Source organism: Bipolaris maydis (assembly GCF_028858645.1).
Source record: "Bipolaris maydis strain C4 unplaced genomic scaffold PSV08scaffold_2, whole genome shotgun sequence".
Taxonomy (NCBI): Eukaryota; Fungi; Ascomycota; class Dothideomycetes; order Pleosporales; family Pleosporaceae; genus Bipolaris; species Bipolaris maydis.
The window spans coordinates 777,647-1,798,485 of record NW_027093858.1 but is presented as its reverse complement, the minus strand read 5'-3'; the positions used below and the strand labels follow the sequence as shown (position 1 = coordinate 1,798,485).

At 51.1% G+C, this 1,020,839-nt stretch overlaps 349 protein-coding genes and 2 non-coding genes across 351 annotated transcripts; 165 read left to right on the top strand and 186 right to left on the bottom strand.

The window, feature by feature from the left end:
• The first annotated feature begins 4,437 nt into the window (after positions 1-4,437).
• PSV08DRAFT_266916 (inhibitor of apoptosis-promoting Bax1-domain-containing protein) lies at positions 4,438-5,728 on the top strand. The gene is made up of 2 exons (XM_014228979.2): positions 4,438-5,013; positions 5,073-5,728. The coding sequence occupies exons 1-2, from the start codon at positions 4,475-4,477 to the stop codon at positions 5,554-5,556; spliced, it is 1,023 nt and encodes a 340-aa protein (XP_014084454.1). The 5' UTR covers positions 4,438-4,474; the 3' UTR covers positions 5,557-5,728.
• Positions 5,729-5,801: 73 nt separating this feature from the next.
• On the bottom strand, positions 5,802-7,078 carry PSV08DRAFT_359058 (uncharacterized protein; the record flags this gene model as incomplete). Its single annotated transcript, XM_066092977.1, has 1 exon — positions 5,802-7,078. The coding sequence occupies one exon, from the start codon at positions 7,076-7,078 to the stop codon at positions 5,918-5,920; it is 1,161 nt and encodes a 386-aa protein (XP_065949802.1). The 3' UTR covers positions 5,802-5,917.
• Positions 7,079-9,940: 2,862 nt separating this feature from the next.
• Positions 9,941-11,099, top strand: PSV08DRAFT_243796 (Intradiol ring-cleavage dioxygenase; the record flags this gene model as incomplete). Its single annotated transcript, XM_014228981.1, has 3 exons — positions 9,941-10,271; positions 10,324-10,626; positions 10,675-11,099. 3 exons carry the CDS (start codon positions 9,941-9,943, stop codon positions 11,097-11,099), a joined length of 1,059 nt encoding a protein of 352 aa, XP_014084456.1.
• A 1,120-nt stretch (positions 11,100-12,219) lies between these two features.
• Positions 12,220-13,938, top strand: PSV08DRAFT_243795 (uncharacterized protein; the record flags this gene model as incomplete). Its single annotated transcript, XM_014228982.1, has 1 exon — positions 12,220-13,938. The coding sequence occupies one exon, from the start codon at positions 12,220-12,222 to the stop codon at positions 13,936-13,938; it is 1,719 nt and encodes a 572-aa protein (XP_014084457.1).
• A 665-nt stretch (positions 13,939-14,603) lies between these two features.
• Positions 14,604-18,093, bottom strand: PSV08DRAFT_384317 (uncharacterized protein; the record flags this gene model as incomplete). The annotated part of the gene is made up of 5 exons (XM_014228983.2): positions 17,990-18,093; positions 17,312-17,931; positions 16,322-16,566; positions 15,813-16,211; positions 14,604-15,762 (listed from the first exon to the last, which is right to left on the bottom strand). The coding sequence occupies exons 1-5, from the start codon at positions 18,036-18,038 to the stop codon at positions 14,604-14,606; spliced, it is 2,472 nt and encodes an 823-aa protein (XP_014084458.2). The 5' UTR covers positions 18,039-18,093.
• A 1,451-nt stretch (positions 18,094-19,544) lies between these two features.
• PSV08DRAFT_266903 (uncharacterized protein) lies at positions 19,545-20,853 on the top strand. The gene has a single exon (XM_014228985.2). The coding sequence runs from the start codon at positions 19,787-19,789 to the stop codon at positions 20,729-20,731; it is 945 nt and encodes a 314-aa protein (XP_014084460.1). The 5' UTR covers positions 19,545-19,786; the 3' UTR covers positions 20,732-20,853.
• A 63-nt stretch (positions 20,854-20,916) lies between these two features.
• Positions 20,917-22,347, bottom strand: PSV08DRAFT_215899 (acyl-CoA dehydrogenase/oxidase; the record flags this gene model as incomplete). The annotated part of the gene is made up of 2 exons (XM_014228986.1): positions 20,917-21,942; positions 22,012-22,347. The coding sequence occupies 2 exons, from the start codon at positions 22,345-22,347 to the stop codon at positions 20,917-20,919; spliced, it is 1,362 nt and encodes a 453-aa protein (XP_014084461.1).
• Positions 22,348-22,912: 565 nt separating this feature from the next.
• PSV08DRAFT_368221 (Alpha/Beta hydrolase protein) lies at positions 22,913-24,028 on the top strand (the record flags this gene model as incomplete). The annotated part of the gene is made up of 4 exons (XM_014228987.1): positions 22,913-22,948; positions 23,001-23,646; positions 23,697-23,847; positions 23,896-24,028. The coding sequence occupies 4 exons, from the start codon at positions 22,913-22,915 to the stop codon at positions 24,026-24,028; spliced, it is 966 nt and encodes a 321-aa protein (XP_014084462.1).
• Positions 24,029-24,594: 566 nt separating this feature from the next.
• Positions 24,595-25,756, top strand: PSV08DRAFT_347484 (uncharacterized protein; the record flags this gene model as incomplete). Its single annotated transcript, XM_014228988.1, has 3 exons — positions 24,595-24,617; positions 24,669-25,197; positions 25,292-25,756. 3 exons carry the CDS (start codon positions 24,595-24,597, stop codon positions 25,754-25,756), a joined length of 1,017 nt encoding a protein of 338 aa, XP_014084463.1.
• A 61-nt stretch (positions 25,757-25,817) lies between these two features.
• On the bottom strand, positions 25,818-27,683 carry PSV08DRAFT_215896 (uncharacterized protein; the record flags this gene model as incomplete). Its single annotated transcript, XM_014228989.2, has 4 exons — positions 25,818-26,215; positions 26,275-26,512; positions 26,559-27,318; positions 27,368-27,683. 4 exons carry the CDS (start codon positions 27,681-27,683, stop codon positions 25,874-25,876), a joined length of 1,656 nt encoding a protein of 551 aa, XP_014084464.1. The 3' UTR covers positions 25,818-25,873.
• Positions 27,684-27,985: 302 nt separating this feature from the next.
• Positions 27,986-29,042, top strand: PSV08DRAFT_215892 (uncharacterized protein). The gene is made up of 3 exons (XM_014228990.1): positions 27,986-28,123; positions 28,173-28,521; positions 28,571-29,042. The coding sequence occupies exons 1-3, from the start codon at positions 28,057-28,059 to the stop codon at positions 28,995-28,997; spliced, it is 843 nt and encodes a 280-aa protein (XP_014084465.1). The 5' UTR covers positions 27,986-28,056; the 3' UTR covers positions 28,998-29,042.
• On the bottom strand, positions 29,043-29,930 carry PSV08DRAFT_384311 (uncharacterized protein; the record flags this gene model as incomplete). The annotated part of the gene is made up of 1 exon (XM_014228991.1): positions 29,043-29,930. One exon carries the CDS (start codon positions 29,928-29,930, stop codon positions 29,043-29,045), a length of 888 nt encoding a protein of 295 aa, XP_014084466.1.
• Positions 29,931-30,741: 811 nt separating this feature from the next.
• Positions 30,742-32,320, top strand: PSV08DRAFT_384309 (aldehyde dehydrogenase domain-containing protein; the record flags this gene model as incomplete). The annotated part of the gene is made up of 3 exons (XM_014228992.1): positions 30,742-31,089; positions 31,152-31,234; positions 31,285-32,320. The coding sequence occupies 3 exons, from the start codon at positions 30,742-30,744 to the stop codon at positions 32,318-32,320; spliced, it is 1,467 nt and encodes a 488-aa protein (XP_014084467.1).
• Positions 32,321-32,429: 109 nt separating this feature from the next.
• On the bottom strand, positions 32,430-33,828 carry PSV08DRAFT_384307 (uncharacterized protein; the record flags this gene model as incomplete). Its single annotated transcript, XM_014228993.2, has 3 exons — positions 32,430-33,309; positions 33,362-33,727; positions 33,786-33,828. The coding sequence occupies 3 exons, from the start codon at positions 33,826-33,828 to the stop codon at positions 32,528-32,530; spliced, it is 1,191 nt and encodes a 396-aa protein (XP_014084468.1). The 3' UTR covers positions 32,430-32,527.
• A 1,882-nt stretch (positions 33,829-35,710) lies between these two features.
• Positions 35,711-37,708, top strand: PSV08DRAFT_368214 (uncharacterized protein; the record flags this gene model as incomplete). The annotated part of the gene is made up of 4 exons (XM_014228995.1): positions 35,711-36,254; positions 36,301-36,479; positions 36,543-37,418; positions 37,529-37,708. 4 exons carry the CDS (start codon positions 35,711-35,713, stop codon positions 37,706-37,708), a joined length of 1,779 nt encoding a protein of 592 aa, XP_014084470.1.
• A 1,210-nt stretch (positions 37,709-38,918) lies between these two features.
• PSV08DRAFT_384305 (fungal-specific transcription factor domain-containing protein) lies at positions 38,919-41,847 on the top strand (the record flags this gene model as incomplete). The annotated part of the gene is made up of 5 exons (XM_014228996.2): positions 38,919-39,113; positions 39,159-39,247; positions 39,296-40,204; positions 40,259-40,928; positions 40,987-41,847. The coding sequence occupies 5 exons, from the start codon at positions 38,919-38,921 to the stop codon at positions 41,845-41,847; spliced, it is 2,724 nt and encodes a 907-aa protein (XP_014084471.2).
• Positions 41,848-41,894: 47 nt separating this feature from the next.
• On the bottom strand, positions 41,895-45,122 carry PSV08DRAFT_347476 (uncharacterized protein; the record flags this gene model as incomplete). The annotated part of the gene is made up of 5 exons (XM_066092793.1): positions 41,895-43,264; positions 43,461-44,030; positions 44,089-44,488; positions 44,537-44,875; positions 44,982-45,122. 5 exons carry the CDS (start codon positions 45,120-45,122, stop codon positions 41,895-41,897), a joined length of 2,820 nt encoding a protein of 939 aa, XP_065949801.1.
• A 769-nt stretch (positions 45,123-45,891) lies between these two features.
• PSV08DRAFT_384303 (uncharacterized protein) lies at positions 45,892-49,287 on the bottom strand (the record flags this gene model as incomplete). Its single annotated transcript, XM_014228998.2, has 2 exons — positions 45,892-49,053; positions 49,108-49,287. 2 exons carry the CDS (start codon positions 49,285-49,287, stop codon positions 46,078-46,080), a joined length of 3,156 nt encoding a protein of 1,051 aa, XP_014084473.2. The 3' UTR covers positions 45,892-46,077.
• A 106-nt stretch (positions 49,288-49,393) lies between these two features.
• On the top strand, positions 49,394-50,027 carry PSV08DRAFT_359050 (uncharacterized protein). The gene is made up of 2 exons (XM_066092976.1): positions 49,394-49,433; positions 49,618-50,027. Exon 2 carries the CDS (start codon positions 49,623-49,625, stop codon positions 49,902-49,904), a length of 282 nt encoding a protein of 93 aa, XP_065949800.1. The 5' UTR covers positions 49,394-49,433; positions 49,618-49,622; the 3' UTR covers positions 49,905-50,027.
• A 232-nt stretch (positions 50,028-50,259) lies between these two features.
• PSV08DRAFT_215883 (uncharacterized protein) lies at positions 50,260-53,289 on the top strand (the record flags this gene model as incomplete). Its single annotated transcript, XM_014228999.2, has 5 exons — positions 50,260-50,537; positions 50,778-51,246; positions 51,291-52,203; positions 52,251-52,514; positions 52,561-53,289. The coding sequence occupies 5 exons, from the start codon at positions 50,260-50,262 to the stop codon at positions 53,244-53,246; spliced, it is 2,610 nt and encodes an 869-aa protein (XP_014084474.2). The 3' UTR covers positions 53,247-53,289.
• Positions 53,290-54,328: 1,039 nt separating this feature from the next.
• Positions 54,329-55,331, bottom strand: PSV08DRAFT_266849 (uncharacterized protein). The gene has a single exon (XM_066092507.1). The coding sequence runs from the start codon at positions 55,219-55,221 to the stop codon at positions 54,649-54,651; it is 573 nt and encodes a 190-aa protein (XP_065949799.1). The 5' UTR covers positions 55,222-55,331; the 3' UTR covers positions 54,329-54,648.
• A 148-nt stretch (positions 55,332-55,479) lies between these two features.
• PSV08DRAFT_25027 (uncharacterized protein) lies at positions 55,480-56,621 on the top strand. Its single transcript, XM_014229001.2, has one exon. It carries the CDS (start codon positions 55,720-55,722, stop codon positions 56,437-56,439), a length of 720 nt encoding a protein of 239 aa, XP_014084476.1. The 5' UTR covers positions 55,480-55,719; the 3' UTR covers positions 56,440-56,621.
• PSV08DRAFT_398943 (tRNA synthetases class II core domain (F)-domain-containing protein) lies at positions 56,337-58,746 on the bottom strand. The gene is made up of 4 exons (XM_014229002.1): positions 58,276-58,746; positions 57,764-58,221; positions 57,424-57,707; positions 56,337-57,367 (listed from the first exon to the last, which is right to left on the bottom strand). The coding sequence occupies exons 1-4, from the start codon at positions 58,588-58,590 to the stop codon at positions 56,805-56,807; spliced, it is 1,620 nt and encodes a 539-aa protein (XP_014084477.1). The 5' UTR covers positions 58,591-58,746; the 3' UTR covers positions 56,337-56,804.
• Positions 58,747-61,296: 2,550 nt separating this feature from the next.
• Positions 61,297-63,487, top strand: PSV08DRAFT_170485 (uncharacterized protein; the record flags this gene model as incomplete). The annotated part of the gene is made up of 2 exons (XM_014229003.1): positions 61,297-61,616; positions 61,666-63,487. The coding sequence occupies 2 exons, from the start codon at positions 61,297-61,299 to the stop codon at positions 63,485-63,487; spliced, it is 2,142 nt and encodes a 713-aa protein (XP_014084478.1).
• On the top strand, positions 63,428-64,104 carry PSV08DRAFT_266826 (uncharacterized protein). The gene has a single exon (XM_066092506.1). The coding sequence runs from the start codon at positions 63,673-63,675 to the stop codon at positions 63,982-63,984; it is 312 nt and encodes a 103-aa protein (XP_065949798.1). The 5' UTR covers positions 63,428-63,672; the 3' UTR covers positions 63,985-64,104.
• A 1,245-nt stretch (positions 64,105-65,349) lies between these two features.
• On the top strand, positions 65,350-66,472 carry PSV08DRAFT_266809 (LicD family-domain-containing protein). The gene has a single exon (XM_014229004.2). The coding sequence runs from the start codon at positions 65,377-65,379 to the stop codon at positions 66,199-66,201; it is 825 nt and encodes a 274-aa protein (XP_014084479.2). The 5' UTR covers positions 65,350-65,376; the 3' UTR covers positions 66,202-66,472.
• Positions 66,473-66,705: 233 nt separating this feature from the next.
• On the bottom strand, positions 66,706-68,712 carry PSV08DRAFT_384297 (major facilitator superfamily domain-containing protein; the record flags this gene model as incomplete). The annotated part of the gene is made up of 3 exons (XM_014229005.1): positions 66,706-67,054; positions 67,264-68,470; positions 68,538-68,712. 3 exons carry the CDS (start codon positions 68,710-68,712, stop codon positions 66,706-66,708), a joined length of 1,731 nt encoding a protein of 576 aa, XP_014084480.1.
• A 1,564-nt stretch (positions 68,713-70,276) lies between these two features.
• Positions 70,277-75,819, bottom strand: PSV08DRAFT_384295 (uncharacterized protein; the record flags this gene model as incomplete). Its single annotated transcript, XM_066093432.1, has 3 exons — positions 70,277-71,447; positions 71,494-72,915; positions 72,966-75,819. 3 exons carry the CDS (start codon positions 75,817-75,819, stop codon positions 70,489-70,491), a joined length of 5,235 nt encoding a protein of 1,744 aa, XP_065949797.1. The 3' UTR covers positions 70,277-70,488.
• An 895-nt stretch (positions 75,820-76,714) lies between these two features.
• On the top strand, positions 76,715-78,950 carry PSV08DRAFT_266775 (IMP dehydrogenase/GMP reductase). The gene is made up of 3 exons (XM_014229007.2): positions 76,715-77,025; positions 77,130-77,438; positions 77,621-78,950. The coding sequence occupies exons 1-3, from the start codon at positions 76,839-76,841 to the stop codon at positions 78,760-78,762; spliced, it is 1,638 nt and encodes a 545-aa protein (XP_014084482.1). The 5' UTR covers positions 76,715-76,838; the 3' UTR covers positions 78,763-78,950.
• A 347-nt stretch (positions 78,951-79,297) lies between these two features.
• Positions 79,298-82,977, top strand: PSV08DRAFT_368205 (glycoside hydrolase family 78 protein; the record flags this gene model as incomplete). The annotated part of the gene is made up of 3 exons (XM_014229008.2): positions 79,298-79,371; positions 79,446-80,491; positions 81,056-82,977. The coding sequence occupies 3 exons, from the start codon at positions 79,298-79,300 to the stop codon at positions 82,975-82,977; spliced, it is 3,042 nt and encodes a 1,013-aa protein (XP_014084483.2).
• Positions 82,978-83,013: 36 nt separating this feature from the next.
• Positions 83,014-84,566, bottom strand: PSV08DRAFT_195131 (chaperonin 10-like protein). The gene is made up of 2 exons (XM_014229010.2): positions 84,298-84,566; positions 83,014-84,199 (listed from the first exon to the last, which is right to left on the bottom strand). Exons 1-2 carry the CDS (start codon positions 84,417-84,419, stop codon positions 83,314-83,316), a joined length of 1,008 nt encoding a protein of 335 aa, XP_014084485.1. The 5' UTR covers positions 84,420-84,566; the 3' UTR covers positions 83,014-83,313.
• Positions 84,567-85,558: 992 nt separating this feature from the next.
• PSV08DRAFT_384290 (kinesin motor domain-containing protein) lies at positions 85,559-90,052 on the bottom strand (the record flags this gene model as incomplete). Its single annotated transcript, XM_066093431.1, has 6 exons — positions 85,559-87,937; positions 87,990-88,224; positions 88,282-88,521; positions 89,348-89,553; positions 89,608-89,907; positions 89,963-90,052. 6 exons carry the CDS (start codon positions 90,050-90,052, stop codon positions 85,622-85,624), a joined length of 3,387 nt encoding a protein of 1,128 aa, XP_065949796.1. The 3' UTR covers positions 85,559-85,621.
• A 2,341-nt stretch (positions 90,053-92,393) lies between these two features.
• Positions 92,394-93,156, top strand: PSV08DRAFT_266749 (peptide methionine sulfoxide reductase MsrA). Its single transcript, XM_014229013.2, has 2 exons — positions 92,394-92,643; positions 92,765-93,156. Exons 1-2 carry the CDS (start codon positions 92,442-92,444, stop codon positions 93,115-93,117), a joined length of 555 nt encoding a protein of 184 aa, XP_014084488.1. The 5' UTR covers positions 92,394-92,441; the 3' UTR covers positions 93,118-93,156.
• A 147-nt stretch (positions 93,157-93,303) lies between these two features.
• Positions 93,304-93,842, bottom strand: PSV08DRAFT_243765 (Mss4-like protein; the record flags this gene model as incomplete). The annotated part of the gene is made up of 3 exons (XM_014229014.1): positions 93,304-93,498; positions 93,560-93,701; positions 93,757-93,842. 3 exons carry the CDS (start codon positions 93,840-93,842, stop codon positions 93,304-93,306), a joined length of 423 nt encoding a protein of 140 aa, XP_014084489.1.
• A 1,237-nt stretch (positions 93,843-95,079) lies between these two features.
• Positions 95,080-97,144, bottom strand: PSV08DRAFT_215853 (amidase signature domain-containing protein). The gene is made up of 3 exons (XM_014229015.2): positions 97,000-97,144; positions 95,530-96,919; positions 95,080-95,457 (listed from the first exon to the last, which is right to left on the bottom strand). The coding sequence occupies exons 1-3, from the start codon at positions 97,035-97,037 to the stop codon at positions 95,191-95,193; spliced, it is 1,695 nt and encodes a 564-aa protein (XP_014084490.1). The 5' UTR covers positions 97,038-97,144; the 3' UTR covers positions 95,080-95,190.
• Positions 97,145-98,093: 949 nt separating this feature from the next.
• PSV08DRAFT_266705 (uncharacterized protein) lies at positions 98,094-99,264 on the top strand. The gene is made up of 3 exons (XM_014229016.2): positions 98,094-98,474; positions 98,522-98,853; positions 98,905-99,264. Exons 1-3 carry the CDS (start codon positions 98,304-98,306, stop codon positions 98,993-98,995), a joined length of 594 nt encoding a protein of 197 aa, XP_014084491.1. The 5' UTR covers positions 98,094-98,303; the 3' UTR covers positions 98,996-99,264.
• A 486-nt stretch (positions 99,265-99,750) lies between these two features.
• On the top strand, positions 99,751-100,095 carry PSV08DRAFT_243762 (uncharacterized protein; the record flags this gene model as incomplete). The annotated part of the gene is made up of 1 exon (XM_014229017.1): positions 99,751-100,095. One exon carries the CDS (start codon positions 99,751-99,753, stop codon positions 100,093-100,095), a length of 345 nt encoding a protein of 114 aa, XP_014084492.1.
• Positions 100,096-100,652: 557 nt separating this feature from the next.
• On the bottom strand, positions 100,653-101,060 carry PSV08DRAFT_347454 (uncharacterized protein; the record flags this gene model as incomplete). Its single annotated transcript, XM_066092792.1, has 1 exon — positions 100,653-101,060. One exon carries the CDS (start codon positions 101,058-101,060, stop codon positions 100,653-100,655), a length of 408 nt encoding a protein of 135 aa, XP_065949795.1.
• A 606-nt stretch (positions 101,061-101,666) lies between these two features.
• On the top strand, positions 101,667-102,942 carry PSV08DRAFT_266698 (uncharacterized protein). The gene is made up of 4 exons (XM_014229018.2): positions 101,667-101,771; positions 101,868-102,139; positions 102,188-102,337; positions 102,459-102,942. The coding sequence occupies exons 1-4, from the start codon at positions 101,699-101,701 to the stop codon at positions 102,603-102,605; spliced, it is 642 nt and encodes a 213-aa protein (XP_014084493.1). The 5' UTR covers positions 101,667-101,698; the 3' UTR covers positions 102,606-102,942.
• PSV08DRAFT_266692 (uncharacterized protein) lies at positions 102,706-103,172 on the bottom strand. The gene has a single exon (XM_066092505.1). The coding sequence runs from the start codon at positions 103,158-103,160 to the stop codon at positions 102,810-102,812; it is 351 nt and encodes a 116-aa protein (XP_065949794.1). The 5' UTR covers positions 103,161-103,172; the 3' UTR covers positions 102,706-102,809.
• A 121-nt stretch (positions 103,173-103,293) lies between these two features.
• PSV08DRAFT_359030 (uncharacterized protein) lies at positions 103,294-106,172 on the top strand. Its single transcript, XM_014229020.1, has 5 exons — positions 103,294-103,669; positions 103,723-103,842; positions 103,896-104,809; positions 104,858-104,936; positions 105,020-106,172. The coding sequence occupies exons 1-5, from the start codon at positions 103,523-103,525 to the stop codon at positions 105,821-105,823; spliced, it is 2,064 nt and encodes a 687-aa protein (XP_014084495.1). The 5' UTR covers positions 103,294-103,522; the 3' UTR covers positions 105,824-106,172.
• On the bottom strand, positions 106,171-108,382 carry PSV08DRAFT_407285 (glycoside hydrolase). Its single transcript, XM_014229021.2, has one exon. The coding sequence runs from the start codon at positions 108,342-108,344 to the stop codon at positions 106,257-106,259; it is 2,088 nt and encodes a 695-aa protein (XP_014084496.1). The 5' UTR covers positions 108,345-108,382; the 3' UTR covers positions 106,171-106,256.
• A 320-nt stretch (positions 108,383-108,702) lies between these two features.
• PSV08DRAFT_215843 (uncharacterized protein) lies at positions 108,703-110,758 on the bottom strand. The gene is made up of 3 exons (XM_014229022.1): positions 109,703-110,758; positions 109,152-109,625; positions 108,703-109,070 (listed from the first exon to the last, which is right to left on the bottom strand). Exons 1-3 carry the CDS (start codon positions 110,565-110,567, stop codon positions 108,901-108,903), a joined length of 1,509 nt encoding a protein of 502 aa, XP_014084497.1. The 5' UTR covers positions 110,568-110,758; the 3' UTR covers positions 108,703-108,900.
• A 251-nt stretch (positions 110,759-111,009) lies between these two features.
• PSV08DRAFT_359028 (uncharacterized protein) lies at positions 111,010-112,952 on the bottom strand. Its single transcript, XM_014229023.1, has 2 exons — positions 112,028-112,952; positions 111,010-111,975 (listed from the first exon to the last, which is right to left on the bottom strand). Exons 1-2 carry the CDS (start codon positions 112,668-112,670, stop codon positions 111,407-111,409), a joined length of 1,212 nt encoding a protein of 403 aa, XP_014084498.1. The 5' UTR covers positions 112,671-112,952; the 3' UTR covers positions 111,010-111,406.
• Positions 112,953-113,128: 176 nt separating this feature from the next.
• On the top strand, positions 113,129-114,420 carry PSV08DRAFT_215840 (armadillo-type protein). The gene is made up of 2 exons (XM_014229024.2): positions 113,129-113,664; positions 113,717-114,420. The coding sequence occupies exons 1-2, from the start codon at positions 113,192-113,194 to the stop codon at positions 114,225-114,227; spliced, it is 984 nt and encodes a 327-aa protein (XP_014084499.1). The 5' UTR covers positions 113,129-113,191; the 3' UTR covers positions 114,228-114,420.
• Positions 114,015-114,818, bottom strand: PSV08DRAFT_266630 (transcription factor S-II-domain-containing protein). The gene is made up of 3 exons (XM_066092504.1): positions 114,771-114,818; positions 114,374-114,713; positions 114,015-114,318 (listed from the first exon to the last, which is right to left on the bottom strand). Exons 1-3 carry the CDS (start codon positions 114,781-114,783, stop codon positions 114,300-114,302), a joined length of 372 nt encoding a protein of 123 aa, XP_065949793.1. The 5' UTR covers positions 114,784-114,818; the 3' UTR covers positions 114,015-114,299.
• Positions 114,819-115,143: 325 nt separating this feature from the next.
• On the top strand, positions 115,144-121,278 carry PSV08DRAFT_215838 (sister chromatid cohesion C-terminus-domain-containing protein; the record flags this gene model as incomplete). Its single annotated transcript, XM_066092126.1, has 5 exons — positions 115,144-115,261; positions 115,344-115,533; positions 115,583-115,725; positions 115,771-117,850; positions 117,901-121,278. 5 exons carry the CDS (start codon positions 115,144-115,146, stop codon positions 120,899-120,901), a joined length of 5,532 nt encoding a protein of 1,843 aa, XP_065949792.1. The 3' UTR covers positions 120,902-121,278.
• Positions 121,279-121,312: 34 nt separating this feature from the next.
• Positions 121,313-122,699, top strand: PSV08DRAFT_266611 (uncharacterized protein). Its single transcript, XM_066092503.1, has 2 exons — positions 121,313-121,875; positions 122,404-122,699. Exons 1-2 carry the CDS (start codon positions 121,570-121,572, stop codon positions 122,485-122,487), a joined length of 390 nt encoding a protein of 129 aa, XP_065949791.1. The 5' UTR covers positions 121,313-121,569; the 3' UTR covers positions 122,488-122,699.
• A 7,442-nt stretch (positions 122,700-130,141) lies between these two features.
• Positions 130,142-133,589, bottom strand: PSV08DRAFT_215836 (fungal-specific transcription factor domain-containing protein; the record flags this gene model as incomplete). The annotated part of the gene is made up of 5 exons (XM_066092125.1): positions 130,142-130,288; positions 130,419-131,244; positions 131,367-131,679; positions 131,740-132,994; positions 133,206-133,589. The coding sequence occupies 5 exons, from the start codon at positions 133,587-133,589 to the stop codon at positions 130,142-130,144; spliced, it is 2,925 nt and encodes a 974-aa protein (XP_065949790.1).
• Positions 133,590-134,373: 784 nt separating this feature from the next.
• Positions 134,374-134,601, top strand: PSV08DRAFT_266589 (uncharacterized protein). Its single transcript, XM_066092502.1, has one exon. It carries the CDS (start codon positions 134,422-134,424, stop codon positions 134,590-134,592), a length of 171 nt encoding a protein of 56 aa, XP_065949789.1. The 5' UTR covers positions 134,374-134,421; the 3' UTR covers positions 134,593-134,601.
• A 5,292-nt stretch (positions 134,602-139,893) lies between these two features.
• Positions 139,894-141,651, top strand: PSV08DRAFT_359023 (Aldehyde/histidinol dehydrogenase). Its single transcript, XM_014229032.2, has 3 exons — positions 139,894-140,414; positions 140,470-141,357; positions 141,408-141,651. The coding sequence occupies exons 1-3, from the start codon at positions 140,010-140,012 to the stop codon at positions 141,519-141,521; spliced, it is 1,407 nt and encodes a 468-aa protein (XP_014084507.1). The 5' UTR covers positions 139,894-140,009; the 3' UTR covers positions 141,522-141,651.
• Positions 141,652-142,389: 738 nt separating this feature from the next.
• Positions 142,390-142,940, top strand: PSV08DRAFT_384249 (uncharacterized protein; the record flags this gene model as incomplete). The annotated part of the gene is made up of 2 exons (XM_014229033.1): positions 142,390-142,470; positions 142,557-142,940. 2 exons carry the CDS (start codon positions 142,390-142,392, stop codon positions 142,938-142,940), a joined length of 465 nt encoding a protein of 154 aa, XP_014084508.1.
• A 192-nt stretch (positions 142,941-143,132) lies between these two features.
• PSV08DRAFT_359022 (uncharacterized protein) lies at positions 143,133-144,430 on the bottom strand (the record flags this gene model as incomplete). The annotated part of the gene is made up of 2 exons (XM_014229034.1): positions 143,133-144,353; positions 144,406-144,430. The coding sequence occupies 2 exons, from the start codon at positions 144,428-144,430 to the stop codon at positions 143,212-143,214; spliced, it is 1,167 nt and encodes a 388-aa protein (XP_014084509.1). The 3' UTR covers positions 143,133-143,211.
• Positions 144,431-144,719: 289 nt separating this feature from the next.
• PSV08DRAFT_359021 (P-loop containing nucleoside triphosphate hydrolase protein) lies at positions 144,720-147,322 on the top strand. Its single transcript, XM_014229035.2, has one exon. It carries the CDS (start codon positions 144,763-144,765, stop codon positions 147,262-147,264), a length of 2,502 nt encoding a protein of 833 aa, XP_014084510.1. The 5' UTR covers positions 144,720-144,762; the 3' UTR covers positions 147,265-147,322.
• A 108-nt stretch (positions 147,323-147,430) lies between these two features.
• On the bottom strand, positions 147,431-148,789 carry PSV08DRAFT_347441 (uncharacterized protein; the record flags this gene model as incomplete). The annotated part of the gene is made up of 2 exons (XM_014229036.1): positions 147,431-148,065; positions 148,126-148,789. 2 exons carry the CDS (start codon positions 148,787-148,789, stop codon positions 147,431-147,433), a joined length of 1,299 nt encoding a protein of 432 aa, XP_014084511.1.
• A 188-nt stretch (positions 148,790-148,977) lies between these two features.
• PSV08DRAFT_384238 (uncharacterized protein) lies at positions 148,978-150,438 on the bottom strand (the record flags this gene model as incomplete). The annotated part of the gene is made up of 3 exons (XM_014229037.2): positions 148,978-149,790; positions 149,818-150,100; positions 150,140-150,438. 3 exons carry the CDS (start codon positions 150,436-150,438, stop codon positions 148,987-148,989), a joined length of 1,386 nt encoding a protein of 461 aa, XP_014084512.1. The 3' UTR covers positions 148,978-148,986.
• A 387-nt stretch (positions 150,439-150,825) lies between these two features.
• Positions 150,826-153,173, bottom strand: PSV08DRAFT_215822 (uncharacterized protein). Its single transcript, XM_014229039.2, has 5 exons — positions 153,056-153,173; positions 152,712-153,003; positions 151,737-152,661; positions 151,424-151,688; positions 150,826-151,327 (listed from the first exon to the last, which is right to left on the bottom strand). Exons 1-5 carry the CDS (start codon positions 153,103-153,105, stop codon positions 151,168-151,170), a joined length of 1,692 nt encoding a protein of 563 aa, XP_014084514.1. The 5' UTR covers positions 153,106-153,173; the 3' UTR covers positions 150,826-151,167.
• A 213-nt stretch (positions 153,174-153,386) lies between these two features.
• PSV08DRAFT_266539 (uncharacterized protein) lies at positions 153,387-154,614 on the top strand. Its single transcript, XM_014229040.2, has one exon. The coding sequence runs from the start codon at positions 153,427-153,429 to the stop codon at positions 154,513-154,515; it is 1,089 nt and encodes a 362-aa protein (XP_014084515.1). The 5' UTR covers positions 153,387-153,426; the 3' UTR covers positions 154,516-154,614.
• Positions 154,615-154,720: 106 nt separating this feature from the next.
• Positions 154,721-156,790, bottom strand: PSV08DRAFT_215817 (glycoside hydrolase; the record flags this gene model as incomplete). The annotated part of the gene is made up of 3 exons (XM_014229041.1): positions 154,721-156,499; positions 156,555-156,642; positions 156,692-156,790. 3 exons carry the CDS (start codon positions 156,788-156,790, stop codon positions 155,100-155,102), a joined length of 1,587 nt encoding a protein of 528 aa, XP_014084516.1. The 3' UTR covers positions 154,721-155,099.
• Positions 156,791-158,328: 1,538 nt separating this feature from the next.
• PSV08DRAFT_359016 (uncharacterized protein) lies at positions 158,329-160,906 on the bottom strand (the record flags this gene model as incomplete). Its single annotated transcript, XM_014229042.1, has 2 exons — positions 158,329-160,785; positions 160,837-160,906. 2 exons carry the CDS (start codon positions 160,904-160,906, stop codon positions 158,402-158,404), a joined length of 2,454 nt encoding a protein of 817 aa, XP_014084517.1. The 3' UTR covers positions 158,329-158,401.
• Positions 160,907-161,632: 726 nt separating this feature from the next.
• On the bottom strand, positions 161,633-169,370 carry PSV08DRAFT_215808 (dna repair protein rad5; the record flags this gene model as incomplete). The annotated part of the gene is made up of 13 exons (XM_014229044.2): positions 161,633-162,405; positions 162,493-163,075; positions 163,124-164,523; positions 164,663-164,890; positions 165,029-165,116; positions 165,459-165,536; positions 165,583-165,814; positions 165,874-165,976; positions 166,088-166,139; positions 166,185-166,991; positions 167,044-167,830; positions 167,882-168,950; positions 169,092-169,370. 13 exons carry the CDS (start codon positions 169,368-169,370, stop codon positions 161,908-161,910), a joined length of 6,204 nt encoding a protein of 2,067 aa, XP_014084519.2. The 3' UTR covers positions 161,633-161,907.
• An 862-nt stretch (positions 169,371-170,232) lies between these two features.
• Positions 170,233-172,490, bottom strand: PSV08DRAFT_398913 (Sodium/calcium exchanger protein-domain-containing protein). Its single transcript, XM_066093570.1, has 3 exons — positions 172,384-172,490; positions 170,590-172,302; positions 170,233-170,536 (listed from the first exon to the last, which is right to left on the bottom strand). Exons 1-3 carry the CDS (start codon positions 172,385-172,387, stop codon positions 170,445-170,447), a joined length of 1,809 nt encoding a protein of 602 aa, XP_065949788.1. The 5' UTR covers positions 172,388-172,490; the 3' UTR covers positions 170,233-170,444.
• Positions 172,491-173,860: 1,370 nt separating this feature from the next.
• PSV08DRAFT_266462 (uncharacterized protein) lies at positions 173,861-174,930 on the bottom strand. Its single transcript, XM_014229046.1, has 2 exons — positions 174,808-174,930; positions 173,861-174,722 (listed from the first exon to the last, which is right to left on the bottom strand). Exons 1-2 carry the CDS (start codon positions 174,847-174,849, stop codon positions 174,252-174,254), a joined length of 513 nt encoding a protein of 170 aa, XP_014084521.1. The 5' UTR covers positions 174,850-174,930; the 3' UTR covers positions 173,861-174,251.
• A 1,398-nt stretch (positions 174,931-176,328) lies between these two features.
• PSV08DRAFT_384233 (uncharacterized protein) lies at positions 176,329-178,479 on the bottom strand (the record flags this gene model as incomplete). The annotated part of the gene is made up of 3 exons (XM_014229047.2): positions 176,329-176,344; positions 176,412-178,190; positions 178,286-178,479. 3 exons carry the CDS (start codon positions 178,477-178,479, stop codon positions 176,335-176,337), a joined length of 1,983 nt encoding a protein of 660 aa, XP_014084522.1. The 3' UTR covers positions 176,329-176,334.
• Positions 178,480-179,097: 618 nt separating this feature from the next.
• PSV08DRAFT_24799 (Metallo-dependent phosphatase-like protein) lies at positions 179,098-180,439 on the top strand. Its single transcript, XM_014229048.2, has 3 exons — positions 179,098-179,281; positions 179,341-179,574; positions 179,642-180,439. The coding sequence occupies exons 1-3, from the start codon at positions 179,266-179,268 to the stop codon at positions 180,343-180,345; spliced, it is 954 nt and encodes a 317-aa protein (XP_014084523.1). The 5' UTR covers positions 179,098-179,265; the 3' UTR covers positions 180,346-180,439.
• Positions 180,285-182,040, bottom strand: PSV08DRAFT_266432 (uridine kinase family-domain-containing protein). The gene is made up of 2 exons (XM_014229049.1): positions 181,784-182,040; positions 180,285-181,721 (listed from the first exon to the last, which is right to left on the bottom strand). The coding sequence occupies exons 1-2, from the start codon at positions 181,934-181,936 to the stop codon at positions 180,534-180,536; spliced, it is 1,341 nt and encodes a 446-aa protein (XP_014084524.1). The 5' UTR covers positions 181,937-182,040; the 3' UTR covers positions 180,285-180,533.
• A 148-nt stretch (positions 182,041-182,188) lies between these two features.
• Positions 182,189-183,671, top strand: PSV08DRAFT_24792 (CTLH/CRA C-terminal to lish motif domain-containing protein). Its single transcript, XM_014229050.2, has 4 exons — positions 182,189-182,299; positions 182,362-182,450; positions 182,643-182,838; positions 183,014-183,671. Exons 1-4 carry the CDS (start codon positions 182,297-182,299, stop codon positions 183,491-183,493), a joined length of 768 nt encoding a protein of 255 aa, XP_014084525.1. The 5' UTR covers positions 182,189-182,296; the 3' UTR covers positions 183,494-183,671.
• Positions 183,672-185,173: 1,502 nt separating this feature from the next.
• Positions 185,174-186,489, top strand: PSV08DRAFT_398908 (chaperonin 10-like protein). Its single transcript, XM_014229051.2, has 3 exons — positions 185,174-185,405; positions 185,455-185,551; positions 185,607-186,489. The coding sequence occupies exons 1-3, from the start codon at positions 185,232-185,234 to the stop codon at positions 186,392-186,394; spliced, it is 1,059 nt and encodes a 352-aa protein (XP_014084526.1). The 5' UTR covers positions 185,174-185,231; the 3' UTR covers positions 186,395-186,489.
• A 768-nt stretch (positions 186,490-187,257) lies between these two features.
• Positions 187,258-189,873, bottom strand: PSV08DRAFT_195056 (uncharacterized protein; the record flags this gene model as incomplete). The annotated part of the gene is made up of 2 exons (XM_014229052.1): positions 187,258-189,290; positions 189,345-189,873. The coding sequence occupies 2 exons, from the start codon at positions 189,871-189,873 to the stop codon at positions 187,732-187,734; spliced, it is 2,088 nt and encodes a 695-aa protein (XP_014084527.1). The 3' UTR covers positions 187,258-187,731.
• Positions 189,874-190,918: 1,045 nt separating this feature from the next.
• Positions 190,919-193,584, bottom strand: PSV08DRAFT_398906 (heterokaryon incompatibility protein-domain-containing protein). Its single transcript, XM_014229055.2, has one exon. It carries the CDS (start codon positions 193,409-193,411, stop codon positions 191,267-191,269), a length of 2,145 nt encoding a protein of 714 aa, XP_014084530.2. The 5' UTR covers positions 193,412-193,584; the 3' UTR covers positions 190,919-191,266.
• An 832-nt stretch (positions 193,585-194,416) lies between these two features.
• On the top strand, positions 194,417-196,014 carry PSV08DRAFT_384226 (WD40-repeat-containing domain protein; the record flags this gene model as incomplete). The annotated part of the gene is made up of 3 exons (XM_014229056.1): positions 194,417-194,658; positions 194,782-195,098; positions 195,152-196,014. 3 exons carry the CDS (start codon positions 194,417-194,419, stop codon positions 196,012-196,014), a joined length of 1,422 nt encoding a protein of 473 aa, XP_014084531.1.
• Positions 196,015-196,302: 288 nt separating this feature from the next.
• On the top strand, positions 196,303-199,118 carry PSV08DRAFT_24732 (acyltransferase-domain-containing protein). The gene is made up of 2 exons (XM_014229057.2): positions 196,303-197,511; positions 197,563-199,118. The coding sequence occupies exons 1-2, from the start codon at positions 196,496-196,498 to the stop codon at positions 199,046-199,048; spliced, it is 2,502 nt and encodes an 833-aa protein (XP_014084532.1). The 5' UTR covers positions 196,303-196,495; the 3' UTR covers positions 199,049-199,118.
• On the bottom strand, positions 198,995-201,961 carry PSV08DRAFT_407265 (adaptin N terminal region-domain-containing protein; the record flags this gene model as incomplete). Its single annotated transcript, XM_014229058.2, has 3 exons — positions 198,995-201,539; positions 201,627-201,772; positions 201,922-201,961. The coding sequence occupies 3 exons, from the start codon at positions 201,959-201,961 to the stop codon at positions 199,188-199,190; spliced, it is 2,538 nt and encodes an 845-aa protein (XP_014084533.1). The 3' UTR covers positions 198,995-199,187.
• A 397-nt stretch (positions 201,962-202,358) lies between these two features.
• On the top strand, positions 202,359-203,434 carry PSV08DRAFT_359003 (uncharacterized protein; the record flags this gene model as incomplete). The annotated part of the gene is made up of 1 exon (XM_014229059.2): positions 202,359-203,434. One exon carries the CDS (start codon positions 202,359-202,361, stop codon positions 203,097-203,099), a length of 741 nt encoding a protein of 246 aa, XP_014084534.2. The 3' UTR covers positions 203,100-203,434.
• On the bottom strand, positions 202,987-204,164 carry PSV08DRAFT_215779 (immunoglobulin E-set). The gene is made up of 4 exons (XM_014229060.1): positions 204,003-204,164; positions 203,607-203,926; positions 203,504-203,552; positions 202,987-203,447 (listed from the first exon to the last, which is right to left on the bottom strand). The coding sequence occupies exons 1-4, from the start codon at positions 204,091-204,093 to the stop codon at positions 203,317-203,319; spliced, it is 591 nt and encodes a 196-aa protein (XP_014084535.1). The 5' UTR covers positions 204,094-204,164; the 3' UTR covers positions 202,987-203,316.
• A 1,223-nt stretch (positions 204,165-205,387) lies between these two features.
• PSV08DRAFT_24715 (uncharacterized protein) lies at positions 205,388-207,247 on the top strand. The gene is made up of 5 exons (XM_014229061.2): positions 205,388-205,613; positions 205,685-205,893; positions 205,962-206,124; positions 206,198-207,047; positions 207,110-207,247. Exons 1-5 carry the CDS (start codon positions 205,547-205,549, stop codon positions 207,132-207,134), a joined length of 1,314 nt encoding a protein of 437 aa, XP_014084536.1. The 5' UTR covers positions 205,388-205,546; the 3' UTR covers positions 207,135-207,247.
• A 364-nt stretch (positions 207,248-207,611) lies between these two features.
• PSV08DRAFT_171165 (succinyl-CoA synthetase-like protein) lies at positions 207,612-209,828 on the bottom strand (the record flags this gene model as incomplete). Its single annotated transcript, XM_014229062.1, has 2 exons — positions 207,612-209,327; positions 209,409-209,828. The coding sequence occupies 2 exons, from the start codon at positions 209,826-209,828 to the stop codon at positions 207,612-207,614; spliced, it is 2,136 nt and encodes a 711-aa protein (XP_014084537.1).
• Positions 209,829-210,974: 1,146 nt separating this feature from the next.
• Positions 210,975-212,610, top strand: PSV08DRAFT_215772 (glycoside hydrolase; the record flags this gene model as incomplete). Its single annotated transcript, XM_014229063.1, has 2 exons — positions 210,975-211,260; positions 211,315-212,610. The coding sequence occupies 2 exons, from the start codon at positions 210,975-210,977 to the stop codon at positions 212,604-212,606; spliced, it is 1,578 nt and encodes a 525-aa protein (XP_014084538.1). The 3' UTR covers positions 212,607-212,610.
• Positions 212,611-215,728: 3,118 nt separating this feature from the next.
• Positions 215,729-216,448, top strand: PSV08DRAFT_384213 (glycoside hydrolase; the record flags this gene model as incomplete). Its single annotated transcript, XM_014229065.1, has 2 exons — positions 215,729-215,988; positions 216,043-216,448. 2 exons carry the CDS (start codon positions 215,729-215,731, stop codon positions 216,446-216,448), a joined length of 666 nt encoding a protein of 221 aa, XP_014084540.1.
• Positions 216,449-216,780: 332 nt separating this feature from the next.
• On the bottom strand, positions 216,781-218,263 carry PSV08DRAFT_384211 (pyridoxal phosphate-dependent transferase; the record flags this gene model as incomplete). Its single annotated transcript, XM_014229066.2, has 2 exons — positions 218,090-218,263; positions 216,781-218,025 (listed from the first exon to the last, which is right to left on the bottom strand). Exons 1-2 carry the CDS (start codon positions 218,240-218,242, stop codon positions 216,781-216,783), a joined length of 1,398 nt encoding a protein of 465 aa, XP_014084541.1. The 5' UTR covers positions 218,243-218,263.
• A 1,312-nt stretch (positions 218,264-219,575) lies between these two features.
• On the bottom strand, positions 219,576-221,171 carry PSV08DRAFT_398897 (uncharacterized protein). Its single transcript, XM_014229067.1, has 4 exons — positions 220,992-221,171; positions 220,802-220,943; positions 220,606-220,739; positions 219,576-220,548 (listed from the first exon to the last, which is right to left on the bottom strand). The coding sequence occupies exons 1-4, from the start codon at positions 221,158-221,160 to the stop codon at positions 219,851-219,853; spliced, it is 1,143 nt and encodes a 380-aa protein (XP_014084542.1). The 5' UTR covers positions 221,161-221,171; the 3' UTR covers positions 219,576-219,850.
• Positions 221,172-221,893: 722 nt separating this feature from the next.
• PSV08DRAFT_195031 (chaperonin Cpn60/TCP-1 family) lies at positions 221,894-223,836 on the bottom strand. The gene is made up of 3 exons (XM_014229068.2): positions 223,766-223,836; positions 222,434-223,707; positions 221,894-222,378 (listed from the first exon to the last, which is right to left on the bottom strand). Exons 1-3 carry the CDS (start codon positions 223,806-223,808, stop codon positions 221,983-221,985), a joined length of 1,713 nt encoding a protein of 570 aa, XP_014084543.1. The 5' UTR covers positions 223,809-223,836; the 3' UTR covers positions 221,894-221,982.
• A 245-nt stretch (positions 223,837-224,081) lies between these two features.
• PSV08DRAFT_358995 (uncharacterized protein) lies at positions 224,082-226,159 on the top strand (the record flags this gene model as incomplete). The annotated part of the gene is made up of 5 exons (XM_014229069.2): positions 224,082-224,109; positions 224,308-224,437; positions 224,496-224,943; positions 224,993-225,476; positions 225,526-226,159. The coding sequence occupies exons 2-5, from the start codon at positions 224,315-224,317 to the stop codon at positions 226,157-226,159; spliced, it is 1,689 nt and encodes a 562-aa protein (XP_014084544.1). The 5' UTR covers positions 224,082-224,109; positions 224,308-224,314.
• Positions 226,160-226,788: 629 nt separating this feature from the next.
• Positions 226,789-228,597, bottom strand: PSV08DRAFT_398894 (proteasome complex subunit Rpn13 ubiquitin receptor-domain-containing protein). The gene is made up of 4 exons (XM_014229070.2): positions 228,511-228,597; positions 228,381-228,456; positions 227,832-228,333; positions 226,789-227,512 (listed from the first exon to the last, which is right to left on the bottom strand). The coding sequence occupies exons 1-4, from the start codon at positions 228,559-228,561 to the stop codon at positions 226,951-226,953; spliced, it is 1,191 nt and encodes a 396-aa protein (XP_014084545.1). The 5' UTR covers positions 228,562-228,597; the 3' UTR covers positions 226,789-226,950.
• A 177-nt stretch (positions 228,598-228,774) lies between these two features.
• PSV08DRAFT_266164 (60S ribosomal protein eL6) lies at positions 228,775-229,728 on the top strand. Its single transcript, XM_014229071.2, has 3 exons — positions 228,775-228,913; positions 229,066-229,401; positions 229,454-229,728. The coding sequence occupies exons 1-3, from the start codon at positions 228,785-228,787 to the stop codon at positions 229,604-229,606; spliced, it is 618 nt and encodes a 205-aa protein (XP_014084546.1). The 5' UTR covers positions 228,775-228,784; the 3' UTR covers positions 229,607-229,728.
• On the bottom strand, positions 229,462-231,274 carry PSV08DRAFT_398892 (uncharacterized protein). The gene is made up of 3 exons (XM_014229072.2): positions 230,660-231,274; positions 230,089-230,605; positions 229,462-229,875 (listed from the first exon to the last, which is right to left on the bottom strand). Exons 1-3 carry the CDS (start codon positions 231,170-231,172, stop codon positions 229,748-229,750), a joined length of 1,158 nt encoding a protein of 385 aa, XP_014084547.1. The 5' UTR covers positions 231,173-231,274; the 3' UTR covers positions 229,462-229,747.
• Positions 231,275-233,642: 2,368 nt separating this feature from the next.
• PSV08DRAFT_368168 (uncharacterized protein) lies at positions 233,643-234,873 on the top strand (the record flags this gene model as incomplete). Its single annotated transcript, XM_066093137.1, has 3 exons — positions 233,643-233,914; positions 233,972-234,595; positions 234,651-234,873. 3 exons carry the CDS (start codon positions 233,643-233,645, stop codon positions 234,871-234,873), a joined length of 1,119 nt encoding a protein of 372 aa, XP_065949787.1.
• Positions 234,874-235,094: 221 nt separating this feature from the next.
• On the bottom strand, positions 235,095-238,976 carry PSV08DRAFT_215753 (exocyst complex component exo84; the record flags this gene model as incomplete). Its single annotated transcript, XM_066092124.1, has 5 exons — positions 235,095-235,544; positions 235,616-235,814; positions 236,830-237,177; positions 237,245-238,463; positions 238,517-238,976. 5 exons carry the CDS (start codon positions 238,974-238,976, stop codon positions 235,095-235,097), a joined length of 2,676 nt encoding a protein of 891 aa, XP_065949786.1.
• A 190-nt stretch (positions 238,977-239,166) lies between these two features.
• On the top strand, positions 239,167-239,966 carry PSV08DRAFT_266131 (mitochondrial outer membrane translocase complex, subunit Tom20 domain-containing protein). The gene is made up of 3 exons (XM_014229077.2): positions 239,167-239,591; positions 239,655-239,755; positions 239,809-239,966. The coding sequence occupies exons 1-3, from the start codon at positions 239,273-239,275 to the stop codon at positions 239,911-239,913; spliced, it is 525 nt and encodes a 174-aa protein (XP_014084552.1). The 5' UTR covers positions 239,167-239,272; the 3' UTR covers positions 239,914-239,966.
• Positions 239,967-240,251: 285 nt separating this feature from the next.
• Positions 240,252-241,272, bottom strand: PSV08DRAFT_266115 (ras family-domain-containing protein). Its single transcript, XM_014229078.2, has 5 exons — positions 241,147-241,272; positions 241,070-241,095; positions 240,923-241,011; positions 240,457-240,859; positions 240,252-240,404 (listed from the first exon to the last, which is right to left on the bottom strand). Exons 1-5 carry the CDS (start codon positions 241,185-241,187, stop codon positions 240,346-240,348), a joined length of 618 nt encoding a protein of 205 aa, XP_014084553.1. The 5' UTR covers positions 241,188-241,272; the 3' UTR covers positions 240,252-240,345.
• A 181-nt stretch (positions 241,273-241,453) lies between these two features.
• On the top strand, positions 241,454-243,024 carry PSV08DRAFT_266095 (ribosome biogenesis protein Nop53/GLTSCR2). The gene is made up of 3 exons (XM_014229079.2): positions 241,454-241,620; positions 241,670-242,599; positions 242,651-243,024. The coding sequence occupies exons 1-3, from the start codon at positions 241,487-241,489 to the stop codon at positions 242,862-242,864; spliced, it is 1,278 nt and encodes a 425-aa protein (XP_014084554.1). The 5' UTR covers positions 241,454-241,486; the 3' UTR covers positions 242,865-243,024.
• A 572-nt stretch (positions 243,025-243,596) lies between these two features.
• On the top strand, positions 243,597-249,331 carry PSV08DRAFT_195008 (SacI homology domain-containing protein). The gene is made up of 4 exons (XM_014229080.2): positions 243,597-243,956; positions 244,061-244,181; positions 244,229-245,422; positions 245,845-249,331. Exons 1-4 carry the CDS (start codon positions 243,707-243,709, stop codon positions 249,182-249,184), a joined length of 4,905 nt encoding a protein of 1,634 aa, XP_014084555.1. The 5' UTR covers positions 243,597-243,706; the 3' UTR covers positions 249,185-249,331.
• Positions 249,303-251,438, bottom strand: PSV08DRAFT_195007 (uncharacterized protein). The gene is made up of 2 exons (XM_014229081.1): positions 250,636-251,438; positions 249,303-250,582 (listed from the first exon to the last, which is right to left on the bottom strand). The coding sequence occupies exons 1-2, from the start codon at positions 251,145-251,147 to the stop codon at positions 249,514-249,516; spliced, it is 1,581 nt and encodes a 526-aa protein (XP_014084556.1). The 5' UTR covers positions 251,148-251,438; the 3' UTR covers positions 249,303-249,513.
• Positions 251,439-252,065: 627 nt separating this feature from the next.
• Positions 252,066-252,867, top strand: PSV08DRAFT_170645 (uncharacterized protein; the record flags this gene model as incomplete). The annotated part of the gene is made up of 2 exons (XM_014229082.1): positions 252,066-252,325; positions 252,423-252,867. 2 exons carry the CDS (start codon positions 252,066-252,068, stop codon positions 252,865-252,867), a joined length of 705 nt encoding a protein of 234 aa, XP_014084557.1.
• A 158-nt stretch (positions 252,868-253,025) lies between these two features.
• Positions 253,026-254,106, bottom strand: PSV08DRAFT_195000 (uncharacterized protein). Its single transcript, XM_014229083.2, has one exon. The coding sequence runs from the start codon at positions 254,065-254,067 to the stop codon at positions 253,198-253,200; it is 870 nt and encodes a 289-aa protein (XP_014084558.1). The 5' UTR covers positions 254,068-254,106; the 3' UTR covers positions 253,026-253,197.
• Positions 254,107-255,146: 1,040 nt separating this feature from the next.
• Positions 255,147-256,789, bottom strand: PSV08DRAFT_24629 (uncharacterized protein). Its single transcript, XM_014229084.2, has 3 exons — positions 256,354-256,789; positions 255,543-256,306; positions 255,147-255,489 (listed from the first exon to the last, which is right to left on the bottom strand). The coding sequence occupies exons 1-3, from the start codon at positions 256,605-256,607 to the stop codon at positions 255,251-255,253; spliced, it is 1,257 nt and encodes a 418-aa protein (XP_014084559.1). The 5' UTR covers positions 256,608-256,789; the 3' UTR covers positions 255,147-255,250.
• A 2,107-nt stretch (positions 256,790-258,896) lies between these two features.
• PSV08DRAFT_407247 (uncharacterized protein) lies at positions 258,897-260,495 on the top strand (the record flags this gene model as incomplete). The annotated part of the gene is made up of 6 exons (XM_014229085.1): positions 258,897-259,092; positions 259,150-259,172; positions 259,247-259,475; positions 259,538-259,637; positions 259,694-259,966; positions 260,035-260,495. 6 exons carry the CDS (start codon positions 258,897-258,899, stop codon positions 260,471-260,473), a joined length of 1,260 nt encoding a protein of 419 aa, XP_014084560.1. The 3' UTR covers positions 260,474-260,495.
• Positions 260,496-260,592: 97 nt separating this feature from the next.
• PSV08DRAFT_358979 (HAD-like domain-containing protein) lies at positions 260,593-261,872 on the bottom strand. The gene is made up of 2 exons (XM_014229086.2): positions 261,767-261,872; positions 260,593-261,700 (listed from the first exon to the last, which is right to left on the bottom strand). The coding sequence occupies exons 1-2, from the start codon at positions 261,815-261,817 to the stop codon at positions 260,942-260,944; spliced, it is 810 nt and encodes a 269-aa protein (XP_014084561.1). The 5' UTR covers positions 261,818-261,872; the 3' UTR covers positions 260,593-260,941.
• Positions 261,873-261,882: 10 nt separating this feature from the next.
• On the top strand, positions 261,883-263,960 carry PSV08DRAFT_384193 (Mdm33 family-domain-containing protein; the record flags this gene model as incomplete). The annotated part of the gene is made up of 2 exons (XM_014229087.2): positions 261,883-262,846; positions 262,899-263,960. The coding sequence occupies 2 exons, from the start codon at positions 261,883-261,885 to the stop codon at positions 263,861-263,863; spliced, it is 1,929 nt and encodes a 642-aa protein (XP_014084562.2). The 3' UTR covers positions 263,864-263,960.
• A 252-nt stretch (positions 263,961-264,212) lies between these two features.
• On the bottom strand, positions 264,213-264,991 carry PSV08DRAFT_266011 (Rpp14/Pop5 family-domain-containing protein). Its single transcript, XM_014229088.2, has 2 exons — positions 264,712-264,991; positions 264,213-264,613 (listed from the first exon to the last, which is right to left on the bottom strand). Exons 1-2 carry the CDS (start codon positions 264,920-264,922, stop codon positions 264,270-264,272), a joined length of 555 nt encoding a protein of 184 aa, XP_014084563.1. The 5' UTR covers positions 264,923-264,991; the 3' UTR covers positions 264,213-264,269.
• A 335-nt stretch (positions 264,992-265,326) lies between these two features.
• PSV08DRAFT_24599 (synaptobrevin-domain-containing protein) lies at positions 265,327-266,726 on the top strand. Its single transcript, XM_014229089.2, has 3 exons — positions 265,327-265,561; positions 265,627-266,303; positions 266,368-266,726. Exons 1-3 carry the CDS (start codon positions 265,527-265,529, stop codon positions 266,391-266,393), a joined length of 738 nt encoding a protein of 245 aa, XP_014084564.1. The 5' UTR covers positions 265,327-265,526; the 3' UTR covers positions 266,394-266,726.
• A 396-nt stretch (positions 266,727-267,122) lies between these two features.
• On the bottom strand, positions 267,123-272,710 carry PSV08DRAFT_384190 (uncharacterized protein; the record flags this gene model as incomplete). Its single annotated transcript, XM_014229090.2, has 3 exons — positions 267,123-267,179; positions 267,230-272,091; positions 272,140-272,710. The coding sequence occupies 3 exons, from the start codon at positions 272,708-272,710 to the stop codon at positions 267,123-267,125; spliced, it is 5,490 nt and encodes a 1,829-aa protein (XP_014084565.1).
• A 1,829-nt stretch (positions 272,711-274,539) lies between these two features.
• PSV08DRAFT_407243 (uncharacterized protein) lies at positions 274,540-277,967 on the top strand (the record flags this gene model as incomplete). The annotated part of the gene is made up of 2 exons (XM_014229092.1): positions 274,540-274,789; positions 274,846-277,967. 2 exons carry the CDS (start codon positions 274,540-274,542, stop codon positions 277,965-277,967), a joined length of 3,372 nt encoding a protein of 1,123 aa, XP_014084567.1.
• A 1,684-nt stretch (positions 277,968-279,651) lies between these two features.
• PSV08DRAFT_398874 (uncharacterized protein) lies at positions 279,652-280,798 on the top strand. Its single transcript, XM_014229093.2, has 2 exons — positions 279,652-280,011; positions 280,095-280,798. Exons 1-2 carry the CDS (start codon positions 279,978-279,980, stop codon positions 280,679-280,681), a joined length of 621 nt encoding a protein of 206 aa, XP_014084568.1. The 5' UTR covers positions 279,652-279,977; the 3' UTR covers positions 280,682-280,798.
• Positions 280,799-281,026: 228 nt separating this feature from the next.
• On the bottom strand, positions 281,027-282,071 carry PSV08DRAFT_265961 (ubiquitin-related domain-containing protein). The gene is made up of 3 exons (XM_014229094.2): positions 281,954-282,071; positions 281,528-281,835; positions 281,027-281,357 (listed from the first exon to the last, which is right to left on the bottom strand). The coding sequence occupies exons 2-3, from the start codon at positions 281,762-281,764 to the stop codon at positions 281,298-281,300; spliced, it is 297 nt and encodes a 98-aa protein (XP_014084569.1). The 5' UTR covers positions 281,765-281,835; positions 281,954-282,071; the 3' UTR covers positions 281,027-281,297.
• A 1,113-nt stretch (positions 282,072-283,184) lies between these two features.
• On the top strand, positions 283,185-286,679 carry PSV08DRAFT_215722 (107-domain-containing protein). Its single transcript, XM_014229096.1, has 4 exons — positions 283,185-283,325; positions 283,405-285,631; positions 285,685-286,024; positions 286,079-286,679. The coding sequence occupies exons 1-4, from the start codon at positions 283,278-283,280 to the stop codon at positions 286,551-286,553; spliced, it is 3,090 nt and encodes a 1,029-aa protein (XP_014084571.1). The 5' UTR covers positions 283,185-283,277; the 3' UTR covers positions 286,554-286,679.
• A 72-nt stretch (positions 286,680-286,751) lies between these two features.
• Positions 286,752-288,107, bottom strand: PSV08DRAFT_215717 (uncharacterized protein; the record flags this gene model as incomplete). Its single annotated transcript, XM_014229097.1, has 2 exons — positions 286,752-287,234; positions 287,290-288,107. The coding sequence occupies 2 exons, from the start codon at positions 288,105-288,107 to the stop codon at positions 286,910-286,912; spliced, it is 1,143 nt and encodes a 380-aa protein (XP_014084572.1). The 3' UTR covers positions 286,752-286,909.
• A 398-nt stretch (positions 288,108-288,505) lies between these two features.
• On the top strand, positions 288,506-289,719 carry PSV08DRAFT_358969 (Endonuclease/exonuclease/phosphatase; the record flags this gene model as incomplete). Its single annotated transcript, XM_014229098.2, has 2 exons — positions 288,506-288,649; positions 288,862-289,719. Exons 1-2 carry the CDS (start codon positions 288,542-288,544, stop codon positions 289,717-289,719), a joined length of 966 nt encoding a protein of 321 aa, XP_014084573.2. The 5' UTR covers positions 288,506-288,541.
• A 337-nt stretch (positions 289,720-290,056) lies between these two features.
• PSV08DRAFT_358968 (Endoribonuclease L-PSP/chorismate mutase-like protein) lies at positions 290,057-290,761 on the top strand. Its single transcript, XM_014229099.2, has 2 exons — positions 290,057-290,341; positions 290,437-290,761. The coding sequence occupies exons 1-2, from the start codon at positions 290,105-290,107 to the stop codon at positions 290,647-290,649; spliced, it is 450 nt and encodes a 149-aa protein (XP_014084574.1). The 5' UTR covers positions 290,057-290,104; the 3' UTR covers positions 290,650-290,761.
• Positions 290,762-291,001: 240 nt separating this feature from the next.
• PSV08DRAFT_384182 (arginase family-domain-containing protein) lies at positions 291,002-292,940 on the top strand (the record flags this gene model as incomplete). The annotated part of the gene is made up of 9 exons (XM_014229100.2): positions 291,002-291,284; positions 291,362-291,452; positions 291,721-291,881; positions 291,937-292,090; positions 292,139-292,162; positions 292,210-292,231; positions 292,289-292,557; positions 292,670-292,765; positions 292,837-292,940. The coding sequence occupies exons 1-9, from the start codon at positions 291,030-291,032 to the stop codon at positions 292,938-292,940; spliced, it is 1,176 nt and encodes a 391-aa protein (XP_014084575.1). The 5' UTR covers positions 291,002-291,029.
• PSV08DRAFT_398869 (cytochrome b5) lies at positions 292,668-293,792 on the bottom strand. The gene is made up of 5 exons (XM_014229101.2): positions 293,644-293,792; positions 293,530-293,567; positions 293,404-293,461; positions 292,837-293,346; positions 292,668-292,765 (listed from the first exon to the last, which is right to left on the bottom strand). The coding sequence occupies exons 1-4, from the start codon at positions 293,753-293,755 to the stop codon at positions 293,165-293,167; spliced, it is 390 nt and encodes a 129-aa protein (XP_014084576.1). The 5' UTR covers positions 293,756-293,792; the 3' UTR covers positions 292,668-292,765; positions 292,837-293,164.
• Positions 293,793-297,997: 4,205 nt separating this feature from the next.
• On the bottom strand, positions 297,998-300,493 carry PSV08DRAFT_407239 (uncharacterized protein; the record flags this gene model as incomplete). The annotated part of the gene is made up of 2 exons (XM_014229103.2): positions 297,998-300,373; positions 300,477-300,493. 2 exons carry the CDS (start codon positions 300,491-300,493, stop codon positions 298,120-298,122), a joined length of 2,271 nt encoding a protein of 756 aa, XP_014084578.1. The 3' UTR covers positions 297,998-298,119.
• A 967-nt stretch (positions 300,494-301,460) lies between these two features.
• Positions 301,461-303,327, top strand: PSV08DRAFT_215710 (major facilitator superfamily domain-containing protein; the record flags this gene model as incomplete). The annotated part of the gene is made up of 2 exons (XM_014229104.2): positions 301,461-302,721; positions 302,780-303,327. The coding sequence occupies 2 exons, from the start codon at positions 301,461-301,463 to the stop codon at positions 303,304-303,306; spliced, it is 1,788 nt and encodes a 595-aa protein (XP_014084579.1). The 3' UTR covers positions 303,307-303,327.
• PSV08DRAFT_358963 (uncharacterized protein) lies at positions 303,300-304,095 on the bottom strand. Its single transcript, XM_014229105.2, has 2 exons — positions 304,014-304,095; positions 303,300-303,951 (listed from the first exon to the last, which is right to left on the bottom strand). Exons 1-2 carry the CDS (start codon positions 304,044-304,046, stop codon positions 303,613-303,615), a joined length of 372 nt encoding a protein of 123 aa, XP_014084580.2. The 5' UTR covers positions 304,047-304,095; the 3' UTR covers positions 303,300-303,612.
• A 128-nt stretch (positions 304,096-304,223) lies between these two features.
• PSV08DRAFT_398866 (uncharacterized protein) lies at positions 304,224-306,363 on the top strand. Its single transcript, XM_066093569.1, has 2 exons — positions 304,224-304,984; positions 305,095-306,363. Exons 1-2 carry the CDS (start codon positions 304,282-304,284, stop codon positions 306,324-306,326), a joined length of 1,935 nt encoding a protein of 644 aa, XP_065949785.1. The 5' UTR covers positions 304,224-304,281; the 3' UTR covers positions 306,327-306,363.
• Positions 306,315-310,076, bottom strand: PSV08DRAFT_407236 (uncharacterized protein; the record flags this gene model as incomplete). The annotated part of the gene is made up of 5 exons (XM_066093773.1): positions 306,315-308,871; positions 308,999-309,363; positions 309,422-309,539; positions 309,726-309,979; positions 310,027-310,076. 5 exons carry the CDS (start codon positions 310,074-310,076, stop codon positions 306,371-306,373), a joined length of 3,288 nt encoding a protein of 1,095 aa, XP_065949784.1. The 3' UTR covers positions 306,315-306,370.
• On the top strand, positions 310,075-311,980 carry PSV08DRAFT_194965 (WD40-repeat-containing domain protein). Its single transcript, XM_014229108.1, has 5 exons — positions 310,075-310,334; positions 310,389-310,543; positions 310,596-310,755; positions 310,801-311,671; positions 311,722-311,980. The coding sequence occupies exons 1-5, from the start codon at positions 310,289-310,291 to the stop codon at positions 311,774-311,776; spliced, it is 1,287 nt and encodes a 428-aa protein (XP_014084583.1). The 5' UTR covers positions 310,075-310,288; the 3' UTR covers positions 311,777-311,980.
• A 308-nt stretch (positions 311,981-312,288) lies between these two features.
• Positions 312,289-313,804, top strand: PSV08DRAFT_265897 (PI31 proteasome regulator N-terminal-domain-containing protein). The gene is made up of 2 exons (XM_014229109.2): positions 312,289-312,534; positions 312,592-313,804. Exons 1-2 carry the CDS (start codon positions 312,345-312,347, stop codon positions 313,557-313,559), a joined length of 1,158 nt encoding a protein of 385 aa, XP_014084584.1. The 5' UTR covers positions 312,289-312,344; the 3' UTR covers positions 313,560-313,804.
• A 7,148-nt stretch (positions 313,805-320,952) lies between these two features.
• On the bottom strand, positions 320,953-322,259 carry PSV08DRAFT_24509 (uncharacterized protein). Its single transcript, XM_014229110.2, has 2 exons — positions 321,242-322,259; positions 320,953-321,189 (listed from the first exon to the last, which is right to left on the bottom strand). The coding sequence occupies exons 1-2, from the start codon at positions 322,222-322,224 to the stop codon at positions 321,120-321,122; spliced, it is 1,053 nt and encodes a 350-aa protein (XP_014084585.1). The 5' UTR covers positions 322,225-322,259; the 3' UTR covers positions 320,953-321,119.
• A 470-nt stretch (positions 322,260-322,729) lies between these two features.
• Positions 322,730-326,377, bottom strand: PSV08DRAFT_194959 (uncharacterized protein). Its single transcript, XM_014229111.2, has 16 exons — positions 326,233-326,377; positions 326,044-326,178; positions 325,604-325,968; positions 325,187-325,544; positions 325,084-325,136; positions 324,888-325,034; positions 324,781-324,834; positions 324,671-324,729; positions 324,585-324,613; positions 324,514-324,533; positions 324,411-324,426; positions 324,334-324,361; positions 324,210-324,284; positions 323,861-323,895; positions 323,741-323,804; positions 322,730-323,436 (listed from the first exon to the last, which is right to left on the bottom strand). Exons 1-16 carry the CDS (start codon positions 326,355-326,357, stop codon positions 323,008-323,010), a joined length of 1,992 nt encoding a protein of 663 aa, XP_014084586.1. The 5' UTR covers positions 326,358-326,377; the 3' UTR covers positions 322,730-323,007.
• Positions 326,378-328,543: 2,166 nt separating this feature from the next.
• On the bottom strand, positions 328,544-330,681 carry PSV08DRAFT_194957 (asparagine synthase-domain-containing protein). The gene is made up of 3 exons (XM_014229112.2): positions 329,959-330,681; positions 328,880-329,915; positions 328,544-328,655 (listed from the first exon to the last, which is right to left on the bottom strand). The coding sequence occupies exons 1-2, from the start codon at positions 330,640-330,642 to the stop codon at positions 328,881-328,883; spliced, it is 1,719 nt and encodes a 572-aa protein (XP_014084587.2). The 5' UTR covers positions 330,643-330,681; the 3' UTR covers positions 328,544-328,655; position 328,880.
• A 411-nt stretch (positions 330,682-331,092) lies between these two features.
• Positions 331,093-333,542, top strand: PSV08DRAFT_215689 (uncharacterized protein; the record flags this gene model as incomplete). The annotated part of the gene is made up of 3 exons (XM_014229113.1): positions 331,093-331,150; positions 331,213-333,361; positions 333,429-333,542. 3 exons carry the CDS (start codon positions 331,093-331,095, stop codon positions 333,472-333,474), a joined length of 2,253 nt encoding a protein of 750 aa, XP_014084588.1. The 3' UTR covers positions 333,475-333,542.
• Positions 333,543-333,682: 140 nt separating this feature from the next.
• On the bottom strand, positions 333,683-335,401 carry PSV08DRAFT_347365 (uncharacterized protein; the record flags this gene model as incomplete). The annotated part of the gene is made up of 3 exons (XM_014229114.2): positions 333,683-334,108; positions 334,183-334,466; positions 334,534-335,401. 3 exons carry the CDS (start codon positions 335,399-335,401, stop codon positions 333,683-333,685), a joined length of 1,578 nt encoding a protein of 525 aa, XP_014084589.2.
• A 1,766-nt stretch (positions 335,402-337,167) lies between these two features.
• PSV08DRAFT_358953 (uncharacterized protein) lies at positions 337,168-339,061 on the top strand (the record flags this gene model as incomplete). Its single annotated transcript, XM_066092975.1, has 2 exons — positions 337,168-337,248; positions 337,397-339,061. 2 exons carry the CDS (start codon positions 337,168-337,170, stop codon positions 339,059-339,061), a joined length of 1,746 nt encoding a protein of 581 aa, XP_065949783.1.
• A 371-nt stretch (positions 339,062-339,432) lies between these two features.
• On the bottom strand, positions 339,433-347,018 carry PSV08DRAFT_407230 (putative alpha-glucuronidase A; the record flags this gene model as incomplete). The annotated part of the gene is made up of 12 exons (XM_014229118.2): positions 339,433-341,026; positions 341,986-342,025; positions 342,104-342,125; positions 342,168-342,183; positions 342,289-342,430; positions 342,473-342,538; positions 342,620-342,671; positions 342,723-342,897; positions 342,931-343,000; positions 343,064-343,295; positions 343,356-343,705; positions 344,520-347,018. 12 exons carry the CDS (start codon positions 347,016-347,018, stop codon positions 339,552-339,554), a joined length of 5,139 nt encoding a protein of 1,712 aa, XP_014084593.2. The 3' UTR covers positions 339,433-339,551.
• Positions 347,019-350,134: 3,116 nt separating this feature from the next.
• PSV08DRAFT_215679 (Alpha/Beta hydrolase protein) lies at positions 350,135-352,501 on the top strand. Its single transcript, XM_014229119.1, has 2 exons — positions 350,135-350,244; positions 350,306-352,501. Exons 1-2 carry the CDS (start codon positions 350,180-350,182, stop codon positions 352,404-352,406), a joined length of 2,166 nt encoding a protein of 721 aa, XP_014084594.1. The 5' UTR covers positions 350,135-350,179; the 3' UTR covers positions 352,407-352,501.
• Positions 352,502-354,853: 2,352 nt separating this feature from the next.
• PSV08DRAFT_215674 (POT family-domain-containing protein) lies at positions 354,854-357,057 on the top strand (the record flags this gene model as incomplete). The annotated part of the gene is made up of 4 exons (XM_014229120.2): positions 354,854-355,151; positions 355,203-355,690; positions 355,745-356,138; positions 356,199-357,057. 4 exons carry the CDS (start codon positions 354,854-354,856, stop codon positions 356,906-356,908), a joined length of 1,890 nt encoding a protein of 629 aa, XP_014084595.1. The 3' UTR covers positions 356,909-357,057.
• A 1,448-nt stretch (positions 357,058-358,505) lies between these two features.
• On the bottom strand, positions 358,506-359,941 carry PSV08DRAFT_194935 (uncharacterized protein; the record flags this gene model as incomplete). Its single annotated transcript, XM_014229122.2, has 1 exon — positions 358,506-359,941. The coding sequence occupies one exon, from the start codon at positions 359,939-359,941 to the stop codon at positions 358,772-358,774; it is 1,170 nt and encodes a 389-aa protein (XP_014084597.1). The 3' UTR covers positions 358,506-358,771.
• Positions 359,942-360,827: 886 nt separating this feature from the next.
• On the bottom strand, positions 360,828-361,043 carry PSV08DRAFT_347357 (uncharacterized protein; the record flags this gene model as incomplete). Its single annotated transcript, XM_014229123.1, has 1 exon — positions 360,828-361,043. The coding sequence occupies one exon, from the start codon at positions 361,041-361,043 to the stop codon at positions 360,828-360,830; it is 216 nt and encodes a 71-aa protein (XP_014084598.1).
• Positions 361,044-362,707: 1,664 nt separating this feature from the next.
• PSV08DRAFT_24452 (uncharacterized protein) lies at positions 362,708-364,860 on the top strand. The gene is made up of 3 exons (XM_014229124.2): positions 362,708-362,968; positions 363,031-364,286; positions 364,337-364,860. The coding sequence occupies exons 1-3, from the start codon at positions 362,914-362,916 to the stop codon at positions 364,697-364,699; spliced, it is 1,674 nt and encodes a 557-aa protein (XP_014084599.1). The 5' UTR covers positions 362,708-362,913; the 3' UTR covers positions 364,700-364,860.
• PSV08DRAFT_265792 (uncharacterized protein) lies at positions 364,521-365,471 on the top strand. The gene has a single exon (XM_066092501.1). It carries the CDS (start codon positions 365,021-365,023, stop codon positions 365,273-365,275), a length of 255 nt encoding a protein of 84 aa, XP_065949782.1. The 5' UTR covers positions 364,521-365,020; the 3' UTR covers positions 365,276-365,471.
• Positions 365,472-365,513: 42 nt separating this feature from the next.
• PSV08DRAFT_265788 (uncharacterized protein) lies at positions 365,514-365,897 on the top strand (the record flags this gene model as incomplete). The annotated part of the gene is made up of 1 exon (XM_014229125.2): positions 365,514-365,897. A coding segment is annotated over one exon (249 nt), but the record flags the coding sequence as incomplete, so codon positions are not given.
• Positions 365,898-366,513: 616 nt separating this feature from the next.
• PSV08DRAFT_194930 (uncharacterized protein) lies at positions 366,514-368,962 on the top strand (the record flags this gene model as incomplete). Its single annotated transcript, XM_014229126.2, has 1 exon — positions 366,514-368,962. One exon carries the CDS (start codon positions 366,514-366,516, stop codon positions 368,620-368,622), a length of 2,109 nt encoding a protein of 702 aa, XP_014084601.1. The 3' UTR covers positions 368,623-368,962.
• Positions 368,963-370,467: 1,505 nt separating this feature from the next.
• PSV08DRAFT_194928 (uncharacterized protein) lies at positions 370,468-371,869 on the top strand (the record flags this gene model as incomplete). The annotated part of the gene is made up of 4 exons (XM_014229127.1): positions 370,468-370,620; positions 370,683-370,756; positions 370,805-371,219; positions 371,268-371,869. 4 exons carry the CDS (start codon positions 370,468-370,470, stop codon positions 371,787-371,789), a joined length of 1,164 nt encoding a protein of 387 aa, XP_014084602.1. The 3' UTR covers positions 371,790-371,869.
• A 96-nt stretch (positions 371,870-371,965) lies between these two features.
• PSV08DRAFT_170467 (Spherulation-specific family 4) lies at positions 371,966-372,952 on the bottom strand (the record flags this gene model as incomplete). Its single annotated transcript, XM_014229128.1, has 3 exons — positions 371,966-372,277; positions 372,413-372,767; positions 372,882-372,952. 3 exons carry the CDS (start codon positions 372,950-372,952, stop codon positions 371,966-371,968), a joined length of 738 nt encoding a protein of 245 aa, XP_014084603.1.
• A 471-nt stretch (positions 372,953-373,423) lies between these two features.
• On the bottom strand, positions 373,424-374,748 carry PSV08DRAFT_265764 (inositol polyphosphate kinase-domain-containing protein). Its single transcript, XM_014229129.2, has 2 exons — positions 374,634-374,748; positions 373,424-374,560 (listed from the first exon to the last, which is right to left on the bottom strand). Exons 1-2 carry the CDS (start codon positions 374,693-374,695, stop codon positions 373,624-373,626), a joined length of 999 nt encoding a protein of 332 aa, XP_014084604.1. The 5' UTR covers positions 374,696-374,748; the 3' UTR covers positions 373,424-373,623.
• A 512-nt stretch (positions 374,749-375,260) lies between these two features.
• Positions 375,261-377,175, top strand: PSV08DRAFT_171379 (Argonaute siRNA chaperone complex subunit Arb1-domain-containing protein; the record flags this gene model as incomplete). The annotated part of the gene is made up of 3 exons (XM_014229130.1): positions 375,261-375,392; positions 375,450-376,174; positions 376,224-377,175. The coding sequence occupies 3 exons, from the start codon at positions 375,261-375,263 to the stop codon at positions 377,173-377,175; spliced, it is 1,809 nt and encodes a 602-aa protein (XP_014084605.1).
• A 1,774-nt stretch (positions 377,176-378,949) lies between these two features.
• On the top strand, positions 378,950-385,070 carry PSV08DRAFT_407220 (aldo-keto reductase; the record flags this gene model as incomplete). The annotated part of the gene is made up of 12 exons (XM_066093772.1): positions 378,950-379,004; positions 379,204-380,165; positions 380,676-380,766; positions 381,961-382,037; positions 382,162-382,209; positions 382,264-382,347; positions 382,413-382,474; positions 382,670-382,835; positions 382,885-382,973; positions 383,915-384,006; positions 384,060-384,580; positions 384,636-385,070. The coding sequence occupies 12 exons, from the start codon at positions 378,950-378,952 to the stop codon at positions 384,978-384,980; spliced, it is 2,592 nt and encodes an 863-aa protein (XP_065949781.1). The 3' UTR covers positions 384,981-385,070.
• A 547-nt stretch (positions 385,071-385,617) lies between these two features.
• Positions 385,618-386,720, top strand: PSV08DRAFT_265712 (uncharacterized protein). The gene is made up of 4 exons (XM_014229135.2): positions 385,618-385,864; positions 385,939-385,990; positions 386,117-386,300; positions 386,414-386,720. Exons 1-4 carry the CDS (start codon positions 385,732-385,734, stop codon positions 386,582-386,584), a joined length of 540 nt encoding a protein of 179 aa, XP_014084610.1. The 5' UTR covers positions 385,618-385,731; the 3' UTR covers positions 386,585-386,720.
• A 797-nt stretch (positions 386,721-387,517) lies between these two features.
• Positions 387,518-389,535, top strand: PSV08DRAFT_194905 (uncharacterized protein; the record flags this gene model as incomplete). The annotated part of the gene is made up of 1 exon (XM_014229136.2): positions 387,518-389,535. One exon carries the CDS (start codon positions 387,518-387,520, stop codon positions 389,333-389,335), a length of 1,818 nt encoding a protein of 605 aa, XP_014084611.1. The 3' UTR covers positions 389,336-389,535.
• Positions 389,536-389,898: 363 nt separating this feature from the next.
• On the bottom strand, positions 389,899-391,921 carry PSV08DRAFT_358934 (Pre-mRNA cleavage complex II protein Clp1-domain-containing protein). Its single transcript, XM_014229138.2, has 2 exons — positions 390,881-391,921; positions 389,899-390,656 (listed from the first exon to the last, which is right to left on the bottom strand). The coding sequence occupies exons 1-2, from the start codon at positions 391,710-391,712 to the stop codon at positions 390,052-390,054; spliced, it is 1,437 nt and encodes a 478-aa protein (XP_014084613.1). The 5' UTR covers positions 391,713-391,921; the 3' UTR covers positions 389,899-390,051.
• A 347-nt stretch (positions 391,922-392,268) lies between these two features.
• PSV08DRAFT_407216 (glycoside hydrolase) lies at positions 392,269-394,153 on the top strand (the record flags this gene model as incomplete). The annotated part of the gene is made up of 2 exons (XM_014229139.1): positions 392,269-392,435; positions 392,485-394,153. The coding sequence occupies 2 exons, from the start codon at positions 392,269-392,271 to the stop codon at positions 393,959-393,961; spliced, it is 1,644 nt and encodes a 547-aa protein (XP_014084614.1). The 3' UTR covers positions 393,962-394,153.
• A 522-nt stretch (positions 394,154-394,675) lies between these two features.
• Positions 394,676-398,167, bottom strand: PSV08DRAFT_194896 (uncharacterized protein). Its single transcript, XM_066091998.1, has 2 exons — positions 395,722-398,167; positions 394,676-395,666 (listed from the first exon to the last, which is right to left on the bottom strand). The coding sequence occupies exons 1-2, from the start codon at positions 398,072-398,074 to the stop codon at positions 394,723-394,725; spliced, it is 3,297 nt and encodes a 1,098-aa protein (XP_065949780.1). The 5' UTR covers positions 398,075-398,167; the 3' UTR covers positions 394,676-394,722.
• Positions 398,168-398,223: 56 nt separating this feature from the next.
• PSV08DRAFT_384093 (uncharacterized protein) lies at positions 398,224-398,646 on the top strand (the record flags this gene model as incomplete). The annotated part of the gene is made up of 1 exon (XM_014229141.2): positions 398,224-398,646. One exon carries the CDS (start codon positions 398,224-398,226, stop codon positions 398,644-398,646), a length of 423 nt encoding a protein of 140 aa, XP_014084616.2.
• Positions 398,647-401,930: 3,284 nt separating this feature from the next.
• On the bottom strand, positions 401,931-403,440 carry PSV08DRAFT_384091 (uncharacterized protein; the record flags this gene model as incomplete). Its single annotated transcript, XM_014229143.2, has 1 exon — positions 401,931-403,440. One exon carries the CDS (start codon positions 403,438-403,440, stop codon positions 402,007-402,009), a length of 1,434 nt encoding a protein of 477 aa, XP_014084618.1. The 3' UTR covers positions 401,931-402,006.
• Positions 403,441-404,420: 980 nt separating this feature from the next.
• PSV08DRAFT_407213 (uncharacterized protein) lies at positions 404,421-409,473 on the bottom strand (the record flags this gene model as incomplete). Its single annotated transcript, XM_066093771.1, has 11 exons — positions 404,421-407,889; positions 407,926-407,958; positions 407,989-407,996; positions 408,027-408,132; positions 408,166-408,283; positions 408,317-408,369; positions 408,403-408,688; positions 408,725-408,943; positions 408,980-409,206; positions 409,243-409,341; positions 409,381-409,473. 11 exons carry the CDS (start codon positions 409,471-409,473, stop codon positions 404,851-404,853), a joined length of 4,281 nt encoding a protein of 1,426 aa, XP_065949779.1. The 3' UTR covers positions 404,421-404,850.
• Positions 409,474-409,975: 502 nt separating this feature from the next.
• Positions 409,976-411,367, top strand: PSV08DRAFT_265641 (sister chromatid cohesion protein Dcc1). Its single transcript, XM_014229145.2, has 2 exons — positions 409,976-410,253; positions 410,313-411,367. Exons 1-2 carry the CDS (start codon positions 410,135-410,137, stop codon positions 411,223-411,225), a joined length of 1,032 nt encoding a protein of 343 aa, XP_014084620.1. The 5' UTR covers positions 409,976-410,134; the 3' UTR covers positions 411,226-411,367.
• A 146-nt stretch (positions 411,368-411,513) lies between these two features.
• Positions 411,514-412,406, top strand: PSV08DRAFT_265635 (uncharacterized protein). Its single transcript, XM_014229146.2, has 2 exons — positions 411,514-411,863; positions 412,029-412,406. Exons 1-2 carry the CDS (start codon positions 411,590-411,592, stop codon positions 412,343-412,345), a joined length of 591 nt encoding a protein of 196 aa, XP_014084621.1. The 5' UTR covers positions 411,514-411,589; the 3' UTR covers positions 412,346-412,406.
• A 642-nt stretch (positions 412,407-413,048) lies between these two features.
• On the bottom strand, positions 413,049-414,934 carry PSV08DRAFT_194883 (uncharacterized protein; the record flags this gene model as incomplete). The annotated part of the gene is made up of 3 exons (XM_014229147.2): positions 413,049-414,592; positions 414,647-414,829; positions 414,898-414,934. The coding sequence occupies 3 exons, from the start codon at positions 414,932-414,934 to the stop codon at positions 413,217-413,219; spliced, it is 1,596 nt and encodes a 531-aa protein (XP_014084622.1). The 3' UTR covers positions 413,049-413,216.
• Positions 414,935-416,053: 1,119 nt separating this feature from the next.
• PSV08DRAFT_171959 (uncharacterized protein) lies at positions 416,054-417,016 on the bottom strand (the record flags this gene model as incomplete). Its single annotated transcript, XM_014229148.1, has 3 exons — positions 416,054-416,563; positions 416,614-416,709; positions 416,765-417,016. The coding sequence occupies 3 exons, from the start codon at positions 417,014-417,016 to the stop codon at positions 416,054-416,056; spliced, it is 858 nt and encodes a 285-aa protein (XP_014084623.1).
• Positions 417,017-417,350: 334 nt separating this feature from the next.
• PSV08DRAFT_368121 (uncharacterized protein) lies at positions 417,351-418,710 on the bottom strand (the record flags this gene model as incomplete). Its single annotated transcript, XM_014229149.1, has 4 exons — positions 417,351-417,882; positions 417,935-418,116; positions 418,179-418,409; positions 418,444-418,710. 4 exons carry the CDS (start codon positions 418,708-418,710, stop codon positions 417,351-417,353), a joined length of 1,212 nt encoding a protein of 403 aa, XP_014084624.1.
• Positions 418,711-419,732: 1,022 nt separating this feature from the next.
• PSV08DRAFT_347335 (uncharacterized protein) lies at positions 419,733-419,930 on the top strand (the record flags this gene model as incomplete). The annotated part of the gene is made up of 1 exon (XM_066092791.1): positions 419,733-419,930. The coding sequence occupies one exon, from the start codon at positions 419,733-419,735 to the stop codon at positions 419,928-419,930; it is 198 nt and encodes a 65-aa protein (XP_065949778.1).
• A 161-nt stretch (positions 419,931-420,091) lies between these two features.
• PSV08DRAFT_194880 (uncharacterized protein) lies at positions 420,092-420,700 on the bottom strand (the record flags this gene model as incomplete). The annotated part of the gene is made up of 1 exon (XM_014229150.2): positions 420,092-420,700. Exon 1 carries the CDS (start codon positions 420,671-420,673, stop codon positions 420,092-420,094), a length of 582 nt encoding a protein of 193 aa, XP_014084625.1. The 5' UTR covers positions 420,674-420,700.
• Positions 420,701-421,610: 910 nt separating this feature from the next.
• Positions 421,611-424,156, bottom strand: PSV08DRAFT_384082 (fungal-specific transcription factor domain-containing protein; the record flags this gene model as incomplete). Its single annotated transcript, XM_014229151.2, has 3 exons — positions 421,611-423,039; positions 423,092-423,694; positions 423,750-424,156. The coding sequence occupies 3 exons, from the start codon at positions 424,154-424,156 to the stop codon at positions 421,695-421,697; spliced, it is 2,355 nt and encodes a 784-aa protein (XP_014084626.1). The 3' UTR covers positions 421,611-421,694.
• An 876-nt stretch (positions 424,157-425,032) lies between these two features.
• On the top strand, positions 425,033-427,648 carry PSV08DRAFT_171300 (fungal-specific transcription factor domain-containing protein; the record flags this gene model as incomplete). The annotated part of the gene is made up of 4 exons (XM_014229152.1): positions 425,033-425,176; positions 425,233-425,728; positions 425,779-426,541; positions 426,595-427,648. The coding sequence occupies 4 exons, from the start codon at positions 425,033-425,035 to the stop codon at positions 427,646-427,648; spliced, it is 2,457 nt and encodes an 818-aa protein (XP_014084627.1).
• A 1,079-nt stretch (positions 427,649-428,727) lies between these two features.
• Positions 428,728-431,470, bottom strand: PSV08DRAFT_347331 (uncharacterized protein; the record flags this gene model as incomplete). Its single annotated transcript, XM_014229154.2, has 2 exons — positions 428,728-430,791; positions 430,850-431,470. 2 exons carry the CDS (start codon positions 431,468-431,470, stop codon positions 428,728-428,730), a joined length of 2,685 nt encoding a protein of 894 aa, XP_014084629.2.
• Positions 431,471-432,330: 860 nt separating this feature from the next.
• PSV08DRAFT_215605 (sulfate transporter family-domain-containing protein) lies at positions 432,331-434,973 on the bottom strand (the record flags this gene model as incomplete). The annotated part of the gene is made up of 3 exons (XM_014229155.1): positions 432,331-433,304; positions 433,350-434,540; positions 434,590-434,973. 3 exons carry the CDS (start codon positions 434,971-434,973, stop codon positions 432,492-432,494), a joined length of 2,388 nt encoding a protein of 795 aa, XP_014084630.1. The 3' UTR covers positions 432,331-432,491.
• An 878-nt stretch (positions 434,974-435,851) lies between these two features.
• Positions 435,852-436,902, bottom strand: PSV08DRAFT_265594 (uncharacterized protein). Its single transcript, XM_014229157.2, has one exon. It carries the CDS (start codon positions 436,840-436,842, stop codon positions 435,988-435,990), a length of 855 nt encoding a protein of 284 aa, XP_014084632.1. The 5' UTR covers positions 436,843-436,902; the 3' UTR covers positions 435,852-435,987.
• Positions 436,903-445,979: 9,077 nt separating this feature from the next.
• PSV08DRAFT_194867 (major facilitator superfamily domain-containing protein) lies at positions 445,980-448,242 on the top strand (the record flags this gene model as incomplete). The annotated part of the gene is made up of 5 exons (XM_014229159.2): positions 445,980-446,174; positions 446,229-446,523; positions 446,573-446,952; positions 447,004-447,229; positions 447,286-448,242. The coding sequence occupies 5 exons, from the start codon at positions 445,983-445,985 to the stop codon at positions 447,996-447,998; spliced, it is 1,806 nt and encodes a 601-aa protein (XP_014084634.2). The 3' UTR covers positions 447,999-448,242.
• Positions 448,243-448,762: 520 nt separating this feature from the next.
• Positions 448,763-450,451, bottom strand: PSV08DRAFT_398825 (uncharacterized protein; the record flags this gene model as incomplete). Its single annotated transcript, XM_014229160.1, has 1 exon — positions 448,763-450,451. One exon carries the CDS (start codon positions 450,449-450,451, stop codon positions 448,763-448,765), a length of 1,689 nt encoding a protein of 562 aa, XP_014084635.1.
• Positions 450,452-451,813: 1,362 nt separating this feature from the next.
• PSV08DRAFT_215598 (uncharacterized protein) lies at positions 451,814-453,101 on the bottom strand. The gene is made up of 3 exons (XM_014229161.2): positions 452,625-453,101; positions 452,100-452,571; positions 451,814-452,044 (listed from the first exon to the last, which is right to left on the bottom strand). Exons 1-3 carry the CDS (start codon positions 453,053-453,055, stop codon positions 452,003-452,005), a joined length of 945 nt encoding a protein of 314 aa, XP_014084636.2. The 5' UTR covers positions 453,056-453,101; the 3' UTR covers positions 451,814-452,002.
• A 202-nt stretch (positions 453,102-453,303) lies between these two features.
• Positions 453,304-454,014, bottom strand: PSV08DRAFT_265548 (uncharacterized protein). The gene is made up of 2 exons (XM_014229162.2): positions 453,785-454,014; positions 453,304-453,666 (listed from the first exon to the last, which is right to left on the bottom strand). The coding sequence occupies exons 1-2, from the start codon at positions 453,927-453,929 to the stop codon at positions 453,458-453,460; spliced, it is 354 nt and encodes a 117-aa protein (XP_014084637.1). The 5' UTR covers positions 453,930-454,014; the 3' UTR covers positions 453,304-453,457.
• A 451-nt stretch (positions 454,015-454,465) lies between these two features.
• PSV08DRAFT_172196 (Alpha/Beta hydrolase protein) lies at positions 454,466-455,979 on the bottom strand (the record flags this gene model as incomplete). The annotated part of the gene is made up of 2 exons (XM_014229163.1): positions 454,466-455,350; positions 455,398-455,979. 2 exons carry the CDS (start codon positions 455,977-455,979, stop codon positions 454,466-454,468), a joined length of 1,467 nt encoding a protein of 488 aa, XP_014084638.1.
• Positions 455,980-456,363: 384 nt separating this feature from the next.
• PSV08DRAFT_265532 (uncharacterized protein) lies at positions 456,364-457,438 on the top strand. The gene is made up of 2 exons (XM_014229164.2): positions 456,364-456,474; positions 456,532-457,438. The coding sequence occupies exons 1-2, from the start codon at positions 456,411-456,413 to the stop codon at positions 457,176-457,178; spliced, it is 711 nt and encodes a 236-aa protein (XP_014084639.1). The 5' UTR covers positions 456,364-456,410; the 3' UTR covers positions 457,179-457,438.
• Positions 457,439-457,533: 95 nt separating this feature from the next.
• PSV08DRAFT_384071 (uncharacterized protein) lies at positions 457,534-458,330 on the bottom strand (the record flags this gene model as incomplete). The annotated part of the gene is made up of 1 exon (XM_014229165.2): positions 457,534-458,330. A coding segment is annotated over one exon (797 nt), but the record flags the coding sequence as incomplete, so codon positions are not given.
• Positions 458,331-458,909: 579 nt separating this feature from the next.
• Positions 458,910-460,071, top strand: PSV08DRAFT_407200 (Rieske [2Fe-2S] iron-sulfur domain-containing protein). The gene is made up of 4 exons (XM_014229166.2): positions 458,910-459,242; positions 459,404-459,492; positions 459,548-459,698; positions 459,750-460,071. The coding sequence occupies exons 1-4, from the start codon at positions 458,963-458,965 to the stop codon at positions 459,929-459,931; spliced, it is 702 nt and encodes a 233-aa protein (XP_014084641.1). The 5' UTR covers positions 458,910-458,962; the 3' UTR covers positions 459,932-460,071.
• On the bottom strand, positions 460,038-461,255 carry PSV08DRAFT_215585 (p21-C-terminal region-binding protein-domain-containing protein). The gene is made up of 3 exons (XM_014229167.2): positions 461,089-461,255; positions 460,793-461,029; positions 460,038-460,736 (listed from the first exon to the last, which is right to left on the bottom strand). The coding sequence occupies exons 1-3, from the start codon at positions 461,182-461,184 to the stop codon at positions 460,191-460,193; spliced, it is 879 nt and encodes a 292-aa protein (XP_014084642.1). The 5' UTR covers positions 461,185-461,255; the 3' UTR covers positions 460,038-460,190.
• A 109-nt stretch (positions 461,256-461,364) lies between these two features.
• On the top strand, positions 461,365-480,443 carry PSV08DRAFT_407198 (dynein heavy chain). Its single transcript, XM_066093770.1, has 6 exons — positions 461,365-463,048; positions 463,813-464,906; positions 464,971-466,556; positions 467,227-467,438; positions 467,520-479,785; positions 479,836-480,443. Exons 1-6 carry the CDS (start codon positions 461,461-461,463, stop codon positions 480,286-480,288), a joined length of 17,199 nt encoding a protein of 5,732 aa, XP_065949777.1. The 5' UTR covers positions 461,365-461,460; the 3' UTR covers positions 480,289-480,443.
• A 67-nt stretch (positions 480,444-480,510) lies between these two features.
• On the bottom strand, positions 480,511-482,657 carry PSV08DRAFT_215572 (uncharacterized protein; the record flags this gene model as incomplete). Its single annotated transcript, XM_014229171.2, has 1 exon — positions 480,511-482,657. One exon carries the CDS (start codon positions 482,655-482,657, stop codon positions 480,879-480,881), a length of 1,779 nt encoding a protein of 592 aa, XP_014084646.1. The 3' UTR covers positions 480,511-480,878.
• A 589-nt stretch (positions 482,658-483,246) lies between these two features.
• On the bottom strand, positions 483,247-484,695 carry PSV08DRAFT_358907 (glycosyltransferase; the record flags this gene model as incomplete). The annotated part of the gene is made up of 1 exon (XM_014229172.2): positions 483,247-484,695. The coding sequence occupies one exon, from the start codon at positions 484,693-484,695 to the stop codon at positions 483,277-483,279; it is 1,419 nt and encodes a 472-aa protein (XP_014084647.1). The 3' UTR covers positions 483,247-483,276.
• Positions 484,696-485,508: 813 nt separating this feature from the next.
• PSV08DRAFT_398813 (uncharacterized protein) lies at positions 485,509-486,634 on the top strand (the record flags this gene model as incomplete). The annotated part of the gene is made up of 3 exons (XM_066093568.1): positions 485,509-485,650; positions 485,716-485,924; positions 485,979-486,634. 3 exons carry the CDS (start codon positions 485,509-485,511, stop codon positions 486,222-486,224), a joined length of 597 nt encoding a protein of 198 aa, XP_065949776.1. The 3' UTR covers positions 486,225-486,634.
• Positions 486,635-486,734: 100 nt separating this feature from the next.
• PSV08DRAFT_384050 (uncharacterized protein) lies at positions 486,735-487,467 on the top strand. Its single transcript, XM_014229174.2, has one exon. The coding sequence runs from the start codon at positions 486,803-486,805 to the stop codon at positions 487,448-487,450; it is 648 nt and encodes a 215-aa protein (XP_014084649.1). The 5' UTR covers positions 486,735-486,802; the 3' UTR covers positions 487,451-487,467.
• Positions 487,468-491,393: 3,926 nt separating this feature from the next.
• Positions 491,394-493,529, bottom strand: PSV08DRAFT_358905 (uncharacterized protein; the record flags this gene model as incomplete). The annotated part of the gene is made up of 4 exons (XM_014229176.1): positions 491,394-492,087; positions 492,150-492,681; positions 492,743-493,060; positions 493,105-493,529. 4 exons carry the CDS (start codon positions 493,527-493,529, stop codon positions 491,458-491,460), a joined length of 1,905 nt encoding a protein of 634 aa, XP_014084651.1. The 3' UTR covers positions 491,394-491,457.
• Positions 493,530-500,741: 7,212 nt separating this feature from the next.
• Positions 500,742-500,972, top strand: PSV08DRAFT_171191 (uncharacterized protein; the record flags this gene model as incomplete). The annotated part of the gene is made up of 1 exon (XM_014229177.2): positions 500,742-500,972. A coding segment is annotated over one exon (231 nt), but the record flags the coding sequence as incomplete, so codon positions are not given.
• Positions 500,973-502,533: 1,561 nt separating this feature from the next.
• PSV08DRAFT_194829 (uncharacterized protein) lies at positions 502,534-504,333 on the bottom strand (the record flags this gene model as incomplete). The annotated part of the gene is made up of 6 exons (XM_014229178.1): positions 502,534-503,033; positions 503,098-503,326; positions 503,378-503,740; positions 503,804-504,035; positions 504,100-504,176; positions 504,238-504,333. 6 exons carry the CDS (start codon positions 504,331-504,333, stop codon positions 502,756-502,758), a joined length of 1,275 nt encoding a protein of 424 aa, XP_014084653.1. The 3' UTR covers positions 502,534-502,755.
• Positions 504,334-505,099: 766 nt separating this feature from the next.
• PSV08DRAFT_398810 (uncharacterized protein) lies at positions 505,100-506,478 on the bottom strand. The gene is made up of 2 exons (XM_014229179.1): positions 505,618-506,478; positions 505,100-505,545 (listed from the first exon to the last, which is right to left on the bottom strand). The coding sequence occupies exons 1-2, from the start codon at positions 506,091-506,093 to the stop codon at positions 505,137-505,139; spliced, it is 885 nt and encodes a 294-aa protein (XP_014084654.1). The 5' UTR covers positions 506,094-506,478; the 3' UTR covers positions 505,100-505,136.
• A 583-nt stretch (positions 506,479-507,061) lies between these two features.
• On the bottom strand, positions 507,062-507,933 carry PSV08DRAFT_358902 (uncharacterized protein; the record flags this gene model as incomplete). Its single annotated transcript, XM_014229180.1, has 2 exons — positions 507,062-507,823; positions 507,875-507,933. The coding sequence occupies 2 exons, from the start codon at positions 507,931-507,933 to the stop codon at positions 507,163-507,165; spliced, it is 720 nt and encodes a 239-aa protein (XP_014084655.1). The 3' UTR covers positions 507,062-507,162.
• A 334-nt stretch (positions 507,934-508,267) lies between these two features.
• Positions 508,268-509,212, bottom strand: PSV08DRAFT_358901 (uncharacterized protein; the record flags this gene model as incomplete). The annotated part of the gene is made up of 1 exon (XM_014229181.1): positions 508,268-509,212. One exon carries the CDS (start codon positions 509,210-509,212, stop codon positions 508,268-508,270), a length of 945 nt encoding a protein of 314 aa, XP_014084656.1.
• Positions 509,213-509,821: 609 nt separating this feature from the next.
• PSV08DRAFT_384041 (uncharacterized protein) lies at positions 509,822-511,234 on the bottom strand (the record flags this gene model as incomplete). The annotated part of the gene is made up of 1 exon (XM_014229182.1): positions 509,822-511,234. One exon carries the CDS (start codon positions 511,232-511,234, stop codon positions 509,822-509,824), a length of 1,413 nt encoding a protein of 470 aa, XP_014084657.1.
• A 421-nt stretch (positions 511,235-511,655) lies between these two features.
• PSV08DRAFT_24252 (general substrate transporter) lies at positions 511,656-513,745 on the bottom strand. Its single transcript, XM_014229183.2, has 5 exons — positions 513,501-513,745; positions 513,239-513,448; positions 512,926-513,187; positions 512,056-512,879; positions 511,656-511,999 (listed from the first exon to the last, which is right to left on the bottom strand). Exons 1-5 carry the CDS (start codon positions 513,709-513,711, stop codon positions 511,875-511,877), a joined length of 1,632 nt encoding a protein of 543 aa, XP_014084658.1. The 5' UTR covers positions 513,712-513,745; the 3' UTR covers positions 511,656-511,874.
• A 1,299-nt stretch (positions 513,746-515,044) lies between these two features.
• On the bottom strand, positions 515,045-515,959 carry PSV08DRAFT_265441 (marvel domain-containing protein). Its single transcript, XM_014229184.1, has 3 exons — positions 515,756-515,959; positions 515,416-515,695; positions 515,045-515,359 (listed from the first exon to the last, which is right to left on the bottom strand). Exons 1-3 carry the CDS (start codon positions 515,835-515,837, stop codon positions 515,269-515,271), a joined length of 453 nt encoding a protein of 150 aa, XP_014084659.1. The 5' UTR covers positions 515,838-515,959; the 3' UTR covers positions 515,045-515,268.
• A 13,557-nt stretch (positions 515,960-529,516) lies between these two features.
• Positions 529,517-531,982, top strand: PSV08DRAFT_194819 (dipeptidyl peptidase IV N-terminal region-domain-containing protein; the record flags this gene model as incomplete). Its single annotated transcript, XM_014229185.1, has 1 exon — positions 529,517-531,982. One exon carries the CDS (start codon positions 529,517-529,519, stop codon positions 531,863-531,865), a length of 2,349 nt encoding a protein of 782 aa, XP_014084660.1. The 3' UTR covers positions 531,866-531,982.
• Positions 531,983-533,387: 1,405 nt separating this feature from the next.
• On the top strand, positions 533,388-534,863 carry PSV08DRAFT_172479 (fungal-specific transcription factor domain-containing protein; the record flags this gene model as incomplete). The annotated part of the gene is made up of 2 exons (XM_014229187.1): positions 533,388-534,487; positions 534,521-534,863. The coding sequence occupies 2 exons, from the start codon at positions 533,388-533,390 to the stop codon at positions 534,861-534,863; spliced, it is 1,443 nt and encodes a 480-aa protein (XP_014084662.1).
• A 551-nt stretch (positions 534,864-535,414) lies between these two features.
• PSV08DRAFT_347298 (uncharacterized protein) lies at positions 535,415-536,139 on the top strand (the record flags this gene model as incomplete). The annotated part of the gene is made up of 4 exons (XM_014229188.1): positions 535,415-535,533; positions 535,590-535,735; positions 535,802-535,829; positions 535,911-536,139. The coding sequence occupies 4 exons, from the start codon at positions 535,415-535,417 to the stop codon at positions 536,137-536,139; spliced, it is 522 nt and encodes a 173-aa protein (XP_014084663.1).
• A 657-nt stretch (positions 536,140-536,796) lies between these two features.
• PSV08DRAFT_347297 (uncharacterized protein) lies at positions 536,797-537,317 on the bottom strand (the record flags this gene model as incomplete). Its single annotated transcript, XM_014229189.1, has 4 exons — positions 536,797-536,892; positions 536,942-536,994; positions 537,048-537,214; positions 537,268-537,317. The coding sequence occupies 4 exons, from the start codon at positions 537,315-537,317 to the stop codon at positions 536,797-536,799; spliced, it is 366 nt and encodes a 121-aa protein (XP_014084664.1).
• A 967-nt stretch (positions 537,318-538,284) lies between these two features.
• On the top strand, positions 538,285-539,188 carry PSV08DRAFT_407188 (uncharacterized protein; the record flags this gene model as incomplete). Its single annotated transcript, XM_014229190.1, has 2 exons — positions 538,285-538,969; positions 539,019-539,188. The coding sequence occupies 2 exons, from the start codon at positions 538,285-538,287 to the stop codon at positions 539,096-539,098; spliced, it is 765 nt and encodes a 254-aa protein (XP_014084665.1). The 3' UTR covers positions 539,099-539,188.
• Positions 539,189-546,187: 6,999 nt separating this feature from the next.
• PSV08DRAFT_347294 (uncharacterized protein) lies at positions 546,188-546,775 on the bottom strand (the record flags this gene model as incomplete). Its single annotated transcript, XM_014229191.1, has 1 exon — positions 546,188-546,775. One exon carries the CDS (start codon positions 546,773-546,775, stop codon positions 546,188-546,190), a length of 588 nt encoding a protein of 195 aa, XP_014084666.1.
• Positions 546,776-547,039: 264 nt separating this feature from the next.
• PSV08DRAFT_398805 (uncharacterized protein) lies at positions 547,040-548,067 on the bottom strand (the record flags this gene model as incomplete). Its single annotated transcript, XM_066093567.1, has 2 exons — positions 547,960-548,067; positions 547,040-547,807 (listed from the first exon to the last, which is right to left on the bottom strand). The coding sequence occupies exon 2, from the start codon at positions 547,775-547,777 to the stop codon at positions 547,040-547,042; it is 738 nt and encodes a 245-aa protein (XP_065949775.1). The 5' UTR covers positions 547,778-547,807; positions 547,960-548,067.
• A 170-nt stretch (positions 548,068-548,237) lies between these two features.
• On the top strand, positions 548,238-550,374 carry PSV08DRAFT_215546 (Alpha/Beta hydrolase protein; the record flags this gene model as incomplete). The annotated part of the gene is made up of 3 exons (XM_014229193.1): positions 548,238-548,303; positions 548,484-548,551; positions 548,899-550,374. 3 exons carry the CDS (start codon positions 548,238-548,240, stop codon positions 550,175-550,177), a joined length of 1,413 nt encoding a protein of 470 aa, XP_014084668.1. The 3' UTR covers positions 550,178-550,374.
• Positions 550,375-550,419: 45 nt separating this feature from the next.
• Positions 550,420-550,834, bottom strand: PSV08DRAFT_384032 (uncharacterized protein; the record flags this gene model as incomplete). The annotated part of the gene is made up of 2 exons (XM_014229194.1): positions 550,420-550,675; positions 550,731-550,834. 2 exons carry the CDS (start codon positions 550,832-550,834, stop codon positions 550,420-550,422), a joined length of 360 nt encoding a protein of 119 aa, XP_014084669.1.
• Positions 550,835-551,765: 931 nt separating this feature from the next.
• Positions 551,766-554,395, bottom strand: PSV08DRAFT_194811 (exocyst complex component Sec6-domain-containing protein). Its single transcript, XM_014229195.2, has one exon. It carries the CDS (start codon positions 554,242-554,244, stop codon positions 551,950-551,952), a length of 2,295 nt encoding a protein of 764 aa, XP_014084670.1. The 5' UTR covers positions 554,245-554,395; the 3' UTR covers positions 551,766-551,949.
• Positions 554,396-554,498: 103 nt separating this feature from the next.
• On the top strand, positions 554,499-554,948 carry PSV08DRAFT_265356 (uncharacterized protein). Its single transcript, XM_014229196.2, has 2 exons — positions 554,499-554,735; positions 554,788-554,948. Exons 1-2 carry the CDS (start codon positions 554,541-554,543, stop codon positions 554,842-554,844), a joined length of 252 nt encoding a protein of 83 aa, XP_014084671.1. The 5' UTR covers positions 554,499-554,540; the 3' UTR covers positions 554,845-554,948.
• A 9-nt stretch (positions 554,949-554,957) lies between these two features.
• On the bottom strand, positions 554,958-555,787 carry PSV08DRAFT_265346 (uncharacterized protein). The gene is made up of 2 exons (XM_014229197.2): positions 555,392-555,787; positions 554,958-555,324 (listed from the first exon to the last, which is right to left on the bottom strand). Exons 1-2 carry the CDS (start codon positions 555,734-555,736, stop codon positions 555,067-555,069), a joined length of 603 nt encoding a protein of 200 aa, XP_014084672.1. The 5' UTR covers positions 555,737-555,787; the 3' UTR covers positions 554,958-555,066.
• Positions 555,788-556,008: 221 nt separating this feature from the next.
• On the top strand, positions 556,009-556,743 carry PSV08DRAFT_171499 (clathrin adaptor complex small chain-domain-containing protein; the record flags this gene model as incomplete). Its single annotated transcript, XM_014229198.1, has 3 exons — positions 556,009-556,077; positions 556,156-556,238; positions 556,299-556,743. The coding sequence occupies 3 exons, from the start codon at positions 556,009-556,011 to the stop codon at positions 556,741-556,743; spliced, it is 597 nt and encodes a 198-aa protein (XP_014084673.1).
• A 674-nt stretch (positions 556,744-557,417) lies between these two features.
• Positions 557,418-558,409, top strand: PSV08DRAFT_407184 (carbohydrate esterase; the record flags this gene model as incomplete). Its single annotated transcript, XM_014229199.1, has 2 exons — positions 557,418-557,897; positions 557,957-558,409. Exons 1-2 carry the CDS (start codon positions 557,454-557,456, stop codon positions 558,407-558,409), a joined length of 897 nt encoding a protein of 298 aa, XP_014084674.1. The 5' UTR covers positions 557,418-557,453.
• A 342-nt stretch (positions 558,410-558,751) lies between these two features.
• PSV08DRAFT_243610 (uncharacterized protein) lies at positions 558,752-559,414 on the bottom strand (the record flags this gene model as incomplete). The annotated part of the gene is made up of 1 exon (XM_014229200.1): positions 558,752-559,414. The coding sequence occupies one exon, from the start codon at positions 559,412-559,414 to the stop codon at positions 558,752-558,754; it is 663 nt and encodes a 220-aa protein (XP_014084675.1).
• Positions 559,415-561,735: 2,321 nt separating this feature from the next.
• Positions 561,736-563,310, bottom strand: PSV08DRAFT_358891 (Dip2/Utp12 family-domain-containing protein; the record flags this gene model as incomplete). Its single annotated transcript, XM_014229202.1, has 2 exons — positions 561,736-562,519; positions 562,577-563,310. 2 exons carry the CDS (start codon positions 563,308-563,310, stop codon positions 561,976-561,978), a joined length of 1,278 nt encoding a protein of 425 aa, XP_014084677.1. The 3' UTR covers positions 561,736-561,975.
• A 1,274-nt stretch (positions 563,311-564,584) lies between these two features.
• On the top strand, positions 564,585-567,780 carry PSV08DRAFT_384025 (uncharacterized protein; the record flags this gene model as incomplete). Its single annotated transcript, XM_014229203.2, has 3 exons — positions 564,585-564,784; positions 564,875-567,354; positions 567,403-567,780. The coding sequence occupies 3 exons, from the start codon at positions 564,585-564,587 to the stop codon at positions 567,459-567,461; spliced, it is 2,739 nt and encodes a 912-aa protein (XP_014084678.1). The 3' UTR covers positions 567,462-567,780.
• Positions 567,781-568,800: 1,020 nt separating this feature from the next.
• Positions 568,801-570,644, top strand: PSV08DRAFT_194802 (TIP49 C-terminus-domain-containing protein). Its single transcript, XM_014229204.2, has 3 exons — positions 568,801-569,091; positions 569,140-569,359; positions 569,410-570,644. The coding sequence occupies exons 1-3, from the start codon at positions 568,939-568,941 to the stop codon at positions 570,423-570,425; spliced, it is 1,389 nt and encodes a 462-aa protein (XP_014084679.1). The 5' UTR covers positions 568,801-568,938; the 3' UTR covers positions 570,426-570,644.
• A 177-nt stretch (positions 570,645-570,821) lies between these two features.
• On the top strand, positions 570,822-571,650 carry PSV08DRAFT_358888 (uncharacterized protein). Its single transcript, XM_014229205.1, has one exon. The coding sequence runs from the start codon at positions 571,060-571,062 to the stop codon at positions 571,525-571,527; it is 468 nt and encodes a 155-aa protein (XP_014084680.1). The 5' UTR covers positions 570,822-571,059; the 3' UTR covers positions 571,528-571,650.
• Positions 571,651-573,637: 1,987 nt separating this feature from the next.
• On the top strand, positions 573,638-575,518 carry PSV08DRAFT_170802 (Alpha/Beta hydrolase protein; the record flags this gene model as incomplete). Its single annotated transcript, XM_014229206.1, has 3 exons — positions 573,638-573,862; positions 573,918-575,260; positions 575,317-575,518. The coding sequence occupies 3 exons, from the start codon at positions 573,638-573,640 to the stop codon at positions 575,516-575,518; spliced, it is 1,770 nt and encodes a 589-aa protein (XP_014084681.1).
• A 1,027-nt stretch (positions 575,519-576,545) lies between these two features.
• Positions 576,546-577,391, top strand: PSV08DRAFT_347280 (uncharacterized protein; the record flags this gene model as incomplete). Its single annotated transcript, XM_014229207.1, has 1 exon — positions 576,546-577,391. One exon carries the CDS (start codon positions 576,546-576,548, stop codon positions 577,389-577,391), a length of 846 nt encoding a protein of 281 aa, XP_014084682.1.
• A 1,602-nt stretch (positions 577,392-578,993) lies between these two features.
• On the bottom strand, positions 578,994-585,802 carry PSV08DRAFT_407180 (uncharacterized protein). The gene is made up of 15 exons (XM_066093769.1): positions 585,672-585,802; positions 584,021-585,621; positions 583,894-583,990; positions 583,771-583,860; positions 583,598-583,731; positions 583,415-583,567; positions 583,201-583,384; positions 583,033-583,141; positions 582,546-582,979; positions 582,147-582,283; positions 581,403-581,680; positions 581,275-581,371; positions 580,491-581,241; positions 579,904-580,460; positions 578,994-579,873 (listed from the first exon to the last, which is right to left on the bottom strand). Exons 1-15 carry the CDS (start codon positions 585,751-585,753, stop codon positions 579,073-579,075), a joined length of 5,505 nt encoding a protein of 1,834 aa, XP_065949774.1. The 5' UTR covers positions 585,754-585,802; the 3' UTR covers positions 578,994-579,072.
• Positions 585,803-586,175: 373 nt separating this feature from the next.
• PSV08DRAFT_265255 (uncharacterized protein) lies at positions 586,176-586,856 on the top strand. The gene is made up of 2 exons (XM_066092500.1): positions 586,176-586,459; positions 586,492-586,856. Exons 1-2 carry the CDS (start codon positions 586,289-586,291, stop codon positions 586,792-586,794), a joined length of 474 nt encoding a protein of 157 aa, XP_065949773.1. The 5' UTR covers positions 586,176-586,288; the 3' UTR covers positions 586,795-586,856.
• A 572-nt stretch (positions 586,857-587,428) lies between these two features.
• Positions 587,429-590,608, bottom strand: PSV08DRAFT_172558 (uncharacterized protein; the record flags this gene model as incomplete). The annotated part of the gene is made up of 3 exons (XM_014229213.1): positions 587,429-589,753; positions 590,084-590,147; positions 590,466-590,608. 3 exons carry the CDS (start codon positions 590,606-590,608, stop codon positions 587,429-587,431), a joined length of 2,532 nt encoding a protein of 843 aa, XP_014084688.1.
• Positions 590,609-592,485: 1,877 nt separating this feature from the next.
• Positions 592,486-593,613, top strand: PSV08DRAFT_347275 (uncharacterized protein; the record flags this gene model as incomplete). Its single annotated transcript, XM_066092790.1, has 1 exon — positions 592,486-593,613. The coding sequence occupies one exon, from the start codon at positions 592,486-592,488 to the stop codon at positions 593,611-593,613; it is 1,128 nt and encodes a 375-aa protein (XP_065949772.1).
• Positions 593,614-595,794: 2,181 nt separating this feature from the next.
• PSV08DRAFT_384010 (acyl-CoA N-acyltransferase) lies at positions 595,795-596,635 on the bottom strand (the record flags this gene model as incomplete). Its single annotated transcript, XM_014229215.1, has 2 exons — positions 595,795-596,224; positions 596,430-596,635. The coding sequence occupies 2 exons, from the start codon at positions 596,633-596,635 to the stop codon at positions 595,795-595,797; spliced, it is 636 nt and encodes a 211-aa protein (XP_014084690.1).
• A 2,392-nt stretch (positions 596,636-599,027) lies between these two features.
• Positions 599,028-599,831, top strand: PSV08DRAFT_358882 (carbohydrate esterase; the record flags this gene model as incomplete). The annotated part of the gene is made up of 2 exons (XM_014229216.1): positions 599,028-599,201; positions 599,250-599,831. The coding sequence occupies 2 exons, from the start codon at positions 599,028-599,030 to the stop codon at positions 599,829-599,831; spliced, it is 756 nt and encodes a 251-aa protein (XP_014084691.1).
• Positions 599,832-600,375: 544 nt separating this feature from the next.
• On the top strand, positions 600,376-601,257 carry PSV08DRAFT_358881 (uncharacterized protein). Its single transcript, XM_014229217.2, has one exon. It carries the CDS (start codon positions 600,505-600,507, stop codon positions 600,940-600,942), a length of 438 nt encoding a protein of 145 aa, XP_014084692.2. The 5' UTR covers positions 600,376-600,504; the 3' UTR covers positions 600,943-601,257.
• A 650-nt stretch (positions 601,258-601,907) lies between these two features.
• PSV08DRAFT_215518 (uncharacterized protein) lies at positions 601,908-614,340 on the top strand. Its single transcript, XM_014229218.1, has 7 exons — positions 601,908-604,666; positions 604,730-606,613; positions 606,674-609,067; positions 609,125-609,452; positions 609,504-610,651; positions 610,775-613,790; positions 613,841-614,340. The coding sequence occupies exons 1-7, from the start codon at positions 601,970-601,972 to the stop codon at positions 613,933-613,935; spliced, it is 11,562 nt and encodes a 3,853-aa protein (XP_014084693.1). The 5' UTR covers positions 601,908-601,969; the 3' UTR covers positions 613,936-614,340.
• A 108-nt stretch (positions 614,341-614,448) lies between these two features.
• PSV08DRAFT_368078 (uncharacterized protein) lies at positions 614,449-615,746 on the bottom strand (the record flags this gene model as incomplete). Its single annotated transcript, XM_066093135.1, has 3 exons — positions 614,449-614,849; positions 614,947-615,509; positions 615,562-615,746. The coding sequence occupies 3 exons, from the start codon at positions 615,744-615,746 to the stop codon at positions 614,449-614,451; spliced, it is 1,149 nt and encodes a 382-aa protein (XP_065949771.1).
• Positions 615,747-616,667: 921 nt separating this feature from the next.
• On the top strand, positions 616,668-618,364 carry PSV08DRAFT_368077 (major facilitator superfamily domain-containing protein; the record flags this gene model as incomplete). Its single annotated transcript, XM_066093134.1, has 6 exons — positions 616,668-616,783; positions 616,820-616,916; positions 617,102-617,259; positions 617,298-617,844; positions 617,897-618,112; positions 618,182-618,364. The coding sequence occupies 6 exons, from the start codon at positions 616,668-616,670 to the stop codon at positions 618,362-618,364; spliced, it is 1,317 nt and encodes a 438-aa protein (XP_065949770.1).
• Positions 618,365-618,555: 191 nt separating this feature from the next.
• PSV08DRAFT_347268 (uncharacterized protein) lies at positions 618,556-619,938 on the bottom strand (the record flags this gene model as incomplete). Its single annotated transcript, XM_066092789.1, has 3 exons — positions 618,556-618,998; positions 619,092-619,740; positions 619,795-619,938. 3 exons carry the CDS (start codon positions 619,936-619,938, stop codon positions 618,556-618,558), a joined length of 1,236 nt encoding a protein of 411 aa, XP_065949769.1.
• Positions 619,939-620,570: 632 nt separating this feature from the next.
• On the top strand, positions 620,571-621,953 carry PSV08DRAFT_265193 (histidine phosphatase superfamily). The gene is made up of 3 exons (XM_014229222.2): positions 620,571-620,689; positions 620,744-621,699; positions 621,886-621,953. Exons 1-2 carry the CDS (start codon positions 620,610-620,612, stop codon positions 621,693-621,695), a joined length of 1,032 nt encoding a protein of 343 aa, XP_014084697.2. The 5' UTR covers positions 620,571-620,609; the 3' UTR covers positions 621,696-621,699; positions 621,886-621,953.
• Positions 621,954-622,528: 575 nt separating this feature from the next.
• On the top strand, positions 622,529-624,052 carry PSV08DRAFT_265166 (uncharacterized protein). Its single transcript, XM_014229223.2, has 2 exons — positions 622,529-622,754; positions 622,812-624,052. Exons 1-2 carry the CDS (start codon positions 622,667-622,669, stop codon positions 623,753-623,755), a joined length of 1,032 nt encoding a protein of 343 aa, XP_014084698.1. The 5' UTR covers positions 622,529-622,666; the 3' UTR covers positions 623,756-624,052.
• Positions 624,053-624,777: 725 nt separating this feature from the next.
• On the top strand, positions 624,778-627,144 carry PSV08DRAFT_368074 (glycoside hydrolase; the record flags this gene model as incomplete). The annotated part of the gene is made up of 1 exon (XM_014229224.1): positions 624,778-627,144. The coding sequence occupies one exon, from the start codon at positions 624,778-624,780 to the stop codon at positions 627,142-627,144; it is 2,367 nt and encodes a 788-aa protein (XP_014084699.1).
• A 1,727-nt stretch (positions 627,145-628,871) lies between these two features.
• Positions 628,872-630,458, top strand: PSV08DRAFT_215513 (FAD dependent oxidoreductase). The gene is made up of 2 exons (XM_014229225.2): positions 628,872-629,942; positions 630,016-630,458. Exons 1-2 carry the CDS (start codon positions 628,894-628,896, stop codon positions 630,284-630,286), a joined length of 1,320 nt encoding a protein of 439 aa, XP_014084700.1. The 5' UTR covers positions 628,872-628,893; the 3' UTR covers positions 630,287-630,458.
• Positions 630,459-630,805: 347 nt separating this feature from the next.
• PSV08DRAFT_398788 (carbohydrate esterase) lies at positions 630,806-631,600 on the bottom strand (the record flags this gene model as incomplete). The annotated part of the gene is made up of 3 exons (XM_014229226.1): positions 630,806-630,985; positions 631,039-631,191; positions 631,247-631,600. 3 exons carry the CDS (start codon positions 631,598-631,600, stop codon positions 630,806-630,808), a joined length of 687 nt encoding a protein of 228 aa, XP_014084701.1.
• Positions 631,601-633,749: 2,149 nt separating this feature from the next.
• Positions 633,750-634,900, top strand: PSV08DRAFT_358875 (uncharacterized protein; the record flags this gene model as incomplete). Its single annotated transcript, XM_014229228.1, has 2 exons — positions 633,750-633,893; positions 634,121-634,900. 2 exons carry the CDS (start codon positions 633,750-633,752, stop codon positions 634,898-634,900), a joined length of 924 nt encoding a protein of 307 aa, XP_014084703.1.
• A 180-nt stretch (positions 634,901-635,080) lies between these two features.
• PSV08DRAFT_347261 (AKAP7 2'5' RNA ligase-like domain-containing protein) lies at positions 635,081-636,196 on the bottom strand (the record flags this gene model as incomplete). Its single annotated transcript, XM_014229229.1, has 1 exon — positions 635,081-636,196. The coding sequence occupies one exon, from the start codon at positions 636,194-636,196 to the stop codon at positions 635,081-635,083; it is 1,116 nt and encodes a 371-aa protein (XP_014084704.1).
• Positions 636,197-636,805: 609 nt separating this feature from the next.
• On the bottom strand, positions 636,806-638,194 carry PSV08DRAFT_265107 (signal transduction histidine kinase). The gene is made up of 3 exons (XM_014229230.2): positions 637,879-638,194; positions 637,514-637,683; positions 636,806-637,395 (listed from the first exon to the last, which is right to left on the bottom strand). The coding sequence occupies exons 1-3, from the start codon at positions 637,897-637,899 to the stop codon at positions 637,125-637,127; spliced, it is 462 nt and encodes a 153-aa protein (XP_014084705.2). The 5' UTR covers positions 637,900-638,194; the 3' UTR covers positions 636,806-637,124.
• A 1,837-nt stretch (positions 638,195-640,031) lies between these two features.
• Positions 640,032-641,777, bottom strand: PSV08DRAFT_194778 (pyridoxal phosphate-dependent transferase). The gene is made up of 4 exons (XM_014229231.2): positions 641,557-641,777; positions 641,372-641,432; positions 640,312-641,315; positions 640,032-640,260 (listed from the first exon to the last, which is right to left on the bottom strand). Exons 1-4 carry the CDS (start codon positions 641,665-641,667, stop codon positions 640,159-640,161), a joined length of 1,278 nt encoding a protein of 425 aa, XP_014084706.1. The 5' UTR covers positions 641,668-641,777; the 3' UTR covers positions 640,032-640,158.
• Positions 641,778-642,078: 301 nt separating this feature from the next.
• On the top strand, positions 642,079-644,334 carry PSV08DRAFT_383983 (uncharacterized protein; the record flags this gene model as incomplete). The annotated part of the gene is made up of 1 exon (XM_014229232.2): positions 642,079-644,334. The coding sequence occupies one exon, from the start codon at positions 642,079-642,081 to the stop codon at positions 644,332-644,334; it is 2,256 nt and encodes a 751-aa protein (XP_014084707.1).
• A 440-nt stretch (positions 644,335-644,774) lies between these two features.
• On the bottom strand, positions 644,775-645,878 carry PSV08DRAFT_347257 (glycosyltransferase; the record flags this gene model as incomplete). Its single annotated transcript, XM_014229233.1, has 3 exons — positions 644,775-644,976; positions 645,035-645,476; positions 645,539-645,878. The coding sequence occupies 3 exons, from the start codon at positions 645,876-645,878 to the stop codon at positions 644,775-644,777; spliced, it is 984 nt and encodes a 327-aa protein (XP_014084708.1).
• Positions 645,879-646,838: 960 nt separating this feature from the next.
• PSV08DRAFT_215503 (RmlC-like cupin domain-containing protein) lies at positions 646,839-648,198 on the top strand (the record flags this gene model as incomplete). The annotated part of the gene is made up of 3 exons (XM_014229234.1): positions 646,839-646,984; positions 647,033-647,222; positions 647,273-648,198. The coding sequence occupies 3 exons, from the start codon at positions 646,839-646,841 to the stop codon at positions 648,158-648,160; spliced, it is 1,224 nt and encodes a 407-aa protein (XP_014084709.1). The 3' UTR covers positions 648,161-648,198.
• Positions 648,199-648,819: 621 nt separating this feature from the next.
• On the top strand, positions 648,820-650,352 carry PSV08DRAFT_407170 (uncharacterized protein; the record flags this gene model as incomplete). The annotated part of the gene is made up of 1 exon (XM_014229235.1): positions 648,820-650,352. One exon carries the CDS (start codon positions 648,820-648,822, stop codon positions 650,305-650,307), a length of 1,488 nt encoding a protein of 495 aa, XP_014084710.1. The 3' UTR covers positions 650,308-650,352.
• A 216-nt stretch (positions 650,353-650,568) lies between these two features.
• Positions 650,569-652,053, bottom strand: PSV08DRAFT_170376 (mitochondrial 54S ribosomal bL28m domain-containing protein; the record flags this gene model as incomplete). Its single annotated transcript, XM_014229236.1, has 1 exon — positions 650,569-652,053. The coding sequence occupies one exon, from the start codon at positions 652,051-652,053 to the stop codon at positions 650,569-650,571; it is 1,485 nt and encodes a 494-aa protein (XP_014084711.1).
• A 145-nt stretch (positions 652,054-652,198) lies between these two features.
• On the top strand, positions 652,199-653,102 carry PSV08DRAFT_24053 (peptidyl-tRNA hydrolase PTH2-domain-containing protein). Its single transcript, XM_014229237.2, has 2 exons — positions 652,199-652,560; positions 652,613-653,102. Exons 1-2 carry the CDS (start codon positions 652,278-652,280, stop codon positions 652,918-652,920), a joined length of 591 nt encoding a protein of 196 aa, XP_014084712.1. The 5' UTR covers positions 652,199-652,277; the 3' UTR covers positions 652,921-653,102.
• A 629-nt stretch (positions 653,103-653,731) lies between these two features.
• Positions 653,732-654,940, bottom strand: PSV08DRAFT_265014 (uncharacterized protein). The gene is made up of 2 exons (XM_014229238.1): positions 654,666-654,940; positions 653,732-654,597 (listed from the first exon to the last, which is right to left on the bottom strand). Exons 1-2 carry the CDS (start codon positions 654,844-654,846, stop codon positions 653,834-653,836), a joined length of 945 nt encoding a protein of 314 aa, XP_014084713.1. The 5' UTR covers positions 654,847-654,940; the 3' UTR covers positions 653,732-653,833.
• Positions 654,941-656,092: 1,152 nt separating this feature from the next.
• Positions 656,093-657,886, top strand: PSV08DRAFT_383977 (uncharacterized protein; the record flags this gene model as incomplete). Its single annotated transcript, XM_014229239.1, has 4 exons — positions 656,093-656,272; positions 656,351-656,482; positions 656,544-657,124; positions 657,190-657,886. The coding sequence occupies 4 exons, from the start codon at positions 656,093-656,095 to the stop codon at positions 657,884-657,886; spliced, it is 1,590 nt and encodes a 529-aa protein (XP_014084714.1).
• Positions 657,887-658,442: 556 nt separating this feature from the next.
• PSV08DRAFT_264997 (uncharacterized protein) lies at positions 658,443-659,398 on the bottom strand. Its single transcript, XM_066092499.1, has one exon. The coding sequence runs from the start codon at positions 659,118-659,120 to the stop codon at positions 658,824-658,826; it is 297 nt and encodes a 98-aa protein (XP_065949768.1). The 5' UTR covers positions 659,121-659,398; the 3' UTR covers positions 658,443-658,823.
• PSV08DRAFT_347250 (LIM-domain binding protein-domain-containing protein) lies at positions 659,220-661,834 on the bottom strand (the record flags this gene model as incomplete). The annotated part of the gene is made up of 3 exons (XM_014229241.2): positions 659,220-659,726; positions 659,779-661,484; positions 661,543-661,834. The coding sequence occupies 3 exons, from the start codon at positions 661,832-661,834 to the stop codon at positions 659,220-659,222; spliced, it is 2,505 nt and encodes an 834-aa protein (XP_014084716.2).
• A 2,361-nt stretch (positions 661,835-664,195) lies between these two features.
• PSV08DRAFT_358863 (P-loop containing nucleoside triphosphate hydrolase protein) lies at positions 664,196-666,342 on the top strand. The gene is made up of 8 exons (XM_014229242.2): positions 664,196-664,404; positions 664,463-664,547; positions 664,601-664,620; positions 664,674-664,709; positions 664,756-664,917; positions 664,968-665,284; positions 665,335-665,609; positions 665,657-666,342. The coding sequence occupies exons 1-8, from the start codon at positions 664,306-664,308 to the stop codon at positions 666,193-666,195; spliced, it is 1,533 nt and encodes a 510-aa protein (XP_014084717.1). The 5' UTR covers positions 664,196-664,305; the 3' UTR covers positions 666,196-666,342.
• Positions 666,343-667,352: 1,010 nt separating this feature from the next.
• Positions 667,353-673,037, top strand: PSV08DRAFT_215493 (uncharacterized protein; the record flags this gene model as incomplete). The annotated part of the gene is made up of 8 exons (XM_014229243.1): positions 667,353-667,387; positions 667,736-667,978; positions 668,050-668,127; positions 668,178-668,236; positions 668,458-668,591; positions 668,618-668,848; positions 668,971-669,583; positions 669,635-673,037. 8 exons carry the CDS (start codon positions 667,353-667,355, stop codon positions 672,772-672,774), a joined length of 4,533 nt encoding a protein of 1,510 aa, XP_014084718.1. The 3' UTR covers positions 672,775-673,037.
• A 198-nt stretch (positions 673,038-673,235) lies between these two features.
• PSV08DRAFT_368063 (uncharacterized protein) lies at positions 673,236-674,216 on the bottom strand (the record flags this gene model as incomplete). Its single annotated transcript, XM_014229244.1, has 1 exon — positions 673,236-674,216. The coding sequence occupies one exon, from the start codon at positions 674,214-674,216 to the stop codon at positions 673,236-673,238; it is 981 nt and encodes a 326-aa protein (XP_014084719.1).
• A 1,017-nt stretch (positions 674,217-675,233) lies between these two features.
• On the top strand, positions 675,234-676,562 carry PSV08DRAFT_264941 (NADP-dependent oxidoreductase domain-containing protein). The gene is made up of 3 exons (XM_014229245.2): positions 675,234-675,717; positions 675,766-676,152; positions 676,204-676,562. Exons 1-3 carry the CDS (start codon positions 675,297-675,299, stop codon positions 676,410-676,412), a joined length of 1,017 nt encoding a protein of 338 aa, XP_014084720.1. The 5' UTR covers positions 675,234-675,296; the 3' UTR covers positions 676,413-676,562.
• PSV08DRAFT_264933 (uncharacterized protein) lies at positions 676,542-677,495 on the bottom strand. The gene is made up of 2 exons (XM_014229246.2): positions 677,346-677,495; positions 676,542-677,286 (listed from the first exon to the last, which is right to left on the bottom strand). Exons 1-2 carry the CDS (start codon positions 677,472-677,474, stop codon positions 676,627-676,629), a joined length of 789 nt encoding a protein of 262 aa, XP_014084721.1. The 5' UTR covers positions 677,475-677,495; the 3' UTR covers positions 676,542-676,626.
• Positions 677,496-677,888: 393 nt separating this feature from the next.
• On the top strand, positions 677,889-679,345 carry PSV08DRAFT_24009 (chaperonin 10-like protein). The gene is made up of 4 exons (XM_014229247.2): positions 677,889-678,045; positions 678,097-678,467; positions 678,517-678,928; positions 678,980-679,345. Exons 1-4 carry the CDS (start codon positions 677,959-677,961, stop codon positions 679,286-679,288), a joined length of 1,179 nt encoding a protein of 392 aa, XP_014084722.1. The 5' UTR covers positions 677,889-677,958; the 3' UTR covers positions 679,289-679,345.
• Positions 679,346-680,155: 810 nt separating this feature from the next.
• PSV08DRAFT_407163 (uncharacterized protein) lies at positions 680,156-681,416 on the top strand (the record flags this gene model as incomplete). Its single annotated transcript, XM_014229248.1, has 3 exons — positions 680,156-680,539; positions 680,597-680,754; positions 680,810-681,416. The coding sequence occupies exons 1-3, from the start codon at positions 680,207-680,209 to the stop codon at positions 681,414-681,416; spliced, it is 1,098 nt and encodes a 365-aa protein (XP_014084723.1). The 5' UTR covers positions 680,156-680,206.
• A 1,310-nt stretch (positions 681,417-682,726) lies between these two features.
• PSV08DRAFT_398769 (anthranilate synthase-like protein component i) lies at positions 682,727-687,233 on the bottom strand (the record flags this gene model as incomplete). Its single annotated transcript, XM_066093566.1, has 14 exons — positions 682,727-683,309; positions 683,362-683,849; positions 683,909-684,060; positions 684,394-684,576; positions 684,863-684,937; positions 685,164-685,224; positions 685,285-685,344; positions 685,394-685,539; positions 685,588-685,681; positions 685,786-685,875; positions 685,936-686,729; positions 686,785-686,864; positions 687,016-687,164; positions 687,222-687,233. The coding sequence occupies 14 exons, from the start codon at positions 687,231-687,233 to the stop codon at positions 683,129-683,131; spliced, it is 2,565 nt and encodes an 854-aa protein (XP_065949767.1). The 3' UTR covers positions 682,727-683,128.
• A 418-nt stretch (positions 687,234-687,651) lies between these two features.
• PSV08DRAFT_383968 (uncharacterized protein) lies at positions 687,652-689,111 on the top strand (the record flags this gene model as incomplete). The annotated part of the gene is made up of 1 exon (XM_066093430.1): positions 687,652-689,111. One exon carries the CDS (start codon positions 687,652-687,654, stop codon positions 689,029-689,031), a length of 1,380 nt encoding a protein of 459 aa, XP_065949766.1. The 3' UTR covers positions 689,032-689,111.
• A 532-nt stretch (positions 689,112-689,643) lies between these two features.
• PSV08DRAFT_194743 (uncharacterized protein) lies at positions 689,644-690,763 on the bottom strand. Its single transcript, XM_014229252.2, has 2 exons — positions 690,520-690,763; positions 689,644-690,467 (listed from the first exon to the last, which is right to left on the bottom strand). Exons 1-2 carry the CDS (start codon positions 690,757-690,759, stop codon positions 689,772-689,774), a joined length of 936 nt encoding a protein of 311 aa, XP_014084727.2. The 5' UTR covers positions 690,760-690,763; the 3' UTR covers positions 689,644-689,771.
• Positions 690,764-691,155: 392 nt separating this feature from the next.
• On the bottom strand, positions 691,156-692,424 carry PSV08DRAFT_264879 (uncharacterized protein). The gene is made up of 2 exons (XM_014229253.2): positions 692,079-692,424; positions 691,156-692,027 (listed from the first exon to the last, which is right to left on the bottom strand). Exons 1-2 carry the CDS (start codon positions 692,301-692,303, stop codon positions 691,386-691,388), a joined length of 867 nt encoding a protein of 288 aa, XP_014084728.1. The 5' UTR covers positions 692,304-692,424; the 3' UTR covers positions 691,156-691,385.
• Positions 692,425-692,612: 188 nt separating this feature from the next.
• PSV08DRAFT_347235 (uncharacterized protein) lies at positions 692,613-692,825 on the top strand (the record flags this gene model as incomplete). The annotated part of the gene is made up of 1 exon (XM_066092788.1): positions 692,613-692,825. One exon carries the CDS (start codon positions 692,613-692,615, stop codon positions 692,823-692,825), a length of 213 nt encoding a protein of 70 aa, XP_065949765.1.
• Positions 692,826-695,607: 2,782 nt separating this feature from the next.
• On the top strand, positions 695,608-696,964 carry PSV08DRAFT_264861 (uncharacterized protein). Its single transcript, XM_014229254.2, has 2 exons — positions 695,608-695,681; positions 695,736-696,964. Exons 1-2 carry the CDS (start codon positions 695,617-695,619, stop codon positions 696,769-696,771), a joined length of 1,101 nt encoding a protein of 366 aa, XP_014084729.1. The 5' UTR covers positions 695,608-695,616; the 3' UTR covers positions 696,772-696,964.
• A 149-nt stretch (positions 696,965-697,113) lies between these two features.
• Positions 697,114-698,534, bottom strand: PSV08DRAFT_264847 (uncharacterized protein). Its single transcript, XM_014229255.2, has 2 exons — positions 698,196-698,534; positions 697,114-698,142 (listed from the first exon to the last, which is right to left on the bottom strand). The coding sequence occupies exons 1-2, from the start codon at positions 698,451-698,453 to the stop codon at positions 697,258-697,260; spliced, it is 1,143 nt and encodes a 380-aa protein (XP_014084730.1). The 5' UTR covers positions 698,454-698,534; the 3' UTR covers positions 697,114-697,257.
• Positions 698,535-702,102: 3,568 nt separating this feature from the next.
• PSV08DRAFT_23976 (fungal-specific transcription factor domain-containing protein) lies at positions 702,103-705,232 on the top strand. The gene has a single exon (XM_066092280.1). It carries the CDS (start codon positions 702,283-702,285, stop codon positions 704,914-704,916), a length of 2,634 nt encoding a protein of 877 aa, XP_065949764.1. The 5' UTR covers positions 702,103-702,282; the 3' UTR covers positions 704,917-705,232.
• Positions 705,233-708,490: 3,258 nt separating this feature from the next.
• On the top strand, positions 708,491-708,742 carry PSV08DRAFT_264823 (uncharacterized protein; the record flags this gene model as incomplete). Its single annotated transcript, XM_066092498.1, has 1 exon — positions 708,491-708,742. A coding segment is annotated over exon 1 (244 nt), but the record flags the coding sequence as incomplete, so codon positions are not given.
• Positions 708,743-711,469: 2,727 nt separating this feature from the next.
• On the bottom strand, positions 711,470-718,635 carry PSV08DRAFT_407156 (aldehyde oxidase/xanthine dehydrogenase a/b hammerhead; the record flags this gene model as incomplete). Its single annotated transcript, XM_014229258.2, has 5 exons — positions 711,470-713,214; positions 713,266-713,955; positions 714,417-714,583; positions 714,657-718,299; positions 718,405-718,635. The coding sequence occupies 5 exons, from the start codon at positions 718,633-718,635 to the stop codon at positions 711,550-711,552; spliced, it is 6,396 nt and encodes a 2,131-aa protein (XP_014084733.2). The 3' UTR covers positions 711,470-711,549.
• Positions 718,636-720,080: 1,445 nt separating this feature from the next.
• Positions 720,081-722,072, bottom strand: PSV08DRAFT_194727 (uncharacterized protein; the record flags this gene model as incomplete). Its single annotated transcript, XM_066091997.1, has 5 exons — positions 721,925-722,072; positions 721,580-721,864; positions 720,596-721,522; positions 720,387-720,544; positions 720,081-720,335 (listed from the first exon to the last, which is right to left on the bottom strand). Exons 1-5 carry the CDS (start codon positions 721,965-721,967, stop codon positions 720,081-720,083), a joined length of 1,668 nt encoding a protein of 555 aa, XP_065949762.1. The 5' UTR covers positions 721,968-722,072.
• A 216-nt stretch (positions 722,073-722,288) lies between these two features.
• PSV08DRAFT_264770 (uncharacterized protein) lies at positions 722,289-723,034 on the top strand. The gene is made up of 2 exons (XM_066092497.1): positions 722,289-722,806; positions 722,860-723,034. Exon 1 carries the CDS (start codon positions 722,413-722,415, stop codon positions 722,641-722,643), a length of 231 nt encoding a protein of 76 aa, XP_065949761.1. The 5' UTR covers positions 722,289-722,412; the 3' UTR covers positions 722,644-722,806; positions 722,860-723,034.
• Positions 722,289-725,948, bottom strand: PSV08DRAFT_407154 (rab-GTPase-TBC domain-containing protein). Its single transcript, XM_014229260.2, has 5 exons — positions 725,746-725,948; positions 725,278-725,656; positions 723,849-725,113; positions 722,860-723,801; positions 722,289-722,806 (listed from the first exon to the last, which is right to left on the bottom strand). The coding sequence occupies exons 1-5, from the start codon at positions 725,791-725,793 to the stop codon at positions 722,741-722,743; spliced, it is 2,700 nt and encodes an 899-aa protein (XP_014084735.1). The 5' UTR covers positions 725,794-725,948; the 3' UTR covers positions 722,289-722,740.
• Positions 725,949-726,739: 791 nt separating this feature from the next.
• Positions 726,740-728,111, bottom strand: PSV08DRAFT_264751 (carbohydrate-binding module family 1 protein). Its single transcript, XM_014229261.1, has 2 exons — positions 727,448-728,111; positions 726,740-727,398 (listed from the first exon to the last, which is right to left on the bottom strand). The coding sequence occupies exons 1-2, from the start codon at positions 727,951-727,953 to the stop codon at positions 726,873-726,875; spliced, it is 1,032 nt and encodes a 343-aa protein (XP_014084736.1). The 5' UTR covers positions 727,954-728,111; the 3' UTR covers positions 726,740-726,872.
• Positions 728,112-729,994: 1,883 nt separating this feature from the next.
• On the bottom strand, positions 729,995-733,688 carry PSV08DRAFT_358843 (uncharacterized protein). The gene is made up of 3 exons (XM_066092974.1): positions 732,995-733,688; positions 732,617-732,767; positions 729,995-732,562 (listed from the first exon to the last, which is right to left on the bottom strand). Exons 1-3 carry the CDS (start codon positions 733,608-733,610, stop codon positions 730,051-730,053), a joined length of 3,279 nt encoding a protein of 1,092 aa, XP_065949760.1. The 5' UTR covers positions 733,611-733,688; the 3' UTR covers positions 729,995-730,050.
• A 1,301-nt stretch (positions 733,689-734,989) lies between these two features.
• On the bottom strand, positions 734,990-735,633 carry PSV08DRAFT_264728 (kinetochore component CENP-S-domain-containing protein). Its single transcript, XM_014229264.1, has 3 exons — positions 735,554-735,633; positions 735,376-735,499; positions 734,990-735,314 (listed from the first exon to the last, which is right to left on the bottom strand). The coding sequence occupies exons 1-3, from the start codon at positions 735,587-735,589 to the stop codon at positions 735,064-735,066; spliced, it is 411 nt and encodes a 136-aa protein (XP_014084739.1). The 5' UTR covers positions 735,590-735,633; the 3' UTR covers positions 734,990-735,063.
• A 121-nt stretch (positions 735,634-735,754) lies between these two features.
• Positions 735,755-736,437, top strand: PSV08DRAFT_264723 (trafficking PGA2-domain-containing protein). Its single transcript, XM_014229265.2, has one exon. The coding sequence runs from the start codon at positions 735,931-735,933 to the stop codon at positions 736,219-736,221; it is 291 nt and encodes a 96-aa protein (XP_014084740.2). The 5' UTR covers positions 735,755-735,930; the 3' UTR covers positions 736,222-736,437.
• Positions 736,438-737,116: 679 nt separating this feature from the next.
• On the top strand, positions 737,117-738,619 carry PSV08DRAFT_170883 (uncharacterized protein; the record flags this gene model as incomplete). The annotated part of the gene is made up of 1 exon (XM_014229266.1): positions 737,117-738,619. The coding sequence occupies one exon, from the start codon at positions 737,117-737,119 to the stop codon at positions 738,617-738,619; it is 1,503 nt and encodes a 500-aa protein (XP_014084741.1).
• A 510-nt stretch (positions 738,620-739,129) lies between these two features.
• Positions 739,130-740,548, top strand: PSV08DRAFT_264701 (uncharacterized protein). Its single transcript, XM_014229267.1, has 3 exons — positions 739,130-739,710; positions 739,767-740,164; positions 740,218-740,548. The coding sequence occupies exons 1-3, from the start codon at positions 739,360-739,362 to the stop codon at positions 740,267-740,269; spliced, it is 801 nt and encodes a 266-aa protein (XP_014084742.1). The 5' UTR covers positions 739,130-739,359; the 3' UTR covers positions 740,270-740,548.
• A 142-nt stretch (positions 740,549-740,690) lies between these two features.
• On the bottom strand, positions 740,691-743,036 carry PSV08DRAFT_194716 (DNA photolyase, FAD-binding/Cryptochrome). The gene is made up of 2 exons (XM_014229268.1): positions 742,398-743,036; positions 740,691-742,332 (listed from the first exon to the last, which is right to left on the bottom strand). The coding sequence occupies exons 1-2, from the start codon at positions 742,997-742,999 to the stop codon at positions 740,886-740,888; spliced, it is 2,049 nt and encodes a 682-aa protein (XP_014084743.1). The 5' UTR covers positions 743,000-743,036; the 3' UTR covers positions 740,691-740,885.
• A 1,583-nt stretch (positions 743,037-744,619) lies between these two features.
• Positions 744,620-746,647, bottom strand: PSV08DRAFT_194713 (pyridoxal phosphate-dependent transferase). Its single transcript, XM_014229269.1, has 3 exons — positions 745,441-746,647; positions 745,165-745,384; positions 744,620-745,094 (listed from the first exon to the last, which is right to left on the bottom strand). Exons 1-3 carry the CDS (start codon positions 746,596-746,598, stop codon positions 744,823-744,825), a joined length of 1,650 nt encoding a protein of 549 aa, XP_014084744.1. The 5' UTR covers positions 746,599-746,647; the 3' UTR covers positions 744,620-744,822.
• A 1,034-nt stretch (positions 746,648-747,681) lies between these two features.
• PSV08DRAFT_264667 (FAS1 domain-containing protein) lies at positions 747,682-749,539 on the top strand. The gene has a single exon (XM_014229270.2). The coding sequence runs from the start codon at positions 747,964-747,966 to the stop codon at positions 749,326-749,328; it is 1,365 nt and encodes a 454-aa protein (XP_014084745.1). The 5' UTR covers positions 747,682-747,963; the 3' UTR covers positions 749,329-749,539.
• A 552-nt stretch (positions 749,540-750,091) lies between these two features.
• PSV08DRAFT_264659 (soluble NSF attachment protein) lies at positions 750,092-751,727 on the bottom strand. Its single transcript, XM_014229271.2, has 8 exons — positions 751,623-751,727; positions 751,494-751,557; positions 751,382-751,441; positions 751,204-751,302; positions 750,960-751,153; positions 750,873-750,884; positions 750,498-750,815; positions 750,092-750,438 (listed from the first exon to the last, which is right to left on the bottom strand). The coding sequence occupies exons 1-8, from the start codon at positions 751,653-751,655 to the stop codon at positions 750,337-750,339; spliced, it is 882 nt and encodes a 293-aa protein (XP_014084746.1). The 5' UTR covers positions 751,656-751,727; the 3' UTR covers positions 750,092-750,336.
• A 294-nt stretch (positions 751,728-752,021) lies between these two features.
• PSV08DRAFT_358835 (uncharacterized protein) lies at positions 752,022-752,825 on the top strand (the record flags this gene model as incomplete). Its single annotated transcript, XM_014229272.2, has 1 exon — positions 752,022-752,825. The coding sequence occupies one exon, from the start codon at positions 752,022-752,024 to the stop codon at positions 752,640-752,642; it is 621 nt and encodes a 206-aa protein (XP_014084747.1). The 3' UTR covers positions 752,643-752,825.
• Positions 752,826-752,991: 166 nt separating this feature from the next.
• PSV08DRAFT_358834 (uncharacterized protein) lies at positions 752,992-753,599 on the bottom strand (the record flags this gene model as incomplete). Its single annotated transcript, XM_014229273.2, has 1 exon — positions 752,992-753,599. Exon 1 carries the CDS (start codon positions 753,562-753,564, stop codon positions 752,992-752,994), a length of 573 nt encoding a protein of 190 aa, XP_014084748.2. The 5' UTR covers positions 753,565-753,599.
• A 1,408-nt stretch (positions 753,600-755,007) lies between these two features.
• PSV08DRAFT_407147 (bifunctional acetylglutamate kinase n-acetyl-gamma-glutamyl-phosphate reductase) lies at positions 755,008-759,489 on the bottom strand (the record flags this gene model as incomplete). Its single annotated transcript, XM_066093768.1, has 7 exons — positions 755,008-755,525; positions 755,593-756,361; positions 756,437-757,417; positions 757,448-758,023; positions 758,838-758,856; positions 758,917-759,148; positions 759,382-759,489. 7 exons carry the CDS (start codon positions 759,487-759,489, stop codon positions 755,232-755,234), a joined length of 2,979 nt encoding a protein of 992 aa, XP_065949759.1. The 3' UTR covers positions 755,008-755,231.
• A 786-nt stretch (positions 759,490-760,275) lies between these two features.
• PSV08DRAFT_383944 (uncharacterized protein) lies at positions 760,276-761,068 on the bottom strand (the record flags this gene model as incomplete). The annotated part of the gene is made up of 1 exon (XM_014229276.2): positions 760,276-761,068. Exon 1 carries the CDS (start codon positions 760,879-760,881, stop codon positions 760,276-760,278), a length of 606 nt encoding a protein of 201 aa, XP_014084751.1. The 5' UTR covers positions 760,882-761,068.
• PSV08DRAFT_407145 (glycoside hydrolase family 76 protein) lies at positions 760,973-764,278 on the top strand (the record flags this gene model as incomplete). The annotated part of the gene is made up of 6 exons (XM_014229278.2): positions 760,973-761,063; positions 761,114-761,817; positions 761,871-762,386; positions 762,751-763,470; positions 763,531-763,884; positions 763,951-764,278. The coding sequence occupies 6 exons, from the start codon at positions 760,973-760,975 to the stop codon at positions 764,107-764,109; spliced, it is 2,544 nt and encodes an 847-aa protein (XP_014084753.2). The 3' UTR covers positions 764,110-764,278.
• On the bottom strand, positions 764,256-765,601 carry PSV08DRAFT_347211 (uncharacterized protein; the record flags this gene model as incomplete). Its single annotated transcript, XM_014229279.2, has 3 exons — positions 764,256-764,712; positions 764,837-765,124; positions 765,186-765,601. 3 exons carry the CDS (start codon positions 765,599-765,601, stop codon positions 764,256-764,258), a joined length of 1,161 nt encoding a protein of 386 aa, XP_014084754.2.
• A 792-nt stretch (positions 765,602-766,393) lies between these two features.
• Positions 766,394-768,457, bottom strand: PSV08DRAFT_398744 (uncharacterized protein; the record flags this gene model as incomplete). Its single annotated transcript, XM_014229280.1, has 1 exon — positions 766,394-768,457. One exon carries the CDS (start codon positions 768,455-768,457, stop codon positions 766,526-766,528), a length of 1,932 nt encoding a protein of 643 aa, XP_014084755.1. The 3' UTR covers positions 766,394-766,525.
• A 592-nt stretch (positions 768,458-769,049) lies between these two features.
• Positions 769,050-773,858, top strand: PSV08DRAFT_407143 (uncharacterized protein; the record flags this gene model as incomplete). The annotated part of the gene is made up of 5 exons (XM_014229281.1): positions 769,050-769,348; positions 769,408-769,451; positions 769,501-770,667; positions 770,718-772,610; positions 773,737-773,858. 5 exons carry the CDS (start codon positions 769,050-769,052, stop codon positions 773,856-773,858), a joined length of 3,525 nt encoding a protein of 1,174 aa, XP_014084756.1.
• Positions 773,859-774,168: 310 nt separating this feature from the next.
• Positions 774,169-775,352, top strand: PSV08DRAFT_358827 (uncharacterized protein). The gene is made up of 2 exons (XM_014229282.1): positions 774,169-774,820; positions 774,888-775,352. Exons 1-2 carry the CDS (start codon positions 774,284-774,286, stop codon positions 775,308-775,310), a joined length of 960 nt encoding a protein of 319 aa, XP_014084757.1. The 5' UTR covers positions 774,169-774,283; the 3' UTR covers positions 775,311-775,352.
• A 3,257-nt stretch (positions 775,353-778,609) lies between these two features.
• PSV08DRAFT_23883 (uncharacterized protein) lies at positions 778,610-779,968 on the bottom strand. The gene is made up of 2 exons (XM_014229285.2): positions 779,482-779,968; positions 778,610-779,433 (listed from the first exon to the last, which is right to left on the bottom strand). Exons 1-2 carry the CDS (start codon positions 779,744-779,746, stop codon positions 778,700-778,702), a joined length of 999 nt encoding a protein of 332 aa, XP_014084760.1. The 5' UTR covers positions 779,747-779,968; the 3' UTR covers positions 778,610-778,699.
• Positions 779,969-780,741: 773 nt separating this feature from the next.
• On the top strand, positions 780,742-781,876 carry PSV08DRAFT_194691 (CobW/HypB/UreG, nucleotide-binding domain-containing protein). Its single transcript, XM_014229286.2, has 3 exons — positions 780,742-780,975; positions 781,067-781,207; positions 781,262-781,876. Exons 1-3 carry the CDS (start codon positions 780,809-780,811, stop codon positions 781,770-781,772), a joined length of 819 nt encoding a protein of 272 aa, XP_014084761.2. The 5' UTR covers positions 780,742-780,808; the 3' UTR covers positions 781,773-781,876.
• Positions 781,877-781,937: 61 nt separating this feature from the next.
• On the bottom strand, positions 781,938-784,411 carry PSV08DRAFT_383940 (P-loop containing nucleoside triphosphate hydrolase protein). Its single transcript, XM_066093429.1, has 4 exons — positions 784,044-784,411; positions 783,747-783,994; positions 782,864-783,696; positions 781,938-782,770 (listed from the first exon to the last, which is right to left on the bottom strand). The coding sequence occupies exons 1-4, from the start codon at positions 784,332-784,334 to the stop codon at positions 781,980-781,982; spliced, it is 2,163 nt and encodes a 720-aa protein (XP_065949758.1). The 5' UTR covers positions 784,335-784,411; the 3' UTR covers positions 781,938-781,979.
• Positions 784,412-784,680: 269 nt separating this feature from the next.
• On the bottom strand, positions 784,681-786,918 carry PSV08DRAFT_358823 (uncharacterized protein; the record flags this gene model as incomplete). The annotated part of the gene is made up of 4 exons (XM_014229288.2): positions 784,681-786,071; positions 786,124-786,643; positions 786,697-786,828; positions 786,900-786,918. The coding sequence occupies 4 exons, from the start codon at positions 786,916-786,918 to the stop codon at positions 784,766-784,768; spliced, it is 1,977 nt and encodes a 658-aa protein (XP_014084763.1). The 3' UTR covers positions 784,681-784,765.
• A 680-nt stretch (positions 786,919-787,598) lies between these two features.
• On the top strand, positions 787,599-787,684 carry PSV08DRAFT_t6. The gene has a single exon. It is a non-coding gene; the product is annotated as a tRNA-Val (tRNA).
• A 211-nt stretch (positions 787,685-787,895) lies between these two features.
• Positions 787,896-790,006, bottom strand: PSV08DRAFT_358822 (uncharacterized protein). Its single transcript, XM_066092973.1, has 2 exons — positions 788,961-790,006; positions 787,896-788,909 (listed from the first exon to the last, which is right to left on the bottom strand). Exons 1-2 carry the CDS (start codon positions 789,759-789,761, stop codon positions 788,124-788,126), a joined length of 1,587 nt encoding a protein of 528 aa, XP_065949757.1. The 5' UTR covers positions 789,762-790,006; the 3' UTR covers positions 787,896-788,123.
• Positions 790,007-791,484: 1,478 nt separating this feature from the next.
• Positions 791,485-792,948, bottom strand: PSV08DRAFT_383932 (ribosomal protein S5 domain 2-type protein). The gene has a single exon (XM_014229290.2). The coding sequence runs from the start codon at positions 792,898-792,900 to the stop codon at positions 791,860-791,862; it is 1,041 nt and encodes a 346-aa protein (XP_014084765.1). The 5' UTR covers positions 792,901-792,948; the 3' UTR covers positions 791,485-791,859.
• A 182-nt stretch (positions 792,949-793,130) lies between these two features.
• Positions 793,131-794,663, bottom strand: PSV08DRAFT_215406 (uncharacterized protein). The gene has a single exon (XM_014229291.2). It carries the CDS (start codon positions 794,610-794,612, stop codon positions 793,332-793,334), a length of 1,281 nt encoding a protein of 426 aa, XP_014084766.1. The 5' UTR covers positions 794,613-794,663; the 3' UTR covers positions 793,131-793,331.
• A 647-nt stretch (positions 794,664-795,310) lies between these two features.
• On the bottom strand, positions 795,311-796,441 carry PSV08DRAFT_264478 (NAC domain-containing protein). The gene is made up of 3 exons (XM_066092496.1): positions 796,353-796,441; positions 795,939-796,112; positions 795,311-795,790 (listed from the first exon to the last, which is right to left on the bottom strand). Exons 1-3 carry the CDS (start codon positions 796,396-796,398, stop codon positions 795,528-795,530), a joined length of 483 nt encoding a protein of 160 aa, XP_065949756.1. The 5' UTR covers positions 796,399-796,441; the 3' UTR covers positions 795,311-795,527.
• A 544-nt stretch (positions 796,442-796,985) lies between these two features.
• Positions 796,986-797,929, bottom strand: PSV08DRAFT_398734 (uncharacterized protein). The gene is made up of 2 exons (XM_014229293.2): positions 797,393-797,929; positions 796,986-797,338 (listed from the first exon to the last, which is right to left on the bottom strand). The coding sequence occupies exons 1-2, from the start codon at positions 797,804-797,806 to the stop codon at positions 797,042-797,044; spliced, it is 711 nt and encodes a 236-aa protein (XP_014084768.1). The 5' UTR covers positions 797,807-797,929; the 3' UTR covers positions 796,986-797,041.
• Positions 797,930-798,493: 564 nt separating this feature from the next.
• Positions 798,494-799,641, bottom strand: PSV08DRAFT_264459 (Ctr copper transporter). The gene is made up of 2 exons (XM_014229294.2): positions 798,789-799,641; positions 798,494-798,737 (listed from the first exon to the last, which is right to left on the bottom strand). The coding sequence occupies exons 1-2, from the start codon at positions 799,253-799,255 to the stop codon at positions 798,629-798,631; spliced, it is 576 nt and encodes a 191-aa protein (XP_014084769.1). The 5' UTR covers positions 799,256-799,641; the 3' UTR covers positions 798,494-798,628.
• A 609-nt stretch (positions 799,642-800,250) lies between these two features.
• On the top strand, positions 800,251-802,532 carry PSV08DRAFT_407136 (FAD-binding domain-containing protein). The gene has a single exon (XM_014229295.2). The coding sequence runs from the start codon at positions 800,255-800,257 to the stop codon at positions 802,367-802,369; it is 2,115 nt and encodes a 704-aa protein (XP_014084770.2). The 5' UTR covers positions 800,251-800,254; the 3' UTR covers positions 802,370-802,532.
• A 524-nt stretch (positions 802,533-803,056) lies between these two features.
• Positions 803,057-805,694, bottom strand: PSV08DRAFT_23833 (kinase-like domain-containing protein). The gene is made up of 4 exons (XM_066092279.1): positions 805,557-805,694; positions 805,447-805,499; positions 804,990-805,395; positions 803,057-804,938 (listed from the first exon to the last, which is right to left on the bottom strand). The coding sequence occupies exons 1-4, from the start codon at positions 805,594-805,596 to the stop codon at positions 803,200-803,202; spliced, it is 2,238 nt and encodes a 745-aa protein (XP_065949755.1). The 5' UTR covers positions 805,597-805,694; the 3' UTR covers positions 803,057-803,199.
• Positions 805,695-805,956: 262 nt separating this feature from the next.
• PSV08DRAFT_368028 (ankyrin repeat and btb poz domain-protein 1) lies at positions 805,957-809,201 on the top strand (the record flags this gene model as incomplete). The annotated part of the gene is made up of 6 exons (XM_014229298.2): positions 805,957-806,181; positions 806,243-807,865; positions 808,031-808,035; positions 808,205-808,461; positions 808,510-808,844; positions 808,893-809,201. The coding sequence occupies 6 exons, from the start codon at positions 805,957-805,959 to the stop codon at positions 809,199-809,201; spliced, it is 2,754 nt and encodes a 917-aa protein (XP_014084773.2).
• Positions 809,202-809,677: 476 nt separating this feature from the next.
• Positions 809,678-813,415, top strand: PSV08DRAFT_194664 (uncharacterized protein; the record flags this gene model as incomplete). Its single annotated transcript, XM_014229299.2, has 2 exons — positions 809,678-811,939; positions 812,000-813,415. The coding sequence occupies 2 exons, from the start codon at positions 809,678-809,680 to the stop codon at positions 813,263-813,265; spliced, it is 3,528 nt and encodes a 1,175-aa protein (XP_014084774.2). The 3' UTR covers positions 813,266-813,415.
• A 1,035-nt stretch (positions 813,416-814,450) lies between these two features.
• PSV08DRAFT_368026 (uncharacterized protein) lies at positions 814,451-816,642 on the bottom strand (the record flags this gene model as incomplete). The annotated part of the gene is made up of 5 exons (XM_014229300.1): positions 814,451-814,847; positions 815,061-815,314; positions 815,345-815,731; positions 815,800-816,414; positions 816,511-816,642. The coding sequence occupies 5 exons, from the start codon at positions 816,640-816,642 to the stop codon at positions 814,451-814,453; spliced, it is 1,785 nt and encodes a 594-aa protein (XP_014084775.1).
• Positions 816,643-818,536: 1,894 nt separating this feature from the next.
• Positions 818,537-819,610, bottom strand: PSV08DRAFT_383919 (uncharacterized protein; the record flags this gene model as incomplete). The annotated part of the gene is made up of 2 exons (XM_014229301.2): positions 819,497-819,610; positions 818,537-819,379 (listed from the first exon to the last, which is right to left on the bottom strand). Exons 1-2 carry the CDS (start codon positions 819,593-819,595, stop codon positions 818,540-818,542), a joined length of 939 nt encoding a protein of 312 aa, XP_014084776.1. The 5' UTR covers positions 819,596-819,610.
• Positions 819,611-819,893: 283 nt separating this feature from the next.
• Positions 819,894-826,379, bottom strand: PSV08DRAFT_407131 (ADAM 8 precursor). The gene is made up of 7 exons (XM_066093767.1): positions 825,989-826,379; positions 824,584-825,778; positions 824,270-824,530; positions 824,086-824,215; positions 823,756-824,030; positions 820,728-822,737; positions 819,894-820,679 (listed from the first exon to the last, which is right to left on the bottom strand). The coding sequence occupies exons 1-7, from the start codon at positions 826,075-826,077 to the stop codon at positions 820,281-820,283; spliced, it is 4,359 nt and encodes a 1,452-aa protein (XP_065949754.1). The 5' UTR covers positions 826,078-826,379; the 3' UTR covers positions 819,894-820,280.
• A 1,490-nt stretch (positions 826,380-827,869) lies between these two features.
• On the bottom strand, positions 827,870-829,466 carry PSV08DRAFT_264363 (uncharacterized protein). The gene is made up of 2 exons (XM_014229304.1): positions 828,379-829,466; positions 827,870-828,323 (listed from the first exon to the last, which is right to left on the bottom strand). The coding sequence occupies exons 1-2, from the start codon at positions 829,397-829,399 to the stop codon at positions 827,935-827,937; spliced, it is 1,410 nt and encodes a 469-aa protein (XP_014084779.1). The 5' UTR covers positions 829,400-829,466; the 3' UTR covers positions 827,870-827,934.
• Positions 829,467-831,584: 2,118 nt separating this feature from the next.
• On the bottom strand, positions 831,585-839,121 carry PSV08DRAFT_407130 (DUF726-domain-containing protein). The gene is made up of 16 exons (XM_066093766.1): positions 838,694-839,121; positions 838,344-838,632; positions 837,201-838,291; positions 836,547-837,037; positions 835,771-836,491; positions 833,640-833,887; positions 833,487-833,609; positions 833,390-833,456; positions 833,063-833,359; positions 833,006-833,032; positions 832,967-832,975; positions 832,743-832,930; positions 831,966-832,709; positions 831,920-831,929; positions 831,809-831,889; positions 831,585-831,775 (listed from the first exon to the last, which is right to left on the bottom strand). The coding sequence occupies exons 1-16, from the start codon at positions 839,106-839,108 to the stop codon at positions 831,720-831,722; spliced, it is 4,857 nt and encodes a 1,618-aa protein (XP_065949753.1). The 5' UTR covers positions 839,109-839,121; the 3' UTR covers positions 831,585-831,719.
• A 511-nt stretch (positions 839,122-839,632) lies between these two features.
• On the top strand, positions 839,633-844,792 carry PSV08DRAFT_368021 (glycoside hydrolase; the record flags this gene model as incomplete). The annotated part of the gene is made up of 6 exons (XM_066093133.1): positions 839,633-839,694; positions 839,836-839,979; positions 840,026-841,004; positions 841,053-841,253; positions 841,838-842,389; positions 842,441-844,792. The coding sequence occupies 6 exons, from the start codon at positions 839,633-839,635 to the stop codon at positions 844,790-844,792; spliced, it is 4,290 nt and encodes a 1,429-aa protein (XP_065949752.1).
• Positions 844,793-845,090: 298 nt separating this feature from the next.
• PSV08DRAFT_358803 (S-adenosyl-L-methionine-dependent methyltransferase) lies at positions 845,091-846,430 on the bottom strand (the record flags this gene model as incomplete). The annotated part of the gene is made up of 3 exons (XM_014229309.1): positions 846,283-846,430; positions 845,970-846,162; positions 845,091-845,783 (listed from the first exon to the last, which is right to left on the bottom strand). The coding sequence occupies exons 1-3, from the start codon at positions 846,315-846,317 to the stop codon at positions 845,091-845,093; spliced, it is 921 nt and encodes a 306-aa protein (XP_014084784.1). The 5' UTR covers positions 846,318-846,430.
• Positions 846,431-846,923: 493 nt separating this feature from the next.
• On the bottom strand, positions 846,924-847,888 carry PSV08DRAFT_383909 (methyltransferase TYW3-domain-containing protein; the record flags this gene model as incomplete). The annotated part of the gene is made up of 2 exons (XM_014229310.2): positions 847,450-847,888; positions 846,924-847,403 (listed from the first exon to the last, which is right to left on the bottom strand). The coding sequence occupies exons 1-2, from the start codon at positions 847,873-847,875 to the stop codon at positions 846,924-846,926; spliced, it is 906 nt and encodes a 301-aa protein (XP_014084785.1). The 5' UTR covers positions 847,876-847,888.
• A 167-nt stretch (positions 847,889-848,055) lies between these two features.
• On the top strand, positions 848,056-851,043 carry PSV08DRAFT_358801 (uncharacterized protein; the record flags this gene model as incomplete). Its single annotated transcript, XM_066092972.1, has 8 exons — positions 848,056-848,587; positions 848,662-848,777; positions 848,826-848,844; positions 848,893-848,927; positions 849,107-849,200; positions 849,845-850,053; positions 850,455-850,595; positions 850,786-851,043. The coding sequence occupies 8 exons, from the start codon at positions 848,056-848,058 to the stop codon at positions 850,918-850,920; spliced, it is 1,281 nt and encodes a 426-aa protein (XP_065949751.1). The 3' UTR covers positions 850,921-851,043.
• Positions 851,044-856,787: 5,744 nt separating this feature from the next.
• On the top strand, positions 856,788-858,164 carry PSV08DRAFT_243513 (uncharacterized protein; the record flags this gene model as incomplete). Its single annotated transcript, XM_014229314.1, has 3 exons — positions 856,788-856,886; positions 857,013-857,264; positions 857,322-858,164. The coding sequence occupies 3 exons, from the start codon at positions 856,788-856,790 to the stop codon at positions 858,162-858,164; spliced, it is 1,194 nt and encodes a 397-aa protein (XP_014084789.1).
• A 5,705-nt stretch (positions 858,165-863,869) lies between these two features.
• PSV08DRAFT_358798 (uncharacterized protein) lies at positions 863,870-865,957 on the bottom strand. Its single transcript, XM_014229319.2, has 2 exons — positions 865,238-865,957; positions 863,870-865,125 (listed from the first exon to the last, which is right to left on the bottom strand). The coding sequence occupies exons 1-2, from the start codon at positions 865,881-865,883 to the stop codon at positions 864,278-864,280; spliced, it is 1,494 nt and encodes a 497-aa protein (XP_014084794.2). The 5' UTR covers positions 865,884-865,957; the 3' UTR covers positions 863,870-864,277.
• Positions 865,958-866,911: 954 nt separating this feature from the next.
• Positions 866,912-867,927, bottom strand: PSV08DRAFT_264228 (uncharacterized protein). The gene is made up of 2 exons (XM_014229320.2): positions 867,703-867,927; positions 866,912-867,648 (listed from the first exon to the last, which is right to left on the bottom strand). The coding sequence occupies exons 1-2, from the start codon at positions 867,893-867,895 to the stop codon at positions 867,044-867,046; spliced, it is 798 nt and encodes a 265-aa protein (XP_014084795.1). The 5' UTR covers positions 867,896-867,927; the 3' UTR covers positions 866,912-867,043.
• Positions 867,928-868,334: 407 nt separating this feature from the next.
• PSV08DRAFT_358796 (isoprenoid synthase domain-containing protein) lies at positions 868,335-870,772 on the bottom strand (the record flags this gene model as incomplete). Its single annotated transcript, XM_066092971.1, has 4 exons — positions 870,453-870,772; positions 870,324-870,370; positions 870,013-870,257; positions 868,335-869,964 (listed from the first exon to the last, which is right to left on the bottom strand). Exons 1-4 carry the CDS (start codon positions 870,736-870,738, stop codon positions 868,335-868,337), a joined length of 2,208 nt encoding a protein of 735 aa, XP_065949750.1. The 5' UTR covers positions 870,739-870,772.
• Positions 870,773-873,032: 2,260 nt separating this feature from the next.
• Positions 873,033-873,443, top strand: PSV08DRAFT_243509 (uncharacterized protein; the record flags this gene model as incomplete). Its single annotated transcript, XM_014229322.2, has 2 exons — positions 873,033-873,258; positions 873,334-873,443. 2 exons carry the CDS (start codon positions 873,033-873,035, stop codon positions 873,441-873,443), a joined length of 336 nt encoding a protein of 111 aa, XP_014084797.1.
• Positions 873,444-873,583: 140 nt separating this feature from the next.
• Positions 873,584-874,632, bottom strand: PSV08DRAFT_264210 (carbohydrate-binding module family 1 protein). The gene is made up of 3 exons (XM_014229323.2): positions 874,488-874,632; positions 874,377-874,440; positions 873,584-874,323 (listed from the first exon to the last, which is right to left on the bottom strand). The coding sequence occupies exons 1-3, from the start codon at positions 874,561-874,563 to the stop codon at positions 873,717-873,719; spliced, it is 747 nt and encodes a 248-aa protein (XP_014084798.1). The 5' UTR covers positions 874,564-874,632; the 3' UTR covers positions 873,584-873,716.
• A 624-nt stretch (positions 874,633-875,256) lies between these two features.
• Positions 875,257-875,924, bottom strand: PSV08DRAFT_383895 (Ctf8-domain-containing protein; the record flags this gene model as incomplete). The annotated part of the gene is made up of 2 exons (XM_014229324.2): positions 875,257-875,740; positions 875,890-875,924. The coding sequence occupies 2 exons, from the start codon at positions 875,922-875,924 to the stop codon at positions 875,257-875,259; spliced, it is 519 nt and encodes a 172-aa protein (XP_014084799.2).
• A 466-nt stretch (positions 875,925-876,390) lies between these two features.
• PSV08DRAFT_264207 (uncharacterized protein) lies at positions 876,391-877,058 on the bottom strand. The gene is made up of 3 exons (XM_014229325.2): positions 876,901-877,058; positions 876,660-876,794; positions 876,391-876,562 (listed from the first exon to the last, which is right to left on the bottom strand). Exons 1-3 carry the CDS (start codon positions 876,983-876,985, stop codon positions 876,447-876,449), a joined length of 336 nt encoding a protein of 111 aa, XP_014084800.1. The 5' UTR covers positions 876,986-877,058; the 3' UTR covers positions 876,391-876,446.
• A 987-nt stretch (positions 877,059-878,045) lies between these two features.
• Positions 878,046-880,432, bottom strand: PSV08DRAFT_23730 (phosphoribosyltransferase-like protein). The gene is made up of 4 exons (XM_014229326.2): positions 880,383-880,432; positions 879,609-880,203; positions 878,517-879,556; positions 878,046-878,458 (listed from the first exon to the last, which is right to left on the bottom strand). The coding sequence occupies exons 2-4, from the start codon at positions 880,147-880,149 to the stop codon at positions 878,279-878,281; spliced, it is 1,761 nt and encodes a 586-aa protein (XP_014084801.1). The 5' UTR covers positions 880,150-880,203; positions 880,383-880,432; the 3' UTR covers positions 878,046-878,278.
• A 717-nt stretch (positions 880,433-881,149) lies between these two features.
• PSV08DRAFT_398712 (eukaryotic integral membrane protein-domain-containing protein) lies at positions 881,150-882,440 on the bottom strand (the record flags this gene model as incomplete). The annotated part of the gene is made up of 2 exons (XM_014229327.1): positions 881,150-881,989; positions 882,040-882,440. The coding sequence occupies 2 exons, from the start codon at positions 882,438-882,440 to the stop codon at positions 881,278-881,280; spliced, it is 1,113 nt and encodes a 370-aa protein (XP_014084802.1). The 3' UTR covers positions 881,150-881,277.
• A 361-nt stretch (positions 882,441-882,801) lies between these two features.
• PSV08DRAFT_368015 (uncharacterized protein) lies at positions 882,802-887,441 on the top strand (the record flags this gene model as incomplete). The annotated part of the gene is made up of 9 exons (XM_014229329.2): positions 882,802-882,841; positions 882,900-883,072; positions 883,130-884,659; positions 884,841-884,935; positions 885,138-885,250; positions 885,402-885,633; positions 885,749-885,777; positions 885,836-886,172; positions 886,229-887,441. The coding sequence occupies 9 exons, from the start codon at positions 882,802-882,804 to the stop codon at positions 887,439-887,441; spliced, it is 3,762 nt and encodes a 1,253-aa protein (XP_014084804.2).
• Positions 887,442-887,641: 200 nt separating this feature from the next.
• Positions 887,642-890,361, top strand: PSV08DRAFT_358788 (ABC transporter transmembrane region 2-domain-containing protein). Its single transcript, XM_014229330.1, has 4 exons — positions 887,642-888,396; positions 888,467-889,103; positions 889,177-890,074; positions 890,152-890,361. The coding sequence occupies exons 1-4, from the start codon at positions 887,881-887,883 to the stop codon at positions 890,228-890,230; spliced, it is 2,130 nt and encodes a 709-aa protein (XP_014084805.1). The 5' UTR covers positions 887,642-887,880; the 3' UTR covers positions 890,231-890,361.
• A 522-nt stretch (positions 890,362-890,883) lies between these two features.
• PSV08DRAFT_383893 (uncharacterized protein) lies at positions 890,884-892,023 on the bottom strand (the record flags this gene model as incomplete). Its single annotated transcript, XM_014229331.2, has 3 exons — positions 891,862-892,023; positions 891,484-891,802; positions 890,884-891,410 (listed from the first exon to the last, which is right to left on the bottom strand). Exons 1-3 carry the CDS (start codon positions 891,901-891,903, stop codon positions 890,884-890,886), a joined length of 888 nt encoding a protein of 295 aa, XP_014084806.1. The 5' UTR covers positions 891,904-892,023.
• A 283-nt stretch (positions 892,024-892,306) lies between these two features.
• On the bottom strand, positions 892,307-893,023 carry PSV08DRAFT_243500 (uncharacterized protein; the record flags this gene model as incomplete). The annotated part of the gene is made up of 3 exons (XM_066092305.1): positions 892,307-892,437; positions 892,548-892,757; positions 892,867-893,023. The coding sequence occupies 3 exons, from the start codon at positions 893,021-893,023 to the stop codon at positions 892,307-892,309; spliced, it is 498 nt and encodes a 165-aa protein (XP_065949749.1).
• Positions 893,024-893,412: 389 nt separating this feature from the next.
• PSV08DRAFT_383885 (P-loop containing nucleoside triphosphate hydrolase protein) lies at positions 893,413-897,372 on the bottom strand (the record flags this gene model as incomplete). The annotated part of the gene is made up of 3 exons (XM_014229333.2): positions 893,413-895,479; positions 895,530-897,191; positions 897,267-897,372. 3 exons carry the CDS (start codon positions 897,370-897,372, stop codon positions 893,459-893,461), a joined length of 3,789 nt encoding a protein of 1,262 aa, XP_014084808.1. The 3' UTR covers positions 893,413-893,458.
• A 139-nt stretch (positions 897,373-897,511) lies between these two features.
• PSV08DRAFT_215351 (pyridoxal phosphate-dependent transferase) lies at positions 897,512-899,315 on the bottom strand. The gene is made up of 3 exons (XM_014229334.2): positions 899,097-899,315; positions 898,803-899,042; positions 897,512-898,751 (listed from the first exon to the last, which is right to left on the bottom strand). Exons 1-3 carry the CDS (start codon positions 899,235-899,237, stop codon positions 897,678-897,680), a joined length of 1,455 nt encoding a protein of 484 aa, XP_014084809.1. The 5' UTR covers positions 899,238-899,315; the 3' UTR covers positions 897,512-897,677.
• A 169-nt stretch (positions 899,316-899,484) lies between these two features.
• Positions 899,485-899,590, top strand: PSV08DRAFT_t7. The gene has a single exon. It is a non-coding gene; the product is annotated as a tRNA-Met (tRNA).
• Positions 899,591-900,000: 410 nt separating this feature from the next.
• PSV08DRAFT_383879 (uncharacterized protein) lies at positions 900,001-901,445 on the top strand (the record flags this gene model as incomplete). Its single annotated transcript, XM_014229335.2, has 2 exons — positions 900,001-900,516; positions 900,571-901,445. 2 exons carry the CDS (start codon positions 900,001-900,003, stop codon positions 901,366-901,368), a joined length of 1,314 nt encoding a protein of 437 aa, XP_014084810.1. The 3' UTR covers positions 901,369-901,445.
• Positions 901,446-901,470: 25 nt separating this feature from the next.
• PSV08DRAFT_23689 (uncharacterized protein) lies at positions 901,471-902,845 on the bottom strand. The gene has a single exon (XM_014229336.2). It carries the CDS (start codon positions 902,629-902,631, stop codon positions 901,516-901,518), a length of 1,116 nt encoding a protein of 371 aa, XP_014084811.1. The 5' UTR covers positions 902,632-902,845; the 3' UTR covers positions 901,471-901,515.
• Positions 902,846-903,397: 552 nt separating this feature from the next.
• Positions 903,398-904,747, bottom strand: PSV08DRAFT_171604 (glycoside hydrolase; the record flags this gene model as incomplete). Its single annotated transcript, XM_014229337.1, has 3 exons — positions 903,398-903,790; positions 903,846-904,386; positions 904,440-904,747. The coding sequence occupies 3 exons, from the start codon at positions 904,745-904,747 to the stop codon at positions 903,398-903,400; spliced, it is 1,242 nt and encodes a 413-aa protein (XP_014084812.1).
• A 654-nt stretch (positions 904,748-905,401) lies between these two features.
• PSV08DRAFT_23688 (uncharacterized protein) lies at positions 905,402-906,337 on the bottom strand. Its single transcript, XM_014229338.2, has 2 exons — positions 906,063-906,337; positions 905,402-906,005 (listed from the first exon to the last, which is right to left on the bottom strand). Exons 1-2 carry the CDS (start codon positions 906,150-906,152, stop codon positions 905,514-905,516), a joined length of 582 nt encoding a protein of 193 aa, XP_014084813.1. The 5' UTR covers positions 906,153-906,337; the 3' UTR covers positions 905,402-905,513.
• Positions 906,338-907,164: 827 nt separating this feature from the next.
• Positions 907,165-908,284, bottom strand: PSV08DRAFT_358782 (Rix1 complex component; the record flags this gene model as incomplete). The annotated part of the gene is made up of 3 exons (XM_066092970.1): positions 907,165-908,060; positions 908,109-908,181; positions 908,234-908,284. 3 exons carry the CDS (start codon positions 908,282-908,284, stop codon positions 907,165-907,167), a joined length of 1,020 nt encoding a protein of 339 aa, XP_065949748.1.
• A 261-nt stretch (positions 908,285-908,545) lies between these two features.
• PSV08DRAFT_264109 (uncharacterized protein) lies at positions 908,546-909,391 on the top strand. Its single transcript, XM_014229340.2, has 3 exons — positions 908,546-908,606; positions 908,660-909,005; positions 909,056-909,391. The coding sequence occupies exons 1-3, from the start codon at positions 908,592-908,594 to the stop codon at positions 909,100-909,102; spliced, it is 408 nt and encodes a 135-aa protein (XP_014084815.1). The 5' UTR covers positions 908,546-908,591; the 3' UTR covers positions 909,103-909,391.
• PSV08DRAFT_264100 (uncharacterized protein) lies at positions 909,133-909,882 on the bottom strand. The gene has a single exon (XM_066092495.1). It carries the CDS (start codon positions 909,708-909,710, stop codon positions 909,228-909,230), a length of 483 nt encoding a protein of 160 aa, XP_065949747.1. The 5' UTR covers positions 909,711-909,882; the 3' UTR covers positions 909,133-909,227.
• A 936-nt stretch (positions 909,883-910,818) lies between these two features.
• PSV08DRAFT_264094 (Redoxin) lies at positions 910,819-911,644 on the top strand. Its single transcript, XM_014229342.2, has 3 exons — positions 910,819-910,954; positions 911,047-911,464; positions 911,519-911,644. Exons 1-3 carry the CDS (start codon positions 910,905-910,907, stop codon positions 911,552-911,554), a joined length of 504 nt encoding a protein of 167 aa, XP_014084817.1. The 5' UTR covers positions 910,819-910,904; the 3' UTR covers positions 911,555-911,644.
• PSV08DRAFT_264084 (uncharacterized protein) lies at positions 911,642-912,689 on the bottom strand. The gene is made up of 4 exons (XM_014229343.2): positions 912,616-912,689; positions 912,104-912,556; positions 912,010-912,054; positions 911,642-911,956 (listed from the first exon to the last, which is right to left on the bottom strand). Exons 1-4 carry the CDS (start codon positions 912,616-912,618, stop codon positions 911,948-911,950), a joined length of 510 nt encoding a protein of 169 aa, XP_014084818.1. The 5' UTR covers positions 912,619-912,689; the 3' UTR covers positions 911,642-911,947.
• Positions 912,690-912,858: 169 nt separating this feature from the next.
• Positions 912,859-915,012, top strand: PSV08DRAFT_264065 (uncharacterized protein). Its single transcript, XM_014229344.2, has 4 exons — positions 912,859-912,915; positions 912,975-913,386; positions 913,434-914,668; positions 914,718-915,012. Exons 1-4 carry the CDS (start codon positions 912,900-912,902, stop codon positions 914,801-914,803), a joined length of 1,749 nt encoding a protein of 582 aa, XP_014084819.1. The 5' UTR covers positions 912,859-912,899; the 3' UTR covers positions 914,804-915,012.
• Positions 915,013-915,077: 65 nt separating this feature from the next.
• On the top strand, positions 915,078-917,954 carry PSV08DRAFT_243487 (Rec8 like protein-domain-containing protein; the record flags this gene model as incomplete). The annotated part of the gene is made up of 6 exons (XM_066092304.1): positions 915,078-915,252; positions 915,303-915,339; positions 915,393-915,533; positions 915,586-915,720; positions 915,778-916,258; positions 916,530-917,954. The coding sequence occupies 6 exons, from the start codon at positions 915,078-915,080 to the stop codon at positions 917,952-917,954; spliced, it is 2,394 nt and encodes a 797-aa protein (XP_065949746.1).
• A 766-nt stretch (positions 917,955-918,720) lies between these two features.
• Positions 918,721-921,190, bottom strand: PSV08DRAFT_407115 (uncharacterized protein). Its single transcript, XM_014229347.2, has 2 exons — positions 919,538-921,190; positions 918,721-919,043 (listed from the first exon to the last, which is right to left on the bottom strand). Exons 1-2 carry the CDS (start codon positions 921,092-921,094, stop codon positions 918,849-918,851), a joined length of 1,752 nt encoding a protein of 583 aa, XP_014084822.1. The 5' UTR covers positions 921,095-921,190; the 3' UTR covers positions 918,721-918,848.
• A 614-nt stretch (positions 921,191-921,804) lies between these two features.
• Positions 921,805-922,987, bottom strand: PSV08DRAFT_407114 (uncharacterized protein; the record flags this gene model as incomplete). The annotated part of the gene is made up of 4 exons (XM_014229348.1): positions 922,729-922,987; positions 922,580-922,673; positions 922,260-922,525; positions 921,805-922,202 (listed from the first exon to the last, which is right to left on the bottom strand). The coding sequence occupies exons 1-4, from the start codon at positions 922,907-922,909 to the stop codon at positions 921,805-921,807; spliced, it is 939 nt and encodes a 312-aa protein (XP_014084823.1). The 5' UTR covers positions 922,910-922,987.
• A 1,311-nt stretch (positions 922,988-924,298) lies between these two features.
• Positions 924,299-926,261, top strand: PSV08DRAFT_383872 (uncharacterized protein; the record flags this gene model as incomplete). The annotated part of the gene is made up of 5 exons (XM_014229349.1): positions 924,299-924,491; positions 924,542-924,604; positions 924,656-924,691; positions 924,744-924,845; positions 925,015-926,261. 5 exons carry the CDS (start codon positions 924,299-924,301, stop codon positions 926,259-926,261), a joined length of 1,641 nt encoding a protein of 546 aa, XP_014084824.1.
• Positions 926,262-926,666: 405 nt separating this feature from the next.
• PSV08DRAFT_194599 (uncharacterized protein) lies at positions 926,667-928,127 on the top strand. The gene is made up of 2 exons (XM_014229350.1): positions 926,667-927,068; positions 927,157-928,127. The coding sequence occupies exons 1-2, from the start codon at positions 927,005-927,007 to the stop codon at positions 928,020-928,022; spliced, it is 930 nt and encodes a 309-aa protein (XP_014084825.1). The 5' UTR covers positions 926,667-927,004; the 3' UTR covers positions 928,023-928,127.
• Positions 928,128-928,183: 56 nt separating this feature from the next.
• PSV08DRAFT_23649 (mitochondrial carrier domain-containing protein) lies at positions 928,184-929,554 on the bottom strand. Its single transcript, XM_014229351.2, has 4 exons — positions 929,287-929,554; positions 929,221-929,225; positions 929,068-929,169; positions 928,184-929,020 (listed from the first exon to the last, which is right to left on the bottom strand). Exons 1-4 carry the CDS (start codon positions 929,435-929,437, stop codon positions 928,346-928,348), a joined length of 933 nt encoding a protein of 310 aa, XP_014084826.1. The 5' UTR covers positions 929,438-929,554; the 3' UTR covers positions 928,184-928,345.
• A 132-nt stretch (positions 929,555-929,686) lies between these two features.
• On the top strand, positions 929,687-931,502 carry PSV08DRAFT_23647 (uncharacterized protein). The gene is made up of 2 exons (XM_014229353.2): positions 929,687-929,815; positions 929,924-931,502. The coding sequence occupies exons 1-2, from the start codon at positions 929,692-929,694 to the stop codon at positions 931,348-931,350; spliced, it is 1,551 nt and encodes a 516-aa protein (XP_014084828.1). The 5' UTR covers positions 929,687-929,691; the 3' UTR covers positions 931,351-931,502.
• Positions 931,503-936,192: 4,690 nt separating this feature from the next.
• On the bottom strand, positions 936,193-936,787 carry PSV08DRAFT_243480 (uncharacterized protein; the record flags this gene model as incomplete). The annotated part of the gene is made up of 2 exons (XM_066092303.1): positions 936,193-936,625; positions 936,666-936,787. 2 exons carry the CDS (start codon positions 936,785-936,787, stop codon positions 936,193-936,195), a joined length of 555 nt encoding a protein of 184 aa, XP_065949745.1.
• Positions 936,788-938,982: 2,195 nt separating this feature from the next.
• On the top strand, positions 938,983-941,085 carry PSV08DRAFT_383870 (Up-regulated during septation-domain-containing protein; the record flags this gene model as incomplete). The annotated part of the gene is made up of 4 exons (XM_014229355.2): positions 938,983-939,066; positions 939,159-939,498; positions 939,557-940,407; positions 940,461-941,085. The coding sequence occupies 4 exons, from the start codon at positions 938,983-938,985 to the stop codon at positions 940,920-940,922; spliced, it is 1,737 nt and encodes a 578-aa protein (XP_014084830.1). The 3' UTR covers positions 940,923-941,085.
• A 1,373-nt stretch (positions 941,086-942,458) lies between these two features.
• Positions 942,459-944,405, top strand: PSV08DRAFT_407108 (phosphoribosyltransferase-like protein). Its single transcript, XM_014229356.2, has 5 exons — positions 942,459-942,567; positions 942,794-942,885; positions 942,951-943,323; positions 943,511-943,865; positions 943,923-944,405. Exons 1-5 carry the CDS (start codon positions 942,497-942,499, stop codon positions 943,995-943,997), a joined length of 966 nt encoding a protein of 321 aa, XP_014084831.1. The 5' UTR covers positions 942,459-942,496; the 3' UTR covers positions 943,998-944,405.
• Positions 944,406-949,387: 4,982 nt separating this feature from the next.
• On the bottom strand, positions 949,388-951,484 carry PSV08DRAFT_215315 (PrpF protein-domain-containing protein). The gene has a single exon (XM_066092123.1). It carries the CDS (start codon positions 951,439-951,441, stop codon positions 949,441-949,443), a length of 2,001 nt encoding a protein of 666 aa, XP_065949744.1. The 5' UTR covers positions 951,442-951,484; the 3' UTR covers positions 949,388-949,440.
• Positions 951,485-951,620: 136 nt separating this feature from the next.
• On the top strand, positions 951,621-952,835 carry PSV08DRAFT_23613 (GrpE-domain-containing protein). The gene is made up of 2 exons (XM_014229358.2): positions 951,621-951,963; positions 952,023-952,835. Exons 1-2 carry the CDS (start codon positions 951,709-951,711, stop codon positions 952,455-952,457), a joined length of 690 nt encoding a protein of 229 aa, XP_014084833.1. The 5' UTR covers positions 951,621-951,708; the 3' UTR covers positions 952,458-952,835.
• A 181-nt stretch (positions 952,836-953,016) lies between these two features.
• PSV08DRAFT_243475 (DNA-directed RNA polymerase) lies at positions 953,017-954,135 on the bottom strand (the record flags this gene model as incomplete). The annotated part of the gene is made up of 3 exons (XM_014229359.1): positions 953,017-953,401; positions 953,463-954,028; positions 954,088-954,135. 3 exons carry the CDS (start codon positions 954,133-954,135, stop codon positions 953,017-953,019), a joined length of 999 nt encoding a protein of 332 aa, XP_014084834.1.
• A 1,283-nt stretch (positions 954,136-955,418) lies between these two features.
• Positions 955,419-956,639, top strand: PSV08DRAFT_263912 (Calcipressin-domain-containing protein). Its single transcript, XM_014229360.1, has 2 exons — positions 955,419-955,622; positions 955,672-956,639. Exons 1-2 carry the CDS (start codon positions 955,479-955,481, stop codon positions 956,320-956,322), a joined length of 795 nt encoding a protein of 264 aa, XP_014084835.2. The 5' UTR covers positions 955,419-955,478; the 3' UTR covers positions 956,323-956,639.
• A 383-nt stretch (positions 956,640-957,022) lies between these two features.
• Positions 957,023-958,181, top strand: PSV08DRAFT_215305 (40S ribosomal protein eS6). The gene is made up of 3 exons (XM_014229362.2): positions 957,023-957,536; positions 957,684-957,851; positions 957,903-958,181. Exons 1-3 carry the CDS (start codon positions 957,081-957,083, stop codon positions 957,996-957,998), a joined length of 720 nt encoding a protein of 239 aa, XP_014084837.1. The 5' UTR covers positions 957,023-957,080; the 3' UTR covers positions 957,999-958,181.
• Positions 958,182-958,377: 196 nt separating this feature from the next.
• PSV08DRAFT_407102 (WD40-repeat-containing domain protein) lies at positions 958,378-961,259 on the bottom strand (the record flags this gene model as incomplete). Its single annotated transcript, XM_014229363.1, has 2 exons — positions 958,378-959,735; positions 959,897-961,259. The coding sequence occupies 2 exons, from the start codon at positions 961,257-961,259 to the stop codon at positions 958,378-958,380; spliced, it is 2,721 nt and encodes a 906-aa protein (XP_014084838.1).
• A 299-nt stretch (positions 961,260-961,558) lies between these two features.
• PSV08DRAFT_358763 (uncharacterized protein) lies at positions 961,559-962,795 on the top strand. The gene is made up of 3 exons (XM_014229364.2): positions 961,559-961,579; positions 961,631-961,741; positions 961,796-962,795. The coding sequence occupies exons 1-3, from the start codon at positions 961,571-961,573 to the stop codon at positions 962,753-962,755; spliced, it is 1,080 nt and encodes a 359-aa protein (XP_014084839.1). The 5' UTR covers positions 961,559-961,570; the 3' UTR covers positions 962,756-962,795.
• PSV08DRAFT_358762 (uncharacterized protein) lies at positions 962,784-963,207 on the bottom strand (the record flags this gene model as incomplete). Its single annotated transcript, XM_014229365.1, has 2 exons — positions 963,041-963,207; positions 962,784-962,988 (listed from the first exon to the last, which is right to left on the bottom strand). Exons 1-2 carry the CDS (start codon positions 963,160-963,162, stop codon positions 962,784-962,786), a joined length of 327 nt encoding a protein of 108 aa, XP_014084840.1. The 5' UTR covers positions 963,163-963,207.
• Positions 963,208-963,301: 94 nt separating this feature from the next.
• Positions 963,302-970,153, top strand: PSV08DRAFT_407101 (Mus7/MMS22 family-domain-containing protein; the record flags this gene model as incomplete). The annotated part of the gene is made up of 13 exons (XM_066093765.1): positions 963,302-963,826; positions 963,860-964,075; positions 964,106-964,184; positions 964,218-964,595; positions 964,626-964,719; positions 964,753-964,891; positions 964,928-965,011; positions 965,042-966,107; positions 966,147-966,280; positions 966,314-966,690; positions 966,724-967,888; positions 967,922-968,083; positions 968,117-970,153. 13 exons carry the CDS (start codon positions 963,302-963,304, stop codon positions 970,151-970,153), a joined length of 6,456 nt encoding a protein of 2,151 aa, XP_065949743.1.
• Positions 970,154-970,442: 289 nt separating this feature from the next.
• On the bottom strand, positions 970,443-975,028 carry PSV08DRAFT_367991 (uncharacterized protein; the record flags this gene model as incomplete). The annotated part of the gene is made up of 8 exons (XM_066093132.1): positions 970,443-970,617; positions 970,699-971,170; positions 971,225-972,304; positions 972,338-972,572; positions 972,606-972,764; positions 972,795-972,933; positions 973,235-974,249; positions 974,308-975,028. The coding sequence occupies 8 exons, from the start codon at positions 975,026-975,028 to the stop codon at positions 970,443-970,445; spliced, it is 3,996 nt and encodes a 1,331-aa protein (XP_065949742.1).
• Positions 975,029-975,428: 400 nt separating this feature from the next.
• Positions 975,429-976,468, bottom strand: PSV08DRAFT_358760 (thioredoxin-like protein). The gene is made up of 3 exons (XM_014229368.2): positions 976,400-976,468; positions 975,991-976,348; positions 975,429-975,926 (listed from the first exon to the last, which is right to left on the bottom strand). The coding sequence occupies exons 1-3, from the start codon at positions 976,421-976,423 to the stop codon at positions 975,856-975,858; spliced, it is 453 nt and encodes a 150-aa protein (XP_014084843.1). The 5' UTR covers positions 976,424-976,468; the 3' UTR covers positions 975,429-975,855.
• A 375-nt stretch (positions 976,469-976,843) lies between these two features.
• Positions 976,844-977,536, bottom strand: PSV08DRAFT_263865 (40S ribosomal protein eS30). The gene is made up of 4 exons (XM_014229369.2): positions 977,456-977,536; positions 977,395-977,402; positions 977,166-977,270; positions 976,844-977,114 (listed from the first exon to the last, which is right to left on the bottom strand). Exons 1-4 carry the CDS (start codon positions 977,505-977,507, stop codon positions 977,091-977,093), a joined length of 189 nt encoding a protein of 62 aa, XP_014084844.1. The 5' UTR covers positions 977,508-977,536; the 3' UTR covers positions 976,844-977,090.
• A 706-nt stretch (positions 977,537-978,242) lies between these two features.
• On the top strand, positions 978,243-979,446 carry PSV08DRAFT_263858 (pyridoxamine 5'-phosphate oxidase-domain-containing protein). The gene has a single exon (XM_014229370.2). The coding sequence runs from the start codon at positions 978,313-978,315 to the stop codon at positions 979,075-979,077; it is 765 nt and encodes a 254-aa protein (XP_014084845.1). The 5' UTR covers positions 978,243-978,312; the 3' UTR covers positions 979,078-979,446.
• Positions 979,447-987,797: 8,351 nt separating this feature from the next.
• PSV08DRAFT_383858 (uncharacterized protein) lies at positions 987,798-988,994 on the bottom strand (the record flags this gene model as incomplete). The annotated part of the gene is made up of 2 exons (XM_066093428.1): positions 988,634-988,994; positions 987,798-988,573 (listed from the first exon to the last, which is right to left on the bottom strand). The coding sequence occupies exons 1-2, from the start codon at positions 988,980-988,982 to the stop codon at positions 987,798-987,800; spliced, it is 1,125 nt and encodes a 374-aa protein (XP_065949741.1). The 5' UTR covers positions 988,983-988,994.
• Positions 988,995-992,177: 3,183 nt separating this feature from the next.
• PSV08DRAFT_347128 (uncharacterized protein) lies at positions 992,178-992,426 on the bottom strand (the record flags this gene model as incomplete). The annotated part of the gene is made up of 1 exon (XM_066092787.1): positions 992,178-992,426. One exon carries the CDS (start codon positions 992,424-992,426, stop codon positions 992,178-992,180), a length of 249 nt encoding a protein of 82 aa, XP_065949740.1.
• A 9,829-nt stretch (positions 992,427-1,002,255) lies between these two features.
• Positions 1,002,256-1,005,943, top strand: PSV08DRAFT_215286 (P-loop containing nucleoside triphosphate hydrolase protein; the record flags this gene model as incomplete). The annotated part of the gene is made up of 4 exons (XM_014229376.2): positions 1,002,256-1,002,924; positions 1,002,977-1,005,164; positions 1,005,217-1,005,659; positions 1,005,715-1,005,943. The coding sequence occupies 4 exons, from the start codon at positions 1,002,256-1,002,258 to the stop codon at positions 1,005,754-1,005,756; spliced, it is 3,342 nt and encodes a 1,113-aa protein (XP_014084851.1). The 3' UTR covers positions 1,005,757-1,005,943.
• Positions 1,005,944-1,006,424: 481 nt separating this feature from the next.
• Positions 1,006,425-1,006,909, top strand: PSV08DRAFT_243464 (uncharacterized protein; the record flags this gene model as incomplete). Its single annotated transcript, XM_014229377.2, has 2 exons — positions 1,006,425-1,006,576; positions 1,006,645-1,006,909. 2 exons carry the CDS (start codon positions 1,006,425-1,006,427, stop codon positions 1,006,907-1,006,909), a joined length of 417 nt encoding a protein of 138 aa, XP_014084852.2.
• A 212-nt stretch (positions 1,006,910-1,007,121) lies between these two features.
• On the bottom strand, positions 1,007,122-1,008,720 carry PSV08DRAFT_407097 (Bestrophin, RFP-TM, chloride channel-domain-containing protein). The gene is made up of 3 exons (XM_014229378.2): positions 1,008,601-1,008,720; positions 1,008,394-1,008,541; positions 1,007,122-1,008,335 (listed from the first exon to the last, which is right to left on the bottom strand). The coding sequence occupies exons 1-3, from the start codon at positions 1,008,712-1,008,714 to the stop codon at positions 1,007,167-1,007,169; spliced, it is 1,431 nt and encodes a 476-aa protein (XP_014084853.1). The 5' UTR covers positions 1,008,715-1,008,720; the 3' UTR covers positions 1,007,122-1,007,166.
• A 1,703-nt stretch (positions 1,008,721-1,010,423) lies between these two features.
• On the top strand, positions 1,010,424-1,012,169 carry PSV08DRAFT_194551 (general substrate transporter; the record flags this gene model as incomplete). Its single annotated transcript, XM_014229379.1, has 2 exons — positions 1,010,424-1,011,317; positions 1,011,382-1,012,169. The coding sequence occupies 2 exons, from the start codon at positions 1,010,424-1,010,426 to the stop codon at positions 1,012,075-1,012,077; spliced, it is 1,590 nt and encodes a 529-aa protein (XP_014084854.1). The 3' UTR covers positions 1,012,078-1,012,169.
• Between the last annotated feature and the right edge of the window lie 8,670 nt (positions 1,012,170-1,020,839).

Genomic DNA, 1,020,839 nt, shown 5'->3' with positions numbered 1-1,020,839 from the left:
CTGTTGCCATCTCTCTTCTCGCAAAGAAGCTTCAGGCCGGTGAAGCAGCCACAAAACTTGGCGAGCAAACCCCGCAGTCAAGCCGTGCCGCTGCCAGCGCCGAAGCTTTCACCACCTCGTTGAGGCCAAGATGGAGAGCGGCGTATGCGACAGCCAAGATGCTTCGCCGTCAGCCCAGCCTTCTTGAGTGGGCTTCTTTCGACGCCCATCGTTCGTTGGGCGGCCTGTCCGACCACGTCCTAGCAACCAACGTCTAGCCATTCTCCCCTTCTCTTCTAGAGCACGCCTAACGCTGGCGGTGTGTGGACAGGCAGCCCCGTCGCATCCTGGGAGCCGGGTCTTCTGGACGTCACATGGGCCCTCGAGCGCTGCTCCAACGCCCAGTCGAGTGGGTTGCGGGTCTTGCACTGTCGAAGTTTTTGCGCACCCCAGGTGGGGAGGCAAAGAGCCTTGGCCGTGTAGGTGTGCGGGATATCGTCTGATCGGGTTTCTTGCTGCGCGCACAAACGCCGAGAATGAATCGTGCATGCTGGGGAACGGGATTAGGCATCGCGTACGTGATACATGACGGCAGCGGCGAAAACGTTTGGATGAGGCAAGGCGCCCACCTCTCTCGTGCACAATCCTTTGCACCATCACACCAACATCACATGCCGATCCCAGTCTTCCTGCTCAGTATTATCCGTCTTGCTCGCATCCGTCTACTGGACGCCGATGAAGGACCCCCACAACCGCCATCCGATCCCGGAGCCCTGTGGCTTACTTGGCCATGCAAACGGCTAGAGGCAGACCCCCATTGCACGTGCCGAGCTGGCCCCTGATCCTTCATCCACGTTTTTCTTGGGACACAAAACATGGCACACAAACAGCTTTACCTGGTCGGTAGAAACACTGCAAGCCAGATAGACGACCGACTCCACCCAAAAGGTTTCACCGGACGCCGTATCAACGCCTGTTTGCCCAAAACAGAAGGACCTAATACCACAAATCCCATAGTCAAACCCTAATCCCAGCGTTAGCCGTTAACACACACCAGCCTATAGTTCCAAGATTCTAGGCAGAGTGGGTACTTGGGGGCGGCAAACATGCCGACCATGGATCCTGAAACGGAAACCAATCACATGGCCCGCGAATGTACCCGATGGTTCTTCACCCTGCATATGTATGAATGCAGCTGTTTTGTGTTTTTGTCAAGCACGCCGATCCTTTCTGACCGCGGCCGCAATTCTGTGCGGCTGTACGGCTACATCCGACAGGCATTGTCTGTACACGTTCCGATATCTCTTCTTCTGGGCGATATCTGTCCAGCCCATGACCGGCGTTGCGCCACAGAATGAGGCCATTATCACGTATTCGAGAAGCTTGAGGCTCCAACGATTGGATCGAAGCCATTGGACTACTTCCAAGAATGCGGCCCACTGACCGGCGTATAGTAGCGTGTTGTAGTGATTTGATATTCTTGGAGACACGTTCGACTTCATCCGATTCCGACCACCTTGGCATACATTCACCAAGGAGCAATTCGGAGACCACGGTCCAAAAGGACCGAAAACAATGCTGACGAAACCCACTTCATTGAATCCACCCTATGGAATCATTGTGACGAGGTCGTCACTCCACATTGATATACGCCTCGACTCTTGGCTGAGTATTATTGACTATCTGTCATCTGCTTACTAGCATTACGAGGACAGCAATCATTCGTCACACTCACGCCCTGGGCTTACCCTTCTTCTTTTACCTCCCCTTTCCCCTACCTCCTTCGAAACGCGTCTTTCTCTTCTCATTCTGTCTCGCATCCCATACTGTCGCGTACAACTCTGGCTCGGGTTTACTACCACGAAGTGTCAACTGCGACTTCTAGGTAATGCATTACAGTTGATCTTGGAGATTGCCAGCGGCTCAGCACTCCCCTCTATTCACTCTACAAAACTACCATGACGCTTCCGCTTTATAGTGCTCTGGGACTTGGGTTCAAAAGAGATGAAGATATCTCTAGGACCATGAGTAAGCTCTAGGCGTTATGAAGAACGAGCCAGCATAATGCTTGCTTTCCAAAGGGAGTATAGCAATTTGAGCGTCCTACATTGGGATCAAATCAACGCCCTTTGAAGAAGAGGCTATAAGGACCGATGGTATCTCTGGCATTGTCAACTGCAGTAAGAATTTGGCGGATGTAACGTCGGCGGTTGACGTCTGTTTTTGGATAGGTGGGGTTGTCAGCAAGGCACCGCCAGTCTTTCCGTGGTATGACTTCCCTGTCTTCTTTGAAAGATTCGCACATGGGTATGCCGGCTTTCGGTGCACTCGATTCTACAAGTTACCAGTTCAGGACCTCTTGCAACGTCTCAGGATAAAATTTATAGCTGGACTATTACTACTGCATGAAAACCGTTGCTGACACTTGCATGTCATCTTGGAGCCGCAATTGTGACGCTTCGTATGTACGATCAGTCAACTGCTACACAACAGTATAGCTTGTTACAGGAGCTTATTGTTCAACAATCCCATACAAGGTCACCTCTTCGACGTTCAAATAGTCTCGCTGATCTGCAGGCAACACCGCATTGACCCGTGCATCAACCCACACTACCTGCATACGATCAACAGGATCGACCCAAACATACTTCGACTCGAACGTCTGCCGCTAGGAAAGGTATGGGTATCCATGCGCGCCTTTCTTGGATGACCGACTGTGGCTACATAGTGCAGATATCACCTCGCATTCTCATGCCTTTGTCTCCACGGATTCTGGCGGTGAAGGCCCAAACCGGAGCGACAAGTCAATATAGCAGCTAGACCTTTGTGCTTCTTATCTTTTCGCGAGCCAAACATTTCATGTGTACTTCTTGAAATTCTCAGTGAACTATTGCAGGGCAAATCTCAGGTATTGAATCGTAAGTGCAATGGATCAAGCGATCGATCTTATGATCCGTCAAAGAGCTGTTGAGAAGGAAATACATTATGCCAATATGATAAAGCACAAGTTTAATCGATTTTTGTATGTTTCGATAGGGATTCGCAATACTTGTGCCGGCACATGGTCTCATGCTGGTGTGGATATTCGTTAGGAGTTTCGCGAAGCCTGAAGAAACCAAGAAAAGTAAAGCCCGAAAAACAACTGTGCACTATTACCATCTTGAATTGGACAAGAAACAATAAGATAAGATAACATGGTAACTAATCACTGCCCGATACAAGAGTGGAGAAGGCGTCAGCATCCGTCACGTAGATTAACTACCCAACCTCAGCTGTCCTTCCCATGTCAATTTAATTAATCAAGACAATCCTAAAACAAAACTACGCTTTCCTACCAGAATTACGACCAAATATCCACTCCTATTCCCACTAATTCCAAACTCCAAGCCCGTTTCCCCAATACCAGCGCAATCCCAATAACACCTCCCATCTAAATACACGCCAGCACCCAACGCTTTGCCTTACTTTGCCTAACCAACTGACTTAAGCCGCCCTTACTCTACGAAAAATTGACATTGCAGTACTGATATATTTTCTTAAGTTCCCTAGCGCCGAAGAGCAAAAGACTCCCTGGACCGCGGGTGCGCGGGGCCAGTGGGATGAGTATTTGGTATGATTGTCCATCCTTACCCTCGAACTCTGCTGTGTTCGGGGATGCACACATCCAAAGGCTGAAGCTTTACGAGAGAAGCCATACAAAATATAGAAAATGTTGTGGATTGTTTCTGTTATCTTTGCCGAACGAAGAAAATGAATCTAAGCAAAACTCGAAAATCTTAGCAATTGTGAGCTTTACAATGTATTGATATTGATTGGAAGATGTGGTTGCAAAGATTCAAGATGGTGAATGGGTCGTCACAGATGCAACAGGAACTTATCAGAGTGGCAGAATACCATCCCGAATATTATCAATAGTCTCAGCATGTGTATTAGGACAAGAGAGGGTGTTCAATCCCCATAGAGTTGGTATAACCCATGTGCTTTTGTAAAATAAGTATGCCCCTTTGAAATTCGTGATGTTCGTTGTTGTTAGAGTATTGCAAAAGTGAATGGTCGCTGTGATCAGCCAGACCATATACTCATATAATCATGGTGTTCCATAAGCATGCTCTGACGCATTGCGATGACCGCGAGAATAATGACGGTATTGTTGCTAAGCAGTGCTGCTGAGAGCGAACAAAGGAGATGTACTTGAGAACATTCAGGATTTTATGGCTCGAGGCAAGATCTAGGCCAACTATACGTCTTGATCGCAAAAGGAGATTTCCCTAGAAAATTGAAGATCAAGTTGTGTCTACTTGTATGACTGATGTTGTTCGATGTCTCACCAATGTGGCGGGGGAGGGGCTTGAAGATTCCCTCGGAGTTAAGGCGGGCTTGGCATTTCTCGCGCTTTCCACCAGCAAAACGTCATCCACTCGTCTGCCTATATCACCATATCCGCCGCTTGCCATTGCACCACCACCACCAACATTGCTGAAGGCACACCACAACAATGGCATCGCTCCTACGGAGACCGTTCGCCATTACGGCGACATTGCGACAAGCAACCCACAGTTCACCGCAAACCCTCTCCATCCGCGCCTTCCACGGCACGCCACTGAAGCAACATCCGCATTTCTTCCGCCCAGCAAAGCCCACGGTATCAACTTCGCAAAATGTATCAAGGTTCCAACAAGCTTTCCGAAGGGGTTACCAGCAAGCTGCATACAATCCGGTTGCTCAGGGTGATTTGCGACAGCGTCTGCTCTATGGCGCTGGCATCTTCGGCGCCACACTGCTAGGCATCAATCTTATCTTCAACCGCGAAACCCGGGAAGATGGCGGCATGCCGCCATTTGAGCGCGAGTATCTCAACGACACGTTTTTGCATACTGGCCTTGGTGTTGGAATCATCGGTATTGCCGCGCGCGCCCTGCATATGAACGGCTGGAGTTTCAGGCTCATGAGCGCGAACCCATGGCTGGTGCTGGGTGTCGGACTCGTTGGTAGCATCGGAACTATGTATGGCACTATGGCAACACACCCTAGCAAGTAAGTATCCCTCGATTTCAGCATAGACTTTGATTAGCAAAAATACTGACCAATCTTAGCTACGTGCAAAAGTATGCCCTCTGGACCGCTTTCAATGGCACCCAGGCCCTCCTCTTGTCGCCGCTCTTCTTCATGCACCCCGCAATCCTCGCTCGCGCTGGACTCTACACTGCTGGAATGATGGGATCCCTTGCGTTTGTCGGTGCTACTGCAAAGACTGATAAGTACATGTACCTCGGTGGTCCTCTTCTCGCTGGTGTCGCCATCGTCGCGCTTTCTGGTCTCGCTCCTATGGTTGTCCCTGCTACTGCTGCCCGCACTTTGATGTTCACTGAGAACATTTGGTTGTACGGTGGTCTCGCTGTCTTTGGTGGATTTACCCTGTACGATGTACAGAAAGTGCTCAACCATGCCCGTATGGCCGAGCGTGGTCTGATTCCCAAGGACCCTGTAAACGAGGCCATCTCACTGGAGTTGGACTTTATCAACATCTTCATTCGTATGGTGCAGATTCTGGGAATGCAGCAAAACAGGAGGAAGTAAAGGCACGAATTGCAGTATTTGTATATAACTGGCTGCGCCTTGATGGTGGAAGTTTTATTTAGTCTCGATGTAGTTGTGTCATGCGCCTTGCGATAGGGCTGTATAGTACTCCTCTCATTCAGTTGGATATGATATAATACAAACAAAATAAACAATTGAAACATACTCTAGGAAAAAAACAAACTGTGTAGTCGTAGCACGCCGCATTCACGCTTACCTGAGCGATATCGTCTCGTAAAAATACAAAAAAACAAAGGAAAATAGTAGAGTACAAGAATGCGGAAGTCTCTAGGACCTCAATACGCATATTTCCCAAAAAAAAGCAAATAAACCCCTCTCTGATTAATTTTTTTTCCCTGGATCAAAGCACCTTAAAATGGCTTGCGCGCCTCCCAATCCCATTCGCGCAATCCATCCTAAGACTCTTCGAAAGAGACCGACTAATGCGCATATTCTTTATCCCCTTCCTGCCCACCTTCGCCACCACATGCTCCTGCACCGCAGGTACCGGAGGATGGGGCATCTGCGGCAACGCCGTCAAGTCGTCGTCTCTGCTCTGCACGGTTGACGCCAGTTTACTGCGTGCGGTCTTGGGCGGCGAATGGAGGAGCGGTGGAAAGGGGATTTTGACGTGTTCGTACTCGACTATGTGTTCTTTTATGTCGCTTGCTGTGTCGGTGTAGTGGGAGAGGTTTGGGCGGGGGAGTAGTAGTAGTGCTGCTTGTGAAGATTTTTTGGTCAGAGGGCGGTGGTTGTTATGCGGGGCTTGGCGGGTGGTAGTAGTAGTGGTATTACGAGGGGACTTGGAGGGGGGTGCTGGGGGTCGGGAGGGTTTGTAGACTTCTGGGGCGTCGGAGGGGGGTTTCGGTTGGTGTTTTCGTCGTTGTTTCTGCGATTGCGAGGACTGGGATTGTTTGGAGCTCCTTGGGACGGTTTCGAGGAGGTCGAAGTTGAAGTTGAAGCCGGAGAAGCGACTGGGTGATTTCCAGAATTCGGGCTTGTTGGTGGGGGTGACGGAGAGGCCGGATGTTTGTTGTTGGGCTGCTGGGTTGACGAGAATCTTTTCTTCTACTGGTTTGGGTTGGGAAGTTGTTCGTTGCGTGGTAGCAGTGGTAATAGTGGTGGTGCTTGCGCACGATCCTGGGGCACTGCTGTTGGTCTTGTACAAGACTTGTTCGAGCTGGAGGATCCGCGACTGCATGTCGAGCATCGTTTGTCTTTGCGTTGCGAGCTCCAGTTGGGCGTTCTGGACTATTTCCACCAGCATCCGATTTGTTTGTCGCAATTCATTCTTGCCCGAGGAGACATCTGAAGGCCACTTTGGTCTCGACGGCTGAGGCTTCGAATGCGAAGTTTGATACGCGGCAGCGATGGAACCTTCAGTGCCACTAAGCAAGTCAAGCATTGTTGCGCCCGATAGATTTGCCTTGTGGCTGGAGGAGTGCTTTGAGGATTTGGAGTCATTGAGAAATTTGGCATAGTCGAGGTTTGAAGTATTCAGAGAATCGATGCGAGTGTCCATTGCCTGAGGCGACTTTAGAGACAAAAGGAGACAGAAGAGAAACAGTGACAAGCGAGAGAATTGGCGTCCGCCGCCTTCAATAGCTATTTCGAGGTTTCAGGAAAGAAGCAATGTTTCCTCGGTTATTTGCAATCATCACACATTGGCTCTTCACACTGCTGCCATCCTATTCGTAAGCATGCAAGATGTTAAGATTACCCATGGCTGCCAAAGCATACTGGGCGCTGCTACTGGCATGGCTATTGGCCAGATGATGGTTTTCAGGCTTTATTCCACCTGCATAGCGCCATCTCCAGAGCGCGACACGGTAGATAAAACAATATAAGACAATGGTGTCGGGATTGTGCTTGCGTTGCGTGTTTCAGTGGTTGGGTGTTGCTGTTTCAGTCAGCGACGAAGGAATGGCTAGCCGCGAGTAAGTGACGAATCAGAAACAGCGCTATTGCTGCCTGGGTAAGGAGCGCACCTCTCGTTGCTCTTTGGTTCAACAATGCTTTTGTACACCATGTCTTGTTTTGCCAGAGCTGCATGGAAATATTTCTTTTTGCTCATTTACACAGGATGCCATGGCGTCATAAGCGACAATCGTTCAGGAGCAGGAACCGAACATGGCCCAAGGACGCCAGGGCTAGACCAAGTAGGCTATAGCACTGTACAAAATAAATTCTCGCTTAACCAAGATCTAAAGCCTGACCCTTTTACGAGTCCATCTGTCCCTAGTGGTACGTGCGATAAGGTTCGGCGCGTTCCCCAAGCTTGTTCCTTGGTAGTTTTGTCCCTTGATCCACGATTCTCTCTTGATCATCCAACTTTCATCCAACCGGAATGTCGCGTGAGTTCTGGGCGAAGCTTTTCCATCATACGTTCAGCGGAATATTGCCTACGTATGCGATTCTGCTGGTCGACTCGAAAGGCCACCTTTTGGCGGGTGGAATTTCCAGTTCCATCAGCGGGTGAGACGGCAAAGCTAGCAGCCTAACGAGCGCTGGTAAAACAAAAGATCTACCTAGAAGCATATTCAACGCTGAGCGAAAGTAACACCCAGTACTTAGATTTCAAGATGAAACTACCAGGAGCAGATCCTGTAAGGGCCCTTCTGGTGATTGGCGCTGAAAAGCTATGCCTCATTTTTTCATTTGCCTTGAATATCCCCCGCCACTAGCTTCCGGGTGTCTCTGAGTAATTCAGTATCGTCTCCAAGAAAATTGGCGTCCAAAGCTTACTGAAATCTGCTTCCGGTACCTTGAGCCCTGATTCTGAGCGGCGATCATTTGTAGTGGGGTTCTAAATGCATCAAATTGAATCACTAAACCAGACACTCGATGTCAACAAAAGCGATATGCGTTTAAGTGAACCCCAAGATAGTATTTGTGGAACTGTGGTTACCAAGCATTAACATCATGTGACAAGTAACTTTCCTGTGTCTGTCCCCAGCCTAGCAACTTGCTCTACAGCCATCTTAAACTCGGGACCAATTCATCAGCACGTATCATTGTGCTTTTTTCCCGTTTCAAAAAGAACGAAGGTCATCTCGAAAATACGTGGAAATTAGTCAGATCTGATTGCAACCTGGTTTCTGGTTGATGTTTCTAGGGAAACATTCGTCATCTCATTATAGTCCCGATTCAACGGCATATCAGAGATTCACAATTGATGTGACAAAGATGGCAGTATTTCTCCATTGCAAGTTTCGATTAGAATTTTAGATTTTCAACAGATGAAAGAACATCTGTATGAAAACAAAAAGAACGGCAAGCAGGTTCTCCCCTCTAGAAAAGTCCCAACTCAGCTTCCGCATACTCATTGATCACGATAGCCTGGAAACATGCGTGCTCTTGGAGACCTGGTAACAAGTGAAGTATGAGTCGGTAACTCACAGTTTACTTTCGGTGCCGATGCACGTGAATCTTACATGTCCTCATATACGCCATGAGTTTCGTGATTGGGCGGTTACCCCACTAATGCACATGCAATTGGTAAACTCCATGGCTTGATTATATTTTGTATCCAATGACAAATGCTCAAAATTCAGTTTCCACGGAGTATCCAGTACATTGCGCATCTATCCCAGCGATCGCGAGAGTTACCAGCATTACGAGCCCGGTCCATATGCTGACACCAGCCGTGCCGAGTGAGCCGCCACGAACAACCCTGATGCTTATATAATGTGTACTTTCTCAGTCCCCCTTTTCCATTAGCATTCCGAAACAAATCACTATGACCATTCGACTGTAAGATTACCTGGTTGCATGCCGGCAATATGCCCCCGATGGCCAGCTCGATCCGGCTTGGCTGGAAAGGGCTACTTGGGTAAAATCTATAATTTTGCATCGGGTCTTTCTGATGCAGCGTCCACATGTCGGACAACAACAAAGCAGAATACGTCTTCACAGCTTCACGCATTCGTCTTCGCGTTCAGTTTACACTGTGAGTGCCTGATCCATGGACGGAGTTATGCAACCGCGTCCAAACACGAGTACTAAGCGGATGCCTCCTGTTCATGCCCAACAGTCAGCAGTTTTCACAGAGCATTCTATTTACCACGACTACGGCTCGCCGTACTCTCAACTGCCGAGGTGAGATGATAAATGGACGACAGTATATTCGCTGGACGTGCATGGGAGCTGGGAATTGCCACTGCCAATCACGGCGAGGCTGATTACGGGATTAGATTTCAACGATGATTCAAGAGTAAGCACTACACGGAGTAAGGATCGAATGCTGGGTAGTGGTGTTACCGATCTGCACCTCCATAAACTCAATGAAAAGAATGCACAGAGGGCCAAACATATAAATAACCGAACTACGCCGTGATATGATAGAAGGAAGATTGTTCTCGTTTACAGATCCTGCACTACCATCATGGTTCATCTGATATCAGCTCTCACTGCTGCCTTTCTGGCTTCCACTGCGTTTGCACACGGCGATATCAAGAAGGATATCTTGAGAAGACAAGCCCATCTCAATCACCCGGAGCGTCGAAGCATCCTAGACTGCAAGCGTAGTCTTGTAGATTCCGGGTGGGTCAGGGAGCAGCACCAAAGGCGCGAGGATAGGCTCCATGAACTGCGTGTCGAAGCCGGCTTTGCACAAGCACACGAGTTGGTTCGTCGCGACCCTGTAGAAGTCGAATTGAGCTATGGGAAAAAGGCGGCATGCACACTCGATATCGAGCAAACTGATGGCCCTTTCTGTGAGTTCTTAAATCCAGGAGCCGAAAAGTATCTTTGCTAATGCATCTTGAGATGTTTCTGGTGAACTCATTCGGCAGAATATCTTGTCTGGCCAGATAGGCCCGAAAGCACATGTCGACATCAATTTGATTGACGTACGGAATTGCATGCCCATTGAAGGTGCTTATATCGAGGTGTGGGGAACTAACGTGACTGGAATCTACTCTGGCGTGCAATCCACTGCCAACGGCGATGGTTCTGCAGACTTTGCTTCAAATGCCCTGCGTGGCATACAACCGACGAATCATCATGGCACCGCTTCCTTCATTACGCTCATTCCAGGACACTATGCCAGCCGTACAAATCATCTGCACAGTAAGACTCCCCATTTGCACCTCCATGCTTCAAAACTAATGATCTTAGCTATTGTTCACCATGACGCCAAACTCCTTCCTAACAACACCATCACAGGTGGTACCATCTCGCACGTTGGCCAATTTTACTTCCAGCAGGACTTCCTCGACGACCTCGAATCAACCTATCCCTACAACCTGAACAAACAATTCCGTCTTTTGAATGACAAGGATCCGCTCTTTGTCTACGCTAATACAAGCAATGACGACCCCTTCATGAAGGTATCGAAGATTGGCAAAACTTATGCGGACGGATTGTATGCAACAATTGACGTGGGCGTCAACCCTGAGGCAATTCAGAACTGGACGTCCCCTGTCGGGAGGTGGACTGCCGAAGGTACGGTGCCTGATCCAGATAGTAGATACGCAGGATGGCCAGGCCCACGACCTAATGCCTCGCCTTCACCATCGCCTTCACCCTCCTCATCTGCATAGAAGGATAGCTATTAGGTTTAGAGTTTGAAATAAGACAAAACGCTCACATACAACATGACGCAAGTAATAGTTCACTTCTTCTATTTAATTCTCTTCGAGAGACTGAACTTCAGATATCGTATGTAGCTAGCTAAAAGAACAAAATTACTCCCGGCTTATACGGATGATCCGCATTACCGTGTTCAAGATTCCTAGCTTGTATCCCTGTGCCTTGAAAGTACGTGAGATGACAACACGACGTGGCTGGGGATGCAGGGACACAGTGAGCGAAGTGCCGAACTCAGGGGCGACTTGCACCTGTATGCCAAGACCTCCCCACACTTACCCTCTGTTTGCATTAGGTCCCGCTCCGATCCGTGCGGTGGGGACTGTTCCCCTTCGCCAAACCATGTTAAATTCATCACATCCGTCGAGTAACGGTTGAGCCGGGTCTGTGCTCTTGCCATACGCGATAAGTGAGATGCGTGTCAAAGCCCATCGACACGTATTTGCTGTTCCTGATACTACTGATTTCGTGGCACAAGTCTCTCTTCGTTGCTCCTACAGTATGGCATGAGTTTACTGGGTGGTGGTGTAGCTGCAGGATAGGAGTGCGGTGATAGAATTGCGGTAGATTTGTTACGCTGCTTTTGATCAACGAGCCCCTGGTATCCTCCCTTCCTTTCATGATGTCTCCACATATGACCCTCTTTGCTCAACACGGGTCTATGCCAACAGAATTGCCACCCTGAACCACCTAGCTAACTGGTAATTACAATTTGAACGTTGTTGTATGCAAAGATTGTATACGCATTTTCTTGGTAAAACATCTCAATAGGAGCGGTCAATGCGAGTCTATTCAAGCCACTCTCATGACAGAGACCCTCGGTCCCAGGTAAGGTCCGTTGAGTCTGTCCTAAACTAGGGATACGTTTGACATAATTACGCTCACAGGCCTAAAACGTCCATGCCCTGCGTCACAGTCCTTTCTAGCGACAATTGATCCAACTTGGTACCGATTGTGTATATATTAAAGTCTGTAATTATATCTTATCAAAGTTATTAGTATACAAGGTTCCGCTCTGAATTTCCGCCGTGTTCATGCACTTATTCGACTTCTAAATCACACCTCGTATCTGGCATGACGAAAATAATACGCTTCGCCTGCAATGTCCTTCCATTCCTCGCCTTCACGGGCAAAGTCAGTGCAGAGAATAACGATCCAGGTCTATTCGACCCGTTTCCCGACTGGCGCATCGAGTATCAATCATTGATGCACCCCCCTCTTGGAGAAACCCCTGTTATCTGGCTGGCAGCACAAAGTGTCTTGGTCGAGTTGTTGGGTGCATTCGAACCCTTAGACTATGGACTTTGGCCCGATATAAACCCCATCGGCAAGTTACCAGGAGAAAAAGCAGGCGAGTACCTGGCTGCCCTTTTGGTTCCTGAAGATGAAGTCAAATCTTTCATCCGCCATCCAAAGAACAGCAGCTTAGTCTCCCCAGCTCTTGTCTGTACAGAGATTATTGAGTCATCGATAACGAAGATGGAGAAGGTTCCTCAGACGAGTGATGTGCTCGAGTTCGGCGCAAGCTACATCTTCGGAAATGGTTTCGTTGTCGGATTCTCAAAATCGGTCTGCAAAGCCCTGAACCCTGAGATGGTTAAGAAGATGAAGAAGAAGATGAAAAAGAAGAAGAAGAAGAAGAAGGCTAGGATCGATGAAAAAAAACTCAATACAGCACTCAATGCTGGATTCAATAAACTTACTAACGCGCTTTTGACCGGCTTGGGTACTGATGCAGTGGACACAGTTCAGTTCGTATCTCAATTGGAAGCACGCCTCCGATACGTCGACCACTCTCAAAATCTGGAAAGAACTTTTGGACGTCTATTGAGCGACTTGACGTCTCAAACAACGCAATTTGCCTCAATTGCAGCTCACCAGCCTAACGCGACGAAATCACTGAGGGAATTCAATAAGCTGAGCTGCAACGCTTTGTCGCGACTGCCGCACAGAGACGCGAGGATCAATCTCGCACAATGGCACGAGACCGAGAATGCGACCGCTATGGTGGGAATGTTTGCCGAGATTTCTATTAAATCCCTGGAGTTTGCAACGCCCATCGGTGGTAAAATTAAAGAGGCTGCACAAAGCGCGATAATATCAATGTCAAAGGTACTTAGAGAGTTTGGAACAGTACCATACAGTTACTTGAATGGGAGATCCCTGAAGGACTCAGAGCCAAGGGTTCAGTTGAGGAAGAGAAAGCACAATGTAGCTGTGACCATGCACGAGTCGTCAAGTTCACTACCTCCTGTATCGTCTACTAGCTCTTATTTTGGGGCTCAGATGGCATCACATCCAAGTACCAGCATGGAAAGTGCCACATTCAAAACCACCATTGCGAATTCTAGGAATTCCCAGCCATCTTTCACAGCCACCATGAGCCCTCAAGACAAAGAGGCACAACCCACACGCAGCCTCGACACTCAAGAGGTAGCACCCACACCCACTGTCCCCACCACCTTTGCGAAGCGACCACCCTTCCTCCTCAACTTCTGGCACCCCCACCCCTTCCTCGACAAACACCCCACCCGCACCGTCATCGCCACGCAGTCCCCACTCGGCGAAGTCATGCCCACACCCCTCAATCCCGCACAGCTCGCCCCAGGCATCCGGCGTCCTGGCCTTAGCATCGCTAGAAGCATATCAACCGTAACCGCACTGCCTACCATTGCGAGAACCATTCCGAGGTTGGAATTGGTGATGACAAGGGTGACGACGACGGTAAAGAAGATTGAGTGGCAGACCAAGACGGAAACGGAGTATCACTATGTTTCACGGCGCGATCAGTAAGTGCCATCCGGATCTTCCGGACACGTGTTGGTATGACATGGTGATACAGTAGGTTGGTGGGATGTGGGTGGAGGCGTTTACGCTTTGGGGGGTAATGGAGGAAAGACTGGGTTTGGATGTGTGAGAATGGACTTGTTATGGCTTTCTTTGTTTGAGAGATTTATTCATTTTTCCTGTCTGGAGATAGAAGGCACAAGTGTCTCCTTCTAGACTGATAGAATGTATGTGATGGCACTGCTCGTTTGTTCATGCGCTCTTGCTGTGCTTGAAGTACATTCCACTTGGGGCTGCACGCATGTGGAAGATCCGGCAGCTAGTCTACTATAGCCAGGAGCCTCGATTCAGGGTAAACCATGAAGTATCAGATATGCCACCCACATTATCTATCCCTATACATTGAAGTAATGCCAGATCGTACAGCTGCTACCCAGCGCTGCCCTTTCCACAAAACCACTATACACGCTCATTGACACTGTACAACATCAAATGCTTAGCCATTTGTACAGTGAACTAAAATAAACTGTTGCCAAGAGCCTGTTATCATATCAAAACCATTTTTTGAACAATAAGAATGACTACTCGACACAGAATCCCATGAAATTCTTCTTAAACCACCACTTATAAATCATACAAACATAAAACCCCAGCATTCTAGCCCCCACCCCTCACAACTTCGCCTCCCCTGCCACCGCACTCTGCTTATTACTTGCCCCCGTAAAATCAAACCCATCTGACGGCACCACCGTCCCACTCTTATTCAGAATCCTCAGCTTCCTCAGCCGCGAAATCGGCTCATCGTCATCCTGCTCACGGATATAAAACGCCCAATCAGCCGTCGGATCAATCTCCGTCTGTGAATACCCATTGCCCAGCCAGCTAAACCTATTACCCGTATACTTGACGTCCCAATCGTCCATGCGGAGCTCCATCAGCGCCTCGATATAGTGCAGCGTTGAACCGGGCCAGAGCGCGGTAATGGGGCCGTCGGGGCCGAGGGATTTGTACCACGAGCGGCAGGGATCGTTCCATACTGTTTTCTTCATGAACTCGTCTTTGAAGGCGATGAAATCATCGACGGCGTCTGCTTTTGGTGCGAATGACGATATGTTGTGGGTTTGGAAGCGGTCGATGAGCTTGCACATGTAGTCGGCCTGGGCTTCGATGGCGCTGAGGACTGGTCCGTTGCCAATGGGGCAGTTGGGTCCGAGGAAGATTAGGTAGTTGGGGAAGTCGGCGGCGGCGAGGCCGAAGTAGGAGCGTGGCTCTTTGGCCCAGGCGTCTTGGAGGTTGGTTCCGGAGGGGTTTATGATGGGGAAGCGTGGCTTGAAGGATGTGTTGAAGCCGGTGGCGCAGATGAGGACGTCGACGGGGTACTCGTTTCCGTCGTCGCAGAGACAGCCGCGCTCAGTTATTTCGTTGATCTCACCGTATACTGTTTGAACATTTGGTTTGCCGAGGGCCTCGAGGTAGCCCACACCGGGTGTTAGTCGTCTGCAGCCGACTTGCCAATTTGGAATTAGGCGCTCCCTGAGGTATTCGTCTTGTAGCTTTTCCGACATTTGCTCGCGGATGTAGGCTTCAGTTTCATTATGTATGTTTGTATTTTTGAGGAAGAGGCCGAATTGGCCACTGAGGCCTCGCTCGATATTCTTGCGGTAATCGTGCAGTACCCCGGGTTGTGTAGCAAATGCTAGTTTTTCACTGTCAGAGAAGATGTGTTGCTCAAGACCCTGGACAGGAGAGACCCAAGCTGGCTCTCTGATGAATGTTGTCACTTTCTTTACATATGGTTGGATTGTTGGAAGAACTTGGATGCCGGAAGAGCTTTGGTGTGGTTAACGTATGCTAGGTATTAGAAAGCAAAGAAGACTTACCCATTTCCAATAAGACCGACGTTCTTGCCTCTCAAATCAATACTCTCATCCCAGTTCGCAGTGTGCAGTAGTGTGCCTTTGTATTTTTCCAGACCTGGTATTGCAGGCCATTGCCAGTTGTTCAGAATACCTCCAGCATTCACTAAAATATCACAATGGTCATTCACAACCCGGCCAGTCTCGAGTTCTTTGACTCGCACATTGTAGCCTCCTTTTTGCTGGTTCCATTGTGCACCGATGACCTGGTGTTGGGTCTTGACATATTTGTGGAGTCCGAATTTTAATGCAAAGTCGTTGAAGTATGTGTAGATCTCTTTGGAACTGGCGTAGACTGCCGACCAGTCCAGCTTCGGAAAGAAAGACCACGTATAATTGTGAGAAGGCACATCACATGCGCATCTGCAAGTGCAAATCAGCAATCGTTTTGCTTCCATAGATAGGCTGGTAAGGGCTAGTTGTGGGGCTAGAGTAGCATCGTCCCCGCACTCAAGATCTTAGCCGGTACTTACCCCGGATATCGGTTTTCATACCAAGTTCCGGACACTTCCGGATTCTTCTCGTAGACTTGGAGACTGTAGTTGGAAAAATGTCTTTGCAGCTTGTATGCCATCAGGAGGCCTGAAGCGCCGGCACCGATACATATAACGCGGACATGACGCTGCGCGTGAATTGGTCCTTGTAATCGATATCGAGCATCCGATTCCGGACTGGCTGATGATGGGATGATAAATCCGTCTGCCATTTCGTGAAGGGGCTATATGACTTGACAAAGAAACTTTGAAGAAAAACAAGATGATCAATGGCTTTGACTGGAGATATGCAGGTTTTTAAGCTCTAGTATTGTTGCGACAGGACTACAATGTCCTGCGCTCAAAGAGTCAGGCATGCGATCGCCCCACAATTCGAGTCGGGCGAGTCATGCGTCGAAATCTGGGGTTCGGCTAAGTGGATGTGAATTCATACCGGGTCATTATGATGATTCAGTGTGGATGACTCGTAATAAGGAGGAAAGACGCAAGTAACGCCGTGAAGCATGACGTGGCAAACGATTTCCGTGGTCAGGTTATGGTTGCATGACACGGCAACTCGAAAACTGACCCTTGAAAGCTGGACCGAAAAAACTTTTGGCGATTCATGCAAGCCCTGAAAAGTCAGCAGGATAGATTTGTCGGGGTATTTTGTCAAATATAAATCTCCAAGTGGAGTGGAGCTAGCAGTTACGTACTCCAGTTGGGGCGGAGAAAACAAGTCTGCCAAGATGACCCCGACTTTGGCGAACGTTATTGGCAAAGAATTTTCGTATATATACAGAAGATATGGTATTGCATGATTCAATGGTCGGCCAAGGACTGGATGAATGCACTTCCGCCACTCTATAGGACTGTGTATCCTCCATCTGCAACTAAGTTGGCCCCAATCATGTAACTAGCCGCATCGGAATGCAGAAATGCGATGCAATCGCCAATCTCTTCCATTTCTGAGTAGCGATGAATTGGAACCTTCAACCTCTCTTGCTCCATCATGTCGCCTTTACTCATGGTTTCCTGGACCAGCGGCGTCAGCACATATCCAGGGGATATGGCGTTGATCCTGATGCCTTTGTGGGCGAATGTGAGTGCATCAGATTTGGTCAGACCGACAACTGCATGTTTGCTTGTAGCGTATGCTGTAGCCGGGATATTAAGCGGTGGTGCTGCTACACCGTACATGGATGCTACGTTGACAATGGACCCCCGATAAGAGCGATAAGAGTCTGACAATTTGTCTTGCTTCAGCATCTGTCGGATCTGCGCGCGCTGACATTGCCAGACAGCAATCGTATTCACAGACATGACCTTCTCGAAGTGGTCTCTTGGTATTTGATCCGACGTCTTGATCATGCCGCCGATTCCCGCATTGTTGACCGCGTAATCCAATCTACCGAATTCTTTGACAGTCTTTTCTATGCTATCATCAACAGCTTTTTCGTCGGTAACATCTAACTCGAACTCCTTGACCAAGACGTTAGGCGATATTTTGTTTAGTTCGCCGACTGTCTTTGATACGGGGTTGCGATCGACGAGGGCGAATGAGCGTACTCCCTGCTTTGCAAGAGCATACGCAGTGTGCTGTCCGATGCCTTGATCGTGTTAGCCACGGGAATCACGAGGTCTGACGCATTAGTCTGCTGGGCATACCAGAGCCAGCACCAGTAATATATGCAACTCCCTTCAAGATGAATGACATGGTAACAAGATTAGTGTAAAGTTGCAAATTACGCGCTTTTGTAAAAGTATTGAATTCCAGCATGTGTACAAGCCATCGTTTCCCCGTCTGTCTTCACTACATCCCCGCTACTGGTTTAGGACTAGCATCTTATAAGCTGCAGCTCGGGCGGCTCGCGCGCGGGGTAGGTGTGTTTTGGGGAAGGTCGGATGTTCATTTCCCGCTGATTGTGAGCCTGAATGAGCCTGAATGAGCCTGGCCTGATGCATGTCAGTTGTTTATTTCATTGCACATGGAGTAGGTGTAAGATGATTATCAAAGCTACGTAGGTCTGAAAGAGGCGGTCTATCAGGATGAATTGAAGTTGGCCGTGTGGTGTGACAGCAGCTTCGCGTACATAGCGGTTCCAGTACTATGCAAGATGTTTGGTTAACACTGATTTCAAAGTTCCTGTAAAATTTCCATCTGAAACTGCCTTGGAAGATCACGAAAAGGGGTTGTTGGTTGCAAGTATGGCCACCGCCAATGCACGTGACTTCGTGTCGCTAGCGCGGCCATGCAAAACATCCACCGCCACACTCCCATGCCCTTGCCCACATTTCCCTCATCAGCGCGATGCGCACCCCACAATGACACCAACCCCGCACAGAATCGCGCAAACTTCGACCGAAGTCAAGCGGCAGCATCGAAAAAATGGCCCAGTTCTCAGTGAGCGGCAAAGGAAGCAGCTGGAGCGCGAATTGGAGTTGAACAAGCGGGCCACCTATGCGCGAGAGGCCGAAGAGCGCCGTAAAGCCGCGAAAAAGAAACGCACAGAAAAAGAAGCAAAGGAAGCTGCAGCCAGAAAACAACTCGGGGTTGGATTGGCAACACAGTTGATTGGGTACAGCCACACTCAGGCGCAGCTGAAAAATGGGATGGAAGCTTTTCTTGGGTTGAACAAAAAGGGAAATGATAACGAAAAACGCAAAAAGGAGTTAGAAATTACAAGGAAGTTAGAGGAAGCGGTTTCCAATCTGGAAAAGGAGCCATGGGATGACGACGAGGAAGACGAGAATAAGGACCTTGACCTGCCACAGTCGAATGCTTCATTGGGCGAACAATGGGCGGATGACGACTTGGACGATGACTCTCTTTTGGAAGCACACAACCTAGTCATGTCAGATTCAGCTGAGGAAATTCCTGCGAATGTACCGCCACCACAGCCTATCGCTCAAGTCACACCAGGCCCGCCACCCGCCTCGATTCCGCCAAAGCCTGGTCCCGTCAAAGAGGACCCCGATTTTACCCGCACCCATGGGCCCATAAATAAAACATTAGAGGCTACCTTGGATAAAATTGCTGGGCCTCTGATAGAATTCCTCTCCCAAGACGTCTCGTTGAAGACGCTCGAATGGGACCCGGCTCTAGGGCTATTGCATAAACTAAATCCTGTTGGACTACCGCCGCATCGCCTACGTCTCAAAGTTGGATGTGTTGTTACTCTGCTTAGAGACTTGCATACAAGCAGTCAGCTATCGAAGAGTCAACATCTTCGTATTCTGCGATCTGAGAATGACCGGCTGGAATGCTTGGTTTTGGATGGACGACTAAAAGGCACCAAAACATTCCTTACTCGAGTTCCCTTCCGCGCAAAATACAGGAACTTGGACCAATACCCATTTCAACGGACACAGTTTCCCATTTGCGTCACCATTAATTATACGTCATCTCAACCGCCACGGGAAACACCGCAAGCTGGGTTCAAGTTACCTTCTATTCCGGGTCGAATGCCGCCTCCTAGTTTATCCCGAAAGACAACACCACCAGGGCCACGGTCAAAGTCTCAAGTGAATTTGAATCCAGACTTCAAGCTTCCCGGTCTTCCAGCGTCAAAATCAACCTTGTCGAACATTTTGAACACAACAACTGCTGTAGATACATCCTCAAAGACACGTGCATCACCAGCACCAACCGATTGCTGGGACGACTTCTTTGAAAGCAGTACGCAAATTTCGCGTGAAATCGCCTCTGAAGCAAAACCCAAGGTCATCGAAACCAACACGACGTCTATTGCCACTTCACCTTCTATCGTTGACGATCTTCCCCCAATGTCCACCCAAGACCTAAACTTCTCCCTCGACGATCTGGATGACGAGCCTGTTCATAGTGTCTCTAATCAATCAAAACTCCAAACCATTCCTGTAACGTCGAAAATGATACCAATAGCACTTCCAGAGAGAGCACCTTTTCCACAAACCCACAAGAAGACTCAAGTTGCACCTGCACCACCGCAGGTGGAGCCATTAGCTGTGCCATTGAAGTGTAACCCTATCATAACGTCTACACATACGCCAGCACGCTCATCTGTAGCCACGAACATCAGCAGACCTCCGATGTCTAATAAAAAAATAGCTGGAAAATGTTGGAATCCAGGGCCTTTTGCAACAGGTCTTGATGCTGAGCTTGCAAAGCTCAGAGCTTCACAGTTACCAAAGTCAATGTCTCTGCCTAATGCAAAGCGGAGAGCCACTACAGCGCCATCCAAAACGCATGCACCGCCGGCAAAAAAGCAATGCGCGGTCGAATCGCACCCCGCCTTGATCCCGAAGCCGGCTGCCACGACAGCGACAAAAACCTCATTTGACAACTTTATCCTGTCGACTCAAGAAGCGGCATCTTTTTTTGACGATGACGATAATTTAAGCTTTGGGTCGCCGCCCATCGCAGTATGAATAACGAAACCGGGGCACGTGTGGATGATGCCAATGTGAACTACTGTTTTGGGCTTTGGATATGATACCCTTTTCTTATCTTTCAACGACTAGAAGAAACAATACTCTTACATTATTCTTATGCAACTTACTCTCTTCTTATTACTTACACAAGATATGAGTGATGTAAAGGGAAGAAACGTCGTCTACAATATCCCCTCAAACTCCTCCGGCTCCAATTCCCACTTCTTACACAACTCCCTATACCTCTCCGTATACCCCTTCGCCTTATCCCTAAACTCCTGCGCCGTTTTCATCTGATCCCTTCCAACCTGATGTCTATGCGCCGAATCCGGCCCATCAGCAACCCTCACAAACCGCGCATACGTCCAAATCTCAGGCAAAGGCGTATGCTGCGTGAGCCCCTGCCCACCATACATCTGCATCGCCTCGTCGATAACCTTCAGTAGCGCATTCGGCACCATAATTTTGCTCTGCGCAATCGCATACTTGCCCGCCTTATTGCCCTGTAGATCCATGGTATCCGCTGCGTTGAGAACGACCAGCCGCATCGCGTCGATCGTCATGCGCATATCCGCTATCCGCTCAATATTGCTGTCAAACTCGCCGATGAACTTGCCCCGCGGCTTCTTGCGTGGCTCCATGCATCGCACGAGCGCGAGTTCGAAGGCGCGTTCGGCTTGGCCGATGAGCCGCATGCAGTGGTGTATACGACCGGGACCTAGTCGCCCTTGAGCGATTTCGAAGGCGCGGCCGGGACCTAAAATGATGTTTTCGAGGGGCACCCGCACATTGTCGTATACGTATTCGCCGTGGCCCTCGGGCGCCCAGTCGTAGCCCATTATGCTGAGATTTCTGATCTGCCGGAGCCCCGGGGAATTGGCGGGCACAACGAGCGTTGTGTGTCTGTTCCAGGGATTAGGGTTGGATGGGTCGGAGCATCCCATCAGAATGAAAAGTTGCATTTCCGGGTTGTATTGGCAGTTGCCGTAGAGCTTGCGGCCGTTGATGATGACTTCTTTGTCTGTGATTTCCATTTTTATGCCAACTTGCGTGGCGTCTGAGGAGGCAACGTTGGGTTCTGTCATGCTGTAGGCCGAGGACATGTCACCGTTCATGAGGGGATGGAGCCATTTTTCTTTTTGAGATGGGGTGCAGTATTTTGCGAGGAGTTCGATGTTGCCGGTTTCCGGGGCATGGCAGTTCATGGTCTGTTAAAAAAAAGCTCAGAAATGTGCTTTGTTACCAAGTATGTGGGAGTTCGGGAAGCTTGAGTTTACCTGCGCTGCCCAATACACTCTTCCCATTATCTCTGCGCAGCATGAATACTCCAAATTCGTTAACCCAGGACTCTCAACGAAGTGGTTTGGTAGGAATAGATTCCATAGTCCTTGCGCCTTTGCCTTTTTTCGCAGCTCGTGGATGATGGCCGGAGTCTCCCATCTCGTCTTGCTTGCGCTGAGTTGGGCTTTGTATATGCGCTCTGCTGGTATACACTCCGTCTCGACCCATTCGTATACTTGGTGTATCTTTGAGATTGCGATGGGACGCAGCTTTGCTTTGACCCATGGTGGTATGTGCGAGAAGGCTGGATGACTGTTGATGTCTATGTTCATGGTTGAGGATGCTGAGGGTGACATGTGTGCAATCTACGATACAAGCATGCGTCACGGGAAGAGTGAAAAGACGCGACTTGAACGTGTAAATCGAAAGTCATGACTCGCTGTTGCATGTTGCATGCATACCAAAAGACGCGTTAGCGGCGTGCTCGGTCGAAGCCGAGGCTACTTTGAAGTTTTGGAGTCTGGCAGGATTCTTCGGAATTGTTTAGGCGTGAAGGTGGAGAACGGAGGTGGAGTCCCGCCCCCGCACAGAGACTGCGCTACCTGTGCTACGCTTCCTTACTCATGACATGAGCAACATCCTTGATGCTGAACTTGCCCATTACGCTATGAATAGAGAACGGACTCTACAGATACGGCACTTGGCAGTCTAGTTCCATCACTGTGAAAATGCCATTTCTCCATAGACGGAAAAGTCACCGCTGATGTAGTGGTGCCTCCTGGATATGGATTAGCGTGGATATACATACTTACTTTCAAAGAGGTCCGTTTTCTGCGGATTCAAACAATCAATCTTACATCTCAACGATAACGACAGATCAATCTCAATTCAAGAGTAATGACTAACGAGGGTTTTGCAAAGCCATGGTTAGAGGTTTGTACGGACCTAGTAATGGATCATATAATTCATAGTGACCGATATTCAGTTCGAAGAGGAATTCGGAGAGCGCATAAATCTGGAGCCGCCTCTCTCGAATATTTTCCAACAATATACACGTATAGGAGGATTGATGGTAGACAAATACGCATTCCCTGCGCCAGATCCTTCTGTTCAGACAGAGGATACTGCGACGGAAAAAGGGCTCAAGCTACGCATATACACACCTGAATCGTACAAAGGTGACAGGCCGGTTTGTATGTACTATCATGCCGGAGGCTGGGCCATGGGAGATATAAACGGCGATGATCTTCTTAGCAGAGCTGTTTCAAAAGCAGGAGACGTAGTGGTTATTTCCGTTGAATATGGACTTGCGCCCCAGAATGCGCACCCGGGATTAATGAACGAGTGTTATGAGGCTCTGAAATGGGCATTGCGGAATTCACAGCGGCTGAATACGGCTGAGGGCAAGTTCTTTACGGCGGGTTGTTCAGCTGGTGGACAGCTCGCATTGGGAACCGCATTGAGGGCTATAGATGACGGACTAGCAGAGCAGCTCGTGGGTGTTATTGCTCTTATGCCGGCAACGGTCCATCCAGATGGGGTGCCGGAGGAGTTCAAAGCTAAGTATACAGCTATGGAGGAACATGACCTGCACACTATCAACACCGCAGGAGCAATGCGGGCTTTCTGGGGTAACATGAAGAACTCAATTCCAGCAACTTGAAGTACTAATATCAGGCAGACGCTTTTGGTCCGCCGCCAACCGATCCTTATGGTTCTCCCCTCTTGCATTCTAGGATCAAAGATTTGAAGAAGGTATACCTTGCCGTTTCAGGACACGATACGCTGAGAGATGATGGCTTGCTTATGAAAGAAAAGCTTGATAAAGCAGAGTACGTACAGCATGTGCTTCTTTGACTAGTGTGCTAATGATTCTCCAGTGTACCCAATCGACTCGACATGTATGAAGGCTACCCGCACTTCTTTATGGCTTGGCCATCTTCGAAGCTTGATGAGCCGAGGAAGAAATTCTTTGATCAAATGGTGGAAGGAGTGACGTTTGTTCTAGCATAGGTAGCTGTTTTCATGTTTCATATGTAAAAATAGTCGCATACTACAGCGTTCTTCAAGCGAAACACGGGGGACTCACAAGCTGTACCAAGCAAATCGGTCGTCAAGCAAATTCACACTACTGGCCAAACAATAGGCTTTTTACTTGATGTTGGTGCAAGGAACGCTCTTCTACTGGGACGAAAAACACTATTTCCGGAACGAGCATGCTGTAGTCCGATCGGAAAACCTCCAAGCAGTGATACTATCCGCAACTCTCAACCCCGCTTCCTACTCCCGTCAAGCAGACACTACCCAATGCACCCAACCAATGGCCGCTAGTTTATGATATCGGACCTAATTTTCCGCTGATTGTACTCAATGATTGAAAGTCAGCAAGTAGCGTTCCGAAATACCATGATGACTCGTCATATCACTTGCAGGCTTCCCATGACAGACTAGTCAGTCGTGCGGAATTACGGCAACAAATGGAACTTGTCTAGCTACAAATATAGCTGGAAGAACAACCAACATAGCACCCAAAAGAATATTGTCTTGACGACCAAAACGTCAAGGAACAGACTGCAATCATGAAAGCCGGCCAATGGGACCCGTAAGTCCTTCTATTTCCCCCCTTCTCCACAAATTCTCAGATCCATATAAGTAAACAACAAAAAGTCGTCGTCAACGACATACCCAAGCCCACACCAGAATCATACCAATTCCTTGTCAAAATCCACTCAGCATCACTATGCCATTCCGACCTTGGAATGAGCCTTCGCCCAGACTACCCCGTGACCCTGGGCCACGAAGGCGTCGGACACATTGAATATCTCGGCTCCGAAGCCTCAGGCCACGGTTTCTCCGTTGGCGATGCCATCGGCTTCAATTACTTTACCGGCTGCTGCTTCACGTGCGATGGCTGCCAAGTGCACAATCTGCGGTGCGAGACGGGGAAACAGAAGCTGCAAGGGTTTGTGGCGGATGGGTTCTTCGCAGAGTACGCGGTTGTGGATTGGATGAATGCGGTTAAATTGCCTGAGAACCTTGAGATGAAGAGGGCGGCGCCGCTGTTTTGCGCGGGAATTACAGCGTTTCATAGTGTGGATTCGTGTGAGTTGGAGAAGGGTATGTGGCTGGCGGTTGTAGGGTGTGGGGGGTTGGGGCAGTATGCTGTGCAGTATGCTAAAGCGGTATGTTGTTTTCATTACTTCTTGTGTTGTATTATGATTTTTTTTTCGAGAAAGAGAGAGAGAGCTGAATAGAAGACTGATTGAATTCGTATAGATGGGTATCAAAACTATCGCCCTCGACATAAACGACTCTCAACTTGCCATGGCAAAGAAACTCGGCGCTGACGCGGCTTTCAACTCTAAAACAAATCCAAACTATGTGGATGAGATCAAGAAACTTACAGGTGGAAAGGGGTGCCATGCAGCGGCTGTCTACTCCGGTTCAAATGTGGCGTATGCCGGCGCACCAGATCTCTTACGCACAGGAGGTTTGCTCATGATCGTCGGAATTCCACAGAAAGGCTTTGATTTCATCACTGCGTTTGATCTGACAACAGGCCGGTATAGGATCAAGGCTGAGAGTACGAGTATTCCGCAAAGGATGAAGAAGGCGGTGGATTTTACCGGGGAGCATGTTATACAGCCTGAAGTCGAGTATCGTAAATTGGAGGACTTGCCAAAGATGGTGGAGGATATGCAAAATGGTTTGGCGGAGAAAAGGCAGGTTGTTGTGTTTTGAGTGCTAGGTGGAGGGGAAAGTCATGTTACCAATCATGTATAGTGCAGACTTATCGGCAAGATTGGAGATACTGAGCTGTCTTTTCGAAGTATCTTTCCAGAATCGACAATGCCTTCTTCACAACTTGGCCTTGTTCATCTTTTCCGCATCCTTTCTAGCCCACTCCTTGACAAGCTTCCTGACAATTTTGCCCGATGGTAATTTCGGCACTTCATCTACGAATACAATACCGCCCACAAGCTGTTTATGCTTTGCCACCTTTTCCTTCATGTGCTTATGAATATCCTCCACAGTCGTCTTGCCCTTGTACTCCTCTTTCAGCACAACATAAGCGCGGGGCCACTCTTGATCATCAATTGTGATTCCCACAGCAGCTGCATCGGCAACGGGATCAAACTGGAGTAGCACTGCCTCGAGTTCTGCAGGCGCAACTTGTAAAGCATTCACTTTGATTAGTTCCTGCAGTCATCTTAGTACCTAACTGAGACGTAGTTTATTCTTGCTCGGTATTTAGTTACCTTCTTGCGATCTACAATCCAAAACCACCCCTTCTTCGCGACAGCAACGTCGCCAGTTTTCAACCAGCCATCTGGGGACAATGCTTCTCTCGTAGCTTCAGGGTTGCGCCAGTATCTCAGAAAGACCTGTGGCCCACGGATGTAGAGATCACCGGGCTGGCCTTCGGGCACCTCATTGCCGTCATCGTCGAGAAGCTTGGCCTCGCAGTTTGGATCCAAGTTGCCCACACTTCCGGAACTATTGAATGTTAGCAGTATTCGGGTTGATTATATATTTGCCTTACTCATCTATCGTGCCACCAGTTACTTGCGTTCCTGCACAAGTAAGTTCAGTCATACCCCAGCCCTGTATGATCTCACAACCTAGCATCTTAGTTATCTCATTCTGGAGCTCCTTTGACAACGGTGCTCCACCGGACAAGATATCCGTCACACTACTCAGATCATAATTCTTAGTTTCCGGTCTCTTACTCAGCATGATCAAGATGGGAGGAGCGAGGTGGAGGTGCGTTATCTTGTGGTCTTGGATGATTCTTAGAAACTCGGTAAATTCAAATTTCTGCATGATGTAACACGGGACCTGAAGTTTCTGTGCCATCATCATAGTATACAGCTGACCATAGGCGTGATATAATGGTAAGAAGGAGACCCATCTCTCAGCGGGTCGTTTGTCAGCGGTCCAGGGTTTGTTGGCAGATCGCATGAAGATGGTTTGTTCAGTATTGGCAACCAAATTGAAATGGCTCACTTCGACACCTTTGGACAGCCCGGTAGTGCCAGATGAGAAGTTTACTGTTGCCGTGGTAGTATTTGCTTCATGTTCTGACAAAGTGGGAAACTCGTAGCCTTTCACTTCGGCCTGTGATGGAAGGAATTCTCTCCAATCTCTACACCCTTCGATTGGTGCACAAGGCTCGTCGGAAAACAGAAAGACACGGCCTTCTGGCAAACCAGCCCTCTTGGCGGCTGTCACTGCCACTTTTATCAAACTGGGATGTGCGAGAAGAATTTGGGCCTGGGTGTTGGTGACCTGGTGTACCATCTCTAAGATCTGTTAGCCCATCACGGTAAACACGTGATGCAAAAGCCTTACCCGAGAGGGTATAGGCTGGGTTGCCACCGCTGAATATACGCTTTGATCCAACTATTCCAAGATATGCAACTGGGACAAAGATGTGATTTGGCGTGAAGATCATGACAACTTCTCCTGGTTTGCTACCAATTCGATCTAAGCCGACCGCCAATCTTTTGGTCCATTGTAGCATGGACCGTGGTGTAAGGTAGCGCTCTGTGTTTTTTGAATCGATCCAGAGCGGTGTATCAGAGGGAGTCTGTTCTTGAGGAAACAGATAGTGCAGTACATTGCATTTCGGGATGGTCAATGCGGGGAAAGGTGACGAATAAGGCATCTTGGCGGATGACAACGGGATGCGCGCTCAGTCGGTTCAATGTAGTCTATGAAATTTATGTAGAAATGAGGGATCAAAGAGATTGGTAGGAGAAAATAGGCTTACATTACTAGGTCAATACTCCAGTCCCAGAACTACTTGGTTTGTTGGCTGCAGCCGCCACCTCACTAGAGCATCTGCGGGATCCCCGGACCGCACAGACCGCACACCTTGTTACCGAGGGTAAGTAAGTACCTGGTTATCGGACTCCACTGACCGAGCTCTTCAGGGTCTGTCTATCTTGGTCTAGTACTCACCTTATCAAGTATGACATGTTGAAAATCTATTTCTCCGTCGCTTTTCTGTAGTTTGCTTCTACTTGGGGAAATTCACCATGTCTGATATCAAGGACTTCAACCGCATGTTCCGTCTTGACGGCAAGGTCGCTTTAGTCACAGGAGGTAAAGTCCAACAAGATTTCTTGGCTTGCAATCTTACTCAGATTACCAGGTTCTAGGGGATTGGGTCTGCACACGGCGACTGCATTTCTTCTCGCTGGAGCAAAAAAGGTTTTCATCTCAGCACGTAAGAATGAAGGAGAACAGGGTATTGACCAAGCCGTCGATAAACTCAACAAATTGCCTGTTGCTGGAATTGCAGTCGGCACCGCCGCTAATGTCGCGGATACTGAGGACATAGAGAGATTGGTAAGAAAGGTGCAGGAGACCGATGACAAGTTGGATATTCTCGTGTGCAATGCGGGAGCCACTTGGGGTGGCCCTTTCGATCCCACGCCAGACTGGGCGAGTCAGAAGGTTTTGGATTTGAACGTCCGTGGCGTTTTCAATCTTTGCAGACTGTGCGTGAGAAATGAGAACAGCCAGATGCACATGTACTAAAACCATCAGGTTCGCGCCTCTATTGGAGCGCGCTGGCACTCACGTCTCCCCTTCTCGCATAATTATCGTATCCTCAACGGCCGGAACGACTGTGCCTCATGTGGGAGAGCATGGGACTATCATGTATAGTATTTCCAAAGCAGCTGCACATCATTTGTCGCGACAGCTAGCAGTCGAGCTTGGGCCGAGGAACATCACGACAAATACTGTTGCGCCTGGCTTCTTTCCTTCAAAACTCGCTAATGGCTTGATTGGCATACTGGGTGGACAGAAAGAGCTAGAAGAAAGCAATCCCAGGAAACGATTAGGAGAACCATCAGACATTGCTGGAGTGATGGTATTCCTATGTAGTCCTGCGGCAGCGTACATCAATGGAGAAGATATAGCTGTGGACGGTGGAGTGAGACTGGCAAGTGGACGGTATTCAAAGATTTAAAAAGAATTAATCACTCTCTAACCGCACAAATGTGTTGTCCAATACCTATTTGCTTTTGCCCTCAATCCTCGCCAGCTGTTTTGTCATACTAGTGTTCGTCATCATCTCCTTCATATTGTCATCGCAGTATTCAGGACCATCCCTAAAGTAAGAATTCCTTCCATTAATCTCCACCGTCAGCCCCCAGATTTCATTCTTGCTCTTTTTTACCCCCTTCGCGTCTTTCATTTCTGCGCCTTCAACAAGCTTCATGACAGTATCCGAGACCGTCTCAACTGGTGTAAAATACTCGACCGGGAAGTACTTCCACTCTTCCTCCGACATCAACGCCGTTTTAATGGTTCCAGGACAGATGGTAGATGTGCGTATGCTTTCATTGTGATACGCCACTGCGATCGCGCGGTTGAAAAGTATCAATCCAGCCTTGCTTCCACTGTAAATGGGACAGAACTCGCTCGGATACAGACCTCCACAAGAAGCTGTCATGATCAGAACAGGATCAAATCCATCGCCTCCATTCTTGGCCTTGGTCTTGCGGAAATAGTGCAAAGCGAGATACGACGTATCAACCACAGCTTTGTAGTTTATGTCGGCGCTAAACTTATTTGGTGGTGGAGGAGGTGGACCATTGAGATCATGCTTTGCGTAGAAGTTGTCTCTTTCCACGATGCCGGCATTTGCAAATACGAAGTCGAGGCGTTCGGCGTTGCTCCAGGTTACCTCAAAGGCAGAAGTGAGAGATTGATAGCTTGTAACGTCGGCTTGATGGAAGAAAGCATTCTTTAGCTCAGATGCTGCTTTTTTGCCTGCTGCAGCGTTTTGGTCGACTATGTGAATGGCCCAGGTTTCGCTTGGGTGGTCTGAGAGGGCCTTTGCAGTAGCGAAACCTATCCCTGACGCCCCGCCAGTAATTAGAGCAACTTTTGTATGCATTTCAGCAAGCGTTCTATTGATGAATCCGTTTTGTGAATGTAAAGAAAGTTCGAACAATCATCAACGCATTTTGCAACACCAATGTTTTTCACAAGGTAAGAGACATCCGGTGTCGTACCATATTCCTAGTCCGCATCAAGGAGCGGAAGGGATGTTCCGGGAATAAGCAAATCCTTTTATCAACAACCAGGTGTCCTCCATTCTTTAAGCTTGCAATACCACATAATTTTCTGTTCTCCCCAAGCCATCATTGCTAACCCTTGTAATGTTTTCGCTGCAACATGTTTGTGTTTTTTTCAACAACGAACGTCTCCAGTTCAATCCCTTACATGACTCAAATGTGTACGAGTAATCATCTAACGACTCAAAAACAGGTACGTGGCCGTCCAGTGCGGGATGTCCCGCGGCATGACGGGGTGGTGTGCGGGGAAAGTGGAGTAGATGACTCGCTACTGTGTGCCATGACCGCAGCGGAAAACAATGCGCGAGCAAGTTCAATATCAGCCGGAGCCTTGACTCTCCACCCACCAAGTCGTTGCCAAGCCATTCTCTCCACTTGTAGTGCTACCCACAGCTGCGCATGAATGTGTTCGGATCGACCGGACTGGCCATCATCAGGCCTAGTGCCACTTGAGTCAAGTTGTGCTACGCTCGCTTGGAACTGCATGTTCTCATCAAGTGGCACCATTCAAAACGAGAAGATCTAATCACAGGTTTAACAGCCCCTCTTGAATTCTTTTGCATTGAACTTCTCTGCTTACCCCTTCGTCGCTTGCTTTTGCTGTGATACTCCAACAGCACCTTGCCCACCATGGCATTCCAGTACTCACCAAAGAACCTTCCCAAACAGATCTTCATTAACAATGAATATGTAAACTCCAAGTCTGATAAGAAGCTCACACTACACAACCCCAAGAATGGCGAGCTCATCGCCGACGATGTACCTCTAGCGGGTGAAGAAGACGTTGACGCCGCTGTCGATGCCGCCGAGAAGGCATTTCCTGCATGGAAGAAAATGAGCGCCGCTCAGCGGAGAGGCATATTGAACAAATTCGCCGACCTGATCGAGAAAAATGCCAATGAAATCGCACAACTAACGAGAATATCGCTGGGTTCGCCAGCGGCGTTTGGAGCCTTTGAAATTGGGCTTTGTGCCGAGGTAGGTCACTTTGCAGTAACAACTTGCAGCTATTCAAAATAAGAAATCTGACTCTTTGATAGACCTTCAGATATAACGCTGGATTCATTGATAAGTTTGGTGGAGAGTCGTGGCCTCAAGAAGATGGTTTCCTCAAGATAGTCCGGTATGGTCATTTCCACTTCCCATGTTGCTCGGAAACTGACACGACTCCAGCAATGAACCATTAGGCGTCGTAGCAGGAATAGTACCTTGGAACGGTCCCATTGGCACGATAGGCCTGAAAGCCGCACCGGCCCTCGCAACAGGAAACTGCTTCATTCTCAAGCCCTCTGAGAAAACGCCATTCTCCTCTCTTGCTCTCGGCACACTCATAAAAGAAGCCGGTTTCCCGCCTGGCGTCTTTCAAATTTTATCTGGAGATGGCAGTACTGGCGCGCTCATTGCCAGCCACATGCGCATCCGCAAAGTAAGTTTCACAGGATCCATCGCCACGGGCAAGAAGATCCAAGAAATGGCCGCGAAATCCAATCTCAAGCGCGTCACCCTAGAACTAGGCGGCAAGTCTCCAGCTGTAGTTTTTGACGACTGCAATCTGGAAAACGCGGTGAAATGGACAGCCGATGCCATCACAGTGAATACAGGCCAGGTGTGCTTCGCTGCTAGCCGCGTGTACGTGCAAGAGGGCATTTACGATGCGTTTATCGAAAAGTACAAGGCCGCTATGAAAGACAAGGTCAAGGATATTGGAGATCCAGATGAGACGTCCACGAATATTGGGCCTCTTGTCGACGAAGCTCAATTCAAGCGTGTACAAGGCTTCATCGAGCGCGGCCAGGAAAAGGGCTACGGTACGCTTGCTGTTGGCGGCAAACGCGTCGGTAAATCGGGATACTACATCGAGCCTACGGTCTTCACAGATGTGGACGCAAATTCTGAGTTACACTGCGAGGAGATCTTTGGGCCAGTTTCAGTGGTCAAATCGTTCAAGACAGAAGAGGAGGTTATGGCGTTGTCGAATAACACCAATTTCGGACTCATGGCTGGCGTCTTCACGACGGATATCAATAGGGCGCTGCGTGTAGCGAGTGAGTTTGACAGTGGCATGGTGGGTATCAACTGTGTCAGCTTGATGTTTATGAATACGCCGTTTGGAGGAAGCAAGGAGAGCGGGCTGGGTAGGGAGTGTGGCATCCATGCGCTCAGGGCGTTTACGGAGCCGAAGACCATCATGATCAACATGAATTTTTAAATTGTTCAGAGTGGGCTCAACAGATGTTGAGTCTCTTGTGGCACAGGTTGCGCTCTATATCAATACGCTTGAGCCATTAAATATCATTGAATTTTGTATGTTCTAAAACCTTTGATCTGTCCAGTTATTCAGTATTGGCTATGCTACGCGGTACAGTGTAACTGAAATATTCGATTTAGCTACACTGGTACCTCCGATAACAAGTTCCTACGGAATCAACTTTGCCTTGCGCATCCTGTCAAATACCGTCCACCACGTTTCTTTCAGGGTCCTCTCCTCCGTAAAACCCGTACTATAGATCTTTGTCAAATCTAATTGCCTATCGTAATCGAACTTGTTCATGATGTAATACTCGGCGATCCGCATTCCGCGGCCACTATCAATGTGTCCGCTTTGCAGCCCGTGTTTCTTTTCCGTCGCCAGCCAGGTATCCATGTTGTCGTTGATAAACTTGCGCAGGTCAATGGGTTCTGGAAGAGGCTCCGTACCCTTGAGACCGAAGTAGGAGCAGAGAATTGGCCACTTGACTTCCCAGTTGGATGGCGTCCTGGAGTCTGCGACGTTATAAGCAGCACCCTTCGGGGTAAAAGGAGAGAGCGTAAGATGAATTGTTTGACGTGCAATCATATCACTGCTCGAGTCATTACTCAGGGCCTTCCAGGTGCCTCTTGAGCCAGGGAACGAGCACTCCGCTCCCTCGCCATGAACTTCCTTCCATAAGCTGAGAAAAAATCCTACCGAAGTAGCAATAGAGTAGTAATTCTCGTTTGGCACAAATCCGATGATAAAATCTGGTCTGGTTTCAATGAAGCTCCATTTTTTATCTTTTGCATATTCAGTGATAAAATCGATCTGCGCGTGGTAGAACAAATCATCGGCATACGGACGGGGTATACGTGGGGCTGATTCGGAGAAGGGAGGTGAGAGAAGAGCAGGAGCCGCATCCGTGGGCCCGTACCAAGAGAGACTAGAGCGGAGATGGACGCCATCTGTCAAGTTAGTAGTCTGTTTTATACATTACATTCGGAAAGGCAAACTTACAGATCTTTGTTCCAACCTGCAACACAACAAATTCAAGAGCTGGACATAGCTTGTCAACGGCTCTGACTGCTTTCGAGAACATTTCCACTGCCTCATCCATTTCTTTCTTAAAATCCAACCCCGCTTTATACGCGACATAGTATACGTGGGTTACTTCTGCAACATCGGGGATTTTCTCTACCAATCCTTTCTCAAGACTCTCTTGGCTATGGGCGAGCAGGTCGATACCAGTGACAATGTTGAGGCGAGGATCTTCTGGCCATTGTGCTTGTGAGAGGGTAATTGGACGGTTCGAGAGAGCGTGAGCGCGCTTCCAGGCGCCCTTTATGGGATAGTCGGATAGGATCTCGTTAATGAAAGACCAACCTGTTTGGTCGCATGTGCATCAGTGTACCGAACCAGCACATCCATAGTCTTTACTGACCGGTTATGCCTGTGGCGCCAAATACGAGCGCAGATTTCGACATTGTCCAATGGAAATACGTAATTGGCTCGCGGAAAGCAAATCGGCAGGGAGATGAGAACTTAATTGCGAGTTTAGCTCTATGTTACGATGCTTCCAATGAGTTTAGCTCGCTTTATGATGTATGCTCGGATGCTTAGGTGCTACGGGTGTATTTTTCGAGTAGGTACTGCCAGGTCACCCGTTAGGCGGCAGAGCTTGGTTAGAGCAGCTAAATTGGCTAGGGCATCAAGCAGTTAGCCCGATCAGCTACGCGAGTCAAGCAATCAGCATTAACTGTAACAAGTTGTGAAGGGAACATGTAGCTCAAGCTGCAAGCTTTAACGCTCCTTACGGGCTGTCAGTGTGATAAAACGGGAAGCTTCGTTTCCGGTATGTCCTTCATTGGTATCCTAGGGTAATGCTATTCTCATCAAAGGACGATAGATGGTGGGGTTAACCACGATACTAGCGCAGCATCAAGCCCGGAAGAGTTTCCAGCAGTCGTCCGCCTGAGTTGCCCGAGTGAACGAGCCAAACTGAGACCGGTTTAGACGACTTATAATGTTTGCTTTTAAATCTCTCTAGCTACGAAGACGTTCCATGCTATGTGTGAACCTGCGATAACATTGTAAGACCAACCGTTCAGTATGTTGGATCCTTATGCCCGTGGCTACCAGAAGTATATTTATCAATCATTGAGGAAATCATTTCGTGTACTACAAGTAATTATGATTTGCTATATTAAATAGGGACCGCAACGTTACGAAGCCCTACCGCGCAACTTTCGAATGCCTCCAAAGCCACGAGAATATCAACCTGTTTTTTTCTAAGAAAAAGAAGGTCAGAAATACAGTTTCGAATAATCTTACTGTAATTGGTGCATGATGAAAAAACGTAGGGCTTCACGCTCCCAGACTCCGTACACACCTTGTTTTTCTCCAGCAAACATCCATCTTGTCCATCATTTTGAACATGAAATACTTTTTACTAAGAAGAACAATTAAGCAGTCAGTAATACTACACCGCAGTGTACCGAAAACCAGGATCTCAGATGGATGCGCTTAGGTTTGTTGATAAGCCAATGGTCCAACACCATGTGCTCTGTAGTCTACCTTGCTCACTATCTATTGGCTGCTATGCCAAATCAAACGACCGACAGGGGCCCCTATTCATTTTTGCAATCCTACACGGTTACCTTGGCCGCAAGAGCAATGATCACACCAGTAACTGCTGTGTCAGGGTTGGTTAAGGTCGTGGTGTTGTTGGCTCGTACCCACGTGGTAGGCGAAACCATTACTACCCGAAAGACACCATGTTCTCTCGCAACTGCAAGGCACATGTACCTAATGGACAAAGCTCGAGCCTCGCGTTCAAGGAAATCTTCCAGATACCGAACTCCCCGATGTTACCGATCCAGCAATCAAAAACGCGTGGTTGCTACTATCGGAACCACCCCGCATAACGTCTTCCGTAACCCCTCAGCAGGCGCACATTGAATTGTTATGCAGCAGCCACAAGCCTCCAGATAAGCGACAAATATGGAGGGGAACTGGATTAGCCAAAGATCTCGCTCCCAGATACACCTTCATTTCCGAAAGCAGAAGCAACGAAGTTGGGCCTAAACTGATCCGTGTTTCGTGCAACGTCTGAAGTCACCCGAGACGCGGCTAAACACTCCACAATAATTAATCGTTATATCGGAATACTTTGATGCTTTTTCTATCACTGCTTGTTGATTTTCTATTGTCTTTAAGACGCAGTGTTTCACCTGTAAGGTTGCAGCCGCATCTGTCTTTGCTGCTTACTATTTTCTCCGCCGGTTACACCAAAACATCGAGATAAGCCACACCCTCTAATTCTATGCCAACATTAGATCATTGAGCCCGCGTTTGACAATCACCACGATGGGTGATGCAAGGATGCCAAATGGGGTCCACGTCAATGGCCATAGCCATGACTATAATTACCCGCCCTCACATGCTGACGGCCCTTACAAAATTCTGAACCAATACCATTCCAAACCTGCCAAGTTACGGGTAGCATGCATCGGTGCCGGTGCATCAGGTCTTTGCTTAGCATACAAGATGGAGAAGATGCTAGAGCCGGGGTCTTGGGAACTGACACTTTTTGACAAGAACCCGCATTTTGGCGGAACCTGGTATGAGAACACTTATCCAGGTGTTGCTTGCGACATACCTTCGCATGACTATAACTTCACATTCGACCCGAAACCCGATTGGTCAACGTTTTTCGCATCAGGAAAAGAAATTCAAGGTTACTTCGAAGACTTTGCAGAAAGGCACGGAAGCAAAAAGTACATGCAGCTCAACAGCAAGGTCGAGGAAGCAGCTTGGAATGATGGAGATGGATGCTACAATCTAACAATCAGAAACCCAGCAACTGGCTCAATGAGGAAAGACTGGGCACATGTTTTGGTCAATGGATCAGGTAAGTCGGTACTGGATTAGCATTTGAGCAGAGCCAACAAGGATAGGTATTCTAAACAACTGGAAATGGCCGGAAATTCAAGGACTTCATGACTTCAAAGGTCCCCTGCTTCATTCGGCGTGTTGGGATCACAGCGTCGACTTCAACAACATCACCGCGGGTGTCATTGGTATTGGCTCGACCAGCGTGCAAATTGTGCCTTCATTACAGAAGATTGTAAAACAGGTTAGTCATGAATATGACCAGTATGAATGCAACAAACAAAAGTCTGATATCTTACCTCTACAGCTCGAAGTATACATGCGAAGTCCAACATGGATATCACCGCCCTTTGGCGCGGGTGCACTCACCGACAACCTTCAAAAAGGTCAAGATATCGACCCAGGCCAGCGGCAGTACACCTTCACCGAAACAGACATCAAGAAGTTCAAAGAAGACCCAGAATATCACCTGGAATTCAGAAAGAAGATAGAAGCAGAAATCAACAGCTTGTTTGGCATGTACCAGCAAAACTCCGAACTACAGAACCAGTTCAAGGACGTCATCACCAAGGAGATGCACCGAAGAATGGGTCCCGGCCACGACAAATTGAAAGAATTCATCATTCCCAAATGGTCTGTAGGCTGCAGGCGGATTTCGCCCGGAGACGGGTTCTTGGAAGCGCTTACACAAGACAATGTTAGACCAGTTTTTGATGGGATCGAGCGCGTAGTTCCAGAGGGAATAAAGACGGTCGATGGCAAAATCCACAAACTAGATGCAATCGTATGCGCTACAGGGTTTCAGGTCGCTTTCCAACCAGCCTTCACCGTGCGCAATGGTTCAGGAGTTTCAATCAAGGAAGACTGGACGAACGGGCCTAACCTTTACATGGGTGTTTCAGCACCGCGATTTCCCAACTACTACACGATAGTGGGCCCCGGGGCAACATGGAGTAATGGGACACTACTACCAAGCATTGAGACGACGATCGAGTACAGCGTTAAGTGCATGAAGAAGATGCAGTGCGAGGGCATCAAAGCAATGAGCGTGAAGCAAGAAGCGCTAGATGAGATTTATGCGCACTTTGACGAGTTCCACAAGACTACAGTGTGGCAAGAAGAGTGTCGGAGCTGGTTCAAGAATGGGTCGACAAAAGGCAGAATCTACCTGTGGCCAGGTGCGGTAAGTTACTCCTGTTTGGCCCATGACCATCCGTCCCATCGCCTTGCTAGCGTTATCCTCTCCCGTATTACCCCGCATTATTCCCTCAGCCACTAACGCACAGGACGCAGACAATTCATTTTCTCAAAACGATCAAGAATCCGCGCTGGGAGGACTACGACTACGTATACAGATACAAGAATCGATTTGCGTTTTTGGGGAACGGAGATGTCAAGGCAACAGCAACACGAGACTTGCATGGGCTCAGCCCATACATCAGGAACTGGGACCATGAATGGGACGTGGACTGAGGGGACATTTGGTTGTAGTCTTTGATGGAACGGCATAAGGTTGAATGGGCGCAGCGTTCTTTTTCATCTACTTGTACTGAGCGGGATGTTTCACTAAGATGTTTGGCAAGATCGTCTCAGTAGCTGTTTGCTTTCTTCTGTTTCATTTTCTGGTCCGATCGACGAGGCACTGTGTAGCCCTTCCATCGAACCTCATCGACCTGTGTAACACAGAATTACCAATACGGGCTTTCATCCGGCGTTGTCTGGCTCGAGGGATAGTGCGCATGACAGCATGTGCTGAGAAGCCGAATGCACGTCCACCCATGGCGATGACCGATTGCTTGTAGGTGCGGATGCTGACATCCTAGCCTCCACATTGAAATCGCAATGATTATTTGCCAGTTCCAAGATTCCGCCACACTCCCTTACCAATCCAACCCCTCATTCCGATACATCTCGAGTCAGACTGAACCCTCAGCTCCATCCAACACGACTCGCAGATTCTGGGGTACCATGAGAAATGCACCGCGATACGAGTGTAGTGAGCTGTCATTGGAAGCGTTGTCGAGACAGGACCGCATCAAGCATTTACGCACGTAGCTGAATGCGCGTCACACTCAAAAGTCCCTGTGACTCCTGCTTCGGAATGACTGCACCGCATCTCCACGGCAGATCTCTGGGATTGGCTACGGCGATTGCATGCATGTTCGGCTCATCACCGGTCAACGAGCATGTTGAGAAATAACATCCAACTAAGTAACCTTCTCCTCACAGGCAGATCCTCCGCGCCCGGAAAGCTCAGAGCCATCATGTTTTTCGTTCGTTGCACCAGGCGTTCGGATCGATACGGGGCATACTAAGCCAGGACCAAACTTTGGCTAGTAGAATATCACTTCAGGGCAAGCATGGCACTCCTTATCGCGGACGCCGCCTGGAGCGAGTAGAGGAGAGCTGCCCGGTAGAATGGAATTGCGGGGCCCCACCTCCAAGACGCGGACGCATGCTGCTCCCCCAGCATTTGGCGGGAAAGGTTTCGGTTTAGTCTTAGCCCAGTCGCTCAACACAGGCCGAAGTTTGGATTTAGTGTGGAGTGTTGCCATCGTGGTGGGTCTAACAGTCTCTCCCCCATGACATCCGTCGCACCGTACGTGGCATTCCTTCTTCCTCTTTTCACACTGATCTGCAGTGTCCAACGCGCCAGAGACCAAAAGTGGCCTTGAAGAAAGTGATGGCTGGCGAGAACAAGACATCGAGTACTCCCAAAGTGACTAAGCAACAATCTGAATCACAAGAACCCAAGTCGAGGAAAGACAGCAAGGTTGATCAGAACGTACCTGAGAAGGCATCTTCGAAAGAGAAGTCTTCAAAACCCCGTCACAGAGCATCCATCGCCTGTGCTTCGTGCCGAGACCGCAGGATTCGTGTATGGTCACTGCCTTTTTATACAAACCTTTCTGACAAGTTATAGTGTGTGGTACCTCCGGGAGAGAAAGAGTGCACCCAGTGTAAACGATCAGGTGTAGAGTGCGTTATCAAAAATGACGATGAGCGAAGAAGGTGTGTCGGGAGTATAAAATGTTTGCGAAGCAGCTAACAAACATGTAGGCCCATCTCGAGAGCATACATGTGCTCTCTTACGGACCGTGTCGCTCTTCTTGAAGCCATGCTGAAGGAGCGAGGCGAGGAAATACCTCCTGCGAACCATCCACCCAAAACACGACATAGTGCTCCTAATATCGAGGAAGAGCCCACCTCGCCAAGTCGAAAGGTCACTGAGCACACGACTGCACACATCGATAACTCTAGTCCTGCTAGCCAGGAAAGCCCTCAGGAAGACTACCCAGAGTTTGAGCAACAAGACTTCGGTCTCAGCCCCTACATCTCAAATGGAGATGCAGACAGCGTGGGTTCTCCGCCTATGCTACCTCCGCCAAAAAAGGACGGCATGGTTAACCGACTTTTGTCTACACGCGGCCATCTCTCCTTTGACCAGCTCAACGGGCGCCTTCGGTACTTTGGCCCGACAACAAACTGTCACGTGCACTCCGAGTCCGTAAACCCTTTGAACATCACCCAAGAATTCAATGAGCAGGCCCGACGAGCCGATAGAATCATACGCTCCCTCCCACTTGAAACATACGACTACCTCATGAATCTGTTTTGGCAGTTCTACAACCCCGTCCTTCATGTACTTCACCAAGATGCCTTCAATGAGGACCGCGAGACGGGTCGCACGCAGTTCTATTCTGGATTCTTGCACGTCTGTGTTTTGGCTATGGGATTTCGCTTTGCTAACAAAGAGAGACCGGATATCAAGAGGATTAGTATGCCTGGCATGGAGAGTACTTTGCATCGTGAGGCCAAGTACATGCTCGACCAGGAGCTCGAAAGGCCAGGCGGAATACCCAGTGTGATTGCACTGCTACTGCTGGGAGACTTGGAGTGCGGTGTTGGCAGGGACAACAGTGGGTGGATGTATGCCGGGATGGCTGTGAGACTTGCATTTGACATTGGGTTTGTCTTCTGAATGTTGTGAGGGACCTAGACATATTGCTGACTGCGATTTAGTCTCCACCTCGACACACGTTCTCTCGGCCTCCCCCCTCGCGAGATAGAGATTCGACAGATGACTCTCTGGGCATGCGTGATCTACGACAAGTACTGGGCACTCTTCCTCGGTCGTCCGACATCCATGAAATCTGCGGATCTAGAAATCTATAATCTCACCAACAAATTCGAGCGCCTTGGTACTTGTCGCCCCGCCGGTCCTGAGAAGAGTATGGAAACCATGATCTACGAAGCCCTTCTTGACCTCATGGAGCTCGCTGGTAAAATAACGGAAAACATGGATCCCCATCGTTCTCAAACCGCCATCTCGGACTCGCACACGGCTATAGACCGAAACCAGTACATCCGTATGGCAGCACTAGATCGTGAGTTTAGCAGCTGGTATGCTAGGTTACCCGAACAGCTTCTATGGACACCAAACAATATTGCAACAGCACCCTTTAGTTTCTTTCTGCTCCACCAGCAATATCACTCCAGTCTGATCTTATTGCATCGCCCTTTCGCGCTCTACGATGACCAAGCAAGCAATGAAAACGAACCCGACGACCATTTCTCAACGTTGAGTAGGACGGTGTGTACTAAACATGCAATCAGAGTAGCAAGGATATATTGGCAGCATCGACAACGATTCGACACGAAGCAAATCTTCATCACTGGAATGCAACATGCCGTACGTATTCGTACAACCCGACTCTGTAAAAGGACAAATATTAACCAAAAACTTCTAGGGCACGGCAGCAACCGCTCTCGTCGCCGCCCTAGCCTTCATCAAAGACCCCGTCTCGCGCGCAAACAACATGCAATACCTCGAATGCCTCGCCGCCGCCCTCTCCGACATGGCCTACACCTACCAACCCGCGGAGCGCATGTCCACCGTCCTCCGCGCCGTAATGGTCGAACTGCGCGGCGGCCCGGACCCGCTCTCCGCGACATCCTTCTCCATCTACAAACCGCCGTCGAGCCTCGTGCCCGCGCGCAGAAGCAGCACCATCGACACGGACGCCGACATACCCCCAGCCGCTCAGCCCTGGCACAAAAAACGTCAAATGAGCTCAAGCAGCACTTCGCGTCCCCGCGCAAACACTTCCGGAACCAGGCATAAACGCACAATGAGTTCCAGCACAGCAGCAACTACTCCGCCCCTCCACCCCTCCTTGTCTCTTCAAGCCGCCCAACAACCACCACCCCCTCCTCCTCCTCCTCCCCGCTTTGACGACCACCGTTCAGACTCTTACATGCTTATCCCGCCATCATCCTCAGACCCCTCGCCCTGGTGCCCCGATCTCAGCCATACCCTGTCCACACCCTCCACCACCACCGCATCTTCCTCATCCCTACCGCAACCCAGACACACCGGATGGATGCGTTCAGAGTACGAAGCGCAAGATACCATTTCAGCGCTCGCTAGTGCGCATTTTCCCGAGCTGAGCGCGTTTGAGGAGCTGGCTGGCGGTGGCGGTAGCGGTGGTGCTGGCGGTGAAGGAAGGATGAATTTGGATTTTATGCCATTGGGGGAGGAGTGGGAAGGGGGGATGGGAGTAGGAGGGAGCGATTTGGATGGGTTTCCCATTCAGGGGAAGGCGTTTTGAAGGGGAGTTTTTTTTTGCTAGATGGAAACACGGTGCAAAGGTGGATATCAATGAAAAGTATTGCGGTTAGGTAGATAAAGAGAGGTATTGGTGTTGTGTGTGTGATATTTCTCCCATACAACTTCGCTCGTGTCAACGTCCATTGCGGCATCTAGAAACTCTGGGTTCGGTGTGTTTGCCATGTGGAAATTTTGCATCGAGTGTGCGTGGCTGGCTTCTCCTTGCTTTCCGTAATTCATATGTCTGATATCCCCGAGAGTGCTAGGTCGCGGTACATTGTACTGACTAGTCGAAGCCGTAGCATCAGACCGGTAGCTTGTACGAGGGGGGTTCTTATTTGCACGGTATAGGGACGTAGATGGGATGGTCGGTGGGGTGATCGTAGTGAAATTTTTGTGTTTAGAGTACGTAGGCTTTTCATTGGTCCAACTTTTGTGAAAAAAGGGGGCTGAGAAGGGTGTTGCGTCGGGTGCTTGAGGAGGCAATGGACGAATCGGGTTGCAATGATGAGTGTGATGTGTTGCAATTATCTTCGGCGGCTGTGGGGGTAGCTGGGTGGGATCTGCATGTGAGGCTGGAGCTGTGTAATATTTTTGCAGGGTGTGATCGTTGGGGGATGGTGTGACGCATCGTATATGTGATATGCTGGTATTCTTCCTGTCGTCCTGGTTTCGTGGTCTTGATTTTGACATGTCATTCTGCTCCCATTGCTGAGTTACATGCTGGTTTGAGTGGTCCTTGAACGAACCAGGTGTATCCCAGCTTATGAGATTAAAAGTCTCCTGGTACGGTGTTCGTAGATCATAGGTCTCTAGCAGCTGCATGCCAGTGTTACCCATGACGTTTTCGATCCCAACCCAGTCTTGTGATACCCCGTTCTTCCCAGCTCCGTACCCAAAAGTATGGTTCCGTTGCCAACCGTAGCTTTCAGAATTACCTTGTGACGATTGTGCAACGAGGTCGTGCAGCGTCTGGAGGGCTCGACTAATCTTTTCAACTGCGATCCGCGCGAGCTTGTGCACGCTATTTTCCTCGAGTTCTTTGAATATCGACAAGGTTTGTTCGGCCTTCAAGACTCCATCGGTGATTCGCTGGTATTCTATCGCATCAAACAAGAGGAGCATGCAGCTATTGAAAGCCTGTTGTCCAATAGACCAATCGATCAATACCGATGGGTTTTTCTGATGGAGAAACTGGAATGCAGAAAGAATATCTTTTGATGAGGCTACCACAATAGTTCTGCCTCTAATACAACCTCTCGGCGACAGCGCGGGTGACGGACTGTTTGAACAAGAATGGTTCATGGTTTGTTGATGCGGTGTAGCATCTCTGCTGATCTGCTGATCGTCAAATGTCTCTCGATGCGTTCTCTGACGGTTGAGAAGAATGAGATAGGTATGAGCTTTGCAATGGAAAACTGCTTCTTGTGAGTAAGCTGATTGAGAATGTAACATTTTTTGCTTGGACAACAATGGCAGGAAAAGCTATTAATATGAAAAGGCTTTGTCGAATGACATCGGTTTTATTCCAAAACGAGTACAGGAGAATTCATCTGCAGATAAGCATCCAATAGATGAGATAAGATCAACGAAAAAAAAAATTGGTCGACGTACCGGTTGCTATAGTCCTGAGTGACCAGAGGTCTTGTGACGGCGGGCTTTCCGTATCAGTCCAGGCGGGATCGAATTGGAGTGTTTCAGGCATTGTATCCAACAATCTGCAGAGCGCTTTTGTGAACTCATCAATCTGAGGATCAGTCAGTCGATCGCTGCGCAAAATCTGCCTAGCAAGTACGGTAAATTGTATTATGAAATCTCCAAGTCGTAGCACATTGGGGTCTGTTGTGAGCACCTGTGGCCAGCAACAAGTGCCAATGCTGCTAATTCCAAGTGGCCGTCCAAATGTCATAGAATACTCCTCGTCGATTCGGAGCATGTACCACCAGATCTTTTGGCGCGTTGCGACCTCCGCTTCAGTTGGAGAGCAGGATGTGAGATGTTTCGGGTTACAATGCAGACCGATAGAATGAGCCGATCTGATAGTGGTGCCGAAGAGTATAAATGCGTCCAAGAATTTCCCGCTATTAGCCAAGTACTTTCCGATCAATATAAGTGTTTGAACAGCTACAAGAGACGGCTTATGCATGAACGAAGCTAGTCGTAAAGCCTGCATTGATGCGGCAACTGCACTCAATGTGAGCTTAGCAGATATGTGTTGCGGTATACTTACTATAGACGTTACCTTTCTGGGCCTCTGCTTCCATTTTGGCGACATCGCAACTACCATTCCTTCCCCATATTGAGTGCTGCGCGCCAAGAGCAATGACTGCAAGAATCAATGCCAGCATGCTCGGACAAGAGTGAGAATTACTCTCAGCATCTAATAAAAAGCGCTCTGTCTCAAATGTCGATACTTCTACAGGGATATGTATGCTCACACTATGTTCAAATACGTTCATGTACTCTGTTAGCTCATGTTTTGCAGGCAGACAACTAAGCAATTGCGGAATGCATTCATCAGAAGAAGCGCTGAAGAGCGTGGCAAAGGCATATGCGGGAGTGTCTTCTGAGGTGAATATGTCTTTAGGACGGGGTATTATGTGCGCCAATGTTGTCCGGTTGTCAAAGTGGTCCGAACTAAACTCAAAAAAATGTTAACCAAGTTCTCGTGGGTTACGACATCTACCCACATCACTGATGACAGTGGCTAGTCCAGGAGCGCCAAAGTAAATGCTGTTTTGCCACCCAGAGTCTTGATAGAGGGTCTGCTTCGTAGAGGGCCGTTTCCCCGCTGGGCTAAACACATTATCGGTGTGTGAACCTAGAGGTGAGGTGTGATCAAATTCTTCATCGTAAATTGGTATACCGAGTGCGCGAAATCGCTCTTTTAGTTGGACATTCTCGGCCCGAAGTTTACGGAGTTCGTAACTTTGCTGGATTGGGGTGTAATTGCCGTCTTCAGTTATGAAGTGGCAGTCACGGGGAAGACCCCGAACACAACATGCCGAACATGGTTTCGTGCGGTCACACTATCATCTGTCAGCTAGTGAAAGAAAAGGGCCATTTGAGCCGAATACGCTACAAATATCCAACCTATTGTGGAGGGATTTGTCAGCGGGTTTAGTATGAACCGACCTTCACCTTCCGCTCCCGACACTTTGTACAAGAAAGAGACTGACGTTGCAACCGTGACGGTTGCTTTTTCCGCGTGACAACGGTCTCGCCTAGAGTTTGGTGTTGGAGGGCATGGTCTTGCTCGAATGATACTTCGCCCATGACGAAAGAGATAAGCTCGGGTTTGGTTTTGTGGGAATTTTCAAGGACGAGGAAAGAGAGACAATTCCAATGCAGTCGAAAACTGGTTCACATCGGGTATGCGGATAAGTGTAGGAGAGAGAAGAGTATAAGATGAATTCGTACAGGCTAATTGCGGCCCCTCAGCAAGTCACTGTTATCGAATATCTACCGTCCAGATATGCCTCCAGAAATGTGGTTCAGGCTCTATGCTGTAATCAGTGAACGAAAACCATTAGCCTCACTTATTTATTGGCAGGTAGAAACAGTTGCAGTGTAGAGGTACTACCAATGGAGAGAGTAACCTTCAACCAACACCTCAATGTCTAAATCAATTTTATTGCATTGTGCATACGCCACTGCTGTATGGCGTCGTGGCGGCGTCGTACAATGATATCGCCAAGCCGATGAAAGTACCATCGGAGCACGGATGGCGGTGAAAACCGCTCACAACGACCCAAGCCTTTGGGTCTCGCATTCAAACTTGTCCACGCACATGTACGTGACCCGCCAACTGGGTTTTTCTGTACGGGGGCCACCACAGCGCCACGATCTTGACACGAGCGCATCACCTCCCGCACTGCGTCGATCTCCGGCATTGCATATGTGGCTTGCATGAAAGTGTGCGAATGGTTGCTAGAACCTGGGTGTGGAAGACTTTTGACCTCTTCTCGTGGCTTTGCAAATTTTCGCTGCAGGTCATCGTGACATGGTCCGCTCATGTGATTACCAAAATACGTGATGCTGATCCATTTGACATTCAGCAGAATGTTGAGGGTGCACGCTCCGAAGCGTCGCACTAAAGCGCCTCCTTTGCAATGTGAGACCAAAAATCATTGGCAACTCAAATCGCCGGAAAACACATTTCAGAAGCTAGCCAAGGGGGCGTGCGTCATTCTTCTTTGCATTTACCTCCTTCGAGCCGTAGTGCCTGTGTTCAAGCAACAGCGCTCTCGTTGCGGTATACGAGACGAACTGGCTTCACGAAGACGACTCTAGCAAAGACATCCACCATCTCTAACCTCACCTCCCACTCGTCGCCCACCTCAACATCTTCATACTGTAACATGGTAGCCACAAATCCATATTCGGGCAATTGGCCAACCGAATCTCTGCCTTCTCGAACTTGTCGAACCTGGAATTTGAATATCTCGGGAAGAGGCGCTTCCTTGTACTTGAAAGCGCGGAGGAATGCCTGAGAAGCCCAGTAGAGTGTTGCGTCTCGCTTGGCTATTGAGATGATGCGCTCTCGAGGCGTCAGTGTAACAATCGATTCCTGTATCTGCCTGAGAGAGAAGGGCAGTATGTTTCGTGATGAAGCAGCACTGTCAAGCGCGTTGAACTTTTTGCCGGTCCGCGCTTCATAGCGCACAGCAGCTTCTATTTGCCAATGCGCAATCATGTCACTGAAACGACGAAGGGGGCTGGTGACCTTGACATAGCCGGGCACTCCGATGATCTTGTGTGGCAATGAAGAAGAATGTGTGATGGCCCTACCCAAAGCGCGAACCAACTGTATACCAAGAAGTTCAGGTATATCTCCATGCTTTTTGTGGTGCTCATTTATGACGCTTCGAAGTTCTTCTGCAGACAGGTTTTCGTGAGATGGGGGTTCGACGGTGCCTCTGTACATGACAGGTATTTCCCGCTCTGCGCACCATTTTGCTGCTGACTGGCCAGCCAGCATCATCACCTCCTCGACTATGTTCTTGGGCCCAATATCGAAGGGCAAAAATTCTTTGGGCGTAGTGTTCTTGTAGTCAATAATAGGGTCTCCTTGAATATGACGTACTCGATTGATTGAAGGCGAATACCAGGTTAAACCAGGCTTAGTGGCGCTTTCATAGACCTGGACGCTCACGTTGTTCGAATTGAATCGGATGCCACCAGCAGCTCTACGACTCTCCCATAGCGCCTTTGCAGCAGTGTATAGATTATGGAGCTCCTGGAGTTGACTGGGTGATACGCTTGGAAGCGGCCGTTCTTCACTCTGGGGTACTTCCCCGCCAACAGTGAATTGTCGACTGCTCAGAGTATTCTCATCGCCCAAAAGCTTGGCAACCTCAGAAGGAGTGAGGCTGATGATATTTCGAATAATGCCGTGCTGAATCTTTGTCTCGAGCACAGTGCCGAACTTGTTTATACGAGAGCTGAACGTAATGACAGGGCGATCGCGGTCAAGACTGAAATGTTCTTGGGAAGCCCAAGTCGGAAGCATGGGATAAGATCGCTCTGGCGTGTATACTGTTTCTGTAATATGAGCAGCGAGACCGGAAAGTGTGTGGGTTTTGTCAAAAAATGCTGTTGGATTGGCAACATGGACATGAACCCAGAATTCATTGTCTTCCTTATCGGATCCCTTGACTCGCTCAATAGAAATGCCATCATCGATTTCCTTGGCACCAACATCATCGACGCAGTAGACGGTCGTTGTGCCCCAGTCGCGACGTAAGTCCGCCATTGAATCACGGAAGTCAGGATTCCTTCGCGTAAGCTCCGCCTTGTCGTTGAGCACTTCAATGTTTCGTGACAAGCGAACGGTGGGGAGCATCAGTTGCTCGTCATAGAGTGCGCGGTTTTCGTGGGGCGAGATTACACCGATCTCTTGTAAGAACAGCAATCCAGTGGCACGTCTAATGTTGCTAAGGCTTTCGTCGGCAGTTCCCTCATCCCGGACCACCCCTGGTTCGTAGCAATTCGTGGCAGAAATCAGGCCAATGCAAGCAGCATGGAGGCCTGCCATGCCTGCAAATTGATCGCTAAGTGCCCATGATTGCAAAAAATTGATGATTTGCTGGTCAGCACTCGTGAAAGATTCACCCCATGTGACCTTCATGGTGGACTTGAGTTCTTTGGGTGCAGTACTCGGCCCTACACCACCGTGTTCCGGTTTACGGTATTTCCTGCTAGTTGTGATGATCCTGCGTGCTTTGTCGAGGAATTCCTTGACATAAGTCGCGCCCTTGGTAGGCGGTTGCTTGCTATCATGTGACGTGCTTACATTCGAAGCCAGATGCTCTCGGTATTCTCGAATCCATTCATGCACAGTTTCAACTGTTTGGACGTCTACTTTTGGTCGAATAGCAAAAACATTGGTCAGTCTGTGGCTGCGAGAGTCGGATCGAAAACGGAACTCGTTGTGATTGAGTGCTTTGCGTACAGCTAGCAGCGCAGCCGGTGACGGTGTCCAATTTGCATCGTTGGGTGAGAGTAGCTTCCTAGCAATTTGTGTCAATGTCATCATGCGGGTCCTTTTTTCGTCGGCCAGGACTGTGTAGGCTGTGTCAAGTGTTGGTGCATTTTTGCGGTAGATGTGCTCTGCTTGTTGGGTCATATGTTCCAGAGCGGCTATGACGGGAGAGGCAAGGTCTCTAGGAACATGGACTTCGCCTTTGGGATTGGCTTTTGTCGGATCTGTGGGTAGGAACGGTACGAGCGGCTGAACGAGCGAAGGGTCGATGCAGCCCTGTATAGCGAAAGTGACTTTTTTGAGAGTTGAATGTGTCCATCTGCCGTTGATTGAGAAGAGCTGGCTACTAGTGTCCAATTGCTGGACAAAGACAGCAAGGACTGGCTCACGGCCAGCCTGAGAAAGTTCAACCACATCACCGGGTTTCAAGAACAGGCCAATGGTTATGAGATCGTCCTCTTCGTCTTCCTCTACACCGTCCAATTCGCTTTTCTTTGCATCCTCGTCAGCTTTTGAATAAGGAGCTAGCTTAGCAAGGCCATTCAGGACTTCATCGCGCATAGGGTAGTTTCGAAATGCGGAAAGTGTTTCTGGTGTCGGTCCTCCGTAGACGTCTTGCCACTTTGTAAGATGGTCTCGAATGGCAGTATTTTTGGGACGAGGTAGAAGGGAGGGGTCAAAATTTTGCGGAGAGGTGTCGGATGTGGAAGATAGTTGTGAGGGCTGTTTCTGGTCAGAAAGTGATTCTTCATGGAAGTGGAGGCATGGGCTACATACGGTTGCAGTGGCATGCAACGCCCGCCGAGGCGTTTGCGCAACTTTTATAGTAGAGATTCCACGACGGTTTGGTTGAGCAAAGCGGCGGGATTTGTTGATGAGACGCCATTGGCAGCGTAAGCAAACGCTGCCAACCGTCGACTGCATTCGAGGATACATGGCGAGTCGAGTGTGAATCATGTCGTCAGTCGCCGCAACCAAAAAATGCGGCGGAGGCGCGCTCTCCATTGAAGGCCAGTGCGCCGACGCTAGTAAATCGGTGCGCGAACTCACATGTTTGTCCCGCACTCGCCGTCTTCTCTTCTTCATCACCCAGCACACAATAGGTATGTGTCCTCTCGCTCTCTTTTTCAACACACCCTTTATATGATGTATCAAAAAAGTATAGCATGTATTATCCGACTGTTGCTTCGGCGGCAGACTGCGGAACACTTTTATTCCTGATGGAAGCTCTCGTCTTTGATGCGTGTTTGATAAGCTATTGCACCCAGGTCCTAACACATTGCGTAGGCATCATGGCACCTGGCAAAGCGCCTGCGGGCCACTTCTCGATCCTCTACTTTGCCGCCGCTTCAACGTTTACGGGCAAGACGAGCGAAGACCTGCCTGCGCCGGTCAAGGCGGGCGGCCTGTTTGCTCTGCTCGAGAATAAGTATCCGGGCATCAAGGACAAGGTGCTGAGCAGCTGTGCGTTGACAGTCAACCTGGAGTATGTAGACGTCAACGAGGAGGATGCAGAGCAGCAGATTGACGAGGGCGATGAAGTGGCCATCATCCCGCCAGTCAGCTCAGGATGAAGGAGCGCAAGAAGGAAGCCTTTGACGTGTACATGTGATGAGAGCACGAAGTGTTACGTGTTTGCAGCCGAGTGGCTAGTAGCTAGTAGCTGAATGATGACGGCTGCCATGTTTCTGTTGCATGTTTCTTCTTCGTGTTGCTCGTCGCCACGCGCGCATTCTGTCCTGTGTGGCATTACGTACCGTCTCTGACTGGAATTTGGCTCGCCTGCTGGACTAGCCTGTTGCGGCCTAGCGTGGCGGGCGTGGCACTCCAACTCCAGCCTTTTCGGCGGCGCAGTCGACCGCGGAAGTTCGGGTACTATACGGCCACCGACGCCGACCTTCATCCACACGTCGACGGCACTGCAGTCTCATGGCAGACCAGAGCCAGATAGATCCCAGGCTCTTTGCCAGCGCCTCATCGGTGCCCCCGCGCGCCCAGCAGCTCTATTCGTCTGCACCCCAGCAGAACTCCGGACATCCGTATTACCTGCCCTCGCCCACCGCTCAACACCATTCCCAGTCCCAGCAGCTGTCGCAGTCCGCCCCACTCGGCAGCATACTTGATCCCGCCCTCGAGCAGACGTCACCAACTGCACCAGACGCAGACCACCATGATGACGGCCACGAAGATGAAGACGACCACGACGGGTACGTTGCCGGAGCCATTTCCCACCTGCCGCGACGATGCAGCGCAGCGCCACTTCAGCGCCATCACCACTTTCTCACGCACCGCTCTCTGTACATCCAACGACGCGATCTAAGCTGTCCGCAGACGGTCAGAGTCCGCTTTGCGCTTGCCATGAAGACGCGCACGTCATCGGGCGCTGTAGAGCGACAAATACCAGCACAACACCTCACGCATTGACCCCACGCTGACCTCTCCAACAGTATCAATGATACCCCGGGGTCTGCAAAATCCCCCGCCGACTTGAAGCGTCCCAGAGCTTGCGATTCGTGTCGGGGACTCAAAGTGCGGTGCGACCAAGAACGACCAGACCTACCATGCAGACGATGCGCCAAAGCAGGCCGGCCATGCATTACTACGCCGCCAACACGCAAGCGCCAGAAAAAGGCAGACAGTCGCGTCGCCGAACTCGAACGCAAAATTGACGCGTTGACAGCCACTCTGCACGCGCAAAAGGCTGGAGCGCCTGACGTTAGGCATCAGGGAGGCTTCCCGCAGCACGGCATAGCACCTATGCCCGCCGAGGGTTCCTATCGCATGGGAAATCTCGAGCAAGATTGGTCCAATCCACCAGCGGGTAGATATCCAGATATTCCTCCTGGTTACAGTCCAGCCCAGAGCATACAGCGAGGCCCTGATCGAAAGCGCAGGAGAGTGGACGGCCAACATCCTGTGAGTACACCGGCACGTCTTGCCAGTGCGAGCTAACATGGTAGTCAATTCCGGAGGACATGGATGCTATCCATCGTGACCTTACAGAACACCCTGATATCAAGCGCCCGGTCAAGGGCAAGATCCATGCCGACCATGGCCACATCAACCCTCTGATTGACAATCTTATGGCTCCTGAAATTGCAGAGCGCGTCTTTCTTCGCTACGTCAACGAGATCTGCCCCCATTTTCCAGCAGTGCCCTTTCCTCCAGGTACTACAGCCCGCGAGGTCCGCGAGAAGAAGCCGCTTCTGTTTCTTTCCATCTTGGCCGGCTCTTCGCATGGAAGTGTAGAGCAACTTGTCTCGCAAGACACCCAACGCGAGTTGACCAAGCTCCTCAAGGACCAACTTGCCGACATCATCTGGCGCAACGGAGAAAAGTCACTTGAGATTGTTCAGGCATTGCACGCAGCAGTGCTTTGGTACCGTCCACCCCTCCACTTTGAACAGCACAATTTTTACATGATGGTAAACTGCGCAGCTGTCATGGCTCTCGATCTGGGCCTAGGAAGAAGGGCGACGCCCAATGTTATGAAACTTTCGGTTGGTCCGTTCCAGAGGTATCATCCTGACTCTGGGAGTATTGAAGCCAGAAGAACATTTCTCGTGTGCTATTATCTCTGCATGAGCATCACAATGATTTTGCGACGACCGATCCTTCTCCGTTGGACCAATTACATGGCCGAGAGCGTCCGCATCCTCGAAACTTCTCCTGAAGCTCTTCCGTCAGACAAGCTGCTCTGTCAACAAGTTAAGCTGGCCCACATTGGAGAAAAGATTTCGGTCGAGTTCTGCATGGACGACGCTTCAGTTGAAGTGGCCATTTCGGATCCCAAAGTTATCTACGCCTTGAAGATATTCGAAAACGAGCTTCAAGGGCTGAGGGAGGAGAATGAAAATCTCGGAGACGTTGATCGTAAGTTGCAGGTAATTCACCGCTACACTGTTGCTAATTGTTTTTAGCCACTCTACGACTGGGGGAGCATGTCACAGATCTCTATCTACACGAAATTGCTCTTCATCAGAATCAAGGCTCTACGGACCTGCACCCCCCGTACACCTCGGATGCCATTTCTTCGCCGCCGGCTTCTGGAGCTAAGAAGGATGCACCGGTTGGTCCAGCCCATATCGGCGCTCTCGGAGACTGCCTTAAAGCCACGCATGGTATCCTTGACACGATACTGGGCATCGAGCTTGACACTCTTCTGACTTTGCCTGTCATCTTTTGTAAGTCGCCATGGCTTTTCCGGGGGCACATTACTAATGACAGCAGGTGTGCGCGCCATATACGCAATCGTCTGTTTAATGAAGATGTGGGTGTCAGTCACAAGTTGCGGTGAAGTGGGAAGCATCATCAAGAAAGAGGATCTGCAAATTGAAGCCTACACTGAACAGTTGGTTTCCATGTTCAACGCCATCGTCTCCCGCGATAGCCAGTCTCCGCATGGCAAATTCTACTTTGTTGCCAAACGCCTTCAGGAACGATTTGCACATATCAAAGCAGGGGCCGATAATGAACAACTACCAGATGCCGAGTACGAATCTAGGCAAAACTCGAGCCATGCGCCTAAGCCGTCTACGCGCCAGTCGCCTGCGAAACAGACGCCGCTTCACCTCCTGTCCGAAGTTGCAATGGGCAGCAACAATGTTACCCAGCAGCAACAACAGACACAAGCGCAATCTCGGTCTCAGCAACAGGCTCAAGCAGCTTTGCAAGCACATGCGCAGCACTCGCAACAAGCCATGCAGTCAAACTGGTATCCTAACATGGCTGCACAGCCTACAGCAGACATGATAGGTCTTGGCGGACAGCCTCCTTTCGACATGAACTTTGACTTTACGCAATTCGACTTGGGTACTGGTTCAGACGCGGACTTATCTGCCTTGTTCATTCCAGATTCAATGGCAATGTGGAGTTATCCGATCGATCCAAATATGCATGGATATACTGGATTCTAGGTAGGTGGACGAAAGGTGGTGACTGATGGTTGCGTATGTTTATGTATTATGTGAGTGTACAAACGATATGGGGGTAATAACTGGAGTTTTGGCGCTCGGGAACAAAGCTTGACGTGTATGATAGATGAAAATGGGGGGGGGGGGGGGGGGGGGGGGGGGATAGTATGTGCAGACACCGACGGCTTTTCAGAGCAAACCTCGAACCAAGGGAGAAACAAAAACTGGCATTATTAAGAATTTGACAATTATTTCATACACACTGACACCATCCCCCCCCCCCCCCCCCCCCCCCCCCTTTACGCCTCCACCACCTCTTACTCAACCTTATACTCTATCCTCCAACCCCGTCACCTGGCCCTTGACCTGCTCCCTCACCTCGTCCTCCTCTACCCCCGCCAAAATACCCATCCTCCCTAAACAACACATCCATCTCATACAACTGCTCCCTGAACCCCCTCGGCAAACCACCCCTTTTGCCACATCATCCCCAACCTGCACATGCCTCACCTCCCTCGCCGTCTCACTCGCCACAAACCGGGCCAAGGCGCGGATGGTGTATTTGCTGGAGAGCATGTGTGTGTGGCTAGGGAGAGAGAGAGAGAGAGAGGCCTTGGGTGCTTGTTACAGGGAGGATGGCGAGGATGTCTTTTAGACATTTTCGATTTGTTGTTTTCTTGTATTGGTAGATGGTTAGGATTGAAGGGTGGAGAAAAGGGTAAAGATGGTGCGGTGCTTGTTGGGGATATATGGAGGGGGGTTTTTTTTCTTACTCTGTCTTTGTGTATATTTTATGTCAATGTGAAGAATGCGGTGCACAGGGAGTTTTTTTTGTGGTAAATGCGCACGGGAATATAGAAAGGTGCTACGTCCATTTTAGCACTGAGTAATCTGTCTACATGTAAATTAACACAGTTATGTCATGTGCTTTGTGTGGTAAATATACTACCTCGGACATGTTTATCTTCTCTGGCCTGTATGCTTGGCTCCGAGCTTAGGCGTCCTGTCTGGCGTTGAATGCATCTCCGTTTAGTAGGCTGGTTTCGTCTTGTTTTGTTTTTGGGCTCGAAGCAGTTGAACAGGTTGAGGTGTGTATGAATTTCATGTCTAGAAAATCAGTGGTTGAAACACAGTTAGGTGTTTCCCCATCCATTTCTGGTATCGTACAAGCGACGGCTGAGCAAGCTTCTCCCATGTCGTCTGTACCATCGACTTGGGTACTTCCTCTACCCCAAATGAAGCAAGACGATACTTCTTTGAGTCAGTATTTTGGTTTTACTGCTCCCCAGACGAGCCTTGGTGGCGCACTTGGCCATCTTCTCAAGCGCCTTTTCCTAGCCAACCTCGGACGAATCCAAGACAACTCAATCTCATATTATCCATGCAAACCAACTGCTCACAAAACTCACCCCTCAAACTCCCTCCCACCCCCAACATCCCCCTCATTCTCCACCCCATACGCATCCTCAAAGCTCGCAAGCTTAACCCCCCACATATCCCCCTCCCTCCCCCTCCCCGCACCCTCGTCCTCCTCATCCTCATCCTCCCCTTCCCAATTCCCATCCCCCACCCACCGAAACGCCAGCACAGCCCCATCCTTCAACCCCGCCCCTTTCGGACACTGTTTCGCACTCGCCGCCCCTTTCCCGCCAGTTGGCGCCGCAGCTTTCGCTTTACCCTTCCCTTTCCCCTCTACCTCCTCTCCATTGTCAAGAGCACTGTATTCCCACTCCCCAAGCTTGAAGCCCTCGTGTGCGTCGTTGATGTTGACCGGGCGGCCGAGCTGGATGTCCGAGGGCGAGGCGGGCAGAGGGATTGCGGCGCCCGTGTCTGGGTGGCGGAGTTCGGTTTGCTGGAGCGCGTCGTATAAGGCGGCTTTTATGGTATCGAAGGTGTGTAGAGGGTCGATGTGGAGGAGGACGGTTGTTTTGTGGGATTTAAGGCGGAGGGTCCAGGTTTGGGGGGTGGGCGTGGTCATGTTTTGTGTAGGTGGTGGGCCAATTGGATGCAACAAAGAATGGGGAGGTGAGACGTTGGATGTATGTGTGTGGAAGATTGGGATGTTCTGGTTTATGGTGGGGGTAGGTCAAGGTGGTTTGCTATGGAGGGGTTACTACGCGGGGGGAACAAAGGGGAGACGCGTAACACGATGTCATGCGGCGACTGCCTTGGCACTTTTTCGAATTCGCGGACTTTGCGCGGAGCTGATTTGACCTTTTTACTTACCTCTTCGCATTGAGCGGCCAAATTCTCGATTCAATCAATTGACGCTTCATTCTACCGGGTCGCAAAGAAAATCACAGACGTACTCCTGAAAAAAAAATCTCAATCTCGCAAACCCGCACACAATCGCACCCGCCCATCACCTCCGCACCCACCTCCGCATCTCCACCGCAAACCTAACCCACCACTAGGAGTCGCAAATCCAACAACCACCCACGCCCACGCAAGGCACCACAAGATTACACAGCACACAATGGCTTCTTCAGCCCCAGAAACCGACTCAACCCCACCACCACCACCTCCTCCTCACAAACCCCCCTACCCCACCTCCCCCCGCCTCGACATGCCCTTCGACCGCCGCCTCCTCCTAACCACGACGCTCTCCTTCCTCTCCGGCTTCACGCTGGGCTCCCTATCCGCAGGCCACATGGCCTCGCTGCGTTTCCGGGCGGAAAACGCGCACCGGCTGCCGACATCCAACCCGGGCTGGTATCTCTACCACAAGTCGAAAAACTACTACAAGTGGCGGTACGGCATCGTCGAGGGGCTCCGCAAGGGCACGTACATTGCAGCGTGGAGTATGGTGTTTTTCGTCGTCGAGGAGAGCCTGGATGTTTTCCGCGGTACATGGAGGGCGGGCCGCACGATGCAGGAGATGGAGGGCGTGGATGAGCTGGATTTGAAGAAGATCGAGAGGGGCGTTAGTGGGAGTAGGGATTTTGTTAGTAGTGCGCTCGCGGGCATGGTGACGGGCGGCGTGTGGAGTGCGTGGCATCAGTTTCCGGTTTCGACGGCTGCGCGGACGATTCGCTTGGGGTTGTTGGTTGGGTTGGGGTTTGGCTTGGGGCAGGATGGCTTGGTTTGGGCAAAGGCGAGGTGGGGCGGGGGAAAGGAGAGTGAGAGTTGGATTTATAGGGGGGCGAGAAATAGGAGGATTGACGAGGACGTTAGGGTGAGCTTGGAGAAGGATTGAGAGATTTTGGACGACCGAATGACGCATATATATCGGGGTTGACGCCGCGCGGGAAGAGCTCACGACGTACACAAAAGCAACAAAAAGCAGCGGACACGGCCGCAGGGCAAATCGAGGACAAATGCAGGGCCACAAGTCTGAAATGACTACCACCTAACCAAGAAAAACTATCCCCAGTATCAAGACGCTACTGATTTTACGGAACAACGAAACAGTAGAGAGAATAGTCTAGTTTTCATTTTAGAGCGCTCGGCGCCTCTTTTGGATATCATTTCCAGGGTAGACTGAAATCACAGCTCCGTAGCGTAGGCCATGTCCGTGTCCTATCGTAACAAATCAAACAAAGGGTCCATCTTGTCCACGCCCTAATCCTTGTCAAAGCGCACAGCTGGCTGTTCCCGAATCCAGCTCAAATCAACCTTGTGACCCAACAGCTCTCTGATATTACTGACACCATACTTCATCATGGTCGGCCTCTCAAGCGAAAGTCCGAATCCGTACACGCGCATATCCTTGGGCAGGCCCATAGGTTCCAACATCTCGGGCCTGAACATGCCCGAGTTTCCAATCTCGAGCCACTTCTTCAGACCAGCGTGGTAGCCGAAGACCTCCATAGAAGGCTCAGTGTAGGGGTTGTAGGCGGGCTTGAAGCGCAGATTGGTGATGCCCATGTTGCCAAAAAAGTCCTCGAGGAAACGTTGGAGGCCACCAAGAGTGAGACCAAAGTCGGCAATGACACCTTCAATCTGGTGGAACTCGGCCAAGTGGGTAGCATCGACGGTTTCGTTACGGAAGACACGATCAATGGAGAAGTAGCGCGCAGGACGGGGGTCTTCTGCAAGGCGGTGGAGGGCCCAAGTCGAGACTGCAGTGGTATGTGTGCGGAGGACAAGGCGGAGGGATTCATCTTCTTCCCATGGGTATCGGTCTACAGTCATCAGTATGCAGATTCCGGGGTCATGACTTCAGAAACATCCGACTTACATCCTATTGAGCCAAAAGCACCTTCTTGATGCACCTTCTTGACATCTTGCCAGTACTGCTCAAAGTCTCGTGCCTTCTTTTCTCGCTTCTCGCTCTCTGGTGTGGAAAAGAGACGTTTCGATCCGGCCTCCATGCGTTCCATGGTTGCTTCGTTTGCAGGGTCTAACCGCGGCTTGTCGGCTTTTGGTGGATATGAGACGAAGAAGGTGTCTTGCATGTCACGCGCAGGATGTTGCTGTGGTACGAAAAGGGCGTCAAAGTTCCAGAAGCCTGTATCGACGAAGCTAATAATGTCAGTCGGTCTTGGGCTTTGTTCAGAACCAAAGAAAAAAAAACTTACTGTCCTGTTGGCATCTCGACGAAACCTTGTGAGAAGAAAATATTGCGGAACTCCTGTCTGACCTTGTTCAAAGGATGCAATGCGCCCGCATCTTGGTTTGCTCCGAGTGCAGCAAAGTTGTATGGTTTGAAGTTTGCAGTCTTCCACGCGTCGTTTGTAAGCAGCTCGGCCGTCAGGTCGGTGTGCTCTACGGGAATCTCCTTTGCATACTTGGGACCCTTTGTGATGGTGTATGTAATGACCTTGGTAACAGTCACGAGCTTCTTCTTCTTCAGCTGGGCAAGGAGCTTCGCGTCATCGAGTGACTGTGTGTCTTTGATGGCCTGCAGTAATTGGCGGGTGGTGTCTGCGGGCTCGTCGGTCTGGATGAGGACTAGGTTGTCTCCGTCTTTCTTGATCCACTTGTTCTTGAAGCCATTGCCCTGTCCAACGCTAGCGACTTCTTTGCCAAAGATGGTCTGTGTCTTCTTGTCAATCGCATGTGGCTAGCTCATAGTGCATGCTGCACGTACCGGTAGTTCAGCAATTGGGACGCTGCCCCTCTCTTTGACCAACTTCCAAACCTTGAACTCGTGGCTTCCCTCTGCGACTATGCCCTCGGATTCGGGAGTGAGGACGACCTTTTCCGAGTCTAGTGATTTGTATTCGACCATGGATCTGCTGGCTAGCCTGTCGAGTGCGGCCTTGATTTCGGCCTGGGAGATTGCGGGGAAGTCTTCATCGGTGCGGAGGGGCTCTTTTGTGTCGAGAAGGTCGAGGATGTCCTGGGTGAGGTTTTGGCCTTTTGTTTCGAGCGGCACTGGGACTGGGCCCCGTGTTCCTGGCATATTTGCGAATGTGCAGCGGTCTGGTATTGGGAGTTGAGTCGAGTCGTATAACGTGGGGTTGCTTGCGATGAGTCGAAAGTGGAAACAAGTCGGAGATTTGAAGGCCCGTTCGGAGGTGGGGCGAATCTGATTGGCTCACTGGCGGCGCGCAGTCGTGTACTCTGACTTGACATGGAGAGAATCACTCGTGTAAGCATTAAACATGGACTATGCAGCACGTGATTCATAGTGGCCATCTGGTCACGTTTTTAGACCGATGTTGTTGGCAACTAGCTCCCCAAGGACCGCCAAGCTGAGCTGCGTGATGTTCCCGAATCTGCAGTGCTAGACAGAAAGCTCCGCCATGTGGCTGGTGGAGAGCAGACTAGAGGACTGGCTGCAGGCACGAAACTTGACCATGGGGGAAAAGGTGCAAAGACACTAGATTGTACCTTTGTTTTTCAATGACAACATGGAAGTGCGGTAGTAATAAGTCTACCCCGCCCTGCGTGAGGATGGTATAGTATGGTTGTCAATAGCGTTGCAGTAGACGGACTGCAGGAGGTGGTGGTGGTGGTACCATGCAGCCGGCTAGCTGTGACGCCTCGCGTGTTTGAGGTTTTGAGTGTAGAGCAACAAGGCCAATTGGGCTTCAGATCCCCACCAGTTCCTATGGAAACTGGGTCCCAGTCGAACATGCACGGGCAAGAGGCCGCGCAACTCTGCAGCGCATGGGCATGCATATCAAACAGCTGGGCATACTCATGGTAAGTGCATGTTATTGTTGTTGTTGTTGTTGTTGTTGTTGTCGTTGCAAGCATCTGAGGGAGCTGTCATCTGGCGTTGCGCAACAAATGTTTCTGGAGTGAGAGCATGTGTATGTACCCAGTACAGATGGAGTCTATGACTAGTGTTTTATTTATTGGCTGCGAGGGTACCATGGACGGCCAAGGATCGGGGGGGCATGGAGGGCGCAAAGTAAGTAGAATTATTGACATGGGCTGCGGCTCAGCTCAAAACAGCAGGCGGACGCAGGCTTATTGCGAAACGAGGTATAGTGTATTGAGGCCAGGGTGACACTGTAGGCAAATGTGATTGCGACGGCGTCGGCGCTTTGAAAAAAGGTAAATGGCCGTGGGCTGCTGGCTTGGCTTCAGGCGGCCGGCTCATGCGGTGTTTTGCTAGCACTACACAGCAAGGAGAGACCGGGGCGTGGGTGGGGATGGTAAGCTTGGTGGGAAACAAGGCTGGATGGCGCGCCTTCGTTGTTGGAAACGGCGGGCAAAGGCTTGAGCAAGCATGGGCAATTCTCAGACAGGGCCCCACCGCCAGCCATGCCTAACGTCATGTCACGTTGTGTGGACAGCACCAGACAGTCATGCAGCAGGCACCGAAGTATTGGAAGGGCGGGGGCATGTCGGAAGGGGGCCGACGCTGGGCCAAGGTGAAGGTAGGCATGCCTGAGGTGGGCAGAGAGCAGCTTGACCAGACTGCACGCCAGAGGGACAGGTTGCTTGCAGTCGGCTTGGCTGCCTCTTGGCCGTATCGTGTTCCAGCAGCGTGCAAGTACGTTGTAGTACTATGTAAGTGCGTGCTATGCGAGCCAGCTAACGGGCGCTGCAGCGAGGCATTATTTTTAGGCCGTGCTGTGCTGAGCGGAGCGGCGGTGCGGAAAGGCGAGGTGGCGGCAGTGAACGCGCGGCCCAGGGGGCGACGCCAAGGGCCAGGCCAGCATCGAGACGGACGCCCTGCCTGTCTTGCACCCGCCCACCACGCCTCTCTCGCCCACGATGCACAGCGCCCTCGTCGATAAAGCGCCGATCCTGCACGCGTGGGCGGCACGACGTCACCCTGCGAGCGAAAAAACTGCTTCCCCATGCCCTTGCTGGCCTGGGTCGGGGCGACGTTGTTGAGCCGGGAACAGCTCTGGCGGTTGCGCAGCCAGCTGAGCCCATGCCGCTTCGAGATTTATGCAGCGCCCGCTACAGTGCTCTGATAGCTGGGCGCTGTGTGATTTGGCGGCCTGCATCCTGCCAATGGCCCAACACCACCACCACCAGGTGGCCAGGGGGGTGGGCAGGTTGTCATGGGAATCAGCAGTAGCAGCAACAGCCATGGCAGCAAGACGAGCCGCTGCTGCTTGGTGTATATACCATACTACACGTGTGATGCAACATGAGCAATCATTCGTGTCATCCGCACCCACACGGCGGCGGCGGGCTTTGCACCTGGGCGGCCTCGCGTTCCGCCGGCGCACTAGCCGATCTTTTCGCCGCTCCAGAATTCGGTGCAAGGCAGGTGCAGTGCAGGTGCTTGCCCCTTGCGAACTAGCGTGCTAGCCTCCGCAAGCAACAAGGGAAAGGGAAAAGGGTCGCTCCTGCTCGACTCTCCCCAGCCCGCTGTCTCTCCTCCAACGCCTCCAGAGCGCTGCCACTCGTCCAGTCTCTGCCTCCCAGCACCAGCCAGGACAGTCACTCGTTTCACTCTCCGCTGCCGTCTCAGCTGCATCCCATCCCATCTCCTCTCCCATTCCCTCTGCCTGCTGCTCGCCCGGCCGAGTATCTGGCCGACTCGTAGTTGCAGCATCAGGAGCAACAAGACACCCGCTACCACCACCACTGCAAACTGCCACAGCCCACCTCCTCCTTCCGGACTGCATCGCCTCGCCTCAGATGCGATAGGCACCTTCACGCGCTCCACAGCACATCCACACATCGATCCTTCGCAATGGCGTCGCGATTCAACCCAGGCAAGCTCTTCATCCGGACGCGCTTCAACTACGAAAAGCTCCCCGGCCAGGACAGCCAGGGCTCGTCGCCACTGCCCCTCTTCAGCACAAAGTCATGGGGCAAGAAGTATAGCCAGCCCGCCTGGGCCAGCCGCATTCAGCGGCCCCGTCTGTCTTTTGCGCGTCTCATTACCCTCGCCGTTACTGTGATGCTCGTCTTTTCCATGATTGGCACCGGCGTCTACAGGAGACACCGCTGGCACGCTCAACCTCACAAGGGCGATGAGCGCAAGCAATATCACTGGGAACACTATCCTCGGTAAGCATCGCCGTCTTCTTAATCCTCCAGCTGCCTGCTGACCTCTCAGCCTTAATGGCTTCTTCAACGGCGTTCGCACTCTCGTCCCCTTTGGCGACTGGGTGTCCGAGCAGGACTATGTCAAGTACTCGCAAAGCCCAAATCCCGAGGACAATGTCAAGCCAAAGTGGCCGCACATGTCCAAGGAAAACAAGGAGCCACCAATGGACCCTGTGCCCTTTGACCCCTACAAGTTCGACTCGCCCCAGTACCTCAAGGACCACGACGAGGTCAAGACTTGCTACCTCGACGAGGAGGAAAAGGTCGACCTGCCCGACATCTACGCCTACCCCGGTATTCCCCAGAACATGACTGCTCCTTTCTTCGGCTCCTACGAGGAAATCGGTTTCGACGACAAGAAGTGCTTTGATCGCTTCGGCCGCTTCGGTCCCTACGGCTACTCCTACTCTCGTGACGAGGGCGGTCTTGAAATGGACGACAAGTCTGAGAAGGCTGGCGCCGACAAGATCTGGAGCTGGGAGAAGAAGGTTGACTACCGCAAGGTCAACTGGGCCTCTGCCATGAAGCGCTGCCGCGAAAAGAACGCCCACCGCTTCAAGAACAACAAGACGGACGAGTCTGCCCCCGCGAAGAAGAAGGTGCCTCGCCACGCCTATGTTCTCCGCACCTGGACCGGCTACAAGTACAGCGACTACCAGATCCTCACCCTGCGAGCCATGATCAACGAACTTGCCCTCAAGTCTGGAGGCGAGTACGATGTTCACTTCCTGCTCCACGTCAAAGACGACAGCCTGCCAATTTGGTCGTCTGAGGAGATTTACCAAAAGGTCATCGAGGACAACCTGCCCAAGGAATTCTGGGGTATGGCAACCCTGTGGTCCGAGCAGCAAATGCGCATGTACTACCCTGAGCCTTTTCCAAACAACGTCTACAACCACGCCAAGGCTCCTGTTCACTCTGTCTACCGAAGTGCCCACTTTGCCATGCAGTGGTTCGCTCAAGCCCGCCCAGAATACGACTTTTACTGGAACTGGGAAATGGATCTCCGCCTGAGTGGCCACTACTACGAATTCCACAACAAGATTGGCGAGTGGGCCAAGAAGCAGCCTCGCAAGGGTCTCTGGGAGCGCTCGTCTCGCTACTACATTCCCGAGCTTCACGGATCGTGGAAGAACTTCACCGAGATGGTCGAAGAGGAGCTCTACAACAGCGACGAGAAGCCAGTTTGGGGTCCTCCCAAGTTCCCCAACACTGGTATGCTCCCCAGCCCTCCAGAGGTCGAGCCACCCCACTCCTATCTCCAGGACAACTACGAATGGGGTGTTGGTGAGGAGGCCGACATCATTACCTTCAACCCCATCTTCGACCCGGCAAAGACCAACTGGGTGTTCCGCGACGACGTTACCGGCTACGATCTCGAGCTTCCAGAACCCCCGCGACGCTGCGCCATCATCACCGTCTCGCGTCTGTCGAAGCGCCTCTTGGACCTCATGCACCGCGAAACATACCTGATGAAGCACCACATGTTCCCCGAAATGTGGCCACCGACCGTTGCCTTCCACCACGGACTCAAGGCCGTCTATGCCGCACACCCCGTCTACTTTGACCACAACTGGCCTCTTGAGATTCTCGAGGGAACCTTCAACCGACCCCCGAAGCCCACTGACAGCGTCTTTGGCTGGGGTGAGCACAACCAACTGGGCAACAGCTTCTACTACAACGCTGCCTTCTCGTCCGAGTGGTGGCGAAGGTGGCTTGGCTCGCGCGAAAACGACAAGGGCGGTGCGGCCGAGGAAGAGGCTGGCACAGGTCGGTTGTGCATGCGCAACACACTCTTCCACCCCGTCAAATACGAAAAGGGGTCTGAGTGACTTCGCTTGCTTCGCAAATATACCCCTTTAATCGCTGGCTGTTGCGGACTCGCTATTTGTCGACTGGTTGTTCGGCTCCGCAAACGCGCCTGTTTATAGATTCTTGTTTACCTTTGGGTTCTGCAGCGTCTAACGTTCACCATTGTGGCGTCTTACCATCGGGCGGCGTAATCAGGCGTTTTTCCATGTTCTTCTTTTTTTCTCTCTTCATTTTCTTTGTCCTCTCTTTTTTTTTCCAGGAACATTTGATTGTGCGCACAGTTTCCTTGGTCTCTCCGGCACCGCACACGAGCTCCGGAGTGTATTATCTTCTCAGCGTATACCTTTTATTTGACACGAAAAGTCGCGGGAAGTGTAATCAGCCGACGAACCCGGCGTCCGCTCATTTGGCCAGCGTTTCGGGTTGGGCTACAAAAGAAGCCTGTTTTGGATTGTGGAACGGGGGAGGGCAGTATGGGGATTGGGAAGTTTTATTTGTCCGACGTTCAGTATGTTGAAATGTGTAGATGATGGGAAACTTGTACCCGGGCTCTTTTATTTCTACGGCGAACCCCACCCGAGGCTGGTCTCTGAACTGTGGTTGTACATTTATGAAAATGCAATACAAATAATCACATAATGTCCCAAATCAACCACTTGTTTGGTTCCTAATTATTTTGTATGTGCTTTGTTGTATGCATAGGTCTGTGTGTTTATGGGTAACAAGTGGTACATATTGCGGCATTACATATACAAGTAAGCTTGATTGTGCCACACGGCAAGCTCGGGGGTTTAGATGCAAGTCATCCGATGGTCCGAAGCGGATATGCTTGTCTAATTGGCGCCGTCAGGTTCATGAAGTGCTTGTTTGCATCGCTTCATGCCAGATGCCGGATGCGCCCCCCCCCCCCCCCCCCCAACTTCATTGTGAGACCCTTACGCCTCCTCGGGTCCTTGAGGTTTCCTTCCATGTCATAAGTACATGTACATTCTCGGTTAGACGTCCACTTACGTCTCTGCAAGGTGCTTTGCTTGTCGTCAGGGGTGAGGGCTAGCACGTGCTCGTCCTACGCAAAAGCCTCCAACACTCGGGGTTGCAAGGTGGATCACGCATTAAGTACGCGCCCACATCTTGATTACCCTCAACTGACACGCGGCTATCCCCGCACATTGCTACCAACGCTATTCTTTCTTGTACTAAATAAGCATTGACGGGTTCTCCGACGGCACCGGCTTCCAAAGGCTTGACCACCGCTTGACCATGAAGAGTAAAGGTGGGCCGGGAATAGACGGGTGGGTGACGACGCCTAGGCGCGCCGTGTGTACATGAGGAGACATGCACGCGATAGCCTTCCCTCGACCCTCCCTTTGTCCCTGTTTCTTTTTATCGGGCAGATACCCTTGCCGCAAGCCACAGGCTTAGTCGTCCATGGTGCTTTCTGCTCTCTTGCTCGCACCGTAGTCGCATCTGGCATTCCCAACATTCTTATCCAGCCATCCACCCATAGGACAATGCGCCTCATACAAACAAGTCCGCAGTCACTATGAGACTCCCGCTCGAGACTCTTCTCCTAATTGTGCATCTCGTCTATGTCACAACCGCCGTACCCGTACCCGTGCCCGTTGCCCGCCGCAGCACATCGTTTCGCGCCCTCCGTGGCTTGACGCCACTGGTCAACTCCTTCTCCAATGACCAGATGTACAAACACGCACCTACAAAGTACTTTTACGAATCCGAGTTTAATTCACACTATGATGGGCGCTTTGCCTCCGCTGAGATTCCTTCCCGGGAACGGGTATGGAATCTACGGCTGATGCTCAAAGCATATACAGAAACAATGGACCAGATTGGAATCCAGACATGGATCATGCACGGATGTCTGCTCGGGTGGTGGTGGAACGGCGGACTCATGCCGTGGGACAAGGACCTCGACTTTCTCGTCGAAGAAGAAGGCATGCAAGAGCTAGGTGAATGGTGGAACATGACAGTCCATCACTTTCCCGCTGCCTCACTCGGTCTCGACGACGCCCGCTCCGCCGAAAGCGACCACTGGGCCAGCGAGCGCAATGCCGCACATGACGACGAATCCGATCCCGAAGAAGACGACGACGACGACGACGCCCGCTCCAAGCGCCTGGCTTGGGAACAAGAAGTCCGTGAAAACGGCAAGAAATACCTACTAGAAGTCAACCCAAACTACACCAACAAATCCACCTCAGACAAGTACAACCTCATCGACGCCCGCTGGATCGACACCTCAAACGGTCTCTACATCGACATCACAACCTTACACGTCGCCCCGCTTTCCCCGGCTGAAGAAGACGACCCCTTCTCCGTCCCCCCCTCCTTCACCATCCACCCCTCCGCCCACGAACCCGACCCTTCCGCCGAAGAAATCCAACTCTACGTCAAAGACACACACGCCTACCTCTCCTCGCAAATCTATCCCTTGCGCACTTCGCTCTTGGAAAAAGTTCCCGTCAAAGTACCCTATGCGTACGAAGAACTGCTGCTAGAGGAATACGGGCCCAACGCCCTGACGGAGAATTGGTATAATGGATATGCGTTTGAGAAGGACAAGGGCGTCTGGGTTGAGAGGAATCCGACCGTCGAAGAGGCGAGGTATTTTAGGGCCAAGTCGGGGTGGAATACGGGGAGGAGCGCAGGGACCGGCCGAATTACACATGGCTGGAAGGGCGAGGGCAGATTGGAGAGTGTCGAGGGGGGTTGGTAAAGGATGATTTGGGGGGAAGTTGAGTTGTGGGGGTTTTTTTTTCTTCTTCTTGCATACATGAGGTGAAAGAAAGGTTGGGATATGTGGGGATTTTGTACATGGGATTTTGGGAATAGATGGTTATGACACGGAAAGCAAGCGGCGTTTACCTTTTTTTTTCTTTTAAAAAAATATTTCTCTTCTTTACTCACTGCGTTCAATACAAGGGGATATTGGTTTTTTTTTCAAAAAAAAAACACACAAAACTTTTTTAGAATTGACATCTTGGGGCATATCCATCCACAGTTGCATCCGCTATACACAAACATGGTAAAGGAAATAACATAAATCAGGTCCCGGGGGGAATATTTTTGGGTTTAAGAAGGAAAAAAAAAAAAAAGACGCCATCGCCATGCTACATATGCCAAGTGATATATATATATCAAACTTTTCGACCTAAAAAGACGGCGACAAAATTTTTGTTAAAATTAGGGACGAGAAACCAAGAACCCCCCACCTTCGTTCTTACATCCTCCTCCCCCTATCCTCGTCTTCCTCCGCCCACCCATTCACACCCCCATACCCAGCCGGCGCACGGGGAATAAGACTCTCACTCGCCTCACCGGCGTCCTGGTCGAGACTCAGGCTCTTGATGGCGCGACTCTTGGTAGCGACATAGGCGACGAGGGCCATTCCGACGAGCAGGGCAAGACTAAGCAGGATAACGTTAACGGGGACGGGATTATTGTGGAAGACCTTGTGGGTAGCAGCGTCGAGGGCGGACTGGGAAAAGTTGAGGAGGCCAGCAAGACAAATGATGAGGCCGTAGACTTTGCCAAAGGTAGCGAAGCCAAAGACTTTTGCCGAGTAATCACTGTGTTGTTTTTGCGTTAGCCAAATAATAACTAATAATAATAAAAAAAAAAAAAAATTGGCGCCTCTCTTGTCACTTTTTTTTTTGCCCCGAACATGTGGCATTGCGAGGGTGTTTGTGGGTTTTTTTTTTTACATGTATATACATACATGTGTGGAAGAATTGAAGGGGGGGGGGAAGAAAGGGAAAAAGAGAAAAAAAAAACTTACGAAACAGCCGTGTAGTACAACGGACGATACAAGACAAAAAGCACGACATTAGCATAGGCAGCCCATGTCTGCGCGATAACGCCCAGGACGCCAATGGTCGTGGCAATGGTGACGAGCAAGGCGAGGGTGAAGACGGTGCTCGTGTTATCCAGCAGCAGCCCGATAAACGGGACGGACAGGACGCCGCCGACGGGCAGGGCGACGTCGAAGAAGTTGTTGATGGCGACGGCTTTGGGGTACGAGTGGAAGAGGTACGTGTACTGGGAGCGGATGGTGGCGACAAAGTAGTTTATGCGCGTCATTTGGAGGACGGTGAAGAGGGTGATGAGGATGAACCAGGGCGTTCGGATCTGCTGGGTAGCCGTCAAGCCATGCAGGGCGCCCCATACGCCCGAGATGTTCTTCTTCTTTTCTTCGGCTTTGGCCTGGTCGAGCCCGTTCTTGGTGCCGAGCAGCGACGTGATTTCGCTGACGATGCTGTCGCGGTGGGCGCGGCGGGCGGCGCGGAGCGACTGGACCGTGGCGGCGTCTTCGATTTCGTCGTCCGAGTCGTGGATGACGCTTGTTTCGTCGGCCGTGGTGACAAGCTCGCCGACCGTCTTGTACGAGACCGAGGGCATGAAGAGGAGCTGGACGAGGAAGATGAAGGCGGGCACGATGAGGTAGATGAGGAAGAAGGATTTTATCGAGAAGGAGCCGTGCGTGCCTTGGTAGATGAGGCGGTAGACAAGGAAGACGGCGCTCGAGGTGTCGAAGGCGCCGGTTAGCAGCGCGAGAATGAGGCCCGAGTACTGGGGAAAGGTGTTGCTGAGCTGGAAGGACGAGATAAAGGTGAAGGGTCCGCCCAGGGCTAAGAACAGGTATCCGGGAATGTATGCGTCAAAGGGAAGCTCTGCGGCAAAGGCAAAGAGCAAGGCGCCAATGCTGATGGATATCGCACCCGTTATACCGCAAACTCGTGGTCCATAGCGATCCAGAATCGTGCCAACAGGCAGCGCAACAACATTCGTCGACACAGCCGCGATGGTGAACATGAGATTAAGCCTAAGCTCCTGCTCATAGCACACACGAACATCGTTATCCACCTCTTCCTTGCTGCAGTAATCTCTGTAGACTCCTTCTTCGAGCAACACGGGCTTGATGGCTGCATACCCGAACACGACGCCTGCAGCGAAGAGACAGTACACGACGGCGAAAAACACTTGTACTACACGGGGGCGTTAGCTTTGAGCATGTCGCATGGCGCGCGCGCGCGTTCCTGCATGTTAACGTACATATTCTTTTCCATTGCGGCACTTCGAACGCGCCGATGGTGGGCTCTTCGCCTGCCTGCTCTGTCCATGTGCCAACGGGGTTGAAGCTCATTTTGCGGTGCCGTGAGTCGGGGCTGGCTTCTCGACTCCATGGCTCATGCTCCTCTATCGAGGTTACGCGTTGGGAGAGCGACATGGTGGTAGTGGTGCGATTTTATTTCTCTTTCTCTTGATAAATAGAAAAACTGCGTGTAGCTTCTCTTCTCTGTCTCTCCCCAGTGTCTTCCCACCTACGCGTTCGCCAAATCGCCAGTTTTAGTGTTTTTTTTTTGCGTAGCTGGCACGGAATAAGATCCCGAGAGTTTTGTGAACTACTGTAGGAATGACGTTTGCGGCACCACCCAGTTCCCCCCTTTGAGCCCTGAAACTTTAACTGCGGAAAGCAAAAAAAAGTAAAAAATAGATCGGGCCAACTGCAGCGGGTTTCGAGATTAAAGACCCCTTCAATTGGATCAGGTAAGGATGGGAGGAGGAAAAAAAAAGAAAATCTCCTATAGCACGCAGAGTGCCCCCCAAAAGGCGAGACGGAAAATCAGGGTTCTATATATGCAGGCAACACAGACCGAGTGTAGAAAGCGGGGGATGCGGAACGACATGCAGCCGGCAGTACGCGCGCTATGATTGTCCTGGGCGTTGTGTTGCGCGTGACCATGTTTCGCGGTGCTTTCACACAGATCGGCCGTTGTGCAGTATAGCCACGTGCTACTAAGCCCGTCTTGTACGTAAAGTGATGCGTTCATCATACATTTGATCGGTGTCCATTCTTCAGCTCGAGGGTTCGTACTATGTGCCTTGAATGATACGTATTGACTATGGTAATGATAGAGGTTCCACAGAGGATGGAGAGCTCCATCACGACCCTTGTTGCTCGAGCTGCGAACAGCCAATGGCGGCGCGATTCTGCCGCGGACAAGGGGAGCTTTGGTAACCGTGCAGGACGGAATGGCGTCAAATTTTGCACTTCCTCACCATCGCTGGACGCCGATGCGCGATGGACTTGGCCATCGGATAACTGCCGAGATAACATTGGTTGGATTTTCGTGACGACGAGTGTGCAGAGATTTTTTTCATTGAGTTGTAAAGGAACGGTCTGGATGCTTTTGATGTCTTGTTTGGGAGACCCTGCCTGCCAAGATTTCAAGGTTCACTCCAGATCTTGCTTGTGTGTGAGCATTTAGCCGTCCTGGACTCAGCATGCCAATCAAGTAGAACAAGTCGAGAGAATGCTGTGAGGATGAAGCTGGTTGATAATCTGTCTAGAAGAATTAACATGTTGATCGACCTTGTTTGCATGTGTACGATCATCATTATTTACAAGACATCGTGTGCTAAGAATTAATAAGATCAAGAAAGAATAAATGTAAACAAACACCACACAGATGGCTAAAGATCGAGGCATATCTTCATTTCTTTCATTCTCTTCGTATCTAATATCATTTCGGCTATTGGATACACAATACCAAGCGCATGCCAAAGCATCATTCAACATTCAAGTCAGCAAAGCCCGTGTTTCGAAAAAGAAAGAGAAAGAATACACCCTCATCTCTTCGTTCTCTAATCCATGCGCACTCATCAGGGATATATATGCAGGTATCAACTTGTAAAAGTAAAGAGAAAAAAGGAGAGTGACCTCTGAAAAGAGGCCTCTCAGAAAAAGAAGATTGAAAAAAAGTAGAAGAAAAAAAAACCAGAAAGAGGTATACCCATATTCCTAAGAGTCCCGGTCAGCACTTCCTCGCCCAAAACACCAGGTCATGTGCATTCCGTGCATGCTCCTTATCCAGTCATCTCTTTCCCTAGCAGCAACCCGAATAAGACGAAAAAAAACGCCTACAAAAACAGCAACGCTAGCGTACGCGACCAAAGATATACATGATTACCCTTCCTTCCTCCTATGCCATGCCAAATCCACCTACTCATCGCGGTAAAACTTCTTAAAAATCAAATGCAGGAACAAGTTGACATTGACCCGTGCAATGCCCTCACCGCCACCCTTGCCAGCCTCGCCACCAAAGAGATTCATAAACTGGTGATTGTCGAATTGAGCTTGTAGCAGGCCATCAAGCGGCACTTCTGCAAACGCACCAGGGATCATCATCGACCCTTGCGAACCCTGAATCTCAAAGATACCCGTTTGGTTGCTGGAAATGGTAATGTCGAGACGGTCCCATTGGCGCTCATGGTAGCCTGACCAGGAAATGAGAATACCCTTTTCGGCAAGGTTGCGCGCAGAATACTTGAATGACCCAAAGCGGTACTCGCGACCGCTGTTCTTGAGTTCACGCTGGTGGTTGTATTGGCGGGTGAAAGGCAACAAGAACTTCTTCTTGCCCTTCTTGGATTGCAGCGTAATCATAGCTTGTTCAATGTAGTCGTTGTAGGATTTTAATTGAGATTCCAGGAAGTGTGCCTTCTCGTCGAGCGCGGCCAGCGTGGTGCGTACACCTTCCAGTTCCTTGGCGCGTTGAATACGTCTTCGGTGTTTGGTGCGAATGTCGACTGCAATGGCGTTGAGGAGATCCTGGTAGTTGTTTGTGTGGGAGATGCGGCCTGCGCGTTGAAGTTGCACCATGTTCTCCAGACAGTATTGTTTGAGTGTGGTGTAGTCGAGATCCAGCACAGAGTTTGCGCTCATATCCGTCGTGTAAGTAGAAGCAGCCGAAGAGCGTACCACATTGTTTTGTCGTCGCGAGCGGTCTTTCCGCTGAGCAATAATCTCTTCACTAACAAGAGCGTCCCATCGGTCCTCGTCCTCAGGCGTGACAGGCTTGCACATGATCTCTGTGAGGTTGGCGCCAGTCTGAACGCGAATGATGTAGAGGACATATCGCTTCGTTTCCATGAAGAGAGATTTGATTGCAGAGTCGGGATCTAGGTTGATTAGCAAGCATTTTCGCATCACGTCTGGAGTTCTTACCTTCTTGTTCATGATATTTGGGGTTAAGAGTGAGAGTGATTTCACTAGCGCTGACATGCAACAATTCATTCTCGTTGTTCTTCGCGCTACCGAGCTCACGGACAACCTCGCGAAGCGGGTCGTCTTGCGTAGGGCAGAGATTTGGAAGGTCGTCAATGACGAGATTGTGAATGGCAAACACATCGGCAAGCTTGATGTAGAGCGTAGGTTTGGTTCTTGCGAAGAGATCGTTGAACTCGTCAATCTCGAACTGGGCTTCGGCAGGGCGGACATTGATCATGTTCGACCAAATGTCCTGCAGGCGGTCAATAGCTTCGGTAATGTAGCTGTTGAGTGGTTGGAGATAGAGATCATCACCGCCAAATAGCTTGCCAACTGCAATCTGACCAAGCACTTTATTAACTGCACCAAGGTTTCGGTTCATCAGAGGCGACAGACCACGATCAACCACACCCCAGTGCTGAGGTTGCAGCAAAGCAGGTTGAATATAGCCTTTCCAGACCCAGTGTCCAATGATCTGGAGGAGCTGCTCTTGTGGTTCGTAGGGGAACTTGAGGCGAAGTTCTTCAAACATTTGTTGCGCAATGTATCGTACACCATAAGGCATGCGATGGAGGACTTCCTCGAACATTGTGAAGTACTGGTCGGCAACATCTCGGAGATCTTGGAGGTTGTGAATGAAGGTTCCACGGGTCTCAGGGTCCTTCAAAGCTACATCTCGCGACACGTTCGGGTCACGGTGACTTCGCTGGCCGGTACGGAGCTCTTCGTTGTTGATCGCTGAGCGGTAGATTTGCATGGGGTCGCTCTCCAAGTCCAGATGCTCATTCTCGATGATGTTCTCGCGAATGACTGAGCCCAAAACCTCCTTCAGGAATTTACGGTCACGAGGCGATCGGACATAGTTGGCGAAGAGTTTGGTCCAGAAAAAGTTGCCACGAACAAAATCGTGTAATGTACCGCAGCTCTCAATCTCCTCTTTCAGCGATCGGGTCAAGAGCTTCAGTAGCCAGTATTCTTCCCTACGCTTCTGGGCGAGTCCAAAGAGACTCATGGTAAGCTGTTCGATGCGCTTAGTATCACCCTCGGGAAGGTTCTGTTCACGCAAGCGCCTGAAAAGCCTGGCCATGTACTGGGGTTGGGTCTGCAAAATGAAGAACAACTCTTGGTACTGCTCAAGCTTCCGGCGGGAGTTTTTGTTCAGGGCCTTGAGATCGAAGGGGTCTTTGGACGAGATGTCTTTGCTGCTGAGAAGGGTTCCGACATTGCCTCCATAATGTTTCTGATGCTTGACAACCTCATCCAGAGTGATCTTGTTCTTTACAAGCAGAGCAATCTTGATGTCGAGCTGATCAACATACTGCTCGGCGAGCTCGTTTTGTCGCACATGCTGGACAACCGTCTTTCGCAGACGCTCGAATTCTGGTAAATTGTTAGCATTTCTTCATCAGGACGTATGGACGATGGCTTACCAATTTCTTCGTCAAAGTCAATGTCGTTGTCGTTGAGGAGATGCACAAAGTTTTTGACAGTCGACACTGGTGGGTTGGCTCCGCTAGTCAAGCTCTTGTACGCCTCACCCTGCTGACGACCACGGATAAAGCTCTGTACTTTGATGACCTTTTCCATGTTCTCCCTGTAGAATTGCTGCTTCTCTTGGAATCTTCGTCGGATCAACATGCCACGAGCTATATTCTGAAGATCAATGATGGCTTCTTCGTGCTCTTCCGCCTGGCCAAGCTGCAGACCAATTTGCATGCGCTGCAGCATGCCACGGGCTACAGCCTGAAGGTCAACAATCTCGGGTTCTTGAGCGTTGAGCTCACAAAGCGTTTCATATGTTCTTTGACGCTGCATGAAGCCACGGCAGGCGGATTGCAGATCGAGAATAGCGGGTTCCTGTGCCTGGAGTTCTCCAAGGTCAGAAAAGTATCTTTGCCGCGCAAGGAAACCACGAATGTGAGACTGAAAAGACAGAACATTGCTTTCTTGATCCTGAAATTGGGCAAGCATGTTGGCAATTTCGGAACGCATCTTTCCTGCTCGCGCCATCGATTGCAGATCGGTGATTTGAGGCTCCTCTGCATGAAGAGCTTCTTGGATCTGCTTGACAGAGTTTCTCGCAACATTGGCACGAACGCGAGACTGAAGACCAGACCACTCAACTTTGGTGCTTACCAGGTTCTCCTGTACTGCAGCATTCTTGTTTCTGGCGAGGAGACCTCGCATGGCAGACTGTAAGAGGGTAATTGTAGATTCCTGCTGGCGAAGGCCTTCCTGATCGGTGCGCATTGATTGGCGGAGAAGCATGGCTCGAGCAGCAGCTTGCAGCTGAGCAACTTGAGGTTCACTCTGCTGCAAGTCTGCCCACTGTTGGTCGACCTTTGCTCGGACAAGGGCACCGCGGATCATAGCTTGCACGTCGATAACAATCGGCTCAGTGTTTCGGGTTCGTTCGTATCGTTCAGCGACACGCTTACGTTCCAATGCTCCACGTATCGCTGCTTGGAACTCGCGTATGCCATGCTCATGACGTTCGATTTTTGACTTTGTGTATTGAACTTGAGCCCTGGCCTTACGTCCACGGAACAGGTTCTGTATTTTGAGCACCTCTGGAGCCTTGTCCTGCCAGTACTGCTCCTCGCCCTGTAATCTCGATCGGACTAGGAACCCTCTTGCGGCACTTTGTAAGGTCATGGCGAAACGGCGCATATCTAACCGGTAGTTTGCGATTTGGCGGGCCCAATCAGCTCGGACACGGGCTTGGAGATCGACAATGAGGTGTTCCTGATCCCAGAGTTCTTGCATCAGCATGCCCAAACGTATCCGGACTAGGGCACCCCGGATCTGCGCCTGCAGATCTAGGATGATGTCTTCGTTCTCGGCCAGCTCGCGATCGATGCGTTCATCTTCTGACTCGACTGGTTCCGGTTCCGGTTCTGGCTCGACCTGGAAGTTTGCTTGCATGCCTGAGAAGTTGGGCATGCTAACACCAGACTTGTCTAGACCTTTTTGCGTTGCCTCGAGTTCGTGATCTTCGAACTGCAGTTTTCCGACCAGGTTGCCAATGCGGAAATCGACTATGCCTTTGCGGAACAGCAACCAGGAAAGGGCGTGTATGCAGTAGATGACTTTTGGGACATTCTTCTTTTCGTAGAGGTCGATTAGTTCAAAGCGAAAGAGATCCGGTAGTTCAATCTCGGACAAGAACTTGAAGAAATGCGCGTAGTTGTTGGAGTGCCGGTATTGGAGTTTGGGGTCCCGAAAAATGCGCAACGGTTGTCCCTTGACAGCCTGAACAATCTCTGCCAGCGTAACACCATCTCGAAGCGCTTCTTCCAGCTCTACTACTGGGGGTAGGTCAGTCTCGATAATGTCTTCCATCCACTCTTTGGCTTCTCCTATATGACAAAGATACTCGTATGCCTGCAAGAATTGGCGCTGCTGATCCATCCAGTTGCGGCTCGACCAGGTAGATGCCGACTTTTGTCGTGCCGAGTCTGTCCGCTGAAGCCTTCTCCGCCCATTGAGACCCACGACCTGTTGCTCGGGCGACTTGATGGCAAAGTCGTCATCCGTGGCGGTTTCTGCGAATTTAGACAGGGTACGGAGATGGCCAGTTGATGACTTTTGGAAGGTCTTGAGCTCTGGTCGTTCCAGGTGAAGTGACAGCGGTCGGGAAGAATGGTCACGAGTGGGTGCGCGGACAGAGTCATTTCGTGATACGGCTAGCGAAAGCGGACGAGCCTTCTCGGTCGGGGAGACGGAGCTGTCAAACGGGGCGTATATGTTCTCGACACTTTGGGAACGCATGTGGCTGTTACTCCGTGTAGGGCTGGCTGTCGCAGGCCGCAGAAGCTTCTCGGGCGATGGTGGGTTTGAGTAAATTGGCGGCCGTAGGATCTTCTCGGCAGACGATGGACTTATGGGCGTCGAGGGTCGTAATGGCTTCTCCGGGGATGGCGGATTGGCAAAGGTTGCATGTCTTGTCAATTTCTCGGGCGAGGGCGGATTTGCGGGGGGCTGCTGTAGCGGGCGCAGTGCCTTGCGCATACTCGAATACGTATCGCTGGGCTCGGCCTCTGGAGGCGTATAGTAGTCGTCTGTCCGCCGTGTCAAGAGTCCGGCGGCCTCGCTCATTCCGCGGCGGTGGCCAAAGGACGAATAGCCGGCCGAGGCATTGCTGGACTGTGTACTTGAGCGGCTTGGGGGATGTTGATCTGAGCGGCTTGACGAGGCAGTCGAGGCGGTTGATGTCTGGCGGAGTGGGGAAGGTGCTGTGGACGGATGGCCCAGTCTGGTGCGTGGGGTCGTCAGGTAACTCATGGCGAGGGCGGAGGGCGAGGGTGCGACGGGGTGCGGGACAGCATATGTTGCACAGGATCCGAGGCAGGCGGGTCAGTGAATGGTGTTTGCAGGTGAGGCTCACGAGGCCGTCATGGAGGCCCGGAGAGTAGAAGAGATTGATGGTGGTGGAGGCGACTGCCGGGCAAACGAAAAGAGCGCACACAGCCCAAAGGAAGCGGATTCAGCCCTGCGACCAGGCGCGCAAGTCGAGTCTGCACGGGCAACGAGGGTAAAGAAGGGCGGGCAACGGGGTATCGCAGGATGAAGACTCCGGCGTTGAGACTGCAAATGGACGTGTGGTTGAGTCCAAGCTTTCGGGCCCATGTTTACTCGGGCTGCGAGTGTGTGTTGTCGAGCCAACCGCGGCCAGCCGACCAGAACGCTTCTCGACCCGCCCGTCACGTCACCCCCATTCTCGTCCGATCCCAACGGGGGGTTCTGGCAAAGCAACGTGTTAGCGCTCGCCAGCCCTCGGCGCCCTGGTGGCCTTGTCGTGTCTCGATGCCTCCTCATTGCGCGCAACAAGCCAGCGGCTGTCTCGTCTGCGCCGTCTCTGCACAGAGGGCCGACACCGCTCTTTGCACAGCGCCTCTTGCACGGGGAGCCAATGCGTCCCAGCGCACGTCGTCTAGCGTCGCTTGAGACGGCCTGAGATAAATTCGCCCACGTCGCCATCTTCTCGCCCTTGTGGCCCAACTCGCTCCATCCTGGTCGCAGCCCGTCGCGCTGCTCTCGACGCCAAAGATGCCCTTCTCCTGCGACGCGCCCGCCGACACGCTAAAAGGCGGGGTCACCTGAACCGGACTCGGCCTTGGCATTCGCGCCCACTGAAATTCTTTCTCCGCCGTCATTCTCACACTTTTTTTTTCTCTTGGGAAAGCTTGCAACTTTCCCCGGCCGCTGTCTTTGCTCAAAGAACCACGGTCTGTTTTCTTTCAGTGATACCCCCAACTGCCCTTGTCTGTTCCTCGACAAGCGTTTTCTTTTATTTTCACGTCATGCCCATCTCAAACGGCGACGCCATGACCAACACCACCGTCGACGCCCTGGACCACACCAAGGCGCTTGAGATCCTCAAGAACGAGTACCCTGAGCATGATGGCATTGATGTCAAGACCCTCATCGACTCCAAGAAGAACGGTGGTCTGACCTACAATGACTTTCTCATGCTTCCCGGTTACATTGGTGCGTTTGCCTCGCAATTTTGCTATCCCAGGCCTACCCTGCCTACCACAAACTTTTTTTTGGCACTCTGGCCATGTCATCGCAGCATCCTAACAGGGCCACAGGCTTCGCCGCGGCCGAAGTTGCCCTTGATACCCCAATCACGAAGCGCATCTCCCTGAAGACTCCTTTTGTCTCTTCCCCCATGGACACGGTCACCGAGCACAACATGGCGATCCACATTGCCCTCCTCGGAGGTCTCGGTGTCATCCACCACAACTGCTCCCAGGAGGACCAGGCTGAGATGGTGCGCAAGGTCAAGCGCTTCGAGAACGGCTTCATCTTGGACCCTGTCGTCATTTCGCCCACCACTACCGTCGGACAGGCAAAGGCTCTCAAGGAGAAGTGGGGATTCGGTGGCTTCCCAGTTACTGGTAAGTCAGACACACACTCCTTCTACACCCCCCTGCATCGTGATGATTACCTTTTCAATTTTTAACTTTCGTTCATCCGCAACGATTCCGTCGTGCTGTGGAGAAAATGTCCCTGAAATGCTTCAAATCTGCCATTTTTCCCCCCAAATCTCGCAATGCGCAATTGCTAACAATGGCTGTAGAGAATGGCACCCTACGCTCCAAGCTTGTTGGTATCATCACACCCCGCGACATTCAGTTCCATGACAAGCTCGACGACCCCGTCACTGCGGTCATGTCGACCGACCTCGTTACCGCCCGCCACGGCGTCGAGCTCAAGGAGGCCAACGACATCCTTAACAAGTCCAAGAAGGGCAAGCTTCCCATTGTCGATGAGAACTTCAACCTCATCGCGCTGTTGTCGCGCTCCGATTTGATGAAGAACCTCAACTTCCCCCTCGCTTCCAAGCTCCCCCACTCCAAGCAGTTGATCGCTGCCGCTGCCATTGGTACCCGACCAGAGGACAAGATCCGTCTGCAAAAGCTTGTAGATGCCGGTCTCGATATTGTCATCCTTGACAGCAGCCAGGGTAACAGCATGTACCAGATCGAGATGATCAAGTACGTCAAGGAGAAGTACCCCCAGCTTGACGTCATTGGAGGCAATGTTGTCACCCGCGAACAAGCCGCTGCGCTTATCGCTGCCGGCGCTGACGGTCTGCGCATCGGTATGGGCAGTGGAAGCGCCTGTATTACCCAAGAAGTCATGGCTGTTGGAAGACCGCAAGCCACTTCCGTCTACAACGTCACATCTTTCGCTCGACGATTCGGCGTACCCTGCATTGCCGATGGTGGTATTCAGAACGTTGGACACATCGTCAAAGGTCTTGCCATGGGCGCATCCACTGTCATGATGGGCGGTCTTCTCGCCGGTACCACCGAATCTCCCGGAGAGTACTTTGTCAGCCGCGACGGCCAGCTCGTCAAGGCCTACCGTGGCATGGGTAGTATCGCTGCTATGGAGGACAAGAAGGCCGGAGGCGGCGCTCAAGACTCCAAGGCCAGCAACGCCGGTACTGCGCGCTACTTCTCCGAGGGCGACCGTGTCTTGGTCGCTCAGGGTGTCTCTGGATCTGTCCAGGACCGTGGCTCCATCACCAAGTTCGTTCCCTACCTCATGGCTGGTGTTCAGCATTCTCTGCAGGACATTGGTGTCAAGAGCCTTACGGAGCTCCACGAAGGTGTCTCAAACGGAACTGTCAGGTTCGAATTGCGAACTGCCAGCGCGCAGGCTGAAGGTAACGTCCACGGATTGCACAGCTTCGACAAGAAGCTTTACTCTTAGGCGGTTGAGGGACAAAAGTGATTCAATGCATTGGGAGGGCGTTTAGTGGGTTGCTGTTGGGCTATAGGAAGGATTCTCTCATTGTTAGACACGCGACATGCAAAGATGACTGATGATTATATGGTATTGGAGCAATGGATAGGCCAAAAAGCAATGATACCACGAACTCTGTTCATTTTCAACGTATGAATTGGATCTTCAGCTGGCAGAGGGTGATGCTGCCGCAAATTTCCCCACAACGTCTTGACCCGCGTCCCTCACCGCGCTAGGTTTAACCTCGGCATCTTCCCGTGTCATACCAGACGACACCTCACGTATTGGCTACGCCCTCTCTTTGCTAGATATGCTCAAGACAAATTCAATCTCACTCAAGAGCAAAGCTCAATTCTCACTTTCGCGTTTTCAGAATTCGACACGCTCAGCTGTTCGCTCATCCTCAACTCTTCGACTGCAGCACCGCGTACGACCCTTGCTTGCGTTGCCAACGAGCTTATCCCTTCACCAGCAAGGGATACTTGGACTCCAGAAGTGCAACATGTCTATAAAACCAGACCATCAGTCGCCTAAGAAGCCGGCCAAGACGCCTGTTGTTCCCAGGCCAAGCGCAAGGTATGTCGTACTCCAAATTAGACTGATCTTAAACCAGCAGAACTTGTTACACGACACATGCTAACAATATCCAGCGTACTCTTAATATCACCAACAAATCAAATCTTGCTGCTTCATCGCGTGTCCAAGGCTTCTACATTTGCCTCTGCACATGTCTTCCCTGGTGGCGCAGTCTCAAAGACCCACGATGGTGAGATGCCTGGTCCAGACCATCCCGACAGGCATCGAGATGGACCCGCATATCGCATGGCAGCCATCCGTGAGACATTTGAAGAATGCGGTATCATCCTAGCCAAGAGCAAGAAAACTGGTAAATTATTCACCGAAATCAGCGACGAGGAAAGAGAGCAAGGAAGAAAAGCCGTTCATAACGGAGAAATCAAGTTTGGAGACTTGTTGGAAAAATGGGGAGCCGTACCCGACACTGAATCGCTAATTCCCTTTACCCGCTGGGTTACGCCAGCAGTAACACCAGAGAGCCTGCCCAAGCGCTTTACTACACAAATGTACATTTACCTACTCCCTCTTGGCTCCGCATCACCAACCAAGCACGCTGCTCCCGGGGGCACGCCACCTTCTTCGGGCCTGGAGGAAGAGGCCGAAGTCATCATCCCAAAACCCAGGCACGACGGCGGCATCGAACACACGGCCGCACGCTTCTTGCCGCCAAACAAATGGATAGATCTCGCGCGACAAAACAGAATCATCCTGTTTCCCCCACAATTCTTCCTCACATTCATCCTGTCCCCGTACCTAGCTGCAACCGTAACTTCGTCATCTTCACCCACCCCTTCTGTATCCGAACTCCAGGCCGAGCGCGACAGGCTCCTTGATTTCCTGCAGAAGCCGCGCTTCTACAATGGCCAGCCTGAGGTTCCGTTCGCGGAAGCTTGCATCTCGCCTATTGTCTTGGGCAAGGGCGAGTATGGTGAGAGCGAGCAGGATGGTATTGGTGGCGTGGATAAGAGCACGGCTGTGCTTGTTTTGGATCGGCCGGGCAAAGAAGTGGAAGAGCAAGGCCAGGGGAGGAGGGGGATTGGCGAGTGGGTTATCACTGCGAAGTTCAAGAAGGAGGGGCCGAGGGATGTGGATGTTAGGAGGAGGCAGGAGATTCTTGCGGGTGAGATCAAGTGGAAGTTGTAGGCGTGAGATGATGGTGTTGGAATGATAGTCGGGTTTCTCTGGCGTGAGTCTATCAAGGCAAAAACTACAGCTTTGTTGATACGAAAGAATGCAATACGTTTAGTCATTCAGATGCAAGGCACGATCCTTTGTCTTACTGTGGCGTCTCTGTACCTCGTTCCCCCGCATTGCTGATCTTCTTACATGCATATCACTTGTTCCCGGCCCGGTGTGCCCGCTCGGCATATTGCATGCCGAGTGATATATAGTGTCCTGGGACGTATGTACAATTGGAGTCGCGAACTATGCGATTGAATCGCCAATAGCCCACAGGTCCATCTCGAGCACCATGGATATGTCAAAGTTAGTGTGGTCAATCATTGCACTCTTACTATTCCCATTGGACATTCTAGCAGCAGGATGTTGGCGAGATACCATCTGCACAGGACCAACTGAAGCCGCATTCTCCGGTCCGTAAAACCTTTTCTTCTCTGTCTTGACCCCAAGAATTCCCATTTTCGCTTCAAGCTTGGTCTTTTTTCCTAACATTGCCACTCAAAAGGCCCCTGGGACCAACTCATCTATGCACCTCGCAACCGCACTGTGCGCCCTCGCTCCGTCTTCACACTTCGCGACCGGCGTCCAGCAAGCTACCCGCGTACCGCCACTCTCCGCGGCAACGGCACGACTGTCGTGTTCGACTTTGGCCTCGAAGTCGGCGGTATTGCAACGCTTACCTATACCAGCAACGGAACAGGCACCATTGGCATCGCATTCTCCGAGGCACTGAACTGGGTCGGCTATACGTCTGATTCATCCAACGGGAAATTCTCAGGAGGAGATGGAGCGCTGTTTTTCAACATTTCCGGTGCGGGACCCGGGGCGTATACGATGCCGGATGAGGTGCTGAGAGGCGGGTTCAAATACATGACCGTGTATCTGCTTACAGATGCGGGGACGCATGTTGTGTTGACAGATGCGCAGCTGGAACTGAGTTTCCAACCTACGTGGTCAAACTTACGGGCGTACCAGGGGTACTTTTACTGCGATGACTCGTGGCTTAATGCTATTTGGTATGGCGGTGCGTATACGCTGCAGACGAATGCTGTACCCCCAAATACCGGGCGATGGGTTCCCATGCTGGCGAAGGGGTGGGCAAATAACGGGACGCTGGGACCTGGGTCGAGTATCTTGGTTGATGGGGCCAAGAGAGATCGCGCGGTTTGGCCGGGGGATATGGGGATTGCGGTGCCGTCTGCGTTTGTGAGCACGGGGGATATGGAGAGTGTGAGGAATGCGTTGCAGGTTATGTTTGATTATCAGAATGCTGATGGATCGTTGCCGGAATCTGGGCCTCCGCTCTTGCAGCAGAAGAGCGATACCTACCACATGTGGACGCTGATCGGGACGTACAACTACATGCTGTACACGGGCGACGCAGACTTTGTTCTGAAGAACTGGCCCAAGTACCTCAAAGCTGTCGACTACATCTACGCCAAAGTAGACTCGTCGGGCCTCCTCAATCAAACCGGCACCCGCGACTGGGGCCGCTGGAATACCGGCTCCAACAACACAGCCGCAAACGTCCTCCTCTTCCACACCCTCCAAACCAGTGCCCTCCTCGCAACCTGGCTCAACGACACCACCTCTCTAGCCTCCACATGGCGCATCCGCGCCACCTCCCTCCAAACCGCCCTCCTGACCCACTCCTTCGACCCCTCCCACGGCGCCTTCCGCGACAATGCAACACTCACCTCTCTCTACTCCCAAGACGCCAACAGCCTCGCCCTCCTCTTCTCCCTCATCCCCTCAAACTCCTCAACCGCCCTCTCCCTCTCCACCGCCTTGACCCAAAACTGGACCCCGCTCGGCGCCCAACCCCCCGAACTGCCCGGCAACATCTCCCCCTTCATCTCCGGCTTCGAAATCCAAGCCCACTTCAAAGCCCGCCGCGCAGACCGCGCCTTCGACCTCATACGTCGAAGTTGGGGCTGGTACGCTAAGAATCTGAACGGCACGTATGGTAGCACCGTCATCGAGGGGTATAGAGTCGATGGCACGTTTGGGTATCGTGCTGAGAGAGGGTATGGAAATGATGCGAGTTACGTGAGTCACAGTCATGGGTGGAGTTCTGGGCCGACGAGCGCCATGACGGAGTGGGTGGCGGGGATTAGGGTTACGGAGCCTGCGGGCAGGAGGTGGGAGGTTCAGCCGGGGTTTGGGGATTTGAAGAGGGCCGAGGCGGGGTTTACGACCGGGTTGGGCGGGTTTAGAGTAAAGTGGGAGAGGGGAGAGGGGGGATATAGTTTAGTGGTTGAGACGCCGGGGGGAACGAGGGGGGTGGTGAGGTTGCCGGTTGAGGGGGAGGGCGGGGAGGTTGTGGTTAATGAGGTTGTTTTGAGGAGGGAAGAGTATGTGGTTGAGGATGGGCAGGCGGTGTTTGAGTTGGCGGGTGGGAAGTATAGTATTCGTGTTACGAACTAGGAATCGGTGTAATAAAAGTGTAGTGAAATGTTAGCGTAAATTGATCGTCTTCAGCGTTGAGTATAGTAGACTTACATACTTTAGGGGCTGAAACCAAGATGCCAACTGCACATTGCTGTATCCAAAGGCTATCAAGTCTCTTTTTTTATCAAAGAAAACGTGTAGAAATTGAAAGTTGCAATGGTAACGTATAGACACTTCCACGTCACCATTTTGAATCAATCAAATCCTATCGCTGTAACCAAAAAAAATAAAAGAATGATAATCGTCTCTCCATGGATTTTCACGCAAGAAATGTACCATACTCAAAAGTTCTTTCTCACCATCACTTAAACCTCACTCCTCCCCAATCTTATAAACATACTTAACCGCACTCGCCTTCCCCTCTTTCAAATTCTTCAACCCCGTCTGTACACCCTGCAGACCCCCCGGGACAACCTCAAACGGGTGTCCACTAAACCACCCTTCCTGCAACCCCCTCGCCATCCACCTAAACATGACATGCGCGAAATCCGCATCCTCGCCATGCGCCGACCCCACATTCGTCATCGCCGGCGTCACAGTGTCCGGTACACTCTTCTGCTCATGAATAGGCAGGACGACCCCAATTGTGCCATGAGCGTCAATTATCTTTGTAATGTTATCATACGAGCTGCCTTCGCTTATGGCATCGAAAGCGTGGCTTAATTTTTCTCCTTGGAGCGCATCTCGGATCTTCTTTATGACGGCTTCGTCGCCGTCGCGGTAATCGATGACTATGTCGCCCTTGGACCGGTCTAGTAGCGTTTCCACATAAGATGTACCGCGGCCTGCGACGGTGATGATGGGGTGGATATTCGCTTTGCGGGCGATTTTAATGGCGAAGGCGCCGACGGCGCTGGCACCGCCATATACGACGAGGGGCAGTTTTTTGCCGTCTGGCACGGGAGTCCATGGGTTGGAGAGGCCGAGTCGCAACTGTAGGCCGATTGCTGATGTCATAGCGGCCAGGGGGATTGTGGCTGCTTCTTCGAAAGAGACGGATGTGGGAATGTGGAAGGTCGTGTGTTGCCAGCCCACGGCGTACTCTGCGAAGCTGCCGCCAGGAGTCATCATTTCGTGGAAGGAAGCGACGCGGTCTCCTGGCTTAAACTCGTAAACTTCGGAGCCGACGCTATGCACATAGCCGGCGATGTCGTCGCCTGTGTTGGGATCACATTTCATGCCATATTCAACGAGTTTCCTGTTTGTTGGTCCCTGTGTTAGATTGAGCAATATCTTGGAGACCAGAGAGGTTCGTAGGGATGGCATAAACGATGAAGAGAGAGAGAGAGAGCTTACCAGTCCTTGGGATTAGTTCCACTCACTACGACCTTGATAACGACTTGCTTGGGACCCGGCTTTGGAATCTCAACATCCTTGATCACAACCACCACGCCTTTAGAAACCTGAGCTTCCTTCATTCTTGTCCGACCTAGGTTGATATCTCTTCCTTCCTCTAACGATACAATGGATTCTAGGTCCGAAAAGATGTGATTTCTTAGCTGGTTCAAGAAATGTGTATTTGAATCTTGTGTCACTGATACTGGAACGATGCGGTTGGTAAAAGTGGTAAGACAATGAGGCAAATGTTATTTCATATTAGTATGTTGAAGTGCAAGAACATATAGTATTAATAAGCATCTTGTGCTTTCCCAGGTCTTTCGTCCGTTTCTCGCCCGTTGCCACGTCAGTTAGCGCGCGTCCAATAGGCCCAAAAGTTCGACAATCATGTGTGCGGGGTCATTGAGAGAAAGTGGAATTGCACTAGGACGATTCCGAGGTCATGATGTTAGAGCAGCTACTAACCGACTGCGCCGAAATTGGCCGAAGAGTACCTCTACATAGAGCAAGCTTTCGGTTGATCGGGTGATATCGGAAACCTTAAAGCTACCTTTACTACGAAAAATTAGCACCACTATAGTATTCTTTTAAAGAACAATACCATAAGATAAATAAACTATAAGTCTGTACTTACTTTGACAAAGTACATTTTGAGTAAAATGTGACTATTAGCAGCAATTAAGGCTTCACGCGGGCTTTAGACCTTCAGTGCTGGGCGATCTTATTTCCGACTTCATTGGTCGACCGAGAGGCAGGTTCGTTTTTATTGCCATTCATAATGAGACATGATGTCATGTGGAAACACGGTCGATACAACTCTACTTTCATCACAGCGTTACAGAAACAGTTATGGAAAACAGAATGGCATAGACATTAAAAGAAAAATGCTGCTGACGGGACTGATGCAAGAACAGCCTATGATTTGACCAAGACAGAGACACCGAAGAAAACCCAAAAACGAGTAAGATATGCCCAGTGCATTGCCATTCAGCCCAAAATGCAGTTTAACAAAACAGCCAACGAATCCGCATCGCTGCCATGGGCAGGAAGATGGTATACAAACGCCAACCCAGCCGGCTAACCGTGTCGTTGATACTTCTAAATGTGAATTTTCATGCTTGAGACGTGAGAGTTTGACAGGGAAAAGGGTAACGTAAAGTTGAGAGATATGCAATTGAAAAGAAACAAATATGAGACTTTACAGTCTCATAGAAGAAGCATCAACCCCCTAATAATGCATTCTCTGAATACTTGGGTGATTTTCTCTCCAGGAAGAAAGCAATCAACGCCAAACGCCCTTAGAGTTAGGCATTAGGCTGGTACCTCTCGCAGAAGAGCCACTGGTAATGCGAACAGGTGCTCGCGAACTCAGGCTTGCCGGCGCCTCCCGTGGTCGGTCGTCACCATTAGCCACGGTAGTACGTCTCGCGGCACCTTTCATGATGGGTGTGACTCGTGGACTGAGTACGCTGTGTTTCCAGTCAGCGTCGTGGTTGGATTTGACCATTCGGCGTGCTGCACCCGCAGATAAAAGTGAGTTCTCGCCAGGCGGACTTCCAATGGTCGCTGCCGTTGGGCTGCGGCGCCGATGAGCGCGGCTGATTGGTACGGAGCCGGCATTGGTAGAAGAGCGCCGCCTAATTGCGTGGCTAATCTTGCGTGCATCTGATGCTGTCCATTTTTCTCCTTCAGAGCTGGAGTTACCACTATCTGCCTCGGCCGCAGCATGGGAAGATGCACTCTGTACGTGGCTCAGCCCAGAACCACGCGGATTGCTGGCAATCTCGCGTAGAGGAGACGCGCTATCAGAATCCGAGGTGTATAGGGCGGGGATGCGGGAGGTAGGCGAACCATCGGGCCGTTTCGAAAGGGCGCCAACCGCGAATCGCGATGCGCCTTTGAGATCCACAGATGCCCTTGGCGGCGTGGGTATGGGCGAAGAGCCGCTTCCATCTAGTCTTGGTGCGGGGGCGGGAGCGGGAGCGGTGAAGTTTGGCTGCGGCACGTCGATTGAGGTGGTAGTTGGGGTACCTTCAACATGCTCAGGTGTCTTTTGGAACTCCGCAAGCGTGCCGTTCTCAGTATCGTCTCTCCACCGCACTCCTCGCTTAATCTTCGAGGGTGACTTCTTCTTCATGGGAGAAAACTGGATGCCCTTCTTCACCCCACTCATGAGCTTCTTTCGGCGTGGCGACGCTTTTGCGGGCGATGCAGTGAGATGGGATGCATCAGCCAGTGTGGGTAAGGCCAATGGACGCATTGGAGAGGGTTCTATGATGTTGATAGGCTTCTTTCGCTTCGGCGTGCCCTTGTAGTTTGATTCAGAGAATCCAGCGACTGACAAGCCGCCATCTGGACGAATAGCTTGTGAAGTGGCGGTTGTACACGCGTTCATGATCTTGGTTAGTAACTTGCGTGCGGCGGCGACTGCGTCGGCTTCGTCCATTTGAGTGATCTGGTTCAGAATTGCAACAGTTTCAATGTGCGCTTGGACAAGCACTTGGACAATGGCAGCATCACCGCCTCGTTCTTGGTCAAGCAGAGCATTGAAAAGTTCGCGGTCTGCATTCGACTTGAGGAGTTCGTATTCTCGTGTCAGATTGGCAGCGTCACGGCCATCGGCGTTGTTGTCCACCTCTGCTAGACCTCTCAGTCCTACTTGGAGGGCAGTGTCCATCTTACTTATCCAACTGGTGCGCTCCAAACGGCGGTGGCAATGTTGTCTCGTTTGCTCAAGCTCGGCTGAAATCCCGACCGCAGTGTCCCTCATCGCAGTGATTTGCGATGGCATCTCTTCGTTTTCCCTAATATCTCTGACGTTGTCGAATGCTGCAATCCACGAAGAGATGAGCGAGATGCGTTTTTCAGCTTGCTTCAGTGTTTTGTACATATTGAATCGTTCTCGACGGTCGGGCTCCGAATCCGCATATGCTTGACGTAGACGTATGATAGCATCTCGTAGAATACCGTCCTTCTTCTCACTGTGCTTTTGGTATTTGATGAATGCACTACCCTCAAAATCCTTTTGCTTCTTCATCAATTCTTCAATCAAATGTCTTTGCTCATCAATCTTGACTAGGTAGTCTTTGACGTGGCGATTGACGTTGTATACGTTCTTGGTGACCTTGGTCTGGATGTTCTTCGCGCGGTTGGCATAGCGCAATGTGTTTTGTGTCTCATCGTAATGGGCGCTTGACGGGCTGACACAAACAATCATAACAGTGCGGCAGTTGCCTCCGAGTGAGAACTTGAGCAATCGGGTGAGCTTTGAATTACGATACGGAATGTGGTTGCGTTTTCGCGGGTCGCACAGGGCGTTGATACAGCTTCCCAATGCGAGAAGAGACTTGTTGATGTTGGCACCCTCAGTCAGTCGCTCTCCACGGTTCTTGGTAGCGCTAGCTCGCTCACTTCCGGCCAAATCGATGATACTGAGCGTAGCCATTGTGTGGGGCTCGTTGACGGAGGCGTTCCGGTCTTTAGACGAGACGTTGATTTGGAGAACAGCGTGAGATCGGGACGAGGTAGCATTGGCTTCGGTAGGAGACATGGTTCGGTATTCGTTGCCGCGAACAATCATATCCATGACTTCTTGAACCTACATCTTGTCAGCAATTGGGGGCGATTCACAAAAATTCAACTTCACCAACATTTTGCGGCCTGTGGCTTGACAAGCCAGCTACAGAAACTGCTTGGTTCGCATCTTCCCGCAGCATCAGGGCATGCTTGCTGCCACCTTCCACCAGTAAGTCACGTATCGTCTCGTTGTAGATCTCTAGGTACGAAAGTGTAATCTCGGTGGCCTTTTCATCCTGCACTTCTTGAATCTTTTCAAAGAGTTCTTGCATAGTGAGGAAGATTATCCCGGGCTGCTGTGATGTTCCACTGGTCACGGGTCAGTTCTGCCCCTCCTATGTTAAACAGCGGTGGGCATAGACATACGTGATGGTATGCGTTTTTCCACATCCTGTAGCACCATATGCAAAGACGGTTGCATTGTATCCCTCAAGAACACTATCCAACAAAGGCTTGGTTGTGGCTTCGTATACATCGCTCTGGGAAGTTGTGTCGTCGAATACTCGGTCGAATGCAAACGTTTGATCCTTTGCTCGCTTGCCTTGAGGCCCGGTTGTTGAACGGCCGAATCTATGTATAGCGCTGTCTTCTGGGGGGTCGAATATTCTGAAACCATGTTAGCCAAATACTGGCGTGGTACTCCTGAGTTGCCATACAAGCACTTTTCATCCATGACCTTGATCACAGGCCGGATGCCTTTATGGATTTTTGGTGCAGGCACGCCAGCCAGCGAGCCATCGCCAAGGAACAGAGTTTGGTCGTCATTGCGCGTCACCTGGGCTGCCTCTCGAATGGTAAAAGGGCGGACTCGTACAGTGACGGAAATGGAGGACGCGCCCGCAGCGGCCATGGTTGCGCCGTGGGGATGTGAAATGGAACGACAGTTGTGTTATACAGCGTCTGATATCGGGCAGCACGCTGTATGTAAAGAGTGGTGGTGTGGCTGACTGGTGGGCTCAATGACGGTGTTGGACTGCTCCCCAACTTCTGTTGTCCGACGCACGGCCACAGTAAACAGACAGGGGTCTCGGAAAGGGCAACCACGACCCTGAATGCCAAGACCGGCCTCCCATCTCCACTTTCTCCGACGTAGTAAGTATGGCAAAGGCTAGTTTCGTCTCATGACCCTACTACGCTGGCATATTGATACCACCTTCTACTTCATGTCTAGCACACATAATCAGATAATTGGTCATATAGCAGTACAGAAAAGTAGTGAGAGATGCGCATCTCATTCAAGTAACTACAGACATCAAAATATAAACAAGCAAGCTATCAAATCATCCAATCATCGCCTTGACACCTCCTCCACTCAAGATCTTCAACGCTCAGCTCCCATGGCCCATTCACGCTTATCCAGCTTGTTAGGTTCTTGGGCCTGCATCAACCGCAATCAGCCATCTACGCAGTGCACTTCTGCCACTGCACGTACACAACTTGGGTGAACTTGAGATCAGTAGAGTCGGTGGTGAGCAGACCAGTGGCGCTGGAGTTGGTGCTAGTCAGGCGGACTTGCGAGTTGATGTTAAGCATACCAGTAGTGCCGCAAGGCGACCACACAACCGACGTGCTATCGGCCGTGTCATGCTTGAGGTAGTCGCCGTTGGCGGGTCCCTCAAATGTGTATTGGGTGCTGGTCTGAGACGGCGTTAGAGCTAGTTCTTAGTACCTCACATCATGTTGTAGACTTACCTGAGCAGTCTGGCCAGAGAAATAGTAAGTTGACTTGAGTGTGCCGGTGACACCCTTCTGGATGGCAGAGTAACCGCGGTAGTCGGCAGACAGGATGGAGTACTGGAAGCCTCCGGGGTACTGGATGTCCACGTTCAGCTGGCAGTTCTTGCGCTGCTCAGTGACGGGGATGCCGGGACCAATTGAAGCAATGTAGGAGTCGAAGATGAGCGTAACGACAGTCCTGTCACTGCTGATCTGGGAGCTCATGGTTCCCTGTGGGCAACCAGTTCCTCCATAGCTGACACCGCGGATCGTGACCTGTCCTGTGTAAGCTATGTACCCTCTGATCTCTTGTGTATAGCAGGGAGCCTACCGAACCCGCTGGGGGAGCATCACCAAGCTCGATGGTCGGCATGGCAGGCGCTGCTGCCGCGAGAGGAAGGAGAGCCAAGAACCACTTCATGTTGGGTGATTTGATTGATAATCTTTCTGTGTCACAAAAGGTGGAGGTATTGATATGGGAGAATGTGCTCGGAGTGGAAGCTGAGTGACGATCATACGGGCAAATGGGCCAGATTATATACCTTTCAGCCGGCATCCTTTCATTTCCCGTGAGTGCGGCAGTCAGCACCGTAGCAACAATCTCGTGAGATTCAGCAGCAACCTACAGAGCACGATAACCGCTGCCAAGTGCCGCCTGCAATATCGAAAAACGGCTGAACAAAACGCCCACTTGCTCTCATAGGACTAGGACTCGATATTCTGCTCAGCTGAGGAGGTATTGTATCCATTGCCAAGCTGTAAGTTGTTTCCGCTGTAGTAACTGTAACTCATCTGTATGGCTGAAACTAATATCTGAGGTACGTGATAGCGTCGTCCCATCGGACACCTTCTCCAAAGCACCATACTTGTCCAGGCCAATATGGCACGATAGCGTCTTTTCACCATATACCCTGCTTCAGGGCATTATTCCTGTTTGGATGGCAATCACATGCCAAGATTCCAACCTTACGGATGTCAGAGCACTTGAACCTTGCTCAAATTGCTTCTTTTGCAGTGACGAGTAGTACAGAATCTGACTGCCGACAGTACCGAACTCTTGTGCCTGTACGACACTTTCGCGTGGATAGATGGGACCGTTAAATGATGGATACGAGCAACGGGGGTAAAGTGGCCATGGAACCCATAGCTTTCACACATCAGGTGATAGTTAGTGTACCAAACTTTTGCTCGAATGGTGGGTCACATGCTCGCTTCTATTTCATTCCCGCAGCGAGTACAGTGGGGATAGATTGAGATGGAATTGAACTGAGTATATTTTCCCGGGGTATCAGGCCTAGAATAGAAACACGGGCCTGGAAGCTGGGTAAGAGTCTTGGGAGTACAGCAGGGGGTTACATATGCACACGGGTGGCGGCTTTGATCAGTCCGTCCCGTCGGCAATACGCTGGCGGTAAAATGTACGGAACTTGCGGGTCCATCGTGTCCGTCTGGTGGAGCCGTTCGGTGGTTTTCATGTACAGAGGATGACAGCATGTTGATATCGTGAATGAAACGATAGGACTTGCCTCTTGGCGACTAGATTAACTTTAGATTAAAGCTTGTCGCTCCATCGCTGCTCAAGACCCTGCCTTTAATCAATTTTAGCGAACACGATATCCTGCAGGGGCAGATTCTGGAGTCTGGAAACAGGTCCAAAAATACTTGGGGAATGGCTGATCACGATGCATGCAGGACGCTGCTGCGGAATGCATGCGGCAACTTGGTGATACGCCACGACAGCTGGGTCATCGTACGAGCTGAGGAACGACTACTGCCGGTTCAAGAGCTGGATATGCAGCCAACGAGAAGGTCCTGACCAAATAAATTGGGCGTTGATTACACAAGGCCTGTCGGGATGTCATGACCAGGATGATAGGTCGAGCCAGACGTATAAAGAAAGTTTATCATTGGGTTATCAAAAATGAGAGGGTTACAGGTCGGGGGGCTCCGCTCCATGTATTTGATGTGGTCAGTAGTCGATTGCTCAGTGCACATATAACAATGGCTGAGAGAAAGCGCTGAAAGGACGAAAGACGTCTGGGGGAGGCTGATGCTCGCCCAGCACTCGTTTGTCGCAAACAATTCCTATTGGCCACCCCCAGATGAGCGGGAAGCCCGCAGGGTATTGTGGCTTGAAGAATGAGCGTCCAGATCTTCCAGCAAGCCGAGGTTTTTTCTTTCAGCAGCACCACCAGCGGCAGGGAACGCAAAGACAAATCCTGACTGCTCGACTGCAGGTTCGGTCAGCGATACGCGATGAGGGCCCGATAAAGACTGGCCAGGGGCGACAAGCAGGTGTTCTGTGTTTTGCCAGTCGGCATAGGACGATTTCCACCGACTAAGGTCCGGATAAAGGTACAACCTGGCAAAGCGGAGAACTGCATCCAATGTGCGCAGGAGCCACAATATATAGCGACGTGTCAAGACGTACAGGGCGAAAGCGATAAAAAGCGGAGGATGTGATGGTCAAAGCAATCCCCATTGAGCAGAAGACAAGGTACAAGCCAAAGCTGGCCAAGCGGGAGTAACTGACAACTCCGATACTCGACCCCGCCACGCCACCGTGCACCGCCACACGTGTGGCTGAAGCAACCCCTCCCTCGATTTGTCCATTCTAATCATGGCATCATCGCCGCCGCCTCTGTCCGTTTTGTAAGCGGCGGGCATATCGCAATCCGTTCGTTTGCTTTTCTTCATATTCTCCCACAACAAGCCCCGTCATCCTGAAGTTCTTTACTATCTTCCTTGTAACCCTCCCCGTCCTCTTTTCCATGTCCTTTCTGACCAAGCTACTGCGGCCCTTCAGCACAATGTCCAACGCACCCGCGCAGCCCATGACCGTGCCCTCGGGCGCACACACCGCCACCCTTGCAGCGGGTTGTTTCTGGGGTGTCGAGCACATGTACCGCAAAGAGTACAAGGACAAGGGCCTATACGATGCGCGCGTTGGTTACATTGGCGGCGACACCGAGAACCCGGGATACAGAGCTGTGTGCAGTGGAAGGACCGGCCGTATGTATATTCACTTCGTGCGTGGGTCGACATGCCATAGTTTTTGCTATGACTGTGCGATCGAGACTGGGGTAGGAAATAAGTCAGAATATAGTTTATACTAACAGATACGCAAACGCAGACGCCGAAGCACTACAAGTAGTATACGACCCGACCAAAGTAACCTATCGCTCGTTGCTAGAGTTCTTCTACAAAATGCACGATCCCACAACGCCAAACCGTCAGGGCCCAGACGTTGGCACCCAGTACCGCTCAGCTATCTTTTACCACGATGCCGAGCAAGAGAAGATTGCACGCGATGTCACAGACAAAGTAAACAAGCAATGGTGGAAGGGCGCTGTAGCAACAGAGATTCTGCCTGCAGGCAAGTGGTGGGACGCCGAGGAGTATCACCAACTATACTTGGACCACAACCCAGGTGGTTATGAATGCCCAAGTCACTTTTTGAGGAAATTCCCACCGCTTGAGGATTAAAAGGTGGGTCAAGTGGAAAATAGATACTAAAACGGAAGAGGAGACTGCAGCATCATGATACCTATCTCAATATTCAACATAACGTCCTAGAAAATTCATCATTTCTCGCGAAAGAAATACATTTTTTTTCTTTTGTTGTTAGAATGCTGTTCAACAGATTATTCATCAGACGAGTAGCTCAACCGTCTATGAGGGTGGCAGAACATCGAAAGTGGTCGCAACCTCCTTCTCCCACGGCAGACGGTCCTTGCCAAAGATCTCCGCACCGGGCTTGAAGTTCTTGACTCCCTGCTCCAACAGTCCAGTCCTCAGGACAATGTTGTCTGGGCCCAAGACTTCTTGCTGGTGGTATACGTGCGCGGTGCAGTTCTTGCAGTAAAACTATTCCAAAAATGACTATCAGCATGCACATCCGCTAATATGGGGACCGAGAGCAACGTACGCAGTGAACACTCTTGCCAGAGTCACCCTTGTATGTATACTTGCCCAAATCATCACCCTTTGTAATCTTAAGCGCCTTGGCGGGAATGATCTGGTTGAGCGTGTATGTCGCGCCGGAAAGCTCCTTGCACGTGTTGCAGTGGCTATATCTCCTCATCAGCATCTCTATTCCCCTAATTGTTCCAGGTAAAAGCTCACCAAAGGATGTGCGCCTGTTGGTCCGGCTGCAGCGTCGCCGTCCACTCCGTCTGCTTGCAGTGGCACGATCCCTTAAAGTCCGTCATCTTCTCTAATCAGTTCCCCGAATCAGGTGTGAGATAGGTAAGTAGTATAAAAATAGGTAGATGTAGAATGGCCAACAAGGTCCTCTCAAGAGAAAGGGGAAGGCAAATACCTTATTTATACGTAGCTTTCCCCCTTCTACATAGCTCAAGCTTCCCCTCTTTCCTCACTCTACATCCACCCCTCCTTAGCCCCCAACCAATGCACACCGGAACTGCACTATCCCCTCTATTACCTGCACGTCGGAAGCTCTTAGCCCTCTGGTGTATCAGCAGCAATGCGGCATAGAGGCCGATCCAGACATATTCATCCAATACCCATATTCAGTTTATCCGCATCCACAATGAGCTATTGACCCTGCAGGGCTACACGCATCATGTCGCCGCATTGCAAGTGGTTCGGATCCATTGAAAGAATAGCACTACGTCCAATGGATGCACGACATGTTGTTGTTTTTATTGTTTAATCCACTTCGTTGCTGATCAGCCTCTGGAGCGCGTTGTCCATGATTAAGGACCTGGCTGATCATTGCTTGTCTGTACCAGATTCATGGGCCATGATCAGGAAGAGACACAATAGGAAGAGAGTGGATACACTGGCCGCAATAAGCGAACAAAGGCGTGTTTGCACTCGGAAGTGATTGTCGCTTTGAGACGGGATTCGAGAGACGTGAGTGGAATGCAAGCGCGCCCAATGACGGAAGCGGGGCACGACGAAGCGGGAAGACGCGGCGCGCAGTGCGGACCCGGCTCTTGTGGTGTGCGTGGAATTGTGGGATGGATGCTTGTGTTGGTGCTAGGCGCGTGGTATTCCAAATCATTCGCGAATCATGCACCAAGATCCGGTGGGTGTGTGCGTCGTGTCGTGCATGGCTTTTGGTGGGGGTCGCTCTGGCAGCGGAGGCGGTACGTATACTATTGGCGTGGGATCAACAGAGCAGCTTGAGGCTTTTGAGCCATGAGCTCTGGAATAGGTAGTAAGAGATATGGATTCACATCATATTAGAAATTCAATGGCTGTGGCTGATCTTGACTGCAACAAGAAAGAGCAACGTGGTGTAAGATGCCACGCTGTTGCATACTGCCTTTTATAACACTCTTCTCGAATACTAATCATCTTGGACATTGCTAACCAAGGAACAGGTTCTATAAGCATGCACTATTTGCAATGCTTGCTCTCAACGCGTGATTTAGTTGTTTAAAATCATGTCACCCTTGAAAAAATAAAGAGGAGTGAAGTGTCATCCGTATTTACATGTTTAAATTCGGGTGTGTTTTGAAAATGGCAAATTACCACGCTTAATGCAAATCTTTTTTCTTCTCCAACATATACACCCATGGGACGACCAGTTTAATCTATCTCCAAGAGTTCATAACGTCCACCATGCTTATCCAGTGCATCCTCCACCCTCTCCATAATTGCAAGTACCTTCTCCTCTTCCAGTCTCCGTCCCACAACCTGCACAGCCACAGGTAGACCCTCCATCTTCTCAGCATCATAGTGCTTGTACGCACCCTGTGCAACACCATTCAGCTTCTTCAGCTGAAAGTTGGGAGGAAGAGCATCCTCCTTAGCATCAACATGGGTTACAGGGATGACTCCCACGGAATAGTCGAGCTTTGATTAAATTGTCAGCATGTAAAACAAAAAAAAAGGGGGGGGGGGCGGCTGAGGTAGCACAAAACTTACCAGGTTGAACAAGAACGTGTAACCGCAACTGCTGACTGCATCGTGCATGCCGCCATGAGGCACAGCAGGCGTAGCGTTTGGCGGCGTGAGCATGACATCCATTTTCGCCTTTTCCTCCCACCACTGGAAAAAGTTTTGCTTGAAAGCTTCGCGTCTGCCTACAAGCTGCCAGTGCTCGTGTGCAGTCTTTGGGTGCCAGTCTCGGAGCAGGCCAGCCCAGATGGAGTCGCCCTTGATGTATTTGAGGTATAGGTAGTGGATGTACTTGATGAAACGGGGGAGGCGCATGTACTTGACCATTTGTGCGGCACCAGGGTCGTTCCACTCGCCGGTTCGGAAGTGGCTGAGGAAGACGCCGCCGCCGTCGCTGAGGAGCAGTTGGGATGCGATTTGTAGGGCTTCGTAGGGGGATGGCGGCTCAACGTCAAAGACTTCGTGGCCTTCGGCTGCAAGGGCTTTTGCAGTCTCATCTAGAGCGCGTGCACATGCGGGTGATGGGTCTACAACGTGGTCTGTTCGCATAACACCGATGCGTAGCTTCTTCTTTTCCTTGTATTCCTCCTCGATCTCGTCCCTCCATTCTATCGGGTGGACTGTGTAATCGTATTTCCAGGGTTTCATTTGGATAAAGCTGCGTGTGAAGTATGTCAAGTCATTCAGCGTCCTCGCCATGGGGCTGAAGACACTGGGAATTCCTTCTTGTCCGGCCATGCTGGTGTTCATGCCTACTTTTGGCCATCGTCCGGTAGAGCATCGTATCGAGTAGCATCCGGAGAAATGAGCGGGTGCACGAACAGAGCCAGCAACGTCGGATCCGATACCAATGCGACTACCACCGAATGCCAGCAGCGCTGACTCACCACCTGTTGAGCCACCTGGTGAGTACTTGTCATTGTGAGGGTTCTTGGTTCGTCCCCAGACGTCATTGGTAGATTCAAACGAGAGGAGGGTAGTGGGCAGATTGGTCTTTACAAATGGCACTGCACCGGCATCCTTCAGCAGCTTGACCATGACTCCATCTTCAGTAGCTGGCTTCCCAGTATTTCTCGAATAGCCAACTGAGATGTCAAAGCCCTTGACTTGTATCGAGTCCTTTAATGAAACAGGAATACCGGCCAGCGGACCTTTAAGATTGACCTCCTTCTCCGCCCATTCCTCAGCCTCTGGAAACAAGATCTCAGTTACGCAGTTGGTCTTTTCCTGTGCCTTGACGGCGACCTTGCCGTATGCTCTTAGGATATCAACAGGGCTGGTGATTTGCTTTTGTACATCTTGGACAAGCTCCTGGATAGGCTTGCCGAGGATAGTACGGTCCTGAGAAGACAAAGGAGATAGATATGGCGCCGGAAGAGACGCAATCTTTGCAGCGCGTTCCGCCTGCTTACGATTGCTGATGGAGACTTAGTTGACAACACTCTCTTGCAGTATGTGGGGTAGTGGAGTGGCTTTGTGAAGCTCGGAGCAACTCACCAGTCGGCTTTATGTTGCCAGTACTCTGAAAGACCCATGATTGTTGCTAACTCGGAGAGTGGAAGATCACACGATCAAAGGCCACATGTGAGGTTTTAAAGCCCGTGGATTCTTCTTATCGGCTTTAGATATCACGGGAAGCCGCGTGTATGCGACCAACCAGTATCTAAGAGCTGGGTCGCATGGACCTGCCGCATCTAGCTCACCCGAGGTCGGAAGCGGGGAGCATGCCATCGTAAGGCGTACTTGTCATGCCACCACCATTGATACCATCTCCCTCATTGCAAAACTCCAACACAATCTCTCTTGTCTCTGATGTCTTGCAAGATTTCCATCTTGAACACCTTTTTCAAGAAAGGCCCCACTTCTCTGTCTGACGCGTACAGGCGCGTACTGTGAAAGCATCCTGTGCACAATTATGCAAACACGCCTCATTCTATCGTTTCGACATGGAGATTGTCTAGACTCCTATGTCCATCAATGACTGACCAATGTATACGCGCGCATGCTGGTTCCATAGGCAAGCACTGACCTGGCAAGTTCCGACCTCCTCTCATCAGCGCAGGCGTCTCTTGGACAACGCCCTCACCAAGGGCGTGAACGATCCTTTTGGAACAATGTTTCAACCTTCCGCGACTCTGATTGAGCCTCAACACTTTCCGAGGATAGCTCCCGCGCGCGAGGTTGGGCGGGAGCTTGGTGTGGGACCGCGGAAGTACAACGAGAGCCGCAACAACATCTCTCGTCCAACCGATCCCGATATCAAACCATGGCTCCACATGCCTCAGGTACCGCTCTTAATCTGCGGACGTGTATGGCTTCCCCAGATTTGGCGTGTTCACTTGTTATGCTGTAGCCGCCGACGTGCATCAGTGCGGCAGCTAGGACATTTTCCCAAGCATCGCGGTTCTGGCCTCTCATTGGTCCGCCCAGCGACTACTCGCGATACCATGAAACCATGGCGGTCCAGATTCGCAGTGAGCAAGAATAGCAGCAAATTCAGCTATTCCGTTTTCAATCACTTGTTGAGGCAGCAGAAAACATCTGAATATATAATATGTACTTGAAGTAGCACCATATCAGTCATCAAACACAACAACCAGCTCACAAACACTCACTTCCTTTTCCTCTTTTTTTCCTCTATTTCCTTATTTCCTATCTGGGTCTTATTCTTGCTCCATTTCCTATCGCGACACTCTCTCCTGCTGTGCAGATCACTATTACGTCCTCGCTACTCAAATCACTTCGTTCGTTCACTTCGACATTCAACTCTCTTTCGAAAACTACATCTTCAATCCGCCAATATGCCTGTTCCTACCTACAACGCTAAGCCTTTGAGCCTTATGCTCCTGGGCACTCGCGTCCTCCAGTCTATCTGTATGATCCTCGTCATCGGCATCTGCTCCAATTTTGTCCAGATGATTGTTACCACTGGTGTTGAGCCGCCGAAGGAGTTTGTTGGCACCCTCAGTGTGGTATGTACCAAAACATTATGTTTCCAGCATTGTACTAACACAAGTAGGCCTGCATCGCTACCCTATACATCATGGTCAGCATTGGCTACTACTGGTCCCAAGCCAACCTCGGCCTTCTCGTCATGGCTGGTGTCGACTCTCTTCTTCTCATCGCCTTCATCGTCTGCGCAGTCACTCTTGGAAAGCCCATGTCTTTCCTTAACTGCTATGTCATTGGAAAGACTTCCGCTGAGATCGATGCTATGTACGCCAATGCTTTCGTCACTGCAGCAGTGGAGAACCTTAACAAGTCTGCCTCAAGCCTGGGCCATTGGGCTGGTGTCACTCGCAGCAACTGCTTCCAGGCCAAGACTGTCTGGGGCATGACGATCGCGCTTTGGTAAGTCTATCGACTCTAATACTGTTTCTGGGCATTACTGACTTGGCTTAGCATTCTATTCACTGTCTCCAGCGCTCTTCTGCCTACCCTCTGGTACAAGAACAACATGAAGAAGCCGGCCAAGACTGTCGAGGATGCCTAAACGAGATAATGATTGATGTCGCCATGTTGAGTCAACGCAACGATCAATAGGAGGAACTGTCTAAAACAAGTGACTGCAGCCAGTCTCACATCCTCTGCCCCTTTTCTTATCTGTCAAAATCACAAAAACAGTATGCATCGCGATGGAGTTTGGAGTTATCTTTCGTCGTCAAATTCTTTTCTGTCCGGACATTGAATGTCCCTAATCCCTAATGGATATTTTTGGGCCTCGCTGCTCACATAAAACAAATTACATCATTTTTGTCTTTAACATGCGTTTTTTTATGTGACTCATTTCTGCGGTGCGCTGTTCTGCCTCTGCCTTGCCCTTTACCAGTCTGAGGACTGTGTTCCTGTTTCATCATCCTCATTCACTTCGATCTTTCACACACACTCCGACTGACTTCTTCACAGTCATAGAATACTCATGTGGTACTGCCATATGTAGAAATAGGTTGAGACACGACTTTCACTCACGAAACAAAGCTTGGAAGCGTTTGCAGTACAGCTAGTGCCAACTATGATCATTCAATTACGCTTTCACGTCTAAAATTCTATTCATGTGAACAAGCAACAGTATGAATCGATTGTAAGAACAGCAGATACACTTCTCTGGCGTTCTACCCTCTCCGCTCTCCATATAAGAAACACCAATACCACGTCGATCTTATTTTCTCCACCAAGGGACACTACTCAGATAACACTACATATATAGCCCCACAAAATCTCACGCCACACCTGATAAACATCTACAGAATGTGCAAACGCTACCCTCTCGAATGCGCGATGCCCAACTGCCTCAACACCATCCCCCCACACTACATCTGGGGCGAGAGCTGCTATCAAGCCACAACCCATGACAGAGGAGTAAAGCGGCACTACATTCCAGGTGTCAAGCCCTCGGGATACTGTGGTTTCACACAGGTGATGGAGCCGTACAAGCATCCGTATATGTTGTGTGAGTTTCATTACAAGCAGCGGAACAGGGAGGAAGAGGAGAGGAAGAAAAAGAAAGAGGAAGAGGAGGAATCAAAGAAGAAGGAGTTGAAAGACAGGGAGAGGGAGGGGATACCGAGGGGCATGGGTCACTTGATTGACTGAGTATTGGGGATCTGCAGAGAAAGAAGGCGATCTGGGAGAGATGTGTTTCATTTTGATATTCTAACAGAGGCCTATTTGTGTATTTCATGTATTGGAACCAAAACAACTGAGTTTTCATGCGAGATACATGAGTCTAGGGAAGCTGAGATAAGCAGCCAGGCATAATTGTAGGAATAGAATGGCCTATTTGAGATATTGTTGATATAAACGTCCTCGCTTGATATAAGCCACGGCAGAAGGCAAACTGAACCTCATTTTACAGCAGCCTTTCGGCAAAACCTGCCTAACTGCGGTCAATATATCTATCTCAGTTCTTTCAGTCTAGGTGGAGCGTACTTCTCGCCTGCAAGGTTAATCTAGCGGGCTCAACTTACCCCGCACCTCAGGAGAGGTCGATAAATCTCGTCTGATATGTTGTGTAACCTGAGATGCATCATCATTCGCCATGTGGCCCTACACCATTGGACTGGAGGAAAATCCTTCGGCTGCACAAAATAGAGGTACTATTATGCTACCTGTTATTAATAGACTGTACTCAGCGCTTTCAATATCCACGTTCACTGTGGTGAATCATTGTCCATACTTCCGTAGAATGAATAGAAGATTGTAATCATCCATACCGTAACATGTTGTGCGATCTCTGCGAGTGCGGATTTACCAGCAAGAAAGCATACGCACAGCACTGCGGACGCTCGCCAGTACACAAGAACAGGCCCGAGTGTGAGATTTGCGATTAAGACTTTGAGATTTGTCGTCGTCGCTTTGATGGCCTCGAAGCAGAGAAGTAACATCAACGAGGCTTTCATATGATTAAAGAGACGTTTCATTGTAATTTTTGCAAGATCGGTTACATCAGCAAAGGTGCGCTTAAGCAACACGAGCAAAAATCTTTCAAGCATGAGTACAAGTTCCCATGCTACACTTGCCGTCGCTTTTTCGTCAGCGTGGAAAAGCGCGAACAGCATGAAAGAGAGTCGCCTGTGCATAGGAACTCCCAATATCGGTTCCCGCAATAAGGACACATTTTTAAAATCTGAGGAAGAGTTACTCGTGAATAACAAGAGCTTCAAATGCGATATTTGAAATCGTAGTTCTAGAAGCAAGGTGACATGCAAGCAGCATTGAGACTCTCCCCATCCCCATCTCTCACGAACCACTCAACCCCCTTGACAAAGTTCCTTCTCAACCAACGCCCAACTCCTTTAAAACCTCAAAGCGCCTTCCACACCCTATCATGTCAGCAGCTTGAAATACGGTACTGGCGACCGTGACGCACAGTATGCACCTGGCAAGGAAAAAGTGAGCGAAAAAGTGCTGCTGGATAAGTGCGGTGCGAAGTAAGCTACGATATCACGTTGGCTTCATTGTAGTCATGATTTGATAGAACCAAGAGATTTCCATGTCTATGTTCTGGAATACTTACCCGTTGCGATAGTTGAAAGTGCTGGTTGCCACAAGTGTCAGGACCCTGAGCTGAATGGCTTCGATACCCCGCTAGACCCCACACGTGCTTTGCCAAATTCACCACTAAGCCCAACGCTCTGACCTGCAGCTTGATCTCGGATTGCAAAGTCACAACCAAACAACCAGACAACCTGTCAATATGGTGTACTACTTCTCGTCGAATACCGTGTCTCCGTCGGCCTTTATTTACGTCGGCAAAGACAAAGTCGAAAGTAAGAAGCTAGACTACCTCAGTTTTTGACATGGCCACACTACCTTGCTTGTCACCTGGCCGTTGGACTAGGAATTGCATGCTAATCCTGCAATAGATGAAGAGCTGATCAAGTACGGCTGGGACGAGGATGTGTGGTTCCACGTTGACAATCTTTCCTCGGCTCACATCTACGTCCGGCTACCAGAGGGCGAGGACTGGGAAAAGATGAACAAGGAATTATTAATCGACTGTGCGCAGTTGACAAAGGCGAACAGTATCGAAGGCAACAAGAAAGACAATATCACTATTGTGTACACGCCGTGGAGTAACTTGAAGAAGGATGGCAGCATGGCTGTGGGACAGGTCGGGTTCAAGGATCAGCGCAAGGTGAGTATTCTGTGCTTGTGTAGTTAACATGCTAATTTGCCGGGCTAGGTCAAGCGCATACATGTTGAGCAGAGAGAGAACGCCATTGTCAACCGCCTGAACAAGACCAAGGTTGAAAAGTTCCCTGATTTGCGCGAAGAGCGAGAAGCGAGGCGTGCCGAGTTGAGGAAGCGGGAGCAGGGTGCAATGCAGGCAAAGGTACTTGAATTTCTTTTTTTGGGGGGATTGCCTCGGTTCATGTTCTCACTATCTTTACTTTGGCTTGGCCTCGCTTTCATAACGCCATCATCTCTTTTACAACAAAACTAATCTTATGCAGAGGAAAGAGGAAGCGCGCGTTGCTAAAGAGCGCAAGGAGCTCGCTTGGCGGAGAGACCACGCCTATGACGATGTCATGACTGAGGAGCATCTCGAGGAAAGTAGCAATCAGAACCGCGACGAGAACTTCCTTGACGACTTCATGTGAGGCTCCCTTAATGCTCACGCGATCATGGTCTAGTGCAGGTGCGCGGCAGAAGGACGCTTTCCGAGGGCTTCGAGGCAGCGGTACCATTTGTTGCCTCATCTAGGATCGCGAAGGGTCATTGCTGGCAGGCAAAGCCCCATGCTTTCGTTCAACATACAGATGTTGTGATTGAAGACATCGTATGCAGTCGTCTTGATCTCGAGTTCATCGCGGGTTCTGGCATGTCAGCCTCACTGTGTTGGGCACTGAGCGAGGCACGGGTACATACAGAGTCTTTGCTTTGTGCTTCCCGTGGCCTCCATGGCTCTGCAACCACCATACAAACAACAAGTTCTTCACTATCTTGTGCTCCAGGCCGTTTTCTCTCGTGGCATACTGAAGAAATTCCAGCGTGTTGTGCACTTTCTGGGGCTCAAAGTCAGAGGCACTGCCGCGACGGAACGCCAGACGGAGGCGGTCACGCAGCGTGTATCGGGCTGGCTTGGAGAACTGAATAGCCCGCAGACTATGCCGATACAGGTGCCTATACGCGTGTATGACTTGCTGTTGTGACATGGTGGCCGGGGCACTAACGACGTCACGCCTCACTTCTGCAAAGCGCCATGGTTGGGCGTCGGAGAAAGGTGGCACCGGCGCCCCGTAGCCGCCTGCGTGGCACAAACCTGGTTCGATCCTCTCTTCCTTCTTCACACCACACCACTCAACGCCCCGCCTGTGCCTTTGCATCCACTGGGCTTGTAGATACAAATCCCGCGTCTTGGACCTTTGCGCGCCGTTGTGACTGCCTCGTTTTTCGTATTCATCGCTAATCCCGCAGCATCAGGCTCCGTAGCTGGAAACAAAAAGCCTAGCCACAGGAGCACTTTACTCTTCCACGGACCGCTGCGTCTCTATGATTTGCCTTGCACACCAGCGTCATGACCAGAGTATATCATCCGCGGCCGCAATATGCGCCACAGCGCAGCGGCACCCTTGAGCAGCCGCGAGCCGTCGCCAAAAAGAAGAAGCCTTACAAGATTGTGCTCGAAGCGGTAACGCAGGAAAAGAAGAAACTGCACTCGATCGTCCGTCTGCGATGCGCCATCGATGCACCGACAGTTTACTAACGCGAGTGTAGTTGACGTATGCATCCAACGCGCCCACTGGCTTCGGCTTCATACCCGCTGGACATCCAGAGTTCACGGAATGGTGCAAGGAGCAGTGTCGCCAGCGCAACCTCGACGTACACATTGTTTCGGTAGGCGTTGCAACAAACTCCAGCCGGCCGGGAGTAGCTGACAACCCCCCAAGGCCAAACCCAAGAACAAGATGCATTCCGATCCCGAGAAATTATCTCATCATGTCCACCGAGTCGGACACCATTTTCCTTTGCAGATCATCGACCTTGCCTGTAGCAAGTTCGGCTATACGTATGATGAAAGCCAGGGCCTTCAGAAAGCCAAGGATGGTGACAGGACCAACTGGATTGCCCGGCGCTTCGAGGACTACTCTTCACGCCAAGTTAAACAAGGACGTCCCACGACGGAAAAGGAGACCAAAGGCTACATCCATGGTGCCGTTCGCGAAATGTTTCCCAAAATCCCTGACGATGATTTGCAAGCCATTGTTACCCATGCCTTTGAGGAGGGGACAAACCGGGTAGGTAATGCCAAGGAACTTTCCTTGGCTCGTAGAGTGCAGCTTGCTGTTGTCGCCCATATTCGCCATACGTATACAGATTACGACAAGCTGCTCAAAAGCGGCGGTTGGATGGAGGCTCGGTCCAAGGTTGAGAGTGTCTCCCTTGCCAAACTCAAAGAGTGGCGCGACGAAGCCGATGAGCAAAGCAATGAGCTCGAAGAAACCTTCCGTGAGGTCATTGTTCTTGATGATGACGATGAACCAAGCAGCGAACGCCATTCCACGTCTACGCCTGATGAACGTGAGCAGAGCATGGAAATTGTTTCTAGTCGTGCTACTGCGCACGATTTGCAACCCGAACTTCATGCTAACTACCCTCGTAATGATATGAGAGGTGGAGCAAGAAGAACAATTGTTCTTCCGCGATACCTTCCACCGCGATCAGGTCCATTGCCTGGCTCTTCACACCCCCAGCCATTCCCTCAGCTGCCACCTCCACCTATGCACGCAACACTAAACTCTGAATCACGCCTAGGACACCATGGCGAAGCATATCGCTATGGCACACACAATCTGAATGACAAGTAAGGAGTGGTGACATGTTGACTTCCCAGCACCACTAACCACCACAGACGAGCAAGGCCAGCTGAGTCTGGCTCAAGCCAAAGGGCCGAGCCCATTTTGCACGAAATCGACGGCCAATTGTACAAAGTGAGTCTTGAATAGGTCACGTCTCGTGAACACAACACGATCGTATTCGTTCTTCATTTTTGAAATTGAGCTAACACCCGTAGCTTCAACCCATTAAGGAGCCACAAGATGATTCAATGATGCGGTATGATCTCCCTCCATCGCGACGCATACAAGGCATGTATTCGCGTCCTGCATCCCCTCGATTTAGTGTGCAGGAAAGACCGCCCACGAGCACAAGACGCATGCCAGATCACGATCTTGTACTCCCTTCTGTTGAGCGTGAAACAGTTGATCTGACATCACCACCACGCCGTAATACAAACGCACATCATCCAGTACAGGATCACAACATGCTAGACATGCACTACACCCAGGTACAGTCACCGAAGCGTAAGGCGCCGAATACTTTCGCGGACGAAAGAGACACCCAAGCAGACCAACAGTCGAAACGTTCAAGGCCTATGTATCGTGAAGAACTCCACCCCAGAGCCTACCAAGGTGGGCCACTTGAGTTTCATTCAAGTCAGCCAATGGGTCCTCTTCACAGTGCTCCACGACCACCGCCTCCAGAGCATGTCGTTGATTTAATAAACAGCCCATATGGTCCGCCTACCAATAATGTCAGAGGTCACTATGAACCTCCACGACCCACTGCAGATGTTGATCCTCGTGGATACGTATACGCTCCTCCAGTGACGCATCGACAGCCTGCGCGCGATGTGAGAGAACCTCATTATCAGGTACCGGCTGGCGCACCTTGTCGTACTTACGTGCCCAATGCCAGGGCGTATGACAGCCGCGATCCAGCCCGTGACTATATCTCGTTGCGAGATGGGCGTCAGATACCTCGATTCGAGGAAGAGAGCCTGCGATACATGAGAACCGGAGTTCGATATGGTGCTTAGGATGCTTTGATTTGCAATCAGCATAGTGGGCGGAGTTTTTGGTTTTTCCTACGGACGATACCCCCTGGCGTCTTTTTTCTTTGTTATGCATCTCAGAGAGCATTTGTTTCTCGTATTTCGCTTGTCGCATGCTAGTCTGCATCTTTGGCGTCTTGTTATCAGTGCATAGCATGGTGAGGATCTGTTTCATCGAACATCATCATCAAAGGATGTGTTTGTGGCGATGCCGCTGGACAAAGAGGAGGCATCTAGCACAGATCTTGGTCGACAAGGCCGAGGTTCTTCTGGACGGAGGAATATGGCTAGATAGGTAGAGATGAAAAGTACCAAAAGGCACCTTGAACACGATAACTGTACATGTCACATTGATGATCTATTTGCTATGTCTAGTGCCTATTCCCGTATGAAGCTCGCACTTCGATCCGTCTTAGGCCTACTTGTGCATCTGTGCATACTTTTCTACAACGTTGTCGACCACCTTCTTGACCTCGGCCGCATCCAGCTTTTCCTTCCTGTCTGGTGTGTACACACCATTGACCTCTTGCTCGATATCTGTAAGCTGCGTATATACGAACCCACAGCAATGACCTCCATTCACTATTCCCACCATCATCTTCTCAATGCGCTTAAGCAAATCCTTGGGATCCGACGCAGTCGTGTAACCCCAATCCCTCTTCCTATCCTCTTCCCCATCTCCACCGCCAGCAGCAGCAGCCTCGCGCGCAATATTCACTCCCCCAAACTCCGTACAGATCACAGGCGCACCAGGCGTGTGCTTCGACCCCGGATCCCCCAGCCCTTCAATCGGCGCCAGGAACGTCGGCCGGTTTGATTTTTTCTTCATAATAGCATCGAGCGATGCACACGTGGCCGTCAGCTCCTCGGCATCAGCATAGTCATGGAACGTAGTCAGATCGGTAACCACGTGTTCCCAGCCGCAGTTATCATTGATGGGTCTTGTTGGATCGAGCACTTTGGTCGCATAGTACAAGCTTCTGATGTGGTCTCTCTGCTTCTTACTCGTGTGCAAATCCGTGTATGCCCACGACTCGTTGACAGGCGTCCAGGCCACGACGCAGGGGTGGTTGCGATCGCGGAGTACGGCTTCGCGCCACTCTTGATCCATGCGCTCGACATAGGCCTCGGAGAAGGCGTATGCGTTTGCCATTTCGCCCCACACGAGGAAGCCGAGGCGGTCGGCATAGTAGTGAAAGAGGGGGTCTTCGACTTTTTGGTGCTTGCGGCAGCCGTTGAAGCCCATTTTCTTGCTGAGCTCGATGTCGTGTTTGAGGGCGGAGGGTGTGGGGGGTGTCATGAAGGTTTCCGGCCAGTAGCCTTGGTCGAGGAAGAGGGCTTGGAAGTAAGGACGGTTGTTCAGGCGGAAGGTCGAGTTGTCCCAGTGGAGGGAGCGCATGCCGGTCGTTGTGTGGATCGTGTCGATGGGGGTGTTGTTTGAAGAATTGTAGAGACGGATGGTTAAGTCGTAAAGGGTTGGGTAGTCGGGAGACCACAAGGCTAGGTTGTTGAGCCAGGCTTTGGGGTCGGAGAGTGGAGTAGTAGATTTGAGGTTTTGTGGTAGCTGTGATACCTGGGCGTCGGTCAAACGCATACTCGTCTTCAGAGCGACTGTGTCTGAGTCGTGGGGCAAGACAGTCTTTTCAGTCTTGCTGATTAGAACACCGCATAGGCTGGCTTCGAGTTCCACGCTATAGTCGTGGCCCGCTAGTCTTCCAAGAACCTTGATGTTGGCTTCCAAATTTCCGCCTTCGATATCGTTGCTTTTAAGCAGTGTGCCTGCACTCGCATCTCCCAATCTTACAGCGGGAACCGATTCCAGCCACACGTTTTGCCAGATGCCTCCGCTGGGCGTGTAGAAGATACTTTCGGGCTGTGCCTTCCAGTACTGCTTTCCACGGGGCTGTGTCAAATCGTGAGCGGAATCGAAAACTCGCACCGTCAGCCTCTGCGTCTTCCCATGTGCAAAAGCATCCGTAATGTCAATATCGAACGGTACGTGTCCACCACGATGACCACCGAAAAAGCTACCATTAACCCAAATTTTGGCTTCATAATCGACAGCCCCAAATCTGATGATAACACGGTCTCCAGCAATCTTGCCCTGTTCAGATCTTGGGTCCTCGATCATCCTTTCATACCACAGCACCTCGTGCACGCCCTTCTCGTTGATACCCGAAGCCGGACATTGGAATACAAATGGGACTTGGATGTCTCTTTTCTCATGCACAGTGTGTTCGTTTTGGAACTTGTTACCTTGAAGGAGCTCCTGAGTACCAGCAGCAATCTTGGCCGTGATACTGTGCGCCTCGGCGTTCTCGGCATTATTGGTGTTGGTGGGGTTCACGGTGATCTTGTCTGGTAGTTGGGTCAAGTGCCATCCCTGGCTGAGACCAACGTCATTGTCATCGAAAAGGAATGACCATGCACCGTTTAGGGATTCCCATGATAGATCCTCGCGGAGGAAGTCTGGACGAGGGTACGCAGGCGGGGGTGTGGGAGGCATACTGATGTCGTGAATTTGAGTCTTGATGAAATTAGGATGAAGTGTTATCTCCGATTGAGGGAGCTGTATATGTAAAAGTTAGCATGCACGTGAGATTCGACGCAGTAAGGTGGAGGTGTGGGGAGGATACACTGGGCCCAACACGTACCACGCTCGTTTAGGACTAGGGTGGGTTGGATTACATCTTCCCCGCCCGCAATCTTCTACACGCCTAAGCTTCTCTTAGGCTCAGAAGAACACAGTAATGCATATTACCGAATTCATTATACTGAATTGCTTAAAGTCAACTAGGTATAGCATCATGACAAGCAACCGAGAGTACTGGGAATGTTAGTCTAGAAGCCCCCACTCTAAGAGTATTCATGGTGGCTGTTCAAGAGATATTAGAGTCGTCGAGATCTTCCAATTACTAGAAAATTCGTGATGGTCATAATTGCGCTAATCATGGAACCTGGACGATACAAAAATGTGCATGGTATTACATAAAAATGAAGAGCTGTTATTTCATAGTCCAGCAAGCAATTGCTCAAGATCGCTGGGCTTTCTCAACCCATTTTTAGTCCAAAGGCCAGTACTCATGTATTCCCTTCTGATTTTTCCATCGCATGAAATAACAGCAGAAAGGAAAAAACAATGTATTCACTGCTCCCCATGCGATTAGAATGCCAAAGTCCAGACCAAGACGCGAGTGTAGGTCGAACAGAATCGAGCGACTTCCTTCGACAACTGTCGCACATGTTAGCTTCGACGAATCGCCATCTAGACAGGAAAAAAGCAGGAGAATAAACGAGAACAATGGAAACTTACTTGAATGCAGCGGCCACACATATCCCCACCTATAAAATGCCGGCGCAATCTCAATGTCGTAGAACGAAGTAGAAACATTCGTGATAACCCAGAAGATCAGGAATAGGCCCATCCACGGCATACCCACAACCATAGCAACATTCTCACACGCCAGACCCAGCGCAATCATACCGAGAAAGTTCAGCATCCAGTACACAACGAACGTTGCGTGTCCAAAAGCAACTGGGTTGCCTTCGCTCTCGACGGTAGCCTGTGTATGACTAGTTATCGAGTTGGTGTGGAAAAAATTGATTTGAAAAGCCATGCTGACGAACGAATAAGCGAGGGAGAGCATGAAGTACGCCGAGATAGTAGCACACCAGCGCCAGATAATTAGCTGGAAGAATTTCAGCGGCGGGTGGTTAGTAGGCGTGACGTATTGCATGTGGATGGGCATGTAGAAGGAAAAGCTGAAGAAGGATATGATGATGAGGTCTATCATTTTCTGATCAGCATTCCACTGTTTTTTTTTCTTAAAAAAAGAAGGATGTATTGGGGCGTAAAATACTTACAAATGAGTCCTATAGAAACAGCAGGGATGCTAGTATAAGGGAAAAAGGGCCTAAGATTGAATTCAGAAAATCCGATTGCAGGGTTGATTGCTTGCGGCACGCTTTGCATGTTCGATAGGATAGATGAGTCGCTGGCGTTTTGAAGTACCATCTGCGCCCACTGTCTGCCGACCATGCTCTGCGCTTCCGTCATGAAGGCACTGATGAGTGGCAGCATGAAATCGTACCAGTTCGTGTCGTCTCTCGAATCCTGGTAGATCAATTGGCAAGCTCCAAGGGGTTCGTAAGATGAGTTTCCGTTCGCAATGGCAGAGTACAGCAGAGCGCTAGCATTCGGATTGATGATAATGGCGGCCCAGGCATCCCACTCGTACACTGCCTCCCGAACACGCATTGGATCATTGTTGAAGTCTGAGGCTGGACGGATCCCCCATCCTAGTGTTGGCTGGCCACTACTTAACTGTTGTTGAACAAGTTGTGTGATGGTCGGTCCGACAAATGGCGCATTCCCAGTATTATCGTAGGGTGCAGCGCCATCCATGTCTACAACATAGACCAGCAAGTGATCGAGTCTTTGCTCCACTTGGAAGAAGACGCCCCAGTATATCGATAGAACAGCGAGAATGAATGCCATGAGAAACGCAGTTGTAATGATCCATTTCGCAAATGCGCGATTGCGGACTTGTCGAAGATCTGGGTGCCAGAAGCCTACCGGCTCCTTGTTAGGCTCTTGGGATTTCTTTTCATTTTCCACTTCAGTTGGCGCGGTTTTTCCGCGCCCGGTTTCTGGGTGACCGTTTGTGCCCTCTTCCGCGTTGATCTGCGCTGGGGGGCGAAACGCGCGTGGTAATCGCATCGATGGCATGGTAAAGAGGTGACAACAAAGGCAACTAGCCAACAACCGATATTAGACTTTTTTGCGCAAGAGAAGATTGCGGGCTGCCAAGAAACGAAGAAGCTTGTTGTCACTTGGAAAATGCATGGCGATGGGCTATTGCTTTTATTATGGGTGCTCGTCAGACGAGTCGATTCTGAACGATATGAAATCTATGACGTACGTAGAAGCAGAATTCGTATCAATGTTTCGATGACGTTCTGAATCTGCCAGATCCTAGCTCATTGCTTAGCTCCGCACATAAGGAAATCGAGGTCTAGCTCTGCGCCACTAGTGCTCTCGAACGAACGGACTAAGATGATTACCAACCGTGTCTGCCATGTGTACATAGTGGCAGTGATTTCTAGTACTAATTGTCCAGCTATCACTGCATTCGGTGATACGTTCCGTACCATCTGATTTTCTTTTCTGTTTCGTGACTGAAAGATTGATTGGTATATTCTAACTAGGGTTTGCTCACTCTTGAGAGTGTATACGTAGGGATTCTCTCTTCCATCGTACAATTTCTGCATCATTCGTTCATCATTCATCAAGCCGCTCAAAACATGCCTGTCGAGCCGGACATCGTCAATTTGGTGGTCTTGGATATCTCCCCCCACAATTTCGCATGACAAAGGAAAAACAAAAGGGTATTGTGCTCATTAAAGGGGTATAGGGTATATCGCGAAGCAAAACGCCACGCCTTTCAGTTTGTCGTCCATCGTCCATGGTTACTTCCTCGTTCTCTTCAATCTAGTCGTAGTAATCTTCGTTGTGTTTGTGCTCATGTCGTGTCTGTCTCGTGTGTACGCTCGTATCATATTTGTCATTCAAAGATCGGGGTCTTCCTCTGTTAAAGTCTCTGGTCCTGAGAGGCACTCACTCAACTGCATCATCCTGTTCCTGCAGTGAATGAGGAAGATGGCGATGGCAAGTGAGTTCCAGACATCGTATCCTTCTTTGCTGAAGTCAAACATAGCGATCAGTCGAAGTTGGGGCTGATCCCTATCGTTGTTGCCGGGAGCATAGCTGACGAATGCCATGACGGAATGCGATGCTGTGATTCCGTAGAGTGTGGGCACTTCCGGTACAACAGAGTCTCCACGTTGCTCAGCCTCGCCGATTTTCAAAGCATCGTACCATAGATCGTGCAGGCGGCCAAGCTTCTCAAGCATTTTCTCCTCACCTACACTCGGGTGTACATGTCGAGAGAAAGTGACAGTCTGAAACAGTGGGAGTTGAGACCAAAGATGATCAACTTTACCGTCTTTCATTGCCCACTTGGTGAACGCTTTCACTGCCTTACCGATCTGGAATGCCGGGGTCCGCTTCGCTCGCGTGTGCCAGGCATCTCGCACGAAACCTCCAAGATCGAAGAGCTTGTTGAGAGCATGTTGTGCTTTATGGTGTTAGTAGAGGCAATCGCGACTATCGGAAATTCGAGTACGTACCACCGTATTCTGTGCCGAAGGCGGGTTTTATGAAGGCCTTGTCAAGATTTTCGGTAAAAAGGTCTTCGGGAAGAGTTTCGAAATCGTTGATCCACCCAATGGGGAGGAGAGGCTCGAAGCCGCGCATCCCTAGCTTCTGAAAAAGAAATACCGCGTCCTCGGACCAGCCAGAATCGCGTAGTTCCTGGCCCTGCTGATCTCTTCTCCTTCGCTCTTCTTGAGCGTTGATGTTCTTTTGCTGATCCATGTATGTTCCGTCGTCCACTACCATGGTCTCCTCGTTGGCGTCCCACTCGTCCAGAGAGGAGCCCTCTGCTCTCTTACCGGGCGTAATGGGCGACAAAGGCAACAGCGTATCACCCTCTAGGTCATCGGAGAGCATGGCCGAAGCGGGCGGAGAGGGAGGCAAAAGTGTCGCATCGATGTCGCATTGAGGACTTGGTGAGCGTGAGTCTCGAATCTTGACTGGCGCATCCGAGCTTTTCTCCGTTATCACGGGTTGGGGAGCCTTTTGATGAGCATCTGTGGTTCGAGTAGGTACCGCAGGCTTCTTGAAGGCGTAGGGCTTGTCTCGCCGTTGCTGAGTCTTACGCGGGTTCATATAACTCCAGATGCGGTCAGACACCCCGCGAAGGAAGGCCATGACGAAAGACGGAGACTATTTTCGACGCGCACGAGCGTGTTTTCGCAAAAAGGTGCTCGGACTAGAACGAAAATCTGGGTTGAGCGGGGATCGAGGTGTTCAATTGTCGTCGTGAGGGCGTGTTGCGGTGAAGGCGATGGTGATGGTGAAGTGGACAGGTGCACCTTTGAGGCAAGACACAAACGATGTCTTTGTTTCCTTTTTTTCTTGTAGGTGACCTTTCACCACGACTTGTCAAAGACACCGCGAGCGAGGACGAAGAGTCATTGTGAAAAGAGGGCTGGGGGCTTATGTCCTGCATAATGCAGGAACAAGGACTCGCTGCCACGCTGTCACATGCGGGCTAAGCTATAAGAGGCTAGAATTTATTTTGGCCTGCAGGGTGCGGTGAGGATCTTATCAGATGAACTTTTAACCCCACCAAATCTTTAAACCCCACCAAAAAAGAGTTGAGCCGCGTCTGGAGGCGATCCTCTGTTCCTGTCTTCTGTCACTCAACACCCTATTATCTAATCAACAACATGGCTGTCACAGAACAAGACACACAGGTCGTAACCCTGCGCAAGATCCTCACATCGGAATCGGAGCCACTCGCCCGACGATTCCGTGCTCTCTTTTCTTTGAAGTACCTAGCAGGACTGAACCCGCCCACCGAACAAACAGTCCCCGCAATCGAAGCCATTGGCGCCGCTTTCTCTTCGCCGTCTGCTCTTCTGAAGCATGAACTTGCCTACTGCCTGGGTCAATCTGGCCATGATGCTGCTATTGCGCCGCTGAGGGCTGTGTTGCAAGACAAGAAGGAAGACTCCATGTGCAGGCACGAGGCTGCGGAGGCACTCGGTGCATTGAGCGACAAGGGCAGTTTGGATCTACTGAAGCAGTTGAGAGATGATGCCCAAGAGGTCGACGTTGTGCGGGAAACTTGTGATATTGCCGTCGATCGCATCGAATGGGATCATGGGCTACAGAAGGGGCAAGAGAAACTGAAGAAGAGGTATGTGTGGAAAGAGTTTCAGGCTATGTTGTATATGCTAAGCACTGTACAGTGATTTCACGTCAATCGACCCTGCGCCGCCGCTACCACAGGGCACCGAAAAGCCATCGATATCAGAACTTGAAAAGACACTACTCGACACATCCTTGCCTTTGTTCCAGCGGTACCGGGCCATGTTCGCGCTACGCGATCTTTCCTCGCCACCCGATCTCCCAACTGCTATCCCTGCTGTACAAGCGCTCGCCCGCGGTTTCAGCGATCCGTCTGCTCTCTTCCGCCATGAAATCGCATTCGTTTTCGGACAGCTGTCACATCCCGCGTCGATTCCTAGCCTGACAGAGGCACTGAGTAACACAAACGAGGCTAGTATGGTCCGCCATGAAGCTGCAGAGGCACTGGGCAGTTTGGGTGACGAGGAAGGCGTCGAGGAAACTTTGCGCAAATTCTTGAATGACCCAGAACAGGTTGTACGAGACAGTGTAATTGTTGCGCTGGATATGGCAGAGTTCGAGAAGAATGGGGAGATGGAGTACGCAATTGTGCCACAGGTTGCTGCGGCTTAGAAGCATGTTGCATGAGCATGGCGTTTGGGTTAAATAAAGTTCAACGAGGCCATTGTACTTGTACAGCCCAATTCAGTTGTTCGTGTTCCACCTGTAAGATAACTATCAGTACGAGTTTGAGTTTGAGGGCGATCGCGCAAACATACTTGTGACCGCAATCACACTCATAGAAGACAGTGGTTCCCTCGTCTGCACTTCGCAGTTGTTGAGTGTAGTATCGCACTTGCTCTCTTCCACATTTTTCGCATGGGTGGTTGATTATACTGGTGGTTTGTACGTCTTCCTCCGAAATGGTCTGCACCTCGGATCTCTTCGCACGCAGAGAAGAAGGAAAAGCAGTAGGCTTGGAAACAGTAACGACAGTCTTTGAGGACGTATCTTTATTTTGCGCACCACAGACACCGCATGTCAGGACTATGTTCTGTTGTTGCTTCCCAACAGAACCGTCCAGCAAGTTACCGCAATCTGTGCAAAAGACAAGAGATCCTATATAATTTATCAGCAAATGTCCCAAATTTTGTCTACAAGTGGAGCATTACTAACCAATAGCTGACATGGTGGGCAGTGTATTGTCGTGAAGATGATGAGCGTGGAGATGGAAAAAAGTTACGGGAATCGCGACTCCCGCGGCTGCGCCAAGCTAGTCCGAAAATGGTAGGCGGTCAGAACGCGTCCGACTGTCAGGACGATTCGATCATAGGTACTTTCACCCCGAAGCCGCCACAACGTAGCAGACAACAGAGCGCATCGCTCGCGTGAAGGATCAGAGGAGGGCAAAAGGATCGCATCATCAGACGATGCACGCTGAGACGTTGAAATAGCGATTGTTCGACTCCGCCCCCAGAACATACACTGTCGGCGCCTACTCTACGGTTGTTTGCTCCTCCGACTCCTCAGCCCATCAAGCGCGACCGCAATGAATGGAGATTGGCACAACGTCAACGGTGGGGGGCTCCCATTCCGGAGACCTCCTCCCACTGTTGACGATGCTCTCCCATATTCGCCTTTTACCTCGATTATCCCATTCTCACCGGGTCAGTCGCTCTCCCTCACCTGCCCATCTTGGATGCGCCAGACTCTCTCACTCATCATGGCAGAAGACTGATGAATAGATAGATATAATACCTTTCCCTACGGCCGAGCCTCCAACTCCGCCGACAACCTTGACTCCAGATCAACAAAAGGCCGCGAAGAAAGCCGTGGGCATCTTGAACGACGAAATCGAGGGCCAGTCTACTGCGCAACACCTACACGATACCTTGAAGCAGCTCCGCAATCTTCTCCATCGGGACAAACTACCAGAGTAGTGAGTGTTCTCTGGGTTTTGACTGAGAAGCATTCACTAACGGTCATAGCCATTTCAAACCCATGCCGCAGTTAGCGACGCCTCCTCCAGACAGTCCTGGCAAAGGCACAAATGGAGAATCTTCAGGGTATACGCCCGCGCTTAGCCCATTTGCGCGCATGTTGCTGAAACAAACGGATGTTACGTTTACTAGTAGGCCTCCTTGTCACTTGATCATACTCCCACTGACATGGCTAGCACCGAGCGTCACGGCATCCGAACGACCTCGCAAAGAGCGCTCACCTCCCAGACAGCCAGCTGCTCCGCAACCAATCCGTGTGGCACCTCAAATTTCTTCCACTCCAAATGGCAGTGCCCATGCTCGAAAGGCAGATGTCCCGTACCCGTCCAGCACTCTTTCATCCGCTCCGAGTAGCACGGCTGTTCGTCCTCCAGGACCGGCTGTGATTATAAAGCCAAAAGCTGTTTCGCGAGAAGAGTTCAGGTACATTGATAGCATCAATACATCGGAAATTTCTTCGCAAAAGCAGGAAGACAAAAGAGTACAGAGTGGAGCTGCTGTTTTAAGACCTCATGAACGAGAGATCGCGGACAGGAAGATTGACCTGCTGGACACACTCGTTACAAATCTAACAGAGGACAAGGACGACCTCGATGGGTCGCAGCATTTCAGCAAGATCATAACGCCTGATGGCGAATTCAACGTACTCAAACCGCGGGCGATGGATAACCTCTCAGAAAAGATGTCCGGTGTAGTCAGTCTAGGACGCTTTGATGCACTTCCTGTAGAACTGGTTATGCAGATACAATCGCTCCTTCATCCTACTGTTCTGTCAACAACCAAGAACGGGCTTTTTTCACGAGACGAGGCTACTCTGGAGCTTACTGAGAGCATCACAACTGCCAAGTTTGCACTGAAATCTTCGAAGCTCCTACTTGAGACTATGATTGAAGGCCGCGACGACTATCGTATGCGACGAGAAGAAATCGTCGATACCATCATCGATCTTATCAAGCTAGTCAAAGACGCATGTATCATTCCCATTGTCCAATCGCGGCGATCGGGCGAGTCCCAAGATCTTTTCAACACCGCCTCAGCTTATAGACAAGACCTGCAAGCAGTATTGCGCCTATCTGGAGCTGTGCTTACTCGATTTGCAACAGTCATAGGCAAATACAATTTGTCTGACCGAGCTCTCAACACCCTGGAGTACCTGACCCTTGAACTTCTAGTGGAGCAAAATAGCGAAAATGAAAAAGACTCTGTTTTTACCATTAGGAAGTTTGAACACTTTCGCCAGAAGGCGATGGATGTTTTGGCTCAGATTTTTGCGAGATATCCAGATCAACGGACGTCAATCCTCAGCGGAATTTTCAGCAATCTGGAAAAGCTTCCTGATAAGAAGGCAAGCGCTAGGCAATTTGTATCTGCTCGAGAAGTGCCTATCATGACAATTTCCGCGCTATTCATGCGTTTCGTTCAGGTTGTTGCGACAAACCCTGGTCCTCGTACTACGTCATCGGCCGACAGCGAGATCAAAGATGTAATAGTTGAAGATGATGTTAGCGACTACGAGCCCGGCACTTCTACAAAGATAGTGAAGAAGGTGAACAAGGGCAGGGGTACCCCCACGTTTATTGCGCAGAATCTGACTACAACGGCTACCAACACCGCCTCCTTCATTGTAACTCAACTCTGCGAGCGTGCGTCAAACACTTCAAAGTCGGGTGACAAGCCATTCCGCAATCTTCTGGATCTCTTCATCGACGATTTTTGCAACGTTCTCGGGTCTCCTCAATGGCCGGCTGCTGTGATGCTTCTACAAGTTCTTTTGGTACGAATGAGGACGATACTTCAGGACGACCAAGCAAACAAGCACTCTGTAGTCGACAAAGATATGGCTCTTACGACAATGGCGAGGATAGGCTGTGGTGTGATTGACTTCAAAGACCAGCTGAAGAAGCTGAAACAAAGGCTAGACGTTTCGCAGTCGGACTTGTCATCGAAACTAGATCGACTCGTGAATGAAGCCATGAGTGAGGATCAAAAGGAACGCGTTAATGACGTGGATCTACTTGCCTTCGAAGGTCCTTACCGCATGGTCATTGAGTCTTTGGTTGAATATCTCGACCTTCGACCATCCCAGGAAGACCCCCACCTTCAAGCAACAACTGGCTGTTATGTCAGTTCCTGGCTCACAGCTGTTACAAAGGCATTCCCTGAACCGAATCAAGATAGCCGGCCAGAACCCATCCAAACAGTTCAGCAATGCCTCGAGAGTATGATCGTCGACCCTAAATGGCTAGCTCGGAAATAGTAAGTGCCACGATTGATGAAATCACTTTGCAACTAACCTTGAACAATAGTAAGTTTCAACCAGTCTCGGACGATCAAAGCAAGCTGGCCGCTGGTGTAATCACGCTCCAAAGCCAAGTGTGCAGATACCTCTCGCAGATTGTCAACTTCATGCAACTCTACGCTCAGGACAAAATTTCACCTAAGCTTCGATCACGAGGAACTACGGCATTGCAGCAACTGCTAGACAAAGATCCCAAGGTTATCTCCGAAGGCCATGTCATCAATATGATCTCCTCGCTCAGAGATAGCTCACCCATGGTTCGCGAAGCAACGTTGTCCTTACTGTCCAATTGCTTAGCCAAGGAGCCCTCTCTGGAGAGACATGTCCTGCCACAGATATTGGATATGACGACCGATCCTTCGAATGGACCGAAGAAGAAGGCAATCAAGCTTCTCAAAGAGATATACCTCCGTTCCAACTCAAAGCAGGTTCGACTCAAGATTGCTGCTCCACTGCTCCTCCCCTCGCAAGATGATGAGAGCACAATTGCGGAACTGGGTCGGAACGTCCTCGAAGAGATATGGTTGACGACTGCTAGCTCGGGCACGAAAACCGATGACAGTCAGCATCGTCTGAACCGTGAGCAGAGAGCAGCATTCATGGTGGACCTCCTGGAATCTGTAGGCCAAAGCACAGTGCACTTGGAGGCTTTCGAAAAGTTCTTCATTCATTGTGTATCGCCTGAATCCAAAGCACCTGCTGCAAATCTGCGCATTTGTGGAGAACTTGTCGCAGATTTGGTCGACGAAGTCATTGATCCAGGGAATGGAACAGACAACAAGTCCCAGACACGTGTCATGAATACCCTGAGTGTCTTCGCGAGGATCAAACCTACTCTCTTCTCGGTGGATTACCTCAGGCATCTCAAGCTCTACATCAAGACAATTGTTAACACGGATGACGTAGCCCTTGTACGGCCAACAGTTGTAGTATTCCGCCATGTGTTGCCAACGCTCCCTTCACTTCAACATGCTTTCGCGGAAGAGATTCGGGGAAGTCTGATGCGTAACGTTCCAAAGCTGGCTAAATTCGCATCCTTGGGTTGGCCTACAAGTCGCGAGACTCTCCTCGATGTTGTCCATTGTTTGTGGGCAATCAGTGGGATATCGAGCATAGGTGCCGAAAAGATCTTCGTTACCACCTGCTCTGTGATCAGCCAACTTCGCCCGTTATTGTCATCGGCCCATATATTGGCGTCAGCCAAGGAGTCTGAAGTGGAAAAAGAGAAAGAGGATGCGACCAAGTTGAAAGAGAAGATACTTTCGTATCTAATCCTACTAGGTGCTTTTGGTCAAGTTTGCAGTCTCGATCAACATGCCGAGCCTTTCGTGGCTAAACTCCGCACTACTATCAGCAAGAACGAGGCTCTCAAGAAGCAGATGGAGCCATCCCTAAATCAAAAGTCACCACCTCCGCCGTCGCTTCTCCTGTTGGATACTGTTCGGCCCTTCACTATGCAGGCTTGGGAGCTAGACATTCGCGAGCAAGCATTACAAAGTATGGGTGGCATCTGTCAGCAGTCACCGGAGCATTTTATGCGCTCCGAAGTGGAAAAGGTCGTGAAGCTCGTCTTCATCAACGAGGACAATCACTCCTTGAGGCATGTCGCGCTCTCTTTCTTCAGGCAGTTTTTTACTGTTGCTGAACGGCGTTCCGAAACAGGCGCACAAATCGCCATTGGTAAAGGAGCTGTGAATGGCTCAGCTCGATTGGAAACCTCATTCGCGGCCACTGGAAATGACCAAGCAACTTTACATCTAGCCCAGAGATTTCTGGAGGACTTTGTGAAGGCTGCTTTGCAGAACAAGAACGAGCTCGCTGTCATTGCCACTGACATCATCGCCAGTATCAGTCGCCAAGGACTTGTTCATCCGAAGGAGTGTGGTGCCGCACTCGTGGCCCTGGCTACTTCACCAAATAAAAGCTTGGCTCAGGTGGCGGGCGACGAACACAGGCGCATCCATGAGAAGCAAGAATCATATCTGGAGAAAGAATACATGCAAGCCATACATATGGCTTTCAGATATCAGCTGGATTTGTTTAACGATCCACGAGGAATGGTTGAAGCTACCCATACTCCGAAGCTTGCAAAACTTTTCGAGGCGCTGAAGACTGGAAAAAAAGCAAGCCTGAAGAAGTTCATTGCCAACTTCTGCAAGCAAATTGACTTTGATCTCTCGAAATTGGATGCCAGTGGACCGGTGCCAGAGGCTGTGTTATACGCCCGTTTCTGTCTAGAGAACCTGGCCTTGCTCGACTTTCCGCATCAAGAAGAATTAGCAGTGTTTCTCAACGCAGTCGAAGCGATGGTACTGAACACAACCGGACCTGCAGTGGGAGTTGTCATCGCAGAAGAGCTTCCAAAACAATACATTCAGGTGGAGCAGCCACAGCCAATGGACCCGTTTCAGCAACATATGATGGCTGCTGGACCTATGAACGGAATGCTACCGTCGCAACCGCTACCACCAATGATTCAAACTGTGCCTCAGCTCGCACCACCAAACATCGACGACGGTCGTCTTCGTCAAATCGCGACAGCCTGTACGATTCTCCAGATGGTATGGGAGACTCGTAGTTTTATTCGGCGATGGTATGGCATCAAACACAACGGACCTATTCCTCAAAAGGAATATGCCAAACCTGCGACTCGCAATCACTTGGCTACCACGAGCAAAGATTTGTGGGAACGCCTATCTGGTGTCATGAGCGCCCTGGATACCCGCGAAAGCATGGTGAAGCAATGTTACGACTTTGCAGATTTGTTAGACATTGATCGGGAAACTTTTATCGACGCAGACGGTGACGATACTCTGGATGCAGGATATGAGACACCCAATGATGACGGCGAGGACAGCATACCATTCCCAACTAGTGGCCGTGGTAGGAAGCGGAAGAGCAACGTTACCTTGGGTGGTAGTACGCCTAAAAAATTCAAGGTCAGGCCGGCGGGATCGAAGAAGAAGAGAACCTCGCGTACGCCAGATGGCGACGGTGATTCAGACTAGGTGCCTTGATCAGTTCAGCCATAGTTGAAGGGGGAAGCAAGAAAATCTGATATGGCCGGTCGTATCATGAATGATCATTCACATGCGCGATACGTTATCATCAAGCTTGGCTGGATTGATGGAGCGAGTATTTACTTTTGCATCTCTTAAACAGCATTTCATCGGCGTTAAAAAAAAAAGGCACGTATAGCATCGATACCCTTAGCAAGCGGATTTATGTACATGGCGCGCCAGCGTTCTCATCATGGCTAAAACCTGGGTTTTCATGAGAACGGTGGTTTCGGACCTCAGCAGCTACAGACATGCGAAAGTTGGTTTCGCCATGTCGAGATTTAGTAATTGAAATCCAGCATATCCAGCATAATCTAAGATATTTCACAAGATAGCACATGGGTGAATGAGCTAGCGACAGAGCCAAACTTAAACAACTAATATTACTAGCTACAGACCCCAAACCCAGCGACATAGGCACTTTACCTTTCTTCAACTCTTCCTTCCTGAAAAGCAAAAAAAATATCACTAAACGTCTAAACAAGCTTCTGCCTCCAACACACCCACAGTCAGCCAAACCGCCCCCTTTAGCGAAAGAAAGAAAAAAACAATCCTCAAACGCACAAGACTCCCAAGAAGTGATCCATCTCCGTGCTTGCAGTACCCTCGTGTCTGCAATGCACATCTCCCTTTTTTTTCGCCTCTACCCGCTTTTCTCTTTTCTCCGGTCTTATCTATGTGTGTATGTGTATGTGTGTGCCACCAACACCGTATCCCTTCTACATACGTACGTATGGGGTATCTCGATACGGCCAGGGGTTGGGTGGCCTGAGGAACAGCCCCCACGCCATGTGCAGCCCACCCACGATCACCGTTGGATCAATTTCGGAGGGCCTGGTGGGACTTGTGGAAAATTAGGGGGGGGGCGCTTGCTGATTGTCGTATTGGGGGCTGTATGGAGGTTCTGTTTGGGAGTTTTTTTTCTGGTAGGTTAATTAGGTGGGTGGTGGTGTGGCTGGTGCGGTTGCGATTGGTGGATTAAAAGGGGGGGAGGTAATGTGGCGTTGAGGGAGGTGATATTGTTTGTGCAGGTGTAGGTATGAGTGAAGAGATTGTGGGAGGGTATATGTTTGATAGGAAGACGTTTAGGATGTGAAATGGGGTGATGGAGGATGGTGGATTGAGGACGAAAAATCTCAAAGGGAGAAAGAGTGATGGGTGTGCGTATGTGTGTGTGTGTGTGTGTGTGTGTGTGTGTGTGTGTGTGTGTGTGTGTGTGTGTGTGCTTGGTCGGATGTATGAATGGGTGGGTAGGCGGTATTTGGAGAAGAGATGGAAATTGAAAGAGCAGTGACTGACAGAGAATAGTATGGTTATGCATCAAGATCGGTGTGTAAAGAGAAGATGTCAAAGAGATGCACGAGAGAATATGGGACTTGAAAGAAACGTTAGAACGGATCACAACACCTGACCTCTGTCTCGATGCTTTACGGGTTACTTACGACACTTGCCAAAAAACCAAGATAACCGGTAAAACACAAAATGTACAAGAAGAAACCGATTCGAGTATCCTCTCTACAGACAAATGCAAATAGCCTGGACCAGCGTCTCCAATTCGGCACAATGTTTGCTGCAAGACTCTATCCACATCGCACACCGACTTCACGATGGCATTTCGAGATTGAGCTTCGCTCCGGAACGAAAGGCCGTCGAATATCTGCTACTGCTAGCAGAGTAACGAGGAAAGAAAGAGGAAAGGTTGGTGGGTCAAAGGACAATATGACAGAGAAAAAAGGTGTGCGAGTTTCCTGGTACAGGCAACGTCATCGGCAGTTGTAAAGAGCTCAACAACTTTTTTTGGCGCCTCAGCTGCTGTTCATCTTTTGGGCTGTCTGAGGTGACCCCCTTCTCTGGAGCCCAACGTTCTTTCAGCCAGCGCGAGGATCAATATGCCATGGAGCTGAAAGACTCAACGGCCATAGGGAGTGCCCCCATGCCGCACTTTGACGTTACACAGATGTCATGAGGCCTCTCACATGCGACAAAGAAACTGGACAAGCAGGTAGAAGACGATGAGGATTCAGTACTAGTACCAGCATTGTCCAATATACCCCGTAGTAATCGCCCAGTTTAGTCATTCCCATCCACTCTCAGACACCAAATTTCGCATGATCATCATCCTTCCCCCCATCCTGCCATATTAGAAAAGTCCACTCCTCGGACCAAAAGCGACAAGGTCACCAGGGCTGCCCATAACCCCCCCTCTCACCACCACCACAACCTCTTTTCGCCAACGATGATCCTCCGCGAAAAGCATGCCAGATGGGAAAAAGATCTCTTCCAGCCCTTTGTCTGTCTCCCCTGCCACGGCGCCGCTCTCCGCAGTCCCATATCCGTTCAGGCACACCGAGCCAATATCCCAATGCATTTGGCGATCAGCGCTCGTGGCCTGGAATGCCATTGTAATTACCCATTTCGGAATCAACCATGTCGCTGTATATCGGGGCTAACTGGGTGTTGCGCCTAAATTGGGAGGGGGTTGGAGGGGCAAGGTAAAAAGGTTCTAGCCAAACGCAGAGGGCTCGTTGGTCGTTAACTGATGGTGCTATGGTCTGCACGAATTCAGCTATAGCTATATCACTTTGTCTTAAGAGCTCGTTCGACACTTTCTTTTGGGGGAGGGGTGGAAAAGTCAGGTGGTCGCTGCCGGTTTCGATTGCCGATGTGGCGTGTTTGGTTTTATTTGTTAAGTGGGTTTCCTGTAATGGAACGAGACGTGCAGGTGATGTGCTGAAGGATACAGTGCAAGATGCAACGCACCTTTGGAACAGCACGGCTGCTTTTGCCCATTGCGATAGATTGTCTTTTACTTGTTTCGGGAAACTTTCCAGGCGTGAGAGGGTTGTTGAGGTTGTTGCTGTTTACATGTTCTCAATAGGATTGAGAAAGCGGCCATTTGCCACAAGTTGGAGTCAACCCTCTTGGGGGCGGCATCGCGCGTCTCTGGAACTTTTGCTTCAGTTGATCGCTGCAGCTAGTAGCATCTCTTACTGGGGAATACTGGTAAGGTTGTTGCTGATTGCCGCGCCGCTTTCAAGATGCTGGCCAGAGTCACGCCATGCTGCCAGGCACGAAGCATCCAGGATTCATGTTCTTTAGGAACAGGATGGAGACGAGCAATACGAGGTAATTTCACCTCATCTCAAATCGAATGTCTAGTCATGGTAATTGTCATTGCAAAAGGTACACTTCTGTCAAGAATAGTGCCGGGTATATACTATGGTAATTGAGTGTCTTGGCGAAGCTGGGAAATATTTGCCGGAAACCCTGCAGCTGGTGTCTACCCCACATCCCAAAGACGGCATCAAGACCCCATGGTTTTTGCTTGACTGCTGTACTGTACGAGAGTAGCCAGAGTCGAAGAAAAAGCCTAGCTTCGGAAGTCTTCTCGAAGACCCTGATTACGCATGGACGTCAGGGCCGATGTTCCACGAACCTGTTCTTTTATTGCAGATTTCCAAGGATGTTATTTCAGGGGAGGGGTTGTCTCAGAGCAGCAGCTTGTATCCCCAAGTTGCAGTCGGTATGTGGAGATCCGCCTTAGCTGTGGAGGATGCATGTATCCACGCTTGCAGCTCACGCGCCCCTTACTCTCCACAATTCGAGCATCTTTGGCGTATAACAGCGCCCTTATTGTCGAGTATAGTTTGGCAATGCTTGATATGCACCCCTCCGAAGAATTTTGCCAAGTGCGAGATGCCGTTTGTCATGCCCGATGGAGTTGCATCGGCACGATCTTCGTACCAACTCATCTGATGCATGTCGGCCAGACGGGCCCCTGATATTGCTAGGTAACAGTGGCTTGAAGCCGAGGAGTCGGTCCAACGGCTCATCTGATGTCGGCATGAGATCATTCACAACATGGCAGCGCTGCGCCACATCTAGGTCTTATGACGCCGCAAAAAGCAAAAGAAAGGATATCAACGCCCAGGAAAGAAAAAAAAGGGAGAAACCGAGAACGAGAGCGAAGATGGTAGCGACGGGAATTTGCATCGGAGAGAGACAAGGTTCGTTAAATCGCCTAGCTGCATGGGAAATTTGCAAGCCCCCTCGACAAAGGTAGAGATCCAGCATGTCTGATCTAGTGCTTCATATGTTGTGGTGAATACGAGCGGTCGGAAGCCTAGATGTGGGTTGACAGACCGAGAGATCCGGGTCTAAATCACGCAATTATGATGAAGACAAAAAAATTACTGACAGGTGGGGAAGCATGATTGGTCGAAAAAGAGGGTTTGTTCGATAAAGAAAAAAAACCAGAAAGCTAGGTAGAGGTGATTGACGAGCGTGCTGCATTAGCGACGGATGTGTGGCATCCAGAAATTCGGAAAGAGGAGCAAGCGTCCTGCAGGTGCTAGGGTCGTGCCGCTATATTTCCTTGGTACTTGGGTGTACCTTGTCTGAGTGGTAGTGTTTAGTTGCATGCTGCGCTGGCCTTTTCCCAAACTAGTCGTTGGTGCCCTTGCAGCGCAGATGTCGTGGTGGTGGCTTGGAGATGACAAAGCCGCCAGGCGACATGGCTACGCAGAGTCGCTGCTTGTCACGATATCCTGATTGCTTCAGGCCAGGATGTCTCGGAGACATGTCCCACAAGGACATGGCGCAGCGGCTGGGGGATGGTCTGAGTTTAGTAGATCCAACGTGGTGTTGTTAGTTACGTATTCGGTGATGCCGAAAGGAGCAGCGTGCGCGTTGCAAGTATGTAGTAGTAATGTAGTCGGGCACTTGGCAGGGTTGAGCAGAGCTGCGTTGCTCAATCTGCTCCGGGGATAGATGGATGGGTGTCGCAGTAAGTACGAGGCTGAGATATGATAGCCATCCAACGAGTAATGACGGACCGTCTTATGGTGTGCCAAGGCGAGTCCATACTGTTGTGCCACTGTTCGCTTTGTGCGGCTTGCAGCGTAAGCAGCCCTCGCTCGGGACGACCCTCCACAAAACGAAGGGCGGTGCACTGCAGCAATCTCCACTTGGCCGTCGCCTACTCGAGCGCCACGCGGGAGGCTGGGTGGTGATTGGCTGCGCTCGAGTATCCCCATTGCACGTCTGGAGTTGCTGGACGTGGGCGTTCGACTGTGCAGCGCGCAGACATTCACTCGACCGGCTAAAAGGAAGAATGCTCGACGCGGGCCAAAACGGTCATTCCACCCACCCACCTTTTGCAACCCCTGCCCTTACCTGCTCTACTGCAACCACCCTCGCAGCAATATCGAGTACCGAGATCTGGCAAATGACCGACCAACGCGCACTATACCTCGAGCTACAACCGAGCGGCGGCTCGACACCACCAAACCCCTACCTACCACGTTCCCCACATCCTGCGTGTCGATCGTCCCAGTCGCTTCCGCTAGCTGTATACCAAGAGAGGCCCTCTACGTTGGCGCCGCATGCATCTGCTTGTATCCATCGACTAGTCCGCTGCACCCTGCCATCATACTAATAAGTATGTAGTCACCATTGCAACATGTCTCTTTCTGGCCCTAGTCGGCGGAGCCTAGTAATCTCCCTGGCGCCGTGTTCAAACAAGATCCTGCACATGGCAAGCCAGCCTCACGCCAGCCGCACGCCATGCCCGACATCTAGAGCGCCCATGCCCACAACCCTCTGCCATCCACTTCTGCCTGTGCTGTCCGACGTCGCCTCCCCCGTCGCATGGGCAAGACAAGGGGGAGAAAAGGTAATCGACCCTTTTCTGACTGCCATCTTGCCAAGACCACAGGGGAAAGTATAGCCTAGTCTTGTCCCTCACCCAAAAACCGGTTCTGGACGACCGCTTGCTGCGACGGGACGTGACGATCTGTAAGGACTCCACCCGCGCTGCTGCTCAAAGCCAGGCCGCCATTCCGAAGCGTAGCTTACTTGGTCGAATCCCGAACGACCAGTCAACGCGCTTGCATGCTCACCGTATCCCGAACCTTTGGCACCCACGTTGGCTGTCTAACGTCACCACACGGCAGACACAGCCCACCCCCCCCCCCCCCTAATACTATGCGGTCCACAGATTATACTCTTCTCGCAGTGTGTTCCTCTTCTCCGCGCAAAGGACGCGATTTTGTCACGGCACCCACAACCCAAACTTTCCCCCTTTTTTCACTTTTCATCTAACGAGATGAAAAAAAGGCCCCCCATCAAACAAGCCGAGACCTAAAAAATCAACCCTAAAATGTGGAGAAGTAGTATGTTGGGATGCGGCTTCTTGAATGAGCAAGACGCGGCTACGATGCATGTGCAAAATGTATTGGCGAGATTGATTCGGCATTGCACGTACATGGCACTACCGTAAGGCACTGCAGTGGCACCATGTTCGGACCTGGATCTTCCTGGGCCTTTGCACTGGATCTGGGGCAGTTGTTGCGGAGAGTAGGGAGCACACTCCGGTTCTGAGGTGTGCCAGTGATGAGTGAGGCTTGCAGCTTGCGTGTACATGTCTGTATGCATGACGGGTCTCGTTTCGGGGCGACCATGTGAGTACTTGCCTTAGAGTTGAGCACGCTGAATGCTTCTTAACACCCCGTGTTAAGGCGACATATGGTTCACGCCATGTGTCTGCATAAGATTTGGCAGCCTCGTATGAACAAGCACAAAGAGCGTGTCCCGTCTTTCCCCGTTGCTTTGCAAACACTGAAAACAAGAAGCTCCGTCATTACTTGGCTGCAATTGGCAATTCTTTGCGGAGGCCACGACCACACTACTGTTTGTGATACACAAAAGGCCCGTCCCCCGTCAGCCGTGATTCATTGCTGCATGGCCTTTATAGCAGATATGCTGTTCGAACACAAGGGTTCTACGCAAGCAACAAGGGTGGGGGGAGACATTGGTCCTTTGGCCCATGTGGGCGATATTGCGGTAGCCGACCTGCATGCTTTCCGGATTCCAACGGCAACGCAGTGTTGTCGGCCATTACAAGTTCCCATCAGCAAGTCTCAACAAATCTGGGGTGCATGACAGAACCAAATAGTGTATGCCCTTGTATATTACCTCTGAGAGAGAGCACGCGGTAGACGACGACGAGGGGCTTCTACGAGCCGGTGTATGGTCCACCGTTTTGCTTTCTTCTTCTCTTCTATTTTCGGTTCATGTCCTTAATAGGATGCAAAAGTCCCCCTCGGTCCCCCTTCGCGGATATAGGTTCGGTTTTCCATTGCAATCGCTAGGGCTGGCGTACATTTGATATCGCTCAAACGGTTCCATATGAAAGATGTTCCTTGCAGCCAAGATATGCAGTATCCCAAAAAGAGAAACGCCCACAAGAAAGCTATCCTGCAGGCTTGGTCGAAAATGGAGAAGAAAAAGCTTGGTTTCGGCACAGTTCGTCTGCCCTCTCGAGGGTCGGGTAGTTTGGGGGCTTTTGCGATCGGGAAGCCGATTATGGGCCGGTAAGACGGTAGCGCGCGAGGGAAAGGCGTGACTCAGGGGTTCAAGTGGATTAGGTCGAACCGATGCTAGTAGGAAAGGACCAAATTCTGAAGTGTCATATGCCCCCCCCCCCCCCCCTTCCCCCAAAGTGCCGGCGTGTTCCGGTATGTGTGGGCTAACCTGCTGCAAGCAAGCGATACCTTGTTTTGCCAGCTCTCGGAAAGCTCTTCGTGCTTTTTTTTTTTTGGCTTTTTGCGGCTACTACTCCATGGTGTTTTGCACGGGTTAGTGTGACAAAAAGATCACCAAGGCCGGGGTTCTTTTTTAGTATACCGTCCAAGAAGACCAAAAAATCCCCGAGTATGGAAGATGATTGTTAAGTCATGTGTTGGTTGTTCCGAAAGCTCCCCCCCAACCCACCCACCCAATGGCGTAGGTTCAGTAGATTGTTAAAGTGCTCACATATTTGATTGGCTCAATCGCATTGATACCACGCAAGTCGTCAGCACCACGCGCAGCCTTTAGGTCCGCGGCGCATTAGGGCGACAAAAAAACGGCCTTACTGGTTCCTTCTCAGGAAAGTATCATGCATTTTAGATTATGGGGAAAAAAGGGGGGATGTTTCTTTCCAGTGTCTGGTGGTCATGTTTGTGTTAGATAGATACACCGGACGACGTGGACTGTGTATGTAGATACGGTGGGATGCAGGGGTCACGCATCTGAAACCATGATCCTAGGTATAACAGCGCGTGAGCGAGACATATGGACAGACTTGCTCAGGAACACGGTGCGACTACACCGAGTAATCATAACAGCTATGCTATTGTTAATCCTCTTGCCCAGCACAGCACCTTACTGCAACTGTCAACCAAGTCTTTCTCTCACCACGGCTCCGTGTATCAGAAGCACGTAGACACACACACATACACGCAGACACGGTAACAAAGCTGTATTTTGAGTTTATTATGGATTGTTCTGCTCAAGATTGCCTGATCACTAAGAGCGTTATGAAACTCAGTTCCATCATATAGTAGTACTATCGACCAAACTTCTCCAAATGTGTTCTAGAAGCGAAAGCAGCAACGTAATGTGCCGAAGAGGGTGGGGGTATAATGAACAAACCAATATAGCGGAATGGAGGAGTGAAAAGGTATTTCTCCAACCGGCGAGAATACGGGAAATCTGCAACCAATATTGACCTTTTTTGACAAGGAACCATGGGTATGTGAAGTGAAAAGAGAAAAAAAAAGATGTTGAACAACATGGTATGTGTGTGTGTATGGCAGGGGAAAAAAGGAAGTTTGGAATCGGGAAACGCCTTTTCCGTTCCCTTTCTGCCACCCCCCACCCTAACCCCATTTTCCATCGCACCGAGAGCGCAAACAATAAACGTGTCGAAATGCAGAGAAGACAATATTTTCAAAACGCCCAAAAATCATAATACATCAACTCATAGTACACCACCGCGCTAGATGTGTGTATGTGTGTGCCCGATCCGTCAAACGCCAAGCAAGCCTTTGTGCGAAATGTCTGTGCACCCGGGAGAAAGGAAGGATAAAGAGAGCACAGTTTGTGTGGTGGGGGGGGGGGGGGGGGGGAAGCAAAGTGCATTAGAGCATATCGTAATGCTACCGAGGCAAAACCACTGATCGAGATTGCGCCTCGGTCAAGAAGATGGCAAAAATAAAGGTAATTGAAATGGAGGGGAGGGAGGGAAAAAAAAGATGCCATCACTGCTACGTGTATGGTTGTGGAGCGGAGTACGGCAACATGATCGCGAGATGATGCCGAGATGACAAGGGTCGAGGATGGCGCGAAGCGAGCGTCGAATGCACCTCAGAGTGCGAGCCCGGTGCCGTCGCCGCTCCAACGGTAGAGACTCAACATTTCCCTTCTCCGTTGTTGCGCCAGTTCGGCATGTTCGTCTATGCCGCGGCCACGCACTTGCTGCAAGGCAGAGCGCATGACTTTTCGGAAATTTCGCTGTTGCGATAAACCGTTAGCATAACTGGCCCGGGTTGAGAAAATTCCGCTTGGCTGAAACAGAAAGGAAGGTTGATTGCGTAACGAAAAAAAGGGCGACAAACTATCCGGGGGAGGGGAGGACGCTTACCTGGTACTCGGTATTGAGGGTGACAATGCATGCCTCGTGTGCACGTACTATGACTTCGCACGCACGAACTATCTTGGGGTTGGCGTCTCCTTGGAGCTTGTCGGCGATGAGAAGTAGCAAAAAGCTTCCCTGCAAAAGGTAGATCCCGAAGAAGAACGGCATGAAGCTCAAATCAGGATCTAGCTCAAGGACCTCATTCAATGCCTCAGCTGCATGGACAGCATGGCCGGTAGCATCCACAAAACTTTGTGAAGAGATCCAGAGGTCGTTGTCATCCAGAAGCGAAATGGGGTCCCACTTGCCGTTCAGTAAGATATGCAGGGTGTGCATGAGGTGCGTGCCATACGCCTCCACAATCTTGGCGTGCAATAAGTTCTCCTGCGCTCTGGATATGGACGAGTTGACAGATCGTACCGAGGGCGTGCCAGGATGCACTGATTCCTGCTGAGCCTCCACGTTCGCTTCATGGACAGCACGGTTCCGAAGCTCTTGCAAAGAATGGCCATAGGCTACAAGCTGCTGACTGATCTCTACCACATGATGTTCCCAATCCGTCTTTGCTCCAAAACGCGGATGATTGCGGGCATGGTATAGATCGGTAATCTCTCCAAGGATGGTCATCAGAGGAAGGAAAAATCCGAAAATGGAGTGCCCGGTGCACTCGAATGCAGGCCCTCTTCGGCGAAATGTGTGATCTGAAAACGATTGAGCGGAGTCCTCGAAGAATTCCCCAGATTGCCATACGTTATCGTCAAGCGGCTGCAGAAGCCCGGAGCATTCCACGTCCAATAAAGAAAGCGGCCGGTTGTAGCATAGGGCTAGGTGGCTACAGATGGATCAGCACTTGTCGGTTTGGGGGAACTTGGCTGATTTGCCAGAATGTCGACAACATGGTTCCAGCAATGTTTCTTTGTTGGTGCCACGGGTGACAAAGATCAGAAGGCTTACCGATCAACGGTGAACAAAAGCCACCATATACGTCTACGCTCTTCTCTTTGCTCCTCAGTGCATTCTACGGAAGAGTGCTGGCCGTTAGGGTATGCTCCGCGCCCATGTTCGGCACGGATATCTGCCGAAGTGTTTTCGTCGTTGGGCTCGGGTGGGGGCGTCACGGGCACTTCTTTGCCCAGCTTGAGCTCTCTGGCCAGTGACCATGCTGCGTTCCACCAGCGTAGTGATGCAGCCTTGTACTCGCTTGCTGAGATGACAACGGCTAAATGCATGTAGGTCACCACCTCATCAAGGCCGCCGCATGCTCCCGCTATAAGACTTTGCGTCAACTCTGGGGAATCCGAGGCTTTTAGGGTGAAGATTGACTTACGTAGACCGATATCAGATTCTTGAGTTGGCATCCCGAAACCATCCATTGTCACACTGTCGACCATGTTTCCAGTGGCAAAATTTGTAGGGCCACTATCTGGACTACCTGGTGTCTGATGTACCAAGGGCTTCAACAGACTGATTGTCAGATTGATCAGCTTCTCGGAAAGCTGACTCCGCGCAGACGGTGAGGAGGATAGATAGGGTGACTCGCTCGTCAAGCAACCGATCCATAACATGCTAGCCAGTAGTGCTGGGCTGCACACCCTTGGGTTGTTCGTCCTCAGAAACGACCGTTTTCGGAATACGTAACCAAGTACATAAGGAGATACGGGTTGCATGAACGCGGATGAGGAACTTTGGAAGTAAAGCTCGAGCAAGTCGCAAGCCAATGACACCGGCATAATGTTTGCGAGGTGTGGAATCAACGGCTGCAAGACTGGGTACCTCAACTGTTGAGAGTGACTCTGGTGTGGTGCGCCCGAGTACATGGTAGTAGAGGGAGAGGGCAAAATCCAGCCTGGTGAGCCATTGGCTGGTGACTGGGGCATGTATCCCATGTTTGGGGGTTCTTCTGGCATTCCAAATGCGCCTGGCTGCGGTTGTGTTTGCGCATGCGCACTCTGCGGACTCATCATACTATAAGGGCTTCCGGAGTACTCCATAGCATGCCCGTGGGAAGAAACGGCAGGATGCATTCCTGGCTGCATGACCTGGAGTGGTGGTTGTTGGTAGGCGAGGTTTCGATGGTACTCCATGGATGCGTACTCGGGAATAGAGTGCTGCATGGGCAGTCCTTGGGTCTGGATGCGAGGTGGCTGCATAGGCTGCATGGCTTGCATGTCGTCAGCCATTTGGTGGTGCATGTCGCCTTCCGGGATTGTGTCAATGGCGTTCAGGCTCATGGTCCTGTTGGGGTACATGGATGCAGTGTCCATGTCAGAACTTGTAGTTGCAATGCTGGCGGACCGTGCCGGTAGCTCGGAACGAGGTCTCTGGCCTTCTGTGAGTTTAGGGCTGCTACTTGGAATAGATTCGGCCGTCTTGTCTGAGGGCTGTGGAGTGCTGGACTCTTCAGACTTGACCGTGCTGCTTCCTGCGGCAGCGGCAGCGGCAGCTTGTTGCTGGGCGATGTCTTTTCGCGATGCCTTGCCGCGCTTCTTGCGCTCACGGATGTATTCGCACGTCAGACCAAACTCTGGTGTTTTGTCAGTGAAACTGTCAGACGTGGTAGTGGCAGGACATGGCCGGCTGTGCTAGGTTCCGACTAAGACGCCTAGCAGACGCCACAGCAGAAAAGGCCGATCACGGTGTCAGAATATCCCCAGACAACTGCGGGGTTTACGCTCACGCCCCGGTCCACGATTCGTTGCAACGTACCTATACAATGCGCGCACTAACCCATGGATTAGTCGGCTTAGCTCTAGTAGTACATGTGGGACGCTGGTAGTAGTAGCAGGAACTTACAGACTGTCTCCCATCACACTTTGTTCGCAGTTGATTACACTGGTCGCATGCCCGACTGATCCTACGTCGCACCGGCCCCGACGCAGAGTTGCTGCGGCCTGATCTTTCGTGGAGCATCTCTCGCTGGTGTCGTGGCGCCAGAGGTCCGCTGGCGTATGGTAGTCGATGATGGGGCTTGATGACGGCTTTGCCGTTGGGCAAGACATGGCGGTTGTGGTGGAACTGCAATGCAGCGTACTGCGACGGGTGGGCCATGGACTCGAGTGAGGAATGTCCCATGTGGTCCACGGCAAGATGGTGATGGTGATGTGGATGGTCGACTGCGTTGGGCGAAGGGACATGGCTGAATGCCGGGGGGTACTGATGGAGATTCGTGGAAAGCATAACTGCGTTCTAGCGTCCGTCTCCACCAAACTTCCACCACTCGAGAGAAGAGGCTGCGGAGTCAGTAGTGGCAGGAAGGGATTGAATATGTCCGTAGGGGAAGATGTGATGAGAGGGGCGGTGGAGAGAGGTGGAGAGGTATTTGGCAGGGCTAGACGGTTGCAGCGCTGGGGGGGCGGTTGTGCTGTGAAGGACGTCCAAAAGATATGCAGGTCACTTGTCCAACCGTCTTCTTTTGACTACAGCAGCGGGCCAGGGTTACGATATTGCAGCCGGATACCACAGTGGCCGCTTAACGCTGAGTCTTAGTGGAGGCAGTGGGGTATAATAGGTTCTGTCCACTGCGTGGCAGCGCAGGAGGGCCATGATGCCGAATCGACATGGGCAAACCCGTCGCTCCTTGGGGCCCAGCTGCGTCGTGCGTCAGAGATGTCTCTGGCCACATGCTGCAAACGAGATGGGCAGCAGGGCGGGTTCGTGCGTAGGTGCGTCTGGAGGGCGAATCTGGTCAAGCTGGCTTCGGTTCCCCCATCCCCAGTGAGCAATTCATCCCTGCCAGAGCTGCCAGGCCCTGGCCTTGCAGCACACCAACACGTCGAGGGCGAGCACAGTCCACCAAAGCCGCTGGATCGCCGGTGCTGCGGACGTGAACACGGACACATGCCAGAAGGCTCGCCGCGGGTTAGACTGGCAATCAAAAAACCATATTGGCTGATCGGTGCCACCCCGACCCTATATGCGGCCGCCTTAAGAAGGGTGGTGTACCGATGCCGGCTCAACAAGTACCTCCAAGTACCTGCCCGTACCAAGACCCACCACCCTCCACCATAGCATGGCCCGTTTCCCGTTACTGAGCGATCAAGGATACCCCGGGATGGTGATTGGCGAACCCAGCCCGCTCAAACTGCGTCCGTTGGCACACGAGCCGCTCGCAACACGGGACCTGGCAGTCTCCGCCACCGCCCAGCTTGCCTGCCTGGGGACGCGGCCACCTCTTCCTTAGTCGCAGCCCCCAATGGGCCCTCCCTGGTTCGACATGCACCCTCAAGCCCAGCGCTACCCGCCTCGATGCCGGTCATACTGCACCCTGGTGACGAACCCGCCGCCCATCCCAACCTGCGCTGATCGTCTCCATCCGTCCATCCCTCTCCCGCCGACCGCCCCGGAGATGGGCCATGGCCTGTCAGCTGGAAATGCTCAAGACACCCGTCTCAGACGCGTACTTACTTGCAAGCCTCTGCTACCAGAGTTTTCACAGCACCCTGCAAGCGCCGTCGACCAGGGCCATTCCCATAGCAATCCGCCTATACCTCCCAGGAACCAAACACGCAGCCGGTGTCCCTTCATAACACTAATGCATCTTATGAATCCCGTACACCAGCCTGGACAAATCCGCCCCACCGCTAGAGCCAGACGCAAGCTTGCCAAGCCTAAACGTGGAAACCTCCCATGTGCATGTGTCGAACATCATTACATCTGGATATAGCACATGGTGGTATGGCACCAGCTCAAAGAAAAACCGGGCAACCACAGCTGCTGCACGTGTGCCACGTCTGATCCAGCCTGCTGAAAGATGCTCCAAAGCGGGCCGTGTCAGCAGCGTTGCAGGAACAGCCCATCGACTTCACGGTGCAGGATGCTCCGCGCTACTCAGCAGGGCGAGTATGTATCCGTTGTTCGGTAACGAGGGGGCCCCACCCCCAAAGAGGCCTTGTCGAGTTTGGCTGCAGTTCCAGACCATGAGACCGTTGGCTGACAGGTTCCAACTGTCGACGTTAGGCGACAACGCTGTAGTATCTGTGGATCGCCTCGCATCCTGCTTGCTGGCCTAGTGTCTTCAGTGTTTACCAAGCACCACAAATTTAAATTGACCTGCATCGGTCGCCACAATGGCCCGGATTCGCATTACAATGTCGGTCCGTTGTTCAAGCGGCTAGAGGTATTCGCAGCAATGTCACGTTGAAGCCTTCTGTGTTTTTTTTGGTTTTCAACGACAGGAATATCGTCTCGAGATTCTGCACGAAGGATTTTCGTCTAGTCTGATCCAAGTGATTTCCATCATGAGTCATTGTAACGTGATGGCATCGTTTTAACCGCCGAAACAACAAGGCACGAAAATCACGAGCAACGCGTCTACTATCCCCTTTCGCCACTTGTGTCGGAAGAATGCAAGCTAACAGTGAGGCCTCCAAGAGTCGTCTTATCAGGCCATGGTCCGTTTTTTACACCAGTCTGGTAATCAGATTCGACGACCGACATTTGAACTTGCGGGAATATGCTCAAGCATGGGACAAATGCGAGCCTGCTCGGCGTTCCCGATTGCACAGGGTGAAAGCAACGCGTCCCAGGATTTCACACTTCCATCTTTACCGTAATGGGTATGTGTAGCTGCAGCGATGTGCAGACATTCAATACATTCGGTACTACGATAAGCTATGCAATCAGCTCATGCCCCTGATCTCATCATGACTGTGATGACTGTTGATCCGGTCTTCATTGACAGAATGCAGGTCATCCAGCTGCAGATGAGTACAGTTTACTTGTGCTCGACAGTTTACTGCTTAGCTACCATACACTTGATGGAGTTCGACAAAAGGAAATATGAAACACCTCATGTCATGGTTTCTATGTTCTCTTAATACTTTGCGGCTCTGTTATACCTATATCCCAAGTGTTTCACGCATCGTTCAATAACAACCTGTCTTTACAATTCATGCCAACACAAGATTCAGATGATCTGACAGATTATTCACTACAAGCAACACTGGAAAACTACCGCAAACATCCTATTGGGTCTGATTTTCCGTCGGCTGCCCACTTTCCATATTCACAGATTTCGTGCAAGGCAAACGAGAGTTTCTCCCAAAGACCTATACTTAGTCTGTTACCACGTCAGCAACAACGTGAGAGGGATAGAAAATAGCATTCACGAAAATGGCATCATGTGCGGTGTAACACAAAATGCAACACGTCTCTATCAAGGTCTGACCGTAGCTAATTTCGTCTGTATGGAGGGTGTGATTTGTGGAAAGGAACCTTCAACAACGATGCATTTGCACTTGAGACGATAGAGTTAAGAAAAATGGCAAAAAGAAAAGTAAGGCAGTGGTACAACAGACGCCCTTATTGGTGATACTGCCTCTTCCAGTTGCAAAAAGCAACCATAATATCTTCAAAAACGTTGGTGACAACAAACAACAAACAACAAAGCCCTCAAACTGTTACCCTGCTATGGGGTTACTGACAACATAGCTCACTTGCGTTGCTTTATTCTCCTATACAAATACAATTTGTAGATACTTAGAGGTCGCAGTTGTCCTGTCTAACCACAACAGGCGCCACTGGTTTCAACAACTAGGACATTATGCGCTTAGTTGAACCAGTGTTACTTTTGCACTGATTTATAAATTAAACACATTCATTAATCATGCTTACGATTACTAGTTCGATGTATAAGACCTAGGCACAACCCTTGCTGAGTTGGCATAGTTACGCCTCGTTCTTTTAGCGTGACCTTCAACCTACTTTCATCTGGTATCATCCAAACTCGACAGCTTAATGTTACTATCGAATGTATACTGAACACATGCTACAGAATCACATCCACATGCTCTAAGAGGACGGTGTTGTAGTTAGAATTGATTTCCAAAAGACATCAAAAGGTATTCACATATCTTGGATGCACAACTCAGCTGGGATCGAGTGCGGCGACCTCCCAATAGATAGAGTATTGTTATAAGTTAACTTGGCGCATGTGTTAGAACACATTTACTGTTCTATAACAACCGGAAAAAATAGCTAACGCATCGCACATTACTGTCCCAGTTTTGTCGCTCGACATGTTTACTTTTTTCAAAGTATCGTTGTAATAACGATTGCAGTATTCATTTAGAATCGCAATTATTTGTAAAAAAAAAGTACACCTCTTCACTAAAAGATCATTACTAACAAACATAGTCAAGGGTTTTGAGATAGTCTATTTGATGTATGTACATACTTTGCAGTGACTGACTCGAGGTGCTCCTACCACAATGGCGCAGCTACTCAACATCAGGCCTGCTGGTTTCCAAAGTTCTAGATCTATACGACCGTATAGAAACAGGTTATCTGGATCCTTCATAACGTCTAATACTATTGGCAATAGTTTTGAGTATCATTTGGGTTAGCATTTCGATCCAGCCACTTTAGCGCACCGACGGGCCGCAAAAGACCACCACAGTTCGTATTGCTTATTGCTGTGCTTTGGCCAAACGAACTATGTATACCGTGTTTTAATATTACAGTCTTCACTTTTATCCATGCTTTTGCTTGAACGCCGGGGGAGAATTTACTCCAAGTTCTCCTATTCTGACCTTGAACGGCTTCAACATATCCCGTGCCGAATTTGTTGTGATTCCTAACTACAGAACAACATAAGAGGCATTCACCATCCGTTTTTTTGTTCAAAATTTACAAAAACAGCATTCATGTAATCAGCCCACTCGAAGACGGTGTGGGAATATAACCGAAAAGCTCTTTCTAACTACTTTGACGTCCTAAGAGCATGTCATTCAACTATAACATGGTGGTGCGCAATGATGAGAGACTCGCAACCACCTGTTTATCTAATTCGATAACATTCTGAGACTTTTGTTTGCTTGTTGCGGTTAGAATCAAAAGGCATACAGCATCAACATATACATATTGCCCTGACCGGACGATTGCGCCACAGTTCAAATTTGCAAGAACCGGGTGGCTTGAGTGGCGACGAGGCAGGCGGAATTCGAACACAACAAGCATGAAATGAGTCCTCATCTTGCGTTTGTGCTGATCATCATTCCATTCAGGAATAATTCTCAAAGCAACGCACACAGTAAGCAGTTGCTTACACTGAGGCCGAGAGTGTGATCTTCATGGGCGGAGTAAGTCCCTTGATACGAGGACAACTCAAAGGTCTGTCGTACCGAGCCGTTCCCCACAGCTATCCCGCCCCACGGGGATGGGTAAAGGCCCAAACAATCTGCACCCAAGTTTTTTGCAAATTTATATAAGGCGGCGCATGGCGCAAGCGAATACATCTGCACCCTCGAGCAGGGAAGACGACAGGACAAGGCACTGCGGCTTCTCAAGCCGACTCCAGCTCAGCTTGTTGGTCTTCATATATTGCTCGTACAGCCCTTGATGTCGCTGCATAAATCCCGTGGCTGCCCTGTTGATGGACACGTGTGGGACCTGGTTATAACAGGTAGAAATATGGCTATTGACGGGAATATAGGCTGCCCAAGATATAACCACTCTATGGACGCTGGATTTCGGCTTCTAGCGCCAGTCTATCCGCCCTTGAGGGTCACATGGCTCACAAAGGCTTGACAAGTTCACACTTCCACGTGGACATGAGCACCCTGTCACTTGTGAAACTTTGCACGCCGAGTAAGCCTCGGTCTTAGGCTTCCCAATAGACAGTAGATATTGTGTGATAAAAGGATCCGCCCCATCTGAAGGGGTCGATCCAAGGATAGCGGGAATGAGTGGGTGTTCTAGAGGTTCTATGCAGAATGCAGGGTGGTGTAGAAACCAGTGGATACTTGGTACTCCCCTGCAACCTGCTCAACAGGCACAGTTAAAAGTATCTGCCGAGCGTGTGCAGAAAATTGCCATGGAAAATTACCCATAAAGAGAAAGATGGTGTCGGTATACCTGCCACTCTTCTACGGTTTAAGATTCTGTATTCCGTTGCGCAAAGTGGGTCATTGAGGCTGCTCAAGAGGGGGTGCAAATGCATTAACGATACCATGCCTTCGCCATACGTCGATGAAGATGGTACTTTGTTGCTAATCAGATATGTGATTGACCCGATACTGTCTACTACTCACTGAGATGCATTGGCGGCATCTCAATGAGATGACAGGAAATAGGCCCGAACCCATGCCGACGGCAATCTTGCGTCTCAACATGAACTACGGTGGCACATTACTCAAAGGTCATAACCAAGCCAATTCTCCGGTAGATGACCAGGTCGGTGGAGACGGTCCGGGGTATTGAGCTACTGCTGCGGCCCTACTGTGCAGGTTGTTACGGCCATGTGGTAGAAGGCTTGAGTAATGCGATGAGATGGCCGAGCAAATGCCCGGGGATATTTTCCCCATCATGGTCACGATAGCGCAGGTGAGTATGTAATCGCGCCGTCGATAACCGTGATAAGAGAGATTATATCGAGTCCGTTTTTCGGCGTGGAGGGGTGAATGTCCTCCACTGGCATGGAACGTGCACGAGCTAGTCCTAGCGTGTCATACGTCATTTCCGGTTTGGCGGCGGGCAACGCTTCAACTCAAAATTAACTGCTCCCAAAGCGCCGCTGGATTAACATTGCCGTGTCTGCTTATTGTGCATTGCCACTTGAATTTATCCATAGAGGCCTCGTACCAAATAAGCACCGCCACCATGTCGCTCGAGAAGATCACGACCATCTCTCCCATCACCAACAAGCCAATCGTCACACGCAATGGCCTCTCAGATGCTGATTTGCAGTCTCTCCCTGAGACGGCTGCAACGGCATTTGAGTCCTATCGACGCACGCCACTCTCTGAGAGGCAGGCGATTGTCAAGAAGGCCTTGAAGCTGCTAAATGAGCGCCAAGATGTTTTGGGTAAAGAGATCACAGAACAGATGGGTCGCCCCATTGCCTATACTGCCAAGGAGGTCAGCACGGCGGTTATGCGCGGCGAGTACCTGCTCAAGATTAGCGATGAGACGCTCAAGGACACGGACGGCGAACCAGAAAAGGGCTTCAAGCGCTACATTAAGAAAGTCCCGCTTGGTCCCGTGTTGATTCTATTTCCGTGGAATGTGAGTTGTGGCCAAGGGTTACATTCAGTCTTGCACTTGCTAACCATACCTGTAGTACCCATATCTGACCCTCATCAACTCGCTAGTGCCTGCTCTGCTTGCAGGAAATTCCGTCATTTTGAAGCCATCGCCACAGACGCCAACGAGTGCCGAGCAGATTCAGCAAATCTTCAAGGAAGCTGGCCTTCCTGATGGTGTGCTTCAAATCTTTCACTGTGGATCCGTCACCCAGATTGAGTCGATTGCACGGTCGCCAAAGATTCAGCTTGTTTGCTTCACCGGATCAGTAGCCAATGGTCTCGCTATTCAGCAAGCTGCAAATGACAGGATTCCACTCCGAATAGGCCTTGAGCTAGGAGGCAAGGATCCTGCTTACGTTCGTTCTGACGTTGACGTCAAATGGGCTGCTGAAGAGCTCGTAGATGGTGCAGTCTTCAACTCAGGTCAGAGTTGCTGCAGTGTTGAGAGGATCTACGTGGACGAGAAAATCCACGATGAGTTTGTATCAGCACTCCAAGAGGTTCTCAAGGGATACAGGCTCGGCGATCCATTCGACAAGAACACGCATGTTGGCCCCGTGGTCTCCAAGAGATCTGCAGAGACTATCCGTGAGCACGTCAAAGACGCTCTGGAAAAGGGAGCCAAGGATGCTACCCCGGAAAATACAACATTCCAGAATCCGCCCGCAGACGGCAACTATGTCGCTCCGACCCTGCTGACAAATGTCAACCACGAGATGGTAGTGATGACCGAGGAAACATTTGGTCCTGTTATTCCGGTCATGAAGGTCAAGAATGACGCAGAAGCAATCAAGCTTATGAATGACAGCCAATTTGGACTTACAGCTAGCATTTGGACTAAGGATGTCAACAAAGGCCATGAACTCGCCGATGATGTTGAGGCTGGTACCGTCTTTGTCAATCGATGCGATTACCCCGCACCAGTAAGTCGCTTTATCGCCACAGTCATAGGAATGCATGCTGACAATTTTAGGACCTGGCATGGATTGGTTGGAAAGACTCTGGCCGAGGTCAGACTCTCAGCAGGTTCGGCTTCGACCAGTTCGTTAAGCTCAAGAGCTACCATGTCAAAGATTACCCAAAATAGATGCAGCATCCGAGGCACGTTGCAGGCCTGTTGTCTGTCAAGAGTGCTCGCCGCTGAGATGACATGTAGTGCTGCCATAGCTATGCTTCAATGCAATCAATCTCGCAAGGAAATCACTAAACACCACTCACGACTTTGGACCAGCGTGACGATGATTTCAAGTGAATTGACGGACACCAGATTGTCAACGTTATCGTTGCAAGAGCACAGATATAAATGCTCGCAATGTGTTCTTGCGTGTAATCACGTGAATACGCATCTTGAAACAACAATACTTTGTTGAAAATCTTATGTGCCCTACTAGCGCCTTAACAGGTGCTCTCTCATCTCCACATTCTGCTGGCACCAGCTGATAATCTTAGATCGGTACGGGAAGAATAAATCAAAGAAATCAATCTCAAACAAGACTAAAGTTTGTGATCCACAAGGGTCGTGACTCGGGCAGCCAAGATTAGAGAAAAGCTTGTCACACCATGATAACTTCCACGCGAACCCTGGTTTCCGTATCCATTTTCTGCACTTTTTTTAGTTGTTTAGTTTTACTTTGCAGATCAATTTTTTCCGGTGCCTGTGAATACAAGCACATCACCGATCGAACTCAAGCCATTTTTTCCGCTCTTTCTTCCAGGTCTTTGTCGCGCCTAGCTTCCCGGCACAGCGCAATTCCCTTTGTACCGAGGCCTATGTTTCAGCGTCTGTGCCCCCCATACCTGGCTCCGGCTTTGGAAATCCCAACCTGGCGTTAATTGGCAGATACCGACCATCTATCTATCCATTATTACTGATCCAGATCTGTAATTTGTTGCTTCTTCTCCAGTAACTAAGCACATACGCTGCAACCTGTTTTCAACCCCACACTTCTACAGCAATGACATCCATGTCTATGGCTACTGTGATGCAACATGTGTTTCCCTGTTTTGCTCCACGGACTAAGAGGGCTATGGTCATTGTATGTTCACCATTTCTATTTTGCTAACTTTTGTCCTACCAGTTATATGCGTGGAGTATCATCACATTTTCTAATGTAATGTATAGGGCGCACCGACAGATGTACGACATTTAGACATCTCAGAATGCATCCCCGGTCTTACAGAGGCGCAATGTGAACAAATTCGGAGCAAGGCCAGAGGCAATAGCATAAGTTTACTCGACTTCGGACTTGATGTGCTACCGTATCCACCCAGTCTTGCTACTCGGGATATATCGACGCGTGGGTCTGGATCTGAAGATGAAGGTTGCTGGGGGAAATCAAAGTCTTGTCTGTCTTTGAACGACTCGTTGGTGAATGATGCAACGAGGAAGTCGCCCGGTGATGTTACGATACCGCCGCGGGCGGCACGTAAGAGGAGTAGCATGATGGAATTAAAGATGGAAGATATGGTGGAGAACGAGAAGCAGTCTCGTGGTGTCAGTGACTAGGATGTGATCAGGTACGAGACACTACCTGGCGAAAAAAAAAAAGAATCAGAGATGAGAAGTGTAAGGGGTTTGGAAGACCAGATCCATTCTTCACAGGAGAGGAGGGCAATAAGTTGCAAAGACACAGTAATCGCAGAGCGAGATCAAAAAGTGAAAAAGCAAGGGTTTGCACAGGTTGCAAAAGCGTTTCATCGACAGGTCTATTCAGGAAATAAAGCACCTAATGTATTTTTTTATCAAGTTCAAAAATCTACATCTTCAATCAAGATGATCATCTCATAGGCTCCAGAATGATGTTATCGAGTAACCGGACAGGAACTTGATGACCCTCAGCGTCCAGCCGGCCCAAATCTTCTTTGTCTGGCTGTGGTTCTTCAACCGGCAGCATCTTCACCACACCACTCAGAATGGCACCCTTGCTGTCGTCAATCTGCTCGATTTCTTCCATGGTATCTGGGTCTGCAAGGCTAATGTAGTCGACTTCAAACTTCGCGCGCTGGCTCGGCTCTAGCTGCTCTTGGTCAAGGAGAGTCATGTTTGTGTGATCAAACGCAGGCCACAGGACATCATTTCGCAGGCGCATCCCGTTCTTGTACTTGAGCTCTGCCTTGCGAAGTGCTTGGTTGAGAACAATAGCCACATTGCGACGACGGGTACCCAGGTAGACGTTGCGGGACGAAAGAGCAAGACCGTCGGACTCCCTCGACGTAGGTACTATACGCAGATCCATGTCGAGGTGGAAGTCTGTGATCATCCGTTTGATGACGCGAGTCTGCTGGACGTCTTTTTGGCCAAAGTAAACGCGATCTGGGGCGCAAATGTTGAAGAGCTTCATGCATACGGTTGCTACGCCGCGAAAGAAGACGGGCCTTGATGCACCCTCGAGAATTTGACCGAGCGGGCGCATCTCGACAAACGTTCCTACGCCAGGGATGCTGCTATCGGGCGGCAGGGTGGGATACATAGTTTTAGTTTCTGGTGCGAAGACGGCCGTGACTCGTCCTTGGCCTGAGCTCGCCAGCTCTTGGTTCAGCTGTTCTACTATGCGCAGGTCTGACTCCCATGTCTTTGGGTACGAGTCCAGATCCTCATTCAGGCCGAATTGGGTGGGGTTCACGTAGATTGTAACAAAAACGTCGGTGTTTTCAGCTGCGGCATGGCGCATGAGCGAGATATGGCCCTCGTGCAAAGCGCCCATCGTGGGTACTAGCCCGACAGTACGCTGATTGAGGCGCAACTCCCGCCGGAAGTCGCGTAAGGGAGCGACATGGCGAAAGACATGGGGTTGAGGATTCGAGGACGAGGTGTTGCATAGACTCGGGGATCCGGAGAAGAAGCGGATACCGTTACTTGTCCTCAAAGCTTGCAATGGGCGCGAAAACTTGGCCAGGAGATACGAGCGTGCTGTCGGTACTGATCTTGGTCAGCTCAATGGCTCAGTACCGTAGTGCAAGGTTGTATTCACCAGATGCTAACCGGAGTGGTGACATTGCGGGGAGTTGCGGAGGTGTCGCTCGGAGCAAGACTGGACTTAGCTATCGAGTCGCGCGACGAACCAAGCGGACGATGCAACTTCTCGCGCGTAACGTTGAGATGGATGAATCATGGAGAAACGGTGAAAAGGCTGCCATGACTTGCAAGATTTGAGAATGGACAAGACGTCTGGTTTCTGCGCTGAAGGTAGCATCATGGGTGCACACGTACGGCCGCATCAGGTTTAGTGCCCCACTAAAAAGATGGAAGTCGAGATTTCGCATTCTGTTGCAATCGACGACCGACGCCCCGCTACTTTCACGACCGGCGACGGCGATACAGCGCAGACATGGGCGACGATGGCATGCTCCTCAACTTTTCTATTCCGGAAAGCGGGATTATTGCAAAGCCAACTTTCAAGGGCGGCAACTGGAAGAGCAGGCTTACAGCAAAGAAGGCGGCGCAGAACTGGCACACCAAGGCGACAGCACGATTGAACGGCGAAACAGTACCCAAGAAGAAGGTTGAACATGCCACAAATGTGAACCGCACAGAGCTGGGCCCGCGCACACCAAAGCCCGTCGACGATTCCGACCTGCTCGACCATGGCGACAGACATCCAAAGCGAGCGCGCGTGAGCGGAGAATTTAAACCGAAGGCGGCTGAAAAGACTGCAGACCCCAACTTCAGGCCGCAGTCGAATGCGAATGCGACAAAACGTCCTGGCGAGCAGCAGAGTGCACCAAAAGGAGGCAAGCAGGTCATATCTTCGTTGTTTACCTACAATCCCACTTCCACCACCAAGCCGGAAGCAACCCAACCACGCGAAGACGATGCACCCGTCGAACCCTCGAATGCGCCCCTCAGCAGTGAACTCCACACATTCACTTCACTTGGCATGTCCACAACGCTTGCTAGCCATTTGCTCAACAAGATGGACCTGAAAGCGCCGACAGCCATTCAGAAAGCCGCGATAACACAATTGGTCAAGGACGACTCGGATGCTTTTATACAAGCCGAAACTGGTTCCGGAAAGACGCTGGCTTATCTTTTGCCCATTGTGCAGAGATTAATGGACTTGTCGGCGAACATGAAGAAACGGAAAGTCGATGAAAACGTGCAGAGAAATTCAGGCCTGTTTGCTATCATCCTAGCGCCAACGCGAGAACTGAGCAAGCAGATTGCCATGGTACTGGAAAAGATACTTGGGTGTGCGCATTGGCTGGTAGCCACGACGGTCATTGGTGGTGAGAAAAAGAAGTCGGAGAAGGCTCGTTTGCGAAAAGGTATCAACATCTTGGTTGCAACACCGGGTCGACTGGTGGATCACTTGGAGCACACAGAAGCGCTGGACGTGAGCAATGTCAGGTGGCTGGTTCTGGACGAAGGAGATCGTCTGATGGAACTTGGTTTCGAGCAAGAGATTCAGAAGATTGTCGGTGCTTTGAACCTACGAATGCGCGCGAGGAAAGACGAAAAATCGCGGATACCAGGGCTTCCAGAGAAGCGAACCACAGTACTCTGTTCCGCAACCATGAAGATGGATGTTGAGAGACTGGGTCAGATAAGTTTGAAAGACGCTGTGCATCTTCGAGCCGATCCGTCAGAGAAGGGACCAGAAACAAGCGAGACAAGCAGGGATACCACTTTCTCCGCACCCGCACAGTTGAAGCAATCATATGCTGTCGTAGCGCCTAAGCTGCGACTGGTATCGCTGATTGCCTATCTGAAGCGCGCTTTTGCACGAAAAGGCTCCGTGATGAAGGCAATCGTCTTCATATCGTGTGCCGACTCTGTCGACTTCCACTTTGACATGCTCACTAGCGATCTTGAAGGAAAAGAAGAACAAAAGGAGGAGGATAAAGAAGACTCGAACGACGATGAGGTAACAAAAGACGATAAGAAATCCAGCAAAAATACCAAAGCGATACAGTCAGATCCTACAAAACTCGAAGTAACTAGTGCAGTAGCGCCGATATTATCAGCAAAGACACATTCAGTAACAGCATACCGTCTCCACGGTTCCCTCCAACAATCCCTCCGAACATCGACACTCGCACAGTTTGCAAAGAACAAGGAACCCTCTGTCCTCATCGCTACCGACGTCGCCTCTCGTGGTCTCGATTTGCCAAACGTAGATTTAGTCATCGAGTTCGACCCTGCTTTTGCACGGGAAGACCATTTGCACAGAATCGGCCGTACGGCTCGTGCGGGTCGTGATGGACGCGCATGTATTTTCCTCATGCCCGGCTCCGAAGAAGGCTATGTCGATATCCTCAAATCCGACCGCAAGGACACCGAGGCGGGCATTCATATTGCACGTCAAGACGCAGACGATATTCTCAACCGTGGTCTTGTCACCAGCGGTGTCATGGAAAAGAATGCTTATATGGACAAAGCAACAGATCTTCAGCTCGCCATTGAACGCTGGGCTCTGGCTTCTCCTGCCCGCCTCGAATCTGCCCGTCGCGCGTTCCAGAGTCACATCCGTGCCTACGCTACGCACGTTGCTGATGAACGCAAGTATTTCGATATCAAAGCTCTTCACCTGGGCCATTTGGCTAAGGCTTTTGCTCTGCGTGAACGACCTAGCGGCATGAAGGTTCCGGGTCAACGAACTGGTGCTGGTCGTAACGACAAGACGCCTGCCAAGGTCCGTGGCGGAGCAAGGGTAGATGGCGCAAGTCGTAAGGCTGCTACTGAGTCGGGTGTCTCGACGAGGAAGAAGGTCGATCTGGATCTACCAGAGGGTCAGGATACGGATGAGGCGGCGAAGATGAGGAAGGCAGTTAGGGCAAGGGAAAAGTTTATGCGTCATGCTGGTTTAGCAAGCGAGTTCAACTTGGGTTAACGAGGATTCAAAAAACTCAGGCCTAATAGATTTAGAAAGAAAGTTATGTTATTTTGAATAATTACTCAACATTTGAGTAACATGTCCCATTGTGTGTCGTTACCTAGAATTTCCACCCCTAAAGAATAATCTTCATCCGCAACGACAAACACACGACTACACATTGTTATCCCAACGTCATCCGCTCAGTACCCCCCTCCTTCCTACGAAACAACACCCGAACCCTATCCCACGCCTTCCTCACCCTCGCCCCAAACTTTGTCTTCCCTACAGGCCCCACAGCCTCCCTCCTTAACTCCTCATACTGCTCCTCACTATTCAGAGTCGGCACACCGCAGCACCGTCGATTCGTGGTGCTAATATGTCCACACGTTATATCGGCACGCTCAATACGCTGTACAGGCAGTAAGTGTGCAGTCTGCAGTCCGAGCGTCTCAGTCGTGGTGAAAGGGTAGGGATCCGTTTCCCTGGTGCGCTGAGTGTAAAGGCTTCCACTACTGTTTTGGTTGCGCGGGTCATCGAGGCAGGAATGCTCTGGACTACAATTGTTTCTACGGCTTACTTGGTAGCATCGGGGGAAGGGTGAGAGTTGCGAGCGGGACTTGGAGAGCTCGGGGCGCTCGTCACTTTCGGGTAAGGGTCTTAGCTGGTGGGGTTGAGGATGCAGATTTGCGTCCAGTACGCGTAGAAGAGCGGGGATATGTGGTGTGAGTGGGGGAGATGGTTGTTGCTGGGGAGAAGGGGTTTTTTGTCGCTCGACAGTGTAGATTTGGAGGGATGATGGGGTTGGAGGCAGTGTGCCTGGAGAATTTGTCAGTAAATGCCTAGATCCCTCTTGCGGGTAGAGATGGTAAGGCTTACTTTTTGCTTTGCGGTGCTGTGCATTGTCCTTCGCTAGGGTGGACGTAGGAACCGGTGTGCTTGCTCTTTCTACCTTCCTAGCACTACGTCGCTCTGCCTCTGTCTCTTCGTTCTCATCAGCTTCTTCCTCACCATCTAGGGTGCTCCGACTTGGCATCCCAAAAAGCGGCTTGGTAAGGTCCCATTGCAGCTTCGGAGCATTCATTAGCACTGGTGTCTTTCTTCCTTTCTGTGGTCCCAACACCTCTGGTGTACCCCTGGTATGGGAAGTCTCATTAGCTTCTGCTTTACGCTGGTATGGGTATGGGGTCTGAGGCCTCGGAGGTATTTGCGAGTTCCTCGCTCTGATTGATCGGCCATCGCCTTTGGAAGAAGTTGTGCTTGCAGGCCGTGAGGAAGGTAGAGCGGTCTGATTGGGGAAGCCCACATTGTTGTGTGGTGAGTATTTGTTAGAATACTCTACTGGCCCGGGCGTGGCGTCTTCAAAATCCCAAAGTTTACTATGAAGGGCTTCGTAACTGCTCTGTGGTTGGCGGTAATATGAGGGTTGACGTGCAAGCTGCGATGCATCTGGTGGGGTATGGGCTAGGCTAGGCGGAAGAACTATTCCTGAATCCATGGATGGTCCCTCCTCGAAAGCGTGTGTCGATTCAGGTGGAGACATGACGTGTAAAGGCTGTTTAATTGTGCTGCAGGTTGAAGTCTTCTTTGTGCAAACGGAAAGTGTGAAGCTAACTCTGTCCTGAAAATGTGGTGAAGGGAATGTGGACTGAAATACAGCACGTTGGATATTGGAAAACATGTGAATAAAGCAGTCCTTGAAGTGAACCAAGGTTCTATTCCAACTGCATACTCTGGTTACTATTGCACGGCCGCATTACCCTCCATGTCCCTGACTGGTTCTTCAGGAACCGCATAAATGGGCACCTGACGGCTGGGACTTCCCAAGGGAATCTCTTTTCCTTGCATCGAATTGTCGGATTTCAGAGCATGTATTGTCGACATGCTATTCGCTGCTTCACCTTTTGCTGGCATAGTGGCAGGCGCTGATTGGCCACCTTCGGATGGATTGTGGGGATCGTAACCTGGCAGATGTGTACCTGGGGAAGCATGATTCGATATGGGTTCCCGAGAGGGACCATCGCTACCATTCGCCGTAGTCTCATCTCGCGGTTCTGTGCGTTGTCCGTCTGCAGGCGTGTTTTGCCCAGAACGCTCCTCATCATCTGTTTTGGGCGTGGCACGTTTTTGCCGCGCTCGTGCAATCAAGTCCTCGAATTCTGTTCTATGCGATTTCGCATACCCTTCGCCGTCAAAGTCCTTCCTCATGATCGCACTCTCCTTGTTGTTCGATTTACCACCCTGAGTCTGTTCCCACTCGTCTAATTCTTTCAGTAACTGTCTGTGACTCTTCCTCAGGCTATCATGGGCGTCGCAATTCGAATTGAAGATGTTGATCCACTCTATATGTCGCCTCTTCATTAGGTCTTTGGTACCCCAATTGGGGATGCCAATTTCCTGTAGCTTTTTCCGTAGTGCGGTCTCTTTCATCATAGCATAATTGAGTTGCGATAATCTTATTGGCGGAGGCGAAGGGTCTTTTTTTCGTGCCTGTAACGCGGGGAAGGCTGGTTTTATTCTGATAGCAACAAAGTCAGTCTCTTGCTATGCAAGGCTATATCTGTGCTAAACGTACCTTGACCTGGTATTACGCCCCGGCGACACATTTGGTCCAGTGCATGTATCCAGGTGGTTATAGACTAGCTCTTCCTTCATGGCGCGATTGCAGACTGGGCACTTGACCATACCATCGGGGACAAAATCTTCGTCACCGTCATCTTCGCTATCAGCGATTACAGCAGGCGATGCTGCTCTGCCTCCGTTGCGCTGGCTTTTGCTCCGGGTTTGTCGAGACCGAGTATGCCTGACATTCTCATCTTCCTCTATATCTGTGTCTTCTATTTTTCTCTTCTTTCTGCGACCGCCCTTAGCCTCCTCTTCTTTGTCGGCACACGCTAACTCCAGCGCTTTCGGTCTCGCCTCTTGAAACCGCATCACTACTTCTCTGACAGCAATATTTGGTGCTAATTTGTCGCTGGAGCATCCTGTCTTGCAGCTCGGACATTTCCCATCCGACGCAATGCATCTTCGTATACATATCGAGCAGAATGTGTGGGAGCAGGACGTGATGACGGGGTTGTGGTAGAACTCCTTGCAGACCTCACAGCGCAAGGCGGCTTCGAGCGGTTCGAAGGCGGGTAAGGACGTTTTGATCCAGTCGGTGGAGTCCGGAAGATCAAAGGAAGAGTCCATGGGTCTATTTCAGACAGGAAGCGCCTGGTTTGAGCGAATGTTGATAGGCAGACAAGTTTGGCCGGGGTCAGACGCGACTCCAGTCGCGTATGCGTCATCACGTGATGACGCTTGGAAATTAGCTGCCTCTCCCTTGCCACCTGTCGGCCGGGGTCCAGCAGTCAACGGTAAAGTAGGTTGCTTTGTAGTGATGTTGCGCCTTTCCACCATGCTAGTGGATTTAGTATGTCAAACAAGAGCCCGTATTACCTGTGAACGCCCGGGTTGAACATTCGAGTGAGAGAGGGCGGAAGTGTTACTAATACTAGCACAAGCACATCACTTCAGAACAAAGGCAAGCGCTGATTGTGTCTCTTTCACTCCTTCAATCACTGAACAATTAAGAGATTCATGGTTTGATAGTAATACCGATTTGATCTTCGTGGCTATTCGGTCTGTTCTTCGAATTGAATTGTCGACTATCAATCTACCCAACACCAGGCAATCACGTTGTTTCAGTGTTGGCTGCAGGCAAATTCGACTCTTCTTCTGCCAATCCCCTGTGCCATACTCATATCCAATGTCGACTGCATTCGTTGCAACTGTAAGTAAGGATGTAGCCTTATCTCCATAAAATCCAATGCGAAGTCGCCAATCTCTGAAACGACAACTTTGCCATAGCTCATTGTTTGTTGATTGCAAACCCGAGAACCTTTATGGAGCCATATACGGAAACAATTGGCTACTTTCTTAGACCCTGAACACGGTGCTCTTGCTCTTGATACCATCGAAAACACAAGTGTTGTCGACAGGAACATACTGCTCAGTGATCACCTTGATGATCTCCTGTGAGACCATACCGCCCGCTAAAGCGCCGATATTGTGCAACTCAGCACCACCAGCTCGCGCACTGCCGAATAGTCAGTTTGATATCTTCTATAGCTGTCCAGATGGCTTCGCATAGAGACTATCTGATAGTGAGTTTGGTGTTGCTATGTGTACTTACAGCTCACGTGCATAATCCCCAATCTGTGATCGGATGGTTGCATACTCGTCCTCCTCAATTGAAGCATTAGCTTCCTTGATCAGATCATCAGCGATCTTGAGAGCGATTCCAGTCAGCTTTTCTGAGTCAGCGTCCGGGTTGATTTCTCCGGCAACTTGAGGCGCCCCTCCTAGGCCGTCTTTATTATGCGTTGCAGCAAACTCATCCCAGGCTAGGAAGGCAATGTAAAGAGGGATCTGTGAGTCGGGGAAAGTGAGCGTCTGAGCTGTGGGTTGTTAGCTCACTCGGCAGTCTCTCAAATCTGCACACTTACCAATTGACTTGGCGCGATCGCCCCATTTGATCTTTTCGTTCGCTTGCACTATATGAAACGGTCGACCGCGCACTAGTTTGATGTGTGCTGCGTTCTTGCAGAAAGTCTCAATGTCCTTCTCGTCGATGGGTACGCTGCGATTAGCATTGCGCTCCAAAAACCGTACGCTCTCCACTACTTCCGCTAGGTCGCGGCGCGCTTTGGACTTGTACACATTCTGCAACTGGATGTAGTCTGCTGAACGAGCCTTCATGTCCGGCACAGAGCCAGGGACTGGTAGGACATTGTATTTTGTATAAAACAAGCCAATGGCGTTTGCGATAACCCAGAAGCTTGGTGAGTCTTGGCGAACCAGAAGGCACTCTGGCGCTGTAAAAACCTCCTTGACGGCGCTGCTTGCCTGTGGTGGATTGAGAGACTTCAGGACAGCTGCCACTGCCTCATCAAAATTCTCTTCTCCGCCTTCTGGGTTGTCTGTGCGTGCAGCTTGCGATACGGAAGCCCTGAACTCTGTCTTTTCTTTGTAAGTTTGTGGCACCGCTCCCCCATGTTCCTTCTTCCACTTTTCTAGGTAATGCAACAGCAGCGCTATCCATGGCACATGGCCATGGTCTTCAGCCTTCATGTTCTCTAGATCGGCCGTTTTTTCTTCTGCATATTGTACTAGCTCTGGCCACGGCCGCAGTAGTCGCAGGTCTGATGTGGTTTCGGGACTAGGGTGTGTGTCCACGATGGGAAACGCTGGAGGCAGATGGACGGAGAAGTGAGCGTAAAAGCCAACCGAGTGTAGGTAGAAGAGCGGGACGAGCGCAGCGCTTGCATGGCTAGACAGCTTTGTGAGTACATCGGGGCGGATAGGCGCGGTCGCAATGATCAAGGAGTACGGTTGCAGGACGTTGGGCTGTGATAGCCACGACTCGATAGGCTGGGTCCATTAGCGGAAGATCAGAGACGAACTGTAAAGCGTGGTTGTACCTCTGTGATGAAGTGACCCTGTACATCTGGATTCAGCTCCTTGAGCAGATTGCACGTGTGTTCTGCACGGAAGCCTCCCAAGTGTTGGTCTTCCAGGAAGAAGTTCACGCCTAGATCTGCTTCATTGACGACGGCCGAGTCTTGAATCGTGAAGTCGCCAATGCATGGCAGGACAAGGTTCTTGAGTGTTTCTATGCCAACAACGCCCGGCCCTGAGTTTATGAGGAGAATATGGGAGCTCTCGAGTGCAGCTTGGCCTGTAGCTCCCCAGAGGCGTAGCTGACGATCGTACCTATTGCGGTCAGTACGTGGTAATGCCGTCTAGGAGCAATAAGGTGACATACTTCTTCTCCTTGGCAGTTGGGCCTTGCACGGGCGGAGGGAGATCTGCCATTCTCGCGGATTTTCTTTTATTTTCTTTTTCTGGCAGCGGCCGAGAGAAATGACAGAGGGATGTTTGTTACCGCTGTTAGAGCTGCCAGGCACCGGACGCGCTTGAGCTGTCGGCTCGCGCTAGGCGTGACCCCTGCCGCGGGGTATTCCAATGGCGGGGCACAACAGCGTCATCTTTCGCCGCGCGCCCCATCGCCTTGTCACGAGCAAATCATTCACTTGCATCCTCCGGCATCGTCTAGATTCGTTGCTGAACATCTCAGGCTCTCAGCTACATTGTACGTCAGAGCCCAGAGGAAGGCTAGCGAACGTATGCCGGCCCATGCCCTGGAGACCTCTACCCGTCTGCACTGCCAGTATAAATCAGCAAGCGCGCAGCATCAGTCATCTCAAGCCTCCACTACCCCTCCAAAATTTATCGCTCCCTAGATTGGCTGTACATCCATCCCGTGCCTACACCACCGGCAAGTCTCTTCTACAAAAATCGCTCCGTCAACCCTGTCTGCCATCTTCAAGGCATTTTCATAACACTACATCACTCGAAACAGCAAAAACCATGACCGACACAAACGTCGAGGCTGCCAAACGCGCGGCTGCACAGCAGGCCGTAGCGGACCACTTTGATCCGGCGGCAACCCATGTTGGAATTGGATCCGGCACCACCATTGTCTACGTCGTCGAGGCTATCAAGCAACGGTCGACCAACCCCAACATTCTCTTCGTCCCTACCGGCTTCCAATCGCGCCAACTGGTCGTCAATGCCGGACTCACTGCCATCTCCTTTGACAGCCTCCCCGACCACGTCATGCTCGACGTAGCATTTGACGGCGCCGATGAAGTCGACGCAGAGCTCAACTGCATAAAGGGAGGAGGCGCGTGTCTGTTCCAGGAGAAGCTAGTCGCTGAGCGCGCCAGAAAATTTGTTTGTGTCGCAGACTACAGAAAAAGACAGGACCGCCTCTTGACAAACTGGCCCACCATCCCTATCGAGGTCGCCCCCCTGTCTCAGCTCAAGGTCGCCGGCGCGCTGAGGATGCTGGGATCAACAGGCCCCAAACTAAGGACGACGCTACTGGAGAAGTCAGGGCCCCTGAAGACGGACCAGGATTTTTACATTATTGATGCGCCTTTTCCCCCATTGCTTACATCCGCGGATGTAGCAGCGGGTAAAGGAAAGGGTGACGGTACGGACGGTACGTGGGAGGTCAACACCCTGAGCAGGGCTATCAAGGGTCTTACTGGTGTCCTCGAGGTTGGCATTTTCTCGGGCCTAAATGGCATCGATGCACAGGCGCTACGTGAGCAGGACCAAAGCACAAAGACTGTCCGCGGCGGCCAGAAGCCCGTCGCCGTCTACTTTGGCATGCAAGACGGAAGCATCAAGGTGCGCACTATCGAGGGCGAGACATAAAAAACAGAGCTGAGCGCGGAGAATTCTGGCCAAACACTAAGCCAGGTGGTAAAACAACGGCCGAAATCTACACAGCAAATACATTTCTGTTCTTCCTTGACCAACTATCTGCAATGACGCACACTCTCTCCCGTAGCATTTCCACACATACAACATTGTTGCATCATCACAGCAGTCCTTCAAAAGGCAACATAAGCTTTATGTCATGGTCATATCAAGCATGATTCATTCATATCTCTGTCAAAAAATGGTTGAAGAAGAAGAAGAAGAAGAGAAAAAAAGAATATAAGACATAAGTCTGCTCCCTATTCTACATTGCTTTCCTTCCCAAAGAACAGAGCCAATCACAAGGCTCGCGAACAAACAAAAGTTGTCGCAGAAACGTAAGAAGAATTTTGTTTTTTTTTTCCTCCAGAGAAAAAAAAAGCCCCCAACCTCAAGTTCCAAAGAATTGACCAATGATAAATGGCGTTGGCGTAAAACGTAACCCGTTTATTTCCTCTGATTGAACGCTTGCAAGTTCATAGCCGTAGTTATACACATCCTCCAGTCACGAGCTTAAATTTTGAAAAGGAAAAAAAAACTTAAGCCTGGTGCAGACGCCTCCTTGGGTGAAGATGAGCACGCTTCATGTAGCCCCCCGAGCTAGGGGTAGGTGTAGGAGTGGGCTCAGCTCCCTCAGTCACGTAGACGGTGGTAGTGACGATGACGAGGTCAGTCACGTAGACGCACCTGTATCCCTCGGGGCAAGGGGGCTGGGTAGGCTTGGGGCCACCAGCCGATGAAGGAGCAACGGTGATGGTGGAGATGGGGGCTTTGCTGAGGGTAGTGGGCTGCTTGGAGGGGGCTGGGGGAGGAGCAGCAGGGTAGTTGGTGGGCTCCATGAAAGGAGGGCTGTCATACTCGTCGTTGGCTGGGGCTGCAGGCGCGTCAGGGGTGGGAGTGGGCTTTGGTGCTTCGGCGACGGGCTTAGCAGGTGCAGGCACAGGCTTGTACTCGGAATCTTCAGGCTTGGTCTCAGGCTTGGGCTCAGGTGTGGACTCTGGCTCCTCCTGCTCCTTTTCGGATGAAGGCGCTGGCGTCTCCTTGGATGGCTCGGCAGGCTGGACCTGGTTGGGCATGATGAGGCCTACATCAATGGACTTCTTGGCAGGTGTAAGGTCCTTGCCCTTGTTGGGAGGGCCGACCCAGTTGCCAGCCTTGCACTGCGCACCAATATCGGTACACTTGTCCTGCCAGAGCTTGCAGTTCTTGCCACCAGTTGGGGGTGCGGAATCGTAGCATACATCGCTCTGAGCCCAGCAGTCCTCAGCGGCAGCCCAGCATCCCTTCTCATCCGTGTAGGATTGGACTTCCTTGGCACACCAGTTTGCGTTCTCCATGACGCAGCCCTGGGGCTTGAGGCCCTTTGTTTGGGCAGTGACGGAAGACTTACTCGCGCCAGCAACGAGCTTTGCGACCTTGGGGCCGGGCACAACGTACTTGGTGGCAGGAGTGTTGTAAATGTCAAAGTCGGTCGAGGGCTCGTTGTACTTGACGTATCCGGGGATAGACACAGTGGACTCGGGAACGAGGTTGCCGGTGCTCTTGAGGAAAATTTGGGCACAGCCAGTGTAGAACTGTGGGTCGCCGTCTTTGGCAGCATGGAGAGCAAGAATCTCAGGACGAGCGAGGTAGTCGCCCTGCACAAGGTTCTCGGGGAGTCTCACAGAAAGAAGGCCGTTGTTCGCAATGATCTTGTCAGTGCACCATTGCTTGGAATCAGCGTCATAACCGTGGTCAAAGATCTTGAACCAGCCATCACCAGCAGCAGTGTCAGTGGTGGCATCCTCGACCTTCTTCAGGTAGACAGCACAAGGACCCTTGTGGCCGGGATCAAGGCGCTCCTTTGATGGGTCATCGGGCCACTCGCGAATCTCAAAGGTAAGAACGGAACCGTCCTGGACGGGCTGGGTACGCGACACTCCTTTGGTACCCTGGACATCTAGCAAGTTTGGTCAGACATGATACACTGAAGTACCAAGATCAAGGGGACATACTGCAAGCCATGTCAGTGCTATCAAGACTGCCAATGGGGGAGCTAGTGTGCTCTCCTGACGGGTTCATGCGAATAGCAACACCATCACCCTGACAATTGTTAGTACAAGTCGCATTCAAGACAAGCGACACTGTATACCTGAGGCACGCCGTCAACGTAGAAGTCAGTAAAGACAGTGTGGGCAAGGGCAGCAGGGGCCGAGGCCAGGGCCGCGAGAAGGATAGATTGGGTCTTCATGGTATTCGATGCTCAACAGTTGACTTGAAGGACAGAAAACAACGTGTTTTTGGTAAGTTAGACTCGAACCGGAGGTTGCAAGGGCTGGTCACTAGGACTCAAGGTAATGAATGAATGTGCCGAGCTAGCGACAGTGAAGGAATGAAACAGGCCACAAAGAGCCTTTGAAAGAGAGACAGACAACAAGTTGGATTTTTCGAGTCCTTGTGGGGTGAGGAAAGGAAGAGTAGGGGATGACGGGGCCTTTTTACTGCTCCATCACACCCGCCGCTGAGCCTAGGCCGGGTGATGGGCATGGGCGGATGAGTGATTTCCACCCGGTTGCTACCTGCGGGCGGCGCATGGCTTGGCGCCCTTGGAGGCCCTGCGACACGTCTGGCGGGCGTGTGCAGCGGAGGGTGATTATTTTCCTTTAGGAGGGAGGCTTGGTTGCGCAGGATGCAGTCAGTCTCGAACCTTGTCGGCCACTAAGCTGAGAGATGAGGTTGTGCCTCTGAAACATGAAACACAAACGAAGACTATTAGCGAGCGGCCTAGGCCACATTCCGCAATGGTTTGCCCGCTAGGTGGCGTCCTTGCAGACGGCGCCAAGTCAGGTACCAGGCCTCTCATTTCAACTCTCTCGCCCCATCGCCCCTCGTACACGGTCATCGGCAGCCCCAAGGCGTGTTGAGGCGCCGCTTGTATAACGTCAGGAGCGGGGGGGCGGTTATCGATATGGAGCGGCTGTCTTCTCGAGCCGCGCAGATCCAGCCCCCGGGCGCGCGCTAGGAACTTCAGGTTGCTGTCGACTTTTTTTTTGGTTCAGGAGGTCTCGTTATATTAACTTGGCGCTTGCAGAAGGCGAGCCCACATCATCGCTGCTAAGGCCGACTCTCATTTCGCCAGTCCTCCTCCCATCGCAAAGATCCGTCTGTGACGCTAACAGAGAGGCCCGTCCTCAAATTGATTACTACCCCCGCTTCCGACGGCCGTGTTGGAGGCCAAATTTGCGCCATCTCCTTTGCTGCATCCAAAAGTAATGACATCGCCAATCCCCTCCTGAGTCCTTGGGCGCAAACGACGATAATCGCTGTTTCATCCCCTTCTACAACATGCGCCCCCAACTCCGGGTAACCGCTTGCTTTCGTTTTTTTCTTTCCCTTAGGCATACAGGGGTCGGCGCTCGTACTGCCCTTCACCCTGAGCCATGGCGCCGTACTGAATAAGGAAATGCTCGACAACGCGGACCGTTGGGGATGGGAACGACGGATGCAAACGTTGATTCTTCTAGCAGCCCCTTCAATATCCCATCTTCATATGCACGTGGAACCTGACATAATGTCAACTGCTCGTAACACCCCACCGCACCACTTATTCCGAACACCAAAATAACTCCATCTTCCGGTCTCCCGAGCCGCCGAGCATTCGGGTAATCGCCCAAACGTGGTTACGCTCGAAAACGAGTCTTGCCACTGCAAAATCTCCAGATGTTAGCTACGCAAATGAACCCGAACCTGTGCCACTACTAAAACAGCAAAATTCGGCCATATAACACAGGGTTCCCTACTGCGCCTCTACGGTGCACAGAAAAAGATTACATTGACTCGGAAGAGTAGATGGCTTGACTACTCAGCCATACATGGGTGGTTTGTACAGCGATGTGTGGGGCGCCTGCTGGTATTCATTGGAGACGCCGAGAGGTATGCTGGGAACAGGCTTTGGCAGACTTTTCTCTTCTTCCTCTGCTCTGTCTAGCACACCTTTGACAATTTCCCTAAAGTCCGCTGCGCTGCGGAACTTCGGCGGTATCTCACCGTACACGCCAGGCTTCACAACCCTTCGAGTGGCCCACTTCACATCCGTTACCTTGACCCCATATACGTCTCGAAATGACAATTTGCAAAAGCGTATCTCCACGCCCTCCGAGAAGGCCACGCCTTCGCGTTGTTGGTTCAGACAACACACTATCGCTGGTTCATAGCAATGGTGTGCATACGTAATTCCCATCTCGTTGAGTCCTCGTTCAACAGCACTAATCAGCCACCGACTGCCTCTTTTGGTAAGAAAGTGCAGCTTTTTGGAGTCGCCAAGTGAGTTGGTAGGTAATTGGCGATCGTAGAGAGATCTAGACTGACGACCTGCAACCCGCACAGTATTCATGTAGCGGTCTAGCTGCACAGCGTCTGTAGGATGGAAAAGTGGATCCCATGGAAGCGGCCAGGTGCTGAGGGATATCAGGGGTCCCACGAGAAATCCTTCGGACAATCTTAGTTCGTATCTCGGTCGAGGCTCGAGATTATATGCTGGCCGCCCCAAGGTAGTCGCTGGGATTGGCGTGGTGCTGGTAGATCTGACCAATTCGTACACACTCTTCTTGACATTCATCATCAACTTGTTCTTCTCCACAACATTTGCCAATGGAAAGATACTTGTTGGGTCAAGGTTAAGATTCAGAGTGGCCTCGATGCGCCTGAACCCGAACAGCCAGTGATCGATAAGAATTATCTCAGTTGCCACTCGTCGGGTACGTTCGCTGGTCGCTCCATAGCGGCCCACGGATCCTTCGTAAGCAACACTGTAGGCAAGCATGGCGTTTGTGTGTTCTTGAGTGTGTAAACAAAGGTCTCCTAGCCATCGCGCAGCAGCAATGTCGCCATCATCCAGATTCTGGTGATCGAGAAAGGTCCCATTAAAGACGCTTTCGAAGAGCTCCTTTGCCTTTGAAAACTTTCCTGTGAACGATGCGCATACTCCAAGCAAATGCTTGAGAATGCGGCGATCAGGTTGGGTACCAGATACACACCTCTGTCCGCGGTCGACAGCTGCTAACTGGTCCTCAAGGTGCTTTTCTGCACTGGCAAAGTCGTGGCGAGCCCATGCAGCCACCGTCTGATGCGCCGTCCAGTTGAGATCTATCGTAATAGATGTGCCTTTCTCGAAATATGACGGGGGCACGTCGCTGTCCAATGGAGGAGCAGTAATAGAGGGCGTTTGTGTTCGAGAAACAGGCGATGATGTAGATAGCGTTATATCAGGACTTTCTGTATTCGTCGCCCGGAGCAACCCGCTTGCACGAGGGACTGGCACGCGTGGAATTGTAATGGTATTAGGTCGAACAGAGGGGGTGGTAACCGCTGAGCGATGTGGCTCTGCATATAGCGAAGAGTGGTCTGAATCAGTATCCCGTGCCATGATTGGTAACGATGTAACAGAGTGCGCTTGTGAAGCTACTGAAGGAGTTGGGCTCATATGGACCCGTGGTATCGGTGGGCGGGGTACGGGAGGAGGCGTTCGTGATGGTGGCGACCAACTGCTCTCCAAAGGCGTGACGCTTGTGGGCATTTCCAGGCCGCTCGATGATTCTCCAACATTAATTTCGGGAAGCACCGGTCTAAGATCTTGCGACATTGAGGAGTATGGCTCATGCTCCGGTCGATCCTCAAGAAGTCTGCCTTCATTCACCGCAGCGACGAGCCAGTCTACAATGACATCGCGATAGCCCAAAGCTTGCTGCTGAGAAATGCCGACATCTTCCAAATCGCGGACGATTTGGCGCCATGCCTCGTCGTCATCCTCATTGTTGTCTTCCAGGGCGCCAGAAGTGAGTCGCTCAATCGAGGCAATGCTTTCTTCGCGATGTCCGCCTCTATAATCCTTTTCCAGTCTCTCCAAGGCCTCTAGTATCAGGACCTGGACATCGTGTATCAGGGAGGTATAGAAGGTGTTGAGCATTGCTACGCTCGCAATAAGTCGCTCGCGCAAGTTTCGCAAAGTGCTTGGGTCGAATTTAAGACGGTCCCACGCGCGCTTGCTCTTTGTATCGAGCCCATTGTAGTGCAACAGAACCTTGTCGAGCTCTTCCAAGACCTCGATGCATGGTGTGTAAGCCTCGATAAGCTGCTGCTGCTTACTTTCCGGTATCTTGTCGAACTTATCTTGTATGTCGTCGAGGAGATTGGTGAGACTGCGTGTTTCAGTTGTCAAGGTCTTGTACTCTCCAGGACAGTCGCGGCCTGCGTTTCGATCAGCATACTAGAAGTTTGCGGAGCTAGCAAATAACTGACAGTTTTTGTATACCCTCCCCGCTAGTTCACACACCTTGAGTATGTCTCCGAGACCGACGCCAAAGCTCATCGTGCTAGCTGATGGAATGCGTCCACACCGTGCCTAGGAAACAAATGAAGCGCCGCATCACTGGACGCATCGCGAGGTATGGCTGGATAGTTAAATTATGGACGGGGCTGGAAGGCTGGTCTATGTGGCTTGAAACGGAGGATTTGATTGGAATTGGGGGCGGAGAGCTCATGTCGCCCCATATTGTGAGGTCATGCGCATGCATGTGACCAAGCTGTAATGAGAAAACATCTTGTAGCCACATCATGACGTTGGATTCGCACCATCTTAGTCTTGTAAATGTTGTGGATATTCAATGCCAGAGTGTCTATGTAGATCATAGCGGAGCGGAGTACAGCACGACCCACAGCTGCCTGGGTTGTCACACATTCACAACAAGAGCAGCTTATCTAAGCAAAGCTGTGCCTCGGAGCACAACCATTTACTAGGCGATATCCTAGTAGCGCTACTTCAGACTAACTGAAGGTTGCATACCAAAGCGGCATTGCTGACATTGGGGGCGATAACGACGTTGCACCACTGGTGCAGCGCGGTAAGCCACCAGATACAACTCAGCCTTAGTACGTCCATAAATCTTTGAAGGGATCCTCGACACGTGCCCGTCTTGTCTACAGTAGAGCACAGATAGATTGTGCTACGTAAGTATTTGGCAGAACACGCATCTGACCACTCACATTCCTTTCACGTACACATCTAACCGACCCAACCAGCAGCGTATACAAGAAGACAAAGCAACGTATAATTTATTCATTTGTGTACACATTCCTCCCTACATTCCTGTCCCTGGTCTTTTTCCCCAAAACAAATCGCTTAAATGAAAGAAAAATAACTTGCCATATACCAGAACCAAGAAAAAACAAACGGGGTGTATCCTCGCTAGATATACGAACAATCGAAACAATCAACACAGGAAATTCCAACAGCTCCTCCAGTAAGCCTAAGCCCAAGAAGCGCAATGGCTAAAGAAGTATACATGTGATACCATCCTTGATGAAACCACATCATTGGTACCAACTCTGTTCATCGTAGGTGAATCCTTGCAAGCCTGCGCCATTGAGCGCCATGGCCCCAAACCCATTGACATTGGAATTGTTGGCATTGTCATTGAACCTCCCGTTGGGATATCCATTAGTAGCGGCTATGATGCCATCATCACCACCGCCACCCACCGGACCACCGTTAATCTCATTGCTGGTAATAGGAGCAACATTGGTCGTAGGCTGGAAGACCCCTGTGGAATTAGCTGTGCTGGCAAACCAACTTGCTATATCATCTACTCCTTGGGGGTTCCAATTTTCGAAATCAGTTGCAAGTTGTGTTTGATCGCGGTAGATCCAATCCTGCCCTTCGCGTAGAAGTTGATCAACACCACCAAAGAGCTGGCTTGGCGAGTTCCCAGCCGTGGTGTGGCCACCATCGACGGATCGGCGTCCTTGTGTCGAGGCTGGAGTAGGAGCGTTCAGGGTAGCCGAGTAACTCTGGGGCGTAGTAGGAGGTTGCTGAGTACGCATGTAAGCCAGAGCGTTTGGGTCCGAGGGAGGTAGAGAGTGGGTGCTAGAAGGACGGGCAGAAGGGTTAGAGCTTACGGAGCTATTGTTTGTTATGGCTGTTCGGTTATACAGTTGTGGTGCTGTCATGTTGGCCACGTTCATGCTGTATGGTTGTAGACTCGGTGAAGCCTGGTCCGCCGGTGAGGGATGCTGGTTGGTCTGTACAGACGCACGGCGCTGTGCTTTTGGAGTGCTGACCTCACTCCAGGGACCAAACTTGGCATCAGTACGGGAAAGCACCGTGGCAGCTTCTTCTGGTAGCTCGACGTTCCAGCGCTTTGCCAGTACGCTGAGGATTCCAAGTGTTCGTCGGGCGCACAGCCATCCTTCTGCTATCTCCTCCAGATGCTTGACACCGTGGATGATGTCGCGCTTTGCGTTCTTCTCGGGTAGGTTGAGAAGATGTATTGTGCACGCAGAGTGCGCGATATATACGCAGATATTGCATATCTGCCGCAGGCCATGTGATCGCTTGTATAACCGTAGTAGTTTGGAAATCATGGCAGCAGCCTGGGTACAGAGCTTTCGGGGAGAGACATGGGCAGGAAGTGGTGAATTGTTTGGGTTATATTTTAGGAATGGACGAAAGAGATGGATGTAGAGCAACTGAAAGAACATGCTACACGGTCGTTAGTACAAGTTGATAGCGACGGTGGATAAGGCTTACTGCATGACAAGCATATGGGGCAAGCCACCCTCTTTCGGCTCTAGCTCTTTCGGGAGCTCCCGTCTCCACGTCTCCAACCTCATGTGTATCTCACTGAGCTTCTTTAGCTCTGCTTGCCTTCCCTTGGCCTTATCCATGTCAATGGGGTTGTAGAAAGCATTCATCAGATCGCTAGAAATCTCACAGAGCTTTGAAATTTGGAGAGCAACTGCCCGCGTCCTACTAGGCTGCGAATGTGCTTGACTTAGACCAGAGTCTGTGACTGCGCTCCATGTCTCTGCATCCTCAACAGGGAAGACGTCGAACTTGGGTACTGTAAGAATCGTGTTGGGCAATTGAGGTAATCTCCCGAGGTAGTTGCTCCAGCACTTGTCGAACAAGAAGCAGCCCCAGAATGTGATCCTTCGTGCATCCTCCTCATTCTCATCGATGACATCCTTGCTATGCATGCCCAGATTGAGGCCGAGATCGCATGCCATCCGGAAGGACATGCCGCTGTACACCCAGCCCTTTGCTTCCCGCCCACAACCGGCTTCGCGTACGGACATCAAGGCCAAAGCCTGGACTGTGGTTAATGCAGGGACTTCGTGCAAATCATCCTCCATAATCAGTCGCTTGGCCTCCCTGAAGAAATGGTCTCCAGCCGTTGCTGAATCGTCGCGTATGGCTCTGGCACCAGGCCATGATGTGAAGTGACATCCGAGTGCCAGCATGGCATTGACCAGCAAGGGCGAGCAGTACTGATTCTTCCTTCCAGATCCCGGCAGCGGTTTGCCAAGCCTAAACTCCTGCAGAAACAAATTCTTCGATAGGGTTGTGAAGAAGCTATAGTGCCAGCAAAAGTACATGCTGATCAGATGCTGCACCAGCTCCGGGTCCGAGGTCACGGTAGTCCATGAGCAAAATGGGTCCTGCGTCTCTTGGAACTGGTCGTCCGAATACGTGTCGGGCGAGTCAACGGTGTCGTTGCCCTTGCCCAGGTAGATGAGATGCGACGTTCCGCCAATGTATCTTGTAGAACCATCCTCGAGCCGCAGCTCGCCCATCTTGCCACTCAGTTGGCTCTCAAAGCTTCCCTCTGGAGGCGCCGCTGCGGGCGGTGCGATTGGACTGAAGGGCTCATCGTCATCCTCTTCTCCATTTTCCTTGGCGATGATGGCCTCAGCGACCGAGTCGAGGCTCTCACATGTGCGGATTTGCTGGACTAGGTCTGCAACTGCTTCCTCGGGATAGTTGAGAATGGCTTGGATAAGGGTCTGGAGGGTTGAGTTGCGCGTTTTGAGGTTGTCAATGTCCTTTTTGTAGACGCCCTTGCGGCGGTGGTCCGAGTTCGGATCGTAGATGCATGGCGTGTTGTAAACGGCGGCACAGGCCGAGCAAGCTGGTGTAGTGCCGTCACACTGTTCCTCGGATTAGCGCACGGCTGGCGACAGGAGGCGTGAGAGCGACAAGGTTGGTGGGCATGCGGAGAAGGGGCATAGAGGCCGGAGAAAGGCAGTCGAGCAGAGCAGTTCCCGTTACCTAAGATGGCCTACATACCTTGGACTTGCGCTTCCTGCAAGGCACACAGGCGGAAGAAATGCACCTCCTCTTCTTCGAGTCGTCGTTCCCAGCGTCCCGTTTCCCTCGTCGTCCCTTCTTGGCGGGCGTATCCGTGGTCGGTGGTTGCGCTTCCGCTGTGCTGGTGTTCTCCATTACAGCTCTTGGGAGGTTTCCCGGAGATGCAAGATGCGGGGGGGAATGGTGGGGCGCGCGCTCCGACGGGCCCTTCAGTCAGCGCGCGACATTAATCAGCGGCCCGCGAAAAGCTGTGGGCTTGCCGTCCTCCACGCCTCTGGAAGTATTGCGCCCTCACCATGGCCGGCCAAGCAGGGGCGAGTAGTATGCGCGTGCAATCGATAGCACAGGTATCGCATGGGGGCGGGGAAGACGCGACGCCTGCCTTTGCCAAGCGCCATCGCTATCATCCCGCCTCTGATTGGCCGCCCCTCGCCTCTTATCTACACTCTCTCTCTCTCTGCACCCGCGCCCATCGGACAAACACGTCCATGCCTGCAGGAGGCGTCTGAGAAAAGAACAATGACGTGCCATGGCACGGCTACTGAGAAGGCATTTGGCTCGAATGAAACTTTTGTTGGCACCTGTCCGCCAGAGAAAGCCCAACTGCTGATAGGACAGCCTGAAGGTTGTAGGCAAAAAAGCAAGTCCATTCCGTCAATTAGGCTCCCGCACCACCCATGAAACTCAAGATCCATTTACGATCCAGACCCCTACGCCATCCTCCAAAATCAATTCTTCGCCCTCCAAGACTTGTCCTCATGGCCGCCAAGCCTACTCTTCCGGCAGCTCAATCTCTTCCTCCGCTCCATCCCTATGGTCCGCGAATAGGTTCATCAACTTTTCTAAATCCATGCTGCACACTTGTTAGTCTGAGAATATCCACAGTAGAAAAAACATACCCTCGGACCGGCTTGCCCCCTTCCTCCATCACGCATTCAATCTCTTCTTCTTTGCGTTTTTGAATGTTTATGATCTTACTGTCGATCGTCTGCTTAACACAAAAACGGGTCATGAACGTCTCTGTTTGTTGGCCAATGCGGAATACGCGACAGAAAGCCTGCTGCTCTCTAGCAGAATTCCACCAAGGATCAATAAAGATAACCTTCGAAGCCATAGTTAAGTTAAGACCCACTGCAACATCATTAATACATAGTTATGGCAAAGAGGCTGCCGTAGTCATGAGTACTTACAGCCACCACAGTGCATACTTGCCAGCATGATCTGAATATCACCTTGTTCGGAAAACGATCGAATGGCATTATCGCGAGCAGTAAAGCTCATCTTACCGTGGTACTGTATTGGTGGTCAGCAATTTGAATTTCCAGAGCACTTGACAACGGCTTCATCGGCATTCCTAGACTATCACGGATGGCTCAGTTGTATGTGTAACATGTTTCCACTCACCTGGACGCTGTTCCAACCTTCTTTCTGGCAAATGTGCCTTAAAATTTGAACCCTATAGCTTGTTAGCGCGGGTCCAGAGAATGTGCATCTGACCTACATAGCAAGAAACTGTGTATAAACAATGATCTTGACATTCGGGTTCTCCTTGATCCAGTTCAGAATCTGCGACTTGACTGCAATGGTCTTTGCAGAAGGTAGGATGTGGTCGTCTAGCGCGGCAAGCCAGTCGTCTGGAATAACCTCATTATAGGGACGTTTGTGCCCTTTGCCTTTCTTCTTGTTTTTCGATCCCGTGCCAGATGTAGGTACATCTTCCAGATCAGTTTCCACTTCGCATGCATGGACATAAGTGGGTATTACACCACAGCTGTTGCAAACTACATTCTCTTCCCCCTGCTCAGCCCTCTCAATGAGGGCTTCTGAGTAGCAGGGTTCGGCGCAAATAAAATGCCCACATGATATCATCATAGGATGTCGTGGTTTTTTTCCGCAGGTGCTACACTTGGCTGTTTTCTTAGCTCTTTCCCCGCTGTCGCCTTTTTGGAGACTGCTAAGAAAGTGTCCGAAGTTGTAATCTTTGCCAAACTCTCCACCGGCCCCGAGACGATGAGTTGACTGTGGTCCTTCTTCTTCTCGTTCATCAGTGATGCTATCCTGGTCTTGACCTCCGGCGTCTTTGTTGGCTTCCGGATGGGTGCACTTCTTTTTCTTCTTGTGATCTGCTATCATTTGAAGCTGCTTTCGAACTGCGATTATTGTGCCGCTATATTGAGCGTTACTATCAGCTGTATGCTGCTGAAGTACCTGTTCGATGCTTTCAAAATCTTCCTGCTCAAGGAGATCTTGCATGACAAATTGAAGCATAAGAATGTGGGCCGTTAGTTGGCGAAGTCTGAGATACAGCCTATATCTGTTAGTGATCCTAGCGACCAAATACGAAAAGTTTTGTTACGCACACCAGAATATTGTTGTAGGACTTTTCTGAGGTGCCACCCTTCATCGCCTCCATCCGCTCAGTGAAGCGTTTCTGAACAATGTCGTATATGCGGCGCTCAACTGGATTGAACTTGCACCAGTACGTGGCTTGATGAGCCTGAGGCAGCTTGAGAATCGGAGCTCCCATCATTTTATCTGAATGAGTACGGCGGAGCATAAACTGTGAGAGCCTCACCAAAAGCTTTTCTGGATTTTCGGGGTTGCAATAGTCCTCCTCGAAGTTGTCGAAGTTGTCGATAAGTGGAACACCAAGGAATTTGAAGTAAGGATACGTCTCAGTCAAGCTATTGAGTATCGGAGTTCCACTTAAAGCCCACTTGTGATCAGCCTGTAGTGCACGACAGGCGATTGATGTGAGCGACTGGTGGTTCTTGATGGCCTGGGCCTCGTCGAGAACTATGCGTAAGAAATGTACTCGGTGCAGGGGACCTCTTTTCTTTTCCCAGGTTTCCATCCACCAGGCCTCCTCCTCTTCTTTGTTTTTACAATCGCTCGGCGGCTTGTACTTGGGATGTGATCTCATCACCTCGGTGTATGTGGTGAGAACTATGTCATGGCCTCTCAGTATATCCAAGCATGCACTAGATTCCACACGTGTTCCAGTGCCGTAACGCATGATTCTCAACTCATTTGAGCTATGTTTTTCGATTTCGCTCTTCCATTGAGTGAGAAGTGCGGGACTGGCGACAATGAGGGTGGACTTGGGGCCTGGGCTATTCTTTGGTGGGCGACCATCATGGATGTTCGCTGTGAACAGTCAGCGCATTTATCCTGACTTTGTTGTATGCGATTACTCACCTAACGTCATGAGCGTTTTACCAAGTCCCATTTGGTCTGCCAGTATGCCCCCTCTTGGCTCTTCAGCGGCATTCTCTCGATCGCGCATCCACCCACTGCCTACGAGCTGATACGCCTTCAACGATGTCCTCATGCCCTTGACTGACCATAGATTTCCTCGGTCGGCGTCAGGTCTGACTGCGTTCCTGCTAAATTTCCTCACCGCTTTCGTCAAGCTTGCTATGTCATCTTTTGCCTGCTTCTCATCCTCAAGTGGTACACTAGCCAAAAGCTCTTTCATTGCCTCTTTCTGTTTTCTCGAGCTGAAGAACGGCTGCTCGGGTGCATCTAGCCGAGCTTGTTGGTCAAACACGTCTGAAATGAGTAGCGAGGAGGCTTGTTTGGCTCCATCGTTAACCATTTTCTGCTTCTTGTTCAAGCGCTTACCACTTTGAACAGCCTTAGAAATGGCCTTTGCTTCGTCCCATTTGTTCTTCTTCTTCTTCTTCTTCTTCTTATTGTTTAGGCCATCCCTACGAGCCTCGACTGCGACCATCATACTCTGGAGTTCTGCATCTTGCATACAAACTCTCTTGCGAGTGTGAGGTTGGACAAAGTCGGTATCAAAAGGCTCCTCTTCCTCAGCATCTTGCCCAAGATCAAGCGTAGGGTGTACAGCTAGATCCGCAGAATCGCCTTCTTGAGCCTTGGAAATATCATGCTCTCGTCTTTTCTTTCTGGATATTTCGTCGCGTTGTACCTTTGCCTTTTCGATTTCGAATTTGTCAGGAAGGACTCCATTTTTGGCCTTCTTTATGTCATCGTAGTACCGCATTTTCTCCTCGAATATTTCTGTTGTTCTCCTGTCTGTTTCATCATAGTAATCATCAAGATGACATGATTTAGCGGATGCCAAGGTGTGTGATAAGTTTGGCCCCTTTTGGATAGCCGTTGGTCTCTTCTCGTCTCTGAGTTTTTGCTGTCTTCTGCGCATCCTATCACGAAGTTGGGCAGTAGATATAGTCAGAACTGGCTTTTGGGGCGCTGGAGATGGTAAATCCGGAGGTGCAATCGCAGTGTCTAGGGAAAGCTGTCTATAGGAGTTACCTAGTGGAGTGGTATCGCTTTTTGGGGTGGAAAATGGGTCTGAGTTTTTTGATAAAGCAGAGTCAACCTCTGATATTGACAATGACTCGGAGGTGCTTGGTGCAGTCGGATCATTCTCTGAGACAGCCAATGGTCCAGAGTTGCTCAGTGGAGTGGGTTTAATTTCTGGGACGAATAATGAGTCGGGATCTTCAGGTGGGATAGGATCGCATTCTGAACCAAACAACGAGTCAGAATCTTGCTGTAGATGTTCTTCTGCATGAAAGGGTGGTGTATTGATCTCGTGCTGAACTTGTTCATCAAGATCGATCATGGCCTCGTCGCCAACCTGCGCGGTTTCCGGAACTGGGGCTTGCATTCCAGTCATTTCGCTGTCGTCATTGGCCTTTTTGGGTTCACTCATAATGACTTAAGCAGTCAGTTTTGGTGAAGCGATAATGTACGAGCGTGAGATGGGTGTTTCAATAATACATACCGCTGTGTGGATGAGACGTGAACACGAGGGGTGATGGAGCTGCTCTCGCAGATTGGAGTACGCACAATGACGGCTGTTAAGTAGGCTGAGATACCTTGTAGTGGTAAACTGAGAAGGATGGGTATGGGTGTGGGAATTGATAGAAGTAGTCCTGGTAATCAACCAGGCAAGGAAGAAGAGGCGTGGTATGATAAGAAAGAGGTATAGTATGAGAAAGAAGTTCAGTATGAGAAAGAAGTTCTAGAAGTGTTGTGATAAAGTAGAATAGATGGTGTGAGAAAGAAGAAGTGTGTGTGGTCAAATAGAAAAGGTGGTGTAAGAAAGAAGATGACTTATGGTGAGGTAGCAAAGATAGTTTAAGAGAGTAGAAGATAGACCCAAGCATACTGTGGAGCAATTGATATAGGGTGCAGCAGCTGCGGAGGTGAGAGTCTACAAGCGTCTATGCTAGTGGGTTCATAAGAGGAGGTGAGAGTTGAGGTGAGAAACTTGGGATGGAAACCATAGTTTGCAAAGGTGCAGTGTAGTACACTGAGCGGCTCTGGCACCTGACGTCTACGGGCAAAAATTGATGCATGTAAGTGAGAGACAATGTATATGCTGGTGTGAGAGAATTGGAGTGATAGATAGTATACCAAAGTTAATGATGATACATATATGATCCTTGATGTTGTGCTGTCCCCAGACCAGTGAGGCAGGTGCCGTTGAATTCATAATGGCAGGCGCTCCCCTCTCCTCCAAACATCACGATGACCATTACAAAGCTGCAAAAGCATTGGGCCACGACGGTAGAAATTATACGTTATATTCATCTCAACTAAGTGCTTGCCTGTTGAGGATATCAGGGTATCGAGAGTACTATTGACGTGACAACTACAATTCCCGCACATACTGCAAGTAGAAAAACAAAACTCCTTAATCGCCAACTTTAATCGAACTCCCACCCAGTATGCATGTGATGAAGAAACAAAAAAAAGGTCAAAAGTATTAAACAGAAAGTATCTAGCACTGCTCCTCATCAAGGTTGGGGTAGAACCAGGCTGCAAGAGCAATGATGACATAACTCGCCATGAGTAGAACGCCTTCAAGCCAATCTGCATCTTGTTAGCAAAGTGTCCAAGTTGCATGTTGGATAAAGCGAACTTACGTGACTTTCCGTCTTGAATCAGGTAGTTTACAAGCAACACCGAGACGAACAATGTAGCAATTTGGAAAGTGTCAAAGTAAAGGGTCATGCAGTCCTTGCCCAAGATCCACCCGAGAATGACGATCAGAGGGAAAACAAGAAGCGCGATCTGCATACTGGAACCGACAGCAACACCAATGGATAGATCCATCTTATCCTTGATGGCGACAGTGACAGCAGTGGCGTGCTCGGCGGCGTTACCCACAATGGGAAGCAGGATAAGACCAACGAAGGTGGTGGAGATATGACCAGTAGCAGTAAGACCATCGATACTGGAGACCATGAATTCAGAACAGAAAGCAACGAGGGTAGTAGAGATGGCGAGAGTAATGAGAGCGCCAATGATAGAGAGCGATGGCTCTTCGAATTCATCTTCGTCTTCCTCCTCATCCGAGTTTGGGTTCTTGAAAAGTGTGGTCATGTTGACGCCGCCTCCAGATGCTGCGGCAGTACCAGCGCCAATGGCTGCAATGCCGCGCGATGCATCGCCTTCTTCCTTTTTCCCGGACTTGCGCTTGGGCACCTTTTGACTGGGCTCGTTGTACATGGTGGAGTGTGTCTTCAACTGGAAAGCGAGGTAGCAAGCGTAGACGAGGAGAAGAATGACGGCAGTTCCGTGAGATAGCTCCTGGTTCCTGACGGCATCTTCGCGACCGTTGTGTGCGACTGCGTCATCTTCGGCAATTGTGTTGTGAAACACGGTCGGAATGATGAGGGATGCGATACAGAGAGCAAGTAGCGATGCTGCTGTCTGAGCCACAGTCACGTTGAAGAACTGTTCCAGGCGGTTGATACCTCCGAGAAAGAAGGACATGCCCAAGACAAGCAGCAGGTTGGACAACATACTGCCGATGAGCGAGGTCTTGACAATGGTGATTTCGTTCTTGAGCAAGGCTTGGACCGATACGATGAGTTCGACAGCATTTCCAAAAGTAGCGTTGAGGAGACCTCCAAGAGTTTCTCCAACCCGAATGGCCAGTTCCTCGGTGGCATTGCTCAGCATGGCGGCGAGTGGGATGATGGCAATGAAGTTGATGATGAAAACAGGCACAGGTTTGAGCTTCGCGTAGTAGACAGCAAAACCGACGGGTACCATGATGAGAAGGACGTTGATCCAGGCACCAAACAAGACAAAGCGGATTTGGGCGCCGATGGGAATCTTCCTCTTGAAGGCCTTCTTCTTGCGCTCTTCCAAGGATAGTTCATCTCCTTCAGGGGCGCCCAAGTCGGTGTGGTCTTGGTCTTCGTGCTCTTTCCTAAAGATGCCTTTGAACTTTGCTCTGCGGGTAGGGCCAACGTTCTGCTCCTGGCTGGAGGGTGCAAGAGTGCTATCGACTGAAGCCTTGTGCGCGGTGTCTGGTTCAGTTGCGCCATCCTTGTCAAGCGAAGGATTTGGAGCAGCGGTTGAAGCAGTCGCATGTGTTGGCGATGAAGGGGCAGGCTCGGTGTTGTGGTGGTCTGGCATTCCAAACTCTTTCTCTGATTGCATGGTCTCGAGGCGCCTTTGCTCTTCAAATCCCGATGTTGCATTCGCCTCGGATCGTGATCTATGCATTACGTTTTCCACATCATAATGAGAATCTCGAGAGCGCTGTCGAGCGAATGGGTTATAATTATTAGTTCCATTGCTGCCATGTTGCGAGGCAACGCGATGGGCCTGCCTCCGTACGCTGTCTGCATTGGGTATGAGTTAGTGTGGAGATTCGAGTGGTGCTGGGGTTTGTGCTGATGATTCGGGCACGGGGCTTCACCTACGCATGAATGCAGATGTACTGTCTCTGTGTGGGTCGGGGTCAGAGAAGGCGTTGAAAAGCAAGTGTCGATGTGGTGTTTGGGTTTGCGAAACCAAGAGGCGGGTGGAGGGAAACGAGAAAGGGAGAAAGGGACCAAGGAGAGATAATAAGTGGCCTGCCCTGCTTTGACGCGAAAGACAGCGCACGCCCGCTCGCGTCAGTGTTGTGGCTGGAGTACAAAGTTGGCGAATAAAGAGCGTGGAATGAATGCTCTAGCCACAGGTCAATTTGGCCACACTGCCATTTTGTGGGAGGTCGCTGAGGCTGAGTCGAATAGCGCGGGCGAAGTTGCACTGCGCCAGTCGAGCTGGCGCGAGAACCGACTACCATCATTTGCTACCATGTGCATGTCGCATGCAATGCGCGAAGCTCAGCGTCATCATGTTCAAGCCTTCCAAGGACTGTCCCAAGCTGCCCTTGGCTACGCCTCAAGCCTTGCAGAGTGTCTGGGCGATGACGCAGGGGCGTGGCGCTTATGCACGATCCAGATGCCTAATTGGCTCTTCGGCGATAGGGTGCGCGCTGCCATCATTGTCCCAAGTCCTTATGTTTGTAGTGTACACGCCGACGCTGCAATAATAAGCCTGGAGAAAGCTTGCTTTTCCTCACCGCACTGCAACACGGCTTCCAGAACATCATCCGTACCCATCTTGATCCTCAGCAAAGTAGAGGCGCGGGATATGCACCTCCCTGCACTAACAGCGTTCCACCAATAGGCGAGCGAACATCCTGTGCGATTAATATGCACTGTTTCCATCCAATCTTATGTCTATGACTCTTTATGTATTCTCTGAAACCCTGGACTGGTGCCCATAGGATGTTCACTGCAAACATCAAACTGCAGCATGTTTGTTTCCCGAACCTATTCTTACACTGCCAAACTAGTATGTCTGGGCCATTGGTTTGAAACGCACATCTACCGGTGTACGGTTGGAACTAACATCTTCTGTTGAACACCGAGGTGGGGCCCATGGCATCGTGTCCTTGATGTGGGCTTCAAAAGATTGGGCTCTAACCTCTCCATCCAACCCCTCTGTGCCACTTGACCGCCTCTAGTCCCATACACGTTATTCCAAAATCCACGCAACGTACCCTGCGTAAGTACAGAACTGCGCCCCCCGCCCCGCCCCAGGCCCGCCCCGCCCCAGAATCATCACTACCTTTATCCTTCGAAACCTTAATTCCAAAACCATTCCATCGCCAAACTTCCTCAACCTCCCCGATACACATTCTTTGTTTTTGAACGCACCTACCCAAACAGGCAATTTCAATCAAAAGCCGTAGATTGCGGCGGGCTCAGAGCACAAAATATGCCGGCCCGGCCTCGTGGTATTGGCTGCCTGTAGTCGCCGAAAGGATGCCGCGCCTACGTACGTGGCTGGACTACGGCAAGGTGACGTTTGATTCGCCGTCCCTTTGACTACTTTCGCCTACCATGGAGCCTATCAGCCTACACCCATACGTCTATCCATATGCATCCATGTATCCATCTACAAAAATGTTTGTGTTTCCCTTGGTGCGACTGAACGTACATAAATGGGTAGCTCGTGCGGGCATATGCGCTATGACGTACAAGCCAAATCCGGAAGCAAAGTATCGGTTGCAAGGGTCCTAGGCTAAACTGTCAACACACTTGGTGCAAACAATGAACATCTTCGCCTTATTCGATCAATGCAATGGCTATTTCCGTTCATGCACGTCTCAGCTAGCAATACTCTAGGTGTACAATACTATCCGTTCCCTCTCAGCGCCTTGTTCACATGCCGTGTTTCTCTACGCGCTAGCACGCTTCATGTCTCTTGAAACACAATGCTGCAACACCTGTTCGCCCTACTGGTCCTGTATCTTGTGGTCGCCCTTAATGACATCTGCATATGTCGGAGGTGGACCTTCGGGTTGACTTGAGCTTCCCTCGCCACCTCCATTTGCCGGCGCAGGCGCAGCAGGTCCGCTGCCATTTGCGCTCTTGTGTCCCTGTGGCGGTGCAAAACTGTTTGTCACGCCGCTCTGCTGTCCAGGGAACTGTCCACTGCTCGGCTGAGATGCCACAGTGCCATAGTTCGCAGGTCTGCCACCCGCTTGTTCGTGCGAAATCACATAGTATGTCACCCTTCCGTCGGAGCTCCTTCCATGTTCGCGATCGGGCACCGTCTGGTATGCGTCGTATGGGTCTGGATTCTGCAGAATCACGTACCAGGCGTGGAGGAGACCAGGGAGGAAACCGAAGCACGAGAGGCCAAGGTTTATGAGCGAATCAGCGCTACAAATGCCCTTCTTCACCCAAACACCTATCGGTGGGAACTGTGGGACATGTTAGCTATCGGGAGCCATGAGCTGCAGAGAGACTGTCGGTGCCTGCCTCCGCCATACGGAACTGCAAACGTACCAGGACGCTGAGGAGCATCAGGAAACAATCGGAGCCACACATGATGTCAGTTTTGGCTATCGAGTAATTGTAGTATGAGTATAGGCAGCGGTTTTCGGCGTGATGAGGTAGATGTTAAGGTGCAAGAGTGTCGCCTGAGCGGGCGATGCGAACCAGTGGATCAGATGACGCACCCGGTGGCTTAGATGTGGCTTAGTTTCACACATGCACGGGCCTCACCATCGCCTCCAAAGCTGCGCATTGTACCGTTTGTCAGATTGTATTACTCTACTTGCTTTTTCATACACCTAAGTCATGTCGGAAAATATGTTTCCGTGAACTTACCTTTTTTGGTTCCGCCTGCTTTAAACATGTCACTTTAGCATCTCCGTAACTGTATGATTGAGAGCCGTGTGACGGCAACAGAGAATAGCTTGCAGAATGATCATGATCATGTCGTCATCCTGCTCACTATACTATTGAATGCGCTTAAAGGGCAATCGTACCAACGATTTCGCCACAACCTAGGAGGAGCACAGCCCTTAGATTCGACACGTATAGCAACAGCAGCCATGTATAGCTAAATCGTCAATGCCTAAAGCTGCCTGCAAGCACTTAGTCGCTAATTTAAGCGCTGCTTGCAGTAGAGGCTGAAAAGCAATCGTTCTTGCCAAAGTATTAGGCTTTCATTTGGCGCATTGTGTCTTTGCGCGAACAGGCAGTGCTTCAACAACCTATCACGTATCGAATGAGGAATCGCTGACGCTGGTATACTCCAGATACGTTACTCTGACGTACCGAATACCTGGTCATTGTGCTTGCAAGTGACCACTGCAGTAGAAGCAGATGTCTCAATCATGATATCAAGATATCCGTGCTTGGAAGTGACCTGAGAAGAAGAAATAAACAAAAGAACTGAAACCTTCAAGAAACCAAAAGTTGGGGGATTCGTAAAAAGGTTCGTAAGAAGATAAACTGAACAATCAGTAAACTGGGCAAGAATTCTGTAAAATAGAACAAGTGAGCTGAGAGACTGAACACTTGAAGTCCAGACCACCAGATCGAATGAAATCAGAAGTGGATTCTTGTGGAAGACAATCGTGAAATGAGTTACCCTGAAAAAAGAAACGACAGTGATAATCGTGGTAATAGTAATAATAATGATAATGGTAAGAACAGAAAGTTAATGGACAAGTTCAAGACAACAAATAAAGCGCGAAGAACGCCGGTACCCGTGAATGACCCATTCTGGCGTACACTGTTGATCGACATTTGGAAACAAAATTGCAGTATGAAGCCATGAATCGGATTGATAGAGAATTGAAAGCAAGCTTGCAGAAGAATAAACAATAATTGGTGAATGGTCCTGACGTATGAGACAAGGGAAGATGAAAAGCTCTCGTGGATCATGAACAAGGCCGTGGTTGCAGAAACGAAAATAAAGAAGAGGGTCCATGGATGTCAGAAATGGCGTAGAAGGTAAATCAAGGTGTGACGAAGAATAATTATGGGGGATGAGGCCCAGGCTCTGGATTCGTGAATGCGTGCTCACCGACGACTACAAGATTAGTAAGGATTTGCCATAAACAAACGAGATGAACGTCATTGATGTCAAGAAGCCTTACCTGTAAGCGGCATCAACCTGGGAGCGCCTCTTCCGCTTGCTATGGTCGTCTTGCTGGCGCAATTTCTCATGTTCTTGATCAGTATCTTCGTAGCTTCTCTTCCTAGAGAATGAGCTGTCGCTTCGATCTAGGGATGGTACAACAGGCGCATCTTGTTGTGACTCATTACCCCGGCTTTCTGGCTCAAAATCAGAACCAGCCATGGTCCGATTGCTCCCCTCAGAGCGCGCAGGACTCTCTCTGGGGTTGTCATAACTGTGGCCATTACTTTGAGGCGCATTCCAGGATTCATGTCGCTGCTCTGCCGGAGCGGGTGGAGGGGGCGGTGGCCTGGAGCCAGCGCCTGCTGACATAGATCCATACGGACGGGGAGGAGCAGACCTAGGCCCACTGTTGCGATGACCACCATACGACTGTGCCCGTTGGATTGGTTGAGCAGAGTCTCGGAGCGGAGCAGGTGAAGGAGCAGCCGAGGGCTTCTCGACAGGTAGCACTGGTTGCCGTACTTCAGATGGAGAGTACGGTACAAGTATTGGTTCATTCGACGGCGGCTTCGGGGCTCCAGTCACGCCCAACTTCGCAAGAATATCCTCTTGACTTCCTTGTAGAGGAGACACCGCCTCCGTTTTCGATGCGCTCGACGTTGAACCTCCGTGATTCGTACTAAGTGCTTGCTCAAGGTTATCCATAATGTCCCAAGTGGCGTCGCGCATCTCCATATCTCCATCATGCGTTGTCATGTCCTCAGGTTCGTCAGGACGATCCCGCTGCGCGATGCAGTCTTCTAGTGTGACTAGATTGTTCTGCATGTCTTCATCCGTGAAAACAACAAAAACAGGGTCATCCTGGATAGCTTCCCAATCGTCAGTCTGCCTTACGTTAAGGAAGGCTTCGTGCGAATTATCGGCAGTGAAGTACATGGACACCGAATCCCCATTGTCGAGCTTCTCAGGCGTAGGCTTCAGTGCGTCTTCCTCAGCCTCAGCAAAAGTAGAGGGTAGTGCACGAGTAACCTGTTTAGCAGGGTGCCAGATGATGACTCCAAGGCTGAGAGCAGGATCGACGGGTTCATTGCTCTTGGGCCAGATCGCGCCATCAAAGTCAAAATCCCAGTCGTCCCATGCCAAGAACAACTGTGGCCTGTCGCTCATACTTCCATCGCTTACAACACTGCTGGGCTGAACGGGTTGCTGCGGGGGCTGTGAAGTGGTGAGGTGGGCAGTTGCTGGGGTGGGTGTGGCCTCCGGATCCAAAACAGGCTGGCCGTGGGTTTGCCCACTGAAGGAACTGTGTTGGTTTGACTGGTAAGGTGCTTGCGCATACTGTTGTGACCATGCTCCAGTTTTGCCATACGACGGATGACCAGAATCAACTGTAGCAGGCTGCGATGGGTAACCCTGGTAGCTGCTATGAGAATAAGCATAAGGTTGAGCAGTTGGGTGAATTGAATTTTGCGAATAGCCTGAATTTGGAGGATAACTTGATTTTGACCATTGATAGCCGTTCTCTGTTTGAGGATACGGCGGTGCAAATCCTGGTGCTTGGTGCGCTTGCTGACCGTAGCTTTGGTTAGAATAACTTTGGTTTGCAGGAGGTGCTGCATAACTTTGTTGCGGGTAGTTTGAAGGCGCCGACGATGGCGGAAACCCTGTATGCGACGGCTTGTATGAGTTAGGGAATTTGCTAGTACCGAACGGACCCTGAGGTTGCGCTGGTCCGCGGTAGCCCGGTGGAGGGGGATAACGGGTGATTATTGGGTTACCCTTTTTCTTTGGTGGCCTGAAAGGGAGTCAGAACAAATGACGCACACCATAAAAAGACAGATTCAACGAGCACGTGATGAACAGCTTGCTAAGATCAGGAGTGAGACCTACTGCACATGCGGAGCACGATTAGGGGGGCCATTTGGTGGATAGGAAGCCCCCGATTGATATTGGCCGTATCTCGGTTGTTGTCCTGGTTGTTGTCCATACTGATAGGGCGGTTGTTGACCATACGGGGGTGGGCCATTTGTATATGGTTGCTGCTGGAAAGGCGCCGCACCCCCTACGGGCCCGTTCCAAGACATACCACGCTACGCAATCAACTTATGAAAATCCACGATGGAAATGGAGGGTTTTCGGTGGAGTAAAAGACTAATGGGAACCGATGAGCCCGTTGGTGGCGGCGTAGGTGGTGATATTAGGGAGAGTTTTTAAAGTATGAGGCGCGCGTCCAAATTTTGGACAGGTTGAGCGCACGAGCCAGGACGAAAGAGACGCCCAAGCTTACGGAAGGGTAATCAATTTAGTATCTCCTGGTATGCAATGTTGAGATTTGTAGGAAGAACGACGGCAATGTGACGCTGAGGAGGAGCAAGTGAGTGGGCACGGAGAGCGAGACAGGGCCAGTTGCTGGTGCGAGGGAAACCCTTGGAGTAGGTATTGAGAGCACGATAGCAGGTAAGTGGCGAATTGAGAGTGCCGCAGAGGAGTATCCTCTCAGATCTATAAGGCATAACAAGGAAAGAGAGGTCCGGGCACCAGAGAGCCAAATGCCCCGTAGGTTCTGAAAAAAACACGCACAGCAGATGTTGCGGAAGAGGGAAGTTTGCAGCGTAGTCACGTTTTTATGCGCTCGGGCCACGAAGCGGGATGCCGCCGCACCTTGGACAGGGAACACGGCGAGTTGGCCACCCCCCCCCCCCCCCAATATCAAGTTGCTCGCTTTTGCGCCATTACCTGTATCGCGCCTCCAGATGGACCTCTGAGGATGATTGTGCGCTACAGACATTTGCTAGCGACCAGTATAGACTCCATACCCTGAACTGAGCCGCGGATGCTGCCACCCTTGTATCCACGCCATCAACACCACCATGCCCGGTCTACCATGTACGTCAGTCACCAGCGATGCTTGCCGTGCTCGCCACACTCAGACTAACGCTGCGCAGCTAGCGTAGACCTCGATGAATGCATATCTCGGCTTTCCAAGAAGGAACTGCTGGCCGAGCCGGTCATCGAGGCAATATGCGCAAAGACCAAGGAGTTGCTCATGAAGGAGAGCAACGTGGTGCACATTAGAGCGCCTGTCACTGTCGTTGGTGATATCCATGGCCAGTTTTTCGATATGATGGAGATATTCAAGATTGGTGGGCCATGTCCGGACACAAACTACCTCTTCTTGGGTAAGTCCTGGTCTGCCCCTCATAGGGGGGGCACGCGGTCTCTAGAGACAGAACTGACGCTGAACAGGCGATTACGTCGATCGCGGACTCTTTTCCGTCGAAACCATATCACTCCTCGTCTGTCTGAAACTCCGCTATCCGCACCGTGTCCACCTTATCCGTGGCAACCACGAGTCTCGAGGCGTCACCCAGTCTTACGGCTTCTACACCGAATGCTCACGCAAATATGGCAATGCAAACGTCTGGCACTATTTTACCGACATGTTCGACTTTCTCACTCTCTCCGTGGTCATCAATGACCAAATCTTCTGCGTACACGGTGGCCTATCGCCTTCCATACACTCCATCGACCAGATCAAAATCATCGACCGTTTCCGGGAAATCCCTCATGAAGGGCCCATGGCAGATCTTGTATGGAGCGATCCAGATCCCGAAAGAGATGAGTTCTCCCTCAGCCCCAGAGGAGCAGGCTATACATTCGGCGCTCAGGTGGTCAAAAAGTTCTTGGAAGTCAACTCCATGTCGCACATTCTGCGCGCGCATCAGTTGTGCCAAGAAGGCTACCAGATTCTTTACGACGACAGACTAAGCACTGTTTGGAGTGCACCAAACTACTGCTACCGGTGCGGTAACATGGCTAGTGTGCTCGAAGTTAGCGACACGGGCGAACGCTTTTTCAACGTGTTTGATGCCAGTCCGGATAACGATGTCCACCGGGCTGAGCAGCAGCAGCAGCAAGGAAAAGAAGTCACGACGGAGTACTTTCTATGATACCCATTGTACATAGCGGTGCGTTGTTGCTTCAACGCTAACCTTGCATTTATCGGCGTTGGCGATAGACACGGCGTTCGGACAAAGACATGTTGGCTATGTACGTTCTAGCACAGCATGAAATCATTTACAAGCAAAGAAAATGCGTAATCTCAAACACCTCGTTATTGTAGTCTGGTGCTCTCGCTTCAACAGCCCAAATATTTTGTCTCAACCCATCGCGCCTCCTCGTCGCTACCCAGTCTTGCAACCACAATTCTGATATCTGGAAAGACACTTAAGACCCTGTTCAGCCCAACCTTCCCCGCAGTATAGGTTACGAAGACTATTCTGGCTTCTGGTACGCCGTGGTCGACAAGCACTCTGACCGCCATCAGTGCGGCTGCGCCTGTGGAGAATTGAGGGTCGAGGATTAAGACCAGTCCATGCTCAGCAATGTTGGTGGGTAACGCCCGGTAATGGAGCTCTGGCTCTCCAGTTCTGTAGTTTGTCTGGATTAGTACTCGTCCGGTCCTGCAATCAGGAATGGTCCGCCGCAAACCCGTCTCGAAAGCACTGCCGCCGCGTAGCACCACCACGGCACTGACTTCTGCATTCTTCTTCAATCCCTGATAAGTGGTGTTCTGGGGTGTTGTAACCTCATAGGATACAAATGGTAAAAAGTCCACTGCTGTCTCGACAAGCAGTGCAACCATGCGATCGAAGTAAAATACAAAGTCCTCTCTCGACGTTTCAGGGTTCAGCAGCAATGTATGCATTCCTCTGACCTGATTCGTCTGCTTGAGTACGATAGCATTCTCACTCAGCGGACTGTCTTCTGCAATCTTGCCCAGTCGTCTGAGCTCTGACTGATGCTGAACACTCTTACTATGCAGCGTCTGACGAACTTGATTGCTCACCATAGTAATGGCAACCCGATTCTCAATACCTCTTGGAATAATGAGGTCTGCAATTTCTCGCTGGGGAGCAACATATTTGTAATAGTTGGGCTTGACAAAGGAGAACCACTGCTTGATACAGCCTTCAATATCGCGGCCTCGTTCTTTCACATCTCGCACAAGGCGGCGTGAGAGACACAGATCAGCGTCGGCTTCCGCAAAGATTTTGAGGTCCAAGAGATCGACTATCCGTGGGTCATGTAAGGCGAATATGCCTTCCAGAATTATGACGTGCGGGGAGTAGATGGTTGTAGTCTTGGGGAGGCGAGCGTGCTTCTGGAAAGAGTAGATTGGTACCTCGGCAACCTTGCCATTCTTGATGTCTTTTAGGCGGTCAACGAGAATGTCGAAGTCTATAGCGTCGGGAGAATCAAAATCGAACTCGTTGCGAAATGCTGCTGCAGATTGCTCTGGCGTAAGAGGTTTGTAGAACGAGTCCTACATGGAGTGTTCCTTAGCTGGGCGGGGCACGTGACCCAATTTACAAGGCTGGAACGAACCATAGATAAGATAACTACCCAAGGCAAGTTCAAGGAGGAGACAATGGCCATTGCCAAAGATGTTTTGCCCGAGCCAGAACTACCAGCTACTCCAATGATACTCGCGTTACCCCATGGCGGTTCGTAGTGCGTTCTTCGGCCTGCTGAAGCCATATCTGAGAATCTTTTAGCGTGCTGAACGCTTAGTAGCACCCCGTATCCTTTTTCTACAAAAATCCCTCCTCTTGCGGCGAATGCTGGAGATATCAAAAGGGTATGCAGGGTTCTTGAGACGAATGGGTTTCTGCAGTGGGTGGCTCTGACCTTAGTGTCAAGCTTACATAAGGACCCCACCGGCACTAGTCTCGCCAAGCGCGCAAGCTCAGTCTTCTTCTTTCACCAAGCTGTGCTCTCAAACTTCCTCTCCACACGCAAAACTTTGCGTGGCCGCCAGCACACTCGACCAACGGTCGGGCAGCTCGTATCATTTACTGATGGACGTCGGCTGAGGCTTGCTGGGCGTCTCGCTTCACCATGGTAAGCTACACTCAAACTGCGCCCGTTGTTGCGACCTGTCCCACCATCTAACCGCCCTGCAGAGCTCATCCACAGTTTCCGTGTCGGCGGCAACGCCAACCCAACATCATCCTTTCCAGAGGAAGGTCGACGATGTCAAACCGTCCAAGACGTAAGTCATCCACCGTCCGCGTCGCTTCCGCTACCTCCTTCGAATGATGATTTCAAAATAAGTTGGGAATCTCTCCGAACCAACGTGTGGAGAACATGTTAACTTGTATCTCTGATCTTGTGGTAGCGCTTGCATCGCGCGCTGCTGTACTTGCATGTAAATGGCGCATCAATGCTAACGCTGCTTCTGCAGGGACATCAACTTTGTCATTATGGACTACCTCGTTAGTGAAGGCTATCCTAGAGCTGCAGAAAAGTTTGCAAAAGAAGCGAACATCCAGCTTCCTCTTGAAGAGGAGTCCATCCAATCCCGCGTAGAAATACGTCGGGCTATTCATGCTGGTGATATCGATACCGCTATCACCAAGATTAATGATTTGAATCCTCAGGTATGCAACACTTCCACTTATATTTCCCACCACCTTGCAGGATTAGATACAGTTTCATGCACCACGCAGAATCTCTTTGATGATAATCAAACCTTCAGTCCTCAGTATGATTGCAAGCAACTACATTTACTCGTCTGGCGTATTTGTCACTGAACCTTGCTAATGCACCAGCCAGATCTTAGACACAGACCCAGCCTTGCACTTCGACCTACTTAGGTTACAGCTGATTGAGCTCATCCGGGTGTGCACATCGTCTGCTGCTTCTGATATCACGCCTGCGCTTAGCTTTGCTTCGTCCCAGCTTGCTCCCCGTGCAGCTACAAACCCTGATTTTCTGAGGGATCTTGAGCTTACAATGTCGTTGCTTATATTTCTTCCTGCGGCTCCTGGTACTCTTCAGAGGGAGCTTAGTGAGTTGCTGGAACCGTCTCTCCGTAGGAATGTTGCGAGTAAGGTCAATGAAGCGATACTTACTAGTATGGGAGCTCGCGGAGAATCTCGCATGAGGAGCCTAGTGCGCTTACGGCAATGGGCCGAGACAAAGGCACGGGCAGCCGGAAAGGATCTTCCCCCCTCCCTTCCTCTTGGGTTGCAAGACGCCGACGAGAGGCCGGCCAACGGGCACAATGAGGCTGCTGATGTGATGGTGCAGTAGAAGTATTGGCGCTGAGCGTCTCTTCACTTGTGGACTATAATGTCTGGATCGGGTCATGCATTGCAATAAACGATATGGTTTGGGAGGAGCGACAAGGAGTATAGAGACCTGGACTCGGCTATGATGCCACGGTAAAGTTCCGGTAACACGGAGCTTTGTATCTGTAATACAAGCCTTGATTCTTGATTGTCATTGTGCTTTCCCCAACCTGCTGTAGTATGTCGTCATGCGTGATGGCAGTTAGAGTTGTTTGGCTGTCTAGCGCCCGTAAGGTGGGAGTTGGGAGTTGTACGTATGATGCTCTTCGCCAAGAATAGCCCATGTTTAACACATGCCAGTGCGTAGCATACAGTGGCCCTATCACGTCGCAGAGGTTCTCAAGTATACATCAGGGTTCTCACGCAGACAGGAAGATAAAGAGGGGCCTTGTATGCCCCGTCTGCAGAGGACAAAATGACCGTAACCTCTCCATCTGACGACAGTGTTGTGCTCGCAGGCAAGATCGAAGACTGGCCTCGGAGATCTTTTGGAATCAGGCCGTCTCCCGTCGACAGCGATGTTCGGTTCCTTGTCAATTGCTTGACGTCCATTTCTCCGCAGCCTTGAACGGTCGTTGGCAAAGGCCGGTGGGCAGTGTTCCGCGCACTACCCCGCGATTGCGGCCGCACTACGACCATGGTAGTCGGACCTCAACACCCCCGCATCGTAGACCAGGAGCCGCATGCGGTGGAACTGTCCGAAGGTAGTATTGGATGATCTCATTGGACGGCTGCGCCGTGGTACTTCCTGGAGTGGAACATACGTATGCAAGGCTACGTGTGGCTGAAGAGCTTGCGCACATTGTGAATAGCGTTGAACTTTGCGCTCGACCGACCCAGTTGGAATGCTTGATTATCCCTTCGATTCATGTCGATTTTCTTCTCACATGGGCTCCCGCGGAACTGGTAGTGTAGCTGTCAGGCGAAGATAGCCACAGAGGGACCGGATTGCGGCCGTCCATGGGAGCATACGATCGAAAGGCCATTGTGAGCTCAGCGAATTACTGAGCACTGGTACGGAGCCTGAAAGAGACCGCAGGACAGGACAATTTGCGCTCGAGTTTTTTTGTATGGCGCGGCCGTGGACGGAGGGTAGCAAGTATCAGGAGATATTCTGCCCAAAGAAGCTAGCTGCTTGGTGTTGGAGCGCCCCTCCATCTCGAGACCTCGCCCTTCGCAGTCCCCCTCACACCATAACAGACGCGGGCTTGCATCTGCCCTGGCCCCTGGGCTGATTTACACGCGCTAAAGTCTGCTCATGCTGACTTTGCTCTGACCTCGGAACCTCGCACCTCACGCTACTGCTACTGCCACTCAACCGATGCATCATGATCCGCATGTCCATCCAATCTTGATCTTTTGACCCCTCCAAGAGGTCCACTGTCCACTTGTACCTCGCGAGACTGGGCCAATGGACATGGCTAGTCTTCAGTTGCCCGCCTCCGGCGCGCCGAGCAAGACGCTCGCCTTTGCCGTGGGTGAACGGACGCAATCCTTCACACAGCCCCTTCCGACAGGGCGCGTTTGTATCCGGACCCTGGCGTCATCCGTTTGCTGCCCGGTGGGGTTGACCTCTTGAGCCCTCGCTGTCTTACCACTGAGTATATAAAGCTTGCACCCTCCGTGATACTGTAGTCATCCAACACAATCACATCACCACCAGCTACTCTATTTCACAACAATCCGCCGCCTCCATCACCATGAGCAGCATTCCACAAGAGCAGTGGGCGCAGGTCATTGAAAAGACCGGCGGTCCTGTCGAGTACAAGAAGATTCCAGTGCAGAAGCCCGGCCCAGATGAGGTTCTTGTCAACATCAAATACTCTGGTGTCTGCCACACTGATCTACACGCTGTCAATGGTGACTGGCCATTGGTAAGTACGACCCGTTTTTCTTCCCGTTGAAGATGCTAACGTCCACTAGCCAACCAAACTTCCTCTTGTCGGTGGCCACGAAGGTGCCGGTGTCGTAGTTGCACGAGGAGAGCTTGTCAACGACGTTGAGCTTGGCGATCATGTCGGTATGGTTAATTCCTCTCACTTTAGTCCCAATTCACACTTGCTAACACTACCCAGGCGTCAAATGGCTGAACGGTTCTTGCCTGTCATGCGACTTTTGCCAACAAGCAGACGAGCCCCTCTGCCCGAAACCACTTCTCTCTGGATACACTGTCGACGGCACCTTCCAGCAATACTGCATCGCCAAAGCTGCCCACGTTGCCCGCATTCCCAAGGAATGTGATCTTGCTGCAATTGCTCCTGTTCTCTGCGCCGGAATTACTGTTTACAAGGGTCTGAAAGAGTCTGGTGTCAAGCCTGGCCAATTCGCTGCCATTGTCGGTGCCGGAGGTGGTCTTGGTTCGCTCGCCTGTCAATACGCAAAGGCCATGGGTGTACGAACAATTGCCATTGACTCTGGCGAGGAGAAGAAGAAGATGTGCACTGAAGACCTTGGCGCCGAAGCATTCGTCGACTTTGCTACATCAAAGAACCTTGTCGCCGACGTACAAAAGGCAACGCCCGATGGTCTCGGTCCTCATGTTGTCATTCTTGTCGCTGTCAACGAGAAGCCATTCCAACAGGCTGCTGAATACGTCCGACCACGCGGTACTGTCATCTGCATTGGTCTTCCTGCCGGCGCTTACCTCAAGGCACCCGTCTTCGAGACTGTTATCAAGATGATCAGGATCCAGGGATCGTATGTTGGCAACCGCAAGGACAGCTCAGAGGCGATTGAATTCTTCCGTCGTGGCTTGATCAAGGCTCCGTACAAGATTGTTGGACTATCTGACCTGCAAATGGTCTATGACAAGATGCACCAGGGTGCCGTAGTCGGACGTTATGTTCTCGACACATCCAAGTAAGCGTTCCAAGGGTGACGGGGGTTTGGCGATTGTTGAGCAAGCGTACTGTATATATTGGTTTGATGACAAGAATGAGAAATGTTCCTATATCTGAGTAGCTTCAGGCACTGTATAACAGTGCAGTACTTGATCATTGTGATGGTAACAACAAAGGATTGTGATTCTCACGTTGTGATTTGCGCATTGCTCGCAGTAATTTCGGCCCAGTCGTTCGCTGGTGACGTACTACTATTGTCCCATGCAGCCGTAAGCACAATCTCGGTGTTCCAATGACGATGCAACACAAGCAAGACTACCTACAACCAATGAAGACAAGATATGCATGTGCATGCTCTTTTCTTCTTCTTCTTCTTCTTCTTCTTCTTCTTCTTCTTCTTCTTCTTCTTCTTCTTCTTCTTCTTCTTCTTAATACCACGGTCTGTTTCCCCCCCCCCAAAAATTCGGCGCGAAGACGATTGGATGGATAAGATGTGTAAATGGAAGAGAGAGATGGGCGAGTGGGATAGTGTGGAAGTGAGTGTGGTATTCGTGCGGAAACAAACGAGGAAGCAATGGGGTGTGTGTGTGTGACTGTCCTTGTATTAGAGGGCCAGAATGCTCTCCGATATGACTCTAAAGCAGCTGCATTGTTGTGGCAATGTTGGATAAACCAAGTCAGCCGTACGAGAGGGGTTCAATGGGAGAAACATGCCGCGCGAGTACTTCCATGGCAGGTATTCGGTCATGCTTGATGATCTCTTCATGTTGCAGCCATCATTGAGGTGCTGGTGCTCGCATGGCACTGAACTATACGTGCTGTCAAGACAATCAAGCAAGACGAGTCTGGACGGAGAAGAAGGACAAAGATGGGGAAAAGAAGCGGGGGACAAGCGAGTCAAGAACAAGACTTGCTAATAGGATGCGTGTTTGTATCTACGGAGCATCTCTCCTTTTAAACTTGGACACCATAACGGGTGTAAAGCAAGGTAAATGTGTATATTTACAAGAATCGAAATCTCGCCAGGCTACATTTCTGACCCAACCCAATGCCAAATAGCAAAAAAAAAACGACAATAGTCTCAAGATCGGCTCTACGAGCAATCGAATCAATCCCATACAAATCTGCTCATTATGTCGTTACAACGGAAACAAGTAAACAACCGTCCTCGGACAGAGGCCGCAAAGTAGACGTGTAGAACCCAGAAGATAGCGCAAACAATGCCGCCTTTGTACGTTTTTAGTCGCTTTTTTGTACATGCAAGAAACTTTCATCAAGTAAATAGAGTGACAGTAATACACTGGTATACGAAGAGAGATGACGAGGCGCAGTCGCAGCGTCTGGGGACGGCAAGAACGTATTAGAAGAAATGAGCGCCGTAGCCGTTGACTCCGTTGAGTGGCGGCTGGAGAAGTGTTGGGGGCTGCTGCTGTTGGACGATATTGGCTGGAACATAATGTGCCTGGTAAGGATGTTGGGGCATACTAAAATCTGCGACAAGAAGAGGATTCCCAAAGCCTGTTGGTGGCCTTCGAGGTGCTGGGGCGGGAGCCGGGGCTGGCACAGGCGCTAGAGAGACCTGGGACATTTGCTGAACTACCATTTGCGGTTGCTGCTGATACATGACGTTGCCGTCTTGTATCTGGCCGTTGAGTTGCTGCTGCTGCTGAGGAGGAGGCGGCGGCGGCAGCGGCTGTTGTTGCGATTGATCTTGGTTCTGTGGTGTGTCCCAACCCCATTTTTGTTTCAACTCTGTATTGACAAAGCCCACCCGCCACCCAGTCTCCTGTCTGATCTTATCAAAGATTTGGAGAACCTCTTCTTGCTCGCGGCGGTCGGTCAGAGGCTCGGCAGCGATGGCAAGTGATCTTAGCGCCACGCTAGCGACGCCACGATCTTTGACATGCGCGCTAATACCGCAGATGAACTTTGAGTTCTGCTCGAGCATGGCCCACATTTCCGGTTCGCTGGCTGCTTGTACGGGGTTGATTTGGGCTAACAAAACCAAGGATGTATGGTAGAATAAGCGCGCGATGATGGATGCTCGTTTAATCAACCAAACTTCTGGAAATGCGGAACCGGAAATGGTTTGTCCAGGGTACAGGTAGGCCATTGGGTGCATAGTCCGAGGGATGTTTTCATTCCATCTGTCGGTCATTTCCTTGAGCCGCAGCCATTCGTTGTGACGGTCATGCAATGTCTGCCTGGCGATATCTTGGTTGCGTGGTATTGAGGCGCGGAAGTTGCATATCCTAGCGACAATGTACAAAATCCGGTGTGTCCAAACTTCTTCTCTTCCCGATTCAGTCTCTGGGGTAAAATCCATTTCGATGCCCCAGTCGTCTGGGTCCCACGCAACCTGCCAGTTGAAATGCAAACAGCTCAGAATCTCCATGCCTACGTTGAGCCAGAAACACGCTGCACCAATGCCTGTAGACCTTGCATTCCAGCGGCACTCCTTGATCAGGGCGCGGGCGCCGGCAATGTGGTTCATGCGTTGTAGTGCGCGCTCGGCCATGATTTCGTATACGTTCAGGATGACAGCAGTGGTCGCACATAGAACGGTGTCACGATCGGGGTTCTGCAGGGAATGCAGCAGATCGCGCGTGGCTACATCATAGTAATGCAGGGCCTTTTCCTCGCTGTACTTTGGGTTGACAAGGGCAAGATGTCGTGCACCACATGCAAGGAAAGCGTGCAGCAACATGGGTTCGTTGAGGGCGTGGAAGGGCAGTAGACGTGAAAAGTGCTTGTGTGCATCCATGCTATCCATCCAGATACCAATCTCTTCAACAAAGACTTGCATGTACAGCACCTCCTCTTGGCTTTTGAGATAGTCGCGTGTGGGAAGGGGACCCGGGCTAGCCGAGTGTTCCATGGAGTATGAGGAGGGAGTTGGGCCGTTTGAGTAACTGGATACTATGCAAGTTAACAAATGGCTTGTTTCTGTTCAGAAACTGTGGATGAGCTCACTTGTGCGTCCGTGTTGATGCTGTGTGCGGTGCTGCTCCAGGTTGTAGTTGAGTTGGGCTTGTTGGTACGAGTCATGGGCGATGCCTTGCATTGGTGGGAGGTGTTGACGCGAGGCAGGGGGTGGGGCCATGCCAAAGGCATTGTCGGCCATGGGCATGTGAGACTCCATTTCCTCAACGGGATACATTTCTCGGCCGCCGACGTATTCGGAGGCGATTGTGCGAGACTCGTCCATGAAGGCGACTTGGTAGTCGATGCCCTGGGGGATCAGATATGCATTTCGCTCGCAGGTGGTGTCGAGGAAGTTGAGCTTCTTGCCCCAATTGCATTCTCGCTGGGATTTGAGGCAGTTGTTGCAGGTGGGCTTGGTCTCGTCGCACTTGAGATGGCGCTCTCTGCACGTCAAGCAGCCGGTGCGCGTGCGCTTTGGCCGGTCGTCGACAGTCGTGTCGCTCGCTCGTTTCCTGGTGGGCAGCGTCTTGTTGGTGGGAGAGTCGTTGTTGGAAGGGGGCGTAGCCGTGTCTGCCATGGTGCCGCTGCTGTTGCGCACCGAGCCGGTTCGAGGATGGTCGCTGTACAGGGGGGCTGCTGGGCGTGAGGCCACCACGACCCTGGCGTAGGGCGTGCAGCGAAGCGACTACTTGAACCCCTCCACGTTTGTGCTTGTGGATGTGGTTGTTGTGCCTGTGGGGTTGGAGGGGGGGTTTTGGGAGTCGGGGTGGACTGGCAAGATGTCGAGCCAAGGGCGCACGGTTGGAGGGCGCAGACGGAGGGCAATGGTCTGGAATGGGAGCGGAGGGGGGGAGAGGTGTGTGTCGGGCGCGAGTCTGGAACACGGAGCCGGGGGAGAGCAGAGCAGAAGCAAAACGGAGGCGGCGTCCAGGAAGGAAGAAGGAAAGAAACGAATATGAATGTCGACTAGGGCCAAGGCGTCAGACGGCTCGAATATTGGATGGGCGCTGGGCGGGCGGGCGAGCGACGACGGGGAATAGGGAGGGCGGGCGATGGCATGGGGGCGCCGTGGCTGCCGGGGCCTGCGAGGGGCAGGTTGAGGCGAGGCGAGGGCCCATGAAGCGAGGGGCAGGGCGGGCAACGCAGACTGCGTGTGATGTGCGTGGGCGCAGCTGTTCAGCGAGAGCATTGGCGCCGGCCGCGCTGGCTGGACGGGCGGCGTGCGAGGTGCGCGGTGCGAGTGCGAGTGCGAGGGCGTCGTGTGCGTGCCGTCCCGCCTGAGGAGCGAACAAAGGGCAACACAACAACAACAAGCATGTGTCGGACCCGCGGAGACCTGGCCATGATCACGCCCCTCGGCGGCTCCGTGGCGGTGCAGGGAGCAGGCCTCGTCTAATCTTGCAGACAGCTGCAAATAAGCTCGTCGCAATACGAGATCCCGGCATCCATCCATCGGCAACCCGTGGCCACTACTTGTATCCATCTGCGCATGTATCTACTTGGGTACATGCCCAGCACCCACTAAGCTCCTCTCGCTCGCCATCGCAACAGCGTGACCGCCTGGCAAAACGCGTCAATACGCTTGCAAACCTCTCTTCCTGCTTCAGCCTTGGTAGTCGCTTCTCGGCTCTGTACCAAAATGCCGACAAGAGCCTAGTGGTATTCTAGCAATGCTGACATCATGGCTCAACGTAACTTACGTCCAAGCCACACCTTGGCGCTGAGCCACTCACCCATATGCAAGCCTCCCAGCCGCAATGCCCAAAGCCCCCCAACTTGCTCGACATGCTGAGGGACATGCAATGCTTTCCAAGACTAACGCCCCAAGTAGGATGAGCGGGTTGCCTGCTTGTCTCGTCAATTGGAGACTATTATCTTTTTATGTGACAACATTTCCTACTCTTCTCGGTAGACTGTGGATTCCAGTACAAGCCTTTCTGATGACAGATGGCTCTTCTGGCAGTGTCAAGCTAAAGCGCTGCCTCCTCGTGTTCTACCAACTTGTGTATCCCAGACAACCATTTATCACGGAGCATATCAAACGGCGACCAAGACATGTCTTCCACCGGAACAAGCTGCGTCGATGGCCCATTCCAAATATATGCCAAAGCCTCATGGAACTCCTTGGTCCCATCCTCGACTTCAATCTCCACCGTCACCCGGCTCAAATCGTACATGCCCCCCTGGAAAGCGTCCATTGCCTTCCGATCCGCACCGTTCAGCCCAAATATCATCATTCCTGTCGTCTCAACATGCGGATCGCGACTCGGGATAAGCGCTGGATACACCGCGCCCTTGACTGCACGCCGTTGATATCCACGGAGCACCGCTGGCGTCATATTCTGCACAATGTCGCCGAGTGACATGCGCTGGGTGACGGCGCGGATTGTCCCCGGGAAGAGAAAGGCCCCGATGAAAAGCAACGGCGCGGATTTCTTGAACGGCACTGTCTCTGTTCGCAGTTGGACGAATTGCTCTCTTGAAATCCGGTTATTGACTGCAAGGAGGAAGCTTTTGGGAAGGCTGGAATATTGCCCTCTAAAGCCCATTTTTTGAAGACTCTCCAACGCGCCTGTGTGGGCCTGATTGCTCAAAGGGGGCAAGGGAAGTTGGGCTTGACAAGGCTGGGGGGTAACCAGATCGTTTGGCCGTGCATCCCCATCACATTTGGACAAGTCGTCGTTGCTGATATTGTCCCAGTCGGCGTCAATTTCGTCATTGAGTGTTTCGGTGTACGAGGTCAGGCTTTCCAGATATCTGTCTAGTACAATTCCGCGCTCATCTCTAGGTTGCGCCAGATCTCGAGGTAGTTGCTCCTGTAGCCTGGCTATTTCTTCCAGGATTCGCACCGTATCTTGCCTGATGTGAGAAGTATCATCTCGGATGACAGTTGTGTCCTTAGCTTCTCTTGTCATTGTCCAGGAAAGCAGGTCAACCGCAATATCCAATGCACGTCTGTTGGACTCGAGCACGGACTGATGTCTTTGGATGTCTAGTTTTCCGTTGTTGGCCCATCTGACTTGGCCAGCGACCGACTTGGCCAGAAGGATGCGAGACTTTTCAAGGGATTCTGGAATCTGCTTGATTGTGGTAGCACAACAGTCTATAATTCCCAAGATTTGTTTCTTAAACGAGATGGGAAGTGATGGTGACGCTTCGCTACCGGATTCCGTGTCGAGATCTTCGCGAAGCAGCTCAAGCGTCCTCTTGATAGACTGGAGTTCATTTTCGACAATGTTGAGATCCGGCCGAGATTCGCGGACAGATCGTACAAAGGAGGATATCGATGTCGATGCGGCATTGATGAGTTGGATGGTGGTGGTGGATGCGTCTACAATACAAGGCGAATCCTTTTTCCGTTGCAGGCCGTTTAAAGGCTTGTTGATCTCTTCCTGGAGCCGTCTGAATGCGTGATCTTCGCCTTCACCATAGATGAGCGGCATATAGATCCCAAATATACCCAGTAGCGAGTACGCCTTATCCTCTTTGCGCGTGGTCCGACGGCTTTTTGCCCACGATAATCGCTCCTCAATACTGAAATCCTCTAACGGGGCTCCTCTAAGGGCCAGGGTAGCAATTCCCGTTATCTCGTGAATTTGCCGCTCTAGCGATCTCTTATCACCTAGACGTGTACCTTCTTGGGAGAAGAATTCGACTGAAGGCGGGGCAAGAAGCTCTTGAAGGGTCCAACCCCGGGTAAACCATCTGCTTTCCGGGAAAGACGACTCCCAGGTAAACTCGGAGAATTCATAGCTTGCGTTCGGCCTTGCTGTCGAAACATCAGGTAGATAGACGTAGCATTTCACCGCGTTCTGGTACCAGCGAAACATGGAATTGATAGCCTCCTGGAGCTCAACATGGTTTGACTTGTCAATACAACAGGTGTCAATCCAAAAGTATTGCAAGTCGTCTTGTTTGGCTTGTTCTCCACAGAATTGGATCTTCCTATAGCCAAACTTACTCTTGCCAGCCCCACCTGTCATGTCTGCAAAGGTGACCTCGGTGTCTGCTTCCCATGTGTGCGAAAGTATCGCATACGGAGGAATGGTCTCATCGCCAACCAGATCCTTGGTGAGGCAGAAGTCGCCAGTGCTGCTGCGTCGCAAAAGACGCATTGTTTGGCGCGGAGTTGGACGGGGGCCAGATGGGTTATGGCCTATTTCAAACGCTGCAGGCTGGATGGAGAGATGAGAGCACGGCAACTCACTCGTCGGTCGAGAATACCATGCCTAATCATCAAGATTAACGGGTATGGCAGCAAAGCAAAACATCAACTGTACCTAAGATTGGGTTCTAAACATGGGACAGTTCAAGCGGAGATTTGAAGGGACAGCTTCGCTCAGGACAGGTGGGGCTGGACGCTCAGCCCCAATGTGTGGCGTGGTAGACGTGCAGCATGCAGAGTCAGATTCCAGCGAAGGGCGAGTTTGCATGCGACCAAATTTGATATATCTATGCCCTGAGGAATGGAGGAATGCCTTGATCACGCCAACAGAGAGGACGGCTGAGCCGCTCTGGCCATGGCCTTGTCGAGATGTACTGAATTCAATGAGAGTGTGGGACGAAAACGGTTGACTGGAAAGACTGAGCCACAGGTGGCGAAAACCGCCATGATTAGTGCGGCAGGGGACATGCGGGGGCATTGCTAAAATACAGCTATCCCGCTTCTGGATTTACCGTACAGTTGGTTTCGTTATTCTTAGCTTATCTGCGCCTCTGAATGATAGTGGTCTTTGTTGTGAGAAGCAGTGGTGGGCTTTGGGCAGGCAGGGAGGGATGGTAGCCAAGTATTCCACCCACAGATACGTAGATACGCATTGCACTTGGCTGCATCTATACAAGCACGCACATGAGTATGTACGTACAGAAGGATTGCAGATGGCAGCCCCCAGCCTCATGACGTCGCTCTCGTGACACCGGCATCGGCCGCCGTCAGCTCGCGGTATGCAGTCAATACTACCTGGCCTGTCTCGGGCTCGACATGGTCTCCTTCTCCTCGACCGTCCAGCCGAAATGGGCCCGCCCGTCGTTGGCTGTGTCTGCCCCACTCGTCCTGCCTCGCCGATCCCATCTCGCGCCGTCTTGCCCAAGACCACCACTTCAGCTTACCCTTACCACTCATGGCTGTCGCCCGACACTCGTCCACCCTGCCACCCGCCCTGCCCACCTGCATTCTCCGCGGCCACGCTTCCCAGATCCATTGCGTGCACTTTGTCCGCTGCAACGCCTATCTGCTCACTGGCGATGCCAATGGCTGCGTCGTCTACTGGAGTCTCGCTACCAAGAGGGCCGTCTACGTATGGAAGGCCCATGCGGGCCCCATTCTCGCCCTCGCCCAATGGGATCACGACCGCATCCTCACGTACGCTGCTCTCGTTATCCACCCTCACATGCACCACGCATACGCCCCTTGCTCGTCCCTTATTCGTCCCTGCCAAATACGCTCATTTAACAAAAAGTCACCCCATTGACGTGTGCCTCACAGTCATGGTCGAGACCACACCCTCCGAGTATGGCAGCTGAGGCCACAAGGTCGTCTGCCAGACAAGATTGCTCTTCCTGCCGATTCCGACCACCACACGCAGCCGCTGCCATGGCTGCTCCACTCGCTTCCTGTCAACACCCTCAATTTCTGCGCTTTTTCCATGTGCTGCCAGTACACGCGGCCCCGCACAGACCAGACACGCCCTAATCCCATCCTCGTAGCTGTTCCGGGAAGAGACGACAAGCAGATTGAAGTATGGCTCCTTCCGGATGAGACCCTGCAAATCATAGTTCCGCGCGTGCAAACAGCTGACACAGGTATATGTGATTGTGGTAGTCCTACTACAAGAAGAGTTGCTAACAACTCCTAGGAATGGTCATGGCTGTCAAGTTGCTTCGCCATCAACGCTCGCAAAACATCTTGCTCCTTGCTGGGTACGAGGGTGGCGTCGCTGCAGCCTTCAAGCTCCCGGGCGACCGCACCCGCCCTTCCGTCGGCTCTGCTGAGCTTATCTACTTCAGCCAGCCCCATTCTCAGCCTGTACTGTCACTCGATGCTTCGCCGGATGGCGACTTCTTCTTCACTTCGTCTGCTGACGCCAAGTTGGTCAAGCATCGTGTGCCCGAGCTGACTCTCGGTGCCAATGAGGTAGGTGAAGATGAAACTATCATGACGCCATCAGCGTCTGCGAGTCGATTATCAGAGACAATAGAAGACGTGTCTCAGCCTGTCGACTCCTCCGAGTCGCCACCTTTGTTTGCCAAGTTGCCTGCCAAGGGAAAGACACCAGAAGCCCCCAAACCAGGCGGTTTATCATCTCTACTATCGTCGTCCTCTGGGCCTCTTCCCCGCATCAAGCCTACACCGCCGGTCCAGTCGGCAGTGACATTAGAGCCTGCATACAAAATCATAGACACCAAACATGCTGGCCAACAATCACTCCAAGTCCGCTCTGACGGTCGGCTCATTGTCACTGGAGGCTGGGATGCTCGCGTCCGCATATATAGTAGCAAAACTCTCAAGGAAGTCGCAGTGCTCAAATGGCACAAGGAAGGTGTCTATGCAGTAGCATTTGCTGAAATATTGGCACCAGAAGACCTAGCAATAGAGGATTCAGAGCCAGAAACACGTGTCGAGAGACGTGGGCAGGAGCGCGAGAACGAAACAAAGATGAAGCATTGGGTTGCTGCGGGGGCCAAGGATGGCAAAGTCAGTCTTTGGGAGGTGTTTTGATGCACCTTGACTTGGCCATAGGTTCTTCGACACATTGTCTCCAGTCATGAAATATCCATCAATAATTAAGAGCGGTGCTTGTAATTCGCTGAAAATGCGAATCAGTGACATTTTGCACCAATGTTCGAATGCTTTTACCAGTATCCGTAGTAGTCCGATGGCTGGCGAATCGGAGGCGATGTAGGCCCGCTACTATGCCTTCCCCACAAGCCGAGGCCCAAGGGGTGGGCTGGGGAAGTGGGTCCACCTCAAGTTCAACAGTCGCGCCGTCATTCTTGCCAGGCAACGCATCTCGCGCCTTATTTGACAATGCCATAACACTACACCTCTCACAGCTCACGGACCCACGGATCAAGTAGACCAAATACGACCCCAACCGCAAACGCGTCTGCCCATGTCATCAGCGCAGTCGGTCCCAAACTCCCCCTGACGAGACGCATCTCCGCTCGGCGCATCAGCAACATCTCGCCCTCTGGACACCATGGCCCGCTCAGACGAGACGCAGAGCCCGCCAGCTTCACCCTCTTCTACCTCGGAACAAGCTCCCGACCTCAGCATAACTGCAGACGACAATGTGCATCTCCACGCAGCCGGCTACAATGAGTCGCCGGATCGCGGCCTCATACATAGCTTTGCGCGCTTCCGCTCCTCGCCTCTGGACTTTTTGCGCGAAGTATCGCTCCATTTCTCTGGAACAGGATGGCGGTCTTTTGACCACCATATCGGCCAGCCGGAGTTTTACTCGGGCTTCAGTGAAGATATGAAGGGTAGGGTGCTGAGCAGCCCAATGCTTATCGCCAAAATACGTGAACTCGCGGACAAGAGAATTGAGGTTGAAGTCAAGCAAGGATTGCTAAATGATGAAGACAGAAAGTCCAAGAGGAGGGCCGAGATTGAAGAGTCACTCATGCAGGTCAGCGAGGGCTGGACAGACTCAATGATCTGCAAAATGGAAAGCAAGCCTTTTATAAGAGGTGCATACTACTTTGCAACTCAGCTCCTCACCAGGGCATACCACCAGGGTGTTCATGTTTCGAGCGAGGAAGTCCTGCGGTTACGCGCGGTAGCTGAAAAAGCAGCCAAGGACAAGCACTCGATCATATTCCTGCCTTGCCATCGCTCCCATGTCGACTATGTTTCCCTCCAGATTATTTGCTACAGGCTTGGTCTTGCCTTGCCCACCGTTGTAGCTGGCGACAACTTAAACTTTCCAGTTGTGGGTTCATTTCTTCAACACGCGGGCGCCATGTGGATACGACGGAGCTTCGGAGACGACCAACTGTACATCACGCTGGTTCAGGCATACATAGATACTTTGTTGCGATGTGGTTATAACCTCGAGTGCTTCGTCGAAGGAGGCCGCAGTCGTACAGGCAAGCTTCTGCCACCAAAGTTTGGCATCTTGAGTTACATGCTGGATAGTGTTGCTAGTGGTCGGGTAGATGATGCCATCATTTGTCCAGTTTCAACCCAATATGACAAGGTGATTGAGGTTGAGTACGTCTGCGAATTCTCTCAAAGATGAATATGGATGCTAACAGTGAACAGCTCATATATTAGCGAGCTCCTCGGCCAGCCAAAGCCGAAAGAAAACCTTATGGATTTCTTGTCTGCTTCTTCCGTCCTCTCTCTCAAGCTTGGTCGTGTAGACGTCCGTTTCCATGAGCCCTGGTCTCTCAAGTCGTTCATTACCCAGCAACGCGATCGTTTCTCCAAGTTACCCCAACAAATTGACACCAAAGAAGATCGACTCCGTATCCTCCGCACGCTGGGGTACAAGGTGCTGTCGGAAATCAACGACGTCTCAGTAGTCATGCCCACGGCGTTGGTTGGTACTGTCCTACTCACACTTCGCGGCCGTGGTGTCGGCAAAACCGAACTCATCCGACGCGTAGAATGGCTCAGCGACCGTGTGCGAGCCCAAGGCGGCCGCGTAGCACACTTTGGCAATCTCCCCACCAGTGTCGTTGTCGACCGCGCGCTCGAAGTGCTCGGCCCAGGGCTCGTCGGTCTTGTACCCGATCTCCCAGAAGACACATTTTACGCCGTCGATCGATTCCAGCTCTCTTTCTACCGCAACATGACCATCCACTTGTTCATCTTGCAAAGTCTCGTCAGCGCAGCACTATACACACACGTTAAGCAAGGCGGCGGGCCCGAGTACCAACGCATGTCATACACCGACCTACGCGCCCAAGTCCATTTCCTCTCCCAGCTCTTCCGCGGCGAATTCATCTTCCCAACCGAAGGTCTCGACACCAACCTCTCCAAAACCCTCCTCGGCCTCGAAAAAGACGATGTCATAACCCTAACCCGCTCATCCCCAGAAACCCCCTCCTCATCTACCGAATCGAAAATCGAATGGATCGAGCTCTCCCCCACCGAACGCGCCCAAGGCCGCGAAAACTACGACTTCTACTGTTTCCTCATCTGGCCCTTTATCGAAGCCGCCTGGCTCGGCGCAATAAGCCTAATGATGCTTACACCCCCTTTGTCCATGTCATCATCATCATCATCGACACCTCAGTCCCCAAAATGGCTCGACCAAAAGAAAACACAAGACCACGCCCAACTCCTTGGTAAAACCCTCTACCACCAAGGCGACCTCTCCTACTTCGAAGCTGTAAACAAGGAAACGCTGAAGAACGCTTACACGAGGTTTCAGGAGGAAGGCATGATTATTGTTGCTCGCCCGCGTAATGGCGAGGGGTCAGCCAAGAAGAACAAGAATGCCCTGGGTATCCGGCTGGCGGAGGAGTGGGTGCCGCAGCGGAAAACAGATGGCAGCGCGAGTATAGTGGCGGATGGCCCGTTGTGGCGGTTTGCAGAAAGGATTAGTGCGAGTAGGCGCGAGGGCAAGAATCGGCGCGATGGGGCAACGGTGCAGAATAGAGTTTTGGGGCTTGTGGATCTTGTGGCAAAGAGACTGTGGGAGGATGCTAGTGCGGTTGTTTCCGACGGTGAAGGGAAGGGGCAGGGGGCAGAGGCCAAGACGAAGAGTATGCGGAAGAGGGGGAACATGGCGAAGCTTTGAGTTGGCTTATTATCAGTCAATCATCTTCCCTTTTTTGGTTCTTCTCTTCGGGTTTTAATTGCTACGCAAAGAGAGTACTTCATGACCAGGACCATGAAAAAGCGTTTGCCACGTCTGAATCACTCTCTTTTCAAATGGACTACTGCTTGATGAGATTACCTCGCTCATCATCGGTCTCCTCGTCCTCGCTGTCCGTCTCGTATTCGCTCTCCTCCTCGCTCTCTTCTTCCTCTTCCGTCTCTTCTTCACTCTCCGTCTCGGTTTCCTCCTCGCCGTCATCTCCTTCTTCTTCTGCCAACCAGTCGTCGAGTGTCTTCTCCTTGAGCGGTGCTTTGGGCACCCCACCGAAACCTCCATCTCCACCAATCCCATTCAAACCTCTTGGACTAATCGTGTTGTCTGCAGTCATTCTACCGCTACTTCCCGTCGCTGCGTCCAGCCTCTCAGCTGCCGACATGTTCTTTGCAGTTTCATACGCCGATACGTAATTTGAAGAAGATGAAGTCGCGATTTCGTCGCGAAGTGCGGGGTCTGGCTCATTTCCTTCCTTGACCCACCGCGGTAGGTCTTCGTATCCTTTGAGTCCTCCAACACCGCCTTCATCACCAACTACTAGACTGGCGCTTCCCAACACATAGCCTTTTCGCGTTTCACTTGGGCTTGGAATGTGCGGCACTGGCTTGGGTGCCAAAAGCAGGAGTGAAGCCAACTGTGTCGAGGTAGGTGTCGCCAGTAGTGCTTTGTAAACGCGAGCACGGTCGCGAAGGTCATACGAAGTATCGTATCTTACTAACAAGAGAACGTAGTTGTACAGTGCCTCAATGATATGTGGCTTCTCCTCCTCTTGAGGCTCGTTGTTCTGGGCGAGTGCATCGAGATGCTCGTCTCTGAACCCGCCTTGTTCTTCTTGGAATTCGTCGATTAGGGACGAGCTCGGTTTGGGCTCCTCCACTTTAGGCTCCGGAGGCGGATTGGCTGTCAAATGATGCACATAGACCTTGGCTGCCAGCAGCACAATCTGAAGTTTGGCTGGCTCGGCCTCATCTGCAAAGCCTTTGACAAGAATACGGAGGACATCCGCAGCAATATTGTTCTCCGGATCCAGGCCGGCGAATTCGCCGACTAGCCAAATGATGCTGGCGCGAGCTTGAGGACTGGTGGCTGCATCCAAATGCTTTGCTAACCGAATAACAGTAGTGCGATGGGCATTTGGGTCTCGTTGAATCAAGTGCCGGATGACTTCCAGCGACTCCGCTACCAAATGGGCATCGGCAGATCCAATGTGTTTTAGCAGTAGTTTAAGACACCTGGCCGAGGTTTGGGGGCTGGTTGCAGGACTTTGCGAGCAGCGTCCAATTGCGCGTACAGACTCTTTGACTAGTGCTGGGTCCAAACTGCCAGAATGTGAAAAGTGGCTGAGCTCAGCAAGTATTAAGCTTTGCAATCTCATGTGGGCGTGAGGGAATATCAAGGTAAGCAGCTCGAGCTTCAGCTGCCATATGTGCGGCGCATCTGTTGATCGCACCAAGAAGTGTGTGTAGTATTTCACAAATGGCTCAGGATGTGCCAAGCAGACCTGTACAATGTTATACAACGCTATGTGCTGGATGTCCGCAGCAGATCGCAGCAGGGAGATCAACGGCCCAATGGCTTGGGTTACGTACTCGGGTGTACCGAGATACAGGTAAGTTCGGGCTACCGCTATCACCACGGCAGCGTTTCGGGATTGGAGCAACGACTGGCAGCCTTTTAGCAACAATTCAAGATCAGGATCCAGCACAGCAATTTCCTCCATGTCCTGCTCTCGCTCATCTTGTTCAGATTCGCTCTCAGAATCATCATAAAATCCTTTTGTGGCCTGAGAAGGTTTGCTGTTTGTGTTTGCGCCAGTCGCCTTCTTGACTTTTTTCGTCCTTCTGGGAAAGCATTTCCGTGCATAAACCATCATCAATCGCAGTGTAGCCAACTGACCCCATTCGTCCATGTCGACTAGCTTCCGTACCAAGGCGCGGTAATGTGGGTGTATGAGGTCTAAGCGATCGGGACATAGCTCTAGGAACGATGCTACAGCGGCTCCAGTCACAAAGTACTGTTTGTCTCCCAGTAATGTCGACAGGTGCTCCAGCAGCTGGGGCTCGGTGTTGGGGTCCAGTCTGTAACATTTCGGTATCGCCAAAGCCGCTGCCCTTCTTACGTACGGCGACATATCTCCAGTACCGCGCTTGATTCCCAGACTCACAATCTGGCTAATTACAGGGACCCGTATGCTCGACATGACTCGTAACGCCAATGCGCGTAATTGAGGATTCGTATCCGTAAGCGACTTTTGAATGGTATTGATTGAAAGGAGAGCGGTATCTGGCTCGTGCTCGGCATGCTGGAGGAGGTATATGTAAACGAGCTTCTTGACCTGAAGCGAGGGCGAGGCGACGTTCTTGATTACGTGGGAGAAGAAAGGCAGTGTTTGCGCAGGAGGTTGCCGATAGGACATCTAGAGGGACTGTAGTCAGTTACTACACGTCCCAACGCGTGCCATGTCTGCTGAGATGGCCCCGAATTCATGGTGGGGTTGGCATACAGTGATTACTCTCCGGAGCCCCTCCAAGACATCACGCTCGGATCGGCTGTCGAGAAGCTTCTTGAGCTGGCTCGAGGGTAGCTCTCTTGTGGGCGCTCGGCGGACATTGCTGGCATCGCGGGCGGCTTCGAGGGTAAGGTCGCGGGCTGTAGAAAGAGACCAGTGAGCAAAGCTGGATGGATGCATAGTGGACGAGCGAGGCGATTACATGTTCAAGACTCGCCGAGTACAAATCGCAAAGGCACAAGAGATGTGATGGATGAGTAAGAGAAGAAAATTGAGAAAGGCGCCATACCTGTCTCCAACAAGCTCGATATGCGACTGATGGACTCCATGACAGCGACTTAGGCCCGGGGAGAAATGCGTTGCTTCCGGGAGCCCACGACTCGATTCGTCTTCGCCGACAGACGGGAGGTCGGCTATGCAGAGTCAGGTAAGGTATGGGCAGCAAAGGCTCTGGGCGTCGAGGTTGTGATGATCCGTGGCAGCGTGCATGCGCTGCGGCAGTTAGAGCCATGGACAACAACGGTGGTGGGGGTGTGAATCGGGGAGCGGGTACAGCCGCCGATTGGCACTTGCAGCCCGTGCTGACCGTCCATGGCTTTTGGTGACCTACCTGGTAATACGTACACCTAGAGCACTCGGCGCCACACAACAGCAGCAGCAGCAGACATCGACATCGCGCTTCAATGGGCACATGGCAGCCGTGACTTATTCGACACTCCATCTGCCATGTCGCCGACGCCGACGGTGCTCCACCCACTAACACTGCTTGGGTTCCTCCGCTATGTCCTGACTACCCAGTCCAGCACGAGCCCAACCCTGTTGATCATCTGCTCCAGTCAGGAATCTTTCTTGGAGTACCTTGCTGCTTCATTGCAGCAGAGTCGCGGCGAGCCAGCCACAGACGAGCTAGAGCGACTGCTTGCGCCTTCGCTCCACAACTTATTCACGAGCCGACAGGTCAGAATTGCTTTCTGCCCATCTGTACAGGCATTGCTCGCCTACTTGACTGCATATGGTCACACTGCGGCTGAATCCATAGCTGAGACTAGATCAAAGGAAAGGGTGGTATTGGTAAATCCACTCGCTCTGCACGCATCAACGCCTTCTTTCTCCGCCCAGGGATTGTCACGATGCTTTGCTACAGCGGCTGACGCTGCACTGAACACTGGCGTCCAACTCCATATAGTCGAGTGTGAAGGAAACTATGGGACCTCTGCAGTTCCTGATGAAGAGGATGTTGAAATGGATGCTGAGCACGAGACCCGGTGCGAAACTATCATGGGAGATCCGTGGGAGCAAGAAGTATCCATTCTCAATGTTTCAGCACGGAGATTTGGTTCTGGAAGCAGTGGGCAGGCATGGGCGGGTCGGACCGTCAAGGCGAAGAGGATTGCAGGGAGATGGTTTCACTTCGATCAGCTCGAGAAACATCAAGCACATTCGACCCAAGAACGGAACGAGACGTAAAAGGTCCTGAAAATTTTGATTCTTTCAAAGCTATAGGATCGATATCTGGTCGGATTGGTGCATCCGTCCAAACGGTCGACCGTCAGCCGTCGCTTCGTTACTTCGTGGGAGCTCAAGCACTCTGGATATCCACCGCTTCCAACTAAAAGAGACTGCCGTGTTGCGCCGTGCGACAACACAACCCTTTTCCCAACATGCGGACTTGGCCGATTGCCTATCACCAGTCCTTCTTGATGTCGAAAGACCACTTGAACTGCAGGTGGACCTGGTCGTCGTCGTCGACAAACTTGGAGAGGGCTGTGTAGTGGCCGCGACCAAGCATGCCAGAGGGAGCGGTTTCGGGCTCGACTGAAGGAAGAGTTAGCAGAGTGACGTGAGGGTGTTTGTTGAAATGGGACATGTACACTTCTTTTCGTAAAACGGCTTCTCCTCAGTGTTGGGGCCGTATGAACCCTATTATGACGGTCAGCGTATGTGTAGATGCACGAGTCTGGTGAGGATAGATACCATCATCTCCTGCAGCTTGACGCTAACACCCATGCGGGTTACCTTCTGGAGGTACTTGAGGCCTGCCAGAATCTCGTGTTGGACCTTGAACTGTGCCTTCATGCGGAAACTTGCACCCTCCTTGATGGTGAAGGGCTTCTTCTCGAGCTCCTCGAGCGCACCAGGAGCACGCAGGTCGATGATGATGTCGTCGCGGCCCTCTACCTCGAGACCAAGGGAGAGAATGATGCACTTGCGGGGGTCGTTGGGGTCGGAGATGTCCTTGCCCTGGCCAAGGCCAAGGGACGCCTTCCACTTTTGCAGAGACTCATCATTCTGGTCTGTGACGGTCGAAGGTCAGCAAGTGTTGTCAAGCTGTTTGTATGGGCTGGCCGCGCGATGGGGGTTGCCACGTACCCAGCTTCTGGTACTCGTCAATTGTCTTCTTCTCTCCGACCTTGAAGCCCTCGGTCTGCTCGGCGTGGAGGTCGTCTGCGTGGTCGGCCATGGCGGGTGTGGTTGGATAGAGAGGGATGGGTGGTTGTGTGTGGCTGGCAACAGGCGGCGAGAGAATGTTGTGGAGAAGATCAGGGTCAATTGGAGGAATGAGGGGCCCAAGTAGGCGCGGCCTCATGTTGAGCCTCGAAGTTAGCGGGGCACTTTCACCGCTCCAGCAGCTCAAAGCGGCTAAGGCGCCTGGTTCCTGGCGGGGCCTGCCGCGTCGCTGGGTGGGCGGTGGATCCCTTTGATACGTCGCATGTCATCCAGACTCGTGCTGCGACACGAGTGCATCATGCACAGTCCTCTAGGGGGCCAGCGAGAGAAGAGGCGACAAGTGTATTGAGGACGAAGACGTCTCACAGCGGTGCAGGGACACAGCCCCGCGCGTTCACACAGACGAGAAAAAGCAACAACAGGCCTTCAGGCCGCCGCTGCTGCTGCTGCTGCTGCTGCTGTCGAGACGCTCCCCATTGTCTCTGGCCCGTCGACGCCAGGGCACCAGGGTGACGTGTTTAGCGCAGTTGGTCGCAGACAGTCTCTGGCTACCAATCCGGAGATATTATCTGGATGCGATGGGGATTATGCCCTGCAGGTCCTGGGGATCGCTCGCTCCAGATGGCTGCTTATGTTCATGGCTGCTTCGCATTGTTGCTCTTTGCTTCAGCTTTGCCGAGCGATACCGGGCTGATGCTGGGACAGAGCAGTGCCCTGTTGAATGCTGACATTGCCAGGCCCATGGATGACTGCCCAGGTGCATGGATAAGTATGTATAAGTACACACCTACTTAGATGCTGTCATGTATCTGGAGAGCGAGGGAGGCCGATGTAATAGCGTGCGAGGCACCACCGTAATGCTTGAGTGTGCATGTCGTCGGGCTACTGTTGGGTGGCGCAGTGTTGGCGGCCTGGGGCAGACAAAGGGAGCTTGCCAGTGTGCGGTCATTGTACGTAGACATGTTTGTGTGTTTGTGTACTGATGGATATGTACATAGCGCGTCACGACAGGGCGAACGCGTGATCTAGTGGCCCTCTTCTTAAAGCAGCGCCTGCAATCTGCACGACGCTTCATCGGGCCTGCAATGGGCAGAAGAAATAGCATCAGGGCCAATCGGCAGTAGCACTAATATAGTAATGCTCTAGAATGGACACTCCACAAGGACGTGATAATAAGGCCGCTGCCAAAGTCTGATGCGCGCGACGACATTGCCCGGGGGTGGCTGGACTGGGCGTGGGCGTGGGCAGCGCTAGTGCACAGGGATAGCATCCCCATCGCTCCTGCCTGTCTGTCTGTTCGCCTCTGTCGCAACCACGCACTCTTTCATCATCACGTCGATCGCACGCGCAACACGCACTCTTATTCCCTCGCAATCTTTTCGCGATACCCCACGCGCTGCGCGCCGCACCTCCCATACATCCATTGTAATATCCTCTTCCACGACAACCCCCCAGACGTCGCCAAAATGGTTGTTGATCGCGTCCTCCCCGAAAGGAAGAACCCGCTCCTTGAGCCCACCGACTCGACGGCCAGTACGTACACGTCGCGCATCGCGTCGCTTCTCATCTCCTCCATCTAGCAACGCGACTGACAAGATCGCCAGTCGAGATTCTCATTGAAAGACGTCGCCTCGGACAAACAAACTTGGGTGTCAAGGCTGGCGTCTCGGGTATTACCAACGCGACAAAGCTCGAAAACATGGGCACTTTCGACTACGCGCACCTCCGGGTTCCGCTGCCAAAGGACCTGACGGGATCCGGCATCTTTTCGCGAAACCGCATGTCCGCTTTCCCAGAGTCATATTTCTTGATGGTACGCCATGCAAAACAATCACCAAGCGCATTGCCCTGAGCGCAGTCGACGACTAACGCGACAAATAGCGACGCAGCAGCGACGGTTACATCAGTGCGACGGGAATGTTCAAGGCTGCGTTCCCCTGGGCTTCGCTCCAGGAAGAGGATCTCGAACGCAAGTACCAGAAGACATTCCCTTCAGCCGGTGACGAGGAGGTAGCCGGAAGCGTTTGGATTTCGCCAGAGGAGGGTAAGTTTCTTCCTTGAATATAAAAAAAATCCCTCAATTCGCAAATGATGGACATCTGACACGATTCGCTTAGCTCTGGCCTTGTCCGAGGAGTACTCGATGCGCCACTGGATAGAGGCGCTCCTCGACCCCGCGCCCATCGAAAAGGGCGGCAAGGATAAATCAAACACCCCCATCCAAATGCCTCCCAGATTCGATGTTGCAAACGCCCAGCCCGCCACTCTTCCTACATTTGGCTTTCGCCAAACTCGCGCGCGCTCGGCCCGATCAGTCTCACCCAGCAAGGCCATGACCCCAGGCCGCAAGTACGCGACCCCGCGAAAGGGCCGGTCGACAAGAAGCGCTATGAAGCCAGAGGCTACCCATGCAGATGACATGTTCAGGCCTATTGAGGCCGTCACCCCGTCAACTGCGCTCCAAAACAGCATCGCCAGGCGCGTAGCACCTGCTGAGTCGATTGCGTCATCGGTCGAGGGTGAGGTGAAGGAGGTGGAGCAAGAAGTCGAGGCGGTGCTGGATGCTGAGAAGAAGCCAGAGCCAGAGCTCGAGGTCCAGGAGGGCACAGTTCACATTGAAGTGAAGCAAACTGTTGAGACAAATGGCGACACAGAAAAGACCAGCACCAGCGTCACGGTCGATGTGCCACACGACCACGCCGCGCTCCCCGAGCCCGAAGACCCAACGGCCATGATTGAGGAGGCCAAGCGCATGGTTGCTGAAGCACAGAAACTCGAGGGCGGCTCGCCATCGGCTGCGGCGCGGTCATCGAAGCGCGGAATCGAAGAAGTGCTAGACCAGGAAGATTTGGCTGATGAGCGCCTCAACAAGCTCGCCAAAAAGGCGTACACGACCGAGCAAAAGATGACAAAGGAAAAGGTGACAAGGAGGGCACTTGTTGGCCTGGGAGTCATGGCAGCGATTGGGTAAGTTTCTTGTCCATCTTTAGAACCAACCATTCGAGCGCACATAACTAACTTTTTGGCAGAACCGCATTCCAATACTTTGTATAGTGTCATTGCTACATTCCCTCCGGCCATCTTCTTTTTTTTAAAACTTACTGTCAAACGAATTCCTGCGATATGTTTTGGGTTACTTTGGTTTTTTCGATCCATCGTTTGGAATGTCCTCTCCCCCCTCCCCCTCCTTCTTTCCCACTTTCTTCCGGCCTTGGAGATACCTCTTATTTTTCTTATTATACTCCGATGTACTACACCTTTTTCTGAGCTTCCATGGCGTATGCGAGAGGATTTTTGTGAATTTGGCTTTGTTTTTGTTACGTATGTCGTTCCCCCTTCCTGCTTCTGTGTAGAACAAGGGGGGCATGGTGGTGGGATGTGGAAAGGAAGGGGAAATTTCCGGACGCAGCGGCACAATGTTTATTCGCAATGGGACTGGACCGGGAAAAGGGACGTGAGAGAGAGTGTGTGTGAGTGAGTGAGTGACTGCGACGAATCTAATCATTTTAATCTCATCTTTCCTCTCTCTCTTTACGCATTCACAGCCTTAGCAACCAACTCACCCACCTTGCCCACCGCCTGCTCAAAATCATCAAAAGCAAAGATGGGCAATTTGGCCTCCTCCAGCACCTTTTGCCCTTTCTCCTCATTCGTGCCCCTCAACCGCACCACAACCGGCTTCTCCACGCCCACATCCCGAAACGCCATGATGATACCCTCAGCAATCATATCGCAGAGCGTCAGTCCGCCAAAGATATTGACGAAAATGACGCTGACGCGCGGATCGGCGAGGAGAAGCTTGAAACTCGTCTTGATAGTCGCAGACGTGGCTTTGCCGCCCGTATCGAGGAAATTGGCAGCGGACGTCATGGGTGCGAGGCGCAAGGCAAGAGTATCGAGTGTGTTGAGTGCGAGGCCTGCGCCGTTGACTAGGGTGCCGACGAGGTTTTTGGGACTTGGGTCGGAACTACCACTACTGCTAGGTGATTCAAGGGGAATGTAGACGATTCCTGCTTCTTCTGCTTCGCGGTCTGTAGTGCTTATTGCCGTCTGGTCGCGTAGGGCGTGGAGGTCAGACTGGCGGTTGCCGGATTTGAAGGCTGCGTCGTCGAAGAAGAGGTAGGGGTCGTAGAAGAGGAGGTCGTCGGATTCGACGGATAGGGCGAGTTTGACGTGGGCGTCTATGGCTTCCTTGGAGGTGTAGAGGTTCCATAGGTTGTGGATGGCTTGGACGAGTTGCGATTTGGATTTTGGTGGTAGGGCTGAGAGTTGCATGTGGGCTGTTGCGGCGGCAATGGCAGATGGACTGGGTCCTGTGCGGTAGTCGAAAGGGAAACGGCGAATGCGGTGGCTGAGTTTGGAGGGGTTGGCTGTCGGAGCAGCAATGATAGAGGGAGAGCGGCTGGAACGGTCGGGAGAAATGCCTAGGTAGTGGGTTGATGGTGAGCCTTCTGGAGGTATAGTGAGGTTGATTTTGAAGGCTTCAAGGAGGGCCGTGGACTGCTCTTTGGAAAGGTGAAGGGAGCGCTTTTGTGTGGACAAGGAACCCGTTTTAGAGGAGCTTATGGCTGGCCTTCGGTTTAGAGATGTGTGATATGAACGGCGTTGCTGAGCTACTGATTGTTCCTGTAACAAGTCAGAACATAATAGAGGGTACCTTGACAAGTGTGAGCCTACAATCTTCCCAGCATTACCATCAGAATTTGCAAGAATGCTCTTCATCACCCCGCCAAATTTGGCAGGATGATCAACCATAGTCACCCCAGCACTCTCAAGTGCCTTGTATTTTGCCTCTGCGGTGCCTTCTCCAAGACCAACCCAGGCCCCAGCATGGCCCATGACTTTGCCATATGGTGCCTGAAAACCTCCAATGACAGCAGCAATGGGTTTGGGATTTTTCACGCGTTTTCTGTAATCTCTGATCCAATCCGCCGCCTCTTCTTCGGTTGTACCACCAAGTTCGCCTACGATAATGATAGCCTCGGTATCCTGATCATGCTCAAAGACTTTGAGAGCATCTACAAAGTTTGTTCCTGCAATCACATCTCCACCGACTGCAATGCATAGACTCTGTCCGAGCCCGGCTCTTGTCAAGGATGCTACCGTCTCATAGGAGAGGGTGCCAGATTTTGCCACGACACCAATGTGACCAGGTGAAAATGTTGGTAGTGGCTGGAAGCCAATCCTACATTTCCCAACAGCCGAGATGATTCCTGGGGCATTGGCACCTACAAGGCGTGATTTTGACTGGGATTGCAGCATGGAATGGATCTTACAGCCGCGTCAGCTCTGTGTCTCTGACATGTTGTTCGGAGCCTGTTGACTCACTCTCATAACATCATGCAATGGTATGTGCTCAGCCACTGCGACGATAAGCGGTACCTCTGCTTCGATTGCTTCTTCAATCGCAGCAGTAGCCTGGTGGGCTGCAACGTAGATGCCCGTTGCATCAGGCTTCAGCTGCTCCATTGCTGCTCTCACAGAGGGCAGAACAGGCAGCCCCAGATGCTCGCCAGAGCCATTGGGCTTGACGCCGCCGACTACGTTTGTCCCCCATTCTATCGACTCTTTTGCATTGGCAGTAGCCTGTTTCCCGGTGAATCCCTGGAAGATGACGCGGGTGTGAGAGCCAATCTTGAGGTTCTGGATTGTAGCATCGTAGTTGGTGCGTCTAGCTGTCGTGGAAAGGGAGGCTTGGCATATCCGGTACCCGGGGCTGCGCAGGGCGTGTGTTTTGTGCAAGAGCATGTTGAATGGGGGTGAATATGATGAACGTGCGTCTTCAAGTACGCGGCATGGGATGATTGGCTGGCTGATCAGACAAGGTGAGATGTGGAAACTCACCGGATCAAACAGTCATAGCACACAGGGCCAATGCCCAAAGGACAGTTTCAGAGTCGATTGTTCTGATGCCTCTCAGCCAGTCTGAGATCAATGTACATGTGTATATACGTCCATGGTGATGACTTGACGGCATGTATTGGGAATAGCCGATGCTCATTGGGCGGCGGTTACATGCAAGTAGCCGACACCGTGTACCCCTCACGCCTTGCAGTCCTCACCCACCCGGACCTCGGAGCATGCCGGGAAGGTTCTAGCCTTCGGTACATATGCCATGTTGCATATTATCACATGTATGTATGTATGATGTATCAGGTACATGTACATAGTCGTGGGATTTGTCTGCTGCTAGTACTTTTGGCCAAAACGCCCTGCATCTTGATTCCCGAGAGCCGCTCGGGGGGCCAGACATGGGGTGAGCCATCTCGGCGTATGCATCCCGGGGGTCGAGCCAAGTGCTTTTTGTAGCAGCCAGGCCATCTGCTATGCACATTGCTTCTTTCAGGTGCAAAAAGAAAGCGTCATTTGTCGATGCCTCGGCCCATGGGCATGCTTCTTTGTGGTGCGCTGTCATGACCCTGGCGTGTCGTACGCCGAGCCTCTGAGTGCCTTGCATTGCCTACCGCCTACCCCGGATCCACGAGGGCGGGTCGCGTGACGTTGCTGGCCGTGACTCGCGTGGTCCTTTCACCATCATCCGCCAGCTGGATCGGGACGAGCAACTGTCCGCGCGACCTCCTCCACCGCCTCCTACTCGTCCACGCCGCCCGCTAACACTGGCACGAGGGCCCACTGTCATCATCCACACGGTCATAGTCGCCGGTCCGGGGCATGGCGCGCGCACGGAAGGCGTTGATGGCCTACGGGCTTCGATGGCTCTTTATGCCCAGCTTCGCGTGCTACCGTCTAGTCTTTATGACATCGCGCTTCTCTTCCTCGTCATAGTCGACTCTGAAGGCTCCCATATGAGCTGCCAGCAGACCTAAGCTTCTTTTTTGTCTCACGCCAGCCATCCATCCATCCACACCCTGGTAGGCACTCTCGGCGCTCATCATGCTCCCTCGCGTGTTCCTCCTCACAGGCTTCGTCCACCATGCCTACACATTATCAATACCTCGTCTTCCCTCCCTCGCCACTTTTGCTGCTTCCAGCCGTGTGCAGCAACAGCAACCGCTTCAAGACACACTTGATGCCTGGATAAAGCATGAAGAGCGTATTGCACTCGATAAACTGCTCGCCAACATCGCGCCTGGAGGTAGCAATGTCCAAGGAAAAGGTGTGGCTGAGGGCACCGTCATCGCCAGCCCTAGTCAAGACGGTCCGGACTACTGGTTCCAATGTGAGTATCTCTAAGACGTCATACCGCAATCGTTTGGTACTAAACTCGTCACAGGGGTCCGTGACGCTGCTATCACCATGGATACCCTCGTCAACATCTATGCCGATGACCCCTCGTCCTCGCGTGCGTCTTCTCTATCCACCATCCTAGACGCATACACCTCCCTCCAAGGTGACATTCAGCGCACTTCAAACCCGTCTGGCACATTTGACGACCTTTCCGGACTAGGTGAGCCCAAGTTCCAAGTCGATGGCAAGCCATTTACCGGCTCGTGGGGACGACCTCAGCGCGATGGGCCGGCCCTTCGCGCACTGACGCTTATGCATTATCTCCGCGAGTACAATGCATCCCATCCCTCACTATGGAGCTCTCCCAACTCGGAAGACTTTTTTGGCTCGTTCTACACCGCTGAAATGCCCCCTCGTAGCATCATCAAAGCAGATCTCGAGTATGTCAGCCATTTCTGGAACCAGTCAGGGTTCGATCTCTGGGAAGAGGTCGAGGGCCTGCACTTCTTCACCCTCATGGTCAGCGCGAGGAGTCTGAGGGAAGGCAGTCACCTGGCAAGAGTCTTTGGAGACGTCGGTGCGGCGGATTGGTACCAAAAGCAAGCTGGCTACATTGAGAACCTGTTGGGCAAATTCTGGAATGCGCAAAAAGGACATCTTGTTGAGACGCTTTGGAGCAAGAGGAGTGGCCTCGACTGCGGACTGCTTCTCGGCTCTTTGCACGCCCTTCCTAAGAGCGGATCTGAAGATGATGATGTTGTGTACCCTCCGTGGTCTGACGAGATTCTTGTTTCTCTGCTTGCTTTGACTCGAGACCAGCGCGACCGTTTCCCCATCAACAGCAATCCTTCTGGCCAGGATGACGACGATGACGACGTAGACGAGTCCACATTCCAGGGAACAGGCCTTGGTCGTTATCCCGAGGATGTATACGACGGCTATGGAAACTCGAACCGTGGTGGAAACCCATGGTTCCTTTGCACCTCTTCTGCCGCCGAGATTCTTTACCGCACCGCCTCGCACATCTCTGCAACTGGCAACTTGACTCTTACCGATGTTGGCCTTCCCTTTTACGAGTCTCTCCTCGGTAGCTCCTCCCTAGATGTCGACGTTGGCACGTTTGGCCCCACAGACGCCCTTTTCCACTCCGTCATCGAGCGCCTTCAGAGCACCGGCGACGAGTTTCTGCAAGTCGTCAAGACGCATGTGGATGCCGAGGGCAGCATGAGTGAGCAGTTTGACCGTGTAACTGGGTACATGCGTGGTGCCCAGCATTTGACTTGGAGTTATGGTGCCTTTTTGCAGGCTGCTAGAGCAAGAAAGATTTCTGTGCATTAGTCATGCGCGTTGCAAGGTTTTTAGAACGGGACCGTATCCTTTGTTTTCCATTTTCTTTTTTCTTTTCTTTTGGCAAGGTGAAAGAGAAACATGGAATCACGATGTTTATGACTGGAATCATGACCTATTACTAGCGTGGAGTTGGATACTACATTTTTCTTTTTTTTTTCTGTTTCTTTTGGAAAGCATCACAGCATGCAATGCTATATACCCTCGCTTTGTACATATCAATGTCTCTATTACTCTTTCTTCACCTTGATTATTGGTCTATGCCTATCAGTGCATATGCTACATGTGTGAATCAATAAAGCAGTATAGAATTCCTGATCTTGTTGTCCTGATGATATCCTATCCATGTCTAATATGACAAACCTAAAACAGTCTCTGTACCTTTAACTCCGTGCCCATGCCCTCCATCCATCAGTCTTACCTCTTCTTCCCTACTCAAGCTCGCCGCATCCAGCGTAGCCTGCCCTCAACTAACCTTACAACTTCTTCCTCGCCTTCTCCTCTGCACGCAACTCCTTATCCTGAAGCTTTTTGAGCTTCATCAACTTCCCCTCCAGCTTGTCCTCACACTCCTTGCACAGCCCGTTCTGCGAAATGACTACCGTCTCCGACTGGTCACACGCCTTCTGCCACAGTGTGCGTGTCTTCGACTTGCAGCGCTCAAGGGGGACATCCTTGTCCTGGACTGTGTGATTGCAGGCTGTGAAACGGACGAAGTTGTATTGGCACATATTGACTTGTTGGTGTGTTATATCTAGTGATTAGGCGTTTAATGTGTGTGTGTTTGTGTGTTGGGCTGTTGGTTGTGTAGTAATTGATCTCTTTTGGTGGATTCTAGGATCGTGGTTGGAGATAATCGTATATATATATATGGTCGTGAGGATAGCATTGTGTAAGTTTTCTTTGTGTATATGTTCTGTCTGTGTATACGTATAATCTCTTTGTGTTGTGAAGTTTTCTTACAATGTATCTCAGGAGTGTAGTTATATATCGTGAGGTTGTAGTGAGACAGTGTTTAAACACTGTCGATGGTGAACAACATGTCTTGGTTTGAAAGACACCATCTTGTCCTCTCGTTACGAAGGTTCCTCTCTCGCTGTTACTGCTGTGTTTAGCCTCTCCGTAAATGTCTTGATAGGCATTTGGTTCTGCTGGAAATTCTATGGTAAGAGTAGAGTTGATATCAAGCTACTTTGTAGACAGACAGAACCGGCGCCTGTCAAGTTTTCAAATCTCTACAATAACCGCACAAGATCGATCAGATAGATACAGCACTTGGTGAAATTTTCGCAAAACTAAACTCGTCATCGATGCTTCCAAAGCACACTGTGCAGAGCTGCACGGCTTCTTGCTGACCCCAACCCAGCCGGCTGATTACAACAGCGACCTGCTAAAACCTTGATATTGCATGCTGCGTGGTAAAGGGGCCTCTAGGCGTATGGCGCAACCTCGATACTACGCAATATCAGCTCTGCGTACATTCTGAGCCTATTCTGAGAGCTTTCAAGTTGATGTTTCATTCTCTGCACAGTCCTTCGTACACGGCCTTCCCCTTCATAAAACAACGGTTGAATCAAGCTCCACACAACACCACTTCTTCCACCGGGACAAGCCTGGACAAGACGTCTTGTGCAGTACCAAGACACTCGGCACCCAAGGACGTAATTCCATGCATATGTACCCCTCAAATCCGGGGTGCAGGCGCCTATTTTGCTAGTAAAAGGCTAGGAAAGGCGATTTGTAAAGTTGGTTTGCATAATAACTGTGGTTAAATAGTGATTCGTTGGGCTAAACTTCCCCAGATCACTAGCACGATGGAGACGCATATAATTCTCCGTACTATGTCGGCAAACGGCAAGCTTATAGGGCTAGGGTAGCTTGCCAAAGCCGGCAGAAGCAAATGTAGGTGCCGAGTGCATGACCTGATATGCGTATGTTTGTCATGGCTTCATGCGCCAGCGCACAACAACAAAGAAAATCATTTACACACACATACGCTGGCTATATTGCCTATGGGCCTGGTTAAGGCTGCAGGCATTTCTCGGATGTGCGGCTGCTGCGTGACGATTGCCTGGTTCTGGCGGCAATGTTGATGAAACCCGGGCCCCCGCCTGGCTCGGCGCGGCGTGGAGACTTCCATCGTCAACGGTGGAGCAGCCCGTCACCCGGAATGTTTTTTTCGAAGGATGGACGTTTCCTTTGCTGGCCTTCTCGTCTTGGTCTAGAACAGATGCGTTTGCACGAGGAGAAGCCAGAGCGCATGGCACGTGGGCCCGGCAAATTTGCGCATTTCATCGGAGAGTTGGACGCCTTCGCCGCAGATCTTGGCCCTTTCTCGTCACCATCTACGCTTTCCACCGTCTGGGCACCAAGGCACAACCGTTACACAGCGCCCTTTCGACCTGTATATCGCATTCAATAATAGACCCGGGCTCAGGAGCGACTGGCCAGCTCTACGCACCACCTTGGCCACACGTGTTTCACGGCTTCAGTTTGATTAAACAAGCTCACGGCTGTTGGATTCGCGACTCCTGCCAAGCGATTGTTTAGCCGTGGGCAAAGATTAAAAGTGGAAAGCTTGGCACATGCATGCGGAACAGTGGGAGGCTTGAGTGGAGAGGGTCGTCTCCGCCACTGCTGTTGCGCGATTCCTTTTGGGAGCCACAGGTCCGGACGTAGCAGATTGCAGCCTCTAAGTAAATGACTCCACAGCCTTGCCCCACCCATACCGTTTCATCTCTGGAGCCAACCATCGTTGCCCGTTTTTCTCCAAATACGAAACTTTTGGTCACTTCTCTTCTTCCATTGGCTCAAGCCAGCTCCTCTTGAGCTCTTTCTTTACGAAAAAGCCAAGTCAAACAAATTACTGTCTACTTTCCGCCTTGCCTGCTGCTCGATCTACATCCTAGCTGATATTACTCTAGCAGATGGAACACCGCTATCATGACGAGGGTGTTTGTCTTGGCTGTGCACAACATCCGGTCTTGTTTCCACTCACATGCCATGGGAGGGAGAGTATAAAGCCATCCTGAGTCGGCTCCAAGGCAGACTATCATCCCCACAACCACCACTTCCTTTCGCTTCATTCACTCAACAACAACAACACCATCAAAATGGTTTCTTTCACCTCCATCATCACCGCTGCTGTTGCGGCTACCGGTGCTCTTGCCGCCCCCGCCACTGATGTGTCTCTCGTTGCCCGTCAGAACACCCCCAACGGCGAGGGTACCCACAACGGCTGCTTCTGGTCTTGGTGGTCCGATGGCGGTGCCCGCGCTACCTACACCAACGGTGCTGGTGGTAGCTACAGCGTAAGCTGGGGAAGCGGCGGCAACCTCGTCGGTGGAAAGGGATGGAACCCAGGAACTGCCCGGTATGGACTGCCCTACTCAACTCTGATATACTACAGACACTAACATCGATACAGTACCATCACCTACTCTGGTACTTACAACTACAATGGCAACTCCTACCTTGCCGTCTACGGCTGGACCCGCAACCCCCTTGTCGAGTACTACGTCGTTGAGAACTTCGGCACCTACGACCCATCTTCCCAGTCCCAGAACAAGGGTACTGTCACCTCTGACGGCTCTTCCTACAAGATCGCTCAGTCGACCCGCACCAACCAGCCCTCCATTGATGGCACCAGGACCTTTCAGCAGTATTGGTCTGTTCGTCAGAACAAGCGATCTTCCGGATCCGTCAACATGAAGACTCACTTTGACGCCTGGGCCAGCAAGGGCATGAACCTTGGTCAGCACTACTACCAGATTGTTGCCACTGAGGGTTACTTCTCCACTGGTAACGCCCAGATCACCGTCAACTGCCCATAAATTCTTCTCTCAGAAGATTAAACGAATGGCCCCGATGGCTCTCTGAACGACTGGAAGATGACAGGCGTGGTTTTCGGTTTACGTGCTGTGCTAGCTGAGCTGGTGGATTCTTTTCTGTATATACTATCTTTATCAACCCGATTTGTCTATAGCTCAACAATGTCAAAATCTTGTCATTGCTCACAATTGTCTCTTTCCTGTTCTTGCTTGCAAGTGAACTTTGATTTGTTTGACAGATGATGACGTTTTCTACGAGCCATCTCTCCAGAATCCTTGCATGGATAAAAATAAGCAAAGTTCAATACTCGCAGCATGAAACTGTGGTGCCAAGTTTAAATATTTGACTTTACAACAGGCTGGCCATCTACCACTGCCCCTTCTGTCGCATACAACGGCATAGTGCCAGGGGTCGTCCTCAACGCCTCCTCAATGACCCCCAATGCAACATCCAGCTGCTCTTCTGTAACAGTGATCGGGGGTGCAATCCTAAAAACACCACCAAACGACGCCATTGTAGCCAACTGCGCCCACAACCCCATCTTCTCCATTTTTTGTGACACCGCAGCTCCGACATCAGGAGCCCCAGCCTTCGTCTTCCTGTCACTGACAATCTCCACACCAGCCATGAGACCGCGACCACGCACATCGCCAATACATCCATAGCGAGACTGGAGCCGTTTGAGCCCGGCTTGAAGCTTCACACCGAGCCGTTTGGACCGAGCACAAAGGTCGTCTCTAATTACTATCTCGAGCACTTTATCTCCAACCGCTGCAGGAAGCGGATCATTAATATGCGTAGTGTAGAACAGAAACCCATTCTCTTTCGCATGACTGGCGATCTTGTTCGACGTCAGGACCGCACTGAGCGGCATACCGTTGCCCAGCGTCTTGCTTAGAGTCAGAACATCAGGCACCACGCCCTCATCCTCTGGATGATGGGTGAAAGCGAACATATCGCCCGCCCTCCCAAGCGCAGTCTGCGCCTCATCGACAATCAGTAACATGCGCCTCTTCTCACAGTGCTGCTTCAAAGCTCTGAGATAGCCCGGCGGAAGTTCCAACATCCCCCCACTGGATAAAATCGGCTCGACGATAACAGCAGCAAGCGAACCACAAGACTGTTTGTCTAGCAAATCGAACCCGTAATTCAGCTCCGTCTCCCAATCATACGTCCCATCTGCCTTCCGGAAAATGGAGCGATAAGAATTCGGCGTCGGCAGCGCTAAATTCCCAATCATATTGGGTCCGTAGCCAGATCGTCCAGCGTGATACTGCGCCCCGAGCGATGCACCCGTCATCCCATGCCAGGACGCTGCGAGGCCGACGATTTCGAATTTGCCAGTGAAGAACTTGGCGAGGCGGATGGCGGCTTCGTTGCTTTCGCCGCCGGTGCTGAGGAAGAAGGCTTTGTCGAGGCCAGTGGGAGCGACGCTGGTGAGGCGTTTGGCGAGGCTGATGACGGGAGGGCTGATCATGCCGCTGAAGAGGTGGTCGAGGTGCTGGGCGTGGGTTTGGATTACGTTGACGACTTCCGGGTGGCCGTGGCCGATTAGGGTGCTCATTTGGCCGGAAGTGAACTGTGGTGGAGAATTCAGTGGAGTGCTCTTTTTTTTTGAGATGGCTGGGCTGAGAGTAACGTACATCCATCATGCGATGGCCCGATGCGGTTTCGACATAGACGCCGTCTGTAGATGTGATAATTTCGGAGTGGAAGGCTGTTCCATACGTAAGTAGACAGTCGTCAGCATCGCGTTGGAGTTGGTCAATGTTTGCGTTGTCGTATGGTCGAGACATTGTGTGCTTTAGTTGCTGCACTACAAATACAGGGTATTGTCTAGAACCAGGGCGTATGCATGCTCAATAAGACTTGTTTAACCAAACATGTTGTTGAGCGGTGTGGTGTACACATAGGACCCGTCTTATCTTTTCCGACGGAGAAGGTGAGGTGAGGAAGAGACGGGCTGATTCCGGGGACTGAAAACTACCCAGTTCCGTATTGTTTATGGGAAACGGTTCAACTGCAATAATCAGACCTCCAGTAAATACAGTTGTCGTTATCGGCGCAGCTGTATGGAGCCCGAATGCCAATTGGTCACGATAAGATTGCTGCATGGTGAAGTCACGGGCAATGACGCCTACTACTCTATTATGCCGAGCACGAATTGTATTTCCCCTCAATCCAACCACTATCAACATACATACTAAGAAACTTTGGCAATATGTAATGTCTCTTCGTTAAGCAAAATCGCAATCGATGCAGCAAATGTTCTAATATTACTAAGAGTTAATGGTTTAGTACACACAAAATGTTATCCTTGTCGATATAAAACTCGTCAGCAGGAGAGTTTAGTGGTCCGGCCATCATTCGAGTTTTGAAACAACCCAATGTTTTCTATTAGTCCCCAGGAATCTACAATTGAAAAGGTTCAATTACAAGCCTGTTGCACTGACTGAACCGCATTCTGATCTTTCCTCAAATGCAGTAATCTTATTTAATACGACAAAGAGGATGCTGATACGAGTTTCCAGTACATCCTAGGAGTATCTAGTAGACTTGGAAAGGATGTAAATTAGTGGCGTCTTACGCTGAGATCGCATAGGTCCAATACCGTTCTGCAATATCTTCCTACCTTGACAATCGAAACCACCGTCGCGTCTCGCCTCCATTTCTTTTTTTCAGACAGTGGAAAATCTAAAACCCTTTGACATCGAATAGTTCCATAAAATTCCTCGGAGTTGCACCGAATACTTAGTCAAAAGAAGAGTCTTAATAAAGGGGACTTAGGGTGTCCGGATTAGAAACTACAGGGTCCTCCCTAGAGAGGACCCAACGATAAGGGGTGTTACAAGTTAAGCTCTGGCGTAGTATCCTTGTACTAATACGACACGTGTGGAAATGAAGTCGCGCTTGGCGTCGCTCATTACTGTCCAATAACCGCTTCCTTACTGGCATTCATGAAATTTACACAAGTACCGATGTGGCGCAGTTATGCATCACTGATATGTACAGTGTGCTGCGCCGCAGACCCCTGATCACTAGGGACGAGGTCGCCTACAGATACCTTTTTTTGCGGAAATTGAGATGGTAATTGCACCTAGGGTACGTGGTAGAAGACTTTCTGAATATCGCGCGTGCTATGTACTAGAGCAAAATGATAAAAGTATGTGTGTACATACAAAGTCGCTAGACATTGTAAACAGTCCCATCAAAGCATGAATCCATGCATACTTGCTCATACGCTTGTCTAGTTCATTAAAGGGTATCATTAATTCAGAATCATTGCTATCAGCATCCATGCTCACAGACTGCCTTCACATCCACCCACGCTAAACAAGACTCGATACATATAACCATTACACAAACTCATTTTTATTTACCCCATCTCATATTCATCAATACATTCACATCCTTCCGCTCGACAACTCACTCACGTTGGCTGGGATCGCAGGTGATGGGCTAGGCGAATACTGCGGCACAGGACTAACCGGCGCGTTATCTGCGTAATATGAATGAGTCTGCTGGCCGGTAGCCAAGGGTGCCGGGGTCTTGTCGGGGGAAGGTGCGCCGTATCCGGCTTGCGACTGCTGCGCGTATGCCGGTTGAGCATTTGGGTCGTAGAAGGGCTGTGCAGGGGCAGGTTGGGCATTGGGGTCGTAGTGACCGTATGGCTGGGGAGGAGGTACTTGCTGCACCTGTGGTTGGGGAACGGGCTTTTGTTCGTGGTAGTATTGGACGCCTGCGGGTGGCTGCTGGGGGTTTTGTTGCATTGCAGGAGGAGGAGCTGGAGGGCCTTGTGCGGCTTGAGGGATGTTGTTGTCGGTCTTGTTCTTCTTCTTGCGCTTGAGGACAATCCAGACGGCGATGATTATGGCGACTAGAACTGCGACACCGCCGACGACACCACCAACTATGGGTCCTATTGGTGTTGAGCCTTTCTTTTTGCTCTTAGTCAAGCTACCACCATCGTTGGTTTCGCCCAAGCCTGGCCCTGAGGTGGAAATGGATGTCACATCGTCAGTTGCGATATTAGTAGCTGATGTGAAGGTTACCGAGGCTGCCTTGGTGGTGGTAGATTTGACCCCTGCGCTTGTTGTTGCTCCTGTAGAATGTCATGTCAGCAGTGTTATTTGGCGACATTGCAGAGAAATTGGCTCACCAGCTTCTGGCGTTGTCATGTAGATGATGCCTCCAACACTTGTCTTGGCATCACACCAGTAGTTAGTCAGTGGATTTTGGTCGTTGATATTCGTGGCCAATTCCCAGTAACTGCATGTGCTAGATGGTCCTCCACTGCGCGACATGGGTTAGCAACTGTAGGTAAAGACAAACCATAGTCCATGGAGTCGACATACCAAAAGATTGAGGAAGAAGGCATGATAACATAGTCACCTGAGCAGGAAAAGAACGTGCATGGCTTTGCTGGGTCACAGATCTGGAACAGGTTGCTGGATGTCGCGATTGCATTGCCCTGTTCATTGGCTGTGATTGTATCCCCTTTGACAGGTCAGTAACAACCAGAGTAGATTGAGTATATCGACTCACAGTACGTGGTGCCATCATATTCTCGTGTAGAGATGTATCCAATGGTAGTGACGTCCCTCTTCAGCACTGGTGCAGGGGTAATTGCAGCCCGCGGTGCGGCCATGATAGCAGCAGCACCATCTTGAAGTAGAAGGGCGAGCAGCAAAGGTCCGAGCATAACGGATGCCATTGGTATGGATTGGAAGAATTGTAACAGAAAGGGGGGAAACCATGGGCTAAATGTAGATTTCACTGAGCTAGGTACCTACATATGGTTTGGGCTACAAGCGATGCTAATTCCAGCGCCGTCAGGCGGGCAGCGACGCAGAGACCCGCTGGGGCTTGCAGGTCAGTACACATCTGGGACGAGCACAATGAAGGCTGTTCAGCTGGGGTAGCGTGCCAAGGAACTTGACCTGTAGAGGGAGATGAGTCTTGCAGAAGCAGTGCTGGCCTGCATTTCGCAACTTTTTCACAGCACTCCCGCTGTTGCACGCCTTCAATTTTCAATCTTGATGTTTCCGTCTGTGGTTCCCTCCATGTTGATGTTTCTCTCTTGCTCCCCAACAGGCCAGCGATTGTACAGCGAACATGGTGCAGTGACGTTCAAGGGTAAGCGAGCTGAGCCAGCACAGCCAGGCGGTACCCGCCCGTGTCGTGTAGCCAGCATTCTGATAGGCCTCGGCACCAGCCGCTAGCCCCAATACTTCCCTTTGAAGTGACCGCCAGGCAACCCTCGGTCGCTACTCGGAGTGTACATGCCTCACCGGTACGCCAACGGCTCGTTTGGGACGACACGGGTTGACCAACCCCTCATCATGGTATCATGTCCCGCCCCAAAGAGCCTTGCGCCTAAGCCGCAGCTGTCAGATATTTCAAGTTAGTCAGGGTTGATTTTGCATGCACAGCGCAGCGAGCATCGTGGTTGTGCACGTGGGCATGTCGAAGCCTTTCATTACGCTGTCGTGATCTTTTCTGGACTATCTCTTTTCCGCAAAAACTTTACGCGATTTTAATGTCCATGCCCATCGTCACCGCCACCTTGCTCTTCCGGATCCAGCTTGATCAGGGTATCGATTCGCATAATAGCAACACACGCCTCCACTGCCGACTTCAACTGCTTGACTTTGCTCATGCTGGGTTCCAGCACACCAGCCTTGAGCGTGTCGTGTACCTTGCCATTGGTAAGATCCAAACCGTAGTTCTTGTAGCTCTTGGACTTTGCAAGCTGCTTGGCATCTTGCGATGAGGGGTCGGCTGGATTCACTGTACGTTGTGAAAGAGCATGTCGCGACCGTAGGTTAGCAACTAGCTCAGTGGCATCCTTGGCTGCATTGATTGCCAGAGTCTTTGGGATGGCGAGTAGAGACTGTGCAAAAGCGGCTATCGCAAGCTGCTCACGAGAACCCTGCATATATAGGTTAGCGACCGAATACTGGAAAGGAAAGTCAGAATCAACATACCACTGACGTTGCCCATTCTTCCAGGTAGATGTGCAGTGCAGTCTCAACGGCGCCACCACCTGGGACAATACGTCCACTCTCCAGCGTGCGCTTGACGGCAGATAATGAGTCGTGCACCGAACGCTCCATTTCATCGAGGGCATAGTCGTTTGCTCCTCGCAGGATGATGGATGCAGAAGAGAAAGCCTTGGTGCCCTTGACAAGGATGCACTCGTCGTCTGAGATGCGCTCTTGTGATACCTCCTCTGCGTAACCCAAGTTGGCTGCCTCAAACTTCTCGTCGCCGTTCAAGTCAGAGAGAGTGCTGACCAAGGTAGCTCCGGTGGCCTTTGCTATCCTTCGTAGATCTTCCTTCTTACACCTTCGCACCGCCATGGCGCCCTTCTCAACAAAGTGCTTTAGGCAGAGGTCATCAATTCCCTTCGTGGTGAAGATGACGTTGGCACCGGCCTTCAGGATCATTTCAATACGCTCAGTAACAATGCCAGCCTCACGCTCGCGGATCTTCTCCAGCTGTTCCGGATCGTCAATGGTGATATGTACACCAAGCTTCATTCGCTCCTTCTGCAGGTTAATGTCGAGACAGGCAATCTTAGCATCGGTGATGCGTGTCTTCATAGCTTGCGAGGCGACTGTGCAGTTGAGGGCATAGCCCTTGACGAGTATCGACTGGGTGGCGCTTTGACCGTGTGCCTTGAGGATGTTGACAGCCTTTACCGGGTATTTGACCTCGTTTTTATTGTTTGTCATCTTGACAGCGGTCATGGCGTCTACGACCATGTTGGCGAAGAAGTCAGAGTCGGAGCCGATGATCTTGCTGGACATGGATGTCTTTGCAATGTTGATTAGCGAGTCCCGGCCTAGAGCATCGACCTTTGTGCTAATGTTCTCGTTCATGTACTTGACAGCCTCCCTCAGAGCCAGCCGGTAGCCTGTAATGATTGTGGTGGGGTGAATCTTGTTCTTCATAAGCTCGTTGGCTCTCCGTAGCAGCTCAGCTGCTATTATGACGACCGAAGTTGTACCATCTCCAACCTCCTTGTCCTGCTGCTGTGCGAGGTCGACGAGGATTTTGCCTGCGGGGTGCTCGATGTCGAGCAGACTGAGAATGGTGGCGCCGTCGTTGGTGACTGTGACATCGCCAATGTCGTCGACCATCATCTTGTCGAGACCTGAAGGCCCAAAGGACGACTTGACGACATTGGCAATGGCTGTTGTTGCAAGTACGTTCTGGTCGCGAATGTCCTGGCCGCTGATTTTCTGGCCTCCAAGGACTGTTTTGCCAGTTAGTCCATATTCCTGTTCTCCACGACCAGAGCTGGCCAAGCTTACACAGAGTGCCCCCGCTGCGTGACTGCTCGAAGATTCCTGCCATGTCGTCGTATTCCAAGCTGTGTCGCTGTGTTGTTTGCTGCCTCTACGCGGTCCAGAAAATCTCCAGCACGCCCGCCGCCCGCGTCGGCGAATTGTAGCTCCGCTGCTGTGCCAGTCGCGCTAAAGTGGACCCTTGCGCCGATGACTCGGCCCCTCCACACATTAGACGCTGCCCTCACACGAGCCTGCGCCCAAGACCGCCCTTTTCACCTGCTCAAGCTCCTTGACTGTAGCTGTGACGCATCTCTCTTCTGACACGTCTAATCCGCTTACAAAACATCCTCTTCGTCCCTCAATTGCATGTAAGCATTCTCAAGTCGCGTCAGATACCCCGCCCTGCCCCGCCAACACCCCCTATAACACATCCTACACTTGCCAAATACGGGCTACCTGAGCAACCACTACTCTACAATCCTTTCCTAGAAGCTTAAACCTATCATAGAGACTGCTACCTCGTTGTTTGTGCCTTGAATTGCGCTAACACTCGCCGCCTACAACAGACCCAATATGGCTGAAGCTACGGCAGCCGACGGTCAGATGAAGGATCTTTCCATTTCTGAGACCAAGAAGAGCAAGAAGGACGGCAACCCCCAAAAGGCTGCTAAGAAGCCTCAGCAACAAAAGAAGAAGGTCCGCTCCCCCGATTGGAGCTGTGCTTGGGGTTTTCGCCATGTTGACACTACAACAGATTGAGGGATCAGCGCTCATTGGTATCGATGTCGCAAAAGAGGTTGATCTTGGAGAATGGTACCAGCAGGTCATTACTAAGGGCCAGATGATCTCATACTACGATGTTGCCGGATGCTACATTCTCGAACCATCCTCGTATGCCATCTGGGAGAACATCAAGTCCTGGTTCGACGCACAGATTAAGACACTCAAAGTCAGGAACGCCTACTTCCCAATCTTCATCAGCGCAGACAACTTGGAGAGGGAGAAGGAACACGTTGAGGGCTTTGCTGCCGAAGTCGCCTGGGTGACAAAAGGTGGCAAGTCTGACCTCGAGAAGCCTGTCGCTGTGCGCCCTACCTCCGAGACCGCCATGTACCCTTACTTCGCTCGCAAGATCCAGTCCCATCGTGATCTGCCCCTAAAGCTTAACCAATGGAACAACGTTGTTCGGTGGGAGTTCAAGCGTATGTCCCTGGAGATACTACCATTGATTTCTGTCTAATCTGCCTCCAGACCCTATGCCATTCATCCGATCGCGCGAGTTCCTCTGGCAAGAGGGTCACACTGCGCATCTTACAAAAGAAGAGGCTAGCGCAGAGGTTCTGCAAATTTTGGACTGGTACTCTGACGTCTACCAAAACTTGCTCGCCGTTCCCGTCGTCAAGGGAACCAAGACCGTCAACGAGAAGTTCCCTGGAGCCGACTACACCACAACTATCGAGGGTTTCATTCCTGCAACAGGCCGTGGTATTCAGGCTGCAACTTCCCATTGCCTAGGACAGCATTTCTCAAAGATGTTCAACATCACAGTCGAGGATCCTCACGCGAAGGAGTCTGGCAAGTCAGAGCATGTCCACGTCTGGCAAAACTCATGGGGTCTGACTACCCGCTCAATTGGTGTCATGATTCTGACTCACGGTGATAACCGGGGTTTGGTCATCCCTCCTCGTGTGGCTGAAATTCAGGTTGTCGTCATTCCTGTCGGTGTTACAGCCAAGTAAGTTTTATCTGCGCGTCCTTGAGGAACATGTAACTAATCTTAGCAGGATGTCCGCCGAAGACAAGGAAAGCCTTTACAGCAAGGTCAAGAAGATTTCAGACGACTTGAAGGAAGCAGGCGTTCGCGTTGAGACCGACTACCGTGAAGGCTACTCCCCTGGCTGGAAGTTCAACGACTGGGAGCTCAAGGGTATCCCTCTGCGAATCGAGTTCGGCCCTAAGGATGCTGAGAAGGGCGTTGTCACCACCTCGCGCCGCGACATTGACGACAAGGATGCTGCACGTGGTACTATCAACGTTGATGACCTTACAAAAGAAGTTCCCAAGCTTCTCGAGCAGATTCAAAACGATATGTTCGAAAAGGCTGACAAGACTTTCCGCAGCCATCGCGTGCAGCTCACCAACTGGGACGACTTCGTTCCCACTCTTAATGCCAAGAACGTTGTTCTTGTTCCTCACTGCGAGGGCGATAAGTGCGAGGACGAGGTCAAGGCCAAGAGCGCCAGAACAGCGTTGGGTGATGGTGTCGCTGAGGACAAGCAAGCCCCTGCCATGGGCGCAAAGAGTTTGTGTATTCCTTTCGACCAGCCTGAGGGTATTGAGCCTGGCAAGACCAAGTGCATCAACCCCACCTGCACGACTCCAGCCAAGCAGTGGATCTTGTTCGGACGAAGCTACTAATGGAGCGATGTTAGTCCGAGTGTTTGTGGCGTCCTTTTCTGTTTGTTTGAGCATTTGGTGGCATGGAGTTTGATGGCACGGTGTTTACGTCATGGTGAAGGGGGTTGTCGTTACACTAGCCATTTTCGCTTGACTTTTTTTTCCCTCTGTACGCTATATAGTTAGCAAACAGAGGGAAAAAAAGTCAAGCGAAAATGGCTAATGTAACGACAAACCCCCTTCAAGTTTACAATGTTCGATATGATCCTAGGCATAATGGTCAAATGTCAATGTCTTGGTCCAAACCATCTCCTTGCGTATGTTTGTTTTCTAGACTTTGGTGAATGAGTGCTTGACAGCCTGTCATGAATGTCTGGTGTCACTGTCACCACATCTTTCGCATTTTCCTAGTTCGTCTTTTGTGTTGATGACTCCTAAGCGCCTTTCGTATTTCCCACGCGATCGAGTCATCCATCATGTGTCATGAATCATTCCATGTTTTCCTCTGCCCTCTTCACAAAAAAATCCGTTACCCTTTTGTTGCAATTGAAGGGTGTCCATTTTTTTCTTTTGTACTGATCTGCGACTTTGTCAGAGTATCATAAATTAGGCCAGTAGTGTAAACCAGCTATCCTGACAAGACCAGACATTAAAAAGAAGCAAGATACTTGTGTATTTTACCTAAGCACTGACTGGCATGCCGACCTCATTCGTCTTCCTCTAATATCTACCATAAGTCATATGCAGTCATCGTACAGCGTGACGTCGTATCGGGCACTCTCTACCACCACCACATCTATACGGGGTGACATCTAGCTCGTATCCATCTCATCACCCCCCTTCTTCTCCTTCTCCACCGTCTTCTTCACACCATCTAAAAATGCCTTGACCGCATCTCCACCACCAAGCGGCATAGCACCACCCCTCATGTAACCCCCATTCTCAACATCGACTTTCAGGGCCTGACTGACCGTCGGCAACGCACCCGTCTTGAGTGCCTCAGTCAGACTACCTAGCGCAGCCCTTAATTGCGGTGCACGCAGAATCCTGGTGAGGACGTCAATTTTCTCCTCGCGGCTCAACGTCTGAATGGCCATTTGGGCGGTCTCGGAGTTTGGGTCGATTTGGTCGACGTCTTCGACCTCGGCTTCGAGGAGGAATGGCGTGGTGGGGAGTTGGGCGCAAAGAGCGTCGATGATGTCATCGGATGCGTTGGCGACGGTAGGGACGGTGTGCGAGGGCCAGAGGAGGTCGAGGAGCGTGGTGAAGGGCGCGCCGGAACCTTGCTGGCGCGAACTGCTGGTGCCCATATTGCTACCCTTAAGCGAGTCCATAAAGTTGGAGACAATTGCTGAGACATCGCCTGACGCGGCTCTGTCGAAATATTAGCTCGGAGTGTCAGGATGCTGAAGCTCAAGAGAGAGAAATAGAACGGGCGCCGTGGCGTGGCCGGTGGAAGACGTAGCATGATGCTTATTTTTCTATTGTTGTACATGAGCAGCCAGTGCCAATATCCCATGTTCTTGGTTGGGCTTATGCTTCTTCCCAAACGCCGTATCGTGAAAGAATGTCCCTGTGAGTTTTTCTTTTCTACATTGGGACTCTGGTATGGTCTTCCACAGTAGTTTCGGTTGCTTTCAGTGATTCCACTACGCCACGACGCCGCATATAATTACAAGTAGACGGAACCTACGCTCTGCCACCGTCAGCACCTCCTTCACGGGACTCTTCGCCCTCCTCTCGGATATCTCCACCTGTAGCATCCGCTCCAGCACCTCCGGTGCTACCGTGGCGGTTTCGGCTAGATGAATGGTCTACGTCTTCCATCGTCTCGTCTTCGTCGTTACCGCCGTGTGCGTCAGAGAGACCGGCGAGCTCAGCCTGTACATCAATTTCCTCGCCAGTCAGCAGCAGATCAACGATCTGACCAATCTTTTGATCACGCTCGCTGAACCATGCGGCTCCACGTGGGTGTTCCGACTTGGATTGTAACCAGAAGAGGTAGCGCTGTGAACTCGACGAGAACTTGAGGACATAGATGCGGCCATCGGTAGGTGATCGGAGATTGTCCGAGTCCTCTGCTGACTCTTTGCCGGTGTATGGGAGGAAGGAGCCGTCGCCGGGAATCATGATGAGGTCAAGCTCGGACTGGTCGAGGGGCCTGTCGCGGGGTCGCCAGCAAAAGTGCACGAATTCTGGCACTGTCAGTTTGATGCACAGGGCTATGTCGCAGCACACAAACCATCTTCTCCCTGGTAAAGGTAGACGTAACCAGGTGTCGGGATTGGCTTGACCGTCTGCTGGTTGCCATCTCGGCGCTGAATGTGCGATTAGTACAGGTAATGTGATTGACAAAATTCCATCCAGCTTACCGTGAGCTCGCACTGGCCGGCCTTGAAGGTGATCAGTGGCTGAATGGACATGTTTGGGGTGGTGTTTGTGATGCTAGGGACAATGATGTTCGAGCTTCCTAGGCGTCTTCGGTGGAGCTGGCGGCGACGCGGCGGGAAGCTCCGAGCGCCCCGGAACAATGCTCGGCCCGGTCACGCGTATCGATTGGACAGCTTGGCACACACTGGAGGATTTCACGAAATTCCGACCATCGCCATCACCACCGACCAGCACTAACGACCACAGCGAAACGAAATGGCGGCCACACAAGAGGACACGAAGCCCACCACCAAGAAGTTCTCCAAGGGGGAGAGGTCGATACCGCACCACAGCCAGAAGGCCAGCAAGTACTACCCTGCTGAGGACGTTGCCGTCCCCAAGAAGGTACGTTCGCGATAGAACCGGGAGCGTCAAGGCAAAGCGGAGAATTGCAAAGAGACGGGAAGCAAATCAATGTGCCTGCGTGCAGTGGGTGCGCCATTGTGGAACTTGGGAGAATAGAGCATATTCTGGAGCTCCGCTAACTGCGACCAAAGGCCCGCAAGACTGTCCGCCCTGCAAAGGTTCGCCAGTCTCTCCAGCCCGGTACCGTCGTCATCCTCCTTGCTGGTCGCTTCCGCGGCAAGCGCGTCGTTGTCCTCAAGCACCTTGCCCAGGGTGTTCTCCTTGTTACCGGTCCCTTCAAAGTTAACGGTGTTCCCCTCCGCCGAGTAAACGCCCGCTATGTCATCGCCACCTCCACCAAGGTCGACCTTGCAGGCGTAGACGAGAAGGTCATCGAGAAGGCCAGCCAAGACGGCTACTTCACCAAGGACAAGGCCCCCCACAAGCCTGGCGAGGACGCTTTCTTCAAGCAGGGCGAGAAGCCCGAGGTGTGTAACTACGACGAGCGCTCTAATGCGGCGATACTAACAATCGCAACAGAAGAAGGAGACCTCCAAGGACCGTGTCGAGGACCAGAAGGCCATCGACAAGGCCCTCCTGGCCACCATCAAGAAGGAAGCCCACCTCGCGGACTACCTCGGTGCCAGCTTCAGCCTCCGCAGCTCAGACAGGCCTCACGCGATGGTCTTCTAAGCGACGGATAACGATCGGGCATTCGGCGTTCAGTGCATGGGATGAAAGATGACTTCGGCATACTGCAGCCGTACTAGCGAGGATCAAGAACCGCAGCGGCAGGGCAGCCAATTTTTTTCATGGAGGATACCGCCAAGGCATTTACCATAAGACTTTATAACGAGCAAGCGAATCTGAGACGGTCCAGAAGTGAACATTTGGTCTCCGCTTGCGTGATGTCATAGTTGGGCGTTCAATGGGCGCGGTACATACAGGGCGGTAATCGAGTACTGATGCATGAAATAGAGTTACAGACACATTGACATTGTTCGACCGATGACTGCGCCGACTGCTACCAGAGCTCCCATCCGATTATGACGTAAAGGTATCAGAAGCGACCACAACCGACCTGAACCCATGCCCCAAGGACCGATTGCACCAATTGTACTGCCCCTTTCCGTGTCCCACCTTGTGTTAATGTGCAATTCACTTTCTTCCTTTACCTTTTTTGGATCTTCCAAATCTACTGGCAAGCCCGTTTGCTGCATTCCCTGCTTCGTCCACAGCCTTTCCTGCCTTGGCTTCTACGTTGTGCTTTTCCATTTCTGCTTTGAGGTCTTCCACTACATCCTTGCCCAACGTTGTTCCATGACACCAGTCTAACACACCTAAGCATCCGTAATTTCCTTCCCCCTCACTCATCATGTGCGCATCGGCACGGCGTGCCATTCCCCTTAACATGATGGTTGATGGTAAGACATTATAGCCAGAGTACACAAATGTCTCTTCAAGACTGAAGAGTCCAATCATGATGAGATAAGTCAATATGTGCATCCGCAATGCGATTGCAGGGAGATACAAAGGAAGAAAACGGTGCAAGAGATGGCAGATGGGATGGTCGTAGTTTGCCACGAAAGAGTAAGGAATCCGGATACTGTGGTGCCAGTTTTGGTGGAGTGTTGACAGGGCTCCACCAGTGGGTGAGTGTAGGAGGTGAGTGTGGGTGTAGTATTGGAGGATCTAATTTGACTGTTAGTATAGGGTGACTTGCAGAACACGGAAAAGCCAACTTACATTTCGCGACACAAAAGCAATGCTGCCGTGCTTTACCATTGTCCAAGGATTCGGCAAATGATTCAGTCCCCATCTACTGCCCTTGATGCGTAGTAGACTCCTCATTTGCAACACGTCTGTCACAATAAACTCAACACCCGCTTGTAGCGCAACCGTAAGCAGTACATTGGCACAACTCCACGCTACTACCCTTCTCACAGCCCTTGCACCACCCCTTTGGTTACTCGGAATGCCCCATTTCCCTTGGCTCTTGAACTCAACTGCAAGACTAGGTACACCAATGTCAAAGATAAGAAAGATAAGGCTGGGTATGATGTACAGTGATAGTCGCAGGACGAAGGGAGCAACGAGTTCCAGCTGCAGAGGCGAGTAAGATGCGGCGATTGTTGTCCATGCGACGGAGAGAAATATGAGGTTTAGACCCGTAGACCACGAGCTGAACATGGGTATGGCGAGGAAGGAGCCCAGTGGAAGGGCGATGGGCGCTAGGATAGAAGATAGGAATGCGCCCATCTCGAAAGGTGGAGTGCAAGCAATGTTTTTGGTGACAGCAGATTTTTTAAAGAATACGGTTGCAAGAATGTACTTGTGTGTTTAATGTGGAGAGTGGAGAATGTGCAATTAGGATATGTTGTTTTGCCCAATTTGCATGTGTGAGGCGATGACGTAGTGGGGGCTGGTAAGCCTTGGTTCTTGACACGCGGGTTGATGGGTTGGTGACACAAGCGAGCACGTATCTACGTAAGAATTTTGTGATGTCTCGGCGTACCCTACTCTATTCTTTATCTAGGAATTGGCTATGGGATTCCACAGTTCACTTGCTGTCGTAGTGATAACAATTCAAATATGCGTTCTCCATAGCCTTGTTCTTCTTCTCGTACATTGCCTTCCATTTGGCAGCCTCGTTCCTAGCCTCTCTTAGCTCCATCTGGCGATCTTCTATTCCTGTCTGGAGCTCTTTGATCTCTGTTTGGAGCTGTCCTATCTTTCTATGGAGTGCAGCAACAAGCACTTCCCATTCAGCTGTTGTCTTGTGTCTCCAGACTCTTATTCCCATATTCCTGATTTCTTCTGACTGGAAATTGCGTGCATCGTAACGGTCAACTATACGCCGGACGCAAACTGGAGGCTACGATTTTGTGTTAGTAATGCCATTTGAGCCGTCAAATAGATCGGAATGCAAGTATACCATAGCTGTATTATGGCTTGCTATTACATGTCAGTCTGAACGAATTGTAAGCAGCATAAGCCTCACCTGTGCTAAAAGCTTTTTATCTTGTCTGTAAACTTCGATGAATTTGGATAGAAATCTCCTTGTAACCTCTTTGCGCGAGCACTTCGAGTTGGTTATGAATATTGCAGGAACCAAGTATGGTAAGAATCAATAGATGTCGACTCTCCGTATTACTTGATTGTTAAAAGGAGCACAGTGTTTGAATTCTGAGTTAAGTGAAACGACCAGCCTTTTGATTATAAGTATTGCAAAGCAGCATTGTAGACAATGTTATGATCCAATGTAAGTTTGCTACTTGCAATGTCTCTCCGTATTTAGAAACTGTACCGAACGTAAGAAGTGTAGACAAGCTTTGGTTACAAGTATGTTCTAGTAGATTTACTCTCATCGTGCGCCTCACCTATGTAAAACTCTTGGCAATATAAAATAAAACTATACATATTTGAAACTAGAAAGATCTCTTGTGAAGCTAAGTTCGTCACAAGGACAGAGCGCAACGCGGAAACCATAGTTGAGGTGAAGACAGAAGCATATACAGACATGGGAGGGAAATGTCGCAACCTGAAGCTCACCTGAGTTTACGGATTGTTTCCCAGAAAACACAATCCGTCAATGACACCGTACGGTATTCTGGTTGAGACCACTGAACTTGGAGGTACTTCGGTCAAAGTGCTTTTTTTTCAGAAACAAAAAAGCTTAACCTCCAAAAGGTAGCCTAGGAAAGCTCATGTATGTATGTCTCAGATACGATTCATGCTAACACTTCGGCTACCTCGCGCATGTCTGTGTGGATGTAGAGGCTTTTTGCACGAGTTTCTTGGTCAACACCGCTATGACAACTCGGGAGCATGGTCAACACTTGGCTCTATGTTCATTCAAAAACATTGATTCCATAAACATCAATCTTACCCAAATCGCTAAAAAAGAAATCACAGTATCGCAGTGAAAACCCCGAAAATTGTGCGAGCGCAACGTAAGGCGATGAGACAAAAAACAACAACAAGCACCATCTTCAACCAGGATAACCCAGTTCAGGTGATGTCTCTGGTACACGGGAACGTTGTTTCTTTTGCGAACCGAGCTTAAAGACAGTCTGTGACGTTGTTTGCTTACACGACGCACTTGTACTCCACGAGCGAAATCGGCGTGGGTCCCCCCTCTCATGCTTATATCTGATAGAACCAGGAAGCCAAAACAACCGGGCATCTCCCACCAAAACTAGCCATTATGAAGAGCGTGAAAGATTGCTATCACATCGTGCTTGTTTCTTAATTAAATCCATGCTATCCAATGTGCATTTCTTCCTTTCATAGATGTTAGATTTTTGAAATACTAACTCACATTTATAAGATCTGCAGCAGGCGGAGAAGTGAGCGAGTACTGAATTGGCCATGCTCTTACTTAGTGGTTTTGCACTGCTTAGGATGGGCCGCCATTTTCCGCTTCGACCGAGGCAACTCCATACGCCCTTCAAGCGACATGCACCACTGACAAGGACTACACGTCAATTGATAATTCACCATACTAGACCCCATTCGTATACCAGTCATATCGATTCCCTAATCCAACAAATTTTGCTGAATAAGATAGTCGTATTGTGACATGACGTGATAGTTGCAGGGAGCGGGGAGAGTGTGGGGGGCGGGGCAAGCAGCACAGCCGCCGTGTATGTATTTATCCCCCAACGTTTATCCTCCCAAGACAAAAACAAGCATTCCGGGAACTTCGTCAATTCTACAGTTCCGATTTATGATCTTCGCGCTACAAGCTGTACGCCCTGCCCAATTGCTTTTCAGACAGACATCTCCAGCGACGAGACTCGCAGCTATCAGTGCGCACGTAAGCCCAGGAGTGATCGGTTTCAGAACCATGGCGTCCATACCTAAGACGATGAAGGCGGTGTATATCGAGAAGGTAGGCGGAACAGATGTGTTGCAGTATAACGATGTGCCGGTCCCTGAGCCCAAGGAGGGAGAGGTACTGGTTAAGAACGAGTTCATTGGCATTAACTACATCGATACGTGAGTTTATCATTGTATCTTCTACATCCGCAACAGTGCCGCTCATATCGTGTCTAGATACTTCCGCTCAGGTGTCTACAAACCGCCCCACTTCCCCTACATTCTTGGGCGCGAAGGCGCTGGCACCGTCGCTGCAACCGGCCCCAATGCACCCGCCGACCTCAAAGTGGGTGCGCGAGTAGCCTATATGGGCCAATCAGCCTATGCAGAATACGTTGCCGCACCAGCGAAAACCACGGTTCCTTTGCCAGACTCTATTCCCACCAAGACGGCTGCTGCTTCCTTGCTCCAGGCGCTAACTGCTATAACTCTTATCCGCGACGCGTACGCTGTGCAAAAGGGCGACTGGATCCTTGTTACGGCTGCGGCCGGTGGTGTCGGATTATGGTTGTGTCAGTTGCTCAAGGCGATTGGCGCAAGGGTTATTGCGACAGCCAGCACGGAGGAGAAGAGGAATCTGGCCAAGGAGAACGGTGCTGAGGTGTTGCTTGAGTACTATGAAGACGACAGAGATATTTTCGTAAAGAAGGTCCTGGAGATCACGGGAGGTGAGGGTGTACATGCTGTCTTCGACTCAGTCGGCAAGGCTACTTTTGACAGCTCGCTTGCTGTGGTGAGAAGAAAGGGTACTATGTGTTCATTTGGTAACGCATCTGGGCCTGTGGAGGGTTTTTCTCTTGGGCAAGTTTGCCCTTGTCACCCTTTTCGTGGAAACAGTGACTAATGCAAATTTTAGTCGTCTTGCAGCAAAGAACATCAAGCTCGTCCGACCTACACTCTTCAACTACCTCGCTACGCGCGAGGAAGTTCTAGAAGCATCGAATGAGCTGTGGAAGTTTATTGAGAAGGACGGGTTGAAGGTCAAGATTCACGATGTTTATCCTTTGAAGGATATCGTAAGGGCAACTCAAGATATTGAGGGCCGTAAGACTACTGGAAAGTTGGTTCTGACACCATAGATTCATGGACAGTGAAAATGCGAAATCATGAATTTATTTTGGGGGGGAAGACCGAGATAGTTACGTACTCAGAGTACTTTGAATACCAATCTCCCATACAAAGTCAAGCCTTCATTTGACTACAAGAAACCTTGATGCCATTCATCATACCCTAGAAACCTCTTACTCTTCCCAGATTTCATTCATGTTACCCAAGTCTCTTTCCCTACAGTCAGCCTTATTCAAGCGCACAAGTCATCCACAGGAAGCAAGTCATGATCTTCCGACTTGACATCCGCTGCTTCAGTGATTGCTCCGGTGGCTTCGTGAGCATCGAAGAACACATCACTTTCCTCTTCCTCTTCCTTGACGGCCGCTTTCTTAGTCACGTTGCGCTTGACACGCTTTGGTTTGACATCTGACTCTTCATCTTCGTTCTCAAGAACATCGGTGGTCTTGAGGGCTGAACGCTTGCGCTTTGCGTTGGGCGATGTATTGAAGCTCTCGGAAACCTCAGATTCGTCCTTGATAACGGGCTTGCGAGCAGCCTTGGCCTTAGCAGGAGTAGTCTTAGCGGGAGAACTCGGTGCAGTGTCGCCCTTCTCAAACGCCAGCTTCATACGAGAATAGCGCTTGGATGCTGCGCCAGTTGTAGTGTTGCAGGCTCTAGCGATGGCATCCCAGTTGATAGGCTATATTGTTGTGAGTGATTTTCTTTTTCTTGTGGTGCTGACGAGATGTGTAGGGAAGATACATAACATACATTCGTGCGGGTGCTGTGCTTAACGCAGAGCCAGAGGAAGGGATATGAAGAGCTGCTAGGCGTTTGCTGTTTCTCTATAGCTGACTTGAGGCGGGACCAGCGCTTTGTCACTGCGCCCTTGTTGAGATCGAGGGCAGCGCTGACAGCATCCCAGTCGATCTGTTGCAAGTCAGCGACATTCTTTGTGCCTGAGGTACAACTGGTGATAGATGTTTTCTTACTCCTGCAGGGAAGAAGTTAAAACTTACATTCGGAGAGCCATTCTGAGTTAAGATCAGATACAGATAGGTGATGTTTTCGCTATCGGAAGGCATTTCGGGCCTTGTTGACCTGTTGTGCTGGTATTTGCCTTGAGGTGTGTAGCTCGCTATATAAAAGTTGAGGGTAGAGTCTTCGAGCAAGTGAGGTGAGCGGCAAGGGAAGTCTCACATCCGTCCTTACATCCCTAGTGAAGGCAGACTCTCACAACTTAGTAACTACACGTGACATGCAGTTACGATTAGCGCAGTATTTTGCAGGCTTTTAAGAATTTTCCTCAAGGTGACGTCGAACAACATTGAAGTGAAAGTGAAGGTTAGCGAAGATAGAGGCGTTTGTGACTAGCGGCAGACTATCAGTAGGCTGCCATTGTGACATGGCTAGACTGGAACTCAAAGACTACGTCTTGGGTGATTTATAGATCAAACTGTATTGGAGGGTTAGTGATATAGGAAAACAAACTACATTGTTCGACTATATGTTCATTTCAGCTAACGTAACAACGGCGTTCTTTCTATTACATGTAGTGTAGAATCATCACACAAGCACGACTTGATATCCTGGCTTTCCAAATGATTGGAGTGACATATCCTGGTCCCTCTTCGCCCAATTCATAGACTTCACGCTTGAGCCTGAACCTCGATACTTACAGAAACGTTTATCAGTGACCTGAGCCTTACTATAGTGTAGCAATTCGTTCATGTGTGTATGTGCGTTGAACTATGAGAAAGTTCGGTTCAGACATTCCTACTACCTCCAATTCAGCAATTATCGCTGACAACAGATGACATGATACATGTAGCTATCCACTGTTCGTGTTCAAGTTCAAACGGTCCCTCTATTGTCACATCTTACCTCGGAAGTGATTACAACCATATCAAGGCCGAGTTCACAAGATGCGATACATCTCATATGTCACATTACGCTATTTACACGATTCCCGATACATCTACGACACACCCAACCCCACCGGTGTCTTGGCATCCTCCCCCTCCTCTTCCCCGACACCCCTCCCGACTAACTCCGTAAAATCCAACCCAACATCCCTCAGCATTTCCGCATGTTCATGCGCCAACCTCAGACACTCGTTCCACACGTTTCCTCCCTCCTCCACACTGCTCAGCTGCCGTTTGAGTAGCACGTTGAACTGGTCAATATGTTCTTTGGCCCATTTCACACAGGCAGACATGAGTTGCTGGGGGAAACAGCGCTGGAACATGTCGACTGTGTTTTTAATGATGGTGAAGTAGATGTATGAAATTTGGAAAATGTAGTCTGGTAGATTGCCTTCGAAAACGCATTGACTGTGAACAAGTATTAGCCGTCAGATTACGAAAGGAAAGGAAAGGAAAAAAGACGGAGTGAACGAACCGTGAGCGAGTTTTGATGAGGTTACCACGAGCCTCGAGATAATCTTCGCGCGCTCTGTCTTCGAAACCTAGTTGGACGACCCAGCTGACGTGCTGCCGGACAGAGGAGAACCAGTTGTTGTGTTCTACCATGTGTTTGACCAGTACGTTTGCTAATTTAGCGGCGCGCTCGTTGACCTTGTATGTTACAATAGCTTTTGCCATTTCGTTGCCACGGATGTTCCTCGCAAGTGACTTGAGTCGATCAACTTTTACCACTGCTTCCTCGAAATGCTGCAGCGCAATCTCAATGTCCAAGTCGTCCAATTGGCTTTCCACCCAACGGACATTTCGCTTCTGGCCATCTACGTCCATGAATGTGTTAGCTTGCTCGTTGTTGATACCATCGGAAAGATTGTCGAGAAGCTCTGTCCTGTTCATGAGCGCAGGGTCACGAGAAAGCAAGTGGCTGTACGAGTCCTGAGTCCGGTCCTTTTCTTGTACATCAGCTTCTTGACTCTTGCGCAAGTCATCTTTAGTTTTGCGGAAGGTTGCAACGAAAGCAGACTTGTCACCGCTATCTTCTTTCTTGGTGTCATAGGTAAATGTTTCCGCGCCCGCACGGATAATGATGCGCTCTTCTGGCGTCCTTGTGACGTGAGTGTCTAGTAACGGAAAACATCGCTGCGCGGTAAATTCCATGTTCGTTCGGTTGCCCTCACGCTGCCCGGGAATATCGTTGCGGGCCTTCTTTTCTGTCGCAATCAGAAGGTGATCGTTCAGGAGGAGTAACCTGACTCGTCTTCTTGCTTTCAAAGTTGCAGAGTCTAGTTCGAACCATTTCCCTGACTTCCACACTATGTATCGTCCAGGAATGGGAGGTAGGTACTTCTGCGAGCCCTCGACATCCCTGTACAACTGTTGTAGTTGACCTGCTCGCAGCTGATTGAGGTCGCCAATCGAGCTTCTATTGGCTCTCCTGTTGCTTGCAGCATCGTTGTTTGCGCCAGTGGCCGATGCTGTCTGCTCAAGTGTGGTGGTCAAGTCGGACATTAACTGGCGCAAAGTTCGCATTTCACCCTTGAGCTTCTCCGCTTCTTTACTGATCTTGATAAATTGTGTGCGGTTTTGGTATACGTTGTGCTGAAGATCGAGGGAAGTGCGGTGCTTGGTCTTGCGCAGTTCGTCTTGGTAGCGGTTTATGTCGGCTTCGGAGGCATCTGCGAGGATGGTGGATACATCTGAATGCGGTCAGCACTTTATTGTATGCATTCCCTCAACATGTGCGTCTCACATTGTTCTACTTTCAAGTTGGGGTCTCTGAGTGCGCGGGGGTCGACCTGCAACGCCCGCCCATTGGACCCATTGGGCGCATTCGACATGCCTTGCTGCCTGGGCTCTCTCGTCTGGCTCGGCTCCCTGTCCTGCCGGTACTGTACAGGCATCTGCGGCATAGGCGCTCTGTCCCTGAAGTCAGGAGGGTTCGTCGTGACCTTTTGCGAGTACCTCCTCTTGACCAAAGCGGCCGTCTTATCTGGCCGCTGAGGGTTTGCTTGCGGAGGCGGAGCATCTTGTCTCGTCCTAGATCTGCTGGATTCGTTTGAAGGGCGTCCGGAGCCTGGCAGTGAAGATGGAGCGACGGCCACGGGCATAGGCGCGCTAATCTGACGCGGCGCGCTGATAACGGGCGGGGCCTTTTTGCTCTTGTCCCCCCGCTTCTTGCGGAGGGAGATGCCCTTTTGCTTTTCCGACATGCTGCCTTGGGGGGATGATAGCAGTGGTAGCAGCAGAAGTAGTAGTAGTAGAGGGATTGGTCGAGGTGGTCGTGACAGGTAAGCGCAAGTGCATCATGCATGCCGTGCATGGGGCCGCGGCGAGCGTGTGAGCTCGGACCCTCCACCATGTCGGATCGTGCCTTCCCTGAACTTGGAGAAAAAGTTGAACACCACACACTCACGCACCACCGTCATCCCTCCTCCATTTCCAAGGTGTACCGCCGAGCCTTCTCCGCCACCAAGCGCTCTTCAATCCCACGCATTCGGCCCCCATCATGTCCAACTCGTCATTAAAACCTTCCACCATTGCGGCTATTAGCGCCGGCACCATCATCACAGGCCTCCTCGCATATGCCGCCTACTTCGACTACAAGCGACGAAACGACCCCAATTTCCGCAAGCAGCTCAAGAAGGAGTCGAAGCGGACAGAGCGCCAGGCCAAGGAGGAGGCCGAAGCACAAGGTGCCGAGCAGAAGAAGGCCATCCGGGAGGCGGTCGAGCGCGCAAACGATGAGGGCTTCCCCAAGGACCCCGAGGAGGTCGAGGCATACTTTATGCAAGAGGTTGCCCAGGGAGAGGGAATGGTGCAAAAGGGTATGCAATCATTGGTGGTCACGGTCGTGGTCTTGGCGGGGTGTGGTGCTAATTGTATGGCAGGTGCGGATAACGTGGAGGCTGCGCTGTGCTTCTATCGCGCATTGAAGGTCTACCCCAACCCCAGGGAACTGATCAACATTTACGACAAGACTGTCCCCAAGGTAGATTCCTTTTTGCCACCTTGTGCACTCCGATTTTTGCTAACACTACACAGCCCGTTCTAGACATCCTAGCCGAGATGATCGCCGTGGACACTTCAATCCCGGTCGGCGGCAGCAAGACACCGTCTGAGGCGGGCTCAGCAGGCGATCTCGAGTAAAACGTCGCTTTCGACAATAGTACTTTGATCAAAATTCAGCAAGCTTTCACGGAACCCCTCTCCATCTGATCACGACCCCATGTAATATTCTTGTATATGTAATGGCGCCATGTGGTCCATCTCACGGTTGGCGTTCCGGTTCAGCACGATGCACCTGGATGGCACAATTGGTTGGCATGGGCGGGCTTCGAGTGCTTATACATAATCCCACAGCGCCGGGCGTCGCTCCATTGACGTCATGCCATGGCACGCACGGATACGCCCTGGTATATTACAGAATACACGTTTCCGACGTTAAAGATGCATGCAGCCCATGTCCAAACGCCTTGCTGATAATGACTTGCGCAGACTCGCAAGAGACCCCCAGATAATGAGAACAAGACAAAAAAAGCGAATGAACCAAGGTCGATTGGTGAATGAGTCGTGACATTTCTAACATGAGCATGAGTTTTCCTGTGCGGGCTGGCTGGGGTTGATGTTCACATCGATCACTGCCAAGCGGATTAGCATGGCACTTGTTCACGTGCCGACTTTGCAACATACTCTGACTCTGCCCTTGTTGGCCCTCGCCCTCCATGCCCGGTAACGCCTGCGCGATTCTCTTGAACAATGCCTTGACATTGTGCCCGACCTTTGCGCTAGTCTCGATAAACATCAGGTTGTTCTTTTTGGCCTCCTCCTCGCCCTGGGCTGTGGTGACCTCGCGCTTGTCGTTCAAATCCGTCTTGTTTCCTACAAGCACAATAATGACATCGTTGCCTCGCTCACCTCGTACGTCGTCTACCCACTTCCTTGTGTTTTCAAACGTCTTCTTGTTTGTGATGTCGTACACAACTACGGCTACGCTAGAGTCGCGGATGTACGAGGGAATCAGCGAGCGGAATCGTTCTTGGCCAGCAGTGTCCCACAGCTGTAGGCGGACTGTTCGATCTTCAAGGTACATGGTCTGGGGCTCCAGTCAGGAATTTTCTAGAGAGCACGCCTTGCTGCCGTGGGGTGGGAAGCGCACCTTGCTTAGAAAGTCGATGCCAATGGTCGCTTGGTAGGTATTGTCGAATGAGTCGTACATGAACCGGGTAATCAAAGATGTCTTGCCGACTAGACATGTGGTCAGCATACATGGATGTTTCTTTGTATGAGTATGAAGCATGCATACCGCTCTGTTCACCCAAGAACACAAGCCTACAGGCAATCAGTATACGAGGTACATGTGCGTTGCGGAGGACACCTCACTTGAACTTCTTCAGCGGATTCGAATACCCCGCTTGCGCCATGACGAAGGATATGGGAGAGAGACCAGAGAAGAAGACAAAAGCGAAGGACTAGGCGTGTACACAGCAATCAGGGCTCCGAGTTGTGTATCTTGGCGAAGTGCGGTGTCCGGAAAGGAGTGCTGGTCCAACTGGAGGCCTTGCACCCTGTACTCTGGCCAACACCGACTACCGAGAGGTGCAGGGGGGCCGGGTGGGTCTTGCCAGAATGTCCGTGCGTGCGTTGGTCGGAATTTTGGCTCGAACTTTTTGCGACAACTAACAACCCCACGACTTGCCCGCAAAACTACGCGAAAGACACAATGGCAGACTCAGGAGCCGCACCAGCGCAGCACAAGCAGCCTAGTCGCAAGGGTAAGAAGGCTTGGCGCAAAAATGTCGATGTCACGCAAATCCAGTCTGGCCTTGAAGAAGTACGAGAGCAGATAATCCAAGGGTATGTCTCGCGCTGGCCACAGCTGTTGCATTGTGCTGACAGATAGCAGTGGTGTTATTGCGGAAAAGCCTGCCGACGAACTCTTCGCAGTCGATACCCTTGGATCTGCTGAGATCAAGAAGTCTATCGCAAAGCGCCACAAGCCCCTCAAGGTCGACGAGATCCTCGCCCAACGCTCTGCAGTTCCCGCTGTCTCGACCAGGAAGCGTCTCTCGGACATTGCCGATGATGGCAAGAGAAAGAAGACCAAGGTCTCAAGCAAGGAATACGACAGATTAAGAGCAATTGCCTATGGCGGCGAACAGGTCAAGAAGGATGTAGTGCAAACCAGTGACGCTGTATATGACCCATGGGCGGTACAGGAAGTTAAGGAAGATCCTAGATTTGAATACCTGGAAAAGAAGAAGCCAAAAGTGGAGCCAAAGACTCTCAAGCACGCACCTGTCTCCCAAGCAAGGACCGGCAAGCCCATCCCAGCAGTCCGTAAGCCGACTGGCGGAAAGTCATATAACCCTCTACTCGAAGACTGGCAGAATGAGCTTATGCGCGAGTCTGACAAGGTTGTTGAGGCCGAGAAGAAGCGTTTAGAAGAGGCCCGCGAAGAAGCTGAGCGTATGGAACGGGCGGCTGCTGAGACGGAATCAGACTCTGGCGAAGAGAGCGTTTGGGAAAGTGAGTGGGAAGGCTTCAGTGACAATGAGAACAAGGAGGTAAAGAAGAAGAGGCCAGAGAGGAAAACTATATCCCAGAGGAACAAGATCAAGAAGAGGAAAGAAGCTGAAAGGAAGGCCAAGCACGAGGCCAAAATGAAGGCAAAAGAACAGCAACTTCAAGAAGTCAAGAGGCTAGCGAAGAGTGTTGAAGAAAAGGAGAAGGCAAGAGCTGCTGTACGCCAGGCTCTTGAGAAGCAGAATGCCGAAGCAGTAGAAGATGATGGTGAGGAGATCGAGCTCAGGAAAAAGCAGTTTGGCAAGGCTCCGTAAGATCCCCTCCTCGCTTCTGAACCGTGCTATTTGCTAACTTTATCTAGATTGCCAGAAGCTCCACTCGAAGTTGTGCTTCCAGACGAGTTGAGAGATTCGCTACGTCTTCTCAAGCCAGAGGGAAATCTTCTCAAGGACCGTTTCAGGACAATGCTGCTGCAGGGCAAAGTCGAAGCCAGAAGACAAATTCCGTACGCAAAGCAGAAGAAGTATACGGTATCCGAGAAGTGGAGCTACAAGGACTGGCAACTGCCAAAATAGACGTACTTACGCAGACCAAAAGGGACCGGCGTTACTCCAGACTTTTGAATATGATTATCTCCTTCTTTCTCGCCATACCTGATTTGCATTATACTAGCTGGATAATTGTTTCTTTGTCGTTTGAACGACGATTGTGCACAGTGGCAATCTAAAAACATTCGTAGAAGCTTGAAAGTTTCGATGCCTATTGGTACTTTCAAGTCTTGATAGAATCGCGCGTGCTTATTAGAGCTCATCTCTGATTCTAGGGGGCGAAGGAAGTGTTATGCTGTTGATACATGCTCAAATGTACACAGTATTCTCCTCGGTAACGATAACTAGGCAATTCAGGCAAGAGATAATGGAGAGGCATCAAGTATTTCCTGAAACGCAACCTTGGAAGCGATAATTGGAGTGTCTGGCATTAAATCTATAAACGAAGCATGAGAAGACGATGCTGAATGGAATTTCATAACTTTACGCGTATTGAAGAAATGCGCGACGCGAATGTCGATCAGGGAAAGTGACCCTGCACGGTGGGGTAACCGCACAGGCCCCGCAGCGTCATCACTAGAACACAAGGACAAGGGTTGCGGTCATTTCGATGACACTTTTGGCATCTACAAAATCCGTGCGATAATAAGATTTCGGAACTGTCGGCTTATGCAAGCCGCAAGCCACGTTCCCTATTCAATGTGATCCTTTCTTTGGCCTCTACACCCCTCTTACTACCACAAACAAAGCCAAGAATGTCCTCCTCTTCGTCCCGTCAGCGACCTAAACAACCATCTCCAACCACTAGTGACAGTTCGCCCCACGATACACCTTCGTCTCGGTCCTCTAAATCCTCCGATGGCCCATCTATGATGCATGAGCCAAACTCATTCGAGTTACAAACAGTCTCCCCACACCAGGAGCCAGTTTCGAAAGAAGACCTGGAAGGTGAAGAAGACGAGGGCCTGCTACCTAGTGAGCGTCGCCCTTCGCTCGATTCAGTTCAAAGTTATGAACTCTATACCCCGGATGAGGACCGTACAGTCCTGAAGAAGCTGGATCGGGGGCTAGTTGTGTTCATGGCCTTCCTCTACATGTTGGCCTTCTTAGATCGGTCGAGTGAGTAGATCCTAGACCCAGAAAGATTCGGCGGCTATCTCTATAGCAGGTGCGCGTATGATGGGAATTGATTAAAGCACATCCGTGCTGACGGAAATTGCCAGACATCGGTAATGCACGCATAGCTGGCCTCACAGAAGACTTAAAGCTTAGCCCTGCTCAGTATGAGTGGCTTCTGTGGGCCTTTTATATCACCTACATTGCCTTCGAATGGATGATATTAATGTTCGTACAATTCGTCCTAAAACTGGCGTATTGCTAAACGTGGACAGGTATCGCGTTGTACCGCCACACATCTACATCTCCTCGTGTGTCCTGTCCTGGGGCATCATAGCATCGCTCCAAGCGGTTACGAATTCGTTCGGTTTCCTCTTTATACTGCGGGGTCTTCTTGGTCTGAGTGAAGCAGCCTTTGCGCCAGGCATACCGTTCTACCTGTCTTTCTTTTATCGCAGACGTGAGCTCGCCTTTCGGACCGGGCTCGTCGTCAGTGCGAGCCCCCTTTCGGCATCATTTGCCGGGGCTTTGGCCTATGGCATCACCAAGATCGGAGAGCATACTTGGCTAAATCCATGGCGATTATTATTCTTGGTGGAGGGATTTCCGTCTGTCCTGGTTGCTGTCTGGGCCTGGGATGTCATCCCAGACGGGCCCGGTTTTGTAAAGTGGCTGAGTCCAAGACAGCGCGAGGTTGCAGTCATGAGACTGAGATCAGAAAAGGAGAAGGAAGACCAAGACAGGGACAATGAGAAGCACCAAGGTCAAGGAAGAAGAGGAGGTCTGGATTTCCGCGAAGTGCTCCAGACTCTGAAAGATCCAAAGGCCTATTTGACAGCGTTTATGTTCTTCTCTTGCAATGTTGCATTTGCTTCAATGCCGGTTTTCTTGCCCACAGTCATAAAAGACATGGGTTGGGAGTCGATTACTGCGCAAGGGTTGACAGCACCCCCGTATCTGTTCGCCTTTGTGACTGTGCTCACCACCGCACACTACTCGGATCGTCTGCAGTCACGCTCAGCCTTTATCATGCTGCACTCCTTGCTCGCCACAGTCGGATACGCCACTATTGCGATTTCTGGTTATCTCGAATCTGACAACACCACCGTTCGCTATATCGCCCTATTTCCTGCCGCAGCAGGCTTCTTCAGTGCGATCACATGTATCGTAACGTGGACAGTCAACAACCAGGAAAGCGACAGCAAAAAGGGTGCTGGAATGATCCTTTTGAATCTCGTTGGACAAATCGGGCCGTTGGTTGGTACAAGTATTTTCCCTGACCAAGATGGCCCGTACTATGTTAAAGGCATGAGTATATGTGCTGCATTCATGCTGCTAGTTGGAATTCTTGCTGCGGTGCTAAGATGGGTCTTAATCAAAGAGAATAGAAAGTTAAAGCACAGCGGTCATGCAGGATACGCGGGTGTGCCATTGGAGGAGGGTGGAAGTATGGCGGGAAAGGGGAAAAAGTTCAGTTTCATGTTGTAGGTAGGTATATATAATAGAGTTTAATTTATTCCAAACATATCTACTAGCTCTGCTGTGACAAAATCCAGATAAGGCATGAGGTACCTTGTTGGCGTGCTGATAGGTGCATTGACGTGCGCCAAGCCTCTATGAGCTGGGACCTAGTGGGGAACACAACACGTCGGAACCCTTTCGGTCTACAAATGGACGCTGCACCTGGAAAAGGGTTTCGTTTTAGCTTTCCTCGCATGATGGTTGGTTTGTGAAAGAAGCCTTCGTGTCTGGGTTGTGACTACCATGCATCATGCGCACACGCCGCTAGTACTTTGAGTCTCTTACAAGCACCCCGTGACCACATGACAGCATTTCCTTTCGCTATACCGCCCCGAACTTTCTTCACCAACTGATTGCTGATCATGGAAAGATCCAAGTCAAGGCTAGACTCCCCAGAACGGGCAAGTTCAATAACCTCCAGAGCAACCACATCACACGAAAGCATCAGTCAGGACAAGCTTGATGACATCGAGAAAGCTCCAACCGCAGTCGGAAGCCCGCAGACCTTGCCCCTTGAACATGACCATAATTTCAAACCAGAAGCTGACCTGGAAAAGCTACCCGGTCATGGCAAGCCCCGAAGAGAGTCTGCATCTACAAAGTTTGGCGGTGAAGAGGAGAACCCGAACGTGAACGTTGCATTCCAAGGACCAGCGACACCATCCACAGTACACAAGGCCAAGGGCGCGACCTACCAAAACGTGGGAGAAAGCGGCATCAAGAGGATGCACAAGTTTTCTCTCTACGAAACCAGTACTCGTTTCTATCTCATCGGTGCCGATATCACAGACAGGCAATTTCGTGTCTTGAAAATCGATCGAACAGCTGCGCCGGGACACTTGAATATCTTCGAAGATGATATAGTGTATAGTCGGCGAGAGATGCACCAGCTCCTGGACACAATAGCAGACGGCAACAAAGCCACAGGAGGCATGAAGCTGAAATGCAGCACGTGGGGGTTGCTGGGATTCATCCGCTTTACCGAGGCCTACTACATGCTCTTGATATCTAAGAGATCTCAAGTAGCCATGCTAGGTGGCCACTACATCTATCAGATCGACGGTACAGAGATGATACCTTTGACGACGGGGTCAACGTCGAAATACCAAAAGGACAGGAATCCGGAAGAGGCGAGGTTTTTGTCGATTCTTAACAACATGGACCTTACGCGATCGTTTTATTTTTCATATTCCTACAACGTGACAAGGAGCTTGCAGCAGAACATCATCAAACAACGCACTGCGTTGAGTCAAGGAATCTCAAATCCGGATCGTGACTATCAGGACATGTTCGTCTGGAACCACCATCTCCTTAACCCTGCACGCGATGCCCTGAAGAACATGTACGATTGGTGTCATCCAATCATACACGGTTACGTCGACCAGTCTTCTCTCGATGTGTTTGGACGACGGGTATATCTTACTATCATTGCGAGAAGATCGAGGTTCTTTGCCGGTGCTCGATTTCTGAAGCGCGGAACGAATGATTTAGGTTACGTCGCAAACGATGTCGAGACTGAGCAGATTGTTTCCGAACAAACAACAACGTCCTTCCATGCACCCGGGCCAAGGCTGTATGCCAATCCTAGCTACACATCCTATGTTCAACATCGAGGTAGCATACCACTATATTGGACCCAAGACAATACTGGTGTCACGCCCAAGCCTGACATTGATCTAAATCTTGTGGATCCCTTCTATAGCGCTGCAGCATTGCATTTCGACAACCTTTTCGAACGATATGGAGCTCCTATCTATGTTCTCAATCTGATCAAGGCTCGAGAACGAACGCCGAGAGAGTCCAAGTTGCTTCATGAATACAAGCACGCTGTTGACTATCTGAACCAGTCTCTACCCAAGGATAAGAAGATTTTGTATGAGGCATTCGACATGTCCAGAGCAGCGAAAACGAGAGGACAGGATGTCATAGGCACCCTAGAGAACCTTGCTGAGAAGGTGATGCGGAAAACAGGATTCTTCCGGAATGGAGACAATGAGTTTGATGAACCACAGGTGCAGAATGGTGTCGCTCGAACTAACTGTATTGACTGTTTGGATCGAACAAATGCAGCACAGTTCGTCATTGGAAAGCGAGCCCTGGGCCGTCAGCTACAGGCGCTGGGCGTTATTTCCGGAAACACTGTAGAGTATGATTCCGATTGCGTCGAGCTATTTACGCAAATGTTCCATGGCCACGGAGATACTATTGCTATTCAATACGGCGGATCACATCTCGTTAATACCATGGCTACGTACCGAAAGATCAACCAGTGGCAAAGCAGCTCGCGCGACATGGTGGAAAGCTTTAAGCGGTACTATCATAACTCGTTTCTAGACTCGCAGCGACAAGAAGCTTACAACTTGTTCCTCGGATACTACACGTATTCGCATGGTCAGCCAATGCTTTGGGATCTTTCGACTGATTACTACCTTCATCACCAAAGCCCGCAAACTGTGCTAGACCGAAGCCGGCGAGATTACATCAATTGGTATACTCTTTCTCATCTTCAACAGCGTGCACTGCCGCCCTCAATCATGCCAGCACGGCCGATGGAAGAGACTGCTTTTGACTTTATCAGCTTCCGCGACGACTATTGGCTCGAATACTACCGGCCATTAGCCATATCTTCTTACCTCAAGATATTTGCTTTTCGACTAGCTAAGCCACGGCCCGGACGCGATGGGACGTATCCGTCTCGAAAGGAAAATATGTCTCCATTTGTTCCTCGAAAGAAGCAGCAAGAGCTTGATGCAGGAGGAAGAGACGAAAAGAAGATGCCCCGGAAGGGGGTCACTATCATTGACCCGTCAAGCGAGACTGAATCCAGACCCGATCGCTTCCCTGCGCCCCGTGGGAGGAACTTACATCATAATGTACCCCATTCAGATCAACGAGCACGACAATCTATTCTTCGAGACCCTCACTTTGAGACACACATGTCTGGTTCGACATCGTCAGCCTACCAATCCATGAACAACTCAACTTCCACATCCACAGGCCTGTCGTCGACTCTCAAGCCCGGCTTCAAGCCAGCCGATAAAGCCCTAGTCCACCAATGGACCCTGCGCCAATTCTACGAAAACAGCATGAACCCATCGGTCGCACCAAGTGAAGAAGATGAATACTCGCGCTACATTGAACACCCACTCAACCTCCCACTAGTTGTCAGCAGCGAGATCCCCACCGCGGACGACCCCATCGCAATGGAATACTACGATTACCTCTCCGTCACCGAATCCAGCGCCACGCCGCCCAAGGACTTTGACGAAGACGGCATCCAGATCACACTGTCAGAGCAAGCCCGCCTGGACACCGATGCCGCATCGGTCCGCTCCTTCACTTCGCACCATGCCCGGCCTATGACGTCTCAATCCGTCAGTACCCCCTTTTCCCACGCTCCTTCGTATTCCTACCCCCAATCGTATAATCACCATCCCCATGTCTACAACGATGTTCCACCCACACCTTTGCATAACCAGCACCACCATCATCATTATCCACTGGTGTCCGGAAGCAAGTTTCAGACTCCTGAAGAAGATATAGAAGAGTTTGAGGAGTTTTTGCGGGTTAGGGAGAATCCGCTGGATGTCGAGGATGAGGATACGGGCAAGAAGCGGTATAAGGCGTATCGACAGTGGTTGAGGGGTAAGAGCTTTTTCAAGCAGAGTAAGGTGGATCCTGAGTGGCAGAATCAGTTGCCTGTTAGGTGAAAGGGGGTGTGGGAGGTTTGTCTGATGAATAGTGTGTTTGCTTCTGGAAAAATTTCTTTTCGCACGTGGAGATGATAGAGATATATAGGGTAGTTTGTAATCTTCATTTAATTCTTTATGCACCAAAATATTCCATTGTCTATTTTTCAATAATTTGTTCCACACTCCCATGTTCAGTACATTTGATCCTCGCATCTCCGCCATGGAAGTTGAAAAAAAAAGATCAAAATACGAGTGAATGAATAGATAAATGATAATACTATTATTGTTAAAATGCATACACATCTCTATGTCAGCTCAAGACAACAACAACAAAAAAAACCCATGTTTCACGCCATATCGTCCGTCATAGCAGCCAACACGCCGGCCCCAATAATTCCCCCATCTTTCGCTTCTTTGAGCGTGACCTGCTTGCTCGAATTCGCGGCTGAGCCCTCTTCAACGAGAATATCGATCCACTGCTGACACGTCTGCAGCCACTTTGGATACTGTGAGATGGTACCACCGGCATAGGCAATGACCAACTCTTCAATGTCGCGTTTTCCCCTGTTACGATTGTGGGTGCCGTTGCTGGGTGCTCTTGCGCCGTCGAGAGATACTTCGCCGACGCAATTCAGGAGACCGACGCATGCGGCGGCGACGAGAGCGGAGGAGCGTTGTTGGACTGCTTCGGCGATGTCGCGGATCATTTCTACCCTGTCAACGGTCCAGAAGGGGTCGTCGGATGGATTTGCGTCTGGGTATCTGCTTTCTAGTTCTTGCTGTACGATGCGGCCGCCTTTTCGCGCAATGACTTCCGAGAGGAATCTGGTGGGGAGGGTGTTTTTGGTTTGGAGGGATGGTGGGGTTTGCACGCTTGTGTCTTTGGAGACTACGTCGATGAATATCAGGCGTACAATTTCGCCGAGGTAGCGCCCTGATGTCATGTACTCGAATGGCTGGAAACCTGGTGCGTCGCTGTTTGCGTCAAGTGTCATGTCCCAGGGAGTTTTGATGTTGAGATCGATCAGGGGTTTGTCAGTGCCGCGGATTGTCCATTCAGTGTTGATGACTACAGTCTCAACAGCATCAGGGTTGGCCAAGGCACTCTTCTTTGCAGGGTGTAGACGATCCAGCTTCATTGGTACTGTTGCGTTAGTTCCGGTGCCGACAATCAGACCCATTGCTACGCGACTGTTTGGTGAAGCCTTGACTGCGTAGGCGAGTGACGCAAACGTGGCTACTGTGTCGTTGGTGATAGCTGCAACACGTATCCTTGGTAATGGTGGCTTGTTTTGCAGGGAGCCGTCGCAGTGTCGGGCGTATCCCGCAAGAAGCATCTTGCCCAAGTTCAAGTCGGATGTAATAGCGAAGCCCTTGCCCATTGGCAGCAGAGTTGCCTCTGATAGACGAGTCTGGCTAACAAGGATGTTAGCACAGCACCGCGATAGTATACGGTCGACTCGACTTACGCCATCGGAAAGCTAAAGGTGATACCAAGCAGAATCTCATCGCCTAGGGGCGAGCTGACTTGACTGCCACTGCTCTGCTGTTCGTCAAGAGCGCCCTTTACTACCTCGGCGATACAGTCACCTATCCAGGCAAAGAGGTCTTCGGCTTGGTCCATTTTCAGGTGATCTCCAATTGGCCAGTTTTTATCATGACTTCGGTTGATTTGAGCAAATACATTGTCCCCGATGGTACTACTCCGGCTGCGCTCGCTCCCCGTAGAGGCATCTGGCTCTCCAATCAGCTCGACGAATCCAACTCTTAGATTAGTGCCGCCAACATCAATGCTCAGGAATTTTCCCTTTTCCTTTCCAGTAGGCAGAGCAGTGACGGGAGTAGCAAGGAAATGCTCTGTTGAGGTCCTGGCAAGGTGGCTGTAGGTTGCCGAGAAGCGACGAGCCAAGTCGAGTAAAGTGGTAGTATTGATGAGGGAAGTAAAAGCATCAATGGGAGCGGCGGCATCAGTTGACGCCATTCTGGCTCAATGCTAATAGGCGCAGGGAACAGGAGGTTGGCAGTACAAGGCTGTGCGCATGGACCAAGCAGATAGCAGAGTGACTGGGGGGCCTTGGCCTTTTGGGGGTTTTTTGCGGGTGAAGCAGACGGGTATGTATGCAAGTCTAAATGTGGGGTATCAGAAGGGAAACCAGATACGAGAGTCGTTCATTGTGAGAGAGCGCAAGAAGCAAAAAAGAGCGGCGGCCAGGCGGGATTGATTGCGTGCCCAGGAATAGGCGCGGTGGGTGATGTTTGCGATGCAGGATGCGTGTAGCCCCTCCGGCCGTCGGGGCCATCCAGTCCAGTCATGCCAGGCCTCACAGAAACAAACAACGCCACACACACATGCTTGCGGGTAATTGTTGTACCGTCGTGCCTCCCGCACAGTGGCATGTGACAATGGCATCCCATCTGCATGCACCCAGTCCAAGGCCTGTTTGGACAATCCACGGTGGGAAGTACATACCATTGACCCATTTGCATGAACCGCCGATTGTCTGTCGTATCAATCCGTCCATATGTGACTTTGCTCTACGCAGCCAATGTGCTTGACTTGACGTTGCCAGGACACACGCCGGCTAGTTGACCACGCTATGGGAGGCTCCGAGCGCCAATCACTCCATGATTCCTCATTCGGCTGCATCCATCCATCCATCCATCCATACATCCGTGTACATGTGGATATACATGTATGTGCCTGTCAATCACGCTCATCACATAAGCTGCGCCCTCGCCCTCCCTGCCCTTGGCCCCGCTAGTCCGGTTCAGCACGCCATCTAGATTGTCTGGACCCCATCTCCAAATACTCTCTACCCAACATCGACGCCTGCGCCCTGTATATACAATGGAAGAGAAAACGCCCCTCGTCCCCAACGCCCCAGAGGCTGGCGAGCCCATGACTCCGCGTAGCTCCAGCAGCAAGAGCCGCCTGCACATGGCCGTCACCATGCTCGTCCTCAGCTTGTTCTGGCTTGCATCAACATGGTCCTGCGGCAATGACCACCACCACGGCCTGGACGCCGATTCAAAAGTGCCCCTGGACGTGCACATCATGTCCAAGTGCCCCGACGCGCGCGACTGCTTAAACAAACTGGTGCTGCCTGCCATGGCAAACGTATCTGACAAAGTCGACTTCCGTCTCAGCATGATTGGCACGTAAGTTTGCCCGCCACCGCAATGCACCAACAAACACACACACACACACACACACACACACACACATACACGACAGTTGCTAACAAAGCCCAAACAGCCTGACCGAAGACGACGGTGTGTTATGCATGCACGGCCAAACCGAGTGCCTGGGCGACATCGTGATGCTCTGTGCCGCATCCGAGTACCCCGACCCCAAGCTCTACCTAGGCTTCACAAACTGCCTCATCACCGACTACCCCGAGATACCCGCCCGCTCGCTCATTGAAGACTGTGCCTTGGAACACGGTCTCGACTTTGAAGTGCTGAACGAGTGCATGAGCAGGGAAAACGGCGCGTATGGCATGGGCTTGCTGAGGGACAGCGCACAGCATAGCCGTGATGTGGGCGTGACGACGAGCTGCACCGTCAGGCTAGACGACAAGGTGAGGTGCGTGGCTGACGGGGGTAGGTTTAAAGACTGCCCCGATGGTGATAAGCCTGAGGATTTGATTCGGGATATCGAGAAGCTTTATAAAGAGGCGCAGGGCTGGACCGAGTCTTGAGAGTTGAGAGGGGAATCTCGTCACTCTAGCCTTCTTTCTTGATTGTGTCTTTCTTTCGAGGCGTTTATTTGGAGCCGGAAACTTACCTGATACCCCTCCCTCCCCTATCACGTACTCTCACGTACACACATCCAACCACATGGACACATACACATGCAGCAACCATTCTTGACTCTTGATGTTTGAATTCCCTCAACGCGCCTGCCATGCGAGGGTACACGTGAGACAGATGCAACAATATAAGAAGAAAAAAACGCCTTGCTAAATGTACAAATAAAAAAGGAAAAAGGTCATACCTCCATTGATACTTCCACATACACATGCTTTCTTTCATTGAAACTCTCCAAACTCGCCATCATCAAACCCCAAATCCTCCGCCGTCTGTTTCGGCGGCAAACTCGCCGCATCAAACGTCTGTCTACTCCTCCTCCTCTCCTCCTTGACACTCTTCGCGCTCGGCGGCGGCGGCAAAAACGCGCCTCCAGGCCCGCTCCCAGGAGGCGGTTTTATACTAAACAGGGCATCCTGATCGCTCTTCTTGCCCTCGTCGCTCTTATCGCTCTCATGGCTCCTCGACCGCCGGCCCTTGAGTCCGCCCAGGTTAATCGATATTGTCTCGCCCGCCTTGAGGCTGAAATCGCGCTTTGCCTCTTCCGCCACGGGAGCGCTGGTTTTGGACGACGACCGCGAGGAGAGTGCGGAGGCGGATTTGGATTCGAAGCCCAGCACGCGCCGGGCGTCTTGCAGGGCGATTGAGAAGTCAAAGGCTTCGCTGCGCTCCTCGAAGCCCATGCCCAGCACGGCTTTGCGGCCCTCGCCGACGACGGTGATGGCGAAGAAACGACTGCTGTCCAGTGCTTGCTCGACGGTGCGCTCGCTCGTGTACGGGGCTGCGGCAAAAAGATCCCCGTTCTTGGGGTCTTCGAGCAGGATTGTCGTCGTTACTTTTTCGTTGTCGTCGCCGCCATCGGTCCCGCTTGCGTCGTCCGACGATGCGCTGGGTATCGACGTCTCGACGATGCGTAATCGCGCCGTGAAGATTTGTAGCTGGTTGTTGTTGGCCGTCCACGTAGAGGCTTGGTACCCCTTTGTCGACGTCGCCGGTGGGATCTGGTATATGTGCACTTTGGGCGCGAGGTAGAGGATGCGCTGGATTGCGGTGGAGGGCAGCGGTGCGCCCGTCAGAGGGTCGACATTCATGGCTGCGAGAAGGGGGGGGAGAGGGGAGTGATATGCGGGGGAGGGGGAGGGGGAGGGGGGTAATGGTCTGTCTCTTTTCTTTGGAGACTTTTGCTTTCTTATTAAGTTGAACGCTCTTGTCTCTCTTTTGTCTCTCTCTCTTGTGTGTGTGTGTGTGTGTGTGTGTGTGTGTCTTTCTTATGAGGTCTTTTGTGATGGGTAGAAAACAAAATGGTTGTGCCGACTATGTCGATGATGCCCAACTCGCCTTGTAGTTCTTTCTTTCCCAGCGCGAAACCAAACCCCCTGGTCTAAAAAAAGGGACCCTGGAAACCCGATTGTCGCGCGCGGCGGCGGCGGCGGGGACAAATGTAGGATGTTAGTGGGGTAAAATTAACCAGGTAAGTAAGCTTTTTTTTTGCTCGGAATCGCCAGTCCAACTAATAATAACCCGCAAACAGCAACAGAGCACGATCGCAGGCTGTCCAATGAATCTGGGTAGTTCGGGCGCCGGCGTTGTAGAGGGGGTTGGCTGCAATCTCACAGATGCTTCTTGGGAACGGGCGTGATCAGAGAAGGATTGGTGCACATGATTGCTCTTTGGGGGGTCCCTTTTCTTCAGCGGTGATGCGTTGGCAATGCAGGGTCTCCGCGCCCTTTGGATGGGGGAAACCCCCGCCCATTCATTCTTCGTCAAGAGCCGAATGCTACACAGGTATAGTGACTGCTTAGCGCTGCGTGCCATTGTCGAATCGTTGATTGCTCTGCTCCAGGTACCTTTGTCCGAGCTTCATCTTTTGGGATACTCTGATACATGTGTATACTGTACTAGTAGAGCAGGTGGAGTCCAGTGTCAACGCCTCCGCAATAAAGCCAAGACGTGCCAGTCCACTGTACTGGTACATCATCTCAAGCATCTGCAGATGCCCCACTACCAGGACTAATGTTAGCCTCGATGTATAATTGTCGCTCTTCTCCTTTTCTGTGGGCATGGTGGTGAAGCAAATTTACCGTGGTTGTGCTGTCAAGAGCCGCTTCGTATAAAACTACTGGGTATATGCCTGTTCAGACCCGGCGTCACCAGTCACACCGTGTAGGTTACAAATGCCATAGTTTATTTTGTTTCCTCTAGCGCTCCAATTGAAATGCACTATGTACTAGAAATTATTCACACGAATAGCAAAGATGCCTCTAACACGCACGTCTAGATATACGTGTAGCAGAAAGGTCCTCCCATCGTACTCATCGCATCGGCAATTGTAATATCCCCGGAATAGGCATAGCCCAGCGTCATTTTGTCGGTGAGCTTAGTTGCAGGCGCAGTGGGGTCAGAAATAACGGTAGTTCCATAGATGGCGTTGGTACGCTCGGCCGGGTTAATGTTTTGCCACGTCCACCACACACGATCAATCTGTCCGTGGTGGAAGAAGAACCATGGGTCGCCTTTTTCTACGTTAGCAGGTGGAAACACCAAGATATGCAATATAAAGACGTACCGGGAGAAGTAAAGAAGTCAGATCCAGGATCACCACCCAAGTGGAAGTGCCCCGCAGTGTGAACGCCCATGAAGTTATTATCAAAAGCGGGATCACCGCCTTGCATGTCAAACCAGAAAGTCTTCATGTCTGGGCTATTGAGAAGCTTCACTACCATCTCGTCATTGGTCCACTGCCTGGACGTCCACGATGAAATGTCTCGCTTGAGACAACGGGGGTTATATCCAAGCCCCATGTTGGGATCCGTGAAGTTGGAGATCGGATTGGGAGGTACACAGAGCGAGTCCGTGAAGACGGGCCCAAGGTTGACGGTCCAGTCTTTGAAAGGACCAGAGGCTACGCAGCCTCCACCACTGCCTTTAGGTATCTTAATCTTCGGCTCTTCATTCGTCGGAATCCCATAAAAGGTTTGATTGGTGCATCCGAGCACACCATTGCCGCTCAGGGACGTGGCAGATCCGTCGAAAGCAGGGCTTTTGATGGGGTCGTCAGCCCATCGTGGCCAGTTGTAGTACGGTTGGTAGCCTTTGTAGCCACATTCCTTTCGCAGTGTCTGCTCATATGCCCACGTGAAGTAGCGGTGCCACGGAAGAAAGTTTCCAGTATTGTGGATTGAGAATGTCTGCTTAATATGCGCAGCTACGAAGTCGTCGTATCGGTTCCGGCAGCCCGGACATTCGGCCTTGGGCGTCTTCGGGGGTAGCTTGGACATGCATTGGACTGCCTGAATGTAATTGGTCTTCTCCGGCTTGGTAAAGGTAGCCCTATTTGTGTCAGTACATGTATTCTATCACTTTGCTAGGATAAATACCATTCCTTGCGAACAACAATGTTCAGGGGGTTGCATTTCTTGAATTGATCGTTTTGCTGTGTGGCTTGGAAGATCTGTTGGTTGATGGCAGCAATTCCAGCGTACACATCTGCCTGAAGGACCTTTCCTCCCAAAATGTTCGGAGAAACATTCTGCCTTTTGTCGAATGATGCAGCTGGAGAAGTTTCCTCGAGCGCAGGAATGGCGCTAACTAACGCTGCGGGTGCAAGCCAAAGGAATGCGGTCGTACGCATGATCGTGTTTTGAACCGGGTAAAGCTGGGTATTGAAGTAATCAGGAGGCCTTGGAGGATCAAGACGAGTGAACGACTGAAACCGCCGACTGCTCTGAATATGACTTTGGGCACGATGCTAGTCCGAGCTGGCTATTACTGAATTATATTAAGATGCGAGAGAGGCGAAAGCGACTGACGACAAAAGCACTGCCTAGAGATGCAAGGCTGCACGAGCCTTCAAATACTTTCAGCGTGCATACCAACATCTTTCTTCATCTAGTCCAATCAAGCAATCTGACTACAAACAGCACTAATACTCAGTTGTTCTCGGACCCCAAATCTCGGTTCATTAATTCCGAGCAGGCTTCGAGTCAGTGAGAACACATCGTAAACCGAAGTTTTATTCGCCCGTAATCCTCAAATGGTCCAAATGGGATGGAAAACTTTTTGGTGCTCCTTCTACCTTGTGACTATCACCAAAATGGATTCTACGTTCCGAGCTCGCCTCGCAGGATCCAAAGGGGCGTCTCTAAACTCCACAACACGTGGGTTTGCATAAGTCTCGGCCCCGTTTGAAGGATAGAAAAAAAGGCATTGGGGCTGTGAATGCAGGTGAGATGTGTTAACGAATTCTGGAAGCCTCGGTTACGGGTCTATCGAACGACAAGGTAGTGGATAGGTCAGAAAAACATGGGATGTCTACGCCGCTGCACTGAACAAGCCCCGAGCCGTGTGGCGACCGTGGTTCCACAACGCTCATGCAAGAATGTATTTTCTCTTCATCTCTTTAACCGGTGTCATCCTGCGGAGCTTAGGGGCGGGTCCAACGGGAAGAAATTGAGATATGGTACCTGAGGATTGTGCCTAGGTACTGCAATTCGTAGTATATAGTCCGATCGGCGCGGATCTCATACACTAATACCTATCGGGGAGTTTGGCACGTCAGTCACCTCTGATCATATGCATACTTGGCTACAATACTTACATACGATCAGAGATACTTGGCAAAGGCCCCGTCAGCAGCAAGGAGCTGGAACGATGAACGGGAGGGGGGAATAGGGTGTGGCGGCCTGCATAAGCATGCTACTTTCCTATGACCAATTGCCACTTCGCGGATAATTTCAAGCGCCGTTGTTGTCCGCGGAACCGGCCCCCGCTCGCCTGGGTAGTTAGCGTCCTATCGTTCCACGACCACATCCCATCCGTTCATCTCACAACCGACAGCCTGCATCGCCCGGAGATTGCTCAGCCCACTAGTCTGCGTGTAGACTTGCTCAGACACGTGTTGCAGCCGTGTCCACGCCACTACCCACCATGTTAGCAAAATCCAAGTCGTACGAGGTGGGTATGACGAGGTCCGGTCCGCCGACAATGCGTACCTTATAGCCATCTGCTACAGGATTGGTAGTTGATATATGGAGACACTTTCCTCACTAACATACTAGTATCGAGACTTGCCCTCGACTGGGCAGTTCCCCCGGGACCGTTCGCAGAATCTACCACATTCTTATGATGAATCCTGCAGTCCCAACATCCAACTTCCGAGGCAGCGCAGCAATATCCGGTGGAATGGGAAACAGCTGTGAAATCCCATGGTTTTCTCAATATGGGCATTACCATTTTCCTGTCAGAAAGTGTTCAGGTACAGAGTGATAGATCCTGTGTCGCTTCTTCCTCCGGATGAAGACATGTTCTTCCACTTCTGGCCGTCAATATTGGTCCTGATTATCCAAAAGCAACACGTGCCAAGTTCGCAACGATGACAATATCCGTGAGACACTTAATGAGTGTCTAGAATACATTGTAATGTACACTCGAGTTCTGACAGTGTTTCAGCCAGCAGTCTGTACACATACTCGCACCACCGCGTCTTTGCGTGCTTCCAAAGCATAAAGACAAGAAATAAATGGAGCACATCTTGATCCTCAGATTGTAGCAACATAGCGGCAGGCCAGTGGATTCGGGATCAAGCTTTGCAATCCTGTTGGCATCACCAACATGATTGGGCAGACAGCCCGCCACTCCGATCGTTCCCCTGTTATGCAACACAGCCGAGCCGTAGCTTCGACATTAAAACAATGTAGCGTGCATATGCGGAAAAGCATGTTTTGTCCCGGACCAATGCTGATCCAGATGTGGCCCTTTACTGTAGTGCACAGTCTTTACACTCAGCGCGTGTCTGCGTGCCACTTTCTGACACACGGTCATGGGGCATCTTTGATCAGAGCCATGAAAACCTACATTTTTGTCTTCTGCTAGATCTGGTCTTTTCTTTCCTTTTGTTTCCTTTTGAGGCGACATGTTCAACATGGCCTACCATCATCTCATTTCGAGACAGGGATGGGAACCTCCCCCAACGCCAGCGCGATCACCAGAGTACATGGCAGAGAATCAAGCTGCCCATTTGATGGCCGTAGAAGGCCCGCTATTCGCATTGTCAACCACTGCGGTGCTTCTAAGGTTCTATGTGCGAATCTTCATGTTGAAAACATTTGGCTGGGATGGTATGTAACACCACTGACGTATAAGAATCGCCGAACGTCACTGACCGTCCAAACCAGATATTATGATGTTGGTTGCAGCAGTATGTCTACCACTTTCGGAAAGACAGACAATGTCTTTGTTCGCTGAACACATAGCTGACACCTATGTCTCCAGTGCATAAGCACAACGACACTGGGTCTATTCTTGACAGTCATCAACCTTGGACTGGGGAAACACGCTGAAGCATTCCCAGTGGAGAATATCTTCCCTTTTTTCAAGTACATGTACTTCTACTCGATTCTTATCATTGCCGGATACAGCATCATCAAGCTATCGATCGGTCTCTTCCTGCTCCGGCTGGCAGACCGGACAAGATGGCGACCATTCCTGATCGGCATGTTGAGTAAGTAACACTTGGCTAGAAAATTCTACTTTTTTTGCAATCGTGACTGATGACGGGCTTAGTTTTTATTGTTGTATTTACCATTGGTTCGACCTTCGCAATCATATTCCAGTGTATCCCCGTACGAGCAGGGTGGGACTACACTATGCGTCCGCCAATGGGGTTGGTACCAATACAGGCCTTGACAAAGCCCAACACGATGGCTAACAGAAACACAGCAAAGCAAAATGCTATGATGCAACAATCTTCAAAAATGTCGGTGTCTTCAACTCTTGCATCAACATCGCCACAGATCTGATATTCGCTCTGATTCCCATACCCATGGTCTGGAAGCTACAAGTTACTATCCAGACGCGCATCGGTCTCGCAACAATTTTGGGTCTCGGTCTCTTTGCCTCCGCTATAGCAATCTACAAGACACCAATGCAAGCCAATTTCTTCAAAGTAAAGGATTGGTCTGGCGATGGATCTTGGTATTATATCTGGCAACAGTACGTCCTTGCACAACGTACTAGAACTCCTTAATAACTTGAAGCTAACTTTCATCGCAACCAAAAAGGGTAGAAATGCATGTCGGTATCATCGCCGCCTGCCTCCCAACTATGAAACCCCTCTTCGCAAGCTTCTTCGGACAAGTCCGGTCCATAGCTACAAGAGGCCGAACAACCGGCTCGAATGGCCTCAATAGCACACCGTTTCGCTCGAGGGGGTATATGAAACAGAGTGAGCAGCAAAATGGCGATAGCTTCGTCATGAAGAACATGAGTGAGGGCAGTCAATCGATAGGACGTGACCCTTATGGCGAAGACACAATACTTGCCAAGGATACGTACACCGTCGTAGCTGCACGAGGTAAAAGCGGTCTTGAGAGAATGGGAAGTCCGACTGGGGAGAGTGATGATAGCGTTGAGAGTCATGAGGCACGATGCGGTCCGCGGAGGTCTGTTCAGAGGGGTTTGACGATTGTAAAGACTACTGAGGTAGCTATAAGTCGATGAAACGGAGAAGAAGGATTTCCTATGTATTGCTCTGATTTTTGTTTTTGTTTTTCCTATGCAGTGAGATATACCCACTTATGGAAGTTAAGTTTTGTTACGCCAATCTGCAGAACGATCTTGTAGAAAAACCGGTGTATTCTAGTTTCAAAAACTAGACATTGATTTGTAAACCGAAACTGCAGGTTTCTATAGTCTATCGTATAAATCATGTCTATCGTCTTGTTTAATTGTGTAAAGACCTTTGCGTTGCCCGCAGTCATCTGCGGGATGGCAGCACCTCCTCCCCCACACACGCGGGCCGCTCACAACTATGCCGCAGTCACTACTGCAGGTACCACATCCAGAGTGATCCACCTGGAAAAAGGGAAGCATGAGACTGTCTGGGAGTCAGCTGCTCCGCAGCATGGAAACCGGATAATGAGAGCTTTTCTGTCTCTCCGGTTAAATCCTTGCCCACAAGTCCGCCATCTACTTCTTGAGGCCAGCCTCGCCCTTCTTGTACGCTTCGTAGCCTTCCTTGGCCGCGGCCTGGACCGTCGTCTTGCCCTCGACAATGCTCTTGCACTTGGCCAAGATATCAGACCAATCCTCGAAGACCGTAAAGGGGACATCTTCGCGAGCACAGTAGCTGATCAGATCATGTCCCTTCTTCGCAAACAGAAGATCTGTCTCACGCGCCGCCGACAAATCTGACACACCGTCGCCAGCGTAGAACATAGTCGGGCGTACGTTCTCGGGGAGCGACGAGTACTTGCGCAGTTCAATCGACTTGTCGTGACCGAAACCAGAGTCTGGGTGCTTGAATAGGATTTGCCATCCACCCTCTTCATTGATGCTCTTGCCCTCACGGGGACCGACGTAGTTACCCAAAACCTGCATCTTGCTTGCGCTGGGCCCGACGAGCTTCTCAAGCAGCGCGCGAATAATAGGTTCCATGCCTGAACTCAGGACTACAACGGGAATGTTGTTTTCGAGAGACCACTCGAAGAAGGCCTTGAAGCCTGGGTCTAGCTTGATATTGTCGACGAGATACTGGATGCATTGGTCGTAGGGCCGTGTGACGCTGTCCATCATGTCGCGGAAGGAGTCGCGGAAGGAGATTTCGTTGTTCAGGCAGGCAATGTTGCCTGCGCGCCTCTTTTCCTGGCCATAGCCGATGTTGTCGGTCATGAAGTCATTGGAGTCTTGGAGTGTGATTGTGCCGTCAAAGTCGGTGAAGAAAATGAACTGGCTCGGAATGTCAGTATGTACTGTTTCAGTTGAAGATGTTGAGCGGGGTGTCGTATGACGTACCTTGGGGTCGCTCTTCATAGCGGGCAACTCGGCCAAATCGATAGATCCCATCTTGAACGTGTGAAGCGGGCGAATGTCGTGGGAAAAAGTCGAGAGGTTACAAAGTACAGAAAATCATGTACTTCAAGTCACTTGGCCAATACCTGAAATGCTCGACGGGCACTAGGTACAGCCTGAATGGGCAAGCCGGGTCTCAACACGTCAAGGGCAACCCCACGCCGCTTGGCACGTCAGAGCGCTTCGGAGGTCCGCATGGCTGGTGCTTTTTCGTCATTCGTCGTCCCCGTCACTGCGCTCTTGATGTAAGGCAAGAGACAGCAATGAGGCCATTGCTTCAGCATGCTTCACGCGAGCTCGTCACTAACAAGGTAGCCTCTTCACTCCGTCTTTTCAGTCGCCGTGCGGGCACCGCGCCGCCACCATGTCTGCCATCCCACCATCGCCTGTCGTTGTCTGGCGGTGCACCAAGATGGGATCCGAGGCTGCAACTAACCATCAATTCAGCTGAGACATGGCAGCGACGTGCCCTCTCAAGCTCGAACCGATGGAGAGAAGAAGGAGGAAAGCCGCCAAAGCCGTCAGATGCCATCGCAATGCCACCGCCCGCAGCACCACCACAACCACCGGCTCCACCACAACCGCAAGCTCCATCAAAACCGCAGGCCCCAGCACAACCACGGCCCAATGTTTCCGTACCCCCGCCATCGCCAGAAGATCAGGAAAGATTACAGAGGAGACTCAATGCATTACTGGAGGATCAGATAGCCATTCAGAGAGCAGCTGAGAGCTCGGTAGCAGCACTTAAGGAATCACCGGCTACCGAAGTACCCAAACCTCCCCCACCAGAGCCCGAACCGGAACCAGCCAAGAAAGCCGAGTCCCAAGATAACATTGCACGCGTACCCGATGAGTACTTGCCTTCGCATCGTGAAAGGCAGAGATGGAGCCTCTTGAAGCGCTTCTCTGATGCCATGGACGAATTGCTACCCAAGCTTGCCGTAGTAACACAAAAGGTCAACACATATACAGGCACCGACTACTCAGGAGTAGAAGCTCTGCGAAGGGAAATCAAAGAACAAGGTACGCGATTTCCTCATTCCTTTTGAGGGTACTAGTTCTAATCTCAGGACAGAAAAGCTCGTAAAGGCCCGCCGCTCAGCCATTGACGCTGCCAAACAAGCCCTCGATACTGCCCTCGCACACCAGGCCACCTCGCAGAAAGAAGTCGTTGCTCTCCTCGAACGGAAACACTCATGGTCGAATGGCGATCTCGAACGCTACATGGCTCTGATCCGATCCGAGCACCTCAACGACCAAGCCGTCCGAGAAGCAAAGGATGCCGTTGCAAACGCTGAGAATGCCTTGGAGGATGCACGGGCGCAGCTGGAAAAGAGAGAGCGCGCACAGTACCATGAGGAACAAATCTGGAGTGATACTATCCGCAGGAACAGCACCTGGGTTACTTTTGGACTGATGGGCGTCAATATCTTCTTGCTACTGCTCAGTCTAGCAATCTTGGAACCTTGGAGGAGAAAGAGGATGGTCAAGGAGATCAAGAACGCGTTGGAGGCGCAACAGAAGATTGCTTCTGAAGCTGCATCCGCGGCGGCTGCGGCGGCTGCGGCACCTGCTCTTAGCAGTCAGGGACTTGCTGCTATGGAAAGGGAGGCTGAAAAAGTTGTTGAGCACGCCTATACGCCTACGACAGCTGCTGCACCTGTTGCACCTGTTGTAGTGGAAGATGCTGTTGAAGAGGTTGTTGAAGAGCCGACAGCGGCTGCAGAGCCAGAAGTTGTCCCCGATGTTGTTGCAGAAACCCTTGTTGAGCCGGTACCGGGGGTCACTGAATTCAGCCCAGAAGAAGAGACTTTGACGCCCGACGAGAAAGTCACCGTGGCCAGGGAAGCTGCTCCGTCCTATCATCCCTACAGTAGACTGGAGACTTGGCAGGAAAAGGCACACTACATTGCCAATGACTTGCTCAGCGAGCGCGTCATTTCCATGCGGAGAATCGACTACACGACTGCTGTTTTACAAGGCGCTGCGGCAGGAGCCGTCATTACTGCTACTCTGATTGCTATGCTTAGACCTAACTAAGATGTTGATCTTGTCCCATGCTTTTTTATGTAGAAGAGCGCAAGTTTTTTTCCCGCCACATGTATCATAGAGGTTGTGTATAATAGATTTGCTGTCACGAATACTCGCCGACTGTTTTGCATCGACGGAACGGTCTGTGATGATTTGGTATATTGCCGATTGCATACCGCGGTTGACAGGGAAGACTCCAGCGTATGTTAGCCGAACGAGCGCGCGGGTATCGACCTGAGAGAAATGCCACAGCTTTCCACTGTGAGGGCGTGACTTATTCTCGTTCAGGAGAACACAGGCTTATACATATACCCAACATGCAGCAACCCGTCTTGGAGAATCGAGACGCCTTTGCATATCGCACACCAAGCGAGTTTGCCAAAGATGTGCTTTCCAGAAAAGTCGGAGCCCGCACCTACTCACTCATGTCATCGCTGTCACTCTCATCATCAACTTTGGTGAGCACCTGCACTTCTCCTCTCCGCTCTTTCTCCACTGCCTTCTCTACACTCTGTAGCATAGGCAACTGTCCCTCGCCCTCCCACTCCCTCGCTCTCTTAATAATCAGTTGCGACTGCCGTATAACCTCTTCCTCTGCTTTTTTAATAGTCCCGCTAACTCGTACCACTTGTATCACAACGGGTATATCGAGCGGTCGCGGGAGGCGCGTAGTGTATGTGAGGGCGGCCCAGACCATTTCGTAGTGGTCACGGGGACAGCGGATTATGGCTGTGCTGGTTGAGGGCGAGTAGTAGTTCACTGTGTAGGCGAGGTTGTTAGCATTGTACTCTCTACGACAGCGCATGTATATATGTGCATGTATATAACGCAGACATGGAAGAAAAAGGTAAAGGTACCTTTTAGCCCAGAAGATACCATGCCAGACCCATAATCGCCAAATAGCTCTTCAACTCCATCTCGTATCATGCGTATAATGAAGCCTGGCTTGAGCGCGTCGGGCGTAGGCGAGTGGATTTGAATTACGTCGGGGAGTTTGGATTTGGTCTTTGTGGGGGGCTCTGGGTATAGGAAGTTGACTACTAGATAGCGATTCTTGACGCGCACCATTGTGGCTTCAATGCGCTGGGGTGTGTGCGTATATGGAGGTTGAAGTAAAGTTGTGCGTAGAGGGATGTTGGAATAAGAAAAGTAATCAGAAACTATGTAGTAAGTAGTACGATAAGGTTGCGCACCAACGACACCGAGCAGCAAGCGGTCGTGATGTCTGTGCCCCCCTCCGCAATCGAAGCGCACGCGCAAGACACGCGAAGTCACGTTGTGTCTTCTTTTTTTAATTTTTCAAACAAAGCAAGAAAGCGAAATACAAGATCACGGTCCTCAATCTTTTGGGCCATGCATTAGCGCGCAAGGCAGGTTGATTGGGGGGGCTTGCTTGGCTTATGACGCACATGGTTAGCCATATCCCCAGCTTTTAGCGCCTTGTCGTTGCGTCTTGCGCAGCAATCCGACATGCTGTGCCTGCGACACACTCCCAGCTTTCCCCAGTTAGACCCACACAGCCACCAGTAGCAGGTACAGACTCTATTGAGCATCCAGATCGCATACGAGACCCACAACATAGCATCGGAATAGACGCTGAAAGATATACAAACTACACCCATCTATCAAGCACTAGTCTCGTTCACGCTCAAACGAGTAACCTCTCCCAAATATGGCGTCTTCATCCTCATCCTCGCCGCTGCTATAGTACGACTCTGCCCCCATATCTCCCTCATTTCACATCAAATGTCTTACTAACACCTCCCCACCAGCGCCTGCATCGCCCACAACACCACCGTCCTCGCCGAACACACAGCCTCCGCCTCCTCCAATGCCTCCTCGCTCGTCTCCCTCGTCCTCCCACGCATCGCGCACGACAAATCCGCCCACAAGACAATCGACCAGTCCAAATTCTTCATCCACTGCCTCGTCAAGTCGCCCTCTGATTTCCCCGCCTCCCACGCCACCGCTGGCGGCCTCACCTTCCTCGTCATCGCCGAGCGCGAGCTGGGCCAGCGCATCCCCTTTGGCTTTCTCGCCACGCTCGAGAAGCGTTTCTTTGCAGAGTTCGAGCCCGAGAACACGAATTTCCACGACTTGCCGCCGTATGGCTGTGCGAGCTTTAATGGCGCGCTCAAGAGGTTGATGCTCGAGCAGGGGAGTACGCAGGCGGGGCAGCAGGATGCGCTTAGGACGGCGCAGCGCGAGATTGAAGGTGTGAGGGAGATTATGACGGAGAATATTGAGCGGGTGCTTGAAAGGGGCGAGCATATGAGTGTGCTTGTGGATAAGACGGGGAGACTGGGTGAGAATGCGAGAGACTTTAGGGTTAGGAGTCGGACATTGAAGAGAAGGATGTGGTGGAAGAATGTCAAGCTTATGGTGCTTTTGGTCCTCGTCGTCATCTTCTTGCTCTACTTGTTTGTGGGCTTTGGATGCGGGCTGCCTGGTATGTTTCTCCCTCTTTGGAAACCGAGTGATTTGGGAAACCATGATTCACTAACATTCAACAGGATGGAGCCGATGCCTCGGTCACTAAGTCCCCTCCTTGCCACATCCTCTACCATCATTTCACTCCTCGAAACGAACAACTTGAATCATGTTTTGGACCCATAAACAAAGTAATGTGGCTGGCAATGAAGCAGGCCTTTGTGCCTACGTCAATACACGCTTCAAGGCGTGCGTGTAGTATTCTTCATTATAGTCCTTACCAAGTGGCAAGGCGTCTGGCGTCTATTTTCTTCCCTTTCCAATTGCGCCATCAGTAGTCTTGAAATTGACTACTTTCTTCTTTCCAACAACAAAAAACAAAGAACTCCGTCCAATGCAGATCCCTTCCCTGGGATAACCTGTTCATGTCCCAAGATGCACCAAGCCGTTGCCCAACCGAGGGCGAGCTAATCCGAACCTGCCCCACCCAAACCTTATGATGACCCAAACCTAACCCTAAATCCAAACGCCGGGGGAAAAAAGCAAAAATAGACTGAAATAAAACTGAAATAGCTTCCCCCTACCCTGAAAACAATAAAAATACATCATACACATACCCTTATGTGCTGTTATCACTCAGCTCCGTAGAAATGCTTTTGACTATCTATCTACAGTCTGTATGTCTACCCCGAAACCACGGAATAGACCCTAAAGGAAAAAAAAAGAAAATGTATCAGTGGAAATGGCAAACAAAGAAAGAAAACTTTTTGCTGTTTTGTTCGTAATCGTTAAAAACCGTCAAACGCCTGCCATGAAACTCATACACATTACTGTGCATCTACGGTGCCATGACCATAGCGAGCAGTGCCATGCGGGTATACAGTCCGTATCTCATCTGTACATATGTCAGCGATTGCATCTCCTCTTTGAAAATTTGAAACCTACCTGTCTGAAGTATGCCGCCCTAGGATCAAAGTCGACCTCCTCATTGATCTCGTTGTTCCTGGGCAGTGGGTGCATGACAATCATATTCTCCTTGGCTCCCTTCAACAACTTATTGTCAATGACAAACGCATCCTTCACAGCCTCGTAGCTGGCCACGTCGGGGAAGCGCTCCTTCTGCACACGAGTGCAGTAGATGACATCCGAAGAAGCGACAATCTCGTCCGTGAGCTGATTGGAAACCTTGTTCAGCTGACCCCGTGACTTGAGAGCGTTAGTTACACCCGAAGGCATAACAAGGGACTCTGGAGAGACGAGGTTGATGGTAACGTCGTAGTGAGAAAGAAGCTCGCACAGAGAGTGTACAGTGCGGCCGTACTTGAGGTCACCAACGAAGGTGATGTTGAGGCCGTTGACGGTTCCAAGCTCCTCACGGATGGTGAAAATGTCGAGAAGGGCCTGAGTTGGGTGCTCTCGGCTTCCGTTGCCAGCGTTGATGATTGGAACATCCGAAAACTTGGTAGCAATATCGATGGATTCCTCAGATGGGTGGCGGAGGACAATGGCATCACCATAGCAGCCCAAAGTACGGATGGTATCAGCGATAGACTCGCCCTTCTGGGTAGAAGAGACGGACTCGTTAATGACAACAACCTCACCACCCAGACGCTTCATGGCAGCATCGAAAGAAGCCGATGTTCTGGTAGATGGCTCACAGAACATGGTGCAAAGCACACGACCCTTGAGAACATCGAGACAGCCCTGTCGCTGGGTACCCAGACGCATCTCCTGGGCGATAGTGAACAGAAGGTGGAGGTCTGCTCGGGAGAACTGCTTGACAGAGGTGATGCTCTGGCGCTTGAATGGAGACTTCGCGAGGAGCTGCGATAGAGACAATGAACTGCTGAGGCTAGAACTGGTTCCAGAAGATTGATCGTGGGATCCGGTAGCGATAGTGAAGTCTTGGAAATCAACCTTGCTGACCTCCATGTCATAGTGACGGGCAATAGCCTCGATCAGCAACTTGGCGTTCTTGACATTGGTGACCAATGGAGTCTGATAGTCAACGGCCATACGACGTGTTTGGTAACCCCTACTCATGTAGTTGGCAGGTCGGCGGAAGCGGTTGCTTGATGGCAGGTTGATGTAAAGATCAATAAGGTTGTTGGACAAGTGCTGCGTGAGCGAGTACTCTTGCTTCTGCTCGTCGTGTTCGCCACTAGAGAGGACTTCCAGGAACTTGACCGGAATGCCGTGCTCTTGAATGTAATCGGCAGTTCCAGCAGTTGCGAAGAGGTTGTAGCCCATCTTGTGCAAGCGCTCAATTGATGGAAGCATCTCCAACTTGTCCTTGAACGAACCAATCGACAAGAGAATGTTCTTCTTTGGCAGCCTAAAGCCAGTGGCGATGAGGCCCTTGATATAGGCTTCGTACTTGGTACGTCCGAAGCAAGCAACTTCACCGGTGGAAGCCATCTCTACACCAAGAACAGGATCGGCACCAGAGAGACGAGAGAATGAGAACTGGGGAACCTTGACACCGACGTATTCTGCAGGAATATTGACCGGTGGGTACTCCTGGACAGGCAGACCAGCCATGGCCTTGGTAGCCATCTCAATCAGGTCGACGCCCATGACCTTGGAGACGAAGGGGAAAGATCGAGAGGCACGAACGTTGCACTCAATGACCTTGATCTCGTTGTCCTTGGCAATGAACTGAATGTTGTACGGTCCTGTAATGTTGAGAGCTGCTCCAATCTTGCGAGTGGCATCTTCGATCTGTCTCACGGTCTCGGGATCGAGATCCTGGGGAGGCAGGATCAAAGTGGCATCACCGGAGTGAACACCAGCATTCTCTACGTGTTCAGAGATGAAGTGTCCGATCATCGTACCCTTGTTGGCAACAGCGTCCATCTCGATTTCCTTGGCATTCTCGATGTACTTTGTAATAACGACAGGATGTTCCTTAGACACATCTGCCGCTTGGTTCAAGTAATTGGCCAGATCGTGCTTCGAGTAGACAGTGTTCATGGCGGCTCCAGACAAGACGTAGGAAGGACGAACCAAGACGGGGTAAGATACCCGCTCGCAGAACTCAGTCGCCTCCTCAATGCTTGTGAGCTCTTTCCAGGCAGGCTGGTCTACAGAGATACGGTCAAGCATACGTGAGAACTTGTATCTGTTCTCTGCGGTGTCGATCATCTCTGGGGAAGTACCAAGGATCTTGACGTTCATGCGGTGCAGCGGTAGGGCAATGTTGTTAGAAGTCTGACCACCCATGCTTACGACTACGCCGCTCGAGTTCTCTATGGCGTAGATGTCCAGCACGGTTTCCAAAGAGATACACTCAAAGTAGAGACGATCGGCCTCGTCGTAATCAGTGGATACGGTCTCGGGGTTGTAATTCAACATGACGGTCTTGAAGCCCTGCTGTCTGAGTGTGCGGATAGCACGGACAGAGCACCAATCGAACTCGACAGAAGATCCGATACGGTACACACCGGAACCGAGCACCATGATACCCTTGTCATTGAAGCTGATGTCATGCTCAGTGCCGTTGTATGTGAGGTAAAGGTAGTTGGTTACGGCAGGGAACTCAGCAGCGACAGTATCAATCTGCTTCACAACAGGGAAGATGCCAGCATCGACACGTACACGGCGTACAGCAAGCTCATTGGATGCCCAGAATTTGGCAAGTTGGCGGTCAGAGAATCCGAGCTGCTTGGCTTTCTTGATCAAGGGCTTGGTGATGCTGACAGTGTCGTAGTCCGCCATTAATTTCTCGAAGTCACTTAGAGACTTGAGACGGCTGAGGAACCACTTGTCGATCTTGGTCATCTCCCAGATCTTGTCGACGCTGTATCCAGCTTTCATAGCATTGGCAATAGCAAAGAGGCGCTGATCGGAAGGTGTTTGCAGTTCCTGATCGATTTCCATCAAGGCAGGGGTCTCGTTGAAACCAAGATTGCTAGGGTCAATCTCACGAATAGCCTTTTGTAAGGCCTCCTCGAACGTCCGGCCAATGCTCATGACCTCTCCGACACTCTTCATAGATGAGCCGAGAAGAGTCGATACACGGGTGAACTTCTTCAAATCCCAGCGAGGAATCTTGACCACGACATAATCGAGGGATGGCTCGAAACAAGCGCAAGTCGAGCGTGTGACTGAGTTAGAGATCTCGTTGAGAGGGATGTTCAGACCAAGCTTGGCAGCGACGAATGCAAGAGGATATCCAGTGGCCTTGGAAGCAAGAGCGGAAGAACGCGAAAGACGAGCGTTGACCTCAATAATGCAGTACTCTTTGGAGAATGGGTTGAGTGCGTACTGAATGTTGCACTCACCAACAACACCAAGATGGCGGATAACGTTGACAGCAGTCGTTCGGAGCATGTTGTAGTCAGCATCCGAAAGGGTCTGCGAGGGTGCAACGACAATAGAGTCTCCAGTGTGAATACCGAGCGGGTCGAAGTTCTCCATGTTACAAACGGTAATGCAGTTATCCCGGCAATCACGGACGACTTCGTACTCGATCTCCTTCCATCCCTTCATACTGCGCTCAATGAGCACCTGAGGACTGGCTGCAAAAGCCTTGTTGCACAGGTCAAGTAGTTGTTGCTCGTTGTCGGCGAAGCCACTACCGAGTCCACCAAGAGCATATGCTGCTCGGACAATGACAGGGAAGCCAATGTCTTTGACCGCATTCATGGCTTCTTCAACGTTGTTGGCAGATGCAGACTTGGCGCACTTCTCTCCGATAGACTCCATACTACGGGCAAAGAGCTCGCGGTCCTCGGTGGTAATGATGGTGTCAATTGGGGTACCAAGAACCTTGACACCAAGACCTTCGAATTCATCCTTGAGCTGAATACCGACCTGGAGTGCAGTCTGACCACCAAAGGTTACGTAGATACCATCGGGTCGCTCTTTCTGAATGACCTTGCGAACGAAGTCTGCGTTGACAGGCAAGAAATAGACCTTGTCGGCGAGACCCTTTGAGGTTTGGATGGTGGCGATGTTGGGGTTGATCAAGATAGTGTAGATACCCTCTTCCTTCAAAGCCTTAATAGCCTGGCTACCAGAGTAGTCAAACTCTCCAGCTTGTCCAATGCTCAAGCCTCCACTTCCAAGAACAAGGACCTTCTTGACGTCGACCCTAGGGGTGAGCTTCCTGTTCTCTTCGAAAGTACCACCAGGGAATTCTACTGGTTTTGACATGACCTCTGGTGATGTCATGGCCTTTTGGATGGTACTAATGAAGACATCGAAGAGGTACTCTGTGTCACGGGGACCAGGTGTATGTTCAGGGTGGAATTGCACACTGAAGTATGGCTTTTGCTGGTGTCGGATACCCTCGTTACTGCCGTCATTGGCGTTAACGAAGAGCTCCTCCCAGCCGCTGGGCAGAGTTTTGGAGTCGACAGCATATCCGTGGTTCTGCGAGGTGATGTGGCACTTTCCAGTGAGCAAGCTTGTGCAGGGAATGTTGGCACCACGGTTACCAAACTTCATCTTGATTGTGCTGGCGCCGGCCGCTCGAGCGAGCAGTTGGTGGCCAAGACAGATACCAAAGATGGGTGTTCGGGCCTCATTCATGGCGGTCTTGATGTGCTGTACTGTAGACTCCATCATGGCTGGGTCACCGGGACCGTTGGAGATGAAGAGACCATCGTAATCCTTGCCGGCAAGCTTGGGGAAGTCGTAGTCCCAAGGCACTTGTAGAACCTCGACTCCCCTTCGCACCAAGCATCTCAATTGGTTGTATTTGAGACCCACGTCAACGGTTACTACACGAACAGGACGACCAGAGGGGTGCTTGAGCGCAGTGGCGGGATCGGGAGAGTAAAGCTTTGGCTCCTTGATGGAGACTGGAAAGTGTCAGGAATGGCATGACTTTGGAAGTGGGGCGAACGTACCTTCGGCAACAAGGTTCTTCTTGTTGGGGTCTACCCATTCAATCTGCTCGAAGCTGCTCCTCCAGTCGGCCTCGCCCTCGGTGAGAGCAGCAGAGGGTGTTGGTGCGGTCCTCTGGAGAAGACGTCCAAGCATGCTTCCCTCTTCTCTGATACGCTTGGTCAGCGCTCGCGTGTCGACGCCTGTGATGGCGGGCACGCCCTGTTCCTTGAGCCATGCACCCAGCGAAGAGGTGGCCAAGTGGTGAGAGTATTCCTCGCCGGCATATGTAGCCACGACAAGTCCAGCAATGTGAATCTCTTTGGACTCAAAATGTGCTGGGACTTCTTTGAGCAGACTGTCCATGTCCTCTCGAGACGGAACGCCATAGTTGCCCACAAGAGGAAATGTGATGACAAGAATTTGGCCTCTGTACGAAGGGTCTGTTACAGACTCGGGGTAGCCGACCATACCAGTCTGGAAGACAAGCTCTCCAGAGATGCTCTTGTCGGCACCGAAGCTTTGTCCAAAACAGACGTAGCCATCTTGAAGCTCGAGTGCCAGATTCTGGCTTTGTTCGGGCAGGGATGCCATAATTGAGGATACAAGAGACAGCTCTAGGGCTATGGAACCCTGGGGATGCGAGACTGCCGGGCAATTTGAGGGGAGAGGAGAGTTCTTGAAGGCTCAACGGAAAAGAAAAAAAAGTTTCGGAGCCTCACTGCAGTTGAAAAAAACGAAAACGGCCTAGCTGCAGGTGTATGGCGGGGTTGATTGGTCTGCCCCACCTGGGCGAATGACGAGGCTTGTTGCGGCGCCGAAGCTGCGAATCGAGGTATCCGGGCCACTGCATATGTACGTAGACATTTTTTTCCTCTACCCAAACGGAATGTCATGATTTGATGCCGAGCCAGCCTTGACATACGCAAACGTCCTAGCTCCATGTCTCTGGGCTAGGGGGATACACGTTGAGAAGTCAAAGGTCAACAAAGAGTGCACGTGACACAGGCTTATCGATAAGTAGCAGAGAGGGCAGAGCGCCGACTGCCCCTCATGGCCGATGTATGTTCGGATGATGGATTTTCATCTACGGTGTGCCTCGGCGCGAAGTACTGAGGGCGAGATAAATATGTACGTACGTATGTGGTCATGCAGCAGGCTGGCAAACAAGCATATCCTGCTGTATTCAAGCAGGATCTGCGCCTACTCGGACACGGACAGAGACGCTATACGCATCGTGCTGGATGCAAGGGATCGCAGGGGTGTGGCAGGGCGGTGTGCACCCCAAGTCGCCAGTCTCGCCAGCACTGCCAATGACGAAGATCGGGGGGTGCAGTGGAGTCGATGATGCGCGCAGGATCCAACGGTTCAGCTGCAGCACGACATCACCGTCGTCGGTTCTTTTTTTCACGCGCAGCGGCATTTTTTTGTCAGCGTGGGTGGGTGAGGGAGCAGGCATGGGCATTGGAAGTAGTAAGTAGACCGTCGATGGCCGCGCGCAAAGCCCGATAGCGGGAGGGTGACAAATGGGATATCGTACATGGGCAATCGCTATTGCTAGGAATAGACAGATCTAGTTGTCGTCCTTGTCGAGGGAACATGCAGGGCTCTCGCGTCGGCGTGGTAGTGGGCAGTGAGCCCCGTCGCAGCATCTTGGAAGCCGTCGTCTAGATGCCCGCAGACCGCGCGGGGCATATGACGGCACCCCCATGGCCATCTGTCCAATTTGGCAGGACAGAAGCATTTGCATTCCGTGGCTTGCGGCTGAGCCCAGCGGGAGCGAGGCATCGGGGTCCTATTGCGTGTTTGCGCCTAGTGGTTGGCATTGGCACAGCGCAAAGCAAGAATCCCAGCATGTGAAGATCTGAGGTGTTTTAACGTCCAAGTAGAGTAGGCCGTGGAGGGCGCGCGCATGCTGCACCCCAGATGTACGCGCCACTTGAGCGATAAGCCATCCCCCATGCAGGCATCCGGTGTCGATGACGAGGGGCGAAAAGGAAAAGAGGTGTAGTGGAGCAGGCCGTGGTCGCATTTGCGCCTGTCTGTGTATGCCCTCGGCGCCGCCCACGCTCGCAGGCCCTGGCTGCATGTGGTGCGCGCCGCCGGCGATTGGCTGGATAGCCGTGTGTGGACATGGACGAGGCAACATGGCGGTCGCGTCTCACCCTTCCTCATGATGCCTCGACGGCACGATGCCGCATGACGGCCTTAATCTGGGCAGTGGACCATGTGCGGCACGAAAATGGGCAAGAGCGCTTTTATCGCCCTCTTCTGTGCTTCATTTCCCACCCCGTGGTGAAACCTGGCCTAGCATCTCCACCCACCGAGCCCCGGCATCTCTCCCGCCCTCCCTCCTATCTCCCCTCAGTCTGCTCCGACTTTGACGACAGACGCCGCTGCCCTGGAGACAAGAGGCCCTCTCCATGTTCTCCTCATTCTTCGCCTCAAAGTCACGCCGGCCCTCAGAGACGACACCACTGCTCGCCGCAATCGACAGGTACCGCCGCCGCCACAATGGCGACGAGTCGGACCAGGCCGACCACGACCCGGGCGCGGTAGCCCATTTCGACGCCGACGACGACGAGTATGAGGACGAGGACGAGCATCAGCATCGGCCTCAGCGCCGCCAGCGCGATGGGCCTTTGCTCCCAGTCTTCTCCCCCGAAATCTTGGGTAGGCGCACCGTCTAGATGCCGCTCATGTTCTCATCTCCTGACACCCCCATACAGATCGCATACCCATTTACAACACCACGCACGCCATCCGCATCATCCTCGTCCAGCGATGTGAAACGACGCTCTCCTGGGACCAACTGCGCTCGCCCCAAGTCTCACAATTCCTCGTCAAGCCCATCCAACAGCAACTTCGTTCCGACCAGTTCTCGCGCGGACTGCTCTACTGCCTCCTCGCAAATTGTCTGCAGTTCAAGAAGGAGGGCGAGGAGAACCCTGGTAACGTGGGCGTTAGCAAGACCCGTGCCCTGATATGCGAGCTGCTGGCCGTGAGGCTGCTCAAGGAGTTTTCAACCCGCGAGCTGATTGATGCGCTCTCCTATGATTTCGATCCCTTGCAGGGCTTGGCCATGCCAGCACGCGGCAACATGACCCCAGGCAGCCGAAATTGGTCGAGACAGGCGCATCGTTCTGCGCGCATCTCGACCCTCGAAATTGCCATTCGCGCTCAGGCAAAGAAGTTTCTCGCTCATCCGCTTGTTGTGCGCCAGCTCGAGGCTATTTGGGCAGGCACCATCGTCTTCCACTCTACTGCCGATAGCCTGCACCGGAAGCCCGACTCCCCCCAGGCGCGCAGCTCCAATGCCTCTGGCGCCGCCTCGCCAAGAACAGGTCCCTCTCGCCGTGCGCCACCCACCAAGCCCTCCCCTCCTCTGACCCAGCCCGCTACAATTCTTCGACGAACCGTGACGCTATACGATCCCCACGATGCATCACTCTTCAAACTCTCCCGCTTGCGAGTTCCTCGCTACCGCAATCTGTTTTCGACTCTCTCCTTTGCTATTATGCTGGGCCTGTTTCTCGCCGTACTCTCGCAAAAGTCCGACGACATCACTGGACTCGAGGTACTCTTTTGGTTTTGGAGCGCCGGTTACATGCTCGATGAGGTGGTGGGCTTTTCAGAACAGGGTTTTGGTCTGTACATTATGAGTGTGTGGAATGCCTTTGATCTAGGCATTCTGCTCATGTTCATGGCATACTATATTCTGCGTCTATATGGTATCCTCATGCCAGACGTCAGCAGCACCAGAGTTGCAGCCATGGCATATGACGTACTGGGGTCTACGGCAGTCTTGCTATTTCCCCGACTCTTCTCCGCCCTGGACCACTACCGCTACTTTTCTCAGCTACTAATTGCCTTCAAGATGATGGCTGTTGACTTGGTTGCGCTGCTTGTACTGATCATCATCAGCTGCAGTGGTTTCTTTGTTGCCTTTAGCTTGGCTTTCAAGCGAGATCTGGGCCCCTCAAATGCTGCATATGCAATCTTCCAGCTCGTCATGGGATTCAGCCCTGCCGCCTGGGACCTCTGGGGAGATATGAACTTTCTTGGCAAGACCCTGCTTGCCTTGTTCCTCTTCATCTGTCATTTCCTTGTTGTGACCATCCTCATCACAGTCTTGACAAACTCGTTCATGGCCGTCGTCAAGAATGCTGATGAGGAGCATCAATTCCTGTTCGCCGTAAACACGATTTCCATGGTCAAGTCGGATGCACTGTTTTCCTACATTCCACCCACTAACATCATCGGATGGCTATTGATTCCACTCAAGTACACGATGCCGTTCAAAAAATTTCTACGCATGAACCGGTTCATCATCAAGGTGACGCATCTTCCCATTCTTTTCGTCATCTTCGTCTACGAGCGCCTTATTCTGTCGCATCTTGCATATGGCCCGACTGATCTTGTCGAGAGGCGAGGACGGGCAGATTCAAAAGCCCCCGTGCCAGCGTTTAGCATTCGTGGCCCTGTAGATTTGTTCAGCCCCCGCTTGCGTGAGCCTTCTGTTACCACGTTCCAGAAGGACCAGGCGTTGGAAGAAGTGTTTCGTAGGCCCTATCTCGACCCTAGCTTCCAGCCCACTCCTAGGTACCCAACCCCGAGAAGGAATTCTGGTAACGTCGTGTCGGACTGGATGAGAAAGATGGGTAACGACGATGAAAACACGCCACCTCAGGATGATTCACGATCAGTGCTGGATCGGCTTGAGGGTCGTCAGCGACCCTATTTGCGAAGGAGCAGAACTTCCGGTCAGCAAAGGCGAAAGCATCCACTTGCTGCCGCAAGGGCTGTTGTGTCAGACCCAGATGAGCTTGTGACACCTCTCACTGGTCCCATCGCCGAAGAGTCGGAACCCGAAGTTGACAAGGCAGCCATGGAGGAAGCGCCACAGCAAACCGATGCCGATGGAGATGATGAAGATGATCAAGCCAGCACCGACCAAAACGTTACTCCTCGACATGAGCCTAGTCCAAAAGAGAGTAAGAGGCCTCAGACTGGATACGAGTCTTCCGAGGATGAATTTTTCCGTACGCCCATGACTGGCGTTCAGCGGACGCAGACGCGCTCTTCAGGGATTGCAATTGAGCCATCAGAGTCTAGTTTCAGGGAGAGCAAGCCAATGTCGCCTGGCAAGAAGCGGTTGAAACCAACGCACAATCGAAATACATCTACGAGCACGATCCTGTTCAGTCCCATCAAAGACACGATGAGCACATCTCGTGCAGTATCACCCGAAAAACGGCCCAAGACCGGCAATCGCAGTGGAACTGCCACCGGAACAGCCACCCCAGGTCGTTTGGAGGGTTCAAGCGGGACGGGTGCACGTACACCTAAGCGGGTACTGCCTACTCCCGCTCCCGGCACTCGACCTCGTGCGATCATGCCACCACGGAGGAATTCGGCTAATTTGCTCTTAAACGACAACTTGACGCGTGAGCCGTCTTTCAGCGCAATTGCCTTGGACCTAGCGTCGGACATTGGAGACAATGCGCTAAATCCTAATTTTGGCAACCTCAGCGGACTGCCTGCATCTTTTACAACGCAATTCGAAATGGCTGCTAGGATGAAGGCGCGCGAGAAGCAAAAGGGTAGCGACAATGACTCGGACTCGAACCGTATGAGCAGAATTATGCTCGCACGAATGACGACACTGGAGGAAGGCTTCCGTGACATGCTCCAGGAGGTCAAGGGCTTGAAGCAAGGGGAGAGCCAAGGGGGCAGTCGGGGAACGCATTCCCCACCCAGTGAACCTATGAGTAAGAAGAAGGGAAAAGCGAAGAAGAAACTCAGTAAGCGTGGCGAGGGGTCTGGAGATAGAGTTGATTCCAGTACGTGAGCCAGTATGGAGAGGCATGACACGACATGATGCAGTCGCTTGCATTTGCATATCCGGTGTTATCTGCGCATTTACAAGGCCCATGGCCTTTTTTTCGGGGTGGTTTGGTATTCTGCTTCTGGGAAACATGCCCAATGGATGTTTATGTCTAATCAGAGGCGTTTCTTTATCAGATTTGGACATCGTAGTCCTCTGGGTTCTGGTCTGCTTTTCTTGTATCGTCATAGCGTATTTTGCATTGGCCTCACGATTTGTAATTGCTTAGTCTAATATACTTGCTGCCTATGCATTCATATGCGCGGCTTGCACAAAATTTTGGTCCTTGATAAGAGAGATATTGAGAGTAGCCAGTAGAAATCATGGTGGTCATCTGTAGTGCGTGCAGCTATCCTGCTAACACTACTTTTCTTTGACATTGTTAGTACTGTCGTGACTGTTTTTGTTCGAAGACTGCGATGTACGCATTTCTTCGCTCATTACCATGCCCATTCCCCTAAGGACTTCTCGGTCCGTCTCGCATGTATCCATTTATACCATACAACCAGTGAAATGAACAATCTAGAAGCACCTTAAAATAGAGTTATCTGTCCTCCATGGATCACCTGACACAAACTAGGGATCAGCTAGAACACACGACCCAGACCTGCGCATGTCCATATCCGCCGATCTACCGCTCCACAAGTCCCTGAAGATCTTTTCAGACCTAAGATCTCACCATGACGAATCACACATTGCGAAAGCGGTAACGATCAGTTTCCACGGGTCTGGCTCGATGGAATACAAGTGTCTAGAACTATTGCTAAAAGGAAACACGCAACACATTTGGTCGTGCGCGCCCACAATTTTTCTATTGGGATTTTGCAGGTGTGGCTGAACAGGCAATACTTGGGGCATATCGCCACACGTATATGCATAAGAAATGTAAGAAACGATTGTAGCTAAAAATTGCGCATGTATTGACAGCTTCACAAAAGTTGCATGATCATGCTATCGCATCGCGGCGAGATTGCCTATAGCGGATAAAAGAAGAGATATAGATATATGTGTAGCTATGTATAGAACATTTCCACCATCTTCCTAGCATTTTCTATACAATGCAACACCGAGTTTCAGTCAATTGGACAGCAAGTGTGAAGAGTACAATACTTCCCATCTTCGATCATCCTCTAGCCGAAAAAAATCCTGGAAACTCTTTCTGAGAAGTGAAACCAAAAAGTTTCCCCCGAACATGTTGTGAAAAGGCAAAGAACGATTGATTCTAGAACTCTGGGTAGCAACAAGAAAAGAATAAAAAGGTGGGTCCGCTACTATGCATGGAAACGATGGCATTGATCGGAAAGGTACGGGGAGATGAGGCGCAGACGTAATGAACAACGTTTGTGTATGTGCTCATGGGGTGACGCGCGCCCTTTCCCCACAGTCCAAGCCAAAAGGTGGGGGGAATTTGTTTCTCGACCGGAACCTCAAAGCAGGGAAAACCAAGGTTCGAGGTTGCGTGCGTCTCCCTCCGCCCGCCCCGCCCAGCCTCTCCCCGCGCCCTTGCTAGGTGGGAAGCTTGTGTATTGCGAGTTTCTTGAGTGGTACTTATTTCGCGTGTTTCTCTCTTTCTCTTTGACTTTTTGACTTTACTTTACCTTTGCAGACAAACTTAAACAAACCCTTGGTGCATCAATTCTCCGAACACCAACTCTCACATCCCCGACTCAGTGCGATTTGAGTGATTTTCTTTTATCCCTATCACTCTAATAGAGTCGACTGAATCGTCGTTCTCAAACTACCTGAATTAAAGTTTCCATCTCCAGCCGCTAGGAAAGCCACCAAACGAAACCTTCTCCCCGCAGCTTTCCAAGCAATTTGGAATAGAGTACCAGACAAAGGACTGGTGTGGTTGCTTTGACTCTACGAAACCCTTGAAAAAAAGGGAGCCTCAGACGATCGAAACACCCTTACAAATACTTGTGTGGACACCAGCAACGGGGGCAATTGACAACGGAATATCCAAAAACGAACATGGCGCCCATCCACAAAACACCCAGCGAAGAAGGTATGCATCCGTCACCGCCCCCCTCCCTAAATCCCCTCTCCACAAAAACGACCACAAAACTAACCCTTCCTTCTCCCCCACAGAAATCGCAAAAACCCTTGGCAACCTCAAGCTCTCGCCCTCACACCCCGAGAAACCGCTCAAGAAACCCAAATCCAAGCCCGTAGCCGACAGCTGGGACGACGACGACGCCCTCAGTTCCTCAGACACCGAAACAGAAACCAGCAGTTCCATACAAAAAAGGGGCAAAGTATCGCAAGACGGCGGTAGTAGCAAATCCTCACCCCAAGACGCCCTAAAACCCCTCTCAACAACAACGTCCCACGACACCGACGTGCCGCCCAACCCCCCACCCCCGACTCCGGCCTCGCCCACGCAATTCGAGTACCCACACGGCGACAGCATGGGGTATAGCATTGGGGTCGAGGGACCGCGGAGTAGGAATAGTCCTGCGAGCCTGGATAAGCGGCCGGAGAAGACGACGGCGGTGGCGGGGAGGATGATTGCGGGGGCGTTGGGGGTACGGGCGCCGAGGAGGACGGAGGAGGAGAGGGAGTATGATCGGGTTATGAGGGAGAAGGAGAGGAAGAGACGGGCGGAGGAGAAGGAGAGGGAGAAGAGGGAGGCCGAAGCGAGAGAGGCGAGGAAGAAGGCTGTTTGGGATGATTAAGAGGAGAAATGGAGTGGTCGTATCATCTAGACGTTTGAAGGACAAGTATGAAGCCTCGTCGTTTTGTATATAAATATAATATTTACAGGCATGTACAATTGACCTTTTGCTTTTTTTTTCTTTGTAGGCAGACTTGCGTCATCAGGTCACGATATTCGATTGTATGATTGCACAGCAAGTGAAGGGTTTCCCAATGCATACAAGGGCCTGATGGAAGAACAGTAAATGTAGTGAATTTCAAATCATCTCCCGCGTTAAAGTGCATCTACACACACGCACCCCTACCCGCTGCCGCTACTACCTGAATGAAGAACATCAAGAGGGGACCGCCCAAAGACGGAGCTTGGTAGTACCATGACGCCAGAAAATCCGTGATATCCATATCTGACAGCAAAATAAAAAGGAAAAAGTGCGAAAAAGGAAGAAAAGGACAAGGTCAACTGTTTCCGCCACGCTTTCGCGCAAATCAATCATGTCTTTGTACGGCTCGGGCAAGTCGCAAGGTCGGCTAGTGGGGTTGGGCTGATGTGGGAGGTATAGACAGTCAGTCATGTGGCCGCCGGTTATTCAGGGCAGATCAAAGCTCCAGACAAAGCCATGTTGTTAATGGTGCTGGTCAGCATCCGCCAATCTGCTCCTGGTGGACCTCGAGGGTGTCGCCATCCTGCATGTCAAGCTATGCCGTGTTAGTCCATCTGTGTGCGTGCGTGCGTGTATATGTGTGTGTGTGTTGTTAGGCTAACGGCCAATGTACCCCGCGAAAAAAAGAAGAAGGGAGTAAAACAAAAAAGGATTGGCGGCGGTGGAAGGGCGGAGGGCGGCGAAAAAAAGAAGTTGGCTACGTACCGTATCTGGGTTGTCCTGGGCAGTGACACGCTGGCCGTCGAAGAGAAATCGGACGCTGGAAATGTTCTTGCCCTGGCGGTCGCAGAAGGCGTTCATGAGCTTGCCGAGGGCCGTGGTGCGCTTGATCTTGAAAAAGACCTCGTTGTTGTTGTCCGTGACCTTGATGTTCAGGTGTTCGCTCTGGCCGCCGTCCTCGGGCTTCTGCTGCACGTTGTTGGGGGAACCGTTCTCCGACATGTTGGTAGTGGTGGTGGTGGCTGTTAGTTGTGCGACTGTGATGCTGTGTTGCAGGAGGAGCAGACTGGAGGCTTTTAAGTGGGAAGGTCAGCCGTGGGTTGAGTGGGAGGTGGAGCGGGAGGTGAAGGAGGAGGGCACGATTTGCCGCGCGGGACGAGGCTGCCATGTGTGGTGCGGAGATAGTCGTACCTTAATACCGGCGGGCGGTGTTGCAAATCACGGCGGGTGATGGAAGCGTCTAGTGAGGGCGAGCAAACGCGTCGGATAGGACTACAGCAGCGGTGGCAACGCGTGAAAAGACGATTGTGAAGGATCCAGGCGCAAGACTGAGGTGTGAGCACCTCGGAAATAGTGGGGGTCTCGCTCACCAAGCTTTGGCCGTTTCTAGCCTCCGGCCTCACCTTGCCCATCTACCTTATCCGCAAAACTAGGGTCGCCTGACTTTGTCCTTTACATAATCGCCTCCTGCCTCGTAATTGCCGTCTCCCAGTACATCAGGCTTGACAGTTTGGTGGTCCTTTGGGGCAGATTCACCATGGTATGGTTATGATGTCACGATGAAAGCACTGGGTTGGAAGAGTCGCACTGACAAAACCACAGGGAGAAATGGAAAGGGATTTGCAGACAGACCCTCCTTGTCATCCACGGGCATGTGCAATTCAAAGTATGTCATGCAGCAAATGTGGTGCGTTTGTGAAGCTAAGTGGTAGATTGCATACAAAAGAACAACTACAACGAAGAAAAGTGCAGAAAAGAGGTTGGTTCGCCTTAGCCGAAGCAACAACAGTACAGTAACCTGCAGAACAAGGGTTGACAAGCCTCAGGTGGACGCATTGTATGAATGCTGCAATGCCTTTTACGAAAGACAGGGCGAGAATGCAAGCACCGTGAGCTGTCCGAAATACTCGCTTTTGAAGTATGGCTTAAGTTTGACGGCATGTCGCTGCTAGGCTAACAGAATGAATGCAGGCTCAAGATGCAACAACGCGCCAAAGGCATCTCATAGCATGCAGTCTTAATCGCCGCCGGATATGGCTTTGTATGATTAGTTCCCTCAATAAGAACCACAGCCAGTCGTCCCTGGGAAAAGGGCATGTAACACTTTCTTTCTTGTCCGCACCATCAAACTTCCGAAAAAGTCCAGGCGGTTTTACCAGGAAGTGTGTTTCTCTAACATGGCATGAGCGCGTCGTAGAACACTGACAAATTTCCGACGAGACTCTATAGTAGCACATGTATAGGTTATAAACATTGTAAAGAAAAGAAGAGCAGCGGAGCGCATCGCCGACGAGGTTTTTGTACTTTTGCATTAGCGCGCGCCGTCCTTGGCAACACGCTAACCCGCCAGGCACGTCCGGGCGCGACTTCTGTTTTGTGACGGGCTTAGGACGCTCAACCACGGCCATCCCAGGCCCTCAGCAACCCATTGACAAGTCTCTGACTACCCCGGCCTAGAGTCGCCCCATCTCCTTGTCGTCTGCCGTCTCCTACACTCCCTTCCTCTACCCCCAACATGGCGTTACGACCCTTCTCGCGCCAGTCGCAGTCGACTGCAGCACAGGTAAGTCATCAAAGAGCTTCCAGCCTCGCCCGCGACGACACACATGGATATATCCGATGGTGGCTGACACTGCATTCAGTCACCGAATAGTAATGCGCTTTTGTTTGGCGCTTCCCGACCAACAAATGGCACCACCTCAAACGACCCGCTCCAACCACTGCGCGCAATGGCCGACCGCGTGGGCAAGGAGGTCGAGAAGTTTGCAGAGCGAGTCGACCACTGGCACACGCACGGAAACGACTCCAAGAGGGCCAAATATCACACCACGGTCAAGTTGGTGGGCAAATTCCAGGATGTCGCAGAATCTCATGTCAAGGAGCTGAAGCGAACAACCGAAGCAGAGAACAAGGGCAGTCTAAGCAAAACTATCCGGCGGCAGATACAGAGCATGGCAGATGCGTCGGAGAATGCGCCTCAGAGTCTCTTCGCTCAGTCATCCCAATCCATCAATTCGTCGATTGAGAACAACACCGCCCCTGTTTCCGCGAACGTCCAGGAGCTTCGAGAATGGCAGGCCGAGCTTGCGACATGGAAACTACTCAAGCTTGTCATTGAACACTACCACCCTGATCCCGATACCGATGTAGCTGCAGAAAAGAAGGCGCGTTTGGAGACTGCTGGAGGCACTGCACGGTACTGCAAGAATAGCGAGATTTGGGACCGGTTCATACTGGAGGATGACCAGGCGAAAGAGAAGGCTCTTGTCCTTCGTTGGTTAGAGCAGACTGCACGAGACAGCGAAAGCGACGTCAAGGCCATCACCGCAGCACTCGAGGAGCATTCGGGCAAGGGCGCGCATACATGGACAAGTGGCTGGCTTGACACCAAGGCGAAGATTAAGCAGGCGAAGCGTATGGAGGGTGCCGAACAGCCATTAAAGCCCGGCAGCACAAACATCCAGACCTCGGACAAGACCGCGAACCTTGTAACACAGCTCGACCCAGATGCTCCCTCCAGGCAGAAACGTGCGCTTGAAAAGAACGACGAGTACTACGAGCGTTCCCTTTGGATGGTTGCATACGAGATGATGCGCCGTGGACTGCCGTGGACAACCATTGTTGACTGGTGCTACGAACGAAACGAATCCTGGCGCGGAGTCAGCATTGGAGCAGCATATGAGAGTCATCCTGAAGGTGGTCCTAATGTTGCCGGGCCAACTGTTGGCTATCTGTTCCGCCGCATGTGTTTCTATGCTGCGAGGGGGGCACGGATACCTTACGAGGGCGCAGTATACGGCCTGTTGAGTGGAGACTTGAAGCAAGTGCAAGCAGTCTGTCGATCTTGGGACGACCATCTTTATGCCCATTACAACGCCCTCCTTCTTTCCCGGTTCGATATGTACCTCCAAAAGAACTATCCTACCAAGGTGACTGAGAGCCTAACCCAGAAGTTCCTGTTCCAGGATGCTGTAGCCAACATTGGAGATTGGGAGGCTTCGCCTGAGAAGGTCATTGGCATATTAAAGCAACAGAGGAGTACTGCTAGCCAAGCTATATCACCGATTAAGCTCATTCAAGGCGCGCTTATCGGCAGAGATGCTGACGACCTGATGCTGAAAGTTGGCATGGCCTTAGCGGATATGTTTGCTCAAGACAAACGACCTCACAGCCTTATCATACACCCAGATTCGCCAGAGGAAGACCGATCGCCTATACCAGCAGGAGAGTACCGGACCTTTGAAGCAGAGCGATACTACCAGAACCTTGTCAAAGATCCCCACGCTTTTCGAATCTTGGTGCACATCTTCATTGTCCTCCGTAATGGACTTCATACGCTCTTTGACGATACACAACAAGACAAACAGTTCCTAACCATGGACAATGTCATCGCTGCCTACATTGAGTTCCTGCGCCTTACTCACCGTTTTGATGCCATCCCGCTTTACGCGGCGCAGCTGATCGAAGAGCGTGCGGCATATACCCTAGCACGCGTCCTTCCCGACATCAAGAACAGCACTGAGCAACGGCACTGCGTTGCGCTGATGGAATCATATCGACTCGATGTTATCCAGGTCGTGTCTCAGAGCTTTACGTTTGCTGCACGGGATAGTGGATTCACCCACTTCAACAGTGCGGGCATTACTGTCATCACAAACCCCATCAAGCGTTTCAAAATCTTGGAGCAGGTCAGCGTACCTCATGAGCAAGTCCTGTGGCCTGGTGTACGTATAAAGCGGTCATTCGATGGCGAGCAAATCAGCGAGCAAGATGAGATTATTGTTGATGCCTTGCAATGGTACAACTATATTGGCAGAGATTACGAACACACATTTGAGCACCTCAACAATGCGCTGACCATCTTCCTTCGTAAGTACTGTCTACAAGCTTTGATGTCGCTCGTTAGCTAACATCTACTCTAGTCAACGGTCGCTTAGCTGCTGCCGAGAAGGTCATTAATGATCTCAGCGTCGAGTCTCTCTCGCTGTCACGTACAGAAGCCCTTACTGGCTATCCTTTCGATTTGATGACTCCTGGAGCAGAAGAACAAGATGAGCGTCAACTCCATGAGCATCGGGACAGTCTCTCAGCCGCCGCACGAGCTTCTGCGATTCCTATTTCACAACTGCCTGATGCCAACCAGCACAGGGAATTGGTGATGCAATTGCGCCAAGCCAGCTTGCCATACTACAACCTCCAGCAAATCGTTCGCCTACTCATCCTTTTCCGCGAATGGCGCGAGGAGGAGCAAGCACTCATACAGTCAGTCTCCGCTCTTTATGTACCTGATTTTATACCAGCTAACAAACAATTCAGGATCCGTGCCGACCGTCAGAAAGAGACCACCGGTGCGAAGGCAAAACCAGACACTCAACATACGAAGGCTCTTCTGGACTCCATTTCCACCATCTTTGACACACTCCTACCCTCGATCTCTCTCTATTCCACCGCCGACTCTCACTACTTGACAGAGCAAACGTGGGATCTCCTCAAAGCCTACATTCCCGACATCATTCTTGCCTATCTCTCCGTTCTCCAGTCTGCATCGTGGTTCTTGAACAAGGACCCCGCTATCAAGGCCATGGAGGTTGCTGTTGTCATAGCTGATAAGAGTAACGAGTGGCTGCAACGCTGTCTACTAGAGACTGGCAGGATGAGTGAGGTATTGGAGTGTTTGGCTGGCGTATCCAAGTGCATGTTGAAGCTCACCGAGGGTGGCAAGGAGAAGGGCAACAAGAAGCGAGGAGGCAAGGGAGAGACGCTGAGAATATGGGATTTGGGTGCTAGATAGCGCGCGTGCAGAGAAATGGAGAGAAAATGACTACTGCATGTGTAATATACTTTTTTTTCTTCTGGTTTTGCGCTAGCTATAGTCTGCATGAAGAGCACATCTATAGAAGCACTAACTATATGATATCGTAACGCGGCTAATTGTATTCAAACGTTACATAACGTAAATGTTCAGGTATGAAAAATACTCACTAGGGAGATTCCTGCCAAATTGTATTATTGAATCGTAAACAAATGAAAGAGATTGTTGCAAATCCTACAGGAGTAAGAAATGTTTATGAAAGAATAGAAAGAGAGCGATATGTACCTTGTACACCCCATACATTCCCTTGTCGTATTTATGACGACTATTGACACCTAGTGGAATGCTCTCAGTAACTGTTCAGTAGCAATGCCCAAACCACCGAATCCCAGCACAGTCCACAGCCACTTATTCTTCAGCTCATCGACACTAGGCCAAAACGCGTTCTTCTCCGCGCGGAACTTTTCCAATTCACGAAGTTTTTCCGGAGACGAAGCAGAGTATCTGCGTTGTTGGTGCTGCTCCTTTTGCGCATCGCCGCCGAAGAAGCGGAGGAAGGCGTAGTTTGCTGCGGGGCCTAGGAGTTCGATGGGTGCGAGCATATCGGAGCCGTATAGCATAACGATGAAGGAGATGTGGACTAGTGCGTCACCGAGGTAACTGGAATAAGATTAGAAAGGGTTAAAACGTACATGGGGGATCAGAAATAACATACTTGGGGTTACGGACAATGCTCCAGACACCTTCACGCAGAATTCCCTTGTTGCCCTCGGCCTTGTACTGGTCAAGCTGGTAGTCTGCAATGCTTTCAAGTGCCAACCCAGACGAAAACAAGCCAACAGCCAGCATCTGAACAAGCGGATGATAACCCGTCATGACCGCGCCTTCATGACGAAAAGGGGCAGTAAACGGCAAACTGATGAGCATCTGAAAGAACGCCTCGGGAATAAACACCTTGAAAAGCGCAGCATTCCAGAACCCGTCCTCCTGTTTCACCTCAACATACCGCGGATCGTCTTCGCCCCGCTGGATAGACCGCCTCGCAATACGGTAAAAGAGGCGTCCACCCCATAGCGTGACTCCAGTGAGCATAACCCGCTCATGCCATGACAACCGACTAAAAGCCTGCGAGACAGTGTACCCAGCAGCTATACGCCGGCCGACAGCCGACCACCATGCATTGACAACCTGTCCACTAGGCCACAGCCAATCCTTTGCCTCAACCCGATCCGTATACCGCGCAGCTCCATACGCCAGCACCGCCAAACCCGCATGCAGCGAGAAAGAAGGAACAAGCGTATCTTTCAGGATCCCGACATCGAAGAGCGACGCACTATACACGTGTGTCTTGGAGTGCGTTCTATCGATCGCAATCTTGGGTAGATTGGAAGAATTCGTCGCGGGACTCAGTCCGGAGCTGGGCTGCAGGTAGAAATCGTGGGGGCGTTGGTCGGCGACTTGGATGCGGACGTCGGGCGGGTCTGAAAGTGCCTCTTTTGAGGAGGCGCTGCTACTGAACCAGCTGGACGCCATTGTTTGGGGGAGGGGGGAATGAGACTTGGAGCAAGTTTCAGTGTGCTACCATGCAGATTTGTCGCGGGCGAGCATGCGGTTATATCATCGCTTTTCTGGATGAAGCGTTTCCCCGCATTTGCGATGGAGGCGGGTGCGCGGCATGATGCTTCTTATTCGTCCGGGTGCTGATGGAATGGCTTTGGTTGCATCCATTGCGTAGGTGCTATGATCCAATCATGCAGTGGCTTGTGTATGGACAAGTTCTGGTATTCATTGGGTCTGTGGATCGGTTTGCGTTGAGGTGATGTCGCGTGAAGGTTGGTGGTGATGTCACTATTGGTCCAAGCTGAAAGGCGGGGCGGTGATGTATCCATGTACCATATATAGCCTATGTGCTTGGGTACTGTATAGGTGGTGTGTACAGTTTCACCACTGGCTTGTGATAGGCAACAATGGTACTGTATAATGGCTTCATTACGATTGGCGAAAATGTATCCAAGGCCGCTATTGCTTTCACGACTGCCACGACAGATTTGGCTTTACCTCACTTTGCCAGTATGGTAACAACGAAATAACCACCCTTTTATGTTCTAAAACCTTTGGCAACCACCACAAATTCAATTTCGCCATGTTATCACAAATACGCACCAACGTCATGTCATGGTGGCAATAGACACCTTTACCAACAACTACTGCAGCGCCTAGCTTCCAAAAGTGGCACATCTTTGATCAAGACCGATGGATGCCATTTTTTACTGAGATAACTTGTCAGCCTGGTATCCGACACCAATGGAAGGGTTCATTCCGCCTCGTGAGTTGGAACGTAAATGCGGATGCGCCATTACCAAGATCTCGCATGTCCGCACTGCTGGAAGTTATCAAAACTACCGGAGCAGCAAAGGTTATTTTCCTACAAGAAGTATCAAAGAAAGCGCTTACAGAACTACTCGAAGATCCCTGGATCCAGCGAAATTGGTACACAAGCAATGTCGATCACTCCGCTTTTAGGATTCAAAAGTTCATCAGTGTCACCCTAGTTTCCAGGGGCTGGGTAGCCACACATGGTATTCTGCTAGGCGCCCTCTGGAGGATTTCACTACCAAGTCGTTTCATACGAGACGCTCTGTGCTGCGACATGATCTTTAACTCTTCAACCAACAACACCTCTGGTAGAGGTTCCACCCGTATCCGACTTATCAACGTCCACTTGGATTCCTTGCCAATTAATCCGTCACTCAGGCCATATCAACTTTCCATTTGCTCATCGTACCTGAGTACAGCTGGCCGCGGCATCGTCGCCGGCGACTTCAGTCCTGTTCTCCCAGAAGATGATGACCTTGTGCGTACCTACGATCTTACCGATGCATGGACATGCCTTCATCCAAACGACGCAGGTCACACTTGGGGTGTATACGGTGAACATGTCTTCCCACCAAACCGGTTCGACAAGGTTGCTCTTTTCAATCTTACCCCTTCAGCCATGCACATCCTGCAAACAAGTGAAGTGGAAATTTATGGCGAGAAAATGTCAGTTGGTGGAATAGAACTGATTGAAAAGGTGCATTTTAGCGACCGTTTTGGTGTTTCGTGCGAGGTTAGATGGGATGAAGATCGAGCACAGTCAGAATGATGTGTGCTTGAAGATTGAGTAAGTAAAAGGACATAGTATGCGGCTTGTATCGAGGCGGGCAGAGGATGTGAAATTTCCTTGAGACATTTGGTAAAGGTTGCGATACCTGAAGTCAATGGCAACTGTCTCATAGAGATAGTTAGGTTGTTAATGTCCAATACTCATAAGTTAAAGCATAGTCTGCGTTACCTTTTCAAAGAACAATCAGACGATACGCTGGACGCGGAACAGGTAGATATCAACCTATCAAGTAAGTATTGATTGATGACGTCAGGTGGAAGCGAACGTACCCCTCATGCCGAGGCATGGCTTCATAGCAAGACTCGCAGTAGGGAGTAACTACCAGTCCACGCATTCATGCCATCACATAAATGACAATCTCATCATGGCGTCCAACAAGCCCAATGCATTCAATCCACCTTCTGTGGTAGAGCCACCACCTACCTACTCTCAAGTTTGCGTCACTCCCATAGTAGCTTCATCTGCTTTGGTCACGCTCGCCGGCCAAACAGGCCTACAAAAAGATGGCACAGTGCCTTCTGGTATCAAGGCACAAGCAAAAGCTGCCTATGAAAGCATTCACAAGTGCTTAGAAGCTGCTGGTGCAACACCACGAGACATTGTACGCCCTCCGAGACCTTGACGCAACTTGGGGAGCATGAAGTTACTGTACAGGGGAATTCATGGGCACATTGCTGACCATATTTTCAATTCTAGGTTTTCGTCCGGCACTATATTGTTAAAGAAACGGGCGACAAAGAGCAAGATGCAAAGGACGTTGTGGAGCGAGGCTGGGGCGAGGAATGGATGGAATTCATGGATAAAAATGCAGATGGACATCGGCCCCCGGATACAGTTGTTGGTGTTGCGAGTCTGGCGTTGGGGAAATTGTTGTATGAGTGTGAAGTCACGGCGATGACTAGCCGTTGAAACACTTCGATTCAAACCCCAATATCACGTAGTAGTATAACCGTTTTCTTGGCTATGACCAAGCGAGTAGTTAATCACACTTGCTAATGAAATCTGGGGGTATTTTGTGACAGATAAGAGACAGAAGACGTGGCATGCAATCGAGGATATCGTGGAGTATCTACAAGGATGATGATCCGTCCCTTGAACGCAAGACGCGGCTAGCAGTCGGTTGCCGTGAGGGGAAACTCGGGTCGGCAGTACCTTCCCGTTCGAGAATGGAATGCTCCTTATCGCTATTGGCTACAAGCAGCATAGAGGCACAGTACATAGATACACCACAGCTCTACATGACGTTCTTTGCTTCGCACCAATTCCCCTAACAGCATCTTGTTTCCACCATGGCGCTTGTATCATTGCTATCCATCGCGCCGTTTCTCACCGTAGCGTACACCCGGGAAATCACTTTTCCCCCCGTCTCAGGATATGCATCTCAGCAGGTTATTCCTCAGGAACTATTCGAATCTGATGTCACTCAAGCAAAGTTTGCAGGGCTAACGACATATGCTCACCTGCCATATGTGCATTGTCTCGCGCCTGAAGGAGACGATGTTGAGCCGTTTGACATTGCTATCCTTGGTGCGCCATTCGACACTGTAAGTCGCGTATTGTCAAGAGTGCAAATATTATATACGAAAAAGGTGTGAATGAGGTGGATGCTGATGGCTGGTAGGCTGTAACCGCTCGTCCGGGAGCGCGCTTTGGCCCGAGTGGCATTCGAGCTGGATCACGTCGGATAGGTCCCTTGTGGAGCGTTTATACTGGTAAGTGGAGATGCCGTGAAAGCTTTTTGGTGAAACAGTTGTTTCCTAGAGCGTGGGATTCGGACGTAAGAGCTATTATCTGTGAAAGTGGCGCACGTAACAAGGCCACCGCGAGTAACAGTCGCAATGGATCGTGCTCGAATCAGCAGCACTCGTGTAACATTTGGCTGTTGAAAACCGCCATCTCAGCGTCGCCTTGTTTTCCCTTCTTAATTTTTTTTTGAACCCATTTACATTCTGGAAATGGATTGAGATTAACTCCAAACAGGAGAAAACGTCTTCTTCGACTGGGCCAAAATAGTCGACTGCGGTGACGCTCCATTGACTTTCTTGGTAATGCTACCCGTGTACAACACCAAACACAAGATTGACTCAGAAATAAAACAGGACAACACAGTAGCTCTGAAGCAGCTTGATAAATCCCACGAGGTTCGTAGCCTAACTCTAATTCTAGTCGAGACTTTGACTAACTGTTGGCTTCAAGATCGTCTCTTCCAGAAAGACCAACTCAAGCGAGCATGGGCGTACACCGAAGATTATTACCCTAGGAGGCGATCATACTACCACACTGCCTGCGCTACGATCAGCCCATCACCACTGGGGTCAAGTCAGTGTGATACATTTCGACAGCCATTTAGGTACGTCAGACCAGTCTTTGTAGCTGGTTTCCGCTGACCGTTTGACAGACACTTGGGATCCAAAGGTGTTGGGTAAGCTTGATATTCTTTGTGTGCAATGACTTGCTAATGTATGATAGGCGGAGGCATATCCCACTACGCGTAAGTCTAGCTCCAACCCTGTTTCCGTGCACGACTCACTAAAGACGAACATCACAGTGGCGTCAACCACGGAACGTTTCTGCACATCGCACACGAGGAAGGCTTAATCCGGAATACATCGATCCACGCTGGCATCCGAGGAGCAATTTTACGACCAAAAGGTGATGTGCGGAATGACATTCGCTGTGGGTTTGAGATGATCAAGGCCCGGGATATTGATCGCATTGGTGTATTGGGAATTATTGACAAGTTGAAGGCACGAGTGGGGGGTAGCAAGGTGTACATCAGTGTTGATATAGATGTGCTGGACCCGGCCTTTGCTCCTGGTGAGTTCTGACCTGATATCACTGCGCGGTACGACACTTGCATTGTTACAATGTCAGAATAGGTCGTGGCCAGCAACTGAACGTTGAACAGTGTGACTGACGTACACTACAGCCACGGGAACTGCCGAGGTTGGTGGCTGGAGCACACGCGAGTTACTCTCTATCTTGGATGGTCTTGAAGGACTGGATGTAATCGGCGCTGATGTTGGTATGTACCCTGTTGTATTCATGATCCCCGCTGTTCAAAACGACTAAATTCTAACCACCTTGGTCTTTTAGTTGAAGTTGCTCCTGTATACGACAATGCCGGCGAGACAACAATATTGGCAGCTGCAGAGGTTGTACAATCCCTTATTGGGCTGATGGTGAAAGCGCCAGCTTGAAAGATAGGAGCATGATAGTTTGTGTGGGAGCTGTGTAAAATTTTGTGTGATGTGATATCAAATTATGATGTAATCAAGTACAAACATGGATGTTGAGAGACCAAGCTTTGAAGCCAGAGATACTTTGAACAAGTATGTATAATTCTGAGATATCCAAAGTGTAGATAGAAGACCTTCTCTGCTGCATAACATGTGTGAATCGATATTGAGAAAACGAACCTTTTCTACAGATTCGCGTTTTCCGCCTGTAGTCGTCCCACAATATTGTACCGCTTGCTGAAAAACGTGTGCCAGTCATTCAAAACTCCCAGCTCTTTCTCAGACAACCCGGAGTAGTCGGATATACAATCCTCTGGCTTGAGAGAAGACAGGCCAAGAGCACGGTTGGGCTCCTTGCCCGCAAAGACTGGGATCAGTTGTCAGCTATACAAGGTAATGAAAGATGATTTCTGGGTTAACAGACCATGGTAGCCCTTTCCAGGCGCATATGTCTCCTTGCCGCTCACATCGAAGACATCGCCCTAGATCACTGTTAGCTTGGCTGCACGTGCTTCGGGATAACATCTCGATGATGGGTTCAATAATTTACCTTGATAGCAACCAATGTCGGGTATCCTTCGTTTGTACCTAGACTTATTGTTAGTTATCCCGATATTCCTTTAAAAAAAGAAGCCAGACGGAAGTCATTTGGAGAGCAGCCTACCATCGCACTTTGCCAGATAATCCCGCTCGATGATGTCATCTTTGGGAGGGTTCAGCGTAACAGGCTCCTTTGGAGCAAACTTCTCCTTCTTAGGTTCAGCGGTGTCGGACATGATGGGGCGATTCAAAGGTCAGTGCAGGTGTGGGAATAGCGAGGAAGTGACCCAGGGACCTTCAAGTCGCGATGCTGGCCGAGGCGTGTGAAGTGGGGTGGCACGCCAAACCGTTCTAGGTTAGTGTTGTTGCGACTTCATTGCACCACTTTTTGCTCGGCTTCCTATTTGTCGTTGCAGTTGTGAGGCTGGTTTCCAGACTGATTCTCGGGCATTCGCCATCTGTTTTTCTGCTAGTGAAGCGGGCTGTGTTGTTCATTATTCGATCTACTACAATGATCGTACCTTTACCTAATATCGAGCCGTATGTACATGCAAAATAAATCCTATACAATGAATCCCAGCCTCCAAAGTCGTAACCCAGTCATTCGCCGAAAGCCATGGCTATGCGCCCATGTTATATCGCTAGGACAGAATACTAACATCATCCAATCGGACGAAGAAACATTAAAGTCTGTTACAGAATCCCCATAAAACCTCCCAGAAAATACACGACTGTGTTAAAACAGGGCCTCACTTTCTGCTGCTAACGCCATACGTCGACTGAGCGTCACATGTCATCTGGAGATATATTTGCTGCCTTACGCAGTCTTTGCAAAGTTCTTGAGGCTCATCCCATTCACGTTTGACGCTCCATGCGCCAAAGCATTGGTGGCCGGGGTCATTTCGTGCAAAATGGCAATGCTTCGCAACTCGGTACTCAAAGTGTTTGCAGAAGAAGGTGATTTTGTTGTAAGAGCACATTTTTTTATGTTGATTGACAATCGGAGCTTGGAAAGGGGAACGAGAGCTATACCTCTGATTAGCTGCTATGTGGTGATGAGCTGAAGCTACTTACGTGCGAGATGCTTCTGCGGTACAGTAAGTACAAAGACGATAGAGACACGTGGTCTTGCTGTATTCGTGACAGGTAGCTAGGGTACCGAGTCTGAGCAAGATGCGGATAATGCGGGGAAATGTGAGCATCGTACTTCTGGCGCCATTTGCAACTCTTTATATGCACTGGTCTGCATCAATGCACTCGCCTGGTACATTTGGCTGTGTGAACCAAGAAATGGAGTCGAAATTGAGCAGCAGGGAACTGCAGCAGTGGGGCCAGGTTGTAAGCCCCCCTAGCCCAATCGCCGATAGACATCATGAAGGTAGTAGATTGCTTGTCTGATGTCTTTCTGATCCCGTTAGATCCTTGGAGTTCACAACGCTGACATACTGGCTCACTGTTGAATATCTTCAATTCCTGCACTTCTTAAGCCCTTCCAAGATACCTTTAACTTTTAGCTTGAGATAGTGACGAAAATTCCTGAAGCTGTAGTTGTGGGCCGCTGTGTTCTCTCACTTTACAACATTTGAGGAGCACGGTCCTTCTAGATGCATGATTGCACAAAGATAGCTCGTGGCCTATGACGAACGAAAACGGCAACCAGGCGACAAGAAATCGTTCCACAACCAAGGAACTTGGCATATTCTGCCGACAGCTGCGTATTAGATATGGAGGTAGATTCTTCTTGGCAGTACAGCAACTACTGTATTACTCACCTTGTGGCGTATCTAAGGGGCAAATCTTGGCCGCTTCACCACGAACCTTCATATTTTGATTCAGACCAAGTAATACTTCTAAGCTCTTCTGGAAGTTTCTCAAAAACAATCACTTAGTTCTTCTATATCGCAGATGACACAAGTCTCTAGACTACATCCACGCCCTTGTCCCTCTACCTAATAGTGTTACATACATTCGAGATCAAAACGAAATTTGTTACAAACTTTGTCTACTAGGCGGCTTACTGTTCCTTTGATGGAGCTATACTAAACATGTCCTGAGGGTGTGCAGTGACAGGCTAAGAGTGCTCAGTGCGTTGGTCCTACGCAACACGCTGTGGGGATCCCTGATGCATCACAGCTCTTTACGTACACCACAAACACTCAATAGATATTTCTGCATTAGTGCCTACCAGGTTGTAGTGAAAAGTCAACTCAAAAGGCTATTGAATGCATATCGCAATATTCCATCAGTTTAAGTAGATACACCAAGTACCTGGAAGTATACGTTTGCGCTGAGTATCACATGTTTACGGGGTACTTATAAGCTAACTGGAAGTGCAATGTCCAAAATCTGGTCATTAGCACTAACGGAAGATAAATAAAGCGTTCTAATGCCTCTTCACACGCAAAATTCCAACAATCCATCTGCATCCCCTTGGACGTAACTATGTTCCAAGTTGTTAACCCCGCTCTATCCTATACAGCACGCTCCAGATCCTCGAGGACCTAGCATTCGGCCATGTAATCGTCACACGAACTCGCACTCGACATCTTCAGAGCACCATCCACGCCCAAGTATGAATGCTTGATCTATCGACTCCCACTTGGGTACACTTGATCAGTCCCAAGCTCGTGCGCTAAGCCCACCCCACATCTGCATCCTGCACATAACGTGGAAATGCAAACTACACACATGCCAATGCGTACGTCAATATGATCCTCGAGGAATCTCAGCAAACAAGCCTCCATTTCCATAGAACTCTGTCGCGGCACACGGTACCTCACACTATCCTAAACTCCCTTCGTCAATATTGAGAAAGCTCCTCCCATCACACCCATTATCTCCCCTCAGACCCCCAAGCTCCCCACGATATCATTGGGGAATCGGTTAACCCTCCGCCTCCCACACTGTTTCACTTGCCATAAAAATCCCGTTTGGACAGTCACACACTCCATTCCCCATTCAACAGCGGCATCGTCGTGCCGCCCAAGCATCTTTACTTACACAGCAGAACGGTGGCGGGTACTGTAGCCCGCATGCGCCTGTGTGACGCGTATGCAGTGGAACAAGAACAGTTTTGGGTGAAAGCTTGCCGATTTCGGGAATAGAGAGGATAGAAGGCTAGGTTGGGAGGAGTGGCTTTATGGCATGTTGGGGTTGGGGGTAGGGGACTTGGATCTGGTAGGGCAGAGGTGGTCGAGGGAGATGATGGGGGATAAGTGTGGTACACATGTTGCATGTCTACATAGCAAAGTACTTACAACGAAAATCAAGGGCTCGGACTGAATTGCCTGCTGTGTGAGTTATGCTTACAGCCTCTAGTTTGCTTTTGAATGTTGATTTGTATCCCTGTTGTAGAGCTATCTTAACAGAACAATACTCCTTCAGAGAAGAAGTAGTCGATCATTTACATCTTGGTGATGTTTCCCGTGAGCAAGTCCACAAACAATCATACTCTGAGCTATCCAACACATCACTCCCTTTCATCAAGCCCGGTACTAGCAATATCAACTCCCACAGCCCGCACCAATCGATTCTAAACTCACCCCTAAGTCCCTGGATTAACATTGTATTCGAATCTTCTATTCTCACCAGTCCATGTGCCTCATAGCGTACATACAGATTCAAGCACGTTACACCGGTTCAGCCGTTATCAAGCTTTCCCTTCCTCTTCTTCTGCACATGTATGACAAAAGCCCGGGAGGATCCGCCTGAAAGCGTGCGACCAGCATGCGTGGCGTTTGCTTCGGGGAGGCGCTTGCGACCCGGGGAATACGGGAGCGTGTGCAGCGTTCGGGTGGGTGCTGCGGGTAGGGGAAGGAATGCTGAATCATTTTTTCAGCACTGGAAACGTGGGGAGAGGTGGGTGGAACATGGCTATGCGGTAGAGAGCTGGAGTTTTCTTTCTCAATTGATCAGTGATTTAGAATGTGAAAGAATTAAAAAAAAGAATGAACATGAATACGTAGATAATTCGGCATTTCTAAATATTGAAACCAGCGTAAAGAATAAACTTAGTAGGTGAATCAAGGCAAACAACCCTCCCCCTCCCCTCCCCCAACTTTCATTCCTGCCCCAACTACCATTCAGCAGCTGCGAGGCTCACGTACCCCCTCACCGAAATACCTTCTCCAACTCCACACGACCATCTCCAGAGACATGACGTTCCCATGCCCTCTTCCCCCCCTTCACGCAGATGTAGGTATACGGATGCGGACTGAGCACTTCACCGGCAAAACATGGGAGAATTTCGATATTGGGGAACTGGTACCGAAGCCCAGCAGATGGAAAGCATGGGATGAGATGCCGCGAGGCGCGGCGGCTAGGATCATGCATTACATACATGTGCATATGTACACCATATAGGGGGGGCCTGGACCGTGGGGGGATCATGGCGTGGGTAGTTCAAAGTGGGGATGCATATGTTGGAACCAATACCTAATTAGCATGTTTGTTTCATCACTTTACCATGGCCGCGGAAGCAGAACAGCGTTGTAATGTGTACAACGGATACCGGAGTTCTAGATAGCTATGACTTTTTCTCTATTCAACGTAAACGCCGCCGCTAATGCAATTGCAATCATGCTTTTATTTCTGGTTACAATTACGCCTTTCCTGACCTCTTGGCCTTGCGGGCTTGCCTCTTCTTTGCAATGATCCTGGTTCTCAGCGCGAGTTTCTCGTCACTGCCCTTGTTCTTAGCGGAAGCAGGACCCGCTTCCGCATCCGAACCCTGTTTCGATTTGTCGGTGGTCTTGCCCTTGCTCTTTTTGTCTCCGGCACTCGAGTCTCGCTTTCGCTTCTTGCCCTTTGTTCTGTCTGGCTGGGCTTCGTCCTCGTCAGCCTCACCACCTGTCTTCGGCTTGCGGGGCTCCCGGGACTTTTCCTCGCGGTCTGTACGTCTGTTGACGACATTCGCGTTCTCGATAGCGAACTCTACGATGAGACGCTTACGCTTGTCTTCCAGTGCTTCTTGTGCCTGCTTTTTGCTTTTTGGTGTAGGGTCCGCCTTGATCTTGTAATCCACGGCATGTCCATTCAGCCATCGTAATCCCATCAAAGCATTACGGTGAGTGTAGTACTCGATGAAACCATATCCTCTACTTCTTCCAGCCCCAGTTTCCTCCGGAACTTTGCTACCTGCAGGTGTCTCAAAGACGACCTTGGCTTGCTTGACGATACCTTTGCCCTTCTTCTTCCGCATCTTCTCCGCTACCAACATCTCCTGACCGCCACGAATGACTTCCTCCTTGCTAAGTTTTTGTCGCTTACCCGCCTTGACATCAGCAGCGAAGCCGACGACAGCACTACGGGCGAGCTGCTTAAGATCCTTTGAAGTGATGCTACGGGGGATATTGCGAACCGAGAGACGGGTGAGGGAGAGATGGAGCGAGGGATTTTCTTGAATTTGCTTACGGCGCATCGTCGCACTCTCCTCGCGCATCTTGATCTCAGAGGGCGAGAGTTTTTGATAAAGCGGCGAGTTGGAGCTGATGGTTCCTTCCGAGAGGAGGTAGAGACGGCGCTTGTCCTTGTCACGATTAAAGCGCGAAGCTGCACCCTCGGCTGTAAGACGACTAGCTTCGTTCTTGTCGACTGCGCGGGAGATTTGTAGAATGCGACCGTCTATGGTGTATCTTCCAGTGGGATCGGCATCCTCGTCTTCGAGCACTGAATGTGTAACGGTGATGGTGGAGCCGTCCGACTTGTTCAGATCCTTCTTTTGCAACTTAACACGTGGGACACCCTTCAAACAGTTGACCATGTCTTCCTCGGTGAAGAATGCAACGAATGCAGTGCCCTTTGGCCGTTCAGTGTCGCGGTCTACAACAACACGTGCATACCGTATGCCTCCAAATTGTTGAAAGTGTTCCTTCAAACGCTCATCATCTACAGTGAATGGTACATTGCGTACAAACACTGTGTAGTCCTCGCGCTTTGGTCGATTGTCTTGTTGATCTAGCTCAACACCACCTTCCTCGTCGTCCTCGGACATGTCTTCGTCGTCGATATCGCTGTTATCCGACTCGTCTTCGTCTTCCTCATCTTCGCTGTCCATCTCCGAGCCGTCCTCTTCGTCGTCCTCATCAGAACTGACTACGGAGCTTTCGGCATCTTCCATGTCTTCGTCTCCATCTGCTTTGGCGTCGCCTTCTTGTTCGGTTTTTTGCAGATTCAGCCAAGTGTCACGATCGACAGCCCAATCAACAGCGATAGGCCTGCCGCTGATTTCTTTGCCATTGAGCTCCTGCATTGCCTTCTCCGCATTCTTCTTTCCTCGTAGAGACACGAAGCCAAATCCTCTCAATTCACCATTAGGCTTCTTTGGTAGATTTGCAAAGTTGACCTTGCCGTAGCTTCTGAAGAGCTTCTCCAAATCCTCTGGTGTCTTGATGGTCCAAGGGAGGTTTCGTACGATGATTTTAGGTACTTGCGCTTCCTTGACCTGTTGCTCACGCTCTGCCTTGATCCTGTCGGCGGCCCTGGGTCGCTTCTCCTCGCCCTCACGCTGTCTAGCCTCGGCGAAATCGACCTTAATCTTCTTGCCTTTGATCTGTGTGTTGTTCAATTCCTCCTTTGCTCTTTGCGCGTCCTCAACATCGGCGAATGTGACGAAGCCATAGCCCTTGGACTCGCGCGTCTCTTTGTCCAACACAACAAGCGCATTCTTGATCGGGTAGGACTCGGAAAAGTACTCGGTCAGGTCTTCGCTGGTGACGTCGGGTGCGAGGCTGCGAACGAAGAGTTGTCTGCGCGCGACTTCCTTTGCCGCCGCTGCGGCATTGGTGGAGGGTTGGTCTGCGTCAGCGGTGGCGGTGACGGCCTCTGCGCCATCGAGCGAGAGGCGCTGGCGTTTTCTACGGGGAGCCATTGTAAAAGAGTGTGAGTTCAAAGTCTTCTTTGTTTGTACTTTTCATTCGCATTTTCCCAAGAAAAAAAAGTTCCAGTATCGCGACGCACAGACCTCGATCTACCATCTTGGCGAACGTAAAGTGGGGCTAGACCTTTTGTGCTGGAGACCGACTACATCTTCACGTGCCATCCACAGGACACCCATTTCTTCCAATTCTCGTTCGCCCCGTCTGACTTTGCTATCCTTCACCGATCAGATTTCAGATTTCCATCATGATCACGATGTGTCCTCGGACTGCGCCTCCTTGGCGGAATTCTGCATGCCCCCCACTCAATTTGCAAAACCTGTAGTGTTGTGTATTACCGTGTGCGTCCTAAAACGACATAGCCGCCTAAACCATCGCGATCTTGTAGTGTCATGCGCTTTCTCAAACGCCCATACTGGTTCTTGGCCACGGCAATTGACTACTCGAGACGCACAATGACGTATTGCGTCTTTGACTACAATCGGACACAGCGGGAGACGAAGATAGAGAAATAACGGCGCAACGTCTTGTAGCACCGAGATGATTGCGCAATCTGTTGCTTTGCCTTTTCAGCTGAAATCATCAGCGATGTTCCTGGCGATCTACCGCGATCGTGCCCTGAAACCCTCTCCAACAACCTACATTTTGACCATCTTTCGTAAGGCGCTCCATCGATATTGCACATCTCCGATCCGATCTCTTGTCAGCCTCCTCGGAATGAAGCCCACCATGTCTCACGTCTATTGGCAGCAGGCAGAACCGTTGGGCCCTTTGATCTACCGAATGTGCACCGGTACCCGTTAGCGTCTCGTACCCAACGTCTGCACAAACGCCATGGGTGTAACTCCTTTGACAATTAGACACTCAAACTATGTTGCTCGCGCAATCAGTCCTGCTTATCTGCATCGCTTAGCTATTACCACCCTCACCCTAGTCCTCTGGCGGCACAGCGGAGCCTGGTACCGTCCTTTGTAAGCCCACAATACACATACAAGAGGACAGCCGCCAAAAATAATGAGAGTCCTCCAGACTGCCATCTTTGAAGTGCCTGAATTGATACCAGACCATGTCGCAAAGAAGCCATGAAGCCAGTGAAAGCGAGGCGCTTTTGAATCCTCGTATTGCCATTGCTTCCTCTTCCTCCTTCTCCTCCTACTCCACGCTCGATAGCACAGATTCTCCTAGAACGCCACAAACAGAAAGAGGGCTTTCAGACGCAGACAAAGAAAAACTAGATGTTCTCAGTCGACTCAACGATCTGGAAAGATCGAATTCTTCGGCTGAAGAGCTGGGAGACACTGGCATCTCACTCTATGAGAAGAAGTGTGAATTGGTCAATAATGAGATTGATCTCATGGGTATGGGGCGTTACCAGTGGTCAATATGGGCCTTGTGTGGCTTCGGGTACATGATTGATCTCATGTGGGCACAAGCCTTTGGTCTAGTTTTGTCTCCAATACAGCAGGAGTTTGGGTTTGGAGCTGACGAGACTGGCAAACTCTCCACCGCCTTCTCGGTTGGGCTTACATCCGGTGCCTTCGTCTGGGGTGTTCTAGTAGATGTGATTGGGCGGAAGTCTTCTTTCAACCTGACCGTCTTCGTTGCTTGTATTTTTGGTACTTGCATCGGCGCCCCTAGCACCTACAATGCCATATTGGTCCTGACGGCTCTTACTGGGTTCGGCATCGGAGGCAACATTCCTATCGACACGACCATTACACTGGAAGCCACTCCACAGAACAAGCGTTACCTTCTTCCTCTTCTCTCCATGTTCCAGCCGATTGGCGTCGTTATATGTTCAGTCTTGGCCTATGGGTACATTCCAAACTGGTCCTGCAGTCCAAACTTCTCAGAAGGAGACTGTGCACTCCCTGCTTGTACGGCTGTTGAGCTGGGCGAAGCGTGTTGCTTGAAAAAGGATAACATGGGATGGCGATATCTTCTATTCACACTAGGCGGAGTTACGATCTTAGTGTTCGTTCTACGGTCAGTCCTCTTCGACTTCCAAGAGTCGCCCAAGTTCCTCATCTACCGCGGCAAAGACGCCGAGGCCGTCAGTGTGCTACACAAGATAGCTGAGTACAACCACACTAAATGCACTCTAACCCTGGGAGACCTTGAGGTCCTGGAGCATGCGTTTGAATCCAACCGAGGCACTGCACCTATACTTGGAGGTGGCGTTAAGCAACTCAAATCTACGTGGACTGAGAAGCTTAAGTTGGAAGGCGATCGCTTCAAGATCCTCTTCTCAAGCTTCCAGATGACAAGGTTGACCTTGCTCGTTTGGCTGACATATATCTGTGATTACTGGGGGTTTACTGTTGCCGGTATGTAACTGCAACGCAGCCATCTGTACTCAGACATACGTCGCTAACTTCGCCTCAGGAACCTACCTCCCGCAAATTCTGGCCGTGAAGAATGGCGCTCTGGACTTGTCCCTTCGCTATACGTACCGATCGTACATATTCATCTACCTTCCTGGAGTATTCGGAGTAGTACTGGGGACGCTGTCTTACCGTGCATCGCGAGTAGGCCGCAAGTGGACAATGGTAGTCTCCTCAGCCCTCATGGGCATCTCCATCTTTCTCTTCAGTAGCGTCAACTCGGCGGCGTCCAACATAGGCTTCAACATCATGGAATACTTCTTCCAGTCCATGTTCAACTCTGTGCTGTACGGATGGACACCGGAAGCTTTCCCAGCGCCCATCCGGGGCACTGCATGTGGAATTGCAAGCTTCTGGGGCAGGCTTTTCGGTATCGTTAGTCCGCTGATTGCACAGCACTTGTATGCTGGTGGAGGAGCAGGGAGGGATATTAACAGTGTACTGTATCTGGCTGGGGGTGTGACATTGGGCTGTGTCATTACCACCGCATTGCTGCCCAGTAATCTTGTAGGGAGGCAAAGCTTGTAGGGACAAAGTATGGAATTGGGATGAGAAGCTTACAAGGGCAACGTAGCAACCTTTTATGAATGCTGTGGCCGAGTCAGATTGTTAGAGATACTCACTACGCCATAGAGCAAATGTTCTTACTCGAGCACAAACACGGAGCCTACATAGTGCCATAGAAAGTTTACAGGCCAATAATAATATCGTCGAGTCGGGTTTAACCAGCTTGTTGCATGTGTGAAGCATTGCTCTTCTTCAGAAAGAACCCTAATCAGTCGCTCAATACACCACAACGCCGTCCAAATGCATTCAGTTTGGTCGTATCTACCATTACAACTTTGTCCTTCCCGGTGCCTCTGCTCTTCCCTGCTCCATGATGTACCCGCTTGCCACCGGATTACAACCTTGACTCGCAACTTGTGGTAGAGGAAATGGGGGCTTCTTCAGATTCTGAGTGAAGAAGACTGGGTGCCGTACGGCGCTGTCGTACACGGGCGTGAAGAAAGATGCGGGTGTTTGCGGAGGGCCAAAAGGCGGCATGGCTTCGACTTGGGAACGCGGTTTTGGAGGGTTCAGAGGGAGGCTGGGGGGCTGCGATATAATTTGCTGCAAGGAGTGGGTAGCACGCCGTTGTTGCGCGTACGCTGGCTGTGAGGACTGCTGTGGAGGCTATGTCGTGTGAGTTGATAGAAGGAAGAATAACTTGTCCTGACTTGGACAGGGCAACTCACCTTTGGTCTAGACGGCTGCAAGCTAGGAAGCATCGTTGCAGGCTCGTAGACACACAACACCCAATAAGGCGACGGCGATGAATGGCTTCTGCAGCGAAACGTGACCGCAACTTACTTACTGCGTACCTCGGCATAAGATTGTCGCGAACGTCATCCCAACCTCAGTCGCGGAATCGGACGCTTCTCCGCTACCACCGCACGCCGAACATCACTCCACGCCAAAGCATCAAAACATGACGAGTCCACCACCACCAACACTGATTTCGACATGCAAAGGACGCCAGCACTATTTCTGGCGGCAACAAAATGTGCGAGATTCCAAGCTTCACGGAAATTGTACTCAGACCCGCCCATTGTGAAGATTAACAACGGCACCTTTTACCGTCACCACCCTTCTTCGAAATTCAATCATGGAAACGCAAATGCGAATCCGGCTCTATTTCCCAGTCTAAAAATCTCCCTGCCTTCCTCTTCAACACCAAACCAGCATTGGGCCATCCTAAGCCCATCATCAGATATCCGAACAGCATTCTTGCAAATCCTTCGCGGCCAATTCCTCTGTTTCCCACCTACAGCACGCTCATTCCCTTACCTTCTCAGCCCAGCTATCACAGAAGGTAAACCACATCTCCGCTTCCCCGAGCGCGCAATCGAATATGTCGGCTTCGACGTTGAGCGCAAAGCTTTCGGCGGCGCGTACCTATCCGCGCGATACGAGTCGCTAAAGGAAGAAACGGATTTCACTGTCCAGCGCTATCTAACGGGAATCGTGACGATGAATCCAGGTGAAGAAGAACTCAAGGCTAAGAGTATCCGAGCTGAGGATATGGAGAGAGTGATGCGGGATTTGGAGCTGGAAAGGTTCATTGAGAAGCCTGTCAGTATGCTGAGTAATGGGCAGTCAAGGAGAGCGAGGATTGCAAAGGCGTTGCTGAGTGGGCCTGAAATGCTATGTTTGGATGCGCCGTTTAGTAAGTTTAGCTGCTTAGTAGAGTTTGTAAGAGAATCAGCTAATGAGAGGATGAAGTTGGTTTGGATCCAATTGTCACGAAGCATATTTCTGAGGTTTTACATCGCTTAGCTGAAGCAAATGCTCCTCGCATTGTGCTCAGTCTGAGGCCTCAGGATGAGATTCCAGAGTGGGTTACGCATCTTGTGTATGCGGGGGAGGATGGAGTAGTAGGACAGTTGGGGCCTAAAGAAGAAGTCCTGAGATTTTTGAAAGAGGAGTATCAATTTGTTCAAGAGACCGGGACTACCAAGACAAAAGGCTCGAATGCAAAGGAAGTCCACGAAGTGGGCCGCCTTCTATCTGAAAGAGACCCGAAGATCCCAGCAGATACGCTACCAGTCCTAAGTCGCGACGGCTATGAAAAAACCGACAAATCCACCCCATCTTCCGGCGAACCCCTTGTCGAAATGAACGGCGTCCGCATCTCCTATGGTGCAAACTCCGTTCTGGGAGACTGGCATCAACCCACCTCCTCCAGCACCCCTGGCCTCCACTGGACCGTCAACCGCGGATCCCGCTGGGGCATCTTCGGCGCCAACGGCTCCGGCAAAACCACCTTGCTCAGCCTCGTAACATCTGATCACCCACAAACCTACTCCGCCCCGATCAAACTCTTCCAGCGCTCGCGCCTCCCCTCACCAGGCACCCCAGGCATCTCGATCTTCGAGATACAAGCGCGGATGGGACATGCGAGTCCAGAAGTTCATGCGCTGTTTCCCAAGCGCCTGAGTGTGAGGGAAGCACTCGAGAGTGCGTGGAGTGAGACACCGATTTCGCGGCCAAAGTTCGACGAAGGGGCGGAGAGCAAAGTAGAGGCGGCTTTGAAGTGGTTTGAGCGGGAGATACGACCGAGTTTCCAGAAGCAGGAGAGTGATGATGAGGGGCCTGAATGGGCGAAGCAGACGTTGTTTGGTGAGATTTCATTTTCCGCCCAACGCGTCATTTTGTTTCTACGGGCTACGATTCGGAATCCTGATATTGTGATTTTGGATGAGGCGTTTAGTGGCATGGATGATGCGGTGAGGGATAAGTGTTTGCTTTTTCTCAGTTGGGGGGAGGGCAGAGAGGTGGATGAGAGAGGCAGAGTTGTGGGGATGGGGAGAGGAGGTGGTGTGGTAAAGGGGTTGCAGGAGCATCAGGCGTTGCTTTGTGTTAGTCATAGTAAGATGGAGGTGCCCGGGTGTGTCAGGGAGTGGGTATGTCTTCCTGAGCCTGGGACAGGACCGCCGAGGTTTGGGAAGTTTGATGGGCCGATTGAGTTGGATGAGAGACGTTGGAAGGAGGTATGGGGGGAAGTTTAGATACATTTTTTCCAATCAACATGTCGTAACTTTTATCAATTGCCCTACGCCTTTTCTTCATGAAGCTTCGCGTCCTTCTCCCCACCGATTTTCTGCGCCTTCTCCAAAATCTCCCCTGCCAACCTCTCAAGATAAAACCTCGACACATCCCCTGGTATATCCTTGAATGCCCTTACAATCTTCTCCACATCTCTTCTCCCATTCTCGTACGCCTGCAAGTCCCTGTTCCCGTAAACATCCTTGCCCGCCGCATACCCCTTATTCAGGCCCTTCCAAAACACGTTTACCGCGACACTAACACAGTCCTCTGGCGTCGCCGTGTGACTCCACATGGGAGGGATGAAAAGGACGTCTCCGGGTGCGAGAGATGCTACGTGCGGGTGTGTACGACGTAGCTTGTTGTTTTTGGACGTCAGGACATCGGTGTTTGACGAGGAGCCTCCTGGTGGGAAGTCTAAGAGGGAAACATCAGAGGGTGGGTAGAGAAACAGTGTCTTTTTGCCGTGAACTTGGCATAAAATATTGGATAGGACATCGTAGTGCAGCCATAGAGACACTGGGCCTGAGATGCGGAGCGGAGAGCTGTGGTAGTTTTCCTTGACTATTTCACATACATCTGGGATTCTAAAGTCATTAGCGATGCTGGGGAAGTCTTCTTCGAGTTTTGTAGGCAGTTTGTTTGGCTGGCTCGATGATACAGCACGCAAGTATTCATGGGAGCCTTTTGCGATGCCGTCAAGGAAGTCGGTGGTGGATTTCTTCACGTAGGAGAAGTTCTTGTCCTTGAACGTCATCCGATCGGATGAGCACTCATGCACTACGATTTCCCTTTCTGGGCCAATGTTCTCTTTCAGGTAGTCCAGAGTCCAAAGATCTGTGCACGGGCCAATGTCAAGGCCGGTCATGATGGCGGGTTTCGAGGAGGCAACGAGCCTCGCAAAGTCATCTGACGAACTGACCTGGGTCCTTTGAACTTCGGCCGTACGTGCCGCAACCACAGGCTTCTCTTTCCCACTTGCCTTCTCTCGAGGACCATCACGTCTTGTTTCAGCTGCATTCGCTTGTCTTGTGCCTTTTGTGCCTGCTGTGCCGCTGCCAACCTGACTCGGCCCAATACGACGCCACGACTTGGCCCCTTGGGTAGCGCCAGGGAGGATGGAAATCGGATCTTGGTTCCAGTAGCTGCCCATCGAGAAGCATACCGCTCCTCCTCCTGCAAGCACAATCTCGCCTCGAGAGGATGAAACGGCTCCTACGCCCACTAGCAAAGGCCACGACGTGTGGGGCGAGACGTGCATGCTGGGACGCTCCACTTGAATGATCGCGCCCTTGCATGTCAAGAGCAGAAAGTCGTCTGATAGACTGTGGATATGCTTCTTCGAAACACCTCCAATCATCAACAGTGCATCGTTCCAGGGGACTAGGACAGAGCCTATACGCGCGTGTGCAGAATTTGTCAGGCTACTGCGCATGTCATTGGTGCGGTCCCTAAAGCTCACTCGTGGTGTTGGTGTGGCGGAAATGGACCACTCCCATAAGGCATCGTCGACAACTACGCCGCTCTCGTTGCCGCCTCCTGTGAGTAGCCCGCAGTTTCTGGCTGAATTGATCGTACACGTTGCGGCACCAAAACGTGGAGACGGGTGCGGTCCGTCGACGGAAATGCTGTGCCAGCCGGTGTTGGCAGTCCACAGAGCACAGTAATTGTTGGCGTCAAGTACTGTGCCGTCGCTGGCTTTGCCACCAAGTACTAAGACTCCATGCGTCTGTGCCTCCCCAGACCCTAGTTGAACGGCGACTGCTGAGTGACGATAACGAGCTGGCATGAGATCATCTACTTTGGTCCAAGTTCCATGCTTGAAGAGCCAGCAATCTGCGCATGCTTGGGTGGGTGACCCACGTCCTCCGACCAACAACGCCTCACCATCTTGCATCGATGTGATTGTATGGCACATACGTGCAGCAGGTAGCAGATTAACAGGTTGAATAACATGATCCTGGTCAGAGTCCTCCTGTCTCAGCATGTCCATATCGGCGAGACGGGTCTGCGTTCCTTGTCCACCGTAAAGAGCCACCGTATCCTTGTCCAATGTGAAAGCCGCCGGGAAACGGCGTAGCGTCAAGGTAGCATCATTGTGCTGCTTCCAACAATGCAGGGTAATACTCCCCGCGTCGGTGCCATTTACGCACTCCTTAGTGGCTGTCTCCTCGTGGATCGGTTCATTTGACCCCTGTGTCTCTACGTTGGAGGCGACAAGCAGGAAATAATGGCCGCCGAATAGCGCAAATTCCTCCCACTCGTCAAAGGGCTCAGTGGCATTGATCGTGCGTCTGAGGCTAGGAGGGGTAAACGAATCATCGGACCAGAGGTCCCACAGATTACGAGCCATGACAAGCGTTGGCCAGCCGGCGTTGCGGAACCGAGCTGCTTGTTGATCCAGTGATGAATGTAGCTTAACCGCTTTGATTGACGCCTGCAATTTGTCAAAGTGAGAGAGCATAGTTTTAGCGAAGGGGTGTTCTGGGCCTTGAGGAAGATATTGTTCTGGACGGCATCGAGTCAGTGTGGGACGGGGAGTATACAGATATGCAGGATCTTTTTTTACCTAGTATACAGAAGCGGGCTATGATGGTCAGTAATTTCCTTCAATTGGATCTTCGAGCCGACTTACCGTCTCCGATGGTGCTGGCCCACTGTATCAGTGCATCAGAGTCCTTGAGCGGCATGTAAGTCACAGACACTTCGGCAACGAATAAAATCGAGGTTGCCGAAATATCAAACTCGGCTCGAAGGACTCTTTCAAGTGTTGCAAGATCTTTGAGGTCGCAGCCTAGTGCCATATAGCCGTCACTGCGGAGAAGTATAGGCTGCTCGGTCTGACGGAGCTTGGTCTTCAACAAGGCGTTTCGAAGGAGGTCATTGCTTAGCATACGATCCCGCTTCTTCCCCATCAATTGCGGATAGTCAACATCCACAAAGGTAGCTGATTGTGCGAGAGAAGGATACCTGTACCAGAACTGGAAGGGCAAGGGATCACTCCTAGGAGTCAGTGCCATCTGGCATAAAACGAGCTGATGCCGAATATCTTACTCACTATCCACACCCAAGATTCACAACGACTTTTGACTTTCCATTCTCTTCTTCCAAGAACCTATGAACTGCCTGCTCGATGGCATGCATTCGCAGCCAGTAGCCGCGGTTGATGAGCGGGTCTTTTTTTTGGACATGGTCAGCCTGCTAGACTAGTACCCCAAGTGGGTGAGCCACATACTGCGACGAACAAATTTTGGCACAAATGGCTCATAGAAGTCTGGTTCATGGTTGAGATACAGTTTGGAAACGCTTCTCTTGGATACAATGCTACTGTCATTTGTCTGGTGCTACGTCAGTCCCGTGACTGTGGAAAAAGGTGGCGGTCGTGAGGGTGGTGGACGGCCTCACGTTCATAATGTCAATATCTCTTCTCTCGCGCAGGGATTTCTGGTTACCCTTGCGTTTAGCAGAGCCCTTCTTGGGCCGCGCACCAGCATCTGTCACCATGCCTGGGGTTGGGGTTGCTCGTAATGTGGAGGGATAGTTACTGAGAAGAGTAATGTTTTTGCTGGGCTGGTGCCTCAGCCACAACGTGGGGCTGAGGCTGACGTCGGGATCCCTGCATGCGCGTGAACCATGGCCGGCAGGTGGGAAGCAGCTACATACAAGTTGTAAATAGTCTCTAGACATCTCCTGCTGCGCGTTCCAACCTCCATACCGACATATCAGCTACTTCATCGCCATCGCTTCGGTACAAGAGGATACTTTACACGTCGCCCACAGGGCTGACCGCTCACAAACGGCTGCCCCAAGCTCCACTACTAGGCTGTCACTTGGGTAGCTCACAGCTATTACAGCTACAGCGACAACTACTCTCACACAGCGTCGACAACACCGAGAGCGGCACATCCGGAATCTCTCTAAAGCCATGAACTTTGTTACATTCAACCAGGATCACAGCCACCTGGGCGTTGGTATGTCGTGTGCACACCTGTGGCGGCATCGAAACTGACGTAGTTACTCACCAGGCACCACAAATGGGTACCGCATATACACAACCGACCCGTTTAACAAGCAGTCCGAGTCGCGCGAAGGAGATGTTTCCAGCCTTGAGATGCTTTTCTCGACGTCGCTGGTTGCGCTAACATTGTCGCCCCGAGTGCTTCGGATACAAAACACAAAGGTTTGTGGCATGGGAACATGCGCTGTCTTGGCTAGGCACTGACAAGGCCAAGAGACACTCCACGATATGCGAAATGACCTTTAGGACGGCTATCCTCGCTATGCGCATGAACAGGAAGCGCCTGGTTGTCGTCCTGGAATCAGAGCTTTACATCTACGACATAAGCAACATGCAGATGCTCAAGACCGAGAAGACGTCACCAAATCCCAACGGTAAGACGGCCCCGCCAAATGATTCACAGTCGCTAACATGTGTAGCTATATGCGCCCTCTCTGCGTCGTCAGAAAACAACTATCTCGTGTTCCCACTGCCCACCAAAGCCGCACCTGCAACCTTCCAACCACCCTCGCATGCGCCGCCAAAGACTGATCACATCGCGCCAACAAGTGGAGAGGTATTGATATATGATGCGACCAAGATGGAAGCAGTCAACGTCATAGAAGCGCACAACTCTCCGCTGTCGTGCATTGCCCTCAACAGCGATGGTACCCTGCTTGCGACAGCATCGGAAAAGGGCACTATTGTTCGCGTGTTCTCGATTCCAGATGCGCAGAAACTATACCAGTTCAGGAGAGGCTCTATACCAGCGAGGATATACAGCATGTCGTTCAACTCGGCCTCAACACTACTGAGCGTCTCCTCGGCAACGGAGACGGTGCACATCTTCCGTCTGGGTGCGCCCAATAGCAGGAGTAATAGCGTGTCTTCGGGACCTACGCGGCCGGGGGGTTCTGCCCATCAGCGAAATAGTAGTCTAGCAAGCGAAGAGGCATCTGACGAATTCGGTGCTAGTACAGCAGACATGGCGCCTCCAGAACGGAAAGCAATCAACCCCACTTTGGGAAGCTTGATACGCCGCACATCCCAAACGGTCGGAAAGTCATTCGCTGCTACCGTGGGAGGGTACCTGCCCAACGCAGTAGCGGAGATTTGGGAACCGTCGCGCGACTTTGCTTGGGTCAAGATACCACGCTCACCCAACAGCTCGTCGTCGGGCCCAGTAAGGAATGTGGTTGCGCTTAACAACAATGGGCCTCAGATCATGGTTGTCACTAGCGAGGGCAACTACTACGTCTTTAATGTCGACCTCGAAAAGGGAGGCGAGGGCACCCTGTATAAGCAATACTCGTAAGATACATGTTTGCTCGTTCTTGATCAACTTTTGCTAACGTCGACAGTCTTCTCGAACCGAACGAACTTGCCGCAAGCAACTCCCACGACCTACCGGAATAGGCTTCCCGCTTTATGGATTTTCTGATCTGATTTGTGAATGTGCTTGTGGCGTCTTGGTGCATTGCCTCTGGCGTTTGGTGGTCTCGTATTATTCCCCGTGGACTGGCGTATCCTTGTGTTTGGTAGTGCCATAGCCCACACTGACGTACTGGCGAATACCTTACAGCTTTGTTGTACAGCAATACATGTGTTCCTGTTTGTGCGCAGCACTTTGTACCTTTGGTGATGTCATTGAATATTCTATCTGGACGCTGATTGAGCTATACTGCAGCATCATGCATGAACAGATATCGTGAGTGTGAGGTGCGGCGATCCAGCTGCAGCAGGCCCGCAGCGGGCGTGTTTAGCGCAGCCCCAGACCCCGCCCCTGCGTCATTGGCTCTCTTTTGACAGCTCCAGCTCCCAACTCCGCTGCCTGATCGGGAACCATACTTGAACCTTGACAACCACCATTTCTTTTATCACCCCACACATCCCCTCTCTCTGTCTCTCGCCTGTTACGACATAAATCCTACACAACTGCACCAACTGCACCAAAGATTAACCCCCCCCCCCCCCCCCCCCAGACATGGTCCAAACAAATACAACGGGCAACCCGCTCAGCGCGGGTTCGCTCGCCTTGTTCATGGCCACTTCGCTACCTAAGGGAGAGGCATCACAGCTCAAGAACGGAACAGAGGCTGTTGCACTGGCAGTCCACGCTGGCATGCTTGCTGTCGGTTTTCGTCTCATCGGACTGGGCGAAGACGAGCGCATAGGTAGGCATTCATGTCCTCTACTTGTCTGATTACCCATCATAACTTAGATACTCACAGAAGCGCACGCAGACGCCGAAGACCCAAAGGAACTACCTGCACAATGGAATGCCTCCTCCTCTTACGCATTTCGATATGCACACGCACAGTCAGCTATGGAGTTTCTTGTCAAGGTTAATAGATTGGGAGGCAAGGCTGTTGTCTTCGCTCTGGCTGTAGGCGACGACAAGACGACACATTTCGAACTCACCACAAAAGACTACCTCTCCGAATCACAATTACCCTTTAGCGTTCCCGAAGGAACTTCAACAGAGGATGCATCACAAAAGTTGCAAGATCTCTTCATCTCACCCGGCCGGCTGAACGATCTTGGCTCGCTGCTCAAAATCTCTGTGATCCAGAAGCTGGCGCCACGTTTGAACAAGCCCGGCTATGAGGAAAGCACAACAGATCAGGAGCGCACACCCACAGCAGATCGACAGGATCCCTCACGAAGTGATCCTCCCAATCCACAGCAGCCATCGGCTGATCCTGACCCCGCGCGACCCCACCCATTCAATGATCCTCTTGCTGCTCCACCACGGTCCGGCCGACATCTGCCTGAACCCATACCCGGCTTTGACGATGAATTGGACTTGGACCGTCGGCCAGGTCGTTTCCAAGATAATCGAAATCCCATCAACATTGGTCATGACGACTTGTATCCACAGGGACTCGGGCCCAACGATCCTCTACGACCACATCTAGCAGGTGGCCTACCAAGACCAGGTGGTTTCGGTGGCGGCGGTATGCACCCTACGTTTGACGATCCGCTATTTCGTGGTCAAGGCGGACAAGGCGGCTACGATCCAATGGCTCCTCCGGGCGCGCGATACGATACGTTTGGACCCGGCGATCCGAGAGCAGAGGATAGAGGACGAGTCCCCCGCTTTCCCGGTGGAGGAGGAGGTGGTTTCGGCGGACCTGGAGGTTTCGGCGGCCGGCCACCAAATCCGTTTGGAGGCTTTGGGGACGGCGATTTCATCTAAACAGGCAAATGTGAGCAGATTCTCAAAGAAATGGATGAGATGATGGGTGTTGATAACGCGAGGAAAAGTCTGCGAGTAATGAATTTTATGACGACATTTGATCAGTATTGCCGATGACGCGCGTGCGGCACAGTTGGAGCTACAGTGCCCTTGACATGACAATCTGCATCGGCCGAGGCACCACGTTTGCAGATTGACTCAGGCTATGTAGTGATATTGTACAATAAATCCCATCTCTTGATTGCATGTAGGCTGTGCCGTTTGCTTTTCCTTTCTCTGTTCCTGCAAGTCCCGCCTTGTTTTTTTTTTTTGCTTACCCAGGATGTTCTGCCCAGTTGCGTTGCTTGTATTCAAAAAAAAAACCCCCCAAAGTCCCTTCTTCAATTACAGAAAAGCAAAAAAAGCGCGGCAAACTATCAGAACCCCACTGTTCTCCCTAATCTTACCCATGGCCCTTCACCAGTGTATATGTGTGTGTGTATGTTTCAAATCAAATGTTCACAAACTACCTATCATAAGAGCGAAATAATGGCATGGCCTACGAACACCATCGATCTTTCCCCCCCATCTTTTTTCTCTGTTTCCTATGTCTAGCACAGCACGGCAGAAAAGACAATCCATAAGACTGGTGTTGTGTTTCAGCATCTCCAAAGAGTTGCTTGCAAGTAGACTGTGTACGACACGTGTAGCGCTTGGCTTGGCCCTTTTTTCTCTTGCACACATGTCTCTTCGAAGCTAGTTGGAAGTGGGGGAAGGAATGAGGCTTAGACTTCAAGGCAGAATCGTCTTGAATTAGTTACTGTGCTACAGAGTGTGTATGCGGGGTTATCTTTAGTACGATTTCTATTTTGCATCTTGCAGTAGAAACAGATGGTTTATTTTCTCTTTTAGCATGGTAAAGTAGGTGGGTTGGAGACTGTGAAGAGTGGGTGCCTAGAGTACACACACGCCTGGGCCGATCTCATGTATTGTGCATATTGGCTGAGGATCGAATGACGCGTTTTCTTTTTTGGTAGGATCACTGGGAACAGGTACATATGGATAAGGAACCTCGGGATTGGCTTCCGTGTACTGATCTTGGAAGGTCGAGTGGTGCACTGGTGCATTGTGTGGGGAAGGGGGGTTGCGATTGAAATCTGCGACGAACGTGCTTCTTTGAGGGGAGACGGATTTGGGAATATTGGGGACAATTCACGCACATTGGTAGCGCAAGTGCAAACGCTCGCGGTAAGAGGTAGGTGACAGGCTCCGTCTAGTCACAAGGGGGACCGGGGTGATGAACAATGGGCTGGACGTGTGTGGGTAGTAAGGGCAAGTATCAACATCCCACACATGCACCTGGCTGACCACTCTTCCCACTTGTTGCCTTAGTCTCCTCCACTCCGCTATACTCCTGCTGAGAAATTTACCAGTAGAATCACGCGGTGTGGCGCGCTGCTAGGCAGTCCTTTCGCCAAGTAGCCGCCTACGAGCCTGTTGCTCTTGTCCGAGTCATCCTGGTTTTTTTTTCGTGGTGCTCGTCTCAGCTCAGGTTGCGGCGCCTTGACAGGAGATGTGGGAGGATGGTGAATTTACCAGGCAGTTGGGTCGAACACGGCTCGCATATTCTTCGGTTCCAAAGGGTTGCCCTTTGACAGTTGTGGCGAGACGAACCCGAGGAGCATTCATCAAATACTGCCGGTGGCTCAAGACACCGGGCGAGAAAAGAAAACAAGCGACTTGGTCCATGGCATTGACTACTGTTTTTTTTGCTGGGACCTCTAGTATCGGCGTCCTTGGTGGGTGCGTGTGAAAGTCTTGTGTTACATCAGACCGTGCTGTTGGCAAGGGGGGACATGTGGGGGGAGGAGCGAGAGCAAAAAACCGCGCGTGCACGGCGCTTCTACCTAGGCGCGGAAGGGCGGGATGCAAGGCGACCGAATGACAATCCTTATCGTATCGGATTTGTGCCTTCCTGAAGGATCGGTGCAAAAATTCGTCCACCACTCCCACGCAAGACTTTTGTTGCCTCACTTTTCTGCCGTGTAACGGTCGCATCCATAGAGTAAGCACTGTAGTCTTCCTTTCCGTAGTATCTCCACCATATGCTCACTCTTTTTTCTTTACCTGGCTGACAAACTTGTGGCATTGTACATGTCCCATCCTAGTTGACTAATCCGTCAATAGGCTGGATGACGCTATCGGTACACGAAGTCCAAGGAACATGCCCCCACCGGACATCAATTAATCCGGTCAACCGCAAGTAGTATATGTCGACAATGGTGTGTTTACCGGAAGCATACAGCCTTGTGTGCCTTGGGGCGCTTGAAGAGTACGAAAATCCCGGGTGCCGGCATACCCTTCGCATGGCCTTGCCTTCCGCAAGCCGTTGTCTTGCACACAAGGAGACTCTCGTAAGCACAAACGCTTAGGAGAGGGATTTTGCCGCCATTTGCACCAACAGTAACGGCGCAATGGGCCTGCCGATTGCCTAAAAGAGCGAATATCCCTCTTTTCATACCCCTTGCAAGTGATTTTAGGGGCCGAACACAGAGCCATCGTTCATTCCGTTGGTTGCAGTGCCGATCGACAGGCGCCGGGCGCTTAATCAATGGCCACAAAGAGACAAATTACTCCACTCTTAGTGACGATGTCGATATGCAAGGTGAAGTGTTAAGAGTTTCTGGGTCCAGGCTGTTGATATGCGCCGTGCATGAAGTTTTTTTTGTCGCAAATTTGCTGATGCTTCTGTTTGGCCATGTTTCTGAATTCAGTGTACTGGGCTTATTACCGCAGCTTTGTTGTCAGCGGCCATTGCCTAGGGAGCTGATCAACATTTTGTGCAAACGCATTCTTACCGAACTTATGAATGTACGCCCGTCGGCACACTACTGGACCCAAGGGCTTACATGTGATAGCCATGGACTTGCTAGACATACATGTGGTTGCATGCCACGCAGTCGCTACCAGTACAGTGGACAACGTGTCATTGTATGTAGTTGCAGTACGCGATGTGGACAGACATTGCAGGCTGGGCCTTGATGTCTTGCTTGTTGTTTGTGTTTCGGGAGCTCGTACGATGGACGGGTCAGGGAATCAGGGGTGGTGATTCCCCGCAAGCGAGATGAAGAGGATCTAGTTCTCTCCCCGCGGAGCGCAAAGCCCATCCTACATCTACGCTCTGTCCGCGTTCATCCCAGAGTCGCTTGACACGATCGTGCGTTTTCGCCGCGTAATGAGACCAAGCTGAAGATCTCGGAGGAAACAGCCGATTGTAGCAAGCAAGATGGTTGCGGGATATGCCAATTACCGGCCCGATCTGGCCGTGCCACAACGTTGCGATCTCAGCAGGAGAAAGGGGGCCGGGGAGGGCCGGGGGGCGGGGGGGGGGGGGGGGGGGGGGGGGGGGGCATTCATGGCGCAACGCCATCAGCTTGACTTTCTTTTTTTGTCCATGTGATGGCCGACCTGAGTGGCTTGAATGCCGACGCGATTACGTGTATTTGACGGGTTAACCGCAAAAGTGCCGAAGCTTTGTTGAAGAGGTATCAAGCGCCAAGAGTTTTGTCTGTTTAAAGGCAGGCTCCGGGTAGCGAACATGCCGAGGCCGGTTATGACAGGCGATTGAGGATGCTGTCAACATAGTTCCTGTTCAAAATCAAACTTGGTCGTTCGGCATTAGCAATAAAACATCCGTTTGCCGATAGGCTGGGGAATAGGACCGACTGCGCTTGAAACCAGTCTTTGTCGCGCCAGACTAGGCCATGCAAACACAACAGGTACATACGCACTATGTACGTACTACACATAGGGACGTATTTCTGGTCGGAGGAATGCAGAGTGAGGTTGCGCAACAGCCTCGCCTGACAAATGTGTGCAGGTCAGCTTGGGGGCAGAGGCTAACTGTGTAGAGGATGCAGTTCGCCGCCTTCCTGTTCCATCGTGGGTGGTATTTTGCCAAGGCGCTGCACTGGGTTAGTGCGGTAAGCGTTCCCAGCTCCCGGATTTTTGGGTGGGTTTCCTGCATATTCTCAAAGTCTGTGATTCCACATGGACGCTGCTCGGCCCACGTCTGCTTCTGGAGACTGGTCCATACACGCGCTCAATCATATCATTGGTCGGGGAAGCCGACAGCCGTGTCCGCAAATAGTGGGCCAGCCCTAGGGCATTCGAACGATTGGCTCGGCCGGGCTGATGTGATGGGCGTTACCCTGATAATCATCAAGCGAAACCGGGAATATACTCCATTATTCTCCGTTCTGATGCCTGGGGGACTAGCCACGCTCGACATCATTATCGTCATTGTCATTGTTATTAGAGAACACAAAATCCGCGTCTTCGGGCGCTCTTTTTTGAAGTGCGTCGAACGGACGTATTTAGATATGTCCAACCGCAAAGTCACCGACTTTTGGTAGCGAAGACCGTAATTAGTGGCCTACCCCCGTCAGTCAAAGGATCGCGCATCGCAAGGGAGGAAACCCAGGTGGCTGCTTGGCTGGCTTCGCAAGGCTCTGTTGTGGATTCCCCCACTATACGTATCGTCTCGGCACTAACAACCCCAAGCCGAAAAGTGGGTGGAACTCTACGCAGCTTCAACCCTGTTGCCTGCGCCGGTCAACCTAATGTGAATGTATGCCGTGGTACTATAATCCCTCTCTGCTGTGCGTTTATCTGTGCTCAAACAAAAACTCATGATATCGCCCATGGCGCAAGTGCGCGGTAGCAGAGCAGTTGCCATGCGACGTTGGTTTTAGCAGTGTTGTACGTGGCTCTAGCGAGGCGGCGTCTATCGCGGAGGCACACGCGCGGCGATGCGCTTCGCTAGTAAGGATTCAGCGGCTCGCGCGGGTGGCGGAAGCATCGCGGCTACTGCAGCCTGCTTAAACGCCGTAGCGCCGCGTACCTGGTGATTTGCGCAACACGGCGGCAGAAAAGACAACATGATGCGCAATGGCGTGCTGTTGCGTCAGATGCGTTACCAGCACCGTGTTTGCGGTGTCCCAGCAACCTGTCCGTCAATTTGTGCCAGCACGATGGTGTGCGGGTACCTACCTCCTGTCCTTTTGAGACATTGAAAGACGCGAAGCCACAACAACCCCGAATGTTGAAATCGAGCTGACAACTCCTCTTTTTGGGCCATGCATGTCGGAAATCTACGACGCCCCGTTTGCTGCCTTTTCAATAACGCAAATCGTTTACCAGGATACCGCGACTGTGCATTTGGGGGCCTAACGCCTCTATTCCTTCCCTTCCGCAGATGTCCGCTGTGGGGGAGGGCTTGCAGCGAACGAGAAGCAGGGCGTTTTGGCTGTTTCATTCCATGACGCGAATGCAGGTACCTGGTTACCACGTTTGTCTGCCCTTTGAGAGACGACTCTAGGTGAAACCGTGCGAGATTCCATGTCTTGAGAATAGAGACACCTAGTCAGGCCACAACCAGCACAGGTCCATGCATCTTGACGCTAGAAACATGATAGAGGGGGGGCGAAGGGGGGGCGGTACAGTTGGTTCCAGTGTCATTCTTGTCCACACAGTGACTCAACAGCCGCACCTTTCATTGCAGAGACATGGGATGGTTGGTCGCTTCGCGAATTACTGGCTCCTTTAATTGCACATGAATGCCCTTAGCAGCTGACCGCAGGCTCGAGATCAACGGATGACGCTGTTGGTTGTATATTGCAGGAGCTGAATGGCTACGTCAACGGCCATGCACCGAGTGAACGTGATACCGTGTGGTGTTGCCATGGGCGGCGCCCATCGGCCCTGGGGGAAGCCGATAGCCGGCAACGACGGCTGATGTCAGGCATAGGCAGAATCAGGCTTGTGTACTCACGGCTGCCTTTTGGCCTGATGTATCGCTGTCCAATGAGGTTGTGGAACCCACAACTCGTATTGATACGCGGGGAGTGCTGCACATCAATACTCGTGGACTCTAGAGTCAATCTGGACTCCATTGCGAACATGTGCCGATGTTACAGTGGCCCATCCAGCGACCCGACTGCGACGCAATGCAGTAAAATGTCTCAGTCGAGATGGGCTTGGCTCGCAGCAGAGGAGCCAGTCCAGGTACAATCCTCCGCGGCAGGGCAGCTGGCTTCAATACTTGGGGGGTGGAGGGGACAATAGCTAGCCTGGATTGGGAGGCGTCTCCATCCAGCCGAAGAATGTGTGCCGTCACTCGCATTCGAAGCACGTCACATGAGTGGCGCCGGGTATTGTTCGGGAAGCGTCATGTCGACGCCAGAAGCCGCTTCTTTTGCAGGACGGTCATTCGGAATGCGAATGCAAATGCAAATGCGTGTACTATACTATACGGCGAGGCGGCTGTTGATCGTCTCACGCACCCATTACCCAGCGGCAGAAGAAAGAGAGGGACTGCTGGGGCCAGAGAGCGCACGCAGCTGCGTGTGTGTGTGTGACTCGGCCCAGAGTGGCGGGTCGGGCAGCAGGCGGCCGTTGTTGCGATGACGGGTTCGTGCAAAGCGGAGGAGGAGTTAGACGCAGAGACGCGATGAAACAAGGAAGACGAAACGGGGAGGTCGCTGGGGAGGGTGTGCGGGTGTGGGAGCGTGGGAGAGTGCAAAGGGCTGTGGTGCCGTGACGCAAGCGGGCTAGCGCACTCAGGCCCTGCACCCTTCCAACCTTCCAACCAGCCGACGTGGCTCGAGCCAGATAAGACAAGCCCAGACGACCATACATTAAGCGCCCGCCGCGACGCTATCCCGCTAGTCTTGGGGCAGACGGCTAAGTTGCAGCCAGCTCTTCCAGGGATTGATATGCCATGTGGGTCGTGAGCGATGTGAGACATGGTAAAGCGCTGCAGCACTGTGCGAGCCACGGTCGCCCGCTGTCACTGCTGTCAAGGCCGCCCCAGACCACACCGGCAACAGGCGGCCAGCCAGGCAATATCCCTCTCTCTCTCCCTCGCAGCCGAAGCACCCTGCGTCTAGTTCTGTACGCCCGTGAGCCTCGCCGCTGTGCCACAGGCCGCAGCGTATCGTGGGCCAGTCAGATGCGGCCCGCCTGCGTCTGGCTCACAGAGGGCGCTTATTATGCACCATGCCTGCACCATTTCACAAACAGACGCATCCATGTCGTCTTGGGCTGCTGGCCATGGGCCGCGGCTCGTGGCTTGCGGTAATGGTCCCCGTGTCATCCCCGCCTCAGGTGGGTTGTACAGAAAGACGTTGTGGGCAGCCCGTGCCGGCGTGTGTGGTTGCCAGGGACTGCCCTTGGTGGCGTTTCCACACCTACCCTGAACCCAGACAGATGATGCCACACTCAGCACATCTCTTCTATGGCCAATTGCAAATGCACATGCTTAGTCGAGCTCAATGTGATCATATTGGCACTACGTGCGAGAGGGCCCCATGCGCATTGAAGCCAGGCACCCTCACTATGTCACAGCAATTTGTCTACCACTCTCACCTCCTTTCGAGCGTCTCAAAAACTCCAAAAATGCAAATGTCCACCCACGCCAAAAACAAAAAAAAAACAGCAATGTCATCCAAACCCGAAACATTAAAAAAACACTTGCTGCCATCTGCCATGCGAACCTCAAGACGGATAAATGATTGTGTTTCACAAATGTGAATTGACAACTCCGGAACTTATGACCTCCATACGACGAGAACATCCATCAATCCTATGCCTAGAGAATTGTCAGTGACATGGTCAAGTAGACCTGCTCGACTGTTCCTTACCTTGTCAACGTATCCTTGCGGCCAAACACAGCAGAGCACTTCTCACACTGCCATGGCCTCCTCTTCTTGTGCACACACTCATCATGACGTACCAAGTCCGCCCTGCGTACAAATTCCTTTCCACACGCTTCGTAAGGGCACACATGATCTTTCCTGCGCACTGGCTCGTGTATGAGCAAATGCTGCGTCAGGTTGTGTTTCCGGGCAAAGCCCTTGTCAGGACAAAGTTTGCACAAGTATGCAGCATGAGCTGGATCGGTATGTCTGCGGTTACGAGTTTGTCTGCGTTGTACGGCTGTGACGGCGAGGCTGGGGCAAGCTTTTCGAGACTGTGGGCTGTGCAGGCTTCCCTCTGACGGCGCTCTCTCGTATACCACGTCGTTGTAGTTGTACATGGGATTCGCTTCGCTTCGGAGCAGGGCTGGTGATGGGTATGCATTCTCGCATGGATACATGCTTGTACTGAGCCGTTCTGGTGCTACTGTGAGGGAATCTTGCCTCGAGTTTGGAAGTCCATGCATATGTCCTGGTCCGTCTGTACTGTACTGAATTTGTGGGCTCCAACTCGGAGTTTCGACCTTCACTACGCTAGGGTACGCGTGCTCTGAGCCATCGTGGGAAAATGCCGACATTTCGCGTGTATATGACAGAGACGAACGTGGGGATACTTGTGCAGATGACCAGGGCAAGGGTGAGCGGGATACTGGATAGTCGAAAGCCCCCGAGAGATATGGGTTGGCAAAATCTCCTGGCGAAGAAACGTTTGCAAATTGGCCATTCCAATTCGGTGAGGGCTGGGGTGATGGAGGCAGACGATTTGGGAAGACAGGCTGAACTTCGTATAGACCGAGGCCTTGCGGGTACTTGGACCGCGACTCTCCTCGCCCTGGCGAAGGATAGGGCGATTCCATTAGGGCGCCAGTCTCTGGAGCACGGAGTTGGTAGGGCGATTTGAAGGGCGGCGTAGGCTGGTCCGGGTACATCGTGATGAAAGAACAGAGAAGGAACAAAGGGAAACAATGTACAAAGTCCTTGAGGTTGGCCAAGGTGGTGAGGAGTGAAGGTGGATAGAGGAGATAGTGGAGTGCAGGAAGCTGAATGAAGAAGGTGAATGAAGGCTGAACCGAGATAAGTTATATTTGTAAGAAGCAGCAGCTGAGCAGCCTTGCCAAACACAAGATCAGACTTCGGTCTGTATGCTCCACCAGTGTATTCTCGAAGCATGCGTTCAAACAGTGGGCTTTTGAGTGTTAGGCAGACTCCCAAATTATGCTAGGCAAGACCAGCATGAACAAAGCTCGAGCCGCCTACGCGGCAGCGCCTGTTAGTTCATGGGGCTATGAAGGAGTGTGCGTGTGCAGGGGCATGCAGTCGACAGTGGCTTGACCGGGGTAGCCAAGTGAACCACACTGTCGGGTACCTAGACCTTAGCGGGCCGAACACAAAATCCTTGCGCCGACCGGGCTTTGAGGCGCAAGAGGAGAGGGCGGTTGTACCCATGCCCGTGTGCGTCTCCCATGAAACTGTCCATCCTGGCCAGCCTGCCCTGCGCCCATCCGCCGTTGATCGTTCGTTCGTTCATACATTCATTCACGGCCCCAGTCTCGTGTGACTGCGAGACCCCAACACCCCCCATTCTCATGCGCAATTGCTCGACGACACTTCTCGACATGAAAACATGCAATGCTATTTGATTTTTTGCCCACTACTCTGCTGCCCTTCCTGAACATGCCTACCTCTACTCCCGCGGCTGCAAGCGCCGGCCCTCACGCGGCCGATGTGCTCGCTTCGCGGTCCTCCCGGAGCTGCGACACCATCGCAGTAAGTTGTTCTACCTGGGTGGATAACTTGGCAACTAGTGTTCTCAACTGAGCATCTGATTCCGGCAACCCCGTTCGAGTCTGAGGCCGAATCGCCTGTTGAGCCCTTCCCATTGAATTGGGGAAGCTCGCCATGAGCAAGCGCGGCGAATTCACAGCCAATCGAGGGGCTCTTTTGGACGGCGCAGGCGACTGGGGACCGCTAAACGTCGTCATCTTGGCCTTGCCGCTGTGATGATTGCTCAGCTTCTCAAAGGCCCAGATTACAAATACGTGGGGCAGATGTGTTGCCTTGAGCATGACGATCCGGACACTCCTCAGCCGTTCAGAGGGCAAAATGAGCCGCAACGGGCGGATGACTAGCGGAATGAGATTCTGGAAGCCGGTCAGCCTTGCGACGGGGAAGCCGAGTGTGCGAGTAGCTTCGTCAAGGGCCCACATGGGTTTGCAGTGCAGTTGTGTCGAGAAAGCCTGAGCGGCAGAACAAGGCTCGCAGGCAGGGTAACAACGGCATAGCGCCCACAAAATGACACTCCTCGAGCAATTCGAGCAAAAAATTGGTTGGACATGAGTGTGACTTCCACTCTTGTCATAGTGGCTGTGCCAATTGGCCGCTCAACAGCCCGGCGCTTAATGCCCGCTTTTACCTCCCCATAATAGCATTACAAAATGTACGTACCAGTGGAGGCAGAAAGTATGTCAGCCTATTTGAGCTTGATGCTTCAAGCACATAGACTGAGTAACTGCATCCATGCCCAAATCAGTAATTTTTAAAGGTAAATGGTTGGGGTGGACGAACACAAACGAGTACTCATCTCTGGCGTGGTCCAAGACCTAGCATTGGTCAGTTCTCTGTATGCATTTCATCACACAGTACATGGATCAGTACTATAGCCATGCTCCTCATAGCCTAGGGGAAGGACATGGTTGTCGTGGAACTGGGGTAGAACGTCAAGTGTGGCTGTATCATACCCCCCCAAAAAACAATGGTTGGAAAAAATCAAGGAACTTCTCCATGTCATACATCCTAGTGGAGTAGCTCGAAATGAAGGGGGCGCAGTTGAATGTGGACCGTGGCTTGGCGTGCATAAAACATGTACGCCGACTTTAGGAATGGGGAATCGACGACCAACGAAAATAATAAGTACCTTGCTCAATGAGTTACTCAAAAGCGAAATCAAGCTTGTAATGAGGAGAATATTTGTCAAAGTGACAAAAATTAGCTAATACACGAGTCAGAGGACGGCAAGACAATGTTATAAATAATCCTACCATGACCGGAGGCCCAAATAATGGAGAACTGTGGATCGTTAATAGACAGTTGACATTTATTTTTGGAGACTGCATACATCTCTTCAGCAACATCTGCCCAGGATTATGTTAGTTATTATAGAATCGGTGGTGGTGGCAGTGTATCAGTTGCGCAGGTTCTGCATGGAAGCATTAACTCACCAAATCCTAGATAGCTCGATCTAACAAAGAGTCAGCGGATACAATGACAGTATCAACATGGCTTCGCTCACCCAAAGAAGACTTTTACCAAGATCCAACACTGAGGGGGGGCAAGTAAGTATATTGTGGTTCAGGTGGCAGAATTTGCAAGACTGACCATCTGTTTCGCGTTAAACCGGCTATCGCGAGCTAGCAACACAAAGGTAGTCAAGAAACCTAGAAATAACAATAAGTTAACATTCACTGTAATCCAGTACGCCTCCTTACCTAGGTACAAGATCACTACGAGTGATAGAAACTTGACAAAGTCCTTCGTCATCTCTGTATCTGATTTAGCCGAAAAAAGCGAACATTGCACAGCAAGGTGCGCCAACCTTTTAGACAGGGGATTAGAGTTCCAAAATAACGATTGAGACTCAGCAGGGAGAATATGCGTGGTATCAGGAAGAGCGCCTCCAGCCCAAGTACATCATACGCCTGATCAATTGTTGCAGCATGGCCTGTCGCCAAACCGACAACTCCTGTAGGGATTTTAGATCCTGTCTCAATCACATAGTCTGGATGTCTCACTCATCACGCAGAATACAAAGCCAACAACCACTATGCTTATATCCCACGTCCACCTGTTGAGGTTAGAGAGTACCATATCGACTCAAACGGATAGGGGTGTTACCAAAAGTCCGAAGCATAAAATGACGTTTGTCCGGCATCGATCCAATCTGCAAACTCATCATAAGCAAAGCTGGCAATCCACACATAGAGAAGTAGCTCAGGAACAGTGATGCGAGTATTGTCGCGCCTCACCAGTACCGCATAGTAGAGTGCCAAGAAGGCGGCGAAGAACAATGTCTCAAAGACTTTGAGATACATGGGTACACGTAAACGGGAGAACGGATCGGCTTGTTTCCGGTTGTATCTCCTGGGCTTTTTCTCTGAGTGTAAGCTAAGGGTTTCCCAGAAGACGATATCGCCCTTCCATAAGCCGTTGATGATCTTCTGGACCGGTTTCTGTGAAAGGAACTTTTTGGCACCTATACTAGTTCAGTCTCTAGGCCACATAGGAGCCAACACAAGGCTATCATTAACGTACCGGATACGGCGGCAAGTTCTAGAGCACTGAGGTTTTCACATTGTGACATCATTGACCCAAATCGGGTCAGTGCGGAGCCATTGTGGTTAAAGTAATCACCATTCGAAGTCGGCAGAAGAGGCGTGCGCTCAGTTGGGCCTGCGCTGCCAGCTCCGTTCTGGCGATCTTGCTGAACATCTGCTGTATCCGGGCTGTTCGAGGCTGACGCAGGAGGTAGTTCAACAAGCAGGTACTCTATGATTTCTGCTTCCTTCAGATTTGTCAAAAACTGCCATGCAACAAATTCGCATGCGTACCCGCGGGCTTCGTTGACCCCCGGTTCATCGCTGGTTTCTTCTAGGGCTGAAAAGTGTCCTTTCAAAGCCCTGATTTGGGTCAGCCTTCTTGCTAGTATTGTTTTCTACGTCTCTCTCAGGTAGTATAAAGTTGCTTCGACGTACATCAGGGCCGAAATTAGGGCTGGATGATCGACTCGGTCGGAAAGGTATTGGACGAGAACCTTGACGGCGTGACCTTCCTGAGATCGACGCAGGTCTTCGAAAGCATGCGGTAACTTAATGTTGTGCTCAAAGAATCTATGGCTCCATTAGAGAACCGCGTCGTTGGCACATTGCACCTCACAAACTGACTGGCATAACTCGTCTACCAAGCTCCCAAAATCTTCATGGCCGTTTATCTGGGGCATGCTTATATCGCTGACTGGCCATGTCGGCGTAGGAGGTACCGAGACGTCTGTTTCTCGATGCATCGTCATAATTGGTTGGTGTTGAGTTATTGCAGAGATTCGCGACGCGTGGGGTGCAGCATGCATCGCGCCGCTGTGGAGCGGGCACGGTAAGTCCCGCGTCATATTTTTCTTGGCAGCCCACCTTTCTCTTCCTTGCATGTTTCTTGGTCTTAAAACACATGTGATAGTTGTATAATTTCTTGAATACATAATTTATTCTACTTACAATCTCGGAATTTTATTCAGCAGGATAAAAGGTTCAAAATTATTTATTTTAATCACATTATATAATAGTACGCGCGAAAAACACGCGACATTCACTTCATGCCCATGCATGTTCAGACTGCCAGTATACAATGTGAAACACAGCACCTCATCACCAAATAATTTATCATCAAGTAGTTTTCATTCTCCGAACAACAGTAACATCAGAGACGTAAATATCGCAAACACCACACGCCTAAAAAGCAGACGTTGCCGGAAGTATGCGAGATACGATAATACCACTCCCTGCCTCAGAAGCCAACAATCCATCATAAAACCTTGATGAGACTGCCGAAGCCGGTGCCAATGCAGGAGTGACAGACTTTGCAATCGTATTAACTACAGTCCCACTACTACTCCTTTCAGCACTTCCATTAGACGAAAAAGGCCACTGTAGATTCAAGTACATTTCATAACCATAAGTTCCAAGACCAAAAGCCCCCATGATATGTCCAAACACACCAACTGCGCTCAGATAACAAATCCGCCAACTAAAAACTATACTGTGCAATGCAAAATTCATACATGCCAAAACCACCTCTTCCTGCTGTACACCCGCGACCTCCCAGTTCCGTAGATATCGCCTTCCATACAATCAACGCTCCTACTATCTAAACCTAGTAGCACCGCTGCCCCCTGTTGCATATCGCAAGCGCAAACCTTCTCAAGTACCCAAGTGGTCCTCGTAAGGAGGCAAGAATGACAAAAAGGAAGAACAGTTAGAGGTAAGAACACCAATGGATAGAAGGAGGCATTCATGACAGTTCCCTGGTATATAATACTTATTTTCGTCTCATGCACTCCGTCTCTCCAACCATCAGCCTTTTTTCTTTTCTTTGCCTTCCAATGCACGATCAACACCTTATCAGGCCCATGGCCTTTGCCTCTCGCATGATTCACCTCCATTTCCACGCTCGATACCTGCTTCCCACAGCTACCTACCTCCGAACTAACATGTCCAAGCTTCGCTTGTGCCAGTATGGTGCAGGATCCAAATTACATTCAAAGGCAGGTAGGAAGAGGAGGAAATTGAGTACGATCTGAGGCCACGGCCGGTGAAGAGGATACAATCCCCGACTGCAAAAGACGCCCTGCTTAGCTCTTGCTTACATGCGCAACCTCTACAGGCTTCCTTCCTCTATTCTGACAGGCTATCTATCATTATTGCAGACCTCAGCTTAACTTGTCAGCTTGATGTTCATCAGCGACAGGCTCTCATCATCGGTCGGGTCCCAACTACATTCAAAGGCAGGTAGGAAGAGGAGGAAATTGAGTACGATCTGAGGCCACGGCCGGTGAAGAGGATACAACCCCCAACTATAAAAGACGCCCTGCTTAGCTCTAGCTAACATGCGCGTTCTCTATAGGCTCCCCTCTTTTATCCTTAACAGGCTATCTCTCATCATCGCAGACCTCAGCTTAACTTGTCAGCTTGACGTTCATCAGCGACAGGCTCTCATCATCGGTCGATCCCTTGTTACGAGCGAAGGTGCCCTAAGGAATGCTGCATGGGCAGGAGGGACAGCCGGTTTTATACTTGCATTGGGAGCTGGGAAACTTGGTCTGATGATGATGAGTGGACCGCCTGGACCCTTGGTAAAAGGAATGGGTTGCTGTTCATGATTTGGTTGCCGAATAACAATGTTCTTGCACTTCGAACTTCTTGTATCAGTGACGTACTTTGCTTCCGCGTTGGCTCTTGGTGCTCTCTCTCTGTGATGCATCTTTGGTAATGACAATGCGCTGATAGGTGGGTTGTATTTATTACGACAATAGGACTACACTTACCCGCTGGTGACCGCTGATGCTGAGAGACGCTGTGGATGTTCAAACAATATGCGATTAGTCCTATTGGTAGAAGCCACTGGATACCAAACAATATAACCGGCAATTCTCATGTGCAAACCCCTACATTATGAATCACACCGGGCATTAGAGAATATGTTATTAAGCAAGAACCAAGCTTTGATTGATGGCAACACTGTGATGTTCGGTTGCAAACAGTGTTGCCTCGAAGGTAACAGAATCTGGGCGACATCGTCGTAATCTACAGGCCATCACCTACGACTTGTCAGTACGAGGGTAAACAAGTATGAACTGTGAAATGATAATATGCATATGGCTCAGACTTGCCTTTTAAAACTAGACATCAGTGACTCCAAAGCGCGCATAGGCTGGCACCATAGAGTGGGTAGCACCAGCCCGAGGAAACACGCTGGTGTCTCGCCGTTTGTTCGTTTTGGAATCATTGCGAGGGAAAGGGACGAAGAAGACAAGTGACTGACCTCATTTGCTGAGCACATATGTGCCTTTTGTTTTGCCCGTCTCCATCTTAGCGGTGCGGGCACCGAACTGAATCGCACGCTTCTTTTCGGAGGCAACTTTCTTCATACCTAATTGCCATGCTAGCAGTCGAAGTGCTCGCTTTGCGGGTTCAAGGGCCAGTATTGGATCCTTGCTATCAGCTTCTTGGGCTAGGCCAAAATCGCACTTGGCAGTCACTGGAAGACGGAGCGCTAATGCGATGAAATCTTCATCTAGATACGGGAATCGAACTTCTTTGCTGCTGTCACTGATGACACGATCATCTCGGCCCAGATTTCGTTTTCCCAATCGACTAAAGTCAAGTTCTAGCTCCTCAATAAGGCCAGAATAACCACGCCGGGCAAAGGCTAAATCGTGTCGCTGATAGCCTCCGAAGAGCTCATCGGCACCCAAGCCTGAAAGAAGAACATGCGCAGTGGTTGTGTACGGCTCAGTTTTGCCATTATTTGAGGCACCGACTAGTCCACTGCCACGTGAAGCGAAATAGAGGGCGAATGATATAGAAAGATCCATCTCGGTGTTATGAGGATACATCAGTGTCATGACATTGAGACGATGTGCCTGCGTTTCAGAGTAGGGTACGTTGATTGCGACGAACCGCCACGTGCGACCTGGACAGACGTCAACAAGCTCGGCATGCGATGATCTTCCAGTAATGCGATCGGGACAAAGCTCATATGGGCTGGTGCCGGGTTCAAGCTGAGAGTGAATGCGGGGGTTCTCGAAAGCAACATTGAGAAGATCAATAGGTGCGCTTGGTGGCAAGAGATTGTGGCACAAGCGTGCAAGAATCGTGCAGTCAAGGCCGCCCGAGAATAAGACTGCCACTCTGGCGTGATTTGGCACATCCATGTCCATGCTGGCTACTGCCTCGCGGACATGTTCTGTGCGAACTTGCAGAGACTCGAGCAAAGACGTCCTCAGTTGGTCTACCACACTGAAATCTAGGGTGGCTTTGTCCGAGATGGAGCAATTCATTAGAGGAAAGGGCAGAGTCTACGGGTGTTAGCAGAACCCACGGACAGGGCCACTTACCTACGAAAGAGACTTCAGAGTCTTGATCTTGGTCGAAACGACGGTGGGGTATCCGCTTATCAGAAAATAATGGATATGCAGTATGTACATCCAACAAGTCGACGACGTGTATGCCGTCAGCATCGACTTCAGCCCAAGCCTCACCAGATACATTGTCGCAAACACTGGACAAAACAATAGTGCCGTCGGCAGCGTCTTTGCGAAGTAGCGATCGCCGTCCGAGGCAGTCGCGACCGTAGTAGACGCGTTTGTTTGGCGCATCATAGAAGACGAATGCATAAGGGCCACGCACGGCTGAAACCAGCTCAACGACGTTACACGTAGAGGCTGTACTTTGGCCGGCGCATGCCTCTAGAAGTCTAGCAAAGACGAGCTGGGAGTCGTTGCCATTGATAGCTTGGCCAGAGATGCTCCAGGCCTCGCCGTTCCAGCAGAGCACTGAATCCGTAGTTGCGTCTTTGAGAGGTTGCTGAACAATTTCCTTGCCGCGCAAAGCAAGTACTGTCGACAGAAAAGTGGCGTGCACCCGCGTTGGGCTTGCTTCTTGTACAGCGCATGCAGAGTCTAACTCGATAGCGACGCGATGCTGTCCAGTGGCATCTGGCCCTCTGTGCCGAAGAAGCAGCTCGGTACTGGCAGTGGGCGTCACATGGCTGGCCCTGCTGAGGGAGAAGAAGATGCCGCACATGGCAGGGCGCCGAGACAGGAGGGATGATGAGGTTGCGATAGAGTTTGGGGATGCGACGCATCTGAAGGCGTTGATAGCAGACGGAGGTAGTTCGGCGATTCGGCTTCTAGATGCCGGGAGACCATCCATGCGGGCAGCTCGCAGTCTTGGGCGAAGCACGTCTCGACCGCAAAGGGAGCCGACCGACTTTGACGCTGTTCGAGCTGTGTGAAGCGCTGCTGACTGTCCATGGAAGTTTGACCGGCCATTCTGCACCTTTCTTTTCTTTCACGTTCCTTATCCGCAGTCGGTCTATGTCTCTCCCGAACCCAACTCCGCAACTCGATGCAACCCACGACATCATCAACACCAACGACCAGCTAGACAAGGTCGCGGATCCGCACCATGTAGCCGCTGAAGCACAACAGGAGCCCATCCCCCAAGGCCACGTCTCTCTGCCCAAGCACGACCATGACAGCGCAACCACGACGAGCGAGGTGGGGCAGCCTGCCGGTGCTCTGGACGAGGGGTCAGTGGCCAACAACGAGGACACGGTAGATGCGCAGGATAAGAAACACGCTGTATCCACAGAGACTGAGCCGGAGCCAATAGCGGAAGGCTCGCACCAAGCACAGGAAAAGGCGCTCGAAGCCGCACAGCCATCCTCTGCCCACCACGTCGACGAGCCTGCGACCACCTCACACGACTTGCCCACCGCTGGCCGCTCAACACCTCCACCCAGCGAACTGTCCGAGAAAGCTGCAGGAAAGGCCCCCATACGCTCGCCCTCGCCCCCGCCCCCGCCCCCCAAAGACGACAGGTATCTTTCGACGAGTAACGTGCCCAGCCGGGCTGCATCCCCCATGTCGCAAGCACGCTCGAGTGGGGGCAACTCGGAAGATGCTGCCGCTGACGAATATGGTACAGCAAACGACGGTACTGGGGACGCCGCCGATAACTCTCAGCCAGAGATCCAGAGCATCATGGACCAGTTCCAGGGCAATGCAGCGCCGGGGGAGGACGAGATCATGTCACCACGCCTTGAGATTGCCAATCCCCTTCTCGAATCGCCATCTTCAGCCTTCCCTCCACGCCGCTCGAGCCTCGTTCCTCCCGACAAGCCCCTTCCCATACCCATGACGGAAGATGCCGCTTCCGGAGCGCCTATACAGTCTCCACCCCCGCGAACCTCATCCTTATACCGCGTTGGCACCAACACATCTTTTCAAGAACCATCATCTCCTAGCGTACACGCTTCCAAGTACAAGCCCGTGAAACCAGCCCCGGAGCCAGAGCCCGATCTCCCATTTGACTTCCACCGCTTCCTTGAGCAACTGCGTCACCGAACAGCAGACCCAGTGGCCAAATTCCTGCGGTCTTTCCTTCTTGAATTTGGCAAGAAGCAATGGATGGTGCACGAGCAGGTCAAGATCATTGGCGACTTTCTTGAGTTTATAGCAAAGAAGATGGCTCAGTGCGAAGTATGGCGAACCGTATCAGACGCCGAGTTTGATAATGCAAGAGAAGGCATGGAGAAGCTAGTCATGAACAGGCTATATACCCAGACCTTTTCGCCCGCCATCCCACCAGCAGAGCCAATATCGCCGCGTAAAGGCGGAAGAAGACATGACCCGACAAGGCCCGGCAGGAGAGGTCAGCACCAAGAAGACGTGGAACGCGATGAGATCCTTGCACAGAAAGTTCGCATCTACAAGTGGGTCAAAGAAGAACATTTAGACATCAAGCCGATTGGCGAAAAAGGGAAGAAATTCCTTCACCTGGCCCAACAAGAGCTACTCAAGATTAAAAGCTACCGAGCACCAAGAGACAAAATCATCTGCATTCTGAACTGCTGCAAAGTCATCTTTGGCTTTCTACGGACATCAAATTCAGACCAGTCTGCCGATGCATTTATACCGCTGCTCATCTACACTGTGCTGCAGGCCAACCCAGAGCATCTTGTCTCAAACGTACAATACATCCTCCGGTTCCGCAACCAGGAGAAGCTCGGTGGCGAAGCAGGCTACTACATTTCGTCGTTAATGGGCGCCGTACAGTTTATCGAAGGTTTAGACAAAACTTCACTAACAGTCAGCAACGAAGAGTTTGAGAAGAATGTCGAAGCAGCAGTGTCGGCCATCGCTGAGCGCCACGCTGCTGAAGAAGCCGAGCCATCATCTGCTTCTACCCAGTTACACCCCAATGCCCCTACTCACAAGCGCATGCCTTCGCCACACTACCATCACATACAAGAAAAGACGACACCCTTGCGGCCCGAACTCACTCAGAGGAATTCGATGGAGGCTGAAACTGCAGGACCACGCCGCTCGACGAGCGTCAAAAACAATCAGTCTGAAGCTGAACAGCCCGAGGAAGAGAATGCAGCCGTAGCAGGCTTGCTGCGCACTATACAGCGCCCACTCAGCACAATCGGGCGCATCTTCTCCGACAGCGATACCCACCAGTCGTCTGGGCAAACCACACCGTCGAAGCAGCAGCAGCCATTGCCCACGCGTTCAAGGGCAGAGGCTCCTGAACACGAACAAAATCACGACGAGAGTCGGCACAGGGAGAAGGCCTCGGCCGAAGAGGCAGCGGCGAAACGCGCGTCTGCAGAGGCAGAAGAGATACGTCGGATTCAGCGAAGGGAGCACCAAGTAGTTGTTGAGACGTTGACAAATATGTTTCCGCAACTGGACAAGGATGTTATTGATGATGTTGTGCGACAGAAGGAAGGACGGTAAGTTCAAAAGTTCATAATGCGAATTTTTGAAACAATGAGATGCACTCTTACTGACTATGACCAGGGTTGGTCTTGCAGTTGATGCATGTTTAGCGCTGGCGAATCCTTGATATAGTCACAATCCGTGGTTGAACTTTAATAGATTACTCGACCTCTAATGGAAGCATTTCTCGATGAGACGAATAACGCAGACGAGCTCTGACCCGAATGTCATCTCACAAGTACATCTTCCTTGTGGGCTAACAGGACAGATGCACGCCTCATACCATGATTCCCTTAGATGAAGCACCAAACACCGGTAGGCTGCAAGACCCACAGCTAGCAAGCGCCACTATCTCTCCTCAAACACCATTGTCTGAATTCCTTCTCGAGTCCAGGCATGTTCAGCCGATCAACGTCCCACCCACAAGCCGTACTCTCACAATGCAACAGCAGTGAACTGAGCTGACTAAATGTCTTGCCGCACTCTTTGTCGCGGCAAAGAAAAGGGTGTAATGCACCCTCGCTCATCCACTCACACACTTTGTGAATGTCCACCCGACCAGTCCGAATATGCGCGTGCAAATCGAGATCCATGTAGAGCGGCGAGTACCACCACATGCCCAGACAGCGCATCAGAGGTGTGGCTTCACCTAGCTTGGGGCAATTGCCGGACTCGAGGTGGTTGATTAGGCTCGAGTATTTTCGCATGGGGACGTCGCAGCCCCAGCATACCAGGTTGGCGGAGCTATGCTTCGTCATGTGCTGTGATGGTGTTAGTCCTAGATTTTCCACCCATCCAATCGATGCAAGTGTTTTCTTTTTCTTTTTTTGCTTACAATGTCAAAGTTGCCCTTGTGAGACGTGTAAAAGTTACACTCTTCACATCGAAAACAGTGCGTCATGTGAAGTTCCAACTGGGCTTTTCCTGCACACTTTTCACCGCATTGCGGGCAGGGTAATGCGAAGAGGCAGGTCTCGTAGTGCTGGTTGAGTTTGGTCAGGCTCGGCAGGATGTGTTTGCATCCTTGGCACTGGAAGTGGTCGCGTCTCAGATGCTCGGTGAGGGAGGCTTGATCTGGACCGTCAAAGGCACAGCCGGGTTGCAGACAATGCTTGTGTCCTGTCAGATATGTCAGTAGGATATTCCCAGAAGGCCCGTGCACTGTGTGAAACATTCAGTCACTTACTGAGAGTCTTCACCCAGTGCTCATCACGCTCATCCTGGTTACGGAAGCGGCGCTGGCACGTCTGGCACCACGTGTGCGTCTCGGCCGTCTGCAGATGGCGGTCTAGCTCTGCACTCGTATTGAATCCTGTGAGGCAAGTCAGACAGACGAACTCATGTCCGACGCTATAGTTGTTCTCGAAATGGTTCTTGAGGCCCCACTGGTCCTTGAACGCCGAGAGACACAGGTTGCAGTACGTGTCGTGACCGAGCGAGTTGTCGACATGGTTTTTGAGGCCGTTTCTGTCCTTGAACACGCGCTTGCATAGGTTGCAGTAATTCTGGTGGTTCGGCGACTGTTTGATGTGATTCTGTAAGGCTGTTTTGTTTGGGAGTTTGAGAGAGCAGACGCCACACCAGTTTTCGTGGGGATCATGTGGCTTTTCCTCAGTGGCACATACAGGGGCAGTGCTTTTCTGTCTATTGTTGAGAAGTTGCTGTATAGATGCGGCTTTGGCCCGGTGTTTGGTGTCAGTCAAGGGCTGGCTGACTGACGCCATCACTGGAGCACCACGCTTCTTTACCTTCTCCCAAGGTATCGAGTCATCCGCGACCTGATTCAAGAAGGGATTCTTGCTTGGGTCTGGTGGTGTAACTCGCGTAGCAGTTGCGTTATCGTCCGCACTGGCGAACAGCGCATACCTGTTATATCCCGGTGTCGCCATGTCTGGATTCGCCGCAATCTGGATAACGGTTTGATGGGAGCGTAATGACTTCCCGTCAAGTTGGGTCATAAATTGTTGTTGTGAGCGATTGTCTCGACCAAGTATCCATGCAGCAAGCGCGTTGTCAGGTGACACCAAATGGGCGACTGGAGCATGGACCGACATGGCACTCGATAGAAGAGCGGAGTAGTGAAAAGAGTGCAGACTGCTGATACGCCATGCAAACACGTGCGTGGGGGTGCGGCCCCATGAGAGACGTCGTGGGAGAGTCGGTGGAACGATGATGACGTAAGTGAACAGACAGTGTGAAGGTGAAGGAAGGTGCGACGCATGGAGAGCCTGTGATGCATGAGGCTGCATCAACACCACCATGACCGTGTGACGTGAGCCATCAACACTGCTGCCACGAAGAAAATGATTGTGCTGCCAGACCAAGTGCGAGCTTCGATTCAACTCAGTGTCCAGGAGCAGATGTGGCTCTAATTGCACATCCTTCCCCCTTGGACAAAAACTCAACATCTACTCCTCATCCACTACAGATACATCTACTTCTGACATCAGATACTCATGGCCAACCAAACTGTACACAGAGAATTGGTAACCATGAGTTCATCATCTCATCAGCGCTCCCGAGCTTTATCAACAAACAGGGACCAACACCACACACATAAATTTCTCGCTCTTCCCGCGAAAGCTGGTACTTGTTAATCCCAGCTCCCCACAAACCATCTCTGCATTACGAACCATACCCTCTCGGCCATCTCAAGGCCTTAATTCCACATCATTCATTACCTTCAATCATGAAGACCTTCATCGCCCTTTTCGCACTTGCGTGCTTGTGTCTCGGCTGTGCAGCCGGGGATCTTAACGCAATCTGCATAGCGTCAGACTATCGTGTTTGTCACCTTCAGCAGAGGAGGTCCTTTAAAAGATACGCGCATAGTGTGTCCGGGATTTCGTCCGAGGCTCCAGATACAGCAGGGGCTATAGAACCTTCAGTTGCGGGCGGGAACAGCTCGTTTATCGAGTAGATCTGGTAAATAGTAGGTATCTGAAAAGATGACTGCTTTCGGCTTATGCTGATACATGGTTTTCAGAAGAAGAGTTGGTGGGCTGCGAAATTCCTTCTTTATGGGTCTATGGCTGTGAGCATGACTACACGAAAGAAAACAAGTCAAGGTTATTCTTCTATCACACAGGGATACAGACATTGGGGTACCATATTCACTCGGACTTGTTCTGGTAACACATGCATGGAAATATGAAGGAGAGTGCAACTTGGATATTCGTTGAGTTTCGTGATCATGGGGGGATAGTTAACGTTTATGGTATTAAGAAAACGGCTATACAGTCCTCCCCAAGGTTTGGAGAGGTCAGGATATACAGTTTACGATTGAAATACTGCTTGTAATGGTATATCTTTATCCATTTTCAATCCAGATATCTGCTTTCCTTTTCATCAATCTTGCAATACAGTCAGCCAATGCATGCTTGTAGTACGCAAACCACCACAAAGAATCATACTTAAGGCTAAGCTTGGCTAGAATTTGTCCTGTGTTTTAGTCTAATAACACGAGACTAGAGTCTTATTGTGCTATCTGAATGTCTTAATCATCTTCTCAAATATATACATAGGTATGTGACCGCCTTTCTCACGCAATTTCAGACGTATGTACTTTAACTTTTCCCTGAATCCCTTTGAGACTATCTCTTTTCTCTTTTACTTAATTAGTAAAATGATTACTTCTTCAAGCCCTTATCGCGAAAGAACACTTATTCATGCAGTAACCATCACATATCTACTAACATGATATACAACCCTGCTATGCATAGACAATGTAGCATCAAACGGAAGACATATCCCTAGAAATAGATTTGTGCTCCCAATCATCACTTTAGTTTCGACATTGCACATGGTTTCGAATCTCAAAATGGCGCTTTCACTCCGTAGCATCAATGCCACGCGACTGGAATCCTACATTCACTATGAGTTGGAAGATACAAACAACCATGTAACCAGTTGATCAACACAGCAATTGTTTACAAAACATCTGTCTCGCCCTTTCTAGAAAACTCTCACACACGGAAATATGGTAACAATCTAAAAAGGCCAAGAAGAAGAGCAAGATAAAGCACATCAGCAAGCCTGACATATCTTAGGATAACTCAACTCAAGAAGACATGAGCTTTAACATGTCTCAAAGCAGCATGCTTGCGACTATGCTTCCGTCGCGCAAGATACTCCCACTACCAAAAAGACGAACAAGAGGCGGAAATGAAGAACGATACAGAACACCCAAATCAAAGGGGGTAGCGAGTGCTTCTTCGACGACAATACAAACATCAACATCTCGCTCTTCTCTCAGCCTGGCAGAGATGAACCGCGCCCTGGCCCTAGCAAATATTACCACCAACTACCAGCGGCCAGACAAAGCCCTGATAGTAGCCATGAGAAATAAACAACAAGGTATAAACGCTGAAGCCACCAACAGTATTTTATCCCCAAATGCTACGCAGTCACTTACGCCGACTGAAGAAAACATCACACCAGCCAGTAATTCTTCCACACTCACGCCTCTCACATCCCACCAGACTGGCGCCCTTTCCGAGCAACTAAACAAACCATCAGATTGGGAGGCGCAAGCCAAAAAGATAATCGAGCGAGAAGGTCACAGCCTAGACCGAGATTGGTCACGCATCAGCTGGAAGCAAAAAGCCAGCAACATTGTGCGGCTCAAGCTGCTGAAAGATGATGGCTACGACATTACTCCGCTGACGAAGAAAGGTGTCACCGCAGATAAAATCATCGATGCACTACTGGCACATATCCAGACCAGAAAGGGGAGCCAGTCGGACATGTACGTGTCTACCTGCGCCAGAACAGTCACCCAGCCAGAAATCAATGATAATGCAGTGATACACGAAAGCAGCACATGTCGACCAGACACAAATGCCTTTCTCCCTCAAATCTCAAACACAATATACTGTCCAAACAACAAGACCCCAACTCCCCATTTCACCCAGCAGCAAACCCACCCAAACACACCTCACACCCTCCTCCCTCAAAAGCGAAAGCACACACCCTCCCACCCCTCCCACCCTCGCAACACCAAAAAACGCCGCCTCCACTCCCCCCACCACACCACCCGCACCATCCAGACGTCCGCCCTGCACGCCCTCAAACGGCAGCTCTGCCGCACCCTCTTCGCCTCCTCACGCAAATCGCGCTCACGTTTCCACGCCTCAACATCGCCAGCAACAGGAGGACCGCAAGTCCCGATTCTCCGCTTGACGCCGCGGGCTGCTCCCTCTGCGTCCCGTGTCGTCTTTACGCCGCAGGCGCCCGGGCGACGGCCGAGTGGAGCGGATGCGTATATCACGTCTGCGGCGTTTGAGCTGCTGGGACGGGAGATGGCGTGGTTGGCGGCGAGTGCGGATGAGGAGCCGTGTTTGGTTTGTGATTCGGATGCACAAGGTGAGGAGCAGGTCGAATATGGGTTTAGGTTGTTAGTTCAGAGTTGGGGAGGCGAGGCGGTGCTGGAGGGGGAGCCGCGGGTGCTGGTTTCTTTGCTGAGGTATCTGCGGGATGGCGAGTTGATGCATTTGGGGCGGTGGGCGGTGGGTGATGTAGGGGAGGATGGGGAAGGGGTGAGGGATGTGGAGATGAAGGTTGTGTGGAATGAGCGGTTTCCTTTTCATCTTAGTCCTGCTACGAGTGAGGTATTGGGGAGGGTTGCTGCGGTGCTAGAGGAAGGGGTGGATGAAGGGGGCGGGGAGGTGCGTGTGGGGGTTGTACGGCAGATGGCGAGATTTAGTGTTGGTTGAGAGTTGAGAGAGAGAGAGAGAGAAAGAAGATATAAGGAGTATGGTCCGGCAAGGTTCGGGATGGAAAGGGTTGTCGTTATACTAGCAATACACAAGTTCAAATTTGGAAGTGGAATATCACTACAAATATTCTACAATTTGCGAGGCTGTCAATCCTACTACTGGACGATACATACATAAGTATCTTCGATTACTATCAGCGTCATTATTACCAGTCGCCCTATTATATCCGAAGGTTATTAATTTGAGAATGCAACTCTCATGTCAGCTAACTTAAAAATGAACATGTACATGAATGTTGATACCTAGACTGGCAGTCCGTAATGGGGGTTTTAAGTCAGCACGCAAGGTTCCGTATGATTCACAAATTTGCGAGTGGAAAGATAGAATAGTATATGCAAGCCGCTTTTTGCGTACTATATCTAACCGTGCTATACCGTAACAACATAGAGGTACCAATACCGCCTCAAAGGCAATCCTTCCCTCCAAACTATCCATACCTCACCTCACCCGTACCCTCCCTGAACCAATCATCGCTCGCCAGGCCCTCCTCCTCCGTCGCATAATTGATAATCGTGCTCTTAGACGTAGTATACGCATTATACGCATCAACGCCATTCTCGCTTCCCACACCGGAACTCTTGATGCCGCCCCAGGGCGAACTCGGGTCGTTGCGATGATGTGTATTGACCCAGCATATGCCGCTCTCGATACTTTCCGAGACACGGAACGCCTGCGATAAATCCTGTGTCCAGATGGCAGCGCCGAGCCCAAATTCACTGTCGTTTGCGAGCTCGATAGCCTCGTCTTCGGTGTCGAAGCCGACGACCACGATCACGGGACCGAAAGCTTCTTCTCTCCATATACGCGTGTCGACGATTTTTGTGGATTTGCCATTGGTTAGGATGGTAGGGGGATAGAAGTAGCCGGTGGAAAAGTCAATGCCGTCGAGCGATGACTCGCCCTTCATGCGCTCTCCGCCAGATACGGCCGTAGTCCCGGCTTGCTTCGCGTCGTTGACCAGCGCCTCCACGTTAGCGAGTTGTTTTCGGGAGATGAGTGGGCCCATCATCGACTCAACGTTTTTCGGTGACCCCATTCTTTTCTCAATACTTTGGGCCTTAGTCTTGAGCTTTGCTACAGCATCATCGAGAATGCTGTTTTGCACAATGATTCGAGTTGCTGCCACACATGTTTGGCCGCTGGCGATGAAGCTAGCAAACGCTACGCCGTTGACTGCCAAATCTAAATTTGCCTTCTCAAAGATGATTAGAGGTGCTTTGCCGCCGAGTTCGGCAGTATAGTGTGCAAGGTTTCCTCCTGCAATAGCCCCAATGGCGCGTCCTGCGGGCGTGCCTCCTGTCACATCAACCTTCTTGATCAATGGGTGCTGGACTAGAGCTTTGCCTGTTGTGATACCATCTCCAGGCAGCACGTTGAATACACCGTCTGGCAAACCAGCCTCCTTCATAAGCTTTCCTAACTCAATGCTTGTGAGCGGAGTCAGCTCGCTTGGTTTCAAGACAATACAGTTTCCAGCCGCCAGCGCAGGCGCTATCTTTTTGACAGCAATTAGCATTGGATGATTAAATGGCGTAATTTGCGCAACCACCCCGAGAGGCTTTCTGTCAATCCAATTGTGAAGTTTACCAACGGTGGGTAACACAGAGCGCTCCTCGGTCCGTATGAGGGCAGCATAGTATTTGAACCACTTGGTAAGGGTCGGAACTTGAGCGTTCATTTCACGGATAGCGCGCCCGGTTTGCCGGACTTCCAGTTGAATCAATCGCGGGAGGTTCTCCGTCAGCAGTGCGGCGATACGGTCTAGAATGTCTGCGCGGACATGACGTGGGGCTTTCGACCACACTCCAGATTTGAAGACTCGATGAGCAGTCTTGACAACATCGTCAACATTGGCTGCAGACGCCGCATGGCAGTGTGCAAAGATCTCGCCAGTGGCTGGATCTTCAATTGGCAGCCTGTGGTGTTGTTAGCGATTATGATCAGTCTTCACTCTGTGCCTCGTTAACTGACTGCTCTGCTCCACCTTCTACCTCTTTGCCCTCCACCCACATCATGTACGTATCGATTCCCTTGCCGGCCATGTTGCTGAAACGTTGAGTTGAGACTATTGAAAAAAAAGCAACGAACATCAGCGACGAAATATCTGTCACAATGATAACGGAGTTGCCCGATGGCAAGTGGAGCGTGATTAGTTAGTAGCGGGGTCAGCGATTAGCTCCTTCCCGCCTTCAGGATCGTGAACATTACTCATACCCCACAGTATCGTCAACATAAGTTAAATCCAAGGCGAATTTAATCAACGTTATTCCCAACACAGTAATTTTCCCCATGCATCATGATACGCCATCGGGTTGCATCACTTTACATGATTCAACCTCATACCAACAGCTGACTCCGCCACACATCCATCGCGCATGCTCACTAGGAATGCTCTGGCACTGCTAATTTACACTGTCTTTTCTTTTTTGTAGGACCCATTGCGGAAACGACTCATTAATTGCTGAGCCTTGTTTAAATTTCTATACAGTCTAAAGAGAAAATAAGATTAAAATCAGAGTTCCAAGCCAATTTTATTGCCGCCAGCATAACCATAGCGGCTTCTGAAATACAGACGAGGCTTGGTCCAGGTATCGCTCCTGAGTTCCGTTAATATACCAACAGCGATATTGCAATAAAGGGTATTGGGTATCTGTCCATGTTTGCCCCTCGCTAGCCTAAAACCAATATACAATAAAAAAAATGCGAAGCCCATCCAAGAAAGATGCGACTAGGATGCTATTTAGTTTGGGCGACACAGTCGCATGACGCACATTACACAAGAAAAAATTATGTGAGGCCCAATCATGGACCACCTGTTCAATGTCAAGTTAGTCCGAGGACGCTTTTTCCCTTCTCGTTACCCCTCCTGCATTCCATTACTCTCTTAACCTCTGCCTCACCCTCGGCTCCATGTGCAATGAGAAGCGAAATCAACACGCTTCGGTCTCGAGGTTCCAGTCCAGCTGATTTGAGAGCTACTTGTAGCGGCGTTTGTCCAGCTCTTGATTCCGAGTTGACATCCACACCGGCTTCTATCAAGTACCTTGCTATTGCCGACGCTCCAGGCGTCCGGAGGGCGAGGTGAAGGGGAGTTTCGCCATGAAAGTCGGGTGTGTCGAGTGAATGGCCCTGAGAAGCGAGGTAACGTACTGTGTCGAGTTGACATCCCAATGTGGCGGCATGCACAGCGGTGTAGTATGACGTTGGTGCGACGTTTTTCCGAGTGATATCTGCTCCAAACTCCGTTAAAAGAGGCAATATATCCGTGGACATTTCGTAGGCTGCTCTCATGAAGAAGAATCCAAACTCGGTATGCGGTGCCATTGGGGTCGCGCCTTCCCAAATGACTCTTTCGACTTCAGCAGCCGTCGCTTCTGCAGGTATGTTTGCCAGGATGCGGTCAACGGCCTCCCTCTGGCGAGGCTCCAGCTCTTTTCTTTTGCCTTTTGTAACGGCTATCCGGTCCGAGGTGATCTTCTTGTGTATAATTGATACATCCGAGCCAGAAACAATGGACGCATATCTTGATGCATGTCTGGACGCATAGCTTGATGCGAGCTGCAACCGAGTGCTTGCCTTTCCTGATAGGTCGGTGCACCAGCTGTACGATTTCTTCAGTCGCGATTCTGGTGCCACAAGGGTTTGAGCGGAGGAGGCGCAATCTTCAGTATAAAAGGTACCGCGTGATGGGGTAGTGGGCTCCTGAAAAGAGGGCACTACGAGACGCAACACTGACGATTTCTCAATGTTGGAATACGAGAGGGGTTGCGCATCTTCAAACGACGGGACATTGGCGAGCCATGTACCAATGCCACTATCATTCATGCTCGCATGGGACGAACTCTGGGCACTCGGACTCTTTCTACCATTGGGACTCTTCCTTCCACTTCGAGGCGTTTCGCCCAGAACGGGCTCTAGCGAATCTGGCCGCGGGATTACTGATCTCTTTGCTGGTTGCGTTGTCGTCGTTGGGGTTCCTTCTTTTGACACGGCTGTAATGCATGACCGGAGTAAGCGGACAGCCTGAAGTAGTGCAGACAGTGTTTCTCGTGCTGTTTGATTAACATGAATCTCATCTGTGTCTGTTCGCTTCAAGAGATCATCGCTGTTCGTGATCAGGTCGCTGACATAACTCTGGAGCAGAGCGTCCAGGGTGTCCTGCTGACCAAATCTGCGGGTCGTGAGCAACCTTGGCATTGGGGACTCTCCCACAGGGAACGACAGCACTTACAGGGCGAGATAGTCCAGAGACAGCTCGAGGATGACTTTTGAGGCATCGAGATCGTGACGGAGGTTCACCAAAGGCCCGTCTCGAAGGTCCCGCCAATCGTCCCTTGGGTTTGCACTACAAGAGAGTTTGAGAAAGGCCTTTTGGAGGCGATCACTGGTGTCGTCGCAAGAATCAATGACACGTGTTACTGCGTCAACCAGAGATTGGGGCAGCCCAGCGGCCTTTGTGGAAAAGTCATCCTGGGCAATGGCTAGGCCTGTTCTGATGATGATCAAATTGGTGTTGATGGCATTCAGATCATGTCTGGCATCGCGGACTTTGCGTGCAAAACTACTGATGTCCGGGATGATCTGGAGCGGATATTAGCGCAAGGAGTGGGATGATGGACATGCAAAGCAGTTCTAACCTGGCCGATCGATGTCCCTAGCGCAGCGCATCGAGCGGCGACCGTACTCGGGCGCGCCATCAACTCGCGGTGCTGTGGCGAGGCTGCAAGTGCGGTAGACGAGGCACCGATGGATTGCTGGTGCAGCCGGGGAGACTTTTTCTGGAAGAATGGCAGCGGGCGCTGCTATGAGTTGGGAAGACTTGGTCGAGGCGGAGGGCTTGTCACATTGTGCAGCAACGGCGTACGGCACGGATCCCAGGCTTTTGCGTGCCCGCCGGATACTCGGTGGCCTAGGGTGGGCTTGAAGGGCGAGGAGAAAGGAGAGGGGAGAAGGTGTGACGGCGAAGCGCCTCAGCCCAGTGTTTATCAAAGACGTTTGCGGCGCTGGGCGGTCGGGGTGGGCGTCACACACAAGCTGGGGGGTGTTGCTTTTTTTCCCCTTCGCAGCGCAAGTGTTACAGCGACAGTCACTAAGGCAACACGAAGGCATCAAAGGATGCATGTCGTGTGAGCCTTAGGCCGTCGCCAAACCACCAACGGCGGCGACTGTCACGGGCTGTCCGTCCATGTCGGCGGACGAAGGAAAAGGGGATTTGCCGCCCAGACAGGCTTAGCGCCGCGGGAAGCGCACAGGACATCCCTGCAAGGGAAATGACGCCAAGGCCTCCCGCCGGCCCCCGTGTATGCCATCTCGGTGCGATTGCGACTAGATTCATTAATCTGCCATTATCTATCTTACAGCTCCCTGTCTCCCTGTCCCCTTCCTCTCAGTCAACAATCCCCGATGGCAAAAAGGAAACATAGTCGACAGGCGCTGGCTCGGCTCCGTTCGCCTGTCCACTGATGCGCACCTCCTCTCCCCGCTCTACCCACACGTTCCGGAACGTGATCCTCGTCGCTGAGTGTCCATCGAGATACACGGATGGCGCGTGGCCCAGCTTGTCCTCCAGGTCGCCCGTCCACAATCCTACGGTCCGGTTCCCAAGACTGAGCTGATACTTCGACCTGCCGCCAATCATGTCCCAGTAGTTAACCGCCACATTGTACCTCCCGCTCGCGAATGGCACCTTGGCTTTCGCTACACCAGTCGTCCCATTCGACGTCGTCACAATGCCTTTGAATCCAGACGCCGTCTCAAATGGCTTCACCGCAACCACCTTGTAGTTCTGCAGCGTCATGCTCTCCGCCTCAATCCGGTACGGGTAGTTGCCCACTCGCTTGGCCTCGTCTGGTATCCGCGACAGGTTGAAGTAAAATTCGTTGATGGCGTCGCGCCACACGAGCGCATGTCCAGCTTGATACGTCTGTCTGAACAAGACTTGCTCGAACCGCTCCTTGTCAATCTTACCCTCCAGAGACTCCCATTGGCGGACAAACTCCTGCGCCGTCTGCGCTCCCTCATAATGCGCGTCGTAGAAGTGCTGAATAACCGTCTTGTTGGACTTTAACCGATGCGTATACGGCACATGGTGGAACCAAAGCACAAGATTATCCGGAGTCAGCTCAATGTTTTCCCATATCCGTGCAATCTCGGGCGGGTACTGTCCGGCATTCTTAGTACCATTTCGTACCGTGCGGTCCATGCCAATGCTAAAGCCGTCGGCGCGCGTCCATTGACCCCAGCCGTTGCCATCTTGAGAAGCTGGGTTGGGCCCGTAGTGGGTGTAGAGAATATCTGTCAGTGTCTGGATACCAAGGTTGCCGCTGTAGTTCTCGTATGCGGGCCACGACTTCATAGACATGTCTGTGACGGTGTCAAGGACATCCTGGTCGAACCCAAACGTCAAACGAATCCAATCCTGGAGAATCGTTTCCGAGCCACTAGACGCATCCCAGGCTAGCCGTCCAAAGGCATACAAGTTCGACATGGCAAGATGGCTTCCCAGCCATGTCGTATTAGAACCAACGCCAGAGACGCCAGCATATCCGCCGATTGGTCGTTTGAAACGCTTTCCACTGACAATGTCCTTGACTCTTGATTCGGTGTTATCGGCCCTCATGTCGAATTCTAGAATTTCCTTCCATTGTGGCGCAAGATATACCAAGTGGCAGTTTTGGCCCAGGTACTCGGGTGTGATCTGGAGCTCAATGGCTGTGCTAGTGTGGCGTAGTGATGCAAACAATGGGGACGGCGGCTCGCGGACTTGGAAGTCAATAGGCCCGAATTTGATCTGCAAGACAATGTTCTCGTCAAACTTTCCGTCGAGATGCTGGAAGAACTCGAGTTGTGCATTTGCCCGGTCCGCGTACCAATCTGCCGGGTTGAGGTTGTTGTCGTACACAAAAGCACGAAACATGACTACTCCACCATGAGGCTTCAAAGCCCTTGCAAACATGTTCGCTCCATCTGCCAGAGTGCGGTTGTATGTCAGCGGTCCCGGCTGGCCCTCGCTATTCGCTTTTACCAAGTAACCTGCCATATCTGGGACCTTTGAATAGATCTGGTTAGTGATGTTCGCCCACCAGGCATCAACCCTGGGGTCTAGTGGGTCGAAAGTGCCCAGGGATTGCTGGGGGGATGCAAAATAGAGTGAAATGCCAATCTGCACTCCATACGGCCTCATAGCATCTGCAATCCTGCCGAGACCGGCTACGTTGCGATCGTTGAGTAGAGCAGGATCTGCGTTGACGTTGTTGACAATGGCGCCGTTTACGCGAATGGACGCGAGTAGTCGGGCGTACTCAGCGATGCGAGTAGTGTTGTCGACTACATAACCGTTCCGGAAGAAGATTGATGGGCCAGCATAGCCCCGCTCAATACTTCCATCAAGATTGTCCCATTCATTAACCCATCGAATTGGTGCCTGAGGGTTGTATACTTTGGATCCGAATGTAATATTGTTCTGTGCGAGCTGTGAGAGGTATTCGAATGCACCATACAAAGCACCACGTTCGTTCTGGCCGATGATGATGACTTTTCCTGGGCTTATACTGAGGTAAAATCCATCATCTTCCAAATCTTCAGATTCGCCAATCTTCCCGTATGCCTTGCTATAAGCTTCGGTAGTTCCGACGATGATGGCTGACTGGTCCTGGCTGGCGGTTGTGCTCACTGTGAGTTGTTTACTGGTGGTGCCTAGTACACCTCTTTGAAGTTCTTGACCAGCTGTATATACGGGACTGATCCGTGTACTATTCAGTGCGATGATTGTTGATGGTACCGATTGAGCGGATGCTCCATTTGGGATCCGGGCATATCGTAGCCAGCCCTGGGAGCCGTCTTCGGCGAGGGCTCCACCGACGGCCCAAAGTAAGGTTGTGAATAACAACCGCATGGCCGTGTTCAAAGTGTCGTAAGGAACCTTCGAGGTCCATACCGCCTCATTGCAAGCAATTTATACTCTGCTAAAATCTTCAGTTCCAATAAACATGGACGCGTCAGTAGTCTGACTAGGATAGTATCTATCGCGACAATTCCAACCGAGTATCTAACATCGAATAGAAAGAGCCGTTATTCAGGCTAAAAGCTGGCCAGCAAGTTGGGGTCATTTCCGGTTTCGTCAAGTGTGCGGAGGGGTCAATTGCACTTCAGTGGAGGAATTGTGGGGAAATAGTGCGGGGAAAAGTAAATGATCAGCATTTCGTAGTGTCTCATGACCAAAGTAGCAATTTTTGAACGCCGCGCATTTCACCGTCCCGAGGTGTGCATTCAAGGCTTGCGAGATTTCGTTTTTCGTGGAAAATTTCGTTGACCGCACAGAGGTGATGATGGCAGTGCTTGGTGCAATGTAGTGCGATGGCATGGACGACGAGGAAAGAGGTGGCTACACTGTGAGTCCGAGAAGAAGGCGCAACACAAGCACCAACTTCGGATATCGTCTAAAGTACCACAACCTGCGGCCAATACATCGTTCATCTTAGCAATCCTTTGAGCTTTATTCGCTGCATATTCACAACGGGATTTCTTTTCTCCTTGAAGAGCACTCAGACCATGTCGCGACTTATCGTTCATCACACGGGCGAGCGCTGAACCTTGATTGATAAATGACTTGTACCAACAACGAAAATACGCGGCAATGCATTAGTTCAAGTCTTGATCCGGTATAGTGATCGGAGCAATATCACGTGCTAGTGCACCCCACGAGCTCGAAAGAAGACAACATACCGATTCTGTTCTTTGTATACGGATCCCCTGTTCAAGACTAGGGTGATAGGTTGCTACATCTAGGAAGATATGATCCAAGACGGGTGGAGGGATTGATGTGAAGGACTCTCAATGATTCGATTGTTGCCAGTTGGCCGCGGGGAACCAACAGCGTCTTCCACAGAGTCTCACAGGGTTTGCGTGATCGACTCAACCTCTTGAACGATTTCCCAGGCCGATCTTTTCACAGTGTTCCATCGAGATGAGAGGTCGATAAGGCTACTCCCGTACCGCTGTCACCTTCGGATAGCGCCCGTATGGCGGCGCACTCAATAATGAGCTTTCTTGTAAAGCGCAAATACGAAGGCTTGATTATCAACTAGTGATAAACTCCCAGTTCTCTCTACAAGATCTTGTCTTACTGCGACCCATCATGGAGCAAATCCGTAGACTCGGAGCACATGACATGTTTTCCGTACCTACCAACCGACGGCTCCCTACGACACTGGGCGCACCCCAGAAGAACTCCGCCTACCCCGGCCAAGACTCGCTACGCTACTGGCCACTAGGACCTCATACGGTGACTTTGCCTGGTACCACCAGAAATACCAGCACAACGCTGCAAAGCTCTACTACACCTATGGACGCCTGAAGACCCTAGATTATACCATTCTATACTGACAACACGCCCCTAGTTACCTAAGATAGCTAAGACGACCCCCTACAGCACTACGCACGAGGGAACAGGTAATCGCCTACTTAAAGACGTTATACAAGGACCCGGTGGACTTTAATAAGTACCTAATAGTTATTAAAGACTACTAAAACCTTAGCACTTAGACCTACTTACTATAATCCAAAATCTTAGTATTTATTAGAGGAGAACTGTGTAGGCTTTTAAGCCTATATAGATTACTTCTTAAGAAACTCTCTTTGCTATTTTTATTTATTTTTCCTTATCAAGGTACACTACCCTAGGAGTTATTAGGCAGGAACCGCATGATATTTATATATTTAAATTATGCTTAGGCTTAAAGTTTTCTCTATTTCAGCCACAATAGTAGCATAGAATAGAAGGCTACCCCCTACTAACACCACTCAGAATCACCTAAATGGCGGGGCGAGGAGGAGAAAAACCTAACTATATAGTTTTGTAGAATAGGTGTAACTAGGCAGTGTGCAGATACTGTAAGACCTAGGCTTCGCCCGTCCCTATGCCCCCTGGGAGGCTTCGTTGGGACGTAAAACCAATACTACTACTACCGACGGCTCCGCTTCCAGACAGGGACATTTCACGATTTTCTGTCCGTAATATGGAAAGTAATGCGGCTTGAAGGCGACTATTTGAACAAAGGCAACGATAGATCGGTGTATGGATTTAGTTCCTACGGGCAACTAATGTGCGCAAAACAAACTTGTATCCAGAGCCCATCTCCCAGGTACTTGGTTAGCCAAGAGCTGTGGTTCCACCAAGATCTCCTTCGCATGCCCAATATCCATACATATGTATAGAAGACAAGGATCGATTCCATATGTATAGAAGGAGCTGCAATGTGGGTATTAAATGCGATATGGGACGACGGCTCAGCCGTAGGTGTAATATGCTGACACGAAAATACAGTCGAATCGAGCCAGATCTAGGCCTGGCAAGGCAGGTATAGATGTCAATCTGCTCACGGACATGTTAGGCGTGCAAAAGGCCCAAGCCAGACCAAGGATGCCAAGAAATATCATGCAGTCCCGCCCTCTCAATTCCGCGAGGATGCATTCCAGCAGCCAGCCAGCGCCGTGGATGTGGAGGATCTATGTGTAACCTCATGTTGGACTTTTTTTCGACCTGCCTTTTTGGGTGCACCGTTTATCCGCCACAAATTAGTTGGTGATTAGCGTGAGCTGTGGGCATGCGCCACCAATCGCGATGTGGGCTTGGTGGAGCTACTACACACCAAAGATACCCACCCATAAACGCCAAGTCAGTCCATCCAGCGACTCTCAAGTGGACCAAGTTGCGATAGGACGACACGGAAACATGCTTTCTGGCAATCCACCTAGGACGAGCTTGTTTTTGTCCCCGCGCATCTAGCCCTGATCGGGCAGGAGACATGGTGCAAAACGTCTATCTTTTGACGTCTATGGACTAGTCGCTACTGCATTGCCTATGGAATGATGGCATCGTCACTTCAGGTACCCGTCCCGAAAGGACGTGGCCCACTGCCTGGATGGCGACATGCCCTGCGGCAGGGGCCTCGGGCTTAGCTCTTTGTACAAATAATTCGGATGCCCTGCATGGCCTTCTTCTGGTCATCGACCTCGTCCAATTGAGCTTTTACGAAGCTGGTCGCATACTGCACAATGGCTCGTTACCTCAGTGTTGCCGCAGCACTGGCTGCTACTGGCGCGTGCGCGTTCACACCCGAGTGCGTCTTTTGTCCCCTACAGCTACATGCTCCCGATGACGGCAAGCTAATAAACATACAGGTTGCTTCTTAGCACCGTACGACGCGCTGCCGCCGATCCCAGTCCAGATGGCTCAGTCGCGCTCTTCTCGTACACGCAGTACTCCTTCGAGGAACATGCGCGCACGGCTGGCATGAACCTCATCGATCTCAAGACCGGTGAGGTCACCAAGTCGGGCCTCGACCCCAGCGAGGTCAACGAAGTGGCCTGGATTCCTGGCACCGAGACCGGTATCATCTACATCAATGGCACAAACGAGGAAATCCCAGGTGGTGTCACCCTGTGGATTGGTGACATCAAGGACCCAAGCGCCAGCACTCTTGTTGCCTCCCTGGATGCACCATACTCCGGCTTGAAGGTTGCCAACACCTCTACTGGTGACTTGCATTTCTTGGTCAACAGCTTGGCCTACCCCAACGGCACTGCAGTTAACCCCGAGACCGAAGTCAAGCCAACTTCAACTGCCCGTTACTACTCGGATATCTATGTCCGCCACTGGGATACCTGGCTAACTAAGAACCGCTACCAGCTTTTTGCTGGTACACTTTCCAAGAACAGCAGTTATGCTCTCTCTGGCGCTGGCGTGCGCAACATCCAAAGTGGTATCAAATTCACCGCTACTCAGCCTGAGACTCCCGTCCAGCCTTTTGGCGACTCGAGCGATTATGACATCAGTCCCGATGGCTCTATGTATGCTTTCATTAGCAAGGCTCCTCAGCTCAACAAGGCCAACTACACCGCGTCCTACCTATACGTCGGTGCCTTTGCCTCCAACGAAGCTCCCGTTGCTCTCAACGGCCCTGACTCTGAGGCTTTCAAGGCTGGACACCAGGGTGCTTCCGGTCTACCATCCTTCTCCGGTGACAGCTGCAAGCTTGCATATGTCCAACAAGACGAGGACTACTATGAGTCGGACAGGTTCAAGCTGTACACCTACGACGTTGCTGTCGAGGGCCAAGGCGTGGCCGCTAGCAACTGGAAGAGCTTGAGCGAAGGTTTTGACCGCTGGGTGCAAGGTCCCATTACTTGGGCTCACGACGATTCTTCAATCTACGTCACTGCTGATGACTACGCCCGCAACAAGATCTTCAACTTCCCAATCACCGCGGATGAGAAGTTTGTTCCCGAGCCGCTAACTGGAAACACTTCAGTTTCGGCGTTTTCTCTGCTTCCTGACGGTTCGCTGTTCGTTGCAGCCACCGCTATCTGGACTCCCAACGAATGGTACATCCTCGCCGACGGCAACAAGAAGACGCTTCTTGACGCTTCCCAGGTTGACCCCAACCTGGCCGGTCTCAGCTCCAAGACTGTCTCTGAGATTTTCTTCAATGGCTCCAACCCCGATCTCAAGCAACAACTTCAGGCTTATGTCGTCAAGCCCACATTCTACCAAGAGAACGTTACTTACCCCCTTGCTTTCCTGATTCACGGTGGTCCTCAGGGCAACTGGGGCAACAGCTGGTCAAACCGCTGGAACCCGCAGGTCTGGGCCGACCAAGGCTACATCGTCGTCGCACCTAACCCGACTGGTTCTACAAGTTTCGGACAGTACCTCATCGACTCCATCCAGGGCGAGTGGGGCAGCTGGCCATACGAAGACCTGGTCAATGCCTGGAACTACATCAACTCCACCATGACGTGGATCGACACCGAGAACGGTATCGCCGCCGGTGCCTCGTACGGTGGATACATGACCAACTGGATCCAGTCCAATGACCTCGGCAACGAGTTCAAGGCTCTCGTCACCCATGACGGTATCTCCAACACCGAGGGTGCCTGGGCGTCCGAGGAGCTCTGGTTCATCCGCCACGACTACGATGGCAACATCTGGGACTCACCCGCCTACCGCCAGTGGAACCCCCAGAACCACATTGCCAACTGGTCCACTCCCCAGTTCGTCATCCACAACACGCTCGACTACCGTCTCCCCGAGAGCGACGGCATCAGCCTGTTCAACATCCTCCAGGCGCGCGGTATCCCCAGTCGCTTCCTCAACTTCCCCGACGAGAACCACTGGGTCCTCAAGCAGGAGAACAGCTTGGTTTGGCACACTGAGATTTTCAACTGGATCAACCACTGGTCCAAGGGTGAGCCTTTGAGCACTACCCCGATTGGCAACTAAAAATATTTTTCCGAGTAGGAATTAGCCAAAGTAGCAAGATAACGCTTGCTACGTAGTATTGATAAATGTCTAATGATACCTATTGAGAACCACTTTATTTTCAATCTTGCTCATCTTGTGAAGAATTCCACTTCTCTATGATCATCGTCTTATTTGAAGGAATCAAGCAAAAAAAAAAACAGGCCTTCAATTCACATTAGTTATGTTTGGTTTCATCGCCATCGTCGATATCTCTGAACCCAGTCTACCCAACACGCTAACAAGACTATTCTCTCCAATCCCAAAATCAAGCCCTTCACCACCAACATCCTGTTAACATCCTCACTACAACCAGCCACACTCAACCCATCCGCACCCTGGCCCCATCCCCCATTTCGCACACCCCCACCAGCTCACCACTAAGCGTGGTGCCCGCCACCCAGACACCTGGGTATCCGCTGCAGTCGGGAAAGCAAAGACACTCGCCCTTGTATTCCCGAAAGCAAAAAAAACCCATGTATATCCGTGCTTGTCCTCGGGCACCCGCCGTCGGTGCATCCCGCTTACCCTTAGTTAACCGCTCTCCTTTTTTTCCCATTTCTGGGCGGAGGGGGAGAGCTTGGCGGGGCGGAACGGGGGTTAGATGGGGATTGGGATGAATTGGATGCCGGGATTGGTTATTGGGGGAGGGGTCGGGGGAGAAAGAGAGTTGTGTTATGTAAGTAGATATATGGGTGAGTGGGTTTCGAATGGAGGTGCTGGCATCGATGGGGGGGGATGGGTTCGTGAGATGGTGGCTGGAGGCGATGAGGATCGTAAGATGGTCATGTTGGTGTTGGCTGACAAGCAACATAGGCATCAGGATCGAGGGTTGCTATCTGGGTTGTATTTGTTCCAGAGATGTAAGGCCAGCTCATGATAACGAGGGCATGACTCGTGATGTTCCTGGTGTGGTGGGGAGTTGTAGCATGCCAAGCTTTCCATGATGATTCTCTTGCAGCCACAGCGAGGTGTAAACGGTAACGACGGGAATGCCGTTTGCGCTCAAACGGCTTAAGTTTTACTGGCCTGGGCGATAAGGGTTTGTTGGGTGGGCAATGATGATGTGGCTGGGGGGGTTGCCCGCCTTCATCCTTCAGCCAAGCCAAATCCTGCTCATCGTGATATTGTGAGGTGAGGACAACGCCCTCATTAGGGCAAGTGAGCGCGTGATGTCCTCGTTTAGGAACTGGCAGATGCTATTGAGAGGATCGTCCGACCAGACAACAATTAACCAACTCTTGTGCCAAGGCCACGGGAAAGCAGCGGGTCAAGCCAGTGGTGATTCTGTAGTCAAAGAATATCTCCCATGATGGTGCGCCAGGTAAAGCTTCCGCCGACAAACGAAGCCTCGCCGTCAGCCTGCTCGGCCATCTTGACCTGTTCTGTTAAGCGGAGATAAGCTTGAGAAGGGTCGGCGCCGCGCCGTGCTGCACAACCCCTCCTTCTCGAAACTTAGCTGCGCAGCCATTGGACGAACTCTCTCAGTGGGAATATGGATACATGGCATCAGGCCATCGAGCTGCCTGTTCGGGTATGGCCGAGTTACATTGGGATGGCGGCATGGCTGGCTCGTGAAGTGCCACAAACCGAGGCGGCCACAGTGGGTGGAGAGGGGCAAGACGAGCGCCCAGCGGCGCGGAAGGCTGGGCGCCATGGCAGCGCGGCGGCAAAATTTGCGTCAATAGGACACGGTAAATTGCGCTACATACTACTATGTAGGACGACTACATAGTAGCAGCATTGGCACTTGCTTCGACATTCAGGTTTTTTTTTGCTGGTCTTGGTTTTTCCTCACGGGCCGAAGCTGAAAGCTTCGCGATGATGCCCGCACTGGTACGCTTTGGTTATCAGCGTCACACGGGAGCTGTGGCACAGCGCGTGTTGCCACGATAAGGGAAGAGTTAGGGGAGGGGGGGTCTCAGGACACACGAGCGTGAATGGCCAAACCATCTATCTTGCAGGCGTTGTATGTGGGATCGGCAGCGTCGCCAAGTTCCTAAGCACTGTATCCAAGTCGTCGCCTAGGCCGTTACACCCAGTACCCATTGAATCTTGGCTCCAATCAACACCTATGAAAGCGGTGAAAAGCTTAACTGCGTGGTTGATTTCGGCGTCACCCCCAATTCGCTCAAGTCACAAGCTGGTGCTGAAAGCGGCCAGCCCAGACGAGCCTTTGGTGTTGGGTCTTGACCATAGAGCAGGTTCCACTAGACCGGGCACCTGGACACCTGCTTGATAGAGGAACCCACAAGGAATACCAAGACCGCGCTGGGTACCAGGGCTACTATTTGCCGCTCGTTTACTACACACGAGACGGGAATTCTCGACTATAATTGAAACCGAGTTCCCAGTGCCTTCGCAGGAAGAGTAGCATCAGCTCGCTCCTCTCATCCCCTTGTTGGAATTCGCGACAACACCTGCTAATCATGGCGGCAAACGCTGGCTCCAACGATGTTGACATGGCCATGTCTCACAAGCCTGAGGCTGCCAAGCCCCTCTATGAGCTCGATGAGAAGCGTGCCCTCTCTGAGACACGCTCGCCTTCGTCCAACGACCACGAGTACCCAGGAGAAGTCTTTGAGGCTGACCTGGAGGGCGAGGAGCCCACCGAGGAGGAACTGAAGACTCTTCCTCGTGTTTCTGGAAAAATTCCATGGACCGCCTTCACCATTGCTTTTGTCGAGCTCTGTGAGCGTTTCGGCTACTATGGTTGTCAGGTGCTGTGTAAGTTGAGATTGAATCGCATTTCTCAATCTTTTTACTGACTCTCAAAAGACACAAACTTCATCCAGCAGCCTCTTCCCGTGATCGACGGTGTTGTGCAGACAACCGGTCGTGACCCTAGATCAGAGGGTCAGCCTGGAGCACTTGACATGGGCCAACGAGCCTCCTTTGGTATCGGTCAATTCAACTCTTTCTGGGCCTATACCACGCCCATCATCGGTGCCATCATCGCTGATGAGTACCTTGGTCGTTTCAACACCATCTTCGTCGCCATCGCCTTCTCAATTCTCGGTCACATCCTGCTCATCATCTCCGCCATTCCCTCCGTCTTGACCAGCGGCAATGCCATTGGTCCATTCATTCTTGGTGTCATTACTCTTGGTTTTGGTACTGGAGCTTTCAAGGCCAACATCTCGCCTTTGATCGCTGAGCAATACCGCCAAAGCAAGCCTCGTGTTATCATTGACCCTAAGACGGGTGCGCGTGTCATTTCGGACCCCAACATCACCGTCTCCCGTATCTTTTTGTACTTTTATATGGTAAGTTGCTAGTCATCCTAGCTGAGAAAAGACCACGCCCTAACAGTTGCTCAGTTCATCAACACCGGTGCTCTCACCGGTCAAATTTCCATGGTCTACGTGGAAAAGTACGTTGGTTTCTGGTGCGCTTGGTTGCTCCCCACAATCATGTTCTGCTTGTGCCCTATCGTGCTCTGGGCATGCCGCAACAAGTACCACCGTACCCCGCCCACCGGATCTGTCCTCATCCGCGCCATCAAGCTTTTGCGTCTCGCACTCAAGGGCAAGTGGTCGATCAACCCCGTTACTACGCGCAAAAACTTCAAAGCCGACAACTTCTGGGAGGATGTTAAGCCCAGCCACCTTGGCAGCAACAAGCCAAGCTGGATGCAGTTTGATGACGCTTGGGTCGACCAAGTCGCGCGTGGACTGAGGGCTTGCTCTTGCTTCACCTGGATCCCGCTTTACTGTAAGTCTTTCTTTGGGCCCAGCCCGTTTCGCCACACTCAGAAACTAATAATGTGAAAAGGGCTCTCATACAACCAGATGAACAACAACCTCACCTCGCAAGCTGCTACCATGACACGTAACGGTGTCCCCAACGATGTCATCACCAACCTGAACCCCATCTCTCTCGTCATCTTCATCCCAATTGTTGACAATTTCCTGTACCCAGCCCTCCGCAAGGCTAATATCCGCTTTACACCCATTAAGCGCATGGCTTTTGGTTTCATCCTCGCTTCCTTCGCCATGGTGTCCGCAGCTGTTATCCAGCACTACATCTACAAGACTGGTCCTTGCGGCAAGTTCATGAACAGCTGCGACGACCCAGCCCCTATCAACGTCTGGGTGCAGTCTGTTCCCTACGTGCTCGTCGGTTTCTCCGAGATCTTCACTTCCATCACCGGTCTCGAGTTCGCTTTCACCAAAGCCCCGAAGAACATGCGCTCCCTTGTTACCTCATACTTCCATTTCATGAGCGCCTTCTCCAACGCCATTGGCCAGGCTTTTGTGTCACTGTCTGAAGATCCTCTGCTCGTGTGGAACTACACTACCGTTGCTATCTTGGCGTTTTGCGGTGGTATTCTCTTCTGGTTCCACCAGCGCAAGACCGACAAGCAGGAAGATGCCCTCAACATGCTTCCCGACTCGACTTATGTTGGCCCAGTACGCAAGCGTGTTGGCGAGACTGAAGAGGGCATTGCGGGACACAATGTTGAGGCGCACGTCAGGACTTAGGCTGCGTGTTGTAGTAATGAGCTTGGGACGATGAATACGCAGGTCGTGTATATGTACATGATACTGTGTATGGTTTTCATACAATTGTAGATACCTAATTGTTTTTGTAGCTAAGCATGAATGAGCTGAAGCTCTCACCATACTAAACTAGTTATGTTTACCTTGTCAATCTTGGCATGTGAAGTGACTGAGAGCTAGCCAGTAGATATTTACATACGAAACAGAGATATTGTTCATACCTAGTAGCAGGCCAACATATCTTTTGTCCTTGTCTAGCTCGTTCCAAAAGGTCAAGCTAAGATGATTGGGATGGAAGCTCTCAATTTTGGACTAAGCCAACGGATATTACAGTGTTGCTGTCTCGCTGCTCTAGGCTTTGGCAAAAGACTCCAAGTTCTTTCGTGTCCTCTTGTATTGTCCTTAACGTGACATCACTTTCATCAGTTGATACAGAAAGAGCTTTGTTCCTTGCGTATCGCCATAGGCCAAGACACAACATGCTTAGCCCCACTCACCCTTGCACATATAGCTTGTTCTATATTTATTGTGTGCAAAGTGATGTGGATTGGCACTATAGAACAACATCGACAATGTACTAACCTGAGTGTCTACACTGATGAAACACAGGACGTAATCCTTAACGTACCCAATTACAAGTATTTGTTACTATGAACATTTCTCAAAGGATTCAGTAAATTTGTCTTGAAAAAGAATTCAAATTCACTGAACACTAGACTTTTCTCATTCACTTCACCTTTTTCACCAACCAAATCACCAGCCCCGAGCGTTTCCTCTTCACACCTCACACCTCACCACTCACTCAACCCCCCATCCCAAAAATACAATCTCCTTCCAAAAAAAACATCAACAGCGTCAGCAAAAACAACTTCTCCAAACTACTTCTCCTACAACCACACCCCACTTCAACACCACCAACTCCAACTCAATCAACATCCAAAAGAAAAAAATGCCCAACCAACCCACCCAAATCCGCCCCTCCAACCCCTCCTCCCCCACGCCCTCCGCCTCAACTTCAACCTCCTCCACCTCCCCCACCGACCCCCCCTTCTCCAGCACCTCACTCCTCACCCCGCATCAAAAGCACATCCTATCGCACTATCTCGTCCGCCACCGCAGCGAAACCGAAGCCATGAACACGCTCGTCGCGCTGGAAATAAGCGTGAGGCGCGAGCGCGACGAGCCGGGGGTACGGTATCTAGAGCGGTTCGTGGCGCGAGTGAGGATGCGGCTGGTTGGGTATCGGGAGGAGAGGAGGAGGGCTGAGGCGAGGATTGCGGCCGAGGTGGAGAGGTTGAGGGGGGTGGTAGGGGAGGGGAGGGGGGTTGCGAGAATGCAGGTGGAGGAAGTGAGGAGGGTTATGGGGAAGGAGAGGGGGAGGGGAGTGGAGTGTTTGCGGTAGGTAGGTGGGAAGAGTTTGGGAGTGGGGCTTTTGTTAAGAGGTAAGAAGTGGTTTTTCTTTTGGGATGGCTTGAGAAGAACGGTGGGGACATAATTGCGTGGAGTGATTGGACGCGGGACCTGGCATGTGCAACTTTTTTTTTCTTTCACTGGTTCAATGCAGAACATGTTTTCCTTCTCAAAATCAATATACATTGGTTTCATTAAAGGTGGTCGTAATAGTAGCAGACTCGTTCTGATACTTCGTAACTTATTGTACAAGGGGGTATATGAGGAGGGATGAGAGGAAAGTTGGGGTGAGCTATGGTACAGAATCAAAGTACATGCACGAGAAGCGCTCAAAGTACTTTTCGAAACATTACAGAAGAGATATGTTGCCATGATTAGGGGGAGAGAACTTTGTTTTGTTGCCCTGAATCTCACTCGGCCTTGGGTTCACAAGACTCAAGCAGAGCGCTCATCAAGGCTGTTTTCTGAGTCGGGTTGTGCCTCTTCAGTGTGAGGCTGCGAGATCTCACCGAAACACCACATGCATATCTCTCTGACATGCGTTGACCCGCAACAGCACTGTGCCACATGGTCAACATATGTTTTACGGAGAGTCGTGTCTTCGTTTTCGTAACATCGTAAACAGAGCCAACGGTCGAGAAAACGACTGCGAAGGCTGCACTGGCACTGGTGAACTGAAAGATCCTTTCGTTGCTTTGGTATTCCTGAGGGAAGGTGATTATTGCAAAATCGGCGTTTCCTTCCTTCTGTAGTTTGGTATAATGATCGGAGGACAGGCGATGGATGGGCTACGTTTGAAGCCACTGATCCGGCAAATGTGCACGTGCCAAGATTCAAGTCTAGGAAATCGTCGACACACTCGGGCGGACCAAAGCTTTCTTCCTCAAGGGGTACGTCAATAAATCCCTGATCGTGATAGGGTGCAGATGTGGCAGGTGATGGGGCTTGCCATTGTGGTGTAGTGAGGTTATCTTTCAGGTGGTGGGGGCTTAATATGGGTATCTCGGACGGTGAGAGAAGGATGAAACCGCTGTAGTTGGGCAGCTCGTCATCTTCGCATGGCTTCTCGAAGATACTCTGGTATACACAATGGATGCGGCATTCGTTGCAAGTCGTAACTTTGCAGTTTGTGCAGGGACGAGACTCGGCGACACCGTCTATTGCCCCACATTCGACGTATTCACTGCATTCGTATGCATAGAAGAAGGACGACTTGACATGTCGTTCTCTTCGTATCCGGACACCTTTCCCGGAGCATCTCAACTTGCCGAGCAAGTTTTCTAGGCTACCAGGCTGTGGGACAAGTGTTTGGTATATGGACTTTGAGCACAACAATAGCGCTAGTAGGTCGTCGGGGCAAAGACAAGAAAGGACGTTCTCAAGAAGACCATACTCTCGCAGAGCCACTAATAGAGGACAAGATGGTGCTGGTTCCGCGGCGCTGTCCTGCCGGCTCTTCTTTCGCTTCTCCTGCATCTTGTCTGACGATCTCTGACGCTTCAGTAGTCTTGAGGGCGTTGTCTCACCGCACTCTCCATGTTGGGATTCGCAAGACAGCGTAGGCCCATTTCCGAGCATCTGACTGTCTATTGATCGAAGGGCCATAATGATCTTGAAGCTCCTGGAAAGTGATAAGCAGGGGTATATGCAGTAGAAAAGGGTGGTGCAAGGCCATCACGGACCATGCAGTTCATGATGACAAACCCCACTACTGGATATAGGCTGGGGATTCGATCATTTGGTAGAATGATCCCGGACTGACGTACTTCACTTTGATGTCGAAACGTAAATGCAGCTTCCCGCGCCTCGATAAGCGCTTAAAAGCTGGTCGACTCCAGGCCGGGGTCCATGTTACTGTCGTCACGTTTTGCCGGTTTGGCGGGTATTTCAGAAAAGAGACGTGATAGAGGCAGTCCTCTGCTGAAGTATAGACGTGATGGTTTGACAGGTCCGTTGGCGCGTAGTGAGGCGTCAGTAGTGTCAAAAACGGTATTACAACAGTGTTGTTGTGGGGACAAAATTCGAAAATCATCAGACCGGAAAGTGTGCCGGAATGAAACGGAACTTCGTTCCGACGACTTCCGAGCGTCAAATCAGTCCTGATGACATAATCGCACCTCGGTCACTCCCCGCCGTTCACCCGTAACAAAACAAGAAAATCCCACTCACCCTTCAAGGCAACAGTAAGGGTGAATAGCCGTATCGGTGCAGACCCAAGATTACGCATCTGATGAAAACTTTCATTATCTATCACAAGCTCAGGCCGCAAAGTTTCAAAGTGCACGGTTCCTGTCATTCGGCCTTTTGGCTTAATGTGGTTGGCAATTGGGCAGCACGATTACACAAATAGTACTGCCAAAAATAATATCTTAGAGACTAATGTTATTGCCCAACAATTTGGATACACATAGGCTCTTCGCTTGCTCTTCTTCCTGATGGACCTTCTATCTGCTCCGACATGTGTCCCGCCAGATCCGTTTTGGAGCATCACTCAGTTCTTCTTGTCGGGAATAGAGTAACAGCATCCGATGTCGAGCACGTTGTAAAAGGTGCAATCCCGCTGCACCCAAAAGCCGCCTTTTTCGTAACAGGTTGGCTTGGTGGTGCAGATTCCAGAGGGGTCGGATCGTCCGCAGGGCGCTGGGTAGGGATCTGGGGGAGCCCCCAGAGCAACCGATGCGAGGGCTGCGATGAGGAGGGACTTCATGTTTAAGATGAATTAGGCCTGTGGAAATTGGGGTTGAAATTCAGGGAGTAAAGTGGAGAGTGTATCCCTGTGGTGCACTGACTTTGATTTTGTGCAGATGCAAAAGTGAAGCTGTTTAAGTACTGTGTATCCTTGTCTGAGACGCCGCTGACATGGTCGCAGCACACTTGTTGTGCTGGTGTTACTATGCAAGATGAGGCAGGAACAGCTGCACTGATTGGGCGTCCAAAGACAGTGTGGAACATATCCGGTTCATGTTGGTTCTCGGCAATAGACCGTCGCATTTAGCTGCAGTTAGCTGGGCGTGCTGTATATCGAGTCCAACCCCTCAGCCAATACGTTTGCTAGGCGTACGATCATCGACATACTGCCCGTATCGGTATATTATATCGGGTCGCTTAGTGCGTCGGTTAATGTGACTTCCCCAGATTCTTGTTTCTCGAGAACGCATGATAAGGCGGCACGCATCCACTAGTGATTCTGCCATAGTACTGAGACGTCAGTATGATTGTGTCATTGATGCACATGCCAGAGGCTCATATAGCGAAGGAAGCTGAAATGGCAGCCCCTATTCGAGTTGGGTGATGTCGTCGACTCCAAGCATTTGTAGCCGTTGAGATGTCGTTGAGTAGACGCCACGTTTGGGGTGGCCGTGCCCACCATGGAATACGATGAGTAATAGCTTTAACGAGACAGCTATAAACTCCTCGGAGCCGTTGTAGGCCTGCAGGCCAGTCGCAAGCCCTGGTCAAAAGCAATGTCATGAAAAATTCTCTTGCTGACCATGGCAAATTGAGGCGATGCGAGTCTCTGGTGTGGAGGCAGAGCTGGATGCACGAGGCATGGGATATCAGCGTGGCAATGTGGCGCATGCAAGGCGATGGGGGGTTGCAAAGGCACGCAGGCACGGGGACGGCGCCTGTCTTTTGTAGTAGTGTGTAGTAGCAGTAGTAGCACAGCCTGCGGCACACTGGGGGGTCCAGTACACTGCAGGCAGGGATATGTGTGTTATCGCTGTTATCTGGGCCAAAGTCATGTGACACGCGAGCAGGCATGGATGGAGGAGCGGCATTTATGCACCGGCACACTTCTTCTCATTTTGTCCTAAGAAATTGGCGCATACTAGAAGAGTAAGGAAAGATGACCGGCACGTTCTCGGCTACGTCCGCTGTTGCAACTGCTCGACAAGCCCATGGTCGGAGTAAGCGGTGCAGGGCCTGGTAGTGAGTACGTCACTGAAACACGTTTTGCTGTGTGTATCGCCGCAATGCAGCCTTCTCTACGCGCAGTGCTAACACAGATACATGTAGCAGCCAGCGACGACGCCCGAATGTAGCCGCGCACCGCCAGGCTTAGATGCGGCCAAGCATGCTTTGAGTCGACGAGGGCGGGATGGGCCTGCCAGTCGCCCTGGGGGCAGTGAGTCGTGGCGTGGTATCAGCAGCCAGGCCGTCTGCAGCGTGCAGGGAGCAAATTTGTTCCAAAAAGCTTCTAGAAGGAAAGTTTTTCGGCCAGTCCAGGTTGCATCGGGAGCCGGTTGGCGCCGACGGCTGCCCACACGCTTGATTGGAAGATGCCGGCGCCCCATTGTACAGGGGGGCCGCCAGCGCGCAGGGCCTTCTCCACCTTTTGTTCTCAGCATCAGCCGCATGCCCTGACCGCGACCTACCTCATAGCACGGCCATGCTATTGTTGCTCTCCCGCAATTCTTTATCAGCTTCCGACAAACCTCCCAGTTCGTCTCCACACGCTGCTCCATTCCCATCCGCCGCCTGGATAGCCCTACGCTACCTCCGCTATGCCGACTTGATCGCTGCATTCGACTCTTGACGATTGCCCATCAGATCAGGCTAGAACCTTGGCTACCACAATGGCCATGGCCCCACGAAAAGGCACGCGACGGGCGTGTGACCCTTGCTCAGTCAGTAAGTCTCTCTCTCGGCTCTATACACATGCTCACAATTGACCCTCTCCCTCCTTTGTCCAGGAAAAGTGCGCTGCGATGGCAACCAGCCCTGTGCAAGGTGCGAGGCCGCCAAGTGGGACTGCACCTATCTCAAGACGCATGGAAAGAGCGGCCCCAAGGGACCGCGGCGGACCACTGAAGCCGCCATCAGGAGGCTGCAAGAACGCAGTAAGACTGGCTATGACAGATCCAGGAGCGCCAGTGAGACCAGCCTCGATACCGGCAGTCCCGTTGACGAGCTGCCGTACATCTCTCCAATGCCTCCCCTCGGCGAGCCCGGCACGTATTCCAATGGATGGCCTGACGTTATGAGTCCCACACTCTCCAGCACTCCCCAGGAACTCCAGAGAATACCCGTGGCCTGTCTCTCGCAGTATCTCGAAATCTACCAGGCACGTGGCTATGGCATATGGCCAGTTGTTGATGCTGAAACACTGACTGCACGACTCCTTACCCACCCCAACGATGTAGAGGCCTACGCACTGGCCACTGCCATATGCGCCGCTATTGTAAGCCAGTTCTCCATTGACGTTGAGCCGGGAAGTCCGGTCGAAGGCCCTTATCGCGTCTCAAGCAGCGTCTTCGAGTCTGAGGCAAGAAGAGCCAGAGATGAATCCGATCATCTGGAAAACATCACCATGTCGTCTCTTCTGAGCAGTTTCTTCTTGCATGTCTACTCTGCCAACGTTGGCCGAATGAATGCTTCAACCGTCCTGCTTGGAGAGGCTATTTTCAAAGCTCATGTCCTTGGCCTACACAACCCAACTCACTACCAGGTCATGAATCCAGAGCAAACACAGTGTGCTTTACGCGTCTACTGGCTCCTCTTCATCACCGAGCGTGCTCATTCCTTGCAGCACGATGTCCCGACGACACTCAAACGTTCGCCAGATCTTCCGAGTCTTCAAGACTTGCGCGATGGATCTGTCACGCCTGCATTCGTCCAGCTCTGTCGACTTTTCAACATTCTTGATGTCACAATAACTGCGGATGCTACTAGTGCTCGTCGAGCACTCGCTGTAGCTCAGCAGCAACTGAGCAGCGATGAAGATCCCCGCAGTCTCGAAAATGAACTCCAGCGTGCTGATATCACAATGACACAACAGTGGATGCGCATCTTCCTGTGGCAGCATGCGCTCAATGTTACCAACCTAAGCAGTCAGCCAAGTCAGGACGAAGAGTTTTCGTTTCGTTTCCCTGCCAGGGTGGCACAAAACGTGCTCAACAATTTAAGCAGTCTTTCGCGCGAAAGTGTAGAGGCGCATGGGCCCGGCATGGTATGAACTAACTACGGTCAAGCTACTTACTCTACTAACTGTTACAACAGGAGTCCAAGCTTTTCGACGTAGCAAACTCACTTGCTGATGTTATGATGATCATGCCGTCGCTAAACCATGAGTCGTACTTCGATGTTGGTCCTAGAGATCTCATGCATTCGCTTTCTCAAGTGCTCGCTGGCTTCCGAGGCGGCAATCCCGCCGTCATAAGTATACTACAAGAGAAGCTCACTGCACTTGGGCTCAGTGTTGGGTCTCCACAAAGGTTACTGGAACTCTCTTCGCCCGAGGAAGAGCAGGACGAGTACCATTCTAGACCCATGCGCGGCTCGTCACCATATGGACCACCTGCAAACGACCCTCCGATAATGTCGCCTCTTCCACCCCCTATGAGCATGAACGGTAGATATTGATCGATTTCGATGCTTCCAAGATGCACAAACTCATAAATCACTGGACGTTGCATAGTCACTGGAAAGAAGCGTCAAGATAGTGAGGATACCTGATGGGTTCGTATCCAATCTGGGGTACCAAGACTTTCAGCAAGATTTGCTCGCTTTGATCGAAATACTTCAATCATTGTGCATGCGGTTGTCTGCGGTAGTTCAAGAAACTGAAATTTGACCGATGGGTGGCCGAAGACGAATGCCGAAGACAAGCTTCAATCACAGGAATCCCGCAAACACCAAGCCTGGCATACCAGCGACCTCAACACTCGACGGTACTCAAAGTGGATGCACAGTTGTACCAAAACGTTCCGCCTAGCTCTGCTCTCGACTTTGACGTATTGGATTCCTCATGTAAGCAGTCACCAGGACTTTCGACAGTCCCCTGTGGGCAAGCCTTTCCGACACTCAAGCTTGTCCATATTGGTAGTTGGGAGAGTCGCCCGATACAACAATATAGATGTCAGTATTCATGCTCAAGAAAAGCTCATTAGCTTGAAATCAGCCTACAGTGGCCTTAATGCTGCTTCTGTCCACGGATGATACTAGAGCAATTGAGGCAGCTTGCGTAATCAAACGCATTCTGGAAGATCCTAGCCTCAAACAGCCGCCGATCATTACACTAGTGAACCACAGGCACGGAAGCAATGCTATATCGTTCACTGCAGAACGTAAGCGCCGAAAGCGCCCCTTCGACCGGGTGGGGCACTGTATGCTTTTACGTGCCATTGTTGCGTAGACTTCACATAACGAGTGGACAGTCTATCTGGGTTTCAAGCAGCTATAGAGGCCAAAGGAAAAGCCATGGAGACTAGTACCGACCAAGACTCCAGTGAATTAACCGGCAGCGCTCTCCAGAAATCGCTTCCAGGGGAAAAGCTCAGTCGCGCTGACCATCTTACTTTGTTTTCAGAGTCTTCTCAACTTCATCGCAATCCCTCAGCTTTCTACTATGGGTTACCCTTGTTCGAAGAGTTTTTATCGTTTAATGCCCTCCTTTTTTCTAGTCAGGCAGTGTAGATTTCCAGACTTTTGTGGTGAACGTCGAAGATGGAGCACGATACACAAAGCAACGCTTTATGCATGTCCTTCTCAGTGATTTCTTTTTGATGTATAATAGATCCTTACACATAACTTTTAGTGCCCCTGAAAGGCCGCTTAAGCTTATTCTCCCTCTTCTATACTGATGATAGCCACATGTACGCTTTACAGTGTGAACTGCCATTATACGAACATGGCGCTACTTTCATGAGAACAGGATTTGATGAGCTTTCGCCGTTGTTTTGTTTGCTTGTGTTGCTGCCTGAAGTGTGGGGCTAGATACGTATGTGAGGGGTGAAGACGGTTGTTGATATGGATCATGTCTGATCATGTCAGTTGGCCAGTAGCGACACGTGGGCTCGATGAATCTTCGACGGAGATTGACTTAGTTGTACAACTGTTGTTTAATCGCACGATACGGTCGTGAGAAGATGGTCGGGTACCTGAATATAGCAGATGCAGTCCGGCGCCAAGCAAAGTGTGACGATATGCAAAGTGAAAGCGGAATCTTTGTGGCCAGTGATTGTCAACACTCGCGCTCACTGCAAAAATTTGATCGCCCGTCGTGTGCTAGCACACTGTTCGATGCCTCTTTTTCATATTTGTTTTCGCTACAACCCAAACATACGGCGCTTCAGTCATTACGAAAACAACTCGACCAAAGCATTCGACCCCCAACTGCACATTCGATCCGAAACGAGAACATGGCACCCTCACCCGCCGATCTGGGCACAAAGACGATGCGTAGTCTGTTGACGCGTGGCGACAAGGATAAAGTACCCGCCGAGCTCAAAGGAGCGCTCTCGCTACTGCGATTGTCGGATCTTGAGGGCCTCGAAGAGCGCTTTCTCGCTACCGATGCGTTTCTCAAGCCATGGGCTGTGTTTCGTGATTCGATATTTCTTGTGAAGCCTGGTGCAATTACGGCCGCGACTGCAGTTGCTACCAGCGATGGCGATGGAGGAGGTATTTCGCGCACGGACTTGCTGTGGTTTTATACACAATTCGACCAAAATACGTACCGCCACGACCCCAGTGTGGATACCAGCAGCATATCCTGTGCCATCAATAAGCGAGACTGGCGCGTTGAGCAGTATGAGAAGCACCTCTTCGCGTGGCTGCTGCAGACGTTCAAAGTTGGCAAAGTGCACAACCCGTGGGGATTCGATTACTTTCAACTGCGAAACATTTGCACTGCTTGGCAAGCAGTATTTGTACCCATTGTAGATGCAGTCCGTGCCTCATACGGTATCAAGGGCCGCCGACACTATGGGCGCCTCGCGCTCTTCGTCGAGGAGAGATGCCCCTCTGGTCTTGCCTTTCCCAAGGAAAACGTCAACATCCCCCCGGGCAATCTGATGTCTTCAGCTTCTTATCACATCTTACTCATGCCAAAGGACACTAACGAATCAGGTGTGCTGACACGAAAGCATTACGACGAGACCGAAAGGGAACTTCGTTCAGTCTATCCCCAGTACGGCGGCTTAGTCGAACGTCCAAGGTTCAAACAAAAGATGGAGGTGTGGCTAGAGGAACAAAGAGCGCGGGCAAACTTGAGAAAGGCTGTTGAGCGGACTAATGAAGCCAAGCGTCCTCAACTTGATGTTGTCAAGCGCGACGACCGTCGAACTCCAGTGAAGAAGATACTCTCAAGCAAGCACGATATGAACCCAGAGAAAGAGTGTAGTGCCAGTCCAATCAAACGCTACTCGAACAGCTTACGACGCTCGCTATCTCGTAGTGTGTCTAAGCAGATGCCAAGGGAGGAGCCGAAGAGTCCGTTGCATGGAGTCACACGTCAGCTCTTCATACCTGACGATCCACCGTCGCCTGACTTACTGAATGGGCAAACCCACTCTACAACCGAACGAAATGTGAGCTATGCTTCAACATACTCATCCAGCACGACTATCGTTACGCCTTGGCCTCGTATGGACACACAGCGCGAGTCATCTGAGCAAAGCGTCTACGATTCAGTTCGCATGTCCAGTTCATTCAACCCTTCGAATGAGACACAGACTCTAGAAGCACATGCGAAACCTAATGGACCGGAGTCATTACCCGAGGATCAGATCACTGCTCTTCTGCACCCTTTGTGTCGAAGTAGGAGCACGCAACGTGAGCAGCAAGATGCATACACCCCAGTTAGCGACCAAAAGTCATATGTGGGGTTACATATTCCAAGCAATAATGGTAGCGAGTGGGAGAAGAATCCATTGTTGGGGAACTTAGAAGCAGTCAGAAAAAATACTGGTCGGACCCTAGAGCCGAAGCGGCCCGCAAAACCACCCACCCGCCTGCCTGGACCAATCAAGCCTACTCCATATACTGGCCATCTGCGGGTCGCTTCAGAAAACAATAGCCGTTCCATACTGCCCAAATCCCCTGGGGGACCCGATACAGGTCTTCCAAAGCCAGTCGCATGGCCAGGTACCTCCCCAACCAATCCATCAGTGTTATCTTGCATAAACAACGAGGATAACTTTGCGCCGCCTGTCCCAACGAAAAGCCCTATGCGAGGGGGCAATGCACGAGGCTGTACTAGCATTCCCCAGTCACAACAGAGGATGCGTTTTGGGCCCGATCGTGACTTGACCCGCATAGTGTCGAAAGAAAACATTCGTGCTGCGCTTGGCGGACACTCAAGGGATAACTCAGAAGAGGTTGGTTTGCCACCGCCATCCAGACCGATGCGCAGCGACCAGGATGCAGTGACTGATTCTGGGGTTACTGTGCTGCAAACGTTCAACACACACATGTTCCCGCGCAAGAAAAATCGAAAGGGTACCCCAGTGGGGGCATGGGTCGGTGCGCCGAAAAACAGAAGCACAACTGGAGAGTCTTACTAGTCGGATTTATTCCAGGGAAAATTGAGAACCAAGGAGAATCAGGTGCGGCCACAAGAGTAATGTGTAATGTTCGAGACGGAGCAGCTTGCCAGTGCTCCCATATCCCAGATGATTGCGGCGGCTCCGGAACAAGCAACTTGACCGTCATTGTGGAAACATTCTCACTGGTGCAGATCAAATGTGTTTGTGATTTTGTCTCTCTGCAAATACTCTACCAGCGAGTCTGAAGTCATTCGTTTCATGCTCGCTGTTAATACTGGGGCGAAGGGGTACTATCGGGATTGCAATGAATGGAATACAAGGGCGATGTAGTCTACGAGTAATAAATTACGTTTGCAATATAGCGTGTTTCCAAAATGTCATGCGAAAGCTGTGAACATTGAGAAGGAGGTGTGGTGATGGTGGCGCCCCACATGAAAATGTCACGCTACTAGCCTCGCCCCGGTGATAACACCGCCGAACGTCATCAACTAGTATCACTTAATGCAGCTTAATATTGCCGACAGAGTAAGCAAGAATGTCATCCCCGCACGAACAGAAACACACCGAAAACTTATTCTAAATTAAGAGCTAAGTGACAACTAATGTGTTTGCTCATGCAAAACAGTTCGACCAGCCCGATCCATGTCCTGGAACAACCCTAGTGAATGACCATCGCAATGCGAGTAACTGCGAACTGAGGAATCTCATCAACACCTCAACAGGAGAGGGTGGTCGCCATGCTTCACACCCTGCCAACTGAAGAAGCAACGTTTATGCCAATGGGATGTTTACCGAATACCTAGAAAAAGCATCTCCAGGTACCAGGAACCAACACTCTGTACACCCAAGTCGGTATCCCTACGGGAACCTGGATACACACTGTGACATCCCTACATGATTGGCAATTCTCAAATGAGAATCACATGCATCATGGGCTCACTGCGCCTATCCCATTGGACCGAGCGAAGAACAAGGAACGGGGCTAGAGCGTTTGAGATGTCAAAGTCAACCAAAGGAAAAACCCGAACATGGGCGAGCTAGACACGTCAGACGAAGAAACATTGTAGGGGTCATATGATGCCTGATTTTATGGAATTACAAGCCTCAACATCGCTTAGATGTTCGATGTGTAGACCAACCTGGTCAACATGTCACCCCTTTACGCGTTGAGGATCTAGAAGTCAACGAACACTAGTTTCGACATGTATTCATCACGTATGTGGCTTGCATGAAACATAGAGTTATGTCTAATAATGACGCGCAGCCGTTATCAAAGACATGGACGTGGAGACCTTCTACGACTACCTAATGTCTCGGTATGCGATGAAGCTGATCTTCGGTACTCCGTTGCGGCTGGGACTTAGAGTGGTACGTTAGTAGGTAAGGGTACCGGACATCAGACGCACGGAGTTCCGGGGAGTTACACACCCAGGCATCCCTCTCCAGCCTTCGCGATCATGAGACAGAAAACCAATTCCATGTGTCAGCACCACGAAGGAAAAAACAAAATAATTGCGATTCCCGTTCGAAAGGGATAAGAACAACCGTGAATCTACAGCCGTGTTCGCAAAAGTACAAGCCACGCCTCGCACGCATCGGGAGTGGGGGGCGGTTTTGCTATACCTCATTCGGTTACTTGCAGAATGCATTACACCCATTGATCCCATAGTGACCTATCTTGCGTCGCACGTATCGTCAATATTTTGCCTCCTTGCGGCTTGGGTACATCTGTAGCTGCAGCGTCCAGGCTACGAGAGATTGAGCGGGACAAAACGACCGAATTCATCTCGAGCAGTATTTGGATGAACCAAACCGCCACCCCCCGAGACATTGCACTACCAATCGAGCATCAGCAGCGCAAAAATGGGCGGTTATTTTTCTTCACAGCGTGAACACGGACCCAAGAGTGATACACGATACACGACTGAGACGGGGCCGTTTTGTGTGGTTTGTGGTGGACCGTTTGATATTGAAGGTGAGATTTACAATATCGATCCCAAAGACCCGCAGTTCCAGGTACGGTGTTACCTTCTCTAGAAATGTTTCTTTTTTTTAGTCACCAACTAATAAAAATCAAGTGGCTATATCATCTTCGTCTTATTGGCAGTGTTGACGATGTATACCACCATGTGGTAGCTAGTGACGGGCACGCGTGAGTACTCAAGCTCTCATGTTGTGCACTTCACTAAATTATCAGAAGACCCATCAACACCTCGGATCAGCCCGAAGTTTTTGTCTCTGGGCCTGCTCGCTTTAGTCTTACTGGATCTGGATTTTACCACGTTGCTGGATACGAAGGACAAAATGATATCTGGATCGACGCTCTCTCACACATTCCCGGCTCGGGTACACTGTTCCCGTTGCACGATTGCTGCCTGGATATAAGTTGTAGAGCTATAGAGTATCACCAGTCTGAACAGGAAGAATGCGATGACAAAATAGCTCTCGAGGTATTAGTTCATCTATTCAACAATTGTTTCACTAAACGACAAATCCAAGACGGGTCGCTTAAGTCAATCAACGATCTGTTCAATCTGTCTTCTCAATGCAGCGTCTACGGACCTAGAAGCGTATTAGCCCTGACGAAACTAGAGTGGTGGGGAGGCGGTTACGACGTAAGTCTCAACAAACTTCATCTAGACACAGACTTAACAGTACGCAAGCGTTTCTTCACCAATCCCATCGAGCAAGTCGACACCACTGCTTTTGTACAAAGGACCCTGCAGAGCTCGCCGCGCACCAGAAATGAACCTAAATTTTCCGAATTACCAGCTCGCAAGCACCAGAACTTGGAGCGTCTTCCAAAAGAACTCTTAGATGAGACTTGCAGCTACCTACCAATCCCATCAACCATAGCGCTCCACCGAACTTCGAAAGTACTCGCGTTACAGATCCCGCTTGACTCCACCTTCTGGCGCAACAGTCTGGGTGACGGAAGCTTGCATCCCCATATCTGGGACCTAGACACGAAGCAGATCGAGCAGCAGTTGCCACAACCCGACATAGCACCTCTGGATCCAACAGCTTCTTGGGACTGGAGGTGCGCAGCCAAAATTCTTGCAATGAAGCGCTTTCCCATCAGTGGGTGCGATGACCGCTTGGTCGATATGCCCGCTGGCTTCTGGAATCGATGTAGGATATGGGCTACTATCGAGGAAGCGCTACAGCAACACGTCATCAAGTGAGCAACTACCTGATTTTGATGAAAGCATTAAAACTTCTAGTACATCATAATATTTGCATCTGTAAAAGATTCTTTGTCTATATTTTCAGGCGCATCTAGCCCGGTGTTCGCACCTCTTGACTCCGCCATCCCACAACCACTTCTACGCTCTTTCTCCGTACATATATCCACACGCCTTCACGGCTCCGCCATAACCGCGACAAACTTGTCCCAACTATCGCCAAACTTTTCATAAAACTCAGACGTCGCACTCGTCACAAAGAGGTACGCCGCCTTCTTCCGCAGCGCCCTCGTAAGACCCTCAACCTCACCCTCTGGAACCGAATGCACCATATACGCCGCGCGCTCGCGCCCATACGGCGACGTCGCAAGCCACTCCTGATACTCCTTGCTCGCAAAATGCGCATACGACGTCTCCACCACAACCGTAACATCCGGCCCGGGAGCCGCCAATCCCTTATTCACCGCCGTCCCCGGATTATGAATAACCTAAAAAAACACACACTCCATCAGCTCTCTTTTGCTCTTGTCAAATCTCGTAATCAAAAACCCTCGTGTTTCAAGCAAAGAAAAAAAAAATGAGCAAAGCAAGCAAGCAAAGGCGAAAATGAAAAATAAACGTACCAAACCCTCACCACCAAACGCATCCTCGCGCTTGACCCTCTGATCAATCCCATCAAGATACCTCTTCATCTCTTTCGAATACAAATTCACAGTCTCATCCACAAACACGCCCTGCACTTTCAAGCCGGCATCCGCCCGCCCGCGCTCCGCATACGTACAAATGTCGCTGCAGATATCGCCATGCGCGCGCTGACAATACGTCGCGCGTACATAGCCCAGCGTAGTCACGTTGGGCAGCGCATTGAGCCGCGGGATCTCGCGCTGGTAGTCGGCGTTGGGCCACCAGGGTGCGGTGCCCGGGCCGCTGTTTGGGTTGAGGATGATTAGGAAGTCGAGGTGCGGATGCGCGGATAGGCTGTTTGTTGCTATTAGTGTGGGCGAACTCTTTGCCATCGAGTAAGGAATACATGGAAATTAGACCCAAGGGGAAACGGGAACGAGGGAAAAAAAAAGGAAGGGTTGGATTTACGCGGTGTACAGCGGATCCCACGCCCCGGGGTGCGGATAGATGTACAATGGAAGCAAAACTTTGGATTGCATCTTTTGCGATTTTTTGTTTTTCCGCTTGTATAGTAATGATGTTAGATTCATTGCTGTGTGTGTATGAGAGAGAGAGAAGTGCAAACAAAAACACAAGGCTGGTTTGGCTATTGCATTGTTGTTACCTTTCCTTTTCTTTTTTACTTTTGTAAATAAAGGACCTAATTATGTGCTGACTAAGATGGAGGCGATGCCAGAAAAGTTAGGCACCTACATAGGCGAGTACGAGCGTGGTGTCCCCCTGTTTTTCGCTGCTATTTTGGATGGATGGGTGGGTTTCGAGGTGTTACTGTGGAGGAGAGTGAGGTATTGGCTTGGCCTCTTAGCACGCGGCTATGGAGAACGTGCGGATTTGGGGCTGGGGATCACGGTACGGTTTGGGAAGTTTAGTTGCGTGAGAAGTGGGACTGATTACGATATGGTATCGTGGTGATCGTCTAGTGCTGAGCATGGAAAACTAGTCTATGAGGTGTTCCTTGGCAGGAATGTTGTTGAATCATAGCCTTGTGTACATAGCTGCCGTGTTACATTTGCTTCAAATTACCGCAGTCTCCGAGGGTACCAAAGATCACAGACATATGCTCACCATAATGGCTAGTATTCTATGAGCTTTGGTCTTGGCTACACACTATCTACAATCTATAGTAGTCAACAACAGATCTATTAAAACCCTAGTCATGTGCCTTGTCCAGTAAGCTCTTCAATATCTTTGCTGTGCTCCTCATGCCCTGCAGCGCATTCTCATCGGGTCCTTGGCCAGGTGTCCATGAGGCATGCGCAAAGTCAATCATCTTGACTTCTGCAAGCTTGGGCAGATTCTCTTCCTCCTCGTCTTCGTCTTCTGGGTGCGCTGAGCGTAACTTCTGCTTCGTGTTGCCGTACTCTTCCACATCACCCTCGTATACGAGCAGTATACTTGCGCTGTACATCCTGCTCTCTTTGCTTTCAAATACTTCTTGAATATCCTTGACCTCGCCGAGGAAGTACGCCAGCACTTCTCTCGCGCGATCGAGTTCTGCTTCCGACTTGGCGCCAGGGTAGATGAACGATACGAAGCCCTCGTCCACACTCTCGGCATTAAACTTGCGCCCATACATCTTGTTGTACACCCAGTATCCATTCTCCTTGTCAGCTTCGACATACTCCTTCAAGTCGTCGGGAACGTCTGGGACGTCGGCGCCTTTGTAGGTGCGCATACCCGCTATCCTGAAGCCAAGACTACCGCTTGTAGTTTCCTTGCTAACAGCATCGAGGCGATCTCGCTTCTCTTGCTTCGAGTTGTCATCCCACAACCTTGCGCCGAGCTTCAGGTCCAAGACATTTGGCTTCTTGAATCCATGCGTAATGTTCTCTAGCACAATGTGTAGATCTGTGTCGAGATGCTTGCCATGCAGGCGCTCGATGGACCCATCGGCAGTCTTTACGGTGCCGCTTTCGACACTTTCTACGGCGGCAGTCTGGTCGGTGGACAGGGAGAGCTGGCCCATAAAGGTGGGCAAATGGCGCGCAAGATCGGGATGGTCGGAGAGGGATTCATAGAAGGTAATCTCGGCAAGGGTACACGGCTTTACGACCACAGCACCGGATTCGTCGCTGAGTACGCCTTCGCTGGAGTTTGCGATTTAGTATGGCAGGCAAGGAACGGCTGAACAGTAGGCAGCCGCCTCTGGGTCACACGTACTGGCCCGCAGCGGCACTGTCGTACGCCTTTAGCTTGGACGCGTCATATTTCTTGGTCGCCATGGTGCTGGGTAGGTGCAGAGTTCTTGGTCTCAAGGTATTAGGCTCGGCGGGTTGGGTTTGGGGTTGGAGTGCAAGATGCACGAAGCTGTTGTGGGGTGATGCCGGACCCCACTGTCAGGCGGGTAACAGGTAACGGGCGAGTCGGGACATGGCTGGTCTGGAGAGCTTCATGACTCGTGGTGCAACACCATGAAGTCATCACCATTCGTAGCTAGTGCTGTATCTACTGAGCAAACTTAGGTGCCTCGCAGTCAACAATTAGCAGGGCAAATATTTGTTGCAATTTCCCCAGTATATATAGCTGCCGTTTTTATATCATGTGGTGAATGTGAGGGTGAAAGCGCAATCATTCCGAAAGCGATATGATTGCGCGCCTGCCATTCTTGCGACAGTGCTCTCTCACTTACTGCAGCTTGCAAACGCAATATTTTCACCATTTTCGCCTGTGACTATCTTTCTGGTGGATCCCTATCCAAATTCAAAGAGCTTCATCACTTCCCATCTCCATCTCCAGGCACTTTAGTACTCCCTCCGCTTCCGTGACTGATAACTATATTGGTCGCACATGTCAACCGCAGGGACTCCACCCACAGCAGATGCTGGATCTTCCGATGAAGCTTCTCAAAGTGCATTTGTAAACCCGACCGCTAATAACTCCGCTCAAGATCATCCTGATGGTGCCGACATCCGTCGTCAAGTATGCTTTCCCGCTCCTGTCGCTGATGAGACCTACGGTACACTGACCATCTTCAAGGTAGAATACTACTTCTCTGATGAGAACCTTCCCACAGACACGCATTTATTGCAATTCTGTGGCGGGCGTGAGAACCTTCCCGCTTCCATCAACCGCATCTGCGGGTTTCCGAGGATGCGACAGTACAAACCTAAAAGCCTAGTCATTGCAGCACTTCGTCTAAGCAACTTCCTCGAAGTTTCTGCCGATGGCAAAACCATCAAGCGCAAGATTCCTTTGCAGGGAAAATGCCTCCTAGATCTAGATTTCTTCGATGATGAAGACATCGCTTACGACCCGCGCGTTCAGAAGCCGGCTCCGCGTCCGGTGCCGTTTTTGCAAATCAAGAAAGACGCACACCTGGAAGGGGTATCAAAGAATATGAAAAAGCCAACAGGGTTCGAACGAACCTACGTTGAGCCACTCTTGACAGCTGACGAAGCCGCACAAGAAGACGATATGTACGCTTCCGACAAGCACTTTGTTGAGCGTATCGAGATCGCCATTCAGCGCTTCAAGAACAAGCGGCGCATGCGCGAGATGTACGCACACGTCTTTAATAAATTTATGCGCTTTGGTGGTGTAGATGCTGGCCCACGCATGTACCAAGGCCTATCGAAGCAGGAAATGAACGAGATGGACGCCGAAGAGCTCGCCAGAGCACTTGCCATTCACCACGTACCATGGGATCGCGCCAATGAGACTCAGTGGGTGGTTGATTTTGCCGGTGTCTGCAAAGGCTTCCTGTAAGTCTGCTTTACCAAACGCCTACAAAACGAATGCTAAAGGCAACAGTTCATCTTGGTATCCCGCTCACTACGGCTTCGCTCCCCATCTGATCAAGAATGCCTGTCAAGTCCTTCGCTCCTTCTTCAGGTATCTCAGATTTCATAGAGTCTGCCCTGAGTATGACGACCAACTCGCTGCTGCACTCGACATTTGTGACAACGCTGAGGAGCAGCTTCCCAAAGCCAATGCTGTAGGCCTTGCCTTGACAGGAGACTTTAACAAGTCTGCCAGCGTCGTTTTTGGCGGTGCTCAAGCTTGCCTTTACACTGGTAACAAGAGTTGGGCCGAGGAGTTAAGAGAGGAGGGCGTGTACAATGAAGAGATTGGTATTTCTGAGGAAGAGGCCAAGGTCAAGCTTGGCATTGGGATTGCCATCATGGGTTCGGACGAGCAGTTCGGACTGTACCAGTCATCCAAGTTGGAGGTCCTCAGTAAGAAGTCGACCTACCTCGAAGTGGTCGCCATCCACCCACCCGACTGTGACACCAAAGCGGCCTATGACGCGCAGAGCATGCTCTACGGGCACAAACTGGAACTTCAACCTCTTGGGAAACTGATCTGCAAGACCTGGCACCTCACAGGATGCGAGGAGTATGATCTACCAAAGGACAAGTACCCTAACGGCAAGCCCTGGACAAGTGGTGACAGCCAAGAGTACGAGTTTTGGATTGAAGGAGATATTCTTAGGGATTGCTTCATGGGCATGAAGATGGACGCTGACATTCTGGTACTATCGGGTGGCCTGAATATCTTGGACAATGTCAAGGAAACCATGTGCAGTTTCTACGTGTGGCTGCCGAATGAATTGTGGATGGAGCGAAAGCCAAAGGAGGTACGGTGGCTGAAGAAGGGCATGGGTCATGACGAAAACGAGGACCAGGATGATGGCAACGACGAAAAAGAGGCGGAGCAAGTTGCAGACAAAGGATGTTCGGATGATGAGTTTGATGATGAGTGAGGTTGAATGGGAGGGTGCGCTATAGCGTTCCGCCGCAGCGGGTGGTGAAACATTAGCTTTCTGGGGAGCGGGCGTGGGTCCAATGTCACTTCTTGACTACTATACACCTACATGCACCCGTCTTAGGCCTAATTAGTACTACACTGGATGTAATGGCTGGCATGGAAAAGGGAGATTGGTATGGAGACTGCGCATGTGGTTTGTTAATGGGAATCTGGCGATATTCCGAGTGATGCAAATAACGAAGACTGATCAAAGAGGTCAGCAAGACCCTGGCTGTTGAGCGTTTTGGCATGGCAAATCTCAAGTGTCCGGAAAAGGCGCCGGAAGTGTCAGCAGCAACAAGGACGGTCTGTCGGCCTGTTGTCACAAGGGTGCACCTTTGAGTCGGGGTTTGAGAGCATTACTTTGGTAGTAGGGCTGCGCCACGCTTGTGCGCCTCAGTTTCATCCCTGCTTGCCGTGGACATGTGCTTCAGCAGCAGAGGGACCGCACTGCGACACGAAAGCCCACGACTGAAACCGGCAAGTCGGGCACGGTATCACGCTTCGTGGAGGCCTCTGGCCAAGAATTCCGTCCGGTGCGTCCACCGTGGCCCAAGATGGGCGGGCGCACGAGAAAGCGCGCAAAAGACTGGCTATGGGGCTGCGGGCGCAGAGCCTTTGTCGGCCGCCACGTATGCAAATGGCCGCTGAGAGCAGTCCAAGGCAGATGGAAGCCCTTGGCAGTTAGCAATGCCATGTCCTGGTCGTCGTTTGCCAAGCGGACGCTGTGTCTCCAAGCACCAAAGCGCGACATGTGTTTGGTTGCCCGCCGCCCCAGCAACATGTCTCGGTATTACGCTTGCTTACCTTGGGGGGCCCTTCAGTCCTCGTTTTGCGCCATTTGCTGGCTGCCGCTGGCTTGTGAGGAGAACAAAAGAAGAACGAGGGCAGCCAGCACTCAGCCTTGTAGTACGGGGTGGGATTCGCGCATGCCCGTTTGCCCGCGACAAGCCAACGTATGTCACTGCGCTCAACTCTCACCCCCCTTGGCTCTGTGCGGGCGGATGGGGAATGCAGTCAGACGAAAGAAAATCCCATGGCGCGGATCCAAGGCTAGACGAGATGGAAGCCAAGCAAAAGACGTCAGATCCGAGTTATCCGTCTGCGCCCGCCTGCGCCCCGTCTCGCATCAAGGACGCGCACAAGGCTGTCCCCGGCCAGGGCAGCGTGACAAACGACGAGCGGAGGGAAGCTTGGGCACAAGGCACGCCTAGTGCTTGAGTGCTCTTAGCAAGCGGAGAACGCGTGCGCTGGTAAAACCTACGGGCAGCCCACACTACCCGCCCTGGTTCCCCGTCTCTGTATTCTTTTGGGTGTGTTCTTCATTCAAATCTCCGCAGCAGCCTCTGTTCTTTTAAATATAGCATGCGCCTCTTTTTCCTTGCCGGCTGCCCACCACATCTGTTCTAGACGCCAAATAACCCGCGCCCTTGCTGCTGGCCCAACCTTTTTTCTCCACATAATCCAGTCAGTTCCCTTTTACGCGACAAACCCACTGCCCCTTCCCGAATCCAGGCGTCAAATGCTTCTTGCATGCTGCCTGCACGAGCGACCAGTCCAGGCACAAACTCCGATCCCGTAGGTTGGACCGGAGAAAAAAAAACCTGTAAAACTTTACTTTTGTCCCCCTCCAGCGCGCGTGCGTGCGCGTGTGAGAGTGTGTGTGTGGCTTGCGAATATAGGGCGGCGGTGGAGACGCAAGAAGCGGGAGATTTCGTGCTAGGATAATAATGGACACCTTGCTAGATGCGCGGGCAACCCAGTTTCCCAAACGGGATCAATTTGGTACGTTAACAAACCATGGGCCCTTTTTTAACTACTCAAAACGCCACATATCAATCCATTACCATTTTTATACTACATTTTTTTAACAGTACAATCCCCCCCGCTTGATATACTTAGCGCTACTACTTTTTTTGTTCTTTTTTGGGGGGTTGCTGGAGAACGCACGACACAACAACAACCTGGCTAACATGACTAGCAGGCCATAGGATTCTAAACCCATACATCTACGACCCATCATGCGTGCTTGCTATTATCGGCACAATCATCATTGTCCTGCTGTCCATCTACTCAATAACCCAATACCTGCGGCACCGGTCATGGTTCTTCTGGGCCGCCATCATCGGCATCCTGATGCTGGACCTCGGCTTCATCTGCCGCACCGTGTCGTCGTACGATGAGGGCAAAGAGTCTCCCTTCCTCGTCTCGTGGCTCATGATCCTGCTGGCCCCCAGCTTCCTCGCCGCAGCCTGCTACATGTCCTTTGGCCGCGTCATCTGGTTCAGCTGCCCGACCGAGGCACTCAACTTCAAGACACTGTGGTGCTGGCCCGAATGGATCACCCCGACCTTCGTCGCCTTCGACATGTTTTCTTTCCTCGTCCAACTCATCGGCGCATCCCAGATAAGTAGACACTACGACAAAGCCCCCAACGGCGACCGCACCATCAGCATATCCGAGCAAGCCGCGCTGCCGGGCCGTATCATCCTCGTCCTGGGCCTCGTCCTCCAGATGCTGTGCTTTGCCACCTTCTCACTCGTCTCCATCCGCTACTTCTACATGTCCAGAAAGTGGGCCGCCTACGACCTCGGCGACATGCATCTCTGGCGCAAACTCTCCTACACCATCAACCTCTCCTCCGTCCTCATCGCCCTGCGCGCCGTATACCGCACCATGGAGATACCGCATGACCGCAACTACGGCCTGCGCTACCTGCAGAGCCACGAGTGGTGCTTCTGGACCTTTGACGCTGCTCCCATAGTCTGTGTCCTGCTCATCTTTGCTATTTGGCACCCCGGCCGCTATCTCCCCCGCTCTTATACCCGCCTCAGGCTCGACAAGGCTAGGGCGGTCAAGGAAAAGGATGAGATTTCAATGTATAGTGCGAGTACCTGTGGACAGGACACGGAGCTCAAGGAGTACAAGCCAGAGGACTTTCGCCATGTCAGTGTTGCGGCAAAAGCTTAGAGTGGTTGTTTTTTTTTGGGGGGGGGGGGGGGGGGGGGATTTTTAAAGCTATATGATGGATATGCAAATTGGGCGTTTGAATTATATGATACCAAACGCATCATGCGAAATGGCGTTCTTTTTTTTGGAATTTTATTTTTGAGAGTTCGTTCACGATGATACCATAGTTGAATGTTTATTTCTGCTTTTCTTCCAACTGAATTTGCTTGCCAGGGTGTGATGTCAAACTCTGACTTCTGGGGGTCTGTGGTCTTCGCCGCATGACCTTTGGTGTTCTCAGGTCCGGCCTCGGGGCACTTTCTACCCGTGCAGGTGGGTTAAAGCTTCATCTTGAGCATCTTCCTTGTAGCTGAATTTACCTCAAATTAGTTGGACAGGCGTTGGCATCGCATGTTCGACTAAGTTCGCATGACCTTCTCTATCCGGCTCAAAGACGTATTTGGAAGGCCGCATGTCAGAATCTTTCTCATTTCTGCTCATCCCTAGTCTTCATATGTCCGGCTGATAATGGATCCTGAACTTCTTGTTGGCGCGATCGGCCGCTCGCGTTTGAAATTGCTCGGCATTGATGTCAAAAGTCAGTGGCTTCTTGGGCGGTTCTCCTTCACCAGATAGAAGCGGCACCTGAAACCGGAAGATGGTGTGCTCCTTGGGTACAGCTAATATCGTCAGATTACTTACCCCACTTACCTACTTGGTGCCTACAAACTTACATTTGATAACGTTGTTTTTGGTTATGAGGTCAAAGGTAAATCGAGTATCACGTACGACTATCCCTTCTAACCCGACACGACTCACACACCGGCTCCTCACCACTGTCACCAGCGCGCCGTGCATATCGGCGGTTGCTAGTATCTGACCGCTTGCGTTTGGAGTGATCACAACGCCCTTTGACACATCATTCACGCCCAGTACTTCCCTCATGTAGCCTATCCAGAGATTGTGTAGCCCCTCGTAGATGGCATACTTTTGCTGCTCCTTTGAAATCTCATTGAGGCCCAGTGCGCGTTTTTTCGCGGCAGAGAGTGGACGAGGCTTGTTTTTGCTGCGCTTCCTAGCGGCTTCTTTACGCTCGTTGAGGGCTTGACGGCGAACAGCGCGCGCTGATGGTGTCGGGGATGTCGCACGAACATACAGAGGGCGCGTGACAGCGCGTTCCCGATAATGCGATTCGGCAGTCGATGGAGAGAAGGCGCGATGAAGCAGGGTTTGGGCAATGTGCGGGTTGGAATTAGCCATTTGCACACGAAATATTGCAAGTAGGTGTGTGTTTTTGCTGGCTTGTTGCGAAAGTTGCAATCGCTTCGCCGATCATTCGGCAGGTTGATTTCCAGTGATGCTCGGCAGGGACTTTCCAGGATATGAGCCAGGACAATTTCAAGATACCGTATACTGTGGAAAACGCAAGCTACACAGCGGAGTCGGATACTTGATTGCGGGACAAATTTGGCGGCGCTCAAGATGACGATGGGGTTTGCAGAGGAAAGACGACCGCACTAGTGCGAAAGCGTGCTAGGCCTATGGCTCGGCTATCGTTTTTCCGCCCTCACACATTCTCGGCCTTCACACACGTCAAAATCGACCTCAGCTTCGACAACACCGCTAACCCGCAGCAACCGTCAAGATGAAGTACATGTACGTCTACCCCTGGATCCCGACGCACAAATCGCTGCAACACACGGTTTTTTCCACCTCCGAACCGTTCATGAACGCCTCCATACCGAATTCCACGATCGCAAAACACCATATCCCTGGAACTTATGCTGACAAGTGCGCAACAGCCACTCCGAGGAAGAACTCCCCATCCCTGAGGGCGTCAAGGTCAGCATCAAGAACCGAAATGTCGTTGTTGAGGGTGAGTGCGCAATTGGGCATTGAATTACCAGTATTGTACTAATTACAATTGAATAGGTCCCCGAGTAAGCCAAGCGCAACTACACATCCTCGACGAACCGTTTCTTACACAAAGCAGGGCAAGCTGAGCAAGTCTCTCGGTCACTTGGCGGTCAGCTTCTCACACGTACGTTTGTGATTCAAGAATTGATATCAACGGAATGTACTAAGTTTGGCACAGCCCAAGAAGGATCTGATTAAGATCGAGCTCCACCACGGCATCCGCAAGAGCGTCGCCACTCTCCGCACCGTCCGCACACTCATCGTACGTCAAACGCACCGAACAAATCGAACCACTGGCAGAGGAAGGACTGGGCTGACTGGAAGCAGAACAACTTGATCATCGGTGTCACCAAGGGTTACAAGTACAAGATGCGATACGTATATGCCCAGTATGTTACCACCGGAATCTCTTTTTCGCCATCTCGAAACCATCGTCTGGTCCAATGCGGGTTGCCAAGTACTTCGTCAGAACCGGCCGAAGCAGGATGATTGTTACTGGTGTATTCGAAGTGTTGGACAACGCAAATTGGACAAGGCTCACGGCGAACGTTGCACATATGGAAATTGGCTAACGTCTCACTCAGTTTTCCCATCAACGTCAACCTTGAGAAGAACAACGAGTCCGGCTGCTGGGAGGTCGAGATCAGGAACTTCATCGGCGAGAAGCTCGTACGAAGGGTTGTCCTGAGGCCCGGTGTTGAGGTTGAGGCTTCCAAGAACGTCAAGGACCAGCTTGAGCTTTCCGGAAACGTAAGAACAAGTTGCTCCAAATTCAAATCCAACATGCTAACAAGAACAGTCACTCGAGGATGTCTCCCAGGGTGCCGCTGATATCCAACAAATCTGCAAGGTCCGCAACAAGGATATCCGAAAGTTCTTGGACGGTCTGTACGTGTCGGAGCGCGGCAACATTGTCGAGGACGCGTAAAAGGTTCTGGGGAGTACGGGTTTCTTTACGGGCACATGAGCATCTATGAACTTCTCTGCATCACATCACGTGCGGTTGGCGCCTGGGGGTCTAAGCTCAAAAACGATGTTCAAACAATACCACCAATGACTTGATGGAAGAAGCATGCATCCACGATTTTGGTGATATGATGGGAAGTCAGCAATTTCCGTGTTTGTACAAGGGTCGGTGCTCGGGACTTACTTCTTTAGTACAGGACGATTGTGGTTGACAGCGAGAGCTTTTGTTAACATACAGAGCCAATGAAAGAACGCTTCCCATGTCCACCAAGTTAGCTTCACCTGCTGTGCGTTGTATATCTGAGATTGCACAGTCATCTTGACGACACAACCTAAATAGGAAGGACAGTTGGGTATGCATGTTTGGTCCCGTCGAGATAGCAGCATGGATGTCCGCGGGCGTGATCTGCCACTCATGACGTACACGTGCTGTAGCACTACGGCACATCATGCCAACACCCCGCACTCTTTGCTATTCGCAATACTACAAAGTACAGCCACCGGCATAATGATTAAATTATCACCGCAAACTCCGAGGACTGACGGCTCATCACTCGCAGGATCAGTAAGCATGTGGTGAAGGGCCGAAGGGCAAAAGGGCGAATAAATTAGAGCCATGCCCTGCATATGTGAACAGGAACTGATTAGTGTTTCAGCATTCGAATACGCATTATCCCTATCAAAGCTCAATAGTAACACTACCAAACCCTCCAACAATTGAAAGAGCCGAACCACTCGACAAATATGCCAGACAAGCTAGATGTGGAGGGTCTCCTCAAGGAGTCCAAGGCCGAGTACAGGCGTGTAGGGAAAAGTGGACTCAAGGTGTCGGTGCCTATTCTGGGTGCTATGAGCATTGGAAGCTCAAAATGGCAGCCATGGGTCATTGAGGAAGCAGAGGCGCTTCCGCTACTAAAGGCTGCTTACGATCGAGGTCTCACCACATGGGACACTGGTGAGGACACGAAGTGATAGGGAGTCTTGTAATGCTTGCTAATGTTGTTGAAGCCAATGTCTACTCAAACGGAGTTTCCGAGGAAATCATCGGCAAGGCCATCAAGCAGTACCAACTCCCTCGTGAGAAGCTTGTCATTCTCACAAAGTGCTTTGGGGTTGTAGGCGAAGACCCCGGTCTTCGCACTATACAGTACAGCAAGGAAATGCCACAGCTGAAAGACTATGTCAACCAAAGTGGACTGTCGCGTCAAGCAATCTTCAACGCCGTCAATGCTTCGCTCAGGCGGCTTGACGTGGACTACATTGATCTTTTGCAAATCCATCGTTTTGATCCCAACACGCCCCTCGAGGAGACTATGGAAGCACTACATGACTTGGTAAAGAGTGGCAAGGTGCGGTACATTGGTGCCAGCTCGATGTGGGCGGTACAGTTTGCTCAGCTGCAGTTTGTGGCTGAGAAGAACGGATGGACAAAGTTCATCAGCATGCAAAACCACTACAACCTACTCTACCGCGAGGAGGAGCGTGAGATGAACCGCTTCTGCAACGACACAGGAGTTGGTCTTATTCCGGTCTGTGCTTCTATTTGCTGCATAGCTGTCAGACATTGCTAACGCTGCTTTCTAGTGGGCACCTCTTTGCCGTGGCCATCTTGCTCGCCCTCCATCAGCCTTTGGGTCGACGACGCGCTCAGAAGGCGAGCAAAAAGCCGGCAATCAGACTTCAGGCAACACGGATCGCGACAAGAAGATCATTGGACGTGTCGAGGAGCTTGCCAAAAAGCACGACTGGAAGATGAGCCATGTTGCGCTGGCGTGGATCAACAAGCGCGTTGCAAGCCCAATCATTGGCTTCTCTAGTGTAGAAAGGATGGACGAAGCGCTGGCAGCGCGAGGCAAGGAATTGAGCGAGGAAGAGGAGAAGTATCTCGAGGAACTGTATGAGCCTGTGCGAATCTCGGGACACTCGTAGATTGGTGGGGCGACCATGGGACCTTTTGAATGCAACTCCGGGCATAGTGTAATGACATGTTGAGTGTGCACGTCGGCGCAGACTACAGTGGCTTGCATCGACTTAAGTGGATCAAATCAACGCACTTGGTCCGTATTAGGGCCCGGAGCTGAGAGGATGCGTGTCGATGCGGGCTTTGTCAACCCATGGCACGACCAATGACGTCGGTCGCGTGATGCATCTCACCACCGTACCTGAGCGTGCCGCGCGCATCAAACAGCCGCAACACGAGCAAAAACATCAGGAGACGAGGCACGCCGTGTTGATTTGCGTACCTACTCGTGAGGCTCAATTGCTTAGCTTCCGCGTTGCCTCTGGTGGCACGCCATGAAGGCCGTGATGGCCGGGCCACGCACGCACGCTCACACCAATGGTGGTGGTTCCTTCCCCGCATTCTGGGCGATGCTCGCCCTTCCCCGCATTGGTCCGACCATTCACATCTCAATCCGATTGGATTGGGGCCCTGATGTGGTGATCAATCAAGTGACCGTCGCCTGTGCCTTCCTGCCGGCTACAGATTGGAAGCCCCTCATAAAGCTGTGCCCTCCCCTTCGCTCTCTTCTCCCTCACTCTTCCTCCCTCACTCTCCTCCAGCCCCTGACTGCCAGCCAGCCTCTATACAGCTTCACCGAGCTCTCTTTGTTTGCTCCTCACCATCTACTCTTTCCATAGCTTCTGCTAGCCCCCAGCTTACTCCTGCAATACCACTACCATGGCCGCAGAGACAGAAAACATCCTCCAGAAGGTCGACTCTCTCACCGAGGAGCACAAGGATGGCGCCGCCAAGAAGGGCCACCGCAGAGTCAGCTCCATGGCCGCTGACGTCTACCGCATTGAAGACCTAGGTATGTGCTTCTGCTGATAGGGCTACGATGCGGGGGTGTTGAGTGAGGGGCAAGTTGTGCTGACCTGGCCACAGAGAAGGAGGGCAAGCACATTGAGATCTCAATTGAGACACAGAAGCTCAACTGGTAAGACACCCTTATCCCATTGCTCTCTCGGAGCTGTTCGGCACTGTTGTCGACTGGTCCGCCATGGTCCGGATAACTTTGGCCGGCTTTCTTTGTTTGAACCCACGCTAACAAGTAGCTCTCCAGGAAGCTGAACAAGTCACCAAGCACTGTTGAGGACCCATCAGTACTGAAGCTGCCACTCACCGAGCCCAAGCTCAAGTCCATTACCCTACACTTCCCGCTTGGCCTCGAGGTCGTCGCACGGAACATGAAGGGTGTCACCATCAAGGACGCATTAGATGCCATCCACAAGCAGTTCAAGAAGCGCGTAAGTACACACACATACACACCCTGTCCGTTGCTGCCATGACGACCAAGTCTGCTTTGATGATGGTGTCATCGCCCATGTTTCTTTTTGAGTACAGCTGACCCCTCCTTCAGGCAGATGACGAGTTTGAGAAGCCCTACCTCATGGGATTTGAGTGGGACCCATCAGAGTGCTACACGCGCTTCATCGTCCACCAGTCGGCCAACCCTACCGCACCCAACGCCTTCGCTTCTGGTGGAAAGAAGAAGAAGGCCAAGAAGGCCGAGGGTGAGGAGGGCTCCTAAGTGAATGACTCGCCCCCTTCCCAATCTTCGACTTTTACACACAGACCTCAGTCATACTGCCATGCTTGGGCATCGGTTGGTGCGGGGTATGGGCATGTATGCATTTGGGTGCTGGTCAATATTGATATCGATATGGGAAGAGCGAGTGCATCTACCGCGATGCCGTGGTCGCTATACTATACACCTGGGTAGCTGGGAAGTTTAGCGGGTGTGGCTGTCGTCGGGAGCAATGCGTCGTGGAACCGTTCGCAAGGTGTGTGTGTGTGTGCGTGTGCCCGATAGAAGGGCAGCACCGGATTATGTAGGCCTTCGGGCATGTGTTCGGGCTGCTGGAAAGCGCCTGAAGCAATGGGAAGAGGTCAATATGGTACTTTTGCGTGTGATTGTTGTTGTGATGTCGTCGATAGCTCCTGACGCCGACTGGGCCAAGAGATCCACTGCGGGCAGGCGGTAAGCGAAGGGCACGATGCGAGTGTCGGCGGCCTGAATTGCCCTCCAAATGCCTGATTTGCCCCCTCAAGCCCATCTCAGCTAGTCACATGCACAACAACGATTACTACGGAAACCTACAATGGTCGCTTCTCCCACCTCGAATCAGGTAGCTCGCCGCCGCCTTGCATTGGTAGCGCCATCACAAGCCCTTGTGTTTCACTTCCTTTAGACTGTTGTCGTCCGACACCGTATTTTGCCCATCATTGACTTTTGCTTTTCTTCTGTCTCTCCCCGCCCCCTTGTATTCGACGCTCAGCTTGAATGATTGCGCCATTGCCTACATCTCGACCCACAATGTGCACCAGATAGCCCAGAATAGCTACACCCTTATCAGCCTTTACATTTCTACGGCTGTGCTATTATTGTTACTGATACTGAACATCTTTTTCACGGCATTGTAAATCCACGCACAATTTTAAAACAACAACAACAACAACAACAATGTTTTCCAACCTTCAAATCCGGCCCGCCAAACCCGAACGTCGGAAGCCTAATTTGACTATCCGAGCAGGTGTCTCAAAGCGCCGAGTGTCATACGTTTCCGCCTTGAGCGCGAGCAGGGTGCCGTCGCTGAGCTTCATGGAGGGATTGTTTGGCGACGAATTTCCGGAAGCTTTTGGTAGCGGTGAAGGAACATCGGCAAAGAGGCGGAAAACTATTTTAGACCTACCAGCTGAGCTGCTTGATTTGGTGTGCGCACACATCTCAAAACCGGACATCAAGCATCTGCGACTTGCTAGTAAGCAGCTAGCTAACAGCGTCTACCTGCGCATCGACCGCGTCTACGTTTCGCCAAATCGAGCCAATATTGACTATCTCTACCAGATCTTGTCTCACCCTAGGTATAAACATTGTGTCCACGAGGTTGTCTGGGATGACACACGTCTCGAAGAGTACAAAACGCTAAACAGCTTCCGCGATGCAATCCTGCTTGATGAAAGAGAGACTACGAGATCGATCGAAAGCCGACTAGAGGAAGCCATCTGGATCTATGGTGATGACAATCCTGAATACCATGCGCTCGAGCATGACGACCTTTTCGAGAGCAATGGGCGATTGACTGAGATTGCGAAAGAAATCCTGTTGCGTTACGATGATCAATTCTCAAGAGAGGTCCTTGCTCGAAATGCAGCCATGATGGACATTGAAGATAGTTACTCGCTGTATCAAGATCTGTATCGGGAGGAACAAGCCATCATGGGCCAAGAAGCAGATATCGATGCACTCGAGAAAGCCTTGATGGGGTTTACAGCGCTCAAGAGAGTCACATATACAACCGAAATCTGGCGCTCATCTGCCTTTCCTCACCCAAACAACACGCCATTTCATCGGTCACTACCTGTGGGATTTCGCAAACCACAAATCAGAAATGTGTTTCGTGCGCATTTTCGCCCAATCGAAGCCCATGACAGTCCTATGAGGACGACTGTCCGTAGCAGCCGACCGTCAATGCACTCTGGGGATTATTCCCGCCTAGTCTCTACCATACTCGACACGCCAAATCTAGGCATTGAGGAATTTGTTGTCGAAACAGAAAACGAGTCCATGATTCCCTCCAAAGACGAATTTTCTCTAAATCGGAGGGACATTGATAACACTAGAAACTTGTTTCGAAATACCGCCCTGAAATATCTCAAGTTTCCCGTTACATTTGAAGAGGATACAAGAGCAGATTCGACTCCTCACAATATTTACAGCCCCCAGAATTTCCTCGCAGAGCTTCAACATCTTGAGCATCTGGACTTGAACTTGAGCTGCAACATGATACCACCCATGTTCGGATATGTACCGCGCTTCATCCCTATTCCTGAGAACTTGAGACGACAGCTCAAGACCTTGACCTTGCGACACGTGGTTGCGGAAGACGACGGTCTATTTGGCCTCATCACCTCGATGCCAAACTTACGGCACATTGCACTGTACTGCCTATACCAAGGGAACGGCCGACCCGGTTGGGCTCCGCTCTTCCAGCGCCTAAAGACACATTACAGCACCACAAATCACCCGATTAAACCCAGTTTCGTCATTTTCCAGCCACTTGACCCCGATACGATCAACTTGCAACTCGTGGACCAAGAAGTAGACAATTACCTATATGACAATGGCGAGAATCCTTTTATGGAAACTGAAGTTCAGACGCTTGCTCGGCTAAAGCAGCATATGGGGTGGAGAGTTGATCCGAGAGACGAGACTGTGAGGGAGACGATGAGTGATTTTTGTGCAAGGACCGAAATGCAGGAATGGGATTGTAGCACGTAGGTGTGCGGTGATTGGGATGCTTTTGAATTGAGAGGACCAGAAGCTTCAGAATGGATGGAGTTCGAGATTGCCAGCTACTGTACTCGGACGTTTCCTCAATCTCGAAAATCAAACACACACCAAGAGATGTGAGAGTTTTATCACCTTGGTCTTTCGCTTATGCGTCAAAGAAAAAAAAAACCAAAGAGAGGAAATGGAGTACTCCAGTTGCGAAAGAGAGAGACGGATCCTACGACTATAAGAACATTTCCATGTGCACTGCATGTTACCTGTGGCCGCGTGCCAAGAGTAATTGCGTGTACCCGCGCAATTTTCAGTCGGCGAAGAAGAAACGCCAATATGTCTCAAAGGGTTGGGAGGGAGATGTTGTAAGTAAACAGTATGGAGAAACTAGACGAACAGGGAGGGTTGAACTGAAGTGGAGATTGATTCTCTGAAATAGTGATTACGAGCGATATTGGGTAGGAGTTTTGGTCGGGGGCTGGGCAACACAGATGCAAGCTATCCTCGGTAGCCATCTTTTCAACGAATCTTGAAGAAAGCCAAAGGCCACTTCCAAATGCATATAAGTAGTTTATTTTCATCGAACCCTTTTATTTCAAAACAAACCACGAAAAAAAAATAAGACCATCAAAACACTTCCACGAATGCGCTCTCTCTCTCTCTCTCCACTTCCCAAAAAAAAAACACATTCTCAATCCCTCCTCCCAACCAAACTAATTCACCAACCCCTCCACCGGCTCCGGCCAACTCCCCAAAATCAACGCACTCGCTGGCGTCTGGCCAGGCAAGGGACTCAACAACTTGACCTTCTTCTTACTCTCATCCACATCCGCCACGTAGACATAGCCCCTAACGCTACTATCCCTAATCACCGCATGCGCCTCATTTGGGCTCGCCGTCGTAATCGCCAGCAGCTGATTGACCATGCCCTCGGCGGGCAGCGCCTTCTCAAACAGCACACCCGAAGGGAGCGGGATACCGTAGTCATCTACGGGGGCTTCATTTGGATTCGCGTCGTCGCCATCAGCAGCGGCACCGTTGCTACCGCCACCGGCCACAAGGCGGAAAATGTGCAAGTCAGCAGCGTCGGCGGTCTGGCTGCTGGGCGCAAGCGTCTCGTCGCCATGGCCGAAAAAGTACTCTTTGATCTGGGCGTGGCGCAGCGCGCGCATGTAGGTTTCGGATCGGTCGACGCAGCCGCCGGACTTGTCGAGGCGGATTACGCTGACGGATTCAGAGGGGTCGGTTGTGCGGGTGGAGAATTTGCGCGAGAGGTCTGAGTAGAGGCGTTCGGAGCCGAGGGTTATGACGACGTTGACTGTTGGGTGGAGAGAAGAGGGTTCGTGGTTAGTTGATTGGATCGAGCAAGTTTGTGGGGCGGTACCTGGGTGTGTGTATGTGGATAGTGGAGATTGTAAATGTTGGATTGTGTGTGGGTGTATGTAAAGTGTGTAGGAGTCGTTGGTAGATTTTTGTGACGAGTGTGTGCTGGTTGGACGAGAAAGAAAAAAAAAGAGATATATGTCAAGACATCACACGCACCAGAAAACTCAGAAACAATATGCTCTATGTTGTCGTAGACACCATTCTTTCCATGGCTGATGGCGCCCGAGCTATCGATGATGAAGCCAGCTTGCTTGCTCAGCTTATCTTCTTCAAGTCTACTAGTAACAGCAAGTGCCATGCGTGTGACCAACGGCTTGAATACCCTGCCTTCTTCTGGGTCTCTTAGCCCGTAGTGATATACCAGCGGCATCTTCACAGGGATAGGGCTGGGTCCCGAGATGGGGCTGGTGCCCCAGCCCTCTTCGATGTCTACTATTGACGAGAATGCGGCAGCGGAGAAAGACCCAGGCACGCTGAGCATGCCCTGGCGTGGATCAAGATTCACCACCATTGGCTGTCTATCCGTCTTGACGGCGTAGGACGTCAGTGTCTTGACGAGAGATGTTTTGCCAGAGTTCTCGGGTCCCACGACTAGTACTCTAGGGCCCATCTCTACGCCGCCGCTGGCAACGCTCTTGTCGCGCAGGTTCTCTAGCGCAAAGTGTAAGTTTGCAACGCTCATCATGGGTGTTTCTTCGGCAATGTAATCCGACTCTACCTCTCCGCCGATATCGAGCTTGCAGCCGTGCCATGTGAAGATGGCTCCTTTTGTGCCTGAGAACGAGTACGTGGTCGAGGGTGCGAGTTCAGTACCGAAGAATTCTGCTGTGCCCGATTGCAGTTTGACTGTGAGAGTCCGGGAGAAGGAGACTTCGAAACGGTACTCGGTGTTCGCTGCGAGCTCTTGAGTCCGTGTAGCTACTGACGTCGGTGCATTTTGTGGTTCGACGGGCTGTGAGGATAGGTTGAGACCTGGTAAAGAAATCATGTTGGTTGTGTATACTGAATGCGATCAATCAAGACGTTGTTTCAAAGGTGGATGGCTGGCGTGGTATGCGCTTGGCTTGACTCGGCTCGACTCGACTGGCGCAGGAAGCTAAGGAGATCGGACTCGAATCGCTAGGGACGAACTAGCTCCTGTAGATTTAGCATGAGCCCGAAAAAGAATTCTGCAAATGTAATAGTGAGCTTGTGTATGCAGGGGAAAGGAAGCGTATGGTGTAGGTCGCATTCCACACGACATTCGAGCTGCAGCACGGGCCCTGCGGACTTGACGGCTGCTGATTGGCGGAGGTGTTGGCGTGCTCCGCGTCTGACAGCCACCTCGTGAGCTCAACATGGACAATCTCAAACGTCGATTGAAGCTTGTCCATTTGTCTTGCACCCAGTGCCCTTGAGATAATTTGCATGTTGGCCAAGCCATGCCGATTAACCTCACCTAAATACTAGCCTTGTCTCATATCCGTTTATCCGTTCCTCGCTGTCCACCATCGCCGTGCAACACCACTTCTGCCGGACATTGCTGTACCTGCATCTCCAGCATCATGAAGTCGCATTTAGCCGCGCTTTCCCTGGGATCCTTCCTCACTCTTCAACCCGTGTCTGCAGGATTGAATAATATCCACGACCAAGAGCCTCTGAGAGCTGATATCGACCCACTCAAGTACCGCGCAGCATGTCCAGACTACGCAAACTATGCCAAGCGACCACAGTATGCAGAGTATTGTGTTGAGAAAGACATGCGCTAATGGATGTATCAGTCCACCATACAGCTCTGGTCCCTTGTCATTGCCCTTCCAACGGCCCTCCAAGTACTGTCGAACGTTTGAATCGCCTCTTGTAGAAAAGGTCATTGATGATATGAGCGAGAAGATGGTTGATAAAGATCTCGCTCGTCTCTTTGAAAACGCCTTTCCAAACACACTAGATACCACTGTGAGATGGCATGTGGATGGGACCTCAAAGGCCAAGATGTCGAAGAAGAGCTGGGACCCTGCCGCTTGGAAAGGAGCACAGAGTTTCATCGTCACTGGTGACATCAATGCCGAATGGCTACGTGACTCGACAAACCAGCTAGCACAATACCAGCTCCTGGCCAAAAAAGACAAGGAAATCCACAAACTCATTCTAGGAGCCATCAACACGCAGGCCGAATACGTCATCGGATCCCCATACTGCAACGCATTCCAGCCGCCCCCTCCAAGCGGACTAAAACCCACATTCCAAGGCGACGGCGACAACGTCCACCCGATCTACGAGCAATCATTTGTTTTCGAATGCAAATACGAGCTCGACTCGCTCGCACACTTCCTCTCCCTCTCCAACCAATTCCACAACCACACTTCCTCAACCGAATTCATCAACGCCCGCTGGCTCCTCGCCCTCGACACCCTGCTCGATGTGCTAAACGAGCAATCCAAACCCACCTTTGACGAAGACACGGGCACCTATCTCGGCAACGAATACAGATGGCAGCGTCACACCGACAGCGGCACCGAAACCCTCGGCCTCAGCGGTCTGGGCAACCCTCTGAATGGCGGCACAGGCCTCGTCCGCAGCGCCTTCCGCCCCAGCGACGATGCCACCATCCTCGGCTTCCTCATCCCGTCTAATGCGATGATGGCGACAGAGCTCCAACGCACAGCACTCATTCTGGAGAAAGCAGGCAAAAAGCACATCGCCACCAAACTCAAGAAGTGGGGCGAGAAGATCGAAAAGGGCGTCTGGGAACATGGCGTTGTGACGCACAAGAAGTACGGCAAAGTATTCGCGTTCGAGGTGGATGGATACGGCTCCTCTATCCTCATGGATGATGCCAATCTGCCTTCGCTACTTGCCCTTCCTCTCCTCGGCTTCACGGATGCGAATAACGAGATTTACAAGAATACGCGCAAGATGATTTTGGACAAGAAGGGGAATCCGTATTACCTTGTTGGCTCGTCGTTTAATGGCATTGGTGGGCCGCATGTTGGCCTGCGGTCTGCTTGGCCTATGGCTGTCCTTGTGCAGGCTATGACGAGCGAGGATGATGCTGAGATTACAAAGTGTCTGGAGTCTGTTAAGAACGTGTCCAAACTGGGGCTGGTGCATGAGAGTATCAATGTGGATTATGCGTCGTCGTTTACGCGGAGTTGGTTCGCGTGGGCGAATTCGGTTTTTGCACAGACCATCCTGGATTTGGCGCAGAGAAAGCCCCATTTGCTCTTTGGTAAGGGTGCCGAAGCGTACACCTTATAAAGAGCGGGGTTTGATTTTGGGACATGTATGTACGCACAGTGTGTATCAGTGGTCTGATATCGTGCTGCCAGAGAGACACATTATTTTTCCACTTTGGGCAGAATACTTGGCAGGTAGAAAGGTATCAGATGCAACTGTCGAGGTGTAGAATTGCAAGCAGGTCATTATAGCTATTCATGTCTATATGGCCGTGCCTAGAAAAGACCCACTATGAGGTGCGATGCGAATATGCTGAAACATATACATCTGAGAACACGGCTCCATCTACCCACCATCACCTACTATGGAACTAGAAGAACACCATCCCTTCTACCGTGCCAGCCACCTTGCCCCCCATCCATCCTTTTCTTCCTTCCTTCCTCTATGAATACGACTAAAGAAAAGCGGAGAAAAACAACAACAAGACAAGCATCCCCGCGTACCCAAGTACAACTCATCCAGGGAAAAGGGTATAGTGTGCCGAAAAGGACAGAATTGAACAGCTGATCGAATTAAGACACAACAAAGCAAACAAAAAAAATATAGAGAGATATTAATGGCAATGAACAGAATTGCTAAAAGGGGTATTCATCCGATCGTTCCCAAGGAAATGTAGGCAAGAAAATAAGATAAAAATAAGGCAAGGGAAAAAAATGCGGTTGAGCGCTGGCTCGCTTCCGTGATAGAATAGAAATATTTAGACCGTGTCAAAAGTCATTCGAGTTGTTTGAATCGATATAGGGGGTTCCCGTGCCTACGTGGTGTGTATGGCATGTCTGGACCTAAGTAGTGAAGCTTACTTGTGTCTTCAGCTTTTCGGTTGTCCGTCTCCTTGAGACGGTACGCTGGTCGCTTGAATATCGTGTGGCGTTGTTCCAGTCCTCCCAATCGCTCGCCATCTCTGTGAGCACATTGCCCATGACCTGCGCGCTGGCCATGAGTCCGTGCTGCTCGCCCTCCAAGATGCGGACCTCGCATTTGCGCATTAGCTTGCCTAGCCATCGCACATTGTCGACGGGTACGCGTGAGTCCTTGGATCCATGGTGAATAACCACTGGCCGATTAATGTCTTCGTACCGGAAACCAATGCTTTGCTTGGTTTCCAGACAGACGATAAGATCGGTGGCAGGATTGGCGTTTGCCGTTGCACGGTCCCAGATTGCAAAAGTAAGACGCTCGTCAAAAGCACGCTGCCGCTCGCGTTCAGCTATACTGAGCATTTCCTGCATGCGCTGCACCTCTTCGTCATTCTGGCATGGCGAATTTGCCAGAGTCAAGGTACTGGCATTCGGCAAGACCTGGTCCATGACCATCATGGAGTGTCGGTGCGTATCTTTTAATGGTGGCCTTACGGAGGCCTGGCTTGGCACTGGCGAAGGTGCGATGCTTTTCCGCCTTGTTTTAGGAGCGGTCTTGGGTCCAGTGCGTTGGAGACTGGCACTTGTTGCACTCAGGAAAGTCGAATTTGCTACCTTGAGAAGCGATGGAGGTAAGGCGCGAAGAAAGCGTTGTGATCTAGGAAGTTGCTGTGTTGGTGGGCTGTCCTGGCTAATACCGATAGGCGCCATTTGCGATGGGGGGATCCAAGGCGCAAGCAAGTGCACTTTGCCGCGTATGTGTTGTGGCATGCGCAGCGATGTTGCAAGAGCGTAGACGGCTCCCGCCGAATGTGCCAGTATGGAGAACTTGTTGATCTTCAAGGCCTGACATATTACGAGGACATCATCTAGGTCAATGTTAGTACACGACAAAAGGAGCTGGCAGCTGACCCGTCGACTTACCAGGCCAACTAAGGGGGGTCCCATTCGGATCCACTTGACTTGCTCCAATACCAGGGCGGTCCGGTGTAATTAGTCGCAGCTTTAGTGTAGCAGCGAGTTGGTCGTAAAAGGCCATTACATATCTCGTAAGGCCCATACCAACACAGACAAAGACGGCGAAGCCTTGGGGATCGCCAACTTCAGAAAATGAGATAATCCTGCCAGTTTGCGGGTGCCGGATCTTTTGCGACAAGCGCTCCGAATCCAGGTATTGATTCACATCCAAATCAATGGAGTCGCGGCTCGCAGGTCGCTCTTCAATTATCGGCTGTGGTGGAGTTTGCACAGCCGCCGCTCGAGCAATCTCTTCTTTTCGTTCTATTCTGTCGTTATGCGCCTTCTCTGCTTTGGCTGGTAAGTCGGGGTGAGACCACCTCTTCTTGGCGCCCGTGCGCTTGCGATGGAGCTGTGCGCTATGGGAATCCGGCATGGGCGATATAAGCATTGAGCGGTGGCGGGTGATGGGCTCTTCGCTGGCCGCCCGTGAAGGCAAAGCCAGTCTGGTGCTAGATTCATCAGTGACACTGGAAGAGTGCTTGTGTCCGGAAGGTTTGGTGACAAGGATGGACGCGGTTGCCGCTCGCCGCCCGACTGCGGACCTCCCTCCGACGACGAGCGAGTTGGATCGCCTGAGCACAGAAGAGTCGGAGGTTGTCATTGTGGATCTGGAAGCGATACTCGGGGGAGCAGGCGGTTTTGATGGCCGTGTGTTTGGAGCAAACATTGGGGAGAGTTGACTGAGGCTTTCAAGGGCAAGCGTGTAGTCGATGGGGAGCTGTTTCACACCATCGCTATCATTTAGCGTTAGACTCCGGGGTCTAGGCCGCATGCTTCGTGCTCGATTCGGCGCTGAAGGATCGTGCCTATCCGCATATTCTCTGTCAATAAGCCTATCTGCTGGATCCTGTAAGATACCGAGGACCTTGTGTGCCTTTGTGGAGTCACTAATTCTCCTTGCATCATCTGACACACTTGACACAGTTGTAGTGGGGGAGCACAGAGGACTTGGAGTAGATGAAACACAAGGCAACCTGGATGGTGTTGCCCCTGCATCTATCTCTGACGGCAAAACTCCGGCCAATTTCTCCCTCTCCATTTTGCGCTCTCGCAGCTGTCGAATCCTTCGAGCAACATCATTTTCTTCTTGTTCCAGCTCGTCCAGAATCTTTTTCTGTTTCTGCGCCTCTGGATCCAATTTCTCTTCTGATGCCATTTTCTTGGCTGACTCGGCCGCGTGCTCGGCTTTACTGCTGGACTTGTGTCGGCTCTTTTCTTCGGAGCGATGCTTCCTGGATTTGCGCGTCGGACTACTAGCTGTATGCCTCAAGGATGAACCACGTTCGGGGATCAGGCCTTTCTCCGCTGGGCTCTCGCCGTATGGACCATCTACTAGGTTCAAGCGGACTCGGCGCGTGCTCGGGTATCGCGGGACAAAGCGAGAGGGATCGTCGTCAAGGTCGTCGAGGTCGAGATCGTCTTTGACGGATAATGGCTCTTCCTTGATCGTATCTTCGTAGGGGAAAAGATGGGTTGTGTTCTTCCTTGGGGAGTCGGTAGTGGAGATGTCGTCAAAGCCGTGCACAGTTGCGCGTTTTCGTTCGGTTTCCTTTTGCCGCAGTCGCTCGCGAGAGCTCATGTACATCAAGCTCTTGTGAGCCTTGACGCTGCGCTTGCTCTCGACCGAGGATCTGTTGCTGCCGATGGAGACCTGGCGCGTTGGCCCTGCCTCAATGCTGATGTTGCCAAAACTGCTTGCGGAGCGGTTCGAGTGTATGGACTGGAGCGAGCAAGAGCTGCTCCCGCTCCGGGCGATGTAGTTGCTGAGCGAGTGCGGCTTGCTGGCCTTCTTGGGCGCGGTCAGGGGCGACTTGCCCGAGGGGGGCTTGGAGGTGCGGACGACGGGGGGCTCGCATGCGTCGTCTGGGTCGATGTGGTTCTGGTTTCTTAGTGAGTCGTGGTAGGAGGCGTGGTCGGCCGAGGCGCCATCGTATCCTGTGGCGATGGAGGTCTTGTCCGAGTGCGAGTGGGCGCGCAGGCTAGGGGCAGCAGAGGGGGCCGGGGCGCTGTCGTAGCCCACGAGCAGGTTCTCGAAGTGGTTGTTTGCGGGGATGGAAATAGCGGACAGCTGGTCGATGAGCGAGGAGATGATCTGGGGCGAGGTGGCAGCGTTGCGAATGTAGTGCGAGGAGCGCTGTGCAGGGCGGGGGTCAGATGTCTTGATGGACAACGGAAGGGAGTTGCGCCGTCGCGACCTTAAAGTCTGGTTCGCTGCTTCATTGGCGGCGGGCAAGCGCAGCGCGTCGTGTGCGTCCATAGCGGCCGCGTGCAGATGACACTGGATCGGACCCAGACAGCTATGGTTTTGTCAAGACAAGTTCAGTCTAGAGTAGAAAAGACCACACAACGGGCACGGCTTTTCACATGGAACCAACTGCAGGTGAGGGCGATCAGTGCATGATCGGCATGCAAAGGGTCCGGGGCGCGTTGCTGCGCTGGTGCTGGTGCTGCTGTACAAGTACTCGGACACGCGCCGCCGCCGACTACGTGGATGGCAAAGAATGCCCTCGCTGGGAAGAGGCTGCAAGAGTCAAGGCTTGGGTCCAGAGGGGAGAGGAGACGGCGTCCGATGTTAAATTACACATGGGCGCCCCGAGGCGAATAAGACGCGCCCACGGTCCTCTCAGCCTTCAGGGTGTCTTCACCGTCGCCTCAAGGGTGCGATGGCAGAGGCCACGCGCTAGGCCGCTTTGGGAGATTGGCGAACCTTACCTCCTCCTCTCCCGACCCCTCCTTCTCCTATGTCCTCGCCTGCTCCCCGCCAACGTCTGCCTCTGGGGCCTGACCCCGTCGCACATTGTGAAAATGCACTCAAACACGCCTAATTGACCTCTCCCTCGTCTCCTGTTACGCCACCCCGCGCCTCAGCGGACATTGCACTGCTCGACTCTTCATTTGCCATCATCCAAGCACGCGTCACCCCTGAACTCGTGTTTTCACGCCTACCACCGACGACCCCGCCAAATATTGGTTTTTTCAAGACCCCTGGCGCCCCTCTTGGCCGTAGATACCCGTTCCTTCTGCTCATATCCGTCTTCATAAAAATGTGCTCCATAATCAACCACGTCTGCCAAGCAAACTGCCGACCGGAGGATTAAAAGCACATACCATGCCATTGCCTCCTAGGACCGGGAGCAGCCGAAAATCATTGCAGGCTATCCTTTCCATGCGTGTAATGCCATTGTACTTACGATCAAAACCCCTTGCCTCGTCATACGCGTATCGGTCCAAGAAAAAAGGCGGAGATTGCCGGGTAGGAAGGCAGTGTCGCATCCGATGCATTGTTTGATTGTGATGAAAGGTCAATACGGCGACTACACGCATATAGCCCAGGTATTATCGGTATCGGTCAGGCATCATGAGAAGGCCGACGACGATGCCCAATTCTGCAGGCAACAACAGCAACAAGGCACAGACAGGAAGATAAAGCAGGAAAACAACGTTCGATCCAGATCTAATTGTAATCACTCAAGCAAGCCGTTTCATCGGCCTGTTTCGCCCTCCGCTTAACAAAGCTCCCCCTAGAAAACTCTATTTAATCTCCGTACTCGATTCATGGACCAGATCGCGGCTACTACTTCGTTGCTCCCCCTCAAAACGCTGTCCCTTCTCCATCACAGCCGCACCGCCTTGTACCCTGTCCCCTTCCGCCGTTTCTTTCCCCGCGTCTCCACTCCCCAGTCCCTCTCCACTAGCAGCCAGCGCATCTCTCTTTCTCCTCTGCCTCACCCTCCACCTTTTGTGTAGACATACCGCAAGTATGCTGAGACCGATGGGTAGAATAGTCAGCAAAGCTCCAACCATGACAAACGTGGGTGCCCGATCTCTGATCATGATCGATCGCTGTCAATGTGTGCGCGGGGGCCCAAAGTCTCAGCCCGAATGACTCGTACGCCAGAGTAAGCTTTTGGTATCTGACGATCTTCTGCAAAGGGGTGGTAGGGCAGAAGGCGCGTAATGAAGGCGTAACTGGTCGGACTCCAATACCCAAAAGCGTGAGCTAGAGGACTTTTTGTTTTGTTTTTTTTTTGTTCGGACGCGGAAGTAAGATGGTGATGGTGTATATACGTATATCGTGTAATCGTAGGAAAGATCGGAGATGAGGAGGAGCTTGTCTTGCAATATACCAACATCGCCATGGCCATGTGTGCGTTTTGTCTGGTTCCACTAGGAGTACCACCTGACGAATGCAGCCTTTGCTTTCTCTTTCCCGGTTACTTTTTTCTTTCTTCTTCTTCTGGCCTCCCCGTCACCTACACTTACACATGTCCGTTGAACCAATACAGTAACATGGCAAATCAACATCCGCACTGCCCTTCTTCCCTAAAGAGAGACTAAAATGAAAAGAAAGCAGAATATGCTAAGCCAGCAATACGCTGTTGTGCCCAACCAAACCCTCGAAACAGGCACCCAACACACACCAAAGGGAAAAGTAAAAAGTAAATAAACCACGGGAGATGCCAACGCTACATCCTTCCCCATCTCTACACTACAAACCCACCACAAACCTCTGTCCCCCCCCCCCTCCCCCCCTTTCTCTTTCTCTCTCTCATTCCCACACCCATCAATAAAACATTCTACCCCACACCGCCCACAAGCCCCCCCCCTTCCATCGTTCTTTAGAAAAAACCGCCGCCATATCCCCCATCCCTCCCCCCCAAAACAAAACACCCTCACTTCCCCGAAAGAAGAAATTAAAGAAGAAAAAAAAGACTTTCAATCTAGTTAGTCTACTAACCCACCCTTCCCTCCGTCGTACTACAGGGTTCCAGGATTGGGTGGGGGGGGGGGGGGGGGGGGGAACGCTGATACCAAGCACACTTGACTAGCGCCCGAGGGGAAAGGCGGCCGGTTTGTCGCACCATCAAAGTGCGCGGAAAGCGGCAGGAGGAATAGCCGTGGTGGGCTCGTAGGGACGGGTACGAGATATGATGGGATAATTTGTCTATCTGGGTGGAACCCGGTGAGGAGAAGAGATGAGAGGGAGACTAGTCTATTTTTCTTCTTCTTCTTCTTCTTCTTCTTCTTCTTCTTCTTCTTCTTCTTCTTCTTCTTCTTCTTCTTCTTCTTCTTGGAGGGAGGGGATAGATGGGAATGGTTGGGGGGGAGGGGGAGCTCGTGGTTAAGCTTATTTTATTTTTTGTTGTTTTGGTTGGAAGAGAGGTTGGGGGAAAGTGGTATGGTAGATAAGGGAGAAAAAGAAGGAGGGTAGAAATTTACGATTTGATCGGACAAGAAAGATGATGATATATATGCAGTTTGATAGAAACTTCGTGCACTTCCTTCACCTTGGATCGATAATTTTGTTTCGACCAAGACGATACTTGCAACTGGACCCAGAGAAAAAAAAATTCAGTCTTGCATGAATTATATTTTTGTTTGTAGAAGAAAGGACTCCACAACTACAACTACAACAAACTACCTGAAGCTAATGCTCTACTCACGCAATGATATTTACACATTGTGAAATGAGGACCAATCGATCAACCAGCCAACTAGCAACGACAACAACCACAACCACAACCACAACAAAGGGAAAAGAAAGTGATGAGAAAAGAAAAGAAAAGAAAAATGCTCAAAATGCCCTTAGTACCCCAGACCCAGAACAAAACGGCAAAGAATCCAATCAAACGAATAGAGAGAAAAAAAAAACGCCACCAGTGAGTTGCAAAAACAGGTCATATCAGTCATATCTATATCCACGCCAAAAAAACGATCCCAAAAAAATGCAAAAAAATTTGCTCTCTTCGCTCTCGCTATAAGGGAAAAGACGCTTCATTGGAAGACAAAAGGGAAGAGGGAGAAAGGGCAAAAGAATGACGCAAAACAGCGACAGCGACAGCGACAGCAACAAGAAAAAAAGTTAGTCCTGGATGCAGGGAAGAAGAAAAAGAGTAAGAGTAGAGGAAGGGAAAAAAAAGGGACCACGCTCTCAAAAAGAAGATTTGGCGACGAATTGGCAGCAGAGCGATACCAGGCTATCCCTCTCTCTCTGTCCCGCGAGAGAGAGAGAGAGAGAGGGTTGAAAAAAAAGAAGAGGTAGCACGTGCCGGCCAGCATTGCTCATACGGATGCTGTCCAGTCATACCGTACGAGTCAAAAGAAAAGAAGAAAAAAGGTCAGAGTGGAAATTTACTGCAAGAAAAACAGACGTCCAAATGCGAGTTTACGTCAACGGACATATGGATGTCAAAAATCCACACTCCATCGAAAGGCAGGATCCTTCTCCGGAGGACCGGATTCACGATCAAAAGGCACATTGACAATGGCATGTGCCTGATCATCGTCGTCATGCTTGTGGATGCGGGCAATCTTGTCTTTGCGGGCTCGAGCAGCAATGTCTTCTTCTGAAGGGGGTAAGCGGATCTTGGCTTCGACCAAGGGGGTTGCAGAGACAAAGCGCGAGGTGAGCAAGGCTTGGGGGGAGACGAGATCTTGGAGGCAGTTGAGGGAGCTGAGGTCGGAAGTGGAAGTGGTGGTGGAGTTGCGATATACAACAGGTTTGGGCTTCTCGGGAACAGTGTTCTCGTTTTGACCAGAGTTGCTCGAGGACACGGTTGAGAGAAGCGGCCGGCTTTGGTGGGTGCGGACTACTTGCACGTCGACACTCAGAGTGGAACTGCCGCGCACGGTAATGTCACTGGGGTCGAGAGAAGAATGCTGGGTGCTGGCGGTGTCTGTGCGTGCAATGGCCAGGTCGCGGGCCATGGCCGTGTCGCGTCTTTTCCTGTTGGGTGAGCTGCTAGTGGCAGACGGGGGCCGGGCTTGGGGTGTCTTGCAGCGACCGTGTACAAGATTCGAGTAGGAGCCGTTTGGAGAGTTTGTGAGGCGATCGGGTGTCTGTCCGCGTTCAATCTTCTGCATCAGTTGTCGGGTGCTCACTTGGCGACCCAGGCTCAGTTCTACGCGACTGCTTGCACCACTGCCACTGCGACTCCGGTTCTTTGCTCGCTCTTTGCCTGCCATGACACTAGCTTTGGGCGGGGGTTGGAGCATCCACCTGTTTTCCGAAGGATCCGGGGACGGCAGGCTAACGACGGGCGGGTGCAGCTCATTGACCGGAGGGACGCGCGCGACATAGTAGCTTCCAGACCTAGACACATTTGGCCTTTGCAATTGGTAGCCGCCACCACCTACAGATGAGCCTGTCATTGTATGTTCGAGGGCTGTGGAATGATCGTCGTAACCCCACAGATCCTCGTCTTCTCGCTGGTAGCGCTTGTGGTTCCAAGTCTCGTCGTCGTCATCGAGCGTGTCGTCGCTGAGGCGGTTTTCAGCTGCATGGCCGACATCGAGGCTGCTTCCGCCTTTGCTCAGGCTCGAGCTCTGGGTGCCGCGCGTGGGCAGTCCCCTCGAGCCGGTCCTTTGTGTGGTGTTGGTTTTCCTCGATCTCCGGGGTGGTGGGCCAGGGCCCATTGCGATTTCCTCGCTCCAGTAGGCATTTGTGCCAGTAGGCTCAGGATGGTAGTATGCGCCTGGCTGCTCGAGTTCCAGCTTCTCTCTCAGCTTGCGGGCCTCTTTGGCCGCCTTGCGTCTTTTTCTGCCGTCGCTGTAGCCGGTACAGGGGGCGCATGAGGCGTAGTGGAAGAGGGCACTCTGGACACCTCTCAGGAACCAGGCCATGGTGTAGGGGCGGTGAAGTGAGCCAGCTCAGAGAGGGAGGAGAGGAGCGGACGAGGTGGTTGGAACTCGACGGGTTTCGGATGGGCGCTGCGACGCAGGCCTGCCGAGCGAGAGACGACGTAGATGGAGGGAGCTTTCAGACGACGATGCAGCATGGAGAGTCATTGCCGCTCTCCGTCATGGAGCCTTCTTCAGCACGCGACAGAGTCAATTGCGGACTTGCAGCGGCCGTTTCGTCTAGTAGGTTTAAGGTGAGGGCGGCGCACGGATGCGGCTGGCGGCGGGTACGAGGGAGTAATAGGAAGGAGGACCAGGGCTCTCGGCTCACAGCCCACAGCTCAGCGTTTGGCCGGTTGTTCGAGGGTGCAGGCACAGGACAGGGGGCGTGCGCGTGTGCGTGTGCGTGTGCGTGTGCGTCTGTCGCGGGTGGTGGGTGGTGAAGAAGGCGGGCGAGGAGCGGTATGGGCAGGCGTGTTGGAGTGGCATGGGCCTTTGCTGGGCGATGGCCATGGACCAAGAAGGCCCCGTTTCCGGAGGCGAAACGTTGTGCTCTGCTGCTGCGGTATTAGCGCGGAAAGGCAGACCGTCCGAGCCCGAAATAGCGACCGATTTGGCCGTGTTGAAACAGGTGTGCTGCTCGCCCTGCCCTCGGCCCTACTCAGCCCAGCGCTGGCGATGGCAAAGCAAGCACACACGCCCCGTCCGGCCCAGGTGGCCGCAGCCTCACAGTTGCAGTCTGGGGGCGGGGCTGGAATGCACAATCCGTCGGCCAGCGTGGGTGTGCATGTCGATAGCCGCGGCACAAGATAGGCTGTCGGCGCAGGCGCCATGCCAACACATGCATAAACTAGCGGGGTTGTTGCTTGAGCCTCCCGCCATCTCCCTGAGCCGTATCCCATACCCTGCCACCACATGGCCCGCGCCCCTGATTGCGCGTCCCTGTACTGTACACGCTCACACGTCCTCTACAATATACACACCTTCTCACGTCCTCTACATATACACACCGTCTCACGTCCTCTACACATGCACACACTTGCAGACTTGTACATGTGCCCAAGTACATACTTGCACAGCTACCTACCTGCCTGCCTACCGCCCGGCTGCTTACGTAAGAACATACGCACCAAAACATGCACTTGGTATATTGCTCTCAGGAACCCTACACAACGCCTTGGCATATGCCTTCATAATCCACCCACTCCTCCTCCCCCTTTGGAAAAAAAAAGACTGGCCCGTTGGCGCACAAAACTTACAAGGCCCCACGTCGTATCAGTGGCCTGCCGCAATTTGTAGAATTTCATCCACAATAAAGTAAAACTCTCTCGCTCTGGGGAAATATCTCTCTCTCTCTCTCTCAAAAAAGGAGCAGAGTAAGCAATCGGCACAGAGCACCCGCCATGCCCACCCTCACTCCCTGATTTGCGCCTTCAGCCCTGCCACCTCCCTCTTCAGACGCGCGTTTTCTTTCCGCAGACGCGCTGCCTCTTCTTCGCTCGCCTTTAGTCGTCGCTCCACCTCGTCGCTAGCTCTGCCCTTTCGCGCGCTGCTCGTCACCTTCTCCAGCTCTTCGTTGAACCGTGCATACAGTGCCTCATTCTCCGCGTTCACGTCACGATACAACTGGTCCAGATGCTTGCACCGTGCTTCCGATACCTGCAGAGACGTAGCTACGTCGCTCGCTATCCCCGATGTCCGCGACGACAAAAGTTCCAGTGTTGCCTTGAGCTGCTTCTCCAGAACTGCAATCCGCGCCTCTGCTGATCGTGCTCCGTTGGTGAGTGACAATGACGGCGCTGAGCTTTGCGTCGTCAGACGCGGTGTCCCCTTGGTACTCAGTTCCTGTCCAATAGCACTCAGCTCGTTCTGCAGCGCATTCGACGCATCATCAATGTCTTGTTCCTGCTGCTGCAGTCGCTCTCGCAGCTTCTGAGGCGACTGCATCTTGAGCCTCTTTGGCGTACCAGTAGAACCAGGCCCCATCTTGGTCGGTGACCGTGGTGTTGAAGGCGGGAGCTTAACCGTATTTCCAGATCCAGTCCGCTCGTGCAACCCAGATCCCGTCGGTCGGAGACTGGGAATGCCCGAAATCGTCTCGCTTCGCTTCTTTGTAGGGTTGAGCGACTTGATCGTCACCTCATCCTTGATCTCCAGCTTCGGCGTAATCGACTTTGACCGTGAGTGCCCTGGACGTTCTGACCCGCTCGTCGCTGCATTCTCCTTCTTCTCCAATCGCATCGGAGATCCAAGTCGTGCAGGCGTCGGTATCGACGACGTATGCTTGTTGAGCAAGGCCGCACTCGATGGTGTTTCCGGACGCGGCGAATCGCTAATCTGCCGATTCTCGTGACGAAGCACCGAATCCGTTTTGCGCGGAGTCTGCGGGGACCACTCAGGCACATCGTCAGCATCTTGTAATGTCTTGAGGTCACTCAGAGAAGAGCGCCGCTTCTTGCGGGGAGGCCCAGCAGCGGGCGGTACCTCTCCAATAGTTCCAAGAACCCCACTATAAGGTCGATTACTGGTACTCGGCGGTTCAAAATTGAACGCGCCCAGCACCGTTGGACGATCGCGAGACGATGGACGCTTGGGCGACAGACGAGCCGCAGCGTCGGTCGAGTTGGAGCGAGCAAGGGGCCCGACTCCGTTTCTTGATATGCTTGGTGACTGTGCCTCTGACCCTGCATGACTGTTTTTACTCAGCGAACGCCAGATTGCCCCTACTTTTGAATCGTTCTCAGACTTGCTGTTCTCCCGGCTCAGAGTGCCAAAGCCAAATCGTCTCCTGAGAGATGTGTTTGGGTTCATCGAGCCAGCCGCCGCATAGCGACCCTTCGAATCCATAGATCCGTAGATCGGCGTGCTAACACCGGGCGTCTGGACTGGGAAGAGTACATCGATATCTTCCACTAGACGATCCATCAACGATATAAAGTCGTGCGAATTGCCAGCGGGAACTAGCATCTCAGCAAACGCAGCCGTGAGAATGCCGCGGTCCCCATCGTTGCTAGTACCGTCCAGCAGTTCGGCCAACAGGTTGATAACTGCTCGGAATGCTCGCTGGTTTGGAGGTGCAAACTGTTCAAGCATGTTTCTGAAAAACTCCTCGAATTCATCCGGTGGCATCGTGTCTGATCGCATTTGTAACGAGACCAGTGTAGCATGAGATAACACAGGGCCCATGCGCTCTCTCCAACCAATACTCAAAAACTTTTCAAACACTGCAAACAGCACGTCGACTGATGATTGACTAGCCAAATCGAGGTTCCCGGGATTCTCAAGAAGAGTGTTGTAGAGTTCGTTGACAACGAGTTCATCAGCAACAGTCCGTGCACGAACAGAACGCCCGACAATGTTGCCTTTGCGTGCGAGCAGAGCCAGCGTAAGATTCGCAAGAGTCTCTTCGAGTTTCGTAATGGGATCAGTTAGCATGCCGTTGAACGAGGCGCTCTTATTGGTACTCGATGAGTTGGGGCGTGACGATTCACCATCGCGGCTTTGGGCGCGAGCAGGTGCAGATTGCAGAGGTGGTGGTATCCGTGGTATATCGCCCATAGTATGGGCATTACGCTGTAGTTTGCGTGAACCGCCGCCCTCCCTGCCAATGGTGCCACTGAGATTGCTCACACTTCCGCCAAAGAAGCTCGATAACATCTTGACTGGAGAATGGGGACGGCTCTTGCTGCCTCGTTCTTGTTCCATTTCGTACATTTCAAGAGCAAGCGACTTGAGTATCTGGTGGTTTCGACGTAGATAGGCCTCAGTCAGTGCAAAGTTCTTCACACTGTTGCGCAGCTGGAAGTAGTTGGTCATGCGCTTCGTCAGGACAGGCAGAAATTCCAGGCTCGTCAGTTTGTCTCGTGCCGTGTATCCGTTGGTCCCGTTGGTTTCCAGGAGATACAGCCCCTCCCCAAGGCTCGAGATTGTGATGGTAAGCTCGATACCATTGTCGCCGACTTGAATGGGTTGGGAGAACTTAGATCCCTCAACGAGAATCTGTATTTTAGCAGGCTCTTTCCGGCCCTCAATCTGCTTGCCATCTGTTTCCTCTGTGACAGACGAGAATAGACTCAGGTCGCCTGGCAAGGTCCGGACTTCCCATTTGTCGCCTTCTCGCTCCGCTTCCGAAAATCTGCCCTCAACCCGAGCCTTGGTGAATTCCTCCGTGAACTTTTGTCCTTTACCCTCATACGAGCCTTGGAGATAAAACATGCGGATTCCAAGCCTCTGTTGTTGTTCTCGATGCCGTGACCGCGAGGAAGGGTTAGCTGATGGCATCGGAGATAGGACTTGGAGGATGTTTCCCTCTGAATGCTCGCTGATGAAAACGTCGCCCAGACTCAGATGCTGGTGGAATGTGAGCTCGGTGTTACCGTCAAATGACTCGGCAAACTTTGGATTGTCGAGTTCAGCGAGCAAACCACGGGCGGTCATTGAGCCACATTCGGACTTTTGAAGAAGTATCAGGAAGTCAGTGAAGAGTACCATGATTCCGGATACTGTGGCTGGCCCAGACAGCTCGCCGTGATATGGTGGAGATAGTTCTACACAATCAACTGCTGTGATAAGTCGTCCTTGTGGGTTACATCCAGATGGCCATGACGAGACCATCTTGCGCAGACGGCCAGATATTCTGAATTTTTGTGCAGTCGGGCCCTCTCGTGTGCAAATGTCTGATATCATATCTCTTGCCTTGAGGAATAGTTTGATTGCCGGGTGCCGGACTGGCAACTGTTTCAGAATATTATCAATGTAGAGGTTGTATCGGGGGAGGCGTTGTACGGGTTCAATCAACATGGACGTGAGTCGCTGTTCACCTGTCTCGTAGACACGCTTGGAAAAGCTGGAGGCTGAGTCCTTGGTAAAGTGCTTTAACAGTTGCGAGAAGTCGCCATGTGCCGCCATGTAATCAGTGTAGCAATCAGAGAACTGCGGCAGCCACTCAAGAAGGGTCCTTGCAACTGCAGCCGCTCCCGTGACGTCCGGTGCGTCTTTTTGTCCTCGCAAAGGAGCGATGTAGACGTCGTCTGCGGCAGTTTCAATGTCTTCAATTGCTCCGTTCTCCGACTCTTCCAACACCACGCGCAGGGCTTCCAGGAATTGCGAGTTTACTTCCAATATTTTGTCCAGACTGGGAGGAAATAGACCCTGCAGTGCTTGCTCCGTTGGGCTACCACTGGAACTTGACTTTGATTTTGCCTTTTCACGAAACTCAACAGCCACCGTATGAATTAATTCGTCCAGCTTGCTCACATAGTTTTCTTCCGTGTCCAGCAATTCGCACATCTCGCGCCGGAGCGTCTCTTTTTGCTTTCTCGAGAAATTCTGGGATCGGTTGAGGGCGGTCGGTTTTGAGGGCGCACGGCGGAGCTTGGCAGTGGGCAGGAATGCCGATTCTCCAAATAGCTTAATGAGAGGTGCGAATTCTTCATACTTTTGCTGGGTCGGGTCTTCTTCGGTGTCGTCAAACTGGGCGGACTCTCTCGGATTGAGCTTGCGGATGCTTCCCTGCGGCAGGACAACATCGAGATCTATCCACGAGAGCGTTTGCTCACCCAAGGCATGCCGCACGTCTACTATGACATCCATGACATTCTCAACCTTGACCATCTTGGCGGCGATGATGGCAGCATGCGACTCTGAGAACAGCCTGGGTGCCGAGTGCAGGCTCTCCGACGAGCCATAGCGCCTGCTCCATGCGCTCTTGATCTCAGTGGGCAGCTCGAGGAAGTATTTGTAGAGACTGAAGGCGAGACCGCGGCATATCTCGTCGCCCTGTTCCTCGCGAGGTAGGCATGTTACGGCATTGTAGAAGGTGGCTGTCGGGGATATAATCAGGCGGGCGAAGTTCTGCAGGCCGGCGGGCGTAAAGACATGGGCTTGGATGCGCGAGTGCGTGGCCTGGGTGGAAGTTGCGGTCGGTCCGTAGAAAATCAGGACGGGAGAATTGGAGAGCAGCTCGTCTGTGGTGTAGAAAAGCGACAGGTCGTCTGCGGAGAGTGCCGCGGGCTCGGGGTTAATTACGACGCCCATGGTGTCGATGGCGTGGAAACGAGTGACGAGGCCGGACGGGTACAGCGAAGCAAGTGACCAGGGCAGCAATTAGGTTAGTGCATCGCTTGCATGGCGCAGCCGCGTGGGGACGGACAATGGTGGTGGTGGTGGTGGTGGTGGCAGGCGAGGCGGCGGTGATGGTCGTGGTCGTGGCAGTGGTCGAGGTGGAGGTGGAGGTGCTGTCGTCGTAGTAGTCGGGTAGCCATACAGGACAAGGGCAGCAGGCGCGTGTCGAGTCGAGTCCAGACAACAACAACACCACAACAACAAGCTGGCAGCGATCTGTTGAAGCCCGAATCAAGGCGGTCGTGCAGCAGCGACCAAGCGCGGGCGGGAGACTAGACGGCGAATTGCCAACGTGCAATCAGGGCGACAAGGAGACGCATGGGGGGTCCCGGTCCTAATCACCGCAGTGCCAGGTATTTTTGGTGCGAATACATGGCCCTGCAGCCTACTTTTGCTCCATCCATCCCTCCGACCCGCCTGCGAGCTAGTTGCGCATCAACCCACCCCGCAGTGCCGACGAATATCAAAACATCGTCGTCATAGCAGCTCACGGTGGCGGCTGGCTTCATATGCTCAAACCGCCCACGGCACGTTTTATCGCGCATCTGGGCTGGTAGAGTGCCCGGCTCCGGCAATGGCCACGCAGCACCAGGGCGGCCTGCCCGTCTCCATAGCACACCAACAACAGCATTTCCGCCTGCTCGAGCTGCCCCCGGAAATCGTTGAGCTGATAGACAAGCCAAATCCTCCGCTGTACGTCTGCCGTCGTATCGCATTGGATACCGACTCCCTTTTCTCACCACGCGTGCCAGACTGTCCATCAAATCGCAAGCTGCTTCCGCTGCTACTGGCACGCATAACGCAAAGCCCGCATATGCCGTACTCTGCACCCCGGACAAGTCGTTCCAGGTGCGCCAGGTTCAGACGTCCAACTCGCTCTTCGTGACCCAGCCAGCCCTCGAAGCCCATGGCAACGAGATCCCCATCCCTGTCACACGCGCCATTGCTCTGTGCAGCTCCACACTCGAGCTCCATGCCTCTTCTGCCTCTGCCATTGCTTTGTTGAGAGAGGTGCTCCCTGTGTACGACATTGTTGCTGGCGACGTTGACGCCACTCCTAACGGCATGACCAAGGCTGGCATATTCAACGACATGCCCCTGTCCGACGGAGAGTGCCAGGCAGGGTGGACGCAGCTTATGGCCTTTGACACCGATGAGGGCTCGTATCAGCCATCTCCAAGTGCCCTCTCCCATGTGTGGAGATCCATCATTGCTGCTGCGTTGGCGGAGGGCATCCCCCTCGACAAGCAGTTCATGACCAGCGACATTGCAACGGCCGTAGCTGAAGAAGGGCACCCCTCTCCTCTCACACAAGCCGTGCTTGCGTACTTGGCAACGGATGACACTGACAGGAGCGGACCGTGGTCCTGTCTCGACCGAGCAAAGACAGTCGCCTTTACCGGGAAAGCCCTGCTAGATGCCAGGCGCGGTGCTGACTTTTTGATTGCTGATTTCACTGACACGTGGGAGGATCGCCTACCAGAAGTATGGCGCAAAGATGCTAAGCTTACAGCCATCGAAGGCTTGTATGAATTTCCTTCAGATACAACCATCAAGGCCAAGGGTAAGGCTGCATCAGCCCCGGTGGTGGACAACGGAACGACGGCTCTAAAGCCATCGGCGCGTAAATGGCATGAAAAATTTGCCAAGACAAGAAACAAATAGACCATTCTGATTGTTGTGCTGGGTGATGAGGTCTCCATCACGTGACCGTGTCAAGAGCGCGTCTGTCGGCATCCGACTGCCGCGACTAGCGGCTTGGTAATATTTTGTAATGTTGTAATACAAAATTGATAAGCTGCGACTGGCTAGAACTACAACCCCCGCGTTAACATTCATGTGCGCCACCCAGATGACCAAAACTGCGATTTCGTATTTTCCTTCGGCGCAACTCTTTCCTTAGCTTATGAAGCGAGTCCGGTTCTTGGGACTACTCACTAGACCTATACGGACATACTACACTAGAGATCCAAGGCAGTGTTTTGTTACCAAGGCTGCTCTCCAATACCCCGTGCCCCCTCCCGAAACCATGTCGACCAATTCAGACGACAATGGCCCAACTGCGCCCGCACCTCCAGTAGATAACGATGCCACCGTCAAGCCCCCTTCTGAAGAAAAAAAGCCCCTTCCTAAACTCACGCCTTCTGAATTCCGGCAATACAACAGAATGGCTGTGGAAATGAACCGTTATCATGAACACTTCCGCGCAATGTGGAAAGTCATCTACACAGCATGTGAAGCTGGGAAAAGACCCGAAAACATGTCTATCCGCCAATTCATCAGTACATGCAAGCAATTCTGCCGTAAGACTACTTTCCCTCCATTCATCATCTTCCCTTTTACCCTCTTTATCCAATGTTCAAAACGTTGATATTGAGCCCTTCCTTCTCTCCCGCCTTTCCCAAATGAATTCTTCTTTTTTTTTTAAAAAAAAAATACTAACACTCATATCTCTCTCCCGAAAAAAGAAGGCCTAACCTTCCACCACACAATAGAAGAACAACACATCTTCCCCATCCTCGCTAAGCGGATGCCCGCTTTCAAGAAAGAACTCGAGCTCATTTCGCAGCACAAGCAGATCCACGTCGGCATCGACAGGGCTGAGAAGTATCTTCACGAATGCGAGTCTGGAGAGCGCGAATTACGCTTGCAGGAGATGAAGGAGATTCTGGATTCATTTGGCGAGGTGCTATGGCAGCATCTCGATGATGAGGTGGAGCAGTTGGGCGCGGAGAACATGAGGAAGTATTGGAGTTTGGACGAGATGAGGAGGATTCCTATGTAAATTTGCGAATAGATGTAGAATTCTCTTTACGTCTTGTCGTGTTTCTTTTTTTGGGGGGGGGAATGGGAGGTTGGATGTTTGAAACGCTGGGTATAAACGTTTGAGACGTGACGCTTTTCTTTTGCATCCTTTTTTCATTGTTTTTTTTCGTTAGATCCGCGAGATGTAGAACCAAATGTGTTTCTTGATACAAATTCGCATGTCTGACATTGCCAAACACATGGGAATGTTTTGTATTCGCCCTTTTCTTCCACGCTTTTCTTTTTCGCGTCTCAAACACGGTCCGCCCCACATTACCAACATCTCGAGACCTCGAAACATCTGACACTTGACACCGTCGAATCCTATCTCCCCGTTACGCACTACGGACCCTGGATCCAAGTCTTGTTTTTTTATTCCTTTGATACTACACTAGTCCAAGCTTTGGGCAACCCACTAACACCTGAGGTGTAAAACCCGGCAGCACAGCACAAAACACCCACAACCTCTCCATTAGCAAACATGCATAGCAAAGGTATCTAGAGAAATTGCACAATCTGATTGGTATATCCTACTACTACATTACATACCCGTGTGCAAGATGCAAAGGGGCAAAAAAACATGCTACAGCGCGTTGCTTTTGTAAGAGGAAAAGCCGATGAACCTGGGTATGTCGATTAACAGAAAGGGAAAAGAAAAAGGAAAAGAGTAAGCGAATGGATATTGCTGGCCAGCAGTTGAATTAGTATAACGGGTACTTCGTCCGATCATAAAGAGAGAGAGAGAGAGAGAAGGAAAGAAAAAGAAGAGACGCCATGGCGAGTCATATGTAGTCGGCTCATTCGGCTTGCGAAACGGTCAATCGATCGGCGGGGGGGAGAAAGACTGGAGATCATGTCGTAATGTTTAACCCGAGCAAGGTTTTCCGTTTCAAGCTCAAGAAGCGCTGTGGACTCTTGAATTCCCAGTCGATTCTTGGTGTCCAGCCACCTGCAGAGACAACATCTGGAAGCGTCGGCGCATCAGACGCGCTTCGGAAATGTACTGGGCTCGGAGGCTCAAAGCCATGGCTTCCAGCTGTGCTGGGACGAAAGCCGCTTCGTGTTGGGCTCCGGTTTGAGTGGCTGAACGATGTGTCGGTAGGACTTGCGAGTTGTTGCCAGGGACCGCCTAGGCGTCGAACGATTCTTGCTTCTTCGCTTTCGCGCCACCGCTTCTTTTGCTCGGCGGATGCGAAGACGGAGAGCGTGTTTGTGGATTTGGCCATGAGGACGGAGAAGCGCTCCGAGAGGATGGAGCTGCGCATGGATCTATCTGCTGTTTTTGGACGAGCATACGAACTGCGACCTGAGCTTCGCCTCGTGTCTGGGACTACAGGTGGCGGTGGGGTGAGAGAGCTGCTTGATGCGTTTCCGAGGTCGATTTCTATGATTCTGGGCGGTCCAAGTGGCCAGGTGGGTTTCTCGTTAGTCACTTCTCTGTCCTCTTCGTCGTCCTCTTTTATAGTCCGAAGAGATTGGGTGTCGTATCGTGTTTTGTCCGAGGATGCCGACCGAGATTCTTGCTTCTCTACGTCTCGCTGAACTTGCGGCTGAGAATAGCTCCCTCTCCCATGGGCGCCGTTGGGTATGTACCACCGAAGATCTACGCGAAAGATAGCGTACATGAGTATCGTTTGGATTTCCACAAAGAAGTTGAAGAAGTAAAATGCTCCTTTTCCAAGATACCCTGGCAGAGGTTCCGATCGCGGCGTGGGTGCTTGCAGAATGACACCGCAGCGATACCATGCACCGAGGGCTAGAAGTATTGTGCTGATGAGCAAAGTGAAAACCCTCGTGCGCAGCCGGCCGACGCCAAAATTGTCAATAGACGAATAGGGGGCGGTGATTGTAACGAAAACCATGGGCAACGGTAGTGTGGCGATAATGGCGAGAAATATTGCACCAAATCGTTGGAGGCCTCGAGTAGTAGCCTGTATATTTTTGTTGAGAGTAAAGAAACTTTGGACTGAAGCACTGATGACTGTAATGATAGTGAACACAAGCAGTACGCAAATGACTTTGAACGCAATGCCGAAAGCAGGATGCCAGCCGACCGAAGGATGTATGGAGCGGACGAGGCGCATTGCGAAGACGACATTGATGACGAACAAGATGACTACACCAGCTGAAACAAACATTTGTGCAGCTATGGCTAGCGAGGTGCTTGTTGGATGCGATACTGATGCTAACCGTACTATCGATGTCAAGATGCGCTCCATACAGAAGCCTAGCTAAGATATCAGTGTTGGGTGTTCCATTCTTACAAGACTTCGAGACTTACCAAACATGAAAATATTTGGCAGAAACTTGTGACCTCTGGATTGGTTCTGTCGAAAGATTCTCATATGTACAGCTGCTCCCATCACAAACAAGACTAAGAAGATCGATTGCACTGGAAGGTCGACGCTTCTTACGGGAGACCCTCCCAATGCCCATACTGTGGGGGCGAATGGAGGTCTTCGGGCTCCCTTCTTCCTAGTTAGCCATTGATTGCGGCAATCTTGGACAATGCCTTGAACCAAATCTTGTTACTTACCATTGGTGGAGGCATGCCGCTCTGCGGTACCATTGTGCTCTTGTCCTGCAAATCACCTTTGGTAGTATTGAAGGAAAACTGGGGTCAGCGAGAGCGCCGGAGTGCGTGAGGCGCCAGCACTTAAAGAATAATGCGGCGGTTGAAAAGTCGAGAGAAACTTCGTGCGGAGAGCACAAAGTTTATCATACTCATCACTCTGCAATGTGACAGCCTTCAAAGGCTGTCACCAACATGTGTCAAAACGGAAGTCAAACATGTGAGTTGTGACTTGTCCATGCGTCCAAACAGTGTAGTGTTTGATGTTGGGGTCTGAGCCGCGAGGCCAAAACACCGATCTTTGCGCTATTTTAGGGCTACCGCTCCACTAGCCAGAATTAAGCATCTCCACACGGGATGACATCGTTGATCTACAGTAGATCTTTGCGTCCCGCAATTGCCATTGGCCCTGGTTTTATCATTCAAGTATACGATAGTTCTTTGCGGAACAATGTTCATCAAGCATTGCGCCTCGTAACATTTTAGAGTTGTGCTGAACAAGAGCTTTTCTATTCCATCGAGAGACATTTTCATGAACAGCAGTTATTAAGCTTTATTAATACTGCAGTTAAAAAAGGGAACAAGGGCATGAAACGCCACGTTTACTTGTTGGTATCCGAACGAAACACTGATTAACTCCCAAATTGTAGAATCTGGAAACTTCTACTCGCAATTGTGTCTACCCGGGACAGTATAGTTTGTCTGATATTACGGCAGTGCGTAGCATTTACTGTTCCTGTTACCACAGGTCGTTGACTTACAGCGTCCCTTCCCGTCCCGCTGCGGCTCTCGAACTTAAAAACGAGGAGCCAATCATAGTACATGGCGCGAAGCTCCGCTGTATGTTTAATTGCACTTACTGTGTCATTCACAGACATCAGTTCCTCGTATCCCTCCGATTTGTATTCTCATACGTGGTATAATGACACTGGGAGCAATCGCATGCCACCTGAGAGTTTAGCAGCTTGATCTGCAATATCCCTTGATCATCATAGAAACCAATGGTGCGGTTTATGATACGAAATACTGTGACTAGAGTACGGAGCTTTTTTTTTCACTCTTTGCTTCTGAATCATCGGAATGGTATCGAACAGGAGTAATAATACTGGAGAACCATCAAGGGCCCACTCTTCCTGAGACCTTTGGAGGAGAGAGAACTGGTAGTCTTCTCAAATACTCCAAACTGCTGATGAGTGTCAATTGCATCGATTTTGGGCCAGTAAGCCGGTTTTGAAGCCTATGTAGATTGCGCGATCCAGGAGCTTCTTGTTCATCCCTTTGCATGGCTTGTAAATTATATGAAAACGCATCCGCAGGTGAAGGCAAAGGTCCACTTCCTAACGTGAGAGTACGAAAGATGCCAGGCCTCCTTGTTCTTGCCGACAAATAGTTTCCTTGGCGATCTGACTGCCTCATTAAAGCGGTTTGGAGCTCGTGATCAATGCGCCCATCATGAGCGAGATGAACATCTGGGATTTGCTTTGGAGTGAGACTACTCGTCTCTTTGAGCGTTTCATGGGCTGCAGAAGCTCTGTCTGGGGCTCCCTTTGTAGGTATGTTGCGTACATCTGAGTGCTGCGCCGTGTGGGCAAGCGGCGTTTTTCCCAACGTGACTATGTTGCAAATCTATTACTCGCATTAGAAAGTGGTATGAGTCTTGTATGCACCAATCATACAGGACCACCTAACGGATCTATAATCGGTCCATCGAGTTGGCTATCCTCTATGGGATCAGTCACCGCAATGGAACGAAAAAAAGTAACTTCCATATCCTAGAATGTGCAGCGTTAGCGTCATACTAAGTGACCATCTGCGACAGTCTCCTACACTCGATTGGGGCAACCCATCGCCTGTTGTAGTTCGCAAAAGAGCAAGCCGATGCACCGGCAGACGTCTTTTCCGAGTGATCAAGTGTTTCTTCGCCTTCTCGTTCATGAAGGAAGCCCCTGGTTTCCGTTTGGACGGTATGATACGTGTTGAGTCAGATAAGTGCTGTGATTTGTTTTTGTGTTTGTTGTTGCTGTATACGTGCACGTGCACCGGTTCAGGTGGGGAGGGTGGGATATCGTAGATTGACATGGTATGAGATTGATGTTTTAACAACTGTCTATCGTCTCGTGGAAGACTATTGACTTTCATCATTCATGTGCTGCGTCTGAACTGAGATGGGTCTGGTTTTTTTTGGCGATTACGCGCTCAAAATGGCGTAAACCAGTGTGATGTCAACGATAGCGAACATTTTGTACTTTAGGCAGTCACTACCCACCCAACTAGTGTCAAGGCTCTGCTCCTTGTTGCATGTCTCGGCACATTCGACGAGACAGTACGAAAGCAAATAATGATTGAAACGAGCCATCCCTCCCACACGAACACGCTGCACAACCAAAAGATCTACGCTTTTGGTTGACCCTGCTTAAAGGTAGATATAGCATAGAGGAGTACCACCTAGCGTATTGAACATATCCCGGATCTTCAACGTCGCACCGTTGATTCCCATCTCCAACGGCTCATCAATGGTAGCGTTGCGCGTTGGGGGCTTGTTCTGCAGCGTCAAGGTGCCAGTCACTTTGCTTGCCTCAGCCGGGTGGAGCACCTGCCAGATCCAATAAATGCGGTCAAGCATCGTGTGATGGAGGAAAAACGCAGGGTCGTTGACAGAGGAATAGAGATCTGTTGCGTCTCCACCCATAGTGTAATGCCCTGAGGCGTGCAACCCTAAAAACCCGTCCGTATACCGACCCTGAATTTCTTGCCAGAAAATGGGATGCGTTACTGACCCTGCACCAATGGTAACATTCAGTAGATTCTCCGTAGTGAACCACTTCTTAGGTATGTAGGGGCTGAGATCTCGGCGCAGGCAGTGGGGGTTGTGGTCGGTAATGCCAGTCGCCAGGTCATTGAGACCTTGCATACCAGGCGAGATGGGACCAATGTTTGCTTGCATACTGTAAACATGTCAGTTGTTTTCACATTTGCCATCTCAAGGTGTAGTATCACTTTTTGAAGGGACCGCTCTTGACACATCCACCCCCTTGCCCAGAGGGGATTGGTATCAATCGACCGCCAGCAAGACTTCCATTGTGTGCAAAGAATTCGCCGTCACCACCCAAACTTGTGTCACTCCCGTCAAAAACGGGGGACTCGTAGATGTTGTCCGCATGTGCAAACCAATCCCAGTACTAGCGGATGGGATATGGGTTAGAGTGCAGAACTTGCAAGTAGTGGAGAGGTTGAGACTCACGGGTTGGTAGCCTTTATAGCCACACTCGTCTCGAAGAGCTTGTTCATAAGCCCATACAAAGTAGCGATGCCAAGTAAGGAAGAGACCATTTCCGTGTATGTACAAGGTTTGGTTCACGTGGATGGCGACGAAATCATCGAAGCGATTCTTTGCTGCTGGAGCCCAGGACGGATCAGACTTGGGTGGCAATCGTCGAAGACATTGCACAGCTTCGATATAGGCCTTCCGATCCTTCTTGCTTATATATTCCCTTTTCAACATCAACAAATGAAAGCAAGTTTCTATGCATGACTTGCCAGCCTTTCCGTATGGTTGCAGTAGCCAATGAGCAACCTTTTGAATCCCTTTTGGAGACACTCTCGCGCTGTTTCAGCGTTTCATAGGCATGCTGCTGCAGTTGAGCAAGAGCTTCGAGGGGTCCAACAGTCGGATCTATGTTGATAGTCGACGCCGGCTGTGAATCGAGGGGAACAGCAGCCACAAGTCTTGTTGCTAGCAGCTGGCAAGAGGCAAGAGCATGAAACAACCGCATCGTAACGTGGAGATACTGGTTATGGGTAAAAAACACGACAGGAGAATTGAGACAGAATGCAAAGACGCAGGTCAGCATTTTTATTCACACACCGAGGACAAATTTCAGGCGGACCTGGACAGCCGGGCATACAGCCTGAAGTGAGAGTGGATGGTCAGCCTTGCATTGCATAACGGGGCGTCTAAGGGCTGACAGCCGATCAGATGCTAGTTACATGTGTCGCTACTGGAAAAGCTCTGCACTACCCATGCATTATGTAAAGCGCTAGCGATCCTTTCAATGGACGGTGCTGCATGTATATTGTCGCTTGTTTATTCGTTTATCTTGGAAGCGGCAGGCGGGAGGCCTAGAGTCAGGAAGTTGATCTTACCTACTAACACAAAAACCTCGGAATATCAACCCAAGTGCATCAATATCGAGTAATTGATGGAATCTGAAATTTCCTTCCGTATTAGTACTTAACCTTGCTTTCCACATTACACACACAAAGACCTTGCATCTATTTCTCAAATTGCCAGACCACAAAACGTTCCTATGTCGTCTTTGAGAACGCTGTTTGTCTTACACTACCCGGGCGTGTCATAGCAGCAAGTAGCACGCCGGCAAATTTACAACATCTAAACCTTGAAATAGCGCAACTTCCAACCCAGCATCACATGGTAGTAGTATCATTAGCATATCTTTTGAGATCTGTACATCTGCAATTTCCTTCAACAACTCCACTGATCAGCAGCTCACATAGTCACATGCAAGCTTGTAGCACACTGTACTGTGCCAAGCTACAACCTACAGTAATCGCCACAGCACACAAGTCCAGAACAGGTGTGGCGAATCACTGCCATCAAGAAGCTTCCAGCCACACTTGCACCGCCACAATGACGTCGCCCCACCCGTGTATATAGGCACCTTTTACACCCCAATTTCCTATCCACCATCCTCTCCAACACGCAACCTTTTACCTCATCATCACTCAAATCACCAACAAAACAACTACACAGCATCCACTAAACCAATCGATCAAAATGCCTGTTCCCATGCCCTCAACGCAGCAAACCACCTCCTCTACCACAGCAGAGACAGCGCAAAACGTGGAAAACCCATCAACACAAAGCGTAGCCAGCGCCACCCAAACCCAAAAGACTGAGGAGGAAAAAGAAGCAGAGCGACGCTACGAAGAAGCAATTGAAGAGGAGTACGCAAAGCGTGAAGGCGGAGCCTAATCAACCTTTTAAACACCACACAATAATAGTAGTAGTACTATATTTTTCTCGGCTCAAAAAAATGATAACCACATAACCACCCCTCCTTTCTAAACCAACAAAAAACTCAGTCTCCTTATCCCCAACCAAACGAAATCTTACTTGCATCATCATCTTCCACCTCACCCCAAAGCCTTCTTCAGCACCTCGCCCCTCCTCCCCTCCATGTCCAAGCCCAAGGCCAACTCATGCCCCCTCTCACTCATCTTCGCCCACGTCTTCCTCAGAATCCCCACAATCTTATCCTCATCATGCTCGCGCTCAAACGCCTCAAACTGGTCGTCGAGGAAAACAAGACACGCCACGTCCTCGAGCACCTGCGTCTCCTCGTCTTGCTTCAGCTCTTCTTTGCGTATCAGCGCGCCCACGCGCTCCGCATCTTCCGCGCTGTACCCGCACTCGACACAGATTTGCGAAACGAGCTCCGCCTGCCGTTTTTTGAGAAAGGTGCGCCAGGCGTGGTACCCCGGGCGCGTTTGCGGGTAGGAGCTGCGTGGGACTTCCCAGCGGCGGAAGTGCTGGGCGCGGATGGCAAGGCGTAGGGTTTCGGAGGCGTCTGGGGCGCGCTGGGAGAGGTAGGCAGTGCATTTTTGGGCGTAGTGCAGTTCGTAGGGCGTTGTCACGCCGTTGAGCTCGATCTTGTTGGGGTCGAGGGCGTGCGCGGCGTCAATGGCGCTGAGGGCCCGGTCGTAGGGTGTCGACATTGCCGTTGCTTCGTTATCGTTTTCAACGAAAAAAAAAGTAACTCAAGGGGGTTCAGGTAGAAGTAGCGAGTTGGCTGGTGTACTATATCCAAATGTGCACACGAGAATGTAGTAAGCCATATTATCGGGAGTGGGATTCGTTCAATCGGAGCTGCGCAGAGATAGCAGCGCGGGGTGGGGTATGTGTGTGTGCCCCGCGATTTTGTTCAGGTGGGGGGATGTCAATTTTGGTCCCTGTCGATCTTTTTTGAACACGACAACACATGCAAGGCAGAAAAATAAATCTCGCTCCTGGTTGGTAGCGTGTGCGTTATTCTGATAACCCGGTATACCTAAACCTGCTAGTCATTGTCATAAACATAGTATTATGCAGCCCTTCTGTCACATGTGAGAGACTTGTGAGACATAGTACATACCACGTGGCAAACATCGTCTCTTGTTCTAGTTGGCTCCCGCAATCGGCATTAAAGATAGAAACATGTATCCCAAAAAGGGAAGTATGGAAAACGGTATTGATTGCTGATGTATCTCGCACGTCATACGCCGTCAAATCGTCTATTTGTGTGGTGCCGCTCCGTTACTTCTTGCGGCATATACTTCTGTATGACACCCACCGGACGCTAGTCCCAGACTTTAGTCCGTACCCCTATTGTGGCATGCGCATGTATGTTTACGCAATCGTACTAAAATCATCGTCGATACCCGGGAAATCATCCAGGGTCATTACAAAATGCCCAGCACGCGGGAAGTTTTTTTTTCTTCCTATTCCATTGTGTTCATCTCCGCTCCTTCTCCGGGTGACATGCCTCGCTCCCGTTTTCCCCACTAGTTGCACGGGCAAGACGCTAGTCATACAGCCGAACTGTCCAGCCAGTTACACGTGGAAAGCGTCGGTCTTGATCGGCGAAAATGGCAGGCAGATGCATGCTGCGTCGGCAGAAGCTCTACACCAAGGACAATCGCCTAGTCTAGATGGTTTTTTTTTCTACTGGATACGCTCGCCCCAATGGTCTTATGCGATTCAGCTCCAATTGTCGGGCGAGCTCTGGCCCCAGGAGCCGCTGTTCTGTTGCGGCATAGATGGCGGTACTTGGAAGTAACTAGAGGGGTCTGAGTGTTGCTGGTCTTGTTGAACCCAGCCATTACTCGTGTCATGCGCCGGCGACGAGGATGCTGCAGGACTACGGCCTCGGTTTGTATTTACTGGTATACCGGGTCCGTATACCAGTGCCCTTCTTGTCTGGCCGCCCGAAGGCTGTGGAAGCTCAGGCACCGGCTGAGGAGATGGGGTCGCCCATGTCTGTTGGCTTGGGCTGGCATCGTATGTCATACCATGCTGCTGCGGACTTTGCCCAGAGCCATCATACGAGTTGTTGTACGAAAGTGAGCTAGTATAGGGACTCGACTGCTGAGGAAAGAGACTGGGCGGCGTCGCTGGCAGATTGGAATACATCAACTGCGGCGGTTGCGGCGACAAAGATGGCATCGATCCCCATTGCGGAGAATAAGTCGTTGGCGCTGCCTGGCTGCGTTGGTGAAGCTGTGCTGAAAGAGACGCTGATTCGCGTTGGAATCGGTCGCGCCAGTGTATGAAACCAAATCTTAGTCCGAACCTAGAGAGTAGTGTTGTGTAATCGTTGAGCGCATTGATAGCTCGGGTAGTCGGGTCTAAGGGCAGTGACTGTCCTGCCGGAGAAGGACTAGGGAAGGGGGGTGCATTGACCTGCGTGGGTGGGGCGAGGGGATCTTCCGACTCCACTTGTGTACCCGTCGCCGGTGCAGGAGGTACCGCCGGTCTCGCATCGAGGATGACCTCGAGATTTCGGGATAGAACGTCGACGAATTGGCGACCGGTCATGTATGCCCGCATGGCATCGTAGTATGTCACTGGAGGCTTGACAGTGTGGGAGGGCTTGTCCAAGACGGCAAGGAGGTTCGTAGCGTAGGCGATGCAATGCTCAAAGATTAGGCGCTGGGCATATTCGTGGATGTGGGGTATACGCGGATTGGGCGACAGAATGTAGACATAGCTGTAGAGCAACTCTAGTTCGAAGAAAGACTTGACTGCCGGCAGTGTACTCTGCGGCATATCTTGGAACCAGTCGGTCATCCTGTTGTACTGCTTCCAGATGTATTGGTAAGGATCTGGCCAGGGTTCGCGTCCGGACTGGAACAGATCCATGTACCACTCTGACTGAATTTCGCGAATCTTGAATAGATCAATGGCAGTATCGAATGATTGCTGGAAGAGGTGCGACTGGGGGGACGAGTATTTTGGCGACATGGGCGTGCTGTAGAAGGGGAAAGCCACGTTTGCTGCTTCATCCGAGAAGGAGAAGGCGCGCGTTTGGACAAGTGAAGTAGATCTGCATGCAAAGTTAGTATGAAAGATGTAGGGCTGGTTATGAGTATGCTTACCTGTCTAAGGAGTAGACACACCAATATACCCGTCGCCGTAACTCTAGTTTTGTGCGGGATATGGCTACGTTCTTGGAGGGGTCCTGGTGAATACCAAGGTCGACCATTGCTCTGGAAGCCGCGCCTACGAGTGTCCAGCTGTCGAAGTGGTGAGGGTCCATTGTGGCGTATATGGTCCAGAGAACCAAGGCTTGGATGCTGGCAATGTATCCCGGATGGAGGACTTCTTCGGCATTTTCGAGTGCAGCAATCATGTGTCCGACTGCATCTGTGTAATGATTGTCTCCCCTGGAATCTGATTGGGAGAGACAGGCAATGGCCAGGACCATGCGGACGCACCATCGGTCCCATGGAGTGGAATTGTTTCCCTGCTGATAGACGGCCTCGACAGATGAATAGAGAGTGGCCTCTTCAAAAATGGGCCAAAGGGTAAAGACGTTGTTGAGATAGTGTTGGATGAGCGGCGTGGCTGCGAACCTTGGCGGGAGCGGCTTGATCAAGTCACCTGACAAGGGCTCTTTTGTGCTGGCGGATCTGATAAGGCGAGCATACGACATTTCCGTGGTGAAGCCATAAAAGTCTCTTGCAGTGGCATTGACGGCGCTGGTTGGAGAGTCAGCAGCAGGTTTGCATGGGCATCTCAACGGACAGCACTCACAGAAGACCGAAGTCGGATACCAGATCGTCAATGTCGGAAGCTTCTCTCTGTCGAGCAGCACGCTGGCTGATAGGCTTGGTTGCCTTTAGGGTGTCTGTGGAAGCCCTGCGTGGGGTGGAGTCGTCGGACGTGTCTTGCATGATGATAACCGAAGACTTTCTCCTTGCTCTTGCTTCCTGGATCTTCTTCTCCAGTTTCTCGACTCTCGACTCGAGGGTAGCAACATAGCTGCGTTCCTTGCCCCTGGCAAACTGGTCGTTTGTGCTCGAGCATTCCGAGGCCCGATTGGACTTTTCACAGGCAGTGCAGGCGGGCAGCTTGCCGTCGCACTTTACTTTTGCAGCACGGCACCGGGAGCAGGCGGCGACGGGCCTGCTCACGCGGAGCAATGGGGTCTCAAGGACCATTTCTGGAGCGATGTGGAAGGGGCAAGCAGCAGTGTTGGAGCATGAGAGGTTGCAAGCGAGGTCAGTGAGAGAGAGGGGCTAGCTCGGGACGTGGGGCGATACGTCAAGGCCCGACTGGACACGGCTGGTCGAGGTCTGGGTGGTGGTGGTGGACAGGGCAGGACGAGACGGCAGCAAGCACAGGCACAGGCGGCGGTGGGCTCGGTGCAATGCAGGCGGACAGGCTAGCGCAGGGAGTGCCAGTGTCGCGTGGAAGGGTGGGGATGCGGTGCCGGGGGGTGGATTGCAGTGTGCATAGTATGGTACGGAGAGGAGATAGCGTGGTGTTGAGCAGTGACCTCGCCACGGGTAGGGCAGCGGGCAGCGGGCAGCTCAGGCTTGTACCGGACGGGGCATAAGAGCCGCCCATTGCGACAGTCGCTTCTGCGCGCTGACAGCTGACAAGAGGGCCGTTGATTGCACGGCGACGGTGCTCCTCCATGGCTGCGACGTTCGAGGCCTACGGGTGGCGGTGCCGCAGCCTACCCTTCCCTTGGCTAGCAGAGGCCATACCCACCCCCATGCTGCGCCCTGGCCTGGTTCCTTTTGCCCGTCCTTGCACTTCTTCTGCGTCTGCAAGCACTGGCACTGACGTCGGCATCGGTCTTGTTGGTAGTCGTACCATTGGCCCTGGCATTGGCACAGGCACTGCAACACAGCAGGAAGCACATCATCATCCTCGCCGCCGCACCACCATCTCCGGCCATGGCCGTGCACGCCCGCCCTCTCCCCACATGCCAGGCCCAAGAACAATCATAAACACTGCGCCCTCGTCGCCACCCTCGCCCTTGTCCCTCTCTCTGCCGCTGTCTCTGCCCGGACAGTGAGAGCGCAGCCATGGACGCCGCCTCGACTGCCATACAGACAAGCACCGAAGCCGCCCCGCACCCGCCCGACGACACCACCACCACCACCACCTCCACCGCCGGCTCCCAGTCTCGTATAGCACATACCCTGACGGCCTGCTGCCGCTGCCGCACGGTAAGCATCCCTCCCCGGCGAAAAAAGTATATAGCCCAAAGCTGACACGTCTCCAGCGCAAGACACGCTGCGACCCCGGCCTCCCCAGGTGCGGGCCCTGTGAGCGCACAAACTCACACTGCGAGTACTACGACCCTGCCAAAGGCCGCAAGATACCGCGCAATTATGTTGTCCACCTGCAGCAGAAAGTCCGTCAACTCGAGAAGCAGCTGGCTGACCTCGAGCGAGACGATGCCGAACCCGACCCTGAGGATGTCATGCGCGGGGCCGCCACTGTGCGCGTCCAGGACTCGGACGAGTCAAAGTTCCTGGGCCCCTCGAGCGGCATCACCATTACGCGCCTTGTCATGCAGCTGGCCAAGCAGTTTACAGAGTCCAAGAGCATCTCCGAGATTGTGCCACACTCGCGCGCAAAGGACATCAAGGACACCTTCACCCAAGAAGACCAGCGGCCCACGTCCAAGATATACTCCATGGTTAGTGATGTAGCGGCAGAGGAGCTGCCCAGCAGAGGGCTTACCAACCTGCTCGTTGAGCTCTTCTACTGCAAAGGTGCGTTGCTCTTTCCTTTTGATAAGCTTGCATAAGCTAACTGCTGATAGTGCACCCCATGTACCCCCTCTTCCACGAGCCCACGTTTACAAAGGACGTCGACGATGTCTACAATGGCTCCACAGACCCTTACCAGAACTACTGCGTGCGCATGGTCATTGCCATCAGCCTGCAGAAAATGGACACGCAATGGGTTGGCCTGGCCGACAGCTACTATCTTGCAGCCCTCAAGTACTTCGAAGCCGCCATCAAGCCCATGAACCTCAAGACGTTGCAGTGCTTTGGCCTAGTTGCTGGCTACTCTCTTCTAACGCCTACGAGGACCGCCGTCTATTACATCATCGGCCTCGGCGTGCGACTGTGTCAAGCATTGGGCTTGCACGAAGAGAAGACCATTTCCATGGGCCCGGGTGGGCGCTCAGCAGACCCTCTGGAAGTCGACATGCGCAGGCGTCTATTCTGGAGCATCCTTACCATGGACTATGGACTGTCACACAGTCTAGGCCGACCTGCCCACTTTGCCACGCGCCGCGAACACATTGACGTAAAGTTTGGAGAGCTTGTCGATGACTGTTACATTACTAGAGAGGGAATCAAGCCCGCGCCCCAGGCATCGCTCAAGAAATGGATCGGCCAACACTTTTACAAGATGCGCCTGCTACAGCTCGAAATACGCAAGATGCTGTACCAAAAGAAGAAACCAGAACCCAAAGATGACCAGCACCCCTGGTTTGCTCAGATGCAAGCAAAGATTGAGGCCTGGCGAGACACCAGTCCAGAAATGGATGGCGGCTCGGGTTTGAACAAGGTTTGGTATGCACCCCCCTTCATCCTGAAATACACGCCAATGCTTACTCACCATTCAGGTTCATTGGACGATACAACACCATGGTCGTCTTCATGTACCGCCCTTCCCCGCAAGTCCCCCGGCCGTCGGTTGATGCTGCCATCCGTTGCTTCGACGCATGCCGGTACAACATCTACATGACCATGAAGCAGATTGAGACCAAGAGTGTAGACGTCACATGGATTTTTACCCAATCCATTTTCATGTGCATTAACACCATGCTCTGGACCCTGTCTTACTCCGATGTACGAAAACTCCACAGTCGGGAAGAGGTCGAAGGCCATCTCGTAGTCGCCATGGAATCGATCAAACAGGCATCTGAGCGATGGCCCGGCGTCGAGTCTGCCATTGGCCTGTACCACAACCTGATCAGCGCATGCATGAAGATCTTCGACAAAGACGGCGACGTCCCAATCTCGGCTAGCTCACCATCCGACACTGCTTCAGTAGCAAACGGCAACGTAGATGGTATCAACCGGTCAAGAACTACAAGCCCAGCAACAGCGTCTACGGCATCAGTGGGCACACCGTCCGACAGGGTGACAGCGCCATTCGGCTACATACCAAACAATCAACCGCTCTTCAACTTTGTCAATGGACAGGCGAATGCACCCGCCCCATTCTCCAGCGCGCCCAGTGTGCAGCAGGCTGACTTGCACTCATCACCCCAACAGCCTCCATCCCTGACACACAATGATATGAGCCCGAAAACGTCCGTCGATTCCAGCATACCCATTTACACTCACCCACCCACCACACAATTCAACTCGCTACCTACAACCTTTGCGGAGCTACCTCAATGGAACCCGACTTTTACTATGCCGTCCCAAGACAACTTCAACATGCCCGTGGCCTCACCTTTCTACAATGAATCGTATGCGGCTAATCAAGGCTACGAAATGGCGGATTATCTTAACCCAGCCTGGAGCCAAGACTCTAGAGGAACGGGACTGAATCAGCAGCAGCAGATGGAGCTGATGCACGATTTCGAGATGAACGAATCCAAGAACATTGAGATGATGATAGAAGAGAGCCACCAGCTCTTCCGGCCTCCGCGGCTGCATAACTACTGAATCAACACAAATTACCATTGATGAACTCGACCTACACATTTAACACGTCACGAAGAGCATGTAGACCTCACCCACTGGGCTACAGACACGAACAAAAGTGCAATATCAACGTCTACCAGGAGTAGACTTGTGGACTCTGCACAACTTTGGTCTGGGTGGAAGGAATTCACATCCGTCTTGGCAAATCGACCCTAACAAGTCGCTCTTGTAGATCCCACTAGTCAACTCGTGTTGAAGCTGCTGAGAATGGGCAGCTCCGTTACCTTCCAGGAAAGATATTCATTGATTCGGGAACTCAATTTTCCTCTGTGACATCTTTCCGAGGTTCGGCACGTGTCACTAGTGACCGGAAGAAACCTCGCTTAGATAAGGTTGCTTCACGAGTCGTGAACCGTTGTTTATCGGGCCTGAAGCGTCGCCAAAACCTCGGTAAGTCGGGCGACGCTTCAAGCCCGTGTCCACCACGAGTCAGGAGAGGGAGTCATGTACAGACCCAGACTCCGACTGAGGTGAAGAGAATACTAGCGGTGACACCCAAGGTCATGGACACGATTCCAGCCCATGTGGATTTTGACACGTCTTGGTGAATATCTGATGTCACGATGAACGTTGCATGCAGTGTTGTTTCAAAGTTGGTTGGGGTCTTGGTGAGAATGGGCTGCACGTTGTACTCCTTAGTGTTGCATGTGTACATGATAAGATGACGGAATGTGGGAGTGGAAACTTTGATATTCTACATGTACGTGTACTTAGCTCAGCTGGCCTGAATTAATCGTTCTCGTCCACCAATACCGTACAAACCAGTGCTACATATATGTATGTTGCCCATAAGCAATTGAGCATGCTCAACGGTATCAGAACTACCGAATAACGTAACAATCATCGTTACCCTGACCCAGCAGCTGAAAAGTCCAAAAAAAAAACAAGAATAAGACCATGAATCTCCTCTTGCAAACCTTTCTCTCTCTCCCTCATCCATCTTTTAGCACCCAGCCTACCCCATCCCTCTCAACCCAAGAAAAAAAGTGAAACCGCAAAAAAAAAAAAAAAAGAGAACAAGTCAAACCACCTACTCCTTCCTAAACCCACGCTAACCTCTCAAACTCCCCATCCACCCACTCCATCAACTGCTCAACCACCTCCTCAACACGCACCCTGTCCCCCCACACCTCCCACACCTCCCTCAGCACCCCATACACCCAATCCCCGCCCCTCATAACCGTAACATGCTCCCAATCCAACACGGTCGGCCGATTCTCCTCGAGGTCCTCGACAAGCTCAAGCAGCGAAAAGTCGGGCGTGATGGCGTAGTCGTCTCTGATATTCTCGACGGCGATGACGGCGCCGGTGTGGAAGTGGGGGAGGGCGCGGGGGGCGAGTGGTGAGGGGTATGGGGGGAAGGTGAGGGTTGAGATGGAGATGGATGCTGTGTGGCGGCGGGAAAGGGACTCTGCGAGTTGGCGGGTTGTTGGGGAGATGGGGATGGCGGGGTCGGAAATTGCGAGGGCGGGAGGTGAGGGCGAGGGAGACGGGGAGGAGGAGCATGAGGCGGAGGAGATGGAGATGGGAGGGCCCCGGGGCGGACGAGGTGGTAACGAAGAGGTTGCTGGAGGAGGAGGAGGAGAAGGAGGCGGTTGGTTGGGAGTGCAAGGTCGCTCGAGTCTGTCTCTGTCTGACTCGCTTGGCTGGTGTGGAGCCGATCTGACATCTTGCATATGCGAAACGGGGTTAGAGAGTTCAGTGAATATGCGTGATGTTCCTGGTCGTACTGATAGCGTGGGAAGACCGAGGCTGGGGACGGGGATAGCCAGGTTTATACGTGGCTCTATTGGTTGTGCTGGGGGTGAAAGTATAATTTCGTTGCGGAGAGGCGATGGCGTAGGTGCTTTTTTGGGTCTTCCTCTTCCTCGTCTTCTTTCTCTTCCTCTCGCGGGTCTGACGGGTTCACTGGCTGCACGTGGTGCTCCTCTTCCTGCCACGGGTCCGGCTGATTGACTGGCTACACCTGATGATCCTTCTTGTGCTGGTGGCTTGGGAAGAATGGGTCTGAGGTTGAAGACATGGTGGCGTGGAAGTAGATCTCCTACAGTCGCTGACAGCGGGGGAAGGTTGTGAGATGATAACACGAATTCGGGGCGGAAAGGTGCTAGTGTAATGTATTCTCTGGCTTCTCCTTCCGCTGGTTTGGATTCACCTGGTGCTCCTGCTTGGTTCGGCAGTGGAGGAAGTCTGCGGTTGGAAAATGCGGCTCCTGGGGGTGGAGGTGATGCTTCGATCTGTGGCAGTGACGCGAGAAGATTAGGAGAGACTACGAGACCCTCACGACCTGCAAGTAGTGCTTCTAACTGTCGTATTGACTCAGGAATGTTGGGAGAGATGAACAGATCTTTGGGAATCCGAAGCTTTGCTTCTTTTGAAGCGGGAAAATTAGAGCTGAGAGCCTGGGACTCACGACGTGGAGGTGGTGGAGGCGGAGGCGATGGAGGATGTGCTAGTGGAAGTAGTGCTGTAACTGTTACTTCCTTGTCTATTCTGCCCTGTTCTACGGGTTTCTTGGGTAGAATCGATACTCTTGCTTGTGTTGGTAACGTTGGAAGCCTGAAGCTAAAGGAGCTATTGCGTCGTAAAGACTCTCCTGTAAACATCTGCTCAGGTCGCGGTGGTGATGGGCGCCGTGATCTCATAAGCGGATCGGCCAAGTATACTTCTTCCATGGTAGGCTGGCATTGAGTGCGTGAAGCATATTTTCTCCGGGCATTTTCTACGAGTGGTTTTTTCTTCTTTGGCTTGTCTTGTTTCTTGGTGGTCTGTTTGAGAGTGCTGGCTTGGTTGTTTGAGTCTTGATTTGTACTGGACCGGGTGACACTGGCTTGCGTACTAGACTCTCCCTGTGCACTGGACTTGCTCGAGGAATTGGCCCTTTTGAATAAGAAGTCGTCGACTGTTGTGGCACTGCCGGCAGTGTGACCGTCTGAGAAATGGACTCTCTTCATGTTGGAGGTTGGTTCTTCGAACGTATAACCCATGGTAGATGGAGTGCCTGTACAAGGTGTGTCTAGACTTGTCGTTCCCGTCGTGAAGAAGTGGCTGTTGGTACCGGAGAAAATATCAATGTGTCTGGGCAGTGTATTCCTGCTGCGAGTCTTGAGTATGTTAGCCTTAAACAGTTCGAGAAGATCTTCTGGGAATGGGAACAGATACGCCTAGCGACTTGTTGCTGTCACTTGTACTTGAAACACGCAATTTGACAATCAAGGAGGGCAAAGGGTCTGCTGGCTCCTTCGTCTTGGGAACATTCTTGGGGGGTCCGTAAAGACGACGCTTCGAATCTTTCCCAGGTGTATCAGTGTTGCAATGCGCGCGGCACTTTCGAAGCTGCCTCGTTTCGACTGCATCCGCGACCATTGACCTTTCCAAAGTCACTGATCTCGAGCGTCGGCCTGCTGCCAGCGACAGGGACCGACGCTTGAGATCAGGCTCGAAATCTGGTATTGGCTCAAGTGTGTGCTCCGTTGGATCGGCTGGAGTGCTTGTCCTTGTCCTCTGTGATGGCGTGAGCCGAGCATCCCTCTTCTTGTACACGAGTGCAATTTCTTCCAATGCATCGTGCAGGAATGTGACAAAGGGCGGCGTCTTGCTGGTTGCTTCGAAGATGCCGGACTTGAAGGCCTTGTCACATATTTGAAGGGCTCGGGCTCGGAGGTCAGGTGGGAGGTCTTCGTCGATTGCGATGGCGTATCTGCGTTTGAGAAGTTGTCCTTTGGCATCATTATCGCTTAGAGTGCCTTCCCTGATCGCTATCAGCAACTTGGTGTCATCCATCGCTCTGTGGACTGAGGCTCGATGCGGTCGAGCGGCGAGAGGTCGATGGATGGCTGATGTCAGAGAGAAAATACCAATGGGAGTGTGAACATATCTATATATACTGTGTGTGCGTGGTATTAGCGAGGATAAAAGACTGCAAACGTACTTGCTTACCACGCAGTGAAAGCGAAAGACGCTACGGCCCTACAGTGATGAATGCGAGACGAATACTCTACAAATGCGGCCGAGGGCTATGAGTTACAAACCTCATTTCTTCGAGTAGCTGAACACTTACAACATCAATTGGAGCAGATATCCTCCAAACTGTAAACATTTGTGCCATACTTTGAGCGGTATCTGCTTTCGACAGAATGTAACGTGAAAGGTGTGGCGTAACCGCGGCCGTGTGCTTGCAATCTCTTATTACGGCAAAGACCAACCTATTTGATGTCAGATCAAGGTGAAGGCCGCTAGGCACGACTGTAAAATACGGTTTGACAGTGATTCAAAGTACTTGGAGGAAGCATGCACGTGAGCTTAGGAGGGTGAGCCCATCCTCACACGGACTAGACTGTATGTGCTATCTTGTGACTACCACTATCTTCAAACCACGTACTACTAGAAACTATCTGTGGTTTTCTGTATGGCCATCGAGCGTCCGTGCAGAAAGCCCTTGTTGTTGACCGTATTCCAGAAGACGCACCAAATCTGTAACTCACTGCTCCTAATAGGGGATTGGCCAGCCTCTCACTCCAACTTCGGGTCCGAGGCAGCAAGTTTTGTCATGTGCCGCAAGCACCCTCCGATTTAAACCAATGCGGACAGTCAAAACCATATTACATTGATCGTTATTCATTATGAAGAGCCGAGTTTAAGCGCACACCAGCACAAGGTCCGTATTCCGCGATTCCTGACCCTCGAGGAATCTAACATTTCAAAAAGCCAAAATCGCCTACAGCTACCAGACGCCGCCACTAATTTTTGATCCAACGAATTGAAGGAGAAGAGCGAAAGAATGCAAAATAGAAAAACAACTTTTTCATACCACACCTTGCTCAGGAGTCTCTGAGCGAGTACTAAGCGAGCAAACGGTCTGTGTCTCCCGCATATCAGCCCTCTTCGCATCTCTCGTTGCTGCGTCAACAGCATCGTGAAGATCAAGATGGAAAAAGGGTCTATCGACACCATACATGGGCTCGAAGCGCATCTTCGTGTCTGGATTGCTCATATGAATCTGCTTCTCACTCGACTCCACGGCTTCTTTACACGACTCTTCATCTTGTACACTGGCGCTCCTCTTCATAATCTCCATCTCTTTGCGCTCTTCATCTGTCGCACCAGCCAGACTTGTAGTGACGGTATAGGCAGGACACCAATTACTCATGCTGTCGACGTTTGTGGTTGCAGGGAATCCGAAACCCGCGAACGAAAGCGCTTTGCGGGTCCATCGACTGTGTACACCGGCGAAATGCCACTCCACCAAACCAGGTGCTGCATAGCGGTCTAGAGTTTCGCGCAGGGCTTTCAAGCCGTCGATACTGGTGATGTCGAGAACGTTGACAGTAGAAAAGTCGAGTACCACTGCCCGTAGAACTGGCAGTGAGGCAGACTCTTGAATGTGCCTTTCGGTAGGCGGGGCGTCGCACCAAAGGCGTTCATGATCATGCATGCCGTCATCTGTTTGCGTTCGGCGGGTGTGTGATTTGATATAAGAGGTCAGATAGTCGACGTGGTAGGCCTGGTTGATGTAATTGAAGTTCTCGCTAAAGCGGTAGATGAACACACCCGGGTATGTGGGTTCGATCGTGATATTCGGGTTGTGGTTGTCTTTGACGTCGTAGGGAATGTAGACCTGGCGCATTCCCTCAACATGTCCAACATGACGAACCGCCGGAACGTCAAGTGCTTTCCCAGAAGATTCTTGGTTGGAAGGTAGATCTTTGCGCACAATGCGTGTTACACTAACTGGGCCACGGAACTTGCCTGGGCTTCTGGCCATGCGAACTAGAAGCATGGCGAAAGAAAGACCGACGGTTACATAGATGGCTGTCTGGAGATCGGTGAAGAAAGCAATGACGACACCACATACCCAGATGAATAGCTCGAATGGGGAGAGTTGATAATACTTGTGCAAATCCTTTGGGCCTTTGATCAAACCAACAGTAGAGTGGATAATGAGGCCAGCGAGTGCTGCATTAGGGATGTAGTCGAAGACTGCAGTGAGCGCGTATAGTGCTAATAACAACACTAACGCGCTGAAGAGTCCAGAGAGCGGGGTCCGCACTGCTGCTTTAGCCAACACAGCAGAAGCACCAAAGGATCCAGTACAAACATAGCCACCGACAAATGGACTGAACAGGTTGGCAGCGCCTTCTGCAATCATTTCTTGAGATGGTATGACTGTGTAGTTGTTCTGACGACCAAAGTTCTTCGCAATTGCAATGTGTTCAACGATGAGAATGATGATCATAGCAGGCAGCTCGGAGGCAACATTCCCGAAAAGTTCGCCATCCATCGGCGGTACGCCAGCGTGACTGAAGCCTTTCTCGATGTGGCCGACAGTACGAAACTTCGTTTTGCCTGCATGCGTTTTCCGGTTAACCAGCCAACTAACAAGAGTGTAGAGCAGTACGGTGAAGGCAAGACGCAAAGAGGATATAGTGGACCACATCTTTTTTCTCCGTGGCTGTCGTACCTCCATCTTAGCGCAGGTGTTCTTGATGAGAAACAAGAGGATGATAGATGTAATGCCGATAGCTGCATCGAGTTTTGTGCGAGGCAGACCCTTTAAGAAGTTGCCCAACACCTTGTATGGGGCATCGCGCGTATTTATGCCGGTCACACCCATCAATGTTGGCAGCTGGGTTAAGATGATGGTGATGCTTGCTGATGTGATGAAGGCCGAGATAGGTATGTAAGGTACGAATTCGATGATGAAGCCAAGGCGGAGAAAACCACAGGCGAGCAAGATGACACCGGATAAGAAGCTTATGGCATGAGCGACTTGCTCAGGAGTGTACTTTCCCGGATGTGAGTTCTCGACCTTGTTAACAGCATTGCCAACCAGGAGTGAGCCAACAGCGGTAGTCTATATGCGGGTCAGATACTGAAATGCTGATATGGAGAATTTGACCTACACCTATGGAAATGTCTCTTGAAGTACCGAATATCCAATACAGACCTGCGCCTGCAAAGGTAGTGTAGAGACCATATGCAGGCGATAAGCGAGCAAGCGACGCATATGCTACTCCCTGGGGAACAACGACAAGACCGACAGTGATTCCAGCAATGGCATCACCGGCTAGCCAATGTAGGTTGTACCTTCTGATCCAGCGCGCACTCGGAAACACTTGAAGAAAATACTCGACAACCCCACGTCGGGTTGGAACGAACTCGCGGAACCATTCCGCCACCGACGGATCTTCTTCAATGTATGTTTCTCCAATAGTTTCAAGGGCGATGTTCTTAAATGTTTCTGTCTGTGCGCTACGGTCTTCGGAAAAGGTTGGTAACAGTTTCATCTTTCAGATGTTAAGGATATGCTGAAGGGTCCGGAAGAGACCGGCAGTATTAAGAAGGATATTCCGCTTGCACAAGCATGTATAAGAGACGTAATAGTGGTAGGTCTTGTGACAGTAGCGTCGGGCTAGAGCATATACATGTGCTCTGTAGGGTCCCAGGAGTGATGCAATGGCTATGAAACAAAATGCGGAGAAACTGTTCAGGTTATAAGTTTACCGATACTGGCTTGTCCTACGGCTATCTGGACGCTCTTTGCGCGGAGTTTTATCCACTATCATGCGTTTGCACTTGGAGCATCTGGCCGACGAGCCGAGAGGTCGGGCGAGAGGCCTTGGCGGCATCGACACGGCGACTTAGTATCGAGACCGTATATCTCCTACGTAAGTCAAATGCATAGTTTAAAGGTAACAAAAAGTCCGATATATTCACAGCGCCGGTAAGAGATGGGTGCATGTGATGCATTTGTAGCTTTCGAAACCAGTGCTCGCTCCGACGTCTGTGTAGGCACTACAACCTCACACTGCACCTCTCTATGGATCTACATTCACATTTCCCGGATTCAGCTCGACGATAGGAAGTCGGTGTGGGATACTGGTGATAGGATGGTCCAAAGATCGACTAGATAGGAACGCGCATGGTATTCCAGCATGGTGGTGGTGAGCCTCTGGTGAGGCGAGGCATCGCTGCCAATGCCAAGCTCTCCGACTCGGATCCTACTATAGTACTAGTTGAGGGCCCACATCGGGAAGGTCGTGCATCCTGCGGGGAGGTGTTGCTCGCCATCACCGGCTCCTTATCTTTCTATTCACTTGAGGCGTTTCTTGCCCTAGGACGTTTGGGTAGCTAGGTGTTCGCTGGCCGTGTTAGCTCCTTCGAGTACATCGACATTCATACATAGCTTTCTGCTTTTACTAGTACCCCATGATCAGTAGTAGTAACGCACGGGCTTGTGAACTTCTCGTATAATCCCAATACTAGCACTTCAGAGGCGTGTTTCCCACATCAGCATACTCTCAGTTACTCTCACCGTCATCAATGGCTGTGGTACTGTTATCGTCCGTCTCCCATTCGCCACCGTCATCATTCCCCTCACCTTCGTTTCCATCGTGGTTGTGGTTGTGGTTGGCATCGCCGTCTTGGCACAGACAGCAAATGCATTCGTCCGGCAGACCTTCCTCTAACCTCCATTTGCGCACAATACCTCGCCCCAAACGCTCTCCACGAATGCAATTGCCGTCGACGTAGACTGATAACGACTTGTCGCGATTTTTGGCGAAACCAAGCTCACCCGGCTCCATATGCGCAAAGTCAGCAGCTGAATGTTCTTCGTCTTGTTGCTCTTCCTCCTCGGGCTCTTCGGCGTCTCGGTCATGCATGTCGTCTTCGGCGTCAACCCATTGCCCTGTGACCTCTCCCTTGCACCAGTTACAAAGAATTTTTGGCTGTGGACCCGCTCCGAAACTCGCCCCACAGGCACATAAGTGACGGTGGCCGCCTCCGTCGTCGTCTTGAACAACGATATGGCTAGCCATGGCTTTGTCCGCGTGATCTTCTTTTACGTAGCAACCCACACATAGCCAGCGGTCGAGGAAGCGCTTGCGTAGCGTGCAAGAGCATCGGGATGAGCCTTTCTTCTGACGTTCCTTGAAGCATGCCAAGCACACGAGCTCTTTCCGCAGGGTGATAATCATGTTGAGGAACGACACAATCTCGTTGCCGCTATATGGAGGTTGAGTACGACCAAGAGGGCTGATAATCTGTTGCTCGCCCAGATTGATATCCAAGAAGCGCTCTATCGGCTCCGGATCGCCAATAGCAGGAATGTGGAGTGGAATGTGGAAACGGCCGCGATCGTGGAGAGGCTCCATTTTTTCGACAGAACGGTGCCAGGCGGATACATCGCCATGCTTTGGTGGAAAGACAGAAATGGAGGCAGTATTCAGAAAGAAGAAACCTGCCCACCAGCGACGTTGGTCGTACCCAGCGTCCTCGACGAGATGGTTGTAGAAGACATGTATCCGGCATTCGTCGCATGTGTTGATTCCGCACCCCACACACGGACGCGATTCAGTTCGAAACCCATCGCCGGCACAGCCGATAGTTAGGCGAAAACTCTTTGCTGTGCACGCACAGTGAAATAACGTGCGCAAATAGGAGCCCAGCCCAGCACACAAGGTCTTGGAGAGTAGGTTGGCCTTTACCCTGGCATCATGTATCTGGATGTGGTTGTGGAGTGTTTGGCACAACTGGGTCACTGTGACCAAGTCATACGGCGGAAGGTACGAAACAAGTGTCTGTCGTTTATTAATGATTAAGCGCCAAAATTAGTAACCGGGTGGAACCTACTTCTAGTACCGGATATAAGGTCAGTGCCACTGCGAGCGGGTTGGTCGCGTTTGAGATAGCCGTAGGCTTCTTCCACATACGAGATTGCGCGGCCTGCTTGGAATTCGTCATCTTGAGAGATTTTTTGTGAGAACCGTTCGCAAAGAATCTAGTGGGAAAGTGTGCCGGTACTCGAAAAGGCGTGTGGTTGATGTAGCCACGGACTCGCCCGAAAAGCTGTACCGCCACAATGGACGGGTCCCGCAATGGGTTTTTGAAGAAAGGGATTACAAGGAGATGGACAATCAAAAAGGAAATACGGCGGAGGGAAATGGCAGTGAGACACTCAAGGCATAAGTTTCAAACAGGAAGTCGCATGTGGCACGTGCACAAACAGTCACCATGGGAGCAAACACCACTCACTCCAGCATGGCTTTGTCTGTGGCCAAGGTGAACCACGTAGGGGTTGGAATGTCGCCATAAAATCCCCGTTGGCCAGAGCAGTCCGCGTCCTGGAAGTGGGCCGATGTGTGTAAGTGACTTGACGTAACGCAGACCCAACTATCAAAGCCGTCAAGTGGGAACTTTACACCTTCGGATATATCTCCGCTGATACGAAGGCAGTGTCAATCGCAGGAATGAATCAAACCTCTCCAAGGAATAGGGACAGGCATGGGGACGAGAATTGCCTTCCATAAGCATGGGAACAAGCGTGCGGCTCCGCGAAATATATGTATGCCTTCGCCTCAGTATCCATTCTGGGGAGCGCGTGGTAGCCATAAGCCACTTCACAAGCTCTTGACTCGGCTCCGGATTCCTGATTGGTTCAGGCCCTGTCTCGACTTGCTTTCCATGATCGCGAGAATGCCACGGTCCTTAACGGGCTTGGTATATATATTACGACGCTCTTGAATCGAGACAAAATCGGACGACTTCTCCAAGAAATTGTGCCATACTTTAATGAAAGCACGCTTGGTGCATGACCTGTGGTGGCGTAAGCAAAGTTTGCTGTGGTTTGTCTTCGTATTCTTGTACATGGTTTGACGGAACTCTGGTCCACTGAACTTGGTAAGCTAGTCAAGCATGTACCAAACACTAGTCTCCAGACATCTTGAGCTGATAAATCATACCCAGCAGTCTCTGAACAGCTATGTCGCTTATTATATTTGCGTTGACTGCGTGCTTACTCGCTAAATCTCAGACCGTTGTCGCCGCAGTGTGCTATGGGCTGGGTTACAGGGGGTCCGGATGGGTACGGATCCGGAACCGAAATTAGTTCCGCCTGAACTAGGACGATGATCATCGGAGGGTGATCTTTCAGGATGCAATGATGATTATCAATATTGTGATTTTAACGTTGGAGTGTTAGGGCGAAAATAAGGCAATGTAAGCGCTGCCCTTCGTATTCCAAATCCACGATTTCGGGTAGCGTTGTGCACGTGGACCCTACATTCGCTGTAAAAGTGGATAATATTCACTATAGAAATCGGGTTCACAACTTGTAGAGTGGAGAATAAGAGCTACCTTACTGCCTATAAAGCTTACAGCGCGCTGTAAGGCTAAGCTGTGTGCGAGGGGACTGCCCCACTGTTTACTGTCTATAAGCTTTAGGCGCAAACGCAATCGACCACCCTGTTCAATATAGTGCTGTAAATGTATATCGAATACCAAGGGCACACTCTAGTCATGGTTAGCCTCATTTCCAGAGCGTTTAAATATATCAACGCGCGTACAAGAACTAACTGCCGAAGACGATTGGTACCCGGGAATCAACGTCCGAAAATCTCTTGACAGTACGATTGATCCTATTCTCAGAAAGCGTTTACTATATCTGATGCAAAAGTACAGGAATCTTTCGGAATCCTCGGATTGTTCGCAGCAACGTGTTCAGTTTCTCATCTATAACATCACCAAACTGATCAATAACGTACACGCATCATCAGCATCAGAAGACCCTTTCTTCTTCGGCCCTTTGGATACCACATCAAAGAATCGAAAAGACATTTAAACGCTATTGAATTCACCTGCTTCCCTAAGCGTCTCCAGAATAAAGCGCCACTCGTTTCACGAGCCTCATCACAATTCCAATCGACTGGCTCGGGGTTTTTACGAATACGATCACACCCAAGCCTCTTTACACCGATCAAACCCCCGCAAATACAAGGATCTCGCTGCAACAGCGTTCACTTCACCCAATCAAACGACGAAAAAGCCAAACTGTGTTCAATAGATCAACTCGGGACTGCCCCCACTTGGCACTTTGTGCATCCTGCGAGCAACTCCATGTCCCACTCACTTCGTATATCGCATCTGTGTCTTCGACAAGCAAAGCCCCACATGTACTAAGTACTTCAGAAGCGTAATACACCTTTACTACATTCTGCTTTCTAACATATCTCGTTTCGAATCCGAATCTCTCATAACAACCTCTCCAATAGCCTTCGTCCCACCCACTCTTCCCACTTTCTTTGGAACAATACAGATTTCTTTCGAAAGCAATCCATGATTCGAATGCTCGTCTTCAGAACACTGTCATCGCAAAATCCATTCGGTTCGCGTAAATGTCATACTTGCTGCTATCCAGAATAGATTCGAGTTCTTGCCACCATGCTGCGGTAAAAAGAAAGCGTGAGAAACGAATAGAAAAAAAAAGACTTTTGTTTCACAAGGATTTTCCGAAGTCAGATTTCCCATCTCCTTTCGCGTAACGTGGTTTTGTGGCCTCATTTGTCTCACTTAGGACTCACTTCGTTGGGAAGAGGGGCTTGTGTTTAGCTCGGCAAGCCTTTTTGACTTCATCATATTTCTTAATGAGGACGCTGGTGATTCTTGTGGAAGTCTTGTATCAGAACTTTGTATCAGCGCTATGACAGGGGTAGTGATTCGTTGTATGTTGAAGGTGAAGGTCGTGTGTTGAGCTTCGTAAGGTGGCTGCTCCCAGCCACCGAATATTTCAACTGTATACTCCCACTCCTGTGACGTGAACAGTTAGTCAATACATTCATTATCCAACATGATTGAAAACAGCTAAGCAGTAGTGGTTCGGTAGATAGAGTAAGAGGATATACTTGAGATTGTTTCAAGGCGGTAATGTTGTCTCTTTCGCTTTTGCACGATACATGGAAATTGAAGCACAAGCATAAACATTTGTCGATTGTATCAGATATTGTTTCGGTAAAAGCAAATTCAAAAATACGAATCAACTTCGAATCTACTGATTAAAGATTGATAAAAAGAAGGTGTTAAACTAAATTCATGTTTGGCCCTTGCATACAATCCGATCCTGGCCCATGTGTCCTTCCCACTGTAACATCGATGAGACAGCAGATACCCCGTTCCGTGGCACTTGGGTGCTCCATTTCCCATTCCCGACAATTTCCAAATTCCGATAACGTACATTCTGTGTCGTCGCTGCAGCCGCATGATACTTGCCTGGCGCTCCTAGCGCTGGAGGACGCTCGACTGATGCGCTGCTTGCTAGTAGTCAGTACATGGGTTATGGCTTATCAGTTGCTGTGTCCAGACATATCTTACCATTCGTAAGAATCAATGTTCGGTATATTTTGTGTAGTTGATTTTGTCCAAACTAGTGCGACATACCCACTGTCTCGTCAGTTCAGGCTCCGCGCAACGTTGAATGTGATGCCATACCGATGTTTCTTTTTTGCTTATCTTCGGGTAGCGCCCGGACTTTTGTCTCGCTCGCGAAACATTCTCAGGTCTTTGTACCTCCGTTTACCTCAACGATAGTCGCTGTATCTGGGCGAGCTGCAAGCTTCCCTTTCTTCGCAGCATTGGAGTCGACTTCTCGTTTGGCTTGTGCTTGGTGGGCTTCACCCGCTGGCCATATCATAGTCCAGAGCTCGGCAGCCAGGTTCATTGTGTAGTCGTATGTGCCCTCGACCAGCGGCCAGATTGGTTGATAATGTTGGTGATCCATGATAGGTGAGAATAGGACAGCTGGGTGTGGATATCGCGTCCTGTTTTTCGAGGCTTGGGTGAAGTCAATGCTCTAGATAAAGAGTGCTTTTGGTGATAGCGGTGTAGTCTCGTGAGATAAGGTGACTGATAAGGGTCAAGATATGGCATCATGGTGATTGGAGCGACAAAGTGGGGCGGTGAGGGCTCGCGATACACAATGACCAAACTGAAATTCACTTGATAGTAGAACTTAATTTGTCGTACTATCTGTATGATCGGCGGAATAAATGCGCCTCTATATGGCTTTCAAAGGCTGCTCGTGCCTTCTTGAAGGGAGTGATATCACGTGAGCAACCATCTCTGTCCAGCCACCAGCAGGTGGCAGATTGGATGTTAGACACGAGCACAACCATGTTGAGTGCGCATGTTGCGACAATCTAGTTACTGAAAATTTCACTAGAGGAGGCATACATCTACAGAAAATTCAATCGTCCCAAATGTGCATATCAGCAAACATGCATTTAGCCTGTATCTGCTTTCTGGAAAGTTCTAGAAGAATCTCCAACACCATGGTAGTGAATTACCGCATACTGGAGAGTACGAAGTTACGAAGACACCTTTAGTAACTCGTTCTATATGAAGATCAAGTGGCTCTGGTGCGATTAGTGTTGGCGAAAGAGATGCTAGTTTTGACGGATAGTTGTGAATCATCAAAGCTGCATTCAAGAATGAATGTAAAGGCATCCATAGATGGTAGATGAATTTCACATCTCTTGCTCATTAAATCAAATCAACGTTGCTGCAGCTTGGAGGAATAGTCCTGACTACTGCCCACGATAGCTCGACTACAGATGCGACTCTTATCTGTACATCGGCTGTGAGTCCCACTAGACCGCTTCGCGCATAGTGAGGAGAAATCTAATGTGCAAGAGCGATGTAACTGAGCCAACTCAAAGTTCGGAATCAGCAGGCAGTACTTACGACTGAGTTCATGGGTTGCTTGCCAGTCCCTTTCAGTGATACAATATTAGCTTTGCGAGTCAATTCATAACAGATACAAGTGAGTCATAGTGACATACAAGTTGCCTTGTTTCAATGTAAACTTTCATATTTTTGGCAAGTTACCTGACGGATGTCCTGTCTTTGGTATTTACTGTGGCACAGAACGAGGAATGTTTATCTAATACGTAATGTTTTGATTTTTCAGCAAGAAATCTCGACACATCGATTGTGATTCATAACTTGTTCAATGAGACAATACTTGCATACAGCTTTCCCCCAGGATCCAAGTATGCATATCTCCCTGTCGTCGCCGATTACGTCGATTAGGGCAGATTAAGGTTTCCCCAATGGCTGATATCGGAAGCAGGTCATGTCATTCTATTTGACCGCCGAGGAGCGAGCAAGAAAGGTAAACCGATAGCTGGCCTTCGACCAAAAATACCGACGAGTGTTTAGGTTTAGGCAAATTGGCATGCGTGTTGCGGTTGATAACTAGTCTGGTAGGAGTTGGAGTTCCGTCAAGCTCATTGGAACTTCTATTTCTCGCCGCTCCTGGAAAGCCTGGTCTGAAAAGTAAGAATATAAGTAGGCTTCTTTTACCTCTACGAGCAAGGAGTACTAAGATATCACAATACTGATTCAAAAGACGTTGGATCCGCGTGTCAGTGTTGTTTGAGGTACTCCGAAGTCAGTTCAACGTGCCAGGTTGTTTAACACAATCACCATTTGAATACAACAAGGACAAATCGCATGCCACGCCACGACAAGCTTGAGCATGTGATCTGCTTGCGCTATGCTGCGCTGACGAGATAACGTTCAAGCAGAATGCGCAAGTACGGACGAATAAATTAGGAAGCTTATCTGAGCAGCCCGCATTTGAGGTGACGGAATTTACCAGCGATGAATCCGGCATTTTCAAAGATCTCATCGGGCTGACCCGTATGTTCCAGAGGATAGACATGCTGTCAGAAGATTCGCTGAAACTGGCTAGGCCAGTGTGGTTGCTGAGTAAGACGGACAGCCCATTTCCAGCCCTATCAGAGTAATTTTCTACTCTATACTTACTACTTATGTATATCCGCCAGTAGGAACTCACTCGCATTTCCGGAGAAAAGGATAGCATCAAGGTTGAAAAGGCTGTTTTTGGACATGGGGAGAAGATGTCACGATAACCAAGATGTACGATGAATAAACAATGGTTGCTGGCGGTTGAGGAGTGCGGAATTGCCGTCATGTTGAGTCGCAAATGATGTGCCGATGCCATGATCGCAAGAGAGCCTTGGTACGGCATGGATGGGGGCATTAGCCGGCAAGCCTGGTTACATAAGATCGAGCGTTGAGCCCCACCACGGACCCTGTCGTCGTTCCGCGAACCGTAGACTGACGTGGAGTCTGTACCCTGTACATAATCGAGAAGGGTCTGAGAAGTCAATGATGGCCAATGTCGTTATCTGGACGCGTAAAGAGATGATTTGAGTGTTTATGTTCAGCTTGATGATGAATGATCAACGCGTTCGGGTACACGCCAAGACACTAGCCTTGGTTCGCTCTAGGGGAACCGTGGAGACGGCCTCGTCCAATTTCTGCCACCCTGACACTCTTACCCTCCGAGCTCCTCGTACCAACAACCTTCCCGTCGCGTTCCGCATTTCCTAGTGTTCTAAACCAGCACGCGGCAACTGGGGCTCGTATGCCGGGTGCAGATGCAACTCTGACTTGACCTATATGGATTGAGCCCACATCGCCCTAGGCCCTAGACCAACCACACCCGTCATACAGTTGAAGAGATGCCATGTTCAAACCGTACAGGACTTCGCTTTGGGCATGGATTGACCTGGTGCGATCATGCCGGACGCGTCTGACGTTCACCCTTGACTGCAAATCGGCAGTTAACTGTCTGGGCGCGTAAGCCGTAAGCCGTAAGCCGAAAGTCGTATTAGGCCAAGTACATTAGGGCCTTTTAAATGCGCATCAACCAACCCCTATGAACTTGACGGTAGTACCAGCCCGATTTTAGCGGAAAACGCCGTGCTGATCTTTTACTGGCATATGCACCTGGCAGCTATGTGACTGCAGCATCTACAACTCTGCGTTGTCTTCGCCATTTGACCAGTAGGCATCATAGGGCTAAAAATCATCAATTGATTAGAATGCCATATTGCTCGGACATCTTGGCTGTCGGCATGCATCAAAAACCCACAGCCACAATGGATCAGACTGCAGTTCCGTCTCAATGCAAGACCATCCATTGTTCACCTGGTGGATCTGGTACACCTTCGACCTGATTCTCTAAGCGCCGGGTTACTTACATATTATGGGGCGCATAGTAAATACATGTTCCGGCGAGGCTTACATCGGCTTTGATTGCCGTTGTTCATAATTGTGGCGTTACATTGAGATTGCCACAGGACATTCCATTGTTCTCACCATATGCTACTGCAGACGTGAAAGCGGTGAACCATAAACAAAGCACCTGGTCTCAGTGGCCTCATGTCCCCTTGACGTGTTCTTGAATACATGAAACGATTGCCACCTACTGTAAAGCTAGTTGTACATACGCGCGTATGAACTTACTTACGGCTATGTACGCAGTACATAGCACAGTATAGGACTTTCTACGCGTTGTCTCAAGTGGCTACTCCGGAAAATCCTGCTGTAACCGGTCCGTCGATCTAGCCGTGTTGAAGGGGAAACGTTACGGCGAATCCAATCAGCTAAAGTTCTAATGCAAATCTACTTGGGGATGTCATCACCGATCTCCCTTCAACAAAGGAGCATGGTCTTGGAAGGATCCTCGACGGTATTCGAATGCTCCATAGTTCCATCAATACTATGCATTCCAATGGCCAGACATCATCAGAGCAGCGATAAAGAACGTTGCATGCACATGTGCGCCAATTGTTGTGGCCCAAATGTTTTTCTTACCAACGGTCCGGTATGTAAAACTATATATCCGTACTTACTTACGTGATGTCTCTCGGGGATGTTTCTGCCTCAAATTGAGCCATTGGTATGGCTTAGAAGTGAACATGTACTACGTACGTACGCTTTGCAGAGATGATCTGCAGCCCCCGGCAGATTGCGCATCATACATGTCTGCGACAACATCCTCACTCAGCGCATTCCCAAATCGCAATAGCATTCCTTTCCTTCCTAGCCTTGTTCGTTCAGAGAGCGTCGGCCCGTTTCCTTACACATGGCTCAAGTGGGATGCTGCTATTCCTGCTTTCCTTCACTCGTACAAGTAAGCGCAGGGCTGTAAAGAACGACTTTACGAACGAAAAATCAAGCATTCATGGTCTGGATCAGCGATCATCGAGTCGCAGGGTAGTGGCAGAAATGAACAAACTAAACAAATTGGAATCTGGCTTTGGCTCAGCAAATAAGGTTTATGACCCTGACGCTAGCGGGGCAAGTGTGGTAGGGGTGCAAGGTTTCCGCAACCAGCATCCCGCCATCCACTCCGCTATGACCTTGAAGGCGCCGAACGGGCAATACCAAGGTCGATTTCGGCGTTTTGGAGGATCGAGGGGCCCTCGAGGCCTTGTTTCTACCACTGCGCACCCCCCGCTCATTCCCCTGCATTGCGGTGGAATTACATGTAATATTGGTCATTCGATTCAAGAGGCTTCCACGCGACAAACTTCGCTATGGCATATGAGCTAGTGCGACGCTTGGGTAACACCTCAGCTCACTAGGGTCTGAGGGACAGCTCAGACTACTTGAACTACCCTACGCCTCCTCTTCTTGCCGTGGCAAGATGTTCTCCCGGCCCCACACCTTCAACAAAATGGAAGAAAGAACTGCATCGAGCGGCCGCTCTCAGGAGTACGAGAAACACGATGGCAATACGCTTGAGATGGTGACCTCACAGACGCCTGTTCATGAACAAGACAAACCTCAACTGTCGCAGGTCGGCAGCGGTGAAAATGGTGTAGTCGTCCACGAAAAGGTCAGTCTGACAAATGCAGTCATGCAGACATGAGGTGTTGACAAAGGTTTGCAGATGAACTTCAAGCTCTTCATCACTTTGGTGTGCATGGTTTTCCTCTGGATTGGGTCTCAGGTTCCCCTCTTGATCTTTGGCTCCATCATCTCGTTCATCACCAGAGATATCGGAGGAACAGATCGATACTCATGGTTCATGATCGCCTATCTCATTCCGCTTGCCGCCCTTTTGCCTTTTGTCGGTGCGCTGTCCGACCTCTTTGGAAGGCAAAGGGTTGCTATTGCGGGACAATTGGCATTGGTTATCGGTGCCATTGTTACATCGACTGCCTCGACCATGAACATCGCCATTGGTGAGTGGCGCATTCACATGGTCCAACAGCTTTCGCTAACAAACTTCAGGTGGCCAGGTCTTCTCAGGCATTGGTGCGGGTCTCAACGAGATGATCTCACTCTCTGGCACAGCTGAAGTCGTTCCTGTCAAGGATCGCGCCAAGTATATTGGCTTTGTCGTTATCACCATTATTCCCTTCTGTCCGTCCGTCTTGTGGTCTCAAGCCATTGCCGAGCATGGTGCTGGCTGGCGCTACAACGGCGTCTTTGTTGGCGTGTGGAACTTCATCGGGCTGCTACTGTGCATCTTCTTTTACAGGAGTCCGTCTCGCCTTACAGAGAATTACACTGCTCGCGATGTCATTGCAAAACTCGATCTCGTCGGTGGTTTCCTGAGTACCAGCGGTATCACCCTCTTCATGATGGGACTTCAGTGGGGAACAGTGCAGGTTCGTTCAACCAAGTTTTTGTCACATGAGATGATTCCAACGCCTTTGTAGTATAACTGGGGCAGCGTCCACAACCTCGTGCCTTTTATTCTCGGAATCGTTCTCATAGCCGCCTTCGTCGTATGGGAGCTCCGCGCCGAGCATCCCATGGTTCCACGAGGAATGTTCGCCAAAGCCAAAAGAACCATGATTGTCATCCTGATCCTCATCTTCATCAGCGGTGGCACCTTCTTCGCCTTGATCCTCATCTACCCATCCCAAGTGCTCAACGTCTATGGTAAGCAAACGACACCCACAGCCCGCAGCTGTATCCGCCGCTAACACAACCCACAGGCGATAACCCAACAGAAAACGGCCTCCGCAGCCTCCCCATCGGCTTCGGTATCATGGGCGGCGCTTTCTTAGGCTTACTCCTGATCCCCCTTACCGGCGGCCGCTTCCGCGAAGTTATGATTCTCGTCACCTCCGTCGCAACCGCCGGCACAGCCCTCCTCTCCATCAGCACCCCGCACAATGTCGGCGCAATCGTAGCCATCGCCTCCGTTGCCTGTACCGCCATTGGCGCCGTCATTATCCCCTCGACCGTCATTGCCCAAATCGCCGCTCCAGACGAGTACATCGCCACCGTCACCGCCCTCACCCTCAGCATCCGCTACATCGGCGGCGCAGTCGGCTACTCCGTCTACATCAACCTCATGACCCGCCAAGCAACAAAGTACTTGGGCCTCATGGCACAGAACACAATCGCCCTCCAGGCCATTGTCAACCCGCTCATCCCCGCTGGCCGCGAGGCCATCAAGAACATCGTCGTCAACATCGCCAACGGCCAATTCGATGAGGTGAAGCGGATCTTGGCTACAGACCCTACCGTCCTCCAGCGAGACGCTTACCCAATCATCATTGCCGCCTCGCGCGAGGCCTGGGCCCAGTCGTACAAGCTGCCATATTACGTCTCGATTGCGTTTGGCGGCATCACCGTCATTCTGAGCTTCTTCATCGGCGATGTTAGACAGTACATGACGTCCAAGATTGCGGTCCATGTGTAAAGAAGAAGAAAGATGGTCTGGAAAAAAAAGTAGTGGTTTCCAACCATTCTTTTCGTTTTCTTCTACTACTACCAGGCTGGAGCGAAGTTTTTGATGTATGTTTGCTTGTTTGTTCGATGGATTGATGGATAAGCAGTCTTTTTTTTGAGCGACCAGCAGGTTTACGACAACTTAATAAATTTTAGATAGTTTTTAGGAGGGAGGGAGGCAATTAGAATCCATGTAAAGGAAAATTTGCTTTACCAAGACCACTAACGCTACGTTTCTCTCCTTGTTCTTCTTCTTCTTCTTCTTCCTTTTTTTTTTCTTGTGATCTGTTTCTCGAGAATTTCATCCAAATCACTCATTCAGAGATTTTGTAGTTAACACTTTTTATTTTTATTTATTTATTTTTGGAGCGCGAGAAAAGCTCCGTCATTAAGTAAATTTTTACAAAAACTCCAAATGTTTAAATCTAGGACGACTTTTTCTCTTAACAACATAAAACTGTATGTATGGTAATCTTTGAAATTTCCGGTCAACACGTGTAAAATGTCTCTCGATAGCTTTGTATAGTCATGTGTATGTGTTTTTGTACAGTAGAAATTGCTTATTAAAATACATACTACATATGTAAAAAAAAATCGAAAACAGAAAACAGAAAAAAAAAACCGGGAACATGAAATCTATAAAGATAGAACACTTACTCAGAAAAAAAGGGGGGTATAAAACGCCATTTGTAAGAAAGATGCCCAGAGTCGTTATGAAGATTATGCAGTTTTTTTTCAGTGCATCTTTGGTGCTCGGGTGTCGCGAGGGGTGGCGGCACCTATGGAGCCTCTGATGACAGTTCCAGCAGTTAGCATGCTGATGTAAAGGAAGCTTGTGGTGAGAACGCTGCTGACGTAGGCAGCGGGAAGTGTTTGTTGTTGTTGTTGTTGTTGTTGCTGTTTTGTTTGCTCGGGGTAGGTTGAAGGTGTGACAGTGAGATGTGAGACGGAGCAGTCCTTGCTTAGCTCCTTCCATACTGCGGCCTCGACGGCAGAAGTGCTACCGCTGTCTACTTTCATGCTGAAAGACGGCGTTGTTTTAGTGGGCTCATCGTGATTGAGAGTCTTCAATATGATGTCGTTGCGATTGCCGATTTTGGTCTCGTAGTGCTTCCTCTCCACCATCTCTGGCGTCTCCTCTTCTTCGTCGCAACTGTCGTCACTCGATGCACCGTACTCCTCAACAGTCGCCAGCGTATCAAGCGCATCCATAGAATCCACGCGTACCGCTCTTTTAGGACGAACCGGAGCCTCGATGTGTTGCGCCTGCCAGCCGCACCCATCAATACATGTGCCTATAACAGGTGATATTGGTGGAGATGAAGACATGTATCCTTCATCGCGGCCCCCGGTTTCGTATTCAGGTTCAGCGCAAAAAACAACGTCATTGAAGTCGAGCTCCTCGTTGTGGGTGGAGGCTCTGGGTTCTAGGGGCCGAACAATGGAGAACATGTTCTCGTCGTCATCGAACTCGGTTTCAAGCGGCTCGAATGTTTCTTCTTCGTCTTCGTCGCTCTTCTCCCATGTATCAATGGAACTTGAGTCCTCTTCTTCCTCTTCCTCTTCAGGCTCTTCGGCACCATCCCTTTCTTGTTGTGCTTTCCACATCCCGATCAACTCCTTTAGCTCGTCTCTCGAAAAGTGTTCTTGAGCTGGTGTTCTCCGCGGCGCAACTTGCTCGTTTGCATTCTCCTGCTCCTCTTCTCCATAGACAATGTTGAAATCCGGCTGCGGCTCCTGTAGCTCTGGTGGCTCATACAAGTCCATGTTTTTGACTTCTGTTGCTTTCTCCCTAGAGACGTTTTCGTACCTTCTTCTGTTGCCGATCAAATGCGCTTCCTCAATCCCTGTCACAAATACCAATGGCGAATGGCGATATACCTGTGCTCTTTGCCTTCCAGTCAATTGGCTTACGTTTTGGAATGCTTTTGCATATCGGTACCGTTGATCATTGTAGGGGCTCAGTTCAGGGTATGCCGGCACATCAGCCTCGTCCTTGCCGTCATAGTATATACCAATAGCGTGAGTGAGGTACTCATGACGTGCAGAAGCAATCTCTTCTTCCGTAGTAGTATTGATGATGTTGCTGCATACGGCTTCCGATGACGCTTCAACAGCTTCCAGCTCAGGTGTGTGTCCGTCCCCTAGGTCAATTTCCAGTGACTGGTCAAGAGCCATGTTGGTGACATGCGAGGCCAAAGGCTCCATATATGCGTCTCCGTCGGTGTCGTGTTCTGGTACATATGATGAAGTAGCTTCTATGCTCTCTCCACAACGCGACAGTTGAAGTGGGCCAAGTTCGTCAACACTTGGTGAAGAAGTATCAACAGTGGCTTTCCAAGTATCCAGATCAAAGTCATCGTCGTCGTCATCATCCCAATTGAACTTCCGGTCGTTACCGGTAGCGATCTCATGTTCAGCCATGTTGCTATATTTGAATATAAGAATTTTTTCGGTTGTGTGGGCGTGTTAGTGAAGGTTGCATGAGTTGAAAGCGAAGGCAGTCGGACAAAGCCGTCAACAAGAGAGCAAAACAAAGGCTCTTGCGCCGAGATATGAATGAAACCGGCCTCCCAAGCCAACGTTCACCAGCCTTATCACGAGCGCACGTGTGCAACAGTGAAATGGAAACCCACGGTTAATGGTCTTGGCGCCCAAGCTATTGGGCTTCAACCAAGTATGGTACGTGCGCAATAGGTCTCCTACAGGGGAGATGAAACTGGCTGGGTTCTGGGCGCACACGCAAACAGTTTGTGCAGAGACGTGTCGCGTCAGTCGTTCACACCTTTGTCGCGGATAAAAACATTGTGTTCTGGCGCAGAGGCAAACAGTTTTACGCTGACGAGAGCAAACAGCAATTCACTCGCAAACAGACTCAGCCACTGGCTTGTCTCACCAGCCCGTTCACATACCATGATGAAGGATGATGTAAGATTAACATTTGATCAAGTTCCCGTGAGTGCCGGTTGGTGTGGGAAAGGACGCGGGTGCACCCAGGCTTCGGAAGTCCGACAAACAGCACAACCCGAATAAAGACGACTAAAAATACTCCCGCAAATCACAGCTGTGACATGCGACAAAAATGTCCGTTCGTCAACTACGTCCAACGAATCAAGTCAATGGGATATGTCTGGCAGCGAATACCATGCGTTGGATCGTGAGGTCCGAGCACGACGCCAAATGATTGTCGCCGCCCGCGCATCTACCCCGTAGATCGACGAGGCTGCCCGCGCGTTCGGTAGTGTTTCCAACAGAGAACCTTGGTTCAGGATTCCCCAGAAGCGTCCAGATAGGGCCATGGACCATGGATAGTGGATACTGATCGGTTGGGGTGATTGATTCAAGCTACAGATCGCATCGGGGAACGCTTCGGGGTTTGTACTTAACAGGTAATGTGTCGCATGTTATTTTTGTAGGACAGTTTTGAGGTACGCGCTATGGTACATCTCAATTGTCTAGCGCTGCCATGACATATCAGGGTCTAATAAATCATGACTGTTCGGTAATCTGGTTCGATCGCCCTGTTACGTCGTGGTTCCCCAGGACACCTGAAGCGTTCGGGCTAGGTTCAAGGAATCGCGACCAGCCTCACTTTGCAGTAGTGCTGCTGGCTGCTGTCTGACATCATTCTGCAGGATTTCCCTACTTGATGAAGAAACTCAGCTTACATCTTTTTGTCTTTGCATACTCTAATGTCGTCATCATCGGCACTGTTGAGTTCAAAATTTCATCGTGTGCTGATCATACGTGATGGTGGTTGCAGTGCTGGCGGTGAAACGAAGCTGTAGCAAGCGAAAACAAGACTCTTTGACTACGACGAAAGTTGTTGCAACCAAGTTGGCAAGTAATTAACCTGCAGCAGATGGCACATTTGCTGCATATACACTCTTCATAACAATGTTCTATTTCGTGACACAGCATCCATGTCTGTATGCAGATGATCGATCTCTATGTGCAGACTGTTGTCGATCGAGATTACTGGCCAGCAGTTTTCCGGTGCATAACTGTAGCCGCCGCCTATATTCCGTTAGTGAAACAGTCGCTTGTTTTACAATTCTTCAATCCGACTCACTTGGTGGTTTGGAAATATCAAGCTATCAGCAAGTACCACGTTCTCCCTCCTACCGGCAGCAAAGACAACAACCTCGGCAATGTCATCAGGTGTTAGAGGCTCAACTCCTTCATATACCTTCTTTGCCTTTTCCTTATCTCCGCCAAACCTTACAACACTGAATTCAGTTTCTACCTGGCCTGGATCAATCTCTATGACTCTTATCCTTGTTGCGATCAGTTCCTTGCGTAGGGCGTCTGTGAAGCTTCGGACTGCAGCCTTGGTTGCACAGTAGATGGATCCACCCTGATAGGGCTCACGGCCCGCAATAGAACCAATGTTTATAATGTCGCCTGAAGGCGTGGAGCGTGCCTTGAAGATGGGAAGGATGGCTTGCGTCATGTTGATCAGGCCGGTTACATTTGTACTGAACATGACGTCGATGTCGACTGGGGAGATGTCGGGGGCTTGGGCAACGCCTTTGACAAGTCCACTTCAATCATGTTAGCTGCAGAGAAAGACCATGATAAGCATGGGGCAACTCACGCGTTGTTAACCAGTACATCAATGTCCTTAAACTCTTGAGGAAGGTTACCAACAAAGTTTTGAACCTCGTCAGGCTTGCTGACATCCATCTTGACTGGCAGGACTTTGACGCCTTTTGCAAATCCGCCAATCTCTTGCGCAAGCTCTTTCAGTGAGTCCTCCCTTCGTGCAGTCAAGATGAGCTTCAAGTCATCTGGCTGTGTCCGGGCGAATTCGAGGGCTGTTGATTTGCCAATGCCAGAAGACGCACCGGTGATAACAATGGTCTTGCCCTTAAGGCGCTCGGCCATCTTAGTCGACATTTTGGCAGCGTGGTGTTGAAGACAGCTCTGTAATTGTGTACTGCAAGGGAGGATGCGGGGTCGTAATGGGGCTTTGGCAAAGGCAGTTGCGGTGCGGAAGAAGAGCTTGGATGACGGCAGAACAGGCATGTAAGTCACAATGCTTTGTAATACAGCAATTGATGGGTGAAAGAGTGTGGAGTCTACGATTGGGGGTTGACAACGCGGCGCAAGCCATCATGGCCATGGATATCGGCGGCAGTTCCGAGGCTGCGCGAGTCAGGAACAGTGCATGGAGGGGTATTCGAGCACGGCAATGTGGGGAGCTTTGCATGAATCACACCGAGATAGCTTGAGCCGCATCACATCGTAACTTCACACATAGGCAAATGGTCTGGTGGTGAACATATCTTCATTCGTGCCTCAGCCATATTCCAGGCTTTCGTGGAGACGTTTTATCGTCAATCCGAGTCATTATGCGTATATCCCTCCAACTCCATGCGCGCGCGTGAAAAAGTGCGGGTATCGAAATCGTCTTTTACAGCGACAAACTTAGGCAGCGCCCTTCTTCTTGAGCATGGCCTCGTCCTCTTCCCTCAGCTCCTGGTCGATCTTGGCTCCCTTCGAGGGCTCGTTGCCGTGCGCGCGTGCGGGCAGGGTAGCATCCTTCTCCCTCTGCATATCCTCGAGGGCCTTCTCTTCGCCTTCCTTCTCACGCTTCTCCTCACGCTCGAGCTTGTTGGCGATTGATCGCTCGTCCTCTGCCAGCCGCTGTTAGCATTTTTTTTGTTGACATAATTGTGGTTGAGTTTGGCGCAAGCCTCGCGCGGCACGACCAAAAGTGCATCAACACATGCAACTGATGAGGGAAGCACATACTTGAATCGAGAGCCTTGTGGGAATTCTCCTTGCCCTCGTGGAACCTGTTCTCCTTCTTCTCCTGCTCGATCTCGGCGTTCGACCTGGTGACCTGGTCACCAGCCTCGTAGACGTTGCTGTTGCCGACGCTTGAGTTTCCAGACATGTTGTATATATATGTGTTGTGAACTTGGAAAAAAAGTTTAAATTGAGAAATTGATTGAGTGAAGAGGAGATAGATGGCAATGGATGTGCAAATGATGATGTCGAGGGTGAGTTCTCCCCTCTCCTTATGAAGTGTTTCTTCTGCCCGCAAAACTAACATAGCGATGACGTAGTGTTGTAGTGATATCATCGGTGGGGACGAACCGCATGTTTGGGTAGCCAAAGCGATGCGAATGATGACATGCAAATGGCCGATGTGGTGCCTGAAATGTAAATTTGCATATAGTATAGCGATCACGGAGCTGGAGCTGTCGTGTGCTTATCCCGAGCTTGCTGCGATTGCGCGCTGGTGAAGGAGCTCGCTTTCGTCATTTTACCCACATCAACCCATCTCTGCAAGCCAGCTAACCACCATGTCTGCCACCAGCTGCGGACCATCGCCATATTTGCATACTACATAACATGCCACATTACATACAATTTTCGGGCAAGCGCAATTTGGAGCATGCCAACTACTACGACCAATACACACGACACTCAGGCAAAGCTCCGCTTCTCCAACCACCTGTCCACGAGTGCCAACGCCTCCTTAGGCTTATCAAATGGAACAAGATGTCCCGCTCTATCTACCGTTGTGAAAGCAAAGGTCGTCTCCCTGCCGCTTGCAGTCTTGGTCTTTACCTCCTTGAACCACCCTACTTCTTCTCCTTCGTTCTTCCACGTTCTCTTCGGCTGTGCAACAAATGCTGGCTGGCCTTTCCATTGCATTGTGTTGGCCCACTGCAGGTTTCCCGCGGTATTACACGCGAGATCAAGGTTACCTTGGTAGAAAAGCACGTCGATACCATGCTCAAGAAGGTACAAAACTTGTGGCTGCGTGCTCTGAACACCATCTCCAGTCACAGCAAAGGCCCATGTAATGTCCAGAGATAGGACGGAGTAGTTGCCCGCAGCTTTAGGTACGTTAAGAGCTTGCCGAACCGATGGAAGATTGAGATACTTTTGTATCCTCGGGATCTCAGGGTAGCACAATTCGTCCTTCGTCTCGCACCCGTCTGTGATGTCGTAGCGATTACGACCACCTTCGCCGGACTCTCCATCATAGTATTGGATGACTCCCTTGTCGCATACTTTTTCAGCGGCGATGCATATGGCTGGATCCGGGTGGTCATAACAGATTTGGGTGAGCTCCATGCAGCGAGGTAAGTTTGATGCCATAATATCGCAGCGTGTCTGGTTGAACACGGGGCTCTCGACGCCAGGATTTGTTGTGCAAAGGGTCTCCCAATAGCCGAAAGTAGTGTCTTTCGGTGAGACATATGCATTCCCGGTGAATGTTGATTTGATGTTGACTTGCGGTCGCTTTGGGTACAAGAGGTTCTGAGACACAATCTGCGCACCGAGTGCCGGAACATAGTGGCCCTGGTGATGGTCAGCTTGTACACGTGATTATGGTGCAAGAAACCCACCGCATAGCTTTCTCCAGTAATATGGAAGTCTCTTCCGGAAAGGCTTGGGAAGACATCGCTGGTGAACAGCTGCAGGAAATGATGCATGTCTTCAGCCGCCGTGAAGCTCGTAGCCGGAAGCGGGACGCCTGGGTCAACATAGCTGAAACCCACGCCAGCCGGCTGGTCGACGAAGATGATGTTGGCATTCTTGCTCCACCCGTATTCGTTGAAGACAGTGCCATTACCATGTTCATTGATCATGCATGGTCCCAACTCACCCATCATTCCAAGCATGCCAGACGCACCTGGGCCTCCACTCAACCATAACAACAGCGGATCTTCTGATGGTTTTCTCTGTGATTCAAAGTACCAGAAGAAGATGTGTTTTGAGCCAACATCTAGCCAACCAGTATATTGCTTACCATGAGCGTTGCAAATCGTGTCGTCTTGCTGCTCTCTGATACGGATGGCATGGTGTTCGGAGAACTGACTTTGGTACAACTGGAAACCTTCAACATCGGGTGTCTCCTGGAATGGCACCTGTGAAAATGAGGTGGCAGGGACAGTTGTGGCAAGCAAACAAGCGATAGAAAGCTTCATGATTGATGTACACCCTCGCGGTACTGCGATGGATGCTCGATTCAGCATAGAATGAAAACAGAGCAATAACTCGTGATAAATCAATATTGCAAGAGATAGAACAACTGCATGAATCTGGAGAATGGCAGATATCCCCAGAGAACAGAGGTGAGACGGTTGGTGTCCGCGTCACCCCAGGCCCCAGTCAACGATCGTCCAAAGTTAGACAGGGGTGTGGGAATTGGTCTTCACCCGCAGCTCGGAACCACCACCGCACGCGACTGTACCCTCAACTCGACTATTTTGCGCGACTTGACCGCGTCAATCAACGCCTTGAATACGATTCGCCTCCGCCGCATTCTGAAACCTCTGCTGGAATCGTGTATCAATCTACAAGTACCCACCCAACAATCCGCAGCACATACAGCCAAAGCAAGGCACCCTTCTCCACAATGCCCTACAACAACACTCCGATTGCGCCCAACAAGGAGATTACTGGCCATGTGTCGCTTCCATGTAAGTAGAACGTTTTTTCAATATTCAAAAGACTTCATTCACTAACTCTCTCACCAGTGGCACGCGTGCAGAAGATCATTCAAGCGGACCCAGAGCGCATCACAACTTCCAAGAACGCTGCCTTTGCCATCGCACTCGCCACGGAAATGTTCATCCAGCACCTCGCAACTACAACCTACAATGTCGTAAAAGCTGAGCGCAAGCCTCGCCGCAACATTCAGTACCGTGATGTCAGCAGCGCCGTCGCAAAGACCGACAATCTCGAGTTCCTGGTCGATGTCGCACCCAAAACAAGCACATGGGGCACGGTAAAGAAGAGGATTGAGGAAAAGGAAAGGGAGGATGCGAAGAGGAAGGAGAAGGAAGGCAAGAAAGATCCTCTAGCAAATGGTCAGACAAAACTGGGTGCGCCCGTAGAGACGGTGGAGGGAGATGCCACAGATAAGATTCAAACACCTGAGAACGGCGCTGCCATGGCTTCGCAGTCGCCAGACAAGCCAGAGGAGACGCCCGATGCCATGGAAGTGGATCAGGTAGTGGATCGTGTTGCGGACAGTGAGCCAGAGGAAGATGCTGCAGCCATGCAAATCGAGATGGAGATGCGTGGTCCACCAAGTCAGCCCCCAGCGACCGAGAACAAACCTGCCAGTCCAGTAATCACGCGGCCGACAGGAGGCTTCACTGCTATTAACGGTAACAAGTAACTTGTGCTGATTCAGGACTGGGGGAGAAGAATTGTTTGCATTGCATTTGGCGTTCAGCAGGATATACCATGCCGAGGGTACTTGACGAGTTGACGGGATTCGATATGGGGATTTGGCTATGCCCGTACGAACATGAAAGATCCGTTCTACCGGATCGCAGTATAAATTAAACTATTCCAGACTGCATCTTTAGCGTGGCCTGGTTATGATGCTAGATTCGAACCGGCTACTTGAGAAAATTGGATAGTATGACTTGAAGCTCCACCAACTTCATCAACCCACTTCTACCCTTTGTGCATCCGAAATTTGATATCCGCTAATACACCACCACGTACCCCCTTTCAGATCCATCCCACTAGCTACCTTCCGTATTCCACACCTCCACACTCCCCACCCACCCCTCCCTCACCACAACCCCCCGCAACACCTCCTCTGTCCCCTCCCACGGTACCCCAAATTTGCCACTATTAATCCTACACATCCTCACACTACGCACTTCGTCCCCCAGCAGCCCCAGCAACCCCAAACACCCCTCAACCGCCCTCCCCGTATTCCTCAGAATCTCCGCTATCCCATCCTTGCCCTTCCCATACCTCCGACTCGTAAACAGACACCCAATCCAATGGCCTTTGTCGCCGTCCACCGGCGGAATCAACAGCGTTGTACCGACTGGCATCGGGTTCCCGGCTTTCAAGGAATGCTCTTTGGTGCAAAAGGCGTGGTAGATGGTGTATGCGTTGGGATACTGCTTTTTGAAGGCTAGGGCGATGCCTGAACCCCAGGAGCCTTGGGTGTTGCAGGCGTGGAGGAGCAAGGTGTGCGGAGGTGCGGTGAAGAGAGAGCCGGTGTGGTGGGTTAGGGAGAGGGTGGTGGAGGTGGTGGAGGGAAGGGTTGGGGGAAGGTCTTTGTAGGAAAGAGGGGTGAGGGAAGTAGTGGTTTTGGTATCTTGTCGTTTTGGGGGGACTGGGGCTGAGGATGCGGATAGTGGTCTTTTGCCTTTTTCTTTGCTGGTGTCTTGGGATGCTGGGGTTTCTGGTACTGGTGGGCTTTCGGGTTCATCTTTAGTAGGTTGTTTGGGGGTCGCTTGACTGCGGTCTCCGGTTTTTGGCTTCAAGTAGGAAGTGATGGAAGCGCTTTTGCTGTTGAACATGGTTGCGAGCTATTCGAAAGTTTTTATGTGACGTTAGAAAAGGTAGTAAGTCAAGTAAGTGTTAAATAAGAAGGTTATACTGATGAGCACCCTGTGAAAAAATGGTGAGAAGGAAGGAACTGTCAGTGACGAGGAAAGAAGTAAAGGAGGGGGCAAAGGCTTAATTCTGTGGATAGAGACCACAAACTAGAAGCCAGGCAGCCGCCAAGGCTCTCACTCACTTCAGATGAGTCAGTAGTCTGTGCATTTAATCTACAACTTCATCCATGGTAGTGAGAGTGAATAAATGATCTTTAAGAAAAGAGACATTTAAGTTCGGGAGTTGGGTGGATTAAATGAGAACACCATGACATGCTTTACCAGAAAGTTACAATGTAGAGTCGATATTTAGTACAAAGAAAATCGCATGTTCAATGTTGTGCATCGAGCAAGCCCAGCCGAGAGCCCAGCTGCTACAATGCCGTGGTGGTGTTCGGGTGATGACGCTTGGATGGTGTTCGTCGGCCACGAGACCTTTTGACCAATCAGAAGACACCTGACATAACGCTCCCTGGCAAACCAGCCAAAACTTCAACATCGTCAACCCAAGCTCCTCTCCATCAACGACCACAACCCCCGCCTACTCGCGTCCACGATGCCCGCTCTCGCCAACACCGCCCGTGCCGTCGCACGCTCATGGACCGCTCACCAATTGCCCGTTGCTCGGGCGGCCGGTTGCACCGCCATGCAGACCCGCAACGCCTCGGCTTCCTCGTTCGATAGCCCCTTCAAGGGCACCCCGGAGACGACCAAGATCCCCTCGTTTGCTGCGTACAGGAATAAGGGTGGCGAGACCGGACCCAAGGTGTTCCAGTACTTCATGGTTGGAACCATGGGTGCGCTGAGTGCGCTTGGCGCGAAGGCGACCGTACAGGGTATGTCACCAGCACCGCGACAATCCAATGGAGGGATGGAAATTGCTCGGTGGAATTTACATGGCATATTCGGAGTTGTAGGAGAGCAATTGGCCATTTTTCGGATGATATGCATCCGTGAATTGATGGAGAACCGAACGGCTAACCCGATCGTTCAACAGACTTCCTCGTCAACATGTCTGCCTCCGCCGATGTTTTGGCCCAAGCTAAGGTTGAAATCGACCTCGCTGCCATTCCTGAGGGCAAGAATGTACGTTTTGCGACATCAAATGGACTGCCCGAAGATCGGAAGCTGATGAGAGCAGGTCATTATCAAGTGGCGAGGCAAGCCCGTTTTTATCCGACACCGCACTGAGGACGAGATTAAGGAGGCTGAAGATACCAAGTGGGAGTCGCTCCGTGACCCCCAGCCCGACTCTGCCCGTGTCCAGAAGCCTGAATGGTTGATCATGTTGGGTACGTTACACCGCGAACTGCACAGATGGAGATTGGAGTTAACAACAACAGGTGTCTGCACCCATCTTGGATGTGTTCCCATTGGTGAGGCTGGTGACTTCGGAGGCTGGTTCTGCCCTTGCCACGGATCCCACTACGACATCTCTGGCCGCATAAGAAAGGGACCTGCCCCACTCAACCTCGAGGTCCCCTCGTACGACTTCCCCGAGGAGGGCAAGGTTGTCATTGGTTAAGTGGAGTAACTTTTTGAAGGGGAGGCGCACGGATGTCGAGACTTGTGTGTGTATAGGAGCGAGCATCAACAATTTCCTACCGTTTGATTCACATAGATTCGGCTTGTGTCCTTGCAATGTAACACTAGTTAGAGTCACCCTTTGTTTGTCTTGGTTGCAGGTGTTGCAGCGATTCTATTACTGGTACATGTTACGATAATCACGGCATCTTTCGCTCTGCGGCTCTCATTGGATGCACAGTGCATGAACATCCAAGATATCATTGTCCGTTTAGGTAGGTCTTGACAGCCTCCACAGCGCCCTTGAACTTATCCGCCTCAATTAGCACCATGTGTCCCTTGGGCTTGACTCCCAATTCCTGAAACGCCCTCTTGCTGTCGCTCGCACCCTCGTCTACTGGGGTATCATAATCAAAGTCCGTGAAGCCCACCGCATGCTTGTGTAGCACTTCGTCCTCAGGATGGAAGTAAAACGTCTCTTGGCCAACGTCGGCCTTCTTGTTCTTCTTCTTGCTCGGCGGCGCATCTCCGCTCGGTAGTTGCGATTGGATTTCGGAATAGCATTTTGAGAGCACGAGATAGTGGGTAAATGTGTAGGGCTCCTTTTCCTCGACCGCCCATTGAATCTCTTCAAGCAACATGGTGTACATTGGGGGCACGACCTCGTGTGGCATGTTGATAAAGCGCTCGGTCAAAATAAGGCCAACTTGTGCCGTAGAAGATTCGGCGAGTAATGGCGCGAGAGTGGGGATTGAGGAAGCTTTTTTCGACAGGTAGGATGTCAGGTCGCTAATTACTTTCTTGTCCTGCAGGTGCCTGTTAGATATGTCGATTTTCTCAAATTGACAAGGCGCATACGTACCTTGTGTGTCTGCAGGTTCAAGACTGTAAGGAAAGCGTATGGGTCCGTTTCATTGCCGTCAACCTTGACGGTACTTCCTAGGAGCGGTTGCGATAATATAAGATCGGCGAGTTCTGAGAGATTGAATAATTGCGCATCGACGTCGAGGAGTTGGCGCAACAGGTTCTTAAGCCCGTGGAAGTCAACGGCTGGCTGCGGATCAAACCATTCGAAATCGACGTTCACTATGTCCATTTCCTAGCATGCAGCGGTTAGCTCGTCATGTTACAAGAAGAAGAATTGACCGAAGCGCATACCTCGTCGCTCCCAGAGTCGTCGCCATCTTGCTGCGTGCGCTTCTCCGGCGCATCAGGCAGATCCTCGGGATCTCTCTCAGACTTTCTCTTGGCCATTGGATGTTCTGAGTGTGCGGTATACAAATTCGCTATCAACTAAGCTGAGACGAGTGGAGAATTCGAGCGACGCGACTTTCGCGCTGCGTCGGCGGCGCTATCGATAGCGAAATTTTGGGCCCCGCCAAAATTTGCGAGAGTCACGGAGCCCCTCCTGCGCCTGGTTTCCCTCCCCAGATACCCCGTCTTCTTTCTTTCAACTTTTTTTCTTCTTCTTGTCAACACTTTCTTTCAAACCTAAGCTACACACTTTTCAAGTGTACGTCTTATTTCAAAATGGCGACCGACAACTCCGACCCAATTCCTCCCCACAAGACATTCGATACCATCTTGGTTCTCGACTTTGGCTCGCAGTACACACATTTGATCACACGCCGACTTCGTGAGCTCAACATCTACTCTGAGATGCTGCCATGCACCACTAAAATTGCCGATCTTCCTTTCACACCAAAGGGCATCATCCTCTCCGGTGGCCCATACTCAGTCTATGAGGAGGGCGCGCCCCACGTCGACCACGCCGTCTTTGATCTCGGCGTCCCAATTTTGGGCATATGCTATGGACTACAAGAGATGGCATGGCACTTTGGCAAGAACGCCGGAGTAGCCGCAGGTGAGAAGAGGGAATATGGACATGCAAACCTCAAGGTTGAGAACCACGGCGGACACATGGACGAGCTGTTCAAGGACTTGGGCAACGACCTCGAGGTCTGGATGAGTCACGGTGACAAGCTCAGCCATATGCCTGAGGGCTTCGTGACTGTTGCGACTACGAACAATGCGCCATTTGCGGGAATTGCGCACACAACTAGCAAGTACTACGGCATTCAGTTCCACCCTGAAGTTACACACACGAAGAAGGGAACCACAGTGTTGAAGAACTTTGCCGTCGATATCTGCCAGGCGAACACAAACTGGACCATGAGCAAGTTTGTGGACCAGGAGATTACGCGCATCAGGAAGCTCGTAGGCGACAAAGGGCAAGTCATTGGCGCTGTCAGTGGTGGCGTCGATTCGACCGTTGCCGCTAAGCTGATGAAGGAGGCTATCGGTGATCGCTTCCACGCCGTCATGGTCGACAATGGTGTACTGCGACTCAACGAGGCTGTACAGGTTAAGAAGACTCTGGACGAAGGTCTGGGTATCAACCTTACAGTCATAGACGCATCCGACCTGTTCCTCGATCGCCTCAAGGGCGTGACCGACGATCCGGAGAAGAAACGCAAGATCATTGGCAACACCTTCATTGAAGTGTTCCAGAAGCAAGCCGAGAAGATCAAGGCAGAGGCTCATGCATCCAGCGAGGCTGGTGACATTGAATGGCTCCTCCAGGGTACCCTCTACCCTGACGTCATTGAATCTCTTTCATTCAAGGGCCCCTCGCAGACCATCAAGACGCACCACAATGTCGGCGGTCTTCCCAAAGACATGAAGCTTAAGGTCATTGAGCCTCTCCGTGAGCTCTTCAAGGACGAGGTTCGTGAATTGGGTAAGGAGCTTGGCATTCCAGAGGATCTCGTCTGGCGCCACCCCTTCCCTGGCCCAGGTATCGCCATCCGTATCTTGGGTGAGGTCACCCGCGAGCAGGTTCGCATCGCGCGTGAAGCCGACCACATCTTCATTGAGGAAATTAAGGCTGCTGGTCTTTACAGGAATATCAGTCAGGCGTTTGCGGCGCTTCTCCCTGTAAAGGCGGTTGGTGTAATGGGCGACAAGCGTGTGCACGACCAGGTAATTGCACTGAGGGCCGTTGAGACGTCAGACTTCATGACGGCAGACTGGTATCCTTTTGATGGAGAGTTCCTCAAGAGAGTGAGCAGGAGGATTGTAAATGAGGTCAATGGCGTTTGCCGTGTTGTTTACGACAGTGAGTTTTTCTTGTGTCCTCATCGAGTAAAATATATCTGCTAACTTTGACTAGTCACCAGCAAGCCTCCTGGTACCATTGAGATGGAGTAGGAGCCCTGTGTTTTTTTTTCGGCTCTGGTTGCTTTGCCAGAATATCTTGTACAGCATGGACACGCTTGGATAGGAAGATGACTGGATGTGGATACGAATAGACGATGGATGATAGACCAAACCTTTGATGATACCCTTGCATGACTACTATGAGGTAGTTGAATATGAAAATTCTTTTCAATCGTGTACCGAAGTGCTGCCGGATGGGTTTATTGGTGTTGGAGGTGATTGTGATCTTATCAGTTGGTGGCAGAGACGGAGACCGATGCTAAAATCATACGTAAATTGCACGTGTCATTTTCAAGTGCTTACTGACAAGATCATCGAATTTATCCAAGCATCACAAAATAGACAGTATCGAAGCAAAAATTAGAGACGAAAAAAAAAAATTCTACACACATGAAGATACAATCTGCTCGATTGCGCAGACTGTATAGGCTTGGCATGGCTGTGCAATGACAACATCGGACCCCCGAGACAGTGGCCGCTGGGTCGAGGTGCTGGACCCTTGCATAAGCCCAGGCGAGGCGGGCATTCCGTCTCGCAACGTCGTATCTTTAGACCCTCCTATACATTCATTCCTTTTCGCGCCGACACGAAGAATCAGGACGAACCACGAGAATGCGATGAATGGGACCGGATTCACTGGCGAACACGGCCATGTATCATCAGCCTCGCAGTCCTCCTCGCTCCATGTAGACTCGTCCTATCAACGGCCTGACGGCCGACCGCCCTCTACGCGCCGCCCGTCGTCACGCCCAGGCCCAGCCTCGCACTCAACCTCATTTGCGCCCTCGCTGCGGCGCCGCACAACCAGCCACTCTCTACCCTCGCTCGATGTCGGCGATGAGGATCCCGAGGCTGCAGAGAGCACGCATGCCGAGGCTGCGATTGTCGAGGAGATTGCGGAGATCAAACGCTACGAGGACTTTACGACTATAGATTGGGTGCAGGATGCTGCGCGCGAACAACTGAGGCGCAAGGCGCGGCAGCGGAAACGAGATAGTATTGGTGTGCGAAAGGATGGCGGCGTCAATAAAGTGTTTCTGGGCCGCGGAAGAGGCAAGTGGAGGAGAAAGATTGCAGAAATGTATGACGCGGGCCAGGCATGGATTGTTGTTACACTCGTGGGAGCGGCGATTGGACTCAATGCTGCCTGCTTGAATATCGTGACTGAGTGGTTGAGCGACATCAAGTTGGGACATTGCACCACGGCCTTTTACCTTAACGAGCATTTCTGCTGTTGGGGCGCCGAAGGAGGATGTGCCGAGTGGAAGCACTGGACGGGGTTCTGGCCTGCGAATTACTTTCTCTACATCCTCTTCGCAGCGCTCTTCTCTTTTACGTCTGCGAGGCTGGTCAAGAGCTTCGCACCGTATGCAGCGGGATCCGGTATCTCGGAGATGAAGTGCATCATTGCGGGATTCGTCATGAAGGGCTTCCTGGGCTTCACGACGCTCTCTATCAAGTCGATTGGGCTGCCTCTAGCCATTGGCTCGGGCTTGTCGGTCGGTAAGGAGGGACCCAGCGTACACTATGCTGTCTGCACGGGAAATGTGATTAGTAGGTTCTTCGACAAGTACAGGAGGAATGCTGCCAAGACTCGAGAGATTTTGAGCGCAAGTGCGGCGGCGGGTGTCGGTGTGGCGTTTGGAAGTCCCATTGGAGGCGTACTGTTCAGCTTGGAGGAGATGAGCAATCAGTTTCCGCTCAAGACGCTCTGGAGAAGCTACTTTTGTGCTCTGGTTGCTACGGCCGTTCTAGCTGTAAGCAGCCCTCATCTTGTCCCTATGCTGTCAGAAAAAACAAGACTGACTGAAGCTCCTATAGGCGATGAACCCCTTCCGTACCGGCCAACTGGTCATGTTCAACGTCTCATACGATCGTTCCTGGCACTTTTTTGAGATTGTCTTCTACCTCATCATTGGCGTTTTCGGCGGTCTCTATGGGGCCTTTGTCATCAAGTGGAATCTCAAGATGCAGGTCTTTCGCAAAAAGTACCTTGCTGCATACCCTATTACTGAGGCTGTCACCCTGGCCGTCATCACGGGTGTTATATGCTACCCCAACATGTTTCTGCGCATCGACATGACGGAGAGCATGGAGATATTGTTCCGAGAGTGCAAACAGGGCAAGGATTACGACAGGTTGTGTGATGCGGCACAGAGGTGGCATAATGTTGCGACGCTTGCTATTGCAACTATCATAAGAACCTTGCTGGTTATTATATCGTTTGGGTGCAAGGTGCCAGCCGGTATTTTCGTGCCCAGTATGGCCATTGGCGCGGCGTTTGGCCGTATGGTGGGTATCTGTGTCCAGGCCCTTCACGAATCCTTCCCTACTTCAGCTTTCTTTTCGGCTTGTGGACCAGACGGACCATGCATTACACCGGGCACATATGCGTTCCTTGGAGCAGCTGCATCACTGAGTGGCATCATGCACATCACCGTTTCGGTGGTTGTTATCATGTTTGAGATTACAGGCGCGCTGACTTATATTCTTCCCACCATGATTGTCGTCGGTGTCACAAAAGCAGTGAGCGAGCGGTTCGGACATGGCGGAATCGCGGATCGCATGATCTATCTTAACGGTTACCCGTTCCTGGATAGCAAGGAGGAGCACACTTTTGGCGTACCAGTCTCTCAGGTCATGGAGAGCCGCGTCGTGTGCATATCGGCTACTGGAATGAAGCTACGACAGATGGAGCACCTTGTGAATGAAAACCAATACCAAGGATACCCCATTGTCGAAGACTTGAAGACGAAGGTACTGGTTGGATATATTGGGCGCACAGAGCTTCGGTATGCCATTGAACGCGCAAAGATAGAGCCACACGCCCCACCGCACGCCAAGTGCTATTTCACACATCCATCTGCACCTACTCAGAGCACCATGCAAACACGTGGGGGAGCTGGAGAATCGCCAAACACGACGTTCGAGTCTATTCCTAGTACCTCGTCGCAGACCAATCTCGACTTTACACGATTTGCTGATCCCACTCCGCTGTCCGTCCATCCCCGTCTGCCCCTGGAGACGGTCATGGAAATATTCAAAAAGGTAGGACCGCGAGTTATCTTGGTTGAGTATCGCGGCCAGCTCACCGGTCTCATTACTATCAAAGACTGCCTGAAATACCAATTCAAGGTAGAGGCGGAGCATGGTAGTGCCGGTGGTACCAATGGCGACGAGGGCATGGAGAGACTGGCGGCATTTGGAAAGCGTATCATCAATTGGGGACGGAGGAAAATGGGGATGAAGGAGGTCGGGGAGTTGAGGCTTGCTAGTCCGATGCCTGAGCAGGGGACGGGGGGGAGGCGCGGTGAAGCTTTTGCTATTGGCGCGGATGATGAGAGCGACGATGACGGCGGCTACCAGGGCACGGAACTTGATGATAGGAGGGCTGATAGGAGTAGATAGTCAATCTTTGCACCAACAAAGCTAACGCTGCGCCAATGATGGATGCTCTCTTTTATGTGGTAGCCCGGCCGGCGCACTATGGCGGTGTTAGAGATTGAATTGGAGGAGCGGGAGGGCTAGTTTGGAAAAGTGGGCCTGTCAACGTCGTACTTTCACGTGGAGAGCTATTACTTGCTGCTCTGGCCGTGCTCATGTCTGGGGTGTCAAAGTCGTCAAAGAAGTATTGACAGGACAACAGGAGCAATCGCCACAAGACTAGCTGTCCAAAACACGTGCCGAGTGCGAGTAGAATAATCGTATGTTCTTGTGCTCCCATTGCCCGTGCCAGACATGGAGAGACGAATCAACGGGCGGGGTTGTGCGGCTGCAGGGGCGGCGGTGACACTAGGCAGGCAGGGTAAGCGTGTGACGACCGTGCGCGCGTACTTCGCGTACGCCTACTGTGAATTATCAGACCGACAACACATCATCACCACCACCCGGTCGCCCCCCAAGCGCCCCTTTGCAACTAGTAATTGCCCCCTCCAAACCACCGTTCCCTCACTACCCCGCCCTCCGACCGCGGAGCCACATGTCTCCCTAGCGACCGAGACCCGACCGACACTCAACCATGGAGGGACCATTAAACCCAGGGGCCCCGAATGGCAATGGCAGCATACGCACTCCCAGCCCCTCACCGCCCTCGATAGACCCCCAGCTCATTGTCGACCACCTGGAAAAGGTGCTCGATGTCAGCTTGGGTGCATCCAAGGAGGACCTGTATGCCACCGGCAGTCTGCTGTCGTCGGCCAAACTTCCGGATACACTGCAACGATGCGCCCGCTTCGCCTCCGAGGGGCAATCGGTGCTATATGTAGTCAAGGAACGAGCAGATGAGGCTCGCATCGATGGCATGGACAGCGCGAATAGCAAGTTCCCCTCTACTGCGGAGGATGGAGCATCCACACTGACTGAAAGTGCAGGCGCCACCCAGCACTTTACCTATACCCTCTCGAGTGAGATCACAGCTTCTCCCACTTGCGCCGCATTTGTTGTTATTTCCAAGCGACCGATACCCATAGACCCCGCGATACCCCTTAGCCAGCAGGTCCTTATTCAGACCCTGCCTGGCTTTATACTTTCTAATAACGCTTCTTCGCCCGACGGCACGCCCTATGAATTCCTCCGTTCGCTCATTCAGTCGGCCGTCGAGCCCTACTTTGACACGTACACAAAGAGTCAGCGTGACTTGGCGGGGAAATATAGCAAGGGTGACAATGATGCGAGGACGGGCATTTCGGCAACGAGGAAGAAGATTGCAGAGTTGGCTGTGAGCTTGGGCAATCTTGAGCAGAATGTCGAGATTCCTGAACTGCTTCTGCCTCTGCATCCACTCATCCAGAGTGCTTTGGACGAGGCCAACCAGCGCGGTGTGAAGCCCTCTCCAGAGCTTATCCCCGCTGCTATTGTGCAGGACAGCAGTTTTCTCAACGGATTACAGGCGACAGTCAATGGATGGATCAAGTCGATACAAACCATTACGAAGACTTCTCGCGATGTCTCGACTGGAACAGCTGCGCAGGAGATCAACTTCTGGATTTCCATGGAATCAAGGCTGCACGATATCGAGACACAGCTTGGAAGTCCCGGTGTGAGGCTCACGCTGGATGTGTTGAAAAATGCAAAGCGTTTCCAAGCGACTGTCAGTTTCAGCGCAGACACTGGTCTGAAGGAGAGTACGGATCTTGTGCAAAAGTACAACCAGCTTATGCGCGAATTCCCACTCGATCAGCTGCTGTCTTCAACTTCACTCCAGGCAGTTCAGGAAGCAATTCAATCCATCTTCAGCCACATGAACAAGAAACTCCGTATTTGCCCCTACCCTGTTCGTCGCGCCCTGCCCCTCGTAGAGGCGATTTCCGGTGATCTCGATAAACAATTGCATAATCTGCTTCATGGCAAGACTCTCATGCACATGGATTATCCCGAGTTCCAGGCCATTATGGCAGTTGCTGAGAGTATCTGGCGCACTTGGGAAGAGAATGTTAAGGAGTTCACCAACGTTGCACGTGAAGTGACGAGGCGAAGGAATGAGAAGTTCATTCCCATCAAGATTGCTGCGCGACACAAGGAGACGGAGGAGCGTATTCGCTACATCACTACCTTCCGCAAGAACCACGAGCAGCTCCAGCGAACCATTGTCAATGTCCTGGGATCCCAGTCGTCTTTGTCTGAGAGCGCGCCAGCTAAGGAGGCCGTCATTATCGAGGAGATTGGCGACGTGGATGCTGTCAAGGAGGTCAAGGAGGCCTACGATGTTCTGAAAGATGTGGATGTTCTCGACGTGTCGCCCGAGGGCACGCGACTGTTTGAGCAAGCAGAGCAAAAGTACAACGAGCGTACGTCGCGTGTTGAGAACTCCATCATTGCCAGACTGAGGGATCGCCTTGGTACCGCCAAGACGGCGAGTGAGATGTTCCGCGTCTTCTCCAAGTTCAACCCGCTGTTTGTGCGACCAAAGATTCGGGGTGCCATCTCCGAGTACCAGACGCAGCTCATCGAGAATGTCAAACAAGACATCTTGGCCCTTCATGAGCGCTTCAAGCGACAGTATGGTAACTCCGAAGCTCACGCCATGGCACAGCTTCGCGATTTCCCTCCCGTATCTGGCGCTGTCATCTGGGCTCGTCAGATTGAAACCCAACTGGAGACTTACATGGGTAAGGTTGAAGATATTCTCGGAAAAGACTGGGCGCTCCACGCAGAAGGTCAGAAGCTTCAGGCTGAAAGTAGTATGTTCAAGAAGAAGCTCGACACCAGGCCCATCTTTGAGTCTTGGCTCCAGGAGGTTGCGAGGAGAAAGTTATCCATCTCTGGACGACTTTTCCTTGTCAACAGGAACCGTGCTGCCGGTAACATTCTTGAGCTGAATGTCAACTTTGATGCGCAAGTCATTGCGCTTTTCAAGGAGGTTCGCAACCTGACATGGCGCGGTTATCAAGTCCCCCACGGCATCAACAACATCTCCAAGGAGGCGAAGCGTGTCTACCCTTACGCAGTCAGCCTTATGGAGAGTGTCCGTACATATACTCAGACTGTGCGCTCAATCACCGAGATGGGCAGTGTTGCTCTGCTCCTTAACAACTATGTCAACGATGTTCAAGCACTAGTTGGCAAGGGTGTACCGCTCAAGTGGGAGTCTTTCGTTCACGCCTATGACCTCCATGTTCGGCAGTCTGGATTTCCGGTTGGTGGTGGCAGTGTTCGCAGCGAGAGCAAGCACGTCCAGTTTGTTCGCGACTTTGCTGCGGCAACATCCCTGCTTCAGCTGAAGGTCGCTACTTTGGTGAACATCAACGCTGCAGTTGAGAAGGCACTGAAGGATCTGGAAACATGCTCGTACACCAAGGACGCTTTCCAACAGAACCTTGAGACCATTCAAAAGTCCATCGATCAGCTTAACCTTGAGAACTACGCCAACCTTGCTTCTTGGGTCTCTGACATGAACGCCCGCATCGAGTCTATCTTGTTGGTTCGACTCAGCAGAGCTATTGCTTTGTGGATCGAGATCTTCAACAACGTCGATGAGGAGAATCAAGACCGCCGTCCAGTCAGTGAGCCTTCTTCTACGGAGATCCCAGAGGTGAAGCCGACCTTGGCTCGGTTGACGCTCGAGATTACCATGCGGAATCAGGTCATTTACCTCAGCCCTCCTGTGGAGTATGCTCGAGCAAGCTGGCTTGAGCAGCTTCAACAGTGGCTCGCCATTGTTTGCACTCTCCAGAAGATCAAGGCTTCGCGATATGAAATCAGACTTGAAGCAACTAACGATACTTCCGTCAATCAATTCTCTGACCTGCCAAGCCGATGCACCAATTCACTTATTGAAGTTTACGGTGCTGTTGAAGGAAAGCTTCGCGACATTTCCTCCTATGTCGATGAGTGGCTCCAGTTCCAATCTCTATGGGATCTGCAGTCCGACCACGTCTATGATATCCTTGGTGAAGATCTCTCCCGGTGGTTGCAACTTCTCCAGGAAATTCGCAAGACCCGTGCCACTTTCGACAACTCTGATATCAGCCGCCAGTTTGGCTATGTCACAGTCGACTATGAGCAAGTACAGGTCAAGGTCAACGCCAAGTATGATCAGTGGCAGCAAGAAATCCTTACCAAGTTTGCTAGCAGGCTCGGTCAGCGCATGAACGATGTATATGTGCAGATTGAGAAGGCTCGCAAGGACCTTGAGATGCAGACACTTGAGGCGTCCTCGACCGCTCAGGCTGTCTCCTTCATCACCACTGTCCAGCAGTGCAAGAGAAAGGTCATGGAATGGGAACCAGAGATTTCTACATTCCGTCAGGGCCAAGCTACGTTAGCTCGCCAGCGCTACCAATTCCCATCGGACTGGCTACAAATGGAGCAAATCGACCACGAATGGCAGACGCTGAATGAGGTCTTGGAGAGGAAGAACAAGATCGCGAATGACCAAGCTGACGCATTGAGAGCTAAGATCGCTGCGGAAGACAAGGTCGTCAACCAGAAGATCGTTGATATCACTGGAGAGTGGGCTGAGGAGAAGCCTGTGGCTGGCAATCTTGCACCTGCGGATGCTTCAGCTGTTCTGGCCAAATTTGACCAGAAGCTCAGCCAGCTTCAGAACGAGTCCAGCAATATCTCGAAAGCCAAGGAGGCTCTTGGCTTGCCACCTTCTCCAGAGAATGCACTTGAGACTCTGCTGGAAGAAGTACAAGATTTCAAGTCGGTCTGGTCTGCACTTGGCACGATCTGGGCCAGTATTGACGATCTTCGTGAGGTCCTGTGGACTAGCATCCAGCCTCGCAAACTGCGACAAAACCTTGACAACCTTCTCAAGATGACCAAAGATATGCCTAGCCGCATGCGACAATACCAGGCTTTCGAATACGTTCAGACCACCCTCAAGCAGCTGCTCAAGGAGAACGCGATCCTGGCAGAGTTGCGCTCCGATGCTGTGAAGGAGCGTCACTGGACAAGGATTTTCAAGAACCTGAGGCCTCACAAGCGATACTCTGCTATTTCCATGACTCTCGGCGATGTCTGGGATCTCAAGCTTGGCCCTAGCGAGAAGATTATTCGTGATGTCATTACTCAAGCCGCAGGTGAAATGGCACTCGAGGAGTTCTTAAAGCAGGTCCGTGAGACGTGGCAAAACTACGCTTTGGAACTTGTCAACTACCAGAACAAGTGTCGTCTCATCAGGGGCTGGGACGATCTGTTTGCCAAATGCAGTGAGAATCTCAACTCCCTCCAAGCTATGCGACATTCACCCTACTACAAAGAGTTTGAGGAGGAGGCGTCGTCTTGGGAAGACAAACTAAACCGTGTGCACGTCCTTTTCGATGTTTGGATCGATGTACAGCGCCAGTGGGTTTACCTCGAAGGTGTGTTTACAGGTAACGCTGATATCAAACACCTGCTTCCCATGGAGTCAGCTCGTTTCCAGAACATCAACTCGGAGTTCTTGTCGGTTATGAAGAAGGTTTCGCGCCAGCCCTTTGTACTCGAAGTTCTCAACATTTCTGGGGTACAAAAGTCGCTTGAGCGCCTTGCTGAGCTTCTTAACAAGATTCAAAAGGCGCTAGGAGAGTATCTTGAGCGCGAGCGTGTGTCGTTCCCTCGCTTCTACTTTGTTGGTGACGAAGATTTGCTAGAGATTATCGGTAACAGCAACGACGTTCTGCGTATCGCTAAACACCTACGCAAGATGTTTGCTGGTATCTCTGGACTTATCACTGATGATGATGGTGTCATACAGGGGTTCACTTCCAAGGAGGGAGAGGAGGTCCAACTTCGTAAGGAGATCTCGCTCGTCAAAACACCCAGAATCAACGAATGGCTCGGTGCTCTCGAAGCCAACATGAAGACCACTCTGGCTGAGCTTACGTATGAGGCTTACGAAGAGTTTGCTCAACTCGCAGGGGCCGATACAATGGATTCGGATGCTTTTATGGAATACATTGCCAAGTACCCTGCTCAAGTTGTCGTTCTGGGAACACAGATTGCCTGGACTCACGCTGTAGAGCGTTCGCTCGCCGAAGAAGGAGCTACTTTGCCCAAGCTTTACGAGAAGCAAGTCAATGTCCTCAAACTGCTCGCTACCGCTGTCTTGGGTGACCTTGAACCCATTCAGCGCCGCAAATGCGAGGATCTTATTACTGAGTTCGTCCATCAGCGCGATGTCATCCACAGGCTAGACAAGGTTGGTGCACGCTCGCCAACACACCACATGTGGCTACTTTGCATGCGATATGTATATGAGCCTGGCAATGATCTGCTCCAGCGACTGAGGATCAAGATGGCAAACGCTGTTCTCGACTACGGCTTCGAATATTTGGGTGTTACTGATCGCCTTGTGCGCACGCCTCTTACCGACCGCTGTTTCCTTACTCTTACTCAAGCACTTTGTCAACGACTTGGTGGCTCTCCATACGGTCCAGCTGGTACCGGTAAGACTGAATCAGTTAAGGCTCTTGGTGTGCAGCTTGGACGATTTACTCTAGTTTTCTGCTGTGACGACACATTTGATTTCCAGGCCATGGGTCGTATCTTCCTTGGTATTTGCCAGGTTGGTGCTTGGGGATGTTTTGACGAGTTCAATCGTTTGGAAGAGCGTATTCTCTCAGCTGTTTCGCAACAGATTCAGAACATCCAACTCGGTCTCAAGAAGGGCGCCGAGGATGAAAAATCACAGATTGAACTTATTGGCCGCCAGCTGAAGGTCAATGGCAACACTGGAGTTTTCATCACTATGAATCCTGGCTATGCAGGTCGTTCAAACTTGCCCGACAATCTCAAGAAGCTCTTCCGAAGCGTTGCTATGTCCAAGCCTGACAAGGAGCTTATTGCTGAAGTTATGCTGTACTCCCAGGGTTTCTCCCAAGCCAAGGAGCTCTCAAAGCAAGTTGTACCATTCTTCGACAGGTGTTCGTCAGGACTCTCCAAGCAGGCTCATTACGACTTTGGTCTCCGTGCGCTCAAGAGTGTGCTTGTTAGCTCTGGTGGGCTGAAGCGTGCTCGCCTTGCCCATCAACAAGACAGTACAACACTGGACGAAGAAGGCATGGAGCCCCAGATTATCATTCAGAGTTTACGCGAGACCATAGCACCAAAGCTCATCCGTTCTGATGTTGAGCTTATGATGGCTATCCAGGAAGAGTCATTCCCTGGTGTTCAGTACATTCCTGCTCCTCTCGACAAGCTTACTGAAGCGATCCACAAGTGCGCTGCCGAGTCTAAACTTGTTGTTAGTGACGCATGGATGACAAAGATTGTCCAATTGTACCAGATCCAAAAACTGCACCACGGTGTCATGATGGTTGGATCTTCCGGTTCTGGAAAGTCCGCTGCTTGGCGGACACTTCTCTCAGCTCTCCAGGCTGTAGAGGGCGTAGAGGGCGTTTGTCACGTTATTGACCCCAAGGTCATGTCCAAGGAGCAGCTTTACGGAACGCTCGACAGCACAACGCGCGAGTGGACAGACGGTCTTTTCACTAGCATTCTGCGTAAGATTGTAGACAACCTTCGTGGTGAAGACAGCAAGCGTCACTGGATCGTATTTGACGGTGATGTTGACCCCGAATGGGTTGAGAACTTGAACTCCGTGCTCGATGACAACAAGCTCCTCACGCTGCCTAACGGAGAGCGTCTCAATCTTCCGTCTAACGTTCGCATCATGTTCGAAGTGGAGACTCTCAAGTACGCTACGCTTGCTACAGTCTCTCGTTGCGGTATGGTCTGGTTCAGTGACGACACTGTCGAGGTAGACATGATGATCAAGAACTACATTGAGCATCTCAAGACCGTACCATTTGAGGATATCGAAGACGACTCGGTTGCTCCTGGACAAATGTCACAGAAGACTCTCACCACACAAGGAGTCATCGCTGACTTCCTGCACATCAAGCTTACTCAGGACCGCTTCATTGAAAAGGCTCTCAGCATGGCCAGGAAATTCAAGCACATCATGGAGTACACTGATATTCGTGCGCTCAATACACTGTTCTCGCTGCTTAATAAGGCGTGCCGCAACGTCCTTGAGTACAATGTGCAACACCCAGACTTTTCACTTGAAGACGACAAGATGGAGACATATCTTGCCAAGAAGCTGCTTGTTGCTCTGGTCTGGGCATTGGTTGGTGATTGTCCTCTCAGGGAGCGTAAAGAATTCGGTGACCTTATCGCTGGCCTTACCGATGTCGAGCTTCCTACTCTGAATGAGTCCACTTCGCTCATCGACTATGATGTCAAGCCTGACAGACCTGAATGGGATACATGGCAGAGCCAGGTACCCAACGTCGAAGTCAACACTCACTCTGTCACCCAGACAGATGTAGTCATTCCAACCCTCGATACTGTTCGCCACGAGGATGTTCTCTACTCCTGGCTTGCAGAGCACAAACCATTGCTGCTCTGCGGTCCTCCAGGTTCCGGAAAGACCATGACTTTGTTCAGCGCACTTCGAAAGCTTCCCAATATGCAGGTTGTGGGTCTCAACTTCTCCAGCGCGACAACACCGGATCTCCTTATCAAGACATTCGAGCAGTACTGCGAGTACAAGAAGACTCTCAATGGTGTTCAGCTTACTCCTACCCAAGTTGGTCGTTGGCTGGTCATTTTCTGCGACGAGATCAACTTGCCCGCACCAGACAAGTATGGTACGCAGCGAGCCATTTCTTTCCTCAGACAGCTTGTTGAGCACAATGGTTTCTGGAGGACTTCAGACAAGACATGGGTTACTCTTGACCGTATTCAATTCGTTGGTGCTTGTAACCCTCCAACCGACGCCGGTCGTACGCCCATGGGTCTTCGATTCTTGCGCCACGCCCCGCTCATCATGGTTGATTACCCTGGAGAGCAATCGCTTCTTCAAATTTACGGTACCTTCAATACTGCGGTGCTCAAGATCATTCCCACACTGCGTGGTTATGCCGACGCCCTCACCAAGGCAATGGTTCAGCTCTACAGCGAGTCTCAGAAGCGCTTTACACCTGATATTCAGCCTCACTACGTATACTCGCCTCGTGAACTTACTCGATGGGTTCGTGGTATCTATGAGGCTCTTCGACCACTCGAGACTTTGCCTGTTGAGGGCCTTGTTAGGATCTGGGCGCATGAAGCCTTGCGCTTGTTCCAGGATCGTCTTATCGCAGAAGAGGAGAGAAAATGGACTGAAGAGTGTGTCCACCGCGTTGCTACTGAGCATTTCCCCACAATCGACGAGGAGAAGGCTCTTGGAGGCCCCATTTTGTTCTCCAACTGGCTTTCTAAGAACTACGTGCCAGTTGAGCGTGAACAACTCCGCGAGTTCGTCAAGGCCCGACTACGCACTTTCTGCGAGGAAGAGGTCGATGTTCCTCTCATTCTTTTCAATGATGTGCTTGAGCATGTACTTCGCATCGATCGTGTTTTCCGTCAACCACAGGGTCATCTTATCCTCATCGGTGTTAGTGGGTCTGGTAAGACCACTCTATCGCGTTTTGTCGCCTGGATGAACGGTTTGAGTGTCTACCAGATCAAGGTTCACGGAAAGTACTCTGGCGAAGATTTCGATGAAGACTTGCGTACTGTGCTCCGACGCTGCGGTTGCAAGGGTGAGAAGATTTGCTTCATCATGGACGAAGCCAACGTCCTTGACTCTGGTTTCCTTGAGCGCATGAACACGCTTCTTGCTAACGCCGAGGTTCCCGGTTTGTTTGAGGGTGATGAGTACGCCTCTTTGCTTACCGCCATTAAGGAAGGTGCCCAGCGCCAGGGTATCATTCTCGACTCTCAGGACGAATTATACAAGTGGTTCACGGAGCAGATTGTCAAGAACCTCCACGTTGTTTTCACCATGAACCCTCCAGAAGGAGGTCTTTCTTCAAAGGCTGCAACGAGTCCTGCGCTTTTCAACCGTTGCGTGCTCAACTGGTTCGGGGACTGGTCCGATCAAGCACTCTACCAGGTCGGCTCCGAACTCACACAGTCTGTTGACTTGGATCGCACAAACTACGTGGCACCCGATAGTATTCCTGTCGCTTACCGTGGACTTACCCTACCACCATCCCATCGGGAGAGTGTGGTTAACGCCATGGTTGCTGTACACCATTCCCTCCGAAGCAAGAACGCGAAATTGCAGAAGACGCAAAACCGCAAGATGTACCTCACGCCACGACACTTCTTGGACTTTGTGGCACAATACGTCAAGCTGTACAATGAGAAGCGTGAAGACCTGGAAGAACAGCAACGCCATCTTAACGTCGGTCTAGAGAAACTTCGCGAGACATTCGACAAGGTCAAAGAACTCCGAGCAAGCCTCGCCGAGAAACAGACACAATTGACCAAGAAGGATGCAGAAGCGAACGAGAAGCTACAGCGTATGATTGCTGACCAAAACGAAGCAGAGCAGAAGAAGGCAGGATCGATCAAGATGCAAGCTAGACTTGCCAAGGACAAGGAGGAGATTCAAAAGCGACAAGAGGTGGTCAATACTGATTTAGCAGCAGCCGAACCCGCTGTTATTGAGGCACAGAAGAGTGTGCAGAACATCAAGCGCCAGCATCTTACCGAAGTCAGATCCATGCAGAACCCTCCCGCCGGTGTCAAGCTTGCGCTTGAAGCCGTGTGCACAATTCTTGGCCACAAGCCTGACAGCTGGAAGACTATTGTTTCCATTGTAAGGCGTGACGACTTTATCGCCAGTATCGTGACATTCGACAACGAGAGGCAGATGACTGCTGCACACCGAAGGAAGATGCAGAACGAGTATCTGTCCAAGGAGGAGTTCACCTTTGAGAAGGTCAACCGCGCTTCCAAGGCTTGTGGTCCTCTTGTACAATGGGTATCTGCTCAAGTCACGTACTCCGACATTCTCGACCGTGTTGGACCCCTACGTGCTGAGGTCGACAACTTGCAAGTCGAGTTGCAGAAGACAGAAGAGGGTGCGAAGGAGACCCAGATCCTTATCCAAAACCTCGAGGAGAGTATCGGACGTTACAAGACCGAGTACGCAGCCTTGATCAGCGAAACACAAGCCATCAAGACGGAAATGTCGACTGTCCAATTCAAGGTTGACCGCAGTGTGCGACTTCTTGACAGCTTGTCTTCTGAACGTACTCGATGGGAGGAGAGCAGCAAGTCGTTCGATTCTCAAATTGACACCATTGTCGGTGATGTTATGGTTGCCGCAGCTTTCATCGCATATGCTGGTTACTACGATCAGCAATACCGAAAAGCACTTACCGAGGACTGGTACGATCATCTCAAGCAGTCTGGCATCAGCTTCAAGCCAACAAACCCATTTACGGAATACCTATCCACAGCTGATGATCGACTAAACTGGCAACACAACGGTCTGCCTGTTGATGATCTTTGCACTGAAAACGCTATCGTCCTACAGCGTTTCAACCGTTACCCGCTCATCATCGATCCGTCTGGTAGGACTACTGAATTCTTGCAGAACGAATGCAAGGAACGCCGCCTTACGGTCACCAGCTTCTTGGATGATTCGTTCACCAAGCAGCTCGAGAGTTCTCTGCGCTTCGGTAACCCAATCTTGATTCAAGACGCTGAACATCTGGATCCTATCCTCAACCATGTTCTCAACAAGGAGTACCAGAAGACTGGAGGTCGTGTCCTCATTCAACTCGGCAAGCAAGAGATTGACTTTTCGCCGTCTTTCCGCTTGTACTTGTCCACTCGCGATCCTTCCGCCAACTTCGCTCCCGATATTTGCAGTCGCACCACCTTTGTCAACTTTACAGTCACGCAGAGCAGCTTGCAAACCCAAACACTCAATGAGGTTCTCAAGTCTGAGAGGCCTGATGTCGATGAGCGACGCTCTAACCTCATCAAGATGCAGGGAGAGTTTGCAGTCCACCTTCGTCAACTGGAGAAGCGATTGTTACAGGCTCTCAATGAGTCGCGCGGTAACATTCTTGACGACGACCGTGTCATTGAAACCCTTGAGACGCTCAAGAAGGAAGCCAAGGAGATCTCCGAGAAGGTCTCCGAGACCGCTGGCGTTATGACTGAAGTCGAGAATATTACAAAGGAGTACACTGTTGTTGCTCGTTCTTGCTCGGCAATCTTTGCTGTGCTGGAGCAACTTCACCACCTCAACCACTTCTACCAGTTCTCGCTTCAGTACTTTACACAGATCTTCGAGGCGGTTTTGCGCAAGATTCGCAACTCTTCGATCACTGGACATGCAGCGCGCATTGAGCAGATTGTTACTGAGCTCTTTGTCGACGCTTACCGCCGTACCTCGCTGTCCTTGCTCCAGAAGGACCGTGTTACTTTCGCCATGCTGCTTGTGCAAGCAGCACCCTACAAGATGGACAAGACACACATTGACCAAATTCTCGACCCTGACCTTAAGGGCATCGATGTGTCGACCGAGATGGATCGCAAAGCAGAAGCCATGGAGCGTGCAAGCAAGATTCCGATTTTCAAAGATGTCCTCGAGAAGATTGACGAGAGCGCCTGGGATGCATTCCTTAACGAAGAAATGGGAGAGCGACACGTGCCGCAGGCTTGGCCAGAAGATCTTACCAAGTTCGACCAGCTCCTGCGAGCTCTCATCCTCGTCAAGCTGTTCCGTGTTGACCGCTTTGTTCCTGCTGTGGAGCGATTTGTCACTGAGGTCTTTGGCAAGGGTATTCTCGATGCAAGTGGTGACTTGGGTGACATTGTTAAGCAAGTCAACGCCGTCACCCCAGTTGCTCTCAGTTCCAGTCCTGGATTCGACGCCAGCTACAAGGTCGACAACCTTGTCGAAAGAGAGCAAGTCAGCTGCTCCAACATTGCCATGGGTTCCAACGAAGGTGCCGCGGCAGCAGACAAGGCTATCGCTAACGCCGCTACTACTGGCAACTGGGTACTTGTCAAGAACGTCCATCTCACACCCCAGTGGCTGCAGTCGCTCGAGAAGCGTCTTGAGGCACTCAAGCCCAACCCTGACTTCCGCCTGTTCCTTTCCATGGAGTCTAGCCCGAAGATTCCTGTCAACTTACTCCGTGCTTCGCGTGTCCTGTCATACGAGCAGCCCGCTGGAGTGCGCGCTAATATGAAGGACTCCTTGTCGTCCTTGGCAGAGAAGGCAACCAAGCCACCTGTGGAGAAGGCCCGTGTCTACCTCCTGTTGTCTTTCTTGCACGCGGTCATTCAAGAGCGTCTGCGATATGCACCTACATTGGGATGGAAGGGCTTCTGGGAGTTCAACGACAGCGATGTAAGTGCCCTTGTATATTTTTCTGCGATACACATGCTAACCATATCCAGTACGAATGCTGCAGCTTCATCATCGACACATGGATCGACACCGTTGCCCAAGGCCGCTCCAACATTGCGCCAACCAAGATCCCATGGGAGATGCTACGCTATCTCATCACGGAAATGTACGGCGGCAAGATCGACAACACGGAGGATTGGCAGATTCTCTCATCTCTTGTCGATTCGTGCATGACTCCCGCGGCGTTTGAAGACAACTTCAAGATTGTCAAGGAGACGGAGCACAGTGAGGGTCTTGAGCTGCCTAGCTCGACCAGCTGGAAGGACTTTATGGGCTGGGTCAATGACCTGCCTGAGCGCGAGCCACCAACGTACTTGGGTCTCCCAGCCAATGCGGAGAAGTTGCTGCTTGTGGGCCAGGCGAATGATATGGTGGGTGGATTGAAGAGGGTGGTGGAAATGTTGGATGAGGGTGAGCAGATTATGGCTGAGGCAGAATCTTAGGTAGAGCGGTAAGACTCTTTACTTGCTTATAAGGGCGGTTTGATTTGTGGATTGAGCTGACGTGGAATGGATGTTTTTCTTTTATTTTCAAACGGCGTACTAGGCGCGAGGGCATCGTCTTTGGTAGTTATGTTTATATACCCTTCTTCTCTTGTACTCATGTGTTCATTTCTCATCTCACCTGGTGTGTTGTGGAAAGGGGAATGGAAATGTGTTCAAGCTTTGGAAACACGCGTTATGGTATGTTGCTATTCTCTATCTATTTTCGGTCACTGGCATACATCCACTTGTCCCTAGGAGTTCCAAAAAGAGCAGGTCAATTAGATTTCTTCATGGAAAAATAAGAAAGGATGAATGAACAAGTACAAGGATATACAACACTACTACTACAACAAAAAAATCATGAGACCAAAAAAAAACGAAAAAAAAAACGGCTGTACAAAGACAGCAAACAAGCAATACGAAACTGGTATTAGCCAACGCGACAAAAAAAAGCATATTAATCGAGAATGAAACACTACCAACAACATCTCTCCTCACGCGCCCTCCCCTTCCAACCCAGGGAAAAAAAACCATTAGCATCCAACACACTACCCGGCGGCCTCGTCGGCTCCACTGCCCAACCTCTGCTTCTTAAACTGCATCCTAACGCCGAGCCTCTCTCTGGTGACAGCCGCGAGCTTCTCATTGACAGCGTGAAACTGGGCCTGCCACTTGTCCATCCAGATAGTCTTTCTTTCCTCGAGGACATCCATTTCGTGCTGGAGGGCGTTGATTTCGCGGGTGAGTGTCTGCTCCTTCATGACGATGCGGGCGAGGTCTTCGAACTCTGCGTCTTCGGCTGAGCGCTTGGGGTTGCCGCGGAGGGGGTGGTGGAGGAGGGCTGGGGATGAGACGGTATTGGAGGGGTCGGTGGTAGTGGTGGGGGTGATGGTGGCGGGAAGGTGTGGGGAGGTCGTGTGGCTGGGTGTTTGGGAGCGCGGAGCCATGGAGTAGGCGGATTTGCGGGTGAAGATTGAGGCGGATCTTGGGGTGCGGTTGTGGTGGGGGAGGCGCGGGGGTTCGAGGGCGAGGGTGGATTGGATGTCGCTTTCGTCAATGTAGGAGCTTTCGCTTGAGAGGCGGTGTTTGGCCGGGTTGAGGGCTGGAGTGCCGCCGGCGGCGGCGGAGGCGGCGGCGTCATCGTCGTCGTCTTTTGCATGGGAGGGCGGTTTGGCGGCGGCGGGACCCATGCGGTCGGCGATGTAGTCGAGTGCGACGCGTAGGCGTTCTGGGTATTTCTTCGTTTCTTTGAGGACGCAGTTGGTTGCGATGCCTGCGGAGATGAAGTAGAATTTTACCATTAGGGTCAGTCTGGCTCTATCGGACTGTTCTAAGATGCAGGGCTGCTTTGGGTAACATTTGCTGAATGGGTGAAGGAGGCGCTGTTTGGCGACTGTTTCGGTTTTCATGGGTTCCTCGTCGTGCGCGGTTTGGACGTAGAATCGAACTTCGTGGAAGCCACGCGGTAGGCTGACCATGTAGGCATATATATCATCGCCGGATTTCGCTTCGCGTCCAACGAAAAGCTTCATCGGCTGAGCTTCGGGTATGGATGTTTGGCCAACAAATTGAATCTCTGATACTTCGGGTAGGTTGTCCAGAAGATACAATGCGCTGTGGTCTTTCAAGTACTCCAGTAAACGCTCAAGGTCGTGATTGCCTTTGCTGCTCCTCAAATCCCGTGACGATCTTGCTGAAGGACTTTGTGGCTCAGGTTTTTCGCCATTTATCACGTGCGTCTTACCAGTACGGCTGCTGGAGTGCAAGGTGTAGGTACTATCTGCGTCTTCAGGCTCCGGGCTTTCTTCTATGGCTTCGCGGTTTCGTCTGGCGCGATTCTGGGTACCGTCTTCCTCGTCATGCTTCTCTTCCTCAATTCTCTTGACTGCAGAGCTAAATCTTTTGCAAAAGTCTCCTTGGTCGCCCTCGAGGCCATCAATATACCCTTGTATCAAAAAGTACCACCGGATAAGCATGCTAAACTTGCGCTTCATAGGCTTAGAATTCTCTGCAAGATACTTGAATGGCGGAAGAAGAGATGCCTTCATGACGTCGTCTTGAGTTACTGTCGATATTGACGATGAAGACTTGTTTGAGGGCCTGTCAGGAGGAGGCCTGGTACAATAGCGCACTTCTCGCGGCTTCTCTCCGTATCGAGTCAAGTAGGCAAGTATTTGTTGCCCATCAAGAATGCCAATCAAAAGAGAAAAGGCAGGATTTGCGCCTGGTTGCGGGACCCAGGTCATACTATCTGCCGGTGGCAGAGCATCCAGCTGCGGTCCGGCGCCATAAGAGGCTATGCCTTTCCGAAGGTCGTTGAGTGACATTATAGGCCTTGGAGGGATGGCTGAGTCTTATCAAATGGACATTTTTATTTGTTTTCAGCGGCTTTTTTTTTATCGTGATTGCGGTGATGTTGGTGATAGAAGCAATGAGCGCAAAGTTGTTGGTGTTGACGGACCGCGAAGCGGGTCTGCGCGTAGATATGGTCTGAGCCACGTACACGTTCCAGCCCCTCTTTCCACAGCGCATGCAATCTACGGGATACAAGGTCCCAATGCAAAGGCAGCGGGCCGATAAGACTGCGAGCAATCAAGCCCCGAGCAAGAAACGGGCGAAGGACAGGTTGCAAGGCTGGTACGTGCTGGGAGGACGGCTGGCTGGGGATGGCTGGGGTCCAAGTAAGCGAAAAACACGTGATCACGCGTTGTACCAAGCATTTGGGAGAGGGCTGAATCTATTTTTGACCTTCGTGTACTCGAATTCCTGGACGTTGCCTAGCCAATGCGAGCTTACCCAAATATCTACTCTTTCTATAACCTCCCTCTAGCAATTCAGGAGCAGGGGCTCTGCATAGTAAAACAAGACAAAAGAAAAGAAAACAGAAATATTATGCAGAGGAATACGAAACGCTAAAACGCTGCAAAACAAAGTACTACAAAGGGCCTACTGGAGATGTTGATTGCATCGCTGTCGCCTTGCCCAATTATGAAACCTTGCCTTTTTCCATCCACTCTTCCAACTCAATGTCTGTTTTCCGTCAGTTCCCGGTACCTCTTTGGGCTTGACATGGGTCCCAAAGCGGATACTGCTGCTGAGATGACATTTTGTTTCGGGATTGTCATTCCAGTTGGTTTGGGGAATCGACGAATACGACCACTGCACACAATAGGTGCTGGCCTCGCACGATGTTTGGCATGCTTCTGGTGACTCTTCGCCTGACTTGGCGCGGTCCTTGTCACCTTCGTTGTTTTCAAATAGGATGTTCCAGCGTCCGTTTGACGCTTCCGACGACAGATTGTCCCAGTTGTTTCGTGTAGAGTTTAGGTCTTCCGGGGTGAAGAAGCGGTTCCACAGGTCTGCAAAGCGCATCGGCTGGTGGGCGGGCTGTTCTCTCTCCAATTTAACCAAATCTCCACCCATTTTTGGTGTGACATGGTGCATGATCATGACTTGCTCGCACCAGAGCGAAGGATGGAAAGGCGCGGTGCTGGGATCGTAGCCGGTAATGCCGGGCCATACGGGAACGACAGACACGTTGAGCTCCTCTTGCAACACACTCGTGACTAGATGGTATGCCGACGCATACTCTGGGATGTGCTTTGCCCATTTCTTGATGTAGTCCTTGCGGTCTACAAACAGCTCCACCATGACCTTGCGCGACACGATGAAGGAGGTGCCCGAGGGAGCGAATGGGTCGGGGACGAGGGTCTCGGCGGGTATGGGAGGGTTAGCAAAGTAGTGCTTTGCGTCGGGATTGTGCTGGCCGAGCCATTCGATCAAGTTTGGCCTGTTGACGTATGTTTCATCGTCGACGAAAATGTACCAGCTGCGGTCGGGTCGGTATTCCCAGGCGGCACTCATTGTCTGCAGGATCTTATACTTGTCCAGGATCAACATGTCCTTCCTTTCTTCCTCCGGGTCCGCCTTTATGAGGTCTTGCAAGGGAATGCTCCTCCGCGCAAAGTCGAGCTGGGCGCGGTATCTCTTCAACTCGTCAATGTGCAAGACGACATCGGGGGTGAGGCGCCAGACGACGTCAAAGACGGGCCAGGCGCCAATCTGGGCCTGGAGGTCCGAGAAGAGCAGCAGCATGCCATGGTCCTCGTTGGCGGTATTGAGGATGAGGGGTGCGACCTTGGAGTAAACGTTGATGGCGGTGGTAGTGACGGAGACGACTAGCTGGTCGCGCTCAACCTGGTAAGGGCCGACAGGGGCGCCCTGCTGCTGGGGACGCTGGATGGCAGGCAGCTCTTCGTCGTCATAGATGCGCGGCCATCCCTTAACCCAGACGAAGATGTAGAGGAAGAAGGCGCTGACGAGTAAGCGGGTGGTGCGCGGCATGTGTTTGCGGAAGGCCGACATGATCGCTAGCAGGTGCGGCGGGGCATGAGGGGGTGTGAAGATGCGAGTCGAAGATGCGGAGACCAAGAGATTTTAACAAACGGCCAGCTTGACAGTTTCAGGCCATGGCAATGGCCGTGGTTGCATTTGAAAAAGGCGCGTGTCGCCAACCGTCGTAGTCAGGGATGCGCTGAGCTAGGCCCCACCAGGACCGTCCGGAAGAGCCCCTGGGCGGGCGCTGTGGCGGGCGGGGGCGGCATGGCCTTTGGCAAAACGACGACACGCGTCGGGGCCTGGGATGGCCATGCGTCTGCTCGTCTCAGTCGCCATCTCGTCTGTACATGCATGCCGTCGCCATGGCCGGCTTTGTTCGTTTTGTGACTTTGTTGTGAATGGAACCAGGGACAATGTCATGGACAGCGTCTACAATGTATGTACACAGTCCTAAGTGAGGACATGCCAAAACGTACATGCGCTGGCGAATACGGTATCGTTTGGCTGCCCCTTGGTCGTAGCTTTTTTAGGTCGCCAATCACACGTGTATTCCCTCGTATTTGCTGCCCGCCTGTTCTGTCCATCGATCAAATCCGTCATCCAGTCATCGGGCACCATAGCTGTAGTGTCCAAGGCGAGCCGGTCTGTTGCCAAATAGTCTCCTTCACCATCAAAGTGAAGGTGGTCCGTGCGCCACTTCTCCAACCCAAATAGTCTCCTTCACTACTAGAGTCGGCGGGGTCCGTGCGCCCAAGTTCGTAGTAGAAGAGCGCGTAGAAAACACCAAGCCCTTTTGAACACACCTCACCTCGACAAACCTCTCGCCGTGTCGCCTCCGACATGGCGACAAACACTAACGAGACCAGTGACAGTGTTGCTTCTGAGCAAAACCCTTTGCAAACACCCAACCCGCAGCTTGGTTACGACTTTTCCAGCCTTTTACCACAGGAGAATATTGACGCCATTTACTTTGCCGAATACGGTATCCAAAATTTGCCGTGTTCGCATACATCGTGTACCGCCGTCGTACTAACAAATATTGCCTAGGAGAGACCACAGACGAAGACCGCTACGACTGGATCTTGCTGTTCTGTGGCCTCCGCCAAGATATGATGAAAATCCAAGAAGATATGCGTATCATTGCGGATGAGGGGGTGGATATCAACTCTGCCGCCTCATACTTCTTTGGTCAATTCCATGAGGTCATGCAGAAGCGTGTTGCAGCTGTCGGACGCGGTGAGCCTATTGTCGTCAACGTGAGAGACATGTTCAGCTAGGCAAAAAACAGGCAATGCTAACTCGATACACAGGGCCACCCGGATAGGATTCCGGGACAGATGATGAAGAAGTGGGCAGCCGATATTGCAGCAGGTAAACCTTCACTTTATCATCGCCTCGAGGCTGCGCTTGCCGAAGAGATCAAGGAACGTCAACCGTCGGAGTTACATGGCTTCGACCCAAACATGGCCAAAGCAACTGCGTCAGCCGACACCTTGGAAGCAGAAGACACTGGACTTGGCGAGTCGACGTCTGCTATCGCCGATGCGCAGGAATGATGTCGTTGATGTCGCGCAGGAAATAGGATATTTGATGGTCACGGAGGTATTTGCTGGGTTCACCGAAAGTTATGCTTCTCAACGGTATTCGGGAACACACTAGAAAGATGAGGGTAGTCATAGAGCCTTGGACCAAAGCGCATGTTCTTTGTGGATTTGATTAATATTGACTTGGCCTGGCATAACATCGGAAGCTTCCTCTCACTTCTGCCAGACGCCTCACTGCGACAAGCACACTAAGTCTCACATGTTCAAATACGTATGTGTTGACAATAAGATGGTGTGAAGGAACTCACACTCCATTGTAGAGGATGCAGTGAAATGGCTTGGCCACTGTGGGAAATGTATACTATCTAGGCAGCACTAGCGCTGCTTCCCGTTTCGTTATCAGCACCAACTCTCCGCTGACTAAAACTTGCGCCCAGGCAAGCATTGGCGCATCACGCGATTGTTGTTGTGTGTGAATTACGTTACACAAAGTGAGCAGTGATTGCATACACCGCCCTACATCTCTCTCTTTTAAAACCATCCATCCAGCTGGCTACTTCCTCCTCAGCACTGCAACCTAATCAGGAATCATGTCGCCCCCCAAACTTGCTCAATCAACTCCACCATCGCTTCCGCCCCCAAGACAAACTGGACTGACATGGTCCGACTTCCAATTCGGAAACGATATAGGCGACCTCCCCACTTCTCCAGAGAAACATCAACAACGACATGTCTCCCTAGAACAGACAATCAGCAAGCTCCGTAGAGAGCGTTTCCGCTTCACAAAATCAGTACCCAGTGATCTCAACAGCAAGATCTGCTGTCCCCGCGACCGCAGCGCTGTTCTCGACATCTACGCCGAAGCTCTGAATAAGATTAGTCCCGAAAACCACCGGCAAATCTACGCCGAGGCAAAGATGAAAATCAAGACTGTCCTGGGCATCGCCAAAGCTGGGCCTAGAAACCAGGTTTTCACAAAGATGCTGCTTGCGCCGATTGAGCCGCTGTATGCCATGCCGCGTATTGAGTTCCGCATGGACAAGTTTGGGCATCGTGCAGCGACTAGATTGCAGGAGTGGAGGGAGGATGGGTGGCCTAACAAGTACCCGGAGAATGCGGTTAAGAAGGAGAGGGCTAGAAAAGGCAAGTTGGAGGGCTGGGTAGATCAGAACTGGGAGGATGAGGGGGCGGAAGAGGGGGAGGATAGCGATGAAATTCGAGGAGCCGGAGTTATGTGAGAGAGGTTAAGGAAGGGTGAATCGGCTGAAAAGACACAGAGTTTTCATGTTAATAAATAAGAGGAATTGAGCCAATTGAAGTGTGTTAGCAGAGGATATGATCACTCATGGTGAAAGTCAATCTGTACCGTTTCCCAATGTGTGATTGGATCAAGATTTGTTGACTACAACATCGCACGGCAAAAATGAATACCAAGACGAGTCTAGGGACGGAAAACAGCCATTTAAAAAGAAGAGCATCAGTCTCGAGTGGCTTTGTTATACATTGTTCTGACTTGGTCTTTCACCCAAAACTAGTTTCTTTCACTCCGATACAAAATTACTAGCATTGTCTGACTCATGTTACAGATCAATACTATAGCACATAGTTTATTCTTAAACTTCCTTTCACTCATCTTATATCTATAGCATACCCTACTACATGGAACACACCAAACATCCATATCTACGTATTGGGACCCACGGTGAACGGCATTAATCATAGCCATAGAATAGCAGTATACTATAAAAAGACAGGCCTGACACAGCCTTCATAAGCAAGATTAGTACATAGAGTTAACCTAGATTCTCTAGCCTAAGTGGTCGAAAGTCTATATTCTAAAATCCCTTGTTTCAATCCCTCCTCGCAACTACATACATAACTAACTACACTAGTTTAGAAGCCCCCTCCTTCCATCCCCATCTTAGCCCGTACAGTTAAAGCCTAGCAGTTTGCCTACTAGCAACATTTTTCCTATAACACAAGCGTCTTGTTAGCCTATTTCTCTCTCTCTCTCTCTCTCTCTCTCTCTCTCTCGCGCGCGCTTCTCCTTGCTTAAATGTATATCCTCTTCTCCCAACCCTCATTCACCGCCACCGCTTTTTTTGTAAGAAAAAAGCAAAAGAAAAGAGGAAGAGATTGTACATACCATACAGAATTGCTAACAATTGATAGGGCACAAGCATGGCACCCTAAAATTCACGTCGCAGCATTTTGACCAGGTTTTTCTGCTAATTAACGATACGCCGTCGATGTAACGGATGGTACCGTATTCTTAGAGGAAGTCGAGGCCGAGAAATAAGTCGGTGGTTAAGGCGAGAGATGGTGTAGTTAGTGGTGAGGACAAGAATGAGGGCGAGGAGTTTCATAGTTGCGGGTTTCGCAAAAGACTTTTGCTAGGTAGGTTTTTTTTAGTAGAGTTGTGATTAAGAGGAAGTAGGAAGGAATAAGTAAGAGGTGATTTTTAGCCTCAAATGTGAACCATTAAAGTATACTGCGTTTTTTTCACATCTGACGGAACATCCAACGAGTCCCTATGAAAGTAACAAATGCACTTTGGTATATGGCAGAAATCTTATGCATAGGGCACTAGCTAGGGGACGATACAGGTTGGGGTAGAGAGCATGAGATGTACTGCATAACTTAAAATTGTGATTTTTAAGAACAGCCACGTAATTCTTTGTGATAGATTAGGTATAGGGTGATCCAAAGAAGAGCCTAATCATCGTTCTAGCATCTCCATGGCACAAAACATTAGCCAAAGTACCACGGTAGATTAGTCAGTTTTCTGTCCTGAAAGCGTATTCCTATGTCATCCGATAGTTCTTCTTAACCTTTCCTGCCAGAGATTTTCTACAGGTCTTAATAATCTTCTGCTAAAGAGCTATGAGACATTACAGATATCTTTTGGGTGCTTTCAAACTGTTTCATTGTACACGTGTACTTTATCTTCGTGCCGTCATTGACGTCAACTTGACCTTATGTGCATTGCCGATAAGCTGGAGAAAGTAAGACAAATAGAGAAATAGCGCAGAATTGACGGGCATAGACCGTGTGGAACTATTTTTCTTATTGGTTAGGTTATCTTTTTCTTCTTACGTAGATGGGGTTATTTTATTGTATAGAGAAAGAGAGGCAGATGTCAGACTTTGTACAGCAAACTGACTCTTGCTTCGACGGCTTTATTCTGGTGTATCCCATGCCGATTTGGTGAGAACTATTGCATCGTAAAATCTATTGTACCGCGTTTCTTGGCGGTAACTTCACATACGGAGAAGTGCCTTTCTTTACTTATCTTATCGGGCATATTCAGGAATATATCAGGTAAGCTTGCAAACAAAGAGCTTGTTCCTTTACTCCGTTTTCCGCCCTCATTTGCCCGCCGTTTTGGGTAAAGCGAGGGTAGTAAACGGATCTCTACCTCATTCGCTAGCGACTGTATCACAGGAGGAGCTCAACACCTTGTATTCTCGAGCTAGAGACACAGTGTTCTTTCTTAGATACAATGCTCGTATTAGAGATTTTACGTGCATTATATGTTAAGCCTTGTGTGAGCCTGAGCATTCAACTTGCGTGGGGCATCAACAATGCAGCTCATTGTTTATTTCAAAATCCCTTTCACAGCGATCTTGTTTACCTGCGCGCTCATGATATAAAATCCGACCAGACAGTTCCTATACAACTCCCCACAAAACACATTAATCACACTAAACACAACAAGTACCTTCACACACAAACACAGAAAAAATCACAACATTACATTAGAACAATACATAAGCAAAATCAGCATGGCTCCTCAAAACACCAAGACTTTTACTCTTAGAGAGCTCGACGCCGCGATAATCATGCTCGAGATGACCGGAAAAGCTACCTACACCGAGGCGGACGTTGAGTCCGCGGTTAGGACACTTAAAGTGCGCAACCTGCTTCCCAGCTGGACTCACGAACAGGGAGTGGAGTACTCACTGGAAGAATACCTTGCTATGAAGCAGGCCAAGCAGAGATAGGTGACCTAGTAAGCGAGTGGGATTTGGAGTTTGTTTGAATTAATAGCGTTGATTTCTTAATTTAGAAATAGGTTTAAGAATGTACATTGTGGTTTAAGATTGGTATGATGGAATTTGATCATTGAGAAGTGTGTGCGAGTGATTGTGATTGATGTATAACCGAAAACTTTATACTAGTTCAAGGCGATTAAGACAGTATTACAGAACCCGGCGGACGTAGGAAGACTGTGATACCTAGCAGGATTGTTAAATCTAACCAATCAAGTACTATCCCTGCATACTAATTGCAATATCGCGCTCTTGTACTGTCATATTTGGACCCCTGCGCACATTTTGAGCTACTGAAGGAGCGAATTGGTTAGGCGTGGCGGTAGGGGTGGGCATTCAAAGTTGTGGTCGAGGTTGGTGTTGGTGGGGTAGTAGGGGAGCTTAGCGTTGCGAAACTTTTGACGAGTAGCTGTAGCATTCCAGACAGAGCATGCCGGAACACAATGCGCCCTCTTAAGAGTCTCCCAGCGGGCGGCGGCTTCGAGCTGACGTCTTTCGGCGACGACCTCGCTCCTCCGTACGCCATCCTTTCGCACACCTAGACGGACGGTCAAGAAGTCACATACAATGAGCTGTTGGCAGGAACAGGCGCAAACAAGCGCGGCTATGCTAAGATCTGCTTTTGCGGCGAGCGAGCTGCTGCAGACGGCCTCGATTACTTCTGGGTGGACCTGCTGCATCAAGAATGTCGCCCAGATTTGAACGTCCTGCAAAACGTGGAGCAATTGGCCGCCAGAATTGATGGTTACTAAGACACCGAACCCGGGGAATCGCACACTGTATTGCTACAGGTTCAATTTCTTCGTACCTGCTAAAGATGTCTTTTGGTTGAATCTGAAGTGACCTGAATTGAGGCCAGAAGATGAATCATAACCAAATCTTCTGCTATGCAGGTTTGGACAACTACGTAACAAGGCATCTGTAAATATTGAAGTGTGAAATAGAGTGTATTAAAAAGGGCTGTATGTATACACACAAAGGTCAAACTTGTTCTTTTAGCCTAGACTAGCTTTCCTACTGTACAAAGCATAGTCATGAAATTGCGCGCCACATATTAGACTGCAGACTAGGTTACATTAACTTTAGTTGGACTTATCAAGAAGAAAAGACGCTTTGGTGAATCACAAAGCTGTGCAAGGATAGCTGAGAATACTACAACATGTATGGTTATCTATCGCAACATTCTTACTCCCTCACGAGTCTTTGCTCTCTTTTATGCTCTGCCTCGCGCGTTTGTTTGTCTTCTTGTTTTCATATTCCTCTAGCAATCGTTTCCTCCTTGCTTCCGAGTGCGAGGCTCTGAATTCCTTCTCTACTTCCATCGTTATTATTCCGAAGAACTTATGAACGATCGATATGAAGTTCTCAGTAATGACCTCATGATGTACTTTGGCATGGTGTCGTATCGCCTCTTCCGGCGAAAATAGAGCATAGCCAGGATAATTTTCGGTCCCGCACCTGCCCACTAGACATCTGAAGAATGGTTCTCCTGGTTGTTCTTCTAGACAGATTTTAGTCAATAGACTGGCCGATTTTTCCCGGAGCGTAGATTTGAAATCTGCTCCGAAGCTTTCCGCCCAATCAGGCGCTGGGAAGGCAACAGTCATCCCACATGTCGCAAAGCCTTTGCCTAAGGTGAAGCGTAAGACGCTTGCATCGTCAGCCCAGACTTTGCGACCGAATTTATGCCAAGCATGAAGATGACGGATGACATAGGTACGGAAAGTCGTGACACCCCACTCGTGGATCTGGTCCACCAAATGAAGGAGTTTCCAAGCACTTCGTTCATCCGCGATACGGCCGCTCCAAATCCTTTGATATAACTGAGCCATCGATATGCATTAGTGGATTGGTTCACGATGTGATACAGGTGTGATATACGTACATAGACAGTGTCGCTCATGCCAGGGTGACCTGCATGTTCTCGCTTAAGACGCGGCCGCCTATAACCCACCATTACATGCCAATGCGCTCCAAATGAAGTGAGCGCAAAAGTTTGGGCGTTTTGGCTCCCATGAAATTGATAGTCGCGATTTTTTACACATGGTGGACCAGGGATGCGAGCGAGTGCATCCAGCATATCTAGATAAGCTGCCCCGGCGACACAAGCTTGATGTCGAGCCTCACGAGGATCGCCACTCCAACCTTTCGCTTCGTACACAGCAAATGGAAATACTAGGTCAGCCTCACCACAACGTGGATCCGAAATAAGCCCGCAGTGTCGGTGCAATGCAAGAGCTTGCAGTCTTTCGGCATCCAATTCGTAAGATGCGACAGCGTTCTGGTAGTGCTTTGGGCGAAATGTTGCTAGCCCAAACGACGCATCGGGTATTCGCTTTGCAAAGCCAGCTTTTCCAGTCAGCGTGCATGATACTGGATGAACTTCAGGAAGTGACGCGTAGTACTCGCGCTTGTCCCTAGAGTCACGTTGTAGTTAGCATCACTTTATTCAATATCCTGGGGAATTACAAGACTTACGCAGCCAAAGCTGGATCGTTTCTCATGTAACCGAAGACATCGGCCCACACGTCCGCCTCCCAAGCATACTCACTCTTATTCCAGCGCTCATTATCCAAAGTGTGCCGCAAAAGTTGTTTGGCTCTTTCTCGGCGGTTTTGTTCCGTAGGACTATCAAACAAAGCGTCTTCAATAGTTGGGATCCACAGATCGTGATCCACGGTCGACCAATGAGGAGAGTAGTAATGTCGGTAGTAGATCCCGCGCGCATTCCAGCCCCACTCACGTCCAAATCTTTCAAAGCTGGATGGTGGCCAGGCTAGTCCGGGTTGAAGATAACTGTCAAGTAAGTTAGCGTGATTTTGGCTGGGTCAACAACATACGTATCACAGTGAACAAAGGATCGCTCAATCGCGTCTTCGATATCGTCTTTGCTTCTCTCTAGTATGTGCTCCATATCCACGAGCTGCGTTATGACGGAAACATATTTGATCTCGATACGTTCCATTCTCTCTGATTTAGGCCATTGCCGTATGACCTTCGTCAAAGCAGCCATGCGTTCCTGGTAATCGATCCGATAGTTCTCAACGTTTATGTCGAGAGGGAATTGAGCGTTCGATAGCGCACAAATAGTGTCATCAATTTCGTCTGGATGTCGTCTCCAAGGCCCATCTGGAAATCTCAACACATCAAGTTGCTCTTCCTCGAGCTCTTCATTCTCAGTAGTACCCCGAAGTCGAAGAACTGGCGGTTTCGGCGCGGACTCGGGTGGCTCAGGCGAGGACTTGGTTGTTATAGAATCACCCATCATTGCTTTGGACATAACCATCTAGAAAAGTTACGAAAGTTCACGGGGTATTAGTACAAATGTCAATTCGAGCACGTGAGCGACACGGGAAATATGCCAAGCTGACGTGCCGTTGTGGCACGGTGTTTCATTTAGGTAGAGCACAAGGGGCTGAAACAATCAGAGGGCCGACGTCACAATTGCTGCTGATATGCATCTCTGAAATAGGCATTAAACAATTAGGGCAATAATATGTATCAACTTCCTGGCCCGCGATAGGCCGAGACGGCATACAGCTAAGACCGCAAGATCTGAATTTGGATTGGTGCACATTGGCCCCTATCTGATGCAGAGCCGAAACATAGGATTCGTGCCTGTTCAGGAAGGTGGACGCATGGTATCGCACGCTCTCCAGTGTTTGTTGCGAATTTGTAATGATTGATGCGGAGAGATCATTGACGTTTCCAAGCTCTTTTATCCACCCCACGTCTTTCATGCTCTACCACCAGCTGCGCAGGGATTATGTATTATTATTATTATTATTATTATTTTAGTTTAGCGTCCTGTGTCAGCCGGTAGGCTATATAAGACGTGCAGGCTAGGCCTACAAGTATCTACGTAGTTCTATCAATTTAGTGTTGGTGGGGGAGGGGTTTATCTAAATCGAGGTGAGGCTCGTAGCCTATTATAGAGGGAGGTAGAGGGGGGTCTTGCGGGTAGAGGTGTTATGTAGGGTAGGTGTAGGGCAGAGGCACCTAGTATAGGTGTAGCCCTAGTTCTCAAGGTTTCCTTCGTACCAGGCTTGTGTTGCAGCCTTCGTTTCTTCAATAAAGGTAATTGTAGCCTGTATGCCTATGCTCGTGTTTAGGAGAAAGGCTAGCGATAGAGGGTCCTTGCTAGCCTCCTGCATCTTCGTCCTAGCCTCCTTGTACAGCGCGCAGTTAAGGAGGATATGTGCAGCGTCTTGCGTAGCTCTATAGTTACAGGGGCAAACCTTAGAGTCTACTTTGCCTCGCTTGAAGAGGAAATCTCTTAGATAGCAGTGTCCTAGCTTGAGCTGAAAGAAAGCGCTAGAGGCTTCTCTGCTAGTAGGAGGAGTGGCAATCTGCTTCCTAGTTTTCCACTTATACCTTGCGGCGTAAGTAGTTGGATTTAGAGCAATAGCTTTTCTCCTATATTGTCCTAGGTAGCTAAGCCACTCTCGCTCGCCTAGCTGCTTTATTCGTGAGCCTATTATAGCTAGACTTGTCCTGCTAGAGCTAGGATCTAGCTTTGTCGCCTCCTTTGCTAGCGCGTCTGCTTTCTCGTTTCCTATCACGCCTTGGTGTCCTGGTACCCACTGTATAGTAGGTAAAATGCCTTTTTCTTGTAGCTTCTTTGCTGCCTTACTACATCTAAGTTGCCATTCTTGTCCTGGCTTATCAGAAGCAGTCTGTAGTCTGAATATTGCAGCCTGATTGTCTGCATATACTCTGACTTCTAGGTAGTCGTCTACTAGATCGACAGCTTTCTCTAGGCCTAGGGTAATGCCCTCTAGTTCTCCGTTGTAGACTAGCTGGTTGTATCCTATGTTAACCTTCTCATGAGCTATGAGACTAGCTCCTTGGTAGAAAGCTACTCCTACTCCTATTCCCTTGCCTTCCTTTGTAGCTGAGGCGTCTGAGTAGATGGATAGAAGGTATTTGTCTTCTGGTCGCTCCTTATGGTGCTTTGCTTCGATTTCCTTTGACTTCTTAGATATATTGATCTTGTAGGGCATTGTAGAGCTCCAGGGCAAGGAGGCGTAGTGCTGAATCTTCTCACTGTCGTCCGATAGAGCTGTTGAGATAGATCTAGTAATACGCTCTAGCTGCTTCCCCTGATTACTAGTAATAGCAATATTAATAGGGTGGCTAGGAGCTAGCTTTCTTGCTCTAAAGGCGTATTGTCGTAGGGCGTTATTTAGCCTAATTCTAGGAGGAAATAGCGCTGCTTCTACCTCGCTGGGTATAGCTGGCGAGGTTCTAAAGGAGCCTAGGATCTTCCTACAGGCTTGATTCTGTAGCTTCTGCCTCTGGTTAAGTGCTGCCTGCTGCTCCTTCCAGAAGATTTGACAGCCATAGTCAGCTACGCTAGTAACGCAGGCTAGGTAGAGCTGTCGTACTGCTCTAGGCGAGAGGCCTTTGTTTGAGTTTGCTAGTCTGTTAAGGCGGTAGAAGGCTGCACTAGCCTGCTGGATTCTGATGAGGCTGTGGTGCTTGAACTTCAGGCTACTATCAAAGTAGACGCCCAGCCATCTTACGAGTTCTTTAGACTTTACTATTTCCTGATTTGGTAGAGTAAGCACTCTACTTTGATCTTTTCTCGATCTTGTCCAGTTTACTAGTTCAGTCTTTGAGCTGTCGAATTGGATGGCTAGCTCCTCTGCTAGTCTAAAGAGATTCTGAATCTCCTTTTCTAGTAGCTTGATATTTTTCCTTACTGACGTAGATGATATCGAGATCTGGAGGTCGTCTATATAGGAGGAGGAGTAAGTGCTCTGGCTATTCTGAATCGATTCAAACAGCGGTTTTGAGTAGATTAGGAATAGGATAGGCGAGGCTGGGCTTCCTTGAGGGGTACCTGTTGCGATCTCCTTTGGCTTCTCTGTTTGTCCATCAAAGGATAACTGTAGGACCCTATCTTCGAAGAAGGACTTTGTCCAGGCTAGTAGACAGCAGGGTAGGCCTTGATCTTTCATTGCTTCTAGTAGCTTGTTTTTTGAGACGTGGTCGAAGGCTCCTTTAATATCAAGAAAGATAGTAGTAGTAATCTTTTGCTTTCTTTTCTGCTGTTGTATATTGTTGTAGAAGAGTAGCGCAGCGTCGATAGCGGATTTCTTCAGTCTTCCTCCTAGTTGAGAGGGGTGGAGTAGATCTGTTGTTTCCGCTAGTGCGCCTAGTCTCCTAGCTACTAGCCTTTCTAGTACTTTACCTAGACAGTTTAGGAGTGAGATCACCCTATAAGCCTTAGGGATTGAGTAGTCAGGCTTGCTTGTCTTTTTTAAGATGACTCCCTTTGCTTTTCTCCAGCACCTTGGGTGGTAGCCTAGGTTGAAGAGAGTAGAGTATATCCTAAATAGAGCTTCTGGCTGCGCTAAGTAGACCTTTCGGATCACCTCCTGGCTGATCAGATCAGGCCCTGGTGATGTAGCCTTCACCTTGCAGCAGGCAAAGTGGAGTTCGTCCTCTGTTAGGGCAGGCCAGGTCCACCTGCCGTCTCCCCTGTAAGTGTGGAAGGAGGGGGTAGCTGTCGTAGGAGGCGGAGGAAAGAGATCCTCTCTAAAAGCCTTACACTTTTCAGTAAACGACTCCTTACCTTTGATAGTAGGTATTCGAGTACTAAGATTATCTTTTGTGTATGCTAGGGCTTTAAAGATCTCCTTTGGCGAGTCTTTTTGGAGGAAAGCCTCCCAGTGGCTCTGTTTAGCTCGTCGAATAGCTTTTAAATATCTATTTTTCGTACGTAGATACTCTCTTTTCCACTGGTAGAGGGAGCTATTATTTTCCTTTGCTGCCTCCTTCTTGTAGGCTCTATAGGCTCTACTTAGGTGTCGCTTACGGCTATCTAGTTCGCTAGTCCACCAGGGCTTCGTCTTTGGCTTTTGGTTAACTAGTGGAGTTGACTTTTCTAGCGCTTTCTGTATAGCTCTCGTAAGATCCTGGCCTAGCTCGTCTAGCTTAGTTTCTAGCGGGATATTTTGTCCTAGAATAAGCTTTCTTGAGGTGTAGTTCGAGCAAAGAGGTAGTGTTGATAGGCGCTTCTCTAGATCTAGGGCTTTGATCTCCTGTCCTAGCGTCTCCTTGAAAGTCGTCCAGTCCGTTCGTTTCGTATTATACTGTTTTGGCAGGCTAGCTGGCTGGCTAGGTAGCTGGCTAGTAGTATAGATACTAAATAGAATAGCGTGGTGGTCAGAACCTACTTCAGGTATAGTCTGCCAGTCCTGGATATTGGCAGCTGTATTGCTGGTTGCAAAAGTAAGGTCTAATACGCTTTCTTGCCGCATATGAGATCTCAAGAAAGTGCCTGCCCCTGGAGTATTTAGTAGAGTGAGATCTTGAGTATCTATCCACTCTACTAGCTCCTCTGCTTGTGTGCTAGGGCTGCGCTCCTCTAGGCTCCACCTAGGATGGTGGGTGTTGAAGTCTCCTAGGATAATTGACTGAGGCTGTAGGGTCTCCTGCAGGAGGCGCCTCTGGATCGTCGTCTTATTTAGCCCTTCTTGAAGGCTTTTTTCGTTATAAATGTTATAGATATAGAGGCTAGAAGTAGAGGCTAGTACTTTGATAGCTAGAAAGTCGTTATCGTCGCTAATAAAGGGATTAACCTCTACTTCTAGGTCCTTTCTAATATAGAACAGTACTCTAGGCCTTAAGGAGGTATCCTTAGGGGTAGGTAGTATCTGAGTAAAGTTCTGGTGAGCGGTAGATCTAGTGTTTGCGTACGAGGATCCCTTAGGTAGCCAAGGCTCCTGCACTACAATGATTTTGGCGTCTGCTTTAATAGCTAGATCTAGCGCGCTCTCAGTAGTTGGACTATTTCTATTAACATTTATTTGTAGGACTTTTAACATTCTAGTTAGAAGAGGTAGTCCTAGCTATCCTAGCTTGTAGGATATCACATTCGTGGCTATTAGCTGCGTGAGGTTTGCTACAGTTGACACACTTAAAAATAGTGTGTACGCAGGCTTTGCCTTTAGTAGGGCAGGACTTGCATTTATGTAGGCTGGTGTGGTGAGCCTCGCTGCACATCTGACAGGCTACTCTCGCGCACCTAGCCTCGAGGTGGCCAAATCCTTGGCATTTTGAGCACTGCTTTGAGTTATTGATAACTCGTAGCTTCTCTGCTCTTAGGCTCTCCCCTAGGATATAGAGCTTTCCTCTAATAGCCTTAAGGGCCTCCTCTTCGGTCGCAAAGGCGACGCAGGCAGAGCCATAGCTCTGCTGTCCTCTCTTAGACTCAGGGGTGAGCCAGAAAGGATTGCCTACTACTTTAAGGCCTTTGTTGAAGGTCTCAATCTCCTCCTTAATTACCTCTAGGCCATGGTTCGTAGGTAGTTTGTGAATAACTACTTTAAACCACGAGGTAATAGGCTGCGCTGCCTTAAAGGCTACTAGATCCTTCCAGATACTCTGGTTTTCCAGCAGGTAGTTGGCTGTAAAGGCAGGCGTGGTAGTGACTACCTTATTCCCTTTTGAGGATAGCGTGACTGAGGCGACTACAGGCGATTGCACTCCTCCTTTCCCGGTGAAGGCTTGGTTGAAGGCATTTCTTAGCCTGAGGGCGTCAAAGGCAGCGGGGCCTCCTTGGTTGACTAGGACTAGCTGCCTCTCCTTTAGGCTAGGCTTAGCCTTTTGAGGTGCCTTTTTCTGCACATTAGTCCACTGTTGCTCCTTGTTTGCTGCTGCAGCTGCAGCGTACGATATAGGCTGCGTAGGAGCAGCTGTCTGTCTGTTACCCTGCTGGTTTGGTTGTGCAGGGGTAGGTTTGTCGAGGCGACGAACCTTGTCTCTTAGCTCCTTAGAGACGTTTGAAAGCGAGGAGATCTGATCTCCTAGAATTGCAGCGTTTTTCCTACTAACTCGGCCTGTCTCAGTGTAGTCTCTGAAGACTTCTACTAAGTCGAGTAGGCTAGTCTGCTGCGAGGGGTTGCTTTCAGCTAGACTAGCTGCTTGGACTACTAGGTTTCTAGCTATCTCAAGTGCCTCTTCTACTGTCGTAGCCTTAGGCGTCTTATTTTGGCTAGCGAAAGGATTCCTTAGTGTTGAGCCAATAAAAGGCGAGAAGTTGCTTCTAGTGCGGGTGTGCGTGGGTCTAGTGGGCTCGGCTGGTAGGTCATTAATTGTAGAGGGGGGTGTGCTATCCCTAGGGCGTGAGGATTCCTCAGTCCCTTGGGTTCCTTGTACTTCTACTACGATCGTGTCCATCTCGTCGATCTCCTGAGTGTAGCTAGTAGCGCTCATCTTGGATCTTCTACTAGCCTCTTCTAGGCTAGTAGAGGCTGGTCTTTTCTTCTTATTCTGCTCTATACTAGAGCTTCGCTCTATATCCTGCTGGACTCGAGCTTCTAGATCGCTACCTTCGAGTTCTACCTGATCTCTTTGAGTTGGCATTAATCTAGATGGTCTGTGCGCTGAAAATTTTTCTTGAGGTTTGTAAGATAGCTGTAGAGAGACTAGTATTTCCCTCTACTACGCGGCAGCGCGCTAGATGCACGCTTTAAAAGTAGTCGTAAACGATTTCTTATAAGAGATTTGTATATATTTAGCTAGTATTACACCTATTCTAGAAAACTCGAAGTTGGTGTGTGTGCTGTGCAGGGATTATGTAGATTTCATGTTTATATTGTGCTAAAAGCATAATACACTCCCGCTTACTTGCGAGTGTCTATGCCGCGCCAAAACCATGATCTGTTAATAGAGGTAAGTCAAGAAAATCATGTTGTGATATAGTTGTTGGAGGTCAAGTCTATATACAGGTGAGAACAAAGAACAAAGTAAGTGAAACCTGGATCAAACGCCTAGGGCAAACACCTATACGGGCTATGAGGAGTATTGTGTCTGACACTGTCGTGGTGGAGTGGACAGTGCGCATGTGCGGAGAATTGAAGGATTGAACTGAGGTTGTATTGTGTGAAGCTACGAACAGTAGATATACATGTGTGGCTGTAAACAGTGCTAGTGCAGGATGGGGAGTCGCGAGTTGCTATAAGGCAAGAGACACTCAAACCGTAACACAATCTGACCACTCACAACCCAGTACAGCTTCTTTTGAGCAAATTCGGAGACAAGTTTCTTTTGCAGCAGAGTACCTTTCGTTCATTGCATGCATTGATCGTATTAACATTCCTTAGTCGCTGTTGCTGCTGGGAGGATCCATTGTGCAGCAGACGAAAGCACTTAGAACGCTAACAGGATACGCATTTATGACAGAACGCCAGCAGACTATGCTGGAATCTAGCAAAGAGAGGCTTTTTAGTATGCACCAACTAGTGCACATAGCGTTGATCTAGTGGCTAGAGGGCCATATAAGCGGGCGGACTAGGCAGGCACAGCAGCAGCCTAAGCCGAAGAACTAGTGCCGTACGGCGGGCATAAAGGAAAAGAAGTATAGGGCGCATACCTCCTATATGTGACAGACGTGGCTAGACTTATTAGCGTTGTAGATAGCTCAGTGAGTGCTTCACTCCTAGAAAGCCTAGGCCGGTGCTAGGAGAGTCTAGGGCAATATGCATTAGCAGAGACATCCCACCGAAAAGCATCGTCCTTAAGGAAGGAGGTGCTAGGGCTTGAGCATCCACACACGCTGACGAGCATGACTAACTTAGCGAGAGTGCTAGAAAGCCAAGGCAAGTACGAGGAGTCTTTGCGTCTGTATTGGAGGGCATCCACCGGATACGACACTGTCCTTAGAAACGACTATCTAACTACCCTAGCATGTCACTAACATTACGCTAACCTATGCGCGTCACAAGAGCAGCATAAACCTGCATGTTCTTCTAATACGCTATAGAGCGGTGCAGAAATATCTACGAGGAAAATATCAAGACAGTCACATGACTTGGCAAACATTAGCATTAGGAGCTTGAAGCACTAAAGAAGGTGAAAAGATTGGATGTGTTTTGACGGTGTTATATGTCAACTTCTCCCTCTCAATGTTGCTTGTGTACTCTCTACTTTAAGCTGTTAAGTTGTTAACCTTTCTTTCTATATAAGTAACAGCGATATCTTATCGGCTACTATTAGGTAATACACCATATCTTCCTTTAACGTTACTATAGAATCCAGGGCGCAGCTTAATAGCCCTTAATACTACACTTAGTGAGCATTCAACCTTTTATATAGCTAGTAGGAAGATAAGTAATATCATATATCTCCTATTATAACAGATTTAGCGTGTTCCACAAGGTTTCAGTCTATACTTCCCTTACCAGGTCTTACACTAAGGCCAGTAAGATTTACACTAGTGTCCTATAAGGTAATTATCTAGCGAGATATTAGAGTAGAATGCTTAATAAAAAGGTAACAAAAGGTTAATAATCCTAATCTATATTGCTATAGACTAATAGGTAATAATCTTATTGAATAAAGTAACTAGTACGAAAGTACAATTTGAGTTAACCACAAAGAGAGTAATAATAAAATCCATCTATCCTTATATCCATATTGCTTACAGTCCTGCCATCTGATCCATCATACCTTGGCGAGATTGCAGAGATGGCACATCATGTGATCCCAAGCCCCGCGATGTCATTACCTTCTGACGTGGACGCCCATAGGCCCCTTGCCTCCTCGTCCCTTGTCAAGGAGAGAATCCTTCCTGTTACTTGTAATAAGAGAGTTATTCTACTTGCACGTTACCGTCCAATTTTGCACCCTACCGCTCTATCTGCGAAAACCAACCAACAAGAAGCTTAACACCAGAAGTCTTATATTACTTCCACTCAAGCTATACTCTTAACAATCTCTAGAATCTAGGCTCTCTTATTAGGCTTCTAAATCATTAGTAGAGATTAATTATTATAAGTTAATAGGGGGGTTTTCTAGAAGAGGTTAATTAATATTAGGAACAGATTAGCCTATAGCATATCTTATAATTTACTCTTCTCTATTAGAACCTTATTTTAAGAGAGCAGCTACTACAGAATCAATACGCACTAAGCTTAACTTTTTGCAGTGGCGCTAGGCTGAGGCTGAAGGTCTGGACGAAAAAGCGTCCCGTCACACAGGGTGTCCCGCTACGCAGGGACGGACGTTACACACTTAAAGAATGATGCAAGAACAGGAATAACTATCTTCCTCCTCAGCGACCATTGGCTTGTTTTTCCCGAAGATGTTCCCTTTCCTTTTCCACTTTCTCTTTCGCATACGAACCAATCTCCAACCAGAGTGTAGCCGAGTCAGCATTTTCCAAGCTCTTTGCTTTGTCTACGGTTTCGCGTAGGAGCACTAGTCTTCTTTCAGATTTTGGCTGATCCAGGTGAATCAGCTTGTGTATTTTTTTTTTGCACAGTTCCCGCGATTTCCTTGTCAAGACCTAGTTGAAGAGAGCGCACATACTCGAGTTGGTTCACCGCGGATACGGTGCGAGAGCTGACCCCTGGAACCAAAAAAGTCTGGAGAGCGTTTTGTGTCGGTAACGCAGAGTGGCATTCGGCATCTTGAGCTTCAATGGCTTGCTTGGTGAGATCAACGATTTTTTACTGGCGTTCGAGGCCCCGCTCTGCCTCTTAAGTTACGACTACAGGGCTCGGAAGACGTGGAATAGCGCTCACTGCGACGACGGCGAGGCTTGGCAGCCAAAATCCAGAAATGATCGACAAGACAGCCAAGATGATACCGCCCCAGGACTGCACATAGCCAGACATATCGGCATTCTGAGCCTGAACAACTATATCAAGGTCTTTGGTATTCGAATGGCCTGCTTGATGTTTCTCGGTGATTTTCTCCGCTTGCTCAATGACTTTAGTAATGGATTGTGTATTTTGTCGGCTGACAACCATTGTACCTGAGGAGGATGTCATGAGTATGAGAGCAATCCAGCATAATAAATCAGATGCAAGAAGTCATACCTCCAAAATTTGTAGACAGTTGATAAATCATAGCCTCCCTTGTATCGCTGACTGAGCTGTAATATGTAGATTTGACGGCCCTCTCAGCAGCTCGCGAAAGCATTTCGGACACGTGCTGCCACACCGGATCGTCTGAATCTCGGAATTTGCAGATGGTTCGGTGACAGCGATTTGGATAAAACACGTCCTCTGAAGACGCACCAAGTCTAGCCGACTCTTTCGGGACGATCTTCTAGAGTTAGTAGTTACCTTACTTTTTAGCGGCTTGAGAGCTACCTACGATGCCAAAGTAATCCAATTCTTTTGTTTCGCAAACGGTAAAGACATTGTAGAAGTTGAGGAGTGGTTTAAAACTATCCCGCAATTGCTCCGCATAGTTCGAGTCCTCCGTTACACTATTCAGAAAAGAGGTGTTGGTCGAGTAGCCGCCGAGCTGGAAAATTTGTCTAACAATAGATGCCCATGACTTTCGTGGAACGCCCGATCCTTGGTGAGGGACTCCAAAGAGAAATAGCGCAAAGGTGAAAACGTAGATCGCGGCATGTTCCCCAGAAGGTGCATTGTATGCTGTGGCCAGCGCTTGCTTGACGATGATACCACCCAAGCTATGGGCGATGAAAATGATGGGTCGCGAACGGGCATTCTAAATAGCCAGAATACTTCGCATCAACACTTACAACTAAGTTTGACAATTTCATCAACGTACCTCTCTTTTGACCGAAATGAGTTGGAGTAAGTTCTCAGCCTGCTCTTGAACCCCAGCAGTTGACGAGTCAAACATAACGTTAGCGTTGTATTGATACGTCATTATGCGGGCCTGTGGGGCATTCGATGGGAGCGGATCTCGCAGCCAGTGTGTACCGGACCCCTCATGGGTCCAAGTCTTGTTCGAGTGACCACGATCATTTTTGACGTTCATGCCGTGGACAGCTATGATACTTTTGTATCGACCATGAATAAAAATCCGAATGAAGCCCCGAAGAGACCAGGTAGCACACTTACTCGAGCAGTGCGTTCTCAGGATTGGCAATCAAGTGAAGGTAGGCTTCATTTGGGTCGAGGCGCGCGGATACCGTATCCTTGATTGATATTGTTGGTTAGCGTCGCTAAATAGCTTCTAGTGTATGGAAAATAGCTCACCATGGTTTCGCTGTCTCTATACGGAGTGCTTGTTGCTGGATCTATGCTGATTCCGGGCTTGAATAACACAGAGCCAGCGGACTTGGCAGAACTCATCTGTGTGCGGGGAAGGACATCTTGACTTTAGGACCAGTACCATCAATTACAATTCTTTTACACTTTGGACAGAAGTGCAGAGAAATACGGGAATGTCTCCTCGTATTGCAGTGAATTGAGAAAAGAGGTTGGAGTGTTGTTATTCATCTGGATAGATACCTATTCAAACTCGACGCAACAACTCTTGCACCCACGTGTAGTGTGACACCAGCAATTCCCTTGGTTAGTAAGCAGGATGATAGAGGGTGCGACGTTGAATATAATACTACTTTGGCTTGGTTTCATTAGGAATAAGTCATTAGCGAGGTTGAAAGCTTTGATGACTATCACAGGTAATAAGCTCGTAAGCGAAATTCTAGGCAGCAATATTCCTTTCGCAACGCACATGCTGAGGACGCACCTAATGATTGGTTGTGGATGCTAGTTAGGGTGGCAAAATCGCTTTACCTTGCTTGCCACAGCTACAACAAGGCTGATAAGTGCTCTTGTACGTCAAAGTTCGATTCCGCATCTAGAATTCTATATAAATACACCTAGGCCTAAAACTTAGAGCTTCCATGTGCTAAATTATAATATTTTACACCGAACAACATTGAAAGAAACTAAAAATGGTCCCTATTTCTTTCAAACGTAGGGCCAGCAGTACGAGGGTAATTTTAATCTGAATTTAAGGACACGAAATTTGCCTCAATATGGTATGTATTGCTTCACAGTGAATATCATTACTTGGATCCAGATTCCACTTATGCATTTTTCAGTAACTCTTAGGCAGCTCCGAACAAAGTCGCAATACAACCAAGTCATCAATAATCATACACCGAATCCACCTGACCACCTCCATCGCCAGCCATCCACTCAGCCACCTTCAAATACCCCAAAATTCCATGTCCATTCATACCAAACGCATAGCCAAACTGCTTCACCGTCGCATCAGGCAAAACGTACCGATACCCCCTCCAAGACCGAAATGCCCCATGATGGGAATGAATGGTCCAATCGCAGTGATTCATGAAATCCCACGCACAAATCTTATGTTTTTGGTACAAGTCATTTAAAACGGTATAGTATCCCTGATCCCCCGCCGCAACAGCCGCAAAAGTGATATGCTGAACCAGCTCCCTGAGCACTTCGTCCCGAGCCCATGACTGCGGTGAGCCAGATTGGTCACCCCACGTATGCCTGATCCTCTCGAGGATATCCGTAAACGCCAGGCTATTTTTCCAATCGTTAATAGCCACCCAAGTTTTTGTTTTGGATCGCTTGCGGGGACATAGTAATACTTACATGCTAATCCCGCCCCCCATTGAAAACCCCGCGACAATGATCTGCTTGGGCGCCACACCGCGCGCAGACATATCTCCCACTGCCCTGTCGAGTGCATCAAACGCCGCCTGTCTCATCGCATGCCACATGTCGCGAAAAAAGCTATGGATGCGATTCCCATTTTCGAACACGGGATACGGGAATCCACACCATCCTCTGCCATCGGTCCACATGTTCATATAGAGCTCCTTGGGGTCCGAGCCGAGAAATGCAATGGTAATTTTGTCATTGTTGCAGACTACAACGGCTCTACGACTAGCGTTGAAGCCGGTGTAGAGTTCAGAAATACTAAGGGCTGGGTTTTGGTAATGGCCGCGCAATGCGCTGGTTATGTCGTTGATATCTGAGTTGAGAGTTGAGCGCCATAGGATGTCGGCTGCGTCTTTGACATCGTTCCATTGGGATGGACCGCCTTCCAATCTGACTAGTTGCCACATGATTTACCTTGCTGTAGGACAGATGTGGATTGACTGAGTTGTATGCTCTTGATGTGATCAGATGCTCCGGTGGTGGGAAGTCGAGTCTTCAAGATGCCAGTGAGTGAGGCTGAAGGAAAGTGAATACGAGGGAAGGTCTAAACTGAATACATACATGTAAAGAAAACTGAGAATGACGGTTTGTAATAAGATCCAACAATGTATTTCTCCTCTGGCAGGGTAAGCTACTGCTAGCCTTTAGCTTTGTCTGTGTCAGGGTCGTTCGCAGTGACGATACCACGCAGTGGTACGAGATACACCAATGCGTCTTGTTAGATCAGGGTACCTTCTACGTGTATATGAAAGAAAGGCTTGCGTCAGTGTCTATCTGGCTGTATATATGGCTACTCACTGCAGCGATGCTAGAAAGGATGGCGCGAACGGGCGCCTAATGCAACAATGTACGATGCGCGGCAAAATGGGAGTGGTGCACCTGACTTCTCCACGCCAAGCTAGTACGTACTTGGCAATGATCTTTCTGCATGAAGACATTCTCGGATTCCTGGTCTCTAAGCGCGCGGTAATACCCAATTCTGAAACTATGCATTTCTTTTAACTGGAGTTTCGTTCCATAGTTTCAAAATGCTAAAAAAAAGCCAATGAGGAGTTTAACATTCCGCTATAGTGGTTCTTCCGTCATGAAAGGACACACGCCACAGTAGAGAACAATAGATCTATATTAACATTGCGTTCGTCAGTTAAACGGCGTTGGTGGATCGCTATCATGCGGCTGTCTTAAATTTTACACCAAATCTTGTGTTACATCGACTCGACATAGTGTTGTGAGCTATTTTTGGATGTAAGAAGTACAATGGAGCAACTTGTACAGTGTCACATATTTGCACAAGATTTAACTACTCACAAGAACCATCGGCGTGTTTACTTGCATGTTTACAACGTTCTGTTGCTTTCATGGCTATAGAGTGATCCAACTTGAAAAATGTATTTCCTACTCCAACTCTCATAAACAGACAAACTACCTTATGTTTTCTTCTCCTGCAAAGCAATTGTGACCTGCTCTAACTACAAATCATTCATCCTTTGGGGCTGCCTCGGAGTAGCGTTGTAGGGGGTACTCGCTCTCTGGCGCAAACTTCTGGTATTTGAGCTCATTTGGCATGTCTAGTTTTTCTGGTTGATTTCGGCCCACCCATAAGCACATGTGCCTGCCCAGATCCGGAGTGTCGCACAACAGATAACGAAACATGGTAGACTTTTGGAGCTTTGTGATTTGGCTCGCTGCATACCAGAATATGTGAGCCCTCATAGGGTCTTCTCTGACTCTCTCTGTGATTTCCTCACACGCAATCCGGAGCAGTTCACAAACGCTTTCGTCTGAGATACCTGCATTGGTACCTAGTCGCTGGGTAAATCTCCACAAAGTATAGGCCTTGAACTTTGGTGCCATGAGGCGTTCTCCCATGGCGTAGAGGCGTGCCAGTGTCACGTAGTTGGAGTAATGCTCGACCTCGCGGGAAAGAATCGATTGGTTGCAGTAAAGGTATTCGACAAAAAATCCAAAAAGCTCGGGATCTTCTTCCTCCAATTCAATCGCTTTCTTCTCCGCTTCCATAAAATTTCCCGTCAGACTATTGTGGAAATCGTCCGATTCGGCAACGAGAAGGTCGAAATGGAGGTAGAACGTTCTCGACTTGGCAACGGTGACAGTTACAAGGGGCGAGGTGAGAAAACTATGTAAGATAAGCATATGAGCGACATGCAAGGCCATAGTAACAGCATACTGTGAGAACTTGGGCTTCTCAGCCTTGTCTGATGTAACTTTACGCTCCTGTTTTGCCATGACGTACGTTGTATCTATGCAGCAGTAGCAAAGAAGGGATCGGGGAGCTGTTCAATGTTCACCTATTAGGATTTGAGATATAAATCAAAAAAGATACTGACCATGTTATTCTCAAGGAAGGGAGCTGTATTTATGTATTCCCGCAAGGCTGATCGCAAGCGCTTGCAATCCTACAGAGGATGTTACACAACGGCGCTAAGTAATTGGATAGTGGTGTCGCAGGCAAAACTGCGCCACATTGATATCTATGTAACTCGGCATTAAGACGTCTGTTATATTCCACTTTAGTAAAGAAAAGTCCTTTGCTACCACGCCACACAACCACATACACACCCTACTCACCCTCCTTTCCCGCTTCCTCCCCCCAAACCCCCTCCAAAATCCTCAAAAACTCCTCCGCCATCTTCCTCCCCCCCTCCGCACTCGGCTCAACCCTCTCCACATAATCCACCGCATCCTTCCCATCCAACACCTCAAACAGCTTACACGGCCGCACCTCGACCCCCTCCACCTTAATCTCCTCCGTCGCACTCCTATACATCTCCCTAATCGCCGCCTGCAACTGCCCAGGATCCTTCTCATACCCCAGCAGCTTCAGCTTCCCATCCGCCCAGCCACTCTGCCCCCTGCCACTCTCTAGCGGAAAATAAATCATACAGACGACAACAGCACGGGGTTTGGTCTCGGCCGTGAGGCGGGAGATGTAAGTCTGGATTTTTGTACCGAACATGTTGCGGAAGTAAGGCAGGCCCCATGCGGAACCGTCCTCGATGGATTTGCGCGGGGTAAGCCACGCGAGTTGGAACATGTGCGCGCTGGTTTCAACGGTGGGGCTGAACGCAATGTCGTTGCAGCCGACGCTGACGACGAGGATGTCGTTGGCGCGGATGTTGGAGCGGATGAAGGCGTCGTGCGGGAGGAGATCGGTGTCGCGCTCGCGAAGGAGAGATTCTTCGATGGCCGTGTTGATGCATGTTGCGCGGGTGGAGAGTGCGTGGTTGAGCCAGTATGCTACGTCTGGGATGAGGGTCATGGGGGAGGCGAGAGTTGAGTGGTAGATGGAGGGGATTTGAGAGGGGTCAGCATCTTTGAGGGGTTCTTTGATCCAGAATTTGTTGTCGAGGGAGGAGTCGCCGGCGAGGTAGATGATGGGTTTGTCAGGGCGCTCGGTGAGCGTGATGGCGCGGAATTTGGCCAAGTCGCTGATGGGGTGGCCTTTGTATTCGCTGTAGAACTTCTCAGAGTCGATTTTGGAGGTCTCCTCGGTTTCTGAAGCCATGGTTGGGGCAATGTCAGTTGGAGTTGCTGTGAGGTATGGAAAACAAGTTAGGGAACATGTCCTGTCAATGGTCGCACATGTTTTATTATCACTTCTACGTAAAACGACGGATACGACTAGTGTGGCTGAAACCAGCCACACACATACGTTAGCGTACAGCATTAAACCTAGAACCTCTTGATTCCTCAGGTAAAAATACCTCATGTAGCCTTGCCCGCAACCACTACCGGAGATGTACGGGTATGCACGGACCTCGCTCTACCAATGACATACGTAACCTCGACTAGTCGCAGAAGCATCGTATAAGGCAACGTAATCATGAACGCAGGTACTTAAACTCAAAGAGAGACGCTACCACCCATCTCAATAGTCACAAAGGTCCTACAAAAAGGCTTAGACCGATCCAGGTGTTCTAGACAAATCACGTGCGCATCACTTTCACTATGAACAAGAACCACAAAATCAGCAGCACCAACAGTTCTTTAGATATGCAAATCTAATTCCAAGCCCAGTCTAACAACTCCATCTATGACAAAAAAATCATACGAAAAAAACATCTAATCACAAGAACCCAACTCTCCCCCTTCTGAATTCCCATGAAAAAAAGCCCTACCTACCCCTCTTCAACTTCTCCACCTCCTGCACACCCACCTCAAATGCCCGCTCCAACTTCTCCACCCGCTCCTTGGTCTCTTGGAACTCGGCATCTGCATTCTGCATCAGCGCCACGAACTCGCGCACAAGCTGCGAAGGGCCGTCGACTTGCAAGGGAGAAGTGCGGAACAGGGTGCGTTGGACATGGTACAAGAGGGGCCAGTCGCGTTTCTCGTACAGGCGGATGTTGACGGGGATAGGGGACTCGGGATTCGAGGTAGGTAGGTCATTGACAAAGGCTGGGTCGGAGAAGGTAGTGTGGGAACGGTGGTGGGCTGGACAGTCCTGCTCAGTCTCCTCGTTTGTGGCGTGGAGAAGCTGGACAGCGGCTTGAAGTTGAGATTCGAGAACTTCATTGCGAGCCTCGAGGTCGAGGTTTGCGTTGTGCAGCAATAGTATCTGTTCTGAGAGCTCGTCTAGTTCGACCATTGTGTCGCAGTGCTCGTGCGACAGCTTGGCGAATGCGCTGATTATCTTCTCGTTTTCAGCTTCTGCGTCGTGGAGAGTCTGCCTGAGATGATCAGTTTCTGAGGTTTCTTCCAAAGGCTGGATAGGCGTGAGTGACGCACCGGGTGAGATATCGGAGATATCAGAATGGGAAGATGTGGGGGACTCCAAGCTCCGCTGCTCGTTGGCAATGGCAATCTCGTTTTCGAGTTTCTCGACCTTGCCTTTACAACACTCTAGCTCATCAAAGAGTTCCTCGATCTGTTGTGTGTCAAAGTAGTGCTGCTCCGTAAGTTCTTCATTAGCACTCTCAAGATGGTGCAGCTCCTCGACCTCAGCTTCCGTAGTTCGCAGGAGGGTCATGGCATCATCGATTCGCTGCTGGGCGTCCTCGTAAATCCTCTCGCAATCGTAGTGATTGGTTAGCGATTGCAACCGAGCATTTTCTTCCTCCAAATGCTTGATGCGGCTTTGTAGATTGGCGGCACTAACTTGGACAGCACCTTTGGGCTTCCTATTAGTAGATGGTACCTGTCCCATCCACTTCTTCCTCTCATTTTCGAGTTCAGACTTAACCTCCCGCACCTCCTTATCAGTCTTTTCCTTCATCTCCTTCATCTCCTTCTTCAATCCAATAACTGTGCGCCGTTCTTTCGCCAGTTTTTCCTCGCTTTGCGTCCGCCTAGTTTTTTCCTTCTCATATTTTTCAGACCAAGCAGAAATATCGCGGAACAAATCATCACACTTCTTGCTAGCCTGAGCTTTAGCACGTGTCAAAGATTGCAACTGCCTTTTCAGAAAGTCTATCTCGACAGTCTCTGCAGAAGTGATCGGGTTATCGTGACGACGTGTCGCGCTATCTCGAGAGTCTGCCAGTGATACATCGGTAGATGCGGGACTCTGGGTAGTGTATCGGTTCATGGTGATGATATCTCTGGTGGCTGTATATGAATGCAGTGTCTGATTGATAAGTCGTAAAAGTACTGGTTATTTGGAAGAAAGAGGCGTTTTAACATAAACCCGCGTTGCACATTGTTCAAACACTCATCATCGTGAACATGGCCTCGTTTTATATCTTTTTTTCCTTCACGATCTATATTCAGCGTGTCGCAGCCTCATAATGTCTTACACACAATGCTTGTCTTGAACTTGAGGCCGAGGCAAGTGCGGCGAGTACAATACACTGCTGCGCTAAACCTAACATATTGACAAACTGGTTTCACTACATCTACAATGCGGACCTACGACATGTGCATGTGCTTTCTATCACGTGTGTAACTGTGCATGATGATTTTAGCAACGTTGGAAACAATGAAAGCAATTTTGCTACCTTGCATTCGCAAATACGAGCGATTCATTTGAGCAAGAATAGCACAGTCAACCCATAGTGGAGATTGCTGTTTGGCAGTAAATTCATATATCATTTGATGCAGGAGCAGTAATATAGCCGCAGCCTGTTTCGATATCGTAAATCATCACGTGCTCTGAATTATAAATTGGCTCAAACTACGCATCTCAAAAATGGCTGAAAAGGAGTGACTTGTTCACCAAGAAAACATCTCTAAGCAGCGCGCTCGATAGTAGTAGTTCCAGTCTTGCCGTGGTCCACGACTGTGCTGTCATGAGCCTGGTTAACCGTTTTCTCGGTTGCCCTGGTGGCCTCATCGGCAAGATCGTCTTCGAACACTGGGAGACAACAGTTAGTGAATGATATTTGTGAGAGATGATGGAGATCAACTTACAGAATGCCAATTCTTCGAGCGTACGGTTGTACGTCTCGGGGTACATGAAGTAGATGAACGAGAATTCGAACGAGATCCATGCGCAATAGATGGCAAAGTACTTCCACTCGATGGCTGTAAGGGCGATGGGGTTGACGTAGATGGAGAAGAATCCAGCCAGCTTTCCGAAAATCTGTTCGATACCGATACCCATGGTACGTTGGGCATAGGGAAACAGCTCAACAAGGTAGGTGTATGTGAGTGAGTTGTTTCCGATGTTGTAACAGGGAGAGTAGGCAAAGTAGAAGAACAGAGATGCGATTTGGGCCGGTGAGTTGGTGGTTCCGGCCTTGTCGGCTTGCTGAAGCGAGTGCAGAGTAATGGTAATGGCCATGAAGACCATGACCATGGATCCAGCGGAAAGCATAAACATCTTACGACGGGGGAATCGGGTGACGACAAGAGCGATGATGACAGCGTTCAACAAACTCCAGCACTGGTTGGCCATGTTGATGCGCGTCTTTGTACTGTTATCGGTGAAACCCATCAGGTTGAAGAGCAGCTTCTGGTAGTAAGAGAGCAGAGTGTTGCCGCTCATCTGGGTGAACAGACCCAAGAAGACGGAGATGATGACACGGCGGCGCATACCAGGGGTTCGGACCATGTCCATCCAGGATTGCTTGGAGTTCTCCATCTCGAGCTTGATGGTGGATCGAATCTGGGCCATTTCAGCTTGGACGAGGAGCGAGTTGGCGTCGTCTTCAGCGTGGTATTTGACCAAAATGGCATAAGCCTCGTCGTCACGGTCACGGGAAATCAGATAACGTGGGCTCTCAGGGAGCAGCCTTGTCATGTCAGCGAGTGTCGTTTTGGAATGGAGTAGCATCTTACCAAACGGTGCAAATCTGCAGAACCGAAGGGCAGATCTGCAGAAGCGAAGGAAGTCGCCAGCCCCAGTTTCCACCAATGGTGGTTGTCTTGATTGAGATAGCAGCAGCCGTGATGGAACCAATAAAGTACGAGGCATTGAAGAGAGAGGTCATGAATGGCCGTTCCTTGGGGTGGGCAAGCTCTCCGATCAAGGCCGATCCAGCAATGATGGCGAAGAGAATTCCGAATCCGAGCAGCATACGTGCAATGATGTACATACCGACTGGTGATTGTGAGAATTACGATTTGAAGTTAGACATGGAGGGAAACTTACCATGCTGGGCAAATCCTTGCAGGATAGCGCCAACAACCATGATGAGGGAACCAACGAAGATGGCCATACGCCTACCATAACGCTGGTTCAGCCATGGGGCGACAGGAACTGCGAGAATGGAACCGAGCTGGTAGCATGCCGACATGAAACCGATGATCTTGGGGTTGATGGAGTGCTCTCCATCCTTGTCGAGGTAGCCGTCTCCGAAGTCTAAGTTTGTGAGTACAAGGGGCCAGGAGGACAAAGCACATGGAGAACGTACACTTGTTGAAGGGTACCGAGAATTGGAGGGTGCCAATGAGTTGAGAGTCGAAACCAGAAGTAATCTCAACGCCCATGCAGCAGCAGAAGAGCCAGACATACATGAGTCGGAGGTTTCGTTTTTTCCACCATCGGACCTTGTCCTGCTCGAGCATGCGGGTGATGATGGGCTCGGCAGCCGTGCCCTCTGCGAGTTTCTGAACGCCCACCATGATGACGATGGTTCTGAGAGCAACGAAGTGAGGGATGGGTACCAGAAAGGGAGCACAGTGGGGGTTGACATGCTTTATACAGGCTGCCGCTGCAAAGACGACCCACTACCCCGGCTCGTTACCCCAGATGGTCCGGGGCAAGGGTATGCTAAGACGGAGACGGTGACCGTCTTACCGAAGCGCCACCTTGTATTGGAGAAGCGTGTCGGCGGAATGGGCTTGCATAGCTTGGCACCGGTTAAATTGGGCGCCGCGGGCCAATGGCCGGCCGCTGCTCGACCGAACGCTGGTGAAAGAAGGCCGAACTGTCGCCTCTTTCGTACACAACCACTACCTCAACCGTGTGTTTAACCCGTCCATTGTCAGTCTTGTCGGTCATCCAGCTCGTCGGTGGTTGCACTGTCGAGTTGCAGTGGCGTCCCTTGCCGCGTCCCTCCTTGGCGCGCCTGGCTTCCCGCCCGCTTGGTGTGTGTACCGGAATTGCACATATTGCTGTCGAGTTTGCTAATATCTAGCTACTATACCATGCAAAATCGGACTTTTGCTTCATATTGCTGTGGCCATGGCGGGCCCCCACACTGCACGTGGCTTGGTACTGGTTTGGTACAAAGAGCTTGGAATAAACAATAGGACAAGCGAGGCCAAGCCAGGGAGATGAAAATCTGACGGCGCCTGACATCTGGTGCGGCTCGTATACGGCAAAGCCGATAAAGCGGATGCTAGAGCAGTGGGCGTCTGCATTGTATGTGCGACAAGTGCACTCCTTCGTCTCAATCTCTCCCGACCCAAACCAAGCCCGTGGCTCAATGAATGCACCCGTGCCACCATCGGCACCTGGAGAGGGCAGTCGTGCCATTTGCTCCGACTGCGCAAGCGAAGGGATTAATGTGGATCACCATGCCCACCACCCCTGCAGGTCAATTAAGGCCAAAGTTGGCACGTTGGTCGCCTTATTAAATCATAGCCGTTGTGTGGAATCCTACAAGAGGTCTGAGACGTTGGCCAAGTAATACAAAAAGAACCTGGGTCGCAAACTGGTTTGGGGGTGTGGGAGACCCGGCCACATTCCCTCCGGAGTGCGGACAGCGGTAACCCGGAGGATCATCACGTGGCCAACACGAGGCTGACAACAAGCGCATCCAAATTCTGGGCATGATGCCACAATTGTGCGCTACTATTACTCGCTTTTTTTTCGCACCACCAGCCATTACTACAAGCAGTAGTCGACGTCGTGTCAGGCAATGACTAACAATTACCGCGGTGGCGTAACACTTTCCGGCTCGGCTGGCAATATCACCATTACCACGACTCATGTCAGCAAAAGAAGTATTTGAAAAAATAGTGTCATTAAGCGTATACGGCTACAGGAATCCACAACATGCCAACAAGACTTCGTAAAAACATATCTTACACGCCAAGTACAAACGCCAAGTCCCGCATTCCCTAGAGACGGGACGAGAACAAGTCAAAGAGATAGTTTGGGGTATCATTTCCTGGGTGGCTACAAACTAGCCGTGGGTATAGGTCGAAGTGTAACAATACTAAGTCGTTGCTTACTTAGACGTTGGTCATAGGAGGGGCAGGGTCACTGCTTGCTGAGCCACGGATATGTAGTGCAGCAAGGATAGTGGTAGCGACAAATGTCAACCTAAGTCCTGTCAGAACGCTGTCACAACACACGAAGACATTTCAACTTCAACATACCAGAGGAATGCTCCGAAAATAATAGCAGCAACACCGCAGCTCCAGAACGTGCCATGGCCAACCCACCACTCACCGCCCCAGCGCGTAGCCACAGCGACGAAAGCGGCAAACCAGAAGATCATGGTGACGAACTCGACACCTGCGACAGCATACTTGTGCGCAGCTGCAGGGAAGCGGGTCGGCGCAAGGATCAGATAGGCGACAACGAGAAGGGTCCAGATGGAGGTGAAGAGCATAAACGCAACGCTTCCTGGTACCCAGGTGATGTATGCATCAACAACTAAGAAACACGATCAGCACAAGCTCTCAGAAACACTTGAGCCGATTTTTTTTTACTTACGATATGCGCTCAAACCAAGCACGATGATGCTGAACAGCACCTGGACGCCGCGAATGCCCATAAGGATAGCCGGAGCAACCATGTTGGCGATTTATCGAATAGTAGGTATCGGGGTAGAGTGATTGAGGGATCGAGCTTTCAGGGGAAAGCTATAGATGGTGTTGGGAGATATCTACTACGGTGAGGGAGATTGGCAGAAGGGATGCGAACGCAAGAGCAGCTCTTCCCTGTGCTTTTATGCCTCTGAACCGCCAGGCGCAGCGATGATGGGTGCCATGACCAGGGTGCGCTTGGTTTCAGGAAACCGACGTCACTCAAGGGTGGCGCATGACGACAAAGCCACAAACCACGCGTCTGATTGGCTGTTTGTGCCGAGCGATGCGACGTGGTCCACAACTTCGAGCTGCTTCTCGCTCTGCTATGGCGGCCTTGCTTGCCCCTCAACACCCCGTTTTTGATTCCCCCCCTCCCCCTCAATCCTTTCATTTCACACGGCTACTGAAACTGCAGAAAAAAAGTCTATTTCTGGATGTGTTTTGCAATATTGTTTCGAAGCCAAGATCTTGCGACGGATGTTTTGGTGCCGGGTGTGGCGGTGCCATGCTCCACTTTTCTTCCAGCCTCTTCAATCCGTGACGCGGTGCCGAGCACCGCCAACAGACAACTGTAAGCCAACATGCCACCGCTACTCCGAGCCCACCTGCGCACATCAAGGCCGCATCTAGAACCTGTGCATGTGTTTTTGATATTCAACATTTCATGGCTCCGACACCGCCCTTGGCAGCAGTGTAATGGCAGTGCGAACAGCCCGCGTTTCAGGTCATATGCCGGCATAAGGGCGACAACATTTCCAAGATGAGCTTCGGGAATAATGACATCTGCGACCCAGACTTGAATAGGACAACAGAGACGACATGTTTGACGGGTGACCGCTTCGTGTTGCGTACAGTATTACCCTCGATGAACTCAAAAGCTAGACTAGACTCCAATTCACCGAGTGGAGATGGACAGAGCGTCGCCAACAAACTCTAATCATTGGGTAACTTTCCACAATCGTTACCCAACGTATTCTCCCTGGAAAAAAGAATGGAAACACGGAATTCGCATGAGCAGCGCGTTGAATGCTGGCTATGCTTCCCCTCCATCGCACTCTCACCCCTAGTCCCGCTGGGCAAGTCGCGATCAAGCACCCTATGACTCACCACTGCACGATGAGATCCAAACAACAAGCCCAAAATGACGAGCACCAAGGTCATCCAAGTGGTTGGCGACCGCAAATGACGTCTCCAAACGCTGACGTCTTGGTGTTTGACTCCTCGCGCGCAGCACCACAAACCTGTAAAACAAAAGATGCAAGGATGCAGGCAGTAAGAACTGCCGATCGCTAAAAAAAACGTGATCTCGACAACGGTCCTGTCTCACCCACGTGAACGAAAGCAACGTCGAGGAGAAATGTTATTCTCTGAGCCAGTCGTTTCTATGCATGGCATACACTCAAGCTCCCATCACCTCACCGCTCTACACCAAGACCCTTGTTTGCCAGTCGCGCACCCATCAGCCTGCTTTTTTTCCTGCTCTTCGAAACGAACATGAGCACCCTTCTCTGCCGTCCCAACAGTCTCTTCACGTTCACCCAGGCACCCAGTGACCCATGTTTCTCGTCCATGCACGTTGCAAGATGAGCATGTGGGTATGATGTGAGGGGAGGGGGAGGAGGGGGGCAAAGGTTAAAGGGCACCCCAGAACAGTTATTTGGCACCCCCATAAGACAAGGGTCGGCATTAGTGGGCTTGGCCGATACACTGGCGGTATTATTGGTATCTTTTGCTAATATGGGCGTACCATACAAATTACGAGATCGCGACGGCTGCTAGTTATCGTTGCTGTTACACGGGGTTTGGTGCTGATACTTCTCTAAGCTCGATCCGGGTTAGGGTGAGTGAGATGGTGTGAAGAGCGCCGTGAGGTATTTGTCTGGCGATACAGTGGAGTGGGCGTGCTTGTATAGAAAGTAACAATAGGTTGACAATTCCTAATCTATATCGAATAGACTAACAAGTATCAATCTTGTGAAGTTAAGTAACTAGTAAGAAAGTACAATTTGAGTTGACCACAACGAGAGTAATAATGAAATCCATCCATCCTTATATCCTCATTGTTTCTGTCCTGGTGCTCCCTATTCTCCCTTTTCTTTGGGAGCAGTGGGAGCATAATTCTCCCAAGGCCCCCCGTGCTCCGGGAGCAGGGCTCTTGGCGGGAGCACACATATCACGTGACCTCCAGCCCCGCGATGGTCGTTACCTTCTGACGTGGACGTGGTTGGTCTTTAACCTCGTCATCCCGCGTCAAGGAGAGAATCCTTCTTGTTACTTGTAACATTATCCCCCCTCTTAGGCGTATCGTCCCGATACCCTGGATTATCATTTTGCCGTGCCGCATGTTGAATCGTCGGCTGCATATAAGGTCGGTAGGCCCCGGGCCATTGTAACCGTCCCTTCCTGACTCCAGCCTTCCTAACCATGCCCAAGGTCCCGTCTTCCTCTCGTCAGGCTCCTGCGATAACCTCGACTCAACGTCGCCAGGCTCGGTCCGACAAGATCCGTTGTCGGGGAAAAGAGATGACTTTCCGCTGTAAGCGCTGTGAGAAGAAGAACCTTCGTTGCTTCGTGGACACTGCGTCCGGGCAGTGTGCTGGTTGTATTGCTGTAAAGGCTGAGTGTAGTTTGTTTGTAACTGAAGAAGAGTGGGAAAAGGTGGAGGCAGAGAAGCGTCAAAAGCGTCTCGAGCTTGCTCGTTCTGAGGAGCAGACCGCGCGACTTCGTCGCGAGCTCCTAGAAGTTGAAGAGCGGGAGCGGGCGTACGCTGATCGTGATCACGCTCTTCTGAGTCTTCAGAATCGTGAGAAAGAGGAAGCTGAGGGGACCTCTGCCCCTGGTATGGGTTTTCCGACAACCGAACCATCGCTACCCGCACAGTCGACTGACCCTGGCTGGTTACAGGCTGATTATTCCTCTTCTTACGACCCTTTCTTGTCCCTTGATTATTACCTACCCCTTGAGGACCCGGTCCTCTCTTCTCTGGATGCTGCCTGTGATACGCTCGTATCAATTCCTTGCAGTTCGTTAAATTTCCTTCTGGTTCCCAAGTGTTCTGGCTATCCGGCCATCCTTGCCACTTGACCAAGTATTTCCACTGACGACCGATTTTCCGTAGGTCCTTGACCGCTTCGACCATATACTCGTCGTTCTCGAGTTCGATGTCTTCTGCTAGTTCGGCGTCTTGGGGTGCTGGTTCCAAAAGCTTCTTGTGGAATATGGGGTGTACTTTCATGCCTGGTGGTAGCCGTAGTTTGTAGTTTACCGGCCCTATTTTCTCTAGGATCTCGAATGGTCCTACTCGGAGATTGTCCAGTTTCTTGCATGGTCTTTTAGTTTTCAAGTTCTGTCTTGACAGGAAAACTTTGTCCCCTTCCTTAAAGGTCGGTCCCTCGATCCTTAGCCTGTTCGCTGCTTTGGATGTCGTGAGGTTCCTCTGAGCGATACGCTTGCTCAGTTCTTCGTGCAATTCTCGCAAAAGGCGTGCTTTCTCGTTTGCATTATCGGCGATACTTTCAATGTCTTTTGGATCTCGATGAGCTACCGGCTCATATCCGTAGTTCGCATAGTGTGGTGACTGCCTTGTTGTTGCGGATTTCGTGCTATTGTAAGCCAGTTGCGCTGCCGGCAAGTACTCAACCCAGTTGTCCTGTAACTTGTTGACGTACATCCGCAGATACTGCTCCAATGTCTGATTCGTTCGTTCCGTCTGGCCATCTGTTTCTGGGTGGAAGCTCGTCGAAAGCTTCTTCTTCACACCTAATTTTGCCAGGAATGTTGTCCAGTACAAGGACGTGAACAGCTTGTCTCTGTCCGTAATGAATTCTTCAGGTATCCCGTGCTCTGACACTAGTGCTTTCTGGACTTCGTACGCGCATTCTTCTGCCGTAATAGTCTCTTCCGTTGGCACAAACTTTGCTGCTTTAGTCAATCGGTCCACGATTACTAGTATTGTGTCGCAAAATCGAGCTGATCCTGGTTCTAACGATCTCGGGAGCTTCACTATGAAGTCCATCGTTACGCTTGTCCATGGTCTAGATGGTGGCTGTAAGGGTTGCAACAGGCCGTAGGGCTTATGCCTCTTGGGCTTGTTCTGGTGACATGCCAAACAGTTGCCTAGTATCTCCTGCACCTTCGTACGCATACGTGGTATCGCAAACACCTTAGACAGTCGTCTAACCATTTCTTCGATTCCTGCGTGTCCGTATTCCGTGGACTCGTGCAGTTCCTGTATGAGACTCGATCTCATGTGTGGAGGTACATATGTTCGATCCTTCGAAACCATATCTCGGTACTCCCGTTCGTCGTTCAACAGTTCGTCGGAGCCTGCTTCGTCGGGCTCGAACTGCCAGCTGGCTGCTCGCTGCTGCCACTGTTGCTGTAGCGTTTCTACCTGCTCGGCCACCTTAGCTACCTTAGCTAGTTCCGGCTGGTTGTACTTCAGACTGCCATCGGGCATCGTCTTAAGTAAGGCGTCATGTGGTTCTTTATGACCCTCTTCGCGCAAATCAGACCTTCTACTTAAAGCGTCTGCGGCTCCATTGAGCGTTCCCGCGCGGTGCGTTATCTTAAAGTCGAACTGAGCAAGCGTCTCGGCCCATCGGACTTGTCGTCGGTTGAGTTTCTTCGTTGTCATGAAACTCGTCAGATTCTGGTGATCGGTAAAAACCTCGATCGTGTCGGGGAGTCCTAACAGGTACACCTCCCATTGTTCAAAGGCATCGACTACTCCAAGTAGTTCCTTATCGTGAACGTCGTAATTGAGTTCTGCTCCTGAGAACTTCCGTGAATGGTAGAACACCGGTCTCCATTTCTTATCCGTGCACTGCTGTGACAATACAGCTCCGAGTGCATAGTCAGACGCGTCGGTCTCGACTCTGGTGGGTCTCTGAGGGCTGTACATCTCTAGTACCGGCGCCTCCAGGAATATCTGCTTGATTCGATCAAAAGCCTCCTGATGTTCCTGCTCCCATTTGAAACCTATTTCCTTCTTCGTTATCTCCGTAAGGGGTGCCGTGATCTTCGAGTAATCTTTGATGAACTTTCGATAATAGTTCGCAAATCCTAAGAAGGATTGAACATCCTTGACTGTGTTGGGTTTTGGCCATTCCTGTACAGTCTGTATCTTCTTTGGGTTCATTTTCACTCCTTCGGTTGAGATGATAAATCCGAGGAATTCCGTTTCCTGCGTGTGAAACTCACACTTTCCTGGTTGAAGGTATAGCTTGTATTCCTTAAGCTTTCGTAAAACCTTCTTAACATGCTCGACATGTTCTTCGCGTGTGCCGCTGGAGTACACTAGTACATCGTCCAGATACGCGGTAACAAAGATTCCGAGGTATTCGTGGAGCGCGTTGTTGATGACTGATTGAAAGGTTGCCGGCGCATTCGTCAACCCGAATGGCATAACCGTATACTCGAACAGTCCATACTTCGTCTTAAACGCCGTCATCCACTCGTGACCTTCTTTGATCCTGATTCGGTAAAATCCTTCCCGAACGTCGAACTTCGTGAACCACTTAGCTCCTTGGAGTCGATCCATGAGCTCTGTAATCAGTGGTAAGGGATATCGATTCTTCCGAGTAACGCTGTTCAACCTCCTGAAGTCGACACATAGTCGCCACTTCCCGTTAGGCTTCTTTACGAACAGTATAGGCGAGGCCATCGGGCCTGATCCTGGTCGGATAAATCCCTTCTTCAAGTTCTTCTGGAGGTAATCCCGCAGCTCAGCATCGTGCTCGGGCGCTATAGGGTACATTCCTCCTGGGCTCAACTTCGCTCCTTCCTCCAAGATGATCTCGTGATCCCAATCCTGGTGTTCTGCTAAGTCTGTTGCTTCGTTTTCCTCGAACAGTTCCTTGAACTCTGATGTTCGGTATTCTGCTGGAATCGCCAGCAGTGGTTCGTCATTAGCGGACGCAACCTGTGGTACCGGTCCTTCCTTCGTGGTCGCGACCTGCCGTATCCAGATGACTCCTACTCTCTGAGGGTCCTTCGCATAGATTCTCGCGATCTTATGCGGCGAAATCACACCGAATCTCCCATCTGGGTGCGCGCGTTGATCCGTCGGGCGTGTTTCTCGTCGTACACCAGCAACCTTGTGCACAGGTTCTCGGCTGTGTATCGATTTCTTTTGCCAGTCGATGGCAGGGTTGTACTCTAACAACCAGTCGTAGCCAATTATCATCTCGGTCTCACCGAGATCCATAATACTAATCTTCGTTCGGCTTTCTTGACCAGCCAGGCGTAACGATACTGCCTCGGTCTCAAGTCGAATCCAGCCGTTCCCGTATGTCGTGGGACTATCGTCGGCTAATACCACTCGCATCGGCACCTTCTTGGCCCGATAGGGTATGTTGTTCTTCTCCACCACTCGGGGTGAGATAACGGTTCGTGCGGCCCCACTGTCTATGAGCGCCGTCACCTCGTGTCCATCTATAAGTACCGTAGCCTGCAGCCGCAAATCCTGCGCTCCCAGTTCGCGTACTTCCTTGAGGGTCGTTTTAGGACTGCCTTCACCAGCGTGACCCTGTCCCTGGCGGCATCCTAGTTTTTTGTCTGCTTACCTTTCCTCTGTTTAGGAAAGTAGCCTTCGCCTTCCTTGGCGGAATAGTGTATCGTACACTGATCGTCGTAACAGAAGCTCCAATGGATATTCGGGTGCGGTATATCGTCCTTCGCAACCTTCCTCGTTGGACTCGGCTTCTTCGTTCTGTGAATCGGGCATCCGTCTGCCTCACAGATGTTTGCTGACAAGGTGCTATGGAGGTAATCGTTCACTCCGCGAGCATCCTCAAACTGTTGTCGGTGGAAGGCGCATCCCTTCCTGCAATGCGTCCATAAGAGTCGTTCGTGGCTCTTTTCCTCGTTGGACTTTCCCTGATCCTGCCTAGGTACCCTAGTCATCGTGACTCTTGGTCTTGCAGCTCTGTGCATCCTGCAGTTCTTCGCATTGCATTCCTCGGCGGATATCGTGCTATGGTAGTAGTCGTCTACCTTTCGAGCATTCCGTCGTTGTTCCCTGTGGAACTGGCAATTGGTCGTACAATTGATCCAGCATAGCTCTTCGTGAGCTTCCTTTTCTCCTGGCTGGTGCACCTGGCAATGCTGTACTCGACACTCGTTATGCCATAAGTTGATGTGGCAGCAATCGTCCTCGTTGTTCCTGGTTTCTTCTCGCTTCCTCAAGTGATAATCACACTGTCTTGGGCAGTCAACCCAACGTAGGCGCTCGTGTTGCTCCATTCGTTCCTTGAACGTCCGAGGCGTCTCCTCGTCATCAGATTCCTTGAATCTGGGTTGTTCCTGGGCAGCCCTGCAGGCAATCTCATCTGCTCGGGGTCCCGTGATTGTGATTCGTCCTTCGATATCGCAGTCGTTGGCTTGGTGCCTGGTATTTCCACAAATCCAGCACTGTTGGTTTCTTAGGCGGCGTAGTACCTCTGCCCCTTCAACCTGCCAATCCGTTGGTAGTGGTTCGTCCCACTTGAAGTCTTGGAGTCCTATCGCCTTCTGTACTAGCTCAAAGGCCTCATCGGTGGCTTGTCTTGCTTCGTCGTACAGGTCTAGGTCGCTGAGAGTCTCGTCTAGTTCCTCAGTCGGGTATGGTGTTGCCATCCGTAGCATTCCGATCTTAACCGCTCCTTGCTTGACTTCATTCTTCGGGCAGTCCCTACGGAAGTGTCCTACTTCGCCGCAGCGGAGGCATGCCTTACTGTCGTAACGCTTCTGGCGTTCTTCCTTGGAAAGACCGTCGTTAAACTTTCCTCGGGTTTTGTTCTTATCCTTAGACTTGTCTTGTACCTTGCCGGTCATGTACGTATCTCCGTCGTGATCCTTGTTGTTCCGATACCTTCGGGTGTTGGCAAAGGGTGGCCCTGGTCGATATCCTCTCTGGGCTTCCTTCCGTTCCCATAATCGCGTGTCGATTCTTGTTGCCAACTCGATCAACGAGTACAAATCCTTTGGCTTGTCGTAGTGTACAAGTTCGTCCTTGATGTTTTCCTTCAGACCTGCTTCGTATACCGTCCGGAGTGCCGAATCGTCCCAATTGATTCGCGCTTGTAGTTGCTTGAACTCCGCCGTATAAGCTGAAACTGCTTTGGTCTGCCTCAGGCGAGATATCGCTTTCTCCGCCTGGCTTTCCGCGTCTACCTCCCCAAAGATGCGTCCCATTTCCTCCTTGAAGTTGGCCCAACTGCTGAATAAGGTACGCGTCTCGTCCTTAGTTCCCTTGTTGTTGATGTCCAATAGAAAATCCTCCACGTAGGGTTGCATCCAGCTGGCTGCTTTTCCTTTTAGGTGTGTGTTTGCCATAAGGATCTTCTCTGCATCGTTTGGCACATCGTTGTAGCCGCAGTATAACTCGATAGTGGTGAGGAACGTCCGTAACCCTTCTCGGTTACCATCGTATTTGTCCGGGGTTGCCATCTTGGGTTTTTTGATAGGCTTTTCGTTTGGTGTGGCCATCAGCTGACTCGTGAGCTGATTGATCATCGCTTGCATCTCGGCCATCTGCCGTGCATGGATCTCGGCCTGTCGCCTAAGACTATGAACCATTTGCCTAGGGTTATCCATTGTCTCCTCCTCATCGTCGCTGGGAGTCAACATCTCGTCGCCGATTGCTGGGTTAGGCATCGGTCCGGGACCTTGAACTGGTCCACCGGCACTAGCCTGTGACTGAGAATGGTTGTGAGACATCGTAAGTCTTAATCGGGCGTCCTAATGTTAATCTTCCTAAGTCCACTGAATCCGTGGGTGGTCAAAGTGTTACACGGGGTTTGGTGCTGATACTTCTCTAAGCTCGATCCGGGTTAGGGTGAGTGAGATGGTGTGAAGAGCGCCGTGAGGTATTTGTCTGGCGATACAGTGGAGTGGGCGTGCTTGTATAGAAAGTAACAATAGGTTGACAATTCCTAATCTATATCGAATAGACTAACAAGTATCAATCTTGTGAAGTTAAGTAACTAGTAAGAAAGTACAATTTGAGTTGACCACAACGAGAGTAATAATGAAATCCATCCATCCTTATATCCTCATTGTTTCTGTCCTGGTGCTCCCTATTCTCCCTTTTCTTTGGGAGCAGTGGGAGCATAATTCTCCCAAGGCCCCCCGTGCTCCGGGAGCAGGGCTCTTGGCGGGAGCACACATATCACGTGACCTCCAGCCCCGCGATGGTCGTTACCTTCTGACGTGGACGTGGTTGGTCTTTAACCTCGTCATCCCGCGTCAAGGAGAGAATCCTTCTTGTTACTTGTAACAGTTGCCCTAGTTGTAGCTTAAGTTTGGCTGCCTATTTAGCTGCTAGAGTAAGCTATAGGTAGGGTAGAGATGTTGTATAGCTAGTGGGTGGTACTAGTGGGCAAAGGGCGCATTTTAAAGCCCTATCTGAGGCTGCTAAGATAGCTGGTAAGCGGGTATCCTAGTAGCGGGCTAGTGTTGAGGCTACTGATCGTGACGGTGAGCTGGAGGCTAGAGCTGGAGCTGTAGTGAGATATTGGTTAAAGGGCTTACTAGCTAGCTTAACTACAACACTAGTTTTCTATACTAGATATATGGTTACGAGTAACAAGAAGGATTCTCTCCTTGACAAGTGACGAGATGGCTGAAGGCCTATGGACGTCCACGTCAGAAGGTAATGATCATCGCAGGGCTAGGTCACGTGATGTGCCATCCCGCCAAGAACAACCATCCCTGGGATGGCAGGGAAGGAAGGGATGGCAGGACTGGAAGCAATGAGGATATAAGGATGGATGGATTTCATCATTACTCTCGTTGTAGTCAACTCAAATTGTACTTTCTTACTAGTTACTTAACTTCACAAGATTGATACTTGTTAGTCTATTCGATATAGATTAGGAATTATTAAACCTATTATTATCTATCTTACAAGCACGCCCACTCCACTGCATCGCCAGACAACTACCTCACGGCGCTCTTCACACCATCTCACTCGCCCTAACCCGGATCGAGCTTAGAGAAGTATCAGCACCCAACCCCGTGTAACAATATACAATATCCGACGATTAGTAAGTTATAAAAACAAGTACCTAGCCATCTTATTACAGTACTAACTCTATACAGTTGTGATGGCGCGTCACTAATGCCAACCCCTGTCTATGGGGGTGCCAAATAACTGTTATGGGGGTGCTGTAACGGCTGAGCCACCGACACGACCAATATCCGAACAGGGTCCGAACTAGTTTCTCTTGGGGATTAGTGGGAACTGTAAAGATATAAAACCCACCGATCTATGATAGTTTATCCGGTAGTTTTTTCGATATCCTTTCGTACAAGGCCTATAACTAGGTGTTTAATTAGATTCTTGGATTTCTTGTGTCCCACGCACTCCCATATCCCTCTGAGTGACCTTACGTCCGAAACGAATCCGATTCTTCTTGCCTGCGCCGTTACAGGTGCCCTGTAACCTTTGCCCTGTTACATGCCTTCGGGCCACACCTCGTCGGACCGAACAATACTTACCCGGTGGTACGAAAGTATTCATCGTGGGTTGATGGCAAAGGGGGCTCTAAATCTGTCTAGGTAGCAACGTGGATATATATGAAGAACCAATTGTAGTTCGGCTTGAGATTACTTTTATACGACTTAGGCTTAGAGCGAGCCTTTCTAGGTAATTATAAGCTGACTAAACTAAAATTGCATCGCAGACCTACTATGAATACTTTCGTACCACCGGGTATACCTGCAACCACAGTACAGCAGTGCTCACTAGCTTCCGTCAACCTCCGGCGAGAGGTTCATTAACGTCTGAGCCTTAGCCTCCTTACTAGAGATTTATAAAGTCTTCAACTTGCCCTCAAGGTTAGGAACTACTATTCAATTTTCACGCTTTACAAGACTTCAGCCACTATTAGGGTAAATTCTACACTACCAATAATTAACATGCGTATCTCATTTACTTATATCCTCGCTACTGCACTATCTCTAGTCCACGTTCATGGACAGTGCACACAATCTTCAGGCAACTACCTAGTACGTTCAAGTGTCTTGCTTACTATAAGAATTTGTCACACTAATAAAAGGGTTAAGGCATGCAGCTCTGATGGAAGCAATTTCGTACGCAGACAATATCCTAGAATATCCCCACCTCCTAGAACTAATTTGAAAAGCTTTATTGCCATGGATATCATGGTAGCTTGATGTCGGATTGCGCTGCGGACGGTCTTAAATGCAGTTACCAATTAGGCGGCTATGGATGTTACTAAGATCCACGATGGGGGCAGAGGTTAAAGGGCACCCATACTGTGCTACATAGCAAGAATAATGTAAGTAGGCCACTAGCAAGGGGACAATACAGGCCAGGGTAAAGAGTAAGCCCTATACTATAAAGAGTACTATCTATACTCTATAGGGTTGTAATTATTCAGAATATCTCTGTAATAAATGTGGTTTTGTCATCCGAAGAAGAGCCTGATCTTCATTTTAGCGCGCCCCCACACACATAACTTGTGCCATGTAGCACAGTAGTCGATACCACACTAGCGGGCCGTACCCCCGCTTTCTTGTATGGCTGCCCTTGTCTGCTGTAGCCTTTTGCCCTGCGTGACCCTTGCGGGGTGTATTTCGGCCCCCGTTTATCTGTGTGTCGGTACGGCATGTTGGTGTTCTGCTTCTCGCGACATGGTACTGCTTTTGTTGGGTTGCGCGGTGTAAGCGCGTATCGATAAGGCTTTTGACATGACCAGGGGATGCACCGGGTATGGGAATGATAGAACGACTGCCCGTTCATCGCGTTTGGGGACCTTGTGGAGTCCTGGTAATACTAGATAGATGTATGCGGCAACATCGTTCGGGTTGAGGTGTACAGGTGATACGAGAAGGCAATGGAATGAAGGAATAGAGACAAATGCAACAAAAATTGAAGTCGATTCTTAGCTGGCACTGGATGTGGTTTAGAACAGCTTCAGAGCGCTTCTTCCTGGAACTAGAGACAAAAGGAAAAATGGTTAGCAGTCCCAGAGAGCAAAATAAACATATGTCTTCAGTATAGAAGAATCATAGCTACTGTTAGAGGGCTGAAGGGGAAACTAGCATCCAAGAGATCGTGCCAAGGTGCTAGGCTGACATAAGTAGAGAAGCTGTTCGTACCCTGTCATCACTAGCGCATTGCGGCGAGATGCAAACTCAGACACGTGACTGTGGCTGGCTTCGGTCGATGGTTCCGGGGATGTCGCGTTGGCTCAAGTCCAAGGTATTGTTTCAATTACCAATTCTGGCATTCAGTCTTCTCGCAATGTCATTTGCGATATAGAAAAGCTGTTCTATATTCAGGGCTTACTGTTCGCTGCACAGAGGGACTTGGATGCAGGAACGGGATGATTGGTGCGGAACGTGGGATAAGCCGGTATCTGATGTCAGCAAGAGCATCATCGTAACTTCAACGACGTCCTTTGTAGTCTTGCATATCATGCTTGAGAGAAGAGAAAGAATTAGAGGAAAATTTGTGCGCGAAGCCATGGTAATGACTCCGTGCCTCCAACGAGCTCTGTTGACTGATGGGTACTAGGGCGAGTCGTATGGGCGAGTTTAGCGGACCAGAGTCAAGTGATGGTCTCTTCCAAACGCGACTTTGATGCGCATTTAATGTTGGGTTGCTTGCTGCGGCAATGCGCCCCTGATCAATTGCTGGCCTCATTAACAGTCGAGACTGGGTGACTAGAGCATGGCCAATAGGCGATAACCCTTGTTATCAGCCCAAGGGCAACATTCGTCTACCCAATGCAGATGCCCCAAACCAATCCTTTGCCGAGTTTGTATTGATTTGTAGCGGGACGGTCGTCATTTGGTTTTTGCAAAAAAAACAAGGTGTACGCAAGGACGGACGAGGATTGCACCATGGGCCAGAAACGTCGTAAAGAGCGTCGTGAGATGTGTGACTTGTTCACATTGTGGCAGACGTGGTTTCCCTAACAACAATGTGGCGGGACTCGAGTGGATTGGTAGGCAAGCATCGAACAAGAGCCGATGAAGGTCAGAAGCAGAAGTTGGAAGAGCTTCGGCAAGGCGCGATAAGGGCAAGAAACGCGATTTTGGTAGCAACGGCTTGGCGTTGTTTCCAGAATCCAGAGAGCCCCAAGGAAGGCTCGGCCGCCCCTGCGCCAGCAAGCATTCTATCGACGTTTGTCCGGAAATAAATGGAGACGGCCGCAGGGGAGGTGGCCTATCAGGTCTGCGGCGTGAGTGTGGGGAGGGATGGACCGACTGTTCTGCGAGCGGTTGGAAGATGCAGAGGACAGTGACTTTGGATCTACCTTCCTATCTGATGAAAACGCGCTCCGATAATCCAGGCGGCGAACACCAGGCGTCCCCTAGGGCGCTTGTTTATCCGGCAGGCCGATTGCTTGGGGCTCCTTGGCAAACACCAGTCGGCCTTGGGACGCTTAACACCTGCTCAATGCGGAAGCTCGAATGCGAACATCAATTAGACCAAGATGCGCGTCGACACTACATAAACAACACAGTACTGCCATCTTGCACACCACGGTCGATTTGGCGCTTTCGTCTCGTCTTGTTGCACGACAAGTTGTTCACACGACCAAGTGGTGCGACGACGTCATCCGTGCGCCCTGGGCTGCTGCGTGGGCCTGCATTCACTGACCTTCTTGGTTGAAAGGTTCTGGGGCCTGACCTCCCATTTCTCCTCATCATGCGTTCATTCACTCTCCTCGCAGCCGTCTTGCCGCTGATCCAGGCCATTGAGCCTCCCCGCCAGCCACACCAGCCTCTTGGCAACGGTTCCAAGCGCCTTTCCTACAACGAGACCACCGCCAGCCCTGGCTCCTTGTCTGCCAGCTCCCGTTCATTCAGCTGGGTCGGAACTGGCAAAGATGGCGACTACATCTACCCAGCCGCTTCTGGAGACCTTGTTTTCGAGAACGTCGCGACGGGCGAATCATCCACCTTCATCTCGGCAGACAAGATCCCGGAAAACTACTGGGACTTCTCCATCTCGCCCGATGCTAGCAAAGTCCTGTGGGCTGTCAACTACACCAAGCAGTACCGCTACTCCTACTTTGCCGACTACCTGATCATGGACGTCGCAACTGGCGAGTCTGTGCCTCTGGACCCCGAGCAAGTCGGCGACATTCAGTATGCCGAATGGAGCCCCGTTTCCTCGTCTCAAGTTGCCTTCGTCAAGGGAAACAACTTGTATGTCAGCACAAATGGCACAATTGCTCAAATCACCGACAACGGTGGCCCAGACTACTTCAACGCCGTCCCCGACTGGGTTTACGAGGAAGAGATCTTTGGCGACCGCTACACCCTGTGGTACTCTCCCGATGGCACTAGGATTGCTTTCCTGAGCTTCAATGAGACCGGAGTGGGCACATTCAGAATCCCATACTACATCGACAACGACTCAGAATTCGTGCCCGTATACCCCAACGAGCTTGAGCTACGCTACCCCAAGGTCGGCACCAAGAACCCCACTGTCGTTCTGAACATGCTCGAGGTTGAGTCCGGACAAGTCTCAAACATCCCAATCGATGCTTTCCCCGAGGATGATCTCGTCATCGGTGAAGTCGCCTGGCTGACCGAGGGCCATAGCAAGGTCATTTACCGTGCCTACAACCGTGTCCAAGATCTGGAGAAGCTAGTGACCGTTGATGTCGAGGCCGGCTCGTCCAAGGTCACCCGTGAGCGTGACGGCACCGATGGATGGCTCGAGAACTTGATGCAGATCCGGTACATCGGCGCTCTTGAGGCTGGAAATGTCACTTCCGGCAACTCTTCCGAGTTCTACCTTGATATTTCTGACCAGAGTGGTTGGGCGCACATCTATCTCTTCCCAATCTCTGGCGGAGAGCCAATTGCACTTACTTCTGGCGAGTGGGAGGTTCTTTCCATCCTCAAGGTTGATTACAAGCGTGGCCTGGTCTACTACACTTCCACCGAACACCACAGCACCGAGTCTCACGTGTACTCCGTCACCTTCTCTGGAAAAAAGACTGCCCTTGTCAACGACAAGGAGGCTGCTTTCTGGACTGGCTCTTTCTCGTCCGGCGGCTCTTACTACGTCCTCCGATATGCTGGCCCCGACGTTCCATACCAAGAACTGTACTCGCTCAACTCGAGCCAGCCCATCCGCACCATTGTCAACAACAGCGCACTGTACAACAAGCTCCAGCAATACAACCTGCCCAATATTACGTACTTGGACCTGGAGCACCCATCAGGCTACACACTCGATGCCATGCTTCGTCTCCCACCCAATTTTGACCCCAGCAAGAAGTACCCTCTCATCCTCATCCCATACGGTGGACCCAACGCCAAGGAAGTGCACAAGCAGTTCAGCGCCCTGAACTGGAAGGCCTACGTTGCCTCTGACCCAGAGCTTGAGTACATCACTCTTACGGTTGATAACCGCGGTACTGGCCGCAAGGGCCGTGCCTTCCGCTCCACCGTAGCGTCCAACCTAGGCCAACTTGAGGCCGAAGACCAGATCTGGGCAGCTAAGGAACTCGCAAAGAACTCTTGGGTTGACAGCGAGCACATTGGTATCTGGGGCTGGTCTTACGGTGGCTACCTGTCCTCCAAGGTTGTCGAAGTCGGCGACCCAATCATCAGCTACGCCATGATCACCGCTCCCGTCAGCGACTGGCGCTTCTACGACTCCCTCTACACTGAGCGCTACATGAAGACTCCTGACATCAACCCCGACGGATACAACCGCAGCCGCGTCCACGATGCCACGGGCTTCAAGAAGATTGCGGGTGGTGTCGTAATCCAGCACGGTACCGGTGATGACAACGTCCACTTCCAGAACGCCGCCGCCCTTGTCGACCTCCTCATGGTCAACATGGTCAGCCCCGAGAAGATGCAAAACACTTACTTTACCGACTCGGACCACAGCATCAACTTCAACAACAACGGCAAGTTCCTGTATAAGCAGCTGAGCAAGAAGCTGTTTGAGGAGAAGAACAGGAAGGGAGATAGCAAGGGCAACCACCAGTGGAGCAAGAGGGGTGCCTCGGCCACCAAGTGGACCGCTTAAAGCATATTTGTAACCAATTGTGTATAATTCCTAAAGACCGAAAATCTTGTAAAAAAACGAAAGTTAATCCCTGAGTCTAATAAAAGGAAAAATCATGTCCATTACTGTCTTCTTCTCCAACAACTGAAGTCCGTGCTTTCATGTTCTCCTTCAATGTTAATGCCATATCTCTCTCGCTTCTTGACCTTTTCTCGCGATTCCTAACCCCAACCCCAACCCCCTTCTCACATCGCCGCCCTCTCCCTACACTTGCCGCACTTCCACTCAAACCGCACCATGACGCCCTTCCAATCCCCGTCTTCGCCCACGCTATCCAGCTGATTCAGTGCCGTTCCGCATGCACTCGCTAGATCGTGGTACACGTGCTGCTTGAGTGCCATGTACATGTGCGTGTACGAGATGCGGGCTGCTTTGAGGAGGTGGATGCATTCGTCGTGGGAGACAAGGGGGAGGTTGGTCAGCGGGTTTGTGGGTGTAATCGTGATTGTGGGAGGGGGGAGAGGAAGGGTGGGTTGGGAGGTAGTGAAGAATTTGGATTGTGGTGGGGGTTTGGTGCGGTTGCTGAGCCAGGACATGCTCGGGTTGGCTTGGCTTGGCTTGTGGGTTGTGGAGTGTTCGGGCAAGGGACAGAGAGAGAATTGAGAGAAAGGGAAAGGGTGGTTGCTTTTTAGGTAGATGCTTGTTTGTCTTTGTCTACTATTTGGAAGCATCATGTTGTTTCCCGGGCGCTTGTTGTTCGTCTGTGCTTGTGTGGGTGAATGATAGAAGTGTTTTTGGAATGTCTCTACATTCTGGCGGTTGTTTATGTTTCCGAGTTTGTTCGCTGATTGTATGCTGCCAATCAATTGTCTCACTGGTGATTTTGATAAGCCACATTTACGATGCTTCTGTTGTGTTCTTCGGGTTTGGTTTGGTGTTTCTTCGATGTTCTAGATTTACGATGCAAACTTAACCTTAGATAGGAAAGTTGAAACACGCATGATCAAAAGTTGAGATTGAGTACCGCTGAAAAATTTCGTGATGCAACATCATCAGTCGGGATTGGAAAGACTGATATGAGGATATCAGCTGTGAAAGTGGTCTTGATTGACAGACCCTGTGTGACTGTCGCAGAGCACTCCTTGCACAAACTGTCGACTCGATGGTGTTGAATGCATCCTTAAACAGTTAGGCCGGAGGAGGAGACGTGAGCCTAGTACAACTCAGGCAGCTGAGTTAACAGCGTCTCCTCGTCCAGTTGCTGCTTCTCCAGTCCAGCAGCTAGTGACACCACCGTCTGCCGAGCCTGCAACTGACTACCTGGTTTCTTTGACTTTCGAAGGTAAGTTCTGAACCCACCTGCCACTCTGTATCCTCATTTCACTCGTGTATGGAGAATTCGCGCTGACCTGGGCTTTGTCATCGGCTCTTTTTAGATCAAAATCATCAATCAGATTCTCAAGACGGGGAAGAGGACAGTCAAGACGATATATATGTCGAAATCCACCATCTTGGAGGCAGTCAATTGCCTCCAGAACATGAAATGTGGTCTTCAGCCCAATCCAACCGGCATTCAACCAACGCTCGAATCTCATCACAAAGAATTGGGAGGAGATCACAAGGCAACGCCAACAGACAAAATTCTTCCAACCGACCTTCAGGTGAACGACTCGAGAATGACGTGAACACGCCCTTGCCTCCTTATATTAGACGCCCTCCGCGCCACATTCGTGAAAGGGACGTGCAATATTTCACCGAGAAAGATGCACTCACGATCCCAGACGACGAATTCCGGGATGAATTGCTCGGGACTTACGTAAAAATCATACATACCTTTATGCCTGCGCTCGACTTTGACAAATTCGTCATGCTTGTAATAAAATCGGATGGTTCAGAACCCGTCAGTCTGCTCCTATTTCAAGCTGTCATGTTTGCAAGCGTCATCTTTGTTAATTCCGAAATCCTTCGCCCACGCAGATTCTCCAGCAGGAAGGCGGCAAGGAAAGTGTTTTTCAGCCGTGTCCGCATACTTTATGGCCTGGATTGTGAGCCGGATCCTTTGACACTAGTCCAGGCTCTGCTTCTTATGACCTACTGGTACGACTCGCCAGATGACGAAAAGGACACTTGGTATTGGATGGGAATCGCTTTATCCCTCACACAAGTACTTGGCCTACACAGAGATCCAGAAACTTCAAATCTTTCTCCACAAGAAAAGCGGTCACAACAGAGGATCTGGTGGTCGTGCTATATTCGAGATCGGGCGCTTGCCCTGGGTATTCGTCGTCCTGCCCGGATCCGCGAGGCAGAATACCTAGTTTCCATGCTAAAGCTCCATGATTTTGATATGGTCCAGCATTCGCCAGAGCTTTTAGGTTTTTTCAAAGCTTGCGGCTTCACAACTGTTGAGGAAGATAGGAGCGAGGTTATATGTCAGATATGCATCGAGCTCGCGAAGCTCTGTGCCTGCATTGGCGAGATCCTACATACCCGATACTCGGTCATTAGCAGGGAACCGATCAACTACGAATCTTGTAAAAACATTGCAGTCTTGCCTAGAGATTCGAACCAGCAGATGCTGGATTTGACCAGATGTGATTCCATGCTCGAGGAGTGGAACATGAATCAGAAGGCTACTTCTTAGTACTCTCCGCCGACACAATCATCGCTAGCAAGCGTAGCGGGAAATGATTGGGACAATTGGGTAAAGAAACTGATTTGGCTGCACCAGGCGCTACTTCGCATGACGTATCTTTCAGCTATTGGAGCACTTCATCGACTACGAGCACTGACTTCCCTGTCCTCGCCATCGGTTTCGAGTCCAGGGTTGGTGGACATGATTGCTGCTAAGAAGGCGTCGATGCGCAAGGTTAGAGAAACGGCAGTATCGATGACGAATCTAGCCTTCGATCTGCAGTCTAAAAAATTTCTTCGCTATTTCTCAACAAGTAGTGTGCCAGCGTTCTTGTCTGCAACGCTTATACATCTTCTTGACGTTGTTGTTCGGCCGAACCAGTAGAAGTCTATGCCTCTGTGACATTATCACACACCACATTAAAAGTTGGTGCCGTCTTCGAAGTCCTCTAGGAAGCGAATGGCGTGTTTACTATAACTTTAGTATAACTCAGCTTGCTTTTCCCCGCAGTTGGCTAGAGTTCATAATCCATCTACATGTGAACAGATTAGTACTGCTGCAGTAGCCGAGGGTATTCAGTATTTACAGTATACGGCTTTAGTTCCTCAGCGTTTCTTACAATGCCAGCAACAACATCATGTTATATCAACATTAGAACCAACATAGGAACCCTTGTAGTAGCCTAGTCACATAAACGGAAAGGAAAGTAGCCCTAGCCTTCATTCAATCACAATAAGCTGTGCAATCGTAGACGACCAGCCTACGTTACAATGAGCTATAGGAATTTGCGGGTATCAGTTGGCCTCCACTTGAAACTATCAGTTATTGGAATTAGGATTAGACACTATTACCTTAAAAGACCGGCGATACGGGGTTTATTAACAAAGTAGCATCGGTTGCAGAGTACCCTCAGCCGCGACCGTCATATTCAGATCATGGAAGTTAGACCACGAGATGGTCTCCAGAACATCAAGCAGTTGGTGCCCCAGGAAGTCAAGACCAAGTTGATCCAGCGTCTCGCAGGAACTTGGTTGCAGGAAATCGAGGCAACATCGTTCGTTTCACCCAAATAGGTGCCTCAGCTCGCAGATGGACAGACCATTCTTCCAGATGCGCTGCAACTTGCAAAGTCAAGAAAGGTGTCCAGGTCTCATTCCATTTCCCCGTTCTCGCCCCGAACATGAAAGGCTTGGTAAATGCAAGGGCTGCCAGTGCCGATGAGATTGTGGTTTTTGAGTCCGTCACCGAGGCGTTCAGTAAGGCAAATCAAAATTGCACGGTAAACGAGGTTATCTATTAGGCCAGAATTCTAATCAAGGAAGCACTTGCCTTTGGTATTAAAGTCAGGAGGTAAGCTCGTGCCAATGTCTCACTTAGCACCCTTTAGAAGAGTGGAGATGAACTATGAGTTGGATATTGACCATATGACAGTGTCATTTCCTGTATTTTCTCAGGCCCATTCTCGGGACCTACGGTCCCTAAAGATGTCATGAAAGTAGTGCAACAATTCATCGACATGGGATGCTACGAGGCCGGACTTGGAGATGCCCTTGGTATTGGAACACTTAAGAACACACAGAGTTTACTTGAAGTCCTTCTCCAAGGCGTTCCTGCGGGTAGACTTGCCGGTCATTTTCACACATATGGGCCAAGTCATTAAAACCTGCCAGATTGCAACGCAATTAGCAACGATACTTATTATACAGGAGAATAAGAAGCTACGTGCAGAAAATTAGCGCCAACGACGAAAGGAGGAGCAGAAGCGTCAATACATTGCTTCTATTAGGGTGCTCTAGGCACAAAAGGCTCAGTAGATAGCTGCAGAGGCAGAAAGGGTAGTCATGGGGGTGATCAGAACCAGGCTAGTGAGCGATGCCAGCACGCAGCGCCAACGTGCACAAAGTGCCACGTTTAAGGGCATACTTAGACTTTATGCAGAGGTAGATAAAGAACAACATCTCTTATTTCTATCTGATATTATTACGTTATTGTAGAGTAATTGCGCAGAGTGTCGCGTCAAGTTCAGCAGGGTGATCCAATGACTGTTGGAACACGTTAAGGGGGTATAAAAGAGTAGCGAATAAGCGGTAATTATAGCAAGCTCCCTAAGCGGGGAATTGGTTGAGGGAATTTCTATAAAACTCTCGGGGGGGCTTAGCCAAGATTAGGGGATTTTACTAAGGGTTTTCATACGGAGGGGGAGAGAGAGGGGGAAGTTCGTCCAAGTAAGGAAGAAATAAAATATATTAAAGAGAGTGTTTAGAAGTTGCGGCTACATAGAAACAAGCTCAATATGTGGACAAGTGCTACGCTAACCCTACTGCCTACCAAAGCAGGTCGAGTCGCCAGCACCATTCTGCAAACACTCATTGTAGAAAGCTTTTCCATCAACAAAGCCAGACTTTGCGTAAACCTATAATACAAGTAAGTCATAAGCTAAGGATCCTAACAGAGTTGCTTACATAATATCCAGTAAAGCGAGCGCCCCACTCGCCGCGCTGAGTCTCTCGAACATCTGCTTAGTGTAAGTTTCAACTTCATGCTGTTCAATATTTTGCATAGACAAACCCAATTTCCATCTGTAATCATTGAAGCCAACGACACGAGAAGTAGTGAAACTGTCAATGCCAGAATTAGAGGAGACCTGGCACGCGCAGTGCGTGTACTGGTCGCGTTTATCAAGTTCGCGGGCCTCGACTTCAGCCCCAACTGGGATGGAAGCTACCTCTCCAACCCTAGAACAGACGTCAGAAAGATTCTGCAGATTCCTTTTATGAGTTGGGCTCACTGAGAGATGCAAGCCATAGCAAGAGCAAGGGCAGAGATAGAGAACTGCATTTTGAAGCAAATTGACTTGGAGGATTGTGGATAGAGAGAATGTAGAAGATGAAAGTTGAAGTCTGTAGTGATGCTTCTACATGAAGGAATTTGAACCCTTCTTATATACCTTTCAAATCTCTGAGATTATATAGTTGGTGAATAGAGCTCTGTAGCCATCTCGCTCTTTCAGACATCACCTGTCTCTCGTCCGTAGGGATCTCACTATGCGACGGTAGTTTTTCGGGGCGTTAGATACGACATGTCTCATTAGTGTGTGTTCGTATAGATTCAAAATCAGTATAAGATCTGTGCATATGGCGTGTTCCAATCGCGTCATGCTAGTGAGTGGAGCGATTAGTGTGTAGGCAGACCACCCGGCCCTGACCTCTGCCCAGACATATCCTGCCAAGAGGTCTGCCAAGTCTCGCTTGATTTTAGCATGTTTTTAGTGAGTGGTCAGACCTCTTGGCAGACCTCTTGGCAGGATATGTCTGGGCAGAGGTCAGGGCCGGGTGGTCTGCAACCTGGCGATTAGTAAGACCTAGTTAACACTATCTCCACTAAGACGACTAACTAGTTAACCATATTCTTCTTCACCAAATAATTGAGCGTGACTTAGGTCCACAACAATCACCCTTCCCATTCTAAATCAGGACAGGATTTACTAAATGAAGATGAGTTTCTCGCGAGACTTTCTATATTGTAGCTACAAGTGAAAAAGTAGGGCCTACTCTAATATATTCTCGCAAGTACAACACGATTGTTGACGTAAAAATCTCTCTTCATAGTTGATAGAAGGACCGAAGCTTTTGATTGCTTTAGCTGTTCAGTTCAGAGATATATTTCCTTGGTATCAGTAGAAACATATATAAACATCACTTTACATGCACTTAGTATTTCTCATCAAGCTCATTCCACCTATTTTATATATTTTCACATCCACATAATCTTATTCAATACCGAATACTCATCTCCCTTCAACAAAATGGTTTCTGCCAAATTCCTCGCTCTTGCCTTGGGCGTTGCCCTTGGTGCTCAAGCCAGCGACAGCCCTTCTGTCGACGCCAATGTCATGGCTGGAAACATTGCTAGCGCAGACATCAATGCATTTTGGGATACCACTTGGCCAAAAATGCAGAAACATCTTCCCGGCATTGAGTGCTCAATCGGTGGACACGCCGAAGGAAAGAACGCATCCGATTCCTGCAAGGAGATTGAGGCTAGCCTCGTCCCTGTGTTTCCCGGCATTCATTGCACTGGCAATCTCGACGAAGTGGCACTGAAAGCAAGCAGCAAGGCCCCTGTCACTGTTCTGCGCCGTGATTCTGCGCTCGAGCGCCGCAGTCGTGAGCTCGAGGAAGCTGCTGAGAGAGAAGAGCAGAAAATCGATCAACAGATTGATCAGAAGAAACGGTCAATACTTCTCTCGTGTGCTGATGCTCCTCACCCTGGCAACTGCTACACTTGTGTTGCAGCTGGTGCAACTCAAGCCCTTACAAGTGGAGCAAAGTGTGTCCTCGCATTCAAAGTCGCAATGGATGCGCTTGCGCGCGGTGAGCCTCAGCCAGGCGGTGAGAACAACGGCAAGCTTTGGACTGGTTATGGTGTCTGCCTTGCTAGCGCCATCGGAGATATGGGGGCTGCGGTCTCTGGTTGCCCTCTCCGAGTAAGTACCAAATACATAATACTTGCTCTGAACAAATGCTAATTATTATCTAGTAAATGAAGAGACATGTCTGTCCAGAGTTGCTAGAGGCATCGGTTCTAGTGCGGCTAGTGGAAAGCGGTGGCTTGTGTAGTTGTTAGGCGATTTCGTCGATTGGATCTGTAGTAGTCAGCGAATGAAGGAAAAGAGTAATCTAAATTTCTATAGACTAATCAATTCTTAATATGGGTGGATTTTTTGTTTTACTTTGAAAATTGAACAAGGCTCTACCTGGCACATAGCTCAGACAAACAATAGCCATGTCTCGATATTCTTTCACACTTGCAAACTTCATCCATTGTGTTGTAGTAGCACGTGACTAGCCTGTCAGTTTATATTAGTATCTCTTTTTTTAGATTAGGTAGACAGCTGTTTCACTCAATTCAATACTAGTTGTTGCTATTCAGCTACTTGTTTGCGGGTAGCCCGCCAGTCTACTCGACTTCGACCACGTATCGTACTACACCATTATCATACGCAAAATGCTCAAGATTACTATATAATACTCTGTTCTAATGTCTATAATTCTATTTACTACTTTATTCTAGCTATAAAGCTAAGTGCAGCTCCTTTCGACTTAGAACTTGTAAGGGGCGCGACCCCGTAGGGTAGTCTTAAGCTTGGAAGCACAATCGGACAGATCAAGGAAACAAGATTGTATTCGATAGAGAGGTAAGCTCTCTGCTACGTGGCTACTATCTATAGGGTAAGGTACTGCTGACCTTGGGCCTTCTCCTTCATAGAGAGTCGTCCGCGCCTGTGGTAGTACCAAGTGTGATACGGAATAGCATCATCCTACAATTAGGAAGTCTAAGTTACTAGTGCATTATATACAATAGTTTATATTAAAATTTGCCTTAATTAGGCTATATTTACGATCGTGGTGTTGTGAATACTGCTACTAAGGTACGCTGGTAAATGGGTACCCCCCTACACTGGTATTATGTAGGGTAGGGTTATTGATTACTATATAAGACCCAACCCTACACCGACCTAAGTCTTGGCAATCCTACCCTACACCTAGCCCGTGCGACCCTACCCTACTCTACACAACACCAGTGTAGGGGGGTACCCATTTACCAGCGTAGGCATGGGGGGACTTGCGTGTCGCAGGGGGCGACGTTACTCTGTAAATTAAAACACCTGGACCACACTGAGTCTACACATATCTCGACACCACACCAACTTCGAGTTTTCTAGAATAGGTGTAATATTAGCTAAATATATACAAATCTCTTATAAAAAATCGTTTGCAACTACTTCTAAAGCGTGCATCTAGCGCGCTGTCGCGCAGTAGAGGAAAGTACTCGTCTCCCTACAGCTATCTTACAAACCTCAAGAAAAATTTTCAGCGCACAGACCATCTAGATTAATGCCAACTCAGAGAGATCAGGTAGAACTCGAAGGTAGCGATCTAGAAGCTCGAGTCCAGCAGGACATAGAGCGAAGCTCTAGTATAGAGCAGAATAAGAAGAAAAGATCAGCCTCTACTACTAGCCTAGAAGAGGCTAGTAGAAGATCAAAGATGAGCGCTACTAGCTACACTCAGGAGATCGACGAGATGGACACAATCGTAGTAGAAGTACAAAGAACCCAAGGGACTCAGGAATCCTCGCGCCCTAGGGATAGCACACCCCCCTCTACAGTAGATGACCTACCTGCCGAGCCTAATAGACCCACACACACCCGCACTAGAAGCAACTTCTCGCCTTTTATTGGCTCAACACTAAGGAATCCTTTCGCTAGCCAAAACAAAACACCTAGGGCTACGACAGTAGAAGAGGCCCTCGAGATAGCTAGAAACCTAGTAGTCCAAGCAGCTAGTCTAGCTGAAAGCAACCCCTCACAGCAGACTAGCCTGCTCGACCTAGTAGAAGTCTTTAGAGACTACACTGAGACAGGCCGAGTTAATAAGAAGAACGCAGCAATTCTAGGAGATCAGATCTCCTCGCTTTCAAACGTCTCTAAGGAGCTAAGAGACAAGGTTCGCCGCCTCGACAAACCTACCCCTGCACAACCAAACCAGCAGGGTAATAGACAGACAGCTGCTCCTACGCAGCCTATATCGTACGCCGCAGCTGCAACAGCAAATAAGGAGCAACAGTGGACTACTGTGCAGAAGAAGGCACCTCAAAAGGCTAAGCCTAGCCTAAAGGAGAGGCAGCTAGTCCTAGTCAACCAAGGAGGCCCTGCTGCCTTTGACGCCCTCAGGCTAAGAAATGCCTTCAACCAAGCCTTCACCTTAAAAGGAGGGGTGCAATCGCCTGTAGTCGCCTCAGTCACGCTATCCTCAAAAGGGAATAAGGTAGTCACTACTACACCTGCCTTTACAGCCAACTACCTGCTAGAAAACCAGAGTATCTGGAAGGATCTAGTAGCCTTCAAGGTAGCTCAGCCCATTACCTCGTGGTTCAAAGTAGTCGTCCATAGACTACCTACTAACCACGGCCTAGAGGTAATCAAGGAGGAGATTGAGACCTTTAACAAAGGCCTCAAAGTAGTAGGCACCCCTTTCTGGCTCACTCCTGAGGCTAAGAGAGGACAGCAGAGCTATGGCTCCGCCTGCGTCGCCTTCGCAACTGAAGAGGAGGCTCTAAAGGCTATTAGAGGAAAGCTCTATATTCTCGGAGAGAGCCTGAGAGCAGAGAAGCTACGAGTTATTAACAACTTAAAGCAGTGCTCTAAATGCCAAGGTTTTGGCCACCTTGAGACTAGATGTAGTAGAGTAGCCTGTCAGATTTGCAGTGAGGCTCACCACACTAGCCTACATAAATGCAACTCCTGCCCTATAAAAGGCAAAGCCTGCGTACACACTATCTTTAAGTGCGTTAACTGCAGTAAGCCTCACGCGGCAAATAGCTCTAGCTGCGATATTCTTATAGCTAGGACTACTAGGACAGGCCCTACTAACTAGGATGTTAAAGATCCTACAAATAAATGTTAATAGAAGTAGTTCTGCTACTGAGAGCGCGCTAGACCTAGCTATTAAAGTAGACGCCAAAATCGTCGCAGTACAGGAGCCCTGGCTACTCAAGAGATCCTCCTACTCAAGCACTAGATCTATCGCTCACCAGAACTTTACTCAGATACTACCTACCCTAGAGGACTCCTCCTTAAGGCCTAGAGTACTCTTCTATATTAGGAAAGATCTAGAAGTAGAGGTTATTCCTTTTATTAGCAACGATAACGACTTTCTAGCTATTAAAGTACTAGCCTCTACTTCTAACTTCTATATATATAACATTTATAACGAGAAAAGCCTTCTAGAAGGCCAAAATAAGACGACAATCCAGAGGCGCCTCCTACAGGAGACTCTACAACCTCAGTCAATCATCCTAGGAGACTTCAACACCCACCATCCTAGGTGGAGCCTAGAGGAGCGCAGCCCTAGTACACTAGCGGAGGAGCTAGTAGATTGGATAGACGCGCAAAATCTCACTCTACTAAATACTCTAGGGGTAGGCACCTTCTTTAGGTCTCATATGCGGAAAGAGAGCGTACTAGATCTTACTTTTGCAACCAATAATATAGCTGCTAGTATCCAGGACTGGCAGACTATACCTAAAGTAGGATCTGATCACCACGCAATACTATTTAGTACCTATACTACTAGCCAGCTACCTAGTCAGCTGCCTAGCCAGCTGCCTAGCCAGCCAAAACAGTATAATACTAAACGAACGGACTGGACGATTTTCAAGGAGACGCTAGGACAGGAGATCAAAGCCCTAGATCTAGAAAAGCGACTGTCGACACTACCTCCTTATTCAAACTACACCTCAAGAAAGCTTATTCTAGGACAAAATATCGCGCTAGAAACTAAGCTAGATAAGCTAGGAGAAGATCTTACGAAGGCTATACAGAGCGCACTAGAAAAGTCAACTCCACTAGTCAACCTAAAGCCAAAGACAAAGCCCTGGTGGACTAGCGAGCTAGATAGCCGTAGGAGAGAACTAAGTAGAGCCTATAGAGCCTACAAGAAGGAGGTAGAAAAGGAAAATAATAGCTCTCTCTACCAGTGGAAAAGAGAGTATCTACGTACGAAAAATGGATACTTAAAAGCTATTCAACGAGCTAAGCAAAGCCACTGGGAGGCCTTCCTTCGAAAAGACTCACCAAAAGAGATCTTTAAAGCACTAGCATACACTAAAGATAACCTTAGTACTCAAATACCTACTATTAAAGGTAGGGAGACGTTTACTGAGAAATGCAAGGCTTTTAGAGAGGATCTCTTTCCTCAGCCTCCTACGACAGCCACCCCCTCCTTCCACACCTACAGGGGAGACAGCAAGTGGACCTGGCCTACTCTAACAAAGGACGAACTCTCCTTTGCCTGCTGCAAGGTGAAGGCTACCTCACCAGGGCCTGATCTGATCAGCCAGGAGGTGATCCAAAAGGCCTACCTAGCGCAGTCAGAAGCCCTATTTAGGATATACTCCACCTTCTTCAATCTAGGCTACCACCCAAGGTGCTGGAGAAAAGCAAAGGGAGTTATCCTAAAGAAGCCAAGCAAGCCTAACTACTCGATCCCTAAGGCCTATAGAGTTATCTCACTCCTAAACTGCCTAGGCAAAGTACTAGAAAGACTAGTAGCTAGAAGACTAGGCGCACTAGCGGAAACAACAGATCTACTCCACCCCTCTCAACTAGGAGGAAGACTGAAGAAATCCGCTATCGACGCTGCGCTACTCTTCTACAACAACATACAGCAGCAGAAAAGAAAGCAGAAGACTACTACTACTATCTTTCTTGATATCAAAGGAGCCTTCGATCATGTCTCAAAAAACAAGCTCCTTGAAGGCATGAGAGATCAAGGCCTCCCCTGCTGCCTACTAGCCTGGACAAAGTCCTTCCTAGAGGACAGAGTACTGCAGCTGTCCTTTGACGGACAGACTGAGGAGCCGCAGGAGATCTCGACAGGTACCCCTCAAGGAAGCCCAGCCTCGCCTATCCTGTTTCTGATCTACTCAAAGCCACTATTTAAGGCGATTCAGACTAATGCGAATATCTACTCCTCCTCTTATATAGACGACCTCCAGATCTCTATATCAACTACGTCAGTAAGAAGGAATATCAAGCTACTAGAAAAGGAGATTCAGAATCTATTCAGACTAGCAGGGGAGTCAGCTATCCAGTTCGATAGCTCAAAGACTGAACTAGTAAACTGGACAAGATCTAGAAAGGATCAAGCTAGAGTACTTACTCTACCTAATCAGGAAATAGTACAGTCTAAGGAGCTAGTTAGATGGCTAGGTATATACTTTGACTGCAGCCTTAAATTCAAGCACCACAGCTACATTAGGAACCAGCAGGCTAGCGCAGCCTTCCACCGCCTTAGCAGGCTAGCTAACTCAAACAAAGGCCTCTCGCCTAGAGCAGTACGACAGCTCTACCTAGCCTGCGTCACCAGCGTAGCTGACTACGGCTGCCAAATCTTCTGGAGAGAGCAGCAGACAACGCTTAACCAAAGGCAGAAGCTGCAGAATCAAGCCTGTAGGAAGATCCTAGGCTCCTTTAGAACCTCGCCTGCTATACCTAGCGAGGTAGAAGCAGCTCTCTACCCTCCTAGGATTAGGCTAAATAACGCCCTACGACAATACGCCTTTAGAGCAAGAAAGCTAGCTCCTAGCCACCCTCTTAATATCGCTATCAATAGCAATCAAGGCAAGCAGCTAGAGCGTATTACTAGATCTATCTCAACAGCTCTATCAGAAGATAGCGAGAAGATTCAGCACTACGCCTCTATGCCCTGGAGCGCTACTACGCCCTATAGGATTAATATATCTAAGAAATCAAAGGAAAGCGAAGCAGAGCACCACAAGGAACTACTAGAAGACGAGCATCTTCTTTCTATCTACTCAGACGCCTCAGCTACAAGCAAAGGCAAAGGAGTAGGAGTAGGAGTAGCCCTCTACAAAGGAGCTAGCCTTATAGCTCAAGAAAAGGCTAATATAGGATACAACCAGCTAGTCTACAACGGAGAACTAGAAGGTATTACCCTAGGCCTAGAAAAGGCTGTTGACCTAGCAGACGACTACCTTGAAGTTAGAATATATGCAGATAACCAGGCTGCAATACTCAGACTAAAGACTGCTTCTGACTACCCAGGGCAAGAGTGGCAACTCAGATGCACTATAGCAGCAGAAAAGCTACAAGAAAAAGGCATATTACCTACCATACAGTGGGTACCAGGACACCAGGGCGTTATAGGAAACGAGAGAGCAGACGCGCTAGCAAAGGAGGCGACAAAGCTAGATCCTAGCTCTAGCAGGACGAGCCTAGCTGTAATAGGCACACGAATAAAGCAGCTAGGCGAGCGAGAGTGGCTTAGCTATCTAGGACAATACGGGAGAAAAGCTATTACTCTAAATCCTACTACTTACGCCGCAAGGTACAAGTGGAAGACTAGAAAGCAGATTGCTACTCCTCCTACTAGTAGAGAAGCCTCTAGCGCCTTCTATCAGCTTAAGTTAGGTCACTGCTATCTACGAGACTTCCTATTCAAGCGAGGAAAAGTAGACTCTAAAGTTTGCCCCTGCAACTATCGAGCTACTCAAGACCCTGCACATATCCTCCTTAGCTGCACGCTATACAAGGAGGCTAGGAAGAAGATGCAAGAAACTACAAAGGACCCCCTATCGCTAGCTTTCTTACTAGATACTACAGTAGGCGTACAGGCTACTATTGCCTTTATTAAGGAAACTAGGGCTGCAACGCAGGCCTGGTATAAAGGAAACCTCGACAACTAGGACAACACCTACACTAGGTGCCTTCGCCCTACACCCAACTTACCTCTCCTCTCACCCGCAAGACCTCCTACTACCCTCCTCCACACTAGGCCACGAGCCTCACCTCGATTTAGATAGCCCCCTCCCCCACCTACACCAAATTGATAGCACTACGTAGTTACCTGTAGGCATAGCCTGCACGTCTTATATAGCCTACCAGCTGAGACAGGACGTTAATCAATAATAATAATAATAATAATACACATATCTCGACATCACGTCTGAACGTTGCATGATTAAAAAAAAGAAACATGCAAAGGGAATTTTTATCCAATTTCACAGTCCGAAAGATAGACCACAGCTAATACGAGACGTCACATTGGAACCTCAAGAAATTACAAAATGAACGTTGATGTAAAAGAGAGCAACGAAAAAGAAAGAAGGAGATAATCATTAACTCAAACTTCACAATGCTCAACCTGCGAGACTTTGAACTCCCTTTTAAACCTGGTGCAAAATGCATTCCAAAATTCTTTCCCTCGGGCAAACTTGCTACGAACAATGGTCTTCAATATTCTTAGAGATTGTAGACTTCTTCGCTTTGTTCTTGCTAGTAGCGCGTCTTCATCGAAGATCTGGTGCCACTGGGCTTTCAAGACCGTGTCTTTGATCGAGAGGTGCCTTTTGAATTCTATGCCATGATCATAGCGGAAGGACTCGAGGTCTGGGGTGCGCAAGGACAGTGGCGTGTATTTGTAACCTGAAGGACCGGCCGACAGGGGTGTATTGTCATCGGGTTGGAGCTGGAGCGGAGTAGGAATATGTGAGCGTTTAAGATGGGGTTCATCGTGGATATCAATTTTTGGTTGGTAGTTGAAGTAGTCGTGGTGGCTGGTGAAGGATTGTGACAACATGTGATCGTCTGTCTCAGTGTAGCTAATTGTTGCAACGCAGGTTCCATATGCATTATGTCCATGTGTAATAGGAACAACGGTTGGAAATGTGTTTCTGCGGGCCTGGCCCACCTTTGGTTTCAGTCGCGGCATGCTTTCAAAAACGACACGCACCAAATTCAAATATTTCTTGAATTAGAAAGATGCGCCACTGAGGGGAATAGGTGAAGTTTATAGCCGGTGGTGTTAAAAGCTAATTCAGAACCTCTGTTGGTGCACATGGTCATCAAGGAAAGTTTCAGGACATTGTTTCTTCACAACGTACTATTCACATTGTTTAAGTGTCCAAAGAGTATTCCAGATTTCATGAGAATCACTCAGGCATCATGCTTGCCCGAGAACTTAGCTGCAGCGCATTCACTCGATACGTCCAATCGTTCCGACGTATACCCACTCGCCATCTTCTTGTATCTGCCACGGACTTGCAAATATCTGGATCTTCTCGCCAGAGTCTGATCCCATATCAAGATACCACTGTCCAGCGACTGCATCCCACTTCCAGTCTTCCCAAGCACCCAACCTTTCTGCAGCATCATTTGGCATCAAGTTTGTTCCGGTCATGCTTACATGTTCCCAGACGCCCCTTGTCTCGTTCAGTCTCCATTGAGACAGATAAATATACGCGTTTTGAGTGGGGAGAAATGTATAAAACTCGCGCCATGCAGGATCCCAGGTCCAGGAGTAGGCCGACAACGTTTGCTGGGGGGTGCGCTGGTTCACAGAAGCCGTAGAGCCGATCGTGTGACGAAGAATACGGATTGCACTTGACAGGTCTTCAAAATCGAGAGCGGTTGGAAATGGCGCATCCCAGGGCGTTGACGGTGGATGCCATTTCCCTATCGCACGAAGCTGTCTTTCTAATCTTAGAAGCTCTTCCAAAAGGCTCTCCAAATGGATTTTAGTCTCCTCATCAACAGCTGAAAGGCTAGAGACTATTGCCAATCCACCACTTAGTGCCAGATCATGTGGTATATTCTGGAAGACATTTTGACGCTTGCTTTCTACATCCTTGATGAATTTTCGTACGATAGTCTGAAGGACGAGGACCGCCTCTGTCAGCTCCGGCGCATGAGTTTTTTCGCTTGTCGACGTCATCAGGCTCTATGTGATGCGTGATAATGAAAACTACCGTAGATTTTGTGTTAGATGCCAGTGGTAACTAAGTGCAGGATGCGTGCTATAGGAGTACTATTGGGCGACTTGTTGCCGCAATAATGTTTCCAGCACTTGGTACATGCAGCCGACTTTCAACCATTGTTGCCACCGTCTGGACTCACCTCCCGATATAGACGTTTCGAGTACGGACCTTCGAACTTAAAATAAATCAACAACTCTTGACTCCGCTCGTTCCTTGGAAAGAGTGTCACATGGCCGGTCTTGGTTTACAAAGAATTAATGTTCAGCGCGTCTCAGATGTTACACAGACCTTCGGACGAATGGTTGCGTCATACTACGTACTAGTAGTAACCTTATCGCCGCAGCACGTGGCACCCCACCAATCACTTTCTACAAATAGAACACATAGCATAACGCATAACTGTAGCATACACATAGCATGCGACGCAGGAAATCTTCGGTCGGATCAAGTCATGGAACTATAACGTCCAACAGGGTGACCAAAGTATTTTCTGCTCCTCTCAATACAATCCAGTCACGTTTCAGGCGTACGGTGTTGTATGTACCCTTTCGAAGGATCATGCCACGCATCTTATCCGGCAACTGTACATGCCTTGCTTGGCAATGAACAGCCAAAATCAGCACTACTGTACATACTAGGCGAATTAGAGTAAATTTTACGTAGAAGTGGACGCCGCTCTCCCGTTACCGACATGTAGCGCTTACATTTCAAGGCACCCGTGATTGCTCCTTGTAGGTAGATACGCAGGTCCGCTGGATAAAACTCATATAGTTTTCTCCACTGAAGCGATTTTCAGCTATCATCTCGCCGCCTGAACCTGATCTTGAAACCAGCGTGGTGACACAGATTTGTTTGTCACGTGATCTTTCTTTGTCACCGTCGCAGCTCGCCTTACAGCCAATCCACGTGCGATGAATGCATACACTTTCCCCCCACTAAACAGTACATCTTCTTCTATCTCATGGAATGCATGTCCACCACAAATCGGCTTGCCCCCAAGCCTAGAATGTGCAACATTCTCGGTCCCTATTGATTGGGATACGCCCTATGGCGAACACTTCGATCTTGGGCTCGTCAGGCTACCCGCAGCGCCTTCAAACACAACATCCAAGATTGGGTCCGTATTCATTAACCCAGGAGGCCCCGGTAGTGCAGCATCATCGCTGGTATCATTGATAGCGATAAGCGCATTCCCAGGCCAGACGCCTCAACTTCGGCCTGCGTTTGATATTATCGGACTTGATCCACGCGGTACTGGTATGAGCCATCAGGTAAAGTGCGACCCAGCAATATACGCAGAGGCTGTATCGCTATTTCCTCAGACAGAAGAGGAGTATGCTGCACTTGCCGACAAAAACAAGAGGTTGGGGGAATCATGCCGTGAATTAACGGGACCATTGCTTGAACACGTCGATACCATCAGCGCAGCAAAAGACCATGAAGCTATTCGCGTAGCACTTGGTAACGAGCCGATCAATTTCGTTGGATTGTCGTATGGATCGCAACTGGCTGCACAGTACATCAGTTTGTTTCCCGACAACGTCCGCACTCTTGTCCTTGATGCAATATCACAGCATTCGCAATCTGAAGCAGCAGACATCTTCATCGGCGCGTCGTCTTACGAGCTTGTTCTACAACACTTCTTCGCGTGGGCAGCTACTGATGCAAAGTCGCCACTTCACGGGCAGGACGTGAAAGCGCTGTGGCTAGATTTACTTGCCAGCGCAAAGGAAACACCGATACCCGCACTATCCTGTGACGGCATCAACTGCCGAGCAGCTGTGAGCGACGAAGACATTCTCTTCAATGCGCAGGGTCACCTGAATTTCCCTGGGGCAGGAATAGGTTTGGGCGCGTCCTGGGAGCTTCTCGCATCGGCACTGTTCAATGCTTCGCGCGGCGATGCAACTGCCTTGTCAACATCATCTGCAGGCCCCGATGTCTTTCCCCGGCTCGCGATTCAATGCCTGGATTGGGATCGCTCGGATTCGCTTGCAGAAGTCAAGGCCAAGATGGAAATGGCTAATGCATATTTTGGTCTGAACCATGGCGCAAATCACAGATGGGCTGCGCAACACGCGTGTATCGGATGGCCTGTTCCAGTGAAGAATCCGCCTCAGAAGTTAGACGTCAAGTCGGATACCACTGTACTCATGGTGACGAGCACGGGAGATGCTTCGACGGGAATCCCGTGGGCAGTAGGTATGTTGGAGGAGATCAAAAACTCAGTGTTGGTAGTTCGCCAGGGTGACGGGCACGGAAATTTACCTCTGGGTGGAGAGGCGGGCGACATAATCGTCGAGTACTTGATCACTGGTAAAGCTCCTGCACAAAGGTTCTTGACTACGAAATCATAAAGGCAGCGAAGTAGATGGAATGGATACACATTAACGCTATGAACAAGTCGGTCTAGTTCATCGTCCATGACGACCATTGATACCTTGCAGACAATATCTGACAAGACGAGACATGAGAAAAGGGCATCCGTAAACGTAGCCCAAAGTGTGATTCAAAAGAGGGATAAAAAGAATTGTAAGTCAGGGTATATACAGCTGCTCTGCCCTAGTATGTTCCCAAAAGGAGTCCTTCACGTACACATCTACAACAGAAGAGCGGCGACGGCACCGAGACCGGCAAGAGCGCTGCCGACCTTAACACTGGAAGCAGCACCAGTGAACTCGGGGATGGGAGCACCAGTACCGGTGGGGGCAGCGGTACCAGAGACGACAGGAGGGGCACCGCTGATGGCGGTGGAAGCCTCGGGAACCAGAGGAGTGCTGGTAGGGTAGACAGCAACGGTGGTTGGGTAGTAGGCAGAGCCACTGGAGGGAGCAACAGGAGTGTGGCCCATGGTCCTGGAAGGTGATTAGCAAGTGCTTGGAAGTGCTATTGGTATAATATAAGACTTACTTGGTGACAGTGACGGTGACCGGGGCGGGGCAAGTCTCGCTAGCAGCAGGGTACTGAGCAGCAACAGCTGCGACGAGGGAAGCGGCGATGATGGTGAAACGCATTTTGCTTATTGTTCTTGTTCTTGGTTGGAGAAGAAATGGGTATAGAACGAAAAGAGTTGTACGTGAGAGAGATACGTTGCTGTAAAGAATGTGGTTGGTTGTTTCAAAAGAGTGGCTAACAGTAGTGAATACTATTGATTATGTGGATGTTTGGATGGTAAGAAGAAGCAAAGGTAGCTATAGGCGAGACGTAGAGCAGCTCTTATACATGCCGCATATTAACAGTAGATGAAGGAGACCAGTGGATTGATGTAAATGGGGCGCACCAGCCTTGCTTGGGATCGACTGTGCCGGTTCATTTCCTCCGTGTCGGGGTGTGGATTGGATAGAGTATCATTGCACGAGCCACGGAGCGCAGGGTCAAAGGGTCGAAAGCTGGGGTGATAACGGAGATTAGGACGACGATCCATGAGCGGCAGAAGCAATGGTTGGATGGTGTATTTTCTCAGAGGCGGGACCATGGTGGAGTGAAATGCGCATTGCTCCATGTATGCTTGTAGTCATGCGTACTTTAGGGCGTTCTTCTTGCCATCAGTTTCGAAGTTCCACAATGCTACGTGCAGTGCATACGTAGTATTGGCCCTTGTAAAGCACACGCAGCGTTTCAAAACATGGCGCAATTATAGCCAGCGACCAAGACAGCGGGCTGTGGATAGATTAACCCCTCATCTTGATAGGAGCGGCACGAGATTATCACGCGCTTCTTGGCCTCCATCTGAGACGTTGGTGGGGCCCTTGCACTAGCTCGATTCGGCCTAGTTCGTTCTGGGAAGATATGAAGGTACCGTTCGATTGCGTACACTGTCACAGTTCAGTAAGACAACATCCAAGCAACGGATTGCCGACGTCATGTCTGACAACGAGTGGCAGTGCAGTAGACTCACGTGAGCAGGCTGGGAGTTTATCAGAGAGGCAGCAGGTCAAACCCTTCGCGCAACGTAGAAAAAAATGCATTCGCTAATCTTGGCATGGTTATAATCCTGGGGTATTGCTCTACTAATAGCATCCTCAGCCATGTCGCCATTGCGCCGACCCACTTCATGCGAGTGTCTAAGTACACCTGCAACGCCAAAAGCCGCCCTGAACCCCGCAGCCAACTATAGAGACACTCCACCTCACTTCACCCTTCCCATGATCGGGTCAGGCGGTGCATCATCTTCTGCAATAGCCTCTGCAGCTTTTGCTTTGACTGCATTCAACATGCCCCTATCGAAATCATCTCTGGTCCTCAACACGGCTTCGACCCAGCTAATACTGACATCCCGGTAGGCAGACTTGAACTGCACATAAGCAAACTGCACCTGGGACTTGTCGCATTCAAGCAAGTTGAGGAATTCTTGCACTGCACGCCATCGCTGCATAATGTCTGCGCCCTGCTCTCCGTACGACCTGAAAAACTCAAACGCAGTGAGGAGATCGTCTTTCATCTTGGCCCCGAACTGGTCCGTTCTCTTGAACTTTGCACCTTTGTTGCGTACGGCGCCCAGGTACTGTACTAGCAGCTCATCGGCAAGGGAATCGATAATCAGGTCACGCAGCGAGCGGTGAAGCTGTCCCTCGAATTCAGCAAGATAATCTCTGAAGGTCAAGATGATGGATGCCATGTCTGTTCTCGAATACCACTCCGGCGTAAAGAATTTGGTAAAGATGGGCTTGAAGTCCGTCAAGAAGATTAACTCGCAAAAGGTCTGTATGCAGTGCGACGAAATGTCAATGTATCCGTTCTTGACTTCGTCAATATTCTTGGACAACTTGTCAATCATGTAGTCTTGCGAAACAATGGGCGTTACTTCGCGCTCAAAGACACTCAAGAATGAAGCGCGGCCGCTGCCGTCTAGGTCGTCATCGATGCATATAATTTGGTCGTTTGCGAGCGCAACGAGCCATTCTTGGAAGACGGGCACTCCGTCTCCATCAAGCGTAGGATTGGCACCGACATATTTGGCCTTCTCTTCGTCTATGAGCTGAGTCCATATACGCTGGCGTGAAATCAAAGCGCGGAACATGGCATCTACCACACCGTCGGCCACGTCAGGACGCTGGCTGCTCGCTGCCACGCCAATATTTTGGCTGAACAGCGTCCAGACATCTCCCAGCGATCTTGTCTGGTAGATACCGTCGGGATTGATCTCATATGCAGATCTGTCCTGGTCCAGAAAGCTTTTTCTGTCCTGGCTATTGATACGCTCCATGTATTGATCCACTGCCTGGATGATGACTGAGCGATATGTGCGAATCAGCTCAGCACTACGGTTATCAATAACGTGCGGTTGTAGCTGCTCTTCCGAGAAACCGAGCTTCTGCATTTTGGTGTAGTACTTGTCCACCCAGTTGATAACACCGAGCAGGTACTGTGGTCCCAAGGCCTCGTCATCGGCGAAACTCATCAGGAAGTCGTGCATCTGAGTGTGGTAAATGTTGGTATATGTCTCAAAAATCTTCCACTTCTTGGGCATCAGATTAACCATGCCCAGTTTCACAGTGTTGAGGTTGTTAAAGTACCACTTGAAGTACTTTTCAATCTTCTCTGGGTCCTCCATGAACTTCTGTCTCACTTCGTTCATTTGCGCCTTGCAAACATATTCAATTGACGTGATGAACTTCTCCTTGTATCCACGAAGCTCCTTGGGGCCTTGAGCAATGGATTTGAAGCGCGAGGCAAGGTCTCCAAATTCTCTCTGAGCGTCCTGCAAAGCCTTGATCTTCTTGTCCGTCTTCTCCTCCTCCTCAACGACAACAGCCAGGCGCACTACCATGCCATCGTTGCCAGCCTGGACCAGCTCAATCAAGTTTATGCAAGCCTCGCCAACATGCCTGTCAAACCACTCGACGACATCGTCCAATCGCGTAAAGAGTTCTTGTACTGTAACGCCGCTTTCGAGAGTAAGATTGTCAATGAGCTCCGTGGAGCTGTCGCTGTTCTTGATCTGGCCTATGGCCTCGTCGCGGATGTCGCGCAGCTGCGTTAAGCCGTAGTGTACCTGCAGTAGGTTGGGCTGGTTGGCGGGATCTTGAGCGTCCTCTTCCAATAGCATCTCGAGGTTCTCCAGGCGCTGTGCGAAGCTCTCAATGTCATTTCGCATCTTCTCAACTGACTCAAAGTTCTTGTGTGTCTGGGCTACCAAGTTGATGTGAGGAAAGTCCTGGATCATGTTCTGGGCCTCTGCACATAGTTTGTCAATCTTCATCATCTCCTCTTTGATCAGATTGACGGTCCGCTGTCCCTCGGTGATGCTACTCATGCCCGATTGGGTCAGCTCCAGTTGCTCCTTAAGGCCATGGCGCAGTTGGCCATCGACGGCTGCTTTCTTGCGGGTGAATTCGGCCTTGAGGGCAGGGATCTTGTCGAGGTCCTCTGGATGTCGTAGCAGCTCAGCGAGCTTAACTGTCGCGGACTCGACATCGCCCATGGTGCTGAGCGGTGGTGGATTGGGGCAGGCGTGCGCCCATGCCCATGATAGGGTGAAAGTCGCAGGCGGTACAGGCGGGCGGCAGACAGTGGGTGGTGGTTGCGGTCTTGTTGTGTGGTGCGTGTAGTTACATGTGTGTCGTGTTCGTGTTGGGGTTCGGAGGTTCGAGGCGTGTGAATGGACGGCTGCAGTCAAGGCCTAGCGCGTCCGAGCCCAAGTTTCCATCCCCCGGTGCCCCCCTCCCCACGCCACCACCACGTTGTCGTCGACAAATTATACCACCCACACTAGAAGCCATGGCTGACGAAGAGCTGAATCTATACGACGAAATCGAAATCGAGGACTGTTTCTACGACGAGACACTGCAAATCTACCACCACCCATGTCCCTGTGGCGACCGTTTTGAGATTTCCATTTTCGACATGCGAGACGGCGAGGATATTGCGCGCTGCCCCAGCTGCAGCCTGATGATTAGGATCATCTTCGACCCAGTATGTGCCGCCCTTGTTCCTTCCGTACGTTGAAATTACTAACATTGCGCAGTCTGACCTGCCCCCAGAAAACGACGATGCGCCGCAGAGTGTTGCCATTGCCACCTAGACTTGCATCTTCTCATTCTACAAATCACCCGCGGAGACTTTATCTTTTCTTTTCAGGCCTCGCCCTTGCATCTATTATGGCGTTACATATCACGACGTTTGGAGCAACATGCGCACATAACAATTCTGGACTGGTCGCTACTTGGCTATGGACTACCCATTCCCAGGATGTGCGGTCTGAGCCACGTGCTACAGCAAATGTTGGTGGCCATTATCTGCTCCATTAGCGCGGAACCTCGTCATCAACGCTGACATCAACACCCAGCTCTTTCCTCAGAATCTCGGTGAGCGAGCTGCCGTCTCGCAAATATACCCAGTCTCCAATACCGCATCCTTCTTTTTCGCCCATACCTTCTTGGGACACGACCCAGTCGAAACGCTTTGGTCCAGATATGGGGGAGCTGAGCCAGATTTGCTTGTTTGGAGGTTGCTTGTTCAAGACAAATGTGTTGTTCTGGGATGTGACCTCGAGGACGCCAGACTGTTTATAGCCAAAAGCAAATTAGCGATCAGTTCAATGTCGATACATGTACATAGCACCGACATACCGAGTAATCCACCTCAATGGCCGGGTCGTTCTCTTGTGCCTCCTCTAGCCTCTGCTGTAGCTCGCCCAGGTAGTGGTCTGCGCGCTCGTGGAACTCTTGCATTGAGATGTCGGTCGCTTTGATTGGCGTTTCTTGGGAGGGAAGCTCCGGTGGCTTTGGGTCCTCGGAGTCAGGCATGATGCTCCGCAGGCTTGCGGATGCATGCAAGGGACGGAAGCATGTTGTGTTGGTAGTAGCTGGAGCTCTGCTGGCGATGACGCGACCAACAAGCAATTGGTCGCGAAGCGGCGAGCGCAGTGCACGACGAGCGACCACACTGGCGAAGCGAGTGGCTGCTGGTCTCATGATGAAATGTGAACTGGATTGTGCACGAGAAAGAGAAGTATAAGAACAGTAATAGTACAGTGTAGCGTGCGATGGATGCTTGGTGGTGATGGAGCAAGCGGCAGGAGCATGGACCCCCTCCTCGTCCTGCTCGCCTACGTACTATGTGGTGCTGCGATGTACGAACGTCCCCGCACCTGCAGCGGGCGGGGGCTCTCACCAACCAACTGCCACGACTGACCGCCAACCGCACCCCATCGCCCATCACCCGTCGCCCGTCGCCCGTCGCCATCATGATCAACGCCGTCCTGGTCTTCAACAATGCGGGACAGCCGCGGCTGACAAAATTCTACACCCAGCTGGTATGAGCACGTGACCTTTACCGTCACCTCCACCATCATCTGGCTGCTTGTGCGCGCGGCTAAACCAACGACGCGTAGGAAACCAGCGTCCAGCAACGCCTCATCTCCGAGATCTTCACTCTCGTCGCCAACCGTCCTAATTCAGCATGCAACTTCTTGCCGTGAGCCGCCCTCCATGCCGCCGTTTTTGCCCTCCGCGACCTGAGCTAATCTCGCTCCAGCCTTCCTCCGCTGCTCGCCAGCAGCTCCAAATCCTCGACTCCTAGCACCCCACATAACGACACGCCCTCCCTCGTCACTTACCGCCACTACGCGACGCTGTACTTTATTGTCATTTCCACTTCTACCGAGTCGCCCCTCGCTCTTCTTGACCTTATTCAAGTCTTCGTACAGGCACTTGATGGCCTTTTTGAGAATGTATGCGAACTGGACCTCATCTTTAATTTTGAGACGCTGCATGCCACATTGGGCGAAATGATTGTCGGCGGTGTGGTCGTCGAGACACAGCTTGACAAGGTCATACAGGCAGTCAAAGCCCAAGGCAGAGTCGCCAAAAGACCAGTAAATGAGGGAAAGAACCTCGGCGGTGGCGGCGGCGGCGGCGTTATGGGCGGTCTCACATTCGCTGGGCTGGGGCGGGGAGATGGTATTTGGGCTGGACGTTGAGGACCAGGAAACTAGACCCTTTCGAATGCCTACTTTCAACCATCCAAACAGCGACACCTTCCACCTTGGTATTGTGCCGAGATTATTTCTTGTCGATACGATAACAAGCCCGACTCGACGTTGGAGCCAAGCGTGCCTGAACACGTTTGCACCCTTTGGTGTTGCCTTGTGTCCCTGAGGGCTTGCCTCTTTGTCGGGGAAACGAGGTCCCGCGCTATTTACAATGTACCCGAGTTTTGTTTCGACCATACCATTGCAATGCTTCGACAGTGCATTTGCATTATTTCCGGCGGATTAATCTGGGGAGTTTTTCCGATATGTCAGAAACCTGGTAAACGTCAGGGGTTCGGTAGTTAATCGAAACCCAAGCGCCTAGCATCGTTGCCGAGCTAGGTTTAATGGAAACAAGCTTCAGTCTAATAAAGTCTAGTGCTTAAAGATCTAAGCCTAGTGCCTTGACATCTAAAGCCCCTTCATATACACATTGCGACAGAGAACAAATAGAGAAGAATCGCTCCAATGAATGGCTCCATGAGCTCATTTCCGCTCGTCCTGATTGCTGGACTGTTTCACAACGATACCAGGCATGCCAAACAAGCTTCCCTTGGCGCACGTACCTTCCTGTTCACAACAAGATCTATAAGAGCCACACTACTTCCACTGCCCTATGAATCACAAAACAATACCCATCACTCTCTCCATCCAACATCATGCGTTTCCTCTCTATTGTTTCCAGCCTTCTGTCCGTAGCCGCAGCCGCGACTATCGGTAAGCGTGCTATCACTCCGGGTACCCTCTCCCAGGTTACCTCCGGGTTTCAAGCACCTACCAAGGCAGGCTTCTTCATCTATGTTCCCAAGAAGCTTGCTGCCTCGCCGGGTCTGATTGTTGCCATTCATTACTGCGGTGGTTCAGCCCAGGCATACTACACCGGTAGCCCTTACAAGACCCTGTCTGAGCAGTATGGTTTCGTCGTAGTCTACCCAAGCTCGCCTCAATCATGCTGGGATGTGAGCAGCAAGAAGACTCTCACCCACAACGGTGGTGGAGACTCCAACAGCATTGCCAACATGGCCCAGTGGGCAATTCAGCAGTACAAGGTGGATACCAACAAAGTCTTCGTTACTGGTTCCAGCAGTGGTGCCATGATGACGGTACGCCTTTACCCTTTGCGCTTCTCAGAACTTATTTTACAATACTGACGTCAACATAGAATGTTATGGCTGCAACCTACCCCGAGCTGTTCAAGGCTGCCATCGCTTACAACGGAGTGCCAGCCGGTTGCTTCGCGTCCCCATCCGGTGCTGTTGCTGCCTGGAACAGCGACTGCGCTCAGGGCAAGGTCATCAAGACACCTGCTCAGTGGGCCAAGATTGCGACCGACATGTATCCTGGCTACTCTGGCTCTCGCCCCAAGATGCAAATCTACCACGGCAATATCGATACCACCCTCTACCCCCAGAACTACGCCGAGACAATGAAGCAGTGGGCCGGTGTCTTCGGTTACAACTACGACAAGCCCCAGAGCGTCCAGCAGAACACCCCTCAGACCGCTTTTACCAAGACTGTCTGGGGTCCCAATGTTCAGGGTATCCTTGCCGCCAACATTGGCCACACCGTCCCTATCCGGGGTGCCGACGACATGAAGTTCTTTGGCTTTGCCTAAGAATGTGCACATTTGTCGCCATGTTCATCGAGAACAATGCTTCAGGTGGGGGGGTGAACAGGTTGTTTGGTCGCATCATCATGGACACCGTCATCCAAAACCTTCTCCCACAGAAGCTTCGATTGTAAATATTTACTGTTTTTTTTGAATAGTTCTTTGTGACGCATTTTGCTGCGTACAACGGCTATTCAAACCCGTACATAAACCAAAATATCAACGATATGTTGCAAAGTACTTGTCTGCTTTCACATGTATCCTGAGTCTTTTACTGAGTGAAACTTGATGTCAATATTATATATTATGCTTCTTTTGGTTCTTCAACAAAGAAAAAAAAAGATTCCACTAAGCATCATCCAAACTATCAAAGCTAAACTTGCTCCCAAGCCTCGCTCCCCCGACACCATGCCCTGACAATCCACTTCCATAGCCACTCATATTCTGATACCGCACACGCATCGACTCGCCACTCCCCCGATTCGACCTCACTCTACTACTCTCATAATACTCGTCCACATCCCTCGGCGAGCTAACACCACGACACGCACGATGCTCGTATCGGCTCGACGGCCACTCGTGATACATGTCGTGGTCAGTAGTACCGGTATCGAAAACAGACGCTAGTGCTTTCCGCGTTGCGTTTTTTACCGCTGAGATGTGCACGCGGTGGGCGTGGGGGAGGCGCTGGGTTTGGTAGGGGGTAGGGGGGTAAGGGGGCAGAGTTGGGGTGGTGTACGACGACGACGACGACGAAAAGGAAGACGAGGTGGAGGTGGAGGGGAAGGATGAGGATGAGGAGGAAGAAGAAGAAGAATAGTCAGAGGGAAAAGACGAGGATGACGAGGTGGAGAGGATGGTGCGAGGGGGGAGAATATGCTTCTTAGCCAAGTGCCATTGTAGACGGGATTTTTCTTGCTGTCGTTTGAGGTACTTGTATTCGTCGCTGGGGAGGCTGTGGGATGTGGGTGAGGTGGGGTGGTAGTAGGCTGGGGTGCTGTAAGGGGGCATTGTGATTCTGTGTGTGTGTGTGTGTGTGGTGTGAATGTGACGATGACTGTGCCTTTTCTCGTCTGGTTAGATCGGATTTGTCTGCTCTGACTTTTAGTTTGCTTGATTGGTGTTCTGATGATATTAGAGATTAGATGGAAACATTTTTTAAATACCAGTGCAAGGACTCGGTGGGTGTGGTTGAGACGAGACATTGTTTTTGCACTGTTTATTGTGTGCATGGATAATGTTCAGATGGGAGGCAATTCACAGTAGGAATAGATGGATATGGCGACGGAGTTCACACATACTTGGTTGGGTTGGAGACTTTGAACAGAAAAGTCATAAGTGAAATGGGAGGTGTGAATTCAAACACGTTTATGACATTTGAGATGATAAGATTCATCGCACGGATATTCTATTTGATCTAGACATCTAAAATGTATGCACAAATTTTGAACCAGCTAATTATGCCCTCTTAATCCCATAATTTCGAAACACACATCTCAGATATTTTTTCAGCCTCATTGCCCTTATCCCCCTCCTTACCGCTGGTCGCGCATCATCATTGGGATATATCTTCGCTTCCTCATGCGCAGAGGCTGCCGGTAGCGAAGATTGCGAGAGCAGAGGATAGTATGGAAAGTCGTCCTCGTTGATATTTTGTAACCTAGTTTTAACTTCTGGGCCAAAGATTGGTTCTTGCTCAGTTATGGGATAATGCCGTCTATCAGGTGTCTCAGTATTTTCCCGTTGTATATGCGGCTCAGCATCAGCATAGAGATCCATATGATCTGGTAGTATGTCGCTCACTCTAGCATCTACAGATCGCCAAGTTACTTGATCATTTTCTTGGGTACTACCCGTTGAAGTGGACAGTGAATATGTGGATGTATATGATGTATTGGAAGTTGTCAAGGTATCTCTACCATAAAAAAGTTGAAGTACAGGAGAATCTGGGCGAAGGCTTTCTTCTGAGGGGGTAGGACTGAGTAGGAATGTTTGGTTGACTGGAGGTTGGGTTCCTGTGATGCTAGCGAGGACTTGTTTGGAAAGACGTAGGAGATTGGACGGAAATTCCCGAGGATCAATGTTCGAGGTCATCTTGAGTCTGTCCCTGTAGATGTTATGAGAGGAAATGCATGTAATAATTATTGTAAAAATGCAGCACTGAATTTTTTGCGGAATGGGTATTGTGTCAAGTACGATCATAAATAGACAAAATCTTAACTGTGTTACTGGATAAATTTCACCCAACATAAGTGATCCCTGATCAAGAACCCTATGCTCGAGAACTTTTCCGATTGCATTTACTATCCACCTATTAAAAGCGAAAAAAAATGCAATTGTTCAAAGACACTGTTAACAACTAGACGTTGTTGGAACAAAGACTTGAACAAGATACGCGACCTGTGCAGTACAGCAACAAAGAAACACTCGGGTCTGTACAAAAGAACACGGCATGTCAGAGCACACAAGTCGACACACATTGCACTTGAGAGTCACTACTGAAAATAAATAATGAATTGTATATGGCAAGAGACCAGATCTTGTAGTCGAGGATATTGAGCATATGTGGAATGACTAGATATGCTAACGAATATTGCCAACTACGTTGATGTTGTGTGGAGCAATCTTCTTCTGTTAACAAAATGAATCTCTACTAAGTGTATGAATCATCGTAACCTCTGCGAAGGAAAAAAACAGTGAGCGAGGGAAGCAGCTGATTTCGAGAATTGCATGCTGGATTACAGATACCATCACGTGATATCACAAGTATGGGCGGCTAGTAAGCAAAAAATGCCGCAGAATGCGGTGAGAGCAATTTGGGCTTAGCAAAGCGGTCAATTCACGGGCGGCCGAAAGGCCTGGATCAAGATAGGCATCGGAGAACGGCAACGTGGTGATTAGTCTTGAAGATAAGCGAGAACGCGCTGCAGGGAGCAAGTTAAGCTTCAGTGGAGGCCGCTGATTGGACAATGTCTCTATGCGCAGCTGAAGTGTGTTCCTTGGCGTTACTGCCTCGACTAAAGACGTAATTGCTCTAGCAGCTCCGCAAACCATAGAAGAGAACGTGGCGTATACTGTCGCTTTGCTTAGATGCGTACGGAATCTTCCATACGTCTGCAGTGTAGAACCGTTTTGTCTTTGGGTGCGTCGTAGGTGCCAGGTGCCAGGTGCCAGGGATTCACACAATTCTCTGTCAAGTACGAGTACTGCCTACTCTTGAATCGGCCGGCCTATTAGACAGAAATCTGACATCACATGACCCCTCTCTAGTGATACCGTTGATTTGTGGTACTATCACTTGATAAGCGTCAGGACCATGACGAAGATTCGAGACTGCGGCTCGGAAAATAGTATAACCGATATGCAAAGCCGTCTATTTAGCGCTGTGCAAAAGAATCGTGTCTATAGATGTAGACATTGGAAACTAGAGTGAAATGTCATAGGCAAGAAAGCACGCCTCTGTAAATAACGCCGTATATGTCAAACTCCATTTTGGGTAGGCAGAAGCATCACGCAGTGATGGGTAGTCTGCGGTGAATTACATGAGAAAATCGAAGCTCGGGTTCGAGAGATCAACGCCGGCTTTTCAGGCCAGCCCTTGCGGCTGTAGACCGTCGCTCTGGCTTAGATTCATCCTCGCTTTCAGAGGCACCACCATCATCCATGCCGTCGCTCATGGGGTCTGACATGTCCTCGCCTTCGTCGTCGTCCGTTTCTTCGGCCTCGTCATCAATGAGATCGTCATCCGAACCTTCGCTGTCCTCGTCTGAAACGTCATCCATTTCCATATTCAAGCCCATTTCGTCCGAAGAACTGTCCTCGTCGTCATCCATCTCTGCGCGCAATCTTTTTGGTGTCGCAGTGGGTCCCTCAACCGACTCGTCGTCGGAGACATAGTCATCCTGACCTTCGACGTAGATGAGGGCCTCGTCGGCATCGTCCTTGGCGGCTTGGTTTCGTTTCCTTAGGTCGAGTTGGGCCTGAAGCATGTCCAGACGGCCCTTTAGCGACATGAGAGGCATCAGGCCGCTCGAGCGCTCCTTGAGTACTTTGTTGAGTGCGGTGAGTTGCTTGACGATTTGCGGCTGCGATGCCAGATATCCACCGTGGGCGGCGCTGTGTAAGATTAGAGTCAGCGTGTGTCTTATGTGCAGTGGACTTGCGAAAGCTTACAGTGACCACTGCACCCAGGCCATCAGCATGCCTGCACGACCAGGGCTCCGATGCAGGCGCTCGGCCAATCTCTGCAACAGTGTTCCTACGAGGGGCGATGGCAGCCGTTCTACGGTGGCATATACCGATTCTACATCGACGACCTGCAGACAGGAATCGAGAAGCTCCTTGTCGTTTGTGCGCAACGCCTGGGTGAGGACGGTGCCGAGAGAGTTTGCATTGGGCGGCGCAAGCGGGCGGTCTTTTGTCGCAGCTACGGTGCGCTCTGGGTTTGGCTCGAAAGCATCCTCGACGCTAATGATGCGCGACTCTTGCACGGGCTCGGGAGCCTCTGCACGCAAGCGGTCGCCGAAGGTAACGTCTTCATTGTCTTCATCTGCGGCGGCATTGGGGGCGGTCGTGTCTTGGTCGATGCTGGTGTGTGCGGAGTGGCCGTGCGCATCATCGGAATCGTCATCGCTCTGCTCGTCGGCGCTGCTGATTTCAATGACGTCCGCATCTGCCATGTGGGCATCGGCAGGTCCTTGGATGGCAGCCGTGGAGTCGTCGACCTTTTCAGCGCGCGAATTCTTGAGGCCGATGGTTTTGGCCGTGGGCTTGGCCGTGCTGCCGCCAGCTAGCGCCTTGAGGCCATGCTGGCGGGCTGTGGCAGAGGGATGCGGCTGGGCCAACTTTGCCTTCTTCGCGGGCGGGGCGCGGTCGCGCGGGCGGGGGGCTGAGAGAGCGGCAGGCATTGTGAAGGGGCTCTTGATGGGGGAGCAGGCGGCGTGGTTGGAGCGTGGCAGCGAGGAAGACGAGAGGTCGACAAGGCCGTGGTGCTGTCAGGCTGGAGCAGCACGCGCAGAGATGCAAGTGGTCGCAAAAAATTTGGAAAGAGCGCATTAGCGACCCCTGCACGCACGGGCCTCGGCGACAGGGATCATGGTACGGTGAAGAGCTGGCCCACGGATGGTTGATGGCAACGCTCCACGGCGCGGGCAGCAGCAGCACCAAGTGTCGCAGCGTCGTCGGCGCGTGGGCAGCAGCAGAGGGCGGGCAGAGGGGTGGTGCAGCGGCGCGCACACGCAGCGGTCGATGCAGCGGGTGCGGGGCGGCAGGGCGGCAGGCTGGAGGCAGAGGCAGAGAGGCAGCGAGGCAGAGGCAGAGGGTGGTGGTGCAATGGCCGGCAAGGACACGTACCCCGTCCAGGTTAGTGGCAGGTCAGGGGCTCCGGCAGGGCTTGGCTCGGAGATGGAAGGGCCGGGCTACTTAACCCCAATGCCTCTCCTCTCGCGTCTGTCTTCGACGTTCTTGCGTCCATTGTCCTGATCTGCCTCCAATCACTACGCGCCTGCTCCCCATCACCCTAGCCTTACTCGCACCCCGCCACACTCGCACCCCTCGCCCACGCTGCCCGCGCCCACCTGCCCACCACCACGGCCTCCACGACCACGCACACCACTGTAATACTTGCGACTTGAATCCCTCCTCGCCCCCCCGGCCGGCCTGCACCCAACCTGCGCCTGCACCGCGCTAGTCCTCACCATCCCTGCGCATCCTCCATCGCCCGCCATTGTGGTGTTGGACGTGCTTGTGCCTGTGCCTGTGCCTGCGCCCGCTGCTCCGCTCCCACGCTTGTCGCTGCCTCAGAACCAAAGTCCGCCCGCCCTCGCCTTCACCTCGACCCATCCGCTGAGCGCCCCACGCCCGACGCGTCGGCCTTCGCAGAGGCTCATTGGCCGCTGCACAACGTCCGGCTTAGCCCCGACCGCCGCCTCTTCACCGTCTCGCCGCCGCCACTTGGTACGTAGTCACGTGCGTTTCAGCCTCCCCAACATATATGCTTGTCGTGCTGCCCCTCTGTTGTTGCTCGCGTTGCTCCCCACGCTAGTCGCACACCCCCGCCCCACCTCTGCTGCCCGCGCGCCGACATTGCACATCACACTGTACTCTGCCCTTCTACCGTCGCCCTGCCTCCCCTCTCGCTCACTGGTTACGCGTCTAGTGCGTAGTCGCGCACGCGCATGCAATGGCTGTCGCTAACAGCCCCAGATTGGCAACGCCCCCAGGCAGTCCTGCTTCCCTGTCAGCCGCGCGCAAATCCGACTTTCTCTTTCATGGCCCTATGGCAGTAATGACCTCGCCTGCTGTCGACAAAACTTCCTTGGACCTGAAGGTGAGCGCTTTTGCGCCGGCAGACGCCATGGCAGTCGACACTGAAACAAATGGGTAAGTCACCCTCTGCGCAGCCTTGCGCCTGCCTGCCTGCCTCCCCCCCTCCCTCCTTCCCCTTGCGCAATGTCCATTAATGCCTGGCAGCGTGCACGACGTCCTTTTTGACGACCCACAAACCAATGGCAAAGTCGCCGACGACCCGGCCCAACCGAAACCAACCCTAAACGGCAATCACGCAGCCCCCGACACGTCAGCGCCTGCCAATGAGCCTGCCATCGAGTCTGCCATCGAGCCCACGACCAACGTCTCATCTGGAATCGATGGCATCGCACAGTATCTGCCAGACAGCCAGCCAGATATCAACTCGCTGTTTGGCGACTCGGACATTAGTGCGACTGTGACAAACGCCGTTGAGGCGCCTACATCGGACGTGCGCGACGAGCCGGCACCAGCTCCACAACCGCCTACAGACACCCAGGCAACAAGCGACAGCACCCAACAAGTACCCGAGACGCAGATCTCGCCCAAGCAAGAGGAACCGGCTCCAGAAAGCATGGACACTTCTGCCGACGCACCCGAGCCCACCCTTGGCGAGTCTTCTGGCGCGCCGACAAAACCCATGGATGACTTGAAAATCCACACGAGTGCGGATGACGCTACTGCGCCTGCCCCATCAACACAATCACCGGCGATTGTAGACCGCGAGATGGAAGATGCGCCATTGTCCGGCAAAGTCCGCCCGCGCGAAGACGATGACGATGATGTTCCTGACGCAAAGCGCACAAAGACGGATGACGAAACGGCCCCCCAGGCCGAAGTCAAGCCATCCGCACTGCCAAGCCAGCCCGAGCAGACCAACGGCAACAGCGCTACCCCGGGCCCAGCATCGGAGTCTGCACAAGAAGCCTCCGGCGTCCACAAGGCAGTCGATTGGGAGGAATGGCCGACCACGCCCTTGACCGAAGCCCAGAGCAAATTCTTGCTTGAACGGATACGGAATACTAAAAAGATCAAGGTCTCACTAGCGTTCAAGGATCCTGTTGACCCCGTAGCGCTCAACATCCCAACCTACTATGACGTTGTCAAGCACCCTATGGATTTGACCACCATGGAGGCCAAGTTGAAGGAGAAAAAGTACAAGTACGTGAGGGACTTTATGGCAGATCTTGATCAAATGATTACCAACAGTGAGCTATTCAACAACAAACAGCACCCAGTCACGCAGGCCGGATACAATCTGCGCGCCTACTTCTTGAAGGGTATGGGTAAGATGCCTCGCGGCGCTGCTGCTGAAGAGCCGCCCAAGCCAGCAAAGGCCAAGAAGCCGTCAGTCAACACTGCGCAAAAGGCCAGGCGTGAGTCACGCGTTGCACCGCCCAACGTCAAGTCTCCCGCCGTCCCTACGCCAGCTGCCACATCACCGCAGGCTGCTTGGCCACTGCAACAAGATGGCACTCCGCTAATTCGTCGTGATTCATCTACTACAGATGGTCGACCAAAGCGCGAGATCCACAGGCCCTCCAAAGACCTGCCCTACTCGAATGCAAAGCCGAGAAGGAAGAAGTTCCAGCAGGAGCTCAAATTCTGCGAATCTGTGATCACCGAGCTTATGAAGCCAAAGTACAGCACTCTTACTTACCCCTTTACCTCTCCGGTAGACCCTGTCGCTCTCAACATCCCTTCGTATCTCAAAATCATCAAGAAGCCCATGGACTTTGGCACCATTGAGAAGAACCTCAAGAACGGTGTCTACCAGAGTGCAAAGGACTTTTATGCCGATGCTCAGCTCGTGTTCCAAAACTGCTACAAGTTCAACCCCGAAGGTGACGCTGTCAACCAGATGGGCCACAAGCTCGAGGAACTCTTTGAGAGCCTGTGGAAGGAAAAGGCAGACTGGCTCGCCCAGCATGCACCTCCTCCCGAGCATTCTCCAAGCGATCTCTACTCTGACGAGGAAGACGACGAGGACGAAGAGGATGAGGAGATAGATCCAGCTACTGCGCAAGCCCAGGCCCAGTTTATTGCTATCCAGCAGCAAATTGCTGCCCTGAATGCGACTGCCCAGCAGCTACTGCAACAGCAAACGGGCGCCAAGCGTGCCTCGCCCAAGCTGCCTGGCAAGAAGAAGAAGGGCACCGGGCAATCTGCAAAGAGGAAGAGCCTGCCTCTGGCGGTGCCACCTCCAGCCAAGCCCATCAAGAGCGCGCCGGTGAAGAAGGCAAAGGCACCTGCACCTCTCAGCTTTGCCCAGAAGCAGGAGATTTCCGAAAGTATTAGCACTCTTGGAGATGCCGAGATGCATCGAGCAGTGCAGATTATCCGAAATGGATGCCCGCACCTTGCTAGTGTCAATGACGACGAGATGGAGCTTGACATGGACGAAATCAATGACGACACGCTTAGAGAGCTGTTGAAGTTCATCAAGTCTCTGCGCGGTCCGAAAGGAGGTGCGGTAGCCGATGACGATTTCGAGCCACCAAGACCAGTATCGAAGCAGACGGCGAGCCGGCCCAAGAAGAACAAGCCCATGGGCAAGTCAGAGCAGGAAGACAACATGCGCAAGATCCAGGAGAAGTTGCAGTCGTTCCAGGGCGGTGCATCGGGATCCAGCCAGTCTCCACCTGGTAAGTTGTCAGTGCTTGATCCAGGCAATCATCCACTAACCTATGCAGTGCACGATGCATCCAGCGACGACGATGAGTCGAGCGGCTCTGAAAGCGAAGAAGAGTAAACCTCTTCGGCACACCCTCTTGTTTCCGCGTGACTTGCTCGCCTGCCATGCTCTGCCCTACCCCTGTTCTGCCCTGCGTGTGTTCGATGATTGGTCCAGCTTCATCCCTTCTCTTCCCTGTATGAATGAACAGCCTTGAGCTTCTTGGTGCGGTCGATCAGGTATCGCCACGGACTACCAAGGGCTGAAGCGGAATGTTAGTGCGTGCTTTAATATCTGCGCGTCCTCATTCACTCACCCATTTGCACGTCACCCTTCTCATACCCACATACACAACGTTTGTATAGTATTCTCTTCGCGACCAGATCCCCCCCCCCCCCCTTAGCGGTACCTTGATGATGGTACCCATGCCGACAATGGATTACGAGTGACGACGAGGTTTATCTTTTGCGCTGGTCCATCTAGTTGAGGACATGGGCTGCTCGCTGTACCCAGCATTTGGCGTGGTGTGGTTGTAAAGACGGAGGACATTTCGAGTAGTCTTTTTGCTGTATGAATACGCTGCGCGAGGTTGGCAGCCAAAACAAAATGCAGATAATTTGCAGATAATTTGTCCAATGCGTCTGTTGCCGTGTTCATTGGTGCGTGATGTTGCGTGCTTCTTCAGTCGGGCCTTTGTCTTGTTGAGTACTCGAAGCTGGGTCGTACCCAAGGACGGGGTCGACAGGCCGAGGATAGGGGAGAGATGCCGACGTATGTGTGTAGAGGGTGAGCGAGTGACGTAGAGAAAGGCCGTGTGTAGCAATTGTCGTGTATTGCTTTACTGCTCGTGGTTGGATGCGTTGGATGCCTGCATGAGCGTCTCTTCAGGGGGCGAGGCAGTAGTACTAGCCGGTGGTTGATCAGGCAAGCCAGTACCGAGGGGTTACGGGGTGGTGCAAAGGCCAGTCCCTCAGGACGGTCGTGTGTAGCGCTGTGCATGAGGAGTGCATCCTAAGAGAGTGGGGGAACCAGATACTGTACGCCTTGTCGCTGGCTCCGCATATGCATCGTGTAAGCGTCGTGTGACGGCAGCGGACAAGCCGCGCCAGGAAGAGGGACGTAGTCTCGACAGTCGGGGACGCATGCAGAAAACAAAGTTAGGTTAGGAGAAGCAGGGGCGATAGCCTGGACAATCCAAGCAAAGCACACGCTGCAATGTAGTGAGGGAGGAAAAGGGAGAGTGAGAAAGAAGGTGTTGTCCGGGAATAGTGGCTGTTCTGTCTCTGCAAGCGGAGGTGGAGGGTGGGGAATCAGCGGGCGCCCTGACTTGAGTGTGTGCGTGCGAGTGCTGAGCGGTCGGCGCGCTAGCTGTGCCCTTTCGCGAACTGCCCATGTTTCGCCCAAAACTTCGAGCTCCATAGACACGCCAAACACGACGCGCCCAGCTACACCCACCCTTCACGCCACCCCCTCACCCTCCGTTCAACCTACACTCGTCCTTGTTTCAGTATACCCGTTTCACATACAACATAATTGAGTGTCTGCGACTGCCAAAATGACAACGGTGCCGGTCAGCGAAGTTAAGAGCACACATGATCGCTCCTCAAGAACCGCGGCGCATTCCCACATCAAAGGCCTAGGCCTGTCAAGTGATGGGCGTGCGACACCCTCAGCCGGAGGCTTCGTCGGCCAGGCTGCAGCTCGAGAGGTACTTGATGGCTCGCTGTTTACTCCATCTTGGCGCTAACCCGCCCAGGCATGCGGTCTAGTCGTCGACCTTGTCAAGGCAAAGAAGATGTCTGGTAGAGCTGTGCTGCTCGCAGGTGGACCGGGAACGGGCAAGACCGCACTGGCATTGGCCGTAAGCCAGGAACTCGGCACAAAGGTCCCCTTCTGCCCTATTGTCGGTAGTGAGATCTACTCTGCAGAGGTTAAGAAGACAGAGGCGCTTATGGAGAACTTCAGAAGGGCCATCGGTGCGCATTCCTTTCCCTCTTCCTCCAACCAAACTAACACTCAGCCACAGGTCTGCGTGTCAAGGAAACAAAGGAAGTTTACGAAGGTGAAGTGACCGAGCTCACCCCAGAGGAAGCCGAGAATCCACTCGGAGGCTACGGCCGCACCATCTCCCATCTCCTCATCACTCTCAAGTCTGCCAAGGGCACAAAGAAACTGCGACTCGATCCATCCATCTACGAGGCCATACAGAAGGAGCGCGTGCGCTTGGGCGACGTCATCTACATTGAAGCCAACACTGGCGCTGTGAAGCGCGTTGGGCGATCGGATGCTTACGCGACCGAGTTCGATCTCGAAGCAGAGGAGTATGTGCCTATACCAAAGGGCGATGTGCACAAGAAGAAGGAAATTGTCCAAGACGTTACCCTACACGACTTGGACGTTGCAAATGCACGGCCGCAGGGAGGTCAGGACATTATGAGCATGATGGGTCAGCTCATGAAGCCAAAGAAGACGGAGATTACAGAGAAGCTGCGGTTAGAGATCAACAAGGTTGTCAACAGGTACATCGACCAGGGAATCGCAGACCTAGTACCTGGTGTTCTCTTCATTGATGAGGTTCACATGCTTGACCTTGAGGCTTTCACCTTTCTCAACCGCGCGCTCGAGTCGCCCCTGTCGCCTCTCGTTATTCTTGCCTCGAACCGTGGCAACACGCACATTCGCGGCGGTACAAACCTGCCTCCTTCGGCCCATGGCATCCCAACGGATTTACTTGCGCGACTCCTCATCATTCCCACACATCCGTACAGCCCGGCAGAAATTAGCTCCATCATCACGACGCGCATTACGACGGAGAAGCTCAACATGTCGCCAGCGGCAAAGGACAAGGTCAGCTCATTGGGCGAGAAGATCAGTCTGCGATATGCGCTGCAATTGCTAGCGCCTGCCAGCGTATTGGCCGAGGTGAATGGACGGCCGAACAAGCAGATTGAGGTTGAGGACGTAGAGGAGTGCCAGGATTTGTTTTTGGATGCACGAAGAAGTGCAGAGGCATTGGGGCAGGCAAGTGGGTATATCTCGTAGGTGCTATGTTGTAGTCTGTACAATAGCCCGGCGTTTGGATGCAGAGGACGGTAGGCGTTCCTCAGTCATAGGGAGCAGTGTTTGTTTGTTTTATACTATTATCAAAAGGCTAGACGATATTTGCACTGGATAATACGATGTTATGGCACATGAGTTGTACCCATGGCCTACCAAAGAAGCACGGTGTTGGTAGATGTTGATTCAAGCACGTTACTGGTGGAGATGCCGACTTGCAAGGGTGACTGGGTACGACTTGATCTGAATAATGATGTGAATAATTAGAGAACATGTCATAGAAGCGGACGCTAGATCTACAGACAGGGATATGCTCGAACTGTGATTGCACACGACAGTAATACGTATGTAGGGACCGTTCAGACTATCGGGGTATTACGGAAGGAGTTCAGATGGCAAGAACAGGTTCTGCCAAAGACATACGACTTCCGTTGCCACTCAACGGGTTCCGATTGGTTCCGTCGGCTACATGCCCAAAGCTACATGAACAAAAGCTGTTTGCCTTTTTGCCTCATCGCAACCACGACCGGCTATACGTACATACATATATATCAAGAAACTCGGTGCAAGTCACTATTGTCGCAAAGATCGAACCATACCCGCCTCACCACCTACCATAATGTCTACCGCGATGCGCGTCTTGGTGCGCCTACCTCGGCAGCTGTCCAGGCGGTCGTTTGGCATGTCTGCACGCGCCGCACAGTCACCGTTTGGCTCTGGACCTTCGCCCCCACGCCTGCCCAAGGAGGAGCAAGAAATGTTCGAGAAGCTGCAGAAACAAAGCACCGGTGCCTTTAGCACGCCCAGAGGGAGCGAGGAAGAAGCAGCGCCGTCGTCCAAAGCAAACATTCGCATGCAAATCAATCAGTCGCCCGACTCATCAGCAGAGCCAGAGATTAGGTTCGAGAACGGCAAAGAGATCAAAAAGGGAGAAGAGTTTCACCCCAACATGCGAAGAGGCGCACCGCCAGAGTTTGAGGGCGATGTCAATCCCAAGACTGGAGAGGTGGGGGGACCAAAGAATGAACCATTGAGATGGGGACACGCCAGCGACTGGAGCTACAACGGAAGGGTGACTGACTTTTAATCGCGCAAAAGCATGAAGGATGGAAGATGGGACGCTTGACGCGACGTGCAGGAAGTCAGTAGATATAGTAAGTAAGCGTAGTATCAATTAACTAGTCGATAAAGTTATTGTTATGCTTGGTTGGGAGCAATGCCAGGCTGAGTCACACGGTGAGATGGTCGCAGATCAAAAGCGTACATAGATGTCCGTGCGGAAGAGTGAAAAGGGTCAACCATCAGAGCAGCGTGAGGTGGAAATGCACGTGTGGGCTGCATACACGAGAGCCCGTACGCAGGGGCGAATGACGTGGCGGCGAGTAGAAGAGCGAGTTCCAGAACGTGGACACGAGAGCGGGAAATGCTTCGGGAACGGGGCGTTCCAGACGAGGGTCGAGTAGGTAAGTAAGTAGACGAGAAGTTATTTTGGGGTGCCTGCCGACAGATAGACGAGCAAGAGACTATAGCCGGCGCGTTGCTTGGGCGGGGGATGCATGGTCAACACACTATGGCATCTTGTGCGCAAGGATGGCGCTTTGAAGAGAGCGATTTACTCGACCCCAGACTGCTTGGATCATGCCTCGAGGACGAATGGGCGCGCCCGGCGAGTCTGACATGCGCGCCCGTTTCATGATAGCGGCATGGGGGGATGGAGGCGAGGCAGAGAAGGCCTTGTGGCGCAGCGTCAAGCCGTGGCTAAGCATTGACTAGTGGCACAGTGGCTGCCTAACCAGGATGGCCTGGGCCCGTGCCCCCTTTCGCTTTCCGGGGTCCACGAAAGCCTCTTTCTCTCTCACGCACGCACACATACTACTTACTTGCATACGACCCGCCCGTCCACACGCCCTCTCTCATCTCTCGGCTGCTTCGGCTTTCGGGCGCGTGTATACCAGCACCGCTTTGCACCCTGGAAATGGCATCTATACCCGCACGCAGATGCCTGCGCGGTCCTGTTACGTTTCAGGCAGCCCGGCAGCACTCGCCATGTGCAAATTGGCGAAACACTCTACTCGTCTCGCCAGCATTCCCATCCCTGGAGCGATCATGTTTTTGCTTCAGGTCGCGACTTGGGCTGCAGGTCCCACATGGTGCCCACAGCAGCCAGCCAGAGTCTTTGCCAGCCGTCTGCTGCAGATCTCTCCCACTATCTGCCCTCGGGGTAGGCACTAAGTAGCTAATGCGTGTCTTCCTCCCTCTCATCTACTATGTAGATTATCCGCTTCCCCCCCCCCCCCCTGAGAGCCGCTAGAACATGGGCAAGAACTATTGAATCCTCGGGCTCTTGACACACACCCAAACCGTGTTCATTACGGATGTGTGCTCTAGTAGTATTCGTCTGACTGTGCATTATACGCATCTCGGGCTCTCGTTGGTGCTCGTGGTGTTTTCTCGGTGTAATTGAACTGTCAGCTCACGCTATTCGTCGTCGGGACTTTATCCTAGCCTGACACCATCGACCCTGCAGCGCCTAACCCAGGAGTGCCTGGCCGCTTCAGCCTCATGCACACAACGCGCAACAAACCGCCTTGTCACAACAGCTCACAACCACCCGGGTCTGGCTCCTGGATTCCGGCATCGCGGGTTAGCGCGGTGCCGCCACGACAGGAACTGCCTTGACAAGATGCACCGTTTTGCATTAGCGGAGCTGCGTACAAGTGCCTCGACTTGTCCATTAACGTCCATTGCTTGCCCATCTGCAGCCGACTACAAAGTCATCGGCTCAGCCACCCTCGTGTTCGTGTGTGCCAACGCCAGTATCAAAACAATCCGTGCCCATGGTATGTTGCATTCGCTAGAGCGTCCATGTCAATTCTCACGCCCCGCCCATGGTTTGCTAACGCATCGGTCACAACCAGTCTCTTGGTCACAGTTCCCCTATATGACCCTCTGATGCTGACACCCGCTTTCTTTTTTGGCTGTCCCTTCTCTCCTATCTAGAAAGATCTACAACTCCTAGTCCCCCCTGCATTATAGCATCGTCACCATTCCGGGGGACCCGCGTCTATTCGGCATCATTGGCAAGGATATCGCCGAACACGGGCACCTTATCTGAGGTATATCCTTTGTCTTTTGACTGGCCTCGCTCCCTTCTTCGCACCGCAACAGCAGTAGCAACAGCACCAGCAAGAACAACAATGTTGCGCCTATTGCTTTGTGTGGCCTTCTTCCTCCACAGTGCCCTTGCCCTAGACGAAGTCGTCGATCTTGGATATGCAAAGTACCGCGGAAAAAGTATCGGCAATGGCGTCATGCGCTGGGCTGGCATGCGATTTGCCCGCAGCCCCTCGCTTCAAGAGGGTCTACGATTCGCTGCTCCACAAGATCCAGTCAAGGAAAACGGCACCGTAGATGCGTCATCGGTACGCAATCATATTATTACATGGTATTCTGACAGGCAAGCTGACAGAGCGATAGTTTGGACCCTTGTGCATCGGAACCAGAAGCGTCCTCAACTCTGAGACAGGAGGAACTCATGCTGAAGATTGCCTCTTTGTTAATGTCTTCTCACCCGGCACAGCAAATGACACAAGCAATCTACCCGTCTTTGTCTTCATCCAAGGCGGTGGCTTCAGCATGAACGGCAACGCAAACTACAATGGCGCAGACCTGATTGACGCAGCTGACAATGGGATGGTCGTCGTAAACTTCAACTACCGTGTGGGTCCATATGGTTTCTTGGCTTCTGATGAGATTGCGGCAGACCAGAAGTTCAGCTTGAACAACGGACTCAAAGATCAGAGACAAGCCCTCAAATGGGTACAAGCTCACATCAAGCAATTCGGAGGTGATCCTAACCATGTGACGATTGGAGGCGCAAGCGCTGGTGGAGGCTCAGTCGTATTCCAACTTACAGCCTATGGCGGTCGGGACGATGGTCTCTTCCATGCTGCTGCTGCCGAGTCGGCAGCTTTCCCATCTCTACGTGACGTCAAGGATAGCCAATGGCAATACAACGAACTGCTTCGCCAAACAGGCTGCAAGGACCTCAACTGCATGGCCAACATGGATACTGTCCAGTTCCAGAACGCTGTGCGCTCACTACAGGAGCCCTTTCCTGGCGGCAGTGGTCCGCCTATATACTTCTGGAACCCCACAATTGACGGCGATTTCATCAAGGACTTCACGTTTAACGAACTAAAGGCTGGTCACTACGTCCACGTACCCACAATTTTCGGCACCGCCACGCACGACGGCGTCATCTTCACACCCCAGAACGTTGTCTCGCTAGCAAAGGCAGAAAGCTTCTTGATTGATAACTACCCCGGCATGAAGTGGAGCGCCATCTCTCGGATTTGGGGCTCTGAAACTGATATTGCCGCGGGCAACACCAACGGCTGGAGAGCAGTCACGGCTGACATCTATGGCGCAATTCGATACGACTGTCCTGGACTCAACATTTCTGCTACGTTTTCTAGCGATAAAGAGCACTCTACATGGCACTACAGGTGGAACGTTGGAGCAGCGTTGCACGTTGGCGAGTTGTTGCCCATCTGGAACAATGCTACCTCTGCTGCTGGTGTGTTTGTTCAAGCCTACTGGGCGTCGTTCATCAGGAGCTATGATCCCAACAAGTTTACGGCAGAGTTCCTTGTCAAGAAAGGCTCTGAGTTGAAGAGTCCTGATTGGAAACCATATGATGCCAAGGATCCGGAGAGATTGGTTTTCAACGATGACAACAACGTGGCCATGGAAAAAGTCCCCGAAGTGGAGCAGAAGAGATGTGATGAAGTTGATAATCTAGGCCTCCACTTGAAACAGTAAGTCGTTGTCATGTTTGTTTTCTGGGAAACGCAAACGCTAACGGACGTTACAGACCCACAGCCAACGGCGATAACTCTTCTCCATCTGCCAGTCCATCTTCCCCTTCTTCCCCTGCCGCTTCCACTGGCTCTTCTTCCGGCTCCCCCTCCTCACCTCCCGCCCACTCATATGGAATCCGGAACGCACCATTTTCACTAACATCTTTGATTTTTGCTTCTATTACACTGGCCTCGCTCCAGTGGATCATAATTTGAACTCACGCGGATTGCGATAATAATATACCCTATTAATACCGTACGACTCAATCGTCAGTGCATTTTGGATTACAAATCCACGCCTCTCCCTTGAGCATATGGCCCACCTCCACCCCCAATTCGGATCTGCAGAGTCCACATGAAGACTTTACTGCACCCGACCATTCGTAGACGCACCAAGAGAAGACCATGATTATTGTCTGGTACGACAACAAGATTGTATACATCGGTTAAGAGTCACACTCAACTGCTGGAATCGATGTTTTGCGTCGAGAGTATGCGGAATGATGAGGAGGAAGACGATGAGAAAGCAATGAAAGAAACATTGCTAGAAGAGATTTACATTAAATTACCCGGGGCGCCGGATAAGACGACGACTTTCAAGTCAAACAAGCTTGTTTTCATTTGTCCGAGATGTAAGAGTAGTTGGTCCTTAGAACGTTGTAGAGTAGCTGCGGTTCATCGCCGAGCTTGGCATCACTTTTCACCAAAAGCGGTGAGGTACTACTGTAATGGAGGAACATATAATACATAGATGACACTGCTAGTGCTTACGGAAAGCATCCAGAATTAGATACTGTGCACGCTTGAAATAGCACCATTTTTTTATGTTGCAATCATTGTGCAAACATTGTGCAGACATGTATCACTTTACAGGGCGACTACTTGGGTTTACAAAATGTAAATTTTATTTGTTCTGTGCGTGCAAGTTGGGGAAATACTCTCCTTGATGCAGCAAAAGTAGTCGGATGCAATGCCTTTCCCACCAGGTGCATTGGAGCGGATGGGTAGTAAAGACCGTCGAGTCGAGGATTGGCTGCAAACAGCAGGCACCTTAGACGCCACTTCCTCCTCTAGACATATCATAACTTCACGAGAGAGTGATGGCTCACAAGACTTGTTTGCACCACTCGATGTTCACTCATTGATTTCACTCGGGACTTATAACACTGCTAACTCTTATACAAACAACGACAAACACCAACCTTTTGCTAGATTACAACTCCACGAGTCTCGATTGCCATTCATGGCGTTCCCCATAGACTACATCCACAAGCTACCACGCTACTATTCCACCGCCTTGTCGAAAGAGGATAGGCACGCCCTCAGTCACGGGGAGAAGAACCACAACCTCCAGCAATGGACAGGCTGGGATCTGGTGCGCTATCACGAGTCTCGCAGGAGCCTCATTCCCCAAGTAATGCCCAAAGTCGAGAAGATGAAAGCACTTGCAGATATAGACCATGGCAAACAATACAGCCAGCGCGCGATGGCGAAGGCGAAAGCGAAAGCGAAAGTGAAAGACAGGGTGCTAGACAAGGTGCGTGGAATGTTTCGCGTACCGCATATCAAGATGACTACTACAACTGACACTGGCAAGGAATACCAAGAGTCTACCTACACACAGTCGACTCACGGCCACCGTTCTACTAGCTCCTCACCAGCCGGTCTCCTAGCATCGCCCTCAAGGAGTCCTTGTAGCACATCCCTCGCACTAGATAGTAGTAATCCCCGCCCAAGCAGCAGCAGCAGCAGCAGCAACAGCGACTACTTCTCGCACCGCCCCACACATGGAGCTTCATCAAGCAGCTACCACTACCACCGTCGCATATGCCCCCTCGCGCTCTCCCCGGGTCCCCCCTCCGACTCGTCCTCCACCCGCGTGCGCAGCCCCCTAGCCCACCAAGTCTCCTTCCAGCCGAACCCAAACATAACGTTTGATACCTTCCTTGCGCCGCACAAGTCGGGCAAGGGCGAGGTGCTGCATGAGGTGGCCGGTGCGAAGAAGGGTGGAGCAGCGTCAGCAGCAACAGCAAAGAGGCTGGGCAAAATGCCGTCTATGCCGCTGTTGAGGAAAGTGGATGGAGATTGATTGGGTGTGTGTGTGTGTGTGTGTTTGTGTGTTACTTGGGTTTTGAACGTTTATGGGAGGGCGCGGTAAAATGTTTGAGAATTGCAATTACTGGTGCAAGATATGGAATGCATTTACATGGGAGGTGGGGCTGTGTAAAGTAATGGGGGGTTAAAAGTTAGACATATGCAGACTTGGCTGCGACAATGGATTGAAACCTTGATATGTAGTAAGTAAAGTACTCGCGCCGCGTATACCCGGTCATTCTGTTTTCTTTTTCTTTTTTTTCTTTTGCATTACAAATGTTCGACCCGCTTGACTTATGTGTTGCTGTGTAGTTGGTTTAAGAAAAAGGTGGGTGCATTTGTGTAAATTGTGTGAGCGGCTGGGCTAACCTGACCTGGGAAGTCAGGCACGGCTTGCCCGATTAGGGCAACTATTGCATGCACTGCAGGTGGAGAGGGGGGGTGGGAAGTATTACCTACCATAACTATCACTGGCAAAAATATCTATCGTTGTTATAATAAAGTACATGTTACTTTCTATACTCTCCATTCTCCCAATCCCAATCCCTCTTTAATCCACAAAATTGAAAATAGAACTAACAAGAAAGAAAGAGTGAGTTGTCCCAAGTCTACATATGCAAAAAAAAAAAAGTCCCCCCAACTAAATATCCCTCTCGCACAAAAAAAAGTGTCTTCATCCGATACCCTCGTCCCCCTCACCATAATCAAAGGCGCAGGCCATGAATTCATCGCCCTACCCGAAGGCGACAATGCCACCGTAGCGGATTTCCACACGTAAGAAAAAAAAATTCCTCCTTCATTCCCCCTTACAACCACAACCACCAACACTTCCCCACTACTCAGCACCCCCACGCGCACCACGACAACCCCCACGCCCCTAACCTCTGGCTTCTACAAAATCACCGCGGGCCCCGCCAAGCCCGCCAGCTACACATTTGAAGAGTCCAAGTACGTGCTTAGCGGGCAGATTGACGTGCTGGACTGTGCAACGGGCATCACGCATCATCTCGTCGCGGGGGACTTTGCGTTTTTCCACGTGGGCTCCAAGGTGGAGTTTTCGACACGGAGTGCAGGGATGGCGTTTTATGTTGTTACGAGGGGGGTGAGGGTGGCGCATGAGGGGTTGAAGGGGAGGGAGGAAGGAGGAGGGAGTGGGAGTGGGAAGGCGAAGTTGTAATTGAGAGGGGGAAATCGTTATTCTGACATGAATGGTTTTTTGAAAAAAAAAAGAAGAAGAATAGATGAATGAAGATTAGGGAGTGAGTGGGTTTTGACCAACCAAAAACACACACACACACACACACACAAGGGGACTGGATTTGATATTGTTTGATATTTCAAGGTGAACGAGATGGGATATCCTAAACATCTAAGTTGTTGTGACTTTGGCGAGGAAGGAAAAGGGAGCGGAAAAAAAAGGGTTGCATGAGAAAGAAGAAGAGAAAAAAAAAAAGAAGAACATGATTGCTGTCCACGCCATCCCCCAATTCATGCACACACACATACAAACCACCCACTCCAAGTCACAGCGCCGTTAAACCAAGAGAAAAAAAAAACAAGAACAGGCCCGCTACCAGAATCTAACCCACAACCCCCTCCCCCCCTTCTATCACACACACACACCCTCCCAAAAACAACAAATGATTCAAGAAAAACGAAGAAGAAAAAAAAACAAATCAAGCACCAACACCAGGGACACTAACACTTCCGGCGGCCAAATTGAGACCCCCACCTCTACTCCTCGGCCCCACAAACCCTTGTCTCTGTCGTCCTGTACGTCCTCTACCCAGCCAATTATACTTGAGTTCTTTATTCAGCCGCCCAATCTTTTCCTGCGCATCGTCGCTACTCTGCAGGCTGACGAGCACAGAAACACACTGGAGCATACGGCCTACTGTCTCGGTGACTTTTGTGCTGTCCATGGGCTGCTGGCGGAGCGCTGCTGGGGGCATGTTTTGGGTATGCGAGGTAGGCGGGGGATATAAATGGGCCACTGTTGGGGGATGTTGTGAGGGATTCGAGGAAAAGGAGCCGGCGGATGTGTTTGATGTTGCGCGCGAGCGGGTGCTGGCAAAGGTCGAGGAAGTGATGCTTGTGGTTGATTCGAGGTAGCCTCCGCTACTTTGGCTAGTAGAATTGAGACTGCTGAGCTGTACATCGTTTGCGCTTCCGGCGGTGCCAGGCCGGGTATCGTGGGGTATGGGTGAGGGCGACTCGAGACCTGCGTTTAGGTTTTCCAGCGAGAGTCGTGAAAAGATTGCCATGAGCGCTTCATAGCGCGGTAAAATGACGATATCGCGGAACATGAGAAGGGTCATGCGGCGGACTTCGAGTTCGCCGAGTATGGGTATATTCTTGTGATTTGGGCTCTTGGTGTTCATTTCGTCAGGGAGCATGACGCCCCAGAATTCGGCCGCTTGGGCCGATGTCATGATGCCGGAGCCTCTAAACTCCATGTCCAGAGGGAGAAAAACAGCCTGGAGAAAAGGTAGTATGGTAGTGAATACAACAAGCCACATCTCGACGAGATGCGGGATCAACCTATCGTCAGGAACATGTCGCAGGGTTTGGTCCAATGAGCCAAACCCGGTTTGAAGAAGCTCATTGAGATCCTCGATAAGAATAATAGGAGAGCGCTTGTGGATACAGCGCTTAATGTGAACAGTGACGAGGGCGTTGAAATCCTCAACAGGAGGCCGCGGGTCTTCGCCTTCAAATATCAACAACACTCTTGCTTTCAACAATGGCCACGCATCGTCTGGCGATAAACCGTGGATACCAAATGCGCTCCCCAAATGAGACATTTCCGATGTATGCGACAGAGCCTGTCCAGGGGTCGAGAGACTTGATGTCGTCGTTATGGTGCCTGCTAGCAATGGCCACTCGGATCTTTCTATGCTGAAAGACTGATTGCGCTCTCTGTGCGGCGGGTCTAACTGCGCATCCAAAAATGCCGCCGCCTTTTCTTCCTTCTTTGCTCGTCGCAAGTGACGCCCGCCGTGCCTTAGATCCAAGCCCGTGACCGAACTCGCAAATGTACTCGAGTGTCCTGGCGACGAGGGCGCTGCGAACGAATACAGAGGTTCGGGCGCACTTGGGTTAGTGGGCTTGGAATTGCTGCTGGCTGACGAGAGCGGAAGAGCAAAGCTGTCTCCATCTTTCAGCTTATGTTTTTGCCGCGACAAGAAATGGTGCTTGTGCTTTTCCTCTTTTCGTTCCGGCAACGAGTCGTTTCGCGGAGGAACAAGAGTTGACGTGGACGCGTTGGCCGACGAGTAGAGCGAAGCATTAGCGCTTGTTGTGGTCGAGTCAATCAGGCTTGTTGTCGAGCCGGCCATCATCATGCGGTTCAGGGCCTGGGAGCTGTGGATACCAATGCCAATCTTGCCAGGCGAGGGTAGGGCCTGGTGCTTGCTCTCGCCGCGGTTGTCGACCTTGATGTTCTTGGGCTTGGAGGAAAACAGCTTCATCTTGCTCTTGCCTTCCTTTGGCTTCTGCGAGGACAGGTCTGGTGTCGACGCGGGCTTGGGCGAGGCATGGGCCTGGGATTGCGCCTGGGCCTGGGAACCCTCGACACCGGGAGAGTTCAGCGGGCTTCGTGGAAAGGCAGCATTCGCGGCCGTGGTGGCCGTCATTCTGCTGGCCGCGACGGGGTTTGGGTAGGTGACGCCATTGGTGCGGAAGGTCATGCCCTGGGCAGGGGCGGCCGGGGGACTCTGGGGCTGAGGGCGTTCGGTGGGCGCGGCGTCTGAAGAGGCGGGGATGGTGGTGGAGCGCTTGCGGTAATGCTGGGGATTCTGGGCGTATGCGGCCTGGGCAGCGATTTGCGAGGCAGTGAGCTGGCTCTGCGGGGCCATGGCAGCATCCCTCTCGCGCACCGGGCTCTCCTTCATGGAGCTCAGGCTGGGCTCGAAGTAGCCCTGGGAGCGCTGGCGTGGCCGGTGGCCTAGGTGCGCGCTGGCAGCGTGAGGCTGGCTCGGGGCGGCATCGCGCGTAATGGCGGGACGTGAGTAGTTGTGGGCAGGGAGCTGGCCAGCAGTGCGCGACTCTGTTGTAGATGTCGGCGACTTGAGCGACGAGGGCGAGAGGACTGAGGCGGGCAGGGGAGCGCGTCGCTGCTGTTGTTGCTGTTGCTGCTGGGTCGCGTAAGGGCCGTCCGAGTCGGACTCGTCGAGAGAGACGGGGCGGCGGACGAGGGGCGTTGCTGGCGGGGGAGAGGACGAGGGCATGGTGGGCGGCGATAGCAGCGGGTGGGTTGCTTTTGCGACCCTGTGGCTGCTGCGGCTTGCAGGGAGGGTCAGGTAACGGCAACGGCGTATGGCGTGGATGCGGATGCGCGAATCGATGCTATACGGCTCGATGTCGAGGGAGGGCGCCTGGCAATCGGGGCTCCTACTCCAGCGCTCGCATGGCCGGCATGGGGACGGGGAGCGTAGCAGATGCAGGCGGTGCCGTGTGCCAGCAGCATCGAGCGGACGGGAGAGCAGGTGGGTGTGGGTGGGCAGAACAGTCGACGTCGATTCACACTCCCGTTGTTCCATGGCCCACTAGCCCTCGACGCACTCTCGCACACGCCCCGCCCTTGGCCCTGCCATCCTTCTGCTCCTTCACCCACACCCCCTCCCCCCCGACACCAAACATGCCCGCCCTAACCGCAGCCTACGCCTCGCCCACATCCCCTTCCCACTCCTTTTCGTCCGACCTCCCCGCCCTGGCTGCACCGCCCTCGACTGCCGACCGCGTCGCCTACCTGGCTGCACTCGCATCCGCCCTGAAAAGCATGCAAAAAGACGTCAACGACTTCCTCACCCAGAAAATGGCAGACGACAAGGCTGCCGACGATGCAAAGGACGAGGAGACGTACGGCGAGGAGGTGGTCGACGACGACTGAGCGCCCACCCCCACGCACATGTACGAGACAATTGCTATTCCATTCATGGGTATACTTTGTACTATCCATACAGCCCTTCCACGCCCCATCACCGCCATCCCGCCGCCCCAGTCGTTCTCTTGCCCACGCTGCCCCGCATGCACCCGCTGTGCACCACGCTGTTGTCCGGGAACACGCGAATCGCACTTCCGCCAAACCGCTTGTGGCAGACGGCACAATGTCGATCTTCGTCAATCACCACTCGTCTGTTCAGTCCACCCGGTACCTTGCGTCCATACTGGTCCGTCTTGTTGTCGTTTCCAAGTAGCATCGCTGCTTCGACTGCCACCTTTTCTACTCCCCGCAGCCGCGAAACAATGCGCTCTTCATTGAGAAGTGAGTTCGCATTGCGGATCCGACCAAAGAAATATGACTCCAGATCCTTGACCGGTAGGCTAGGCGGAATCAGATCCAGAGTTGTCGCTGCTGGCAGTCTTGCGCCGTGCTTGGAAAGCAGTTCCAGGGCAGGAGGCCAGTTGGGTTGGTGCGGAGGTGGCGGCGAAAGATACAGGGATAGGAGCACGTGATAGATGGACAGCTCAGTGTCTTCAATCGTCCCTTGAATGTTTGATCCAATCTGCGGTGATCCAATCTGCGGTGAGCGGTTGGGTGGGAGAGATGATGGTGGTGCTGTGTAGACTTGGTTGCAGTATCTACAAACATGTTAGCTTTTCGTAGCCCTTACAAGTCCCATGTCTAGACTTACTCCTCGGCTTTCTTGTAGTCCTTCAACTGGAATACATAGATTGCCAATGCTTGCTTGTGCGATCCCATCTTGCTCAACACAATCGCGCGTGCTTCATAGTAATCCGCATCTGATAGTTCATGTCAGTCGCTATGCATTCCATATCAATTTCCCAACCACAATACATACCGTTAGCCGGGAGTTGCTGGAACACACGATACCGGTTGTACTGTGCATTGCCCTTCTTCAAAAACGTCTGCAATCTCTCCCTCCAATCCGCCTTCTCCTCCTCGTTGGCAAAATCCCCACTCTTGAGCCTTTCCAGCAGCAAGTCGACCAGCCGCTGGTGAAAGTCGACATTGAGGTCGTTGAGCTCCTCGATGATATGTTCCAGATATCTAACCGCCAGTTTGAGATCAATCTTTTGCAAGAATTCAAGGACCCGGTCTCTCGGCAGCGTCTCCGCGTTTTCCGTATCCGCAAGGAAGACTTCCATCCCAAGCTCGGGATTCACCCGCAGCGGCCATTCGGCATACTCGAGAATGAGATCAATTAGCTCCGGAGGCAACGCTTGTAGATAGCCCACCGTGCGCTGTGGTCCTTGCAGCGCAGACGAGACCTCCTCGTCCGCCTCGTTCTTGCCAAACTTCTCCAGCAATTCCAGTGCCTGTCGATGCAGCTTCTTGCCGTGCAAAAAGTCAATCAGATCCGCGTACCGGCCTGTCTCGTACAGTTTTTCCTGAACAACGTCTGGCTCACAAAAGTTGGGTAGACGGAACAGCGAGCCTGCTACACTGGGATTCGCAATCATGTACGCCCGGAACAGGGTCGTGTCCACCAGCTGCGCCACTTCGAGCAGCTTGGCTTTCCAGTCTACCGGACCCTGTAGTGAAGTCTCCTCGATGAAAATGTGAAAAGGCGGCTTCTCGGCCTCTAACTGGCTACCGCTAGGCGTAGGTAAGGGCTCTTTCAAGTTACCCTCTGTGTCAATGTAGCGCTTAATCTGCACGCGACATTGTGTAAGGAACGACTGCAACGCACGCACAGAGTCTTTGAACTCCTTTTCCGACACTGCTTTGTCGGGTTGGGCTGGATCTGTTGTCCTCTTCTTGATACTGCCCTTTTCTGCTGCTGCCTCGTCCTTGACAGCGCCAGCCCGGATAGAGCCAGCGTCCGAGTCGACCTTCTTATGCCCACCAACACCAAATCGGCCCATCATCGATCGTCCAATCGTTGCTGCAGCAGGAACAGTAGTGTCTTCAGATTCCTCTGTAGACTTCTCCCCGTTTGTTTCATCCTCCTCTGTAACGCTTCCATCGCCCTTGACGCTCTCCTCCGGCGCCAAATGTCCAGCAATCGATCTTGGATACAGGGCAATGACACGCTCCGGCGGTGCTTTCGCATCAATGAAGAGCTCCATTGCCTCGCGGTACTTTTTCAGATCAAATAATGCTTGTGCCTTGAGTATCTGAATCTCCCGTATTCTTTCTTCTTTGTCCAGAAGCAGCGTGTCCTCGAGCATATTGAGAAGACTCAAGGCCTCGTCATAGCGTCCATTAGCGACAAGTTCATCAATCTGCGTCTCATAGCTCTGTGCTCCCATTCGCCATATGCATCGGTCGCTGGCGACCAAGAAACCTTTACCCGCATGTGCCAGACTAATGTTGGGTTGGGGTACATGGAGGAAGTTGGCGTTGGGCAGGGGGATGAGTTGTAGCAGGTTCAGTGTATCCGGGTTCCTGATTTCCAAACTTCCCTTTGCAGGCGGCTGTAGCGTAAGCATGTATGGGTACGAGTAGGCGATAGTCTCAGGGGCAGTTTGCCAGGGCACCTGCCGCTTTTCAAGGGCGTTGCCATCTGTGTCAATAAACAAGCTGTTGACATCCTTAGCCAACAGCATCTCGCCCTCTCCAAGCCGTGTTGCCAGAGGCTTCGGTACCCAGCTGCCCATGCCCATGTATCCCATGCCCGAAGATGACACTGCACCAAAGCGCGCCCCGCCCTGACTTCCATTCTCTGCGAGTGCACCTGGCTTGATGATGTCTTGTACCTCCTGTGTCTCGATATCGACCATGACGAAGCCGGGGTCCATGCCAGCGACAATTTTGGTGCCCGTAGCCCACGTCAAGCTCTTGACTGACGCAATCAGTGATATCTCCACGGCGTCGCCCGTCAACTCCATGTCCTGCCATGTCCACAGTATAATCTTTCGCTTCACCGCAACAGCCAGATGGCTCACAATCGACGGGATCCCAGTCGATGGATCCTTGACAATGTTGCTAGCCGCAGCAAACGTAGTGGCGCCTCGTGTCTTCTCCAGCTTCTCCTGCAGCGCATACGTTTGGATGTCGTGGATCGAGACATAGTTGTCTGACAGCGAGACGAGAATGTTGGCTTCCTTGATGATGGCTAGCTGCTGTATGGGCCGGCGCGAGAACTTCTCTTCCTCGCGGAGAAGGTCTGCGGGCTTGGGCTTAGGCGTCGAGAGCTGCTGCGGTTGACCGTTTTGGTCGCCGTTCTGCTGATGCTCAGCTTCGACATCTTCGGCCTGGTCGTTTACACGATATATGCGCAAGGAGCCTGTATTGAGTCCCACAAGCACGCGATCGCCTTGTATTGTTAGCCAAGTGGACCAAATGCTGTATTGAGGCACGCTCTACCATATGCGAGGATCGACTCGATCTTGGACTTGTCGCGCTGTTTAAGCTCGACAATAGGCCGGGCAGTGAACGCAGAGAGCATGTTGACTATTATTCCAAGGGCTGATTCATTGGGCCCGGATGTTGTCGCTGCTATGCGACTGCTGTTGCGCGCACCGAGAGCTTCATGGGCAGTGCCGGCATGCGCCTGAGCTGGGCGGTCCATCGTCATGGCCACGGAGCTTTGGCCAGGGTCCAGCCACGTGCAGCCACATCACTCGAGCATACCACACAACGGGCACTGCTCCTCCAACAGCTGATTGAATAGCATCTGGAAGTATAACAGAGAAGGGTAGTTTTGAGACCAGATACTTGTATTGGTATTCTACCTAATCTAACTAAGGTGCTCTGCCCGATTAATGGGCATAGTAGAGCTGCGAACAGAATGAGAGTGGGTGTTGCTGCATGAGCGAGTGTGGTGATGTGCAAAGTGACTTCAATCAGAAACTCTGGAGTACACGAAGAGGGAGAGCATTTGCCATTCTATATCATCTCCCCCATTTTCACACCCACTGACACGCCACTCGAGTGGGCACATCCAAGGGCCATTCGCCGCCACCACCGTCCCTAAAAAACGCATGCATAAACAAGTCCCGGGCGCAAGCGCCTCACAGGATCAACTCAGGCGGCGTTCAAAAGAACGCAAAAACCAACCCTTCATCCAGAGGGACGAGGATGCTTCCACCCGTACAACAAACACAAAAATGTCGACTTTCAACGTCAACACATTTTCTCAATCTTCCAATGCGGTCCTCTCGAAAAAAAAAACATTGAAAGTAAGGAAAATGGGAGGAAAGCACAGCGCTTGTTACCAATCAGCACATCAACCTCTCCCCTTCTCCCCCCAGCAACAGCCGCAAACAGCGGGTGCAAAGCATACAAATTCCAGAAGTGGGCCGGTGGGTTGAATGGGAGAGAGAGAGGCGTGGCGAATGAGCGAGTCATATCCAACATATTGCCGGATCATATTCAGCACACATCGCTACTCTATTGCGTCCTTGGACGACAACACCATGTACGCCAAGAGGTCACCTGTGCAACGCGGCAAGCGGGCAAGCCACGGCGAGGCGCGTTGCGGCGGTGATGCAGCGTCGAGACGTAGCAATGTTGGCCAAGGGGAAATAGAAAGTAGGAGGGCTGAACAGAGAATCGGGCGTAAGGGACCTCGGGAACAGACATACTCAAGGAGATATGCACAAACCTCATCATTTGATGGAAAGACACCTGCAGACAACGCACATGCAGTCTCGGGAGGGAGGAGACTGCACACAGGTTTGACGGAGGGAGAGTCGTCTGCAGAGCTTCGCTGTCAAACTTCGCAATGAGGGGATATCGATCCAACGCGCAACCCGCAAGAGAGAGCAGTGACACAAGACAAATAAACACAAAGAAATACATGTTGGCTGGGTATATTGAAAGAAAAAGAACCAAAATGTGAAATCAAAAACACCGACACATGCGAGCGGAGAAGCAAGCTTCATCAACGCAAAAACATGTGCCCAAACCCCTTCTCTGGAGAGCGTTTCCGCGTCGTCACGGAGAGGGGGGAAGAAAACTTCAATCGCAAGTTTCGGTCTGAGCAATTACGGCTCATCGCAGGTCGGTCAGGTCGATAGTTGTCTAGTAGTGTATCCAGCCTTGGACCGGTTGACTCAGAAGGCAAGCCGAAAGGTCAGGTGGCTCAAGACTGGGGCACTGTTGTTCGACAAATACGGATCTTAGATGAACGGGTTCTGCTGCTGCTTTTCCTGTGGATAGGGCGACGGCGCATATTGGTTCGAGAAGGGACCAGCACGGTCGTCAGCGGGCGAGGGATCAGCAAGTTGTCCATGGCTACTCGTACGCAAGTGTCCTGGTCGTGACGATTCAGTCACCGCATGTGCACCAACACGGCCGACCTTTTCTGTTGTAGGCTCAACACGACTCTCTTGGTCGAATGTTGAGAAAGGCCGGGGCGCAAGTGTATAGGGCGCTGCTTTGTTGACATTGTAGTCGTTGGGCACGTATTGCGGTGGTGCGGTAGTAGGGTAATCGGCAGCAATCTTGGACTCGTGGTCCATGGCAGGGTTGACGGCATAAGGGTTGCGTCCTGTTTCTGAATAGTCGCGACGGAAGAGATGGGTTGAGGCGTAGACGAGGCCGCCGATGGCTGTAAGAAGCCAGACTAGAACTAGGGCGGAGGAGATGAGTGCTTCAGTTTGAATGCCGCTCATGAGCTTGGCGATAACGCGCTCAACAGATTCAGTGATCTCATCCTTTGCTTTGCCACTGGGGTCAGCTAGAAGTTCGGAGGCCGAGTCTGAGTCGCCCTTTTCGGCAAGGGCACCAAGAGAAAAGGTATCGTTAGCGACGCCAGGGAACTGAACGTGCGCATGCTCTTGAACCCAAGTGAGGCCGCTTTGGAAGCTGGCGATCTTCAGTCCAATCAAGCAGTTGAGTACTTCCTTGATGGGGTCGTATAGCACAGTGCCTCCGAACGTGTCGTTGAGCGTGGTGCTCATTTGGTCGACGAATGCATTCAGAGTATCGTTGACTGCAGTTGTACTGGTGTTGACCCAGGAAGAGATGTCGTCGTTGATTTTGCTATCCAAGTTACCAACGGCGCTGTTAACACCGTTGGACCATGCCATGGATGCATTGTTGAGCGAGCTGACAACTTTTCCGGCAAAGTCAGCGACTTGATCCGTGAGTTCTGGGGTCTTGTCCTCGATGGCCTTGAGCAAAAGGTATTGACCGAAGCATGAAAGGAGGCCAGCGAGACCCAGAGATAGCAGAAACAGCATAGGGACGGAGGTGGCGTACGCCCAGGCCCAGCGCATGACAGCTTGTCGACGAGCTGAGCCAAAGCGCCTGCCGAACCATAGGCCAATGCCGGACGAAGTTGGGCGGGAGGCAAGATAGACGACGTCCATGCCTTCGTGACCCTCTGCGAAGAGGGCAGCACGCTCTTGCATCTTCCGGTAGCGGCGCATTTCCATCCAAGCCATGGGTGCGCAAACAAGGACAGCGGCAACAATGAGCACACCGAGAGCGATCTTCCGTGCATTGTAAGCCAATACAATTAAATCATCGAAAAAGTTGCCGATCGAATTGCCATCAGAGCAGAAGGTAAGTGCCTCCTTCTGCGGCACTGGAAGAACGGATCGGTTGAACTCGAATGTGTTCATGCCCTTGATCAACTTCTTGACTTCCTCAAAAGGCGTGCGGATAATGTTATCGGTAAAGTTCTGCACCTCTGTGAAAGTAGGGATTGACTGGTTGAGCTTCTTGAGGCCCTCTGTCATGTCGGGAGGCAGCTCAAGAGCCTTGAGCTGTGTGATCTGCTCGTCCAGGTTGATTGTCGGTTTGTCGAATCCCGGAATGTTGAAGTTGATCTTGTCCATGATGGAGTTGATGCCGTCTGAAACGGACTTGACAGCGTCGCCCATGTCTTCGGTGACCGAGTTGATGGTCTCGTTCAATTTCTTGGTGACAGCCTCGCTGATTTCGACAGCGGCGTGCAGACTGCCACTGACGGCAAGGGTAATGAGGCAGAGATAGGTACTTGTCATCATGTGAATGACGAAGAGGACAATCTCTTCGACACCCGTGACTGTCATTTCGAGCATCGTCATGAGGCCACTGACTGCCTTTTCAACTCCAGAAGCTGTCATTTCGTTGAGACCGGAGGACATGTAGTGGGGCATCGAGGCTATGGAGCTGCCAATCTTCTCGACTTGAGTGCAAGCACTGAGGGCTTCCCGACGGGCGGAAACGAGGCTTGAGTCAGTGCTTGCGACGGCGATGAGTAGTCGCACAAGAATGAGGAGCAGGAGAATGGTCCAGCGGTTGATCCATATCTGGGAGAGCCTAGCTCGAAGGCCGAGGTATGGTTTGAAGTTTGGTGTTTGGTTTATTGTAGGTCGTGGTGCATCTTGCGGTGGGTAGTAGTCTCGCATCTCATGACTATCGCCAGCGGACATTGATGGAGGCACAGGTGGGAAGGGTTGCTGTTGGTTCGCGGAGGAAGCCATAGCGAACATGTATGGCTGCGAAACGCAGGTCTGGTTGAGGTATTAGAATGGAAAGAGGCTCGTGTGGCTTGGTGGGTCGGAGAGCAAGATGGGCAAAAGCGCCTTGGTCGATGTAGGCCAGCTAAATCTTGGACATGTACCACAGGTAGGTGGCGAGGTAGAGAATGGAATTAGGCGGAAGTGGTGAAATGTGAGACAATAGAGAACAATAGAAGAAGAAGAAAAAAGACCAACGCTCCGTACAATGCAATAAAGGAAACAGAAGGCGAACGGGTGAGGGGTGAATGTGGGTTTGGCAGAAAGAGACGGAACGAACGAATATCTACTTGACAGTGACGAGGACGAACAGGCTAGACGTACCGCGAGAGAGCGAGGACCAGCAGCAGGCCCCCGACCGGGTACCAATGGCACCGCGAGAAGAGGCCTGCTCGACCAGAATGTTTCGGCAGAGCATACAGGCTGCTGAGGCTCAAGTTAGAAGCAGCCCTTGTCGGTAGGGCGGTGGCCCGAATAGGCGCCCGCAGAAGTGGAGCAAGCCACTGCCGGCCAGTCGTTTGCGAGCCCGCTGGCCGGGCTGGCGAGGGCTCGAAACAAGGCGCTAGAACAGCCGTGTCTGGCGGCGTGAGCTGTTTGGGGCTCGAGTGGCTGTCGTGACTTGTCGGCTGGGGTGTTGTCGTTTGCTCCACGGCTTGCGCTCATGGATGGGCGTGCGCACGGTGGCCGGGACGAGGGGCAGACAGACGCCACGCCCTCCTGCTTGTTGGTGTTGGCGGCCAGCGCACGGCGACGAGCGTCTTGTCGAGCGCAAGGGAAACACGACCTCTGGGTGTCGGTCGGTGGCAGAGGAGGTGCTCGAAGCACGGCAGAGATGGGCGGCGCCGCCATTTTGTCCTGTCGCCGCATGGCCACCGCATCGAGGGCCTGGCCTGTGGCGCCGCTATGCCCTGTTTTCTGCGTGGTGCACCGCACAAGACGTCATACCACCGTCGGCCATGTCGACCCTTCTGCCTCAACCCCCAGCATGTTCCTCATGGCCTGCTCGAACCGACCCTCTGTGCTCCGCTGGTGCTCCGCTGGTGCTCCGCTGATGCTCGAAATAGCCCCCGGCATTGATTCGAGAAGAAGCAGGCGCCTGCGCTGCCCGACCCAAGGCCGCAAATACACGACCATGGCTTCGCATCCAACACTCGCCTGTTCATGCGTGGCTGCGGCGTAGCGCTCTCGTGGGGAAGGGGCGGCCCCGTGCGCGGCCATGCATCGCTCCTGCCCAATCAACGCCTTGGCGCACACAGAGCCTCAGACATGGCGCCGCTCTGCTTCCAACCTCATCTCTCGTGTCTTGTATACCCTCTTGGCCTGCACCGTGTCTACCGACGCCTGCTAGCCTGCCTAGCACCGCGGAACCGCTCTCGCTCGCTTTCTACGATATGTCTGCCTGCCTGCCTGTCTACACATTCGCCGTATCCACACTCTCCGTGACACGTAGATTGCATCTTCTCGCTTCTCTACCAGCCATCTCTTCTGCTCCTCAATATTCAGTGTTCAAGCGCGCCCTGTTTTGTCTACACTCACCAGTCTCACTGTGTTGGTCACCCTAGTCCATAGCGCTGGTCGTTATCCTTCTTTTTTCCTTCTCCCGACTCATCATGCAAGGTGACAGGTGAGTAGTGAGAGGGGGCGAGGTGAACTCAGGTCGAAGTTTTTTAACTCGCGTCTTTCTGGTCTGTTCTGCAGCACTCTGGCCTTCACCTTCGTTGCCTGCTCTTACAGACTGCTCGCTCTGTGGCGACATCACTTTTTCCTACCGCCTGATGCTCATCTTCAGTTCCATCCACGCTTCTCATCCGCCAGTCGTTGAAACCCCATCGTCAAGTCTCTGAATTTGAGTCTTTTGGGTGCGCCAGGAGACCTTCTTGACTCTCATTCAGTTTCGCAAGCCATAACCAACCCCAATCTCCTTACTGACTGCGTCGGTCGTAAGACCATCGCTCTCATCGCCCGCATCGCTCTCAACGCCCATAGACGCACCGCTAGATACACCACCCATCAAGCAGGCATATTCATACCCTACTCTCGTGACCGCTGCCACAAGCCGCGACTGGAAACATTACAATCCAAATCCACACACGCACACGGCGTATCTTTGACTCATCGCCCACAGTTCTTGCTAAGCAAACCCAGTGAAAACAGTTATTGACATCAGGCAGCGATCGACTTCACAAGAATACCAGCATCCACTCATCATCTTCCACTTTTAGGATTTTCCCTACTTTTGTGAGGCCCGGACTCTCAGGTATGTGATAGGGGTGACATTGCAATTTACCATAGCTCTTCCCAATGGCCGAAGGCGGTGACAACTCACTTCATTGCCCACTGGCGCGTTTGAGCGTGGGAGGAGTGTCTTGTTCGCTGTCAGAATATACATCACATGTTTGGGCAGCATGCTCACATTGCCTAGAACTTGCTAGGCGGTGAAGCATTTGCTATGATTTCACTGTAAAGTAAATGAATGAAAGCTAACCACCCACGAGAACGGTTACAGTGCGTATCGTGTGTTCTGACATTACCTCACCGCCACAGTATTCACTGTCAGTAGTTTGTGAGAGTATTTGAATACCACAGATCGGCCTACGACTTCTCTTCTTTCCCAACCCACTCAACTCTTACATTGTCCAACAGTTGCGTAAAGTTTGACGATATTAGAGATCTCTTTTGAAAGCAGTGCATCACTAGCGACATCTAAGCTTAAAAACTCCTATCCAATGGCAGACTCTGTCAATCCTGTAAAGGGCGAGAGGTCAGGCAAAATCGAAAAGCATTTACCGTTCGACTTCAACAAACCCCAAATGGCCTTACCGCCGTATACGGGAAGCGGTGACACCCTTCATGATAACGAGGCTTGGGATTCCTACTCCAACCAAGATGATGAGGCAATTCTCAGCGGCTCTGGAAGCCCAGGGAGTTTCAATTTGGAAGGCCTGAGTATTACAGATGAACATCCCCGCTCCCGCCAACGCAGCGCAACCGGCCACAGCCATCCTCTCAGTAATCCGGCAAGCCCAGAGACTCTTAGCCTGAAGAACCTGACCATCACAGACGAACATCCTCGCTCCCGCCAAGGCCACGGAGTGGGTCACAACCATGCTATCCCACGTGGTCCAAGGTATCCCAACGCCAACAGGTACGGTCTTTCTGGACGTGGTTTTCACAGCCATCACCGACAAGGCGCTGCGCACGCCGGCAGAGGTGGTTCTGCAGGTTTCCGCAACCCCAACCTACCACTGGGTCCCGATGCTCAGATGCACCAAGACTTTCTCACGGTTCGCAACTCGATGCGCCGTCAGTTCAAGAACTCAGATGTAGCCAAGTGGAAGTTCAGCGACTATGTTGCACATCGCGAAGCAATTAATGCGTCAGAAGCCAACAAGCTCGTTCATCAAGCCAAGGCGAAGGAGGAAGCTGGAGAGTATTCCTCAGCCATTTCTCCCGAAACTCAGGCCTTTTTGCGTCGTTGCGGTCTTAACGGTAACTTTGACGAAGTTGGCAACTCTGGTCGTGCCCTCGGAGAGCAGACGATATGGTGCAGGGATTGGCAGAACGGAAAGGAAGACGTTGCACCCTGGCCTTCCTTCTCTGAGATGAGATGGGAGGGTGACGATCGGGCCAAGACAGGCGTTGGCCGCTTCCTCCCCTTGCCCCGCGAGCCAGGTCCTCCCAGCCTCACATGGAGCCAACTCCCTGCCATTGAGCAGTACCCCATGGACCAGGTCTGCCAGATCCCAACTATGGAGGATGTCTACCTCCCTGTCGACCCTGACATTGAGCCTGACCATGAGTACCTCTGGAGCAAAGAGCTAGAGAAAGAAATGGACGCCCTCTTGGAATCCTGAACATTTGTGGAAGCTTTCAAAGATGTTGATCTGCTGCTATGATCTGCATTTGCATACCCTTGACTGCCAAAGTCACGGTCCACAGGCTCTCTTTCGTCTTGATCAGAATTCTGGTTACGCACCGATTCGGTTCGTGCCTACCCATCGGTTTGAACACCAGTCATGACAATTGTCATCAACTGACCTGTGTCCAGCTTCGTTTCCCCTTCATAGGACTTTCAGGAGCGAATGCTTTGCACCATATCTATCGGACTTGAGACATTCAAACGAGTTTGCTGTAAACCCTCGTCTTACGTTTGGCATTTGCATTGTACCATAATTTCCCTTCCACCCTGAATGAACTTCCTATAATCTTGCGACACAGCCCAAGGATTAAATGTTCAATCTCCTTCCAATTTTCGACTTGTGGGGCTTGACAGCACGATATTCAACGGTATTTGATACCACACTTCTTGCTTTGGAGAAACGGACGGTAGGGATTCGTGGTTTAGCAAGAAGGCGTTTTGTTATGTTCAATTGCTTCTATCATGATATTCGGATTGTGGAATCAGGACAGACTATTGATGGCGATGGCGGCGAGTTCCTCTATTCAGACTGAATAAGTCCAGGGCCTTGATCTTGCTCCTTTCTGGTACCTTGAGCTTTCCAATACATTCCCCCTATAGCACGAATGAGGCAACCTCTTCTGCGTTTCAACTGGTCATGTGATGTCTTTTCCGCTCTTTCTCAAAACCATCCATGTGCCATAGCCGTTGCCGTGTTAGCGTACTTCCTTCGCAATCCCGCTTCCTCAGTTCCACTAACCCTACACACCGTCTTTCTTTCACAGTGTCTTTCAAATACCCCATACAACTGGACTGATTTTTGATCTTATCCTTTCACCACGCCTGAGAACTGCGCTTTTGCCGATATTATCAATGTTCAATTCAAGTCTCCGCTCCCCACACACCCAGGACTGGTAGTGGCTTGCACCCAAAGCTATTATCCGGAAACACCGTGGTACATAAAATGCTAGATTGTATTTCACTCCCACAGACGCCTGCCCGACGGGCGCCAGATCTGTTTGTTGCGATCCATCGGCGCTACTGCGGCTAGAGTCTTACACCTCACTCCTTCAAGGTCCTTCTTCTTCCAGAGGGACTACGCCCTGCACAATGGTGCCATATTTGCCATTGCATACGACTGTCCGAACCTCTTCCATGTAGCTGATATGCTAGCCCGAGGGCACGGTGATTATGACAACAGCAGTAGATAATGCGGCGGCTTTGGGGTCAGACATGTTGGTGATGATTGATGAATGAATATCTTGTAGAGCCCAGGACTCTGAACGACTGGATATCTGCACACAGCAAAAGAGACAAAAAAGTGGTATCTTCAGAAGAGCGGAGAAAGCAGCAACAAGAGTATCTTTTAAAGTATCTCTGCAAAGGAAGAGGAAAAAGACGGTGAAGTCCCAAACAACATGACGAAAACATGCAGGGCCCCCCCTACAAATATATCCTTACCATCTCTCGGTGCTCGACCTCAGTTGAACGACGGGGGAAAGGGGAGCAGAGCCAATTGGAACCTCGACAAGCACGACATTCCATCTCTAATCAAGATTCCGGGCATCGTCGGGTGGGAACGCCACCAAACAATGCGGTTTGCACCTTTTCTTCCCTCATCGGGTGCCTTACCGCGAGGCCCCCATCATCCCCACTAACGCTTTTGCGTTATCCCCCTCACCCCCCAAGTCTCACTTAAAACATTCTCTTTTTGCCAGCGCATCAAAAGGGCCATGCGTCATTTCGCAAAAAAAGGCGACCAAAAGAGGGGACAAGAGAAGAGATGAAAGAAGGGAAAGAATGGGAAAGGAAAGGAAAGGAAAAGATAAAAAGATAGAACATCTAACAGTTCCTTGAACAAAGGAAAACAAACCCCCCCCTCCCCGTCCAAGTAGTAAACCGTTCAAAGCGCCCGCTTGCACGCGTGCGCGCACATGCGTTCGCGCCCGAGAATACCGAAAACCCGCTTATCTCGATCACACTCTGGCAGGAAAAAAAACGGTCGCAGGGTCGCAAGGCGTCAAGGTCGCACGCCTAACCGCGCTGCATTACCCTTTTCCCTTATAAGACGGTAAAGTATTCCCCCCTCCCACAGCGTTAACCGCATTCTCTCTAACGCCCGCCAAACCGCGCTTCCTCACGGGGCAAGCTCAGTCCCAGGCTCCAAATCCTTGGTCATGTGCAGGATGCGAATGCGCTCTCCATTCGGACACGTGACGGCGTCCTCGCGGCCACTCCTGACGTAGCCGCAGCGCTCATACAGCGCGACGCCGCTGAGCGTGGCGCCCATTTCCAGCCGCGAGAAGCCCGCCGTTGCGCCGGGCTTGCCCGCCGCCGCCGCCCGCTCGCAGTGCCGCAGCATCATCGTACCAAGGCCGCGTCGCGCGTACCCCGGCGCAGTGAAGATGGCCCGGATGCTCGCCCGCTCCGTCGTCGGGTCGCGCTGAGCAGGCATCCGCAGCACAGAGGGCGCAGAGTCCCCGCCGTACAGTGTCTTGCGGAACGACCACCCGCCGCACGCGCACAGCGTCGTCGGCGAAGAGACTGGGTGCAGGATGTAGTATGTTCTGTTGTTTTTTTTTTACGTTACCACGTCGGTTCGCTGTTGCAAAAGGAGGGGTAGTTTTGTTTTTCGGATATAGGGTAGTAGTAGTAAAAGTATAGTGTGGTTTGTGAAGGTATGGATGTAGATTGTATAGGGCGTGTGTGTGTGTGTGTGCATGTTGTGAAAATGCGGGCAATGCGACGACTCGAGTGGAACGCCTTACTTACTGATCGTGGATTAACACTGAATCGGGGCCGAAGAGGTAGCCTATTGAGCCGTCGAGCTCGGCTTGCGTGTAGTATCCTTTGCCCAGCGCGCGGAGCGAGTCGCCTATCATTTCTTGGAGCGCGGGAATGTCGTCGGGTGTTGCGATGCGGAATTCGTAGTTGTGCGTTGCCTCTTGGGCTTTTGCGTCGGCAATTGGATCGTTCATACTTTCTAGGAAAATAAAAGGGTAAGAATTAAAGGTAGAGTAGTACAGTGAGTTGTGTTATTTCGGATTCAAAATATACGGGCGGTAGCAAATATTTTTGGAAAAAGTTGTAGTATTGACCAGGCTATGCAAGATCAATTCATTTTTTTAATCCTACAGATATACTAGAGGTATATGCATGCAATATCATTGCGGTCTTGTGCTCGGCCTTACAAGATGCCCCGTCATCGGCGCATGGGTGGTGAACCACCCTCTGATGGCGGCGTTTGCTTCCCCGTCGGGAACCCACCCGTTCTTTTATCAATCAATCAGCCCGCAAGCACAAGTGCTATCAATACCGGAGTCTTGATAAGGAAGACCATTGTACTGCCAAGCCATACTCGGAATCTTGGACGGCATCTCAAACAGCGCATCGGGAGCCCTTAATACCCAACCCCCATCTTCAACCGGAAGGCATTGCTCTACCCACTTGTCCCCACACAACTCCGGCCGAGGTTTCCAGACGCGAAAGGGGAAGGAGGGAATGCTCCATGCATACAGTACTTACATGACCAAGGGTTTCCCCCAACACACATTCATGGCGCAGCCTTAGGATGGAAGAAGAAAAAAAAGGTCGAGAAGCAAAGTCCCCCTTGTTCGTATCGTATTGTGCCGTGCATCGCGAACTTGACTCGTGTGATGGACACATGACATCCCCCCATTTTGATTCTGCCCTACCACGGCAGATGCCTGTTTACAGATCAACAGCTGGCATGATTGAAACGCGTGTGGCACTTCTTATTCCGGATTGGGAGATGCGCATGCGGTCGCTGGACCCTTGAAGATGCTTGATGTTTCGAAACGTACATTGGGGTCGGCATGGTGGAATATTGGCTGCAAGACGAGTCGTGGGCTTGTTACCACATGAGTCTTCGAGTCTCCTTTTTCGTATGTTTGCGATTGAAGCGGGTTGCTTTGAAATTCCAAATCGGGTTTGTGTGGGCTGCGATTCGTATTGGGTCGATCGATGCCGATGGAATGTCCCAATTGACACAAGTCCATGCCGTGGTTTGGCCCTGAACAGAATGTTAAAGTTCAAACCGACTGGTCGCAATAGGATTGACTCGATTAGGTCCCAAAGCACCGTTGCAACGCGACTGAAATCACGCTGTCGAGACATTTTCCCCGGTCATGTGACCCAGACCCCGTTGATAGCAGCACCCGCCAGCGATCAGCTCACCCCCAAGTCCATCTATCTGCATCTATCCTGCATCGATGAACCTGTAAAGTATGCGTTGCCAGTGTTTCGGTATGGTGCTAGTCGGTTGCTTCTTGCGTCAGGCTCTGGGCCTGAAACGACTAAAGACGCCCGTGGCCCCCCTGTGCGCTAGCCGTATAGTGGACGGCATATTGGCGGGAAGCTCCCGGGAGCACGTCGATCACCTTAATACAAACGATACTCATATGCAAAAACTTGTTCGTACTTGTTGGTTATGCTGCACAACCTGTCCAGCCCTTTGAAAAAAAGTTTGGTTTTTGTCCAAAGTCTCATGTTGACAAACTGCCTGATGGATACCTCAGACAAAGACATCTGCATTGGATATGTGAGGCCATTCGGAGCATTCCGAGACAGACATCCGCCTGTCTTGTCAAATTCTTACATTGGCAGCCCGTCGACAAACGCATCTGCAGCCAATGATGGACGGTAGAGACTTTAAGGTGCCGAGGCATGTCAATTTTCTGAGAATGTACCATGTCTGTTGTCAAGCAAGTCAGTGGACCTGTTACAAGTTCTACGGGGGGTGTTTGACAAAAGCATAACCCAGCCGCATGAGCGTTGGTCTGAGTACTCGGTAGTCGGGTATTTGCACCTCTGTGACTGGCTACCAGCCTTGGGGCGTAGGGCTGGGATCGGCAGCCCAGGGCTCGTGTATTCCCGACTTCTATTCTTACTCAGGTGCTCCATCACTACTGTGCACTTGGCAAGCTCTTGGCCGGCTTTTGCATGGCCATGGCTTTCCCCCCAAGACCGTGTTCATGCAGGGTTAGCCAATAGTCCGTCGTGCCGTTGGATAGATTGCCCGGCAGGTGCCTTGTATGGTACTGTTCTGTGTGCTTTGCGACTAAGAACATGTCATGTCGGCATGGCCAAGGGCACTGATGTCCTTTGCGTCCCGTAAGATCGTCATGGGTTGATTGAACTGGGCATCACCTCCGAAGGCATTGGAGATATAAGAAGGTCGGACGCCAGCTTCTATTGATCATCATCAACAGTTCGGCCATTACAGCAGAGCTGGTGCTCACATTCGTATCCCTTCGTGTGATTTCTTGATTTGTCTTGTCTTTCGCTTCCATCTTTACTTCAAAGAGCCAACTTTCAACCCCAGTCAACCTTTTTTTTTCGATCGAGAAAATGTACACCAAATCCATTCTCATTGCTGCCCTCGCTGGCATTGCAGCAGCCGGTCCTATTGAAAGCCGCCAACTCTTTGGAGGTACTGGCAGCAGTGCGAGCGAGTTCAGCCAAGGCGGTTGCAAACCAGTTCTCTTTGCTTTTACTCGTGGCTCAACGGAAATTGGCAACATGGTATGTAAGCCCAGTCAAATAGTAATTTAGCACTACTAACACAATCAGGGAACTGTTGTCGGACCGCCTACCTCGGATGGCCTGAAGAAGGCATTTGGAAAAGACAACGTTGCTACTGAGGGCATCCCTTATGCTGCTGCACTCGGCACCAACGCACTTCCTGGTGGCACTGATAGCCGATCCAAGGAGCTCCTCAAGTCGACGCTCACCTCCATGGCTTCAAAGTGCCCGGATTCCGTCATTGTGTCTTCGGGTTACAGCCAGGGCGCAGCGGTCAACCACCGCGCTATCGAAGAGCTTGATGCGGGCGTCAAGGACCAGATCGCTGGTGTGGTGCTCTACGGCGACACACAAAAGCTCCAGGATCGCAACCAGATTCCTGACTTCCCAAAGGACAAGGTCAAGATCATCTGCCAGCCTGGTGATGCTGTTTGCGTTGGTACCCTGGCCGTGTTGCCTGCGCACTTGACGTACGGTCTCCGGGCCGATGAGGGAGTGAATTTTCTGGTGCAACAGATCAAGGGTGCTCAGGCTAAGATCAAGGCGAGGAATGCGAAGCGCGAGGCGGAGAATGCTGCAGCGGTTGTGGCCGATACTGTCAAGCGTGTTGCAAAGGCGATTGTCGCCTAGGCTTGCTGTTGCTGATCGACTGCATGGGTCGGAGACACTGCTGTGACTGGGTCACACTGTCATTTGATATTTGATGAACATATTTCTTTTCTTTTCTTCTGCCGTTAGCCTCTTCATAACTTACGAATCCACCGTTTTACGTCTGAAAATACTCAAGATGAAGTCTTGGGTGAGATGGAACTTGCTGATTGGTCTACTGACCACGATGTTTGTACCCCAGTAATCGATAAGCCCTTGGTGTTTCCCGACCCCTGCTCTTGACCCCTCTCCACCTCTACCTTGATAGTGTACTTGCAGCCACCACGACTCTCCATCGAGCCGTATTGTACAATGAACAAAGACTGGAACACATGTGATCAGCACCAATGGCGCTGTACCACAGGCTCATAGTCTTGCCATACGTTAACATTGCCAATGGCTGATCACTACCCCGCATCTGATAGCCCCCTAATGGCTGGGTGATGGTGTCAGGGTATGAGGCTTGTCGCACGTGTCTACTAGCTCTGCAGACATGTTGGCGTTCATACGGCGGACAAAGAGTAGCGAGTTTCCTGTCGACAGGTGTACCACAGACTGCGCTTGTTGCCCGGCCACCCACGTCAAGCGGCACTACACTTACACTACTTTACACTGAGCTAGCCGCAGCCTATACCGTCCGTTTATCGCTTCAAATATGAGCAGCACCCAGCAGTCCGTCTCGGGGACTGCCCCACAAAGTGTCAACATGTCTTCCCCGGGCGCGTCGTCAGAAGAGACAGCTCGCCGGCAGGCGGAAGCGCGCGCTGCCGTCACAGCATCTTTGGCGTCTGTAGGCGCGTCTGTCGACAACGAGATGCGCACGCGAACAGCGGACCTACATGCCAACTCGGCAGCCATAGCTAAGCAGGAGAAGGAACTGGCAAAGCAGACAGCGGCGCTGGCTAAACAGCGGGCCGAGTGGGATAAGCTGCTGCAGGGAGGCACCAAGAAACTGAACGAGGTGGGCGATATACAGAACTGGGCAGAGATGATTGAGCGAGACTTGCTGGTGCTAGAAGAGACGATGAGGCTAGTTGATGGAGAAGGGGGCGATGGGCGGGAGGAGTCTGCAAGCGGGACGCGCAGGTGGTAGGCATAGGACGGTGGTACTCACGTATCATGCACGGGCACCCTGATGAGAGATGGGAGGAAATGTTGCAGGTGGGCCGGCAGGGCTTTCATGCACCTGCTGGCTATCACTTCTACTGAGGCACATACATGTTGTCGTTTTTTTGGCTATGGAGTCATGGATGGTGCAATAGTAGCTTTGTGTTATGTCCGAATGTCGTCATGGCCAGGTTGGGGTGGTGATGTGGGGTTCTTTGATTGTAGTGTGAAGCCGTGGTCGCTTTGGAGGCGTAGTCGCTGGCGATGGTCGCTGGCCAGGCAAGAACTCTTCAAGTATTTTCCATAGGCATCTACAGGTCCGGACGAGCATGGCCGTCTCTAGATGGTCACGGAGGGCAGGGAGTTGTTGTGGGACGATGCACGCTCGGATCAGTGGGGGGCTCGGGCGGGCTACAAGGGAGCGGAAACTGCTATGGCACTATTACTTTGCTGGCGGCCGCCAGTAGCTAAAGCTTCAAGAAGCACTTCACCATCTCTCCGTCTCTATCCACCTCTCTCACCCACGCTGTCCACCAGCACACAGGCGCCTGACCAGCAGTCTTTGCGCATCCCCCGCCAAGAGACTTCTGCTCCCGCTGCACTAGATCCACGCCTGCACCGTGGTATCCAGCAGCAGGCCTGCCCGCTCACGCTTCTTTTCCTACAAAGCCGCCCGCCCACTGCCTTGACCTGTCCACACGCCCTTGCCTGCCCAAGGCGACCGACGACATCACGAATCACGACCCCGCTTTTCGCTCCCCACTCGTCGCAGCTACTCTGCCTTTCTGCGCTCCCGCTCAACAAGGGCATTCGCAGCCCGCCGCACCACAGACGGACAGACGGACAGGCGGACGGATTGACTGATTTCCCGACACGCATCCTTTCCACCGCCACGCATATCCAGTCGGACTGCCTGTCGCGCCCTCTCCACTCACCACCACCCACCTGCCAGACACCGCCTGCCGCAAGCTTGCATGTGAGGAGGCTTCCTCTTCCGAGCGCCCGGCGCAAACATGAAGATCAAGAAACAGGCCACCTCGCGACATGAGTCGACTCTGTCGTCCATGATCGCGGATTTCGTCAAGGCGACTGAGTCAATACCGCTCTACCAGCTGCCTGCACACCTGGCCTCGTTCCCCAAGCATTGGCCCTTCCCCCGCGGCGATGCATACCACTGGATCCCCGCACTGGACCGCTTCGACCACATCCTCGACCTCTTCAACAAGGAATATGGCCTTGTTGATGGCCCCCAGACACAGCCGTTCCAGCGCCGGCTCTTGCTCAAGGGCGACGCTGACCAAGGCAGCACTGCCTCCGACCAGACTACCACGGAAGCTGTTCTCGATACCCTGCACCTCTCGCAGGATGGCGACCGTGAGCTGATCGAGCAAATACTCAATTTCACCCGCATGCTGCTGGAAAACTGCGGCAATCGCAGCCTGTATTCGAGTAGCGAGCGTCTCGACAAGCTGCTCAACACGACAAGCACCTCTCTCCTTAAGGCGACGCTTCGCCTCGGCCATCGCCTGGCCCAACGCTATGCTGCTGCCCGTATGCGCCACGCACCTGCCACGCTGCACCCGTCTGCCCTCTCCAGCCACTACAATATCAACTTGGACAAAGTTCAGAAGCTATCAAGTCCCTTTGCAAAGGGCCCCACTGCGCCAGCCCCCGTCTTTGGTACGCCGGCGGGCAGAGGGAAAGACCGCGCGGGCGGCGCTGATAGGGTCAGCCCGTCCGACCTGGTTGGCATGTACTCTTTGTCGGATGCGGCGATGAAGCAAGAATTTGGTGGTGTGCTCATCTCGTACTATGAGCCGGCGCCCGCGACCGAAGAAGGCAGCAGCAAGCCGGCGACCACTGAGACGCCTGCATCTGCCCCCACGACGCCAACACCAGTACGAAGAACGTCAAGTATGGGCCCGAACCGGACTCCACGACAGCCTCAACCTGTAGCTCCTGCTGAATCACCAAATACCCCAGTCTTCACCCCAGGGCAGCCCAGTAGTAAAACAAATGGACCCAAGACATTTGAGTTCTCAGTCGACAAGGTTGCCAAAGGCGATATACACGACCTCATCAAAGAAGGGCTTGAGAGTCTGCCCGAAAGTGTGCACTATGAATTTCTACACAAATTGCGGATTGCCAAGTTGTTCAACAATGGTGCTGCCGGACGTGATGACGCAGTCGCTATCCGCCTCTTGTCCATTGCCAACATAGGCTACGTGCACATCGAGAAGGAATTCATGGCCAAGTTGGGCCAGCAGGATGCAGACGAGCCACGCAGGCTACAACTGGCACACCAGCTCTCCGAACTAGTCCACCCACCGAGCAATGGCCAGGGCGGCCTCTCGCTCGAGCTTCAAACCTTCACCATGAATGCTCTTGAGGCTCTTGCCAAACACAAGTCGAAAGCTGCTGATATATGCGCTGCCCTCAACGTTAATGTCAACCACGGTGTACTGTTCTATGTCGTTCGCAAGCTAGTCGCAGGACTTGGCGAGGAGACTGGTGACCCCGACGATCTGGAGGAGGATGCGTGGCGCGATGCCCTCTTTTCTCTTTTGAATACTCTACCCACCTCTCAAACACGCACTGGTGAGCAGATGGTAGCTGCAGGACTCTTGGAAATTCTCGTCGATGTTCTCAAGCTTCGTACAGCAAAGGCTGAGCGTAACCACCCCAAGATTCTAAACTTCCTTGACACATTTGTGTACAATTTGCGCGACGCCTTCTCTGCTCTTGTGGCTGCAAAGGGACTAGAAATTATTGCTGACCTCATGCAATACGAAGTCGACGTCTCCAAGAAGCTTGCTGAGGAAGACAAGGGCATGCCCAAGGAGTACAAGACACAGCTTACTGATTATCAAATTCCCTTCTATCATCAACAGAGTCTACGCTGGTTGTTCAAGTTCCTTAACCACATGATGACGCACACAGGCGGAAACTTCGACCGCTTGATGCGGAATTTGATTGACTCACCGCAGCTGCTGAGTAGCCTACGCACTGTGCTGTCGAATGCAAAGATTTTCGGCTCAACGGTTTGGAGCATGGCTGTTACCATTCTCGCTAATTTCATTCACAACGAGCCCACCAGTTACCAGGTCATAGCCGAAGCAGGTCTCAGTGAGGCGTTTCTGGAGACTGTGGCTGGAGAGCCCGCTTCGGAATCAACAGCTGCAGCAAATGCCAATGAAAATGCTGCAACGTCGACATCTCGCCCTCCGCAGGAAGCTGAAAAGCCACTTGCGAAGGGTATCTTGCCTGTTGCTGAAGCCATATCGACTCTTCCACAAGCCTTTGACGCTATTTGCCTGGCGGAAGCTGGTATGAAACTCTTTCAATCTTCGACTGCTCTTGAGCGCTTCTTCGAGATCTTTGAAAGTCCTGCCCACGTCAAGGCACTCGATGCCGACGCAGAGATGCCTACTATGATTGGTAACTCTTTCGATGAGCTCGTGCGTCATCATCCGCCACTGAAAGGTCGAGTCCTTTCGTGTCTCAGCGAGTTGATTGCTCGTGTTGTCCAACTGTGCGCCAGCAAAGCCGAGAAAGAGGGCGTAGGGGCTAAACTATGGACCGAAGATGCCAACGGGAAGCTTCTTGTAGCCGGCGGCCGCCAAGCTCTATCTGGCTCAGGACCGCAGAGAACCTCTGGGTCGACTGGTACCGATGTCGAGATGAAGGATGCCGACGAAACACCTAATGAAGTGGTTGCCTTTGATCAAGTTACAGAGACCGAGGATAGCTCCAAAGGTCCCACAACAGGCCAGTACATTCGCGTGCTTTGCAGGTTTCTGTCTGGCTTCTTCTCGAACCATGCCATGTGCGCTGCTTATATCGAACTTGACGGCGTCGATTCCATTCTTGACATCTCTAACCTTGCTTGTCTAGACCCGAAGTCGAGTGAAAACCGCAGTATGTGTGAGCAGTTTGGCCACGTTGTACAGGTTCTCGTCGAACAGAAGCCGCACATTGCTGTTCCCTCCCTGATCAGGCGCACACAACAGGCCCTGGAACGTTTACAGCCTCTTCTTGATCACACCGGCAAGCAAGCATTCTTTGTGCCATTCACGAGTTCAAGCAATTCCCCGGATAATGAGCACCTGCAACGAGGCACCCAGTACGTCAAAGCACTGGTGTCCGCGCATACCCTTGTCGGCGCCATGACTCTGACTTTCCAGAGCCAGATGTACAGTACGCGTTCGGCCCACAATGTGTCAAGTCAGGTCAACCTTGCCGATATGTACGCACGCTTAGTTGATAGTCTTGGAAAGCTTCATCGTAGCTGTGTTTGGGAGGAGCTTCTCCTTCAACGCAATATGCCTACCGAGTGGGAGAAAGAAACTCGTGTCGCTAGCTCTGGCTTCGGTAACGATGAAGCTGACCATGTTTTCCGCATCGGTAACAGCGCAACTGAATCGCCTAGTAATGCAGAGACTGCCCCTGCCACTGCTGGAGCTACTGCCGAGAATCCTACCTTGAGCCACAACAGTGCACGATTCAAGAATACGCAAACTCTCCGAAACTTACTTAGCAAGATACCCACAGAAATTGCGCCTTTCTTCCAATCGCTAGGCAAACTTCTCTTGTTCCGCCGCAGTCTGGAGGCATACCAGAGACAATGTGCCACAGTCGTCGCAGACCAACTTGCTCAAGCAGTCATCGATCAGCTTGAGTACGAGGGCCCAAAGGAATCAGACAACATTGAAGATCGCTATGCATACTGGATTGTCATACTCACATCACTATCGCAACTCATCATCGAGCCGAATCTAGACCGACCGCAAGCGTTGACTTTGCTGCTCGTGTCGTTCCGCAATCTTGGCGGATTCGATGTTCTGGCCAACATTCTCAACCAGTTCTACGAATCAGCACTTGAAATTACGCAAAAGCAGAGCGAAGATACTAGTGAGGAGATGAAGCGTTTGCTCAATCTTTCGCTTGGTGGTATCAAGATCATTCTTGCCTTTTTCTCTCAAATCATCAACTACAAGGTCATTGGAGAATCGCCGCAGACCTCATCGATGCAGACCAGACCAGATCGCGACAGGGAGCGATCAGATTACTTTCTAACTGCACAGTTCCTCGTTGAGTTGCGTTTTGCTGTGATCAAGCCTGTGGAGAAGATTTGGAACTCGAATCTCATCGACAAGGCCACGAGTTCCATTGTCAAGACATCGGTCAACATCCTCAAGTCTGTTCTTGAATGCGATGGCGAGCACGGAGCTTACAAGAGCATCGACAAGATCCCAAAGCGCAGTAAGCCCATAATCAAGCCATGGTCTGCCCGAAATGGAGAACACTTGATGCGTTTGAAAGACAATGGCTATGAGGAAAGCCTTGCTGAGGAGGCACTATATCGCTGCTGTGATAACTACAACATGGCTAACGAATATTGCCGGAATCAAGGGCGTCTCAGCGTCTCGAGAAACCCGATACCGCAGTATGAGATTCAAGCACGAGGCCCACCATCTTCATCTCCTAGCCGGGCTGAAGTTGTGGTGCCAGAACATACTGATGATGCTAGCATGACATCGAGCGAGATCACCCGCGACGAGGACGAGCCCCAAGAGCCAGAGACACAGTCGGTTCAAATGGAAGATGCGGATACTTCGGCTGCTACAGAATCTGAAGCCCCTACATCTGCTACACCTGTACCTGCTGAACAGCCCAGCCAACCCACTACTGCGCCGCAAGACGCATTGGCTTATCAGAAGCGCATGGCCATTGGAAATTTGACAGAACCTGTGGCCCTAGACCAGCTCGACGAGCAGAGATCTAAACTTCGCCAGAATCTCGTTGACCGATCTCTCGATGTACTCAACTCACATGAGGATGTCACATTCGAGCTTGCAGACCTCATCTCTGCCGCCGTTCTCAAAGCGCCAGAGCCAGAATCAATGCGTACGGAGATCGGTACTACGTTGGTCCAGTCTCTTATATCACTACAGAGCGAAGACGACTTCCGTACGCAGAGCAAGAAGATCGCAGCTTCAGCTCATCTACTGGCTCTAGTCCTCCAAGAGAAGGACTTTTACGATGTTGTTGTCGGAGAGCTCAAAGACAACTTCACTACACTATTGGGCTTCCTCAAGATCTTCCCTGATCAGTCCGCCGAAGACTCTTCGCCTTGGATTGGACAAGTTTTGCTCATCATCGAGCGATTGCTAGCCGAGGACCAACTTCCACGTCAGATCACATGGACTCCGCCCACAGAGGAAACCCAGGAGTCAACATCTGTCGATGAGCTACCAGAGCCAATCGTGACAGTTGAAGAGAAGGACCAACTGTTCGGCGCCATAATCGAGATGCTGCCTCGAATCGGCAAAGATGAATCACTAGCTCTATCAGTCACGCGAGTATTGGCTATGCTCACACGCACACGCAAGATTGCCACACGCCTTGCGGAGAAGCGAAACGTCCAACGACTATTCCTCATGGTCAAGCAGCTGGCGGGTATCTCTAATGAGGGCCTGCGTAGCGCTTTTATGATTGTCTTACGCCACATGATTGAGGACGACGAGATGATTCGTCAAATCATGCGTACTGAGATTCAGCAAATGTTCGAGTCGCGTGATCGTAGGCAGACGGACACGACTGGATATACGCGTCAAATGTATGCACTGGCCATTCGCGCACCCGAAATCTTTGTTGAAGTCACAAACGAGAAGCTCCAATTAGCCCGCTTCGATCCGAACCAGCGACCGCAGACCCTTGTTTTGAAGAAGGTCGAAACAACTTCAACGGAGCCAGCAAATACTGCAGAAACATCTGATGTCGTTGCTGAGGCAGACAAACCCAAGGAATCTAGTGAGGCGCCCAAGCAGCCATTCCTCGAGCGCACAAAGACCTCCGATTTGAAGGTACCGGTTGTTGAGAATCCCGATGGCGTCATACACTACCTTCTGTGTGAGCTATTGGCCTACAAGGAGGCTGAAGACAAGCCTGAGCCTCCTAAGCCTACAGAGACAGCATCTGGAGAGCCAGGCACAACTGAATCGAGCTCAGATGCAGCGGCTGCATCTACTACAGCATCCACGGAGCCTGCCAAAACCGAGAAACCTGTGTTCAAGGCCGACTCGCACCCAATCTACATTTATCGCTGCTTCATCTTGAAGTGTCTCGCTGAGCTTCTCCAGAGTTACAACCGCACGAAGATTGAGTTCATCAATTTCTCCAGAAAGGCTGACCCTTACACTGTAACGCCTTCGAAGCCGCGCTCTGGTGTGCTCAATTACCTTCTCAACAATCTAGTTCCAATCGGTACTCTGAATCACGAGGGGGATCTCTCTTTTAAGAAGAAACTGGCGACATCTAATTGCGCGATCGATGTTATCGTCTCATTGTGCAACAAGACAGGAGAGCACACTCTACCCAAGACTGACGTGCCATTGTCCCCATACGCAGAGACTGAGCCGGACCTACTCTTTGTACGCAAATTCGTGCTTGAGCATGCTTTGAAGGCTTTCAAAGACGCGAACGCCTCTGATGAGCCATTGGACATGAAGTACTCGAGGCTGCTCAGCATCGCCGACATATTTTCTAGGATGGTGTCACAGCGTCCGAATGGCGAGATGCTTACCCAAAACGCAGATCTGACGCCAAATCTCAAACAAATGGGCAAGATCATGTATGAGAAAAACTTCATCACCATTCTCACTACAGCGATCTCAGACATTGATCTCAACTTCCCCAATGCTAAACGTGTAGTCAAGTATATCCTCAAGCCCTTGAGATGGCTATGCTATGTCGCTATGGATCTGAGTATGCACTACGACACTTCATCAACACCGGATTCTGGCGACGAGTACGAAATTTCGACCGCCTCGGACGACGATCTTGTCGAGAACATACGTGAGGAGACGCCCGATCTTTTCCGCAACTCGACGTTGGGCATGTTCGAACCGCCCCATGAGTCTGAATCTGACGAAGACTCCGAGGACGATGAAGGCGAAGAGATGATGTATGATGACCCTTATGCGGATGACATGGAGTACGACGAGGCCGAGATTGGTGACGATGATGTCGTCTCCGAGGACGATGAAGAGATTCTAGAGATGGAAATTGATGGCATGGGACCAATCGAAGGCCTTCCTGGTGATGTCGATGTTGAGATCGAGCTCGACGACGATGGCAACGCCATGAACTCTGATGATGACTCGGAGGATGACTCGGAAGAAGACGACGAAGATGACGAAGATGACATGGACGATATGGACGACATGGACGATGAGGGCGACGATGATATGGAGGATATGGAAGATGCACTGGAAGAAATCACTGCCGATGATGAGAATGCCAGCCTGGCTGAAGATCAGGAAGATGAGTGGAGTGATGAGCAGGATGACTTTCCTGGTGGTGTCAATGGCGAGGCTGGTATGCCTCCAGGGATTGGATTCGTTATCGATCCTCCTCAGCAGCTTTTGGAGCAAATGCGCCAGCAAGGCGGTGGCGATATTGAAGACTTTTTGGATGATGAGATGGGAGAAGAAGGTCCGTTTCTCCAAACTCTAGAATGCTTGAAATGATTGCTAACCCAATGAGATATAGATGACGAAGAAGAAGAGTATGATGAAGACATTCATTACGATCCTGGCGCAGAGGATGATGAGGAAGGCTTACCAGAACTGGGTTGGGGTGGCGGTTGGGAAGACCCAGCACCCGCTGCTGTCCGCCATACGCACCGTCTTAGCCCATGGATGTTCCCCGCTGGTCCGGGTGATCGCATCCTCGTACCAGCGTATCGATCGCATCGACCAGGAGCCGGTCCTCGAGCTACCGATGACGGCATCAATCCTTTGCTTCAACGAGGCGGCCGCTCCACCGGACGTGACGGCCTTCCGCGCAATGAGGGCAACAGCGACTGGGTACATGCTATCGAGAGCCGCGGTCCTCGTATCTTCAACCAAACTGACAGCCCCGTCTCCTTCATCAGCAATCTATTGAACGCAATGAGCTCTGGTCGTGGTGGCCCTACATTGCTTCATCATGGAGGTGCACTGCATGTGTCATTGGGCAATTCCATGGGCATGCAGACTTTTGACAGCAGCATGCGTCGCGATATTGCTCGTATGCGAGAAACATACAACTCACGCTCAGCCCGTGAAGATCCTCATTCAGCTGTAGCATTTGTCAAGGCGTACACAAGCCAACGTTGGCAAGAGGAAGCTCGCATTCTCTATGGGCCTGCTGCCATCGAGAAGAGCCAGCGTGTTATCAATTCCATCCTCAAAGTCATGGTTCCGCCTGCGATTGAAGCGGCTAAGAAGCGCCAGGAGGAGCGCGAGGCTGAAGTTGCTCGTAAGCTGAAGGAAGAGCAGGAAAAGAAGGAGCAGAAGGAGCGCGAGGAACGTGAGAAGCGTGAGGCGCAAGAAAAAGAGGACCGCGAGCGGCGAGAACGCGAAGCTGCAGAGGCTGCGAGCCGTGCTCAAGATCAGACATCAGAAGGCGAACCAAAGAACGAAGCAGGAACTACCTCTGGAGAACAGGCAATGGAAGGCGTCCAGGCTGCTCAGACCTCCGGTGAATCAGCGACTGTCGAGTCAGTCCCTGCAGCACCTGCTGGACCACCTGCACCAAGGGTAATGACAACCATCAGAGGCCACGAGTACGATATCACCGATCTCGGAATTGACACTGAGTACCTCGAGGCTCTGCCAGAGGAGCTGCGAGAAGAGGTCTTGATGCAACAGGTAGCTGAGCGCAGAGCAGAACAACGAGCTCAAGCTCGTCAGCAACAACAACAGCAACAACAGCAGCAGCAATTGCAGTCTCAAAATCAAGGTCGAGGTTCAGCATCGCAAGATGTCGGTCAGTCTGGTGATCTCCCTACAGACATCAACGAGGAGTTCTTAGCAGCTCTGCCAGAGGAGATCCGCGAGGAACTGCTTGCACAAGAGGCCCAAGAACGTCGACGACGTGAGCGTGAAGAAAACCGGCGCCGCAACCAAAGCAGTGCTGTCGCTCCTCAGGCGGAGGAGATGGACACTGCAAGCTTCTTCGCATCTTTGGACCCTAACCTACGCGCTGCTGTTCTCATGGACACTGATGAGGACACTTTGAGACAACTTCCACCAGAGCTTTCTGCGGAAGCCCGAGCAATGGGAGGTGATCGCCGTCTCCATCAGTTCAATGAATTTGGTTACAGGCGTGGCGACCGCCGCGGTCAACCGGAAGATCCAAATCAAAAGAAGAAGGCCCGTCCTTGCGTACAAATGCTCGACAAAGCCGGCGTCGCAACCCTTCTGCGACTCATGTTCATCCCTCAGCAAGGTAGCGCCAAGGCCAGCCTTAGCTCGATTCTTTGCTATGTCTGCGAGAACCGCCAGAACCGTGCAGAAGTCATCAGCATTTTGCTGTCGATCCTTCAGGATGGCAGCGCCGATGTCAACGCGGTTGAACGCAGCTTTGCTCAGCTTTCGATACGAGCAAAGCAGCCTCAACAACCTGCGGAAAAGACACCGAAGCTCTCTCGCAAGAATGGCGCTTTATCCATCAATGCCGACGTCTCTCCACTCATGGTCGTTCAGCAGTGCCTCAACACCCTCACTCAGCTGACCGAGAAGAATCCTGCTGTCTGGTCTTTCTTCTTGACTGAACACGAGACTGGTGTTGGCTTCAAGAACCGCGCCAATCGCAAGGGCAAGGCGAAAGAGAGCAAAGCAAACAAATACCCTGTCAATGCGCTGCTTACTCTGTTGGATCGTAAGCTCATTGTTGAGAGTTCTTCCATCATGGAGCAATTGACCACGCTACTCAAGGTCATCACGGCTCCATTGCAAGCCCTTAAGAAAGAGAAAGAGAAGGCTGCTGAAGAAGCGAAGAAAGCCAGCGAGAGTTCTGCAGAAGGCCAAAACGCCGAGAACCAGTCAACCGAAGCTACATCTACGGGCGCTGCTCAAGGCCAAGATACTGAGATGACAGCTGCACCCGACTCTGGAGCTACTGAGGAAGGCGCTTCCAAACCTGATCGATCGAAGGCTGAAGATGACAAGACTAAGAAGCACAGATCATTGACACCACCGGATGTGCCAGAAGCCAACCTTCGACTCGTAGCCAAGATCCTTGCGGCTCGAGAATGCAATAGTAAGGTGTTCCAGGAGACTCTGTCAGTCATCAGCAACCTCTCGCCTATTCCAGGGGCAAAGGAAATATTTGGTCAAGAACTGCTTGGTATCGCAAAAGATCTAGCTAGCTCAACGCTCCGGGATCTTGATAGCCTGACAGTTCAGATTTCAAAGGCAAGCTCGTCTACTGACGTCCAAGGCATCGCTCTTGCAAAGTTCTCTCCTGCAAGCTCCGACCAGACGAAGCTGCTCAGAGCCTTGACCGCACTTGATTACCTCTTCGATCCTTCCCGCGATAGCAAGGACAAGCCTGAAGCTGCCGCAGAGGCGCTGGAGCCAGCTCAAAAAGAAGATATCCTCTTGACGCTATACGAGGATGCTGCGTTTGCACCTCTCTGGGAGAAGCTCAGCGAGTGCCTTACCGTCATCCGTCAACGCGGCAACATGCTCAACATTGCCACCACTCTCCTCCCCCTCATCGAATCTCTCATGGTTGTATGCAAAAACACCACTTTGAAGGAGGCTCCACTGTCTAAGATGCTTGCGAAGGAGTTTGCGCTGTCCAGCCCGCCGCCTGAGAACAAGATGGAGAATCTGTTCTTCAACTTTACAGAGGAACATCGCAAGATATTGAATGATCTTGTCCGGCAAAACCCTAAGCTGATGAGCGGTACTTTCTCCTTGCTTGTGAAGAACTCCAAGGTTCTGGAATTTGACAATAAGCGCAACTACTTCAATCGGAAACTTCACTCACGTGGTGGCGATCGACAAGCACATCCGCCATTGCAACTCTCTGTTCGCCGAGACCAAGTCTTCTTGGATTCTTTCAAGTCGCTCTACTTCAAATCGGCAGATGAAATGAAGTACGGAAAGCTCAGCATTCGCTTCCACGGTGAAGAAGGTGTCGATGCTGGTGGTGTTACTCGCGAGTGGTTCCAGTCAATCTCTCGCCAGATGTTCAACCCCGATTACGCCCTCTTCGTACCTGTTGCATCTGACCGCACCACTTTCCACCCGAACCGATTGAGCTCCATAAATCCTGAGCATTTGATGTTCTTCAAGTTTATTGGTCGTATCATTGGCAAAGCGCTTTATGAAGGCCGTGTCCTGGACTGCCATTTCAGCCGCGCTGTCTACAAGCAAATCATGGGCAAGCAAGTCAGCCTCAAGGACATGGAGACGCTCGATCTTGAGTATTACAAGTCACTTGAGTGGATGATCCATAACGAAATTACGGACATCATTACGGAAACCTTCTCAGTGGAAGTGGAAGCTTTTGGCGAAATGCAAACAGTCGACCTTATCGAGAATGGCCGCAACATCCCAGTGACCGAGGACAACAAGCACGAATATGTTCGCCTTATTACTGAACATCGCCTCCTCGGCGCCGTTCAAGAACAACTGGATCACTTCTTGAAGGGCTTCCATGATATCGTTCCTGCGGAGCTTGTCTCAATCTTCAGCGAACAAGAACTCGAACTTCTCATCTCTGGTCTGCCTGATATCAATGTCGATGACTGGAAGAACAATACCGAATACCACAACTACACTGCTGCATCACCACAAATCCAATGGTTCTGGCGGGCAGTCCGAACATTCGAGAAAGAAGAGCAAGCTAAGTTGCTTCAATTCGTCACTGGTACGAGCAAAGTGCCCTTGAATGGATTTAAAGAACTTGAGGGTATGAATGGCTTCTCCAAGTTCAACATCCACCGTGACTATGGCAGCAAAGATCGTCTACCATCTAGTCATACTTGCTTCAATCGTAAGTCAATTGCCATAATCCTCACCAGATGTATGCTAACTACTTTACAGAACTGGATCTGCCCGAGTATGAGACATATGAGGATCTTAGGAAAGCCCTCTACACCGCCATGACTGCTGGTGGTGAATACTTTGGTTTCGCCTAGACGACCAGATTGCATGGTTGGCTCAAACAGCAGTTCATTCACGATAGTACTTTTCGAATACATTGTTACAACGGGTTGCATTGCAGGCGCAGCAAGGTGTGTATGGGATATACCTAGGGTAGGGCCAAGGAAGGCGCATGAGCATTGGTGAGAGAAGGTCGATCAGCATAATTTCACTTCTGTATGAGTAGAGAAATTGAAGGGACCCGCGCTGATAAGGAGCGAATGAAGATTGCCTGAAAGAAGGGTTCGACTGAAGGGAGATTGGGAGTGCAGGCCCAGTCTTTCTGACGTAGAACTAACTTTAACTGGGCTGAAAGAGAGTTTCGTCTCATCTTTTGTTTTTGATACCATAGTTTGGTAGTAAATAGATAGTTCAAGTGGCTTTTTCTTCAACCTAACTTCAACTCATTTGTCTTGAATCATGACACATCCAATCGTCATCGTGTTGGTTACATGCACATCCAGCAATCTCACAATCTAGCGCTGAACACACACAAAAGGACTTCATTGTCAGTACTCAAACGTGGCAGCAACCTTTTCCTCAAATGGCGTCTCGTACGGAGGCTCAGCCTGTGGCGTAATCCTCGCAACATGCCTACGTGCGCCATCATCCCAATCCAACAGCGCCGAATGCGCAGTCACACGGTTATCCCACACCACCACCGTGCCCGGCGCCCACTTGACACGCACCTGAAAGTCCTGACCTTTGGCAATGTGATCGTAGAGGAAGTTGAGCAGGTACTCGCTCTCCTCCTTTTTGAAGCCGACAATGCGCCGGCTGAACTGGGGGTTTACGAAGAGGGCTTTTTCGCCCGTGGCAGGGTGCGTGCGGACGAGTGGGTGGATGGAAGTGACGGGGTCGCGGCGGACGATGCCGCCTCGTAGTTTGCTGCTTTCGGCTTGTTCGACGGCTGTGTGTCGTATAGTAAGTTAGTTTACCTTGCTTTCCCTTTTCCTTCTTTTGGTATATGCGTGTATGAAGTATGTGTAGTAATGAGAACCACTTGCCTGAATGCACAACCTTGAGTCCATGCAACCTCTTCCTGAACTCCGGGCTCAATCGTTGATATGCCGCGGCTTGGTTGGCAAATAGTGTGTCGCCGCCTGCCTCGGGCCCATCGAGAATGTACAGGAAGGTTGTGCCTGGGGGCTGCTTCTCGTATGTGACGTCGGAGTGCCAGGCGACCGAGTTTGTGCGCTCTTCGAAGAAGTCGCGGACGGAAGTGTCGTCTGTGCCGCGGTGGACGAGATGGACTTCTGGGTAGCCTTCTGGGGCGCCCGAAGTAGGGTGGATGTGGTGGCGGCCAAAGTAGCCACCAATTTCGAGGGCATCTTTGATGGGGATGTCGGCGAAGTCTTGGTCACGGAAGGCGACGACTTTCTTTTTGGCGACGAAGAGGGCAAGTTCGTCTTTTTGGGCGTTGGTAAGCTTGCTGAGTTGAACGCCGTGGACTTCAGCGCCCGTGTTGGCGGTTAAGTCGTTGACGGTGGCGTTTTTGAGGAGGTTGGGGAAGGTTGGGTCGGCGTCTTTGCCGTGCTCGACGTGGGTGAAGGGCTCCCAGGGTGGTAGTCTGGGTAAAAGGTCAGTGTCGGGAATGAGTTTCGAGGTAAGTCGGCGTATACTTTTGTCCCTTCTCATTGTCCCAGACAGGCAAGTAGTGAGGGTATTTGGCAGGCGAGTGCTTTTCAGTGCCCTTTAGCTCGAGTTCTTTTTGAAAGAACTTCGGGCCTCCTAGGCCAAATTCCTTGTATGCTCCAACACCAGACTTGTATTCTGTTGGCGGGGTTTCAATTACAGCTGGAGCCATTTTGTTCTTCGGAAATAACAGAAAATACCCTAGTTGGAAATCACTGTTGAGAATCTTGCAAGGCTGGATTATGCCATCTAATCTAAGTTCTTAAATATCCTTCTCGGTCGTACTAAGCATACCCGCAGCTTCACTTATCCAGCTGCGATGGCAAAGCCGCCCAGCTGGCGAAGGATGAGGCTTGATAAGGACCCCGCTGCAGGTATCACAAGAGAACTTGATCGTCGCGTATCTATTCAATCAGGATGCGGTCGCATGGCATCAGAAATGGAGTGTATGGCCTCATCCTTGTGACAAGATTTAAGCTAGACAAAAGCGGCAAAAACTTTCCCAACAGCTGCTTGGCTCGTAGCATGTAAGACCCCCCCGTCTCGACGCCGAACCGGCATCTATATACAGACGTCAGTAAACGCTCCGACCGCGCCATCCCGGCTAGCCATGAGGGGATGTTGTTTAGCGGGCTTCTTACAATGTAACCAATGACGCAGAACTCGACACCACCAAGGCTGGCTCGATTGGTTGGGATAACACGACCCTTGTTTATTGTACGAGGATGCGACATTTGATTGAAGCCTTGCGTGCTCGAAGGGCACGTGATCACATACTCTATTACTAGCGTGGTCCCATCCGAAACATGACAACGGGAGATGAATGAGTGACAACACTCTATGGTTAGGAAAACTGCATCGACAGTCATTCATCATGTTCGTATTCGCTGTTTGCCCAAACTTTAATCATGTTCCAACAGGGTCTTTCGAGAACAAAGTTTCGGACGGAAGGGCGGAAACGGGATTGTAAACCACAGTCTTCCTAGCAAGCTGAAATCGCCTTCAATTTATTAAGCCTCGCACACAATGACATTGCGTAAAATTCACTCTTCTTCTGCGCTTGGGCTCCTGACACGGAGGATCTTGTTGAAAGATGGCTACTTCAAACCCGCTGGATAGCCTGGCTGCAGGCGACAAGGCCAGCTCTGCTGTAGCGGCAAGCATCAGCAAAAAGGAGACGGAAACTCACAAAAAACGTGGAAGAGAAAAGTGTGGTTCAACATTAGTGTCAGAAGGGGTTGCGAGCGACCACTACAAACCCATCACAGCATATGAGGGCATTCATCGATACGATCCAGACTTTGAATGGGGGCCCACAGAGGAGAAGCGTATCGTACGAAAAGTAGCTCATCCACTTACCCGACCACACCAACCCAAAAGTCTCACATTACCACCCTGCAGATTGACATGCGCATTTGTTCCTGGGTCTGCCTTATGTTTTTCGCCCTCCAGCTCGACCGCGGCAACATATCGCAAGCCCTCAGCGACAACATGCTTGGGGGTCTAGGCCTCAACACCAACGACTAGAACTATGGACAAACGATTTTCTACCTCTACTTCTTATTCGCTGAATTGCCGTCGCAACTTATGAGTAAGAAACTTGGGCCTGATAATTGGATTCCGATTCCGATTATACTGTGGAGTTTGGTGGGGAGCATGCGTGCGTTTCTGAGCGGAAAGAAATCGTTTTATGCTTGTAGGGGGATATTAGGTATGCTAGAAGGTGGTTTTTTATCCCCGATAGTATTCTCTATATGAGCTATTTTTACACCGGACTCGAGCTGCCGGGTCGCATGAGCGTGTATGGTGCAGTTCCCTTTGCGACAAATATCCTCGCTGCCTTTCTCGCATTTGGCATCTTGCGTCTAAGAGGCCACAACGGGATGGAAGGGTGGCGGTACCTATTCGCTATTGAAGGCCTCGTCACGGGTTGTATTGGTATAGCGTCGTGGTTCTATCTTCCTGCGAGTCCGACGCAGACGGCGACGAAGTTTTGGAACCCGTTCCGTAGGGAGAAGGGCTGGTTTAGTGAGAGAGAGGAGAAGATTATGGTGAACAGGGTTTTGAGGGATGATCCGAGTAAGGGGGATATGCATAATCGTCAGGGATTGAGTGTGCGGATGTTATGGGAGTGTATGAAGGATTACCATATGTTGTCTATCTATTTGATTGGCTTGTTATGGTTTATTCCGCGTCAGCCGTCTAATGCGTATATTACACTTCAGCTTCGGTCGCTGGGGTTTAGCACGTTTGAGACGAATTTACTAACTGTGAGTAACAAATCTTATTTGCGACCACTAGCAAACACAGACAAGGCGATAGATTCCAGCATTTGTCATTATAATGATCCAGATGATTTTCTGGACGTGGGTATCTGAACGCACTGATCAGCGTCTCCTCGTTGCTCTCGTATCGCAAGTCTGGTGCTTGCCGCTTCTCATCGCTCTCGAAGTCTTACCCGCGAATGCATCGCACTGGTCGCGTTGGGTCCTATGTACGTTGCTCGTTGGAAGCCCTTTCAGGCACCCTATCTTCATGGTCAGTACGATCATGTCCTAGAACGTGTATCGCCAAGATGATAAACCGCTGTACCGTAGGGGAAACTAGATTTTGATCGCGACTTGTATGTATAATTTGGTGCTATTTGTAGCATCGAAGCAGTATTATATTGTTCTCAATAGGAGAAGAGCTCGCATATGGGATGGAATGACGAGGGAAGAAAAGGAGACGTATTTGCTAACTACGACGGATAAAGGCAATAGGCGGTTGGAATCCCGATTTGCGCATTGAGTACGATGGTCATTAGGGGCGGAGAGAGAGAGAGGTTTCCTTGGGTGGAATCTTGGAGTGGTGAAACCCATGTAATTTAGTAAGGGATCATTCGAAGTCGCGGGCTGGGGATTCGCACCTATTGAGACCAGGGACGTTTGTGTAGGAGATGCCACCCTAAATTCACGATAATACTGTAGCTTTGAGGGAAATTATTCATCTTCTACCTCTGTTAAACAATTCAGATTCCTCGCAAGAATACCATCTGTGCTTAAGAATCCAACATCCGCTCTGACCTTCCCATGCAGATCCTCATCGTCTTCTTTAGCTTTGTCCTCATCATCCAGCGTAGCAGCCATAGCACTTGTATCCCCCTCGAAATTTTCTCTGAGCCTTATCTCGCAGGCAGCGCAGAGTCTTAGACCACAACTATCAATCTCTTCATTCTTAGAAAACAGAGATGACTGACGCTTACGGCAGGCGAAAACCGCAGGTGAGAAGCACATAGAACACCATCGTAGTAACTGCCTTTTAATAGCAGCGGGATCCTCCTCTGTAAGTAAATCATTGAGAATTTCGGCAAAGTCAACGGCAACAGTGTCTGGGTATATCCGTTGAATGTCATGACCCTCACACATTACAATCTGTGCTCGTCCTAAATAATCGCATTAGCAAAGATGTGATGAATTACCATAAATCCATAACAATGAAGTACAACACATACCTATTGTGCAAGATTGACACATACTAGTTTGACCATGCTTAGTCTGACCGCCAGCTATGTGCGTATATCCACATCCGTTCTCCCAGCGTATACAATACACGTCTTGCTCAAAGTAGCCAACAAAGCTAAATTCAGCCATATTGCAGAAGCTGCAATCAAGGATATTATCGTCTCCAAGACTGACATCGAACTGAATTGGATGTGTGAAACTAGTCTTCATCCGAATTACTTGGCCCCAGTTTCCAGCGGTGTCTTCAAGGATGTCTGGGCTTAGAGAGCGCGACTTTACTGGCTGTATTCGTAAAGCTTCTGGAGTAAGGTAGTTGTTGTACCGGGGCTCAAGAATACGCGGTGGTTTCTCGGCTTTGTCTTGCTCTTGATCTTTAGACGGAGGGGTCTTAGACCGCACTTTTTTCTTGCCTTTGATAGTTTTGTGAGTGGCAGTAGGCTTGGGGATGTTATAGAAATTGTGCGTCTTGCTCGTCTTATCCGTTCTGCTCGCCTTGCTACTTTGCAACTTTACGGGAACCTTCTTAGGGAATTTCACAGCGTGAGTCCTAGTCTTCTTAGGGACACGCTTTTCGTTAGACGGATCAAAGTTTCCTGACGTGTCCTGGTCCAAGAAAGTATATGCCCCTCTTTTTTCGGTTCTTTTGCGTAGGGTGTATGCGTTCTAGTGAAGTAAGTACATGTAAATATGTAACATGACTAAAGGAAAGGCACTAACCTGAGCATCGGGTATGTCAAACAGGTCTTCTTCAAATGGCGTTAGTGAGGTTCTTAGAGTGACGCTACCGCCTGTGTCAAGATCATGGGAAAGGTCGATGTCGATGTCGCTCTCTGGAAGGGATAGGTCGTGTATGCTGTCCATAGTATCCATATAACGAGGTGCAGGCAAGTGGAGTAGTAAAGAGATGACGATCAGGTAGAGAATTGGAAGCTTCCTGTCTTAATGTCATATAGTTATAGAGGCTAGCTAGCTTTAAGGTGAGTGGGTAAAGGGCGGTAAGCTACTGCTATCTTGCAAGCCCAGGTGAGGGAAATGAACCAGGTCAGTCTCCGGGCATAGGGTTTCCAATGAACAAGTAATGTCAACTACTAAGGGTCATGTTTACCTTTAGCATAGTCTTTGGGTTTACATCAATCGAACCCCGTAACTAGAAGAGAAGTATTGTAACACGGACATTAGTGATTAGACTGGACTGCCTTTCATACCAACATAGTCGCCGTAGCATCTAAGTGAGGTAGGCAATGGTAAGAACAGTGGTTTATTGTTCTGATGCATCCTTGAAGCCGTAGCTATCAGAAAAAAGGTATCGGGTGCGACCCACTGATATTTTCTGAATTTATCATGTTACCTGAGTGTTTCTATTGAGCTCTCCCAGTACATGGTTTGGCGATGGTGCCCTTCCTGAATGTGGCTAGTCAACATGGCGCTAACACAGGCCACATACAAAGAAACGAGCGGCAGTCTGTCCGCCAGCTCCTTGATACTCTTCGCTTACATCCCGCTATGAAGCTCAACAATGCGCCCCGTCGCCCATGGAGGGCAATATGGCGCGATCGATAAGACTGTTTCTGATCCGCCACGGAGAGACAGTGGATAACATTGCCCAATTATAGTAAGCACCCCATCAACTCGTCCTCTTCACAGCACTCGATGCTGACTGTTTCAGTGCCGGCAGTAGGGATTCAGCCCTTACCAATCATGGCTACCAACAGGCCATCTGTTTAGCCCGATACCTCCAGTCCCTCGGGCTGACCTTCACCCACTTGTTCTCGTCGCATCTGCAGCGGGCTGTGAAAACAGCCAGCAAGATACGCGAGGCTCAGTTGGCACCAGTAGGCGACAATGAGACTGTGAGAACGGCTCCCAAGGTTGTGCAGCTACCGGTGTTGGCGGAGAAAGATTTCGGATCGATGGAGGGAAAGAGATTCAACAACCATCCGTTTGAGACGGGCACTTCTGGCAAGGACCATCGTCGGCAAGAGAACAAGCCTACAACAGGTTTCGCGGACGCGGAATCGAAGGAAAGTATGGCACGTCGCGCAGATGCCTTCATCGAGGAATATCTTCTACCTCTATTCGACGACTCTTCTAGCAATTTTACCCCTGTTATTGCTATTGTTTCGCACGGAATCTTCCTCTCTACTCTTTGGAAGCGCATACTGTTGCGTATTTCGCGTCGGAAGGTATGTCTGTCTCATGGTATTAAAGGGACGGTACGACAATCGCTAGAGCATCTGGGTGGCTGGTCAAACACCGGCTATCTCGAGTTGTACTTCACAAGGACGGAAGCCGAGTACCACAGGTCAACCATGGAGGCGACTACGGCGCAAGTCACAATGTCTCCAGAACTGCGTACTGAAACTTTAACTGCGCCTCAAAACCTCCGCAATGGCCATATACCAAGATCTAGAGCAGAAGGTACAGCACAGCTGGTGATTGGTGCCCCGCAAGCCTCTAGGCCGCGTGGCCTACAAGGATGGTCTACGTTCATTCTCAGAGTCAACAGCAAGGATCACCTACAAGGCCTTAAACGCGCGCGTGGCGGTGTTGGTAGTTCACGGTACGACGCGTCACAGAGGTGCATCGATACCTTTTTCAAACGTCGTAAAGTCGAATGAGGGAGTAAGTCGAACCGTTTCCTCTTCCTGTTCCTTCGCATATGCAATGATGAAAAAACATTTTATCACAGACCTGATCGGAATTCGCTGTCGACCAAAATTTGTATCCAACTGCTGTCTGATTGCAACTACGATTTTCCGTTTCACGTTCATGTATCTTGAAGACACGGGCTAACAAGAAAAATTAAAGGTGCTAGGCGGAGCTGCCGTGGCTTGAATTAGCTCGAGTCACTAATAGATAACAGTGCACTTCTCTGACCTCCTAAACCTTCTTGGTTCATGATTGTGATCTTTTGTCGTGTCCTTATCATTATCCTTTCAAAAGGAACACTGCCGCGGCCCCGCTATCCACATGCGAAGCATACACTTAACGCCAGTTGCCGAGTTCAATCACTGCTCCCGGCGGTGTATCTGTTCAGTGACTATCCCACATGTGCGTAGGCGAAATGCTTTGATAATTTACAAGTCTCATTACATGTGCAAAGCGGTGCGTTCGTGTCACGCCGCCATGTTTGCTGAGTCGCCTTTCCGTGGAAAAGGCCCGTGCAGCTGCCATCACATCACTCACCGCACCATAACAGCATCTTGGCGGTCATGCCCTGCGCCCAAATAGATAAACCGGAGGGTTTCGGGTCATCTCCGGTGGCGGCGTGCAGGCGCTGCGCTACGATGAACGTAGTTGCGTGCGACATCGTGTTTCCCGGCGGCAGGTTTTGGTGGGTGGCTGGTACACGCGAGATCCCAGCCTCATCGCAACTACTCCGGCCTTGGAATAGAGTTTTCATCAATCTTTTCTGGTATTAAAACAAAGGGCCCCAGAGCTAATCTTGGTCGCGACTAAAATAAGTTCCAAATTCTCCGCTCGCTGATTTTCATTCTTTGGAAGTGAAGATTGGACCGTGAAATTAGCGCCTGGCTAATAGTAGGAGCGCCTCACGGGTCGTACGATCAGACTTCCACATTCGTTCACTATGAGAAGCCCTTCGGTATGGATGCTGGGTGCGATGTCGACGCGTGTACTCGGTAATGCTGTGCATAAAATCTATGAGATGAATGCAAGTAAGTTAACCATATACGTCCTGCTATTGTGAGGGTCAAGATTACTGACTTCCACAGCTACATCTGCTGTAATCCTACCTCCGTATCCATCTGGCTCAAGAGCACCTGTTCTGCTATCATCAACAGAGCCATGCGAAACACCAACCAACCCTTCGATTTGGTCCACAGCAAGCATTGTTCCATACCCGACTGTATCCCCAGCAACTAGCTCTTTTCCCACCCCGACAGCAGTATCGGTATCTCCCAGTTCACATGTCCTGGATGTACATCCTCTTACTGTTACGACCACCCCAAGCGGCACCAACACTCCGTCGTCAGCTTCTGGATCAGCCAGCTCCTCCCAAGTAACATTCACAGCCATTGTTGTGCCAGCTTCGACAGCCACCTATACTATAGACCTCCCGGTCCTTTCCTCCATATTAATCCCCGGTCTCACCCCATCGGCCATTCTGACACAAACTGCGACAACGAGTACTAAGGTCAGCCAGACTTTGTCCACTTCTCTTCCGACGCTTTCTTCTGGCTCCACTTCAAGTGCGCCGGCTACTACAACCACCTCAGTCGCGGTTGCATCCTCAATCTCAGCTACATCCTCGGGCTCAGCCATAACCTCAGGCTCAAATTTATCGTCTGGCTCAGCTATATCGTCCGGCTCGATTATATCATCGGGCTCGGTCACATCCCCAGGCTCAGTAACATCCTCAGTACCTTCTGGGACCTCTACCACTGAATTTCCTACCTCACCACCTTTTTCGTACAACCCCTCCGCTTCTAGGGGTTCTGCTACTCCTATATCGAGGCCTACACCAGAGCCCTCCAGTGCTATCGTTGCGGGATCTACATTAAGTACATCCTCGACACCCAGCCCAACCGCAGAAACAGAGATCCCACCTGCACCACCTGCACCAAGTGCTGCTGGAGCTCCTGGCGGGTTGAGCGGGAGAGGCAAAGAGAGGGTATGGTGGGTTGCTTTCTTTGTTCCTTTCTTACTTGCAGTTTAAACTGGCGCATTTCACATCGGCATTATGTGCTACGAGAGGTTACTTTGCGTTTCCTAGATTTGATATTCTCACGATGTCCCCGAAATCCTTTTACGGGCAGAGTTATGAAGAGATGGTTATACCAGGTGCTAGCACCATGCAGGCGTTTATGGGAGTGTTGTTTTCCAGGTTCGGTTGACGGACGAGGTGGACGAAGTGTGCATGAAATACTCAACGATAAGTTCAGAGCTTCTGGGGTTTACCAGATAACAGATAATATATGAATAAAGATAGTATATACGATAATAGGAGTTTTCGATGAGCCTTCTTATGTTGTATCAAAAATCGTAGATGCACTCATCTTCAATAGTTTGATTGTGTGGACAGCAGACGTTTCTCCGCGGCCATGTACAGCTGCAAGTCTGTGGTAGAGCTTCCGGAACCGCATCCTAGTTCCCGTGAACCTTTAGGAATTGCACACGATCTCCTGAGATAGTCCTAGTGTCAAGTACTACGAAGTATGGGAACCCGGGGTTACCAAGAAGCAAATAGCATTGCTGGTCGAAGATCTCGGGCTTGGAAGCGGGGGAGGAGCGGCTTCGGCTAGTACAGCCACCATTTCTTCCGTCAATCAAACCAGGAGCTACACACTATTCCTGTCACCCTCTTTGCTGATCATTGACACACCATCCAGTTCATGTCCCAGATTTGGTAAATTTTGGATAATTGATGGTTTTAGAAAATTAGTTCTAGTAGTTTTCCCAGAGACTAGCATTTATCGAGCTCAAGTAAACTCCACAGTCAGATGCGACGTCATCACTGACTTCAATGCCAATGACATAGCATCTCTCATTAACCATTGAGCCGGTACCTTAATATACAGCGACCATGTCGGGGGACATTTGTCCGCGGTACATCATTGAGTTTATGTACATCCTCCCACCGGCCCGCACACCCCGGTGGGAACGTACTTATAAGAACGGTGATACCTTGTCTATATCCTAGTATTGTCTAGATAAGTTATACTCGTGTTTCAATTTAAGATGCGCTCGCCTTTCTACAGCGCAGCCTCTCTCCTGGTTGGGTATATTCTATACCTTCCCAGTAGGGCTAACGGTCTTGCCCGAAGAAATGACACGGCACAGGCAGTGTACAAGGATGCTGCTGCTCCCATCGAGGACAGAGTTTCTGATCTTCTTTCGCGGATGACAATCGAAGAGAAAACAGCTCAACTTATCCAAGGCGATATCTCAAATTGGATTAACACTACCACCAATGCTGTCAACCAGACCGGTCTAGAGTGGAACTTTAGGGTCCGCGCAGGTCAATTTTATGTCGGCTATCCCATGCCCGCAGAGTGGATCAGCAATGGCATCAAGATTGGCCAGGAATACCTCAAGCAAAACACAACCCTAGGCATACCGGCCCTGGTTCAGACTGAGGCTATACATGGCTTACTGGTGGGCAATGCGACCATCTACAACAGCCCTATTGGTCAAGCTTGCTCGTTCGACCCAGAACTAATCCACGAAATGGCCGTGGCTATCGCAAAGGAGTCGCTAGCTTTGGGCATCAACCAGTTGTTCGCACCACTCGCCGACCTAGCACGCGAGTTGCGTTTTGGAAGAGTAGAAGAAACATATGGCGAAGACCCCTTTCTGGCCGGAGAGATGGCTTATGAGTACGTCAAAGGCGTGCAAAGCCTCAATGTAAGCGCTACTGTGAAGCACTTTGCAGGTTTCAGCGCTCCCGAACAAGGTCTGAATACTGGGCCAGTCCACGGAGGCGAACGAGAACTTCGAACCACATGGCTTCCGTCTTTCCACCGCGCCATTATTGACGCTGACGCTTGGAATATCATGGGAGCATACCATTCGTATGACGGCATACCTTCGATTGCCGATGGCCATCTTCAAGAGACGATTCTGCGTGACGAATGGGGCTACAAATATTGGCTGACTTCAGACGCTGGGGCTACGGATCGCCTTTGCTGTGCTTTCAAACTCTGTCAATGCAAAACTAATGATAAGCCAATTGACAGCGAGGCTGTGACACTGATGGCTCTCCCGAACGGCAATGACGTGGAGATGGGTGGTGGATCCTACAATTACGCAAACATCCCTCGCTTGGTGGAGGAAGGAAAGCTGGATATCGAAATTGTCGACAGGGCAGTTAGTCGCCAACTGCGTGCGAAGTTTCAGCAAGGACTCTTCGAACATCCATACCAGGGACTCCCTCTGGATGAAATCGACTCTGCCATTCACACCGACGAACATGTTGCACTTGCGCGGAAGTTGGAGGCCGATTCGATTGTCCTGCTTGAGAACAAGAACAACGTACTGCCACTATCGAAATCTGCCAATGTCGCCGTCATTGGCCCCATGGCCAACATTACAAACCTTGGCGACTACGTAGTATACCGTTCACAATATAACCCCACCAATGTCACGCCTTTACAGGGAATCCAAAAGGCATCAAACGGCACTGTAACCTTTGCTCAAGGCTGTGAGCGCTGGTCAAACGACCAATCCGGGTTTCCTGACGCAGTCGCAGCAGCCAAGGCAGCTGATGTCGCCGTCGTCGTCGTCGGAACTTGGTCGCGCGACCAGCAAGAACTGTGGCAAGGCCTCAACGCCACAACAGGCGAGCACGTTGATGTTGCATCGCTCAATCTCGTCGGCGCCATGGGCCCCCTCGTGCAAGCCATCATTGAAACTGGAAAACCCACAATCGTCGTTTACTCTTCTGGAAAGCCCGTCACAGAGCCTTGGATCTCAGACAACGCAGCAGGACTCTTGCAAATGTTCTATCCTGGTGAGCAGGGTGGAAATGGTCTAGCCGATGTGTTGTTTGGTGACGTTACACCTTCGGGCAAGCTTTCCGTTTCGTTTCCATACGATGTCGGAACTCTGCCCATCTACTACGACTACCTGAACTCTGGTCGATCGACTGACCCCGGTGCGATACTAGCAAATGGAACGCTCAAGTTTGGTCACCAATACGTCCTCAATACCCCGCAGCCGCTGTACGAATTCGGATATGGCCTCTCGTATGCGAACTTTACGTACTCCGACGCCAAGCTTTCTAAAACGGAAGCAAGTCCAAGCGATACTGTGACTGTGACTGTCAGCGTCACGAACACCTCGCCTGTCGATGGTAAGGAAGTTGTGCAAGTTTACGTTCAGGATGTCTTTGCTAGTGTTGTTGTGCCGAACAAGGAACTCAAGGGATTCAAGAAGGTGTTGGTCAAGGCGGGGGAGACGGTGGATGTCTCCATTGATTTGGATGTATCGAAGTGGGGGCTTTGGGATAGGAAGATGAAGTATGTGGTTGAAAAGGGAGATTTCATCGTTCATGTGGGGTCTAGTTCGCTGGATTTGAGGGGAAATGGGACGGTAACTGTTGTCTAAGTGGAGCATGATCGAGAGTCAAAAGATGGGGCTTTCTGCAGCACTTGTTTAAACTATATTCTTATATTGACTCCATCAGTAAGGTTGATGTGCTCTAACATATGTTTAACACAGTTCCGGTGATCACGCGGGTTGAAAAGAAAAGGGATTGAAATGTAAATGCATTCAACATATCATACAAATGTGGCTCCACTTGTCTCATTCCTAGAGAAACGGCCCCCGAAAATAGTTTAATCTCAATCCATCTTCATCGCTCTCTGGTCTTGTATAAAACTGATAATAGCGTCCCTATGTCAGAATCCATCATGCAAAGGCCAAAAAAGCTTCGTATTTTCGCCCCCGATTCAGTGTGACGAATATATGCACCACACGTGAAAGAAGCATCGCGATGCCAGATTCTAAATCCATTTTCAAATTCCTTGGATGTAATATCCGAGGAAAAAAGAAGGCGTATGCAAGACTGCGTACTAGGGAAAGGTATTCAAGGGTTTGGAGCAGCCACGAAAGAACAGAGTGTCCAATCAGATGGGCTCTTTGGTAGCAAGGGGTGTCATTCGTGGCTACTGATCTCATGGGCGCCAGCTGTGGTATTTGATTGGACTGGTTGTTGGAGACAAGGCTGTTCCCTTGCTCCGCCTGTATGGTAGTCTTACCTCTTCGATTCATGGGCAATAGTACGGGACATTAACCTCTTGGAGAGACATTAGGTAGTCTTTCCTGTTTCTTTTGTTTATGTATTACGATTCTGTGATTTGTTTGGGAGGTGTTTAGAGAGGATCTGATATTGAGCATGACGAAGGCGTAAACTGTCTATGGCGCCAACGTAAACTCGCCGTTCGGCTGGGTCAATCACATCTTTGCTTCCTATAGCGCCATTGCCATTGCGGACCGAGCCGTGTTGGTTGATCTTAAGTTTTTGATGCTTGGTCAGTGCCTAGCATTCCTTGCAAACAGTGCACAAGCTTGCCATGATGCTCTTGTCAAGTAGGGCTTGGTTGGTGACGTTTGATATATCTCCAATGAAATGCCTCGCATCCTGAGCTTTCAGTCTCATACATGTCAATGATCTTCGCAAAAAAGTGCAATGTGCATATCAACGTTCGAGATGTGACAAGCGTTAATCAAGCTACAAATCATTTCGACAAACGATGAACAGAGCCCACTGAGTTCGTTCTTTCGGTATCTCAAGTAAATACAAAGAAATCATACGCAGCGAAAGGTAGCTTGCCTATTCGACAATACAAGATGGGGATGGACTGCACCAGCCAGTGGCCGCGATGCATTTCCCAATGGCGTTAGCATGCATCTAGTTCCAGATCTGGTGTCCATCTCGCTTAGAAGCGGCGCTGCATCCAACGGCCACAAGACTCGGACCCGTCGGCGACGAGTGCGGAAGGGCTCTAAACGTGTATATCAACAGATACAAAGACAATCAATTACTTGTCATGTCCGATTGGAGCCATGGCAGCCGGCGGTGAAGACGTCGGAGAATGGCTGAAGCTTGCCCGTCGCAAAGCTTTGCTCAATGAGGAAACAACCTCCACGAATGCCCCGCGCCTAGTCTACCCACGACCACGACGACGAGGCCGAGAACGGCCCACTTATCAGGTCGACTGCTTTGGGAAATAGACTGGTTGATGTAATGGTCGATGGTATAAATACAATACGTAGTGGTAGTGCTTCTTCATCGCTTCATCAAACCTCTCTCACTTCATGCTCTGTGACGATAAGCATTGGATCTTGAACAATATGGCATCCAGCAAACACTCATACCTTGTCGTCGGTGCTGGCGTCTTCGGCATTTCGACTGCCTACCACCTTATCAAGAAGTACCCTGACCGCCAAATCACCGTTATCGATCAGGATGCTTGGGACGCCGACAGCCGCGTCGCTGCGTCGTGGGATTGGAACAAAGTTGTGCGCGCCGACTACGACGATCTCATCTACTGCAGACTTGCCCTAGAAGCTCAGGATGTCTTCAAGGAGGACCCTCTCTGGAAACCTTACTTCCATGAAACCGGCATCTTCTGGGTCTGCCGCTCAGACTACGCACAAGAAGTCATTGACAACTACAAGAAGCTTGGTCGCCAGGCCGACCTCAAGTCCGTTTCCGTTGAGGAGGCAAAGAAGATGTTTGGTGGACTTTTCGACGAAGCCAACTATGACGGCGCTAAGAGTGTGCTCGTCAACAAGACGAGTGGATGGGCACAGGCCGGTGATGCTCTAAGAGCTGTTACCAAATGGTGTATTGAGCAGGGCGTCAAGTACGTCACACAAAAGGTTGAAAGCCTGGAGTTTGACAACACCGGCCGTTGCACTGGAGTCAGGACCGAGCAAGGCAACACACTCTCAGCTACTCACGTCGTTCTCTCGACCGGTGCGTACACAGCCAAACTCCTCGAGCAGGCCGCAAAGCGAAGTGGAAATGAAAACCTCCGCGCTGGATCAAGAATCGTTGCTGGTGGTATCACAACCGGCATGACCACTCTCGATGAAAAGTCCTACGAGAGATTCAAGCACATGCCAGTTGGTGTTCAAGGCTACACAGCCGCATACGGACCCTTCATCGGCAGCTTACCGCCCACCAAGGACCGCGAGCTCAAGTGGTGGGGTGAGAAGATCTTCAAGAACACACACGAAGTCCTCCCTGGTCGCTTCGTTTCCGCACCTCCATCAGGAAAGGATTACAACCAGTGGGATGTTCCCGGTCCGCTGAAGCTAGACATTGCGCACGCCAACGATGTCTTCTACGGCAAGAAGGGCGCAAACTGGAAAATGGACAAGCACCGAATCTGCTGGTAAGTCCAAAAAGAAAGCGACTTGTCGAATCTTCGTAAACAGAAAAACAAAGAAACTAACGGATATACCCAGGGATGCCTTCACCACCTCCTCCGACTTCATCATCTCCCCACACGCTGCCGCAAAGGGCCTCTACGTCGCTACCTGCGGCTCCTTCCACGGCTACAAGTTCTTCCCCGTGCTAGGCAAGTACGTCGTGCAGATGCTCGAAGACGACCTCGAGCCCGAGCTCAAGGAGAAGTGGGCCTGGGACCGTGAAAGGCCCGCCCCAAGTCTCAACCCGGACTGGCCGCGCTTCGAGATGACGGATCTGCTGGACCAGTGGCCAAAGGCCAAGTTGTAGAGGAGTTTTCTTATGAGAAAGAGAGAGTGTGTATGTTTGCAAGAAATGGCATTTAGCGTCACGAGGTAATGATATGGCATGTGTGTTATAGTTGCATGGCGTCTCGGAGTAGATTTGGCTTGTTATCCGGTAGGATAGATGTATGAATGGATGAATGTTTTCCAGCGTTGTTTGAAGATTTATTTATTTTTTCCTCTTCTACAGTGATTTTTTTTTTCAAAGATCTGGAGCTACTAATTTTAATCAGTTGTGTGACGATTAAGCCACTAATATTCTAAAAAGCTGCTGTCACGTGGCGTAACACATACAACGCCTGTCACTTTGAGCACGGTACTGAAAATTCATGGATTAGTGTCACATAAACAGCTAAGATGAGACGGTCCAAAAGTTCCTTTTCAACTGATGTTGTCATATACATATTCGTCAAATTCCTATATATACATTGAATTTCGCCGCCAAAACCAGGCGCGTGGTGATTTCCTCGTAATTTCGCACTTTGTGCAGAAAGAAATACCGCGTTTAAGCAGTGATCTTGCTCTTGATGAAGTTGAGAGCCTGGTTGCCGTAGATGTTGACGTATTGCTGGTGGTGGTTGGCGTCGTTGCCGTTGCAGCAGTATGGGTCCTGAGAGTCGCAGTAGCTCTGGATGATGCTGCCATTGGCGGGAGAGCAGGTGAAGCCTTGGGGACGAGCGGCAAACTAATTTGATGGTTAGACTCTTGCTGATCAGCTTTTGACGATTGGGCACTTACGCCTTGGGCTCGGCAAGTGCCGACGTTGTAAGGAAGGCCGGCGCGGTTGTGTGGGTCGCCCATGAAGATGGCGGCCTTGACAGCGTTGAGAGCGTTGCCAGTAAGAGTGGCACCTGCACCACCGCAGAGTGCGTTGTCCATGATTTGGCCACCCTGTGTTTTGTTAGTACACTTCTCGTTCCAACGGCTTTGGATACTGGTGACAAACCTGAGAGTATCCAATGAGGACGATTTGGGTGCTGGGGCACTTCTGGTTGTAGGCAGTTACAGCCTTGACAACAGCCGCGGTACCTTGGGAAGCAGAGTTGTCATAGCTGATGCCACCGCAGGCTGATCCACCGCCACATGCAGGGTAGACAATGGCCTCGGAGCCAGCGCCAGGGAATGCTGACTTGACAGAGTTGACAAGACCACCAGCAGTTCCGTATCCGTTGCTTTGAGGAACAGTGGTTTCACGTGCACCGAAGATGTAGACCTTTGGGCAACTCTGGCGCTCGCTGAGTTCAACAGGGCCTGCGGCAGCAAGGCCAGCGAAGACAGCAGCAGCAGTTGCAAACTTCATTTTGATGGTGATGGTGACGGTGGTGCTTGGAGTAGTTGGAAGGTGATTGTGTGTGTGTGTGTGTGTGTGTGTGAAGAGCCTGATGATCTATACAATGCAACGAATGTACTCAGATATAAAAAGGAAGCTCTGCGTAATACGAGGCCACGACCTCTTTAGGCAGAATACCAGTCTCCTCAACTAACTTCATATTGAACAGTGGGGCCGAAAACGCTGCTTTGGTTGGTGTGGTGCACGAGTGGCCCTTTCATCCGTTGTCGCAATCTATTTGAGTAGCCATGTGTTGATGATCATGCCGGGGTTATTGCCGTTGCCGTCCTGATTTCATGCAGGACCAAGCCGCGGCAGTCTGGGGTACATGTTCGCGTTAGTATAATCGGAGAAAAAACGGTTCAAACGAGCAAATTAACGGCTGCGACGTATTAACACTGCCGGTAGCTGCTCGGTTTATATGTGGCTATGCGGTCGCGTGGCCGGCCGATGTTCCGATGTGGAGCCGGTCAACGGTGGCTAAAAGGCTGATGTTGAGACAAGCTTGATTTAAAACCTGGCCGGCCTGGGGTAAAATGCTTATGTTTGCGAAACAAAAGGGCACAGATCAATCAAGTCCAGTCACGGATGGCCTACAGTTTCCGTACGTGCGAAGAGAGCGTATATCTTGCATTGAAAGATGTGGGGGCTCATACATAACTTTCACCGCTCGACTCGTGTAGCGGTTCCTTGAACTATGCAATGCCGACTCTCTGATTGGAGTGTGCGAGTTCTAGATCGTCTCAAAGCCGTGTTGATCGGCAGGTAATTAAGAGGTACGTGTCTGTCATCCCAGGTTGTATCATACAACCAACAGCGTTACGGTTATGTCTGGAGCCTGTTCAGTAAAGCGGCAGTACAAAGTACTTGAGAGTGCAAGTCAGGCGGGAAGTCAATGTAGCCAGCATCGGGTACGGGGTAATGAGAGAATACCTAGCATAATAAGTTGTGTTGTGGTGGCAGATTTAGTGCTGACGGGTTTCACGCTAGCTGTATCCCTGGCATAGATGTTGTAGTACTATACTTACATACTAATGACAGCATCATCACCTCTATAAGCTCATGTGCGTGGCAACAATACAAATCATGGAAATAATCGCTACCTCGTAAGCTCAGCTATGAGTCGTGTGTGGGAGGTGGGAAACAGGAAAGGTGATCTCAACACGTCTCAGATGGAATGTAAAAACTTTAATCTCGGTGATATTAACTTATTTGTGACACAGCCATGTCCGAACACGCACGCGTACATGTTGTGAAACAAGACAAAAACTGAATATTGCGACTAGGGCCCGATTTTGGAACGTCTTCAATCGGAATACATCTTCTGTCTTGCCTTCCTACTGTTGGTGAGCCAACTGGAAAGACCAGAATATTCGAGAGAAACAGACTGTCAAGATTGCGATTGCAGGTTCCATGCTACTATGTCTTTTGCAAATGCCTCGATCTCGACTATCTCGTCAAGAACATCTCTAATCACCTGCTGCATGCCTTTCTCCTCGAGCACTATGACCTGCTAACGGAAAGATGTCTTGGCCAGCAAGCACTACCAAGTTTCTTACTGCAGCCTTGTACTCCGCAATGCACAGAGAGAGTAGCAATGGTATTCCAAGTGGAAACTGAGCTTCCGGGTAATCCGGGGCAGCAGTCAATTGTGTGAGCAGGAAGCATTCCTCAATCAGACCTGTCCGTGACGTAGTTTCAGTAGGGAGGTTGAAAACAGCTTTCAAATAATTGATTGTGCAGTTTTTTGTAAGAATTCTTTTGGGATTACGTGCGTACGGCGGATCATTACATTCTCGGCTGACTTCAGGGGCAGGGTGATGGAAAACAACAGGCGCGTAAGGACCATTCGCTACTATTGACACAACATAAGCGACACGAATTGATGTACAAAAGTTCGAGCACCTTTAGAATACGCTGAAAAATATTCTCAAAATGCAAAATCGTAGATACAAGACTATTTTGGTAAGGCGGGTGCCAGCTGTAGACTCAGCCAAGCCGCTAGTCCTATGACGCTCTAGTGCATATCAGCGTCTATCATACAACCACACCGACTTCAACCTTCTGACCCTACATATACGAAACCAATTCAAGCAGGACTTGAAAATAAATCAACAACATGCTTCCACCAGTCGATCCAGCTGTGCTGCAGCGCAATCCGAATTTCGAAATCTTGTATAAAGATCTTTGCACTAGGAAGCTTAATCACAATGGCTCGACACGGGAGACGAAGAAGCAGCGCGTGCATGATGAGATTCGCAGGGTATGATCATGTTTATATTAACTTTTGAAACATTACTCTTATATCTCATACTGGCCATCTTTTTAACTCTGTTTCTCAAAATCTATCTTCAACTTCATGTTGGTTTCTTTGTTTACACCCAACATCGACAATGTGCATACTAAGCCCATCTATTCATGTGCAGCAGTATCAAAGTCAAAAATCATCAATTGTTTACAGAACAAGATATACACTAACTATATCCGTAGGCCCTATCCGCAGCCCGCACATCCCTCCTCACAACCCAAATCCTCATCGACACCCTCTCGGACCTCCCCTTCAAAGCAGCCGACCTCCCGCCAGAACTGCACTCTCTAATCGACATCGCAACCGCCCAACTCCGCGGCCAAATCCCCGCTGCAGACCGCGAAATCCTCTCTGCAGACCTCGACGCCTTTTTAGCAAACAGCGACATAATTAGCGACGCGCTCTCCACCCAACTCAGCAAAACAACGACGCACCTCTGTAACATCGCCGACCCGCTCCAACCCCCAGCCCCTGCAGACCTCAGCGCAAGAGCAAACGCGCTGCAAACCGAAGCTACGCTCACTCTGCCTGACGAACTCCAATCCGCACACCTCCATCTAACCCACAGCTTCACCGTGCTCCTAGCCACGCACTCCACCCTCCTCACCACCGCCATCAAGATCCTCGAGCAAACGCAACAAGGCGCCCTAGCCCGGCACACGCGCTCCTCGGCCGACCTGTTGCACGCACGCTCCGTACTGCTCGGGCTGCAGGCCAAAATCCACACGTACAGCCATGCCCCGCCTGCCGAGTTCGTCGATGCCCTCCGCCAGTTCAAGAAGAGTCAGGGGTCCGGCGAGAAGGCGCTGAGGGATCGCGAGGCGCTGGCCCAGAGGGAGCTCCAACTTTACGAGCGTGCGGGCGAGAAGGGGATGAAGGAGTTGGCGAGGAGGAAGGAGTGGATTTTGGCAGAGGTGCAGAGGGTTGAGGATGAGGTGAGCAAGCTGGAACGAGGAGGGTGAAGGGGAGGGGAGGGGGGGTTTGGCCCCAACGTTTTGAGAGATGTGAACATGTTTGCATTTATTCAAGTTTTTTGCAACAAGTCAACTCTTGAATGCAATCAATGTTTTGTTTTATTTATTATTTAATTTTTTTTTGTACTGCTTGTTCAAAAGAAACCAAAAAAAAACTATGGAGATTTTTCACTCGAATATAGGCTTCACGGCAACAGCCTTGTACTGCTCATCCAGAATCTCTCCGTCGCACTCACGCGACCCACTCCAAATCTTCTTGGCACCCATTTCGCATATACAGACTCTATCTATGCGCACATCACGCGCCCATACAAAGCCCTTGTACTTCTCAATCAGATTTGTCGCATCGAGTCGCATCCAGCTCTTTCCATCGGGGCCGTGGCCTTCGCCTGTTGCGGGCTGGGCTTGATCTTGATCACCATCTGCCGAGTCCACCGTTGATGCACCATCCTCATCACCTTCATCGTGGTGAGCGTCACCATCTTGTCGGTGATGAGGCGAAACCTTGTGTTCAATCTGCTTCAGCCCGTGTTTGAATTTTGAAGGTTTTGATCGTCCTCTTCCGCGCTTGGGCTTTGCATAGATGGTATTCATGATGGTAGCGTGAAGCTTCAGCGGTCTTGTATCTGCAACTAGGAGCCCTGCTTCTGTGAACTGCTGTCTCAATGCAGAGGCAAACAAAGGTAGACGCAGAGTTGGATCCCGAGGCTCAGCGTAGAGAATACTCGTTCTGTTTGGTGCTTGCATTGGCACCAGAGCTTCTAAGTTGATGGTCAAGGCATCGGTATCTGGCATTGCTGCAGGAACAAGGTTTTCTCCTATTATTCCATCCTCGGCAGCCTTCTCTGCTATGCGACGGTGGCTGATATCGCGGAGTAGAGCGTGCACATCCAAGTCTTGCAGGTACTGTTTGGCTTTTTCCAGCTCCTTGGCATCCAGGCTCATTACTCCCAAAGTAAGATGTAGTGTACCTACTGGTCGCACTGCCTTGGTGGGTACTGGGCTATCGCTTGCTAGGTCTTCTTTGAACTGATTCAGTCCTTCTTGGAGCTGCGGCCTACTGGCATCTGTGACAAGTGGCAGACACAAAAAGTGGGTGAGCGGAGGTTTCTTTGCTCCACCCTTGCCGTTCTTCCCGCTTCCTCGTGCATGCTGGCTGGTAGGTACAGATGAAAAGTCTTGCGTTGCAGATCCTTGTAGCGATGTTCTGATTTCCGTGTTGTCGCGCAGTTTCTCGCCATCTAGAAAGTCGTTGTAGTCGCTTCTTGACTTTTTCTTGCCCATGATTGGCGACGAGCTGTAAAACCGGGTATCTAGAAGCTGATTTGGTAGCTGCTGTGTAAGGATAGAGGCAGGAGCTGCGCTTGCAGCTGCAACAGTAATGCAACAGTTGATTGGCCCAGGAGCAGCTCGACGCAAGATCGTCGCAGCAACCAGCATAAGAGGTCGGCTACGTTGAGTAGAAGAACGGACAACCCAGCAAGCAGATTCAAAGTAGATGTAAAAATAAAACAAAACAAAGAATCAGCAGCGCTTAATCGGATATTCGACAAGACCAGCAACAGGGCCGGTAGCGCTCGGGAAAAGTCCAGTCAAAAAGGGCGCCTAGCCAAGGATAACAAAGGTGCTTTTGATGTTGAGCGTTCATGGGTTAGCCTGGTGGCCTATCATCGGGCCTCTGCATGAGCGACGAGTGACGTAGGCCCCAAGGTGGGGTGACTGACAGGCGCCGCTGCAGCCTTCGCCGCCACTTCGTCTCAAGCGCGTTAGGCGTTCGGCCCTTTGCTATGCAGCGCTCGGTAGGGCTGAAACATCTATGTACTACGGCGCATAGGCAGCGTGCACATCACAAGAAATTGACCTCGTTTGCCTTTTTGAACAGCGTCCAAGTCTAACACATTCCAACTTGGAAATATCAATAAGCCGAGTTGGGGCCAACTATTTAGAGTGCAACCTACCCAACATTGGCATATAGACAATAAAACAGCCCTAGAAACTCAACACAAGGATGCAACATAGGAAGAGGATTCGTTACAAAAAGTTTGGAGCGTGGCAGTAGGTAGGGCAGGAGGACCAGAGTCGTGCAGCGCTCGTCGAAGCCGAACGATCTGGAGCTTGCCTGCCGTAGACGCCACAAGTACCCCGCGGATGAGCATGACGAGTGCGAGACGGGTTGCTCGCGCCATTGCTCTCTGGCGGTGGCAGGCCCCCCTCAAGCTTCATCGTCGTCTTTGTAGAACTCCTTGAGGATGTCCTTGACGTCTGCAAACTCCTTCTTGGCCTGCTTGATGATCTTGCCCAAGTTCTCCTGAGCCTGCTCTTCTGTAATGTCCTTTGTGCCTGCATCGTCCTTCAATTGGCCGTAATGTTGGATCTTCTCGCACGAGTCCTTGACTTTGGTGAGGCCGAGCGTGGCGGACGAGCCCTTGAGGAAATGGCCGAGCTCACTAAGCTCCTTGAGGTACTTGCCCTCTTTCTTTTCTCTGTGTCGTGTGTTAGCCGTGGCACTGTGAGGCGAGGCGGGTGCGCCGTGCGGGGAAGGGCAGAGCGTGGGCGGAAGTGTGGCGTCACCATGAAGGCGCGCGGCGGGCGGGCACTCACAGCTCCTTGTCCATCTTCTTGAAAGTCTGGTCTGCCTGGCCAAAGAAGTCGTAGACGATGCTTTTGCTGAACTCGCGCTCCTCCTCGTCCTCGTCCATCTCGAGAATCTGCTCAAAGGTGGCAGGGTCGATCTGGTCCTCGGCGCCGGGAATCGACATGATGTCGCCGTTCTGCTGGTAGAAAGGATTAGGTTAGGAGGTGAAGATTGCGCAGCGCGGTAGTGGGGATGCAAAGTGGGCAAGGCAGGAACAGAAGGGCAAGTGGGCAAGGGAGAGAGACACGTGCTGGGGCGTGGGCAGGACATGGGATGGTGGGGTTCGAGGCAAGGGCATGTGGAGGGACGAGGGGCAGAGGGGCACACGAACCTGGGCGTCGGTAGTCGACATGTTTGCTCAAGACCAGACGGCGAAGGCGATGGGGCAGAGGAGGTGGTGAATCCGGACGACGACGAAGCTGTCGACACCGTATGGGCCTGGTGTCGCAGCGAAGAGCAACTATTGGGGGCGCGAACGGATATTTTTTCGCGCCTCAGCAGTGGGCCGTGCGGCTGTCGGATTCACCTGCGGGGGCTGGATCGGGCTTAGTGGGCGACTGAAAAGGGTCGGCCCGTGGGTGTTGTTGTGAGCGCCGTTGCTAGAGCTGAGGACGTTGTCCAAGGGTCAGTGTCTAGGGACGATGCAGGGTGGGCAATCGAGGGTGTCTCAGACTGCGACTGCCGAACTACTACGCACACGAAGGGAGACTAAGTCGCACCTCTAGACCGTTAGTTCGTATTGCTTCCACGGGGCCGGGTGCTGGGCGAAGCAGATGCAGCTATGCTATGCTCGTCACAGGCAGAATGGGGTCCGGAGTGGGCGGTGGGTGGGATGGTAAGAGGAAAGCAGTTTTGGCAGCAATGGTCACGGGAATGTGGCTCATATACGGGCGGCCAGTGTTCTAGAAGGTGAGGGTTGCGATGTTTGCATCACTGCAAAAAGAGAGGAGGGGGGGAGAGGGGCAGAAGGGGGGGGGGGCACGGGATGAGCAGTGGAATAAGGGCTCGATACATGCGGGTGGATACCTCGACGTCAATCGGCAGCCATTCACTTGCCGTTGATCGCCTGTTACGAAGCCGTCGTCTACTACTACTCTCTTCCTGGCGGCTGACTGGAGACTACCACCACCCTCGCACTCACAGTCATCGGGTTCCCGGCCAAGGGCAATGCACCGCACCCAAGTCGTGTGGAGTCGTGGCCTCTGACCTGGCATGTTGCCTGCACCGCCGTGTGCCTCTGCGGCTGATGAGGCTAGCCGAAGCCGTGGCTCCTACCGCCCTGCTCCGTCGGGAGAGCCGTTGAACACGCCCTCAACGCTGAAGAGAAGAGGAGAGAAGTCGAGGGTGCGCCAAGAAGGTCTGGAAGCGGTTCGAAAGCGTTTTCTCCGCGGTTGAAACTCTCGAGGCGGGGTGCCAGCATAGGAATATAAACACAGACGAGGGTTGGGTTTTTTTCGCTTCACGACAAACGACGTCACATTGTAAGCTGTCGTCATTGCGCATGGGCTTTTGTCAGACCCTGAATTGGGGCTTGCTGGCTTGAGCTAGCCACTCGACACGGCGTGCAGCCGCCGTTTGGCCCTACCCTCTTGCCTGTCGATGTATCTACGTCTACTGCATACGTACAGGGCTTGTTCTCTCCAACCTGACGGCCATGTACGTACATCACGCAAGCCACAGACACCGTCTCGCCAAAAAAAAAACAAAGCGATGCCATAGGGCCGGGCACGAAACCCACACACACGACAGGCCTGCCCCATGGACCCTGGTTATGGTTTTTCCGTCCAAACCTGCGTCATGCGTGATTCATGCTCTTCCGGCCTTGTCCGGAATGCAATAGGCTGCTGCTGTCTCGTTGCCAACAGCTAGTCCACTCTCAAGCAAATGGCGAGCGGAGGGCGGCATGGAGACGCCCAGCATCAGCCTCGATGAGGTTTGGTGTGCACGACAGCGGACGCCCTGGCCATTGCAGCGCTGCAGGGTAAACGAGTGGAGCAATTCTGGCTACAGTCTGATTGGTGCGAGTATGCTTGGTAAACCATGCGTTGAGCGGTACCCGGCCAGTTTTTTTGTTGACCACAAGCTCACCAAGCCTGGCCGGTTTGCATTTCTTCTATGTCAAACAATGACTCAACAAGTCTGCGAACCGGCAAGGCTGCAAATAACCGTACTTGTAGTAACTCGCCCTAGGCAGGCAGCGAAGTCGGCCACACGCTTGTCACTTGCACGCGAGCAGTAGGTCGAAGCTTTCGGGAACTAACTAGCGCCATCACTGTCTATACTACCACACAGCAGCCCCCTCATACACGGAAGGGATCTTCACCCACCCTCCATCATCTCACCGCAAATAGCCAACCACGTGCCATCTGTGGAGGCTTCAGTGAGCAAACACTCAATCCTCGGTGAAGGATTCCAAGCTTTAGTGCAATGCTTCAGATCGACCGATTCGATCCCAAGAGACAGAAAAAAGACACGAGCACACCCCAAGGATCGAAAAGACATGTCATTTTTCGTATACACATGTACACATTTCATAATCTAGCCGCTCAATGCAGCCGCCGGATCATGCACGGCAGCCGTGAGCCGACCAAAGAGCCCGCCATCGCCTTGCTTAACCCTTGACCTTGTAAATAGCCTCTGCAAGGCGTCCGACGTTTTCGCTAGTGATACCAGCGACCGAGATGCGGCCGTCCTTGGTGGCATAGACCGAGTGCTGTTACGTTAGCTGGGTCTAGTACCGTCTGGCACGTGGTCTTCAACTTACCTCCTTTGCCAGCTTGTCCATCTGCTCCGCTGTCAGACCCGTGTAGGCGAACATGCCAATTTGCGATGTGATGTGGCTCCAGTCGTGCTTGCTTCCGAGCTTCTCGAGGTTTTCCTTGAGCAGAGCGCGCATGGTGATGATGCGGTCAGCCATTCCCTTGACTTCGCCAAGCCATTGCTTGTTGAGCGAGGCGTCATTGAGAATCTCAGAGGCAATGCGGGCGCCGTGAACTGGCGGGTTAGAGTACAATGGGCGGACAAGGATCTTGATCTGTGAGTCGACGCGCTTCTTCTCCTCGGCAGATTCGCAAACAACAGAGAAGGCACCCACACGCTCGCCATACAGGCCCATGTTCTTGGCAAACGACTGGGCCAGGACGGGGCGGAGACCCTCCTTGATGAAGTGACGGAGGGCAAAGGCGTCCTTGCTCGTGTCACCACTGGCAAAGCCCTGGTAGGCCATGTCAAAGAAGGGGAAGTGATCACCCTCCTTGACAGCATCAGCAATCTTGGTCCACTGCTCCTCGGTGGGGTCGACACCAGTGGGGTTGTGCGCGCAGGCGTGGAGCAGGACAATGCTGTTCTTGGGCATGGCCTTGATGTCGGCAATCATTCCCTCGAAGTCGAGGCCAATTGTGTCCTTGTTGTAGTAGCGATACTTCTCGACCTTGAGACCTGAGTCCTTGAAGACGGCATTGTGGTTGGCCCATGACGGTGTGGGAATGTAGATGGTCTTGGGGCCAGGGTAGTGGCGCTCGAGGAAGGCGCCGCCAATGCGCAGGGCGCCAGTACCTGAAATGGACTGGGTGACGGCGATGCAGTCCTCGCTGAGGGGCTTCGAATCGGCGCCATATGCGAGCTTGAGAGCAGCCTTTGTGAAGTTGGGTACACCGGTGATGCCGGCGTACTCCTTGTCCAGTGCAGAATCCACGACCTTCTTCTCCGCCTCTCTCACCGAAGGCAAGACGTAGGGCTTGCCCTTGTCATCGCGGTACGCACCGACGCCTAGAACGCAGAGTCAGTTACGTCTTGGTTCTGAGAAGTTAGTGCGGTTCACTGACCGAGGTTGATCTTCTTGGGGTTGCTGTCGGCCTTGAAGGCTTCAGTGATACCCAAAATGGCCTGGAGGAAGCATTGTGAGCTGGGGCGCGGCTATCATGCCTACAGGGAGGATACATACATCCTAGACGTGTGGGTTAGCATTGGCACGAGTCAATTGGGCCGCGGCTTGCTATTGCCCACTTACTGGAGGGCCCTGGGGCACCTGCGACCATGCCGAGACAGCTCGAACACTGGACTTGAGCGACAGCTGCTTGGTCGCCGCCTGGCGCAGCGCCGTGCGGGATGAGGCGAGCATAGTAGAAACCGATTGCGAGATGAGAAAGCGAGGGGCGGACAGAGAGAGAACGAGACAATGCTTCGCGGGTGGAACGGAAGCAGCTGTGACTGTATTAGAGTACGTAGGTAGCTGGAGTGGGTGGTCTGAGCAAAATACCCCATAAACGCAATAGTTCCCACGCCTCCCACGCCCGCCGCGGAACCTCGATGTCATGTTCCTATGACTCGGGCTTGCGCACCGCCACCGCCTCTGGTTGGCCAGCTGCCTGCTGTGCATCCCTGCTCCTTCCGCCGTCGCCCATGGTAATTTTTTTTCTGGGCGCCCGGCTGCGCGTCGCGTGAGAGCCGGCTATGTAGTGTGTAACCACAGTAGTGAGGATGCATAGCATGTAGCCACAACTACTACGCCCGTCTCTTGTTACTCTCCAGCATGCGACGTACCCTCACCCAGGCCGGGACACTGCTGAACCATGAAGCCTCGATCCCACTATTTCTCTGCCCTGCCCTACTTAGAGCCCCCATAACCACTACTCGCCGCGGTCCCTCCCGAGCCAAGTCGTCGACACACTTTTCAACGTCAAGACCAATAAAGGACCAGGTCCGCGCTGCTGTGCCTCTCACCGAAACCCCGGATGCGTCCCCGCAGAATCCACCGGCTTCAAGATCGCTACCTCGGGCGTGCCCGGGATGTGGTGCGCCCGCTCAGATTTACGAACAAAATGAAGCGGGGTATTATGACATAGACAGGAAGGCGGTGCGCGCATATCTGAATCCAGTCCCAAATATACCAAAAGACATGGGGACACAAGAAGACCATGTCTACGAAAAGGCACTCAGCAACGTCGATCCCCAGTTGTTGGGAGAGTTGGGTATTGCCAAAGAGGAGAAACAAGTTCCCGACGACAATGATCCACCACCAACACCCGTGTGCGACCGGTGCCACAGTCTCCTTCATCATCGTCGAGGATCACCCATTCACCATCCCACCGTCGATGCCATACAACAGACCATTGCTGAGTCTCCGCACCGACGCAACCACATCTACCATGTCGTCGACGCTGCCGACTTCCCCCTCTCTATTGTCCCAAACCTCCAGTCCTCCTTGCGCATCCCCAAACTGCGAACACAAAACAGGCGAGCCAAGCACAAGGGCTGGGTCGCCAATGACCGCATTGCAGAGGTCAGCTTCATCATCACAAGATCCGATCTCCTAGCTCCAAAAAAGGAGCAAGTCGATGCGCTCATGCCGTATGTTCGAGACGTGCTTCGCGATGCCCTTGGTCGTCAGAATGCGAATGCACGTCTAGGCAATGTACGCCTCGTCAGTGCGAAGCGAGGATGGTGGACCAAACAGGTCAAGGAAGACATATGGGATCGCGGAGGCGCAGGCTGGATGGTAGGCAAGGTCAACGTTGGAAAGTCAAATCTCTTTGAAGCCGTCTTTCCTAAAGGACGAGGGGCAGACTATCAGGATGTACGCAAGATTCGAAGCGCAGCAGAACGAGAGGCAATGCTCCGCAAGGCAAAGACACTGGATGAGCTTGTGCAGGTCCAGCGGCAACTCGCTGAAGAGGACGCTGAGACGGAGCGTTTGAAAAACAAGCCGCAGGAGCATATCCACCAACCTCCAGAAGAACTGGAAGACACGCCCGAAGAAGAAGATATCGACGACCCAGACGCCCTACTTCCCCCACCCCAACCATTCACACCCTATCCTGTTCTCCCGATTGCCTCTTCGCTGCCTGGAACGACTGCATCTCCGATTCGCATACCCTTTGGGCAGAACAGAGGTGAACTAATTGACCTCCCGGGTCTTGCACGCACAACTCCCGGACTAGAGACTTTTGTTCAACCCTCCGCACACGACGACCTTGTGATGAAGGACCGCATCAACTCGGAACGCTACACCCTCAAACCCGGTCAATCTCTAATCCTCGGCGGAGGATTGATACGAATCACTCCCGTAACCCAGGACCTTGTCTTCCTCGTGTACCCCTTTGTACCTATCCACCCACACGTCACGCGCACCGAAAAAGCAGAAGAATACCAGGCCCAAACCTCCGAACGCCAACTCCAAAACCCGCCCATTCTCGCCCCAAATGTCGGTTCCAAAATGCACTCTGCAGGCAAATTTCAGCTCAAATGGGACGTAACCAAGAAAATCGCTGGCCCCGTAACTTCGCCCGTCGCCGGCAAGATGAAGCCCGAAAACCTCCCTTTCAGAATCTGGGGCACAGACATCCTCATCGAGGGCGTCGGCTGGGTCGAAGTCTCAGCGCAAACGCGCAGGCCCCAAGGTTGGTCGCCCCCAGGGCTCGTCAAGAAAGATCCCAACCAGGCCCGACTCGACCGCCAAGCCAGACTCGAGGCTGAAGCCGATCTCAAGCAGCGTAAATTCGATGCTCTTGCGCGTGCAGAGCGCGAGGGCAGGGATCCCAAGATAGTCCTTGAAGAGGAATTCTACGAGGAAAACAAGAGGGCACTCATGGAGCAGTGGGAGGAGGATTATCCCGAGATTGAGGTTTTCTCCCCGCTGGGCAAGTTTGTGGGACAACGACGGCCCATGTGTGCTAGTACTGTTAGTGGGCCGAAGCAGATTTCCAGCAGGGAGAGGAAACAGCGGCCGAGACGGAGCATGGTTAGTGTTAAGCGGCAGAGGCAGCCAAAGGGCGCGCAGACTGAGTAGTAGTTCTTCACTCCATGTAACAATATGCAGACATTATGAGAAAACAAAGAGAGAGAAAAAAGTAACAACCAAAAAAAACCGTATTGGCTTGATAATCTTACGTCTCACTACCACATCGAGTACAAATTCATGGATTTCTAATATTCAAAAAAATAAAAACTCCCGTTACATGAGGATTCGAAAATCGGCAATTAGATAGGTGTTCCCTCCCCTACTCCAACCTCCCCGTGCCTTGCCACGACAGGTTTGTATACCGTGGCTCGCGGTGCGATGCGATACCAACGCCTTGAACGCCAGTCTATCCCATCCTCCTTTACAACCCCTAACCCCGTCCCCCTGGGTATTCACTATCCTCGCCTCTATCACAGAACCCTTGTATTGTCCAGACTCTAGCGTCAAAGAGGGAGAAAACCCCTGCCCGAGGGCTTGTGTATATGTGTCTAGGTCGCGGCTTCCAGCTTAGCCCAATAGGCCTGCTGCTCTACGGCGCAGTCTCGACCGTTCTTGTCGCAGCCGGGGAAGACAGCGACGAGATCACCCTCCTGGAAGCGGCCGTTACGTTCGTTTGCGGGGCCGACGGCGTAGGAATTGAGCAGGTTCTGGGGTACCATTGCGAGTTTGGCGAGGATCGTACCGTGCCATCTGTTGTGTGAGATTAGCTTACTGGTTTCAAAGCTGAAAATTGCTGGGAGATACTTACTGCACAATGTGCTCGAGCGCGTGGTACTCGGCCTTTTGGAAGTTGTAGCTTCGGTAGATGGGGTCGAACCAGGTGTCCAGGAAGAACTTTGCCCACTCTCCGTTTCGGACGACAAAACTGCTCGGTGCCAGGCCATCCTTGTCTTGGGTAATGACGAAATCTATTCGGTCGCCCTTTAGGTTGCTGAATGTCTTGATGACGCTTTCGGGGGGAACGACGGGGGCGTTGGTGATCATGTACGACTCGAGTTTGGTGGGCGTGAGGAGCGAAGTGTGGATGGGTGTGTCCATGTTCATGATTAGGGCCGTGTGGTCAAGATACCACATGAACATGGAGGTTGGATGGAGCGTCATGGCATGGCGGATTGCAGGCACGCGAGCCCAGGTAGGCGGGGAGTTGCCGATAGGATATTTGTCGCTAGTTGGGAAGAAGGTGAGATAGCCTGACTGCATGTCAATATTCGCCCAATGTCTGCGGCAACTTGTTGGCGGTGGTGAGACATACCATGTTTTTTGGCGTATTCCTCCCTATTCCTCTTGACCTTTGCTGTCCATGTAGGATCCATCTTGGGATCCACGACTGTGACCACAACCACAGGCGGGCCGCTCCCTATCTTGGGCTTGGGTATGTTTGCCGGACCCCAGCCTCCCACCTTGGTGCCTCTTTTGGCAGTGCCATTGCTTCCACCTAGCATCCAGATAAGCACGAAAAAGCCCAATATGCCACCAGCGATTAGCCGTCCCAGTTTGCTCCGGAGCAAATTTTTGAGAGCTGGTGGTATCGCAATTCCGCTCTGGTTTCTTGCAACATATGGCGGCGGTCGCGACGTCTTTCGTGGCGGCATGGCGAAATGCATCGTGTAGAGTGTCCGTGGGTAGAGGAGATGTTGCAGTTGGCGTGGGTGGAACAATACGAGCGATGTCGGGTGGCGGTCTGGAAGTCGTTAAGAGGCGCAATCGCTACAGGAACATTGCTGGAGTGTCTCGAGGTGAAGAGTGGCCCCAATGCATACAAGAGAGGTGCAGATTGAACGGGCGCTGCGAGAGACGGACTACCCAATGTCCACGCGACGACATGGGCATGCGCTGCGATTGGCCTTGGCAGGAGGGACCTTGCCCTAGCGCCCGCAGATTGTCCCTGGTCATGTTCGAGATGGAGGCATAACGGGCCCTCACTTTTTTTCCGTTGAGAACGGATATCTTTCGAGCCATGCGTATATTTATAAGACGTGCATGATCTTATCTTTGCGCATCCTGCGGATTGACGCCACACTTGCACCATGTGCGACTTGTCTACCTTGTTCTTCATCTGCTTACTCGCTTTCACCACATCATAGTTACTTTTTGACCTACGGCAATCAAAGAGATGACCTGTCGCAATACGAGTGGTTCGAATCTAGCAAAATATCCACATCCCCTGTCCAGCACTGGTGGCCGCTAGTAAAAGGAGTTGCTTATACCCACCTGGCGTGCCGTCCGAGTCATCACGAGATTTCGCCGGACTAGCTACGAGTCGAGATCTCCAACCATGGGAATCTCACCAACGGACGGCAAAGCCCACAATTCAGACGGAAGTCTCGGTATTTTTGCCAAGTCATGTGACGATTGCTTGCTGATTACCGCCTGCATCTTTGCAGCTACTTTGTGTTACCCGCTATGACGTCGAGTACCTGTCACAGTGAAGAAATAAAACCATTCGAAAAGAATGAAGGGTCGTGGGCTTGTTCACACCAATCTGATTCCAATCTCTTGATTGCACCCTCTACTCCTTCTTTATCCACTCTGGTCTGTTTCCATACACAGCTATGGTCGAAAAGGTGATCCAGTTGAGGTGCGACTGCAACCAGTACCCATGGGGAAGACAAGGCTCCCAGTCGCTCGCCGCGACATTGTGCGCAAAGACACCAGGCACAAGTTTCAAGATTGATGAGAATACCACCTACGCTGAAATGTAATTGTGCAGACTAAGCCTTTCTCCAATAGCTTCTAACATCTACAGGTGGATGGGCACATATCCAGAGTTACCCTCCTATGTTTTAGAGACTGGCGAGGACCTTCAGGACGTCATTGACAAGCACCCCGATGAGCTTATCGGAAAGGCTGTCGTTGACAAGTTCAATCACACCAAGCTGCCATACCTACCAAAAGTCTTGTCGATAGCAAAGGCTCTGCCCCTGCAGCTACACCCAGTGCGTACCTTCACAAGAAGAACCATGCCACTTTTCTAATAACGCCCTAGAACAAAGATCTGGCTGCAAAGCTACACGCAAATAACCCAAGCCAGTTCACAGACCCAAATCACAAACCAGAGATTGCCCTGGCTCTTGGCGACTTTGAGGCTTTTTGTGGGTTCAAGCCTCTTGGAGAGATTGCCCTTTTGATGAAGCTCCCACCGCTCCAGGGCTTCATGCCTGAGGTCACAAAGCCGACATTTGACGACCAGCAGTTGAAGCATGTTGTCAAGACAATGCTCACAGCTTCCGAGGATACTGTCCGTAAGACCAATGATGCCCTGATGAAGATACCAAAAGAGGAATTTGGCGTTTCCAGCTACATTCCCGAGATGATACCTCGTCTGGCAGAACAGTACGATAAGGCTGACAACGGAACGCTCGTTGCTCTCGTCACCATGAACTACTTGAAGCTCAAGGCTGGTGAAAGTATTTATATTCCCGCCGATGGCATTCATGCCTACCTGTCTGGTGACATTATCGAGTGCATGGCTCGATCAAACAACGTACTCAACACTGGTTTCTGTCCCCGTGCTGATCGCGACAATATCGACATGTTCTGCTCAGTTCTTACGTTCACGCCACACAACGCAAAGGAAGCCATTCTACCGCCACAAGCCTTCGACAGAAGCAAAAACGGCAAGACGCAGATGTATGCACCTCCCCTTAGCGAGTTCAATATGCTAGCAACAACAATCAGTGCCGGCGATTCCGAGACAATTGGGTCACTTGGTGGACCCAGCGTCATGATTGTAACCGAGGGCGAAGGTACTATGAAGGGCAATGGGAAGGAGTACAAGCTGAGCGATGGCTATATTTTCTTTATCGGCCCCGGCGTAGACCTGGAGTTTAACGCCACCAAGCAGCTAAAGGCATTTACAGCTTTTGCTGAGTAAATCACTGTAACAGTAAGAAAGGAATAATGGAATGCGAATGACATTGATTGAGGCTCTCAGGCCGCCACGGAGGTGACGTGAATACCGATTGGAGGGGATTAGAGCTTCCCCGCACTCAGCAACGTGCATGAACACCAACAGCTGTCTGGGAATCAATACACTTGGAAAGTCTTATATGCGCACAGTCTGAAAGCGTATTACAAGCCGGAAACTCTTCGGATCCGCACGCATACGTACTGGGACTTCCCCACAAGTATCCTTGCTTCCCCGCACTTTGACTGGGAACCCCCCTCTGCAGCTCAGCTGTAGCTATAAAACCCCGCAAGGGAGCTTCATGCTGTGAGAATGAAAAAAAGACACTCTTCTGTCTGCTTGCCCACTGCGTCTTTGTCTTCGATAAAAATTACAAAAGAACGTGGTTGTTTAGATCGTGGGCGATTGAAACTTGGCAGGAACGCGTGTTAGAACAACAGGCGACTGACGTTGGAACATCATCCTAGTAGTAAAGCCTCAGAGCCGGAAGCATTCGGTAAGCTTATTTTCGGGGTGCCAAACCAGAAAATTCGCATTGATTTTGATTTCAGCATTCTAAATCTATTTCTACAATTCATTTACTAACATTACATCTATCGCCCTCAGAAGAGCATAAATTCATCACCATGGCCAGCCCAGCAACCGCAAAACGCGACTCCATGGACGCGACAGGAAGCAGCCTTGAGACGAAAATGAAAGCCGCTTCCCTTGAGCAGCTGACGCGCAAGCGACCGTTAGCTCTGACGGACCTTCCGCCCTCTGTCCGCAACAACATCTACAGATACTGTTTAGACACTGAGATGGTCAACCTGGGCGAGCCAAACGTATCCTATACACACAAGATAGGCGACGGCGTACTCAAATTTGCAGCCTCACGAAAGCCCTTCCCAATCAATAGCAGTCTGTTCTACGTCAACAAAGGGTTTAGTAAAGACGCACTGCGCTACTTTTATGAGAAGAACCTGTGGGTAAGACTAGATGTATACACGGCGGATGCACGGCACGCAAAGACTTTGCTGGAAGATTCTGGTCTGTTGTTTTCTACTGCTTCGCCAGATGCTGTCGAAAAGGCAACTCAGCATGCTCTCGAGGTGGTGCTGGTGGAAAAGAACTCTGCGCAGAAACGCGCAAGCGTCATGTTTCCAGCGCAGTACCTACCCCGTCTGATCAACTTCTTCGATCAAGCAAGTCGCGCAACGGCAACTTGGGCGCCTATGCACACACTCTTCTTGACCGTGATGAACACATACGACTTTCCCATTTCACGACTCCAAGGCGACTTGCTCGAGCCATTCAGACTACTCTCCAACTTCGGCGGCGTCACTGTTGACAGCAAGAACCTCCTACCACGATACTCAGAAGGACTGCAAAGCATGATGACAGAAAAGAGCTTCACAGCCGAATCCTATCTCACCCGCGTAACCGAGCTAGCAGATCTCTCCGACTCTGCGCGCGAAAAAGAAGACTACACCCTCGCAAACGAGTACGCAAACGCCGTCATCATAGCCCTGACATACGGCTACCTAACCCACCCCGAAATCCTCCACTCGCAAGACGAATCCTTCAGCAAAGCCATCCAGCGCCTACGCTGGCGCACAGAACTCGGGTTGGGCATTTCCCTCTCCATCCCCCTGCGTAGCCTAACCTCTATAAAACACTGGATGCATACCCCAAACCCCACACCTGAAATCAAGAAAGCAGCAAGGGATCTACTGTTAGCTGAGACGTCAGTGTCCAAAGCCCTAAGTCTCGTTACGGACTCCCCCTCTCCAGCATCAAACCCCTGGTTCCACTCGCTCCCTATTGAACTCATCCCAAACAACAAGCCAACCTTCTTCTCTGAGCGCGAAAAGGCGCAGACGTGGTATGCGCTAGGTACTGTACACATGGCGTTGGGCGAAAACATCTTCGCATGCGGGGACATGGAGCGCGCGTTGGAGCTTTGGGGGAAGGAGAGTGGGGTTGATGAGGAAGACGGGTTGAGGGGCAGGATTGAGGAAGCGTTTGAGAGGGCGAGGAAGGGGATTGACGGGGATGCTGAGAGTATGTGGGTTGGAGAGATTAGGCCGGGAACGGGGTTGAAGAGGGCGGCGAGATTGGCCAGAGGGTTGTAGTTGGTTCTTTCGTATCGATACATAATATGTGTAGAGAGAGAGGGGGGGGGGATTAAAGGACTTAGAGATACATCAAGGATACACATCTTCGAGTAGCATCAATTAGAAGAGAAAAAGGTGAAAGTCTTTCCTTATGACATCAGAGTTTCAAGTGACAAGCATGTAGCTGACGAAGAGGTACCGCACAATAAGTATTGCCCAAGTTCCATGGTATACATACGGTATTTTTACAAAGCCGGCATATAAATCATACAACCCCGCTTAGGCGCGCGGCTGACTTGACACAGGCTTGTTGCTCGAATTAACAAGCGCAGCCCAAGCATCACCACGCGCAGTCTTCTCCTGCACAGATCCCTCGTAGATACCCCGCAGACTACCAGAAGCAGATACTGTCCTGCGACGATCCTCCAACATGGACTCGATATAATCGTCCTGGCCGCCCGCTGCCTTTGCCTTAATGGCCAAGTCTGCCTTGTGAATCGCCCGTTCAAGGTATTTCCGCCTTTCCGCGTCCATAGTCTGGTTGGTGGAAGCGGTTTCCGCCTCTGTGATTACCTTTGCGTACTCCGCCTTTTGCGCGGCGCGGAAAGCTGCTTCGCCGCCAGCTGCTTGCACGCGAGCAGCATATGTGGCTTCGGCAGCTTGCTTGTTGGGCCGAGCAGCTGCTTTCCAAGCCTCTATGCTACCAGCCTCTTCAATCTCCTTTCGCTTACGCTGGTTGTAGGCAATCTTCATGGCAGTGTGGTCTTTGATGTTGGGCAGGTTGAAGCGGTTCCGAATTTCCTGCAAGTCCTCGACCGTGAAACCGGCTTCTTTGTATCTCCTGTAGTTTTTTTGTTTGAGGGAAACGGCTGCTTCTTTGCGCTCTTTTGCTCGGATGAAGGCTAGTTTGAGGCCCTCCTCCTCGCTATCTACGAGACCTCGGGTCAAGTACCGCTGTGCAGCCTTGACGGCTTTGAGGTATTCATTGGCAGCAAAGTCCGCAGTTCCCTTCTCATACTTTTCAAGCAGCTCACTCTCGAGTGAGGGACTCTCAGGTGCGTCAGTTTCTTCTGGTGCCCACATTTGTTGCTCTTCGCTTTCCAGAAACTCTTTGCTTTCAAGTCCAGATGTGCCTTCAGCCGCTTTGCGTTCCGCCATCATCTGAGGAGTTGGCCATTGCTTGTCGATTGTGGGTTGGTCAAGTCCCAGGGCCGCAGCATCGGATCGCAATCGCTCAATAACCTCTGGCTTCTGCATGAGCGTCCAACGGAGTGCCCATCCCATAGGCCCAAGCTCTTTGATGCGTGCCACATTGTCCTTGAGCAGATACTCGTCCAGTCCACCTTCACGATCCATTGTCTTGAGCACCTTGGCTGTGATGCGCAATTTTATCCTCTTCTTTAATGCGACTGAGTACAGACTCTTGGATAAGACGTTTGGCTGCCATTTCCGCCGGGTTTTGGTCTCGGTTTCCTTAGAGACATTGTTGCCGAACCGTATCATCTGCTCACCATAGAGACCCTTGTTTGCTTGCTTGAATAGCCTGTGCTCGCCATATGGGTATGCCGGAATATATGCATCTTTGGGAATGACATTTTTGGGAAGGTGGGAGCCGAGATCACCGCCGCGTCGCCGTTGGAGAGGGTTCTTCACTGCGGGCGCGGGCGCAGTGGTTGCATACGTTCGCTGCGCCTGTTGAGCAGAGCGGCCAACAGCTCCTGCGGCCGGAATGCGTCCGGAGAGCAATTGGCATGGGGCATGCATGGTAGGTGTGACGGGGAGCATGCGAAGTGCCCGTTGTGATGAATGGTTAATGTGCTCGGTGGTCCGCAAATTCGAGAAGCCCACAGCACGGACCCCCAACTTCACGTTTGTCCCATGTACAATCACGGGCGGAGCAAACCACTGGGACGACACAGCGGACACACAACAGCTCATTAGGCACATCTGTATATACAAAAAACCAGCGTTGATTCTGGCAGTCGAATATGGCAAACATATCAGAATCTTCTCAACCGTCCACAGCCAACATTGCAGCTGCATGTGCCATCCTCGCTGGCGTCACTGGCTACATGCTCGGGCAGGCAAAATCTCTCGGCTTCTTTGGCGGAAGTCCTATCTCACAGCCAGTAAAATCGAAGAAAGAAAAGGCAGACGACTCGGAAGAAGAGTCGAGCGACGACGAGGACCACAGCACACCAGCCGACTTTGCAGGCCAGGAAGAATGCAAAATGGTCCTAGTAGTGCGAACAGATCTCGGCATGACAAAGGGTACTGCTGTTCTCCACCCCTAGTAGGAAATATTGCCTGACCTTTGACACAGGCAAGATTGGTGCGCAGTGCGGGCATGCAACACTGGCTTGCTACAAACACTTCCTCCGAACCTCGCCAGACTCCAATATACTCAAGCGTTGGGAGCGGCTAGGGCAAGCCAAGGTCGCGTTGCAGGTCAAGAGTGAAGAAGAGCTGGAGCTGTTGCAGGCACAAGCACTGAGTCTGGGTCTGGTAGCACACATTATCCATGACGCTGGGCGAACACAGATTGCAAGCGGAAGTGCGACTGTACTAGGCATTGGACCTGCGCCAAAGAGTGTCATAGATCAGGTCACCGGGCATCTCAAGCTGCTGTAAAAGTACTGGCTCCGAAAGCCATGCAACACAATTTTGGGGCCTTAAAGTGGACCGGGAGAAAATGGCGACGCGCCATGTCTCAGTGATGCCTCGTATGCATATACAGCGGCAAGAGCTCAAGCAAAGACTTTCAGAAAAAAAAACCGTCAGTCGTGTGCGGAGCTAATGGTATTCTTTACAAATACATCCAAATCGCAGGAATTGCATCTGAAGCACCATTGCAGTTGCGACAGTGCCTTTGCGAGTATCCAAAAGGAGAAGAAAATTTATTCCCTGCACAGGTTACACGGCAGCAGAGTGAAGCAAATGTGGGCCTAGTAGTGTGATTTTCGTCGCCTATGGGAATGTTGGCAAGGACGCGATATGTGTTGGCTCTTCAGTGACGTGTGCTATTCAGGTAAATCTGTCGGTAGCCATAAGGTGGATCACGGTTGCTCTGCAAATGCCATTCGCCATGTGTGGGTACTAGGCGGGTTTCTGCACTCCTGAAATCAATCTTCTGATATAGGGGTGTTTGCCTATTGGTAATGGGTTGGTGTTGCAGAAGACGTATGGTGTGCCAGCAACGATGGGCATAGAGTTGGTGGCGTATCAAGAATGAGACTGTATGGAGACAATACACATAGCATCTCGTACTATGTGTAACGAGCTATAACTTGCATACGCAACGTGTGTACCTTGGCGATGGTCGTACACAAACCGATGAGACGCAGCCAAAGATAACCGAGTCGGAAAAAGTGCTCTCACATGGGTACTGATGTGTCAAATGACAACCTTTCCTGACCCCGGGACATTGTAATGGATGCTTGTTATTCACAGAGTAGGACCAAAAGTTGCGCTGCACCAAAACAGGAACCGAGCGATGGAGAAGGTCGTCATACTATTACTCTATTTGCGTCAAAGCAGCACAAGGTCATGCAACAGCAGCACCTTTCCACCAGCTCGTGGCGCCCAAGACGAATACCACCACCATGGCATCGCTCACAACGGTGCTGTATATGACGCTGTACCTGCCAACCGTCCTAACATATCCTGCATACGGCTCGGGCAAGATACCCGCGACCGTGCTGAGCATGCCACCTCCTTGCAACTGGCCTTTTTCGATGAAATAGCGTGAAGACTGTAGGATAACCTCGAAAGTAGCAAATAGATAGAAAAAGTGCGCAAAGTTGTCGGCTGGCGAAGATTGGGTGGTCCAATCATCGTCGGGCATATTGTCGCGTAAGAACTTGGATCCGGTAAACGGCGTCTGTAACACTATGTAGACAGCGAGTCCTAGGGAGAAGACGGAGTGGACCAGGCGCCAGATCCAGGCTGAAGACTGGTCGGGCGAGGGCTCAGGAACAGCACCCCCACCTTGCATGGCCGAAAGCATGTTGGCAAGGCCTGGTGGTGCACCTGCCTGGCCAGGACCGCCTGGCATACCAGGCATACCCCCCGCACCCGCACCCATCATCTGCTGGAGCATTGCCATCATGGGGTCCTGGGCTGGGTCTGAGGCCTGCCCTGGGCCAAAAGGGCCTGTCTGGTTGGCCTCGGGAGCAAAGGGCGAGGGGAGTCGGGGACGAGATACGGGTGCATAATGGTGTTGTGATATGTCTACCTCATCTGGGTCCGGAGTAGCTGTTCCAGACCCGGAGGGTGTGCGCTGGGGAAAAGGAATTGGGGCAGGCTTGACTGACATGCGGTTAGCCGTCTGTTTTATGGACTCGGGGGAGTTTTCCGAACGACGAGGCTGTACGCACCCGGAACATCCTTCTCAACTTCACTGAGATCCCTGGGCGGGCCGCCCTGCAGTGCCGTGATCTGCTGCAGACGAGAAGCGCCGCTCTTTGCTGCTAGACGCTCTCTGCGTAATCTGGCCTTTGTCTGGGCGGGCGACTCGCCAGGCAGTGCGCCCGTTGCGGAGACAGGCGAGTCGGCCATGTCCAAGTGGGATGGTGGGCGAGGAGAGAGGAAGCTCGCAACGATATCCTGACTATGCTCGCAGTGTTGGCAACACGATGCGGTCGTGTGTCGTGGTTGCAGTGGGTGGTGCAAGGGCTGAGGTCATGGCCTTGGCGTCTCTCGCTAGCGTGTATGCAGCTCGTCCCTCCTTTCACCTCGACCCAAGCCCCTCCCCCTTCCCCGCCAAGTGCGAGCCGTCTTCTTCTTACCTAAACGCCAGGCCGCCTGTACACCTACGACATGACTGCTTCATCTTTTCGTAGCACACGCGGTACGGGCCGTCATACTAGCATCTATCCTCATCTCACCGTATCATCTTGAGCGCCCCTTTCGTACTTAGCATTTTTGTATCACTCATCATTGTCATAACCCCCTCAGGGATGGTCGCATGCAGTGCCACCCCAACGCTACCTGGGTCTTCTTCCGGGAATAGCTGCACCCGACGCTCAGGCTTTTGGGCCACGGCAGATTATCCTGGCCACCTGGGTGTGCATGTTAGGCTTTTTTGGAGCTGCTAACGAGCCTAGAGCTGGATTCGCCCAGCTCCCTTGGGGTCTTGATCATCACAGCCACATCATAATCATTCCTACCGTCACCCACCAGCGCCATCAGCTCCTCAACCCAGCGCTTCTAGCGGCGCGGTCGCACGGGAGCGAAGCCGGTTGGTACTGCCCCACGATCCTTCGGATGCTGGTTCTGTATTCCTCTCTATATTCAGCTCCACATTGTTCCTTCGCCCCCTGATGTTGCAACAACTATGTTTACTTGTTATCGGCTCTAGCCCTATCACAGGCCACGAGTCTTCTGTATTGCGCCCCGCAGACTCCCACAGGGCTTGTAAAAAGGACACACAGTTATTATTTGAAAAAAGACAGCCTTAATGTATTCTTCTATGACATCGTCGACAGGAGATTGGTGGCGCTCCACAAGGTGCCTGCGTGCTTGGAGAATATCTGGCATTCTCCGTAGACCCACATTGGGTCCGGCTGCAACCATTCAAGCGGCAAGGACGTGTATTCGTTGTATCCACATTACCACCGCGCGAGCAACACTCCATGCCTAAGGCGTCGTTGCACAGCATGTAGCAGATTCGACAGATAACTTTTCCGCCGTAAAAAGCAAGTACTTCATTTCATGTATCATCCTTATACTCTTCCTTCCATCCCACCTTCACACATGAAGTTTCTATCCCAGATCTCGTCCTCTTCTCTTAATATATGCAAACATGTTCGCAGCAAGCATCAAGTCCAAGACCCAATCCCTACGCCTACAAAGCTCTCGCTTGATGCCATTGTCACAGCAATACCGAGCCCAATCGAATTTGAGCAATAACAAGTCCTACTGGAGCCACATCCCGTCTTGGAAAGGTGTTTCCAACGATGAGTTTGTGTCATATCGGTGGCAGGTATGTTGTTTAAAGCATCTTATCAATCTCCAGCTATGCCAAGTATGTCTTCTTGAGTAACCAATCCCTTTCCTGTAGCTGCGAAATACTGTCTCAGACAAACTCAAACTTTACAAATTCCTTGACGAGGTTCTGCCGGAGAGACTAGGCTCTACCGAGAACGAACAATTGAAAAGGATCCGGACAAGAACCAACTTTATTGAGGATGCTGTACGTAACAATATTTTCACTAGTTATCTCAAACTGTTCATCAATGTTAATATCATGTTAGATTGCTGCCATCAAGTTGGCACCGATGGCCATTCGCTTAACACCCCATGTCCTCTCGTTGATTGACTGGAACAACCCTTTGGACGACCCAATCCGGAGACAGTTTCTTCCTCTCAGGAGTAGTATCATCCCAGACCATAAGTATCTCGAGTTGGACTCATTGCATGAGGAGCAAGACAGTCCCGTTCCTGGTCTGGTACATCGTTATCCTGGACGAGCTTTGTTTTTAGCCACATCAATATGCCCCGTCTACTGTCGCTTTTGCACCCGATCATACGCAGTTGGTGGTAATACTGATACAGTATCGAAAAAGCCACAAAAACCTAGCCGGAAGCGATGGGAAGTTGTATTCGAGCACATTGCCAACGATAAATCTCTTCAAGACATTGTTGTTTCAGGCGGAGACTCTTACTTCTTGCAACCAGACCACGTCAGAGAGATTGGTGAAAGGCTGCTGGACATCCCTCACATCAAGCGCGTTCGCTTTGCCTCGAAAGGACTGGCCGTTGCGCCTGGTCGTATTCTCGATGATTCAGACCCCTGGACTGACAATCTGATCGCTGTATCCAACAAAGGCCGAGAGTAAGATGCTTCATTCCCAAGTTAACAGATGCGTTATCGGCTAACAAAATTCTCCAATCTTATAGAATGGGAAAGCAAGTGTGCTTACACACTCATATCAACCATGCAAATGAAATTACTTGGATAACAAGGCTCGCTGCAAATAAACTATTCAAGCACGGTGTTATTGTCCGCAACCAGTCAGTTTTGTTGAAAGGGGTCAACAATACCTTCACGGCACTGTCCGATCTCATCAAGTCGCTGTCCGATATCAACATTCAGCCGTACTATGTGTATCAATGCGACATGGTACAAGGCATTGAGGATCTTCGTACCCCCCTCCACGAGATTATTGACCTGGACAAACAAATACGGGGAACTCTTTCGGGCTTTATGATGCCATCATTTGTAATCGATCTTCCTGGAGGCGGCGGAAAACGGCTTGTATCGACCTATGAGAAGTACGAACATGGTATTGCTACATACAAGGCCCCTGGTCTCCCTGGCGCCAAGGGCGAAATGACGTACACCTACCATGATCCCAAGCCTGTCAAAACAGCCGTCCTCGAAGAGTTCCAGCAACGCCAACTCGAAGCGCTCGAACGGGGAGAGACGCTAGAACAATTCTTCGCTCAATCAGCTGCTCACTTACCGCGTTCACCTTTGCCAAATCCTTCATCAAATCAGAACCCTCTGCGCCCACAAACTACATCAACAGACATCGTCCCGGAATTCTGGGCTCCTACTCCAAAGCCAGCATATGCCTACTCTCAGGGAATGTGATTGCCTGTCACACTCAACCACAAACATACGAGCCCCACGTTGACCGAGCCGGCTTCTCCACCTGATACCACGACACCCACACAAAAAAAAGAGGAATACATTGTTGTTAGAATTTAGGTCGCATCTTCCCTTTTCACAACCGGAAAACAAAATGTACAAAATGGTGAGACGGGCGTATGGGACTTGTTCGTGTACCTGTACATATCTGTATGTGCACAGAGTCTTTTGTTCATTCCCTCGATATCTTTTTCGTACTTGCTACCCATCATCTATCCCTTCGTATTTTTTCCTCTCTCTGGCTTACGAGCAAGAGTGCTGCCTGTTATGGCGCCCCCAAAAATGTTTCGGTTCTGTCCTTGTAATACATTCACCACAAAAACTGTCTTAGTAGATTTTACAATCAAATAAAAGTATTATATATGCTTGCTAAAACTAATTTTCCTCCCTTTACTATCAATCTGATAATCTGTGTATTCCTCATTTAAGCAAATCCAGCTTCATCACGAACAACGGCAAAAAGAGCAAGAAAGATAGTAAGCAGGGAACGCGCAATTTTGAAAAAAGAAGTCATAACGTCTTGAATTTCCATATCAAAAAAAAGTTAACTTGCACATCCCTTCTTCAGCCCTCTACATACGTGCATCATTGCACTCCCGGCAGCCGTTTAAGTCATGTCGACTCGCATCTTTCTTTTCCAACATTTGGCGACGAAAAAAAGACAAGGGGTTTGTCCTGCCACCACCTCCTCCCTTCAGCGCTACTATGGCTATGCTTCGTCCTTTCTCTCTTTCTCTCTCTCCCTTTGCCGCTACCGTCGCCCATATAGTACAAAGAACAGATTATGTGACCCAGGTGGAAATATCTGAGCGAACAAAACAGCGCGCAAAAAAACAAAAAAACAAAAAAACAGACAAACAGCAACAACAGTTAGAGCGGGTTATGTGAATAGAGCACAAACGCACACACACACAAATGACAAAGATGCCCCATACGCCACAAAGATGAGACGAGAGAGAGAGAAAGAGATTTGCGCAAAAGACAGACAAGAACGGCAAACTACCAAACGAAACAACGCAATTCCGCCCAAGAGGAAAAAAAGAGTTGGAAATGGGGTAATAAATGGGGAGAGATCTAACGCCGTTGAAGGACTTGCTTTGAGAAGCAAAAAAAGTGGGGGAGGCAACGCCGCGCTATACAAGAGGTAGAGGGATGCGATCAACGTAGCGGAAGCCATGAAAAGCGTTGCGAACAAGCAATGCAAATACACAAATGGGAAGACCAAGAGGGGAGAAGGAGGGGCGAAGAAAAAGAAGAGGAAGAACAAGGCTAATAATTAGTTGCCTGCCTTCATCCTCTTGTTGCCTCCTCCGACTCTTGGGCTTTGCTTGACTTTTGCTGCGCCATTCATGTCTCCGCCGTCATCCATTTCCATCTTTGCTGTACTTCGCCGCCGTTTGTTGTTCATGTTTGGCGATGTGTTGACGCTCATTGTGTGCGAACTAGTGCTTTGCTGCTTCATCATAGGCTGTGAATGAGGTGATGGCGTATGATTGAAATGAGGTGACCCACTCGATCCATTAGGAAGCAACGAGTTCTGCATCGCAGGCGACATGAACATTTGGCCGGGTTGGCCAGGTCCTGAGGGTCGTGCTCCTGCTGGCATATTAGGCTGCATACCTTGACCAGACTGCTGTCCTTGATTTGGGCCCTGTGGGCCTTGCAGCATTTGGTTGTTGGACATGGTTGCGTTCCAGGACTCGAGGGCTTCGCTTGGTTTCATGTGAGGGTTCTCGAGATAGTGCGCCATCAAGCTAGTCATGTGATTCATGGGCTCGTATATCTAGTCTTGTCAGTGTCAATTTCAATGGAAACAATGCAATGCGTAGTCTTACCTCGAGATAATTCTGCAAGCCGTGTGGTAAGCCATAGTCTGTAGCACCAGCACTAATCAGCTTGTTGAGTGGTAGATACGGTTCTGGTGGTTCTTGTCCGGCTCGTTGTAGTGCTTGTTTCTTGTTCTTCATCCTTGGAGATTGGGTCGGGTTCATTTGGTTAGGCGATGGCTGCACGAACATCTGTCTTAGAGCATTGAGCGGCAGGAATTGTTCGTGGCCGGTGCCATCGAACATTAACCATTCCATCTTGTCTGACCCAGACCAGAAGGCAGTCAGCTTGCCATGATAGACAACCTGGCACGAGTTTTTGTACGTGTAGATTAACTTGGCTCGGTCACAAGTGACCTTAACCTCGTTAGGCCCAACCTTCTCGTTAGCTCCATCCAAGGTGATCTGCAGACTTGTGACGTCGGTATTGAAGAGTGTGTAGAAGTACCGCGGTAGCGCAGCGTAAACAATCTCAAACTGCTTGGTTCTCTCTGTACTTGATGAGCAGACCACGTGAATAAAAGACCCGGTTTCCATGAAGAACTTGTCCACGAAAGCCTGCCATCTCTCCACGTTGTTGTTCTTCCTGTTTTCCTCAGGTGCCATGTCGAACCTTCCTATTTGATCGGTAAAGTTCAACAACTTCAGCGTACCCTGGCCAAGAGCATGCTTGTTCTGTTGCATCAATGCCATGTTACGAGCGTGATTTTGCTGTGCGTTTGCTTGTGCCTGGGCCTGAGCTTGTTGCATTAACGCTGGATTTCGTACTTGAAGGGTCGCTTGTTGGGGTAGGTTAGGTGGTTGAGTGGGAGCAGAAGTCTGCTGTTGCGCTGAAGGACCGGACTGTGGCTGCTGCTGTTGTTGTTGAGCTGGCTGTGGTTGTTGCTGTTGTGGTTGTTGTTGCGGTTGCTGCTGTTGCTGTTGCTGCTGTTGCTGAGCTTGCTGTTGCTGCTGAGCCTGCTGCTGAGCCTGTTGCTGTTGAGCCTGTTGGGCCTGTTGCTGCTGAGCTTGTTGCTGATGTTGTTGTTGCTGCTGCTGTGCCTGTTGCTGGGCTTGCTGCTGGGCTTGCTGCTGGGCTTGCTGCTGAGCCTGTTGCTGAGCTTGTTGCTGAGCCTGCTGAGCCTGCTGCTGTTGCTGCTGGACTTGCTGTTGCTGCTGTTGATGTTGCTGTTGTTGGAGTTGTTGCTGTTGCTGCTGCTGCGGTGGTGGCTGTGGTTGCTGTTGAGGCGTGGGTTGGGGAGCTGGTGAAGACTGCCCCTGGTGGCTTCCTATTGCTGAAGGTGGACGAAGAGGGCCTTGTTGGGGCTGCGAAGTCTGCTGAGGCCCTTGGTTTCCTCCCTGGCTGTGGTTGCTCGATTGTGATTGAGCATGTTGCATGGCGATGGCCTGTTGCTGCTGCATCTGCTGGTGCTGCTGAGCTTGTTGATGGGCCTGTACCATAGCAGCCTGATGTTGTGGCCCTCCAGGCTGTCCCATCTGCTGCTGCTGCTGGAGCAGGTGTGGCGGGAGGTTGACAAAAGGACCTTGGCCTAGCTGTCCGTTGCGCATCGCCTGCAACTGCTGTGCTTGGGCTGGGTTCATGTTTGCCATGGGATTTTGGAAACCCATACCCATGTTACCTTGTTGATGAGCAAGCATTGCTGCTTGTTGCTGCTGCTGGCGATGCATAAACGCTTGCTGGGCAGTCCTCTGCTGTTGCATGAGTGCGGGATTCACTGCGGCTCTTGTTAGCCAATCTTCAATGTGGAAGGTAGGGGACAGGGGGATATTTACTCATTTGATGTTGCTGCTGTTGCTGCTGCTGCTGCTGAGGAAACATGTGGGCTTGCTGGGGCTGCAAGTGTGAGAGGGCATGGGCATTTGGCCCACCCATGCCGCCGGGCTGCATGCCGCCCATCATAGGGCCTGCCTGACTAACAGGACCATTGGGACCTGAGACGTGTTGCATGCCCGGCGGCATTCCAGGTTGTCCAGGGTTTGGACCTGGGCCTCCCATGCCTGGGTGCGCATGAGGCATGCCCTGTGGGTGCATGCCACCATTGTGTGGGTAGCTTGTGGTCATCATCTTGGTATGTTTTTAATGTGGGCCGCGGCCTCGCAGTCGCGGAAGAGGGCCTAGAAATATAGGATACGCGCAGTGAGAAGCTCGGAATATTGGATGGCAAAGTATGAATAGAGTGACGGAGCGGATAGCAAGATGGGGCGAAGCAACGCTACTGGTCCTGGGTCATACGTGCTCTGGGGGTCGCGTCAAAGGTGTCGTAGGGCGTGATGGGTCAGAGGCGATGAATGACAGTGCAGTTGTCTCAAGGGAGTGCGAAGGGAAGACACGGTGCCGAGATGCGGCAGGGTGATGGGGTGTCCGCGCCGAAGTCGCGATGGGCGCGATGGAGTGTGCTCGGGCGGCGGTCGGTCCTAGGCGGAAATGCAGGCGACAGGGCGAGAGGAGCAAGTATTGTCGCGCAAGAGTGCAGCGCGATACTCACGAGGGAGGGGCGGCGGCGTTGATGTATGCTGCCAGAGCTGGCGCGGTGTCGTGTTCGGTGATATCGTGTCGCATCCGTCCCGCCAGCACAGCAGTGGAGCGGGAACGAGAGGGAGAGAGAGGCGGTACGCGGGCAGCAATGGGCGTGGCGGCGATTCTGTCTATGCACGTCGTGTTATGCGACGGTGCATGTGGTGTAGACTTGGATGTTTGGATCCAGGGCCAGGGACGGTGCCAGGGACGCGGGCGTCGAGTGGTGGAGTTCTGGTGTGGTGAGAGGTGATGGGCGCATGGCCTCGCCGAAGATCAGCGCTGGTTAGGGGGCCGTTTCGGTATCGCGCGAAAAGCTGCGTGGCTGGGCACCCAATCTATCCGGCCGCCAGTGCAGTCAGGCTTCAGAGGGCAGAGAGAGGGCGCACTGGCGCTGGCACAATCCAAACGATGGCACCGCACGGCTGCTCGCGTCTCGATGTGTGCTGGTGCAGGCCGGTGTGCGCAGTCATGGCCTCTTCACCGGCACGCCGCTGTCTTGCTGTCGCCCTCGTCTCTCATGACGCTTGCTAATTCTCCCGCTTACTTCTTCGGGCCCGTCACGTGATGTCGCAACTCTTGGCACGCTAGTTGTGCCTCGCACTTTTCTTCTCTCGCGACCGCAGTCTTTTCTCGCCCACCCTCTCGCTCTGCTTCCCAGCGCGGCCCTGCGCTGCGCAGCGTATGCCTTGCACGCGTATGCGCACACCCACTGGCTCCGGGCGGCGACGTGCAATCTCACGAGCCCCGGAAGCCAGACGCGGTGCATCATGTAAGTTGCCTCCTTTTCTTTGCTTTTTTGGAGTGATTATAGCCTCAGCAACTTCTTTTCCATACCGATTCGACCTTGAAGAAAGCAGAGCTGTCCGGGTGCCTTCGCAGGGCGCCTGCTACTTGCCAGTACTGTCGTCTGACCTTCCCCAATCTCATCGATCAATTTAGCTTTCTCGCCTTGCCTGGTTGCTAACATTGCTCAAGTTTAGAGTTCGCTGTGATTATCCCGACGCATGCCGGCCCTTGGTGCTGACTGGCCAGCATCCACCCTCATACACCAGACGCTGGGTGCGACACGGCGCCCTTGCGGTCAGCCCAAAGCCTAATGAGAATAATGTACACATACATGATGCGGCACTGCTCGGTCGCCTATCTGGTCGCGCTGCAATTCTCAAAGGTCAGTTAGCCCTTTTTTTGCTCGTCTTTCGCCCGCCCCCTTCATGATGAAACATTTCCACATTCGCAGTTTCCACGCTAGCCATCAATTGAACCTACAACCGATGGACAATGAGCGCGAATACCTTCCTTGGATGTCTGATCCTTCAACCCATTCTGTCCCATAGTTGTTCGAGCCTTTTTGCGCAACGACTGACAAGAAATCAACAGACTTTATGCATGAGCTCTTGAAGAATATTGCTTGACGTGACGGATGCTGGCTGGCGCGGAACGTACATAGATATGTAGCAATTATATTTGTTGTTGTAGTGCAAGTCCAGAATTTGTACACTTCCATCTGGTGACGTGACGTCGGCTGTCAACAGCTCCTTGTCGTGTCCGATTGCAGGCACTGGCTATACTAGACGCTAAACCCAGGCCTGTGACCGTGAGCACTGCATTCACATCTCATGTGACCTCGCTCCCAGTTGCAGCTACCCAGGTAGCTCACTAGCAGTTTGTTTTTGAGCGCGAGCCCGTATTAGCGCATGCCTGTCGAGCCAGATGCAAATCGGCGGATATCTACAAACCATGCCACCGTAAATACTACTAAAGCTACAGAGTAAAGGCAGCATGGCATACTTCGGCATGTATGTATCTGCAGCCATTGTGAAGTGCCAAGCGCTAACAGCCCCCCCGGCGTCATCTGTCGCATAACGCTAGAGCACCCTGGTCAGAGCTTCCAACCCACTTCGACGGCTTGACCTTCAACTTCGTCACCCAAACGATCTCCGAGGCTACAGACCGACCGCGGCCCTCGAATCAATCCCGAGCGATACTACATATCCAACGAACCGCTCACCACCGCCATCATGCCTGAAGTAGTGGACCCCCGCATGATTTCGGTGACGCCTAGAATACGATACAACACCATCGGCGGCGTAAACGGTCCACTCGTCATTCTCGACAATGTATGTGGCTCGGAACCATAGCGACACATGAGAAGAAGCTTATGCATCTGGTGGACAGGTCAAATTTCCGCGATACAACGAGATTGTATCTTTGACGCTGCCTGATGGCACCGAGCGCTCTGGCCAAGTCCTCGAAGCTCGAGGTAAGCTACCCCAGATATCGACCCTGTAGGTATGATGCTGATCCAAGCTGCAGGTAATCGCGCCGTCGTTCAGGTAAACTTTGAAAAGCTGAAGCTGCGCGACAACCTTCTCTGACTGCGACACAGGTCTTCGAGGGTACATCCGGTATCGACGTTCAGAAGGTCATTACACCCGCCTCCCACAGAGGATGATAGCTGACTGTCGCAGACCAAAGTTGAGTTCACTGGACATAGTCTGAAGCTCGGTGTGTCCGAGGACATGTTGGGTCGTATCTTTGATGGTTCAGGAAAGCCCATTGACAAGGGCCCAAAGGTCCTCGCTGAGGATTACCTCGACATCAACGGTAGTCCCATCAACCCATACTCTCGAGTCTGTATCCAGTTCGTATTTGTTGCAGTTTGCGACTAACCGTATTCCAGGTGTACCCCGAAGAGATGATCTCGACTGGTATCTCGGCCATTGACACAATGAACTCCATTGCTCGTGGCCAGAAGATTCCCATTTTCTCCTCCTCCGGTCTTCCCCACAACGAAATCGCTGCGCAGATTTGTAGACAAGCTGGCCTAGTCGGAAAGCCTACCAAGGGCGTACACGACGACCACGACGACAACTTCTCCATTGTCTTCGGTGCCATGGGTGTGAACTTGGAGACGAGCCGCTTCTTCACTCGCGACTTCGAGGAGAACGGCAGTATGGAGCGTGTCACATTGTTCCTCAACTTGGCAAACGACCCTACGTAAGCGCCCGGAACTATTGCAACCCTTACTTCTAGCTAATCCAGCATAGTATTGAGCGTATCATTACTCCTCGTCTCGCTCTTACGACCGCCGAATACTACGCCTACCAGCTCGAGAAGCACGTATTGGTCATTCTTACCGATTTGTCTTCCTACTGCGACGCGCTGCGTGAAGTCTCGGCTGCCAGAGAAGAAGTCCCCGGTCGACGTGGTTACCCTGGTTACATGTACACTGATTTGTCCACCATCTACGAGCGCGCAGGACGTGTCGAAGGCCGTAACGGATCAATCACCCAGATTCCCATTCTGACTATGCCTAACGATGGTGTGTATTGCAACATCATAAGCACGGCTGCGTACTGACAATAACAGACATCACACATCCCATTCCTGACTTGACTGGTTACATTACCGAGGGGCAGATCTTCATTGATCGTCAACTCGACAACAAGGGTATCTACCCTCCCATCAACGTCCTCCCATCGCTTTCTCGTCTTATGAAGTCTGCCATTGGTGAGGGCCGCACACGGAAAGATCACGGCGATGTTTCCAACCAGCTTTACGCAAAGTATGCCATTGGTCGTGACGCTGCAGCCATGAAGGCAGTCGTTGGAGAGGAAGCCTTGTCTTCGGAAGACAAGCTATCTCTTGAGTTCCTCGAGAAGTTCGAGCGCTCCTTCATTGCTCAGGGTGCTTACGAATCTCGTTCTATTCACGAGTCTCTCGACCTAGCATGGTCGCTACTCCGCATTTACCCCAAGGAACTTCTCAACCGTATCCCAGCCAAGGTCCTTGACCAGTACTACCAGAGGAGTCGCGGTGGTGCTGATGGCGACAAGAAGAAGAGCAACAAGGACACTAAGGATAATTCTGGTGAAGGTCAGCAGGGCGAGAACTTAATTGATGTTTAAGCGGGTTGTATGATGTGTGTTTGAGTCGTGCAACGATGGTCTGGTTTGCTAAGCGCCCAAGCGGTTGTGAGATAGTATTAAATACATGAACGTATTAAATCTGAGTTGATCGTCATGCTTCAGTAGGAAAGAATTAGTTCCTGACGAGCAATGCTATGTGTGATTGGGGTTGTCGTACTTCAGTATGAGAGGATAAGTTCTCGACAAACAATGCTATGGTTGATGGGGCACTCTTGGTGATGACGAAGACCTCAACGCTGTTGATACCTTTTCGGTATATCAACACTCAATCATAGTCCTCGTATTTAGAGTTCAAGACTAGATTTGTCTTACATGTGTTCATGTTAATGACTCGCATGCGGGTCTTGCTGAATGGTATCCATACCCTTTCTATGGTAGAACATCAAATGTGGCAGAAGCATACGGTAGTTTTTGAAGCCACCATGTCAATTTTTCTACAATATCATGATATGCATGCGCTCTACCCAGTGAGGATGACGGATTGGGAATATGGCCCGTTTCACTACCTCGAGTCTGTGGCTTTCACTCCTCTCTTTCCCTAACAGGAAATAACGCAAATGCCCTTTCACTCACCATCACCGCTCCCAAGACGGACTCATGTTTTGATCATACATCACGCATAACACATCACACGTCACCAAACAAATCTTCGCTTCGATAGCAACCAACTCTCACCACCTGGACGAATATCGATATCCACTACTGGCACCTGGAATACCGATCCCAACTACGAACACCTGTTGACGCTATTAACCCGTCAACCACTACCACATCTCACCACCTGAAGGAATACCGATCTTCAGCAGTGACACTTGCTGACACTACTGACCCTTCAATCGCTACTACAACAAGGTAGTAGCTTCCACACCAGAGAACTCTGGAATCTGAGGCCTGTAAACCCAGAATCCAGAAAAAATGCCAGCCAGGTAGGCACATTCCCTCTACATTCCCTGTTGCGGTCAACATCGCGTTTGTTTGTTTTTTGTTCTGGGCAATTTGAGCGTTTCCTGCTTGTTTTTTTTGAGTGAGGTAAGGTGAAAAGGAGTGTATGGAGGGTCAGAGCAGGAACTAAACGGCCATCAATTCGGTGATTCAGCAATCAACAGTTAGATTTGACCAGCTGGGGCTAATTGGCGATGGGGTCTGGTGGCGAGACAGCTATTAGATACTTGTAAGTTCCCCAAGAATGACAATACAAAAGCTCCTACTGATGAGTAGGCTATATCTGCCTTTCGAATGCGTTGTGCTTCAACTGCTATCCGGGTGCTGAAGCAATGAAGTCACGGATCAATGGACACGAAGAGAGTTTCCTGAAGCGTTTGGATTCTTCATGCAATACCGGGACTATGGGCGACCGACGCATTCTATTAATTCGTAATCGTTGGGCAAGACGACCACAACGACACACGAGTTTCTGAAAGATCGGGTCTCAAGAAACTGGATACAATTGGCTCCGAAAAGAAACCTACATGGGTTGCTGCTCGGTACTTTTGTGATATTTACTAATTTGAATACACAGATATCCGGTGTATAGCATCGGTTTCGCCTATGGCATACCCCAGGAGGAGCAAGAAGGGATCTCTCGGGAGATTAGCAACCGAAACGATCCCACATCGCTGATCGAGGGGTTCGCTTTTGGAAGGGAAGATCCCTTGGGCTTCCCTCCAGAGGCCATAGGCACAGAAGCCTATGTCAAGAAGGGCTGGCACCAGGCAGGCCGATACCCACACTTCACTGTGGAACTGCGGCACGTATTCCTCTAGTAAGTCATCTCTCGAAGCGTGTTCAACCGCAACTTGAACTTTGCTATGACTCGGGCTGATGTATGCTTAGCGGAGAGTATAAGCGATTGGCAACCGCCCATGTCTACAAAGACTGGTCAGAGACGATAGAATTCGCCGATCAGCGGTGGTGAGAATTTTAGTATCCAGATGCGTCGCAGGTTTCTGATTGCCCCGTAGGTTACGCTGGTGCAAGAAGTATCGCGATCAGCGTTACATAGTTTGGGACGTAAGTGCTGGTTGGTGGCTGTGAGGAACAATCAGCAAAACGTCTGAATCTGGCTAGACGAGATTTCCACGACCTGAGAATATCATGGAGCCACCTCGGGGACCGCTCCCTCAATATGCCCTTCCAGTACGTCTTCCTTTTTTTCAAACTCGTAGAGTACATGCTGTATTTGAAGTCTTGAACACCAATTGGGCTTTTTTACTGTATTTTCATCTTTTTACGCGCTGATAGATTTTACTACAGCGCCATCCATCAACGCCTATTTGTGCTCGTCCGCCGGCGTCATCCCCTCCCGCTTCTCCTCCGGTGGCAGTACCAGCCTTCGGGCACCCCTTTCTCCTCCAGCGCCCTTCATAGTGTCTTCGGTATGTGTATAGAAACCCCCCAAAAGCCCCCACATTCTTTTCCTCAAGCCCTCAAATGGTTGTTCTCCTGGCCTTGGGTTCATCGGGTCCTTTCTGAAGTCGTGGAACAAGACGCCATAAACGACGATGAAGCTGATCAGACTCCACTGCGCCACTTTGATCCATTTGTTCCACAATGGCCGCTCAGACTTCAATTTTATGCGTCGCTTAAATTTGCGCTCGAATCGGAATTGCTGCTTTTCCGTCAGGGCGCGAAGGTTTGGCGGCCATTTCTTCTTGACGTGGTACTTGTTGCGCGCAAAATCAAAGGGCGGCAGCGTGTTCTCATAGCGGCCAAGGAGGCGATTGATGAGGCGCAGCATCTCAACTGGACTTGCAGATGCGACGGCGGCGGGATGCTGGCTTATGCGACCGATTTTCGAGCGACGCAGATTTTCGGATCTATCTCGATCGTCAACTGACGTTCTTTACAAAAGTGCGCACGGTCCGAGTCCGCCCCACAAAAACCGCACTCTTGGCATTCATCCCGCACTCGGATTTCCTAACGGATGACTCCATCACAAACAAACTCGCCTCCGCCACCACCAACCACTGTTTCTTTTCCCTTCTTACGCTCCCTATTTCGTTTCCTGGAGGAGTGGTCATGGCCGAGTCTACAAAATCCAGCGAGGCGCCCAAGAGCGCCGTCGCCGCCACACTTGAGCAACTCAAGCCGCAAGAGGCTGAGTCAAAGACACTCAAAATCGAAAACACTGACAAACGTGATACCTTGATTGCAGAGGAGAAGAAGTACCAGAAATTATGGGAAGAGCAGGGCGTTTTCAACCCCGATGCTCCCTCACTTGAGGAGGAGCCGTTTGACACTACCACACCAGACCAGCTTCACGAGAAGTTCCCCAAGTGGCTTGGCTGCTTCGCTTATCCCTACATGAATGGAACCCTTCATGCTGGTCATGGCTTTACTGCAAGTAAAGTTGAGTTTACTGCTGGCTGTATGTTTTACTAGATGACCACGTGCAAGATGTTCACTGATATTTTGACAGTCCAGAGGATGCTGGGTAAGCGAGTGCTTTTCCCATTGGGATGGCACGTAACCGGTATGCCCATCAAAGCATGTGCCGACAAGCTTGTCAGAGAAGTGGAGATGTTCGGACAGAACTTTGAGCGTTGCCCAGTCGAGGATGTCGTTGAGACAGCCGTGGCAGAGCCCCCCGCCCCCACACAAGCTGAGACCAAGACCGACATCACCAAGTTCAAGGCCCAGAAAGGCAAGGCGGCCGCTAAGACAGTCAAGACCAAGTACCAGTTCCAGATCATGCTTGCTCAAGGCATACCTCTAGAAGAGATCCACAAGTTCTCAGACCCGTATCACTGGATAGAATACTTTCCCCCGCTCGCAAAGAGGGATCTCACAGCATTTGGCGCCAGGATCGACTGGAGGCGCCAGTTCGTCACAACGGACGCAAACCCTTACTACGACAACTTCGTTGCTTGGCAAATGCGACGACTGAAAGCCATGGGAAAGATCATTTTCGCTAAGCGATACACTGTCTACAGTCCAAAAGACGGCCAAGCCTGCATGGACCATGACAGGCAGTCTGGAGAAGGAGTCACTGTTCAGGAGTACACAGCCTTGAAGATGAAGGTGGTCAAATGGGCTGATTCTGCCAAAACACACATCGCTGGCCTCCCTGAAGGTGCTTCCTGCTACTTTGTGCCAGCTACACTCCGCCCCGAGACTATGTACGGTCAAACTTCATGTTTCGTAGGTCCTTCCATCAACTACTCGCTTGTCAAGATCAACGACAGTGAGTACTTCGTACTGAGCGAGAGAGCCGCAAGAAATATGGCATACCAAGGCACCACCGTCAAATGGGGAGAGTACTCGATCATCGCTACATTCCCCGGTAAGGATGTTATTGGCACCATCGTCAACGCTCCTCTCTCCGTCCACAAGGAGGTTTACATTCTTCCAATGGAGACCGTCAAGGATACAAAGGGCACAGCCGTCGTTACCTGCGTACCATCAGATTCGCCAGATGACTACATCACGTCATTTGACTTGGCCAAGAAGGCGGAGTATTACGGAATTCAAAAAGAATGGGTCAAGTTCGACAACCTGCTTGGCATCATAGAGACTCCAACCTATGGAAACCTCACTGCACAGAAGCTGGTCGAAGAAATGAAGATCCAATCGCCTAAGGACTCTGCGAAGCTTGCCGAAGCCAAAGAGAAGGCATACAAGGAAGGCTTCTACAAGGGCAAGATGGTGTATGGTGACTTCGCTGGTAAGCCAGTCGAGGAGGCCAAGCCATTGGTTCGTAAGCAACTTATCGACTCTGGTGTCGCTTTCCCTTACGCCGAGCCTGATGGCAAGGTCATCAGCCGTAGTGGAGACGACTGTGTTGCGGCCCTGCTTGACCAGTGGTACATGAACTACGGCACAGCAGCCAACGGCGGAGATGGCGAGTGGGCCGAAAAGGTCCGATCCCACATCGAGGGTGAACTCAATCTCTACTACCCTGAAGCGAAGAACCAGTTCTTGCGAGTTGTTGACTGGCTCGGCATCTGGGCATGCGCTCGATCCTACGGACTGGGAACCAAGGTGCCTTGGGACCCAAGTGTGATGGTTGAGAGTTTGTCGGATAGTACCATCTACCAGGCATACTACTCTTTTGCTCATTTGCTGCACAAGGACATGTTCGGCAAAGAACCCGGTCCTCTTGGTGTCAAACCCGATCAGATGACGGACGAAGCCTGGGACTACGTCTTTGCCCTCCGCGACCGAAGCGATGTCCCGCAATCAACAATTCCTAAGCAGGCTCTCGAGACTATGCGACGCCATTTCGACTACTGGTACCCGCTTGACCAACGTTCTTCTGGCAAGGATCTCATTCAAAACCACCTAACGATGAACCTGTATGTACATGCCGCAATCTTCCCGAAGGAGAACTGGCCACGCAGCTTCCGTGTCAACGGTCACTTGCTACTCAACGGTGACAAGATGAGCAAGTCTACTGGTAACTTCTTGACCATCGCTGGCGCAGTCCAAAAATTCGGTGCAGATGCTACACGTATTGCTCTGGCCGACGCCGGAGACGAGATCTCAGATGCCAACTTCGAGGAGACTGTCGCAAACAGTAATATTCTGAAGTTGTTCGAGCTCCGCAAGTGGTGTGAGGATTTGGTGAACGAGGCCATCTACGTCCCTGATGCGGCTGCGTACATGGAGAAGAGGGCAAACGAGCGTGTAAAGAACGCCGATGTGATCCAGCGACAGAGCGGTAGTGAGCGCCTCCTGTTCGACAAGATGTTCGACAACGAGATGAATGTGCTCGTTCACGAAGCTTTTGGTCACTACTCCAACACTTCCTACAAGTTGGCCCTCAAGTCTGGATTCTATGACTTCACCAGCGCACGTGACTTCTACCGTGAAGCTACCAAGGCGGCAGGCATTGGAATGCACCAGGACCTTGTCAAGAAGTTTATTGAGCTACAGGCTCTCCTCCTTGCCCCACTCGCACCACACTGGGCAGAATACATCTGGCTCGAGGTACTCAAGAACAAGGAGACCATCCAGAACGCCCTCTGGCCCAAGGTCCCCGAGTCCGACCCATCACTCACCGCCGCTCGCGAATTCGTTCGTACCACACAGACCAACATCACATCGGCCGAAGGCAACGCCATTAAGAAGCTTTCAAAGGGCAAGGCCGCGACGTTTGATCCCAAGAAAGAGAAGAAGATTATCATCTTCTCTGCTCAAGAATGGCCGGCCTGGCAAAAGAAGTACATCGACATGCTCCGCGATGCGGCTACGATTGACATCAAGGCCATCAGCAAATCCATCGATAAGTCCGAATCCAAGAAAGCCATGCCCTTCATCAACGGCCTCAAGCGTCGTCTCGATAACGGAGAGCCCAAGGAGGTAGTCTTGAACCGCGAACTTGCTTTTGACGAACTTTCAACCCTGCGCGTCATGGTTCCGGGCTTGAAGCAGACAATCCAGAAGTGCGTCGACGTAGAAATCATTGTTGTCTCAGAAGGTGGAAAGGATGGTACGGTGATCAAGGAAGACGGCAGCAAGGGCGAGACCCGATCGGAACTGCCACCTCAAGCTGCGACGGCTGAACCTGGTTCGCCCAGCTTCGCTTTCGAGAATGTTGAGGGCGTGCCTATTCGGTAAGGGGCACGAGAAAAATGCGCTGCAAGTTTGGCATCTGTGGAATGGGATGGGTTTATGCGACACGACATTTCATGACGGGCGAGGGTCTATGAGATGAATCATGTCTGAGATGACTGCGAAAGTAGAGCAACCTCTCGTGGTGTGTGTTCTAAGATTACTACTAGAATACGACCCTTCACATGTTCAACTGTGAAAGATCTTCCGAATTTTATTCGTGTCCAGCCTGTCTTTGAAATTTCAAATTGCCAACTCTGACGCTGAGGAAAAAAACTCATGATAAAGAAAAGTTCCGCCAGACAAAACATGTATCGACTGCATCTCGCGGGCCTTGCTGGCACTCCGCGCCATCTATCTGCATGACATGAAGGGGAAAAAAAAGAACAACTCATGACATAGGAAATTTTCGTGACAAAAGCAAAAAGAAGAGGGGCTCTGCTCCCCCACCCGACGACCAAGACCATTTACCACTTGAGCTTCTTATCCTTGCCGATAAACTCATCAATAATATCCATGTAGTAATCCTTGAGGTCCTCAACCTTGGGTACCTCATCGCTCTTACTGTAGAGATCGTAGGGGTTAAACGCCTTGACAGCCTCGAGCATACGCTCATCCTTCTCATTCATCATCCACTTGTATGCGCCCTGCGAGTGCCATGGATAAAATGAGTGATACCTAATCATTGCGAGGCCCTCATCCGGGATGGTTGACTGGTCCTTCATGATGTGATAGAGGTACTCGTCGTGGCCCCACGACAGCATGACGTTATCCATGCCGCAGCCGGGGGTGTAGATGCCGTGCTCGGTGCTGTAGATTTCGTCGGTGTAGTCTGGGTTGTTCTTGAAGGTGTCTGGGTAGATGATCTTGTCTGAGTAGGCGCAGCCGACGGGGAAGGTGTCGCCGACGACGTCCCATTGGCCGCGGGCGTCGTAGAAGAAGAGCAGCTTGCCTAGGTCGTGGATCAGACCGACGAGTTGGAACCAGCGCGGCTTGCCGTCGCGGCGGATGGCTTCGGCGGATTGGAGGAGGTGCTCGATTTGCGAGAGGGATGTATCTGGGTCGGACTCGTCGATGAGCGTGTTGAGTTTTTCCATGGCTTCCCAGACGGTCATCTCGGCGCGTGTCTTGCTGTGGAAGGAGTTGCGGGCTTTGAGGTTATAGGCTACGGTCTGCTTCTCGTGTTGTTCGCGGTAGAAGTTCTTGACTCGGTCGCAGGCCTCTTCGTACTGACGGAACTGTGTCTTGTCCTTGTCGGCGTCGAATTCTGATTGCTCGTAGATGTCCTTTTCCTTTTGTGAGGCTGTGCCGTTCTTGACTTTCAGAGCAGCCTTGAGGACATTGACGTCGTCGATGGCGTCAGAGGTAGCCTCAAGCGCAAGTCCATCACGGTGGTTGTTGAAGTCCTCGGCCACGTTTGGGGTCTCAAAGATTGCACCTGGTGCCATTTTGAAAGATGTGCCTGTGTGTATGAACAGAATTGGGGTATCTCAAAGCAAAAATCAAGTCAAGACAAAGTCTGTGCTGTGAAAAGCAGATTCAAGACACCAGTGTAGAGTGAAAGGTTTGGTTGATGGAATTGAGGTGGAATCCGACGAGAATTAGCTACTACTTATCCTCTTGTACCCCTCACACTACAAAGCCTTGAATTGCCAGAATCAGTTAAAAAGACTACTGCCGAAGAAACCCCAGAACGAGTCCTGGTGAGGCAGAGTTCTCGTCGTCTCCATTACTAAGATCCACTCTTGGATGAGGAGTCTCCGCAATTATGAGCTAAATGGGGACAAGAACGTCCCACACGGTAACTTTGGCCGCCTACCAAACTGCCGTTGAGCTGCCATGAGCAGATCTAAGGGTCTCGTCATGAGCGGCTAAGGGTCCCTGACGGCCATCTGGCGACGGTGGTTGGGCGTTGCGGTTAGATCTGCCGCTGTTCGGGTGGAATGTCGTGTTGGCATGTCATAGCGCATGCCATGGGGTAAGAAGAGGCAACAAGGGCCGCACCCAGCTCAGCACGGTAATTTTCGGCGCTCCATAACAAGTGCCGGCCCACCTTGTTCTGGACTTTGTGCGATACGAGAAGGAAAAGAATTGCTGATCAGGCGGAGATGCTGCATGATGACGACCAAGCGTCTGCCCCGCCATGCACGTGATGCTCGGTGTGCTCTTCCCCGACCGTTGCCAGCGTCTGGGCCACGTCTACTTATGGAACATGGTCCCCCCTCTAAGATTTTTTCACGTGAGGCTGGAAGAGCAACGAGAATGCGCACTAGGAGTATTAGTTACCTCCTCTCCGGCGGCGGACCGAAGCTACTCCGGCAGAGCTGCTTGGCGGGGCAGCACCGGACTTCGGTAACAATTATAGAGTCAATCACGGTCGACGTAAGTCTTTGACCATACCAGAACCGTCCAAGTACTAGCTACAACATGGAGGCCCCCTAGCAAACCCTACGTAGCTCGTCCTTGCCAACCACCCCGCCGGCACAGCGACGTACATATATATCGCAGCACCACCCCGGCCCTTGACGATGAATCCTGCCCTTTCCAAGTTGATGCTGAAGAGTACACCAAAGAGTATCCTCGACCCTCAGCCCGAAATGAACACTCCTATCCCCCTCAACACAGGCGCCACCATCCCCGCCCTCGGTCTGGGAACATGGAAATCTGGGCCTGGTGAAGTCAAGAAGGCTGTTGTCCATGCCATTGAGAGCGGTTACAGGCATATTGACTGCGCCTTCTGCTACCAGAACGAGGACGAGGTCGGCGACGCCCTTCAGGATGTCATTTCGCGGGGTGTTGTGAAGAGAGAAGATCTCTTCATTACCAGCAAGCTCTGGTGCACATTCCACTCCCGTGTCGAGGAGGGTCTGCAAAAGAGTTTGGACCTGCTAAAAACGCCTTATGTCGACCTGTTCCTTGTACACTGGCCAGTACCCATGAACCCCAACGGTACGTTGTACATAAACTGTAGCACTAAGCAAGCTAATCCGGAAATAGGCAGCCACCCTCTGTTCCCAATGCTCGAGGACGGCTCTCGCGATATCGACCGCTCAATGACCCACCAAGACACATGGAAGAACATGGAGAAGCTCATCCAAACACATCCTGAAAAGGTCAAGGCCATTGGTGTCGCCAACTACTCCGTCAAGTACCTGGAGAAGCTCCTCGCCAAAGCCACCATTGTCCCAGCCGTCAACCAGATTGAGAACCACCCACTGTGCCCACAACAAGAAGTTTACGACTTCTGCAAGGAAAAGGGAATCCACGTCTCAGCGTACAGTCCGCTCGGTAGCACTGGCTCGCCGCTGTTCGGAGACGAGATTATTAACGAGGTCGCGAAAAAGCACAGCGTTGGACCTGCAGTCATTCTCCTGAGTTACCATCGTAAGTCTTTTTAATCCTGTTTTTTCTAGGAAACATGCTAACCTTTTCAAGTCGCCCGCAATTCATCCGTCCTCGCAAAGTCCGTCACTCCCTCGCGTATTGATGAGAACAAGAACCTCATTTCGCTCGATAGCGATGACATGGCGAAACTGGAGAAGATTCACAAGGACAAGGGTATCCAGCGTTACGTATACCCACCCTTCGGTATCAATCTCGGCTTCCCTGACAAGCCCGATGGTGTTGACCTCAGCGGTCCTTGACTCTCCGGCAAGGTCAAACTGTAGGGAAAAAAAATTAGAGAAAAAACTAGAAGCTATACCCGATACAATATATGATGAACTTGACACCGTACGGAACTCTTGATAGAAATTGCATTGTTCCACATGAGTGAAAATGAAAAAGAGTTATTAGATTCAAGGTCTGGACGTATTCTAAGGGTTTTCTGATCTGGCTCCTATAAACATAACCTAGATTCTACCTACCCATCCAGCCTCCATCAACTGTGAGGACCTCACCGCTGACGTATGCACTCGCGGCACTAGCCAAGAACACTACAGCACCCTTGAAGTCTTCGGGGCTTCCCCATCGCCCAGCAGGAATTCTGCTCAGAATGCTCTCAGCCCTCTTTTCATCCTTGATCAGCGCCTCGTTCATATCCGTCGCAATGTACCCAGGCGCAATAGCATTGACACTAATGCCCTTGCTCGCCCACTCATTCGAAAGCGCCTTGGTAAGCTGACCTACACCACCCTTTGACGCTGCATATGCAGGCACCGTAATGCCACCCTGGAAAGTCAAGAGTGACGCAACGTTGATAATGCTGCCGCGTCGTCCAAGTGGCAGATCGGCGTTTTGAGCGAGCATATGCGCGCCTACATCACGGGCGAGTTGGAAGACAGAGGTCAAGTTGACTTGCAGTACTGCTTCCCAGTCGTCATCTGGGAATTGGTGTGCAGGGTGGCGCCTTTGGATTCCGCCGCAGTTGAGCAGGATGTGGATCCTGTGGCCATCTTTGAGGATAGCAGGGAGGAGGGCGGCGACAGAGGATTTGGAGGCGAGGTCCGCGGTGTAGATTGTAGCTTTGCGACCGAGCGATTCAATTGCTTGCTTGGTGGATTGGTTGGATGTGTCGCGCTGAGCTCGGGCGTTAGTGTGTCTGTATCCTTCAAGTTTGTGAACATGAAAGGGCTTACCTGGACAAGAAGAATGTCTGCCCCTGCCTCTGCGAGCGCAACGGCCATAGACTGACCGATTCCTCGCGTTCCACCTGTTACTAGGGCGGTTTGACCCTCGAGAGAGAAGAGTTGGTTGACAGATGCCATGGCGTCTGTGGATCTTCTGCTTTCGTGGTAGGGGTTCGGAAGGCTTTAGTGAAGATGGAATTAAATAGTAGTGTTGATATCAATAAGTAAACGGCTTCAGGCACGCCAACAACTAGTTCTAGTGCTTCCTGAACCAAGAGAAAATGCCTCAAAAAGTGTTTTTGGGATGTACGGAAGAAGACGACGGCGCTCAATCCCAGAATCATGTTTGGTAGCTCGGAACAGTCTCGGAACATGACCCCACCCTTGGTGTCGGCATCTGTTGTCCCGCCATTTCAAACGCCGAAGGTCGGAATTTCTCTCCACAACGGACCATGTGCCATGGGGGAATACGCGCCGAATGTTTGGCCAGTAGTGGGTTCCGAGGCGCATGCGATGGCTTGACTTGTCACCTGTCTTCCCGACACTCATTCTCTTCAATCCACACCCCAGACTTCATTGTGTTTCCTTGTTTACATTAATCTAAAATCGAGAGAGTGAAACCATGGCTTCAGAACAAACATCAGACGGTAACCAGGGCACGAGGCAGATCCGTGCCTCAGTTCTTCATGGTGCAAAGGACTTGCGAATCGTACGTCAGCACGTCTCGTTACATGCGCGATCATACTGACTTCAATCCTAGGAGAACCGCTCACTTCCTCCGCCCTCGCCAACAGAGCTCCAGATAAGCGTTCGCAGTACCGGTCTTTGCGGTTCCGACCTCCACTATTATCGACACTACCGCAATGGCGATATCATTGTGCGAGAGCCTATGTCACTTGGGCATGAATCAGCTGGCGTGGTAGTAGGCGTGGGTTCAGAAGCCTCTGGCTTCAAAGTCGGAGACAAAGTTGCGCTGGAGGTCGGACAACCATGCGAGAACTGTGATAGGTGTAAAGAAGGACGTTATAATATTTGCAAGGGCATGAAGTTCAGAAGTAGTGCAAAGGCCTTTCCTCATGCGCAGGGAACGCTACAAGACCGCATCAACCACCCGGCTGCGTGGTGTCATAAGTGAGTTTCTGGAATCAAGTCGGATATCATGGACACTAATAGTTGTCAGATTGCCCGACGACATGTCGCTAGATCTGGGAGCTCTCCTTGAGCCTCTGGGTGTAGCTATCCAGGCTTCAAAACGAGCACAACTAGCACCTGGCTCAACAGTCCTGGTTTTTGGAGCTGGCGCCGTTGGAATCCTTGTAGCAGCCATGGCAAAGATCTCCGGTGCGGGTACAGTAGTAATAGCAGACATTGACTCTGGACGAGTGCAATTCGCAGTCGACAACAAGTTCGCACACCGAAGCTTCACCGTACCCATGAAGCGTGGAAACACCATAGAAGAGCAACTCGACATTGCCAAAGAGGTAGCTGCCGAGATTGGCAAGATCACAAAAGAAAGTGGTGAAGAAGTGGGTGAGGTCGATGCGGTTTTCGAGTGCACTGGCGTGCCGTCATGCGTACAGGCATCGATATTCGTAAGTCATAGTATGATCCCAGCTTCAGTCAATGACTAAGAAGAAATGCAGGCCACGCGACCTGGTGGTAAGGTTCTCCTAATTGGAATGGGTACACCGATTCAGACACTCCCTATCTCCGCAGCCGCTCTTCGCGAGGTAGATATCTTGGGTGTTTTCCGGTACGCCAACACTTACCCCACTGGCATTGAGGTTGTGTCAAAGAAGGGAGATGACTACCCCGACTTTGGTAAGCTGGTGACACACAGATACAAGGGCCTTGAGTCGGCAGAAGAGGCATTTGAGATGGCTGGTAAGACCAAAGATGACAAGGGCAATCTTGTCATCAAGGTTGTACTTGAGACTAGCGACGAAGCATAGGCAAGTCTTGGAAAAAGTTTGTGTCAATTGACGAGTTTAGCATTGAGAGCACTGTAGTAAGAAGTTCTGTATATTCATATCATCATATTTTCTAACACTACTTACGTAGCCAGTGAAGTGGCCTTGAAGGAACTAAGATATCGCCACCTTTCCAGCACCTTCATATGAAATCAAAATGAAAAGTGTGGGAAGCAGTTAGACATCCCGCTAGGGAGCCACAAGGAGGGCCATTGACAATTGGAAAATTTCGTTCAACCTCAACCTGGAATTTTCTCCGACGCATTCCGTTCCAGTCATGAAAAGTTAAAATCTCAAACTACACAGGAATGAGTACATGATGTGCTACTGCAGGTTGTTGTGTTGTTGTTGTGTTGTTGCATGAAACCATCAGCTCCAGTCGCCGAACGGGGGAATTTTCCCCATTCGTCCTACCCCAGAGCTACTACTGGCGTAACACAACTCCACGCATTCCCCACACTTTCGTCAACATCATGTATAGTTCCGTACTAAATCGATCGGTCCTATGCTTTCTTCTCGCCCGCCAGTGAAATTGGCCTTTCTAAGCATCGTGAGGTGCTCGTCGTGGGGAACTTTGCGCATCGTCTGGAAATCTAGTCAGGAAGAGGTAGCCGTAGTTCCGAGTGCAGTGGTTAGAAATCGTTTGCATTTGTCATAGAGAGATGGAATATATGACGAAAGAAGTGAAAGATTCTCTCCTTGATGCCTCCGCGGACAGTTTTTGGACCCTGAACAGAGCTTTGGCCAACATGTGTTACGACGATTGCAAGCCGATCTATTCCCGTAGACGTTCAAATTGACTCCTATTTGGCTGGCTGTGAAGAGAGCAACCTTTTACATCTCTCTAGCATCTCTCTTTAACCAATTATTCACGTCCTTTCGTCTGAAATTTCCTTTACAATGGCTCCCGCAATCCGCAGACTCCGTATTGCCGTCTCAGGCCTTGGCCGGATGGGTGCCCGTCACGCAAACCACTTCCTTCACCGTACGCCCAAGGCCGAGCTTGTGGCAGCATTCACACCAGCTGAGAATGAGCTTGCTTGGGCGAAGGATAATCTGGAGCCATGGGGCGTCAAGATCTACACCGACTACGACGAGATGTTGAAACATGAGGGCCTTGAGGCTGTCTGTGTAGCAACCGTCACTACAGTCCATGCTGGACAGACAATCAAAGCAATTGAAGCTGGAAAGCATGTACTATGTGAGAAGCCCCTCAGTACTAAACTGGATGAGGTAAGTACTTCTTCGCCTCACTGCTTCGAAAGGGACACAGCTGACAACGGGACCTAGTGTTGCAAAGTTCTCGAGACCGCAAAGCGCCACCCTCACGTCAAGGTCATGTGTGGCTTCTCTCGTCGCTTCGATTCATCCTATCTGAACGCGTACAATCTTGCTTTGAGTGGCAGCATTGGACGTCCCACGATCCTACGGTCACAAACATGCGACAAGTATGTAGCACATATGGAGCCTTTGTAGTTCACACGCTAACGCAGCAATTCACAGATACGATCCCTCGGGCTTCTTCGTAGCATACGCCGAGTTCTCTGGTGGTATATTTGTCGACTGCAACATCCACGACATCGATCTTGCCCTGTGGTACTTTTCCGCCGAATCAAAGGGCAAGGTCCTGCCAAGGGTCAAGTCGGTCATGGCTGTCGGCGTCACAGCACTCGAGCCTGACCTAGCAAAATTCGGCGATGTAGACAATGGCGTGGGCGTCGTTGAGTTCCACTCTGGCCAAATAGCCTACTTCTACAGTACGCGCATGAACGCCCCTGGCCAACACGACACGACGGAGATTATCGGCACAAAGGGAAAACTTGCTGTCAATTCCAATCCTGCGACAGGATTGTTGGAGAACCACACAGACACGGGTATTGTTAGGGAAATCCCGCAAAACTACTACGAGCGCTTTGAGCAGGCGTTTGTGGAAGAGGCAAGGCAGTTTACAGATGTTGTGCTGGATAACAAGGAGGTGCCCATCGATCTTGAGAGCTCACTGGAGGCAGTCAAGATTGGCGTTGCTCTACAGGACAGTTTGAAGACGGGCAAGAAGATCTTGTTTGATCAGCAGGGAAACAGGGTGGATGACGTGAGGGCGAGATTGTGATGAGCACATAAGTGCATACATAGGGGGTTAAGAGCGGATGGAGGGGCATAGTAATGCTATAATGGTATGCAGTGGTATTTGATAGATGTGCAAGGTGAAGCGATGTTTAATACATGTCTTTTCTGCGTTGCAAAGAATAATAACTTTGGTGGGAAGGGTGACGCGTCTGACACGTGGTCTTGCCCCTTTAACAGAGACGACATGTTTTTGTATGAATATCATGATCTCAACCGTACTGCAGTACGTATGTAAAAGGTGGTATTCGAATGATTGTTCTCTAAAGCAGAGTAGATGCTTGTCCATCGTCGCAGCGCTGAGGCTGAGGCTGGTTAAGGGTGCCAGGGGTTTCGCACTTTCGCAACCCCCAACACTGCTGCATTCCCGCACAGATTTGATTCCACAACAAAACACTCTCCTCATCCAATATACTTCTTAAGCGCTTTCTTTTTCAACGGCACTAGTCTCTCAAACCAAGTTCGGTCATGTCGTGAGCCCTTTCACCTGTTCTACCTGCAATCAGGTGAAAGAGGTCTTAAGTTACATATCAGGTACGTACCTATGTATCACGTGTCTCCCGACCATCTTCAAGCCACATTTACAAAATACATCAAATGCAAACTCAGCCACAAACCAGCATCCAACACACCTTCCCTACGCAGCGATGCCCCTCGAGGCCTTTATTCCCGGGAGCTCCCTGCAGAACCCTTCACCAGCCACCCACCCCTTGCATATCCGCCGTGGCTGAAGCGAAAACGGAAGAAAGTGGGGTATTCTGTCCCCTAAAATAAAATACAAAGCGGGAACAAGGATAACGCCTTCCGTATTACGAAGATAGAGAGAAAGAGAGAGAGAGTTAAGGCGTGAACATGTGGATCCCCCCTCCAGCGGGAAGAGAATGGGAAACTCTGCCGTACCCGCCTCCCCCTACTAGTAGTTACCCCACACCCCCATGTCCATTGTTCAGATTACGTAGATGTATACGAACAGCTCATCAGCCACCACCACATGAAGGTGATGATTTGCGAACTTTTGGCAACGGTCAAACACACGGACCATGTAAGCACTCAAATTGTACATTGCCTTTCCAACCCCCCCCTTCTATATATGCTGGTATGGGATGGCGGATATAGCCATGCAAGGCGATGCAAGGCAAGGCGATGCGATGTGATGCGACGCGACTTGACGGGACGAGGCGGAGGGTGGGTTTTTTTTGCGGAAATAAAGAAGCGTCACGTGCAAGGGTATCCCGCCCGTTGAGGCTGTGTCAAAGAAGCTTCAACTTGACCTCATCCCAACTTCCTCGACAAAGTGTCCAGCACCAGCACCAGCACCATACCATACAACTAAATGTACATGGTAGCCGCGACAAAGAATAATGGGCTACTGCCAACTACATGGCATTTGCAACCGGAGCAGCTATCATCACAAGAGCAAGGAACAAACAAGAGGTACAAAAAGTCATCGTAACAAGTATTATCATTGATGCACTATCTACAAGTCCCGTATTGGGGTATCAAATCGAATGCTCAGAATAGCATTACTCAGTCGTCATTATCATCATGCTCTCTCGTCAGTGTTCATTAGGAGAGAAAAGAAACCAGCCCACCCATCCACTATCCAAAGGCCGCCTTCCATTACCGACGCATAGCTCTAGTCATTATACACATTACTCCACTAGGTGATGGCCTTTGGTAAGATATGATGTGATGCACTTAGAGAAGAAGCCAGGCAGCGATACCGGCACCAGCGGCGATGGACATGCCAGTAGCCTTGGGGGCGGCACCCTCAGCCCGGGTGGCAGAGGAGGCAGCAGAGCCAGCAGCTTCGGTAGCAGACGAGGCAGCAGAGCCGGCAGCACCAGTAGCAGAGGAGAGAGCCTCAGTGGCGGATGAACTATGTAATTGTTAGTTGGGTCTTGGTGGATGCATGAAGGGAGTCAACTTACAGGACCTCGCTGGCCTCAGACTGGAGGGATGAAAGAGCAGAGTTGGCCTCGGAGAGGATAGAAGAGGTGAGACCAGAGGCCTCAGATGCAAGAGAGCTAGCGACAGAGGTCATGCCGGAAGCAGCAGACGAGGCGGCGGAAGAGGCGTCCGAGGCAGCGGAAGAGGCGTCCGAAGCAGCGGAAGAGGCAGCAGACGAGGCATCTGAGGCGGCGCTGGAAGCAGCGTTGCCGCCAGAGGCAGTGGCGCTGGCGACGGCAGAGGTGAGAATGGGAAGAGCGGCGGGCTGTTCGCTGGCAGTGGCAGCAATACCAGCGCAGCGAGCATAGGCCCACTGGACAGCGCTGGCAGACTGTTCGGCGTCACAGGCCTGGCGAGAGCAGTCACGGATACCGAAGGCCCAGTTGGAGCGGCTGCAGAAGCAGGCAATGTCGTCACCGCAGGACAACTCAGACTGGGCAATGCGGGCCATGTTGTTAATGCAGAGCATCTAGCCAAGAGTCAGTATTGGTGGGTGCGTGCGTGAGAGAGCAATTGGTGAGAGCTTACGGCGCAGTCTCCAGTGGGCATGTCCTGGGCGAAAGCGGCACCGGCAAAGGTGGCAGCGAGGATGGCGAAAGACTTCATCTTGAGGGATGGTGGGATAGAAGCTGATACGAGGAATTGAGCAGGAATTGGAGACAGACAAGTCTTTGCAGGAGCTGAAGATGTGGTTGCGGGAGGGGTGAGGAGTGAGAGCAGAGGGGAGCCCGGTGAGGTTTATATCAGCGACAACAAACCAAAGGCGAGCGTGGCTGGTACAAGAAGGTACTGCCCGGCTTTCACGCACAACGGGCTCTGCAGTGGCAGGGGCCATCCCAGCCCCAGGGCACGGGCCCATGATCCGCACCCATGCGCCTATCCAAGGAACGAGAACAGGCAGGCGCGGCGCTGATTGGCCGCCGGGCCGGGCGCCCATTCGCTATGATGTAGCTTGACTGCAGCACGACGGCCAGCTCACGCGCTGTCAGTCACGGCCCTCACTGCACACTGACCGTGTCCATGCTTGGTGCTTGGTGCTTGCCTGCTTTGCCTGCTGGCTTGCTCGCTTCCTCGCTCGCTCCACTCATCATGGCAACCATCATCATCATCATCATCATCATCACCGCCGCCAATTCTGCCCTCGCTCGCGCCCGTGCGACCGACCCCAAGCGGGAACACGGCCAAATTGCTCAAATCTTAATTGCGGCCAGCAGAGCCACTCGGCCGTGACGCAGTAACCATTGGTGTTCTTGCTCTGCCCTGATCAAACAGCTGCCGTGCCCGCTGCCCTGGCCACCAGATTGCCCCTCGTCTCCGTTTCACACAGACGACGATGTGCCGTCCACCCATGCTCCCCTGCTCCCTTGGCTGGGAAATCAATCTTGCTTCCCCACGACGGCCACCCCCAATTGCTCAGATCTAGGCGCCGCCGATCCCCACCCGCCCGCCAATCACTAGCCCCTCTCCTCCCTCCCAACTCACCTGCTGCTGAGTACTTACACCAACGAGGAAGAGGGTACATGCCGTGGGTACATAGACTACCATTTGTGGCGCAGTCTAACCAGCCTCAAGGGAATTCCCGCCCCTCTCTGCATGCCCTCTGCCTCTGCCTCCCCTCTTTCTCCTGCACCCTTCTCCTAGGCCCCCTCGCCCTCTCTCTGCTCGGCCAGGTGCTTCTCTTCCGCCGACGTGATGCAATGCGTGTTCGCGCCTGTCCCAACCACCCCGTCAGCTACTCGCGCCCATCGCCATCCACTCGGCCACACGCCATTAATAAACTCACCTAACTTGTTGATAGTCTCCATCCACTCATCGTACGGGTCCGAATCAAACACTATGCCTCCCTGTGACAAATAATTAGCTTGCAATCAACCTGCCCGAGCGATAATTTCCCTCGGACTTACCCCTGCTTGGAGATAGGCGACGCCGTCCTTGACCAGCATCGTTCTTAGCGCAATGCACGTCTGTACACATCAGCCTCCTGTTAGCCTCAAGCAACGCACTCCTACTCACGTCCATGGCTCCTTCTATCTCTCTCTCGCCGTCAACGCTGCCGTAGCCAAAGTAGCCCACAGCGCCGGCGTACACACCGCGTTTTTCCCTCTCCAGCTCGGCGATGAGTTCCATGGCGCGAACCTTGGGCGCTCCGCTCACCGTTCCTCCGACTCATTAGCCCACTTTCAAGTTTTTTTGGTGGCGCTACTCACCAGCGGGAAATATCGAGCGGAACGCGTCGAATCGCGTCTTGCCAGGTCGCAGTACGCCAGATACTTCCGACACCAGGTGCTGCACGTGCGAAAACTGGTTTCCATTTCGTTAGCATCGTCATTCCCGCTTTGGCTCCATCGCTTCCTGCCCTCATTGCACCACATTCGGCGATCACGGCTAGGGCGGAAACACTTTACCTTTTGCACCACCATCAACTTGTCCACCCTGGTGGTAAGTGGGTCGCACACACGATTGACGTCATTGCGAGCCAAGTCCACCAACATGACCTGCCAAAATACTGGTAAGCTTCAACGTTGTTGCATGCGCCTTGTCGTCAGAAAACCCACATGTTCTGCCCGGTCCTTGAGGGACTGAGAGAGCTCTTCCGCAAGTGCTGCATCCTCCTGAAGTGTCTTGCCCCGCTTGACTGTCCCGGCAATCGGGTGCGTGATGATGCGACCCTGCTCCTCCTTGACCAGCAACTCGGGACTGGCGCCCACAATCTGGAATTCGTCACAATCGACAAAAAAGAGGTATGGCGATGGGTTCACGCTTCGCAGATTCCGGTACACATTGAACGGGTGCAGTGAGGTCGGTCTTGCGAATCGTTGCGACGGCACCGCCTGGATAATGTCGCCAACGCTAATGTGCTTTTTCAGCTCCTTGACGTGGTTTTCATATCCCTCTCGTCCAATGTTCGATGTATACTCGTTGCCCAACTGGATCGGCCCTTGCTCTGGCAATGGAATGTCCTTGTCCTTCAGTATTGTCACATATCTTTGCAATGTGTTCCTAGCTTCTTCGTAAGCCTCCTCGAGATTGTCGAGGCTATCTGGAACCTTGACGTATGTTATGACCTTGACAACCTGCGCGAAATGATCCAATGCAACCACTGTATCGAAGAGCATAAAGAGGCTCTCGGGCACGCCTAGCACATCCTTCATGTCATCTCGTCTGGTCTTGGGCTCAAAGTATTTGACGCAGTCATATCCAACGTATCCGACAGCGCCACCGGTCAACGGAGGTAGTTGTATCGAGGGCACAGTCGCGACACGGCTCTTTGCAAGCTCCTCCTCAAGTAGAGGTAGTGGATCGGTCTCTTCGCCATGGCCGGGCCCAGTCTTGATAACTTTTCGAGGGTCTGAAAGCTTGTGGTTAGCTGCCGTGTCTGAAACATTTGCTCCCCAAGTACCGACCTGCACCAACAAAGCTGTACCGTCCTATGGTCTCGGTAGTTGCGGCGCTCTCGAAAAGAAACGACAGCCTCGACTTTGATCTGAGCCAAGACAGTCAGCACAAATGTCCCCAAGCCCTCTTCTACCACTGCTTATGCCTCATGCCCCTCCAGTCCACCCCGCCTCCTTGTCCTCTTTGTGCGCTGCCCTTCCTCGCGTTGCCCGCTTAGATATCGCATGAGTCATACTCACTTTGCGGAGATCTTCAGATATATGCTCGACGGCGTGAGAAACTCGGCGGAAATCGAGGAGTACACGGGCACCAGGTTTGGTGGATTGGGAGAGTTGATCGATGTGGCCAATACTTCTCGAACGGTGTCAAGCGATGGCTGAATGCCTAGCTGCTGTGGTCATGCGCTCAGCTTGGTGTCACTTCATTGGCTTGATTATGGACATACCTGTGGCGCCATGACTGCTAAAATGTCGAACGAACGCTCTGTGAGCCTTGTGAACGTATAAGAAGAGGAGTGTATGTGTCACAAAGAGTAGTCGCAAAGTGTACTGAAGACACAATTGTTGACGGCCTGGCCAATCGGAAGGGTCAATATCCCGTAGTAAATTGCTATCGATAGAGGGACTCAAACCACCCCACTTCGCGCGGCTGAGTCGCCCAGGTTTCTTTCGAGGCCACATGGGTGCCGCGGCTATACGCACGTCACTTAGGGTGAACCCTATTCTCTCTGCCAACTCCGACTTGTCCAAGTTTCACGTTTCACCGCACATCTCACTTTCTGGCTGGCAGCATCCTTTGGAGTATTCGGAAAGTCGTGCAGATTTATCGAGGAGTACAAGGAGAGTATGCGGCCCTCGCGCCGCTGCGACAGTGCCATGGAAATTCCGCGCAGCCTAGAGCGGCCATGGACACCGCCAGAGATCGAAGACCGCCCATATGCTCGCACTCGCCCAAGCCGTCTCAACCTATATGGAGATTCACCCTCGCAGTATTCTAGAAAAGAGCAGCGTTGGCCAAACGATGCCGACCGTGTGCACGAACAACCCTCATGGACCACCGAAACCTATAGTCCAAGAACCCCGTTCACAACATCACGGCCGAAACTCAGTTCCCGTCTTACCGAGCCGCTTCCGTATACACCCAAAAAACAGTACCATTTCGACGAGCCATATTCACAGCCAAGGGGCGTGCCACGCTACCCCTACACGCCTGATAGCTCCCAAACATTGCGTCGGCACACTGTTATCCCTGCTTCTCCTCCACCATGGGACGACTATTCGGATCCCGCTTTATCGCCCGTTCAGGATGCCTTGTCCGCCTGTATTGCGCAGTTTGAGGATTTGATCCAGTCGCAGCAGCCAGATGAAGATCAGATGGAATATATTGTAGGGCAATTTGAGGCCATGGCCATGCGTCTTTCGGCTCCAGAATCGTACGAGAAAGAATCAGGTACACAGTACCCTTCACATTTCGACCAGGGAGCTGGTATCATGCACGCGGACGACGGCAAAGATGATCTTGCCGAAGCGAAAAGGCTGTACCACCAGTCATATGTTGCGGAAGTAGGAAACTATGTCAACAGCGTACAAAAATACGTCGACGAACTGCGGAAGCGCCTAGATGAAGTCAAGACGCTAAACAGCATCCAGCTAGACGTCATCAACGATTTGCGTAAACAGATGAAGACCGTCCGTCAAAACATGCGCGAGGGGCTCGAAAGAAGTAGCGGTGAAACTACCGGCGGTGCCAAAACTGGCAGCGGTGAAAAAGACTTCAAAATCGCAAAGATCGTAGACTTGGAGGATGAACCGGAACACAACTCACCAGCACAAGACCAAGCAAGTCCAGAAAAACCTGGTGGCGGTGGTAAAAGTAGTGCCAAGGACATGGGCCGCAAAGATGAGTCCACACCCAGAAAATTCGGCATGATGGACAGCTGGCAGACCCTCGTCAACGACGACGACGATGAAAACAACCAAGACGTATCCCAGGATATCCACAACGAATACACCAAACTCGTCCGCAGCGCTGTATACAACCTCACCGCAGAAGACAATAACGATCGCAATGATGATGATGCTGCTGCTTACCACACCCCTCGTCCTCCCCCTCCTGCTGCTGCTGCTGCCCGTCCTGTTATCCGCCAGACCAAACGCCGTCTAATTACCATTGTACGCTCTCCCCCGAGACGCAGCTTCTGGGCTTCGATTGGCGAGGCGCTAGATGCAATGTCCGAGTTGTTGCTTGAAGAATGAATTGATTGATTGATTGATTGACTGATTGACGACGATGACGATGACGATGACGACGATGATTGTTGGATGAGATTTACGGCTGTCACTTTGGTATACGAAGTTTTCTTTTCTTTTTTCCTTTTCTGAAGTTATCTTTCTTCTTTCTCTCAACTCGCCTTTTTTTTTCTTTCCTTTCGTTATTTTCATCGGTAATGGAGGGAATGGAGGGTTGGGTAATGGAGGTGTGCGAGAGATTGGTTGGGCTTTACGATTGGTTTTTGACGATTGTGGCTCAGGGTACATCTTTGGGAGCTAGGACGTGGTTGATGGATGTCGGCGCCATTTCTTTTCTTTTCTTTTCAACCTTTACTTTTTTTCGGTCTCTTTTCTTTTTGACTCCATCTGCATGAGCGTACGTTGGATACCCCACTGCTGACGTTTGCATTTCTTTTTTTTTCCTTTTCCCCACATCTCTTCTCTGGTTGCTATTACTAAATTGTTCTTCCAATGCGTCTCTTGCTTTCAGTCGATTAGTCACTGTGCTTACTCTCACTGTTTTACTACTCTATTCTTAGTTCATGCTACTCCTCGCAACTTGGCAATACCCAATCACACAATGTCAAACCAAATTTTGCATGTGTTACATATTGGTGCATACGGCTTGTGTTATAGACATGTACTTATAGTTCCGAGAATCCAAAAAGGATGCATTGGTATCGCTAGAACATCTTCCCATCGTCTTCTTCTCCTTACACGCCAACTTACTCGACATAATCCAAACTACCCTTGCCAACCGTGCCCTTGACTGCATCCTCGCCCTTTTGCTGCCTCAACTTCTCTTCAAACTTGGCAAACTCCTTCATTGCGATTTCTTCCTCCTGATCCAGAACCTGTTGTACCCCTTTGACTTCTTCAATGTAATGCATCAACATGCTCTCGATTCCGTTCTTCAGCGTCACTGTACTCGAATCACAAGTCCGGCACGCACCGCGCAACTTCAGGAGAACTTGGCCGTCGTTGAAGCCCCGGAATTCAATGTCACCACCATCTTCTTGAATCGCGGGGCGGACGCGCGTCTCGAGCAGCTCCTTGATCATACCAACTACTTCGTCATCATTCTCATCGTAGGCCAGACTGTCGGCTTCTTGGCCGCCTTGGCCTTGTTCTCCGGCTTTCGCAGCCACGGTATTGACAATTGGTGATCCAGATGTCATGAATTCAGTGATTATGGCGAATACCTCAGGTTTGATGTGACTCCATGGCGTAGCCGAGTCTTTTGTCACGGTGATGTAATCTGCGCCAAAGAAGACGCTCGTTACTCCATCAATGTTGAGTAGTTGGGCCGCGAGGGGGGAAGGATGTGGTGGTGCGAGAGTCGAGCGCGGGTTTAGGTATTCGAGAAAAGGCGACGATATCGTTTCAGGGAGAACTCGCTGGTTGGGATTGAATTTCAATGCCTGGCAGCTGTCAGCAGGAGAGCGATATGTGAACTGGGCGGGGCATGCATACATCGGCGTTTGGCGTTGGCTCGGTCTGGATGAACATGGTTCGACGTGCAACGACTGCGGAAGGTGCAGCTACTTTCCGTTTCCATTGTTGCGCCGTTGGTCTATGTTGAAGCTGTGAGGTTGTGATGGGCGATGATCGTTGATGCATGCATCTTGTGGCAATGCGTGGCGTTGGGCTTCGCAAAGGCGCAGCGCGCGAAAGAGCGCGCAGAGCGGAGCGAGGGATTGTGCTTGAGGTCATTTCTAAAAAGAAATCTAGGTATTGTATGTAGCAGGTAGTGTGTATTGTCGCAATGGTAGGGTGCGCAGATGGGAGACGGAAAGTTTCGCGAACTCGGGCGAAACAAAGTATGACGTTAATTGGATTATTCAGCCACGCGCTGAGTGGCTCCGACAATCCACCAGATGAACACCGTGCAGATTGAACATCGTCTATTGTTTTCGAGCTCGAAAAATTAAGTTCGAGCTATGATAGAACAGTTTGCTGAATACGAATGTGAGAACGCAAGGTTTGTGTAAAAAAAATCGAAGCACTCGAGGAACACATCTCATTTCCTTTTGGTCACAGCCCGTACAAATACATTGGTTCTTGATAGTTCAATATCATCGCAATAGTAGAAAATGGAGTATGTTGTTTGGATATTGTCATTAATGATTAGATTCCGAATCACCCTATCGTACAAGTTTACATCGGCTATTCCATTCTGCCGCCATGCATTCCAATCAGTCTCCGCCTGCGTGTGGTATAATATAATGCGTCAAAGTCGTTAAGTACAGTTAAGGAAAATTTGTGCTGAAAAGCACATTGGCTAGTATTAGCCTAGAGCGACAAGGACATCAGGTATTTGATGTGACTATTTGTTTTGCTTAGTAATTGGTGGCGGTGTTCCCGTAGGTAGCAGTGTTGCCGTTGATAGCGTAGCTGCCAGTAGGAGCGGTGTGGTAACCAGAGCCGACAGGCTTGTGGCTGTCATAGCCGGCATTAGGAGACGCGACGGTTGAGCCAGTGTAGGCGGTATCGTGGCTAGGGCGGTAGTCGTGGGTACCATTAGGAGCAGCAAGTCCACCAGTGGCAGCAGGTACAGCAGCAACCTCAGGGTCACGGCTGCCAGTGGTCCTGTGAGCCTTCCTGCGCTGCCAGAACTTCATGCCGGAGCCCTTGGTGTAGCCGTTGGAAGGGCCAGGACCGAAGCGCTTTTCCTTCTTGTGGTGGCGCATAAGGGCTACCTGGAGGAGGGCGCTGATCAAAAAGAGGAAAGCACCAATGATGGCGACGGCAAAGCAGGCAGTGTTGAGCTTGCAAGTGGTACCCAGAGAAGCAGAGTAGGTGATCTGGTTGCCCTGGCCGTTGGAGCCAAAGCCTTGCTTGGAGCTTGCAGGACCGTTGCCAAGGGGAGTCCTCACATTGCCAGAGCAGCTGTGTGCACCATCACGGGTGAGAACGGCGATAGCAATCATAGCACCGCAGCAGAGGATGTTGAAGAGAATGGCAAGCATAGCAAAGATTGTCTATCCGATAGTCAGTGCACAATCTTGAATAATAGGGTTTAAGGATCTTACCTTTCCACCAATGCAGCAAGTCAACAGGACAGCAAAAATAGTATAAAGGACGACGGCACCGGAAAGACCAGTGACGGCCTGTTGCCAGACTGGAATGTTGACATCGCGGTCAGCCTGTACAGCCAGGAAGTAGCTGTAAATGCCAAGGATGATTGCAGCGCAGCAGAACTCGAGAGCATAGATGGCGGTCGAGCCAAACTTCAATGCAGCACCACCGAAGCCCATGGTTGCGGTTGTCGGGTGTGGAGAAGAAAAGGGCGAGCGTTGTCTTAGGGAGTAGGCGTAGTATGCAGGGTGTGCGAGGATGAGGGATCAGGCCAAGTAGGGCATCAGGGCGAAAGGATTTATCTGTGTCTTGAAGATCTGTCTGGCTATGACGCAGCCTGAGGATGGGGCGTCACGTGATGAGGCGCACCGCCATGCTGGGCTGCCTTGTAAGGACAAAAGCCACGTCGATCTCGGAGCCCGTGCGTCACTCCAAGCCACGGCTAGACTGAACCCTGCTTTTCTCCTTCGTCCCGCCCAACCAACGTCATGGCGGTCGAAAAAGTCGACCCGACCACAGAGTCTAGCCACGGTGCCGAGTCTGCGCTTGCCATCATCCTGTTTTTGCTGCCCCTAACGTCACCTGCTCAGAGACCGCTTCGAGTCTCGACCAGCTCTCCGTTGCCTGTCCCTGGATTCCCTGGATACTCGACAAGCCCCAAGATGGCGGCGCCACAAAGCCACTCTCTCGCAGGTGGATGAGGCAATGCAGGCTGATGCCCCTGCATGCAGCCACCCGTCATCCCACCCAAGTGCCCCAACCCGTCTCGACGCTGTAGTGCACAGGCTGATATCACCATGTCGCAACCCTTTTTCTATGCATGCAAGCTACTTTTTCATTGTCCGCCGATTCATCCGCCAACCATGCCGCGATCGACGTCTTTCCACCCGCAAGCGCCATGCGAACTGTTGTCATACATACCGTACCCTACAACTCCCACGCTGCGTCGTGTCGCTGCCTGCCCTCCCCACCATGTTTGCGCCAATCTTTGTGATTGCTCCGAGGCGCGCTTGGCTACCAAACCTTAACTTCAACCTAGACATCTTGTTGGCCAGTATCAAACCCCTCGAGGCTGCCCGTGTCGTCACACGCACGGCCGATCCGCGCCAAATATCTTGCGCCAGAGGGCTGCCGTGCCAGCACACCGAGCTAGCCTCGTCAGGCGGTGCTTCAGCAACTCAAGATGTTGTGCTTCTACTGGAGCGGTGTAAATCATCGTTTAACAGCTGCAACCCTTTTATGCGTTACAGATATGCAATGTCAAGTTGGCCAGATGAAGCATTCGCGCTGTGCACTGGCATTCGGTACACCCACAACACACCAATTGCAAATTACCACCTGCGTTGAATATTAGCGTTTCAACAATTTTGCATCAACTAATCAGGTACCGTTGTGGTATGGTCACAAAGGCAATAGTGCATGCTAGGGTCATGCAAGATCAGGTCGTGAGCAGTAGCTTCAACCATACATCTCCGCCTGGATCATGTTCAACCAACTCCATGTGGACCATCGTAGAAAAATCGTCCATACTCATTCCCTCCACACCATGGTATTTGATGCTACTTATTTTCCGTGCAGAATAGTCGTCTATGCTCTTCCCACCATTCAAATTTGATTGTTTTCAGGGCTAGAGGCTAGTTCAAGTAATTCAAGTACAGTTTGCTATGGGTCTTTGGTATGGACGAAAATTGGCTGCTATCTTACTAAGTAGTCAATCCACTGGGTAGCCACGGTAAAGCTTAGATATTGTTGTCTTCTGCATCTCTTCAGGCCAACTTCACTGGTGTCTTGGTAGACTGGGATTGTGCCAAAGTGGAGACAATGAAAATGGGCCATCATACCACCAAATTCCTCTTTCATATTGGCCCAAATCTTTTGAACGATTCGCATTGTCATACCTATGTTCTGCATCTAATATGGAGCTTATCAGCATTTATAGTCCATACAATTTAAGCTATCAATAAGATTTCTGCAGTGGGAAACTCAACTAACCAGCTCTCTAAATCTCTTGACAGGAAAAGGTCTTTCGACGTTTTCCATGTGACACTACAACACACCACAATATACCTTAGTACACAACACTTCCTAAGGTCATTATAGTAGCAATACTCATCAAGTGCATAGAATCAATCAATCGTATCAGGGCACTCTGTCCAAAATCAAACAATCATGCTCAGACTCACCTTTCAAGAGTCGCATCCGGTGACTTTGAATACTCTAACAGCTGTATACAGTTTCCTAAAAGAAACCTGCAAGATTTTCTTCTTCAACCACATTCAATACTTTGTATCAGTTTTCTTTGATAGGTTCTAGATAATTATCAGTGCAAGGTCTTCACTGCACAAAGTCTCACAACAATCATAGGCACCAAAATCTATTGGACTGCACATATCGCTGGATTAAGTATTTAGCAAGACAAAGATTCCGTTCACACGATAAACACGTTGTTAGGTTATCGTGGTATGTTACACAATTCTTTTGAGTATACTGATCATCGCCATCTCCCCCCCCTTGAAATACTTCCTTGAAACAGAATAAATCTTCATATGAGTTTTGATATACTTGTATTCCCTACCTACAGCTCAACTTGGACATAGCCTTGTTATGCCTTCCAATATCTAAACTGAATTTGCTGTACTAGGAGATAATGCTTCTATGATGTAATATTACTTATTTCCAAGTACGAAAAGTTAAAGAAGCCACCTTTACTATGACCAAGAATATAAGCATAGGGTTTAACACAAAACCAGTTCTGAAGTGTTTGGTCGCTGCGAAACAAAGATGCACCATCTGAAGCGTGACTCTCCCAAAGGTCTAGAGATAAACCAAGGATTCAAGTCTCTCTAGTTCTTGTTTCAAATCGACTTTTCAGATATGGTATCCTTGTACTCTATCACTTGTTTAGCTATCCTAGTATTCGCATGTCATTATACAGTCCGAATCCAGTAATATATCCCTACTTGCCATCACTTAATCTTCCATCCACTCTGCCTAGATAACAGATCCAATCCGGTATGCTAAGATGTTAGAAATACCCGTCTTTAGATAGCGCCAAATTATGTAATGAAGACTCAAATCTCCACCAGAGGAGTTAGAGTAATTAGCAATTACAACAGGGAAAAGGGAGAGTAGCAAAAAGCCAAGAATTCACCTTTCTTCAGCGCCAATTGTGGGCTGTGATCATCATATTTACCTGTAGCACACAACACTAGGTTTCTGTATTAGACCCGCGGCACTCGACGAGTACTAAGCTGCGAAATGACTAGAGAACGTTTAATGACAACACTAACTCTACATAGTATCAATCGCTCTCAAATAACTAGGTAGTTGCCCAACATCTACCCGGACAGGCCCTTACACCCAGAGTTGCGTTAACAGAGGCGTAGTGCCGATGTCATATCACGTGACGAATGACCCCGCGTGTGCTCATCCCAGCTCAGGCCCACGTATGCCTCACCAACACACCTCTTGTGGGAAGTTGTACGCATAAAGATGGCTACTAATGACAACACGCCAGTTTGTCCAGACTGGGTCTTCTTGAATAACTCCAATGTCCAGTGAGCATAGCATGGGCCGACCGCCTAGACAAGCACGCGACTAACACTAACCAGCGTGGCGAAAGATCGAGGCTGGTTCAAGACTTACACTCCTTTTACTTCTCAGATCCAATCGTCTCTGTTCTGTTCGCCTAGATATCTGCCTGTGTTAGGAGTTGGTACTGTGGAGATTCCAACCAAACAAAGCTCAAGGAAGTCTGGTGTAGCTAATCACGGTCATCTGCATTTGAAGCAGGTCTTACATGTGCCCGATTTCATCTGCAACGTCATTGGAAGATCACTTATGACCTCGGATGGCTATGATGTACAAATGCGAACCAGCAAAAGGTCAAAGGGAGTGATCAAAGACAGCCAGGGCAAGAGCATGGCGTTACTCAACCATAATGTATCGCTCTACACTATCACAGTCAGAAACCGGCCTGAAGGACCGAAACTGGGTCCGCATGTATTTTGGAAAAACGGAATGTACATGATCAGCTGTTATTGGGTACACACTGAAGAGAAAAGATGTTATTGGGAACCCAGTGAAGAGCAAAAATGGCTGGACTATCAAGCCGGGTATCATATCAACGACTTGGAGTCAGAATCAGAGTCAGAACCGATAGGCTCTAGTGGCGCAAGTTCGCTGTCTGCAGGCTCCAATCCGCCGTACACAAAGGGCGAGAAAAGGTACCTCAAGCGTATCTGGGGCTGTGAGTCCGAATTCCTCACCGAAAATCATCTCGATTTCTGGGAAGAAAGTCACCGCCAAGAGGGCAGATTGATACTGCGGGAATCCATACGTGAACCAGTTCTCAACGGAGAAATGCCGAGTGACGAAGAATCCGACGACGACGAAGAAGCATCAGAGGAAGAAGAATCAGACCTGGATTTTGAACAGGAGGATCCTTCAGTGTTCACTAGTGAAGAGCTTAAATGGATCTGCGCCAACTACAAGGACAGTGACGCGTTCATGTGTTCGTATGGGCTGGATAGCGATGACTATTGGGATCGCATGGATGCAAAAATAATAGTAAATGAACTCGTAAGCCGAGAGAAGCGGTTAAAGTGCCATGGAACGTGTAGATGTCGGTATGGAGGCTTCGCTTAGCAAAACACCCAAATGAACTTGGTCGCATGTCTACCAGCCAAAGCGCCTCTTTCTATTAGCTTAACGCTTCTTTTATGCTCGTTCAAGTCATGTAACCTATCATTTACCCCAAATTTTCTTCTGGTGAACCTATCAACAATAACATAGTTCGTTGACACATATCCTCTAGCTTAATATCACAGCAATAACTTGTACAATCTGCTACGTATAAACACACCACATCTTACTTTGAGAGTTTAGGTACCATTCAATCAGCTGGAATGTTGGGCTTGTTACGTATTATGAGAAAGATAACATGCCATGTCTCTCGGTCGGTACATATGCCTGAGCTTTGCTTCCCCATTCTCATGAATGAGCATGAATGAATCTGATACAAGCATAGAACAAGACGACTTATATGCAAAACGTGTTATAGGAAGAATTGATAAGTCATGGCTTCGTTGAAACAGGATCTTTTTCTACATTCATCCAACATGCTCAAAATTTCTACGCTGCTCTCCGCAACTTAGCCAAGGTAGCCTTGCCAGCTCTGCTTTCATTTGGCCTTCCCAACTCCTCAGAAATCCACTGACCTACTTGGGCAAGTTTCTCAATATCCACACCAGTGTTCGCTCCCAAGCTATGAAGGCAATGGACAAGATCTTCCGTGGCCACATTCCCAGTTGCCCCCGGGCTATACGGACAACCTCCAAGACCGCCCACTGCCGCATCAAAGGTGCGAATTCCATGCTCAAGAGCTACGACTGAATTGACCAACGCCTGACCGTATGTGTCATGGAAATGGAGTGCGAGGTCGTTTTTGTCGATGCCAGCGGCGTTCAGAGTTTTCAGAAGCTCCATCGTCTTGGGTGCAGTACCCATGCCCGTAGTGTCTCCTACCGAAATCTCATCGGCACCCATCTCCAGTAGACTCACAGCCAGCTCTGCCACTTTGTGAGGATCGACGTTGGGACCTTCGTATGGGCAACCGAGTGCAACCGAAATGTACGCGCGGACATTTAGGTTCATTTCCTTTGCTTTGGACATGATTGGCTCAAAGCGCTTCAGGGATTCTGCTATGGAGCAATTTGTGTTCTTCTGGGAAAAGGACTCGGTAGCCGCTGTGAAGATTGAGACTTCGTGTCTAGGTGATGATGGCGAACTTGATGCTTCAGTGTGCGAGGATGCGTTTGAAGCTGATTCATTATCCGGTCCTGGAGAAGGTGGGGGCGTTGGGTATGCATCTTGGCCAGAGTGGGACTTGGATTGCCAGGTGGAGAGGAAGTTGTCGAGTCCTTTGACGTTTGGCAGAAGCCATTGGTATATGATTGGTCGCGGCGAGGTAGGGGGACGAGAAAGGACATGTTCGAGTATCTCTGCCGAATTGGCCATCTGGCTTTGCGGTCAGCAAAGCTTGAGCAATTGTCAAGACGCTTCTCTCTCACCTGCGGCACCCATTTTGGTGCAACGAAAGAGCCGGCTTCGATGGTTGTCAAGCCGGTCTTTGCTAGCCTCTCTACCAAGTCTATCTTTGTGGCCAGCGGCACCGTCTGCTTCTCATTCTGTAATCCATCGCGTGGCCCAACTTCTACAATGCGAACGTGGTCGGCGCGGCTAGAGGCGGCTGAGGCAAAGGCTCGTCGATGGCACGGATAGCGCGCAGCAAGACGCGCAGAGCGGAGGCAGAGAAATTTGGAAGACATGAGAGCAACGGCGAGGTGTCGGCACTTGTATTGGATGAAGAAAAAGACGATGCAATGACGTGCATAGCTGTTAAACTGTTTGTGGGGTTGATGTTTGCGGGGATGCTTTCACCGAGGCGAGGTGGAGCGAGCTTGCGCATGGACCATGTGTCCCTCTCTCCCGAGTCCGTTTGCCCCATGCGCTACAAAGCTTACTGGAGAAGTTGCACATGGCTACCATGGCAGAGCACCTGCGAAGCCCACGCCGTACGGCCTTGCAAGCGTCTGTGTGTATGCACACATGCAATGTGTCATGGATTGCCGCTGCCGAACGCACTGGCGCCATGCAGCCTGACGTGTTGACAGACTGCAGCTATAGACGATTCCGTCGACTGTGTATTACTACCATTTTCTCATTCTCCTTCAGCTGCACCGTTGAGATGCATCGGTGAGGTCGAGTTGCGCGTACAGGCATATATTGCGGAGACCGAGGGCTCCGTCTTGACCTGAACAAGTTCGTCTGACCAAATTGTCCCCACTGTCTACCGGCTGCTCAGACTACACAGTCGATGGCGACATTGCAGTTTCCACAAAACACGAAGGCCTGAACGCTTTGAAGTCGAAATTACCTGTGCATGGTGGGCGGAGCTAGAGCGGTTCGAGCTAGTCGCCGAAACTACCTGCAGCGCCATCAGCCGTGTCCAATAGTCCGTTTACGAGGGATATATGCAACCATCTAGCGGATCTTCACACCCAAGTACTTAAGTAGGTACATATATAACTATGTCAGACCCTGGCTACTAAACTGGTCCTGCTACTAGTATGCCGCTTCGACAGCTTGTCGCCTGTGCTTATGCGCATTTTCGGCAGCCGAAGGCATTCAGCCCTGGGACAGGACTGCGGCTGGAGCCCATGGCCCTGTGCAGTGGGCCCCATGGTTGGTGTTTTCCGCTAGCTCAGGAAGCATGTGAACAAACAAAACAGAGGGCTCCTCGGAGCTTTGGCTGACTTTCTTACTGTAGCCGCCGGTTGTTCAAGATGCTGGGCTTAGTACGCTGGCCGTTCCCACCAGAGGACCACTCTGGCCATGGCGACGTTGATCATCATCCTTGACACAGCACGCGAGTCTTTGTCGAGCGAGTCAGCCTCGGCTGGCGTATGATTGTGTAGCTGTCTGAAGGGTCTGTTGTCGGACCGGGAGTAGTGCAAACAAACCTGGCGGTGGGAAGCGAAAATGTTCAGATTGTGAATGGCGCCGGGAGAATTGTTTCGGCGGAGATTAGAATTGTAAATAGGTGACCGTGACCCGCTCGGTACGAGTCTAGTGCCACAAGTTGGTAACATTTTGTCTAGTCGCAGGCTGCGGACGCACTCCGATCCTCAAGCATTTTAGGTTTCAAGTTGCTGGTGGCAAGCGGTCTCTTGCAACGCGGTAGCCCGGGACTGACCTGCCAGCGTATCTAGCCATTCCAGCAGCCGGGCGCTGGAGGTGCAAGATCTAGAGGGATGGCGTGGCATGGAATCAATGGGGCCCACTGGGAGCAGTGGGCACCCAGCTGTAGGAATGTAGTTGTGTGCATGCTAGGTACATGGAGTACATGTGTACATATGTATGTACATAATTATGTCAAGGGCGACAGGCGGGCAGAGCAGGGCAGACAGCGCCAGGCGCGCCGCCAGAGGCAGCGAGCACACATACAGCAGATGGTGTAGCAGAGCAGACGGGCCCAGATCAAGTGGGCAAATGCGGTCTGTGGCATCCATTCGTATCCACCCATATTCTACCCCGCGTATGGAGGCGTGGGTGGGCAGGCGCATTGACGAGGGACATTTGGCCAGGCACAGAAGGGGCGACTAGCGACGAGTGGTTTGGGAGAGGCCGCTTGGCTAGCAGGAGGGACAGCCAGCAGGTGATGGCAGTCTGGAGTTGCTTGTTACCTGAGACAAATCGTTGAGTGGTGGAGCGTAGCCAACATGCCAAAGGAGCGCATGTCGCCGATGCAAGTGTGGCTTGGCGCTCACGTGCCCAGCTGCGCGACTAGCCTGAGGCAGACCATGGCAATCGGTCAAAAGACGCAATTCGCTGTCGCTGACGCTGACGGACAAGGCTGGCCAACGCCATCTGGGAACAGACGGGACGACGTTGTTATGACCGGCTGGCCACCCCCGCTGCTTCTTAGCAGACGGTTTCGGCACACGTGCGGGCCGGAGCCAGGGCGACGGTGTTTTGCACGGAGAGGGGCGAGGGGTGAAGGCTGAAGGCTGAAGGATACTGGACTTGGACAGCGAGGGGGCAAGGGGGGCACGCACGTCAGCGCAGAGCCAGCGGGGTTTTGGCTGTGCCTGACGACAGCGAGACCAGACGCGAGCATGTTGGTGGATGCAGAGGCGGTGGCCGTGGGGGCGGCAGGGCGGCAGGGCGGAAAGCCGATGGTCATATCGCACTCTCATCAGGCCCGCATGGCTGTTATCATCGCGCACCACAGCCACGACCGGGGCCGACGACAGCGGTTTGTGCCAAGGCCACGACCGCCAACGCGCCTTGAACTGCCAGCCTGACGAGCGCCAGACAGCAGGCGGACAGCAGGCGGACAAACAGCCACCTGCACTGGCTCCATGCCTCCATGCCTCCATGGCACCCCCCCGGGCATTGCGTGCAGCGCTGCACCATGGCATGATGCACACGACCGCACGCCCGCCGTGGTCCTCGATGTCATTGCAATATCCGCGCCCGCCGTTGCACGTCTCGCTTTGGGCCCTCGCCTGCACCAGGCCTCAGATTGCACCCCTCGAGCGGCACGCCGGCCACCACGCGAGCCAGAGGCCGTCTCGTCGCCCTCCAAGCCGGCCACACAGGCGTCCAGGTGGGCGAGCGCAGCCGTTCACGCCCTCCCGCTTGGCACAAGGCTTCAGCGCGGGCGGCGTCTGCTCGTCCGCCCGCCCTCTTCCACACGGCTTCGATGCGTCTTCGTCGACACGGCGGCACACTCGATGGCTGGCCTCGGTCGGCTCCGCGACAGCGCTTGCGCGAGGTCATTCGCCCGAGTGGCCGCGCTGGACCTGACGCTATCAGCGCGCTGGCGGTGCAGCAGCCGGCAGCACCACCAGCCAGGCCACTCAACGCCTTGCCCTCACCCCCTCCCCTCCACCACCACCACCACCACCCCCGTCTGCACCGTGTGTGTGCTCCCTCACTGGCTGACGTGCCCTGGCTGCTCCGACCTTAGCGGCCGGTAGCAGATCGGGGGGGCGCTGTCGCTCTGGTTGGTGCATTCTCCGTGGCGTCCAGCCCTCTCCGTCCTGCAGCAGGCCTCTGTCGCCATCCTCCGTCAAGCTTCTGCCGGGGTGCCACCATTTTTCCACGATGTAACCCGACCTGGCTGTCCCCGTCGCTGCAATTCGCCGTCCCGGTGTGGGGTGTGGTAGGGGTTGCCACTGCCCAAAGCCTTGCGCCCGCTGCCAGAACATGCGGGCACCAGGCCTGCTCCCTGCCGGCCACATCCTTCATGCACATCGCTCTCGAGATGACCACCTCTCGTCTTAATATCCTAGCGTTCACTATGCCGCGGCATTTTGCATCCTTCTTCCCTTGGCATGCCGAAGCCCTGTCCGCTAGGGCCCTGACCTTATCAGACGGGGACCAAGCTTGCTTTACCCAGACCTGTCGAGGCCAAAATAATACTTACCCACCGTGACGCGCTTCTTCTATGCTCCATTGAGCATTACTGCACCCCTCGCTGTCTTTGTCTGTTCTGTTTCCACTCTCACTATACTATACTCGCTCCACGTTCTGCAGATGCAACATTGCAGAGTACCGCAATAACACCACCTCTTTTATACCTATCCCACCATGGCCCTCTCTCCATCCACCACTACCGCTACCGCCACCACCCAGCCCGTCGAGGCAGACAAAGTTCAAGGCACCACCACCACCAACCCTTCGACCACTGTCGCCACAGTCAACAACTCCGCTGCTGCTGCTCCAAGAAAGCGAAGAAGAAGAGCTCCTGCCACGGGAGCCACCGAAGACTGCTTTGCCTGCAAGAAGCGTCAAGTCAAGTGCGATCGCCGCCGTCCCTACTGTGGACAGTGTGTCGAGATTGGAAAGGAATGCTCTGGTTACCGTACCACTCTAACATGGGGCGTGGGTGTGGCTAGCCGTGGAAAGCTTCGTGGCATGACCCTGCCCGTTGCAAAGTCTCCTCCCTCCACTGCCACACAGGAACCCAAGACACAACGGATGAACTCGATTACTTCGACTAGCACCTCATCCGTCTCCTCGGGTTCCCACCAGGATCAACATCACTTTGGCCACCGAGCCAGTCTCGACTTTGGCGCCCACTCTCCGAGGAGTCCTACCAGCCCCATCTACTCGGCGCCACAGGAATACCAGTACTTCAGCCCCACCAGCCCAATACCCATCCCCACCCCATCTACGCCAATGGGCTTCCCCATGCAGCAACATCGAGACCAGTTTGAATTCCTGCACCCACAGGCTTCCAAGTTCAGGCATCACCAGCCCCATCGAGGTCCCCTCCAACGGTTGCAAACCACACTGCATGTTCCTTTTGAAGACAATGGCATGTCGGCTTCATCCGCCTCCCTGGGCACCTACAGCGACAGTGACTTTCCCTCGCCAAGCGAGTTCCCAAACACCCCAGTCGACGAGTACCCCTTTGCAGACCCCTCAATGCCACGCTACCCATCATACGACCACGCCCCCATGGGCTCCCTGGACAACTTCTTCCTCAACGAAGCCCCTCGCTCATTCCCCACTGGGGATGACATGAGCTCCAGTGTAAGCTCGGATCAAAGTCTACAAGACTATCCCGAAGTCAGCACGGCCCCGCAAAGCATGGGCCCTGTTATCTTTCAAGATGTTTTTACCGAGGGAGAGATGAGCTCGAATTTCAATGGATTTCAGTCTGGCTTTTCCTTTCTCCCGTCGGAGGGTATGTCTTCCTATGGCTCTGGCCCCCTGTCTCAAGACGTGCTGTCGCTCACCACTTCTATTCCTCAGAGTCTTACCATCGCTTCGCCTCTTTCCCCGCGGATGCTATTCCTCCTGGACTACTACGACAGATTTATATGCCCGGTGTTGGTGGCTTTTGACAGCCCACAGAACCCCTACCGGATGCACATACTACACTTGGCCATGCAGAACGAGGAGCTGCAGAATGCCATTGGCGCTTTGGCCACGAACAACATGCGCATGCGCGGGGGCATTGAGGGACGCCGCGTTAGCGTGCTCCACGACACACGACTGATACCAGATCACGCCTACTCACAAATGACGGCCAAGGAGTTGCGCGAGATGCATGGCGAAGCGACCGACGAAGAGAAGCACTACAAGGCCAACTCTATTACTCTGCTCAACAAGAAGCTGATCGACTTTGATGGATCGCAGGACGATTCTGTACTCGCCACGCTGCTGATTCTCTGCCTCTTTCATGTTTGCGACTCTGGCTTCACAAAGTTCAAAACACAGCTTGCAGGCGTGCAGAAGCTTCTGAGCTTGCGCGACCGGAGCATCCAGTCGGAGTTTGTCGGATGGATTGAGACCTTCTTCACTTGGTTCGATGTCATGACGGCAGCGGTGAACGACCGGGAGATTGAAGTGCGTGGTGACTCGCTTGACATGATGAATCTGAGCGCCAATCTGGGTGCGCTAGAACACCACTCTGGCTGCGAGGGCCGACTCTTCAAGCTCATTGCTCGGCTTGGAAGGCTCAACCTTCTCAGCCAGAACCGGCCTGTACGCGACAACGACGACACGCCTACATCGTCACCGCGGTCTAAGAAGGTCAAGGACTTTTATTCCTTTAGTTTTGACAACATGGACGGTAATGGTTGGGGCACGCCTATTAATGAGCATGTCGATCCCTTCGCATCGGCTCGCGACGATGCTCGCTCTGCGTTCTGGACTGAGTGGAACGATCTGCGGGTCCGGCTGCAAGAGTGGGAGTTTCCATCACCTGGAGAAGTGCATTCGAATTCCTGCGACGCAACATCGTCGATGCTTGTCATGTCTCCCGAGCAAGCTGCGTTGCTCCACATTAGCGAGAGCTTCCGCTATGCAGCACTGCTCTACACTGAGCGCCTTGCGCAGCCAACGCTGCCACCATCGTCACTGAATTTTCAGAATTTAGTCGCGCAAGGGCTCTATCACATTTCGCAGATTGGCATGACGAGCTGCGTCAACAAGTTTCTCCTGTGGCCACTGTTTATCGTGGGCACCGAGTGCGTTGATCCCGAGCACCGCGCGGTTGTACGACAACGATGCGTGGAGATTCAACGCGAGAGCGGCTTCTTCAACAACCTCAGTGGGCTAGAGGTGCTAGAGCGGGTATGGCGCGAGGACGACGAGTGGTCAGATGGTGATGTCCACGTGCCAAGGCAAAACGGGCCTTTTAGCACAGTGCAACATCCGTTCCGATGGAGAAGAGCCATGGATCGCGTGGACGGGGAGTACATTGTGATTTGATTTGATTTGGGCTGAGCTTGCTGGATACAAGCAGTACGAAGGCTACGACGAAGAAACGGGGCATGAGAAAAAAACATTATGATTGGGGGTTTGGGCATGCATGGACTGGGCGGAAAAGCTAAAGGGTTTTCGGCTCTGTGAGGAGTTTTGTTTCATTTTTCCTTTGTATATTGTGTGTGTGTGTAGCGATATTCCAAAGGGCGATATTTTTGCGCAGGCTCAGTTGCAAGCCGCCGTGCATCGAGCAAAAGCTTGTAGATGCATACCCAGATACGTAGTAAACGAGTTCAACAAAATGTATTACTAGTCAGACGCCAGGTTAGAGAAGAAGGGTGGTTGTGCTGGGATCGCGATTGTGGGCCAGCATCGCACATGCAGTCTCCCCACGTCGATGCGAGGCTGTGCAAGTGATCATGGCCGACGCAGCTGTAGTAGATGCAAACGCCCTGAGCGCAGCGGTCCCCAAGCGCAGCTACCTACACAGGATTTGCGCAGTTGCCGGGCAGCCATGGTGGTGCATGACGCCGCAGATCCGTCGTGTTGCGTGACGGGTGTGGATGCAGGTGTGTGTGTGAGTGTGTGTGTGTGTGGGTGGGTGGGTGCTTGTGAGAGTACGAGAGTGCGGTGCTAGACGGGGCGCCACATGCAACGTTCGATCTGCGTCGAATACAGCCGTAGGATCGCGTGCTGCGTGCCCTCGTCGTCGTCGATTCTTGGCTCTCTTCGATCGTCATGGCCTGGGCCGGCCAGTCAGGATGCACACAGGGTAAGCAGGCAGCTCCAGCTGATGGCGCACATCATGTCAGCTACACTACTGCTCCTAGGCGCACCCAGGTGTTCGCGGCGATCAGGGTTTACGGGGACGCATATCGGCTGTGTCCACCCCTCTTGAGCTCTAACGCTGATTGCTGACAACTGAGGTTGCTTGGGCTGGCCATCCCCCCGTAGGCGAGAGGCGGGGCACGACCTCTATCCGGAGCCACCCATGAACAGTTTCCACGGAACCCAGTCACACCCGTGCGACAGGGGAGCGGCCCCATGTCGTGCTTCTTTGAAACTTTTTCGGTCGTTTTGCTCGGAAAATGGTAGGTTTGCCGCCTCTCCCAGCTGCCATTGCTGAGGCTGAGAGTGGATGCCACATGTCCCAAGCGCACCGTACCACAAGGCTGAGCGTGAGCCTCGTGCTTGGACACGTATACGCACCCGCCCATCTACACATGCTCGCGCACGCCGGCTCAGCTTGCCCGCAAAAAGAGATCTACGCTGATCTCTGCCAGGTACCGGGCATCATCATCCACCACTGCCACTGCCACTGCCACTGCCACCGCCTGGAACATTGGTATTTCGGGCTAGGTGGCTAGGTCACCTCGGCAGCACATGCAACTACCTCATTCGCTGCGGCTGTCGCTGGGTGTATATCAGTATCCACTCGTAGCGACATAGCCCGGATTTGGTTTTTGCGGGGGTGGGAAGAGTTAGCGATGCATCAGGACTAGCACACGGCACCCTGCTTCCCCCTCCTCAAAAAGAAGATACCAAGGGGTATGTGATTCATGTCGACGGGGCAAGACACCAAAAGAGAAGCAAGCTGGCAGCTTACACACCCTCCGCGCACCTCACTGCCTCAGCGTTGGTTGCGTACCCCGCTGTCGTACATGGCCAAATTTCAGGAGAAGGGCCTCCTCTACACCATCGCATTGTTAGACTAAGTGGTCCAATCTCCGCGGCAGACAGGTTTCAGCCAACGGGAAACGTCGCTACGAGACAGATATCCAAGGCCAAGATGTTTCGCCTGGATGCTGCCCTCGGTGAAAGCGGAATTACAATGCCCGTACTAGGCGGCCAATTGCATCCTCGAACGTGTGACGCGTTTGTCGGTCAAAGCGCGCCTTAAAAATAGTGCGAGTTACGTAGGTACCTGGCATTTGAATGCGTGGGGTGAGATTTGGAAAAAGCATTGAATACTGTACCGGCGAGACCGACTGGCTGGCCCAACGTGCGGCCTTGGAAGTTAGCAGTGAAGATCGCAATGTTAAGGGAACGTTACATGTCTCTCACAACCTGTTATTTGCGTACACAATAACAGCCACTACGAGTTCAGCAATAGGCCTCGCTTGAGAGTCCTTAGTTACGCCAGCCGCTCAGAAGGGTTCTTGGCAACTCCGCGCCGGCCGTCAGGCCCAATTGTGGCATTGGTCTAGCGCCAAAAGGGTTCGCCTTTTGGGCCTTCAATGTCTCGCATGGCAAATCCGGGGAAGCAATTTTGTACGTAACACTGGCACTTTGCTGTCATGTGCTGCTCGCTACATAACCACCAAACAGGCGTGTAGATGCGTAAAGCCGCCCGAGGGGTGTGTGTGTGCCCATTCTCATAGTAAGTAGTACACTACCGAGTCGTCACGTTGCGATGGAGCATGGGGCCACTTGCACGCCTCACAAGGCAAGATCTCGGGGCGGGCCATTGCCAAAAAATCCACAAAAAGGCCCGACGGCAGACCTTCGGCGACTGCCTCTTGGTCCTCGAACGAGTCGGGCGAGGGATGCAGCCGTCGAATTGTCTCGCTGGCTGGCTGGCTGGCTGGAGTGACGCAATGGCCGCAGTGGCAAAAACATAGCAGATAACGTGAAGGCGCGTCGCCGGCGCATAATTATCCAGAGCCAAATTTGACATCAACGCGTCCGATGTCTCCGCGACAACACCGACCAAAAATTACTTGTCTCTTGCTATGCCTCTACTTTGGGCAACGCATCCGGACCTTTTTGCACTTGAGCCGGAGAAGGCGAATTCCGCAATATGAGAAAATGGGCCTATGTACTATATCAGATGCCAGGTGCTAGTCGTGTTAACTTGCCGCGATATTGTTCCGAGTCTAACGTCCCCTAATGAGTTGGCAGTCAAGACAACACAAAGGGAGCATGTGAAGATGCCGTTTGCAGCCCCAATACCCCTCCAGCCAGGGCACACGATGTCACCACAACTCGGGTTAAAACAAACATGTCCGTGCAATTGTGTCGTCATACGAGAGCTGATAAATTGAGCACAGACTGCTTGGGAGATACCTTTTACTCGGAAATCAAAGATGCCAAGCACACGACTCGACCACGCAAAGTGTATTTTTTTTAGAATTATTTTACTGGTTGCCAATTGGCTGCTCATTTGCTGGAAGGCGAGTGCATAGTAGTTGCCTCTGCCTCATTTCTCGTATACTTACTATAGTACGATGCAAAGCAGGACAACAGCAGGTGTTCAACCTCCTCTAATCTTAAGTGCTGTCATCTGGAAACCGAATCTTCTCCGTCACTGAGCCAAGACAATTCCAATGGCATCATTTTCAACATGCACTGATAACAGCAAAAAAAACTTCCAAATGGTTGAGCTATGGCCTGCCGTTTTGCAACAAGGCCGTTGAAGCTCAGACCTCTCGCGTAGATATTTGCGGTTCACTCTCCGTCATGCCCATCCATCCTTATCAGTGGTCCTTGCTTCTTACTATCCCATCTCAACTTGACCTACATACAGACATATGCAGGTTCTGTAGAACAATCAGTTCATTCACCTCTACCTGTATACATGCATGCATGTGTTTGTGTGTGCTGTGTGCAAGAGTCGCGGTTATTGTCTGCCGAGCTGCAAGCGCAAACGCAATTAGTAGTACGAATGGGGGCCGGCATTCCAAAACAGCCATTACTTTGCGCGGCTCAAATCTCTTGGAAGCCTTGCCATCCTTGGTCTGCGCCCCAACCGCCGTAGCCTTCTTTTTTTACGCCCGTAAAACCCATTGCTGTGAGATCACGCCACACCGCCTGTTGTTGTTCAGGATAGCTCTAGGTGTCCCCACATACATTTTGTTGCCAAAGGAAATGGTCATGACTGCTGGGCGGGCGACCGGCGCAATAACATTCCGCCCGAAAAACTAGGACGGCCCCTCCAACATAGCCCGTCATACCTCGCCGGCCAATGCCATCCATTTCTAGACGCGGTTTTGTAACTCAAGGATAGCTTGCAACACTAGTGCACCGAATGTTCGATTCGAGAGCCCACATGCATGGTACGGGCATGAAGCTCAATTTGTACAAGGCTGTGCAGATAACGTGCAGATATGTAGCCGCGGGAGGTAAACCGCTTGTGGAAAGCTACAGGTCGCCGGCTGCCCAGCTGCATGCAGAGAGGCACCTCTACCATAGACGAGGCCTCGATCTCCGTGCGCTCGATGATCGACGAGTTCTGATATTAACTCTAGGCCACAATGTCCAAGCACTCACCTCTTAGTGTCTCGAACGAAGCTCGGAGAAGACAATGCCACGACAGGCACTGACTGATCGACTGGTTTGACACACACATGAGACCCTGCGCGAACGCTGTCAAACTTGTCAAACGGGTCTAGGTAGGCCTTGAGACCTGTACCCACCAGGACCAAACTTCTGGAAGTCACTCACCTGGCAGTGATTGGCGGACGAAAAAGAATAGAATACACCGCGAGAATGCCATGACGTTTGACTAACGGATGTATGTACAGCAGAATACGAGCAAATCCTACTAGAAACCCCCATGGTAATACCCACAGATAAGCGTCTTGTTGCTCAACACCATCAAATCCTTCCGCCAGGTTGCCATGCCGCCATAGCCTCCATCAACATCGTCATTCACACTGTTAGAAACGAAAAGAAACTTGGTACCTGAACCCATACCCATCAAAGTAACTTTCCAGACGGTCTTGTTTTCGCACGCCACCCGCGATTACGCCTTACTCACCTTCTCTCTTTCAACCATGTCCTCCGAACACGTCCTTGGAGAAGGCCGATTACCCCACACACGCAGTAACACAGCCACTCACGACTCTACGCGCACCTACATCGGTATCATCCTACATCTGCATCAATAGCTTAATCGATAGCTCCCTTTATGCAATGTGATTGTGCCTGCTTCACCCGCTCACACCTCCTGTACTGCACTAACTTGTCTCTCTCTCGTATGGTACACTCGGCAGCCAAACTAACGGCGCCCCCTCCCCCCCCCCCCCCTCCCCCTTCACCCACACCTCGCTTTTCTGCTTCTATGTGCGCGCACAAATCCACGCACACATCCCGCAGCCGGTCCCTCCACCTTCCCCCACACGCCTACACACCCCTCTCCTCCTCGCCCAAACGACTCATGTATTCACTACTGTAGCAGCCACCAACGCAAAGCCGCTTGTACAAGCGCCGCCATCCCCTTCCCACATCCTTCCCACATCCTTCTCCCGCCTCTTCCATCCGCCATCCGAGCGTGGGGGATGCACATCCGCGATAAAGAAGAAGAAAAGGAACGAATATGCACGGCATGCTGCGGCAAGCACCGGGCGGTGCGGCACAACAGCGGCCTGGGCGCTTTTCCATGGCGGTTCTGGAATCTTGTGGTGTGCGTCGGTGGCTTGAAGCCACTGCATTTGTTGCATCTACGTTGCAAAAGTGAGGGGAAGTGAGATAGACGAGCGGAGGTCCATCAACACCAACTACCATCATAACAAGAAAAAATAAGTAAAACAAAGAAACATTTACTTGGAAATCTAATTAAGACAAAAATTAAATATGTACCTAGCTGCGAATGAAATTGCCTTTTTTTTTTTTGCAATGTAAAACTCCCCAATTCATGCGACTGTTCTGCATTCCCACCCCTCCGGTACATACCCTATATTATCGACTAACTTACCTTACAACTCATCACCACCCTGTGGGGCCCAGCAGCAAAGACACAAACACAGTGCCAGCAAACCTACACTCGCATCGACACCAGCACAGCAGCATCCCCCCCCCCCCCCCCCCCCCCTGACCCAGCCAAGCGAACTCATGTTCACCAGCGCATATTTCCACCAGCAAGCGAAACTTGTCTGCGTTGGGAAGGTGCCTAGATAGCCAGCAACTTTGTTCTCTTTCTCTCCCCACTCAACAGCAACACACACACACATACGCGAGCACGCGGAACGCAAAGAAAGGGGAAAAGAAGATATGGCACGCAGTAGATAGGGTACGCGCGGGTTTAGTTGGTGGTTTCACCCCCCCCCCCCCCCCTTCCAAACGCACACTAGAGGATGGGCAAGGAAGAAAAAAAAAAGGGAGGGATGGTGGTGTGGGGATTGCATGAATTGAGAATTGAGTTTGTCAGGAACGGAGATGGGGAGGCAACATACACACACACACATACGGTACGTACGTGCACAAGACTTGAGCGGGCGTTTTAGGCAGGAGTCCGTAGTGGTGTGTAAGGACCAAAGAGGGGTTGTGCGGGGGAAGGGTGGCATGAAGGGACGGCATAATGGCCTGAAGCGGGAAGGGAAGGATTGAGCAGGGCAAAGAAAGTACTTATTTTTTTTCGTTTCGGAGGTTTTTCTTGTTAGAACACTCAATTTGAAAGTAAGTACCGCCACACACACACACACACACATACACAATTACATGTTCCTTTTCTTGGTTCACATTTTTTACATGGTCTGCCTTGTTCGATGGTGTCCCTCACCACCCTCCACCATCCCCCGCAAACGGAGCACCATTAACCAAAATGAGTATCTCACTCTTTATTGATGATGTATTCATTTTCTTTGGCATTATTTTCGGGCAGTAATCCATCCACCTTTGATTTCTTGTCTTGACCCAAGGCTACGGGCCTATCTCGTCTGCCTCCTCCTCTTTGTAGCTAATGCGAGCCGTGGCCCTGGCAGACTTGTTCCGTGTCGGCGCAGGCCGTGCGTTTCGCTTCTGCACGGCAGGAGCATCGTCCTCGTCTGTGGCTAAGTCACTTAGTGGAGGTGTGCTAAGCTGGTCTTCGTCGTCCTCGTCAGACGCTGACGGTGTTGGCGCTGATTTCGGGACCGTCTTCTTCTTGTTAGTGGTAGACTTTGCTACACCCCGCTTAGCCTGGCTGGTGGCTTTCTTGGTCGCCGTCTTCACGGGCGTCTTGATATCTTCAGGTGGAGCAATCTCACTCGTTACAGACCCCGCGTCACCTGCCGTCTTACGCTTCTTCTTCGCGGGCGTGGCTGTGCCCTCGTCCTTCTTCTTGATGATGCGTTTTGGGGGTCTGAGCCAGTCCTCCATTCCTGGAGGCCAGTACACTCGTCCCTCTGGTCCTCCCATGCCTACCTCTTCCTCGGGAATCACTGGTGGCGGCTTCTCTTCTTCCTCAGCGTCTTCAATCTTTGCATCCAAGTCGTCAAGATCGTCCGTCTTCTTCTTTCTCCCCTTTGTCGCAGCCTTCTTCGCCTTAGGTTTCCATGGTCTATTTTCATCTTGCCGTGTGTGAGGTAGGATGTCGTTGAATGTGTCAAACCCCGGCAGTTTGAAGGTCCGCATAAGCTCAAACACTGCCTGTTCCTTGTCTTTTGCCTCGATCATCAAGTCCATGGTATCTGGACAAGGAGGCAAGGTCATGACACGTGGTGAATGCTTTCTTCGTGTAGTGCGAGTGATGGCTGCGGGCGTAGGCTCCGAGTAATGCATCTTGGGTGTGATACCCTTCTTCTGCCATGTCTTGAGTATGCGCGGGTAGAGTTCCATGATGTCCTTTGTGCCCTCTCTGATCTGTGTCTCATCGAAAATGATATTGTGATGATGGTAGTCCAGCACAAATGGAATGTTCAGCTCTTCACATAGAGGGAGCAGCTCATGTACCGACCAGACAACGTCGTCATTCTCAAGCACGAGTCGATTCTTCACGCTCTGAGGAAGCTTCGCATAGTTCTCCTTGAACCTCTCAATCGCAGCCGGCTTGTCACCGTAAGCTCCTCCAAGATGCAGAATCATAACAGCATCACGGTTCTGTTGTTCTGGTAGCTTCAACAGAGAAAGCATCTCATCGTGATACTCAAGATCCCTCATAGCATTGTCAATGACCTGCTTTCGCGGCGACCCTAGCTGAGTGAACTGTCCTGGATGTGTAGTTACACGATGGCCCAGCTCTGCAATCACCTTGCCCACTTCTTGAAGTGTGTCAGCGGCGAACGGCTCGAGCTTGTAGCCATACTCCTCGTGGCTCGCAAAGGGAAACATCTCGCTGCTCAGTCGCATAAACTTGATGCCGTACTTGTCGTTCCAGCGCACCATCTTGCTTACGTCTCGCGCATTGGCGAGTCCTATCTCTTCGACGTATTTCATACCGCGCTTGGTATCCGCTGGCTGATCCTTATCAGGGCGGTTTTTGGTGGAATGCTCCGGCTGAGATGGGTCCTTTAGAGGATGGCGATGTTCGATGATACTCGCAATACGACATGTCCTCGAGCTGAAGACAGGAGGATTCGAGCTTCGAAGATACGTATTGAGACAGGCCTACACGGAGCTATGTTAGCTTATATCAATCAGTACCCGTAGAACACATACATAGCCTAACCGCCCTTTCCATGGAAGAGGAAGATATGAAGAGTTGACTGGTGGAGGTCTCGACAAAGCCTCTTTGAACTCTGCCTCTTCGCCCTCCTCAGCCTCTGCGCCTTCAGCATCTTCGAGGTCGCCAGAAACACCAGCATCAGCTGTAGGATCAACAATGCCATTGGACATCTTGACACTAGTGTCTTCCTCTTCCACCTCGACCTTGACTTTCTGTGCGCCAGCCTTCTTCCTCTTGTTATTCGTCACAGAAGCTACAGGCGCATCGTTAACAGAAGGCTTCAGAGCAGAGTCTACTGGTGCGTCTTCATGCCCATCAGGGGATGCTCGTAACGCAGCGGCCCCATCAAGAATCTCTGGATTCACAGTAGGATCTGTATTTTCGGCTTTTAGGCCACGGGACGATTGGCGACGCGGTAATTTCGATACATTCTGTGGCAAAGGCACTTCCGTCTTTTGAATTTGTGATATATCCATGGCTAATGCAGGACTGTCCACAGAAGACGGCGTACTCGCCACGGCGGACCTCTTCCTCTTAGGGGGCATGACGGGAAAAGGAGAAGAAATTAAGCTTGAAAGCTGTAGGTAGGGTGGCGCACAAAACAATCGTGTAGTTCGGCATGCGACACGAAGGCTGATGCTGCGGTGAAAAGAGCGTAGCATGTGCCTGGGAGTATCAGTGTACTTCCGTACTTTAAGCAGCAGACGTGAAAAGGAAGGGGCTGAAACGAGCCATTTTGCTCTTTCAGCATCATCATCATGGGCTAAACGCGTCGAGCTCGCCACGACGTCATCGAATTGATGTTCGCGTTATGACGATGGTTCGTCTTGCAGGATCGGCTTCGGGGCGATCGGCTGCGATTAGCGCGATCTCATCTGCATTCCGTTTCCGTCACCCTTGCGCTGACTCCACAACATCGATAACCTGATCTCGATGTCGGAGACCCTTTACATGTGTGTGCATTTGTGCATTTGTGGCCAAATTTAAGTAGTGGGAAGCATTCATCAGGACTCCATTCATGCGATTTCGCATGCCGTACGTAATTCCTAAACACCACACATTCCAGTTTCACAAAACAGATCCAATAACCAAAATCCCACTAAATGCTGATGAAAAAGCTTTTCTCGCCCTCCTTGGGCTCCACCCACGCGCGCTTCAGAATGGGATCGGCACAGCTGATCCTAATGCGTTCAGGCGTAGCAGGAGAAGTGAGGTGCAGAACAGAAGTCTCGCCAAACTCTGCGCGAGCAGACCGAAGAGCATCGCGAATTGCAAAGAAGACGCAGCTGCCCATGAAGAGTGGTGGCTCGCCTGTAGTTCATCGCAGTTAGCAATCCCGTTTCTGAGGAAGCATGAATCATGGAAGAGAGAAAAGAGAACTTACCAACACCCCTGCTCCTCTGAATGGTCCGGAGATTCTCCCAGTTCACATCCTTGAGCAAACTGACATTGAATTCCTGTGGAATGTCTCTGAACCCAGGGATCTTGTAGTTACCCGGCCCTTTTGTTGCAATATTGCCTGTTCCCCTCAGCCACAGAGACTCCTCCGTTGTAAACAGTCCTTGACCCTGCACGAAAGCACCCTCAATTTGACCATAGTCAATAGCTGGGTTAATGGAGCGACCAACGTCCATTTTGATATCCGCGCGTCGGCACGTCCAGTCACCGGTCAATGTATCGATTTCGACTTCGGCAGCAGCGACACCCTGGGTAAAGTAGAAAAACATCTGTCCCTTGTTCTCGCCCCAGACGTAGCCAATATCTGGTGTCTTGTAGAAGCCTTGAGCAGAAAGATTTACACGGTCGAAATACGCAGCGTGAGCGAGCTCCTTCATGGTCGCTTTGGGTCCCAGCTTTTCCTTGAATGGCGCCAGGCGCTCATTCAGCTGTACACACGCATTGTGTATGGCGTATCCGTTCAAATCAGAGGATGCTGACGCTGCTGTAGACGAAGTGTTTGCAACTGTGTTTGTGGCAGTCTCGCTGATAAACACATCTTCGAGTGGTACACCAAGCGTCTGAGCAGCAATCTGTACCATCTTGGTGTGCAGTCCCTGTCCCATCTCCGTACCGCCATGCGCAACAAGAACACTTCCGTCGTGGTAGATGTGTACGAGTGCACCGGCTTGGTTCAGGAAAAGCGCAGTGAACGAGATACCAAACTTGGTTGGTATAATGGCAAGACCGCGCTTGTTCCACTTGTGCGTCTTGTTCCACTCTTCGATTTCTTGACGGCGCTGTGCGTAGAGGGATTCTTCCTGCACTTGCTTGTACATCAGAGGCACATACCAATCCTTAATCTCCTGGTTGAAATGTGTGACCATGTTCGTTTCAGGTGAGTACATGTTGATCTCTCTTAGCCGCTCAACTGGAATCTTGAGATGGTCGGCAATCTCTTCCATGTATGTCTCAGCAATGAACATGCCCTGCGGACCACCGAAGCCACGGAACGCTGTGTTAGAGACGGTGTTTGTCTTTGCGACACGGCCGCGAACGTGGATATTCGGTATCGAATAGACACCATCGATGTGGGAAAGCGAGCGCTCGACAACTGCACCAGAGAGGTCTTGACTCCAGCCACCATTGCAAATGACATCTGCATCCAAGGCTTGGATCTTGCCGTCCTTGTTGACGGCGACTTTCCATCGACCAAGGAAAGGGTGGCGTTGTCCAGATGTCGCAATATCCTCATCTCGATTAAGCATGCAGCGTACAGGCTTGCGGACTTTGTTCGCTGCACAAGCCACAATACCAGCAAGCTGAATCGAGCGTGTTTCCTTGCCACCAAAACCACCACCCATACGCTTGACACGAGTGACAATCTTGTTTGCAGCGACACCCACCACTTTGGACACATAGGCTTGAGTCTCAGCAGGGTTTTGTGTACTGCTGAAGATTTCCATCTCGCCATCCTCAGGCTTTGGAACAGCCAGACACGCCTGGGTTTCGAGGTAAAAATGCTCCTGACCACCCATACGCGCGACGCCAGTGAAGACATGATCAGCCTCAGCAAATGCCTTCTCAGTATCACCCTTCTTGATGTGACGGAAGTGGTTGAAGAAGCTTTCCTGTTCAACGGCTTCTTCGATCGTGAAAATAGCTGGGAGCTCCTCGTATTCAACCTTCACTGCTCGTGCTGCTTGCTCTGCGTGCTTAGCGGTGTCGGCAACGATCATGCCAATGGGCTGGCCTGCAGTGAAGACTTCATCGACTGCGAAGAATGTCTCGTCACAAGCTGGGGCACCCCACCAGTTGGCTTCAGGCGAAGCTAGGTCTCTGTGGTCGACGTACGCGGCAACGCCCGGCAGTTCCAATGCAGCCTCCGCATCTACCGACAGCAGCTTCGCATGTGCTTTGGTCGACAGAACCAAGCATCCGTAGAGCTCGTTCCGTTGCAGAGGGATATCGTCTGTATACTGCGCTTCGCCCGTGCATTGCTTCATCGCAGCAACATGGTTTTTGGACTGACCAACCTCATTCTGAATGTATGCCTCCGCAGCCTTTTCGTCCCTCTTGCCCTTGCTAATATCTCTTTCAATCTCTCCAATCGCTTGGGTGTCAACAGCGACTTCTTTGGCATGCAGCTCAGCCAGTACCTCGTGATAAAACTTGTAGAAGAAGCTGAGAGCCAAAGACTTCCTGTATGTCGCCATACCACCCGGGACACCGAACCGTAGGTCAAAGTCCTGCTCAAGTTGATCCATGACTCCCTCCAGAGTCTTGAGCTCTGTGAATTTCTTGCCCTGAAGGAATTCCATTGCCTTTCGCGCATGGGTTGTTGTCGGTGCCATGCCGCCATATACGAGATCCACGCTCTCAACCGTATGTTGTTCATCCAGGGAGATCCTCAATGCAGCGTTCACAATCGCGATATCATCGTCCTTTCTCTTTGCCTGCTTATACGCGCGGATGTACTCACCCTTCTCCTTTGCAATCGGAATCTTCAAGCCCGCAATAACCGCATCGGGCGGCAGGGCGGTTTGCCTGTAGCCTTTGAAGAAAGTCGACATGGGTATCTCTTTTGTCTGTTTGAGGCTCTTAGCAACAAGTGTCGCATTAGTAGCCACAAACACCGGATTGAGATCCGAGATGGGACTCGCCGTGGCCAAATTTCCCGCTGGAGTACCAACGTTCCTGATTTGCCTTCCAGCAAAATACCGGATCTGCTTCAGGATGGTTGCGAAAGGCTGGCCCCGGGCTGGCCCATAGTGTTCAAGAGCTTCTTTACAAATCTCTTCAAGATCCGTTAGGACAACATTTCCGCCAATCTCAAGATGGTCGTCATTCAACTTGAACTGGCGCAACTCTGGGATATCGCCAACGAATACCGACGCATTGTAGTTCATGCCCTTGAACTTGATTTCGATCTGCGTCTCGGTCGAACCACCAATTAGCTTTGCTGACGGGTAGGCATCCTTGATTTCCAGTAGTTGCTGTAGGGTTGTCGGCCGGAACCACCTTTTCTTCTTGTTTCCAAACGCAAGCGGCTTAAACTCATGTTTCCGTAATTGCGGGGGAAATATCAGCTCTGTGTCGGGCTTGTACTCGATGAATCCAGGTGGTGTGAATCTCTTGATCGGCTGCTCTTCTCCATCTGCTCCATTTTTCTGGCAGCAACCTCCACCATTTCCACCATTCTTCTCCATACAACATCCACCACCGCCGTTGGCTTTTGCCTTTCCGCATCCAGACTGTACACTGAAGCTCTGAGCTGCGTCCAATATTGGCCGGTATCCTGTACACCGGCAGAGGTTACCATCGAAAGCCTCTTCAACCTCAAGCTCGGTGGGTTCAACATTGTTACGAAGCAGAGCATACAACGACATGACGATACCCGGTGTGCAGAAACCACACTGGCTGCCATTGCCCTTTGCTATCCGCTCCTGCGCTGGATGTGGTCGCTTTACATTTCCAATTCCTTCGACGGTTATTACGTGTTTGCCGTCTACGCTAACGAGGGGTGCAAGGCATGCGTTTACGGAGGCATGGTATATTTTCTTCGTGGTTGGGTTAAACTGTGACACAACCTAGCAAACAGTCAGCTCTCTTGGTTACTCCTGGAACCGGCTTCCTGAAATCTTGGAAGATCTCCAGATTGAGTTCTCCTCCCTCTCCGAACCCAACAAACATACCACTGTACATGCACCACACCCACCCTCCGCACATCCCAGTTTTGTCCCCGTCAATCCAATTCCCCTCAGATACTCCAACAGCGTGACTTCGGGGTCCGCACTGTCCAGTACGACTTTTGTTCCATTCAGGTAGAATCGAAGCGTATCATCATAGTCCGCGGTAACCTCGTTAAGCGAATTCGTCGCCTCGTTCGACACTGCAGGCTGTGGTGTAACGATTCCCGGTGCCATGGTTGCCACGCTGCACTGGGTGTGTGGCAAAGGAAGAGGGGAAGGAGGGGGAAGATGGAAGAAGAAACGCCAAAGCGCACAGGCAAACGAAGTGACAGAGAGAAGAAGAAAAAGAAAAGAAAGGAAGAAGAACGGGGCAAGTAAACACAAGCGTATCACAAGGGCAATCGCAGGCTGGCCCAGCTAGTTACAGGAATGCCTAGGGTCTCTGTCCTGGCGATGTGGGGAACGAGCGGAGAGCAAGCTGGACAATATGGCCCTGCAAGAAACAGTCACCTCGGCGGGCTATATCAAAAGCTAAAAGCAGTCAGTTGGGTAATGTAGTCCATAAATCACCCAGCAGACGCACGAATCAGCGCCGGCACAATTGTGTCTTATCTCGGGACGCGCTCCAGCTGCAGAGGGTCCACGCAGGAGCTCGCCGATGGCCGTCGTTCGCGCCTCTGCCCCTCCATCCTTGCCCCACCCCGCGGCTCAGCGACATTGCACGTGAGCAGTGACTAGATTCACCATTTGGCATGTTGTGCCGCTACAAGAGGCGAGATCCGGCCATAATCATATGCATCAAATTACTGACGAGGGCTGGCATGTCACTAGAAACATCACATTGGAAGCATAGGAGGATATGAAGCAAGATTTTTGTGGAAGAGCTAATTGCACACTGCAAGGACTCCATTTTTGATAGTATAATACTAGTACTGTACAGGACAGACAAACAATAAGGACCTATGCAGCTCAGGTATATGCACCACGTGCTCGCACGTGTCGATTGACGGCTCGAAACCAACTCCAAAGTCACATCCAGTGATCTGCAGAGGGCGATCGAATGCAAGTCTACGTACGATGAGGTACGTGCATTAAGACAGTAAACGCTTTTGTTGATAGGAAATCCAGGGGAATCTTGCGGCATGTCCTTTTAATAATGGATAGGCCGGGGGCGAGGGGCGGGCTCATGACAGACGCAATTAGACAGCAGACGTATAGGTAAACGGTGGGCTTTGCAAGATATTCTCGAAAAACCGCAACGACGCACCGTCGATCATCATGTGGAAATGATAAAATGAACGCACAGCTATCGGTGTAACCCAAGGACTGGGGAGCTCGCAACAGTCATCCATACGGCAAGCATAGATCAATCGATGTTCGGCTCACGCAAAGCAGCGACGGTAACGGTGTCCCTTTGTAAGCATAGTCAAAAGCCACACCGTCGTAGACAGCATGCTCGAGGACAGCCAGTGGTTGGAGGCATGAAGTGCAAATGTGTCATCCGCAAGTCATGAAAACATCGGGTATGCGCAGATCAAGAAGTCGAAAAAAAAATAGGTCCAGGAAATCGGGTATAGTAATCATGCCAGGCAGCAAAGATCCAAGCATTGGTCATGCAAACATGCAGGGCTCGGCGAAGTTCAGCAAGATGTGCATCGGTCACAGCGACTAGGTGGCGACTATGCGCCTGGGGGTCCTTGGGCACCTTGGCCGCCTTGTTGTTGCTGAGCAATGGATGCATACCACATCGCCAGGTAGTTCTGGTAGCCGCCATAAACGGCGTACGGGTCAGCAGCAGCGCCACCTGCAGCGGGGGCAGCGGCTTGCGGAGCTTGTGCAGGCGCAGCAGCCTGTCCATATGATGGTGTCTGTTGATGTGAGTAGCCATTATCCTGGTTGCCATTATCACGTCGGCGCGAGTTGTTCTTTTCCCGCTAAATGTAGTTAGCATCGTATAAACATGGCCAAACTCGGAACAAACGTACCACTTGCTCAACCTTCTCCCAGATTGCTCGCTTGGCATCATCGATGGCTTGACGTGTTCCAACAAGGCCAATCTCGCGCTCGATATCAGCGCCAGATGCTTGCGAAACGTTGATCTTGCAGCCAGTCTCGGACTGCATGGATTTGATGGTTTCACCGCCTGGGTTCCTGTTAGTATGATCATTGCATAGCGGATATCAGCACATGTTACCTTTGCCAATAATCATGCCAACAGCATCGGATGGAACATGAATGCTATCATTGATCTTGCCAGCGCCGGCGCTACCAGCACCAGCGCCGTAGGGATCAAAGTTGTCACGTCTGTTGTTGAAAGGTTGCTGCGACGGCGGCTGTTGGTTGCCTGTGCCTTCCATTTGCTTAGTGTCACTATCGACAATTTCCATGATGAGTTCCTTGGCATGGGCAGCAGCAGCAGGACTTCCAATGAGGTTCACAGGACGCAGACCGTTCACACTCTTGTTTTCACCAACGATGTTAACGTGGCAGCCACTGCGTTCTTGCAGATCACGAATAGTCTCACCACCGCGGCCGATGATGAGACCAACGGTTCGATCGGGCACCATAATCTGCGACGACTGTTCGCCTTCTCTAAGAGCCGGTTGTTGCTGACCGACCGTCTTTGCGGTAGGCCTAGCATTGCGGCCAGTCTCACGAGCAGGGTTTCCACCATTCTCTTCGATGATACGGTTGATCTCGCGCTTGGCACTGATACGAGCACCAGGGCTGCCAGTTATACGGCATTCGCGCTGAGGTCCAGATTCGGGGCCGTTGATGAATTGAATACGTGTCTGGGATTCTTGTTCAATGCGGCGGAGACTCTCACCTTGTCGTCCAATGACGAGACCAACCAACGAAGAGTCAATGAGAATCACCTCAGAGTTATCATTGGCAGGGGGCGAACGAGCCTGCCCGTATTGCTGGGCGGGAGAGAAGGTGTCACGTCTAGGGGGCGAGCGATCACGTTCACGACCATAGCCGCCTCGGCGCTCATCACGACGTTCATCGCGGTATGGATTGTAGCTTTCACGCACGGGTTCTCGGCGCGCTGGAGAGCGCGAACGCGACCGAGAACGTCTGTAGGGCTGGCGCCCACTGAGGCGCGGGTCTTCTTGGTAAGCTGGAGGCGTGTAAGTTTGCGCTGGGACACCATAACCAGACCAAGGTTCAGCAATACCTGGGCGCGCTGCTTCATGGGCAAGGCCTTTCTGGGCTGCAAAACCGCGCGCCTTTGCCAGCGCATCCTGGATGCTTACAGACCCAGAGCTCACAGGCTTGATAGCACTAAGGTCAAGACTGCCAGAATGTGTGGGTTGTGGGAAGCTGTAGCCCGGCATGGCTGGCGGGGTGGCAGTAGGCATTGCGCCAGGGAAGCCTGGTGGTAGGGCTTGCGGAGGGGGATGCTGTGCAGGCGGAGCCTGTTGGGGTGTCTGGGATGGTGTGGTCGACGGTCGGCCGGCGGCTGGGTGAAAAGTCAGTATATGCGCGGGCTGCGGCAACTTCAGTTTGCGAGCCAACGTACCAAGAGCCGCCAGAATGGCGTTGAGATCTGGAGGAGCGGCCATGGCAGGCTGCGCGTTACCAGAAGATTAGTAGTAAAGTCAGAGAAGATGCGGGGACAGGAAAAACAAGATGTGGAATGGCGAAGGCAAGAAATACGGCAGCTGAGTTGGTCGCGCCGTGGCTGTCTGTCCAGGTAGCAGGAATCTTTGCGGCAAGGGAGAAGAGGAGTCGGGCGCGGCCTTAGTACGCGCTAGTGCCAAATTAGCCGAACCAAGTTTCTGGCCCTCTGGCGACTGCAAGTGAAGGCACTTTGGGAGAGCCAACCACGTGCCATCTTTTGATCATTCAGTCACTGCATGTTATTATATCTTGCATCTTTACTTGGTAGTACGTTTTCGGTCCATTGATGATTCCTAGTCGACACATGCGCCAGGTCATAGGACGCTACAAACAAACACTTGAGCAATACCGCAAAGAACGCCGTGCGTCTGCAGAAATAGACGTATTATGTCACCAGTCCACTTTGTAGCAACTCCCAAACCCCTGCTCCTTATACTCATGCAAGCTATCCAACTCCCTCCATGCTCGAGCTACAGGCACTGCCTTCCTTTATGTAACGGGGGTGCGGGCGATGCGGACCACCCGTCTGTTGGGAATCCAACATCGCCCACGCAAGATGAACATCATACGGGACCCTGCCAACGCTATGTGACGGACAGGGCAAACGTGTTTATATAGACATTAGAAACGAATCAAGGGGCGATCGACGCGGTGGAATAGATCTGGTGCCCAATAGCTGGCCTCGGATGCAAACGTGGAGCCCAAATTTCAGGGCTCACTTCTTCATCATCTGTGAGATGTTGTTCCACTTTTGTTTGAGCGCCTCGTGTTCTTCGTTAATCTAGACGTTTCGTTAGCTGTGTCTCAAACTCAATCCAGCTGCAGTAGCCCTACCGTAGCCCATTGCATCTTGACATCGACCAGTTCCTTCTCCATCTCGGCCATTGCATCTTCTAGATTACGGTTCTCATTGTGAACAACAATGTTCTTTTGCATCACAGTCTCCATCTCGTGCTTCAGTCGTGCTTCGACTTCTGCAGGCTGTGTATCGACAATCTTCTGGAGCTCTTGCACCTTGGTCTTCAGTGTCTCGTTCTCTTCTTCCAAGTTTTCATTCTCGACCTTGGTTTTGATGAGCTCGGAGGCAACCTGGACGTGCTCCATGTCCGATTGTTCGGCTCGGTGTTCCAACGACCGCACCTTTTGTTCCAAAGAAGCAACCTTTTCTTTGAGCCCTACGAGCTCGGTCTCACGATCCTTTTCTATCCGTCGTTGCTCCTTCCACTCAGCAGTATATTGCTTCAGGGTCTCAGGTGCAATCTTGACAGCTACAGCATCTTTTACAAGCGTATCAGCACGGTAAATCTCCTTGTCGATACCTGCTGTGGAACCAAAGAAGCCGTTCTCAAGAATCGAGTTTGCAGAAGGGGCTTTGTCAATGTACACGTCAAAGAGTCGCTCTTTTAGGAACGTCGTGAGTGTTGCCATATCCTTCATGCCTAGTAGTGTTTCGGCATTCTTCTGCATCAAGACAATGCCAAACTTCAGGATGGCCAACTCGAGACCTTGGCTAAGTATCAGGTCGTAAATGCGTAGGACTAGCTGTAGCGGGAAACGGTATGCGAATAGCGTGAGGAACCATTGCGTAGCATAGAGCTGAGGCTTTACATCCCTACGGCGCAAATGGCAGTAGAGAGCAGGTTCAAAGTCTTCCAAGAGGCGTTCAAACTGGTAGAGATGCAAATGGAGTCCAGGCATGTCATGAACAAATAGGTCCCGGAGGCCATATTTGTTCATCAACGTTACGAACAGACTGAAAGCCTCTTCTTCAGGCATCTTGTAAAGTCAGTAATGTAACAAGGGAAGCATGCATTCAGACTTACGTTAAAAAGTAGAGGCATAGCGATAAAGTTCATGCCCTGAGCGTAGCCAACGGCATCGTCGTACAGAGCGTAAGCCTTGCAAATACCAAAAAGGCCATCCTGTAAACCAGCCGCCATGACATACTTTGAGTAGCTTGTACGTGCACCCAAGTCCCGCTTGATGACCTTTTCCAGTTTCGAAATGGCAGCGGCACTCTGCTTTTTTTCAGCAGCTACTCTTGCCTGTACCTTGATGGGGTCTTCGGAGTTGTCTGCGGTTAGTGGCGGCGAGGCCGGTGGTGCATTTGTGCTCCCAGTCGTAGTGGGTGGGCTCGAGTAGTCTGAGTGAACTGACGAGGAGGAAGAAGCAACTGACTCCTTCCCATTCCCGTTTGTCTGTCCACCAGTAAGGTTGGGTGTGCTAAGGCTCATGTGTTCCTTATCTGTGCCACGGGCTACGAGTTCCCGATACGTGGCCTCGAGCTCTTCGTTCTTGCTTTGCGCCATCACCTGCCAAATAACACCTCGGATGACTTGAGGGATTCCATTTGCAATGGCATGATTAAGTTCCTCTGCGCTGGTGCGGGCAATGGCAGCTGGTCCTTCATTGACCACAGACTGCCAGAGATCCCAATCTACAGGCTCAGCTGCATCTCCCGCTGGGCCAGCAGCAAATCCAGATGCAGTTCCAGGGGCCAGCTTTGGATTGATAGTGGGTTGTCTTGTAAGTGATGGCGGGCTTCCTGGCTCGTCTTCGGGAACGATGGGTGGACTGATAAGACCAACACTAGTCGGCCTGGTCGCCACAGCAGTTGGGTTGCCGTTGAGACTGGTTTCGTCACCCATCATTATGCCGGCTTCCTCCCTCATGCGCAAAAACTTGAAACGGTCTCGAAGATTTCCCTGGCTCGTCCGATTGCTCGAACCAGTCTCGCCCTCACCTTCGGTCCTGCTCAACGAGAGGTCAGGATTGCTACCGATGGTGGCAATGGAAGCCCCTGTGTTTCTTCGTTCCGTCGCTGTTGTGGATGATGGTGGAGAGTCAGATTTCTTACTGGTGCTATTTCTTGACAGCCACGCGAAAGGACCGGTAAGTTTTCTGGATGTAGTCGGTGGCTTTTCTGGCGCGGTTGAAGCGGTTGAAGCGGCTGGCGCAGCTGGTGGAGCGGGGGGTGGAGGAAACTTGACAGGAGACATCCTTCCGGAGAGGCCTTGGATCGAAGCTGTAGAGTCTTGCGAGTCTCGCAGTGGTGCTTTCGGCACGGAGTCTGGAGCTTTTGCACCGTCTGCAGTGGGTCAGCCTCAGAATCGGGAAGCATTTACTGGTACGCGTGGGGAAGCCACAAGTTGGCAGGTGCTGTCGGGAGATATGGATACTCCTGACATTGGAATACAGGTATGCCAATCTTCACGCAGTATTGTTTGTCTCAAACGGAGAGGAAGTACGCACCACCATCCAAAGATACATCGTCCATGTCAGACGTTACCGACACTCTCTTGGGTAGGGGCGGCTTTTTGGCAGGTGCATCGTTGGCGGGCTTTTCCGGTTCTTCGGGTTCGCTGCCTGTGCCGGACTCGTCTGTTTCGTCGCTTTCGTCACTGCCATCACTTTCGTCATCCTCGTCACTTTCATCGCTGTCGTCTTTGCTGTCGTCTTTGCTGCCTTTAGGGGCGGCTGCTGGTGCTGCACGTGCAGTCGAGTCCGTCTTGATTTCTTGTACGGTCGATGAGGGGGTCTCCTTTTGAAGTAATGAGCGCGGATGTGATTGTGGTTTTTCAGCGGGCGAGTCTGGGCGAGGTGAAGTTTCCGATGCGTCCTCGAAACTGTCCTGTAACCGCACGACCGTTAGCAAACTTGCACACTGAAGCCTTGGCTATGTCTAGCAAAGACATGATGGGAAAAATACGAAGTACGTACCGCGTCCTTGTCGGAACTGTGTGAGCTTGTCGGCCTGTTGTCGGCCATGTTTAGTATGTTTGTGAGGGCCGGCGGTGTGGGTTATTGGGTGGTGCCGAACAGCAACTTGAAGGGCAAGCGCAGTCGATGCAGGATAACTCTTTAGTTTTGAGTTCGGGGAGGGGTATAGAATAGGGATTAAGGGCTAGTTATTTTTGGTGGTTTTCAACGAAGGAGTCGAGGGGTTCGGGGGGTGGTGTGAATGATTATTGTGAAGATGGGGGGTACGTGGGTAGTGAACGGACAATAGTGGAGCAACCCCGGCGGCGGCGAGGGCGGCCTAGAAAGCCAGGGCTTTGCGAAAGCCACGAAAAGGAGCAACCACTGAAAGTTGTTTTTCGGCGACTCGGCGTCGCATCAAGACTGTTTGTCTTGAGTCTGTGTGGTTGTACTTTAGGATTTTGCTGACAGTTGCGGCTTTCGTCTGCATATGCAATGCGCCCCTCAAGCCAGCTGTTCAGACGGCAGCCAGGGTGGTACAACTGCGGTTAACCTGAAACAAAGCCATCGGCTGGCCTCCCGCTCTGTCTGCGAATCGAGGCTGACGAGGCGTTGACGCACGCCACAGGTACACGACGCGCGACCGCTATAACGCTACTATCATACATGCGTATCTAACAGCCGTTAGGACTTTGGACATGGCTTTGCTTTTACACATACGAGCACACACACACACATAGACGTACACGCATTGACGACTAGCTTGCAGCAAGCATACAACGCCTCGCTCTTTCCTGTTGAGCAAGCAGCCACGCGGTGCGCTTTCCTTTTGTGCTTCAGGGGACCTCCTCCGCATCACAGGATACCGGGACGTTGCTTTTTCTTCTTCTCAACCTTATGCCACGACCGCCTCCTCATTTCCCATCCTCCTGCTTCACGCTCTAGTCAACCTGGCTATTTTTATTGCACAATGGCGCTGCATCAATTCGTCACTCAGAGCGCACATGAATTCAATAATGTCAAAAGTAAAATTGTAGATCAACATCTACGTAAGTGTATATGTACAAGAACACCAACAATTCTTTTTTCACAATCACCACCACCACCACATCTCAGCTTCTCCTGCACATTGTGCCGTCTCAGTTCCTCTAGTTGATGCACTGCGAGTAAAAGTCGTTCTGCTTGACGCACTTGGCAGTGCCCTCGCATTCAGTGGGACCGTTGTAGTTGATACCGCCGCACTGGTAGTAGAGCTTAGCAGTTCCCACAGAGCCAGTGGGGACGGCACCAGCGGGAGGTGTAACGCCAGCAGGTGGGCTGGGGAGCGTGGCAAATGTGGTGGGGACAGCCGGAGCCGATGGAAGAGTATCATTGCCAGAAGGAACGGTGGGCGCAAGAGTAGGGACATCAGCTTCGTCGGAAATCGAAGAGGGAGCAGGCTCAGTTGAGTTGGAGGCGGGAGGAGCAACGGGAGCAGCACCGCCAGCGCCACCGCAAGTAGCAACCGGACCACCGGGAGCCTTGTAGTTGGTGGCAACGTATCCGTTGTAGTAGTTGGGAATGTAGATGTCGGCATCGTCAGCCTTGTAGGCGCCAGGAAGCGAAATGGTAGGTGTGCATGAGCCCTTGCTGCCGGTGCCCTTGATCTTCAGTTGCATGCAGCCGATATAGAATCTTTGTCACGTTAGCTTATACATGATAAGTGAAGAGAAGATCAGCTTACTGCGCGCCCCCCTTTGTCTGAGAAGAGTGGAGTGCCAGCATCTCTGAACGGAGCAGGTACTCGCCGGTGGCAAGGCCAGTGGGAAGAGGGAATTCATGCGTCATGTTGGCTGCTTGCATGATCTCAGAAGCCCACTTTCCATCGACAAAGTCCATCTCGTCAATCTTGAACCATCCAGCACCGATACCAGTGGCTTGCGAAGCATCATCGACGGGACCATAAAGCATGTGCGTGATCGGTCCTGGGTGTCCAGAGTTATCCCACTGGACCTTGATCTTGTCACCCTCGTTGGCCTCGATTGTCTTGACGCCAGATGGGACCTTGGAGCCGCCGACGTTGCAGGCCATGTCGTTGCTCGTCAAATCAACTACGGGGCTGTTGGAGGGTGGCATCCGGATGCCGACCTGGTATCCGGGCGTGACATCGTTAACCCAAAGCTGGTGGAGGTTCTGGTGGGCCGAGACGGCGGAGAGAAGAGCGCTCGTGAAGATGGCCTTGGTGAACATGGTGACGTGCGTTGGATAAGTGTTATGTACAGTGTTTGGATTTCAAATGTGTGATGGTGATGCCTGATCACAAAGATGGAATGTAAGGTAAAGAATGAATGTGGTAGAAAAGAACTTAGTGAATGCGTTCAAAGAAAGGACTGGCCCGTTGGAATGATGGAAAACATCGTTGAGGGACGACTGTCCAGCGCTTTATGTATGTCCAAACGCTGATCCTTTGCTTCAATTAGGCGCCTGCACAGGAGAGTATATCTCCGAAGACTACGGCGAGCCGCCATGAATCCTTCGCGGCAACAGTTCGCGCTATCCCGGCCACTGGGTGCGGGAACGACATTGCTTTGACAGGAACCAAGTCGCGACACGCCAGCGGCTTGTCTAGAAGAAGCAGTGAATTTACTCCATGTGGTAAAGTTGTATTGCGCCATTATGCAACATGTACTATCCGAGATTGAATGTTCATGATAGTGGAGAAGCGAGTGTTTCCAAGTCTGCCGGAACAGGCTAGCCGACTTGTTTCGTGCTTGTTTCAAAACGAAAGCTCCTGTAGTAGCGACTCGCCATCAATATGCAGAATCTGGCTCGACAGCCGTTCCACTTCCAATTTATTCTAGAAACTGGGATTGAACGGAAGAAATAGACAGCGATTTCCCGCCAAGGGAGTCGGAAATGAGAGAAAAAGGCATGGTAATGGGGAATGAAGATAACAAAATAGAAAGACAAAAGTGCATGACTCCAACGTCAACGTCGCCCATTACTCTCTTCAGTGGAATACCATATTTACTTCTTGCATCCTTTGATGAGGCCGCAGTCCATGACACGTCGTGCGGGCGCCTACAGTGGGGCAGTTTCGAACAAAAACGTCTTGCTCAAGGCATCCCTCTCGTGATTGTGACAAAGCCTGTAGGCGCCGACGCAACAGTTCTCCTCACATCTGACGATATCCTGCCAAGCTCATTACCTGCATCAGGTAATCCATCCTTCCCACTACTAGGCAAAGGGTTTGTTGGACTTGGCGTCTGCACAATAGACGTTGTGGGGCTTGTTGGGGCGGCAAAGAGTCTTGTGAATATTGACACACTCCCCTGCACTAGTTCTCCATAAATACGTATGTAGTATAAACGGTGATCTCCTGTGCGGCAAAGCTCGGTGGGACTGGTCGGACAATGGATAGGAACCGTGCGCCAAATAGCATGGATGTGTACCACATGGCAGTGAGGAAGAAGATTGCAAACAATACCCAAGGAATCAAAACGCGTTTTGTGGGTATGCGGCTGCGTCGTGGAGGAATTGCCGCTGGAAATGCCGGTGGGGTTGAGTAGTATGCAAATTGCGGATGATTGGGATCCGAGTACTACTACTACTACTACTACTACTACTACTACTACTACTACTACTACTACTACTACTACTACTATCCCTCCCTGTGTGGCAGCATGCCGGTGATGCTCCCACCACAACAGACGAAGCCCCAGTCCAGAGGCATTGCGAGTCTCGGGATAGATTCCTTGGCCTTAGAGATTTCTTTGTAGTAGTACTCTATCTCGTCGCCTACAAGTTCCTGCTTGGCTAACGATACTACGACTCGCTGCCAGTTTACACGGCAGCCGCGCCAAAGGCAGCCTCGGACGCGCCAAAGGCTTAACGTATGTTTCCAAAAGTCTGTCAAACTATACAAATACACATGGGGAGTGTATCCCAAGCGAGATACTCTGGTATCCTAGATCATAGTAGTACTGTTGCGCAAATCTGTTGCTCTACAGAGCAGGATTGACAACCAAGGCGCGCTACCTGTAAGTCGTACAAAAACACTATAAGAGACTTAGTGGTATTCTATCAGTACAGATGCTAGACCCTTGTCCCGTGAGCGTAGCTTAGACAGAGTCACCTGGCTAGCGGCTAAAGCTAAGCATAACTCGCTCATTATCTAGTATGGTCCAACGTGATCAAATGCACGCTTAGACACCGCACTGGAATCCACGCACGCCTGTTTTAAGAGCGAATGATGGGTAGTAGAGGTAGAAGCTTACATGTAGTCCTGTAGTAGTGTTGAAACTAGCTTCGAGTAATTGATACATATGGTTGCAGAATCTGTTATCTCTACCTCACAGACTTTGGGCTTCTAATGCCTATCTTTGCTAGCCCTCGTACCAGCTTTGACTGTTTGCCTGCGTATGCACGTGCGCTGCTATCTGTAGTTGTAGGAGGGATAGCAAGCTGGTGCTGCTTGTGAGATGCAAGCGCATAAGCGTAATGCTGGTGACACGCATGCGTGGTTGAGTGAGCCTTCCCAAGTATAGTTTCGTACCCAGTGCATGCTCTCTTGTATAGGGCCAAGGCTTCGTTGTAGTAATGTTGATGTGTAAGAAGATTAGCAAGGCAGTATACGCTCGTCAGCGTGGATAGGTGCTCATGCCCAAGCACCTTTTCTCTCCGTGCCAGCGTCTGTCGATTTATCGCCTCTGCCTCTGCATACCTACCCTGCCTATCCAGTAATAGTACTAATTTATGCATACTCATTAGCGTATCTGGATGCTCATACCCAAGCACTTTCTCCATTAGCACTAGCCTTTTTCGGTTTATCGTCTCTGCCTCCTCGTACTTGCTCTGGCTATCTAGTACTCCTACTAGGTTGCCCATACTCGTTATCGTGTGTGGATGCTCATGCCCGAGCACCTTCTCTCTCAACGCCAGCGTCTGTCGGTTTATTGTCTCTGCCTCCTCGTACTTGCCCTGCCTATCCAATACGTGTGCCAAGTTGTGCATACTCAGTAGCGTGTGTGGATGCTCATGCCCAAGTACCTTCTCCCTCCGCACCAGCGTCTGTCGATTCATCGCCTCTGCCTCCTCGTACTTGCCCTGGCTTTCCAGCGCGTGTGCCAAGTTGTTCATGCTCATCAGCGTATCTGGATGCTCATACCCAAGTACCTTCTCCCTCCGCACCAGCGTCTGTCGATTCATCGCCTCTGCCTCCTTGTACTTGCCCTGGCTGTCCAGCACGTGTGCCAAGTTGTGCATACTTAGTAGCGTGTCTGGATGCTCATGCCCAAGCACCTTCTCCCTCCGCACCAGCGTATGTCGATTCATCGCCTCTGCCTCCTCGTACTTGCCCTGGCTTTCCAGCGCGTGTGCCAAGTTGTTCATGCTCATTAGCGTGTCTGGATGCTTCACCTTCTCCATTAATGCCAGCGTCTGTCGATTCATCACCTCTGCCTCTTTATACTTGCCCTGGCTAGTTAGCACTAGCGCCAAGTTGTTCATGCTCGACAGCGTGTGTAGATGTCCATACCCGAACACCTTCTCCATCTGCGCCAGCGTCTGCCTATGCATCGCCTCTGCCTCTTTGTACTTACCTCCAAGCTCTCTAGCTAGTCCCACCATCCCCATGCTCTCTATCATTCTCACATCTCCTTCCCCAAGCTCTTCACTCCTAACCTCCATCGACATCGTCGCCATCTCCTCTGCCTCGCCAGCTCTCCCCCGTCGCCACGCGTACCATGCCGCCCTATATAGCAACAACGCCCACTCCTTTCGTGACTCTTTACTCTTAGGCTGCTGTGCTAGTGCTGCTCGTGCGTGTGGAAATAGCGCTTGGCACTTCTCCCAGTTTTCGTGCTCTCCTGTCGGCAGCTCTGCACATAGGTTAGAGATAAACCGCTCTCTCCACTTATCTAGCTGCCCTTCGTTTTCAAGCCACGTGCGCGTCGCTAGCTGCACTAGGCTATGCATCTCAAATGTGTCTACATCTCTAGTCACCGTAATAAGTGAGTAGTCTCGCAGGACTAGCACGTCCTCTTCAAATCCATCGTCTGCTATGCTGCTCTGTTGGTGGAGTAGAGCTTCCTGAATCCCCTGTCGGTCAAAGAAGCTCATCAGCGACAGCAGGCCTGCTGCTGACTGTCTTGTGCTCCGTATGTGGTCGAATGAGATCTGCCACGTTACTAAGATAGAGTTGCTAGCTGCTATATCTCGGCGAAGGTGACCCGCCTCCTGGTTTAGCAGCCTCGTCTTTCTGTGATCGCTCTGACGGTACTCCTCGAGGTACTGCCGCACAGAGCACCGTGGTGCTCGCTCTCGAATGTATGCTGCCGCCTGCACGAGAGCAAGCGGCATATAACTAAGCGTCGTAGCTAGCGTAGCGATGTTGTCGTCTTTGTCGTCTATGTCCCTTAGCTTCTTACGGAGCAGAGCGTGTGCAGCTGCATCGTGCATTGGCTCGATTAGTATAATGTCACTATCCTCTACAATCTGCATCGCTGCGCTCTTTGTCCGACTCGTCACAAGGACGGCGCCGTGCCTGCTAAAAGGCAGATACCTTGATAGATGCTGCTGGAGACCACTGCTTCCCTCTGTCGGAGAGACTATAGCAGCATCATCTGTATTATCGAGCACTAATAGCCACCGTCCGTTCTTCGCATTGCGCAGCCAGTCGCGCACTAGCTCAAACACGTCTGCCTGCGGGTCCTTGCGGCCGCGAGCCCTGACCTGGTTGGCGATCTCCCGGAAGCTCTGCTCGAGTCGCGCGGTGTTGCTCGCATGCGCCCAGAACACCCACGTGTCCAGCGACTGTTCGGCAGTGCGGTAGCAGTGCTCGATGGCTAGCTGCGACTTCCTGTGTCGTATGTTAGGTGCGAGCACCGACCTAATATTCCCTCCTTGGGCTTACCCCACGCCGCCGAGGCCCACCAGCGCTACCCGCGATGCTGGCGCTGCGCATCGTTTGCTAATCTGATCAAGCAGCGTTCCGTGGTCGACGAAGTCTGGGTCGCGTGGAAACGGGACGTTAATTGACGGTTCAGGCGGTGTCTCGGGTCGTTCTAGCGTCGCGCTGTCGTCAGCGGCTGATAAACAAGCGCACGTATTTCAACGACATCTAAGGCCGAGTTTACCTGGTGGTAGATAAGTGTAATTATATACTAACACCAGCATGGTCAGTACAGATTCATCCAAGTAGACTGAGGCACGCTGTGAACGGATGCTAGTGAAAAAGAAATTGCCTCGATTGAGAAATCGGTGTGACCACACGAGTGCGATAATTACGTACTAGAAGGGCCCTCATTGTACACTCCAGGATTGTTGATCTGTCGATTGTTGCTTCCACCAACTATATAATTCGTAGAGCTGCCGCCTTCATTGGCAATGATGTTGCCCGCTCCAGTATGTGTATACTTGCCGTCCTCATTCGCTAGTGATTCCGTAACTTGCTCCAGTGCGTCCAGCTTGTCGCCAATAACATAGATCTCCTTCTGTTCCAACAGTCTCAAGTTGTCTTGGATGGTCACCAGAAGCCTCTGTGCCTGGCTATCTCGGCCGAAGAAGACAGTCTTTGTGCCTCTCCAGATGCGCTTGGTACGATTCTCCCCGTCTTTTGGGCACGCTTTCCTGAATATGTCTCTTAGTTCAGCTAAAGCCACCTCGCACTGTTTCAAAATCGGCTGTGCGCTCTTGCTAGCATCCTCTGTGATGCTCCCTTCCTCGCAGCTCTCCTGCGCACTTTCCAACAGTTCTTGGATTGCTGGCAACTTTTCGAGCAGGTCTCGAAGCTTTGGCGGTAATCCTTGAGCATCGTGAACGGCACGCCCAATGTCGATGATCGTATTAGCGATGCCGATGCAGGCGTCGATCAGCTGGATGGCGGTGATGGCTTCGACACCGGACATTTCGAATCATCGGTCCGTACACAAGCTGGGTGTGTTGGGCAGGTATGGGCGCGTATCACGGGGGCAGGAAGGTGTTCTAGCCAGGCATGCAGGCGAGCAAGCCACTTATAAAGCAGACCGACAAGGTCCTCGCGGGGCTAGGACTAACATAGTCGCTTGCGCACGCATTGGAGGAGCTGCATGTTCATATCTCGGGCTAGGCTGAGAGCTGATGGAGGTGGAGTCGCGGCTGATAGAGCGGATAGGGCCTCGCGTTCCCGGGGTTCCACCTTTCAGGCAGGCAAAGGTTACTGGGCACCTCTATACGAATTATTTCACCCCTATAAGTAGGCCCCCCCTGCTTAGCGTTCACTCCTACGAAATTTATATTATTTTATATTAGTAAGAGAAAAAAAGAGAGCTGATTGCGGCTTCCTTTACCTCCATGGCGTGGGGGTATTGCTAGACACGAGGGCAACTTAGATAGAATAGAATAATCTTTGAAACACCTTGGATTGCATGTCTGTCTACTATACTCTAGGTCTCTATTCCGAGATCCTGCAGGCTTCTCAGCTGTGGTTGGGATTGTTGTGGTAGGGAGTGTGACCGACATACCGTCACGCATGGTTTTTTGCCACACATGGAGGGATAGTAATCGGGTTTGATTTGAGATCCTCCTTTGTCTTTTGGCCGCCGTTTTCCCCATAGTTGAAATTCTGAAGCTGGTGGTTCATGTTTGGCAGATTGATGATATGGCATGCCGTTATTAGGCACTACAGTAAAACTCATGTACCGAGGCATATCCGAAATATCTTGCGAGTCAAAAGTCGAGCTATATGATGGGACAGGTGATGGCCATAATAATAGTACTTAATTATTGGTGCGAGCAGGCAAAATAGATGAGCTAAAAGATGACAGAGAAAAAAAGAAGTGAAAAATACGCTCGAAGAAATAACCGGCTTCCCGAGTCAATGATTAAGAACATGGCACTGTAAGTCGGAAATCGCCCACCTTTGTAAGCATGATTGGATCAGAACACACCAGGCTTACGGCTGAACACAACATCGTGACGTGACAAAATCAGAGTTGGTTGGTTGCGATTGCTTAATGGTGTTTTGAGTTTTGTCCATGTCTGCACGAGACTCGGCCTTTGTGGCGGAGTGGTGGTGAAGAGATGTGGGAGCTGACAATTTAGAAAGTCTAACTTCGGTCGTAAACGATTGGCCCACCGCCGTCGACCACTGCTGCAGAGTGTAGGGTTCCGCCCCATTGCCTTTTAGACCACAATGTTGCGCTCGTATGGTAACTGGATCAACAAATTAGTTAATCACTCATTCTTCACAATTCAGCAGACGTGCAGAGGACAACCGATACATCATACACGTTGTCGAAAATTACATTTGCGGGTATCATAGCATAACTCCTCAACGCCTAGGAAACGTACACAAGATACTGTTGTAATTTGCAGGCCTGTTTAGGCTTTCGCTTTGCCCTTTCCCGTGCCAGCAGGCCTTCCTCGCTTTTTTCCGGCAGCAGCTGGTTGTGCGCGAGCAACTGGTTGTCCATCTGCCCGTCTCCCTTCAGCAGCTCTGATATCTTCTAGCTCCTTCTCCAGCATCGCTTGAAGCTGCTCATTGCGTCTACCGAGGAGGAGGACATCATCTGGGTTGATTGTCTTGCGTCCCGCATGCTTCGAGAACACTTCGAGATCCCGGGCTGTGTTTGCTGGGAGTACATTAGCAACTCTTTGGTATACGATTTGGAGGAACCGATGATCAGAGCATACCTATCTGAGTATATACAAGTTCAGTCAAGGCACCGATGAATTGCGGAGTGGCATTCAGATCGCTTTCCAAAGACTTGTCGTCAACGAATTGGCCGATTGCATACCAGAGAGCGGACTTGAGCCGCTACAATCTTGTTAATATATGAATTACATATAGATGTATCGGACTATATCTGACCTCCTCGCGTTCTGCTGCAGCATCGTTAGACGCCATCTGCTGCAAATGTGGGTGTGAAGCCGTCGCGATACTCTGGCAATGCGACGGGCAGACGCGACGCGTCCATAGTTTCTGGTGGGGCCTGAGTGGCAGAAACCATGTCACCGCCCATGGTTGCCATCCGGTCCACGTTTTGAGTGATTTATCGCGCGCAACTTGTCCATTGATCAAAATTTCTCTCTACTTGAAATCCTCACATCTTTCGACCATCTTCGCGACGCATCTACTTACCTGCGCCTGCATCAGCCCACAGTACAGGGGCCAATAACAAACCCTCTTTCGCAAAATATCCTCCAGCGCACACGTCGCTCCTATATACATCCCCCAGTATATCAGCCATGGACTACATACTAGACAATGTCGGCGAATGGAAGAACAGGCTTGTAAACAACTCAATCAAGTCGTTTGAGGAGATGACCGCTCAGCGCTGGGTTCGCATCATCGCCATCGTAGGAGGATACCTCCTTATTCGACCATATCTACTCAACGCAGCCGCCAAGAAGCAGAAAGAACAACTGGATAGAGAGGCAGAGGAACTGGGCTTGGGAAAGAGTGATGCGCCGGATGCGAACGACTTCCGCGGCAAAGGCGTCAAGGTGGCAAAGGGCGAGGTGAAGAAGAAGGAGTAGAATTTGAATGCACGGTGACAGAACGTATATCATGACAGAGGATGGTAATAATGGGAGGGTCTGGGAAGAAAACTTGCATGGCTGTACCATGCAACATATGGCGTTCTATGTCTTACGCTTGGAGAATACACAATATCTTTGAAACGGGTCTGAAAGCCGGATTGGACTGGAAAGTACGATGCTTCACGGAGACATTTTATTCCTCGCCATGTCGCACCTACATGCTCTTACGACATATATGATCCTACACTGGGAAATGGGATACAACAACGGAGTGATAGTCCGAGATTCTTTCGCAGTCTTACCCGATTGCCCTCGCCCTATCGCTTCCAGCAAGTTATTTATTTCTAATTCATCGACCGTTTCCCTATAACAATTGCTCACCTACCACCAGTGTTCTTGGCAGTAACATACATCCAACTCTAAGGCAATTCAATTGGGATAAATATGGTCAGCCGATGGAGTTGTTGTCGCGACGTTGGTTTGAATGAACCGTTGGTGACCTCGGAGTTGCGTTTGTGACCTAGTACGTTTTTATATCGCCAGCGTGTAGCACGTATAACAAAATCCTGTTGGCTACCAACGCTTTCCTCGTAACTTCATTCACAAACTATCCTTCACGTCTCCCAAACGTACTGTAGCATTGACATTCAAATCCCCTAATATGTCTCGTTGGAACTACACCAAAGATCTCCAATGCCCGAAAACGACTAATTTCGCAAGGCCGTGCGAAGCGTGGTCGAAGACATCATTGCTGACCGTCACGACAAAAGTACATCCCAACTCATTGTTGAAGCTGTGGTTGAGGGCGTGAAGCTATATCGCAGCTATGGGAAGGAGGAAGAGAAGGAAAGGCGAAAAGAAGGAGCATAGGGGACGCAAAAGGAGAAACAGTATGGGTAACAGCCTGAGAGATCGAGATTACCAACGTCACAACCATGCAACCTATGAGCGGACTGACGGGTCAAGAGAGAGGCATCAGCGTCAACATCGCAACCGGTCGCGCGACAGAGACCATGAACAGCATCGTGGCAACTCATACGATAGATATCAGTATGGTTCTAACGAGGAGCATCGCAAAGACAGAAAGAGAGATCGCCTAGCAAGTGGCGCAGCTGGGTATCAAACCCCATGGCAGGAACTGAAAAAGGGGAATGCCCTGGCATCCCATCATTCCCAGCATCTTAACGAAACGGACCACTCGAGATCTCACCATCAGTCTCGGGCCGAACAAAGACATACAGGCGCTCGAGAAAGAAGGGTCGGTGCATCTGACCCTCTACCGCGTCAGCAGAGAGGTCCCGATGGTACACCATTCGGCAGCCTGCCCAAGTACAAATCCAAGCCAGGCATAGCCTTCGGACTCGGCGATCACTTCATAAATACATACAAACATATCAAGGCCGATTACGATGCTGGATATAGATCCAGAGGCTTCATCGAGAAAACACTGTGTGAAGCGAGGAAGAAGAGACTAGAGGCAAAGACAAGGGAAGAAACGATGAATCATGATTGGAATAGAGAAGAAACCTCGAGAAACAACAAAGTTCGGAAGCAGCCCGAGATTGATAAACGGGATAAGCGGCGGATTAAGGTCTATGAGTGGAAGCCTAGAGCTATTGAGGCTGAAGCGCTGGGGCGCCATCACCAAAGTCAAAAGGATCGTGGTCGGATGGGTCAAGATGGTGAGCAAAGATGGAGAGTTGTTGGTCAGAAGAGTCGGGGCGCGTCAGTTCCTGTAATACGTATCCGACCTGCATCACCTGTTGGAAGTCCTGAACGAACTATTCCTCCTGGTTATAGAACAAGGACAGTGCCAAAACCCTCAGGACGTCAAAAGTCTCAGGTTAGGAGCAAGAGGGACATGTCTCAATCTGGAGCAACATCGTGCGATTATCAACGCAGCCAAGAAGCCCCAATTCCGAGAGATCACGATTATGAAGACAATCACCATGGATATAGACCGACATACCCTCAGTCAATTACTTTTGATGACCCTCAACGTCATGGTATAGCTTCCTCTTACGTGGACAACCAATCATCAGTCAAGTCGGAAATCGCCTCCAGAGCCGAGCCTCCCATCATGTCACACGCGCCTTCGCCTCCTCCCCCACCACCGGTTTTAAGAGCAGCTAGCAATGGAAGAGCAGCTCTACTCGACTCGATACAAGGCAGAATCGAGCAACTCAGAATAGCTAACCCAAACAAAAAGGACAAGTCTGCAGGCTCCACTGTAGGAGGGGTTTTGTATGAGCAAACAGAGCACAGCCAGGAGGTCGAAGAGCGAGAACGTGCTCAAGCAAAAGGATCAACTGACGGACAAGACCCTCATCCAGAACCGAACAGAGCGTTTCGTCAAGACCTCTTAGATGCACTACAGAGACGGAATACTACATGACCAGGTACTAATACCCATAACTTGCCAGCAATGAGAGAATGTTCTGATTAATAACAAACTGACAACAGACTCTGGTGCATCGGTAATTACAGGCGTATCCCACAAGCAACAGGAAGAAGGTATATCCCTGCATAGATAGCTGAGATGTGTGGGCTCACTGTCGTCGCAGAGGATGCGGTGCAACTTTCCAAACCAGAAAGTGGAGAGCAGCTGTTTTTTACACTGGGGGCACATATTGCGCAGGCTGGCTGGAGCTTTGACGGAGTGGGAACAGCAGATTGATGGGCCGGAAAGAGATGCAGCAGGATTGGGGTGGGGCGGGTATGTCGGTGGTGAGGGTGAAAGGGGGCATATGTAAACAGGTGGACTATGCGCAGGCGGGTCCATGCTCCATGATTTCGCGGCTAAGCTCTGGACCGCGCGAAGTGACGCCGGGCCTTGTATCCGCCCTTCATCCCTATTTCTCTGGTTGTAAACTTTCAGTACAGGTGGTCGCATCTCTAGACTTTTGCCCTTTTTTTCTGCCGCTCTTTAGCTTTTGGTGTCCACATCGCTCTGTGACGCGCAATCGCATCTCCCCCACATTGATCATTGACCGTTGCCGGACCCTGTGCCATCAGACCAACCGCAAGCCAGCCCGCGCCCGCGCCCCCCCAAACGGCTTACCCAGTCTAACCACCACACATTCGCTCTATCTCTCTTTCCCTCTACCTGTCCTCCCCGCACACACACAAGGCACAATGCGCGTCTCATCAGGCATCCTCCTCGCCCTCCCGGCGCTTGCTATCGCCGAGGAGCAGCAAATCCCCATCCTCGACAAGGTCAAGGGCTTCTTCAACAAGGCGTCTGCTGCCGTGTCCTCTACCATCTCGGCCTCAATGCCATCGGCGCCAGTCGAGGCAGCAGCCAGCGAGGCAGCGGCCAAGGTAGTCGAGGTGGTCCAACACCCGTTGACTCTGGAGAACTGGAAAGAGGTCTTGACAGTCGACCCGACCGCCAGCCCGCCCACCACCCAGGACTGGCTTGTCTTCACCACAGGCGGCAACAACACATGCTTCGGCCTTTGCGGCAACGCCACCAAGGCCTGGAATGTGCGTACACCACAACATGCTGCTTCTAGAAATGCGACACTAATACAACCCTCTAGGCCTCTACCCCCTTGATCGCAGCCATGCCCAACGCGCCCAAGCTCGCGTACCTGGACTGCGAAACCGAGGGTATTCTGTGCAACTCGTGGTCCATTCACGCGCCGTCGCTGTACCTCTTCCAGATCCCTAAGCCGCTCCCCGACCAGTCGGCGCCTGTCCCTGTCGCTCGCTACCAGGCATTGAACCGCACTACCACTACTGCGGAGACGATCAAGAAGCTCATTGTCGACAATGAGATTGCTGAGATTGAGCCTTACTGGGGCCACTTCCACCCCTTCAATGGCACCATGCAGCAGTACAACCTCGCTGTCCCGTACGGCTACTTCACCTATGGTTTCTCCAAGATGCCTTCGTGGCTGCCCATGATCATCATCTCGTTTGTCAGCAGGTCTTTCATGTAAGTCATTGCCTGGTACAGTTGCAGGGTGCATAACGCTAACACTCTTGTAGGGGCAACCGCATGGCCGCCGGACCCACCCCCGCCCAACGAGCACCACGGTAAACAGATAACCTCCCATATACCTATTGGCTTTTATCCTCAGCAGAGGGTGAGCTTGAGCCTTGTTTGCGATCCCACAACACTCCTTGGGGTCGATACGATATCCAGATAACTATCTTGTAATTGGATCTCTTCCTAGAACGAATTACGCGTGTCTTTGAAAGGACATGTTGAGAATGCTGGTGTTATAAAAAGAGGTGTACAGGAGAGACTGCAGCAGTATTGAAGCGAGAAGATGCAGTAATCAAAGCAAAATTTCATGTGCGATTCATTACCCTGTCACAAAACGTGTTCCGAGACGTGTGCTGGTCTGCGACTATATTTCGCCCATGGCAGTTGATTGATTTTGAAAAGTAGAAGAGCAACACTACCAATCTTTCTTCAGCCATCATACTACATATCTTCAAGACATCTTGGATGAAAGCAAAAAGGTAAAATGCCATGCAATTCGTGACGCGATGCTCGAGATAAAAGAAGCGCAACACGATGTACCATCGCAGTTATGAACAAGGGGAATCAACAAGCCTATTTACAACACGCTCACATGCATCAGATATAACCCAGAAGAAAAGCGAAAGAAAAAAACAGATCCGTCCTCCCCCTTTTCAATCCCAAGCTCTCAAGTCCGCTGCACACTGCTCACAATCGTAGGCCCATCATCCTTCTTCCTCACCCACTTCTCCTCATCGGCCTTTCGCTTGGAGTTCCGATCATTGCCTTGACCACGACCTCCTCTTCCGCGCCATGGTACGCCACCACCACTACCATTTCCGCCGTTACCACCGCCACCGCCGCCACCGCCAGCCCCTCCACGTTTCGGCCTTCCATCCTGTCCGCCACCGCCACGACCACGGCCAACCTGGAATTGTATGCGAGTAAGCGGGTGCTCGACCCAATCGACACCCTTGAGACCCAAATTGTTCTTTTCCCAATCACTCAACTTCCACGCCTGATACAGCCCCATTAGGCGCTGCTGATCGATCTCCTCCTTGCCCGGTCCAAGCGAGCGCGTGAGCTTGAGGCCGCGCAGTTCAGGGACCCAGGCTTTGATGTATTCGCCGTGCTTGTCGTAGTCAAGGGCTTGCTTGACGGGATTGAAGATGCGGCCCTGGCGGGGATCGTTGCCCACGCCTGCTACGTATTGCCAATTTCCCCAGTTGCTGGCTGCGTCGTAGTCGACGAGGAAGCATTCGTACCATTCTGCGCCTACGCGCCAGTCGATGCTCAGGTGGGATGAGAGGAACGAGGCGACGTTTTGGCGGGCGCGATTCGATGTGTAGCCTGTGACAAAGAGCTCGCGGTTCGAGGCATCGATGAGGCCGACGCCTGTTCGTCCGGAGCGGAATCGCTCAAACACTTCGGCCGTTTTTGCTGGATCGTCGCCTGGACCCTTTGACCATTTCAGGTTTTTCCATTTGTTGTCGCATTCTTTTTGGTCGACCGTCTGAATACCATAGAGGCTGAACATTTTGTACCCAAACTTTCGCATACAGAGACGCATATAGTCTCGCCATAATAATTCAAACCGAACAGCTGCGGTGCCTTCGTTTTCTCCTTTGCCGTAGCCTGGCACTTTTTCTCCTGGTCCTCGCCCCTCCTCAAAGTCAAACATGGCCCAGTGGACTTGCCGAGCAGTGATATGGCCTTGTGCGAGGTAGGCCGAAATTTTAGTACTGAAGTCCAGACCAAGCATGCCATTGCGCGTGGCTTTGTAGGAACTCATTGCTCCTGTTCTGACTAAATGTTGTATCCGGTCCAGGCCATTTGTTTCGCCGCCGGAAAAAGGATGTGCTGATTGAGCGTCGGTTGGCCATACTGGCGGTACTTTCAGAGTGTATGTTGGATCTTTTAACAATGGGGTAAGTAGAGCGTCTTTCAATCCTTCCAAAGTCGAGGGTATAGTAAACGGCGGTTTTTGTGGCGGTATCCTGGAAGGTAGCGGGGGAAGTTGTGTGGGGGTGGGTACGGTGTTTCGGGGTCGGTCGCGTAGCGGTTCTAGGCCCTTTCGATATGTGGTGTAGACATTGGGCAGTTTAGAGATATCATCATAATATGGTAGATCCCGGCTATTTTCAGGTTAAGCAAAGGATTACTCCGACTTGACGTCATTCAAAGGATTTGGGTTGCTTACTCGTCAACATAGTACTTCTCGTCGACCCAAACTTTGAAATCTACACCACGCTGTTCTGTGAGGTTTTTCAGACTTGCTAGGTCATCCTTCTCTTCAGTGGCATCGTCGTCTGTAATCCATACTCCGCTGATTACACCTTCATTTTCGTCTTTGTCGTACCAGTCCAGTATGTCGGAGACCACCTCGGGAATTTTTCCGACACGCATCTCTAGGCCTGAGCCACAATTTAACCCCGCAAGCTTATCTTTGAGATTCCACACCCCATCGGCGATGAATTTTGCGCGGTGAGGGCCTGTCCGCCACACTCCCGCCTCCCTACTCCGTGCCTCCGGGTATGGACATTTATCGGACGGCGACGAGAGAAAGCCCGAGACCTCGATCTGGTTGGCGGGGAAGACAAAAACGGGTAAAAGGTGGGTGAAATTTGTGCGGCCGTGTTCCGAAGTCAGCGAATCATCACGATGCCGCCGATCGGAGCTTGATGAAGATTTTGAACTCGGTCGGCTGGTCTGGAGGGATGCAGCGTAGAATATGGGGTTATCTGAGAGGCGGACATCGCGGCGCAATATGTACAAGAGTATGCGAGGGACTCGGGGTGTCATAATCGGGGCCTCTTCGCTGTAGGCACTGAATGTGCGTGCTGAGCAAAAGGAACAGAGGAATAAATCGCAGGTGTTGCACGGCGGCCAGGAGCAGCTACGTCGTAACATCAAGGTTACGATGCATGGAGAGTCCAGGAATAGCGGGAATTTAGCAAAGACATTCCAGTGCTAGTGAGCAAAAAAAAGACGGAGAGAGTTGTGCAGCTTCAGAGCCAGTGGGACGTCATGATCCTATGATGGCGACAATGGAGCTTCACATCGAAGTTTCTAGGGCACGAGGTGACTGGAGCACTAGAGGGGAGCCCTAAATGTCATCTGTCAACCATGTTAGGACAGACCCCACTGCAAGGGGTGCAGATGGTCGAAACTGAGGAGATCCGGTTCGAGATTGGTGATGCTTGCTGCAGCATCGCTGGCCGGGGTTATGACGTGAGGGCCAAGTTAGCGCGCCGCCACACTCCGCCATGCTTGGGCAAGCCTGCTGCAGGGACGCATATCGAGTGACTTGGGACGGGCCGAGCGTTCGTGGGCAGCAGTGGATGGCAGCGATGGGCGTGCTACAATGAAGCAACAGAGCGATCGCGAGACATTGTTGTGGCTACGCCATGCCTGCTCAGGTAAGGCGGCATGAAAAGCTGATAGATGACTCGGTGCCCGGATGCACCGCAGCAGGGGCCGCCAATCGTCCTGCATCCCTCTCCTTTGATCTGATCTCGATATATGTCGATTCAGAGCGGCAATCGTGTGCAAGGTACGACCGCCTACACGTGGACTAGCCAGATGCGATGCTGGGCATGATATCTGTCTCTCTTCCAAGCTTGCCACGCATCACGGTTCATTTCGTTCTCCCCGCCACAATTAATGCCTGTATAATGCCGTGGTTCCGTTCTGGCATGCTTTGACGTGGTGCACAGCGCTGTCTACTTGTAAGCAGGGTAACATAGGGCCACAATCAGCACGCTGGCCGTATCTGTACCGCCGTTCGAAACGGCATTTGTGAGCCGTTACACTCGCGGCTTTTCCGAAATCAGCACTGTACCGTGATACGCGTTGAGCCCGCTACCGAGATAAGAGTTTGTGTGTGTGTGTGTGCATGCGAGCCGTGTAAGGGACTATGGCTAGCACACGTTGGAAGACTTCTGGAATAGCACGTGGGTCTCGGTAACACTCTTAGTCACACGACCTACCAGTGAGACCCCAGTATGTCTGGTTGCTAGTGGCCAAGTCCTTGCTCCTACGGATGAGTACCGGAACTCAAATCGAAGACATCATTTCACAAAGTTTGCACTACTTTGTTTTTCACATCGTACATACACCTTATCTCATAATGCGACTGGGGGGTGCAGATATCAAGGTATCTTGCATGTATACAAAAAAAATGATATGGAACCTTCATCAACGTCAGTCTGCATGTAACCGTATCACTTGCAGACTGGGCGTGGATGGGCCAAGAAGAAAAAAAAAGTTCAACTTTTTACAAATGTAACTTGGTTTCCCCGCACCGCTTTGGGCATCAATAATGAGTAGCTAATACACTTATTACACTAGATAAACAAAGTTCAGGGAGCTTTCAATCTTTCGTAAAAAAACATTGAACGGGCGGTGAAGCCCCATAACACATTCAGAATTCGGATTCAATTATCTATTTGGTCTACGTTGCTAATCCCCTTTTCCAAACAAGAACTTCCTCAGTGACCTTGGTATGCAACACAGCACATGTCGTCAACCCAATGGGCTTTGCAGCCGTGTCGTAGATCATGACACCATTTTCCACTAATGAGCGGGATGCAGAACATCTGGAAACCCCTGCTCCTGCCTCGCCACTAGCACACTGTTCGGTAGACGCCATCTTTTGTCGGCCGCTGAGCCTTGTGCTTGTGCTCCTTCCTCAAGCCCTTGCTCGCATGCTGTTTCTCGACGCTAGGATTGGCGCCTGGTTGGAACGCCGCGAGGTCAACGGCATCCGTCTTCATAAGCATTTCCGTCACGCCGCAGATGTCAGTCACAAGCCTGTCGATCATGTCGATCGAGAGAGACTCTCTGACTACTACCCTCAGAATTTCAGTCTTGTCCTCGTTGGGGGGAAGCGGGTAGTCTGTCAATTCATGGTTAATCACACTTTCTCTGAAAAAGAAATACACAGTTAAAGGCATGGACGTTCTTACTGGGAATAATGTATTGCTTAGCACGGAGCAGATTGCTAACGGCTTCTTGCTTGATGTGCGGGAATTCTTTGTGGAAGTCATCGGTGAGGGTAAAGGCTACGACGGGTAGACCAGGATTGTAAGCTTCGCTCGTAGCGCCTTCTTCGTATTGCTCCTTGCCCTTTTCGTACTTGAAGTCACCCTTTTTGCGGTGAATATCACTAACACAACGATACCAACCCTGCAGTATGACATCAGTGGTTGTCTCAAGTTTGTTTAAAGGAGGGGTGCTATTACCGTGTGCTCCAGCGCCCTACTCAGCAGACGGGCATTGGCCAAGGTGTTCTCCATAATGCTGCGGTATCCCGAGAAACCCAGATGAATCAGGTTGTAGTACTGTGCAATTATCTGCGCACCTGGCCGCGAGAAGTTCAATGTATACGACTCCTCGGTTCCGCCCAGGTAGTGGAGTTCAAAGATCAAATGCTTGGGTAAGTAGCTCTCATCTCGCCATATGATCCATCCAACACCAGCATACACAAGTCCAAATTTATGTCCACTGGTATTTATGGACTTCACTCGCGGCAACTCGAAATTCCATTTCCTGCCCGCCTTTGCATGCGTAAAGGGGGCAATAAAGCCTCCTGATGCTGCGTCAACGTGAATTGGAATGTCGACTCCAGTCTTCTTCTCGAATTCGTCCAAGATTTCTGAGATCTCCTCAACAGGCTCGTAATGTCCGGTGTAGGTGGAGCCGAGGATTACGAAAACGCCGATGGTGTTCTCGTCGATGTTCTCTTTGACTAGTTTGGGGTCTAGGCGGTAGGATGAATCCTCGCTTACAGGAAGAATACGGGCCTCGACTTCAAAGTATCTGGCAAACTTCTCCAATGCTACTTGAGCATTGGCACCCATGATGATATTTGGGTTGGAAGTGTCCTTGCCCTCTGCCCTTCTCTTTTCCTGCCAGCGGCGCTTCATAGCAAGTCCACCAAGGTGAATGGCCTCACTAGAGCCAGTGGTGGCAGATCCAATAGCCTTTTCGCCCTTTTGCACACCCCACATGTGGGCAATAATGGATACACAACGGGCATGCATGTCCATCATGGCCGGGTACTCATCAGCATCCGACAGATTCTTTGATATGTTTTCAATCATGAGTTGCTCGCCCTCCCTCTCCATGTAGGTGCCAACGAAGGAGGCAAGGTTAAGGCTGGGTCGCCCGTCTAGGTCAAGCTCATCTTTAAGCAACTGGTGAACAACGTCGGCTGGGGCGCCATCTTGTGGAATTTTGAACTTGGACAGCTCGGTGCCAGCAGCATATCGACTGGAGTAAGGGGTGATGTGCGAAGTTGCTCGGTTTCCGGCATGACGTCCGCCAGCCTTGTGCACAGGATGGTCTTTGAGCGTCGTCAAGAGCTCTTCCGTGTCAACGTGTCTTGCTAGTCCGGCCATTATGCGAGATTTAAAGTTAGAAGTGGAGTCGTGGTGCTTCGGGTTGGTTGCAATCACTGCATCCGCGCGACGCAGGCATGGTAATTATACAAAAACTACAGGTAGTAGTAGTACATGCAATTGCAATGTCTGGACATGACGACATGTTGTATCCGCACTTTCCCATATCTTCACGCCAATAAACAGCCCGTTGGAATTTGAAAGCTTGACAAAAGCTTGTTTTGGCATTCCACAGAGGGTGACAAATGACCTCACAGCCAATCACCCTTAGGTCCGAGGCCCACTGTGGGTAAGTTTTGTTAGTAACGTCGACCAAAACTGTGGTCAGCGTGGTTTTGGGCAGATGGGCAAGCCCCGAGCTGTAGATTTGAGTGGCCTTGCCTCGTAAAATTGACGCACAGTGACGAAGGCGTGTGAATAGCGGAAGCCAAAGCAACGTCACCACTACATGTACATGCACATGTGTGTTTGCGTATGGAGAAGGCCTCCACAAATCTTGGCAATGGTTGCTGGTTGCAACACTGGATAGGAGCATGAGACGGAAGAATTGGTCGTCCTCGTTGTTTGTGGCTGACATGAGCGTGTCAGTAGAGTACGTACGTGGTTTTGATGCAATAGTTTTCATGTGGAGATGATGGCAGGCTTTTGTGCGGGGAACCAATCAGATGGCGAGCTGCGTATGTGCATGCAAGGAGTACGTATCTGAGTGGGGCGCTGCAGCCAACAGCAGCGCGCTTTCACGTGATCTTTCCCATCTCCCCGTCCTTCACGCTTGGGGCCAATGCAGCATGGCTCACCACGAAAATGTCCCTGAACCCCCAAAGAAGGATAGATGCGTATGTTACAAGTCGCTGCAGCCTCAGCTGGGCGTGAATGTATCATGCATCATGCATCGAGTGGTGGGCGTGGTAGATGTTGGAGATTGATGATTGGTGACGTCACGTCAGCGCATTGTCGTATTGTCTCATCCGCCGAGAACCGCGGGGAAGCATCGACTGACGCGTCCTTTGTTGCCGCCTGGGACGCCTGCGTACGCTACATTTGACTTTCTTCGCCGCGTGGCAGCAGTGAACTTTGTTTTTTGTCCAACATCTCATCTTCAACTCAAGCATTCCCCGTCACTTGCTGCTCTTCCTTTCAGCGCGTCCTTTGTCATAGCCTTCAACTCTAGATTGCTTGATTTCGTCCGACTTGTGGGGTTGGCACCACCAACCAGTCGGCCGACTATCTCGGCGCCATTGCTACGCAGTGGTGTTGTAATCGACTTGTCGTGCTCTTTAGCTCCTTTGCGGCACTACTTGTAACCCTCCATCTGTCTGCCCCTCCTGCCTGTCATCTGAATTACCCTTCAGTTACCAGGCCAACATGCGCTTCTCACGAGTTGTGTCCCTTTTGCCCTTGGCAACCGCTTTTGTCATTACCGAACCCGAAGTCTTCTCCAAGATCGAAAAGTCGGGACGGCGGCTTGTTGACAATACCCAGACTGTCCTTGATGATGCACTCAGCAAGGTCAAGGATGAAGCACAGCATGCATATAGCAAATTCCACGATATTGGCTATGATGTCGAGGCATGGCTAGAGGACGAGGATTTTGACGACAGCGTCATCGACCTTGATCACCCCCGTGGTCCTCACCATGGCAAACCTCACCATCCCCCACACCACGATAAGCCGCACCACCCACCGCACCACGAGAAGCCAAACCGGACCGTTTACGAGCTCATCAACGAGAGCAAGTACACTACAAAGCTGGCTGAGCTGATCAATCAGTTTGATGATGTCGTCGAGTTGTTGAATGGCACTGCAGCCAACTATACCATTTTTGCCCCGACGGATGCGGCCTTTGAGAAGATTCCCAAGCACCACCCACAACCATCAAAGGAGTTCTTAAAGGAAGTTCTCTTGTACCATGTCACTGACAGCTTCTACCCTGCTGGTCGCGTTCTCCACAGCTTCACCATCCCTACTCTGTACACAACCAGCAAGAATCTCGGTCACGCTCAGCGTCTAACTCCCCGAGTCACATTCAAGGGCCCCACAATCAACTACTACAGCCGCCTTGTAGCTGTAAACATCTTTGGAACCAACGGTGTTGTTCACGGCGTTGACCACATTCTTGTGCCCCCTCCCAATGTTGCCACCATCCTCGATCTGCTCCCTGGCGCCTTCAGCACGCTGGAGCTTGCTCTCACCAAGACTGGTATATATGACTGGCTCAACACGACCGAGTACAAGCACAACGGTGGTACCTTTTTCGCCCCAAACAACTACGCTTTCAAGAAGCTCGGCCCTCGAGCCAATGCCTTCCTTTTCTCAAAGTACGGCGAGAAGTATCTCAAGGCTCTCCTAGAGTACCACTTGGTCAATGATCAGACCCTTTACACGGATGCCTTTTTCGATGGATCTGACGATGGCGACGACGATGATGACGAGTCTACTAAAGACCGCCCAGATTACTACCACTACGACCTCCCAACCGTGCTGGATGACAAGTACCTCGCCGTCGACGTCACGCGCTATGGACCCTTTGCCGAGATCCGAATCAATGGTTTCTCGCGCGTCACTATCCACGATGGTATTGCGAGTGACGGTGTCATCCAGGTGGTTTCTGATGTTCTCATCCCACCCAAGACCGCTGGTGGCGAGGAAGTCTTCTGGAAGGGCGATGAGATTGATGTCGAAGATCTCAAGGAGCGTCTTGAGCCTTTTATTGACAATATTGAGTTGTAGAGTTGCACACACACACACACACCACCACCACCACCACCACCACCACCACACATCTCGTGTTGAAGTGAGGAACGGATCATGTAGCCACGGTGGCATTGGACGATCTTTACACACATTTTCACTTTTACGTAGTCTTGTCTTCAGATTGAAGCAGGCACCTCACAATAGAACGTGTATGATCTTATGTGGCTCAATGAACAATAACATTCTCAACATAGGTGTTAATAGTGATATTAGATGACGTGAATACCATGCCTCTCAGCCGGTTAGTACAACCGAAAAACCCAGGCTGCGCGGGCTACTAGCCTACCAAAATGAGGAAGCGTTTACTACAAATTATTAGCACCACCAACACATTATTTTTCGATAAAATTTAGAATGGATGAATACTCGAAGCTCGATGTTGATAATACACAAGTGAATGACAAGTTGCCGCCTTTACAGGCAACTACTGCGAGAAGCAGCGCGAACTAGACCCGATTCAAAGGATGAAGAAGGAGACGGCTTCTCGAGGCTGAGAAAGCTTTCTGAAATCAGGGATGAGGAGCTGAAGGACTTTGATGGTGTCTTTGTTCCTTGAGGATATGCTCCCCTAAGGGATCCATCAGAATACTGGTGGTGCTGGGCGACCCTATCTCCGATTTTACCGGTTGACTGAGAGTTATGGTCATATGAGTTTTAGAAGAAAAACCAGATAACCGGCCAACGTCATACTGACTGTCATATAGCACCTATGGAGGAGGATAGCTCTTGCTGACAATAGCTCAGGTAATCTGTGTATTGGATTACTGCTCTATCTTCCATAGAGCAGCCGAAGGGTACAAATGGTGAACCTATAGGCCAGGCTCACCGGAGACTAGTGCAGAGCAAGTAAAATGTACCGAAACGAGCTCGATAAGCAGTATTCTTCTGTGCGACAGCACCTAGTTGAGATACAAGTCTCCATCATACCCTTAAACCTTACGCCAAACCAGTACGAGAAGGAACCGAAGTTGCCAAGGTCCACTCTTAAGAAAAGTCTTCGCCGCCCTCCTCAATCGTGTTCTTGATTCGCAAAAGAAGCGTAGTCTTCCACTTATCCAGCTTGCTCAGCTGATCAAATTGGAATAGCTACACCGCACATTAGCACTTCTTTCCCCATCCCCTTTTCAAACATAGAAGTAACATACCTTGTCGGCAAACATTTCCTGGTCACCATCCTGCACCGCCGCTGTAAGATCAACCAGCAGCGCATACTCTCTCTGCTGTTGAAAACTAGGATCAATCTCCCTGTACTTCTCAAGTGCGGTGTTAACGCCAACTTGGTCGCCTGTGCACAGCTGGCAGATACCAGCCTTGAGTAGGTATTCCTTGACCGACCAGCGCATGAGGTTGTTAGCGATGGAGGCCTTTGCAACCTTTTCGTAGAGCTCAATGGCCTTGTAGTAGTCTTTGCCCTCTAGGGCGATGAGGTCGGCTGTCTTGAGCCAGAGCTTGTTTGCGAGTGCCTGCGAGTGAGGGTTAGTCTTTGCCAAAAAATTAGAGGATTTTTGGGTGGTAGTTACTTCGGCGTTGTCCTAGGCCAGTGTTAGCGTCTATGTTTTTTTTCAAAGCGTGGAGTGATGGGGGTATATAAGTATCTGGAGACTTACGCTTTCGTACCAACCAGCTGCCTCTTCGTAAGCAGCTGCCGCACGCATATTGTCGCCAAGCTCGACTTCAAAAAGTTCGCCGAGATTCTGCTTGTGAGTAGCTGCGCGGCGGAAGTTGCCTTTGTTGCAGTAGTGTGTGATGGCTTTGTCTAGACACCTTGCCGCCGCCTCTGGTTCATCTTTCCGGTAGGCCTCTGATTGTATTAACCACGTATACAAATAAAACAGTCTCCAGGGACCCTACTGAAGGCATCTGTCAAAGTGTTTGCCTCATCGTCAGGCTCGTTCAGGTGTTGGCGTTGAACTGATGCTGCTTTCTCAAAGGCTTCACCGGCCTCCTTGCCTGGGACCAGTCAGTATCTCAAATTGATGCTGAATTGAATAGCCCTTCAATCTATATCTTTGGAAGTCCATTTTCATACCCATCTTTTGCATTCGGAACGCATTTGCTGCGGCGATGAACTGTTCTGCGGCTGCCTCGTCTGTCACGTGCGTCAGTTTCGCAATATTCCCATGTCATCCGCCAGCCCTTACACTTCTCTTGCTTCCCTCCGAAGAAACTGAAGCCACCCGATGCCTTCTGTAGTGATGTTTCTGCCTAGTAAAGCACCAGAATGTCAGTAATATGCATGATGGCTGAGTCTGAAGAGGAGGAGGCCCCACCTGTCGCAGCAATGCCCTGGGATCACCGGCCATGTTTGCTGAGTATGCGATGTGTGGTGTGTTGTAGCGGATATGGGAGAAACCTTTTAGAAGAAGAGGAAATTGTATTGAAACTTGGGTTGGAACAGGTGGCTGCGCGTGCGGTCTTCATGGGCGGCGATGACGACCCACGCTGGGCTGGTCCATGCGAGACCCGCGGGGCACCGCCAATGGCGCGCTAGTGCTTTGCAGCTGCCTCACAACCACGACTGGACTTTTGGCGACGACACCGTCCGTGTTTCGTCTGGGCTTCAGCTTTTTCCGGGCGCTGATTTCAGGAAACAAAACAAAACTCAACTGAAGAGTGAAAAAAACTGGTTCCTTATAGCGAAGTTCCCTTTTACAAAACCAAGACGCATCATGGCAAGTCGTCGTGTTTTTGCGGCTGTGAAGCTCTGCAAGCCGACACGATGCTTGCAAATACGGTCATTTGCGCCTTCGACTCTACGGCTAGAAAAGGATTCCAAGGAACCCGCGCACTTACGGGAAAACGTCGGCATCCATCCCAGCGAGCTCGAGCAGCTTCTCGCAGAGCCCACCTGGTCGGTCGAGTCCCTCCTCCCACCAAAGACCCGTGCTCCCGATGCCCCGCAAGTCACTTCGCAGCAGCTACACCACCTGCTGCGACTGTCAGCTCTCCCGCCCCCAGAGACGCCAGAGCAAGAGAAGAAGATGCTAGATACCCTGGCAGCACAACTACACTTTGTGGGCAAGATACAAGAGGTGGACACTACTGGCGTGAAGCCTCTCCGAGCTATACGCGACGAGACTGCGGCTGCGGAAGAGGAACAAAAAATTACATTGGAGACTCTCAAGGATGCATTGGCCAAAGAGAAGGTTGTGGGACGTCATCACAAGCGCATACAGCGTGACACTACACCTGTCGATGCGAAAGACGTCGAGGACTGGGATGTGCTAGGCTCAGCCGAGCGGAAGTCCGGTAAATACTTCGTTGTCGAAAGCGAACGCCCACAGGAATGAGTCGCTCAGGATTGGCTCTCACCAAAATCGAAATGCATACGCTAGCGCTATGGATTCGCACAGATCTCATACTACAATGAGTAGTTAGATTGCCTAGCTGTGTTCAGAACGACGACTCAAACACCAAACGCCTCACAATACTCGTAAAATCATGGTATCCCTAAAACCCTACAACGCTCCAATGAGAAAAAAAAACGGGAATAGAAGATGTGCCCATCCCAAACCTTCATGATCAAAAGATTGGACTCGAAACGCTAAGCAGCCAAACCGGAGAACAAAAAGACCAGCTTCAGTCTCGCAGCGGAACCAGAAAACGTGTACTCAATTTCAAACACAAACCACCTCCTCTTCACAAGGGCCATCGATCAACTTCCTTGTTGCATGTTTTACAGTACTTCACAATGTGCCCTCCGACACCGCAGTCACAAAAGGGCACTTCCTTGAGGTCGGGAAGCTCTGGTGTTGACAGTCGAGTTGAACGAGGTGTTGGAGGAGGTGTTGATTCTTCAGGAAGGTAAATTTGTCTCTTCTCGTCTCCTGAAAGTATCCTTCTTGGCTCCAAGGCCCTCTGTATGATTGCCGGTTTCTGCCTGGCTTTGGATGAATGCTTGGCAGAAGTCACGTGAGGAGTTGAGTAGGATTCCCTCTCCCTGAATTTGGATGCACTGCAACGTGAAGAGTCGTAAGAGTGGCTCCTGGAGGACGGCTCTATGCTATCCGTTGGGTAAAGGACAAAGTCGGTATATGTCTGGGTTGGTAAGTCGACCTTGCGGGCACCCGCAGCGCGACGACGAGACTCTGCAATCTGGACCCCAGCTTTATCATGGTATATTGTCTGGCGGTATCTACAGGTCTCTTCCTGACGTGGAAGGAGGTTTGATTTGGATTGAACTTGCTGCATTGGCAACGACGGCGACGACATGGTAATCCCTGAGACCAGCGGCCGGTATGTGATATCAGAAAAGAGTTGGAAGTCTTTGCTTAAGGTCTGAAGGACCTTGGAACTATACCAAGCCTCAACAAAAGTTGTTGTTGGGGGAAAGTTGGTAATGGAATAGTGGGGAGTGAGGAAAGGAGTGATGATGTGGGAGGTGGGCGGTGGGCGGTGCAAGATATATGTGTGCAAGATTCTGCCAAGCATTATCCCACCTAGCACGCACCCGGCCTCCCTCCCCCACCACTACCCCTCTAGGCTGCTCTATCCTACAACATTTTTCAAGTTCAGAGCACTCAATAGGCTCTTGTCTTCTGGAATTGTCTCTGGAATATGGGAATAACACGGATTTATGGGGCACTGGGGGTGCTTTCAGGCATTTCCGCATTGGGAATATCGGAGTGCAACTTCTTATATCGAAGCTGCTCCGAAGCACCCAACATTGGAAAACGAAGAATTTGAAGTCTTTAGGACTAACCAATCAAGTGAGATGGCTTAATGCATCTAGTTTTGGGGATTGCCTGCCCTTCGACGTCGTCGTCGCCCGTTGGTCTTCCTTCATGTCGCTGATATGCTGTTTGGAAGGAGCAATTCAACCACTTTTCAACCCTCCTCACTATTTCACTTCACTTAGAGGTACTATATATGCTGTTACTACTTTCTAGGTAGTTGTTTGTGGCGTGGTAATACAGTAATGGCAAACAGAAAGGACAATCCGGGTCATCCTATGGCCAATACAGCACCACCAACAACAAAGTATCAAGTAAAAAAATAAATAAATTCACATACTCTATCCTCTCAGTATCATTTTGAACCTTCTCCCTTCCATACTGATTATTGAAGCACATCCAGAGACATTTGCACATGTACACACGTGCACGTATGACTCTTGGAATTCAATTGTCCAACTCATGTGACGTCCCCATCCCTTCTGACCGCCCGCCGGCATTTCCCCCCCACCCTCCTTTCCCCCCCCTTGTCTCGGGCCATCCCGCCACCATCAGCTCCCGTGACAACCCCGACATTGTTATTCTTAGAAAAGGAGAGAAAAAGAAATAGCAGGGAACTCAAAACGGTGCTTAATAAAGAAATTCCCCCGACTCGAATACGATGTGATATTTATATATCGCTTGACTTTTTTTTCCCTCTGTTTGCTATAGTTATAGCGTATCAGATAAATTATCTCAGAAAAGAATGGCAGGCCACACCCCAAGCTGCCAAAATCGGGTATTAAAAAAATTGACTTTACGTGATATTTATATATACGCATATGGATACATGCTTATGCCGAGAAATACGTAGGCACCAACGATACGAGACGAGACGACGCCACGCTGTCTTTTCCTCCAGATATATGTTGCTAGACTTGGAGTTTATACCTAGCTCATATGCAAAGTAATTGTTTTCAGACAAGTAAAGGAGGACGAGGTCTTAATGCAGTATAGAAACACGTGTGGAATTGGATATATCTACAAGTCCAACGAAGAAAGTAGGGAAAAAAAGTCTGTCTAGTACACTTGTGATGCATGCGCCATTGTAATTCATCGTCTTTCCTATTTTTTGAATCGCCATTGCCCTTTCCCCGATTTCCTCCTCCCCCCCTCCATTTGTCATTTCAAAAAAGAAAGAAAGATGAATACAGCCAGTCGTTCTGCTTAGTAAGGAATACCTTCGTACTCGCCATAGCCAAGTGCAAGGTTCATGTTCTGCAAGCACTGGGTTGCGGCGCCCTTGAGCAGGTTGTCAATAGTGGCGTTGACGACGACGCGCTTTCCGGAGCTGTGGACTGCGAAACCACCGATTTCTACACCATGCTTGCCGGAGATGTTCTTGACAAGTGGGGATTCCCCGACAATCTTGACTAGCTTCTCGCCGGCATAGCGGTCCTGGTACAGGTTACGAATATCCCGGGAAGTCATGGTACGGTTGAGAGGGATGGAGATTGTGTGCTGTAAAAAAAGTTAGCAAGGTCATGTGACACGGGTGCTGAAATCGAGAGATTAGGACAAGACTTACGTGAATACCCTGGAACCAAGCAGCAACATGAGGGATAAAGGCTACCTCAAGGCCTAGTTGGCGTGAGATTTCCTTCTCGTGGATGTGGTCCGTCAAGCTGTACGGAATGAGGTTGTTCTCAAGATTCTTGACATCGTTCTTGGGGCTGGGCTTGGTGCCTGCTCCCGAGTAGCCAGAAACACCAAAAACAGTGGGTTGACCGCCGATGAATTCAAGGAGAGGTGCAATGCCAAGCTGAGCAGCTGTGGCATAGCATCCAGGGTTTGCTATCCGCCTAGCGTCTGAGAGCTCTGAGCGATTGACGGTTTCTGGCAGTCCATAGGTCCAGGAGCTGTCGAATCGGTAGTCAGCGCTCAGATCGACAATGACGGGGTCTTTGCCGCTCTCGTTGATTGCATCAACGAATGGCTTGCAGACACCATTAGGAAGAGCCATGACCCAGCAGTCTACCTCTCCGTTCTCAGCCATCTTCTTGACATCTTCGGCTGACAGGTTCTCATAGGTAATCTGTCGTTTGGTGTAGCCTTCAAGCTTCTTGCCAGCAAGCTCACGTGATGATACATGGCGCAAGTCCATGTTAGGATGCTTATTAAACAACTCAATCAGAGCTTGACCTGTGTAACCACGTGCGCCAATCAATGCGACCTTGGCAGGATAGTCCCTGCTCTTGTGCTTGATACCGTATGGAGGGTTGGGGTTAGTGGTCTCCATGGAGCGCTTTGCGGTAGTAGCGAAGCCTCGGGTTGATGCAGGTGCAAACTTGTTTTGTCTACTTTTTAGGTTAGCGATAAAGATCAACAGAGGTTTGCTTGAAGGGGGTGCGCTGAATGGCTTTTTTACGTACCTAAGACCAGGCCTTGTAGAAGAACCAGCAACAGTAGTGTATGCGCGTGTCTGCTGGCCCTGCTTCAAGCTCGCTACAAAGTCGGCCGCCCTTCGGAACTGAGCGTCAAGGCTGTCCTTCAACATGCTGCGGCCCTGCTTCTGGTAGTTCTCCAGTAGCGAAAAGATTTCCGAGGACTCGGCTGCTCCCCACCAGCAAAAGATTTCCTTTTCACGGCGAAGGAAGCCATCCGTCTTCTCCAGGTGCCACTTGACATAGTTCTGTGACTGGTCATCCACAATCCAGTAGAGCTTGGGGTACTTTTGCTTCATGCGCTGGAAGACCAAATCGTTCAGGTTGTTCAAAAAGGCGTCTTTGGTCATGCTGAAGTGGGACAGCTGGGCGAACTCCCCCTCGGCTGTAGGGGGGTACACAACAGCGACAACGCCCATGGAGTCATCATGGAAGACCTCGAACGGACGGTTCTTCAAGTTTTGGATGTATCGGTTGACGGCATCACTTGCTTCAGTTCCCCGGCTCTTGGTAATCCCTTCAACAAGGGCAGAAACATCCAAGTCTTCAAACTTGCTGATTTCCTTAACGCTGCCTCCGTTTCGAATAAGAGTCCCACTTCCGGTGTGGGTAAAGAGTTCTTTTCCGAGGTTGGACGGGTGTGTAATGGCAACGCTGGAGGTGCGTGGGAGACCGTCTAGGAGCTTCTTTGCTTCTACAATCTTGAGCTTGGTGCCGTACTTGACCCACGACTGCTTCATGTAAGTATCGTACTCGCCCTCGAGGTTGATGTGAGGGATGAGCTTGGACTCGGCATTGAATAGGCCTCCCTTCTCGGAGAGGTAAATGACCTTGAGAGGCTGGAACTCGCGTGCCAAAGCTGCGGCAGCTACGTCGGCGTTGATATTGAGGATCTGGCCATCAATTGTCTCGCCCATGGAGCAGAGGATGGGGAGCTCCTTGTTCTCGAGAGCGTCCATGATCTGCCTCCTGTTGACATTGGTGATGTTGCCAACGTACTTCCATTTGTCCTTGTCCAGGTAGTCGGCCTGCAGCGCACCAGCGGTGATGGGGCGCGCAGGGACACCCCAATCGCGCTTGAGGGTCATGACCAAGTCCATGTTTGCCTCCAAGAAGAGCTTGCGGGCAATGCCCAGCGTCTTCTTGTCCGTGACGCGAATGCCATCAATAAAGTCTGGCTCGACACCTCCTTCGAGCAGCAGCTGGTTCATCTGGGGGCCAGCGCCATGGACGATGATGGGATACAGGCCAATTGCGTGGAGCTGCTGGAGGGCGAAGCAAAGCTCTTCAAGGTGGTCGGTGAGAATAGCGCCTCCGACTTTGACGACGGCGAATTGGTGTGGTGAGACGGAGCGAAACTGGCCCAGGTACTGGTCGACTTCGCGGCGGGAGCTGGAGCTGGCCAGCAGGTTGAGGAAGGCGGCATAAATGGATGAGTTGCGCCCATCCTTGGAGGACGTGTAGAGGCGGGCGGGCGTTGTGGTCGCGACGAGGGCTCGCGGGAGGGCTCGCCGGGCTTGGGGTGCGAGGACGCGGTGGGAGGATCGTGCCGCTACACGGCCAGCTCGTACAATGCTCTGCATGGTGATTGTGAGTGCTCGCAAGAAGCAAAGGCTACCCAGGCCCAAGCCGACGACTCAATCAGACACAAATTGACTACCGTGACTGGACGGTGGAGACTGGAGGGAGCGGGACCCAGGCCGATGTGTGATATGACGCCGAAGCAACAAAATTCGCTCCGCCCGCCGCCGTTATCGCTTCTTCCCCAGACATCTGGGCCAGCAAGCACTTGTCTGGCTCCAGGGGCGTGCGTAATGGCCATTGGTCATGCAGCATCGCCCGCATGCAGCCCACACACCCTCTCGCACCCGCATTGCACTGCACTGCGCTGCGCTGCACTGCACTGGGGGACGGGGGAGGAGGGGGCACCTGGTTGTGTCGCTGTTCGGCCGCAAGGCTCGCTCTAACGCTTACAATGGGCCTTGGGTGCTGCTTCTGCCTTGCTCACAATCATCATCACACAGTCACGCACTTGTCGACACACTTCCGTGCATGTACATATAACAAGAAAACTCCATTTGCTCGTCTGGCCATCATGCGTGGAACTAGCCTCATCAGACTTCGTAGCAGGAGCGGCCCGTTCCATGCAAATCGCGCTTTACAGGATTGTGGCACAGCCGTGCGAGTGCAAACAAAGACAAGAAAGAAATTCGACCCATCGCTCCCTATTCGCCTAAAGATAGATCCTACAGAGACAGATGTCGTTGATCATGGTGCAGCTCATAGCCACTCGCCCCCTTCACCAGTGGCTCACCCCCTACAGACTCGCTTCATTCCGTGCCATTATTAATGTGTGTAATTCGTGGTATCTCATATAGGGAGGGTTTACTTCTTTTGCGTGGCTACGACTATGGGGCGTATTAGTACTCGGCAACCAAACAAACGGGGGGCTTCCAGGGCAAGCTTACCCGAAGGGACAATGATGACAATCAGCAGGATGATGATGCCGACAATGAGGCACATGCGCATCTTCATGTCCTTCCACCACATCTGCTTGCGCACGCGGTTGGCGCCCCTTCGGAAACCTTGGGCAGAGACAGCAAGGTTGTCCGTCTTGTCCTGCAGCGAGTCTAGGCGAGCTCCACGCTCAGAGACCTTGTTGATGTTGTCGCGCATGATGCCGACGGTGCTGTCGATTTCCTGGCCTGCGAGTCAGCGGATCTTGTCGCATACACAAGTTTCTGCCAGTTGAAGCTGCGCAGCTCGCACATGCGCACGGCGGTCCAGGTGCTGCCCAAGGGCGCAGACTAGCGGAGTCGCTATCGCAACCGTCTCGAAACAGGCTACGTTGTTTCGAGTGCTCTTGCGGACATGCCGGTGCAAGACATCGCTGAGTTGCTCTATTCTGGCAGGGTGGGAGGGTGAAGACGTACAGCTTGAAGTGCCGCGGTGCGGTGATTACCGTTCTGGCCGCCTGGCTGGTCACCTGGCTGGCCGCCGGGAATGTAGGGATCATATGGAGGCTCCTGACGGTTGGACATGTTTGCAGATGAGATGCTGTGGAGAATCTGGATAGCGTGCGACAGTGGCGGGTGGTGCGGATATGGAGGGTGGGTGGTGTCGGGAGGGTGTGAGTGAAGAGAGAAGGTGGTGTGGTCGAGAGAACCAAGACTCAAGAGCCCGCTCAGCCCGGATGAACGAGCGTAATGTGTCAGCTACCGTTTGAGCACTGAGGCGGAGGTATGCGTGAAACTTGGCGCAACAAGACCAAATTCGGAGACAGCGGATATCTGAGCGGATATGAGATGTTGTTGCAAGAGGCTGACAGGCACCACGGACGATTTTACCTTGGTGACGGCATTCCCAGCGTGATGCAACTGACGGCAAGCACAACGGTGGCTCCAGTCCGCTTCGGGCCCGCTGCGCCACACTTCACGTGACCCGCTGCCAACCCTCGCCGCTCGCATTACGCTTCGTCCTGTGGCTGGGGTGGCCACCAGCCGCTCGTCTTCGTCAGCGCCCAAGCATGCGACACACCCGCCGCACAAAGACGAAGACAACAATTCATTGCAGTTGCCCTGTGTATGTACGTACTTGATTTGCGCGCCATGCCAGCACGCCTCGCGGCACTCCCAGACGGTGCCCTTGTTGCCGCTGTTACTTACGTCGCAAAGCTGACGGGGCTGCTATACGCACCCGCCCCCCAGGCCTCAGCCGCAGGGAATACGACGTTTCTTTGCGGGCGGGCAGTGGTTCTGGACTGGCACGGCGACAGGGCGGCGGCCATGACGAAGCCATTTCTTTCTTTGTTTTCTAAATGCAGCGCACTAAACGCAGGTCGCGCCGAGAAAGCTTGCGAAGCTTCTTAATCCCGTTAGGCGTTCATCAGCATGAGCACAATGCTCGGGTGTCTGCATCGCGTGTGTCTGAGCATGGCTTCGAGACGCTCCTTGCAGCACGACAGCGGACGGTGTGCCGGTCGCCCGCCTATCAACCGGGCCTGGTGGAGCAGAGGCGACGGGGCGCCAAAAGGCAGAAACATGCGCCAGAGGGCCAGAGGAGCAGAGGCCAGTGGGCTGGGGTGCTGCCCTGATCGCCAAGACGCGTGTACTAGCCCATATCTCCGGCCGCCGCCGCTGCGCCTCTGCCTTGTCGCTGCTCTCTTGCTCAGGAGTTCTGTCTTCGCAACCACTGCCCTCTGCTGCTGATCTTGCGCCATCTCCCGTTTCTTTCTTGCTACCCTCAACACGCTCGCTGCACCGCCTGGTCTCGCATCCCCACGCGGCACTCTCCATCCACCCTCGACCCTCTGCGCTTGCTCTGCTCTCCCTGAATCCGTCGCTCGTTCCATCCTCGACACCAGCCACGCCCTTCTGCCATACCCCACGTTCCACCACCTTGGCTATCTTGGCCGTATTGGCACCACTGCGCATCGCTTGCCCTCAAGCCTGGCGCTTGAACCTCTTCGCTTTTGTCCGCTAGACGACTGCGACTCCAAGTCGCATTGTCCTACGACCACTTAACATGAAGCTGACGTCTGCCCTCGGCGCCATTGGCGCCTCGGGTCTATTGCTCTCCGGCGTAGGAGCAATCGACCTCGACATCAACTCGCCAGGTGGGACTGCTTGCCTCATGCCTCCTACCGCCTTTCACTGACATCTGTAGACTCCATTAAGCAGGCTGCCGCCGCCCTTGCTATAAACCTCCGGTCTTACTACACTGGTGACCGGCCAGGTGATGTTCCTGGTAATCTTCCAGATCCTTATTACTGGTGGGAGTGCGGTGCCATGTTCAATGCCTTCATTGACTACTGGTACTATACTGGCGATGAAACATACAACGGCATCACCACGCAGGCTCTGCAACACCAGATGGGAGATGACGGCACTTTCATGCCTTCAAATCAGTCCAAGACGCTTGGAAACGATGATCAAGCTTTCTGGGGAATGGCCGCTTTGTCCGCAGCAGAGAACAAGCTTCCTGATCTCCCAGGCGACCAGCCCTCTTGGCTGTCTCTAGCACAGGCCGTCTTCAACACCCAGTATAGGCGCTGGGATACGTCTACCTGTGGTGGAGGTCTGCGATGGCAAATCTACACCTTCAATAACGGTTACAACTACAAGAACTCGATTTCTAACGGCTGCTTCTTCAACATTGCTTCAAGACTCTACAAATACATTGGCAACGACACATATGCCTATTGGGCTGAGAAGGCCTGGGATTGGGAGCATGCCATTGGACTCATGAGTGATGATTACCATTTCTACGATGGAACCGACGACACTCAGAACTGTACTTCCATCAACCATATCCAGTGGACCTACAATGCCGGAATTCACATGGCCGGTGCTGCCGCCATGTGGAACGCGGTAAGTATCAGATAAATACTTGTTGGCGATGATCACGTGCTAACAGTAAACAGACTCAAAACGACACATGGCGTGGCCGTGTTCAGGGTGTAATGGATGGAATTAACGTCTTCTTCAATAATAGCGTCATGACCGAGGTTGCATGTGAGAACAACGGCAAGTGTGACGTCGACCAGCGTTCCTTCAAAGCCTATCTCTCTCGCTTCATCGCATACACGGCTGCCGTCGCGCCTTGGACTCGTGACCAACTCAATCCTCTCATCCAAGCCTCTGCCCAAGCTGCTGCCAAGCAGTGCACCGGAGGTCCTAACCAGACATCATGTGGTCTTCGATGGACCGACGGAGGAGTCAACGACGGTAGTTTCGGTGTTGGCGAGCAAATGTCCGCCATGGAGATTATTCAGTCATTGCTGTATACTACTAAGCCCGGACCTGTGACCTTGGACAAGGGCGGTATCTCCAAGAGCAACCCCAACGCTGGTGACACTTCGACCGATACGCCTATTACATTCAACTCCATCACTACTGGTGATAGGGCGGGCGCTAGCATTTTGACCATTTTGGTCCTGGTTTCCATTCTCGTTGGCGCTTGGTGGATGGTATCATAGATTTGCATACATATCCCACTTGTATATCAGTTGTTTGGGCTGTGCATCATCATGCTACAGTACGTTTTTTCTCGGAAACTGTACATTGTTTGGGTAATCTTCACTGTGCTTTTCTTCAAATATGTATTCGGATGTTTTGATCAGCGACCCGGGTTACTCACTAGTATAATAAACACAAATCGTTCAAAGTTGAAATTCACCAGTGGAGTCGGCTTTGTTTGCACATGTCTTACCCAAACAGGCAATGACAGTGAAGCACTAGCATTCGCTTATCTTATCCTAATCCCTGCACAAAAGTTCCAACCCCACAGTCGTTTCTTTGCAGTTTGGCCTGGCAAAGGCGTCAATAGACTATACACCACAAATGGCCGAACAAGCTACAGAAGAAGATGTTCTGCTGGCCAAGCGTATCATTTCTGCGGCCGAGCGACACGATGTGTCGGCGTTGAACATTCTGCTTAAGGACGGCTCCGCAAACGTCCAGGACCCCACGGCAACAGTAGCAACATCCCCGCTTCACGCAGCAATTGCATCTTGCGGAAAAGCCGAAGAAGGCAAGGAGGCGAGTGAAGAGGCAATTCAAACCGTGGAAACGCTTCTCCAAAATGGCGCCATCTGGAACGATCTCAATAAGGAAGACGAGACCCCAGGCTGCATCGCACTCCGCCTCGGCCAGAAAAAGATCTACGACATGATGGTCGAAGCCGGTGTCCGCGCTGAGATTCTCTTCGCCCGAATGGAAGCCTTAGGCATGGGCGAGCCCGCCGAGGAAGTCGAAGAAGACACCGAGATCCTCGAGGAGCAACCCGCCGCCAAGAAACAAAAAATATCCACGGAAGATGCCAAACCCGTCGAGCAGCCCACTTCAGAAAAAGTCCTTGACGACGTCTCCCTAGACAACCACGCCTACCTCAAGAGCCAACTTCGCTACAAATCCGGCATCCTCCTCGACGAAAGCGACAACGCCGTCATGATGGACTGGGAAACGCAAATCATGCAGCGCCACGCCGAGACTCTAATCCCCAAACCGGGCCTTCGCACGATGGTAAGAGATACGTGTACGAAATGTATGTGAGACATACACTAACTTTGCACCTACAAAAAGAACGTTGGTCACGGCATGGGTATAGTAGACACAGCAATCTTAACGCATGATCCCGCTGAGCACCACATCATCGAGGCCCATCCGCAGGTGCACCAGCGGCTCCGCGAGAAGGGCTGGTACGACAAGCCCAACGTCAAGATTCATGAGGGTAGGTGGCAGGATATTTTGCCTAAGCTTATTGAGCAGGGTGTTGTGCTTGATGCGATTTACTATGATACTTTTGCAGAGGATTACAAGGCGCTCAAGGAGTTCTTTGCCGAGTACGTGGTTGCGCTGCTGGCCAAGGACGGAAAGTTTGGTTGGTATAATGGACTTGGTGCTGATAGGCAGATTTGCTATGATGTTTATACAAAGGTAACGACACCTTTTTTTTCCCTGTAATTGTTGTTAGAGAAAAATGACTAACGTGGTTGCGGGCAGGTTGCGGAAATGGATTTGTACGAGGCAGGCTTCGATACGGAGTGGGAGGAAATCAATGTCCCAGAGGGATTGCATGGAAGCGATCAGTGGGAGGGAACTAGGAGGCCGTACTGGACCATTGATGTGTACAGGTTGCCTGTGAATACGTTTGTGAAGTAAAGCGGAAAATCTACACGATCACGGTACTTTATCGAAATGAAGAAAGTATGAACAAGAATACTCGAATACTATTAGTATCAAATCAAAACTAACTGAGCTATTTACAAGAAGAAGAAAAATAGGTATCATGTATATCCATTGCCAAATTAATCCCAAAACCCAATATCATCATCTACATCATCATAAAAATCATACTCATTCCCCAACGGCGTCGGCAGAAACTCCCACACATGTGGAATTAAAATAGCACCCAGCACAATCCAACCCTTACCCTGAAGCCCCACCATCTCCAGGCCAATCATCGCACTAACCGCCAGCGAAAGCCTATGTAAAATCCCCAGAGGCAGCCACGGGAACCGCCGCGCATGTTCTTGATTTCGGGTTAGGATAGGACCTTGCGCCGCCGTATACACTATTTGCTCGTGATACCCATACTGCTGGAGGCTGGTCCGACCGGCACGATTAAGCCCAGTGTCGCGGTGGAATCCGTTTTGGTTGTAGCCTTGGGCGTCGTAGATGGCGGGGCCGTACCTGGGGCAGCCGTGTCGAAAGCCGGCCCAGGGTTTGCCGCAGACGTAGCAGAAGGAAGTGCCACAGATGCATCTATCTTACTGCATTAGTGACAAGGAGTTCCGACTTTTTCTTTCTCTCGATTGTTTCTTTCTTCTTCGGTGGTAGAGGGAGATTGGGGGAAGGGGGGGGGAGGGGGGGGGGGAAGGGACGTTACCTGATGTGGTTGCATGCTTCGGCCAACTCGACGGTTGCGCCGCAGGCGAAGCAGCGTTGATATCCCTTTTCAAGAACTATTTGCTTGAAAGCTTCGTCTGTGTCGTTTGAGATGCATGTGTGTGTTAGGTTGTTCTTGTCTAGCAGTGTCTTGCAGTGTACACATGTCCAGCTGCCGCATTCTTCTACCTTGCAGATTCCGTAGGTCGTGCTGGAGAGTGCGTCTTGGGCGTTGGACGATGGGTGGAGGAACCGGGAACAAGGCGGATTTGCGCAGTAGAGTCGATTTCTGTTGATCTTTTGTTAGATGTTGCTTGTAAGGAGTCTTGGAAGGTAATCTACAAACGTACTTTGCCAAAATTGAGTACTCGCCTTGTTCCTTGCTGTGATATGCTGATGCTATATCAGCAGGAATATGGTCTTTGTACTCATCCAGCAAGAAAATCTGGTTGCAACATTTTGGAGGGTAAAGACTCTCGTCGTTGATCGCGTATTCGAAGAAGCTGGCTATGTCGTCTGCGCAGACAAAGTGCTCGCCACAAGGTGCTTTGATGAAGGGATCGCCTTTGCTTTCGTCAGACCTACAGATCATACAAATCTTAATGTCATCCACAATTTGAGATGGTTCATCGTCAGAGAGAGGAGGAATATTGTTCGTGATTGGAGTTGCATCGCTGGTCGAGTTATAGCGTTGCAGAAGCTGTCTAGTGGCAAGAACGCTTGACAACGCAAATGCAATGTTGACGAAAGGAGTTATGCAATCCATAGAGAATGCGCGTTTGATATGTAAAGTTAAAGAGCCAAAATTAAATCGGCTTGGTAAAAGTGATTGTCAGAGTGCAGAGAAGATCAAGATCAACCTGTGGATACGGCGAGATTTTGTATAGTGCCGAATAACAGGCAGAATTTGATTCCACGATGTGATCTAGCATTGGTTATTCTTGCGCCAAGAGCAAACCATAATCATTTCATATCATTCCAAAGGTTCTGATCAAGAATGGACGAGGCATACAAATTGCGCTGCGTGTGGTGCGAAGCACGCTTCTCCACACCCATGGTTAGGAGACTTTGAGTGGACCATATATAAACAGCAAATCCTCTTGAGGGTTTTGTCTGACTATTGTTTTCATCAGAATCTTGGAAGTTAATCGGGACTCAGACACATAGCCTATTGCGTGGATGGAGTTTGCGAAGTGAACAGTCATCGTGAGGATCGCAGTATGGTGGATGGAAATATGAACCAGTGTTGCCAGCGCCAATCGGATCGTTTGGATTACCACCTGAGTGGCATAATATTGAACTGCAAATGCTTTTATTATTTCTAGTACTCGGTGAGCAAGTTCCAGCGGTAGGTGTAGCTTCTGGTTTCTGAAGCTGGTCAGGTATCGCCACTTTTATCTAGCATCGTCACCACTGTCTTGGTTTGTTTTGTGCAGGCCGATATTCTGCATCATCAGGAGATTCCCAGCTCTTGAGCAAACTTAGCGTAGCGAAAGTAGCAATGAGCACATGTGTGTTGGCTCTTGGTTGGAAAGCAAGGCTGTCAAATACTGGGTACAACTAACATTTAAGAAGATCGTTCTCTTGCTACATGTCTACTCTTTGATACTATGTACGATAGACAAACCATCTATTTACAACTCTCCCCCAAACGCCAGAACACCATGCAGTTACAATAGTCGTTGACCATCTACTTCCTATCAATCCATCTTCCTCCACCTGATCCAGGCCTGACACCAGCCTTCTTCTCACTACCTGAGTATTTGGCCTCCTCTTCCTCCCATTTCTTTCTCTCCTGCCGCCTTCTGGCAGAATAAGCCCTAGAAAACCTCCAGGCCTCTGTATCCGCCAAGTTCCATTGCTCGACTGCTTCCACGATCTTCTTCATATTTTTATCCTTGCTTTTGATGGCATCGCGAGCTTTATTGAGGCGTTCTTGTTCCTTTTCAACCCACTTGTCATCAGGTATGTCGATGCTTTGAATGGGCTTGGGAGGCCCTGGGCGAGGAAAGATGATCAGCTCAGACTCCTTGCTCGGTGAGCTAGGTTCAGCAGTAGTGGATGCCATCTGGGGCATGCCAAAACCAAAGACCCAGTCGAGATCATCTTGGGTGATGCGTTCGGCCGTCAACCACAGTGAGTGAGCAGGAATGGCTGCCACAAGCTCTTTGAACCTTAATACGCGAACCTCTTCAGTGTGGTCTCCTGGAATAGACTTGTCGGTCAACTTCCGGATCCAGAGATCGCGCTCGGCATTGTTACGCAGGAAGTTACTATCGACTGTGTCCCGTGTGTAATGCAACGAAGTAAGCGTGTATGGATGCGGCACAGTACCGATTGTGAAGAACTTTGTAGTGTTGACAAATTCTGGAAAAATTTGGAGTTTCATCGCCTTGTTGGCGTCACATGGCTTGCATTTTGGCCGATTGGGCGGGCACGTCTTGGGCATTGGAGAGGCTGGGCATTGTGTGAGATTGCGTGCAATACTAGTGGCTTCGAACATGAGCGCAGTCGTATGTTCCGGCACTGGCTTCACGAGTGCTACACCTTCCGGGTGTTGCTCTTGCCATGTTAGATGGAGATGCGAGTTGATGAGACTTTCAAGCAGAGTAAGCGCTTCCGCTTTCGTCGTGTTGGTAAGCTTGTCGGCAATGGTCTTGTACTTGCTAGAAATGGTAGCGGTACTGTAAGACGCAATACCGTCAGCCTTAACATCCACTGCCACATCTGCCGAAGCCAGAAGGTTCACGACTGGCCCACCCTCTTTGTTGGCCAGCTTGGCCAACTTGTCCTTGTTGGCCGTAACATTCTTAAGCAGCTGATTATCGGCAAGCTTCTTGATAGCATTGTTGACAGCTATTTGCTCGCCGAAAAAGATGGCATTGTCGAGGGACTGGACGCGCGACAACTTGGGATACTCGTTGCGTCGCAAAAAGTTCAGCATGGGGTTTTCGTATTCGGCCATGGGCAGAGCAAGCCAATTGACGAGAACACCGCCTTTCATATGCCCCCATGCCAACCAGCGCATGACCTCAAACTCAATTTTTGGATCTAACTTAAGGCGCTGGAAAATTTGGTAGAGCGGGTTGCGCTTAGCTTCATCGCGCGATAGCACTACTGGCTTGAAACCCTGTGCCCACCACGCCCTTCGCCATGCCAAAAGAAGCCTTTGCTCAGCAGCTGATACGTCCTTGTCCTGCTTCTTGGGCACATCATAGTAGGTGTAAATGGGCGGTCGTTCGCGGAGAGGAGGCAGCAGGGCTCTGTTCTCGTCGAGAGTCACAGAAGACGAGAAAGGGTTGCGCCACTTGAAATCGCTCAGCCATTCTATAGCTCCGTATGCACTAGCAGCAGTGCTGTTGGCCTGAACGGGCGGCTTGTGAGGCGAAGGGCCGAAGGGATTGGGCACAGATGGGAGTTGGCCAAGGTCAGGAACGTGTGCTTGCGGGTGCTTAACGGCGTCGGCTACTTGGTCGTAGGTAGGTATGCTTTTGCGCGATGGTGGCCCGTAGAAGACTAGGTTGAAAATGAGAAAGACGAGGATGATGAAGACGGCCTGGAATCTCCGTGGAGGCATGTGGAGCGTCACGGGCCTCCCCATGCAGGTATATCGGACGGGCATGTCGCAATCGAGATGGGGCGGGGGGAAGGGAGTAGGAGCAGAAGAGAGGACTACCGCGACATTGGCGACACGAGAGCGCCCCAGGCAGCCTGCAAGCCGATATCCGCAGTGGGCCTGAACAGGATGGATGGTTGGCCCAAATGAGGGCGACGCGTTGTGCTGACCAGGCAGTCGAGGAGGTACCCAGCTAGCGTACGTAGGGCTGGTGGGCTTGGCATTCACCCCGCCGCCACTGAGTTCCGCGCTGCACTAAAACTAGGCCCATGTAGATGGCAGTGGTGTAGTCGAGTGGGGGGCGCCGATGTCGCCTGCGCCCCGAGCATTTTGACTGGATGCGTCATACCTCGAGTACTTTTGAACCCTTACACACATTTACTTTCACATATTCTTCCTCATCCCCCCTCGCTACCAATTGCCTCGACTCGGCAGACGGTGAGGCTTGAATTCCGACACATCCGTCACGACCTTTTCTTCAATTGTGCTCTTTAACATTTTCATTCCCCGCATGCGCACACGCCGCGCTGTACGCCACTAGATATTTCTTTTAGACGTGACAATGGCCTCGCTCACAAAGGGGAGCATCCCAGACCCCATGGCAGACCTTCACTGGTCTGACTTCAAGGGCCCAATTCACGAAATCTTTGCTAGGAATGCTCGCAAGCACCCCGACCGGCCATGTGTTGTCGAGACCGCCAAGGGCAAGACTCCCGAACGCAAATTTACATACAAGCACATCTTTGAGGCCACCTCGATACTAGCCCATCACCTTGTCCAGAGTGGTGTGCAAAGAGGCGAGGTGGTCATGATCTTCGCCCACCGAGGTGTCGACTTGGTCGTGGCCATCATGGCTGTTCTAGCAGCAGGAGCGACCTTCTCAGTACTAGACCCACTGTGAGTATCGAGTCTCGAGTCTTTCTATTTATGGCTGACAATCTCAAGCTACCCTCCAGACCGCCAATGCATCTACCTCGAAGTCTCTCAACCGCGTGCTCTTGTAATCATCGACAAGGCCACACACGAAGCAGGCCCTCTCTCGGATCAAGTTCGAGACTACATCAAGGACAACCTACAACTGAGAACAGAGGTGCCTGCACTCGAGCTCAAGGATGATGGCACACTGGTTGGAGGCACCAAGGACGGAAAAGACATATTGGACGAGCAGCAGCAACTCAGGACCGAACTGCCTGGTGTACTCGTCGGCCCAGACTCAACACCAACTCTCTCCTTCACGTCGGGATCCGAAGGAAAGCCCAAGGGCGTCAAAGGTAGACACTTTTCGCTCACTCACTACTTTCCCTGGATGGCCGAAACGTTTGGATTATCTGAAAATGACAAGTTCACAATGCTTTCTGGCATCGCCCACGACCCTATTCAACGAGACATCTTCACACCTCTCTTTCTCGGTGCCCAATTACTTGTGCCAAGCAAGGACGATATACAGCACGAGAAACTCGCCGAGTGGATGCGTCAGTATGGCGCCACCGTCACCCACCTCACACCCGCCATGGGTCAGATTCTTGTCGGAGGTGCATCAGCCGTGTTCCCCAGCCTTCATCACTCCTTCTTTGTGGGTGATTTGTTGATCAAACGAGACTGTAGGAGACTGCAGAATCTGGCACCAAATGTGCGCATTGTCAACATGTACGGGACCACGGAAACACAACGCGCTGTCAGCTACTATGAACTCCCAAGTTGCTCAGAAGCGCCCGACTTCCTTGATACCATTGGTGAGGTTATACCTGCTGGTCGAGGAATGAACAACGTGCAGCTCTTGGTTGTCAACCGCGAAGACCGAAACCAGATCTGCAAGCCCGGTGAAAGCGGTGAAATCTATGTGCGGGCCGGTGGTCTTGCCGAGGAATATTTGGGACTGCCAGACCTTACAGCTACCAAATTTATCGACAATTGGTTCGTGGATCAGCAGAAGTGGATAGATGAGGATAAGAAACAGGTTGAGAGCCAGGGCGCCCCCGAGCCGTGGCGGGAGTTTTATAAAGGCCCTCGAGACAGGCTGTATCGGTCTGGAGATCTGGGTCACTATTCTGAAGATGGAAACGTCCACTGCACAGGGCGAGTAGACTCGCAGGTCAAGATTCGCGGCTTCCGCATTGAACTTGGTGAAATCGACTCGCATCTCTCTGCCCATCCGTTGGTGCGCGAAAATGTTACACTGCTCAAGCGTGACGCCTACGAAGAGCCGACGCTCGTCAGTAAGTTGGAGTCCTGTAGTCTTTTTCCCAGGTTGTAACTGACATGACAGGCTACATTGTTCCTGAAATGAAGCGATGGTATGACTGGTTGGAGGAGCGTGGTGCGAAAGAAAGCGATTCCACCGGCGACACAAGCATGGTGACGTTGCTCAAACGCTTCAAATATCTCCGAGACGATGTGCGTGAGCATCTCAAAAAGAAACTGCCTGCATACGCTGTGCCATCGGTCATTGTTCCACTTGTCCGGTTTCCACTGAATCCAAATGGCAAGATTGACCGGCCAGCACTGCCATTCCCAGATCCAGCAGACCTCGCAGCTGCAGGAGCTAGGCGTCCGTCGCAGTTGGGCGCAGCTCTGACGCCTACTGAAAAGGCCATGGCTAGGATCTGGGCTGAGCTCCTTGGTGATCGTGGTGTAACAGCCGACAGCATTGGCGGAAGTGACTCGTTCTTCGACCTTGGCGGACACAGTATCATTGCACAACAGCTCTTCTTCAAAATCCGTCAAGAATGGAAGGACATTGACGTACCCATGACGACAATTTTCCAATATCCTACACTGCGCGGTTTCTCGGCAAACATTGATCAAGCCATGGACCCTATTGGACTGCGTCTTGACACGGCTGAGGCATTGGAAGACGACCCTGATGATGAGGCGTATTCTGCCGATGCCAGAGACCTTGCCAGCAAACTAACCGATTTCAATACCAGGGAGGAGTTGAATCCAAAGGAAGAAGTGCATACATTCCTCACTGGCGCAACGGGTTTCTTGGGTGCCTACATCTTACGGGACATTCTGTCGAGACCAGGAAAGGTCACTGTGCTTGTGCGTGCTCAGGACATTGATGCTGCGCTGGGACGTGTAAGGCAAACGTGTACAGCATACGGCATCTGGGAAGACGGGTGGGAGTCACGACTGGAACCTCTGGTGGGTGATTTGGAAAAGGAAAACTTTGGACTTGAGGCGAACACGTGGAACAAGCTCGTTGACTCGGTCGACGTGGTCATCCACAATGGTGCCTTGGTGCACTGGGTGTTGCCTTACTCACGCTTACGAGGCCCCAATGTCTTGTCTACCATGACTGCATTGTCCATGTGTGCTGCTGGCAAAGCCAAGAAGTTTGGTCTTGTCAGTTCGACGTCGGTGCTGGATACGGATTACTTTGTCAGGCTTTCGGAGAAGAGTCTCGCCGAAGGTGGAACCGGTGTACCCGAGGCAGACGACCTCGAGGGTGCACGCAAGGGTCTTGGTACTGGCTATGGCCAGTCCAAATGGGCGGCTGAATACCTGACGCGCCAAGCTGGCAAGAAGGGTCTAAGTGGCTGTGTGATTCGACCTGGATATGTCTTGGGAGATCCAGACTACGGTACTACAAACACGGACGACTTCCTTGTCCGAATGCTCAAGGGCTGCATTCAGCTCGAGTCTAGGCCCGACATCACGAACACGATCAACATGGTGCCTGTCACACACGTTGCGAGGGTGGTTGTGGCATCGTCGTTTAACCCGCCAGTTGCACCGCTTGGGGTGGCGCAAGTGACTTCACATCCGCGTATCACGTTCAACGAGTTCTTGGGTGCGCTGGAGAAGTTTGGCTACCAGGTGCCTCTGGTGCCGTATGCAGAGTGGAAGCAGAGGATGGAGAGGTATGTTGCTGACCAGTCAGGGACAAAGGAAGAGAATGCTCTACTGCCCCTGTACCACTTTGTGACTGGAGATCTACCTGGCGACACCAAGGCGCCGGAACTGGATGATAAGAACGCGGCAGAAGCGTTGAAGAAGGACCAGGCATGGACAGGGGAAGACTGGAGTCAAGGAGGAGCGGTGACGGAAGATACGGTTGGCGTATATGTTAGCTACCTGATTGAGCTAGGGTTCATGCCTAAGCCGGAGAAGAAGGGCATCAAGGAGCTGGTCATGAGCCGGTTGACGGATGCGATGCGTGAGGGGATGAAGCTTGTAGGTGGACGGCGAGGTGTTTGAGAAGTAGTATGCCAAGGAGGATGACAGATCTGGGCATTAGCAAAAGTAACAAATTCCTAAGAAATGCACATTTGATGCGTAAGAAGCCGAGGAATTGAAGTGGCGAGCCACGTCTGTTGTTTAGCCATTAAGGCGGTAATGTTTACAGCGTGCTTTTGACCCTGGAGATCTGCTGACCTGAGATCCGAGACGAGGGTGAGATGAACATGGGCTTGTGCCGCACCCGCACAAATAAGGTTTGTGTTGGCCGTAACGGCCACAAGTACAGTCAACATGCACACACGAGATGGATACGAAGAGACGGATACGTAGGAGTAGTACGCGGGTGTACTACTCCGTCGAGAGTACGCAAAAGGATGACGTCGAGTGGATACGCGGCCTGAAGTCAAGAGGTGAGGGGGGGGAATTAGGTAGTGGGGGTCGGAATGGTCGGTACTGGGTATGAGACGGGCGGAGCACGGGGCAGATAGGCAAAGGGCTTGGACCCACGGCTCTGGCATGTTTTTTTCTTCCTATGTGCGTCGACCAAGAAGCCCAGGCAGAGGGTGCCGAGAAAAAAAGTGATATTTAATTGACCGAACGGGTGACAGGCCAGTTGGCGGCGTTTTAGTGTGTAATGGGGGGGAAGCGTGCTGAGGGCTTTTTGTCGCTCCTGGCGTGCCAACAGCCAAGCCCAAGATCAACAAGACAGACGTGGTTTCATCGACGCCTAGTAGGGCAGGGCCCGGCATGAGGGCTCAGCCCAGCCCGGTCGACAGCCCAGACAAGCAGCTTGGAAGCAATTCATTCCCACCAACAGCCACGCCGCTGAGGGCGCTCCGATGCTCCACCATGGGGAAGAGGGTTGGACGAGAGGGGTGCGATGTGAGAGGCCGGATGTAGGCGGGTGTGGTGTTCTAGTAGGATGGATGTAATGGCTATGTATCTGGGTGGGTGGGTGCATGTATAGTGTGTACCACCCATGTACAGAGACAAGTAGCTACCACAGTACGAGATACATGGACAGTGGGCGGCTGCATCCATGGTACGCGGTCACGAGACGGATATTTCCAACGAGGCGGGAATTCAACAAACCTTGGGCGCAGCATCAGCCAGCAGCGGAGGCCGTCGAGGGACCGTGGCAGCGCTTCTGGGGCAGCTTGGCGGCGGTGTGTCTGTGTGTGTGTCGACGAGTGGTGGTGGTGGTGGTGGTGCGTGGAGACGGTGAACTGGGCCCAGCAACGCAGCCAGACAGCCTGCTAGAGGAGCATGTTGCTCAGCGTTGCTCAGTATGGCCGAGCCGTGGTGGTTGACATGTCACTGCCGCGCATCCCGTCGGCGGGCTTGTTGTAGCGGCGTGTGCAGCAGAGTTGCGCTGCGTCCGCCTGCGGCCGGGTAGGGCGGGTGTGATTGGGTGTGGGTGGGTTTGGAACGGGCTGCCGAGCAGCCTGCCCAGGCTTGGGGATGAGTGCCAAGCCCAAGACTTCTCCCAAGGCCTTGAGAGCGTAATTCTATGTAACAAGAGTCTTGCCTCTCCTGGGGCCCGTCTCCGCTGCTCGCTATAACATGCCCGCTGCCTCGTTGTCCTCGCATGTCTTCCAGCGTCGCTTGATGCCCGTCCGCCCGTGACGTTGACCCGACCGACTGCCGGCAATGGAATCCCAGCTTCCGCCGCCGCCTGCTTCGGCCATACTCGCGCCCCCCAGCCAGCACCACCAACCACAGCCGCAATACTACCATCGCCTGTCCAGCCCTGCCGCAAACTGCGACTACGACTACGACTCCCAGTACAGTGAAAAGGAACACCGCCACCACTCCTCGGTCCACTCCGACCGCCTGAGCAGGTCGAGCAACCGCCGCCCTCATGACTCCGTCATCTCCCACCCCTTCTCGCCAAAGCCCTCGTCGCCGCCAAGCCCCAGCACCAACAGCAGCAGCAGCATCTCCTCCGTCGGCCACCACCGCAACTCATCAAACGCGCATCGCTACTCGTCTTCGCAGCTTGAGCGCCAGTCCCTCTCCTTTCCACCCCAGGCCCACATCGACCCGGAGAAGCATGCCGAGGCTCTGGCTCACGGCTACCGCGTCTCAAACCGCCTGTCTGCAGTCCCATCCGGCGCCGATGCCATTGTTTACGACAAGGGCGCCTACCAAGAAAAAGGCGCTGAAGAGAAGGCATGGCAGTTACTGGTAAGAAGAAAAATTCCCATGTCGCATCCCACTCGACGCGCTCGTGACTAACATGTGCCCCCCTTAGCTCTGGCTCTGCGGACCCTGCGCCTTCCTCTCCGGTGTGATTGCCATCTGGACCTTTTGCGCTCTCTTCATCACCATCTTGTTATCACCGCTACGCCTCTGCACCACGCGCGCGCCCCTCTCCGAGCAAATCAAATCCTTCCTCGCTCCCTCGCTCAACCTGCAACTGCACATGGTCTACTCGCACGACTCGACGTCTGGCTACAGCGCCCCCATGCTTGTCGTCATCCACCTCTTTTCGCCCATTGTCGCATTCGGCGTCGCAATCGCTGCCTGGACTGCTGCCGGCTTCTGGTTCTTCTCCTGCATTCTTGGCGACCCTGGCGGTCACGACGGCCACAACGATGGCCGCGAGAGCATTGTCGGTGTGCGAAACTGGTGGGAGCGATGGCTTTCTCGCGGACTAAGAGAAACCGATGCTTGAAAGAAAAAGAGGAGGATGAAATGTATTATTGATGAAGCTTTTTTTTTTCTCTTCGTTTCCTTGCTGTATTTTCTGTTATCTTGTTTTACACGTTCTCCGAGCTACGGCAGGATGGAGCGTTCCAGCGGCATATACCATGGCGTACAACAGTCTGGGTTTGGGTTTTATTCTCCAAATGAGAAAGGGTCTCTCTCTGGACGGACGGACATGAATGGGGTGGGAAGAATATTGCTGATCTCGGGATAATGGACAGCAACCGGCGTTTTTTTATTAATGTTCTCTTTGAGCCTCTTTTTTCCCCGGGCCTCCTCCTCTGGATTCGCAGAGAGCAATGAGGTGGGAAAAAGATTGCCGATATGATATACCCCCATAACTAGTTTTTTTTCATTTACTTGAACAATGTCACGAACATGTTCCAACACACAAATTCTCTACTCTCCTTTTGGCTGTGACAGCAGTGCCTCTCTGATCTCGCCTGCCTCACACACACACACACACACACCGCCTCGACCTACCTTCCTCTCTCTCTCTCTCCTCACCGGAAGCTTTCCACTTCGGGCGCCCAGCAAAAACCGTCTTTCTTGTCCTTCAAGCGCAAAGCCGCTACCCGGATATAATATCCATTGTCCCCCCCTCTCCGGACCCACCCATCCAACTCATGAGGCAATCTGCTTATCGCGGCATTTGCCATGTCACTCTACATCCATCCATACACACTGGCTTACCTAGCTAACAATGACACGGAATAAAGTTACCATCCCCAGGTCCACCCTAATCCCCCCTTCCCGATTCCCATGCCAATGCCATGCAAAGCTGCACGTGGAAGTTTGAAGAAATAAAGGCAGAAAAAAAAATCCACTCAAACTTCAATCCGGCCTAGGCTTAGAGAGGGTACATGCATGTTGCATATTTTGCCCTTTGTCCTAAACTGGTCTAGAAGGGGGGGGTGAAGAAGGAGGGGAAGGGGTTCTTTGGTGTCATGCATATGTGTGTGTGAGAGAGAGAACGGAAAAGGTAGGGGGCATAACGTGGGTAGCGGAATAAAAGAAAAGTAATGAAAGTGAAGAAACAAGGGAGGGCAAAGGAAAGGGAAACTTGTTTTCTGAAGGGTGGATTGCTTTTTTGAGGAGGGGGAAGGGAAGGAAGGGGGAGGCGAGCGGGGAAGAGAAGATGAGAGAGCTAGGGTGTGTGTGGGGGTGTATTTTGGTACGGGATGGGGAAATAGATGTGCTATAAAAGCTTGGTAGACGGCCTCATTCTGGCTAGCCTTGTCTGTTTTTGGCGAGCCTTTTTTTGCGTATCATTGTTTTTGGGGTGCTTCATTTTTTTGCTTTTGTGAGCGTCGTCTGGGAGGCGTGACGGATGGAGTGCAGTAGTCGCGATCGGAACATCATCTCTGGGGAGGGGGCTGGGGACAGTTGAGTTTGTTGAGGTGATGATCGGGGGAGAGAACGATACGAGGGAGTTTATGCGCTCTAAATGAGTGTCCCTGACATCATATCTGTAGATGTTGATGCATGAGGCAGGACTGAGGCGGGAAAAGGAAGGCATTGCTTGGCTCTGCAAATACCTCTCTTTTTGTTCTCCTCTTGCTTCTCGATATGTTGTGGAACCATTGGACGAAGCAAAAAGAAAAATAGAGATGTCGCAGATCCTAAGAATAAACGTTTCACAACTTGTCTAGAGATATTTTCTTAATTCCTACAGTTGGTGTACACTACACGTCACACGTGACTTCTTCTTATACCTTCTCTCAGACTCCACAATGTACGTACCTACATACATATGTAAGCGCACACAGACACGTACTCTTACCCCAGACCCCAGACCCACGTCATTCCTCTCCTCGCCTTGTCTCGCTAAGATTGCCTGCTTACTTACATATCTTCATCTCACCGCCTAGGCGCCGAAAGAATACGAGAAAGCCCCGAGTCAAGTATGCATACCTACACAAACCGTGTTTGTATCAATGGATTCAAATATCCACAAAATAAACTTCACCTGTAGAGCTCACATCAGATCGACTTATCCGGTGACCGGATGGTCTTACAATGATAACACTGGGCAAACTCTATTTCCATTTCCCCAAGATAGGGAAATCAAGTCTGGTGGAAGGAGGTGGACAAAGGTAGAGAGGTGCTAACGGGTCATTCTGAGATGCTCGGCAGATTTACCGGTGGAGTATCGTGAGTGTGAATCGAGCATTGAACACGATCCCTTTGCCCAGAGCCTCATCTTGGCTTTGATGCGTGTTTTTACTCATAATACGGCCGCATCGATTAATATTGTCAGAAAATTCATCATTCGTGACTTGGCTGTCTCGCATACATATCCCTTTTTACGAGTTAGAACCACAAGAGAAAAAATCTATCTCCATATCTACCTCGTCACTTCGAGCACATAACACGAACACACCTTTCCAGCGATGATGGAGAAAGAGAAATGAAACCCGGAAGCACATTTTACCTTCAAGCCCGAAAGTAGCACCGACAGCCAAAAAAAAAGGTCAAATGATTGGCTGGGCTACTATGCAAAACTGCACAGCCATCACACGCAGTAAAAAACTTACTCGAGCGAGAAGACACACAGCACAGAAGGTGGACCCCCCAAAGCACCACCACATTTTAGCGACACGTACGATGACGACGATGACGACAAGGTACATGCCTGCTCACCGCAAATGTGGGCCTGTGCAGAGGAATGACAGCGAAGAAAAAAATATGAGAGGGTTAATCGTTGTAAATGACGATGTTCGCTAAATGAAACGTGACAGTTGTGACAGCTTGTTAGCTCTCTCTGTGTCTCAGTCTCTCACACACGGATAGAGAAAGACAAGGGAGGCATGTATAGCATGGATGCATAATTTTTTTTCCCTTCATAAATACATATATAAATTGACATTTGTGTCAATATGTAATTTGTATATTTGTTGCTGACATGTACACACCTATATGTGTGTATATGTACAAGATGCTAAGTCTTAAGTCGCTCTTTTAAATCGCTCAATGTTGTTCATAAAAGACATTACTGCATTAGACATGATTAATACAAAGGTTGAAAAAAAAGGTTCCGGAGCGAAGGCTACCGTAGAACGCTTGAAGAAAATAGTGATTGGGACACGGTAAAGTTACCCAGCACAGTCTCTTTGATAAAAAGAGACTTGACCTCTGCCGTACTCCAGACTGTGGTGAATGAGCCGCTGTGCACATCTTCAGCTGCTTTTAGTATAGGGATAGCGCCAGCTACCATTACACATCGCTTGTCGCTAACTCCATGTGGCATAACACAGTCTGCTGGACGCCCATCGGTCCCAGTCGTTGCCTTTGTATAATTGTTCTCGCCCAAGATGCCAAATCGTGTCGTCGTTTCGCTTTCGTATTGCCGAAATGTTATTCCGAACAACGCACTTCTCGTATTGTTATCCGGCTGCCCGCCCTTTTGTGCTGTTTGCCACGCATAGTCTCTCGCGCTATGCAGTTCTTCAGACACTGCTCTACGAGTAAAGGATCCGCCTCGATGATTTCCTCATTCAAGAACCAGCGAGATGTTGACTTTTTAATGGACAGCCGCAGACAGCTTCGGTCGCTGCCAATCTGCTTTTGGAAGAAGTGGTCGAGAAAGGCGTAGGAATCGTCAAATGTCTTGTAGCAGCTGTTGCATGCAAATGTCGCTTTATCATCTCTTGAAACTGGATCCAGTGCAATATGTGATGTGAAGAGAATGCACCTAGACGCCGGTAGTCCAGAATGGGCTGCAACAGATATACACGCGTTGCAGTGGGGACATATTTCTCGGTCATCGTACTTGTCGTGCGGGTAGGCTTTCTTTGCTCGTAGAGTGCTGGTTTTGGTTTCCTTGAGGTCCTTGCGAAGTTCGTCTGCAAATGGACAGAATTCGACTTTGAATCGTGGCGGGGGAAGTACTGGCGAGAGAATGGGTGTTTCAAGGCGGGCATATTGATCGCGTAGTGCAGTTAAACAGGCGCGGCGTACGCTCTTTGCAGTCGTGATGATGTCGTCAATGGGTGTGACTGGTGTTGCTGAGAATGCACTGTCGTACAGCGGCTGTCTGATTTCGTATTGAACTCGGAGCAGTTGTGCAGAGAGCACCGTGTTGCATTTTTCTGTCCACGGTCAACACCTGTGTTTACAAGCTGCAAGACATGGCTTACGGTCTCCCTCCTCAAACCGCACGCCGAATGCTTCTTTCCCCGCTTCCATGATCCTCTGGACCTGGCGTCCAAGGCTCAAGGCTTTGCCCACAGCATCGTCTCGATTCTTGTTACCAAAGCATACCCACTTGGACCGAGAGCGGCGATGACGTGCCTGCCATTGCTCGTACGCCTCGTGTGCATCTTGAAAGACACGGTCAATGTCCCACAGGGTGAGGGACGTGTGCTGTGACTTTTCGGGCGACATGGCGATTGTTGTAGACATTATGTAAAAAAATAATATAGAGGGTTGACGAAAAAAAGAATATAGGATTCGTTATAGAGAGAGCAGAGCGACTAAATGGAGGACGAGGATGACAGGTGAAACGTCTAAACAGGATGAATGGGTATGTTTAATTAGGGCGGCCCTACCGGAAGTGGACGAGTCGCAACAACAACAATCTTGTTTGGGACAACAGCCACACACGAATGATGCCAACCGGGATCAAGGCTCGTGTGCATGCGGGAGGGCGGTGCGCTGGCCTTTAGATAGTTGCAGCTGCTAAGCACCGTGTCATGTTCCTGCAGGTGCCCTAACAGAAGTAGGAAAGCTGAGAGGAGCGGAGATTGCGCGCATGAAGATTGTCGTATTTGTGGCGCACCCCGGCAGTATTGGACGAGGTCGCAGCCCCGGCGAAGTCTCCGCTGAGGTGAACGTGCTTTACTTTTAGAGCCACCTATGGCGGCGTACGCGAACCCTCTAGCGTTACGGCTGACGAACTACGGGCCCGGATGGGCACGATAACCGGGTCCATGGAATGCAGGCATACAAATCCGTGCATGTGCATATCAGAAGAGGCATGTCGTCGGCGGATCGTGATGAAGTTGGCTGTGGGTGCACAGCAACGAGGAAGAGACAAGGTAGAGGAAAAGGGAAAGGGAAAGGGAAAGGGAAGAAAGGGGACAGCGGGACACACGGCTGTGAGGCGCCATCGGCCCGGCCGGTGCCCGTCTGGTTCCCGACTGGAGCAAAACAACTGCCTCTGTTGTGGGCATGATGAGCGGCTTGCCCTTAAGATCGGCTTTATATACGGCCTTGTTCCATGTATTGAAAAATGTCTTTCTTTTTCCTCGTATCACGGAGCCTGTAGGTCCTACTAGCTCGGAAATAATGCAATGGTAGCCATAATAAGGGACCTTCCCGTACCGTCCCAGGGGTGCTGGAGAACCAACCCCGCGGCAGCTTCCCATGTGCCCCACCATGCCACCATGGAGAACCTCGACCTTCATTTCCTCTGGCAAGCATCCCCTCTACTAATCACTCTTAACACTCTCCACCTGTCCGAAAATGTCTCACAGTCACTCTCATGATGGTGCGTCGCATTCGCACTCTGCCGCCGACCACGGGCATACCCATGAGATCCTCGACGGGCCGGGCAGCTATGTGGGACGTGAAATGCCAATCATCGAGGGACGAGATTGGGAGGACCGCTCATTTACCGTTGGAATTGGAGGGTACGACTCATTCCTATCTGCCTCAATCTCAAGTAGACAGCGAAGCCATGGCAAGACGTCATGCAACATAGACAATTACTGACACAAGTAGGCCGGTGGGATCCGGAAAGACTGCCCTCATGCTAGCTCTCTGCAAGCATCTCCGAACACGCTTCTCCATAGCCGCAGTGACCAATGACATCTTCACCCGCGAGGACTGCGAGTTCCTGACCAAGAACAATGCCCTACCCGCGTAAGACCGTTTCACCATCTCCCAGGGCCAATCCTCTCTGACCCATACCCACAGCGAGCGCATTGTCGCCGTCGAAACCGGAGGTTGCCCCCACGCGGCTGTCCGTGAAGACATCTCCGTGAACCTCATGACTCTGACCAACCTCCACCACAAGTTCAACACCGACCTGCTCCTCATCGAATCCGGCGGCGACAACCTTGCCGCGAACTACTCGCGTGAACTCGCTGACTTTATCATCTATGTCATTGATGTCTCCGGAGGCGATAAAATCCCCAGGAAGGGCGGACCCGGTATCACACAGTCGGACCTGCTAGTCGTGAACAAGATCGATCTGGCTGAGGCTGTAGGCGCAGACCTCAATGTCATGGAGAGAGACAGTAGGCGCATGCGTGAAGGGGGGCCGACCATCTTCGCCGTTGTAAAGAGGGACCAGGGCGTCGACGCCATTGTGGATTTGATCCTGTCTGCATGGAAGGCATCGGGCGCGACACAGGCACGCAAACAAAAGTTTGAGCCTACCTTGATGAATGAAGAGGGCAAAGAGAGGAGCTACAGCATGAACTGATCGGACGTCACGAGAAACAATGAAGAAGTTTAATCTATCATGAGGGTGGATCAAGATGACATTGACTCCCTTACAAATCACCCCTGAATGCATAACCAGTATCCGACCTTGCAAGCCATCTATCCCTTGTGTTCAACTCACCTTTTTGGCAATCCAGCGATGCCACCACTCTGCCCGCATTCTGGCAATCCAAGCACCTCTCCAAGTTTAGCGCTTCACGCCGCCCATGGCCCCTCGAAACGTCTCTAGACCCTTCTCCAGCATGGCCTTCCTCGCCTCCAGATGAGCCCTCTGCTGCGTCAACTCGAGAGGCTCAGCAGCAACATACTCGACCTGTTCATCCGTCATCTGCGCAACTACCAGCGGAGAGAGGATAATCTCAGGCAGCGGCTCCACCAAATGCCGCTCAATCACCGCCTTCGCGACAGCATTGATGAAGTAACCCAACTCATCCTTGTAATACGCCCGCTGCATATCCAATGCCTCCTGACTAGAAAACGTATCCATATCCAACTCAATCGACCGATCCAGCTGCGCCGCCAACTCAATCGGATCAATAACCGTACGCTGCTCCTCCTTCTCACCCTCTTGCTTTTTCGCCGCAGACGTAGCAGCCTTGGTAAGCGCTTGATGCTTCCTCAACCGCATCTTCTGAACCTTCGACGTAAAATAATGATTATACGTCGACGGATGCCTCGCCTTGTCCTTCAGCACCTTGGCCAGCTCCTCCTTCGCATCCCCTAGCGACTTGCTCAGCGCTGCATCTACAGTTAACGCTACAAGCCGCTCTTTGAACTCTTCCGGGACACAATCTGCTAGTACCACGTCGATGAAGTCGCGGCACACTTGCGCTACCTTGGCTATGTGCAGCGATGCGAGATCCTCCCAGGGCAAGGATTGCTCCCAGAAAAGCTGGGATATCAGGACCGGTTGGAAGGTACCAGGGAGTTCGTAGCCGCGGGAGCGCTCGAGTGTCTTTTTCACCCATTCGACTGCTTCTGCGCGGCTCAGTTTCTGCGGCACAGGAAGGTATTTCGTGCCGTCCTTTTCTTGTTTGAGTTCGCGCTCGAGTTCCCTTTGGGCATCGAGACTCTCCTTGCAATCCCGCTCGTCGTCGCCGGGGCCGGCTTCGAAGTTGTACCGGTGGCCGCGAAGCCGCATGTCCTTTGCGAAGCCCATGTTGAGGTGCTGGACCACGGCGCGGAACCTACGGATGTTTTCTGCAGAGTCGACGGCGGCGTCTTTGTTGATGGTGCCGAAGAAGGGCGATTCGTAGTACCCCTTTGTAGCGGATTTCAGGATGTCGTTTACTTTCATGCTGATTTTCATGAGGAACACGCGTTGTTCGTGGCTGGTGTTGCGTTTCTCCCCAAGATTCGAAATTTCGTCGAGGGTGGCGCGGTACTTGGTCACCATTTCTTCCTTGAGTGATGGTAGCTCTCGGATTAGATGGTGCAGCAGGACTTTGCTGAGACGCTCGCGGAGAGACGTGATGCCTACGCATTCGCGAGGTAGTTCGGCATAGCGACCTTTGCTGAAGAACAGAGCCTCATCTTTGTTGCGCTGGTCAAATGAGAAGTTCATCTGGTTGTCGGCACGGTTCTTCAACATGTGCCAGCCACGTTCGAGATAGATGTCTTTGTTCTGTGCAAGTTCGATCCAGCTCAACTCGTTGTCGGTGCCCTCACGAAGAAAGTCGGGTTTGGTGATGATGCCGAGAGTGCGGCGGCCTTGCTCGTCAATCTTGCGGCAATGGTCGAGGATGATTTGGTTTGCGAAATCGTTCTTTGCACTCACTACAGCCAGGATGATGGTCCGTGGGTTTTTCATGTACTGGCTGACAAGATCTAGAATCAGCTCTTTGTCTGCTTCCGTCTGGGCCTTGTTTGTCGCATGGATAAGACCAGGAAGATCAACAAGAGTCCTGGATGATATTAGTTCGTCATAACGTCAATATCGGGGAATAGCACTGACAGCTGAGGCCTACTAGGACCTGTAATCTCAACAGACAGCACATCGCGAGAAAATGCCCTGGAGCTGATACCACCCACAACGCCTAGGCCCATGGCAAGAGTCGCTTCTTCAATCACATCTGGGAGCTGATCAAAGTTCTGGATAGACTTAGTAAACCCCTTGAGTTTAGCTTGTTCAGACTCTGGGCGAAGCTTGTCAGGAGTGATTGTGACAGTACTCGTCGAAGCTGGGGAGCGGCGAAGGATGATCTGTGTATCGTTAGACCAGTGCATAATCTCTATGTACTGTCGAACTCACCTCAGTGGTAAACCGCGTGCAGAGATTCTCCTTGCGAGGAAACGGAATCTCAGTGATCGCCTCAAGCACTGAACTTTTGCCAGATGACTGGTCACCACAGACAATTAGCTGAGGCAGTTCCACAACTCCGCTTAAACCGGTGCGGCGAAGCTTGTCCACAATGTCCATGACCCTACGCTGGTCCGCCGACTGAAGAGCTTGTAGAGAGCTGGTCGTGACTGCATCTGGATCAACTGGCATGGGAGTGACTGGGGTCTTAGGGCCCTTGTCGGTGTTGGTGTCGTTGCCCATGGTTGCTATCAATGCCTGGGGTACGATCTGGGTAAAGAGTTGTGTTGTAGCAGAAGCGACTGAACAGAAGAGGTTTTTTAAATGGTAGGGTGGTGGCGGTGGGCCGAAGGCAGCTGCGGTGAGTGTGAGTGTGAAGTTGCTGAAGAGCAAACACGCATGTCTCTAGCCCAGCGGCAGAACCGGACAGATGCATCTGCATGCAATTTAGAACAACACATTCGTCCAGTAGATTCTACAACATAGAAAGAAGATACCAGATACCCCACAACAACAAACGTAGAAGAATACATTCCAATGGCAGCCATTCAGTCAGTACTTCCAGAATCACATTCATGTCCAGACAAGATACAAAAATATAGTCCATTTGGTAAACGAGAACGCTACGAACTAACACAAAAAAAAAGGAGGATACACGCACAATTACAAACATCCTATAGTTTTGCACCGCCCTGATCCTTGTTGGCCTGCAGCGTATCCCAATCAGCCATGGTATACACAACATAACCGCCTTCAGCGCCCTTGCCCTTGGTAGCTCCGAGCAAAGTTGGGTTCCAGTAGATGGTGTCGTATTCAACTTGGTCTTTGCCCTGCTCCTTGGCCTCCTTGTCTGCCCTCTCCATCAACTTCCTCAGGTCAATTCCATCGTTCCTCAGTGGGACCTTGTTTTGTTTGTTGTTGTGCATAGTAACTTGCTGTTTTTGTATCCTCAAAAAGACAGGAACTGCATATTTGGGCAACTTGGCGCTCGCATGCTTAAGTAGTGCGTTGAAGTCAAACGAATCGCGCTGAGCAGGGTCAATCAAGAGGGCTGCACAGCCTGCTCGTCCATCATAGCCTGGTACCTCAACACCATAGACGTTCGCTTCTTGGATACCGGGGAAGGATCCAAGGACTTCACTGACTTCGGCTGTGCTAACGTTTTCGGATTTCCAGCGGAAAGTGTCACCAAGACGGTCCATGAAGAACCATCGGCCGTCAGCGTCACGACGAAGGGCGTCACCTGTGCGGTAGTAGAGATCACCCTTCTTGAAGACGTTACGTTCAAAGCGTTTTTCGGTGGCTTCGGGGTTGTTCCAGTAGCCAACAAAGGCATCCTCGCTGGGCAACTGAACAAGAATCTCGCTACCCTCCTCGTACGACTTCCGTTTACAGAAGCCAGTCTTGGGGTCACGGAGAAGATCACCGCTGACCATATCAACCTCAACCGGGACATAGGTGTTATGGAATCGCCAGCGGTCAATGAGACCCTGATGTCCGACTGAGGTAGCTGTAAAGGGCCCGCGAGAACCATTGAAGAGCGCCATAACACCTTCTGTGCTGTTGAAGAACTCGCCAACAACTTCGATACCGAAACGGTCGACAAAACGTTGCCATACATCTGGGCGAAGTCCGTTTCCGAACATGGCTCTGACATTGTGCTTTTTGTCCATATCACTTGGAGGGGCGTTGAGGAGGTAACGAGCCGTCTCTCCAACGTACACGATAGCGGTGGATTTGGAGTCACGCACGTCGGTCCAGAATCTTGATGTGGAGAACTTGGTGCCGATGCAGCAGGTAAGACCAGTAATCATGCATACGAGTGCCGTGGTACCTCCGGTGCCGTGGTATAGAGGCATGCAAACATACCATCGGTCGCCATTAGGCCCTGGCTTCAGGCCCATGGCACCTACCCGACCTGTCAAAGCGGCTGCTCTTTCCGTGGGGAATGGGCAGGCTTTTGGGTGTCCTGTTGTTCCACTAACATTGTCAGCCTATTGGTTCTCTGAAAGAACGTATAGTAGTGACCAACCTTGTGTAGAAAATGAAGATGGGGAATTTGCCCTTTGCGCCTACTCGAAGGGAGTCTTCTGGCCTCTTTGGCTCCAACCTCGAAATCTCACCCTTCAGGTTGTTGTCCAGAATCAAGATAGTCATGCCGAGCTCTTCCTCCAATTTTTGGCGAATGTCTTCAATCCTTTGCCTGCACTCTTGGTCTTCGTCGACAAGCAGCACCTTGGCACCGCTTACTTTCAAGCAGTGAAACAGCGAATCACCCGCCAAATTGTAGTTGATCCATGCTGGAGAACTTCCTATGCTCCAGCTGCCCAAGTGAGCGAACAAAAACTCGGGTCGGTTCATCATGTACATGGCAAAGAGCTGTCCGGGCACGACGCCATGCTGGTGGAGGTATTGGCCATAGCGACAGGCATTCGCGTAGGTTTCGGCCCAGGTGTAGCATCCGTTGCGAGACCAGATACATTCTTCATTCGAGGGTAGACGGCGGACTTGGGTTTCGAATTGGTACCAGAGAGATTGGCCTTTGCCTCGAGCTGCGGGAACGTTAGTCAAGGGTGATGTGAGCACAGTAACAGCCCAAACTTACAGTTCTTCTCTACTCCACGCGCTGCTGCTTTTTGACCGCGAATGCCTGCGATATCTTTGGAAATGTGGTATTTGGCATCAAGGTATGCGGCGGCAGCAGTAACGCCTGCAATGGCGGCGCCTGCAACGGGTGCTAGAAAGACCGGGTTAGCTAGGATGCAACAGCGCGCGCCGCAACAGCTCAACAGCATGGGGAATGCTCACCAAGATCCTTGATATCCATAATGATTTCTTCGAACCTGTTGGGAAATATACAAGACTGTGAAGAAGAGGGAAAAAGAGAGTAGGCAAGCGATCGGAAAATGAAGATGTCCCAAAACGTGCGCAATGCTTCTTGATAACGTGCGACACGTCCGTCCGCAACGTGATCAATTGCCGGTATGCCCTCGGTCTCAACGCGCGCCGCCCCAACCCCAGGAGCCACCCCACGTGCCGGGAGCCCCACACACTTCTCCGTGTCTCGTCTTCGGTTCCATCGAGCGGCTTTGTGTATATACACACATAATGAGCGACAAGGAGATTATGGTCGATAATTGTTTGAGATGCTGGTGTCTTGAAGTGACATGGTGATCTAGTAACAAAGCTTCCATCACCTGCAAACATGGGTCTCCTATTCACCGACGACTTTCAACAACTTCAGCAAGCGTTTGCACTTTGATCTGCAAGCCCTTGAACATTCTTTTCCCGGCCATGAATGTAGCATTTCGTCCCGCAATGCTTGTAAAAACCAGCTTCCCCAAAGTCGGCTGGACGCACCTATTTGATTTGCTAACCCTCGGTTGCTGGGTCGGTAGTTCGTATCCACTAAACCGGATTCATCATCCTTGGCAAATCTGTTTCAGATGTCCACACGTACTACCTCAGATATATATATTCTAACCATCTCAACTTGTATCAAAACAGGGCTCGGTGGTGTAGTTGGTTATCACGTCAGTCTAACATCCTGTTAGGCACACTGAAGGTCCCGAGTTCAAACCTCGGCTGAGTCAAAGCCGGAGCTCGTTAAGAGCTCCACCTCCTTTTTGCACATCCTTCCTCATCTCCATTGTCGTGGATGTTAAAAAGTTGGTGTCATTTTTTTTTTTGAAAAAGTTTGGGAAAAGAGCGGATTCGTTGGGAGAAAATGCAATACACCGGCATATCAGCTATCAAACATCACACCCAAAGTAGCATCACAATGGAAACAGATGTACAGTATTCTTTCAACTCCAATCCTTTTCTTTGATTTCTCCTCTCATTCATGGCAGGTAATGTATATACAACGAAGATGAAAGATGAAAGATAACATTCATCTTTTTGAGTGCGGTTCAAAAAAACGAAAACGAGTGACAAACCACGCACCCAAGAGAGCCGAACGCCTGAAAGCGCTGCAGACTTGTACAGTGGCCCAAAATGGCCAGCTTCGACATGGCTAGTATGTGTATAGCTCTAGTACGAGGCGGGAGTCTCCTTGGAGCCCGAAGCCTGTACGGTAACCGTCTCAGTCAAGGTCTTGTACACAGTTGGTGCGCCAGTGCAGATAGATGCGTCGGCGACGTTTGCAGCGGTGGCGGTGACGGTGACGGTAGGTGTGTATGTGACGGTGACGGGGGGCTTGCAGTCTCCCTCTTCCTCGTCATCGCTGGTGGCGCCGCCAGCGACTGGGCCGGGAGTCTTATTAGCCGGGGCGGAGGGACCGGTGGGAGAGGCGATGGGAGTTGGCTGTGCGGCGTCGTAGTCGCCGGATTCCTCCTTGTCGACGCCCTTGTTGGGGAGGCCGGCGGGATAGGAGGGGTACAGGGAGGGAGAGCTGGTGGCTTCGGGGGTAGCGTCGGGGGTTACGGCGGGAGAGGCTTTGGATGTGGGCTTGTACTCGGCGGGGGCTGAGGTGTTGCTAGAGGGAGTCTGGGTTGCGGCTGGGGATGAGGCTTGAGTGCTCTTGTTGCTGGTAGGGGCAGCTGGGGCAGCGTTGCAGCCAGCGCCGGAGGCAGGAGTAGCAGAGGCGGGGCCGTACTGGACGGGGTTGCAGCCGGGAAGGACGTCGAGGATCTCTGAGTCGTATGCCATACGGGACTCGGCGGCAGAGCAGCTTGCCCAGGAATCGTCGCTGTCCTTGTTGACGTTGGCGGAGCCAAAGCACTGCTCCATTTGTTCTTGACCGCAGCCACAACCACACTTGCAACCGTCGTTCTCGCTGATGGCCTTGTCGAGGACCCCCTCGTCCCATCCGTTCATCTTGTCATGAAGTTAGCATAGTGGCATCAGAATGGAAGCAGGTAATCTTACGAAGTCAGCGTGGAAGCCGTAGCCAGTGGCATCACCGTTGGAGAGGACCCAAGGAGCCTCATCAGGACCGAACTTGAAGGACGAAATGTCCCACCAGTACTCAATGAACAGAGTAGGGAAACGCGCGGCTCTGTGAGTGACAGGGCAGTTCTCAATACCAACACCGCTGTTGCCGTTGGGGTAGGCCATGTGCGCATAACCATCTTTGGGATCCATGGGCTGTCCGTTCCAGCAAGAAGGATAGGTGACTTCAGAGGCAAAGCCGAACTTGCAAGAGGTGAAGCCCTTGGGGAAACCGTTGTCGAAGATAGCCGTCTCGCCACCGTCAGGTTGGTGGCAACCCCAGCGGACACCGGCTGCGTTGTCATCACTGTTGCTGCGCCTGTTGGGCTTTCCAGCAACCATATTGAAACCCTTTGGGTATGCAGTGACGTTTGCCCAGTTGTTTCCATCTCCGTACTTGTAGTAGATCTTGGTCGCCTTCTCGGGAACACGCTGAAAGCCGGCGTCGCTCTTGAAGAACAAAGTAGGACGCCAGTACAGAGACTTGTCGCTCTTGACACGAGCGGTGGAGCAGGATGAGTCTTGGAGGCCGGCATAGTCGACCGTCTGCTTCAGTCCGTTTCCTCCGTCGAAGGAGTGAAGATGGGGGCTCTCAACTCCGGGGAACAAACCGGGGTCGAGGCGCTGGTAGCTCATAGCCGGACCGTTGCGGTTGTAGAAGCTAAAGTAGTTGCCATAGCACTGAGCTGACGCAGTGGCGGCAAAGCCAGCTGTGAGAGATACAATGTCGAAACGCATGATGGCCTAATGACAATGTTCAGGTGTCTTGTACAGTAAATCTGTGTCGTAAAACAGCAAAAAGGAGTGAGCTGTATGTGTGTGTGTGTGTGAATGAAGGTATCGAGTCACGGACTCTAGATGCTCTGAATATCAGAAAAAAGAGTGTGTATGGACAAGTCCACAAAGAAGGAAGGGATGGTATTCCTGTACCGGAAGCCGAAGAGAGAGAGAAAGAGGGACAGTGATGCGGATGCAAAAAAGGTAAGACAATGTGAAGGGGGGAGAGGGCCTTAGATAAATATACGCCTAAAGGCCTCCTGCATGTGGAATTGCATGCAGCCACGGTGGGCAGCCCCCATGCCACGGACTCCATCAAGATAAGCCTAGGCGTCTAGAAGTGACACCAAAACGACTAGATCCACATCCGTTTCCGGGTGGTGGCGATCTGAGGTAGGGGAGCCGCGCGCAGTCTACAAGCGGCACGGGTGTCAGGGGGTAGGATAAAGCGAATCCTTCGGGCGAAGCGGGCAAACGAATACCAAGAAACAAGTTTCGGTACTCGAAGGTCACGACAAAGCCCACAAAAAAGTTGAGAAAGCGTCAGGCAGCATGTGTATTAGCGAGAGCGTCTAGCTTTCTTGCCATCGGTACTTGAAACAAACCGACAAGGCGTTCGCGCGACGCCCGCAGCGGGAATGCTTTCTTTCTTCGACAGTTCCGATAGCGGGTTGACATAATCCATAGGATGGGAACAAACCAGGCCTGTTCCTGAGGAGCCACGCGAGCGCTAAGTGGCACGATCGTCCCAAAAGTGGCTGATCTTCAAACGGTGATGTCTGCCCCTGCCTTAGATTAACGTCAGCCCTCGCATTCGATTAGCTGCTATAGTTTTCTTTTCGGCTTTTCCATAGACAAGCGCCTTGGGTTTTGTTCGAAACAAAATCTGCCGATGGAGGGAAACAACACAGCTTGTTTTTTTTTCTCTTGGTATTGAAGTCCGAATGTGGAGCTGAACACCCCGTAGCCGCTGCGCCGCCGCCACGAAAGTCAATTCAGTGATTACCTCCCAAGTGACTGGAAGCGACATGTCCCCCAGGGATAGCGTATTCCGCCCTATACAGTACCTGTCTGTCAAGTTTCGAATCCCGAATGTGCGTCTCTCGCGTATGCGCATACAGTACACGAGAAGGGGGGGCAACGACTCGCTTTCGTCTAGTGACCTTCACGCCGACATGCATGGTCCGACCGCGGTGCAGGCACTAGCCCGTATTTCGCTCCAGTGTCTAGTTCGAGAAGTCCCGCGTTCCCGCAGTTATACTCCGGTTGGTAGAGAGCGGCCGCCAACATGCCGTTCTGTAGTAGTCGGATTTGTTTTTTCTTTCTACTGACGAATTTTGCTGACTAGTACCTGAACGCCCCATCGCCTGGCAGTTCAACAACAGCCCATAAGGCCAACCAGTATCGATAAAGGGATGGCCTTCTCCACTTTTCATCAAACACCTGTTACCCGCAATCGAGCCACGTGGATTACATTGATCGACGTACTCTATTACACATTTCTCCTGACCACTTCAGCTCCAGTGTCTCGCCGTAATGTACGCTTCATTCTAGGAAGCGTGGTGCATCAGTGTAGCGACACCAATGCCGTTCCACTACTGTAACCGGGTAGTCTTGACGGACTAATGACAGCTGCGAATGTTTAAGATAAGGAGATGGATGGAGCAGTCATATGATACTGTGTTTCCCTGACACAAAATGCGCTGTTTGAATTCGTTTTTCTGCAGGCAGCCTATACCGTGCCGCTTCGTGCTTCGCTTCACAGCGCGGACATATGCATGCCCTGTGGTACTGTCATTTGTACGTGCATATGTATACGCACATACAAACCCGTCTTGCCATGATATCTTTCCCAGCATCCAGCGTACCAAGGCTATACTCGAGCCTGCTGTTAAGCGGGTTTTCGATGTAGCTTTACGTACCACAGTATTGTGCAACTCTACGCTTGGAGCCACGAGCCTGCACTCTGCAACCTTGCTTGCATCCATGCTCTGTGCACAAAGACAACCAAAGCTTCGGATGCATATTCCATGCTACCCGCTGGCGGGTATAACCTCGCTCAGGCTTTGCCGCCTAACACAGCCTCGACAGCACCCCAGCGATCAATGCTCCTCTTAATCAAACCGCCCATTAGCTCCCTTCCGACGACACCCCCACCACTCTTCTCCACCCTTCGAATCACCAAGTCTTTCGTGCCCTTCTTCCCACCCTGACAGTCTACAACTACACTGACAGTCTCTCTGCATACTCCTTCCTCGAAAGCATCGGGGTCGCTGAGTACCCAGTCTACGTCTTCATCCTCTTCCTTCCTGCCCTCAAACACCGCATACGTGCTGGGTATTGGCAGACCTTGCAATCGCAATCGACGCGCTTCTTGTGAATTGTCGGAACATAGTATCCCCTCAAACTCCTCGTCATAGTATGCGTGTGGTATAAGAGTGTCACGCAAAGCGGCCAGCATCGATATCCAGGCTGCGTCAAACGCATTTCCATCGATGCTTATGAAGAAAATGTCCAGATACAGAACCCAGTACCCCTTCAATTGTGTTTCTGCTTCCACATCTGGGTCGTCGGGGTTTGTAGAGGGTTTGTATAGAATACGGAGATCTGAAGCGCGGAGTAGTCGTGTTGAGTGAATAAGCGATCGTATCCGCGTGATGAGTGTTTGTGCGTATGTTGAGGGGGCGTTGCCCGGAATGTGCGAAGGTGTGCTTCCGGTAGAGAGCTCGACGTTTGGAACCACCAGCCTCAGTTCTTCTATTTCCTCACTATCGTCTTCTTGTGCTGTATCATTCTGACCTGTCAGGTCTTTGGGGTATTCAAAGGCACCTGATATGTCTTCCTCTTTCAAGATTTCTGCACGTACGCCGCAAACCACACTCGTGTTGCCCAGGCGCACAACTGCGCTGCCATTGCAATGTGTCAAGCTACCAGTGTTTACTCCTGGTGTTCGGAACTCATTGGCGGTTCGGCCGTTGGCGCGTACGGGCTTCTTCTTCTCAGCAGAGAGGTGCGCTTGGAGGAACGGGTGTGGAGAGACGGCGGCGAAGATGGGACGGGGAAAGGTGAGAGCTGGAGGTGGACGGGTCTCGGTCGCCATTGAGAGGATTTCGATGGTGGAGGCTTGGAAAGGGCAAGGTAACGTATTGCGCAGCGTGTTGTACAAGTCGAACCTTGACGTTGGGAAATTTTGGAGCTCTGGTTATGACGCGCTAAGTTTAAGCTTATTCGTGTGGGGCGCCCGCGATCATCTTACCATTTACGCATAAATAGATCGGCAAACTTCTGACATAGTCCGATGAAACAGAAAGACTGGTAATTAGGCACAGCTTGGGCTTACATGTAAACTAGTATTGGAATAGAAATAGTATTATAATCATGTGTATGCTCAACATGCGCTATGCAGCAGGGGTATTCCATCGAAGAAAAATGCAATGCGACGCTCCTCTGCCATGCCCACGCATCCAAATACATCCAAGACGCCGTATGCTGAACCAGCCGCCTTTCCTAGACTTTAACCACAATTCAAGATTAAGCAGAGTTTAGCCCGGCCTTGCCTGTCTCCTGCACAGGTGTCCACTTGCCCTCCTTCTTGAACTGATCACCCCTCAAGGTGGCCTGTGCAAGTTGCGAAATCATGTAGTCCCGGCCCTTGATGAACCACACCATCTGGCTAGGCAATCGGAACCCATTGAACGCACCAACACCTTTCTGCGTACCAATGGGGACAACTTGCTGTTCCTTCATGTTCGCAGTGTAGTGGCGGTCGCCCTTGTGTGGCTCGCCGGTCAAGTGGGCCAACAAATCGTTTTTGAGGTTCGTCATGGCTACAGGTACTGCGTCGTACATATCCATGACACCTCCTCGGGTGTACGAACCTACGTCACCAACCACGTAAACGCGGGGGCTGGCGGATTCGTGTTCGAGGCGGAGAGTCTTCGCATTGCAGGCGACACGATTGCGGCTGTCGAGCCACTCCTTGGGAAGAAAGCCAGTGTTGGGTCGGGTACCGGTCGCGTCAATGTATATGTCGGTTTCGAGTATCTCTCCGTTAGAGAGGTCCACCCTGGTCTTTCCGCCTTCCTCCTCGCTCATCTTGGATGACCCAATGACCCTTACGTCGTATGTGACGTTACACCCAAGTCGCTTCAGGAATTGCTCGGCCGTCTGTCCGATGGCAGGTCGGAGAAGAGGCAAGAGCTGCCTGTCGGCGACAAAGACTCTGATTTGGGCTTTAGGATTCTTGGGCGCAGACGCCATGAAGCCTGGCTTGCCATTGAGCATCTCTGCAATCTCTCCTGCTGTCTCGACACCGACTGGTCCGCCTCCGCCAATGATTACATCCTTAGCCGTCTTGAGGCCCTCCTGGAAAGCAGCATGTACCTTCTCAAGGGCTTCGCGGTCAGTAGCCTGTGTAAATAGCGGACTCGGTGTCGTGAATCCAGTTGCAATCACGAGAGCCGCATAGGGAATTGATTGCTGCTCGCCAGATGCGGTCTCAACAGAGACAATCTGCCCAGCAGCATCCACATGTGTCGCCATGCCTTGAATGAACTTGAACTTGGAAGAGGCATACGCGAATGCAGGCTCGATTGGGTAGAACGTCTTATCCGAAGGCATCATCTGCTTCGAGACAGCTTCCCGTGGTGAAGCAAAGCGCCACCAAAGATCCTTTGATGGATTGACCATGGTGACATTGTACGTAACACCATCCTTGTTGGGCAACTGAGGTACGACATGCCTGAGCAAGAAGTGGGCAGCGCTGATGCCTGCGAAAGATCCGCCGAGAATAAGGATGGTTTCGGTACTCATTCTGGGTGTTGTTGTTTGTTGTTGCACTCAGGAGGGGTAATTGGGGAAGACGACAAGAAAATAAACAAAGGGGTCGCAAAAGAAATTATTTCCAAGACGCATAGCATTAAGGTTTGGGGCGCGGTTCAAGACTCAGGATCATACCAAGTGGGGAGCCGTCATAATCGCGAGTCGTGACCCACAAAAGCGTCTGGACCGTTTTATCGCGGAGAGCACACCTATCATGGCTTTTGTAGATAGTTGTCGCAAACCTGTCAACACCGATCATTTGAAATATGCATATGTTCGTGCTTATCAATTGTATTGATTCCCATAGTCAAGCTTTGCAGGCGAGTGGCGGCATGTTGGAGGCTTGCACTTGTGAAGATAGCGCCAAGCTTAAGTATGTCGCTGCTAGCCCTTTCATGCTTAGTACTGATAACTGATCTGCCGCTGACTTGGTGTCAACTCAGATACGAGGAATTGCGATCAACACAGACCTATTCCGTACTTACATCTAGACCAAATACCTCGCTGACGGCCGTCTTAGGTAAGCCATAGTCATGTAGGGTCAATTCCTTTGAGCATTTCAAAGCGCCTGTAACTCCTCGAGCAAGGATCTATGGAGTCGAGCTGTTTACGCGTCCAAGATGCAAAGGTTCACATCAGCATGCATGCACGTACCTTCAGAACTTGCAACTAATACATGATGATGGCATGGGGAGCGTGCTAGAAGACTTTCATTCATATCTTTTTTTTCCCGAGGTATAACGCCAGCCCGGTATGTGCATGCAAAACTCGCCGCGGCTGCTGACCGTAATGATCATTGCATTCATGAAGTCCTCGAAACCAATGTACATACGGCAGGCCATCATTGCACATAGCCTCCTCCTCAACACTGCCTAGTCTTTGTTCGGCTAAGACTGGAGTAGCTTCTTACTCGACTTCAGCCTTCGACTCGAAGTTCTCGCCGGCGACCAGGTCGGGGATGTCATCGTCATCCTCGTCATCGTCGTCCTTCTTCTCGCCGTCCTCGCCCTTCTCCTTCTGCATGCTCTGGTAAGACTCGGCGAGTTTGCGTAGCGATGCGAGCGAGTCGGGGCCGAGCTGGTTGAGGATGCCGGGGACGAGCTCTGTCAGCTCCTTGTCCTCACCATGTCCGTAGATGGCGAAGGTGTTGGCGGGTACTGACGCGTGGACTACAATAGCAAAAATGTTAGTCGCTACAGGTACGGAAGCACGGGAGATATGGCAACATAAAATGCGGATGTATCTCCAGCGATGCAATGCTTCCTCCACCTCAAATACCCCCCCGGCATTGCAAGGAGTAGAAAGGTGGTAACGTACCCTTAGGTGCCGAGAAGTGAATGACGTTGCCGTCGCTCTTGAACATGTTGACCTCCTCAATGGCCTGGATAGGCTGGACATTGAGCTTCTTCAGCGCGGTCTGGAGCTTCTTGTCGTCGGTACCAGCGCCCCTGTGGACCTTCTTGACCTTCCTGCGGGGAGTGCCCTTGCCGCTATTGATCCAATTAGCCTCGTATATCTCATAAGTGCCATCCCCATCTGTGAGTCGCTGTTCGGCTGTCGCGGGTTGCGGTGGTGTTTCGCAAATTCGGAGCCGTTGTTTGGTGCGGGGCTGTCAAAATAGATTGCGAAGAGTGCTGCTTACCCTATGCACACATGTTAGCGGACAAGTATCCAGAGAAGATGAGCTGCTTCCTCCTGATGGAGATTTTGGGCCGAATTTCTTCTACGTACCAATGCGCACTGACGCCTGCATACGCGCCAACTTTGCGTGATCCATATTTGCGGTGTTGAGAAAGAAGGTGACTTGGTGAGGAGATCTGTGGCAGCCAAGCGTCAGCGGTCGGGCTACAATCTCACGGAAGGTCGAGCGGGTGAGGTTGTAGCGGATACGGGACCGGTACGCACCTGAATTCGGGATCGTGGCCGAGACTGGGAGTGTGGTGTAGCTGGTGAAGTTGTTGCGGGCATCGGCGAAACTCTACGGAAGCGCCGATTGTGTGCTTGCCTCGCTTGTTGGAAGCTCCTTCCCCGCAACGTCAGAGGAGAGGGGCGTGCGATCAACACTCGACAAGAGCCATTTCGAACACAAGACACGCATGCCTCCACCATGTACCACCGCCATTTGAACAACCAGCGAACCGAGTCGTATTCAAAGCTAGTCGCTTTGTTTCTTTGCTCCTTCTATTGAAAACTTTCTCAACACTGTCTGTCCTTATTAGGCAACTTTGGACTAACTGATGCTTCATCATGTCGGGCTGATAGCCCAGCTCTTTTTTTCTGGCAAAGAAGTATTCAATTTATGCGCGTTGGTAAACAGGAATGGTGGAAAGAAAGCGCAGTGCTAGACTGCATACACATTAACACTCTATGCAAACAATTTTTTCAATTTGGTATCAACGTCATCAACCCGAAGACATTGCTCAAAGCATAGCAATTCCAGCAAGACCGACAGCACCCAGCACCCATGAAATGGCTTGGGCATGTGTCGCCGCGCTGGCCGCTGTGGGCCTTGCTGCACTACCACTACCGCTACCAGACGCTGTGGGCTTGTCGTCGTCGTCGTCGTCGTCGTCATCCGAGCCACCTGTACCCGTAGCCGTTGAGTTGGGGTTACCTGAGATATTCTCTTGAGCCACCTTTACGCCCGTATTGTTCTTGCAGCTGTCTTGAAATTCCGACTGTGAGAGCTGCTTGTCGACAAGAGTAACGTCGGTGCACTGTATTTTTGTAAGCGACTTAGCGCGTCCATGTATCCTGGTTCAATGACCTACCTGGTACAGACCGCCAGAGCTGTGCGCATTGGTCACAACTTGGATAGATGCCTTTGTGCCAGCAGTAACGTTTAAATCTTTTGGAATGCTAACAGAGCCCAAGCAAAAATTACCCAGACCCTCGACCATAAGCTGTTGCTTCAGGACGACGCTGAATCCGCTTCCAGGGTTGTCACCAATCGCCATGTATACGGCGACATTTGTCTGTGGGTGGCCCAGGACCAATTGGATAGGACCACCACTGATAGGGAAATCGGTACGTTTATCTGAGACCTGATCGTAACCTCCGCAGGGGAAGTTACCCTCATTTTCCTCGTTGAAGCCACGCGACGGAGGGGAGTTGAGGTTGAAGTGAGCGAGAGTGAGAGGAAGAAGAGAGAGCGCGAGGACAGTGTTGGAGAGCATTTTGGACATTGATGGGTGAGTCTGTGTAGAGGTGTTGAAAGCTTGGGAGAGGAACAGAGGAGCAGAGAGAGCAAGAGGAATGGTATTAACGAGGGGGGGGGGTGATTTGGTAGAGTGAAGCCGCTTGCATGCGCCAGGCGGTCTAATAAGTACAGGCGCGTCGTTCCTTATTTATTAGACCCAAGGAATGGGCGCACTTGCTTCCCGTCATGCCGTGCATTCTTTCCCATTGCAGGGTGTGGCGTGTACATCGAGCCGATGAAGCCACATTTGTGCCCGGCAGTGGACTCTGGCACGCGCCGGTGCCAGAGGAATACAAGTTAATGAGCTATTTGGTTTGAGGCTTGATACTGGACCAGTGGCGGTATGGTCTGGTTGTTAGGAATCTGGGTGGACTATCCTGTGAATGAAGAAGCGTGAGCAAGTTTCTTACCAAAGCAGCGGTGCTATGGATGAATGGTCACTAGCGCAGGACAGGGGTCCATTTCACGTCAGCCCCACCCCTACCCGGCCAAGGCTTCGAGATTGCCATTAGCTTTGACACGAAGATCTCACGGAAACAATCTGTAGATGCATGTGTACACGGTGAGATGGGCATATGAGACGCAATCAAAGAAAGGAGAAATAAGCTTTATAGTCAAGACAAGTAAAGTCCGCCGATACACTGGTTGCAAATGACCGAGATCGGACCTGGCTGAATGCGAAGTATCGTTTGTGGAATATATCTAATTGGGTAACGAATCATCTAAGGGGCAGGTATTACGAGAGAATCCACAACATTAGACTCCGACACGACACGGATACAAAGTCAAAGCAGAGCCCCAGCGGCCATTAATGCGGTGCGGCCTGATTGAATCTGCCGAAAGCAAGTTCACCGACAAACGTGCCCGCTAGAACAGACAGAAAGTATCCGACATTGAAGGTCATGACTGCCAACATGCTGTTGTAGTGTTAGTATCAGTAGGCACAAGTTGTGAGATGGTCTGCTTACAGGAGGTATCCAACACCCGCCGCAACCGTCATCAGAAAGGCCCGTGGAAGATCGACGCCAAATCTCCAGGGTTGGATGTGAGATACTGGTGCAGACACAACACGGACATTCTCCTGAACGCCGTTGGTCGTAAGGATACCATGCGTCGAGTTGGCATCGTCGTCGAGGACCGTTTTCTCGCCAGCTACGACAACGTAGCGGCGCTGCAGGGCGTTCTTTACTGCTTTGATTTCAAGAAAGGCCTTGGCTGTGAAGATGGCGCGGAGGAGAACAGCGAGGAGGATGAGGAAGATGCACGTTCCAGCATATTGGCCAGCTGATGATGGAGTCCATGATTTGGAGTAGAGTGAAGTGTTGGTTGCTGTGAAGAAGGCCATTGCCATGCCCCCATGGCCAGATGTTTCGCTCGCATGCATTCCCTCCGATGACCCCATGGCCATTTCATCGTGGCCTCCGTGTGCAACCATTATGCAAAAGTGATGAAATAGACTGTCGAGAGGAAGACTGGCAGTGGCGAGGCTTCACAGAAGCTATTGATTTCGTTGCGCGGGAAAGACAGGTGTTGATAATAAGGTTCCGAGTTCCAGACTGCTACACCAATACTCGGGCAGGCGGTCGCTTAAAGGTTCCTTTGGTTACTTGTGGGGTTACACCCTGGCTGGTTCTGATCTTGGATGATACACGGGTAGAAGAGTTAGCATAGACGCATAAGCCTGAGGCGTCGAGGCGTTGGTCTTGTGTCGACAGCTGAGAGAAATATGAGAAGGATCTTGCGACAGTCAAGAGGATGGCGAGCCTGGGCTGATGCGTGAAGTGTCGGGGCAGGTGAGCGTATTTCCCGGATGCGCCCAGCGGCCGAGGGGTCAGGATGAGGGTTCTCGGCCATGGTAAGCTAACAATAATACCGTCAGACTTGGCCAAGCCGTGATGCAGGGTAGTTACGAGCGAACGAACCCCCTTCGTCGTCTGGTGAGCGCCAGGGAGTCCATGGAGTCACTTTGAGCACAATTAGCCGCTTTCGGTAAGCGTCCAACGCTCAAGCAACGCCACGACTCTGGGCTCTCGAGCAAGCCCGCTACCCCAGTCCATTGGGCCCGCATCTAAGTTGATCAAAAGACGGCAGCGCAGTGAAATGATTGACTTTACCCGGACCGTGGCTGACGGAGCTCTGGACCTTCCGCTGAACCACTACCGCTCGTTGTCTTCATCACCTACACTTACTTTGGCACCATTTCCTCCATTATACTTTGCTCAGCGTACTACTAATAGCCACCGTCTTGAGACGCGCCCTCGTTGTCTGTGGCCAAGACTGCCAGCATGTGCTGAAGACGAAACCGTTGGCTTACGCTTCCCCGGCTTGGTGTTTACACAGGACCCATTCCGAAGACGTGAAAAGAACTGGGAATACAAATCAGGCAAGACGCTGCGACAACGCGCCAACACCAGACACCATGAGCCACAGCGACATGTCCATGGGCTCCATGGGCTCACTGCCTGCCCTCAGCGACTTTCCACACTTCTATTATGCAGTAGTGGGTAGCGCCGTTGCCGTCGCTACGCTCTTCAATATCTACAACTACCTGCTATATCGACAAAGATTATCGGCAGCAGGACGTGGTGCGCCAACGCCTGCAAAGCCAAAGTCATGGCTTGCACTTGGAAACGCGACCACCTATGCCCTGATACGAGAGGCATCTAGTTATTCGATACATATACCCCTCAAAGGCCGGACCATTAGATTACCCACCATTGGTCGAACATCGCTGATCGTGGCAAACATGATTGTCCTTGTCGTGTTGTGTCTCTATGGGCTGGATCTGCATGATGTACTCAACCGGGAGAGCGTCGGCTTCCGATGTGGTGTTGTCACAATCGCACAGTTCCCAATCATTGTCCTGCTGGCGGGCAAGAACAACATCATCGGCCATCTCAGTGGGATAAGCTACGAGCGGCTCAACTGGATACATCGGTGGTGTGCTCGCTGTATGCTCTTCACAGCTACCATGCACATGGGTTGGTTCTTCAGTGCATGGGCGCCTTACGATTACATTGGCTACCAGCTTCAGAACAGCGACATTGTATGGAAGGGCCTTGCTGCCTGGTGCACCTTGTTCTGGATTGTCTTTAGTTCCATGTCGCCAATCCGAGGGTGGAGTTACGAGATTTTTGTCATCCAGCACATCATCTCCTTTGCGATTTTCCTGGCGTTCGTCTACCTCCATAGCCCCCGCGAAATGCATGGCTACGTCTGGGCACCGGTTGCCATTTTCCTGTTTGATCGCGTTGTCCGAGCTTTGCGGCTCTTGTATCTCAACGTCTCGTTTTTTCATCCTACGCAAAGACAACAAGAAAACGCCAAAGGCTTTTTGACATGCCAAGCCGAATTTACACCTCTATCGCATAACACAACAAAGATAGTTGTCCGAAACCCACCAATGAGCTGGAAGCCCGGTCAACATGTATACCTATCCTGTCAATCAATTGTGCCTTTACAAAGCCATCCCTTCACCATTGCCACGATACCTGAAGATGGACGGATGGAGTTTTATGTCAAGGCTGGAAAGGGAGGCACCAAGCGCTTCCGTAGCTTTGCTGAAAAGTCCGGCAGTTTATCTGAAGCATTAGCAAAGACCAGATCTGTAACCTTTGAGGGGCCTTATGGCACCCTGCGACCACTCCGACAGTTCGACAGTGTTGTTCTTGTGGCAGGCAGTACCGGAATTACCTTCACTATGCCATTACTTCGCGATCTAATTCGGGGCTGGCAGGAAAACGCCAACCGTAGTACTTTGAAACCCAGGTCGCTCCTCCAGACACCACTTGGCGCCGTCACACGTCATATCCGTTTTGTCTGGGTTGTGAAGAGCAGTGGCCAACTAAACTGGTTATCCGAACAACTCACCTCCATCTACGTCGAATTCCAAACTCTACAAGAAAGACTTCGGGACATCAAGCTCGAAATGAGCGTCTACATTACCTGCGATCCCTCCTTCACCGAAGGCCAAAAATCTCTCATCTCAGACATACTCCCTCTCACAGCAACCTCGTCATCACGCCAAGATGAAACTATACACGGCACCCCGCATTACAACGACCCCAAATCTACCTTCCCACCCACCCAAAACAAGTCCACTACTACCGAGAAACAAGAAATCCACCAGATCCGCTCAAACGAAACAAGCAGCCTAGAACTCCAAGACCCATGCAGCATCCAAAGCCCAACCGGCCCACCCACCTGCTACTGTCGCGCCGTCATCTCAGAAAAAGACCCACTCACCCGCAGAACCGCATGTTGCTGCTCAGCTAATGTGACATCACCCCGCAACTCGCATTCTCGTAATACGTCTCTGACAATTACGCATCCTTCCATTGCGATTCTGGCGGGGCGCCCCCAGTTACGCGATATCATTCGCAAGTCGCTTGAGCAGGCGTGGGGAGAGAGCGCCGTCGTTGCGTGTGGACCTCATGGTTTGGGGAGCGATGTTAGGCGGCATGTTGTGGCGTTGAGTGATGAGAGGGCGGTGCACAAGGGGACCGGGGCGCAGGGCATTTATTTGCATACTGAGAGTTTTGGGTGGTGAGAGAGAAGGAGGCAATTGTAGTTTCAATGTGGTAAAGGTTTTATTATTTTTTGAGGGGATGAGGGAAAGTGAATCGTCTGAATGTGTATTTCCTCGGCTATCTTTTTAAGATAATACCTTGAAGGTCTTGTGTAGAACACCTTGGTCCTTTTTTTGCTGCCTAGATTTGTCTTCTCCTTCTCTTGTATCATCCGTCAGCTCTCTTGATATTATATGTATGTCACTTTCACAGCTACTTGATCAAAATCCATTTGCGAAATCATTCATCAGTGTAACTTTGGGTATCTGTCATTGATCAAAATATAGCAATAAAATTCGTCTCAAAGGAAACAAAACACAAGGAGAAACAAGAGACTAGAGTACAAATGCAGTGCAGTTCAACAGCATTAGCGCAACTGCAGCATCGTCCCAAGGAAAAACGCCTCTCTCCAATCCAATCCCTCAAAACATAACACATCAAAAATGAAATGCTCGTATGCGCCCTGAAAATAGAGGAAGCCTCTCACTCCCTGAAAAGGAAGAGAAAAAGTGGCAAAAGCAGACATGCAAGAAAATGATGTGACAAAGGGAAGTAGTCGGGAAAGACGGGACGCAAAAGCATAACATGCCTTTGTCTTTTTCCAAGCAGCAATCCCCACCTTCTACGCCAGGCACTCCATATCCGTTAAAAAATCCCCCAGTCGAGTGATCCTTGAGACCTTCTCGTGTAACGCCTTGAAATGTGTGTATGTGTGTATCTCCGGAACATTGTGTGTTATATATCACCCCTCCTCTTCATCGTACTGTCGTAGTTGTCGTAATTGTTCCGGAGCTGTAACGGCTCGTCCTCCCTATAGGACCATACGCTTGCTGCGGACAATGAAGGGAGATGGCATCTCGGGCTCTGTGTTAGGATCCCAGACAGCGGGTGGGCTGATGCCGCCGCCTCGTTGCTTAACAGGGCTTCTCCGGCCACCGTAGCCGAAGCCCTTCTTTGCGCCACCCTCGTCCTCACTCATGGTCTGGAGGGGAATGCCGCGTGCTTGTTGGAGCTCAACAAGGGTACGGCCTTGAACAGCGCCGTTGTTGCGTAGGGCTTGGGCACGGAACGCTTCGTTGCCCTTCTTTGACGGGAGACCGGCAAACGGCACTGCCTTGGTGGTAGCGCCCGCCTTGCGTGGCGATGTCGATGCGTTATCAGTCGACTTGGCCTTTTGCCGAGAGGGAGATGCTGCAACAATGGGTACTGCAGAGACTGGTCGTGGCTTGGTAGTCCTAGGACCAAGGAGGTTTGGCGCATTACCGAGACGCGTGTTGGCCTTGAGTAGCGGCGCCTGAGCATTTGCAAGGACTTTGAATGGGTCATCATTCCGGGGGCGGCTACCAGAGGCACTGCGGGCTCGTGTAGGCGACGGTAACACTGGAAGATCATCGTCGTCATCGAAGTCGCCATTCCACTCGGCCTCAGTTGGCGATGGAGGGACGTCGGCTTCCCACCTCTTTGCGCCCTCCTTGGCGGCAGCGAAGATATTTTGCTTGGGCTGCGCATTACGGCGGGGAGAAAGAGATAGTCCCTTGAGGGATGTCGGAGCGGGTGAAGGCTCGGCCATCTGAACGTCCATCGGGGAGTCGGGGACTTGTGTTGACGAAGGCTGGTTGAACATGGTACGGGCGCGCACAAGTGGACCGCGAGACGGGCGTTTCGCTTTTGGCCGTGCTGCAATGACAGCATCCTCGGCGGTGTCATCGAGGGAAAGTGATGACAAGTCTGTTCCACTCGCGAAATCAGAGTCTGTGTTTAGCGTGTTTGTTGAGCTGTTGGCAGTTGGGGCCTCAACATCGGTTGGGAACAAGGCGGCCGATGGCCCTGTTGCTGAAGTTGTCGGTGTGCTGGATCGAGGAGCAAGCTTTGGTGACGTGCTGAGACGGTTTGGATACATCTTCAGAGCACGTTCTACACGTCTGTTTACCTCGCCTTCAAAAGTGGCTTGAAGGTGGGCAAGTTCCTTTTGGACGCGCTGCTCGGTCTGGAGCTTCACCTGCCGCTCGATTTCTAGCTGGGCCTTGACTTCCCATTCTCGGCGCAACTGGTCGTCAAGCTCTTTGCGAATCCGAGAGATGGCCTCGCTCGCCTCTTTCTCGCGCTTTGCAGTAAGCATTCTCTGCTCGCGCAGATCTTGCCCTAGTTTAACCACCTCCTGCTCTTTGCGCATCAATTTGACGATTGGCAAGTTCAAAAGAGCGGCTGTGTCTGGGCGGTGATCGGGCGTGGTGTTCAGGCAGCTGGCAATAACTTTTCGAAGCTCGGCCGAATAGCAAGCAGGAATGTCGGGGTAGCGTCCCAACTTGATCTTGGAAATGAGCTCGAAGTGGGTTTTGGCATTGAAAGGAGGAGACTTTGTGCACATCTCGTATATGATGCAACCGAGGGCCCAAATATCAGAGTGAGGTCCATACTGCTCAGCCTTGCAGATTTCAGGGGACATGTAGAACGGGGTACCAACGTATGTGGATGCGAAGTCGTGGGATTGGAGGATCTTGGAGAGACCAAAGTCGCCGAGCTTGACGGAGTTGTCGTCGCCAAGGAAGACTGCTTCTGTTAGTATGCACAGGCGAGCGTAAGGAAAATGGTGACACTGACTGTTTTCAGGCTTAAGATCACGATGAAGGATCATGGGTTTGCGGGGGTCGCGAACAGGCTTCGCATTGCCGACGAGACCCATGACGTTGCGGCCAGCGGCGGGCGGGTCTTCACCATAATGGCAGCGATACAATGCGCTCACAATCTGGCTAAAGATGCTCCAGATAAATTCCTCTTCACACATTTGGTTCTTGTTCTTCAGTTCACGGATGACTCGGCCTAGGTCGCCATTTCCGCAGTACTCCATGTACAGGTGAAGGTCCTGGGATGCCTTGATGTGGTCGCGCTCGAAGTAGGCGACAATGTTTGGGTGTCGGAGTTCCTTTAGGATGGAAAGCTCGGCCTGCAGCTGTTCACGCTCCTTCTGGGACATTTTGAGGTAGCTGATCTCTTTGCGGCAGAGAATCTATGTAGCGGTCAGCAGGTGTGCGGTGTGACTTGTGCCTGAATTGCGTACATATCCATCCGACTTGCGCTTGACCTTGCGAATAACTCCAAAGGAGCCATGGCCTGCAGCTTGTTAGCAGGTGACAGCAGTGTGAATTGACGTCGAGGCCATGTGCATACCAATCTTCTCGAGCACGTCGTACTTGTCTTCCTCGGGCATGGTGGCGGTAGGGCTATTGCGCAAAAGACATGCAAGTATGGGATGCAAAAACAAAAAGAAGAGCAGGCTGCTGTGTTAGTAAAGCTTCGAGGGCCGGTGGCGGAGGAGTGCAGAGGACGACGGGAGAGGCGGGATAGAAGGCCAGGTTTCTTAGGTGTTTGGTGCTGTTTACGCTAGCGGCCGTCAACCCAGCAACGCAGCGCACTAGCCTGGCTTTGTCCTGCTGGCCGGCCGGGGTCTCCCTTGCACTCGGCCTTATCGATAGCACACCTCCGATCTGCGCCGACCCTCGTCATAGCACCATATGGACATCGTGCATATCCACACGTCCTCGATGCTTGTTGCCACTGCGCAAAAACAATGGATGTCAAGAAAAAGTACGAGATCGAGGCCGCCCTCGCGACTGAGGCGCAGGCCATCTCGTCGGGCCAGCTCAAGGAAGAGAACCCTCTCGACCTGAGCGACGACTTTAGACTCTTCTGCGAGGCATGCCGCCGTGGGGACCTCAAGGTCTGCCAGGAAATGATTTCGACTGGAGTCAACATCAATGCCAGAGATAAGTTTGACTACACGCCCCTCATTTTGGTATGACACCCCCACCTTGCTGCCCTGCATAATCACAAAGGCTATGCGCTGACTGCTCAAGGCCAGCCTGTGTGGCCACTACGAAGTCATACGCCTCCTGCTTGAGAACGGCGCCCTGTGCGAGCGCGATACCTTCCAAGGCGAACGATGTCTCTACAACGCGCTCAACGACCGCATACGAAACCTCCTCCTATCCTACGACTATGCAAAATCGTCGAATCCCCTGCAGCCGCTTGCCGCACACATCACCTCCCTCCTGACCAGGACCGAGCCCAAGACGACAGACATTACAATCACCGCCTATGGCCAAGAATTTCACCTGCACAAGTTCCTCCTCGCTGCGCGATCCCCATATTTTGCAAAGAAACTTGAGGGAGCGCCCAGCACATCTGCGTGGAAACTGCCAGACACTATCCCAGCAGAGTCGCTTGGTGTGGCGCTGCAGTATCTATACTTTCAAGAGGTCTCGATTCGGCGGGCGCTCTTTGGACTCGACGACGAAAAAGAACGCGTGGTACTGAGCGGTATCGATAAGATCGGCAAGCATCTAGAAATAGAACGCTTGTTTGAAGATATCACCGAACTCTCAGATCGACGGTTGTTGCGCCAACGGCGCGCAGACGAACTAGAACGGGGTCGGGACCAATTGGAATCTTGGTTTAAAACAAACATCCTCCGGCACAAGAAGGTCGTGGATACCGACAAGGTGGATAGCATACGATGGGATCGCCAAAACTCAATCTTTGCCGATATTCTGCTGCGTGCCGACGAGGATGAAGAGGAGAATGAAACAGGCCAGCCATTGGGGCCGTCAGAGTCGTCGACCCCGCCTGTCCGAACCACTTCGGGGCCCCTCTCAGGTATACCTGTTGGTCCAGGTCGAGCGCGCTCACCATCGCGACAGCGGGCGCCGCGCAAATCGACCGTCTTCCCTACGCATCGAGCCATGTTGCTGCGCTCTGAATATTTTTTGACAATGTTCAGCTCCCAATTCAAGGAAGCGCAGGACACACCCCACTTGCAGGTTGTGACGATTGACTGCTCGCCAGCAGTTCTCGAGACTATTTTGAGGTTTTTGTACACTGAGCGTGCAGATTTTGGCCTTGACATTGCCATTGACGTGCTATTTGCAGCAGATCAGCTCTTTATTGAGAAGCTCAAGCAGCGCGCAGCCATTATCATTTCTGCTCTGGGCAACGGTGCAACCTCTGCTGTAGAGTCAGATAATCCCCGCGGCGCTACCGATGCCGATGAGGCTGTTGACATCTACGAAGTCATTCGGGCAGGTTGGGATACCCGTGTACAGCGTCTGGAGGAGTTTGCAGCACGGTACATTGCTTATCGCCTCGAGTATTACATTGATCAGCCTGAATTTGCCGAGCTTGTTCAAGAATCTGCAAAACGCGTCAAAGCCCGACAGGAAACAGATACTGTTGAACTCGTCGACGATATACGGTACTACCTCTCCGAACGCTTCAGACTCCGCTTCGAAGACAGTGGATTAGACGAAATGATGGATGAGAATGCAGCAATCAGGGTAACAACTGAAGGAGATATCGTAGATGCAGTTGGCGATCTTGCTCTGGAAGATAATGTGACGGAGAAGACAAGAAACGACGAGAAAATTGCATCTGTAGAGCAACAGGTTGCCACTGGTGTCATTAGGAATCTAGACGGCGAGGAGGTGGGTGATGAATTTGCACAAGATGCAATGAACTACCAGATTTTGTTGGGCAAGATAGATACTCTTCTAGAAAGGCTCAACCTGGATGCTTAGACGGCGGAATAGAACAAGATGTACTATAATCATTCTTTCACCTGATATTCCCGGCGGATTTTCGACGATAAGCAACTGTATGTATAGAAGCTGGCACAAAGAACTATATTATGATTTACACATCCGGCTTTGGTGACATCATGAGAGTGGGGTAGTAGGTCCGAACGGAAGCTTCCCCACCAAGCAGCCGACGGCAGCTTGACAAATACCGAACCAACCCATCATGCGCACCATTGCTCGTACAAGATCGCTTCTTTGCCAATCTACTCCTACTCGCTTTGCTGCACACAACTTGCGCCGTGCTTCAATTACTGTACCACGATCTGTTTCTAGCTACCAACACCCAAGTACATATAAACAAAAGCCTACCACACCGACACGACACATCGCAAACATGTCGACCGAATCCACACAGTCGAAGGCATGCTGTGACACCCCGGCTGTCGTCAGCCAGGGCTACCAGCCCAAGGGCGACTACATCCAGGTTGATGGCCTAAAGACATGTAAGTTTCATCAATTGCCCGTCACAGTTCATGCTAACAGTAGCTCAGATGCAACTGGCCCCAAGGACGCGAAGATCGGCATCTTAGTAGTATACGACATCTTTGGCTTCTTCAACCAAACCCTGCAGGGAGCCGACATCCTCGCCTACACAGACAGTCAAAAGTACCAGGTTTTCATGCCCGACTTTTTCGAGGGCAGCCCAGCCGACATTTCCTGGATGCCACCAGACAACGATGAAAAGAAGAAGAAGATGGGCGAGTTCTTCCAGACAAAGGCTGCACCCCCGAAGACTCTGCCGCGTATCCCCAAGATTGTGGATGAGCTGAGTCAAAAGAACGGCATTGAGAAGTGGGCCATTGTTGGCTACTGCTGGGGCGGAAAGGTGTGCTCGAGTGATTTCATAAACTGAATACATGCTGACATCGCGTAGATTGTCAATCTCTCGTCAATGGAAGGTACAAAATTCAAGGTCGCAGCGGCATGCCACCCCGCTATGGTTGCTGGGGACGATGCGCCTGGCATTACCATTCCCTACATCATGCTTCCATCGGGTGACGAGGACAAGGGTGATGTTCAGAAGTGGCAGGAAGGTATCAAGGTTCCTCATGTCGTAGAGTGGTTCCCAGACCAGATCCACGGCTGGATGGCTGCCCGCAGTGATTTGAGCAAGGAGGAAGTAAGGAAGGGTTATGAGCGCGGCTACAAGCTGGTGCTGGACTTTTTCCACAAGCACCTGTGAGTTGAGAAAGACTTGAGCGACTGATGAAGAGGAAGCTGAGTGTGTTAGGGTCGGAGAGGCGAAGCTCTGAAGCAGATATGAATTTGGTGTAATATGATGAGAACAGAAATAAATACTATCTATGCCATCATGACAGCAGTAAAGTGAAGAAACTCAATTACAACAAATGAGCGCCTTTTGGGTAATTGACAAACCCAGCATTGTGTACTTCAACAGGAATCTCTGTACATATGTTCCGTCGTACGTGCCAATCCGCAGTATGTTTGTATGTACATAGCTGTAACCACCAAACAGCCACGAAGCTGGCAAGGCTAGCCGAGCTCAAGGACAACACACAGCCACCGCCCCACCAGGACTGCCGCATCAACTTCCAGGCTTTGTCAGTTCGGCTAACTGTTGCCTGAAACTCGCTGTATGTATCGTGTACCTCGTCTCCCAAGCCATTCCCACCGTCTATCACCAGTCTACCTGAGTCGATGCGTCTTCTCACACACAACGAAGACGATACACTCGTCATCAAGCACTTTGACGATGAGCCAGTGCCTCCTTATGCGATACTTTCTCACACTTGGGGTGAAGAAAACGAAGAAGTGACATATGCAGACATCAGCAATGGAGTCGGTCAGGGCAAGGCTGGCTACGAAAAAATCCGGTTTTGCGGCGAGCAAGCACGGCACGATGGCCTACAGTACTTCTGGATCGACACATGCTGCATAGACAAAAGCAATAAGTGTGAGCTTGCTTCCAGCATCCGTTCGATGTTTATGTGGTATCGGAACGCAACACGATGTTACGTTTACTTGTCAGATATAATCAGCCCCACTTCAGCGATCAATAGTGATCTCCCTCAGCATTACGAAACACCACCTGATCGTCAGTCACATCAACTCGAATTTTCGAAAAGCAGATGGTTCACGCGATACTGGACATTGCAAGAACTTCTGGCCCCGTCCGAGGTATACTTTTTCACTAAACAGGGAAATGAACTTGGCGATAAGCTGTCGCTGATATCAGACCTATCCCGGATCACAGGCATTCCTAAACCCGCTTTGCAAGGTGCGCCATTGTCTCATTTCACCATCCAGCAGCGCATAGCATGGGGAGAACATCGAAAAGCGACCGAACCGTTAGACAGTGTGTATGCTCTTATGGGCATCCTTGGTGTTAGCGTGTCTCCAATTGATGGGGAGAGCCCAGCAGAAGCGATGCGTCGAGTCGAACGTGAAGTCGACAGGCAAAACAAGTGTATTCAGGACCTACAATCTACCAATCCTTACGATGACAAGACACGTATTGAAGCAACAAAGGGCGGTCTACTAAGCGATTCATACCGCTGGATCATCGACAATAGCACCTTCCAGAAGTGGCAGCAAGATCTTAGCACTCGACTACTCTGGATCAAGGGCGATCCTGGTAAAGGCAAGACGATGCTGATGTGCGGCATACTTAACGAGGTGCAGAAGACTACGAGACACAACAACACAGTCGCGTACTTCTTTTGTCAAGCGACCGATATGCGTATTAACAATGCCGTAGCGGTATTGCGGGGCTTGTTGTACATGCTCGTGATTCATAATCCGTTCTTAACTTCGCATATTCGAAAACGGTACGACCAAGATGGCAAGAAGCTATTCGAGGACGTGAATGCGTGGGTAGCCTTGTCACAGATTTTTGTGGACATGGTATGCGACAAAAACTTGAACACAGCTTACTTATTTGTTGATGCTCTTGATGAATGCATCACAGATTTACACAAGCTTCTGGACCTAATAATTCTTACTACCGCCAAATCGACTCATGTTATGTGGCTGGTGACTAGCCGAAACGAGAGTCACATCGAGCAGAGATTGAAGTCGGTCAGTGACGAGGCTAGGCTGAGCCTAGAACTGAAGCAAAATGCAAGGCAAATCACACAAGCGGTCGAAGGGTATATCGACCACAAGTTGTCTTCACTCGAAACTCTTGAAGAGGGCAGCATACGTGATCAGATTCGAGATGAGATGCGGACGAAGGCCAATGGCACTTTTCTTTGGGTCGCTTTGATGATTCAAGAGCTCGAGAAGCACGACTGTTTCGATCCTTTAGCTGTAGTGAAAACAACTCCAGCAGGCTTAGACCCGTTCTACGATCGAATGCTTGCCCAGATCGAGCAGCAAAAAGGTTCTGCAGATGTTCTCCGGATTCTGCTTTGTACAGTAACAGCTGCGTACCGTCCGCTCTACCTTGCTGAAGCAGGAAGTTTATGTGCACTACCAGGAACGACAAAGATGCACCGAAAAATCATCGCCTCGTGTGGCTCATTCCTCACCATTCGCGGCGAACAAATCTATCTTGTCCATCAGTCAGCAAAAGATTATCTTAACCACAAGATGGAGAACAATTTTCTTCCTTCTCCAACGACTATTCACTATCAGATATTCACTCAGTCTATCAGGCTATTATCAAGTACGCTGAAACGCGATATCTATGCTCTAGAGCAACCAGGAATCTCAATCGACGAAGTGGAAACACCTAGCCCCGATCCTCTCGCGAATATACGTTACTCGTGTGTCTACTGGGTTTTTCACCTTCGCGACTCGGAACTCGGTTTCGCCGGCCACCCCAATGTCCACCACACTGCAACACTTATTGAAGAATTTTTAAGAAAAAACGTCCTTTATTGGTTCGAAACGTTGAGTCTCTGCAGAAGTCTGGACCTATCTAGATCGAAAACCAAATGTCTGCTGTCGGTAGTAGAGGTACGTTACAAACATTCCACATTTTGTGCATGTAAGGTTGGATCGAACTAACACAGGCAGAGATTTGGGCCGACAAATTACCTTTGTTGGCTTGTTATGGACGCATGTCGATTTGAAAGAATGCTTGGAGGGATCATGGGGAAATATCCTCTTCAAACATACGTATCTCTACTACTATTCAGTCCACGTGGTAGTCTGATAACAAAGCTGTTTCCGCACGAGAAGCCAAGAAACATTGTGATCCAGCCATCCATGAATAAGCTTCGTGCTGAGATTCCAAAAAGAGGTGCTAACTCAGTGGTGTTCTCGCCTGATTCGACAAAGCTAGTGTCAATGTCAGAAGACAAGACAGCCACGATCTGGGACACACAGAGTGGGTTGTGCCTGCACACGCTCAGGGGGCACGACAACACTATTCATGCTGTAGCTTTTTCGCCGGACATGAAAAGGCTAGTTTCAATGTCAGGAGACAAGACGGTCAAGATCTGGGACATACACAGTGGGTTGTGCCTGCACACGCTCAGGGGGCACGACAACACTATTCATGCTGTAGCTTTTTCGCTGGACATGAAAAGGCTAGTTTCAATGTCAGGAGACAAGACGGTCAAGATCTGGGACATACACAGTGGGTTCTGCCTGAAGACGCTTACGGGACATACACGCCCCGTTAACTCAGTGGCCTTCTCGTCTTTAGCAAGGCTAGTTTCAGGGTCACGGGACAAAACAGTGAAGATATGGGATACAAATACAGGAGCGTGCGTACGGACGCTGATAGGTCATACCTGCATCGTCAACTCAGTGGTCTTCTCACCTGAATCAACAAAGATAGCGTCAGCTTCATGGGATAAGACAGTCAATGTGTGGGACGCACATACTGGAGCATGCCTACAAACGCTTGTAGGGCATAGACATGTTGCTAGCTTAGTAACCTTTTCGCCTAGTTCCATGAAACTAGCGTCAGCATCCTGGGACAAGACTGTTAAGATATGGGACGCACATAGCGGGGCGCGCCTGGAGACTCTTGAGGGCAACAGTCGCGTCAAATCACTAGCATTCTTGCCAGACGAGCTCTCTATTCAGATCAATGGGAGCAAATTCTGTCTCAACAACTCTGTTGATTTCACCACTAGGAACGCCAATTTTGAACACGCGTACAATGCTAGAGGATACGTCGGTCTGAATCCGGGCTGGATCACACATAACGGAGTGAACTTTGCCTTGATTCCTGAAGAATTCCGCCCTATACGTTCAGTTGTAAAGCATAACAAGATAAGAATATGCTCAAAGTACGGACGAGTGTGGGTATGCACCGTTGGTCATACATAGTTTCTTGGACGACATCCGTTGGGTTATCCCTATGTCTTTTTTTCCCTTTCATTTCATTTTCTTAACTTTGTTCACGAAGATTACGTAGGTGTCCAGATAACTATGTATATAAGCGAGATGTGGTCACATTAAAAAAACAAAGTGTCATTGTGAATCTCGAGGAACCAAACAAGCAAAATATGATGCAGAAATGAGTGATGCACAAGAAGAAAGTTTCCAGAAAACCGACAGTAGTATGTGCCACAGCCTCAATGCGACGACGCTGAGCTTAGCATACATTGCTTGACGCAATGTACGATGCGTACGCAGCGCAGCGCTACTACCACAAGCCGGCGCATCCCAAAAAAGCTACCATGTGCGCGGAGCATAACTAGCTACGCAAAATCAACACTCTGTAACAAAACCCCTCACATCACATTGCTCTTTGACTTTGTATTGCAAAACTCCGGATCCGCATCACAACGACCCAACCGTCACCTAAACATCAAACCTCGATGAGCTTTCCCCACCTAATCATGACGAGTGTATCCCCATAGAAAATTTATACGTTCTTTTTTCTTGCCACAGAGATTTCATCGAGAAAGCCAGCCTCCATGTATGCAAAGACTATGAGCGGATCAGGTTTGTGCAAGCTGGAAGGCGGGAAAGCTTCAAGGGGCTGTGAACGTGGGAATTGTGGTTCTCTTGAGCTTTGGGTGGCCCGCCTCTCTACTCCAAATTTCGGGCCAGAAGATCTGACTAGCGGGAAGCGTCACAATTGGTAGTTTATGCTTCGTCATTGGCTAGCTTCCATCGTGACTGTGAGACTAGTAGTGGCTGTTTGGCTTGTAGCTGTGCACCCGACTGTCAGCGCAAGGGCATACTAGCTGATGCATGTTTGTGCTTCGGCATTGATTACTTTACACAGTATGATAATGATGATATCTTCTGTCAATCAGATTTAATCATTCTGAGTTTCCGCAGTACCTCAATCTTATCGAACCTGCTGTATGTATTTGTCTATATCGCTGATTAAGATGTGTGTGTGTGTGTGTGCACGCGCAGCATGAAGTGGGAGTAATGCGCTAGAGCCAGCCACCTAAGCAGTGAGACGCCTCCTCCTAATCCTTCACACCACCTGGCTGGATGTGAGTCTCTTCAAATGTCTCAATCAGATGCTTCAGTCCAGTTTTCTCCGGATCGTCGCTAAGGTTGATAATGGGAATTGGCCAGTGACTGTACGGCCTTGACATAAGTTCGAATCAGTTGCAGCGTCTGTGGCTTTATGACACTGTAAAGTTGAATACCAAGCGATGTAGCGATATGGATATTCTGGGCCTGGCTTTCGAGAGCCTTCGCGCACAAAATTATTGTTGGCCGATAGCCATCCAAGTTGGCAGGATCTTCGCCTGGACCTCCTTCTAAGAGCCTGTTGGCATCGTTGCCAAGCCTAGTTATTGCGGGGATGAGCCATGGATCGTAGTGAACGAAGCTGTGCCGCATATAGTACAGGCGTATCAAGGACTCGAGCATGATCTCGGAGGCACGCATGATCGCATATGGAGTCTCCACTACACCGAGACCGTAATCGGTACCCTTGTTACTGGAGTTCGCAAGCAGTAATTGCATCAAAGCTATTATTGTTTGGTAATACTGGATAATGCAATGGCATTGGTAGTACATTGATTACGATGCAAGTCAGCCTCCACAAGTGTCAAATTAGGCAACAAACAGAGAACATGAAGGACACTCAAGGTCCAAAGCACGAACCCGAGGACAGAGGAAGTGATGGAAGCGGGCAGAGTATTGAACTTACTAGAGTGAGAAATGCAAAGGCATTACAAGTCTCTCTGGCTGCAAGATATCCGGCTGCGCTTCTTCCCAGGCATCAAGTTTTCGCTCAAAAGCAAGGATCTCACTGGTGTTCAGTGACCGTCGTGATCTTCCAAAACACAAACATCCTAGCTCGTTAATGACAGTAGAGAGCCTAGCCTCGGCTCTCATGTAGTATCTGAGATTGAGCGGAGTCAAGTTCTGGTCATGTGGATATTGTACCCAGATCTCCCCGTACTATTATAGTTCTCGTTCTATGTCTAGTACAGATGTTTGTAAGGGATCTTTTATGTGTAGTTCTCGAAAGTAAGAATAGTCGAACATCGTCTGCCATGAGAATACCTTCCATGCAGTGAATAAACGCGCTTCAGCCATCTTTGGATCTTCTTCGGGGTTGCTGGCGTCAAACAAATGCATGTGGTGGCCCATTGTTACGGCTTGCTCAAGAAAGAATGTGCTGAGTTCGTCCAGACTGTTGAAGGCATAGGTCATGCTTAGTACCAATGCTGCTTGTATTGTGGTGATCTGGGGTTTTCCTGTCAATTCCACATCCCATATTCTTCTTGCTTCTGCTAGGAATTTATAGGTGAGAGATTCTGGATGCCCACATCTTGACTCGATCTGGAATGTCAATGCGCATTTGCTAAGTCTTGTCTTAGTAAAAATGTGTGCCAATAGGGACAAAAGGCTCTTAGACTTGCGATAGATAGGAGAGCGTTCACCAGAAGCGGTGAAAAGAACAAAGTTCCACCTGCTGCCATGTCTTCTAGGAACAGGTCCTTGTGCACTAAAGGGGCGCACGGGTACTGGCCAGTGAAGTAGAGGAAGATGAGCCGTATTAGCAAACGATTGTCAGAAATTACTATTGTCCATGGTGTCATTGTGATCTTATCTATTAGTGGCTCGACCATTTTCGCAGTGTGATAAGGCATCGTATACGCGCTTCCATATCTGGCAGTGAGCTGCTTATTTTCGGCGTGAGTGTAGGCTGGGGATGATGAGACAAGCTTGTAGAGGCACGAACTCATGTACGAACTATCTCTGACAAACAAGCAACTAGGCATCTTGGTCATGTACGGGGATTCATATTGAGAAAAAGTTTCTGGTATGAGCGACAGTTGCAAAAGCAAATTCCCATCTCGTACATGCTTCACGATGGAGTCAATGTTGGTACCAGCCTTCAGAAGACGAAAGACCTCTACAGCGTCTTGTTCTGTCATTGTTCTTAGGAACCCAATGAAGTCTTCGTACGTGGATTGCTGTTGCTGCAAGTGTCCGTGCTTCTTCCAAATCTGGCGCGTTTCTGTTGGCGTATAGTAGTCGCAGGTTGAGTTACGCTTGACACAAGCAGTACAAGTAGGCTTGCCATCACACTAGGTTTGTTAGCACGCTGTGAGTATCGCATGCAAGGTCGCCGGTAGTCAAATACATACTCTTGACTTGTGTCGGCGGCAACTCTGACAGGCCACTACTATTTGCCGTCTCTTCGGATGATCCTCTACTGGTAGAGTCCTCCGAGGCCGTACAGCGGGTAAAATTGGTCGAAAAGGGGTCATAGTGCGCATGTTCACCTAGTTATAGCCATGAACAGGCCGCGGAGAACTGTATGTTGATTATATGCATAAGCTTTCAGTAACCTTCGAAGAAAATCTGGAAAGCTATCCAGAGGTAGCAGCGATAAGGAACTTCATGGCGATTATTGATGGCGTAATATGGGGCCGCGGAGTTCAGCTCCTACCCAATTAAGTACCGCTAGACGATGTACTTGCTCACAAAAAAGCAATCCGAGCTGACCGAGCGTGATACGTTCTCATATTTGTGGCTGGATAATTGCTATAATGAAGACTATTTTGTGTTGCTTATTGCGCAGGGCAAAAGAGAGGAGAATTGCTCCTGAGTGAGCTAAGTGATGATTCAGGCTTTATCCCCTACGTAGCCAATCAACAACAATCACTATGTTGACCCCAGTTTTTCCTTCACTATCCTTGCTAAGGCAATTCAACTATCATAGACTCTCACATCTAATGACATCACTCCGGACATGTACGTTTGTGTAAGACCTGAGCAACGTCGCTACCAAGACAACATGTTGATAATTATAGGAGGTGCAAGCATCTTTTGACGGAACTCCATAATTGACTCTTCGATCCCTATCCGCTGCGAGTTACAGCTGCGCAGAGGGCAGCTGAAAATTGATTGGGAACAAACCAACCAGCCAATGCTTGAGTTTGATTCTCCACCATAGAAGTGTCAGTAAATGTATTATTTCTAGGCTCACAATGTCTCAGCTGGATCATGAAAGCGTACCACCTCTTGCCTAACGTTACTAGCGTGCTGAGGCTGCTGCTTGATGTGGTGGATACTTACACCTTTCAGGGTTGCTAGTTTAGACCGCTGCGCTAAAGAGTAAATTCAGGTCGTTGATGATCTTGCTTATTACCTTGAGGCAGCTCGCTTGTTCGGAGGCATGGCGATGACCGTAGTACTAGTTCACTCGAGGCACATCTGGCGATATTGCCCCTAGTTCTCCAAGACATACGATGCTCAAGTAGGAAATCTCTTTTTCTGGACAGTGTTTCTCTTCCCACGTCATGGAAGAGGGGGGGAGGGGACTGTACTAATCTCCACGTACCCTCCCACCGATCCCCAAAACAGTAGACCCTATTACACGCACTGTGAACCAACGACGTCAAGCCATGTATCACCACATCTTTCCCAACCCAAATCCCATAAAAAGCAAACATCAAATAGAATTTCACCAACTGTCCCTTGTTGAATTTGCATCAGTGATAATCAGCTAATCCGCGCGCACTCAAACCACAGATCCCAACAACAAATAGCGATAGTAAATCGGGTACGGGAACCCCGTGATTCGTCGAGCTAAACGTCGGTACAACCGCACATCAAAAAAGGGGTTTGAGGGAAGATAAGGGTGGTAAGAGAGAAGAAAGAGAGTAAAAAAACAAGATATACGCATTGGTTAAGGGGGAGTGTAGAAAACCCGTGAGACCCGCATCCTTTTTTATATACGCGAGGGAGGGGGCGGGGCCCTTTTCTTAGGGTTATAAACGACTGAGACAGGGTTTGAGGAAAGGGGGAGGGAGGCTGAGAGAAGATAGAACGGGTGATAAAGAGTGAGATACAAGTTGTGTCAAAGTACGAGAGGAGAGAGAAAGAGAGGCGTGATTGAAAAGGGGAAGGTCCAGGTAAAACAGTGGGGAGAAGAGGAAGAAGAAGCCATGGCAACCCGAAGCATAGAAGAGCAGCAGGAAAGCAAGCGACGCCGCTTTTGCCGGTACATATCTCAGATGCTGTGTTTCGCAAGTTGGGATCCAGCACGGGTACTACACCGGGATGAATTCGACTGTTTCGTCGGGCACTGAAAAATATTCCCACAGAGGAGGAGGAGGAGGAGGAGGAGGAGGAGGAGGAGGAGTAGGCAACCAAGCACCAAAGCAACCCTCACTTCATCATCTCTCGAATCGTAACCTCAACCGGTACCGGCGTCCTCCCGGCCTCGCTCAACAACCCCTCAAGCGTCCCATCCTCAACCGCACACTCCCCCCGCTCCAGCGCTTCATACGTGCTACTCCACCACTCGACGGCCGCCCTCTCCATGCCCATCTCCCGCACATAATACAACTCAAACTCTCTCCTCGCCACAACCTTCAACCCCACCTCCTCGCCCCTAACCTCTCCCACCACCCTTGCCACATCCCCCAACGACCTCCTCACCCTCTGACACAAATAAAACGTCTTGCCCACCCACCTCTGCGGCTCCCCCGCCAGCACCTTTGCCGTCGCAAACCCCAAATCCGCAATCGCCGTCCAACTGACCTCGCCGTCCCCAGCCACCACCACCTCGGTCCTCTTCTCCGCGCCAAGCCCAAAGTAATACCCAAGATACAGCGGCCAACTCTCGCTGTACAGCCCCTCGCGCATCACCGTCGTACCCACAACCCCGCGCTGCTGCAGGTCTTCGAGATACGCCTCGGTGCGGACATGTGCGCGCATGACGGCCGCGCATGACGGCCGCGCAAACGCGAGAGACGTGTAGTAAATGTGCGTGACGCCCGCGGCGACGGCGGCGTCGATGGCGGCCCGGTGGTGCGCTTCGCGGCCGGTCCAGAGCGGTGCGGAGTCGTAGTCCATGGCGATTGCGGGTGTGGAGACGAGGAAGAGGCGTGTGCAGCCGGCGTATGCGGTGCCGAGTGAGGCTGGGTCGGAGAAGTCTGCGTGTCGGATTGTGAGGGAGTGGGCGTGGAGGTGCGAGAGGCGGTGGGAGGAGGGCGAAGTAGAAGTCTGTTTTAGAAAAAGAGAAAAGTGTTAGTTAGGTAGGTTAAGTCTAGAAGATAGAGAAAGAGATATAGTAGATGGGTCCTTTGGAGCGAGGGGATGAGAAGAGAGAGAGAGACTTACACAGACGACAAGCTCCTTTGGGTCAATGAGTTTATGCTCGAGAATAGCGTTGAGGACTGCGCCGCCCAACTTTCCAGTGGCACTTGTTAGAGCCAGCATGTTGGTGTAGTTGCTATTTACAAAATTCGACAATGTCTTCTCAGTATTATACAAATGTCCTCGCTCTCTTCCTTTTCTCTTTTCCTTGTCCTTCTTTTGGAAATCACCTTTTTTTTCCACCGTCGATTTCTACTTTGATACGCGCTTGATGGTTGTTGTTGCTTCTCTGAAAAGAAATAGCATTTGTCATCTGGACATACAACTTGGAGCCATGACGTCTAGTGATAATCAAGGGTCCACAATCTACGGCACTTCGAAATAAGAAAAAACCAGTGGGGCTCGGACATTACTTAGCTGCATAAAACCCGAAATTGCTTCTGTAACTGGTGGTCCTTGATTTGCCTAGACACCAAGAATAACACTGATGTGCGCTTCTCAAACGGTAAAATATGCATTTACACAAAGTCCTCGATATCAACATTTCGCTATATATGTGACCTCTTATATGCAAAATCCGCCTTCTTCACTCTTCCTTTCTCCCTGTAATCAAAACCTAAAACCGGTGGGGGGGATGTGCCGCTCCCAGAAAGTTGCCCGAGACAAAAGAAACGCCGATAATGATGCTTGTTGAAATTCCCAACCCAGCTTATATACCCGCTGGTTTTAAATGACCGTAGATATTTGTCGTTAGATGCAAAGAAATGTAAAAGAACAAAAAAAAACAGTGCTTCGGTATTAGAAGCCTTTATGCATAGCGCACACTGCTCCGATGTACTGGCGGTGGCATTGGAACATTTCCGTCGGTTGCATTCCCATTCGGTGTCCAATGGCCTGGTTGCGGTCCACTTGGTGGATATTGGTTGCGACTGTTATTATATTGAGTCATTTGTGGTTGGGCGATAGGGTCGTTCCTGTGCCTTCTGCTCTGGCTGCCATGCTGGTTGCTCTGGTAGGGCATCGGGGGTGGTCGAGCAGCGGCGTACTTCTTGAGTCTTGATCGGCGACGGTAGGAGCGCAAGCAGCAGCAGAAAATGCATAGGAGAAGTGCACCACCAACTCCTGCAGCAATGCCAATGACGAGGGAGAGATTGCGTTGAATCCAGGTAGTTATTTCTTTGCCGACAGAGCCGCCTTGGCAAACACCCTAGAGACTGTTAGTGATTGAAGAAAACAAATAAATGACTTGACATACGTTTTGACATGTGCCTCCTCCTGTACAGCTGGTGCCATCCAGGAAGTTTTGTTGTAGTCCATAACATCTGGCACCAAACTCTGGGCTCGCACAGCTGAGCATGCAGTTGCTGTTGTCACAAGCATAGGTATCGTTTCCTTGGGTGTAGCTTCCCATGATAGTCTTACACTGCATGTCTCTGCTTGTGCATTGGCCAGAGGCACAGGTGAGGCCATTGCCGCAGTCGGTACCATCGGGCTTTGTCTTGTCCTCGGGGCAGTAGGGTGAAGTTCCAGTGCACGTCTCCTCGGGATCGCACGTGCCGACTGAAGCGCGGCAGACTGTGCTGGCTGAGGCGAACTGGCAGTTGCGGCAACAGTCTTCGTTGGAATCGTCGCACACGGCGTTGTTGATGAACTTGCAAGTTTGCGGGTTGCAGCAAGCATTGTCCTTGCAGCCTGAAACGCCACCGCAATCACACTCCTCGTCGCCTTCGACAATACCATTGCCGCAGGTTGGTCCAGATAGCAGGGTGACATCGCGGTTGTTGGTGAGACATTGAGATTTGACGCTATTACGGCCAAGCGCTGAGCAAATATTGCCAATAGTGCAAGGGGAGAAGCGTGAAATACCGTCCTTTGTCGAGGGATTCATGATGAAACCACCATTTGCGTCGCAAGAGCTCTGAGTAAAGGGACAACATTGTTGCGCATTGACAACATCTTGGTTGGCGCATGTTTGTGATGTGCAGTCGTGTACGGCACCGTAGGTATGGCCTGTTTCGTGGGCAATGACTTCCCATTCGTTGTCGGTCCTGATGACTACGTTGGCGCCGGCAACTGTCTCGCCAGCTTGTCCGCTGTTGTCTTGAGAGCCTGCTGTGCAAGCTTGTCCGAGCCAGGCGAGTCCGACGGCGGATCCAGTGTTGCAGGTTGACAAAAGGGTCCAGTGAGAGTAGTTGTCACTTTGCTGCCCTCTCCACTTGGAGAACTCGTTCAGACGGTCTTGAATGGTGATGCTGTTACTGCAGGCCTGGTTCCAGGGCGTGGCTTGTTGTTGCTGTGTCGGGCAGTCGGGTTCCGTGATGAGGAGATTGGCGACACCAAGTGAAATGTTAAAGGAGCTCTCAAAAACCTCCGAAGCAGAGTTCATTGCGGCGATGATGTTGGATTGCGTCTTGTTCTTGTCTCCGTTAAAAGACGTTACATAGGTGCAGTCGGCAGCTACGCCGACAAGCGCAACCTTGCGGGTACTGGGGCAGCCGGCAGTCTTGCCAATGGTGGACGAGAGATCAACACCCGCACCATTGCCTCCGGGCTGTAGGTCATCCTGTCGCTTGAACATGGCGGTGATGAGAGATGGCGACATGGCCGACGACTCGTCTCGCGCGCGCATGCTGGCAAAGACAGGGTGGTCTTCCTGCGTGTTGAAACTAAGGTCGTCGGACGGACATCCAACTTCCTTTGATCGCTTCTTGAGTTCCATGTTCTCATCCGAATTCCTGCCCTTTCCCATGTCCGAGTCGCGGAACACAACCATGAACTCCTTGGGACGCAAATCGACATCGGGATCTTCGGCCATGCGCGTGGCCTTGTAGCTCGAAGCCATCTTGACATGGTGGTGGTCGTGGTTGATAGAAAAAGTGCCTTCGAACAGCGGTTCCAGACCGTCCTCGCGTAAGCCAATGCGCGCCCAACCGACATTGTCCCATCGGTTACCCCTCTTCAGCCACGCCCTGCCCTTGTAAACTTTGTGTTGCAACCGATCAATCGGTTCGGACCTTGCTATTGAGCCGTCTGCGTTGAGGTGTGTGATGCGTCCGCCGTCCACAAACAGGTCGTGGTTAGGCTCGAGGCTCAGGCGGATGCGCTGGCCCGACACGTCGAAGGCAAGGTCGAACGAGGACACGGCGGTCACCCGATGTGTCTGTGTGAGGATGTCTGCATTTTTGACGAGGGCAATTCTCTGCAGCGGCTCGCGGGCGCGCGAGGCAGCGGAAGCGACCGTGGCGAGGCCGATGACGAGGGCAGCCTGGAGACTGCCAAAGAGGCGCATTCTCGCTCGGGTGGCGGTGCTCTCCGTTCAGGAGGTGGGCGAGGGGCGCAAAAGGGGAGGATAAACAACAAAGAGGAGCAGGGCGGATATCAGGACAACGCAGCGAGAGACATGGGTGGGCAAAAAAGCGACGATGGGCTATGGACAAACACTCGCAACGAGGCAAAAGGGCTATTACTGAGCAAAACGAAGGCTCGGCGGACAGCGGAGAGTCGTAATCGCTGTGCACAGCCCCCTGCCAGCCACCGTCTTGGCAGCCGGCAGCCGGAAGCAGAGGGGGCCTGGGCGCGACACGGATGAAACTATGTAAGTACTGATGGCAGCGATGCTCGTCCCTCTATACGCGGGCATGCGGCTATGCGGCTGAACCTTGTGCACAACGACAACGCTGGTTGACATGCCGCCGAGGACCCTCCCCCCTTTCCTGTCTGTCGGCCACGCAGCGCCAGCGTGCTCCGGCGGCCTGTCAGGCTGGCGGTGGACCACCAAAACATGCTGCGTATTGCTCACATCCATAGTACATGATTACCGACTAAGGACTCGACATGCATGCACGCATACCTGAGACATGGCACAACCGCCCAAACAGCACCTTTCCTGTCCCTCTCCCCGCGCATACCGCACCCGTCTCACCATGGAAACGCCTGCCCTCGGCCCATCTTGCCCTATACCAATACCAACTAGCCTACTTTGTGCTCCGCCGCTATCCCACTTGCACACCCACCCTTGGCCACCCTGCTCGCTGGTTGGCCGCCCTCTGCCGACTTCCCCACTGAACTCCCAACTGTTGCCCTCTCAACCACTGACAGGCCTCTGGCAGCCCTTGCCAAGTCGAGCCGGCTATTTCTTCTTCGCCTGGTGCACAATGTCGATGATCTTGTCGACTATCGACGGATCCGAGAGCTGTCCCACATGATTAGCCCGCTTGCCACAACAATACGCGTCCTCGTCATCACCATGCAAAAATGCTTGGCCGCATCCTGTCTAGACTTACCGTTGTGATGTCGCCCAGCTGGTCCTCCTCTCCAGCCAAGATCTTGCGCATGATGCGACGCATAATCTTGCCCGATCGTGTCTTGGGCAGGTCCGGCACTACAAAAATCGCCTTTGGTGCGGCAAACGGCCCAATCGACTTGCGCACTTGCATCACCAAATCCTTCTTAACCTGATCACTAGTCTCGGCACCGTCCTTGAGCGCCACAAACGCGTTGACGGCTTGGCCTGTCAACTCGTCATGGATCCCCACAACTGCCGCCTCAGCCACTTGATCTGCGTGATCGTTAGCCACGTGCATGTACCACCCTGTCTCTACGCTGCAGCTTACGGTGCTCAATAAGCGCAGCTTCAATTTCTGCTGTAGACAGCCGGTGTCCCGATACATTGACAACGTCGTCGACGCGTCCCCGGATCCAGTAGTAGCCCTCGTGGTCTCGTCCCGCACCGTCCCCAGTGAACTGCCCTCGTTAGCCCATGTTAGAATACTCGGCATTTTTTTTTCTTAGACTCACGTAGTAGCCCCTGTAGACCGTCAGATATGTCTCCATGTACCGCCGGTGTGCTCCCCAGACTGTGCGTGCCATGCTGGGCCATGGCTGCTTGAAGGCTAATACACCCTCAACGTCGTTGCCGTGGATCTCCTCGCCCGAGACCGGGTCAATAATCGCAGGCTCAATTCCAAAGAATGGGAGAGATGCTGATCCGGGCTTGGTGGGCGTGATACCTCCCAGTGGCGTAATGACGTGAGAGCCAGTCTCGGTTTGCCAATAGGTCTGTCAAACAATCAGCACATCATCCCCCGGATATATACTGGATCAAAACTCACGTCAACAACATGCGCCTCCTCCTTGCCAACAACCTCAAAGTACCACTTCCACACCTCAGCCGCAATCGGCTCACCGACAGAACCAAGCACTCTGAGTTTCTTCATGTCATGCTTGACGTGCTCGTCACCCGCACGCTTGAGCAGCCGCAGCGCGGTCGGCGCAACATAGAACTGGGTGACATTATGCTTGGCAACAATGTCCCAGTACCGTGAGAAGTTGGGATAAGCAGGCGTGCCCTCGAAAACAACAGTGGCTACACCCAGTAGCAAAGGCGCATATACGACATATGTGTGGCCCGTGATCCAGCCTACATCACCACCGCAGAAGAAGACGTCGTTGTCGTGAATATCAAAGACGTACTTTCCAGTCGCCGCAGCTCCGAGAAGGTAGCCACCCGTTGTGTGCATGACACCCTTGGGCTTGCCAGTAGAACCAGATGTGTAGAGCAAGAAAAGGGGGTCTTCCGAGTTCATTGGCTCTGGTGCAATGTAGCTGGGCCACTTGTCCACCTCTTCGTGCCACCACCAGTCCCGGCCCTTTGTCCAGGGCACTTCGGCGCCGGTGCGCTTGTAAACCAAGCAGTGGGTGATGCCGGGGCATTGCTTGAGAGCATCGTCGACAATCTTCTTGGTGCTGATGGTCTTGCCACCGCGCTTGCCCTCGTCGGTGGTGATGACAACCTTGCACTCGGCATCGTTGATACGGTCGCGCAGGGAATCAGACGAAAAGCCAGCAAACACGACAGAGTGGATGGCACCAATACGTGTGCATGCCAAGAAGGAAATGACTGCCTCGGGAATCATAGGCAGGTAGAGAGCGACAGTGTCGCCTTTTCGTACACCCATCTCCTTGAGTGTAAAGGCTAGCTTGGAGACCTGGCGGAGCAGTTCTCCGTATGTGATGATGCGTCCATCGCCCTCGTCATCAGCCTCGTAGATGATGGCGGGCTTGTTGGGGTCCTTGAAGGCATGGCGGTCCACACAGTTGTAGCTGGCATTCAGCCTGCCCTCTACGAACCACGCATTGTCGCCGTGCTCAAAGCCGCCCGAGTGTACCGTCTCAAAGTCGCGCTCCCACGTGAGCAGCTCGCGTGCTAGCCTGCCCCAGAAGACCTTTGGGTTGGTAATCGACTCCTTGTACAGCTTCTGGTATTCCTCCAGGTTTGCAAGGTGCGGCTTCGAATGCGGATGCTTGCTGTTCACGACAAAATAATGACACTTGTCAGCTGCTGTTTCAATTGCTCTCATTCACACAACAGGACAATTGCGCGCGCCTCCATTCGGCCAAACGCTCGGCGCCGCGGGGTCACCCCGCCCACCTCGTGAGCTTTGGAGCTTGGGTTGAACGCCGCAGCTGTCATTGTCTTGGTACATGATGTAACGACCAAGTAAATGTTGCACTCACTCGAAAAACGCCTTGGGGACGTGGAAGGTGTCGACCTCATGGGCCTCAGCCACGACTGGCGCCGGCGGCTTGACGTTTCCTTCGGACATGGTGTCTTTTTTTTTTCCTTGCAGACGGGAATGTGACCTTTGGGCGAGGGTGGGGGGAGGGGAACAAGAGGAGCCCAGCTTCGGCGCGCTGCAATTTCGCGACGAGGATGCTCTAGAGCGTCACAAAGGAGGGTTTACGAGCCGCGGGCGAGAGTGGGAACGTGTAGGCTCCAACAGATATATGTAGTATATGTCTCAATACCGGGTAAAGGGGTCGGCGAATATGTGCGATGACCTGCGGCAGGGGGCCCCCAATTGAAGCTGCTTGCTGAATCTTCCGGAAACCGAGCTCGCAAAGCAAAGTGGAGCTGGCTGCGCGCGTCTCTTTGTAGTCGGCCTGTCTACGAATGAGGCAGCTGGAGTGGGTTACCGACAAGAAGGGAAGAAAGGGTTGTTTACAACAGGACGTAGCCGATGGGCGAACGGCTCGACTTATGAAGACCTACCTACCTTTTTCCCACGGCTACCTCAGGTGCTGCTGTACCCCTCGCGTGTGCCCACTCGCGCGGGGACATGGAATATGACGAAGAACCCAATGCTTGTCTTTGGCTGGGCCCACCCTCCTTTGGTGGGCACCATGAACCAATGCGGATAGCAGCAGCCACGCCTGGTGCCGCCTCCGTTGCTCCGGATTACTAGTCCAGTGCGCCTGTAACCCTACCACCCAGTCAGACCATTTCCTCGTGCCGATCTCGCCCTCTTGTCTGTTCTGAATCTCTTCCACTGGGCCACCAGGCCCGTGCCGTATTCACCATTGCGTAGATGGGTATCCTGACATGCCATCCCTCGGGTGCAGGGAGCTTTCTTTCGAGGGCCCGATATGCGGCTCGTAAGAGCAGGGCATCTCCGGGTAGACCGCCCGCCCGCGGACTCACATTACAAGAGATACATGTCGCTATAGATGCATACTTTTGGAACACATCTCATTGGTCGCTTTTTTAGTGCCACGAGCGCGGCTTAGCGTACTTGGTGGTACTTTTGTCTGGAGCGTGACCGGATAATAGATACGCAGCTCGGCTTGAGAGAGGCCGAGTTTACTCTTGTAAAAAAGGATCGTGGTATAAGAGTGCCCGCTTGCAATGCAGCTAGAACAAAAGTACCGCATTTGAAAATGGCAGCTTGTGGAGCTGATCGCATGTACCTCCCTGAACAAACGGGGCTCGAGCATGCGATGCGACAGGCATCAGCCTTTGCGCCCCTTCGGACGTGGGGAAGGGACCAGCCATTTCCCGAGGCAAAAGGTGCCGGCAATTCTTACATGCTCCACGCCCAGTCGTGCCTATGGGCGCTTATGCCAACTGTTCTCTTGGGTGGAGACTGCTTCAACCGACACATGTTTGGCGTCTATTGCGACCAAAAAAAAACTTCGCCATGTGCAGTAGGAGTAGTGTGGGCTAAGCTTTCACCACACGTGTGAGCAATTCATCGAGGCTCGTATTCGTCGCCGCCCACTCGGCTCGAATTGGCCGATTGCTCGTAGGAGCGCATGGCAATATATTACACCTACGCCATCTCACAGTATGGTTGGGCGTGCGGCAAAACATACAAATCCTGGTGCCAACGTCTACGCATCGAGGCATCCATACATCCGTCGTCATAGCGACTGGCGCTCCATTCTAGTCACTACTACACAGCATTGGCTGACGTTTGCCGGTGTCTAGGCGCGCAGGACTGTATACCTTGAGTAGCCAATGAGAGACAGGGGCCCAGCATTGGCGGTACCGAGTTGTATACGCGAAACCCTGCAGAACTGTCTCAAGTATCTTCACTTGGCGGTAGTCAACGTGATCTCGTACACCGTTCCAGGTCAAAGGAGAAGCATTGGCAATGGAGCGTAATGGGATCCATATGTTTAGTCTACATACCCACAACTGCGCCTTCCACTACCCTCGTTTCCTGCTCATCATCGCCAGTTGCGTGTGTGCGCCTTACCAGTCCTGGACTAACAAGTACTCCTCTTCTACCAGCTCCGCCCCATTCAAACTCATATACATATGGCTGTCCAAACAACCATATGCTTATCTCTCGTGCTTCTATAATAATAGATGTAAGGTCTTCGTCTTTTTGCTGGTCACTACATGTGGGATTGGCCCAAGGGAAAAACGTCATGGAAAAGTGTTCAGCAGCTTCGCGAGCGCTGGATTGAATCGCCCACGATTGAGCCGACTCGGGTGTACCAGATGTACTGGTGTAAAGGTACACCGAGGTTCGTTTCAGTAAAGAGGCTGCTGCCGCCACGCCTGGGTCTATGTCAAGTGTTAGTGATAGTCGCCGAGAGACTCGAGGATAAACATGACGTACCGGAGCTGCTGCTGTGCCTCTCCGACTTTATACTACCAAGTTCTTCGGGGAATAATGTCCCCGTGTGTTCTTCATCCTTTTTCGAACTCGTTATGGCCATTACATACGACACGAGTGCATGCTTGAGCGCAGTAGTCGGGTTCGAGCACTCTTGCAACATTTCCGTCATATTGACGCCCTTTGCTCCAAAACTAGCAATCCCAGATTCCATGCTCGGTGTGATGCTGGCATGAATGTCGCGATAGTTTCGCTCTACATGCTCATGCATCTTCTCAAACAGCGCGGATACCCTATCACACACCTCGCTGTCTCGTGCAACAGGCGGCAAGAAACCAGCCATATCCGTATGTGTTGTGTGATCCATATTTACCGGAGCTGGGATCGCGGGTGGAATGGGTCGTCGAGCTAGCATTGGTGTCTGAGGCACCTGTACGTAAGGGCTATGCATGTCTCCTAAGCTGCCAACGCTCTTTTGAACCATGGTAAACTCAGGCACCGAATCTCCATAACCCTGGTATCCCCTTTCACCAATGTTGCCATTCTGCTGCCTTTTCCGTCGCTTGAAAAGGAAGAATGCAGCAATAAATGCGAGTCCTGCACCTATAAATAGAGTCCCGACTGCGATGCCCACTACTTCTCCTGTCGTGAGTCCGCTGTTATCGTGTGCTGGTCCTTCCACACTTCCTGCTGTCACCAAGCTTGGCTCTGAGCTGACTACAGTTGTCGATAGAGTAGGATCTACACTTTGACTTGGATATATCGTAGATGTTATGATGTCGGAAGTTTGTATAGTTGTTGGGTTGCTTCCTCCAAGGCCATTGGTTTCAACTGCAAGTGCAGGGTCATCAGTAGTCCTCGGCAACACCTCAGGTGTGTCGGGTTTCAATGCCGCTCCTCCTGCTATACCCAAATTACATCCAGGTATATCGTTTTGTCCATCGCATTCTTGAGGAGCTGCCTCTCGACCATGTGGATGAGGTCCCGGTACATTGTCGAGGCTCCGAACTTTTCGAAGTACCATCTCCACGAAGTCCACAATAGATAGTGGAGGGAGTAACAAAAAATAAAAAGAATATGGAGAAAAAAAATCAAGAGGAGACGTAAAATCTTCCGAACCGAGGCGAGCTGACAATAAGACTTACCATGCCTGGTATGAGGCATCCAGCTCAGCCTCGCATGATCCAGCGGCAAGCGGAGACTGACCCATCCACCTGGAACTCTTTATTGCTTACTGTTCCACGGCTTTCACGACTGACAATGCCGCAAAATGCGAACGCTTTACCGGTATAGTGCTGATGGCCCCATCGAGTTTGACCACACATGACCAGTGTTAATACGACGAGCTGGAGTTCAATGTTGCGCTAGTAATGTGGGGTTGGGGGCCTTTTCTGAACGCGGTATAAACATGGCTACGCCGCCCTGTCTGCACAGCCTCTGTAAGCGTGATTGCGGACAGCATACTTACCGGACTTGGTATCACACATCGAATCACCGATAGAGAATATTGATCAAGAGGGGTGTTTGGGTTATCTGGTGTTATCTGAAGTTAAACTCAATGTAGTCTAGCGCCCTCTTTGCGTTTGGGGAAACCTTCAGTCAGCTCCACTGCTACTACTACTAGTACAGCCATCTCAGCTCGTGCAAGATGCATACGTTGCACTCACAAGTCTAATAGCGCTACAAATACAGACCTGCCCTCGTGTTTTTCCCACTCGCTGCTATCCTCAAAGTCTTACCAAACCGTTACACAAAGGGCATCCTGCGCTCTTTGTTTTTCCTGCGCCTTGCAGAAACGTAGGCACTAGCCAGGTCTACTATAAATAGCACAGCGAAGCCACTGCATCTGTCTTTTTAAATGAAAAATGACTCGGGGTGACGTATTAGCTGTAATAGAGTTTGGCCGAGATAGTGAAACCTATGAACCTATCGGAACAATTTATCACGCCCTAGACGGATTGTGAAATCGTAGTAAGGACTTGACCCTATTTTGTACTTGTGCTTAGTATTACGCACCGTGTCATCATGCACAAGTTTTCTGAACCAACACAAGTGTCATAACCCTTTCTCTATAGAACAGATCACGATTCTTCTGCTTACACACGTGCATCTGAGATTTTCATTGGCCATGTCGCAATGTCTGGTTCCGAGCAGCCCGTTACCCATTAGACAAGAGTGACAGCCAGCTTACAACGACATCTGCTCAACCAACTAAGCACCACACAGCAGTGGTTAGCAAAGAACAACGTGTAGATACCAACAACAGGTGGTCGTCTTTTGAGATTTTCGTACGTAGAACTGCGTAGGGCTTTCTCGTCCTGCTAACGCAAGTATAGCACTGTAATATGAGCTCATAATGTCTTCACAGTACATGATATCAACAACTACTATTGCCAACGCCTCTTTGATTACACTCAAACCCTATGCATTGGCTCAACAAGCATCCAAACTTACAAGTACAATCTCCCAAGAACCAAACACTACATGTACATCTCTAGTTGAACTTCACGCTACCTATTTACCGACCAAAAAAAACCATTACCAACCCATCTCCACATATACACGCACACGCATCCTCAATAAATACACATCTATAAATACTCTCTGAATTCCCTTCACAAGACATAAATAGAAACAATCCAAAACAACCGCGCCAGAGTACCGCATCCATCTCACTTCAGACTCACAAAAGAAAATGACAGACTCCAAACTCCTCGACAAAACAAAACAAGCCCTTTGACCCCGAAGATCTCCTTGCCCTCCTCTTCATCGACCTCTTCCTCCTCATGCTCTTCTTTCTCGCCTTCGCACTGCTGGCCATGAAACTATTCTCACTCACATATATGCTCGTAAAACAATCTACCTCTAAAACTCCTGTTTCTGGTTTTGACATTTTTCTTTTATCTTCCAACTCTTATTATATTGTAATTGGGGGGTGGTAGGGGTTTGGAGGGAGCTGGTGCTGACGAAAAGTGGTTAGGCAAGAATGAAGCATTGTTGTATCGCCGACTTCGAGAGATTGAAGAAGCATGGGCTTAGCTTAGAGAGGCGCCTTCGTCGTCTGAGGAACAAGGGGAGAAGGTGTAGTGATTGGATGGAGAGAAAGAGTGGATTGGACTGATGTTTCGCATGGTTGAACAACTTGTTGACGATTAGGATGTTTTGGGGGGTCGTTCTTGTGCTCTTTTGTTAATGAGAGAGGGGGGAGGGGGGGAGGGATGAATTTCGTGATGGACTAGGGGTCTTGAGATCTTTGGAGCAGTTGTCATTACCTACGGACTATCTGCACAATCAAACTCGCTTTATTCGTGTGATATCTAAATAACCCCACAAATCCTACCCATCTACTCAGTATGCTTCCTCTTGTCTTCATCCTTGTAGTCGCCCGATTGTTGCTTCGCTGCTGTCTCAGGAGCCGCCTTGCCAGACCAACCCTTCACAAAGCCACCAATATCCATATTTCTCGTCTTCTGCTGCATGACCGCCAAAAGGCTCTCCTCCTGCTTCTTTTCCGCTTGCTTCTTCAACTCCTCTTCATCCTCACCTCCTTCTCCCTTTTCACCTTCGTTCTTGCGGCGCTCTTCTTCAACCTTTTTAGTTTCTTTATGTAGGTCAGCTTCAGCGCGCTCTACTTCTTCGATATCAACATCCTCGAATCCTATCTTGCGTAGAATCGAACCTGTGATGAAGCGATATTGGAGATGGCCGTCCACCAGTTCGGACACTTCTACGTTCTGTACACCGTGTACACCAACAACGGGCTGGAGCCCGGCAACACCGAGTTGAACGGAAGAAGTGCGATACAGGAAGCCAAGGATGTAGTCGTTTTTAGAGAAGACATTAACGCAACGCCCGCTGACTACAGAACGGATGCGGCGCCAGTCTTCAGCGTCGGAAGGGCAAGGAGCACCAACAAGGACCACATTTTCAATGAGACCAAAGGCTTTACGGTCGGCAAGCTTTTGTAGGCAGGAAAATATAAGGCGGGCACCGAGAGAGTATCCTACTAAAGTGACTGGTCGTTCGCCTTGGACTTTGTTGATGAGAGCGTCTGCGAGGACTTCTCCTGCTTTCTCAGCCCGGTACTTGGCCACAGAAAATGGGTTGTCCAACAAGGTTGCGATTTTGAGCAGGCCAAGAGGCCACAACGCAGCTGTCATTGCAGCGAAAACGGTTTGTTCAATGATCTTCTTCTTCGCGTAGCCCCATGCTGCACTTGTGATAAACGTCTCGAGGCTGTGCCCGAGCTTAAGAAGCGCCTCAAGTTCCCATCGTAACGCGAAGCCTTCTGTCCCTTTGCTGATATAACGCCATGGCTGGCTGACCTCCTCGGGCTTGCGAAGCCAACCAGATATGGCAATGGCTACTCTGAGACGTCGAGACTCGTTGTCTTGTTTCTTGGGGTCTTGTGTACGGTGGATTGGAATGAACGCAAAGTCCTCGACTTCTCGTGCGTACTCATCCATGGCTTTCCCGGTCATTTTCGCACCATAAGCACCAAAAAGGCCGCCCACAAGAACAGATGAGCCAGCCAGTGTGCCCAGATAGCCTGCTGCTGCAGTAGCTCCAAGGCCAACTCCACCCATCACACTTCCGATCCCTGCTGCGAGGAGAGGAGCGGCGAGGCCACCAGTGACGCCGATAAGTGCAGCGCCAGCTACCCCTGCTAGTCCAACTTTCCATCGACGAGCCTTTTGCGAGGATTCAGCTGCTTTTTTGGTCTCTTCATCTGTATTGAGCTGTTGGGATGCCGCCTCCAACAGGCCTTGCGCAACAGTTTCCTCATCTTTCTTCAGGACGTCCCTACCCAGCCCAAGCGAGCTTGTGAGGTAGAGGATCAGAACGCGAGAGTGCGCAGAATAATGTTCCAGGCTCAACAAGATAAGTACCAGCGAGTGTAGGACAAGAGCACGTTTGCTCTCTTCTAGTTGAGTAAGATTGGTGGGAACAGGAGGGTACAAGGATTTGAACATCTTCTCCTCATCTTCCTCCTTATCGTCGAGCTTCTCGATACTAGTCAGGCCAGCCTCTGATTTGCTGGTTATTGTTTCGGTTTGCTGGCTCTCCACTTCTTGGGCTTGCTTCCTGGCCTTGTCTTTTGAGTTGATCACCTCGCCGACTCTGCTGACAACTTGGCCACGCCAATCGTCAAAGTATCTCAGCATCTCCCTCTTTAGTTCCTGCACCTCCGGTTTTGCAAGCTCCTTTTTAGCCTCCTCCTCGCGCTTCTGTCTCTCTTTTTTTATCTTGTCTTCTTTCTCGACGTCGACATTATCGAGGTCGGAAGGCGCATCTCTCAGAGCTTCTTCTTCCGACTTTGCGGTCTTCTCGTCAATCGGAAATTCTTTGGCAGTAAAGGTCTTGACTAGAGACTTTCGCATCGAAGCTGTAATGGTAGCTATCAGAAAAGTCAACTCGGCGCATTGTTCCGCATCGAGAAGCGTTGTGAGGGATGTTTCATCCTTGTCCTCGGACTTTGAATGTCCCAACGACGATAATTTGGACGCCCAACCTGCCATTTTCACGGGTCCGATCAACACGCGGGTTTGGTGAAGTGTGGGTGTGTAGGATCTACATTGAGGTGAGTGGGGTGGCAGCTACTGCTGTTTTGGGTATGACGTCAAGTAAGAACAGTGGGGGCAAGAAGCCGCTCGTCACCATACTGCAGGCCACTTGTTTCTTCTGGTTAGGCTATGGGAAACAACAGTTTAATACCAAGTTAACTCTGTCTCTGCAGATTCGGCAACCATTCCTTGAAGATTCTTGTTATACCCTGCCAGTCACCCTCCGTAGTCTCGCGTTTGTCGTCGTCCACAAACTCTACATTGTTCATCCCACCAAAATCAACAGCCCAAGCATTCATTCCCTCATCAATAACAACGTTCATAGGATGAACATCTCCCCACACAATATCGTGGGCGTGCAACCCCTGTATAATGGCAGTAAGCTGCTCCTCCCACTTTCTGTGCAACTCGTGCCGTTCCTGAAGACCAGGGCTTCGCAGGTGGGTCCCTATCTCGGATGAAGTTACCAGGGTCATCAGCAGGCCGATTGTTGTTTCCCCTGACACCACGATGCCGTGCAGTCTAGGAACTCGGAACCGAGTTGTCAGACCGGCTTTGTAGATACGCCACAAAGTACAGAGCTCACGCTCGAAGTCTGGTTCACGCATCTCAACCCGCGGTTTGAAATACAGGGGAACTCCCTCCGCCATCACAACTCTTCCTTGGATTGAATCAAGTGTCTTTCCCTCGTCCACAATGGGCGCTATCCAGATATTGCGTGCCTGGAAGGAAGGCACATCTCTGCATAGTTCAGGCAAGTCGGCGGTGCGCATAGGGGAAGTAAAGAAGGCCGGCGTGTATAGACACTCATCTTCACCCTTGATACATATATCCCCATCAACACCTTCGTGGACAAGCTCTAAATTGTAGATAGGCCAGTGGAGAAGACCTTGCAGACTAAGATCCTGAAGTAGCGTTTGTGGTGCCAATTTTTCAATGAGAGACAGGCAGTGTTGATAAATCGGGTCGAAAAGTAAGTTATCATTGGACCTGCTCCAGGTGCCCACCTTCCATAGTTCCAGCTGTTGTAGGAGCTTTTCACCTAATTTTGTGCCTTTCACCCGCACGATCTCGACTTCAATAACAAATTGCGTATGGCCACGCAAGATTGTCATATGACATTTTTTCTCCGTGGTGTACCCTAAGGGCCCCCTACTGATATGGTAGTGTTGAGGCATTGTAATTTATTTGAACGCAGGCCTAGATGCTGAGCGTAGGCTATGTATTAGTCGTGGAGTATATAAAGCAAAGACGGCTCCAACATATACCACTGAAGATCTGGGCAAAAACAGGAGCGTCAAGTGTGTAGGCTTGGTTATATATTCAAAAACGAGCTTACGTCATGCTATCGATGGTAGCAAGAGAGATCACGTGAAACTATCGGCATCTTTATCCTTCTCACAACGCCGTTTACGGAAATTTAGTCGTTCAAAAGAAGCTAGATCATGAATCAGTGGATTTAACGTGTCTTTTTTCGTACGCAGTGTATAGTTTGCGGGCGTAGAGTTTGTATCTTGCCGTATGGCTGCATTTCATTAATAGTATACTTGTTTTGGCGGGGGCTGATTTTCCCACAGTATCCCCACTCCACCAAGAGATCGATAGTATGGAAAGTGGGAAGTGGCATACTCTACCACTCTTCTAAATCTATTATTCACAACAAAAGTGGAACGTTACAGAGCTTTCGTCAAACACATTGAAAAGTTCGTCTTCCAATAATACATATTGTTTAAAAATTTCATACGACAAGATTAAGATCCTACTCTCCCTGTTGGTATAGGCGTTGCACTCATGCCGCCAGTTGGAAAATTCCTAGCACTCAAAAACACACCCTTGACAGCCCTGATATCGCCCTTTAATACCTCAATCTGGTCATTCTTAGACTCCTGGGAACTTCCAGTCCAATTAAATGTCGCTCCATAGCGGCCCATGGCAGGGTAGTACTGATTTTGATAGTCCATATCTGTGAGGTAGGTAGTCAAATCCGAGATCTTTGTCCTCAGTCTGTCTCGTGATGTACCCTGGCCCGCGCGATGGGACTCAAGTTCCTGAAGGTGTGATTTGATGATTTTCAGGCGGTTTTCCTGTGCTGTTACAGTCGGGTGTGGGTCGGTAGAGGTAGAAGGTCGGCGGGAGAGATTGGGTGTGGTCTGGGTGCCATAGTCGCGGTGGTAGAGCTCAGTAGGGTCAGAGTCGGCTTCAGAGACATTGTCTGCGCCGTCTTCAATAGGCTTTACTTTGCTTGCGGGATCGACAGATACTGATTTGCGTAGCCGTTCATTAAGCTCCTTCAACTGTTCGTTTGTATGAGATGCAAAGTCGCGCCGTGACTCTGCAAGGCCATGTGTCATGGGCGCTATGATGTATTTTGACAATCCATACATGCTTGCCATGAAACCTCCTGCTATGTATGCTGTAGCCGCAAGGCGTTCGGTCGTAATTAGAGGCGGTGGCTTCTCAGTGCTTGCGAGGAACTCTGGGTATGTGACAATTGGGGGTATTTCGCGGGGCTGAATTTGGTCTTCAGGTACATGCGCAGGCTTCGGGGGTGTCTGAAAGCGTCAGCATCGCCTGTCTTCGACATTCTTGTGTAGTGCCAGTACTCACCGTCGACCATGCCCGCTCGCCCACATCCTCAACTTTGACTAGCCTACTCTCCGGTTCTTCTTCACCCAACAGCCTGCCAATGTCCTCGGCACTCACCCCCTTTGATTCCAAGAACGTCACCTTCTTCTCCCGGGGCGCATCGCGAATTGTTGGGTCATCGAGGAAACGCGCAGCCTGCTCTAACAGACTGCTGTTCTCAGAGGCCTGCTGCTCCTCCTCTAGCTGTGCGACATCGTCTTCGGTTGGTGTGGGGGCTTCTACGGGTGGTTGTTGTGGTTGTTGTTGCGCGCTTGCTTCGTCTTCCTCTTCTGGCTTCTGAGAGGAAGTTGTATCATTGGTGGAAGCGGTAGAAGCGGTAGAAGACGACGAGGCACGCTGCCATTCTGGTATTCCAGGCTTTCCCGACATGACTGCGACACGGTGTTGAGGTGTTCGGTGTGTATGTCGAAGAGAGGTCGGCGCGTTGTCACGGGCGATGATGATGATGGGTGCTCGGGAAAGATGGCTGGACCGAGGCAAGAGCCCCAGATTCGGCTTTTCCTTTTTGGTCAAGAAACTCCAGTCGACACATTTGATCGCACCTCACTTATGTCATGTACTAACTTTTTTTATTCTCTCGCAGTACTCAGTCTCTGCGCTTCCCATATTAGAAACTAGTCTCTGTGTTTCCCTCGCCCATGCTCTTACTGCCTGAGCTTCCGCTTTGTATCGCACCCAAGATGCCGTCAATATACCCGGCACCGCTCCACTTCTGATGGGTCAAAACATCACAGCCCAATTCCTTCTCTCGTGCTTGTACTAGCTTCACATATGCCAACATGCCCTCATCCTTGAAGGCCCTGCTCAGCTCACATGTGATTGTTGCTGTAGAGTGTAGACCGGCCAGCGAAATGAGCTGGAACACAAAACCGTGCTTTGCCAAGTCCCATACAAAGGACTTGAGTGCCTCTTCAGAGAAGCCATGGCCCATCCAGTTGAAGCTGGGCGACAGGTTGTACACAAACTTCTTGCCGGGGTAAACGGCGCGGATCTCGCCGGCAAATCTGGCTGCCTCTTGGACGTTGGGATCGCCCGTCTCCACCCACAGGAGATCGGCGTAGGGCGCATACTCTTTGCCGCGCTTGGTGGCCGCTGCGACTCCATTCTTGAAATGGTAAAAACCTTCTCTTGTGCGCGGAATGTCCCAGTTGAAGTAGACTGGCGTCTTTGTATACTTTTCTGCCGCTTGTCGGCGTTTGAGGAGAGAAAAGTTGGGATTCTGCTTCATTTCGTCGAGATAGGCGTCAATTGAGGACTGGGAGGCGCCTTCCTTCTCGAGGTGCTGAACAACGGCCTCATCAAAGGTGACGAGCTTGTGTTTCTTCACCCACGCCGCCTCATACTGATCAATCTCTTTGCCTGGCGCACCCGCCGCCTCCATGTTTTGCAGAGTCTCGGCCAATGGCTCTGTTTCCTCTGTAACTCCCTTGATGAATTCATGGTCTCGTACATCGACAGCGCTGGAGATGAGTTTGCCGCTCTCAGAGTCAGTACGCGCAATGACGAGGTTTTCACAGCCCATCATGTCCCATTGGAATCGTGCGGCTACCAGGCGGTTGATGTGGTCGCCCACGGGGACAAGCACCTTGCCTGCAAGATGTCCACACTTTTTGCCGCCATGCAATTGATCCTCGAAATGAACTCCTGCAGCGCCATTCTCCGCAAAGAGCTTAGCAAGCTTAATGACCGCCGAGAGACCGCCGTGTCTACACATCGTCAGTGCCCTATCTAGACTTGTGCGTTTCTGTGTCTACTCACCCGGTATCGCCATCAGCGATGATGGGGCGCATATAGTCCAGATATGGGGTCTTTGCCCTTTCCTCTCGTGTCATTTTCCTCCTTGCGTCCCAGCTTTTGCGGTCGTGCAGTTGCTGTGCCTTGAACAAGCGCTGCACTTGGTTTGGAACGGTATTGTATGGGTAATCGCCAAAGTCGGCAGAGACTTCGTTCGTGGTGGTGAGGACGGATGAGCACGCCCATCCTGAGACGTAGAGAACCTCTTGGTTTGCGGCCTGTTGGGACATTTGAACTGGATCAATTGCACCCACTAATGTTTGGAGACACAGAATTAGCCGTTGTTCTATCTATATAGCCATGGGTAAACGCACTGGTATGTACTGGCTCGCCCTTTGCTGCCCGCTCTTCTAGCAAGTTGAAAAGCTTCCTTGCCATCAAGGAGCTAGGATATGATTGAGGAAGTGTTCCGCGTTTGCTCACGACATCCTCTGCAGAATACGGGCGCTTGATGCCCTTGTACCGCGGTGATGCCCACCACTCCTTCACAGCCTGTACCTGTTCCTCGAAAAGAGCATCCTCGGCCTCGCCTGCCTTTGCGGCCTCAGGCAACAGCTGGAAAGAGTCTCCTGGCAGGGCTGTCGAAACTGGGGGGTCCACGGGCTTCAGCACGGAGCTTGACATGCGGTACACGGTGGTGGAGAGCGGACGGAGGAGTTGTCGCGGTGGGCTCGCTACCCTTAATGATCGGCTCTGGCGCGCGACAGAGCGCGGTAATGTACGAAGCATGGCGAGTATGTGTGAATTGGAGCGAGGCGCAACCCAGCAGGAGCCTGCTGTATACTTGAGTCGAGGGAAAGCGATGGGGAACGGAAAATTATCCGTGGGCTGCAGGCAATTGGGGAACAGCGGCTACCACCCTTTTTGCTCTGTCACTTTTTCTGAGGTCTAGAAGCTGTTTCTTCGCGCAGGCAATGACGTTACAGGGCCGTGAGAAGCCGAGCACTGTGATTGTGTGTGCGGCAACGCTTCTCCAGCATTTCCCCATGTCCGGCGCCAGAACCGAGGTACTAGCCCACCGCTAGCCGCTCAGAGCTGCCCCTCGGTCCATGGGTTGTACGTCGCACTCGCAGGCATCGCCCAGCGCGTGTTAGGAAAATCCGACTCGGCTGCCGAGCGGTGCCGTACAACTTTCTTCTGTCTCCTTCGTGTCAAGCCGTGTTTCTGCCATTGAGTTTGTAGAACACTGTCCCTGGGTTGAGTGAAGACTATCAGACTGCCATTCCCCGCATCCACCCCACCCTAAACCAGCCATGGCATTGAGTGCACGATCTGCTGCCAGAGCTCTACGAGCGGCCAAGGTAAGCTCTAAGCTGTCTAATTGATAGTGTTGGAAGTGAGAAAAACTAATTGAAGCGACGCAGGCACGCCCGTTTGCGGCTGGTATGACAATCGGTCCTCTGTTCCACCTATTGAGATGCTGATATATATCACTTCCTCCAGTACAAGCATGTAGCTATTCATCTTCGTCCGAGCCGGATCTCAAAGAGACGTTCAAAAAGGTTCTCCCTGCAAAGCGAGAGCTCTTGAAGAAGGTCAAGGCACATGGCGACAAGAAGCTTGGTGACGTCAAGGTCGAGAATGCGCTGGGCGGCATGAGGTATGCACCCTAAGGAAACAAAAAGCGTGTACTGACAGCAGTAAAGGGGCCTCAAGGCCATGGTCTGGGAGGGATCAGTTCTCGACGCAAACGAGGGTATTCGATTCCACGGCAAGACGATCAAGGACTGCCAAAAGGAGCTGCCCAAAGGAACCTCTGGCACTGAGATGCTTCCCGAGGCCATGTTCTGGCTACTCCTGACTGGCGAGGTTCCATCGGTATCACAGACTCGTGCGCTTTCGCGAGAGCTCGCCGAAAAGGGTGGCATCCCCAAGTTTGTCGAGAAGATGCTGGATGACTTCCCCAAGGATCTCCATCCCATGACACAATTCGCATGCGCTGTCTCGGCCCTCAACTACGAGTCCAAGTTTGCCAAAGCATACGAAAAGGGCATCAACAAGGCGGACTACTGGGAGCCTACCTTTGACGACTGCATTAGCCTGCTCGCAAAGCTGCCTACCATTGCCGCCAAGATCTACCAGAACGCATACCGCGGTGGAGGTGCGCTCCCCAACGAGATCGATCTGAACCAGGATTGGTCCTACAACTTCGCAGCCATGTTGGGCAAGCCTGGCAAGGAGAACGAGGGCTTCCAAGACCTTCTCCGGTTGTACCTCGCTCTGCACGGCGACCACGAGGGCGGCAACGTCTCAGCACACACCACACATCTGGTCGGTTCGGCACTCAGTGATCCCTTCCTGAGCTACAGCGCCGGTCTTCAAGGTCTTGCTGGCCCACTGCACGGCCTAGCTGCTCAGGAGGTGCTGCGCTTCATCCTCGACATGCAAAAGGTAGTTGGCAACAACTTTAGCGAAAAGGACGTCAATGACTTCCTCTGGAGCGTTCTCAAGTCTGGAAGAGTCATCCCCGGTTATGGTCACGCTGTGCTCAGGAAGCCTGACCCGCGATTCGAGGCGCTCATGGACTTTGCGAATGCACGACCTGAGATTGCGGCAGACCCAGTCTACCAGCTCGTAAAGAAGAACTCGGAGATTGCCCCTGGCGTTCTTACTGAGCATGGAAAGGTAAGAAACCACAGTTTCGAGAACTCGCAGTGATTAACTTTTTCGTAGACCAAGAACCCCTACCCCAACGTCGATTCGTCCTCGGGTGTCCTTTTCCACCACTATGGCTTCAAGGAGACTCTGTACTACACTGCGACATTCGGTGTCAGCCGTGGTCTTGGTCCTCTTGCACAGCTCATTTGGGACAGGGCATTAGGCCTGCCCATTGAGCGCCCCAAGTCAATTAACCTCCAGGGTATCCTGAACCAGGTTGGCGCGTAAATTGTCAGTAGCGGCGACCTGATACGGGGCAGCAATTCAAAAGTAGTCGAAAATAGAAACGATGTAAATGCCGCACTTGACCATTAGGTTTTGCGTGAAAAGGTGGCAGTCAGTCAGTGACGTGTGTTGGTGTTGGTATTGGTGAATGAATAGAGTTGCGCAATTGGGCATGGGAGGGGCGGGAGTGGACCCATGGGATCGACGACGGCGGCGGCGGCTAGTCAGGGCAGGGCGACATGCCGGCCCCAGTACACGCCGGACGCCGAGTGAAACTGTCTCGCACCACGTCGACGGCGCTGCCTTCTGTTCTACACTTATTCATTGTCCTACCAGATATTGTATCCGCTCGCTCACATCTGCATCGGTGGCATTACCGTGTCCAACTGCTGCTGCAGCAAACATACACACGCTTCAATGCTAGCTCCAATATAACCAGGGCTTCACGCTCGCGCTGTTTGCCATAGCCTCACCTTCCCCGCCGCGTGCAACACCGTATACTTCTTTTTTTTCTGCTGCTCCTTTTGGACTGACACGCTTTCTCCATCAACATGGCTCCCTACGAAGCCCACGAGTTGCGCCGCGGCAAGTACGCGAAGCTCGATGCACCCGTGGACGATGACCTTGAAACCCCAACGCGATTCTCCTCCGAGTCCAACGAGACCCTGGAAGATCTCGAAGAACACGACCCCCTCGCATTCGATAGCAGGTTGAAACGAAAGAAAAGTGCTGGCGACCTCAAGGTCCGCAAGGCATCGTACCGAGACACCGAGGCTGTGACGCCATTCCCTACGCAACAACGAAGATCCAAATGCGCACCAGGCCGCTGCTGCTGCTGGCTGCTCGTATTTATCGCCGCCACTGTTCTGCTACTGGCTTCGGGAGGAATATGGGCATACAAGGTGTCTGTGCCTGAGGATGGGCGCAGTCCGCCGTGGTACCCCTCGCCAAAGGGCGGAACAGACAAGGCATGGGAGGAGAGCTACAAGAAGGCTGCTGAGCTAGTCAAGCAGATGACATTGCCTGAGAAGGTTAATATTACCACTGGCACAGGGTGGAGCATGGATCTTTGTGTGGGTCAGACTGGCCGTGTAGATAGGTTAAAGTTCCCCAGTCTATGTCTTCAGGTATGCACCATCTCAAAGACAGCGCTTCACATGCACTAACGTTTCACTCAGGACGGTCCTCTGGGCATTCGATTTGCTGACAACATTACTGGCTTCCCTGCGGGCATCACCACTGGCGCGACATGGAGCAAGGAGCTCTTCTATCTGCGTGGAAAAGCACATGGCAAGGAGGCACGACTGAAGGGTGTCAACGTTTTACTTGGTCCCGCAATGGGCCCTCTCGGCCGAATGCCTGCTGGTGGTCGTGTTTGGGAAGGATTTGGCTCAGACCCCGTGCTACAGGGCATTGCAGCAGCCGCGACTATCAAAGGCATCCAAGACGAGGGCGTCATGGCTACCGCAAAGCACTATATCGCCAACGAACAGGAACACTTCAGACAAGCTTGGGAGTGGGGACTACCGAATGCCATCTCCAGCAACATCGACGACCGCACCTTACATGAAATCTATGCATGGCCATTCGCCGACTCGGTCAAAGCAGGTGTAACATCTATCATGTGTTCATACAACCAGGTGAACTCCAGCTATGCCTGTCAAAATTCGAAGCTGCTCAACGGAATTTTGAAAGACGAGCTTGGTTTCCAGGGGTTCGTTCAGAGCGACTGGTTAGCGCAACGTTCGGGTGTAGCAAGCGCCCTGGCGGGTTTAGATATGACAATGCCTGGAGATGGCCTCAGATGGGCCAAGGGTAACAGCTTATGGGGTTCAGAGCTCACCAAGTCAGTTCTCAACGGCAGTGTGCCCATTGATCGCGTCGACGACATGGTTACTCGTGTCGTAGCATCCTGGTACCAAGTCGGCCAAGACAAGTGGGAAAATGATGGGCCAAACTTTTCTTCCTGGACAAACGACCGTATCGGTAAGCTGCATGAAGGCAGCCCCTCGAATCATGAAATGGGTGTGGTAAATCAGTACGTCAACGCTCAAGGAGAGGGAAAAGAAGCCCACGGACACCTGGTACGTCGTGTTGCAGCTGAAGGTACAGTCTTGGTCAAAAATGATGGCAAGATGCTGCCACTAGAACGCAAAGGTTGGAAGACCGATGGAAAGGCCAAGAAAAAGTTCCGTGTCGGTGTTTTTGGTGAAGATGCACGTCTCCCTCATGATGGCATCAACCACTGCCCTGATCAAAGCTGCAATGAGGGGACCTTGGCTTCAGGTTGGGGCTCCGGTGCCGTCAACTTTTCGTATCTGGTTGAGCCCGTATCTGCCATCAGACAGGCATTTGACAATGAGACCGTATACGTGACGGACTGGTTGGAGAACAAGCTCCCCAACCAAAAGGAGATTCTCCAGGATCAAGACCTTTGCATCGTCTTCGCAAATGCCGACTCGGGAGAAGGATACGAGCACTACGGAAATATTCGAGGCGACAGAAACGATCTCAATCTGCAAAAAGGCGGTGCTGAGCTCATCAAAAACGTTGCTAAAGACTGTGGAGAAGGTATGGGTGATGTCGTTGTCGTCATTCACACGGTTGGATCCGTCATTCTAGAGGATTTCATCGACATTATGAACGTCAGGGCAGTACTCATTGCCCACCTTCCAGGTACGGAGTCTGGAAATGCTATTGTGGATGTACTTTTTGGCGACGTCAACCCATCTGGTCGTCTACCCTACACCATTGCTAAGAAGGAAGACGACTTTGGTCCAGGCAGCAAGGTCAAGTATCTTCCCAGTCCATCTGACGGTCTTGCGCCTCAGCAAGATTTCACCGAAGGCCTGTATATCGACTACCGCTATTTCGATAAGCAAAACATCACTCCCCGATTCGAGTTTGGCTATGGTCTCTCATATACACAATTCGAGCTATCTTCTCTCATGATCGAAGAAAAGAATGCAAAAACACCCCTACCCAAGCCTCGACCAGACGGCCTCATACCCCCAACCTACTCCACCGTCCTCCCCGACCCGGAGTCAGTCCTCTTCCCCAAAGGCTTCAACAAAGTAGAACAATACATCTACCCTTGGCTCGAATCAACCAAAGGCATCAAGAAGTCCGAACCCCCACAGCCTCAACCCCCATCCTCCCCGCTTAGCAACGCAGGTGGCGGCCCAGGCGGTAACCCGGACCTCTACACTCCTCTCCTCACCGTTTCCGCCTCTCTCGAAAACAAAGGCCCCCTAGATGGCGCTTCCGTCGTCCAACTGTATATTTCTCTACCGCAAAACTACAAGGATCACGAAACGGGCGAGCCGGTGGATTTCCCCGTTCGTGTCTTGCGTGGGTTTGAGAAGGTGCAGCTTGAGAAGGGGAAGGGCAAGCTGGTTCAGTTTGAGGTTACGAGACGCGATTTGAGTTATTGGGATGTTAAGAGGCAGAATTGGGTACTACCCATGGGTGAGATTGGGGTGCAGGTCGGATTTTCGAGTCGGGATTTGCCGTTGAAGGGGAAGTGGTAAGGTTACTTTTGGTTGCTGTTGTTGTTGTTTTTCTGTTTAGATGGTTGGGGTGGATAGGCTAGGGATGGGAGTATGAGGGTTATAGGCTTTTGGCGTTTTTTTTAGTGTGCCTTTTTTTTCTCTTGTACCTTTTCTATTTCCTTGTGCTTGGTTTGAGGTAGCAAGATTTTCGATATCCTAGATAGTTACATATTTTTTTCAATTCTAAGATTTGTATTTCTATGAATTGATTACGCTACACAACTTCTTTTCTCCCACGATCTCTTGCCCATTTCCCATCCTTGCAGAATGGAGGAAGTCACAACTCACTCTTTTCCTTGCCATTGTCACCAGCTGGTCTCCTTCCCCGTGCAAACAAAATCGTTCGCCACATTTTCTTGCCGCCAAATTCCATGTACGACTTCTCCTTCATAGTCTTGACGTCCACATCAACGAAACCCGCTTCTGAGAAGAATTGTCGCACACCTTCTATAGTGAAGTGTGGTACCACTATTGAAGCAGCCATTTTCTTGTGGAGGCTAGAGTCGTGTTTTTCGGTCGCCCCATGGCTGTGATCATGCTTGTGGGAATGAGACGAGTGGTCGTGTTTATGACCATGGCCATGACCATGACCATGATGATGCACAGCATGATTCCCCTGACTCCCCTCGACCGGCTTCCCCTCGTCATCCGCCAACACATCTCCCCCCTCAAGGAAATCATTAATAACCAGGACACCGCCCGGTCTCAATCGCCCCTTGAGTTGCTTCGCGGCATACACTACGTCCTCGAAGTGGTGGAACCCGAAGCCTACAGTTGCGAGGTCGAAGTCGCGGAACTCTGATGCGTCCAAGGAGGAGGGATTGGGGTCGGATTTGTCGAAGAGGTTGCCGACTGCGGTGGTGATGGTGAGGGGTTGTGGGTTGGCGGAGGCGAAGCGCGAGGTGTAGGTTGAGATCATGTTTGGGGAGATGTCGATGGCGGTTGTGTGGGTGATGTAAGGGGCAAATATCTGTTTTTGCATGAGGTTAGCTGGGTTAAGGATACTTTTCTTTCACTCTCTTCACTTTGCGTGTGGTTAAAGAGAATATGTAACTGTATTGCTTGCTCTCTATCACTCATCTGATTCAAGATGATTTGATTGGAGAAAAAGAAAGGTTGAGATTGGGGAGTGGGGAGGTGGAATGAAGAGACTTACCCTTGTCATCAATCCCGTGCCACAAGCATAATCCAACATTCGGACCTGTTCAGTACCTGCGCTCGCTTGTCCTTCAGCGGACACATTGACAAACGGGATACCAATCCAAGATAAATCGCCGCGCAGGGCTTCAGCGACCTGGTTGTTTACTGTTGCGAACCAGGGTTTGGCATCGTAAGTATCCGAGATGGAACTGTCAGTGAGTTAGAAATGTTTGTGCTAGAGAATGAGGTATTGTTGTAGGATTAGTAACGATGGGATGGGGGAGAATGTGGAATGGTAAGGGGAAGGAGAAAGAGAAGTATAATCATACTCAAAGTATTGACGGTTAGCGTCTGCGAGGCTCATGGTGTACAGCTTGTTTGCGTATGTTGAAAATGTAGGTAAACTATGGATGCAGGCGGGGTAGTACAGTATTGCTATCAAGTCAGAGAAACAGAGATGATTGAGGTGTGATAGACGAATTAAAACTATAGGAGAGAGCTGTCATGCTCCTTTTATATGTAGATGCGAAGCTGTGGTATAGAGTGGGGCGAGGATAGAAGTCGCCGGATCTAGCATCGGAAACTTGTCCAGGTACATACTAAGCTAAAAAGCTAACGCTATGATTGGTCGAGAAGCGCAACAATGTCTGCGCGTCGGAGACATATTATGGCAATATTTCTTCGCGAATGAGTCAAACAATTGATTTGTAATGTAATAGGTGATTCCTAAAAAGACGAAATGCAGGTAGGGTGTGAATCGGAGACATTGCGCTCATGTCTATACATTATGGAGAAAACCCTCCATTCACTGCAGTATAGTTTGTTTTGCAGGATGGTCACAATAAAGTTTACTGTTCACCATGTTTGAATTTGCACTCGTGACATTGAATTTACGATAGTTACATGCATTGTAACCCTGTCTTTGATGATGATTTGCTTGCCTTACTGGAGATAAGACTAATTAGTAGTATCATGAAAACATGCCACCAAGGTCATCTAGGTCCCTTTCTATTGGCTCCCTCCGATTTTCCTGTTCATCTCTGTTCCTTAGAGCTTGCTGTCGTGCAAGGCCTTCTTCTCTCTTCCTCTTTTTCCTGGCATCTGCATCTTCCCAATCAGGTGGATGTGAAGTGCTCTGTTGTTGCGTTTCCAGAAGTGTATTGCGAAACCGGGCTATTCGGTCGAGGTTGATCTTGAAGCGCTCGTTTGCTATAGATACTAAAATTTGCAAATACCTCGCATTCACCAAAGCAATATTATCTCCATTTGCGTTCTGGTAGCCTACGATGGAATCGAAGGAGTAACCGGCTGATCGAACGGCTACTATAGGATTTGATTCTCCTTTTGTTGACCCAAGGCTTACAGCACCACTCTCACGAAATCCAGCTGCCAGTGCTGCATTGAGAACATGCTGGGCATCGTCTATAGATGCAGTCAAGATGTGCAAGATCTAAGAATTGTTAGATTATGCATGACGCCGTTGTCAACAGTCTCACCATAGGCTCGAATTTGAGATGAATGTATCTATCAGAAATGGTTGGTCCCTCATCATCGGTTTCGGACTTCTTCAGTCCGAAATCAGGCAGAAAGTCATGATTTGCATCCACGTTTTGGACTGGTTCATGAGAGAGGAACAGCCATGCACCCCCGCCGCCTTTTCCTCCAGGCCCAGCGCGTGAATCACCACCTTCAACGGAGAGGTCTTCGATAGCAGACTCTGCCTTACGGCCTTCCAGAAATACGCTGATGCGTCCTGAGCAGCTGCTGGTCGTGACAAAGCCTTCGAGGCGGTTGATTTCTCCAATCAAGCCTCGAATTGGGGCATCGACAGAGCCCTTTGGCGATAGGTCGTGGTAGTCGGCATCGGGAGTATCTAGCTGGGCAAGTATTTTTTGCTTGCGAGCTGCGAAGCGGGTGGTCATGACTATAAAGGGGTCCGTGGTTTGGCAGGGCGGACGAAACTCGTGACACCGCGATGGGTTTTCGCGTTCGTGTGCGTCATCGATGGCCAGTGCGCGCGCTCCGACCTCCAAACAAAACGAGTCACTTACAACTACTGTAGTAACTCTTCCACACTTCTGTTGGTCCCTGGAAACGGCAAAATGCCACGTAAATCGACTAAAGAAACCAAATCCGCCGCGCCTAGGAGTTCTTCCAAGCGTCCTGCACAGGAAACTCCACAGAGACAGTCAAAGAGGGCAAGGGCGACCGCAAGGAAATCCTACGTTGATCCAGGCACCGACACAGACGATGCAGACGAGAAATCAACAAGAAGATTATCGCCTAGTACAGACGGAAAAGATGGCGCCGCCTCCGACTATGAGGATCATGACGGCAAAGAATCATCCGTTGGGTCCGAGGCTGACGTGACTGACAGCGACGAAGATGATGAGAGCAAGAACCGTAAGCCACGAGGGCGCGCTGCCAAGAGCCTTCCTATTCAAAAGAAAAATTCCAATGAGCAAGAGTTGTGGAAACCAGGAGCTAAACTTGAGCCGGGAACACGAGTAGTCATCAAGAAGCCGAAAGCTCGAGATGCAGGTGATACACCATACTTGGACCACACGATCCATCCGAACTCTTTACTCTTTTTGAAAGAATTGGCAGCCAATAACGATCGGAGTTGGCTAAAGCGTGAGCGTTTCTTACATTTCCTGGTCTAAAGCATCTCGGGAATCATGTCCAAAGGTTGACTAACAACTATGTAGTACACGACCCTGACTTTAGAGTAGCATTTCAGGATTTTACAACGTTTGCAGAAAAGGTGTCAGAAAAGATCATTGAAGGAGACGAAACAATCCCAGAGTTACCAGTCAAGGATGTGGCAAGTACCCACCCAAACCCATTCTAGTCTGTCTGTTAACGTGCGTAGATCTACCGGATCTACAGAGGTGAGATGCGTGCGCAAAGGTATCATACGAAGATACTGACGTAACAAGACATTCGCTTCTCCAAAGACCCAACACCCTACAAGGTAAGCCAGTATCAGCTCACCATTAGTGGAGAAAAGGCTTTGGCAAAGATTCATGTTGTCAGAGGATTCGATTTACCAGCCCAACCAACTATCAGGAAATTTGAAAATCCATACTTTAGTGGAAGACATCAACTCTGTATCTTCGACAAATATATTGGGACGTGCACTGACAGTTGCAGACCTACTTCTCCGCGGCATGGTCAAGAACTGGACGAAAGGGACCCTACGCGCATTACTACGTACAGGTGCAGCCAAATGGTGGAAGTTTTGTAGGTATGTTCACATTCCTTAGCTCCTTGCTCTGGGAACAGTGTGTAGCTACGCCCTGTTGTGGAACCCGTTTTTGAGCACGACTTGACCTCGTGGTTACCATCGTCTTCCATCGGCCTAAGTATGCATGTTCTCTGCATGTGTTGCCAATGGTCATACGCATGTGATCATCACAGACTGAAATTTTTGTGTGCTGTATTTCGGACCTACCGAGTTTTGCGACCAATATTGTGCACTTTAGTGCCACGACTGCGCGACTACTGTCAGAAACGGGCAAGATGATTCTGCTGGCGCTGTGCTGAACGTACCGATACTAGTCAGCAGTAACAATGCTGTTGTATCTGTAGTGCGAGGAGGCCTTGCACTGTACCATTGGCGAGTGCTACCAGTTGCACGAGTGAAACATGGCAATGAATGTGCTCCAGCGGTCGCTACCCTTTCGGAGATTGGTGGTGTAACATGTCGGATAGCCTCGAGGTTCGGCTGCGGGCCGCATGATGACGCTGGTATGGCGTGCGGGTTCGGTGCGCTTCGGTGCGGAGGTGTGCTTGGACGCTCGTCGCTCCGCATTGCAACGTGGTAGCGTCATGGATCCCTACATGGTGTTCTTGGTTTCAAAATATACAGTCAAGTGCTAACTTTGTAAGGCGGTGGCTATTGGCAACCAGATGCAGCTACTCTTGCTAAAATTCGTCGCGACATCGATCGCAAACCACACAAGATCAAATCTGTGCTGAGAAACCGCGACTTCAGAGAAACCTTTCTGGGTGGAGTGCAAGACGACGACAAGAAGGCGGTCAAGGCCTTTACAAGCTTATCCATGAACCAGTCAAACGCGTTGAAGCGTAACCCCAAGGTAAGTGATATGTGTTTTGTCTTTTGTTCCAAAACTGGCAACAATCTCCAGAGGGGCATCAAAGTCAGCGTTGCGTCTGACACATGTGGCATGGTTGTGATTGGCCCATGGTCCGGGCGGCCGATCCGGGCTTGATGTTAGCAACAGCCATGATATGATTACTCATGTGCCCGCTACAAAGCGGGAGGATTAAGCTTTGGGGGTGTGTATCTGGAGCTTCTGCGTTACAACGCTGTGCCGTAGGGCAATTAGAGTTTCAAGCCGCCCCGCATCCAATAAGCCGAGCGCAGCGGTTAGGACGACAGCTCAGCTAGTCGACAGTTTTTCTCAAAGCTCAGCAACGAAACGGACAGGATGCATTTGGGACTATGCCTGATAAAGTTTGCTGACAGGTGGGCCAGGGATACGATCATGATCACAAAGACATTGATCTTTTGCGGCTCCGCAACTTCACGATTGGTCGTACGATTGCAGACGAGGAAATTGTCGGCACGGGCGGGCTGGAGCGAGTAGCTGAGGTGGTAAGGGCAATGGTGCCATTTGTAAGTTTGCAGTTTCGTTTGTCCAAGATTGAGGGTATGGGTGTTTGATTGGACAGGGCAGGGCAGAAGCGGCGGCAGCTTGTTAGGAAGAGCCATGTAGGAGGCACGCGACGGTGCAGTCACCCGGGCAGCGCAAGAGGGATTGTTTGACGAGGCATTGGGCGTGGATGGCGGCTAACGAGAGGTGCAGATTACGTATCTCAACAGCGTTGTCATGCCGGACGAGGACACGTCGGGGTCAAGCAGCGAAGACGAGGATGGTGCAGACGAGGATGATGATGACGATGGTGCAGACGACGGTGCAGATGAGGAGGCGGAGACATAGGCGGAGGCATAGGCATAGGCAGAGGTGCAGATGCAGACGCAGATGCAGAGGAGGGCAATGGGCGGTCCAACCACAGACAGGAAGCAATGGAGAGGATGACGAGGCTTGACAAGAGCAATTTCAGCAACGCATGTTCATGGCGCGGTGTCTGGGGCCGAAGTCATGCGGATCGAGGGATTGGGCTCTGGGGGCAGGCAGTCGACAGTGGTGGTGGGCCACAAGCGCGAAGCCCGCCAATAGACGCCTGTGTAACCGTGCGGCAGTGGCGCTGACTGGCTGGCGCAAGCGAAGGCCATGCAGCAAGCCAAGTCATCGTGCGTTAGCCGGCCAGCCCGTTTTCGCTCGCGCCTGGCGTTGCGGGAGACCGCATGACACTAACGGTCATGTGACGCGCTAGTGTAGCGTTCGGGTCTGCTGCACGTTCAGATCCTAGCCCACGCAAATCGCACCGAACAGGCAAGGCTTCTCCGTGCCCCCCGGTCCCAGTCCTTGATTCTGCCCTCTGCCCTCTGGCGCGGGCCTGCCGCCCTCTCCTAGCGCCTCCTGTCCTCCTGTCGCAACCAAGTCCAAGTCCAACTAGCCGAGCAGCGCAGGGGCTGCGGGCACGAGTGCGAGCGGCGAGGGAGGGGGGCAGGACAACACAGCACCGCGCAGCACAGCACAGCACCACCGACCGACCTCCCTCTCGATGCGACTCGACTCGACTCGAGGCATGGCCACGACCGCATCGATGCCGCCGCCGCCGCCGCTCCTCCTGGCCCGTCGATGACATTGCCGCCCTCGCTCGACCTGCTGGGGTATGTGTGCACCCACTGCTCTGCCCGCTCGCCCCATCACCTGCCCTCTCCGCACGCTCCTGACTGCTGTGGCATGCTGTACACGTTGCGTTAGGCTGATACGGCCACGGCCCGGGGCGCACTCGTTGTCCGTCTGGGATGCATGGGTGCTGCTCTAAGTAACGCGTCGGATCAAGGCCAGCTGCATCGCATGGCATGGCGATGGCTTCGCCAGCTCGTAGAGACTGCGCAAAGTTGGCAGCCGGCTAGCTACTCGCACTGGCGTTGATTCCGTCAGCGCCATGCAGTGCAGCTCCTCGACTGCATCACCCTCTTCGGCCGCCGGCGATACTGCCCAAGACTTACGCCATCAGCCCCAACACGAACACGTGTGAGTCAAATGCCCAGCTGCGACTCGTCTGCCGCCATGGACTCCTCCTCCCCCCTTCGGCGGCTCCCGTGCATGTTTTTTTTTCGAGGCCTTCTTCGCACTTTGTTAAAGAGCGGTGTGCTCGTGGGGCATCGCCAGGTAATATCCAACCCTTTTATCCAACACACCGATGGGTCGCCATAATTCTTTCTTCCGCGAATTAGCACCACCTGGGCTGATCAATGGGCCCGCCACGGCTTGTGGCCGCTTACCCACCCCTTCCGTCGTTCTAAATGACATCTGCCGGCGTTCGTCACACGATTGGGGTGTTTTTTTTTTCAGAAGCCAAAACATGTCGATGCTCAAACCATGTCCGCACAAGCGGTACTGCTTGTCGTTGTTCAGACGTCGTGTTGAGTTGAGGGGACATCATACGATGTTAACAAACTCCCCAATAAACCAGACAGCTAAGCGCAGAGGACATACCGCTTACCCGCCAGGGCGTATTCCCTCGCACCGTGCTACTGCAAGGACGGAAGTTATGCGTCCCAGCTTATACATGGACAGATTATAGAATTGCGGCGAGCCAAAAGTTGCCATCAGGATGCAGAAGGATGCTTGTGCATTGATGCATGGACACGGTTCGACGAACGGCGCCTCTGACAGGACTTGTTGCCGGATTTATAGACAATGTTTGTTTGCAGCATCGATGCGCGTCCTGTCAAAGTTGGTTGATACGTGCCCCTTCCCTGCCTGCAACCTGTCAGACAGCGGAGGCGTCGCACAGGACGCCATTCGTCTCGGAGGCTTGATGATGTCTTCCCGCCTGATATAACCACATTTGGATTTACGCGCAGCTCGCGGCACACGAGACGCGGCACAAGCGACACGGGTCTTCTTTACTGCTTACGAACCACTCATGCTTGCAGCACTCTGCAGGCCTTGCATCTTTTGGGGTCAAGTTGTGTGACACAAACTTCGTTAATCTAAACGTCAACGGGACATATGCGGGAATTCCACACCTCGTCCCGGCCCGCTGATACACACTTGGGACCAAGCGAGTGACTCCGGCATGCTGTATCCACGCACTGTTCCGCACTCTCGATTCACCGCTGTCAAAAGGGATCCATACTTGGGGTAATGCGCTTCGCGCCGCAGCCTTAATGTGCGTTGTGCGGACTGCTGCTTGTGCTTGTTTGGGGTGAATCGACCGAAGGGCGGGTGAAGATCCATCATGGCTGTTCTTACCCCACAAATGCACCGTTAGGTTGGTGTAACCGTCATCCACCAGCGGCAATTGACGGCATTTTTGTTTTTTTGGCCCACCACACACATACTTATACATGTACACATACACGTTCGTATTCGCATTCGTGCTCACGCTCACGTTCACCCAAAGGCAGCCAAACACGGAGGTGAAGACGGCCATGGCAATAACACACGTTCATGGTCCGTTCTGTCGCTGAGTACCCTGGGACCACTGGCTGCATCTGCGCTCATTAAACATGGGCTCGTGACTGACTCGGATGTCGAAATGCGGTGTGGCAGTCAATCAAAGCACAACAGTAATCAAATGCGCTTTGCCGCGACCGGTCAGTGTCTGCTCGCAACAGCCGTCGTAAAGTGCAAAGGCTCGAGCGAGGCATGTATGTCATCACGTCTTGTGACCCAGACTAGGGGGTGTTTTGCTGTTGTTTTTGCCTGCGCATGGTGCACATTGGAGATTTGCCCGTCTCCCAGCAAATGCAAGGCACGCACACACATAAACACACACATATGGACAGCCATTTGAAGGTGTGAATTTTGCTGACTGGAGAAATCAATATTAATGTCGGGCGGGTGATTGGCTGACGGAATTGACTCCAACCTGGCTGCGGTAAGCGTGGATTGAATGTCCGCGGGCCGTCCGCCCCAATCTGGAGAGAGAGGGAGGGAATGAAGAAAAGGTAGGCGGTGCGCCCCATGGATAGCTACAAACTACGGCGGGCTGACAATTCTTCGCTGGAGCGTTGCGTCGTCACCCATTGTGCAGCCAGTCGAAAACAGGCCGGCAAGGTGCCGAGGCTGAATACGTTCTGGGCGTTTCGCCATTCTCTTGCCTCGTGGTGGCTACATCCGCGCAAGTCCGAGAGAGCCTCGTCACCAGCGGGAGATCCGGCAATGGGAGAGAAAATCCTACAAAGGCTCTTTGTCTGCGTGTGTGTTGCAGAAAAAAACGCAGGCGTCGAATCAGAAGGGGAGGCAGGCGTTTGGCCAAGGGTGCCGGTTTGCAAGCCGCACGCCGGCGCAAGGGACGAACGATGGGCCAAATTGTGGAGGCCGGATGAAGAGGCGTGATTCGAGGACAAAAGCGAGGTGCATCGGATGCCGCCCGTCTTACACGAAGCAATGGCAGCTGAGAAAGCGGCCATGTCGGGCATGCCTTGAGGCGCAAGGCTGGCCAGAGCCGGCACTATTATGCAGCAGGCTGGGCAGAGAGGAAAACTCTACCGGCAACGGTGGAGCTTGCAGCGGTCATTTGCTGGTGCTGGAGTCGCTGGAGCAAGTTGGAGCTGCTGCTGGCTGGAGCGAACGGTTCTCCCGGCGCAAGACATATCGGCCCTCCCGCGTGCTACTTACACTGCCCCGCGAGCGAGCGAGTGCCTGAGGTCGCCGAGTCGCACCGGTGGGCGCGCGCCCTTGACTAGCCATGGCAAGGAACTCACGTCACAACGCTGCAAACAGCACAAGGCCGTTGCCGCAGTGTTCCACACCAACTGTCACGACAGGGATGCTGCCGTCCTTGACGAGCAAAACGACCGACGCGCCCGGATTGATCAGCCCTATCAGATATTGCAGCAGATGAAGGGCAACAGGCCACCTCGTGGCCTATGAAGCAGAAGCTCACGCACATGGCTGCTGAGGAGGAGGAGGAGGGGGGCAGCGGAGGCATCAGCGATGCGAGACGACTGTGGTTGTCGTCACTATTTGCATGGCAGCGTTTGGTCGTGGACGAGTCCAAAAAGCATGCACGGCGGGCGGGCAGCATGGCAACATGGGCGCCGCCGTCGCCGCCGTCGCCGCCGCCGCTCAGCAAGGCCAGCAAAGCACGGTGCGACCATGACGGGCTGTAGGCCTGCTCGTACCGTGGTTCGTAAGCTGTCGCATGTCCCGAGCTATGTCCTTCGCGAAGGACGCGACACAAGGAAGGACGCAGAGACGGCCCGTCGACGACTCAAGAGCCCCGAGGTGCTCCCACTAAGTACTGGCACTACTGTGCCACTCTGCGTGCATGCGTGCGCAACGCCCCTCTGGCTGCGACGACGGGCTGGGAGGCGGCCGCGCGGTGCAGACTCGACAGCCAGACGGGCAGCGCTGGCCCGGCGAGACGGCCGCGGGCAGAGCTGTGTGGGCGAGGGCGGTGGTGACATGGACGCTGATTGCAGCGGCCTGTATATAATTAAAGGCTCGTAGATCACAGCGCGACGGGAGTCCCCGAGCTCTTGGCGAGTCATACATCTCAAGCAAGCTGCCGGCCCGCAGCATCATCATGCACACGGGCCCGGGCTCCTAGGTCATACGCCAACCAGCAAGGGGCCTGACTCTGGGTGCGAGGGGAGGGGGGGGCGGGCAGGCCACGCAGGCCACGCAGGCCACGCCCGCGGTGGATGGCATGGCATGCCATGGCATGGCGGACTGGCAGCTGGTGGATTGGCGGATGCAGATACGTCGTTGCTGTGGGACGCCCGCTGGGGGGAGGGGGGAGGGAGGGAGGGAGGGAGGGAGGGAGGCGTGATGCGATGCTGCAGCCGCGGCCACGCCCACTGCCAGCAGCCCATCCATCCGCCGGCGCCGCTCCAGGGCCTTCTGTTGCCTTCGCCCGTCTGCATCTGCTGCTGCTGCTACTGCTGCTGCTGCAGGCGGGTGGTGTGGCTGCACGTCCAATGCAAGTGAGGATGCCGCATGGCCTTTAGCGCGTTTGGCGGACCGTCGCCGTCGTCGCTGCATGGGGCGGGCAGGGATAAAAACGCCATCCTAGTAGAAGCGGCGAGAAGGTTGAGTTCTCGGGCACGCGGTGGGTAGTGTAATAGCGGCCGCTCCAACCTGAATCTCCTTTTTCGCTTCCACGCTCTTGGGTCCCGTCTCCTCCACGCGCTTCGAGAAGCCCTTCACCTCCACAGCCTTTCCTCAACCTACGACAGCCCCCTTCGCAAGCTGACGCACCCCCGACCCCAAGACACGTCCAACCAGCCCAGTCGCCCACCGCCCTTGTCCTGTCCTGTGTGCACAACCCCCCCTCGCCCCATTCCTCCGATCCGCCCACCTCGGCTTGGCTCTGCAACGAGTGCCCAATTTGCTCTGCCTTCTCTTCTCACCTGCAGCAACAGCCGACCTTGCGGCCCGCTTGCCAGTATTTTGTGACACCTCACCCGCCCCAGAGGATCTCCCGCACCACCAGACCAAAACCAACGTCCCTCCCACTTCCTTTGACGTCGAGGCTGGCCCATCTGTGTGTTGCACTGGTCAAGAGCGGCGTGTGATTGACAGGCACCACGTTGTGCCCGCCATCGAACTAGACGGCCCGCACACACACACTCTCTCTCTCTCACTCACACACGCACACACACACACTCACCGCACACATACGCTCTCTCCCTCTCCCTCTTCCTCCCTCTCTTACTCACATTCATCCATCCACCCACCCAATCTCGCCTACCGCTACCGCTACTCGTCCGCGAGCAATGTTCCCTCACCAGGGTGGCCAAGGCCAGCTTCCCACCCACTGGCAGCCGCCTACCTCGCAGCAGCCTGCGAATGGCTCTTATGCGCCGCCTCCCCATGTAAGTCGCTCTCGTGCTCGCTCGTCCTCTCTTGCCTGTTACGCGAGCCTTGCAAATCAGCACTGGTAGTCCCCATGTCATCTCATCTTCTGGGTGACAGCTTGCTGACACTTGACGTCAATCCAGATGAACACCACGCTCCCTCCTCCACCGCCCCAAGAACCACGACCCGACATGGCTCAACATCCTCAATACCAGCACCCGCACCCGCAGCCCTACCGTCTACCAGGTCCCAATGAGTGGACGCGTGCTCCTCCTCCACCAGATCCATACCGCCAGCAACCTCCACCACCACCGCAATACGTCCAGCAGCACCACCAGCCGCCAGCTCCTCGCCAGCGCACTGCCATTGCCTGCCGGTACTGCAGACGCCGCAAGGTACTTGATCGCCCAACGCAATGCATCGAGATTGTTATAGCTTACCCTTCCCCATAGATTCGATGCTCGGGCTTCGAGGCGACAGAAGACGGCCGCTGCTCCAACTGCATGAGGTTCAACCAAGACTGCATCTTCACTCCCGTTTCCGCACAGACTCAGGCTTTTGTTCCTGCTCACACCGTCTGGCGAGGTGTTGGCCAGCCGCCACCCATGTATGGTGCCTACGGGCAGCCTCTTCCTCCTGCTAGCCATGGCGAGCCCTATGGCCAGCCGGCGCGTCCGCAGCAGTATCTGCCCAGCCCAACTGCAGGTCCGTACCAAGCTCATTCTGAATATGGTCCGCCAGGTGCTTCACCAGATGAGGCAAGCCGTGATGCCGTGGCGGGCAGGAAGAGGCTTCACCCAGAGCCTCACACTCCAACCTTGCCTCCGCCACATCCTGGTTCAGCGTCACAGGCTCCTCATCGAGGCACAGGACCAGAGTATGCCTACCCAGAGCCACCATCTCTAACATCGGTTGCCCCAACAGCAAACCCACCAACCGCATATTCGTCTGGTCCTCCACCCGCTCAACCCTACTACGCCGCACAACCGCCGCGCCAGGGCTCCCCGCAGAGCGCTTATCGCTACGAGCCAAGTCGCAATTCGTCCTCGCCACACTCACAAGCGCCTACGACGCCCGGTGCTCCGCCCACACCCTACTACGGCGCTCCTCCTCAAACGAACGGTGTTCTACAGCCTCCGCCACCCCGCAGCGATGGCCGCACGCCACCGCCGCCCACATCACAAGCTTCGGCAAGGCCGAGTATGCGTATCAACGACCTAGTAACCGACAATGGCCCGGCTCGCAGCTCGACCGACTCGTCCATGCTCAACATGCTCAATCGCCGACCCATGTAAATCTTTTGTCTCGTATCAGAGGCAATGCTCTAAAGCTGGTCTTTCGAGAGCGCTACACACAAACTGGATCAAGCAAAGGGAAAAATACAGCAAAAAAAATTTCGATTGATTGCGGGACCCGACTTTTACTCGTTTCCTCGTGTACAACCTTTCTTCCTGTCCTGTCGACATCTGCTATCGCAAGGAGTTCTGGCTGGTAACAGCATGCTTTCTGGGCGGAATTCTGCTTTTTAAACGGCGATAAAGAGCATCGAGACTTTTCTATTTAATACTGAAAGATCTACCTGACTGTCATTTCCGGGGTTGTTTTATTTTTTATTTATTTTTCCTGTTTTTTCCTATCATCTCGAGTGCGCGGAGGTTGCTAATCTGACGATGTTACGCCCTCATTCCGGTCTCCAGAGTGGGTGTGTCATCTTTTTAACGTTTGGCGGCGAGCGCTCGATTCCGGCTGTTCTGTTGAACATAAGCTACTAAACTGGGTGGTATTCTGTCTTTTCCTGCAAGCTTTTAGAACTGGAGGGTTGCATCATGTCACGGAGGCTTGGTTGATAGTCGCATCATCTCAAGGCCTGGGTCGAACCAGCTCTTTACGTGCTTCACTGCATTGGCTGGGGCAGTGGTAGTTTGTGCTTTTTTGTACATCTTTGTTACGGTTCATGTTATCCATTTAGGTGCGGTTGCTATATTCCCCCTTCTTCTAACTGTCTCTACCGCATTTTTAAACTTCTCTCTATTCTGTCTGGGATCTTTCTCACTGGTGGGCGGCTATCTGAATTTTTACTCGCAAAGACACGTCCAAACGCAAATGGGTCATCAGCAGCAACGTTATGTAGTACTTGTTTTTCTTGGTTTCTTCTTTCTTCTTCTTGTTATGCTTTGGACTAGCTATCTAAATTGAAGACGTTTGATGGTGTAATGCTTACTGGGCTTTGGTTGTTTGGGTCAACGGTGAAGAGCATGTCTTCCCTTATGTGTCAGCTTACACTAACGTTGCTACTACCATGTATGTAACCACCACTAACATGCTTAGTCACATTCATTTGGGGGGGGGGGAACGTGTCGTGTACATTGTGTTGCACACGAACATAAGCACGAGCAACGCAGGGTCAACCCGAGTACGAGGACGGATATGCACGTGTAGTGCCTTCCTTTTCCGTGTATACCGCTTCCTACCCCCCACAGAAGAGAAAAGTAACCAACCCGCCACAGACAGCTTGGACCACACACACGCACACTTTCCACTTCTTCTTCTTCTTCTTCTTCTTCTGCTGCTGCTGCTGCTCATTCTTATTCCGGCACCCGGTTCTCGATCGATCCAAGTACCAGGGAAAGTCGACATGTCATGTCTTGCAGCTCGACTATCCATCGTACCAGGCCATTCTACTCATTACACGCATGACTGGCACAACCGACACCCGATGATCGCACCAGCCTGTGCGTCGTCGGCAGCCGCCACACTCATCACGCCAGACAAACGCTATCGATCAGAAAAGTCCTCAGGCCGCGGTTCCGTATCGGGATCTATCGGCAACGATAACTGCTCGGTCAAGCCATTTGACACCGGTACGGCACGCAGAGCCCAGCCGACCGACTGCGAGCGATGCTGCTTGAGTTACGTCGAGATTCACATCATTGGTCTTGGTTCAGCGCCGGACTTGTTGCATGGTACAGAGACATGGGCTTGATGCATCATACGGTAGCAGCGCCGCCGTCTCTCCATATAGCCTGGAGGGATGGTGATTGCTTCTGACTACTGGAGGGCACGGGAAGAGGCGCTATGGCGCTTGGAGCAGAGGGTTGTCAGATGCAGGGAAGACACAGGTTCTTCTTGGTCCTGAGCTTTAGTGTACCGACATCTTGTGGCGTTGGTGTGTCTGTGTCCGTGTCGGGCGGCCAGATGATGATCCGGCCATGTCAGGTCAACGCTTGGTGGCGCTATCACTATCTTTCTACCACTACCCATGGCCGAGGCCAGCCAAAGCAAGTACGGAAAGGTTACTTTTTGTCTTCCCGTCGGCTGCCGGCGTGCACATGATCAGACCACGAAGCGAACCAGCCGTGTAGTACGTGTATGTGCTATTACAGCTGTCGAATTGGGGGGTTCTCTAACGTTACTAGTTAGATGGGGCTCGCTTTTGTAGCGTACAATAACCTTCACCCAACACATTCTAAGTGGATTAACGGAACGGAGCGAGAAGCAAAGTTTGAGCCGCGATGCTGCTAGGACAAGTTGCCAACCGTCATAGGGCGTCCAACATACACCTAAGTACTTGGCCGAGCACAAGATGCAGGGCAATTCCCTACTGACCCAAGAACGAATACGACTTCACTAAAGGCAATGTCGCACTCGCAAACGACAATTGTTCGCTCTGCAGCTATGGCTGTTTGTCAAGTCGAAAAGACCAATTCGGAAACTGACATCAGGTGGAAGGAGCATATGCCGGGGCACTCGGCTAGGCTCATTGCCCTGACAATCCTTTCCTCCGAAGGTGAAACAGAAACTTATTCCCAAGTAAGGAGCTATTGTCGAGGCCAGGTCCAAGGTTCTTCCCGTCTGACTTGATCTTGGTTGCTGGGCCCCGTTGGGTTTATTGATTCCGTGAGATGGGCAAGAAGGATTGGCAAGGGTACGTAGACGGACCTGTCACGATTCGCTTTCAGCCTGTTCTCCGTTTCAGGCACGAACCGCAACGGCCCAGCATCCCTTCCCATTCCCTTTCCCTCCCGCAGCACACGCACGCACGGGGCCGTATCACTTAAGCCTACACGTGAAATGTCTCGAACCTAGTATCAGACCCGTGTATTCCGAGGCCCCCCGCATACTTATCATACAAACAATCCTTCCTCGGAACTACCCATTGGGGACAATGACATGGGGCGTTCCCACCGCAAGCGAAAAAGCAATGAAAAACGACGTTTGGGGCAAGGGCTTGTCACGGGACGGTGCGGGACACAAGGAATGGGAAGCACGTTTCGAGCATGGGGCCGTCGGCCGCCGCCATGTGTTGTGTCGTGCAAACTGAGTCAGAAAAAGAGACTATTATGGGCTAGAGACCCTGTCCTTGCTCTCTCCAATCTCACGCCTCAGCTTAGCCCATCACTAGTGTACCGCTCTTTTTCCTTTCCAATCTTTTTTCCCTCTTCTCTTTTTCAGCTTTGGTTCGGAGCGTGCAGGTCCGAAGTACACTGTGCGCTGTCCTGGCCAGTACTTAGACCAGGTAGTGCCTTGGTCATTCGCTCGAGCAACAAAAAAATATACAATCTTACCGATGGATTCCTGGCTGTGTGAGAGCGGAGGGTGAGATAGGTACAGGATGGACTGTCGGAGGAGCGGAGCGAGAGACGGCGACTTCCAGCACACCTTCCAAGAGGAACCGACCCATGTTACGTACTTCGATACTATTCCTATTGCTTTCAGCACATCCATGACAGTAACGTCAACCGCGCCACGGTGGTATTTACGGCGAAAAGAGCCAAGGCACGCACGCATATCGCGTGGCCATCCGTAGGTCTCCCCCTTCCCTTCCTCCACCCTTGTCTCTTCCATCCAATCGCTCGTCCGTCCAAGTGCGCAAAGGAATAAGACCCTGGACCCATTTCTTCCGTGCGTTCTCACGGTGGCACCCCCCCCTCCCCCTCTTGGCCAAGTACAGGAAGCGACCGCAGGACATGTGCCTGTCTGTACCCGATGCGATACCGAATGCCACGTATTGCTGGGGGAGGGGGGGGGGGGGCTCTTAATGTCATTGTCATCCACTTCTGTTCCGCTGTTCGGCCGCGACAGCCGTACATATGCATTGATGGGTCTTCAAACCGCCGGTATACGGAGGACTCCAAGATCTTGGTAACATAACCCACAATAAGATCGAGCGAGCGGGAAGTTCAACATGGGAAAGCGAAAGTCAGTTTAATAAGTGAATCCCGCTTACCACTGCCGCTACCACTGCCGCCATCAAAGTAAAAAAAACGTCTCCCTAGCTTATCCCTTGCACACCACCAGCTACCGCCACATAAGCCACAAACAGGCACTCGCAATCACATTCCCTTCTCCCTGTGTGCCAACATGTGACCGTCCAGACTGATCTGAGACTCTCACCTGAACGTTCTTTCTTTTTCCTTTCAGCTTACGCTACGGCAAACGCCTTTTTCATGTGCACACCAATAGCAACGCCAGCGCCTAACCTTCTCACAGCAAATACACATGACTTGTGGTGCATTCCGCAGCCAAGTCACAGCCACCACGCCAAGCCCATGAGTAAGCTGGAAGGAAAAGGAACAAGAAGCAGGAAAGGCGAATAAGAGGGGAAAAAAAGAACCATGACGAGTGGTGAGCGTACCCGACGCTACCATCTTTTTCCCGATCCCCCCTCCCTTCCTGTGATACTCTCCTCCCCATCCACCACCACCACCAACAAATCAAACTCTGACAACGCCCCCCTCCCCTTCCCTTCTTGCCCCCACCCACTAGCCGCGCAACGTCACCGTAGCCCCATCCACATAATGCCTCCCTCAATGAAAACCCACTTTTGCCCTCGCAAACAAGAAAACTAAAAGCACTAGCGTACCGTATCTCGTGCATCGGAAAAGAGCCTAGCGCCCGGCTTCGCCTTCCCCCCCCCCTTGACCTTTCCCCTCACCAAGAGAGCAAGAAAAAAACGGAACGCCACATAGGCGTGTGCTAAGTTGGTAGCTGAAAGGAATTTTTTTCTCTCTTTTTATTTGCTCTTTTTTTTCTTTGCGGTAAATGTGAGTAGAGAAAGTGGGGAAAGGGTCTAGATGGGGTCCCGTTCCGCCCTTCCGCTTTGTAACTTGCTTTAGAATGCCTGTTCTTTTTTTTTTTTGTGTTTTGGTTTTACACACCTTAGTAATTTTGAGGCAGCGGAAAGGCCAAGTCAAAGCAAAATCAAGAAAAAAAAATTTAGACAGCCTGTGCTACGTATTCATTTTTTGGGGGGGGGGCTTTACTTTGGTGGCTGCGCTGCGGGAAGGTGAGGAGGCGGGTGGGGTGGCTTTTTGCGTAGTCAGTTTATAGGCGGATTTAGACTGGGGTTTACTTGATCGAAGGGGGGAGGGTCGTTGGGTTTCTGTCTGGTGGCATGGAGGCAAGGGGTTGGGGGGAGTGGGAGACGGGGGTGCGTGTTTTAGGGTTGCTTGGAGGTTCTTGGAGGTTGTGTTGGGGTCGTGCGGGCGGAGAGAGAGAGCGCGCGAGGCTGGTACTGGTGGGGTGGAGGGCGTGTCAGCGTCATGTTTGCGTAGGTTTTGGAGGGTTGGGCGGTGATGCTATGGCGGGGGGGATTATTGTGCCGTTTAATTTTTTTTCCCTTTGCTGTGGGAGAAAGTGTTGGGCGGGTACCTTTTTTTGGGCTGGATTTGACTGGATTCGTGACGTCGTTGTTGGAGGAAGTTGGGTTTGTTAGATAGAGAGTGTGTGGTAGTCTTGCCGAGCTGGGGTAGGTACTTACTTTGTAAGTAGTCCTCTTCAGGTATTGTTCGTATATGACGAGTCTGTTATTAATCCCCAGGGACAACATAGTGGTGCGCCATTTGCGGCAAGTGAGATCGATTCGACATGCCATTCTGAACAAAACATTCCCAGCCATTACAATCAAAGTTTCCCGTGTTTGTGTTTGAACTATGGAAACACAACGTTCTTTGAGTATATCGTTTACCAAATCTAGACACACGACCCAGGAAGATGGAAACTCAGTTAAGAACTGTTATTCTCTAATTCACCATCAACTCGGTAATGATCTACAAGGCTATAACCATCTACACTTTCTTTCCATCCAGCACTAAAAACCCCCCCGAAATCACAAATGAAAGTTCAGAAGAAGAAAAAAAACACCCAGAGAACCATGTACCAGTTCCACCGTCCCAAGGAAACTCCTCACTATTTTTTTCTTTCTGCGACGAGAAAACCTGTCACTTGCATGATAAGAGAGTAAGAGAGAAGAAAGATTAACAAGAAGAAAAGCCCCACAACCGAACACCCCGCTCTCGTTTGTGAAGAGAGGGGGGGGGGGGGGGGGGGCAAGAAAGGAGGGTCATCGTTCGCCCGAAATAAATAAAGGAGTTAAAAAAAAATTAAGAAAGAATCAAAACTCAACGCCTTACTTGAACCTGTCACGTCTGAACCGTGATGACGTTGCTCCTCGCTTCACAACACCGCGCCAAGTCGCACGCAACCGAGCAAGGATTGCGTTCCGCCTCCTTCTCCTCCTGCTGCGGGCTGCGGCAGTAAGTGACCGCGGCGGCGACGGTGTGCTACTATCCGCTGCAGCGGCATCTGCGTTTCCTACTACTACTAGTGCCGACGGGGACGGCGGTGATGGTGAACGATCTCCCGTCGCCACCGTAGTTCCCGAGGCATGTCTCGAGGACTGTGAGGCCAGTAGGTTTGGCGGACCCGGGTTCGGGGGCCAGATATTGGAAGCAGGGCCGGGATCGAGATACGGGACGTGGGAGAGCATGCTGTTTGGGGGCGGGGGGAAGAGGGCCGAGCCTGTGCTATTACTTCTGCTACTAGTAGATTCTTGGATGTCGTCGTCGTCATCGTCGTCGTAGTAGTAGTAGTATCCGGCTAGGGGGTCGTAGGTTTGCGAGGAGCGGCGTTGGTGGTGGCGAGCAAAGTATTCGCGTTCGAGGGAGGAGGCGATGCTGGAGCTGTGGGTTGCGTTTGAGGATGTGCGGCCGAGGGGCTCGCAGAGCCACCAGTCTATTACGTAGTCGTCTTCTTCTTGCTGTGCATCGCGGAGGCTGTCGACTCGCGTGCGCTGCGAAGAGAGGGAGCTTCGCCGGCTGGTTGGAGGCGCGGTGCTGACGCCGTTGACCTGGGGACCGAGAACATCATCAGCCATACGGCTCCGCGGTGGGCGAGCGCTCCTACTAGAGAAATGGTCGTTCACGCCATTGGGGATTGTAGCGTTCGGAGGCACATGATAGTTCCGGTGTATAGTTGCTAAAGCAGTGTTTGTTAGTGTATTCATTTGAGGCATGACTGTCCATGTGATGTCGGGGGGTAACGGGAGCACCATCGTAGTAAAGCCCATTAGAGACATGATCAGACATACCATTTCGAAGAACATGACCACCCACGTCTTCGGATGCGACAAAGTCACCATTGAATTCTCCATACGAGGCGCCATCTTCCATGTGACCTTGCGTTGCAGGAGCGCCATTATAGTGAGGTTCGTCTGAGCCGTTGACAAGCGAACCGGCCTGAGCCATGTGATTTTCCAAGTTCTCCGTATCGGGTGCATTCCCATTGGTATGTTCATACGAGGTATCAGCAGGCTCGTCGCTTAGACCTCCTTGGATATCGACCCGGTATAGGGAATCATTACCATCCGATGATTGGTCTGACCCATTATCGTTTCCCCTAACCCTGTGGTTTCTAGAATCGTCATCATCTGGCGAGGAAGCACCTCCTCTCAAGCCAATGTAAGAACATGGTATTTTGAGATTATAGTTCTTCTGAATGTCTTTTTGTCGGTTCGGGAACGACCTTTTCGTCTTTTCCCACACAGACTCGTTCAGTCCCAACTCTGGTGGTTGTTTGCGGTTCTTTGTACAGTATGATTCATAGACTCTCTGCACTTCCATGTAGTTGGTCAGAGCAGTGTAACTGCCCTTGCGCCCGCGGTTTCTAGTCTTGTTGATACCGATATATCTATTAGGGTAATGCCGTTTCGACGAATTTTCTCTAAGGTACTTCATTCAACGAGGTATCCACGTCTGTAGATCCTTTGATATATGAGACGGTAGAGGGAGTACGCGATAATCATTGGGCTTGAGAAGATGTCGACTACAATCGGTAGCCGACACGAGAGATTAAGCCTTACAGGGGAGGGCTACAGAGGCGAGGGCCAACAGGAAAAAAACGACATCTTTTTAAAGCGGAATCAAAACAAATTTGCAGCGGCGGTGTGATGAGGGAGAAGGTATGGGAAATATGGCGAAGGTGTAGGCATCGGTGTGCTGCGCCGAGTGACCCGTGTCCTTTTTGCAACCATAGTTCGTTGTCATGCCCAATGGGCGTATGCCTATTGAAAAATTACCATATGTTACTAGACAACCCTTTTCATGTTCAAGAGTGGGGCTTCTATTACAGAGATCTTACAGCTACAACTCCAAGGTACCACTACAGGCCATTTGTTTAAATCGTTACTGTGCCTGTGAAGTCGATTTTTTACACGATTCTAGCGCGTTCGGGCGTGGCCTACCATTCTTTTCCAAGGAATAACCATATGATGCTCCCAAGGCGGAACGAAAATAATAAATTCAAATGACACGTATGATAGTGAATGAAGTCGAGATTGACTTGTGACGAAGTTGAGAAATGGCCAAAGGCATCGTGGGCCACCCGTCATTGGAGTTTTCTCAGATGTATCCCAATAGCGGGATGGGTACAACAAAAACTGGTCCGAGACAACACAAGAACTGTCTAAGGTAAAATACGCTCTGTGATTTTGCTCTCTGAGTCAATTGTACGCCAACCGCATGCGAATGTTTGTGACTTGGTTGTTTAACCTGAGAATGCTGCGCTGTTGGGCTTGAACGGAGAAGACCCTGTTTACGATCATATTGCAAACAGATTACTATCTGAGATGTTCTTTCCTGATCCGATCTTGGTACGTGTAGTGTGAAGCAGACTCATTTTCGATTCACCACATGTCTCGCCACATGATTGTTTGCGAGCTGTCATTTTAGTGATGTGTAGGGAACAAGTGGGTAGCGATATCTGTGGAGGTAAATATTGTTGGATACCATGTCAGACAGAGAAATCATCTGATGTAGAGACGAAACAACACAACGCTCTTTAGCCATGTTGACATTAGCAAGCAGAGATCAGTTGCACCTGCTTCTGCACGCAGAAATCAAGGAGGCACTTCCTTCCCATCCCAGTCCCAACACTTTCCTCGCCCTTCAATCCCCACTTGCTCGATCACATCGATAAGTCTTTCAGCAACCCATTCCCGCTCAAATAGCTTCTCCTTTTTGACGTTCGCCCAAAAGTCCTTGCTCAAACCGGTCTTGACGGTACCTGGATGTAAAGCTACTGCCATTGCATTCTCTCCAGATGCAGTGCGAAGATGATTATCAAACGTCTTTACTGTTTGGTTGACACCTGCTTTAGATGCGCGATAACTGTACCATCCTCCGAGACGATTGTCACTGATGCTACCAACACGAGCTGACATGATGGCCATCGTAGCGATGCTTGGTAACCCCTCCATCTCTTCTTGCTCTCTATCAATGTTGTGAGACTTTCTTGGCAAGAAGGAGGAGAAATGTTTGAGCATCAACATCGGACCCAAAGTGTTGGTTCGAAAAGTTAAGAGCGCATCATCGGCATTGATCTGAGTGGGCGATTTTTCCGGAAAGAGTATTCCAGGTACTACCAATGCAAGCTGAAGCTGATTCGAGCTGCCACTCAACTGACTTTTGCATGCCGCTGCTGTATCTGCGATTGTCTGTTCATCTTTACAGTCGTCAGTAGATGCTTCGGAGTAATTTGGATGCAGTCTCTAGGTACCGAGAACATCTAATCTTAGAACGCTTAGCCTTTTTTCGTCCACATCAAGGCCATCAAGAAGTTCTTCCTTGGTCTTGTCCAAGTCCTTCCGTGCTGTTGCAACGACCGGCGCATTTGTGGTTTGCAAGACCCTTCTCGCGAGCGCAAAGCCAATGCCTCGCGAGGCTGGTGATATCAGCGACCATGGCGGCATTGTTTTATGTATGATGAATAGAAAATCGAGATGGCCATGGTAAGAATGTTATTTGGCTGTTTGTAAGGCTTCTGAAAGGTGGTCCACACACGATCTATGATGCCATACTTGACTTGTCGATCGGCTAGCCTGATTTAGGTAGTACTAATCTAGCACAGGTAGTAGCCTTCAGCTACCAATGCGATATAATTGCCACAACAACACTTCCAGCTCACGGAAATCTTTTCTTTCTGACGAAAACAATAGGGTACTATTCACTGATTAGGGTGTTATTCGTTTACAGTCTAACATTCTTGTAGCTTTAATGGTGAAGATAGTCAGGTGGTCACAAAGTCAGCACAAAGCTCCTGATTGTACAACAACATGCAAAGTCTTCACTATGTAGACGTTAAGTTGATTTTAGAAGGAAAGACACACTACCAAAACATACTATCTACATTCATACCTCCAATCTTTGCAACAAGGCTCTCAAGATCAAGTTTTCCGTCTTCGTAGCGTCCTCAATCTTCTTCACACCTTTGTATACCTCACCTTCCAGCCGCTTCAATGTCTCGCGCGTATATGACATACTACCTGTGCGGTCAAGTTGCTTAAGTAAGAGATTCTTCTGCTCATATGAGAGGTGCCCCGCATCTCTTCTCCGCTGAAGAAGCTCACGCAGTAGCTGAGTTCTTTCCGACTGTACGCTCAACGCGTGTATTAGTGGAAAGGAAAACTTGCCTTCATCCAAATCTTGACAGAACCCCCTTTTCTCAGTATAGTCTTTGGAGCAAAGGTTCTGGTAGTCGTCACGGATCTGGTATTGTATCCCAATAAGGCTTACAAGATCTTCGACATCAGCGATTATGTGCTTGTTTGACTCTTTGCTCGTCGAACATGTGAGAAGTAGTCGCGTAAGGAGTAGAAACATTGCTCCTGTCTTCTTCTTTACCATTTCTAGGTACTCGCTGTCTGACGGACACAAGTTGTTTTGTGTCCAGTAGAGGTCATGCGACTGTCCGACATGCAATTCGTCTAGCCCTTCGAGGACTATCTCGACTGCATCAGGGCCCAGCTGCCGAGCTTCTTCCACCGCTCTTACAAACTCGTAGCATCCTGAGTTGATTGTCTGCGCAACACCAAAAACAGCATGCGCTGCTGGTTCGCCTCTTCGAAGAGTGGACCTGTCTTCGACGTCATCGAGTATGAGGGATGCGGAGTGGAGGCGATTTCCTATTGATTTGACACGCGACACGGCCAGTGGAGGTACATTGAACCATACAGCCAATGCATTTATGAAAACATCTCGTGCACCTCCAGAGGGTAGTGACTTGATGTAGTCAACTGGTGCTCTGGCATACCTAGAGTCCAAAGACACACTCTTTGGGGAATGAACGACCACCGTCTGCTCGATTTCAGAGCTCGAGGAAACCGAATCAAGTGACGAGCGAGAGCAACTGCTGTCTGCTATTGATACGGTTTCATCAGAGACCGTAATGCAAGTCTCAGACGAAGACTTCCGTGAATTGACAATCCTTAGATGAGGATTTATGATGCTCGGTTTGCCTGCGTGTTCCTCAGGCTTGCGGATAAATCGAGCCTCGTAGTTGATTCCCAGGGCCTCTGGCATTGATTTTGCTGTCAGTTCATCTTCCAGACCAGCATTTGGATCGTATCTGGCTTCAGGACGGTATCGAGGGCTGTTCAAACTCCAAACCACGTTCCCGCTGATCTGGCACTCTAGTGCATACAGGTGTCTGCTCAATTTCTGGGACATTTTCTTGTTTTCTCGTCGGTAATTTGCGCAGTTCTCCAGAAATTTGTCTTCATTCTGCCGTGTTACGTCCAGTATCACCCTTTTTGCGACATCGACGTCCACGTCGTTCCACTGCATATACAACCAGACAGCGTTCGACAATGTCCCCACTTGTCCTGACTCTGAGAACTCGAGGTATTCTCGGTCAAAAGAAAGGTAGTCGTTTGCTAGTGCTAATGCTATGAAGCCTGGTTTGCGGATGGGTTCGAGCTGATCGTCCTCTTCTTCGGTAAGTGTCACACCCATGCCGAAGAGTAACAAGGCCTCTATGACGCTATCATCAGATCAGTATATACTTGAAAAAATAGCTGAATATACTTACGATGTTCCGGCATCAATAAGTCGGAAATCCAAGTACTCGTCTAGGGAGCCATATTGTTTTCCCTTTTCACGCAGAATCAAAGCGATGGCTTCTTTGAAAGTCCTCCTGACTCTTTCCGCGCATGCTTGGTCTACTGATGTGAGTTCATTCATAATCTTTCCTTGGATCTGAGCTCTGCCTAGCGTTGGATCTGTGCCCTTCCATTCTTGTCGCTCGGGATGATCAAAGTGATCGTGTTGATCGTCCTTCGGATAAAAAACCTCAAATCAGTATATTGGAAGTTATGAGGGGATTTGTAGGCTCTGACATACCACGTCTGGCTTTTCAAGTTCGATGACACTGTCATACAGAAATATATCTATGCCATGGTTAGCAACCTGATATTGAACAGAGAACATTGTAATCTTGCGATGTCATGCACGAAGAGGTGGGCTTCATACACTCAAGTACATAAGCAACTAGTCTCATACGTTCAGGCTTTGTGAGCGGTAAAGCTAAAGCTGAGAAATTGCCATTGATGGGATTGCATCCCCCAAACTGTTCCGTAGGCCCGACATACTTGATCCAGTCCAATCTTGCTTTATGGGATCCTGCGTTAGCCTCAGCCTCCCACCTATGTCTTCGCAAACTATAGTTCCTGCAAAGGCTATCTGTATCATAGTTTGAGAGTGGTACAGTGAAGGAAATCGCGTCGTCTAGTTCTTGGCTCGAGATATAAGTTGACATTTTGTTAAGAAGGGAGCTTGAGAGCGTAATCTGTAAGGCAACTTAGATATCCAGATAGGTTTAAATAATCCTGTCGACTATAGATATAATAGAGCGGTCTAGACAGGGGATTGGCCTAGGCTACCTTGTTCAAGGTGTTGGGCGCAGCCACGTAACAGCCACGGCTACGCTAAGAGTGTTATCGATAGAGAAGATAGTAGTAGTAGTACAGTGCACAGACGAAAAAAACCAACTTTGCAGGCGTTTTGCGCACGCTGTAGAGCTGATAATTTAATATAGACAATAAGAGAAACTAGAGGCAGGCTGTACGAGTTGTTTTACACTTGTTTCGAGTTGTGCAGCGCCGTATTTGGTGAGATGAGTTTAGTCTGTTAGTAATAGGGTGAAGGGTGATAATAGAGTGATGATAGGGTGACGTACGACTGTACCCCTGCTCGCTTGCTGTCCCTTATTGTGTTGCCCAACACCCTTGTGGGGGATAGTGCGTGTAAAGTTTCGATCTCTCGTTTCCAAAGTAATGCTTAAAATAGATCACATAAGAATGTCCATTATATTCATACAGCAATTTGGAGCCAGAATTTTAAAGACACAAATATACCAAGACTCATTTACATACAAGTTCTGGGCATTCAGTGTGAGCTGTTGCTATCATTGTCTTCACATAAACCCTCCAGGACACTTCGAAACAACCACAATGTGCACTGAAGAATTTGCACATTATCTACGGCTGAAAAGATCCACTAATATGACATGTATCAGAAGCTCGTTTACCAAAACTGTGGCGTACGCCATTTCAGCCAGCCTCATTAGTAGTCTCACCGGAGGGCGCTCCGTAGTCTCGCTTAAAAACGAGAAGAGCAAATGACATTCAAGCTTGAAGTGTACTAGATACACCTAGCAGTAGTTTGAGTCTTTTTAGAACCTAAAGACATCTAATCTTGGACTTTAATTCGATCAAGCACCAAGCACCAAGCACAGCAGCGGAAGAAGGCTTAGCTGACAGACCGGTGAAGCAGCACACGCACCCTCCAGCATACAACATGCAGTGTATATCATAGTGCCTGCGAGATAACAGTGAACTTGGCCAACCAAGATCGAGGATAGGTTTATTCTAGACATTCAGAAGCCAACATTCTGATGGTTGACAAGCCACAGACCAACGAGTTAAGCCCAAATGAATGAAAGTGTAAGTTGGGCCATCCATGATGGAAATTGAGCGAAAAGTGTGTTCCATGTAGTCGCAAATAATAACCGCGCAGAGGAAATATAATCAACTCTCATCTTTCTGGCTTTGCATCCTCAAGGAGTGTAGATGTCCGTGGAAAAATAGCAACCAATCATGTCACCCCATCAAAATGAAGAGTACTGCGTGTACCGACACAGCCGAGTTTCCCACCGCGCACACAAAAGTATGCCATAAATGTAAATCTAGAGTCAGATTGGCTGACCAGAACGTCACTTGAAGAAGCTGATGATCAATGCGCTGGCAACGACATTACTCCCTGACAGGCGCTACAGTGCTGGATCGACGCAGAACACGTGGAGCAAAAGCCTGTTTACTTTTTTTGGAACATTGAAAGGAAATACAGACGCTGAAAAAACGAGGAAGTGGTTGCATCCAAACCAAACAGGAGCATTGTGCGATGTGCCAACTATAACTAGTACGCGTACATATTGAATCGCATCTTGGCAAGATGACCCAACTAGCACCGCCACCAACACTACGATTACGTCGAAAAAACTACACTTGAACATCATCTGACAACCGAAGGCCCTCTTTCTCTTTTCTCTCCAATAGAAAATTGGTCAGCAAATCTCACTTCCGCCCTCGCAAAGCCTATTGGCCATATCACTGCTGATTCGGAAAACGCCTGCCAAGCAACTTTAGTATGATGTATACGCTATACTCACTTACGAATATACGTAGTACAAAACAACCCGCCAAATTCGAAGAACCAAGTGTTTTACAAAGTAAGCCCAACAGCAACAGACGGGTGGGCTGTGCCGAACGTCAGCGTGAACAAGAAAAAAACCATGTCAGCCTGGGCGGTCATGTTGAAGGATGAAAATTTCGTCCAACCATCATCACCAAGGGTAACAGTGACATGGAAGTTTCCGCCACGCTGGTTGCCTGGAGAAATCATGAAAGCAACATATAAAGAGAAGAAGAAAACAAAAGGAACAAAGAACCAATTCCTCATTCTAACTTACAAACACCCATCCATTCTACAATTCCATAACCCAATTCCCTCTCTCACTAAAAGAAAAACACACATATCTCAATCGTCCTCAAAATGTACCTCTCAACCCCCCTCTCCACCCTCTTCCTCCTCGCCACCTCAACCCTAGCCTACGACTCCATCTCCTTCACCACCTGGAACTGCACAGACTGCAACCCCGTCCCGGGCACCTTCTGCTCCATCAACACGCGCAGCCAGCTACCTCCAAACCTGTGCGTCCCCATGTGGAACGGAAGCACGTACATTCGGACGTTTGATGCGACGATTCCGTCATGCCAAGGTACGTAATGCATGCTTGTTGTTATGAGCGAGATTATTACAGGAAGGGAAAAAAGGGCTGATTGATGCGATACAGTGAATCTTTACTTGGCAGACGATTGCACGGGTGCGGCGGAAGTGCACAGGGAGAATGGCGGGAGGTGCGAAACCAAGGGGCCAACGAATTCTTTCCAGATTACTTGCTAGATGGACATGTTCCTCCGCTTTGGCTTTTCCTTGGTGGAAGCGGTAGGCAAGCTGGATACATGTAAACAAACGACGGTACTATGTGCGAAAAAAAACACACACTGACTTCAAGAGGTGAGAAGAGAAGAGAACCGCTGTAATTGCTAGTTCAACACATGGCATTTCGCGGAACCCCCCCTCCCTTCTCGCTGTTTGATATGTACTTCTATATTCAATATTTAATAAGAAAAGAGGGCGTCTCTAATATCCATTTCTTCTCCCATAACTCAGAACCTATGCGTTAGCCGTCTTATCGTTGTAATAATGAATCGTCTGATCCGCACACCCACTTGGCGTCTGGTACAAGTAATTGCCTAGATTGATATACAGCTTCTGGCCCGTACACACATACCACGCGCTCTTGTTCGGCCGTGTGACGTCTGTGCTGGTCCACTGCAGGTCGTCGCCGCCCCACGCAAACGTGCCGTACGTGTTCTTAGTCTCGGAAAAGGTGACGGCGAGAGACATGTTGTTGATGGAGCGCTCAGGGGACACGTTGGCGTAGAGGAGCTTGACGGGCGCGCCGGGCGCGGACACGAGTTGCACGAGTTGGCCGGAGACGACTTGGAGTTGGCCCGCCGTAGTGTAGTCGCCCAGGAGGGCGGGGCCGGTGGAGTAGAGTGGATTGGTTTGGATATACTTGTGGAAGTTGGGGGCGGCCACGGCGCGGATCCAGTAGTAGCCTGTTTGGAGGATTTTGCCGGGCCCAGTGCCGCCTGGGACGCTGCTGGTGGCTGGTTCGCTTGGAGTTGAGTTGCTTGGAGCTGATGGGGTGGGTGTGGGCGTGGGTTCTGGGTTGGGTGCTGGTGCTGCTCCGGGCTGGCACTGGGAGTAGTATTCACTGGATATGGTTAGGAATGACGAGATTTTTCTTTTTGTAAATAGATCTTGTACTTTATCTTGACACATCCGGAACCAGAATTACATGTTGTTTGACCACTCCAACCAATGCCACCGCCTGCGCTGAAGTTAGCCCATGTGCTGGAATAGATATATTGAACACACATTGTTGCCAGTCACCGACAGCGGCAGACGTGGTGCCAGCTAGCAAAGCCAGAAAAGCGGTTGTTGTGTAATGCATCCTGGGCCCTTTAGTTATAAGTCAATAGCAATCTAAAGAAACACAAGATATTCCTTGTCTGGCAGCCGTGAACCATATTGTAGTAACCAACCATGATATTTATACTACAGAACGTTTCATCTGGCTCAAAAGAACACCATGTGATGCCAATTAACAGCGTCCGTACCCTTTAAACATCGGACCGTAGTCGCCGCGTAAAGTGGATAAAGTACCCCCCATGCCTGCAAGTCGAGGCCGGAAGCCGAGAAAAAAGACTGGGGCAGTAATATGCTTGCGCAGGCTTAAATTGCTTGATTAAAAACAATCAAACTTTACTGGCTCAACTCCCGGATCTGGCGACGGCGGATGATGCAGAGGAGGATCCAAGCGAATCTTCCAAAACCGAATGCAATTTAGGTGATTCAAGTTAGCATCCTGGAATTGTATCTGGATGTCACCGAAATTGGAGTGCAGCCTTGCGACCAGGTGCGCGGGTACGGGTGACTACCATCGAGCAGGCCTCTGGTACCGGTCCATAGAGATGGGCAAGTTTCTCTGGACATGGTCGTCAAATCTAGCGCTTCCGTCTGATCGATGTCGCGACATGTGCATTCGACGTGGATGTAGTTTTTCGTCCTGTCGCGCTGCGTTTTGGATGTTCGGTGACATCTACAGCCGCCCGCAAAACCCAACAACCAGCACTTTAGACCCGCATCATGACACCTCAGCAACCCCAGTAATCGGTTCTGGTCTCGCAGAAAAAATAACCCTATATCTCACCACCTCCACAATCTCCAGCTCCTCCTCTTTTCCCCTCTTACCCTCGCCCTCCGTACCCCCCATATCCACATCCTCTCCACCATCCTCGCCAACCCTCTTACGCAGCACAGCAATCGGATTCGCCAACTTTTTACATTCGCCCGTCATCCGTTGGCCCTTGCCAATATACATGTACACGCGCTTCATCCATTTTGTATCGCTAGGGCCGTTGATTTCTGGGTTGTAGTGCGGAAATACGAGTTTGCCGATTTGAGTTGAGGGTTCAGAGGAGGAGGCGGGTGCTGGGAAGTGGATTGTGCCTTGGATTTCGAGGAGGGCTAGGCCGGAGGGTGTGTGGAGGATCTGGGGGAGAGGGTTTTCGGTGGGAAGTGGGGTTGGTGGAGAGGGGGCGATGCGAATAGGTATTGACGGCATTGTGCTGTATTTGTGTAGTAGACGTATCTAATGGTTTGTGTGAAACGGTTGTGTTTGTGAAGCGGTAATGGAAGAAATCTTGGGGATACTTTGCAGACGCGACGCGCCAAAGCTTTGGTGGGGCAGTTGGATGGTGGGGGTTAGTAGCCTCACCATACGTATACGACTTTGTCCTGTCTTGCTGCCATGTGTTGATCATGGTCAAGCGAGATTCAAGGGAATAACACTCTTAGAGCACAATTAAAAAGAAGAATAGTTGTCAAGTTAGAAAAAGCTACGAGGGCTTTCTTTCCTGTTTGCCACTATCTTTTCCCTTTACCACTACAAGCACCTCTCTATTCAATACGCACCATTCACCATCTCAATAAATGCCTGGTCGCATCATGACACATCTTTTATACCAACCCATGGATTATCTCACATTGAACACATGACCAAGATCACAATTACACCCAAAACAACCATACCAAAGCGATGCTTACATTGCCCCAGTCCCGCCTTCCACCTCAACACCGTCCATGTGTTGAACATGAACAAAGCGCAAAGCCAGAAGACTAGAGAACAGACTACATAGCATCTATATTAACCCTCCAAGGTAGTAAAGACCGTCCCATCCAATTTGTTCATTGCCACCTATTGCTGTTGCCAGCCCCATCTACACCATCTAGATACTTGACCGCCGTACCAGATGTCTAAAGGTAAAAAGGTGCTTAGAAGCAAACAGCCTTGTATGAGAATTTGGTGGAGACATCAACGCAGCCGCTGGGCACAGTAGTGATGATGTCAGTTGGGGTGCCGGAGCAGTCGCTTGCAGTGAAGAACTGGACTGTTTTGTTTTCCAATGATGTTAGCTCAACTCTGGAGTCTCTCATTCACCTTTCTCTGTATTTTCCTCGTCTGAGGAAAAAAAAGGGAGAACTTACGCTGGCAGTTCGCCCTCGTCTTCTCCAAGAAGAAAACTCTTGCGCTCTGTAGAGGCAAGAAGTTGCAGACGTTGCTGTCAATGTTTTGCTGCTGATCAGCTTGGGGCTGGCAGCCTGGGCCGGCGTAGGCCTCGACTGTTCATAATGGTCAGTATACTTTCTTCAACCCTCCCGAAGCCACTCAAGGAGGCAAACAAGGAAAAAAAGGGGGGGGGGGGGGGGAGTGAAGAGAAAGACGAACAAGATGCAACATTCTCCAACTGGATCTGCGCAGAGGCAGATGAGGCCATCAGGGCGAGAGCAGCGATGGTGGTAGAGAAAAGCATTTTGGCGGGTTGAAGTTGGTATCGAAATTGATTCAGTGATTGAGGTGTTTGGAATGAGATTTGCGTCTGTAGTGCTTCTCTTTTTACCCTCCCCGTCTCTCCCTTTTATATTCCAATCTCTACACCCAAACCATCCCAATTCGCCTTCCCTCAGCTTGCTTGACTCCAGACTACCGTTTCCCTCAGTCACCGGCCTGTCAACAGACACTCCCAACAGTGGCGTCCAGGCGGTGAATAGCAACACGGATTCCCCACGTTCCTCATCACGCTAGCAAAATTCTGATGGGCTTGTAGAACTCAGTTAGTCAAATCTCCAACGAGCCAGTGTCGGTTCGTCGCGGAATAGCACTCGTGTTGGTTTGGTGCGTGGGGAAGTCGTTCTTTGCGAATTGCCTGACGGGTTTGTGGCTTTGAACCTGTAAGCGGAGCATCTAACCAACCAGGTTACTGCGAGAAGCGTCCTTGAATGTGCTGGTCTAAGCTTATGACGACGTGGAAAATGGTTCATGGATGCGAGCGTCGTTGGTGTTGGTCAAAAGCGGCGAGGCCGACCACCCGGTCCGTGGTTGCTATACTCCGGCCTGCAGGTGAAAGTTGCCGAATGAGGAGAGTGGGGGGGACGCCATGTTTGCTGAGAGGCGTTTCCCGTAAGCCAAGTCCTCAGTTGCGATGACTGCGTGCTGGGATCAGTGGCATGCGGGGGAGGCGCGAGTGAATTAATGGGAATCTTGCCTTGTAGGTATTTATCATGGATGGGTGGCTGATAGATTAAGTATCGTGGAGACTCAGCGTTACAGTGACTCGTAATCGTGACCTACTGAAGATGCAATCTGATATGAGAGAGGTCCTGTTTGAGCATTGAGAAACACGGACGCACAGTTCCCGTACGGTGTCTACCCGCATCTACGAACCAGGGCGTAATATGCTGCAGCCTAGTAAAAGATTGTGCATACATGACATGCCACGTTGGGGTAGTATCTGACATAGGGCGTACTTGCATGCACCAATGAGACGGGAATACCCGGCTGACAGATCTGGCCTAAAAGCTAATGCAAAAGATTGTTGGATTATATCCTGAAGGGAGAGAATGTGAGCAGATGCTCACACTCAATCTCACCTAGATTTAACGTAAGAGGCCTTGCACCCACATTCCTTTCTAGTCTTTCCCAGCCCCATGGTCATCTCAGTCGTAACTTTTCAGTAATGTGTCATGTCGCGTAAAAGAAACAGCCGCCCTGATGGTCAGTGGTGTACTGACAACCACAAAGATATTTACCCCCGTGCCAGCACCATCTAGTTGAAGTCATTCATGTTGTGTAGGCTGATATCTTGACTGCTGGTAACGCGCCGCTCTTCGCCGTTGCTGTTGGTCAAGCCGTCAGGCCTAGAATCATTGTTGCCATTGACCGGCTGCCCATCGGGCGATTCAGCGCCACCTTCTGCCGGGATGACATTGCCATGTTGGTCAACTTCCTGTAATACTAGTTAGTCACACGCAATACTTTGGGTTAGGAGTTTAGTTGGAACTTACGACACCCTTGGCGGCCATGCGCACCTGCTGCGGATTTGCTATGCCGTGGACAACCGCCTCACGTGCCTTCTCCATGACCTTTTGTTTTCGGCTCTCTCCGCGGACCTTTTCGAGATGCTCAAAGTAGCCATCGTCCACAGGTGTGACGTACTTGCCACAAAAAACGCCCACCTCGAATTTTTGGGTCGCAGGATCGCGTGGCGAAAGGCGCGCGCATGCACTTTCCAAATCCTCAAGCGTTTGGTAGACGACATCGTCAGCACCAATATGCTTAGCAATAGCTGCTGAGTCACGGTGATGGGCAATAAGCTCCGAGGACGAGGCCAAATCGATACCGTAGATGTGAGCGTTGGTGATGGGTGGTGCACATGACGTGAAGTATACCTTCTTCGCTCCAGCTTCGCGCGCCATCAGTACAATCTCACGCGACGTTGTACCGCGGACAATCGAGTCGTCGACAAGCAAGACATTCTTGCCGTCAAACTTCTTCTTCATTGGGTTGAGTTTCGCCCGGACACCTTTTTGTCGTAATTTTTGTGATGGCATGATGAATGTGCGGAAGATGTAGCGGTTCTTGACAAAACCTTGTACATACGGCTTCTCGAGGGCTTCAGCGACACAGAGAGCTGATGTGATAGAAGTCTCTGGAATCGGCATAACAACATCAATCTCGGCCATCCTTTCAGGGCCCAGCTGCTTCTTGATCGTCTCAGCGAGGGTAAAGCCCATGTTGCGTCGACTCTCATCCACATCGATACCATCAATGACTGAGTCTGGTCGAGCAAAGTAAACGTATTCGAAGATATCTGGGGTATACGCTTCTTGCTTAGCGACCTGTCGGAAGACCGGCTCTTTGCCCTTCTCGATGATGACAGCCTGGCCGGGTAGAATGTCTTGAAAGTCCTTGTAGCCGCACTGAACCAGCGCGACACTTTCAGAGGCCATCATGTAGTCCATACCGTGGCCGTCTTGCGAGCGCCGGGATCCAAGGACCATGGGGCGAATACCATAGGGATCGCGGAACCCAATAAGACCGAATCCTAAAGATGATCAGCATGTTACATGCGCCCACTTCGAATTTTGTCTACATACCAGCAAGCATAGCTGTACACGCCCATCCGCCAGTGCAGAGCTTGTACATCCTCTCAAGCGCAGCGAAGCAGTCATCGGCGTTGATACGTGCCTTGCCAGTCTCGTTGAGCTCATCGGCAAAAATATTTAACATGAGCTCGCTGTCGCTCTCCGTATTGATGTGCCTGTGGGCCTCGTGGTCGAGTCGCTGGCGCAGCGCGGGGGCATTGATGAGGTTACCATTGTGGGTCATACAGATACCGTACGGGCTATTGACGTAAAAGGGCTGGGCCTCAGAGTTCGCGCTGCTGCCAGCTGTAGGGTATCGCAGATGGCCAAGACCCATGAAGCCGGGGAGATCGGAAACACGAGCACCATCCTGGAAGACCTTGGAGGCCATGCCATTGCCCTTGCACTGGTGGAAACGACCGCCGGCACTGCAGCTGACTATACCAGCAGCGTCTTGTCCGCGGTGCTGGAGGAGGTAAAGGGCATCGTGAACTTCTACCGAAGCGGATTGCGACTTGGGGTCGCCGTGGATAACGGCAATGATACCACACATTTTGACGTAGTGTTGAGTCTGGGGATGTTCGAGGTATGTACCTGTAGTTTTTTACTAGGACGCGTCAGTTGCGCTATTCCTTCGGATAAAGCGGGAAAAAAGTGAAGGCGGGGTTTGTCTCTCAGCAAGTCCTGGTGCGCTCATGGGTGATCGCAAGTCTAACATCTTTTATAATAATGACGAGATCATCATAGTGACAGGTATGGGATGGAGAAAATATTGCAACTACGTACCCCGGATATCCTCGTACAAGGCTGTGCAGAAAATCGGTTCGCAAGTGGCCTCTCCGAAAGTGAAATATAATAGTACGGATAGGCTCCCGTCGAGAAAACGCGTCTCACGAAGTGACTATGTACAGGAAGATCCTTGGACTTTGGCAGCTGGATGGTCAATGGGGCCGTCTTCGTCGTCTGCGAGGTATCGTCGCGGGTCTCTGGTCCCGTTTGGTGCTGATGATGGCGTGCGAGCTCATGGTTATTGGAAAGTAAGAGCGCTCTAGTGGGGAAAGGGCAGCATGATAAACAATTTTTTCTCGCTCGCCGCACTTGCACTTCCGCACTTTCGGCCTTGGCGGCAACCACATGCCCAGAACCCCACACTGCGACTGAACTGCACCACGACGTGCAAGATTGCGGAGAGACAGTACGTACTGGCCGCGGAAACACATGGTATAGCACGTGTGAACATCTTGCGAGACACTTGCTGCATTCCTATCGTTTCCTCTCTTTCGTTTGACGGTTGCCTTCGGAAAAACATTTTCTTTAGGGCATAGACTGCCGCGTCCAGTCATCTGAGCCGCAAACGGTTCAACATGGCATTCCGCGGCGAACCAAGTACACGCAGCACGTGACATTTTACAAGGAGGGTGTTTGCGACCCAACCACGTGTATATATGCACCATCTCTTTGGCTGGACTTGGAGGAATATTGGAGAGCACCTCAAGTTCAGTGCTTAGAAGACGTAAAGAAGGCACAAAGGATACATGGAAGCGCCGGTCTAGTGCATATTGCTCGAAGCAAACAACAATTCTTTGGAAGTCGAGGAAAGTACGCTCGGATGCAATGACTACATCGATAGAGGAGGCTTTGCGAGAAAAATAAGTTTTGTTAAATTATACTAACGACTATACTAAGCCGCTGATTTTTCCAAGGCGTTGGGCCCATCAGGCTCGTAATTTGTCTCGCCCAGTGACTGTGATGGTCCAGACACTGAAACAGCGGCTGGGGCAGCAGTACTTGGCCCCCGGGAGGCTGCAGCGTTCAGCCTCTGGTTCAATGCTTCGAGTGCCAATGCTCTCCTCCTCTCTGCCTCGGCACGTGTTGCCCCGCCACGGCCGCCGCGGCTGTTGGGGTTCATGATGCTAGGGAGGCCACCTTCAGCACGAGCAGTGGCCTGTTCGTTACCCGCATCAATGTCCCGATCGGAAAAGGGTGTGCAGACCTGAAGAGAGACCAATGTGTTGTAGATGCCGTCTGCAAAAGCGCCAAGGGGTGTCTGTATTGGCTCTGGGAAGAAGTGCGCAAAGCTAAAGGTGTCGGAGGCATCTCCACGAATGAAGGAACCTTCGCCCGTGGCAGTGGAAGAGAGCGATGGACTGATGCGATAGAAGCGGAGGTAGATCCAGGCTGTCATGAAGCCAAAATATGCGAGGTACATGGCCGTCTCTGTGCCGATTATTATGCCAGAGAGTGTGTTTGTGAGCAGGAAGATGGCGGGGAAGTGCTTGACGCGCATGCGGATGAGGCCTTTGGCAATGGCTACCGTATGTTCGGGAACGAGCTGCTTGAAAGAGACGAGGAAGCCGGCCTGGATGGCAATGCCGCCAGAGATTGTGGTTTTCCTGGGCTGAGTCAGTGCAAGGTCTGTTGAGAAGACGAGATGGAAGCATACATGAGAAAGTCCTTGCGCATAAGAAGATAGCCCAGAACGTAGAGCAGATAGGTCAGAAGATTCGGTATGACGGCGACAAACAGCATGAACTTGGTGAACTCATGCGAACCCCATGCCCTCTCGAGGTAGCGGCCGCCATACAAGACAGTCAGGCCGGTGGTGATGAGGCCAAGGAGATTCTGCTCGACGACGGTTGCGAGGGCGAATACCCAGGGATACCACGGCACCGAGAGACGGGGCACAATGGTCAGCCACGGCACTCCGTTGCCTACGCCAATGATGGGCTTCTCGACCTTTTCAACCCAATTGGCGTTGGGACGCAGGCCAAAGTTGAGCAGGGTGAGCAGGACGAGGGCAGCGAGGATGCCACGGGTAAGGGGCGGGAGGTTGATGCGGGCCATGGCGGCGGCAGCTGCTGCAGCGGCGGCGGCGCGTTGTCGCGGGGGAGCAGCGTGGGCGTGGTGGTGGTGAAGATGTGACGGTGTGGCGGTGGTGGTGGTGACAGGCAAGCTGGGCGGTGCTGCAGTGCCGGGCAGGGATGCGCGGCTGTGTGGGGGGACTGGATGGGGACTAGCCAGGCTCCGGCCGAACATGTGCGTTGCCCTACAAGACTAGCAGTCCATAGGCGACATGGCAGGCATTGTCAATCATCGAAGCTCCTCGCATTCCAAACCGCCTGCCACCACCACCAACACCGCCGTCTTGCTCCCCCCTCCCCCACGCCCCCTAGCCAAGGCGCATGCAGCGCTCGCATAATGCGCCATGGCGGAGACTCTCAGTAGTAACGCGATCAACTATCTCGGTACCTATTCCCCGCCAACACCCGCCCCAGTGGCCTGTCTCTCTGACGCGTGGTCTAGTATGGCGATATCTTCAAGAAGCCGGATTTGGTAATGCCGCCCTCCACCTGTCGCGATGCTGGCTCCGGGACCCGGACACGCTTCCATTTGCTGCCAACATCGAGCCCCACGCCCTCGTCCGCCTCGTCCAGGATGGCTTGTGCTTCGACCAGCTGCGCGCAGAGGCCTGCAACGTACGTCGCCTCTGCTCTGCTCCGCTCCATCAAATGCGCCTGGGCTAACTATACCAGACGGAACCGCGATACAGGTTCGGCTCCGACCACGGCCGCCCCTACACGCGCAACGGCAGCCTGCTGACCCTCGACAAGGGCATTCCCGCCCACGAACTCGCGACCGAGGCCAACGGTGCCGTCCAGGAGCCCCCGCCCAAGAAGACGCTCAAGCGCAAAAAGGGGAAGCCTGCCAATGGTGTCGACACGCGCCCAGAACCCCAGCCCAACGGCGATGCCATGGACATTGAGCACAACGGCGCGCCCCATCACGTCCCAAACAGCCTGAGGGCAGACTCCGAGCCCGTAGTGTCCGAGGCCGAGTCGCTTACTGTCGCAGAGATACCGCTGTCCACGCTCAGCATCGGCCAGGACGCCGAGATCCAGACAGACGCCATCGCCATCGCAGACCTAACCCCCGGCACCGTTTTTGTCCCCCGCCACGCAAACCCTGACAAACTTGTCCAGCACACGCTATGGGGTCCAATCGAGTCGCCCGTCTTGCTTGCAGCCGGAAAGTCGCTCCTCCAGGTCCATGTTGTTAGCAAGCCTGCCAGTAACGAGCAGTCCCCGCCTATTCACACCCTTGACATGTCCCTGCCAGTCCAGAATTTTGACGTGACTGCTCTGTGCTGGCATTCCGAGCACGAGCTGACCGTTTCTGCGCGCGAGCAGTGTGTCAACGAGGTGGGCGAGAAGATGATGATGGATAAACTCATCAAGCTGACCGAAGGTGGCACCACCTCCAACGTCATCTCCTCGACCGCTGGTCTCATAAATACTCTTCGCTGGAACCCCAAGTGCAAGCTTCTGTTGTCCATTTCCACAGACGGAGAAAAGGGATCCATCAAAGTGTGGAAGAATGACAGCGACTCCATTCCAGCGTGGACAGAGTTTACCGACACAGCTATTCTGGATGCTCAGTGGATTAGCGACTCGGCCTTTGTCGTTTGCGGCATCAGGCTGTTCAAGATATACGAAGTCACCGACGCTCTGACGACCCAGCGAACATTGGACACTCACATACAGTGGGAAACCGTCAAGCACGACCCGGTGTCTGGTATCATAGCCGTGCTCGGAATCGAAGACCAGAAGAACTACCTGGGTATCCTTCATCCCAATGACTCGATCCAGCTGCAAACCCACGAATACCCAGACGAATACGCTACCGACCTTGCATTCCGCCCGAGTCCCGCCACCAAGCAACTGACCAATGGCTCCGCCCTGCCCTCGGTGTTGCTTGCAACAAGTTCCATGTCTGGCGCAGCACGGATATGGGATGCAAACGAGCCATTCAAATGTGTCAAATCTCTTCCCACCACGGATGGCACCCAGGCCTTCAAGATTGCCTTCTCCCCGGATGGGGTGTTGTTGGCTGCAGCGGGCCCCGATGCGGTCACTGTGTGGGATGCAGAAAAAAGGGACGTCCCAGTAGCAACATGGCGGGCTAGTGAGTGGCCAAGCGACAAATGGAACCCTGGAATAGATGGCGAGTTCAGTCTCGGTTGGGACCCAGACAGCTCCCGGCTATCAATTGCTCTTGGAAACCAGGTATGTTAGGCCTCCAGAACTTGATTGCGCTTACGCACTAATGCCCTTTTTGCAGATTGCAATCATCACGGTACCTAGGTAGTCTCACCTACCGATGCACGAGCAGCACCAACTGCATCCCCCACGGTGCACAAACTTTAGTTTGTGGGGAAAATATCTCCCCACCATGGCAGAGTATCAGCGCCATTGCGCGTTAAGAATCCAAACCATTTACCGGGCTTGCTGCGGAGACATCACTCCGTGGTTGCGAAATCACGAGAAGCCCGTAGCGGGGCCGTATGTGGAGTTGTGGAGTCGAGGCAAGGAATAGAGGGGGTGGCGCCTCTGCCGGCTGCCGAGGCCTTCGTATCGTGATAGGCTGAACGTGGCAGCCTAGTCAATCTTCCGCATCTGGGACCGGATACTAACCTGGATCCACTTTTGACGTCTTCGCACGGCGTTGGGGTCCATTGCTTCGGCACTTGTATGAGGCAGTCAGCCGCGGCGCCACAAGCATGAGAACTGCAGTCCGCCACCCAAAAAGCGCTATCATTTCCGTCTTTCTTTCATCCGTCCTTCATGCGATCCATGTCTTCGATATACCTTCTAATTGTATACTATACCATCTCATAGCACCCATCTTGAAGAATACAGTTTTGGACACGGGTCGCATGACCATCTCTGACGGCACCTCACCATCCATCTACACTTGACTCTCTCGAGGATATCCATACAATGTCGGCGATACCAAACCTACCTATAGATCAGCTACCGAAGATGCAACTCAATAGTCAAGTAAATGGCGTCACTGCGCAAACACCTTTCAAGCTCCACGATGCGCCTGTAGAAAACCTGCGTCCACTAAAGGTCATCGTCATTGGTGCGGGTTACTCGGGTATCTATTGTGGAATTCGCATACCTGAAAGATTGAGAAACGTTGAATTAGTGATTTACGAGAAGAATGCTGGGGTTGGGGGAACTTGGTATGAAAACAGGTAAAAAGAAGCCCCCTTCTCTTCTCCTCCTAGGTCTTACTGTTTCTTAACAAACGATGAGACTGGGTCTGACTTAATGCTCAAGACAAGTGTTTGGTGACTAATGTGAACGCAGATACCTGGGCTGCGCGTGCGATATCCCTTGTGAGTCTCGCCACCTTTGACATCAAAACCCTTGGAGTGGTGCTGATCTTCTCGTTAGCGCACTCCTACCAGTATTCCTTCCAGCCAAACCCCAATTGGTCATCCCTGTACGCGCCAGCCGCAGAGATCCAATCCTATCTCCAAGATGTAGCGCAAAAGTATTCTGCGGATCGCTTCATCAAGCTGCGCCATCAAGTCCAAGGTTGCCATTGGGATGACAAGACGGCCAAATGGAACGTCACAGTAAAGAACCTGGCGACAGAAGAGACCATTCATGACCAGGCAGATGTGGTGATTTCTGCAAGGGGCAGCTTGAATACCCCATCCTGGCCGGATATTGATGGCCTAAAGACATTCAAAGGCGAAGTCATGCATTCCGCGGCGTGGAACGAAGAGTGAGATTTACCTTGGACTGCATCTTGACTCCCAGTCGACTGATATAGAGAAACAGTTATGAATTTGAAAACAAGCGGATTGGAGTAATCGGCTCAGGCTCATCTTCCATCCAGATTGTACCCAGTCTTCAGCGTTTACCAGGCACGCACATCAGCACATTTGTGCGCAGTAAGACATGGATCTCCCCACCTTTTAGCTACTCACTCTGGGACAAGTATGGCTTTCAAGGGACGGCTATTCCCAAAGAGCTTCGTGATCGCTTTGCCAATGATCCAGAATACTATCAAGAGTTCAGACTCGCAGTCGAAGAAGATGGAAACGGGATCCATGCCTTTACCCAGAAAGGAACACCTCTTCAATCGGGCGCCAAGGAGTTGTTCCATCAAAACATGAAGGAGAGACTGAAGAGCCATCCTGAAATCTTTGAGGCGCTGTTACCTTCGTTCGCGCCAGGGTGCCGCCGCCTGACGCCTGGCCCGGGATATCTCGAGGCCCTAACACAACCAAACGTTGATTTCATCACGTCCCCTATCACTCGCATTTCAGAATCGGCTATACACACTGCTGACGGCAAAGCGCACGAGATTGATGCTCTTGTATGCGCCACTGGCTTTATATCTTCTGCACCACCCCCGTTCCCACTCACCGGTAGCGGTGGGCTTACCCTGACAGAAAAGTGGAAAGATCGCGCTGTGACGTATCTCTCGCATTCAATCGCTGGATTTCCCAATCTATTCAGCATGCTTGGCCCTAATTCGGCCATTGGTACTGGTAGCCTGACAATGATGATAGAGACCGTGGGCGATTATATCATCAAGGCCATTCGCAAGATTCAGAAAGACAATATCGCGGCCATGGTTGCCAAAGAGGCACGAGAAAAAGATTTTATCGAGTACGTTGACGCGTACTTTGAGAAGACAGTTTTTGTCGACGAGTGCAGGAGTTGGTACAAGAACAAGGGTACCGGTGAGATTGTGGGCCTCTGGCCAGGAAGCACGTTACACTGCATTGAGGCGATGCAGAGTCCGCGATGGGAAGACTTTGACTATATCTATCTGGCCGAGCTTGAGGACCATGACACTGACAACAAATTGAAAGGCGTAGGCAGAAATTCGAACAGGTTATCCTGGCTAGGCAATGGTATGAGCATCAGGGAACAAAAAGAGCAGGATCTGGCCTGGTACTTGTATCCGGAATTCGTGAACAAGCCTGCTACGCCGTATCCGGAGAAGAACAAGGTCTATGATATACGTCCGTTTTCATATTAGGCGAAGTGGATATATTCGTAGTTGATGTAGTCTGTAGCAAGCTTCTAAATGATAAGAAAAACGAATGTGTGTGGTCCATAATGTGGCATAGTGGAGCCGAGCTACTCCAGACTCCAGCCGTTCATGTGAAAGGATCCCGTTCCCCAGCTTCCGTTTTTGTGGGGTAGCCGAGGCACCGGTTCACATGCGCCGCAAGCTGCATGTGCGACGCCGACAACAACATCCTCTCCCGAGCACATCAACCTTGTGACCCTTGCTTTTCCCAACAAATCTCCGAGACGCAGAACCCTCCAGTCACCTGCGCAAAGGCGTACTTTGTCCTTGACGTGCCATCCATACAACAGACCACCGTCGTAACCTCCCCGCCTTAAGCGCGTCACTACAGCGTGCGCTCAGGCGACTAACCTTAAGCACCACCAATGCCTCCCTCACGATAGCCATGGCCGTCTTCTCGAAACCCATATCCTCCCATCGCCTCAACAGCGCCTCGGCCAAGGCCATCGTGTCCGACCTTACGCGGCTCTACTTGCAGCACCGAACACGCATATCGCGCGCCGTCTACCTTACCTTGTTCGTAGCTCTCATAAACCGCATTCGGAATGCTATTGCCGAGCAGAAAGCTGCTGCTCTGCGCAGGGCCTCAAAGGGCGCAAGCAAGACGTCGGCAGGCGAGGGCGAAGCCTCGGGGAGGAAGAAAGTCGAGCTGAATCGCGAGTTTTTCAAGAACCTGCTTCGGCTGTTACGAATATGTATACCTGGATGGAAGAGCAAGGAATTCAGACTCGTTATTGGGCATAGCGTCTTCTTGGTGCTACGGACGATGATTAGCTTGTATGTTGCTGAGTTGGATGGACGACTGGTTAGTGCGCTTGTGAGGGGAAAGGGTAGAGAATTCTTGATGGGTTTGGTCTGGTGGATGGCTGTTGCTGTGCCGGCGACATTTACGAACAGCATGGTATGTGCCACCTGCGCTCTTAGCCGGGTCAGAAATCAGGACAAACTACGAGTGCTAACAAGGTAAACAGTTGTCATACCACCAGTGCAAACTCTCTCTGCAATACCGGACTCGACTCACAAACTACATCCATTCCAAGTACCTCTCGCAAATGACGTTCTACACACTCAGCGCCCTCGATGACCGCATCGCAAACGCCGACCAGCTGATTACCGTCGATGTAGCCAAATTCTCCAATTCCCTCGCGGAACTGTACTCGAATCTTGCGAAACCCGTTCTTGACATTATCATTTACAACTACTCGCTTTCGCGAAGCGTCGGCGGCGAAGGTCTATTTTTCATGTCACTTTTGGTGCAAATATCCGCAAACGTCATGAGGGCACTGACTCCGCCGTTTGGAAAGTACGTGGCGGACGAGGCAAGACTGGAGGGAGAGTTTAGATTCCAGCATTCAAGACTGATTGACTGGAGCGAGGAGGTGGCGCTCTACGGAGGGCATGAGGCGGAAAAAGATACGCTCGACAAGGGCTATTTCACGCTGATCAAGCATGTGAACCGGATACTAAGACGGCGGTTCTATCATGGCATCATGGAGGACTTTGTCATCAAATATTTCTGGGGTGCTTTGGGCTTGATGCTGTGCAGTGTACCGGTATTTTTCAAAGTACCTGGAACTGGCGGAATGAGTATGGGCGATCGCACAGAGAGTATGTATTCCGTTGTCCCACGTGTGTTGTGGAAGATCTTGGAGATTTAGCTTGCTAACGAGTGCGGTGACAGATTTTGTGACAAATCGCCGCATGCTTCTAATGTCCAGCGATGCATTCGGCCGTGTTATGTTCTCATACAAGGAAATCACTGAACTCGCAGGCTACACCTCGCGCGTCTCTACTCTCCTCGACGTCATCGACGACATCCAGGCCGGTCATTTTGAAAAGAAACTCGTTTCTTCCGCCGACACTGAAGAAAACGCTGCCGTTCTGCGAGGCCGTGGTACCGTAACTGAAGGCGAAGACATCGAGTTCGTCGATGTCCCCATCGTTTCTCCCAATGGCGACGTTCTCGTACGTGCACTGTCTTTCCACGTAAGGCCCGGTGACCATCTCCTCATTGTTGGACCCAACGGCTGCGGCAAGAGCAGTCTTTTCCGCATCCTCGGCGGCCTGTGGCCCGTCTACGGCGGCAAGGTGCGCAAACCGCCATTCGAAGACATATTCTATATTCCTCAGCGACCATATCTCTCCCGTGGTACACTCCGCCAGCAAATCATCTACCCAGATTCTCTACACGACATGCATTCCAAGTCCATCACCGACAACCACCTCCTCGCCGTACTCGCCACGCTCAACCTTGAGTCGCTGGTTGACCGCCCTGGCGGCTTCGACGCCGAAGCTCAGTGGGAAGACGTGCTTTCCGGTGGCTTGCAGCAGCGCGTCGCTATGGCTAGGCTCTTCTATCATAAGCCGCGGTACGCGATTCTAGACGAGTGCACAAGCAGCGTGACGCTCGAGGTAGAGAGAATCATGTACGAAGAAGCCAAGAAACTAGGCATTACCCTCATGACTGTCTCGCACAGGCGCAGTTTGTGGAAGTACCATTGCCGTATCTTGCAGTTTGATGGCCAAGGAGGGTTTTACTTTGGAGGGTTGGACGCTGAGAGGAGGGCTGTGCTCGAGGAGTAAGTTTTCCCCTTGTTTTTGATTTTAGCGATTTGGGATTTGCCTGTTTCTGAAATGAGTACTAACGCACGTGCAGCGAGAAGGAAGATATTGATTTGCAGCTCCGAGCTGTCCCGGATATCGAGCAGAGAATCAGGGAGTTGGAGGCTTCATAAAGAGGGAGTAGGTGACTTGCATTTTGGCGGTAGAAGTGGGGGAGCTTGTTGTACGATGATATGGTAGTATCTTAGTTGTTATGGATACATATACATTAATAGAACGGACTTTGTTGCGGTTCTGTTTATTCTCATTCACGTTGCTCAACAAGTTGTTCAACCGCCTTTGTGTCTCCACAGGCTATGCCACTAAGAACAGACCCAAAAAAGACATAGTAAGTGAACACTGTAAATCTAGTTGAAGTGGACATGCTCTAAACCATAGATGTGTCAAGATTGTCGGACCACTAGCGCCGGGTGCAACTGTCGTAGCCATTCTTCCCGTGAATCCTTTCACGTCGTGATGACTGCATCAACAAATTTCTGGATCTGGACATGTGCAGCGCCGACAAGATATCGAGTATTTACTGATAGGCTCTATGTACGTATCTTTCCAACCCCTCATCTGAACTGCATGTGTAAATGCCTCAGGAGTCCAACGCCTTTGTCATCACCATTCTTCTCGTAGATCGAAATGACTTTGAGAAAGCTTCTGAAGTCATCGTCATCAATGGCCCCCCGTTAGTCTAAACACACAAAAGAAAGCATCAGCAATGCTCAAACCACGTCCATAAATTGTTTTTCATCATTCCCTTTCGTCATTATCTAAACCCTCAACCTTTCAGCTCCCCAACCCACTCAATCTCCTTCTCCTCCTGCCAAAACCCACCAGCCTTACCCCCAATATCCCCCAACGCAAGCAGCACCGGCGTCTGCGCCCCCTGATCCGGCGTCTTAGTTCCATTCCCCTTTGTCATCTCCGTATTCACATAGCCCGGACAGCAAGCATTAACCAGCACACCCTCCCTCCCGCTCTCCTTGACCTGCTTCGCCAGTATCTTCGTCGCGCCAATCAGCCCCGCCTTGCTAACCGCATATCCCGCAGTCGGGAACCCCCGTTCTTTTTCTTTGCCAGCTTCGACGGCGGCAACGAAATCCTGCATGATGGCAGTGATGTCGGCTTCGGAGTTTGCGCTGAGGAAGCGGTTGCGGACGGGCTCCGAGTACTTGTTTAGCTTGCCGGACATGGAGGCGACGTTGACGAGGCGGCCGGTAGGTTTGAGGAGGGGCAGGAAGGTGTGGCTTGCTTCGAGGGTTTTGTAGTAGTTGCAGTTTAGTGTTTTTTTCACAATGTCGGCGTCTGAGAGAGAGAAAGAGAGCGGGAGTCAGCAGCTGTTCCAGTATATCAAATTGATTTCCGAGTGGTTACGTACTGTAGCCGTCCAAGGCAATACCGGCGTTGTTGATGACAAAGTCGATGCCCTCGCTGTGGGCTTGCTTTAGGTGATCCGCGAGTGTCTTGATACTGTCGCTGCTTGTGATGTCCAGTAAGTGGAATTTGATTTCTGAAAGCCCGCCGTCGGCTTTGAGTGCCTTTGCTTGCTTGAGTTGTGCATCTTGCTCGAGATTCTTCACAGCTGCTTCTCCCCTGCTCTGGTCGCGTGCAGTCAGGTAAATCAAGAAAGGTCCATTGTTGAGCGGCGACTTGGGATACTGGAGTGCAAGTTGGCGCACAATGGCTAGGCCAATGCCCTGGTCAAGTAAGTACATGTGTATTTCAAGGATTCAAGATAGAAAAAGAAATCAGGTACCTTGTTTGCACCGGTGACGACTCCAACTCTGCTGTAAGACATTTTTAGTGCTGTGATTCCGTCACTAGAGAATTGGATAGTAATGAGAGAAAAAAGAATGCCACGCGAATATCAAAAGACATCTCCCCCCACTCCGAGCACTATATTAATCATCGCTGGAATCGCCAACGCTGTTTGGAGTTAACAAGATGGATACGTCACTAATCATAAAGTGGAGACTATGCCCCAATTGCCCCACGCACTAGTATCCCTTTCAGCGTTAACTTGAGTGTCCCATAACCCAGAAGTCCAATGTTTCCTGACAGCCCTAATTCTGAAGCCATGAACCCCAGTGTCGCGTATGTACAAATCGATCAACGTGGGTTGAACATCCGGACCGACCCCCCTCTTTCATTCCGCCTGCCAGCAAAAAAAAACAACATCCATGAATAGACCACAAGCTCGTCTAGCACAGGCAAGGCAGATGAATAGTCTGATAATTACTGCACGTCTTGCCACTTGGCGCATCGCTCCCCGTCTGCAAAAACAAATCGTAGTACCCAGCATCCGCCGAGTTGCAGGCCAGAAAATTTAGTTCTAGAAGAAAAAACATACCCAAATTAGCACTGTATCCCTTTTTCACAAAAGAAGGGAAATGCCACCGCTTGAAAAATCTCGTCACATGAGAAGAGAGGGAGTGTACTCACGTCGGCCATAGCTACTCCCTTGCGTTGTAATAATCGTATCACCCTCGAGCCCCCACGCCGTCGTGTCACCCTTTGCGCCCCAAACCAGCGGCTTGTAACTCGTCGATGCAGTAGCGATGTTCAGGAACTGGTTGGTTTTCTTGGATTGGATTGTGCCGCCGATAGTAAATTCTTCTGCTGCGGATTCAGGTCCGAGAACGGGTTTTGATGCTGAAATCGACGTTAGTAATGAACTTCCGTATCCAATGGACGTGAGGATGTACGTCTGTGGTAGATGCAGAGACGTGTAGGGACGGAGTAGAAAAAACAGGGTGCTTACAGTTCTTAGGGCTGGCTTGCAGGTAGAGATGGTAAATCGGATCGCGCACACCGCGGATCTTGCCTACCGTCGCTGCTGCTGCTACAGCTACATTTTCAACAGGCGCAGCGGCAGCGCTTTGTGCGAGGAGCAAAAGTGGTGCGAAAAACGTCAACATGGTGATGTGCGGTGTCGAGGACTCAACTGCAGGCAATCCTTGATGGGAGAACCATGACTCTAATACTCTGTTCCTGAGCCTGTAATCAACTTTGGCTTTTGTCGCCTCCCGGATTGCAATATCGCAGATAGATTGCAGTCGCGTCACGCGTGGATGAATTGACTAGTAGATATTAAATACCCTTGTCGTGAAACTACCGCAAACACCGGGACAAGGAGCGAACGGCACGAAGAAACAGGACTAGCAATTAAACTATGGTATTCCCATACCTCGTTCATAAGCACATTATGTTCAAACATCGGGATGACGGGTGCAGCCTAGATGGGACTGGATGTCGCAAAAAAATATAGAGACATCCAAATGCGTCCTGGTGAAGAAAGTATAAATGACAAGGAAGCTCTACCGCACCAGCCTGATCAAAAATCAAGACTTTCTTCACCCACTACCGAAAATACTGGACGTCAACCCCGACACAACTTTGTGTACTTGAGAAATACCAGTCTCCACCGGCCCTCGCTCTGGTGCCATACCAGTCTCCATTGGGACCACCTCCTCAGCACCGTTCGTACCGCCCTTTGGAATTCTAGCTTTCTTCGAAGGCTTCTCAACCGATTTCGATCCCGTACCACCAAAGCGATGATACTTGTGTCGGTTCGGTCGTCCAAATACCTTCTGAGGAGTTTGCAGCAGAGCAAAGCTAGATAACCCCTCACCTTCATTTTCCTCAACTGGTAGTATCTGCGCGTTTTGAATAATCTCCACGATACCAGCATCGTCTTCCAGCTCTTTTGCTTCCTGATGATCCGCTCGTGTCATCTTCTTCGCGCGGCTGAAGATGGCATGCTCAATCGTATTCTCTAGCACTAGCGTTTCAACAAGCACCTCTTTCGTTTGTCCTATGCGATGTGCTCGCTTGATTGCTTGAGCTTCTATATTGGGTCTATTGATCGGATTCAAAATGAGTACAATACTCGCCGCATTCAGATTCAGCCCAAGAGCACCGCAGGCGACATCAATCATTAGGACGCGAACGTCCGGATCTTCGGTGAATAGTCGCACATACTCAGACCGCAGTGTATTGTCCAGATTCCTAGCGTAGATTCGGTGATTGACATACATGAGCTCAAGGCATTGTGCTATATACCATGCTGCGTTATCGCCGTCGTAGAAGATGATGATCTTTTCAGTTGCTTGATGTTGCATTACCTTATCTAGCAAATAGCTGAGTTTAGCGGAAGTCGTGCCCACTATTTGAGTATCATGTAGGGGCGAGCTTGTAGGTAGATTTGCCGTTTCGTCCGCCAAAGTGAGCTTGCGCTTCTTGGAGCGAAGTGAAGAGGTGACAACTGCCACTCCTGCTGCAGTATCATGGGAACTGTTTTCTGATTGTCTCTGGGAAGAAGTACCAGCCGTTACGAGAGTCCGCCGATTTGTTGGTGATTGGTGGCCATCGATTAATGATAACGGTACCCCAGCTTTTTTCGAGGGCGAATCGGCCAATGTCTTTTTGTCGCTATCTTGAGCCCTGCCTTCTGCTTCTGCGATCGCTGCGACCTTGGCTTTGGCTTCGCATCCCACAGCTTCAAGCCCGACGGCAGGATCAGGTGACAGTATGTTGCCATCAACATGGAGCTGTCCTTCGATCAGTTGTGTAATACCGACCATGGTAGGTTCTGCTGAATCACCAAGCGCAAAGCTACTGCGTGATTCTCTAGGCCAATCCTTGATAGCCATTCCCACCTCGTGCGCGTTGCTTAGCGCTTTCCAACCTTCCGAAGTCGTCAACTTGGATACGACCTGACAGCTCTCGAGCAGGGCTCGTGAATCTTCAATGGAGCAATTTATGCCCTCTTTGGCTAGGTACTTGCTGCTAGTTTCAATTGTGGCGACAACGTCGAGCAAACTGAATCCAGTCCATGTGAAGTTCGATTGACGCAAATTTCTTATCAGAGCATGGCGCTCTTTGGCACTATTCTTGTGGAAAAGGTAATCAACGTCAGTCCTTTCGCTTGTGATGGCATTCGCGCGGAGCACTTGAACAAAGAGATTTGCCGTCATTTTGTCGTACCAGCACGGCTTGAGAAACACAACGCGATGCCGCATGGGAGGCAGAATAATGTCTCTCTCGACATCTTCTGGCCGTGTCTTCACGACCAAGCCTTCCAATGTCCGTAAAAAGCACGATGAAAACCCAGAGTAGGTCTTTCGATATTGGTGCTCATGGCGATAGATGTGCTCTTCCCAGTCAAGCTTGCCTTCAGAGCTATCGCACCAAGGACGGGCCATGAGAAAATTTGAGGCTAGGACGCCTAAAGCTTTAGCAGCCTTGAGATTATCAGGGTCCAGATTGAAAGACTTCCTTTGCTCAATAGCAAGCTCGCGCTGCAGTGCAGTGTCGCTTTCGGTTTCCATGGTAGCGATATCGACCTCTACGCCAACCAAGTTCTTTGCAGGTGCTGTAGGTGAAAATCAGTAAGTGGAATTGGGTCTCTTACCAAGGACTTACTGCCAGATACAACCCAGCGCCTCTCTGCCTCGATTTGTTTTGCGACTAATACGGCGTTTGACAAAGAACTAGAGAATGAATGACCCTCGTCGATGATGATCCTCAACCAGTGAATCTTTTTCAGTGGCGATTCGTAGAATTCGTCGTAGTCGACGCAGTTACAATTAGGAACCCTACTAGCCCCGATGTATGGACATTTGCAAACTCGGGTTACTCCACGGACTGCTCGTCGCCCTTGATCGTCCTGTCCGTCCTGGATCTCTTGTTCAAATCGATTACGCGTAAAAAGAAGTACATCAAACTTCATCAGTTCGGTGGGGACTGGCAACTCGCTTCGGAATTGCATGTTGTCATCATCGTACAGATTACTTTGTACCTTGCTCCCGCGCTTTGTAACAGTGTCTAGAACTAACACTTTAAGACCGCCTTGGAGCACATGTTTTTTGATCTCTGACTGCCACTGGTGTAAAAGATTTCTGGGTACGACAACGATGGTACTGGATGATATTATCAGCTGACGGGGTGGAGGTATCCTGGAACTTCTGTTTATCCTGGAAAGCTCAGCCGAAATTTCATAAAATGGGAGGTTTCGGTCAAGCGCATTTCGGAATTTCGTCATGTCTCCGGCGCCATTCATTTCGGACTGCTCTAAAAAGCCCCGTGCAGGTACAGAATAGCGCCCAAGAATAGACGCCGCCATATCTGATAACTTTCCTACGCGGCGGCGAACGGGAGGGGGTGGTCGGTACGCTGCGGGTATCTTGGGTAGATGGTATTTACTAGCCAAAATTACGGCTAGACAGATGACAGTCTTTCCTAAGCCCATAGTTTCTGCCAAAATCCCTCCTCGTGTGGTTTCGTAATATCGAGGCTCGTGCAAAAAAGATCCGTCACGGCTCCCAAAGTAGAATTTCCTGCCATCCGGAGACGAACGTACTTCGAGCCTAGGATCAAGCTGTAATTGAGGTGCTGCCTCCCTCTGCAACATCGCACTTGCAGAACGAGCTTGATAAGCATACAATCTAGTTCGTAGTCCTGGGAGTGCTTGTTCGCCATACTCTTCCCATCCTGAGACAGTTGCGGACTCCAATAGATCGTTTACAGCAGCTCTTGTATATCGATCCCGAATTTTTCCTGGAACCGGCGCTGGTGATGGTAACTTGTTGAACATATAATATAGCGAGGAAAGCTCGGCACCAGCCCAGGGATCGAAATAGCGTATTTGGTTTTCGTCGGGGTCACCATACCAAGCCGTTGTTGATATGTCGATAGATTTGAGGAGTTGCCGTAAGGTAGCCTTCAACTTCTTGCTGTTGCGATCAATGGAACGGCGACCCCAATCTTCTGGCATCAAATACACCCGTAATGAACTCTGGAAAGGAGTAGTACCAGGTGCAAAATTGTGTAGAAAGAGCCGAATCCAGTGTGCCTCGAGCAGTCTGGAAGCTTCGTTGCCAATGATTGCCTTCACCTCTTCTGGAAGCTCATGATACAGCAACTCCATCCACTCAGTATCCGCTTGGGGTTTATGAGATGGAAGGAGCGATTCTTGAAAGTGAAGGCAGCCAAGAGCGATATAGCAATCAACATCCTGCTGCTTTGTAGCCAGGCTTTGAGTGGGTTCGTCTTTTGATGAGGCTGAGGTGATTGACATTTGCTCAGCTACAGCAAACAGTGAAGTTTTGGACCGTGATGTAACAGATGCAGGATAATCCTTAGTATGTACTTGTTCGCTACTTGTTATGCTTGACATCGCTTGTGGCGATCCGTTAGTACGTGGAATACTAGTTCCGTCCCAGGAGACAAACCTGGGAACCACGACCGGTTCACTCATGTCGAACATTAATTATTAGTCAAACCAGAGGACTGAGAGCATTGAACCTCAGAATGAGAAGATGAGCTTCAAAACAGATTTTGTTGGTTGATATGACTAGTGAGAGAGTCAAGGCAACTGCGAGGTGCACGGTGTCGACGTTTCGCGCTAACGCTTTGGGTTAGTGTGATTAGCTGAGCGTGTATCCGTAGGAACAGGTCTAATTCTATGAGCAAAAGCTACATTCTGTAGCTCAATATAAAATACTTTTCATAGCTCTGCAGACTGCAGAGTACAAGCCCAAAACGCCGATACGCCATGCTAGTTCTGAAAATCTACCGCATCTCCTGCTGCCCTGTGGTAGGCTTCACATTGTCGCCTTCAACCCACACGCTTTCCATTGCCTTCTCTAGAATCTGCATACCTTCCTCGATCTGTGCTCCGGTAATCACAAGTGGAGGGACAAACCTTAGGGTATTTGTACCGCAAGTGATGATTAGAAGACCTCGTTCGCGGGCAGCTGTGACGATGGGCGTAGGATCTGTGTCCAGTTGAAGGCCGAGAATCAATCCCTTACCCCTAACTTCCTTGATCTGATCCGGGAAGCGGGTTCGCAGAGCATCAAAATGCTTACGGAATGCTTCCTCTTTAGCAGGTATCGATTCGAGAATCTCTGGAGAAGAAAGACGTGATAGGATATAGGAAGCAACGCGCGATCCGAGAGGGTTGCCTCCGAATGTTGTGCCATGATCACCAGTCTTGATATGGTCACACACATAGTCATTGACAATAGTGGCACCAATTGGGAAACCATTGCCCAATGCTTTGGCGGTGGTCACAATATCAGGGTGACACTCCTTGGGATAACCACCGTGAGCCCAGAAAGTGCCTGTTCGTCCGAGGCCGCACTGGATCTCGTCGAATACAAGGACGGCACCGACTTCTGTGCAGCGCTTTCGCAGAGCAACAAGGAACTCAGGTGTCGCTACGTTTACTCCTCCTTCTCCCTGGATGGGTTCAACAATGACGCCGCATGTTGCGTCTGTTACCAACTCATTGACAGCGTCGACATCGTTGAACTTTCCGTACCTGAAGCCAGGAATCATCGGCGAGAATGGAGCTTGATATTTTGGGTTCGGTGTTGCGCTCAAACTTCCCATGGTACGGCCGTGGAACGAGTTGTGGAACGAAACAAACTCATACTTGTCTTTGTTTGGAGAAATAGATTTGCCCACTTTGCGCGCAAACTTAATGGCAGCCTCGTTTGCCTCGGAACCACTGTTGCATATGAATGTGCGAGTCGCGCTAGCAAATCCTCCGGTCGCATGCGTGAGCTGGATGAGCTGTTTCGAGAGGAGACCTGTGTGCGGGTTGTGATAGAGGTTTGAGGTATGAATCAGTTGTTTTGCCTACATCAATGTCAGTTAATTTCAAATATTTGTCAGGGTCGCATATCTTACCTGCTCTCCAATGACTTGCGCTACGCCAGCATCGCAGTGTCCCAAAGCGTTGACAGCGATACCAGAGGTAAAGTCAAGATATCTCCTGTTCTCGATGTCCCACATGTAACATCCTTTTCCCTTTTCGAACATTGGTGGCGGGCGAACATAAGTCGGGACCATGTATGGCAGTTGCTGATTGACTAGACCTGCAGTCTTCGAAGTGGCAGGCGGATCGGGCGTTGGCAACGACGCATCGCGCTAGAAATGGTAAGTCATAAAAGATGGCATACTCTGAATTGATGGTGGGCTTACAGCTATCGAGTCCAAGACATCCTGTGGAAGGCTTGAACCTTTCAGCCCGGCCGCTGTTGAAGTAAATCGCGCAGACGTGCCATTGATGCGCGGCGCACGCAATACAGAATAAACCCTCCTGGAAGCAATTCGTGCAGCCATTGCAAATAAAAAACACTGTGAGAAAGAAGGAGAGGAAGAGTAGTGTTAAGAAATTAGCATTGGAGTGCTTGTTGAGGCATGACTGTTAAGGCGTGACGCAACGCCCAAAATTTTGGGCTGCATATGAGATGCGGGCCGAGGTCGGAATCAGCTTACCCGGGGTGGGTGTTTAGTGTATGGAATATATACATAATTTTCGCAAATTCTTACATCGAAGTATCACCAACGCGAACGACTGTTCGCGCAAGTCTCGTTGGTGTAGTTGGTTATCACGTGGGTCTCATATCCTCCATGCTATGACTACTCTAAGAGTAGAAATCCCAAGGCCGCCAGTTCGAGTCTGGCACGGGACAGCTTCGTTTTTTGCTATCGTGACGTTGCGTGATGGCACTCACATGTGTCTTTGCTTTTTTGGACCCTGTCTTGGACGCGTCTTTCGAACCATGGGACGGCTGAACGCCGTTCTGTATTGTAATATGAAGAGCAAGACATGTTACCTGATATCTGAGGCTCTGTTTTTTTTTCGCGACAAACAAAATCTCTTGTAGTCGCGTCGTGAAGCCTCGACACCACGATTCACATGTTGTCGTGAGTGTTTCGCGATTGTCAGGGGTTCAGGTCGCGATGACGTGGTCCATTGATGTCATTGACTAGCCAATATCTACATCTAATCTCATAACGCGCACTTACTCCTCAAGAGAATCATTAGGTATTGCTTTGCATCGACGGTCTGCATTCTTCATCCCAGATATCATTGACGAGTATGCCTCCAGCCAAGAAACAGAAGAACTCGCGCCATTCTGGCGTCTCCACGCAAGATGACCACAGCGACAGCTCAGACTCTGCCTTTGAATCTGTGCGCCCGCGCAAAAACAATAAGCGCAAGAGCACGGAAAGTGCGGGTGACGAGAGCCAGAACGCGAGCAAGTCTGGAGACCCTGCAAAATCACCATACGACTATATTACCATTCACCGCCCTCTCTTCGATGTACTAGGCGAGAATTGGCTCGCATGGTCGTCCAACCCGTCGGCCCACGTCGAGGAAGAAGATGTCTACAGTAAGCTGTACAAGCCCAATTTTGAACGGGAGAAGAAGGACGGTATCGGCGGATCTCCACCCGAGAAACATCCAGAACACAAGTGGGTGATAATGCGGGAGGCATTTAACAAGAGGGATCTGCTGGCCCGAAAAGCGCACTACTGTAACCCCGACAACTTCGGCATGTACATTTACAACGATTGGGCAAGTTGGGGGATACTTGAGATTGCGGAGAACATGGTATGTGATATAGTGTTGAACGTATATACTAGTCGCACGCTAATTATTCTAAAGATGATCGAGTTTAACAAGGCCTATCAGTCAAAAGCGCCCACGCGTCTCGAAGATATATGGGTCGTCATCAGCACCGTAGGTATATGGCTCAATGACGGGGAACACATGAGCCTACTCATCAGCGGCGAAGGCGACGATGTACTGACGTTCATTGGTCTTCTTGGCTGTGCATTACTAACAACTCTTGCGGCCGTAGAGAAGGCAGGTGAACTTAAACCAGATTCACGTTTTCTCGACCTGACACTCGTCATGGCTTACTACATAGAGATATCATATGATCTCCCTGCCTATGGTGTTGAGGGTGACTGCGTAGGATGGCGCAAACACCTCGTACGCTACTTCGAGAAGGGCAATCTGGATCCAGCCAAGGGCCTCTCAACGACAAAAGTAAGAATTGAGAAACTGAAGAAGGTGAACAATTACAACGAGGAGCCTGGTGCGTCAGATTCCGTAGCCGATCTCCCTGATATGTGGGGTGATAATCCAGTGTTGAAACTACTCCGGGAAGAAAACAACGAAAAAGAAAAGGAAGGACCAGAAGGTGCAGACAAGCCATCTGGATCATCGAATGCTAAAAAGAGTAAAGGCAAAAACGCAAAGAACGAAGATGATGTTTGGAATTGGGTCAAGGTTTTCAAGGCATACAAGAAACTCAGAAGCCCAGTAATGGGTGGTCAACACTACGATATCACCAAGATGTCTCGAGCTGAACGAGCGGCGGCGGCGTTTGATCACCAAGATCCCCTCGCCGACATACCAGCCAAGGAGCTGAGAAACAATCTGATAGATATCGAGTGAGAGCCATTTATCGGATGTTTCGGGCAATGGATAGGAATGGCGTTGGCTCAATTATTTGTTTTGTTTTGGATTCCCACATGTTGTGTAATAGTTCCAATTGTTTCATAGCGAAAATTGTGTTGTATATTACAGTTCCAACTACCGACTCTACTGCACACATCCTCGAGTGTCCACCGGCCAAATCTCTTCAATCACTCCATTCCGGTGCGCATAATACACATCATGCAGATTTACCGTGGGATCAATATGGCTCGGAATCATCTCCACCCTATCCCCTATCCTCAACTCGCCCGCCTTTCCCTCTTCCCACTTGAGACTCCCATGCTCATCACCCAACACCCCATACTCATACCCTTGCGTCTTGCACTCCGCAAGCCCCGAATCCGTCGTCAAACTCTTCAACCCGGCATCAATCGTAATAACATTGGGCCCCTGCTTGCTCAGCACCGTCGACAAAATGGTCAAACTCTGCTTGAAATGCTGCCCCCCAACCGCATTCCTGTAATCCGTATCCATGAAAAGAAACGACCCAGGCTGCACCTCCGTGACCCCAGGCACGCTCGCACAAAACTCCGCCGTCCCCGTCCCGCCCGTCGTAACAACATCGATCTTGTGCCCCTCCTTCCTCAGCGCCTCCGCCGTCTCAACCAAGATCTTCATACTCTCCAAACACATCTCTTTCCTGGCCTCCAGCCCATGCACATGCTGCAAGTGTCCCTCATACCCCTGCACCCCAATCAACTCCAAATGCCTCGTCTGCGCCACAAACACCGCAAGTTCCTTCGCCGGCGTCCCCGGCTGCACGCCCGTCCGATGAAGCCCAACATCCAAATCCACCAGCGTCTTGACCTGCTTCCCCTTGAACCCGCGCTCCGCCAGCGCATCATCGATAGTAGCAGCGCCCTGCACACTATCCACCACAATCCTCACCTCGGGATGCTTCTCGAGTAGCTCGACTAAGCGCTGCACTTTTGCGGCGCCAACGACTTCACACGTGATGAGCAGGTCAGAAAAGCCTTTGGAGCACATGACTTCGGCTTCGGAGAGCTTGGCCACGCAGCCGCCTTTTGCGCCGGCGGCTGCCATTTTTCGGGCTACGATGCTGGATTTGCTGGTTTTGAGGTGTGGGCGGATGGATACGCCGGTGGGGAGGAGTTGGGACATTAGTGTTTGCAGGTTGGATTCCATGATGTCGAGGTCGACGATCATGGAGGGGGTGTCTAGTGAGACGATGGGGTCGCCGATTTTGGGGGCGTAGGGCATGGTTGCGGTTGCTTTGATCGAGGGGAATGTGTTGATCCGGTTTGTGGTCAGGCTTTGGTGATGTGGTGTAAATGAGGGGAAGTATATTGATAGTCAATCAATAAATTTTCCGTCTTTTTGTATTTTTTTTTCGTGCAAAATCTCTGTGACTTGGAAAATATACGAATTTTAATAGTATCTCGGAATGCTTCGGGGTTGAAGACTATATTCCAAGAGTCAGAGCGAACATCGGACTTGGAGGTGGTGCTGACGATAAGCCGTCTCCGAGGTGGAGAGGTTGCTGTTGTTGTAGCCCAATCGGGTAAGCCGAGCGTCAAAGCCACCTTCCGAACGCGATAGTAGAATTGTAGATCTTCGGGGTTCTGCTGCTGACTCGCAGTGTTCCTGAAAATCTCTTGATGTTACAATTGGATGGTTGCATGGAAATGTAATTGTTTGGAGAGTAAGTTCTTCGAGTTGAAGGCTGGTGCATAGTATGGTGTTGTGAGTACATTACATGCAGTCACGCTGCATAGAACAAGTCGACTGGATATTAGAGGGGTACCAAACTCGATTTTTTTGTTTTCAGAAAGACTCCAGAGTAAATTGGACGAGTGGAGACGAAGATCTATATTATCAGTGTGTATGATGAACACGTATTAGTCGGCGAATCTATAGCCTAGATGCAGTGATGCGAAAACACAGTAAGCGCAAGTAAGCCACTGACTCCCAAGTCGCGATGAAGAAAGTGAGTCAACGATTTCCTCCCAATGAACTAGCCCAGGACTCAGACCTTGCAACCATTGTGTCCATTCTGCTGCCACATCTTCACACTCTTAACCTTCATCTGCCCGCCATCCTTCCACGTAGGCAGCCACTGATTTCTCGCCTCCCAGAAATCGAGCTTAGCACGAGCGCTCCTGTCGATCCATGGCTTACCGCTCTTGCTGTCCTCGAACCAGCCATTTGTTGATCCGACACCTAGGTTGATGACAAGGTAGAAGTCCTGGTCAAAGGGTGATGTGTTGCTATTGGTGTGCGCCCACGGGTTGTCAAGACGGGTACCGTTAGCATCGGCTAGAGGGAAGCCACCGTACTTCCAGAATGGCTCGTCGAAATGGGTATACATGACTTGGAGAAGACGTGTGTTGATGTACGTAAAGATATACTTCTCAGACCACTGGATTTTGGGTTAGCGTCACTGTGCTAGAGTTCAAATGAATGATGAAGCAAACCTCGACACCAAAGGTATTGTATCCAGCCGCATACGTGGTATGCAGTGCTTTTCGCTTGACATTGTTGCGCCACCAGCCATTGTGGTTGGAGTCAGGACCAAATTGCAGCGTACTGGAGACAATGTTGTTTCCACCCTGAGCGTAGCCAGGTGCATTACCACGCGACTCCATGATATCAATCTCACCAGAGCGGGGCCAGGGACCATACACGCTGTCCTTGGGCAACATAGAGATTGAGGGCCACAGCCAATCTCCAGCGGGCAGCTTGGCAATGACCTCGACGCGTCCGTACTTGATCGAAGCACCAAGCTTGGTGTTTATGCGACCAGATTTGACAGGGTTGACAATAGTACCGTTTGTCGTGTTGGTAGATGCAAAGCAATCCGTCCATACAAGACCAGTACAGCCGTGACCGCGGAGATCAATGATGTGATCCTGCATAATGAATTCCTCATTCTGGACGGTAGGCTTTATGACGAGCTCGCCATTGTCGATGAAGACGTTCTCGTGGGTATCGGTAGTCATCTCGAATTGCCCGTTACTGCACATCGAAGTCAGTCACGAGCTGCAGCCTATCTACATGCTGTCACCTACCCAAAGCCACCAAGCTCGACCTCCTTTGTCCAGAGACTTTCATTCCAAGAAGTGAAGTTGTCGTTTAGAATCTCGCAATAGCCGTGCTGTGCAACGGACCTCAATCCATCCCAGATGAGTATTCCTGTGACGGCCAAGCCAAGAGCCAAACCAAGGAGAGGGAAGATGGTAACCCATATCTGTCTGGGATGCTTCTTGTTGAGCCATGGCTGCTGAACATCTTCAGGCTTAACGCGCCGTGATCGAAAGAATTCGCCCCTGTACGGGTTCTGGTAGCCGGACACAGCTGGTGAAGGGGTAGTATTCATTGTGCACTATGAAAAACAAAAATGCAAAGAATGGAGAGCGAATGTGGGAGAGATGCTGTAGGGATGTAGGATATATCCTTTTTATGGACATATTCGTCGTACAATTACCAGTACATAACGGGTTGGGCGAAGTCGGAGTGCTGGAAGTCAACCTTTGAATCTGTAATCTGCTGAATTGGTCACTGTGGATCTACCCGAGCTGTCTTCCCAGTCTTTTGTGGCGAGGAAAAGGCCGCCAGTCGGTCTAATGATATTTAGTAATTTAGGTGACGTTGGTAAAGACTCTCACCACTACTGCACCGTCACGCTGCGGTCATGCACTCAACATGTGCTGGCCTCTCTGTTCTCACTGGCTATCTTAGACATTCTGTTGGTATACATCAACCCGTGCTCTAACGATGCTAGATCCATTGGGATTGTGCCATAAATCTGGGTGGGCCAATATGACAGATATCATCAGTGTCAATCCACTAGGCGTACCATATTACTATCCTAAAGTCTGTCAGTGGCTGCAGTGGTCAATGAGACATTTGCGTAAGATTTGGCAATGGCTCTGAGATGCAAACTCAGCATCGCTACCGGAGATATAACGAAGATTACTTCAAGAGGGACCTTGCACTGGGACATGGTTCAATTGGAAATTTTGAAAATATTTGAACAGTTGATTGAGCACTGACACATACGGAGCCTCTTCGTAAGGTCGTGACTTCATATTCGAAAAGCATATCCATCCGAAGGTATATGGATGAAGCTCTCAAAAGCGGAACTATGCGTTCGCAGCCAGACTAAGGTAGATACCCCACACAACACCCACTGAGGCACCAAAAACAACCCTCTTATCGACAGGGATCCAGAGGAAGCTAATGAGACTTATCGCTGGCCAGAACTTGTATCCATCCTTCATCATGGGCCACGTCTTGTTGATGCAATCGCTAGTAACCACATCCGAAACAACTACGCCCGGTTTACCTTGCGCGTTAACGTATGCCATATAACTCACGAACATGAGCGTATTGACAACGGCGCCAATTGTTTGGTCAAGGATAAACTTGATCAAAACATTTTTTCTGCTCATAGATGTCTTCGCAGGCTCGGGTTTGGACGCGGATTTCTCGGATGAGGTCGAAGCCGGTGCTGACGGCACATTTGTGGGAAATTGGTCTTCAAGGAAGCCTTGCCAAATGATGTTGGGTGGCGTGCTGAGGACACTGAAGACGACGAATTTGAGCAAGGATTGGTAATTGAGAGCGAAAGTCGTCTGGGGCAGATGTCAATTCCATGGCTTTCACATGAGAAATTCCGCAATAGTGCGTACATCGTCTTTGTATGATGATATGGCTTGCGCAAGTACGTTGGACGTTACGCTGAGTGCTGCACCTTGCAGCGTCTGCGATATCATCGACATCTTATCGTTGAGTATGTATTCTGTTATCGCTGGGGAGATCTTCGTGTACGTGGCTAGAAATCCGAGTTTGCGGACCCGGTGAAAGTAAAAGGATATTATGTGAGTAATGCAGTGTTTCTAGGTGCAAAGAAAGAAACAGATTGGGGTATCGCAAGTATATCAATGTGGCCAGAAGTATAATTTCCACCGAGGCTGGAATTGTTGCAGCAATGTTTCGACAGGGCGCGTCTCGCGTAGCATGGCTAGCGTCCTGACGTCAATCAAGGCTGCATCTCCAACGCCCGCCATTTGCGCACTGTCGGTCCGGCTGAACCAGATTGGTTCCCTTGCGCCCGAGAGTATTCTACATCTGATATTCACACTGTTCAGCAATGCACCCCGGAATTGATCAAAATGCGGGGTCGATATTACGCCAAGTCAGTATGAGCTGACCGCAACGATCCTGGCGACGGCAGATGTCTCGAGATACATGTTGTCTTCTCAGACTGAGTGTGTTTACATTCATCCCACCAACGCTAGATAGAGCGCTTTTATAGATGCTTTCGTCTAGTTGTTACTACTGCCTGTCTTGTCCTTCGTGGCACCGGAGAGCCAACACCTCTCCGCTCAGTGCTCTTCATATTATTACCGCCCTTCAGCGCCTCATTGCAGTGTTGCTTACTGGCTACTCCCAGTGTATTTGTTTGAGTATCCAGGAAAGTTGACTTGAATTGGCTGTCTTGGCATTTTATTTGACAGCGTTGATCCCGGTCTCAATCCCATGTTGGACTACCACCTTCCTAGCCAAGCAGAGATGCTTGTGTGCATGTGATGTCCGGATTTGGGGTAAGGAACTCGCAATTCGCAATGGAGTCATGTGCGTTGCGAATCACCAGACTTATACCGTGCCGGAAATATGTACCATACAACGGCTAGAATTGTCAATTCTAGGCTGTCTTGGCCTAGTTTGTCGTAGTTGATATCAGGCGTTGTATCAACTGCGTTGATTTCGCGAAGAAGAAACCCTCTATATTCAAGGCATCAATTCTTCGCGGTAGAAGTCTGCCATACCTTCCCTAGTAACTTTTCGAAGCTGTGCGCCCGCGCGGCCCAGCTCCCCACCAGCCTTTATGGCTTCTTCCAATCCTGCAATGATGGCAGCCTCGGCGCGTTCGTGGAATACCCTTTGCCGGTCCTCGCGGTCTTCGTACATTTCTGCTTCCTCGTCTCTTGCGGCACCAAATAGATTGAGATGTGCATAGGCATTGGACCGTTCTGATAAGATATGGTGCTGGGTGTGCCAAAGTGGAAAATCGTTTGCGCTGATGTCAATGATTGTTGCTGATTGCGTATGTGAGAGTCCAGTGCGGAGAAATGAAGTCAACACGCTCATCTGTCTCACTTGCATTTTCGAATCAGCTTTCCCATATGACCTCCCTGTCGACCATTTGCTTGCTGCTTCGCTCTGCCAACCGAGTAGGCTGAGGAAGCATTTCAGCATTTTTACCCAACCACCGGCGCAACTGACTACTTCGTCACCTGCGACTTGGAGCAGCCATTCAAGAACATCAAGACCAAACAAACGGATTTCGGTTGCTAGATGTGTCATAGCAGCTCTTGTGTGGAGGAGTAGCTGGTCTGCATGGCCGGCAATATCTGTTGGTGGTAAACTTTGCAAAAGTTTGAGTAACTGCTGGCGAACACTCTTTGTGCCATCGAGAATAAGGCGCTGAGCCGCAGGGATGATGACAGATGACGGTTGTGGCAATGGGGCTGTAGGCGGACTGCTAGTGATTGCTGAGGTTAAAAACGCTAGCGATTCTTTACGCTGCGAATCAGCCTTGTGATTGAGTAGACCTAGATGGTGGGCGCATTGCGCCTCTAGAGTTGGAGCACTAGTGGAAAGAGCCTGTTGTTTCAACGCAATTGCTAATGGGTGTTACTAGTTTTCGCAATCCTGGCTGTCGCACATCTTACATTTTGCGCGGAAACTGGTGTCTGTCGCATTTGCCGCCTTGGGTTTTGCTTTTCCGACCTTTAATTTCGGTTTCTAAGGTTCTGTGAGCTATGGCTACAAGAGCACCAGATTGATCTTTCATTACCTGGAAATCCTTCTTTTTGCTCTCCTTCTTCTTTTTTGAGCTTGCTGTCATGATGCCGTTCGAGTCTGGTCTTCTGGATTATTTGAGTATATCTTTGCTACCAGGCGACTACGAAAACAAAAGGTTTAAAAAATAGAAGGAATCTGAAATCGACGACAGCGATGATGTTGAAGCGCGCGCGCGCTCGAGTGTAAGTAGCAGGAAAATTAAAGACCCATGGATGCCACTAGTGCGAAAGAGGCCTAAGAAGGACATGGCTTGGCAGGGTCCAGCTGCGGACTTGTCTGCCGATGTCATTGGCAATAACCTGACGGCGACCACATCTCTTACCCCGCCTCTTTGCCCTGTTTCCCTCGATATGGCCCAAAACGCGGTATGTAGTATATGTTATCTTTTGGAATTTTGGTCGACTAACTAATAACGCAGCCAGACGAAACACTCGCCTTGCTCACCCGCTTGAGCCAGAAGCCTGGCGTGCAAAGCACTCTCATACTGTCGCGCGAAAATGGCAACATAATACGCACCTCTGGCCTCATCTCGAAAAGCTCGTCTGCAAACCCAAACAGCACCCTCCCAGCTTCTGGGGAGTCCACATCCGAGAGTTACGCAAACGGCAGAAAGGAAAGCGGGATTCATAGCGCGGAAGACGTCGCGAGCTCGGTGTGGTCGTTCTTGGCCGCAGCAGGAAGTCTCGTCGATGAGCTAGACAAAGAAGACGAAGTGAAGCTTTTGCGGTTGCGAACGAAGAAGAATGAGTTGGTTATTGTACCAGGTACGAATGTCGCACAAATTGCTAAGTGTCATGTACTAATCTACGACCAGATCCCAAGTTCATTCTCGTCGTTATCCATGATACCCCTCCTGCCTAGGGCCTTTGACAGAATCACTACACACTGGAACTGTTTTTAACACAAGCATCAAGATACCCCACTAGGTTGAATAGCGCAATAGACTGGTTCACCAATGAGCTTCGCTAATGTCGACTTGATTAACATCAACACCGTCCTTGAACCATCGATCTGGAAACATCATTAGGAGACTGTATCGGTCGAACGTAAGCACGAGAGGACTTGCCAGCTTCTTCAATCTCGATATCGTTGCCACTCATGTGCCGCTTCCGCATCTTTCCGTCCTCGGCGAAGGTCCAGTCTTCGAGACCGTAGCACCGCTTCCACTTCATGCCATCATGGGAATCCTGGAACTCGTACCAGAATTGCACTGCAATCTTGTTGTCGGTAAATGCGAAAAGCTCTTTGCGCAGCCGATAGCTTTTCTCCTTTTCCCGCTTCTTGGTCAAGAGGTCCTCGATAGCTGCCGTGCCTACGAGGAATGACGATCGGTTGCGCCACACACAATCGGGGGTGTAGGCCTGGGCAATGACCTGGGGATTTCTACGACAATCAGATGATGCAGAAGCGTAAACATATACCGACGTACTGGGTATTCCACAAGTCCTGGGCCTTCTTGACCTTGGCATGGGCGGTTTCTTTGGTGAATGGTGGTGCAAGAGACATGTTTTGATCCGATTGAATTACTCTAGATGATTTGTGAAGATTTCAGAGTTCGCTCTGGCTGAACTATATATACTGTCTAACTTGCCATGATGTTGAGACATACTTTCACTCTAATGTGCCGAATTCTTATTTTGTATCGGCACATCGGCATTGTTGGACGTCTAGTCTCGAAAACAATGCCGCTTCGCTCATTCTCAAATGCTTATGTGATGGTTCCCTCAGCATTATACATACTACTAGCATCCGTAGTCATTCTTGAACACAAGGCCCGAAGCATTGTCGTTGTTGTCGTTGCCTGCCGCGACCTCTGCCACGCGCTCATGCCGATCGCAGTGGACCCCGCGACCCACTTCGATATCGATAGCAAAGGGAAGCTTCTCGAACCAGCAGCCCATCTCAGACGCTCGAGTAGCGCATACGTAGGAAAGGACAAGATGCCGAGGCTTTCCGCCAAATGACAAAGCTCCAGCGTACTAGGCGCGCAATACTCGGAAGGTCTGGGACGTTCCAATTGACAAAGCTAACCCTCCAGCACCGGCCATTCTATAGTAGCTTTAACCCGAAAGCATCAAGGCAGCGGTAGCATCATCTATGTAGTAGCAGCCCCCACCATTCCATCATCAGCTCTTCAGCTTTGCTCACTCAGGTACCCGCATCCCGCGCTCTCATAGGTCGAGAAGATTTGTCAAAGCAAGCAGCGCAAACCCCGGTCGGATACCCAGAATGAGGCAGTTTCCAATGTACTTGGTACGTACACATGCAACTTGTTAGGCTAACTGGCGGCCCCTTGGCGGCAAGATGACGCCAAAGCTGTCGCACTTTCTTTCCGCCAGCAAGCGTATCCGCTGTGTGGTGCCCTGCCCCACTATTCGATCTCGAGAGCTATACGCAGAAAGCCTTGAGGGTAAGGTTCGGCCGGCGAGACAAGCAAGGCGGGTGAAGCAGGCAAGGTTTGCCCCTCCTTCTTGGGTCCCGCACCCTTCCTTAGCAGCTAGTACTTAAAGATAGACAAAGCTCCTTGGGTTTCTTCTCGTAGTTTTCTTTTGCTTTGAATTGATTTGAATCCATATACACAGCTTTCCTCACACACACACACACACACACACACACACACAAACCTTTCATACTTTTACTTTTCACATACAACAATTGCAAAGATGGCTCCTCTCAAGGTTGGCGACAAGCTCCCCGAGGGTGTCAAGTTCGAGTATGTGCTTCTCTTCACCTAGCACTTTCAAATGGCACTCGGTGCTTGCTTGCTTTACAAGATGAATGCTAACCACGACTCCCGCTCTATAGATGGGCCCCCATCACGGACAGCGACCCCACCGCATGTGGCCGCCCTCAAGAGTACGATGCTAGCAAGGAGTGGGCAGACAAGAAAGTCGTCGTCTTCTCCGTTCCCGGTGCCTTCACTCCCGGCTGCCAGGCATACCACCTGCCACCCTACATTGCCAAGGCCAAGGAGTTCAAGGACAAGGGCGTCGACATCATCGCCACAATTGCGTCCAACGATGCGTGGGTCATGAACGCGTGGGGCAAGGTCAACGGTGTCAAGGGCGACGAGGTCCTGTTTCTGAGTGACACCAAGACATTTTTCAGCAAGAACTACGGTTGGGATGCTGGCATGGGTGACCGCAATGGTCGCTGGGCTATGGTTTTCGACCACGGCAAGGTCATCTATGCTGAGAACGAGAAGAGCCCTGGCGAGGTTTCCGTAAGTTTCTTGAATCTAGATTGATTCGGCTTGTGCATGTCTAACAAAGTGCAGGTCTCTGGTGCTGATGCCGTCCTTGCCAAGCTGTAAACATTGACAGCGAATAGCAAGTGTCTCAAGAAGTCGCTGCAAAATGACGATAGACCTAGTTAACGTCATATAGACGAATGAATGAAATGAAGAACAAATCACCATGTCAATTCCAATGCGTATGTGATGCCCGACTCGAACCGAGGAGCCCATTAGACCATATTGTATAGACACATTCGAGACGTCGCTGGGCACGTCATGTGCGACAAGGTGATTCAAGTTCGTGTTTGTATTCATTGCTGGTCGAATGCTCAGCTTGGATCGCAACTTTTCCATGCCCACACTTGCTTGCAAGCTAACGAATTGGGCCCTCGACCATAATCCGTCTCGCATAGCTGCTTCTATTCCGATATCCGTAATGACGTGATATATACAAACGCCATCCTCGCACGCTCAATCAAACTAGTGGTCTTGTTAGCCAAGAGCTCGTGATCGACAGCGGGGCAAAGACATACTGGAGTAAGGAAAGATTCGGCAACGAAACGTGCTCTTGCATTCAGCTGGACAGTGTTAGCTTACCCCCTCCATAAATTGTCAGCGGTGCCTTACGAAGAGCTTCATTTCGGAAATCTCCTTGTCAACCTCTTCCATGAACTGGATAATAAAGTCGACCAGCTTGTGTTTCAGCATCTCCTCAGTGTGAGCGTTGGTAATCAGGAACGAGATGTCGTAGCCCTTGACCGGCTTCCTCCGCAGAATGTAAAACGACTCGGCTCTTTGGGTCAAGAACCGTGTGAACTTGTGGACCAGAATATGCTCAATTTCATCTGCCTGCTTGATCTTGATGCTTATTCGCACACTGTTGATACTGGGCTCAATGTATACGCGCTCATTCTCGTTTCTCGACACGGTGAGGGGATTTAGGATGACCTCGGGGGAGCTTGCAGCCTCAATCTCAGGCACATTGTGACGCTCCGAGGCTTGCGAGGCAAAGTTGGAGAGGGAGAGGGCGGCCGTGAGGGACGAGCGCACGCACTGAAGGTATGGGCGGAGGGATTGGGACTGGCGGACGTTAGCAATGCCCAAGTAGTCGGGCAGCAGAGGAGCCCATAAAGACACACCATTGTGAAGCGAGCTCGGCACCAGCTCTGTGTTCAGATGTCAGGACTGCAGTCAAGGGAAGAGGGCGGGCTATGACATGCCAGCACGGGGAGTTGGCGTTGCCTGCAGGTGGTTGTTAGTGGGGCTGGAGCTCCGGGCGGCGGCTGAGCTTGGCGCGGCACCTCTTCCTCATGATTCGGCCGTCGACCATTACATGTCGCCCCACGATTGATTATAAGTCTTTCTTTCGCCTCCGCCCCCAAGACCCTTTACACATTCTTTGCACAGTAGCCGATTAGACATCATGGCGTCTATACCAGGTATGTGGTGATTTACCGCTGCTTTTGGATCGCTTCCGTACTGACTTGAATGTTTGTAGTAATCGTAAAGCATCAGGGCAAGAAGCACGAGGTCGAAGTGGATACCACATCCAACGGCGAAACATTCAAGTACCAGCTATTCTCTATCACTGGAGTCGAGCCAGAGCGCCAGAAAGTCATTGTCAAGGGTGGACAGCTCAAAGATGACACCGACATGTCCAAACTGGGCCTCAAGCCCGGCCAGACTCTGATGATGATGGGAACACCTTCGGGCACCGGAGTTGTCATTGAGAAGCCCAAGGTCCCTACCAAGTTCTTGGAGGACATGGATGAGGCAGAAGCCGCCCAGCTCGAAGGTGCCACACCTGCCGGTCTCCAAAACCTGGGCAACACCTGCTATATGAACTCTACACTCCAGACGCTCCGGTCCATCCCAGAACTCCAGGAAGAGCTTCTGCGGTACTCTGCAAGGTATGGCTTCTCTAAATATTTGTTTGCGCTATACTGATTGCATATAGCAACGACGCCGGTTCATCTAGCTCTGCGCAACAACTCAGCCAGTTCGGTCTTGGTGGTCTCGGTGCCTCGACTGACCTCACGAGCTCCCTCCGCGATCTATTTAAGCAAATGTCCGAGACCCAGCAAGGGTTTCCTCCACTCATGTTCCTCAACGCGCTCAGAACCGCCTTCCCCCAGTTCGCACAAAAAGCAAAAGATGGCCATGGCTATGCACAGCAGGATGCCGAAGAAGCTTGGTCACAGATAGTATCACAACTGCGACAAAAGCTCAAGGTGACCGAAAAGGATGCGTCAGGTGCGGATAAGCAGACCATGTCTTGGATTGATAAGTACATGTCGGGAAGGTTCGAGTCGGTCATGGAGTGCGACGAGCCTGCAGCAAAAGAGGGCGGCGAGGAGGCGATTCACAGCGAGGATCTATTCTTCAAGCTCAACTGCCATATCAATGTCGAGACGAACCACCTCCGAGATGGTCTCGCCGCTGGCCTGAAGGAAAAGATTGAGAAGCGATCAGAAGTTCTAGGACGAAATGCCATGTACACGAAGACTTCCAAGATTGCACGCCTGCCAAAGCACCTTCCAGTCCACTTTGTACGCTTTGACTGGCGACGAGACACCAACAAGAAGGCAAAGATCATGCGCAAGGTCACCTTCCCAGAAGAGCTGGACGCATTAGAATTCTGTACCGATGAACTGAGGAAGGCTCTTGTCCCCATACGTGACAAGATTCGCGATGTCCGTAAGGAAGAGGAGGATCTTGAACGCGCCCGCAAGCGACAAAAGCGCATGAGGGCTGGCGAAGAGAATGACACTGAACCTACTGCTTCCAAGGAACCTCTACAGAAGAAGAAGGAAGCCGCAGAAAAGAAGGAGGAAGCCAACAAGCCCGAGGATGCTAAGATGGAGGATATTGAGTACAAGACCGATGCCCAAGTCGAAGCTGAGCGTATCGCATCGATCGTGGCTGCCAAGAAGGAGCTCCTCGCACTTGTGGACCCCAAAATGGCCGCTGATGAAGGGGCTAACCAAACGGGTCTCTACGAGTTGAGAGGTGTCATCACCCACCAGGGTGCCAGTGCTGACAGTGGTCACTACACGTCTTTCGTCAAGAAGCAGGGAGCCAAGGATCCAGTAACTGGAAAGCGAAAGGAGGAAGACGGCAAGTGGTGGTGGTTCAATGACGAGAAGGTTTCGGAAGTCGATTCTGAGAGAATACAAACCCTCTCTGGTGGAGGTAAGTGTTCCCACCATTTGGGTATGACGTGTGACTGACATTTGCATAGGGCAAAGTCATTCGGCTCTTATCCTCCTCTACCGTGCGGTCCCTCTGCCAGTCATTGAGGAGGATGTGCAGATGGGCGATGCATAGAATCAATCAACAACTAACTCCATAGATGGTGTTTAGGATGCCATTACCAGCATATGGCAAAGTAGAAGCGTGGGCTGAGCGAAGGATGGCGCATGACACTGGCGTTGACCTAGCTGAAACCGCTATGAGCGATACTCTTGAGCTATGAGTAAATGAGGGCACGACTTCTAGACTTGCATTAATAGATATTAACCGATCGGTCTGCTTCATATCCTCGCGTCCAATTCACTCCGCGTCGTAAAAACGCGTCGAGACGTGTTGCCAAGCGTCCATGATGCTCGCGTCCAGCACTTCTCTTTTTCCTCCACAACAATCTCCTAGACAGTCTTTCAAGTTTGTCTACTTGCAGTTTACATTGTCGTTCTTTACTGTATCGCACTATCACTTCAGACTTTCGATTCATGCCTTGACCACCACCACCACCACCATCATGTTTTACAGTCACGAAAGTAGGCTTCCTTGCAAGACTCCAGCCTGGAGACTCAACTGACTTTTGCAGTCCTCACGTCACGTAAATATGGTGTGGCGACTGTGTGGTTAGTCATGATAGTTGTCAGTCGCTCCTTCCTTCAACTGACAGAAATGGCAGGCTCGTTGCAACCCTGGGTGCCAAATCAAGCTTGAAGCGCATTAACCGCAAGCAAATCCTCGGCGTCGATGTCTCCAAAGCATGCCAAACCATCATCGATCCAGTAGCTCCCCTGGCTCTACGTCTACAGGGGAACTTGTTGTAAGTCACTCTACTCGCCGGGCAACATACGCAGCACTGTTAACACATACAGATATGGACTATCGCGAGTGTACCTACAGCAGTGCGGATATATTCTCTCAGACGCACAGGATGCTCAAATTGCTCTGAGAATGGCCTTACGGACAGTTCAGAGCACCGAACTTGATCCCACTGCTGGTAAAGCCAAGTACGAATTCATCATCTTATCCCTCTCCAGGACAGTCAACTAACAGATACCCCCTAGTCCAGAACAACTCATTCTTCAAGATGACCCCTCGTTCCTCCCCAATTTTGCTCCTCCTCCGCCCGAACTACTCGCTGATCTAGACTCCAACTTCAACCTCGACATAACACACTCCGGCGAGTCACAGTCTCTAACACCGTTTGGCTCTCAGCGACATTCATCCTCTCCTCATGTTGGTAGTGCAGGTGGCCTCGTTCTCCCTACTTCTTCCCCTGTCACTCCGGGTGGATTTAGACTCGACGGCGATTACGGAACGGGCAGTATTGATCAACCTAGCGCCATGCTTGGGGCCGGCGAGACATTCGAAATCGAAGATCCGGATTTTGAATTCGGAGATGATGGTGAGATCATTCAGCTGCCGCCAGGTACCGTGTCGCTGAGAACTCCGGCTACGCCTTCACGTGCGTCCAGGTCCGAGGATGCTCTACATAGTGACAAGGTGAGAAAGGAACTTGACCCAGAACACCGCGTTCTTGATCAGGTGAGTTATGCAATGTTACTTCACATCTCTATGGATTATTCATTCAGTCATTTGTTTCACCTGAACTGTTTTTGTGGCTTTCTGACTAGTCTTCCACGTTCCCAAGACATTCAGGTCATTGACACGAAAACTTCACCTGACCTGAGGAAGCATGCCTTGAGGACCATGTTTCTATTCTCCTTTTCTCTCATCCTCCTAAATACTTACTTTCCTTACTTTCTGCTTCTGCAAATACCCAAAAACATTTACCATGGATGCTGATATATATCAGTTGCCTGATGATGAGATGCATGTTGCGCTTCCCAGCGAAGAAGACGGCCTTCCCGAAGGCGGCGTTTATTCCTCAGGCGCGCAACAGTCTCAAAATTCTTCAGAAGTAGTCGAATCATCAGGAACCTTTACCGCTCCTATGCGTCGACATCGAGTTCCACGCGCCATTCCTGCAGACACAGCAACCGAACTTCGTAATAAGGACCTGATAGACTGGGGCACGAACTATCTTAAGAACATGAAAACTGTTGCTCAACAAAAGATTCACAATCGTGTCCTGACACAAGCCAAGAAAAACGCTGAGCATTATGTGTGGGGATCCGGACTAGGTGGTATTGGCCAACGTATTCCTGGATACGAAGGCTATAATCCATTCGATATGTTCATGGGCGACAAACTATTCGAGGCTATCACTGGCATGAGTCGCAAAGGAACCGGGCACAAGCATGATCGCGATAGCGGCATAGACGATGCCACGCAAGAACAGGCACGTCATGTACGCCAGAAGATTGGCGAGCCTGAGGTTGCTCGAGGTGCTGATGATGAAGGATTCTCTATGCCTCTTGGAGACGACGAAGCTGCGGTTGAATTGCCTCGTGAAGCACCGTCTGCCCTTGATGATCAACACGTCTTCTCTGCAATGCCATGGAACATGAGTGCTTCTGCTAGAAGTTCATCAGCCATTCCTCGCAGTAGGCGTATCGGCATGACTGGTTCAGCCGATCACGGAAGACATGGAAGTCGCCTGGTATCTGCCTCTCCACTATATGGACGAGGTCAGTCTATTCCCTTCGATTTGAATAATCTTACAAGCGATGCGGATTATGCCGGCGATGAGTTTGGGCCTCCAGCACTCAGCTCAGATTTTCCCGAGGTAGCAGCTCTTCCGAACGCCAACTCACAACTACCCAAAATACTTTCCATCGAAGGCGAAAACTTCATCGCCTACATACGCGAGAAGATGAGAGAGAAGCGAGGTCGTGCGCAGGTAGAGACAGGCGTTGCGAACGATGCTGAAGAAATTACGTTCGAAGAACTGCTTCCGCCTGCGGAGAATGCAAAGATGGTTGCTTGCCACGGTCTTATGATGGTTCTCACACTGGGCACAAGAGGTATGCTCACCATACAGCAGTCCGAGCACCTCGGTGACATTCATCTTCGCTTATCTGAGAAAGCCAAGGCGCTGGAAATCATTGAGATCAGCGATGGCGAAGAGTTAGATAGTGACATGGAAGAGGAAGAAGATGAAGAGATGGAAGCACCTATCGTAACGGGCTCGCGATACATTTCTGGCGAACTCGAGGAAGAAGACGAGCAAATGGAAGACCCGGTGGATGTCGAAGGCGAAGGACATTTCCAGGAACAGTTCGCTGCTGGACATGCTGCCCAGGTGGACGATGATCACGGGTCTCTATACGATGAGTGATGGGCTAGAACCAGGTATCATTTGAGTATCCAGTGTGTTATTCATTTCGAAAAAAACATGTTCGCGCCATACACGGGATGAGAATCTCTCGACAGTCATCTGCTTAATGATTGGGTGGTACGGCTGATCTCGCAAATGTGATGAGTTGAAATCATGTACTGAGGATAATATAATTTGATTCACACGTCAACCTATAGAAGACTACACTTTCCCATCTACGCTTTGGTGATTTGCAGATTGTCCTACATGACGGAGAGGCCTTCCTCACGCATTCGACTTGCAAGGATCATTCTAACCGCATGCCCGCCTGATCCTCGTACCCATGAGTACGGCGTTCTTCCGTCATTGTCTTTCAGGCCGACATCCACATTTGGTTTATTAAGTAGCATAAAGACTACGTCGAGCGAATCCGATGCTGCAGCCCACGAAAGAGGAGTCTGTCCGTTGTTATCTTGTAAATTGACATTCACGTCGCTTAGAGAAAGTAGTGTCTCAACTACGCTGCTATCTCCTGATGCTGCAGCCCACGAAAGAGGAGTCCGTCCATTCTTGTCTTGTAAATCCACGTCCACGTCCACGTCCCTTGAACAGAGCAGTGTCTGAACTACGCTGCTATCTCCTGATGCTGCGGCCCATGAAAGGGGAGTCCGTCCATTGTTGTCTTGTGAGTTGACATCCACGCCAGGTGCCCTGAGTACCCTCTTGAACACGTTATCATTGCATGATGCTGCGGCCCATGAAAAAGGAGTCCTTCCTTCATTGTCTTTTAAATTAACCTGAATGTTCGGTGTTGCAAGCAGTAGCTTGACCATCTGGTGTGTATCTCCAAACCAACCTGTCACGACCCTTGAGAGTGGGGTTCTTCCATTTTCATCCCTTATGTTGACGTCAGCCTCAGCTTTCTCCAGTAATAGCCTTGCCATAGCCGAATCTCTTATATATACTGTTGCTGCTAGGAGCGGTGATAGCCCATCCTTGTTTTTGAAATTTACGTTGACTCTGCTTGTTTCCAGTAGCAGCTGAACCACTGGAAGCTCGGATGCCAGCACTGCGCTCAATAGCGGCGGGTTTCCTTCGAAATCCAATGAGCTGTTTTCATCCAAGACCATTTCCTGCACTATCAGTTCACGTATGAACTGCTCTCTTCCTTGGTTCGCTGCTGCCAAGTGAGAAAATGAGGTTTTCCCAGCTCGATCTCTTATGTTAGGGTTGGCTTTGCCCATCTTTAGCAGTAGTCGAATAATCGCTATCCTCTCAACCCTCTCAACCAGATTGTCGCTATGATCCTCTACTGCAGCTGATGCCAATGCTATTTTTGTCGCCAGCGATAGGGCCGTCAATCCGTCCCCGTCCTCTTGATTTACATTAACTTCATCCACTTGCAAAAGTAGCTCTACCATTGCCTGGTTGTCTGTTGCTACTGCTGTAGACAATGGCGGTGAGCCATCCTTGTCCTTGGCATTAACGTCAATACCATGTACTCTCAACAGTAACCGAACCATTTCCACATCGCCTGCTCTCAATGCCACAAAAAATGGCGTTAAGCCATCCTTGGCCATAATATTGACTTCGATACCATGTACTTTCAACAGTAACTGAGCCATTTCCACGTCGCCTGATTTTACCGCTACATATAATGGCGTTAAGCCATTCCTATCTGCTAAGTTGACCTTCGCTCTACTCGTTTCGAGTAAAAGTCGGACCACTGCTTTGTGTTCATTCAATGTTGCCCACCACAGTGGCGTCCGTCCGTGTACGTCTTGAGGATTGACATCGACGCGTGTGTGGTTTAGTAACATCTTGACAATATTCTCTTTTCCATTACATGCAGCGTGAGTCAGAGCTGTGCGCTGATCGTGGTCTTCTTCATTCACTTCGATGTCTCCTCTTGTCAGAAGCAGCCATACATCATCCTCAATCCCTGTCTTGACTGCCTCAAGCAGCGAGTTGAGACTTTCAGCTTTTTTTCCTTCTTGCGATAGCTGTCCAAGAACAAGTGTTCCGGATCCAGTAGCCCTAGTCTCTCTATGCAGCCGGCTTTCCGATCTCGATTTTACGCGCGATTTTTGGATGCATAATCTTCTGACCGGATATCGTGACGATATGAAATCCTCGAAATCCGTCTGCGTAAATCTATCGCTCTTGACTCTCTTCAAGTGCCTCATTGTCAAGCTCATGTCGCTCAGATAGATGGAAATCCGCTCATCTCCACTTCCTTGTTCGTGGCAATCGAGCTTTGCACAGCCAAACTTATCGTGACCAATACCCATGAATCGGACGTTAAGATGAACACCCTTGCCGCTCAATATGACTGGATCATAGGAGCTATCTAGAGTAGTGCACTGTACGATGTTGCCGGAGTTGCGGAATGAGGCTGGCGAAGTAGCTAGGCAACCACCACGATCATCAGTTGATCGCCACGCGAAAATACTTTGATCATCCGATATCTTCAATATTTCCTCTTGGAGTCTGATGAAAGCATTTTCTCCTTCTCCGTATATCAAAGGCATGTTGATGTTGAAGATGCCTAACAGACAATAGGCTATGTCTTCTATCCTCGTCGTTTTCCTCTCTGCAGCCCATGACATTCTCTGTGCAGCACTGAAACGTTCGATAGGCTCTGCTTGTGAGAGCACACTGACAGGAATTCGGGTACGTTCGGATATTTCTTCTTGCAGGCCTGCTCTAGTTCCTAGAAGAGACCAGTTCTTGTCGAAGAATTTCACCCCCTCTGGAGCCAACAATTCCTGGAGCGTCCATCCTCTAGTAAACCATTTGCTTGTTGTGAAGCTATCTTTAGCACCTATATCCGCTAGGTACGCATAACATACCTCCGCCAACTGGTACCAGGAATACATTGAGTTTATTGCTTCTGAAAGCTCTGCGCTGCTTGTTTTATCGATACAGCATGTGTCGACCCAAAAGTATTGGAAGCCATCCTGAGCGGCTTGCCGTCCGCATAGAATGAGTTTACGGTAACCGACCTTCTCTTTACCTTTTCCATCCAGAAGATCTTGGTAAGTTACTTCTTCGTTGGAGGGACCCCAAGTGTGCGAAAGTATGGCGTAAGGTGGGAGATCATCAGGCAACCGCTCAACAAGGCTGAGCTCGTCGCTGCCACGAATTTGCAGAAGTCGCATGGAGATGTGTTCAAACAGCGATTTAAGTAATCAAAATGATGTAAGAGCAAAAGTCCAAAGGCGAGTTGCTGAAAAAAATGGCAGTTGGGATATAGAGTGTTGATGGCGGACGTCGGTGCAGGTAGTTGCCTGCGGCTAGCTGCCAAGGCCTTCGCTACATAAGTCACGGGGCAGCATATTCAGCCTGATCAGCCTGGCCAGAAGTTTTGAGAACAAGGCAAAGCTGAGACCGCCATGCTCGACTAGAATACGGAAGTGTAACTTATACTCAAGATAGCATTGATATGTCTCAATCGGATCTCTTATCTTATTTTCGAGAAAATGGGGGTCCAGAACAGTACCAAGTTTACATATATCGGGACGGAGGTCAACTGACTAACAATTTCCAAATCATTCAAGCTGATATTTAACAGCACCATGTATAGGCCGGCGGATTATATTGCTTGCTTGAGTTCTCTTCCAGGTACCTGGAGCTGATATCATTTCTTCTCTTTCGACACATATTGCAGATATTGTTGATATTAGGGTATGATCCTTTCTCGCACTACTACATCGAATATTAGTAACGTTAGTACTTTAACCCCTATGGCTTATGGAATTCAAAGAGAGTCTTGTATTTAGTTTTAGTTGATTTTGGAGCTGCAATTTCGAAATAGCGTCATGTCAAATGTTGCATTCATGTTTTCTTGCAGGGAGTAGTGGTGTTTCAGTTAAACGGGCTGAATCTCAGAACAATCCCCCAAGCCTCCGCGCACCTGTAAAATCCCCCCAATGGCCAGTCGTTCCCGAATACCGTGGGGCTGTACGCCCTCGAAAAGGAAGTTGTTGATATTCGCACCAACCGGCCTCTTCTGCAAGCCCCAGTGTGTCTCGCCCAGGCTAGTAGGAGCTTTTCCAGATATGTTGTTTGCTAACAAGGGCGTCACTATTTTCAACCCATGGTTTCCGGTTGAATAAGCTATTTGCATCTGGTTGTCGTCAAAGTCAAGGTACAACCCGAAGTTATGCCAGATGTCTGAAGTGAAGGGCGCCATGAAGTATGTTTGGACTTTCTTGGCCCATTTCCAGCCTCGAAGATAGATGACACTGCCAGTCTTCAACATTGACTCTGTGACATCGGGGTGTATGAATCCAATGTTCTCGCCATATGCTGCCAGGTCGTCACCTCCGCCTGTGCCATTCGGTCCGCGAAGAGTTTCCTGCATGGGTAGTCCGACCTTGAGAGACCAGAAGTCTGCCTGGAAGTCCTGGGCTTCATGGAATGCGAGAAGATACTCGTGCGAGAAATTAAGGGCATACAGTGAAGTACGCATAGAGAAAAGCCAAGTGACTTTGCCAGAGACAGTCTGATTTTTTCCATTGACGAGTAGTTCCGCTCGACGGAGTGCGGTCTCACGGCCTTCGGAGGACGATGCGAAAACGGACCGGTCACTATAGATACAATGTTAAGCTGTAGTCATGATAGTAACAGGTGAGGTGATTCACGTTATCTCAACCTCAATGGGTTTTGTTCCAGCTACTTGGTCAAAGATTGATGGCTCCACGTCTGGAAATGATATCACTTCCCTCCATGTCTGGTCTGAGGGAGTTGGGCATGTTAGTGGGCACAGACCATAATAGCCCAGAGATCTTACTCTGTCCTAGAACATATTTGGGATTGAAAGGACTCTTCACAGTTTCGAATGTGTCTCCGGTGAAATTCTGGGGAATTCGACCGTCAAAAGTCAAGGGGCAGTTTAGGGCGTCGAGCGAAAGGGACAAGGCACAAGGAAGCCCAGTCAGAAGCCCTGCGAAAGAGGACTGGATAAGCTTCATCTTAGAGACATATACTCGTGATCAAAGTCGAGCCAACAAAAAAGGCAATAAGAAGCTTAAAATTCGATAGAATTCGTATGGTTCTATATTGTTAAATATGCATCAGAGTTGGGCCTAATATGGTTTTGTTGAACTTGTGCTCGTTGAAGTGACGGGAATGATGCAGGGATGCTAATTTCCATTTCGGTCCGACGGCTCGCTCGGCAGATTGGTCCTGATTTGCCGTTATTTCATGGAACAATGCATGCACAAACATTTCCCCTGTAGAGTGATGTTACAGATACTGAAGACGCATTTCGTCTTGCACGATGCTGGAGGACTCATTGACTATTCGGGGAAGGTTGGCAACATGTCCTTCTCAAAATATTCCAATGCATCTACTACTACGTACGAGTCCGACATGCTCCACACCCTGCAACATATTTGCCAGTAGCCAGTGTCGTCGACAGGCTCATTGGATATGCACGTCCTCGCCCCGCATCTCGGCAGCGCTACCAGCAAGAGAGTCAAGCTTTCCATAATCGTCACAGCATTGATTAGCTCCAACGACGTGTTCTAGCGGGAGAAGATTGGCTTTGTACCTTCTCATCAGACGTATCGCCTACGCAATGTACAACACCCTCGTCAGTGCTGTTTTCATAGTTTTGCCCCCACCTTCATAACCAAAAATCTAGAGGTTGTGTGATTCTTTACACTCTAATCAGAGCCTCGAAGCAAGGCAAGGCTGAGCTCGTGACGTTAATACTGCCATGCTCAACTGATGTTTGGAAAGTTGAATCAGTCATTCCCAATGCAAATTGCAGTAGCTTTCGCGAAGTTTAGGGGACAACACTCAAGGGACGATTGCGCAAAGATTATTAGAACGAAGACATTTTGGGTTCATGGAGGTGGTCAGTTAGAACGAGTATCAACTTAACAGACGAACTCTGTTGGGCCTGACAGACCTTCCACGTATTGCGCCTTGTTACGTCCGCGGAGAAGAACGCTAGTGCAATTACCATGGGTAACATACAATATAGTGCTTAGTCCCAATGGATACAAGCTGACTAGTCTCAGCGAATCCTACAGAACGCTTCCCTTATATATACTTTTAAGATTGTGCACATGAATGGCCGGTATTCCACAGCAACTCGTAGATGTGAGCTTTGGTTGCGAGGGAAGAAAGATCAGTACTTTAGTTTCAGAACCTACAGTATAATAACTCCAGTTATTACAGATGAAATTCTCAGCGCCATTGATCTAGAGATACTACTACTCTTTTACCCGCTGGATGTGGGTGGTAGACTAACGTCAACTAGGATTAGCTCCTTCCCAGATAAGCCACAATCTGAACTAGTTACCTCCAGACTTATACTCTACATCACACAAACATGAAATGATCTTACCAGAATGGACACCAACAGCGCGACTGGCCTGCTCAACAGGCGCGCTAAAAACGCCATCGCGCCTCAGCCCGTTGTCAAAGACGAAAACAATAGCGACATTATCGCGCAGAATGAGGAAGATGATCCGAGCATTTGCAAGCCGCGGCCACGACTGCCGCATCCCAACGTTCACATGCGAAACATGGCGAGCCTGATAAGTAAGATAAGAGCTTGAGAAGCTTCACTATGAGGTGCTAACAAAGACTAGAGGAGCTCGAAGATGGCACCATCAATGTTGATCCGGAATACCAGCGAGAAGTTGTTTGGACAGGTAAGGATAACACGAGTCGGCTGCTGTCGCGATTCCGCTAACTGTATACAGCGGATCGCATGACTGGCTTGATAGACTCATTGATGGGTAATTTATGCCTATTCCACACCCTTTCCATTCAGTCTGGCTGACCCTACAGAAAACTACTACATCCCTCCGATTATTCTGAACAAGAAGACGGATCTTATCACAGACACTAAACGAACACGTCCTACCTTTGTCTGTGTTGATGGGAAGCAGCGTCTGTCTTCCGTCAGAGCTTTGCGAAAGGAATGATTCCTTGTCATGATCACAAAGGAGAGAAATGGTAGGTTTCTTCAAGATCTGCCACTACTTAGACATACTTACCAACATCGCAAGGTGGTTTTGTGAGGCTCCAGGGACTAATCACAAACGCTCACTCCCGCTAGAGACCCAAAAACTCTTTCTAGAGAAAGAGTTTGTTACCTTCCAGTTCTCAGAGTTGACCCAGGAGCAAGAGGAGGACTTGTTTGCCAGAGTTCAGATGGGTGTCCAGCTTAGTGCCGCCGAGAAAATACGAGCAAAATCGGGGCCATGGCAGGAACTAGCCAAACTCTTTGTACAAGATTTCCCCGTCATCTACGACTTGATGAAAGACCGGAGTCGCGCAAAGGATTCCCAAATCACCATGGCCTGTTTTAGTCAGATTGTTGAAGTCAAAAATTCGCGTACAACAAATGGAAGCGGAATTCCAGTCTTCAAGGCAGCCTACAACGCAGTCCCCAAACTGCTAGATAATGCGCAAGCAGTCAATGATGCTACGAAATCTCACCTTGCAGCCGTCTGGAAAATATTCAGCAAGCTTGCAGAACTAGATCCTGATATCTTCACTAATGCGAATAAATATCTGCGCGGTGTTCAAACTTTTGCACCTGTAGAGATGGTTGGCGTGGCCGTCCTGATTTCCATGTACTTGGAAGTTGGTCACCAAATTCTTTTAAGAGACATCAGGATAATCCGAGAAACGCTTCGCGAGTCCTTCTCAGATCTTCGCCTTAATCACCACGTCTGGAAATTCATGTGGGAAATCATTGACGGCTTGCAAGCGATTCATGGTGGTGTTGAAAATGGCATCACAGAAAAACCTCCAGCATCTACAGGATCGGGTTCGGCTTCAGATATTCAGTCGTCCATCTCGGCGAAAGTCTTACTAGACGGTTTCAAAAAGAGACTTGCACCTGAGACCCTCTCGAAAGCTACATCATTGTCACAAAGGACGGCTGTCGAAGCCGAATCTTCAAAAGCGCCGCCAATGAAACGACGTCGCAAGGACTTGAAAACAGCAGATGCGACCGTCTCGAACAATCCTCCAAGCAACAATGTCATCTCGCAAACAATGGGCAGTGTTCCACTTTACCCATCTCGCATGGCTACAGCGCATTCCGAGGGCGATGGTGCTTTTACACCTGACCATACAGAGAAAGAGATGGAGGGTGTCATTATACCTGCGTCTCCACAGTCGCCTATTACATCTGGCCTTGATATACCAGCGGTAACGCGAAGAGTATCTCCTTCATCGCTGGGCTCATCTGCTCCACGGGTAAGACCAAAACCTATTACCAAAAGACGCATGCCTGTCTCTCGCCCGACGAAAGAACAGATGAGTGAAGCGATTGACCTCACTGGCGATGCGTAACGAATTGACACAGTTCATACCTATGACACCAGCATCAGACATCAAAGGCGGATCGGAGGCGGAAATGACATTTTTCTGAGCTTGACTCGAGGTGAGGGCTGAAATGATGTATTATTGAGGTATGGCCATTTATGACCTAATCTGTATCCATACGCTGGGACCGAACACAAATGCTATATGAATTAAGGATTCCATAGCATGTCATGTTTTCGAAAGGCAACAATATCCCTTTCTTATACGTAATCGATGTGCTGAAGCATTGCCCAGAACGCCCACATGCATATCAGGAGCGTGGTAAGCACTAATCAAGGCAACCCGTTCTCTCACGATTTTCGAGGAGACTGCATCAACTCTCGTCAGTATGGCCTTTGTACGGCTCTGCATGGGAATTACAACACATTTGTAGGCGCGTTGCGCTGTCGAGGCCTTGCCCACCGAGACAGGGTCCCGGATACGACGTCGTTGCGCACCCTCAACCTCGGCATATGGCAGACTCATTGGAGATGAGACGCCCTCCTACCACGGGCCTACGACGAGTAGACTGGGTCAGGGAAACACGTAAACAGAGCCAAACTCTAAGCATAAGCCCATTGTAGCGGCGACAGTCGGCATCTCGGGTACACCGGAGCCAACAGATCCGCACCTTCCCGTTCTTACCACAGGAAACACGTCCACACCACTATAAGACGGTGCTGGCACAGCTTCTTCACGCCATACCCACATACCCGTTACAAAGCATCATCATGGGTTTTAATCCTGCGACCGACATTGGCAGTCTGGAAGGCAAAGTCATCTTGGTGACTGGTGGTGTGTACCCATATATGGATCCTTCTTCGCAGCCGCTCCCAGCGACACCAATATCTCAACCTCAACAAGCCTAACGCGTCCACAACAGGCAATGCTGGCCTAGGCAAACAAACAATCGCATATCTCGCCGCCCACAACCCCGCACGCATCTACCTCGCCGCCCGCAGCGAGTCCAAAGCCCGCGATGCCATTGCCTCGATCAAATCCTCAGTGCCCAATGCCTGCAACATTGAGTACCTCTCCCTCGACCTGACATCCTTCGCGTCCATCGCCGAAGCAGCCTCTACATTCAAGAGCCGCGAGTCGCGTCTCGACATCCTGATCAACAACGCGGGTATCATGGCGACGCCGTACAGCACGACGAAAGAGGGCTACGAGATCCAGTTTGGCACAAACCACATGGGCCACGCGCTGCTCACCAAGCTGCTGCTCCCCACCATGCTCGAGACGGCCAAGCTGCCAGGCGCCGACGTGCGCATCATCAGCCTGAGCAGCGCCGGACACGCTATGCATGTTTCCCAAGGCATTATCTTCGACCAGGCTGCGCTCGAAAAGCAGAACACGGTGTTCCGCTATGGCTCGTCGAAGCTCGCGAACTTGATCTATGCCAAGTCCCTCGCTGAACACTACCCACAGATCACGTCTGTGTCGCTGCATCCCGGCGTGATTATAACGGATCTGTTCAACACGCTGCGCACCAACTTCTTTTTGAAGGTTGGACTGTGGGTGTTCATGTTCATAGGGTTGGTTCTGCCGGATCACTTTAGAGGGCCGGAGGGCGGAGCGCTGAATACTACGTGGTGTGCGACGGTGCCTAAGGAGAAGCTAGAGAACGGGGCGTATTATATACCGGTTGGTAAGAAGAGTGGTGGTAGCAAGTATGCGAGAGATGAGGGGCTGAGGAAGAAGTTGTGGGAGTATACAGAGGAGGAGCTGGCGAAGCATGGGTATTGAAAGAGTGAGATGTACAAGTACCTAGTCATCGCAATGGTTTGTGGTAGTCGGCATGGATGATTGCCGGGTAGACTTGAACAAATGCAATTCTGTATTTATGCCAACGTCTTCTCAATCTGCCCGCGAGCTCCACCAGAGATGCATTACCAGTCGTGTATCGGTTACCCCCTTCTATGTGCTGGAGACCTGCCTCTATATACAAGTAACAGTACTGCGCTGCAAGAATGCTGTCCGCGCCAAACGCCCGCCCATGTGATATCGTGAACCCATCTATACCTCAACTTCACCTCTCTCGTAAGCTCCTTTTTCTTCACATCTTCCTTCTAATCTACCTTCTTGAGCTGACGATATATCTTCTTATGTTGTTCCAGAAATAGGAAAGTGAGTACAGTATGCGGTCCGACGCGAATAAAACTTGGTACCCAGCCCTTGAACATCCAGCGGAACCCCTCTGCCCTCATTGTATCAGAGACTGTCTTGACCAGCCCCGCATTGTCACTTGAACTCATGACTTTGGTCTTGATAACATCTACTGGCGAGCAGATTGTGGTAGCGACAAAACCTGCAAGAAACGATGCGGTGAAATGCGTGGTGAGATCGTCCTGGAGAGGCGTGTAGTTCAACAGAACACGCTTGAATCCATCGTAGGTCGCCAATTGGCCAACAGTCATGAGCACGGCTCTCGAGGAGTTGGGCCAAACGCCTTTCCACAGGCTAGCTACGCCTTCTTCTCGCGACATGCGTATTATGCCATCAATCGCATTCTTGTAGCCTCGCCTCTTCTCTTTCGGTAGCGCAGCATCGTGTTGCATGCGCACGTTCAAGATGTCTCCTGGATTTCCAGCAAAGCCACCAAGAAAGCCTGATACCGAAGCCATACCAACGAGTGTAAGGAACGAAGGTCTCTTGTCGGTGGTTGTCATGCGGGCTTTTAGCGATTCATACACGCCGAAGCGTGTCATGCTGTATGTGCCTTGACGAAGCTGCGCCGCAGATATCTATATTTATTAGACATTGTCGTTGAGGCTGAGTGGGGAAGACATACTCCCTTGTATAGACCCAGTACGCCATCAGTCTTCATGACATGAGAAAACATTTGCATCATATTTAATCGTACGCCATGAGTCGCCTGTGTTTGTAGACGGACCTAAAATTGTGAGCATACAAGAACAGGCGCATGCGACTCTGTAAGTTATACCTTTACTGTACCAATTGTTAGCCAGGGACCCCACATTTTATGCAAAAGAAGATCGCAAAGACTTACCAAGATCCAGCGGGTGGGTGAAGAAAGTCGCAAAACAGCTTGCGCTGCCGCCGAACCAAAAGGGATAATGAATCGGCGTTTTCTTGACAGGCTTTACATCTTCACTTTTGCGCAGTTCGGGCAAAGTCACCCTCTTTGCGGCTTGGGCCATGTTGAATGCGAGACACTGCGCAGCAGCGGCATGTGAAGCTGGTCAGGGTTGGGTGTAGTAGAGCGGACAAAGCCGTACCGCAGCCTTATAACAAAGATTTGCTCGTGAAAGTTCGGTGGTTGTTAAGGGACCGAGAAATCAGCATGCGGACGTCATCCCTGCATTCGGATTTAAGCCCGGAGCTGGCTTGGCTTGGCGTCGCGTACGGATTTGCGGGCTGCACGACTAAACAAGACAATTGCTATACTGCAAAAATGCGGATACCTTTATGCTCGGCTGCAACGTGTCGCCAGATATATTCAAGGGCACCATTGCGGATATGGAGACCTCAATTGGCGTCTCGACTTACGCTGCGCAATGTGAGATACAACTCTTCAGGTAAGTTGCTATCATGTGACGAATTATTTTTAGCATGGGCTATTGTACTATACGGATGCATGCAAATCATTGACAATGTAAATTGAATGCATTTCTAAAACCTGCCAGGGGAATTGCCTAAGGAGGTCAAGATAGAAGGGAAAACATACAAGACTGATGAGTGGATGAACACGCCTTCGTCAATTCTCGATGCGATACCCCGACGTCTACATCTTCAACCAGACCATCCTCTCACCATCACACGGAAGTTGATTGAGTCTCGGTTTCCTGGATACAAAACACACAACAATCTCTTTCCTGTTGTTACCACGGGACAGAATTTCGACTCGCTTGGCTTTCCACTGGATCACATCGGGCGAAGCAGAACGGACACATACTACCTGAACAAAGAAACTGTACTACGGACACATACTTCTGCGCATCAGGCCGACACATTCCGCAACAACGAAAGCGAAGGCTATCTCATCAGCGCAGATGTTTACAGGCGAGATGCTATTGATCGAAGTCACTATCCTGTCTTTCACCAGATGGAAGGAGCGCGGACATGGGATCGACAGCAAGCTGAGAAAGAAGGCAAGAATCTTGCCGATATGATATGGAAAGATGTAGAAAAGATACCCAGGCATGGCATTGCTGTTGAAGATCCAAATCCGACTTACCATGCGGAACGCAACCCACTGCAGGCAGGCCACTCACCGGAAGAAGTCGAGGCCATAGCCGCACATCTCAAACGCAGTCTTGAGGACATGGTGGTGACTATCTTCAATGCCGCGAAATCCGCTTCAGATGCGGAGACTACTGGCGAGCCGCTCAAGGTACGCTGGGTAGAAGCCTACTTTCCTTTTACCTCGCCATCATGGGAACTAGAAGTCTTCTGGCAGGGCGACTGGCTCGAAGTTCTGGGCTGTGGTATTGTCTCTCAACCTATTCTAAACAACGCCTCTGTGCCCAACCGCATAGGATGGGCGTTCGGGCTGGGTCTTGAGCGTATCGCCATGCTCCTCTACTCTATTCCCGACATTCGCCTATTTTGGTCAAAGGACGAACGCTTCCTATCGCAGTTCAGCGAGCAGAAATCTATCTCCCCATTCGTCCCCTTTAGCAAGTACCCGGAGTGTTTCAAAGATGTTAGTTTCTGGTTAAGAAGCAGTTCAAGCGCTGCTGGGGGTGCTGCAGCTACGCACCCGCCTACATCAGCAGCAGCAGCATCACCAAGTCAGGTCGTCTCACCCAAATTGCCCTCTGGCGCTTCAGCCCCTGGCACACCGATTGCATCCGCGGCCCCTGTCCCAACATCAAACACTTCGTTCCACGAAAACGACGTCATGGAAATCGCACGCGAAATCTGCGGCGATCTCGTCGAAGACGTCCGTCTGGTAGATGAGTTTGTGCACCCCAAGACGGGGCGCAGGAGCATGTGCTACCGCATCAACTACCGCAGCTTGGAGCGCACACTTACCAATAAGGAAACAAACGAGTTGCACGAGCAACTGAGAGATACGCTTGTCGCGCGCTTAGGCATCGAGCTTAGATAGGGGTAGCAGAAAAGACGGCCTTGGAAACACTCGACGGGTGAATTCATGTTTGACTAGGTGTAACATGTGGTGTAGTTCAACAAAGTCCACTCTCCTTGCTTCCTTTTTCAAAAAAAAAACGGGTTATGAATGCTTCAATGGAACAAAGTCCCTGAATCAAGATCTTTTTATAACTACAAAAGTAATAGCAAAGGAAAAATATAAGTGTGGATACAACCGTTGAGATTGTGGCTGCCATGTGGCAAGTGGGCACGGCATTGTTCCTGACTATCACTCTCCCAAAAGAAAAACGATGGCACACGAAAAAAAACAAAGTGATCGTAGCGGTGCTGATCTGTGACACTGGAAGAGGGGAAAAGCAAAAAATGTGTCGAGTAACCCCCTCCTTCGGAATAACGGAGAAGCCCCTTCCCCAGGAAACAACAAAAGAAGGAAAGATAAGTTTGACCTAACTCTTAGCGAGACTTGCATCATACAAACTGCACCTTACTGGCGAATTCCCTACTCGGCAGTCAACCAAATGCGGCGTTCGGCTCTTATCCGTAACTGACGAGTACAGTAACGTACGTAAGTAGTAGCTCCCCTTCCCTCTTCCAACCCCGCAAATTCCCTACTAGGCAGTAAAAAATATGCGGCGTTCGGCTCTTATCCGTAACTGACGAGTACAGTGACGTACGAAGTAGCCCCCCCTCCCTCTTCCCAACCCCGCATAGCCCACCCAACTACACCGAAAAAAACCATCCCCAACACCCAGAAACAGGATACCCCTTGCAAAACACACACGCATTCAGCGCTACCCATTTTCCCCTTTAGTCAACATACCAGGAAAACCCCGGGCAAAGAAAAAAAAAACACCTCTCGGCGCTTAACACCCATCCGTATCTCCCACTATCTCCCAGCCTCCCCAAGATTTTCCCAATACTTACAACAAGCCAAGTAAGTCAAGTACACTATACACGGAGAACTAAAACATCAAACCGTCACCCCTCCCCCTAAGCCACCCCGTTCTCCACCCACCCAAAAAAAACCACGGAATTCCGCCTTTTTTCGGATTTTATTTTACCTACTTTTACCTTAACTTAACTTAGGTCTAGTAGCACAGACGCACACACACACATGCACACCAACTTCTGAAACACGTATTCCTGCACCGCTTCGCACGTGGGAAAAATAATGGATCCTTGCTTGTGTGGGGATGTGTGTGTGTGTGTGTGTATGGATGCGTGCCAGAAGTGTGGTTTACTCTATGCTAAACCAATATGCAAGGACGGAGGGGAGCGGAGGGGGAGGGGGCGTTGGGGCAAAACGTGGAGTGTACGGAATAGCCGGGCAAGGTCGGCGACTTGGAATGGCCGGGGAGGGAGGGCGCGTGAACATTGGCGCAGCAGCGCGGTGGATTATGTAGGTTGTATGTACTTACAGTAGTAGGATGTACGTAGGTAGGTAGGGGGAGCTTGGCTAGTTGGAAAAAAGAGGTGAGGGGGGGTTTAGGTGAGAGGTGAGAGGTCCGATTGTGCGGTTTGCGGACCCCGCAGTTTTACCTAGCTGCAAGGATGCACAGCGGTAGAATGACGGGCTTTTTTTTTCTCTTTTTGGGAAAGAGGGGGTAGGGGGAATGTGTAGCAAGGCGGAGGGGCCTTGGTTTCGGTATATGCATGTGTTAGTTAGCCTTGTTTGTGGGTTGGTAAGTATGTAAGTCAGTAGGTGTATGCATGCACAACGGTGAAGCGGTATGCTTATCGTGCATCCATGTATCTTTCGCCCTACTGTTACATAAATGCATCGGTGCAACTCTTTTCGTGTTTAGCCAAGGCGAAGAGGAAAAGATATGGATACTAGAATGATAAAACAGGTATTTCTTTCATGTTGCGCATACATGCAAGCTACACACTTACTAATAAGCCTGGATGGACGAACGCGCCCGGTGTCGCCACCGCCGCTAGAAAATAAGGAATATCTCGCAAATCCATCCGGATGTGGCTATGATGGTCTGGCGCGCGCATGTAGCGGCATTACTTACATACCTACTACATGATAGCTGGTGCAGTGGTGCGTGTTGCCCTACCGGTGTGTTATGGCGAACCAATAAGACAAGTAATTTAGTGCAGCCATACACCCAATCTTAGGCCTCGATTTACACGAATAAATAAGACGGGCCCAACCTAGTTTTAAAATTAGCTGCCGCATCATTTTTGGTCGCAATTAGGTTTTTGCAAAAAAAAAAAAGAGCCAGTGGACATAAAACAGTCTGACAGGTCCTTTTCTTTTCCACCGGTTCTTTTTACTTTGGCTAAGGCTGAAAAAAGTGTAAATTGTTGGGGGGAAGCGATTGCTTCTGGCCTGACAGCTGGAGAATCTTGATTGCCGCAAAAGTTTCTTCTATCTGCCATATGTAGGCTTAGTAGTACTATACGATGTAAAAGATTTGATTCTTTTCGGAAGGACCTGCTTAGGAATGGAGTATTCTACGTATACCCAAAAAAGCTTTCAATGACTTGGTATCTGCGCATGACTTACAAGGAAAGAGAAAGTGGAACATGTGAACACCTAATTAGGTATGTCCTTCATTTACTTGGTTCATATACTTAGATGAATGAGGCAGCTTTGAGGTCTGGGCGAACAGGGTGTTCCCGGTTCGAGATTTGGCAACTTCAGACGAAAGCCATAGCAGGCTGGTGCGTTGCAACGTCTTCTTGTGTGGCCTTGAATAGTTTGTTATTTTGGAAGGGATGAGGTTGCGGCCCGGTAGGTCTTAGCTCTTCGGTCCGTTTTTACAAAATGAATCCGTCAATAGTGCAATTTCAATTCTTCGCACTGTCTTGAGAGTAGAGTAAGACGGACTTTTGCGTTCGTATATCGGTGATTCTAGTTTTTCTCATCAACCATTATGCTGGCAGCATGTCCGTATTTACAACTTGGCGACTGCCATCGAGCATGTACGGTAGTTGCCTCACTATGTGGTCCAAATGTTAGTTGCATATGCAAGGGTGTCCCTGTGACAAACAATATCAAGGCCGAGTGGGATTGATTGCACACAACAAGGCCGAACTTTTTTGAAAATTGGGGTCAGCTCAAGGACAGACAACCGCGTGCTTCCGAAGAGTAAGTATCGTGTAAGCACGGGAACCGAAGCATGCCTGGGTATGACCACCGTTCCATAGTTTGATTCTGTACACTATTAACCCTTGTGGTTGATTAGCGCTGGTGTCAAAAGGACTGAATTCCTGCAGCTGGATCGTCGATGCAAGGTCGCGACATGACCATATACATGCGGTGCGGATGCGACACTTGGGCTTGCTGTGTGGGGAAGATGAAGGAGTGTGAGCCGTGTTTGTCCGGCGATGGGACGGTTGGAGTTAGAAGGTTAGAGATTGAAATAAAGGTACACACGGCGGTACTTGATGGGATAAGCGATAGTAAGCGATAAGCCGCACCCAGTGTGTTACAGCCTGCGATTAGCTTACACACAGCTCCTTCTCATGCCGGTGAAAAGTGCAATCTGCAGATACGGCAGATTGGCGGATGAAGGATTTGAGATGTTCTAAGCAGCGCCACACCGGCTCCCGTTGACATGGTGGGTATGATGGCTGGCTGACCACGTGGAGTGGGATGCCTTGAAACTTACTAGTACTGCGGGATCTAGAATCGCAGCTGGACACTGTCCCCTCTGCTGAACCTGTACCAGACCTAGCAACCAATTTGCAACGTGTATTGCTGGTAATAATCATGTGACCAGAGCCCAGCAATGGTGGTCAACGGAGGGCCACCGTCCGATTTTGCCGGATAGATGCAATATTCGATGTGAAGCTACGTCTTGCTCGTTACAGAATCACCACCACAGCAGCAGAGAGGATGTCGGGCCGACGCGATGAGGCAAAAGATGTCTTGGCAGACATATGGGAGAGGCGGTGAGCCCAATGGTTTGCAGTAACAGAGGTTGGGTCTCGCTGCAGTTGTAACCTTGCATCCGTACATACATATGTACATAGGTGTGCAAAAATCTAGTGGCAACGAAACCAGATCAACGGCGCCCCTGCAGCTTCAAAGTGAGGGGTAGGAGGGTGCAAAGCCCAAATGACTTAGTTCCGACTCGTGTGTTCTCTGTGTACTATGATATAGTCAACTGTCATATGTATGCTCCGAGTGGGCCAACATCAGTCGACGTGACCTTGAAAATGTATGTAGTCGGCCGGCTTGACATGACAGATCATTACCAGAGTCGATAACAAGTTGTGGCAAGTGGAGAGGATGAGCGTTATAGCAACACGTGTGTGGGTACCTGGCACGGCGGGCAGGTTATCCTACGAGGTCGGCCAATAAACCGTGGTTTGCTGTGGCTCAACACACTCAAAGTCGCATGGTCATACTAATATGGCACCCTTATAATCAGGTTTGCATCGCAGTGTTTCATGGCCATGCAATTCTAGTACCAGACCGGTGCATGTAGGTCGGCATGTCCTGTTTAATCACCAGGGACCTCTTTTTTCTTCTCTCTCTCTCTTCCTCAATGGGTGCAATGCGCCGTGCTTGTGGAGGAGTGGAGAGACGTACATCATGTCCATGGGCGCAGATGCAGGCCTATGTGACGACAATCAGCAATCAGGCGGCAGCCAAACAGGAAGTGATGCTTGGCACAGTGGTCGAGCTGTTTGCAAATGACGAAAGCTGTTCCTTTGCTGCGAACGTCCTGAGTGTGGCGAGATGCAGGCTCGGCTCAGAAGAGTCAAGAGAGGGCGGGATGAAACGCAGATGTCGTTTTGTCGGGGAGGATGACCCGGCCCATGTGGAAGCAGCAAGACGAACCGCGCAGTGATTTGCTTTTGACAAGGAACAGGAAAAGCACTAGCCGGATTGAACGGGCATCGGATGATGTCGACTTTGCGCAAAATATTTGTGGGATCTCGTGCCGCAATCCTTTGGCCAAATGGGTGCGTCGCGCATTGCTTGGCGTGACCGTCGAGGACGCTTTGCATGTGTGGGCAGACGGGATGCGGGAATTAGCAAGTGAAGCTGTAGGTATAGGTCGAGCACATATGAACGTGACGACGCTTTGCCGTTAAAGATGATGAGTGGTTTGATTGTTGCATTGCAAGGCACATGTGGCAAGGACGGGTGCATAATGTTTCGTGGGGGTTGTTGATGCCCGGCCACACAGTGTTGGTTTTGCAGCCACCGCACGAGCCAGGGTAGTACTGTGGCAGGCCGGAGACAGCAGAGTTGGAGTAGGTAGCATTTGCTTGGCCCATGACCAAAATGGGCCCACTGATAGAGAGGGCTGGAATGGGCAAGTATGGGCATGCGTACGTACTACTTACAGGTTGAAGTAGACGAGCGAGTGCAAATCAAGGGCGACAGCAGATTTGAGCGGGGGCATGTGCGGGCCGGGTGTGCAGAGCAGGCAGGCACAAGCAAGGCGGGTTCCTGTTTTGCAGAGCATGTACGTATACGTATGTACATGTGTAGAGCATGCAACAAAAAGATGGCTAGGCATGGGTGGTGGCACTGGGCAAAGTTTGGAGATGGCGGAACCAGTGTCGAGGGTCCACACAAGGCTTGGCTGCTGGCGACCCCCCATGCAGCCGTTCAGCGGAGTCGGCAAGCCACAGGCCGGGGCTTGATTGGGAAGGGAAGCGGCCATGAGCAGGCGCAAAGGGGGTAAGCGGGAGCTGGTGACGAGAGAGGAGCAGGAGGATGTGAAGCCAGCTTATAGTATAGGTGGGAACTGATCGTCTTTGCCGGCTGCGAGCCGGGTGCGGACAAGCGAAGGCCGAGTTGCTGTATACGTGATGGTACAGCGTGCAGACAAAGAGTAGTTTGATGAGGGTGGTGCCGGTCGGGTAGAATGGGCAGGCTCGCTTGGAGATGAGAGTGGAGGAGTATCACGGCCATTGTTATTAGCCATGGCCATGGCGTGAACATGACTGCTAAGTAGACGGTATGTTGATACGAGCACGAGTATCAGCAAGAGGCATGGCATGGCAATGGCATGTGGGTGTCGCACGTGAGGAGGTGTGTGTGGCTCGCCGCCGCTGCATCCATCCACCCATGGGCGACGAGGGCATGCATGTGGGGTTGGTTGCGCTGGAGCAACGCGCAAGAGGCTCAAGGATGGATGGATGGAGGATGCCGTGCAGGTCGTCGAGGGCCAGGCTCATCGGCAGCAGGAGCAGCAATAGCAGCGAGGAGCGGGCGGCGATAAGCTTTGCGCGCCGTCTAGAAAATTCGTGTGTAGTGTTGACGAGTCGAGTCTTGTCTTGTCGAGTCGTGGTTGTGCGTGGGTATGCCGCAATGCCCCCGTCGAGGTGCCGGCTGGGATTGCCACGAGGCCCCGATTCCGCGTCCAATAGACATGGGCTGTCTGGGCTGCTACGCTAAGCCTGCTAAACGTTCGCTTCCCACGCCTGTGCCTGCCTCGTCGTTCCTGACGCGCGCACCATTCATTGACTGACACTGCCCATTGGCACCGTTGCTCCTGCTGCTGCTCCCCCAGCCTCCAACGCTCCTGCTGCGGCGCGCGAACAGAGGGAAGGGGCCATCCACCCATCCCACAGGGAGGGAAGGGGCGTCCCAGAGGGGGGGTGTGCCCAGGACAGGACGGCCGCTCGCCCACACACATTCACATTCACATTCACACACATGGAGTACATGCACACACTCACACACCCACACGCCTCCACACGCCCGATTCTTCCATCCATCCACCCCTCCTCCCATACACCCACTCACCCACCCACGCCATCTGACACAGGCACACAACCGCCGCCCAGCACAGCACAGCACAGCACAGCACAGGGCACATGTTTTCCTTCTTTCCCGACTCCAAGACCATCGCAGCAATCGCTCGCCTGCCCGTGGCCCATGACCTGGTCTCCTCGGCATATTGTCGTCAGAGCCACTAGGTCGGTCGCCGCCAGCTGCCTCAGCCTGTTTGCACCACTGAGGCCGGCTTTCATGCCGCTTTGGTCGACAACCCCCCCACCTCGCACCAACCGTCCGTCGTCTGCTGCACAAACAGCGGCTTTGCCAGCGTCTGACTAAGTAGCTCAACGTCGACCGCGGCAGGCGGCCGTGCTGCTGCTACAGAGCTACTGCGCGCTATGCTACCCCAAGTACACAATGCCCACCCTCCTCTATACACGTCCTTAGCACGTACAAGCTCCCGGCCCTATCCGCCCGTATTTCACTACATGGCTCGTCCCAAAAAGACACGGCCCTCTGTCACGGCCCTCTGTCACGGCCCTTACGGCCTCTGGTCGATGGTGGTGCCTGGTGCCGTGCTGCACATCGTGCAGATCACCCTGGCCTTAATTGCGTGACGATATAGCCTTCCCCACGAATCGCCAGACATGTGAGGTTAGGTGCTCGTTTCATCCCAACGCCCACCAGGCCCACCTGGGACGCGCCGCCGACAGCCTAGACACGGACGTTGGTATTGGTACGCTGCGCCGTAGCAGGGGCCTTGTTCGTTGCTGCACTACTAGCGCCTGCGACCTACCCTTAACCCGCTGCAGTGCCTTTTTTACCACATATGTATTACATGCAGGGAAAACCCTCATGTTTGACGTGCCCGCCTTCCGAGTCTCACCAACCTTGTACTTCAGACAAGTGAGCCACAGCGCTCAAACGCCCGTCATGACACACATAGCAAACTGCATGCGCTCCGATCCCGACCATACCTCTGTTTATATAACACTGGAAACATCCTCGTCCCCAATGGTACGTCGTCCCGCTCCACTCGCCCCTCCACTATCCCATCCCAAATGAATTACCACCTTCCCCGGCGCTCTCGCTCACTCAGAGATCTTCAGGTCCCCCCAGATTCTCTCTCGCCCGCCACCACCACCACCCAGGCAAAGAGTCCGCCACTGTCTTCTTCTCAACCTCCCACCCAACAGGCCCCGTCCAGGTACCACCTTTGGCTCTCAGCAAAGAGCCCAGCTCTCGGTTCAAAGACCAGCCACTCAGCAGACAGAGTCGCTGCCCTTGCTGCTGGCCGGTCTCCCACTTCGCTCAGTGACACTGTTCTCCTCTCCGAGAACAGTCTGCCTTTTTGGCAACGAACAAGCTCCCTGTCACGAAGACGCAAAGTCAGTGTGCCTGAACTCGGAAGCACCATGACGACCGTCCAAGAGATGCCCCTTGATTCACGTAAGTCGTACATGCTTCTTTCTTGGCTGTCCGTCCAACTGCTGACATTTGGTTTCAGCAACCATCCCGGGAAGACCACCTCTCCGCAAGCCTTCCTACGAAGCGTTTGGCCACGAGCGCTCTTGCAGTGCTCCCGGCACTAACTGGCGCTCTGGTCCTTTCGGCGATGCCATGATGGATTGCATTACCGGCCCTTCTCCTGTCCAGACTCAATATACCACCGCTCCGCTTACTTCAGAACTACCCGCCATCTCCGGCAGGCCGCTGTCTCCCATTCTAAGTCCTGGTGCGACACCTAGGCCTTTGCTCAAACTTGAGACCGACAACATTGCTGAAGAAGACTGGGAAATTCCACCCCAAGTGCCTCCAAAATCTCCTGTTACCGAGCGCAAGGGTTCTCCAACCCCCTTGATACTCAACTCAAAAGCAAGCAAATCACAACTCACTACTCCCGCGTCCATCAGCTCTGGCGGAGGTACTCCGTTGAGTGCCATTGACCTTCGACGATCGCCAAACGGCAGCATGGGTCTTCCCACACCACCATCCACCTTTACCAATCCCTTTTATGCATCTTCACCTGCATCAGCCCGAGGTTCACCACGAACAGAGAGAAGAGATCCCATTGCTACACAGCCCTCTCCCCACAACCGCAACATGTCAGAATCATCCATCATGGACCGAGGTCGGCCAAAATGCCGTAACAGCAAAAAAGACCGGCCGCGTGCCATGTCTGAAACCAATGGCCCCGAGGCTATACCTGACTCCTGGAAGCTCCCTCAAGGCATGCGCGTATCCGAGGCTTCAAGGCGAATCAGTGATGCCGACAAGAGACTGCTCCATAAGCAAGCCTACGACCAGGCAGGCAATTTTGAAGTCCTCAACAAGCGTGATGTAGCATCGTTGTCAAGAGTGAGTTGATTGCAAGTCATGTGTAGACGAACTAGCACTAAACAAAATTACAGGAACTCCGAGCACTCGATGAACGCTGCGATTATCTACGCAAGACTTACAAGTCGCTGCGCGCAGGTCGCCAGAAGCTCCATGGTCGTATGATTGCCTATCTGCGACGTGGAGAGACAGTCATCTTCTCGCGTGAATCCCTACTCAAGCAAGAAGAGGCGCTAGCCGAGTTGGATGTGTCAATCGACGAGTTCATCCAAAAACTGGAGCAGGCCGAAAATCGCCGCCTTCGCTTACGCCAAAAGCTGCTCGAGCATGTAGCTGCTGCTATCGTGCTTGACCCTAGCTCCCGTGATCAAATCGCCGAAGCCACTCCTCCGCGGAGTCCTGTAAAAATGGACAGTCCCGCGAGATCCCAGCGAAAGGAGACTGAATCTATCAAGATCTACGCTGATGGCCACGTTCTCAACCTATTCTCGGACATTGAGAAGGCGATCGGCAAGATGTGTGAACAAACTTGCTAGGCCGCGCACACTACTACACACCGCCCAATGGCACCTTCGATCATGCCTCCCTCCCCGGTCGCATACCCTTAATTATACCGCTTTCGTCACACGATTTCCTATGTTTGTACCATAACGGCCTTTGGAACTACCCTCTCTAATACTTTCTTCTTTCCTTGTTGGACTGGTTCGACTTTTGTTTGTTCAAACGTTTAGCGGCAAGATTTACACGCCAACGTTTCGCCTTCATTCTTCACGCTGGCATGTATACCCATTTTTTGCACATTATTTTTGCACATTACTTTCTATACATTTCTGCTCCTCTTTTTTGTTCTTTTGCACATCAATGCTTTCTCTAACTTTGCCATTTCGAAAATGGCGAAGAGTTTGTCAGGGGCTTGTTTCGTATTTGGAGCTTGGAGCTTGTGGGCGCGGAAGCGTGGAGCTTGGACGATGGCAGACGGGTGTCATTTTGGGACACCATACATGTATTGAGCTACAACCCCGCATGGGTTCATGAATCGAGAATCGTACGTATCTTGAGCCAAGCGTCATTGCCCCTCGTCAAACATGCAAACATGCACTTGTGGCGCTGTGCCTATTCGAAGCGAGGCACGAAACGCCGCCGTGCCGAAAGCGCCCCCCCACCCCCTTCCCTCGATGTCACAAGGAAGGAGCATTATCGCGTCGGCAGGGCGATTTCTCATCACATTTCACCAGCCACTCAGGTCCAGACTCGTTGTGACAATAACTGTAGCAATACTATCGCATAACCGGCTTGTATAGACAGCCAGTCATAGCAGGCTGTAAGTACACAACGCACGGGATGGTTTCATTGAAATACGTTCCCAACACGATGAGGCTCGAGGCCTTGACTATAAGGGCTATAAGATAATCGCTATAGCCCGTTTCAACGGCGCCGTGACGTTGTAGGAAATGTCGGTAAAACGGAAATATGGTGGGGCAGGAATTTGTAAAAAAAAAGGAGACTGTGAAAGGGAACTTGCACGGACAACTTACTAGGCTACAAGCAAAAAAGACGCTCTTCTATGCACTTGCTTACAGCATTGACATTAACTTTCATGCGTGCTTGCTTACCTCCGTAAACAGTTGCCACATGGCTGCTGACATCAGATCTGGATTATTTTCCGGAAAGACATTGTACCTCTACGTAGGCCCAGGCCTAGGTGTAGAGAACACCAGCAAAGGGAAATGCAGCCGTGTGCCGCTTCCCAAGTTTCAGAACAAGACTAAAAGCGGGCAAACTCGCCCTGGCCCAACGAAGCGGCACATCTCAGCCACCCGACGCGGATGGCCATGGAAATGCTGACCGAATGTTATGTAAGTTGGGTCGCAATACCTTTTGCCACGGTTTGAAGGTTTCGAAATGTTGAGGACGAAGGGGTTTGTAATCGCGGGGTTTCATTTATCGTCGGCCGCGACTACATGGCCGACCACAGAGCCGGCTCTCACTTCGGCGGCACCTTTCTCCGCATGGCCCGTGCCCGCCATTTTGTGCGAAAAAGTTTGGACTTCGGTAACAACGTGACATGTCTTAGACGGCAGCATTCTCTTTCGCCGTCATTAACACCACCATGGCTACTAACAGTATCAAGTTGCTGACTGGCAACAGCTATCCCGAGCTTGCCCGCCTTGTGGCCGATCGGTACGTTCAAGTCCTTGCTTCTCGGTGCTTCTTGGGGCTACAACTAGGCGTGGACACTTGCGGCCATCTCCATCTGCCACAAAACCAGTGCAGATCGGGCACGGATGTGACGACACCGACGCAATATATTTTTAAATCCGGCTTGCTTCTGTGCAAGCAAAAACGAAAAGAAAACGCTCCGACGTTGATGAAACATGTTGGTGCAGCGTCACTAATGTCGTCGCAGACTAGGCATAGAACTCACCAAAATTCTCGTACTTCAATACTCGAACCAGGAGACTTCCGTGACCATTGGCGAATCTGTGAGAGATGAAGATGGTATGGACTGCTTCCTATTGTGCAGCATATCCATGTTTAGCGGGTCTCAACTTACCATGTTACAGTCTTCATCTTGCAATCCACGCCACCAGGCGATATCAACGATGCTCTGATGGAACTGCTCATCATGATCAACGCCTGCAAGACGGCATCTGCCCGCCGCATTACGGCAGTGATTCCAAATTTCCCATATGCTCGTCAGGACAAGAAAGACAAGTCTCGAGCACCAATCACAGCAAAGCTCATGGCGAACATGCTTCAGACCGCCGGCTGCAATCATGTCATCACAATGGACCTCCATGCTAGCCAAATTCAAGGCTTTTTCAACGTCCCTGTTGACAACCTGTACGCCGAGCCGAGCACGCTCCGCTGGATCCGCGAGAACCTAGACGTCAAGGACTGTGTCATTGTCAGTCCAGATGCAGGCGGCGCAAAGAGGTAAGATCCTCCTGATGTTAGCGTCAAAGGTCTCAAGCACTCCATCGTGCAAACCACCTAAGCGCGCCATTTTGCAAGGGTGCTGTGTGATACACCAGCACGCCACTGCATCATGTGGGCGGGAAGAGCAACCCCTCCTTTCCCCCCCTGTTAGGCTCCAGTGAATAGCAGTGCTGACCAATGGTAGGGCAACTTCGATAGCAGACGGCTTAAATCTTGGATTTGCTCTCATCCACAAGGAGCGAACTCGCCCCAACGAAGTTTCACGAATGGTGCTGGTCGGAGATGTACGCGGCAAGACGGCAATTTTAGTCGATGACATGGCCGACACTTGTGGCACACTTGTCAAAGCAGCAGACGTGCTGATTTCCGAGGGCGCCAAAGACGCGCTTGCCATTGTCACACATGGTATCCTCAGTGGAAATGCCATTGAGGCCCTCAATGGCAGCAAGCTCAAGAAGATTGTTGTCACCAACACTGTTCCCCACGAAGACAAGAAAGAACTTTGCGACCGCATTGAAACCATTGATATCAGTCCGACTGTAAGTGGCTAACCATATCATGGACGATTAAATTCAGAGTCTGACTATGAACCACAGCTTGCCGAGGCTTGCAGACGTACCCACAATGGAGAGAGTGTTAGCTTCCTCTTCAAGCACGCTCCTGTCGACTAGAACAAAGACGACGACTGATTCAACAGTAGTCAGTCAACACAAGGATCTCGGCGTTCATGGCGGGTTTGGCGTTAGGGGTCACCATGACGACTTTGCTCTTTCTTCCTAATGACATATTACGAGCACTACGATGATCTGCCGATCGCAGGCCAGGATCCCGTAACTAGTGGTCCAGTTACTGCTACATCACGTGGTGTCGCACCTCCTTTGCATTAGTGAAATCATATGCAGGCTAATTGTAGTTATATTTTGCTCGCTAAAACACGTGGCAGGTGCTCAAAACAATTCCGCTGTCAACCCGGTTTGACATGTTGGCTGAGGACGACGCCACACTGGGGCACTCGCTGCGTTCGCTGCGCCATGTGATGCGAGCTAATGAAGCTAGTGCAATTTTAGCCTGCATCAGTGCGAACTTTATATGGTCGTCAAACTTCTTGACCTAGCGTAAATCAGGGTTGCACAACGTGCCGTATCTCCGTGATATGTCTTGCATCCGGTCAGAGTGGCGTTTGTACGAATGCGGACAAACTAGATGGAAATGTCGCCATGGCCGATAGAGATACGAGAGTTGAGTACGTGCACCTCACATCTCGTATTGAATGACAAGTGCAGTTTGTATCAAGGACACGATTTGATTCAGTACTAGTTGCAGAGAGAAAGACTAGTAGGCTAAATACGCCACGGAGGCCGCCTTATTAGTCTAGTGCATCTTCATCTCAGCTTGCCCCAGGTCCACATACCGTGCCATGGGCGGTCTAGAGACGATCCTGCTACTAATGCCGGCACATTTTTGTGCCCGACGCTCGAGATGTCCCCGACTGTCAGCAAATCTAGACAATCTCGATCCTGCGAGTCACATCATCGTCGCCCTTTCCCCTGTTTGTGTCTTTCTCCGCGATTGTCAGACTGCTCGACAGGTTCGCACAAACCACGATCGACCGCTCCGTTCCGGCGAGGGGCTCACCCACCTGATGCATGCTTGCTCGACTACGGGACTGCTTGGATGGATAGACATGGATTTGCGCAAGGTTCCGGACTGGTGATGATCGCCTCTTTTTTTTTCATAGGCATGTGATTTATGGATGGTCTGTGGTAAGTTGCTCCGCGGATGTCGATATGCACACGCTAACCGGTGCTGGAGATACTTTACTTACATCCAACCGAACGTTGGAATAATATTGAGGCGTACGGAAAGGCATTCGGGAAGGGGATATCTTTCTTTTTTTGCCATACATAGAGCGTTGGGGGCGTTAGAGTTTGAATCCAGGGCTCGGCTGTGTGGTTTAGTCGGCTCCTAGTGATTTAGGGGGGATGTGCTACTGCATGTCTCTTTTGCCCAATATCACCATATCTTGACATCCACCAATTCATCCGGTCGAATAACGGACTTCAAAAGTCGTATGATGCAAAAAAGAAAATAGCATGTAGTGAGGGAAGCAAAAGGTTTGCGCATGCGCGCACGCACATTTCCAAACTCTGTTACTACTCTGCAGGATCGGCGCCTTTTTTTCTGACCGGTATTACAGAGTTTACGCCAGCGGCCAGCAGCACCCAGCATTTTAGAAGAAAAAAAGGAGACGTGTGGGGAAGGAGGATGGCACTTGCACTGGTAACATATGTTAACCCCGACCAGGATAACGGGAATAGCGAGTGGCCACGAGGTGCCAAACTTCCAAAGCAAAGCCGTGTGTAGGAAAGTGTAAATTCCTTCCTCGGACCTTAGTAAAAGTGTACAGCTAACGGCAAACGTTCATCGAACGAAAAGCAACAAAGTTCAAAAGTGATCGGTCGATGAACACACTCCACGACTCAAACTGCCGTCGCGCTAAGAGTGGAATGGTACATTTTTTTGGTCCTTTGAGCTACGACTCATATTTCCTCTAGTGTCCCCTTCTCAACATAGTATAGCAGTTTGTAATAGTAGGTATAGTCGTTGTAATAGTAGAATCGAGTACTGTAAGCAACCCACCCCTTTCCCCCCGCATATCACCATCTATGCAAGCATATACATCTCACATTAATATACACATACATGATATTCAATCTACTACACACCCTGCAACAAACCTTTACCTCCCCCCCCCCCCCCCCCCCATTGCCCGCCCCTCATCTTCTTGTTATCCCACATGCATGCACACCCGCAACACTCCAAAGTTTCCCCAACCCACACACCCCAACCCCACGCCCGTATACACCGGATATAAAAAAACATAAAAGATAAAAAGTAACGCACAGGAATACATCTGCGCCGTGAGTCTGTCCAATTCTAACAATCGGCGATCTGGGGAAACCAAGAACCCCCCCCAACGCCCGTGCTTGCTTGCTTGCTTGCTGCTGCTGCGCGTCTGCAACCCTTCGCCCGGCGGGGCGGGTTACCTCGACCTACTTACTCGCGCCACTCTTCATTTTCACCGTCACGAAAAAAACTTTATTTTTTTTTTCTGGGGTTGGGGGTTTACTCGTAATCTACATAGTTTTCGGCTCCTTTCTTCTTCCGAAGTTGTCATGTTCTTTTTCGGCGAACTGCGAGAATTCTCGGCGCGTATGGAAGGGGGGGGGGGGGGGACGCCGCCGCCGCCGCCGCCGCCGCGGGGGAGGGGAAGCGTGTTTTGATCGGTGGTGGTGGTGGTACGTTTGTGACGGGGTGCCGGTGGAGCCGAAAGTGTTAGGAAATTCATTGCCCCCCTCACAACTCTCTCTCTCTCTCTCTCTCTCTCCCGCGGGGGAGAAGATGCGAATAATGGAGATTATGATGATGGTAGTTGGATTAATCAAGCGTCATTACGGGAACGGGACGGTGGGAAAGAGACCCTGAAGAGACCCTGAAGAGATCCTGCAGGAAAAAAAAGAGGACCCTTTTCTCGTTCTTCTCCCGCTATTTCGAAATTGCTGACCCTTTCTTGCGTGATTTTGGTATGCTTTACCCTTTCTTCCCAATTTTCGAATCTCGAACTCGTTCAAGATCGAGATTCGAAATGGGAGGCCTTGCTTATCCTTTTGTTTGTTTGCGGGTTTAGAGTTTTGGACTTATGGGCAGGTGCAGTTCTAGCGTGGGAAAATAGAGTGTAAGTAAGGGTAGGGCTTAGGAAGCACAGACTGCGTGGAACGTCTAAAAGAGAGGGTGAGGAAGTTGTGAGATTGACTTTTTTACTTGACGGTGTCTTTTGAAAAATGCTTGTTTTCCTTCTTTCCTACCCTAGGCTGATCGGTATTTCTGGAAATATTGGATTGTGGTGGCTGCACATGGGCAAAAGGTTAATAGGGGTGATTCGCTTGCGCATGGTTGATGGGCGCCACGATATTGGGCTAAGGCTATTTTTTCTCCTTCCTGCATTGCCGTGTCTTCCCCTAAAAGTCTATTCTGTACACCTTTACTTCTCTTTGAGGTTGTGGCTTTTGAAGAAGATAGCCAGAGCGAGGTGTTGCAGGCAATGGCCTTGATAGTAGTCTTATCTTAGGTTCTACGGCGGGAAGTAGGACGATAACAAGAGACGAGACTGGCGCACGGGTGGCTGAGGGGCATAGCCCCAAGTAGTGGGACATGGCATTGTGCGGGGGTATCCTGCCTGGTGTCGTGACCTCAGAAACAAAGAGGCCAAAGTACAAATGCCGAATGTAGTCACATGGATTGGTTCCCTGTCTTGAGATGCCGGATTCGGTGCCTCGCTGTCCAAAGCAGTAAGCAATCACCTGAGAGCATTGATATCGGACACCGATTATGTTCTCTACGCCTCGCATCGAGTCCTCGCCACGTCCGTTTACGGCCGTACATTAGCATCATCTTTAGCAACAACGACTACAACTAAAACTCTTTCTCCCCCAGGTGTATCAACGACCCACATGGAATGATTTGCGCTTGAAGCGTCCTGTGTCCCTTAACGTGCCTTGCGCGGCAATGCAAAACACGCTTGCGTGCATACTAACCCCCAGAACACGGCCCGAAAGGCAACTTTAATCACCTCGCCTCGAGTGGGAAATGGGGTGAACATGACATCCTTGCATGCAGCGACCCAACGACAGCAGAAGAAAAAAAAGCAATGCAAGACATATCCCCGACTGACCATCTAGTCGGAAAACCTGAAAAAAAGCATGATCCTGATGGATTCGGGACCCTGACCTCCCGATGCCTCTTTAGGGGAGGGATTGGCGCATCCTTGGAGAGCATGTGGGCTAGTTCAAGTCACGGTAACTTGCCTCACCCCACTTTATCTCTAGGAATCTTCATGTTATAGTAATAACAATCACTCCGGTGTATGCATGCAATGTGATGAACATGCACAACGGCCCGAAAAGAGCTGCGCAGGGCCTTGCAGCATGTACATACTTGACTGCTACTAGTTATTTACATTAATCATCATCGTCAGGGAAGGTGACGCGTTCATATGGTTTAGGATGCAAAGCTAGGGTCTTTATCGGCGTTCACATTCGTATCTGCATACTTGCTGGGTTCATTCGCTTGCGAGACATGGGGTGTTTGTAGTAGAGACGGACAGAAACGGAATGGGAGAATGACTGCGGGAGTGGGGCGGCGAGTGGGGATTGTATTTTGCTGGTGTGACGTTAAGAAGAGAAGGCAACGCGAGATGTTGGGATCATGAAATTTGCCAAGCAGCAAGTATCAAGTGAATGTGTCGGATGTTCTGGTGGCGAGTGAGGATAGGCCAAGGCTAGCAGGGAGTACCACCCATGTACGTTCTACATCTATGGTGCGAGAGATCGTATGATAACTGAACCTCAAGGTCAGATGCGGTAATTGGAGTAAAGAGGTGGCAAGGGATATATCAAACGGAGGGGTTGGAATGAAGCTGCAATGTCGGGATGGCGTGGTGGTGGCGAAAACATTGTTGTATCATTTGGTCTCCACAACAAAGTCATGAAGGAAAGGAAATGGAAGATCTATCACAAGCTGTTGCAATTCAATGGGGCTGTTCCGATTAACCCGCCACTTTCCTTTGGTCCATTGGTGTCAGTAGCACATTTCTCATCGAGTCGTCCTGGAGAAAGGCACTCAACTCGGTCATATCAGCCATATGACTGGAAATTTCTTCACCTCAACGAGATCATAATCCATCGAAAGTTCATGTTGCTCCTCAATTTGTGAAGCGACTACGTGTCTAGATCGAATTGATCAGTTCCCAGCATTGATGTATTCATGGCTTTCACCGAACATGAATAGTTACTCTTGGGCAACCGAGAAATACATCAGTGACCCTGTTTGGCTATTTTTATTTTCGTAGTACATCCCATGACATAGCAAACATAAGTGTGTGTTAACGAAATGCACATAAGACATTCCACAACGACATCAAGTTCGGTGAGTGAAAACAATAGATAAAATGTGTGATTTTGATGGGAACAATACTTCACATAATGGAGATAGGAGAAGCAGAGAGATAGCAAATGGATCATCATTTCATATTAACAGTTATTGTTTATTCTTTTCTCAAGGCAAGAACTGCGACCAATACTCTGATTTACCCTCCTGATTTCTCGCGCTCCCAGTCTTATTCTCAAGAGCCTTTTCAAATAGTAAAGCCTCTTTTTTCTGCCTCTTCGCTTGTCTCCCTTCGTGCAACTTTCTCTTCCTTTCTTTTTTGTCCGCCTTCTTCTTCGCTTGCTTCTCCATTTTCTCCATCCTTATCCTCGTTTTCTCGCTAGCCTTCTCCTTTGTCACCTGCTGCACACGAGCAGAGAATAATAGTTTAAGCTGCAAGTGCCTGATAGTGCCTGGAAGCTCTGGGTGATAGTCACGAGTTGTGAGATCCGGGTTGGAAAGTAAGCCTGTAGTTTGTATATGGAGTTTCTTGAGAGCGGATACTAGTGGTGTGTCAGGATGGTCTGGGAAAGACGCAAAGAGATCCTTTCGATCAGAAAGCGGCCGGTAGCTAATTCTTTGTGTTTTTGCTTCTTTTTCGCCATCTTCAGCCTGGTTGATGGCTTGTTCGATCTCTGGTACTTGTTTTTGCTCACTTGCTTCTTCTTCTTGTTTCTGATGCTCATCTCCCTCAAATAGATGAAACGAGCTTTGTCCTCTATTTTCAAGTACAAATGCTAGACCGAGAGAGTGTCGACCGTTACTGTCGTAAACAGTGCCAGCTTCAGAAGTCTCGTCAACGTTGTCGGTCCAAAATATCTCACCCTCAAAAAGCCTCTTAGCTGTCCGATATACGGTACCAGTAACTGGAATGAGCTTGTTCGTTTCATCCATGGTAGCATTGACTTGCAATCGCCCACTGCCATGGCCAATGGTGATCGCACCCTTCATCAAAGGGTCAGGGGCTAGCATCTGCTCAACAATGGTCCCAGGTATGCGAGCAGCGACTGCTGTTGTTAATGCTGCAGTCAATGGGATAGCACGATGAGGTTGTGTGTCTGAGAGGAAACGGAGGACAATGTCCATTTGAGACGACTGAAGTGTTTTTCCGGATAGTACAGGATGAGTGGATGACTGCGACACAAGGCCAATCTTGGGAATAGTACGAGGTACCTCGTCTTCTGTTACTGCGATTCCCATGGCCACTGCTGCAGCTTTCCGTATCTTTTCGAGTAATGCGAGCTTGTCGGGAAGCTTGTTGAAGTCGTTGGGAAGGATAGTACCGTCTACACCCACATCGTCTGCGCGGACGAAGACTGCCGGATTTGCTCCATCTACACAGGATACTTTGTAGCCTGCGATAGTGTCTATCCGTTTGCCTGTAGGAAGCACTTTGCCGGTCTTGCTGCCATATGGGTGTTTGAAGTCAAGTTTGATCTTTGAACCGTTTCCAGTCACGCCATCAATGCTATAATCCCCCACAACAGCAGCTTGGGCCCCAAGGACTGTGAAGGTAGAGTTGATCAACTTGCCAGTATTGGTGTTCCGGATTCTGACTGTGACCTCTCCGTCACCCTGCGCATAGATTCGAGGAGGAAGGAGGCCTGCATTGTATGCATAGGGACCGATGGCACTACTCATGTTCCCACAATTGCCAGCAACATCGACTTCATTGTTCTCAATGCCTAGACCAACGAAAGTATAGTCAACGTCTACTTCTTGGTCATTAACATTCTGCAGTGCTTCCTCTTGAGCCTGTGCCTCTCTCGCACTTTCTCGAGCTGCATCTATGCCACCGTACCCTGCACGAAAGCGAGTTGCAGTGACACCAGGAGCGATCCTTTTTCCATAGGGCTCGACTAGACATATCTTGCTCAAACTCGATATGCCCGCACCCATACCGTCGAGTTGTCGTCCATAGGAATCGCCACTTCCCATGATCTGGCGGAAGATGGTCGGCCATTTTGCGCGCTCTTTGGGGAGATGCTGAGGTTGGATCATGACTGCCCGCGACGTCCCTCCCCGGTAATAGGCAGCCTCGATAGGCTTCTGCACCGATGCAAAGGGAGTCGCATCATGTCGAGACACGAAAGTGCGTATGCGGAGGGAGTGTATTGGCGAAGAACGCATTACGCATCACTCATCATGGAATTGAGCCCTGAAGAATCAAGTCAGAAGTCTCAAGGTAGATCATAGGCGAATATTTGGAGAAGATCCGGCCTCGGGACGGCAAGGCTGGACCCTGTTCGGGTGGGTGCGCTGGGCAATCCCGTCACAGCTCCGAAATTTTCTCGAAGACGATCAACATCATTGCATCCCACATTCTACGTTACTGCTTTTTCTTGCCGCACAATCATCTCGCTGCATCCTCGTAGATTTCACATATCAACATACAATATGCTGCAAAGAACCATATTCCGCGCCTCGAGGCAGCAGGCTGCCCGCCAAATACGGGCCTTTGCGCCACTACGTCAACAGTCCCCCATCACACGAGCAGTAGCCACACCCGCCATTCGATGGTACTCAGATGCCCCGCCGGCAAAGGAGGGCGAGGCAGCTGAAAAGAAGGAGGATGCACCCGCAGAGAAGAACGAGGTATCACAATTGAAGGAGCAGCTAGAGAAGAAGGACAAGGAAATTGTTGAATTGAAGGTATGCCATACCCCAAGGCACAAGGGAAAGAGGGGCAAGCGACTAACAATGCCTAACAGGACAAATACCTCCGATCAGTTGCTGACTTCCGCAACCTCCAAGAGCGCACTAAGCGCGAAATCCAAGGCGCAAAGGACTTTGCCATCCAGCGCTTCGCCCGCGATCTCGTCGAGTCGGTCGACAACCTTGACCGCGCCCTCGGCACCGTGCCCGAGGAGAAGCTCAAGTCGGACAACACCGATCTGATTGCCCTGCACGACGGCATCAAGATGACTGACACCATTCTCATCAACACGCTCAAGAAGCACGGCTTGGAGCGATTCGATCCCTCGGAGTCGGCGGAGAAGTTCGATCCCAACGTCCATGAGGCTGTGTTCCAGGCACCACAGCCAGACAAGGAGGACGGCACTTGCTTCCACACACAGCAAAAGGGCTTCAAGCTCAACGGCAGAGTACTACGACCGGCAAAGGTTGGCGTTGTAAAGAACGCTTAAGTCACAAACTCTTACGCGATCTACGACGACTCTGACTTTTCTTTTCTCGCATCTGTATGACTACCTACCTTGGCTTCGCTGCTCCAAAGAAAAAATGCAGCGGTACATTTTGGGGAGAAAAGGCGTTTTTCTTCCTGTGTCATGTGCCATACTCAATGGGCTTACACTTGGAAATTCTCTTCTTTTTCTTTTATGGAGACAATGTGTACATATATTCCCCTCTCTCTCACACACTCAAGCATTTGCAAACAATTGTTTGGCACGAAAATTAACCAATTGACGTAACTTTGCGAGGTTGTGTAACTGTAATATTAGCTTATTGATGGACATGATGAAAAAAAAATAACAAAATCTTGAAGGAAAGAGAAGAGGTCAATTGACATTTGCTTTCGACTCTCTCCACAATCTGTTCCATTCTGTATAAGGATTCTTTCTCGCTGTTTGTGGCGACGCCCAACCTGTTTTCGAACGCCAGCCCATGCATTTGTTTTTTGCACCCAATCAGAGTACATTGGGTATTTCAATTTCCTTGGAATCTTCCCCCAAGCTCGTAATACATCTACCAGCCCTGGCCGTAAGGCGTAGCACCATATGGTGTAGTACCTCCTTGGGCCGCGCCACCCCAGGAACTGGCACCACCATAGCCTCCGGGGCCTCCCACCGGCGTGTAACCTCCTGCGTCGCCATAGCCTGCTCCATTCAACATGGGGCTCTGGGCGCCGCCGAAATCCTCATGGTCTCCAATGCCACCAGATAGTTCTTTGAGGACTTCGGCGAGTTTGATTTGTAACCGTTGAATTCCCTTTGCGACAATCTGATCAGGCTCGATACCACCGACTGTTTCGACATCGTAGAAGAAGCGCGTGGGCACGGCATTGTAGTTGAAGGGCTCGTCGGGGTTGGGTGGACCGCCGTCGAGATTGACACGGGCTTCGTCTTTGGGCCTATGAGCATACGGTTAGTTTGACACGGTCTCTTCACTCCACTCAACAAGACTATACATACCACTCCTTCTCCGCGTCTTCCTCATGCCAATAGTCCAGGTGGTGCAATTTGTTTGCGGGGTCGTATTCGAATCCAATCGCCGCACTGGGTGCCCACTTGGCGTGTTCCTTTGCAATACCCTTCTTTGCAATGCACTTCATGTTGATGGCCTGGCCTCTGCGCAGCTTTACAATACAACTGCCCGTCCCCTCTGAATCCGTAATCACTGGTCGTCCTAGCTCGTCGTTCGGCGGCCTCGACTCGATGACCAGATCGCGCGCATACACCTTCATGACCTCGCTGCCTGTGCATTTGGCATTGAGAGTAAGAACGACACTACAGTTGTCGCAGTAGCCTTCGCAGTCACAGTCGCGCGAATACAACAGGTCGTCTACGCCCTTTGACGACAAGGGAATGAGACCGAGGCGGTGGCAGACAAACTCATCGGCAAGGACCGATGTGTTGTCAAATACTTCGACGACATCGATGGCAAGCGTCGGGATCTCCGCGAGCATTACACGGCGAAGCGCATTTGCGGTCTCGAGATTGAAGTTCTGAACAATGAAGTGGGCGCGCTGGTTGTCGGCCTACGCATGGCTGTGTTAGCTCGACGTATCCGCCAAGGTAGACAGAGCGGGCGGTGTACCTGGAGGAAGCGGACGTTGATTTGGCCGCCATCTGGATCGTAGTCCATCGCGTCGTCGTGTGGGTGAGAAGGGGGCTGAGGGGTCGTGGAAGTCGCAAGCGAGCCGAGGTACTGATGCGACTGGAACGGATAAGCGACAAGTACGTGTTGGTGTATGTGGGGTGGTGCTGGCTAGGGTCGTCGTCCTATACGGAGATTCTTTGAGGTGAGCCTGGAGCGAAGAGTCGGCCTAAGCCGATTGCGGCTGAAAAACCCATGCGCCACATTTGCGCCACAGATTGGTAATGTGAGGCTTCGGTTTGCCCCGAAGGAGTTCGCATGGCCTAGAGTATTCTTTGGTACTTTGTAGAGTAGTGCCATGCATGATGTGAACCACCCAAGTGCCGTGTAGTAGTATGAAGAAGCTTGGAAACGAATTGTAGCATTGTCATACGTGTGCCAATGGTTCTACAGGACTGAAAGCCAATGTTATCGTCCGCTTGCCAATGCAACAAGAGTCGATAGCATCAGGAAGAAACGTGCCAGCTCAGCAAAGACGCTCAGCCTGCGGACTACGAGACATTAGCGCGACAAGGCGCAACTTGCATCCAGCTTTGTGCGCGAGGTGCTTGCGACACCTTTTACCGAAACGTACGCCGCAAGCCAGGCACGGGAGAGTTGTCGCGTGTAAGACACTACTAGAATGCTACTATCGGCTGACAAAGTCGACGTGCACAGGACCATCCAGGGTCATGTTGCTAGTTGAGCCAACCAGTACAATGGGTTCCCCTGCCAGGTCGTACGGCGCAGCGCGAGCAGTGACGTTGTTGAGTCTGCTGCCAATCAAAGACTTCATCACTTGCCGAGTTGGAAAGACAACGGCCGTTGCAGCGTGTATGCCGTGCAGTCAGTCTGAACATGGCCAAGGCGGACACTAACAGTAAGCTCGTTGCTTCAGTGCTGTGCAGATATCATTCGGTGGGCCAGAGCCGATGCTGCGAGAGTCATCCTTCATCCTGTTGGGGGCGGAGTTGAAGGCGAGTGTGCGACAACGAGGCTGAGGCCTTCTCCTTTTCTTTGCGCACCATGATGTTGTCCGCTGAGTCTCCATCAAAGAGGCGTCTCCGGGGCCCGTGACCCCTCACTACGCAACGTGTTGAGAAGGAGAGTGTGGGGGGGCAGTGCAGTGGTGCCCAGTCCTGGCAATGATTGCGGGTGTGGTGACGGCCGAATTCTAGGCTTGGCGAATTGAGGCGGAGCAACGCTTGCTGCTGGCATGCCGAAGCTGGAACCACTCGCCGTCAGAGGGCAATGTTTGATATAAGACGCACTCTGTCACAACATTACTCTCCAATCCACCAAAGTTATTCACTCTACCAGACATTTACAAAATCTCTGCTTCTTTAGCATCCATGATATCAAGCATGCAGGCTACCATACCATCGCCACAGCGCTCTCGCGCATCATCACGAAGCAAGTCACCGCTTTCTATCGACCTGTCAGACTTGCCACCACTAGTCGAGCCGTCACCACCCTCAAACACTCTCATCATTACCGTAAGTAATGTCTCCAGCGACTTGTAACTACAGTGTTAACAAAACTCAGAATCTTTTGGCACCCGAAATCTTCCAACTCTCTACCCTTACCGAGATCCGCGAAACAATCAACCAACATGCCAAAGTGCACACATGGGCGCCGCTCAAATCTTTCCGTCGCATAGTAGTTTCCTTCTTCGACACCGACTCTGCGATACAAGTTCGCCAGGCTCTTGACGGCGAGCAGCTCATGGGCTTCCGTATCCGCGTATACTTTGGCGTAAACACACCCATGAACCCCTCAGACCAGCACCTAGCACTGCCCAAGTCGGATCGACTCTTCTTTATCTCGCCACCACCATCGCCGCCCATGGGCTGGGAAACAAAGGAAGAGGATGCGCCTAACACAATCGTCCACCCCGAGGATTTGGCGGCAGCACTAGCCAAGCTCCATGCAAACCCTGAGGCCTCGTCACCTACCGATCACGGAAGCAACACCATCACCAGGAGGCGGACAGGCAGCACAACTGTAGTTTACCACCCAGAGGATCACGGCGACTCGCCTAACCTTCCAGCCATATCCGTCGAAGACACAACCGAGACTCCCGAGGCTTTGACGCCCCTCGATGCAATGGAGGGAGTCGAAGGACCCATTGCTTCGCAAAAGGCTCAAGGCATAACTACCAGCACCGCTAGGCCACCAGTCGAGCTCATGCACTGAGGCCTTATGTTACTCTTTTTCGGTCTTTTTTTCCTTTCTTTTTTATGTGTTATCAAAAAAGCATTACATGTGCATGATTTCAAAGGCATGGCACGGCTTCGGCGTTTGTGATTTACTGGGTTGGGAAATGCTCGGTTCCGAGCTGGTTCCGTGTATCGGATCTGGGGTTAGCATGAATTGCGGGCGCACGTCGATTAGCACAGTACTTGGCTTCTGCAGGAGTTGCAGCGCATATGGAATGAAACGAATACGTCTAATCTGAGACTGCATTGTCATATATTTACAGTGAGAAAATAAAGATAGCCATCAACTTCTGACTGAACTAGACTCAAGATATCAGCTTGTCGATGTGGCTTGAAAGTTCTGCTTGATGGAAAGAATGATGCAATCATCCGTTTTCAGTCGCTTACGACGTTGAAGTTGCGTGCAGCCCTGCCCTCTACACTGAAGCGTAGCTCTCGCGTCAGGACGTGACTAGGTGGCCACGAATGTTGCAAAAGTTTACTTGTGTCTTGAATTACAAGAGTTTACAGAAAATACTTACTTGCCACTTCGACTCACAAAAAAAACACTAAAACTTTTGTTGTCCATGTCCACACATTCAGGCACGTGTGCACGTGATACGCCAAGGACACTAGCGCGCACCACTCTGTAAGCGAGGCCTGTCGAAAAGCAGATTCCGAAATCTCCAATTCAGACTCTCACGACCACCTACTAACGTTGCAGCTTCCGCACGCCGTCGAGACGCCGCAGTCAAGATGAAGCTCAACATCTCCTACCCCAACAATGGCACCCAGAAGCTGATTGAGATTGACGATGAGCGTAAGCTCCGCGTCTTCATGGAGCGCCGCATGGGTCACGAAGTCCCTGGCGACAGCGTCGGCGACGAGTTCAAGGGCTACATCTTCAGGATCACCGGTGGAAACGACAAGCAAGGTTTCCCGATGAAGCAGGGTGTCATGCACCCTACCCGTGTCCGACTCCTGCTCTCTGACGGCCACTCCTGCTACCGCCCCCGCCGCACTGGTGAGCGCAAGAGGAAGTCCGTTCGTGGTTGCATTGTCGGCATGGACCTCTCTGTCCTGGCTCTCAGCATCGTCAAGAAGGGCGATGAGGATATTCCCGGCCTGACCGACATTGTCCACCCCAAGCGCCTCGGTCCCAAGCGCGCGACCAAGATCCGCCGCTTCTTCGGTCTCAGCAAGGAAGATGATGTGAGTTTTCTCATAGCTTCTTCGCCAATCCTGCTTCGCCCAGCGGATTGAGTCTCGCTCTTTCCTGCGACCAGCAGCGCATTGAGTCTGAGCAAGAAGTGAGCCTAGAAATTATAAAGGTTTGAGCACTAACGGTTACATTTGTAGGTCCGCAAGTTCGTCATCCGTCGTGAGGTTCAGCCCAAGAAGGAGGGCGCCAAGCCCTACACCAAGGCCCCCAAGATCCAGCGTCTGGTTACTCCTCAGCGTCTCCAGCACAAGCGTCACAGGCTCGCACTTAAGCGCCGCCGAGCGGAGGCTTCCAAGGACGCTGCCGTACGTACACTATGTTTCTATGTGTAGAATGAAAGACTAACAACATGGCAGAACGAGTACGCTCAGATCCTGTCCAAGCGTATCAACGACGCTAAGGCTGCTCACGACGAGGCCCGCAAGAGGAGGGCATCTTCCATGAAGCACTAGAGGATCATCATGAATTCATGATTGGGTCGTGAAATGGTTACATTGGCGTCGGCACGAAAATAAGGGAGTGGGCTCCTGTATCTGAATGAAAACTTCGGGCATTCAAGGGGATAGGCGCTTCTCATACCACTGGCTGTTTCAAGCAGTTGTCTGAATAAACAATTGCATCACTTCACGACCGCCACATATGCTTTCTGTATCTCGCCTTGTTGTTTTTTCTCGTCTTGCATGTTGCGACAGTTGAGCACCGGCACTTTTGCAGAACACTATTGCCATAATTCCTCGGTACTTACAGAGTGTTACGATCTCGTCGGAAGTGCCAATGAGCAAACATAGTTGCTATTACTTCTAAGCACTCTCATTCACGAGGCTGGTGAGCTCATCTAATCACGGTGCCCTGACTCTCAATACCCCTAGCATAGGGACCCTCTAGGATGTCGCTCCCACCCAGCAAACCTATTGCCCCGTTACCCAACAGGCCGCTTGACTGCACGCTACCTCGACGGTCCGACCATATCTCATGAAAACGAATTGCCATATCACTAGCCGCAACCACTATGCATCCCTCTTCCACGCCCCTTCTTGACCAAATACCATCTTCGCCTCTGGCTCTTCCGTCGCTACCATCATCGTCCAGCTGTGCCCCACTTGTAGGTCCACCAGGGTACGCAATAGCACACAGAGCACGATTCTCATCATACCACGGCACACCCACAAGCTGCTCGCAGCTAGGCCATGCAAATACCGCAATACGATACGGATGTTCTGGTTGGGCAAAGCCAAATGTTGCAGCTATCTCGCGCCGGGTCTGTGACCAGACAAGGCTGGTGACCTGAGCTGCACAGTCAATGGTTGCAAGACAGGTGCCCGAGCGCGTGTGGTAAAAGTGAATACAGCGGTCATTTGAGCCGCCGCCAATGGCGATTAGTCCGCGTTGCCAAGGGCAAAAGGCCATTGCTTTGACGGCAGCGTTGAGGGTCCATGTATGCTTTGCTGCAGAGGGAGTGAGATGCAATACCGAGTTATCACGACTCGACACTGTGTAGATGGATTCTCCCGTTGATCCCTGACGGACGTCGAGCAAAGTTGACGTGTCTTGGCCTGGTGGATTTGGGCGGAGGACTTTCTTCGTTTCGAAGAGATTGCAGTTGTTATCGTTTCCACCGCTTGCGAAAAGCTCGCCGTCTAGGGACCATGTGAGGCCACAGATTTGTTGGCTATGGATGGTTAGACGGGCGAGAAGGGTCATGGCGCCGTGCCAGCCAAAGAGGGCGCTTTGAGTCTCCGATGGCCATTCTACGCTGTAAAAGTAAATATGGCCCACCTCATCTCCGATGATCAACTCTTCGGTTGGGACGGTCATTGCTCTATCGCGAAGGGAAGGACGCTGCACAACAGTAGGTCTCCAAGATACACATGATACTGGCTTGGGTTGTGTGACATCAAAGCGAGGTTCTGAATCAAAGGCGCTCCAAAGCGAGACGCGCCCATCTGCCCGCCCTGCAGCGAGGATTGCCTGGCCACCGCACTCTGATGAAAAGCTCAGGCATGTAACGTGCCGATCCACGGGGATACTGTTTGGCGGTCTCGCATTGAGTGATTCTGGTGTGTTCACACCACTCCGCTCTGACCAAATGTGTACAAAGTTCCCTAGGCCGACAGCAAGGCATTTGGAAGTATCTGAGTATGCGATAAGAGTGCAATAGTAGTCGTCTCGAAGGTCAGGTGCATCGAGAACTGTGGGTTTGGTAAGCTCCAGTAAACTCGGTGATTCTTAGAACTTATCTGAAGGGTAGTATCGGCACAGTTCTTCGCTTTTGCGATACTTGACGCTGTGCTTCATTGAACCATTAGCCTAAAATTGAGCAGAAGATAATATGAGAATTGAAAAAACAAACGTGAGCTCAAATTCTCTTTGATCCATGCGCCGTCTCGCCACACATGTCTGCCATTTGATGGTGTGCTAAACTCTGGAGAGTTTCGAGAAGTCCACAAAGGTGAATGTTGAAGTATTCGATCTGTCCGGTCAATGTCCAGTGCCAGTGCTAGTCGCTGTGCGTAGGTTTCTAGCTCAGCTTCAGGATCCGCTCGGCTAAGGAATGCGGATTTGTAGAGCGGCGCATTCGTTCCACTACCAAGCATCCTACCTCTTCCAGTAGATACAGCTACCACCGTATCACTCACAGCAGAAGGCCCACCAACGTTCCAGACTGCGCCAGCACTGATCTGGCGAGCAGCTAGAGGAACAGAACCTCGTCTGAAGTGGATATTTCTCCTGTTGGCATTGACCCTCCCCAATATCATTGAATGTGTCTCTCGGAGCCCACGCAGTTCTTCATTCAGCCGACCACTCCTGCGTAACCGACGACTAAAGGCATCTGCGTTTGTATGATTATCTTGGCCAGTAGCATGTTCCGTTCTTCGACGTTCTGCAGGACTGTTGAGCTCAAAGCTTTCTCGCGCAACTGCTGGTGGTCGACGGTAGGCTATGAAGCGATCGGGCGTGCCTATTTGATTATAGCGAGTCGACTCTAGCAAGCCTTTTCGGGCTGCAGATCGACTAGATCTTATGGGAGAACTCGAACAACATAAAGGGAATGAGCGCAGTTTATTCTTTGGATTGCTTTTCTTCACTGGAGTGTCAATATGGCTTGTAATGGGCCGAACTTGGCCTTCCTGGGTGACAAGTGATGTCCTAGATCCCAAAGATGGGAACTGTGCGTATGTAGGCTTTTCGAGTAAGCCTTCTGAGGAGACAGGGTTGCTATGCTTTCGCCTTTTCGGCAGTGAGGACTTTTGATCTGGGCCGGAATCATGCATTCTGCTTGGAGGAAGTGGTACTTCATCATTTGTAGGATATTTACGTATCACTGGTAATGAACGAGCGTGTGCGATAGAGAGATCAGGAGATAGATACGAAGAGGGTGGATCAGTAGCGTAAAGTCGCTGTGGTTTGACAGGTGAATTATTGTGTGGCTGCACCGGTGAAGAATCGCACTTGGCTGCGTCGAATACCGGAATTGAGAGCGCGTCAAGACAAGAACTGAATTCGGACTTCCCAGGAGAAGATTTTGGGGTCAGGTGAAGGTCACGGATGGTATTGTCGACGTCCCGAAAGACGAGACAGCTGCGACTTTTGCGAAGGGATCTGGGTGTCCTCGGTGACGACCAATCTTCTGTGCTGACGGTCTTTGTAGGGGACAGCGGCGGCACGAGGTATTCAGAGGTCAGTGGAAACGCGCCATCATCAGTGTCGTTCATGTTGAGCGGCTGGAGCCAAGATGAGTAAACTGAGGAGTTTGTGTCGCCAACCTCAGTTCATGTGAAGCTGTATAAAGGAAGGCAGCCAGTAGATTGGCTACGCCGATACTTTTACTGTTGGGTTAGTAATAATAATGATGAATGAAATGTCAAGGAGGTCGTGTGTTAAGAGTAGATTTGATGGGCGTTGAGTAGCAGCCTCCGTGGGCGGTAACGTGGGGGGTAAGAAGTCCACGCGCGTAGTGGGGCAAATCCCACCGCGGCTCCAACCTACAGCAGCTGCGAACTTGCATGTTGCTCGAACAAACACCATGGCAAGTGTAAGCAGACGGCCTGCTTGCATGCATGTAGAACATGGCTAATAATTCTAGCACGGTATAGCACGCGGGACAGGCCCTGTTGTGCGCTCTGAGGAGGCTCGACAGAAGGAGCTTGAGCAGATTGCGCAGTACAAAGAGCTGGCAGATTCGGTGAACACAAAGGTATATGACTCGTCTTAAACGATGCCAGAGGAAGGCTGATTATAGATACTACAGATTGCTGAGAAGCAATATACACTCGAAGCCCTCGGCCTAGTCACGAAGCTGCTAAACGAGAACCCCGAATACTACACCATATGGAACCACCGCAGACGCGTCCTAATGGCTCTGGTGAAAGCGGAGGCACCCGGACAATCCTCACATGACTTGTTGCAAGATGACTTGCAACTTACGTTTGCACTGTTGCGAAAGTTCCCTAAGTGCTACTGGATATGGAATCATCGCAACTGGCTCCTGCGGCAGGGAGAGGCTTTGATGGGAGTGGAAGCGGCCCACAAGCTCTGGTCGGGAGAGTTGCAACTCATAAACAAGATGCTGCATGCGGACAGTCGAAACTTCCATGCTTGGGGCTACAGACGTATTGTGGTGTCGGAAATCGAACGCTTGACCACGGATTCAGAGTCTACAACTGAGAACACTCCAAAGAGTCTCGCTGAATCCGAGTTCGAATATACCACCAAGATGATCAAGACCAATCTCTCCAACTTTTCTGCTTGGCACAACCGCAGCCAGCTTATCCCCAAGATTCTCCTTCAACGTAACGCAGGCTCCAAAGCACGTCGCGCCTTCCTCGATTCAGAGCTGTCTTTGATATGTGAGGCCATCAACACCGACCCGTTTGACCAATCCATATGGTTTTACCACCAGTACCTCCTCTCAGTTTTATCCCCTTCGTGCCCACCAAACCAACAAGTTGTCCAAGATTTGACTAATGGTGAGCGGCAAAAGTACTACGAGAACGAGATTGAATATATACGGGAGATCTTGGAGGACGAGGCGGATTGCAAATGGATATACGAGGCGCTCCTCGGGCTTGCAGAAGCGTATCTAGAGGTCGATGCTGGCACAGGGACGTTCACGACAAAGGACATGAAGTCATGGCTAGGCGAGCTGAAGCGACTGGATCCGTTGCGGCGAGGAAGGTGGGACGATTTGGAGAGAAGACAGAATCTCTGAAATGCCAATCAATGAACAATGACAGCCATCAAGGCTTCCCCTTTGCTTCTTCAATTTTTTCCTTCGTAGGTACTACTTCTTTATTCGCTTCTTTTTTCCAAGCCCACAAACCTAGCATGTTCGACCAGGACTTGTCGGGCGGTTGAGAGACGATAGTTTTTTCTTCAGCCTGGGGTTGAGGTTGTGCAGGACTAGGATTGACTCCGCCCGAAGCAGCGGCAGCAGCCAGCTCTCTAACCAGAGTATAAGTAGAGGTATGACAGGGCGCTAAGAGATTATGCGTACCGTTGGTACTCTTCATTCATCCGTGCGAGTCGTTGTTTCTTGAACTCGCCATCAAAAGTCGCTACTCCAATTGATACACCCATAATCGCTGCCAATGCGATAGGGAGGATACGTCCTGCCATTCTTGTTCACTTTTTGTGCGCGCGACCTATTGATGTCTTTGAGGTGGAGGTGAATGACGAAAGCACTCCCGCGGGGAAAAGTTCGGCATGCCTCCACCGGCAGGACGCGCTAGCAGGCGAAGCACGGGACGACGCGTTCATGCCCATCATTTACAGGCAGAAGCCCATTCCACCAGCGTCGAACCGCGTTACGGCATGCAGGTGCACCCAAATGTCCAAATGGCGACAGAAAGGATTTGTCCAGGATTCGGATGAGGACGAAGAAGAATCTCAGCTCGAGAGCCAGGCTTCCAGGGTGAACAGTGGCTTGAGTAGACGCGTCGTGCGCGTCGAAGATGACATCAACGAGGTCAAGCAAGCCGAGGAGACAAGGCACCCCATGAAAAAGGACGGAGAAGGCTCTGAAGGTTACATTACTGTTGAATGCAATATCGAAAGAACATGTCCACAAGAGAAGAGTAAAACATCGCCCACGAAACGCAATTCACCCAAGCGTCCCACGCCCTCGCCATTTACGCCGTCATCAACGCATAACCCAAGACCTCAACCGTCAGAGAGTCCAGATCCGCTCCAAGGCTCTCCAACACCAAAAGCTCCACGGACTATTCGAACTCACTCATCTCAACACCGCCCTAAATCGCCGACCCGCCTACACAGCTCGACAGTGTCCATTCCTCTGCTTTTCGACGAACTTGAGCCACCATTTCAAGCGGCCCAGAGCTCAAGCCCATTACAGCAGGCAGCTCCTGCAGAGCACCTGAAAGGAAATACTGGGGCATCGAATATACTGAATGAATTTGGCATTGCGCCTTTGTCAGATAACTCCGAGGATGATGAGCTTTCAGATCCGCCCACAGACTTGGAGTCACCTCCGCCGGTGTTCATCCAGCCTCACAGACGGACAGCAGTTCAAGTTGTCATTCCGTCATCAACGGCTTTACAGCGGCATCTCGGGGAAGAAAGGGCAAGGCGTGACTTTCGCCAGCGGAAACCCATTCAGTTGCATCCTTATGCACTGGAGGGTGAGATGTACCGGAGGGAGGTCCAGAGCCGAGGTCTTCAGCCGGTACGAAGAGAGAGGTCGCGCTCGCCACAAGGTCATCGAAAGCAGCAAAATGATAAATCGCAAGAACAAGAGTTCAATCCCGACGAGAACCCTACGAGTAGTCCCCCAGAGGTGGAGATACCAGTCTCTAGTCCCAATGTTCCGCAGCTAGAGATAGATGGAAATGCCAAAGTTTCAGGACATCAGCATGCTTTCAAGCGTATCAGACGCCCTCCTTCTACACAGCTTCGCCACCCTCATGCAGCGAAACGGAGGAAGCCCAATATTCCATCTACACAGGATGTTGTACCACCGACGAGCATATTCGAAAATTCTAGGCTGCAACGCGACATTTGGTCGATACCCCTTAATTCCCCTCCTTATTCGAGTAGTCCACCGCCGCATGCGAACGCTTCAGCCCGCCGTCCAGGTGTGCTGCGTACGACAACGCCAGCCCCTAATTTGCCAACTCCCTCTACTTCATCAATCTTGCAAGACGACTCTCGTCCATTGTTGGAGTCTGATTCTGATACTGTGCTGCACAGTACTCAAAGGCCTAGTAGTGGGCTTCGTCGACCAACAAGAGTGGTACTAACGGATAGTTCGTCTTCTGGGGCAAGTTCTGCCAGCGAGGCAGAGCAGAGCGACAGTGAGTTAAGAAATGTGAGCAGAAAGATCAAGGGGGTTTTACCAGCTTCCTGGCTACGATTCGACCGGCAGACTCAAGAGCGACGGAAAGCCCAGCAACGTGAGCGAGACAGGATGCGTGTGAATATTGCTTTATCCCCTGAGCGCAACACATTAGTTCGCGGGGTTGCTCAAAAGATCACAAAGCCGATGGGTCGGCCTCCATTACCACCAGTTTCTACTGCTTCTTCCAAAGATCCGGTAGTTATATCCGATGAGTCCGAGGATGAACTGAGGGCTCCTTTCTCGCGCCCTATCCAGGATGCCCAGGACCCTGTAACTGATGCCTCGGCATTAGCTAAGATATTTGACAGCCGCTACGCTGATGACGACAATCTGTCGGATATGGAACATGATCGTTTGCATCTGCCTACATTGGGAGGGACTGGTCCCAAGCGGAAGAGACAGAGTAAGCTGACGGATGTATTTGGCAAAGCAAAGAAGGTAAAATCTTCAACCAATGTCGGACGACTCTCTAGTGGTCAGTCTAGGAAAAGAAAATACGGTCATCCTAAGAAGCCGCGTCGACCTGCTCCGCCAGCTATGAGCGTTGTCGACGTTATTCTGTCGCCATCGAAACGAGTCGCCAGTGTACCACATTTTCTCCGAGTGGCCAGGCGGCAAGCGCTTCAAAGACCGGATCTTGCCCGCCAAAGTCCACATAACAAACAAATACGACTGTATAATGCTCAGGATACCGAAGAAGCCAACACTGTTCTTGAGCAATGGCAAAAGGGTGTTCTAAAGCCGAAATCAGATATCGCTATGCAAGAACGGAGACCCGGCTCTCCCTTGACTAATAGGGCCGACAATCAGCAGTATGCAGAGCGAGAATCAGGGATTGATGCGGATTCTGCAAAGGATCTTGATAGGCGATTGGAAACTACAACAGAAGTCTCCCATTTGCGGCAACGTACAAACGTACCTACTGGTCTTCGGGTCTTTCGACGGTCGTCTTCTAATGAAGCCAAGTCCACTCGTCGAAGTAAGAAAACATTACCAACCACCAAGCATCACAAACGTCCAGGGCTCAATGGTTCCTTACCCTTCAGAGTTGCACAGCTGGAAGGTGATGAGAATGACTTTGGCCGTGACCACAGGAAGATCGCGTTCGAGAAAGGTTTACTGCATGTCGACCAGCAGTTCAGAAAGCAGCTGCCTAATGAGCATCACATTGTCAATCCCCAGTTAGCACGTTACCTTGCAGACGATGGTGTTGAACTACCATTGCTCTCTTCTACAAACGACTCAGGAGAGGGTACAGCAGAGGCTCCAAGCAAACCAGGACCTATGGCCAAGAAACGTCTCAAACTCAAGAGTCAAGCGCGAAGGATAGATGTGGATGCACGAGAATTCCGTCAGCCAAGCGAGCCAGCAATTCAGGAAGTGCTCGGAACAGTCGATTTTGCTCCAGTACAGGAGCCCAACCCAGACCAGGACTTTCCTATCCTTCATGGATTGGGACCTTTTGGGACGCGGTATCCCATCACATTTGACGTATACTCACTGGTATCCGGGACATACTTCCATGCATCTACTTTGATTGGGTCTAATGAGTTTCATCGGGCTCTAAGCATTGGGAAGACAGAGAGTCGCAACCTTGACGAGACTGCAGGCTATTCCACCGTTACCGACGGAACAATGTCTGTCAGATGTGGTTCATGGAATGACGAGACGTCTTCGAATCTGCATGACCTAGTGAGGAACGTGTCGGTATCCTTGGCAGAACAACCATCGAACCCCAATGCATCCACAAACATTGATTTTGGCGAAATGCCGGCAGCTAAAGTAACACGGTCACTCATTACCTACATATCCGATCATCTCAGCTTCTTGGATCCAATCGACCGAAAAGACTTTATGGCCAAAGCAGTCCGATTGTGCCAAACGCTCTTCGATGGTGCATTGGCTGCTTTTAATACCGTTGGCAGTTCTGGAACAGAACCTGATTGGAGTACCATGCGTACTGTCACTTATCTACTTGTCATAAGTCTCCAACTCCACCGTATCGCTCAACACTCGGCTGTCGATGAAGGAAGCCGCGTCGAGATCCTGACGCTGTTAAAGAATGCCTCAAAGACTGTGGTCACACACTTGGTACAACGAGCTATCCCTGAGCTAGGCAATTTTCTTGAACTCAACAAGCGACACTCTGTGCGTGAGAAAGGCGTGCAAGACTGTGAAGTCGTTGTGGAGAGCACAGTCGTCTGCATGCACGTCCTCGAAGAGCTACAGATGACAACCTGGGGGTTTTGGGACATTGTCAGTCAAGTGCTCAGTCCCAAAGTATCTGGTGCCACTCATCTTTCTGCTTTCGAAGCAGCATGGGCTACACTGTTCACTCTCCTCCCGTTTGGCGAAATCGATGTTTTAGGTATTCCACTCAGGAGTCGAAGAGAAACCTTCCAGAGCGATAATTGGTCATGCATTCGGGATATTCTTCGACGAATATTTGAGTTGTACCCGAGCACATACAGGAAGCACAGTACATCACTGAATGATTATGTCCGGGCCAATCTTGCCCGATGTCATCGACTGATGACACACTGGCACTGGAGACGTCCCGAGTTGATGCTCAACGCCGTAGTGGACTTTTTTGGTAAGAATGGTCTTAGAGGTCTTCGACGTGAAGCAAGCGTTGGCTCCTTTCCTTTTCCGGATAAAATTGCTGCTGACCCTTCATTGACTGTTGAGCCGAATGAATACTCCTTCCACATCTCACTCAAGTGTCTTACTTTGGGTTTGCGCGGTATGAAAGACGTTTATCCTGAGAAAAAGATTCGTAGCTTTGTCTTTCGATGTTTGCCCAACCACGGCCGAGCATATCCAAAAGATCAGCCTCTTGATGAGGAGAGCCTTGCAGCTTTGCGCAACCATCATGACCTTCTATCTGTTCTATACTGGGATGCCCCGCCAGCCTGTCGACCAAAGCTAGACCAAATTCGTGGTCTCGTAAATCATGACAACTCCCACCGCGAAGCTTGCAGATTGAGCGTTCGTGCCTGGGCGAACCTTACTGCTTTCCAGCTATCCACCGAGGAGCCCTACAAGTCTGCAGAACCCTTCGCACTCTGGCACAAGGAAATCATGCATCAGACTTTGAGACAATACAAACTCGCGAAAATCGAGGCCGACGACTTTCTGAAATCAATTGCTGTCGAAGGTTCAACAAACATCTCAGCAGTCATGGTCCGTCAAACAATGGAGAGGAACCAAGAACAGGTCATTGCGACTTTGCGAGATTGCATTGCGGGTATGAGCAAGGCTATCAAATGCGCAAGGGACCTCTCGTCTTTAAGAAACTTTCTTATCGAGTCCGATATCATGCATCTACTTGAGCTTCCTCATCTAGAAGATCGGCGGCTGGTCAACGTCATTCATGATACCCTCAAAGTTCTGCAAGAGTACGCAAATTTGCAGAAGATACAGAAGATAGGATCGAAGGAGGATGCCAGCCAGCAAACCAATGAGGAGAGTCAGGACTACGGCGATTTCCCAGACATGGACGACTTGGATGATCTAGACGATTTGGATTCAGCTCCCCCAGCGAAGCAAGTACAACAGTCTAGTCTCGACTTCATCCAAACATCACTTTGGCATCTGCTCTCGAATGCATTTGGCGCGGAGGATTCACCAGATGACGTTCTGCTCAAGGACTGTGTCGATACATGGATTTGCATTGCTGAAGGTCAGATTGTATCGGGCGAGCGATCATGGTCTTATTACCTCGATTCTTTCAGCCAGGTGTCATGGAAGCAACTACGTCAGACCGAGCAGACGCGCAAGTTCGGTCCCTATTTCATGGCTGCTATCATGGACTGTGACCCCGCCTTATATGAAGAACATAGAAATGATTTCCTCCAGGCTCTGATGGTGTGTCTGGTGGAACGAGAGGCCATGCTCAGATTCCAGGATCGGCTGCTGCACGCCATCATAAAAAGAGATGGTAATCACCCCCTCATGCAGAACCTGCCCTTCTTCCGCGATCTCGAGACTGGTGCATGGGACATCAACCCAGAGTCCCTTCGCACTCGACGGTTAGCACTTATCTCAAGCATCCTGTCAAATATGCGGGATGACATCTACGCGGTCGAGCGTCATGAGCCTGGGCGTGCGTCTGAAGCCAGGAGACTCTATGCATGTATGCTCAAAGACTTCATGGCATCTATGAAGTACAACTACCAGCAGCTCAGTCAAGGCACAACTATCACAGGCGCCTACGTTGAGTTCGTTCAGAAGATCGTTCAGTTCTTGAAGCAATACACAAGCGACATAGTCCCCGTACTGCCTTTCTTCACAGACTCGGCCGCTTTCCCTCTACCCGCCGAAGACCCTACATACGTAGTTGCTCGCCTGTGTGGATATGCACCGAAGCTATCAGACTCTGGGAAAGCCAAAGAGTTGTCAGTATTCGTGCAAACTGTAGCGCAACAAGCTGCCGCAGACAACCAACAAACATACTTGGTGCACCAGCTCACCACCGCGCTTTGTACCGATCAAGCACCAGCAGTGGACAGAGCGACACTGCGATCCGTACTATTGCAGGCCATCTTCCCAGCATACCTCGAAGAAATGCTCTCATCCAGCACCGCCTTCGCCATCTGCCTCCCAATCTTACAAGTCTTACCACCCACCCTCGACACGATGATCTTTGACCTCCGCATCACCCAGCCAGAAAGCCTTGCTTCAATCGCCACCTCCATCGTATCCATCTCCCATGCCTTCATCCGCACCACAGAACAACTAAAAGACAACCACCACTTTCTACAACGCCCCTATGTCCTCTCCGCGCTAGCCCACATGCTCGGCGCCATGACATCTATTCTACCACCATTGGAGTATCTATCGAGTCGTACCTCCGATACTGTTTCCGCTCCCCCATTCATAACATACATCAACGATCTGACCACATACATCCTTGCGCTTCTTCATACCACGGAGCTCGACACCGTACCTTCTTACACCGGCGACGCGCACGCTCCGCTGCCGGGTGACCAGCACACCGCGCTTCTCGCTTTCTGCCGCCGCAGTTTAGCGGAAAGCATCAAAACGAATTGGAGTGAGAGTGCAGGCGCAATTTGGTTCGGCGTTGGTAATGCCCGGCGTGAGGTACTGCTCGATGTGGGGAGTGTGGAAGAAGAAAGAGTGAGGTTGGAGGCATGTGTTGTGCGGTTCCGAGGGGTATTTGATGAACTGTATGGGGTTGGTGATTATCGCGATGGGTATGAGATGAGTGCAGGGTTGGATGTTTTTGTTTAGCTGGGATGCGAGAGCCTTTGTTTCATGGGCTTGTAATGTTTAGTTTTTGGATGAATTAGATGAACGTGTTATGTTAACGTGCATCGCTTTCTTCCGGTTTGTGTAGAATCGGTCTCTCTCGAGAAATGTCACTCATCTTCACGTTATCGTTTTCTGGTTCCCATTTCAATTTCTGAGCTAACCACGCCGCATGAAGTTAAGGTTATCTTGCTCAACTCTGGCAAGACGCAATCAACTCTCGTTGCCCACATCATTCCATATTCATGTTCGGAATTTCCAGCAATCATGCTTAGTGCCCGCGCCCATACTCCACGCCTCCCTTCTCACAAACTTCATCATTCCGCTGGACAAAGTACGCAAGATAATCTTCGAACCTCTGACAAGATTGCAGACTACGTGACGCTTCAGCCCGAATTGCTACTTTCACCTTTACCTTCGCCTTCGTCCTCGCCCTCGCCCTTGCCCTCGCCTTCGCCTTCGCCTTCACCTTCACCTTGACCTTTGCGTATATGTTAGCTGCATTCTCTATAAGGATATATCAAGACGCACGTGAATTAAACAATGCTTCATTAGCCTCTTGCACCCTCCTTTTCGTCTCCATTCGTGCATTTGTTTGTGCAAAATAGGACGAAGTATCATGTTTGACAGCGAATCGAATGGCTTCAATATGGGTCATCTGCGAAGTGAAGGGATCGTAACGGTGCATGTCCCAAGAATGCGGAACAACAGGCTTGGAGGCACGTTCATCTGCTGCAGATTGGCCATCGGTGCTAAGTTCAGAAGCAGGTGTCTTCTTCTTATTTTTCTTCTTGTTCTTTCTTTTCTTCTTCTTGGGTGTCTCGGCTGAGGCGTTTTCAGACTGGGCGGCAGTCTCTCCAGTAGGTGTACCTTGTGGAGGATCTGAAGTGCCAATGTTGTCTTCAGGAGCAGAGCGAGCATCAGTTGTTTCGTGAACATCATCTCCAGCTAGGGTTGAAGTGGACGAGTATCGTGAAAGAGATTGACGAGGACTCGCAACTGCTTCAAGAATTATTACATGATGTACCTAGCTTCAGGTAGTCTTGGACTTACTGGACTGGTCATGTTCAGATTTCTCTGCAGACGAAGTTGGAATGGCCAGCAATGATGTGGATGGCTTTTTATCTGATCCTGTTTCGCATTCCAGTATGTGAGTAGTAGGAGTAGTAGTAGAATCTTTGTTGGAAGGCCCTGCTTCGTCATGAGACTGAGTATTGGGGGAGATGACTTTCCTTGACACGGAAGTGGAGCTCAGTACTTGTGGCGAGGGAAGAGGCTTGGAATCGAGTTGCAGCTCAGGCTCGGTTGATGAGGCTTGCTCAACTTTTGGATGTTGGACACTCTCATCTGCCTTATTCACCTTCTTTTGACTGTCTTCCGTATTAACGTCAGTAGTCTTCGCCTCCTCAGGAGTATGCTTTTCGGTTTTTGCACCAGCTGCGTCTAGGTCAAAGCGCACATCTGCAGCTGTGGGTGAGCTGGTTGAATCCATGGACGTCTCAAGCTCTCGCTGTGGATCTGTGGCAATCTTCGTTTTCTTCAAGGATGCAATCTTATTGGCCTTGGCCTTGGCAACTCGATCAGCGTCCTCCTTCTTCTGCTTCTTCTTCTTGGTCTCTTTTTCCTTCTTTGCTTGCGCCTTGTTCTTTGTCGCGAATGGATGAAGGGAGTGCATTTGCTGGGCTCCAGCTTTTTTGGCTGTGTCAGTTGGAGTCGGTTCGACAGGAGCTGACATGTTTGCGCCCTTTTGTGCAGGAGTAGCTTCTGTATGTGCTGTATCTGGAGTTATCTCTTTATCCTGGCCGGAGATTTCCCTGGTTTTGGAGGCTTCTGGAATATTTTCAGTGTTTGACGCAACAGTTTCTGGTTTCTCGGGCTCCAAGTACGCCTCTTGAGCAGCATCAGGCTCGGGCTCTTCAGCCATGACTGGGAATTCAGGCCTGTCTTGTAGTGTGTTCTCGGAAACAATTTGTGAAGTGGGAGCGACAGTACCATGGTTCGCAGTATTTGCTTGGTCTCGGATCTCTGCTTTTGGCTCCATTTGCTCAGCTTCAGACTGCACTTCTGTCGCGGAGTCAAAGCTTTTGTTCTCATTCCCTTCAGTATCAGAAGCATCATCATTGGACTCATTTCCTGCTCTGGGGGTGGATTTTCTCGTATCGTCACTATGTGGGATTTGGGTTGGCTTTTTTCCGAGACGGGTATCCGTATCAGTGGGTAGGGGTGTGGAGCGAGATGTATTGTCTTGGTATTGACCACTATCCAATTGGCTAGACTGCCCAGATGGTTGTGCAATCGATTCTCGCCCCTCGTCTGCCGTATGACACACCTCTTGGCCGGGATTTGATGATGGAACAACTTGGGATTCGGTTGGTTGAGTATTTTCAACGCTCTGATCATCCTGTCTGCAAGATTTGTCGTCTTTGGTAGTGACTGGAGAGATCATATTGATTTCCGGTTCTTCATCGACCTCTGGTTCCTCATTTATAGAAGGCTCCTTCTTGAATGGTGACTCGCGCTTGTTTTTGTTTCTATCTTTCTTTGTGGGAGACTTTTGTTGGCGTTTCGAATTCTCCGATTCAGAAACAGCAGTCTCTGCATGGCTGGCGATATTCGACTGTACAAAAGGCTTCTTTGGCAGGCCGCTTCTAGCATCCTGGGGAGAGTAGAATACCACATCCCTTGATTTAGCCGTTACATTATCAGTGTTAATGGAAGTACTCTTCTCGTTATGTGATAGATTGGTTGCAACACGAATATGACTGCTAGCTGCCTGGTTTGTGCGTGAGTAATCAGAGTACACTGTCGGGGGTGACTCTTTCTGATAGAACCGCCTTGGTACTGAGACTGTCGGCCGAACCTCGCCGTTTCGTAGCTGAGGGTCAGATCGATTGATAGTAAGAGCCACCTTCGCATCAGCGCATGATGCAAATCTGCACATGTTAGCTAGTCCAGGAGGATGAGAAACGATCTACTCACGTGGCGAAAGCATGAAAAGGGCCTTTTCCTGCATTGTGCCTCAAGGAAATCGCAATAGGAGTAATTCCAATCGTCTGTTCAAACAGCTGCAGAATCTCGCTTTCGCTGACATCTGGGGGCAGATCTCCAACCCAAAGCTCTTTGACGGTAGTATTGTTAGGGCCAATCCAGGTGTGACCACATCCGGAAATGGAATCACCTGTGATTTTTGGATCATCCTCTGACTGACGTCGTCTGCTGCTGATTTCGTTATAGCGTGGGCCCGTCGGAAGCATATGGTTATGACTACTGTGGACTGAACGGCCACTCGAAGTGGATATCTTTCGACCTCGGTGCTGCGGAGCTGTAAAACCGTAAGGCCCACCTTTCTTTCCCGTATCACCGTACGCCTGCCCGGCGCTAAACTTGCGATTGTTGCCATTGTAAGGATCATAGAGTTGATTTGCGCCTGAATGGTTGGAACGGCGAGGTATCGGTGCTCGAGGATCTATGCCTTGGGAACCCATATGACCCGGAAAGTGCATGTTCGTCATCTCGCCCATCAACATTGGTTGCGGTGCTTGTGGATCGTTGATATAAGCTGGGTTCATCTGCATTCCTCGTGCTACACCTGTTTGGTAGCCTGTGTGTCCCCGAGACGCTTCTGCAGGCTCTACGGTCTGGACAGGATATCCTGGATGAGACATCATCGGTGGCCCCAGCAAATAAGGATTCATTGTAGAACTTGGAATGATTGGGGCAGGTATCTGAGGGCCACCAGCCATTTGGACCGGAATGTACTGAGCCGATTGTATTCCAGGTATTCCAACGGGATCCCGCCGCGGATACGGTCCAGAAACTGTACGGCTTTCGTTCTCGATCCAACCTTGCGGCTGGTTGTATAGTCCCGAACCCAGATTTCGACTACCCTTGGATCCTTTCAAGACTTGCGCACGTGTATTATGAGGCTCTATGCCGCTGTATCTTGTGTAGCTTTGGAATTCACCTGGCTGTTGCGGCACATAGGATGTAGCACGTTGGGATGGCGGTTGCAATCTTGAATGATCTGACGTAGTGAGGGTTGCAGTAGCCGTACGACCGGTCTCATCTGGTAAGGTCTCTGTCAGTTATGTCAGATTTTTTTAGCCTGAACCACCACTATCTGCGGCACTTCTTACCAGCTTTCTTGCTGTCGGATTTCGCAACTGTGATAGTTGTTGCTTGTGCCTCACCGACATCTTGCTGAGGCCCAACAAAAAGTTGCTGGTTCTGAATTGAATCTAATGCAGCATTGTTGGCCAAGCTGGAGTCATTCCAGCTAGCAATCAAGATAAAGGCGACGTGCCAAAGGAATGCTCGAGGAAAGGAATTAATTTCGCCGAAGACAAAGATCTGATCGAGAGCTGTGAGTGGGTCATTGAGATCGTACACATTTCCGATATTGATGCCGGTGAAATCAAGTCGATCCGGATGTTCTCGAGCCCAGTCCTTAGCGAATCTGTCCGCGGCATATAAGGTGTCACGCGCGATGAAGGTAAGCATCTGCTCGCAGAATTGCCTACCCTCGGCAAAGATGTCCGCAGCATCCCAGAGATCCTCGACGGTCCAGCGTTGGTTGGGGAATATACACAGGCATTGATCTTGACTGTAGTTAGCGGCTAATTTGTATACTTTCTGCACACCAGTGTACTCACTCTTGTATTTGATCTGCCAGTACCTTGCAGCTTGTACCACAGCTACAGGATCGTTGGTACTGCGCACAACGGCAGGTGCAAGACCTGAGCCTATCAGACGGTGGGCTTGCGTTCCAAGGTCAGTGGAAAAGTAAGCTCGTCGTGCACCTGGCAAAAATCTAGCGTCTCTAGTCACAGGTTGAATAGAATCAACGGAGTCGCCCATGTTGGTAACAGTGGCAGTGGTTCGTTGCTTGGGACTTGTGCCAGCCGGCTCTCGAGCAGCAGATAGGATAGTCGATTGAGGTTCGGACTCTTCCGCGGCTGAGATATGCAGCAAAAGATGCTGGCTTAAGAAGGAAAGCGCGTGCTTGGATGGATATCTGCGGGGAAACAGCAGTTCCAGTTGAGGAAAGAGCGGTCGCAGTGCAAGGTGCAACCTTGGGTCTTGATGGAAATGGAGCTGAGGAGCAGGTAGTATTAGAGAAGAAGTGAGAGTAGTGGGACAAGTGTTTGTTTACGATTGCTTCAGGTGGAAGAGGCAGGCAGATTCTACACGCCAAGAACGAGGCAGAGGTGAGGGTCGAAGTGAAAGTGAGCAACGCACCATCACTATGCCCTATTGGTCAAATCATGCGCGCCTTAGAACCATAGTTCAGGCACAGTAGTTTCTGGCTATCATAGAGGCGCTTAGTATGAGAAGTAATGAACATGCCCAGAGAAGAAGACTGTATATTTGGAAGTGAATCGGCATGGAGCACGGAACAAATAACGAAAACTGCCGTACCCACTCTTTGAGCATGAACTAAGAAAATCTCCTGGAAGGCAAGTTTTACGTATACAGATGTATGGATTAATCTCTGATGAGAGATGCAACCACCCGTCACTTGGAAGCATGCCGCGTCAGTCATCAAGCGGCCAAGCTGTAAGGAGACGAAAGGCCCAGCAGTACCTTTCAGATACTTCTCTCTGCTGAAGTTGACGTACGACTCAGTTTGCAATGTTCTGAGTCGATACAATAGGTATAGTGCAAGTCAATCTATCCTACTCTCCCTACGCGCTGTCTTTCTCCTTTGACACTGAGCGTACCAGCTTCATGATTTCACTTTCGTTCTCACCGACGACTGTCTATCGTCAGAAATCTAGTCTCGGAATACAGGCCCTCACGTTGTCGTGAGTCAAACTTACCCGCCTTGCCTTGGTTCCAATCCACAACGAGCGGTCGTTGGAATGTCGCGGCATCAGCCTTCAGCCGTCGCATAGCATCACTCTCACTCTCTGCCCCACTGATGACTTTTCCTGCCGCGCTTGGTCCGCCTAGGTAGTCCAGAATGTTCTTGAGCTGGTCGGTAGTAGGTGGGGCCTCTGTAACATCGAGCTCGAATTCTGTCCGCTCAGCCTTGTCTTGGGCTTGGTGGGATGATGCCTGATCTCCGGTTGCATGAGCAACAGATTGCGCATTAGCTTGTTTGAGTAGGGTGAGGACGCGAGTTGAGGCTTGGTTGGAAGGCGCATGAAAGAGAGTTACGACGTTCTTTGCGCCGTGCTAAAGAAAAGTTAATGAGTAGTCCTCAATGAATTGCAAACATCAATTTACCTCTCCAAATAGTCGCTTGAACATATTTGCGGTGGTGTGTTCTGACGGCAAGCTGGTAGGTTTGCAAATGAAGTCGAGATGATGTTCTGACAGCTTGAGTTGAGGTTCAGATGTGACGTAGATCGTCTCGCTTGTGCCTGCCCCATCTGCCGGAGCTCCTGCGGAGGCGTTATCGACAAGAGATCTATCGTGCTGCTGCCTACATGCTTAATCACTGGTCACCATCATCATGACTGTATCATGTCAGATGAAACAGGATGCGAGAATGATGCTTGGTGTTTACAAAATTCCGTAAGAATAGGGAAATTAGTCAAATAATTGACCATAACAAGCGCATAGAGCTGAGCTCTAGATCACCTACATTGTAGGACTGTGGCGAAAGTATGGACAAAATCATCACAAACAAGCAGTATGACAAATATCACGGGTATAGGACATGAACATGGAATCACAAGCATCTGGATTTCGTGATGCAGCCGTGCAAAAAGCAGAATATACATTTACGCCATGAATATGCCCCCATCATCCCAAAGTGTGGGATCATGCTTCTGCAAAGGAACGTGCCGTAGCGACGTCCGTGATTCCCACTCCCTCTGATCCAGAGTCATAGCTGTACTGAGGAAACCGAATTCATGACCATATTCTCTAGCTCATCGTGCTCGTTTCATGTGCCCTTCCTCTCGTGCTTGGCTTATGAGGTGGGGTTAGGGTTCATCTACTTTCCGTCAGCATCTACTCGTCATGGGTGCTTTCGTTCTCAACGGACCTTGCGCTTGCCACCGGTCATGGTGACGTTGACGAAACGGCGGGTGTATGTGAGCCTCTTCTTCGCGCGGCCCTTGGGGGTCTTCTTCTTCTCTTGGGGCTCAACCTGGTAGGGTGTTAGATCAGTTCTTGTAATTGTGGTCCATAGCCTGGGTCATGTCGTCGTTGCGGGGTCGTCGTTCGACGTGGTGCGTTCGGTCGAGACGGCGTGTCTTGGTAGGGATGCTTACCTTGGGGGCTGAGTACTGTTAGCAGATATTCATCTTCATTTCAACACGAGCCAAGACTTACTCTGAGACTTGACCTTTCCGGCACGAGCGAGGGATCCGTGAACCTTTCCCATATTTGCGGTGGTTGATGAGTCGAGTTTGTCTGTAGGGTGGCGAACTCCTGTTAGCGGGCGTGCTTCTTGTTTGCAGACGTCGGATGGAGGGCTGTGAAAGCTTTTTGTCGCTAGGCCTCGAGTTTGATGCAGTTGTGATTGCGGGAGTTGGCGGTATACGTACAGTTTGCGGGTGCGGTCGCTGGGTGTTGGATGGCTGGGCCGCGACAATGGTGTTGAAAATGCCTGTGTAAGAGCGGACCAGCGGATTAGCCGAGATCACGTGCTAAACTAGCGCGCAACTCCATCTCCAACACAGTGATGCAGCAGCACTTTACGATTGGGAACATGAACAGAATTTGAAAAGATCAATCTCATATACGCTAAATTTCTGTGATGTTTTGAGGTCTAGATATTGAGACTTGCTGTGTTTCTAGCTATGTTGCGATACGCAACCAAAGCGCGCCTTCACTCTGCCTGATGATCAGATAAGATGAAGCTGACGAACTATTATATCCTATACGAACACGCTCGGCGAGACTCCGATTACACTCGCAGGGCGTGTGGATGCCTCGAATAAACCACTGCAAAAACTCGATGCGCAAAGCTATCGCATTCCAGTCGTACTGTCAAATAGGTTTCGGTTAGTCCCAGCCGGATATCCCCGTTGCCGATCGCATGATGCGCATGATGCGTCCCGTAGCTTCGTTTGGACGCGTCGGTGTTTGCCTCTAACCACCACTTTACTGACAGCTCACTATCTCCATCCTACATTTGATTCTCCTTGATCTCGACCTCCAGCTGCACAGTTTCAAGTAAAGCCATAATGCACCTTCAAAGCACCCTTCTGGGCTTTGTCGCCTTGACCACAGCTACTAACGTCCCATCACCACAACACCTCTTCGCAAATCCTTCGGTACCCGAGAAGTCCAACTACAAGATTCCTACTGTCCATGAATCCGCCATCCAAGCCCGCAGAATCATGCGCCTGGAGAACATTGGCACACTCTCGACCATTTTCCCCAACGCGCCTCACGCCACCGAGCAACGACCCTCTGAAGTGGCGGGCACGCCCATAGGTCTCATGGACTATTTCGGTGACTGCGAACCCGAATCTGGCAACCCGACCATTCTCGCCATCACCATCGCCACGTCTTTCAAGAACGTCGACGCTGGGTCCAACATTACGCTGAGCATGCGCTGGCACCCTCAAGATAATAAGTGGCGCAGTCCCGCATCGCTTCCCCGCTTTTCGCTCATAGGCCATTTGGAAGATATCGATATGGATGCTGTAGAGAAACTAGGTGTGACAGCTTGTTTTGTCAAGAAGCATCCCGATGCTGCGTGGTGGCTTCCAGGCAACAGAATTCACGAGAGCAAGTGGGTAAGGCTGGTCGTTGACGATATTTACTGGATCGGAGGTTTTGGAGACCGTGCATACATTGGCTGGATTCCCAAGGAGGAGTGGTTCAGCGTTACGCAGGATGAGATTGATGGCGTTCAGTTGCCGGGTGAGAAAAGCACTACTTGGGGTACCTTGAGCAGTTGGTTCGGCCTTGGTCAGCAACAGCAGGGTTTGTTTGAGTTGTAGAGTTGTTGATGATTCACGACAAGATGATACGTCGGACATGATGAGTTGGCGGGAATCACAAGCAGAGCCCTTGATTCCAGTTATGTGATGTGAAGGGATTCGATGGTATACGATTTGATTGTTACTCGGCATGTCATTCTGCGCTTATCTTCCTAAGTATTCCTTACGTATCATTTTGATTCCTCTTCTTATCAACTACTCAGTAACACTAGACTCACCCACGACGTCTTCAACCCATACTCACCAGATTTTCGGTTGAAAATCACGTTATTATAGATTTGCACATTCCTCGTTGCATGATATCACCACAGGGACTTCAGCAAGAATGAATACTTTTACCGAACATTGACACGTACCCTGTCTTTCTCTCATAAACCCTTGCCATTGATAAAGACTCCTCTGCAGATTAGATATCAGCTCTTTGAGCACTATTTGAGCGCTCTTTACTGCATATTCGCTTCTACTTGTCAACCCTCACGCCCAGGCCTATGCAACAAAAAAGATAGCATCCCTCATTCCACACGAGCAACATAACAATCCAATTCAAAAGAGAGAAAAAGGAATTATCAAATCTCGTCATTTCCAACCCCAGTCTTTCTTCCTCCCTGCCTCCCCTCCCCTTCTCTCCTGTACCGCTCATCTCCATCTTTGTCCCTTGCACCTAAGAACTTACCTCATCACCCTCCACAAAGCTCCATTTCGCTCTCCCTCCCATGACCATATCATCCACCAATATCCATCCAATCCTCCTCACATGCATTCTACCCGCCCTTCAAGCCTCACCCCCTGGTAAACTCCCTCAGCATAACGAAACAGTACCTCCACGCTTCGCCGTCAGAAAGAAACATCCCATCGTACAAATGCCCAGCTTGCCGGTGAAAGTTCGCCATCTGCAACCCTCCAGGACTCACCTCTAACGCACTTACATACCTTATCTAGAAGAAGGAAATATAGAGAACCGGTAGCAAGTGCGTCGAAGTTTTTCTTTTCTACATTACAGAGCATCCCAGCTATGCCTCCTTTGCGTCGCTCGAGACTGTTGTACTTCTCTCGCATGTCATTGGTAGTCAAGACCAAAGCCGGAAGGTTGTGTCTAGTTCCCGATTCTACTATTGTTGTTTGTTTTCAAAATTATATATCATGGTGATTTTACAGAGAGTGTTCAGAATCGAGCAATGGAAACGATGGATTGATATAAACCTTAATTCATTATCCTAACTGTGAAGTGTCTCTTTTTCGGATACTCGATCTAGGGAAGATTGGGGCTGTGGCCCGTCAATCTGTTCTGAGAACATTTAGATCTGATATGGCCATATGTCAAACAGATACAAACGGCTAAAGTCAAATACATAAAGCAGAGATTTAGTTGGTGAGTAAGTTGGTGAGTGCATCCGTTCTCAAGTTTGTTGCACGTGAGTTGTGAGTGTTCTGTTTTCTGGGTGGGAGAGAGGAGAGAGATTTAATTTGCACAACAGGTTCGAGGATAGTTATGGGGAGAGTTTGTTGGAATCGTGATAGGCAGTATAGAGGAGACAAGAGATCTATTGAAAATCACTGTGCATGTATATCTCTTCAACCTGACAGATACTGTTTATTTTGTTGGCTTCTTCTTTGCTCAAACGATAATGTAGATGTTGTTTCTCTGCATATTTGACCATGAAAGAATCATCGTCTCCTTCACATCGTGTACATACTTCATCCACCCCTTACGCACATACACACCCCCAGTCTTCGTCTTCCAAGCGGGCCAGCATGAACGGTAAAGAAATTACCAGCCGTACATTTTCATACCGTGCATTTCGCAAATACATACAATCTCACGTATGAAAAGTTCTACCCGGCCATGCCTAAGCTTCCGCTCTCTCACAGAATTATGAAATGGGAAGAGAAAAAAGAGGATAGAGATGTACACCTTCTCATCTACAATACGAGACAGGTAAGCCAGAGTACGAGTAAGCCAAACATCACTCTTGTAACGGCATCAGGAAGCGGGAGTGAAGTCTGGTAAAGCCTGATCATTCCTCGTCTAACCCAAACTGCTCACAAACCTACCTCGTCATCATCCATTCTCCTCCCACTCAGATCGAGACCCCCCAAAAGAGAAAATGATATCCCTCCCCCATCTCCTTTCAACCCCAAATTCTGACCGAGAGGAGAAAAAAAAACCCCGCACAAGGCATTTCCCGAACATTGCCAAAGCAAGGGCCCCCCCTTCTTCAATTTCGGGCAGAAAAAAGAAAAGAGAGAGGGTAGCATGGCAAACCCTATCTTTCAATCTCACCTTTAGCAACCAAAAAAAAGTAATTAGTCGCACCATTGTACAGTAAGATTGTGAGAAAACGCGCTTACCATATCACGCACCCACCATAACCGCGCCGCATAAGCGCGCTCTAACCCTTCAAGAAAGCGGAAAAAAAAAGGGTCATCTCAATTCCGCACATCCGCCTCCCTCCCCCCGGTATCTCACCTACGCTTTCTCACTGCAAAAGGTAAACACAAAAGAACGAAACAAAAAAAAAGGGCCCGACCGATGTTGTAGTATACCCGCGGATGCGCCGGACAAAACAGCGGAAAGAGAGGGTATGGTGGGTCGAAGCTTTTTTTCCGTGCTCGGCTGTTTGACTCTTCCAGCAGTAGCAGCAAGAAAGAAAGAAGGAAAGAAAAAAAAAAGTCCCGACGCCCGCCGCGATGTAAATCGTGATAATCCCATCGTCTATGTTCCCCGTATTACCAGGGTCTCTAATCTCGCAAAAAAACCCAACAACAACACGTGTAATGACTTTTTTTTCTGAAGCGCGTCCCATACAGTGGCTTGAGCTGCGCGTAAAAGGTACCTACATGTTGTGGCGGGGGAAGGGGAAGGGGAAGGGGGAGGGTGTATCCGATGGAGGGATACGAGAGAGAGAGATGGGTATGGATACGATTACTGAATTTGGGTAGTATGGGGTGTGAGGGTGGGGGGAAAGGGAAGATACCATAGTACTCTACACTACTCTACCTCTGGTGAAAAGTAAAGAAAGTACGAAGAGAGAAAGAGAAAGGGCAAAGAGAGGCGCCGAAGAGGGACGGTGGTCGGACCACCACCCCGAAGCTGATTGTAATAGCTATCTGGGCGGAAGTTTGGCTTGTGTTACCCCAGTCCCTCTCACCCCCCTACTCCCGCATCGTATTCGACAGATGGGATTACGATTGTGGCATTTTCTTGCTTGGGGCTGATGACGGCGGTCTCGATGCTGTGTGGTTGCTTCTTGAGTCAGGTAGCTATTTTACGTCTATTTTGTTTTCTTTTTGGATTCCCTTACGGACGTAACTGGGTCGCAGGTGTGTGCTTATTCAGATGGGGGTTGGGGGAAATGGATACCGTTATTTCCTTTTTCTTGGGTTCTCTTCGGTAATTAGATGGATGCTAAGTAACTAGGGAACGAGGCATCTAGCTTCTCCTCGTTTTTGGGGGAGATTTACTTTAGGGCACCAAATTTGGCCCTTAGGGCGGAAGGAATGGGGGACGTGCGAAGTTGCATTGGTTGGGTTTGTAAGTGGTGGACTTCGAGACAGGGTATTACAAGGTGGATTGCTCACTAGCAGAGAGCGCGCCAATCAGATGCAGGGAGAGTAGGTATAGGAAAGGATTGCGAGCGATGAGGCGAAAATGAGTACCCCACGCATTTCGCACTGAGAAAAAACGCCGAGGTTGTTTATTTTTCGTCGTGTTTGGAAAGCCTGACGCTGCGACCACCACATACCATGGCCTTTCTCGTGAGTCCAGCGGTCAGGCATTGCCAAGCAATGCATGAGATTGATTCCATCATCTTTGCTGGCACTGTTCCAGCAGCTGCCCGTACCTGAACATTGTACGCTGGGGCATACCCAGTACCTCGAAGAGCGGTGACGGCCGTCACGTTTTGTTTGACGAAGGAATGAGATGTCGTACTAGTTGCAACACCTTGCTTGGCTCTGATCACAGCGGAGACAGCCACGAGGATGAGGGGGCGGGCGCCAGGGACTTCCTAGTAGCTGAAGCAGGAAGCATCCATCCAGGCCACGCTTCATGATTCCCTTCGGCCGTAAAATGGTACTTTCCAGGGCGAAGACGCTTGACGTCGCAACCTAAGAACGAAATGAGGGGGAACGGCGTGGCACTCCGTCATCTGATCATCACCCGGCCATCAACAGGCATGATGCTGGAAGAAGTTTTATACGCGAGGATGCTTGGGAAAGGAACCTGAGACGAAACAGAGTTGCGCGATATGCGCGATGTTAGTTCCCGCAGAATAGCCAAACTTTATCGCTCAGCTTCTGCCTTGTGAACTTTTCTTTGGTAGCGAGCATCTTAGTGAGGCGATCAACAATCGGACAAGCGCACACCCTTCCGAGAACTTTTTTAAATTCTTCCGCAGAGCATTGCGATTCCAAGGGAGAAGGGGGCTTGGAGAGACAGGTGGCACGATGCAAAAAGTGTCCGGCATGGCGCAATGGCGCTTTGGTGCCAGCAAGTAGTCCCACGAGTCGGCCCTTAGGCGTGCGTCTCCATAGTATGTATGTATGCTGACTCAAAGGGACTTCTCTCCGGAAAGTGAGAGATGGTTAGTTTTAGGGTTGCGGATGTGCAGGGACAGGGCCTGGGGAAGGGTGCTTTGGGCAAGCTAGGATGATCCCATCTGTCATCTGCACCACAGCCTTGATGTCGATTCCGCATGGAGCCCTAGTGTCGGAGTTTTTGCTCGCCTGGCGCTAGAATGCGGTTCATATGCATCGTGGTGCGAACGGACAAAGGGTAGGCATGAGCGTTCGTGCGGCGGTAAGAGGGCGATCACAGCTGTCACGCTGGCGTGAGTGCTGGCGCTTGGGACATGCTGGTAACGTAGTGGAATACTCCGACATTGACGTGTCGCCTCGAGTGTCAAAACGGTGAATGTTAATGACCGAGGTTGCTGGTGCTATTGGGCAGGGTGAAGTTTTTTTTGCTCGACCACAGTGCAGCATGATACTCACCGCTCTTGCAGCCAACCTCCCATCTCCACAATGCACCCGTAATGGATTGGAATCCATGCCCGGCAGCTGTAAGTGTGTAGCAATTCAGAATGCATGACCGTCGATCGCGGTTCTGGCAACCCTACGTCCCCTGTTCCATGCCCACTGGAACTGCTCGTCCGTATAGCCCGTTTCGGCGTGTGAATGCCTGAGTGAGGTGGGCGCGCGGCCATGGGACACGCGGCTAACGGCCGCCAGGAGTGGTCGAGGCAACCAAAGGGCCAACGGTCGCACGTCGGTATGGGCGGATTTCTTCTCGAAGGTTGGCATCCAGGGATCATGGCTAGAGGTTGTCGACGATACCTTGTACATACGTGTACCTACTATGCACGTAGTACTAGCAGACAACGGCCGCGCGCACCGCCGCGGCGCCCGCACGTGTGCTTGCAAAGTGGCCTAGCCACAGCCAAATCCTAGGACTACCAAATGGACCAAAAAGATAGTGTAGTAAGAGGAAATGGCGCACATGGAAAAACAAGAGCTGCCAGCCTTGGCTCTGCTGCTAAGGCAAGGCTGACAGATTTGGCGCTGGGCTGGTGGCAGTCCACGGAAACTAGGTGATCATGGCGCAGGTGATGTTATTTCGAGCGCATCATCGTCAACCGCTAGGGACAATCACGGGTCGGTTCCGGGCGGCCAGTAACAAAAAAGGGTGCAATTGCTGGCCGCGTTGGCGACCCATAAGACACGCCAAGTGGCTGGCATCTTACCAGGGGCCTGGTTGGCCTCTCACCCACGCCGCCCTTTCCCCAATACTTTGAATGCAGCCCTCGTGACGGCAACATGGTACGATGCCTCTTTTTGCACTGCCGTTTCTGTGTAAGCATCTTTTGCCTTGGTCGCCGAAGAAGCCGTGGACGCACAGTGACGGCATGCATCGAAGCTGTGCCCTCCGTTCCTCTGCACCCCCCACCCCCTCCTGCCCATGACACGCACAGCTGCAGCAGCCATCGGAACCGGGGCATGCGATACAATCGCAAATGAAGAGTAGATAACAAACAAAGCAGCGCAAGGCTGTCCGTGTGGTGACAACCTTTGCATGCGAGCCGCTCAAAGTAAGCGAGGCGGGAAATTGGCAAAAGGGGGGGGGAGCAAGAAAGGGAAAAACCAGACAGGTGAAACACATTCCACGAGACTGGGAAATGGGCCCAGAGCCGCCCCCTCCCCCCCTCCTCCGAACAGATGATGCGCAGATCTCTCTCCAAGCACGATCCACGGGCTTGAACGGATGCACTGATCCACCCTTCTCACCATCAAACCCGATTGGCACACTGGGTGCCTCTTCGACAACGTGGCGCACCTCTGTTCATCCACCTCCCGCGATTGCTTTTGGTGCCCGTCCTCTCCCAGCGGCTGACCTCGCTTAAGCCCATCACATACGTACTCATACTGTAGTCTGTATGTACGTTACATGCATGCGCGAAATCGCTTGTCGCCTGACAAGTCGCACGTTTGTTCCGTGTCTCCTCCGCCCCCTCCCCCCCCGAAAGTGTGTGGCATTCACTATCGTTTCTTTCCCCCCCGCCGGTTTGGGGGGAGGGAAAGGGGGGTACAGAAGTGTTTGAAAGAGAAAAGCCATACAAGTGTTTTTTCCGGGCACTGAGTAGTTAACACGGTATCAAGTCCGAACCCAAGCTATCGTGAATCAAAAAAGGGAAAGAGAAGATATCTCGGCTCCGCCGAACGGTTTGGCAGGATTCCCTTACTTTACTTGTTGCAGTAAGGGTTCCCTCGTTTCCTCCCCCATCAGACGATTGATGTTTTGTGTCTTTGCTTTTTTTACTCTTTTGACTATGACTGCCCGAGAAGGCCTAACCGAGCTTACCTTGCTTACTCTAACTACTACCTGCAAGCGTGTCATCGGGCCATGTGGAGGGAAAGCGCCCCTTCCCGAAGGCTTCCTAAGAGTCAAAGCAGTAGTAGCCGCTTGCGCATTGCTATGGGCCAAGCCAGAGCTGGGGTTTCAGACTTATTGGATTACACCAAATTCGTTATCCAGCAGACCTGGGGCTCGGATTCTGGTCGGGTGAGCGTCACCGCGCTCGGGGAATTGTTAAGTGATGATCGTCGCTCTAGCTTCATGCCTTTGTCGTTTGATCCAGAGTACTTACATACTAGTAGGTACATTGAAGTGCAGATGGGGGGTTTGAGGCTCCATGCGAAGCAAGCCACATGCGGCTTTCGTCACATGTGCACTGCGCAGCAATATCGCTATGAATCACCGGTCGCAGAAAAAAGCGAAGGGTTTTCATTTTTGAGGCGAGGGAGGGGGGACCCAATAGTGCACAGGTTTGAACTTGAGTGTTGTTGGTGGTCCCCGTAGGTGTATGGACGGCTGTAGATTACTAGACATCCGAGAAGTGGTGTGAATGACGACATTGGCAGACAACACATGGAGCTGCAAGTAATGACATGGCCAAGAAGTTAAACGCTAAGACGACTCATGTGACCTGTACAGCTGACGGCGAAACAAAAAGGCCTCAGGCAGAGGGTAATCAAGTTTAGTCCATACAGCTACGTTGTTCCAAGCGCAAGCTACTAGGCAGTCTATTGTCCTTGAGGCACTGGATGCGAAGAAAAGGGGATTCAGTTATCAGCCATATGAGCTGATTGCTGAGCTCTTTACGTTTACAATCTCCTTTATTGGGAGTGCCGAAGTCGCTATTGGCATGACCATTGTTGGCCGGTACCCGGACAGCGGTAGGCGGCGGATAAATGAAACCATGAACGCCAGTCTTGATCATAACAAGCTGCATTATGCGACCGGGGAGCGTAGCACCACAAAAATGGGGGATGCTCAACTAACCCTTTTGCCTTTCCATAGGCCCTTCATGCCCAGCTAATCGTTATTACATTGGTGTATAAGCCGGGGGGGGGGGGGGGGGGGGTGGAACGTGCAATGGACGGGGGAAGAAGATCGACCGAGGTGGGTCTGGCGAGATATACTTGTGTGTGTACGTAGCCAAGGAGCCGTTGAAATGACGGAGTCCGCTCGGCGACCGTTTCCTCCAATTCAACACAGCCATTACGCAAGCCTGGTTCCATGGATAATCCATTGCGAACACCAAAGACGTCTTGGTTTGAAGTTGCGAGCTCCCAAGTGTATGCCCCGACGTCTTCAGTTTCCACTAGGTTTGGAAGCCACGACACGTTCCAGGCACAGCATCGTTCCCCTGCCTGATTAATCTCAATCACCAAAAACGTGGCGATAGAGCAAGAGCGCGCTTATCAGTTGATCAGCCAAAAAAAGTCATGAGATAGTAATATATTGATTTGTGCAAGTTTGACACATGTCATAGCAATTGGCTGCATAACGCAGCGTCTCTACTATAGTACAAAGAAATAAAAGTTATTTAACGGTAAAAAAACGAGACCGCGATCCCTGATGCGAGACAGAAAAAAAAATGTCTGTCGTATGAGAAAAACCCAAGAATAAAATGTGGGGGAAATAAGCGTACAACATCGCGACAGATGGCGAAATAGGATATCGTTAACAAACACGAAAACTCCATTGAAATGCATAACATGGCGGGAAACCCCCAGGCGCTGATGCAGAAGTCGTGCAAATGGTATCGTTGGCGAGATATGACAGAACAAAGCGTGTCATTGGGAAGAGACTCCGAGTATGTCCAGGCTTGTCAAGGCCGATTGCGTAAGACGATTGATTAGGTACGGCGGCTTTTGGCCCATCATGCCGTCAGGGTGGTGCTGGAGGCTGCGTGGCAACCTCGCTCGTGTCGCTTCATGTTGCTGCGGACGCTGAAGGCCTTGCCGCATCCGGGTTGTGGGCACTTGTACGGCTTCTCACCGGTGTGGCTGTGGCTGTGGATGCGCAAGCTGCTGGGGCGCGAAAAGGCCTTGTTGCAGGTGGAGCAAATGTAACGGTCCTGTGGCTGCGGGAATTGTGACTGGCTTGAAGTGCTGATGTAATGGTGATGTTGCCATGGATTTGAGCCGTTGGCGGCAGGGCTCGGTACAGGCACAGGCAGAGGCATGGTGTGCGGCTGGAAGTTTGAGGGCAGAGGACGCTGCGAGTAGAGCGAAGTGGTGTTGTACGAGTGCTGCTCGGGCGAGTAGAATGAGGCTGATGACGCCGCTCCTGGAGAGGACTGGTAGGGAGACTGGCCATACATGGAAGCACTGTAGGGCGACATGGAGTGCGACTGCATTGAGTCGCGCTTCATTGGAGGCACTGTCGAGAAGTTCTGTCGTTGTTGGTGAGGCTCCATGTTGTTGAGCGCACCGCCGACAAAGTAAGGAGTAGAAGCTGCAGAGTGGTTGGATGCTGCCGAAGGGGACTGGTTACCGTCGTGTGCTACGTCGGGATGCATTGGTGGAGTCGGGGGCAGAGTCATCCGTGAGGTGTTCGGGGCCGAGACTGGAGTGTATTGTGGTTGCGGCTGCTGTTCCTGCCTCAGCTGAGGCGATGCCGACTTTCGTTGCTGTGATTGAGGGCTCTGGGAAGCTGGGAAACTAAGTTAGCGAAATGGCCAGGGGAGATTAGATGGGAATGTAAGGGTCTTACCTGAATCAGAGGATGCCGTCTTTTCGTTACCAGCAAACTCGAGGAGACTCGAGATGGACGGAAGGGAGGGCTTCTTCTCCTCGGCTGGGGGTGAAGGAGGAGACTGAGGCCGTTGCTGCTTTTGTGGTTGTGGCTGTTGGTGTTGTTGTTGTTGCACTTGCTGTCGGTATTGCTGCTCGACTTGCTGTGTGTGCGCCGGTGGTTGTACCGGGTATGAGGAGGCCGCAACACCCGACATGGCGTATCCATGAGGCTGGGGTTGTTGGTAGTATGCCGGGTGCTGTGGGTGCTGAAAGGCCTCGCGGTCCCGAACGCTGCCGTGTACCATGCTGGCGAGATGCATTGCCATGGAGGAGGGTGTGGTGGAGGTGGAGGAGCTGAGGGTCACGAGTCACTGCAGTGGATGGGTGATGGAGAGAGAGTTGTAATAAGTTATGCAAAAGTGGGTGAAGAGGGGGGTGTGGTGATGGTGGGCGGCGAACGAGTGATGACGAGATGGATGGTAGTCTGAGCGACGGGTACGGGCAGATGTATAGCAGTGCCAGGAATTCGGGCCTGCAGCGTTCAAGTACAATGTCTGGCGGATTGGCGAGATTCAGCACAAAGCCCGTTCGCACCGTAGCGTCGTCGGTGGACCTGTCGTTCCCTGTCCAAATTGCGTTTGAGCGGGCGATGAGGCGGCGGACCGTTGGCAAAAAGCCCACCTCCAACTGCACTTAGCCCGACGCTCAGTCCCTTGCAACGGCAATGCAGATGACAGACGAAGGCGGTTTAGAGTGAGGATGTGCACGACCCGTAGTAATGCCTTGGCCGAGCGATGCGCCCACACATGCCAGGCCGCCCAATCGACGCTGCGCCGGCGCAGGAGCGCTTTTCGGACACTCTTTGCAGGGGCCCTGGTCGAGATCCAAGGACAGGCCGCGATGCACTGCAGATCGACCGTTCCAGGAGAAACCCGAGGAGAATCCTCGTGGGCTCGTCGGAAGCAAGCAAGCTCGCTGATGGTGGTGCTCTGCTGCCACCGCTGTGGCTGCTGGGATCGAGCAGAGGTCCCCCGGTACTGTCCCCGGAGCGGAACAACCCTCGCCGAGTCTCTTCGTCTCTCACACGCCGCTGCCGCCGCCGGATGACGATTCAAGTCGCCGGCGCTGCAGCCGTGCGTCGCCGACGGCTGATTGAGATCTATGGACGCCGTAAATACACGCTGCCGGCTGGCTGGCTATCCTGCCCGACCGTCCAAGGGGCGTGTGTGTGTGGTGGGTGTGGTGGTGCTCTGGGAGCGAGGGAGCGTCAGGGTCACGGGGCTACCTCTCTCGCGCGCTGCACGGCTCGTCAGGCTGTCGGATGCTGATTCCAGACCGGCTTCCCACTTTGTTCTTTCGCTCGCGGGCGTTGTTGTACCTCGTCGCTTCGAGGGGGGCGCGTGTGTGCAGCCTCAGGGCGTCGAGACAACAACACCACACGGGCTGACGAAGGATCGGGCAGGGGGTGGGCAGACGGGAGGGGGGAGGGGGGGCGCAGCGTGGGAACGGAACGGCAGAGATTGAAAGAATCAAACCCTTGAGACAAGCCAGACACGGTACTGCATCTTGAACACGCTTTAAACGAGCACACGGGCAGGCGCCCTCGAATGTCGCCTGCATCAAAAGCGCTGGACAGTTGGACCCGTCGCAAGCCATGTGTGTGATGGCTTGCCATCGTCCCGCCAGAGCGATGGCACACTGAGGGAGCGGAAGCGAGTCAAGCAACACCATGGGGCGCCAAAGCAGTCTAATGCTAACCACCATGGCGGTGACCTGTCCGCATCAGGGCCGCCGTCGACTTTGGGGGCATGCGACTGATTGGCCTGCATTTTGCTGAATAGCGAGGGCGGCAGTGGGGAGTCGAGTCTGGCGAAGCAATGGAGAATGCAGAAGCGCATGATTTGCTGGCAATATTGAGGCAGGCAGGCGGGCGGCAGTGGTGGTGCAGCGCACATACATACTGACATACATCCATGCATACATAGACACATGCTGTATGTGCTATGTACAGATCTATGGATGGATGGATGTACATGGCATGTACGTGTGTATGTACTTACGTACGTACATATCTGCTGCTAGGTGCCATACAAACTCAGAGACGTCGGCGAGGCTGACTCGCCCCTCGACAAAGGTCTCCCCGGAGAGGCGCCAGAAGAAGGGGAGAGAGAGTTGTCGAGGACAGTGCTCACCGCATGTTAGCGTTTGCTGCTGCTGCTCGCGCGCTCTGCTGCTAGCAAGTAAGCGGTGGAATGGCCCCCTCGCTCCCATATGCCATGCCATGCCCTCCCCCCCATACGGCTGCTGGTTTCAGCATCAGCATCAGCACAAGCACAGCATTTGGATCAGGGCAAGCGCGGGAGGCCAGGGCGGCGCGACGGCTGATGGCTTTTTCCAGCGACCGTCTCCGACCCCAGCAGCGACGACGTCGTTGGGGCGCCGCCAGGGCGGGATGGCGGCGTTGAGCCACGGCTTGGCCTCGTCCGACTGTGGAGGATCTTTGAGAAAGAGGCGGGTCGATCAGCAGCAAGCGCATGCAGCTAATGCCGGGGGGCCACGTTGGCTGTCACCGTCGCTGTCGCTCGACACCTCAAACTGCTGTAGCCGATGACATGCCGCCACCAATCCACACGCCGCAAACCCCCCATCTCCCGACCCTCCTTGGCGCGGGCCCGCCTTCGAGAAGCTGCCTGCTGCAATGCCACACCGCACGCATCTGCTCACTGTGTAGAGTAGTAGTGGTGGTGGTGGTGGTGTAGTCCAGCCTCCACTCTCCAGTCTTGAGTCTGACAACACAGCAGACACATGCCGCTAGCCAGGCCGAAGACGCCTCTGCTCATCGCCGCTCGCTCACGCCCACGGCATCGGCATCGCCCTCGCCCTCGCCCTCGCCCTCACTCTTGTCCGCCCCCAATCTACTTGCCATATACATACTACATGCCGCTATCGCGTGTCTCGCCCTCCGCCCTGTTGTTTGGCGCTGGGCCGTATCAGACACCAACTCGTGTGGATTTGACCCCCATCTACTTGCCTCTGCTGCTGCATCTGCATGGCCGTACATACGTACATACGTACATAGACATGTAGCATATAGCACGCCCGTCCGCCATGCCTGTGCGACAAGACACGGGCGGCGGACGGCAAAGCTGCGAACCTAGAATCACGTGCACGGACACGCCATCCAGGGTTTTCCGTTGATGGAAAATTTCCCAGCTCGGGCCAGCCTCCACCCACGCCCGCCGCGCGACTCGCGCGTATCATACCGTCTCTTTGGGTTTCGCGCGCGATGCAATGCACCGCACACGTTGCTCCCATTCCCATTCCACCCCCGCCCTCATCCAGCTAGTACGTACGCAACGCACGCTGCCCTTCTCTACCGGCTTGACGCCATGCCCACCCACCCGCCGTCTCTCGCAAAGCCCTAGGCCACCGCTCTTTGCTTGCCCACCGCGGAATGCGTGCATGATCTCCCGGAACAGACCACCGCCAGCCCAGCCCAGACATACACACTACTGTAAGTACTACTGCTGTACATCGCTGTAGCTGCGCTGTCTGATCTCGGGGCGCGTGGGATTGGCAGGGGTATCGACACCTGGGCTGCATCGTGACCCATCGTCAGCGGGAACACGCTTGCGTCCATCCATCAGTCTGCCTCCCTGGTGCCATCCGAGCGATCCTCTCGGCGTTTCATTGTCACGAACCGACATGCCAACACCCTCCTCACTACCCTCCCTGTCGGCCGCGCCCTCTGTCCCTCGGACCAGTCTCATGCTGGCTTGCTGTAGCCTTGTTGCCTGCCTCTCCCCCAAGCACCATACTCATCTCATCATCACCATCTCACAGGCGATGCCGCCTGGCATCACGACAATTGAGCTGTTGCGTCGCCTCCCGCTTGGGCCACGACGCTTCTCAGGGTATCCCGGCTAAAGTATCTAGGCGAAGCCAGCGCCGACATGGCAAGGCTGCTGCCTTAATTGCATCTCTCTTATTGGCCTCTGCTCCTGAAATAATCAGTCGATCTACCGGCCTTCTTCCGAATCGTATGAGGCACAATGTACCTGGGTATATGGACCGCTATGACGCCGCCTGGGGGTTTCGCCAAGCCCAACGCCATCGATAATCCTAGAAGCAGCCGCATTGGCCCGCCAAAACCTCGCATTAACGGCCATTTTCGATTGGCCTGAAAACAACGCCCGTTACACACATGTATGCCTGTCGCTGCTCTCCCCAGACATGCAACGTCCATTTTGTTTACAGTGCACCGCCCAAAACCACCTCCTCGATACGAACACAAGCGCAAAGCTCCTATGCCTGACCTTCGCCAAGTACTGTGTAAAATCCCTCAATCTGGTACAGCCGGACAACTGATATCTCCACTGCTTGACTAGTCCAAGGGTTCACCTGGTACATTTAGAAAAACATACCAGCCTGCTTACTCGTGCAAATTGGCCAAGGAAATGAGCAAAATCCAAGTGAAGCGTAACCGACTGCCTGGGAATACATACTACATACGTCTTGAGGAAACCAATCCTGGTATACAGAGGCCTCTGCAACAAGACATAGTCTGCTCTAACATCGATTGTAACTGGACGAGGCCATTGGGTCTTATTCGCATCATGTGCAATACAATACGCCACCCCCAAGCGCGTCTGTATTGTCCGTGGTTTACACACATACTTACACATTGTCCCCTTCTTGCCCAACCGAAATTGTCGTTTAATATCCACTCCCGGCATCCGGCTTTCCAGCTCCTTCGGCCATTATGCCATTCTGACGAGTCGTCATTAATGGGGTACTCCTATATTTTCGTGTCATAGGCTGCCCACCTGTTCCTTGTCAAAACAAAATCGTCCGCAGCCTTTCTTCTTGAAGCCTCACACATGGCTCATGTCGAGGCATCCCAGGTTCATTTCTGCCTTGCCGTGCCATCCGCATGCAAGCCACCATTGCTAAGCGGCTCCGAAGATCAAACACGTTCTGTCCACATGAGACTTCCCAATACCCAGCCTTCGCTCCTCTACCAAGTCACAGGGATGCGGATGACAGGGTAACAAATGAGACTTAGCGGCCCGAATGGGGCAGCAGAGCTCCCAAACAGGTCAACGGCAACGACAAACGGTCCAGTCCCATGTCGCGCACCCTGTCCCGTCTTCTTCTTGTTGAGTATGTCTTCCGGTTCCATTACGCCACGACAAGGGGCCACGTAGATCAATCCAAAGTCCTTTCCCACCAACACGGCGAGATGTGCTCGGCTGACCGTGAGATTCCCCAGGATGTGACACAGCCAAGTCTCAGATCAGCCGGATCAAAGGGAATGTCCACCAATACTGACCACGCCGGATGACGGGCGGACTGCAAACCCCCCGGTTTTCCTGTCAGCTCTTGTGCATTGTGCATCGCCGCCGACGAAGATCCATTTGCAGGGTATTCGGTACGCCTTCCATAATCGTTTGTTACCGGTATCTACCGGAAGGATTCACTCCCCATTACCAGAGTCGACATGTTCGTCGACAGACTCGGTAGACGGTGCGACGTGCGCCAGCAAGCCTATCGAACCCTCCTGTTTCACCAACACACAAACCTTGAAGTCCACTTCTGCAAGATAGCAAGCCGCTAACTTGACAGAGACTTTGACCGTCGCAAAAAGCACAGTCATGTCCATATACGGCATGTAGAGATTGCGATCTGTGGTCTGGCCGACGTGTCTGTATCCCTCCCCTCGTCTTGGTCTAGCTGGGTATGATATGCCGCCGATACCACAGTGGATTAAAAAAATGTGGAAATAAACTAAGCGAGCATCATCACTGGATACGCTGATGCTCCATTTCTGGGCCCTGTCGACACATCTCGGCCTGACCCACCAAACGTCCGCGTCGGCTTGCCTCAGTCCCCTGTCATTGCAGAAATCGTTAGCGTATCTTCGACCATGTGGCTGATGTCCGACGAATCGATTCGTCAAGACAGTGTGACAGAACGTTAGCATCGTTCTTGCGCGTACGATGGAGACGCTACAGGCCACACCATGAAAGCAACCGCTACTCTTCTGGGCTTAACGGCTCCGCTTATTGCTTTTGGTTTACCCCCAGGCTTGGATCTCGAACAGCCCGCTATCTCCGTTGGTGTTCCCCCCTGTTTCCGTATTCGAGCTGGAAGTGAGACTGGCACCAGATCCGTATTGCTATGCGCCGCAAGGAGTGCTTCTACCTCGCAAGCCACACAAGGCTTGCTTCTTGGAAAGTGGTAACACACCTGCACATGACTTACATTCTGCCAGCTCATCTCTATGATCAGGGTGAGATGCGGAGAATTGGTGGTTCAAGGAATCCTCTTGCAAAACCCCATGTCAATCAATACTCAAAATGATCCGCACTTATAGCGCAAGGGGTGGGAGCGGTCAAGGAAACTTTGGTTCTTTTTTTTTTCTTCACGGTGGATTCATTCCAGACGTGCATAATGAACGCAGGACCAAGCTCAGATGGTTTCCCGCTGTCTATGCGCCTACGCTGTGAGCCAAATCGCACCCTGACGCTCTGGCCCCGTCAAATTAGTGACGGTTGCTGTTGCTTTTTTTTTCATCGCAACGTCTATCCGAAGTGAGTATTGATGGCTACAGATTAAGCATCACACCGACGATGTGGAGGCATCGAAGGATTGCATCGCAATATTAGCCCGATGGCCCACGACACGTCAATCATTCCCACCCATGCGCTTCCTTTAAATTTCGGCATCTGGTCCCTACGCACTTAGCACTCATCAATCCCGGAGCTACGGGCAGATCCCCATCCCTTCTGCACAGCAAGGGAAATGATCACGGACGAACGTACCCGTCCAGGACTGTCGGGTCCAGTCAGTCCATGTCGGCACAAGCGCCTATTTCGCTTTCAACGAAGCCTCCCGCCACATTGCAAGTTGCAAGTGCCGTCACATGTGACGACCGAACCCGAGCTGGGGGGGTTTCAATGCTGGGGCTCGCGACAGGTTCAGGAGTGATACCAAAAGAAAGTCTCTGTGGGGAGTGCTGAGCGTTTTGCTCTGCTCCACTAAGCGGTTGCACGTATGGAGCCCTGGTACAGCATCGTCCGAAGCTACCGTAGCATCTAAACATTGGGTACGGTGCGCTACTCGAGGCCGAAAAGATTGCGCTGCAGGGCACCTTGGTTGAAATGACTGCCGTGAGGCAAATGGCGGGGCACAAGATCACTGTCGCCACTGTCGTTCGGCCCTTCACAACGTGGACGACTATCAGCAGATCCACACTTATCAACCTGGCTGTCGGGAGATGCCCGCGGCCGCAGTGATGTGTTGACGTGGACATCACTCTATCGAAACCTAATCTCCAACACGACAGTCTGCTTGTGATGGGCAGGCATGCAATGCCCGCCAGCTCATGCAGCCCGTGGATCATAAACATGGGTTTCAGGTCATCACACTACCTCTTCTTGCTCACACTACCTTCTCTTGGTAAGTCCAATGCAAGTCTAATCAATCGCTGGGTTGGCTTTTTTTTTCTGTCAGTCTTGCCGGTCTTAGTGCTACATTGCGAATTCTGGACTCCGGAGAACGTCCGAACAGGTTGTAGTATGCCCACTGCCATGCTTGATGCCCCCCCCCCAACTACTACGATGGTCATCTTCCCCCCTGCTATCACTTCGCCGATGATTATCTTGTCATCACTAAAGAATGGAACAGTAGCAAACGAGCTAATTCAGTATAGTGCACATCATATGGTCCCTTAATCTTTTTTTTAGCACCTGGCTCCAGTTGTTCGTCCCCTTCCCCTACTTCTGTCTCGTTCCTGCTGACGAGATGCTGACACAAAACGGGGGGCGATACCCGAGGGAAGGCCTGGGATCTGCAGTCGCCTGCAGCTCCAAACTTGATATTTTGTCGGCAGAGTGGAAGGTATGACGACATTAACGCTCCACACAACGTTTATCACCAAGGTACTGCCGGAGGCGCCGACTCCGACGTACATCGTCATTACAATCATCATGATCACCAGAGGTCTAGAGTTGTCTGCATGTTGCGATGCACCTGATTCAACGAGGCTGCGGTCAAGACTCAGGCATATCAGCTCATCTACGGCCGTAACCGTGAGGCTTGTGCGGCCTTGGTTTCTCCGCATGCATAATTCCCATGGACAAAACAGGCCTCCCTTTATTTCTTCGTCTGTATCGAACACGGCCCCCCACACCACAGCTCAGCACACAACCCCAGCAACCAATACCATCGCCAAACGTGCCCTGGCTGACTCGATCCACCTTTGTTGCCCACCCCCTCCTGTGTCGCCGCTCCTACAATCTTGGAATTGCTATCACACTGTCCGATGATATTGCCCCATCCGTCATCATCAACCTATCCCTTCTCCCTCTTCCCCCCCCTAAGAAATCACTCTTTCTGGAATAAGAAAACCTGGTTGCAGGACCCTATGCCTCGTATCGAACTCGAGCATCGCCAAATGAAACCTTCCCTCCGCATATGCCGTATATGCGCCGTTGATCACTCAAATTCCTTAGGCATAAGTGTGTCCTGCTTTTTTTCTGTGTTGATCTCCAGAATAATAACTCCTTCTTTTCTCTATTTCCCCATTTGTCCAACGCATACTCACTTTTTTAAGGCACCTTGCAACTCACCAGGCCCCTGGCATGCTACGCTGCAAGTGACGTATACCCGCATACTTTACGTGCCATGGTTGCGTGATGGCGGCGGCGGCGGCGTAAGTGGTATGTACTTGCTATCACTATCTAGGACAAATAAGCCGCAAAGGCACGTGTTTGGACGGGTTCGTATCAAGAACATGTCTGATGATGTATGTGTTCGGAACTTCTCAGCTGAAGGCAGAAAGCAAGACTTTCCGCGCATGTCCGCCTGGATTGGTCTAACTCGCGTATCGGGCCTTACCTTGGCTTCTATGGTAACATTTTTTTTTCTTTCCTTTTTTGTTTTCTCAATCCCTAGAGTATACTAGTATTAACTAACTATAAAATTCTGATTGATTCTTTTTTTTTTGCTTTTGGAAAAAATGCAATGCGATGCAATGTCTCATGCCGACCCTTGGAATCTGCAACTAAAGAGTTACCTGGTCGTACTTGCTACCATACTTACTTGGATTCCTTGCATACCATGGGAGGCTGTGCATATGGTAAGGTGGGAAAAGGGGGGGAGGGGAAGGAGGGAGACATGTAGTCATGTGTGGGACCACGTGCTTGTCCACTCTTACCCATCGCGATCTTGCGATCGTGAAGATCGCGGGGGGGGGGCGCGCTGATGTGTGTGTGTGTGTGTGTGGGTGTGTGTGTATGTGTGGAACTTGGTAAGGGTCGATCATATAGGGCCTCCCACTACAAAAGAGAATCATTACCATACTATCAGAAGCCGTATACAACTACCGTAACACACTTTACTTGCTACTATATCCAAACGGTGAGATGGGTGGTCACGCAGACATATATGCATGCTGCCACCTTCCCTCTTCTCTCTCGCTTTTTTTTTCTCTTTCCTTTCCCCCGGTTGTCTTACCGACGTTGCGGTTGGAGGGGAAGAGTGTGGGTGTGGTGTTATAGCTGGGGTTCAATAAGATGGAGCGTCATCGTCGGGAGGGCGGTCCCGACCAACCGCCGCGCTGGGCTGGGGTGTGTGTGTGTTGCGGATGACGTGGTGGATCGTGGCATCGGGGGGGTGGGCGAGTAGGATGAGTGAGGTGGCTTGTTGATGTGGTTTGTGTGGCTTTTTGTGTTTGCTGCTGAGGCTTTGCGCCGGGTTGAAGCGGATGACTGCGTGTTGAGTGGTTGGGTGAGGAGGAAACTTGGCGGGGGAAAGATGCGTATAGTGGTGGGGAGGTATAGAGGGTTTGATATAGCCTTCAAGGGTCTTTTAATTGGGTATCGCATTACTTTTCTTCCTTGGGGATATCAAATTTTCTCTTCATCGAAATTTGAGATAGATTTTTTTTTTCGTTAAGCGAACCGTTCCCAATTTCGACTTCAACTTTTTTAAATTTTTGTACCCTGATATTTGTTTTGATGCATTCGTATCTTAGTATCTGTTTGACTTTGACGTGTCCTGTTTTTTTCACCACTGATTTGAACATCTATCATAATTTGGCCTGTCAAGTCTTATTTGGAACCATTTCATAGAAATAACAGGGTTGATTTTCTATGGCATGCCGGTGTTTTTCCGTCAAAGATATTTTGTAGCAAAATCGTACGGCCTGCTGCTATTCCAACTATGTGGAAAGAAAGGGCGAGGTTGTTGGTTCCCATGAAATCAAAGAAGAAAACACAATTTTCCATCATGTGATTGCTTTTTACAATGTCGCACCAGCTTGACCACCACGTTCTTCTTTCCGACATGAAAAGTGATGACGAGAAAAATATCATGAACCTACGAGTCTTAAAGACTGAGCTTTCTCTGTACTTTCAGCGATGTTTGCATAGTTTTATAGCCCGAAGACACATAAAGAAAAGGCTGATGCCGCAGTTCCGGACATACCCAGGTTACATGTGATTGCCCGGATTTATAGATTTTACATATTTCCATACTGCTGATCTCGCGGATGTGGTAGGCTCCTGGAAACAAGAGTCCTTTGTTCCTTTGAGTGAAGTATCAGAGCCCACGAAACGCGGATTTGTTCCTAGATTCAAGGTGAAAGACTTGGTCAATCTACTTGCAATAAAAGTGTAGGATATGAGGTATGTGGTAGACGACTTGGCATCTATCAAGCTGGAGAGAACTGGACGATATATGGTGGAATTATGTTTCATAACAATCGGAAAATAGGGACCAAAATATGCTAGAGAGTATCAAGGGATCTTTTGTTAACGATATGTATTGTAAGATGTGTAAAGACCATGGGTGCGATAGCACAATTGGCGTTATTTGGCAAGATTTTCATGAGTTTTCAAAATATGGAAGTCCCTTCGTGCTGTTAGAAAAATATACCATAGTGCCTTATTTTCAAGTGCTTTGGGGAGAATGAATTGCTGACCTGTTATCAGGGGATCTAGACCTATTGAACTGTCACATATTTGAAGTTGTGTGGTGTTGCAGTTGAGAGTCGTGTGAAGAATATTTCAAATCATGCCGTTTCAGGTTGAATGACACAAAAAAACGAAAGAGCATGTTCTTCTTGCCTTCTATGTGTAATGGGGGTTGGATGAATCCAAAAACATAGTTCGGTTACTTGGAAAGATAGGAATGCGAGAGATAACTGAACGCTTCCTACACAGCGTCGGCAAAGTGCTCTACAGTTACTTCAGTGGGGACGGGTGGTTATATATGGGTAGGATCGTAATGTGCAGAAATTATGCAGTCTTGGAAAATGTAGTTAAATGTCCATGTAACACATGAAAGTCATCCAAGTAACCTTGGATTACCGCGCACATAAGTTAGCATATGGGATGGGAAAGTATTCAAGGTAACTACTGCAAAGCTATGAATACAGAAGGGAGATGCCTAATAAGAAAGAGAAGACATTAGCGGAAAGTGACGAAGAAGATCGTGTAAGCTTAAAGCAAGATTAGCTGCAGTGTACGTATGTGTATCACACACTAAAGTCTCTATCAAAATTATGAAATTAGCTCACTATAGTTGCGAATTACTCAATCGAAAGCGAGCCGCGACTCGGCCAGATTGGTTTCACCAAATTGTGCGCAATAGATGCTGAGCCCAAAGATACCAGCAGTTGCGAAGCTCAAATAAGGCTTTCCCATACCTAGCGGTCCGTGAAACAGGTATTCCCGACGATGTGGAATAGCCCTAGCTGCATACTGTCGCGCTTTTCGGATTACTATTCAATCCTTTTATCAAAAAGGACTTACCTGGCCAAGTGAATATGGGTATTGGTTTGTGGGAGCAGTACAGGCATTCTCATAGCGAAATGTCAAGGCATCCATGTACTTCTCAGCAGTGAGATATGAACTTGAGAAATTGTATGAATGGTCTTTCGGATGCTTCCTGAATACAAAAGAGGTTACTTTTGCCACAGCAGTTAAAATTGAACATTTTAAAAGCATGTTGAGCCGCTGGGGCATCGACTGTCACTAAACGTGTGAATGAAGGCGTCTGTATAATGGTAATCCAAAAGCGTTGAATTCTACAACAACTTCGTCTTGCTAGTCAGGCTTTCGTATAAATCTTGGTGGAATATTCTGGCTCTTGTCGTTGATTATATTGAATTTCGAAGACCGTTTGAAGCGTGACGTCCAGTAAAGATGTACAAAAAGAGGTTGGCATCGAACCTTCTTTGCTTTATATACGGATTTGTCGAGTTGAAAGATATGGCCTGATACCTGAGGTTAAGAGATGCTCAGAAACTTACATTAAAGGCTAGTCGTAGGGCAGAGAACATTTGCAGAGGCAGATACGGCAGCATATGAGAGAAAGCATGTGGGTCGGAGGTAGCGCGGATTTAAGCGCCCCGCTAGCGTGGACCCCTATCATGACTTCCTTTGTTCTTCTCGACTGGCACTATGCGTATTCTTGATACTGCGAGTGGAAAATACTGATGAGCGCTGCTATCGAGAAATCTTTGAAGATTCTCTTGCCAGTTCAGGCTTCTTAGTGCTTGCCGTTGCTCTTAAAATTCTTCCGGTATACTGATATCTGCCCTCGCCTCGACAGTTGTCTCTACTGGTGGAGTACCCGCTGGCAAGGCCATGATAGACGGCCGGAAGGTGATTTAATAAATTGCATCTTAGATAAAATCTGCTCGGAGACCTGGTTAGAGCAGTGGTCATGGAAAATTATTGCTTATCAGTATTATGTGGGTAAAATGGCAGGCTCTTTGTTGAGGGACTTGTTTGCTAAGCGTGTTAGTGTGCCTGCATTCCTTGCGCTAGTGTCGGTAGATGACAGGTACTTCATGTACCCTAGGATGGAAGATATGAGCCTTGGAAAGCGTGTGGGGGTTCTTGAGCCACTCTCTGCTGGTTCGCACATGGCGGACACTGGCGGTGAGTAGACGAGAAGGAGGGATGGGTATATTAAGCGGGAGCCGAGCAAAGTGGTCGAAACATGGGTGGTGAAGCGAGGTTCCGAAGTCGAAGGAAGCCTCGCCGCATTAAGGTCGCATCAAGCGATATACTTTTGACTTGTTTCAGGCTGGGCCAACAGTAGGCAGGCAGGTGGTAAGCAGGATACGGTGTAGACGCAAGATGGGATATCCGGCGAGGGTCAGCCAGCCCTGCAGTAAGCGGAAGCAGGACTAGGGCGGGCGAAAAGGAAAAACGTGCACGCAAGCGGCGCCCTGACCCGTGGGCAAAAATAATCATTTAGATCCGCGCCCGACTGTAGAGTACAAGACAGGCCCCTCGACACTTTTGCCCGGCGTGCCCTACCAACGCTCCTTCTTCACTGCTCCTGTGTTTTGTATAGACTCTCCACTCTTCCATCGGGGCGTCTCTACACGTTTGATACCCGCGTTTCTGCGCTCGTTTTTTTCCCTCCCACGCTGCTGCGCGCCGCTTACGCCTGCAGCCGCCAACCTTGCCTGATATCGATAAGGAAGCCCCTCCAAAAAAGAAATCCCTCGCCGCTCCCAGAGAAAAAGTGCAGCGAACCATCTCCCTCGAGCAGATGCCGCACTCTGAATCGCCCTCCATGGCTCCTGCTATCGTCGTCGACAAGGCTGGCGCCAGCCCAGCTCCCTCGCAGGAAGATGTCAGCGCCTTCGTCGACAGCATCGTCACGGCAAAGACGTCGCACGCTTCGGTCGATGCCGCCTACGCCCTCACCACCCTCCTCCAGAACTCAGTTGGCTTCCGCGGCCTTCGTGGTTATGGCATAATCGACGACATCAAGAAACACGCCGGCAACAAGAAGGATGCCGTGCGAAGAGAGGGCGCCATGAACGCCCTCGGCGCCCTTTTTGAGCGCCTCCCGCGCACGCAGCGCATCACAGAGGCCATCTTTCTTGTTCAGGAAGAGGGTCTGGTACCCCTGGCGCTCGACCTGATGGCAGACAAGACTGGCGCCGTCAAGGAGTCGGCCAAGTATGCGCTCGACTCGCTCTTTGACAACCTGAGCGCTGAGGCCAAGGTCGTCGGCCTACTCCCTGTGCTCTCAAAATACCTAGGCAAGAAGTCTGGAAAGTGGCAAGGTGCTGCTTTCGCATATGAGCTCATCGGACGCATGGCTGACAAGGCCAAGATGGGCATGGAGAGCTTTGAGATAGAGAAGGAAAAAGACGTTCTGCGTGAGGCCATGGGCAAGAAGCTCGAGGGCCTCATCCCCATCGTCGAGTCTGGAATGCACGACCTCAAGGCAGAGGTATGGCACTGTTGCATCATGAAAACCACAAAGTCATGCTAATTATGCACAGGTTGCAAAACAAGCAGTCAAGACTATGAACAGTCTCACCACCCTCCTCCAGAACGACGACATCGCACCCCGGATACCCCTCCTTGTCAAGGCTATCGAAGATCCCTCGACCCAGAGTCTGCAAAAGGCCATCCATGCCCTCTCGCAAACGACCTTTGTCGCCGTCGTCACGTCCCCCGTGTTGGCCATGGTCACTCCTCTGCTTGAGCGCTCCTTGAACATGCCCTCGACCTCCCAGGAAGTCACTCGCCAGACAGTTGTCGTTGTCGAAAACTTGACCAAGCTCGTTCACGACCCTATCGAGGCACGCACTTTCCTTCCCAAGCTTCGCCCCGGTGTGCAAGCTGTCAAGGACCGCGCATCCTTGCCCGAAGTCCGTGAAATTGGACAGCGTGCATTAGATGTCATCGAGAAGGCCATGGGCGACCCTGCACACAGCACTGAGAGCGGTGCCATTGCCCGCGTCCTGTCGTCAGATGTTCAGCAGGTTCTGGACAAGGAGATTGCTGCCGCTGGCACTATGCTCAACTTCCCCGGTGACGCCGAGACCTGGAACGTCACAAAGGCCTACATCTCTGAGATGATTGCCGAGGTCGTGAACCAGAGAGAGCTCCAGCGCATCCCCAAGCTCGTCGCACCCTACCTGGAGCCCCTGGTGAACGCTGGCGATGCCGACAAGGTCGCAGAGGCTGTCCACAAATTTTATGTTGACGAGGACCACCGCAAATTCGGCCAACCCGTCAAAGAGGATGACGGAGAGACCGAGATCGTCAATGCCGTCTTCTCTCTGGGTTATGGTGGTATGTTGCTTCTTTCGCACACCAACCTGCGTCTGCTCAAGGGCCACCGTTATGGTCTTTGCGGTCGCAACGGTGCTGGAAAGTCTACGCTCATGCGAAGTATCGCAAGCGGCAAGTTGGAAGGTTTCCCATCTCAGGATGAAGTCAAGACCTGCTTTGTTGAGCACAACCAGGGCGAAGATGCCGATCTTTCTATTCTGGAATACATTGTCCGCGACCCCCGCTTCGCGAACGAGAGCAGGGAGCGCATCTCTGAAGTCCTGGAAGAAGTCGGTTTTACCTCTGGACCTGAAGGCAGACAATCGCACAAAGTCGGATCTCTTTCCGGAGGTTGGAAGATGAAGCTGGCCTTGGCCCGTGCTATGCTCATGCGTGCAGACGTTCTTCTTCTTGATGAGCCTACTAACCACTTGGATGTCGCCAACGTTGCGTGGCTTGCAAAGTACCTCAAGTCGCACACTGACATTACCAGTTTGATCGTCTCCCACGATTCTGGTTTCCTTGACGAAGTCTGCACAGACATTTACCACTACGAAAACAAGAAGCTGGTATGCTACAAGGGTAACCTGGCTGACTTTGTTCGACAAAAGCCCGAGGCCAAGAGCTACTACACCCTGTCGGCTACCCAGGTCCAGTTCAAGTTCCCTCCTCCTGGTATCCTTACTGGTGTCAAGTCCAACACTCGCTCTATTCTGCGCATGACCAACTGCTCGTACACGTATCCTGGAGCGTCCAAGCCTTCGCTCGTCGATGCTTCATGCAACTTGTCTCTGTCATCTCGGGTGGCTATTATTGGTGCCAACGGTGCTGGTAAATCTACGCTCATCAAGATGCTTACTGGAGAGACTATTCCTCAGGAAGGTACCGTCGAGAAGCACCCTAACTTACGTATTGGTTACATCAAGCAACACGCTCTTGAGCACGTCGAGATGCACTTGGAAAAGACACCCAATCAGTACCTCCAGTGGCGTTATGCCAACGGTGATGACCGTGAGGTGCTCATGAAGCAGACTCGTGTCCTCACTGCCGAAGACAAGGCTCAGATGGAGACTCCAATTGACCTTGGTGACGGTAGGGGCCCCCGCAAGATCGAGGCGCTTATTGGTCGTTCCAAGTACAAGAAGACATTCCAGTACGAAGTCAAGTGGCTCCACATGCTGCCCAAGTTCAACTCGCACATCTCCCGTGAGACTTTGATTGAGAAGGGCTTTACCAAGCTCGTCCAGGAATTCGATGACCACGAGTCTTCGCGTGAGGGTCTCGGTTACCGTGTCCTCGAGCCCAAGGTCATCTCTAAGCACTTTGAGGATCTTGGCTTGGACCCTGAGATTGCGAACCACAACGAGATTTCCGGTCTCTCTGGAGGACAAAAGGTCAAGGTTGTGCTCGGTATGTACACTTCATCTGCGATACTGACGAACCATTGCTAACACATACATAGCTGGTGCCATGTGGAACAACCCCCATCTTCTCGTCCTTGATGAGCCTACCAACTTCTTGGATCGTGACTCCCTTGGTGGACTTGCTGTTGCCATTCGTGATTACAAGGGTGGTGTCATCATGATTTCTCACAACGAAGAGTTTGTTGGTGCGCTGTGCCCTGAGCAATGGCATGTTGCCGATGGCCGCGTCACCCACAAGGGCCACCTTGCCGTTAACATGGACCGTTTCGAAGACTCGCGCCCAGGATCCAGCAACGTTAGCAGTAATGTGAGCTCCGCAGCTCCATCTACCAACGGTACTCCTGTCATGAGTGAAGCCGAGGGTGGCAAGGACGACATGAAGTTCAGGGCCAGGAAGAAGAAGAAGATGACCAAGAAGGAACTCAAGGAACGTGAAGTTAGGAGAAGATTGAGGTACATTGACTGGCTGAATAGCCCCAAGGTATGTCTTTCTCCCATGATGAGCAGCTTGAGCATGACACTAACTAAGTGTTTAGGGCACACCCCAACCTCCCAACACGGATGATGAGGCCGAATAGATGCGTTTATGACTTTTTTTTTGGTTTTACAACCGCACGATATCTTAGACTTTGCAGAACTGCATGACCTGGCGTTACATAGAGGTTTGGAGGGATGAGTGCGTTTATTTTCACGCCGAGCGATAGACAATAGTTTCTTTCGTTTGGTAGACTTGATACATGACCAAAAGTATTCTTTATCGTTAAGTACGCCGTCCCATTTATCATTTGAATGTGTATTGCTTTGCATCTATGTGTGTGATTAGTGTGGCGAATCCGACTGTTTGCTTGACCGCACTCAAGGAGTGATTTGACCAGCGCTGTTGATGCAGCAACGCCCGTCAAATATTATCATTTGAATTAACCCGACACTTTGAAAACCAAGCAAACCTTTGAGACTGATGTTGGTGGTTCTAGCACTTGGCAGAGTGACGTGCTGGTTTGAACGAGGTAGGCAGCGGGTCCGTTTGCTCCTTCCTTTTACTTCACTTCAGAGTCTCTCAATATGCTCCACTTCATAATCCTCAAAATCATTCTTCCTCTTCCTTGCACAGTCCAATTTCACCATCACCAAGGGTTTCTTGTCATTCTCGCAGCGTCTCTACTCACCCACTCACTCTCTTCTCAATAATACAACCCTCGCTTAGGCGTGACGACCAGCTTAAAATCACATACACATACAAGCTCCAATGAGGCTCTTCACTACCGCCGCCGCCTTTGTTGGCCTACTAAAACTTGCCATTGCCTCGCCTATGCCTACTTCGTCCAGTGCCGTTGCTATCACTACCGCTGAGGCACCAGCCAGCATTCACTCCACCAAGTACAACAATGCAAAGCCTATGTGAGTAGTTCCATGTATGGCCTCAGTGATGTCTCCAGACGCGGTTGCTAACATCTTTGTCATCTTAGTCTTCACTACCCTCACATCACCGAAACCTCAACCGAGACACACGTAGCCATGGCAAAGAAGGACGCTCTCACATTCGACGACAAGGAAAAGAAGCGATACGAGTGCTCGAATGATCGCACATGTGTTCTGATTTGCCGTTATGGGTTCTGCTCCACTGAACATTATTGCAAGAAGGGTACGCGGTGCAGCGATAAGTGTGCTTGCTGCCTGGGAGTCCGTGAATTGGCCATGGAGAATGAGGGCTTTGGAGAAGCTTATGCTTAGGATGGTGAAGACAGTGTGATCCTCAAGATGAAAAAGTTCTTTCTCTTTGGGACTACCGAATATGATGTGCAATCTGCAAAAAAAAAAAGTTAATTTGCTATATTGTGGAGGTGGAAAATGAGTACAAAACGCTTGCATCGCCTTATGCAGACTACAACCATCTCACTCTTAAGAGAAAAGAAAAGCTAACATGTTGATTTGAATATCTTAGAATATTTTTTTTGTGTGTCTAGGCAGCATAAAAATCTGTGGTTTACTCAATCCCCAGCATCACCACCAGCATTGCTACTGGATACACTATGTCCCGCCGCACCCTCCTCAGCACGGTGCTCATTCGTCGTGCGACGACGCAGCCCCGCACCGCCCGAGTGACTGGGCCTGGGATGCTCATCATGCTCTACCAACGGAAAGTGCAAGCCCGGCTTACTCGCCAACGCATCCCTTATCTCCTCCACACTCTTGGCCGCCCATCCCGCACTGCCGAGCTTGCTAAGCGGATACAAGAGCTGATTCTCCGGATGCATGACGACCTCTTCGATACTCGAGGCCGGCTTGCTCATGATGATATCAATGTCCTTTCTGATCTGCAGACAAAACGCGTCGAGCGGGAGATCGTTGACGTCGTCGCCAAAGGGATTCTCGATCTCGCGGCCGATAAGCGCAATGCCGAGGATGATGTATGCGGCGAAGACGCTCGCGGGGATGGTGATGTAGCCGAGTAGCTTGTACAGCTGGAAGGGGAGAAGCAAGATGTAGACCCAAGTGATTTGGCTGATGGCGATGCTGTAGGCAATGGGCAAGGGGGTCGACAGGATGCGTTCTGTGCCCGCGAGGATGTCGTTGAAAGTCGTGATTGCGTTTAACGACTGTGTCTGGTAGATTGATACTTTGAAGGTGCCGTTGTCGTAGATGGATTTCATGTAGATGCTGAGGTAGTTGAGGATTTCGAGAGGGAGGTTACCGAGGGGCACGCGCGAGCGCTTGACGAGTTTACGGGGGTTCGATTCGGCCATGGGGAGGCCGAGGAATTTGCCGGCCGTCTTGAAGACACTGGGTTTCTTGTTGACGTCCGGCTGGTCGGCTTCGCGGGCGAAGGTGTCGAGGTGGCCGGCTAGGTGCTGGAGGTCATCGTAGTGCACGTAGGGCTCGAAACGTAACTTGTGCTTGAGTGCGACGGAATAGGCAGCGATGAGGTTCAGGCAGTTGATTTTGGCCAGCAGGTCTTGTTTACCGAGTTCCGGGTCCTGACCGTGGCGTTCGTCGACATGAATCCAGATGAGGCGAGCGAGATTCTGGGATGCGAAGGTGAGTTGGGCCCAGTATTTGCGGCCGTCGTTGTAGCGCTCATAGGCTGTGGAGCTTCGGAAGCTCAGCGCGAGACCAACGACGAAACCCAGGACGGTAAGCAGAAGCTGGTTGACGCTGACTGTGGGATGTAATCAGTACATGTTTGCGTGGTAATGAAGCAGTTGTGGAATGCTTACGGTCATGTACGAATTTTGATATCAGTGTAATCATGCTGGCCCAACCGGCCACAAACAACAGAGGCAACACCATTTCTGGTGTCACACTGCCGTGAACACGGAGAAAGACGGGCCATTTCGAGTGGTGGTCAAGGTCGCGTGGGCCAATCTGATCAATGTCAGTGACTATACACAATTGCGGTCGCGAGAAAGAAAAAGAAGACATACAAAGTAATCGTCAAAGTCCTTGTCGCTGTCTTGCTTCTTCAGCGGCGGCCGTTTGGAAGAATCGCCATTCGTGCCATTGGACACACTGGCCGTACTCTGCGCCTTCTCCGTCATGGCAATGCTATGTTCACCTGCGAAGAGAACAAAATCAAAAGTGTTGATGCTAGCAACTCGGTTGCGCTCCAGTACTCCAGGCGCGAGAGAACCTCATATTATTATGTCGCATGCCTCCCCTATCCCTGGCCCGTTTCATTCAAACATCGTACCGGCCACTAAAACAGTGCGATCTAGGCGGTGGCGTCTAGGTAGCGCTGGCAGCGGGACAAGGTTATAATGGCGAACACTGCAAGCGGCAAGGCTACGATAAACGACTCCAATTGAAGGCAACCCCGTGGCGGCAGTGGTGTAAGCGTAGGCTTGATTCAGATACAGCCCGACTTGGCAGGGTGCTTTCGCGGGCTTACTGGAGCGTGGACCGCGGGACTGAGGTTGCAGATGGCACAGCTGAGTCGTGGTTTTGCACTGCCTTTCTGCAGGCGATTGAGCGCACAGATTAGATCGACGAGCCAAGGTTGGCTGTGATTCGCTTGTCTAATCAAAGCTTTCAGCTGGGCGGAGGTCGAGATGTTATTCTGCGACTTGGCGGTGATGGCCTCGCCAGAACTGCGGCTCCTTAATCACACAGGACATGGTCAGGGCGGCGCAGATATTAATCCGGACCGCTGTGCTGTGGTCCTGCGAAGAATTACCAGTTTCCAGTGACCTGCTGTCTTCTCTCAACTACGATTCATATCGGTGAAGGGACAAGACTTCAATACAGCTAGCATGTGATGTATTTTAGTGAGGTTACAGTGTATCGCAGACGATGGCATTGATCGGAATACCATATTTGGAAGACGTCATAACGAAAAGGTGAATTATTCCTGCCACGGCGATCATTCAAGTGCTCGAAGCTCTTGTTAAAGTAGCATTGTACTCTAGTTGAGTCAGGTTCTCTACCCTTTGAAAAGACTGGGACCCGTAGTAGCCCCACCTGAACATGTCCCACACAAGCGGTACCATTGAGTTGTTTAGGCATAGATTGTAAACCCTCAAATGCGGCGCTGCAACCAATGGAGAAACACTGCCTCTCTACGCACATACCTCACTCGCGCACGTGAAAAATCGTGATTGACGATGAGAGAACAAGTATCGGAAGGTGCATCGAAGAAGAAGTGATCGAGTCGATCAGGCGAGATGTCGCTAACAACTAGCGGCGCGAAGGATGCCAGATCGAAGCTTACTAGCGGTGACACACAGTATTCATCGACGCGCACCCAAGCTATCCCAATCGCGAGCCACGAGAGAACAACAGAAACTTTCGTAGAAGAAGGCGAGTCTAACAATATCAATCAAGGCCAGAGGCCTACGAGAGAAATGTACTGTAAAATCGTCGCTAGCAAAAGACCAGTAACAAACTGGTGGGGGCAGCCTCCCGATCCTAGTCTCGGATTGACATCGCGTCCCTGCATACACTCGTCATAGGTCAAAGCAAACAAGCCTTTTGGATCGCCCTGCGCATAACAGCAGCCAGCCAGCTGACCAAGGAAAATGGGAAAAAAAAGTAGCCTCTGTTCAATGTCTAATAACTAATCTAACCGGGCATATGTATACGTCAGACCCAAGCGGTTTAAACTTTGATCTTCTCTCCCCAGCTTTCTCAATCACTCTTTGTTGTGAACCTTCTAACAGCTAGGTTATTAGCCAACTAAATTCCCGAGCGCTTCATACGGACCATCTGAGTCGCTGCCTAGGCCTTGAAGGCCGCCTACATTCATACCACAATGTCGTTTATAGCCCATGCAATAAAAGACAAACAGACAAATGTCGTCATCTTCTCCGCTACAGCCATTGCGCTGTACGGCTACGACCAGGGCATGATGTCGCTCATCAACACAAACTACAACTACCTCGATACCATGGGCTTGTACGAGGAGTCCCCCATGGTCGGCGTCATCGTGGCCGTTTACTATCTTGGGTGCGCAGTCGGAGCCGTCCTTTTCTCCAAGCTCGCCGATGAGTTGGGAAGGAAAAGAAGCATCTTTTTCAGTTTGGCAACGGCTTCGTTGGGCAATCTGCTCATGTTTATCAGTGGAATGGGTGTTCTGGGGAAGAGCAGCCAGGTCGCTTTGGGTATCATGTTGGCGGGAAGGGTGATTATGGGCCTCGGTGTTGGGGGTATTGACGCGGTGATCCCGACTTACTCTTCCGAGCTGAGTTCGGACGATTCGCGCGGTAAAGCTCTGGCGCAGGAGTTCCAGAGCAATATTTTCGGCCTTGTCATGGCTTTCGGAATCAATCTCCTCGTAACGATTCTGCTTGGCAAGGAAAACCAGTGGGCGTGGCGCATCCCCATTATTGTCATGCAGGTCTATCCTGTCCTACTGATTGCGTTTGTGGAGCGTCTTCCAGAATCTCCGCGCTGGCTTATATTTCATGGCCACAAGGAGCAGGCAGAAGAAGCAATGGAAGATATTTATGGAGAGCAAGCAAAGGATAAGCTTGAAGAGCTCTTGGAGCAGCATGAGAAAGAGAAGGATGAGAAGGCTGGTTACATGGACATGTTGACACCTGGAAACCCGCAGTTTCACCCTACAATGATCACAGTCATGTCTCAGGTCAACCAAGCATTGACAGGATATGGCGCGGTCAGTGTGTATGGGCCGCAGATCTTTGAGGTATGTAATGCCAAGCCATGGAGCTTTTGCGTGACATGTTGGTACTAAAGTGTAACATACATAGCTACTCGGCTTCTCAGTCCGCAACTCGGAATATCTCACTCTGGGAAACTACACATCATACTTTTTCCTCATGACCCTCGCCTGGCTGCTTATCGATGCCATCGGTCGCCGCAAGATACTCATTCATGGCTCCATCATCCTAGCAACTTCCTTTGCGCTTCTCGCTCTCTTCGGCGGTCTCGTGGCAAACTCCGACTCCTTACACATCCCCGTGTACGTTCCCGGTATCATTGGAACAGTTGTTCTTTTCGTGGCTACCGGCGCTTTCGGAATCGGCTGGCTTTCGACCGTCTGGCTGTTCCCAACTGAAGTGTACCCCACCACTGCACGTGCGCAGGGAACTGCCATCTCTGTCATTATCTGGGGCCTGGCCAACTTTGCTATCACATTCCTTACACCTGTACTCTTCAACAACTTGGACTACTACATCTTCCTTGTATTTGCAGGTACTAATGCTTTTGCCGGCCTGTGGACGTACGTCTATCTGCCGGAGACGGGTGGACGCACTTTTGATGAAAACATGGAGTTCTTTAAGGAGGCAGCGGAACAGGGCACCTGGAGGGTCAGCAAAGTAGGTAAGGGCGAGTGGAAGAAGATGGTGTATCCTGATCCTGAGGGCGAGGGCAATGTGGATGCTGAGCGTGTGCCGTTGTTGCACAGGATAGAGGATCAGGTTCCTAGTATGGGTAGCAGCTGATCATGCTGGCCTAAAACGGGTAAAGTACACGGGTTATTTTTGCTTCTTCTATCCAAGCTGCAGCTGCCCAACAGACTGGAATGGATATAAAGATGGGGGGCGGCTGTGGCAAACAGGTGTAATAGAGGTATGCATCAGCATTAGAAACATGGGTGCAATTTCAATATCGCTCTCGATCAGCGTTTGTCATGTCAGAATCAAAAGCGCGCGATATCTTTTTGATTCAAGAGAAAGTATGGGTGATCAGCCATTGTCTCGGCTCGGTACACGCAGGAGCAGTAGTTGGTATCTCGACCAGGGGGCTGTTGGTACGAAACAAGGACAAAAAGCTGTTGCCTTGGCCCATCGACGACCCCATTTGTTGGACTCGAATGTCTCTGCTCGGGGTTAACACGACTCGTCCTTTGACCGGAGACTGAGTGGCAGTAGCGATATCGTCCGGTCATCTCTAGGCATCAGCATAAACGCTTCACTGTTCACCAGGCTGTGCAGTCGGAGAAGTCGGAGTCGGTGTTTATCTCCGCCGGAAGATGCCAACCCCGTGCGCCTGCAGTAGAGTATTGCGCAGGCACCAATTGGCAGTGGCTCGCCGCAGCATCAACAGCGAAACAGAGGATAGATCCAAGTTCTGCAAGGTTGAAATTAAGCTCTTTTCAGCATAGCAGCTGCCCATCAGTGCGACATTCCCAGGCGGCTGATGCATGACGCACGCCGCATCGTCTGTGTCAGCTCTTCACATAAAGCTCCTGAGCTGCCACCATCAACAAGTCGCCCATCTCCAATTACTTGCAGCCACGACGTCGACTTGGTTAGTCTGAAACCCACATTGCACCGACCTGGACTCGGGAGGACGCGAGTTTCCACACGTGGCCCCACGCTCTTGACAGTCCCTGCACTGCGTGTTCCTTTGCAAAGCATAGCATAGTCGGTTGCTGCTGCCAACCAATCATAGCAGACGTGTTTGTGAGCAACCTCAAATAAGCGGAACGAGCGAGGCCAACGCGCGTTATATAACCAAGTCCTCCACACCCCTCGAGCCGCCCATCTGCAGCTTTTGACAACACCAACCCTAATCCTCCTCGTTCGACTTCCCTGTTGTACGGTAGATCCAGTACCGAAAAGAAAATCAACCCTCCGCTCTCATCACTCCCTGCTTTCCAAACAAGGGACACTGTCGCTAAGTCAGCCATGTCGACCATACACCTCACAATCCACGATCTCCTACGCATAACATACACGTACGAGATGCAGGCCATAGAATCTCAAGCACAAAGCCAGCAATACACACAACGTCCTCGCTCCGACTCTGCATGTTCCGTAAGTCCTTTCCAGTCCCGCCACAATGTGTCGGTAAGCTGTTCACAATGTGCCTACTAACAAAGAAGCGCCAGATGCCAGAAATATGCGCACATCTTTCGCCTCCAAGCCCGAGACTCTCATCTGCATACTCAACCCTCGAAGAGCTAGAAACGGACTTTACAAGCTCGTTCAGCCAGAAGAAGAAAGCGAGCTTATGAAATATCACATGTTGCTCTCCATTCGGCCTTGAACCCCAGGGTCAGAGAGGATTGAGCATGCTAGATCGAAAGATGTTACAGCACCCATGACAGCAGAAGGGATTTCATAGGTGCGAGGAGAGTAGACTGTAGAGGGAACTCCATCACCCATCTTCCCTTGTTCTGTCCTGCAGACCACATCGAGAACGCGAGTAGTACGCATCACGCCACATTTCCAAGCTCTTTGCTCTTCTCCCTTTTACCCCCACACTGCTGGAATTCTTTTCCGGGCGAACACGCAACCTTTTATGGAGGTCGGACTCCACACTACCCCACTCATGCAAAGAGAGGAAACGGGTTCGCGTGGGACGACGGTACGAAGATCGCAGTGGGCATTGTTTCCGCGCACATCGGTCCGACGTCGCGCGCGCCATTGGCTGTAGTGGAGAGGCAACGGGGGATAGACGAGGGGCCAAACCGGGGTTACGGAGGGCTGAAGCGTATGAGGATCGGAGTTGTGGTATCAAGCGCGAGAGGCGCACATGTAGCATTCCATCTTGTATAATCCATCTAACGTCCATCCCTGCGTAGCGGGACACCCTATGTGCAGGGACGCCTTTTCATTCGGACCTTTGGTGTCAAGCTAGTGCGACTGCACCAAGTCAAGCTGAACGCACATCGATTCGGCTGCTGCAGCTCTCTCACCACAGTAGCATCCGGTTAGGAAGAGCGTAGTGTTGTACGTGCTGACGGCCAATCGATCACCACCATCAATCAACCCTAAGAACGTGCGCTGTTAGTGCCACTTGATATATACATTGCTTGTAGTACCGTGCTCGAATATCAGCACAGTTGACGAAGCACTTTTCAGCGTTAGAGATGAACATGCTAAGAGAGAGCCGCACAGTAGATGCGCATTGCGTTTGTCTATACACAAGCATGTTGCGGACAATCCGAGGGTCTATGAGAGAAAGCGTCACGTTACACAGTACGTCCTGGCACCCAGGGACGGACGTTAATTATGTAAAGGGCCAAACTCCGTGTGGTATACCGTTGTTCTCGCGCGAGTCTACGCGCATCAAAGTATCTGTACAAGAAAGAAACTTGACGTGATAAATTCAGGTGCCGTCGTTGCTCATGTTGATGAAAATTGATTTCATTCGTTGTTGGCTGCCCAGGGTGATGGAAGGGAGCTTCCTTTGTTGTTTTACTCACCCCAAAATTTCTCTAAGTCGCTTAGGCGAATAATCAATTCCTGAGAATGGTGCAATCAATTCCTACCGTGTATGTACCCTAGTTGCGCAATCTTGCCTAAATCAAGGCTGAAATTGACGCATCCCTTTCTAGGGGCTTTGACAGTGTTGCAATGCGAGTCACTGTCAACGCGAAATCTGTGCTTGTGCACTGTGAGGCAGATAATCACACTGCACTGCAAGCCAGGATATCATCATATCATACTTGCGCCTACCTCTCGTATTCATTCCATCGTCATGATAAATTTCTCAATAGCAATTGTGCGCTGTTTCTTTTAATCAATTGTACCCCTGGGCGGTGGATTTTCAACGCAGCAAAGCTTGTGTTGAAATCGAGCCATAATCTTGCCATAAGAACGCTGTCTCTGCGCCAGATGACCAAATGACCACCCCTTATCTTTAATCGTGGCCATTCCCAGAGAAGAGCTAGACAACGCGCTGTGGGTGCTGAACATGGCATTCTAATGCAATCTGTGTGGTCATGGTGGCGTGCGGAAGGGACCATCGAAGCTGCAAAAAAAAGCAACCAGAAAATACCACCACCAGCGCTCTCATGTATGCACAACGTGCAATAGCTCCGGCTGGAGAATAAAAAAAAAATACTGCAGTTATGGCCGAGCTTCATCCTCATCCTATGTCCTCTCCAGGAGCAAAAAAATGCAAAAAGTTCGGTTGTATCAGGCCCTTGTTAGCCCTATACTTACCTCCTGATACAACCTACGTCTTTTGCCGGAATCGAACCTCTCGCCGCAGTCGAACCTCTATCCGGACGGAACGCAGAAATCAAAGTGGACTTACCTGACCCTGGCCCATTCGCCATTCACCTACCCTCAGGCTGGGTATTGCCGTATGCCACCCTATAGCTAGGTGCTGCTTAATGAAAGTATGGAGAATTTAATAACTTATATATCCAAAGAAAGTGAGCGGGGTCAGGTGTGATATCATTGTGGGTGGCAAAATGAATGCACGGGGCGACGTGAACATTGACCAAGGCGGGGACGTTACCACCTCCCAGGGGTCCTGCGTGACAAACAGAGAGCATAGTTGTGCCTTGTGATGCTCCATCTTGCTGCGGACTTTGTTGAGGCCATTGCCCTACCAGTCCATATCTTTCTGCAGTCTTGACCTGACCTTGCTTCTCAATCGCCCACAGAGACACCTTACAGCAACTCTGCTTGGGACTGAGCATTACTTCATGCAGGCCTTCTCCTCATTGCTTCAAGCAAACTTTCTCCTATTCGACTGGTCTGGCTGACCTGGTGTTGCATCCATCGAGCGCGCGGGCAATGAGCCTTGGCGGGGAGTTGACATTGCGCCACTCTGCCCATCCAACAACAACAACACCAGCGCGAGACCATTACCATACAAGCCGACGATGTCCTTCTACTCATGAAAGCTTGCAGACGCTTCTCCAGAACGGAGTAGCGACCTCATGTGTGCTCAGGGTATGTCATTTGCAAAACCTTCGACGTGAGAGCGGACTTCAACACCATCGGGCGAGTCACCCATGAGACAGACAATGGTCCTGAAGAATCTATACACCACACTCCAAGGAGAGCCGTGGCTTACTTGAAAAGGTATGATGCAGTCTCATGTAGATGCAGGAGGCACTGGCGGTATCCAGCTTGCATCTCTTCCGAACATCTTGTGAACAGCAACCTCTCGACTGCAGTAAGTAGAACCGCTGCGATGACATGAACTGTTCTTCGCGAATCGACTAACTTCGCCTCATGAGAGGAGAACAGGCTCCCGATGCGTTGCACAATGTCTTTGTATGCAGCGTGAGCCTAGTCGAAGCAACGAATCGCTGCTACGAGCGCCTGCATATATCCCTTTGACTTCCTATCGCGCATCTCCCGAATGCGACAACAGAGATAAAGCGACTTGGGCCAAGGGGAACACAGAGGCTCCAACAAGGGGCGATCGCAATCGCAGACGCCTTGCTCATCTCTGCAAGAACGCACTCGCCGCAGCAAGCTTCGTGAAGGTCGCTACAACCCCGAGCAACGAACAACACCACAAAAGCTCTTGCTGTGATTGACTGGCAGCTGAGGGAAACCGGTGCGAGCAAGTATCACAACAGCGCAGGTTAATGAAGACTGACATCAGTTGTGTAGATGATCACTCCCAGCGTACCGTAGCTCGACGTCTGCTCCTCTTGCAAGGCTTAAGGGAATTCAGTGCCCCTCCCTGCACAATGCGCACTCTGCTTACAAGATTTTTGACAATCTCGGTCGGGCTGAAAGGGACGACAGATTCTTTACAATTTCCTCGACCGACTCGGTTGTACAGTCATGAAAGCCTCTGTTCGTAAACAACACCTCGAGTATAAGACGCTGCCTCGGCCGCAGTCATCGCATTACCCAGTCTACCAAAGACTACCGTTGGGCAACGAATTGAAACATTAGAGACTTGCCGTCGAAATACAATACCACTTGGCCGAACAAGGAATCGCAGGCGTGGATGTTGTTTACTCAAGGGGGCCGATACTTTGTGGTCACCATTGAGCAAAGCCAAAGGTCGACAAATGCGCATCCAAATGTATGGTTGAGAGTCCACGGACTATCGCGGAGTTCAAGTCGCGTCTTCAAACCAGCTAACAGGTGTGGTAGATGCAAAACGCAAGACCAGCATCGTGGCTTGCTACTGGCCTGCGGAACTCTGGTGTCCGATCACCAGTTCACAACACAGCGCGTGAAGCACCTCGCACCAAGTCCTCGAACGGTTACCGGTCTCTCTTACGTGCAGGGATACCATTCTTAAGAGATAGGTAATGGACGAACAGCCAGAAACGGCGGTTCTGCTGGTGCTAGGGATGCCGCTCCTGCAGATAGTCATTCAGAGACTGTATATCGAGGCACACGACTCCATCGGATACGCTGGTGATCAGTCGTATATCCCAAAGCTTTCTTTGTTTCCGGCCCCTAGAACTAGCAACCATACAGGCAGATGCAGGAGATTGGTATCACGTCTCAGGTATTCGGATACCAGCATACAAGACCGAGTGCATGGTGCAGTTAAGAGAGGGTTCCTCAGGCCATATATCGCCGGACAGAGAGAAGCTTAAATAAGGAGAACAAGGAGTAGAGTCCAAAGGGCCCAAGAGCTCAATGGAACTTTCCTGGGCATCATTCGACTTCGCAGGAAATCGCGATAACAATCAGGGTCTGTTGGAGACTCCCCAAGCACATCTGGTTGCGCTGCAGAATAACCTTCCTTTGCTCAAGATGATAAAAAGGAGGCTCATGTCGTTCTGACCCGGATGATACTCGCTGGTACATTGCTTCTCAGGATCGTTCTAGGTTAAGCTCTTCTCAATTCCTCTGACGAGAAGGATCCATGAGAAAAGCTAGAACCATAAGATATTTCGATACTGAGATACCCTCCTGTAAACGGATGATTGACGCTGCCTTTCAACCAGTTTGGAAGTAGCCTAGGACTTCTCACCCAAACCAAGCAACATCAGCGCCTCTTTGGTACCGCAAATTATTGGCCGATACATGTAGCTGCCATAGGCACTAAATTTTTCAAAGGGCCATGGCTATACCACTCCAGCCGAAGTCGTGCATGCTGTCTTTCCAGGAGGTGGAGGCTACAACTTGGGCTGACATGACAACATGCCTGGGCAATCCAATCCACGACGGGTGATCAGAATTTTCGAAGGACTCAAACAACTCCGAGAGGACCATCCATCGGTCCGATGTATCCCACCCGGAGATGTTGCCGATAGCTTGTTCTTTACCGCGGCCTTGGCCGGTAAACTCAACATGTTGTCTTGTTGCAGATGCGGAGGCGCATCGGCCGACGCATGCAAAGTTCATGGACTGAACAGTCCATTCATACATAATTGAAATACGACAATTTGTCATACCGGCAGTGAGAGAATCGCCAATGAAGGGGACCACCAGAGAAATGCTTTGACCGGGGAAGCCAAGTTGATGCTCCAAATACCCCTCGAGGCGCTGACCGAAGTCTATGAAAAGGACGATCATGGCGCATGTTCTAAGGATGAAAACCGAAGCGCGAGTCTGGTATGTGTGGACTTCAGCCAACAACTGCCGTCAGGGTACCTTGACATGCCCGCCTGAAACCATGTCATCCATTAGAACCACTGTCCAGGTGGGGCCGTTGTCCTCGTCAAGGTCAACAGCAACCATCCATGAGCTTGCTCCAGCAAGGCCGTGGGTTGATTGGGACCTAAAATCCCTGATGTACAAGTCAAAACTCAACCCACACATCTCCACCATGAAGATGATAAGAGGAGATGTCACATCCCCTGATGAGACATCCAGTGTAAAGCGGAGATGTGCCACTCTTCGCTCTCGTTCATGTCATGATCACGAAGTACGGTACTCGATGTCGACTTTCCTAGCTCTTACTCAAGCTCAATACGCTTGTCAAAGTGGCTATGCCAGCTCCCGTCACACCGCATTCCTGGCACCTTGTACGGACCACATCCAAACATTTGGCGCTCATGGCAACGCTCGGCTGATGGTCTCACCCAATAGAGCAACGATGCCATTGTCAATCATGGCCAGCGAAGTGCCCGTCATGGCCTCACAGTTCTGCTTATGTTCCGTTTGCCAAGGAAGGTGGCTGTCGCCATGCCGATGCCATCGTCAACTTTGTCGGGCGGAGCGCCGTGTCGTTCCATGGAAGGCTAAATGATTACCGGAAGCCTCGTCGCTGCAGTTTGAGGCGTCGGGCGTCTTCGCGTGATCTATGACTTCGTATGCAGCCTTGCGAGAATTTGCGTGGATTCGCGATTTTGGCCTAAAAAGAAAGCACACATCGTAAGCCACGCACACAGAACTCAATACGGGGATACATGTGAGAGAAGGAATACGGTACCAATGAGTACACCATGACATCTGCTTCTACTCACACATTGCATTCAGCATCGATGCTCCGGATCCCTGGTCGTGTGTTGTGTGGCGCCTGTCGGCTGCCCTTGTGATCTTGGAGTTGTTCCGTTCGCGTCCCGTGGAGCGTAGGCGAATGAACTGGAGCTGGCAGCATGCTATCGTCGTCAGCTAAGGGCTTTCGCATATGCTGCTGACATTGGCGACTCGTTGTTAGGGGTGTCTTCGATGTGTAGGATGCCCTATACGCCAGCCGCTAATGCTGTCTCCCGCATAGCTTTGGCTCTGGAACCACGGTGTCATTCATCCACGCCACGTTTCTGTGTGTATACCTCTGCCCAGCGAGGGGCAGCACTGATTCTGATGATGGCAGACATCATATATACCTCACCATGTATGATAGAATGGCGTCCCTCGTGGTGTGCGTGCTCCGGCAGAGGTACCCCCACTAGGAATATTACTGACGGGGGTCTTGGCGAGGTTGCGGACAGGACGCGACTGGCTCTCTCGAAAAGAGGCATTGTCCCTGGGGCCGCAAAGAGGCTGAGATACCAGATCAGACATTGATGATGCCGCTCTCGATGCTTGAATATCCAACATTTGGTGGGGGAGGGACGGCAGGAGGAGAGGCTCGACGTGAACAAGCGCCAAAGCGAGATCCGCAGCGGAGTGGCCAGGAGGTGGACCACGGGAGCAACAAGGCATAGCCTCATTTATCGAGAAACAAGAACAGGAATGACAAGAGCTGAATGCAGAAAACAAGAGCGCAAGGCCGAAAGTTGACTGATGTTGACATGAGGGTGGGGATGTTGTGTCGATGAGGGGTTTGGCACAAGCAAATTGCCCGGCATCCTATTCCCCACCAACGGAACCCTGGAAGCTGCTTGCGGACGTGCCCACCATTTGCTCAGAATGAACGCGCCGAAACACTCACGATGCAGACTTTGGGGCTAGAGCATAATAGGGAAAAACACCATCTACATGAATAAATGCAGCTGAAAATCTGCTCTACATTGGTTCAGATGTTGCAGCAAATACATGCTACACAGCAAGACGGGCTGCTGCATGGATCAAGACTATGCTTTACGTCAAATGGCACACCACACAACAATGGCAAGAGACTTTGGGATCATAATTCATTTCCATGGTCT

Coding starts and splice junctions, on each gene's coding strand:
- PSV08DRAFT_266916 (XM_014228979.2), top strand. CDS start 4,475: ATGGCATCGCTCCTACGGAGACCGTTCGCCATTACGGCGACATTGCGA. Junction 5,014..5,072: donor ATGGCAACACACCCTAGCAA/GTAAGTATCCCT, acceptor GACCAATCTTAG/CTACGTGCAAAAGTATGCCC.
- PSV08DRAFT_266903 (XM_014228985.2), top strand. CDS start 19,787: ATGCCGCCTCCTAGTTTATCCCGAAAGACAACACCACCAGGGCCACGG.
- PSV08DRAFT_215892 (XM_014228990.1), top strand. CDS start 28,057: ATGTCTGATATCAAGGACTTCAACCGCATGTTCCGTCTTGACGGCAAG. Junction 28,124..28,172: donor GGTCGCTTTAGTCACAGGAG/GTAAAGTCCAAC, acceptor TCAGATTACCAG/GTTCTAGGGGATTGGGTCTG. Junction 28,522..28,570: donor GTTTTCAATCTTTGCAGACT/GTGCGTGAGAAA, acceptor TAAAACCATCAG/GTTCGCGCCTCTATTGGAGC.
- PSV08DRAFT_359050 (XM_066092976.1), top strand. CDS start 49,623: ATGGCACCTGGCAAAGCGCCTGCGGGCCACTTCTCGATCCTCTACTTT.
- PSV08DRAFT_266849 (XM_066092507.1), bottom strand. CDS start 55,221: ATGACCACGCCCACCCCCCAAACCTGGACCCTCCGCCTTAAATCCCAC.
- PSV08DRAFT_25027 (XM_014229001.2), top strand. CDS start 55,720: ATGGCTTCTTCAGCCCCAGAAACCGACTCAACCCCACCACCACCACCT.
- PSV08DRAFT_398943 (XM_014229002.1), bottom strand. CDS start 58,590: ATGCCAGGAACACGGGGCCCAGTCCCAGTGCCGCTCGAAACAAAAGGC. Junction 58,222..58,275: donor TCCCAATTGCTGAACTACCG/GTACGTGCAGCA, acceptor AAGAAGACACAG/ACCATCTTTGGCAAAGAAGT. Junction 57,368..57,423: donor TGCTTTTGGCTCAATAGGAT/GTAAGTCGGATG, acceptor TGATGACTGTAG/ACCGATACCCATGGGAAGAA.
- PSV08DRAFT_266826 (XM_066092506.1), top strand. CDS start 63,673: ATGTTCTTCTTTTTTTCTCTCTTCATTTTCTTTGTCCTCTCTTTTTTT.
- PSV08DRAFT_266809 (XM_014229004.2), top strand. CDS start 65,377: ATGCCGTGGGACAAGGACCTCGACTTTCTCGTCGAAGAAGAAGGCATG.
- PSV08DRAFT_266775 (XM_014229007.2), top strand. CDS start 76,839: ATGCCCATCTCAAACGGCGACGCCATGACCAACACCACCGTCGACGCC. Junction 77,026..77,129: donor CATGCTTCCCGGTTACATTG/GTGCGTTTGCCT, acceptor ACAGGGCCACAG/GCTTCGCCGCGGCCGAAGTT. Junction 77,439..77,620: donor CGGTGGCTTCCCAGTTACTG/GTAAGTCAGACA, acceptor CAATGGCTGTAG/AGAATGGCACCCTACGCTCC.
- PSV08DRAFT_195131 (XM_014229010.2), bottom strand. CDS start 84,419: ATGAAGGAAGCTCAGGTTTCTAAAGGCGTGGTGGTTGTGATCAAGGAT. Junction 84,200..84,297: donor GGAACTAATCCCAAGGACTG/GTAAGCTCTCTC, acceptor ACCAACAAACAG/GAAACTCGTTGAATATGGCA.
- PSV08DRAFT_266749 (XM_014229013.2), top strand. CDS start 92,442: ATGTCCAACGCACCCGCGCAGCCCATGACCGTGCCCTCGGGCGCACAC. Junction 92,644..92,764: donor GTGCAGTGGAAGGACCGGCC/GTATGTATATTC, acceptor ACGCAAACGCAG/ACGCCGAAGCACTACAAGTA.
- PSV08DRAFT_215853 (XM_014229015.2), bottom strand. CDS start 97,037: ATGGGTCTTTCAGAGTACTGGCAACATAAAGCCGACTG. Junction 96,920..96,999: donor TGGCAACATAAAGCCGACTG/GTGAGTTGCTCC, acceptor AGTCTCCATCAG/CAATCGTAAGCAGGCGGAAC. Junction 95,458..95,529: donor ACACGTTCTTGTTCAACCTG/GTAAGTTTTGTG, acceptor ATTTAATCAAAG/CTCGACTATTCCGTGGGAGT.
- PSV08DRAFT_266705 (XM_014229016.2), top strand. CDS start 98,304: ATGCCTGTTCCTACCTACAACGCTAAGCCTTTGAGCCTTATGCTCCTG. Junction 98,475..98,521: donor TTGTTGGCACCCTCAGTGTG/GTATGTACCAAA, acceptor TAACACAAGTAG/GCCTGCATCGCTACCCTATA. Junction 98,854..98,904: donor GGCATGACGATCGCGCTTTG/GTAAGTCTATCG, acceptor GACTTGGCTTAG/CATTCTATTCACTGTCTCCA.
- PSV08DRAFT_266698 (XM_014229018.2), top strand. CDS start 101,699: ATGGTGTACTACTTCTCGTCGAATACCGTGTCTCCGTCGGCCTTTATT. Junction 101,772..101,867: donor CGGCAAAGACAAAGTCGAAA/GTAAGAAGCTAG, acceptor ATCCTGCAATAG/ATGAAGAGCTGATCAAGTAC. Junction 102,140..102,187: donor GGTTCAAGGATCAGCGCAAG/GTGAGTATTCTG, acceptor TTGCCGGGCTAG/GTCAAGCGCATACATGTTGA.
- PSV08DRAFT_266692 (XM_066092505.1), bottom strand. CDS start 103,160: ATGTCACAACAGCAAGTCATACACGCGTATAGGCACCTGTATCGGCAT.
- PSV08DRAFT_359030 (XM_014229020.1), top strand. CDS start 103,523: ATGACCAGAGTATATCATCCGCGGCCGCAATATGCGCCACAGCGCAGC. Junction 103,843..103,895: donor TCGACGTACACATTGTTTCG/GTAGGCGTTGCA, acceptor CAACCCCCCAAG/GCCAAACCCAAGAACAAGAT. Junction 104,937..105,019: donor TCGACGGCCAATTGTACAAA/GTGAGTCTTGAA, acceptor TAACACCCGTAG/CTTCAACCCATTAAGGAGCC.
- PSV08DRAFT_407285 (XM_014229021.2), bottom strand. CDS start 108,344: ATGCCTCCCACACCCCCGCCTGCGTACCCTCGTCCAGACTTCCTCCGC.
- PSV08DRAFT_215843 (XM_014229022.1), bottom strand. CDS start 110,567: ATGCCATCGATGCGATTACCACGCGCGTTTCGCCCCCCAGCGCAGATC. Junction 109,626..109,702: donor TGTTTCTATAGGACTCATTT/GTAAGTATTTTA, acceptor AGAAAATGATAG/ACCTCATCATCATATCCTTC. Junction 109,071..109,151: donor TGTGTGGCCGCTGCATTCAA/GTAAGTTTCCAT, acceptor CATGTGCGACAG/TTGTCGAAGGAAGTCGCTCG.
- PSV08DRAFT_359028 (XM_014229023.1), bottom strand. CDS start 112,670: ATGGCCTTCCTTCGCGGGGTGTCTGACCGCATCTGGAGTTATATGAAC. Junction 111,976..112,027: donor CTTCGGCACAGAATACGGTG/GTACGTACTCGA, acceptor AACACCATAAAG/CACAACATGCTCTCAACAAG.
- PSV08DRAFT_215840 (XM_014229024.2), top strand. CDS start 113,192: ATGGCTGTCACAGAACAAGACACACAGGTCGTAACCCTGCGCAAGATC. Junction 113,665..113,716: donor CAAGAGAAACTGAAGAAGAG/GTATGTGTGGAA, acceptor AGCACTGTACAG/TGATTTCACGTCAATCGACC.
- PSV08DRAFT_266611 (XM_066092503.1), top strand. CDS start 121,570: ATGCACATCTCCCTTTTTTTTCGCCTCTACCCGCTTTTCTCTTTTCTC. Junction 121,876..122,403: donor TCTGTTTGGGAGTTTTTTTT/CTGGTAGGTTAA, acceptor TACGACACTTGC/CAAAAAACCAAGATAACCGG.
- PSV08DRAFT_266589 (XM_066092502.1), top strand. CDS start 134,422: ATGGCCCGTTTCCCGTTACTGAGCGATCAAGGATACCCCGGGATGGTG.
- PSV08DRAFT_359023 (XM_014229032.2), top strand. CDS start 140,010: ATGTCGCTCGAGAAGATCACGACCATCTCTCCCATCACCAACAAGCCA. Junction 140,415..140,469: donor TGATTCTATTTCCGTGGAAT/GTGAGTTGTGGC, acceptor CCATACCTGTAG/TACCCATATCTGACCCTCAT. Junction 141,358..141,407: donor GATGCGATTACCCCGCACCA/GTAAGTCGCTTT, acceptor TGACAATTTTAG/GACCTGGCATGGATTGGTTG.
- PSV08DRAFT_359021 (XM_014229035.2), top strand. CDS start 144,763: ATGGGCGACGATGGCATGCTCCTCAACTTTTCTATTCCGGAAAGCGGG.
- PSV08DRAFT_215822 (XM_014229039.2), bottom strand. CDS start 153,105: ATGGCAGATCTCCCTCCGCCCGTGCAAGGCCCAACTGCCAAGGAGAAG. Junction 153,004..153,055: donor CCAACTGCCAAGGAGAAGAA/GTATGTCACCTT, acceptor TGACCGCAATAG/GTACGATCGTCAGCTACGCC. Junction 151,689..151,736: donor CGATCGCGCCAAGTCAATTG/GTAAGTGTGCAG, acceptor AACAACCCACAG/CTCAGACGCTCACTTTCCCC.
- PSV08DRAFT_266539 (XM_014229040.2), top strand. CDS start 153,427: ATGCCCTGGAGACCTCTACCCGTCTGCACTGCCAGTATAAATCAGCAA.
- PSV08DRAFT_398913 (XM_066093570.1), bottom strand. Junction 170,537..170,589: donor GATTCAAGACGGAAAGTCAC/GTAAGTTCGCTT, acceptor AACAAGATGCAG/ATTGGCTTGAAGGCGTTCTA.
- PSV08DRAFT_266462 (XM_014229046.1), bottom strand. CDS start 174,849: ATGTGTGGCTCCGATTGTTTCCTGATGCTCCTCAGCGTCCTG. Junction 174,723..174,807: donor TGATGCTCCTCAGCGTCCTG/GTACGTTTGCAG, acceptor CATGTCCCACAG/TTCCCACCGATAGGTGTTTG.
- PSV08DRAFT_24799 (XM_014229048.2), top strand. Junction 179,575..179,641: donor CACAAACTACCTCTTCTTGG/GTAAGTCCTGGT, acceptor GACGCTGAACAG/GCGATTACGTCGATCGCGGA.
- PSV08DRAFT_266432 (XM_014229049.1), bottom strand. CDS start 181,936: ATGGCTTCAGCAGGCCGAAGAACGCACTACGAACCGCCATGGGGTAAC. Junction 181,722..181,783: donor GGGTAGTTATCTTATCTATG/GTTCGTTCCAGC, acceptor CACTCCATGTAG/GACTCGTTCTACAAACCTCT.
- PSV08DRAFT_24792 (XM_014229050.2), top strand. Junction 182,451..182,642: donor GATGTCAAACCGTCCAAGAC/GTAAGTCATCCA, acceptor CTGCTTCTGCAG/GGACATCAACTTTGTCATTA. Junction 182,839..183,013: donor TTAATGATTTGAATCCTCAG/GTATGCAACACT, acceptor TGCACCAGCCAG/ATCTTAGACACAGACCCAGC.
- PSV08DRAFT_398908 (XM_014229051.2), top strand. CDS start 185,232: ATGAGCAGCATTCCACAAGAGCAGTGGGCGCAGGTCATTGAAAAGACC. Junction 185,406..185,454: donor TCAATGGTGACTGGCCATTG/GTAAGTACGACC, acceptor AACGTCCACTAG/CCAACCAAACTTCCTCTTGT. Junction 185,552..185,606: donor TGAGCTTGGCGATCATGTCG/GTATGGTTAATT, acceptor AACACTACCCAG/GCGTCAAATGGCTGAACGGT.
- PSV08DRAFT_398906 (XM_014229055.2), bottom strand. CDS start 193,411: ATGCGTCTTTTGCGACGCAGCAGCACTGGCGACTTCTGCCTCACCAAG.
- PSV08DRAFT_24732 (XM_014229057.2), top strand. CDS start 196,496: ATGGCCCGCTCAGACGAGACGCAGAGCCCGCCAGCTTCACCCTCTTCT. Junction 197,512..197,562: donor GACAAGGTGATTGAGGTTGA/GTACGTCTGCGA, acceptor AACAGTGAACAG/CTCATATATTAGCGAGCTCC.
- PSV08DRAFT_215779 (XM_014229060.1), bottom strand. CDS start 204,093: ATGGCCGACCACGCAGACGACCTCCACGCCGAGCAGACCGAGGGCTTC. Junction 203,927..204,002: donor TGACGAGTACCAGAAGCTGG/GTACGTGGCAAC, acceptor CGACCGTCACAG/ACCAGAATGATGAGTCTCTG. Junction 203,448..203,503: donor GCCGTTTTACGAAAAGAAGT/GTACATGTCCCA, acceptor CTCTTCCTTCAG/TCGAGCCCGAAACCGCTCCC.
- PSV08DRAFT_24715 (XM_014229061.2), top strand. CDS start 205,547: ATGGTTGTTGATCGCGTCCTCCCCGAAAGGAAGAACCCGCTCCTTGAG. Junction 205,614..205,684: donor GCCCACCGACTCGACGGCCA/GTACGTACACGT, acceptor CAAGATCGCCAG/TCGAGATTCTCATTGAAAGA. Junction 205,894..205,961: donor CAGAGTCATATTTCTTGATG/GTACGCCATGCA, acceptor CGCGACAAATAG/CGACGCAGCAGCGACGGTTA.
- PSV08DRAFT_398897 (XM_014229067.1), bottom strand. CDS start 221,160: ATGGCATCCGTTATGCTCGGACCTTTGCTGCTCGCCCTTCTACTTCAA. Junction 220,740..220,801: donor CCTTCTTCCTCAATCTTTTG/GTATGTCGACTC, acceptor CATGTCGCGCAG/TGGAGGACCATCTAGCACAT. Junction 220,549..220,605: donor CATGACAACGCCAGAAGCTG/GTGAGCCAATTT, acceptor GACATTCTACAG/GAGCAACAACAAGCGCAGGG.
- PSV08DRAFT_195031 (XM_014229068.2), bottom strand. CDS start 223,808: ATGGCAGGAATCTTCGAGCAGTCACGCAGCGGGGGCACTCTGT. Junction 223,708..223,765: donor ACGCAGCGGGGGCACTCTGT/GTAAGCTTGGCC, acceptor CTGGCAAAACAG/TCCTTGGAGGCCAGAAAATC. Junction 222,379..222,433: donor AAGAATGGGCAACGTCAGTG/GTATGTTGATTC, acceptor CTATATATGCAG/GGTTCTCGTGAGCAGCTTGC.
- PSV08DRAFT_398894 (XM_014229070.2), bottom strand. CDS start 228,561: ATGTCCATTCAGCCACTGATCACCTTCAAGGCCGGCCAGTGCGAGCTC. Junction 228,457..228,510: donor CCGGCCAGTGCGAGCTCACG/GTAAGCTGGATG, acceptor TCGCACATTCAG/CGCCGAGATGGCAACCAGCA. Junction 227,513..227,831: donor GGTGCTGACGGTGGCAGAGC/GTAGGTTCCGTC, acceptor ATATTTCGACAG/AGCCGCGTCAGGCGATGTCT.
- PSV08DRAFT_266164 (XM_014229071.2), top strand. CDS start 228,785: ATGGCGGCCACACAAGAGGACACGAAGCCCACCACCAAGAAGTTCTCC. Junction 228,914..229,065: donor ACGTTGCCGTCCCCAAGAAG/GTACGTTCGCGA, acceptor CTGCGACCAAAG/GCCCGCAAGACTGTCCGCCC. Junction 229,402..229,453: donor AGCAGGGCGAGAAGCCCGAG/GTGTGTAACTAC, acceptor CAATCGCAACAG/AAGAAGGAGACCTCCAAGGA.
- PSV08DRAFT_398892 (XM_014229072.2), bottom strand. CDS start 231,172: ATGGGCGCATTCCTATCTTCTATCCTAGCGCCCATCGCCCTTCCACTG. Junction 230,606..230,659: donor TTGCTTTTGTGTCGCGAAAT/GTAAGTTGGCTT, acceptor CAGTCAAATTAG/ATCCTCCAATACTACACCCA. Junction 229,876..230,088: donor ATTTGGAAGATCCAAAAAAG/GTAAAGGAAGAA, acceptor TTCATGCATCAG/TACTCGATTACCGCCCTGTA.
- PSV08DRAFT_266131 (XM_014229077.2), top strand. CDS start 239,273: ATGTCCAACTCGTCATTAAAACCTTCCACCATTGCGGCTATTAGCGCC. Junction 239,592..239,654: donor AGAGGGAATGGTGCAAAAGG/GTATGCAATCAT, acceptor ATTGTATGGCAG/GTGCGGATAACGTGGAGGCT. Junction 239,756..239,808: donor ACGACAAGACTGTCCCCAAG/GTAGATTCCTTT, acceptor AACACTACACAG/CCCGTTCTAGACATCCTAGC.
- PSV08DRAFT_266115 (XM_014229078.2), bottom strand. CDS start 241,187: ATGGCGCAAGCGGGGTATTCGAATCCGCTGAAGAAGTTCAA. Junction 241,096..241,146: donor AATCCGCTGAAGAAGTTCAA/GTGAGGTGTCCT, acceptor GATTGCCTGTAG/GCTTGTGTTCTTGGGTGAAC. Junction 240,860..240,922: donor GCATCGACTTTCTAAGCAAG/GTGCGCTTCCCA, acceptor CTGGAGCCCCAG/ACCATGTACCTTGAAGATCG.
- PSV08DRAFT_266095 (XM_014229079.2), top strand. CDS start 241,487: ATGGCAGACTCAGGAGCCGCACCAGCGCAGCACAAGCAGCCTAGTCGC. Junction 241,621..241,669: donor CGAGAGCAGATAATCCAAGG/GTATGTCTCGCG, acceptor GACAGATAGCAG/TGGTGTTATTGCGGAAAAGC. Junction 242,600..242,650: donor AAGCAGTTTGGCAAGGCTCC/GTAAGATCCCCT, acceptor AACTTTATCTAG/ATTGCCAGAAGCTCCACTCG.
- PSV08DRAFT_195008 (XM_014229080.2), top strand. CDS start 243,707: ATGATGCATGAGCCAAACTCATTCGAGTTACAAACAGTCTCCCCACAC. Junction 244,182..244,228: donor TTCGAATGGATGATATTAAT/GTTCGTACAATT, acceptor AAACGTGGACAG/GTATCGCGTTGTACCGCCAC. Junction 245,423..245,844: donor ATGGCGGGAAAGGGGAAAAA/GTTCAGTTTCAT, acceptor GATCATGGAAAG/ATCCAAGTCAAGGCTAGACT.
- PSV08DRAFT_195007 (XM_014229081.1), bottom strand. CDS start 251,147: ATGGCGTCAACTGATGCCGCCGCTCCCATTGATGCTTTTACTTCCCTC. Junction 250,583..250,635: donor ACCTTTAGCTTTCCGATGGC/GTAAGTCGAGTC, acceptor CATCCTTGTTAG/CCAGACTCGTCTATCAGAGG.
- PSV08DRAFT_195000 (XM_014229083.2), bottom strand. CDS start 254,067: ATGAATGTCGACCCTCTGACGGGCGCACCGCTGCCCTCCACCGCAATC.
- PSV08DRAFT_24629 (XM_014229084.2), bottom strand. CDS start 256,607: ATGCGTACGACCGCATTCCTTTGGCTTGCACCCGCAGCGTTAGTTAGC. Junction 256,307..256,353: donor ATTGTTGTTCGCAAGGAATG/GTATTTATCCTA, acceptor TGACACAAATAG/GGCTACCTTTACCAAGCCGG. Junction 255,490..255,542: donor TGACTTCTTTACTTCTCCCG/GTACGTCTTTAT, acceptor ACGTAGAAAAAG/GCGACCCATGGTTCTTCTTC.
- PSV08DRAFT_358979 (XM_014229086.2), bottom strand. CDS start 261,817: ATGGGATCTATCGATTTGGCCGAGTTGCCCGCTATGAAGAGCGACCCC. Junction 261,701..261,766: donor CTATGAAGAGCGACCCCAAG/GTACGTCATACG, acceptor ATTCCGAGCCAG/TTCATTTTCTTCACCGACTT.
- PSV08DRAFT_266011 (XM_014229088.2), bottom strand. CDS start 264,922: ATGGTGCGCGTCAAGAATCGCTATCTAGTAGTCAACTTCCTATACCCA. Junction 264,614..264,711: donor GGTATCTTCTGGGCTAAAAG/GTACCTTTACCT, acceptor TCGCCTACACAG/TGAACTACTACTCGCCCTCA.
- PSV08DRAFT_24599 (XM_014229089.2), top strand. CDS start 265,527: ATGGCGTCTTCATCCTCATCCTCGCCGCTGCTATA. Junction 265,562..265,626: donor TCATCCTCGCCGCTGCTATA/GTACGACTCTGC, acceptor CCTCCCCACCAG/CGCCTGCATCGCCCACAACA. Junction 266,304..266,367: donor CTTTGGATGCGGGCTGCCTG/GTATGTTTCTCC, acceptor AACATTCAACAG/GATGGAGCCGATGCCTCGGT.
- PSV08DRAFT_398874 (XM_014229093.2), top strand. CDS start 279,978: ATGGCGCCCATCCACAAAACACCCAGCGAAGAAG. Junction 280,012..280,094: donor CAAAACACCCAGCGAAGAAG/GTATGCATCCGT, acceptor TCTCCCCCACAG/AAATCGCAAAAACCCTTGGC.
- PSV08DRAFT_265961 (XM_014229094.2), bottom strand. CDS start 281,764: ATGTCGGAGAACGGTTCCCCCAACAACGTGCAGCAGAAGCCCGAGGAC. Junction 281,358..281,527: donor CCCAGGACAACCCAGATACG/GTACGTAGCCAA, acceptor AACACGGCATAG/CTTGACATGCAGGATGGCGA.
- PSV08DRAFT_215722 (XM_014229096.1), top strand. CDS start 283,278: ATGGCGTTACGACCCTTCTCGCGCCAGTCGCAGTCGACTGCAGCACAG. Junction 283,326..283,404: donor CGCAGTCGACTGCAGCACAG/GTAAGTCATCAA, acceptor CACTGCATTCAG/TCACCGAATAGTAATGCGCT. Junction 285,632..285,684: donor TGCGCTGACCATCTTCCTTC/GTAAGTACTGTC, acceptor CATCTACTCTAG/TCAACGGTCGCTTAGCTGCT.
- PSV08DRAFT_358968 (XM_014229099.2), top strand. CDS start 290,105: ATGGCGTCCAACAAGCCCAATGCATTCAATCCACCTTCTGTGGTAGAG. Junction 290,342..290,436: donor GTGCAACACCACGAGACATT/GTACGCCCTCCG, acceptor TTTCAATTCTAG/GTTTTCGTCCGGCACTATAT.
- PSV08DRAFT_398869 (XM_014229101.2), bottom strand. CDS start 293,755: ATGTCCGACACCGCTGAACCTAAGAAGGAGAAGTTTGCTCCAAAGGAG. Junction 293,568..293,643: donor TTATCTGGCAAAGTGCGATG/GTAGGCTGCTCT, acceptor CAATAAGTCTAG/GTACAAACGAAGGATACCCG. Junction 293,462..293,529: donor CGACATTGGTTGCTATCAAG/GTAAATTATTGA, acceptor ACAGTGATCTAG/GGCGATGTCTTCGATGTGAG.
- PSV08DRAFT_358963 (XM_014229105.2), bottom strand. CDS start 304,046: ATGCTTCCTAGCTTGCAGCCGTCTAGACCAAAG. Junction 303,952..304,013: donor TGCAGCCGTCTAGACCAAAG/GTGAGTTGCCCT, acceptor CACACGACATAG/CCTCCACAGCAGTCCTCACA.
- PSV08DRAFT_398866 (XM_066093569.1), top strand. CDS start 304,282: ATGCAAAGGACGCCAGCACTATTTCTGGCGGCAACAAAATGTGCGAGA. Junction 304,985..305,094: donor ATGTTTGGATGCGCCGTTTA/GTAAGTTTAGCT, acceptor TACATCGCTTAG/CTGAAGCAAATGCTCCTCGC.
- PSV08DRAFT_194965 (XM_014229108.1), top strand. CDS start 310,289: ATGAACTTTGTTACATTCAACCAGGATCACAGCCACCTGGGCGTTG. Junction 310,335..310,388: donor TCACAGCCACCTGGGCGTTG/GTATGTCGTGTG, acceptor GTTACTCACCAG/GCACCACAAATGGGTACCGC. Junction 310,544..310,595: donor TTCGGATACAAAACACAAAG/GTTTGTGGCATG, acceptor GACAAGGCCAAG/AGACACTCCACGATATGCGA.
- PSV08DRAFT_265897 (XM_014229109.2), top strand. CDS start 312,345: ATGGTCCAAACAAATACAACGGGCAACCCGCTCAGCGCGGGTTCGCTC. Junction 312,535..312,591: donor GGGCGAAGACGAGCGCATAG/GTAGGCATTCAT, acceptor AGATACTCACAG/AAGCGCACGCAGACGCCGAA.
- PSV08DRAFT_24509 (XM_014229110.2), bottom strand. CDS start 322,224: ATGTACCCGGACCAGCCTACGCCGCCCTTCAAATCGCCCTACCAACTC. Junction 321,190..321,241: donor CGCAAGGATACGTTGACAAG/GTAAGGAACAGT, acceptor ACAATTCTCTAG/GCATAGGATTGATGGATGTT.
- PSV08DRAFT_194959 (XM_014229111.2), bottom strand. CDS start 326,357: ATGACGATGCATCGAGAAACAGACGTCTCGGTACCTCCTACGCCGACA. Junction 323,805..323,860: donor AGAGATGAGTACTCGTTTGT/GTTCGTCCACCC, acceptor GCATGGATGCAG/TTACTCAGTCTATGTGCTTG. Junction 323,437..323,740: donor CATACTTTCTGCCTCCACTG/GTACGTACATTT, acceptor ACCGGCTTCCAG/AATCTCATTCCGCTAGTCAT.
- PSV08DRAFT_194957 (XM_014229112.2), bottom strand. CDS start 330,642: ATGTGCGGCATCTTCTTCTCCCTCAGCAGGGCCAGCCATGTGACGCCC. Junction 329,916..329,958: donor AAGACTCTGAAGTCTCTTTC/GTAGGTAAGTGG, acceptor TAACACCCGTAG/ACTCTGCCCTTTCCTCTAAT.
- PSV08DRAFT_215679 (XM_014229119.1), top strand. CDS start 350,180: ATGGCTCGTTACCTCAGTGTTGCCGCAGCACTGGCTGCTACTGGCGCG. Junction 350,245..350,305: donor GCGTGCGCGTTCACACCCGA/GTGCGTCTTTTG, acceptor ATAAACATACAG/GTTGCTTCTTAGCACCGTAC.
- PSV08DRAFT_24452 (XM_014229124.2), top strand. CDS start 362,914: ATGGCCATGGCCCCACGAAAAGGCACGCGACGGGCGTGTGACCCTTGC. Junction 362,969..363,030: donor GTGTGACCCTTGCTCAGTCA/GTAAGTCTCTCT, acceptor TCCTTTGTCCAG/GAAAAGTGCGCTGCGATGGC. Junction 364,287..364,336: donor AGGCGCATGGGCCCGGCATG/GTATGAACTAAC, acceptor CTGTTACAACAG/GAGTCCAAGCTTTTCGACGT.
- PSV08DRAFT_265792 (XM_066092501.1), top strand. CDS start 365,021: ATGCACAGTTGTACCAAAACGTTCCGCCTAGCTCTGCTCTCGACTTTG.
- PSV08DRAFT_265764 (XM_014229129.2), bottom strand. CDS start 374,695: ATGGCGACCAAGAAATATGACGCGTCCAAGCTAAAGGCGTACGACAGT. Junction 374,561..374,633: donor GACAGTGCCGCTGCGGGCCA/GTACGTGTGACC, acceptor CGCAAACTCCAG/CGAAGGCGTACTCAGCGACG.
- PSV08DRAFT_265712 (XM_014229135.2), top strand. CDS start 385,732: ATGGCCGCAGAGACAGAAAACATCCTCCAGAAGGTCGACTCTCTCACC. Junction 385,991..386,116: donor GAGACACAGAAGCTCAACTG/GTAAGACACCCT, acceptor GTAGCTCTCCAG/GAAGCTGAACAAGTCACCAA. Junction 386,301..386,413: donor ACAAGCAGTTCAAGAAGCGC/GTAAGTACACAC, acceptor CCCCTCCTTCAG/GCAGATGACGAGTTTGAGAA.
- PSV08DRAFT_358934 (XM_014229138.2), bottom strand. CDS start 391,712: ATGATTTCTTTACCAGGTCTCAACCTATCCTCACAGCCCGTCGAACCA. Junction 390,657..390,880: donor TATTGTTTCTGAGTTTTCTG/GTGCGTGTGATG, acceptor TCCACCCAACAG/TCAACGTCGTCATAACCCTC.
- PSV08DRAFT_194896 (XM_066091998.1), bottom strand. CDS start 398,074: ATGGACGCACACGACGCGCTGCGCTTGCCCGCCGCCAATGAAGCAGCG. Junction 395,667..395,721: donor GACCCCCCTTAGTTGGCCTG/GTAAGTCGACGG, acceptor ACATTGACCTAG/ATGATGTCCTCGTAATATGT.
- PSV08DRAFT_265641 (XM_014229145.2), top strand. CDS start 410,135: ATGGCCACGCAGCACCAGGGCGGCCTGCCCGTCTCCATAGCACACCAA. Junction 410,254..410,312: donor GACAAGCCAAATCCTCCGCT/GTACGTCTGCCG, acceptor CACGCGTGCCAG/ACTGTCCATCAAATCGCAAG.
- PSV08DRAFT_265635 (XM_014229146.2), top strand. CDS start 411,590: ATGTCGACCAATTCAGACGACAATGGCCCAACTGCGCCCGCACCTCCA. Junction 411,864..412,028: donor TACATGCAAGCAATTCTGCC/GTAAGACTACTT, acceptor TCCCGAAAAAAG/AAGGCCTAACCTTCCACCAC.
- PSV08DRAFT_265594 (XM_014229157.2), bottom strand. CDS start 436,842: ATGGAGCCTCTCCACGATCGCGGCCGTTTCCACATTCCACTCCACATT.
- PSV08DRAFT_215598 (XM_014229161.2), bottom strand. CDS start 453,055: ATGCCTGTTCTGCCGTCATCCAAGCTCTTCTTCCGCACCGCAACTGCC. Junction 452,572..452,624: donor GATGTACTGGTTAACAACGC/GTGAGTTGCCCC, acceptor ACATGATTGAAG/TGGACTTGTCAAAGGCGTTG. Junction 452,045..452,099: donor TGATATTTCCAAACCACCAA/GTGAGTCGGATT, acceptor AACGGAATATAG/GCGGCGGCTACAGTTATGCA.
- PSV08DRAFT_265548 (XM_014229162.2), bottom strand. CDS start 453,929: ATGTCTGGAAACTCAAGCGTCGGCAACAGCAACGTCTACGAGGCTGGT. Junction 453,667..453,784: donor CCACAAGGCTCTCGATTCAA/GTATGTGCTTCC, acceptor AGCGGCTGGCAG/AGGACGAGCGATCAATCGCC.
- PSV08DRAFT_265532 (XM_014229164.2), top strand. CDS start 456,411: ATGCCCTACAACAACACTCCGATTGCGCCCAACAAGGAGATTACTGGC. Junction 456,475..456,531: donor TGGCCATGTGTCGCTTCCAT/GTAAGTAGAACG, acceptor CTCTCTCACCAG/TGGCACGCGTGCAGAAGATC.
- PSV08DRAFT_407200 (XM_014229166.2), top strand. CDS start 458,963: ATGCCCGCTCTCGCCAACACCGCCCGTGCCGTCGCACGCTCATGGACC. Junction 459,493..459,547: donor CCATTCCTGAGGGCAAGAAT/GTACGTTTTGCG, acceptor TGATGAGAGCAG/GTCATTATCAAGTGGCGAGG. Junction 459,699..459,749: donor TGAATGGTTGATCATGTTGG/GTACGTTACACC, acceptor TAACAACAACAG/GTGTCTGCACCCATCTTGGA.
- PSV08DRAFT_215585 (XM_014229167.2), bottom strand. CDS start 461,184: ATGGCCAAGAGAAAGTCTGAGAGAGATCCCGAGGATCTGCCTGATGCG. Junction 461,030..461,088: donor ACGACTCTGGGAGCGACGAG/GTATGCGCTTCG, acceptor GCTGCATGCTAG/GAAATGGACATAGTGAACGT. Junction 460,737..460,792: donor TGAACCTGCAGACACACAAG/GTACGTATGCGC, acceptor AGGCACCTGCAG/GACAAGAAAGTAATTAGCGA.
- PSV08DRAFT_407198 (XM_066093770.1), top strand. CDS start 461,461: ATGGCGACCGACAACTCCGACCCAATTCCTCCCCACAAGACATTCGAT. Junction 464,907..464,970: donor TTGCTACGGCCGTTCTAGCT/GTAAGCAGCCCT, acceptor AAGCTCCTATAG/GCGATGAACCCCTTCCGTAC. Junction 466,557..467,226: donor AGGGCTGATAGGAGTAGATA/GTCAATCTTTGC, acceptor ACGCACTCCCAG/CCCCTCACCGCCCTCGATAG.
- PSV08DRAFT_384050 (XM_014229174.2), top strand. CDS start 486,803: ATGTCGCCCCCCAAACTTGCTCAATCAACTCCACCATCGCTTCCGCCC.
- PSV08DRAFT_398810 (XM_014229179.1), bottom strand. CDS start 506,093: ATGTGGCAACTAGTCAGATTGGAAGGCGGTCCATCCCAATGGAACGAT. Junction 505,546..505,617: donor ATGGGGGGCGGGATTAGCAT/GTAAGTATTACT, acceptor TTGGAAAAATAG/CCTGGCGTTTACGGATATCC.
- PSV08DRAFT_24252 (XM_014229183.2), bottom strand. CDS start 513,711: ATGGTGGGCGTTCAGAAACTCGCAGAGGGCACGGCTGCCGAGCCCATC. Junction 513,449..513,500: donor CTCGGTACCCTTCAACAAGT/GTACGTTCTCCA, acceptor TCACAAACTTAG/ACTTCGGAGACGGCTACCTC. Junction 512,880..512,925: donor CTGCAGATTTGCACCGTTTG/GTAAGATGCTAC, acceptor TGACATGACAAG/GCTGCTCCCTGAGAGCCCAC.
- PSV08DRAFT_265441 (XM_014229184.1), bottom strand. CDS start 515,837: ATGGTTGCTCCGGCTATCCTTATGGGCATTCGCGGCGTCCAGGTGCTG. Junction 515,696..515,755: donor GCTTGGTTTGAGCGCATATC/GTAAGTAAAAAA, acceptor CGTGTTTCTTAG/TTGTTGATGCATACATCACC. Junction 515,360..515,415: donor ATTTTCGGAGCATTCCTCTG/GTATGTTGAAGT, acceptor GACAGGACTTAG/GTTGACATTTGTCGCTACCA.
- PSV08DRAFT_194811 (XM_014229195.2), bottom strand. CDS start 554,244: ATGGGCGATGTCGAGTCCGCGACAGTTAAGCTCGCTGAGCTGCTACGA.
- PSV08DRAFT_265356 (XM_014229196.2), top strand. CDS start 554,541: ATGGCTGACGAAGAGCTGAATCTATACGACGAAATCGAAATCGAGGAC. Junction 554,736..554,787: donor TTAGGATCATCTTCGACCCA/GTATGTGCCGCC, acceptor AACATTGCGCAG/TCTGACCTGCCCCCAGAAAA.
- PSV08DRAFT_265346 (XM_014229197.2), bottom strand. CDS start 555,736: ATGAGACCAGCAGCCACTCGCTTCGCCAGTGTGGTCGCTCGTCGTGCA. Junction 555,325..555,391: donor CCATTGAGGTGGATTACTCG/GTATGTCGGTGC, acceptor GGCTATAAACAG/TCTGGCGTCCTCGAGGTCAC.
- PSV08DRAFT_194802 (XM_014229204.2), top strand. CDS start 568,939: ATGACAACGGTGCCGGTCAGCGAAGTTAAGAGCACACATGATCGCTCC. Junction 569,092..569,139: donor GCCAGGCTGCAGCTCGAGAG/GTACTTGATGGC, acceptor TAACCCGCCCAG/GCATGCGGTCTAGTCGTCGA. Junction 569,360..569,409: donor GAACTTCAGAAGGGCCATCG/GTGCGCATTCCT, acceptor ACTCAGCCACAG/GTCTGCGTGTCAAGGAAACA.
- PSV08DRAFT_358888 (XM_014229205.1), top strand. CDS start 571,060: ATGTCTACCGCGATGCGCGTCTTGGTGCGCCTACCTCGGCAGCTGTCC.
- PSV08DRAFT_407180 (XM_066093769.1), bottom strand. CDS start 585,753: ATGCTCTCTGCGTTCACTGCCCGGCCTATTGTCGAGCTTAAACAGCGC. Junction 583,991..584,020: donor CGTTCCTTACACAATGTCGC/GTGCAGATTAAG, acceptor ATTGACACAGAG/GGTAACTTGAAAGAGCCCTT. Junction 579,874..579,903: donor TCGTCGAGATGTGGCTTGTT/GTATTCACTACC, acceptor CCTTTTCTCCAG/GCTGTTTTTCTCCCTCTGGA.
- PSV08DRAFT_265255 (XM_066092500.1), top strand. CDS start 586,289: ATGCATAAACAAGTCCCGGGCGCAAGCGCCTCACAGGATCAACTCAGG. Junction 586,460..586,491: donor TTTCTCAATCTTCCAATGCG/GTCCTCTCGAAA, acceptor ATTGAAAGTAAG/GAAAATGGGAGGAAAGCACA.
- PSV08DRAFT_358881 (XM_014229217.2), top strand. CDS start 600,505: ATGAGCAGCACCCAGCAGTCCGTCTCGGGGACTGCCCCACAAAGTGTC.
- PSV08DRAFT_215518 (XM_014229218.1), top strand. CDS start 601,970: ATGAAGATCAAGAAACAGGCCACCTCGCGACATGAGTCGACTCTGTCG. Junction 604,667..604,729: donor CCGACGAAACACCTAATGAA/GTGGTTGCCTTT, acceptor ACAACAGGCCAG/TACATTCGCGTGCTTTGCAG. Junction 613,791..613,840: donor TAGTCATACTTGCTTCAATC/GTAAGTCAATTG, acceptor ACTACTTTACAG/AACTGGATCTGCCCGAGTAT.
- PSV08DRAFT_265193 (XM_014229222.2), top strand. CDS start 620,610: ATGGAGGGCAATATGGCGCGATCGATAAGACTGTTTCTGATCCGCCAC. Junction 620,690..620,743: donor GATAACATTGCCCAATTATA/GTAAGCACCCCA, acceptor TGACTGTTTCAG/TGCCGGCAGTAGGGATTCAG.
- PSV08DRAFT_265166 (XM_014229223.2), top strand. CDS start 622,667: ATGAGAAGCCCTTCGGTATGGATGCTGGGTGCGATGTCGACGCGTGTA. Junction 622,755..622,811: donor AATCTATGAGATGAATGCAA/GTAAGTTAACCA, acceptor TGACTTCCACAG/CTACATCTGCTGTAATCCTA.
- PSV08DRAFT_215513 (XM_014229225.2), top strand. CDS start 628,894: ATGGCATCCAGCAAACACTCATACCTTGTCGTCGGTGCTGGCGTCTTC. Junction 629,943..630,015: donor GACAAGCACCGAATCTGCTG/GTAAGTCCAAAA, acceptor GGATATACCCAG/GGATGCCTTCACCACCTCCT.
- PSV08DRAFT_265107 (XM_014229230.2), bottom strand. CDS start 637,899: ATGTCGACTACCGACGCCCAG. Junction 637,684..637,878: donor TGTCGACTACCGACGCCCAG/GTTCGTGTGCCC, acceptor TTCTACCAGCAG/AACGGCGACATCATGTCGAT. Junction 637,396..637,513: donor AAGAAGATGGACAAGGAGCT/GTGAGTGCCCGC, acceptor CACACGACACAG/AGAAAAGAAAGAGGGCAAGT.
- PSV08DRAFT_194778 (XM_014229231.2), bottom strand. CDS start 641,667: ATGCTCGCCTCATCCCGCACGGCGCTGCGCCAGGCGGCGACCAAGCAG. Junction 641,433..641,556: donor AGGTGCCCCAGGGCCCTCCA/GTAAGTGGGCAA, acceptor TGCTTCCTCCAG/GCCATTTTGGGTATCACTGA. Junction 640,261..640,311: donor TGGACAAGCTGGCAAAGGAG/GTAAGTTGAAGA, acceptor CTAACGTAACAG/CACTCGGTCTATGCCACCAA.
- PSV08DRAFT_24053 (XM_014229237.2), top strand. CDS start 652,278: ATGGCAAACATATCAGAATCTTCTCAACCGTCCACAGCCAACATTGCA. Junction 652,561..652,612: donor AGATCTCGGCATGACAAAGG/GTACTGCTGTTC, acceptor CCTTTGACACAG/GCAAGATTGGTGCGCAGTGC.
- PSV08DRAFT_265014 (XM_014229238.1), bottom strand. CDS start 654,846: ATGGCCGACTCGCCTGTCTCCGCAACGGGCGCACTGCCTGGCGAGTCG. Junction 654,598..654,665: donor AGTTGAGAAGGATGTTCCGG/GTGCGTACAGCC, acceptor ACCGCATGTCAG/TCAAGCCTGCCCCAATTCCT.
- PSV08DRAFT_264997 (XM_066092499.1), bottom strand. CDS start 659,120: ATGGCTTCCGCTACGTTGATCGCATCCCTCTACCTCTTGTATAGCGCG.
- PSV08DRAFT_358863 (XM_014229242.2), top strand. CDS start 664,306: ATGCCTGAAGTAGTGGACCCCCGCATGATTTCGGTGACGCCTAGAATA. Junction 665,285..665,334: donor AACTTGGCAAACGACCCTAC/GTAAGCGCCCGG, acceptor AATCCAGCATAG/TATTGAGCGTATCATTACTC. Junction 665,610..665,656: donor TCTGACTATGCCTAACGATG/GTGTGTATTGCA, acceptor TGACAATAACAG/ACATCACACATCCCATTCCT.
- PSV08DRAFT_264941 (XM_014229245.2), top strand. CDS start 675,297: ATGAATCCTGCCCTTTCCAAGTTGATGCTGAAGAGTACACCAAAGAGT. Junction 675,718..675,765: donor AGTACCCATGAACCCCAACG/GTACGTTGTACA, acceptor ATCCGGAAATAG/GCAGCCACCCTCTGTTCCCA. Junction 676,153..676,203: donor CATTCTCCTGAGTTACCATC/GTAAGTCTTTTT, acceptor AACCTTTTCAAG/TCGCCCGCAATTCATCCGTC.
- PSV08DRAFT_264933 (XM_014229246.2), bottom strand. CDS start 677,474: ATGGCATCTGTCAACCAACTCTTCTCTCTCGAGGGTCAAACCGCCCTA. Junction 677,287..677,345: donor CAGACATTCTTCTTGTCCAG/GTAAGCCCTTTC, acceptor GCCCGAGCTCAG/CGCGACACATCCAACCAATC.
- PSV08DRAFT_24009 (XM_014229247.2), top strand. CDS start 677,959: ATGGCTTCAGAACAAACATCAGACGGTAACCAGGGCACGAGGCAGATC. Junction 678,046..678,096: donor GTGCAAAGGACTTGCGAATC/GTACGTCAGCAC, acceptor CTTCAATCCTAG/GAGAACCGCTCACTTCCTCC. Junction 678,468..678,516: donor CCGGCTGCGTGGTGTCATAA/GTGAGTTTCTGG, acceptor AATAGTTGTCAG/ATTGCCCGACGACATGTCGC.
- PSV08DRAFT_194743 (XM_014229252.2), bottom strand. CDS start 690,759: ATGACCTCAAGCACAATCCCTCGCTCCGCTCTGCGCGCTCTTTCGCGC. Junction 690,468..690,519: donor AGCCAACGCCAAACGCCGAT/GTATGCATGCCC, acceptor GACAGCTGCCAG/GCATTGAAATTCAATCCCAA.
- PSV08DRAFT_264879 (XM_014229253.2), bottom strand. CDS start 692,303: ATGGGCTTCGGTGGTGCTGCATTGAAGTTTGGCTCGACCGCCATCTAT. Junction 692,028..692,078: donor CTTGCTGCATTGGTGGAAAG/GTAAGATCCTTA, acceptor ACTATCGGATAG/ACAATCTTTGCTATGCTTGC.
- PSV08DRAFT_264861 (XM_014229254.2), top strand. CDS start 695,617: ATGGCTACTAATGACAACACGCCAGTTTGTCCAGACTGGGTCTTCTTG. Junction 695,682..695,735: donor TTGAATAACTCCAATGTCCA/GTGAGCATAGCA, acceptor AACACTAACCAG/CGTGGCGAAAGATCGAGGCT.
- PSV08DRAFT_264847 (XM_014229255.2), bottom strand. CDS start 698,453: ATGTCTTCCAAATTTCTCTGCCTCCGCTCTGCGCGTCTTGCTGCGCGC. Junction 698,143..698,195: donor CACCAAAATGGGTGCCGCAG/GTGAGAGAGAAG, acceptor CCGCAAAGCCAG/ATGGCCAATTCGGCAGAGAT.
- PSV08DRAFT_23976 (XM_066092280.1), top strand. CDS start 702,283: ATGGCCCTCTCTCCATCCACCACTACCGCTACCGCCACCACCCAGCCC.
- PSV08DRAFT_264770 (XM_066092497.1), top strand. CDS start 722,413: ATGTCACCAGTCCACTTTGTAGCAACTCCCAAACCCCTGCTCCTTATA.
- PSV08DRAFT_407154 (XM_014229260.2), bottom strand. CDS start 725,793: ATGGCCGACAACAGGCCGACAAGCTCACACAGTTCCGACAAGGACGCG. Junction 725,657..725,745: donor ACAGTTCCGACAAGGACGCG/GTACGTACTTCG, acceptor GTGCGGTTACAG/GACAGTTTCGAGGACGCATC. Junction 725,114..725,277: donor CGATGTATCTTTGGATGGTG/GTGCGTACTTCC, acceptor GACCCACTGCAG/ACGGTGCAAAAGCTCCAGAC.
- PSV08DRAFT_264751 (XM_014229261.1), bottom strand. CDS start 727,953: ATGTTCACCAAGGCCATCTTCACGAGCGCTCTTCTCTCCGCCGTCTCG. Junction 727,399..727,447: donor CAGACAAAGGGGGGCGCGCA/GTAAGCTGATCT, acceptor AACGTGACAAAG/ATTCTATATCGGCTGCATGC.
- PSV08DRAFT_358843 (XM_066092974.1), bottom strand. CDS start 733,610: ATGTCCGGTGTCGAAGCCATCACCGCCATCCAGCTGATCGACGCCTGC. Junction 732,768..732,994: donor GTACAATGAGGGCCCTTCTA/GTACGTAATTAT, acceptor GCGCGACGCTAG/AACGACCCGAGACACCGCCT. Junction 732,563..732,616: donor GTGGGCCTCGGCGGCGTGGG/GTAAGCCCAAGG, acceptor CATACGACACAG/GAAGTCGCAGCTAGCCATCG.
- PSV08DRAFT_264728 (XM_014229264.1), bottom strand. CDS start 735,589: ATGGCGTCTAACGATGCTGCAGCAGAACGCGAGGAG. Junction 735,500..735,553: donor CTGCAGCAGAACGCGAGGAG/GTCAGATATAGT, acceptor ACAAGATTGTAG/CGGCTCAAGTCCGCTCTCTG. Junction 735,315..735,375: donor ACTTGTATATACTCAGATAG/GTATGCTCTGAT, acceptor ATGTACTCCCAG/CAAACACAGCCCGGGATCTC.
- PSV08DRAFT_264723 (XM_014229265.2), top strand. CDS start 735,931: ATGGACTACATACTAGACAATGTCGGCGAATGGAAGAACAGGCTTGTA.
- PSV08DRAFT_264701 (XM_014229267.1), top strand. CDS start 739,360: ATGCGCGTCTCATCAGGCATCCTCCTCGCCCTCCCGGCGCTTGCTATC. Junction 739,711..739,766: donor ACGCCACCAAGGCCTGGAAT/GTGCGTACACCA, acceptor ACAACCCTCTAG/GCCTCTACCCCCTTGATCGC. Junction 740,165..740,217: donor TTTGTCAGCAGGTCTTTCAT/GTAAGTCATTGC, acceptor ACACTCTTGTAG/GGGCAACCGCATGGCCGCCG.
- PSV08DRAFT_194716 (XM_014229268.1), bottom strand. CDS start 742,999: ATGACACCCCGAGTCCCTCGCATACTCTTGTACATATTGCGCCGCGAT. Junction 742,333..742,397: donor GAGAAGTACTATGTTGACGA/GTAAGCAACCCA, acceptor ACCTGAAAATAG/CCGGGATCTACCATATTATG.
- PSV08DRAFT_194713 (XM_014229269.1), bottom strand. CDS start 746,598: ATGGCCGGACTAGCAAGACACGTTGACACGGAAGAGCTCTTGACGACG. Junction 745,385..745,440: donor GTAGGGCGCTGGAGCACACG/GTAATAGCACCC, acceptor GTCATACTGCAG/GGTTGGTATCGTTGTGTTAG. Junction 745,095..745,164: donor TAAGCAATACATTATTCCCA/GTAAGAACGTCC, acceptor ATGAATTGACAG/ACTACCCGCTTCCCCCCAAC.
- PSV08DRAFT_264667 (XM_014229270.2), top strand. CDS start 747,964: ATGCGCTTCTCACGAGTTGTGTCCCTTTTGCCCTTGGCAACCGCTTTT.
- PSV08DRAFT_264659 (XM_014229271.2), bottom strand. CDS start 751,655: ATGGCCGGTGATCCCAGGGCATTGCTGCGACAG. Junction 751,303..751,381: donor GTTCCGAATGCAAAAGATGG/GTATGAAAATGG, acceptor GACTGGTCCCAG/GCAAGGAGGCCGGTGAAGCC. Junction 750,439..750,497: donor AGGAAATGTTTGCCGACAAG/GTATGTTACTTC, acceptor TGTGCGGTGTAG/CTATTCCAATTTGATCAGCT.
- PSV08DRAFT_358827 (XM_014229282.1), top strand. CDS start 774,284: ATGGAATCCCAGCTTCCGCCGCCGCCTGCTTCGGCCATACTCGCGCCC. Junction 774,821..774,887: donor AGAAGGCATGGCAGTTACTG/GTAAGAAGAAAA, acceptor TGCCCCCCTTAG/CTCTGGCTCTGCGGACCCTG.
- PSV08DRAFT_23883 (XM_014229285.2), bottom strand. CDS start 779,746: ATGTCTACAACAATCGCCATGTCGCCCGAAAAGTCACAGCACACGTCC. Junction 779,434..779,481: donor GCGGTTTGAGGAGGGAGACC/GTAAGCCATGTC, acceptor GACCGTGGACAG/AAAAATGCAACACGGTGCTC.
- PSV08DRAFT_194691 (XM_014229286.2), top strand. CDS start 780,809: ATGTCTCACAGTCACTCTCATGATGGTGCGTCGCATTCGCACTCTGCC. Junction 780,976..781,066: donor TTTACCGTTGGAATTGGAGG/GTACGACTCATT, acceptor TGACACAAGTAG/GCCGGTGGGATCCGGAAAGA. Junction 781,208..781,261: donor AAGAACAATGCCCTACCCGC/GTAAGACCGTTT, acceptor CCATACCCACAG/CGAGCGCATTGTCGCCGTCG.
- PSV08DRAFT_383940 (XM_066093429.1), bottom strand. CDS start 784,334: ATGGGCAACGACACCAACACCGACAAGGGCCCTAAGACCCCAGTCACT. Junction 783,697..783,746: donor GGTCCTAGTAGGCCTCAGCT/GTCAGTGCTATT, acceptor AATATCATCCAG/GACTCTTGTTGATCTTCCTG. Junction 782,771..782,863: donor CGAGCGGGATTGCAAGGAGA/GTCTCGATGCCC, acceptor TGAGCCGCGCAG/AAGCAGTCGAATGGGTGAAA.
- PSV08DRAFT_358822 (XM_066092973.1), bottom strand. CDS start 789,761: ATGCGTTTCGACATTGTATCTCTCACAGCTGGCTTTGCCGCCACTGCG. Junction 788,910..788,960: donor ACGGCTTCCACGCTGACTTC/GTAAGATTACCT, acceptor CTTCATGACAAG/ATGAACGGATGGGACGAGGG.
- PSV08DRAFT_383932 (XM_014229290.2), bottom strand. CDS start 792,900: ATGGCGACCGAGACCCGTCCACCTCCAGCTCTCACCTTTCCCCGTCCC.
- PSV08DRAFT_215406 (XM_014229291.2), bottom strand. CDS start 794,612: ATGAGTACCGAAACCATCCTTATTCTCGGCGGATCTTTCGCAGGCATC.
- PSV08DRAFT_264478 (XM_066092496.1), bottom strand. CDS start 796,398: ATGGATCACGCAAAGTTGGCGCGTATGCAGGCGTCAGTGCGCATTG. Junction 796,113..796,352: donor GCAGGCGTCAGTGCGCATTG/GTACGTAGAAGA, acceptor ATTGGATCAATA/GCGGCAAGGGCACTCCCCGC. Junction 795,791..795,938: donor TCACTTCTCGGCACCTAAGG/GTACGTTACCAC, acceptor TTGCTATTGTAG/TCCACGCGTCAGTACCCGCC.
- PSV08DRAFT_398734 (XM_014229293.2), bottom strand. CDS start 797,806: ATGTCCAAAATGCTCTCCAACACTGTCCTCGCGCTCTCTCTTCTTCCT. Junction 797,339..797,392: donor GCTCTGGCGGTCTGTACCAG/GTAGGTCATTGA, acceptor ACAAAAATACAG/TGCACCGACGTTACTCTTGT.
- PSV08DRAFT_264459 (XM_014229294.2), bottom strand. CDS start 799,255: ATGGTTGCACACGGAGGCCACGATGAAATGGCCATGGGGTCATCGGAG. Junction 798,738..798,788: donor GCGGGTGTTGGATACCTCCT/GTAAGCAGACCA, acceptor ACACTACAACAG/CATGTTGGCAGTCATGACCT.
- PSV08DRAFT_407136 (XM_014229295.2), top strand. CDS start 800,255: ATGTCCATGGGCTCCATGGGCTCACTGCCTGCCCTCAGCGACTTTCCA.
- PSV08DRAFT_23833 (XM_066092279.1), bottom strand. CDS start 805,596: ATGCCCGAGGAAGACAAGTACGACGTGCTCGAGAAGATTG. Junction 805,500..805,556: donor CGACGTGCTCGAGAAGATTG/GTATGCACATGG, acceptor AACAAGCTGCAG/GCCATGGCTCCTTTGGAGTT. Junction 804,939..804,989: donor TGATCTTAAGCCTGAAAACA/GTCAGTGTCACC, acceptor TAACAGAAGCAG/TCTTCCTTGGCGACGACAAC.
- PSV08DRAFT_407131 (XM_066093767.1), bottom strand. CDS start 826,077: ATGTCCGAAGGAAACGTCAAGCCGCCGGCGCCAGTCGTGGCTGAGGCC. Junction 824,216..824,269: donor CGGTCTACAGGGGCTACTAC/GTGAGTCTAAGA, acceptor TAACGAGGGCAG/TTCACTGGGGACGGTGCGGG. Junction 824,031..824,085: donor AGCTGCGCTTATTGAGCACC/GTAAGCTGCAGC, acceptor ACGATCACGCAG/ATCAAGTGGCTGAGGCGGCA.
- PSV08DRAFT_264363 (XM_014229304.1), bottom strand. CDS start 829,399: ATGGTACTTCGAAAAGTTCGGAGCCTCGACAATGTACCGGGACCTCAT. Junction 828,324..828,378: donor GAGGCACAGCAGCAGCTCCG/GTACGTCATGTT, acceptor CACTTGACATAG/ACCCAGGCGTGGCGGCAGCA.
- PSV08DRAFT_407130 (XM_066093766.1), bottom strand. CDS start 839,108: ATGCTTCGTACATTACCGCGCTCTGTCGCGCGCCAGAGCCGATCATTA. Junction 833,033..833,062: donor TGAATCCTCGCAAAAGGCTC/GTCGATGGAAAG, acceptor TAGCAGGGGTAG/CTGGCGCTGCACTTATCGGC. Junction 832,710..832,742: donor ACGAGTCTCGACGTCTCAGA/GTAGCCATTGCC, acceptor TGGCTTCGCAAG/CCCGAGGAGGTCAGCCAGCC.
- PSV08DRAFT_358798 (XM_014229319.2), bottom strand. CDS start 865,883: ATGAAGTACCTTAGAGAAAATTCGTCGAAACGGCATTACCCTAATAGA. Junction 865,126..865,237: donor TGGTCATGTTCTTCGAAATG/GTATGTCTGATC, acceptor ACACTGCTTTAG/CAACTATACACCGGAACTAT.
- PSV08DRAFT_264228 (XM_014229320.2), bottom strand. CDS start 867,895: ATGCCGCCATGGTCGCTGATATCACCAGCCTCGCGAGGCATTGGCTTT. Junction 867,649..867,702: donor TCTAAGATTAGATGTTCTCG/GTACCTAGAGAC, acceptor ACGACTGTAAAG/ATGAACAGACAATCGCAGAT.
- PSV08DRAFT_264210 (XM_014229323.2), bottom strand. CDS start 874,563: ATGCATTACACAACAACCGCTTTTCTGGCTTTGCTAGCTGGCACCACG. Junction 874,441..874,487: donor TGTCGGTGACTGGCAACAAT/GTGTGTTCAATA, acceptor ACTTCAGCGCAG/GCGGTGGCATTGGTTGGAGT. Junction 874,324..874,376: donor TCCGGATGTGTCAAGATAAA/GTACAAGATCTA, acceptor AACCATATCCAG/TGAATACTACTCCCAGTGCC.
- PSV08DRAFT_264207 (XM_014229325.2), bottom strand. CDS start 876,985: ATGCTTTTCTCTACCACCATCGCTGCTCTCGCCCTGATGGCCTCATCT. Junction 876,795..876,900: donor GTTGGAGAATGTTGCATCTT/GTTCGTCTTTCT, acceptor CATTATGAACAG/TCGAGGCCTACGCCGGCCCA. Junction 876,563..876,659: donor GACGAGGGCGAACTGCCAGC/GTAAGTTCTCCC, acceptor AAAACAAAACAG/TCCAGTTCTTCACTGCAAGC.
- PSV08DRAFT_23730 (XM_014229326.2), bottom strand. CDS start 880,149: ATGTGTGGTATCATTGCCGTTATCCACGGCGACCCCAAGTCGCAATCC. Junction 879,557..879,608: donor GTGTACAGCTATGCTTGCTG/GTATGTAGACAA, acceptor GATCATCTTTAG/GATTCGGTCTTATTGGGTTC. Junction 878,459..878,516: donor GCATGGCCGCCAAGGGTGTC/GTAAGTTCCAAC, acceptor CTAGTATTACAG/GAAGTTGACCAACATGGCAA.
- PSV08DRAFT_358788 (XM_014229330.1), top strand. CDS start 887,881: ATGGCCGTCTTCTCGAAACCCATATCCTCCCATCGCCTCAACAGCGCC. Junction 888,397..888,466: donor CGACATTTACGAACAGCATG/GTATGTGCCACC, acceptor CAAGGTAAACAG/TTGTCATACCACCAGTGCAA. Junction 890,075..890,151: donor AGGAGGGCTGTGCTCGAGGA/GTAAGTTTTCCC, acceptor ACGCACGTGCAG/CGAGAAGGAAGATATTGATT.
- PSV08DRAFT_215351 (XM_014229334.2), bottom strand. CDS start 899,237: ATGGCTGCACGAATTGCTTCCAGGAGGGTTTATTCTGTATTGCGTGCG. Junction 899,043..899,096: donor ATGTCTTGGACTCGATAGCT/GTAAGCCCACCA, acceptor TACCATTTCTAG/CGCGATGCGTCGTTGCCAAC. Junction 898,752..898,802: donor CGCAAGTCATTGGAGAGCAG/GTAAGATATGCG, acceptor ACATTGATGTAG/GCAAAACAACTGATTCATAC.
- PSV08DRAFT_23689 (XM_014229336.2), bottom strand. CDS start 902,631: ATGCCCTACGCCCCCAAAATCGGCGACCCCATCGTCTCACTAGACACC.
- PSV08DRAFT_23688 (XM_014229338.2), bottom strand. CDS start 906,152: ATGTCGATGATATCGCAGACGCTGCAAGGTGCAGCACTCAGCGTAACG. Junction 906,006..906,062: donor TATCATCATACAAAGACGAT/GTACGCACTATT, acceptor CATCTGCCCCAG/ACGACTTTCGCTCTCAATTA.
- PSV08DRAFT_264109 (XM_014229340.2), top strand. Junction 909,006..909,055: donor TGAGTTGGTTATTGTACCAG/GTACGAATGTCG, acceptor ATCTACGACCAG/ATCCCAAGTTCATTCTCGTC.
- PSV08DRAFT_264100 (XM_066092495.1), bottom strand. CDS start 909,710: ATGCCAAGGTCAAGAAGGCCCAGGACTTGTGGAATACCCAGTACGTCG.
- PSV08DRAFT_264094 (XM_014229342.2), top strand. CDS start 910,905: ATGGCTCCTCTCAAGGTTGGCGACAAGCTCCCCGAGGGTGTCAAGTTC. Junction 910,955..911,046: donor CCCGAGGGTGTCAAGTTCGA/GTATGTGCTTCT, acceptor CCCGCTCTATAG/ATGGGCCCCCATCACGGACA. Junction 911,465..911,518: donor AGAGCCCTGGCGAGGTTTCC/GTAAGTTTCTTG, acceptor AACAAAGTGCAG/GTCTCTGGTGCTGATGCCGT.
- PSV08DRAFT_264084 (XM_014229343.2), bottom strand. Junction 912,055..912,103: donor TTTCCGAAATGAAGCTCTTC/GTAAGGCACCGC, acceptor AACACTGTCCAG/CTGAATGCAAGAGCACGTTT.
- PSV08DRAFT_264065 (XM_014229344.2), top strand. Junction 913,387..913,433: donor CTTCTGCGGTACTCTGCAAG/GTATGGCTTCTC, acceptor GATTGCATATAG/CAACGACGCCGGTTCATCTA. Junction 914,669..914,717: donor ACAAACCCTCTCTGGTGGAG/GTAAGTGTTCCC, acceptor ACATTTGCATAG/GGCAAAGTCATTCGGCTCTT.
- PSV08DRAFT_407115 (XM_014229347.2), bottom strand. CDS start 921,094: ATGCGACTTCTGCAAATTCGTGGCAGCGACGAGCTCAGCCTTGTTGAG. Junction 919,044..919,537: donor TGGCTCAGTTACTGTTGAAA/GTACATGGTATC, acceptor GGATGAAAACAG/CTCATTGGATTTCGAAGGAA.
- PSV08DRAFT_194599 (XM_014229350.1), top strand. CDS start 927,005: ATGGGTTTTAATCCTGCGACCGACATTGGCAGTCTGGAAGGCAAAGTC. Junction 927,069..927,156: donor AGTCATCTTGGTGACTGGTG/GTGTGTACCCAT, acceptor CGTCCACAACAG/GCAATGCTGGCCTAGGCAAA.
- PSV08DRAFT_23649 (XM_014229351.2), bottom strand. CDS start 929,437: ATGGCCCAAGCCGCAAAGAGGGTGACTTTGCCCGAACTGCGCAAAAGT. Junction 929,021..929,067: donor TACTGGGTCTATACAAGGGA/GTATGTCTTCCC, acceptor TAATAAATATAG/ATATCTGCGGCGCAGCTTCG.
- PSV08DRAFT_23647 (XM_014229353.2), top strand. CDS start 929,692: ATGCGGATACCTTTATGCTCGGCTGCAACGTGTCGCCAGATATATTCA. Junction 929,816..929,923: donor TGTGAGATACAACTCTTCAG/GTAAGTTGCTAT, acceptor AAAACCTGCCAG/GGGAATTGCCTAAGGAGGTC.
- PSV08DRAFT_407108 (XM_014229356.2), top strand. CDS start 942,497: ATGGCTACTAACAGTATCAAGTTGCTGACTGGCAACAGCTATCCCGAG. Junction 942,568..942,793: donor GCCCGCCTTGTGGCCGATCG/GTACGTTCAAGT, acceptor ATGTCGTCGCAG/ACTAGGCATAGAACTCACCA. Junction 943,324..943,510: donor GATGCAGGCGGCGCAAAGAG/GTAAGATCCTCC, acceptor GACCAATGGTAG/GGCAACTTCGATAGCAGACG.
- PSV08DRAFT_215315 (XM_066092123.1), bottom strand. CDS start 951,441: ATGCGTTCTTCGCCAATACACTCCCTCCGCATACGCACTTTCGTGTCT.
- PSV08DRAFT_23613 (XM_014229358.2), top strand. CDS start 951,709: ATGCTGCAAAGAACCATATTCCGCGCCTCGAGGCAGCAGGCTGCCCGC. Junction 951,964..952,022: donor AGGAAATTGTTGAATTGAAG/GTATGCCATACC, acceptor AATGCCTAACAG/GACAAATACCTCCGATCAGT.
- PSV08DRAFT_263912 (XM_014229360.1), top strand. CDS start 955,479: ATGATATCAAGCATGCAGGCTACCATACCATCGCCACAGCGCTCTCGC. Junction 955,623..955,671: donor CAAACACTCTCATCATTACC/GTAAGTAATGTC, acceptor AACAAAACTCAG/AATCTTTTGGCACCCGAAAT.
- PSV08DRAFT_215305 (XM_014229362.2), top strand. CDS start 957,081: ATGAAGCTCAACATCTCCTACCCCAACAATGGCACCCAGAAGCTGATT. Junction 957,537..957,683: donor GTCTCAGCAAGGAAGATGAT/GTGAGTTTTCTC, acceptor TTACATTTGTAG/GTCCGCAAGTTCGTCATCCG. Junction 957,852..957,902: donor AGGCTTCCAAGGACGCTGCC/GTACGTACACTA, acceptor ACAACATGGCAG/AACGAGTACGCTCAGATCCT.
- PSV08DRAFT_358763 (XM_014229364.2), top strand. Junction 961,742..961,795: donor CAGATTCGGTGAACACAAAG/GTATATGACTCG, acceptor TAGATACTACAG/ATTGCTGAGAAGCAATATAC.
- PSV08DRAFT_358760 (XM_014229368.2), bottom strand. CDS start 976,423: ATGTTCAAGCGACTATTTGGAGAG. Junction 976,349..976,399: donor TCAAGCGACTATTTGGAGAG/GTAAATTGATGT, acceptor ACTTTTCTTTAG/CACGGCGCAAAGAACGTCGT. Junction 975,927..975,990: donor TTGGAACCAAGGCAAGGCGG/GTAAGTTTGACT, acceptor GACGATAGACAG/TCGTCGGTGAGAACGAAAGT.
- PSV08DRAFT_263865 (XM_014229369.2), bottom strand. CDS start 977,507: ATGGGAAAGGTTCACGGATCCCTCGCTCGTGCCGGAAAGGTCAAGTCT. Junction 977,115..977,165: donor TGACCGGTGGCAAGCGCAAG/GTCCGTTGAGAA, acceptor GACGGAAAGTAG/ATGAACCCTAACCCCACCTC.
- PSV08DRAFT_263858 (XM_014229370.2), top strand. CDS start 978,313: ATGCACCTTCAAAGCACCCTTCTGGGCTTTGTCGCCTTGACCACAGCT.
- PSV08DRAFT_407097 (XM_014229378.2), bottom strand. CDS start 1,008,714: ATGACGGAGAAGGCGCAGAGTACGGCCAGTGTGTCCAATGGCACGAAT. Junction 1,008,542..1,008,600: donor AGGACTTTGACGATTACTTT/GTATGTCTTCTT, acceptor GACATTGATCAG/ATTGGCCCACGCGACCTTGA. Junction 1,008,336..1,008,393: donor ATCAAAATTCGTACATGACC/GTAAGCATTCCA, acceptor TACATCCCACAG/TCAGCGTCAACCAGCTTCTG.